Raw genomic sequence first — 1,153,433 nt, forward strand, 5'->3', positions numbered from 1 at the left:
CTCTTAAGGGGAGAGGGCTATCTTTAGATAGGAATAGAGGACATAAATAGCCATACATGGTAGTCAATTGATGGGAAAGGGTACGTGTAACAAAAATGTAGTTCAGAGATTTGAAAATCATGCTATGAACTAATCTAGGAGGAGTGCGATTGTAATATAAGGAATGGCTCTGTGCTAAAGAAAGGACAGAATAACTTAATAGAGGTCTCCCATCTCATTCCCTGGCGGTGCTTCTGGGCTCTGGTGATGAATGTGTTCATTTTATGTGACTTGCTTTGGATAAATAACCCGGTGCCCTATCAGCTCTCCAGCCTGCGGCCAGCGGTGGCTGTGTGTGCGCACTAATGACGGTGGAAGGTTCTTGGGGGAGGGATTGGGGAGGGGCTGCCCAGCGCGATCGCCCCTGACACTTCCTAAGAGACTCTGAGTCCTTTCTCTGCAGCTGCCACTTGAAGACTCCGCGCTTCCCCCACCTAAGGAAAGAAGTTATCCATCTAAATCAGTTGTCCTATCCACGTCTCTCTCTGGGAGCCGCTTATCCCTAGCTCTTCCATTGTGTTGTGCCTTTCAGTTTAGCCCCGCTTGCTGCGTAAGACTTTCACTCCGTTTGCTGCAAGGAGATTTACTCGAGAGTTTCCGAACCTCCAGCTGCAATGGAGCTCTATGGAAAGGTAAGCAAATGAAGGGAATTCTTGAGTGTATTCAGCGAGAAATCTCGCTTTCACGGACTTTGGGACGTGTGTCGGTTTCTGTGTGTATATATGTGTGTGTGTGCGCGCGCGCGTCCTCGAGTCTTCTCAATGCATTTATGCAGATAAAACACTTTCTTTATATGTGTGCCTTCCTTTCTTTCTCGTGTTTATTGAATAAAATAGTAAAACTACCCCACTCATCCTATGGAAATGTATAAACTTTTCCGATTTGAGATGGGTAGAGGTGAGGCGGGGAAAATAGAAGGTATCATTTGTATTGGAAATGAGCACCGAGACTGCGCTTCCCAACTAGGGAATTTCAGTCTGGCTTCCCAAGGGGAATATCTAGTAAAGAAAAATCTCCAGCCGAGATCACTGGGATCACTTCTGCTGGAGCCTTGCAAAGAAAGGGGCAGAGGAAGCTAAGAGCGATAATAGCCAGGAGCAACCCATAAAGCGAAGAAGGGAGGATCCGCGGCCAAGTGCTACTGGAAGACCGAGCCTATTTAAAGTCTTTCTTGCTTGCCGGGAGGTGTAGTTCACCGCTTGCCCGTTTGCATAAAAGACCTGCAGGACCAGACTACAACTCCCAGGAGTACTCGGGGTTCCTAGCCAGTACGCGTGTGCGGGCGCCAGGAGAGGACAGCTCTGGTGCTGATGTTGGAACCGGCTAGTGAACCCCGAGAGTGCAGTGTGGAGCGTGGAACGCGCGGGCTGTGCACGCTTTGCGGGGCGTCCCGGCCAGCGCTGCCCTAGAGAGAAAGAACATTTGCCTACAATGAGACACGAAGCGCCCATGCAGGTGGGTCTATACAGAAAGAGTGGTCTGGGGAGGAATTAAGAGAGATGCTTTCCCCTCGTTCCAGGCACAAACTGTGCTCGACCTAAGGGACGGTCTAGGTGGCCACCCATGGAGAGGCGGCTCCGTGATTCGGTTCTGGGGACAGATTTGGGTCCTCTAGGTTTCGTTTGGCTGTAATTGGGGGGTGTCTTAATGAGGAATATGGGTGTTCATTATCTTTCCCAGCTCCACAAGGAGAGTGAGGATGTCTATCGAAAATGAAAACCCCAGCAAACAAAAGTCAAAAGAACATGCAGTCTCACGTTGGCATTGATCATCCCTCTTGGTTTCCCAGATTTGTGACTGCGGTGTAAACTCTTGAGATTTAAAGCAGGCGAGTTAGGTTCGGCGTTGAGACCTCTTTACCCGAGTTGGGATAGAGAGAATTCTGCAGGGTTACGGTCACATTAAGAAAAGGGAAGCCAATGTTAGGGTTCTCAAATCCCCTTTCTTCAATATCAGCTGAAAATAGCGAACACGTTCAGGCTTGGCTTCTCCCAGAGCTATGCCAGCCCTTTATCTCTGGCCACATAACTGGTTTACTCCTTCTAGGAGACCCTTGCTCTGAGCTTTCCTGTGTGAAGTACTCATTTGTTGTGCCTTTGGATTCCTCATTTCAGTCACATTCTTTGGTTTGTTTCCTTAAGAAATGCAAACGACTCCCTGCAAAAGTGCTTCTGCCTAAACATCTTCCCTTAAGTTTTGTTTTTAAGTGAAAGATAAGTGATGTTTCAGTTCTGTGTGCAACCAGTCAACGCTGAACATCAGCCTGTATGTTCATTACCCACGCAGAGTGATCCCATTGCATAACAGCAAGGCGTTTTATGAATGGGGTTGAGAGGAGAATAGAACATCCCATTTAGAATGTGTTCTCTCTTGAGAATCCACCTTTTTCGCCAAACCCAACAACTCGAATATTTGACATTAATCGAGGCTTAAACATTTCTCATGCTTTCTTCATGAACCCAGGACTTAAACATATGCTTTGATTTACTTTTAATTTATTTTACTTGTGTATATTAAGGTACACTCACTATATTATTCAATGAAAAAAATATATAATTTATTTTTTTGAAGGATTATATAATGGAAGCCCTCAAATTACCATAAGAGTTATTGAAAATTTGATTTGTTCCAGGGAACAGTGGTCCCATTGTGCGCGTTCTAATACCTCTGTTTGTGACTTCGCTTTTCACTATAGACCTGATGTGAAAAGAATCTAGGCAGACAATAAAGGGGCAGGCTTTGCAATCAAGACATATTGGCTTATGATAATTTTCCATTACTAGAATTATTGCCAAGAGCCAACTGGCTAAATTAATCATATTTGATTATGAGGAAACATTGGCAGTAGACTTTAAAAGTGAGTTGTTACACTTGGCTATCTATTTGTGTATCAAAACTTCATGTTGTACATCTTAACTTTATACCGTAAGAACTTCTCCAAAATTCAAAATAAGGTGGATCATTAGTACTTGTAGTAAACTCTATGTAGGCACTGAAATCACTCTGTCAAAACAAATTACTGAACAAACAACCAAATTATATATTAATTTTTTCTTTTAAATGTTGTTTATTCAGAGGGGCCATTGAATATCATAGAATTGTGCAAAATTAGTGCATTAGAAAATATTTCAAGTTGTTTCATGTGTCCACCACTACATAATAGGTATTGTAAGGTCCTATTTTAGGACTTAAATTAAGAATTAATATAAATATTAGGTAAGATGACATTAATTTACTCATGTGTGGAATTGTTTTTCAAATTTATGGTGCATTTTATTCATTGGAGCAGATTCTTAAAAAATTGAAAGTTTAAAATCCCAAAATGCTATCATGAAGTACATGTATATTTTAAGAATGACTTTTTAAAGTACATTTAATTAAAGCACATACATTGATTCAGTTTATTGCTGTGATGGTGAACTCTGCATAATAATTAACGAATTTTTGAAAATATATTATGATAGGAAGAATAAAATCAATAAGCATGATTTAAGTTGTTTTTTTTTTTTTTTTAAACAGCAAGTAATGCCTCAGCATCTATACTTCTAAATCATAATCACATTTCAGGTGACTTGAAGTATGAAAATACAAGAAGACAACTAGTTGCCATTCTTTTATTTTTCATGTAAATGTTGAACAATATCATTTTAAATATAGGCCCCAAACATTTCTCACCAGGTTTTCTGATAGATGAGTCACAAGCCAAACCTCACTATATAATTTAATTATCCTCAGAGTTTTTTCTTTTGAAATATTTAATGTATTTGTTGATTTATAGGTTTGATTTCCTAATTTATTACATTTTTCTTAAATCAAAGAAGGGCTTAAAATATACAATGTTCTTTTAAAAGTATTGTGCCTACATAAATAGCTTAGTGTTTGGTTTGAGGCCTTTGATATGTGCATATTTTCTGAAGAATATTTTCCTCTAAATTGACAGAAAAGAAGAAATAATAATTGTGTTTTTTTACATGACTACTAAAATAATAGGTAATGATAGTCTGAGAGGTATGTATTTCCTTTGTAATTAAGTAAATAGGAATAGCATTTAGTAAGTGTGTTCCAGTTGATGAGCTTAGAATTTCAATTCAGGAGATGGTCATTTGCATCTTCTCATGTAGTGTGTATATAAATCCTGAGGGCCAAGTAAAAGGGGGAAATATGAGTGCCCATAACTTGAAGGCAAGGCTTTGCAAACAGATTGTCATTTATTCAGGAGCCAGATTGAACAAATTTCAGTTTATCTAGTGCCTTCTCTGTGCCAGCCACTGTGCTTTGCATCCTATTATATTTGTGTGTGTGCATAAAACAATCATATATTATTATATTTAGGTCAAAATATTTATAAATATACTTAAAATCCTGTGTGTTCTCATTACCCTAATTACAAGCAAGATACTGGAGCTTATTAGGATTAAATAACTTTTCCAACATGTAAGAGTTAAACTTCTGCCAGATCTCCCTGTCCAATATGCCCATATTCTTTCCTTTATTATTTTGGGTTTCCCAAGAAGATATGAGTGGGTTGTATAAAGGTAGATAAGTGTGATTCATTCAGTTGGTTCAGAAGAAAGATAAATCTATATTATCACTATCTTCTATTATAAAATAATCTGCTGTAAATTAAACCAAATATTTGAGAAGGGCCAGTGTTTTAAAGACGGCTTACTTTCTGTCATCTAGACTTATAATTTTTTGTAGGTTTACTTACTCTCTTGCAGTATCAAAGTGGAATCTGTTGTCTCTGCCTACATGCTTACTCTTAAGTTTTGTTATCATGAACTTTCTGGATTATCTCATGGATGCAGAGTTGCCTCTTTTTAGGAAACTTCAAAGAACAGTGTCTTACTAAAGCATGGAGGAAAGTACCAGGAAAGTACCAGAAAAGATTGTTTAGTCCAAGATGTGGGCAGATTGAGGAAAGAATGTAGAGCAGAATGAAAATGAAGTTTAGGTGAAAACTATTAGGCGGATATTAATACACCAAACCAAATTACAATGAATGAATGTTTAAATATCATGGTTTCATTTGTCTATGGAATGCATATGACCTTTTTACATTTCATTATTGTTGAATTTCCATGTTTATCTGCACAGTTAATCACACTATATTAATATGAAATGGAAATTTAGTCCTCATTCTTTACAGAAAAAGGAAGTCCCTAGCGGACACTGGAGAAACAAGAAATTCTTTCCTATTCTATTTGGGCCAGTTCTTCAAGATTTTACCTCACTTCTAAAAAGGAAAGTGAGAGGGAAATTAACCTATTATACAAACTTTTGTGGTGTAAGAATGGGTTTCTTGATTTTAATTCTTGTGCTATAGGAGTCTTATTAAGGAGGTAGGGGCCTAATTCAATGTGATGGAGATTGAGGCCTACTTTTTCTTCTATTAGATGCAGGGTCTCTGGTTTAATTCCTCTGTCCTTGATTGACTTTGAGTTGAGTTTTGTGCATGGTGAGAGATAGGTGTTTAATTTCATTTTGTTGCATATGGATTTCCAATTTTCCCAGTACCATTTGTTGAAGAGGCTATCTTTTCTCCAAAATATGTTTTTGTCCAATATAAGATAACTATAATTATGTGGGTTAGTCTCTGTGTCCTCTCTTCTGTACCATTGGTCTACCCGTCTGTTTTGGTGCCAGTACCATGTTGTTTTTGTTGCTATTGTTCTGCAGTATAGTTTGAGGTCTGGTATAGTGATGCCACCTGCTTTATTCTTCTTGCTAGGGATTGCTTTAGCTATTCTGGGTCTCTTATTCTTCCAGATGAATTTCATGACCACTTTTTCTATTTCTATGAGAAATGTCATTGGGATTTTGATTGGAATTGCATTAAATTTGTATAGTGATTTTGGTAGTGGTCATTTTGACAATATTAATAAAATAAAAAAATGATAAATGGGATGGATTCAAACTAAAAAGCTTCTTCTCAGCAAAAGAAACAATCAGTGAGGTGAATAGAGAGCCTACAGCTTGGGATCAAATTTTTACAACTTGCACATCAGATACAGCACTAATCTCTAGGGTATATAAAGAACTCAAAAAGCTAAACACTGAAATAACAAGTAACCCAATCAATAAATAGGCCAAGGAACTGAGTAGACACTTCTTAGAAGGTGATATGCAATCAATCAACAAATACATGAAAAAATGCTCAACATCTCTAGCTATTAGAGAAATGCAAATCAAAACTATTCTAAGATTTCATCTATTCCAGTCAGAATGGCAGCTATTAAGAATACAAACAACAATAAGTATTGGCAAGGATGTTGGGAAAAAGGCACACTCATACACTGCTGGTGGGACTGCAAAATGGTACAGCCAATATGGAAAGCAGTATGGAGATTCCTTGGAAAACTTGGAATGGAGTCACCATTTGACTCAGCTATCCCACTCCTCGGTCTATACCCCAAGGACTTAAAAACAGCATACTACAGGGACACAGCTACATCAATGTTTATTGCAGAACAATTCACAATAGCTAAACTGTGGAACCAACCTAGATGCCCATCAGTAGATAAATGGATAAAAAAAATGTGGTATATATATGCAATGGAATATTACTCAGCAATAAAAGAGAAAAAAATCATGACATTTGCAGGTAAATGGATGAAATTAGAGAATATAATGGTAAGTGAAGTTAGCCAATCCCCCCCAAAACAAATGCCGAATGTTTTCTCTGATATAAGGAGGCTGATACATAGTGGTGTTGGGAGGGGAAACATGGAAAGATTAGATGAACTCTAGATAGGGTAAAGGGGAGGGAGGGGAAGGAAGGGTGAAAGGGACGTAAAAAAGATGGTGGAATGAATGCACATCCTTACCCTAAGTACATGTATGAAGACACGAATGGTGTGAATATACTTTGTATATAACCAGAGATATGAAAAAAATGTGCTCTATATGTGTATTATGAATTGTAATGTGTTGTGCTGTCACATATAACAAATTAGAATAAAAAGTTTAATTTAAAAAAATAAAAGAAAAAATGGTTTTCCACTGGGCATGGTGCTGTGTAACTGTAATCTCAGTTCCTGAAAGGCTGAAGCAGGAGATCACAAGTTCATGGTCATCTCAGCAACTTGGTGAGATCCTGTCTCCAAAAAAAAAAAAAAAAGTATGTATGTATGTATATATATATATATATGTGTGTGTGTGTGTGTGTGTGTGTGTGTGTGTGTGTGCGTGTGTGTATGTATGTATAAAGAAGCAAAGTGTGGCTCAGAGTTCAATCTTCAGTAGCAATAAAAGAAAAATACATTTTCATTTATTTTATATATTCATTCCCAAGGAATGAATTTCCTTGGGACTGCTCCTTACACAATTCACTGAATTTAAAAAGTTTTCTTGTATTTATTAAAGGTTGTTCATCCATTTCTCTTTTTTTCCCATTACTTAATTTAGTTCAGATAACCCATTTTAATATGTTACTCCATTACCAATGATACTATGGCATGTGAAGATTAACTCTTTATTGTTTGGAATTTAAAAGATTGTCAGTGTTTTTGCTTATTGATTTACAGTTTTATTTTGAGATAATATTTATGTACATTGGGATGCAAGATTTTTAAAGTATTTTTAGTTGACAAATAATAATTGTGTATATTTATGGGCTACAATGTAACATTCTGATATTTTTATACATTACAGAAAAATTCACCAAGCTAATTAGTACATCTCTTAATTTACCAGTTTGTGATTTTTTTGTACTGACAACGTTTAAAATGTATTTTATTACATTTGAATTATACAACACTTCACTATTAACTGTGGTCACCATGTAGTAGATCACTAGAACATTCCTGCCATCAAACATAAACTTTGTACCCTTGATTTTCCTCTTCCGTACTTTTCTCCTTCCCCACTAGCCTCTGGTAACCATTTTTCTATTATTTATAGGAGTTTGAATTTTTTAGGTTTCCCATATAAATGAGCTCGAACAGAATATGTCATTCTGTGCCTGGCTTATTATATGTAAAATAATGTCCTACAATTCTACCCATGTCACAAATGACAGAATTTTCTTTTTTATTGAGGCTGTGTAGTATTCCATTGTGCATACTACCACATTTTCTTTATCTGTTCATCTAATGAAGGACACCTCTACATCTTAGCTATTGTGAATAATGCTAAGATGAACATCGGAGTATAGACAATCTCTTTTGACATTCCAATTTCAGTTCCTTTGTATGTATACCCATGCTACAGTTTGGATCTAGGCTATTCCCCAAAGACTACTAAATGCTCATCCTCATGAGAATTCAGATATTTCTTTGACACACCAATTTCAATTCCTTTGGATATGTGTCCATGATTAAGTTTGGATCTGCAATGTCCTTCAAAGGCCCAGGTGTTAAAGGCATTGTCCTCAGCTTGCTGCTATTCGGAGTTGGTGGGACCTTTGAGAAGTGGGACTTAGTGGCAAGTTTTCCAGACATTAGAGAAGTGTAAGAGCTTGTGGGACCCTGACCCCTTTTCTTCCCATCTTTCACTCCCTGGCCATGAGGTGAATGATTCTGCTTTGCCACACACTGCTTCCAGGGTGTGCTGCAACAGGGGTACTAGATCATGGACTGAAACCTCCCAAACCATGTGTCAAAATAAATCCTTTTTCATTGTCAGTAATTTATCTCAGGTATTTGTAATAGTAATGAAAAACTGACCAATAAAACCCCAAAGAGGAATTACTGAATTATAAAGTTTCTTGATGAAATTCCATACTGCTTTTCAAAAATGGAATTATGAAGATTTCCAAAATGGCCATACTAATTTCTTTTCCACCAACAGTGTGCAAGGGTTCCCTTTTCTCCTCATCCTTGGCAATATTTATTGTCATTGATCTTTCTGATCATAGGTATTCTAACAAGCATGAGGTAATAGCTCACTATAGTTTTAATTTGTATTTCCCTAAAGACTGGAGATACTGAGCAATTTTGTTCATATACCCTTTGACCATTCAGATTTCTTCTTTTGAGAGATAGCTGTTTATATCCTTTGTCATTTTTTTAAATTGAGTTATTTGTTTTTATGGTATTGAGTTCTTGGAGTTACTTATGTGTTTTTGGATATGAGACCCTTATCAGATGTATGATTTACAAGTATTTTCTCCAAATCCATAGAACAGCTCTTCATTCTGTTTTGTGTTTCCTTTGCTGTGTAGTAGCTTTTTAGTTTGGTTCAGTCCCACTTGTCTGTCTTTGTTTGTGCTCAGGGAGTTATGCTGGCTCTTGTAGAGCATACTGAGAATTGTTCTTTTTCTCCTCTGTTTTTTGAATGACTTTTGTTGTAACATTGTTGTATTTTGTTTTTTTTTATTTAATAAGGTCCTAGAGCCTATAGTTTTCTTTGTGTAAATTTTAATGACAAATTCAATTTCTTTGATATAGTAACCTTTTTATATCTATCACTATTCATCTATGAATCTTTATCTTTCTATTTTCCTTTAGTATATATTATTAGGCTGAATTAGTCCCACGAGGTATCCATAGTATAACTCTGGAACATGTAAATAAACTACATTATATATCCAAAAACTCTTAACAGATATAATTAATATAATGGAGTTAAAAATAGGGAATGAACCCAGTTTATCTAATGGGTCCCATTTAATCACATGAGCTGTTAAGAGCAGAGAACTACCTTTGGTTGGAATCAGAGAGATGTGGCCTAAATAGAGTTTCAAGACATGAGAAATATAGTTGACTTGAAGATGAAGAAGACCTTTTATCAAGGAACCAGGACCTCAGTCCTGTCATCACAAGTGATTTAATTATGCTGACAGCTTAGTTTGGTAGTAGAACTTTCCCTAGAGCATCCAGATGAAAAGCCAGCCCAGCCAATACCTTGGCTGAAGCCTTGTAGGGTCTTAGAATAATGAACACAGAACCCAGCGAAGTCAGGCCATGTCCAAAAGTCTGGTTCAAAACATAATAAATGGATGTGGTTTTAAACAGCCATTATGGTAGCTATAGAAAACTAAAGATGCATTTATACGTTTTTCTATTTTATTGTGAGTTAGTTTTGTAGGTTATCTTTTCTCTTAACTTTCCAATTAAGTTGTTCAAGGTATTTTTATTACCCTCTTAATTTCTTTAGGATCTATAATAAAATCTTCTTTCTCATTCTTATTACTGCTAATTTAAATTTTCTCCCTCTTTCAGTTGTTAGTTTTACTAGATGTTTATCAAAATTATTAACATTTTCAAATAACAAACTTTTGCCTTTAACTTTTCTGTTGTTTATTTTGTATTTGTATTTTTTTAAATAATTGAGTTCTTTACCCTGACTTTACTAGAACTTTTTTTAGCTTTTCAAGTAAAAATTTAGACCACTGATTTTAAATATTTCTTTTCTTCTAATGAATATAAGCATTTAAAATGTTCAGTTTTCCTCTATATACTACTTTATTTGACTCCCAAATGTCTGAATGTAGTATTTGATTATGCATCCCTTCAAAGTATATGCTCATTTCCTTGGGATTTTTTTTTTAATGCATGGGTTTATACCTGTGGTTAATTTCAAAATACTTGAGTATTTCCAATTTTATTGCTACTAGAGAACATACTCTGTAGGATTTCAATATATTGAAAATTTTAAGCATGTTTTTTAGTCAGCTTGTGGTCTCATGTCATGCAGTCTGTGTGCACTCATGTGGGCCACAGTTGTGAGGTGTAGTGGCCTTTAAATGTCAATTAGGTCACGCTGTTATGTGCTGTTGCTAAGATCCTTTATATCCGGATTCATTTTTAGTCTAGCTATTCTCTTACTGAGAAAAAGGTTTTCAAATTTTAAACTATATCAATTTTTATGTTTCTTCCATTGATTCTTTTAATTTTTTGCTTCTTCTATTTTGAAGCTCTGTTAGCAAGTGTACACTCATTTGTAATTGTTGTGTCTTCCTGAAGGATTTTCCTTTTTGTTATTGTGAAATATCTTTCTTTATATCTGGAATCTCTTCTTTACTTTAAGTCTACTGGGTTTGACATTGATAGATACCGTAGCTTTCATAATACTGTTTTCATGGTATACATGAATTTTCATATTTTACTTTTAATTTGTATGTGTCTTTAGGTGTGAAGTATATAAGTCTTATGATCAATCTATAGTTGAACCTTGTATTTTTAATCCAGTCTGGAGAAGTTCAGTCTTTCAATTAAAATTTTGATTCAGTTTATATATTACAATATATTGTCATTGAGGTTGGATTTAAGTCTACCCTTTTGCTATTTGTTTAAAATTTATTTTATTTGCTATTTTTCCCTCTGTTTTTTCTTTCCTCTCTTTATTTTGCTTAATTAAATATTTGTGAATATTTTAGTTCCTGTTGGCTGTTTTGAATATATGCCTTTGCATTTTAAGTGTTTATTCAAAGGATTATTATATGCATCTTCAAGTTGTTATGCTGTCTATCTAGACTTAATGTTATATTAGTCATATAAAATAAAGTGACTTTGCTATGATATTATTTCATGTAGCTCATCCTTTCTGGAATTGTTGTAGATTTACACTGGCATTTACTATAAATCCCCAATACAGTTTCATAATTCTAACTTTAAACAGTAATGTGTATTTCCTATTAAGAAAAGAAATATATATACATACATATTTATTTATATTTGTCTACTTCCTGTTTTTCCTATTTACTCTTCCGTTGATCTGAGTTTCTGTATAATGTCATTTTCCTTCAACCTAACCTACTTTGCTTAGCTATTCCCATAGTACAGATCTGCTGCCAACATATTCTCTCAGTTTTGGTTTATTGGATAATTTTTTTTTAAAAAAATTGCATCTTATTTTGAGTAAAAGTGTCACTGTATATAAACCTTCTCATGATTTTTTTCTTCCAGTACTTTAAATACATAATTTTATTGTTTGCAGGCCTCTGTTATATTGCAAAAGCTTCTGCTCTTCTTATTATTCATAATACTATGTCACTTTTCCCCCTCTGTTTTCAAGATTTTCTAACTTTGAATTTTAGTGCTTGGACTGGGATATGGCTAGATATAGTTTTCTTTAATATTTAGTTATCTTGGAGGGTTGAATGAGCTTCTCAGACATGTAAGTTCATCCTTTTTTTGCCAGCTTTGAAGCACATGTAATTACTATATTTTTAAGTAATTTTTTCATCCCAGTATTCCCTTCTTATCCTTCAGAGACTCCAACTGCATATGTATTAGAGTTCTGATGTTATTCTACAAGACTCTGATGCTCTGATCACTTCCTCTAGGTTTTTCTTTCTGTTAAGTTGTATGATTTCTATTGATGTGTCTTCAAGTGCAGTGAATCTTTGGCCTTCTGCAGTCTTTTGTTAAGCCTATCCAGGGATTATTTATTTCAGATATTTTACTTTTCCTTTTAGCCTCATTATTAGCTCCTTTTACAGTAGAAACATGTTGCCAAGAAAATATAGATATTAGCTCTTGGAATGAGAGATTTGAATATTGGAAGATTTTAATGATACCCATTTATAGTATTGTGCAGAAACCAAGAAGACAAATGATTAACTCAGCTTCTTATAGGAAAGGCAAAATAGAAATGTAAAATAATAATTCTAGTGCTTTGGATAGTCCTTGTAGATTTTCTTTGGCAATGTTTATGTTTGCATTCAAATCTTTATTATTTAATTATATTTCTATTGATAATTTTTTTCTGTGATACTTTTGTGCCTTTAAAATAAAAATTGTTATCCTTCAAAGGAAACAATCAAGAACATGAAGAGAAAGCCTACAGAATGGGAGAAAATCTTTGCCAGCTGCACCTCAGATTCAGCATTAATCTCCAGGCTATATAAAGAACTCAGAAAACTTAACATTAAAATAAGAAATAACAAATAAATTGGCAAAGGAACTGAACAGGTACTTCACAAAAGAAGAAATACCATCTGTCAACAAATTATGAAAAAATGTTCAGCATCTCTAGCAATTAGAGAAATGCAAATTAAAACTACACTGAAATTTCATTTCACTCCAGTCAGAATGGCAAATATCAAGTGTACACAAAACAAGAAATGTTGGTGGAGGATTTGGGGAAAAAGGTACACTCATATATTGTTGGTGGGACTACAAATTGATGCAAACACTATGGAAAGCAGTATGGAGATTCCTTGGAAAACTTGGAGTGGAACCACTATTTGATCCAGTTATCCCACTCCTCAGCATATACCTAAAGGTATATGTATAGTATAGCATAGTGACTCGGCCATATCGATGTTTAGAGCAGCTCAATTCATAATAGCTAAACTATAGAATCAACCTAGATGCCCTTCAACAGATGAATGGATAAAGAAAATGTGGTACATATACACAATGGATTATTACTCAGCCATAAACTAGAAAATTATGGCATTTGCTGGTAAAAGTATAGAACTGGAGACTATCATGCTAAATGAAATAGGCAATCCTCTAAAACCAAAGCCAAAATATTTTCTCTAATATGTTAATGCTAACGCACAATAAAGGGTGGGAGGTTAGGGAAGAATAGAAGTACTTTGGATTAGACAAAGAGGGAATGAAGAGAAGTACTTTGGATTAGACAAAGGGGGAATGAAGAAAAAGTAGGAGAATGCGGAAAGACAGTAGAATAAATTGGACATTATTTTCCTGTGTTCATATATGAATACATGACTAGTGTAACTCCACATCATGTACAACCACAAGAATGGGAAGTTATACTCCATGTTTGTATACTATGTCAAAATACATTCTACTGTCATATGTAACTAAAAAGAACAAATAAAAAAAACATTCTGAGCTTTAATGCCTTTTTTTTGAAATTTGAGCAAGTTGCAAAATTGTAAAAGTAAAATAATTTTAATAATTACTATCTCTTGCCAACTTATGCCTCCCTTAGTAGTTTCAACTCTGCAAAATTCAAATGCCTATCCAACACCATTAGTTTGAAGTGTCGTGCTAGTTCAATGAAGTTATGAAGTATTTTTCTAGACTCTAAACATTGAAGCCATAGAAGCTTCTAAATGGCCTCTAAATAATGGTAAAAAGATTAGATCAGTAGCTTCCTGAAGCACTTTCCAGCCAACTGATTGGATTAGTATGGCATTAGGAACTTAGGTCAACCCTCATGCTGTGTGTGTTTGGGTTCCTGAGAAAAATCTGGAATGATAGCCACTTACCTCCCCAAATCTCAGCTTTTTATGTCTAGAAAGAAAAATTATACTCTAACCTTAAGAGATAAGGCCACGTGGCTCTCATCAATTCTTTACTGCTCTTAGTTTTAACTCTAGCCCAGCGTAGATTCATGTCTGTTGTTAGTCACCCAGTGACTCAGATGCTCATCTGGTCTTGAACTAGAGAAACCTGTAAACCACCACTGATGAATAATTTCTGCTTTATATGGTTATAGCCCAAGGAGCCTTAAAGAGCTTGAAGAAAGGTTTCATTAAGTACCAACTGGCAAACTATGATTCTTCAATGACACTCGTCTATTGCACTAGAAATAAAAGATGGATGTTCTTTTGAATGTTTGAGTCACTGAACACCTGTCTAAGTGGCGGGACTGATGAAAGGGAGTAACAGAAACAGCACACCTGTGGATGTGAATGTTCTTTACAAATGTTCTTTATAAACCCATGGCTGGGTTTTTTTTTTTTTTGTAGTAAATAATTGTAGCAGTAGTTTTTAAATGAAAAGCAGGGATGATTATACCTAGAAAATTGGCTCTGAAAGTCTAATGGGTAGACTCATACAATCTGGAGACACAAATGCAGATATGTGGACTAAAAAGCACCAAGTTCCCTATAAATGGTCTAGATATCTACTTGTCTCATAAATGTGTGGACAACTGGGTCTTGCCCTGATGAACAGAAAAAAGAGGAGAGATGTCAAGATCCAGAAGAAGTGTTCATAGAAAATTCTTAGAAGTATTTTTCAGGGGTTCACATATTTTTAAAACATGTTTTAAAGTATGAAATTTAATGTTTTGAAAATATCTAAAAATAAAAGTGTTTTGGGAAACAAATATATCAGTAATGAAATTTAGGGTTATTTTCTCCTCACTAGGAACTTGCAGAGTAATTTTAGTAGGTTTTTTTTCCCCTTTCTTTCTTTTTGTACCAGAGATTGAACCCAGGAGCACTCAACTACTGAGTCACATTTCCAGTACTTTAATTTTTAAAAATTTTTGAGACAGGGTCTCACTAAGTTGCTGTGACTGACTGAACTTGCAATCCTTCTGCCTCAGCTTCTGGAGCCCCTGGGATTTCAGACGTGTGTCACCCTCACTATGTATGTTTAGAAGAGGTTTTGCTCATATTGTTGACATCTTATTTTCTTCTCAAAGATATTCTTATAAGACATTTTCATCATTTTGTGGTTGGTCTCAGTGTGAATACTCGCCTCCTTCAGTTGTGCTTTCTAATGAAGTCAAGGAACGTAAAATACAATTCTGTTATTGAAAAAAAAATAGACTGCTGATAAGTCAAAGCCACTTTCTGCAGAGTTAAGCAGAGCAGAGTTGCATATGCTTTTAGAACATGATGACTATGTCTTTCTTGGTCATATCTTCTCCTAGTCTGATAAGGTGCTACATGGGTCCTCAGAAGGTTGTCTCTTACCAGAATAGAGGTAATTGATGAAACATGTTTCACAGAATTCAGCTCCTCTAGCAGGGGGGGCCACTGTAGGGTGTGGCATTTCCCTGCTAGAGTCCACATGATGATGGTGAGCTCTGCTGTCACTGTGCTGAATACAGCACTTTAGGATCCTATTTCCATTACCCCAGGACCTTGGTTTAAAGGTCAGATTACTCACTCTCCTCACATATAGATCCCTGAGCATTGACCTACCCTGGCCTACATGTGGATGTTTGTGAATTCCAAGTCTGATTGATCAAAAGGAGCTTTGAAAATTACTGATTTCTGGCTCCATCCAGAATATTTCAATTGCAGAATTTGGGTAGCATATTTTATGTTTGGGAATCTTGGATCAAGTATCCCCTAAAAGCATTTAGTTTTGTATTCCTGAAAAAAAAATCAAACTAGAAAAACAGGTACTTGGGAACATGATGTCTGATATTTCTTGCTGCCAAGAAATGGTGAGGAAGCTTATGTGTATTTTATCCTTATCCACAGGAAAAGTTTGGAGGGATTCTTTCCATTTTGATGCTGAGAGAGGCCCTTTCATTTTATAAATTGGCATATGCATAAAGAAAGTGTGAATGTCAAATATGTTTGATGGTTTTTCTTGTGTTTTAAATTTAATTTTGTTTTTTCAAAGTCACATATGGAGAAAATGGTTGCTTGGCTTTTGGGAGGGATGTGGGAGTTGGACTTTCAATCAATCTCCAGTATGTCTGCAGCAGACACAGCTGGGATGACCAAGCATTCCATCCAGCTCCTTAGTTTTAGCACTGGAAGACCAGATGTGAAATCATCAGTCCCAGGAGAACTAGGATTCTTGGCCATCCTAGCCACACCCTGTTGCTCAGGCACTTAGTGTCTCCAATTACAAAGCCCTTCAAGGTTCTGCAGAATCAGGGTTCCTATGGGCTTCTGGAGCAGATTTAGGATTTCACTTTTTCTAGTTCATTCAATTCTAGATCCCAACTCTCTTTGACTTCTCTTTTCTGCTCTATCTAGTATTTGTCCACAAGGATTTCTGCTTTTATGAAAAACCATTTATCAGGGTTGTAGCTCAGTGGTAGAGTGCTTTGATTAGCACATGTGAGGCACTGGGTTTGATTCTCAGTACCACATATAAATAAACAGATAGATAAATAGATAGATAGATAAAGGTTTTGTGTCCACCTACAACTAAAAGTATATTTAAAAAACCATTTATCATTGTTTTTGAGGGATTTGGAGAAAGAATGAAGGTAACCACCGTGAATGTTAGATTATATAAATATGTATGTATATATGCACACACGTATACTTTATATATACGTATAAAATAATATATATGAGTTCCAATTTTGAAATACTGATATAGTCGATTTGGTGATTTGCTGAATTATCAGAGGTTGGGTTAAATTTTACCTAAAATGAACTCCAAGGCTTTATGAGAGGATAGTGTCTCCCAGTACTGTGAGTTTCTAGGGATCCTTTTCTCATCATATATTACCTGGATTCTTTCTCTTATTACTACAAACATAAAACTCAGGTCTTTTTCAATTTTTACAAACTTACACTTAAACTCATGGGTTTCACGAGTTTAGTAGGTTTTATGGCTTAGATACGAAGTGTTCCCCAAAAGTTCATGTGTGAAACAATGCAAGAAAGCCCAGAGGTGAAATGCTTGGGCTTGTTAGCCTAACCCTAATCGGTGCATTAATCCCTGATAGGGATTAACTGGGCAGTAACTGTAGTCAGGTTGGGTGAGGCTAGAGGATATTGGTCACTGGGGAATGCCTTTGGGTTATATATTTTGTCCCTGATGAGCAGAATGTTCTCTCTGCTTCCTTGTTGCCACATCCTGAGCTGCTTTCCTCTCTCAGACTCTCTGCCATGATGGTCTGCCTCACCTTGAGCCTAGAGCAATAGCGTTGTCTCTCTATGGACTGAGACCTCTAAAACTGTGAGCCAAATGAACTTTTCCTACTCTAATTGTTCTTGTTGGGTCTTTTGGTCACAGCAATGAACAGCTGACTAAAGCAATAAGTTTTACTACTAGGTTCAGGCAATGCTGTAGGAGAGGATCCCTCCCTCCTCTATGGCCTTTGCCATATTCTCCCTCCCTTAGCCTCTCTCCATCACAGAACATGTCTGTCTGCACATTGGTCTTCCAGTGTCTCAGTTTCTGCCCTGGGAAGTATATTGATGAATGCTGTTTGTTGTCTATCATAGTATTTGAAATTAAAGTATTAATTTCAGTAATTACAAAAGTCTACAGAATGGAAGTATTGGTTGTCAAAACCCCTTGCCCTCTGAAATTAGGAACTTAGGAGAAATATTTTCTGCAAAGCTGACCATTCTGTTTCAGAGAACATTGTTGGTGGGAGTTAGGAAAAAAAATAGATTCCCTGTGCATCATTTCAGTATAAGAAAGGAATATCAAAGATGATGATGAGACCTTTAATGAAGCACTTAACACAAACCAAAAATTTTACTTTGATGATTAGCAGAAAAGTGCAGCCTAGAATACAAGATCAACAAACATGCTTAAGTTTACACAAGTAGCAACATAGCAAATATCAAAACTGGGATTCCTTTTCAGCCAGCCTGAGTGCAGAGTATGCACTCTTTACCCACACTCACATCACACGAGAATATGGTGTGCTCTTTTTCACAGGTGTGTCTGCATGCATATAATTTGAGAACTGCTAGAAAACAGATGGAATATTTTGTTTTGTTTTGAACTTCTTTTCATTCTGATTTATAAGGCCTAGGTGATGCTCACCAGCATCCCAGGACTGGAATTATGACCTTCTGGCTTTAGCATCTGAGTATGTATAGAAGCTGGTATGTCATCACTGTCTTCAGAACTGCATTGTCACCATCCTGGGACTCTCCTAGCCACTGTACTTCCCTTCCGAGCAGTCTTTACTTACTGCCTTCTCTCTGAGGTCTGGATGCCCTTTTACCCCATTGCTGCTCAGCCCCAGTGCAGACTCTTTCCCAGTCTGAAAACTCTGTAGAGCCAGACCAGGAGTGAACTATAGTATGTACTGAGAAAATACTAGTCTTTGATATTAATAGGAAGGGTTTTTACATGGTTTGTAACTTTATTTTTTTCTTGACACTCTTGAAGTATACATCTACAGATTTCAAAGCAGATCAGTAACCGTTATAATACATTAAAACACACACACACACACACAGTACCTAACTTATGATGGTGTGATTTACATTTTTTTTTACTTTGTGATAGTACAAAAACAATATGCATTGAGTAGGAACTGTACTGCAAAATTTGATTTTTGATCTTTTCTTGGGCCAGTGACTCATGATGCTGGGCAGCAGCAGCAGCCAGCCCCGGTCCCCAATCATGAGGGTGAAATTACTCCACATTGTACTGCATTGCCAAGTGGGTTCAGTGTGCTAAATGCATTTTCAGGTGTATCAGGACATGTTAACTTGAGGAGCATCTCTCTCCCTCTTTCCATACACACATACGTATGCCTGTTCACACATAAGCACACACACATATGATTTAGATCATGTCTCTTCAACAAAAGAAATGAAGGCTTTCTAGAAGCAGAAAGAATTTCTCTTGTCCCTTCCAATATTCTCCTCTGTGCTCTGAGTTTCAGACTTGTTAATCTGTTGAAGGGCAGAATGGACTAGCTGAGCCTGTCTGTGGCTAACTCTTATAGAACACACAGAGTTCAGGCAGTGAAGGCTCAGTACACAGGCTGAGAGGAATGAAGATAGTCTATTGAAAAACAAGGACCATTTTCCTTTAGTGTCCTCTCCAAGTCCTTTAACTTCTTTAAAGTGGGGATGATGACTCGAGTTTGTATCTAAGGAGCTCAAAAGTCATCACTTCAGTCCATATGTAAGAAAAAAGCTGAACAAACTGAAAAGCAAAATTCTTTGAGCCATCAGAGAACTGAAGTCTTTAGGCAAAAAGCTGCCCCTCAAAAAAAAAAATTTTTTTTGGAGAGACAAGAAGATAAAGAGAACCACATCGAACAGAACAGAAACTTCCATGTGAACCATTCTCAGGTTAGGAAATCTTAAATTATAGTTGATGAATCACTTGCTGATCATGGTGGGCAAGTCTGTGACGGAAAAATTCCAAAGGTGTTCCAATCTTACGGGGCCCCTTGACACTTTTGCGAATTTTACCTTTACGAACCTCACCAGGTTCTCAGAGTGAAGACCAGAGAAGAGTCTCCTCATGATTCCAACAGAGAGAAAGGGAAAAGTAGCCAGTTTGAAATATGCTAGAGCACTCAAAATGTGAATCCCATTCATTAGACCTGTTAGGATAGTGAAAGGATTGGGGGTGACATGTGTATTAAGCCCAGTGCCTGGGAGAGCTGTGTTGCTTTTATAATTTAACCATTTTCTTGTACTAACGATACCTTATCCACATCTACTAAAGAAGGTATACGTAAGATAGAGGTTCACAGAGAGGCTTAAAGGACAACTATGAAAGGGGAGCTTTAGGAATGCTTTTTAAAGGTGTGATGATTTGCATGTTGAAAGAATTACCATCATTTGGCACACCATCATGTGCAGTCTCCTGGGAGTCCTGTGAAATGCTTACTTATTCTCTGAGAAAGAAGCAAAGGTGACTTCTGAAGGCTGTCCTACTTTTTCAGGCCATTTACTTCAGAAGTCAGGGTTATGGTTGAAGTCTCCCAAGTCTTGGCCACTTCCCCTTCTTGGAAATGCATCCTCTCAGCTGGATGGTGACTTGTTAACTGTGACCTTAGTAGGTCTTATTGCTTTTCAGCTGGCTCCTGCCAGAGCAGACAGTAGCAAACACATTGAGACATTGCTGGCTGAAGACTGCAGAGAGCGCTCCAAGGTTTCAATCCATCTCAGAAACACAGAGGGAGGCAGACAAACCTGTGTGCAGATGAGGACTTTGCCAGAAGAAACAACCTGGGGTCCAGATGACAGATGTTTGGAAGTCCTACTATTAATATTTTCCTTCTTGGCTTTAAAACTTTAGTGTTTGGATCTCTCAGGAATAATTATTATATTTTCCTTCTTCCCCAGATGTTAATGATTGAGATTTAAAACTACTATGTGTCTAAACTTCCAATACATTTTTACTTTGATCCTTGTAATTTTAAAGAATTACACGTTTTTTTTTTTTCATATTTTTTCTCCCTTTGGATAATTTACCCTTGTTCCTCCTCCTACTCATCCTCAGGCTGTTGTCTATAGTCATAGCTGAACATGGTAACTTTCAAATGACTTCTTTTTCTTTTTCTTATTAGATCCACAAAATGGCTTAGTATAGTTTAGATGCCTTTCCACCCACTGGCCCCTATACTGAGGATGGAACCCAAGGCCTCACGTATGCTAGGAAAGTGCCCTACCACTGACCTATATCCCTAGTACTTTAGATTTTTAAGTACCCAAGTGAATTCCTTAAATTAATTATTTCCCCTTAGTTTCAAAAGCAAATGTCAAAGTAGACTTTGGTTGTATGTATTAGTCAGAGGCGATCTCTGGTCAGTAGGACTTCGTCAGTAGGACTTCATCAGTACGACTTCTGGAGAAATTAGAATTAAAATTTAAAATGGCACTTCAGTAAGATCCCTGACCTGTTAATGAACCTGAAACAACTGCACAGTTGCTTTCCAAGGCAGTGAGTGACTCTCACAAGTTAAGGATGAGCTGCAAACATTCTGAATTCTGAAATGACATATTGTGGAACTCTCATCTATAGGTTCATATATTCAACAGATTAAAAAGTTGATGGTGATTACCATTTTGATGAAGGTCTTAGATGAATCTATAAAATACATATAAAATTTAGGAATGGTACAAATATGAAAGGGCTAATTAATATTTTTTGATGAAAAGGCATGAAATGATGAGATCAGAATTGAATTTTAAATTAAAAAGCAAGCATAAATATAAATAGGTTACATATAAAGGTCAACACTTCCATACGAACAATAACTTTCCAGTTGTGACATGAGAAATGGGGAGGCATGTGTTCATAGCAATTAACAGGAAAAACGAGCTGTCACTTTAGGAGACTTTACTGTCAATCCAAGGGTGGTGAGTACTCATTGTACTCTGCGTTGACCAGATAAATACCTGGAACATTGTGACCAGTCATGGGTGCCACACAGGGGAGTTGGAGGGATGTCAGTTTTAACCTGGTGGGATGTGTGGTAGTTTTCAGATACACCCTGAGTGGGGAGAAGAGCTAATGTAGTTGGTGTCATCTAAGCAGGAGGAGGGAAAGCTTATGGAACCATGATTGGTTCAACAGATCCCTGATGGTCTCTAGGTGTCAAAGGAATTGACTCTCTTAAGTCAGAAGGCAGAATCTAGAACACATTGGTGGAGGATACAAGGAAGTCTATTTTTACTATAAGAAAGAACTTTGTCATAGTGGTAGCTGTTCAGCAGGCTGCTTCTCAACATCGTGAACCTCCTATCACTCAGTATGGAGGGCAGGCTAACACTCTCACTTGAGATGCTAAGATGCTGTGAAAGGGGCTCTTTGGTAAGGCTTTGTACTCCCCTGAAGATCTTTCACAGATCAAACTCCGTGATAACTTTCATTTTTGAAATTCAAGATTAATGTTATTTCAAGAATTACTTTTATTGATCTTTTATGAAATGTGATTTGCTCTCTGTGAGGTGACTTTATGCCTATTCATGTTTTCACATTTCAGCTATATTTTCCCATAAAAATTTGATAATGTTCACATAACTTAGTATTGAGAGGTTGCAGTAAGTTTGCATTGTGACTGTCCTTGAGCCCCTTTGACATTCATATGCTGTCAAATTGCTTCATTTGTATTCTCAGCAAGATTATGAGTGTCTCTCCATTTTCTAGGTGAGGATTTATTTCATTATTCTGAAATTTACAAAATGAGCATACATTCCCAATTCACATTTTTGGCCACTAGTGCATCTTATTAGGAATACAAATTCATTTTCAAATAGTGAAAACAAACAAACCAATCTGCAAAAATGGTCTTCAAGAATAAGTGGGTTAGTAAATTCTTCTAATTAGTCCTTCAAAGGCTCTTCCCCAAAGAAGATTCCTCTGGATACACATCTCCAACTGTTCCATCTCCCTCATCTTGGACACCCTCTTATGCTCTCATCACATGATTTTCTACCAATACAGAAAGGTATATCAGCTCTCAAAATTGCTGATTTTGCTTTTCTAGTATGTTTCTCTCCATCTGTATCCCCACAATTATATTTTAAAAAGTCTATTGCTGAGAGCCATTGCCAAGTAGGAATGACGCATCGAAATTTTCTTGTCAGCCTACCCCATGTTGCTTAGAGGAAGGACTCTCCATTGTGGAAATGGGCTTGTCTTAGACTCGGGTCATTTGCAGTGACATTACATATATGCTTGAGTAAGGTGACCTTGCTCAAGGACCAGGGCAGATCCGGTTTTAGGGCGGATTAGGTTTTAGGGAGTATCAGGCTCCTTGGGTTTAGGGCAGTTCCAGGTTTAAGGTGTACCCTGCCAGGAATAGGGCTTATCCTGCTGATGAGAGCCTGGTAGAGAATGTGAATTTCCCCAGAATGTGATTGTAGAGGGCCGGTGTGAGTTCGGGAATAAAGAGTTGCTGTTTGAATCTACAAGGTGTGAGTGGTTCATGATTTTGTGCCCAGTCAGACTGCGGCAGTCTATATATTGATGATGCCTGTATGTCTTCAGCTTGGGAATCAATCTAATTTTGGAACAGAACCTGGTTAAGTGCAACAGTCTTCATCACATTTTTAAAAAAAGCCACCTGGAAATCCACAGGCCTCAGTTGGAATATCACCTCAGGGTCATGGAGTGCAGCCTATTGTAGGCTGAGTATGTGAGCAGCCCTGAGAAATTCAAGCATTATCTTTTCCGACTGCAGCTTAACTGAACATTCTGAATCCAGAATCTGGAATTTAGGCTGAAAAAAAATGTAAAAGGACCTTCTTAATGAAGTCCATTTGCAGGCCTGTTGATTTAGATACTAGCTCCTACAGTGAGTATTAATTGGTAAAATGGATATATCTGCAGGAATGACAGTGACAAACAAAGTAGGTATCTGGCTTTCAGGGCATCAGAAGTCATCAGAGTAAAACTCACTGTTCAGACCGATAGTCAAGCATTGTAGCTGCATCTGCCCTTGTTTGGCTACCTATGCTGGGGGAGTTTACCTTAGCATATGGGCTGCTGTTATGGCAAACAAGGGTGTAATATCTGTCTGTTTTAGATGTCGTTTGTGCCCAATAGCAAACACTTTTCACAAGTTGTCATAATTATTGAATATAGTATGATTGCATGGATTTAAAAAGAGAAATACTTAAGCTTATATTTAATAAGAAAATGTTAGTCAATCAAAATGTATTCTCTCTCTCTCTCTCTCTCTCTCTCTCTCTCTCTCTCTCTCTCACACACACACACACACACACACACACACACGTATACCACTGATTTTAGACAGCTGCTGTTATCTTAGATGAGCCAGCCTGAGTAACTATTAGCTGTTTCTAGTATTTCACTATCTTCTAGGGCATCTTTTGCCTTCCTATTCCCTGTATCAGTTCATTTTTTAAAAATTTTTAAAAATATTTTTAGTTATAGATGGACACAATACATTTATTTATTTATTCATTTATTTATTTCTGTGGTGCCCAGGGTCCAACCCAGTGCCTCCCACATGCTAGGCAAGCACTCTACACTGAGCCAAAACCCCAGCCCCCAATAGTCCCTCTTCTGTTACTGTAATAAAATTCCTGATGCTCGGTACTTTATTTACAAAGAGGTTTGTGTATACTACCAGTTTGGAGGTCCAAGAGATAGCTTCAGCATCTGCTTGGCTCTGGGGAGGGCATTTTGGCTACATCAGAACATGGTGGATGAACCATGGTAGGAGTGCGTGCCGGAGTGAGAAATCACATGGTGAAACAGGAGGCCAGAGCAATTTAGGGGTCCAGTTTGCTCTCCTGGAAACTAGTCAATGTCCCTTGAGAACTACATTATTCCCTTCTGAGGGTCGTGACTCCAATGACTAATGACCTTCTACTGGGTCCCGCCTCTTAGAGAATTTACCATCTCAACTCTGCCACTTGGAGGACTAAGCTCCTAGCACATGACATTTGTGTAAACACTCAAATCATATCCAATCCATAGCTCTCCTCAAGGGAGGGACATAATTATTAATTAACTTTTAAAGAAACGAAAAATAGATGTCTAGCTTGATGTTATTCAATAAAATTGCGACTATGCCAACATTTTGTACTTAAAGTATCTGATCTAGTAGTTAACAGCCTCATGTGGCTAATGTGATTAAGGAAGTAAATTTTAAAATTTATTTAATTTTAACATAATTTAAATAGTCATATGTGACTAGTGGCTATCACACTGAATAGTACAGCAATCCTCGAAGAATTCACAGCATCAGAAAATGTACTGAGGAAATGCATTAATTATCAGTGCGATTCACCGTTTTGAAATTTCTACATTGGATTCAGTGATACTCAAATGTTATATCAGTTTTGCTAGATGTTAAAATCACTATTAATAAAGAAAAATAACCAAATTAACTGAAGTATTTATAGTTAGTAAAAGACCATTCTCTATTGTATACTGATTTGAAGATCTGCATAACAAATCTATCATCTATGATTTTCATAAGCATTTAAAATTAGATTTTTTTCCCCATATCTTGCAAGAGAGGAAAATGGTATGCCAATTTAATAAGAAAGCCAAAGTTTTAAGCCAGTAAGTGGTAGAACCAATGACTGGAGTCCAGGGAAGATTCAGCACTAATGCTTTTCACAATGAATATTCCTCAACGGGTCTGGTAGAGCATGGTGCTCAGCAGAGTCAGAAACATGAACTCTGGCACCAGCTGCCTGATTTGAATCCTGCATCTACCACGTAAGCCTTAATTTTCTCATTTTAATATAGAAATAAGAAAGGCATCCACCTCACTGGTTTGTTATGAGGGTAAAGTAAGTTAACAACATCTGGCATATTGTTTAAACCATCAGAATTGCCTATCATTATTTTTAATTTGAAAGAGACTGTCCTTTGTAAAGACGCTGATTTGATATGATATTAATAGATGGAATACTTTGGGTGTATTTTCCTAAGAAATAAGAGAGACTAATAATTTAGATAATTCAAGAAGAAACACCCTGCTGTTTAGTCACTTTGGTGTCTTCATCACTGAGATTGCAAGTTTCAGAGCACTCATGGTCTGACCGATTCCTCACATCTTTGCTTTTCATGTTACCCTTAGAGATGTCTCCTTTGGTGTCTTTGATTGGTTCTGAATGCTGAGCAGTGACAAGCACCAACACAGCTGGAAAGAGCTGTAAGGTTTGCAGTTCTGTCTTCCAGCAGGGAATTATTGCCATGGATACCAGCATCAGAGAAAGACTGGGGAGCACTATCCACTTGCCTCCTGAGTGTCTGACATCTGTTTCTGGCAAGGCCTATAACGAATGTGCTAGTAGTTTATATCAAATGGGAGACTGATGCACACCTGTTTTCCCTCCACAGATGGCCTCAGCCCAAGATGCCAGATATGGTCAGAAAGACTCCTCTGACCAGAACTTTGACTACATGTTCAAATTGCTGATCATTGGCAATAGCAGTGTGGGGAAGACATCTTTTCTGTTCCGTTATGCGGATGACTCCTTTACATCTGCATTCGTCAGCACAGTTGGGATCGATTTCAAAGTAAAAACTGTATTCAAAAATGAAAAGAGAATCAAGCTCCAGATTTGGGTAAGTGACTTTGAACTGACAGTGTTCTTCAGTCTGGGGTGGTGGACATATAAGTGTGTCATGGAAAAACTTTCTGCCTTTTTCTGTCTCCATGGGATCTGCGAGCTTTGATTTCTAGTTGCTTTGCGGTAGAACATTCTGTTTCAAAGACAGTAGGGTGACACCTTTTGAAGTCATGGAGAACAAATTATGCTTTGTTGTCAAGTAATGCTCCTTAACAGTTTTAAGAAGGAGAAAAAAGCTAAACTTATGTTGTCTTGTGGCAGAAGGAACACTCAGTGAGAAGTCCAGCTCCGCCTTTTATGAGCTGTGTGACCTCAAACAAGCCCGTGAGTTTTTCTGTGACATTTCTACAGTCTATAAAATGGGCAATGCAGGTCTGACCTTTTAGGACCCAGGAAGTAGCCTGCCCTGGACATTGTAAAACAGAAGGTTAACAACCAAATTACAAGAAAAGCTGGGATCTGATCCTTCATAAAGTTCCTGCTCTGACTTTGTACATGGTCTATTTGTAGTTCACAAACTTTGTGCCTTCAACTCTAAAAACTATGTTTTTACCCTCAAATGAAACAAAATAGTTATTTGAAACAGGACATCTCTAGGCAGAAAATAGCCCACAAATTTTGAGTGCATTTGGCTAGATTTCTGCCTCCTTCCACTGCCTGAAGAAGATCAGATGTTTCTTAATTAAATGGTTGAACTAAATTTGGGAGACTCATGAGCAAAAAAAAAAAAAAAAAAAAAAAAAAAAAAAAAAAAACCAGAAGAAAAATGTATTTGGGTAATAAGTCCAAGGTAATATAAGAGATGAAGTAAAACCAGATCGGTGACAACACGAAGGGTTTAAGTAGTAAATATTTTATGGACTCCAAAGTAAGTACTTAGACAAAATGTTTTTGCAGTCAATTTTGGACCCCTTTTCCTGTTCACATGCCCCTCCACCACTCAGATGATTCCAGCTATAAATAGGCATTTCCTAAGAGGTGTTTACTCCCTCCTTCCAAGATACTTCTGACAGCTTCTACCATTTGGTGCTGGTTCCATGATGTAGGACTGATGGTAAGTCTTCTTTCTTCAATATGGAAAGCTTAAAGAGAGACAAATCCCAGAGCATGATACTTAAACTTTTTTTTAAAAAAATAAAACAGCCATTTATAAAAATATTTATATAAACAGAATGACCTTCAAATTTAAACACTAACTCTTTGTTAGTGTTTCACTTATTCTGACTCTGGAGCCTTGCAAGTCTAACTGAAACTCATTAGAACTTGGACAATTGGGTCTCAGAGAGAGTACCTTCAATGCTCCACCATCTCCTAAAGTTTGAGAGGGTGTGTGCTTAGGAGCTTGACTTCAATCAACATAGACACCAGCCATATACCCCTGTGGATGGAGATGAAAAGAACCAAAGCAAATACTTTCACATTTGGGACCTGTTTTTTTTTTTCTTCCTTTTGAGCTTTAGGCAACCAAACATCATATGATAAATTTCATGATCAGGTTTAAGAAAGGCCCATTTACTCTCAGTATCTTTTGTGTATTTGGCAGCCACACATCTCTTAAATCCATTACAGTGTTCTTTCTACTAATATGAAAGAACAGTCATTCCTCTGGCTGAAAGCTTCTGTTTTTCTCCTCTCTTGTTTGTCTTAGAGATATTTTAAAATGTTGTAATCATTCAGACAAAACAACAACATGATGTGTTCAACCAGTCTTATAATTGTTAGTAATTTTTCAGTCTAGATTTTTTTAAACGTATGGGACTTTTTGTTTATTTAGTTTTTTTTATGTGGTGCTGTTGATTGAGCACAGTGCCTCACATATGCTAAGCAAGTACTGTACCACTGAGCCACAACCCCAGTCCTCAATCTAGATTTTTGACAGAAATCTTTGTTGTGATGCAAAATCATCTATCCTTAATGTAAAGAAGATTATTTATCATAATTATGAAAATACTTTTTTTAAAACATAGTGCTGAGCCAGACCAGGGCTAGTTTCATTCACTGTTTTGACACTGAGATTCAGGGATTTCTGTCAATGTCTTCCTTCTCTGAGCTAACCACAGCCCGATTGGGACCCTCTAATTTCTTTTATTCTGTTACTTTCTCATGCTTCCCAGTTTCTGTAACTTCACACAATGCCTCTGATGTAGCATTCTCTTCTCATTTGTCTCTAATCCTCTATTTAACATTTTTTCTAAAACCTCTGTGTTTCTTCATAACTTGGGATCTCATTCCAGGACTCCTTCCCTTTTCCTGGGGACCCCCCCCCCACACACACACCCTACTCAGGGTCAGTCACACACAAAGCTCTTAATGCACATGAATCTAGGGGAGTAAAAATTACTTTTATACTACTATCATTTGCTCTACTAGATTTTGAAATATTTAAAAGAAGTACTATACAAAGATTTTGGGATTATTGACCCTGTAGCATAGTTAGAAGGAAAGATTAATGTTTATATAACAATTATATATTTCTACCAGATGCCAAATTGCAGCAACAGTGTATACATCTATCAATTATTGAATAAACATTCTCCATGCCTTATCTCTTAATTCTCACAACAACCCAACTTTGTATTTATTATAATTTCTATTTTGCCTAAGAAATCTGAAGGTGGGACAAATTAAATAACTTGTTTAGGGTCATATCCTGTGAATGGTAAGAGGAGATTCCGGGATAGATCCATCATCATATGCCAGTTTTGGGTGTGTGCCCTTCACCACTGTGCTGATATGATTAAGAAGCCTTGAATACAGTAGTGTTTTATGAAGAGCACTTGGTCAGTGTATCCTGGGATACTGAAAATATTTTTTGAAAGAGTCTGACTCTCTCAATGAATTGCAGCATTCAAGAGGAAATATAATAAGAAATTAACACAGTGGTATGCTTGCTTTTGATATAATGCATTTGTGCTGTAAAATATTTAGTAGAGTATAGTTATTAGTGCTTAACAAGTTTGACAAATCATTTCCTTGGGAACATGTTTAACATTGATGATTTGTTATCTCATTGTTTTATGAACCAATTAACTTCCCTTCCAAGCCTATAGTACTTTTATGCACTTATATTTTATTGTGTAACTAAGCTGTTAAGATGGTCACATCATTTTAGCCTATTATATATTTCTTTATATATAAACTGTTTTGCTTCAATCAAGCAAAACAGTTTCATAGTATGAAAACCATCATGGATTAGTTCACTGTCTGATTACCTTCACCAAGATAGGTTGTAGATATTGATGTGATTTTGATAACTCTATTAATGTTTAATTAACTATAAATAGAAACAAGCTGGGCTGAGGTCATGGCTCAGTGGTAGAGCACTTACCTAGCACATGTGAGGCACTGGGTTCGATCCTCAGCATCACATAAAAAATAAAATAAAGGTATTGTGTCCATTTATAACTAAAAAAAAAAAAAAAGAACCATGCTAGGAAACCAAGCTCTAGAGAGGTTAAGTGATTTGATTTTATAGTTAGTGCCAGAGCAAAATTTAAAATCTAGGCTTTTTGCTAAGTGGGCCAGTCTCATTTCTTCTACACCAAGATGAATCTCAAGGTAAATGCTATTCCTGAGAATTGATAAATCTCACATCCAGTTGCCAGTGGAATCTACTGGGCATAGAAAAATTAAACTTGAGGCCAGATTTCATATAGTATTTTAATATGTCAGAAAGGGAGAGCCTTTGAGAATACTCCCCTGGTATTTCTACCTTGATGGTTTGGTTTTTCTTCATGTGCTGCATAGAGATTTTCTGATTCTACAAACTGAACTACTGGAGTTTTCACCAGTCTGCCCTCCAACTAAAGCATTTTAACTGCTAGAAACATTTACCTCTCTTCCTGGACATGTTATACTTCCTCTCTATGGTAGTTCATTACTACCTTGGAATAAACTTGTTTAGAGAAAGGTCATCCTTCATTTGTACTTAGTTATTAACCTTGTATCCCTGCATGTTTATGGATCCCTCTGTCCTTTGGCATATTAACATTTCTTATCACATTTCTAACTTGTTATCATTTTTATGATTCACAGATCAAACATTTTTAAAATTTTAGATTCCAGTGTTTGGGCTAGTTCTTCATTGTGTGTATTTTTATGTGTGTGTGCATGTGCACTTCTTGCTGCTAGGAAGGTATTAGAAATTTATGATGACTTTTCACTTTAATCATATAAAATATATAGCTTGTATCTATAATATTTTGCTTGTAATTTAAGAAACAATTTAATAAAAGCTATGTGGAGTCGATTTCTTCCCAGAGAAAAGATTGAAAAACAGTAGTCATTGCTGTATTTATTTTCAGTGTCTAGATCAGTAGCACAAGAACATTGAGGCTTAGAGAAATGCTGGCAAACTATGGCAATTATTGAAATTTGACTTTCTAGATGGCCAGATGTGACATTGTGGGTCCCTTGACTGAAATGACAATTTCCTTTGCTTGAAGAAAGGATGGATTTTTTTTCTTTTTTTTCCTGTTTCATTGGGTTTATGCTCTTCAAATTCAAAACTCAGGGTTAACTCTAAGTAATGGAAAGTTCAGCCTGCAAAATATATAGTTCAATTATAGAAACTAGGTTTAAAAATAGGCAGGGGCAGGTCAGCAAAGGGAATTATTATTTTCTTAAAAATTAGAATAAGTTTTTATTGCTTTTGCTTTTTCCCATTCTCATTCTTGGCCGCTTCTTGTCTTTTGTCTTCTTCTTTCCCTCTTTCCCCTTCTTCCCCTCATTTGTGAGCTCTGACCAGGTTGAGTTATTGGGAAACTCACCCTCGGGATGTTCAGAGGTCAGAGCCATCTGATAGAGATGTTCACATTGTGCACTGGACAAAAGCATCAACCAAGGAGTCTAGTGGTGCAGCTCTCCAGCCAGAACTCTACCTGCTGAGCCTCCAGCATTTGTTTAGAGCTGTGCCTGTCTCCAGAAAGGGGTGCCTTTTCCTTTTCATAAAGGTGTTACCTGTTCATTAGTTATGTGCTGACAGCTCTGCATACAACCAAAGGTGATTTAGATTCATGTAGCAACTACATACGAAAGCAATGACTGTGTTAGAATCCAGTGAAAAGATAGTATAAATTCACCCAGCAGAGAATAACAGCTTTGCTTCCCAAGTGGAGGCCTGGAGAAAGAGGGTATTTAAAAAATATGTTTTATTTCTCTTTAGGTATGGCAAGCCAAACAGGTCAGGAAATAACTGTCATTGAAATGATAGTTTGTTATATTCATGGATTGCAAAAGAAAGGTACATGGTTAGGGTGCACGCAGGTGATCAGAAATTTCATGATGATCAGAGGCAGGAACTGTGGAAAGGGGCTTCTGCTTTAGTCAGATTTTGTGTTGCTGTGACCAAAGGACCTAACAAGAACAACATAGAAGGGAAAAAAATTTTCTTAGGCTTGTGGTTTGAGAAATTCAACCCATGGTTAACTGACTTCATACATTTGGGCCCAAGATGAGTCAGGACATCCTGATAGAAGAGCATGGCATAGGAAATCCACTTAGGACATGGCAAGAGCAAGGAGAGAGAGAGAGAGAGAGAGAGAGAGAGAGAGAGAGAGAGAGAGAGAGAGAGAGAGTTAGTTTCAGTCAAAATGTAAACACCAAAGGCACACACCCAGTGACCTACCACCTCCAGCCACACCCTGCTTGGCTAACAGGACCCAGTTAATCCATATCATCCACTGATTAGGTTCTACCTCTCATAATCTGATCATTTCACCTCTGACAACTCTTACATTGTCTCACACATTAGCTTTTAGGGGCCACCTCCTATTTAAGCCATAATAATCTCATTTGTGATTTCTATAGGAAAGAATGGGAAAGGCAGAAAAGCAGGCTTAGGATTGGCTAGTTTGGCTGTCCCTAGTTGTCTAGTACATGGCCCTGGGGTGACAGGGCAAGTGAACAATAGCCCAGAGTATGAGAGCCCCACAGGGAGATGGTTTGGTTGGTTTGCTTTTGAAAAGCAGACACTAATGAATTGTTTACTGTCTTTAGAATGACTAACCCAGAGAGAGCAGTTTACCTAGGGTCAGTAAGGCCTCAGTGTCAAAGCCTCAGAATAAAAAGTAAACAAATGGAAGACAAGATTAAAACAGAACAAAGGTTTTCAGATCCCTGGGTCACTGACTCTACCCTGGAAGATGCTGTAATTCTGAACACTGTCATCACAGGCCCTGTATATTTCTGTTCTCAGTATTTGGGGTCCTAGAACCTTGGGTCAGGAAAAGATCTTACAAATTTGCTGGTCCAGCCCTGCCATTGAATATCAATGATACTAAGAGTATCATTAATATGGGCAATGTTTATTGAACTATAAAGAATGTTCTTTATATGCATTTTTTTTTTAAAGAGAGAGTGAGAGAGAGAGAGAGAGAGAATTTTTAATATTTATTTTTTAGTTCTCAGCGGACACAACATCTTTGTTGGTATGTGGTGCTGAGGATCGAACCCGGGCCGCACGCAGGCCAGGTGAGCGCGCTACCGCTTGAGCCACATCCCCAGCCCTGCATTTTTTTTTTAGAATTTATTTTTTTGGCACAACCAAATGGTGTTATAGGTATGTTTTATAGATGAGGAAAAAGAGAATCAGAAAGGGTACAAATGTTGTCCAAGGTCATAGCCAAAATATCAACAGCAGTTTCCCAACCCTCATGCTGTGTGCAAAGCCCCTGTACTTGATCATAGTACATTTGTTTAGGGAGGCCAAGATTTGTTGGATTCTTCAGGGGATCTGATATTAAATCCTGAATAACTTAATCCTAAGCAAATGCTTTTTCCACACTATGTAATTGCTCATTAGCTTTCAGTATTCCCTTATTATCTGTTCCAAGAAATTATTTATAGTTTGAGAAAAAAAGTCAGTTGGAGCTTACTCTCTGCCAGCAGGAACACTTCATGCATTATCTGTTTTGTGTTTAAAACACATAGATAGCCCAGTAGGATGGCCTCAAAAATTCTTCCTGTACATTGTGGAATGCCTATTTCCACTGTTGAGGGACTTGCAATAAAACCAAGAGTGTGGAGTAAATGCAGGTGGAAAGATATTCCTGCTTGTAACCTTTGCATTCTGAGCTCATTTAGTTCCTGTCCACTGATTTCAGGGTGGTGTTCAAATCCTCCAGACTGTTTATAAGGAACCAACGTGCTCTGCCCAGTCTAGCTCCTTAGGAGAACCAGCGGAGCCAGTGACAGCTGCCAGGGCCATTCTCAGCGCTGTCATTTGTATGCTCTGTTTCCCATCACGTTTCCTCTAACTTACCATCTGCTTCTCCTGAGAGATTGAGAAAGGCGAGATTTCTTTTCCCTTCTGAGAAGAAGCTGATACTGTGTGCAAAATATCAAGATGCATGAAACGACTCACTCGGCCAGGCAGCTGAGAGCTGCAGCCCTTGCATCTCATTGTGTTGAAACCGCTCTCCTCAGCACGGACAAAATAGAGAGGATCTTGAGGGCTTTGTTGTGGGACTAATAGAGCTTGCCAACTGTGTGAGAAGACGGGAAAACAAATGTGATGGAAAGGATCACCCAGTGGATCAGTAACCTTATTCTGCCAAGGAGTAGAGAGGCGAAGCGGCTAGAGCAAGGACTGGTGATCCAGGGTCCAAAGGCTGACCCTGATTTTCACTAGTTGGGTGACCTCAAGCCCTAACTTCTTGTTTTAGTTAGACTTTTCACTGCTGTGACTAAAGGATCTGACCAGAACAACTGTAAAGGAGGGAAAATTTATTTTGGGGTTTCACGGTTTCAGAGGTCTTAGTCCATAGAAGGCCAGCTTCATTCTTCAGGGCTCCTGGTGAGGCAGATCTTCATGGTGGAAGAGTGTGGCAGACAGAAGCAGCTCAATGGTGAATAGGAAGCACAGAGAGAGACTCTACTCATCAGATACAAATATATACCCAAAGCCATGTCCCAATCCCCACCCACTCCCACCACAACCTACCACTTCAGTTACTACTGAGTTAATCCCTATCAGGGAATTAAATCACTGATTCACTTAAGATTCTTACAACCCAGTCATTTCTCCTTTGAACTTTCTTGCACTGTCTCACACATGAGTTTTTGGGGGATACCACAGCTACACTATAAGACTTCTCCATACTTCTGTTTACTGATTTGTGAAGTGGGGAGGATATAACACCTACCCCATAGCTACTAAGTATTTGCTGTTATAAATAATTACTCTTAGTACAGTACTAGTCACAAGATAGGCAATCAACAAATGTTTACTTTCTTCTTTTCTCAAAATAGTTTCCCAATGGTAAGTCTTTAGTACTCAGTTTAGCAGTTAAATTGAATCAAATGCTTGTTGGGTGCCAGGCACAGTGGTAAGTGTTGGGGACACAACAGTGAATGTACTGGGTCTGCTGTTGGAGCCCACCATCCCATGGGGAAATTGAATTCCAGTTGCTGTTGTAAATGATCCAGAGTACCTGAGCACAGGATGTGCAGGAAAAGATGCCCATCCTGTCCTGACTCCAGGCATCTTTCCCAGGGCATCCATATCTAAGCCAAGAACTGACCAATGAAAATGAACTATTTGCTTATTCAGTCAGCATTTATTGAGTTTTCATTGTATGTCAGACCCTGTGAAGGAATTTGGAATTGAAATGAAAACAAACAACAACAACAAAAAAACCAGGGCTGAGGTTGTGGCTCAGTGGTATAACACTTACCTAGCACATGTGAGGCACTGGATCAAATCCTCAGCACTACATAAATAAAAAAATTAATTAAATAAAGTTATAAAACACATGTACACAAAGAAAGTAAACAAACAAAAACATACAGAGTGTCTTAAGTACCATGGAGAAATAATCTGTGCACTCTCATAATTGAAAAACAAGAGTATGGACTGGAAGAGCTGTCTTAGCTGATCAAGGGGGTTCACACAAGATGATACCTGAGATGAGACCTGGAAGATAAGGAGTGAGGCTTTGTAGAATTGGGGTGAGCTGTCCTCTTGAATGGAGGGGAGAGGTTTTCTTTTTGTCCATGAGAGTCACCTATGAGCACTTATTGCCTACAAGTACTTGCTTGTCAATTTCTGGCTTTCCTCCCATATTTCCATCCTTTTGAGCATGAGTAGATTTAGAATTACTGGGAGCTGAAGCTTTTACAGTTTGTTGGTTCATTTTAAGAAAAGAAATACCAAGATATCTTTGGTAAAAGTGTCCAAAAGCAGATGACCATGTGAACACATTGTTGGGGCCCACTTAAAAGGAGCCTCAATCCCAGTCTTCCCTCGGCTTCTTGGTAATTCATCTTCACTTTTGTGGAAAATGCCTGTATGTCTGTGGGAACTGAAGAACACAGCGGGTGATGAGAAGCCCCGGAATGTACAGGAATGTACAGTGGGAGTGTGCAGGCAAAGGTGTCCACACAGTTGGACAAAGGAAGAACACTGTGGCAGGAAACGGGACTCCAGGACTGTGGAGGAACTTACTTCATATCTTGAGGTATTAGTTATCCAATCTGAAAAATGAAAGGGATGGATTAAATGAAAACACAACAGAAACAAAAACTGGCATTCAGCCATACCTTCTGATCCAGGTAGAATTGTATGTGCTTTCTAGGTAGTAAACATTTACTCCTCACAAAAATCCTGTGAGATAGATGCTACTCTTATCTTCAGTTTGCAGATAAGGAAGCCGAAGCACAGAGCATGAATACCTTGCCCATGTCACACATGCTAAGAACCGTCAGCAGATCTGAGGGTGAGCCCCTCTCGGTGGTGGGGCTTTCCCCTTAACCTATTCTGCTACACTCTTTCTCTGGACAAGACTTACGATGCTTGCAACAGCCAGGAAATATTGTTATTAATACTGCTCTTTTGAAAGATATGAGGAAATTAAGACTCAGGAAGATTACTAATAAATAGAATAATGTAAAAGTTTATAACTGGTTAAAATTAAAAAAAATATCGAAAGTGCCAACAATCCATGGAGAAACAATTTTTCCAGAAATGTATATGATAAAAATGAAGAAATTGGGACATTATATTCTATCCAGACTGATATTCTTTATAATACTCTACTTAGCTGAGTTCTTATAAGATTTCTATGCAAGACCCCCAAGCAGCTCTCTAACCTTCTAACAACTGGTGCACCATCTTTGGTAACAAAGAGTGGAAATTTTGCATAACTGAAGTTTCATATAATTGAAGCTTTCAACTGCCAGAACTTTAAATAAATTACATATCTGAAGGAAAATCCTCTCATCTAACACGTGTTGGACATTTTCTTACCATAGGAGGATTAGGAAAAAAGAAGTAAATGAACACTAAGTATGAGTGAATCCCTTGGAGATGACTTCTGCTCTTGGTGGAGGTCCTGTGATGTTATCTGTTTTCTTAGATAAACTTATATGTTTGCTTCTCTTTTTTTCCGAGTCATGTCTCTAGCTGTGTTCCTCTATTTTTCTGATATTTTCTTTTTTACCTCCATTATATTGTTTTCTCATAAATCAAGTTCCTTGTCATTGTTAGTCAAATTGAAGTAAAAGTGCTTAGAGTACAGTCTGAGAATCTTTTTTTTTTTTTTAATTGATATGCATGGATGTTGCTGTCTAGCTACTAGGAAGTCTAAGTTGGCCTCATAGAAGCCTCTCTTTGCTACTCTCTCTGCATTTATACCATCCAAACTGTCTAGCCTGTCTGAACACATTGGTGTGAGTTTGGCCTTAGGCCTATTCTAGAATTGCTTGGATCTAAATCCCCCTAAGACAGTAATATCACACTGTGGATTTGTAATTAAGAATGGACTCCAAAGCCAGTCTTTCAGCGTTCAAATCTTTGTTCTATTAACTTTAATGAGTTAATTAACCTTCCTGTGTCTCAGTTTTCCATCTGGAAACTGGGGGCAATAATAATATTTTGCTTACTGTCTTATTAAACAAAGGTTAAATTAAAAAATTGTGATATTTTCAATATAATACCTGGTAAAAAAAGTACTCAATTATAAAACCATTATTATTTCTCATGTCTTTTATTTTACCAGCATGAGCATCACGTACGTATCTAACTATATTTTCTGGAACTGAAAATGGACATCTTGGGCCATAAATTTCCAGGTCCAATACAGGCAGGTATTTTTGTAAAGAACTTTATTTCCCATACTCCCATGTGATAATGAAATACATAAGCATACTGATAAGGCAAAACATCTTCTGGTCACCCTGGCGTCTCTCACCGGTTACTGATAGATTCTAATATGCCCAAGTGCAGTCAGCTGTGTTGTTGAGGTTTTTCCTGGTGTTTTGGAGCCATCTGTGCGTTTAAATAGAGTCATCAACTGCACAGGGAAGGCAAACCCATACTGCTTGTTTATTAAATGCTCTTAAAAATTATGTCCTGTCCTAGAACAAAACAATTATAAATTATTGGATCCATAGAGATCTGTTATTAAAATGCTAGGATATGATTTCCTCAGATACTGCCTACTGACGCTGGCAGCTTCCAGTCTATAACATGTGAGCCGAGCTGTGCCTATGCCATCGAGTCTATTGATATTTCTATTGATATGTTTAAAGTTATACACAGCCAACTAGTTATTTTGGTGGTAAGTAAACACAGCCTAAATTATGGTGCATATTAAGCATTTATTACTTCATATATTTATTTTTCAAGTTAGATTTAAGGAAAAAAAATATAGCATTTCCCTAGTTGGATTGCAGTTATTTTCAGTAGTAGCAATATCTATTTTTCCCCTTTTGCACCCATGGCACTAATAATGCCATCTGCATTATCATTGTAGTGATTGAACCAGTAAGATAAAAGAGATGGCAAATGTAGCATCAACTGATAGCAATCAATTTGCTCAAGCTGCAGATGGTTATGGAGCAATAGAAGGAAGTTGACCATTCTTGAAAGCAACTGAATACTTAAAAAGCATCATGTAAAAAGCAACAGGGTATAAATTAAATATAAAATACAAAGACATGAAATTAAAAATTGAAGCAGATAAAGTATCAAGCAGGGTTATGGGGAGAGACACAGGGAAATTTAGGAGAGTTTAATAATTTTCCAAAAGTGTGTGCAGGATTAAGGGGACAAGGGAAGGTGCAGACCCCAAAGTTAACATCAAAGAATCATCGCCACCTTTTAGGAATGAAGGGAAGTGGGGGAAAATTTGTTACTGGGGCCAGGAGAGACCTGTAACTACAAGAGTAGGGACATTAGATGGGAACTTTGGCCTTTTTGAACACAACCACTGCCACTTAATGGCCAATCAGGGAAGGGGACGTGGTAATAGATGCTCCACCTCTCACCATCCTGCTCTCTGGTTTCTTGCTTGTGCCTCTGCTTGGCTCACTCCCATCTAGGGTAGCCATCAAGGATGGAAACTGGGGCACAGTGTCAGGTGGGATTGATACACAGTGGGTCTAGGAGGCAAAGGATCATATTTGGTAGAATGAAGAAGGTAATTTTTTATTAATACTTTTATACAAAATTTTCAATTATTAAATAAGAAGCATTGAGGCAAATAACATTTTAGGGAAATAAGATCATGGATTTAATTTTTTTATATTTATACTCTTATTTGAAAAATACAATAAATTGTATAATTTGTATTTTGTTTTTCATTGACTGGCCACATGATCCTCCCTAACTTCCAGAGGGTATTCACTGGGTAATTCAATCACACTCTCAAGATATTGATAATTAGTTGGCACTTTGAATAAATATATAGCTATTGATGGCTCCTTCATAAAAAATGTAGATTGATTTTTACTCAAAACTAGGTGAGTGTCCTCGTAGAAAATAATACAAAAGTGCCTTCAGAAATACCTTCATCTCAGAGATGCCCTCTCTGAAATGTAGCCTCTTTAAAGAGAAAAGAAATGGCCCAAGAAGTTAAGCAACAAAAGCCATGAGGGTTATAGGCTTTATTAGAGACCAGGAGAGCCTGGTGTGGTATGTAAGAATGGGGATTCAGGGCCAGCCTTTACTCTGGGAAGACCAGCGCATTCCCTGCCACCTGAGCTGTGTTCCCAAACACCACCCACTCATCCGCAGTGAGTTCTGACAAATGTGTACCCAGAGGAAGAGTAACACAACACTTTTTTTCATTTCCATAAAACTAAATTTTCATAAATTTCATAAAATTCCATTTCATAAAATTCCATTTTATGAAACATTTTAAATTAAGATAATATAATATTACTTATTTTTTTAATTCCTTCTCATCCTTTGGTAATCTAGTAGATTTTAAAAATATTTCTTTCAATTACCCATTTATATTTATCTATTCTTAACATTATTTAAAAAAAAATTTTTTTAGTTGTAGTTGGGTACTTTATTTATTTATTTATGATGTGATTTATTTCTTTATATGAAGATGGAACCCAGCACCTTACATGTGCTAGGCGAGCGCTCTACTGCTGAGCCACAACTGCAGCCCCTCTTAACATTATTTTGATCTTGGAAGTCCAAATGTCTGGGAACCAGTGACAAGGAGGGGTTAGGGATATTGACCCCTGTGAGCCAGATGGTATGGAGAAGATACCCAGAGAGCCTCACAGTGATGTGTTTTAGTCAAACAGCTACCAACACAGCTTTCTTAAAGTGTCAGGTATTTCTTTTTTTTTTTTTAATTTTTAATTGATTTTTAAAAAATAAATGACAGCAGAATGCATTACAATTCTTATTACACATATACAGCACAATTTTTCATACCTCTGGTTGTATATGAAGTATGTTGACACCAATTCTGGGTTTATCCATGTACTTTGGATAATAATGTTCATCACATTCCACCATCCTTGCTAATCCTCTGCCCCCACCCTTCCCCTCCCACCCTTCTGCCCTATCTAGAGTGCGTCTATTCCTCCTGTGCTCCCCCTCCTTACCCTACTATGAATCAGCCTCCTTATATCAGAGAAAACATTCAGAATTTTTTTTTTTTGTATTGGCTAACTTCACTTAGCATTATCTTCTCCAACACCATCCCTTTACCTGCAAATGCCATGATTTTATTCTCTTTTATTGCTGAGTAAAATTCCATTGTGTATGTATGCCACATTTTTTTTAATCCACTCATCTACTGAAGGGCATCTAGGTTGGCTCCACAGTTTAACTATTGTGAATTGTACTGTTATAAACATTGATGTGTCTGTTTTCCAGCATCAGGTATTTCTGAGTGATTTCTATGTTCTGTGCAAAGTACCAGGCTCTAGAGCCAGGGAGCCAAAAGTATTTCAGCTTCTTATCTTCCAGTGACCTATAGGATAATAACACCAAAACAAGTATGGAAATAAAGACCAACCAAGTGAGACTAAGCCTGCTATAGCAAAGGAATCAGCCACCATCACTTACTTGCATTTGGCAGTCTTAAAAGCAGCCACTGCAATGGGATAGCTTTGGAGGTGCAGGGTACTGGGGGGGGGGGAGTGAGGAGGTAGACCTTCAGGTGTGTCCTGATCAGAAATTGTTGTCATTGAGAAGCTGTGGAGGGCCAGCTAGATGTGGGTGTCCTATGAAATTGGTTAGGGGTGCATATTTGGCTTTCTTTGGCCCTAAGTTGGAAGAAGGGACAAAACTTAGAGAGGCTGCTAGTTAATCATTAAGTCCTGGTCTGTTTGTGCTGATTGCTACAGAAGCTTTTGTTCAGCTTCTTGGATTGTCACTGGAGGGAACAGTGTGACTTCTAGCAGGCTGGCTTCCTGGGTTGTTTATTGTAGATAAAGAGGTTGGTTTCCTGGGCAGTTTGCTACACGTTGTGGGTCAAAGTTCTATTTTTATATTTTGTCTGGCTGTTATCCAGGTATATATTTAGTCTCACACGAGTAAGCTAAACCCAAGGGAAACTTAAGAGCAGGGAGAAAGACAGTACAAGGAAAAGTAAGGGGTTTTGAGTGTCTGATAATTAGATGCTGGACAAATTGTTTAAATCTATTATGCTTTGGTTCTAATTTTCTATAAAATGAAGATAATAACATTTGCCTTGTAAGATTGTTTTGAGAAATAATACAATATATGTAATGTGCCTCTGATAGCATTGACATACTTTTTGGATCCATTTATACCCATAAAAATTATTGAGGACATCAATTCAGGACTTTGTGTGTACATGCTTATGACTCTTAATACACCTCTGGATATTCCTGTATTAAAGACCAAAATTGAAAAAAAGTAAACTGTTTATTACTTCACTTAAAATAACAACAATAAATTCATTGCATATATAAAAAAAATAAGGTATATTTAGCAAACAAATGACTACAGTTTGAAAATCAGTAACAGTGAGAAAAGAGGCACTGTAACATTTTTGCAGATCTCTTTGATAAAAATGTGGATCTTTACATCTGCTTCCTCATTTGATCTATTGCTGTAACCTCTGGAAAACTCCACTGTATACTTGTGGAAGACTGAGAATGAAAAAGGAAAATGATAACTTCACTTTGTTGGAAAGTGGTTTGGACCTCAGAGGATCTCTGAAAGGGTTTCAAGTCCCTCAGACCATAAACCCTTATGCCATAGAAGAGACACTTGGTTTCTGGAAAGGCCATGGTTTCTGGGCTAGTCATTGACCAGACAGTCCTCTGAGAAACAATGGTGCTGAAAATCCCCAGTGGAACTCTGCTGGAGGCCATAGAATGTGCTGACATAAATTATTAATAATGTTCGAAGAGGATCTCAGCAGTGGTGGCATATGCCACCTGGACACTTCTTTATAGAGAGGACTTGTGTCCATGTTTGGAAAACTCCCATATGCTGACAGATCAGACGGGTAATCTTTCCTGGAAGCCAGGATTGAGGATCAGGGCATAGTGTGTTTTGCAGGTAGAGGCAGAACCAGAGGAGTATTTTACTTTCGGCATTTTACTGTCTGAATGAGAGAATGAGTTATTGAAAGCACATGCCCAGGGCTCTTTATGCCTGGAAATTACCAGCCATAAGGTAATGGCCAGTGGAAAGGACTAGAAAATAGGTTCTTGACCCACCTTCACTGTCAAATCTGGCCCATCAGAGCAAGTGTTTCTCTAATTCTAGGAAGCAAGGCAGGTGATGGGTATGAGGGATCCGCCTTCCCTCCACCCCCACTTAGTTTACAAACTGGGAATTGGGGTGGAAGAGCCACTGGGTTTCCTGGCAGAATTCCGAGAGATAAGCATAGCTAGGAAGAACAAACTCCTGGATCCTGAAATCCTTGTTTTTCAGAGTTTATCAGAAGCGAAATGTCAATTTTTATGAAGTTCTGCACAACTAGAAGATTAATGTCTTAGATATTCTAATGATATTCAAATCTTAAAACAGCAGATTGTTAAATGAGCTTTAGCAGCAAGTTGAATGGTGGGGTCACCTTGCCTGGACTCTTTAAATTTGACCAGGAAGAAACCTGACCCAGACTCCTGGCATATTATTGACACTTTACCCTAAATGAAGGGGAGAAATGCATGGATAGAAATAATTTCATTTTGGTTAAGCTGATATGGATCTATCTCTAGCTCTTACCCTCTCCTTCTCTCTCACAGTTCTAGGGCCTTGGGCATACTAAGTGCTCTACCACTGAGCTACAGCCACAGCATCTTGTCCTTCCCTTTTAAGGAGAGGAAATGTCTGAAGGTCCTTCCCATTCCCTTCAATTTTTTTTCAAAGCAATTAACCTTTGCGTCAAGACAAAACTCCAAGGATTTCATTTCTACCCTTTAATGCATCACACTTTTATAATCAATTGGAAACAAGAGAGTGAGAATTGGCAGCATTTATTTATTTGTTCATTCATTGATTTTACTGTATGGCCAGGTTTTGTGAGTGCTGTAATGAGGTCTGTATCTGTGGTTCTGAGATTTAATTTCAAAACTGAAGTTTTGCAATAACTTAGCTACAAAAGGTTGATAACAGAGATTAAGGGAGAGAGGCTTCTTGCTCAGGGACTGGTAAAAATCAAGACCAGCTGACACCTTTTGGCATGACCTTGACACAGGACTGGAGGAGCGTGAAGGCCATTGGTTAGGAGGCGATGGATTTTGCAGATGGGTTCATTTCAGAGTGTAAAGAAGAGTGGTGTGTGAAAGCAATCAAGGAAGGCTGTAGAAAGTAGGGTCCTGGGTAGACAGTTTTGTTCCACTGGGGCTTTATCAGCCTTGTTGTTTCCCAGAAGAGGGTCTGGTCAGTGATTCTGGCCCTTCCCAACAACAAAAATCTTTTGTAAGATGATTTAGAGAATTTGTTAAAAATGTAGACTTTAGGTCTTATCCCAGGTCTTGGGAATCTGAATCTCACTGTGAACAGAATCAGGGACTCTGAATTTCTCATAAGTGTCCAACAATAACTACCCTTTTAAGGAACAGGTCCCAGGTGTTTTGATATACCTCTTGTCACATTCTGTCTGCTCAGGCTGAGCTGAAGGTAAGTCTGCTTTAGTCTATTAAGATTAAGGATAGATATGGAGGAGGGTAGACTCAGGTATTCTTTGCAGACTTCCTCTTCATTTATGGAGCCAGAGAATAGCCATAGGTTGGCCCAAATGTGTCTGCTGGCTGGAGGCCTATTCTTTGGAGTACAGAGGCCTATTCTTTGGGCACAGAGAGAACATAAGCCTGGAAGAATAACCTCAAAGTATCAGGACTTCCAGCATATTCTGTCTGACAGAAGCTCTACTTGCTCCTTCATCTCCTATTCTTTTCCTACCAGTCTACCACCCTTTCCTCTCTTCAAGGCCAAATATGGTTTTACTCCCACTAGTTGTTAAATTTCTCTTGGGCTTCTTATTTTCTCCTCTATTCATGACGTTTTTGGATATTAAAGGCTAGAAGCATTTTTCTTCTATTCCCCTTCAGCTTAGTTTTTAATTTTGTGTCTGAGAACATGCCCTAAATGGGGAGGTTCCAGAACTACCTGTATCTTCAGCAAGGACAGGTTTGTTTCCTCAAGCTCTGGAATTTGCAATAGTGATACTCAAATGCCCCTCTTTTTAAATTTAAGTCATAGAGTCACATTGTCAAAGTCTCAATGACTTGAGGAAACTGACCTCTTTGAGCAGGGCAGGGTAAGGAGTCCAGAGTACCATTAGTTCAGTTTCCCAATCTCTCACCCAGGTGGAGAGGACTTGGCTTTGAAAACTCGTATTATGTAATATCTCTTAGAATGTGGGCTGGTCAGCATAGGGCGCATCTATCCTTAGCTCTTTCCATGAAGTAACCCCCCTGGGAGATGACAGATCCTCTGGAGATCTGTCCCTGCCCCCAGGATCTCTTAAAATTAAGTGATAGGAAAAAAAGTGGAGGGGAGACATCAGCTTAAGACATTTTACCCATAGTGGAATTGGCCATGACCCTGGTATTTTCTATATTTGTGTGATGAGGATTCAGTAGTGCCAGGAAAAATATTTAATATGGACATTCTTTCCAGGTAAAGAAGAGGAACAAATCAAGATGAGACCAATAGTTAATACTTGCCATATCTGAATAAAAGTCTTATTAATACAGATACTTGTCATTTAGATGTTGACTTTCTTGTGTGTGTGTGTGTGTGTGTGTGTGTGTGTGTTTTCCCCACTATGTCCCTGGGAGATACCAGTACACCCTGAATGTCTGAATAAGCATGATTTGTTTAACTGGGTTATGATTGTGCTCATTTATTCTATAAACATTTAGTTGAGAAGCCTGTGTGGTTGTACCTCTAAATTTTATTCACATTGTTTTAGTTAGATTTTCTTCACTGTGAACAAAATACCTGAAAGAAACCATTTAGAAGAGGAAAATTTTATTTTGGTTCATGCTTTTAGAAGATCAGTTCATGATCTACCAACTCCCTAGCGCTGGGCCCAAGATGAGGCTGACCATCATGGCAGAAGAGCCTGGCAGAGGGAAGCAGCTCAAGACATGGCAACCATGAGTCAGAGAGGGGGAGGAGGGGGTGGGAGAGGGAGGGAGGGAGAGAGAGAGAGTATGAACAGAGCTCTGCTTACTATGCACAGATAGGGACCTCCCTACTTGCCTATGTTTACCAGGCAAGTTAATCCATATCAGTGAATTGATCTATTGATTAAGTTAAATATCTCATAATCTAATCATTTCACCTCTGAACATTCTTGCATTTTCTCACATATGAGCTTCTGGGGGACACCTCATATCTACGTCATAACACACATCATTTCCATTCTCAAAATCATCACAATTCTTCCTTTTCCTTATTTCAGTTGTTCAGGTTGAGGGATATTTATTCAGGCCTTTGAAGTGCTGGAGGGAAAGATTTCCCAGAAGAACTCTGCCCCCCACCCCCCAGCATTCTGCTTAGGAGCATGGGCTGGACATTACCTGCCTGGATTCAAATCCTGAATTGGCTCCATTCTATCGCCTTCTTCACTTGTCTCACATCCAGTTTGTTCATCTGTAAAATGGACACAATTAGAATATCTATCTACTTATGAGGAATAATCAGCGTAAAACATGTAATTCACTTAACACAGCACTTTATAGAGAATAAGACTTAAGAAATATTATTTGGTCCTCAAACAGTTATCATTTGTGGCTTGGACCAAATGAAAACACAGCAAAGTTATGCTTTGTCACTATGAAACTTTCCCCTGTTAATAAAAGATTACTATGTTAGATTGTCCCCATATTACTACTCAGGAACATACCTCTCTAATTCCCTACCCACAACAAACATGTTCTGCCAGATAGTGGGCACCCTCCAGTTGTATAAACTATGAGATCCACAAAACCTGGGTCTATCCCTTGCTCCAGATCAGTGGGTGAAAAGCTGAGATTGTTCAGTAACAATAGGTTGGAGATTGTTGATCCTCATTACAGAAAAAGAACAGTCTTTCAAAACAAAGACTCACAGTTGCACTAAAAGAGCCGTGTTCTACAGTTACCACCCAATTAATCATTAGTGAGGAGAGACAGAATGTGAGACAATTTATGTAAAATGCAACAATTTTTGGTAACAGTGCATTTTTAAAATTCAATTTGAGTGTCACAGTAAGGCAAATGCTTGTCTTAAGAACATTCTGAGAGACAAAAAGGAAGCCTGCTGTCCCCATGTTCCAAATGAGTTAAAGGAATGAGACATCCTAGCCACCTAAGAGACAATCAGCCCTCACTAACCAAGGATTCTGCATCCTCTGATTCAACTAATTGGGGTTTAAAATATTTGAAAGAAAAATTCTATCTGTAATGAACATGTATAATTTTTTTCTTATCAATATTCCCTAAGTAATAAAACTATTTGCATAGTGTTTTATCTCATTAGGTCTTATAAATAATTTGGAGGAGAATTAAAGTAGATGTGAGGATGTGCCTGAGTTATATGCAACCATGACACCGTGTTATGGGGCTTGAGCACTGGCAGACTTTGGTATCCAGAGTCTTTGGTCCTGGATCAGTTCTCTCTTGGTACCTGAGCTTCACTGTTTGTAAAAGTAGGCAAAGATCATCTATATGTAAAGTTGATCAAGTGTTCTCTCTTTTCAGAGGACAAAGTAGGAATATATGTGTTGAAGTAGGATGGGGAAAAAGGTACACTCATACATTGCTGGTGGGACTGCAAATTGGTGCAACCAATATGGAAAGCTGTATGGAGATTCCTCAGAAAACTTGGAATGGAACCACCATTTGACATAGCTATCCCACTCCTTGAGTTTGTACCCAAAGGATTTAAAATCAGCATACTACAGTGATGTAGTCACATCAATGTTTATAGCAGCTCAATTCACAATAACTAAACTATGGAACCAACCCAGATTCCCTTCAACATATGAATGGATAAAAAAATGTGGTATATATACAATGGAATATTACTCAGCCTGAAAGAAGAATGAAATTATGGCATTTGCAGGTAAATGGATGGAACTAGAGAACATGATGCTAAATGAAATATGCCAATCCCCCAAATCAAAAACAGAATGTTTTCTCTGATAAAGGGATGCTGATCCATAGTGGGGTGTGGGGGTAGAGAAGAATGAAGAAACTTTGGACTATGGAGAGGGGAGTGAGGGGTGGGGTGGTGCTATAGGAATGGGAAGGATAGTAAAATGAGACAGACATTATTACCCCTATGTATGATTACACCACTGGTGTGACTCTGCACCATATACAGCCAGAGGGATGATAAGTAGTGCTCTATTTGTGTACAATGTGTCAAAATGCATTCTACTGACATGTATGACTAATTAGAACAAATTAAAAGAAAATAGAAGGAAGAACAGCAAAATAGAAGAGTAGGATCAAGGGAGGGAGGGAAGGGCAAAGGACGGGAAAGGGGAAGTACTGAGGAATGAAACTGATCAGATTATATGGTTTTATTGTGTGCATGTGTGAACATATTATAACAAATCCCACTGTTAGGTATAGTTATAATGTGCCGACGAAAAGCGGGGGTAGGGGGTGGGGGGAAGCTTATAGCCAGACACACAAGGAAGCATGTCTTTTGTGGAACGCAGTATGGTTACAGTCCAACCTTAATGGAAACTTTCTAAATGAGTCCATCTTAATCTGAATATAATGATTTAAAGAAAGGAGAGTAGTAAGTTGATGACTTATAAAGATTCTTGCCTCCAATAAAATTTTTTTCTTGTGGGGGGGCAGTGTTGTCTGGCATGCAGAATAGATCCTTGAGCTCACAAGAACAATTTCTAGAGAATTGAAATTGAATATCTTTAAGCCAGACAGCGAATTGTCATCCTGGGGATCAAGTTCAGACTAATTGTGTCTAGACCTAGAAATCTCCTGGGACTTGGTTGGTCAGGAGAGTGGGTTGCACATTCTCATATTCTTTCTGGCTGCTTCTTCTAGTCCCTGAAGCTGCACTCTAGAGCATTCTTTACCTCCAAAACAGTGGTCCCTACGCTTTTGCTTCTATATCTGACATAGAAAGGAAAATAAATTATCCCTCTGTTACCTTTTGAGAAGGCAGTACATGACCATGAGTTCTCTGAAATACCGGAAAGGAACACGAGTTACATTTTGTTAATGTATTATTTAATTCTGATTATCTAATGTATAGCTGTGTTTGGGGAGTACATTAAAAGACATTGGAATAGAGTAGAGAAAGGGGATGGAGAGGACGGGAGTAGGAGAGAGCTTGGGAAAGTACCAGGGGAAAAAAATCTACCAATGTATGCTATGTCCATATGAATATACCACCATGAATCCTGCTATTATATGTAATTAATATAATAAAACAATTAAAATAATAACAATAATAGAAGAGAGATCAGTAGAGTACAACAAGGAGATCTAGTGACGGAGGAAGAGAGGAAAAGGAAATGAACTAGGGAATGAGGTTGATCAAATTATGTTCTGTGCATAAACAAATATGGCATTATGATTCCTACTATTATGTATAATTATCAGCACCAATAAAAATAGAAGATATTAGACATTTCCAAGTACATTAAAAATAAAATGTCATTAAAATAAAAAAACTTAGAAGACCAAAGAGAACATCGCATTATATTAATCATCTGTTTGGCTCATTGCTCTCAAAATTGGAAACTCTGGATAGCTGAAATAATGACTTCCTAGTTTGCCTCCACCTTCTAACTTGGAGACCAGCTCTTCTTTGATGAAGCAAATATAGGAATCAAAACTTACTTCATCACCTCTTCAGTTTCAAGGAGATCTTCCTGGTATCCCTCATTCCTGTTCTTCTTTATCCTCCATCCCATTTCTCTAGTAGATGGGCTCCTGTCTGGGTCTCCTTCCTGAGCATCTGTGTCTTTTCAGAAAGTACACTTCTGCCCTGACTGCTAATCTCAACAAATAGTATGGGTTCTGATCAAGCACCCATAATACCTTGACCTCTGAATGCTATCTTTTGACTCTTGTCCTACTCTGTTCTCTTGATGCACCATCACCTTGCTTTGGCACTTCTGTCCCTGTATTTTACTTGGCTTTATTGATCTTCTTGTACTCATTTTCTTGGGTTTTCTGATTTGACTTCCCATACTCCAGCCCATTGTTTGGACTCCACAGCCGCCAAAGTGCTTCTTCCAGTCTATTTTCAATCATGTTGAGATCATTTTGCCATCCTTCCCTAGTGGTGAAAAATGAAACAAACCAAAAAAAGTGCCAAACCGGGATCAAAAATGGATTTTCCACAAATTGGTGGATCACAGTCCTTGGAGTTGTCTCCTTTCAGTTTAAAGGGGGTCCCTGTTGCATTGAGATGTCAGTGAGGGATCACCAGATAGAATGGAATTCAGGAAACATTTCAATATTTTTAAAAATTTTTGTTTGTGTCAGTTTTTTTTCATTAAAGTTTTTATTAAGTTTATACTTTGCATAATTTTTGCATATTCACCATATCATCTAAAAATGCTGGAAAAAAGCAGATTTGGGGCATGTGGGGATCAGAACAAATATTAGGACAGGAACTTTTGGTAAAAATAGATCAGGTTACTATTTAGTCAACTACGTACCTAGTGGATAGTAGTCATTTAAAGCATTATCATCCTTTTTTTGTTCTTTTAAGTTTAGAGAACAATTTTTTTCCATTTTTACTTTCCAATTTTAATAAATTTTAATACTTATTTTCCCCTCATATTTTATTATACACAAAGGTATCATATTTAGAAAACCAAAAGTTTTATCAATCTTCAGACTTTCTGATTACTTAAGACTCAAGAAGGAAAACAAAACAAGTGGTAAATATGCAAGATCCTCTCATTCTGTGCTTGCCTTTCTTTCTCTTTGTCTCGCTGTCTTCCTCAGTCTCTTTGTTCTCTTGATCTTTGTCTCTCTAAATGGCTACATATTTATTATACCTGTGTATTCTGCTAGAACCATAAAACCTCTGTGTTTTCTATCCCTGATACCTCTGAATTCTTTCTGGAATTTTCCTACAAAAGGGCTTAGCTGAAAAAGAGGAGCAGAGTTTGGAGGAATTAAATTCTAGATATACTTCAAACTTCAAAAAATTCCTTTAAAGGATGAAAATTCTGCAAAAGGAATGATGGGAATGAAGAAGAAGTACTTGGAGCTACTCACTAATGACTTAGTTATAATTATCTTTAATACTGAAGTAAAATTTTGGAGGAGTGCTGGGGATAGAACCCCAGGCTTCATGCATTTTAGACAAATGCTAACTACTGGAAAACACCCCCAGACTCCTGAAATCAATTAAAACTGATTAGCTTTTATTAGAATTTTAAAAGTACGTGTTAACTGAAGAAAATCTGAAAATACATACAAACAGAAAGAAAAAGAAATCACCAAAAATATTACTAACAAAAAATACTATAAATACCTTGGCATATAAGTTTGTGTTTTTTTTCTACAGGTATATTTTATATTTTAGCGACAAAATACTGGCTATATCACTAAGTGCATTTTTTATATGTTATGAATATTTTCTAAAATATTTAAACATACCTTGGAAGCCTGGCTGTAAGTGGTAATATAGAAATTATTTGTTTTACCAATCTGTTATCTCTGGCTTCTCTCTCTCTCTTTCTCTCTCTCTCTCCCTCCCTTTCTCCCCCCACCCCTCTTTCTCCCCTCCCTCCTTTTTATTGTTATTGATAAGGGGTCTTGCTAGGTGGTTTAGGGCCTTGCTAAATTGCTAAGGCAGGCCTTGATTTGCTTCCCAGGTTGCTGGGATTATAGGTGTAGGACACTATTCCTGGCTGCTATTATAAATAACGAGAATTTTTCAATGGTATGAATACCTCTTGGAATGGGTAAATTCCAAGTAATAGAATTTGGGGGTTCTCACAATTTTGTTGCCAAGTAGACATCCTGAGTATCGATTTATACTTCTGACAAGAGCGAGAGATGCCATTTCATTGAATCCTGCAAGCATTGCTATGAGCATTCTCTCGATTGACAATTTCAAATACAGTTTATTTTCCTTTTCATCTTCTGTGTATCTTTTTCACATTGTTTTTGCCATTTGCAATTTTTCTTACTTAAGATATTAACTTCTTATTGATGTGTCACAGTTTTCCTTTGTACAAATAAGCTTGTGTTTTCTGCAAATAAGGTTTCCTAATTGTCTATCTTCAATTTTATGATATGTTCTGGACATCCTTTTTTTAAGAAACTTATGAAGTCACATCTATCAATTATTTCCTTTAAAAAATTAGCACTTTCAAAAAAGAAGCCATACTAATATCAAAACCATCATGAAATTACAAATACATACTGCTTCTTTTAAAATTACCATCCACTTTACAATGTAATTAAAATGTTAGATATAAGCATAATGGAAACTTCAGCAGACTAAAAACCTGTGTGACAACAACGTCAGAACAAGGACACAAATTTTAGAATTGAAAATGCAGGAAATAGGTTTTATACATCACCTTGGCTATCTAAAACATATAAACCTTTCAATGGAGGAATATGGAACACTGTTATAAAGTCTTAGAGAAGCTGACCTTGTTTGAAAATCTTTCTTCATTCAGTAGATATTTATAAGTAGGTGCCTCCAAGGCCCTCCTAGGGTTGCACGGCCTGCTTCTAAGGTTTAACCCCAGCTGTAGTGGGCAGATGTGTGCATGCTCAGCGTCCCCCATAAGCACACTACACTTGCCCTTCTGCAATCTACCATGGCGTTGTCTGACAGCTCAGCTGAACAGATCCATTCTTGCAGTTATGGTCTGGAACTGCAGGCCTATAAATCTCCTTCCCCCAATCCTCTAATAACCCTCAATTAATCAAGGATAGGGAGCAAGTGGATAAATCCTCTAGCCTTCTGTCTTACAGGTGGACAATTCTGGAACACTTTTTTATACTTTTAAGGAGATTGTAGCAGTAATGAGATATCCTTGTTCAGCAGAAAGAGTGAAACAAGAAAATGGGGAAAAGATAATGTAAAGATATATTTTCTATGATCTTCGTGAAAAAATATCAAGGTCATGGAATATATGTCCTTACATTATCTTCTCTTTTCCTGTCTCACTTCCCTGTTTTAGTTTCTTAGTAGCTTGGGTCTCTCTTCTTATAAGCGTGCTAATCTCATTATCTCATTATGGGTGCTACTTTCTCATAATCTCATCTAAATCTAATTACCTCCCAGAGGCCCCACTTCCAAATATAATCACATTGGGAATTAGGGCTGCAATGTGTGGATTGAGGGGAGGCACAAAGCATTCAGCACATAATATTCCCTGTTACTTCACTTTTTTTCCAGGATCACCTACCAAATAAACCACTTACTTACTCCCTAGTTCTTCTCTGAGACTCTATTTGTGGAGAACTCAGATTCAAACAAGGTCTTCTTACAAGCCTATATTTTAATGGTATTTGGATGATATAAAAATCATATTTTCTCAAAGATCTATTTTATGATTGTAAAGACATTCACTCTTTCTTCTCAAATAAATTGCTCATTGTCAGGGATTCCTAGTATTTCTAATCTTTGTATCCTGACATTCTGCCCAATAATCTATGAACTTTAAATGTATTAAATAAACTCACTACGTAAAGGGAAACTATGATACATGGAGGCATAATGCACATGTTTGCTCGTGCTGGGTATTCTTTTTGCAAAGACACATTCCATTCTTAGTGCCTTCTGACAGTGTTTGATTTCTTCCCCACCCCTTTTCCAGCCAACTGTGAATAATTCTCCTGCGTCTGTTCTCGAAGTCAAGCCATTCCTGGCTCTTGGAATGAATGACCCTCCAGCTGCTGGCAGTAAATTTGTCTGCCTGCCCTGGAGCTGTTTTGCACTGACCTATATCTCTGCCAGGCAGAAAAATATCAGGAGTCACTGCATACACACCAGAACCTCCAAAGTAGGGTAGCCAACACCACTCCCATTTCCCCAGATCCTATGTCTTTAAAATAACCTCTAGTGTAGAGTTACAAAGGTAAGGTTCAGGTTATGAAATCACTGTGGACTATATTATTCTTGCTTGGATAAACATTTATCCCACAAATGCCAGGAAGGTTGGCAATCACCGTTGCAGAGAGTGCTCCATTAAAATTTATGAGCCAGCATACCGCGAGGAAGTAATTATAAATAATAATTACTTCCATGATGCTTAATGGTGTTTCTATTTGAGGTTGCCTTGCTTCAGGTAGTATGTAAGATGTAGCTGAAATAGCTGACTCTAAAACACTTTCATAAGCATGGCCAAAGGATGCTGAAATGAAAGAAGAGAATAAAAACTCAAACATCTTTCAGGGACAGTGTTTTCAGAGAAGGTGCCCTTTCCTACAGGATGCTAACCACATTTCACAACATTAAAGAATGAAGACAGAGATTTTTGTTGTTGTTGTTGTTGTTGTTGTAATATGTAAACTATAACTCTAGTGCAATATCATAATCATATTGAATTTCTAATCATAAGACAGAGTAGGCTTCCAAAAAGAAATTTTTGTTGAGTTACACGGTTGGTATTTTGCACTCTTGTTCTAGGAACAAGAAAATATAGATTCTGGATTTTGATTTAACCCATCAAATGAAGGATCCTGGAGTCATGTTAGTGCTTTTGATCTCCCCAGCAGGCTGACTATCATCAACTATAATCAACTTCATATAATAGATTCTGATATGATTGGGAAACTTCTTATAGTAAAATGAATTGACACCTAAAAGTATGGAGGCTGGATGCTGCTGATTAAGTCTATACTCAGTAGTCTATAGAATGTAGAGGTGGTGGGGCACTTGAGCACTTTCCTGTCCATCAAACTATCTTACCTCTTCTCTCTTATCTGAGAATAATAAAAATCAACCATGCTAATTATAGTGCAAATAAGACCAGGAAGAGAAGTCATTAGAAAAAGCAGGGATCCATCTGGACTCAGCAATAGAAGAGATTATGTGATTGTGCCCTAATTTTTCTCCATTTTAATATATGTATATATTATTCTCAGAACCCTTAGTAAACCCAAAACACCAATATCCTCACAATATAATATGCCAGAATGTTTAGAACAATCCTATACATTCACCTTATATGCAATCTCTGGCTTAAAAATGTACACAGACTTCAGCGTGTTATTTTTTGCATCATTTGGAATTTAGAACACATTTCCCCATTTAAAAATATTTCAGAGAATGATTAATTTCCCAGTGGTGCTAAAATGCCTATAATTCATTCATTATACGTTTATCATTTATTTGGGGGAATTGTATTGCCATAGAAACCAGAGGCCTGCCCCCCATACCTAAAAAGCTTGTGACTTTTTGACAATTCTTGATACTAGCAAAGAGTGGGAAGCCAAAGCTGTGCATTTCCCAAGGTGGGCATACTTCCCAGTGCCAACATAGATGAAGCCATGAGCTCTGAGGACAAAGAAAATGGCCGGGGTGGAGCCAGTGCCTATATTGGAACAGTGGAGTAGGGCACGTCTTTTGGAGATCTTAGAAAAGGTACATCTATTTTTAAAACATATTGCCCCCAATTGGTATACATTTTTTAAATACTTTTTTTTAGTTGTAGTTGGACATAATACCTTTATTTTATTTTGTTTATTTATTTTTATGAGGTGCTAAGGATTGAACCCAGCACCTTGTATGTGCTAGGCGAGTGCTCTATCGTTGAGCCACAACCCCAGCCCTTGGTATACATTTTTAACTTACATTCCTTTTAACAAGAATAAGCAGAATGGCCACACCGAATAGTAAAAGCTGGGAAATAGTGTCTGCCTGTGTAGGATTTGGTCAATCACAGTAGACTGTGTGCGTTCCTCTCCCAGGTTCTCTGCCCTCACTTCTTTCTTTCCTTCCTGTCAGAATGCTTGAAAGCAACCACCATCTCCTCTCCTGGACATGTAGTCAGTATTCACCTCAGTTTGGCTTCTGTCCCCTCTGGACAGGGAAACTGTTCACCTTAAGGCTATAAATTTCATCCTATTTATCAGTACACAGAGCTGTTCTGATCTCATGTACTCCCTCTCAGCCAGATTTCCTTTAGATTCCATGGCATGAAAATTTCCTGGATCTTTCAGGATTCTGCCCACTTTTTTTTTTTTCTAGTTCTCTTTTATTGTTTCCTTCTGCTCATTTTATTCATATTTGGACTTTCTGGGGTTTTCCTTTGATTTTTTTTTAAGCCTTTACTTGGTTTTCCTATATTTGACCTATTTATATCTCCAAAACCTTAACTCTGATCTTGACCTCAGAACCATGCATGAGACCCACTTGATGACTCTATACCACAGCCATTCAAATTTAAATTCTAATATGGAACTAAGTTTCATTTAAAATGATGGACTTTTCCTCTCTGATCCTGATGGCCTCAGATGTTAAAAGGATGACTCAAATGTCTTTGACCTACCAAGCACTGGGCTAGCATCTTACACACCTCCTACCATTTAATCCTCACAGCACTCTCCGAAGTCAATATCACTATCTCTGTAAGGGAAGACGGAAGCTCAGGAAATACAAGTGCCCTAGTTAGTATGTGGCAGAGCTGGGATTGAAATCCTACCGTCATGTATAACTAAAAAGAACCAATAAAAAACAACAGAAAGCTAATATTGCTTTGATAATTTAAACATTTTGATATAGATGAAACTTAGTGAAAATCATCTTAATTTTGCAATCTGCATTCAGTCAGCTTTATGACTTGGTAACACTGTGGCCAGTTTAGCTTGCTCCCAGCTTTATAAACAAGTAGAACAACAACTCTTCAAGTTATGTAGAAAGAGAAAGCAGGTTATTCGTTATTTGGGTTCTAAAAACAGCTGCACATGTCACCAGAAGTGAATGTAACTTAAAATAAGCTGGCTGACTGTTATTTGTGTTATTATCTTAAACTCACTAAAAAAGGAGTATTCCATATTGAAGTAATATTAAGGGCTTTAAAAGGACAATGCCCCATTAGTTATTAGGACTCTAATTATCCGTTAGCGTGCTCAACCACATGCTCCATACTGGGAAATCTAAGGTTCCAACTCGACATATATCAAATTCTTAATGATATATAAGTGGTAATTAGCTGTACAGACAGACTACTGGCAAAGTATCATATTTTCCTTTTTGAAATTTAGGCAAATTGTACTCAGTTGAAAACATACATTAAAGTGTCTGATTTGGCTTTCAGACTGATGTATGATTGAAAGTAATGCTTTTCTACTTTTCAGGTCATTACATGTGACCTTCTAAATTCTCTATTGTAAATTGCCTGTTTCTGAAATCACACCTTTGTGTGGCCACATCTAATTAATTTAGATACCACTTCTGAAAAGATTTCCTGCTTCACTTTCCATAAAATAGTTAATTAACTATGCAGGGATTTTATTTTAATACTACATTTAGTTTTCACCCCTGGGGATATTGCACACAGCAGAGTGAGTTCCCCAGGGAGGAAACAGTGAGGTTTTAAGAACAATCAGAAAATAAGTATCTGATTTTAAAAATGTTCTTGGTTGCAAATAACAAAGCAGTACAGTGATACTAGAAAGCACTGTTCTTCTAGGCTTTTTTCTTTCTTGTTTTTTATGTGATTATTCTAGGCAAGTCTCACCTCAGTTTTCTCTAACAGGAAAATACACAGTGAACCTCAGGGAGCAATATCTGTTATTGTTAAAATGCTTAAAATTTTATTGAGGCTTGGTATTGAATCCTGGGAGGTACAGTGAAGTTTGTGATTAGATTTAATAACTGCATTCAATAGGCAAATGGAACAAATATGAGAAGAGCAGTAAACAAAGATCATTGTTACAAAAGAGGAAGCTAAGGTAGAGGAAAATCAGTAAGATCAGTAAGTCTGGAATCCAGCCCATGGTATCACCAAGTGAAACCTCATCCTCCATTCGACTAGAATCTAAAGCTGAGATTTTCCCAAGTCCCTTTTGGTTCTAGTATTCTATGACTCAGTAGCAATGGTTCAAGTTAAACCATTCATCATGTTTAGAATCAAAATCAAGCTGACAGCCGAAAGATCCCACCAGCAAATGGTGTGACTTTATAATCCAAAATGGCCCATAGAAAGATCTGTTAGGCTAGATCGGGGCAGTGAGCTTCCTATCACCCTATCAGTACCGTTACTTTCTTCCCCAATTTCTAGAGAGGAACTGAGACACAGAGAAGTTAAGCCATATGCCCAAGAACACATAACTGATGAATGGAAGAGCCAGGATATGAACCGAGGGACCCTGTGCTTTTAATGACCACACTTCCCACAAGCTGGCATGGATCAGATCTATTCTAGAAAATTTACAATGTAAAAAACAAAGGTGATAATTCTCTTCCCTATTTGAGTTGTGGAAAACAAAACAATAACAAAAAATCGTCAAACTCCAAACAGTTAATAGGTGGAGTTTTGAAAACCACTTTCGTTAAATAGAGATGGTGGCCTAGGTGTGAACCCCAGAGAAGACAATGTCCTCCTCTGGCCATCCCGAAGCAGCAGCTTCTCATGAAACCCACATCCCTGAGGACCAGAGCGGAAGACCAACTCCTGCAGCACTCCTGACGTATGCTGGTTTTTGTTTTCTCCTCTGTCTCACTAACTGGATGAGTCATTCTGGGTGGTATTGAGTGAGGAGTAGAGAGATGCCAGGAGTGTCCAGGTGACTAATGGCCCCCAGCTGGAAAGGAAGATCAGGGATTGAAAAGAAATGTTTCCAACCTGTTTCTCTTGGTTCTTCTAATTTATTTCCTCATTTTCATGTTATTTCTGGTATTAAAAATATGCATAATATTTTTGATCAATATGAAAAGAAATCATTGCAAATTGTGCAGGTAGAGTCCATGTTGCAGGCTTCTGTCTTTTTTTTTTTTTTCATATTACTACGTGGGTCACTGCAGGAGGGTCAGGCCAACTCAACAGGAGCATACAGCATGGGGAAAGGCTGTCCCAGGAACCACACTGTTAACTAAGTGTGGATTTGACTATTTGTTGGTTAATAACCACTAAGTAATTCAGGAACCAAGTAATATTCATGAGAAAATGATTAAAACCAGCTGTCATTTGAGGAACTTAATTTCCAAGAGAGTGTCCCAGGCAGTGGACACATCAGGACAAGAAGGGTGGTGAAGACAAGACAGCCAGTCGACAAATTAGGCTGCAGTGAGATCAAATAGGTCTCCTTCTGTGGTGTCTGCAGCACGTCAGCAAGTGCTGTGTACTGATTATTAATGCCACAGCATACAAATTGAGAGATCACTGAATTTTAATTTTCTCTTGTAGCTTTCCTTAATGGATGTGTAGAGCATATATTTCCATGACCAATCATGTGTCTCACTTCTAATAGGAAAAAATGTTTCAGATTCACAGATGCATGAAATACACTTAGCTGGAAGCCTGGAAAAAGAACCAGAGCACCAGTGACTCTTTGTGTTGGGGCTCTTTAAAGGTGACAGAAAAATGAGGGCACAACATTCATATCATCCATCCATCCACCTACCACCAAATCCAACCTACAGATTTGTGTTATGAGCATCCACTGATTTCTAGGGCCTATGGTCAAAGGAAAAGAATACGTAGATCTGTTTTCCTGAACAGGTCAAGAGTGAAAATATGAAACAGAGTTATTAGTGTAATTTGCAAAGAACTAGAAGGAGCCAGGCAGGGGTGTTATGGGAGCACTTCTATGCCACCGTGCAAGAACTTTTCCGGAAGAACTAATAACTTCCTTGAGCCCTTAGGTCAAGCAGAAATTAATTGGGAGTGAGCGGGCAGAGGGAGGGGCAGGGAATTGCAGGTGGAAGGAACAGAAGGAGGTCCAGTTGGGCTTGGGGTTCCAAGTAGTGGATACTGTCGACAAGAGTGGTCAAGCAAGAACTGAAAGTGAGTGACCCAGGCTATTTGATCCACCCAGGAGAGGGGAGAGTGATTCCAGAAGCAAGCTTCCTTCACCCTCACTTCCCCCTATTGCAATTTGAGCAGGGCCATGGAGAGTCTGCAGCCTATGGGAAATCCAACCAGCTTACAATCTCACTAAGGCCACTTTGTTACAGGTTTCACAGGAAAGGTAAGAGCCTACTGATTTTCCCATTATGGAGCATTATGCTCCGTGACTATTTTAGATTTTTTTTCTGTAAGTGGGGAAGCCTTAGGGCCCATCAGTCCCTCTCCAGAGCTGTTCTCATGCCACCTTCTCTCATTGCACCTAGCACCATATGTGTTGTAACTGGTGCTTCAAAACAGCTTCTGTCTGAATTTCTTGAAGGGCTTGAAAGGATGTGTTTATTCATTACCTTTGTGTCCTTAATACCTGGCCCAGTGCCTAGCACATGTTAACACTTGGTCATGCGTTAGCTGTTCTGATGAATTTAAAGAAAATTGGTTATATGTGAGGTTTCCAAGGAAAACCCCTGTTAACAGGGCAAGTTTCACACATAAACCATAGAGCAAAGCAGATACAATGGTCTCATGGGTGCCAGGCAGACTTCCAGACTTGGGGGAAGAGAGAGCACAAGCCTTTCACTAGTGTGTGCCAAGATGTTGAACCTGGGTAGGAAGTGCTATAAATAGGAGGGCAGGGTGTGCAGTGGAAATAGAAGGCATCAAAATAATTTTTCCTCCAGCCTCCCATGGTCATCCCCCTCACCACTTGTCGGGGCGGTAAAGGTTGGTCTCAGTAGCCTGGGTTTTACTGCCTTCATTAAATAGTGAGACCTGTGATCAATCATGGCCAACACATTCAATTAGGATCATGTTCTCCACTAGTTGCCCCCTGGCACCTCTGCTGTTATCATTTTAAAGTGTGAAGAATCAGCTAAGGAGAATAACGATCACGTTCTGTATTGCACATCCTACATTGCAGGCTGTGATTGGGAGCTTTAGGTCCACCCAGAAAGCATTCAGATGTAAAGGAGCAGTGTGTTCCTTGATCCAATATTCCTCTTTAGAAACTGGATCTCAGGGCAATTCCAGACCTTTGAAGAACTATTGGATAAGGCATATAAGTCAATTAAATGAAAAGTCAGGTCTGAGGATGATAAAAATCCCTATTATCAGCTTTTTAGTTAATAAAATACTCCGGCTATTTTAGGATGAACAGAATAATAGCTTCTAAACTTTGAGTTCTATACTTTGGCTGACAATTTATGCCTTCAGGCATCCTCACAAGAATATCTGAGAACAGATGGTATTGTATTGAGTCCAGGATAAATAAGTACCATAGGAATTTTTTTTAATGACACAGTGAAGTTGAAGATAATCCCAACCCTCAGATTTAATTATCCACACAGCCTCACATGTACCTGAATTAACTAAATAGATCTGAATTGACTAAATAAGTCTAGAGATTGAAGGTTACCATGTTCCTTTGATATGAAGTGCAATATGATACTTCTAAATTACCTCATAGTTTCTTTATATAAGCTATTTGAGGTTTAAAGAATATTATCTTCCATATTTTCATGGATGAAAAACAAACAAAAGTCAAAAATAATAAATGATGCAGTATGGGGAAAATAATTCTATTCTTGCATTATGAAAACCAGAAATTTCCTCTAAAGGTTGATACTAAATAGTTCCATGGGTCTCTGATCTACCATCCCTCATTGGAAATGTGGATTAAAATGAAAGCTACCAAACTTCTTTAAAGAAATGAAGCCCAGTGGTTCATGGAGAATTCTGTATCATAATGAAATTATCGGAAGACCTATGGTTCATCTCCATAATTGCCTTTTATTTATTTTATTTAAAAAAATTGTAATGTACTTAGTTGAAATATATATATATATATATATATATATATATAATTTCAATTTATTGTACACAAATGGAGTGTAGCATTTCAACATTTCTCTGGTTGTACACAGTATAGAGATGCACCATTCATGCAATCATACATGTATCCAGGGTAATGATGTCCAACTTATTCCACCATCTTTCTTATCCTCATAATCCCTTCCACCCTCCCCTTTGCTCAATCCAATGTTCATTCATTCTTCCCATGGCCCCCTCCATCATAGATTAGCATCCACTAATCAGAGAAAACATGTAGCCTTTAGATTTTGGGGATTGGCTTAATTTACTTAGCATAATATTCTCCAACTCCATCCATTTACCTGCAAATGCCATAATTTTATTCTCTTTTAACACTGAGTAATATTCCATTATGTATATATACCACAGTTTCTGTATCCATTCATTTATTGATGGGCATCTGGATTGGTTTCACAGTTTAGCTATTGTAAATTCAGCTCTTATAAACATTGGTGTGACTATGTCATTATAGTATGCTGATTTTAAGTCCTTTGGGTATAGACCAAGGAGTGGGATAGCTGGGTCAAATGGTGGTTCCATTCCAAGTTTTCTGAAGACTCTCAACCCTGCTTTCCATAGTGGTTCCATCAATTTGCAGTGCTACCAGCAAGGTATGAGTGCACCTTTCCCCCCACATACTCTCCAATACTTATTATTGCTTGTATTCTTGATAACTGCCATTCTAATTGGAGTGAGGTGAAATCTTAGAGTAGTTTTGATTTGCATTTCTCTAATTATTAAAGATGTTGAGCACTTTTTTGTATATTTGTTGATCACTTGTATATCTTCTTCTGAGAGATGTCTGTTCAGTTCCTTGGCCCATTTATTGATTGGGGTTTTTGTTTTTTAAGAATTAAAGTTTTCTTTTGAGAGAGATAAAAATTGTGATTTATTATTAAATTACTATTCTAGATAACAGGGAATCAATTTCATTGTGTATCTTCTATGTACCATGACACATAAGAAATACTTCAGAAATGAACTTTTGAAGGATGGAAAGTCTATGAGGTTTTTTGTTGTTGTTGTTTGTTTGTTTGCAGTTTTGTGAAGATGAATTTATTTTTTAAATTTTATTTATTTTAATTAGATTTATATGACAGCAGAATGCATTTTGATTCATGTGTACAACTGCGGCACAACTTTACATTTCTTTGGTTGTACACGATGTAGCATCATACCATATGTGCAGTCATATATGTACCTAGCATAATGGTGTCCATCTCATTCCTCCATCTTTTTTGCCCCCATGAACCTTCCCCACCCTCCCTCCCCTTTGCCCAGTCAAACTTTCTACATTTTTCCCATGGCTCTCTCCTCCCCACTATGGATCAGCATCCATTTATCAAAGACAACATTTGGCCTTTGGTTTTTTGGGATTGGCTTACTTCGCTTAGCATGATATTCTCCAACTCCATCCATTTACCTTCAAATGTCATAATTTTATTCTCTTTTAATGCAGAGTAATATTTCCTTGTGTATATATACCACAGTTTCTTTATCCATTCATCTATTGAAGGGCATCTAAGTTGATTCCACAATTTAGTTATTGTGAATTGAGCAGCTATGAACATTGATGGGGTTGCATTGCTATAGTATTCTGATTTTAAGTCTTATTGACGATATGATTCTACACTTAGAAGAGCCAAAAAACTCCACCAGAAAACTTCTAGAATTAATTAATTAATTCAACAAAGTAGCAGGATATACAATCAATACCCATAAATCAAATGCAGTACTGTACATCAGTGATGAATCCTCTGAAAGAGAAATTAGGAAAACTACCCCATTCATAATAGGGTCAACAAAATAAAATATTTGAGAATCAACAAAAGAGGTGAAAGACCTCTACAATGAAAACTATAGAACACTAAAGAAAGAAATTGAAGAAGACCTTAGAAGATAGAAATATTTCCCATGCTCTTGGATAGGCAAAATTAATATTGTCAAAATGGTCATACTACCCAAAGCACTATACAGATTCAATGTGATTCCAGTTAAAATCCCAACATCATTCCTTATAGAAATAGAAAAAGCAATCATAAAATTTATTTGGAAAAAATAAGAGATCCAGAATAGCCAAAGCAATCCTTAGCAAGAATAGTGAAGTAGGAGGCATCACAATACCAGACCTTAACCTTTACTACAAAGCTATAGTAACAAAAACAGTTTGGTATTGGCACCAAAATAGACATGTAGACCAATGGTACAGAATAGAAGACACAGAGACAAACCCACATAAATATAGTTATCTCATACTAGACAAAGGTGCCAAAAACATACATTGGAGAAAAGATAGCTTCTTTACCAAATGGTGCTGGGAGAACTGGAAGTCTATAAACAGCAAAATGAAAATAAACTCGTATCTCTCACCATGCACAAAACTCAACTCAAAGTGGATCAAGGACCTAAGAATTAGTCCAGAGACCCGGTGACTAATAAAGGAAAAATTAGGCCCAAATCTTCATCATGTAGAATTAGGTATTAAGTTTTTTGTGTTCTTTATATATCCTGGAGATTAGTGCTCTATCTGATGTATGCGAGGTAAAAATTTGCTCCCATACTGAAGGCTCTCTCTTCACCTCAATGATTATCTCTTTTGCTGAGAATAAGCTTTTTAGTTTTAAAGAGTCCTAAAGTGCAAGAAGTAAATTCAAGAACCATAATTGCCTTTTAATTACCTTTCCTCAGTACATTGCTTTTCTAGTAGCAATGACTTCATTCATTCATTCTCTTAACCAGCACTTATTGGATGAGTCCTATGGAGTCTGTGCTATGAATATAAAGATGAGCAAGACTGGTTTTGCTCTCTCCCTTACAGAGATCACAGTGTGACACATGGTTATGTGGGTTTTGGATTTGAGAAATGAGCTTCTCAATACAAATAGAATCTCTCTATTTTCTGTAATAATAATGGAGTTCATCCTCTAGAATGCTGGAAAATTAAAACAAATAAAATCCTCTCCTATTTCTTAAAAAGATGTAGTCACAAGATCAAGAAAATTTTTATTTTAATCATTACCTAAAAATCTTTCTAGAATGTTTGACAACTTCTCAGGGAGACCAGTGAATCTGGAATCTGCTCATATTCACCAATATGTAATGAAGGCGTTAAATGCTAGCGTATTTTATGTCACGTGTTTTTTTCTTCTTTTGGCAGAGTATAAACATCCCAAATCTGGAAGTTTACAATAAAATTTAATTTCTTGGTTCATGCAAAGTCCAATTATGATTTTCCTGGTAAGAGTTCTGACTTCTTTAAATTGTGACCCAAGGCCCCAGGGTGCTTCCATCTTATTGCTTCACCATCCATCAAGCTTATCCTATCAACAGTGAGAAAATGATCTTATACTTAATGCTTCATCACCATGACTGTGAACAAAGTATCTCTTTCTTTCACACTTAGTTGGCAAGAATTAGTCACATGGCCCACTTTGCTGAAAAGGGAATCTCGAAATGTCCTGGCTAGACAGCCACTTCTTAGCATATGTCTTTGTTATTCAGCCATACTGCTATGCTGTCTCAAGTTCCACAAGCATCTACCACCAGCTGCTCCACTGAGAGCTCCTGAACACCCCTATAGTCCAGGCATTAAACACCCAAAAGGAGGTGAGCTCTAGGACTTTATTCTAAAAGCTTTGCCTGGCATCCCTTCTGATTGGTTGGGGCTCATTTGTTACTGAGTACTAAATATTTTGCATTAGTATTGTATCCAAGTATCTTTCCAATTCCCTGTTTCCAAACTCACTCTAACATGCTTGTGTGGTCACTGTTCTCTTTTTCCATCTGGGACATCCTTTGGACTTTGCAATTGGTACCTGTCTATAATTCTCCATTATCTCTTGCCAGTACTTCTCTCAAACCCTCACTTAGTAACCATGTTCACCCCCATCTTATTGTGTACCCATCTCCTTCCTGAGTCTCCTAATCACTGAAAAGAGGAATTGAACATGCCCACCTCCCCCCCACCCCCAAGGCACACAGGATCTTCATAATCTCCATCAGCTTTCTGAGTCTCTTACTGTCACGCCCCACCAAGCCAGACACAGGCTCCTGGCCTCTCCTCCCTTATAATCTCTCTGTCAGTCTCCTTCCAACAAAGAGATTATTTCCACCCTCACCTCATCAAAAGCTATCTGGCCAATATTATGTTTCCTAGGAACTCTGAACTCTATTAGCCAAAGTAATGAACATGTCTCTGCTAATGTTTTAATGGTCTGCACATCCCAGACAGCACATTTGCCTGACAATTGGAGACAGCTAAAGATAAAGCCTCTGCTGCACTCTCTGTTGTTCTTTCAGGCACTACAGCAGTGTCAGGCTACACAATTCCTCCCTTGTCTATGACAGGCTCTGATTTCTTCTTTCTTTTCTGCATTTCTGACTTCCCTGCCTTTCTGTTTATAATTTACAATTTATATGCAAAGAATTTTCAGAATCTAATCATCATGATCCAAAAAAAGAAAAAGCCCTGAATAATGTCATCCTTGAAATACTAATTACCTGGATTTAAATAAAATCTCAACTCATGTAGCCAGGGACATTTTAAATGGACAAACATTAAATAGTGGCTTTGCACCAGATCATATTTTCTTAAATATGATATGGCTATTTCTAACTCTGATCTCTATTCATATTTAAGACATGGGATGTATCTTGCCCTAGTGATTTAGCAGAGTCTCGGACAAAAGAGGGGAAATGAGGGAAATAAAATGAGAGAGCAAGAGAATGATGGAGAAAGAAGGCTGATATAGCTAGAGAATAGAATAGCAATCAAGAAAGATTTAAAGAAACCCAGTGAATATTCTGCATTTGAATGGAAAATGAGGAATAGTGAAGGAAATATTTAGCAAGTAATATAGTACCTACTTGAGTGGGTTGAAACCCTGAGAGTTTTTTGACACATGTCATAATTGGCATGTGTGTTAAACAATATTAATTCAGCATAATAGAGTCCTTTCATAATTCAATCCATCAACTTCCATAATTATAGTTGGAAATTATAATTAGGGAAGCTGCTTTTAGAAAAGAAAATACGGTCACATTTGCTGTTTCTATTTGTTATTACTTCTGAGTCCCTCATAGCTGAGTTTCTGCAGATGGTTTGAGTATAGGCATCACCATCCATGATTCCCCTATGAATTATTAAGAACTGCCTAGGAAATTCCTCAGACACACTTAGAAAATAACTTCCACGATATTCTTAAACATGCCAGTCTAAAAGAAGCTAAACTTGAGGGCAAAGGAAAAAGGAAGGTTGAAGTTGAAATATAGAATAGCTTTGAATGTTTAGGTTAAGCAAGATCATTCATGATCTAGAGGAATCTCAATCCTCTGAAACTCAGTTGAAATGGACATTTAATTCCATAGGAGCTAATAATGTTTTCTTTATATAGCTTGCACTAACATTCAGAGCCTGTAGTGAAACCTGCAAGATATTGAATAGGAGCAGCAACCCCAGACTTTGTCATAAACTGCATCTCAGTTATTGCAGAGTTGTGAGTGGGAAATGTCGATCTCCTCCAGCCATGGCACAAAATTATTGACCATTTGCTTAATCATGACTGATGATGACTGTGTTTTCCTAGCTTCCTCTCTTGCATGTTTTTTGGCACTGCTGAGTGAGTCAATATGTGAGACTATTAGTGATTCCTTGGATTGGTCGTCTTGAAAGTGATGGGGATGGTGGAGGTGATGGAAACGGTAGAGGTGATAGTCATTCTAAGCGATGTACAGAGAATTAGCAGTGAATGTTTAAAAATGTATTTATACCCCTAAAATATATTTTATGTATGTTTCCCTACATATATTAGTAAGTAGTGTTGTATATAATTTGTCACATATGTGTGTCAACCAAGTAGAACTATGCATTATGAAGACTTTTAATTTCAATCCCAATTCATTTATTTATTAATTTTTTCAACATTTGGTACCTGTTTTTGTGCCAAGCACCCTGCCAGGCATTGAGAACAAAATGTAAACTAAATAAACAGAAGCCTTACACCCAAGGCTTACAGTCCACTTAGAATAGTATTTCTAGGGGTGATGAATGTTATGTTCACTTAAAATAGGGCAACTGACCTATTTTGGGAATGGGAACAATGAAGGAAGCCTTCTGATATATTATTATTCTCAGTTTTCTTTTGAAGTTGGACTAGGTTTTATAATATTCTCTAATGAATTGCCCATAAAGAATAACTTCCATAACCAGTTTATATTCTCTAAATAAAGGAAGGTGATTTTTTTCCTCATAAAACTTAATGAATTATATGTGCCATTTTCTCCATTATCTATAGTAGAGATGAAATCATTATTATATGAACTGTAAGTCAGAAGTGTTACTATAGCTCTGGTTAGAGCATGAACCAGATGCTTCCTTATTCTTTTGGGAAATAATAGGAGAGATGCTGTTAACTGTACATTCCAACTTGTAGTTCCAAACCTCTGGCATTGGCATCTATATACACATCTTTTTTTTTTCTTTTTTAAAGAGAGAGAGAGAGAGAGAGAGAGAGAGAGAGAGAGAGAGAGAATTTTTTAATATTTATTTTTTAGTTTTCAGCGTATTCAACATCTTTATTTGTATGTGGTGCTGAGGATCGAACCTGGGCCCCACGCATGCCAAGTGAGTGCGCTACCGCTTGAGCCACATCCCCAGCATCTTCGTGTATAAGTTAAGGGTTTTTTCCTTGATGAAAAAGAAAAAAGATGACATAAATTTATTGATGGAAGTTTATATGAACTTTTGCATATTAAACATGTAAGTCAGAAAAAAATAATTAAGTTTTTAAATGAAAATTGTTTTTAATAAAATTTGTCCTTCAAAATGAGACTATTGCCAGGCATGCTGGTATACACCTGTAATCTCAGCAGCTCATGAGGCTGAGGCAGGTGGATGAAGAGTTCAAAGGCAGCCTCAGCAAAAGTGCTAAGCAACTCATTGGGACCCTGTGTAAATAAAATATGAAATAGTGCTAGAGATGTGTCTCAGTGGTTAAGCACCCTTGGGTTCAATTCAGGGTAACCCATTCCCCCCAACACCCCCCCCCAAAAAAAAGAAATAGAGAAGGAACAGATAAAGATAAAACTAAGATAAGCTATTTGCCATATGAGTAATAATTGGGAAGCAAAAGATTTAGTTTAAGCTTAACAAACCAAATAGAAAATTAAGAAAAAGGACTAAGGTAATTATGAAAGGTGACGAATAAAATTAATGTTTGGAACAAATGCAAACCCTGCTAAGTATCGACTATTTTTTTTAAAGAGTAAAGAAGCAGAGTATTTGGAGAATAGAACACAGTAAATAAAATAACCTAAAATGTGACAGAATTGATGTCAAGCATGTCTGTCATATCATTGCTGTATTGTCACATCATCTGTTTCAACAAAGGGCTGATGAAGTAAAACCCGATTGTTATGTGGTCTGTAAGAGACACACCAAACAAAGGGATTTAGAATGGATCAATTGAGGGATCTGCAGAGATAGGTAAAGCACCTGCAGACAAAAGGAAAGCAGCAGTTTTGATGTAGTTCCACACAAAGCCCAATTCAGGCTTAAACCAAAAGAATGAGATAAAGAAAACACTTCACCATGCTAACGACCTCTATCATCCATCATGGCAACCATGTTAATAATAATGTGTTGTATATTCAAAAATTGGTAGGAGAATAGATTTAATTAATGTATTATAGTTATATATAATCGTGGGGTTCATTTTGACAAAATCATACATGCATGGAATATGATTTGCTCCAACTTCAGGTCCCAAAGCACTTTACCTTTCCCTCCCCTTCCCCCTTCCTTTATCACTCTTCCTCTACTGCATTGGTCTCCCTTCTATTTATTTACAGTTGTTTTTTAACTAGTGCTTTATAGATATACATAAAGGTGAAATTCACTGTGATATGTTCATATTTTAAATCTTCTCACCAGAATAAAAATGATGATTATGTGAGGTGGTGATATGTTCATTATCTTGAATCAATTGTTCTTTTTTCTTATTTTTAAATTTTTTTAGTTGTAGTTGGACACAATATCTTTATTTATTTATTTTTATGTGGTGCTGAGGATCGAACCCAGGGCCTTGCATGCGCTAGGCAAGGGCTAAGCTACAACTCTAGCCCTTGAATCAATTTTTCTACAACATGTACATATAACCAAATATCACTTTGTACACCATAAATATAAACCATTTTTGTTTGTCAATAAAAAATAAAAACATAAAATTTTAAAGTAAATTAAAAAATATAATACTAAAGGCCAAAAATCACAATAAAGTTGTGAATATTTTTAATATCTCTACCTCAAAAAATGCAACCCCTTTATAAAGTAGAAATGGGCAGAAACAGTATTTCTGTTCTTTTTTTTTTTTTTTTTTTTATACCAGGGATTGAACCCAGGGGCTCTTAACCACTGAGCCACATCCCCAGCCCTTTTTTATTATTGAGACAGGGTCTCATAGAATTGCTTAGGGCCTCACTAAATTGCTGAGGCTGGCTTTGAACTCATGATTCTCTTGCTTCTGCCTCTGAGAGTCTGGGATTACAGGCATGCACCACCACACCTGGTTTACTATTCTTAATCTAAGATTGATCCAGTGAATAACAGTGAAATAAGCATATAAATATAAAGGAAACAATGGCACAACTGCTGGAATTGGATGCTGCAGTCTGTCTGGGCACAATTCAGGAGCCACTTGTCAAAAGAAACTAACTTTATTTTTAGAACTACAAACATCAAACAAAACAGCTCCTCAGGAAAAAACCCTCAAAGCCCAACTGCCACCACCAGCTTCCACAAGCCTCTCACCCCCCACCCCAGCCTCTCCACCTCCCACAATCCTCCTGCTCTTGAGGCCGATTGGCTGGGTTGTGTGGGTGGAGCCAAAGAAGTCCCCCAATGGGCAGCTCCGTGGAGGAGCCAATCAGCTAGATGTTACTGGGGCCGCTGTGAGCCAATCATCAGCTGGCAGCTGGAAGTTTGCTGGGGCCCCTTTGGCTGTGGCTCTCAATAATTGGACAGAGAGCAAATGTGGGAGGAAGTTTGGAAAGGGTCCTAGGGAAGAGATGATGTCGAGAGATATCTGAATGCTGGTGTGTGCACTGCGTGGATCAGGAAATAACACACAGACTAAGAAAACAGCAAGTACAGCAGCTGCCAGGTGGGAAAAAGCCCAGAGTTCCCACAGATCAGCAGGTTGCTGGAGTTCACACACAGTTTATGAGGGAAAGAATGGTAGACGAGGAGGTGGGAGCAGCAGGCAGGGGCCAGTCCTTTACTATAGGCTGTGGTGAGTTGCGATTTCATTCTCTGTAACAGGGGAAGAAGGGTAATAGGGTCTCACGGAATGCACCTTAGCACAAAATAACATCTAACCCTTCCCCTTTCTCTGCATTTGATCCAAAAGAAAAATTGTCATTTCATCATGATATGTACTTCCTCTAGTCGCCAGTTTTATTCTTAACATGAATTGTTGCAGTTATTTAATGTAATGCACCTAGTTTGTGGCAAGTTTCATGAAAAACATTTTTTTTTAACAAATTTAAGGAAAAATTAACTAGTCTTTTGTCTCAGAGTAATAGCTTTAGAACTAATAGTAACGAGATAGTGGGTATCATTGTACACTTAAAAAGTAGAAGAAAAATGTTTAGGAATAATAATAACTGCTTTTTGTTTCTCTTATATTGCAAGTATAGCATTAGACAATTTGCCTACATCAGCTCATTTAATCTTCACAACAGAACTCTGAAACACCATTATCCCTGTCTCATAGTAGGACAGACTAAAATCTAGAGAGGCTAAAGGACTTTCCCAAGATCCACCTGGTAAATAAGTAAGACCTTTGGAACTTAAACTTAGTCTGTCTTCACTAAGTGAGCACTAGAGGAAAGGAGGATTGTGGTTTTAGGAAGGAGAAAGAAAAACTACTTTTAAAAAATAAGTAGGGGGTTGGGATTGTAGCTCAGCAGTAGAGCGCTCGCCTAGCATGGGCGAGACCCGGGTTCAATTCTCAGCACCACATAAAAATAAAGGCATTGTGTTGTGTCCATCTACAAAAAAGATCTTCTCTCTCTCTCTCTCAAAAAAAAAAAAAAAAAAGAGGTAGGATGTTATTTGGCAGCCTACTTAGAATTATGCCATGATTAATGAAAAGATTAAAATGTCTTTTATTGTTTGCATCAGTTATCTCTTGCTGCTTAACAAACCATGCTAAAGGTTAGTAACTTTAAACAACAGTTTATTTAGCCTTCTATTCTGTTGGTGAACAATTTGGACTGGTCTGAACTGGGCGGCTCTTCTGGTCTTAGTCAAATGCTCTAATCATTATGCATCTATAGTCAGCAGCAGGGTGGCTCCATCTCTGAGAGTTGACTGGCTATTGGCTGGGCGATGAGGCAGAGACAGGGAGGCTACTGAGCCAAGTGTATCTCACCATCTAGCAGACTGCCCTGGATTTGTTTATATATGCATACTTGCTAGAATTGATATAGGGTTAACAGGAGACAGGGGGAGAGAGAGAGACAGACAGAGACAGAGAGAGTACATGTAAGCTTTCTTGAGACCTTGACTCAGAACTGCCACATCATCACATCCATTGGCCAAAGCTAGTCTTAGGTCCAGCCCAAATTCCACACAATAGGGAAATGGCTGCCACCTCTTGATGGGAGAAGCTTCAGAGTGACATCATAAAAGAACCATGCAGACAGGTGGCTTTTGAGAATTGTACCTATTTTTTGCAATTTAGCACATTAGCAAAGAAAACAAAAGTTTGCAATCACATAATCACATAGGAAAAAATAATTCTCAGTATTGCTATTTGAGGTAAACACATATGTACATGTATGCATTCATATATGTGTGTATAAACATATATAATCATTATATAAGTTATATTTCTAGGTGATATATTTTATTTTAAATCAATAAATATACTGAACTTAAATTATATCTCTTCTGCTAGATGAGGAATTGACTTCACTACATATATTTTCTTTGGTCCATATTGAGAATTTATACCTATCACACAGTAAATTCTCAACAAATACTGGTGCATAATGTTTTGTAGTTTTTACTGTAATCATTTTATTCTCTTAGCCGCAGAAAGAAATAAGTTGTCTGTTCTTATACAACTCATGTTTGTCAGTGAAAGGAATAGACATGATTGCTTTTCTAGAGAACAGATATTGTACCCTCCAGAGGCTACAGTGGGCCAGACTATTTAGTTATACTTTCAGTGCTCATACCTGAAAAATTAGTCTACTACATTCTCCTGGAAGATCCAAGATTCATTCTTCAGATAGCATTCTTAGAGAAAAAAAAGTAATAAAAATTTGCCAATGTTAGACTTTAAAAGAAATAATAAAATTAATTTTTAAGTGGTTGAAAAATTATTCTAATCCACTAGCATAACATTGATGTTATGATTAGCAGCTTTGCATTTAAATTTTTAATATGATGATTACCTTGGGATGCAATAAACAGGCCAAAAATGTAATACTTAGAACTTACCACATAAACCTTATCAAAAACTTTCCTAAACCAATAATATTTTAATGTCCTAACATGGAAATCTAATTGCTATGCCTTGATTAGAATTTGAAAAGCAAGAGATAAAATAGTCCCTGAAACTATTACTCTGGGGATAATGTCCTTCGTGGGAAGTGAAACATTTATGCCTGTTACCATCCACCCCTACTTTACACCACACAGAAATAACAATAGAAAAAGGACACAAATGGATCTGCAGATATCTTCAACCTGTTTGCTGAATTTGGAGCAATAACTTGTAACCTCTGTGTACTCCACACTGTATGGTGTTGGGTTTTTCCCAAGGCCAAAAAGTTGGCAAACTGTCTCTGTTTTGATCCATTACACCAGTTCCATTTACATACTCAGATGTGGAAAGGAGCCTGTGTTTATCAGTGTAATTAATACTAACCTGATGGACCAACCCTCATCAGTGATTTGCAGTTACTTCTTTCTCTGAAGAAGACTGACAAGCTTTCTGTGTGGTTATCCTTGAAGCTCCAGGCCTCAGACTTCTTTCATCTTATGAAAGTAGTGTCTTAGGTTTCTTGATTTTAAACCACAAGGAAAAGGGATAGAGCACACCTACTCTTAGCTACCATGGATTGGATGAAGATTAACCTCACTTCAATGGCTTCCATTGGTAAGAGGAAGTTGTAGGAGCTATAGAGATTGGATGTATAAGGATGGTGGCATACAACAGAGCACCTAGAGATTAGTTGAACACTGACAACCTTTGACACAGAGAGGTATTTGGAGAAACTCGATTAACATGAACAGTATCAAAATTAAGATTGATAATGTTCATGCCCCCTCCCACGTTTATTTTTTAAGTTCCCATTAAAGTCTTAATTATGTTTTTCATTTCTATTATGAAATAAGCAATAGAATATTTGTAAGCATATGAAAGAATAGAAACTAAAATATACCTTAAAGTATAGCCTTATCTAACAATGTCTTCATGAGAAATTTGACATCTATGGTAAATATTATTATACTCAGTGCAATAAGCAAACTCAAGAGTTATAACTGATTGTGTCAAGTATCATGTGGAATCATGTGTCCATCTATATCCTGCCTTTTTTTCCCACCATGGCATTTCTAATATACATGTACATGTTAATAATTTGCCATCCATAGCAGAACAGTTGTTAAAAACTCAGAGGAATTGTTAATTTCTTGGAGCCAAACATTGGCTATTTAAAACTGTTCTTTGTGCACATTTTTTCCACCTTTTCCATTGCATGCCTAACAAGCCACTCCAATAATAAAAGCGTTAAAGACCTATCTGAGCAAACAGTTTGCACCTGAATGAATGAGTAGAGAAACCCTAGATGAAACATTTAACTTGATCAGACGCCTCAGATCTGTCTTTCACCTGGTAACCTGCCTGTGTCCAGTGCGTCAGCTATGCTTGAGCAGCCAGGAGCAGTAGAGAGGGGTCCTCCTCGAGCATGTTATAGCAGCACTAGTGTACTCAATCCATTGATCCTATCCTGAGAGTTACAAAACTGGGTGAGGGGAGGTACAACAATTAGTGACTCTCAGGATAGGATCAATGGATTGAGTACACTAGTGCTGCTATAACATGCTCAAGGTTCACATTATAATATCATGGAAGTACATCTGAGGAAAAGATGGGCAGAGGGCTAAAGGAGCAAACTAGGAAGAGCAGTAGTAAATGCAAAAGTATGAATGTCAATCATTTTCTAGCATGAATAGAAAAAGATTTGGCAGAGGCAAGCAATCAGGAAGGGAATATGTAGCGCTTCCTCAGCTTTTCCTCTCTTATATCTCAATTCTTCACTTAATGAAAATCAGGTCAGGAATGATGAGATCTCCTTTAGGAGAAAGGCTGCACTTTTTAATTTAGTTTTTTGCATTGATCTTCTGCAGGACAGCTCCTTGAGGCCTTTGGTTCTGCTCTCCCATTGTGTCTTTTTCTGGGGGAGGAGAAAGAGGACATTGCGTCCTTTTCTTGGAAACTGTTTGGAATTATTAACTTCATGGAAATTATCTTTCTCTAAAAGAGTAAAAATGGAACCTAGGGCAGAGAACTCAAAGACAGATGCCACCAATTTTCTGTATTTGCCATCAATTTTCCCAGGAGAACATTTTAGTTCAATAGTTAAAAACTAGGATTATAGAGTTTTCTTTGTGCTGATTCCTGTCATAGAACATGGTGCACTTGAATGTTGTTTGCAGCAGCTTCACAGTTATTCTTCACAGTTACTCTCTCCTTCCTTTGATAAGAAGATGAAGGGAAAATCCATAGTGATGTAAATTACATCCTTTGTGGTCGTTCTGATATAATTATTGAACATCACACCAGGCACCTTGATATCAATTCTCACAGCAGTCCCATTTCTCAGCGAAGAAAACAAGAGCAGAATATTTGGCCTAAATGTCACACAGCTTATAAAGGAGAGTTAGGATTCAAGTTCAAAGAGCTGGATGATTCTCAAAAACCTTATGCAGAGCAAACAAAGCCAGGCACAAAAGAGGCTTATTGAATGATTTCATTTATGTGAAATTCTTGCACAGATCCAGTCTAAGCTACCATGATAGGAATCAGATCAGCAATGGTCTGGGTGAAGAGGGGAAGGGACTGACCTCAATGGGGCCTGCTGGCACTTTTTTGGAATAAAGAGTATGCTCCATTTTTTTTTTTTTTTGTGGTGCTAGTTAACCAAGTGTGTGTTTCTCAAAGCTCGTGGAACTATATGAGAAATGAATGTATTTTACTCTTTGTTTTTTTTTTTTTATTATTGGTCGTTCAAAACATTACATAGTTCTTAATACATCATATTTCACAGTTTGATTCAGGTGGGTTATGAACTCCCAATTTTACCCCGTATACAGATTGCTATATCACATCAGTTACCCTTCCATTGATTGACATATTGCCTTTCTCGTGTCTGATGTATTCTGCTGTCTGTCCTATTCTCTACTATCCCCCCTCCCCTCCCCTCCCCTTTTCTCTCTCTACCCCTTCTACTGTAAATCATTTCTTCCCTTTGTATTATCTTGTCTTACCCCTCCTTTCCTCTTATATGTCATTTTGTATAACCCTGGGGATCGCCTTCTATTTCCATGCGATTTCCCTTCTCACTCCCTTTCCCACCCACCTCTCGTCCCTGTTTAATGTACATCTTCTACTCAAGCTCTTTGTCCCTACCCTGTCCTTGTTTACTCCCCTTATATCAAAGGAGTCATTTGATATTTGTTTTTTAAAGATTGACTGGCTTCACTTAGCATAATCTGCTCTAATGCCATCCATTTCCCTCCAAATTCTATGATTTTGTCATTTTTTACTGCAGAATAATACTCCATTGTGTATAAATGCCACATTTTTTTTTATCCACTCATCTATTGAAGGGCATCTAGGCTGATTCCACAATCTTGCTATGGTGAATTGTGTTGCTATGAACATCGATGTAGCAGTGTCCCTGTAGCATGCTCTTTTTAGGTCTTTTGGGAATAGACCGAGAAGGGGAATAGCTGGGTCAAATGGTGGATCCATTCCCAGCTTTCCAAGAAATCTCCATACTGCTTTCCAAATTGGCTGCACAAATTTGCAGTCCCACCAGCAATGAACAAGAGTGCCCTTTTCCCCGCATCCTCTCCAGCACTTATTGTTGTCTGACTTCCTAATGGCTGCCAATCTTACTGGAGTGAGATGGTATCTTAGGGTAGTTTTGATTTGCATTTCTCTGACTGCTAGCGATGGTGAGCATTTTTTCATGTACTTATTGATTGATTGTATGTCCTCCTCTGAGAAGTGTCTGTTCAGGTCCTTGGCCCATTTATTGATTGGGTTATTTGTTATCTTATTGTCTAATTTTTTGAGTTCTTTGTATATTCTGGTTATTAGGGCTCTATCTGAAGTGTGTGGAGTAAAGATTTGTTCCCAGGATGTAGGCTCCCTGTTTATCTCTCTTATTGTTTCTTTTGCTGAGAAAAAACTTTTTAGTTTGAGTAAGTCCCATTTGTTGATTCTATTCGTTAACTCTAGCGCTATGGGTGTCCCATTGAGGAATTTGGAGCCCGATCCCACAGTATGTAGATCATAACCAACTTTTTCTTCTATCAGATGCCGTGTCTCTGATTTAATATCAAGCTCCTTGATCCATTTTGAGTTAACTTTTGTGGATGGTGAGAGATAGGGATTCAGATTCATTTTGATGCAAATGGATTTCCAGTTTTCCCAGCACCATTTGTTGAAGATGCTATCCTTCCGCCATTGCATGCTTTTAGCCCCTTTATCAAATATAAGATAGTTGTAGTTTTGTGGATTGGTTACTGTATCCTCTATTCTGTACCATTGGTCCACCCACCTGTTTTGGTACCAGTACCATGCTGTTTTTGTTACTATTGCTCTGTAGTATAGTTTGAAGTCTGGTATCGCTATACCGCCTGATTCACACTTCCTGCTTAGCATTGTTTTTGCTATTCTGGGTCTTTTATTATTCCATATGAATTTCATGATTCTCTTTTCTATTTCTGCAAGAAATGCTGTTGGGATTTTGATTGGCATTGCATTGAACTTATAGAGAACTTTTGGTAATATTGCCATTTTGATGATGTTAGTTCTGCCTATCCATGAGCAGGGTATATTTTTCCATCTTCTAAGGTCTTCTTCTATATCTTTCTTTAGGGTTCTGTAATTTTCATTGTATAAATCTTTCACCTCTTTTGTTAGGTTGATTCCCAAGTATTTTATTTTTTGGGGGGATATTGTGAATGGAGTAGTTGTCCTCATTTCCCTTTCAGAGGATTTGTCGCTGATATACAGGAATGCCTTTGATTTATGCGTGCTGATCTTATATCCTGCCACTTTGCTGAATTCATTTATTAGCTCTAATAGCTTCTTTGTAGACCCTTTTGGGTCTGCTAGGTATAGAATCATATCATCTGCAAACAGTGATAATTTAAGTTCTTCTTTTCCTATTTTTATGCCTTTAATTTCTTTCGTCTGTCTAATTGCTCTGGCCAGTGTTTCAAGGACTATGTTGAACAGAAGTGGTGAGGGAGGGCATCCCTGTCTTGTACCCGATCTTAGTGGGAATGCCTTCAATTTTTCTCCATTCAGAATGATGCTGCCCTGTGGCTTATCATAAATGGCTTTTACAATGTTGAGGTATGATCCAGTTATCCCTAATTTTTCTAGAGTTTTGAACATAAAGGGATGCTGTACTTTGTCGAATGCTTTTTCTGCATCTATCAAGATGATCATATGGTTCTTATTTTTAAGTCTATTGATGTGGTGAATAACATTTATTGATTTCCGTATATTGAACGAGCCTTGCCTCCCAGGGATGAATCCTACTTGATCATTGTGTATAATTTTTTTGATATGTATTTGAATCCGATTCGCCAGAATTTTGTTGAGGATTTTTGCATCAAGGTTCATTAGAGATATTGGTCTGTAGTTTTCTTTCTTTGAAGTGTCTTTGTCTGGTTTCGGAATCAGGGTGATGTTGGCCTCGTAGAACGAATTTGGAAGTTCTCCCTCTTTTTCTATTTCCTGAAATAGCTTGAAAAGTATTGGTGTTAGTTCCTCTTTAAAGGTTTTGTAAAACTCTGCTGTATACCCATCCGGTCCTGGGCTTTTCTTAGTTGGTAATCTTTTGATGGTTTCTTCTATTTCCTCTATTGTTATTGGTCTGTTTAGGTTGTCTATGTCCTCCTGCCTCAATCTGGGCAGATCATAAGACTTAAGGAATTTATCTATGCCTTCACTATCTTCTATTTTATTGGAGTATAAGGATTCAAAATAATTTCTGATTATCATCTGTATTTCTGAAGTGTCTGTTGTGATATTGCCTTTTTCATCCCGTATGCTAGTAATTTGGGTTCTCTCTCTTCTTCTCTTCGTTAGCATGGCTAAGGGTCTGTCAATTTTATTTATTTTTTCAAAAAACCAACTTTTAGTTTTGTCGATTTTTTCAATTGTTTCTTTTGTTTCAATTTCATTAATTTCAGCTCTGATTTTAATTATTTCTTGCCTTCTACTTCTTTTGCTGTTGTTTTGCTCTTCTTTTTCTAGGATTTTGAGATGAAGTATGAGATCATTTATTTGTTGGTTTTTTCTTTTTTTGAGGAATGAACTCCAAGCAATGAATTTTCCTCTTAGAACTGCTTTCAATGTGTCCCATAGATTCCGATATGTTGTGTCTGTGTTTTCATTTGACTCTAGGAAGTTTTTAATTTCCTCCTTAATGTCTTCTAGAACCCATTGATCATTAAGCAACCTATTGTTCATTCTCCAGGTGATGCTTGATTTTTCCTTCCTTCTTTTATCATTGATTTTCAGTTTCATTCCATTATGATCAGATAAGATGCATGGTATTATCTCTACCCCTTTATATTGTCTAAGAGTTGCCCTGTGACATAATATATGGTCTATTTTTGAGAAGGTTCCATGTGCTGCTGAGAAAAAAGTGTAATTACTTGATGTTGGGTGGTATAGTCTATATATGTCAATTAAGTCTAGGTTATTAATTATGTTATTGAGTTCTATAGTTTCCTTATTTAACTTTTGTTTGGAAGATCTGTCCAGTGGTGAGAGAGGTGTATTAAAGTCTCCCATGATTATTGTATGGTGGTCTATTAGACTCTTGAACTTGAGGAGCGTTTGCTTGATGAACATAGCAGCACCGTTGTTTGGGGCATATATATTTATGATTGTTATGTCTTGTTGGTGTATGGTTCCCTTGAGCAGTATGAAGTGTCCTTCTTTATCCCTTTTGATTAACTTTGGCTTGAAATCTATTTTATTTGATATGAGTATGGACACTCCTGCTTGTTTCCGAGGTCCATATGAGTGGTATGATTTTTCCCAACCTTTCACCTTCAGTCTATGAATATCTTTTCCTATCAGATGCGTCTCCTGTAGGCAGCATATTGTTGGGTCTTGTTTAGTGATCCATTCTACTAGCCTGTGTCTCTTAATTGGTGAGTTTAAGCCATTAACATTTAAGGTTATTATTGAGATATGATTTGTTCTTCCAGCCATATTTGTTTATTGATGTTACTAAACCTGATTTGTTATCCTCTTTGACTACTTTCCCCCCTTTACTGTCCTACCTCCCATTGTTGGTTTTCAATGTTATTTTCCATTTCCTCTTCCTGTAATGTTTTGCCAAGGATTTTTTGAAGAGATGGTTTTCTAGCTGCGAATTCTTTTAACTTTTGTTTATCATGGAATGTTTTAATTTCATCTTCTATCCTGAAGCTTAATTTCGCCGGATACACGATTCTTGGTTGGAACCCATTTTCTTTCAGTGTTTGAAATATGTTATTCCAGGATCTTCTAGCTTTCAGAGTCTGTGTTGAGAGATCAGCTGTTATCCTGATTGGTTTACCCCTAAATGTAATCTGCTATCTTTCTCTTGCAGCTTTTAAAATTCTCTCCTCATTCTGTATGTTGGACATCTTCATTATAATGTGTCTAGGTGTGGATCTCTTATGATTTTGCACCATCGGCGTCCTGTAGGCTTCTAGGATTTGGGATTCTGTCACATTCTTCATGTCTGGGAAGTTTTCTTGTATTATTTCACTGAATAGATTGCTTAATCCTTTGGTTTGGAGCTCTGTGCCTTCCTGTATCCCAATGACTCTTAAGTTTGGTCTTTTGATATTATCCCATAGCTCTTGAATGTTCTGCTCATGGTTTCTTAGCAGACTTGCTGAACTGTCTATGTTCTTTTCAAGTTGAAATACTCTGTCTTCATTGTCTGATGTTCTATCTTCTAAGTGATCCACTTTGCTGGTAGTATTCTCAATTGAGTTTTTAAGTTGGTTTATTGTTTCCTGCATTTCTAGGATTTCTATTTGTTTGTTTTTTATTACCTCTATCTCCCTGTGAAATTGATCTTTTACTTCCTGGATTTGTTTGTCAATGTGATCTTTCATTGTCTGATTTTGCTGTCTCATGTCTTCCTTGAGACTCCAGATCATCTGAAGCATATATATCCTGAACTCTTTATCTGATATTCCATCTGTTGCAGCTATTACCTCTTCTAAAGTTGAGTTGACCTGCATTGCTTGTGATCCTTTCTTTCCTTGTCTTTTCATACTGCACGCGCTTCTTTCTGCTTGGTGCAACTGTTGTGTTTTTGAAATTTACTAGCCTGAAATCACCTCTTCCGTAGCTGAATGAGCTGTGATCAGTAGAACATGGGGATGATTACATCATCTCTCTGAAATGGCGGCTGCTGTCCTCCTCTGTGGTCCGACCAGTGTCTGGAACCAAACTGGACCGCTTCTCTCCTCTGTCTCAATGCTGAAACTCAGCCCTAAGCGCTGCCAAAGTCCTAGCGCCAAACCGCTAGAGGCCGTTCACAGACTCAGGCCTGCAGGGCCCAGCCCAGCCGCCTCCGTGGCTGGCGGGATTGTGTCCCTGCTCCGCGTTGCTCCAGACCGGCTGGAGGGGGGTGGGGTGGTAGGAGTGTGGATCCTAGCGCTGAACCGCCTGAGGCCGATCCCAGACTCAGCCCTGCAGGGCCCAGATCAGCCGCCGCCGTGACCGGCGGGATTGTGTCCCTGATCCCGGCGGGATTGTGTCCCTGATCCGCGTTGCTCCGAACCCGCTGGAGGGGGGTGGGGTGGTAGGAGTGTGGATCCTAGCGCTGAACCACCTGAGGCCGATCCCAGACTCAGCCCTGCAGGGCCCAGATCAGCCGCCGCCGTGACCGGCGGGATTGTGTCCCTGATCTGCGTTGCCGAGATTCAGTCGCCTGGAACAAACTGACCCCTCACACAGACTTACTAGTTATCGGCAGGTCTCCTTTCAGTGGAATATTGTTAGAAGATCTTCAGCAGGTCCCATGCAAGTGTATTTATGTGTCTCTCTGATCCTGTTACTGCGGAGGTATAGAAAATGCTGCTTTCTCGCCGGCCGCCATGTTGGATCCCCCCGTATTTTACTCTTTGTAAATTTTACCAAATAAGGTTGATTTTTTTTAAACTTAATGATCCTATCATTATAGCACACTGTCCTCAAAGAGATGCTATTACCAGGAAAGTAACTATCTGTGACTACATATGGAAGGATGGGGCAGAGAACTGCTTGCTTTTGAAGGAATACCTACTCAAGTTCCTTTTGTCTGAATTGTCCAAATTAGTACTTCTTTATTTTCTAGCTAACTACCAAATGTTTTACTGTGTGTAACTAATAGGGACAGTTACTAAAACTATGTCTAAATATGCCGAGTGTGCAAAGGGAAGAATTCAAGCATGCTTTTGTTTTCTTTTAAAATTAAAAAGAAAGCATATTTTAGAGAACTAGAATTTTCAGATGACTGCTTTAATTTTCACTTACATCTAAGAGATGATGCATACATGGAGATAAAGCATTGTTGGCCACTGACTAACTCAACCCCAGTAGGAAATATGGACTATAAAATTCATATCAGTTTGGATCAAAGGGTTAGAATTAGTAGAGCCATTCTTGGCATAGATATTCTGCCTTATAAACAACTTGGAAAAATGAGAAATTATACCCCATATGATTCAAATGTATGCTATGTCAAGATCATTGTATTGTCATGAGCAACTAATAAAAAAAACGCCTTTCACAGAGAAATATGAACAAAATTGCTTGATCATTTGTTTTAAAAATAATTTTCAAATAGATGAATCATCTTTTTTTCTAAGAATATTAAGTTTATGATATTAAAATGTAACTGAATTTATTTGGGTGAAATAGTGAAAGAATTACCCAATGTAACTATGAACTCAAAGTAAATATTACTTGGATCAAAGATCTAATGGACATTTCACCAAAGATGATATGCAGAGAGCCGATAAGGATGTGAAAATACTTGCCACCATTAGTTATTAGGGAAATTAAAATTAAAACCAAAATGGTGTACTGCCATGTACCTGTTAGAATGCTAAAGCAGAAAACAGAGATCAAACCATAACTAAGACTGAAAATGCCTTGTGCTGACAAGCTGCAGGGCAGTGGTAACTCTCATGTTATGTTGGCAGAATGTGAAAGGTGCAGCTGCTCTGAGAAACAGTTTGGCAGTTCCTCATAAAACTAAACAAGTATATGTCTTATATCTTCATGGTATCATCGTGATGCCTTGGATGTTGCAGGCTTTCCATAAATGTAATTGAGAATAAAGGAATGAATAAACAAAGGACATTGAATTTTGTTTCCCATATTCAGGAATAGAGACATCTGATGAACTTATTTTCTTGGAAAACCCATTAACTCATAGAATACTGCACTTCTAGAAACTCAGGAAGTTGTGTTATTGAATGTCCATCTGAGAGGAAGGAAAATGTATGTTCACAAAACTTGTAGATATGTGATGGCAGCATTATTCTTAGTCTCAAACTGGAAGCAATCTAGATTTTCTTCAATGGGTGAATCATTAAACAAACTGGTAGAATATTAGTGGCTATTCCTACATTAAGACTTTTGTATTTAATGTCTCCAGCTTCTGGATCTTAGTATAGGTTAGTCTCTCCCTTTTACAGATGCTCAAATGTCTTTTTATCTTATTAAAAAGTTTTTGAAAATTTTTTGTTGTAGATGGACATAATACTTTTATCTATCTATCTATCTATCTATCTATCTATCTATCTATCTATTTAATTTTATGTGGTGCTGAGGATGAAACCCAGTGCCTCACTGGTACTGGGTAAATGTTCTACCATTGAGCTGCAACTCCCACCCTCAATTATCTCTTTCTTAATCTCACTTGCTCACTTAACATTACTGCAAGTTGGAAGGGCCTTTATTCATACCTTTGAAGGAATCTGTGTGTGAAATCTAACACAAATAATCAATTGATATCACTTCTTCCAATGAGAAAGGTAAGTGGATATGGTTTTCATGGGGGCATACTACATTCTGAGTAAGAGAAGAGGTGAGTAGTACCTGATGCCCATTAGTGTTGTAGGAGCTATGGGAGTAAGAGCTTAGGAAAAAGTATGAATTGCAAACTTGATAGCAACTACTTTCAGTTGCAATTGATTTTTTTCAGTTATTTCTTTTAAGCTTTACTACTGAGAAATTAGATACTGTGGTCCTGTCCTTATCATAATTCACCAAAGCTTGGGTCCTACTAATAAACGGAATGTTGTTCACAATTTTCAAAAAATAATACCAGTGAAGTAGTATATTAAGTCATCCACTAAATGCTCTTGAATCTATGTTCTTTCATTGCTTTGTTGTTACTTTGTTTCATTGATGGACTCTCATTTTGGAAAAATAATGTCAATGCAGGTCCTCAGGATTGCTTCTCATTGAGTTAGTCAAACTCTCTATAATCTTATTCATTTTATATCTTCATGGCATCATTATAGTGCCTTGTTCAAACCATCCATCAGTTTATTTTTCTGAAATGCATGAAGTTATTGAACATTACACCTTTAGCAATTCTTAAAGAATGAAATTGGGCGGAAATATGCATATGCACTAAGAATCATGAAGGCCCTCAACCCATCACAAAATTTTTGAGTGACAGATCTCTTTTTTATTTTTCTTTTATTTTTTGCCTACAATGCCTACTCCACTGTGTTTGCCACAGTAGATTTTTATGAATAGATGATGAGCTACACAATATTTTAATTCAGTGCTTCTGGCAGATCCCAACAAACAGGAGAGAAAAGGTGAAACAATGAGCAGGCAGCTATGATTATTGTGTTAGGGATTTGAGGTTGACAGTCATTGTCCCTCAGGAAATCCACACAGCCCAATATGATTGACTTTACTTTATCACGGTTTTAATGTTCACATTTTCCCAAGTAAGATAGACTCTATCCAGCTGGAATTAAGCCAAAAAATATTTGCAATATTTTCTGGTGATAAATGGTTGTTGACAGATTAGTCAAATAAACTCTTACCCTGTGTGAGTGTGTACCCCAAAGTGTGAACCTCTCCAGTTTAAGTTTAGGTTTCAGTTGCCAGAGGAACATGGACAGTACTTCTCAAACTTGAGCATCAATGGGAATCACATGGAATGTGTTTTTTAAAGTACAAGATCCTTGGGCCCTATACCTAGAGATTCTGATTCCATATGATCAAGGTGACACAAGAAGTTGTGTTTCTAACAAGCTACCTGAGCATGCCTGATTGGCACACCACAGTCTTCGGAGTACACATTAGGCCAACCAGTTAGCTATATACCCCAAACTAGCAGTGTACCGTGGCTGAAATGTACTTGGAAATCAGTCAGAGGCTTAAACTGAAGTAGGAGCAGGAAGGTCTCCATTCTTCCTTTGGAGGAAACTGATTTCTCTGCAGACAGAAGATGAATGTGAAGCTAATTATGTGTGAGATGACTCAAAGGATAATGGAGATGATTCACAGAAAATGGTGAAATGGTGATGTGCGTGGAACATCAGACCAAAGCCAAAGATTTTTCTTATTGCATCTGAATCTTTGAGCATTTTGTCCTAGGGAGTCAGCCAATTGCTATTCGTATTGGAAAACAAAATTATCTGATGCCATAAGACAGATTACATGATGTGTGTAAATGCATATTATAAAGTTGTGGCAGACCTGTCTGGTTGTTTTCCTAATCATCCCCTCTTTCTTACCAATCGAATCACAATATAACATTAATTGGGAACAAAAGACAATTAGTTTTATACACAAAGGGAAAAAAAAACAGCAAGACAGATTTTATAGATGGTAGCAGTGTACCCTGTTATAAAATTTGATTTTTTAGCCTCCTTTATAACAATATGGATTTATGTGACCAACTTGCAGCAAGTGGGGCATAACCAGAAATCTACTATGTGGGCTTCTGGAAATCCTACTGTTGTTTTTTTTAAAATATATTTTTAGCTGTAGATGTACACTATATTTTTATTTTATTCATTATTTTTATGTGGGGCTGAGGATTGAACCCAGTGCCTTGTACATGTGAAGCAAGCGCTCTACCACTGAGCTATAACCCCAGCCCCACCTACTATTTTTTTGACATAAGAAATAAAGAGCAAATATAGTTCCATCATGCTCTTGGCCACTTCTTCCTTCTTTCCTGGAATGTGGTTGTGCGATTGGGATATTTAGGAGTCGGCACTGAAAGCATTAGAACAAAAGCCAAATGGAAAGATGGAAGAATCTAAGAACCATCATAAGGCTTCCACACCAGCTCTGTCTATCTTAGATGTCTTTTGCTGAATAAAAATGTATTCTTTTTGTTAAGAATTTGGTTAAAAATGTATTCTTTTGGTTAAGCAGCTGCTATTGTATGCCTATTACATGCACCTAAACAAAATTCCCAGCAGATGAAATGGTTACCATTGACTTGCTATATGCTCCTCACTTTTCTAAGAATTTTATATCCATTTTATCATTGAATCCTGGCAGCATTCCCATGACATACATTGTTCTATTTTTAACCTAAGGCTTCCGAGGAGAATCCATAGCATTTTGAAAATGAAGCTTTAATTGGGCTAGGATAAATTTACCTGGGTAAATTTGAGTTTTGTTTGTTTTAACCCATCCTGACTCCTAAGAGAGTTTCTTGATATCTAACTTTATAGTGATATTATTCTATAACATACATATTGACTTATAATGTTCAGTCTCTACTTCCCATTGGAATGAAAAACAGGTGAAACTTCTTGCATAAGGAGCCATTTTTATTTTGTAAATGAGGGTACACTGTGGAGAAAGGCTGCCTAGAGTAGAAATGGCCCCATTGCGGGTGCTATCAGTATAAAACATATATACCAGTGGTGCAGATGGTTTCATTAAGTTTTTATTGCAATTGCCTCTCTTAAAAGTTTCTGTGTTAAGTCACATTTCTTCATTTCCCCTAGAGAAAGTGATTAGAATATTAAGTGGAGCAAATTGATCTGAACCTCAGTGATAAATAAAGAGAAAAATTAGCTTGCAAAGAAATGGTTCACACTATCTAGAATTTATTTGCAGTTTGGGTATGGGGGTGGAAGGTTAGGATCCTGGGAGAGGATTAATTGAGAATCTAGTTTTAAATTAGATTTTAATATCAGTCTGAAATTCTAGTTAATTTTGTCCTCAAAATAACTGAATATTTCTTTGGTACTGAGTGTTCCACAAAGTCATCATTAAAACTCAACTAAGGGTTTTCATAAATCTCACAGCCAAGTCCCTTATTGGGGTATCTTTGAAGTACATATGAAGTATATAATTATGAGATGTGATTAGGGTTAGACCATAGAAACATCAGATTTTAAAGAAATCAGAGTATCTATCCTGATATATGAGATTACAAATGAAAACCATATAGCTGAGAGGTGGATGTCACCTCTGGTATCTAAACCAGGACTTCTGTTAGAGGCTCCTAATTCTAAGTTTAGGATTCTCATCTTATCTGGTCTCCTGTGGAAAGATTCCTGTGTCAGTCTTCTTAGGCTGTTTTATCAAAATCTCCTAGACTTGGTGACTTAAATAATAAACATTTGTTCTTATAGTTCTGGAGACTTGGTAGAACAAGATCAAGATGCCAATTTATAAATCTCACTTGATGCTTAGCTTTGCAATGATAAGCTTAAGTTACTGATAACCTTCAAATGTGTTCGTTGTTATTGCTGGAATCAAATCCCCACCCCCAAATGGGGTCACATGTATTACCATTTCCCTCAGCTAAGAAGCAGAAATAGAGATGTAACCTCATGTCCAAAGGGCCTGCTGCCTAGTCACACTCATCTACTCCTAAGAATACTACACCATGGAGGAGAATTAGCACAGGGGCCAGGCTCAACTCATCCAATTCACTTCCATCAACATACCTTAGCCCCAAATCCAAGGTACAACTGACAGTGATTGTATAAATCCTGGCTCCAAGGTTAGCTACTGCCACGTGCCAGCTGCATTGATAACTAGGTTTTAAATTTAGCTTAAACAAGTTAATTTTAAATTTATCTTGAGCAAGTCACTCTTCTTGTCTGTGCTTTGATTTTTTTTTATCTGTAATATGGATGTAATAATATTAACTCCACAGAATTATAAAAGGATGAACCAAATGACCCCAGGAAGTGTGATCCTAGTACTAGAGTCTGTCATGATCCTAAATACTATTCATTTGGGTGATCAGGTCCCAAAAGCTCATCATCTAGTTCTCATCAAAGAGGAAATAAATTGGTTCTTTTTAGTTATACTTGGCAGTAGAATCCATTTTGATATAATTATACAAGCATGGAATCTATCTTATTCTAGTGAGCTATGCCATTCTTGTGGATGTACATGATGGTTGGATTACTGTGATGTTTTCATGTATGTACATAGGGAAATTATGTCAGATTCATTCTGTTGTCTTCCTTTTCCTATCCCCTTCCTTTCCCTCCATTCTGCATTGTGAAATCTACTGAACTTCTATTCTCTCCGTCCCTCTGAACCCCACCTTATTATGGGTTAGCCTCTATATATTGGAGAAAACATTGAACTTCTGGCTTTTGGGACTAGCTTATTTCACTTGGCATGATAGTCTCTAGTTCTATCCACTTCAAGTGCCATGAAGTCATTCTTCTTTATGGCTGAGTAATACTCCATGTGTATATATACCACATTTTCTTTATTCATTCATCTGTTGAAGGACACCTGGGTTGGTTCCATCACTTACCTATTGTGCATTAAGCTGCTCTAAACATCCATGTGACTGTGTCACTGTAGCATGCTAATTTAAAATCCTTGAGATATATGTTGTGAAATGGGATATCTGGATCAAATGGTGGTTTCATTCCTAGTTTTTTGAGGAATCTCCATACTGCTTTCCAGAGTGGTTGCACCAATTTTCAGTATCACCAACAGTGTATGAGTGTATTTTTCCTCCATATAAAGAGGAATTCTTATTAAGGAAACCAATATTTTCCAAATGGCTTGATTTGGAGATTTCTGTATTATGTAATCTTTCTTTGCTGTCAAAGTCTTTTGCTTTGAATATTTGGAAAAGGAGTAAATCAGCCATTTATACCATCTTTATGAACATTCGCCCATTGCCCATATCCACGACTGTCTCTGTGCCTCTCTTCTATATTCTCAGGATTATTCTTATTTTTTTTTGTATTGTTGGTGGAGGAGGCAGTTATTGAAACTTTAAAAAAATCCTACAATAGCTATTCTCTTTCCCTCTATTCATGGACCCCCTGGGAAGGTTGGTAGTGATAAATCCCTTTTTTCTAAGCCTATATGTACTTCTTAAGATAAGGACATTTTTCAAAAGATGGATTAAAACTTTAAAAAAAAAAACCTTGGCTCAGCTATAATTGAAGAAAAAAAATGTGCTAAACAACAGAATTGATTTGTGATCAACATCTATGGAAAAGACACATTTCTTATCAACTGTCTTTCCCTTTTTGGTGACTTTGGACTTCCTGAGATATGCTGAATGTGATAATATTCTAACAGCCAAATCTCTCTTAAGAATCTGCCAAATTTCAAAGAAAAGTTATGTAATTATGCATTTCCAACATGAGAAAAAGTTAACTTGCATGTGAATACGTGCCTTAACCGTGTGGAAATGTCATCCAGGAAAAATCATCTATTTATCACCTCAAAATCCAGATGCTATAAAACTGCAGTTCTTATTTGTTTAACTTATCTGCTTGAGGTATAACTCTTTATGTAAGTTAAGCAGAGGCCTTATGCCTGCCTTATATGAAGGTTGGGACTTGCTGTTTCATTAATTACATTCCAGAACTTAGCTAACTTCAAGGTCAAAGTCAGATTCCATTTTCTCATTTCCACTACTGACTCAGTCTGACCTTGCCCTGATGGCAGTGCCCATGTGCCATACCTAGTCAATGTGGAATGACATCTAAGAAGTCAAACTCATGCCAAAGCCATGGCCATCATAAATTTTTCACTGGAGAATTGAATTCTCTTTTGTATTTGAGTATGTTGCAACCCCTCTGGGCCCTGATTATCCTCTATCAAGTGGTCAGATTGAATCACCTACCTCTAAGGTTGAGTCTCTGCTTATTCTATGCTTCCTCATAATTAACCAGCAGTGGTTGTTGATAATAAAATTAATATTATTTTTTCAATAATAATAATTGTGAAAATCCTAAGATTTATTAATGTCAAACTACTCTAGGTTCTTTATCATGTTTTTAAAAAATTCTTAAAATGAACTTATGCCATAAGTTCTTTCATTTTCCCCCTTTGAATGAAATAACTTTAGAGCTTGAGTTGTTGCTTTTAAAATATACAGGATTGATGTTTTTTTTTTTAGCAAATCCAGTGATTCCTAGGTGTTTGATCCAACACTAAGTAACATGGTTGTTGTCTTAGTTGGCTTTGCATCACTGTGACCAAAATACCTGAAACCAAAAACTTCAAGGAGGAAAAGTGTATATTGGTTTCATGGATTCAGAGTTCTCAGTCATGGTAATATTGTTGTTCTAGGTGTGAGATAAGGCAGAATTTCATGGCATAAGGTCTTGGTGGAGGAAAGTTACTCAGTTATGATAGCTAAGAAGCAGAGTACAAGAGAAGCCAGGGAGAAGATACAGTCCAAGGCTGTGCCCCTAGTGACCTACCTTCTCCAGCCATACCCCACCTGGGTACAGTTTCCATCCAGAAGTCCCTTCAAATTGTTAATTTATCCAATAGATTAATCCATCAAATGGATTAATTCACTAATTAGGTTACAGTTCTCATAGTCTTCTTATTTTACCTCTGATCATTCCTACATTGCCTAACACATGAGCTTTTGGGGCCATGCCTCATATTCAAATTGTAACAGTTGGATATAAACCAACCAATGTCTGGTGGATTTTTCTTTCTCCTACTGCAGTGAAAGAAAGGGGAAATGATACATAATGCCAAGTAATCATGTTTTCTGCTCAGCTCAATCCATGTGAAAATATATGGATAACAGTTAAAATGACTTTCTTGTCTACAACATAGATAGTAGAAGACTTTGTATGATCAATGAAATACAATAATGCAGTATTCAATTTGCAATTCTGTTTCTAAAACATAAATATGCTCCTACATGCTAAGATGCTTTACACTGAATAATATCTTGTGTGTGTGTGTGTGTGTGTGTGTGTATCTTCTGCCCCATACTGGGAATTGAACTGAGAGTCCCATGCTAGGCAAGCACTCTACCATGGAACTAAATCCCCACATGTCTTGTATTTTAAAAGCACAGACTTCTTTCTTACACGTTTGAATTGAAGATATGAAAGTACACTGAAAACTTAGGACACCAAAGAAGATAGAAAGCATAAATTTCTCCTGTATTACTTCTTAGAAATTCAAATTCTCTTTGAAGTTAAGGCAAGTACTGAGATGAAATATAGACATAAAAAATAGAGCTCTTTACAAATCTGAATTCTTAATTCAGTTCAGAATCACATGATAAGTGACCCAAAGCAACAGGACCATGCACTTTCATTTATTTCCTTGGGGCTGCAAGGACCCCTCTGGGTATGTTCCTCGCACTTGGTGGTAAATTCTACACCTTAGGATCATACTGAGGTTTGAAATTGAGCCTGAAACTCACCGCTGCTTATGTGTGTCTTGCATTGAACAGCCTTCTCCAGCGTCTGCTTGGGAACCCCAAGCAAGTTTTCCTCCTACCACCAATGTGTTGCAGCCTCAATTATCTACCTTTCCATAAGTCTTCTCTATGAAAACTACTTCACGTCTGAATACCCACTAATTTAGGCTCCTTGAAACTGAATTTCAGATAGCATTAAATATATCTCTTAAAGAGAGAAACATGTTTTTCTCCAAGACTAATTTTCTTTATCTCTGTCCATACTTGCTCGACTGTACCTTTACTTAACTGCTACCTCTGCAGTAATAGTTTTCAGTTACTTTCAAGATTCATTTGTAGAGACAAAATTTTAAACTTCTACATACCGTAATTTAAGTTTTCTGTTTTTTTTCTCCCATCTGCTATTCAAATTTCTTCTCAGCAGAAAACCTCACCATGGCTTCATTTCCACACATGGCAGGCATTCAAGCATAACTAATGGGAGTCGCACTTAGGCTGAAATGAGAAGGAAATGCACTTCCCGACATGCCATCAGAGTCTCTCACCAGAGGCCATTTCTCTTTTATCCTTATTTTTTCCTTAAAGCAAATTACTACTAAAAGAAAACTAAAACCCAAGTCAGTAGCAACCCCAACTATTATTGCAGAAATCACTGGATATGATCATTTAAGGTTTAGGGTTTCTATTAACAATGTTTCTCATGATGAATCTATGATAATATGTCTTCTAAGCTTATGGTGATTCTTTTCCTTTTATTGGTGCAAAATACTTATACAGAATTATGGGTTTCATTGGCATCTTCACATGCACAGCCTTACCCACATTTCTGGTTTCCTATCAGTGACTCCTCTGCTGGCATACCCTTTCCCCTCCAGGTGGTTCTCGTGGGCGGAGCTCCTTTCCATTCAGCTCCAGTCTCATTCTTTTGGCAATAGCCCATCTGGCCCAGGGAATTCCTTGTGCATCCTCATCCTGAGGCACTGTGGAAGGATAGCCCTTTCCTTATGTAGCTGGGCTCTTTGCTCTGCCAGGCAGCTTCCTCCCACTAGCCTTTTGCCTTTAGGCTCATTTCAACAAAGAAGTCTGGTAAACATTCTGTATCCCCCAAGCTTAAGGAAACACAGATGAGGTTCTGTGATGTCTTCCTTATATTAAAAAAAAAAAAAAAAATCATAGCATCCAGACAACTTCCTCTCTAATTTCTAAAGAAGCATTGCTTTCCTGAATTCTCACCCTTGCTAAATTGGACTGGCAAGGACTGAGAATTCATACGAGAGGCAGGAGATGGGCTGACCTTGGCAAACTTCCCTTTGGTCATTGCCTTTGCAGTTCTCCATAGAGAACCCAATACCTTGTTAGCCTCTGGAGACTCTTGATGCCTATTCTCCACAGCTTTGGAACCTCCAATGAAATTCCAACATAGGAGATAATTTTGTTTTATTTTCCTTCCCAGTACAGATATATTTTTAATTTATGTACTCAAAACTATCATTGCTTTTTACGGCCTCTAGAATTTATGTTTGCTTAGCCTGACCTTTCCCACTCTGTATTACTTTACCAGGGCCACTGTAACAAAGTATAAGAGAGTGATTTAAACAACTGAAATTTACTGTCTTACAGTTCTGAAGGCCAGAAGCTGATGATTATAGTGTCCTCAGGGCTTGGTACCCTGGAGACTCTCGGGAAGCATCTCTCCCAAGCCTAGGGTTTGGTAGTTCCTTGACTCAATGAACTCAGCTCCAGTCCTAAGACAGTGTCATGTTGCTTTCTGTGTCCCCTTCTGACAAGGACACCCATCCACTGGATTTGGGATTCATCCCACTTCCACATGGCATCATTCTGACTTAACTAATTATATTTGTAAATAGCCTCCATTTCCAAACAAGGGAACTGAGGTACTAGGGATTAGCATTTAAACATGAGTTTGAGGGGGAACACAACACATCCTATAATGCATTTTAGCATTTATTAAAATTATCCTGACTTTCTATAGAACTTTCAATAGCTAGTTGGGTAGATCTTTTATTTTTTTCCTCTCTCTCTTTTGTTATTCTCATCTCTTGTCCAACTGAAATGGATTTTAGTCTCAGAAATGAGACAGGGGATGTACTTTGATATTTTACTAAAGAGATAACACTAATTATATGTATTATCTAGTATTCTTTTTAGAGCCCTGGAAAATGCTTAAACATAGCCAAAACTCAATAAATGAAATCAAATTACTCACCAAAGAAGTTGAATTTATAAATAGATAATAGCGTATTTTTTGAATGATAACTTTGAACTATCTAGAAATTTGATTTTAGAATGGGAAGAAATCCAGAAGTGACAAAGCCCATAACTGTAATGATCCAAAAGGATGTTGGGTTAAAGAAATGTAATATTTTCAATTTATTGAAGTAAATGAATGCACTTCCTGTGACACATCTTTTTTGTTAGCCCAGAGGACAGGGTAATGACCTAGAATTGATTTCTAAAGACTGATTTCTAAAACAGATCTCAACTTCTAGTGATAGGTAATAGCTAGATTGTTAATGTATATATGTGCTCATGAGATGGGGTAAGTCTATATAGAAGGAGCAGGCAAGAGGAGGAGGCTTAGAAGCAGTCATAAAAGCTCATGAAAATATTGGAAGTATTTGTAAGCAACATTTTAGACCAATGGCAGTAAATCATTGTTTTGTGTTTATCTCAAATATTTTATATTAAGAAAATAATTCTATTTGACAGTGCTAAATTCATAAGTATTTATTTTTCATATAAAACATGAAGTTATAGAATATTTTAGTTAGTGTTTTTGCTGCTGTGACCAAGAGACCTGATAAGAACAATTAAAAGGAAAAAATATTTTGGGGAGTATAGTTTCAGAGGTTTCAGTCCATAGATGGATGAATCTATTTCTTGAGGCCTGAAATAAGCAGAACATCATGATAGAAGTATGTGGTAAAGGAAAACAGATCACTTGATTATCAAAGGAGAGAGAGAGAGAGAGAGAGAGAGAGAGAGAGAGAGAGAGAGAGAGAGAGGGGAGAGATTCCACTTGCCAAATACAAAACATATATCCCAAAGCCTCGCCCTCCCAATGACCCACCTTGTCCAGCCACACCCTACCTGCCTATAGTTACCACCCAGTTAATCCCTATCAGGGGATTGATTCACTGATTAAGTTAAGGCTCTCATAACCCAATCATTACCTTCTTGCATTATCTCACACTTCATATCTAAACCAAAACATGGAATATATTGAACACTAGGGGGTTTTGTTTGTTTGTTTGTATGTTTGTTTGAACTCAGGAGTGCTCAACCACTGAGCCACATCCCCAATCCATTTTTTTTTTTTTTTTGAGACAGGGTCTCACTAAGTTGCTTAGGGCCTTGCTAGGTTGGTGAGACTGGCCTTGAATTTACAGTTCTCCTGCCTCAGCCTCCCAAGCCACTGAGTGAGTACTAGGTTTTAATGGCTACTAAAGAAACTTATACAGGTCATTTCTGATATTTGAAAACAGACACAATCTTGGAATATTGTTCTGTAAATGGTTGAAATTTTCACAGCATAATTTATATTCATATTCAAAGTGGTGACAGCACTAATTTGTATTTTGAAGGGATCATTTGGCTCCAACAAGACGATGATTAGCTTCTGTAGGGGAAGATTTTTCAGGTGAACACATGACAAGATAAGTCACTGACTTCATGATTATGATTAGACAAAAATAAGTTAGGTGGTTATCTCTCAGTGAAACAATATTTTTTTTTTCTTTTTTGCATTTTTGCATAATCTTTCCTTTATGTCTTTTTTTTTATTAAAGAGAGAGTGAGAGAGGAGAGGAGAGGAGAGAGGAGAGAGAGAGAGAGAGAGTTTTTTTTAATATTTATTTTTTTTTAGTTCTCGGTGGACACAACATCTTTGTTGGTATGTGGTGCTGAGGATCGAACCCAGGCCGCACGCATGCCAGGCAAGCGCGCTACCGCTTGAGCCAAATCCCCAGCCCTCCTTTATGTCTTAGAGGAAAATATTAATACACGAACTTTTAGAAACAAACTATTTTCTTAATAGTGAATATTTTTTTTCTAGCTCTAACAGATGTATTTTAAATTAAATAAAATTTTCATGGTTTGCAAATCAGAATCAGAACCAGAATATCCAAATGTGAATCAGTCAGCAAACTTACATAGGCTTTTCTTTACACTGCAAAATAAGCAACATTTTTTTTTCAAAGCCAGTGAGCAGCAAGCATCTCCTTTAGAAAATGGAATGTTTGAGTTTGGGGACAGAAACAGATGCTGAACTCATTCTTTTAGAGGTTCAGTTTGTCAGAAGATGTTTTGTTAAATTTTTGCTTTCTTTAGGAATCTAAAATCCCTCCATCTGATTATTTTAAACAACAGATGACCACTACCTTATAATCTGAAGTAAACAGCAAAATTCATCATATTTCTCAATGGTAATCAGGGAAATATGGCACTAATTTTTAGAAAATGAAGGTACCAAAGAAAGTAAAGCAGTCATTCAATTTTTAAATAAGGGTTCAGAGGTTTCCCATTTAAAGAAAATGAAGAACTCAGAAGCAACACCAGCAATTTGGGTACTTTGCCAGGTCATTTAACCAAGGAAAAAAATTTACAATGTCTAGAAACCAGATCAAGATCATACTTTTTGAATAGGGTATTACATTATTAAAATGTATCACAAAAGAAAATGACCTGGATACTTGTATGTTGTACCAGAAAACAAACAAACAAACAAACAAAAAGCTGCTAAGCAACTGATTAGAAAAAAATGTCAGTGTTATCTCTAGTGTTAGTTTCCTATTGATGTTACAAGTTACCACCAATTTATGACTTCGAACAACATACATGTTATCTGACAGTTCCCAAGATCAGAATTCCAGAATCAGTCTCACTGGACCAAAGTCAGGGCTTCATTCCTTCATGAGGTTCCAGGGGAAGATCAGTTCTCTTGCTTTCTCCAGCTTGTAAAGGCTCTACACTCCTTGCCTCATGGTCCCTTCTTCCCTCTATTATCACATTTCTTTCTCTTCTGACCTTTCTGTGTCCTTGTTATGAGGACTCTTGTGATTATATTGAGCCCACTCAGATATCCAAGATAATCTCTCCATCTGAAGATCCTTAAGTAATTACCTTCAAAGTTCCTTTCCCCTCATAAACCTATATTTGGATGTGGACATCACAGAGGAGCTATTATACAGCCAACCATAGCACATGTGTGCATGTGTGGGTGTGCACACACACACACACACACACACACACACCCTACTTTATATCTCAGTTTTAAAAAATATATTAAATTACATAAATGTTAAGGCAATAAAGGCTAATTTTTCTCTAACATTTGTTATAGTTTGGATGTGAGATGTCCCCGAAAATCTCATGTGTAAGAAAATGCAAGAAGGTTCAGAGGAGAAATGATTGGGTTATAAGAACCTAAACCCAGTCAGTGAATTAATCCCCTGATGGGATTAACTAAGTGGTAAGTGAAGGTGGTAGGGTGTGGCTGTAGGAGGTGGATCACTGAGGGTATGCTTTTGGGGTATATATTTTGTATCTGGTGAGTGGAGTCTCTCTCTACTTCTGATCATCATGTGAGCTGCTTCCCTCTGCCACACTCTTCTATCATGATGTTCAACCTCACCAGGAGCCCTGAGGAATCGAGCTGGCTCCTGTATGAAATGAAACCTCTGAAACCATGAGTCCTGAAATAAACTTTTCCTCCTCTAAAATTGCTCTTGTCAGGTCTTTTAGTCATAGCAGCAAAAGAGCTAAAACAAAATCCATAGATCTATTAATAGAAAACTGATTATGTTTATGGGGAAAATACATGGTTTTTATGTAAGCATTATTTATATTAAGATTTACGTGTTTATAATCCCTAAAATAGATAAAAGATATGACCACAGAAGGAAGTAGTCTGGCACTGCTTTCCTTGCTCACTTTATTTCGTTGTTTTTAAAATATTAAATTGACAAATAGAAGTTGTACGTTTTCCAGGTGGTAAACCGGGAACATTCACAACTATTATTGCCTGAACACTAGGATCTGTCAGTGCGAAGATTTGCTTTATTCTTTAAAGGAAATCAAACTGGCCCTAAAATAGAATATCATTTTGGAAAATTGAACAGGCAATTGAACTAGAGGAAAATTTGTATTGTGATGAGGTACTTTGATTTCCCATGAGAGAACTTTACATTTATATGGTTTCTATTAAGCAGTCTCCACATAAATTAAGATGAAGTAGTTTAGGACTCACATAAACAAACACTCTTTACTTTTGTTGCTCCTTTCAGCAAGAGCAAGGAATGACTGTCAGAACAAATATTTAAAATTAACTGCCTGAGCCATGGTGAAGACAGATGAATCATATATACTTGGTTCTAGTGGTTGGAGTTGAGCACACATGAAAGAAAAAGAGAGGAAACTTTTGAAGCCATGGTTATCAGCATAAAAACTGATACTTAGTTTGTTAGGTAAAGGAGGTGATTGGAATCATGTAATTGTGATGCTCTTCAGAAGACATGTCATGTCTTAGGTGCAGGTAGTGTTGATTATAGAAAAGAAATTAATGAGAGACCGGAGCAAACTATAGCTTAGTTAATCCTAGAAGAGAGGTAGGAACAGATCTGAAGCCCTGCACAGGAAGTATCTTCATGATTTAGCAGCTTATCAGCTGTGGTACAGAGAAGAGCACAACTCAAAGAGAAGCAGATTTCAAACTTTCAAAACAGATTATGGCATAACAAGAATTGAGATGTCGTGAAGACAAATGTGTGAATGTGTTCGTGTGGCGCAGGGGCACGTGGGGGTTCAGGTTTGAAGGTGTTGCATGTGAGGTGTGGGCAGACACACAGTCGTGATATAATTGAGCTGCTCAGAGAAAGTTCAGGAAGAGATGTCAGGGTCGGAAAGAAAAGAGAGTCAGCTCCCTACAGGTTAAATGCTTAACTAACTATGAGAGTAGCTGAAGATCGACTTTGTTATTCATTTCATAATCAAATAGCCTTTGTGAACTTGGGAGGTTTAACTATGCCACCATGTCAAAATAGAATAATAATAATAAAAAAAGACTTCACTGAGGCATTATCATTTAAAGACAGTTTGTAAGGCTGTCTCAGAAACACTAAGAAAATCTAGACTTTGTTGATTTCTACTATGGTTATGAAATTTATTTCTCAGCAAAGTAAGTTGTATACTATATGTTGCACTACTATTTTGAAGGCAGCGTGAGGGGCTGTGGGTTTAAGTGAGAGGGAGCATCTAAGACCATTTCAGGATTGGGATCAACTAGTCCTGGTGATTTACCGCTTCACAAAGTTATAACACCCAGGACTACATTATTAACTAATAATTCCCTTTCACTTCATAGTGTTTTGTGAAACAGATGGCTCTTTCCTTTACTAAAATAGACAATTTTTTCTCTTTGCTCTCGCTCTTTATTATCATACCTTTGACCTACTTTAAGAAATATTTTATGAAACAGCAATTTGGCACTTTTTTATATATGTATGTATAGTGTGGTTGAGGACACTGTGTCTGAGGCTATACAGTGTCTTTCCCATGAGGACCCACTGGAAGAACTTCTCTCTTCTTGGGATCAGGAATATATGTGATTCTCATGATCATACTTTATTATTTAATAAACCAATCACTGAATCTTATAACTCTTCACACCATGTATATCTCCATGAATTGACTACAGAAAGGCATAGAAATAAACTCGTGCCCACTTTGACAAAGTTTAAACCCTTAAACCATGTAATTTGAAGAATACTTTTTAATTCCTTGTTTTTCTTAGATTATTTACATGCTGTTTTCCTTCTGGTCTGCATTTTGTTGTAGTTGTGAATATCCATTTAAAAGTAAATCAATGTTTAGTGTGTGTGTGTGTGCGTGTGTGTGTGTGTGTCTGTTAGGAACTCAGAATTCTCTTTGCAAGCAGTTATATATGTCTGCATTTTAGTTATATCTGCATGTAGCCAGACACATAAATAAATCTTACCTGGAGGATGTGTGAATTGAGAATTGCTGCAGTAACATATTACCATAATCGGAATGGCTTGAAAAAACACAAGTGTTTTATATTATACTACTGGAGGTCAGTTGTCTGAAATGAACCTGTGGGGCTACATTCTTTATGAAGATTTTGTGAAGAATCACTATCCTCCTAGTTTCCAGCTTCCAGAGAACATTGTGTACTTCACTTCGTACCCCCATTCCTTCAGTCTTCAAAGCCAGCAGGGTAGCATCTTCTTCCTTCCTTGAAATCAGTCTTCTTCTTATAAAAACTCTCTTGACTACAAAGGACCCATCTAGAAAATCCAGGATAATCTGTTCATCTCAAGATCCTTAACTTAATTATACCTGCAAATTCCTTTCTTGCAAATAAGACAACATTTATAGGTTCATATCCATAGGATTAGGATATGGACATCCTTGGGGAATTGTTCAGTCTGCCGCAGATAATAATTTCTTCTCTGCAGGAACTGGGTTAATGTCCATCAGCTAAGACACATTTATTTAGATAATATGTTGAGTGTCGCTATGAGCTAGACATTTTTCTAGGATTTCAGGAAATGCAGATACTATAGTGAGTAAATTCAGTAAGTTTTCTATTCTTTATGGGCTTAAATTCTGTGCAAATAAGGTCCAGTAATATGAAAAGATACAGATGTAGAAAAAGGTCTAGACCATTCAGAGATGGGAACATAATTTCACATGGCAGTAACACCATGCTTGAAAAAATGAAGTCACCGTGAGCCACACTAGGAAGTTGTACTTAATCCTCAGAAAATAATTTCAAAAGCAAGGTAAGAGAATACACACTTGTATATGTGTGTATACAACTTGTAAAGAGCCTTGTGGCTGAAAAATAATTGAAGAGAAACTAGACTGGAGATAGGAAAATCAATCAAGAGAAGCTACTTCAATCCAGGTGAGAAGAGATTATAGTCTGAATTAAAGTAACAGCATTGTACAGCTAAGAAGTAGAATAGCTAAAGACAGGAAAAAGAAGCAAACATCATCATGACAGCTGTAGAGTGACCTACAGAGTCAAAGCTGAAAAAAAAATAATGAAAGAAAGACCAAAGAGACTTAAGGGGGAGAAATAACCAGAACGAGGAATCTAAGTTCTGGATAAAGTAGAAAATTAGATGAACTAGAATGCCTTTGTGATAAAACTGGAAAGAATGTAAGTGGTTGTAGTGAGAGAAAGGAAGTCTGAGTGTAAGAGTTCAAAGGGATGCATAGCATATGACCTTAACAACGGTCAGAGGACCAGGACGGGGATATGAAGGTCAGCGGTGATACAGAGGCCGAGGAATGAGAGGCTGGCAAGTTAGATGAAACTTCTCGTGGGACCCTGACTTCCTTTATTACAAGGAGTACAAGTTCAAGGTGAGAGGAGATTGTGTACTAGTGTTCAAAAGTCTCCAATGAATAACCAGGAGTGGCAATGATTGAGGGAGGAGGGGATGACCAAGGCGCTTGGACGTCAGTGGAATAGAGTAATATTCATATAGAGGCAGCAGACAAAGGATCAGAGGACACCAGACCCACCAGCCAGTCTTGATCACCAACCATTAATTTCCTTGCGGAGGATTTGGTTTCACTCAATGCAAGGAAATCTTATATGATAAATAAAGAAGTTGGGGTTATAGAGTCATTTGTTAAACAGAAGGATGTAGGAAAGAATAATTCTGGCTAAACACAAAGGCATAAACACAAATACTTCTCTTTTCTACTCTCTAAAATTCCAGTGAAATAACGGAGTTAAAGGGAACAACAAAGGAGGACAGGGTACCTTAATCAATTGTGAAATAGTGGAAGCTGCTTAAGGTATAGTAAGTGACTTTCTAGGTGGTGAAATTGCAGCTAAGGTACCAGGAGAGAATGAATTCTCCCTGCTGAACATGATAAATTTCAGGTCCTGAAAACAGCAGGTACCACAAAGGGTGCATGTGTAGAAGACAGTCTGATGGAATTGGACATACTTGACCACATGACAGTAGTGTTAAAAGACCAGTGGAGTGATTAGGAAGAATCAGTTGTGATTCCATAGGCTGTGAAGCAAATGCAGAAAGGCTAAACTGGTAACATCAGGACAGTTTTGAAAGATGAAAAGTCAGGATGCAACTTCTCTCAGAAATGAAAAATAATCACATAGTTATTATAGTAATGTCAGAGAGAACATTTGGTTACATGAAAGCTTATGCATGTTGATCCGATTTTACTGAGAGTTGGGAGGGAAAAGATGGTTGGGGTAGGAGTATCACTTGAGCTCAATTAGCCTCTGCTAATTGAAGTCAACAGATAAGGTCTCAAATTAACCAATTAAAAATGGGAAGAAAAACACATTATTGAGAAATATAGGGGCCAAGGTTGAATTGCATGGAATGTTGGGGCCTTGAATGCTGTTTTTCATAATATGTTTTTAAAGCTTGATTTACATATTACTATGATTAAAATTAGCATTTATTGAGATTAAAAACAAAGTTTGATGGGGGAAGTAGGGATTATGTTATAGGAGAGAAGCACAAAGCCTGGGTAAGTATAGATATCTAGGAATTTACATATATTTAGTAATCATATATGAAGCATATATTTGCCATTAAGATCTCCCATAGCAATTATGAACACTACCCACCAAAGGCTGCCACAGATTAAGAGGAAATTGAAGAAACTTTATTTTTATTATATGTTGTCTTATATATCAGGTCAATATGTAACTAAATAGACAGTTAACAGTAAGAGCCAAACTGAAGAACTGAAGTGAATGTGCTCTCCAAACTCCAGGGAGCAACCGAGTCCACACTTCTAACAACTGGATCCTCACCAGTGCTTTTCCAGGAAGAAGAAACTAGAGTGCAGGGAGAGAAGGAGACCATGGCATGCCCACCACCAAACAGAAGTCCCTGTAGCCTGAGACCACAAGTCGGTGGTCTAAATTTTAATTTTTATTCCTTGGTGTCACAATGTCTCTGTGTCCCTTCAAGACAAGGGGAAGGCAGAAACTTGGATGGGAAATGGAACAATGTGGAAATGATGTCAAGGAGGAAAGAGGAGAAACAACCTGACAAATTGTATAACTAATGGAGAAGAAATGGAGTAAATAGAGCACTGTGGGAAATGGTTTGGTCAGCATCTTTGGTCGTTTTTATTGACATAATCTTAATGATTTTTTATAGGAAAATGTAAAGACCTTAATATGGATTTGTTCTTATACAATGGATGGCAGTCATTTTTTTTTTTTGACACTGAAGTTAAATCTCCTATAGGAAATGTAGAAAAGAAGGAGTCAGAGAACTGGTTAATGAAACAAAAATAAAACAAACAAACAAACAAAAACTATGAACAAAGTGACTAGCCTTGTTTAAAAAAAAATAGAAAAAAGAACAAATGTCATGAGGACAAGGGTGGGAAGGTAACAGGAGTCTGGCTCTATCAGCTTCCTACTGGATTATTATTTTTCTGTCTCATTGAGGGGCTGGGCTCTTCTCTCCCAATCACCAACCTATGAATCCTTTAAGGGCGGGGATGTAGTTTTTGCATTAGTCTATCCACTCTATCCAGTGTGGTGCTTAAAAAGCTGTAGGTTACCAGTAAGTGTTGATTGAAATGAACAGGACTCAGTGTTGCCTTTCTTCTTCCCAATTTTCTTTATCACTCTAAAATTAACTCTTATCATGGGTCATTTTTTACTAAGAACTTAATCCTGATGATTTTTTCAATAAAATTTTATCTAAAGATGAAAGTTATAGGGGAAATTGAACCAATTTTCTGGGTAATTTAGGTTATAAAAAGATGTCTATGTTATACCAATTACTTTTATGACTGTGTAAACAATTGGAAATATAAATATGCAAACATCAAATATAATAATATAGCAACAGTTGCTTCTAAATTTCTCTCATATTAAGTATAATTGACAGCTACTCCTGTTATGACCTGTGAGTCTTGTGGCTCTATCTTTTCTTTGTTTTTGTCTCTCTCTGATATCCATTCTCTTCAACCCCTTCACAAACATATGAATTTAATTCTTAGGCCCAGATCTCCTAATAAAATGGGGGTAAAGGATAGGAAGAACTTTCATCCCTTTTACCATGAAATAAATTCATAAGTAGCAGGGCCACCTCTTAACCCATCCAACTGTGTAGTCAAATGACCACTAACACTGTCAACTGGAACAGGTAGAATCCTTAACCTATTAAACAAGATCCACCCCCAAATATTATCAAGTTTGATGCAAGTCCAATAATCTCCAAAACAGAGTTGATTTAAAAAAAAAAAAAAACCTCATTTCTAGCTCAGTGATCTAGAGCTCAAGGACTTTTTCATAGCTAGCAACTCCAACCACCCACCCAACTCTCCAGTGAATAATGAGAATATATTCATCTTTGTTTACTTTAGTGGTTAATTGTCAAGATAATCATTCTGTCAGCCTTCATGAGTTGGAACCCTTCTAGAAATGATTGTGGTTCATTTTGTCCACCCACCAGATATCAAAATAACCTGCTTTCTTCACAAAATGTGCATTCACTCTTCAAATTATATTTTATGCCAAGTTTTAAAAGAGAGGGAGCCATGCCAGAATTCATTTTAGTTCTATTTTTTATTTCTAGTGCTAGCGCATGGTAGACAGCTGGAGGGTAGTTTCATTTAAGTTGATTTCTTCCTTGTCAGTGTTTCTTTTCAGATATGAATTAGCTAGAATTTTGCTGAAACTGAAGTTAACTAATTCCAAACTAACAACAACAAAAGCAATTGCAAATAAATAAAATCCTGTCAACACTTCACTATAATATGCTTTGTGGGGCAGTTAACTTTTATTCCCAGTGTATAGGAAATAGCAATTATGTGAAAGTTAGCAAATCTCACCTAATAAAACCATATGTGGCATAAATTGATAAGTCAGGAAAAAATAAGAGGAACTGACCCAGCTAGAGAAAAAAAGGTTTAATATTGGTGTAAACTAAAATTATTATAATGAGCCAGATGTGAATGTTACTGCAGCTGATCCTATGTATAAGATGCACTACGATTATACTAAAGAAAGGATATGACTGAGCATTTAGGTGTACTGGTATCTTTTCTAGTCATAAGGTATTATTTTGTCTCCTTCAATTTATGAAATTTAGACATTTGCCATTGAAAATACTTGTGACATAAGTTCATGAATAGATTTGCTATAGTGTTATTGTTTATAATCTAAATTTATTCCTCACTTCATCACCTATCAACTGTCTTTGGCACTTGTGTTAAGTATGTTATTCCCAACATATCAATTGCTTTAATTCTGGTAAATGCTTTAGAAAAAATAAAATGTTTCTAGAAAAATGACAAAAATCAGCTTTTTCATGGTAAGTGATATTTAAATTTTTTTTTAGTTGTAGATGGGCACAATACCTTTATTTATTTATTTTTATGTGGTGCCTCACACATGCTAGGCAAGTATTCTACTACTGAGCTAAAACCCTAACTCTAAGTGGTATATTTTTAATAATTTGTTTGCTTTCTGGTAGAAGATACAGTTCTCTGACTCCAGAGCTGGGTATTTGCATGGTCTCTCCAGAGCTTCCATATAGAAGGAATCTCATAAACGCATAAGCAACTTGGTTAGCTTTTTCCCATTCATGTCTTCTTCCTCTTCTAAACATGAAATGCTCCTGGTGAAGCCAGAATTGGACAGGTAGACAGTATAGATAGGTAAATTCAGTAGGTCAGATAAAGGAGGCCAATTTTGAGTGTGTCTGGGAAGTTGGAGACTGTCCCCTGTGGGATTGAAATGTTAATTCCTTCAGAGCCCTTCCTCTATCCTTATCAAGAAACTGCCCCTGCTCCAACCTGTTGCCAAGGTAACCTATCTCAGGAATTTCCCCTCCCTACGTGGAGCTCTAAAGTTATTAAAGTGTCCTTGGCTACTCCATCCAGCCCTTCCCCATCCAGCCCACCTGTTTCCCACCTTTGGGCCATCCCACCAAGCATTCCTGGGCCTAGTCAGGAAGGAGAAAGATAAGGGAGGAAAGGCAGGAGAACAAAGGAAGCCTAGGACCTATAAAAAGGGGCAGAACACCCTTACTTCTTGAGATACCAGGATACCAGTCCACTTCTTCCTCCCGGGAGAAGTCTATGTTACCCCTTTTTAAATAAAACCCTGCTTTATGTGCTTGCCTCAGCGAGCTTCTCTAATGTTCAAACTTGAACATGTGGGGAAGCAGGACTCATCACCAATTACCAGCAGTATCACTGCTACCTCTGAGCCTGGTGACCAAGGGCTCTTTATACAAGGACCAGATTGTTTAGGGCAGCTATGTGTGCTATGAAACACCCTGATTCCCTCTATCTTATACTTTAAGATAAATAGTAAGATTCTCAGGACCCAGAATAGGTTAAGAACAACTCCCAATTGCCTGCTTCAGTCTTTGACAATGAATTTACATCCTTCAGGTCTGTAGGCATGATTATCTGATCATTTTCGGAATATAGCCTGTGCCATTTTTAAAAAGATAATTATGAGGTCCTTAATTAAGGAACATTCCACTCAAAAGTTTTAGTTCCTCCTAATTCCGAACACTTAACCAGATTTGGGCTGAGATCCTATAGCAACTTAAAATTTGTAGCTACATACTTATTTTAAGCATGAATTTAGAGCCCACCTCATGAAGTAATGCCACTCAAGATATTTTTTTAAATAAGTGTTTTATTAAAGAAAAATGTAAATGGCTCAGGTGAGTTTCTGGTTATGACTATTCTAAGATTTTTGGGATAGGGTAGTTAAAATCAGCGTAATCATGTCTTCTGGTCTTAATCACCCTATTATCTATGTGATGGAGCAGACGCAAAATTATTTCTTTAGGAGAATCATATTCTTGCCTCTTTCCATTCTCAGGCACACTTCAAGTGGGTAGAAATGACCTCTGTTCTGGCTGTTACTCTTAGCAGTGTCCTGAACTTTCATAAGAGAATGAAGCCTTTCTACTTGTTTGTATGTCTGCTAAAATATATTGCCTGGTGTTTACATGCCATCATGGACAAATTACACTTCAGATCAGACTCTTACCTAATTTTCTGTCTCTCAATATTTACTAAAATTTCAGTGTGTGAAGCAGTATCCTGAAGTTTGCATGATCTGTTTTTGAAAATACTTCATGATCCATTCCTTGAATTACATATGCTAGCAAGAAGATCATATGCATCCATATAAACTGCCTTCCCCTAGCAGAATGATTTTCTGAATTTACCTTTCTTTGTAAGTCATAGACATAAGATAATTTAGAAAGCAACAAAGATTTATAACCTACATGGCCCTCTCCTCTACACTGAAAATAAATACTGTTATGCTCGAATTTGGGACCCCCAAAAGACCACCAGAGACCCCAATCGATGTAAGCAGCAAAGAGGTGTTTATTGCGAACTAGCTCGGTCCTCCGCGTGCACACAGCAACTGGTGATGCTGAGAGGCCCGGAGCCCAGGGTTTGCAGCAGTTTTATACATTCTTTGGAGAAGGCGGGGACTTCACATACATCATAGTATCTCTTAGCAAATCATCACACACCTCGGGAAAATCATAAAATAACTCTAAAACATGATTAGCACATTCACTGGTGGGAACAAGTTGGGTAGGGGTGATTGATTAGTACAAGAGGGGGATTCATTTGAACTGCTTGATTTAAGCCATGAGGGGTGTATGTGCTGAACTACATGGTTTCCCAACACATTATCAACCACCATAAACTACTGGGAGGGTCATCTAGCATCCCAGGTATTTTCCCTGTCTCATGCTGATTGGTGGCTGCTAGGGGGTTGCTTTGGGTCCCCACATAGACTGACTGAGTCAGGGACACCTAGCACAGCAGATCTCTCCTGTTGTTTGTAGATAAATGACTCAGCAGTGTGGGTAAGTGCCTAGGAGTGCTCTGTGGGTCTTTCCAAGGACAAGGGTCACGCCCCCTTCCTTGGACAGGCTTTGCTCTGAAGTAGAGGCTGGTTTTTCAGTACTTCTACTAAAGTAATTCTATATACATTTGAGTTAGTCTGAACATTTTTAATTTAAAATAATAATTTTTAAAAAAAAAATAGTAACTAAACACATTCATGTTTATCTACTGCTGTGAAACAAATTTTACCAAAACTAAGTAGTGTAAAGTATGTTGATAGTTCTCATGATTTCATGGGTCAGAAGGTTGCACAGGGTCCTTGAGTACCATTTATCTTTCTCCACAGTATGTCTGCTGAACTGGATTGTCCAAATTGGCTTCTGCACTCCTATGTCTGATTCCTCAGCTGGGATGGCAAGGACAGCTGGGGTTGGCTAGAAGCACTCAACTGGTGTCATGTGTTTAGGGCTGCAAATTTCTTTGTTGACTGGGTTATTTAATTTTCCTCCATGCAGTCTCTGGATCTTCACCTCTGTCTGTAGTCTTTTCATGTGGTCTCTGCAATGGGCAACCTAGATATTTAGATGGCAACTTAGACCCCCCAAAGCACAGAAGTTGAAGTTGCTGGGCCTGATTAATGCTTAGAGTCTGAGAAATAGCACTTTGCTGCATTGGTTGCTAAAGCAAGTGACAGGCCATGGTTAGTAATCTACAGAAGGGTGTGAATGCCTGGAAGTGTGGTAAACTGGAAACCACTGAAACTACTGTCTACCACAGTTTTATTGGTTATAATGCAGTGATGTATCTAATAAGATTTGTAGTAGCTAATAAACCTGTTGCCACACTTAAACAGTGTAGCTGTTCATTATAAACAAAGGCCATTATTGATGATCATTTACAAAAGCAGATTTTCATGTTAAATAAACTTCTCTTTAGCCATTTTTATTTCTAGGTTATTAATAGTAAGTCTATATTTAATTCACAAAGAACTCATCAGTTAAGATGGTTTGTACCATTTCCACTAAAAGTGATTTAACCTAAAAGCCTTTGAAAAGCTGCCCACATAGTCTCTTATAAAAGTTCTATAAACCAGCTAGGGAATGAAGAAAGAAAGAGGATACCAGGGGCTGTGGTATGTTTAATTTCTGCAATAAAGTTTTGTTTCATGGCATTTAGTGAGGGAATTTAAAACCAGTAGAATCTCTGTTTATAAGGCATGCTATCTTTTTATCTTGGAAAATTAAAGACCGACAATCAATCTGGTAGACACAGAGGATTATTGTTATCATTGTTCTTATTGTATTATCACTCATAAAGAGTATTGGAGGAAAGGGAGACCTCACAGTGCATGGAGTGGCCATAAACCTAATGAAAAACTTTTCACGGTACCATGGAAATATGGCTTAGAAAATCTAATTCATCTTAGAGATGGGAAAAGAATCCTTGATAAGATGTGAGATGGAATGAACCTAGAGGAATCACTGAAGAAAAAACATCTTTATGTGTAGTTCCCAAACATGACAGTCATCTGGTTGTGGTGTAACTGCTTCATAAAAGCACCCATAGTTTATTTCCTACTGTCGATGACCTCTTATTATGCCATTTCTAGAGGCAGTTTTGAAAATATTCCTGGATATAGGGGGAATCTCCGAAGTCAGTCATAATACACACACACAGCTCACTTCTTTAATATGATGAACAAATTCCTATGGAAACACAAAGAAAAGGATGAGGTAGTAAACTTCCCATTACTGGGATAATGTTAGAGAAAACTCGTCAAAGAAGCAACATTCACATTTCTTCGAAGCACAGATAAGGGATGCTGAAGGCATTGATTCCAAAATCATATGCAAGATGTCACAACTCTCAATTTATTATTCAACTCTAACATTTCTTTTCCCTAGTCCCAAAATACTGCCACTATACATACTCATGACAAGGAAGAACTTGAAACATAATATCCACAGGCTCTCTGCTCCTTCTCTGCTACTGTGCTGCCCGTTAATGGAATCAACCTAATGAGGGGCCTAATGGGAGACCAGCACGAGACAATTAATCCAACCCCCAGAAAATCATCTCCATCCAGCCCCTCAGAATTACGTATAAAAATGCCTCCAGTATCTAAAACACATCTAAGACACACGACCAGTCAATTTTTAACAGATTAAAAGTTTGAAGGTTCCATAGCTTACTTTGAGATATCTATCTAGTAACCTTCCATAGTCAATCAACTTCTTCCATACAAATGAAATACTTATGGAGAGTCTGTTATGTGCTAAGCAGTTGGAGTTTTAGATTTTAAAGACCTAGTCCTTGGACTAAACCATGCATGGTAAGTTGTTTCATATAAGCATAAGAGTAAATGGAATCTTTTCATAAATGATCACTTACATCTACAAAATTATAGTCAATTATAATTTTTCTATAATAGGTTGGACATATTTTTATTCAGAAATCTTTTTAATACCTAGCTATTCTGTAGCATCTTATTTTCATGTATCTGTTTTATGATGGAATTTTAAGACCATGTGTATGGCACCAAAGGTACAAAGGTAAAGATGAGTTGAACACATGTTTTCTTTTCTAGTTCTATATTTCTATATTTGTTTTGATTCCTTTCCTGAACTATATTTAAACTAGGATCATAGGTCATCAGGTTACGTAGAAGTTATCACCTTTATAGTGATTAGAAAAGAGATAAAGCAGTCAACACTTTGAATTTATGATCTGAAACGGGCATAGAAGAAGAAATGTGTAGAAGGGCTCTGTGCAGCAAGGCCTCATCTTGTGAATTCTGTTTTGATCTGTCCATGCAATGAAGTTGTACCTGGGTAGAATAGGTACTGCTTCTGAAAGGTTCTGGTATAACAACCATTGTGTGACATGTTCTGGTAGAAATCTTTTTTTTTTTCCATGAAATTCAGGAGCATATAAAAATAGCTTCCTGTGAAACACTTGTTTGGTTTGATAATCTTGGCTTCAAAAGTGAAGTGTCACATCCATTTCTGCTGGTTGGTTGTAAGACATGAGGGAGGGATGTGAACAGAAGAGATGTATCCCATGGATGCAGAATTCTCTTTCTGCTGTGCTGATGGAAAGGGGTTAGGGGTGCCTCCTACTTCTTAGCCATTGTGTGGTTTCCACCATCTGCCAACCCATTCCTTTTCTGGCAAGCAGATCTGTGACCACCATAGTTGAGGGGTCTGTGGGAAATTTAACTGGTTTGATCAAAATATTTAGCAAAGTGACTGGTCACAAATTACCTGAGTGAGGGAGTTTTTCTATTTTAATAAAATAATTATGTCTTTAATACTGACAGTATAACTGTAAGTTAGCCTTTGATATTTACATTTCTTATTCTTTTTACTTTTCACAATTCCATCATATTTTATTTCTTACAGTTGAATTTGGTTTCACCACCTACTCCAAACCTGGCTGGTCCCATATTGCTCTCCATTCTCCCTTCTGTTCCCACCTTACCTCCCCTCCTATGTAAAGTGTATCTTTGCAGCTCCAGTTGGATTATCCAGTTCACCCATCAAATAATTTAAAAGTATTTTCTGAACACTTTCTATATGCCAGGCACTCTCTTCTAGGTATGAACAGGGGATATAGCGGTACTTAGGAGAGATAGTCAGAGTCCCTGTTCTTGTTGAACTTGCCTTCTCAACAATGGGAGTTCACCTCAGATGGATTGGCTTTAAAGAAGGCATAGTATAAGATGAAATCTAAATCATGTGAGGAACCAGCCTTGCAAAATTCAGGGAGAAGAGTGAAGTAGGTGTAGGAAAGAATAAGAACTGTTCTCAGGCTCTGTTCAAGGAAAAACCTATAGTGCTGTTCAAGGAGAGAAAGAAGGTCAATATGGCAGAAATGAATGAGAGGTTGAAGGAGAGAGGATGGGAGGAGTGTCTATATTTGCAAATGTATTTAAATTAGACTTGTCCTTATAGATCAAGCCAAATAGTTTGTACTGTATTCTAAGTTCAGTGGGAGAGCTCCTGGAGGGGTGAAAGTTTTGGAGGACTATCTGCTGTGGGTGAATGTATAGTGGAATTTTCTCTGCATTTTTTTTTTTTTTTATAAATGGGCTGAAGTTTCTTCCTCCAAATTGAGAAGAGCTTAACAATCAGAGTGTTGGAGGCACATTGATAGGTGTTTGCTTTGGTGATGAGTAAAACCCACAGGAAATGGAAAGCCAAAGAAAGAAGCAAGGGAGATAGGAGGAGGTGCTTCTGTCTTAGCATTGATGCACCTGTTGGGGAAACTTGCAGAAACACTTTACCATCTTTCAGCCCACTGATGGGAAGATCTAGCTGCAAATGGAATACATGGATAATTATTAGATGTAATAGTCTGTCTGGCATTCAGACAAAATGAATTTAGGAACAAAATGTCTTTTCATGGAGTGTATTAGAGTCATATCACTGAGAGCTTGTGGTAGAGAGGGAACATGGCTTACACCCCCTTTACTGTACCTTTTATGTAGATCTCAGACACCCAGGGGCTATTAAATGGGTATTTTATCTCAGAGTAGGTATAATTGTGTATAATGCACTTTTGGTCTAAAGTTTATTTTCTACTCATCTATGACATCACTGAAAAAAATACATCAGATAAATCTCATATTTACCATCATTTGATTAGTACAAGGAATGGATTTCTTATTCTTTAATCATAAATGAATCATTCCACTCTTCACAAAATGTGACCGTGTTCTGAAGATTCATAGATTCAAGCACATTTTGAACTAGAAGATCAGAGTCTAAACTTCAGCTAAAGCTAAAATAATGCTTTTCTTTCAAGACCAAAACAGCCAAGAATGAGTGAGTGGGTCTACTACGCAATTCCCATTTAATAGATTAGTCTCTTGCATCTAGCAGGAAAATAGCTTCAAAGGGATGAAGACTTAAAAATGAAAAGTGTGTGTAATCCAGCAATGAAAGAATAAAGTTGAGTGTCTAATTTAAATACACTTGCAAATATAGACACTCATCTTTTTATTATAGTGTTTTATAAACTCCAAGTTTAGCTAATAGAATTCAATGTGTCTTTAAATGTTTAGATAATACATTTGTCAAAAAACAATAAGTTGATACATCATGAGACAGAAATGTGAATATTTATTGGATAGGAAGAAAATAATGTTCAGGGAACAAAAAGAAGAGGTTAACTGAATAGAAAACTCAGGTGATGATATCTTTATCCAGTAGCTGGGATTGCATTTTAACATTAAGCATAAAGTTTAGATATCTACCACCAAGACACAATAAATTTAAGTGGAGAAAATATTATAACACTTAAAATATTTTAAGTTTTGCTCCTGGGTTGTGACTCATTTTTGATGCAGTCAGATTGAGGTGACAATGGCATTCAATTCAAATACAAGTAAGCATAGAGAGGCCCTCATAGCAGTCTCTTTATGCCACTATGTGTTTGATAAGATTCTCTCTGGGCCAGCTTCTCTGACTTTGCCTTTAAATTTCTATTCCTTTGTCAACTGCAGTATCAAAAAGAAAGTTCTTAGACAATGCTTGTGATTCTATAAGATACTTATAATTTCATAATCCTTTAGAAACTCAAAATATAATTTTTAAAACCATGTAATCTACCTGAACTGGGAATTTAAACATTGTTTATTTCAAACTGTGAGAGAAAGAGATTAATCCAAACCATGAAGATTTTCTTCTTTTTATCTAAATGTATCAAAAACTGTCATGTTTTGTTCATTGTTTATTAATTATAATAGATATTATTCCAACTATTAAGTGACTAGGCTAAGAAATTGAGAAGTGAATTTAAATGACCAATTCTGCTTAGTATTATCCTAAATGGCTCAGTATAAAATGCCTGGGTATTCTTCCAGCACAACTAAGCTTTTGGGTTCAGGATCTTGTCATGAAACCAGCAAGCAGATATGGAGGTCTCAATAACTGTTTTGTTGTTGTTGGCATACCAAGTGTGCACTGTGCACAGGGCAGGGCTTTTTGATGAAAAGTCAGTTATAGGCTTTCCGGAATGAGCTCAATACCCAGTCTTCCCCAATAAGTCACTGGCTCCTTGGAAAAATACCTCTCCGTTTTATTTTTTTTATTTTTATTTTTAAATTCCTAGAGTTAGCACACTGCATTGATTTAGTAGTGTTCAAGAATTATCTTAGGAATATATATTTAAAATTACTGGAAATACTTTAGAAGATAACAGCAACATTTTTACCTGTGTTTCATGTAATTTGACTTTTGGAAACTTCCAGATGATTTTAAAATCCCAACAATGTAGATTCTCTACACAGTTTTTTTCTTTGACAGGATGATTGGAAAGAAGCAAGGAATGCATTGTATGTTGGGGAGCAGTGTTCATCTATATTAATTCTATGAATAGAGTATGCTATGCTTGGATCTAAAATGTCTCCTCCAAAGCTCATGTATTGAAAGCATGTTCCCTGATGCAGCAAGGTTCAGAGGTGGGGCTTTTAGGCAATGATTGGATCCTGACGGCCCTGACTTCACAAGTTGCTTAATCCAGTTGATGGTTTAATAATTTGAATGGACTGCTGGGGGATAAAGGTAGGCAGATAGGGCGTGACTGGAGGATGCAGGTTGCTGTGGGTGTGTCTTTGGACTACGTCTATGCCTCCTTACACTCTTCTCTGCTTCCTGGCTGCTATGAGCTGTTGTGCAGTTTTCCTCTGTTAAGTCCTTCCTTCATGATGTTTCTGTCTTATAGGCAGCTGACCATGGGCTGAATCTTTGAGACCATGGACCAAGATGAATCTTTTCTCTTCTAAATTATTCTTGTCAGGTATTTTGGTCAGAGTAATGAAAAGCTAACACAGTGTAACCTACTTTAGAAATGGGGAATACAATTCGGAGGTCCAGTCGGTAATCTGGAGAATGTCCCCCCAACTCTTGAGCCCTTATTTGATTATTTGCAAAACAAGGAGAATATCCCTACACATCCCATCACAGAGTTTGCTTAAGATCAAGCGAGATGATGCATATCCTTGTACATTATGAACCAAAAAGAGCTTCATAGTTTGCAAAGAATCGTTTTCTTTTTTTTTTTTTTTGCTTTGCTAAGCTGTTCTTGTTTTTTATTCTAATTTGTTATACATGATGGCAGAATGAAATTTATTTTGTATTACACATATAGAACACAATTTTTCAAGTCACTGATTGTACACAAAGTATTTTTACACCATTTGTGTCTTCATACATGTACTTAGGGTGATGATGTCTAACTCATTCCACCATCATTCCTGCCCCCTTGCCCCCTCCTTTCCCCTCCCTCCTCTTTGCCCTGTCTAAAGTTCCTCCATTCCTCCCATGCTTCCCCCACATGGCCACTATGAGTCAGCATCCTCGTATCAAAGAAAACATTCAGCTTTTGGTTTTGGGGAATAGCTTGCTTCACTTAGCATTATATTCTCCAACTTCATCCATTTACCTGAAATGTCATGATTTTATTTTCTTTTAATGCTGAGTAATGTTCCATTGTGTATAAATTCTAAAGTTTCCTTATTCATTCATCTACTGAAGGGCATCTAATTTGGTTCCATAACGTAGATATTGTGAATTGTGCTGCTAGAAACATTGATGTGGCTGGGTCCCTGTAGTATGCTGTTTTTAAGTCCTTTGGGTATAAACTAAGGAGTGGAATAGTTGGGTCAAATGATGGTTCCATTCCCAGTTTTCCAAGGAATCTCTATACTGCTTTCCAGATTGGCTGCACCAATTTGGTTTATGGAAAAGTCAGTATTTTTACCCAGGAAGAATCTCTGCCTCCAAAACCAAAGCTTACTCCTGTCTCCCAGATCCTGCTTCAGTTAATCCACTAGATTACATATTCCAAAACACAGTTTCATCACTGGAAAATGCCATTTTAATCCTTTGCTTATTTAATTTCTTTTTTTCTCTTTTTAAAAAAAATTTATTTATACTAATTAGGTATATTTGACAGCAGAATGCATTTTGATTCATTGTACACAAATGGAGCACAACTTTTCATTTCTCTGATTGTACATGATGTAGCATCACACCATATGTGCAGTCATACATGTACCTAGGATAATGATGTCCATCTCATTCCACCATCTTTCCTGCCCTCTTCCCCCCTACTCTCTTCTCCCTCCCTGTGCCCCAATCACAGTTCCTCCATTTTTCCCATGCTTCTCCCACATATGGATCAGTATCCACTTATCAGAGAGAACATATGGCCTTTTGATTTTGGGGATTGGCTTACTTTGCCTAGCATAATATTCTCCAGCTCCATCCATTTACCTGCAAATGCCATCATTTCGTTCCCTTTTAATGCCGAGTACACTCAGATAACAGGGTATATATACCACAGGTTCTTTATCCATTATTCATCTGTTGAAGGGCATCTGTGTTGGTTCCACAGTTTAGCTATTGTGAATTGACCTGCTATAAACATTGATGTGGCTGTGTCCCTGAAGTATGCTGATTTTAAATCCTTTGGGTATAGACGAAGGAGTGGGATAGCTAGGTCAAATGGTGATTCCATTCCAAGTTTTCATCTTTACTACACACACATCAAATAGAGCACTAAATTTCCAGGATATATAAAGGACTCAAAAAACTTAACACCAAAAAAATAAATAAATAATTCAATTAATAAATGGGCTAAGGAACTGAACAGAATTCTCAGAAGAAGACATACACTCAATCAACAAATAAATGAAAAAATGTTCAATGTCTCTAGTAATGAGAGAAATGCAATTCAAAATCAAGATTTCTTTTCACTCAGAAAGGCAATTATCAAAAATATAAGCAATAATAAGTGTTGACGAGGATGTGGGGAAAAAGGTACACTCATACATTGCTGGTGGCATTGCAAATTGGTGCAACCACTCAGGAAAGCATGTATGGAGATTCCTTAGAAAACTTGGAATGCTTATGTATTTTCTAAATTCAAATCCTGTAATCAATTTCCTTATAGAGATACATTTTTGCATTTAAAGAGGAAATTATGAAAGCAGCAGAGCCACAAAATAGCCTCTTTAAACTGCATACTGTTGAAGTTTGCCTGTAGTTGGTGGTCCATATTATATAAGTTTACCTGCTGGTACATTCAGATAACAGGGTTAGCAATGTCTCCGTAATAAAGCACTCTGAAAAAATAAACTGCATACATATCTTTGTTTCCTAAAAAGGAAAGAATTCTTCTTACCTAGTGAAAAGTGACCTAAACAACTGAATAAAATCCCAAATATAGAACCTAGAAGGCACCAGAAATTTTGTAGTAAAGATACACAAAAACAACATTGTAAATTAATATCCACTGAATATGTCTGTTGCTGATATTCTTTTTTTTTCTGAAAAACAGTAATACAAAAGTAATTTTAAAAGTGATGAGTAGGTAGAATGACATTTTTCTTTAACCAAATTACTTAGGAAGCTATCTTTTCAGAGCTCTAAAGGGGATCTAGCCTTCCTATTTTTCTTTGCTGTAAATTTATTCACTACGGAATTGGGCTCCAGCTTGAATTAGGAGGGCTGGTCCTATGGCTAACCACCAGGAAGCCTGATTTGTGGGACAATGCTGGGCCAACTGTTAGTTAACAATAAGAATCAATAAGAAACAGAAGATACCAAATCAGAGTAATTAACGGTTATGAGTTTCCTTTTACTTCATTTCATAGATGGTAGGTTCAAAAAGAGTAACAGTAAATATCATATTCAAAACCACTTTCATTAAAGCAAAAATAGAATGAATCATTATTGTTCACAATTGCCAAGATCCTTTTCAGCAGGGTCTTTGGTAATATTTTTCTAAACTTATGGTTTATTTATAGTATTACATTATATGTTACACAAAACTAGGTATAGTGGTGCATACCTGTCATTTCAGCTGCTTGAGGGGCTGAGGCAGGAGTATTCAAATTCAAGGCCAGCCTGAGCAAATTAGTAAGCCCCGTATCAAAACAAAATGAAACAGCTATTTATGTAGCTCAATGATAGAGTAGTTACCTACTCTAGAATGTGTGAGGCCCTGGGTTCAATACATAGTGTCTCTCTCTCTCTCTCTCTCTCTCTCTCTCTCTCTCTCTCTCACTCTCTCACTCTCTCTCTCTCTCACACACACACACACACAATAGGTAGGAAGATATTTCTTCTGAGAATCTCAGTTCTCAAAGTACCTTTAGAATAAGTGAAAGAATAACTGTATCTCATAGGATATGTATATTTTTCATTCTTATAAGTAGGCAAAGCAATCTGCCTTCAGGAGACAACCAGTTTCTCAAAAGTGAATTTCTTTGCAGCAATTGTAGAGAAGTGTGAGCCAGATTCTCCCAGTTTATGGTGCAGGGTTTGCAACATTGATATTAAGTGAAATCACAGGAAATCTACCCAAATTTGGTTTCCTCTTATGAACTCTAAAATATGATGATGAATTCTGCATCATGGCATTTGGACTTATTAGGAAAGAAAAGGAGAGACACTTGAATTTAGAGTCCAAGGTAAAATAAACATGAGCTTCAGTGAATCTTAATAAGGCTAAGAAAAGAGATCTTTTGAAAGAGATTGAACATCTCTTGAAACTGTTTGTAGATTAGAACTACATGACACTCAACTTACCATGGAAAGAGCTCAGATAAAATGACTGATTCGCTAGTATTTTTGTCTCTTTTTCCCTCTTATAAACTCTCTTTCTATATCCCTCCCTCTGTCTGTGAAGAGGCCTTCTTGTTCCTAAATTCATTAAACTTGTGTCTGGAAATGGAGCAAATTGAATTTTCCTTATTATTCTGCTTATGAAAGAAGTGTCTCTCTTCTTGTGATGGGGAGATAGGGCTGCGTCTGACCCTGTGTTGCTCAGTCTACCTCCTCGTGCTCTCACATTGCTCTGGATAGCTTTGCAGTTCATTTAGTCATGGGAGAGACTGGATACAATGTCTTCAGTGCTTCTAATATAAAAGTGTGATTTTATGACTCTTTTGACATTTCTTTGATGGTTTGTAGATATTTGTGATAATTTTTAACATACAAATAAAAATAATCTAGTGCCACTACATGCATGTATAATAGGTCAAAATGCACTCTAGTATCGTGTATACTTAAAAAGAAAAAGAACAACATAAAAGAATGTAACCATGTTAAAAAATAATCTAGTGTCAATAACCACTGGGTGACCTAGAAATAAGCATAAAGGAGACAGTGATATAGAAACCTTTTCTGTTTAGGAGTAGCTCATGATGGTCACCTTGAATGTGAACTTGAATTTACCATTATTTGAGAAGAGGGATCAGTCAGTTCCAGCTATGCATTAGATTCAGAAAGTGTCAGTGCCTTCTGGATAAGCATGTTTTTAAACTGCTGTTTGGGGCATCCACTCCAAATTTATATTTGTATTTCCTATCCTATAAACACAAAAACAGTATTAATGGAGTCATTGGACTATAAAGAGATTTGTAATATAATGAGGATATATCCTTTCATAGACTATCTATTTCAGATAATATCTGCCTTGAAGTTTCCACCTAAGGCTAAAATAAGAACATCTTTAAAATTTGGCCTCCCTACCTTTTCATAGGTGTTTAAGAAAGTTTTCTTTTTTTTTGTGGTTATCAGTAACGTTACTTCTAATACCCTGTTTTTGCAAATCTGGAACAATCTACAACTTGCCTCTTGGATATCATGGTTTGTGGTCCTACCCTTTATGGAATGCATGACTTCCTTCAAAACATGCATGGAATTGCTCATTGGCCCACATGCTAACATTTCCAGTGTTGAAGAATTAGTAATTCATGAAGCAACTCATTCTTTTATTAGCAATTTGATCTATTTTATGTCAAAATCTATATTTCTCCAATCATTTTCACTATTGAAACAAAAGGTTTCATCCTTTAGTAAAGTCAGCATGGAGAAAGGCTCAGCCACATCTTAGTCTTTATTTGTCTGCTTTATTCATGGCAGTTTCCAACTTTTATTTGCTTGCTTTTGGCAGAAAAGAATTTTAAAACTCCCAGTGTTTTTTTCTTTTTTCTTTTGGCCTCTCAACTTCAAATAAATTTAAAGAACATGACTATAATCTCATTTCCATATGATAAAAAATGTGACATTTTAGCAAGGTATAGCAAATATCACATCCCTTGGTTATTTGCCATCTTACTCAAACAACAGTGGTTTATAGTCAACATCTTTTAAAAAATCATCCAAAAATCTCATTTCACAGTAGTAATGTTTTCATAATTCTTTAAGACTTGAAAACTATAAACATGAAACATGTCGGTGCATATAATATTGCCTTTTGAAAGAAAAACAAAATTTAAAATGAAAGAGCAACTGAAAGTTACAATAATTAACATGTATTGGTTTCTTCCTATATCTGAATTCCAGAGCTAACCAAGTCACTTGTGTTAACATGTTTACTTATTATAGTAACCTTGTATCTATTAAAAGCATCATTTTACAGTTGAGGAAACTGAAGTATAGAAAAGTTAATTGATTTTCCCAAAGTCAAACAGTTGGTAAGCAGTGGATGCAAAGGAACACCAGTCATCTAACTCTACAGTCTGCCTGCCAGCAGTTGCCCAGTATTGGTCAAGCTGCCAGCATCAGAATGACCAAGGGCACTTGGAGAAAATACAAATTCCTAGATTCCACTGCAAAATCTACAGAGGAAAAACTCCTGAGAGTGCAGTACTATGTTAAATTCCAAATAGAATTTATAATTAAATCAAGGAGAATGAATAGGTCTCCTAAAATGTCCCTGAAAATTAGAGGCAAGGGGACTCCCCACTCCATTTGTTTCCCCAGGCCAAGCTTGGAGCTATATCAGAATTCAAAACTTGGCTCTAAAAGGAAAGAAACCCCACCTTGCCTGGTCATATTTCTAGCTGCATGTAGTCATCTTTAGGTACCTGGAAGCATCCCTTTGTCTTTCTATAAAGCATGATGCATCTGGACAAATCCAACCTTACATTCTTTCCCATCTGCCTGCCTCTCACACTTTTGTGAAATAACTCAGCAGGTTGAACATGTAGTCAGTGGCTTGAAACAGAGGGAAGAACACAAAGGGATCAGACCTTGACCTTATTAGCACAGCATGATCATCAAGCCTGACAAAATCCAGCCAGGGTGTGCCCAGTTGGAGAAGTTTCCATCTTTCCTGTAGGAGAAAGATGAGTAGATGCCAGTGCATCTGCTCTCTGATTCTGCTATCAAGCTATTCAGGCAGCAGAGTCTGTTTACAGGGTAAGAAAAATACATTAGTCTGGCACACAAGCCCTAGAAGTACTTTTTGCACTGAAAATGGGAATTTGAATTATAGTCAGAATACTAATGCCCTCTCAGGATTATCATGCCAGCAGCCACGTTGTCAGTGAAATCTTAATGTGGGAAAAATGCTTTTAAAGACTGCCAGATTGTTTGGCAAATAATTTAAGTCTACTTGGTCTATTTGTAATGCAGTGATTTTTATAACATTTTACTGTAAAAATTTTTGAAAAACCAGATTTTGCTTTATACATGGGTTTTATTTCCCTATCAATAATAATTTTCTATGTCCTAACCAACCTTTCTTCTTAAATTTTAAATGTCAGCACATGGGTGTTTTATGTACTATAGAGCATCTGTCTGCCTGTCACTTTTCTCTTTTACACATAAATTTATATAAGTTCTTTCTCATTTGTGGCATTTTACTCTTATTTTCTGTTGACTTGGAAATAAAAAGGTTGATTAATTTGGAATGACTCCTTGAAATTTTTTTTTTTCTGACTTAGAAGAAAACTTGACTTCCAAAGAATGAATTCTATAGATGTTATTCTAGATTTAGATTGTGTCAAGTTTTAATGCATTTGACCTTTATCTCAGATGCTGTTTTCTGTTGACTTTCTGGTCAGGTTTTATCCTTCCCAAAAGCAAGATCCATTATTACATGTGGAAGGGTCCCTGAGTGCCAGGACACTCACTTTCCCTTCTCTACCCTGGTCCTTCACATTCCCAAAGGGACAGCCTCTCCTTCACAGAGTAGAATCCACACCTCACACACTGGTCCTGGAACCAGAATGTTTGCCTTTCTGGCCTGCCCAATCCTGATTGGCCAATGATCAGGCCCTATTTCCCTCCAACATGATCCAGTTCTGTCATAAATGAAAATGCATTTCTGCTGTATCACAAATAACTTTAGGGGCTGGGGTTGTGGCTCAGTGGTAGAGCACTTGCCTAGCATGTGTGAGGCACTGGGTTGGAGTCTCAATACATAAATAAATAAATAAACTCCATTGACAACTAAAAAAAATATTAAAAAAAAATAACTTTAGGTCCTCAAAGTTGATAGAAAGTCACTCTTTGGACTTGAAGCTTACTAAAGCTCCCTTGAATTATTTTCCATGAGTGCACTTCTTAGTCTTTTCTTACTTATCTTTGTAGCTGGCTTCTGGTTCCCACCTCTGATTCCAGTTCCTCCAATTAGGAAACTGAGCACCAGTCTCTTCTCTACACTTACGTCTCAGTCTCATCAGAACTGAATAGAAAACGGCACATTGCCTAAATAGTAATTGAAGCCATCCCTAGATGGTTTCAACAGAACCAACAACAATAGAGGCAAAAAGCCAGGGTTTGTTATCTGATTAGCTATGTGATCTTGAAGTCCCATTTGCAATTACCATTGATCTTAGGAGGCCGTGGATCAGACTTTGTTTCTTGTAAAGTTTAATATTACAACATCTTATATGGAAATGTGAGGTCACAAAAGTCACACATGAAATTGCCCCTGGTTGTCTGAGACCTCAGTTTGAGTGTCCCTGTTTCCAGAATGCCAGGCAAATCGCCTTAATATTTCCTACCAACTTAATTTATAAGATGGTACTGAGCAACTTAAAACTGCCTTAGGCGCTTAGGGTCTCCATGTGATTGTACATCATCTCATTACTTTTTTTTTTTTTTTTTTTTTTGGTACCAGGGATTTAACCCAGGGGCAATTTAATCACTGAGCCATATCTCCAACCCCTTTTTGTATTTCATTTAAAGACAGGACCTCACTAAGTTGCTTAGGGCCTCTCTAAGTTATTGAGGGGGGCTTTGAATTCACAATTCTCCTGCCTCAGCCTCCCTTGCTGCTGGTATTACAGGTATGCCCCACCAAGCCCACTCATCTTGCTAAATTTTAAGATGTTTTTAAGATGAAAACTTATTTTAACAGAAAGAAATAAGTTGGACCCACCTTGAGAAATGCATTTTGGAACCAGTCAAGAATCCATTCCACAGTGGACACCCTTTCCTAACAGCTGTTTTTTTCCTGTGCTCTTCCCAGAGTCAGACACTCACTTTATCTTCTCATTGCTCATAGCCAGCTGCCTGCTCCATGTTTGCTCTCTGTGGAAGCATGAAATGAGATACTATATTAGCTTCTATTTCTTTACCTTCTGATTTCTGTGTTTTGATTTCCCATTATGTCTATGTTTTGGAGACCTCATTCATTAGACCTAACATTTATTTTTAAATGATTCATATCAAGCAAAGTAGTTTGTGATATGGGAATCACTGCTTTAATCTTGAAACACCTATGTAATTCATTAGGCTCTGTTTCACTGAAGGTCAGACAATCATAAAAATAAGAATGTACAGAAAATTTTAAAGAAATCAATAAGCATAACAAAGTGATTGCCAAGATAGGAATTTAATTGTGTGTTTCATCTTTAAATTTTTTCTCCTTCGTAAGGATGGGGAAATAAATAAAATGCTGGTTGATCCTGAAGGACAAATATCTTTATTTTCTCTTTTCCCTTGAAGGTGGGTTGAATAAGGAAAAAATATGCCAGTGATGAGCAGCTTTGGACTTGACATACTTTCTATTGGGATCTGGAAGGCTAGATTCACTTCCTTACTCTCATTAATATGATCAATAATAATGATGCTTGTAGCATTCATAGTGTGCAGAGAATTTCTCTCACAGGGACTTGCCGTTCAACTCAGAATTAGGTATTGATTTCATTTTGGAAATCAGGAAACTTAAGCTCAGGGGTGTTTGGTGACATTTCTAAAGCCAGCCAGTACGTGGAACTCAGAGCCAGGGTAGAACATCATAGGATCCCCCTCCAAAGTCCTTGCTATTTCCTGCACACATTGCTGCTTTCAAAACATGGGAGTCTTACTTATTGAGAACTTCATATGCACAAGAAGTATTTTACATATCTCTTTTTTAATCCTAATAACCTTTAAATGTTGAAAATGTTATCACTATTTTAGCTAGAAAGTAAAACCTCAGAAGAGTTTAATTACTCTCCCAGGGTTATATAGCTGGTACCAGGTTACAGATTATGTTTTTTTCTCTTCCACTCAGAATATGAATACTGCTCTAGAATAAACAAAAATTTATTCTCACTACTGCCCTTTCTTCAGATACTATAGTGTGAAGGTGGGAGGGCAGTGATTATACAGCCCTTTGTATAAAGGTGAATTTTCGGGTGCTTAATAAAATCTCTACAATACTTCAATGTTGTTCTGGTCCCTCTAATGTGAAAGAGTAAGGAAACGCACAAAGGATAGACATCATTCAGTCTTTTCATTTTCTGACCCATTTCTGTAGTCTTCCTTATCATCCCAATTGTAACTGCTGACTGCCTCCTCTCAGGCCTTCTGAGATATCTGCCCATCCCTGGGAATCTGCACCAGCTTTTCCCTGGAGCTAAGTCCAGTTCACATTAACTTGTTCCCTTTTTTCTCTATCATATGAAGACAGCTGTAAGAATACAATTGTTCAGGAGGACAACACAATACAAGGAAAATGATACAGAATGAAGATAGAAGCCTGTGCAACATTTTAAAGAGATGAACAGAAAAGGAATTTCCAAAAGTAACTGAAGAAGACAAGGCAAAGAAACTAAAGGATGGAGAAAGCCATGCCCTAGAAGAACGAATTTAAAGAAATAAGGGACTGTCGTGTGTACCATGTTTCAGAAATGACAAGCAAATTAAAATTAAATCACTGAATATGGTAGTGAAGAAGGAAATCTTTGATTACATCAGCATAAACAATTTCAGTGGAGTATTGAAATGAAACAGCTGGAATTGGTTGAAGAATATGGAGTTAGAAATAGTGAAATTGGAAAATATCAAAAGCAAATATGTGGAATCAGTGTTAAAGAACCAAATAATGGCATCAAAATCTAGAGCCAAAGTGAAAATATATATATATTATTAATAATATATATTATTAAGCTTAGTTATTAAGGTGAATATTGAGGAATTTAGGTTATATACATACATACACACATATATGAATGAAAAGACTGATGTTTATCCTCTTGTACATCTATGCACACACACACACACACACACACACACACACACACACACACATATATATATATATATATATATATATATATATATACTTACATATATATATAACCTAAATTCCTCAATAGTCAGCTTAATATTCAGAATAATGACTAGATTTTGTATGTGTGCAGAAAGCTGGGTTTTGGTATGGCCCATGTCACTTTCTAGTCCTGTGACTTAGAACTGGTACCATATTTCTTTAGTTCTGATTCATTGTGTGTGAAATGGTCTAACCCTCAGAATGGGTAAGTGAAATGATACACTTGAATGTGCTTTGAAATGTGTGAATCCCTGCTTAAATCTACATTCTTCATGTTGCAATGCTTCATTGGTGGTCGGTTTGGTGAAAAGCTTAAACCCTCTTAGGTTTAAGTATAAGTTAGCATTACTTCAATATTTTCAGTCGTGTTCTGCCTGGTGGCCATGTCCATCTCCAAACCAGGATCTGAAGAAATCCCATACCTTCCAGTCACTATTTTTTTTTTTAAACAAAATGTTTCTTATTTAAAAAAAAAAAAAGTTCAGGCAGGGCATAGAGGATTTTTAGGACTGTAAGACTGTATGATAATATAATGGTGCACATGTGTCATTACAGACATGTCCAAACCCAGAGGATGTATAACATCACGATAAATTCTTACAAAAACCACAGACTTTGGGTGATAATGCAGTGTTGTTACAGGTTCATCCACTGAAGCTATTGTACCACTCAGGTGGGAAATGTTGATAATGGGGGAATTATATTTGTGTGGGAGAAGGGATATAAGAGAAATCACTGTACTTCTGCTCAGTTTTATCTCAACCTAAAACTGCTCTAAAATGTAAAGTCTGTTATTTAAAAAGAAAATCAAAGGCTCAAGACCAATGCGTCTAATTTGAAATGCCCTTTTCATATCCAATTTTACACTCATATCCCTTACGGTAAATCTGGCTACTTTCCCAGATACTGCTCATGCAATAAAGAGTTTGATCCACCCTTTCACCCTTTCTGCTTTTCTTTTTCCTGTTTCTTGCTCTTTCAATATGAGAGATAGAAGGAGTGTAGGGAGATAAAGAGAGAGGAGGTGACTCTACTTAGGTGGACATGCAGTTGTAAGTCTCTCTTGGCTTCTTCAGAGAAGCCTATCCTATAGCTCATAGCTTCTGACAAGCATCTGATGCTGGTTTCCTTGTGTAAAATCTTTTTGGAATCCCAGCAGTTCCCTTCCTCCCACAACACATGACTTGGAAGACTAACCTCCACCTCCCTCTTGCCCTTATTAGTATACCTCATAGCTTCCCACACCTCATCTTAGAGACAGTTCTCTAGGAGGTGAATGAATGGCAAAATGTCTCAAGTATAGCTACTTCCTGTGTTGTTTATTGATCCATGGGAAACTCACATAACTTAGCCATCATGCTAACTGGGGGAATTCAGGCCTCTCCACTGCCTCCCCTACTCAGCCCTGCTCTCTCTGTCCAGGTAGCAAACACTCCTGTACAAATGAGGATGAACAATTCTACTGCTTAAGCAGACACTTCTCACCATCAGCTGGCTCATGGCTGTGTGAGTGAAAGTGGTCATCTCTTTGTAAGGGGTCTAGTTTGAAACTTACTTGCCAATTTCTAGAACAACTCTAAAAATCCCACTCAAAAGCCTGTTATCCTTGAAAGTATGGCACTTTTGATAGGATGTGTGCATTTCAGTTGTGTTCTGAAAAAAAAATCCATCACCAACCCTGACTATAAATTCTAAATTGCTTACATTTAAGTATTTATGCCCCAGATTTTGAAAAAAGTTGAGCATAATCAAAATCCCACTGGCAAGAAATAGGTCAAAAAGATTAATTAGAAAGAAAGCAGAAATGATGATTTGCCCTGCCTTTGTGTTAAACATTCTTAGAAAACAAACACTTAAATAAAATGAGTGGAAATGCCTTTATGTGGTTTGATTGTAAATTTTATTAAGGTCATAAAGAGAGTTCATCTGAGTGTTTAAGTAGTATTTACTGAAAAGTGTCTCCAACTTTCATGAGCAAAACATACAATTGGTAGATATGTCAGAGTATTACTGACAGTGGAGTCAAAGGCTCCCTATAAAAGAGCTATATATGGCTTCTCCTCTCTGCTAGGAAAGATGAATTGCCATGGTAACACTGCCATGAAATAATAGGTCAAGTTTTATCCTTCTGCCTTGGGCTGATTTTATTAGGTTTTACTTAGAAGTGGATGCCATTGTAAAATGGAGGTTTTGGTATTTCAAAGCTAAACATCATGACAAGGAAAATCTGATCAATAAAATCTTGCTGGTGTGAAGAAGATGGATAAAGGACAATAGGTAGGGAGAACTCTTTAATTGATCCAAGAACTGTTTAGAAGCTGGTTTATTAATGTTCTCTTCTGAAATGTGGGCTTGTCTTACAGATGCTTGTATAACAAAATGTGTGTAAATGAATTCGCATTGGCTGTTTGCACAAGATCAGTAGGGAAAAGTGCTTTGTAAATTTTGTTTTAAAGGAGGATTAACTGCTATAAGGGGAAAAAAAAGTTCTTATTTCATTCCAAAAATAAATATGCAAAATGAAAGCATAAAATATTTAAGCTTCCTGTGTTGCTTCCTATTTTTATAAGACTAAATTTAATGCTGCTTTATGCCTATTTACGGAAATAAAAAAAATAAATAGAACTTGAGGGAAAGTACATCATACAAAAGAAATGATGTATAACAATCAACATTTTATTTTTTATATTTTTGAGGAAATTTTGTCTCACTAATCATCATGATTTTAAATGTTTTTTTGAAACAGTATCACAATCATATGATAATGAAATTTCAACATAAGCTAATGTATAATTTTTGTTTCATCAAGCAATACTGTTCTGTCATTCTAATAAGAATGACATGTATTAGAAGAACATGTATTAGAATAGATAGATACATCAATCAATAGATAGATAATCTAGATTTTAAAGAAGCAAGGTATATCACACCACATTTTAAACACAACTTTACCTAACTGGGAGTATTATAATTATCTAGCATTATCTTTCCTGATTTCACAAGGAGACTAAACTTCTCTCTAAAACTGCTTATAATTTTCCATATTTGTGTTTTTGTAGCATAGTAAGAGATGTATGGATAGCTATGAAATTTGTATTGTTTTTCACCCTGATCCTGAAGATTGCAAACTGGGTTTAGTGACTGCTATAATGAAGTACCTCAAACCGAATGGCTTAAAATATCAGAAATTTGACCAGGTATGATGATGGTGCATGCTTGTAATCCCAGCTACTAGGAAGGCTGAGACAGGAGGATTGGAAATTCAAGGCAAGCCGGGGCAATTTAGCAAATTTTTTTCAAATATTTTTACAAAAGTAAAAAGGTTCTGGAGATTTATTTATTTTAGTGGTAGAGTCTTGCCTAGCAGTACCAGAAGACAGACAGACAGACAGACACACACACACACACAGACACACACACACAAACCAATTTTTTTTTTTTGTCTCATAGCTCTGGAGGATAGAAATCTTAAATTAAGGTGTCAGCAGAGTCTTGCTGTCTCTGACCACGCCGCTCTTCTAGTCTGTGGTGCTATGGGCATTCCTTTGCCTTCCTTACATAGGAGTAGAACTTATATAGGAACTACTGGCCTGGTCTTACAGAAGCAGTCTTTGCCTTTGCTATTCCATGACCTTCTCTGGGCTTCCTCTGACTATGTTCTATTTTTTTATAAAGACATTAGTCATAGGATGAGGACCCACCTTAATCTGGTATGACCTCACTTGAACTTGATTGCATTTGCAAAGACCCTTTTTCCAAATAAGGTCACCTTCAGTTTGGAGGTGAGACCTTCAACATACCTCTTTGGGAAACATAATGCAACCCATAATACTAACCACGAATTAGAGGCCTCATCTTGGGTACAATTGTCTCCACTACAATATTAAGTTGCTGTTTTTTCTGGTTCTTTAGAAACATTTCTTCACAATGTTAATCCTTTGTGGAAATGTAGGAAATATGATGTTATGTTTAATAAAATTCTTTAAGGAGTAGAATTTTTAAACATACAGTATATGCCTAGAAGAGATAAAATAAGTTTATCATGTTCCTGCCATGGTCCCTAATGAGTAATAACTTTCCTAGATGTTTGTTGAATGCATAAATGAATAAATCAGAATTAATATTAAACTCTACTTAGCATAATTTAATTTTTCTTTGATAATTCCAAACAATTTCTTCAGGTAAAATGCAGCAAAGTACTAGTTAAGAAATAACCACTTGCTTGTACTCTTAATGACCACTTATTGTACCTCACATCTTTCTGTCCAAAGAAACTCAAAAGTGAAAGTGTTTTCTGTCTTGGGTTACAGCCCTCCATTTCTATTGACTCCCCCATTTATTACATATTATTTTATTTAGCTTAATTTAAATTACTTTATTGATTGATGAACAACAAGGTTCCTCCACCTAGAAAATTCCCTATTTAAACCTGCACCAGGATTTTCTGTCCTCCAATCTATTTTTATTGTTCTCGACAATCACTGAGTGTATTTTGATTTCGGTGATATTATTTGAGTAATGGCTCTTTCCATTTCCCTTTAATGCAATACACAAAGAATTAAAATCCAAAACAAGAAACAAATTACAATATAACTCATACATTACACATGAAAGCAGTTCCCTCAATCTTAAAACTGTGTATTATCTCTGCATGACGTCAGAAGGTTTTGAGAATGGAACTTTAAAAAGTTCCATTGAGGAAAACATTTGAAGGCAAAGACAAAGACATAAATGCCAAAACTCTAATTGAAAAAGTCCCTGGCTACTATTTATCAAGCTGCTACTGTTTCCATTTTACAGTTCTTTTCCTGACACATATTCAATTATTTGCTAATCAAACCTACCATTAAAGCCAAAAATTTCTCATGATTTGGATATCAAAATATTTAAACTAACTAAAGTGAGTTTATTTTTCCTTAAAAAGAGGGGAAAAGAAAGCTATCGCTCATGGAAGAAAAATTTAATCTTTTAGTCACATTTATTTCACTCATTTTCTCTGTAAAAGATTTCCAGTTGTGTTTTTCAATAATTATATGCTTGTATTGATAGAAAATCAGCAGGTATCACCACCAGTTATTATAGTCATCTGCTGAGAGAAACTAAGCAAGCCAGTGTTTGGAGCCAGTTTCCTGAGCACAATGAGAAGAGGCAGATTCTAATCAGTTATCTTCTGACACTGTTCCCGTTGAGTTACATCAGTGGTACTTGACATTATAAAATGTCCTTTTCTTTCAAATATAACCTTCTGTCCTCATTAGTAAATGTCAAATGTAATGAAGTGTTTTTCTGACTTATTTTCTTCCTGATATAATGGAAGAAAATACTAATGAGTTTGTAATCCAGAAATTGTTTTCAGAATCCCAAACCAATAGAGTCAACTTGATGTCTGTTTATTAGATTAGTTTTATTCTTTATATTTTCATTTAATTTGGAAGGAATTTTCCTCCTTATATTTCTTATTACCTTTTCCCTACTTGGTATAATTTCTTATTCTCCCTGAGAGACGTAGGTGACAAATACCTCCAATTAGATTGTGTTTCTGAGTTCAAATCAGAATGATGTTGATGATCAGGCCTCTTGCTATGAGCTAAGTACTTTCTAAAAGCTTGTGTATATTTTTCTTGAAAGCTATTCCCTTACTTAGCCCTCCCCACCTTTTTTTTTTAATTTTGATGTAATAGCTGACCAACCCTGTGGTTTCTAGCAGCTTCCCATAACATTTCAATCACAATATAATGGAGCCTTGATTTCTTTCTGCTTTCTCAAAGATTAAACACACCCACAATGTGATATTGATACATTTTGTAACATTAGAAGAAGTTTTTTTTACTGTCACAATAAAGTCAACATCTTATGAAAAGGGGACACCCTGGAAAAGGTCAGGAAGAAAGAAAGAAAGCCACAGTTTTCCAACACATTATTCAGTGTCTGTGTTTGAAAACATGCTTGACAGGAAGGGTCCAGGTCACCTTTAGCAGCGTCTGCAGTGCGTTAGCTGTGTCCTCTATTGAGAAATCAGTGGAAAGCTGTTTGTATAGAGAAGGCAGTAGGCATCGAGACTGTGCCCCTGTTACTCAGTCAATGACCAGAAGATATTCGACCAAGAGGAAAGCCATTTAAAGTTACTTCACAGGAGGTGAAATTAGAAAAAAAAATTACAAAAATAAGAAGATTATATTTATAGATAATATGTTCTGGAAAATAGTAATCCAAGCCAAATGTGGGGAAATTTTTAAGTAGACTGACTGGTTTATAAGGGATTCTGCTCCCTAGAAAAGAAAAACATATTGCAAAATCTCTTGATTATACCTGGTTTTTTGAAATGCAGCCTTTGGGAATTTGGTTTTGGTATATTATCCACATTCTCTTTTTCAGTAAAGTAAATATGCTGTTAACCAGATTAAATTTAATGAATACAAATATCCAGATAATCATGACTGGAAACATCCAGATAAGCTTAATATCAGCTTCTTTCTGCCTTGTGTTTGGCCCAATTATATGGAGTATGTCATCTCTACCATCTGTATTTTTATCTTTAATACTTGTAAAACAGTAAGCAAAGTACAATAAAATATTCAAATAATTGCCAGGTAATTTCTATTGTATTGGAGTGTAATTTGGGTGCATTGCATTTCTATTATTATGGTAGATACAGGACTGTCACCACAGCTTATTATCATGGGGCCATGGGCTTTATTTTAATGAACTCTATTTACTAATTACCATTTATGTGACTGTTTATAAATACTTTTTACATTAGAATATGTAATATTTCTCCTTGAATTCTGACACCACTTTGCATATTAAAGATCTTAACCTTTGTTGTCTTTGAAATAATACAAACCTATTTCTCAATTTATCGTTTGATTTTCTATCACCTCAGTTTTATAATGTTATGCATTTTCAAATGTTATAACATTTTTTATATCCAACAATTTTTAAGTACTGAAATCTATCTTTTCTTTTTATGTTCTGCCATTGGAAGTATGTTCTGAAAGATCTTTCCCAGGGCTGAGGATGTGGCTCAAGCTATAGCGCGCTCGCCTGGCATGCGTGTGGCCCGGGTTCGATCCTCAGCACCACATACAAACAAAAATGTTGTGTCTGCCGAAAACTAAAATAAATAAATAAATAAATATTAAAAAATTCTCTCTCACTCTCTCTTTAAAAAAAAAAAAGGATCTTCACCACTAATTTTGCTTTGTTTCTGCTGTTTTGGTAGAGTGATTTGTTCTCATCCTACTTTTGAAACCTTGTTTTTCTTTAATACTGTATAACGAAAATCTTATCATTAGCCCAGACTTATCCTTGCTCCAAGAGTAGAATATAATTATTGTTGGCTTCATGGAAATCCACACTGATGGCTAATTTTGAGTCCCATTTCATTCCCCATATTCTCTATAATCATTCACTGGTCCTCAACATCCTTGATCATCTTTCTCTAAACTTAAAGATTCTAATAGGATATGTCACACATGTGAGAAGTAGTGAATGGTTATGCATTTTGCCCTTCTGCCATGGTGGGGTGGAAGCAGCCAAGCAGGAGGGTGACTGTGGGGGAGCAGCCCCATATCCAAAGTGAGCAGCTACCAATAGTGACTCTATGAGACTTACTTCATTCTGATGGTAAATATTAGCTCTCCTTTCAAGGCCTATTAGATCTTAGAGGGAGCTGGAATGCACTTTGCATACAGAAGAGACATCTTGGGAATAAGGGGAGAAAGAGGATCCAGGCTGACATCAGAAAGAAAGATAACATTTTGTCCAAAATGCTAAGCACCTAAAGAGAACTAGGAAAGAGAAGTTAGACCTGAGTCTCCAGGGGAAGTGACAAAGGGGAAAACCAAAGAGCATTCAGATTCTGAATGATATCTTAGATTCTGAGGGAACAAAGAGGAGAGAGTTGATTGAATTGAGGAAACATTTCTTCAGCTACAATATATGTGATATATATAGCGGCCATTTTCATAACATGTCTGCCTCTGATTCCAAGATATAAATGTTACAATTCTCTTGTCGGCATGCAACCCCTGTATGTGCAAGCTGCTCTCTTTTATCTTGGGTTAGCCAGCCTCCCTACATCTCAGGAATGACAGCCAGTACTTGCCATTTATTAACCACTGTTTGTGTAGGAACCACTATACATGAATTAGTTCCTGTAACCTTGACTTGCATTCTAAAACTTAGAGGGGTTCAGTTTATAGAGGTTCAGAAACTTGATCATGTTTCCTTAGCTATCTAATGCAAGAGCAGGAACTCAAACTCAGCTGTCTGACTCAGAATCCACTCACAGCATGTATTTTTATTCTCATTTTATTGTTGAATAATGTCAGCACAGACATTTTTATAAATTTCCTTTTTTCTGAACAGTGGCTTGCATTAGTGTACAGACAATAAACAATATAGGAAGGATTTAATATATTCCTCTGGTTTTAAACTAAAGATCCACAAATTTTAGACATGTATAGTTTCCATTTTTATTTCCTATAGTTAAATGCTGCTTAATGGAAATGAACATATGAAGTAGACACCTTGAGCTACATCTTTCCCCAAAAAAGAATTTTTCAGAGTATTGCCTAGTTGTCATGAAAATCTTTAGGAAAAACAAGACTGTAAAAACAGTTTTACATTGTATATACATTTCTGATTCTCTGTTATGATAGTTTGTGAAACTATTAATCATTTCCAAAAACTATCTTGCCTTATTTCTGAGAGATTGTCATTTTTTTTCTTCTTCTTTTTTTTTTTTCTTTAGGATACAGCTGGCCAGGAAAGATACAGGACTATCACCACAGCTTATTATCGTGGGGCCATGGGCTTTATTTTGATGTATGACATCACAAATGAAGAGTCCTTCAATGCAGTGCAAGATTGGTAAGTTAGAGCAAATATTGCCTTTACTAATAAGAGTGGTTTTCCATTCAGTTCTCTCTTCCTCCCCAAAACAATGACCACACTGCAATGCAATATGTGTGTTTATTATACACTGAAATCCCACAGTGCTTTATAAGACAGAGAAATGATGGTTGTGCTCAGAACCATTATCAAGAGATTGGTAAGAAGTCATTTTAGTGATTTTTCTTCCTTTTTGTTTATTTCAGGGCTTCACATCCTGTCATTCTTATTTCTGTGGAGACTAGTGCAGTGCTTTTGTTTTAAAAAATAAGTAATAGCTTGGAAATTTGCAGTTCGAAAATAGGGATCTATAAACAGTGGCCCTCAGGCCAAATCTGGCCCACCACTTGCTCTGTAAATAAAGTTTTATTGAAACACAGCCAGGCTCATTTGTTTATTGTCTATGATGCAACAGCAGAGTGAAGTAGCTGCAACAGAAATCATATGGCATGTGAAGCCTACAGCACTTTCTATCTGGCCATTTACAGAAAAAGTTTGCCAACTTGTTGTCTAGAAGATTTTTAATTAGTTTATTCATACTGAAAAGTTTCAAAGGACCAAGGTAAAGGGAAAGGCAAATTCTAAACCTTCTCTGATTTATGGCTGTGTCTAGCCTGATAATACTCTGTCCTCAGTGAATGTGATTTACCGCAGGGGTTTCTGAAACAGCTACAAATTCCTTTACCCTGTCCCAGCAGCCCCTCAGGAGGGGACAGAGTAGCCAAGGAGAATGAATGATCATTAATTCCTGCATCATAGATGAAAAGGGCTGTTTTTCTCTGGAAAGAGTCAGAGTCTAACTCAGGCTTTGTGTGCTACTAGATGGGAAAATGGAGCTCTCACTGGTTATGACCAGGACTGAGGAAACTGACTCTACATTTTGACTCTAAATAGTCACAGTTCATCTTATGTAAGGGGCATTAGATGGGCAATGGACAAGCAAAACAAACAGTGTTCCTGCTTTGTACTTGTTTTTGTTTTCTCTGATGATATTATCTAAAATGATTTTTTTGTACATACTTATCAGCTCAGTAGGGTCAGATGTTATTACAAACTTCAATTTGCTTTAGATTATTTATTTTAAATGCTAATTTTTCATCTGGGAAGGCACATCTTTCTTATTTATACACTTTCACAATTAAAATGTATGGAATAATACCACTGACAATAAAAAATAAAAAAAAGAAATGCAGTTATAAATTGAAAAAAACAAGACTAGTACCTATATGAAAAATAATTATATTGCACTGGGGGACATGTAAGAACACTTAAAGTTCTTTATTGTAGACTGAATATTGTAAAAATGTTAGTTCTCCTCAAATTAATGCAGAAATTCAAGACAATTCCAATTCCAAACCAGCACATTTGGTACAAAATGGAATGAAATAGAAATTTTAAAGATATACACAAATCTACATGGGAATTTGGTTTCTGATTAAAGTAATATTCAAATTAGTGCCAGAAAGGATTGTTCACAGATAATTGCTGTGCAAAACTGGGACACATATATGTCATGCCAAATGACAGCTTTAACCGGGACGAGTCTCACTGCTGGAAGTTGTTGAGACCCCATGCTCTCAGGCAGGAGAAGTTCATGAATGAAGTTTCAGACTTCAAGGTTCCAAATTCTGTTTGCACCCATAGTTTTTCTTGCCCTATTATTTCAATGAATGTTATTTGACCATATATGGAAGGAGACATTGATTTCATTAAAACCAAAGGGCAATTACATCAGGAGCCATGCCACTAATAATCTTGACTCTAACACCAGAGGAAACATGGAAGTGCTCAGCCTCCTCCTGCCTCCAATGCCTTGCCCTCTGCATCCCCACAATCCAACTTTAACGTGCATGTTTGCTCTTACTTCCTCACATGCCAGCAGTCCAATCTTCCCCCTCTTGGTCTTCTTACACCTCACATTCTCTATTTAACCCTATTTTACTCCCCTTTTCCTTTGAAGCTCTGTTTCCTATCTTTCGAAAGATACATTTTCTAGATTATTCTTGTCTCCCTGTGACCATTCCTCTTTCTTCTTCCAGATTGCACGTCTTCTCTTCAGCTGAGAATAAATGAGTCCCCATAAGTTTCTTCATGGGTGTATTCTCTGTGTCCTTGACTGACTTATCCATACTTACAACTTCCTTCATTCATCACATGTTTGGTGGTTCCCAAATTTAAATTTCTGGCCTCAGTCCATGTGATAGCTACTGTGCTGCATTTCCAGTTACCCCAAATATTTCTCCACCTGGACATCCTGCCAGTGCTCAAAATCATTATCTTCACCTGAAACTGCTCACTTTCCTGACATCATTATTTATGTTCATTACAACCAAATATTTCATACACTCAGGGTTTACCATGAATCCAGCTCTAACTTTCAGTCATCTCAGTCTAGGGTCAGGTCATGCATGCTGACTTTTTTCTTATTTCATTTTTGAACCTACTCCTGCCTTTCCATTTCTTTTTTGACTATCCTTGCTCAATGTCTTACTTTCTTTTGCTTCTCATCACATTAGAACCTTCTAAATGACCTTTCTTGCTTTAGATTTTTTTTTTCTGTCCCAATCCGTTCTATCCCACTGCTGGTGTAAGATTATTTCAAAATAACACAATCCTAAAGATCATGGAAGACCCCTATCCAAAAGTCACGACTCAACTTGCCTCCTAAAGTAATTAAAAGTTTCCGTGCCCCATTTCAGATATACCACATCATGATGCCACTATATATGCATAACTTTCTTTCTCACTATTTCAGAGGCAAAGGGAAACATTCATTGTTTCTGGAACCCAGCCCATACTTTCCAGTTTTTATACTTTTTTTCTTAAATTTATGCCACCCTTGGCTTTGCATATATTTTTCTGCAAACTCGTACTCTACTTATCCCCAGATGAAAAGATTTTTCCAAAGTCAACAAAGCCCATCATATAAGACTGCATTTACCTACTCATTTTCTTTTCATCCACAGTTGTCTGATCATTGGTTTATTAGTTTTTTTAAAAAAAATTTGTTCAGCAAACATTTATTGAGCACCTACTCTTTGACAGCCAATCTGTTAGGCATCATGTTTGGAAGCTATGCCAACATTTACTATCTCAGTTAGTGGATCTACCATCATCCCATTATCTGACATAGAAATTTGAGTCAAGTCTGATTTCTCCCTTTCACCCATCACCTTTCACTAACCACAAGATCCAATCACTTTGGCTTTTTTAGTGCCTCTCGAATCTATTCCTCTCCTTTCTTCCTAGTGCCACTGTCCTAATCCAGACTGTCACATAGGAACTTTTCTTTTTAAAAAATATTTTGGGTACATTTTAATTATACATAATAGTAGGATTCATTGTGATATATTTGTACATTCACATGACATAATTTGATCAATTTCATTCCCCATTGCCTTTGCTTTCTGTCCTCTACTGGTCTCATTTTTTATTTTGAGACAGGGACTTGTGAAGTTGCCCAGGCTGGCATGAAACTTGCAATCCCCTGCCTCAGCCTCCAGAGTAGCTGGGAAAGTCATATACCACTGTGCCTGGCACATTTAGGAACTTTCTATCTTATCTCCTCCTTTTCTTTTATTTTAAGAATAAACCCACTTCAATCTAATGTATGAAATATGATATGTCAAGAGCTTTGTAATGTTGTGAACTGGTAGGAGCCACAGCAAAAGTATTATGATACATGGCACCTTTGGTTAAGGTGACTGCCAGCTAGCCATTGAGATGATATGATTATGTTAAGATTTACATTCATATGGAAATTGGACTCCTGCTGTTCACCTCGGCCTGCTAAGGGACTCATGTTACAGGACTCATGTTATGGGACTCCCGGAGAGTTCCCATTGGTTGGGGAAGGATAGTAGGAGGGAATTTCTGGGGGAGGTGGGGGGCCCCCAGTTCCGGTAGACGCACACACGTGTGTGGACCAGCTTGCTAGCCGGGCGCACATGGGGCACTGGCGGCCTTTTTAAAAATAAAGCTTTGTTCCTGCTTGAGTGGCTTGTGATTCTGTACCCAGCCGGGTTGCGGCAGTGAACAACCAATAAAAAAAAGAATAAATTTAGTAATGTCCTATCAGTGCTTATGGGAGCATATGTGAATCACTATACCCAGACTCCACGCTAACCTACTAAGCCACATTTCCCATGGCGAATATGGGCATATTTTCAAAGCTGCACATGTGACTCTGAAACTCATTTCTGACCAAGACCATTGGTTAGAATGAGATGCAAACTGTCCTGATGGATAATGTACTTCCACATAGCTATATCATTGGCATCATTTCCTACCACTCCGTGCCACTGGATCTTGGTTTCAGCCAGATAGACTTTTCCTTCTTATTTTATTTACCAAAATAAAAAATGAAAAAAAAGAGCACATATATTGAAGAAGAAACAAGAAACCTTTTACAAAGGTTTCTTCCTTCCTCTTCCTAGAATATCTTCTTGTTACCATTTCAAATTTCTCTTCACCTTGTAAACTCAGCTCAAATTGGTGAAACCTTAAGGACCACTTAACTCCATAGCACTTCTATGGAGTTTTAAAGTACATGGCCACCTATTTTCCTACATCCATCTTTGTTCACAATGTCCACATCCTTATCTCTGTGTCCATGCTAAGCTAGCACCTTCTGCAGACCAATAAAGAACCTAGTAGATGCCATTGTTTCTTGATTACATTTTGTCTTATGTATTGGATTTTAAGTTCATTAATCTTTTCTCCCCGTATTGAATACAGTACAATGCAATATATCAATATATGTGCTTTTTTTCATTTTTTATTTTGGAAAAATACACATAACATAAAGTTTACTGTCTTAACCATTTTGGTGTGTCTAATTGAGTGGTATTAAATACATTCATACTATATAGCCATCACTACCATCCAACTCCAAAAACCCTTTTTATCTTGCAAAGCTGATATATATAAATATATATTTATATATATATTAATATTTATTATATATATATATAAATATATTTATATATATATATATATATATATAAGTATAGCATATTAATAGTACCCATTAATAGTATATTAATAGTAGCCACTAAACAGTAACTTCGCATCCCCTTCTCCCCCTCGCTCCTGGCAGCCCTGATTCTGTGTTCTGTCTCTATGATTTTGACTCATAAAAGTAGAATCATACAGTATTTTTCTTTTTGTGACTGGCTTATTTCAGTTCTTTCATGGTCCTTAAGGTTTCACCAATTTTGTAGCATATGTCAGATGTTCTTTGCCTTTTAAGAATGAAGAATGTTCTAGAGTATGTATATACTATGTTAATGAATATATATATGTATATATATAAAATACATTCATACTATACAGCCATCAGTACCGTCCAACTCCAAAACCCTTTTTATCTTGCAAAGCTGGTATATATATAGCACATTAATAATATATTAATATATTAATATTACCCATTAATAGTATATTAATAGTAGCCACTAAACTATATATATATATGCCGCAGTCTGGCTGGGCACAATTCAGGAGCCACTTGTCAAAAGAAACAAACTTTATTTTTAGAACACACACGCCAAACCACACAGCTCTTCAGGAAAACCTTCAGAGCCCAACTGCCACCACTGGCTTCCCACAAGCCTCTCAACCTCCCCCACTCCTCCTGCTCTTGAGGCCGATTGGCTGTGTCACATGGGCGGAGCCAAAAAAATCCTCCAATGAACATCTCCATGGTCTGAAATGGCAGGGAAACAACCCAATGAGCATCACTGCAGAGGAGCCAATCAGTTGGCAGCTAGAAGTTTGCTGGGGCCGCTGTAAGCCAATCATGAGCTGGCAGCTGGAAGTTTGCTGGCAGCTGGAAGTTTGCTGGGGCCCCTTTGGCTGTGGCTCTCAACATCTCCCCCTCTCTGTTTAAACAACAAGCATGTGGCTTAGGGACCGTGCCTGCCTTAGGTTGTCCAATACTACATATGGTTCTTACCCGTCATCAGATGAGCTGACCTCAAGGCGTCAGCCTCCTGTCTTAGGTTGGTACCATTGCAATTGGATCTTACCCGTCATTGACTACCAGTCCAGCATACAGCCATACCTGTGGATAGGTCTTTGTACCAGCGGGGGGGGGGGGGGGCGGGTGAGGTTCTTTGCCTCACCTCTGTTGGCCCCCAAATTTTAGCTGAACAACCATCACAAGCAGAAAGGAGGAGGATACACCAAGCCAATTGATGGCTCCTTTTGGAAAAATTGTACCACCAATGACACCATCAGCAAAAATACCCCCAACACTACCACAAGTTGCTGCACCAACAGATAGTTCACAATGCATACAAGTGAGTTCACAATGCATACAAGTGATGCATAGTCCAGGCAAGTTCTGCAAGCAGTTCAGTGATGGCTCTTGCAGAAGCTGTAGATTGGTTTTATCTTTGTCTTCACTGACACTGGGATGAAGATAGGAATTCTGGCAATAATGGCTAAAGAAAAAATTATGTAACATTCAAAAGGCACTAAAAGAAAACAATTTTCTTAACAATTTACATTATCTTGTACATAATTATTAAATATAATGAAAAGGAAAGGTGAAAGTAAACAAACAGATCTGTTAACCTCCTTTTTTTTCACATATTAAAACAATCCTCAATAGCTGTTTACCCAATTTAAATTAAACCATTTAAATCATGTGAATAAAAAACAATATTTGGATTCATTTTTTCATGAGCGCTCATCATATATGATATATGGACATATGTACAAACATACAACACAAAACACAAGTGTGCACACATAATATAATACATACAACACATAACATAATAGTAAAGGCCTTATAACTTTTTATAGGTGAAATCTCCATTGCAATGTTTAAAAACTCTATAGTCAAAAAATAGAACTGATCAGCAAAACATTAACCTAGGTCTGTATGAGCTCAAAAAACAAAATAGAACTTCATGATGTGGGAAAGGGCAATAATAAAATAGATATTGAAAAAAGCATCCTGGTTCTGTCGCAGATGTAAGAATAGCCAGACTAGAGTTTTGGATATCAGTTGTTATGGATTTGAGCCAAATCATCTTCTTTTTGGTCTGTAGAAATTGCTTTACTTAATCTTTCTGGAATCCAAATCGGCTGCTGTTCTCCCTGTGGAAACACACAAACAGAACCCCAACTCCAGACAATTACTGGGTCAGGACCTTTCCATTGTCCTGTTAGAATATCCTTCCAAAGTACCTTGGGCTTATGTACATTTTTTGGACACATATGCCTTTCTGCAGCACTAAGCCCTGATGAATCTAAATTTAAAAAGTTTAGAGTAAAAAGTGTTATTTTAAGTTTATCTTTGGGGAATATATACCCCTTCCCAATTCCCTCTTTTTGCTTTAATAAGTACATTTTAATAGTTTGATGAGCTCTTTCAACTATGCCTTGTCCCTGTGGATTGTATGGGATTCCTGTTATATGAGTAATGCTAAATGATGAGCAAAATTGTTTAAAAGAGGTAGAAGTATAACCAGGGGCATTATCTCTTTTTAACTGTTTTGGAATGCCCACAGTGGCAAAATTTTGTAAGCAATGAGCTATAATATCTTTAGTTTTTTCTCTGGCATGAAGGGAGCCCATCAAAAATCCAGAAGAAGTATCAACTGTAACATGCAAATATTTTAATTTTCCAAATTCTGGCAAGTGTGTGACATCCATCTGCCAAATATGGTTAGGTATATCAGTCCTCTAGGATTGACTCCAAGATTAACTTGTGGTAAAAAGATTACACAATTTTGACATTGTTTTATTATTTGTCTAGCTTCTTCCTTATTTTAAAACACTTTTGTAAAGTATTAGCATTGACATGGAACTTTTTATGAAAATTTGTAGCTTCTTCTAGTGTAGAGAAAATATGTATGTCATGTGTAGTTTTACCTGCTAAATCATTGCCCAAACTAAGGGCTCCAGGTAATCCTGTATGTGCCCTGATATGTTCTATAAAGAATGGATCTTTTCTGTCCCAGATTAGACTTTTTATAGTGGAAAGCAAAGAGAAAACAGTAGAGGAAGGGGAAATCCTACCAGCATCTTCAAGGGATACTATAGCATTAACTATATACTGACTATCAGAAAATAAATTAAATACAGAATCTTTAAACATCACAAAAGCTTGTAATACTGCATTAAGCTGTACCTTTTGAGCTGATTGTTTGGGTACTAAAAATGTAAAAGTTTGATGAGGTGTAACTATTGCTGTTGTACCATTATTTGACCCATCAGTGAATATATTTGTAGCATTCATGATAGGTGTTTTTCTTTTCATTTTTGGAAAAATTACAGGATGCAATGACCAAAATGACAATAAAGGATTAGATGGTAAGTGGTTATCAAATGAAACATTAGATTTGCACATGATTATTGCCCAAGTATTTAACTCATTAGCTAACTCATTAATTTGATCCATAGTATATGGAGTAATAATTTTATTGGGAGAAATTCCAAACACTCCCTTTGCTGCTTTTATTCATTTGAGTATTAATTGTCCTACAGCCTCAGGATACCTAGTAAGAATAGTATTAGGAGAATTAGATAAATGTATCCATAATAATGGACCTTCTTGCTAAAATACTTCTGTAGGAATATTTTTTGCTAGTAGTACAATAAATAATAAAGGCAAACTTATATCAATTCTATCCAAATGCATATTTTCCATATATGTTTCAATGATTCTTAATGCCTTTCTTACTTCAGGCGTTAACATTCGGGGTGAATTTGGATCTGATGGACCTTTTAGGATATGAAATAAAGGTCCCAACTCTCCTGTTGGTATACCTAGTTAAGGTCTTATGCAATTTATGTCTCCGAAGAACTTTTGAAAGTCGTTAAGTGATTTGAGTTGATCTACTCGTATTTGAATTTTTGGTGGACAGACCATGGTTGAGGATAATTGAACTCCTAAATAATTAATTGGAAAATTTAATTGTACTTTATCTATTGCTATCTCTAGATTATAATTTTTTAATAAGTTTGTAAGTGTGGCATAACATTCTAGCAATGTGTTTTTATCTTTGTGTGCTAATAATACATCATCCATATAGTGAAATATTTGTAGTTCAGGATTTTGATTTCTAAGTGGCTGGATTACTTTGTTAACATAAATTTGACACATAGTTGGGCTGTTAGCCATCCCTTGAGGGAGTACTTTCCATTCATATCTCTGATCGGGACCTTCATGATTCAGTGCAGGGATAGTAAATGCAAAACGTGGACTATCCTCAGGATGATTTGGAATTGAAAAAAAACAATCTTTAATATCCATAACTAAAACATACCAGGTTTTTGGCAAAGCAGACAATTGAGGAATCCCCGATTGAGCAGGTCCCATAATAACCATCTCATTATTAATGGCTCTTAAATCTTGCAATAATCTCCATTTACCAGATTTCTTTTTGATGACAAAAATGGGAGTATTATGGGGAGATACAGAAGGTTATGAAAACCAAGCCAAGCATTCTCTGCTTGGAATCTTCTGGTAGGATTTATTAAAGAAATAAATTAATGAATTATTTATTAGAGAAACCAGTCCTGAATAGGTTATATAGTTACAAAAAACAAAAATGAGATCACCATTGAAAATCCCCCGACTCTGAAGATTTTTTCCTCCCCCAGAGTACCTGTGGCCAGAGAGTTTACAGGGTCTCAGTTGGAACATGATCTAATATATGGAATTTGGGTAAGTTGTCTGAGTTTTTTCTAAAAGTGCAGCACTGTGACTCAAAATGTCTACACACGTTGCAGTACATTTTAATTTTATTTAAAAATCTTCCCCATCCATGAGTTGAATATCCTTTTGTTCTAAACACAGCAGGGCCATAGGCTGCTGTGTTCCTTGTTGGAGAATGTTATTGGCTTATCTGCTGCCCCTCCTCCTTATTTATTTACATTCTGCTTTTTATGACACAGTGAAGAACTATAAATATAAGGTTTTTTTTTTTTTTTTTTTTTTTTTTTTTTTTTTTTTTTTAGGCAGAAAATCTGGTGAGCAGATTGATATCCACCAGACAGACTGAGGATAAAAGTCTAACACTATCTTCCCACTAATTTTAAATAATTCATTTCTGTGACATTCAGGGTACCATTGCAGATGTGCTGGATCCAGAATGAAATTTCACCTTCAAACATTCTCTTCCTCAGCCGTTTCTCTTTCCTTTCCCTTCCAAAAATGTATAGAACCCTTAATCTCACTTTAAACAGGAAAGAATTTTGACCTGATAATAACTAAGATATCAAGATCAGTTGCTAAGCTTGTCAGGGTTCGTCATCTACTCCAAGGCTCCTACCAACTTTTAAATCAGTTTTGTCACAGCTCAGAGGGGAAGTGGTGTGATTAGGAAGGATGTCAGAACCCAGAATCTCACCACCACCCACCCCGGATCTCAAGGGGTTTCTTGTTTCTCCCTGGATGTTGATGACTATGTTTCTTATTGTGGGTCTGACCCAGCCATCAAATATTTTTCCTCTGCAGGTGACTCAACTTAAACCCGTGTTTTATTTAGAAGCTAGATAGACCCTATTTCATAGTTCCTTCAAAAACAAAACACCCTGTTTCCTCTGTTGTCTTTTCCATATTAATAAATAATAGCACCCAAAACTTTGGAGATTATCTTCACTCCTCATTTTCTTGAACCCCACATCCAGGCTTCCCCAGAATACTGTCATATCTTAGATCTAATATAAAAAAATATAGCCTAGTGTCTTTATTCATGGCAGTTATGACCTATTAAGTCACTATAGACACTGAGTTAGTGAATACCAAGCCGTGTTCCTTAATGTAACACAAGCCTCTGGTCCCACATTTTGCTGATTATTACATAACCATGTTTTGTATGTGTTTCTGCTAAAAGACACTTTATTTAACACAATGCTGATTTGTTAACATTGAACTCATGACAAAAGTGCTATGACTCATACCTAGAGGAAGCTTATCCTATACACTTATTTCATCCATGAGACAAATCATAGCCGCTTTGTATGCAGAAGACCAACTAGCACTTATCACTGTGCTTAGGGCCCATTTTAAACAGTGCCAACAAAGAAAAAAGCACAGAAAATGTGAAAAGTATAGTACTAAACAGACTGTAAAAAGGGTAGCTATTTGTGGTATGAAATCTGAAACCGGAATACAGGTGGCCCTGTTCAGTCTCAGCCAGGAACATGTACAGTGACTCAGGTATTTCACTACATTGAGCACATCGGTAGCTATCTCAGAAAGTACCACGAGTATTGGCTTTGAGGTTATAAATGCATTTTAGCAAACAGCTGAACTTACAAATAGGGACTCCACAAGTAATGAGGCCCAACTGTGTTTTCAGAATCCTACTGCTTACCACCATTACCACTGTTTATGAGTTTGCCAGAGCTGTTGTAACACAGTACCACAAAGTGGGCAGCTTAAATAATAAAAATGTACTGTCTCACAGTTCTAAAAGCTAGAAATCCTGTATCAGTGTCCACAAAACAGATTCTTTCCCAGGGCTGTGAGAAGAAGAATTTGTCCCATACCTGCCTTATAGCTTCTGGTGGTCTCAGGCAGTCTTTGGCCTGCAGGTGGCATTCTTCCTTTGTCTACCTGTTGTCTCTTCCTCCCCTGTCCAAATTTTTGCTTTTTGTAAAGACAAGGTCATGTTGGACTGGGGCCACCCTAATGACTTCCATCTCAACTTCATCATCCACAAAGATCCTATCTCCAAATAAAGTCACATTTCTAGGTCCCAGGTGTTAGAGCTACATCATGTTGTTGTTGCTGCTATTGGTTTTGCAGTGAAGTGTGAGAAACAATTCAACCCACAGTACCTTGCTGTCACCTGCCCATGTGTCCATCATCTCTTTTCTGGATTACTGATATAGCCTAATTGGACTCCCAGCTTCCACCACTGCTCCTGTTGCCAAAATATGGACAGGATTGCAGTCAGACTAAGGTTTTTGAACTATAAATCAGATTGTATCACCCCTACGATCTAAAAGTTCACAGCATCTCATCTCTCCTATACTAAAGGCAAAGCCCTTACAATACCATATAGGAACCCATGTGATGTATCCACTGCTTTTTACACCTTTACCTCCCTCTCTGCACTCTCCTCTAGTCATACCTGCTTTTTTGATATTTCTAGAACATAGAAGACATGCCTTTATCTCAGATCATTACATCTGTTTCTTCATTGCCTAGAAGTCTCTTGTCTGGTTGCCATGTGACCTCCTTACCTTCTTTAGGTCTTCTCTGTAATGTCAACTTCTCAGGGAGGCCTTCTGCATATTGAAGACCCTATTTCATACTGTACTCCCTATCCACCCCTCTGCTTTATGCTTTTTCCTTAGCATTAATCATCTTCTGACATGTTTATAATTTACTTCTTATCATGTTTACTGGCTGTCTTCTCAACAAGAATGCAAGCTACATTGGACAGGGATTTTTGTCCCTTTTATTCAGTATGATATCTGCTGGGTCTATAATAGTTCCTGGCATGTACAAGATGTTCAATAAATATTTGTCAAATGAATGAATGTATGAGTCACAGAAAGAGAAGTACATAAAACTGGGTCTTATTCACTTTGGGTCCTCAGAGTTTAGTACATGTCTAGGTACATATCACTTATATGTTTTCAACAAAAAATTGATGATTAATGGCTGAAATAATGTCAGAGCATTATGAAGAAAGCATGTCAGTGATCTCAATTCAAATCATATAAGGCAACACTGCCTATTTTGTGTGTGGGTGAGATTTAACTGGAGATTTAACTCAGGGTGGTCTACCACTAATCTACATCCCAGGTCCTTTATTTATTTATTTGCTTATTTATTTATTCATTTATTCTAATTTGTTATATGTGACAGCAGAATGCAATTCAATTCGTATTACACACATAGAGCACAATTTTTCATGTCTCTGATTGTACACAAAGTACAGTCACACCATTGTGTCTTCATATATGCACTTAGGGTAATGATGTTTATATCATTCCACCATGTTTCCTACCCCCATACCACTCCCCTTTGCCCTATCTAAAGTTTGTCTATTCCTCTCATGCTCCCCACCCCATCCCCATCCCCATTATGAATCAGCATCCTTATATCAGAGAAAACATTTGGCATTTGTTTTGGGGGGATTGTCTTATTTCACTTAGCCCTATATTCTCTAGCTCCATCCATTTACCTGCAAATGCCATGATTTTATTCTCTTTTAATGCTGAGTAATATTCCATTGTGTATATATACCACAGTTTCTTTATCCATTCATCTACTGAAGGGCATCTAGGTTGGTTTCACAATTTAACTATTGTGAATTGTGCTACTATAAACATTGATGTGGCTGCATCCCTGTAGTATGCTGATTTTGTGTCCTTTGGGTATATGCCAAGGAATGGCATAGCTGGGTCAAATGATTTCATTCCCAATTTTCCAAGGGATCTCCATATTGCTTTCCAGATTGGTTGCACCAATTTGCAGTCCCACCAGCATTGTATGAGTGCACCTTTTTCCCCACATCCTCGCCAAAACTTATTGTTGTTTGTAATCTTAAGAGCTGGATTCTGACTGGAGTGACATGAAATCTTAGAGTAATTTTGATTTGCATTTCTTTAATGGGTAGAGATGTTGAACACTTTTTCATGTATTTGTTCATTGATTTCATATCGTCTTCTGAGAAGTATCTGTTCAGTTCCTTGGCCAATTTATTGATTGGGTTATTTGTTTTTCTGGTGTTAAGATTTTTGAGTTCTTTATCCCAGAGATTAGTGCTCTATCTGATGTGCGTGTGGTTAAAAATTTTCTCCCATTCTTTAGGCTCCTTATTCACCTCATTCACCTCACTGATTGTTACTTTTGCTGCAAAGAAGCTTTTGAGTTTGAATCCATCCTATTTATTGATTCTTGATTTTAATTCTTGTGCTATAGGAGTCATGTTAAGGAAGTTAGGGCCTTATCCGACATGGAGAGTTGGGCCTACTTTTTCTTCTAATAGGCACAGGGTCTTTGGTTTAGTTCTTAGGTCCTTGATCCACTATTTTTTTAAAATATTTTTTAGTTATTTGTGAACCTTTATTTTATTTATTTGTATGTGGTGCTGAGAATTAAACCCAGTGTCTCATGCATGCTAGGCAAGCGTTCTACCACTGAGTCACAACCCCAGCCTTTGAGTTGAGTTTTTTATGATCCACTTTGAATTGAGTTTTTTACATGGTGAAAAATTGGGGCTTAATTTCATTTTGGTGCATATGGATTTCCTATTAGGAAATTAAAAACAACAATGAAAATCAGCAGAGAGAGGTATTACACTAAAGGAAAAACTAATCAAAGGAGAAACCAAGTCAAGTTAAATGCCAAAAAAAAAAAAGGCTGAGAATATAAATCATGTCTCAGTAATAACTCTGAATTTTAATGACCTAAAATCAGCAATCAAAAGACAGACTGGCAGATTGGATTTAAAAAAAAAAAAGACCTAACAATACGCTGCCTCCAAGAGGCTCATCTCATAGGAAAAGACATCCACAGACTGAATGTGAAATGTTGGGAAAAGACATACCTGGCACCTTGTATTTTTTATTTTGAGAGAGTCTCACTAAACTCCCCAGGCTGACCTTGAACTTGAGATCCTCCTGCCTCAGCTTTCCCGGTAGCTAGAATTACAGACTTATACCATTGCACCTGACAGCACTGCCAAATTTACCAAAACTTTGACTATAATGAGACTCCACCCTTTCCCAGAAAGGTGGACAGGATATATAAGTAGGTTTGGTAAAGAGAAACCAAAATATGTCTTATTTTCCAGATTGCGCAGTGTGGCTGATTAGTGACTATAACACATTTTATCCCTAAAACAGTTTGGCTTTATTTGTCTTGAGGGGAGTGTGTGGGTGGAATGTGTTAATACAAAGTAAAGTGCAGCACTTAGAAAGAGCCAGAAGTGTCATCTAACATAATGGGAAGTATCTGCTCATCCCTTATGGCCTTTGTTCAAAGCTTCTCTTACTATTTCCATCCAATTGGCCAACTTTCTGCTTCTGGATTCTGTTTTTTGCTGTCGTTGTTGATGTTGTTTTCTGCTCACTCCATTTGCTTCCTTGGATCTGACTTCTCCCAACAAATTCTCCAGGCTGGCCCCTGAAATAGGAATTAACTTCATAAAGAATGCAGAAATCTAAAAAAAAAAATTAACGATGTTTTAATTAAGCATTTAATTTACCCAATGTCTGCCCAGAGCAAAGAAGGAAACCTGGATTTATATTATGGTCACAGAGAATTATGTTTGTGTGCATATGTATGTATGTGACCTAAGAAATAGCAAATGGCTTAAAGTCTGAGGCTTGCATAAGCAATAAATGTGCTGATTATGTATGCAGAAAGAGGTCGGGCCCTAGAGGAGACAATTATACTGTATGATTTTGGAAGTGATAATATTTCTTAAATATTGACTTTAAATACTAGAAGCTAAACTTTGGTAGTTGCAGTCTTACCCAAGTCAGGCTATACAGAAATTTAAAGATTAAATAAAAGACTCAGATATTTGAGTCAAAGGTATATAAACACAGTTGCTATTTGTTTTGCTTTACTTAGACTCTGAGTTCCTTTGGTCTCTATCACAATATTTCCTCTCTTTTTTGAAATTAGTTACCTACTTTGAGGGGCAGATTTGTCTTGAAGGACAGTTATTATACCTGTCACAGAACTTCTCAGGAAAGGAGTTGTGATAGAGAGCATTTTCTAACTCCCGATATTCAGCTTGGTTCCTGGATGGTATTGTTAATAACTGTCATTTAAAAGCAAAGCTGTGGGATTATTGATGATTTCATTTGGAAATCAGTTCTAGGCTTTAAAAATTAATGGTGATACTTGTGACCTACTTGGATCTTCCCAGTGCCACTTCTGGTCCATCATGAACATACTTTCCATACAGTCTGCTTTCTGACCTCAAGAATATGTTTAATACCACCTGCTACACAACACTGGTATTTATTTTGCATTTGCCCAATTACTAAATAAGTATGCACTCAGTCACTGCCTGAGTGAAAAGAGTGTAGAAGGACCAAGTCTTCTGAATCTAAATTGACACAACCCCAATTTAATATCCACCTATTCCAAATCTAGGACACTGCTAAATGTAGGGCTCTTTACTCTAGGTAAAGGATTCTGGAATTCAACTTGCTCATTTATCAGTGGAGTAGACCCGATCATTCATTTTTGCAGTTTGGTTAATTATAATAATTATCTTAATTATCAGTTGTAAACCAACTCTCCTATAATCCCTCTCCTTAACAATAACAAAAAAATTAAAGAAAACTATTCAAAAGAGAAAATTAGAATAACAGCACATTAGTCATGATCAACCCAGAATATAGGTCATGGTCTGTGAAGGCTGATTCCATTAATTTTAGAAAGAATCCATGTTGAGTATTCTCACATTTCCTTTCTGCATCATCAATTTTCAAAACAAGAAACATGGTTTTAGTAAGAGAACTTGTAAGAAGACCAACTAATGTCACTGTCTCTGTGACCTCAATCTCATGTTCTCTGCTCTCAGAATGACATGTAAACACTTCTTACATAAACTCTGTTATTTCCTATAAACCAATTTGTACTTGTAAATATCAAATGAATTTTTAAAATGTATTCCCTCTTGTAACATAGTGAAAACAACAACTAATGGATGGTGGAAAAGGGAAGAGATGTTATAAGACCTGAATGGTTTCCTAGGTGATTTCAAACTTTTTGTTTAATTAAATATCCTTAGCCATTAAAATTTTTTGAGTAGTCATCCCAATGTATGGCTACTCAAAGTTAGCCATAATCAAGATTGAGGGCAGAGCTCTCCCCACTTCAGATACAGGCCACAAGTTCGATCCCACTCTTGATCCGCCTTCACTTCAAGCCAGCTGACTACAAACTTGGAATTCCGCATGACTGTTTTGGGGTCCAATAATCGCAGAACTCAGGAAACTGCCACTCTTATAATTACAGCTTTATTATAACAAATAGAAATCAGAACCACCAAAGAGTGAGATGCATAGGGAGGGTTCTAAACTCAAAGCTTTTGAGAGGCATGTTACCTTCAGGGACATGTTACCCTCCTGGCACATTGATATGTGACACTATGCAGAGTATTGACCACCAGGGAAGGTCACCAGAGTTTGGGGTCCAAAAGTTTTATTGGGGTTCTATGACATATGCAAAATTTGTTGAATCATTGTCCACATGTTTGAACTCAATTTCCAAACCACTTCCCCTCTTTGGCCATGTACCTAAGACCACATGACTCAAAATTCCAACTTTTTCATTATATTTTTGTTCTTTCTGACATGGCCAGCTCCATCAGGAATCATCTCATTAGCATGCAATATCAGTTATTCTGAAAGGAGCCCACCATGAAAAATGAAGATGCTCCAATTGATTGGGAAATTCCTAGGGTGTAGAGTAACAGGGAGCAAAGGTCAACCAAATTTTTCATGACACATGTCCATTTTAGTTATAAGTAATAAACACATCTGCCATGGCAATTATAAATTATGAAAATGGCAAGTTAATAGAGTTTATTTAGCAATCAATAAAAAACTGGAAACTATGACTTTCTAGCACCCTTATGAAAGGTCACGCTGGAGGAAACTCCCCTAAAAGTACCCCACCAAGGAGCCTGTGAGGCTGGCAGAAGTGCATACCCTCTGCAGTGTCCATAGCCCGTCTCTCTGGCCCACTAGTACTCCTGCTTGCATCTCACATTCCCCTAGACCTTCCTTCTCACTTTTGCCCTTGTTGGTGTCCCAGATGTTTCTATTCATATCAGTAGTTTCCTTGGCATTGAAGCGAAACAGCGATAAGGCCAGTATGACAGGGTCATTTTAACACAGCCCTCATCAAAATGCCCATGCCAAAAATGTCAAAATGGCCTCTTCCTATTAGCAAATAGTAGAACAACAAATATTTTGACCCCTATTCAATCCATAACCCCATTGCTAATCAAAACCCTTCTTTCAACCTCACACCCTTTGAATTCCACAAGGTTTGATATTAAACATGACATTTTTATAAATTTTCTACATGGCATTCAAGGAGTTAAGTATTATAGAAACTAGCTATCTCCCCTGCCCTAAACCCAGCACTTCCTAATTGCATATCAAATATTTAAGCAACTTGAAAACAGAGGCTTTGCTACAATTGAAATTATTTCCTTATCATTCCATTTTTTTATAAACTATGAATTTTAAATATGTGCATTAATATGGTAATTTATGTAAATCTTTTCCTGCATGTTTTGTATTCTGGAGATGAGTCCTTCCTGAATTGATGGAGCACAGAGGTTTAAATTCTGTGACCTTATAATATGTACTGAAAAGTACCAAATATGACTTAATTTATGTAGCTGAATAGGATAGCTTATCATAGGAAAAATTTCCTTAAGCCATGAGGAAAAGTTCTTTTCATTTTGTTAAATTCTCTTAATTTAAAACTAACAGATAGGAATCTGGGGAGGGAGGGAGGGAGAAAAGGCAGAAAGAAGAAAGTCCATGTGATAACAGGGTGGTTAGTTAAAAACTCCATTTTGAGAAGGGAAAGAGATAAAGAGCAAGCAGGCTGAGAATCCCAGGGCTGGTGAGGAGAACCCTGGAGGTTTTGAAAAGGAATCCTGACGTCCCTTGCCTCCAAGAGAGAGAAATCTAACAGGCTCAGATACCATGTAACTTTTGGGATTGGACAGTCTGTCTTACTTGACTAGATTAAAAATAGGGAAAGAATTCCTAACATACAAGATGGCCATGAGGAATAGAGAAAAAAAATGTACCCTAGCACTGAAGGGCTTTTAGTTAGCCCTTAGATCTATAACAGACCAGAGTCTTCAATCCAGGTTGCATGTTCAAATCACCTGGAGGCATATTTGTTCTCAGTGCTGGCTTAATCATAATCTTTGCTGTTATGAAGCTAGCATTGGATATTTAAAAATCTCAAGTGATTATAATGTAAAGTCACATTGAAAAAACGGGAAGTTTTCCCAAGGCAATATTTTAGTCACATATTATTGGAATTGGGACTCCTTTTGTGTATTCATAATGACTTTATGGGAAAATACAAATATATCTTATAAGTTTCCTAACCTTTTCTAGAAGCCACAGTTTGCAGAGTGATTTCTTATTTCCCCACCTTTATAATCAGTGCAACAAAATTTGGACAGGACCTTAAGGCTGATTGTTTGTCAGTGTTCTTCAGACCCTGTGATTCAGATAGGCACATAGCATAGGCACATAGATAAGAAATTCAAACCAAAATATTTAGACCAGCAGGATTCAGGTAACGAATCCTGTGGGTCATCAGCAAACAGAGGACCAGCGGTGGAGCCAGCTGCTTTCTGAGACAGGGGCTTGTTCTAGCTTTTATCCCATCATGAGAAACACAGGCTTGAACCCAGGGACTGAATCAAGAAGTTTCCCCTGGAATGGGTAGGAGATGCAATGATGAGAAATAAGTTTTTCTATCAAAGATGTATCATCAGTGCTACCTCTACACATGTTTCCAGGCCCTGTCAGCTATCTATGAAGCCCACAATATGCTGTGTATATCTTACACGATTCCATTCAACCAGGAGTCTTATTTTTACTTTTTCAATGGAGAGGTTTTTGCATGAGGTCACGGAAAAGGATACCAAAATGAATCATATCCTGCTCTCTCGGACTTCAGAATCTCAAAGAGAAAGTAAGACATGCAGTGCCCACGTCATCAGGCCAGTGATACGGAAGCAAGTCTCTTTTTATCCTGTTTTTCAGCCCTGCCTTCCTTCTCTCTCCCTTCCTTATTGCCTGGACTTTCACATCACCTTCTGATTTTCAAAACCCTCATCCTCCCAGACCTACTGTTTAGGAAGTAGATGGTGTGTAATGACCTCCTCTGGCCACACCAAACCGTGAGTTGTTACAGGTAATGTGCTCCCTGTTACCTTATCTGTTCCATTAGGATGCAGTCTCCTTTCCTTTCTGCTGACCTCAGCATCTTCCCCATCTCTACAGTTCACTTCGACTGTATCCCCCTTCCTTGGGAATGGGGATAAGGCCTGGTGAGGCCAGCCACAAGGCAGGTATTACTTAAATACCTTCCCTTCCTGTTTGAGGTTGGGATCTGTTGCCTCTTTAGGATTCCCTTATGCTGTCCTTTATACATTTCATAATCATGTTATCTCTCTCTTTCTGCCTTATGTGATCATTGTTTACTTGTCCTTTTCTTCTATGCTTTAAGATTCTTTTTTTGGGGGGGGGGGATGGGTACCAGGGATTGAACTCAGGGACACTCAACCACTGACCCACATCCCCGGCCCTATTTTGTATTTTATTTAGAGACAGGGTCTCACTGAGTTGCCTAGCACCTCACTTTTGCTGAGGCTGGCTTTGAACTCCAGATCCTCCTGCCTCAGCCTCCCAAGCCGCTAGGATTACAGGCGTGGGCCAGCTTGCTGAGCTTGCTTTAAGGTTCTTGATGGATGAGTAGGAATTAGGTTCATTCCTACATTACCCAAATGTCTCAAAGAACCTTATACATAGTAGACCCTTGATTAATATTTAATTGATAAAAATGAATGAAGGAGAAAACAAGGGCTCCTGACAAGCCTTAATCTACATTAATCCTGCAGAGTTTTATCTTTATCTAAACCGCTTTTTTTTTTTTTTTGCTAATCGCTTTGATACTTTCTAGGATTAATCAAATTAAAACAATTCACAGGATATGTAAGTTGATGATTGGTGTGATAAGGTAAATGGGAACATTTATACTTTAAAATGACAGATTTGTATCCTCAGACTAATCTTCAATTTCTAAAGGATTTATGATGAGCATAACCAGAAGGGTCTTTGTGTTCCTTGATAAAGCTAGGAAAAAATAACACCAAAAAAACACCATCTTCTGTTTTAGGCAAGTTGCTGTCCTTTCTGTAAACTAGTGGATCAGGGACTAAATGCACAGAGCAGCATTATTTTGTGGGGTTTTCAGGTAGCCCCCTCCTGTCAGCCCCTTTCCAAAGAGCACTGCATTATGTAGGATGTAAGGAAAACAAAGAAATCACTGAAGGGGAGGAATGGGTTCCATACTGAATGTTCTAACTGGGAAACAGGAGCAGCTAAAGAAGAGGGTTGGTGAACATATATGCACGCACACGTAGCTACCCTTCTGCTATTTCAAGAGAACTACATGTGGTAGCTCGAGCTCAACATTAAGGACTTTGATTTATGATTTCTCATTAGCAGCCACTACACACTGATGGGGTTTGGTACCATCGTGCATAATAATTAAGTCATCCATAAAGTACACGTTTGACAGCCAGGATGGAAAGCAATATTTGTTGCATGCTACCGCTGCAGCTGCAAAGGGAATTCACACGATTTTTCTGAAATCAAGAATCTATGTTTATCTTGATGAAATAGGAAAGTGTTTTACCAAGCTGTTTCATGAATCAGACGTGCTAACAGATCCTAAAAGAATTTCAAAACTGAGATACTCTGTAAATGTAGAATTGTTTTATTTCAATAATTACTGTTGGTGCTTATTTCCTTGATTCCTTTTTCTAGATCAGAAAGCTGTTTGATTGGTTCCTTCTGCTTGACAGCTAAGTTGTCATTCAGGAGACTCAGACCAGTAGTTATAAGGCAGCAGAAAGAAGCATTGAAGCCATGACTTAACACTCTTAATTATTCTGGCAGACACCTCAAGTCCTGTAAATTCCTCTTAGTAATTAAAACATACCCTGGGTAGATATGGGTCTTATTGATCCTGCAGCAATGACAAAGCCATCTACATTATTTATACCATTGTTTCTGACCAAATATTTTCTAAATGCAATTTGTAGGCAACAGTAAACACAGACTATGATAGTACTTGAAGGATTTTTAATACAACTTAGTAAGGTTGTCAGCTATAGCAAATAAGCAAACTATCTAGTTAAATATGAATTGCAGAAAATAATAAATGCATTCCTATTATAAGTATTCTGTGCTTGATTTGGAAGAAATTATTTGTCTTTCATCTAAAATTTAGACATAACTGGATGTCTTGTAATTTTTTGGTAATCCTAGTTTTCTGAGACCTGTAGACAATCTGAGTACGGTAGAAAAAAATTAAGGAATTTACATTCTAAGATTTGTCTATTTAACTTCCATTTTCACGTCTTGCCATCTGCCTCTGCCATTTTCTGGAGGTCACAGCTGGTAAACAAAAGTGTGCTATTATTTAGTCAAAATATTTATTAGTTCTGTAAAAGCATATGAGCTTCCCAAGACTGCAGTGAGAAACCATCGCAAAGAACATGGCACATGTGGGTTCATTGTTATCTAAACTAGGGCACCCAAAAATGTTTATTCCTCTCTCTTAAGATCATTCTTATTTTCAAATATATACACATATACATTTAAACCTTTTAAATTCATCAATACAATTATAAAATTCTTTACCTTGGAATAATAAGGTAAAACTCTATACATAAAACTATAAATAATCAAATCATACCCAGGGCTAAGTCATGTACTTTGTAAATGTTCAGTAAATATTTGGGGTAAAAATGGGAGTTCATAACTCACTTGAAACTAATGTTTGAAATATGATATGTCAAGAGCTTTGTAAGGTTTTGAACAACCAATAAAAAAAAAAAAACAGGGATGAACTTCTTGGAAACACTGTGCTTTTAAAAAAAATATATTTATTTTAGATAACATCAAGTATTAGTACCAAGTCCTTAATAAAGAAGTCTTAAGACTTAAATGGCTCTAAATGAGATTTGATCCTGCCTATTGTCAACACTCTTCCTTAATTAATAAACATCTGAAGTCAATCTTGGAGTGGGGGAGTCTATTGTCTTCATGCATGTGACCATAATGACAGAAGGGAACGCCAAACACAAAGAACCCATGAGGGAATTGCAGAACTTTAGTGTTGTCCTTCCTACCTCAGCCTCAAACTTGTTAATACAAAGGAAGTGAGGGGATTCTTTAAAAGGCACTTAGGCTAGCCCACATTAACCAGAAGAAATGTCAAGGAAAAAATGATCCACTCATCTAAAGAGAATGCTGGGAAATACTAAGAACAAGAAAGATCAACAACACTTTGAAGCACTAAAATCTGTGCATATTTTGTCCTTGTGTTTATCCTTGATATTATAATTACCTATTTTTGAGTCTTACTCTCCAGTAGGCTGAGAATCCCCATGAAGTCATAAGAACCTGCCTTGTTTTGTGTTTTTCTATTGTCTAGCCTAGTGCCTGAGTCACAGCATGTGCAGTAGTTATTTCAAAAAGTCTGAGAAACATTGCTATAAAGTAGAATATAATTGAATTGGGAGACAAGTAAAACATTCAACTTTCTAGTTTTGGAAATAGTCATAGCTCTAATTTTGTGGGCTTCCTTATAGCCCCAATATCATAAATTCTCAGAGATCCATGAGTGTGTGTGTGTGTGTGTGTGTGTGTGTGTGTGTGTGTGTATTAATGTCCTAGATACTCACTTAGGAAGAACTTAGGTTTAGGAAATCAGAAATAAAGATGTCTAACTCTCCATCAGACTTCTGCAACTCTTCCTATAGCATAGCTACTAGGATTTGTTTGCAATCAGCAACTCCACTTCCCAATTTCTCTTGCATTTAGGTTTGCCATGGGATTAATTCTCAATGGTACAAGGCAAAGCAAAGTATGCCAGACCATGATGGTTAAGAAGTGAATGTGTTTCCCCATCCATGTTTGCCTCTTTCAATGGGTTTAGTGCAAAATGTTGGCATCCATATGGGAAAGATGGTAGAGCCAGAAAATGGAAGAAGTCTAAATTTCAAGAATCAGCCCTGAAAAGAGGCTTCCCCCAATCTATCAATCAGAAACATTCATTGTGGACATTAGGTACACAAGGAAAAAAATTCTACCATGTCTCAGCTATGGGCTTGTTGGTTCCAGAAAATAGCCTTACTCCTAATATACTGAATAAGTAGAATTTTACTTTGTATCTATTTGTTTTTTCCTTCTATTATGTCCTAGAAGCAGAAATTCAGAGTATGTATTCTTACAGGTTTTCCTTTCCCATCTTTCTGTCTTCATGCTTAGTAAAGTGTTCTAGTTGAAGAATCATACTTCTTAAAGAATTTCAAGGTTGTTCTCATGTGAATTTTCTTTTTACTTAACAAACATTATCTAGCACCCATTATGTGAAACACACACTCTGCTAGGCCTTGGGACTAGAAAATGATTAGTTGATGAATTTCCAAAAGACATAGACATATAAAGGGTAAGTGGCAAGAAAGTACATTCAGAAATGTCACACCAATATGAATAAGTCTCCAGGAACAAGTAGCAAATCCTGTTGTCTTTACTTGAAGCAGAAGAAAAAGGCTTCATAGAGAAGGTGACCTTGAGTTAGGTCTTAAAGGAGGAATGCGAGGCTTGTCAAAGGATGTAACTCACTATTCACAAGTTTCAACCATCTGTATAGGAAGGCAGGACAGTGCTTTTGATGTAACTCTACTGGTTTGTCATGTTCATCAGGAACAGTTTCCCTTTGTTTTTTACTTTTAGCTTTCTGCTGAACAAAGTCTTCCATTCCAACTAATGATTTATTTCTTTAATAACCATATTTTCATTCACAATTTTAATATAAGTATTTTTTTTAAAAAAGTAATTCCTTTAGTCAATTTGGAAGTTATGGTTGTTTATGATAACAGATATTTTGTCCATTATTAAGCTATGCTTATAGTCATTACTTACGTATTTATCCATTATTTTATTTTTCACTATGTTTTAATTTATTAAATGTATAGGCTTAGTTACATTTCAAGGGTCTGTACTCTGTTCCATTATTGTAGTCTTCTAATTTTAATGGATATCACACAATTTTGACAACTCGTTCTTTAAAATTATTTTTATATATGGTAGGGCTACCTCCTCGATGTTAGAAAGCCTTGCTTCTCATCTTCTCAACTTCATGCAGTGTTCTCTCTGGCAAGGGACTAGTTCTCCAAAGTGAGAAGTTTAATAAATGATAAAAGGATTGAGAAGTAATTTAGAGGCTGAAGAAAAAGAAAATGTAAGATTTTATAGTTGGTACTTCTGATTTCTTACCACAGTGCTTCAAGAGAAGCAATCTCATTATTCTTTATAACTGTATTTAAGACTTTGGAAAATCGATGCATGATATTTGTGTAAGGTTGAATCATTGCCTAGCCTTGGCTCATTTCTTTGCATGTCAGTAACTATTTAAGAATGAGTTAGAGAAGAGTTGTATTCAGAAACTGTTAGCAATAGTTTTAGAATCTCTAATAAATATTTATTATAAAACACTGAAATTCTTAGGTTAAAAAGGTTTTGAAAAAAAAGAAAAGAAAAGGAATTAGATCTATGTCTTGAAAGCAATTGAGTATAAGATTTCACTCTGACTTCTTTTAATATATATGGAAATTATTCCCAGTCAGTAAACTCTTCTTAATGAGATTGTAAATCTTTCACTTTTCACCTTATGTAGATTATTATAACACATGCCTTTATTTTAAAAGAAAGATTTAAATCAGGTTAGATTGGGACAGGGTTCTATACTTCTAAAAAGAGATGTGTGCCACCATGTAGAAGTCTTGACTTTTATTGTGTTTTGGGGTCTTATCCTAGAACAACAGCAAAGAATCTGAATTATCACAAGAATCCAGGGGTAGAAGTGAGGAGTGCCTGCCATGCCTCCACCATCAGACCAGAGCTCGAAGATACAGAGTTGGCACTCAGCAAACATTTGTCAAATAACTGACATGATGTCAAGCTTGAATCACAGCCATTGAAACAGCTCACAATAGTGATCCTGAGTCTGGGTCAGGGATCTGAGAGGAAGTCACAAAACAAAACATAAGATAGAGGAAAGCAGGAGGCTTGGACCCAGCCACACAGGGTGTATGTGGGACAGAGGGAAATTGACCCCTAGCTTTAAGAAGTCTGGCAGTATATTGTCTGCTTATTAAATACAAAAAACATGTAAGATTCTGTCATTTATTTTTTTGTCCTGTGGCTAAAGTCCAATTTGAATATACATTGAAATCATAAAATAATGCTTATTTTATCTTAGGAGCAATGAGTGTTAGCTATATTAGTTATAGTCTGTGAATAAACAGCTTATTTTGACTGACTTGACCTTGTATTGGGGGAAATAAAATATTTCGTCATTTTTTTGAGAATTCAATCTATCATTTCAGTATTTTTTAATATAGCCATGGGCTAATGATTTAAATGTAGGTCAGAGAAGTAATTGTTGATTTTCCTTCATTTTTGAAACCTCTCAAACATTGCCTTTTCAACTATATGTCAAAAGGGCAAAGTTAAGAGCAATAAAATGTGAAAGTAGACATGGAAATCAGTTTTTAGACTCTATTTTCTTTTTACTCAGGAAGTTTGTTAAAGGTATTCAGAACTCTAGACTTTCCTTAAACTGGTAATAAAAATATTGCAGAGATGAAGAAAATTTTTTAACTCAAACTATTATACATAAAGGCTAAATTCTAGATAACTACATACTAGAAATAACTTCTTGAACCTACTTTGTAACACTTAATTTCCTGAACTTTGTAAATATTTGGCAACACATCTATCGATCAGGCAATATCCTCTATTGGAGGAAATATTGGCCCCAATTCACAAAATACTACTGCTACAACTTAGTAATAAAACTGCAATTCAGTACTTTGAAAGGACCAAGATATCAGGCCCTACTGGTAGACAAGGGATTTCAGAACACAGTCAACCATGAAAACATCCAACAGGACGGTGTCCCAAAGGAACATCCTTAAAAAAGCAGCAGCAGGTTAGCTTTGAGCAGAATAGGTCAAAAATCACAGTGCAGAAATAAGTCAATGGCCGAAAAAGACATTTAAAACAACAACAACAAAAAGGACATATTCTGCCTTGAACATCTGCATATGTTCATCTTGAACTCCTACCTTTAAGGTTTTGTGATTCATTACCAGTGATTCCAGTCATTGGAAATTCTCAATAGTTGTCCCTTTGCTTGATTAAAATTGGTGACGTGATTGCTGAAGGACTTTCTCCAACTATTCAATGAAATGCCATAAAAGACAGAGTTATGACAGCTTTGAGGGAAAGTATAGAGCTCTGAAATTTCTAGACCCTACTTCATCCAATTTTATTACTTTTCATTCACTACCTAAAATGCAGATTTATTCATCAGTTTAAAATATAGTGTGCTATTTGAATAATGTAATCATATACCAGCTTGCCAAAAGATTAAATTATGGAAATTCATTTCCAATCCAAAAATAGTTATTGATGAACCAACTACTTGTAAGAACTTAGACTGAATGCTTTTTGATCGTTTCGATGCAAGCCACCATTTCAGGATGCCAGGCAGGGTCAGTTTTAACCTTAATAATAATGGATAATGACAACAACAAAAATCTCCACAAAATTACATGGCTTTCAGAAAAGTAGTTAATAGGATATTTTTGAGCTTGTTTAAACTTCCTCCAACATTCATAAATATTCATTGAATCAATTAGTTATTTGAAGCTTATTGTTTTGCTGCAGAACAAAAATAATTATCTCCTAAGGTGGGTGTCCTGTCTGGAGTCTGCATTTATTTTGAAATGTCTGAAAGAAACTACTGAGGATTATCAGTTTGTTCTGTCTCTATGTAGAAACATCTTTTAGCTGAAGTATAGAATTAACTTTGTCTGACCCAAAAAAGCAAGAATTAAATAGAGAGAAAAAGAGAGAGTTCTCTTCGAGGTAGATGTTGTTTACTGCTTCCTAAATCATAGTTCTTAAGAAGCAACCCACACTTCTTAAAAGTAAGCTTTAAGAAATGCCCAGTAAACTCTCATATATTAATTTGTAAATAAACCATCAGCCCTCCAGAATCTAGTTTTCCAGAGCCTCCAGTTTCCTTAAGATTGTTCAGATTCCAAGGAAATCCTGCACCGTGATCTACCTCCCTCGCCCCTCCTGGTCCTTCAAGACAGGAAGAGACTCCTACGCATTTGGAAAGGTCAGTCAGGAGAGCTGCTGCCAACTGGAAGGAGGTACCTGGTGAGATGTCAGCGTCTGTCTCCATGGGAGGAGAAGGAAGAGGTGAGCCCTCACTGACTGGCCGTGTCCTTAAGAGGCATAAAGGCTGGAAGCCGGGATAGACAATAAGCAACAAGAACAGAGGAGAGGGAGCAAAGTGGAGCTCAGAAAGGCAGTGTTTCTGTAGCTTGGTAATATTGGGGATGAAATGGCCATCCTGGGTCCACTGGACAGCTGTGTGTGAGAAGGCACCATGGGCATACCTACCTGTTCAACTCACCAGCAACCCTGCAACTTCCCTCTTCCCCCTAATGAAGCCCTTTAAAGATTTTAAGTTTAAAATGAGAGAAGGAAAAGAATGCTGTCTTATATACAGTACATTCTATTTCTCCCTAATTGAGACTTGTGGTTCACAAATACAATAACACAATAGTTAATGACGGTCTTGTCCTTAACAAAGGTTTTATAAAAACTATCACTGAATAATTTATGTAATCTAAACAATATAATGATTATGACCTAGATATCCTCATCAGAGGGGCAAGTAAGTGCCTCATTGTAGGCTGAATCTCATTTTTATTTCTAGTTCAGCTTTTCCCAACCTCTATTTTTATTTCTAGTTTAACATTTCCTAACCCAAGCACCATACGTATATTAGGTGCTAGATACATGCTTGCCAAGGTGAACAGAGATCTGGGTCAATATCACATTCAGCATGAACAGATGAACATACATACATATGCACAGGAACACATAAACATATATATAACGCAGGGCTGATTTGGTAAAATGACACTAAGCAGAAGTAATTTTTGCCTTTGGGAAGTAGGATCCACATTCCCATATCAAAAATAGTAATGAACACAGACCAAGATAGGATAAAAATTCATACAACTGTACCAGCTTTGTAGAGCCACAACAGCAAAGGGAACCCTAATAACTGTTCATATCATGTTCAATATGTTAATGCCAGGTTCCTTCATGAAATAGATAACTGAGATACAAAAAAATGTAACAAATTGCACAAATAGTGAGTGTCCTACCTAGTATTTATTGCAATGAGCCCCCTCTCTCACCACCTTCATCTTGGTCACCCAGAGTCATTCTTCTATTCAGGAAGGTGAATCTAAATCCCTTGTTTGCTTGCTTTCTTGTTCTCCTTTTTTTTTTCTTTTAACTCCTTACAAATCAATACAGGCTTTTCTGTCAGCTTAAGTTAAATTCCAAGAACATGGGCAAGGAAACTAAAAGATAAAGAAGTGAGAAAAAAAAATCAGATTGCCTTTAAGATGCTGAGTTTAAGACGAGCAGCTGGAGCTGACAGATGACGTCTTATCAATTGCACATCATTCTCTGATCACTTAAGCAACAAGCCTACAAGAATGGCAGCCACAAAAAGCTTGTGACAAAGAGGGTTGCATTCTTGAGAAGCAAGGACACAGGGTATAATTTCTAGAAGGAACTGAACAACCATGCTAGTTTCTCATTCTGGGGCAATGTCTTTTGATGTTCTGAATTAATGCGGATGTAAGCCTGAACTAATCTGACATAATAAACGTTTAATTGGCTACTTCCAATTAACTTTTCCCTTTAATCTGACGATTTGTTTTTATCTGACATAGATTGCTGTTCCTTAGGGCAGGAAGCACTGTGTGTATTGTGTATCGTGAAATGATGTTTGTGTTTTGGGTATAAGAATAAACGGCAAGTCACTCCTAATAATACTGTGTATGAATACAAAAGTGACTCTGTCCCCATGGGCTACTGCAAAAAGTCTTGCAGGCTGGACCAAAGCACGTCAGGATTGCAGACAGGCAGGACACAGCAAACACTGGGTGAAGGAAGTGCCTGCTGCCAGGACTGTGCCACAGAAGGAAACCTGCTTCTCATTTGTGATGGTGTTGTCCAGGCAGGGGCAGCTGGGAGTCTCTCCATTCTAAAACTTACCACTGGGTAGCATTTTGTAACCCAAAGAACTGCTGAATGTGTGGACTGCTGAGTACCATGCCATAGTTTGCAGACTTTCATATAATCACTGACTTTATTTGAATGAAAATCAATTTTTAGGATGTAAAGTAAGACAATTCTAAAATCTGTGATGCAAAGGAATATGATATTCTTAACCAGGTGAAATACTAAAACTCACACAAGTATTTTAGTGCAAAAAATTTATTATGATTACTGATACATTTTGACATGTGTCCCCTATTTTTGCTTTTTATTTCAAAATAATTTTGATCTTGAAGATAAGTTGCAAATATAAAAGTAGTCTAAAAATCACTCACTCATCATTAACATTTCATAAAATTATCACTTATCATTAGCACTTCATACAATTGTCTTTGAGATTCATTTATTTTCCCCACTCCTACTTTTTCTCTCCATAAAAATTATATACATATTTTTTTCTGAACAAATTGAGGGTAAATAACATGCATAATGGTTCTTTACCCCAAATCTCAGTGCATATTTCCTGAAGTATGGGTGTTTTCTTAGTCCCAGTAGAGTTAGCCACTTTAATATATTTGACGTTGATAAAGTGCTGTCAGAGGATCCAATAATGTCCTTCATAACATTTTTCTCCTCTGGTGTAGGATCCAATCTATGGTCAGGAATTGCATATATGCCATGTATTTTGGCCTCTTTCAATATAGATATTTCTGTGGCTTTTCTTTGTCTTTTCTGACATTTGGCTTTTCTTTGACATTTTAGAACTATAAATTACCAACTCTCTTTCCACTTTTTAAAAAAATCAATCATTTCTCTCCTGACATTTATCCAATAGGTCCTCATGATTACTTTCAAGTTATGCATACTCTGTAGGAATGGTACAGAGGTAATGTTGTATCCTTCTCACTGTATCACATCTGGATGCACAGTGTCCATCTGTCCCTAATTGGTGAAGTTAACTTTATTCACTCAGTTGATAGTTTTCTGATTTGCCCACTCAGTAATTACTGCACAATTTTCTCCCTTGAAACTAAGAAATAGTCTGTTGGAGACATTTTAAATCCATCCTAATATCTAGTTACTCATTAAGATTTCCCTCTAGACCTAGCCTCCATTGATGAATTTTGTCTGACCCAATCTTTAATAAAATGCTTGCAAAATTATGATTTTCCAATTCTACTTCCTCCATATTTGCCATCAGCTCTCAAAATTCCATTCCAAGCCAAAGCTCCTCCTTTTATTTAATTATTTGTTATCCATAAGAACCTATGAATTTCTTTTTTTAATAGTTTATAATTTGTAATAAAATTTTAACTAAATGATTCATGTTACTCATTTTTTTTCAATGCATATTTACTGAGTACTCAAATACACCAGGGATTCTCTAGTATTTTTTGAGCAAAAAGATATAACCTGCCTGTCTCCTTATATAAATACATATTATGTATGTCCTTATGAACAAAGATTTGAAGATAGCTACAACTTAGAAGAACCTTTTAAAAATGCTTATTGGATTTTTCAGTCCATTTCCATGATCTTCTTCCATCTGATTTGCAGCAACCTCGTGACTAGGCCAGACCACATTCTGACTATTGCCAGGTTCATAGGTCCTGCCTTTGGATTTGACTTTTCCAAGCCAAGAATGGAATGAAAGTAACTTTTACAGCAGATTACAAAAGATAAAGTAGCCGAACAAAAGCACTTTATACTAAACATCACCTTTGTTATTTAATACTAAGAAGACTACATCATAAGACAGGACATGGGACACAGTAACCTCTTCTCATTGGAAGGTAGATTTTGAGGAAGAATACAAAGGATTAGGCAAGGTACTATAATAAGTGTCAGGACAATGGTTAGCATAAGTTCTAAGGGAGATTATGCAAGGGGATTTCAACTCCAGAAAAGGCTTTCTAGAAGTGAAGTTGATGTCTTTTTTTTTTTTTTCCAGATGCCTTTAAATGGGCAAGTTGTGAAACAAATTATTTATAACAAAGAACTGGCTTCTCTCACTTATTTAATTTTTCCAATTAACTGACTTGGCTTGGGTTCATTCTTGTGGGCAAAATTTAGCATCATGATCATGGGTATTGATTAATTAGTGATGAATCATTTAATTTATAAGGGTATAAATTACATGACAGTGAATTGAGAGGATGAAAATTAGGTCACAGGGTATCAGTGCATTCAAATGCTGTTCTCCAGTATTAAAAATGTCACAGCCATAATGAAACTAATAGGAGCAGCAGAGGAGATCCAAGGCTAGTGCCGCTTCTCCTTCTGTCTTGCTTACTAGATAAAAGACCTCATCCAGTCCTAACTTCCTGCTTCCTTCACCCTTAGGGGCCATTGTCATTCACCTAGATTGCCATGGGTAAGATTCAGGCAATGGTAACATATTGAGTAGGATAAATGTGCAGTAGGTTTGTGTGTCTATAGGATTTTGGTATTTACATGAAAAGTTTAACCTGTCTTCTGTGACCAAGTGGGGAAATTATGGAGGTTTTGGGAGAGAATCTCTCCAAGGTAACATGTGAATATGAGTTCCAGAGTTAGATGCTGAGTTCAGTTCCCAGTGTTACAGTCTACCCACTCTTTTGAGTGTATCCAATTCTTCAATGTAAAATGGAAGTTTAAAATGTGCCTGCACGGTGGGAGAATTGTCATGAGGCTTAAACAAGTTCCCATGTGTCAAATATTTAGTGTGACAACTCTGTGATACTCTCTAGGCCTCATCAAAGCATTGTAATTCTCAAAAATGGGATTGCCAAAAGCCTAGACTGGACTGAATATTACCCCTGATAGGATGTGCCCATTCATGTGAGCAGTTTTTATTAACCAAGCAATTGCTCTGGGCTTCCTTGTGGTCTGCTGTTCAGGACCTAGAATGCCTTGTATAATCATTTAATAGAGACTGATGAAAAACAAGAAATGTATTTTACTGGAAAACTATTTTCAGGAGCTTCTCGTGGTCATAATTCTTTCCTACATGCTGTAGTGTGCATCACTACAACTTGATATCTGCCTTCAAAGGACTTAATGTGTCTGGTCACATCACTGACACTTGTCCAGTGATCAGCATGACAGGAAGTGGAGGCTATCTGCTAGGATCAAAACTCCTGGATGTGTTACATAAGCATTTTAGTTTTCCAAAGGAAGATAGTATACATGTTTTTAAAAAGCAGTTTATAGAATAACAAAGAGTTTGGTTCCTATGGATGTCTGAGTGGAAGACTGCTTTTCATTCATTCCTTAGATTTTGTGCTGGTGGAATTTGTTTTTACAAGGGGCATTTCGTATTTTTTTTAAATTATAAAAACAAATAGAATAATTTATTTTAATAAAAATGTTCTGAAGAAAATTTCCTGAAAAAAGCTCAGTTTATCTCTAATATTAATGATTTTTTATCTGACAGTTTTATAATTTATTCTTTCATTACAAATGAAAGTCATGTAATTAATTAAGGTAAGCACTTGCTTTACTCATATATACTTTGTGCTTAATTTGGGGTGATAAACACCCTGTCCATATGTTACTTGCTCTGAAAAAAAAAATAGGTCAACTTCCAGGATCTTGTTTGATGTAAGAATTTAAACAGTTTCCAAGGAAACCAGTCATATCTCCAGAATGCTTAGCTAAGCTTGTACATCTTTCTTCAGTTTGAATGCTCAGCTGTTTTCATTTCCTTATGGAAACCTTGAACTTTTACACACACACACTCCCTGACTGACTGACTCTGCTTGATTTTCATCAAGGACAAAAGATAAAAGATACCACAAAACTAAATATATGCTTATTGATCTTTAGATTGTTGAACACAGCTCTTTTGTTGTTGTTTCTATCTTTATATACTATAATTAATGACAAACAAATGCTTTAATTGTTCATAAGAGGAATCGCATTAATTTTTTATGAATTCCCAGGTAACTACTCTTCAATTTATGACCTTCCTTTGTTCTTGTCTGTTTTGTTTTTCTCCAGCATAGATATTGAGGCCCAAGAATGTCAATAATGTTTAGTAAAATAATGTTAATATTTTTTGCTTAATTTGCTAGAGCAGTGCTTTCCAATGTAAATATAACATAAGGCCCACATGTAATGTTTCATTCCCTAGTTGCCACATTTCAAAACAAAGAAAAATAGATGAAATTAATTTAATGTAATTTATTTCAAATAGTATAATTTAAACATGCATCAATATAAAAATCTTTGAGATTTTTTTTAATTTGTTTTTTTTTTTTGTACCAAGTTTTGGAATTCTGGTGTGCAGTGTACATGTGCAGCCCATGTCATCTTGGATTAGCTAGTGAAAATCCTCAATAGCATGTTTAACTGAAAGTGACCTATTGGAGACTAGAGATTTAAACAACAGTTCATACTTTATTAAAAGTGCTAATATAATTTTATTATTGACATATTTAAAGACATCATATGTTATTTTGCAAGATTTTCCTTCCTTCCTGAAATTTGATTTATCAACAAGTTAATTGATTTCCTTAATGGAAAATATTTTAACTTTTCATAGATATTTGCTCATCCTTTTGATGAATTTTTCTTACCAATAACTAACCATCTGATAAAACTATAATATAAATGGTTTTTTTTACTTACTATCTCTTAGAAGATAATCTTTAGAAAAAGATAAAAGCATGACTTTCATACAGATATAAAATGGACACACATTAAAGAATTTTGATTCATATGATATGAAAGAACCAGGCAGGCAGCTGTTAAAACCAGTTCAAAGGAAGTTTTTTAAAAACGTATAAATTTATATGGAGTTGAGTAATGTTGAGAAGAATTAAAAATGACAAAATCATTTTTTTCAATTAAAATACAACCAAGTAGAATAAAAATTACATAGCTGTCAGTTACAAGTAACTTAACAGTATATTGCAAAATAGTTCAAAAACAATGAGTAGGTCTGGAATCCTATATTCCAAAAGGGCACTATACATGGTTTATGGATTTCTATTGAAACACAAAATTGTTGGGCTGGAGATGTGGCTCAGCGGTAGTGCGCTCACCTGGCATGCGTGCGGCCCGGGTTCAATCCTCAGCACCACATACCAACAAAGATGTTGTGTCCGCCGAGAACTAAAAAATAAATATTAAAAAAAAAAAAGAAACACAAAATTGTTTGTACATATTCTGATAATCCCCTTAAAGCCACTAAGCATCAGGTCTCAAATTTACCTCAAAATTATAGAGCAACCTTAAGCAAGTCAATTGACCTTCTATAAACATTGATGTGGCCACATCATTATAGTATGCTGATTTTAAGTCCTTTGGGTATGTGCCAAGGAGTGGGATAACTGGGTCAAATTGTGGTTCCATTCCAAGTTTTCTAAGGAATCTCCATTCTGCTTTCCAGAGTAGTTGCACCAAATTGCAATCCCACCAGCAATGTATGACTGTACCTTTTATTCCACATCCTCACCAACATATATTGTTACTTGTATTCTTGATAATTTCCATTCTGACTGGAGTGAGATAAAATCTCAGTATTGTTTTAATTTGCATTTCTCTAATTACAAGAGATGTTGAACATTTTTTCGTATATTTGTTGATTGATTGTATTTCTTCTTCTTCTGTAAAGTGTCTATTCAGTTCCTTTACCCGTTAATTGATTGGGTTATTTGGGTTTTGGTACAAGGTTTTTTGAGTTTTGTATATATCCAGGAAATTAATGCTTTATGTGAAGTACAGGTGGCAAAGATTTTCTCCTATTCCATAGGCTTTTTCTTCATGTTCTTGATTTTTCCTTTACTGGGAAGAAGATTTTTAGTTTGATACCATCCTATTTGTTGATTATTGATTTCATTTCTTGTGCTTTAGGAGTCTTGTTGAAGAATTTATTCCTAAGCTGACATGATAAAGATCTGGGCCTACTTTTTCTTCTAATAGGTGCAGGATCTCTGGTCTAATGCGTAGATACTTGATCCACTTGGAGTTGAGCTTTGTGCAGGGCAAGAGATAGGGGTCTGATTTCATTTTATTACACATGGATTTCCAGTTTTCTTAGCACTATTTGTTGAAGAGGGTATCTTTTTCTCTAATATATGTTTATGATGACTTTGTCTAGTATGAGATAAATATATTTATGTGGGTTTGTCTCTGTGTCTTCTGTTCTGTACCATTGGTCTTCCTGTGTGTTGTGATGCCAATACCATGCCATTTGTTCTGATAGCTCTGAGGTATAATTTAAGGTCTGGTATTGTAAGGCCTCCTGCTTCACTTTTCTTACTAAGGATTGCTTTGGGTATTCTGGGTCTCTTATTTTCCAAATGAATTTCATGACTGCTTTTTCTATTTCTATGAAGAACGTCATTGGAACCTATTTTTATTTTGAGACAGTGTCTATTTTAGTTGCCCAGTCTGGCCTTGAACTTGTGATCCTTTTGCTTCAAACTCCCTAGTCTCTAGGTGTGCACCACCCTGGCTCAGATTTTCTTTTTTTTTTTTTGCCACAGATACCATTGCTATTGTTTTTAAACACTTACCTGAATGAAAACAGAAAAAAACAGAAAGAAACTTTTTTTTACAAAAAATAAATAAATAAAAGGAAATTATTATCTGATCAAACAACCAAGGATCATGAACTGTGTGGGAAAAGTAAGCATGGTAGTGAATAAATCTGTAACTCTCTAGCCAGCACCTCCTGCTTCTAAGGTGAGACAGGCATAGGGACCCAATGTGCCCTGGGAGGCCTGACTTTTGAAGATTAAACTCTGATTTTTGGCCTTCCATTTCTTCCTCTCTCAACCTACATTTTCTTTCTAATTGCTTTATGATAGGTGAGAGATAAAATGTAATTTAGTAGTCCCCTAAATGTAAGGCTCTTCTGTCTTTCCACTTTTAATTGTGTTGCCTATTTATAAAAATACTACTTACTTACTGGGCATGGAAGCATATGCCTGTAATCTCACCCTCTTGGGAGGCTGATGCAGGAGGATCAAATGTCCAAGGCCAGCTTGGGCAATTTAGCAAGACCCTGTCTCAAAATAAAACAACAACAACAAAAGACTGAGGAGGAAGCATGTAATTCAGTGGTAGATTGCCCTAGGTTCAATTCCTAGTACAGAAAGAAAAAAGAAAGTACTTACTTTACAAAGTATAATGAATATACCATGACAAAAGCTCAAAGAAGAAAAATACATCTAATCTTATTATCACCAATATTTGTTGACCAACTGTCAAAGCCTCTTTTTATACTTGGATATGTAATCAAATGTGAATTAAATCATATGGGGCATACTGATTTGGAACTTTATATTGTTATGCAGGATATATCACGGGGATCATTCCATGCCAGTACATACCTTTAAGGGCCATATGATACTCCACTGTCTGGACAAATCATCTGTCATTTACCTTATCCCATTTGCGAACATGATATCAAGAGATAATATTGAAATAAGGTTTAGAAATGAAGCTTCAGGACAAGGAAACAGTTCTGACATAAAGCTGCCTTGTAGCAGCAGATGAAAATTTAAGGAAAGATAATAGGAAGTCCCTTCAAGGCCACAAATGGCCAAGAAAGAGGTGGCATACCCCAAAGTCCTGATATTTCTAGAAGGAATGCGTTATTAGGATTATGAGAGGGAAGCTTAGTATGAGAGGGAAGCTTGAATCTACCATTCATCTAAGGAGATGTTCAGAGCCTTCAGAATAGATAAAGGCACATTGCAGGAGCATAAAGACAAGATGTGCCTCCTCAGGTATAGCCTACTACAGTCCAGGATGCCAAGTCTGATAAACCAAGAGCCAGGAGACTCAGGGCAGGAGCTGATTCCAAAGTTTCAGGTAAAGGGTGATGAAGATGGAGGGAAAGGGTAGGAAATAATATGCAGGAGACCGAAGTCAGCATCTTTAAATATAAAGCAAAAATTTTGGTCCCCATAGTCCCACCAGAGGCTATCATATCCTTGGCATAGGAATCATCATCTGTGGACAGATGAGGGCCAGTTCCTGGGCTCTGGTTTCCAGGGCAACCTCGATTAGTAGGGGCTACAGATTTACGAGAAAGTGGAGTTATCTGTGGAATCTTCACAGCATCTATATGAGGATATCGCTTTGTGTAGAGGGTAAGCAGTGTTATACTGAGCTGAAGTGAAGCAGGGAGCCAAGCATTAGAAATTAGGCCAACATGATTCACTTGGTGATTTTCAACTCTGAAAGGTGGGCTGAGATGATGCCAAGCACTCTAGCTCTGTTCCATTGTACAGTTCTGGCAGGTACCCAGCCACTCAATACTTGGCTTTATTCTGAACACTTGTTTCATTCATTCATTCCTTTAATAGCTATTTACTGAGTACCTGTATCAGACAGTCTGCTCTATGCTGCAAAGATATAAACAAAACATAATCCTTGATCATTTCAAGTAAGGAGAGAAACAATACTTTGCCACAACTGTAAGACACAGAGACTAAAGAGATATTTAGGTTAAAAGTGAAACATTTCCCTTTTTGTTTTTGCAAAGAAAGAACAACATCATTTTCCAAAATAATGGGAGACTTAGCATAAGGGAAAATATGCATTCTGCTAATGTCTCCATTGGCTCTTTTTATGGATTCAGTGGATTCAAAGCACTCAGCTACATAAGGGTGATATTCGTATTTACTAAATATTTATTAATCACCTTCTGTACACCAGCCATGGGAATACAGTAGGGAACCAAAGAAACATTGAAACGTATAGTCAAATAGAAATAGGCAAAGAAAATAGACAACAAAATCATGAGCCATGAGTGCTATGCTGAAAATTAAATGATAATATTGTGATAATGGACCCAGGAGGCTGCTGGGTAGTAATGGGTGGCCTCTCTGAGGGACTGTTGAAACCAAATTTGAATGAAAAGAAGGAGTTTTTTTTTTTTTTTCAAGACCCATTTGGCTAGATCATCAGTAAAGCTGCAGAAAGTAAGAAAAAGAGTATGACTGGAGAAGGGCCAGGGGCAGGATCAGAGGAGACAGAGAGGAGGCAGGGGCCCACCAGGAGCATGCCGACTTTGAAATGCACACAGGGTAAGCATCAAGGAGCTAAGGAATGAACAGTGGTGCCTGGATCAGTGAAGTGTTCAGAACAGGAGGAAGGCCTCCTGACCTCTGTGCCACTCTCCCTGGGATGTTTAGATTATAGTTTGTCTGAATTTGATTTTATAAATGTGTTTGTGATGTTTCTGTATTGTGGGATGGAATCTATTAATCACTCACTTAACAACAAAAAAATTACTAAGTGTCTACCGTCTGCTAGGCACAAAAAACATCTGGAGGAACAGATAACAAATAAATAAGGATGTAAATGAACAAAATAAGTAAATAGTACAGTACAGGATAGTGATCTATGCTACAAAGAAAATAAGGCTGAGTAAAGGGATATGGCCTAGAGACTACTGTAGACTCAGTGCCGGAAGAATGACAATGTAATAGATAAGAACTTACACCTGCCTGAGAGAAATAAAGACAATCCAGATGACCATCTCTTTAACAAAAAGAGAAAAGAAACATTGTCAGGATTAGTCTGAGGAAGCTTATGAAACTCTGACTTAATCTTTCAGTGCATAATTTTATTAGATTTGGACCTTTTATTTCTTTCTACTTTTATGAACCTGCTCTTCAATTGCATCCTCATATATAACTTCTACCAGGAGGTGAAGTAGCTTATGTGTGTTCCCTAAAGAGAAATTTAATCATCTTCAAGATTCTTCAAGATATGAATTTACATTTAATATTCTCCAACAGGGAATACTTGTAATATACAATGTTTTGATGAGATTATTTCTGATAAAATATGAATCTCCGAAGAATGTTAATGAAAAACAGCAACTAAATTCCATTTAAGTGTTCCTATACCTTAAAATCACTTTACACGAAAAGCTCTCTAGACACATCTAGTTAAGAAAAGTATAGTATACAGCAATGAGGTTGCAATTTAGTCCATCAAAGATAATTGTAATTATCTTTGCTCAGTTGTTTCTATGTAATTTAATTATTCGCTTCAACACAGAATAGTATTATTAAAGAATAAGAATGGTAATTATTAATATGTCCTACCCTAGTGTGAGAGTAATGTTTAATTAATGAACCACCCTCTCTCTTACTTTATAGATGACCTCATTGATATAACGTGAACAACATAGCAAAACTGCTATTGTGTTATCCAAACCATTTTCTCAACTAGAGTAGGGAAGAAGTCACTGTCTATATCCCAGAAATGATATTGGCAAAGAAACTGAGTAATTAGTGGAACAGCTTAGAATAGGGTTAATTCTGGAGGACTGACAGATGCAGAGGGAAAACCTGGCTGTCCAGGGCTTGATGCAAGGCTCAATCCAGCTCTTATTTTCTATGAAATGGCCTACTTCTTTCCCTCAGATGTTTCCTGCTTTTGAGAATTTCTGAAAGATAAAGTTTCCTGAACCTATTATAAGAAAATTCCTTTAACAAATGGCATTTTGTTATAATTCTTTAAAGATCATGGGGTTTTATCAAACCTTAAGCAGGAAGGAGTGAAATTTTAAAACCTGTCATAAATTTTACTATACAGTCTTGTCCAAATAAGCTCACAATTAATATTAATTATCATAATTTAACAATTCTTTCAACTCAAAATGCACCATTTTTTTCTTAGTATTCATAAAAGATCTATAGAAGACTGTTAAAGATAAAATCTAGTAGTTTAAGAACATAATGAATCCTGAAGCACACTCACACACAAAACATATACATTACAGAATAGTTGATATATTCATATTTTTGAATTAAGAAATGGTTGAAAAAATATTTAACGAGCAGTCCTGTTTTAGGAAAGATAAAATGTTTGATTAAATATGTGATCTGGCCCATAGAGAAATAAATACTGACTGTTATATGTGAACACGAGGGGTGGGGGAAAGGGTAGGCACAAATTCCTGATTTTGGTGTCACCAGCTCCTGTACTATCAAGATCAGTTAGATGACATGTATGTGTCTTCCTCAGGACAAAAGTCATGAGTAAACTGCTAACAGTCGATTGGCAGTTGCTTGTTGGAGAAGAGACAATGCTAGATACTGGCCAAGTGATCACAATTCATATGCATATATATTTAATAGTTAATATAAATATAATTCTACATTCACAATGCCCTGCTTCAAAAGAGATTCCATTTGTTTGGGGAAGAAATAGACGTTTGCCTAAATACTAGGAATTCACACGAGACAAAACTGTTAAAACTTTTGGCTTGAATAAAGAATCTATCAAAACCATAGGCTCATTTTTCCCTTCAAATACAAAGAAAGAGGTAGAAATTTAAAAAGCCCCCTCTTCGTGGTTGCTTAAAAAATTTTCAGTAGTTACACCTTTAAATATTACTTAGCAACAGTTCGTAGGCAAGGGAATTAATAAGAAATTCTAAGTTTCAGAAGTTACTGGTTAGAATTTTCAAGACCTCATGATAATTTCTGGAGTCTAGTGTTGTCAGTAACTTTTCATGTAACACTTGCAAGGACAGGTCTTAATGTAACAGAAATCAGTAAAGAATGGTTATAGTTATACAAGTCTCCTCATGGAGCCAGGTTGATACTCTGGGGAATGTCTCAAGTTCAGAATTCTTTCATATGAAGCAAAATAGTCTTTTGAGTATTTGTGTCTTTGGGGAAAATGGAAATGTCTTATTCTTTGCTTTTCTTTTGGGATTCTTTTCTCTTGGCAGATGTTAATGGGAGAGTCAGCTTCTCAAGGCTAAGCATTGTAATCCCATTTGTTAGCATGAAAAGAAAATTAAAGGTAAACTCACAATGTTAATGTGGAAATAGAAAAGAGTAGTAATGAAATACTGCTTGATCAAGCAAAGAAAATGTCATAGATGGCTGTGTTGGTATCCCACAAATACTGCCTCTTGGTACTCACACACATTTAAGACCCTTCACATTAACTCCAGGCATGGCAACATGAAACATACTGGCTAATAGGGCCTTAGAAATGGGATGCAAGCATAGGTTTGATAAGCACATTATTGAATGGCAGCATCAGGGGAATTGGTTGTATAGCTCACCCTGCATAACTTTACAGGTATTCCATCCATAGATTTAACTAATCCACAAATTGAAAACCTTATGTTATTGCTGAGGTGCTTAGTACTATCATGGATACATCCATACTGGTCATGAACATGTGCAGACTTGTTTTGTTTTTGGTTGTCATTCCCTAAACAATATAGTACATCATCTATCTACATAGCATTTACATTGTATTGGGTATTAAAAGTAATCTAGATATGACTTACAGTGAAGATGTGTGGGTTATATGCAAATACTACATCTTTTTACATAGGGACTTAAGCATCACTGCAGTTGGATATCTGCAGGGGGTTCTGGAACCTATATCTCATACTAGCAGATGATGGTATTTTGTTAACATAAGAAACTAGTGAAGGATATTAAGATATGAACTAATTATAAATCTAATTATAAATTATGGTATGTAAAATAGAGTCATAGTAGTTAGAGATCCAAATAGGGAGAAACTTTGAGAGGGTACTGTTGTCCAAGTAGCCTCTTTATTTTGTGTAGAAGAGCAGAAAATCAATACTGGAAATAGACTCTTTGTGTTAAGAAAGGGACTAATACACCACAGTGGCAGCCACTCTCCTCACCCATCAGAAAATGTTCTCCAGGGCCCCATAAGTCTTTTTATTGTCATAAGTACAAACAAGACAAGAGGGCAAGCTCATAGCATTTGCCCTTTGGTGTGACATACCATACAAGTACACCCCAATGTATTCCCTTGGACTCTAGATACTTCTAACTATTCCACATAGTTTAGTTCGAATAACAATCTAATTCTTACGTTCTCATTTCCAGCATTCATAGATTGAAAATCCTCTATTGCTTATACTTTGTATATCAGGTAAAAAAAATCATAGACTTATATAAAGAACCATAAAATGTGTGGAGAGTAAAATACTTTGAAATAACAAAGAAAAACATTATGCATTCACAGGGCCCTGAAGCCAGGGTAAAAGGGTCCGATTCAAGGTAGGAAGGAAGGGCAACCAATACAAGTAGGCATTTTATGTTTTTCATGTACCAAATGATCGATCCTAACCCAGAAATCCATTAAAAGAGATACTTCCAAGAGAAGAACAGACATGCAATACTACTCAGGCATGCATAGTGATTTTATGTATGAGAGGGTCAGGTCAATAGTGCCATAAGCTAACCTGTCCCAGTTTATGGGAATTTTATAAACCTGTCACATTAAGAAGTTAAGGTAAGGTAAGCCTGGGACCAGAAAACTACCCAGCTATAGATCTGGCCCAGAATAAAATACTGGTTCTAATTAGTACCGAAAATTTTGACAATAGAGACTTGCATAGGGAATGAGGTATGAGAAAGTCACTTCCAGTAGTAGAGGAATATTCTTGAGAATCTTAATAAGGGACTCTCCTAAATGAACTTGGAGTTGGATTAGAGTCATTCTCTATCAGAAATTACATTGCAATAAAATTGATCCAATCATATTGTTCTATTTTGAGCATGTACAAATATGTAATAATGAATAACACTACAATGCACAATTATAAATCCTATTGTGTACTATTATGTACAATAAAAATAAAATTGAAGAAAAAATAGAGGAATCCTTCTTTACTTAAAAAAAATGCCATTACCTGTTCTAGAAAAAAAACAGATATGGATAATGGACTAGAAATGTCCAATGAATAGTGAAAGATCAGTTCTCAAGATGTCATTCTGTGAAAGTTTGGTAGGTATACCTTTCAGATAATTCATGGAGAGTGAGGAGAGAGGAGCCCCAAAACATTGAAGATCAATGTTTTTGATATTCAAATTTTATGGAGCAATTCATACTATATATACTTGATGGAGGCCAGTACTTATTCAAGAGCCCCTGGGTGAAGGAGATGCAGTTGTCAATCAGTGGCATCCCTCCAAATCAGGTGAGTAGTGTCAAGGTGGAGAGGCAGTGGACTGTTAGGTTAGTCGACTCCCCTTTGCCTGGTCCTCCCATAGCATCCTCACCTAGCAATCCCCAGAACCAATTTATTCCAACCATCTGCTTTCATCTGCTTTTGCTCCCAGGCTGCAAATGCTGCTGGAGAAAATTAGGTACCCATGCCAATTGGCACCATGACAGCCTCAAGCAGTCTTTTCATGTGTTCTAACCACCTTCCATTTACAGTGTCCAGAGCAGCTGTTCCAAACTCCTTCCACTCTCCTCAACCTTCCTGTCACTCTTCTCTCCCCTCCTTCTCAGCTATTGACCTCGCTGCTGCCTCAGAGAGAAAATAGAGGGTATCACTTCTACACCCCTGAAGCCCCAAACATGTCAGGGGTACACTAAATTTAATGAATAAATGAATTCATTAAGGATTGGTACATGTTGGGTTCCCTTTCTTCCCCTAGCCTGTTATTAGGACCTATCCTTGCTTTGAGAGAGAGAGAGAGAGAGAGAGAGAGAGAGAGAGAGAGAGAGAGAGAATTCTACCTTTTCAAGGCCAGCTCTTTCACCTAAACTTGAAAATCTATCTGCTCCCATCTCTTCCAGAATCATGCTTTATCCTTTATGTGCTCTGACTTCTGTATCTCTCTTTCCATCTTCTACACTTTAGAAGATGGAAATACCCCACATGTACTTAAGTCCCTGCTTCTCTGTCTCTGTATCCTCCAGTTAGTACGCATTGAGAACCTATTGAGTTCCAGGCACTATTCTCAGCACTACGGAGGTATTAGTGGGAGAAAATATTTAAAACTTCTGCCCATTAATGGAGGGGAAGTACATAATATCCTAATGGGAGAAACAAGTAAATTTAAAATGGATTTTTTATAAATCACTCAGGAGAAGAAATGAGCAGAGAAAGGGGGCAGAGTATTTTAGGGAGGAAGTGTGGTTGCTACTTTCAATAGAACAGTCAGGTTTAGGTGATATTAATGGGAGGATCTGAAGGAACCAACGAGTGAGCCTGGTAGAAAATCTGCATGTAGAGCTGATGGAACAGCCAGTATTAAGGTCCTTTGACTGGCAGAGTGATTTTAGCATGAATCACAGAGCAACAAAGAAGCCTGTGAGGGTGGAGCTGAGGGAGGGGCGGTAATATGGTTGGTTATGGGGCTGAAGGACCAGGTCTTGAGGGCCTTGTGGACCACTGTGAATAAGTCCTTTGGCTTTTACTCTGGGGAAATTGGAAAGTTTGTAGGAAGGTTTAGTGTGGAGGAGTGAAGTGATCTAAGGTATTTAAAAGGCTCTCTCTGGCTGCAGTGCTGAGCTGAGTACAGGCTGCAAGGGGGGAAGGAGAAAGTCTGGGAAGGAGGCCATCGCAGCCATCCAAGAGAGGAGGCATGCACTACTGCATCCTCATTTGCCACCACATTTGTGCGAGGGCAGTTTCAATCATTACTGCCCTACTCTGTCCTCATTTAATCCCATCTAGTTTCTTTCTCTACTGCTCTTCTGAAAAACTCCTTTAGCTGAGGTCACCCATGCCAAACCCAGGGGCTTCTGCTGAGTGTCTGGGGAAGCTTGTGACAGCAAGGGGCTTCAGCAAGCCCAACTGTGTCTTTCCCTATTAAAAGTCATACTGAGTAGGAGGACCTTGTGCAGCAGGTGCCATGAAATCACAGCAGCCCCAGAGATGGCAGCTTCTTTTGGGGGTTTCCTTTGAGCAGGGTTTGCAAATTGAAACCCTATGGGACGGACAGGTCATGGGCGTGAGTGTAGGCAGCTGAAACGAAAGACATGGTAGATCCTTCTTCCTCCACATGACAAGTGTCACATGGAAAGGGGGCTCAGAGCTGCCAGGCCTTTCAGTTCTTTAAGAGGATCCTAAAAATGGAAGTTTTAACTGAAGCATCTCCATTTTTAAATGTTGCTAACTAAATTAAATTTTTAAAAATACCTATGGACCAAACAAAACAAATCTGAGTCATATAGAAATTGCAGGCCACCAGTTTCAATATTCTTCAAAGAATGTCTAAGTGTGTTGGTAAAGACTTGGCCTGATCCTGGCCTAGCACTCTCTATAAAAGTGAGTAAATGCTGATGGTAAGTGTTGAACATGATTTCCCCAATTCCCAGCATTGAACTCCTGCATGCAACTCTATGACAATTCCCTTCAAATTTTGTTTTCTCTTAGTTTTGGGCATTGCTTGGCCTGCTTGGTAACTATGTATACTGAATCACACACTGATTTTTCTACCCATGGTTCCGTGACTGTGACCACTCCATTTCAGTTCTGCTCAGCCCTCTTCCCCCCAAACAGGTCAAATTTTTTTCCTGGTTCTCTTGCAGCATATCACTTTCTCAGCCACAGGTTAGGTCATTCCTACTGTTCTGAAGCAGTCAGGTCTAGATTTAAATCCTCGCTTTCACATTATAAGATGCATATGCTTATCAATGTCATGCAACCTCTCAATTTCCTAATTCCTAAATTGGGAAATGTCCATGTCAATGGATTTTCAAGAATCATGCCTGATAGGTTTATGTAAAAGCACCTACAGTTTTAGCCATATGACAAGTAAATAAATAATATTCCTTTTCCTTTCTCCCCCATAACATTCTGTCCCAAACTTTTCATGAGTGGTCACCTTCTTTTCATGCCTTTAATTTTGGTGTTGCCCTTAGAGCTCTGCCTTTGAGTCCTCATCTCAGTCTAAGAGTAGCACTTTTTGCTACCTTAACTTTAAAGAATGTCTACACCCCAAGGATCTCTAAGTATAACAAGTGTAGCCTTACTTAGTCCCTCTGTTAAGATTTAAACCCATTTTTCTGCTGAACTCCTGAGCACCTGGGCACTTCTGTCCTTTCCTTAAATTCAATATTGGTAAAACATCCTGTTATTTTCTTCTTAATCTTCTATCTTATTCACACTATAGCCCTCCTTTTTTTTTTCTTCCTCAGTAGTAATACTTGTTGCTGAAAGACGTACACCACAAAATCTTTGTGGCTTATGACAATAGACCCTAGCTGCTTGTCCTCATCCACTGGACATAAGTCCATAGCAATCCCTCAAGGGCATAGAGGTTTTGCTCCATGCACTTTTTAGAGCCAAACTCCTTCTGTCCTGGAAGATTGCTGCAGAAGGGGAAGAGAGAGAGAAGTGGTGTGTATGTCACTTCTGCCCACATTCTGTTGGGTAAAACTCAGACACATGACCCTACCTAACTACAAGAGTTTGGGAACTTAGCTCTGTACTCGGGAAGAGATAGAGAAATAATAATATTTGGCCACTTCTAGGACTTTAGCTGTGCTATCCAGTTATCCAAAATAGAAATTTAAGAATGAATGTTTACTTCATGTGTTGGATCTCAGTAGTTCTACTTCAGGAATGTTCACCATCTTCTCTTTGTGATCCACATCCTTATCCTTTCTCATTGGTGCTTTGGACACCATCTCAGACTTTCTAGGGGTATCCTGCTGCTTCATCCAGGATAAGAGCTAATTTTACCTAAGCTATTTCAGACCTTGAAGTTCTGTCTCTCAATCCCTTCTGCAACTCTCTTGATGTTATATGCCAAACTTCCTTCTTTCTCCAAACAACTAAGTGCCAAACTCTGTGTTTACTAAGAGCATTTCTTTGTCTCGAATGCCCAACCCTGCCTTGACCACTTCAAAAATCTTCTTAGAGCATCAAGAACTATCTCAAATATTACTTTTACTTCAAAGCCTGCCCAAAGTCCTTAATCAGAGTTAATATGTCTATATCAATAGCAATTCATATATACTCTAGAATTTTAGCACATTTAATTACAGAAAATGTGTATGTCAGTATCTCTTAGAAGACTGAGAATTTCTTGAGGTGGAAGGACCATGCCTTTTGTATAATTCCATTAGTCAGACTTATAATCCCTAACTCTTGTGCAAAGCTCCTACGTTGTGGGTGCTTAATTTAAATTTGGTTAATAAACAAATCACTCTCATGCATATTAAAACTGTTTTCTATTTTTTTAAACAGCCTATTTATTTCCTGCACTTCACAGTTTTATTATTTGTGTGCTAAGGATTATTAGCTCCAAATCTTATAGGATTTTGGAGGAGAAATTATTAAAAGTGAGATTTTTTATTAGCCAGATGAGCAGATTTTTCTCTGAAGATTATATGAAATCTTGCAATAAGTTCTTAGACATATCTCAACATGATTTTGCTAACTCGACTTAGGATTTCACCCTCTTGGTCTAATCAGGTTTATAAATTGTGATCTCAGAGTCACTAAAGGCCTGCTAAAGGAGAGCACGCTTGTATGGGTCATCTGGGAGCTTGTTGTTTCCTTCACTTCCTTTTATATAGTCATGCCCAATAAAAAAAGGCATGAAGGCAGGCCAAAGGTATGAATCTCAATGAAACCAGTTCTTCCTAAGTTCAAAAAGATTGAAGACATGAATGGGCTCTGGCACTACCTATTATTTCAGACTTGCTTGCTTCTCCAGTCCTACTTACCATGAAGAATTAGGAGTGAGCCTCATCGTTAGATGAGATGTGCCAACCACACTATCCTGCCTGTCCATTTTTCTGCCTCTCACACCCAACCAGAGTGTCAAGGTAGTGAATCAAGATTATTTATAGCCATGGCTCATCTCTCATGTCCTTGTAAATGACTCTCAAATATATGGTTTAAATTGAGACTCTTCTTCAGCGTTCCCTGTCTCTGACTGCCTCCTAGCAATTCCACTCAGATGACCCCAAGAGTCACTTCTTTGGCATGTTCAAACCTGACTTAATCATCCTCACTTCCAAGTCTGTGGAAACTCCTGTCTTCCCTTGCTCAATTAATAATACCATTATTCTCCCTGTCTGGCAGGATTGAAGCACAGTGTCATCTTTAGCAGCTCATGTATCCCATCAACAATCATTTATTAAATAATGTTCATTCTCTCTCTACTAAACCATTACTATAAGGGCTCATGCTATTTTTTTTTTCCTGGAGAAAGCTCTGCAAACACAGGCAGCCCAGAGCCATATAGTCAGAATGTCAGCCTTAAAGAAGAGAATCCAATTCAGTGCTAGCAAAGCAAAGTCACAAAGAAAAGCCAACCTCCTCCAACTCTCATTCAGACTTTTGTCTCTATGTTATTGTGTCCACTGTCAGGTCTAAATATTTATATGGCCAAGCCTAGAAGGCACACTGTAACTCAGAGTTTTGGAAGGTCTACAACAACTACAAAGAATGACTTGTGAACTTAAAAAAGAATGAAAGAGAGATATTTGGAAAGATAGATACATAAGATTTTAAGGAGGGTTTCAGAGGAGCCAGAACTGGGCTGGGCGATACAGCTTCCAAATTGTTACAATGAATTTGGAAGAGGTTAAGGATCATGAAATGTTTGGAAAACATTAAAATATAGGCTTTGCCACATTTATTTTTTGGGGGGAATGGAGGTTACTAGGGATTGAACCCAGGGGAACTCAACCACGGAGCCACATCCCTAGCACTATTTTGTGTTTTATTTAGAGACAGGGTCTCACTGAGTTGCTTAGTGCCTTGCCATTGCTGAGGCTGGCTTTGAACTAGCAAACTTCCTGCCTCAGCCTCCCAAGCCACTGGGATTAAGGTGTGTGTCACCGTACGTGGTGTTAGCCACATTTCTTAAGGTGCAATACAGACAATAACTTCAACGTATCCCATAGTTAGAATCAGATATCTAGAAAGATCTGTCTGGGAGCACTTTGCTTACAGGAATGGAGATGCTGGGGAAAAGGGGAAAGAACTATGATGGTGCTCAATGACTTTGGTGTGGCACCCTCACTCAAATAGTCATGAACACCAGAAAGGTATTTCCTGCTGGCCTGAGGCTGAAAAGTATCCAGGGGTAGAGGCATAGAGGTCAGTAGTGTCATGAAAATGCTATTGGAAATCAACTATGGGCAACAGAGCAAGTGGTCAAACAGCAAAATAATGGGTAAGGCTTGTGGATTCTAAAACATTGAGACTACAAAAGGAGAAGGAACAGGAACTCTGACTAAGTGACACAGTCCCCCATCCTGAATGGAGATGAATTTCTAGAATGAATAATTTGGACAGTGCCTCCAAATTTTGGTTCCTGAGAAATCAAAGCATTATGTTTTGGAAGAACTTGGAAGGATCATACATTTCTATTCACTGATGGGAGAGACCTGGGGCTTAATAGGTTATGTATTTAAGTATAGCAAATTATAATTTAAATAAAACAGATTTTTGATTATTATTATAAATACTACTTCAGTGTCAGTATATCTCCAACTCCTCCTCTCTGAGGATATAACCCTAATCTGTAACTTACACAGTGTCTCTCCCCAAATCCTCTAAGTCTCAATGCCTTGTTCCTGTCTCCAGGAACCTTAGTGTCTAAATTTTGATATTTGCTTATGTACTTGCTTGGAGTATTACCTGTATGAACTCAATGTTTCCAGTGCAGCCAGCAAAATGCAGTTCATGGCTGTTGAATACAGCAGCTCTCTGTCTCCCTGGTCAGAATGAGCCTGTCTCAGGTATCTGGAGTGGCCAGGTTGTAGCTAGTTTAATCTGTAGTCCAAAATCTGCTGGAGTCTTAAGTGGAGTTTAAAACTCTTCCTTGAAAACAAGAGTTGCTAAAAACCATGCTAAAAATGGGAACCCCATTGCAAAGAAATTGTAACTACCATGATGTAGCTATTATTTTATTATTTATCTCCTGTACAGCAATCTTCATCTCTATAATGGTAATAATTTCATTCAGATCCTCTTATCTCTAGGATTACAATGTGTTTTATTCTGAATTATACACCAGCTCTGTTTCTCCTTTCTATTATTTATTTTTATTGGCTATACATGACAATAAAATACACTATGGCATAATTATATGAAATATGATTTGTTGACTAGAACTGCATCTTTTATCTATTCAAGGATAAATTCTTCTAAAAAAGTAAATATGGGGCTTGGGTTGTAGCTCAGTGGTAGAGTACTTGCCTTGCATGCATGAGGCCTTGGGTTCCATCCTCAGCACTACATAAAAATAGATAAATAAAAACAAAGATATTGTGTCCAACTACAACTAAAAAAAAAATTTTTTAAAAGTAAATATGTAAATCAAATTAAAAATCTCCAGCAAAAATACTCATAGCTGCTCATTAATATCACACCTGACTTCACACAGTGGGGCCGCTATGATTAACTGTTCACACACATCTTCTTTAACAAGAAGAATGGTCCTCTTCTGTGTAGATGTAAGAGATCAAAAATAAATTCAGATGTGTTTCTTTCTCTGCTATAATTTTGGCTTGTTTCTTTTCCCTAGACTTTAAGAGTTTCCTAATTTGGTTTCTGTGTTCATTCATTCATTCATTCATTCAGTGCTGGGAATGGAACCCAGGACCTCATGCACACTAGTTTCAAGCACTCTATCACTGAGCTCTGAGCTCTACTACCAGCCCCAGTCATTTCCTCTCTTAAACAGGATTTTTCACCTGAATATGATTTCAGTAATTGTTTTCTCAGTTCCTACCTAGTTTCATTCTAGATTCATAGCGAACAGATTAATTTATTGCACAAATAAATACTTTGGCAGGGGCATTGCTCAGTAGCAGAGTGCCTGTTTAGCATGCCTGAGGTCCTGGATTCAATTCCCAGCACTGCAATAGATTAAATTAAATTTAAAAATTAAATAAATTATGTGTGTTTGTTTATTCTTGAAAGATATTAAGGCTTAAATTTTAGTTGAAAAAGAATAAAGGGGAGGTAGAAAACTTTCCCTAGGTTAACCTTCTTAAATCACTATTCTGTTCATGTTATCTCCCTCCTCAAATTCTGTCACTGGCTCCTTACTACCTGTAGAATTAAACTTACATCTTTAGCAATCCCAACATACACTTTAGTAATCCCAACATACACTGTATCTTTTATCTCCTCTATTCTGCCCACTGGGGTTCTCTCGAGTTCTCTAGTCTAGCCCAGGCAGAGCCCAAAGGTACTCTGCTTACTCCCTCCCTCCCTACTACCCTAGTTCCTGACTCCTGTCTCTGTTTTATTTTACTCATCTTTCAAGGCCAAGCTCAAACATGCCACATGAAATCTGTCTTGGACTCTCACTTCTAACTAATCTGTACCAGATTTTACTTATTACAATTTTGTGGTACTTTTCACTATCTGCAATTTATCAACTCCTCTGGACTGAAATCTTCCTAAGGGAGAGAAACATGTCATGGTTATATTTGCATTATTCACCCCTTATCGCCATGACTAAAGATATGATAAAGTTTTGGTGAGAGAATAGATAGGAGTCACCACCTGTACATTGCTAAGTGTCTACTGTTAATCACAGGTTCGGATTTCAGCTGGTTAAGCAGGCAGGGCCTGGAAGAGGAACATATTTTAGTCAGGTTTTGCATTGCTGTGACCAATGTACCTAACAAGAACAACATAGAGAAGAACAAGGCTTTTTTGGCTCACTGTCTCACTCCATAGATGATCAACTCCAGTGCTCTGGATCAGAGGTGAGGCACTCTCAAGGCCAAAGGGTGTAGAGGAGAAAATCAGCTCAGAACATGGCAAACAGGAAGCAGAGGCAGAGAGAGAGAGAACTCCTCTCACCAAGGACAAAATATAAACCCCAAAGTCATACCTCCAGTGATCTGCCTCCTCCCACTGTACCCTACCTGCCTATATTACCTCCCAGTTAATCCACCAGTGGATCAATCCACTGAATAGGTTGCAACTCTCATAATGTAATCGTTTCACCTCTGTATGTTCTTACATTGCCTGGCACATGAGCTATTGGGGGACACTACAAATCTAAACCATAACAGCATCAAGTGATCCTTCTCTCTCTCCATGCTCGCATGTCACATGAAATGGTGTGATGCCTTAGACTCCCATCTAAAATCTGCAGGCTCCTCTACTTCCTCTAATAGCCCCAACTCAAATCTACCTTAGGTTGTGCTCAGAATTTCTCAATGACTGCTTTAAATACTTTGTACACAGTATTTGAGTAGCACCTCCAAATATGAATACTCATTGTGCCCACTGTTTATATAATTGCTAGTCTTTGCCAGTGAATGTTAAATATTTATTCCTGTAGTTACACATAATGTGTTCCTTTTTAGTGACTCTTATAAGCTGCTTTCTCCTAAATCAGCCCAAACATGAAAACTAAGCTTTATTTTTCCTGTTCAAAAATCATTTCAATGATAATAACAATTTTTAAGTGTGTATGTCTGAAGTATTTGAGAGTTCTAAAATATTGCTGGGACATAAGTCATGCAATTATGAATCAGTACTTCACTAGGAATGTGAGTTTTACACCCAAAAACCATTCATAGCTCTCTGCACCTGAGCAAAAGATTGAATGATGAGAATTTTCTCGGGAGCCATTTTCTACATTTGCCTTTCAGATTTAAAATGTGAAAGTTTTTTTCCCTGTAACAGCCCTTGATTGAACATTATGTCCTCAAATGTTATTTATTTCAGTGGCTTCAGTTCTTTCCTGGTAGAAAACTACATCATCCCACTCAATTTCCTGGAAACGTGGAAATGTTGACCTTTAACACTACATATTCATAACTATTCCCTTTCGCTTCAGATATGTTTTATCATCAGTGTAGTGGTGGTATGTCTGAATGAGTTTGTTTCCTACCCTTTTTCATCCTGTCTTTGTTAGAAATTAATTTAGTGAGAGCTTACCACAATTCATATACATATAAAAAACAAATATTATTTTAATCGTATCTGTAATACAGATAAGGTTTTTAAGAAAATTTCCTATGGTATGCTCATCAAAGGAACTATTTTTCAGATTAAAGGTTAAAAAATATCTTCACTTCGGGCTTGGGTTGTTGTGCAGTGGTTAGAGCACTTGTCTGGTACATATGAGACACTGGGTTTGATCCTTAGCACCACATAAAAATAAATTTAAAAAATAAAGGTATTGTGTCCATCTACAACAAAAACTATTTTTTAAAAATATCTCTACCTCAAGCTCAGCAAAGTAAAAACTCTTATTACCTTGTTTTTCTATGATGAGAAAATCCAAATTCATATTTCAGTCATTTACAATACTGGATATTGGCAGTATAGGAATAAAGACCACATGTGTGAATTGTTTAGATAAAAAGATTCCTTGTACGTGTAGCATAGCAAAAATGAATTTGTGTTTTCTTGCAAAAGATCGTAATCATTTTATTAAGATATATTCTGGATAAATAATTTGTGCTTCTGCTGAGGCTAATATGACAACACATAAAAATATTATATTTTAAGTAGTTCTCCCACAAAGTACTAAGAGATAAAAAGCAGAGAGTTTTCCATAGGGTACTTGCATTGGATCAGATATTTTTAAAGTAAATATATTAATAAGCATGCTGTGATCCCATGAAGGCACTTGTCCTATGGGCATGTTTGGCGACATGGCCAAGGTATAGCCTGAGAATGCATTTGGAGATTAAACATCAATTTTTATTTCCTTTCTTCTCTCTTTTCCTGTTATCTTCTAACAATAACGTCCTTTAGATTTCCTAATCGAGCCAGGAATCTCGAAAAGTTATTGTTTTTGACTAAATGTTGGCTGACAAATCCTTTCATGATCAACAGAGAATTTTCATGCTGCCTTAAACAAAATAAGTCTGTCGAGAGACCCATCAGTGGAAATTAGAACTGTCTTCTGCTATGGGTAGGGAGTCTGCCAGTGACCTATTAGAGGGACTCTAATTAGTGCCTGGTTCTCATCTTGTGAGGCTCAGGGATATGTAGGTCCGGCATGATAGGCAGACCTCTGCCTGCCCAGCTCTCCTCAATTGGATAAAGGTGAAGGTCCACCAGCCTCTCTTGTTTAAAAATATTTCTTATGAATAAATAGGTCAGAAAATCTCACCCACCTCAAAAATGAGGAATGCAGAATATACGCCATCACATTTTTATTTTGGAGACCCTGGATTTGCATGTAGGACTGCTTTTTCATTAAAGAAAACAGGATGTTGCAAGCCTACTAATAATAACCAATAAATGACCTTCCACCTATTACCAGATATATCCCTTAAGCTGGAAGGGAGGGAGGACTTGGAAAGACTAAAGGGTGAGTGTAAGAAGAGAGTATCCACCCTTATCCTTCTTCCCATCACCCCATCACCATGCTTGAAAAGAGTCAGTGATCCTTTGCTCCCTTTGATGTGCCCTGTGAGATGCAAATGAACTTATCTAAGAGTGTGTCTCAGTTCTAAAGGAGCATGCAGGATGATCTGTCTCACCACACTCTTAAAGTTGTGCCTGCCCAGGATTCATCCAAGTCCAGGGTTATCCCACAGTAAACCAGAGAAAAAGGTTTAAGGATGAAAAGCTGGACTCAACTCTGCAGCGGTAGGTAGTTGGCTGGATTCTGCATCTGAAAACAAGGGTGACTACCTGTCCCAGCTTGCTCCAGACTGAGGGGAGTTCCTGGGACATAGACTTTCATTTCTAGAACCAGATCAGTCCTGAGAATTGGTCATCCCGAAAACCCAGAATTTAAACTCTCTTCACTGCCAAAGTCTTCTAAATTCCAGACTTTCCAAATTGGCTGAACACTGGAAACATCTGGGGAGTTGTAAATGAAACTGGCGGTGCTTTCTCACTAACAGAACATCCCCGAATGTACTGGTCTGGGATGCTGCCAGGCCATTGGGATTCCTAAATGCTCCCCTAAATCACCAGGTGATTCAAATGCACAAGACAGTTTGACAAACCTGCATTTATTTTTCTGAATTATTTAACCTTTCTGGGTCTCAGTTTTTCTTTTGATAAAATTCCCCCCCTCCCCGCCTTTTTTACTTCTTTTACTGCATAGTTTTTTTTTTTGTTGTTTTTGTTTTTTTGTAAAAGACTCAGGCCTCCACAATTTGGAGTGCTGTAAACCAGATGAGAGGACTTAGTCACCTGAGGATTTTGTTAAAGTGAAGATTCTGATTGAGTAGGTCTGAGAAGAGGCTGGAGAATTTGCATTTCTCCAAGCTCCCAAGTGACAGTGGTGCTGCTGGTCCATGGACTACACTTTGAGTAGTAGGACATAGGATTTAGGACATCAAAGTATGAAAAGTATTGCTCAATATAACTTTCCATTTTCTTTAAGTACTAGAGAAGTCATCAAAGTGTCATTAAGGAAAACAGGAAAAGTAATAAGGAGAGAGACAAGAGGTAGAAACCTCAGCCCTTCCTGACTTTTTGAATCCCAACTCCATCTTCAAGTTTGTCTCCTATTCTGAAGTCCAGGGTTTAGGGATGCATGGGGAGGGGTGGGCTGACCTAGCATCCTTTTTCCCAGTGGCCCCCTCATAGGTAGAAAAGGAGAGAGGAGCTCTGCATAGACCCCGCTCTTTCCTTCTTCTGTACCTCACCCCCCAGCCCACAGCCCAGGAGAAACTCATTTAACTCATTTATCAATCCATGATTCTTCCAGGCTCTCAGTACAGATCTCTGTGAAATCCCTAAGTTCTCTCAAACATTTGGGCTTTGGAAAAGAAAATTCAGGAAAACATCCAGGTTATTTTTATTTTCTCCTGGACCACATGGCTCCCCTGAGGTACTGAACTCACCTGGTGGCACAACCCAGGGGGTGGGAGCAAGGGCAGGAAAAGGAAACGGACCCAATCCCAGAAGACCATGAGTCCCTGTGTCAAAATAAGAACATCTGCTTATGTGAGAAGTAAGCACACTTGGTTTTATTCTATGTCTCTTTCCCCAAATAGGAAAGATCCATATAGGAAAGATAAATATGTCACTTCTGCTTGGAACAAAGGTAAAAAAGCCTCTGTCATTTTGAGGATATTGGTGGCAAGCAGAAAGGAAATTAAGAGGCCCAGGAGGTAGGAGCTCAGCTTAGATATAAGCCATCAAGAGCAGAGTTGGAGGGAAAAAACAAAAAACAAAACTGTTCTACCTACATACAGATCTCAGAGGGATGTATCTACCAACCTTTCTGAGCTGGGACCAGAATTGCCATTAGAAATGGTTATGGTTTGGACCTCACATGTCTCCCAAAAGCCATTTGCTGAAGGCACGGTTGCCAGCCTGTGGTGCTTTAGGAGGTGGTTTAACTTTTAGGAGGTGGTCTCTAGTAGAAGAAAGTGAGTTCACTGGGAAGCATGCCCTTGAAGCAGGTATTGCAACCCTATTCCTTCATGTCCATTCTGTTTCCTGGCTACCATAAGGTGAGAAGCCTCCTCCACCACAAGGTCCCCATCATGTTTCCTGCCTCTCCGCAGCCCCCAAAACCACAGGATCAAGAGACTTCTGAAACTAAGAGTCAAAATACATTTTTCCTCCACTAAGTTGATTATCTAGGGTATTTTGTCACAGTGATGGAGAACTAGCACAGAGACCATGCATAATAATTACAATAATAGTAACATTGATGACACCTGACACTTTTGGAGTTCCTTCATGAGCATGGCTGCATTTGCATCTGAAGACTATGGAGAGCTCTGTGGCTAGAATTGCAGGAATTGCTCCCTCTTTCCTCAGGTGATGATGCTAGTCGGTGCTATTAGATTATCAGTTGTCCTAACTCCTTTTCCCAGTCATTCTGAACATGCCTGTCCACGATTGTTGGTCAGGTACTCCAGACCAAACTGAGATCAAGCCTTTTCTTTTTTGTGCCAGAGTAGATACTGTAGATAAATCCCCAGATAAAGACAGCACTCTGCAACAAAAATGAAGGTTGAAGGAAGAGAGCCAGCCAGATAGCGAGAGCAGCTCTGCCTGTCTCTGCCAGCCTGGTGTCACCAGGTCATTGTTTATTTCTTCACCAAGCCTGCTATTAACAGTAGGCCAGAAAGCTTTGAACTTAACTCATGTACATAAAGCAAGCTGTTCCCCTAATCTGCACATTTTAATCCAGCTCGCTCTGCATGCTGCTCCAGCCTGGCTTCCTTCCATATAAGGAGTTCACGGTATCTTTCTGCAGCACCCCTGCCTCTCTCTGTCTTGAAAAACAGCCAAAGATGGTTTTGTGTTCAATGCATATGCTGTAGGCCGAAAACCCCAGCAGCACTGCCACCACCTTGCCTTCCCCTCCTGCCAGGTGAGTCCAGTGCATTTCATTGCTGTTTCTCTCTGAAACGAGAACTGCTGAATTCTATTGTTTGGGGTTTTATTATAATATGAAAAAATGAAAAGAAAATCAGTTTAATCCTACTTGTCTATAGTGGGAACAAAAGCCTTCATGTGTATGTGATTTTCTATTTGTGAAATTGTTGCTGGATTCTGCTTTAGTGAACCTTAAGACAGATTTGATAAAAACTTTAGGACACTTTTCAGTAGAAAATACGTTTTGTATGCGTTGATAAAGTGCATAGTATTGAACAGTGAGTGATGGGGAAAGGAGGGATATTTTCTCACTTTTGTATAATGTTCTCTTTGAAATAAATACTGTCAAAGGCTTTACATAATCATAGCTTTCTTGAAAGATGCCACAAGGTTAAATAGGTGGTTGTATTTTGGTATTATCGCAAATAAGCAATACTTGCTGTGGAAATCTTACGTTTTGGATAATGGTATGTAAATGTATCATATTCCCTTTTCCCTAAGCGGGTTTCTCTGGTTTAATGCCTGTCAAGGTTTTGTGAAAAATATCTGCAAAAACAGATGATGCCACTAAATGAGGGGGAAGAGTTTTGAGATAAAGAAAAAGGCCGGTTTTAGGGGTGTGTGCTAGGAAACAAGGCACATGTATGGTGGGGGCTGGGGGTGTGAAAGTATGCAGCCTAGGGAGAAGAAATAGTCCTGAGAAGGCATGAGAGAAGGAAATTGTAGTCTAAATACAAAATTGGGCTGATAAAATTTAGATGCTAAGCCAGGCCTTGGTGGAAAAGAGAGAGAGAGAGAGAGAGAGAGAGAGAGAGAGAGAGAGAAAGGAACCACTGTCTTATTTGTTATGCTTTATCACTGCTGCTCTGCTTTGGGCACCAGCTGCCTCATTTAGAATCCATTCTTCTCACAACATTAACCAAGGTGAAAATGCTATAAAACCATGATGGTTGATGACAGAAGCTTCAAATACCGTGTATGTACTCAGGGATGGCTGTAAACCCCAGACCAAATACCCTTAAGACTATTAGCTGCAGAATAATACAAATTTACTCGTATTGTTGTACATGTGACCGTATATCTTATTTAAGTTAATATCGACACTGCAGAGTAGTTAGATCTGAATTTTCTTTGAATTATTTCATTCATCACCCAGCCTTCTCAAAGTTAGCTTTCTTCTCATTTGTATAAATCAGAAAAATTAAGACTAAAGAAGTATGGTATCTCAGCCAGGGTTAACTAATGGAGGAGGCAGGGTTTGAACTCAGATCCAGCTAACTGAGAAAGTCCATGTTCATGTTCGTTTCACTTATATTCATTTAATTTGAATTTTTCATTGAATTGCAAGATAGGGACAAATGAGAAAAGGGACTTACAAATACACCATTTTCTTGGGAATATTGAAACAACTCCTTAAGTCAATAATTAAGTCTCCAAATATTTTGACATATTGCCTGAATTTTCCAGTAGTTGAAATACTTTCTAGACACATTGGGGAATTATTTCTCATTGTTGGTTTCAAATTATAGCAACCTTAGGAGCTTTAAAACATACTGATGCCTGGTTTCTACACCCAGAGCTTCTGATTAAATTGGTCTGAGATGCAGCCTGGACATCACTGGTTTGAAAAAGCTCCCCAGGTGATCCTAATGTGCAGACAAATAGGTATTTCCCCTCACAGACTTACTAAAGTCTAGACCCATTAATTCCACTGATCCCCAGTTCCTTCTGCTAGTATCCTTCAGGCATCTCAAACTCAACACATCCAAACAGAACTTTCTGTATTTTCAATTAAATGGGATCCTCCTCTTCCTACACATCTTTTTTTTATTATTAATTGCTCAAGACTAAATACAATGATCTTGACATATCATACATTCGATTCAAATAGGGTATAAATTCTCATTTTTCCCCATGTACAGATTGCAGGATCACATTGGTTATACAGCCATGTGTATACATACAGCAATCCTAGCGTCAGTTGTATTCTGCTGCCCTCCCCATCCCCCTCCCCTCCCATTACTATTCTCTACCCATTATACTGTGACACTTATCTCTCTCTCTCTTTTTTTATTCCCTTCCTCCTCACACCATCGTATATGTATTTTGTGAACCCATGAGGGTCTCCTTCCATCTTCTGTGCAATTTCCCTTCTCCCTTTCCTTCCCTCCTCTTTTCCTTGTGTCCTGGTGATCTTCTTCTCATGCTCTTCCTTCCTACTCTGTTTTGAGTCACCTCCCTTATGCTTGAAAATGCAACTCAATTTTCCTGAAGGGAAAAATCAAGAAGTCACTGGATCAAACAACTGGAGAGTCCAGACATGGTCCAGCCACAGGCATAAGTCAATGGAGAAGTTCAATGGTGACAACAAAGGTCTCTGTCTCCCTGGATTAATTTTCCTCTCTCCCTTGCCCTGGTTCTGCTCTGCCTCAAAGCTGACTTTACTCAGGCAACCCTTTCCCCATGGTTGTCCCACAAACCCAGATTCCATTCCCCAGCTCTTAGTCCACCAAAGTAATATTCTGTCTTACAGAAACTTTAGACAAACCTTGTGTTTGGGCTCCTTGAACCCACCCCACTGTGCCCAAGGAGACTTGCTTGACTGTCTTCTACCGCAGGCTCTCACTGACTTTCAGGGAGAGTTAGCCCATTCCAACAATGTGAGACTCCAGAGAAGCAGGGCAGATCCACAGGGAAAATGTGGGTTGTTACAAGAAGGACAATTGAGCTGGACAAAATGGGAAATGCCAGTCTTGGCAGGTGCAGAGAGAAATATACCTCATCTATCTGGGGATAAAACAAGATGTTCAAGAAGGTAAAAGTTGGGATGAATGTTGAAGAATAAACAGAGTAGGCTCAGATGTAGAAGGATTTATAAGTACTTAATTTCCAATGGTAATATTTTTGTTGAAACATCATTCACATCCACCAGTAGGCTTTTCACCCTCTGATTCTAAGAGGGTCATCTGATGCTTAAATTAAAAAAAATTAGGGTTTCTTTAAAAAAAAGTTCTCTTTGTCCTGAAAAAGACTATACATTCAAGTATTCAGATAAATGGGTCTAAACTGTTGGATATTATATATTTTAAAGTGAGAGTTTCCCAAATTTGATTTTTTTATATGAGATTACAATATTTTCATGAAACTGTAAGAAATAAGAGCATATTTAACTCATTTACACCTAACATTTTATGAGCTATTTCTACCAAATAATAAACTTCTCCTGCACAGTGACCACCCTTGTTCTGTGACTTCCTTGGTAATCTTTCTCTAACTAGAAAATCAGAATGAAAAATCAATATTCACTAAATTTTTCTTGCCAAAAATCAGAGCTATCCTGCTGCAATGTAGTGGAAAAAAGGTTTGTGATGCTACTTAGGAGCAGTTTGGTATCAGGAAAGTTTTTCTTTCCACTGCTGACCTTCCCCATAGTAGATAGGTCATCCTGACAGTTTACTCCTTTCTAAAATGGAGATAATATTGGCCACGATGACTAACAATAATATTTTTGTGAAAAGCAAGTGGAATCAGGTAAATGAAACAGCTTTGTAAACAGCAAGTACCGTAAAAATAAATGTGAGGTGGTAGTGTGTATGGTTTGAAAAGTAACTTATGAGGAAATTAGATGGTAATGAGAATGTTGGATTTTTGTATTGTGTTGTTTTGTTTTACTGCAGGCCACTTCTGTTTTTATGTTCATTAAGTCTACCAGCAGAGCTTATTTTCATGCTTTAGCAATATAGGCAAGGTTCTGTAACTATTTGCTTTGGAACATGTAAAGTTGATGACTTGGAATAGCTTCCAAGCAGCTGGCAATAAGAGCCCTAGAACCACAAGGGGCAAAAGTTCTTTGGCATGCAGGGTGAGTGCATCCTTCAGAGGGGAAGGGATGCTCACTGGCTGGAAGTCTTGGTAGAACCAAGCATCTGGAGAAGCCAAGTGCATGGTAAACAGCAAAATATATAATTTTTTTGTACCAGGGATTTAACTCTAGGGTGTTTAACCACTGTGCTACATCCCCAGCTCCTTTTTATATTTTGAGACAGAGTATCACTAAGTATCTAAGGGCCGTGTTAAGTTACTGAGGGTGGCTTTGAACTTGTAATGCTCCTGCCTCAGCTTCCTGAACTGCTGAGATAATGGGTGTGTGCCACCATGTCCGGCATCAGCAAGAAATTTTACAAAAAAGAAAGGGAGAATGGAAAGGAGTGTGAAGACAGCCATAAAGACAAATGCTTTTACAGTTAAGAGTGGAGAGGAGATTAGATCCAGAAGCATCAGCTTTGAACCACAGAAACACAGATTTTGGTGAGAAGGGATGTGGAAGGGAGCAGCAGTATACCTAGTCTGACCACCAGAGCAGACTGTTTTGTAGAAGCTCTTCCCATAGACCACATAGTATTTTCACTTAATATTATGAAATGAAATCATAATCAGAACCAGAAATAGATGCAGTAAAAGTTTTCTTGTATTGAATTTGTGTATATATATACATATCAGTACAAATAAATGAGTGAGCCATATTTGACTGAAACCATGGTAACTATTAAATTGTGCATTCAATCACTTTATTTTCTTGAAGTGTTATTTTGTTTTTTTATCAAATAATTTAAAATGAAAAATAAACTTAAGTTTGTAAAGATATTTTCAAAATCCATTAAGTATTTTATTGTGTGAACTAAAATTTGTATTTGCCAAATATAATACAAACTATAGTTCGTATTCTATTTCACTGTTTCAAAATCAAAAAGTTTAAAACAAACTCCAACAAGCATATCTCAAAACCCCATTTTTAATGAAAGATTGAAGTATATCAAGTTCTGATTCTTTCTTTTGTGAGCACTGCAGTATTAAGTATATGTACATATATCTCTGTGATTTTATGTATATATGTGCTATTAAGACACACATTGTAGAATTGTAGAATTTAGACTAATAATATTTTTGAAAGAAAAAATATTTCATAATTGATATTATTTTGCTTGTCATATTTGCTGACATATAGTAATAATTGAAAACATTTGTTGTTTTATTGTTTGAAAATTCTCTATGTGCAATGTGTACTGTTATTTGCTTGAATATGAGAAAGACCCTTACTGCCACAGGACAGTAGTCAGTGGAAGAACAAAAAATATTTGTATCACTCCACAGAAATACACAGCTTCAAACTCCTCCGGGGACCCTAAGGCTTAGTGCCAGACTTAAAATGAGCCCCCAAGTTTATCCTATTACTTGATCCCCCAGAACCCTACATAAACAATACCAAAAGAGTGGCTTCTTTTAGAATTCACTTCTTGGGAAAATTTTGCTTCTTTTATGTTTTCTAATAAAGAGTTATGAACATTTTTTTTTGTAATTGACAGGAAGAGTTCAGAATAAATTAATAAAAACACATATACACATAAGTGTGCCCATATGCCTACAGGTATGCATGTGTAGACTACAGGTACAATCAGTGCTACTTAAGCCCAAATGTAAAGCTCTTTTAAAAATTCAAATTGTGGACATCACCTCTGGGGAGGTTGGGTCAGTATGTCTAGAATGAGTCCCAAAGATCTGCAGATTTTTAAAAGCATTTGTGTATTTCTGGTGATCATCCAGGTAGAGGAATCACTGGTAATAGATTTGCATTTTCCTGGTTTTGTGCTCATAATATTTTACTTCAGTTAGATTTCCATGATTTTAATTTTACATTTCTAGTTTGTTATTTCATTCTTTGCATTCTTTTTACATCTTGGATATCGCCTTAATATACAATTCAAATTTAATTCTTAGAGGAGTAAAAAGTCTTTTCCCCTTTTTTGAAACCATGCTTTCTCCCAAGTGTGTATGCAGGGTGTCAAGCTGCAGGTTCTAGAGGCCATCGCCAGCTGCAAGTTCCTCAATAGGATGTGTGTTAACATGTAAGACCTTCTGCTCTAGCATATCACTGAAGGACTCTTCCATACCAGCAGAGTAGTGAAGAATCATGGCGCTTTTCATGTCTTCATATGCAACATATTAGATTGTCCATCAGAAATATATGAAACAGAGCTGGGGATGTAGCTCAGTAGAGTGCTTGCCTTCCATGCTCCAGGCCCTGGGTTCAATCCCCAGCACCACACACACACACACACAAAAAAGAGTGAGAAATATATGAAACCATTTCCTTAAATAATTCCCCTCGTGTCTCCTTTCGGGGAGGTGGAAGGAACATTCAGACAAAATTCCAAAAGAAGGAGGATAAAGAGCAGGCAAAGTACAAAATAGAATCTTCTGGAAAGCATTAATGTATGAATTACCATATGTTGTCTATCATACATCTTTTTTTCTGCAGGATTGTATGAAACAGAAAGTAGCAAACTCATACACACCTTCTAGATATTCCAAACTGTAGTTCAGATCATCTAATTAGTTATGCTTTTAGAAGTCATCTTTTGTAGTCTTTCTTTACTAAAAATTAAATGCTAGTCCATGTGAATATTAACTTATTGATAGTTTTATTATGTAAGGATCATTGGTTTTATTGGTGTTTAGTTATACATGACAGTAGAATACATTTTGATATAATTATACAAGCATGGAATATATGTTAATGACTTATTTTAAAATGACTATTTATTTGTTAAGTGTTAAAATATTCTGGACAAAAGACTAAATGATTTTTTTATTGGTTGCTCAAAACATTGCAATGATCTTGACATATCATATTTCATACATTTGATTCAAGTGGGGTATGAATTCTTATTTTTACCACATGTACAGATTGCAGGATCACATTGGTTATACATCCACGTTTATACATACTGCCATACTAGTGTCTGTTGTTTTAAATTTTCTAACACCTTTATGAGAGAAGTTTTCTCTACCTTTGGCAGACAAAGGAAGTAAGACTCGAGGAGAAGTTCAGTAACTTTCTCAAATTATTTAGATAATAAATGTGGCTTTTGGATTTGGAGCACAGAGGAGACCCCTGTAAAAGCCTGTTTGAAATGCTGAGCTCTTTCCAGGGATTCCCCTCCATAGGTCTAGAGCCCAGGAGTCTGCATTGTTGAGCCTGAGGCAGGGAGTTCTCTGATGAAATTTAGAAAAGGTTTATAGTGTGAGTCTCCCACTCTGGATTTCAGCTCAGTGGTCAGGTAAAGGAAGCCCTCATCCTTGTACAATTTATGCTACATCACCTGGCTTCTATCCCCACAGAACTCAGGCTATGGGAAGAAATACCTCACATTGACACCCTGGCCTGCTGAGTAACTGTCTACCAGAAATATTCCTAGCTATAATTTTTTATCTTAAAAAGCACGTACTGTAAAATGCATATTGAATGCCGCTTAGAACAAAGGGCCAAAAGAGCTTTGTGAGGTTGAGGGGCCAGGTTTCTCTGGCTTGCTAACTTGACTCCTCTAGAGGATTTACACAGGATTGATGCAACATGGTCAGGTAGGCACAAGTTACTACTACACAAAATAAAAGACTTTGCCTGCAGCACAATGGGAGGATATGAAGTAGGGGTTCTTGAAGGGAACAAGTCAAAATCTACCAAATCATAAAAAAACTTGAAGTTAAGAGACTCTTTCTTTAAAATGATGCACCCCAAGCAAAACATAAAAAGAACAAAAAAGAAAAAAACAGTACTTCAATGAAGATGTGAATGGATTCATGGAATACCTAAAACAGAACTCACAGATGGTTTACAATGGGCAGATGATAGCAACGGATAGCCAGGAAGTAAGGGAATAAACTGCAGTTGCTTTAAAGAAAGATGATGGCAAGGAAGATGATTAAAAGACAAACAGCAAAGAAAGATGCAATGGTATGTTTCCTCTATAAACACCTGGCCATAGAATTTCAGATTGCCCAGCTGCCCTTGAAAATCAAGATATGGGCACTGGAATATGTTATCAATATGGGTCCCCAGAGCATGAAATAACCAAATGCAAGCATAAAGTAGACCCAACTCTTGGTGAATTTCCTTTTGCAAAATGTTTTGTTTGTGGGAAAATGGGGCATCTGTCCCAATCACGTCCTGATAACCAAAGGACTCTATGCTTATGGTGGTGATTGCAAACTTTGTGGTTCTGTGGAACACTTTAAGAAAGATTGTCCTGAAAGTCAGAATTCAGATCAAATGATCATAGTTGGTTGCTAGGCAAAGGGGATGAGTGCAGACTATGAAGAAATTTTGGATACACCTAAACCAAAGAAACCAAAACAAAAATATCTAAAGCTGTCAATTTTTAATAACATTCAGTACTGTTGTTAATTACTATCAGTCACATTGTTACTTTCCAAATGGGTATGCTTTACAAGTTAGGCTTCCTTATGATCAAGAACAGTTTACTGCATTTTGTCCCTCAAGGAGTATTTCTACCACTGTTTGGAGAAAATCACTGAAGAAAAGCACAAGTTTGGATTCTCTGAAAGAACTTGTTTTTAATGAATAGAATGTAGACAAAACTAAGTTATATAGTTGATTGTATATGTATATATATGCATATATACATATATAGTTATACAGATGATTGTAAACAATCATCTTTTTTTTTTTAGTTATCAATGGACTTTTATTTTATTTATTTATGTGCAGTGCTGAGAATTGAACCCAGTGCCTCACACATGCTAGGAAAATGTTCTACCACTGAGCCACAACCCGAACCCCAACAATCATCTTTTTTAAAAGCAAATTATGCATCAAATTGAACCACTTCTAAACAAAGCATACTGCTTTGCATCTGTGAATGAATTTTTGGTCATATTGTTTTCTTGATTTAAAATATTATTATTATAATAGAAATTTACAAATTGCCACAAAGTCTGTATTTTTAAAATATTGAATATAAATGTATTTGTTATTTAAAAAAAAACAAACAAAAAAAAGCTTTGTGGAAAGTATTAAGAAAATAGAAGTGGCGACAAAAGGCCCCAGAGAAAAGAGGACAGGAATCACTTAATTCTGTTTATTGGGTCTTCCAGTCCCAATGCATGGTGATTTCCATTAATGTATAGCATACAGGAACTGAGATGGCTTTGGACCTAGAGGAAAAACTCCATGGTAATGGGAGACAGAAACATAGAAGTTATTGCATAAATTACAGGCACAAGATATAGAGAAACACAAAAGACAAGGCAAAAAATTAAAAAAAAATTAAAAAAGAGGGCAGCAGCTATGGAAATAGAGGATCTTGCCAATAGAGTAAACCATGATTCAGCTTGATAGCATGCTGGTGTGGTCCACCAAATGTTTCATCTCCTTCCCTCTATCATTCCTATGGCAAATGCAAATCACTGGTCCAGGAAAAAAACTCCTGTTAGATCTTCATCTCCTCCAGTCAGGCTCATTGACATAATAGGTTCGCCTAGCAATTGCCCTTTCCTGTGAATTCAAGCTAGCGTGAGTAGGAGAAGAGAGATTTAATTCCAACAGGGGCTAAGGAACTCCAAGCCTTTTGTGTTAGATCTCTTGGTGTTTATTCCAAGTAACATTCGTATCTTCAGGCCACTCCTCACCTATGAAATTAAAAACTTCCTGGACCATCTTCAAAGAAGTTGCTCTGTGGATTACAGATGCAGAAGCACTCTATATAGAATAGAGCAAGGCTAGCAACCTCTATTGCATGGTAGGTCTACATGACATGGCATGCCATGTAACTTCTGTGAGCCTCAGTTTGCCCACTTATAATGTGGTAGTTGTGATCCACTGCACAGAGTGGTAGGGAGGATTATGTGAATAATCTTCTTGCATAGAACCTGATAGATAACCAGGACCTCAGTATGTAGCAGGGCCCTGGCAGGTTCCTGGCAGGAAACGGAATCCATCCCAGATGGTTCAAAGAAAGAAACTTGTAAAGAGATTATTTATAAGAATGTTGGCAAAGATAAGAAAATAGGATAGTGAGGCACCTTCAGACTGTCATGGCAGGAAACTACCACTGCCCTCAAAGCTGAAGGCAGAGGAGAGGAAGAGCTATGGCGGCCAGGTCCACAAGAGCTGTAGTATGGAAAAACTCCCAGAGAAGCAGAGACAGTGGCCTCTTTCTTCTCCTGCCATCTGAGCTCCTGCTGATGACTTCCATTGCCAAACCCAACTAGAAAGCACATGGGTAGAAAATCCAGGTGATAGTCAGCTTCCCTGGGCACAGAGCAGGACCGAGAAAGGCAGAGAATGCATAGAAAAGGAAAGGGTACACAGGTCAGTAATGGTTATGTACTTGGCAAGATATATTTCTTCTGTAACTCATACCCTGTCTCTAGGATACATAAATTATCATCTAGTACCCTAAGAGAAGTTCATGTGCTTCCCTAAAGGCTTTACAAACTTATTGCCAATGAGGTAATTTAGCACTGAAGAGATAAGACTCCCTAGAAACCAAAATGGAGAAATTAGAAAATAAGCAAGCAGCTCACTGTATATCATGGCTGCCTTGACGTCCCATTATTACTCTCCTCCAAGCCTGCTTGTTTAAGTAATGGCCTCTCAATAAACTGGAACTGCCACTCACTGCAAAGAATGAGCCTCTCGCTCCCTCCAAAGGTAGAGAAGAGTCAGGGTGGTGGAGCTTGTTGGATTTGTGGGTGTGGAGCAGGGACTAGCAGAGGAGGTGTCATGCACTGGGTCTTGAGACGGAAGCAGTGATGTGACTGGAATATGAGCAGCTGTGAATTGTTTGCCTAGTCCATAGGTATTGCCAGTATAGGTATGAAACATCCCTCAAAGACCCGAATGTTAAAGGCTTTGTAACAGTAAGTGGCACTATTGGGAGGTGGTGGAACCTTTAAAAGATGAGCCTAGAAGAAGGAAGTTAGGTCATTGGTGTCTGTCCTTGAAGGGGATATTGGGACACTTTGTGTCTCTCCCTGTGCTTCCTGGCTGCCAGAAGAGCTACTCAACTCCTACCATGTTGTACTGCCTTGCTGCAGGACCCAAGCAATGGAGCCAACTAATCGTATAGGGTGAAACCTATGAAATTGTAAGCCAAAATAAACCTTTCTTCTTTATAAGTTGATTTATGTCAGATATTTGTTATGGTAACAGAAAGCTATCTAACATTTAAACCATTTTAATCTTTAAGAACAAGGGAAATCACTGTCACTTCTTGTCAGGAAGTGCCAAGTGTTGATCTGAGCAAGATTTGTAGATTAGTAGGTGCTCTGCTGCACCATTAAATTAACAAGTTAGCTTCCAGCACATAAGATAAAATAATTATCATTAGAAATAATAGTTACTGCTTGTCAATTACTGGTATGATCCAGGAATTTGGATACTTTTGTTTTAACCCTCACAACTCTAAATGTAGATATTATTTGATTATAATGCATTACATTTCAAAAGTACCAATTTATAATGAAACTCAAAGGAGGGTGCTTTTCTTTGCAGTAGAATATCAGGTAATACAAGTCAAAGGAAAAATAGAATATCACAAATTTTCAACCATGAATGTAGTAACTGAGTCAAAGATTATCAATGGATAAGGATATTAGAGAAGAGAATATTCACACCCTCAAAGTATCATGTCATTGGTTAGTTACATATTGCCAAAAAATTCCTTACAATAGAAAAAAATATCTTAAAACCATGACTGAAAATATATTATTAATCAATTGAGCAAAGTTAGCATCATCAGTAATGAGACAACAGACATTGTGTTCCTTGTGGTGTATGTAATGGGAAGGAGCCAGCATCTTACACATAGTGTTCAGATTGAAAATTTAGCCTGAATCTGGTTACAAGGAAGCAGACAAATTCAGATATGGGAAATTATACAACTGGTTTGGACTATTCAAAAATGTCAACATCTTGAAAAACAAAAGGGGGTGAATGCTCTAAATTCAAATAGATTAAAGAGATGACAGCTAAATGTAACATATGAACCTTAACTGGATCCTAGGTCAGGAAAACAAACAAACAAACAACAAAAAAAAAACATCATCAGGTATAAAGATAATTCTGGGCCTGCAGGGTGGCATATACCTGTAATCCCAGTGCCTGGGGATTGAGGCAGGAAGATTGCAAATTCAAAGCCAGCCTCAGCAACTTAGCTAGGCCCTAAACAATTTAGCAAGATCCTGTCTCAAAATAAAAAATAAAACCACTGGGGATGTGGTTCAGTCCCTGGGTTCAATCCCTGGTACCAAAAAAATGGGGAATAAAAAGAATAAAAAGACTATACTGGAATAATTGGGAAAATCTGAATACAGACCATACATTAGTATCTGGCTCAGATTTCTTCATTGATTTAAAGGAGCTGTGGTTAGGGAGAAGGCTGTCTTCTATTCTTAGGAGATAACTGTGAAGTATTTAAATGCCATCAAGCCCACAACTTACTTTTAAACAGTTCAACAACCACCACAAAGTGTTATGTGAAAAGAAGAAAAAAAGCAAATGTGGCAAAATGTCAACAATTGGTGACCTTGGGTGAAAACTAGATGTGTGACTTCTGCTTGTATATAGGTTTGAAACTTTTCAAAAATAGTTGGGAGAAAAAAATACTAGTATTAACCCCACTATTTCAAGAATAAAAACGTAGCTTGAGGCCTTTCAACTGTTCCATGGCTAGAGCAATATTCAAACCCAGATCTTTCAGATTTCACTAAACCCTTCAATACATTCCGGTCCTGGGTGGTGGTGGGAATATGTGAATACAATCAGTGTGAAATGACATTTACTTCTCTGAATTCTTTCTGATTGGAATAGACAAGGGCCCTTCCTTCACTGAGCAATGAGGATTTGGGTTTGGTTTACAGGTGTTTTGCCCTCTTCTCTACACCCACATCCCAAGCACATCCTTCTTCTATGAATATTACAGAAAGCGTTTTGTATTCATTCCATGTCAGTTGTTAAAGTCTGATGTAAATTCTTGGGGAGCACTGGGACCTAAATTAATCCTGAGTTTTCATCATCTGTGGACACAGAACCTGGCAGATGACAGAAGACAACTTTGAAGACGGCTTTGATAGAGGTCAGCGTCACACACAGTTATTAAGGACAAATTTATACTGATAGCACCAGAAAAAAAGGAATGAGGAAAGGACATTTCTTCACACCAATTGGTCCTGTTTCTTCAAAGAGATGAGCTATTTATGAAAACAGTGATGTACTTTATCTGGTGCATGTGAGGTGACTAATCATTTTTATAATGTACTCAATTGAATTTGAAAGTATCTGTCTCAGGTAATGCTTATTCCTTGTCCCTGAATTTGGATAAAGCTGCCTAGTGTCCCCAGTGAATGATGTCTGAAAGTTTAAATTTCCTTTACTATCTCATGCTGCTGCATAATAATATATTCCTAAGGCATTTATAAGACTCTTATTTAAATGTTGTCAGTCAACATAACCAGGCACACAGGAAACACATTATTTGTGGTTCATGGGCCAAAACCCCACTTCTTTCATGTGTGGGTGCCCTCTGTTTGTACTCTACACTTAGTCCTTGCATTCTGTGAATTGCTGACAGGAGCCAGATCTTTTTTTGGAAAGCGTTTTGTGCAGTAGGAGGGAAAAGCTCACAGTCAGCTAGTGGTGTCATTAGCAATTTTATTCTTTGTAGAGCAGGAAAATATAATCAGGGTTTTTAAGCTATTAATTCTATAGGCTAGTACTTCCCTCACACTAGGAAACGTTTATTTTCTCCATCCCTGAAGATGGGTGTTTTTTAATGTTTAAGCAAATCCCTGCCGTGTCTTTGTCTCCATAAATATAATGAAAAAGCTGTGTTTCCGTGCTGCCTGCGGTGAGCACATCAGGGCACAGCCTTGTGCTGCCGCTCAACCACCACAAACTCAGGGTGAAGGCACAGAAAAATCACATTTTGTGAGGGACCATCCACATTTTATTTTTCTAAATGGAATTCTTTAGCGAGCTTAAGGAAAAGAAAAAAAAAACAATAAAGAGAATGTGGGAGTCTGGACGGAATCAGCATCCCCAGGTATTAAGCTTAGCTCTAAGTGACCTTGAGGAGTCCTTTCATCTCTGTGGATATAAATGCAACTATATGTTCAGGCTTTCCCCAGCCATTCTTAGTGAAATATGGGCTTACCACATCAATTTGGAGCTACTATCTTCCCACTTAGACTGATTGGCATTTTTCTTATAATGTATTCTGCAGGATATACCCTTGTTTGCACTTGGCTATATTTCTGAAGTTCAGTGTAGATAACACATTATCAGTATAGCTACAAAGCCCATAACAGTCTTCGGGAATATACCACCCCTACAAGGAATTTGGCTGTATGTCTCTCTTCTTTCTCCCCAGAGCTCCCAATCTCTAGAGCTAGGGTGCTTTATCTCTTTCTTAGACTCTGTAGGGTTTCTAGCAAAGAAAGATACACGTTCATGCCTGAAATAAGAAGCCACAAAGCTAAGACCAGAAGTCTCAAAGTTGCAAGGATCATCTCTATAGCCCCAAGCATAATCAAGTGTATATTGAATGGTGAGTGATGGAACTAGGGATCACAACAGCATGCATTAATCTCCAAAGCAGGTCAACATACGATGCTATAGGCCATGTGGTGCCAGTATGAAGTGAGAAGCAATGGGAACCAGAAAGCAGTCAATCATTAAAGTCTAGATTCCTGCAAGGATTTTGAAATTCTAAAATCCTGATGTTCTTTCTTATTGAACATGTCGTTGTCTCATACTCATAGTATGGGTAATTATAAAAATTATGGGATTTGAAATAATATCTCAGTCCCAGAAAGGGAGTCTTCTGTTTTCTGGCTTGAGGTCAACCTTCTAGATTTGGACTATCTCCTGCAGGTCATAAGACCACCATTGCTTCACCCAAAGCTGAGCTCTTGAAATGGTGCAATGTAACAACTGGTTATAACAAAATAACTTTTCTAGAAACCAGAGAAGACTATCAGAGGATGTGTCAAATTCACTCCTCAAGTAAATTCCGAAAAGTGTAAAGACCTTCAAGCTTTTGACTTTCTAGCCTTCACTCCCTTAACAACTGTTCTTGACATGGTGCCACAGCAAGAAAGAAAAAAAATGTGGAGCTATAGTCTTTTCTATTCTTCATAAATCCAGCATTCAAACTGTACTCATATGAAATGTGTGAAATTTTACCCTTAATATACAGTGTACCTTCTGAGTGAAGCATTAGATGAAACTTTTTCCTGTGAATTATTAGTCTAATAGAATGTAATATAAATTTAGAAGACTTAACAATCTAAGGCCTGGGGCTGGGGTTGTGGCTCATAGGTAGAGTGCTTGCCTAGCATGTGTGAGGCACTGGGTTCTATCCTCAGCACCAAAAAAGTAAAAATAAATAAAATAAAGATATTGTGTCTATAACCAAAAAATATTTGTTAAAAAAAATCTAAGATCTGAAAAAAATGCTGTATTTGAAAGTTAAAACAACAACAACAACAACTGTACTTTGTTGTACTAAATCAATCTGACTTTTACCCACACTTAGAAAACCCCTTAACCCTACATATTATGTATTAGCTTCTTTTTTCTTGCTTATAATAGACTCCATATACATTACTAATGGGCCAACACACATTAGTTCCAGGTTCAAAGGCTTGACAAATAGGCCTTCTGCCAGGTTTCTTTATGTTTGTACTTAAGATAAAATGCATTTATAGGCCAGTGGCTGTGTGTTCTTGTTCCCAAAGGACAGAGAAATCATGCAGAAACTTCACATGCAAAGAAGAACAGTCATGGCTGATGACATAGGAATGATAATGACTAAACTGGAATATTTTAGAAATTATAGTTAGTCTTGGAAGTAAGCAGTCAATTACTTGATTCCATCTGCTGCTGGGGGGGAGGGGGTGGGTGGTGGGCGGGGGAAGAAAGGCCCTAAAAAGTATTTTCCCATTTTCTGTGGTGGGCTCAGAATCTGCATAAAGTAATTACTGTAAGAGAGGAATGCAGCAGTAGATGGGTGCATATAAAGATATATACTTAATTCACATAGGTTTAGATAAGAGTTCTGATTAAAGCTAAACTGCTTTAACAGAAGGACCCTCAAATACAAGGCCAAGTGACACAAGATATTGTTTCTGTGTTCCATTTAATAGCACAACTAGACTATATTAGGTGATCTTCCACAAAGTCCTACAGGGCCACAAGTTCTTTCCAATTTGCTAACATAATCTTCACCAGAGTGCTAATCTCATCGCATATTAGAAGCTGGCTCATAGCCTTGGCCATATTCCTGCAAAACAGGGTACATGAGGTAGCCAAGAATAAGCTCTCTCTTTTGGGCAAGCAAAACAAAAATTATTCCTTCCATTTTATACTGATTCCATCGACCAGGGATTAGCCACATCTGTGAAAAAGCTGGTACATGGTGTCTTCAGCTGAAGGCTAAGCCCCAGAAAGGAGAAGAAGGAAAAAAAAATGATTTGGAAGAGTCCAAACAGCAGTCTATTATCTGTCTTGCAGGTCCCATTATTGAGTCATTCTTATTTTCAACTAGACTTCTGATGCCAGCAGTATTAAGCAGGCAAGCTCCATTTGATGAAAAACAACAACAACAACAACAAATGTTAATGAAGTAAAACCAGTTCAATGCCTGAAGCTAAGAGTTTAGGTTTAGGGTTTTCTCTGAGATTATAAGTGTCTTTTTATTTTTATTTTCAGCAACTGTCCAAAGTTGAAAGTAATTTTTAGTGTTCTAGACTAAGTTAAATATCCACAGAAGTGTGCAAAAAACTTACTGATAAACCTATGCTGTTTGCTGTCAGCAATAAATAATTCTGTTACAAAACCTGCTCTATACTTGTACAAATAAAAACAGACTCTGGTCATCTGTGTCAGTGCCTATTCTCATGACTGGTTTGGTTCTGCAAATGATCCAGGACTTTGTTAGTGTCATATCTGCTGCACAGTCTCAGGTAGGGTGATTTATTGGGCAGTCAAGTTAAAAAACATAAACCCTCCATAGAATAGGCTTAAAGGATCAGCAAGATAAATGTACCTAGAACAATGAACTTTAAAATAATTCAGCCCATTCTCTGAGCTTCTTATAAATATGAAACTCTTACAGACTGTCAGGATCTTCAGCTAATTGTTCTTTTTCTAAGTCTGGTTATCCGCCAGGGATTTCTTCAGTATAATTATTGGAACATGTCTTAAGACAACCTTTTTTTTTTTTTTTTCACTTCTAGGATGACTGGCAAAAAGTAATGACCAGTCATCTTTCTTGTTTTTCTCTGCATTTCAAGTGCCAGGAACTCCATGAATTTTAATCAGCTTTTAAAATCAGAATGTTACCTTTCTTGCTTACTTTGCTTTCCCCAGGACTCTGACCTTGCAGAGTCCCCAGGAATTTCTCCTGTTTCATTGGGTTTTCTTTCCCCGTGGGCAAACTCCCAACCAGGAAGGGGTCTGAAAAGCTACTGAAGACTGAAATCAAATCACATGAGTTCACAGTTGCTTTTTTACACCCAAAGAGATTTTTGTCATATTTAGCACCATTGCTAACACATCTTTAGCACTTTATTTGCTATAATGGCAAGTTTGGGAAATAGTGTTAAGTAAAAGCTGGTTTGGCCTGAATACTGAAGGGTAAAGAAAAAAAAGAAAAATCACTATACAGAGTGTTTCTATGTGGCAGTGTGTGTGGGGGGGTGCCTTCCTGTGTTTGCACATACCAATAAATGCTCTCAGCCTTTCTGCAGAGCAATATTCATGCACAGTTTAATCAAACTATAGCATCCCTGGTGTTAATAAATGCCTAAAAATAATATTTATTTTTGTTTGTTCAGTATTTTTCCTTTTGTATTTCAATGTCCACTGGTTAATACTGGATGTTCCATATTATTGTACACATTAAACATTGCAATACTATAAAGAAAACCTGGGGAGAAATAAAGGTGTTTTTAATTTATCTAAGTTCAAATTTATCCAGTTATCTAGATTCAGTTTCAGAAGTAGAGTGGTCCATTTTTACCCAACTGTACTCATTCATTCTGTCATTTACTAAATACTTAATTCAAGAACCACAAAATACTTTGGAAAAGACACGGACATCTAAGCTCTTACCATTTTCAAAACTCCAACTCCATAGCTCAGAAGTAAAGAAATCCATAGAACGTTTTAGAGCAAGAGTTGATATCCTTTAGAATTAAAAGAGTAGTATGGATAGCAGGTACCATAAGAACCAGGGAAATGGAAAATATCAATTAAATAAGGTGGAATTGGAGCTGTGAGTTGAAAGGTGAGCAACACTGAGTAGGTTGAGAAGAATAAGATGGCATTCCAGGGAGAAAATACATTCCCAGATCACAAGTGGGGCTATTTGGGGAGTGCATGAGTGCCACGGAGAATGGAGGAGTAGCAATAAATAGTACTGAGATGGCAACGAGAGTGTCCCGCCTGCAAAGGAAATGTTCATGGAAGGTGTATGTGACACAGTGCACAGTCTGCAACCTTGGGAGCTGGCTACTACGGGAATATGGAAGGGAAGATGGCTGTCGGGGCATGGGCATACCTGAATCCATATATGACTGGGACATAACTTTTTCAATTTAGTTTCAAACACATAAAATATTCGAGTTTTTAGCAAATGGAATATTTAATCCCCTTCTTATTTTTTACAAATATCTTTAAACATCATGATGGTAAATAGATTCTCATATCTAACAGAAGTTTTGTAAGGGAAGGAGTGATAGAGGGAATATCTGATCTTCTAGGCTGAACATTTCTCTAGTAGTGAAGGTTGACAACTTTGGAGCTAAACTCCCTAGAATTGTGCCCCACACCTCCATTGATGGGATGTGCCATCCTGGGCTTATGTTTAAATTCACTGTACCTCATTTTTACACAACAATAAAAATGAAGATAACATTAACTCCTTCTTGTAGGGTTACTATGAGTATTAATTGACACCAGACATGTAAATTTTTCATAAAAGCTCCTATCATATATTAAGTGCTCAATAAATACTAGCGATTGAGATTATTTTAAGGAGGAAGAAAGAACCCAGGCAACCACTGAGTTGATTTTGGAATAAAAGAAGGGGGAAAAGACTGAGTGGAAAATCTGATTGCCTTGGATATATTTAGTGATAAAATGATTTGGGGAGTTTTTGAAACCACAGAAAGGAAATCAGAACATTTAAACTTATTCCACTTAGTCACAAACCTGTGTGGCCCCAGAAAAACAGGGGGCCAGCATAATGTTGTTGGTTTTGTTGTTATTTAATCTGGAAAAATGCTCCCTACAAAAAGATCATTCTACCAAAAATGTCTATTCTCTGTGGTATTTGATTATAAGTCTTTTTTGCTTTGCCAATAAAGCAATATCTATAATGTTCAGCTGTTACTTCCTGATTTGTGTTTGTTCAAAACTACCTGAGTGGGTATCTGGATTTCATTTGAACCAATTAAACTCTAACAACTTTTCCTTCATATGAAAGTGAGGCATGAGTTCCCTGGACACACGTTTATTTAAGAAATCCCAGGGAGATGCAAGGGCCTGTGCCTGTAATTCCAGATACTTGGGAAGCTGAGGGAAGAGGATCTTGAGGCCAAGGCCATCTGGACATCACAGCAAGAAAGAAAGGAAAGAAGGAGGAGGAGGAGGAGGAAGAAGAGGAAAAAGAAATCCTTTGTTTTCATTAGAATTGAGTTTCTCAATCATGGCACTATTGACATTTTGGGTCAGGGAATTCTACACTGGGGAATGGGGACAGATGTCCCATGCATTGAAAGGCCCTTAGCAGCATTTCTGGCCTCTGTCTAGGACACTCACTAACTCCTTTTTCCCCTAGTAGTAACAATCAAAGATTTCTCCAGACAAAAACACCATCAATGAAGAAGCACTATGTTATAACCATTGGATGGAAACCCATTGCTTATGTTTCTTTGAACAGAAGATTGTAGCCAAAATTGATACTGGTACTTTTAGCCAAATAAAAGTAAACCAAATCTTCCACAAAATGGACTCATCTGTCAGAAGGTAACCACTTCCTCTGTCAGTACTGATGGCAGGTCAGTGGGGGAGTGAAGCAAAGAGCCAAACACAGCAGAAAAATTGGAGATGTCTTTATGACTTAGCAGGGTTTGGAATGCTATTTTCTAACCAACCGGAATGGCCTAATTGTACTATCAACACATCTTTTCTTCTGCAGAATAGGAAAATAAAGTGAAAAAAAAAATGTTTGGCTGTTAATTAGCTAGTTTTCTTTTATGAAAGATTAATTTCTATCTCACACTTTCATAGCCAATAGGCACGTGAATCCATTTGATACTTGCTGCCCTGGCTTTTTCTGGTGTGATAAGCTGTTTAAATTTTTTTTTACTTGATTTTTGATTAACATGTATTAGCTAAACATACTAATACAGTTCAGTGGATTATTTTAACATATGCATGAAGTGTCCACAGATAAGAAACTGTGATATGCTTTTGAAGGCTCTAGGCAGGATGACAGGCAAGAGGGCATCATATGAGAAGTGGGAACTTTCCAACTGACAATGATGTGTCTCTGCCTAGAGAGTTAACGTAGCCATCATGATTTATAAATTCTAGAAAGATTCGTTTTAGCTAACTGGATATATATTGTCATCTGTGAGGAGGTCAAAGGCTATGTAATAGGCTATAGTTACTCTCTAGTTGGTCTAGTTCATGTTGCTATAACAAGATACCATAGACTGATGGCTTAAAAATGGGAATTTATTTCTCTCAGTTTGGAGTCTGGAAATTCAAGATCAAAGTGCAAAAGATTCAGTTCCTGGTGAAGACTGTCTTCCTGGCTTGTAGGGGAGACCTTCATGCATCCTTACATAGTGGAGAGAGAGAGACCCCCCCCCCATAGCTCTTATTTTTAAAGCACCAACCACATAATGATGGGGGCCCACCCACATGGCTTCATCTAAATCTAGTTATTACCTAAAGGCGTCTACCCTCACGCTACTATTGCATTGAGGATCAGGGCTTCAACATAGGAAGTCAGAAGGACACAACAGTATCCACTACCATAGTGGGCATTACAGAGTAAAACCAATGAAGAAAGGAAAGAGAAATAGAATTGTCTATAGGAAGAAATAAATAATAGTAAACATAGAAAATTTAGACCCTGTTAAGCAAAATTAATTGACTCACAATTCTAAAACCACAGAGTTTACTAAGATATTTGATCCCTGTAGCTGTTCTTGGGAAAAACCAGATGAATTGTGAAATGACAAAATATGATTCGACATTTCTGGAGAATTTCATACAATGCACAGAAGAATGTTGCCGAAAGAATAAATGCTTTTATCTGACTCCCAAAAAGAAAACCAAGCTCTCAAAGATGAGGTTAAAGACAAGAAAATTAGATATTTGTCTCAGGAAATACAACTAACATTTTCAATCACATCATTGAAGTATCCTCCACCTCATTATTTCAGGTTGATTTGGTAAGTAAACCCATAGGGTATATCTTATGCTTATGGGTAGCTAGATTAAGTGGCCCAAGAGTTCTTTTCAATTTTCAATTTCTTTAACTTGTAACACAATTAAGTAACTTATAATGAGAGACAGATCATAGAATTACTTTGAAGAGATGCTCCTCGTATTTAATTTGTATTTGATTCAGACTTAAACCTAACCATTTTGAAAAGCTTTTTCTTCACTGAATTATTTTCTGCTACATGGTGGATAGTCTTTCTTTCTTGTTCACTGTGGTTTGCTTTGCTTCAGACTATTATGATATTTTAAAACATGTCTAGCCATAATCACTGAGGATGCTTCCTGGGTATTAGCAATGTAATCATCTCTTCTGCTCTCTTGACTTAGCATTTTAACAATCAGATTCATAAAAATTCATTTGCAGAGCAAACAGTAACTCTAGTTCTATGAGCCAAATGTGGTGGTCATGGCTTCTTCCCTCTCTGTGCTTGCTTTAATAGGAGAAAATAAGTTGTTAGTGTAAGAAAAACAGAGCAAAAGCCAAGCCAAGTCAAGAGTGTGATGTACCCAGGGAATGCTGATGCTCATTGTAGCTAGAACACTGGGCGTGAATGGAAGGGAATATAAGTTCCAACAACAGAATTGACAAAGAGAATCACAACTCCAATATCGAGTTGACATATTTAATCTTGACTAAAAATTGTTTTATCTCAAATAACAATAGGACATCTCTAGAGAATTATGGATCCCCCTGAAAAGATACTTTTGACTTCAAAATATCAGCAAGGAATTTTTGCCTGCAACCTCCTTGGGGGTAGAACTTTGATGAAACAAAAAAGTGTTTCTAGTTTTAAAAGCTTTTTTTTTTTAAGAAAAAAATGCCTAGTAAAAACACAAACTAAAAAATAAAAATATTTGCCCCTGAATTTCAGCATATTTTAAAGATAATTGTAGGGAGGTAAGAAAAAGCAATATAAGAATTCCAGCCTCTACAGGAAATTCCCCACATTCATACTTCCTCTCACTGACCTTGAAACTTAAAAATCAAAGCACATTTATAAAATAAATAAATAAAAAGCATGTTGAAGTCCTAATCCCCAGTATGATGGTATATAGAACTGGGGTCTCTGGGAGGTAATTAGCTTTAGATGAGGTCATGTGGATAGGCCCCCATTATTATGGTGTTGGTGCCCTGGTAAGAGACATGAGAACGAAATATCCCTCCCCCTGTCTCTCTCTACTATATGAGGATGCACGAAGGTGTCCCCTGCAAACCAGGAAGAAAGCCTTCTCCAGGAACGATATTTGCATGCCCTTTAATTTTGGATTCCCAGACTCTAAACTGAGAGAAATAAATTCCTATTATTTAAGCCACCCAGTCCAGAGTATCTTGTTATAGGATGCTGAGCTGCATAAGACATGCTAATTGATCTTTCTGGAGTTGATAAATTATGAAGGGGGAAACTCTAGTTTTGTGGTGTTCCTAGAGCCCACAAGATGGGGCAGCTGCCGTTTCTGAAGAAGGTATAGAAGCTGAGCAGGGAAAGAAACACAGCCTCTTCCTCATCCCTCTGTTCAGCTTCCTCCCATTAAAAACTAGCTGGCAATGCAGCCTGGGAAACAGGGACTATAGACCTAGCTCCTACCCATACAGAACACAGCACAAACAGGGCAAGAAATGCATTCACGAGCAAATAGACAAATGACTGGCATATCCAGAAAAAGCCCGGCAGGAGAGTGAAGTGTTTCTGTTGGTACAAAAATCCTGTTTTCATAGAAATGACTTGAGTTTTGTTTTGCTTTTTCTGTTTTGAGATATGGTTATTACTAGTTAACTCAGTTCACTCAGGGGATATGGTGTTATTGGACAATTTCTTCTGAAGCAGTAACTGAAGGGCATGAGTATACTTCAAGAATGATGTTAATACATGCATCTTCATTTAGTTGATATATTGCTCTCTCACATCAATTGTAGCTTGCTTACTCTCTTATTTTAATAGTAGACTTCTGGAACTTCCCCCACCAAAATGGTGTTACCCTGACCTTGTCTGCCTCTAAGGAATACAGTATAAACACAATCCTTCTGATCATCCAGAGGCATAGAGAACAGAACTTCATCTGAGCATCAGAACTGAGCATGGGGTGCAATGAACCACTTGTCCACTGCGTGATAAAGTGTATTAGCAAAAGTGCTGTGGCTGGTATTCTCAACCTGCAGCTGACCTATTATGGAATGCGTTATTTGATGTGAGATCTGAATAGCAATTACTCTCTGCAACCAAGGGCAAATGGCAACTGTAGGGCTTGGCCTTTTCATATTTTCTGAGGCCAGAATTCTCTATGATGATAAAACCTCATTGCTCTCTGGTTCACTTAAAAACCACCATCATTTTGAAGGTTATGTTATGTGTGAGGTAGGTGTGTGTGTGTGTGTGTGTGTGTGTGTGCAAGTGTAGGAGAGACAGATATCATACAGTGGTTTTTATGACAATTAACATAAAAATGCTTCAGAAATGTTTAATAGGAGGAGTTACAAAGATAAATGTCTTACTGAAAGAAAGCAGATAGTTTCGACTCTTTACAGTTTATTTTACCAGAACCCAGGACCCAGGAAAGGGAAAGTGGCCCCCACTTAAGTTTATTCCTTGGCCCTGAGGATAATCTTTCCTTGCCTCCCTGCTTATCAGTTTACTCCCATCTCCTGCCCAGTCTCCAAGACCTAAAACTAGCTGGATTTACACCCTACCCCATTTCTCTCAGCTTACCACAGAGCAATCTGAGCTGAATTCACAAAAGCCGTGGCAGCTCCAGGACAAATCCCCAGACTCACCCTCTCTCCACTGCCCAGGGCTCCCTCCTTCATTGCCAGGCATAGTGTCCCCAGCCAGCTTCACATCATCATCTCCCCTGGGAGCCTCTATCAGCTGTTCACCTCAAAGGCCCCAGCCCTGTAAGAGCATTCACGAGCCTCTGGATCTTTGGACAATCACCATGGGCCTCTGACTGAAAAGGCTGCCACTCTCCTGCCTCTCTAGTGAACATGGAAGCCTGAAGGCAGGGGCTGTGCCCTACTTATTTCTATCTCCTCACCCAGTACCACACAACATGTGGTCTGAAAACCTGCTGCAACTGCACCACCTGGGTGCTTACTTGTAAAGCGCTCTCAGGCCCACCCCAGATCTACAGAATCAGAATACCTGGGCTTGGGGTGCAAGAAGCTGTGATTCTAATGCCTGCTGAAGTTTGAAGAGCAACACCATGTGCTACAGACATCAGTGTCTCGTGCACAGTAGTTGTTGCATAAACACATGCTGCTTTGAGTGTCTGTGGGAGCACAGGGTGGAGGCAGTCTGCAAGTGAGCTCCCAGACAGCAGAGACACATCTTTCTTCTTTACAACTGTGTTGCCAGCTTCTTGCCCAATGCCCAACATTGTATAATGCATTCATTGAGCTGAAATCGAATAAGGTAGTATTTTTTTTATTTTTCTCCCATACTAACATTTTCCAATTAGAGGTTACAAAAAATCAAGAAAAATCACAATGAGGACTATTTAGAGAATGAGTTTGGAATACTATGTCAAGGCCATATACATAATTATATCAGTTTACCAGTGATACTAATTTTTTCAACTTAATATAACATTCCAGGGTTTCAAAACTCTTGAAAATATGGAGGTAAGATGAGCAGTCTTTGTTCCTCCCTCTTCTAAATCAGGAAGCAGAGATTCAGAGATATCTCCTAATCAGATACCAAAGAACTAGAACCCAGGGCATTGAGCAATTCTATTACATGTTATGCAAATGTTTCTGGTATTTTACCCAAAATAAATCTTCATTTTACAGTTTTTTCACTAGCAAAATGGGGAAAATAATAGTACATACCTTCAATGTCGTTCTAAGAATCGAATAAAATGACATATGTGAAATACACTGCCTGAAACAGAGTGAGGATTTGATAAATGAAGCTACCATTTCATTACCATTTACTTATTATTATATGTTTGCATTGGTATAGTATAATTGTTATATATTTATGGTTATTGCAGCACACTGGCTCCCATGAGAGAGACCAGTGCACCATATGTGAGTTAGCAAGGATCAGGGTCTTCCCCCTCTCAGAAGGCATTTCTTGCTAACTTGAGGGGACACTGAAGGAATCCAGTCTGACTTGAGGAGTGTTTCTCAATGCTGCCCTCCAGTGGGTCTCTACTGCGACTGAGGATGGAAAATCTACTGTGGTCACAGGGCTTGCTGCCCTTCTTATATACAGATTGTCTAATCATTCCAAACACAAGCCTTCCACCATCAGATGTTAAGTTATTATGGTCAGTTTTTTAAATATGGTAGAATCACAAATTCCATCCACATATAGAATAAACACATCAATGATATTATTTAACTGATGACTTAAAGATGGAGCTATTAGAATGCTGCCAGGGCTCCAGGGCATATTCAATGAACATGCACACAGAGGCAATCAGGAATGCTAAAACACAATTACAAACGTTTCAAAATGGGTTAATATCCATGGGGCAATAATCAATTGCCTTCCATCAGACTCCATTCATTTGCATTTCTTTCTTCCTATTAGCAAGAGCTCATTTGTGTTCTTTTTTTTAATTGTTTGCTTGTTTTGTTTTTTAATTTATTTCTTACATGATAATAGTGGAATGCATTACATTCATAATTACCCATTCGTAGCACAATTTTTTGTAACTCTGTATAGAAAGTATGTTCACGCCAAATTGTACTATTATACATGAGCTCTCATTTTTTTTTTGCATTACAATTCTTAATACACCTTAATACCACAATTTATCATATCTCTGTTTGTGTATAAGGTTGGTTTACACCAAATTCACATCTTCATACATGTATTTTGTATAATGATGACCGTCTCCTTGTGTTCTTATCAGTTTTCTCCATCTATGAAGTCATAAATTAGCTCAAAGATGATGAGAGATGAAGATGACCAGGAATGGCATGCTGCACTGGAGCACTGGTCATCTTTTTTGCCTACTTCAAAGTCTTTCACAATCTTTCCTGATAGTGGAACCTCAAAAGAGTAGTGTTTGGAGACTAATAGTATTTTCAGTTCACTTATTTTCCTGCCAGAAAAAGAGACTTGTCCTCTGCTCCAGCCCTAGGGCTATGAAAAGGAAGTAGAAATTTCTGGTATTTGAGTGCATGTAAAGCAGATAAGAGACCCTAAATCTAGCTTCCTCTATAGCAAGCACTAACCACTAAACTGAGAAGACCACACATCTTGCCAAAGGCCATTAATTTCCCCAGGGACAGCACAATCTTATCACATTTGAGGGGGGAAAAGGTATCTCTATTGACATGACTTAGGCCTTCTTCTCTGGTAAGAGAAGAACTCAGACATTCTTGGGCTGAGCCACATACCTGCTCAGGTCAGAATTCCTTCCCCTCTCTTGTCCAGAGAGGGTGTTGCTTCAGCTACTTGGTGTTGTTTATTTTTTGCATAAAAGGAGACAGATGTCCAATTGCTTCTACCATACATATTCTTTTAAAAAAAGAGTTTGACATTTTATGAAATAAAAGTGAGATCAGAAGTTGTAAGGGAAGCATGATGGAAACAGGTGAAGGTTTGGATTTAGACTAACAATGTAGAATCAGATGTGGTTCAAGATAGTTCCAGGACCATGTGGACCAAGAAGACAGCTTCTTGAGTCTTTGAAAGAAATTCTCAGCATTGGCTCTCAGCAACAGACCTACTGAAGAGACCCTTTAGGCACATCCAGTTCTGCTCATTCCCACACACAGCCAAAGGACACTCTTGTATTCAGGGATTTTGATTTTCTCCAGGAGATATATACATATATATACATATATATATATATATATATATATATATATATATATGTATGTATATATTTATATGTATGTATATATGTATGTATATATATGTATGTATGTCTACATGTATGTATGTCTATATATATGTATGTATATGTATGTATATATGTATGTATATATGTACATACATATATATAATTTTTTTGTTTTGAAAAGGTGATCAAATATGTAGCATATGAATTTCTTACAAAGTTCCATATCCAATAAAATGTAGCCACTTTCTCTCCCCTCTCTATGGAAGAAGACAGCATATTATAGAACAGCACTCACTAGGAGCTTCAGGCTATAGACCATTTCAGTAGGTAGTTCATCATTTTGGTGGAGTCACTTCCTATCTGGAATCGCAGCTTTGTCAAAATGAGGGGATTGGAGTAGGGCCCTCCCAAAGCAAATACTCCATGATTTTGAGATGCTGAGTGGCTCCCTAAGGTCATCCTGATTATTAGTGCAGGATCAGAAAGGAAAACGTGACTCTTCCAGACTGGAGTGGATAGCTGGTCACACAGATGGCCTTTTCAAGAAGCAGAGGTGCCAGCACTTGCCTTTCCTTACTGTGGACACTTCCAGGGCATGAAGGACCATGGAAGACCTGGACCATCATCACTTCCAAAAAGGGTGGTGCAGTGGGAGCACTGTCATCACTTGAGATGACGATCCTCTTCCTATGCTGCTTTCATTTTATGCTTATATTCTAAATTAACTGGGCTTTTTAGGCATTTATTCTGTAATAGACAGTCCATCATTTCCTGATTTATTCAATCATTTATTCAAAGTTACTATATGAGCACCTTCTGAATGCTGGAGACACAGTGGTGAATAGTGAGGTCCCTGCCCTCACATTAGATGTAGTCTAGGAAGGAGATGGACAAATGAGGCGTCGCAGTGAGTATTGCACAGTCACATGTGGAGCCACATTAGGAGCCCCTAGTCCACGGAAATATGTGTGGCACGTCTAAATGAAGAAGGATGAGAGAGCCTGACAGGTGGTAGTGTGTTTCAGACAAATGGAACATGTGATGACCAGAGGTAGATTTCTTGCAAAGTTAATAAAGATTAAGTCTGGTGATGTACCAGTAAACTGGGTCTTAGAAAAAAAAAGGGAAAAAGAAGAAAAAGATAAGTTAACAACAATCAGTGCTTTTAAGCCATTACACCAGCTCCAGAACAGTGATCAACTTTAGGCCCTGACCCCTGCTGAAAGTGTCTTAGAAGGGTTTTCCCAGAAGCAAGGTATAAGATAGAAACTTGAATTAAAGTCATCTAATTTGGAAGTGGTAGGAACATCCGTAGGGGCTTGGGAAGTGAGCTGTGGAAAGGAGACAGCCAATAAATGATGTGTTTTCAAGCCAGCCATCACTATGGGTATCTAGAGCTTCATTCTGTTAGAAAATGCTGGAAATCAATGAGGTGGCAATCTGGGGAGAAAAGGAGGTGGAGTATTTATGCATTAAATCCTGTCAGTCATTGGCTATAGGCTGCGCCTGGGTGTGTTATTTTCTTGTTTTATTTGGCTTTCCCTGATGGGTAAAGTGCCTTTCAATTGCTTCAGAGAAAGCTGTAAAGCAAAGAGATGTAGACACTGGCAGCTGGCAGTCAGCCAGCAAGCACAGAAGTATGAAGTCCTAGGGGATAGGGACAGAGCACCAACAGCATCTGCTGCAAAATATCCTAAACCTGTCATTTTACATTTGTGAATTCACATTTTGTCTTAAATAGGCTCTCAAATTTTTATTAATTTTAGGCCTCACAAAACTTGAAACTGTGCATCATGGGTAGTCCTTATTCACTGAATATACAGCATATAGGGGAAATTTACAGAAATTAATAAGTTTATATCAGAGTTGGAGGCAGGGAGGATAGCAAGAGTTGAATCTAAACACAGGCACCAACACCATATGAAGAATTTTGGGTTAAACTGGATTCTAGGTTTGGTAGAGATGTGTTGGTCTCTGCAAAACTCAGATGTGCTCCTCCTGGGTTCTCATTTCTCCTTTCTGGGATAGGCTGTCTCCATGATAAGGAGCAAGAACACACTGATGAAAACGTACCATGGCTCAGATGCTTGTTGCTCTCAGTGGCCCACATCAAAATCTCCTTATTTTCCATTGACCAAAGCAATTCACTTTTCAACAGTCACTTGGGTATGGAAATACAGTCCACTTTAGGAGAGGAAATAATGACAAAGTGCAGACAATAATGCAGTCTATTGCCTGATCTTCACCAGAACGTCAATAGTGGGGATATTGAGAGTTTTTGATAACTTTTTTTTCTTTCAGCTTTTCTCAATTATTAGAATTTTTAATGATAATGTAACAATTGTACCAAAACACATAAACCTGTATCTTTAAATAATAATACATGACAGCAAATATTAGAAGATCTTTATTCAATGATGCTTTAATTTTTTAAATCTGTTTGTTAACTGAGTTAATGTACATATCAAAAGCATATCTCCTTAGCTTCCTTAAACCAGTGCTCATTAGCATTCATAGCATTTCAAATTATTGGGTTTTATGATGTTTATTTCTGTTTCCTTGCTACTACTCTTTCATTTTTTTTTTAAATTTCTTTATTTTGTAGGCATCTTTGTAAACTACCTGAAAATACTTTGTGGTCTTAGGTGGGAAATAAAGAAATGGATCACTTAAAAACTTAAAAAAAAAAAAAAAAGGAGCTGTTGAAAGGAGTCAGCCCAGTGATGTTCATCCCTGAACACACATACAAATCACCCAGGGAGCTATTTTTTAATGCCTCTGATGAAGCCCCTAGAGGTTCTGATTTAATTAATCTGAGTTCGGATAATGTTTAAAACTTTTCCAAAGGTTGAGAAAAAAAATGAATGAATAAATAATGAAACTAAGTAGAAAAATAATAATCTTGTGTACATGATGAGCAATATAGATGGTTGGGAAGTTTCCTTATGAACTTGAAGTACGCCAAGATACTAAAAAACTAAGGGTCCTAACGTTGCAGAGAATAAGGGAAATATATGCGCAGGGTAATATTAACTCCCAGTATGATAAAACTGTCTGCTTCTAAGATCTGTCTGCACTTCAGTGGGTGAACAAAAGCTAATCAGTCTGATACTTCACTTTTCCCACATATAGGCTAAATCAGACCATGGAACACAATTACTTTTTTTTTTTTAAAGAGAGAGTGAGAGAGAGAGAGAGAGAGAGAGAGAGAGAGAGAGAGAGAGAATTTTTAATATTTATTTATTTATTTTAGTTGGCGGACACAACATCTTTGTTGGTATGTGGTGCTGAGGATCGCTTGAGCCACATCCCCAGCCCAAACACAATTACTTTTCTGGCTCACTGAAGTATATTTTGTAGACTGTTTTTAAAACATTATGACTAGGGCTGGTGTTGTAGCTCAGTGGTAGAGTGTCTGCCTCACACATGTGAGGCACTGGGTTCAATCCTTGGCCCCACATAAAAATAAATAAAGATATTGTGTCCATCTACAACTAAAAATATATTTTAAAAAAACATTATGACTAATAAGAGCCCATCATTCTCTATGAGAAGACATTGAATTGATAGGAAAATATTTGTATACTCAGAATAGGAGAGAAGGATTAAAGATATTGTAGGAATTTGGTTTGCTTTTATAGCTTTCCAGACTTAAAATTATTTTATTCCATGCAGAGTTCAGTTATTTATGTGCAAAATATTGTAAAACATCAAAACCTCTTTTCATCTATCTGTATCAGCTCCAATTTTTTTTGAGACTCTACTTTCATATTTAACAATAACTGAAATGGGGGTAATTATGTTTTTCCTTTCTCTCTTTCAAGATTGTATATAAATATTGAGAGAAGGTTTGAGGGTACTTTTGTTTGTTTTAGCTAAATAGCAAATAAATAATGGATATTTTAGTCACTATCATCTGGTACTGGTAAGGTCTGAGTTAACTGCAATTTGCACAGTAACCATGGTGACTAGCACAGGGCTTCTGATTCCATTAATCTTGTTGAGATTAGCAGTAAATCCCAAAGGGTCTTTCGCAGTGACTCAGAAATAAATCATCTTTTCACATGTATATTATTTGATGACAGTCACTCTCTTTAAATGTGTATCTCTACCCAACAAAGAAATTATACTGTCCCTCTAATTAGGTGATTGGAAACTCATTCCCCAAATAAGAAATTTTATTAAATACAGCAAATGACCAAAAAAGTAAATATATATAAATATCAGGGGCTGGGGTTATGGCTCAAGCAGTAGAGCGCTTACCTCGAACGTGCAAGGTCCTGGGTTTTATCCTCAGCACCACATAAAAATAAATAAATAAATAAATAAATACTGTAAAGGTATTGTGTCCAACTACAACTACAAAAAATATATTAAAAGATTAAAAATAAATAAACACCACATGAAAGGAGAATTTTTTCAACAAACGTGTTATAGTCCTAATAGTCATAGCAAAGGAAGAATATGTGCTCCCCGTTGTAAATTTACTCATGGAGCTCCAGCTGGGTATGTAGCTCCATAAGCTTAGTATGTGCAAGGCCTGAGTTCAATCCCCAGCACCTGCAAAAAAAAATTCCTTATATAGAACCTCAGCCTGGAGATATGAACTGAAAACAAAATTTGAGGTTTTTCATTGAAAAAAATTCTAATTACTGTATTATAGGAATTAGAAAAGATGAGTTGAGCTGGATTTGGGAAGAGGAGCAGCTGTCTGCCCAAGATGGGACTAATAATGTGTTCTATTTATAAAGGGATATTTACAAGTTTGAAAAGTACAGTGTAGTTTACCTAAAACCATATTTGTCCTCCAACAGCCCCAAAGTAAAAAAAAAAAAAAAAAAAAGTGCCAGCTTCATTTTATAGGTGAAGATACTGATGCTCGGAATTATAGCAGTTTCTAAAACTAGGTAAATATACTGTTATGATTCTAAGTTGGAAGAGATGAGAATTGGATTATTACCCCCAACATTCCTCTGACTGAAATTCACAGTACAATGTAAATGAAATATGCACATCTTTGGGTCTTGCTCAGCTCCTGAGACTCATACTTCCTTATCATCAAAGTTTTCCTGAGTTAAGGTAATAACCTGAGCCCCTGTATCAACTGTGTATTCGTACATAAGAACAATACCTAGCACAAAATTGCATTTTACAGACCCAAAGATGCACAATTGTTCTCATTGTAATATTTCTGACATTGGGAAGTATCTTGTCCACTATGGTTTATTGCAGTCAACATGTAGTAGTAGATATATTGCCTGCGTGTCCCCTATATTGTTGTCACATGATTAGAGAATTATTTTGTATGCAAGAAGGGGTATAATTTTGATAATAGGAATATGAATATTTTGTATTAATGACCATAACTTCATATTTCTTGCAAAACAACAACTTAATGCTTTACAGGCCCTAAGAAGGGAAAATACCCACAAGCAGATAAAGTATGCTAACTTTTATTGTTGAGATAGGTGTGGCATGATTATCTATCAAGCATTAAGCAAAGCAACTAAAGGCCCAAAATAAATAAATAAATAAACAAAGTGTTAAATCCTGCAGAGTACATGAAAGAAATTTCAAAAGAAGCTAGAGTGACTAACAAATGTGTCAAGCAGGACTGTTGTTACAGTATTATGGCAGAGTTTAATTTGCCTCATCTTTTCAATCATAGCCAGTATAAAATAATTTTTATCTTGTAATTTATGACATCTTAGGCTACATTATTCTGATTATTTCTTGCTGTGCCTAAAGCTACCTTCCCTGCTTTACTGATGGATAACAACGTCGGGAAGTCCAGAGCAGTCAAAACCAAAGCCAAACATGGGACATTTATAACCCTGATTTCAATCAGAATATCAATCAACTCTGATGGCAAATCAATCTATTGTTGACTTCTGCACAAATGCTTCGGACCATGATTTTTGTTTCATTAAAAAAGAAAATTAGAAAATGAAAAACGAAAATTAGGCTCCATTGACTTTCTGAGCTTTCAAAATAATGATTCTCTATAATGCTGCGGTCATTGTAGAAAACATTTTATATTTTTTTCTTAGCAATTTAGAACTTATAAGGTGGTTACATAAAAATATTGATTATTTAAGAAAAATGGGAAGGATTATTCTTGTAACCTCATGGCTGAAGAAAAAGTATGTTCTTGTTTTCATATTTTTTATTAATTGTTAAGGAATAGGGAATGTTGCATATGCATAAATGGGTAATCTGTAGGAACTGCCCAAGGCTTCATGGGTGTTATGTCAGCAGAGCTGAGCTACTCAGATGTATTTAATGGTAGAAGCAGCCATCCTATTTATGGGTTAATGGACACATACTGGGTAGTAGGTGCTGAGTTATGCCCCTTTTTTACCTTACCCAGGGCACATCCTTGGTTAAGTTTTTACAGTCAGAGTTGTGGTAGGTTGGGTTTGACCAGGTTAAAAAAGTGCTAAATTGCCTTAAGCAAGAATTTGCTCTCAGGAGATGCCGGAAGCCCTGTTATTTTCCTGGTCCTCACTTCTTTTCAAAGTATGACTCTCTCCTGTGAGCCCAATACCACTAATCTCATTCTGGACATCTGATTTCTAACTGTGCTCTTAGGTTAGAACTTTCTCCACTAACCTAAGAACTCTCTACCTAGGGCTTTTCTAAGTAACCTCATGGCTGAAGAAGTATGTTCTTGTTTTCATATTTTTTATTAATTGTTAAGGAATAGGGAATGATGCATATGTAAAAATGGATAATACTTTCTAAGTATTGGCTAGCTCTTAGTTTGCAAGAGCTAGAGAAGCAAAAAAATAATTTTTCAAAATTACCTAAGAAAATCTAATTAGATTTCATATCCTCCAAAAGAAGCTTTGGACACTTTTTATAAAATATATGTCAAATTAGATTTATACCCTCCAGGTGTAAGATTTTATACTTTTTATATCTTAATTCACTATGAATTCATTATTTTCATATACTCCATAAGATAAGATGTGGTGAGGGAAAAGCAGAGTTTAGAATTTTTGTCTTCATTTCCCTAGTTGATGGTCACAGGCCAAATCGAACTGTTGTTAAAAGAATAAGCCATTAACTTAGGTACCAGAATTAGAAAGGTCATGGAGACTATCATGCTAAGTGAAATAAGTAGTCCCAAAAAACTAAGGGTCAAATATTTTTACTGATAAGTGAAAGCTAACTCACAATAAGTGGGGAGAGGAGAAGAATAGATATTCAGTTGATTAGACAGGGAAGGGAGTGGGAATAGGAAAAGGAAAGACAGTGGAATGAATCTGAAACAATTTTCCTATGTGCTTAAATGAATAGTGAATAGTGAATCTCAGCATTGAGTATGTCCATAAGAATGGGGTCTTAACTAGAATAAGATATTCCTTGCTTATACAGTTATATTAAAATGAATTATACTGTTACGTGTAACCAAAAAGAACCAGTAAAAAGGGGGAATTAGAAAGGTCATAACTTCTATGATAAAATATGCTTTGCCTCTGATATATCCAGGTGGATATCAAATGACTATTAATCTCATTTGGAAACTTGTGCTTGTTTCAGGGGTACTCTAAATAAAACCCCCTCTGCCTCTTAGCTCCTTCCTTAGCTCTTTCTGGAGGGAGAAGCCATGATCATATCTCCTTGAAAGTTTTCCAGCTGCAATTCAAAGCCATGTGCTTTTTTTTTTTAGTTGTAGATGGACACAGCACCTTTATTTTATTTATTTATGTAGTGCTGAGGATCAAACCCAGTGCTCCATGCATGTGAGGCAAGCACTGTACCACTGTGCCACATCCCCAGCCCCAAAGCCATTTATCTCATTTTTTATTCTCTCTTCAGTTTGAGAACAGCTCAGTACTCTCTTCTATTTCTATCCTGAAAGACTTAAAAATTTTTATAAGACAATTCCCAGGCTGCTGTTTTTGATACTTTAAAAGTCAATTCCTTCATGGTGAGAGATAGGGATTTGTTTTCATTTGCTGCATATAGACTTCCAGTTTTCCAAGCATCCTTTGTTGAAGAGGGTATATTTTCTCTTATGTAAATTTTTGGCACATTTGTCTAGTATGAGATAACTGTATGTGGGTTTTTCTCTGTGTCTTCTATTCTGTACCATTGCTCTACATATCTGTTTTGGTGCCAACACCATGCTGTTTTTGTTACTACAGCTTTGTAGTATAGTTGAAGGTCTGATATTGTGATGCCTCCTGCTTCACTCTTCTTGCTAAGGATTGCTTTGGCTATTCTGGGTCTTTTATTTCCCAAATGAATTTAATGATTGCTTTTTCTATTTCTATAAGGAATGACATTTTGTATTTTAATTGTAATCAAATTGAACTGAATAGCGCTTTGGGTAGTATGGCCATTTTGACAATATTAATTTTGCCTATCAAGAGCATGGGAAATCTTTCCATCTTCTAAGGTCCTCTTCAATTTCTTTCTTTAGAGTTCTGTAGTTTTCATTGTAGAGTTCTTTCACCTCTTTTGTTAAGTTGATTCCCAAACTTTAGTCATTTATTTAGCTTTTCAACATTCCAGAATCTCCTTCCTGGCCACCTGCTGGACAATGTGCCTCACCCACCTATGTCCATTTACCACCTACTGTTCTCAGATAACAGAAAGGAAGGATTAAAGCAAGGCTTCCTCTCAGCTTCTTCTATGGATAACAAAAAAGGCACCAGAACTTCACTTTTCAAACTTCTAATGAATAGTATGGAATGTGTTTAAAAACACAGATGTAAGACCCACACCTGGTGTGATTCCCATGTCTGCCACTGCACTAGCTGTGGGGTCTTGGGAAAATGATTTAACCCCTCTCTGCCACACTTTCCTCACCTGTGAAATAGGGATAGCATCCCACTTGGGTTATTCTACAGATTAAATTAATGTGCTATAGATATATCATATATTTACAACACCTACAAATGAAAACAACTATAATCATTACCTAAATTTCAAAATGAGAATTATTTTAGTGTTGTGATCTATTTTTAAAATTTTTTTTAAAAAATTATTCTAATCTGTTATATATAAAGGCAAAATGTATTACAGTTCGTATTACAAAAAAATCAAAAAATTCATATTATAAAAAACTCAAAAATCTGAACATCAAAAAACAAATAGCCCAATCAATAAATGGGCCAAGGAACTGAACAGACACCTCTCAGAAGATGATATACAATTAATCAAATATATGAAAAAAATGTTCAACATCTCTAGCAATTAGAGAAATGCAAATCAAAACTACTCTAAGATTTCATCTCATTCCAGTCAGAATGGTAATTTTTTCATATCTCTGGTTGTATATAAAGTACTTTCACACCATTCGTGTTTTAATAGATGTACTTAAGGTAATGATATCCCATCTCATTCCACCATCTTTTTTACCCCCTTACCCCCTCCCTTTCCCTCCTACCCCTTTGTCCTATCCAGAGTTTGTCCAATTCTCCAATGCTCCCCCTCCCAGCCCCACTATGATTCAGCCTCCTTATATCAGATTTGGCATTTGGCATTTGGTTTTTTGGGATTGGCTAACTTCACTTACTTAGCACTATATTCTCCAACTCCATCCATTTACTTGCAAATGCTATGTTTATTCTTTTTAATATCTGACTAATATTCCATTGCATATATATATACCACATTTTCTTTATCCATTCATCTGCTAAAGGGCATCTAGGTTGGTTCCATAGTTTAGCTATTATGAATTGTTCCGCAATAAACATTGATGTAGCTGTGTCCCTGTAGTGTGCTGTTTTTAAGTCCTTGAGGTATAGACCAAGGAATGGGATAGCTGAGTCAAATGGTGGCTCCATTCCAAGTTTTCCAAGGAATCTCCATACTGCTTTCCATATTGGCTGCACCATTTTGCAGTCCCACCAGCAATGTATGAGTGTGCCTTTTTCCCTACATCCTTGCCAATACTTATTGTTGTTTGTATTCTTAATAGCTGCCATTCTGACTAGAATGAGATGAAATCTTAGAGTAGTTTTGCATTTCTCTAATTGCTAGGGATGTTGAACCTTTTTTCATATATTTGATTGATTGTATATCATCTTCTGAGAGGTGTCTGTTCAGTTCCTTGGCCTATTTATTGATTGGGTTACTTGTTATTTCGGTGTTTAGCTTTTTGAGTTCTTTATATACCCTAGAGATTAGTGCTCTATCTGATGTACAAGATGCAAAAATTTGCTCCCAAGATGTAGGTTCTCTATTCACCTCACTGATTATTTCTTTGGCCAAGAAGAAGCTTTTTAGTTTGAATCCATCCCATTTTTTGATTCTTGATTTTAATTCTTGCGCAATAGGAGTCTTATTAAGGACATTGGGGCCTAATCTGACATGATGGAGATTTGGTCCTACTTTTTCTTCTAATAGGCACAGTATCTCTGGTTTAATTCATAGGTCTTTGATCCACTTTGAGTTGAGTTTTGTGCATGGTGAGAGGTAGGGGATTAATTTTATTTTGTTCCATATGGATTTCCAGTTTTCCCAGCACTGTTTGTTGAAGAGACTATCTTTTCTCTAACATATGTTTTTGGTGCAAGAGAATAAAGAGGGAGAAGAAAGAACAAGAATTGTTTTGGTTGGAGATCAGTATCTTTCCTGCTTCCTTTCTCATCCAGTAGCTGAGGTTGTCTGTTCTTAGTTGGTATCTCCGCCCTCAGGATGGTAGGGGTTACCAGGTTTTGAGGGTTGGTCTTGGGTACAAGGCACCTGGAAGTAGGGTTTGGCACTCACTGGTCCCGTTTGGGAGACTGCACCTCAACGATCTATTTTGGGGGTCTGCTCCTGTGAGGTGGGTGCTATGTCTCATCTCCCCATTCACCTGTAGACCTCACAGTCTTGCCCTCTAAATTAGTCTCTAAAGTGTATCTCCCACACCCTCTCCCTTTCTACTTCCTAATAGGAACCTTTCTCTTGGGGGTCTCATGTGTTCCATTCTGGTGGCTGCGTATCTTTGGAGGGTTGTTTTGAATTGGGCAGTCACTCTGCTGAGTTAGTGACTGCTGGGGTCCGGTGGGAATTAGAAAACTATGGGTACCTGGTATAGTGGATTACAGTATTCCAAACTGTTAGTCACCCCAACTAAAGACTGTGATGGAAGTGACCCAGGATGTAGGCTGCTACTTTCAGTGATGGGGTGTCAGTTCCGGTAGGGGAGTCGGGCAATGGCATTGTGTGATGCATTCAGAGATGAGCTCTGTGGTGTGCAGTGTTGCGGCTGTTGGCTTTCTTCAGAGCCTGTGATGTGTCCCCAGGTGTAGGCAGGCTACTGTGAGTAGGGGACTATGGCAGTAGCTGCCCAGTCCCAAGATGGAGGTGACTGGGGAGCCCCACATTAGTAGATGGAGGTCCATAGGGACTGGCAGCCAGATTTCCTGCCAGTGGGTAGTGGCTGAGTGTCCTTCGTGGGAACGGTGTCTGGGAGTTCTTCACCTGTGCTGATGCCAGTGGTCCCTCTAAGGCACCCGCCAGACCTACATGGGTGAGTAGTTGGGAGTCCTTTTTTAATGCTGAGATCTGGGGCCTACATGGCACAGCAGCCATGATTCCTGTAAGGGATCAGCTATGGATCAGCTGTCACTCTCAGCAAAGCAGTATTCTCACTAGTTGAGACCCAAGACATGGAGTTACACAGAATGCTGCCTCCATCTGGCCCGCCATCTTTAGATCCCCTGTATCATGATCTATATGAGAGGCTTATTCTGAGTCTCAGAATAAGCATTGCATTTGGGGGGGGGGGAGGCGGGGGAGTACTGGGTATTGAACTCAGGGGAACTTGACATCCCAAGCCCCATTTTGTATTTTATTTAGAGACAAGCACTCACTGAGTTGCTTTGCACCTCATTGTTGCTGAGGCTGGCTTTGAACTCAGGATCCTCCTGTCTCAGCCTCCCGAGTCAGTGGGATTACAGATGTGCGCCACCACGTCCAGCTGTTATTTTAATATTAACTAGCATTTTTCTCTTACAAATGAAAGGCCTGAGTATTGATCAGTTCTTATGATTTCTTTCTCCCTTTTTTAAAAATTATTATGCTGGATTTCCTAAGCCTCGATTGCCTTAGTTCTTTAAGTTGTTATGGTAAGTAGGGAAAATGATGCTTCTGTATGAGGGGCTGTAAATACGAAGAGTGACTATCTCAATTTGCCTGGAATTGAGGGGTTTCTTGAGATATGTTAGTACTAAAATTGGGCACATCATTTGCATCCATGGTGGTTAGACGCCCTCGATATAAGGGCATTACATAAAGCAGTGACAAAACAGGGGAAGGGAGACACATATTAGTACTAATTTCATCAACACAAAATAATTCTTGGTATAATAACAGTATTATTTTGATTTGTTTTATGATACTGGGGATTGACCTCAGGGCCTTGCTCATGCTGAGCATGTACTCTAACATGAGCAATTACATCAGCCTGTTGCCTTGAGTTTTGACTCTAGCAATCCCTAGTGGGAATATTAAGGATGAAATTGTACTGAACTCATTAATTCTAAATGTCAGGCATTTGAGTTTCATTTTTTGCTATTATCATCTTGGTATAGATCTTTCCCCCTTCATTTTATGTTGTTCTCCTTTCTTCTGATCATTTTGTGCTTGTTATTTATTTTTTTTTTTTCAGGTCAACTCAGATCAAAACATACTCTTGGGACAATGCCCAGGTTATCCTGGTTGGGAACAAATGTGACATGGAAGATGAGCGGGTCATTTCAACCGAGAGAGGCCAACATTTAGGAGAACAGCTTGGTAAGAAACAAATTAGTAAATTAACAAGAAGAGAACTTGGTAATTATTTGTAACACTCTACAAAGTTTCAGGTAATCATCAGAGTGACATTAACAGATAGTTTGACAACAAACTGGAAAGCAGCTCACGCCTCTGTAGGTGGTTTGTGCCTTTCTTACTTGCTGCAATATCGATGGAATTCAAGCACAACTACAGAAGCAAAGCTGATAACAAGATTTTAGTTTTAGTGCAAGGTTTCTCACTCTTATTCTGTGAGAAACATGGATTATGACTTTCCCACTATTTCCATGCACATCATTTTGCACTGAGTAAGCATGTTATTGTGTAATTGTTGTTCTCATAATTGGCATATGGTAATGCCACCAAACACATCACATCCTTGATTCTAGTTCTGTGGACATCATTGATAACTCATGTTACTATTACAAACCATTTTTAGACTCAAGTTTCTCATCTTTCAAGAATGAGTTTCATAACCTGTGCCTACTTATCCAAGCCCTTATAGATACCATCAGCCAAAATGATACGTGCGTACTTTAGAAATAACAAGGCCACTTCAAACACAAAATCGTAACAGAAACCAGAGTGAGGAGGGTAGAGTTTCTGGGTAAAGGAAGGACTAATGACTGGTTAAATCAAGGCTTTTTAAAATATTATTTTATGTCTTCCTTTGTGCCAGACATCATGGGGGATACAAACAAACATGATCCACAGTCCTTATAGATACCATCAGCTCAAGTTGCTGCTAAGCAAGGGGGGAGACTAGAGACAACAAGAAATAACAAGACAACAACAACAGGTCAATGAGGTCTTGATGAGCTGGAAGGCAGATGCCCAAAGAAATGTCCAGAAATAGGGAGACAGACATAGGGACAAACGAGGAGCAGACACCTGCTGGGATAGTAGGTGGAGATGGCAGCGCCCTTAGGAAGACAAGTAAGGAGACAAGATGGAGATCATATAGACTAAATGGCGAGGTATGCAGACCAGCATTTAGAAACTACCAAGGGGAGAAGATGCATTCTGGGTGAAGGGCACTGTGGTAGGCAGACATTAAGGAGAGCTAAGTTGAAAGGACAGTGAGTACAAAGGTTAGAAAACCTGGTGTAAGATTGCAGTGAATACAAAGGTTAGAAAACCTGGTGTAAGATTGCAGAAGTTGTGAGTTTGGAGAAGGATTCCAGCCCTCGAGTTCAGAGCTGGGATTTTTTTGTTTGTTTGTTTAACTAATTTTTCTGTAGAACACAGAGAATGATAAGGGATTCTTATCAGAGAAGAGTCAAACTTTCCAACCTTTTTGTCCAGGACCTGCAGTAAGAAATATATTCAATATGCTGATCTAGTGCCTATATATGGGGGAGCAGGGAGTGAGGAAGAAACAAGTTCTCACAAAATACATTTACCTTCACTAGAAGAGATTCACTTTGCCGTCTTTCTTTTTCTGTTGTGTAATGATGGTCTCAACGCCTAAGCGGATCCCACTAGTGAGTCTCAACCTACCATATGAAAAACAGTGCCATAAAATGGGTGTTCTGAATTAGTCTTCTTTGCTTGTAGCACAGACAGGTGAAGCAGAGACCCTCTGAATGGATCAGTCTATCCCTTGGTAGTCTCATAATGGAGCTAAGCCCAGTTCACTCTGAGAGTTTGGCCATTTCCTCATGAGATCAATGGGCTCGTTTCATTAAATGGGTGGACAATATTTCCCATGACCACGAGAGAATTCTCCACCAAACATTCTTAGAGCCACTCATGAAAAGTCCCACAGATGATGTCTGGATTTACCCATTCTATCAATTTATCAATATTTTAGGAAGAGTCTGAAAGCTTGGCAGCCTTTCTTAGTTTCTCAGGAAGATAAGAATAGAGAATAGAAGACTCATAAGAAAAAGGAACAAGGAAACCTAGGAGAGCATTAGCAGAGTGACTTCCTCAGACTATGTCTTCCCTCCTTGTGTTTTCTTGACTACCCAAGTATATGCCATGCAGAGAAAAAACTGCTATATAGATAGAATCTGTCTCTATAAATAAGCCTGAAACTGCTTGGTTCCAAGAAAATTCAAACATTGCTCCATGTCATTGCCACACAAGAGTGAGGTAATAGCTAAACTTTTTCCATGATAACACAGTACTCAGGTGCTGAGATCAGGTCATTGAAGGGGTATTAGATTAGTGGAAATGCATCAGAATCCTGACTTTCCCTAGAACTCCACCATCTGACACACATACCCACCCTCTCCATTCACTGCATAGACATGGGCAAAGTTACTGGAATGTGGGGTAGAATTGTTTTGAAATGTTTTATCTTTCTGTGCAAGTTCTGCCAATGGTTTCTAAGTGATTTTTTTTCTCTCTATTCAATAAAAACCCAGCAGTTGTCATAGCAACCAACACGTGTGCATTCTTGGAGAGTCATTTACCTCCTTCAGTGTGGTTTGCTCGCCTCATGATTACACATGCATCTATAGATAATCAGGAGAGATCATTTATTTGGAGGAGGGTGGACAATAATACCCAGAATCTAAATATAAAGGTTTTAAAGAATTTAATTTACTTAAATTACTGGTATAATTTTTCTCTCCAGAATACTGTCATACATGCAAAGAGGTTAGGTATTTTTTTTTTAAAGGTCATTACCACACCTTGGCAGATGGCTCAAAATAACTGGTTTATTGACCTAGTTTCAATAATTCTCCATTATGGGTGGTTATATCCATATAACATTTTCTCATCCTAATGAGGGTTTTTGATGAAACCAAGTTGTAGCTGAGAGCTTTAAATTTTTTATATGGCCCGTGCCCTCGCCAATTTAATTTCATTCACCAAACATTTATTAAGTGTATACAATATGTCAGCTCCTGAGAATATAATGACAAACAGCCCTGCTTTCCAGAAATCATTATGTTGATGGTGATAGACTATATGAACAAGGATCATTTTTCCTGGCCTTCTCTCTGCTAGCCATTTTGTTTCATTTGATTCTGATGAGCAACCCTTCTTTACAACACCTTAGTTTCCATGACACAGTGCCCTCTGTTCTCCATGATCCTTCCAGCCAAGCGTTCTGTCCTCGGTAGACTCCTCCTTTCTCTCTGTTGCACTTTGATTTTCCCTCTGTGTCCCCCACCCACTCTTCAACCTCTACACCCTCCCTTGTATATTCCCATCCTGCCGCAGTCTGGCTGGGCACAATTCAGGAGCCACTTGTCAAAAGAAACAAACTTTATTTTTAAAACTACAAACGCCAAACAAAACAGCTCCTCAGGAAAAACCCTCAGAGCCCAACTGCCACCACCGGCTTCCACAAGCCTCTCCCTACACAAACCACACCACCTCCCACAATCCTCCTGCTCTTGAGGCCGATTGGCTGGGTCGCGTGGGCGGAGCCAAAGAAGTCCCCCAATGAGCAGTTCCGTAGTCTGAAGGGCAGGGAAACAGCCCAATGAATATCACCGCAGAGGAGCCAATCAGCTAGATGTTGCTGGGGCCGCTGTGAGCCAATCATCAGCTGGCAGTCTGAAGGGCAGGGAAACAGCCCAATGAACATCACCACAGAGGAGCCAATCAGCTAGATGTTGCTGGGGCCACTGTGAGCCAATCATCAGCCGGCAGCTGGGAGTTTGCTGGCAGCTGGAAGTTTTCTGGGGCCCCTTTGGCTGTGGCTCTCAACACCATCCATTACAAGATTTTTAATTCCACCTACAAATTAATGACTGCAAATTGGGTCCCAGTACTGACCTCATGATCTAACCTCAGGCTCCTCTATCTACCTGCCAATTCTATATACATTCAGAATTTATGACATAGGGTGGTTGGTTAATCTATATGCAGCTGCATTAACTGGAGTTTGATATGCATGCTCATCCACCCTAACTTGGACCTATTGCATCAGAGTTTTTGAAGTTAAAGCCTAGGACCTACACTGTTTAGCAAACACTTTTGTAACTTTTATATAATACCAAATTTTTTAGCACACTGACTTTCACAGTAGGGCATATTTAGAGAGGATAAGAAATTGCTGCCAGAGCTCAACATTGTCTAATAGGTGGCACTATTCTTCCCATGCATGCTTTCAACTTTGAATCTATGGGCATACACTCTATAACATTATGTAAGAATGTGTGTCTTTTATGTTGAATTTACAGTATGACAATTATATATATACACTCTCAACATTTAAGTTGTAAGTGTAAAACTACTAAATGTTAAATGAAAAAAAAAAATGGGACATGTAATCAAAGACAAAGGTTATCTTAAAATAGAATTTACCTGGGAAAAGGAATAAAGAAATTTATGGAGGGAAAGGGATTTGGATTGCCTTGAAGTCATAGGGAAAGAATACTGACCTGTGAAAGAGTAGAAAGTCCTAAGTTTCCCAGAAATGTAGTCAGAGAAACAAAGCCTACAGATAAATTAAAATTGCTTTTGTAAAAAAGTGATTATTTTGATTATCAATTTGTAAAAAAGTCAGTTTTTAATGTGTTTTTTAATTTACATTAATATTTCTTGCTAAAGAAAAAAGAAAATGATATTCCCAATTACTTTTCAAACAACTGTCATGCCATCTAGATGTATTACTAAATTCCCATCCATCCCTGCATCCTTCTCCCTTGTTCTGTGCAGAGACCTCATGAGGATTTCTTTTTCAATTTTATTTATTTATTCATTTTCATGTGAAGCTCAGTATAGAACCCAGGGCCTCGTACATGCTCGAGAGTGCTCTACTGCTGAGCCACAACCCCAGCGCCCCCATGAGGATTTCTGACAGACACAAAATATGCATAACGCTGCCATCTTTCCAAGCTGGACAATTTTCCTCCCTTTCTTTTCACATTTAGTGACTTTTTGTTTTGTTTTGATCAATCGTCTGACAAATATCTTTTCAACTCCTATAATGACATTGAAGAGTTATAACAGATGCCATCTCTTTTGTGGCGCTTAAAATGTGGTCTATATATCAGACATTCTCTCAAATATCATGATGCATAAATTAAACAAGGTTGGAGGGCATCAGCATGTGTATTTTGAAGGATGGAGGAGGAGCACTGATTTCTATGAGAGGACAGTTGCTTCTAATTTTAGGAATATAAAGACTGAAAAAAAGATATATTCTATGCCTACAAACTCTGAAACATGTTGATTTGATAAAGACTGGCTTCATTAAACAATTCCTTCAAGGACTTAGTACCTTAAAATAAAAAGAGGTAATTAAAAAATAATATTGTCCTAATAAACTTAGAACAATATTCCACACCAATATACTAATGTAACCCAGTTATCTCTGGAAGTGAGAGTTGATTCAGGAAGAATATGTGATGGCTTTCAAAAGTATTTAGAGAAATCATGGGAGGCAGATCCTAGAGAGAGTTCAGATTTTGGGGGATATTTCTGTTCCATCAGGGATAAGAGTTTGGGACTATTGTTGTCTTGTATGTCCTGGTCCCAGTCTTGCAGCAAAGCCCACTAAAGTGAAAGAATCATCATTAAAACCCAGACAGGAAAATCCACCTGATTTTAGTAACCGTGATTCTGATTGTTGATGAACCTGAGTGACCTTACGTGCTTGATTGGGGAGCTCTGAGCCTGGGATTCTCAAATTTGTTTCTATGAATCTTTTAGCATGCACCACCCTTTTCTCATTGCCAAGCCTGGGATGAGAGAGAGAAGGCCAGTGACTGTAGTGTGAAACCACATGGCATAGGAACCCTGAACTTTCAGATTTGTGTGGTCTGACCTATTCAAGCAGATTGTGCATTTTCCAGCATGGAAAATGACAGTAGTAAGCTTTACCCCACTCAGGTTTAAAGCTCCACTTGCCAAGCTCCACTTCATGTGTCATAACCCTGGCACAACCTTGAGGAACAGAATTAGTCTTAATTGGATTTAGTTTTCTATCTTAAGAGTCTAGAAGGAAGTTAGACTTATATGTACCTGGTAAACCTATCTAAATTATGTTCATGTACTGTTTAATCTTTCAGTGATTTTCATGATCTAGTGAAAGATTAAAATAAAATTGTTCTGAAGGGTAAATTCTCTTAAATGCAGCATTACTCAAATACATGCTTTCTCTTTTCGAAATGTGCCCAGCTTTCTGGAATTTTCCCAACTAAGAAACTGGAAACTCCTTTGTTGTTGTTGTTGTTGTTAGTTATATTGAGAGCCACACCAGACTGTTCTACAATTGAAATCAGCAGAGATGTAGGAGTCATGGGTATTTGGTATTGGAACAGGGAGACCTCACTTATGTCTCAGAAAACTTGGGATCAAGCAAAAATAAGTCACAAGTAGAAAAACAAAGCTAGAAGGAACTCTAGGAGAAAGATTCTTGACCTTGGCTGAACATTTTAATGATCTCAAACATTTATAAGAATATCAGCTCCCAAACTGCCTCCCAAGCCAATTAACTTAGAATCTTTGGGATGGTACCTACACATCAGTTTCTAAAATTAAATAAATAAATAAAACTCTAGGTTACTTCAGTATGTAGACATCATTGAGAACCACTGATCTACGGGGAAAAAATCAAGAGACACATTAGCCCAACAGTCAGCAGAAGGAAGCTATATTGGCTCAGGAGCTGGACCTCTATGACAGCGTAATGCTACTCATCCAGTTCTCTAGTCTGATCCCCATGTGGCTAATGGGTACACATGTTTTAAGAAGGCCTTTGAGGATGAGAAAGAAATTTAAGATTTTATAACAAGGCATTGTGCCCAATTAGAATTTAGAAAAGTCCATTTGAAATTGTATAAAATTCCATAGAGATAAAATAAATGAGCCAAAACTCTCTTCCCAAACTTCCGTAGGGTCTAGGAAGAATGGTCATCTGTAGCTACTAAGCCTATTTAAACTCTCTTCTTGGTTTCCACAACCTGCGAGGAGTTTGTTTATGGAGGCAGCAGATAGATGCTTTAAAACAGAATTCAGGAAGACATTGCAGTATTTTATTCATTTGCTCACTTATTCACTCATCCATTCATTCTTTCATGTAATATTACAAAGCATGAAATACTAACTAGGCACTGAGAGTAAGAGGACAATAAGACCAAAGTCCTGCTTACCGAGAAGATTCTAATGTAGTGAGGGACACATAAACATGGACTTCTAAAAAGTCTGTATGTAGTGCTACAATAGTACACTCATGTTACAGGAGCTAAAGGACATTTATCTCTCTGTCTCAAGGCTCTGAGAAAGGTCCCACTGAGCCAGGTCTTGAAGAATGCATAGGATTTTGATGGATAGATATACAGGTGATTGCCCCTATAAGCAAAGGAAACAGAACTATGAAGAGATCAAAGCCCAGAAAAGTTGACATATTATGGGGAGTCTTGTTTGCAGGACTGAAGAAGTTGAACTTTGTTTTACACATGCTAGGACCCAGCATCAAATTTAAACAGTGAAGTGTCAAGATTTAATTTCATTTTTGACCTTTTAACATGAAGTATTCCCAGAATTAGGGCATTTAACAGCAGAGTACAGAAAGAAAATATTATTAGTATCTTAATTTTTTTCCAGTTATTGGGTATGTTTTAATTAGTCCTATGTTAAATTATTTATATTTATAAAATAAGTATTCATATATTAGAGCAGTGCTGAATCTTTTTTTAAAAACTGTAAGGATGTACAAAAATGTCTGGAGCCCACTGGTTAAAGGATGTATTAGAAATGAATCATGGGAAGCCTAGGGGCATACGTGAGACAAATGCATACACGTGTGACACAGTGAGGCCCAAACCAGGGGTTCTCAAACTTGGCAATACATTAAAACTTTCGTGGAGCACTTTAAAAAATCATGCAAGGACTCTCTCCTATACCCTTCTCTCCACCCACCCCCGCTCCCAACATACATCAGGTAAATCAGAATCTCTGATGCTGTGGCACAAACACGAGTGTTTGAAGCTCCTCAGGTAATTCTATTAGTGAGAAATCAGAGCTGAAAAACAGATTTAAGATATCACCATGGCTGAACTGATGGTGTTGCAGTCGAGGATCATACCTCTAAACTAAGTAGAAGCAGTGAGAATATAAATGAGAGAGGTTTTTACACTATTTAGATAGTAGAACTAATAACATTTGATTAAGATCTAGATTCTGGAGGCTGAGGAGATGGAGGTATAAAAGATGACCCCAGGTGTCTAGCCTGAGGAATTGATTGAAGTCATCACGGAGGACAATTGGGGAGTAAAATCAACATGTTCAAATGCAGAAGAAAAGATACCCAGATGCACAGGGTACAAAGTCAGGAAGATGGAGATATTTGAAGGACATCCACAAGGACAAATCAGACAAGATCTAGAAAACAAGTGCACAGAGTTAACCTTAAACCTAAGCACTTGAATCCTGAAATTCATACTTTTAAAGATGATAGTGAATTATTGTTTAAGTGCTTTGATAAGCTTTAATTCACAAAGGGTAGGGGGACAATGGAGCGTGGAAGTTCCTAGCAAAGAGAGGACTTTGTATATTACATAGTGCAAATAGTCACTTTTAAATTTCTTTTCTACAAAATTAAATTAGGTCTTTAAAATCTGCCTCCCTTAAGTCCTTTTTTTGAACAAATAAAGCAAATCATGAAAACATGGCTAGCAAAGCTATCTATATCTGCATTGTTAACCGCTTAAGCAAAAGACTGCCACGGATTTAATGGTTTGGCAGTGCACACATTTTTATACTAATCTTGTTCCATGGGCTTCAGCCTGTCAATAGAGTGTGAGTTGTCAAGGGCCATTTAGTTAGCTGGGACACTCAAGCCAGAGGAGCACAAATGGCTCTCATGGTGGATGTGCTCCCACCTTGCCCCTTTTCAAGCTTCCTCTTAAGCTCAGACCCAAAACACTGCCTGCAGCTACTGGAGTTTAATAAAAGATAATGTGTTTTTTTTCTCTTCAATTTTTTTTTTATTTGTTTTCCTCTTACCCCAGCAAAAACAATTCTGTAAGGAAGCCAGTTTGAGGAGTCAGCAATTTGAATGAGGATAGCATTGCCCTGAAGCCTATTTTTAAAACTCAAACCACCTGCTCTAAATTTTCACTGACTCGGTTCTTCAGCAGTTTCTAAAGATTTATTTAAATCCTAATTGCAGTGTTTATGAAAGAATGGGCATTGCCAACTTCTGGATTTAGCAGGGAGGCACAGCCATGTTATTTAAATATTCTAAGTACCTGGCTGCACACAGCCGTCTGCGGAGAAGCACAGCTAACCTACCATTTTTCTCCTGGCTCATGTTCTGTGGGGCTAAGTATTCCCGGGAGAGAGAAAATAAACCAAAGCCACATTTTAATGTACTTCATTTGTTTAGGTGTGATTACACAGCGGGTTAGGAAGAGAAGGGGCTCCCACTTCCTCCTGGTCCTCATCTCCCTTGAGCTCCCCAAGTCCTACTGACTCTTGATCTGTATTTTATAACCTGATGGCTCTCTATTTTCTTTACTGTCAGCTAAAATGCATTCCTCAGAAAGTGTCTGCTCCTTATGAATAAAGTGACCGCCCAACTGAGATTGCTCAGGACGGCAGCAGTTTATGCTTATTTCCCAGTGTGAACATAATTATATCCCCTTTCAGTTTCCAAAGGGACTCAATTTGAATGAGAAGTGTTTGGCCTCCTAGCCCATGGAGACTCAGCCATGCATCTCTGGAATGGTACAACCAAACTTGTTTTTTAAACTCAGGGTTCTCCAGTGGGTGAACTCACAAGGCCTAGCAAATCCATATTTTTCTCATTGCTTTCTTTACCCTTCATCGAAGTATGTAGTCCTTCCTATACTGCTTCTTCCTAATTCAGCTCTCTACGAACATTTGACATCAGGGGCGTCTCCATTCTCCTGAGTCCAGCTGATTTAAGGACCACCAAAATTCGACGTCTTCTTACCCAGGAGCTCCCCAAATTCCATTAATCTCTTACCCTTTGTGGTTCTAAGCTGCTTATCCTCTAACCAAACTCACATAGCCTGCCCCATCTCACAAAATTATCCATCCCTGATTCTCTTACTTGAATTTGGCTTAGAACTCTGCTCTTGCTCCTTGTCTTGCAAGCTGTGCCCTCTTCCTAGTCAGAAACTTCCAGATCCGTTTCTCAATATGTCTTTTTAATGTTTTTATTAGTGCATTAGAGTTACACATAATGGTGAGGTTCATTTTTATGTAATCATACATGCATGGAATTTGCTCCATTTCGTACCCAATGTATCCTCTTTCCCGCTCCTCCTTCCCCTTGTTCCCCTTTCTATACTTTACTTGTCTTACTTCTATTTATCTATTTTTTAGTCAATGTACATAAGTGTGAAATTAACTGTGTCTTATTTATATATGTACATAGCATAATTTGTTCAATTTTATTCCACAGTTCTTCCCTTTTCCTGTCCCATCTCCTTCCTACTCTATCCCCTTATTTTGCTAAAGCTTTCACATTTAAGATAAAATATTTGACCCTTGATTTTCTGAGCCTGGCTAACTTAGCACAATATTCTTTAGTTCCATCCCTTTGCCAGCAAATGCCATTTCATTCTTATTTATGGCTAAATAAAACTTCATTATATAAATATACTTTCTTTTTCCATTCATCTGTTGATGGGCACCTGGGCTGGTTCCAAAATTTGGCTACTGTGAATTGTGCTGCTATAAACATTGATGTTCCTATATTGCCATCATATGCTGATTTTAGTTCTTTTGGATAAGTATCAAGGAGTAAGAAAGTTCAGTCATATGATGGTTCCATTTCTAGCTTTTTTATTATTATTATTGGTTGTTCAAAACATTACAAAGCTCTTGACATATCATATTTCATACATTTGATTCAAGTGGGTTATGAACTCCCATTTTTACCCCGTATACAGATTGCAGAATCACATTGGTTACACATCCACTGTTTTACATATTGCCATACTAGTGACTGTTGTATTCTGAGGAATCTCCATACTGCTTTCCAAAGTAATTGTGCTGATTTTCAGTCCCAACAACAATGTAGGAGTGTACCTTTTTCCTCACATCCTTACCACCATTTATTTCTTATATTCTTGATGATTGTCATTCTAACTGGAGTGAGATGAAATTATGTAGTTTTTATTTGCATTTCTCTGATTGCTATGGACATTGAAAATGTTTTCATATATTTGTTGGCCATTTGCAGTTTTTCTTTTGAGAAATGCCTCTGTAGTTCTTTTGCCCTTAATTCATTGAGTTATTGCTTTGTGAAATGAATTCAGTTCTGTATAATTCAGATCCATGTGAACTGCTGAATCCAATTTGGGGGTATATATTTTCCTTTTTTTTTTTTTTTTTTTTTTTTTGTAGTGCTAGTGCTAAGGATTGAGTCCAGAGCTTCATGTGTGCTAGGCAACTGCTGTACCACTAAGCTATACTCCCAGGCCCTGTTTTCCATTTTTATCTGATTGTTTTAAAACAACACAAAAGTGCTAATATCACTTTTACCAAAAATTCAAGTCAGATATAAGAGATAAGAGCTGCATCTTCTACATAGAATTTAATCTCCTAAGGGTTGGGAATTGAGAGAGCTCAAATCAAGAACTATTTGCTCATGCCAGACTGGGAAATGTACACTTGGTGGATACAGTTGGCTGAGGTCCAGGTCTGTCAGTCAGCTTTATACACTAGTCAATGCTGTTTATTTCTCTTGGGGTAAAATTATTAGTGCTAGTAACAGTAGAGAACAAAACACACTCACCAAACTCACAAGAGACTGAATTCAAATTTAAAATGCCTGTTATTATTTGCCAGAGTTGGTATAATAGATGCTCCTTGATTTACCATGGAATTATGTCAAAGTAAATGTATTCTATGTTGAAAAAATTCTAAATTGAAGATGCATTTCATAAGCTTAGCCAATAGACACCATAGCTTAAGCTAGCCTACCTTAAACATGCTCAGAACACTTACCTTAGCCTACAGTTGGGCAAAATCTTTTAATACAAAGCCTATTCTTAGATTTGAATAGTTCATGTGATTTATTGAATACTGTACTGAAAGTGAAAGCACCATCCATAAAGTAAAAAAAAAAAAAAAAATCAAAACATGGTTAAATTGGGGACCATTCATGGTCCTGTCAGATAATCAGGATCTTTTTATCAAAAGAAAAGAAAAACACTCTGGGACTGGGGATATAGCTCAGTTGGTAGAGTGTTTGCTCACATGTACAAGGCCCCGGGTTCAATCCCCTGCACCACAAAACAAACAAACAAACAAGCAAAAACCACTCTTAATTTTCATGAAGATCTCAGTGGCTCTAGATATCAGAAAAAGGATCCAAATGATGTTCCTATATTTATTCCCTATGCTTTTCTTTTTTGGGGGGGTCGTATTGCAGATTGAATTCAGGGGCATTTGGCCACTGAGCCACATCCCCAGCCCTATTTTGTATTTAATTTAGAGACAGAGTCTCACTGAGTTGCTTAGTGCCTTGCCATTGCTAAGACTGGTTTTGAATGCGTGATCCTCTTGCCTCAGCCTCCAGAGCCACTGGATTACATGCATGTGCCATTGCACCCAGCTTATTCCCTATTCTATTGAGTGCTTACTATGTGCCAGGCCTGAGCGATTAAGATAATGCTGCTGAGTGAGGACCCTGCTTCTATGGAGTGGAAAGACAAACGTGCACACTCACCAACTCAGTACAGGCACCCCTCCTCTCCCTGGACCTCACCCCTGTAGTGTACTCTCCATCCTTGGATTTCCATACCTTCATTCCAAGCAAATCAGCTCCATTCTCTTCTGATAAACTCACCTCTAAAATTTTAAAATTCACTAAATCACACCTAAAAGAAAGCTCTTGCCCTATATGTTGAAAATTTTAGAGAAAACCTAGTTCCTCTATGGATTTTTGAAAATGCCCCATTCTCACCAAAATGTCATCTGTTAGTCTTATCTTGGGCTAAGTTTACTTCTGCAGATGCCTAATCACATGTACTTTGTATCGTTTACTTAATAACTTTGTTCCCAGCAGGTGACTTTTTCTGGTCCCTATCCGGAGACTAGATAACAAAGATACACACTGTTTCTGAAGGCACCTCATCCCTCTTCTCTTATGAACTGTGTTATTTAATCCATGAAAGTCATCAGAATAGGTTACCCTATTAAATCTAGCCTAGCATCCTTTTCTGTCTCTTTCTTTTGCCTTTAACTTGCACTAACTGGCATGCACCTGGGTTGCCTTTATTTGACAAGGAGGTGGCCATTCTTAAAAAAAGGTCTAAAGACAGATTCATCATCATCTTATCCTCTGCTTTGAGAGGTCATGAACAAACCAGTTGCTTTGGAAAGGAAGTTCCTTTTCTAAACACAAGCTTTATCAAGAGAAGGGATGACTTAACCATAATTTCCAGAGTTCATTATCACATGAAGGAACATCATCCGGGCAAGGCAGCACATTGCTTTCTGCATCTGCAATGGATGTGAGGGCTGGGCTGTGTTACCTTTGAGAGGAGCTAGATGTAGACTTTGAGATAAATTTTCTGACTTTAGGAATTGGTGAGTATAATAATATGAAAACATATTTCATAATAATATGAAAATATATTATTCAGGATGGATAAGACTCACTACACACTTTTTATGATACTAGAAGTTATTATTCCATAATAGAAGGGAATGCCACAATATTTGAAGGTAGACATTAGGCAGGTACAGAGGTTAGGAGTGCAGGCTGTAGAGTCAGACTGGAGTTCTTGTCCTCATCGCCACATGTGACTCAACCACTTTTCCCATCTGTAAAAGGAGTATTATAAAGGTACTCACCTCCTGGAGCTGGTCCCAGAAGTAGGAAATGAAAGCACATTGCCTAGTATAGCCCTGCAGGTACTATGTACTCAATAAATGTCAGTTGCATTTAAGATTCCACATCCTTGGTTATTATGATGAAATCTTATTAATTCGGGGCCTACACACTTGAAAATGTATTACACTATTTGCTTTATTTCATATGTATACCTCACAGCAAAGATAACCTGCTAGTTAATAATGCATATAAATGTTATAGTAAACTGCAAATCCCATACAAAGAAAAATTTTTGATGTTTTTTTTTGACAATTTATAAATAGGCTGAAAAATGTCTCTTTGTCTTAATGAAAGCCTACTGAAATTCTAAGAAGTTACAAAGGGACTATTTATCTGATTTAAGGAAACAAACCCTTTTCAAAAAATGCTTAGCACCATTTTCACATAAATAGTCACTCTACCAATTATAAATGATTCTTATCTCTATATTAAAACCAATCTGACAGAGCCTTGACTTCTCAGCACTTTAAGAGTTGTTAGTTCACATGTCCAAGTGTAACTAACATCCCTGCATTTCTTCAGATTTTTCAGAAATGCATATTTCTTCATGGGTGAATAGAGCTAGTTTAATTTGTTTTTTATTATAAATTTCCCACCAGGCAAAACCAAAATCATATTCTGTGGAATTCCATGCTTGGTAAACCCCATCTAGAAATAATGTATCTGACAAAATGGCTCACAGATTAGTCACTTCATGACCAAAAACAAAGCAAAAAAGTGATTCCCTTTCCTTCTGGGTCTCCATTCCCACCCAATCAGCTTTTCCTGGACAATTAATAGTCATCAATCCTTTAATTAGACAACATATGCTGGTCAGCTGCTCATGGCACTGTGTTGAATATTTTGAGGGATATGAAGAACCCCACTTGAAATGCACAATCTAGCTGGGGAACAAAATACTCCTTGTATGGGGGTTGGTGATTGCTTAATGTGTCAATTTTCTTTCTGGCCTGATGAGGACTTCTGGAATTAGTGGTAGTGGCTGTGCAACGTTGTAAGCATGCTAAAAGCCACTGAACTATATGCTTTAAAATGATTAAAGTGTTAGGTTTTGTGTTTGTGTTTTACACCTAATACAGAACAGAAATTAAGCACCAAATACATGGTAGAAAAGAACTGTAAGAGCAAGTAATGCCCTGGATATCATGATGCCTTGGATATCACAATGAGATCTCATTAGTTTGTAGCTGATCCCCTGTGGGCTATAGTCATAAGGCAAGACCTTCTAGCAGAAAGAAAACTCAAATCTGGAAGGCTTCAATCTCAAATAGCTACAGGGGGCAGGCGGGTAATGTAAACAATTAAACAAGTAAAGCAGCCAAGTATAAAATTCAAACACAATTTGCAGATTAAATACATAGAAGAACATTTTCACAAAAGAAGTGGAATGATTTCTCCTTTCCTTTGAAACACAAAGCCCTTTCCTGTGAAGCTTCCATTTTCCCACTGTTAATAGAGATGTGGTCACTGAGAAACCTAAGTGCAAATGGAAAGCGCACTGACAATCAGCATGTGGATTTCATGTCAGAGACGATTGGGAGTGACAAGGACTGTGGTCAGCTGCAGAGAAAATGATGACATTTTGAGGTGTGCCAGTATACATAGAAGGCACGCCCTCACAAATTCATAGGACTGAACATTCCAAGGTTTAAAGATACTCCAGAATCTGTATATATTTATGGGAAGAAATTCTGATTTTTTTAAGTTGGCCCAAGATTCAATTTTCAACAGTCTGGTCTGCAGCCAGGTGTAACACACAACAGACTCCTTTTGAGGGGGGCAAATTTGATTGGGAAGGAGCAGAGGATGAGGGGTGTGCTTCACAAGGAGACTCACATGGGCAGAGCTGTAGTAGGGCTTGTGTTGAGTCCATCCACCAGAGGAGGAGCTGGACTGAAGAGGGGGAAGGGTGGCTACATTGGCCAGGATTATTCAAAGCCATAGAATGGCCATTGCATGGTTTCCGACTCCTACCATTTAGTCCTGCCTAACTAAAGACAAGGAATGAGGGACTGAAATCCTTGACTTTTTTTTTTTTTTTTTTTTTTTAAAGCAACACTAGCCTTTGGCTGAGCTCTCATTCTTGCTTCTCTCCAATTTCAGCCAGCTTTCTTTGGCCCTTCCTCAGGAAAATAGGTCAAAAGTCTTACCCACTCCTCCTCATAAAGTCTACTCCAGGCTGGGGTCCAGCACAGGACAAGCTTAATATGGCAGTTTGTCCTGCTGCTCAGCAATACTTACTTTTGGCCCAACTGTCACTCACCAGGCAGCCGAATGACCTTTCTTTGCAGCTTTGTTTCATCTGATTCTGTAGGAAAGGGAGGATAAGACTTTGGAACTGCAATTAGAATCTGGAAATAGAAGATCTTATTTGGGAGCTTGGGAATAGAAACTTAAGAACAGATCATAGGTTTCTAATTAGAAATTAAAATGATTCACTGAACTATTGTTTTAGTAGCAATTTTCCAGAAAATAAAAACAGCAATTGTGATTTTTCTTTTAAAGTGAATTCCAACTGGCATTTAGGAGTTTCCTGAAGCAAAAAAAAAAAAAAAAAAAAAAAAACAATTCTACAGAATAGTTTATGAAAACAACATGGGGTAGCACTAGAGAAAGAGGCTGAAGGGGCTGGTTAAATGTTCAGTGTTAGAAATGTGATTATTATTGTTAATTCAGTGCAATCACAAGTGGAAAGGACTCTGTGGAATGCTGTAATATTTCAGTACTCTTCAAGTGCCAGAGTGACAGCCTGGAACCTGCCACCTCAGTGAGCAGCATGCTTTTGGCCTGAATGCCCTGTGGGTTATCAGTCTGAAAAGGTGCCAGACTTTTCCAAAGCTTCTTTTGCTCAAGGGACGTTCAGCAAAGCATAGAGGACAATGCCAGTAAGCCAGGCCAGTGCCACCAACCAGAAGGCATGGCATGTGTGCTCTTCATGTTCACTAGCATGTACTAGAATTCCCTTCCAGAAAAGCAGTTGCTTTTCAGTCTCCACCGAGGTCAGAACAAAAGGGTCCAACTTAAACACTTGCAGGAAGGGTTCGTGTTAGGGCAGGAAGATGTTTTCTAATAAAGGATTCTATCTGTCACTGGAATGGTTTCTCCAATGTCGTGGGGTTTCCTTCTGAGGAATCTCCAAGGACACTATAAATTCTCATTCACTTAAGGTAGCAATTCTTTTCTTAAGAAATATATAAGCTTTATTGAGATATAATTCATATACCATAGAATTCACCTATTTAAAGTGTACAATTCAATGATTTTTAGATAGTCGCAGTGCTTTGCAACCTTCATCACAATCAATTTTGGAATATTTTCATCACCCCAGAAAGAAACCCCATGCCCATTAGCATTCACTCCCTACCACATTCAATTGGCAACCACTAATCTAGTTCCTGTCTACAGATTTACCTATAGTAGACATTGCATGTCAAAGGAGTTGTATAACATGTTGTCCATTATGCTGGCTTGTTCCAGCATAAACTGTACCCTCTCCAAAGCTCAGCCACAGTATCAGTACTCCACTACTTGTTATGGTGGAAGAATATTCCATTATATAGATATGCCACATTTTATTTATCCATATAGACAGTTTCTACTTTTTTCCTATTGTGACTAATGCTGATATAAACATTTGTGTATGTGGACGTGTGTGCTCATTCATCTTGAGTGTGTAACTGTGGAGTTGCTGGGTCACTTACTTGTTTAATCATATGAGAAACAAAAGAGGCTTTATAATTTTAAAGTTTCCTCCAGCAGTGTATGTGGATAGTGAATCTTTTTTAAAAAAATTGTGGTAGAATATATATATATAAAACACATAAAATGTACTTTCTTAATCATTCTAAGTGTACAGTTCAAGAGCATTGAGTACATTCACATTGTGGTGCAGCCAATCTCCAGAACTCTTCATGTTGCAAAACTGAAACTTTGGATCTGTTAAACAGCACCCCATTTACCCTACCCCCAGTCTCTTGGGGACTCAACTTTCTGTCTCTGTGAGTTTAACTACTCAACATACCTCCTATAAGTGGAACTTTCTGTGATTAGCTTATTTCACTTACTGTAGTGTTCTTAAGATTCATTTATATCATAGTATATGTCAAAATTTCTGTCCTTTGAAGGTGAAATTATATTTCATTGTGTCAGATGACACATTCTATTTATCCATTCATAGGTTGGTTCTACCTTTTGGCCATTACCAATCATGCTGCTATGAGAATGGGTTCACAGAGGAGAGTGAATCTTAACTTTTTTATGTGTGTGTAAGAAACCTAAGCAGACTGTTATGCATCATCTGAAGACCCATTCCCATAACCTTGATTCCATGTCAGGATGTCTGGGGTGGAGTTTAGAAGGTTTTAAGCATTTTAGGTGTTTCTATCGCAGGGTGTGGCTCCAACCCTAGGAAGTCAGGGCATAGGATCACACCACTTGGGCCTTTGAGTGAAATCTGGTTCACACCTTCTCTCTGCTCTTTCCTTCAATGACTTGCACATCCAAAGTGGGCACAGGGCTGGAGAGGTCACTCAGTGGTACAGTGCTTTCTGGGCATGCATGAGCCCCTGGGTTTGATCTCCAGCAACACACACACACACACACACACACACACACACACACATAAAAAGTTAAGACACAAATTGACGTTGTGCTTCTTCCTTTGCATAGCTCACACATTTTTCCAAACAAAATCTCTGCAAGCTTCAGTCTGCCTCCTAACACCAAGAAGACCTAAAGCAAAAGAGGTCATCTATAGTATCCCACTGTGCCTGTAATGACTTTTGGAAAGTGCAGGAACCATCGTTTTAGAAACAGCCATAAGGAAGCCTAAAGCAGAGATATGCCAGACCACAGGGCAATGCTCATCCAACTCAGAATCAATGTCATCTCTTCCAGAGAGATTTTTAGGGAGGTTATGATACAGGAGGAGCAAGAAAGGATGATCAGAGTTTCCATAATTGAGCTGAATGAAAGTGTTCACTGATGAGTTGATGAAGACATATGTGTGCTGAAATTATTACTAGCAGATGATGTAGTCAGGGACAGGTGTCCAAGGCTGGAAGCTAAATCAGTAACCTATTTACCAGGAGATCTTTGTTGGACTGACAGCCAGCTGGCTATGTGACCTTGGGCTACTTATTTGATCTTGCCGAACTATACTTCCCAACCCTGTAAATTGGAAGTAATCTTCAGAGTTTTACAAGCCTCTGTTTCTGAAGCATCATTAAATGATGTGCTAGCTTGCCATGCCATTAATGTTAGTATTTATGAATGGAGGATAAAGATTTCTGAGAAACTCCTAGAAAGCTTATGTTACTATTTGTTAAACTTGAAATACTGAGATACTGACTGGAAGAGACAATATCCATGAAATCCAACAAATTAGTTGAAGAAGAAAAACTGGAGTGTTTGGATTTGTGGTCATGATTTAGGCCATGCATTTCAAATACTCATGCAAACAACTTAGGTATGGGACATGAATGGCCTCCCACATAAGTGACTAAAAGAAGACTCTGATTCACCTGTGAAAAGAATTGTGAACTCCATGGTAAACTCCTATTTTCCCTGAATCTAAACAACTGAATGATGAATATAGATTGTAAATTTAATGCTGATATGTTTTTAATATTTCAATCTATGAACAACTTATGCTATTGGTCAGTGAGAAACACTCTAATTTCCAGAAACTTTTATAACTATAATTCTGTACTTCTGAAGAGAGACAGCTGTCATGATGACTAGCTTCATAGATCATCTTAAGTAGTAGAAGATACAGAGAACCTTTTAAATGATTAAGAAAGATTGTTGTATTTGGTGCACTGACAGTGTTAAATCTATTTAATCATGTTCTAATTGTTTAAATTGGTGAAAATTTATAATGTACTTTGCAATTATTAATTAACATAGAACTTAAAATTTAAATGGAACCAAATAGTAGCTGACTTATGGAGGGTATCTGGAGAAGCGGGAGTTAATCCTTCACATTTCAGCTCTGCCGCTTTCTAGCTGAGCTAGGAAAGGTTTTAACAAATTGCCTAGCCATTTGTTTTCCTCCATTTCCTTATCAGCAAATTGGAGGAAATAAGTGCTTTGGATAGTATCTACAAGGCAGTGGTCACTCAATCAATGTTGTTTTATTATTACCATTGTTGTTATTGTTTCAGTTTGCTTGGAACTTGAGCTCACATTTTCTTATTTTAGCCTCATAATAACCCTGTAACATAGGTAAGGCAAGTGTCATTAATAAAACAAGTAGAGATCAAAAATGTGACTTGCTCATAGTCTCAAAGCGAGGAAGTGTTGGGATTGGGAGTATCAAAATGTTTGGGCTGATAATCAAGACTTGTTACCATCTCCTGCTCAATCATACTGGGGAAATGTGTGTCATTCTCTTCCTTGGACACTCTGTCCTGAGTAGCCATGTGTTCTTAGGGTCCCAGGTTAAGGCAGAGAAGCTGAGGACATTTAAGATTTTGTGATCAAGAATCATTTTAATGACCTCAGGTGAACACCAGCATCATGAGGGCCTCAATGCCTAAGTTAAAGGAGTTTCATTTGGCAAAAACTGTGTGAACCACTTTTTACAACAGCTAAACCTTTTACAACACCCTTAATGTTTAATAACTTCCAAACATGCTAATAAGTAAAAGAAGTATTGACAGAAGTGATAACAGAATTGAACTGTAAATGAGAACTTTACCAAATTCTAAAATTATTTTCTCCAAAGTCTCATCCAGAAATCTTGACTACTTCAGTGAGTTCTTCATATCTTGTGACATGAAGCATCCTTCTATTAGTACTGGGAAAATCACAAGAAGGATGCAAATAGTTCAGAAACCTAAGCAACTAAGATATTGCTTAGATCCATACTTGCCCTCCCCCAAATCTAGGTGCCGTTGTTGAAAGGTGAATGTTCTAGCCCAATTGTATGAACATTAGCTAAGAGAGCTCGGTTGATACCAGATGGCCATATCCACAGATAAAGAAGGGCATAACAAATAGAACTGCATAATCATTTACCAAAGAGACAAAATGAAAGAGAGAAGCCAAGGACAATTTGATATATCCACTTCTATTTTATAGAACCTGGGTCTACTCATTTTTTCAGCCCAAATCCTGCCAAATATTCATTTGTATTTTAACAATAGAGTAACTAGTGAAATTCAAGCTCATTTTAGTCATCTAATCAAATATTATCATAATTAGAAATTTTAACTCATGCAAATTGTTTTATTTTTCTGTCCTGCTCTATGCTAGTTAATAAAATAAATATTTCTGGGTTATCTGAGAGATTTTGACACAGATGCAAAGTGTCAGTCTGTTCTTTCTCCCTTTAGTCCCAAGAGCTGGAATGAAATCACCTGATTTAATCATTTGGAATCCATGTGGCTCCTCTGAGATAGGGCCAGATGTAACCAGAGGATTTATAGGGTGTAAAATTCAGAGTGGATTAGAAAGCCTTTCTGTGTTCAGCCCAATACATCCTAAATCAACATCCCCTGAATGGACCAGAGCAATCTCTGTCTGGCCTAGTGGGGAAGTTGTCATGGCAACTGACTGGCAAGCTCCGCCAGTGGAACATGAATGCAAACAATGGAGTGATAAGACTGTTTAAAGCAGCATACTAAGGCTGTTTCTACCCAGGTACAGTGACATGTCAAAGAGTGAAGCTGTCCTTGCGTTTTTGTACCTTCATGCAATTTTGACTACTAATTTGAAATTTATCAAGTGTCCTTTCCAAGTGATTGGTTTAAAACCATTGCTACTGATAGATAACTGAACCTGTGAAAACACCACTGCCCAGCAGATAGATGTGACGCTGTGTACAAAGCCCTGGAGCACTGTTGGGTTAGCTATTCAAAAATTTCCTAAAGGAGATGGAAGCAAGCTTAAGGTAAATCCTATGACTCTTTAGTGCCACCTTGTGTCCTCGTAGATACTGGGCATTTCCTGGAAGCCACCCTCAACCCCATCACTGGAGAGCAGCAGGGCAGGCGTGGAAAAAGTTAGATCTGAATTATGTTAGAACTTGGCAGTCACTTTCCCAACAGAATGTGCACAAGATATTTTCTAAACCTCAGGCTGATTAAAAATAAAAATGAATATCTTTGGTAGAATGTGGATATGGGAAAAAGGAAATGCCAAATAATACCTGTTTTAGAAAAGGTTGGAGGCGGCCACATGTGGGCCAGGGTTGTGAGGAAGAGATAGCCAAGACAGACTCAGTGTATAGGATTATTAATGATGCCATTACTAACTCTTGAAAAAGAATACTTCTTAAAGTCTATTCAGCTGTGCTGGTAGCATGAATGTATCAGTGGGGAAAAATAAAATACTCCAATTCTATATCATAACTCTTTTATTCATGGTCTTTGGGTAGCAGGATGGTAGTTTGGCTGAAATGATGCTCATGTCCACTTGTCATCTCTTACCCAGATCAAACCCACCCCCCCTACTGCCCCACCATCACTTTTTCACAATTCAAAATTATAATCGAATCCCATTTAATTTCAGAAATGTAAATGACCAAGCTGTGTTCCTGTGTGTTTCCTCCAGGGTTTGAGTTTTTTGAAACAAGTGCCAAGGATAACATTAATGTCAAGCAAACATTTGAGCGCCTCGTGGATATCATCTGTGACAAAATGTCAGAGAGTTTGGAGACCGATCCAGCCATCACTGCCGCAAAGCAGAACACAAGACTCAAGGAAACCCCTCCTCCTCCGCAGCCCAACTGTGGCTGTTAGTGCCCCTCGCACACAGGCAGCTCCAGGGGGCTCTGGTTGCCAAGAAACAGCATTCATAAATGGTCTATTAGCCTTCACTTATACTGCCTAATAATTATTTGAAGGAAGTCTTTGATGTCAATGGCCCGTTCATGCATTCAAATCTCGGGAGATTTGCTGTGTTAATATGTGGCAAATATGTGATCTTAAATTTGTAATGACTATTCATCTATAAACATCTGGTACCTGCATGTGACTTGTTATTTACTTGTCTTCAAGTTTCATTTCTTTTTGTTTTTTTCAAATTTCTTCTCAGTTAAGCTACTGCTGGGACTTCAGACTACCATTTTATTACCATCTGACTTTTGTGCCATGGATTCAAACTATGCTACTCACTTGTAGAGATGATGAACAAGGAGTTGCTTGAATGTGTATGTGTGAGCAGGGCGAGATGGCAGGAGACTTAATTTGCTTTCCTCTTAACTGAAAATCAAGTGAAAATTTTACTCTTTAGGGACAATGTCACAGGTCAATGTCACGAGAAACAATGTATCTATTTTTCATTCATAATGGAGGAGGCCATTGACTATAAGTAAATTGAAATATTATTTTTAAGGCCATTACTAAGCCATTACTATTAACGTGACTGGAACCAGATTTAAACAGTTTTATCAATTTACATATTTAAATAAGCAAATATCCTTCCCCAGGACGGCTCTTTCCACTAATTCTACCCAACTTTCTGAATATTTAGGAGCACTGAGCAGATGAAAAGGTATCTACTGGAAGCCAGTTATGCAGTAAGTGTTTTAACCAAGAAGAGTGTGAGTAGCTATAGAATTCCAAGGCCTGAGCTCCCCCACTTCCTTAGAGGCTTGCTCCCCACCACACATTCCTGTACTACCACCACCACCACCACAACTCTCTGGAACCATCAACATTTGGAGTAGAAGTTAGGTTGAACCTTGTTAGTGCTCCTATTCCTGTAGGATATAGAGTTGCTTCCCCAATCGTTGCCTTCTGCTCAGACCTCAGCTATGTTCTTCTATCTATATAGAAGCTGTTGAGTAGCGTTTCAATGGGTCCTAAGTTGAGGAAGGACTGATTTCCTCTTGACTGTTTTTTAATCTGGGTGTTTGTAATTCTAAAGCATACCCCCATTGTGTAAGTCTTTAAACATGCTTACTTTGCTTAGAGAACACTCTGTAGCTGAAAGTTCCAGGAAACCTTTGGATCTACAGCAATTTGAAAAAGGAAAGGAATCATTTGAACATCCAGACTTTTACCCCAGATTTTCTGAAACCAATGTATAAATTACAGACAACAGATTCCAGTGTTGTGTGGAACCCTGTTGAGGAACTTGGCATTGTGTCAAAGTCCAGTACTATTTACAGTTAGGAATTGGGGAGGGCAGTGATCAGTGCTTGACAGATTCTGAAAGACACTTCCATTAGGTTGACTTTCTCTTTTTTAGGAGGTTGTGTTAAGGATTTTTAAAAATCTTTTTTTCAAAAACAGAGAAATGAAAATATTGGGTGCACATTTATTGGTTAAGGGTACTGATAGGAAGATATGCATGTATCGAAAGATATCTCTGGAGAATAAATGCCTACAAGTCAGGGAACTAAGTCACACACATTACCAGTAACTTAAAAGGTAAAAAATAATGGAAAAGAGCATTTGGGGTTTTATCCATGCTCTTTTTTTTTTTTTTAATCTTTCTTGGTTTCAGTTCTACTAATTGGTAATAAATTTCCACTCTCACATCCTGTAAGAGTGAAGATAAGAAAACATTAATATTTTATTAGATTTTAATGGGGAAGCCTAAACCAAGTGTTTACTTACACAGTGTCAAACATTCCAAAGTTGGACCACTGTCCCAGTCAGGGGAAAGCGATGCAATAGTACCCCTGGTGTTCTTGCCAAGGTTTATCCCACAATTTCTATCTTCGAAACCCTAATGGAAGTGAAGAGTTCTGCATTTATTCTTAATTCTGTAATTGCCACCCTGTTGTGAATTTCACTGCAAATAATTCAATGAAAATTTTCTACAAAAGAATGTTACAGAACTCAAAAAAGGAATACCCATATCCCTGCTGTAACACATGCCAAGAGGAGTGAATATTCTCTATTCCTAATCTCATCAAGATATCCTGGTTTTTAAAATCAAATTTGGCAGATAGAACAACCAACCCAGGGTTAACTTGGTGAGCTTCTATTGATATCAAGCTATACTGTTTATAATTATAGTTCTATAGTGCCAAGGTTTTTCAAACATTTGGCCACTACACATATGTACACACATACTCACATGCTATACCTACATCTGCCAACAGCCCAAATATCTACAAGTCATTTTTACCAATGCCTAATCAAATTTTTACCTTGCATAATTAAATTTGTACTTAAAAGAACAGGGCATCTTTAAAAGTATGCACTTGTGTTAGTTTGTAAACCTTAGACATCTTCTCTTTTCATCTTTGAGGCAATTAAATTAGTATTTCAAGTCTAAATTTCTCTTCCTTTGTTCATCACTTGGCCATTCTCCACACCTCAAAATACAGTTAGGAATAACTCTCAATTGCTTTAGGAAGATGCTTCTAAGAGCACTGGTGTTGTACATCCCTTTATTTTCCTAATACAGTTAAGAAATTGGACTGGAAATTATTTCATTTAAAATTAACCCTGGAGTGAATCTGCATTTCAGCCTTTCAGAAGATGAATGGAAGGTGTAGGATATTTCCTAAGTCCTGTGATGCTGTTTAACCATTAGCATCACATCTACAGACTGATTAGAATTACTTCAGGATGGTGAGTCAGTTCCTGGAGGCTACCACCACCCCTATGGACAACTACTACTGGCCTGATGAACTTCTAATGACTAAAAGACATAACTCCTCCTTAGGGTCAGTTGAGGGTCAATATTCCTTTGATGCCTAGTATATAAGTGCTAGGATTTTTATTTGGAAAACAAACTTTGATGATACCCTTCAGTTTTATCAGAAAGGTGCAGCATGTGATGATATATGTGAAATATAAATTACAAAATTACAACTTACACTATTTAAGACAAATATATATTTCACCTACTTAATGCCTACCCAGATTAATTATATACATTTTGTTGATTTAGCACATTAGATATTTTTTATGTGACGGATTAAACTTGCAATTTTAACTACACTATGCTGACAGATTTTCAGGTATACAGTTCTTTTTTTTAAAGGTAATGCATTCCACTATTAACTAAACTTTCATAAAACAACATTACTCTTGGACTGTCATAGTTGATAATCAGTGGTTCATTGTGATCTGCTTTATCCAACATCTATCTTAGTGCATGGTTGAGGATGTCCTACAATCTTAATTTACTGTGTGGCATTTGTGAGACTGTAACAGCAATGTATCCACCCTACCAAGCAGTAGCAAGCTGAGGTAGCAGCTGCATGAGAAAAACTGTGATGTACATCTTCATTTAAAGTCATGACTGAAATCTTTCTAGACCAAAAATTAGTGTGTTTGTTAATAATCCTCATAGTACAGTTAGAGTGTTCAATCAGGTATTTTTAGGGAAACAGACTTGGGAGCTGGCCTGTCTAAGGAGCCCTTTGTCTCTCAATCACTGATTGCGTGACAGGAACTCTGTTCCTTTGTGTGTACACTCACTCAGTGTGCTCTGTCAGGGTGCCACATGAGCAGCTAGACCCAGGTGATCTTTCTAATCATGCCCAGAAAAATGATCTACTGCTCTGCTCAGCTCTGCCTATTTGAGAGTCCTACCTGTGCATTAGTAGTTTGGTAGTAATGGTGAAATCTTACTGATATACTAAGCCTTTTAACATCAGTGTCAACTTTTTCAAGTTCTTTACATTTTAGATGAAATTTTGACCAAAGTCTGTTACAGATATAAACCTGTTTTATACCCTAGAATTCCCTGGAACAAATTACGCAAAAGATAGTGTTTATGACCAGAATCTTCCCCTCATCTTAATTATCTTCACCCCTACACTCACCCCTACACTACTCATAAAGGGCTCAAGGTACTAGAAATACAGTGTTCCTTAAGGAGGCAAAAACAGGTTGGGAAATTTATCTAAAATGTAGCTACTTATCATTATTGGTATTTCATAAATAAATGTATTTTTAAATATTTCTACAAATGCTTGACACTCTAGCCAAATGATATTTCCCTTTGGTAGATTGAAATAGTTTCTCCTGGGCTACACACATTGCTGCCCCTCCCAACACACACTTACAACCCTGATACTTTTTTAGAGAAGGGAAAAATTCCATCCATGGTGCTTTCTCAGTGCTAGGGGAAAAGGGGGTGTTTGCTAAGTGCCAACTGTAGCTCACATCTTGTTTTTAAAGGCCCATGAAATAGATTCTTCACACTGATTTGATGAGTCTGTGTGTCCGTGTGAAGAAAGAATTCCCATTAAACAGAAGGTGGAGAGAAAATGCTTTCGGCAAACATTCTAGTAACAGAAATGAATTATTTCAAAAATCCCACAGATAGCTTGGGTTGTCAGACCAGATCATCTAGAACTTTTTATCCATGTTTTTATTTTGTACTTCCTGATTTGTTTTTGTTTTGGGGTTTTAAAAGCATTATCCTCAGAGACTGAGAGGACTAAGAATAGTAAGTGAGACTCAAATTTCACCATCTATCTCCTATCTGCAGCTATTATTGGTGGAGTTTCAACCAGTCATTACTAGCTAAACTGAGGCTGGGGGGTTACCTGTGTGTTTCATTCATCTGTGTTCATAATTTCATTGTGGACAATTGAGAGTTGGCTGTAACTATTGCTTAATGGATATATTTTTATATTAATGTTATTTGGGGCCAAGGATCACTCAAAGTTCATGAGTGCTATTCTTATAGACACAAATGGTACATGAGCCACATAGACACCTGGCCTTTCAGGGACGTGAGCATGACTTACATCTGACTAGTGATTCCATATTCCTCCTTGTCAAAGTGAAGTTTGGGGATGTTTGCTGTGTCAATATGACGATTTTTCATGCATTGTCTCATCATCCATAGGCAGTGTGCTGAATGAAGACTGTCCTGTAATTCCTGTTATATATTGTTAATGTCAGATGTGATGTGATACAGTTGGACTGTCCAAATGTACAACTATTTAATGGTGTTTGTAGAACTGAAATGTCTTAAATGTTGCATGAAATATGTTCTAAAAATAGATTTGTTTTCTATTTTTCAACACCTCAGAATTGAGGGTTCATGGGCCAATAAGTGCAATATTTAATGACTTACTCAGTGTATATAAACTAGTGTGCAAAAGTGAATTCTAATGAATGTGTGAGATGCTTTGATGGCTGTATGCTTATTCAAATGATTTCTTGTAGCAGTATTTGTCTAGTGGTGCAATTTATACAGTAAATATCTTATTGGTGTCATGTGAAACTCCTCTGTGCCTACTTCAAAGTACTTCTTTTCCTATAAGACCAAATGTTTAGTATCTGCAAATACATGTCAATTTTACCTTTTGGAACTATGGATTTTATTTTCAAAACAGAATAACTGTGAGTTTATTTTATAAAAGCATTCCTTTGATAATCCAGAATTCTTCTTAAGCCTCTTGTAAGAGTGTATTAAGCAACTAATTTAGATACTATGGGGAAATATGTGCATAAAGAAGTGACTATTTCTCTTTTCAGAAAGGTTGATCACATGTCATGTCTACTAAGAATTTTCACTCTTGAATTTGTATGTATGTTTTATTGTTACTCAACATTTTAATTTGTTTACAACTTGGATACTGTCAACTCTGGGAACTCTTAACACACCACTGTCTTTTTAGATTATAGCTGATGTTATATTCACTTTCAATTCTCAGTTGTCCACATTGGTGATATAGGAGAAATGCCAGTATCCTTATATCACTTTGGTATGTCTTCATGAACTCATATATTCATCCTCATACCCCCTTGGTTAATCCCAAATTTGGTGGCCTGAAACTTCACAGAGACATAAAATTAAAAAATTAAGCCCAGTTGCTGGATTACTAAAAGCTACAAATATTTATGTATATGAATGTTAATTTAGGTCAACAACTTTAAACTCCTAGTTGCCATTTCAATTTTTAAGGTAATGCCTCTTTTTAATATTGTACTTTTTTTCTCATTTAGTTAGCTGGGTAAACCACGATATCCTTAGGAATAAAAATAAGTTACAACTTACTCATTAAACAATAATGGAGTACAGTTGGTTCTAGATGGTCATGTCTGTCCATACATGTTAAAAAGGCTTCTGTTCTCCCTATATCCTTGACGAGGAACTGACAGGTGAGGATGTGTCAGTCACATTAAATGGCTTTGGACTGTGTGGTCAATATGTGGACTGAATTTAACTGTGATTGAAAGTTGCATTTAGCTCTCAAAACCCACTGAAAAAAATCAAGTAAACATGGGCAAAACAGGGAAACCAATGTTGTCTTTGTGCCAAATTTTAAAAATAAAGAGAAGAAAGAAAAGTGTTTTAGCCAACAATAGAAGGAAAATGTAAAGGTGTGGTTTAAAGTGTCATTTGTTGTCACATGTTATTAAATGCCACATACTCAGTACTGTAGGAATAAACCATGGAAGAGGTATGGTTCCTGTCCCTAATGAGAATGAGGAGAAAAAAGTGCAAGATATAGTCTAAGTGCTCAGTTATGTCAAGAGCACAGAGAATGGGGACCTTAAGGAACTGGAAGAGTCAAGAGTAGCTTCATGGAGGAGGTCAGATAAGATCCCAGAAAAAAAAATTAAATAGTGAGGAGATTGTGCCAGGCTACTGAGTGGCAAAGACCATAGTATAGTCCCTTTGAATGGAAGTGTGGCAGAGCTGGCAGCTATAGATGATTGTTTTCTTCAAAGTGACCCTTTGAAAAACCTCAAGTGACCCCAGTTTAGCTCCTTGTCTTTCTGTCTCCATGAGGAAGACAAAATGTCCTTTCCCATATTCCTCTGTCCGGAACAGCCTCACGCTCAGCCACAAAATCCAAGTTGCTTTAAAGCCACATTAGAATCATTAATTTAGACATTTGCCAAAGCCCAGAACCATGAGACATTGTTTAACCTAATGTCACCCAGGCAGATGTGACCCAGAGATTTTTCTGTAGCTCCATGTTTCCTGTAAAAGGAATTGAGAAATGCACAGATAAAAACCCTCCTTTGTACACGGGCACTTTGGGCTCCTTCGCAGTGACTGCACTGTGGAACTCTTCTTGAGAAAATAGTGACAACAGCTTAACGCTTTCGTATAGTGATCGTGATGTTTAGTTGAAAACTACTACTGCATAGCAAATATTGTGACTTCATGTGTCCACAGGAGCGCTTGTCTGGGTTTAAAGCTATAAAGTGTATTCACATTGTGAAGTTTTAATTATCTTTATTGAAATTAATTGTGTAAAAAATGGTATGTGCTCTATTAGGTATTCAGTTTGTATGTGAATTCTGTGTGGAAAGTGGTTTTTGTTCTTTGAGTTTATCTTGTTTTATTTTTTGAAAACTACAATAAATATCTAAGAGACTATATTCCTGCATTTCTCAGCTTCAGTTGGATTAATTTTTTTTATCTCCTTCAATGCATGTTATTTTTGGTCTGAGGATGCCTATTTTCACTTCATCAGCAGCCTAGGTACAACATAAAGCTTGAACTAGAAACAGAAATAGTACACTTTCATTTAGGGCTCTGAGTATCCAATATGTGAATTTGGAATGAAGTGTAAGAGGAATGTCCAATACTTGCAATCTTGGAAGGTGGGTAACTTTTGATGTGACCTGACTATGTTCTAGAGTTACAAAGGCCTTGTTGGTAGAATCAAGAAGAGCTTCGAAGAGTATCAAAAAGTCATCTTGGCTACCTGAAGATTGCATATTCCTATTCCAGAAGTCTGATGATAACTTTGCAACCTATTGGCACAATCTAGAAGAGGAGCAGTCACCAGGAGCAACGCAAGGATGAGATGGATGAGGGGCACACACCACTTAATGCATGGCACTTGATGCAGTGATAAACAGCATGCAATGTCCTTGATCATAGACCTCAGGACAGTTACCAATCCAGCCACACCACAACAGACCCACTAGTACTTTTGACATACTTGAGGGTCCACTTCTGTCTGGCTCTGGCCTTTGAATAGCTCCCAGGCACACTCTACCTCTTGATTCTCTTATTTCTCCTTCAACTTTACACCCCCTACTCACTCACCTAGTCCAAAGAATCTTTAGTCTGGCAGAGACTAACTCTTCATCTTTTCTTCCTAATTGGTTATTAATCCCCTCTATCCTTTACATACGATTTTTAATTGAATTCACAAACAACTTCAACTATTAGTTATATATATATATTCTCTATGCAACGCATTACTTCTCTATTAAAGCAATTTTGCTAACTAAATGGACGGAATGCAAAGGGTATGGGAAATACATGGAAGGTGGATGTTAGAGGAAAATTTGGGTTAATATTTCAAAACAACATCCTACCAATTACAATATAATTTGATTACTGCAGATAGAGGTTAAACACAAGCTTCTGTGTTTATGATGATAGTTGAAATTCTGGGAGTGGAGAAAGTGGTACACAGGAGACTGTTTCACATAATAAAAGAGCCAACTAGGAGCTAGGGTGCTGTTCATGTGTAGGTGTCTGAGGAAGGCAAACTCTCACAGGAGCCTTGAAAATGGAATAGCACTGTGGTCTGACTATGGTAGGTCCCCTTTGAAACTCATGTTGTGAGGCATTAAAAAGATGAAAACTTAATTCAGCTATGCTATTCAGAGATGGAGCCTTTGGGGGTGACTTTGATTACACTAGATCATGAGCCTGGAGTCCCCATTTTTGCATGCTGGTAACTTATGAGTAGAGAAACTAGAGATATGTGGCTACTAGAGATATGTTGCCACGTGAAGCCCTGTGTCAACTTGGGACTACAATAGCAAGAAGGCCATCACCAGATGCCTCTTTCTAACCACGGACTCCAAACTTCTCTTTTTTCTAGCTTACCCAGTCTGTTGTACTATACTCTCAGAAACAACAACAACAACAAAAAAATGACTAAGGCAATTGATCAAAGAGATGGACATAGAATTAAGGGAGAGTGAGACAGAAGAAGCCAAGAGACTTCAAAATTCTGAGGAAGAAGTCATCTAAATTTTTATATGATATAAAGTGGTATGAATACCAGTCAACTTGACAGGAACAGTTTTACAGGGAGAAGGAGAACAAGAACAGTACTAGGTGGAAAAGCAAATAGTAATAAGCAAAGGGAACAAGGCATTCTTTCAGACAAAATGTAGAAGAGAGAATTTTTGAATGGGGATTGTCAAAATTATTTAATTTCCCAATGGGAGACTTGCATATTATATGTCAAAGAAAAATCCAATAAAGATGGAGTTTAAAGACATGAGAAAAAAATCAATATCAATATGATTGCCACAGTCTGACTGGGCACAATTCAGGAGCCACTTGTCAAAAGAAACTAACTTTATTTTTAGAACTACAAACGCCAAACAAAACAGCTCCTCAGGAAAAGCCCTCAGAGCCCAACTGCCACCACCGGCTTCCACAAGCCTTTCACCCACACAAGCCTCACCACCTCCCACAATCCTCCTGCTCTTGAGGCTGATTGGCTGGGTCCCATGGGCGGAGCCAAAGAAGTCCCCCAGTGAGCAGCTCCGTGGTCTGAAAGGGCAGGGAAACAGCCCAATGAACATCACCACAGAGGAGCCAATCAGCTAGATGTTGCTGGGGCCACTGTGAGCCAATCATCAGCCGGCAGCTGGAAGTTTGCTGGCCGCTGGAAGTTTGCTGGGGCCCCTTTGGCTGTGGCTCTCAACATATGATTTCCACCCAAGCCCAATTGTCCCATTTCTACTACAGCTTATTCTTCCCCATTCACTTTATGAAGACTATCTATGCAGTTGTCTTGATTTATTCCTGTCCTAATATTTTCACTGATCTGTTGCACAGTTTCCAACAAGCACTAATTCTGAAATCAACAACAGCTATCTTTTTTGAGTTTTATACTGTAACCGATACTTGAAAATTGTCTTTATTATAATTTACAAACTAACCAAGAAAAGAACTCCCTCATATGCATACATAGTTAATGTAACAGAAACCAGAAATAGTAGTCTGTTGAGTGGTGGCAAGCCCAACTGAGCTGAGGGGTCAGATTCTCACCAATTTTCTGGCTGTTTGCTGGAAAGGGGAAGGTAATCTCGAGTTTCTCAAAGTTGGTGAATACTCCTTTATACTTTTTTCTCCTCATTTGGATGTGCCAGGTGTGATGTATTCCCAGCAGCCTACATTACTTTAGAACAAGAATAAATTAGCATTTCCCTCAACATCTTTTTGTCCTTGCCTCTATTCATAGAACAGAAAGGCCAAAAGACAGGAGTCACCTAATGGAGAGGGCAAGCTAAAATTAAAAGGACATTTAAAATAGAACTTTGGAGGCAAGAGTGGTATTGATGACGGAAATTTTGGAAACTGGCATAACCATAGCCATGCAATGAAAAGATGACATTCACAAGAGACCATCTGTTGATGTTTGAGCTATAGGGGAAGTCAGGATGGGAGTATGAGAAACAGAAAATCCAGTGGTCCATTTTCCCAATACAATATTTAGCTTGACATGTAAAATTACCTAGGATGTAACAAGGTGGTTGAGGAGAGAGAAGAATGGAAAACTACAAGCAGAGTTTAAAAATTCACAGCCCCTTTTGACAAACAGGTGAGAAGAACACGCCCCCCCCCACACACACACACTCCTGACCAACAAAAATAAACTGTGTATATGCCAAAAGCCACTCAATCCAAGGGGACATTCCTGACACAAGAGAACAAAGGGAAATGGGGACAACTAAAGGTATATTTATTTAAATAACCCAATAGGAGACAGTAAAACCTAGGCGATGTTCAGGAAGACTGTACACCCCATAATACTCAGCCAAGGAGAAACATCAAAGTGGTTCTGACATCAGCAAGGATGGAGAAAACTTTTTGTTTTCAGATAAACTCATTCATTGGAAAATGTACTCTTGATTTGCTTACTGGGTGAGCATTCTGAGTCTATGAGAGAGTCAAAGGAAATACAATTTAAATGCATCCTTTTATTTATTCTTTTCTATATCTTTTTCTCTTCCAAATATAAGGAATTTTGATATTTATGAAAAGAAAAGTTTATATTTTGGCTGGTTTCAAGCATAAAGGATGTGCCAACTGCTCCTCATTGAATGAGAAGATGAGAGATATAAAACACACCTAACCTCCAAAGAAAAGACTGGAGATACCACAAAACTGCACTCAGGGAGGGTCCTTGCACTTTAGGGGGTAAAAGGCTGTACCCAATCTATGTGTTCCTGAGCACCAGGCACCTACCTTACAAGACTGTCATTAAAGTAAAGCCTCACTTTTTGCTGTACCTGTGTCTCTTACTCCATTCATTGGGCTTGGATAGGTAAGTGTGTCTCTCACAGGAGGGAATTAACACTCCCACAGGCTATATGAACTTGGGTTATGGACACTGTAGTGCCTATTGTACACATGAGCTCACTCAGTTATTACCATAGCACTAAAGTAAGAAATCACTTTTTTTGCTAAGAAACTTGGGAAAAGTCCAACAATTTCCTTTGCTTATTCATTCACTCTACAAATATTTTGGGGGCACAGTTCTAGATACTGGGGAATCTGCAGGAACAGAAAGTCCAAAATTCCCTGCATTCAGAGTTACATAAAAGAGGTAAGATTTCAACACAGATACCCAAAGTCTACTTTCCTAACCACTGTGCCCATGGTTCTCAAATGTTTATGGGGAAAAAATATCACCCAAGAAGCTTGTTAGTGAGGCATATTTATTTCCTGAGGATCTGAATGCAGAAGACACAGGAATCTGTGATTTAAACAACCACCACAGGCAAATCCAAAATACATCATCTATGGCCACATTCGGAAACCTGCTCCATTGACACATGGAGTAACACATTTTTCCTCATTGTACCCAGTCATGTTGCATCCTTGGATTTTTCTCCCCCAAGTTATATAAACTAGTTTGGCTTAGAACTTAATCAATATAAGATACATTTGTTATCACGAAATATTGCTGGTCTTATTCATGAAGTTGTTTTAAAATATATTCTTACCTTTTTAGCATCTATTATGGTTTAGGTATAAGGTATCCTCCAAAAGCTCACATGTGAGACAATGCATGAAGGTCCGGGGGAGAAATGATTGGATTGTGAGAGTCTTAACTCAATCAGTGAATTGATCCCCTGATGGGGATTAACTGAATGGTAACTGAAGTGGTAGGGTATGGCTGGAGGAGGTGGCAATTGGAGGCATGGCTTTGAGGTATATATTCTTTCTGGCAAGTGGAGACCTCTGTCTCTGCCTTCTGATCATCATGGGAGCTGCTTCCCTCTGCCATACTCTTCCTCCATGATGGAGCTGTCTGTATATGGACTGAGACCTCTCAAACAGTCAGCCCTTATATAAACTTTTCCTGTTCTGTGATTGTTCTGGTCAGGTCTTTAAGTCCCATCTGTGAAATAGGTGACTAAAACAACATCATTTTCTTCAAGGAGTAGAGCCTCTTCAGCCTTCACTACAGGCTGAACCTCAGGACTTTGTTCTAGCAAATAGAATAAAGAGGAAGTGGTGATATCCTTGAGAGGCTAAGTCACAAAAGACACTGCAGTTTCCTCTTGTTTATTCTCTCTTGGATCACTCACCCTGGGGGAAACTAGCTACTAAGTTGCTGGGACTTTTAAGCTATTTAAGGCTTCCTATCAACAGCAAGTAAAATTCTGAGGCCTGCCAGAAACCATGAGCAGGACCCATCTTGACAATGGATCCCCTTCCCTTATTTAAACCTTAAGGTGTGCACAGCCCCCATCCCCATATCCTGGCAGGAACCTCTTGATAAGTCCTGAGCCTGAACCACCCAGTTAAGCCACTCCCAAATTTCTGATCCACACACAGAAAAAGTAAAATAGAAAATACTTGTTGGAAACCACTAAATTTTTGGCATAATTTATTTTATAACAATAAACAAGTAATATGAAAGGTGTATGATCATTTATCGAATTACATACTTTAAATATGTACATTCTGTCAGATGTAACTCAAGGCTGAAAATACAATAAATAAATCAATAAAAGCACCATCAAATTAAAATACAGGTTGAGTACCCCTAATCAGAAAACGTGAAAGGCTCCAATATCTGAAACTTTTTGAGAGTCAACATGACGCCACAAGTGGAAAATTCCACACCTGAGCTCATTGATGGGTAGCGTAGCGATGGAAACACAGATGCTGTTGCTGTTGCTTGTGTTTATGCTGATACAGGCATCCTCTGCTTGCTCCTGTTCTGCTCAGTTACCCCAAACACATTATTTTTTCACTGTTAATGGTGTGATCCCAAATAAACAAATAAATCCCCCCAAATCTGAAATCCTAAACACTTGTAATCCCAAGCATTTTGTATAAAGGATACTCAACCTGTACTATGATATAGTATTGAAGGAGTATTTGACTTTTTTAAAGATGATAGTGAGAACTGAAATCATATAGAGAAGTGGATTTGGGGGAACACACACAAAAACATTCCAGGAAAGAATGATGTCACAGTATTAATTGTGCATTAGAAATATACACCCTGCCATAATTATTGGATTCATACTTCTGTTGTTTATCAAGATTTTTTTTCTTATTTAGCTCAATGACTTATAAAGGAAACATGGACACTAACTTTCTAACTGTTGTGATGTTTTAATTAAGTATACACATTCCTGTTTATTCTAAAAATAGGGACAAGAAATAGCTCTGGAATGACACAGAAAATCCTGTTACATTTTGAAGAAGGAAAATAATATGAGAAGGGAACATTGTATTTGTAATGCAGTGCATATGTTTATAATTTGAATACAGATAGAGACATAAAGTCAGAGACAGCACGACAGAGAAATAGTTTTTAGCATGGTTTGGAACTTGGGTTTTATTTTTCACCCATCACTGTATTGTGAGCATCTTCCTGAGTTATCTCCCACACCAATGGTTTATGTTGTTTGGCTGGGTGGATTTTTTCCTGCTAGGGATTGAATCCAGTGCCTCACCTGTAAAAAAAAAAAAAAAAAAAAAAATCTGCACTTTACCACTGAGATATGCAGCCTGCAATATTACTAATGGCTATATTGCAGTTCATTTTAGTATAGATAGTGAAATTTTTATAGGTAATCCCCCTTCACTGTAGAAACCTCAGTCTTAGAAAAGGTTGCTTCTAACCTTTTAGTCATCAACACTTTCGTGATGAAAATCTCTTAGCTATGGCTTGGCTTGTGTCCTTCTTTAGGACAGATTTCTGAAAGTGAAAGTTCAACATGTATGAACATCTTTAAAATTCTTTTTACACATTACCAAATTGCTTTCCAAAAACCAGGCCAACTTGCAGACTCATGGGTATTATTTAAAGATTCCTATCTCGCCACATTTTTGCCAGCATTGTGGAATTTTTTAAATTGTGTCATTTATTTTTCATGAGTTTCTGAAGCACTTTAAAAATATTTTTGTCATCCCCACAAACACCCTATACCATATTGTTCCCTTCATTGAAAACATTTTCATTTGAGGCATGGGAAGGTCCTTTAGGCAGCAACATTAACACTGAATTTGTATGATTTGGCATTAAATGGAATTAAGTGACCAAATCTTAAATAAACCATTGAATATGTTTCTTTACTGAGAGTTACATGTCAAAACTCACTTTGAGTAGAATACTATATGAGAAATGAAGATCCAGGGATCAAATTCTAATTTCAATCCAAGTCTTTAATGAAAACAAAGGTAATTCTCATACACTAGCTTCATGGAGGAAGAAAGTTTCCAATGTGAGCTCAATAGGATGCCCAGGAGGCCCCTTTCCACTGGAAAAAAATTGCTTAACATTTATGGGAAGTCATAAAAGGCAGAAATCAAAAGCATGCCCAACAAACTAAGTTTTACAAACACAATAGTTTTCATCAAGATTATGGTCACCAGGCCCACCACATGTTGGTTGTTAACATGGTGGTTTACATGAATTATCTCATTCAGTTCTCACCAAACTGCTGAATGTTGGCCATTACTATCCTGATAGAGAGCAGTAGATGAAATAGCTGAGGTTTGGAAATGGTAAATAACTTGCCCTTGGGGAGAAACTCAGGAAGAGGTAAGGATGGTTTAAAGCCAGGTCTTTGTGACACTATCTTGTGCTCTGGACTGCACATAGTTATCAGGGATGCGATACAGAGTTTTTTAAGACAATTTTTTTCTTTGAAGATATTGGATTGGAGTTAGTGCAAGACAAGAGCATGAGTGTAGGCTTTGGACATGGACATCCTTGGATATGAATATTGACTCTGACATCTATGATCTTCAATTTCTTTATAATAGCATACCAAATTGTTGTGGGATTAAATTACATGATGCCCAGCACAGAGCTCAGTATGGCACTCAGTATGTGTTAGTTTCTCTTTTATATGTGTACCATTTATATACCAAGTTGAAAAGGCAGGAAAGAAACATTTGCATCCAGATGCTGCCAGCAGAGGGCAGAGTAAGAATTTCTATGACTTTTTAAATGTCAATTTTGATAAGGAAAACTAGAATATAATGTGAGTGTAGCATTTCAGCATCATTTATCTCACTCAGCAGGGCTCTAATATACTTGATAAGAAAAAATTACATCCAAAAGAAATAAATTAAGCAATCTATGCTATTATTGTATAAATTTATATATTCAGTGTATTCAATATAATATATCAGTGTTATAAAAATTTTTGAATCAGGAAAATCTGATGGTGAGGGAAAATGAGATTAGGAGGAATTTTAAAATTGGAAAAGTAATCAACAATATCCTTATAATTATTCTAAAATATGATGAGGAATAAGGAGAATAAATGAGACAGAAGATTATACAACTAGTACAGTTCTCCCTTTTAAGCATTGCAAGTGACAAAATGTTTTCTAGAACCAAACTGTTAAAACTTAGAAACTCAGAGATGGGATGGGTGGGGACAGGCAAAACCAATAGATTAAAACAATTCCTAAAACACAGTATTCCTGAGTTATCAAGGACTATCCAGGGAATGTGCTTTTCCAAAGAAATAAGACCAGCAATTCTTGACTTCTTGTCATTCTCACCAGTCATTAATGTGTAAGTTTCCTCCAGAAGGGCAGAGTGCACTGTGGGTCAGATCTATCAGCCACCAGCTTAGTGCTGCCATAGGCCTGTTTCAGGAATACCAGCTCCATCATTTGTTCAGAGGAACTAGTGGTCAATCGTTGTTAAAGAGACTTGTTTTAATGATGTTGTGCATGTAAATTGGTCCTCTACAAAGTATGATTTGCTCCTTTAATTAATTTATTTTTTCAAAGAAAAATTAAGACCTGGGAAATTGTCTTACCTTATACCCTAGTCAATTCAAAAGGCAAACCCTCACACTCACTAGTCTAAGAACAGCAAAGACTCTAACAGATTCCTGGGGAAAACAATGTGGGGACAGAGCTTTCATTAGGTGGACTACCTAATTCATCCCCAAACCTCGCTCATGTGTGCAGCCACTCAGATACCTTCCTGTGCCTTCAGGGCTCACTGCCTATTAGGAAGCAGAAGTTCATTCTGTGAAGCTTACTGCCCAGGGGCTGATGTGCCTGAGAGATTTTCTGAGTATATGCTCAATACCCATCTGTAATTCATTCAAAATATAAGAATTAACTAGGGGTCATGGCTGGGGAAGAGGGACTATTATGATCAAACATTCTGCAATCCACCTCAGACCTAGTGAGTAAAAGCACCTAAAACTGAATGTTGAGAATCCATATCTCAAATTATTATATTAGATGAATCTCATAAATATCAGATTTTTAAATTGCTGAGCTAGATGAGGGCTAGCAAATTGGTTATAATAATGAAAACAATATCAAATTTTCCAGAGTATTTACTGTGTGCAAAGTGACTTAAGATACATCTTCACATTAAAGCATCTCAGGTAGCCTATAAATCAACCATAATATTAAGAGCCTACTTGTATTGTTTAAAAACAGGAATTATATTATGGTATCCCCATGAAATAGGTTCTGTTAAGATTTTTATTCTAAATTCTAGACAAGGAACCAAAGTTTTAAAGAATGATGTGATTATTCAACATCCGATGGAGAAGTGAATAAAGTTTTTCATATTCTGGTTAAACTCAGATCATGACCTTTTACACATAAAGCACTGTGTTGCTAACTTCTGAGAGAGACAGAGACAGGTCTTATCCTTTAAAGTGAGGAAATTTAGTTACAGATGGTCTAAAGTGACATGAGGATCAAGCTTATTTGTGAGTATCTGATTATGAATTATGTTGACAATAATATTCTTTAGAGGTATATTGAATATTCAGGTTATTATTCTTAAGGATGTTCCTGAGGTGCCTGCATGTGGAATTATTTATCAGGCTCTGAAAATGGGATAATCCATCCATATTCTTTGTAGGTTTTCTTAAGACAACCTTTCCACTGAAGATATGAGTGGAAATTGAAGGATTTCTCTACAGCCACAGAAGACTAACTCCCAAAAGATGAAATCCTTTGGCAATAGTAAGCTTTCAGTGGCAGACCTTATTTTCTAAAAAATGGCCACAATAATATCTCTAGCTCCACTTGCTATTAAGGATCTTGCCACTCACACATCAAGAGGTGGGGTTTGATTGTCCCGCCCTTTGATCTTGGCAGGCTATTGTCTATTATTTCTATTTGGTAGAAATAATGCTACATGACTTTTGAAAAAGATTAAAACTCCTGAGAAAAGCTACAACTTCTGCCTGGCTCTCTTTTAGGGACATCAACTATGGACACAGTGAGAAAGCCCAAGTTAACCCACAGGGAAAGAAATGGTCCTACAAGCCAGTAGTCAGCATTAACTGCCAGACACATAAGTGAACAAACTTCACATGACTCTGTCTTTGAGATTTCTAGCAAGCTATAATCCCAGGTAAGGCCTAAAGATCTTGGGGCAAAGACTTGCTGGTGCCTCTGAATCTTGTCAAAATTTCTATTCCACAGAATTTATAAACTTAAAATTACTGTTTTACTCCACTAATTTTTGGATTAATTTTTCACACAGAGTAAATGGAACTCAGATCACAGTGAGCTCCCTCTGGAGGATCAGCTGGCATTCGGTGTTATGGTTTAGATATGAGGTGTCTCCCAAAAGTTCACGTGTGACACAATGCAAGAAAGTTTAAAGGTGAACTGATTGGTTTATAAAAGCCTAAACCTAATCAGTGCATCAATCCCTTGATCAGGATTAACTGGGTGGTAACTATAGGCGATTCCAACTATTGGAAGAGATGGATCACTGAGAGCATGCCTTTGGGGTATATATTTTGTCCATATTCAGTAGAACCCCTCCCTTTCTCTCTCTGCTTCCTGGTGTGATATCCTGAGCCACTTTTCTCCATCACACTCTTTCACCAGGATGTTCTGCCTTACCTTGGGCCCCAAAGAATGGGGTCAGAGGTCTGTGGACTAAAAACTTTAAAACTGTGAGCCCCCCAAAAAACTTTTCCTTCTCTAATTGTTCTTGTTGGGTCTTTTGGTCATAGCAGCAAAAAAAGCTAGATAAAGCATTCATTAAATTTTTAAGAGAAACAATTCATGCAAATTGAGGCAAACAACACATTAGTGCTTATTAAACTTTTCACCCAAAGGAACCCTACATAGAATTAAATGAACAGAGGTACTCAGGTAACACAAGAATTATTTTGATCTCTGGTTTCATCTTTAAAGTGCATATGTTGTTCCATTTTGTCCTATAACTTTTCTTTTCTTTTTCACCATCAGGGCTAATTAATTCTTCAGGAAAGTGTGCTGCATTATTCTCCTGGCCCACTGCATAAGGGTATCATTACCTCAGTATGAGAAGCATGGATTTGAGTACTCTTTTGCCAGAGATATTTGCATTTTAATAACAGACCGATTCTTAAACTCTAAAGATAAACCTATAGCTGCAGAGTTTAGTATCAATGGTGGGAAGCTTTCTGAAGAAGAGGTAGTTGTCTACACGAGGGATGCTGACACCCAGTTTATCCAAGAATAAAGCAGAATTTCAACTTGACCCCAAGAGCTTCTACTATAGAGCAAAATGAATTTGGATGATTATCTAATTTCCCTTGATTGTCAAATATAAACTGAGAAAATGAAATTTAGTACAGCAAAGACGAATAACATAACTTTTAAAAAATATATTTTGGGCTTTCTAAATTAAGGGGGAAACATTATAGGTATCACTTTGTGTATAGGGGACATGATACTGGGACACATGGAGAGGATGTCGACAAACTAGCTGAATGTTAATATGGTGGGATGTAATCTCTACAATAGTTTTACTATACAATATCTTTTAGCCTTTCTAGACATAGCGATGTCACCAACTTGCTGTGTGACCTTTGAAGTGTCATATTACTTTCTAGTTCTTATCTACTTCATCAAAGTAAAGGAGTTTGACTCATATGGCTAATGGAACATTCTAGAATCTTTCAGGTTCCAGACTTTACCTTCACAGAAGCTTTAAGAAGACTTACATAGTTCCACAGAAACACATTAGAGAATTCAATCCTGATTTTATGACAGGAATAAACTTTCACTCTATCATTTACAGTGTGTTTGGCTACAAATAATAAAATCTAACTCAAGGTGTCTTTAAATATAGATTTTTCATCCAACATAATGAAAATAACAATGGGCACTATGACACACACCTATAATACCATGGACTCAAGAGGCTGAGGCAGGAGTATGACAAGTCCAAGCCCATCCCAGCAACCTGGTGAAATCCAATTTCAAAATAAAAAAGAAAAATGGTATGTATGTTTTTTAAGACATTCTTCAAAAGAAAAAATAGCTCATTGATAAAGTGCCCCTGGACACTACCCAAAAAAAAAGAAGAAGAAGAAAGAAAGAAAGAAAGAAAGAAAGAAAGAAAGAAAGAAAGAAAGAAAGAAAGAAAGAAGGAAGGAAAGGGAGGGGGGGAGGGAGGGAGGGAGGGAGGGAGGGAGGAAGGAAGGAAGGAAGGAAGGAAGGAAGGAAGGAAGGAAGGAAGGAAATAAAATCCTGGAAAGGGATAGGTTCCAGCACTGATTGAAATAGTATTATTCAGTACCAAACAGTATTATCCAGACCAGGATCTTTGGAGCTCCATCTATAGACAAGGAGCAAAATAGTTTCTTCTTCAGCAGAACCAAACATCACATCCAAAGAAAAGGGCAAAAGGAAGAAAAAAGAATACATCCTTCTGGAACTTTTCATCAGGTGAAAGATCTTTTCCACAATCACTACCTGGGGCAGACTTCTCCTATGTCTTTGGTCTCCTTGACCAGAAAGAGATGGTGTGCTCTACCCTGAGCCCATGAGCATCCAGGAGAACAGGTTTCCCAGTTGGGTTGAACTAAGCTCTAGAGTAAGTGAATGCTGAGAGTCAGTCTAAACATACACCACATTTCCCCTCCAGCTCAGCTCTCCCTTATTCTCCCATGAGCACTCGCTGCCTCACTTTAACTTTTCTATCACATGGCAACTTAGAGCTGATAAACTAAGGTTCTGGGCAATGGTTCTTAGCCCTGGGTACTGGATTGCCTAGGAAGTAGAGTTTTTTGGTGTGTGTTTGTTTTAGTGGTGGAGATTGAACCCAGGGCTTTATGCATGCTAGGCAAGAACTCTACCACTAAGCCACAACCCCAGCTCCCAGAAAGTGTGTGTGTGTGTGTGTGTGTGTGTGTGTGTGTGTGTGTGTGTGTTTTAATGTCAATATTTAGCCTCATCCCATTTCAATTCCAATGGGGTTTCTGAAGGTGAGGGCAAGTGATCCTGGTTTGTGTAGGAGTCTAGCAAGTAAGAGATGAGACCATACCTCTGGCTGGTGGGTCATTGTTCCTTCTCTATAGGCTTCTTCTCTTATTCCATGCAATTCTGACTATATAATAAAACAGATTCGACTAAAATGACTCAACATTTTAAATTCTTCCTTTCTATGAGAATAACCAAAAAGATCATGTTTTATATTAACATTATCCACCCCCCCCCCAATCTTTCTTCTTTGGGGGTTTCTTCAGACAGAACTGGAAGATTACAACCCCATTCTATTGAATAGCCCCCAACCCAGTTTTGCAATAAATGAATCTTTATAACATACTTTAGCAGAAATTTCAGGTTTAGCCATAATCTGAGATATTACAATGTACATGAATATACCACTCTGCAGTCAAATATCACCAAGTTTTAAAAAAATATTCATTGCTTGGTGTATTTTAAAATAGACCTCAGAAACCCTCAAAGGTAAGCTCCTACAGGAAGAAAAAAGAAGCTACACAGTCCTGCTCCTCTTATCTCCTCAGAGGGTAAAAAAGCTAACATTTTACATCTTCATTTCACTCTGAAATCAATGATGAGTTTAAAACATCCAGTCGATATTCTGCCCATAACATCCCATCTTTTAACCTGCTCATTGCAACTCCTGTTTATCTCATATCAAAATAAGATTTTGCATTGAACAAAAATGTTGAAAAGGTACAAAAACATAATTATCTGTAAATAAAAGTGAAAAGTACTGGGCCAATTAGGAAGAAAAATAGAAGTAATATGGAAATAAACTTGGCAGAGAGGTACTATTTCCTCCAAAGAGAGAAACCCCTGAGCCAAGAACCCTTTCTGTAAGCAGATGGAGTTGTTAAAAAAAAAAAAAAGATAGACTACCTTTCATGCAGGCTTTACTGAACTCAGGTGGGAGGAAGTAACATACTTGAGTAAAAAGCCTACTAAATATTTAATACATCGAGTTTATGAGACCATTACGATCTTCACAGCTTTTATTGCTTCCTGCCTTTCCCTTTTCTCTCTTCCTTTCCTTCATAAAGGCACTCTCTGCGACTCACAGAGCTGTAACACACTCCCAAAGTCACAGGTCCCCCAACTGCTTTACAAATTTCTTCTAGACCTTTCCTACTCCTCCAACCCAACTTCTCTTATCAGCCGTCTACTCAATCCAGTTCTTCCCCCCGATTTTTAATAGCTCTCTGCATGGTAGCAGTATCCTTTGGCACCCAAACTTGAATCACTAACTCCCCAAAGCCCACCTCTCCCTGTCCCAATGCCCTGGTCACATGAACCTGGGTCTACCACTAATACCTGAGGGGCGAAGAATGCAAACTCCAGGTGCACGTGCCCTGCCATGAGCCTGGTTATCTCCCATTCAGTGCCAGGATTTGTGACTATCTGGAAGTTATTCAATCTCTTTGTGGCTTAGTTTTCTCATTTGTAAAATAGAGGTGGTAATAATACTACTTCAATGGGTTGTTGTGAGGACTAAATTAGGAACACAGAGGACTGGCAGAGTGAGGACTAGCAGAGTGAGCACTCGCTAAGTGTTCACTATTATTTCACATCCAGGGCCCTATCATTGCATATCCATAGCTGGGCACCTTTCTCCTGGCTGAGAGGACACCTTAATTCTCCAACATGACTTCCAATAGCTCTCAAAGGATAATCCTCCAACTCCACTGCTCAGAAGTCACCAGTGCCTCTCACTTAAAGAGTTTTAATTTGGTCTCCACCATTGGAATCTGAACCAGGGCTTATAGTTCACTTTTCCAGCATTTGTCAGCTCTGGCTTAACCACTTCACAGCCCGTTTCCCCTCAGACTACATCCACCCTCCCTCTTCCTGCACTCATGCTTCTCCCTTCTTACCAAGTCCTTGACTTGATTCTGAACTCTTTCAACCAAATAAAAATCCCACAGAGAATAACACAACAAATATACCCTCCATCCAGTCCTCTCAGTTCCAAACATTTGCCTGTTTCAGATGTGTTCAAAGAAAGAAGACATTGTGAACATTTCCCAAGGACCTGTGTATCCCTGCTGGGATGCAATTCCCTTCACATTGTCTCTGGAGGTACCTGATGTCCTAAAAGGAGTATTTTGGGCTCCTGTATATTTTAAAGATATCATTCATTAAGAACAAGAAAAGTCTGGGAAATTGTCACCAGTAAAAAGGAACCTGAGACATGACATTAGGAAAAAGTTAAGGAAAACTGAATAATATGTGGAGTTCAGTTAATAATAATGCATCCATATGGGTTGTGATAAATGTCCTGCACCAATGTAAAATGTTAACAATAGGATGTTGGATGAAGGGCATAAATGTTAATAAAGGGCTATACAGAAGCCATATGTATTATCTTTGCAAATTTTGGTAGTCTGTGCTATGGTTTGGATGTGAGGTGTCCCATAAAACTCCACATATTAGACAATGCAAGAGGGTTCAGAGGAGAAACGATTGGGTTGTAAGAGCCTTAACACAGTCAGTGAATTAATCCCCTGAAAGGAATTAACTGAGTGGTAACTGAAGTAGTAGGGTGTGGCTGGAGAAGGTGGAATTTGGCATGGCTTTGGGGTATATATCTGTATCTGACAAGTGGAGACCTTGCCCCTTTCTCTCTGATTCCTGATCACCATTCGAGCAGCCCCTTCCCCCATACTTTTCTGCCATGATGTCCTGCCTACCTCACCTTGAGCCCCCAGGAATAGAGCTGGTCTTTTAATTACTAAGACATCTGAAACTATGACTCCTAAGTAAACCTTTCCTCCTTTATAGTTGTTCTGGTCAGGTCCGATTGTCACAGCAGCAAAACAGCTGACAAAAACAGAAATTGGCACCTCCAAGTGGGATTGTTATTGTGACTAACCTGACCATGTGGTTCAGAATTATTTGGAGTTTTTGGAATTGGTAAGAGGGATTTTGAGATGCTTAGTAGTGCAAGCTGGAAAGACTTTAGGTTGTTGTTAAGTGGAGCTTAATGGCTTATTATTGTGGGAGCTCAGAAGAACAGAATGCCCATAGTTTCATGGATAGTGAAGACTCAAGAGAGTCTCAAGAGAGTTCAGAAAAGGAGAACTCTATTGGAGTTTGGAGTAGAGGCCATTCCTGTCATGTTCTGGCTGAGAATTTGTCTGCATTTTGCTCATGTCCTGAGACTTTCTGTGAAGCTGATTTTAAATGTGATGGACTTCTTAATCTGATGGAAGAAATGTCTAGGCAGCATAGCATTCAGGAGGTAGCATGGATATTACTGGTGGTTTTTAGTCAAATTTATTGTGATAATCAAGAGCAGAAAGCAGAGCAGAAAGATTTGAAAAACTGGGACTTGAAAAGTGGGCGTAAAACTGGGGCTAAGGAAGTTGCAGTTGTTAAAGACCAATAAAGAAATGCTAAAGACTTTGCCCAGAGACAATAAGAAAGATGGTTGAGGGTATCCTCTCCAGAGCTGGCAAGACCACATCCAGCTCAGGTTCAAGGGAGCAAAAGTAAAAATTCTCTTGAGAAGAAACCAGTGAGGAATCCTTCTTGCATAAGGAGCCTCGGAAGTTTTTTCAACATGTTCAGCTACCCAGAAATTCAGAGGCTGCTACAGCCAGGATCCCTGGAGGCTTGGCTACTGCTTGAGATGGCAGTAGACCTTGGCATCAATCACATGGTGCTGGTTCTGCAGGAATGCAGAAAGCTGGAGTTAAGGGGTCATGGAGGCTTCCATCAAGATTTCTAAGGAAGGCCTTGGAGGCCAGGCAAAGTGAAGCAGGATCAGAGTTCCTGCAGGCACTCTTTGAGAAGGCAAGGTATGGAGGTTTGAGGAGGAAGCCGAAGCTACAGTAGAGACCCCCAAGATTAAAAAATACCAGTAACATGGAACATAGTCCAGGATAGCTGCAGGAATTGAGCAGAGACAAGCCAACAGGAAGGCCACTTGGGCTGCAACCAACAAGGCCACAAGTGGGGAGCTACAGGAGCCTCTTGGAGAGAATATTACAATGACATGAACCCCAGATGCCAGACATGGAGTTACAGGACTTGTCTGCCCAGCTGGATTTTGGTCTTAAGTTGATCCTATCCCTTCTTTCCATACCTCTAATTTTGTGAATGGAGATGTTTTCTCTGTACCTTTATGTATTGAATACTTGTATATTGCTTTTAATTTTATAGAAGTTTACAATGCAAGTTTTCCTTGAGCCTTGGAGAAGACTTTGGACTTGAACTGTGAACAATCTCAAAACTGTTGAAACTAGGGGTTTGGACTAAGGTAATGGAATAAATATATTTTGCAATATCAGATGACTATGAGTTTTGGGGGGGCCAGGGGTGTGTGAGACAATGTGAAAGGGCTCAGGGGAGAAATGAGTGGCTTTGTAAGAGTCTTAACCCAATCAGTGAGTTAATCCCTATCAGGGATTATACCAGTTAATCCCCCGATAGGGATTAATTTAGTGGTTACTGAAGTAGTAGGGTGTGGCAGGAGGAGGTTGAATTGGGACATGCTTTGGGGGTATATATTTGTATCAGGCAAGTGGAGACTTCCCCTCTTTCTCTGCTTTCTGATCACCATGTGAACTGCTTCTCCACCCAATCTCTTCTGCAATAATGTCCTGCCTCATTTCAAGCCCTAAGAAATAGAGCTGGCCTACTACGGACTAAGACCATGAGCACTAAATAAACCTTTCCTCCTTTACAGTGGTTCTGGTTGGGTCCTTTAGTCACAGCAGCAAAAAAGCTGACTAAAGCAGTCTGAAAATATTAAAAATAACATTACCATGAATGTGTAATAATTGGTGATATAGTATCACTTTAAGTATTTTGTATTTTTTCCAATTTATGTAAATTATATCATGTGATACATTTCATTATACAGCTCTCATTGCTTAGTCTCCAATGCCTCACCCCAATTCCATTCTTTGTCCTTCTCATGATCATGTGTCCCAACAGGCTGACTTCTAAGGACTGCATCTTTAGGTTTCTTTGATGGACTAGATTTGCCCACTGGGCAGCAACGACAAGAGGCTGAGGAATTACAGAAGAGAAAATATGGTATGGTAGGCAGAATAATGTCCTCCCACAGATGTCAATGTCCCAGTCCTCAGAAGCTGTAAATATGCTTTCTTACATGGTGAAAGGGTCTTCACAGGTATGATGAGTTAAGGATATTTTGACAGGGAGATTATCCTGGATTATCTGGGTAGGTCCAATGTAATCAGCAGTATCCTGATAAAAGGAAGACAAGAAGGTCAGAGTCAGCAATTATAAAATGCTGAAGACCTTGAGTCAAAGAACAGAGAGGACTTCTAGAAACTGGAAGAGGCATGGGAACAGATTCTCCCCAGGACTTCCAGGAGGAACACAGACTTTTTGACACCTTGAAATTCACCCAGTGAAATCCATTTTGGACCTTTGAACTTCAGAACTATTTCTTGATAAGTTTTAAGTTTCTGGTATTTTGTTATAGAAACATAGAAAAACGTACATGTAAAATTTCTCCTCCTCCTGCTGTCTTCCTCTTTGGCTGCATTTTTTGGTAATGGATTTCTTTGGGGGCAATAACTTCCTTCTAACAGGTTCTCTTGTATGGCTTCAGCTCTCACTAAGTTCCATGAACACCAATCCCTTCTTTGTCACTTCAGGTGCAGCGGTGGTAAATATTTCTCTTTCTTGCTAATTTCTGAGTGTTTTACCAAACCCCTGATTCCATTCATCCATGGGTACTTCCAGATATAGTGTCTTCATTGATTTATTTTTAGATAAATTGCATGATTTTGCCATGTTTTCTGAAGAGATCCCTAAAATATATACTTTGTTCTCTCACCATTATGTTTTTATGATATATCCATGTTGATACCTATAGCTCTCATTCATTTAATCTAGTAGATACATATTTTTCTCTTGTATGAAATAACATGTTTTATCCATTTTCTTCTACATGGACATTTAGTAGATTTCAGCTTTTTACACATTAAACATTTTACATATGCATCCTTGTGTACGAAAGCCGTTTTCTCTAAAGAATAAAATGGCAGGGCTGGGGATGTGGCTCAAGTGGTACAGCGCTCACCTGGCATGCTTGCGGCCCGGGTTCAATCCTCAGCACCACATACAAACAAAGATGTTGTGTCCGCCAAAAACTAAAAAAAAAAAAAAAAAAAAAAAATTCTCTTTCTCTCTCAAAAAAAAAAAAAAAAGAAGAAGAAAATGGCAGATGGAATTACTGTCAGTGACCATATGTACTTTTAAGTTTTACTAGATAAAACCAATTGGTTTCCCTATGTCATCTTCCAAAAACAAACAAACAAACAAAACAAAATCCACATCACAAATCCTGCCCATTTTTCAAGACTACCTTTTTCTTACAGGCTTCTTTGTCTCTCCCACCTGTAAAGTATTTCATCCCTTCTGGGTTTCTGTGCACTTTTGGGGTACCATCCTTACAACACTTACCAACACCAAACACTTTTTGCTTTATTATATATCTGTGCATCTCATCTCTCCTAAAGTTAAGAAGTTTTGTCCTTCTGCATCTTTCTGAAAAGTAACTGTCAGTACTACTTTCCCAGAAATTTTCTCTTCTTGTCTTCTTTTTATTTATGACACCAAAATTCTACTAGTCACAAAATCCTGAGGACTCAGGCATAATTAAACAAAAATGGTTCTGAGCCTTCCCTTATTAATTTCTATTGGATAAGGCACCTATAGTTGGTGTAAATCCATAGCTATAAAATGCACCTCCACATTCCATTCTATCATTGCTCCCTTGATCGAGGCCCTATTTTCTTAACACTTGAATTTCTGAGATGACTGTGCACTGACCCCTGCCAACTCCCACTTTGAAGGCGATTGTGACAGCATTCCTTTCATTATATAACAATGCTATCCTAGGGTAGTATCCCCTTCCAGCTCATGCACCTGTAAGGCTGGGAACTGCTGCTGAAGCTCCTTACTGGCCATAGAAGGCCAGCCAGAACTTACATGCTCTTATCCCTCTCCCTTTCCCCTCAATCCTCTACAATTGTCAGGTAGTAGCTAGTAACAAGCAGTAAAATTCATGGCAAGATCATAAGTTTTCTTTAAATTACTTAGGGTCTGATTTAAACTACTTTCAAAGTGGATGAGAACTCAAAGGGTAGTAGTTAATTTATAAAAAATAGAGGCAAAGGAGCTAATTGGAAAATATGTCAAAAGAAAAGGATTAATGGGACTAAATCTTTTTTATTAATTTTTTTAATTTATATATGACAGCAGAATGCACTACAATTCTTATTACACATATAGAACACAATTTTTCATATCTCTGGTTGTATACAAAGTATATTCACACCAGTTTGTGTCTTTATACATGTACTTTGGATAATATTGTCCATCACATTCCATGGTACTTAAGGTTCATGTCAATCTAGGAATTGTGGCTATAGGTGTCTCCAATTGTCTGGGAAGAAGGAGTCCTTTAGTAGCACCAGGTGCACTAAGGCAACTTCTGATTAGCTACTGACCACTGTGCCCACATTAACATGTCATTGACTTGTGGACGAAGTCCTTCTAAATGGGATGGCCACCATGTCAGTTCCAGAGTAGACCAACTAAGGTGGAAAACTCCACTGCTTGTCATGAAGGAGGAGTTGAACACCTGATTGGCAAAGAGTGCAGAAGGTGGTCCCCAGTTCTCCTGGTAAACATCAAACAGTAATAACTATGGAGATAGCATTTTCTCCTTTGTTGTTCTCTGCTCAGAGATAATCCTCCCCCACCTTCATGCTCTCTGTTTAATCCTCACTTTACTTTCACTTATAATAAAGTTCTCTTGCCTGGCTTTTGGTGTCTGACTTGAAGTTTTCTTTTGTTGGAACATGAGAACAGAAGTTTTGACTTTCAGCTGGATGCTTTCCTGTGATACAATTGGGTACTCCACAATTGGGTACCTTCACAGGGTGGATGCCTTTGTTCATGCCTATATTTTATCTGAAAGATACTTCCTTTTACCTGTTGAAATTTTCCTTCTTGTTAAGATCTTTCAAAAGTCGCCTTTTTAAAAAAATAAAGGTTGCCTTCCTGTTCCCTTCCCACCACTACATCCTGCCTTGGAACAACCACCACAATATCTGGGTATTTTCTTTCCTCTCTTTGGAATCTTACAGACTCAGTAGCTTTTGATTTCTTTTATGACACTTAGCTTATTTTTCCTAGTATTCGTAGATCTCTATAAAACGTTAGCATATAGAATACTGAGACTGTGTTTTAATACTCTTCAATTCTCCCATGGTCTGAAACCATTCAGTTTCGTGCGCATAAAACAGATATTCAACTATTATAAATTTATGAACAAGAGAAAACTGAGGAATAAAAGGAATCCATTGCTGTAGGAGAAATCATACATGTAAACAAAAACTTAGAGATTATCCAATCCAGCTCAATCTCTAGTCTGCCTCTCCCTTCCTTAAATGATTCAATGTCTCTCCTTTGTCATAAAATAAAGGAAAAAAATTTTGGTATGGCTGAAGAGCTCTAGGACTGGGCCCCTGCTTTCCCTTAGCTTTGTCCTGGGTCATACTGCCCCAGGGTCACTTTATCCTTGCCTGTTCTTGCCGCAAGCCTTTCATGGAGATGCTAGTTCAGTGACCACTGCTCTTCCCCCTGCTGGGCTAGAATAGCACATGCCCATCCTCAGTCCCAGCCTCCAGGCCACTTCATTCACTCATTCTTTCCACAGCACCTGCTGGGTGCCTACAATGAGTCATGAACTTTCCTAGGCCTTGGGGATAGAGTAGGGAAGAAAGTACCCCAAGATCTCTGTCCTCAGGGGACTCCCGTGTTTCCTTCTGGAAGTCACTGTTACCCCCAGCTCTAAGATACTCACACTGAGCACATATAACCGAGACAGTAGCAGACCTCAGCAGATTCAGCAATGCTGTTTATTTAAGCAACAGAGTCAATCAGTCAGGATCGACTCAAAAATGAGCTAACGGAGGATTCATTTTTGGTGTAGAAAATGGCTGCTGGATACAGAAGGAGTCTAGGTTTTATAGTTTCCAATGAGGGGAGCTTAATCATTGGAGACTAAAACATAACGTGTAGGTTTGGACAGTCATGAAAAAAGTTGTAAAAGGTCTGAAACTCGGCATTACTAGGAAGGGATGAAATTTCAGAGTCCTGTGGTCATGGCTTTTCTTCTTTCCTTGGGGATCCATTGTTACCCAGACCTTCACTGTTGGCTTTTCTCCTTCCAGGACTCATGGACAATGGGAAAGGGTGAAAGTCCAGGGCCCAGCACTAAGTATTTGCACCTGCCTTCCAGGACCCATAGTTACTGGGAAGGATTGGTGTTTGCCTTCTCCCCCTCCCTCCTCCAAAGCCACACTGTCCTCCTTTATTTCTATCCTGGAAGTCATTATTTTCCATATCCTTCACTCACACAGAGCTGTTTTAACTCTTTTATAAGTTGTCACAATGTGCTGCACTTCCTCTGTAGTATTTATAAGCTCCTTGCTTAGCATCTGGATGGCCATCTTAAGTGACAGCCACCACTTTAAGGAAAAAGTTTTGCTTTTCTGCTCAAGGACATCTGGAACCCCAGCCTGTTTTGCCTCTCTCTACTATAGAGAGATGGCCTTTGTCAGCTCTGACAAATAAACTCTCGTGTGTGTTTCTGCCCAGTCTCCGTCTTTCATTTCTGGCTTACCTGTCTCCTGGTTTCTGGCTCTCCTTTCAAGTACATTTTTAACTTTAATAAAATTGAAATATAAAAGACAAGAGTAAATGAGTTGGGAAGGGGGAGGATGTTGCAAAGGTAAAAGAGGAAAAAATATAGACTAAGAAAAGAGAGGGGAAAAAAAACATTAAAATTCTTTGGCAAACGAAAATTAAAAGAAGAAGGAATGAGAGCATATGTTAAATGAAAAGATAAATGTGTGGGAACCTCCAAAAAGAGACAGGCTGCACTGACACTGTGGCCTTCTACCCAGACCCTTTCCCACGGATTCCTGGTGAACATTTATTTGTCTTTTGTGAAGGAGGTGGAGCATCCAGCACCTTTGAATGCCCTTCCTGAGAATGTGGGACCCTCTCCGCTTCTCCTGACCATCTCTGCCTTTCCCCCACCTTGTTCTCTGCTTAAAAGTCCTTCCTCCAAACCCTGCATCTCAGGGCCCACTTCCCAGTGGGTTCAGCAAGTGACAGGCAGCCATGGGAGCCTGAAAGGTGGGAAGAGAGGGTCACAGTGTGTGTCTGCCCAGCTCCTCCACTGCCAGGCCACAGGTTGGAAGTGTCTGACATGCTCTGTTGAGGCCATGGCTCCTGTGTCTACAGTCCTGCCACATTTCACTAATAATTTTGTATCCTTTCAGGTCCAAGAATGGTGAAGGCTTCCCACAGTGGCTGGCCTGGGGAGACCTAGCCTTTCCTTGATGGTTTCCCCTGTTCTGTTCACACCTTTATAATTATAGTAGTTTTTCATTAAACTCTCTTGAGTCATCCAGTTGAGGGTGCCATCTATTTCCTGCCAAGAATCTGACTAATAAATTAGCATCTGAGAATTCTCCACCTCAGGAGCAGACTTTTGTACAGAAGCCCGATGCTCACTTTCACAGCTTCCCTTGCATCTGGGCTCCACTTGAGAGTTTGCTTCTGAAGCCAAGAAGCAAACGGACAAGCTGCACGGAGTCCACTCCAGGTAGAAGGAACATAAGTGTGAGCGACTGATTCCTTGCTGCATGGGCTTAATGTCTGGTTTTACAACCTTTGCGAGGATTCTAAGAATCCTTGCTTACCCAAGTCAGTTTTGGATTCTACTGCTGGAAGCTGAGAATCACGATGGATCTCACCCTCTCTTAGACCTCTAAACTCCTGAAGCTTGGCTGATTCTCCTAACTTTTTCTCTTGTTTTAGGTTAAGTGTGACTTTGATAACCTCCCATTTCTACACTGGGAAAATGTTTTCTTTATTTCCAGTCATTAAGATTGGTCCTACAGGTTGGAGACACAGCTCAGCAGTAGAGTGCTTGCTTAGCATGTGTGAGGCCCTGGGTTCAACCCCCAGTACCACAAAAAAAAAAAAAAAAGGAGGAGGAAGGAGATTGGTCCTATGTTGTAACTTCACTTTATAAAGAAGAACCATGTAAAAGGAGATCACCAGGGAATTAGGAAAACAGAGCTGCTCCTTACTAGCTCCACAGAGCCATGGATCTAAATGTCCTCCTTGTCCTTCTGTTAACCTTCACCTGTTCCTACTCATTAGTGGTTTCAGGAGAAACTTTATTCTTGTCTCCTTGTCTTCATATTCTGTGAAGGTTAACTATGAAGACCTACACGGGTAAGAATATTTCTGAGCCTGGGCTTTGCTACTTTTCTGAGGAGGCTGGCCATGGCTCAAACTAAGAAAAAGGAGAAACTTTCTGAAGTAACATGTGTCAGCAGGGAATTGCTTGCATTCTATGGGTTTCCACTGTGCCCAAGCAATCAGAGAGCATATATGGCCGAAGGGACCAGAGGGTATGCACCACCTTTTCATGGTCTAACAGTCTGCTCAGAGACCAGAGAGGGGTATGGGTGAGATTTCATTTTCCCCATGGGATTCCTTATTGGGATTACATGTCAGCCCATTTCACATATGATCTAAGTAACAATAAGCTTAATTCAGCTATATCTAGAAAGAAGAATATGTGGTTCATAATTGCATGAGTGAAGTTATCGACACGTGCTAGTCATTACTACATTTTTCATATGTTTGCTCTTAAAACCCACCCAAATTTAATAATCCAGCTAGTAGGAGGTTTAAAATTCATCTGGCCAAATGCTTACATGTTATAAAAAAGGAAACTGGAATCCTGAATTGTCAAATGCTTGTGTAGGTCAGATAGCTGTTAAAAATCAGAGCCAAATCCAAGCGTTTTTCTTTTTTCTTTTCTTTTTTTTTTAACTTCCAAACAAGTATACTTTCAAACCTCAGGAATCTAGTTCTCCAAATAACAGAGGGAAACAAATAACTTTTAGTCTTTATTTAATAGACGTTTTAAAAAACTTAAAGATCCATTAAATTGTCTAAACAACTTATCTGTGGCAGGAAATAAAGAAAGAAATAATGTGTTATTTACATTTTTGTATAAGAAAATTTGAGAAAATAAGAGTATGATTTTTTTTTTTTGCTATAGTAGCAAAATCAAAGCTGAGAACCTTGCCTAGTAGCTTTCCTCATAAAGGAAGTACCTCTTGACAGCAATTGTGTTTACAAATTGGTATACAATGGCTAATACAAAGAAATTTAAATGCCATTTGCACAATTGGTGGAATGCCCTCTTTTCTGACCAAATGGCTGATAGGACCAGATCTTTGCTCATACACGGCTGGGCAGGGAGGAGAGAGCAGTGCTGGGCCAGGTTGCATCCTGATCACTATCCGGGCAATCTGGCCCATTTGGGTATTTCATGTCATCTTTTGTAAAATGGGGAAACAATTATAGGTCATGTGGCTATTTTAAGAATTAATATATTTTGGATCTGTCATGCAATAAGGGTGTAAGAAAGTAATTATTATTACCAATAAAAGAATCTAAACAGAGGTTAAGAACCCCATACAAACTTGTCTTTGGAATTACCCATTTTGACATTGGATGAGCTGAAAATAAAAACATGTGCTCCCAAATGCCACAAGAGGGAGCTCTCTGGTCAGACTGGGATGTTGAAATGTGCTGCCCAGGGAACTGCACACAGGAGCATTCTCACTGGTCACCAGCAAGATTCACTGCCCCTGGGAAGAGCACAAACCCTGGGGTTGAGCCCTGGAATTTGTAAATGTGCTTTTCTCCTTGAGCTGAGGTTGCTGTGGGTAGGTGGCTGGAGTTTGACTCTAAGTTGTCTCCCTTTTTCAATTCAAGTAGCCTGAAGCTGTGATTCTTCACCATGGCAGTCAGGACTTAAGTCATGGAAATGTTACTGATGATGCACTGACATTCTTTATCATGAAAGAGACTCGTGTGTGTGTGTGTGTGTGTGTGTGTGTGTGTGTGTGTTCTAAACGATGATAGATAGGTCACCCCATTTAGGAATTTGAGGTGAGAAAGAAAGGGAGGGGGATGCTGAGAGTATGAGAACCCACAGGAGCTTCCAAGTGTGTTTGGGAAGACAAATCTGGAATTGCAGAGCCCTGGGCCAGGGGAGTGCTCCTTATTAAATAAGCATAAGAGGCAAGAACAACCTGCAGCCAGCTCAGATACATTTTGGGCAAATGAGTGTGTTCTCTACTCCCAGTGCTATTGTGGTTTTTGCCCCTCAGTGCCACACGGCCCATGCCTCAGCCCTTCTCTGGACCAGTCTCTGGTTTCATAATCTATCTCCACCCCTCAAAAAAAAAAAAAGTGTTGGGGAAGAAACAGACTTGTTGTTTACTCCTAAGTTTAATTTCAGGACATCACCAGGGGAAAGGAGATAGAAAATTAATGCAATAGGCACCTTAACATGCTTCTTCTAGAGTCTATACATTTGCATCCCCTCAAGTCCAATACAGTCAAGATTGCAGGAATCTGGCTCATACTTCTGGGGATTTCCAAGGGGAAATATATGGAGAGTTTCCTCACCGGAGACCATCCCCTGACCTCCTGTCCTCCAATAATCCTGTCCCTGAGCATGTCCTCAGCTGATTTAATCAAGTAGAGAGTGATTGAAGATATTGGTAGGGACTGAGTGACTGAGTGACATCACAGCTGACTCCCAGGTCAGGCTCAGAAAATGAAGCAATCTCTGAGAATGGCTGACTGTGTCAATTCTCTCTGTGAGGGCCCAGGCCTTGCCATGGGGGTGAAGTGTCTCCTCACAGGACAATGGTGATTTTCCATCCTCTAATCCAAGGCCAGAGCAAATGTCTGGCCCTCTCACCTCTGGAGCAGCTGGGACATGCCTCAGCTGGCCTTACACCCAAGCTCTTTGACTTTAGGGAGCAAATAATGTCTGGCAACGGCTGGCATTCTCAGCCTGGCTCTGCCTGTGAGAAGTCTGACTCATGTCACCCACGTGGTGCCAGTCACTTTGAGCTTTCCATCTTCTCTCCTCTGCTTTCTCTTGGACTTTGATGCTGGATGGTCCCCAGGTCTTCTGGCTGGACCCTTAGATAGACCAATTTAAGCTCCCTTTGCCTCAGAAAAAAATCAGGATCTTAAAACCATTGATATCCTGAACAAGAATTCCTCCCAAAGCACTAAAAGTCCTGATTATAGTGCCCACCTTCCAGAAATATTGCTCTCCTCCCCAAATTCCTCTATTGGAATTTGAAATTTATAAAAATGTATGTAGTAAAACACTTATGAATGGCAACATTGTCTTTCCCTGGGAAGTCCTCAAAAACTACTACTGCCCACAATTGCTTCTTGAGCAGAGCCCTCATTGGGTATTTATTTTTCAACCACAGGTTCCTTTTCCCTCCTTCAAAAACATATATATATATATATATATATATATATATATATATATATATATATATAGAGAGAGAGAGAGAGAGAGAGAGATCTTCTTTCTAAAGTTTGTTTACCCAGCTCTGCATAAAAGAAAACCTCATATGCAGTGCAAAGAGGGCTTTGCTGTTTTTTGCTCTTGCCTCAAGTAATAGTTTATCATTGACTTCAGGGGACCCAGAATGTAGAATCAGTCCTTTAACCATAGTTTAAACAAATGGGATAAAATTGAGCAAATTTTGCAAAAGTTCTGTGATAGATACCTTCCAGCAGTCCCCAAACCCAGCATTCTCTTTTTGCTTCTCAGAGCTGCAAGGACTCATCCGTCTGTCTCCAAATGCACACCATTTTTGTGTGCACTTCTAGGCCAGCAGGAGGTGGGCTTTGTCTGAAGGACTGGGGAGCTATAGAGAATAGAGAGAATTTCCCCCATTTCCATATTCTGAATGCACAAGCACAGCCTAGACACAGGCGTCTGGGTCAGCTCCTGGTGCAAGTTGCTTTTCCTAATACCCAAGACCCTATAAGGTAAGCTTATCAAAATTTAGGGATGGAAGCAACCTCAAAGACCATATGGTCAAACAACTCCATTTTCCAGACAAAAACATTGACCTATGATTGACTGAAGGCAGAGCAGACTCTGGTGTCACACTGCCAGGGTTTGAATTCAGCCTCTAATATCCAGCTTCATGTGACATTGAGCATGGTAGCCAACACCACTGTGCTTAATTACCTTCTCTATTTGTGAAATGGAGACAATGATAGCATTTGCGTCATAGGGCTCTCCAAGTGAGCTGATGCATTTATAAGGCTTGGAACCAACTGAGCGGAAACTGAGCATGTTGTTGTACCTCCGCATACGTATCCACCAAAGCATAATCAAGCAAGGACTAGCATACCCACTAGGCAGACAAAGAAATGAGTCTGGTGTTATGGCACCCTCACAAGGTGACATGAGGTTCCAAGCACAGCACACTTCAGCCCCCTTCCAGCATAGCACATTTCTTAATCCCCCAGTAAAGCTCAGAAGGTGGATCAGTGAGGTCACCTGGATCCTGAGCTGCTTCGCCTGACACTCAGAAAACTGGGTAACCTGCCCTCAAGGGGCAAACAGGAGGCTATCTACAAAGTCGCGACTCCCACAAGGCGATTCCCTATCACTCTTCTCTGCAAAACTGTAACATTGGTAGAAGCTCTGGCATTTGCTGGTGACCTGCTTCTTATTGTCTTTAAGGATAAATTGTCAGCACAGTTGCCCCTGTTCTCCTGCAGACTCTCACATCGCTGTCGCAGAATCCTAAGGACCCCAGAGATATTTGTTTCTTCTTTGTTCTGGTGCAGACTGTTTCTGCAGGGACCTCATTCCAGCCCCTCCTCTGCTCACGCCTGCTTGCTATTCTGATGAGACTCCCTGCCTGGGAAGAGAGCAGGGACCATGCTGTGTGTCCCCCTTGCCTGTCTCCTCTGCTTGCCCTTCCTCTCCTCATCCCTGTTTTCTCTACCTGCTCCTCTTGACTTATTTTATCCTCTCTGTGCTCTTAAGAGGGAGAAGACTTCCAGTGACAAGCCCTCAGCTCCCTGCTCCCCAGTGCATCCTAATCAAAGCGGATGGTCCTGACACCTCAGCCTAGGAGGACTGAATCCTCTGCTTTGTTGTCTCCCTCACAGCGGGCAGATTAAGGACACAGACATCTGTTGGGAAACATAATTGTCACTCTTTGGTTCCATGATCCCAACAAGCTGCCTCCTCTGACGTTACAGCAAGTGACCTTGAGCCTCTCAAGAAAAATGCTGTGTCTCTTCTAATGCTCTTGGCGACCAGAATTCCCTCGGGGAGCCATTGCGTCAAGGATGAATAAGATCAGGAACAATGAAAATCACACCCTTCATCTGGAGGAGAGGGAGGATTTCAAGGCTGTGTATTGTGTGGTTAGGGAGCAAGTTTTTGTTGTTTAAAGATGATTTCTTTCTGGGGAGGTGAGGTTTAGATCCTTGTTCTTTGATGACCCCCTGGCCCTGGGGAGAGAGGGAGGCAGACAGAGGAGGGCAAGTGTTCTGAGCCACCCTCCACCCTGGCTCCTCACCCCCCCCCTTTTTTTCTTCCTTTCTTTAAGACAAGATGGTCTCCTTTTGCAACGTGGCACCATGCCCCTTAAGTACGGGCTGTTATTTTATTCGGTGTCCACCTGTCTCACTCTTCCCTCAGGGGCCCATCTGGGTTTCTATCTTCCTCCAGCTCACCCCCTGCTTCCTTCGGGCCATGGGTCTCCTTCATCCCTTGCCACAGGATGATCAAAACCTTCCTCTCCTCACTGTGGTGCCCTTATCCCAAGGCAGAGAGCTTTGTTGCTGTGGCCTGAGAACAGTGGATGAACACTGCAGGTGACAGGAATCATTGTCAGGTGGCCCTCTGCTAAGTTCTCTGCAGAGCTCTAGGCTCGGATGGGAAATTCCTGATTAGTTGAAAAAAAAAATCACTGAAAAGACCATGAAAAGTCACTCACCCTGTGACCTACAAGCATGTTCTATCTTATCCATATCAATAAAGCTTTTGATGATGAATGGACACATTTACTCATTTGTAAATATATATGTACCACTAGCAATCTAAGTATTAACAAAATATATGAGAAATGTTCAGGTAAAAATTCAACTTTCTATTTATATGGACTTCTAATATTTTCTTCCTACACTACAATGGATCATTTCACAGACCTCCAAGGGTGATCTAGCTTATATTTCCCTTCTCTAGAAGGACCACATTTTAAAAAAATACATATTTTTGAGTACCTATTAAACATTCAACACTTGTGGGAGGGACAAAAATTATTTAAAAACAAAATGAATGAAACATGTTCTCGAACCACAAGTTTCTTATACCATAACTATGGAAGCAGAATTTAACGGTAGGCATAAGATTTAAGGGCCGAATACAACAGTAAATATCAGCTAGGGCCCTTAGTTACAAACAACATAATCCACTCTTTCTATTTCAATTTTTTTTTTTTAAATGGGGAGGGAGATTTATTAGGTGACCAGAATTTCTTGCAGGACCAGTAGTAAGCTAGGGTTAGATGATGTATAGCAATCAGAAGAAATAATCAACCATCCACAGGCTGTTCTGGTGAAAATCACGGGTTCAATTGTCTGTTACTATGCACCAATATCATCAGGCACTAGCGAGTGCAAGTACTACTACAGGTGCTAAGGGGAAACATGCCCCAGTCACCTGCTTGCAAAGAAAGTTGAACTTCCTACAGGGAGCCACTGGTTTGCATGGTCATTTCCTACTCATTAGCATATGGCTGCATCCAATACCAGGCTTCAGGGGTGTCTCTCTAACTCTTCCACCTCTGCTATGTAGAAAGGAACAAAGAGACTGGAAGGGACATTGAAGGAGGCAGTGCATAGCATCTGCCTCATTACAAAAGTGTCTCATTTGAGGAAGAAGTCTGATGGATGCATGGAATTAGCTCTCAAGTGGGCAGTTCCAGGAGACTAGTTCAGGACCTGCCACTTACTACCCTGGATTCCAGGTGGATCTCAACCCAAGTCAGCCCTGGGTTCCTGCTGCAATAGGTAAGCTCTGAGGAGCTTCCTGTCTGATGCAATTTCTCCTAAGTCCCAAAGGTTCCTTCATTTTTTTTTTTTTTTCCTGTTGCGTTTATTTTTTCTCTCCCTACTACTCAAGCTGCCACAGGCTGAAGGACTGTTATGGGTCAGATATGAGTTGTTGACCAAAAAGCTCCTATTTTACACAATGCAGGAATGTTCAGAGTGAAAGGATCAGATTACCAGAGCTGTAATCCAATCAGTGGATTAACCCACTTGACGGAATGGGTGTTAACTGTAGGCAGGTGGGGCGAGATGGAGGAAGTAGGTACTGGGAGCATGAGCTTGGGATTTATATTTTGTCCATGGCACTTTGCTTTCTCTTTGCTTCCTGGCTGCCATGAACTGAGCAGCTTTCCTTCACCATCCCTTCCACCATGATGTTGTGTCTCGACTTAGGCCTGAAGCCATGGACTGAATCTTTGAAACCATGAGCCCCAAATCAACTTTTCCTCCTCTAAGTTATTCTTTTATTATTTTTTTCTTACATTGTTGATGGACGTTTATTTTATTTATTTTACATGTGGTGCTGAGAATTAAACCCAATACCTCATACAAGCTAAGAACTTGTTTTACCACTGAGCCACAAGCCCAGACCTTTAAGTTATTCTTGTCAGGTATTTTGGACACAGTGATGAAGAGCTTAGTAACAGGAATGCAGAGTTCAAACTCAGTGGGTAAACAATACTCACCCACTGTCATTTAAATTACATATTACAATTAACCAAAACTTATCCTCATAATTCTCTAAAATGGTTAATTATTATATATTGGTTGCTTATATAAGGAACAATACCAGTTGATTGTTCACATAATGCTTGTCATGTGTGGTTTTCTTTGATTAATCATTATTTACAATAATCTTATGAAACTAGTCATTTTTGCCTGGGAAGCCATAATTCCCTGCCCCCCATGACCCTTTGCTCCCATGCCTACAATTGTCTCCCAATAGAGTTTGGGTGGGTATGCAAAAGCTGACCCCTTTACTTCAAGGTGGAACTAACTTTATAATGCAAAGTCCTTCCTCGGATTAGACTAAAGCTAGTCTGTAGTTGGGATCACATCTGGCTTAGTTTCCCCTTGATTCCTGAGAGTATCACCCAATCAGTTGAGCAAGTATTGCTCTCTCAGGCTGTCTTCTAGGGAAACTGATAAGGCTGGTATGACTCCAATGTCACCACATTAATATGAATATGAAAAAAGTCATTGGTGCACATATGTAATCCTAGCTCCTCGGGAGGCAAGGAGGATTGTAAATTCAAATTTAAACTGGACATCTAAGACTCTGTCTCAAAATAAAAATAATAAAATAAAATAGCTGGGGATATAACTCAGTGGGAGAGCACTCTTTGCTCTCAATCCCCAATACTGGGGTGGGGAAAGATTATTGTCATGGATGCTGCCCACTAGGAATATTCCAACAAATCTACCAAGCCTGATCCTTGGGGAGAATATTGACCACTTTATTTCTGATTAGTTTCCTAAAAGATGCAAAGAAATATTGTTGAATATCAATAAGGCACAGAGCACATCATAATGTTGACTATTCTGGGACTTAAAGGTAAAAATGGTATTGATGGGTGTATTTCTTATTGCTACTATACCAAATTACCACAAACGTGTTGGTGTAAAATAATAGGAATTTGTTCTCTGCATTTTGGGACCCAGATGGCTGAGCTCAGTATCACTGGGCCAAAATCCAGGTGTCAGCAGGACTACATGAAGTCGTCCCAAGGCTCTAGATGGAATATGCTTTTACTTCTCCCAGCCTCTGGTGGCTTTCAGCATGTTTTAATTTGGGCCAGCATTACTCTGATCTCTGGCCTCGGGCCACATTTCCTCTTGCCCCTCTACCTGTCTCATATCTCCCTCCAATCGAAGCATGTAATTGCATTAGGAGCCACTATGATACTCCGGGAAATATTCCCATCTTAAAATCCTTAATTTCATATGGAAAGATCTTTTTGACATATAAAGGAACTCTCACAGGTTTCAAAAATTAGGACAGGAAATCTTTGAGGGGATCATTTTCCAACCCACTTCAAACGATTACAGTGCTACTCTGCATTGCTGTGCTCCTTCCCCCTAACACTTCATCACCCAGGGATGCCTCTTCTTTGCATGTTTTATAGTGACCATGGTATATCCTCTGGAGGACATAGAGCAGGGGACTCATAGCCCTCTGTCTCAAGGATCTTGCCATACATTTCAGGAGAAATATGTATCCCCTGGTCAATCATAAATAACAATTCAGATCGATGTCATTGATCACAAGGCAGTGCATGCCTCACACTGGAGTCTTACAGGCCTTCTATTCCAAAAGGAGATGGAGGAAACCATCAGGTTCTAAAAAGGGTAAGATTTTAGTCACATCTTAAAAGTTGATTCCACTTGACCAGACAGAGGGAAAGGGAGATAAATGGATTTTACTATTTGATTTTTATAATTTTCACTTAGGATTGTATTTTTCAAGCATTTTTTGGTCAACTCGTGATAAATAAATTTTACATCATTATCTAGTATGTGAAATATAATATAAAATAAGTTTTGTATGGAAAAGATTTTTTAAGTGTTAAAGCACTTCTGATTTTCCATTTTTAAATTTTTCTATTCTATTTCATAAAATTCTAGTTGAGGTTGGCTGGGTTACTAAATTAAATCATAATCGTTAGTGGATTGAGGCACAGACATTGGAAAATATACCACTTCAAGGCAAATACTTTCTACCATGGTTTCTGACCATACTCACTAGTTATCTATTGCTGCACAAAACTAACTATTCAGAAACTAAGTGGTTAAAACAACACCCATTTACAATCTCACAGTATCTTCAGACCAGGAATCCAGGTATTGGTTAGCTGACTGCATCTGCCTCAGGGTCTCTCACATGCTCTCACATGTTGGACAGAGCTGAGGTCTCCTCTGAAGGCCAGATTTGGGGAACAGGAGAAATCACTTCCAAGCTTATCTATAAACTTGTTGGACTCATATGGCAGGATTCAGTTCCTTCTGGACTTGTAGTGACCTATGGGCTAAGCCTCCTTCAGTTCTTTGCTTTCTGTGGTCTACAGTTCTCCCTCAGTTAACTTCCACGTGGACTTCTTCAAGGACAGCCACCAACATGACAGCTATCTTCCTCAGAGTAAGAGAGGGCAAGAGAAGATGAACAAGATGCAGTCATAATTGTTGTTGTTGTTTCCTATTTTATCCAATCACTTTGTCTGCATTGTGAACCTTAGAAGAGAGCCATTATGTCCATTATAACCTCTCTGGGTTCTGACTTTCTTGTGACTCCACTACTCCAAGTTTCTGCTTTTCTTTGTGTTCTCCACACCCTTCCACACACTACTGATTCTCTACAGATTTTTATCCAAAAGGAGGGAAGATTATGCAATAGTAATGAATAGCAGGGGTTAAAGATCACTGTGGACCATCTTCAAGGTCAACAGGGAAAAGTTAGTGGTTGGGCAGATTGAGTATAACCTGAGATCTAGCTTGCTCCTTTTGGCCATCCATCTTGTCAAGTGTTGTTCAATACAGAAGGCCACTACTTTAAGGTAAACAAAGATGTGAGACTGCTACCTTAATATGACATTTCGGGAAATGAGGTATGGTAATTGATTTGTTCTTGCTTGAATTGCAAGTAAGTGAGCATGCTGTAGTTACATCCCTATTCTCCTGGACAGAGAGATTAGTAATGTGGCCAGGGTTTCCAGTTCTTCTGAGTTGATAATTTATAAACTTAACCATGGTCACAGAGGTGTGTGTTAGCACAATACCATGCCATGTCTCATACCAAGAGAGAAGGAAGAGTAAGGAGAACTGGTTACCTACTTTGAGTAAAATTAGCTGATTTAGGAATTTTTGCTTTCTCTTAGGCGAAGGGAGAGTATAACTCATAGAGAAACAAACCAGATCAGTCTTCAAAGGCTCTGTGCTCTTTTACTGAATCACAGTTCACTGTTTATTTCTCACAAGAAACTCTAATAGCCTTTAGAATTTTAATAATGTAAATAATATTATTGATGTATCTGGAAAGCAGGATGCTATGTCACACATAATCTATGGTCTTGTAATTTTTTATTTATTTATGTTAGTGACTGAAATATTGACATTAGGAAAAAATAATTTAAAATCCTTGGATTCCCCATGTTCCCTAAGGCTCTGTTTTAGTCATATGTAGTGTTTCAGGAATACTATAAACGTAGCTAAAGACTCACATATATGTTTTTTTCTATAGCTCTTCCCAGTGTGCAGAAGGTCATCTAAATATTAGGAGGAAGATGGTAGCTTTCAACAGTAACTTATGAGAGGCCTAACCGGATGCTGAAGATGATGTCTGAGAATTCAAGGCCTCTTCCCTAGCATCATTCCCAGGGAACAACAATGCTTTTCTTCTTAACCTTGCCCGCGTTGTCATGGTGATCACTAAGCTCACTGTGGCCAGAGACAATTGTGCTGAGACTCATTGAGGAAGCTTTCTCTCTGACAATCTGCTTGTGGGATTTCAAGTGATGGTGCTCATCAGTGATGTGAGCCACATTCTAAAGGATGGCATTGAGACTTCAAGCAGCAGGGCAAGCCGTCATGAGGTGACTAAAATGAGAAGGAAACTTTGTAAAGGTTTTTTTTTTTTTCTTCTTTTAACTAATAATGACCATGGGGTCATTATTGCAATCATAACTTTAAGGAACAGAAAATAAATTGTTCAGAGTTCTCAGTTTGGGGATGGATTGTGTAGGAAGAAGGGTTGGGGCATAAAACAAATGAATATTTCTTTTTCTGTTTTTCAGAACATTCACAAGCTGTAAAAAATAGTGTCCTTTATTTATTGGTGCATCATAATTTTACATAATGATAGGATTTCATTTTTACATATCTGGACTTGGTCACAGGATAGCAATATAATTTGGTCAGATTTTTTTTCCTAGTACCTCCCCTTCCCATCCCCATAATAGTTAGTATCTTTTATCTGAAAGACCCTTTGTGTTATGTGGGGGACAAGACATGGCAAAATAGAATAAAATCAAAACTGTGAGTTCAATAAAGAAGACTGAAATCTGAAGAAAAATTTCACATTATAATTAATAATAAAATTTACTAAAATTAAAGTTGCCATTTTGAAATATTTTTTTTAAAATATGCTTACCTTTTTATTCTTTGTCTATAATTACTCCTGATCATTTTTAGTGAGAACCTCAAATTCACAGGTCTTGCCTGACAGAGATGTTGGTACAATATCTATCTACCCTTGAATAAGTCTTGAAACTCTTAGAATTTTTCTTTTAGGATCTATATTCCTGTCTGTGTTTCCTTTCCTCTATCTCTCCAGTCTTTTCTTCCATTCTTTCTATGTTTGTGTTGGTTAAGCATTTGGTTACTTTCATTAATATGGATTGGGGACAGGAAACTCAAGAATTGTTAGTGGAAATCTCAGCCTTTAGCTGGGTCTTTTAATTAAACTTATATATAATAGTGGAATGCATTACAACTCTTATTACATATATAGAGCACAACTTTTCATGTCTTCATAGATGTACTTTGGATAATAATGATCATTACATTCTTATGAAACCTCATGAAGAGTTGAATCAACAGGCTCCACCAAGAGGCAGGAGCTGGGCCTTGCAAAGCCTAGGAGTTAGTAAGGGTCCTTGGAATCTCACAGTACCTCCAAGAACCCCAGCAGAGAGACTTAACCTCTTTGGGTTCTGCCTTTCTTGTGGCTTCACTACTCCAAGTTTCTGCTTTTCTTTATGTTCCCCACACCTTTCCTTACACTACTGATTCTCCACAAATTTTTATCCAAACTCTTAAAGGAAGTTCTATTGATAATTATCTCTTTTCATATATCACTTTGTGTAGGGCCACTTCATGAGTCCAGAACCGTCTTGGGTTTGGTAGTATGTATGCTGGTGTAGGTTCCGTGGGCTGAGTGTTGCTGGTCCCCCTGAAATTACTTACTGCACAGGACCTGTTTCTTAACTGGGCATTTTCTCTCAAAGGGACTGAAGGTTTCATATAATCACTGTTATTAAAAATACTGTTTTTATACACTGAGATTTCATCACACTGCAATCAGAATGGCAATTATCAAGAGTGTAAATGATAATAAATTTTGGCAAGGATGTGGGGGAAAAGGTATATTCATATATTGTTGGTGGGACTAAAAATTAGTACAACCACTCTGGAAAGAGGTACAGAGGTTCCTCAAAAGACTAGGAATGGAACCACCACATGTGGTGGTACATGACCCAGGTACTGTACTCTTTGCTATTTATACAGAAGAACTAAAATTAACATATTATAGTGATACAGGCACATTTATGATAGCACAACTCATAATAGCCAAAATATGGAACCAGACCACATGCCCATCAATAGGTGAATAGATGAAATGAATTAAGAAAATGTGATAAATGAAATAAATTAAGAAAATGTTACACACACACACACACACACACACACACACACGCACACACAATGGAGTTTCAATGTGTGTAAAACTCAATCATAAAGAAGAATCAAATTATGGCCTTTTCTGGTAAATGGATGGAACTGGAGAACATTATGCTGAGTTAAGTAAGTCAGACTCAGAAAATCAAGGGTTGAATATTCTCTTTCATATGTGGAAGCTGGAGTAAAGTAAAGGGGGAAAAGGTGGAGGGGAACAGATGTAATAAAGACAGAGGTAAGATCAGTGGAGTAGAAGATTGAAGGGGAGGGAGGAGAGATGGGAAAGAAGAAATGCAAAATGAATTTGACAAAATTATGCTATGTGCATGTGTAAATATACCACAGTGAATTCTACCTTTGTGTATGTCTATAAAATGTCGTTTAAAAATACAGTAACGAGTGGAAGGTAGACTAGTAGAGTAGAAGAAGGAGAATAAAGGGGGGAGAGGTTACCATGTATTGAAATGGAGTAAATTAAATTACATATATGCATGACTATGTTAAAATGAACCAAACTATTATGTACAACTATAATGCACCAATAAAAGCAAAAAGGTACTATTTTTATTTTTAATTTAAAAAATTGTTTTTTGTTGTTGTTGGGTTTTTTTGTTTGCTTGTTTTTGTTTTTGTTTTTGTAATGGGGATTGAATCCAGGAGCACTTAACCCCTGAGCCACACCCCTAGCCCCTTTAAAAAAATTTTTTTGAGACAGGATCTCCCATAGTTGCTAGAGTCTTGCTAAGTTGCTGAGGCTGGCTTTGAACTCACAATCTTCCTGCTTCAGTCTCCTGAGCTACTGGAAGTATAGGCATATGCCACCAGCACAAAAGTACTGTTTTCAACAAAAATGTCCCTGGTTCCACCAATGTCTTGTTCCATGTATCTTAGTCTGATAATAAGAATGAGTGCTTATTTACTATATGATAGTTTCTCTTTGTGATCCACTAAGCTTTCTTAAACGAAATCTTTATTTGGGATAGGCAAGATTTTTTACTCACAAAGGAACACCATTATAAGAAAGAGAGGCTAATGGGAATTTAGAAAGCCTAGATAAAACCTCTCTAACCTCAGTCTAGATTGCCAATTGCACTTAGCTAATCTTTCTCTGGTATGTAAGTGGACATTGGATAGGAGACATGGACACTGTCACCATCTATTCAGTCCATTAAATCAGCCAAATAATCTATCTAAAATGCATAAAATTATAATGACCCTAACTATAGATTAATCTGTTTCTTGTGGATGTTTCCCATCCTGGGTCAGTTTGCTCTTACCTGTGTGGCCCAGAGGCATTATAGGGGCAGGAACGAAACAAAGGTTGTGTATTGAAGAGGTAAGGTGTCTATGGCTGATTTGATTTTGCTCCTATGATTCTTTATGAATGACTGTTTTTGGAGTAAGAGAAAATACCATATGAAAATATATGCTTTCCTTTTGAAAATACCTAATCTGTAGCATTATACTTAAAATGTTCAAAACATCATTTATTTCAGGTAGTTTTCCAGAATTTCCTCCTTGACCCAGTTTGGAGTCCTCTGCTGTATTTCTTGTTTCAGCCTTTAAAATTTAGGTTGCTACTAACTACCTTTTGTTTAACTTATTCCAGAGGTCAAAGCCCCAGCATCTGGTCCTCAGTGAGTGACAGAAACACCTAAATTGCTTGAGTTGTCCTTCGTGTAACCAATAACCTACTTCCTCACTAAGGCAACCAGCTTTGAGCACTGCATTTTAAATGTGAGCTCATCCTTATACAGTGAGAGAATAAATTTCTGTGAACTTGTGTTCTACACCTCTATTTATACATCCACATGTTTTCTGCTTCCCTTCGAAATAACAAAATTCTGTAGCTGAAACCACAAACTACTTAAATGACCTCATTTAATCTGTTTGCTTCTTCCTGTTCTTTAAGTTTGCATTTAAAGAGTAAAAAGAAATAAGGATATAGAGGAAAATGCAAGTGGAAACTTCAGATTTGAGGTTGAAAAATGAAAAAGAGAGAAAAAGTATCCGGGGAGAGAGTTGACTCAAGACTGAGGATATTTTATGTATCATTTTATTTTATTTCATTCCTAGTCAAATCTTTATTATTTTATTTATTTTTTCCACATTTTTATTGGTGCGTTACAGTTGTACATAATGCTGGGATTCATTGTTACGTATTTACACGTTACACAATGTTAACAATATGATTTGGCCAATAGCACTTCCTAGTTGTATACCAGTTTATATAGACTCACCAATTCTGGCTTAAAAGTAATAAAGTATCAGAGCAAATTTATTTTGAAAAGAGATTTATGAAGCCAACATTCTTTCTAAACTACTATCCCTTGCTTTTCAGAGAATGGTCTCTGGACCAGCAGCCTCAGCCTAATGTGAGAGCTTGTTTTGAAGGCAGAGTCTGCATTTTAACAAGATGCACAGGTGACTCTGAATTTATCTTTAGAGTCTGAAAAGCTGTGACCTGATGATTTTGTGCATTGTTGTCTGAATCTCATCTCTCCTTTCCAACTGAATTGTTTTCTTGTCTGGTCCAGTTGCTCCCTGCAAACTGTGCCCACTTTCAGCTTGACCAAAAGGCAGGGCACACTTTCTCCAAAGTCTGTTCGTAGCCTGGCCTCCCATGACTCCTCATATGCATTCATTATCTGCAGCCAGATTGGGGAGTTTCACTCGTCACTTCAGTGTGTGCCAGACCACAGGATCACAAGTCACTTGCCTCTTCTTATGATGCTTATGATCTCCTTTCTGCCTGCATGCCCTCTTTTCCTCTGTGAATGCTAATATCCTGCCAAATACTACCAGAAGCATATCAAGTGGTATATTCTCTATGAAGCCTTCCCACAAATGGACAGGGTTCTGCTCTCTCCTTGAACTCCTATAATACTTGCTTTATAGCTCTTTTATGGTGTTGTCCTAATGATGGTTTGTTTTACTCATCCGAGCTTCTGCCCTCTCTCCCAACCCTACTCCATATTGTAAGACCTTAGAAACAATGGCTATGTTTAACTTATAATTGTTCTTCCTGATGTTACTGACTTAGTACCTTGCACATGATAGGCAGTTAATAATTAAATTCTCAGACAATATAATTTGGTGAATATAAAAAAAATCATATGCTAAGCTTCTCATTCAAGGAAGATAATGTTGATTATCGCCTCTATGTATTGTGAGGTGAATGTTTAATAGTTAAAGAACATACTCATGCTTGGTTCTCTTTTTGAGTATTTTTTCAGTGGCAAAGGATGAGAATGGACCCTTTAGTTTTAGAACATCAGGAGGCTAATTGGCCCCAGTATGTTTTTAATTTATAGTTTATCTTCATTGATGTGGGATGCTGACCAGGATAACCAGGATCAGTGTGTTAATGTTGATTTTGCTGCTTCCTGGAATCCTCCCCTTAAGCAAGTAATTTAAACTTGCTAAGCCTCAGTTTTTTTATATAATCAAATAGGACATAGGAAGCATTTATTATGGTGCTTAGCACATGGAAAACATTTAACAATCAGGAACTATTTTGATGATATCAAAAATAATGATACTAATTGTAATGGAATTTATATGGCCATTTTCTTTATTATTCTAAAGCAATATTGCAGCCCTGTGTAATGCTGTGTTAAATGCTCATCTTCTTTTCTGGACAATAGTGACATTTCTGATTCCCTGTGAGACATTTTTTCCACAGTTTGAGGATTGTGTTAATCAGCTTTCTGTCACTATAACAGATACCCAAGATTCTCCTTATAAAGAGAATAGGTTTACTCTGGCTAACAGTTTCGGAGGTTCCCGTCCATGATTGATTGATTCCATTCCTTTTGGGCCTGGAGCAAGGCAGTATACCATGGTGGGGAGAACGTGGCAGAGCAAAAATGTTCACCTAAATTGCCAGGAACAAAAGAGAAAGAAAGAAGGAAATTTCTGTTCTAAATTTCCTTCAAGTGTACACCCCCATCACCTAAATACCTCCCATTAGGCTCTGCCTCTTAAAGCTCCACTACCTCCCAATAGCACCAAGGGCCAGAGACCAAGCCTTTAACACATAGGCATTCTTTAGGGGACACTTTCCCAAACCATAACAAGAAGGGAATTATTACAAAATGATACAGCACAATTAACTCAAGTGTGGAAAAGTAATTCTTTTATTTTCATTTTTCTCTCATACTATTTAAAATTTTTCTTGATGAGTTTATTAATACTACACAAAATACTACACAAAATAGCACCTATAATTTTCAACAACTCCAAAAGTAAGAAAAATCTATACGGAATAAAATAAGTAAAAATTTTATTCTCATCATCCTGAACATTGACAAATAATGAAGGTGGAGGAGAACAATAATTAGATTATAATATTATCAACATTACTGTCTTCTGTTTATGATGTTGTCAAGGTAATGGAGAAAACAGTTCATGTAAAAAAATGATTTTCTAGCTTTGCTTATTCTGTCACTTGTGATGCTGGAGAAAGGAGCAAACCTTGTTAGTTTATCAATTTTAACAGAAAAATCTTGATTAAATTGATGGATTTGTACTTTCTGAAACCATCTATCATTGACTAGCTCTTCCTTCTCTGGCATTTTAATTTTCAAAATAATTTTTCTTTCCTTTCTGTGCTCCAACCTTGCTCACTCTCTTTGGCATCAGACCTTCAGTAAACTAAATAATCTCATCTTTCATATTCATCATTTTCTTATTATATTTCCAACTGTTTAAGTACATTATTTAATATTTTCCATAAAATTAATGGATTTACTTCCCCTCTGAATTTCTTCAATTTTTTCTTATGTTAAAGCACACAAAACTGAAAAGAGAAATATAGATTTTCCTTCTTTCTTTCTTTCTTTCTTTCTTTCTTTCTTTCTTTCTTTCTTTCTTCTGCTGGCAATTCTCATCAAATAGGTTCTCAAATTCTCACTAATATCGGAAAGGCTCAGAAGTTTGTAAGGAAAAATGAAACCAGGACAGGTTCTTCATAGCAGAGAAAATTTTGTGAGTTCTGGAAACCTATTTCCCCTGCCTACCATCAGGTTCCTCTATTGTTAACAACATCCCTTTTTCATAGGAGAATGCCTTCCTTCCACTCTTAGATCACATGGTCATGTGACACTCACTTTGCCCCTTCTTTTTGCCCTTTTGCAGAACTGGCCACTGGAGTCTTTGCCTATGACTTCCTTTGGACCTAGCATGAGAGGTACTTTTCCAGCTGAGGTGACTACATAGCTATGACATATGTTAGAGCAGCTATCATCTCTCCTTGTTGTCACTGCAAAGCTCACCTGCAGATGAAGTCACACAGAAGAAGCAAAGTTGAGGTAGAGTGAGAGTGACTAATGCCATGTAATTTATTGCGCTCAGAAACAGATTTTTAGTCATGCAGGTCATTTAAATTCCTGTCTTAAGCCATTTTGTGTTAATGTTTCTGCCACCATGAACTGAACTACTTCTTTCTGATACAAGTAGCTTTTATTCATCATTGCTGTTTGTAGCATGAAGGTTAAGGAAGAAATTGAATGCTTCTGAATTCTCCTCATAGGTTTTATTATGTATGCAAGGACTCTTATATACATAATAGACAGATGCTTTAGAGACAGGTGCTTTACTATTCTTTGAGGCAACGCATATCTGATTTTTCTGGGTAACACAGACTTTGCAGTATCCAGCTTCATTCTCTGGATATTGTAGAACATTGAATTCTCAACCTTTTCCCACTCCAACATGCTGGAAAGCAGGGATGCAACGTGGGAGATTATTCCTAGAAGCTCACCTATTAGTAAGTCTCCATGGCAGATGAAGTGGTCCTCTGATAAATGTTTAAAAAGAAGCTCTTTAGGCAGGGCACAGTGGTACACACCTGTAATTCCAGTGGCTTTGGAGGCTGAGGCAGGAGGATCAAAGCCAGCCTCAGCAAAAGTGAGGCACTAAGCAGCTCAGTGAGACCCTGTCTCTAAATAAAATTCAAAATAGGGCTGGGGAATGTGGATCAATGGTCAAATGCCACTGAGTTCAATCCCTGGTACCAAAAACCAAGAAGTACTGCAGAGAAGAGTTAAGGACCTTTGGTTTAGAAAGATTGTGGAGTTCCATGGTGCAAATATTTCCACCATATCTGATTTCAAACAACCAATGCATTGTTATTAAACATAAAGTTACAAATAGACACATACAATTTGTTCTTGTGAGTTGGTAGGAGCTGGCTTTAGCCCATCATCATTAGTGAGTGGGTACATTGGGATTACAAACTCTGGGGCAATATGTGTGGTGTGCAGTTGAAAACTCTCCAGATGACTTTGAGAATTTCCTTTGAGTGGATCTCTGCCCATATTTTCTACCACTGAGAATTACCTTGGTAGAAATTTAACAAATACATCGAGCGGCTGGGATTTGGAAGAAGGGCATAAGTACATAGGTACTAAATTTTTCAAGATCCTATTCAGATACTTTGGGTCAGGAGATGGTAATGTAAGCCAGGATAGTAAGAACAGCTTGGATGTTAGAGCTTGGATGTTCATTGATAGTGCTCCTGATGATGCTGATTTCAATCTTTATAGTAACTATTCAACTCCCATTGGTGTAACTGAAAATTTCTTTCTCAGATGAGTTGTAAACTCAATGTTAGATGGTTTCACATTTAAGCAGTATTTATTTATGAGGCATAAACTGAACTACCTGAAGTTATTTTGGTTACCTTCCAACAACCATATGCATTGGTTCATTTAATCATTAGATCAAGTATGTGAGGCAGTTACTATGACTATCTCTTTTATAGATGGGGAAGTGGAAACAGAAAGAGGGAAAAACAAGTTGCTCAAGGGCATACAGAGGGTTGATTGGAGAGATGGGATGTGAACCTAGAACTTGTGACCAGATAGAGAGCTTTTAATGGCTCCACAAGGCTCTCATCCCAAGAAGCAGGTTGGGGCAGAGGTTGGGCAGAAGGAGGATGGTGGGACAAGGTCACTTTGCTTTCTCCCATCTATCTTCATCTACTCCCATACAGGGTGCTGTGCTCGTCATCAACTGTGATGTCTTCTAGGAGAGCATTGGTTATCAATTGACTCTGAATTCCACCAGGGAAGACACCCTTGGTTGACCTCAAGACATTAGCACTCTTTCCCTGACAGCTGTTCCTGGGTCCTAGTCACAACATACCAAATTTGTCGGGGGGTGCTTGTTATCCTACAATGTCCATTCTTCCATTTTCACATAACTACAGCAGTTCTATCTGCATACATGACTCACAATGGCCATATTTTCCAAATTCCCTTGCAGCTTGATGTGGCCAGGCCACAGTGTTCTGGCCAACTGGATATGAGACATGAATTATGCAATTTCTGAGTGGTACTTCTAAAGAGAAGTTTGTATCTCTCATCCCATTTTCTCTTTCTTGTTGGTGGAAGTTGGGAGTTGGGGGACATGCATTGAATCCTGGACTCCTGAAAACTTTGAGAAGCAGAGCTACAATATCAGATTAGATTTTATAGAAAAGAAATAGACATTTCACTGTTTAAACCATTTTTATTTTAGTGCTCTGTTATAATACCTAAGTATAACCAAGACATTAAAGGATATTTAGATTTTGGTAAATCATCATGCTAACCTCATCTTTCCTATAAATATCTTTTTTTTTTCTCAGCTTAAATTGGGTCTTTTTCTGATACTAGCTGTAAGCTGCTATCTTTTCTCTCTAGGCTAGCCAAGTGCACCCAGCCTTGGGTGCTTAACACTGATAATATCTTTCTTTCAATTCCCCATAAAACCCCAAATTCTTAGAATTCTACTCCTTTTGTCTCTGCACAAGGCTGAGCACACATATATATTACGGAAATGAGGAGTAAGCTGAGATTCAGGCAAAATCTAGGGAGGATGCTGAGCAAATCAAATGTCAGGTAAAGCTGTCAATCAAATATTTGTTTTCAGGGAGGGGCCAGGGAACAGGAAGAAATGGAGGTCTGTACATAACTGAACTCAAAAACCAAGCAGATACGTAAGATCAAAGACCAAAGGAGAATTGGGAGGTTAAAATACAGCAACCAACATGATCCTCAGCAGACTAACAGTAGGATGTTACTGAGCTGAGAGAATGCCTTGAAAATGCAGTACATGAACATGTAGGTGGCCAAATCTACAAAGCAAACACAGTGGCATCTAGGGGTTTGTGGCCACAGGGGATCCTCACTCAAGCTAAGGATTAAGACATGATTCAGACATGACCTACATGGAACAGGGGCTGTTCGTTTTGCTATTATAGTCATTTTTTTTTTTTTTTTTTTGGACGAAAGTGTGAAATAGCAATGGATCCAAAGAGATGCTTATTCCATCCTTCATGTGGGGAAATGTGTGGCTTCTGGGCCTAGATTTTGATCCCTTAAATCTAACATGTTTGAGCAAGTCCTTGAATTTTAAAATTGTCTGGTGAGTTTTCAAACATGTTTGAGACAGTCTAGATTGTTGCATTTGCTGAAGTCAGCTGGGAGCAAGAACCTGATCAGAGATGAGGGTCAGTGATAATGGGAACCATGTGGTCCCAGGGAGGCTGCAACCCATGCTCAGTGACCTTGGCATTTAACTGGTATTTACCAGACATATTATTGGATTTCCATGCCTGATAAAAGATAAATGAGAGACCAGAGACAGAGAAAGACAAAGAATGGGACATAGAATTACTCAAATAACATTGAAGGCTTTTGAGGGAGGCAGGGGTGGCCCTGGGGATCACTGGCATTCATTGGGACTTTGTGAATGCTAGGCAATTTTCATTTAATTTAATTTTAAGATAAACTCTTAATAAGTTGCCTAGGCAGTCTCAAATTTGAGATCCTCCTGCCTCTGAGCTCTGAATAGCTGGGATAATAGAGGTGCGTCGACATACCTTGGTTTTATTTCTTTCTAACGAATATCTAAAAACAACCATATCAAAAACTTGCCCACTATTACCACTTTTGTAAATAAAATCCATTTGAATACCCAAAGAGAAGAAAGCACATAATACCAGGGAAAAAAAAATCAGTCTTCATAAGCTCTATTGGTTTAGTTTTAGGAAAAACTCATTACGTTATGTTTACGTTTTCATTTTACATCAGATCAGCACTGGAAGTTTTCTGAAAGCCACAATTTAAACCTGAGATCTTTTGTGTTCTCTCCTGTTTATTCCATAGAGATAAAGATGAGGGCCCTTGGCATACCTTAAGTCAAAAGCAAGTTAAACATCTATTCGAAATACAGGCTATCCAAAATTGTGAACTTTTAAAACAATATATTCCCAGTTTCATACTCTAGGTTCCTAGGGTATAAACAAAACAAAACAAACAAACAAAACAAAACATTGATAGGGCTGGTAGAGAAGACTTAGTAATCTATGAACTAACTAAATTTTAACCTGGCTGTAAAAATTGTTCTTGTGTTATTTAACACTTTTAAAAATAAATATGAAAGCAGTAATTTTTTTTAGTTTATTGAGTCTATGTCATACTTGATATGCTGAAAAATATGCATGTATTTCTCCAGTTTTTCAAATTAAACTATTATTTACATATCATAAAATGTAGCCATTTTTTTTCACTGCACAATTCTGGAAATGTTGGCAACACATAAGTTGTATGACCACCACCACCACAATTTATCATCTCATGTTTCTCTCACCTCCTTTGTACTTCAGTACCTGTAACACCTGGAAATTGCTAATGTGTCTTCTGTCTTCTATCCCCATAGTCTTGTCTTTTCCAGAATATATATTTACAATTGCAATGATATTTGTAATTATTTACATAATAATTTCCCAGATTTCCACGTCAGTGGAACTATATAGTAAGTGTCCCTCAGAGTTTGGCTTCCTTTCACTTAGCACAGGAGCACATTTGACTTTGTTCTTCTGTTGTTTGGATCAATAGTTCCTTCCTTCTTACCACTGAGATATCACAGTTGGATCATCCATTCACCAGCAGAGGCACACTTGGGTTGTTTTTTCTTTAGGGAGTAGAGAGATTATAAACCAAGCTACTGTAAACATTCACGTGCAGGTTTTTGTGAGAATGCAAATGTCTAGGAGTACAAAAATCTCAGTCTCATGGTAAAGGCATGTTTAATCTTGTAAGAAATTGCCAACTGCTTTCCAAAATGTCGGCATCATTTTGCATTTACAAGAGTAATATATAGAAGTTATTGTTGATCTATATCTCTGCCACTACTTGGTATTGTCAATTTGTTTGGAGTGTGTGTGTGTGTGTGTGTGGAAAGAGGGAGAGACTGGGAACTTTAGTAGGTATCTTAAGCAGTCATTCCTCTCAGTCCTCTAAACTCCTGCTAACCACTAATCTGCTTTCTGTTCCTACAGATGTGTCTATTCTATTTACTTTATATAAAGGGCACTGTTGGGGCAGGACACAAATGGCTATAGTTAGGCTCCCTTGCCAAGGCTTCTGATGGGCTGTTTTTAGTATGTATCCAAGGTCTTGAACAATGATTCAGTAAATGTACTCAAGGTCATAAACATTTGCTTGTGAGTGTGTGCCCACCAGTGTAACCTGTTGGCAGTATGCCTTCTTTGTTTGGCTTGCATATAAAAAGGCCTGTATGGAAAGGACTCAAGGGGCTAAATGGGACTGGCTTGGGACTAACTGGAAATGGCTGGGGCTGGCTAGGTGATACTTCTACCCCTTAATAAAGCATATGTTTATCCCAACTGGGGTTTGCATCTTCTTTTAACTGCTCGATCCCTGAACCTTGCTTCCCAGGCTTCAGCCTCACTATGTCTGCAGGCATCATATTGTGACCTTTTCACTTAGTATAATGGTTTTGAGGTGGATATGTGTTATAGCATCTATTAGAACTTCATTTTTATGACAGAATACTATCTAATTGTATAAATATACCACATTTTATTTACAAATTCATCTGTTGGACATTTGGGGCATTCTTATCTTTTGATTATTGCAATAAACCTTCCAATGCAAGATTTTGTCTGCATAACTGTGTTCAATTATTTTGATTAGAAGTGGAATTGCTGACTCCTATGGTAATTCTTTAACTTTTTGAGAAACTGCCAAGTTGTTTTTCACTAAATGGAAAACATTACACATTCCCTCCAGTAAGGCATGAATGTTCAGATCTCTTCATATCCTTGACAAGGATGTTATTTTCTGCTTTTTGAAAAAATATTATTATTATTATTATTATAGCCATACGAGTAGGTATGCAGTGATAACTCATTGCTTTGATTTTTCACTTCCTGAGTGACTTGTGAAAGTATAATATCTTTTCATGCACTTATTGACCATTTGTGTATCTGTATCAAACATTATAAGTCTTTTGCCTGGAAACACATTATCGATCCCTAAAAGCATAAATGGAAAAAATTCCAGATAAGAGAAATCTTTAAAATTTTGGAAAGCTTTATCCAGTGAATTTGGACAAAGTTGAGAGGGAAATCTAGAAAGAACCAGGTAAATTATTCAAAGAATTACCTGATGGATTAAAAGTTTTCAGCCCCTAGAGCATAGTCTGCACCTCAAAGGTGCATAGCAAGAAGTTAGTAGATTTAAGATTATAAAAGGAATCACTGAATAAATGGAAGGAGAGCCAAGAAGGACAAATGGGCTTTAGCCCAGGTCTGAGCTGTGTGCTGGACTAATGGGAAAATCTCTCTAGGAGAAGAAGGTGAGATCTGTTTAGACACAATGTATGTGTTTTAAGACTCAGAACTTGTTGATTGCATATTTTTTATTATGAATCTCCCAAAATATAAAATACAAAAGAGTATGACAAATGTATGAGCCAGAAGAAAAAAATATGATAGGAAGGTAGGCACTTAACCCAGCAAGTGGTATGAAGAAAGAAATGGGAAACATAGCAGGCTGTTAGAGAGCAATTAGAAATTTCCCCCCAAATAAAGGGGAACGTCAGCTGTGAAAAAAGATAAAACACTAGTGGCATAGGCCAGGACTTCAACAAACAGATGAGAAATGCTACTCAAAATCTGGAATCTCCCAAAGAAGAGACTCTCTGGAGATACATCCACCAGCTTGCTGATCTCTATGCTCCAAGGACTATTGATGTTTCAGAAGCATCAATAGTAGTTTGGTTTAGGAATCTGTTGAATAAGGCTCTCCAAATACAACAAACTGGAGGAAGAGGAGAAACTCTTCAGGAGGCAGGTATTCAGACCTGAGCAATTTCATTGCAAGATGTCATGGGAATTAGATAATGTATCCCATTCCATAGGATGGAATATATCTGCTGTATAAGAAATAGTGAAGGTTAGGAAATGAGAGACACATTCCCATCTTTTCTCAGCACAAGGCAGAAGAGGGAGAATCAGAAAGAGCAGGAACCACTGGCTCACTTGCTACATGGGAAAGAAAGGAAATCCCAAAATAGTGAATAAGTCTGTCTCTGTTGAAAACTTCTAAACTCTCAAGGAAAACGGCAATACCTCAAAAGACTTTCTAAGAGAAGAAATTGTATATAGATGGGTTTTATCTCTAACACAAAGCAATGTAGAGTGAAAAAAAAATTCTCTCCATTAAATTTAAGATTCCAGGTCATGAACTCCAGATAACTAATATAACTGACCAGCATCTAACAAGGCCAAAACCAAAATAGGATTTCTTTTTTATCTCTGCTGTATCACTCAGAAATCACTGGGGTTCTAACTGAAATTGAGCAGAACAAGAAATTTGTTAGCGTGGCTTTTTAAGATTTTTGGACACAGAATTTTTAACTCATAAAAAGGAGGTTTGAGTTTGGATTTTAAGAACTCTTTATATTATATATTGCCTGTAATTTTTGGACTTTCACTTCTCCTCAAGGGCATGACATTCTGATGAGATTTATATCCAAAATACAGGTATGTCTGCAGGGTCAGCACTTTAGTGTTGAAGTTGTTTCATGTACTTTATATCAATGTTTTCACTTATTGTCCTGCCTGTCCCTCTGAGTCTAAGATGGATAAAGCAATCAGACATACAGATTGGGGAAGAAGGAGAAGGTGAGTTTTAATGCCAGTATAGTGTGGGCTTGGATTTGATTTATTAATGTACTGACTCATTTTAGGTCCATCTGAAAGACAAATTCCAAATTGCCTAAGAGTGACTGGCTCCAGAACTTCTCAAGATTGGCTCCAGAACTCCTCAAGGTCACAGTGTTGGTAGCCCAGGACCAGCCCTGTCAAGGTGTGGGTTGGATTTTCTTGACATGCTCCTGATCTCCTACCCTGAGAGAGAGCCACACTGGGTTAAGAAAAAGGGGGAAAGGAGACTTTTCCTCTCCTAATTCCTCCTTCGCACTGGAAGAATATTTATTACATTATATTTCCCATGCTTGGTCTCTCCAACTGTTTATTTCTTCTTTCCTGAAAAGATGAACCAATTTATTTGAGAAGCCTCACCAGGCTTCTTCTTGGAAGTGAGTTGAGCAGAGTTGTTTTCAGTGATCCAGATTGCATCTTACACAGGGAAACCTGTGATTGATTTGTCTGGTCTCAATTTGTTCACAGTCTCTTTGGAAATGCCAGAGACCCCATGTAGAGTGGACAAAGAAGAAGTCATATTTCAATTTAATAAGGCTTGTGGAAGAACAGCTTTCTAAGCCTTGAAACCTAGAGAATACAAATAAAGGGATTTATTCATTTACAACCTGATTGGCAGATAACAGAGGTAAAGTGTTTTTACTAAGGGCCATTTCCATGTAGTCCTGGACTCTCAAATAGGCCTTCCATTGCATATCCTTCAACCTTGGAAATCATCCTTGCTGTTATTGAGGGGGGGGAGATCGTTTTGCTGCTTTGTTCTTCTTACTTCAAGAAAGGAATCCAATTAAATGATGTCATTCAAGTGCTCTGATTACACAGCACTCCTTTTTAATAGACTATAATACCTCAACATTTGCCATTCTTCCAAGTCAGAATTAGTTGCTCTATGGCTCAATAATGATGGGTTTTAATGTCTGAGCTTTCCACTGAAGAAAAACATAATAGGGTAATATTAGTCCCTTCCTGTTTTATTCTTCAACAACCTGGTTGCTGGGGGCAAGGAAAGCAGCAACAGGCTACATTTTATTTTGAACCATGCTCAAGTGCATCTATTGAGGGCAGCAGCTAAAGGAGACATTTTGGGCAAAGCATTTCCTCCTCCTTGTTATCTTTTCTTGGTAAGCTCAACTAACTTAATGAAATTTTCAATTTCCACCTTGAATCCCCTGGCTAGAGTGACAATATAATTATTGACAAACTGAGATGTTGGATATGAAAGAGGGCAATGGGTGTGAACCAAGATTTCTAGAAAAACTTGATCCCCATACTAAGACTTTTTTTAGTGACTTTGCTGTGTTTATAACTTCTTTGGTTAGCATCATGCATTGTTAATTATCCTCTCAAGTATAGGCTCTGAGTTGTATCTTTCTGATTGAAAATAACTGAAACAACTTGAAAAAGCTTAAGGTCAACACAAACAAATTAACAACAACAACAAAAAAGTTGGGGGGAGAAAGATTTAAAGTCAGGGGCAGAGGGAAATCTCATGAAATGTAAGAGCTGACAGCACAGCAAGGTATTATGAGACCCCTGTGGAGGCTGGGACAGGAAAAGCATTAGAAACAAAAGACAGACACAGTCTGTGATCTGTGAGTTTTCTTAATTTACCTGCTTGAGTCTTTTCTTTCTCTAAGGCCACGAATAAGGGAATTATGGGAAACTGTAGGTGCAAAATTCCTGGGTTCCTAATAATGCCCCCCCACTTAGAAGATGCCTCATACCAATTGGCCATGTGATGTCCTAACTCTTAAATTTTTCACAGACACCTAGGCTAGAGTCTGGCATTTTTATTACTCTCTGACTTGTCTTTTATATGGAGTTTCATTTGTTATTGTTGATGTTGTGCTGGGGAACGAAGGGATGTACTACCACCAAGATATATCCCCTGCCCATTGTAAAAATTTGTTCTATTTTGAAACAGGGTTTCACTAAATTGCCCAAGCTGGCCTTGAATTTGCCTTTCTCCTGCCTCAGCCTCCTGTGTCACTGGGATTACAAGTGTGTATGATGGTACCTGGCAACAAATGGAGTTTCTTGATGGCATTTCTCCTTCTCAAGGGGCTTCTAGAAATGTATTTGGTATAGGGAGGCAGAGGTGCAAAATAATCCTCACTACAACAAAGGACAACCCTATACAATGAATTAACTAATCTCAATACCCCTTTCCATTCCAATAGGATTCTTGCTGAGAGGTGACTTCACACAGGTGTTCCCTGCAGGGGGCTGGATGGCTGAATGTGAAATATGTAGGTGTCTGGATTGAGAAGAAGCCTTGTGCTCTGATGCGTTCAGATTCTTTCAGCAGTGTGACAATAGAGAAGTACCTTCCATGGTCCAAAGATAAACTAAAAACCATGTTGAAAGAGTGATTTCTGCTCTTGCATGCTTTTATCTAGAAGCTGTACCCAAAGGATCCAAAAAGTTTTCTACCAGAAAACTTCTAGAACTAATAAAAGAATTCAGCAAAGTATCAGGATATAAAAGTCAGCACCCATAAATCAAAGGCATTTCTGTACATCAGTGACAAATCCTCTGAAAGAGAAATTAGGAAAATTACCCTATTTAGAATAGCTTAAAGTTATATATAAATAACTTGGGAATCAACTTAACAAAAGAGGAAAGATGTAAAAGACCTCTACAATAAAAACTACATAGTGCTAAAGAAAGAAATTATGGAAGACCTTAGAAAATGAAAAGATCTTTCTTGTTCTTGGATAAGAATTAATATTGTCAAAATGACCAAACTACTCAAAATACTATACAGATTTAATATTTTCCTATCCAAATTCCAATGACATTCCTCCTAGAAATAGAAAAGCAATCATAAAATTCATCTGGAAAAAATAAGAGACCTAGAATAGCCAAAGCAAAGCAATCCTTAGCAAGAAGATTGAAGCAGGTGTCACTACTATATTAGACCTTAAACTATACTACAGAGCAATAGTAACAAACATGGCATGGTATTGGCACCAAAAAAAAATTTTTTTTTGTAGACCAATGGTACAGGATAGAGGACAAGAGACAAACCCACATAAATACAGTTATCTCATACTAGACAAAAGCACCAAGATAGCTTCTTCAACAAATGGTGTTGGGAACACTGGAAATCCATATGCAGCAAAATGAAACTAAGCCCCTAACTCTAACCATGCACAAAACTCAACTCAAAGTGGATCAAGGACCTAGGAATTAGACAGAGACCCTGCACCTAATAGAAAAAAAAGTAGACCCAAATCTCCATTATGTTGGATTAGTCCACAACTTCCTTAACAAAACTCCTATAACTCAAGAAATAAAATTAAGAGTCAATAAATGGGATGGATTCAAGCTGAAAAGGAATAAAATCTAGGAATGGATTCAAGGAATAAAATCAAGAATCAATAAATGGGATGGATTCTTCTCAGAAAAAGAAACAATCAGTGAGGTGAAGGGAGAGCCTACAGAATGGGAGCAAATTTTTACCACATGCACATCAGATAGAGTACTCATCTCTAAGATGTATAAAGAACTCAAAAAACTTAACACCAAAAAAACAAATAACCCCAGTCATCAAATGGGCAAAATAACTGAACAGACACTTCTTAGAAGGTAATATACAACCAATTAATCAACAGATATATGAAAAAAATGTTCAGCATCTCTAGCAATCAGAGAAATGCAAATCAAAACTACTCTAAGATTTCATCTCACTCCAATCAGAATGGTAGCTATTAAGTATACAAACAACAATAAGTTTTGGCAAGGATGTGGGGGAAAAGGCACACTCATACATTGCTAGTGGGACTGCAAATTGATGCAACCAATATGGAAAGCAATATGGAAATTCCTTGGAAAACTTGGAATGAAACCACCATTTGACCCAGCTATCCTACTCCTTGGTTTGTACCCAAAGGATTTAAAAACAGCATACTACAGGGACTCAGCCACATCAATGTTTATAGCAGCACAATTCACAATAGCTAAATTATGGAACCAACCCAGATGCCCTTCAGTAGATGAATGGATAAAGAAACTGTGGTATATATACACAATGGAATATTACTCAGCATTAAAAGAGAATAAAATTATGCCATTTGCAGGTAAATGGGTGGAGTTGGAGAATATAATGCTAAGTGAAGTAAGCCAATCCCCCAAAACCAAAGGCAGAATGCTTTCTCTGATATGTAGATGCTGATCCATAATAGGGGTGGGGCGAGTGTAGGAGGAATGGAGGAACTTTAGATAGAGCAAAGAGGAGGGAGGGGAAGGAAGGGGGCATGGGAGTAGGAAAGATGGTGGAATGAGATGGACATCATTACCCTTGGTACATGTATGAAGACATGAATGGTGTGACTCTACTTTGTGTACAACCAGATGAATGAGAAATTGTGCTCTATATGTGTACTATGAATTGAAATACATTCTTCTGTCATGTATAACAAATTAGAATAAATAAATAAATTTAAAATAAAAAGTTAAAAAAAGAATCCATTTGTGCTGGGGACCGCTGTACAGTAGTGCACACCCATAATCCCAGCGACTGGGGAGGCTGAGGCAGGAGAATGCAAGTGCAAGATCAGCCTGGGTAACTTAACCAGACTTGAAGTAAAAAGGAGTGGGGATGTAGCTCAGTGGTAGAACACCCCTGAGTTCAATCCCCAGTACTGAAAAGAAAAACAAAAGGAAGGAATGAAGGAATGAAGGAAGAAAGGAAGGAAGGAAGGAAAGATCTGTGGTTCTAGCCACAGTAAATGTGGGCCAGTGTAACAAAACCTGGATGATAGCACTGAAATAGACATCAGTCATGTATCTTAGGACACTCTGTCCTTGTTCAGAAAGCAAATGTTAAAATTCCCCAGACAAAGGTGAGCATCCTCTGTATGCTGACAAGGCACTGAGTGTTAAAAATAGCCTATTTTGATCCCTGGGATATTTCAACCAATCTTATCAAAGCATTTTTCAAATGTCAGATCCTTCTGTCACCTGGTTTTCATTGACTTTCCAGTCTGCCGATTTTAAGGGATATTTCGTCCATAAACTGCAAGAATTTGAATTCCAAAATCTAAACTGAGCTTAGCAGGCTTGGTGAGGGCAGTCTGCAAGTTCTTTCAAGATGGGATTTTTGGCTTTTTGTGCCATAGATTCTTGACCTGGGAAACTCAGCTGGAGACCAAATGGGAGCCTGATGCCTGGCTGCTGGCACCCCTCCTCACCTCCAGGCACACTGCCCGCCCTCCTCTTCTGGAGCTGTGACTCATCATGCAGTTCTGGGTGGATGAGTGGAAACTTGGCTCCTCGCCCTAAGCAGATGCTTTGGAGAATACTTCAAAGTGCTCCTATCTAGTATCAAGAGACAAGAAGGAGGTTTACATCGACATCCTCCGGTGTTATCTAATAGCTTTCCTGAATGACGGAGAAACAAGAAATCCTGAAGTGCAAAAATAGAACTTGTTAGTATCAGCAAACTTCACAGCAGAATAGCCTCTTTTTCCCTCTTCATTATTAATGAAGTCAAAAGAGAGAGTCTGAAGTTTCGATCCAGGAAGCACCAAGGATAACGGTGGTAAACCATCTTGGCCTCTCAGCATCAGAGTGGAAACCTTCGGTGGCAGACAGGTCAGAGGCTGGCCTCTGATGATCTGGGCTTGCTGTGGGTGTGGGCAGGGGCCCAGGGTACCAGCCAGACATGGAAAGAAGGCAGGTCATGATGCATTTTCCTAGGCAGAACCCAGGATAAGTACCACGGACAAGTGTTCAAAGTCAGAGAATTTTCTGGAACGTAATTGTTAATGTCTTCTTCTTCACAGACCTGTGAGTACTTTAGTTTTCCTGGAACACTGAATTAAGCATTTTTATCTTTATGTTGTAAACTCATGCCATTTGAACAACAATCTCAGTCACCGATATTACTCAGTTCAATGAACAATTGAGATCTGTTGGCAATTGAGATGTTTGAACATCCAGAGACATGAAAAATGGTGCTCTATAGTGTACAATGAATTGAAATATATTCTTCTGCAATGTATAACAAATTAGAATAAATAAATACATTTAAAATAAAAAAAAATTTAAAAAGAGAGAACATTTGTGCCAGGGATCACTGTACAGTGGTGCACACTCACAATCCCAGCGACTGAGGCAGGAAGATCCAAGTGCAAGATCAGCCTGGGCAACTTAGCAAGCTTCAAAGTAAGAAGAGTGGGGATGTAGCTCAGTGGTAGAGTACCCCTGGGTTCAATCTGTGACAATTGAGAATAATTGGGTATTCACATTTGTTTCAGTTGAAGTTGTGTCTTTAGTTTTTCCATTCTTTTTTTCTGAGTCAGACATCAAGCAAGATTTTTCCAAAGTTATTCTAGTTTAAAACATTTAATATCAAACAAATGGTGTATGGTGTGTCAGGCCTATAAAAGGAAATGTGTGGTCCACACAACTGGCTCATTAGGTAATAGTTAGAGGTAGACTTGAAACCACAATGCCTGTATAAGGCATAAACACACAATTATGTGCCCAAGTCCCTTGTCCCAAACATGTTATTCCTATTAGAGATGACCCCCGACACACACACACAGGCACTCACACATGCACACACACACACACACACACACAAGTCCCTTCCCTATGCTGAGGTCCTGTTGGTTGAACCTCCCACATTTGGCTCTTCACATCTCCTCCTGACCATGAGGTGACTTGATGTTCGGACATAATCTAGCCATATAAAAGAGATATTTTTTCTTTGTAAAGTGGGACCATCCAAATCGAATTTTTATCCATAATCCTGGCAAAATCAACACTGGGAATATAATTTATGGAGAGTTTGAACTTGCTACTTCTGTGGATATCTCACCCTTACTTTTTGAGTCAATCATGGGAAGGTCATGTTTCTGTTTCTTTTATTCGAATCTATCTAAAATAGACCAATCAAATTGGGCTAAGGTAGTACAATTTAGTGAGTTAAAATCTAAGTGATGTTGTCTGTGTTTTCATAAATCTATTTTAAAAATAGTATTTTATGTGTTTATAACAAGGTACCATTTCAGTAGTAGCATTGTTCAGTATAAGAAAAGGGCTCCAAATGTTTCCAATCATACCCTTTTACTGTGTCCCTTCTAAGGCACTGGTCTTGTCATCGTGGGTTTGATGGCATAAGCAGGGAGTGTTAGCTCTACACTAGCCAGCCTTGGCGATGGTGATCCAGCCATAGTACTCTGAGCAAAGTGATAATGTGAGTGGACATTGAATATCCACCTGGAAGTCCAGCAGCCAAGTAAGAGTAGCTCTGGGTGTGTGCCTGAAGGAAAACACAGGACAGCTTGACTATGGTCTCAGAACCTGGAAAGATCAGTGGCCATAGCTGCTCTGCACTCTAGATACTTCTTGTCCAGCAGCCTTTTCTTGCTACCAGAGCATTTGGATGTAAAGGTCTTAGCCAGTCTCTGGCTAGCTCACCTCAGTATTAGCACCTTCTAGGAAGCCTTTCTTAGATACTGAACAGGTTAGAGGTTGTGGGTAGTAGTGTCAATCCACAAGTTAGGATAAAACTCTCCTTAGATGTCTTGAAACTAAGGCACGAAGAGTAAGTATCACCAACTACAACGAATTAAGTTGACAGAAAAATTGCACAAAACGAAAATAATTGCTACCAACAAAAGAACCAGCAGCAGAACCACATGCTTTGAGTTAGCATGTGACTGTTTTCCCTAACCATACACTCTCCTCAGAGGGCTAAGTGCCTGAGCTTGCTAGTGTAGGAGCAGGAAAGGGGTGATTCCTTTCCTACTCTTCATAAGGGCTCATGGCCAGCACCTCTGTAACAAAAGACTGGTTATCAAGAGAAGAGAATAACAAATTTATTAATGCACACAACATATACCCAGGAGTTATGCAGAATGTGAATCTCAAAGAAAAGTCTAGCTGGTTGAAGGCTAAGTACCTTCTTTGTAGTAGGGGAAGAAGTGGAGGGAACTAGAAAATTTTAGAGGAGTAGTAAATGATTTCAAGAGAACGTGAATGAGCCTGGAGAATGCACAATGGCCTGGGATCAAGTTCCTCTGGGTTCCAGTTTTAACTCTCTTCTTCTGTGGTGTGAGTTTGATCTTTCTTGATTAATGAAATTTTAGTAAGAAGATCTGAAGGCAATTGGGTTCCTCTAGCAGAAGTGATTTGTGGGTAAAGAAGGGAACTGCAGAGAAGCTTCTCCCTGCACTTCAGGAAAGAAGATCAGAGAGGATGGACAGACAGGGGCAGAGGAAGGTCAGACAGACTTGGGTTCTGAGATCAGTTCTCCAGCTGAGCATGTCAAAGCGCCACATTTCAGGGAAAGGTTTTCTTAGTGCTAATACCAGCCAAGCATGAACTCATCAGAGTGTTTCAGAGAAAACCTCTGTAGGGTGTAAGCTCTTCCAGTTTAGAACCTTCCACATGTTAAGGTGAGTTCTGGGGTTGGTGGCACTTTGTGCTCATGAAAACTGTGTTCTCTTTTATCACCCTACCCACTCAACTCCCCCATCTCCCTCACATCCCCACTGCCTCAAAGCAGTAGCTTGAAACCATAGATCCTCAGTCTCTTAAATAGTTTGAGGATTTACACACTTAGTACAGGAGGTGTAGGACTGAAGCACTTGAACTCTGAGGTAAATTTGGCTTATGGAAGAACAAATTCACTTCAGGGAATTTGCCTCCTTGGGATTTGAATAAGGTGCTAAAAGCACGACTTCTCTGTGATTCAGTTCTGTTGCCTGCAGATGAAATTAAATGCAATTAAAATGAGATATTCTGGGGATGTGATGATCTGTGTTTACAGCTTAGCCTACAAGCATCGTGCCTAGAGTTACAGCTAACATTAGATTGGATCTCTAAAGCTATAAAAACCAGCCTAAAGGTGGGATCTTTGAGTCACTCTGTGTCCTGGCGTGGGAGGGATTGGAGGTGGAGCCCTCAATGAGGACTCCAGTTGAGGGTTGGCAGGAGCGAGGAGCCATGAATAGGCACCGTGGCTGCCTTGGAAGGAGATGGGAAATCTCTTCTCTGCCACAATCTCCTCTTATTCGCCCTTCCTCATCCTGCCAACCCCATCTCTGGCTACAGCCTCCTCCTCCATGATCTGTTATGGACCTGGAATTATAGTACTAAAGGTTCACTTTCTAGTGTATTGAGGGATAAATAAATTTTAGGGTTTTTTTTTTTGTTGGGGGGGGGATTGAACAGAAACCATAATCATCACCAATTTGGTGGTTAGGTATTCTCCCATCAGCCCACTGCAAGGACTCCTTTTCACATGGCTCTGCTGCCTTTTTTCTCATGAAAAAAAAAAAAAAAAGATGAAGGATCCAGAAACAGCATCCTGAATGAGTCTGGAAGCTCTCTTTAGATATGAAAGAATAAACCTAAAACACAATATTACAAAGCTAGAGTTTGGGGTGATAGGAGAGATCCTGAGGATTCAACCAGGAGACAATTCTTCAAGAACACTGGGTAGGCCATAACTTCCTCCTTAGGACCCCTAGCTCAAGAATCAATAAACCAATGGCATTAAACTCAAAAGCTTCTGCACAGTAAAGGAAACAGAAAATGCAAAGAGAGAGCCTACAAATGGGAGAAAATCTTTGCATGCTATTTATATAAAGAACTCAACTCAATGTTAAAAGAAAACCCAATCAATAAGTGTACAAATGAACTAAACAGATATTTCTCAAAAGAAGTATAAATGACCAACAATTACATGCAAAAAAAGTTCAATGTCTCTATTCATCTAGGAAATGCATATCAAAACTGCACTGAGATTTCATCTAGCTCCATTAGAATGACAAAGCATCAAAAATACAAATAACAAGAAATGCTAGAGAGGATGTGAAGGGAACAAGGAACTCTGATACAATGTTGGGGGGGGATGTAAATTATTACAGTCACTATGGAAATCAGTACAAAGAGTTTTCTCAAAAGACTAGGAATGGAACCACCATATGATGTAGCTATAGACTCTCAGTATTTATCCAGGAAAATTAAGGTTAGCACATGCTGTGTAGATATGTGCGTATTCAAGTTTATAGAAGCTCCATTCACAATAGCCAAACTATGGATTCAGCCTAGGTGTCTTCCAACAGATGAATAAAGAATATATGGTATATACACACAATGGAGTTTTACTCAGCCATAAATAAGAATTAAACAATGTCATTTGCAGAAAAATGAATGGAACAGGACACCATCGTATGAAGAGAAATAAGTCAGACTCAGAAAATTCAAGGTTATAAATTTTCTCTTATGTGGAAGCTAGAGAGAATAAAGAAAAAAGGGGATTTTGTGAAAATAGAAGGGACAACTGTGGGCTGGAGGAGGGGGTCATGGAGGGAGGAGTGGGCAAGGGGAGGAACTAGGAATTGAAGTGGAACCAACTGTGTCATGTGCATGTATGAATATACCACAATAAAACCCATTGTTCTGCAATAATTATTAGGCACCTCTAAAATTTTCACAAAGAATAATAACAAGAAAAGAGACATTTCCAGATTTTAAAAAATCTAAGAAATTTAGTCATAAGCAGATCTGCACTACCAAAATAAACAAACAAAACTGAACAGAAGATTTGGGATTACAGTAAAATGATATCAGATAGAAACTTGAATCTTCAGAAAAGAAAGAAGACTCTCAAATGGTAAATAACTTGGGAAATGCAAAATACTGTATTTCCTTTTCCTCTTAGTTTCTTTATTAACCATACTACTTCAAAATTAAAGCCATGGCACTAATATATTATATGTAATATATTACAAAGAACAAATATAAAATAAAGATAGATATGAGCTCTCCCCCCTAAAAAGTGCAGCTTTTAGATCTTTTGCAGTTTTTTGACAAAAACTTTTCTGTCACCCATTGTGCCATCTTATTTAAGATTGTAGGGAGGGGCTGTGGCTGTGGCTCAGTGGTAGAGCACTTGCCTAGCATGTGTGAAGCACTGAGTTCCATTCTCAGCACTGCATATAAATAAATGAATAAAATAAAGGTTCATCAATGATATATATATACACATTGTAGGGGAGACTATTTTTCAAGGCTTTTCTCTTCTGTATTGACATAGATGCTAAAGATTTATTAAATAAAATTTATAACCAGTCAAAAGGGGTTCAATCTTCCTGAGCAGTATAAGGAGGTACTCCATTTTAACACTATAAGCAAAGTAATTTAGAAACAACCAGTCTGCTTTTTGTTCTCCCTCTTTCTCTCTCCTTTCCAGAATCCTTTTTTGTCTGTGAAGTCAACCTGCTCTGCTCAACTCAGCAGAACACCCATTCCTTTTCATAAAATGAGGCATTGCCTGATTCATAAATCACAAATAAAAGCCAATTGGATCCATAACTAAATTTGTTGTAATGTTGTCTTTTGTCAAGATGCATTTACTTTGATGGTGTCTACATCGTAGTCTAAACTGAGGGCCAGCCAAGTAAGAGCAAGGTTTGCTAAGATGGGCTGCAGCAGGAAATGGGCTGAATGTTCTAGAAGGCAGTGCTCAGTGAGGCACCTCTGACATGCTTTGCCTTCCATGGTTCTACGCCAGGCTACCCCAGATCTCCCTTTTGGCTTTTTCTGAGTGCCCTTGCTGTGTCAAAGGAGTACCCAGGCAGCTGCCACCAGGGAGTGGAGTAGCAGCAGCTGGGAACTGGGCGGAAGTCCAACTGTTCTCAGCTGCCAACGCTCTGGCCCTGCCCAACCTCCAGGCCTACTAGGAAGCCAAGAGCCACCCCTCACCCCTGCCAATGTCCTAGTGATGCCCTTGTGGTCTGGTCCCCAGGCGGAAGTACATTGCCAACTTCTTCGCTGAAGCCAATCTTGGGCCATAGGCTCCATGCTCCTCTTCTGTACTAAAAAGTGCGAACAGAGGAAATTTGGGTAGAGAAAGTTGGCACTTCATTGCAAATCTGGCTCCCTCTAAAGAGATTTCCAGCTAGGGAATTCACTGCCTCTGTAGTGCTTTTAGAAAATAGTTCCTAGCTTGTCAGAGGAAGAGAAACTTTTGTGGAAAATGCCTGTCATTCATGTTCCTGGCAGATCTGCAAGTATTTTTTGCAGCACAAATGTAGCTCTGATTGCTCACTCTACAAACGCAGATGGAACCTTTGTCAGGACAGTGGCTGTTGTGTGTGCCAGACAAACATGACAAGGGGTTCAGACAAAGAGCCTTCTGAACAGCAGCGGGGATGGACACGCACTCTGTACAAACTCTCCTGATCCTACCGCAGCAATGCACTCCCACCTTCAGGACTAAAGGCTCTCAGGATCTGAAGGGATCTGTGAGACATTAAGCTAACTTGATCCCAAACGTTATAGGTTAAATCACGTTGCCTCAAGGAGACATGTTGATGCCCTAACCCCTAGCATCTTACACTGTGGTATTATATTTGGAAATAAGTTTGTGGACATGTAATCAGGTAAGATGAGATCAATGCTAGAGTAAGGTGGGCCATTGATTTGATGTTCCTGGTATCCTTAGAAGAGAAGAAAATGCCGTAGGAAGAGACAGACACCCAAAGGGAGAAGATGGCCATGTATCAGGTGTAACCAGAGATTGGAGTGATGCATCTACAAACCAAAGAAGGCTCTGGAGTGACCCAATAGAAAGCTAGAAAGAGGCAAAGAAGGGTTATGATCTAGAACCTCAGGGAGAGCACACCTCAATCTCAATTTTCTGGATTACAAAACTCTGAGAGAATAAATGCTTGCTGTATGAAGCCACCCGAGTGTGTGGTACTTTGTTATGGCAGCTCTAGAAAACAAATATACTTACTAATGATGGCTTGATAATTGTCACTGTGAGCTGCTGACGAGTTCAGAGATAAGCTAGAAGCAATCCCATCCAAACTCACTATTAGGAGTACCAAGTAGAGCATGAGCCACACAAAAATGTTTTTATTGCTTTTTAGCTGAGGCTGCTTCTCCTCCACTGGTTCTCAGGGGAGTTGTAACCTTCTTTCATATTCAACAAACCTGAAGTGCCATTGTTGGTCCCCTTGTTCAATAATAAATGTGCCAACTCTTTCAGTCTTTGCCCTGTGACCTAGACTAGGGGGACAAGAAAATAATCCTTCGGAGGAAAAACTCATAATCTCTATTTGGCTTAAATAGAAAAAGTCCTAATCATTCCAGAAGGAAAAACCTAGTAAGACCTGGGAAATTTGTCACACGACTCTCAGGTTTGATTCACCCACTTCTCATTAGCAGTTGATGAGGTAGATAACTTTAGTTTTTAGCCACAGCGGTGAATGACTGGAAAGTTCTTGAGTTACCTTTAAAGATAGTTAATTTCACATCATTTTGGGGATGAAATGGAGGATAAAACTGGCTGGAGAGGATGGCAGGATGGAGACTGTGAATCCAGGTTTGATGACATCTCTGCTGGAGTCAGGGTGGGATGGCAAAGGTTAAAGAGAGAAAATAGAACTGACTTAACATAAGGAGGAGAAGAGAGGTTCTAAGGACTGTGGCAGAATTCTGGAAAGGGACTGGTAATAGCACTTGCCATGTTTCATCCACAGAAGAGAGCGTTTGTTTAGTTGATTTTAAAACATAGATATCCAGAAACATTCCAGGTACATCACAAAACTACACGCTATTAAAGAGGACAATTAAAAGTTAAAGAACACAAAAGAGATTATATAAAGGAGACAGAGAGGCAGATGCTTCCAAGCTTCTGCATAAAGGAAACATGAATGATTAGAAGACAACACACTCACACAAACACACACACACACACACACACACACACAATAATCTACTTCAGTTTTCATTGTAGGCAAATACAAATTCATCTAAGGACAAACTTTTTCCTGGAAGTGAGCTAGACAACTTTTTATTTCATTAATCTATGAAATTTCTTCTTGTGATGAGAAAATGACTTGATATACAAATATATCATCTTCTAGGTAACTGCATATATTTTTATCTGTGCGTATATACATACACATATACTTAGAATATAAAATTTCTCCAAATCTTGAGCTGGAATAAGACACAGTTCAAATCTGTGAATGGATTCCCTGATTTCTGTGACTACACTCTTATCCTCAAGAAATTCAAGGTATGCGATAAAGAGTCAGATTAAAACATCTGCATGGTTTTCATGCAATATATTTGCCCTTCCCCACTGTTAAGTCTTTGAGCCAGGGAAGCAGCTATGGGTGATAATTGAAAGACAATCAGTTGCTTGGTCTTACACAGCAAGAAACAGAGATGATACTTTTAATCCTCAGGGGATATAATTATCCCATAAAGTTCCCAGCTAGTAGAGAAGTCTCCTTGCTATTATTAGCTTTCTTTCAGTTTAGGATGTAAGTATATGCTGAAAGTTATTCATTGAAAATTGCTGGCTTCTCTATTAGTGTGTTGGGAATCCAAGCACCATGGTGATTAATTTGGTCCTTGACGTAGGTAAAGCCTCACTGTGGCTCTCCCTAATTCAAAGCTCAATGCTGAATGAACTGCCATGTAGCCCCTAATTCTACTTTTGTGTGTGTTCCCAGGAAACAGCAGAACTGTTCTGTTGAGCTGCTGAGATTTGTAAGTTTAAGACTTTGTTCCATTGCCTTTTTTCCTTCAAGAGATTTGAAGGTTCTTTGTGGCATTTAATTTTTTTTTATAGTCTCAACCATTGATATGAGTATGGCCCAATTATTGGGTCAAAAGAAAGTCCCCTCATCAAGGTGCCTGATTTCACGTGTCCCCACTCCTCACCCCGACACTCTTCACGGAACATGTCATGTGTCCCAGAATCAACTATGGTCGAGCAATGGGCAACATGACTGACCTGAAGATCCAAAACAAAATCATGAATTAAGTAAAAGATAAGAATTTTATATGTAAATGAACTGTGCTCAGAAGTGTTAGGTCTCTTAATAGCTTTCTGTGCACACACACACACACACACACACACACACACACTTGCTAGAAATATAGCAAATTCTGCATTAATCACATGATGAACTAAAAAGTAATGTGGGAAAAGACCTATTATATAATATTCCGTGGATAATGTTAATACTGTTGGACACCTTTGCAGCCCAGGGATTAAGACGTTGCACACACGTTACCTATCATATCCTAAATACCTCTGCCAGGCACCTAGAGTTCCCTTCACTTACCAATGAGGAAAGGGAAGCTATTTTCTTATTCTTTTTCTATTCTACCAAGACTATTGACAGCACCTGGCTACATACTCAATTCTGTAATGCATAAACCTTGACCAACAAATTAACAATATTCACTCGACTCCCTTCAGAATTAACCCTAGCATGATCATTATTAGTGCTTTGCTCTTTGCACAAGTCAAATGAGACTGGCTACACCACAAGCTAAGCCAGGGCTTTCCTGAAGAGTCTTCAGACTCTTGTGCCTGCCTCCTTCCCTTCTTCTTTTCATCCCCAGAGCATGGCAGCCTCAGCGTTTGCTCTACTACTCATCCCTCTGTTTTTTTCTGGCATTTGTCAATGAGAATATGGATACCACAGAATGCTCAGCTTTGGAAAACTCTTCCCTTTGATCGTCCCTGTAATTGGCTCTTGGTGTAATTGAAAAATTGAAATTTCTCAGTGGCTGGTGTGGTGACCCGGAGGAAAACCAGTAGCCAAGTTGACCTACAGCATCAGAGGTAAACTCTGCTTCTTTTAAGTGGCTTCTTAAGACTGTTGAGAGGACTGCCCTCGAGTCCTGGGATGTTAAGAAATTCACCTACATGAAATTATTACCCTCTCACATCCACAGACACCTACTGCTCTCCTGAGAACTCCCATATCACCTTGCCATAACCTCTGTTTTCTCCTTCCTTCCTTCCTTCCTTCCTTCCTTCCTTCCTTCCTTCCTTCTTTCCTTCCTTCCTTCCTTCCTTCCTTCTTTCCTTCCTTCCTTCCTTCCTTCCTTCCTTCCTTCCTTCCTTCCTTCCTTCCTTCTTTCCTTCCTTCCTTCCTTCCTTCCTTCCTTCCTTCCTCTCTCTCCTCTCTTTCATTCCCTCCTGTTTTATCCTTCTCCTTCCTTCCTTCTTCCTTTTTCTTTCTCCTTTTCTTTATTAAACTAACCTCAGGTGCAGATGATTATTTTAATCATAAATCTCGGTTTATGATACGCTGGAATTATGAATCCACACAGTGACACCTTATCTTTTATACATGTAATTTATCCTGATCCCACTCTCACTCCTTCCCAGAGGAAGGAGTGGTGGGCACTACTCCTGCTCTCCTTACACAGTAACCAAATTTATAGCTAAATACCAGGCATGACAACTTGGGGATATAAGCAAAAGTAATGTGTGAAACTTCTAGATTCTACCTTTACAGGGCAGAAAAGTGTGAAAAGTGACTTTTTTGTTTGTTTGTTTTGTTTACCGCTGGCTGGGTTTTGATCATGGTGGTGGAATATTAGGCAATCATGATAAAAGCCATGAGTTATAGGTGGCAAAGGAAAATAATAAATGCAGCCTGGCTCCCTGATGATTTTGAAATACCATATTTTCATGGATTGCCTACCTGAATTTGTACAGGAGAAAAAAAAGCCACTCTATTCAATTTAATCCATTACTATTTTCAGTATTTCTTTTATAGCTTTTTTAGACTTTCAAAATATGTAGGGCATTTTTTATGTCTACATGTGTTTCAAATTCTAAATGGTATTATTCAGTTTCTTAGATTTTTCAGTCAGCGTTATTTGAAAAAACAATCTGTCCTTAATGCAATGAGTTAGTTGTTACTTCTAAGTAGACTATTACACTCTTCTTAGACATTTATCTAGTGACAGACATATGTCAATTATAAATTCTCACTACCACAAATAACTCTGATGGTATCCTTAGTGATATGACTTATTTACCTTAAAATAGTTTCTTCTGGATATAGAATGAGAGAACAAAATTATTTATTATCACCAGCTAGCTGGGCTGGGGACCTATGCTGGGGTCACAAAATCTGGCTACATCAATAACTGAGAAAATGGCGAAGAAAGCACACAAGCACACAGAAATTCCTTTCAAAATCTGGGACAGCTCTCGACCTTAGAGATCGATTGGAAAGAGAGAACTTGCACCTGGATTCTTTATTCTTATGGGGGGCACCCAAAGGGAGGCTCGATGGAATGTTCTTTCTAAATAAGGCCAGGGGTCATGTTTCAGGGGGTTGAGTCTAGCTTCCTGATGTCTTGCGGTCAGCAGATTGACGGACATCTTGGAAGACACACCCATCTCAGGTGCTGGGTGGGATCCAAGGCAGAGTGAGAGGAATGTGCCCACGTGTGTCGCACGGCCCAAAGAGCACAGAACACCAGGCCAGTCCTTCCAGATGCTCAGGTGCTCATAGCTCACACACACAGCCCATGGCTGGCCCGGGACACTTTATCAGAATATTCTCATGTTAAAGTCCAGTAAGTGTTGTCAAGCTGCTCTCCAGAATGACTGTACCAGTCTACACCCCCATTAGCATTGGAGGGTTCCTATTTCCCCACATCTCTGCCAATGCTCTCCATCAAGTAGTTTTCTAATTTTTGCCTCTCTCAAGGGACTTGTTTTCATCTGCTGTTCTGTGATAGTGTTTGTGTGACTGTTCAAATACTTGTGAGCCATTTGGGCTTTTCCTTCTGCGAATTGCTTCTTCCTACTCTTTTCCCATGTTCTGATATACTCTTGATATTAATTCATGTTCATTTTAATTGATTTCTCTTCCTGATCTTTCAAGGCAGAGCTCTTTTCCATCTTATGCATTGAGATGCAGTAGACATTTGCTATCATTTCTCACATTTTTCTGAAATCCACATCCAATTCCTACATGAGTATCCCACCTCAATCCAAGCCTACTCTTGTCCCTGTATCACTGAACTGCCTAGTGTCTTCAGCTTGCAACCTCTGCACTGGTCGGTCAGTCAACAATCTTCTCTTCCACTTCTCTCCATATTTAAGTCCCCAAGTCTGAATGTGGTTATAAGGTGCAAATCTTGTCTTTTTCCTGTAAAAACCTTTGCTTCTTCTGCAACTGAGGAGCAGAAGTCAGCAAGATGGAAATTGAATTTTGCATCTGGAGGTTAACATTTTAAGGCTTCAACATTTGAAATTGAAAACTTCCGTGGGAATTTAGATGAGAAACTTAAGATCTGATTCTAAAAAGTCTGACTCTTCAGAGTACCTAGAAATTTACAGAGATTTTATTTTTCGTTGTTAGCCAACAGGTTTCCATTACTTATACCATTTATTTTTAGCTAAGATTTTCTTTAGAAAGAGTCCTGGGACAGTGGCTTGGAAGGTTGAAGTAAGAGGATCACAGGTTCAAAGCCAGCCTCAGCAACTTAGCAAGATCTTAAGCCACTTACAAGAACCTGTCTTAAAAAAAAAAATTTTAAAAAGGTCTAGGGGATGTGGTTCAGTGGTTAAGCATCCTGGGTTCAATCCCTGGTGCCAAAAATACTACATAAGTAAATAAGAAAGAAAGAAAGAGTCCTGGGATAATCTCAATGCCTGAAAACTCGTGTAAAAATATTCATATAGCTAAACAGCAAAATCTTTAAGAGTTCTTGAAGCTAGGGAGGGAATAAAGATGGTTTAAGTCTTGGGGCAGGAAGAAGAAGATTATATCACTTTTGGGGTCCCTGGGTTGACGCAGCCTAGAAAGGAGGGGACTCTTCATGATGTCATAGTCATTCCTGATTCTCATCATGGTTCACTGCTTAAGCCATACTTCGTCTGTTGGGACCTTTTATACTTTTGTGAGTACTACTTTGGAAACCCCAACCCTGGACTAATCCGACAATCCTCCTTCTCTGCTCCCATAAGGAAGGGTTCCTGCAAAGGTCAGAGCATGGTGCTAAACGAGGCCCTCGACAAATCCATGGCCACTGACCTCAGCTGGGCTTTCAACACTGTCCGGCAACCTTCCCATGGTCTGTAGATAGTGCCCAACCACCAGAGTCGCTGTTTCAGACTTCCTCTCTCCCCCTTACGTGGTTTCTTCAAGTTCACATAATCCTTTACTCTGAGTACATCGTAACTTTCTGGTTGACAAATAGTGAGGGACAGGATAACTCCCTCAATAGTGTCCCTTTGCTTCAACTGATTTGAAGCTCATCGTCCTTCCTACATTCTCCATAGCAGTGTCTACTGTCTTCTGCTATTTGCTTCTATTCAAGGGCCTTGTCTTAAGAAATATTTTGTAACCCTTTTTTCTTTTACTACGGAGACATGAATGTAACTTAATGCTATGGTTTGAGTGTGTCCCCCAAGGTTCCTGTGTTGGAAACTTGAAACTTCATATTCAGTGCAGCAGTTGAGAGGTGGGGTCCTTAAGCTGTGGTTGTTAATGTCATTATCCTAGGAATGGGTTAGTGACTGTGGGAGTGAATTCCTGATGAAGGATGAGTTCAGCAACCATCACTCCCGTCCCACCCAGATATACAGCGTGTGCTTCCTTAGCCTTCCTGTATGGGACAACATGGCAAGAAGCCCTCTCCAGTTGTAAGTGCCTCCACTTTGGATTTCTATAACTGTAAGAAATAAGTTTATTCTATTCTTTAGAAATTAGTCCTTTTGTTTCTTATAAATATCCTTATGATGTTTTGTTAAAGCAACACAAAATAGACTAAGATATGGATCTAGACACATAATTATTTGTTAACTTAGTGATGTAATTACACAATAAGTGGAAAATTTAAGTAACCTATTCTACAATATGTAAATCCTCAGGTACAACTACAACATAATAGGTAGACAAATAGGGGCACCTAACCTAGACTTGCTGTGTGATAGATATAAGTATGTAGGCTAGTACAGGTGCTCAGTATTGGAACTCAAACAGCAGGAGAAAAATGCTATCTGCAATCCTGAAACGCCCACAAAACACTGTACCATCTCTCCTTGATTTACACACTGGTTGTGCCTTTGGAAAATTGAGTCTATATTAAAGCTGTATAAAAACTACTTTTTGTTTATATGAGAAGCAGCTAGGTTTTAGGCTCTGGTAATTGTATGTAGGTGTTTCCCATCTCTACTCCTTGGTGGGTCACTTGAAAGATGATAGGGATATGGAGCCATTCCTCATTATGCCACCCACTACTCGGTAAAAAACATCCCTGGCCGCTGCCCACTCAGGGCCTTGATGCCCCTAAACCACTCTGAGAACTGTCCCACACATTTCCATAATGCTTCCTGGGAGAGTCACACCCTTGAGGACAGAACTGCTTGTCTCTGTTCTGGAACTCTCTTCAGTGACTTGGTTTCTTCAGTTACCCCGTCATTTCAACCTTACCTTGCCTACTGGCTATTTGTCCTCAATTCTGTCACCCTTTTCCCTGACTCTAGATCCTCCTCTGGCTAATGCACCATCTCCCTCCCTCCTCTTTAGAGCTAAACAGCAGAGCAATCCCCGTTGGCTGTGAGTTCTTCTTGCCTTCTGTTCATTTCCTAATCTTTCTTTGGTCTCTACCATGCTAACGAAATCATTCATAACTAGATTACATGTGGCCTCATAGTTCCTGGTTTTTCTTCTTTCAGATTTGCTCTTTGGGGTTTTATATTCATACCTAGTTCTTTGTCTGTCCATCCTGTAAGTGAACAGCTCCCTCAGGGTCAATTTTCCCAGCAGGTGCCACCATCATCCACCCACTGTCTGGGCAGAAACCAGGGAGCCATCCTAATGCTCATTCCCCAGCACTGGGCCAGATGCAAAGTTCTCTTGCTTTTCCTTTCTTAGCATCTCTTCAATATCTTGTCTTTCTCCATCTCTGCTAGGCCTATATCTCTCACCTGGATTAGTATAAAAACTTCTTTTCTGCCCTCTCCATACTTACTATGTACTGATCCTTGCCCTTGCTTTTGAAAAAAACTTTAAATAGGTATTGGAAAGTTAATGACAAAATCTAAACTTTCAAGGACAACCAGAAGAAAAAAAAAACCTTTTCTGAGATACTTGCTCAGTCTTGCTGTTCACCATGTACTTCCCTGTGAATTTGCTCAGCCATAATCAATTACTGATTGTCTCTCTGTTTCACCAGGCTTTAAAATGCTCCTTTGTATTTTCACATGCTGTTTTTCTTAGATTGCCACCTCATCTTGCTTCTGCTTCTTAATTCAAAAGTCAAGAAACAGTTTAAAAAGACACCTCTTACTCCAAAAATAATTCTTTGGGCCACCTGGCCTAGGTCAGGTGACCCTTCTTTGGTTCTACCGGCCTCTGCCAGAGCACTTAGCACCCTGCATTGCAATTACTTATCTGATATCTCCCCTCTACCTGAGAGTGAGTTTCTGATCTTTACAATTCCAGTGTCTAGCACAGTGACTAGCACTTAATAAAAGTCATGACATGAATACATAAATAAGTGAATGAATAAATAACAGGTTAAAAGTGCAGCTGGTACCAATGGGACTTGGTCAGGTGTATCTCAGTCACCTAAGCACTAGTCCAGTGATTTGCTGTCTTAAAGCAAAATCAACCACAAACCAATTCAAAATCTCTCTATTTCTCAGTCATGGACTCTGCCTTAAATTGTTTGTCAATCTTAAAAAGATGTGGTAGGTGGTCAAAGACATAGTAGGAGTTCAACAGGAACAAATGTTCATACCACCCACATATGTAGACCTTTTCTACTTTAAAGAAAAATGCGTAATATATTGCATGATAAAGTAAGAAAAACCTTCTATAAAAACCCTCTATAAAGAAGTAACTTTGCAGGGCTGGGGATGTGGCTCAAGTGGTAGCGCGCTGGCCTGGCATGCATGTGGCCCAGGTTCAATCCTCAGCACCACATACAAACAAAGATGTTGTGCCCGCCGAAAAAACTAAAAAATAAAAAGATTAAAATTCTCTCTCTGGGGCTGGGGATGTGGCTCAAGCAGTAGCGCGCTGCCCTGGCATGCGTGCGGCCCGGGTTCGATCCTCAGCACCACATACAAACAAAGATGTTGTGTCCGCCGAGAACTAAAAATAATAAATAAATATTAAAATTCTCTCTCTCTCTCTCTCTCTCTCTCTCTCTCTCTCTCTCTCTCCCTCCCTCTCTCACTCTCTCTTTTAAAAAAAATTCTCTCCCTCTCTCTCTCTCTCTCTTTAAAAAAAAGAAGTAACTTTGCAAAGGAAGCACTACTAAAAATACAAGGACAGACTAGTTTGAAAGTGGGACCCTCTAAAAACCAAATTTATGTTTTTCCCTTTGCAATATGCTATGCTACTAAACTTTGTTAAAATATATTTTGTGAATATTGTAACCATTAAAACTACTGTAAAATGCAATATCACTTTTAGCATGAGGCAATCTTTTACTTTTTAATTGTTTAATCAATTAACAATTGCATGGAAAAAAAAGATATGGAAAGAGTCAGCCAACACATGCTAGTAAACCCATTGGGCAGAAGATAATGGGGGGGTGTCAAAAGGACAGTCAGTATAGGTAATGAATGATCATTACCTATGGGATGGGAAGATGGGGACTGGTTCCAAAGGAAAGGAATTAAAATGTTAATACCTTCAGGACACTTTCCCCTTCTATTCCCTATGGGATTGGGAAGATGGGGACTGGTTCCAAAGGAAAGGAATTAAAATGTTAATACCTTCAGGACACTTCCCCCTTCTCCTCCCCTGTTGCCAAGGTTACCTGTCTCTAGGGGATTATTCCTCCCAGCCAGGAGTTGATGAGTAGCTCCTGGTTGACTCCCTTCCTGCCTTTACCACTGGGTGGCTTCCCTCCACCTTTTGGGTCACATAAGCAGATGGGGGGAGGAAAGAGCATAAGAACAAAAGAAATCCAAAATGTATAAAAGAGGCCCAACACCTCTACTTCCTTGGACACCCAGCTGTGGGGCCCCTTCTCTTTGGATAAGTCTATCTCTGTTTTATCCTTTAAATAAAACTTGCTTTCTATGATTGCCTCAGTGTTTCTTTGTGTTCAATCTTCAAACACTGGGGAAAGGGAACTTGCCCTTGATTCTCAGCACCAGTATCAACAGAATGTCAGGAAACACCTCCAACAGAGCTGACTTTTGCACTAGGTTGCAGCCCAGAGCTACAGAAGGAAGATGTTAGAGCCTAGAGAAGAGGGATTCACTGAGCAAAGGGGACATATTTTCACAGGAGCAAGGACCTTGTTTTTTCATCTTAGTATTTTCAAAATGCCATCACAGTATTTTCAATAGGTAAAATAATGTCAGATATGTTGTTAAGCACTCAATAAACATTTGATAAATTACTAAATCAATCCTTCATTGATAGCACAAAATTTTACAGTGCTTAGCTCTGAGTGTGGTACTCTGTCTTTTTTCTCCTGCCTTTCTATGCTTTTTTTTTTTTTTTGGCTCGGGACAAACTTTCCACAAGGAGCATGTGTTCTTTTGCAATTCCTTTTGTAATCAGAAGAGTTTCCTGGAAACAAATGGGAGTGAGTGTGTAGTATGGTCAGATGGCAGTGTGGGTGGTAGGCGTGTGATATACTTTTCTGTAGGACAAAACTTCTACCCATTCATTGTTTCTTCATGCCTCCTTTATGTAAAGGAGTGTATCTTATACAGAGCAGTTAGAAAAGGCCATCATAAAGCCCTAAGTGTGACCTGTTGTATCTCTTTCCTTCAGTTTCTTTCTCTCCTTTGCTCTCTGAATTACTCTGTCTCTCTGCTACATAAAACAAATAATCATGTTGGCTTCATACGAAGAGGTTCAGAGTCAGAAAAATGATAGGAGATTCCCATGCATTTGCAAAGCTGTGTGGGAATCATTTCCATTCAAGTCAAATGAAAAGTTACTTAAATTCAAACTCTATCATGAGTAGTGCATTGGGGTGGAATTTTTAGGACATTCCTAGTGTGTATAAATGAAATGCTCCCACGAGTCCCTGCACAGCCTGAGAAACCCCCAGTGCAGTAGCACAGAAGTAGGCTTAAAGGACACTGGTTCTGAGGATGACTCTGCTTTCCCTCCTCTCCCCTGAGCTCCAACATCATCAAACACTTCACACAATTGCCAATAAGGAAACAATCAAAGATAACTAATTCTAAATAAGAACAAATGGAGCTGCAAATGAAAGGGTATGGGTAAGAGAGGAAAATAGATGCTTTCAGCTAGTATTTGAGAGGAAACAGATGATGAGAAAATGAGAGAGAGAGAGAGAGAGAGAGAGAGAGAATGAATATGAATCCTAAGGGAAAACTCTCAAAGATAAGTGGGAGATTGAATCCTGAACACTTAACCACAGAGCCACATCCCCAGCCCTTTTATAATTTTTTCATTTTCTGAGACAAGTCTTGCTAAGTTACTGAGGCTGGTTGTGATCCTCCTGCCTCAGCCTCCCAAATCAGTGGGAATTAGAGACACACACCACCACACCTGGCTTCCATTAACTTTTGACATCTTCCCTTAGTTCCTTACTTTTTTTAAGTTTAATCAGTTCTAAATATTACAGAATTCATAGTTTTAATTATCTACTCATTTAGGCAAATGGCTAATTGTTTTATCTAGTCTTGGGTTTTTTTTTTTTTTAGACTTTTAAGATGTCTTCTAATTAGTTATACATGACACTAAATGCATTTTGATACATCATACATAGAGGGAACATAATTTCTCATTCTTCTGATTGTACATGATGTAGAATCCCACCAGTCTTATAATTATATATGTACACAGGGTAATAATGTCTGATTCAGGAAGGAGAGACTTGGATTTTGATCTTCACACAGTCCCTTCAAAGCTCCAGTGGTGCTTTCACTCGGTGGGCTTTATAGAAAGTAAGCTAAAATGCAAAAGCTTTCAGCAGCCCTCATTAGGCCCATCTCTCTTTCTGAGACAATATTACATGTCGTTGAAACAAGAAACATGGGGTTATTGAACTGTTACAAATGCAGCAGAGTTTGTATGTGGCCCACAAAGCCTAAAATGGTACTGTCTGTCCTTTAAGGGAAAAGTTTCCTATCCCTGAGCTTCATCTTTCATGAAGTCACCTCCTTCACGTCTGATAATAGTAATGCATCTTTTTTTCTTTTTTCCTGCTTAGTCTGGTTAGAGGTTTATCAGTTTTATTGATCTACTCAACTCACTATTGAGCTTTGGGCTTCACTATATTTTTCTACTATTTTTCGATTTCTATTTAATTGATTTCTATACTGATCTTTACTTTTTCCTTTCTTTGATTTTTCTGTTTTTCACTTCCTCTTCTGTTTATAATTTTTTAAAAAAAATTATGTTTACTTTATTCATTCAACAAATATGGAAATTAATGCTTTAAAAATGTTTTGAACTAGGGGGTCAGCAAACAATTGCTAGGCTAAAGTAGAGCCACAAATTGGAGCCAAATGCTGAGCCCAGACCAAAATCTAGAACATTCCTGAGACTAGATTTTTGCCCATCAGATGGGCACAGTAGTCTAGCAAAAGGAAGATCCTTCTGTATTCAGAAGTACTTCTCTCTCTGACTCTGGCTTAATTGATGAAGCACACAGATTGATGCGGTTAAGTTACCATGGAACAGGCTGATAGGCCGCTTACAGGCTGTGACTTATCCCTGAGTCTTTAAATACCTCTTAGGCTACTGCTATACATGTACACACATATAGACTATTTTTGAGTATACCCATTATATTTATATTTATTTTATTCATTCAACAAATATGGAAATTTATATGGAAATTTGTCACTATGTATGCTAAGTAAATTTTAAAGAAGAGGGTACACCACAAATATATATATATATATATATATATATATATGTATATATATGTATATATATATATGTATATATATGTATATATATATAATATATGCACATATGTATGTAATTCATATTTTTTATAATTTTCCACAAAAATTACAATAAAATAATTTTATTTAAAAGCATAAACCACAAGGCAAAGGAACTCGGAAAGGAGATGACACAATGGCATTTTAGAAGCTGGAAGTAGACAGATGGTAATTAACTTGGGAGCAGATTGAGCAGAAACCTGAACTGAGGGTAAGGGAAGTCCATCAGTAAGCTAATTTATGCTGCAGGATCCCATAAAAGCTGAGAAACTGGAGGATCCAGGGCCCTATGGAAGCCCTATGGACACACTAATGGATTCCAAAAACAGAAAGATCAGTTGAAATATGTACACGAAGCAGTGAAAATCATATCTCCCTCATGCAGCCAGATACCTACCTTTTATTCATGCTAGTTCTAAAACTTTACCCACTAATTTCACTTTTTCTTCTCAGGGAAGTGAGGGGGCAATCCCAGAGTGAGTGTATTTAAGGTGGGACAGATGCCAAATGTCATTTTTTTTTCAGTCTAAAATCATTTGGGGATTTTAATATATATATATTTTAGTTGTAGGTAGACACACAATATCTTTATTTCATTTTTACGTGGTGTTGAGGATCAAACCCAGTGCCTCATGCATGCTAGGTGAGCACTCTATCACTGAGCCACAACCCCAGCCCACTTGGGAATTTTTTCTGTTTTTGCAATACTGAAGAATTTTACAGATACACTTATTTTTTCAATTTCAATCTTTTTTTTTTTGGTACTGGGGATTGAACTCGGGGCCACTTGATCACTGAGCTAGGGTCCCAGTCCTATTTTGTATTTTATTTAGAGACAAGGTCTCACTGCTGTGTTGCTTAGTGCCTCACTTTTGCTGAGGCTGGCCTTGAACTTGGGGTCCTCCTGCCTCAGCCTTCTGAGCCACTGGGATTACAGGCATGCATAACCCATGCTGGTTTTTCAATTATTTTTAAAAGAGATAATCTCTACTGATCTGCATCTCCATGGAGATGTAGATTTTGCTGTTTTTTGTGTTAACTCTGCATGAGTTTGCTAATAATGTATTGGTGAAGTTTCAAAATAAAATAAAATACAACTTTACCCTCTAGAGAGATTGATTCCAAAGGAATTCTGGACTCAGAGATGGTGGTCACTGCTGAAAAAAAAGAGGTACAGTATTAGAACTGGAGAATTTAAGTGAAAATATATATTTTAAACTGAGAAAACTCATCTCTTTCCCATATTCAGTAGATAGGAAAAATAGTAGTAGTAAAGACATTGGAGATAATCCCAAAGGCTGGGAGGCAGGAGGATCTCAAGTTCAAAGCCAGCCTCAGCAAAAGCAACGTGCTAAGCAACTCAGTGAGACCTTGTCTCTAAATAAAATACAAAATAGGGCTGGGGAGGTGGCTCAGTGGTCAAGTGCCCCTGAGTTCAATCCCTGGTACCGCTCCCTCCCAAAAAAAAAAAGACACTGGAGGAAAATCAACAATTCATAAAATCCACAATAGAAATATGTAAAAATAGCAACTGGTTTTAGATGTCCCCCAGTGAAATGGCCAAGAATGCCTCCAGCAACCCTAAGCAAGCCCTGTGCACACACACTGACCACTAAGGATCATCAGACAACATGGGCAAAACCTCTAACATAAAAAAGACCAACCAACCAACAAACAAACAAGAAATGAACAAAAAAGATCAGGAACTATAAAGTGATCTAAAGGTCTGACATAAATTCTAATAAGTATCAGAAGATATTACATCTACAGCATAGATGATCATGAGCCATGTATGAATCTGACTTTTTAAACATGTGTCTGTATTACTTCTACAAAAAATTAAAGATAATAAATAAAGCAATTATGTGAAATAGGTCTTGTAAGGAAAAAGTTGAAGAATAATCCCAACCAAGATGATATATCTGAAGCCCGGTGTGTCTCACTTCAGGCCAAAGATACCTGGTTTTCTCCCTGAGTCCAAGGGGCACCATGGACCCTGGATGCTTAGAACAAGATCTTGGACTATTGTGAAAAGTGTCTCTGCATTCCTGTTCCCTAGGTTACTGCTACTATTCATTCACAAACACAACAGATGGTTGGCAGAAGTGTTTCACGCTGGAGTTGTACTTTAAAGAAGTTCAGCTCTTTTGTAAGTGAGAGGGCAATCTCATGTGCATTTCTTTTGAATGTTACTGCTCAATTCAGAGGGAGACCTTGGAATGATTTTGGCAGGAACACTAGGTCCTTATACCAAGAGACCTGTACCCACAAGTACTCTTGAGGTCTGTGTTGGTGGAAGAAACACTTTTATTTCTCTTATTAAAAGAAAAACGGCTCACATGGGTCATGATGCTGACCTTCACCAAATAAGAGAAAGGAACGAAATTACAATATGCTGTTGGGCATTTTTCCTTTCTCCCTTGTGCTGAAAAACCCCAAGACTATAGAGGAGGAGAGAACACACCACATCCTCAATAGGATACCTAGCCTTCCTGGCAAGGCCAGTCTGTTTTCAATGCAGCTGCTTGTTAGCACATGTATAAATTATAGAAAAATGGGAAATGCCATAGAAGCCTCGTACTCATTGTAAGTTCTAGGGCTGGCAAACACCATGGTCTATTCTAATAAGCCACACTTCATTTCTTGGTTAAAACAACAACATCGTGGTTATTTTAGAATCATTTCATGAGTGCTGAATACATTTGATCTTCACCAACTTAATGAAAAGGAATGAATCTATCGGCTACAGAAAGGCATCTGCTAAGCATTTGACAACAACCAGGATCACACAGGGGGAAATGATGGGATTTTGTGTTCGCCCTTATTCAATCAGCCTCAGATATGGAGATCAAAATTATTCTCTCTCACACACACACATGTTTATGCTCGAGGTTCAATCTAATGTCAGCCAACATAAGTTGGAATCCTTGCTGTGCCTCTCACTACGGCCACAGATGAGTTTGTTTTCAGTTTCTCTTCACTTGAGGTTTCCAATTCATTGAGTGAAAAGATCTATCAAGTAGGTTTGTAGTTACATCTAGTGATAATAAATGTAAAGTGTTTTGTCCAACATGTTAGGCACTCAAATAGTGATCATTAAAGCAGAGGGAGACCTGGGGTGTAGCGCAGGGTGCATTATGTACTCAGCACGTGCAAGGCCCTGGGTTTGATCCTCAGTGCCCCAGAGAGATTTGATTTGATGTTTTTTTTCTCTTGCAGTACTGACAACTGAACCCAGGGGTTGCTCTTCTACTAAGCCCCATCCCCAGCCCTTTGTGTATATATATATATATATTTTTTTTTTTTTTTTTGAGACAGGGTCTCACTAAATTACCAAGGTTGGCCTTGAACTTGTGACCCTCATTTCTCAGCCTCCTGAGTTCCCAGGAATACAGGTGTATTCCACCATGCCCAGTTGAGAGGTTTAATTAAGAAGAAAAGGAAGGAAGGAAGGAAGGAAGGAAGGAAGGAAGGAAGGAAGGAAGGGAGGGAGGGAGGGAGGGAGGGAGGGATGGAATGAATCCCCTAAATAATGTTTTGGACACTGATAAATGATATAAAATAAAGAGATTAAGCAACATTCAATTTAAATATCTCCCTCCTTCCTAGAGGATGTAGGTTGCTTCAGAAATAAACTGGGTTATATACAAATACCAGAACTGACATTTTTAAAGGGCAAGGTTGAAATGAAGAAATGGAAGGTGTGAAGCAGCCTTAGTGCTCACACACTTTTCTCTGATACCCTCCCCTGTTGCTTTTCCTATGAAATTGAAAGCTCTTGAAAAGCCGGAATCAAGTCTGACTCTTTTGGGACACCTGGTACCATGCTCAGAAGGATAGGCAGTTGCCTCTACTGAGGTGTTTTCTTCAGCCTCTCTGGGTGGTGAGCAGAATTACAAAATTCATTGTCCTTTTCTTTTACCCAAGTCCTTCTAGGATGCATGAAAGCAAGGCAACAAGGCTGTATGAAAACAAGGAAAGATGCTGTGTTCATAAAATAGAAAAAACTGCTTGAAACAGCCAACTTTCCCATGGGGTGTGTGTGTTGGGAGGAGGCCTCCCACACCCTAGGGGCTCTGGGGTACTTCCCACTGTTCTCCTTCTCTTTCATTGCAACACTGAACATCACTATAATTCACCTGTGCACTACTCTGATGATCCAACATAGGATCCAAACCAGGGAAAGGAAGTCAATATTAGTTTGAAATTTTTGCAATAAATGGTTGCACAGAAATAGAAAGTTACACATTGTTTTAGTTCACTTTTTCATCACAGTGAACAAAAGACCTGACACGAACAATTTTAGAGGAGAAAAAGTTTAATCTGGGGCTCATGGTTTCAGAAGTCTCATTCCACAGACACTGGTTCATTCTTTAGGACTTGAGGTGAGGCAGAACATCATGAAAAGTGTGGTAGAGGAAGAGGCTCAGGATATGATGGTTAGGAATAGAAAGAGACTAAAATCTGATGCCGCTTTGTCAGGACAAAGTGGTGGTAAGAAGCATTGAGGGGGACTCCAAGAGTCTATTATAATGGCTATGAATAAAATTTTCAGGAGGCGATGCCTCTTTTATTTCTCAACATTCACTCCCACATACCCTTCCTTTCCAGTTAAAAGGCCAGAGTCCCTTAACTTCTCCTCTCCCATGCTCTTTTCCAGCTACCTTTGATATCTTAATGATCTCAAGTCATCCTAGGCCAACTCGTACCCATTCTTTATCAATTTCTTTCATTCATTCATTCATTCATTTTGGCAGTCACCCACCTGTTGGTCTCCTGTTTGATGATAACCCATTATGTGGCAGGCACAAGTAAGCCCTGGGAAAACAGAGAAGAGGAGCAACCCTGCCTATAATACTCAAAGTCCAATTTTTAATACTTAGTGTGCAAATACATACATGCGGAAATTTTGCATCTGCCATTAAGCATCTACAGGATGGTATTAGCTCAGAATCTCTAGAAAACAGAAGCTGAGGAGGGCATCAAAGTGATGATAGTCTATATGAGAGGCAGAAACCTTTAAGCAGTAGTGGTGAAAAAAAGTCTCAGGCAAAATAAAGCAAGTGAGTACAAGGAAAGGAAGAGAAGCAGGAAACAGATGAATAAATGTGTCTTGGTAAGTGTTTCCACATTGGCTGTTGTTTCACTGGGAGCTGCTGGGTTGCTTGGTAGGTGCTCTTGCTGGCATGGAAATGCAGAGATTATAGTGATGAACCTCAAAGGGAAGACCATGTCTCAGAATAGTGTGTGGTGTGGAAAAAGGAGAAGAAAGCCTGGCTCCTTCCTGTGTCTGGATTCCCAATAGTCAAAGTTGATCTCAAGAGGAATCACTTCCCTTGAACTTCTGAATTATCATTTTACCCTTTTGGCCTCCCTTGTGATGCCAGATCCCAAGCTCTGTGTTGCATGGTTTCACCAGTTATGAAAGCAGAAGGGCACCTGACTCTGATTGAGAAAAAAAAAAAAAAAAACAACCTAGCTAGGGCAGTTGAAGCCTATGAAGCTGCTCAGTTTCTGTTTAAATCATCTTTTTCATTGCTGTGACCAAAAGACCTGACAAGAACAATTCTAGAGGAGGAAAAATTTATTTGGTGCTCACCAGTTCAGAGGTCTCAGTCCACAGATGGCAGATTCCATTGCTCTGTGCTGCAGACGAGGCAGAACATCATGATTGAAGGGTGTGGAGAAGGAAGGCAGCTCAGAACATGGCAATCAGGAGGAAATGGAGAGAGGGCTCTGCTCACCTGAGACAAAATATAAACCACAAAGGCATGCTCCCAGTGAGCTACCTAGAATTTCGTTCCATTTAACACATATCCCTGGATTAACCCACTGATTAGGTTACAACTCATATGTTTGAATCTTTCTGCATTGTCTTACACATGAGCTTTTGGGGGACTCCTCGTTTACAAATCACTACATTATTTTATTTTATTTTTTTAGAGAAAACAGGATGCAATTTCCTTCTAGTCTCATCCTTCCTTTTTAAGACATTTTAATCTTTATATCCTTTAGTCTATGCCAACTTGTGATGCCAACCATTGTCTAATGGTAACAGCCAAAACCAAGTTTTCACTACTGCTATGAGAGCTAAGAGCTGGCTTCTCCATTCCTTTCCTTCTTGACAGAAATTGGCCAATCAGGTGATCCTGCTGTTCCTTAGTGTCCAGGTCACCTGCTACAATGCCTGTAGTAGCATGTATTTTCTTGATTAAATATAACATATGAGAGTATGTTATGGTTTGGATGTGAGGTATCCCCCCAAAACTCAAGAAGGTTCAGAGAAGAAATAATCCTCTGATCAGGATTAGCTGAGTAGTAACTAAAGGCTGGGGGGTGTGGCTGGAGGAGGTGGGAATTGGGGCGTGGCCTTGGGTTATGTGTTTGAATCTGGCAAGAGGGACCCCTCTCTCTCTCTGCTTCCTGATGTCATGTGAAACACTTCCCTCCGCCACATTCTTCTACCATGATGTTCTGCCTCACCTTGAGCTGTGAGGAATAAAGCTGGCCTTCTATGGACTAAGACCTCTGAAACTGTGAGCCCTTGAATAAATTTTCCCCTCTTCTACAGTTGTTCCGGTTGGGTCCTTTAATCACAGCAGTGAAAAAGCTGACTACAACAGATAATTACTTTTTTTTCCCCAAAAAAAACTGAAAGAGGAAAAACAATTCCATGAGGTCTTGAATAGTACTTCTCAAACTTTGTGGCACATAAAAATCACCTGGAACACTTGTTCAAACCTAGGTTCTAGGATACAACTGCACATTCTTATTTCAAGTCTAGGCTGGTGTTTGATAATTTGTTTTCCAATGAAATTCTAGCTTATGATGATGTCAGCTCAGAAGTACTGGTGTTAGAGGAAATGGAATAATCAAATTCCAATAACTTGACTTACTTCCTTACTAACCAGGCAAAAAAGAGTACACTGCCTACAAAAATCGTACAATCTAATGGGAGTAACAGAAAGTAAAAAAAAAGAATTGCAACATGTCATAGTTAGCATTTTAAATGCCCTGCCCCCCAAAACTCCTGTGGTGTCGGCTTGGTCCCCAGATGATGACACTGTTGGGAGGGGGTAGAAACTTTAAGGGTACAGCCTGGTTGGAGGATATATGTTATTGGGAGTGTGCCCTAAGTATTTAAAATTGGGCTTTGATACCCACATATGTTGGGAGTCCATCCCTTTCCTTTGCTTGCTCCCTGGGTGCCATGAGGTAAACAGCTTCCCTCCATCATGTGTTTGCGCCATGATGTTTTTACCTCACCACAGACCTAAAAGCAACCAAGTGAAGTGACCATGGATGGACACCTCTGAATTCATGAACCAAACTAAACCTTTTCTCCCTTGTTGATTTTTCTCCAGCATTTTCCTATGATGAAAATGCCAGTACAGGACTATGTACAAAATACTAATGGGAAAAACTTTGCGGAAAAAAGTATATTTACACTAGATATAGAGGGTGAGCAGTTTTCCAAGTGGAGATGATCATATGTATGATGTAAAAGTGTCACTTAATAGAGGCATAGGGATATCTACCCACAGCTGATAGGAGGAGTAAAAGATGATTTAGTTCAATTAGACCCTTTAGGGCCCTGTGCTGTGCCTTATCTTAAGGACTAAGAACTTGATCTTGCAGGGAACAGAAGTATCTTTACTGATCTTGGATCCTGGGCAGGAGAGGGCCCAGTTTCCTATACCCTCTTCCACTTCTTCTCGGGTTATTTTTCTCACCCTTGTTTGATTTTTCAACTTTCCTAGTCCAACCATTATGTATTTTTCACTGATTCTAGCAATTAGTTTTAGAACAATAGTTTTCAAAAATATTCTTTGACTAGTGTGTCACCACCATGTAACACCAAATATGTCCTTAAAAATCAGGGGTGGCTGTTCCTAAGTATTCTTTGGTGGAGAGCTGCCTGGCAAGTATGCTTGGCTCCCTCCCTCCCTCCTTGAACATGCCTTCTGCTGGGGGCGGGGAGGGGCCTTGCACCCATCCTCAGTCTGACATGCTGTGGCAGAGGTGGAGTGGCCTTGCTGTCTCTGTCTCTCACTGCCCAGAGGCTGTAAATGAACAGCCAGCAACAAAAAAACTAGTGCCAGGGAGAAAATGAGCAAAGTGTTAAGAAGCTCCAGGGTGAGAGACTGCTTGTTTTTCCAATTAGTGTGGACTGGTGGCGAGAGCAGTGCTTTGCATTGGCCAGTACTGAGTATTTGTTACTCTACTCTTAGTCTTGCTTTTGGGATCAAAATAAGGAACACAGGAAAAGCAACTCTCAGAACTTTTCAGACAACACGTTTGCATGATTCAGATCTTAAAGCCACATCTGTTGTCTCAGGATTTTAAGTATCCAGCAGATGCCCTGCTGAGCAGGTGACAGGGAGAGAGGGCTCTTCAATCCCTTTGCTAATGCAGACACCCTGCATGCTAAAATCTTCCTTGCTTCATATTGTGACCCTGCCAACCAGGCAGAAGCACATGCCTATCTCATCACTTAACTTTCTTATCAGCTTGTTTTTCTTGTCTCTGACCTCAATTCCTTTTACTAATGGGGAATTCTAACCATAGACTAAGGCTATGCAGATGTGGAGTGGGTAAGTTAAAAGAATATGAGCTAGTGTCTGACATCTAGCTTTGGATCATGAGTTCAATCTGTAACATCTGTAAGGAAGAATGGTTGAAGGAAATCAAAGGCATTCCAACAGTTTTACTCCTCCTTGTGGGTCAACACAAATCGAATGCAGAGATGGCCATGTGAGTTCTGTCCAATTTGTAGTTCATAAAAGATCAGTCTCAGCATTTAGCCTGTGAATAAGCTGAGTGAAGTCAATCTTTCTGGGCCTCATTTTAGCTAGCTACAAGACAGAGAGAATCATGTTGCCACTTGTAGACCACAGCAGGGTACTGAGATGGGCGTGGCAGGGACTGTGGCAGGGATCGTATGTGAGTTTCATGTCATACAATTTTCAAGGCTATAACTTATTTGAAACAGGTAGGAGCTGAGAAAAGATGATTCGGAGGAGAATTGGAACAGACAGATTTCAGGAGGGAGTGGCTTTCCCTCCGTCCCCATACAGGAAGTGCAGGAGGGCTTGATGACTTCCACCTGGATATTAGTTTCTCAACTTCCCCCATCTCAGAATGAGGAGAATATTCAGTGAACACTGCAGGATCTAAAGGTTGCCAAGCAGGGATGAAGGTTGAGTGACTGAATTACTATTTTATACAACCTATTCCCATATCTTTTTCTTTTCTGTATGACAGAATTCTGCAGAGTGAAGAACAGAGGCAGACTGAAATCACAACTCCCCCATCCCACCCCCAGTCCAGTCCCATTGGGGAGCAAGGAAGGAGGGAAGGAAGTCCCCAGGCTAGGAGAAGGAGAGTGCTACATGTCCCCTGTGGTGCTAGGATCAAACCCTCACACATGCTAGGCCAGTGCGCTGGACCTCCTTTATGAGGATACTAATCCCATTCACAAGGGCTCTGCCCTTACACTCTAATCATGTTCTGAGTGTCTTCTACCTCCCCATCCCATCACTTTGGACATTGGAATTTCAACAAATGGATTTTGAGGAGGGCATAAACACACCCCAGCAAGGCAGCAATAAGACATCCGAAGGGCAGGCTCTTTTTATGCACAAGTACTCTGGTGGATCTAAGGAACTGGGACCCCAAACCAGAGTTCCTGCCTCAGTGTATATACCTGGTAAACCACATGGATAACAAGGAAGCCAAGAGCTGAGGGACTGTAAGGATCCAAAGCAGCTGGAGAAACACAAATGATATACGTTCCCTCCAATTAGACTGGAGATGAGAGCTTGGAGTAATTAGTTTTAGAACAATAGTTTTCAAAAATATGAATCAATGACAGAGGTGGGAATTCCCAACAATCTGACAGGAGGGGGACACAGAAACCAAACTGATTGATCTAAAAGAAATCAAGCAGTATTTTCTATACACCCAAATTCATGGACTAAGATATCCATTACAGTGAGTTTGACATGAAGCATTTGGAGATCTCAGAAGGGCTGTGGGGAAGACATTTCTGCAATCAGAAAGCAAGGAAAGCACGAGTTATGGGATTGGTACTCCCCAGCCACAGGGTGAATGGGTTCTTTTTTTTTGGGGAGAGTGGGGGCTTTCTGGGTTTATTTGGAATGCTTTACTGTTGTGGGTTTAAAGCTGTATCTTGGGGAAAGGTTTTTAGGTAAGAGATCTGAACTTGGGTAGGCTGAACACACTCACATTAACCATCTTTGAACTTGGACAGGCTCAACACACCTACATTAGCCTCAAACAGCAAAGAGAACAAACGAGTAAGGAAAAGAAAGGAGCTGTTTTTTTTTTTTTTTCATCTTTTTGTGTCACTTTATGGTGAAGGGCCATGAGGAATGGAACTTGAGTTTAAGTTAAAAAAAATTCCCTGGAAGACATACTGGCCACCATTTGGCTTCAGTGACTGTCACCCTTTGCCATGGCAGGAGGAAATATTAAAGTGGTCACAGTAGATCATTCTGCTAAATTACCCTTATTCTGCTGGCGATGGTTTGAGCACTATCTGGGGAATAAATGTATGTGATCTTCACTTACATTCATCATGAGAAGTGAATCCTTTTGACATTCACAAAAAATACAGACTGTGAGAAATACGCAAACAGTTTTTCATTAGCAATGAGATAGAAAACTATAAACTCCTTTCATTCAGGATCTAACAGGCTCCAAAACAACCTGAACATTTTTATAATATTAAGTTAAAATCTCTAAGATCTCCAAATATCTTGATTATCAGGTTGCCTTGTAGCCTACGTAGCTGTGGGCTCTATATTCACAATTCAATTAACCCAGATAGAAAAAAAAATTGCATGTGTACAGAACATCTGTACTTTTTTTTTTGGTCACTATTCCCTAAATAACATAGTATAATAACTATTTACATAGTTTGCATTATATTAGGTACTATACATAATCTACAGATTATTTAAAGCATACGGGATGATATGCATAGGTTAAAGGCAAGTACCACACTATTTTATAAGGGACTCAAGCATCCTTAGATTTTGGTATCAGCAAAAATCATGGATAATGAACAATGATGATACATCCATTACCAATTTGGTGGCCTTAGTCAACACATATTAAGAACCTACTGTGTCCCAGGCACAGTTTAAGTGCTAGGAATATACTAATAAGCAAAGAACTTGCCTCATGAGTTGAGTTTTGGCAGGAGAGACAAACAGCTATGCATATCAATTTTGGATAAACATTATAAATAAAATAAAGCAGAGTTAAGGGGGTAAGGTGATAGAATAGGGGGAGTGCTATTTTACATAGGATAATTAGGAATTGACCTTAGAACCTGTCAACCTCTCTGTTGCTATCCCTCAATTTCTCCTGATGTCCCAAGTTCATTTGTACCTCAGGGATTTTGCAAATAATCTTTCCACCGTCTGGATCCTTTCCTCTTCCTATTAACTCTTTTTTCCCAGTTACCTCCTACCGTCCCTCTGATGTTAGCCCCAGAACCCTTCCTCCAGAAAGCCTTCTCTGGCTGTCAAAACAAGTCAATTTCAGGTTCCCTCTGAATCGTGGCACTGACCTTCATTATATTGAGCACAATAAGGACATGTGCATTTAATCATTTAATGCCTTTGTCTCCTCCAGACTATAAGCTCCATTAAAGCAAAGACTGCATTTTTGTTTATTGTTGAATACTTAGAAGCATGGAGTTTGCAGATAGGTATCCAACAAATAATTGTTGAATGTCCAAGAAATTTTCAACATGAAAGAATATTAAGTTAAGCATGGAAAGTGCCTTCTGGAGAGTGCCTTTTTAGAAAACACTGTGCTTGATCTTATGGGCCATATATATAACATTGGGAAATATTTTGTGTAGCAAAAGTAATCAACAAAATTTGGTTTCATTTGGTTATGAATAACAATATTAACTTACAATGTCCCTATCCTTTTATTTCAACAATGTTCAATACTTTTGGACATGTGTGCAGACTGAACTACAACCTAAAACCAATAATTATTATTTGTAAAAGACCAAGTCATAAATAGGCAGAATCAACCCATGCTTTTATTTTCATTGCATATAAAAATTTCATATGAAGATATTGATGTACAGTACTATCCCCATGGGCTGTAAGAGAGGCTAAGAAAACCACTAAAAGAATCATCATTTGTAATGCTCACACACAATTTACCACTCTGAAAACATATCCAAAGAAATAAAATTTAAAAACAACTAAAATAAGTAAGGATGTAGTTTATAATTATAGTGTCCCCTTTGTACTGTTTAAAACAAAAGTAATTAAATTCCTTTGGGCCAGGGCTGCTAAAATCTACAGTTTGTGTCGAAAAATAAAATAAAATAAAATAATAGGAGGCTCATTTTTCCTAGAAAAACAATCTCTCCTTTCACTGATGAGTCACATGTTCCAAGGGCTGGGCAGCTGTGGGAGGTTTCCACATTATATACTGGGGAGTTTTCATAGCTTTCAGGAGATGGCCATTGTACAAAGTTAAATGTAATAAAGCTAAGTGGATATAAGTTTTGCAGAAATAAATTTTAGATAACAGTGAATCTTTTATGCTATATGAATTAGCATCACAAAAAATGGTGTTTAAGGGCTGGGGATGTGGCTCAAGTGGTAATGCTCTCGCCTGGCATGTGTGCGCCCTGGGTTCGATCCTCAGCACCACATACAAACAAAGATGTTGTGTCCATCAATAACTAAAAAATAAATATTAAGAAAATCTCTCTCTCTCTTTTAAAAAAAATGGTGTTTAAATTGATGTGGGTTTACTTACATATAAAAAATTTGGTTGATCTTAATCAAAGAAAAATTTTAAGGTTAAAAAAAGGACTTTCTCTATATGATACAGTCTCTTAACATGACTGAAAGCTAATGGAACAGATAACTAACCAAGATGAGTGACACATGGCTCCAGTTTCAAATCAAGTTCATTTCCCTATGAATTTGTGGAAGCCAAAAGATTTTCAATAATCACTGGACAATAATATATTTCCCCAGTAGTGTCTGAAAGTAAAAAACCATCAAATATAACTAGCTGAAGTAGCTCCTTATCTACATCTGGAAATAATTATCACACATGCAGTGTCACTCCATGGCAAGAAGTACCTACAAGCTTCCATCTTGAAAGGGTTCCAAGATGTGTCAGAGGTGTTTTGACTTTATAAAATCCAGCTACTTCCAGAAATCCAATCAATTGAAAGCTTGGATATAAATGCCCAGCCCTAGCCCCACCGTTACCTTACTTAGAAATGCAGCAAAACAGAAGAAAATATTGATTAAAGTTAAGGCACAGCCCTGGGACCAAAGACCTGCAGCTATGTTATTTAAATTTATATATCTTTATGTATTTTATAGTTTTCTTGAATCTTCCATAAACAAGCTCTAAGGTGACAAGACTATATTACAGGAGAAAAGAAAAATGTACAAGGAGTATGTATACACACCATTCATTCTCTCACCAAGAGTTTCCAAATATATCAACACCATCCTATCACGGGATGATGTTTTAATAAGAACTGATAATTTACAATTAACATTACAGTATGTACATTGCAATAAATACATGGTTGTAAACAGACAAACAAGACTGTATTACAGGTAAGGTCATTTGGTGAGAAAAAATGCATGGCACAAAAAATAAATATGCATTCAAAAATTATCATAAAGCTTTCTGTAAAATCCATTTCATTCAAGTTTTTTCTTTCCTCATCTGTAATTTGTTCTATCTACATTATTTTCTTGTGAATTTTAACTGATGCAAAAGAAAACAAAATTAAAACAGCATTATTGTGTTCAGTAACTTGCAAGCTGAAATGTACTCGTTTTATGCAAACTTGGACATAATTTTTTCCCCATACAGTACCCAGATATTGCATTTTCTTATGGTGTTTTAGGAAATGTAAAGCCACTTGTAAAACCTACTTCTTAAAGCAGTGTGTATTTCTGAAGCACATTTTGGAGAGAAAGAATGGGGGGGGTGGGGCATACAGGAGGGAGGGAGAGAGAGAGAGAAGGGAGAGGACAAACAGATTGTACAGTGCATTAGTCTCTAACTCTTGGATATTATGCCTTTGCTACAATTTGATTGTCCATTGGTGGGTATCTTCATAACATGGGACCATTAAAAAGCAGAAAACTGTGGGGGAAAGCCTCTATTAGTGCAGTTAAAAACCCTTTCAGGTCTGGAATTTTTTTTTTACATATTGCTGTTTATTTTTTCCATTATTAATATTCTAGGCACTCTGAGAGGGAAATGCCAAGTGAAGGGAGAAAAAGGAAGGAATGAGAGTGATTTGGAAAGAGGAATAAACTAGATATTTTGCTTTTCCTTTGGGGCCTCTCATAGGGAAAATAAAATTAAAACAGGATTAAGTTTTCAAATATTCTTGTGAAACTAATTGGTCAAACATAAACCTCTATGTGCAAGATACCTGTCTATCTTTACAAGGGCAAAAGGGTGGAAATACAATAATTAGTTGATTCCTCTTCTGTACTATCTAAAAGATCAGAGACATACTTTTTTTCTATCAAAGGCTGTAAGCATCACTTGGATCTCAGGAAATTAAAACAGGGACTATCTTCAGCCTGGATTATTTTCCTGGCTGATAACTTTGTTCTGCAGTCCCCAGATGGCTCCATGAGAAGTTCCAAATGTGAATGTTTTTAGGGTTGTAATTTTTCTTAATGTTTCATGTATTTTCTGTTTAGTCAGATCTCTCTTTTAGTCTCTATCTTAATTTTTGGATATCAATGTGAAAGTGGATTATGTGAGTTCCAAACTCTTCACAGAAAAGGTAAACCCTTTTTTAAGAACTGACGTGGGAAGAAAGTTCAGACTAAACAGATGCTTCACGAGTCTAGCTGCTATCAGCAGAAGACACTGGGAATTCATCTTAAATATTAAAATACAGTTCCAGGAGCTAAAATCAGCCAAGAGTTATCTCTATTTTTTTTATTTAGGTAGAATCTTTTTACCAATCCAATACTTTAAACTATATCCTACCCTCTGGTGCTAGTACCATCATCAACTGCTTCTTCTTCAGCATGTTTAAGGAAAGTAGTTCCCTCCTTCAAGACCTAATTATGGATCAATGAAAACTGGTAAAGCAGTGCCTACATGTTACATGGCTATCCATTAAGAATGAGTAGCTGCTACATTTTAAGACAACTGCTCAAGGATACTCCTCACATAGTTCTTAATTGCATGGCAAAATCATAAAAGCCAAAGAGAACTTAGTTGTACTGGTGTTTGATAATATATTCAGTCACTATTCTTAAAATCTGTATAGTTAGCTGTACACTTTTCTCTATAACCTCAGAGTGAAAGCTAGTCATGACATACAACTCTCATGGTAGAAAATGAGTGCTAACCCTAACTTGACTACCTGTTTCTTTTCATCCATCAGAATGGAGATAATAGATTTGATAAGACCCCATCTAGTGAACATGGACAGAAGTTCAAACACACATTAAATAATAAAGCAGCACAAGGGGGAAACATTTTTCTTACTATAACTGGCAATAACAATAAAAATGAGCACACAATGTGTGGGTTATTAGAAGGACATGCAATTATGAAATGCATGTCTCTTGACAGAGCAAAAAGTCATCAGAAGACACTAAGTAGGAAAATATCTAAAAAAGACAGACCATTTTAGCTACTGGGTGTTTATATATCTCCCATTTGCTTCAGACAACACCAACTGATGATTGAGTTTCTATGAGACTTAAGACACATTTGATATAACACACATCAAAGTATTACAGAACAAATATTCACTTTGCACACTGTGAAGAAAAACATTGGTGGAGAGCAACTCTGCTTATCTAGAAAGAGTGAGATAAAAAGCAAACGAAGACTTACAAAAAGGGTTTCCAGCAACATAAAGTTGTTTTTTTGTTTTAAAATATGGAAGTTGTTGGTATATAAAACAATGAATCACTACAAATCAGTTAATTTCTATGAACTATAAGGTGCAAGTAAAATTTGTAAATTAGATTTATCCAGTGTAGCACAGATTTGTACTGAAAACTTGCAAGTTACTCCTTAGAAAAAAATAATAACCAGTGGCAGATGAAGTTCTGAACATAGTTTTTTAAATATAATACCTCAATACATTTAATAATAAAAGTAAGCTCTACAAAAAATCTGTTTTACATATCATACAAAATGTAGAGGTGAGTGCAGCTCACTGAACCACACTATTTAGTCATGTATCAGGAAGACTTGAAATTAGAAAATTATGCAATTTCTGTGGCTCATCCTCCTCCTGGAAACAGACTCATGCTGTGTCCTATTTGTGACATTTTTGTTGCTCTATCCACTAAGTTCACTCCATCCATGTAATGCCTTCTTTCTTCCAAAAAATATTGCAAACAAATAAAAGAAACCCCAAATCCAATCTACTACTGGGCTGCCTGATGAGCCACTCTCCCTTGAAAACATTTTGGAGTTGATTTTATCTGCTTTGTCAGCTCTCCCAAGCTGAAATTCTGTTAAAATGTTCTCGAAGATATCCCCCTTGCTCTGATGACATGGAGGTGAAGAAACTGGTTACGATATTCCTGAGCGCCAGACTGAGTAGTCAAGGTCAGTTTTGTTCAACAAACGTCCTGGCAGATGAGAGTGAGGTGTGACCATGGTTGTGGCATGTGACATGCACTTTGGAAACAATTTTCTACTTAAAAAAAAAAAAAAAAGGCGTGACAGTCTCTGTACTGTTACGTGTCAGGAGAACAATCATCTATTACAGGAGCTTCCGGCTGGCTTTCCTCTTCTCCTACTGCCTCCTCTTCCACCTGTTCATCAAGGGGAATTTCAGTAGACTCCGAGTCTTGAGTACACAGAGTCTTGGAGTCACTGCAGCTAGTGTCTTCTTCGACTTGACTTCCACTGTCCTTTTCGGTGTCTGACTCACCATCTTCCTCTAAAGTTAGTTCAAACTGGAATTTCTCCGTTTGACCTGGCCGGCCCTCTTCTTGGTCATCAGGTGCGGGAGAGGGGCTCTGAGGGATTGTGCTCTGGTACCATTCACGATTGTCCTCCAAAGTGTCCAAAATATCCTGGGCATCAGGATGTACAAGGTCTGCCCATGTCTCCCAGAGAGGATGAACAATATAGTCTATGAAGCCCACCTAGTTAAAAAAAAAAAAGAAATCCAATATGAGCAGTCCAATTGGACTAAGAGACCATTAAAAAGATTAAGTAGATCATGGCCCACAAATATAACAGCAATCAGAATACTACTAACCTTAGTTTGGTAAAATAGTCATTATTTGAGACAAGAGACCATATAAAAGTGTTGTTTCTAGCTGGTGAAACTTTCTAGCCTCTAGAATGATTAGTAGTTCAAGAATATGTGCACAATGCAAAAACATTTTCAGTTATTTACATGGCAGGATATGGGGTCTGGAACTTATTTTAGAATAGTCAATGTGAATCTAGATAACTGAAATAAACAAATTCTCTATGTACATGAACATGGTTATAATGAATGAACAGAATGTCACACCAGTAGAAGCATGGTTATGTAAATCTAAGTTCTACAATTGCAGGTTTTCTATATCATAAGTGGTAAGGTGAAACTGATTCTGTCAAAAAAAAGTCCAAGAAAACACTATGAGTAAACAAATGCCAGCTGCATCTTTCTTCTCTCGGAAGGCTTTCTGTGCCATGCATTACCTGTGATTTTTCCACAGATGCATTGTGCTTGTCACACATGGGACTTATCTCCATGCCACGCTCCCTCTCTCGGTCTCCTTGGCGGAAGAACTCCTCCATTATCCGGTCTGTCCACTGGCGGTACAGTTGGAGAGGCTTTGTGGGGTTGCTCAGGTCTGCACAGTGCACCATGTTCTGAAGGACCTAAAGTAGACAGAGGAATTCTCTACTCAGCACTTGCTCCATTTTTTTTTTTTCAAACTAGAAATTCAAGTCGGATGACTGTGACACTTAAAAATACACGTAGTGTAAGATTTATTTCAAACAGCTCAACCAAGATGTGTCTGTGTGTGGTTCACACTTGTATAAATAGTTCCAAATTATGCCACTTCTACTGCATCTAAGTATCATAGGAGAAGCTGTTTATGTGTGTGGTTAATGAAATTCAGGCCTCCTTATGTGGATGGTTTTTGGGAGGTTTTAGATGTTTTTGTTTTTTAAATATATGGGCAACTAAAAAGAACAGTAAGTTTCTACCTGGTTAATTCTCAGGATGAGAGTGTGGGTAAAAATCCTGCCTATAGTTACTGAAAGTATAAGATGGGAGAAATGAATTTTTATCAAAGCAGAATACATAGCCACATGTGCATGTGTACACCAACACACACAAACACACAACACAAAGTCAAATAATGATTTACCTGAATCCTGTCAGAATAGTTATCAAGAAGAAGAACCCCAGAACTTGTCACTTTCTTAGTTTCAACCATAGTTTTCAAATCAGCCAGTAGATTCATGTGTTTTGACATGTCTGTTGCAAGTACCTTAGAAGATAAAGAATATTTTATTAAGTCCAAAGGGAAAAGTCAGAATTTGCATATGAAAACTTTTTTTTTTTCCAGAATGTGAAAAGGAAGGAAAACTACTATGACTTCTAATGGCAGTATATGGAAATGAATCCTTCTAGGGACACAATCTTTTCCCTTTGCTAACGACTCTTGGAAACCTAGCTAATTATGTACACTATGCAGAAACATCAGGCACTGACCACCACTTTCCTGGTGAAAACATGATGGTATCTCTGAGGATAAGATATCATCACACATTTTAATCTTTTCCCTTTGCTAACGACTCTTGGAAACCTAGCTAATTATGTACACTATGCAGAAACATCAGGCACTGACCACCACTTTCCTGGTGAAAACATGATGGTATCTCTGAGGATAAGATATCATCACACATTTTAAAGTTTTTTCATTTCCTGGACTAGAAAGTGGTTATTGGACTACAATGAGTGATTTAAGGTTGCTCACAGACCACTTCAGAAATAGTATTCTGGTTAATTTTCTGCTTATCCAAGAAAAATAATTCCTGTCTCTATAAGTACAAAGCAAGTAATTTTTTAGAAACAAGATATTTTTCTATGTCTCATAATCACTCTGAATAATACACATAGAGAAAATAGTAAAATCATGTATATCTCTAACTGGATGGAAAAAGGCAGGGGATATTCAAGTGATAGCCCAAGCCCTCTATTTTTGCTTATTCATCTTTTTCTGTCTGCCATGTGGAGCTCAGAAAATAAAAGCTGAATAATGAGGTTCAACTATTATTATTCTTAAATCCAAACTGTTTTAAGTAGACAACCTAATACAGAATAGCACTGCCAGCAACAGATGCAGCTTCTAGAACATAAAGGGCCATAGAAGTTTGGAATACACATGCTTTTACCTAATACTCTCATTCTCACATTTGAATTTTTTTAGACTACTTTCATCACATTTTTTTTTTTTTTTGCTTTTGTTAACTACTTACAATGTCAATGACCATTTTCCTTAAAGATTGTCTTTGCTTTTTGGTCAAATTCTGAAAAATGTCACAGTTTTCTTCCTGAAGCAACTTAAAGCCCACGGCCAAATGATGGTTCTCTAAGACAGAGGAGTCATTATACATCAAGGCAAGTTCAGAGTCTGAAAGGAAAAAAGGCAGATGATCACCAGAGCTGTTTAATTAGAGCTTATTTTTAAAGTTTTATGATACTTTGGGTTTAGGATGCAATTTCCCCTAAACTTCTCTGCCACCCTTACCATTACATGATAATAACAAGAAGAAAATACATTGAATAATGAAGGAGCAGAAATAACACTGGAACCTTTAGGAGTGGACTCCAATGTTACTGACACGTGGAGGGGCATTTCACTCTGTGGGCCTCAGCTGCCTCCAGACCTGATAAACTCAGCGGAATATGGAATTATTCTTAACATAGCAACATGTCTACAGCATAAGGTCTTATATTCCTGATAATTGTGGATTCTCTGCCCTACAACTTTTATGTGAGGATCATGCAATGCCAAGAAGTGTAGCAAGAAGCCTTGAGCCATGAACTCTAGTACTGAATCAGGAAATAATAAACATGATCCATTCAGTACCTGGCACACACTAATAACTATATAAAGCATTCTCTATTTTATTGATGGACCATGCATTTCTTTACAAATCCAAAGCCACAATTTTATTACAGAGAGACTAATTATGCTCATTTGTAAGAACTACCCTGGATCATCAAGAGTAAATTACAACATTCTCAATATAATGCTACTAATGAAGGCATAAAGACCATTTAATCTATTTCTCAGTCTTCACTGGCATGCGGGTAGAGGGTGGGAAGGTGCTACCACATAACTGAGGTCATGTACTTCATTTAGCAGACGCAGTTTAAGTGCATGTTCTCAATAATATTACAAAATACTGAATGATAGGAGTTGGCTCAGGCAATTATGCAAGCCAGTGAGTACATCATCTGCAAGTTGGAGAAGCAGAAAAGCCAGTGGTATAATTCAGTTCTAGTGTGACCACTGAGAATTGGAGCATGGGGAGACTGGTGTAAATTCTCTCTGGTAACCAGAAGCACTGGTGTCCAAAGGCAGGAGAATATGGATATCCTCGCTCAAACAGAAAGTGAGTTTGCCTTTCCTCCACCTTTTGGTTTCATTCAGGCCCTCAATGGACTGAGTGATGCCCACTGCACAGGTGAGGGGAATCTTCTTTACTCGACTTACTGATGTAAATGCTAATCCCTTCTGGACACACCCTCAAAGACACACAGGAAAGAATATTTACCAGCCATGTTGTCAACCCTTAGCCTAGTCAAGCCACACATAAAATTACCCATCACAAGGTTCACCCCTTGCCAAACTGGTACCTATATGCATTTCCTTAAGCTGTATTTAGTCTCCAAATAAAGATAATAATAAGGTAACAATTCCACCTAACAAGGTACAATTATAAACAGAGCACCCTTTCTCCATAAGAAGTAAAGCTCTAGAATGATGTTTACTCTTCTTGTGATATTCCACAACTTAAATACTATGATGCAAAATTAACAATAACTCAAAACTAATGTAAAGTCAAAACATTGTATATTACATGATGAGGGAAAAGGGGGAAAACAAAGAAAATTTCCCAATATAAGTATATTTACACACACAAAGGTGTACTCATGATGATTAGAGTCCTCATTTCTATAACTGGTCTTGTGCTCATAGCTGGTATTTATAACCACATTCTCCTCTTACTCATTCTTTATCTCCTTTGTCTTTAGAAAGTACCTAGTCATGGTTCTTTTTCTACTGGGTTGACCCAAATCTTCACACCTGGGAAGGACCATTACTAATTCCACCTGGATTGGGTTGTTGTAGTTTCCCATTGACCTAACTCACAATGGCATAGTAATGTAAGAGATACCATAAGAAATCTCCTGTATTCCACACACACATTCTTCCCTACCTACACTGTGGAGTAATAACCTAGTTTCCCCTTGACAGTCCACATCAGTCCTCACAGTTAACACTGTAACTCCTTTCTTGGTCTCTTCTTCATTTGGAGACAAAAGGAATCCAAAGGGGAATTCCTTCTAGGTCAGTGAATTATTATCATGCTTCCTGGTCATTACTCCCTATGGAATTAAGACCTATGGGCCACAGAGCATAATGTTGCCAGAAGAGAAAACAAAATTTTGCCTGTGGGGTAACTAGAGGTAATAGTGAATAGTGCTACTTCCATGTCCATCTTTGATTTCTGGACTTGTGACCCTTGGTTATGGGAGAAGTAGCATTAGATACTGAACACTGGTTTTGATTACATATGGCCTTCTGGAACACTTTGCCCCAGGCCTGAAAGGTATTGCCACCTGGCTGGTGCTGCAACGGAGGCTTCAAAAGGCCATTCCGCCATTCTAATCAAGCCAGTTGCTTCTAGGGGGTGGGCAGCCTTTGGCAGCTCTAAGTGAATCATGGCACAACTACTGAATCTGCTGAATCATATGGCTCAAGTGGCAGAGTAACCTGCACAGCAGCCTGCACTTCTGCAGAACCTTTTCTTATTCTGTGCCCCCACACAAAACCAGCAGCTCTTTAGGTCACTCGGCAGGAATAACAAGTAAGTTTCCTCCAAAATCCTAACTGGTACTAGGCATTGTGCCTTCTTTATAGTTGCAGGAGGGGCCAGATGTAACAATTTATCCCTCTCCTTAGAAGAGATATCTTACCATGCCCCATACCACTGGACCCTTAGAAATTTCACTAAGGCAGAAGGCTCTTGAATTTTATTTGGATTTATTTCCTAATCAATGTCCTTACTCTTCCAGTAGACATCCTGGGAAGCTTGGGGCTCACTTTGCATTGTATTTAGCCAATAACAGGAGAAGGTTCTGCCTTTGATTTCCAGCAATTTCAGCCCTGCAGCTACAGAGGGCTGGCACACCTAGAAGCACTTAGTCCACTGATGGAGGTGCTTGATCTGGGAATTCCAATCCCCATGCTCATCCCCTTACTTCACCACTTGATTCACTGACATCAGGAGTAACCAATCAATGTTATTACATTCCTGGGTTTCCTAAAAATGTGTGAGAGTATCATATGCAGAATCACTTAGCTCCTTGCTTTAAATGTAAGTGGTTGATTGAGAGTACTCAAGGCAGATATTTTATGTATAAACAGTTCTCCCCACAGACTATCAGTGCTTTCTCTCCTACTGGAAACAGCACTGCTGTCTTCAAACTTAATCAGATTAAAAAGCCAGTTCCAGAAACCCCATAATTAATTCAGAAAAGTCATCCTTAAAACTTTCTTCCTCTACATTCTTAGTTAAAAAATATCTATTATGGGTTATCCAGAGAAAAAGAACCAGTAGGATAAAGAGATATAGATATTTCAATGTGCTTATTAGGAACTGGCTCAGGTGATTATGGATGCCAATAAGTCCCAGGATCTGGAGAAGCCAGAGAGCTAGCTAGGGGTGCGATTCAGTCTGAAGATCTGAGTTAGGGAATGAATGTGGAGGAAATGGAAGGAGTGGAGAAAGTAATTGATGTAAGTCCCAGTTCACGTTTGAAGGCCCCAAAAGCAGTGGCATGGATATGTGAGAGCAGGAGAGGATGATGTCCCAGCTCAAACTGAAAACAGGAATTTGTCTTTTTCCACATCTTCTACTCTGTTCAGCCCCCAGTGGCTTGGATGATGTCCACTCACAATGATGACGATAATCTTTACTTAATTTGCTGATTCAAATGCTTATGTCTTCTGAAAACATTCTCACAGAGTCACCCCAAATCATGGCCAGCTCCTGGGCACGCCTAAGCCTGGTTAAGTTGTAAATAAAATTTACTCTCACATCCTTAGACCATAGGCCCCTGAAGGGCATTCTTGTGCTTTAGTACAACTGCAGATCCATTCCATATATACCTCTGCTTATATCTTCTTGATGAAAAACACTTTTAAGAGTAAATTAAGTGCATATTCATTGTATCAGGGTTTGAGGTTAAATGATCCTGAGCTTAGAAATCCAACAGACCTGGCTGTGAAATCAGCACCCCACCTCTCTTCCTTTGTTCTCATTTGTAAAGTAAGAACAACCCCTACAAAACTCCTGGGAGGATTATATGCCAATAACATTTATATAACAGAAATGTGGGGGCTTCTAGTAATCCCCCAGGAGTTTCCTCCGCAAACTGCAGAAACCTCATTTTATCAGCTCAGTCTAAGAAGGGAAACTGGAAACAATTTTTTCAACAGTAAGAGCCTGTTTAAAAGACACAGGAGCAAGAGAAGATTGGGCCTTAATGTGATGGTAAGAACATCCAAGTGCTGGATCCAAGCCTACAACAGGAGATTGGGCTGGCATGCTTAGGACTGGGGTGAAGACTGGGTATGGATACCACGAGTAAGAACTACCTCTCACTGTTACTACAGCTTCACTATGTTGAACCCAGAGCTTGAAAATGACAGCAGGCTACACTGTGACTCTAAGTTACGAAAGACAAGAGCAAAAGTCTTCAAAATGACTTCTGAACATAACATTTGTCCTTGAAATGGGGAGAGGAAGTGGTGGTTTTAACTTAATATTGGTGCTAAAGTCCAAGGGTTAAAGCTGCTTGCTCACTCCCTCAACTCCTCTTTCTGTGCCACAAGCCTGCACTGTTTCCACTGCCCTGAACACCATCACATGCCACATGTTCACGTAACTGTCTTTCCCAGCAGAATGCAGGTTCCTAATAGCCAACGCTCAATTTTGGCCACCCTGAATTCCTAGTGCCCAGAACCAAATTTAAATACATTGTTATTGGATAAAATAATCTCAATAGTTACAACTGTACCACATTTGTTAAAAATGAATTTACCTTCTTTTAAATGTTAGTTAGGTTTATGTAGAAAAACAAAACTCTCTATATAATTCACTAATATGACTATGGGAACTGTATTTTTAAATTAAATCAGAGAAATTAAAAAGTATATGCACTGGTTCTTAGATATAACTTCACCTTAATATGATATGATGCTTCTCTGCTCTTAGAAGCCAAAATATATATGCTTTGATTATGTACCTAATGTAAATAAGTCTTTCTCCCCACAACTTGGCCATCTTTGATATAATCAAAAAAGGATACTCTTCCAAGGAAAATGCAATGCTATGTATATTCTGTACTTTTTATAGTGCTTTATTTTTTTTTCCAGAAAATAAAGCTGTGAAGTTAAATAGATTTTTAATGACATTCTAGAATGTTCTATTCAAGACTTGATGATATAGTACACATTTTACAGGTTTAATTACCTATATTATCCTTAAAAATAAAAGACTTAAGGAGCTTCCCATGCGGAACTTCAATTTCTCTATGTCACTTTCCTCTGCATCCCCAAGTTTTCATTAAAGCTCAACCAATTCTGCCAGGCAGAAAAGATCTCTCTGCTTTTAGAACCTCCAAGCTGCTTAGAGTGAGTACAAGCACAACTGGTGTCAAATCATTTGGCACCCCAAAGTAACACACATCAAATGATTCATGAGAACCAGGATCACAACTGAAAAGCAGGACCATAACTGCACTGTGAACCAGCCCAGTGAGCCCTAGTGCTCCTCTGAGATTAGCCACATAACCCAAGGTATTCCTTTACCTCGCTGCACTCAACAGTCTCCTTTATAGTATAGCAGATAACTTTCCAACTCTGGGTTTATACATCTTATAATCAGGACTTTTTAGAGTTCCTTATTATAGAGAATGGATTCAATCTTTGGTTTTGGGCACACTGGAGTTCCAGCTCTGAGCCAAGAGCAGAGCTAGTGCTAGTGTGACTCACTGATGCTCAACTCATCCATAAATGTAGGAGAAAATACCAACTTAAGTCTGTTAAGGAAAAAAAAAGACATTGATAGCAGATCAAAAACAAAGGCATTGTCAGGAGAAGTGGCACATGCCTGGAAGACTGCAAATTTGAGGCCAGCCTCCACAACTTAGCAAGACCCTATCTCAAAATAAAAAATAAATAAAAAAAAGAGGCTGGAGATGTGGCTCAGAGGTTAAGCAATCCTAATTTTAATCACTGGTACTAAAAGTAAATAAATGTATAATACTGTTAATTTCACAAAGCTATTTATTACTAGTTATGAGAGATTTCTTTATTGTATGTTATGAAGATAAAACTTTTTTATTTTACCAGCTACTAAGCCCTTTCTGTGTTCTTCAAAGGAAAAAAAAAAAAAAGAACCTACCTCACATGATCCCTTGTCAAAAGCTTACTAGGGCAGTAATTCTGATCATGCCCTGTTACTATTATCAACCATGGGATACTTTCATACACCAAATGACAATGCTGATTCGTTTGCTCAGGAATAACACAGTCCCATCACACTCTAACATCAAAAATATTAGCAATCCAACCTAAGCTGCTCTGTGGATTGTGAGCTTTCCTGTGTTCCTGTAGTCCGATAGAAAGAAGATCATCACAGCATCACAGGTAGCAAGGAACTTTCAGGTTCAGGATTGTCATCTTTCCACCCCAAGTAGGTGACCAGAAAAATGAGCTTAGGTGGACATCTCTGGCTACTCTCTCAGTATTTATAATCATCCTCCAAATTTCTCCATCATGTGTTTCAGTGCCTCTTAAACTTCAATGGGTATTAAATTTATCGGTAGATGGGCTATGCTAGCTTAAATGACCTAACCTGTATAAATAAGTTCCTAAACCAAGCTTCTAACCACACATCTCTGGACACTTGTTCTAATCCTTTAAATATGTGGATCACTAAAGTGTACTTTACTGTAAGGTAGGACAGAGGCTGTTAAAAGAAAGATAAATAGATTTAAATAATCCTAAAGTGTGAGTTAAGTGTCTCAAAGCAAGATTGCATTTAATTTTTCTCTTTAGATCTGAGTACAGCCAAGTATAAGAAATAAACAGTAAGCATCCAGAATTGTACATGGCTAGATGGTTATCACATATAGGAAAACTATTATCCACAAATTCAAGCAGAAGGGGAAAAAAAGCAGATTTTTTTTCCAAAAATTTTTTTTTGTCTATTTCCTTTTTATTCTAAGATTGGAAAAGAAACAAGGGGGTATCCATATTCAACTGGCCAATTAACTACGGCTTGGGCAGATATCCCTCTTGGTTATCTTCACCTCACAACTTAAATCTACTTAGTGTGTTTTCTTACTAGGGATAGTCATTGATCCTAGACAGTCCTATATCCTCATTTCTCTTATCTTAAAATAAAAATCTTGATTTCCCTTTTAAGAAGGCAGATTATTAACATGAAAAAAATTTCAACAACTTGGCATTTTTTTCATATATAAAATTAAATTTATAATATTAATTTATTTTAGTGGCAAGGAATTAAATCGCAGTAAATGTTTAAGTAATTTACCTACTGACTTCAAGGACCAAATAACTTCTGTAAACCTAAGCTCTTTCCAAAGGAAGAGGTGGAACATCACCTCAACATTTCCTACAGAGGCTTGCTGTGCAGCTCTCAGAGATGTCCACATTGAATAGTCCTACCATCCTTACATTTCCAAATTCAGCAATGACTTGTTATACAGATTTGAGAGGTTACCACTGAGGAGAAAAAGACTGAATGATTAAAATATCAAATTAAGAGAGATGTTCCTGTCACCCTCATTACGAGATTTAAAAAGGAAAGAAGAGGGTTGGGCCTGCTGAGGGTGGGGAAAGGTGAGCTACAGCTTCTGAAGGGATGAAATGATGATCTACATAAAGTAAAGGTCTACTAGCACTCACTTTCACCTACCTTTGCTTTTATTTTTTTTAACCTTTAAAGGCAGCATAGCTACCTAAATGTCTCTTCCCATTTTTACTTTTGATTCTCCTTATGATCCCTATCTAGTGAAATAGCCACATATTATTTTCAGAGAAGTCCTGAACACATATTTTCAAACATCATAATGCCTCTTGGGATGTAATGATAATTTTCAGAGATAAATTACATTAACATACACTATCATTAAAACACATATTTACACATCTCAAAAGAACTTTATAGACCTGAAAAAAAATTTACACAGATCCTCAGAAAAAATCAGTGAACTTTACTTACTTGTATTGATCAGAAATTGATTTGACACACCAGGATGATCTACATCATGTATTGCACTAGCAAAAATTGCTGCAAGAATCTCCAAATCTGTAAACACAGCCTGGAAAATCAGATAATATCAATATTACTATTCTATAAGGATATGAATAAAAAGTATTAATAAAATGACAAATGACTTCCTAGAATTTAGATGGAAAACAAACCTTCAAATCACCATGTATTTTGAACAGACTTTTAGCTAATGAGGTACCTATAAACTTTTTAAGCATAATTCTGGAAGAAAATATTTCAACTTCATTATATCTGAGGATCATTATACTTTTTTTAAAAAATAGAAAAAAAAAGAGTGTCTTAATAAGACATGGGAAATTCTTTTCTTGGATCCAAATCAGGATTTCTCAACCTCAGCACTGTTCACATTTTGTGTCAGGTCACACTATGTGTGATGATGTCCTGTACTGGTACATTATAGATACTTAGAAGAATTCTTGGCTTGACCATGACATGCCAGTAGCATATATAAACAAAAATGTGATACAACCAAAAATTTCTCCAGGCATTCCAAGTGTCACTAGAAGCTGAGGGGGGGGGGGAAGGGGCAAGAAATCATCTACAGTTGAAAACCACTCAACTGAATGATGAGGTATTAACACAATTTCATACTGAGAACAATGCAAACTATATCCAAAAAGAGAATCTTTCCCAAAAATGATTAAGGAAATCAAATTGCTTTAGTAAACACTTAGCAGAATAACATCTTACGATTTTAAAAAAATTAAAGTATTTTTCCTAATAAATTCTATGGAAAATATCAGTGCATTCACTGTTTACATTTTATAAATTAATCATTCTTTGAACTCTAACTTAAAAAGTCATCAAAATGAATTTCCAGAAAACAAACAAAAGTCCAGATGTGCATTATGACATATCCACTGGATCATTTCAAAAGAAGAAATATAAACAGAGATTTAGGGATCTAAATCTCTGACCCACTTTTACAGACAAATTCATCAAAGCTGCAACTGCTTTATTAACCACAACATTTCTCCCCTGTAAGTCAACATATTTCCAATAAAGCCAATTACTATATGCATCACAAATTCCTCAGTTTGAAAGTTTAAGACACTCATGAATGGCAAGTTAGTGTTCTTAAGGTTTTTAAAAACAGATTTACCTCCAAAGCAGGTGTAGACAGTAGCACATGAGTGGACTGGACAACATCTGCAGCATGGATGTTGTTATGATAGGCCACATCAGCATGGTAATGGTCTTCAAGGGTCATAAGGTATGTAATTAGAGTGTCTACTGGAATTTTAAATGTTTTTAACAAATCCCGTTCCTGTAGGAGAAGATATCCTTGTAACATTTTTGTCTTTATATTTTTTTTAAAAAATGTTTCACACAGAATGTTAAAACAAACAAACAAGCCCCCCACCCTTGCACACACTCACACACACACACAAAACCACCAGGGCTTCCTACAGATGACTCAGAAACAGAAATAGCACTTTCCCATGTGCAGTGAGAGACATGGAAATATTTGGGAAGATCTAGGAACTTATGGGACAATATCAGAGTTGAGCTGTCCTTCTGGAGGACAATACTGCTTTATCCAAACCTAAGGTCTCAGGAATGTACTGCCTACTATAAAAGCTTCAGTATCCCATGACCATGGAGGCACCAGCGCTGGAGCACCATTGCCTCAGCCCCACCAGCTCCAACCTCATTCTAGAACTGGAGTTTCCCATTCCAGTCCCAGTGTATCAGTAACAGACTCAAATTCCATTTTTTTTTTTTTATAACCCAATCAATAAATGGGCCAAGGACCTGAACAGACACTTCTCAGAGGAGGACATACAATCAATCAACAAGTACATGAAAAAATGCTCACCATCGCTAGCAGTCAGAGAAATGCAAATCAAAACTACCCTAAGATACCATCTCACTCCAGTAAGACTGGCAGCCATTAGGAAGTCAGACAACAATAAGTGCTGGAGAGGATGTGGGGAAAAGGGCACTCTTGTTCATTGCTGGTGGGACTGCAAATTGGTGCAGCCAATTTGGAAAGCAGTATGGAGATTTCTCGGAAAGCTGGGAATGGAACCACCATTTGACCCAGCTATTCCCCTTCTCGGTCTATTCCCTAAAGCCCTAACAAGAGCATGCTACAGGGACACTGCTACATCGATGTTCATAGCAGCTCAATTCACGATAGCAAGACTGTGGAACCAGCCTAGATGCCCTTCAATAGATGAATGGATAAAAAAAATGTGGCATTTATACACTATGGAGTATTACTCTGCATTAAAAAATGACAAAATCATAGAATTTGGAGGGAAATGGATGGCATTAGAGCAGATTATGCTAAGTGAAGCTAGTCAATCTTTAAAAAACAAATACCAAAAGACTCCTTTGATATAAGGGGTGTAAACAAGGACAGGGTAGGGACGAAGAGCTTGAGAAGAATATTTACAGTAAACAGGGATGAGAGGTGGGAGGGAAAGGGAGTGAGAAGGGAAATTGCATGGAAATGGAAGGCGATCCTCAGGGTTATACAAAATGTCATATAAGAGGAAAGGAGGGGTAAGTCAAGAGAATACAAATGGAAGAAATGATTTACAGTAGAAGGGGTAGAGAGAGAAAAGGGGAGGGGAGGGGAGGGGAGGGGAGGGAAGGGGGGATAGTAGACAATAGGACAGACAGCAGAATACATCAGACACTAGAAAGGCAATATGTCAATCAATGGAAGGGTAACTGATGTGATACAGCAATTTGTATACGGGGTAAAAGCGGGAGTTCATAATCCACTTGAATCAAACCGTGTAATATGATGTATTAAGAACTATGTAATGTTATGAACGACCAATAAAAAAAAAAATCAAATTCTCATTTAAATCTCACTCTGAGCTGAGGCAAGGGCTCCACAAGAAAATGTAGTGGATATGGAAAAGGTAGTAGCAGATTAAAGAAATTATGTTCTGAGGTTAGTCTGCAGGGAAGTTACTCATTTTTTAAAGTTAGCACTCCATTCCCTATGCAAGTCAGGGTCATGAAGATGAATCTTAAAACTGGTGTTTTAATGAATTGCTTCATTCTCCCATATCACATCTTTTTCTTAGATGGAAAAAAAAAACAAAAATAAAATTTATTTGTGTTTTACCCACACTCCACATTTCTCTACCTTTATTTGTCCCTTGGAAAAGGAACAGATAAGGGAAAAGATACTATCAAAATGAACAACAACAAAAAAGGGTGAGGGGGGGCTGGGGTTGTGGCTCAGCGGCACAGCATTTGCCTAGCACGTGGGAATCAGTCCCTGGGTTGATCCTCAGGACCACATAAAAATGAATAAACAAAATAAAGGTATTGTGTCCAACTACAACTAAAATATAAATACTTTTAACAAAAAGGGTGAGTGATAAGGAAGACAAAATGCATACACTTTTCATAGACTCAACAGTCAGTCCCTGCACAACAGAGATGTGATAGAACTGCTATACCTGAAATATGGTGTGCATGATAACAGTCAGAGGCCGGTTACCAGACAACTCAGCTATTCTGAAAACATGAAGACCCCATTTGTTCACATCTTCTAGTTCCTGGCATTGAAAAATGACACCAAATAATTAGAAAGTGGAAGAACATGAGGCAATGAAACACAAATATTTAAAAATCTAAAATATTGTTAGATATTTTTAAACAATGACTCATTTTAAATATAAGCAATATACCATAAAAATAAAAGCAAACTTTAGGGAAATTTACTTAAATGTACTGAAAACGGAGAAGCATTGCTTAGATTGTAATTCTGACAACACATCACTTTCACAGATTTTGGATATTTGAATATCAATTCCAAAGCATTTCTTCAATGGATAATATTTACTCACAGAAACTTAACTATTCTTGTACAACCCAGAAGAGATGACAGACTTCTAACTTCTTCAGACCAAAAATCAAATGAAGATGCAAAAAAAGTAAGAAATGTGTACTAAACCACCTGTTTAAATCCACATATTAATAAATTCAAATAACTGAAAGAGCTTTATAAAATGCTTTTCCATTTTCAAAACAAACTCATAAATTAATGAACTTTTCCATATATTTAAAAGAGAAGAAATCAAAATTCATGCAAAACATCACTGCATACTTATGATTACGCTCTCTGAAATTATCTTACCTTAGCCAGAACATCTTCTTGTTCTGTTTTAACTCCAAACCTTGGGATACTTGAATTAGTCAGACTAGAACTATGCATCAATTTCTTGACTCCACTGATCTGAGACATTGGCCTTTTCTTTTTCTCCTTTTCCTTCTGAGTTGGAGAAGGAATTTCCACTTCATGTTGCTTATCTTAAAAAATTTAGAAATTGTTCTACAATTATTATGAATTCTAATTTAAAAAACACGACATGCATAATTAAGCAGGATATAATTAATCACTGGGAAATATTTACAAGTTATACTTTTCTAATAGAGTTGAATATTAATAATTTGATGAAAAGTTGATATCCTCACACACAAAATTAAGCAAATAAATTCCATAATAAACTAATTAATATCAAATGTGTCCAGTGGTTACTTCCTGATAGATCACCCAATGAAAAAAATCATGCAAGACTTAATCATGACAGCAGATTCACAGGAAGTACAATTCTTGATTATTTGCTCTGTTCACCAACTCCATTACTGTATGACAATAACCTAGAGGCTTGAAACTGCTCTTGCCAACTAAGGATTTCCATTTTCAACACATACTTTAAAATAATAAAAACTTCAAACACAAATATAATAAAAATAGCAGTGTACAAATCTAACAGCTAATTAAAACCGATCAGACTATGGGAATTGAAGCAGCATTTTTTGAAAGAAAATATAGGTTTCCCCTTTATTTCCTGTTATTATAGAAATAAGCTTTCTAAGGAAAAAAATTCAAAGGGAAGTAGTCCCTTTTGACATTTGATGAGGTAAATTAAAAAAAAATTGAAAATGGAAACAAGCATATTCAATGACTTGAATTCCTCAGGTCCTTTCTTTTTCTATACCACATTAGATAAGTTATGATGTAACCAAGTTTTATGGGAACCACAGAGAATTCCAATTATAAGTTATTAAGTGATTTTACACCAATGCTCTTTATCGTTTTCTACAGTAAAATCAAGATTTCTTGGTACATTCATTCTTCCACTATTTCAAGCAGTCAGCAAACCTACCCATTCTTGCACACTGTAAACATTCATGTCTGTTCAGTAATGTGCCAATCAGTCATTAGAACAGTTTTGTTTTGAAAGTAAATTTAAATCAAGGATTTGTTCAAATTACTGATTTTTCACTTATTGCACTTTCTTTCTGCTGATGAGGTAGCGGGGCTGCCCCAGAATATCATACTTTCAGCTATTATTAGCACACTGTTCTTTAGCAGTTGCACTGTACTTGCTCACCAGATTGCCATTAGATTGCATTAGACAATCAAATCATCAAAGGCGGGACTATTTCTAATTTATCATTAAGTACCTAGTGCCCAGCCAGGGAAGCATTTAAGAAAAATTTGTCAAATGCATGCATAAATATCTTATAAAATACATTGTACTGTTCTGTATTATGAAAAAAAAAACTGTCTAGGGATGTAGCTCAGTGGTAAAATATTTGTATGTGTGAAGACCTGAATTTAATCCCTGGCACCACTGAGTAAATAAAAAAAAATTTACTTTGTTACCTTATATTCTAAGGCTTGGAAGTTTACAGTATCAAATTATTAAGATAATAAATACAAATGGAATTTTTGACAATTATTTGATTTCCAAAATGAGTTAGTGCTTCAATCCCTCTCCAAAAACCAGCAAGCAAACAATTCAAAAGAAAAATTTTAAGATGCATGGAGTTATTCTCACCTAAGAATGTGTTTGATATGTACTCCGACACTTGGTTTCCAGACCGGCTCATTTCAGAGAGATGGGTGAGCTCCCGATTAAGCATCCTTTTAAACTGAAAAACCAAAAGGTAAAATGAAATAACAGAAGAGGAAATTTTAAGTGAAATAACTTAAGCATATCCTGGGACACAGAAAGATACATCCCTAAAATTTTAAATTGCCTTGACAATTTAGAGGAGAACTCTTCAACAAAACCTTCTGCAGTCATAGGAAAGAACCATAATCTGTGTCACTTGTGACAGTGGCTGCCAGGCACGGGTGGCTGCCACACACTTGAAATGTGGTCAATGTGAACAAGACACAGAATTTTGAATTTCGTATAACTATTCTCAATTTAAATAGTGTGTGGCTGGTGGCTATGACATTGAATAGCACAGATTTTGACAATCAATGACAATTAATAGTAAAAACAATTATACACTTTAAATGTATTATTGGTATTTAGATAAAAATATAATTTATAAGCACACAAAAGTGTTTTCACATGATTAAGCATGGTATATTTTTATCATTTGGTTTATCATTACCAGAAATGAATATATAAATAATATTGGTCAAAGGTTAAAATCTGATATTTTACCCCAAAGAAAACTTTAATAGATTTGAGTACTTTTGGGGAACTGTGGAAAAATAAAACTTAAATAAACACTACATAATATATTCTTTAAAATTTTTTTTCAAGTAAAAAGTACAAGGCTTATTGGTTCTCAGCATTCACAGAATTTGCCAACCCAATTTCCAAGTCATTAAACAAACAAACAAAAACCCCATCAACTTTCATTATTGTATTTTATTACTTTGCAACTTATTTTACTAAAGCTACAGTGTTTGTTTTATCCAAAGGCACCACTCGGCATTGCCAACATTTTCAAAGATTTGATACTTCCCTGCACATCTGCTGCTTTTAAAAAAACATCTTTAATAAAATGATTTTATTCTTTTACACTTAAACACATTTAAATTTTGTCTAATCATGTATGCTCAACAGTCATACGTGGCTAGTGGCTAATGTACAACTTAGAGATTTCAAAATGCATCCTTGGTTTATCACAATCTAATATATATAATGGATTTATTATTTCCAAATGATAGAAACTTAAAAATTTATACCATTCCTGTTTTTTATGTTTTTATTGCAATTTATAAATACCACAACTGTTATGCCCACTGTTTTTCAATTATATTTGGCCACATATTTGCCATTTAATTTTAGCTCATCATTTCTTCCTGCCTCAGTTTTTTTTTCTTCTGTCAAATATTTGGTACTTAAAGAACTATTTTTATATTTCTTTAAAGCAGGTGAATTGATGGTGAATTCTCTTATGTTTTCTCCTCTTCCTTGAAAGTATCTTTATTCATATTAGAAAATTTGAAGGCTAATATTGCTAGGTAAAAAATTCTAAGTTGACATCTATTTAACTTCAGCCTTTTTGAGTTGTTATTCTGCCTTTAACTTCCACTGTAACTATTTTGATTGCTTTTCCTGTAAGGGTATTGCTTGCTGTTGAATCTGGACATTCAGTCTATGGCCATACAACCTTGAATATGTCCAATCTCACCTGTATCTGAATGTTAAGATTTTCTTTTGCCACCATTTCTAAAAAGGTATTCTATTAGGATGGTAGATGTATTTATTCTTCCTTGAATACATCCTCTCTGGAGTTTTAGGATATTTTGTGTATCTTTGCCTTAATGTCTTGTGTCAACAGTGAAGATATTCAGCTAGCAGTTAACACCTCAGATATTTCTTCTAATATATTTTCTCCCTTCTCCTTCCCTCCAATCTGTGCCTCAAGTTTTATTATAGACACATTCTATATTATTTTTCCTTGTTGCTATTATTTTATATTTCTTTCTTTCTGTGTGAATATATTCTTCTTACTTAGTTTCCTGTATACAATACTGTGTCATTTCTAATATGATCACAAACTCATTTAATCTTAATACCCATACATACAGCAACTCAACTGTTGGAGTATTATACCCTTAAGCATCTTTAGACACTACTCTTGGCATTTGCATTCCCCTTAGGTCATCTCTTAATAAAGAATTGACAGTACTGACATAGTAGTTGCTTCTTTTTTTTTTCTTAATGGAGTATTCTGTTTATTTTTTTTTATTGATTGTTCAAAACATTACAGAGCTCATGATATATCATCTTTCATACATTTGACTCAATTGGGTCAAATACAGATTGCAGAATCACATCTGTTACATACTCACATTTTTACATGACGGCATATTAGTGACTGTTGTATTCTGCTACCTTTCCTATCCCCTACTATCCCCATAGTAGTTGCTTCTTAACATATCTTCCTTTGACTTTGAAAACAGCCCAAATAGGCTTTTAAATATGCTTTTAATATTTCTCTTAATATAGAGAAACAATATGTTTTCCAATATATAAGGTAACTGCTATTAGATACTTGACCAAAGCCAGATACATCATTCCTTATCTTTAGCAGCCTTTAAGTGGTTGAGCTTCACTAGAAATTCTCATTTAAGTCTGGAGAAGAGCAGTGAATTTATCTTTTAGAAATGTTTGAAATGCAATTATTTCTCAGTGTTAAATTAGCTTATTTAGAATGTTCAAAAAGTACTGCTTCTCTACATAATTGTTACAAATATGATCTAACTCAATGTAGTTAAATCTCTCCAAAAGTCAATCTTATTGATCATCTAAATTAGGCATAAGAATTGAACTCTCCCTACTAAGCACTGCAGAAGGTCATCACAACAACAAATCAATAAACTGCTGGACACAGTAATGCATACTAGCACTCCCTGGCTGTCAAAAATGAACTGGTCAAGATAAATACAAGTTATAGTTGTCAATTCACAGGTCTAGGAACCTTATTCTCAAACCCAGGAACACAATGGTTACCTTCTTACTCTACTTTCTTTTTGTAACCTCTTGTTAATTATAAAATGCACATGTGATAGAAAACCCAGAATGCTATACAGAAGAAAGCAAGAAACCATGTAAACCCATTACTTAGAAATAATCACAATCAGTTATATTTTCTTCTATGCCCTTTTTTAACCTCTGTGAGATTTTTCAATTAAAAATTGGCATCATATAACATATAAAACATGGTTGCTTCTTGTTTTCACTTAGCATTTTATAGTATCATCTACTAGAAAGGCCTTCTAAGAATATTCCTAAGATGTTTGCAATACTATTCAAATTTTTTTCTGTCCATCTTATTAAATTATGTATCCTTGAGTAAATTATGGGTTACTGATTAATTAAGCTAATGGAAAGTGTCTTTTATTTAGTCTGGCACATAATAGTTGCTTAACTTATTTGAGTTCTTTTTCCTAGCCCTCTTTTTGATACTCAGTTCCTATTTTTGTGTGTTTTTAATTGATATTAATTTTTATAATTGAAGAACATGCACTTGAAGGACTTGATTATAGTTATGACTAGCTAGCCCCCTCTTCATCCAATCCCATAAAAGAATTTAAGACATACAGGAAACTATGTTCAAAAACATACTATAACATATATAATCTCACACAGGTTGGAGAGTGGACAACACATCTTGCTTTACAGATGAAATCCACCTTTGAAAACATCCATTAAATAGAAATACACACACACACACACACACACACACACACACACACACTTAAAAGACAGTCTGCTATTAACATTTGAAGCATGCATTTAAGTAAGTATCTCTTTGAGTAGACATTGTCCCTGTCATAAGCTGTAAGTTGCTATAATCACAAAGTCATTTTATGTAAAAGGTGTGAAATAGGCAGTCCTTTCAGCCTCTGCCAGCCCCTCAGCAGTCCATACAGGGAAGGGGTCCACCTGCACCCTGTCAATGTAACTAAACACTAAATCTTCTGGGGCAAGTGGAAAAATTAGATGAGGATCCAGGTATTCACAGACCCATCTTCTAACTTGTACACAAGCTCTAACTTAGAAGGAATATATTGTCATATGTACAAATAGAAAAATATTTGTTACCTGCAAATCTGGGACACAAATTACTGATGCATAATTTTTCTGGTGATTAAAATATATAATTCATCAAAATAGCCAGTTAGTACAGATAACTAAAGCAAAAAATGCCAGAGAATCTATTGTGTAGACTGAATAAACAAGACTGCATATTCCATTGAATATTTCACATCATACACATTATGCCCAGACTATTCTTTTGTTTTTGTTCAAAACAGAAAAATCCTGGGTTGGAGAAATCCATTATCACACATCTATCTCTCTACCAAGGTTTGCAAGGAGCTCCAAGAAAGTCAATATTTAATTTTATCATAATTATAACTGACAGTATTTGAAGCAACCTCTCTCTTCCCAAAGGAAAGAATTATGAGGGATTTCCTACGGAGTACTGTCAAAGCATCCATTAAGTTAAAACATAAGGATATTTTCTAAAAGGAATAAAAATCATTTTACTATTTGGCTATTACACAAAACTTTAAATCCAGGGAAACTAAACTAATAACCACAAAAATCACCACAATTGCTTTCTCAACTATTAGCTGATCTTACAAATTGGTTTTGGAGTGTATAGCCTGATGTACTAAAGAACCATATACTAAAGTATTCAACAAAAATTTTAAAATCTAAGTAGAATTTCTCTTATTTTGAGATAACTCTGTAACATTTACTAAAATAACTACATAAAAATTACCATGACTGGGGAAAAAATGATGATTTTAAAAGTTAATAAAATGTATTCTTCTTGAAATATCATTATATTTCTTGATTAATAGATTTAAAAGACACAAAACACTGAATTGATTTTCAATTAAAAATTGGTTGCAATTTAATTGAGCATTTAGTTATTTTTAAAGTAGCCTCTAAATATTTTCTGCTTGGGAATTTCTTGTTAGTTTTGGTTTAAGTAATTAGAAAATAAAACAGAATCATTGTTGCAATGAAGAAAAACATGAGGAAGATTTCTAAATCCTTTGTTTTCATTAAGCATCAGAATATCTGTGAGTAGCATTTAAAAGGCTTAAAGGAAAGTGAAAATGCATATCTGAATGGTGTGCTTTACATTTCAGAACTACAGTTCTCTGGTTTACATTCAAGATTGTATATAAGTTCTATATTTAAGATTGTTAGGGCTGGGGCTGTAGACTAGTGGCAGAGCGCTTGCCTAGCATGTGTGAGGCACTGGGTTCAATCCTCAGCACCAAATAAAAATAAACAAAAAAGCAATATGTCCATACACAACTACAAAAAAAAACTTTAAAAAAAGATTAAGAAAACAAAATAAAACAAATTATGTCCATCTCATTCCACCATCCTTACCCTAAATACATGTATGAAGATATGAATGGTGTGACTCCACTTTGTGTACAACCAGAGAAATGAAAAATTGTACTCTATATGTGTGCTATGAATTGAAATTCATTCTGCTGCCATGTATAAAAATTAGAATAAATAAATTAAAGAAACAAAAATATAATTAAAATATAGTCCTCTGAAATCCTGAATCATGCCACTGTGCTACTGGATATATATATATATTACATATCCTCCTAGTATACATTCAAGAAGGTGGTACAGCTCAAAAAGAAAGAAAACACTTATATTTAGCTATAATTTTCTGCTAAAAAATCATTTAATTTGCTGTTCTGTGACAAGTTTGGAATACATCAGTATTAAAAGCTACTTAAATTTAAATTGGCTGCATAAAAATAAAATCTTCAAAATGCATAAGACCACATCTGTATATTTAGATTCTTGGAGGTATTGTTCATACCCAAAATATAAAAATGAAGCCTTTAAAAAATGTATCAAATATGAACTGGCTAAAAGCTAAGAGATAAATTGAGGAGTCAGAGGGATTATGGGTTTTTTGGGTTACTTTCTATACTTTTCTGTATTTAAAAAAGTAGAAAAGAAATGCTTAGCAGAATTCACATAATGAAAATCTATACATTTAAAAACATTTAAAAAATCTGGATCATCCATAAATTTAAACATTGAAATGTTTTCTAAAAATTCAAGAAAATCTCAAAAGTAAAGGGGGAAATGTCCTTTAAAATAAGCAAAGAAACAGATAAAATATTTCAAACTTCAAGTCCTTAAAGTAATGGAAAATAGAATCTTTAAAAATTTGTGCAATTGCCTCAATAATCAAGGATGAGCCTCACTTTCTGAAGTGATACTTCACCCAGAACTGAACTAAGTTTTTCTACCTTTCATTACCATCATGGAGGTAGAACACCATGCTATCATTACCACAGAACAGGCAAAAAGCTTGCTAAATATGAACACATTCTTATTAAATTCAGTGTATTAATTCACTTCTTGAGATTAACAAAAGCATCATCATCATACAAACTTTTTTTTATAATTTTACACTAAGATAATCAATCTTTATTTTGAGACAAATATCAGTTAAATATTCAATGTCAATTTTTAATGTAATCTAGAGTTGTATATCCAAAAATGGAAAAAAAAATCTTTGTCATATTAAAGTCGTACAGGCATTTAGCAAGAGCCATAAATTAACTGTATAACCTTTAAAGTGTTACATGTTAATTGGAATCCATAAATCAGAATAGGAAATTTGGCTAAAAAATTATTTGCAAATGAATTTATTTAATTACCTTGATATTTTAAAGCACAACACAAACTTATACCATATGACAAACAGAAGAATCACTGCACATCAAAAAGCTATTTTAACAAACTACACATGATAAAAAGTTATCCAATCTTATCTTGAACACCGAAAACACATATTTCTTTCATAGTTTGTGTAAAAGGGAAAAATATAGAATTGCTTAGAAGGCTTAAATACCATCATAATTTGTTAACACCATCAATTATGTAATCGGAGTAACCAGGAGTTTTCAAAGGAAAAATCAATCTTACCTTTATGTAGCCCCATGACACTGATAGCAAATAGTTTGCTTCAGGCATTTTTGATTGCTTATCAAAAATGTTTATATATATGATAAATATGTTCAAAAATATGTGTATCTTCAAATCCTTTATACTTTCACAATCCCCGTAAGCCAGTGTGGGATTCTAAAGATTTTGGTAATTAAGTATACAAAAGAATGCCTCGTATTAGGTTCCATCCAGTCATCTTCCCATTAAATACATGCCATTTGTAAAACTCCAGAATGGAACAAAATTCAACAATTATTCTGAATAAAGAAAATCCATGTGATAAAAGAATAGCTAAAGATCTCAGGGTCTGCATCTTTCTCTCTCCCAGCTCCAGGGCTTAATGAATAATGTATATCAAGATGCTTAGCTGCAAGAAAGACTAGTTCTGTCAAAAGCTACCAAATAAGGAACTGCAGGGAAGCTGGGAAGAGTGACAAGAAACCCCTCCCACAGAACCCCAACTATGCACCAATCGTACTCCATCCTCCAGAGTGTGAGGGCAGGGGGTGTGGACCTGGCGCAGGCTGCTTTGTGATTGGCTGGCGAGGGCGAGCCTCTGGGGAAGAGGTTTTTCCACCTGACCCGGTGAACGCTATTTAATAATGGTCTCCCTACAGCTCGGAGGCTGCCGTGAGAAAGATGAATGGGGCATCCCTCTTACAGAGATGCATAACGACCATGACACTATTCAAAATCCGCAGCTCATTCTTAGACAAAGACTGACAGCCCTTCTGGAACCATTTCTATGAACTTTAATATTCTTGGACTTTACTTACATCCACATAAATGCTGCTCTGAAAACGATAAGCATGCATTTTAATTACTTTCCTTTCTCTTGGATTTCTCAAATCCAAAACAAGTGGCTTCCTTGGTGACCTAGATATAACCATGGTTCTCCTCCTGTTCATAATAAAAGCCAAGGGATTAGAAAATGTGACCTATGCCCAGAATTCACAAATTCAATGATGCAGCCTCTGACCTGTATGGTATGGCTGGTCTTAGGTCCCTTTTTTTTTTTTTTTTTTTTTTTTTGGTGGGGCTATGTGTGCCTGAGCTCTTTAATTTCCAAAATCTTAATGTAGAGATGATTTATTATAAATCTGACTTGGGAGAAAATGAATCCAAAAGCTAACAAGCTGTGTATGGATAAAGAATGCAATGTTTTGTATATAGATTTCAGGATCTATATTTTGATCAGAAGGGAACATTTTTATGGCTGTAAACTTAAAGTGGCTTTTTAGGAATACAGAACTAAGCTGAAGAGTAATCACTACTATATAGAATGTGATTCTTTCAGGAAAAAACATTTTTATGTATGGTTTAGAGTAGTATTACTCTGTGATTTTTATATTAAAGAGGTCTTTTGTAGGAGAAAAGGGGGGAATCTTGCTTTTGCCCTATTTTAACATAAAATCCTGCCCATTCTCCCTCATCTCCATCTCAAAGTTTTATTCTCAACTCTTTCGTGACTTAATGATATGATTACTGCACATTTTTCCTGTCATTGAAGTACTTCTGTTGTTCAGGTTTGTCTGTCTTAGATAGTATGCCCTCATTATAAATACCGCAGTTCTTCCTTGCCTACAGTTTCACTTTCTATAGTTTTTTAGTCAAAAAACATTAAGTGGAAAATTCTAGAAATAAACAGAAGTTTTAATAACTTTGATTTTGGTATATTGTTAAATTATTCTATTTTAGCTTTAGTTATGGTTGTTGATCTCTTATTAGGCCTGATTTATAAATTTTATCATTATGTTTGTATAAGAAAAAATACAGTATATATAGGTTTTGGTATTCTTCACTGTTTTAGGCAGCCAGTGGGGGTCCTAGAACATACCCCTGTAGGTAAGAGGGTGACCACTGCATTTTCTTCATCTTTGAAATTCTATTGATTCCCTGATGCTAAAGTTCTTAGTTGCTATTTACACCCCTTGTCTTTTATTCCCTAAATTTCTCTTAATCCTTTACAAAAGATAAGAAAAAAGGCAAAACCTTTTTTTTTTAAATATGGTCTTTCATCCTCCTTACCTTCTTTGAAGTGTTCAGCCTTGTTTGATCACTCTTAACACTTTCCCTGAACTTCTTTTCTTTCCACTGCTCTGACCATCCCTTCTTTGCCTTCTTCTATTAATCCCCTAACTCAGGATCTCCACAGACTCTCTCCCAGACCTACACTCTTCAATGACTACTTCTAAGTTGAACATTAGTACTGTATTTCCAAAAATATAATACTCTTCCCTTTCAAATGTCCTGCCAATCACGTCAAACTTTTTCAAAACTATGAAACATTTTTCTATTTAAAGTAGTTCTTATCATAACTAACTCCCATTGCAGTCAGGGGGCCCAGGTTGTTTCCAGTGTCTCAGATGAAATCCGTGACTCCTATCATCCAATAGGTGTCTCATGTGAGTCACACACTGTCAGGTGTTTAATATAAATCATCTAACTGAATCCTCGAGTAACCCTGACATGTTCCCCTCTACCACATTACCTTCTCTCCTTCACCCAACATCGTGACCAAGTCCTATCTTTCATAAAATGCCATTACTTTCCTTTTGTTCCTTTCTATTCCCACTTCCGTCATATCAATCCAAATACTTAAATGAGTAAAATAGAAAGTACCTTCAATTTCATTCCCTCCAATCTCTCATTTCCACATAAACAAGACACTTTGAGAGAAAATATGAATTTCCCCAATTCACCCAGCACCTGGACTCTAATCCTAACTTCTAAATTGGTTAGTGCAGCAGCTAATCTGCAAAAGACTCCTAATGAGCTGGCTTGTGTACCCACATGATGATGCATGACTGCTGAGGCTAAGTCACAGAGGCCTTGAGCTTTCACCTTGCTTTCTTTGAATTTGCTATTGGAATCCCTGTGCTGATATGTAGGAAAGTATGGACTGGGGGATATGGAGAGATTATGCCTGCCTAAAAACAAGCACACACATCTGCCCAGTCACCAACCAGACCAGAGATGAAGAAGCCATCCTGGTCATGCAGCTCAGTTTAGCTTTCAGATGACTCCAGCCCCACCAACTATCTGACTGCAACCACAAGGGACCCCAAATGAGAATGTCTAGCCATGCCCACAAAATCATGGAAACTAGTAAAAATAAATTGTATTTCAAGTTTGAAGTGATTTATTATACAGCAATCAATAGCCAGAACAGTTAGGAGGAGTAAATGAAATGTGTAACTCTACATCATGTACAACTAGACAAATGAGAAGTTATATTCCATTTATGTATGATGCATCAAAATGCATTCTACCCTCACACATAACTAATTAGAATAAAATAATAAAATAATATATGCAAAGCACTTGAAATAATGATATATAATAAGACAAATAGATATCAGATGATATTGATAACAATAATTCCATTATCATACCAACATTTTTTAAATATTGTCTTAGTTGTACACAGACACAGTATCTTTATATTATCTGTTTTTATTTGAACCCAGTGCCTCACACATGCAAGGCAAATGCTCTACCAACTGAGCTACCACCCCAGCCCCATACCATCATTTTTTAACTCTCGGATTATTACGTCTTTTCTTAATATACCTTGTTTCCTTTCATCTGCATCATGTCACTCTGTGTCTCAGATCTGAAATTCTGTCATTGAATCTCCACTATTTTCTCGCTTTCCTTTCCCCCTCCAGGGCCATACTGATTTCCATTGCCAGACCTCATTTCCTCAAATCCAGCCTCAGCCTGTAACTTCAAAGCTAGTAACCTACCACCTACTTCCTTCCATCTACATTCCTCTGTGGGATCCAGATTGCTGCTCCTAATCCCTAAATGCAAAATTGTTTTCAGCTGCTCTTTGACATCTCCGGTTCTGTCCCTGGAAGGCTAGAATTCCAACTGTCTCTTGGACCAGCAGCCCCCATTTCCCTATCTTTACTAGCTCCCTCCTCCTTCCACTCTGCCTGCCTCAAACCAGCCCTTCAAAGTCAGATTTAAGTTATTCAAGTATGTCTCAAACATAACTATTCCTGTCCTTCTCCAAATTTTAATTATCCTTTATTCACTTCTTCATACAAAAAATATTTTCTACTAAGCTCCTACTATATGCCAACCACTGTCCCACATGCTGGGGGACACAGTATAAACAAAACACATTTTCCTACCTGGAGCTTACATGCAACAACTAAGTTAGCAAGACAAAACACACCACAGGATGATAAGGGCAATGGAGGAAGAGAAAGGAGAGGGAGGCAATGAAGTGTTAGGACACAGAGGATCTGGGAAGCCTCTCTGAGATGATGGTCATCCAGAGATCTGGAGCGAGGCAATCACCCAGAGTCCTGGGAGGGGGATCCAGGCTAGGGGCACACCCAGAGCAAAGTGCGTGTCACCCCCTATCATTTAAATCCAAGTCATACTTCAAAGTGGTTCTCAGCAAGCTCAGGCTCACTGTCCTGACTCCTTGTTATCTATCCACCAGTCGATTTTATTCTTTGGCAAGTTAACATTTTCTTTTTACAACAAATATTTCTTGTATCCTGAATTGAAATTCTTAATGACAATTCCGGTAAATATACTTTGCTAAATATAGGCACACAGACTAAATACTCTCTACGTAGATAATCTTTCAAAAATAAGTAGAATGGTTTACATCAGTAACATAAGGAGAAGTAAAAGAATTTATATTGAATAATACAAAACATAAATATTGTATACAACCATATTAAAAAATCATTAGAAGGTTAGATCTTACTATTCCTGTCTAGCTATGACCTTGAGGGACTTATTTAAATGTTTCATGCTTCAATTTAGTCATCTGGAAAATGAGAATAGTGTCCACCTCATAGGGTTGCTGTAGGAATTAAATCAGTGCATATAATCGAAGCACTTGGAACAGTAAAAGCTACGTAAGTGTTCACTGTGATTTCTCTGATATGGAAGATGGCCATAAAAGTTACAGCAGCATGAAAATGAACACACAGAAATTATATTTGAAAGACGGTGTTTTTCTCCTGAAATGGTTAGGATTACTCTCGGAAGCCTTCAAATATAACCAAGTACAAACTTCCCGTAACATGATGCTGTTGCTGCATTACTGAAAAGCTAGTGTGGATAAAACCATGTAAAAATATTTCGTGTGTGCATGTAAAAAGGAGCTGGGTTCTAGGCTCAGATTATTATAAGGGCTTTTTTCATCTACATGAACAGCTGCTGGGACTTTCATCTACATGAACAGCTGGAAGTCCTGTGGGTGGGACAGAGCAATCCTTCATGGCAAAGGATTTTCCTATGGACTTCAGGGTGTCCAGTCTCCTAGCCTCTGGCTCACCAGAGAAGCACCCCACAATGTGTTCCCCCAATTTTCTGAATATTCCAGTGTTAAGAATCTCTGTTCTAGTTGTTTCTATTGCCCTGAGTTTAGCCTCTACAATCAGAAGGTAGAATCATTGAGAGAAAATATATATCTTACTCTTTTTCTATATTTCTTGAGGTAGTTAATGATCACAAACACAAAAAGGTTGTTCACTGATGCAAAAGCAAAAATTAGCAACATTTTTAACCACCTATAGGAGATAGGAAAGAATGAGAGATGTTACCCTCAGCAATGTCACCAAAAACATATAAAACAAATTATATATGGCAAAACAACAGAACCTGTCTTAAAAATGATGCAAAAACACATATGGTTTCCCCTGCTTCTGACTGTCCACTGCCCATTCTCTTGCTGAACACAATGGTGTCTCCATTCCACAGATTTCCATCAGCAACAACGTGCACTAATGCTCAGAGAGGTGTCGAATTTGAATTGATTCAACTGTAAATCCCTAATATGCTGCCAGAAGATTACTGCAAGTGTTAAGTAAAAAGTACCAAGGAAGATTTCCATATTTCAAGGAAGTAAGAAGTCTTTTCTAAGCTCCAAGCTAAATTAAAACTCATTTTATTTTTTTCCCATTACACAAAACAGACTAGAAGCTTGTTCCTACTGCCATGGTAGGAAGAACTTGGGGAGGGTTCTAGACAATCCAGAAGAGAAATTTAGATGGATCCAGAATGGTGCAACTCTTACTGTCAGACTTGAATTCTGTGGATTTTAAACTGTCTCAAGTTATTAGGCGCCTATTATGCAATGAGAGTTTTATATACCTTGTTTCTTATCTTTGCAACATCTCAGTAAGATAGATACTCTGCCCATTTTAAAGTCAAAAGATGGACGTTCTTAAACACTTGATAACTTGTCCCATGGGTGACAGCTGAGGCAAACCCAGTCCTCTTTCTGCCTTTGCTCACCATGGCTGATGCAAACTCTATGATCATTTATAGGAATCCAGGAGCAAATTCTTTTACCCTCAATTCTTCTGCTGAATCTACAGCATCTTGAATGAAAGAACCATGGTTACTATCTCTGTGGTCCCATCTCCAGACAGGGTGGATCCTACCAGCTAATTTAGTTAGGAAGCGGTGCCCAGATACGCAGCCCCACCCGAGTGAGACATGCCTGTGTTTGGGAATGCACTATGAACCAGACAAGGATGTGCTCTCATGCAGAGTGGGGGCAACACATTCAGAAAAGGAACCGAGGTCCAGAAAGTCCTGACAACGCAGTTTGAGGGGCAGCACCACAGCTAGAATTCAGATTCCTAGTTGTAATCTGCCACTCTTGAACATGCAGATGGCTTATAAACATAGATGTTGAAACAGAAAAAAAAAAAAACTTTCCATCAGCATTCAGTTCCCTGTTCCTAATAATTCTCTTGAGAATCACTACATCCCACTCTTCTTCTTCATATTCTCATTCCTTAATAGATACTCCGAGCAATCAGCAAGCTCTCTGAAGTATTTCAGGATACTTAAAATTCTATGGATGAAGTTGAATCCTTGACACATTAACACATGGCTGGCATCATTGACTTTAGAATACTGGTCGAGACAGAAAAGCCACAGTTTTTAATAGGGAAAAAGAAAAACCAAAACATGAGGTAATTGGGGTTCAGAGAAGTCAAGTGTCTTGCTCAAAGTCACAAAGCCAGAAAGTACTAATGCCAAAGTTTAAAATCAGGCTGTCTGGCTTCTGCCCAAAACAGTATTTCACAAGACAAACACAGAAAGTCAAGTACTGTATGTTCTCCCTTCTGTGTGGAAACTAAAAAAAGACCTGAAAGTAGAATAGTGATCACCAGGGACTAGTGAGGGGAGGTTGGGGGGTGGTGAGAAATGGATGATTTGGTCAGTGCAGGATATATGTATGTATGTATGGAAATATCATACCAAACTCCATTGACATGTACAATTAATATATGTTAATAAAAAAACAGCATTTCGGACTTTGTTTTATGCTTATCCCAGAGTATACACTAAAGGTCTATTAATATAATCAATAATATTATATTATTGTACTTGAAATATTTAAGAAATATTAAGATAAACATATATTCTCTTAGATTTCTCCAACCAAAGCGATTGTCCTGGCAATAGCATTTTTTGTAGAACTTACACTATTGGAAAATATTTTATTCTATCTACTTCTATAATTTACCTAGTTTTATTTTACACCTTTCAATTTAGAATCAAGTTCTGGTAGTTATTATTAACTAAGAACCAAATTCATATAAAGTAGGGTCTCATATATCTGGTACTGTTCAGTTTCACAAATGCAAATACAATTACTTAAATGCCCCTGGAAAAATTCTGAGGCAAAGTTTAACTTGAGATATTAAACACAATAGCTTTAGCAGTCAGTGTCTCTAAAAACAGTCTACCTTCAAATGTCTTAGAACTATTTTTAGAGGTCGACAAACACACAATATAGACATATGTACACATACATACATAAATGCATACATACATGCTTTACCATGGTGCTGTATCCCTAGTCCTTTTTAAAAGAATTAATTTTGAGACAGTCTAAGTTGTTGAGGGTCTCACCTACATTGCTGAGGCTGGCCTTAAACTTTGGACTCTCTGCTCTCAGCCTTTTGAGTTGCTAGTTTGTGACACCACATCCAGCTATCACCAATATTTTAAATCACGGGATTTTCAATCTATTTGCACATTAGAAAAACTGTATATAACTTTGATTATTGCTAAAACATGAAGAAACCTCAAATAAATGCACTACATCTGTTTGTGTTTACTGCCCTCTAGTGACAAAGGACCCACATTTGACTGATAAAGCAGCTCTGTTCCTGAGTTATATTTCAAAAAATGAAAGCTCCCTCACAAGTTCTAAGGATGACTGAGATTAAGAGGAACAGCAAGTTGGATCTTAAAAATTGAATAATAATCTAGAAAACAAAGGAAGGTTCATTATCTAATTAATCCGGTCTGAAATTTTTCACCCAAACGGCTTTATTTAAAAACTGGAAACACTTGCACATTCATTAGAAAAGAAATTCCAATTAAAAAAAAAATGCTCCTTCTTCACTATAGGGTGTGCTTTGTGAAATGATTTAAGCAGAGAAGGCCTGTCTTCTGAAGCAATAAAGACAAATGTAAACAGGTTTACTTCTATACATGCATAATTTTCACATGCACCCCTCTGATATGTGGATCTTAAAGTAATTTTAACTCACAAAATTTGAGCTATAATTTAAAACAATGAAAGGATACTCCTTTCAACAAAAGATGCCTGAACAAAAAATCAAGACACCAGCCACAAAACAATGCAACCCAACCTTTACCTTGCACTTAACATTTTCTACTTAATACTTCCCAAACTATTTCAAAAATTTGAAGAGGGGGAGATTTTTCCTAATTCATTCTGTAAGGCCAGCAAAACCTCAATACCAAAACCAGACAAGGATACAACAACAAAAAAGAAATGTATACGTTAACGTTCTTGATGTACACAGATGCAAAAATTCTCATAAAAAATTAGCAGACCAAATCCAACAGCATGGTAAAAATGATTATTCATCATAATCAAGTAGAGTTTATCACAGGGAAGCAAGGTGGTTCAACATACACAAATCAATAAACTCTCCTGAGAGATAGACCCCAAACAGAATGAAGGACCCAAATCATGTAGGATTCACCTCAATCAAGACAGAAAATCATCTGAGAAAATTCAACATCACACACACACACACAGAAAAAAAAAAAACTTCCAACAAAAGCTTGAACCTACCACAATAAAGACCATATGTGACAAACTCAAGGTAACCTCATACAAAATGGGGAAAGTTGAAAACTTTTTCTCTAAGATCTGGCACAGCACAAGGATGCCCACTTTCACCTCTTTTATTCAACATAGTACTGGAAGTCCTAGCCAGAGGCAATTAGGCAAGAGAACGAAAGAGAGGGCATCCAATTTTGAATGGAGGAGGTCAAACTGTCCTTTCTTGCAGACATGATCTTAAATACAGAAAAGCCTTAAAAGACCACATACAGGGAAAAAAAAAATCTGTTAGAACTAATAAGTGAATTTGGTGAAATTGCAGAACAAAATCAACACACAAATGGTGACCCTGGGCCACTATTATTTGTTCATCATTGAAAAGGCAACAAATAATTACTGTGTACTCATTCTAGTTCAAATACTATGCCAACTATGAGGGATAGAAAAATCCATTAAAATGGGCACAACTTTTTGCACAAAAAGTAAACTTCGGACTCCTGGAGCAGAAAGACAAAGAAGGAGAAAAAAAATTAATGAAAAAAAAAATAGAGGCAATATGATAGTGTGATGGGGACCATAAGATTAAGTAGTGTGGAAAAACTGTACCAAGAAGATGGTATCTGAGAAGAGACCCAAATAACTAGGAAGTCAATTATTGCAGCAGTACTCACAATTACTAAGATATGGAAACACGATCTAAGTGTCCATCAAGTGATGACAGAGTAAAGAAAATGCGGTACACATCCATCGTGGAATATAATTCAGCAGAAAAAGAATAAAATCTTGTCACAACGACATGGAAATAACTGGGGAGAATTAAGTGAAGTAAGCCAGGTACAAAAGATAAGTACCACATATATGATCTCACTCATATGTGAGGAAGTTTAGAGTGGAATGGTGGTTACAAGAGGCTGGAGAGTAGAAAGAAGGGGGGGGGAGCTGATCAATGGGCATTAAATTAGAGTCAGACAGGAGTCAGAAGTTAGGATGTGCTATTGCACAGTAGGGTACATAGATAATGCTACATTTCAAAAAGCTAGCAGAAAAGGATTCTCAATGTTTTCATCATGAATGATAGATGATTAAAGATAGATTATGCATAATCTGATTTAAATGTTATATAGATTGTCCTAATCAATCGATCAGTCAATCTATCTATCTATCTACATATACTGGTCCTAAAATATCACAAGGTATCCCATTTATATGTACAGTTTTAATGTTTTAAAACTACAATTGAATTTAAAAATAAAGATGACTCAGAACAGACCACTCACAGTAAGGCTGAAGCAACCAGGAGACAGGGGAGAATGATATCGGAGGCAAGTGAAAGCAAGATGGTGTGGGACCCTAGAAGACTTCAAAGGGGTGGAAGGATACCCCTGGAAGGTTCTAGCACCAAGTAATGGAGTATCATGTAGATTTTGAATATGATTCACATTTTTTAAAAGTTATTTCTACAGGGGATGGCTTGTAAAGGGGTAAAGGCAGATGAATGAGATAAGGAAGAGAATCAACACCTAACTTCTGTGCTGATGAACACCTGCTCTGAGATGGAGAAGACTGGGGTCATAGAGATATGGAGGAAGATGAAGAAGAAAAATGAGACCTAAGAGCCAAGCACAAGAACATCTAAATAGATGAAGGTTCAGTTTTAACTGTTGAGGAACCTTCTGCACCTTTCACCAGGTTCATTAAAGAGGTCTGAACAAGGAAAGGTGCCAGAGAGCCAAAACCCCAAAGACATTGCATTAGGGTAGACCACTTCCATCAAAATCTTTCAAAATGTTTTAGAATAATCTAGCAAAGGGGCAAGAATAGATAATTTGTTTTTAAAATCCTTTCACCATAGTAGATTAGGACTGCAAAAGCCCAAACAACTGCTCACACAATATAATCAAAATTATATGAAATTCTGATTATAGAAAATTTTGATGAAATCAAGATTATCTATGAGTTGAGCACTCAAGTGTGGACAAATTTTTATTGAAGTCCCATGTCTTGTTTAAACATTTTATGAATGAAAACTTAACTGAAGGCCATAAGAAACAGGTAAAAGTAGTGTACCAATGGGCTGTTCTGTTGTTTGATTTGCGACAGTGACTAAATTGCAGGGACTGACATTTATGAGATGCACCGTGGTATAGAATACAGGTTACTCTGGCTGACGTAAAGTCCCACCTCCTATGAGCCCTGAAACAGGCAGCATGTTATCTAAGGGCTCTGTGCTGTGTGGAGGAATTGGAGTTAATGTGATCTAGGATAATCTATAAAGCATGTGCCAGGAGCTCAGTGAGTTATATTATTGCCAGAAATACTGAAACTTGTAACAAAGAAAACATTCTGATTAAAAAGGCTGCTTTATGGGCTGGGGTTATGGCTCAGTGGTAGAGTGCTTTCCCAGCATGTGTGAGGCACTGAGTTCGATTCTCAGCACCACAAATAAATAAATAATAAAGGTCCATTGACAACTAAAAAAATATTCAAAAAACAAAGGTTGTGGGCTGCGGTTGTAGCTCAGTGACAGAGAGATTGCTTTGTAGATGTGAGGCACTGGGTTCAACCCTCAGCACCACATAAAAATAAATAAACAAAATGAAGATATAGATATATAGATATAAAGGTTGTTTTAAGATGGCTACCATTATACCTACCCAAAGGTTTATGTACCAGTGGTTTGTCTAGAAGTTATCAAAATCACCCAAGCCAGGACAAGACTGCTCCTGGAGATCTCAAACACACCAAGATATTTTTCTGACAAATGTAAAGGATAATTCACTCTGGGTGAATGCAGAATAATACACTGGGTTCATACCATTCTTCAAAAGAAGCTCTTTACAGACCCCTTAAGACTGATTTCACAATGGACCCAGCAAATGAAAACAAAATCCAGCTCAGGGATTGTATTATGGGAGTGTCAATGAAGAGAAGAGTAGCCAAGATCCATAACTGTTCATGTAAAAGCCCTACAGACCTGACTAACGGTGATCAACAGCTGGACATGATCAATTACAGCCTGGGCAGTCACTTCCCCCCCACAGATAGGGAGGCAAGTATGTGGATCAGAACACACACTCTCCCATCTGGAGTAGTAAGAAAAGACTCCAAGTTGAGGGCTTCAAAAGCCTCCAGAATACCAGTCCTAACAATACACAAAACTGTCTTTTCCTAAAACAATAAAAGAATAATAAAAGCTAAAATTTATTGAGTGTTTACTATGTGCTGAGGATGGTGCTGGCTATACTACTGGCGTTATCTCATTTATTTCTAATAAAAACCTTATGAGTGAGCGCTAGCATTATCCCCGTCTTACAGATAGCTTCCAGCTATCAACTCTGTGGAGGCAAAACTCTAGTAGAATCTTGCCTTTTTCCTGGAAAACCAGGCCTGACAATTGAAGGCCCAGAGTGCATTGCAACTTAGACATGGAGTCTCACCTCTATCTCATGACTAAAAGTTTAACTAAGATATTGTCCAACAGCCCCCATCTCAATCTGGCTTCTCTTCCTGATCTACTGACTATTATCTTTCCCATTATTTGAGTTTAGAGTTTCATACTGTCCTCTGGCTGCAGCCCTGCAGTCCTGTAGGACCCGTCACCCTTCCTCATGCAATCTTTGTCCTGCCCATCTTTTCTTTTCATTCCCATCCTACTTCAGGCCTTTGTCACTCCAGTAGCTAATTCTCTAACAGACTCTTCCTGTTTTTAGTACGTCCCCTCAGTAGGATCCATCCTGTACACTTTTACCAGATTTAACCTCCCCAAATCACTTGGTTGTTCTATTTCCTTTCTAATATTATCTTTATAATCAAATGCAAGGCTCTGCAGGATTTATAGGAGAGTTGCTCATGTTTTAGCTGGGCATTTAAGGCAATCTGCCATGTGGCCCAATCTGCATTTCTCACCCCTGTTCTGGCCTTAAAATCAGATTGTTCAGCCAGGCTCACGCTTCCATGATACCCACTCATCCCCCACCCCACTAATATACAATAACACTAAACCTACAGGGTATTCTATCCTACCCAAATTTCTTCTAGCCCCTATAATATACCTCCTTCCTCATTAGCAACTAATAGGAATCCTCAATGTTCACGATCCAGATGTTCAAGTAGCATGTTTCCTGGAATGCTTCTCATTCTAGTCCTGTGTGGGGAACTTCTCTACAGGACTGGACACCCTAAAGCATTCCATGACCCATTAAAATGCAACAGGCTGACTTAGAAGACTAGCTATATTTTCAGTGGTATGTCTGTATGCTTTGGTACTTGTGTACCTGCCTGTTTGCATAAAATACACCTATGTGAAAATCTCATTTCTCCTCTAAGAACCTTGAGCAGATAGATATCCTGCCATCTAAAACAAAAGGATAAAACAACAACTCAGTGAAAGCCTGAAACCTGAACTGTGGTTGACTTCAGCCAAAAGGTGCAAAACAAAACCAAACCCTCCTAATTGTTTATTTCCCACACGAAAGTGGTATATCATCTAGAGAATGGTCAAGGATCAAACAAAGTAACAGAGACATACCAAATTAAAAATGTCATTTGAAAGTGATGGTGCCCATATAACCCCAGATCAGGGCTATATGACCAACAAGACCAAGTTTGTATTCTCCATAAGATCAAAGCCCTGAAACACAGAACTGTGTTGTCCTTGGTTACTTTCACTTGGCTATTCCTTGTTATTTTGCTATATCTGTATAACAGGTAGACCTCATAAATCCCTAAGGAATTATGGAATTGAAGAGGGGAAAAAAGAGATTATTAAGCAAACTGAAGTTTGATTTCTCTGCAACGTGGCTGACATTAAGTGGAAAATGGAAAGGAACCAATTGCCTATGCAGTGACTCATGGTCAACCCTTATAACAACTGCACCACTAGGGAAGTTTTCTCTTGATGGCTATATCTAGTGTCAGACTCATGACTAAGACCTCATCATGGGGCTGGCACTGGATTCAAGGTCATCTCATCCACACTTGTGTTTCTCAGCTGGATTGTCATTTTTAATCTGCAAGGATTAAAGGGTCTACTTCTAGTTCGTTTCTACTTTCACCAGGAAAAAGCACTTGTTATCTTCACTTTGTCTGACATTGGACACATTTTTAAATCATGACTTCGCTTTTCACAGAATCAGAAAAATAATTTGAAGGGGCTTTGGAGGTCATCCAGGGAAGGGAAAAACAAAGCACAAGCAAAGGACCAATTTTTAGACAGATAAATGAAGATCTACGTACAGCTTTTATAACATTAGTAAGTCTTTTTTTGTGGCCGCCTTCATAGTATCCTTTTAGAGCCAACCTAATTAAGTAGTCAGCAAGAGTGTAAATAAAAATATGCTATCATTGGGTGCTAGGTAACCAAGATAACACTAAAGTAAACAAATCTGTGGGCATCACATATGCAAGCTGGTAAGGTCCCATAAATCACCATGACTGGGTATCAGGATTTCAAAGGCACACTCTGTAAGCCCTCTCCCAGTCTGTTGATTCAAGCCCCAATTGCATTGGGTTACCTATATGGCAGCATATAAAATTGACCTTTTAAGTTTAAAAATAGTCACAGTCATCATCCCTACTAAAAATAGGCCATAGTGCCTGCCATGTGTGTGCAGCACACTACGTACTTTACGTAAGTTTTTATTTAATTTTCACAACAGTCCAGTGAGGTAGCTTGTGTTGTCTTGATTATAGAGAAAACAGCGGCTCAGAGGGGTTAGAGTAAATTAATGGTCCAAGGTCCTAACTCTAGTGTGGATCAGATTCATACCCAGAAAAGAAGTTGCTAAGTTCATCAGAATTTAGGAGGTGATTTAAAGGAGAATTGAGAATTTGCTCTTCTGTTCCATTTTACTCTCCTAGCACGCAAGTTAACTAACAAGTCTATTACAATGAATCAGCTGATATTAAATGGACATGGTCTCTTTTCACCCTATTGCAGCTTGCACCTTGCTATCACGTACCCTTCAACTATTCCCTTTCCTCACTCCTGGGCACCAGGATCCTTAGGGGATAGCCCAGCCATTGGATTTAGCAACCCACCCATGCTGCTACTGGGCTACTACTCAAGGAGGCAACAGGTGAAGGAGATGACACACACTAGCTCTTAGTGCTAACAGAGACCTGAGCCTCATGAAATACACTGTCTGTAAATCTCCCCAAGCAAGTCGGTCCTCCCCTCCTCCCCCAAAGCTGCTGCTGATCATCCTCCCTAGAACATTCACACCCTCTTGTTGACCTGTCCGATTTCTTTTTTCTTCAAAGCTGTCCCCAAGGCTCATTACAACCAGATTTCACCATACAAACCCTGAGGCAGAAGGAGGTCAGGAACAGAAACCGGTTCCTTTGCCTTCAGCCAAGGAGAGCCCTGACCCCAGGCCAGCGGGATCAGATGTTCTGCTTTCTCCCACTCCTCCTGCCCTCACTGCATGCTAATAGCTTCTCTGTATTTCTTGCAACCTTTCTTTCCCTCATGTTTCTTCCTTCCCACCATCCATTGGTCCACATTCCCTTTCCCATTTTGTCCCTAGAGGAAAACAGACTTTCAAAGACCCTCATAGTAACAGGCTATTTTTAAAACCCTAAACTTTCTTACACCTTCTCTGTTGTTGCCTTACTCACCACCAATATCCTTAGATTCTCTGCCAGCTTGGCATTATAGATCTGCTTTCGTCATTTGGTTTCCTCATCTCACCAACCTCATTATACTTTCATTTATATCTGTGACCAGTTAACTACCTGCCTGCTAGGGTGGCTCCTGACCAGACACACTGTCTCAACATCATGTTCTTCTTAGGAGGAAGGGGCCAGGTCAGGTTTGTGCCCATTTGACATAACTGAGAGAAGGAAGGCAGAACAAGATGTACTATAGGATTCCCCTTGAGGAATTAGCTTTTGCTGAAATTGCTCTTGCTATTTTGGAATCCAGTACTCATTAAATACATATTTTAAAATGTTGTGAATATTTTGAACATGTAGTCTGAGAACAAACACTTATGTCTCTATGTTCACCCAACTCTTTATCTAAAAAATAATTACCTTTACACCTACTAAAATCCCTGCAGAGCACTTGCCAGCCTGCCTGCACAAGGCCCTGGGCTCCCCCAGTATTGCAAAACATGTGCTCCCTCCACATGGATCTTAGGTAATGGGAGAAATTGTTTTCATATGTAGTACACTATTTCTAGGACTAAATTAGAAACTTAAGGTTTAAGGTATGAGAAAATAAACAAAATCATGCCTTACATTAGAAGGTAAGGCACATACGAGAGTTTCCCGACCAGTGGTAGTCAAAGATTGTTTATGGACCAAATGGATAACACTATAATGTTTGGCATTGAGTCTTTTCTTTGTAATTCTGTGTAATCCAGTATATTTTATAATTCTTTTAAAAGGTACACAATAATTTTATGTTTTTTCTCTAACTTCTCACTGTTCTTCCTTCTTCAGTGAGTTTGAATTAGAAGGATCAGGTAACATTTTAAAACAGAATAACAAAAGGAAACACTGATACAATGAGTAATTGATTCTTCCACTGAATTTGACTTTTCAGATAATAAATTCCTTTCATATAGGAATTAACTGTGTCATAACACAACTCTGTTCCCTTTAATCATTTCACTTCTCATTAGCACTAAAGCAAAATTAAGATTTAGGCCCAAATATCTTTCAGGAAAAACTAAACTAATCTTCTCCTGATGTATAGAAAAGAAATAGGCCTATTTCTAGTAAAAGATTCCTCATGAGTTACTGAAACCCAATTATCACTACTCTTATGAAGATCTAAGAGATCGTGCTGAGAATATAACATTAAGAAATCAAAGAAAGAAAATAAAAACATAGGCTAAAGAGAATATTAATGTTTCATCTTTATCACAGCCTGCTGAAAATGACTTGAAATATTCAAAAAGATGGAAGAGGATAGGTGCTTAGTTTAAAAAAGGGAAGGGACTAGTCAATGAATATTCACTAAATACCACTTCTATGAAAGGCAGGGAGCAAAGCATAGTTTTGTTCACTCTATGCAACTTTTAGCCTCTTTTCATGAAACAGGGCTTCCCTGAAAATAATGACATTTAAATCACGTATACATAATTAAAGCACCCATGACGAAAGAATTCTCTTAAACTGTGAAAGCCCTCCCCAAATTGAAATTTATTCTCTTCCTAAATTATTGCTTCAAAGTCCATCAATTGTTAAAGGCAGTTTATTTTTTCCTGAATATAGAAAAATGAAACTAGCAAACATCAAATACAACCTATCTTGCTCAAGTACTCCTTTCCTAAAATGTAGAGTTGATTTATAGGCATAAAAAATACAATATCACCTTACTAAGAAAAAATATTTTCTTTGTAATTCTGTGTAATTCAGTATATTTTATAATTCTTTTAAAAGGTACATAATCATTTTTATGTTTTTTTCTCTAACTTCTCACTGTTCTTCCTTCTTCATTGAGTTTGAATTAGAAGGATCAGGTAACATTTTAAAACAGAATAACAAAAGGAAACACTGACACATTTCCTCAAAATATTTTGAAGAGTATTTCTGTAAGACAATTGTGAATAATTAATATGAATAATGCTCATTCATATTTGTCTAAAACAAAAACAAAGCAACTAGAACACTGCTATGTACAGAGAACACACATTAAAATCAAGCAGTTATTTTCTGAAGTGGAGAAGGCACCCATGGGTCTGAACTTACTCCAATATGGCAGCCGCATCTTTGCCTTGTTGCTATGGTTACATCCCCATCATGCCTGTGCTTTCTACTTTCCAGACCTGTTTATGACAGGCAGAGGTGTTTCCTACTATGGTGCCTATGTCTGCACAGCTAACTGCTTGCCAGGAATAAGAACCAGAGGCTGTGACAGTAGGGATTACAGTGCAGCAGCCCCTAGATGCGGATGGGAACTCAAGCACATGCTAGGTAGAACCTGACAGAATAGACCCTAAAAGGTGAAAAAGATTCTCCCCCTCCCTCCCTCCCTCCCTCTCTCTCTCTCTCTCTCTCTCTCTCTCTCTCTCTCTCTCTCCACACACACACACACACACACACCCCTTTTCATCAAAATCGAAAGAGCATTCAGATAGTTCCAACTGAAAAGGATCTAATAAAAAAGGGGTTATTGCTAAAATAGATATGACAGAAAACAGTTTGCAGCTATGAATATGGTCCATCTGGCTTTTGCCTAAACACTATTAACTTTAAATTCAAATGAGATAAGGCTAATCTAGTATATCCTGCAATAACATTTCTGAGAGATGAGTTCTCTAGAAGCAGAACTCAGATTCTTAAGGGAGAAATTACTAGGAACTCTTGTCAATGAACGAAAAACACTTTCTTAAAAGGCAGAAATGATAATGCTTTGACTCTTAGTCTACCAATCCCAGCAAGAAATGGCATTTACATTAACTACTATCATGAGCCCTGTACTGACTTACCTGACTACCTAACAAAGGATGATATTGACACTCCCTGGGTTTAGACTAAAAGTAGTGTAGACAGCCTCATCAGAACAATAAAACATTGAGGCAACGTATTGTACTAACAGTGAAGAGAATCCCAGATAAAATCCTGTGGAAAGTCAAAGAGGATAGATGGAATATCCAATGGGGGAGGGGGCTGTGGAGAAAGACTGAGGAGGAGACAGGACAAAACAGGCTTCAGAAGGAGGTCAGCATTCCAGACAGGTCTAGAGGATGCTGCCGAGTTTTTACATCACCTTTTTTGTTTTCAAATTTTTCGATTTACAGAAAACTTGTGAAGGCAGTACAGAAAGTCCCCTATACTCTACAGTCAGGTTTTTTACATTAATATGGCACATAGGTCACAATTACTGAGCTCATATTGATGCCTTCATTCCACACTTTTTTTTTCTGACTTCCTTAGCTTTCATTTAGTGTTCTTTCTCTGTTCCAGGATCTCACCTAGGATACCATATTATATTTACTTACCATGTTTCCCTAGGCTCCTCTTGGCTTTGAGTTTCTTCTTAAAATTTTCTCATTGTTAATAATTCTCACAGTTTTTAGGAGTTCCGGTCGGGTATTTTGAGGAATATCCCTCGAGTGGAATTTGCCTGATATTTTTCTCACGATTAGACTGGGGTTAATTGCAGATGCCAAGGAAAATCATAGATGCAAAATACCATTTTCATCAGATCATATCAAGGATACAGATTCTTAACATGACTGTATCATCGTCAGTGTTGATCCTGACAACATGAGTGAGGTAGTATCTGTTGAGTTTCTCATTGTGGAGTTACTTTTTTTCCCCTTTTCAAAGAGTACCTTTTGGAAGGAAGTCAATATGCACAGCCCATACTTCAGGAGAGGGGAGCTATGTTCTTCCTCTTTGTGGGTGCAGAATTTATCTATATGTTATTTGGAATTCTCCTACACAGGAGATTTGCCAATTTCTCCCATTTAATTATTTATTCAATCAACTATTTCTATCAACATGCACTCAGGGGTTTTTATATTATATTTTGAGTCATAATATAGTACCACTTTTTTTTTGCATGTATTGTTCCAGCTTTGACAATTAGAGCTCTTTCAGTTTGCTCTTGTATCCCGCTTATAGGTCCCCACATTAGTATACGATTTTGTTTGTTTGATCACATCCTTACTTTCCGGCAGTACAAGATGCTCCAGGCTCATATTGTATATGTCCTGCCTCAGTCCCTAGAATCCGACATTTCTCTAAGGAATCCTGCTGTCTTTTACAGGACAGTAGTGTTAGAAATTAAAATGGGGGTGGTGCTAGGTGCACTCATACTACCAGGGTGTGGTTGCTTCTAGGTCCTCTTACCTGACAGAATGAGAAAATATTTGTGGTGTACAAGATGGTTCAGATGTTGAGAGGTGGAAATACGGGCTAGGTTCTCAATATACTTTTATTAACATTAAATATTAATAAGAGATTGTGAGCCTCTGTTAGTTCCAGTTTCAATCAGAGGAACTACAGAGATATATTCATTTATGAAAAAGAAAACCCTCCACTGCTTTATGCAGGACTTTAAGAAGGACTAATAATATTCCTTTATAGCTGGAAATAAATGGCTTAACATACTCAGTATTTACCATGTTCCTGTCTCAATAATTCTCATCTTTCAATTCATCAAATCATCACAGCCACTATTTAACAGATGAAGAAGATGGGAAAGTGGGCCCATGTACTAGGAATATAATGCAGAGAATGAGTCCAACCCAGGCAGCCTGGCTATAGAAGGGTGGTCAAGATCCACAGACCGTTCTACTTGAGGAATGAGTATCTAATGAATGAGAGATTTCTAATGAAGAAATTTTCCATTTCTTCTAGAAGGGAAATTCCACTGAAGGCAGAGAAAGAACACGGTAGGTTGTTTAAACCAAACAAATCTTTATAACTAAAAATGACTTTGAATAATGTTTTTGTTACAAATTCAGATGACTTTTTCAAAAAATATGGCCACTGTCCATAAGTAGTAAGCTAAATGTCATAAGGTGGCCTTAAAATAAATGCTTTCTTGTTATATATTAATTTTAATATATATTAGAAAAATAAGGTGTTCAGGTAAATATTTATGTTTTTTAAATAAATTGCTTTAAATTAAACCTTTAACATACAATGGCAGATATGAATGTATACTGAAATGATGGTGTATACAGAAATGATGGTTTGAGAAACACTAATTAAGATTATAATTTAGACTATAATTCCTTACAGAATAGAAACATGAAATATTACATTCTTACACTGCAAGGAGTATAAAACACAAGATTTTATTGATCTTGTTTTTTTGTGTATATTCCAGACAAGTGAGCACATATAATTTATGGAACATCCAGTGTGTGTTATGCACCAAAATGAACTTTGCACACTTATAGCTATTATTCTTACAACATTTCAACTTATTTCCCCTTCTATTATCTCTACTTTTAAATGAAGAAAATAGAACTTCAGAGAGGTGAGGCATTTGCCCAAACTATTAAGTAGGAAACAGCAAAGCTGAAATTTGAGACCAAATTCACCTGACAAAAACATCTAAGTTCTTTCCATTCTGCAAAGTTGCCCTACGTATCATTGGTGCATACTCCAGGTCGGGAGGTAAATTTATCACTTGCCTTTATCACATACAAAGTAAGCAAAACAATAAAAAAAACCTCAGAATATAAAAACAATAATAAATATAAATATTCTTTTAAAAATAAAGTATTCTTTAAAAGAATATAAACCTATCATTATTTTAGCTATTAATGTAATTTAACTAATTTTCTAATGAACACAGAACCATTTGTGGTTTAAGCAAATATCAAGATTCATCCCCCATTCCTGTTAGAGTGAATAAAGTTAAATGTCTTCTTTCAAAACTCATGTGACTAGCACAGCATGGTGTTGCTCACAGGCCTGTAATCCCAGTGGCTGGGAAGGCTGATGCAGGAGTATCACAAGTTCAGCAATTTAGTGAGGCTCTAAGTTCAGCCTCAGCAATTTAGTGAGGTTCTAAGCAACTTAGCAAGACCCTGTCTCAAAATAAAAAAAACAAAAAGAAAGGGCTGGGGATGTGGGTCAGTGGTTAGGCACCTCTAGGTTCTATCCCTGGGGAAAATAATAATAAACTCAACTCGTGTGACTATTAAAATGAAAGACTGCCTGTCCACTTTCTAGAAAGATTTCAAACTAGGCCAATTAAGCTATGATGATAAGTAACTAGGGTAGAACTATTGCCCTACTAGAGCCACAATAAACCCCAGCAATGAGCAGCTTTAAAAAAGCTGATCTCCCTTACTAAACAAGAGAAAATCAAGCTCTACCGATTTTATGGAGCAACTAAAAATCATGACACTAAACACATTTCACATCTACTATATATATATATATATATATATATATATATATATATATATATATATATTTTAAAACAGTGACAATCCATGTGACACTGCAAAAATCTTAAATTGAACAAAAGCATTATCATACTTGCTATTCAGAGAAAAGTTTATTTAATCTATCCATAATACTAGTAACTGTACTATTTTATCTTAGTTAAGCCTTATGTTTTAAATATATATATTTTTAAAAAGTGAAGAGTTCATAGTGTTCTCAGTTGGAGCTACCATTTCCCATGAATCAAGTCAACATGTAATAAATGAAAGCAATTTTTCTAGCAATGATTAATTTCTTGAGTCATAAAAATGAGGAATTTTTGATAATTTGAGTGTTAGGGATATTTAAGCTTACTGACACTAGAATTGAGTGGATGGCAACAGAGACAACTTTTTTTTCCCTTTTAACCTTAGTGTCTTGCTGAATTAAAGTCAACTAACTAAATATTCAATAAAACAAAAATACCCATTAAAAGTGCTTCTTTCTTTCTATTATTACTTTATAAAAAGAACATTTTTTTATAAAGACAAGGATTTCTCAATCCTTTTGTATTCACTTTAAGAAACTATCTGTAAGTTACAAAAGTCTTTCCTAAAATCTACCTTTATTAAATGGATGAAGGAGCATATAGCAAGTTCAAGAAAACAACAAAAAGTTGAGTTTCTATAGTTAAACATGACTTTTTTTTTATCTAGAGTTTTTCTTTAGGTACCTCAATTAACTCTCAGCAATTCTTTTTTCAAAATTTAATATTTTAATGTAGAAAACAAGTGTTGCTATAATGTTCCATAAATTAAAAATGTCTTTTTCAATTAACTTGAGTTCCTTCTTAGCAAAAATTCAACACTGATTTCTATTCTGAGTTCTTTTACTTGTGCAGTGCAGAAATACCTTAAGATGAGCCACTTCTATGAACATATCATATTCCTTCCAGCAGACCTCCTGCCCATCAAATATATCAGCAGTCCCAGAAAGTGCTAGTCCATGCTATGTATTGACAATCAAAAAGCAGCAGGGGGAGCAACCAAGGAAAGCTCTAAGAAAAAGCACCCCAGAAAAGCAATTTAATTTATAGGCAACAGAAACATACTAGGGATAATTAGTAAAAACCAAAGAGACAAATAAATTCTATAAAGAAGTCATATCCACATTTGCAAACTGGCCTAAGCACCTCTGGAATGAATTATAGGACAATCTGAAGTCTCTTGGAAGGACGCTTGAATCCTAGTATCAAGACAGACTTTCAACTTGAAGGCCATTAGTTTCCAGCAATGCCAAGCCTCGGAACTGCCCCCAAAATTAGAGAGGAGAAACAAAATGCATTTTTTTATCTGGGTATGTGGTGGAAAGAATCCACAATTATTTCATTTTCTCTTTTAAACATCACTGCACTTACACTGAAGGCCTGGTGAAATGTGCACTATTAGGTCACAAGAGAATTAAGTTACCGGGTTCCATTGCAGTCTTTGAAAGTCCTGAGGGCCAGATTCCTGCCCTCCTTGCCACTCCTTCTACCCTCAATACACTTTCCATGAGAGACAACCCAAAATACCATGAAACTATTCCACATTAAAGGATATTTTTACCAGAAAGGCATTTTACTTTGCAAAATCTATAATAGGATGGAAAAGTGCCCACCAACCTACATGACATTTACATGTTCTAAAGATTTATATGGCTTTTGTTTTCAGTTTTACAGTAAAACAGATAAAATAATTAGTTTTTCTGTCTGGAATTTTATAGCTGAATTATTTTTAAAAGACTAAACTTCTAATAAGGACTTCAAATCTTCTAATAGAATTTTACAGACAGTTACCTAAGAATTATAAAAATATCTATGAAACAAAGTGTCTAGCATAACTTATGGTTAAAATAGGCAATCCGTATGGTTAAATCAGTATGGTTAAATAGGCAATAAGTAAAGTTTGATCTGATCCCTAAATAATACCAGTAACAACAGATATAGTGCTACTCTTGACAGACTCTGAATTAGCTTGCTGTTAAAATATATATTTTCCTTTAAACTCTTACATTGACCTTTAAAAGTATCTGTTATTATGCCTATATTATGCCAAGGAAACTGAAGCTAAAATGTTTAAGTTGCTAATGTAACTCATCTAGCAAGGAACAAAACCATGAACTTCCGGGTCCATTTGCCTCCAAAAGCTCTGATAACTCACTAAAATTTCCCTCAATTGTAACAATGAGGTTCCAAAGGAAATCTGTACAACTCTCAGGCAGATTAATGTGCTTATGAAGGGTAAATGCTATAGATTTAATCACTCAAATTAAATGCCATCTGGAATCTCTTACCAAATTGGTACAAGCATCCTACAAGCCAACTGGACTTGGCCAAGAATTCAATAATGTTCCTACCTCAATAGCATCAATAAGCAGTATGTACAAGTATAAAACCAATACAGAAAACATAGCTAGTTACTTCTAAAGCAATATTTTAAAATTACTATCAGGTTTCTTTTATTAAAATTTTTAAATATGTAAATTGTTAACCCAACTTGTTAAATGGATTTGAGCAGTTTCCTTCTTCCCAGCACCCAAATCCATCTCATAATTAGTATTTACTATTATCACTTTAAAATCCTGGTTTCTTACTAGTGTTTTTATTGTGCTTTTTAATCTATTAGAGTATAATTTTAAATATCTCAAGAAAGGGGAAAACTTTTCCTTGGCAAAAGATAAACCCTGACAGAATGGATGGCAATAAGACTAATAACCAAAAAGCAATGTTGAAGATTTATTCATTCATACTCAAGAGAGATGGTGTGAAACAAATTGTCTGCATTTCCAGTTCAGACTGAAGGTAGGGCATCACTCATAGGGACTTTCAGATCAGCTGCTCCAGCTCACTTTATAGCTCTTGTGGCTTTGGTAACTTTACAAACTTTACCAAGAGCTTTAGTTTTAATTCTTTTTCATCTATAAAAAATTAAGTGAGCATAACACAAATTTAAAAATGAATAAGTTGAAAAAGAAATGAACAGCCTAGAAATTAAAAGTTGAAGCAAGAGCTTTGGTTGACCCAAGTGTCATGTCAATAATCTTTCAACCACAGGATATAAACATAGTTAAAGGGCTGCACTTTGAAAAAGTATTCTCTTATTTATTTGATTATTTCAACCAAATAAACCTATCTTCCACACTAATCATGTAAATTAACTCAAGGTTGAGAGCCATCACAGAGAAGATTTAAAAGCAGAAAAAAAAAATACCTCTTATTTGGTGCTTGTAAAAGAAAGCTGTCATTTTGAGCAATTGCTGTGACCCCAAATGTTTTTACCTTAAAGTATAGATAAATTATTTCACAGTTGAAATCACAATATATTGTTGGATTTCACATCAATTTTTAAACTTAAACCTAAGTTTCACCATTAAGAATATGAGTTTTAAGGAAAGTGAACTAGCTTTTCAGGTACATTTTGCTTAAAAAGTACTGTCAAATCATCTCAAAAAATATATAAATGCATGTATCTCACTAGATACCCAAATTTTGTACTGCCTTTTACTACATAGAATCAATCTAACAGACAAAGAATTAAGATCAGGTCCAGTGCAGAATGCTCTCACTCAGCATTTAGGACACTGGAGATACTTGGCATACATCTCCTGTTATTATGAATCAAATTATGAAAAAGAAAAACAATCTCTATTTCTAGTTTATAAAAATAAGATTTTTTTTTTTACCCAAATGAGAACAATGGCATCTAATGCTACTACAGGAATTAAGAGTCCCAATAAGAAAGCAATTCTAAGAGAAGCCATGCCAAATTTAGAAATGAGACCCAAATTTAAATAATAAAAACCTGATTTGATCATCAGTGTATACATGGGTAGGTCACTATGCATATGGGTAGGTTACTAACTTCAAGCAGTGGCTGGGGACAACTTTTATTTGCTTGAAGCCGACTTTTTACTTAAACAGCAATGCTATCTATATAAGAAATGTTAACAGATAAGACAAGTGTCTGTGATGCTACAGTTTTTGTAAAAACTGCATGAGGAAAAAACAGGTGGGATAAAAACTATAGTAAGCTAAAAAAAAAAAAAGAGCATCACTCATTGAAATACATGTACACATGAAGAGTAAAATGGCCATCACCTTCCTGATCTTGCAAATAAATGGGTGGCTAAAACACATAAGTATCTTTAAGAAACAAGTATTATTAATTGAACACAATATTATCAGTCCTTACTAGCTGCATCCCTCAGATATCTGCATCCAACATGCACATGCCTCCTTTCCTGCCCCTCAGTCAGTCAACATTAAAACACACATAATCCAATTTATTTCCTTGCATAACTATAGACAAAAAGAACAGGGCTTATTTTTTTTTTAAATGCAGCAAAACTGAAAATACTCTACCTTAACTTCCAGGCTATTTTATGGCTGTTTCATACTGAAGATTACTTATCGGTCCCCCAAATTCCATTAACTGCCAAGACCAGCACTTTTGTACATATGGCACAAATGTCCAGCTGAAACCTCCTTGAAACTAAATGACCTCAGAAATCTGGTCTTCTTCAAGATCAAAAGAAAAGGCAATGATCATAATGAAGCTTCTAACTATGAATGTGTATGGCCAACAGAATACATAAAGGCAAAGGTCTAACAGGGTATCCTGACAACTAGATAAATGAGGGTTAAGGTTCCAAGTTCTGAGTTTGAGTGCAGTAGGTGGTGAGATCCAAGTGATTTCATTGACATCCACCAACTCTTATTTCCAACCAGGAATCCCAAGAATACCTTTAAATATGCAAGGCCAACAGACCCTACTGGGTTTCTCCTTGCAAGGGCAAAATGTCACTTAGGAACCCTGTGTCCTGGATATTTGATCAAACTATGTCAAAGTTGATTTTGCAAAATGTTTAATTTATCTATAGTGAGTGAAAGAGAGAAGGAAGGCATGGAAACAAGAACATCCCTTCTAAAGGGAGCATAATAGCTAACATGCAATGAGCATGACAAATATCTCCCTGTATTTCCTGGGGCCACAGGGACTGGTGCTTCACCAGCGTGGGAATCAGCAGTCTAGGGGCATCAATGATAGTAAAGCAGGGACTTACCTTGTTGGAGGCCATCTCACTGACAGAGTGCCTGGTCTGCAGGGTCTCTAGTTGGTCCAGACACCAATCCAGTTCCTCCAGGGTCTCGCTGGCCAGTTTCTGGTAGGCCTCCTCTGCGAAGAGATAGGGAAAGGGGGACTCAGTTCTCAAGCGCTTCACTGGGCCGCCAGCGAGTTCAAAGGGGGCCATCCTGCCATACCCCGCCATGCTCGGATGCCCGGTGCCTGCACATGAGGGCTGCTCCTTCATATTGCCAAACCCGGCAGCTCAATGGGGGCTGAGTCTCCACCCGCGGGGCCGTTGGCGACTGGAAGGCTCAGTTTCTCCAGCTTGACGTCGCTGGTAGGCCCCCAGGGAGGGCGTGCGAAGTGCGACAAGCCAACTTTTATTACGGGAACGGAGGTGGAATAACCACGATGCGACTTTTGGACAGCGCGGCGGGTATTCGTCCTAGTTCTGGAGGATGGCAAAGGGACGGAGCGCACGACTAGCAGCCGTCCCGCAGAACGACGTCGGGTCCACTGCCGGGTCTCCTCGGTCCCCGGCCCCGAGCCCGCCCCGCCTGCCAAGCCTTATGCTCGGCACTTGAAGCGAATGAATCAGCCGTGGCCGGGTGCGCGGCCACCACGTTTCCTGTTTTCTTTCTCAAGTCCTCGGGCGGCGGGCGCAGCGCGGCTCCATAGCCGTGGCTTTCCGGGAACTCTCCCCTTCACGCCCCTCGGCACTGCCTGGCTCCTCCTCAACTCCCTTACAAAAAGATTCCGAATTGCAAAAGCCCGTCCATGTCACCCGCCGCGTCCTTCCCCGCAGCCCCGCCACCTCGCCGTGGCATCACCCCATGCAGCCGGGCGCCACTCTCTTTGAAGCGCAGCCGGGGAGGCGCGGGTGCTAGCGTGTCTGTAGGGCTGCTATGGGGCTGTCTGAAGGAGGAGAGCGGCGGAAAACCCGGCGTGGAGCACCCGCAGCCCGCCGCCCGGGGTCGCCGTGGGGTTCAGGCGGGGCTCAGGGGGGACCCGACGCGCAGGCGCGTGCGATCGCGCACCTGCCCCGCGGGGACCCTGCACATCGAGCGGAGGCGTTGGCCCTCTGGGTCTCCGGGACCTCCAGAGCCTCCTAGTTTCCACTCCTAGGCTTGAACTAGGTTATTGAAGACCCGCAAAATCGTTTCTGAGGGTTTATGTTTTAGGGTTTATGAGGTTCGCTTTCTGGGGGTTAGGACTTACTTTAAGGGAGCTGAGTTGGAGGAATAAGAACATTTCTATCAAAAGCAGACTCTCTCAGTACCTAGCCAACCCCGCTAAGTAGCAGATTTCTAAATTTTGGCGGGGGGTGGACATAAACAAAACATAGTGCTTTTAGGTCCAAAAGCCTAAGAGTCTGACAATGTACTGTGCTGCCTATTCACATAAAGAGTTACCCTAAGAGTTATCTTAAAGGAGCAAAGACGGTGAATGAACCACAGAGTAAGAGGAGTTCACACATGTCCTGAATACGTGCTTCCCTTGTGGAATTGCACAAGACCAGGATGATGTGAGGCCAAGGACAAAAGACTGGAAAGGGTGTTTCTACCCCACCATGTGCAGACTAAACTACCAAAGCGGTAAAACACAAAAGACCATATCTAAAGGCAATGTAGGCAAAATGGTTCTGTTTATAAAGGCCAACCCAGGGGACCATGGTTCACTCCTCCCTTAAACGGATCACGATTTAGCGTGGAATTAAACAAGCCATTCCAAAGGAAAGAAAACCCAAAGTCCCAAGGTTCCATCTTATCCATCTTATAAAACTTTGTCATTCAAAGAAAAACACTGAAAAGCTTACATGAAGTTGTGGGGTCCCTTTCGGGAGTCCTCCAATCTATCAATATTGATGAAGAATAGAGTCTGCGCTTGAAATCTAGACTTCATAAATTAACAGTGGCCCAACAAAGAATTTCATGGACCAACTTTCAGGATCCTGGGACTTTCCAGACAGGTTTTTACAGAAAATTTGTAAAGGTTACAGTAACTTTCAAACTATTTGTTACATGTGCCACGTGGCTTGTTATCTAGAATTCTTGAACTGTTTGCTCTTCACTTTGAGTACTGTAGGTTTTGTCTCTTTTATTCTGTGCAACACCCCCCACCCACCCCCTTCACACTAATCTCTGTATCTCTGTAAATACATATTTTAGGTGGATGAACAACCACCTAAACCTTGCCTGGTTAAAATTTAAGATTGACGCTTTTTTTTTTTTTAACCATAAAAGAAGGAACAACCTTAAAGATAATTTAAATTGTAAGTTTAAAAGACTATAGTTTTTCCGTGATTATAAGGCTATAAAAATATTACATGATTCCTATTAAAAAGTAAAACATTACACATATAGAAAAGTCCCTTGTAGTCCCACAACCTAAGATCTCAAATGTTTCAGTCTATGGCTGTAATGCAACCATTTTCAATTTACTGAATCCTTTCCATATGTAAGTACAGCATTGCCTAATTGCCATAGGTACCTCTACTCCATGGCTTTGTTGTTTTTTTTTTCTTTTTTCCTCCTTCTGCTATATAAAATAGGGATATAGGAAATTGTAAGAGGAAATTAACTTATTTCATAGTCAGTTGAGTTGTCCATAGTTAGTAGATGGGTATAGCATTGTGCAGGAAGTGTTCACTATCATCTTTTCAGTCATATGAAGACAGGAGTCCTCCTCTCATATCTCTAAGGTTTGACTCTCTATATTCATCTCCCCTGCAATTCAACTCTCTCAAAGCCTGAGACCCAGGGGACCTCCCAGTACATAAAATGTCTCCCGCACCACCCCTCAACTTCATTTAACTTTCTAAAGTTTTTCTGAAATCAGAAGTACAAATTCAGGTCTCAGACCTAGCAGGATATGGTTCCAAGTATTATATTTCAGCCTTTATTTTTTAATGTGGAAAGGCAATTCAGGAAAGCTTTAGGTTAGAGACCTCATGTAGTTGGATATAGGATTTGCTCTTAGGAAGGCAATATAATGACAAAAAGGGCAATTTATTTCAGGTGATCCATTTTAAATTCAAATCATGGATTAGCCATTTGACTATCAAGATTTATGTGCCAACACAATATGGTGTTTTAAATTCTAACATCTTCTACAATATCCTATGTAAGTCTGAAAAATGACACACATACAAAGACCCAGAACATATCTAAATACCAGTCAGAAAATAATTACCACAGAATAAAGAACAGTTTGTTTTATAAACTTGTTGCTCAATAAAGAATTATTGTTGATATTAGCATAGAACTGAGAATATCACTTTTTCCACATTCCTAAGTCAATAGGTAATATGGCTAGCCACAATTTTTCAGGATCCTTAAGCCTTCATTTTTAGGAATTTTAACCCAAAGTGTTCTAAGGCGGTAGAGCGCTTACCTAGCACATGCAAGGCCCTGGGTTCAACCCTCAGCAACACATAAAAATAAATAAAATAAAGGTATTGTGTCCCATTGCAACTAAAAAATTAAGAATATATATTTAAAAAAAGAAAGAAAAAAAGTCTCAATGTGCAATTGTCAGCTATCCTACAAGAAACTGAGTCACCACATAAATACCTAAATGCCATCTACAGCTGGCAGGTCAAAAACAGTGAAAGAGTTTAATTTTGTTTTTTACCAAGAACACATACTGCATTCATTAATAAAATACCCGCCCCCAAGAATAGTATACACCATAGCCCTACTTTAAAAAAAATATGAAAACCCTTTTATTTAAACTATCTAAAATCTCACTAAATCAAAGAATTAAAGAGAGAAAAACACCCAAGCAAAAAACTATTGGCTAATATCCTTAAGTCATTAGAGGGCTATGGAATAGCAACTGACAAAGAACTTGAGCCTTTGGCACCCTCCCAACCCCCACCCCCAGCAGCATCGGTTTTCTCCAAGGCACCCTTGAACTATGTAACACCAGGGCTCTGCTCAAACCCTCCCGTGAACAAACAGTCCTCAGTGCCTGTGGGCCAGCACTTGGCTTCCGTCATTGTGATGCGCACAGGGTTCCCCAGACACACAGCCAGAAACAGTGCCAGGGGCTCCTGGAGAGGATGCTGAAGCAGCAGCTTCCCTTTGAAAAAGGCAAAAAGTCCCCAGCTCAGAGCCACAGCAGTGAGCTGGAGGTTGAGGTCATTTTCTTGTGAAATGTTCCATCCATTACTCTCACCCACAGCTTACAGCCCTGCTGACCATTGAGGTAAATGGATCCACTCTACAGGATGTGTAACTGTGTAGACGTTGGGTTTTGGCCAACATTTGCAGGGTTAAAGTTTGTTGCAATTCCTAGACAGACCTATTGCTGCAAATGAGAATAGGTCCAACAAATGCATGACTTATTTCTGATCCTATTTGCATATTCTTAATTTTAAATAGAAATTATCACAGCTGATTCAGATCGTTTTTAAATTAAAACGATCCCATTAAACAGCTCCTACATGCAAATACTTGATACCTTTCTAACCAAATCCACTTTCTCCTTATTCCTGGCAAAGTCTCCTCCTTGTTCTTAAGGAAGGAGTTGAAAGTGGAGGTAGAACTGGAGAAAATGATTTCTACTTCACCGTGTATTGCTGTGAGCGAGACACTCCCGGACTTTGCTCTAGTAAGAGATTTGTGCAGGTTAGCTCTTAACTTTGCTGACAATTTTTTTTTCCTCTGTGAATTTTATCTGATGGGAAATACATGAAGGCCCTGGATTCTCTTTCAATGTGTACATGTAATAGGTTTAAGCCAAACTTGCCAGTGGCAAGCTGCTTTTGATTCCAAGTGAATTTCTGGCATTGAGTTCTTGTTTTGAAGTATTTTAAAATCTTTTAATATATAGAAACTTTCACTCAGTACTTCAAAAAATGTCCAAAGTGAAGATAAGTATGATTTTTGAGGTTTCTTTTCTTTTATCTTTCCAGTATCTACCTCTCCCCACCCCACCCCCACCAGTGCTGCCTAAGGCTATAGTAGAACCTCTTGAGTGAAATAAACACAAGATTGAGTTTCCCTGACTTTTGGTCCCAGCAGTAATTCAGCATTTATTTAGCACCAGCTGTGTGTCAAATACTTTATTAAAGTCAGCAGGAACAAGATGATTACATGTGTGTCCCTTATCCAAGGGAACCTAGAGCCCAGCAGTGGAGACAATTTCAGCATACTGCATAGTAGAAAGTACTTTCAAAGAATGAAGCACATGGGTTATGGGATTATCAAAAGGGCCATTTAAATCAGACTGGGACAGAGGTGAAGAGGAAAAGGCGAAGTCCTACAGAAGAAAAGAGAAGGCAAGTAAAGAGGGTGAAAGGAATATTTAGGAGAAAACAAGCAGACACCTAGAACTGTGATCAACAAGATGTGTCTGTACGTATGTATAGAAAATTGAGTTGTCATAAATAGGTCTTTGCTCAAAGAAAAAGAGGCTGGGGAAAAATCTAAAGAAATCTGAGAAATTTGCAGACACTGGCCATGGAAATCTTCTCAGGCATCAGCAGGTAGGAGCTTTGGACTATCTTCAAAAGTAGGAGCCACTGAGTAATTCAGAGAGCTGTGTGATACGCTATCTGATTTTAGTTTAGCTAGAAAATTCTTGAGATGTGCAATAAATGGGTTTGCAGGAGTCAAGGCTGTAGTCAATGAGACCATTATCATTGACCATATTATTGCTAGAATAAAACTAAATAATTTATAGACCATTTGCTTCTCTGATGATTATTCTTACTAAGACAACCTCTGTATTAAAACCCTACATTGGCATATGTTCTCCCAACATGGTCAGGCATGAATAGAGGGACTGCACAGTGTGACCTGAGAGGGGTAGGCTTTCTGCTCTCAAAAATTACAACCTTCTAGTCATTGAATTTTTAATCAAACTGTCATGAGAAGAGGGGTGCATATCTCAGAATTTCTTTCAGAGAGAACCTGCCTGCAAGAAAGTGCTTAACAAGCCTACTTATGACAGAAGTCCAGGCCTCCAGAAACTATGGGTTGGCTAAGATGAATTTGTGGCCTCTTCTACCCAGGAAAACCAGAAGAATAGGATGATTGCTTGAGAATGAAGTTTGTGTGTGAGAGAGGTAGGTGGGGGGTGGGTAGAGAGAAAGCAGTCAGTCTGGTCTAAAGAGTAAGTCCTTCCTTAAATTTTCCCTTCTCTCAATCTTTGAAAAAGCTCCTGAAGGCACAGATTTCTGAGTTGTTTTAACTCCCTGAAGGGACTGCACTTGAAGGCCAGATAGGCCTGAGCAGAATGTTTACCTGAGCTGAGAGAAGAGGCTGAGGAAGAGGATAAAAACTTCTAGAATTTGACTTAAGAATAATTTTTGTCCAAACAATTTGAGTTTGAGCCAAGTTTAATCAGATATCTGGGTTGGTGGCTCCACACAACATGTATGCTATTATAAGCAATATTATTCCTTGAGAGAAACTGGAGAAGTAGAAGATGTCTCCAATCTCTATTCCACTATTTACAAACCACAATCCCAAGACAATTCCCCCAACTTTTGTGCATTCTTATTTTTTCACCTATAGATTGGGGAGACAACAAGAACATTGTAGGTTTAAACTAAAAGTTTAAGTGAGAGATTGTGAGTCAAATAATCTTGCATTGCTTCCTTTATAGATTCTTTCCACATCCTCCTCCATTTAACCTTCCTTTCCACCTGGAGTTATCTCAGTACCTAACTTAAATAATTTTATTAATTAAAGTGAATATATCAACTAATACTTAGGGAAAACCCTAGGACTCCAGTAGGTAACTTAGTAGGTAACTGGGATCGTTTTTAAGATACCTAGAAAGAAAAAAAAAAAAGTTTTCAAGAAATGGAGAAAAGGGTCAGTCTAAAAATATATAATTTATAAATTTGTTTTAGGAAAACCTTGCTGCTAGATTTGGTACAGAATTTACATATATAATATCACCAGGGGACAACATACAACAAATCTAATGTCCTTTTGATATTTTATTTGTGTTTAAATTAAAAGTGATTTCTCCCAAACACAAGAAAAATGAAGTGCTATATTTTAGATAAACTCATTCATTTATTCAACAACTTATCTGTAGGCACATTTATAGTATATACCAGGCACTATATTAAGAGATGGAGATTTAACAATGACAAAATAGCCAAAAGTTACTGCCTACTCTCAAGTTTACACTCTACTGGTTATGAAGATCTTTTCATTTTAATACACAAATACTGAACATAAGTTATATGTCAGTTTCTGAGTACACTAAATGGAAGGAATGACCTTGAACTTTAGGCTCCGTTGAAGAACCAGGACAGTATTGTAAACTGTCCACTAAAACCAGGCAATCAGTATGATGCAGTGTAAATACAAGGCAGAGATGGAAGACAGAAGAGGTGCCACTTGATGCCACTTGGAAAGACATGGAACAGCTTTCTGAAAGGAGCAAGGTCAGCCCTTAAGGATGAAATCTAGAGTTGACCAGATGGAAAACAGGAGGCAACAGAGGACAAACACATGTCATTGCTAGCTGGAACACACAGGCCATACAGGGAGCCACAGCAGATGAAGATGTGAAGGTTAGGCAGACCACGGGCAGAGATAAAAGTGGAGAAGTAGTTTTGGAACAGTATTTAAGAGTTTATGGCTTTTGGAGGCACCACAATACATGACTTCAAATTATGCTACAGAGCTATAGTAACAAAAACATCAAGGTACTGGCATAAAAACAGACCCATAGATCAATGGCACAGAATAGAAAACACAAGACAAACCCACACATCTACAGCCTCCATTTCTTGACCAAGGTGCCAAAAACATACATTGGAGAAAAGATAATCTTTTTAACAAATGATGCTGGGAAAACTAGTATGCATCTATAGAAGAATGAAACTAGAACCTTATCTCTCACTCTGCACAAAAATCAATTCACAATGGATCAGAGGCCTAGGAATTATACCACGAACTATGCAATTCCTAGAAGAAAATGTAAGGTTAACACATCAGCATATAGATACAGGAATGACTTTCTCAATAGGACCCCGAAAGCTCAGGAAATAGTCCCGAGAGTTAATAAACAAGATGACATCAAATTAAAAATCTTTTGCACAGAAAAGGAAACTATTGAAAAGAGGAATGCGAAGAGAGAACCCACAGAATGGGAGAAAATCTTTGCTAGCTATTCCTGTCAGAGGATTAATATCTATAATATATAAAGAACTCAATAAACTTCATGCCAAAAAATCAAATCACCTGATTAATAAATGGGCAAATGAATTAAACAGATTCTCCTCAAAAGAAAAAATACAAATGACCAATCAACATATGGAAAAATGTTCAGCATCATCAGCAATTAGGGAAAGAGAAATCAAAAGTACACTGAGATTTCATCTCATACCAGCCATAATGGCAGTAATCAATAATACAAATAATCATAAATGCTGGAGAGTATGTGGAGAAAAAGGAACACTTTTATACTGCTGGAGGGATTGTAAATTAACACAACCACTATGGAAATCATACGGAGGTTCCTCAAAAGACTAGGAATAGAACCAACATATGACCCAGCAATACCACTCCTTGGTATTTATCTTAAAAGAATTAAAGTCATCATACTGCAGTGATACATGCATACAATCATGTTTATACCAGCACAGTTCACAATAGCCAAACTATGGAACCAGTCTAGGTGTCTATCAATTAATTGATAAAGGAAATGTGGTATATATACAAAATGTAGGTTTATTCAGTCATAAAGAATAATGAATTTATGGCCTTTGAATGAAAATGGAACTTGAGACCATCATGTTAAGTGAATCCAAAACTCAGAAGGTCAATGGTGATACGTTTTCTCTCATATGTGGAAGCTAGAGAGGAAAAAGGAAAAGAAAGGTGGGGACATATCTCATGAAAATCAAAGGGAGATCACTAAAGGAAAGGGACCAAGGGGTAGGAAGTAGGGAGGGAGGGGAAAGTACTGGGGAATGATATTGGCCAAATTATATTGCTATATTGTGAGTATGTATGAATATGTAACAAATCCCATCATTATACGTAACTATAATGCATCTATAAAAATGTGGGAAAAGAAGCTTATTGTCTTTTTCTGAACGATTCATAAAACATCTACTATGCTACAAGTCATGTAGTCAAATTTGCTTCTAGAATGATTGCTCTGGGAATGGAATGAAAGGAGGATCTGGAGAATGATAGGCCAGTATCTGGACAATGCCCAGAGGAGAAGTTGCAAAGAGTAGAAGAATCACTTAAGAGGAAGAGACAGAATTTCAAAAGAAGAATATTGTTATGGACCAAAGGTTTGTGTTTCCCTAAAATCTATATGTTGAAATCGAATCTCCACTATGATGGTATTTGGAGGTGGGGTCTTTGGGAAGTAAACAGTTCATGAATGTGGAGCCCTCACACATGGGATTAGTGTCTTTATAAGAGACCAGACCTCTAGCTTACTCTTTTGCCGTAAGAGGAGGCATTGAAGAAGAGACGGCAGCCTGAAACCCCCAAAATAGCTCTCCACAACCAGACCTTGTTGACACCTGGATCTCAGACTTCAGTCTCTAGAACTGTGAAAAATAACTGTTTGTTCTCCAAGCCACCTAATTTATGGTATTTTGTGCTAGCAGCCAGAACTGACTTAGACTAAGACTTTGTCACTGATATTCAAGACAGACTATATATCCATAGGTTTGGATTAAGATAATTCCATTCTAAACTTGTGATTCAGCAACATAAGATCAAAGAGGGCATTAAAGTATGTTAATGAGGGAGCTTGTATCTATTGTTTCAATACTTTAATAATAAAATAAGTATAAAAACTATGCATGTTACTTACATACCTTTGTAAAAACAATTTTATTCCCATGGTATTGTGGGAAGGCACCTATGTTTTCATCATATCCAATCAAACTTGGAGTACAACAGCCTTTGGATCTTTATCTCTGTCAATTACTGCACAAATAATTCTTTAGAGAAAATAAAGAGTCTCATAGATGACCTTCAGTGACACCAGCTCTCATAGTCTTTCATTCTCTGATCTGACACCGTATCATCACGGTTAGGTGCTGGTTTTAAGGCTGTCCAGTGGTGGTTAACTCAGAAGGGGTCAGCTATTTTTTTTTTTTAGTGGGAGTTTCTGAACTGACTAAATAATGTCAAAGATCCCTTTCATATACCAGGTATGGATGCTTTATATTTCAAATCAAGATATCCTGAGAAATAGAGGTATTGATAAAGGAACCTATAAACACTGTGACCAAAAGATCTAACAGGAATGATTTTAGAGGAGGAAAAGTTTATTTAGTGCTCATGGTTTCAGAGGTCTCAGTTCAAAGATGGCCAATTCCATTGCTCTGGGCCTAAGATGATGAAGATCATCAAGTCATGGTGGAGGAAAGCAGCTCAAGATATGGCAACAAGGGGACAGAGAGAGAAAGAGCGCTTTGCTCACTAGGGACAAAATATAAATCCTAAAGGCATGCCCGGATTGATCTGTCTCCTCCAATTTTATCCCACCTACCTGAAGGTACCACTTCATCTCTATCAGGGGATTAATCCACTGATTAGGTTTAGGCCCTCTGCCACTGAGCTATATTCCAAGTCCTTTTATTTTTATTTTGTGACAGTCTCCTTAATTTGCTGAGGCTAACCTTGAATTATCTTCCTGCCTCAGTTTTCTCAGTAGCTAAAATTGTGCCACTGCACCTAGCTCAATTATCATTTCTTGAAGCAACGCTTGAAAAATTTTGTCCCACACCTATCTATAGCATCATATCAAATATGTCTGAAACATACACTCACTCATTCTCTGGGTGCCCACATCTTTGAAATTTCCTCTAGGGACATTCCCTACCAACCTGCCCCCCATCCTGCCTTTGTAACAGCCCACTATTGAGAAATGGTCAGGGAGTAATCTTCTTTCCTCTTTTCCTCCTTCAAGTTCTCTCTTTTCCCCAGGAAGAGAGCAACCAAAACACCCATTTGTGTTTATTTATTGATACATATTCTCCAATATACTGGTCACTGTAAAATATAAGAAAATGAAAGATTCAGTGGCCTGGATCTAGGAAAGACCTTAAAATATCTGGATGAGAAAATCAGACATATGATAGCTGCTCCCTAGAGGCAGTGTAAGGTGACATATAAATCATTCAGTCTGGGAGTGCTACTGAAGATCAGAGCACGGAGAGGAAGGTATGGGCTGAAGCTAAGAACACAGAGTGCCAGGAGGCAGGCCAACCTGGATGCAGGTCTTCAACCCAGTCAGTGGTTTGAGGCGCTGTGGGAGGAGGGACTCAGCATAATACAGGAAATGCCTGGAGCCTACATCAGGATTTTGTGGGAGGGTGGTAAATGGCCTGGGCAGAGTATACTCCTTCCAGAGAGGAAAGGGAAATAGAGTTGAATACTTAAATGTATTGCCTGGAGCCAATGGATACTGTGGGCCAGGAGTAAGTGCAGTGGTAGCCAGGGAAGATGAAACAAGGAGGGAGAGTGAAGAACACTATAGCAGTGTAGAGGCAGAGTGGAAGGCTGAGGTTTGGAGGTGTCCGTTTTAGAGGCTACCGTGATAGTGATAGAGCAATGGAGAGAACTCAGGTTCACATGCTGACTCTGCAACTCAACAGGGATGTGGAGAACAGGGGCAATTTAGCTACTTTACACCTCAGCTTCTTCATTTGCAAAATAGGATTAAACATTCATCCTCTAGAAGGTTGCCCATGTCATTTTTCACATATTATTTGAATATTAAGACTAACTTTAATCTAAAAATCATGTATCCGTTCCCAATTTCTTTTTTGTTGGTTTCAATTTGCAAATATGATTTATCTTTTTAAAAAACTTGTATTTATGAGCCTATTACCTGTTTTTTATTTGGGGAGGGCTACCAGGGTTTGAATTCAGGGGCACTTGACCACTGAGCCACATCCCCAGCCCTATTTTGTATTTTATATAGTGACAGGGTCTCACTGAGTTGCTTAGCATCATACTGTTGCTGAGGCTAGTCTTGAATTTGCAATCCTCCTGCCTCAGCCTCCTGAGCCACTGGGGTTACAGGCATGTGCCACTGTACCTGGCAAGCCTATTGCCTGTAACACATGGGATGCTTTTTAAAATAGCAATCCATTTTCTCCCCATCTCTTCCTAAAGCACAATACCATCAGAACAGTCCTGCACATATTTTTGGTACTACTGGGACTCAATTCCTATACCTCTCTGAAAATTAACACAATTAACAGTATTAATTTCATTTGCTTCTTTGAAAAATCAAAATTGTAGTTTTCTTAATTAAGCAAAATGCATGAAGCATGTCATTCATATTTTATTCAACTTTAAGATTAGTTTTTAAAAATCATACTATTCCACAATTTTTATTATTCAATGCTAGGGAGTAAATTAAGGGTCTTGGCCTGCTAGGCGAATGCTCTACCATTGATCATTTATTTTTGATAATTTTTGATATGATTTGATCTTGTAAACTTAAAGTTTAAATACTGCTCCAGTTCTATGCTTAAATGAGAGCTCTGTGGTAAGAGAAAAACAATTGTATAGCATTTTTTCTTCCCACTGTCTGAAAGCATATGGATGTAAATATACAATGTACATGTTGTATATGATGTATGTATAACATTCATACATATAGCATATATAACATATGTGTGTACATATATGTATATATATGTGCGTATGTATATATATATATATATATATATATATATATATATCTTCAGAGAATATTTGCTAGCTTAAGTAATTTCATGTAATGTATGCACATTTTGCATTGTGATAATTGAGGCATTAGTATGAGTAAAAGGTTTTCAATTTAAAACAAGTGTAGGGTTTACTAAACTTAATTATTATGTATGACCTTCTTTTGACTTCATATTCTTCTTCAATAGCCTTTTATATCTTAATTCTTGAAGTAAACTTTGAAATTGTTGAATTTTTATGAATTCTTCAATTTTCTAACACTACTATATTCAGTGCATCTACTATTTTACTTAAAATTATTTACTTCATTTATATAAATTTTGGTTATAAACCTAACCCATGAAGAATATTCTGAACATTTAATTCTACCTTGTAATTTAAACCTGTACATCTAATTAATTTTCAGATTTGTCTTTGCTGCCTCAATAATTATACTTGTTCATCTTGAAAGTGTCTTGTCTTCATCTCCTTCAAGGACCCAATCATTGCTTTTTGATATTTTGAAAGATCTTCCAATGATAACCATGACAGGAACTTCAGCTCCTCTGAAGCCCTCCTTGTCTTGCGAGGTCCCAGGCTACTCATACATGTTTTTGGAGGTGGGGATTTAAATGACATTCAATAACTTACATTTTGTCAGTGAACCACAGTAAAAACTCTGTTTCGTACTATGACACAGTAGACTTGTTTCAAGTGGGAAGTGCCATGAATATTGTTGTTGATTGTGCCCATTCTTGAAGACATGTGAGCATTGATTCCTAGTAGTATAAAAAATGTGTATAGGAATGGAGAACGTTTTATTACCTGTATTTGTTTAAAAAGGGATGGTGGCACACTTCTACCATAAACAACATTTGTGTGTTGTAATGCTCGTGGCAAATTTTGTTTAGAGTCCTTGTTTAACACACTGTACTTTTCAGTTCAAGTGAAACTAACAGAAGAAACTCCATCTATACAACGTAAAGGAAATCTGAATACAACTGAAGCAGTATATGCAACACACACATACACATACACACACACGTATATATTTGGTACTGTATGTAGAAACTAGGAACATAACTTAACATTAAGTAGTATTTATCCTTGCTATGTACAGTTTACTTTAATATTGTGTATTTGTATGGGTCTTAGTGACCAGTTTGCATCTCTGACAGCAATAGTGCTTAGTACTATTGACGGAAACCTTCCTGAGAGTATTTTACAAAGAGCTCATATGGACAAGATAATTTCAAAGTAGAGAAATTGAAGTACTTTTACTGGGCAGAGTGGTGATGCAGAGACTCAGCCCTTAGGAGACTGTGGTGGGAGGATCACCTGAGCCCAGGAGTTCCACAGCAGCCTGAGCTGCACAGCAAGACCCTGAGACCACAACTCAAAAAAAAATTTTTTTTTTTTTCTGGAATCTGTAGTCATTTGAATGACTATTTGGTTTGGAATCAAAACACAGAAATTCCTTTCCTGACTCCAATAGTGACCCAGGAATGATCTTGGCCAAATGATCTCAGCTGTCCCTGGACCAACTGGACCCCGAAGAGATGCAATCTGAGGAATGCACTCTGACCAAAAATACTTGAACCTGTTGACCTAACAATGACCTATGACCCAGCAGAACCAGGATCACTATTTCTCAAAGACTACCATACATTCTCACCCTTTCATTGATGAATGAGTAGGAAAGACACATCTTTCCATTTGACCCTCATTTTCCTTTCTAGCCCTTCAAGTCTTATATTTTTGGCGAAACTACACATTTTCTACATTTCTGGTGTTCTCCTCTTTTAAAACCTCCTACATGATCTTATATTCCCAAAGCACAATAATAATAATATTATTAAATTATTAATATTTTAACAGTAATAATATCTCTCAATAATAATAATAATTGTAATAATAATATTTCTCCTTATTGAAGACCATATTATACGTTTTTCATGCCTAAAGTTTTCATCAAACTTCAGTTAATCTTTTGAGCCACTCTAAAAGCCACCTTCACTTCCAGCTTTATCCCCTGTGCCTGATCCCACCTCCACCTCCGCACTTTGTCAGTAAATTTTCTCAGAGTCTCAACTCTGCGTATTTGATCATGTTGGGTTACTTTTTAAGATTCAATTTATTTTTTGTCACTTGATCATCATTCGGTCTGAATGATCAAGCTCCTGGCTTTCCTAGTCTGCTTCCTTTATGTGAAATTTCCTTCAAATCTCTGCATAGACTCAGACGACCCAGATGACAAGCTACACCTAGTAGGAGCAGGAGGGAGTCAGTCCTGACATCAGTGGGGGAGGGAAACAGGAGGAGGTTCAGGGCAATGGCTCCCAGGTTTGGAAGCCATTAATACCATACTTTATTGGTTTTGGTTTTAACTGGGATGAGTCCTTACCACTGACAAAGTTGAAAACTAGAGGTTGTTAAATGATTCATCCCTGTCTGCTGAAATGTTGGTTTGACTCATTACTTCTCAATAAATACTTGTTGAACCCTTTTAAAGGCAGCAAAACTGGTATTCTATAAGAAACTCATAATAAGAAGCTTAGTTCAAAAGACCTTTGACTTAAAGGTGTCCATAGACCACAGGTCCTGATAGCAAATGAATAATCACCGTAATTTCTAAATAAATTTCTGCATGCTTCCCAGACATGTGACTGGGTCAGTAAACTCAGACTTCATGGGAAGGGTGTCCATGTTCCTCCCCACTTAGAAACTAGTGATCAGAATTTACAAAATATGTTATACTTTGCACTCATAGGTGACTGGGGAAAATCCGGGATATCTCCCTAGAAGGAGTTCTCTATAGAGACTGGCAAATATGTTCAATGCATTGATAGTTAAAGCAGAAGTTAATTCTTTAAGTTACTAAATCTGTAAAAAATCTGTTGCAATGATTTGTTTAAGACTAGAATGAATTTCTCCAGGGTTGGGACCATATCAAATTCTGGTGCTAAATCCTTACTGTCACACACTAGGTATTCTATAAATGTTTGTTGAATTGAACTGAACAGAAAACATATGCAGCATTTCCCTTATGAAGACTACCTTTCTATAAATGTTTCTGTATCTTCTGCATCTGAGCATCAATAACTGGACTTTTAAATGGATATGAATATAACCAAGGGACTTTTAAATTTCATACTCAGGGATTTCATATGACCAGAGTAACTTTCATGCCAGGGGAGAAGAATCACTGGTAGGATAACTCTTATCACCTATTGTTCTCTCCTGATGATCCACTAATGCTTTGATTCTCCAGGCACATTTACTTGTTTTAATATCTACTGCCTCTGTACTTTATGGGTAGGGGGTGTACACCTCCCAGTTGGCCTGGAGCTTACCAGATTAAATCTGTTATTGTAGCATAGTTAGCAATACCATTGCATTTCACTCTAAAGTGTCCTGGTTTGGATGCTAAATCTTACGGATACCCTATTTATGGGAGAGTTCATTGTCTATCATTTAGCTGCCCAAGGCTACCCTGCTTGGAAGTCTACTACTACACCTTGCCAGGGCTTTCCTCTATGAGGGCAGCTCTCTTAGTCCCTGAATCAGGAAGTTAAGTCCCCTTCTGAAAAAAAACAGAGATGTCTGTCTATAGAGAGACTCTTGGTAGGAAATAAGTCAGATCTCTAAATTTAAATCTTTCCTTTAATCTTGGGTCTCCAATGCACACAAGAAACAAATAATTCCTAATAATTACATTCCTAAATTTAGTGAAATCTAGAAGATATACCCTTTTGGAAACTCCAGAAATTAAACTTATGTTTCTCAGGTTAAACTGTACCTTAACAGCATGGCTTATTTTGTAAAAATCAGTTAAAGCCCTCTAATGTGCTTTGAATAAATGGACAGACAAAAATTAAAACATGGCTGGTCAAAGTAATCCAAAAGCTCACTTCATTTACTCAATAACAATGGCCATTTAATGGGTTCTTTTTACTACTGGATGTAATTGTGCTGGGCTTTAATTTCTCATAATGACGGAAAAAATGAAATGACTTCAGACTTTTAGGAACATTTTGCTACATCATGTTTGGGTGCTCCTATAAACACTGTTGGAAATTAAGTCAGCTCTGTGATTGCTCACCCTCCCTAGTAAGGAGCACGCCTGCCTCATGTCAGCAAAAAGCTAACTACATCTTAATCTAAGACACTGCAGTAGAGGCAAAAGAAATTACCACCCTGCCTCTCTCCTTTAAGATCTCCCTATTTGTAGCTATCAAATTTTGGCATGCTTGCAGCAGCACCATCTTATCAGAATAAGCACCATAATTCTCATGTGAGATGTTAGGACTTTCTCTTCAGTAAGGTCAAAATGTACCTATGATTCAAATTTAGATGAGGGTATGAGCTAATAAGAACATAAAGAGCATCAGTTTCAAGAACTCAGGCTACTATTATTTTGTGCTACTGGTTTATCCTTTCCTAATTCCAGGTGGACATGCAAGCTTTGAGGTTGTCATGTGCCATTAAAATTAATCAGCCTCACACATTTCATCTTTAAACCTTTACCCAGGGTAGTAAAAAAAAGAGTCTAACAGAAATGAACACACTTCTTGAACACTGCAGCTGCTAATCTCACGTGGTAAAAGATCATCCTATAAATTATGCTGCAAACAGAGTGCTAAAGATGGATATGAAATATTTAAAATACATGCAGCATTATTAATAACTATAGTATGACAAAGACTGTTAGCTGTCCTTTACTACTGGTGCTTTCTTCATTAGTTGTATTGGAATCTCAATTTTCCCCTAAGCATGAGTGTCCCAGATAGAGCAAACATTCAGACACCTTTATGGCCAAGTGTTGCCATATAACTAAGTTCTAGTGAATGGGTTGATAGTAGAACCATTATGTGGGGATTCCAGGAACATTTTTTAAAAGATACTTGTCATATACCTTTATTCCTTTCTCTTTCCAACTGGTTTGAATATGAATTTGATGACTGGAGCTAGAGTAGCCACATTAGATTGTGATTATAATTTAGGTACAGAGTTCACATCTAAGAAATCAACAAAATGGAAGAGTGTGTGTTCTTGAAGACTTTATGGAATAACGTGTCCACACTAGCTCTGGACTGCCTACTTTTCAATTTAACATGAAAGAGAAATATTATTAAAGCCATTTCTACTTAAATATTTGTATTCACAACTAAATGCAATTCCAGTAATACAATTACAAATTATAAAATTCCAATTCTCTCATGGTTTAGGGCCATAGCTTAGTTTTAACAATAAATGTGTTCACATAGGCCAGGCTGAGATTTGGATATTGGATGACTGGATTTTTAGCTTACAGGATTAAAAAAATATTGTGTAGTGATACATTGCTAGTTAACCGCTTGCACCAGAATGATCAGAAAATAATTTTTAGAAAAATCTGCCAAACAAAATCCTACAAGAACCACCTTGGGATTTCCTGTAGGCTTCAGAGATTTGTCTTTCTGGCCTTACTTGGAACTTATTCCAGCCTGGAAGCCATTTTGATGAACCAAATTCTCCTTGTCTTAAAGAAGAAAACATTGTCTTCATTGCTAGGTCATTCTCCTTCTCCAAACCCCCCTTTCTCACTCATTTATACATTTGAACATACGGAAGTTTAAAATTTTCTTTTTACTTAGATACTCAATCTTTTGAGTATACTGTTCTTGTTAAGTCTTTTTAAAAAAACTGAAGAGCTGGAGGGTTTGGTGTTTTTTTTTTTTTTTCCCTTTCTGTTGTTTGTTTTGTGGTCTTGTCAGTGCTGGGGGTTGAACCCAGGGCATTGGGCACAGCAAGCAAGTGCTGTACCACTGAGTCACATCCCCAGCTCTCAGAGGAGCTCTTCGAACTTATCACTTTCCATGCTTTGCCATCTAAAGCCACTGTTCTCTCCCCCTACAAATGTGACAGCTTTCAGGCTAAATTCTGATGGATTCAAGTTATGCCTGAAAGGTTTATTGAATGACATATTGTGGTCATATTACCAGGGCAGAAATATTTCTCAAGGTACAATATTTTAAAGCAAAACTGTTTATGTGTAAGCTCTCTGAGGTTATAGAACATGACTATCTTATTTATTGCCAAATCCCTAGCTCCTCAAAGAGTGATTCTCCATATAAATCTGTCCACTGGATAAATGAAGAGTTTACCTAGAGTAGTAAACTTGTTATTTGTATGTACTTGACACGCTCTCTGTGTGGACAATGTCAATGAGTCAGCCAGGGAGGTGACTTTATAGGACTGTGTCTCTATGTTGTCCACTGCAGTTATCAGGGACACATTCAACTTTTACAAATTGTTCCAACATTATACCTTCCTCCTACAAAGAATCTTTCTGCCCATTATGAATCCCTGAAGCACTGGCTGTCTCATTTGGATTCCCCAATGCACAGAAAGATGGTTACATATACTTGGGTGGAGAAGAATGTCATGCTCAAGCTCCCTTATGGGGGGGAAAAAATGGCAACTGTCATAAATGCAAGCTGTCAAATTTAGTGACATAGATTATGAAACATAAATTTCAATTCTATTTGCTCATGACAGTGAAAATCTGTGTATTTGTTATCTAAGATATAACAAATCTATATAACAACGTTTTAAGTATTGGGGAGAGGGGCTCCACTATCTGCTCCAGGAAGGGGATGGCTGTTGCCTCATGTCAGAATCATTACCCACTGGACTGCTGCATTCTCTAGGACCCAATTCAGCATCACCAGTGTCCCCTCTACTTCTCTCCTGCTTACTGTTGATGGCATTGTCTAAGCAGAAACTATTGCAGTCTTTAAAACTGGAATTATATTATCACAAGAAGAAAAACAAGTTACAAAACACAAAGAGACAAATAAATGTGGCATCCTAATAAATGCTAGCTAACTATAATGCCAGAGATAAGTGTATCATTAAAGAGAAATTTATTAAGGGGAATCTAAAAGTCTAAATATGGCTGTGAAATGTCACTTGGTAAACCTTTCAGGCATGACATAGATTCCTAAAACCAGCATTTAGTTATTTCCCATATATTGGTATACCATGTACCTTTGCCAAATTTAAAATACTAGTAATATGACTTTTTCCCCCTAGACATTTGAGCTGTTCCTCAACTAATAGTTGACCTGTTCCTTCCATGATTCAATGTCTGTGTTAAAGCTTGAGGTAAAATGTTATAAACAATTCATCCTCTAAAATTCAAAGACAATCAAATGTTTGAGACTATACTAGAGTTACATACCTCCTTCTTGGGAGGTATACACTAAAGAGTTTGGGGATAGAAGGCCATGATATGCACAGTTTTCACTCAGGTACATCAGAGAAAAAAATAATATATGTATATGTCTATGTGCACGTATACATGTGAGTGTGTGCGTGTGTATGTGGGTGCCAAAAGAGAAAGAGGCAGAATGTTGACAATGGATGATTCTGGGTGAGGAATGTGTATGTGTTCTTCACACTATTCATGCAGTTTTCTAGTATATATTGAAGTATTTCCAAGTGAAATGTTTTTTAATAAAAAGGCAATCAGAACATGACAACATATGATTCAATTATTTCCTATTGGGGAATTCTTTTCCACCTTCCCCCCGCCCCCCCCCCCCGCCCCCATGGACACATGCTACTTGCACACATAGGCTCACATGAGTGACACTGTACTTTTTGCCTATATGATGCACAGTGCCTGAGTAGGAAATTTAGTCTTCAAATCAAGCAATCAAGTCTTCTAATCATGCAATCAAGCCCGAAGTAATTCCAAAAGACTTTTTAGGCAATGATTTGACTTTTAAGACAACAATTTTGAAGAGTTAATATAATGTCATCCTTTATAAACAAGACTGACCTTTTGTCCTTTCAGATTTGGTTGAAACCGGCCCACAGAGTACAACTACCTGAGAACACATCCTTGAGAAAGACAGCCAGGCACACTGCCCAAACCACAGGCTATTGAAAACTTGGCCAAAAGTGACTACTCTGGACGGTTGACCTCCAAAGTGCTGATGAATACAATGAACTGTGGAGGATGTATGATTTGTTTTGAACACATTTACTATGATTGATGGTCCGGATTTGGCAAGTTAGTTCATTCCCAGTGGAGAGGAAGGTTTCACTGCCTTGCCTCTTTCAACATTCCTGTTGAGACAGGTTTCACTCTTATTGGCCAATGTACTCAGAAATCACTTACATTTGCAGCATAATGAATTCATTAGCTACACTGGATCAATGCTGTGCATAAGATTCCTGAGTCAACATAAGCTCTTAATTGAATTTCCTTATTATAATGCCTTTGGAAATTTTCCTTCAGGCTACTAAATTTCAAGGCATGAGTCTATGTGTCAACCGGTAATTATGCTAGTAACTTTTTGAGACCAGTCAGGGCCAGGGCCAGAGTCAGGTTAGGAAGTGATCTATTATGAATGGCAGGTTATAAAACATCCATGTGATCAAAACACCCACAAATGGACTCACACCATTCTACGCTTCCAGTTATTCTGACAGAGTATCAGCCTTCTGCGCAAGCCAATTTCAGTTACTGATTTTTTAAAAAATTGTGAAATAAAAACTGAGATAATCAAGTTAATGTCAATAGTATTGATGTGGGGACTGAAAAAGAAGTTTAAAAAGAATGAGACCATGACAGTAGTGGTTCTTTAGTATAAAACTAAAATATTTATTTTTAAATTGGCGAATATGATGCAGAAATATAAAAAGAGCAGAGAGAATACAGGAATCTAATTCTAAGGTAACTGTAAGGAAAAGGCTGCTTTTCTGACTTGGATTTTGGCCAGAATCGATGTTTGATTGTTTTTGTTGCCATTTTTGCTGCTGTCATTAAATAAAGAAACATGATTAAAAAAATAAATATTTTTTCTTTTACTCAATAGGAAAAAAAAGAGGGAGAGATGGGGGTGGGGGACTAAGTCTAGAAAAAGATAAGATCCAGATTTAAGATCCCAGAGAATGTTATATTTCTGATCCTTTCAAAATATCAGATTTTGTTATTATAACACATTGGAACTATTTTTAATTATATTTTATTTTTTAATGATTTGGTAGGTCAATGAGTGAAGACGACATTTTCATCCTTGCTACTCTCTCAGAGCAGTGTGGATTGCCATCCCACTGCAAAGTCCTAACCAAGCCCTCACTGACCCACTTTGTACTAGGTCTCCCAAATAAAAGACAGCCCTCCAACTGTCGTAGCTAAAGGGCACTTTGCTCTCAGGTCCTATAGGTTTCTCTTGTCCCCATAAAAAAAATAACAATAAACCAAATGGGAAAGAAATATCTAGCTACCAGTTATAAATCTATCAGCAGTGAATTTACTGTATTCTGTACACAATGGTGATTTTAAAATTCAGATTGGGATTCTTTTTAACTAAATTTGTTAGTCTCTGACATGTCAATAAACTCTCTGCTTTGAGTGGTTAATCAAATAATTTTTTTCAGAATGCATTGAGAATGTCAGTAACACTTGAATTAATGTAGCCATTAGTGATCATCCCCCTTTTAAACTTTTTCCCCCCCTGAGCTGGGGATTGATTGAACTAAGGGTCTCTTGATGCTAGGTAAGCACTCTATCATTGAGCCCTCTAACTTTATTTCTCTTTTTAGGCACTAGTTGTTTTTGTTGTTGTTGTTGTTTGTTTTTTTCTGTCCTTCCTATTTGAAAGTCAAATAGTCTGACTTCCAAGAATAAGAAGTACTTCAGTTGTAGAAATGTCCAGAAGGTACCCTACTTTCAAAACAAGAAATACATCAATCTAGCAATCTCACTTCTTGGTATATATCCAAAGAAACTGAAATCTGGATCTTGATGAGACATTTGTACTCTTATGTTCACTGAAGCATATTCACAGTAGCCAAGATATGGAGACATTCTAAATGTTCATCCACAGATGAATCGACAAGGAAAATACAGTATACACAATGGCATATTATTTAGCTTAAAAGAAACGAAAATCCTATCACTTGCATTAATATGGACAGACATATTGTAGGACCTATGCTAAGTGAAGTAAGCCAGATACAGAAAGACAAACAGTACATGATCTTGCTTCAATGTATAATCTAAAATAGTCAATATCATAGAAGCAGAAAGTAGAATGGTGGATGCCAGGTCTAGGAAAAAGGGGCAATAGGGAGGTATTGTTCAAAGGAGAGAAAGTTTTACTCTTGCAAGATAAGCTCTCTAGAGCTACTGTATAACATATAGCATGTGGTTAAAAACACTGATTTGAATCCTTAACAAACTGTCTAAGAAGGTAGACATTATGTTAACTACTTTTCCAACAAAAGGAAAACTCAAGAAAACCAAAACAGACCAAGAGAACAAGATGAAACTTTTGGAGGTAATGATGAATCTATGACATTGTGATTTTGGCTGCATGGGTATATACTTATCTCTAAACTTATAAAGTTGTATGCAATAAATATCTAAAGCATTTTATACCTCAACAAAGTATCTTAATTTTAAAATCAGAAAACAAATTTATTAAAGAAGAAAAAAGAAGATTCTACTCTTGCCTTATCCAGTGGCTTCATGTCTACCAATGTCTAATTGTTGGATTTGAGGAGATTTGCTGCCTTCTATACATAGAACTGCCTTTTTTTTCTTGGCCACAAATGATAAATAAGATCTAAACTTGTTATATTTGTGTTAAAAATGAAATATCATAAACTTTTCTTTGCATAATAAACATTTTAAATCTATAGTTTCTTTTGGAAAGATCAGAAATAATTGTCAAAAGATACACAAAATATTTTTCAAGGAGCACCAAGTACACTGAAAACCTAGAAGTCCTCTTCTTCTTTTTGACTCCTACTGTTTCAATCACATGATATCCTGCATACGGTATTTGGAAGGTATTGAGACATTTCAACATGATATTGCCCTTAGAATCTATGATTCAGGTCTCTTATAAGAAAGTTCATTCTATAAAATAATAAGTACATAGAGTTTCAATGGTGGTTAGATTAAGTAAAGATGTCCCAATTTTTCCTATTTACTTTTCAGATTCTGTTTTAAAAATGTATCTTATTCAAACTACTAGTGGAAAACCCACTAATTCATTAAATCATGTTCTTTCTACTAAACCCTGAATAAGATTCTAGAAATGCAAAGAGGAATAAGATAAATCCCTACCCTTAGAAAGCTTATTAACCTGGTGAGTGTGGTTGTGTAAGCCTGTGATTCCAGTAACTTGGGAGGCTGAAGTGGGAAGATCACAAGTTCAAGGCCAACCTCAGCAACCTTTAAGTCCCTGTTTCAAAAAATTTTTTAAAAAATACATAAATATACACACACACACACATATATATATATATATATATATATATATAAAAATGTGTGTGTGTGTGTGTGTGTGTGTGTGTGTGTATGGCTGAAGACATAGCTCAGTGGTAGAGCACTCCTGAGTTCAATCCCTAGTACTCTCCAAATAGAGGGGTGGTGGGTGAGAAAGTCATAGTATGATCCAGCTTAGTATAATCCAGAAGAGAGACAGGCTAAACATAATAAACAATCCAATCTCAGTACCATTGTGATAAGGGCTCCAGCAGCACATGCAGGAACACCTAGCTTGGTCTTGGAGGGGTTTCCTCAAGGAGGCAATTCTTGATAGGCTACAAAGGAGGAAGTCTCATGAGGCAGACAACAAAAATGGAGCGAGGACAGGAGTGGATCCTAGAGGATGGATCTAGACAGAGAACAACATAGGCAACTGCAGAGTCATGGGAGCACAGTACATTTGGGAACCTGCCTATCATCTGTTACAGCAGAGAGTGCATGTGTCGAAGGAGATAAAGCCAGAAAGTTGATCAGAAGATGATCCTGAGAGATTATAGTGACTGGTAAAGGGAGTTGGTTAAGTTCTCATGTAGTGGGCGAGTAGGAAAAGATTTTTAAGATACGTTTTCTTCTTCTTTCTCATTGCATGGAGAATAGAAGATACTAGATCTAAATGTTTGTGTTCTCAAATTCATTTGTTGAAACTTCATCACCAAGGTGATGGTGTTAGGAGGTGGGGTCTTTGGAAGGTGCTTAGGTCATAAGACCAGAATCCTTATAGATGGGATTAATATGCCCTTATAAAATAGACTGGAGAGAGTTGTTTTGTCCTTTCCATCATGTGAGGACACATCTATGACCCAGGAAATAGGACCATGCCAGATAGTGATGCTGCCAGTGCTTTGATCTTGAACAACCCAGGCTCCAGACCATGAGACATAACTTTCCATTGTGCATACATCACTCACTTTATGGTATATTGTTGTAACAGCCTAAACCAACTAAGAAAAACAAGAAAACATGCCTTTATGGACAAAAATTGAATGGTAGAAAATAGTTAAGTGTTTCTGAAGAGAGGAAAAGATGTATGATCAACACCCTGTTTCAATCAGGATCTTTTAATTTTTATGCAATCACATACCCTACACATTTCTAGTTTATGTGATGACAGTAAAATACTGCCTAGGTTTATGATACATTTTCTGGAGTCTGAATGTCACTGCAAAGATGAATAATTCAAACAGATTGGATTCATGTGGGTTTGCCATGAGACACACTTTTTTTTTTCCCCCACATACGATTAGAGGAAAAATTGACTGCACACAATTTCCTACCTTATTTGGGTTAGAAGTAAAGTTGGTGCCATTATCCTTTTTCCTATTCTTTGTATTTAAAATCTGATGTGGAATTGTGCAGCTATGGATAAAAAAAATGTAATGCCTTCTGCTACCTCTTATTGCTCATGCATTTTCATGTAAAAGCGAGTAAGGGAAACAGGACGTGGACTTTTCCTTAGCAAAACCACATTATTTCAACTTTAAGAACTTTCAATCATGAAATACACATGTTGCTGTAGTTTGATTTTAAGTAGCATCCAGAGGATCCTGTGTTAAAGGATTCTTCCCTAGAGCAGCACCATTGTTTTGTGGTGGAAACTCTTTAAGATGTGGGGCTTGGTGGGAGGTTTTAGGTCACTGGGATGTGCCCTCTGTTTTAGTCAGCTTTTGCAATGCTTTCACCAAAATACCCGACAAAAACAACTTAGAAGAGGGAAAGTTTATTTGAGGCTCATGGTTTCAGAGGTTTCAGTGTATAAATGGCCAAATTCATTGCTTTGGGCCCAAGATGAGACAGCATACTATGGGGGAAGGGTGCCCTCTTGGCATTCAGGAAGTAGAGAAGGGAGGGGGGATCTAACAGGAAAATGCATCCTTCCAGGGCACATTGACCTACCTCCTCCAGTCATGCCCCACCTGCCTATGGTTACTATCCAGTCAGTCCATTCAAACTCGGATGGACTAATTAGGTTAAAGCTCTCATAAGCTAATCATTTCACACATTGTCACATTAATAGGAGCTTTGGGGAACACCTCACATCAGAACCACAACACCCCAAGAAAGACTGTGAGACCTCAATCTATTTCTCTCTCTCTCTCATCTCTCTCTCTCTCCTCTCTCTCTCTCTCTCTCTCTCTCTCTCTCTCTCTCTCTCTTCCTTGCCATGAAGTAAATGGCTTTTGTTTCCTCATAGGCTCCTCTCTGTGATGTGTTGTCTCACCAAAGGCCCAAAAGCAATGGGGCCAACCAACCATAGACTGGAACCTCTAAAAACTGTGAGCCAAAATCAACCTTTTCTCCTTATGAGTTGATTGTCCCAGATTTTTGTTATAATAATAAAAAATTGGATAACAGAAATATTTGTTAACTTACTCAATAAAAGATTAAATTATTACATGGTGTTTGGTGGCTCTTATGTGCTCAATTTTTAATAACTAAAAATCTATGAAAACCTCACAAGTTCAACAAAATGAAGTTAAATCATAGAACCTAGCATGACAAAACATAAATCACATTTGTCTTAAGGTTCAGAGCTTAAAAGTGGCATTTAAGATCTGGTTCAAAAACTGCCTGAATACCTGTACAGCTGAGAATTATAAAGTTGTAGGAACTGTAAGAAAGTAAAAGTTCCCTCTAACTCATACTGCTAGCATGGTGAGATTCCCATGTGGTGCAGATTTCATCTGATTTTACATGATTGTTGATATTGGCAGTATATTTAACATAAGACATTTTTTAAACCCATATAATAGAGATGATCAAAGTTAAAAAAATTATCATTTTGTGAGGAGCTAGATCTTTGCTAGGAATTCTGCTTCATTCATTGGCTCAGTCATTTGTTACTTCATTTATTCACTCAAACATAAATTTAGTAATTTCTGTATGGCCAACACTGTGACAGCTGGTGAATTCAATGATGAGCAAAGCATTACCCTCTGTATGCTCAAGAATTCTGCCCTGTGAAACATCAGGCAAGGAAGATCAACAGTAAATGGAAATTTATATCTGATTACTGTTATGTATAAAAACACAACCCCTCCAAAGAAGACAACTGATCTCCTATTAAGAAATGAAGACAACCCCATAAGGAAGCTAAACATGTAAGGAAATAAAAAGCAGAATTATCAACAGCTGATGTGGTTCTTAAAAAATAAAATAAAAGGTATTTGAAGGAGTGAATCCTGGATTTGGATTTCCAATCTAGCTGTGTGCTCTTGAGTCAGTTACTCAATTCATCTAAGACTGGGTTTTCTCCTGGGTTATCTGATGGAGCAAGAATGTGGCAGCTCATTAGAGTTGCTCTAATTTTAATTTAATTTTTTTTAAGTCAAGGAAACTTCATACTAATCAGAACAATTTCAACTTTGGAAGATTAAGAAGGAGTTCATGTGTTAGGATAGCACAGAGAGAAGGGACAAAATATGCAAATTTTAGTAACCAGAATGAGAGTGCTTTCTTAGCAATGACAAATGGATTTGTGAAGCCAGACCATAATATCATCTAAGTAATCTTTCAATCTATCTCTCAACTAATAAACGCAGGAAACATTCAAAAATTTATTCAAATCGTTTTGCTTCCTTATGCATCTCTATTCCCTATACCATGGAAATAAATCTCTACCTCTTTTATAACAACTCAGTGTTAAGAAACCTGGTTCATTAGGATCAGCAGATTCTACAGCATTGAACCAAAACAGAACGAAATGTTCATAGCAATCAAGTTCCACCTGAGAGCTTGGATGCTCTAGTAGATTCAAAAGACGCAACTAAAGAACTAAATATTGGTGTAGGGGCATTTCAGTGGTCATCCTAATAGCATCCTAAGCATTATTTTCTATCTGAATACAGCCTATCCCTTATGTACTTGTTGTACTTATGGACTCTGCTCCGAGACAGGAAGCTCATTTTATCCCACAGGAAGCCTTTGCCTTCTTCCCTGGGTGATTCCCCAAGCAATCATGAAAAGAGCAGTCATATGCCACACAGCTAGTACTTGCACAGAGCCTCTCTTTCATGGCACTAGGGCTGACTCACACTTCCAGATGGCCTTCTTAGCTTTTCTCCATGCTTGGTGCTATTAACCTGATCTGGTGTGCTTGCGATAAACTTTCTCCATTATGAGGGTGGGAGTTTCTAAAAATTAAAAATTTTATTGTTCTAATTTATGAATATAAAATGAGGGGTTTTTTTGGTACTGGGGATTGAACTCAGGGGCACTTGACCACTGAGCCTCATTCCCACCCCTATTTTGTATTTTTATTTAGAGACAGGGTCTCACTGAATTGCTTAGTGATTCACTTTTGTTGAGGCTGGTTTGAATTCAAGATCCTCCTACTTCAGCCTCCCGAGTTTCTGGGATTACAGACCTGCACCACCTTGCCTGGCAAGTCTGTTTTTATTATAGATTCTTTGAACAATGAAGATAAAAAATAGAAAGAATCCATCATTTTGTTATCCATATTTTTACCATTCAGAGGTAAATACTGAAAATTTACAGTCTTTACTTTTTCTTTTAAAGTTGTAGATGGACAATACCTTTATTTTATTTATTTATTTTTATGGGGTGCTGAGGATTAAACCCAGTGCCTCGCACATGCTAGGCAAGTGCTCTACCACTGAACTACAACCGCAGCCCCTTATTTATGTTTTTAATGTGGTGCTGAGGATTAAACCCAGTTCCTCACATGTGCTGCCACTGAGCCACAATTCCAGCCTCTTGTCTTTTTGTCTTAAGTAGATCCCTAAGAGAGATTTGCCAAAGGGGAAGCAGTAGGTGAAAGGGAATAAACATTTTTAAGTCTCTTCGTGTGAAACTATCGAATTATTGGAGAAATGTTATACCAATTTCCACTTTTAGAAGCAGTGTTTGAGAGTGATGTTATATGATATTCTCACCGATGCTTATTGGACAATGCTATATGTAAGAAATTGTTCCTGCAATAATTCTTGTTTAATTTGAGCTCCTTATTATAAATAAGAGTGATCAATTTTAAGTTAAAATTTTATTTTTAACAAAATTTAAATGAGTTTAAAGAGTTACTCAATTCAGTATTGTAAAGATGAAGAAAATAAGAAATCTTTTGAACTGTCACTCCTTTCCCAATGTATGAACACGTCTTCTGCTCCCCAAAGGGAACTACCTTCCAACTTTCAGCTGTTTTTATTATAGATTCTTTGCGATATTCCACTATATTTTTAAATGACACACCTTCATTGCTATGTCTTAATATGTCAGTTTTAGGCATTGATTTTTGATATTTCATGGTGGAAGATGAGGATTTAGCTCCTTATCCATTCATACTTTTCATCCCTCACCTTTCCAACATATATTGTGATTTTAGTTTAATGGGTAGTTATTGTTTATACTTTAGTAGAACAAAGGGAAACCTATAAGCAGTTTATATACCATACTCTGATTGCTTTCTTTCTGCACAAGTTTTTGCTTTTCTTATTGAAAGTTCTTGCCTCTTTTTTTCTTTATATGTTTATACATTTATCAGAAATTGGATTCCAAACAATCCCTGCTGCAAAAATCTAAGTATAGTTCAAAAACCTTAAGAATTTTATCAACTTCATCTTCTTGAAGTACTCTCTCAAGAAACCTCTATAATCTGTGATCTCTAGTTGTTGTCAGGGGTCACTTTGGGATATTCCTTCATCATTATCCGGAAGATGTCTTCACTCTCTTGTTTGGATGAGCATGTTTTCTAGCAGCTTCCTGGGTAAGTATGCACCAGAGGCAAGGCACTGTTCCATGCTCACTTCTGATCAGTGGTTTAGTTGAGTATAGAATTGTTGGTTGAGAATCATGTTCCTTCAAAATTCAAAAGGCACTGTTCCATTTGCTCCTAAGTTTTAGTAAGAGTCTTGTGAAGACTTGTGCCCTTTTGATTTTTGATCCTTTCTCTATGGCCTTATTTTTTATTGCCACTTATGCTCAAAAATATAAATTTTATGAACTTTAGAAGGTAGAGGAGTTAAAATAATATGCTAATTGCTCTAGCTTTAATCAGGATCTCATTTTTTTAACATTCTAACTTGTTACATGCATCTTCTTTTGTGAATTGCCTGAATGTGTCTCTACTGATATATTATTAAAGCCTTAGTGTGTTTTTTTTCTTATTTGCATGAGGTCTTTTTATTTTGTTCAGGGTACTAACTGTCGACTGCAACATCTTTTAGGATGACTTATTTCAACCAATGCTAAGTTTTCTGTGATTTTTATCATATATGCAGGTTATGAACTACTCAAGATGGAACAGATATAAAGAAATTCTGATTATTTCAACAAAATACATATATTTTAAAACATATAAAAACAGTCTTCAACCATGAGGCTTTGAACTTGTAGCAGAAAATATTGACCTTTAACTATATGCATTATATACACAGTTGTTGAAGAGTTGACAGGTGAAAAGAACCCTATCCTTGAGAATGCAAATATGAGGGGACTGAGTCTCTTTCCTATTGGAGTTTTAGGAGTAAAGAGATCAGCAACTAGTTATAAAACAATAAGAACTGATTCAGATCAGAAGCACCAAGCTGAGGACATTGCTAGACCTGCTGAATTAGGGGAGGCTTCACAGTGAAAAGTGAGTCTTGAAATAGGAATGGCAGTTTTGTCAGCATGGAAAGGTGACAAAAATATTCCATCCTGTATAAAAGACAATGTGCTAATGCTGCAGACGTTAGAAATGTGTCTTTAGGGAATGGTGAGAAGTCTCTGGGGGTTGCTGAAGGTATAGAACATAAACAGGGAAATCACTAAAAATGGGGAGCAGAGGTAAGTGCGATTCAAATTGTGGAAATGTATCTAAGCGTTGCAAGTTGTAAAGATGCTGTTGTTGTCAACCTGGGAGTTGTTCAGGTGTGAGATGTCAGTGCTTCAAGGAAAACCTGGCCCATCCTGGTGCCAGGATGAACCATGATTACTGCTACCACCAATTCTATGGCATTTCTCCTGCCAGAGGATGGTTTAAGCATATGATGAATTTCTTCCAAGTAAAGATCTGAGAAGGAAATCTGTTAGAGAGCTTCTGGGAAAGGTTTTGTATTTCTTACAAAAGGAGAAAAAAAAAAGTTGTGTGAATATGTAGTGCTTTGAGCTGTTGCAACAATAAGGTGAAAAAACCAAGATTGAGAACTGAAGTGCTTAGGCTGAGTGAGTTCAAAGAACTAAAGAACCTGGACTCTTGAAGCATGTTTGCACCACTGGACTCATTCCATCACTAAGCTTCTTGTTATGCGATGCAGTAAATGTCTTATTTAAGATATTTTCAATGGAATCTTTAGTCCTTTGCAGCCTAATCATATGTCCTGATTCAACATCCTGGCACATTCTTTAACAAATAATTCAAAGAACACTTGTTAGCAACTTCATAGATGATTAATTTTTCAAGGAAACTTCATCTTTTCAAAAATTCTGGAAAGATGATAACACACTATGTATTTTTATGCATGTTACTACATCTACCTGTAACATGAACTACCTTGCAGTGGTAATAAAGAGCAGTAACTTGTGTAGAACTCTAGAAGAGAAAACATTAATAGCTATGAAATGGAGACTAAAGTGAGTTATGAGATATGGAAAGGAGAGAATATAAAATGTAAAAAGAAATCCAAAGTCATAGAAGATTAAACAGGAAAGGATTTTAGAAAGAGAGTCTATTCTAACCTTAATTTTACGTTTTGGAAGTCAGTCCTAGAGAAGTTACAAGTTGTGCAAGGTTCCTCTATTAGTGATGGAACCAGGACTTGCACACAATGTTCTGAATTCCTTCAGAGCATTTTTATTACATCATGTAGTTTTTTATTTCTTACTAAAAATGCCAATTATTTCCCTAAGAGTGAGTATAATAATAACTGATCAGAAAACTTGGAAGACACAGACTTCAGTTCTAACCTGATGCTAACAACTCTTCAAAGTTCTTTGTGGAGAAGAAGTCTGAGGGTTACAGAAAGAAGCACAATTTCTTAATTACATCTACCAGGGACATGATGGAAGATAATCCATATAATTGTTTTTCATGAGTGGGAACCAACTAATGGGGAACGAGAAGTATAAAATGAAAATAATATACCATATGTAATTTATGAATGGCCTTATTTTTTGCTTAGTTTATATTATGAGAATTATTCTTTAAAAAGTCATTCAATTTTGGACTGGTATAGCTGAAACCTCTCTCCTTTCTCAACTCTGATTTTTTTGTTTAAATGAGCACTTTTGGATGACAGATATGCTTCCTATTCAGTATTCAAGCTATGCAAAACTATTTAACTATTTTTAAGCATGAAATTCATTATTTAAATGCTTTCAAATAATTGGTATGAACATTTGTTGCAAAGAAGACTCAACTTGTGAAATTTTGCTCATTTTCTTACTCAAGCAAATAGACATTCATTAATATACTGAATTTCCTTTAAATAAAATAAATCATAGATTTTTCTTCAAACCTGCACTTATTTTGAATAAGCCACATAAAAGGAAAAGACTGTCTATATATGGAATTATTTCAATGAGGCCATTTACTTTTCCATTTTTCTATTTCTTGAAGTCCTCAATGTCATTGCAGATCCTTCTAGAAAGCACTTCTTAAGAATTGTGCCTTACTTTGGAGCATTAAGAATTCTTGGAATAAACCAGAAAAGAGGCCAATGAGACAAAAGAATACTATAGTTTCCTTAATCTAACAGAATCCTCTGGCTCACTTTGGCAATCAGTGTAAACAATAGTGGCCATATCACATCAGTTATAGACATTTTATACAATATATACTTTATATTGGTATTTAAAAAGAAAAACAACACAATTTTTTAGCTATAAGGGCAGTCTCTTGGCAAATAAAAGAAAAACTTATTTCCATTAGTGGAACACTACACTTAAACCTAGAGAACAAGTACCCAAGAAATCTAATAAAGAAAGTCTGGATGTACATCATGGATAAGCAACTAGGTTTGAGAATATTGCAGTGTAATCACAGAAAATACCAGCTGGACTATTTGCAGTTTTCAATGACAACAAGAAAAAGAAAATAATGAGCTAACTCCATCAACAATGAAAGTATGGAATCTAAAGAGCCCCCGTGGCCATAGTGATACACCTTTGTGAGCCTATTTATATACAGTAAGTTTAGTAAGTTTGGTAAATATCATTGTTACTCTCAAGTTGAAACAACTGTTCCTAGCCAAGAGCAAAGAATTGTTATTGAGCATATGGTATTACTTTTTTGCTGATTTATGTTCATAAAATTCAATCAATGCCTTGCCTTAAAAATGTCAAATAATCTAGATTTCAGGATAATACATACCAACTAATCTGTTCTGCTTATCTCAACCTTATCACTTCCAATTATGAAAGTTAAAGCAAAATGGCATAAGTGACACAAATAAAAGTAAAATTATTTCTTCTTAGTTAAATGGTCTAATTTATAATTCATCATTCAAGCATCTTACAAAAGATACCATAATTGAAAGCAGTAATATGTCCCAAACGAATTGCCACCCATATGAAAACATTTGATTACCAGCATATAAATAAATTGGCTTACAATATGGAGTTAAGAGCTAGAATTTCAAATACATAAAAACCTGTGTTCAAATCCTAGCTCTGACACTATGAGCTGTATGATATTGGTCAAATTCTTTAAACTCTCTGATCTCATGTTTCTTATCTATAAAGCTGTGATAGCTTTTATAAACCTCTTTTGAAGAATAAAAAGTCATCTTACATATTAAACTCTTTGGATCATGTCTGCATAGATTAAATATTTATCAAAATTATAGCTAATGTTGTCTCAGTTACTGGACAACTGGAGTTCTAAATAAATTAAGGAGCTCCTAAATTTTCTAGGAAAAAATTTCCTCTCATTTTTCACTTATTTGTTTGCAGGCAGCTGACATAGTGTACATCCACAGGACTGAGAGTGGATTTCCAGGATTTGGAAAGAATTCCCAATATTTCCTTCTCCCATATCTGAGGTGACATCACCATGAACATTAGTTCAGTTAGCTACTTTGGGAAACTGCTGCAGGGATGGGACAGGTGATTCAGAATAAAACTGGTCATGTACCTTTTCTGTTCACCATCAGAACCCGCCTCCTCCTTCCGCCACCCCAGGACAACAGTCTTCCAGCTGTAGATCAAAGGAGTTGTTCTTTTCTGCACAAGGGCAACAAAGACTAAAAAACATCTTGGTAGTGTGTACTGTGAACTTTTACTAAAACTTCTTCTGAGAACCCCTGGATTCTTAAAACACTGTCTCTAAGTGAGCATCAGAAAACTTTGGGAAAGTTAATGAATGTTTTGTACTTCAGAAACAATTGATTCTAGTCCCTTCAATGTTGTCTTACCTTATGTTCATCTCTCTGTTACTGCTTTCCCCCATCTTTACAACTAATTAACTGACTTAAAAAATGCAATATAAAAGCAAGCATATATTACAATGTTCAGTAAAATATTGTTTCAATATTAAAAAAGTTCATCACTAGGAAAGCAGTTAAATCAGAAACTGAATATAAATATTATGCTGCATTTTAAGAAGACTGCATAAGATGTATAGTAATGAAGCAAAATAATCACCAAAGCATATTAAATACAAAATTCAGTTGCAGAATAACATCTGTAGAATATCACTTTTGATTAAAAATAACCCATGATTATAAATGTTCATATATAAGTATATTCAGTTTCAAATTCCAGAAAAAAATATTTCTATAGTTTGAATGTGTGTCTCCTCAAAAACTAGTGTTAAAATCTAATTGCCATTTTAACAGTGTTACAATATTAGGAAGTGGGACCCCCAAAAGGGCATTAGGCCATGAGAGTTCTGCATTATTGCTAGAGTGGATTTTAAAGGACTGAGTTCGGTCTGTCTGTCTGTCTGGCTGGCTCCCTCTCTCTACCTCCCTTCCTTTCTCCTTCCTTGACTTTTGCCAAGTGCTAACAAAGCAAGAAGGTCCCCTCACTTGATGCCAGTACCTTGCCATCGAACTTTCTAATCTCCAGAACTATAAGCCAATAAATTTCTATTTACTGTAAATTGCCCAGTCTCAGGTACAGGTTGAACATCCCTTCTCTGAGACACTTAATGCCAGAAGTGTTTCTGATTTCAGAGTTTCTCAGGTTTTGAAATATTTGCATAGTCTTTACCACTTGACATTTTAAATCCAAATCTTGAAATACAAAATGCTCTGAAATCCCCAAATATTTTGCAATTTCAGAATTCAGAACATTTCAATCTCAGACTTTAGGATGCTCTACCTCTGTCCTGTTATACCAGAACAAAATGGACTAGTACATACCAAAGGTAGTATATATTGCTAAGTGGATATTTCAAGAAAGATAGCAATACCAAAGGAGCATGGAACATAGGACTATTATATATATATATATATATATATATATATATATATATATATATATAGAGAGAGAGAGAGAGAGAGAGAGAGAGAGAGAGACTCTGCCAAAATCTACTAGAACTAATAAATAAATTCAACAAGTTTGTAGGATATGAAAGCAACGTTTAAAAATCTCTAGTGTTGTTATCTGCCAACAATTAAATCTGAATCTGAAAAAAAAGAAATCAAGAAAGCAATCCCATTTATAATAGACATCAAAAACACATAAGAGTAGTGCTGGGGTTGTGGCTCAGTGGTAGAGCACTTGCCCAGCACGTGTGAGGCACTGAGTTTGATCCTCAGCATCACATATAAGAAAATAAAACAAAGGTGTTGTTTCCATCTGCAACTAAAAATATTTTTAAAAACCATAAGAATAAATTTAGCCAAAGATGTAAAAGATCTATATACAAAAACTATAAAACAATGATAAAATAAATGGAAAAAGATATTCCACATTCATTGTTTGGAGGAACCAATATTGTTAAAAAGTCCATACTACAAAAAAAAAATCTACAGATTCAATGCAATCCCTATCAATTATGAATGGTATTCTTCACAATACATAGAAAACAATCCAGAAATTTTTATGAAAACACAACAAACACACACACACACACACACACCAAAGCAATCTTAAGTAAAAAAAAAAGAAAGCAGGCATTGCACTGCCCCACTTCAAAATATGCTACAAAGGACTGGGTGCAGAGATGCATGCCTGTAACCCCAGCCAAATGATCTTTGACATGGGAAGAAGGCAGTATCTTCAATAAATGGTGCTGGGAAGACTGAACATCTATATACAGAAGAATGAAACTAATCCTGTTTCTCACTAGCTACAAAAAAAATTGATTAAAGACTTAAGTGGAAAACCTGAAACTACTAGAACACACAGGTAAACTGCTTCAGGAAGTCAGAAGGTGAGGAGTTGTTTTTTTTTTTTTTTTTAAAAAAAACTCAAAGTGAAGGCAACAAAAGCAAAAACTGACAAACAGGATTATATAAAATTAAAAAGCATCTTTACAGCAAAGGAAGTAAATCAACAAAAATATGAGTTAAAGAACTGGAGAAAATATTTGCAAACTCTATTCTGACAAGGGAGTGATATACAGAATATATAAAAACTCAAAGAGTTCATAACCCCTCCCCGCCCCCCCAAAAAAATCAAAACCAACTTGATTTTAAAAAAGGAGTAGTATAGTGTTTGTATCTTATATATTCCTGGGAAGGCAAGGGGAAGTACTAGAGACTGGATTAGAGCAAATTATATTCAATGCTTTTATAATTATGTCAAAAAGAATCCTAATGTTATGTATAACTAATATGAACCAACAAAAAATGAAAAAAGAAAAGAATTTTTGGATGTGCTGGATATGTTTTACACTTTGTTTGTGGTGGTGATATCATGTGTATATGCACAAATCCAAACTCATCAAATGTATGGATTAAATATATGCATTTTGTATATCAATTATAGCCCCAAAAGCTTAAAAATGTGGAAGAATGTATATTCCTAGGCAAACTATTCTTAGCATTTCAAAGCTATGGCCATGACTCAATTTTCTTGTGTAGATAACTAAAATTTGGAAAAAAAGGCAAATTTGTTTATTATAAAATTCAAAATCATTAATGGTAATGACTTTTACAGCCTTCCTACTCAAAAGTTGTTTGTCTTTTCATATTTAATGACTCAGTACAGGATTTTCAGGAGAACTTAACAATTTTAATTAAAACCATACACTGAAAAAAAGAAATGGGCATAGACCAAAACAGACATTTCTCAAAATAAGAAATACAAATGGTCAATAGGCATATGAAAAAAGTCCACATCACTAATCACCAGAAAAAATACAATTCAGAATCACAGTGAGTTATTACCTCACTTTAGTTAGAATAGCTATTACTGAAAAGACAAAAGGTAAGTGATAGCAAGGATGTGGAGAAAAGGGAACTCTTACACATTGTTGGTGGGAATGTAAACTAGTACAACTATTATGGAAAATACTATGGAGGTTCCTCAAAATATTAAAAATAGAACTATTAAATGATCCAGCTATACCACTCCTGAGTATATATCCAAAGGAAATGAACTCAGTATATCAAAGAGACATCAGCATTCCATGGTCATTGTAGCACTACTCACAATAGTCAAGAAATGGAAACAATCTCAGTGTCTATCAGTTGATGACCAGATAAATAAAATGTGGTACATCTAGTACATAATGGAATATAATACAGCCATAAGAAAGAAAGAAGTTGTATAATTTTTCACATGGATAGACATGGAAGCTACTATGCCAAGTGCAATAAGCTAGGCACAGAAAGTCAAATACTTCGTGATCTCACATGTGAAATCTAATGAAGTTGATCTAAAGAAGTTGAAAGTAGAATAGAGACTGGGTTGAGTTGAGTGGAGAACAATGGGGGAAGGTTGATCATTGAGTAATGTTACAGTTAGACTAGAGAAATAAGTTTTGATGTTGTATGGTACTGTATGGTGACTAAGATAATGATAATATATTGTATACTTCAAAAAAGAAGAAAACATTTTGAATGTTTTCATCATAAAGAAATGATAAATATTTGAGGAGATGGGCACACTTGACTTGACTTAAACATTACACAGTGTGTACATGTATCAAAACATTACCCAGTGTCCCATAAATCTGTATGATTTTTATATGTCAATTGAAAGAAAGAAGCAAAGGAAAGGAGAAAGAAAGAAAGAAAGAAAGAAAGAAAGAAAGAAAGAAAGAAAGAAAGAAAGAAAGAAAGAAAGATTGATGTAGCATGAAGTACTTTCCTATATTCTTAATTATTAAAGTATTTTATGTCATGGATATATTTATTTGTTAGTTTAAAAACTCATGCTTCTAAAGAAATTCTTGTGGTAGTCATTTTTCCAATATATTTTTACATTCATATGAACTGACTCAATTTTCAAAACATGACTGGGTCTCTTACTGACCTCTTACCCTAAAAGGTTTAAAATACATGAAAAAAATTTTTTAAAATTCCTTCAAAGAAACAACACTAGAATCTATGGGCCAAAGTAAGCTGAGCTTAAAGCTCAGCTGAAGACAGGATGCATGGGACAGGGACACTGCAGCCCTACACATGCATCTTTTCCATATTCCCAGTCACATCTGTGGTCAGGGAAGCTAAAGATTGAGAACAGCACTGTCTCCAGTCGCTGACCTGATTCTAACGCTTTACTCTGGTTCATTTCTTGTGTGACCTCAGAATGTGTCATTGTAAATTCCATAGTAAGACAGGAGCTCCTCCTTTTGGAGTGTGGATTCCATGTGTGAGTTCTGTGGGCCTCGGTTTCCTCATCTCTAAATGTATCTCTACAGACCTCTAAAAGTGTGATGCACTATAAAGCACAACAATAACAACAAATGGACCACCACAGCATGGTCTGCTCTCTGAGCTCTTAGGATCTTCAAACCTTTCTGCAAACCCACTGTACTCCTTTATGTGTGGAACTTTTTTTCAGTTCTCCAGAAGGTTCTCTGGATGGAGAAGGGGCATCTCTCTACCGACAATCTCACATTGTTTCTTGCTGTTCACTACTCAAAGTTGAAAAAAAAAATATATAAAATCCTGTAGCAGCAAGTACTCAAATGAAAAATGTGGCTTTCTTCTTAGGAGAAGGCTGCAGGGCAAAAAGAGAGGCCACAAAGCTACCACCTGAGAGTGACAATACAGATGAGCCCTGGTTTTGATCTTCTTTGAAGTTTATTAAAAACAAACTTGAATCTGCACCAATCCTGACAGGAACAGATGGCATATTCACAAATGGCAAGCTTTCCTAAGATGCCTTTTAATCTTACACTATAGACGATGAATCATATTATAATTCAACATCTGAACCATTAACATGAAGAAGATTGCACATTAACATAGAATCTTATTGCAAATATAACTAACTAGGTAGAAATCTTTAAAAATGAAAGCATGGCTCTCTATCAGGCACCGGGAAGGAGATTAGTGACAATGGGCTTCATCAATCACAAGAAGTTTATTTGTTAAACACTTGTAATTGAATAGGGATACACGAAGTTCAAGTAACAATTAATACTCAAATTTTGGATGATCATGATTGGGAATTTATTGTCTATTGAATAATAAAGAAAGGGCATAAAGTCTACTGCCTTCAAGTAGGGTTATACAAAATGACATATAAGAGGAAAGGAGGGGTAAGACAAGATAATTCAAATGGAAGAAGTGATTTACAGTAGAAGGGGTAGAGAGAGAAAAGGGGAGGGGAGGGGAGGGGAGGGGGGATAGTAGAGAATAATATAGACAGCAGAATACATCAGACACTAGAAAGGCAATATGTCAATCAATGGAAGGGTAACTGATGTGATGCAGCAATCTGTATACGGGATAAAATTGGGAGTTCATAACTCATTTGAATCAAACTGTGAAATATGATGTATGAGGAACTATGTAATGTTTTGAACGACCAACAATAAAAAAAAAATCAACAATAAATAAATAAATAAGATTAAAAAAGAAAGATCTTTTTTTAGCAATTATATAAAAATTCTATTCAATATTAATTTGTTTTTTAAATCATTTTGCTTTCAAATATTCTGAGTTTTATGGGTAAGAAGTACTCAGGAAAGAAAAGTGGATTTATTATCTTATGTATCTCTTAAGTTCAGTCTTTCTATAGGCATTTCTCCTACTTTTTCTATATGATTAGACATTTAAAATCATGGTAAATTACTGAACATTTTTTACCTTATCTTCAAAATCACATTTGCTCTATTAGTGGTTTATTCTTTCAAAGTATTGTTTTCAGCACATTGCTATGACAGTCCCTCTAAGCATATAATTGAGCCCACAATTTTTATCCTACTATTCGACAATGCCCAGTATGTGGCCTATTACACTCGTTAAAGAACTGATAGTAAAACAGTACTCCTAGTACAATGAGAATAGAAATAGTTCCTTAACCTGCTAATGAATAACTTTCATCCAATATCTATATCCATAATTTAAAACAAAACAAATTAGAAACAAGAAGATTGTCTACTGTCCCACTATTATTTAATGCTGCTCAGAAAATTCTAACCTAAGCAATCAAACACAGAAACCAAATACACAGTGCACAAGTTTGAAAAGAGGGAGCAAAATTATTACATTTTCAGATGACAATTCATTAACTCAAAATTCAGGAGAATCAACCAAAATGTAGACAGAAAGCACAAAACTATGATTTATAAGAAAAGCAAAATATTGCAAAATACATATGCACAGTAGGTTTTCTATATATCAACTAGAAAATGAAAACATGAGCTCATTTATGATTCTCGTATTCATAGAAAATATGTATAATTAATTAATAAAACATATAAAGTTCTTATATAAATAACATTACAAAATATCATTGAGAAACATTGTTATATTTTTGAAAAAAATCTATTTTACAGCATTGGGAGAGTCAATAAAGTTATTAAGACTTATTCCTAGATTAATGTGTAAGTTTTATGCAATTAACTTTGCCCTAAAATATTATAGTTTTTATAATCATGCAAGTTGAATTTTGATGTCTATTTTTTTCTTGAAGTCACTTTTCTTAAAACCCTAATCTAATGACTCAAATTCAGGGTGCCTGTTTTCTCGGCCTACCATACTGTTGTTAATACTGTGGTTTGTTTTCACAGAGCACCTATGTTGGTCCCTTTGGGGTTTTCTGTACCTAGGTTAATTTCTTTATTTCTTCTTTTCTTGTTTATTTAGTACTGGGGATTTAACCTAGGGGTGCTTTTACCACTGAGATGCATCTCAACTCCTTTTTTATTTATTTTGTGACAAGATCTCTCTCACTAAGTTCTTTAGGACCTGGCTAAGTTGCTGACACTGGCCTCCAACTTGTGATCCTCCTGCTTCAGCCTCTAAAGTTGCTGGAATTACAGGCATGCACCATTGAGCCCAGCTACCTAGGTTAATTTCTAAGTTGGATTCTTGTGGCACTCTTTTGTTTTCGCTTGAGGACATCTTCAAGTTATACTTTTCTTCTTCTTCTTCTTCTTCTTTTTTTTTTTTTTTTTTTATTAGGAAGGGTGTGTACGGGGTGAACTTGTAATCTTGAGCCCTTACATGTTTCAATACATCCTTAGTTTGTCCTAACACTTGATAGTTCAGCTATCAACATTTGGTTCCAATAAATCTTCTCAGAACTTTGAAACATTTCCTAGTCTGTTCCAGCTTTTAGCTTTGCTAATAAGAACTCTGATGGCTTTGATAGATTCTTTTTTGGTTTTGAGGAGGTTTTCAAATAAATTTAGAGTCTCCTAGATTTCCAACATTTTCTCATGCTTGGTCTAGTTTATATATTTTCCCCTGTTGGCCATCTCAACCTGAAGACTCCAATTACCCTTCAGATCAAGGAATTATTTTTTTTTCTATTTTTTTACCCTGCCTGTTGCCATTCTATTTCCACCATAATCTTTATCTCACATTAATTTTTTTTTAAAGAGAGAGTGAGAGAGAGAGAGAGAGAGAGAGAGAGAGAGAGAGAGAGAGAGAGAGAGAGAGAGAGAGAGAATTTTTAATATTTATTTTTTAGTTCTCGGCAGACACAACATCTTTGTTGGTATGTGGTGCTGAGGATCGAACCCGGGCCGCACGCATGCCAGGCGAGCGCGCTACCGCTTGAGCCACATCCCAGCCACTCACATTAATTTTTGATCATACTTTATACCTGAACTTTTTGTTCTATATTCTAAGAGATGTGCTGGACTAATTCAATATTCAAGCATGTTTTAAGTCTTTTATCTATCTTTTAAATTATTTTTCAAAATCCTGCACCTATATCCTGTAAATCTGATCATACTTCATAGATATACTCTATATCTCTGAAAATTTAATATTTAAAAAAAATTAACCATACTTTTCATTGTGTCCCCTGGAAAACCGAAGGCAATTTTTCTTCAAAATAATAGCGTTGTCCTGTTTTATTATTAGATTCTTTTCATTCAGCTATAGTTTTCTTCAAATGTTTGGTGATCCTTTGTTGCCTAGTAATATTTATATTCAAACAAATAGAATTTTCTCTTTTATCCTATTTTTTTTTAACCTGATACTTGGGATTGAACCTGTATGCTCAAACACCGAGTTGCATTCCTAAATCTTTTTACTTGTTTCTTTGAGACAGGGCATAGCTAAGTTACTTAGGGCCTTTTTAAGTTGCTGAGGCTGTCCTCGAAGTTTTAATACTCCTGCCTCAGCCTCTGGAGTCTCTGGGTTACAGGTGTGCTCCAACACCTACAGAGAGGAAGGACTCAAGGATCACAGTTGGCAGGGGTTTCATAAGAACTGTGTAGTACTTAGAAGCTGTTTATTAGCAACTTAATGTAATTTCAATAAAAAATTAATGAGTTTTTTTTAAGAAGAACATGACAAATAGATTATAAAATTCTCATAATTTAAAAATTAATTTTTATAATTTACCAAACCTATATCAGAAAAACTGGGGAAATCCTAAGAAAGAAAATTGAGTGAAAGGGAATATGTTCTCCCAGATAGCAAACATATTTTTAAAAATTCATAATAATTTATAATATGGGGCTTTATGAATCAGGGCAGGCTATGAAGATTAAAAACAGAACCAATCACCCTTGAATTTCTAAAACTGTAGCAGTGTCATTTCAAGTCAATAAGGAAATGATGAATATGCAATAGTATTTAGACAATTTAGGAAATCTAGGAAAGAATATCAGAATTCTGATTTAAATTAAAATGAATTCTATAATTACTAAAGACTTAAATATATAACATAAAACATAAAAAAATAAAAAGATATAGAAATATATGTTGGGATAGCAAAAGTCTTAAAATATATTTATATGTAGACAGTATAAACAACTTAAACTTATATTTATCGAAACGAAGTACCCAAAAGAGTAAAACTAGAAATTAACAAATGTTTATAAAAGTAAAAAACAGGGCTGGGATTGTAGCTCAGTGGTAGAGTACTTGCCCAGCACACATGAGGCACTGGGTTCAATCCTCAGCATCACATATAAATAAATAGAAAATAAAGGTCCATTGACAACTAAAAAATAATTTAAAAAGTTATATATATATATATATATATATATATATATATATATATATATATAAAATAAGGGCTTAATGTCCTTAATCTCCAAAGACCACTCTAAAATCAATAAGAAAAGACAAATAAATCATCAAATAATAAGAATAGGTGAAGATGAATTAATTCATATTTAAACATATGGTGAATCATCAAATGGTGAATCATTAAATAATAAGAATAGGTGAAGATGAATTAATTCATATTTTAAAAAGATGGCACTTGAATAATCAAGCAAATAAAGTAAGTATAATGTATAGTCAGTAGTCCCTAAATAAATATTTGCTGCTAATTTTTAAAACTATGCATTATATCTGGGTTGTTCATATAATTCATCATCTAAACCACCACCCTTTTGAGAGAATTAGTGGGGGCACTGTAAATGACAAATTCACATAGAGCACATCTGGATGACCAGCATACACAGTGACAGACACAAAATATACAGATACCCTAAGGATACATCTTGACATTATAAAGCATACAATCTTTCTTCAGGAGGCAAGATCCAATGAAACTATTAGAAAATAATCTCCTAACAAACATCTGAGGTTATTGGAGGTCTAAGAAGTAATAGGCAAGAGAAGAATTCAGTAGTTATTTGTCGAGGAGAGACAGAAGTTGATAACTTCCAGGACACTGAACCTGAGAGAGGAAGGACACATGGATCATACTTGAATTCTGGCTTTAGTGACCACATGAATAATGGTGGTATCTCCTCTCAATAAAACAGAAAAATTGCAGATTGGATACACATCAGTGTTGGAAATAGAGTTTGAGGTGTCCTTTAACGTCCAGGTGGAAATTTCTGGTGTATATCTGATGTACATGCTTTGCATATAATGGTCTAATAATTATTTCTTTGATAGTTTCTGGGAACACAAAGATAAATAAGATATCGTCCTTGCCCCCAGAAAACACTCTGTTATTGTATCATCCTTTCTTTCCTCACTCTAATAATTTAGTTATGTAACTCTTCCCTCTTTATCATCTTCTCTATGCCTCACAATTCTAAAACCAAAGTAGAAGTTCAGTGTGTGTTTGTGCAATAGTCTTCTGTTGCCTTTTGGGGATACTTCCATCATAAATTCATGCTGCAGGAAAACCTGAGTGTGACACTTCAGGTAACAGTGGCAGTTGATAGACTTTGTGGCATATTGGGAGAGAGGGTGGAACTGTGAGTTTAGGAAAGAAAACAAGTGCTGTGCATGATTCTATGTCACCTAGTTCAGCTCCACTGTGATCCTGATTTCATTAAGATTGAAAGATGAGGGCTGAGGCTGTAGCTCAGTGCTACAGCACTTGACTGGCATGTGTGAGGGACTGAGTTTAATCCTTAGCACCACAAAACAAATAAATAAAATAAAGGTATTGTGTCCATCTACTAAAAAAAAAAGGCAGAGAAAATATTTAAAGAAAATATTAAAAGATGAATTTATATTGAGTGCTACTCAACATTACATTAGTTTTGTAATGATCAGGAATATAAGGGATGACTTATTGATTTTTATGTTTACAAATATTATTGTTCATTAATACTAAGGAAAGATAATATCAGAGCTACCATCCATTAAGCCTTTATGTAAGAACAGTCCATTTTTAAACATGTTTGTATGTATGAACTTATTGAATCCTCACAACTCTTTCATATCAATTTTATTGCCAGGGTGGGGCATGATCACGTCAGTTCGTTACCCCAGGTCGTTCAGCTGGTTCTAAGAGAGCTGGGATTCAAGCACAGGCAGTCCATGCTCCTTATACTTGTAATTTGCTGCTCATAAAAGAAACACTGCACTCATTGTTACAAAACCAGGTTTTTAGTCTTAAATTTACCACGTAGTAGTGGAGTGAATTTAAGGATGCCTGTTTATCTTCTGAGTTTCATTGTCTTTATATCTGGTGAGGAAGAACCTTTGTAGTCTTCTATAAAATATACAGTGTTATAAATTCAAGGATTTCTTATACTACATTAAAATTACTTTTAAGAGTCTGAGAAGTCTTCCAGAAAGACCAAGTGAAGTCAGAGAGGAGGTGAGACAGCAGCACTGAATGTTCAGACACCTCCTAACCCAGTTAAGCTTCATGTTTTATTGCTAAACCTCATGGAGAGATTAGAAAAGAGGAGAGTGAGAAGTAAGAAATATGAAATCTGGGTCTTTAGGGACTCATATAAATTATTTTTATGATTGATTTAAGAGTACTCACAATTAATTGGGGGATTTAACAAAGTGAAAGGAGTTGGGAAAGGAGTAAAACTACAAAAATATACTTAAGGTTTTAAAATTGTCAAATCTGTCTGTAAAAGCATATGCAGTCTCATCATATATCTTTTCTTTAAAAAATACTTCATGTTCTTGTCAATTGCTATTAGAACTCCGCTGGTGAACAGTGCTCATGTTTCATGTGTATTAAAGTCAATACCCTGTCCAAGGCATTTGGCATTAACACCTAAGTTAGAACAGAACCCGAGTTCTGTTCCAAGCTTTGTGCCTTGTCAATGCAGAACTGGATCTCTCCCTCTGTGATAAAAAGGAGGTTAATACACTTGCCTCCTTATCCATCCCCAAAGGATGCTTTAAAAATCAGTGAGGCAATAGGAGTCACACACAGACATCCTGGTAGGAGAAGCACTATCATCCTCTCTTAAGCACAGGAGCCTTGAGGAAAGCAAGTCTTTAGAGCAGTTCTATATTATAAACATATTAAGTAGGAATGCCAAAGTTCAGAAGAGAAGAAACAAAAATAATGACAACATTGAATCCAAACTAAGCTTTGATTTCACAGATGCCTTCACTGAGTGTTCTGGAGAATTATCAGAGCAATTCTTCTTGAGAGATGGGAGTAGAGGTTAAAGTGATAAATGGTGCTAAGTCAGGAGATGCTCTATTCCATTAGATATATATGGCAAGCAATTGATGGATAAAGTTGTCTTGCTCACCACCATGTTGTGGCAGGTACTCTAACTTATGTAGTCTTTTGTTCCCTAAAAGGTGCTCAAAAATGGCTTCTAGAAAGTGCTTTTCTTGAAGTATAGCAAATGCAACTAAAAATGAACATTCGATGTCTACTAAATATATGAAAGTAATTGGTAACCAGTGAAATAGAAAGATCTCATTGTTGAGTCCCACATTTGAAAAACAAATAAACATACAAACACAAAGGAAATTCTAACAACCCAAGTGTTTGGATTAGGATATGGAGCATCAGGAACTCTCCTGCACTTCGCAAGTACTTTCTTAGCCTCTTTCTCCTCATCTAGTGAAATTACACTTGCTTTAAGATACCATTCCTAAATATATTCCCCTGAAGAAGTGTGTTCATATATGCCTCAAGATATGTGCACATGAGTATTTGAAATACCTTACTCATAATATCCCAAACTGAAAACTTCCCAGCTATGTCACAGGAAAATATTGGAGAAAGAAATCATTCTGCGTATTTAGACATGAGGATTATGATGTACTATTCTCAGCCATATTAATGAATCCTATGAGTAGAATGCTGTGTAAAAGAAAAAAGACACAAAAGTATACACAAGAGAGCCCATTTACAGAAAATATAAGCAACAATCTATAAAAACTCAGGGAAAAAAATGGAATGTCCAAATGCTAAAGTGTTAACAAAGAACTGAATTCTTTTGTCCCTAGAAGTATCAAGAAAGTCTGGTTTAACCAAAATTGATAGCAAAGAAAATATTGCATACTTAATTAGATTTTAACCTCAATGATCTCTGAGCCATGTCTGAAACAAATCTGTGCAGGTTCTTAAAGAAACTGGCATGATCTGTTTTCATAATTCCAAGTGTACTTCACTTAAGAATCTCCTTTCATCAAATTTTGGCTGGTTATTCTTTCCTTCCACATGTTTGTGTCGTATATACACAACTTCCACCTCTCTGCATATGATTTAAATATAGATATAAAGAGTGTATTTGTTTTGCAGAGAAGTAATAGGACAGAATTCAAATCGATTGTCCATGAGTTTGTATAACAATGAGTGCTTAAGTATAATGAAAGTCCTACAGATACTGACAGCATTTATTCATCTAAAGAAGGTTCTTTTACTGTTTTGCAAACCTGAAAGCATTTTAGATTAAGAAATTATTAAATAGAAAAATAATAGAAGTCTCCTACATCATGAACATGGAAAGTGATTCTGTACAATGTATGTCCTTCATAGGAGGCGAGAGAATATGGCAGTTGAGGGAATGGTTTCTAGAGTTAGGACTGGAATTAAATAAGAGTTGTCATTTTATGACTCAGTATGTGTATCCTGGTCTTCTTACAAGGTCAGAAATAAACAATGCAGCAAAGTACCCAGCACATTCTGCACACATATTTTGCATCATTATCTTGCAGATCATTCACAAAGCTGTCCCCCCCAACTTTTTTCTACTATAGGTGCTCTTGCTAGCCACCTTCTTCCTCAGCTGCAGCTTCCCTGGATTTCCAGTCAAACAGAATGAAATCATACATGCTTGTTATCTTGTCTCTTTTTCCACTACTTCACCAAAGCAAAATTAAAATAAAGGACAAAGGTAGAGACCATAAGGGAGGAGAGATCAGCAAAGGAGAGACTTCAATGATTTTTTCCCTTCATTCTGGGATTAAACATAGGGGTACTCTACCACTGAACTACATTCTCAGTCATTTTTATTTTTATTTATTTATTTATTTTTTGTTCTGAGTCAGGATATCACTAAGTTGCCCAGGATGACTTTGAGTTTGGGATGTGCCTGCTTCAGCCTCCTGAAAAACACAGAATTACAGGCATGTATCACCCTACCCAGATCAACAAAGTCAGAAAATGGATAAAAGGGAATAGAAACTGTCTTAGTACAGATGGAGAATAAATTCCAATATGTGTTCCTCCAAACCCAGAGAAAGTGAGGGCTGAAAGTCCATGAACATTATATAGAGCATTTGAATCCCACCAATTTCCCTCCTCTGCTGGAAGCTGAATCTTTCTTTTCTGCAGAAAATCAACTAGAAATATTTCCAAGCAAGGACATTAGGCACTGTGGCAAACAAATTGAGGCCTCGGAGCCTAATTGAAAGTCTATAGAGTTCTTAGTGAGATATTCAATGTTACATGTCATGCTCCAGGAAGAGTAGCAGTCATGGATATGCCCCAGGCAGAAGTCTCCCAAGCAATAAGCAGGGAATCCTCTGAAAATGGCATTGGGAAACTTTCCCAAGGATTTGCTGGCTGAACAACCAATCATGCAACAGTGAAACCCTGTAGTTAATAAGCCCTACATATATTTGCAGAATTTTGATGATGAATTATCATCATTGTTATTGTCTTGTTGAGGATGTCTCACTTTTAAAGAATGAATAGCCTTTTGAAGAAACTCTCCAGAATAAAGAAGAGGAAGAGAGACTAGAATAATCAGCAGCATCAACCAAACGAAGAAATCCAAAGGAAACAGAGAGACCGAGGAAAACATAAAAACAGATGCTATTTAAAAGGAAAAAAAAAAAGTTTTTAAATATCATGGTCAAAATGAATATTGAAAGGTAAACTTGAACAAAATTTCTAGAAGGTAAAACAGATTTGTTTTTTAAAACTGGAAAATAGGAAGACGACCATTAAGGATTTGGGTTTTAAAAGTCCAACATTCAGCTAATAGGAGTTCAGGAAGAGAAAATATATGGCATAAAATTACTAATGATTAACAAGAGAAGGTCTTCCAGACTGGAAGGACACATGTGTCTGCAGTCAAAGGCCTAGAGTATGCTGGAAGAAGACCTGAACCAAGGCGACTGGGCATGAAATACAGGATCATCAGAATGGAAGCTCCTAAAAACATCTACAAAGAAAAGTAGGTCATGAACAGACAACAGGAAGTCACCAAGGTTAGAAGAAAACAGTGGCACAATGCCTGCAAAATGTTGAGAAAATACCTTTGTAACTTAGAATTTGGTTGCAGTGAATGAGGACCTGGGATGGGAGGGAGTGGTGGTCACTGAATAGAATATAGGAAAAGTGCCAGAAGAGGAAATATGAAAAAACTAGTTTTTATTCCCAACTTTGGTCCTAAATACAGAGACATAGGCAGAAATTAGGGGAACTCCAGCATTACTCTGAGACACTGGAGCTCCTAAGAACAAGCTTTCTTTTTGCTAATACCATTGAGTTGGAATCAAGAAGCTGACCACAGTTATAAAGTCTGACTTCGCATTCCTGAAAAGATAGTGTACTATTTTTTTTACATAGATGAGACATATAAAATATGGATCAACAGGTGATAGGCTATGATAAATTTCAGCCAAATACCTCTTCTGAAGTCAGTTTTGCTTATACTTTGTACATTGATAGCAAACTTTGCAGGTCCTAAAAATAACTAATAACAAATGACTTCTTTTCTATTAACTAATGATGCAGCATTCAACTATCCTGTATGACAAAAGAGAAAACATTCTCTTGCCTCTTAAGTTATGTTGGAAAACATTAGCTAACAATTTCATGAGAGGAGGTGATTTTAGATGCTAATTCTTACTAAAAGGAATAGTAACAACAACAACAAACTAAAAACAAACAAACAAAACAAAAATAAGAATAAAAGCTTTTCTTGATATTCTAGCATTATTTTACAAAGGATACTCCTTATCACAGTAATTGATTCCCTCTTTTACACTGGGGATATTATACTTATTAAATGACTAAAGGATAAACTTAGGTAACAGTGGAGCTATAGTTCTTTCAGAAGAAAGATAAATAGCTCTGAGTGCCAAGAATACTCACTTGGAGCATTTCTTTGTACCCTCTCATTGTTTCTGGCTACCTAATTGACAGTGCTAACTGCTTCCTTCTGGAATCACTTCAAATCTTCACTGAGTGTCCCCAATATTACCCCAACTACCAGGGGGAAAAAATTAAGAAAAAATTCTCTTCACTTTATTGACAAAATATGTTGAATGGTTGATAGCATTAGTTTTTTTTTCCTGCTAAATCTTCAGACTATTTTGATAATTGGGGAAGACTATTAATAACAGAGTAACAAGTGTAAAATAAGTATCATAAATTTTCCTACTGAAAATGAGAAGAGTTTCCAGAAAGAAACTAAAAGCAGAATTAAGGCTGAGTTATTGAATGGGCTATTTCAGGAGTTCTCAACTCATTCCTGATGAGGACAGGTAGCCTTTCATTTCCCTTAAGTGATCTTTCTTTATTTCACAAGTGTTCTTCATTGTTTACCATGTACATAGCATTGTGCCAGGTACCCTGGAAGAAATAAAGGGGGTGGGGACAGCTGGTACTTTTCTTCAAGGCAGATGGGGAAATCTATGGGATTTAGTAGTAGGGGTACCTACGAGAAATTGCAGAGCAGGAGGGACTAGGGAAACTAAGAAGGAGCAACTAAATTGTGAATAGAGGGCCAGAGCCACACTTCATTGGGTAATGAGTGGAATGGGATTTTCAATCCTGATCCCCTCTTCCCTGGCAGTACCTTTGTGCTAAAAATAGATGTTATAGACAAAGTTCAAGTGGGCAATAAGAATCTACCAGCTGACTATGATTAGTTGAGTCTGCCATTGAGGGGTAAACAATGGGAAGGTGCTAGCTCATCAAGAAGTATCAGGTTCTTCCAGTGAGCAACTGGTTTTTCTGGATGCCGATCATTTATTCTGCCTTCCTTTTGAAAAAAAAAATCTTAATTTCCTTTGTGGAACCTCTTTACAGTCAGATAAAACCACTATGATTGATTGGTTCAGAGTAAAATATACCATTAATCATGTGTGAGCTGCTAGAGAGAGAGAGATGCTCTCTTTTCATATTGGGTATATAACCCAGAAATTGGTGACACTAGAATTCTGATACTGGTCTTGTTCCAACATGGTTGGAAGCTGAGAATGAAGCCTAAAGTGGGGAGTTCAGATAAAGAATCTATGGACAACCCAAATCCTCATAGTGTTCTAATTGGAACGATGTTCCTCACCCACATAAACACATTAATAGGAGATGGGGCAGTAAAATCTCCAATATACTTATGAAGAAGAAGTCCAGGAAAAGATTTTATCAAGTGTGACAAAAGTGTGTAATGGTTGTTTGTGGGTGTATACTATACTTTTATCATCCACAATGTCAATTTGTGCCCTTTAAATTCACTCAGGACTATTCTCAGAGTTGGCTATCAACGAAGGAAGGAATATCCTTGGGTAAATAGAAAGTCAAACTGGCAAATGACAAGGATTGTGATTTTTGACACATACAACTCAACAAGCAAAAACAACCAAACAGGAAAACAAAACGGGTGAAAAAGAAGGCACATCTGATGGTGGAAACATACAACTTCATAAGACTGCTGGGTATTTTAAAATGCTGATACGTCATGTGAGTACTTTTATTTAAACCACAGTGACCAGTGTCTTCCTGAAAATAACTATGCCCTCTAAAAAAGAACAATCTGTAATTTTGGACCAGTGCAGGTTTAATCACACCTGCAGAGATGCAAGGTTTCTAACCCCCCCCCTTCATAGATTTCATGAAGACCCATCCCTCCTACCCCCTCCACATTCTGAACACACAAGCAAATCACAACAATGCACAATCCCTGAGGAACAATGTAACTTCTGAGCAAGAAGCCAAATGGAGAAAAGAAGCCTGATTGTATTAGAAGAGGATTATTTTCCTAAACATTAATTTTCCTACCATAGAGTGATCACAGAAGCAACCTCGTAACACTAAAGTGGCTCTCTTTTAGCTTTTGCTTGTTTGTTTTTTAAGAATCTGTTTAAGAGAATCTGCTTAAGAGAATCTGCTTAAAAGCCAAATACAATGATAAATGTTTACTGATAAATCTTCCAGATGGATCTACTTTCAAGGAAAGTCAATTACAAGCCTCTTGTCTCTCCTGTAATGATATCCTTTAATGATCCTCTTCCTTTCCCAGAAAATTAAGTCACAATAACTTTGGCTGAGAATGACCTAGTAATCCTCATAATCACCCTGCAATGACAGACAAGGAGATCAAAGTGCAGGTGCACTGAGAAATGGGGGTTTCCATCCTACAACAATGGGAACTCACCACTAGCGGATCTAAGGTTCTTTTAGCTTCCAAATTTCTGAATCCTATATTTAAAAAATTTTATGGTTTCCTTATGAACAAACTTCCCTCAATTTCACCCCTTCCGATTGCTTCTAAACATCACTAGTTCTTCACATTTTGTGGCTATGTTTCTACATATCCAATAACTCATTAATTTTAGCAATTTGATGAATTATGTTGAAATAGCACTAAGAAGTTCCCAAGCTAGTTAATAAGCTATTGTCTTCAATACTGAAAGGAGAAAAATTTAGGGATGGAAAATTAGATATAAAGAGAATCTGCCAGGCATGGTGGTGCATGCCTGTAATCACAGTGGCTCAGGAGGCTGAGGCAGGAGGATTGCAGGTTCAAAGTTAGCCTTAGAAACTTAGCAAGACCCTGTCTCAAGATAAGAAGTTTTTAAAAGGGCTGGGGATGTGGCTCAGTGGTTAAGCACCTCTGGGTTCAATCCCTGGTACCAATAAATAAATAAATAAATAAAACTGATATCAATATATTTATTAGAAAGCAAATTAGACAGTTAGTAGGGCCTTCCATAAGAGGGATATTGCTGCTGGATGCAGTGGCTCATGCCTGTAATTCCAGAAATTCAGGAGTCTGAGGCAAGAGGATCACAAGTTCAAGGGTAGCCCCCCGGCACCTTAGTGAGAACCTGTCTCAAAAAATTTTTTAAAGTAGTAATTTTTCGAACAGGACAATTTTGAAACAGTAATATTCCAGAAATAGCTCAGTAGTAGAACATCCAGGCTTTAATCTCAGTATTGCAAAAAAAAAAAAAAAAAAAAAAAAAAAAACCCTGGTGTATTAACATTCTCAGAAAATAAGAGAGAAAATCTAGAAATAAGTCAAAGCTGAAATGATGACACCATGTTCACCAGGGACCTAGACTCCATCATCTTCCTGCCTCACCATCTTAACATAAGCCTTAGAAGGCCATTCAGATTACAAGATGGTCTCTGATGCTCCAGCCATCAGATAAACATTCCCAAGTCAGTATTACAAGAAGAGGAGCAAAGGTAAAAGTTAGGGTTCTGAGGTAGGAGATCCTTCTGCTTACATTTCACTGTCTATACCCATCTCTAAGGGATTCTGACAAATGTAGTCTTTTGATTAGGCAGATGCCACCCAATATAATTAATTATGCCACTTCATAATCTTAATTATTTTTTAATTACTAAATTAACAAATCTGTTAAGGATATTCAGTCAGCACCAGCAGTCCTTGGCACAGCACAAAATCATTAATTTCTCAATATTGGATGAAATTTGATCCATTGTGTTACTTACAGTTTCTCAGATGAAGAAACTGAGAGCTCTAAGATGAAGTGTTCCCCAAACTACAAAATCGTTTAGTCAAAGATCTAAGTACAGCATTTAGACTTTTGATCTAACATTAAAATCCAGTCCTAAACCAAGAAAACAAACTCCAATAAGTTCAGCCCAGGAAATTCAACTAACTAACATGAATAATAACACATCTTTGTACCTGGGTCAGACCCCATGACTCACTTCAGGCTTTACGGTCACAATGGTTCACAAGCTATGACAACTACCCTCTTTGGTTATAAAGTGAGAATCACCATATTCATCACAGGTCCTGTACGTGTTTATGTGGCCCCAAATTACTAACAAAACAGCAGAATGAGAGATGAACTGTCCAACGTAATAGGACGAGTTACTGTTAGTAGAACAGAATGTTCCATGCTCATGGGCAAAAACTGGTACTTGAATTTCATGAGTGACTCTAGGGCTTTTATAGTGATGGCTTTTAAAACACACAGAAACACATTACTATGGTGTCTCGTGAAACTGACATTCTCAAAATAGCAACCACCATTACATAAAGGACATGTGAATGTTTGGTGGGGGGCTAGTGTTACCTTTTAAGGCATACCTCTTATCTCTTCTTTGACTCTGGCCAACACTTCCTCAGACTTTCTTCCCAACTGCATTCACAACCAACTCCAGTCTGTGATCATGACTCACACTGCATGCTTTCTTCAGCCCTTGGAGCCTCATCATTAGGCTCCTGACCTCCTATGTTAGTTGTATTCTGCCTTGAGCTTCTGGAAGGTGGGGTCTCCCTCCTGCTTTATTTTTCATAACACTCAGCATGCAGTGATGGCGTTCTGGTTGTCCTTTACAACATCCCAGCACACTCTCAACCAGTCTGCCTGCCTCCACTGGGTCCAGGATCATCTTATCTGACCCCTATTGACAATTGAGGTCATCTGAGTGATTTCTCAAAGTGACACAACACAGCAAGCCCCATTTATACTTCTTCGCAGGTGCCTCTCTGTCTACAGACATTAACTTTCTTAGAAGGTGCCTTCATCTGCACTCAGACCTAGTTTTTTTTCCTTAGTTCACTTTGAATCCCAGGTTCTGATGCACAGGAAGTACTCAACAGGGTGAAAAATAAGTGAATGTCAATTTTCATAACTACACTTGGATACTTGAAATGCTTACAACTTGTCTTAATAGATCTGGTCTCAGTTGATTCTGTCTTCACAGAGGTAGGCATAAGACTTAGATATAAATATTGTCACATGACCTTTGTTTTTCCAGTTGTCTTTCTGGAGCCCAGAGCTACCCTGTCAGTAGGAAATCTAGTCTCTCCCTCCTTAAAAGCTCCTCAGTCTTCACATTGTCCAAGAACCTCAGGGTTAGTCAGTCCAAAGCAGACTCTTATTCTAAACTTCCGGTGGGAATCCAGTCAATTACCATGAAGGTTCTAAGCTTGCCACGTGGAATCTGAGTTGAACAATGGTCCTGCTCAATCCTGTATCTGTGAAGCCAGATATCCCAAGCTTCCAAGGGTGGCCCCGTCCTGGACTGGAAGACTGTAGTTCTTTGATTTCACTCTCACTTGTTCAGTGAAAATCAGCCCAGTTTCTCCCCCAACCCATTAATCCCTCCAGGGACTTTTGCAATGGTATTCCTCCTAAGAATAGAACAGATAAACTGCTGGGATCCATTCTAATTGTTTCCCTTACCTCTAATTGCAGAGAGAAGGGTGGTGGAGGGTTTTAGCCTCTGCTGTCTGTAGACACCTGAAATTCTTGGGTAATTCTGTCCACTTTCAACTTAAATTATACAAATGATTGGGGCAACTTCTTGTCACACTCCTCTATCCAGGGAAAGAGATGACTATAGGTGTAACATTTATATAACTATGGAACTATTGGAGTTACTTGTAGGTCTGACTGTCTTTCTCCTTTTTTATTGGCATCAGGGATTGAACTCAGGGGCACTCAACCACTGAGCCACATCCCCAGCCCTTTTTAGAGGCAGGTTCTTACTGAGTTGCTTAGTGTCTAGCTGTTGCTGAGGCTGGCTTTGAACTCATGAACTTTTTACCTCCGTCTCCTGAGTCACTGAGATTACAGGCCTGTGCCACGGCAGGAGGCTGAGGCAGGAGGATCACAAATTCAAGCCCAGCCTAAGTAATTTAGCAAGACCCTCTCTCAAAATAAAAAATGAAAAGGACTCGGGATGTAGCTCTGTGGCAGACTGTTCCTGGGTTCAATCCCCAATACCAGATGGGAAAAAAAATTAGGGCATACAAATTTAGAATTTCTGCATCTCCAGTAACTCTCTCAACTGTTCGTGAAATTACTCTTTAAAATTAATAGTGATTTCTCCAAATCCTTTTATTTTAGGAACAATAACTTATACCATAAAGGCAAGGCAGAATTAGGGCAATTGAGCACCTTTTGTCCTAAAGGTCCTTTCCTGACTGGCCAAGGACACCATGAATCTAATAATTAACCATTTTTTAAAAAAGCACATGGCCTACCAATCCAATGAGACAAAAAGAGATTCATTCTGAGGTAAGGATTAGGCATTGCATGGTCACATTTGAGTGGGAGAGCATGACTATGATAACAATAAATTTCAATTGGATGACAAAGTCAGCCATAGGTCACAATACCAGCAGTGTCTTTCTCACTAAGAATTGGTAAAGGGAGACTTAAAATTCACCTTCTGTTTGTTTAAAACAGCTCTCTGGAATCCTTCCTTCAAATGTATCCATCCATTTGAGTTTATATAATCCAGGGCAGACCACCCCCAAATTGAGGCTTAACTTATTGAACTGCAGTGACTCTGAAAATGAAGATCTGCCCCACGTATATTTTTTTTCCTGGTGCTGAGGATTGAATCCAGGACCTCCTGTATACTGGGTAAGTACTCCACCATTCAGTTACACTCCTAGCCTCCTTCCCACTTTTTAAAAAATGTATATTTTTAGTTGTAGTTGGACACAATACCTTTATTTTATTTATTTATTGTTATGTGGTGCTAAGGATTGAACCTAGTGCCTTATATGTGCTGGGTGAGCACTCTATCACTGAGCCACAACCCGAGCCCCTCCTCCCCACTTTTTACTACCTCTGAAACCCAAGTGTGATTTACAAGTGTGCCTTGCAATCAATGGCATCTTGAATTTAATGCAACAAAGTAATTAAATGTCATAATTGAATCCAATGGAAATAATTAAATCAAATATTTAAAATGTAAATAGATAATCTAGAGATTGTCCAAGCACCCAGGTTCCAGCCCCAGGATCAGGATTTGATCCTATTACTGTGTAGGCAGAGTAAAGCAGAGACCCAGACAGCAGTGATATTCTTCAAAGGGGGAAACGCAGTTTGCTGAAGGTGAATAATGTAGTGCTATAGTTCTCAAATGTGGGTTCTTCCCCAGAGCCCAGCACTAGCAACAACAGCACTTGCAATTCTCAAGTCATAATGCAAAATTCTCAGGTCTCCACCTCTGTGCATGAGTTGGAGAACCACTCATAGTATAGCTAGCTTAATAGAGACATTTAATCAGCATTTATTCAGCATATCTGAATATGTAGGAAACTAGTAACATCCTAACATTTCAGCCCAGAGTTAAGATGGTTATAAAAGCTAGGCATGGTGGCCCCTCTTGTAATCACAGCAGCTTGGGAGACTGAGGCAGTATCACATGTTCAAGAGCAGCCTCAGCAACTTAGTGAGGCCCTCAGCAATTTAGCAATACCATGCCTCAAAATGAAAAAAAAAGGGGGGGGGGCTGGGGATGTGGCTCAGTGGCAGAATATCCCTGGGTTCAATCCCCTAGTACCAGAGGGGAAAAAAAACTAAAAGGAGGAAGATAATCCATAACCAGTGCAGGCAAGCATTTTAAATCCACTCAGTTCCTAGTTTCTGACTCCATATACGTCAAAACAGTCTCTAACTAAAAGTTTGTTTCCCAAGTGGCTGCACTACAAGGGAAGCATGAACCCATCAGACCAATATGGCATGCTGCCTACCTGTCAATACAGTTCTCACTGTAAGAGTATATATGTTCTTGCTCTCGTATTATGTGACTTCTGAGTGTTAGTAACAGCACTGAATCCAACTGGGTTCTAAGCAAATCCAATTGCTGGACCTGGAAAACTAAAAGTTTGTCTATGCGATTTGTGAATATTATGAAGACATAGCTCAAAAGGGCCCTCTACATACCCAAGGCATTTAAATGGACAATTTACCATGTGAAGAGAAGTGGAGAGTTAAGGGCAATTAGGTCAAGATTGCAAACTGGCATTCCTCAGACCAGATCTGTCCCACAGATGTGGTTTGTTTGGCCCACACACATTGTTTGAAACTTGGGAAATTTCACATACAATTTTGGATGTCTTCCTGTCATTAGAAAGCTAAAGGTCTGACAGTAGGGAGCCCACAAGAAGATGCTTCAGGGCTAGCCTGCACCTTCTCGCAGACCAGGGTCCTAGGGTCCTTACTGTCATACTTGGCCAGTGTTTCCTTTGTCATGCCTGCCTAGTGCTGGAACATTTGAGTTTGAGGACCACTGTCCTATAAATCTATTTTTCATGAAAAAGATGATTATGCTAATTTGAATCAAATAAATTACTAAGAAAATTAACTATTTACTTCGTATGTTTCTAGCTATTTGTGTGTACATGTGAACAGGGATATAGAGGCAAATTATCTTTCAAAATAGACACAGGTTTGGGATAAAACTTGCCAGTTAGAGTAGAAAGACTAACATAACTGGTCCCTAATCTGCCACCTACTAATGTAAAATTATTCTTGAGCCTCAGTTCACACATCTGTTTTATGGGAATAATAATATCTACCACACACAGGACTTATTATGATGCAAAAGTTGAATCAGATAATATATACTCAAGTTCCTGACCCCACAGAACCTCACAAATATTAGTTGAACTAAATTTTGATAGTTTTATTGTCTACATTTTACTTTTGGAATTATTCTTAAGATACACTTGGGGAAAAAATGGAACCTTTGATAGCTTTACATTGTGACAAGATAAAGGAATTGACATTGATTGATTATCAACTATGACTGAGGTATCATGCTTTTTATACATTGTCTTATGGAAACCTCACAGCAATACCAAGAATTAGTGCTGACCCTCTTATACACATTAAAATCCCAGGGCTCAAAAACGTCCAGGTATCTTACCCAAAGACAACACAGAAAGTCTTGGTAACCAGGGTCCATCTTACTTCAAAGCTTTTACCTCACATGTAGTTACTTTAAGGCTTTTCAAGGGCCTGATTATAAGAATCACTGTCAACTGGTTAAAAACACAAACGCTCTGACTCCTTCCCCACTTTCCTTACTTGGAGGAATCTATGGGGAGTTACCTTGGAATCTACATGTTTTATCAGAGCCCAGAAAATTCTTAATAATAGCATGCTTGAGAAAGCTAAGACATAGTGGAAGTAAACAAAAGAACTGATTTGTATTATACTCAGTGGAAGAAAGAAGAAATGTATGAAGGAAGGGAGGATGCAAGAAGAGAGGAAGAAGGAGGAAGAATGGAAAGAAGGAAGGGAATGAGGGAGGGAGGGAAGAAGTAAAGAAGAAAGAAAGTGGGGAGGAAAGTAAGAAGGGAGAGAGAAAAAGACCCTGGGATTAAAGTCTAGAGCATCTGCAGGACCAGGAAAATGCACTTAGTTAGATGGACACTTTTTCTAACTGCAACCAGCCTGTTTACTGCAAACCTACCAAGCCAACCAACAGGAAGCCTAGCTTGCCACTGCAGAGGAGTAAAGCACTTTGAACTACAGACATCTTGTACACCAAATTACATACTGTGATACACACTGTATTTGAGCTGTTCCACAATACAGAAGCCAATTATTCTTGGCACATACATCTGTCATGCTATCCAAATCACCATCCCTCACATGTGGAACTGTGCCACATCAAATGCACCAAGTCATAAATTCCTTAAACTCTGAAATGAAAGTCCAAAACTAGGGAAAAAGATAGTTTGCTCTGCACAACATGTAGTAGAAAAGATGCATGATTAACTTGGGGCTGCTGGATCTATTATGAAAAACTGCAACAGCAAAATTCTGCCTGAGCTTTTTTTCAGGGTGTAAATGGAATTCTTCCAAGGTAATTCAGTGTTATCATTGCATCAGCAAATCTTAGTAAAGATATTTTATTTTGGTATTCTTATTTTCTTTTAACAAATACAAGTTATTGTCAAAGGGAATAAATGGGTTTTTTCAACAAACATTTACAACATCACCCCTCCTTGGCCATAGTACTTAAGATGAATTATAGCATGTGTGTATGTTTACACACACATGTATTATGTGTTTGTGTGTGTGGCAGGGGTGATAATTGGGCATGGGAAGATTAGAAACAGGACTTAGGGCCAAAAGAAAAGGTCAATATCTGGACTTTATCTCCTGGTTTGAAGAGAACCTTGTATAGTGCTTCCCAAAATTCAACCTTAAAAAAAGTTAACAAATTAGGGATTCAGTATAGTAGTTCCCCCTTATCCAAGGTTTTGACTTATGTAGTTTCAGTTACCCACAGTCAACTGTAGTCTGGAAACATTAAATGAAAAATTGTAGAAATAATTCATGTTTTAAGCAACTTTTATTATGGCATATTCTTTTAGTTGTTTCTAATTTATTATTACTTATTGTTCTTAGTCTCTTACTACATCTAATTTATAAACTAAACTTTATCCTAGGAATGTATTTATAGTAAAAGAGCATTGGATATATAGGTCTTGATACTATCTGTAGTTTTAGACTTCCACTGGGGGTCTTGGAACATATATTCCATGGCTAAAGGGAGATTACTGTGTGTGTGTGTGTGTGTGTGTGTGTGTGTGTGTGTGTTATGTAAGCATACCTATACTAAAACAAATTTACATAATATAATTTCCTGTGTGTGATAACACTTTTATTTTTCTACTCTATCCCATTTATTCTTTTCTAACAGCTGGTTGTGACCCATGAAGTTGATGCCATATGCATGAATAGGTTGTGACCCTCAGTTGAAAGGCACTGTCCTAAGAAACATTAATCATTCAAAAAAAAAAATCTTTACTAAACCTTATATGTGCCATGCGTTGTGCTAGTCCTTTGGGTACAGCAGTGAAGAAAGTAAACAAAGTTCCTTCTCTCATGGGTAAAACAGTCATTAAACAGCAGCAACAACAAAATGTGCTGCACCCTGAGAAGCTCTGGGAAGGAGACCTCACTGGATCGGAAGCATTAAATGGTCCTGCTCCTGGATGCTAAGACAGGGAAAGCCCCATGTAAGAGCAGTCAGGCAGCAGTAAGAGCACTGTGGCCTACTCATGCTGAACACGGGAGGATGCAGGAGCCAGGCAGCATTAACTGGGCTGAGTGACCGCTGCCCAATCACATGGCCAGATGTAAGGGCTGGAACAAGGCTTCCCTCCCTCCCTTCCTTCCACCTTCCCTCCGTCTCTTCCTTCCACCTTCCCTCATTTCCTTCTTTCCTTCCTTCCATGCGCACCTATGAATGCCCCACATCACACCTAGGGATACAGCAGACAAGAGTCATCCTCACCAGCAAACAAAATATAAATCGAAAAATGGGGCAGTGGTGTGGAACTGATTGTAGGAAACTTCCTACACTATATCACTTCCCTTTTATGAATTTAGATTCTGATATTAGCTGATTTCATTAAATCACCTTTTCATTGTTGTTTTAAAGTACTAGGGATAGAACCCAGGGATTTGCACATGTTGGGCATGTGTTAAGTGAGCTACATTCCCAGCTCTTTTATTTTGAGACAGGGTCTCACTAAGTCGCCCAGTTTGGCCTCAAACTTGGAATTCTCCTGCCTGACTCTGGAGTAGCTGGGGCTACAGGGGTTGAAAATATATCAGTAGACTTCTACATTAATTCTACTTCACAAATTTGTTAAAATTAAGGTTCCTTTATTCAATTGGAGGTATGCTATATTATCAGAATAAAACCAATCAACCAAAAAAATCACTTATAAAAATAAAACCCTCATTATTATCTCATGGAGATGGTGTTCCCCCCCGCCATCCATTAGCCATTGAAGCTCCCAACAACTCAGCTATTTTACCTGTATTATTTATTTGTTTAGTTCTAAGAACTATAAAGCTAAGAGGTACATTCTGTTAGAAAGGATGCCCCAGGATACAACAAAAGCAGATTAACACTGTTAACGTAGAAGATTAATCCCTGAAACAGATGCCCCTGTTTGACTCCTGATTTTTATTATTTGTGTGACCCTGGGTTAGTGTTCAACCTCTCTGTGCCTCAGTTTCCATGACTATAAAATAAGAACAATGATGTATCCAATCTCACAGATTTATGGTGAGATCATGAAAGTCCTTAAGATAATGTGGCACATGGTTATCACTCAGTAAATGGCATTACTTATCAAGATATTGAGCGTAATTAGGCTACTGTTAACTGTTACTACCATATATGAGGGAATTCTCTCCTCCTTTCCCAGGAAATTACTTTTATATTTCATTTTACATTTCATCTTTTATATTTGATATATCCTTCCCACCCCCACTTTCAATATTCATGTTTTAAGGAAAAAGCGTGGAAGGAAAGAAAGTTTCAAAGATGATATAAAGGTTCAAGTCTATTGGTTAAATAAATGCTAGACCATAAAGGACTACAAAAAAAATTTTCAAAGAAGTATATGTTGAGGCAGAAAAAGATTCATGACATTTTGTTAAGCAAAATATAAATGTATGCAAACATTTTGAAGTCTTGGCAGCACAATATCAAGCTGGCATGAATCATTACTAAAATATGGACATTCCTTTCTCAGATTAATGTGGTATATTATCTTTAGTGGGTGACCATTGTGAACATTTGGGGCATACAAAGACCTCATTTGATTCCTTCTTTATGTCAATCTATGTTCCAAATGAAAGGGTCACTAGGGGGTTGAGGTCTGAGTTCCTGATAGCATGTATATTGTTGTTTACAACTAAGCTATGTGCATGTTATGTTTTCCAAATGTAACATATATACTAAGGAAAGTCTGGTAATTAGGCTACTATATTAACTGTTACTACCATATATAAGTCTGGTGGAACTCCCTGACCTTACTCGTCATGGTTTACTCCTCAGGAAACCCACACATTTTGCTGAACATTTTTATCATAGCATTGTATAAAGTCACAATCTATGATTACATAAGTAATACTACAATATAGTGTTTTGAGGAAGAATGTTCAAGATATTGAAGTGGCTAAAGCTATGTACAATCTCTCATTGTATAGTCAGAGTAAACAAAAAGTAATGATGTTCTGAAAGCTCATCCTTCAGATTTGTACAATGCCTATGCTGCATGCAATTTACATTGAATGATGAAGGTGATGAACATGTTTTTGCCTTCTAACCCTGATTTATCGAACTTGTCCCAGCTCAGACTTGCACAGACAGATTTTTAAAATAACATCCACCAGGAACATGTGCAAACGTGCTCCTTGAACATCTAGGTACGTGCATTTTACTACCTTTCCTTTCTTTTTCACTCTTGAGTGCTTTTAAGAATCAGCATCATGGCAATAAAAGGAACCCACAACTGCCCTATTATTGAATTCTAAAGCAATGTGTGCAGGAAACACCCCTCCGAGTAAGTTTTAAGAGGGTCAAAAGGAAGATGCTCTGCACGTACCACACGGGCACAGGAATTCTGTCGAAAGGAGATACCAACACAGAGCTACTCAGATGATGACTCTGCAGCCAGGCAGAGGTGGGAGAAAGACGAGAGCTGGTCTGACAGGCACAACAGCTGGCAGGGCTGGGGGTGGGGAGTGACAAAGTGTAAAGGCAGGAAAGACAACAGGAACAAGAAGGGTTTCACACATGCTGCTGAGATAGACCTATTCCAAGTTTCCATGTTTCAAACACGTGGTTTTTTTTGTTTGTTTGTTTGTTTTGTTTTTAGTTCAAAGAAAACAGCACTTTGCAAGATGAAAGGTTGCTTAAGGCACCTAGTTCTAAATAATTAACAGCAGTTGGTAATTATTCAATATAATCATTAGCAACAATAATGGTAATACTAAATACCAATAAAAATACTTTACAGTACACATTGGCTCTATGTGCCAACTCCTTCATCTGAACTTAATTTCCCTACATTTAGTCCCTGTTATTTCTTTGGTTTCCCGGTACCTGTACCCAACATTCTGGGATTCCATTTCTCAACACAGGAGCTATAAAATTCCCAAACTGCTGCCGAGTTGAAATACTCTCACTTATACACGCCAGGTCTTATTTGCAAATTAGTCTACTTTGGAGTTTCGGTGCTACTCATTATTCAATTTATTAGCAGATTAATCTTCCTAGGAAAACTGCATTTGCCAAAATATCCTATGCCCATCTCTGTTCAATCACTGCCTGTTGACTTAAAATTAATGTCCCAAATATTTCAGTTAGGCCAAGGCTTTGAGGTCTAAATTCCTCCTAAGGTCTCATTCAGATGGACCCTTTGGTACAGGACTGACCCACTTATACATGATTCAACATCTGTGCATCACATTTGGGGTGTCTGCTCCTATTTATCTATTTACATTTTCTATCTCTATGTCCTAATTTAAACCTTACTTTTTCAACGAAGCATTTCCTGTCTAGGCTAATTCTCAAGATCTTTTTTTCTTCTTCCTCTTTTTTTTTTCTTTTTCTTTTTAGTGGTGGTGCTGGGGATTGAATACAGGGCCTCATACATTCTAGGCAACTGCTTTACCACTGAACTACATCCCAGCTCTTATCTTCCTCCTTGTAGTACCTACATGATTTATTGGTCCTATTATTTATTTGAGAATTTCAGAATTGTTGCTGTAGTGGTTATGCCAGCCAGATCTGTATTTTGTCAACTGGTAAATGTTCAAGATTTTTACAGAAGAATTCTTAAATCAGTAGTACCTTATAATTGGCCATGGTGGCAATATTTACACCAGAGGAATGGGAATGGGCAAACACTGCAGATCAGGGCTTTTTGGGTTTATTTTGGGGGTAGGTTTGTGGAAGGGAGCAAGGAGGAGAATTGGTGGGCTATCATACAACAAAATAAAATTCCTAATCCAACTACACTTCCTACCCTTAAAATACACTTTCAACTCCTTACCATACTCTACTGTATACTTTTATTTGTTTATTTTCCCACATTTTTTGGTGCTTTATAATTGTACATAATGGTGTGATTTGTTGTTACATATTCATACATGCACATAAGATAACAATGTAATTTGGCCAATATCATTTAGGAGTATTTCCCCTTTACTTCCATTTCTCCCTACAGTAGAAGTTTAAATATTACCAGAACTAAGTAATCCATGGCCTCTCAAGATATTAAATTCTAACAAGAACATGTGTCCACATACACAAAGCAAATTAGAGGCCCGGTAGCAGCTAGCTGTATGTCTTGATCTTTGCGTCCTTCATGGTATCGAGCATAGAGTACAACGAAAAGCATCCAGTTACCTTTACTGCTTTAGCTTCCAGGGTTTTGTGTCATCCTTTAATTTTCAGCCTTCTTCAACTTTATGGTTATTCCTCAATCATCTCACATATTTTTTACCTTTGCAACTTTTCTGAGACTACTTCTCTGCCTTGGCTTGCCCATGCTGATTGAAGCCCTCCATCCACTATTTAGCCTTTGTGGCTTTAGCATGCCTCCCCTAATATGGATTGCATTTGAATTGTGTGTTGATTTATCTACCTCTGCACTATACAGCAGTGAAGTAGAATTAAGGCGCTTCTATTTTACGTTCAATCTTTTTGCCAATTTTCCAGATATTCATTTCCCAAAACCAATAGATGTTGCCTTAGGTCCTATGGCAAAGGCATGATAATACTGATAGTATTATACTTAGTTTCTAAAGAATAATCAACAAAAGGAATTATTTGATTTATGTGTTTATTTAGGCCTTCCCCTATGTCTCAGTGTTCATCTCTAAATTGCACATAGTCTTCCCTCTGTCTTTAGCATTCTAAAATCATTCTAAAATTCTTTAGATTCTAAAATCATCTCTAATGCTTTCTTTGTGTTTAACATTCTGTCAGCAAATCATCTTGTGATATTTATTTTCTCTGTCAATTCAGGTAATTCATGGATTAAAAATAATCAACTGCTTTACCACTGAACTACATCCCAGCTCTTCCTCTTTGTAGTACCTACATGATTTATTGGTCCTATTTGATTTTGTAGTACCTACATGATTTATTTGAGAATTAAAGAATTGCTGCTGCAGTGGTTAAAATCTAAAACTCTTTTCAGGTTATCTTTAATTTCCATCTGTAATCTGCTGTTTATACATACTCTTAATACTTTATTTTGTTAAAACCCCCAAATTCTTTATTCTTATACTATTGTCTTGCCATCAAACTATTGATTCCAAAATGTATGACCTTTCTAATTCATTTGAAACATCAGTTGCTAAGTTTCCTAAGATTTTAATATGGGAGTTCTTAACATTAGCATCAAACCAAACGTTTTGCCTTCATTTCTAAATCTCTAGTCCATTCCAGACATTATGCCATCTAATATTTACAGATAGGAAATATGCTTGCCATTGCAAATCTGGAAACTACTGGATATGCAGGCTCACGTGTCAGATTCGAAGTAACTCATTTTGGAAAAAGCCTGTAGCAAAGCAGTATGGCAAAGCCCCGAGGTTGCTTAAACGTCAGAAGGCCTTGAGTCCAAATTTGGCATTACTGCTCAGAAGCTACAAGATCTTAGATAAGTTACTTAAATTCTCTAAGCTTTCTCATCTGTACAATGGAGAAAGGCAGCACTGTTTAATGGACATGGTCTTGTCTTGAATGTACTCTGGTATTTCTAAAACAGTCAATTCATTAATGCATAACCTTTATAACTTTTGGAAAATATAATCAAGAAGGAACAACTTTTCCAGAACCCAGGCTCTGATTTTGCTCTGAAAAGGGTCTATCTTTAAGTAAACATTTCTTTCTAGGTCTCTGCTTCCTTATTTATATATTAATCGTGGTTGATTGATGAATCACACTTCGCTGTTTTTCCTTTCCACTTAATTCTAAGAGATGTTTGCGTGCCACAAGAAGAACTAAGTTCAAACGCTGAGGCAGAGCCTATAGTACAAACATGTGTAACCAAAGCCACAGTGCTCTCAATGCTTCTAGTGTTGGGTTACAACAGTTATAGGAGGTTGAGCTGTTTTGTTTCCATGGCTCATTAAGCCAGAGTTAGACAGTGTCCATAATCAAATTCAATACACTTATCCTTGCCTCCTCCTATAAAGTAAGGCCAGACCCTCAGGCAAAGACAGACTTGGAAAAAAATGTCTCTCGCAACCCCTATGTCTGTGGTAATGCTGTCCATAAAGGAAATTAACACACCTGAAAAGGATTACATTCTTTTTTTCCTTTTCTCAATGATCCTCTTCCTAAAACTTCCTCTGTCAGCCAACTGCCAGCCCCATTTGCTAATTCCCATCCTTCATCAACCTCAGCAGTTTCCTGATACAAATTAGTGTTCAGTGGACCTGAGCCTGATTACAGACATATCCAGACTCTGGGGACTTCTGGGCTTCCTGTTGGGGTGCCTGGAGCAAAGGGCACCTCAACATCCCCAGGGCATCTCCACCAACTGTAGCCTGGGAGTGTTCCAGGAATGAGAGGGGGAAACTGGGAGACAAAAAGGATGCCAGGGAGGAGGAAGGAGGGAAGGCATTTGTATTTTGTATTTTCCATCTGGATGGAAAATACTCAAAATCACAGGTAGGATGGGACTGGAGATGGCAGACACTGACAGGAACTCAGGGAGATGGTTCAGAACACTGGCATCAAGGCACAGGACAAAGTGGTGAAGGGAAAGGAAACAGTTGGTCCTTATTGTGGTGACAGCATTAAATGTAAGTCAGGGCGGTTTTGTTGTTTTGTTTTGTTCTTTTTAATCTTTGGTGGGGCAAGGAGTCTTGCAGGAGGCTCTGTCCCTGCTTAATTGTCCTGACCTCATCAGCACAATAGAGCAACCCAAATATTCATACATTGAGAGCCAGGGGCTCTGAGCCTGTGATGCACCATTCAGGACCCTATCAGATCCCAGGACTCACATTCAGAATCTTTTCCTTTTATGACTATATAAGAAGGTCGGGGGAGAAGAAGAGGGAACAAGGAGGAAGGGAAGAAAGAAGTAAGGAAGAAGTTAAAGATTCCATTTATGAAATGGACAAAGCAAAATTTCAAAAAAAAAAAAAAAGCAAAGACAAAATAAAATGAACAACAAAGGAAAACAAAAATTAGCTAATGTGAGCCAAGTTAGAGATTTACCTGTATCCTTTAAGCAAACACAACCAAAATTCCTGCATGGATAATAACTCGTCTTTCACCATCACACTAACCAGGACAGGTTACATGAACATAGTAAATGTACCTTGCAAAACTCCTTCCCCTTTTCTTTACTGCACCACAAGAAGCCCATTTAATGTAACCTTTGCTGTTTTTCAAGATCAAATGGGATGAAGGAGTGGGTTCTACCTTAATTGTGATTTATGTTTTTGAAGGAGAAGTTGTTTAACATTTCTTCCTTTTCAGAAACAGGTCTTGAAAAAGAGATTCAGTGACTACATGTCTTTCTCACGTGGCTGCTTCTCATACCAGTCCATTTGAAATAAGAGTTTTACATAATGCAATTTATTAAATCCACATTTCCTGCCAGACTTTGCTTTATGTGCATATGTTCTTTTGTTTTCCTGCTAACATTTCCACAACTCAGAAATAATTCTTTCTGGTATAACTGAAGGATAAGGATATGAAAATCACATCAGCAAAAGATTTTATGGGGTTGGGAAGCTGCCAATCGATGCTGTAAAATAAAGCATGAAGCACAGCTGATATCATCAAGTCTATTCTGTGTGGTTTTAATATTGCTGGGGGGAGGTGGCAGGGAGTGAAGACAGAGCCTCCGGAACAATTGGGAGAAGGAAAGAGAATGAAAAGATTAGATTAATTATGGAATTTGAAAGCCAGGGCAATTTACACTAAAGAATCATTTTCAGACTTCTTAACCTCCAAGACATTTTCCAGTCTAGGTAACCTTTTTGAATTACAGCTGGAGATGATGTTCTTGGAGCCGCCTCTCAAAGCTGAAATCATAACACAGGGGCAGTGTCCCTTCCCAAACCCACAACTTTGTCATTTTCTCAGACACACACATACACACACACACATTCATATTCTCTCTCTCTCTCTCTCTCTCTCTCTCTCTCTCTCTCTCTCTCTTTCTCTCTCTCTCTCTTTCAAGAATCCTCAGTACTGTGCATTTGGGGCTGTGTTGCTTTGTAGCAGCTCCTTTGAAGAGTTTAATTTTCCTCTGGTACTCTATTCATCAACACACATTTAAAGCCTATCAGTTTTAGTTCAGCAATTTCATCCTCAGTGGCTTATATTTTCTCCTGTGGCTTAGGGCCTCTGTCCAGCACCTGGGTGGCACAGTTTATTTTATCTGAATTCAAAAAGGTTAGCAAAATTAAATATTCTTTTTCTCCCTCCCCTCCCCTCTTACACCCACCACCCGCGATTTAGGCAAAAGAGCCACTGCAGCAAATTGTGAGTGCATGTTTTTTTTTTGTGTGTGTGTGTGTTTTTAAGTTCAGAAAATACACAAAAGAAAGAAGAGTTCCGTTGGAACCATTGCTTCCCCTTTGCTTCTTTCCCTCCCCACCCCCCCACTTGCTAGCACCGGCTTTTAATTTTCAAAAGCACTGCAATTGCTTGGTGTGGTTTTGAGAGCTGGGGTGCCATTCTCCCTGATGATGACTCTGCTGACGTCAATGGCATTCTTATCGTGCCTAGTGCGACATCAGAAACCAGCGCTCAGAGGCTCCTCTTGTTCACAGTGCCTGAGCTCTCAGCAAAATGTGGACCGGATTTAGAAAACTCAAAGGACTGCTCTCTCCTAGCAAGCGCTGAATTCATCAAGAGAGCCAGCTTCCAGGGCGGCTTGCGGGTTAAGACTTGGTTCCTTCGTGTCCTCTGCTGCAGGGAGCCTCTGAAGGAGAAGGGACTGCTAAGTGGAGCAGGGAGCTTCCTCCTTGTCTGACCTTCAAAGATGTGTGTGTCCCTACACCAAGGATAGACACTTGTGGACCCCACTTTCAATCATTTCCTGAATTTAGCCAAAGCCTTTGGTACAAGGTGATTCTCCGTTATGGTGGCCAAGACCCAGTCCTTGAAGTGCTCCTAACTTATTTCCTGGGTCAGAACCAGAACCTAGGTCCAGAAATCAATCCCACATTTACTTTGGACTTCAGCATGTACACCCTCCCCCTTTTAATAAAGAAAAAAAATAGTTGGCAATGCAAAGGAAATCATTATAGCTGAGTAATAATGCTAACAGCCAAATATGAAAACAGTATCACTGAGAAGTAAACATTTTACTCTAAACATCCATGACTTTAAGAGGCCCGATCTCGAAGGCTGAATTTACAAGGGAATCACAAGATACTAAATCCATTATTCACTTCCTACCCAGTGGTTTGGACACAGCTATTAGGGTGATGATGAAACTTTCTCTGCTTGCAGTGGAGATTAACATGGTCCAGATCTACCCCAAACATTTCAGAGATGTCTACAACTCAAATTGAGATGTTTAAGGAGTCAAGGTCATTTGGCATGATGACGGAATGGTACATATGTAGGTAGATTTCATTTGCCTGGTCTTCCACACAAAATTATCCTGGAATCTACTAACCATATTATGATCATCCTTCTAAGATTATTAAATCTCCTGTGGTCAGCTTATTAGGAGGAACTGTTCCAGAGAAAGGCAATTTAACAGTATACAAAAAGGACTGTCATTAATTCCTTTTAAAAATTTTGGAATCAAACACTGAAGGGATACCAGCGTGCATCTTGTTCAACCCTTCACCTTCCTGTGGGAGACTGAGGCCCAGAGGATATTTTTGTGACGTATCCAAAGTTACACAGCTCTTAAGTGGCAGGAGTGCCAAACTTAAGCTTTCTCATTCTAACTGGAATGCTCTTTCCACTGTCACATTGCTCAGGATCATTTAAAACCCATGGACAGACCTAAATGTTCTTGCTTAAGAAATTTCCATATTTATTTAAACAAAAACAATAGTTATAAATTTCTTGATTAAAGTGGATTTTGGTGAAAATTCAAGGATATTCCTTAACTTCTTTGAGCCTTATTTTCTATAGGTGTTAAATATGAATAATAACTCTGCTGGTTATTGAAAGAATTAAAGATGTTGTTTACTAAGTTCTATCATAATACCTGGCACACAGGAGAAACCCCCGTAAAGGATAATAATACTGATGAAGAGATAAAAAAATGAAAATCATAAAATTGTTAAGGCCTGATAAAGTAAAATAGAAAGAACAGATGGAGTTTGGTTTTTTTTTTCCCCCTTGTAACTACAGTTAGATGCTCAGTGCCACTAAAATGAAAAGGGCAATATTTCTTTAAGAATTTTTCTAGTTAGAAGTTAATTATCTAAAATGAATATATGAGCATGAATTTGCACTATGAATTTCCACAAAATATGGTGGAATGCATTTTACACTGAGTATCTGATTACAGTTAGATGTCAAGTAGCTACAAAACCAAATTATGTTCATTATTATTATCATTTGTTATTTTTAGATATACATAACAGCAGAGTGTATTTTGACATATTGTACAAACATGGAGTATAACTTATTTTAATTAGGATCCCATTCTTGTGGTTGTACATGATGTGGCCTTACCCTGGTTGTGTATTCATATGCAAGAATAGGAAAATTATGTCTGATTAATTCTACTGCCTTTCCTATTTCTTGGCTCCCTTCATTACCCTTTGTCTAATTTAATGGGCCTAATTGTGTTCTTAAACGTTTATTAAGGATTATTTTGAAACTGGTCTGTGATAGCTACTTTAAAGGTAAATGATTAAGGGCTGAGCCAGTTGTTCCCTTTTCCCTGAGACAAACTGCCAATATTCATCTAGGTGACAAGTAGCTTTGTATATAACAAGATAGGAAGCCAACTCAATTGCTTGAACTTAAAAGCAAACCCACATTAAAGACACAAGTGTTTTGGAAAGCCTAGCTGTTCATTTGTGAGACATCACAGCATCCCATAAAGCATATTTTTGCTGTTTACCATATTATGGCAGGATTGAGCTCATTTCATTAATAGCAACATTTATTAATATAAAAATGCTTTTCTCTTCACAGATCAATAACTTAATATAAAATAACAATATTGTTTAAACAAATGACTGTCACGTCTATTTAATTAGGTTCGCCCAAATTTCATAAGCAAAACCAGAGAGGACTGAGCAAGTTCTAGATTGAATATAAAACAGGGGAACTCAAATGTTGAAAGAAGAGAAAATGAATCACAGAAAGGAATATTCATCTTGGTAACTTAGTCTTGAACCAATCAGTTTTGCCCGAGGTGCTGAAGGAATAAAAGCTCCTATTTATAACAGTCTTTAGGTCTTACCTACCTAATAAAGATTTTCACCCAGTCAATATATTAATAAGTTTCAAATGTTTGATATATCTTCTGCTTCTTTCAAGCAAATGGATGAAAAGAGTTTAGTCCTATCTAACACCTCAGAACTATTAAGTAAGGTTACAATGCAGATTCAATCCTGTTGTTTCCTTCCTCAAAATCCTTCTGTAGTCATGCTCCATGCACCCAACCAGAGCTCCAGTGGGCAGGGATGTTTCAATGTGAGAAGAGGTACCACTTTCTAGTTCATCCAGCCCAGTGAACAGCCCTTCAGCTTCTATCTGCCCAGAGATGGTGCCTCTTAAAGATAAACAAAAAGTGCTTTAAACATAGGAAAAGCACAGGGCCATCCCATTGGGTTTCTGTTTAAGGCTGATTTCTAATTTGGTTTCATTCTCTTACAGAGCCTTGTATTTTGCCTTCGTGGTGCTTAAGGCATTTCAGTCAAACATTTTGTTTAATGTTTCTTTCCTTACTAGAGTGTCAAGTAAGAATTGTGACCATGTTATTCACCTCTGTATTCCTGTCAAAGTGCCCGGTACACAAATAGTTGGTCAATAAAAAATTGTCACCCAAAGTTGTGTTATATCATGTTTAATAGCTGCTGTTTTGCACAGAAGTAATTTTTGAGAGGATATGAAATAACCCCATGTCCTTATGGATGACACTGCCATGGTCATTTCCAAACAAAATGGGCATGTGGTATTCTAAAACAAAGTTTTACTGGCTCTTAGTGAAATTTAAAGTAACGATAATAAGGCCAAGGAACACATTTGCCTGCATCAAAGGTTTCTGCACATCCCTATGGAGGATGATGGCTCTCTGGGTTCTTACTATTTTATGATATTAAATGTATGTAGTAGGTAGGATCTACTACATGTAAGCATGGCTTTAGAATGTGGTAGTTGCTCTGTTGAAAATAGCTTTATTTGACAAAAAATCAAGAGGTGGTAATTTAATGTTGGGCTCTATAATTTTTTATTTTGAAATTCCAAAGTCTGGGAAACATAGACTCAGTAGAATTTCCCATCAGAAATCAGACTTGAGGGCTTTTGGGTGATATGTCTTAGAGGCTCCAATTTACAATCCTTTTTTCTTCTACTTCCCTATCCTTCATTTTGCCTCTTTTCTTATTTTCCACAGTAAAAAAAAAAAAAAAAAAAACTTTATTATTTTCAGTGTGCAATTCTTATAGTGCTTGTTTTCACTATAGGTCCAGTTTACTACCTTCCCCAATAATACATAACTTATTTTACTTTAAGAGAAAATATTAATAATTAAGTCTTAAAATTGTAATTTGTAGCTTGGCACGGTGGTGCATGCCTGTAACCTCAGTGGTTCAGGAAGCTGAGCCAGCAAGACTGTAAGTAATCTAGTGAGACCCTGTGTCAAAATTTTAAAAAATAAAAATAAAAAGGGCTGGGGATGTGGCTCAGTGGTTGAGTGCCCCTGGGCTTAATCCCTGGTACAAAAAATAAATGAACAAGCAAAAACAAAATCATACAATTGTAATAAGGGGCCTGACACACTTAGAACTCACTCCAGTATTGAAGATAAAACCTTTAAAGATGAAAGTAACTAAGTTTATTAGCATACATTAGACTTCCCAATAGTGTGCAAAGGCATGGGAATCATTAGTGAACCAAAATACTGACTTTCCTCAGTCTTTGCTTCAAGTAGTGGGATGCTAGTTTAGATGTTTAGTGGTTTCTGTGTCACTGTGGCTTGATTCCCAGGGGGTGCTTTGGGAGCTGGTAGAACCTTTAGGATGTAAGATCTAGTGGGAGGTCCTTAGCCCTTAAGACAGATTGTGGGTCCCTGGTCCTTCTATCTTTATTTTTTGTTTGCTGACTTATGGTGTAAACAGTTTTACTCCAAAAAATGTGCTCCTCACCATTGCTGCCTAGCATTCCTACCAAAGGCCTGAATCGGACAACTTGGTCCTGGATTGGAACCTCCAAAACCATAAACTAAATAAACCTTTTTTTGAGTTAACTATCTCAGCATTAGATTAATGATAAACTGACCCATACAAGGGAAGACTGAACACAAGCCACATCCTTTATTTATTATCCTTTTCATTAGAAATGTAATTATCAATGTGTGCCATTTTGGAAAGTACTGGCCTAAATAACCTTTGCAATGATTCAACACATCTGTAAGTTGAAATTCAGAATATGACATCTCAAAACCATTCATAGAACCTTATTCAATGGTATAATAACTTTTAAAATTTCATATTACATTACAACACATTTTCAGGTGCAGTTTAAAAAAATAGTTAATATAACAGAAACATGCAATTAATGAACACACAAAAATAACACCTGCTTCATCCTTCCTTTGCTATTCCTGTTGCATGTACAGATATGAACTCCATGGCATTGATGGCATATTGGTAATAAAAATATCCACCCACCTGATTGTGAGCAATGGGATTTAATTCCAGCTCGGCTGCAGAGAATTATTACCTGAGGTCAAAATGATATACTAGAAATAAAACCCATAAGAAGTAGACACAATCATCTTGTTGAACGTGTTCAGCCTGCTTCAACAATGGTACCAAGTTGAGACTGTTCTGCCCAAAGGAGCTCTTCCATAGTACAAATAATTTCTTTATTTTGCTGAAACTAATATTATGAACAGCGTATGTCAAAACATATGTTGGCATCAAACATTCTGCTCATCCAACTCTGTCATTCCATTCTGTCATTACTTGGAGAATTGAAAAATTCACCTCAAAAATTTTTGTCTGTCTGCCTGTACACACACACATACAACTATTCACATAAATTTTTAAAAAGTCTGAAACTTTTGTCATGTACATGAAACACAAAAATAAAAAGTTGAGATTTTGCTGTAAGTGTGACACAGTAAAAGAGAACTCCCCTTATCAATATTATCTCTGGCAAGGATTCATGCTTTCTAGCAGAAATAGTAAAAAGGATGCTGATTTTCCAGTGAGGAGACAAATGACTTTGGAAATAAAAAGACCTAGTTTCAAATTCTAGCTTTGCAAACACACGCAAGTGCATCATCCTATTTGGGTCTCAGTTTTCTCATCTGTACCACAATGGAGTCCACCAAGTTGTGAGCATTCAAAAAGATGATATCTGACACCCACTACAAATAAGGTTCTCAAGCAACAGAAGACCCTGCATTAGTGTACAGCACTACATTAGAGATATTAGAAAAGTGTAATTTAACAATTCTCTGGTCTGATCCATTCTGATTCTGTCAGTGAACCAGATGTGAGTACACAGTCCCTGTGTATGTCCTTCCCAGATCAGCTGTTCCCAACCCACCCCTTGGGCATAATCTACTTTCCCCAGTTTCCTGGTCAGGGAAGCCTTAATAAAGCCTTAGTCATCCCTGCATTATTCTTGTCCTCTTTGCCTGTGCATCCTGGAGGTGAAGGGCCTGGTCTGGGCAACCATCTCTGACTCAACAGGAACCATCCAGCAACAAGTAGGATACATGCAGGCTCTGGTTCTGAAGGCACTTGTGGGTGGCTCCGGGAGTATGAGAGCCCATGGAGCAAACTTTGACCAATGAGAGACATAAAACACATGGGCAGAAAAAGTGCTCCCTGTCTCTCCCCCATACGACATGTTCTAAGACACAGTGGTTTTATGTAGTTTCACAGGGTATGCCTCTTGTAACTTAGCAACTAGTGAGTGGTGTTTTCTGTGAACATGTGACAAGCGTATAGTACACTGTCTTTATTTACTCTCTCATCTTCCCCACGGCTAGTCCTCTCACCTTCAATCCACTTTTGCTTTCTTGGGATTGTATCACTCCACCTCCCCCATAAAGTGTTGGCATAAAAGGTATGTCTAGGGAATTCAAGCTAAGAGTGTAAAGTACAGAAAAAATATGAGAGAGAGAGAGAGAGAGAGAGAGAGAGAGAGAGAGAGAGAGAGAGAGAGATCCATAATACTCAACATCAATGCTACTGATCTATAATTCCTTGGATTCCTCCAGTAGTGGAAGCTCTTATAGTCATATTACCACCTTGTTAACAAAGAATACCAGATAAAATCTGTTAGAACAAGGGGCCTTTGAGGAGAAAACTACCATTCATTTCACTCCACAGGGTCTAATTTCAAATATAGCCCAAGATAACACGTTTAGAGCTACTCAATACTGTCATATAAAGAGGAGGAGAAGGGGGGAGAGGGAGAAGAGAGAGAGAGGGAAGGTAAAAAGGGTAGTATTTCTCTTTGAAAAGTTATGTTCCTTTAAATTTAACAAAAAGATAACAAGATATTAAAATGCAACTCCGATAATCTTTCCTGCAGAAACATTTTCACATTTTATAAAAAAGACTGTATATTGAGGTTCTGAAAAAGAAAACGCAGTTTTCACATTAAGCATAGATTCTCCTGTCTGGCAATTCTCCTCGTGCTTGCACATAATTATTCATAACTACAGTTTTTCCAAAAGGGGACCCACAGCAGTTGTTCTGACTCATTCCACATTCTATGGCCCTCTCACACAGTGGGGGGCTTCAATGCCAAGACCCCTTGCTGCCATCTTCCTTCAACTTACATGTTATACTTTTCTTCTTGTGCCTCATGGCATCAAATGCATGACCTCTAGATTGCAATTCGGGCTTCTTTCATCCTCATTTTCTTTATTTTTATGACTGCTTTTTGCATAGGCACATTTGCTGAGTTGGCGCCTCACAGGTGGTTTGGTTTGTGGCATATTTTAATAGCTATGAAACCATGGGCTCAGCTATTAGGTTGCAAGGAGTTACATAATGCATGTGTGATCCAGTGCACCAACAAGAGGATTTTCCTAAGACCCCAAGTGACCTGAGAAACTGACATTCTGAAGGGGCTTCTCTTTCCTGAATGTCCCCTAAAGATGATGTGCTTTTCCTGAGAAGTGCATCCTTACCATGAAGGATGGTGGTCTGTGGAGAGCTGATCTGGTAATCATCCAACTATACTAAGGCACATTTATTTCTGTTGCTATTTGGCTGATTTTATTTTGATTTGGTTTTTTTTTTTCTGTTCTTAGCAATCAGGCCATTTTATGAGCACTTTGGCAAGCAGTAATAATAGTTGTTTTCTCTAGGAAATTTTTAACATTTCAAACACAACAATATTATAAACATTATAAATTCAATTAAACATGGTTCCTGGTTCTAAATTAATGGTCATAATCATTCTTCTCTTCTTTTTAACACTCCTGTTTAATTTACTTGGAAACAAGAAAATAAGTAGGAGGCTTCGGTGATACTGAGTTGAAATTCTGGGCCTAAAAAACCCCAGCTCTTTCTTGTCTGGGCTCATTTGCAGGTTACCACTTCTAGAAAAGTCTGCCTTTGGCCAGAAGGATAAACTTCAAATAATTTATTATTTATCTCATTATTCTCCACATATATCTCCTATATGCCAGTACTGTGCTATGTGAGAGAGATACCATATTGCCAAACTGCAAAATTCCTACCCTAAGATAACTTGCCATAAAATGTTGTTAAAATATACATCTTGGCATTCATTTTCCAAATCCCCATTATAATATGAGGAGGAATAAAAAGAAGTAAATTATATCATTCACTTATTTATGCATTCATTGTCTGTTCATTCAAAAAAATATTTATTGAGAATCTACTTAGTGATACAAGATAAAAGATACCAAGGGGTGTCAAGATACCACCTGAACAACATTAATTTCATTGCAAAAATATTGTTTAAATAAAAGCACTACATTAAATGAAAGTTAAATTAGAACAAAATAAAACTTACCAAAAAGGGGCATTCATTTTCTTAATTTACCCAGAACATTAACATATTAATACAATGTTGAAGCCTCAAAAGATAACTAATTTAATGAGCTTCTCACTGGGGGTGTGTGTGGGGGTGTTGAAAGTAGCCATCAAACAGATGAAAAAGTGATCAACTTTGTTTAAGATTAGATTGGCAAAATATCTCATTTGCGAATGTTTGTCTAGGAATACAAGATTTGGGGTTTTTTTGTTTTGTTTTTTAGTGCTGGGAATGGAACCTAAGGCCTCACACATATTAGACAAGTACTCTACCACTGAGTTGCATCCCCAGTCCATATTCTCGAATTTCTTATGCTACTGATGAACTTGGAATGAATGTAGTGTTTTTTAGGAGACAGTTTGGCAATGAAAGTCTTAAATTCAGTTTCATAGCTAAGAATTCATTCAATGGATATACTCACAAAAAACAATAAGATGTTCAGGTACAGGGATACTTACAATGTTTCTGGTAGTGGTAAAATGTCAGAAACGACCCATGAGACTACCGACAGAGTTAAATACATTATTGCACACAACACACATCAGATAATAGGAATATGGTAGATCATCATCTCCACAGAAGGTCATAAAAAGAACCCTAAGATACTTTATTAAACTTTAAAAAAAAGCTTGGTGCAGATTAGTATTTGCAGTACTCTCTCACAGAATATGCAAGAAACTATGAACACCTCACTCTACACAGCCATGACCATGCAATTAGGGTTGGATATCACCTGTGCCAACCCTAATTGCTTGCTTCCCTCCACTTTCATCTGATAACATTTATTTTAAGTAGCCCTCTCTCTGAGAGATGTACTGCGCCGGATCTTTGAATATTTGGATACAGCTAGAATCAGGAAGAAGCGAGGATCAGTACATTCTCTCAAAGGAATGAGGATCTTAGAAGAGTAATAAGGAGAAGGTAGTGAGATCGGTGTGCCCCAACTTGCTCAGGACTTACTCAGTTTCAGCAGTAAATGCCCCATAGTACAAGAAATCCCTCAGTCCCAGGGATCAGCAGGTGACCCTGTCTGCCTGAGGTTTCTGCCAAGGCTTATGCAATGAGTGTATCATGGAAGAAAGGAGGTGCTTATGTTCCTGTCCATGCCCCAGCTTCCCAGTACCTCTGCCATACAGCCTGATGATTAGGATTTCTAATACTGGTCATTTTCTTGAGCTTGGGTATAGTTTTACAGGAAAAAAGAAACTATTAAGAAAAAACTGAGAAGCAATTTGAATATGGGGAGGGGAAGTCATTTGTGGAGCTAGGAATAATAAATCAAAAACAGTTTTTGAGGGAAAAAAATTCATGTTTATGGATGAGGAGAGATAAAGAAATGTTCCTTAGAAAAATTGAAATGGGGGTGGGGGTTGGGTTGTGGCTCAGTGGTACATAGTGATTGCCTAGCATGTGTGAGGTACTAGGTTTGATTCTCAGCACCACATAAAAATAAACAAATAAATAATAAAGGTATTGTGTCTATCTACAACTAAAACTATTTTTTCATTCATTTTTTAAAACTTTAATTTGATATATGACAACAGAATGCATTACAATTCATATTACACATATACCCAAAGTAGAGTCACATCCTTCATGTCTTCATACATGTACTTAGGGTAATGATGACCATCACATTCCACCATCTTTAATATATTTTTTAATTGAAATGTGATCTATAAATTAGTTAAATTTTAAAAGGGGGTACTTTAAGAGGGTACTTTCACAGCAAAATAAATCAAGTGGATAAGAAGATATAAATCAATGCTCTGTCTGACACTTTACATATGACCTACAATATGCTCTGGTGGGAATAGCTGACGAAAGGCAGAAGAATTACATTATTGCCAGTTGCAGGTGTGTGCTGTGTTCTGTACATTTATCTATGATGAGGTTAAAGGAAACGTCCCAAGCAATGTCATTGTTTACAGTGTGCATGGAAGAGGGAAGCCAAACACTGGAGTCACATTATTTCACCTTTGTCCCTGAAATTACATAATGTTTCAGACTCCAGAAGAGCATTAGCTTAGCTGTTGAGCCTGTTTCTCATTGTGTTGGTATTCAAGTCACATCTATGCTACAGTAACCATTTACTGAAAGAAAGCTGAACACATTTCAACCTGATCACATTTTCTAAGACTTTCTTATAGAAAGCAAGCCTCTTATTGTTTACCAGTTATTTAGTCTCTTACCTCTAACATTTATGCCCATTTAGGGGGTGTGGGTGATATTGCTGCCCAAAGCAGCAATATATCAGCAGCTACACCGGTTTCTAAAAACCATATTTTTCTTTCTCTGGCTCATTCATTTGATCATTTAACCAACATTTTCTGGGGAAAAAGTGAGTTTCCAGGGCTTCAAAGATGAATATGACAAGAGTCCTCTTGAGAGTTGAGGAGACAAATAAAATCAACTAATATAATGACACTGTAAAAGGAAAATGGTCTGTGAAAGATCATGGAAGTACAGAGGAGGAAATATTAAACTCTGGAGGAATCAAAAACTTGCTATCTCAAGGCGGAGTAGGTACCTACAGTTTCTGTAAAAGGTGGAAAAGAATTTCAAGGTGGCACAACAATATCAGAATGATACTTATAGAGGTGTGGGTGAGTTGGACTTGGCCAGGATATTGTGAACTGCAGACTGGAAAGAGGGCATGCATGTGAGAGGAGGGGCACCCTGGTCAGGTGGGACCACACGAAGGGGGAAGTGTGAGAATAAAAGTGCTGGGCCTTATTGAGCATTTATTTTGTGCCAGTTCTTTTATAGCTAACATCTCATACAATGACCCCCAATAACATTCTGACAATGTCGGTCCCTCCATCATGAAAATGAGGAAACTGAAGATGAACAAGGTCACACTGGGGCTAGCCACTGTTTAAGGCCAGGTATACCTAATACCAAAGGCCCGGGTCACATTACCACAGGACACTTTTCTAGATGAAGGGTAAAGAAGTTGAAGCTTTACCCTGAAGACATTGCAGACTCTCTGATGGATATCAGTGGGAAAGATACGATCAGAACTGCATTTTAGAAAAAAAAAAAAACTCCTTAGGCAATCATGTGCAGGAGGAGGAACTGGGGGTTTTCTCTAAGAGGACATTTTTCTTCAAAAAAAAAAAACACTTCAGTATCTACTGAGACACCCAAAAGTTTGAAATGTAAGTTACAAAACCGAGATGACGAATCTTAGAAACTGATCCACCCTAAAGAGGGTAGAGATGGGGGACTGGCATTGGGATGAACAAATATTACATTTCTAAAACTGAGAAACATTGACCAAAAATTCATGCAGGTGCAGCCCCATGTGTACAGCCAGGCTGGTGAGAAGACAGACATTCTTAAGGGCAACACCTAGAGATGCTGGGAGCCATGAAGCAGTTGTAACTTGCATGTGTGTGATTACTGCAGAGGGCTGCACTTCTGTCAAATGACTGTCTTGCTTTAAAAGCTTGAGAGGTTGACTGGGCTAAGCACTCTCTTGAGGTGTATGTCTCAATGTGTCTATAAATTTCAGTCAAGTCATATCCTGCAAATTGGGTCTAATTAACAAAGTTAGGAATTGGGGGTGGGGTGCTGTGAAATAGACACACAGGGATGAAAGAGTTAATGTATATCTTGCAAATTTAATGGTCATTATTATGCCTTTGGGGGTTGGAAATGTAGACCCTTATGTACACATTAAATTTCGCACAAATGAAAGTGGTAAAAGAAGAATCAGAGAATAAAAGTTCTTAAACTAAGAACTACTTTATTATAAGTTTGAGTAAAAACAAAAAGACTTAAGACTATTTTTAAGAAAATTAGGAGAAAATGTGTCAGAAAATTTTGCTGCTTGATCTTTTTCAGAATAGCAGTAAAATATCTGTATTCTGGTAGATACAAGCATTTGTATCACAAGATAAAGCAAACCCTTATCATAAAGACATGAGTACAGAAAATGGATAGAAAGTAATGTTTCTTGATGTGACATTGTCATGAAAAGATAACCCACTGTCCCTTGTCATCTTAGGGTCAAGGATGCAGTCATTCTTTTGATACTGGGGATTGAACCCAGGAACACTTTACCATTGATCTATATTCCCTTTTATTTTATTTTTTTTTTCCATTTTTGAAAGAGAGTCTCACTAAGTTGCTTAGGGGTTCACTAAATTGCTGAGACTGGCCTCAAACTTGCAATCCTCCTGCCTCAGCTTCCACAGCAGCTGGGATTACATGCGCCACTGTGCTAGTTAGGGACGCAGTCATTCTTTGAAGGCTGTCAAGGTCTCTCTTGATTCTGCAGAGTGTTCCACTGAGGGTTAAAATTATATGTGTGACCTAGTCCACTTGTAAAATCAGGAAGAATCCTTCATTTATTAGTAGTGGCCAAAGAAAGAGCTAAAAGCTAAAAATGTGTATTTTACTTGCATGGCAAGAGGAAAGTTACAGAGGTTTAAGGACCCATAGACAAAAAGAAAAAAACTGGCTGAGTAAAAGGCAACGTGTTTAGTGATTTTTTTTTAAAAAAAAAATCCTAACAAAATATATTTCCTATGAGTTTTTTTAACCAAAGATTCTCAATTAGACATTAATTTCTTTGCATGTATAAAATAAAAAATATTCCAGGGAGTAATTTTTTTTTATATCACAGTCTAAATCTTTCAGTTCCTTTCTTAAAAAATCAATATCTTTGTAAAAATAAGTTTTGTTAGCAATTTTCAGGCTGTTCAAAACTAGAATTATCTTAAAATGTAGTTTAGGCCACACCTGTGTTTCATGAATGAAGCCCAAAGAGGTGAAATAATTTTTCCACGGTCACATAGTCTGTAAATAGCAAAGTCAGCACTATAGACAGTTGCAGGACCTTGTTCTTTGGTGCTTTGGAGGTTCTAAGGAAGTTCCTGAGAGCCCTATCCTGGACAGCAGATGTAGGCAATATGATGGGGGCTCCAGGCCATGCCTCCTCTCCCTGTCTGTTGTGTTATGGGGAGTCATATTCTGCACTTCTCTCTGAATAACATTTATTTAAAGAAAGACCTTTTCTGCTACTTGAAAGGTTTAAATGATGACACAGTAGACCATGCTGATGGACAGCATTTGGGCATGTGGAAGAGAACTCTCCTGGTCACTGGTGGGCAGTCTACATGCTCCAGAAGACTAGAAGCATGTCCCACTCATCTCAGTCTTTTCCCTCAGCATCTAACTTGGTGTCTTCTGGCAGGCACTTAAATGATTTTAAATTTAGGGACCATAAATTCTTTTATCTCCAGGGCTCCCTTCTGCATTTTGAATTATCCCCATGCTGTCTTCCACTGATGCATGTGGTTGATGTACTTAGCCTATATCTCTTAAGGCCAGCCTTGACTTTTTTCCAGACCCACCTATTTCCAAATAAAGGACACAGAATTCCCACTTGTTCCCTGTGTTTCTGCATCTACCTTTAAGTTCAGGTAAATAAGTGAATGAGTATTAGGCTGATAGTGACTGCAGGGAAAGATAAAGAGGTTAAAAAAATAAAAATAGAGGCATTACCAGGCAATAGAGGCCCTGATATCTAAGAAAGAAAAATAGGGCCATCCTAGCATTCCACTTATGCTCTGAGAAATTTTCAAGATTGCCTTCTCTCCTCTGTGTACTCTTTTTTTTCTCATGCTTTCCCACCTGCCAGGAGGCTACAAAACCAGTTTCCTATTTCCCCCATTCCTATTCCCTCCTCTTTTGATACTAATTGCTAATTAGGTCAGACATTTGCAACAGTCACAGATACTGTGAAATATTCTCATCTCAAAGAAAGCTTCAAATTGTAATCTTCAAAATCGAAGTTCTTTACCCAGTTTTGTCCTGAAAAACAACAACAACAAAACCACCTGAATTCAGACAATTACTAATTAAATGACTAGAATTCTTGCTAAATTTTATCTGAACCTGGAATCACACACACAAAAGTAGTGGTTGTCAAACTGGGTGAGATCTCAGAAAAATATTTCCTATTCATACTTTCATAATTTTACATTTTCAATTCAATGATATCTTTTTTTTGACATATCATATATCATACATTTGATTCAACTGGAGTATGAATTCTTATTTTTCCACGTGTACAGATTGCAGGATCACATTGGTTATACAGCCATGTTTATACATACTGCCATACTAGTCAATTATCTTTACACGTTATGTTTTATCACTTACAAAGACCAAAAATCTCTTTGGTTATAATCATTGCAACAAAAAGATCTTGCATAGAAAGAGTTCATAAAGTTAGTTTCTGGACCAGAAGCTTCTCAGATTCTATCCTGCAAGCCATTTCTTGGGAAAACCAGGAGAAAAAATTTCCCCACTAAACAAAGGTTCATAATTATTTGATCAGATCACAAAGAATGATCTGGCAGGTGTGGTGATGCACACCTGTAATCCTAGGGACTTGGAAAGTAGAGGCAGGTTTCAAGTTCAAGGCCAACCTAGGTAAAGTAGTGAGACCCTGGCTCAAAAGAAATATTAAAAAAGGCTGAGGATGTAGCCCATTGATAGAGACCCCTGACTTCAGTGCCCAATACCACATACATACTCACAAAGGTACACACAATCTGTAAGTAATGGATTATTTGGGGATTAGGTAGGAATATAAAGGAAAATCTATTCCAAAATACCTATTCATGAAAAACTCTCATTAAAAGAGGTTCTATAGAGGCACTAAGTTATTTTCCTTTTTCTCTTCCTTTCTCCTTTCCTTTTGTTTCCTTCCCTTCTTCCTTCCTTCCCTTTCTTTCATAAATATTCAAATGCCTCGGTATCTTTAAATCTTTATTTAAATATAAACTTCAGTCCATTTGCCTGGCTTTTATAGGGCAAGTTCTATTTTGAAGAAAACCGAAATGAAATGTCAACATCAATAAATCAATGAAAGGATCTAGCAGAGGTATGGCAGGAACAGAGAAATGGATTTGGCATAGGGATTAAGAGGTTATCCGGTGGGCCTGACCCAGGCTGGACCCCACTTGCACCACTCACCATGCATGTCCTTGAGCAGTTAATGAAGGCAAAACTTTCATCCTCCCATCAAAATGAGGTTAGCCCTGTCTCTAAGCATAATTATGAAGATTAAGTGATAATATGTAGGTAAAAAGCTTAGACTGTGCCTGGAACATGGCAAGTGCTCAATGAATATGGTAACTAATACATTGATGCAAAACATAATTTATATCTCATACTGCTCATATCATTACAAACTGATAAAGCAAAGGACATTCCGATATCCTACCTAATTAAGCAGAGGAGTATTCAAACAAGAATTTAATTCATGTACTGCTAGTGTTGTTTGTAATTATCTTACTCAAATCACATTTCATAAAAATACCTGATGCCCTAACTGACTTGATTCTAGACCTAAATCTTGGGATTAATCATGAATTAGTGGACTTTGAACTTGGGAAAGTTGTGATAGAGTTGAAAGCTGTAATTCTAAGGTTTGGAGTAGGTTCACTTCTTGTCAGGATGTACAACTCCACCTCTAAAGCTGATTGTTAAAGCAGAACAAGGCAAGGTACTGCAACTCTTCCATGGCCACATGTTTTCATTTTAATCCAATTTCAGATGCTAGCCACATGCTCTAAAAATCATAGGTCCAAATAAAGGTAATGTCCCCAGGAATTACTTTATGGCTTATAAAAGAAAAACATCTCCTATGAATTTATTGGTCTAATTTTCTCTTGGGGGAGAGAGAGAGAGAGAGAGAGAGAGGGGGGGGGATTCTCTTTTTTGTCCTAAAGCAGCCAGTTATATAGAAAGCCAAGTGTGCTGTGAGTCAGGAGATGTGAGTTCTGGCCACTGACCATCCCTGACCTCTCTGAGTATTGAGACTAGCTCCAGTTTCACTTTCTTTTTCTGTAAAAGGGATATCTGCTTTGATGGTCAGTGAGATCCTTTCCACCCCTCATAGGGGATCATTTCATACCCAAGAACAAGAATTTTCCCCAAAGAACAAGAAGGCCATAAATGGTATGTTCAAAGAAAATAAAATGAGACAGTAAACAAGGGGTGTATGTGTGCTCCAGAAGGAAAAAAAAAATTCAACCAATTCTAAATCACCAAATTATTCAACAGGACAAAAGATAAGTGATGTTTTGAATATTAATCTTCATATTTCAGCTATAAAAATAAGCTTCACAGTTAACTGGCTGCATATAATAGGGCTTTGAATATTTTAAGCAAGAATGGATGAGAACTGACAGTGTACAGAGAGGTTACATCCAAGTGCCATGGAGTTTTATAAAGTTTGGATTCAAACTTTATAAAGAGCATGGTGCTGATAATGCCAAGATCGAGGGTTCGTCCCCCGGCCACCAAATGCTGCAGTCTGGCTGGGCACAATTCAGGAGCCACTAGACAAAAGAAACGAACTTTATTTTTAGAACACACACACCAAACCACACAGCTTCTCAGGAAAAACCTTCAGAGCCCAACTGCCACCACTGGCTTCCCACAAGCCTCCCCACCTCCCCCACTCCTCCTGCTCTTGAGGCTGATTGGCTGGGTCACGTGGGCAGAGCAAAAAAAAGTCCCCCAATGAGCAGCTCCGTGGTCTGAAAGGGCGGGGAAACAGCCCAATGAGCATCACTGCAGAGGAGCCAATCAGTTGACAGCTAGAAGTTTGCTGGGGCCGATGTGAGCCAATCATCAGCCAGCAGCTGGAAGTTTGCTGGCAGCTGGAAGTTTGCTGGGGCCCTTTCGGCTGTGGCTCTCAACATCAAAGTCTATCTTGTTGCAAATTGAAATCGAGTACATGGATAAGAAAAATGCAGATTTCACGAAAATTGCTTAAAAAGTCACGGACCAATTGCATCAAGACACATCAGGCTGGTTAAATGGACTACCCTGGATTATGACTTAAATGGTTTACATATTTAACACAGGTCTTTGGAATTCCCTTTGAGAGACCCTCCTTCCCTCAACAACTTAAAAACTCTTATCTAGAGGATATCTTGGATTAGGGTTACTTTATAGATACCCTTGCCTTTTAAAAAAAAATGTGAATCAAAGTGTTGTTTTTATTACAGAGTACTTATCCATTAAAGATAAGTTGGAAAATACAGAAAATTAATTCCTTTGTTGTTGTTATTGTTAAAGAAAGTAAAGGATGGATTTAACCAATAGCATTTTCAGATGCAAGGTGTATTTGTCAAATGCTTTCTGTGTGCTAGGCACTCTTCTTAACATTCAACTTCATCTTTTTAGTCAACCCAGTATTATCACATGTTCTGTGGTAATAATGGAAGTGAGGCTCCTGGAAAGCCAGGATTTCCCTGCATGTCTCATTTAGTCAGTGGGGGAGTGGAATTAAGCCCAGGTCTGGGAGCTACAGAGCTTGTGTCCTTTCTACCCATTCATGCTTCTCATCCTCAATGCTTCCTGGAACTGTGTTAACAGAGAAGTGGGCAGGAAATTTTTACCTCTGATGTATAGATATCATGTGAAAAATCATCTCACAAATTAATTTATCATCTAGAATTATTTAAAATGTACATCTATCTTCTCTATCATTTTTTAAAGTTTTTTTTTTTTTGTGGTTGTAAGAATATCTTTATTTTATTTGTTACATGGTGCTGAGGATTGAACCCAGTGCTTCACATGTGCTAGGCAAGCACTCTGCCACTGAGCCACAACCTCAGCCCTCTATCATTTTTTAAGAAATCAAATGAATGAATTTTAAGTGGGAATATATACACCTGCAATGAATGTACAAGTCTTTTCTAGAGACATAAGAAATCTATTGAGCTAAAGTAGAAAGTCACTATTCCATATGCCTAACAAAGGGTATTCCTGAAAAGAGTGCTTGATAGCCATAAAATATATTTAATATATTAAATATGTTACTATATTACTGTTACTATTCTATTAAATATATTTCTATGTTACTATTACTATTATATTCAGTATATCTAACATGTTAAATATATTGAATATTATAAAGCTCTAATAAAAAACTGTATGTTTCATTTGAGTGACCCCAAGTCTGGAAAATTATATAGTTTTTCTAATTAACATAAATATATTTACTCACAGTTATGGTAAATTTAACATGTGTGTCTGAAGACAAACAGATTTAAAATTTTTTTTGAATAATAAGAATATATTATCTATGAAAAATATTTTAAATTGTAAAAAATGTTCTAGATATGAATGGTAGTTACTACAGAAAATGGATGGAAGGTAACACTTCCAAAGCTACCAAAGACAGCCATTTCTTTAAAGTCAGTAAATGAATTAGCTATTTCCTCAAGAAATGGAAGTGGTCTGACTGAACTTTCTTCCAAATCAAATAATGCAGTGCAGGGCAAACAGTTGAATGGTTTTTGGTAATTTTATTTCTAAATTGGATTTGGAATTTCTTCTTTTTAAGATTCAAGAATAGGATAGGACTAAGATTCATAGTATAATAGGACAAGATTATCTACAGAAAAACTACAGAAAACAATTACCTGCTGCTTTAAAAATTTACCTTAATAAAATAAACAGCAATGCTGAAAAGAGTGTATTCCAGTTAGAATTACACTTCCCCTGAAATCTCTTTCATGTCTCTCGCCCATATAACTCCAACAGCTAAGAGCATATGACAGTTTCCATGCAAATTTTAAAACTGAGGATCTTTGTAACTTCGGTTATATATATTCTTTACAATACAACAACAACAACGAAAAATCATGAATTCTATTTGCTGCAGTTGAGGATAGTGGTCGAAAAGTATATTTGAAAAGCAAAAAAGAAATACTTACAAAAGTTTTTAGTTGAATTGGAGGAGGCTCTTTTAATAATTCAAGCACTGTCAAAACTCTCAAGTTATTCCTAAGATAGATTCAGGAGTTTATCAATTGATAAAGCCATTGCTTGTCAGAGCAACCTACGTTGTTCCTTGAACTGGACATGGGTATGACTGACTTGGCAGACCTGGAATCCAGGGGGAGTGCCTGACAAGCTCACCTTGAGTGTGACAACCTGATGACGAAGTTTTGACAATTTAACTCTCTACTCTTCATCACTTTTTTGAATAAATGGTATTTAGAGTTTCTTATGGTCCTGTTTCTGTCACTACAATCTGTATTTAGTATTATAAGATAAAAAAATGCTCTAAGTTAGTAACCATGTTTCTTATACTTGGTTCTTATGTTCTTTCCAATGAAGTTCAGTGAAATATCATACATATTGGATTAGTTTTATTTTCACATAAAATTCTATTATTTGAGTATGTTTTTCTTGACCTTCTAGTCCCCTAGTCTCCATAATTTTTCAGGTAAGAGAACCAAGTATGATTATCTCCCCCACAGTATTAGGCCATGGTATGGTTTAGATGTGAGGTGTCTCCCAAAAGCTCAAGTGTGACACAATGCAAGAAAGTTTAGAGGTGAAATGATTGGGTTGTGAGAGTCCTGACTTAATCAACACCTTAATCCACTTGACTGGTTGGTAACTGTAGGCAGGGAGGGTATGGCTGAAGGTGGTAGGCAAGGGGGGCATGTCTTTGGGGTATATATTTTGTCCCTGGTAATTAGAGCACTCTCTCTCTCTCTCTCTCTCTCTCTCTCTCTCTCTCTCTCTCTCCTTCCTGATTACCATGTCCTGAGCTGCTTTCCTCCTCCATACCCTTCCACCTTAATGTTCTGCCTCACCTGGGGCCCAGAACAATGGAGTTGACCATTTATGGACTGAAACCTCTGAAACTGTGAACGTCAAATAAACTTTTCCTTCTCTACATTGTTATTGTCAGGCCTTTAATCACAGTGAAGAAAAAGGTGACTAACAGGCCACCAATGTGTGATTTATTGGTTTGAGGGGATTTTCAAATGTCTTCCAAACCTAGGGCTACTCATATCATTTTATCTAAATTATGTCCTGTTTTTCTCAGTAGAGGAAAGTCTCTTTACTTGGTGATTTCATCATATCACTAGAGGAGGTAACCCATCTTCAACTAGAAAATAATATGTGTTTCCCTAAATGCTGACTTTTACTTTGTTGGTATTTTGGTGACAGTGACTTTAAACTTCATGTTCTACAAATATATACATAACATATATATTATATAATATATGATATATATATAATTTGTTTATATGTATGTACATATATTATATATATAATTTGTTTATATGTTTGTACAGATACATACACACAATGCACATTTTTAAGAATCAGTTTTACATTAAATACTGGGAAAATAATCTTTCCATTACTTTAAAACTACATGTGATACAATATGCCAAAGATAGGTCACTACTGATCAAAGGAAAAGGTGACCGGTGATATGTGTGCTGATCTTGGGCCTGGGTGTCAGGACATGAACAGGAGATGCCAGACCTGTTTGGTAGTAGTGCTAGTAATTGCAAAACTTGGCAATCATTGGCTCAGAGAAGCTGGTGCTTTAAGGTATTAATTATCCCCGCCCCAATTTTAGTACCATTTTCTCTCAAACTAATACACATCCTCAGGCTTATCTAGGCAGAAAAGCAAATGGGAAGAAGTAGGTGGGCAAAGACCAGTAAATCAAAGTGAACACTCTGAATTTGAGTGGAAAACCAATTCCAAACTCAGTCTGAATAAGAGAGAGACGTTTCTTCTTTGTTTTGTAGTGGTCTGTGGGAGTCTCTAGGCCCTCTTTTCCATAATGTTAAGCCCTTTCACTGGAGGACCAGGTTCTTTCAGGTGCTATCTTCTTTGGAATTTAATTTGTCCTAACATTCCTCCAAGAGCTCTTACAGCACACCACATCACTGTATCCTATTTAACTCAAACCACAGAGAAGTTGGCTGCAGCATCAAACAACACTATTAAAAATACCACAAGGGAACCTTGGAGTAGGAATTCCAGGCACAAGTAACTGCCTAGGGACAAACAGAGGTTGTAAGGAGTTTGGCTGATACTGGGATGGCAATCTAGGAGAATTTGAGAGTCTGGAAAATAGTCCTTAAGATTTGCTTATTGATTCCTAGGCCTGGTTTTCTGTGGTTGTGCAAGTTAGTTAAAAGATGAGAGTTAAGTCTTTCTCACTCTGACTTGGAATTCTTGTCAATAGATTTGGGACTGTACCCAGAATAGTTGGCAAAATTGTGCAAGAAGAGTCCCTCTCACCCATTACTGGGCTTCACAAAGGAACAACAGACTCATTAACATAGATTTTTTAAAATATAGATATCTTTATTGTGCCATTTAAGCAATTAGTTGGAAGTCTTCTGGCTCAAATCTTGACTCCAGAGGTTTACAAATGCAAGTGCAGAAATAAGCACAGTTGTGGCTTCATAAGAGGCTTCAGGCATTTCAAGTGTGAATGAATGTTTTGGAAATCTAGCAGACTTGATGATTTAATCCTTATTTAGAGTTCTACCATAGGAGAGATGGTTCTAATTCAGAGACATAGATCTGGGGCATGAGATTACACTTGTGGTGGTGGTGGCCTTGGAAGCAGTGGTGGTAATGGAGAAGAAGGATCCTCCTCTGGGTGGGAGAACAGGAAGAAGAGAAGCCAGTGCTTATCTTCCAAGCTCTACAGTAGAAGTATCACAAACTAAACACATTAATGGAATAAATGGCCTTTAGAAACAACTTAACTTTTTCTCCTTGATGGTCCAACATGCCTCTGGAATCTTCTCAGAAGATCCATTCTACTACATATAAGTATTTCTTTTTCCATGAGCGTCTTGGATCATGGGTAAACTGGACTTCTTGTCTTCCACTGTCATAGAATTTTTGCTTCATATAATATGCTTCATTTTGTAATTTTACATTCAGTACTATTACTATTTGATTCATAAATATCTCCACTCTCTTGTCCCTAAATTGTAGGGACAAAGACCAGGGATAATACTTTTTTATAGTCATCACTGACCCCAAGAGCCGTTCTTGGTGCCTGACATATAAAGGACTCTCAATCAATTTTTTTTAAAAGAATGTTGTCCAAATGTCAAGTGGAATGGGTCTAGATATATAATACAAAGACAGGAAATCTGTGGATTCACAAATAGCCAACAATTTGTAATAAATAACCACAATGGAAAGTTGTTTAATTGTATTTGTAAATTTGTAGGTTCGAGTTGTGATTGTAAAGGGAAAATTATAACCAAGGTAATTGATGTCAGGGGAAAACCACAAAATCATCATCATCATCATCATCATCATTATCAGCATCATCATCACCATCATCTACAAATGGCCTGAAGTAAAACTGGAGCTAGATAAGCTACGAAAAACCATCTACATATTGGGAAAATGATAAAGTTGATACTACAAAGAGCTGAGAAAATGTTTCCAGAGAAAGGGAGCAGTCCATATATACAAACAGGGCAGAGTCCCAAGGAAGTCACTATATTTCCTATAAGCAAAAGACAAAGTCTCGGGTATCTAGGACTGCGGTGACACTTCAAAATTACAAATTTACACTTTAGCCAACCTGAATCCATGTAAGAATGACATTTATTTGAATCTAATTATTTCTGATCCAAGGAGATGCTACTGTATGCTGAAGAGGGCCCTCTGTCACTTACTATGTTAAGATAAGATGCTGACTTTTGCCAGTAGCTTAAGAATCTGGAATCATTTCCTGGAACTCTCAGGCTGTTTTCAGGAAATGTCCCCAAATAGCTTCAGGTTCAAGGAAATGAAACCCTTCTGGCCAATTCAAAACATGATCACTCTAGTAAAATACAATGTTGTTCAAGTACTACTGGGTGCCCCTCAACAGTTGCTTCAAGAGAATTATACATAAGAACAGTACTTGGCTCAGATCTCACAGTTCTACATTTGGCTTTTATCTGCTGCCTAGAACTTGCTTCTTCCTGGTAATGACTATTTCTAGTCACTAGAGACCATCTGATGTGAAACAATAACTTGATTTCTGAGCTATCTGGCAGGAATGAAATTGCTCTTTATGGTCACTAACAATAGTGTGTATGGAAGCAGAATGACACAGGCTCTCCTCATTTATCCTCACCCTGTCTTGTGATTAAAGCTTGACACCACTTTAAACTTGTGGAGAGAGACTTTGAGAAGCATAGGTGAAGAATGACAGAGGAGACAGAATCTGCCCTTGACAAATGCTATGGTAAGGAATGAGGAGGCATCACGAAGGGAGACCATGTGGGTATTATAGGCAGTTTTCTGTCATTATAACAAAACCCCAAGATAATCAACTTATAAAGAGAAAAGGTTTATTTTGGCTCACAGTTTGGGAGGTTACATTTCATGATCAGTCAGCCCTGACATTGGGGCTTAAGGCGAGGCAACACATGATAGTGGAAGTTCATGGCAGAGCAAAAACACAAAGAAAAATAAAGCAAGAGGAAGAAGCTGGGGCCACACTATCCTATCCCCTTTGAGGGGATGCCCCCAATTTCCTAAAGACCTAGCAGTAGACTATACCTCTTAACATTTCCACTATATCCCAATAATGCCACTCTGGGTATCAACCTTCATTCCACATCATGGGGACATTTGAGGTCCAAATTATTGCTATGAAATTAGGAAGCTGGGAAGAATAGGATGAAGAGGGTAAAGGGATTTAGACAAGGAATGGTAGCTATAGAAAATAAGAGAAGGAATGAGAGAAAAGGACAGAAAAACAAGATGCATAGGATATGAGGGAGAGGAGAAAGAATGTCCCTTGAGGGAGACTGTTACATATTGTTTTTTAGGGCATGGATTCTGAAATATAACCATCAAGATTTTGCATCTTGGTTCTTTCCAGAGTAATTACCATTGGAAATTTCCTTCACTTGTGAGCCTCAGTTTCTTCTATAAATTGGGAAATACCTTATCTACCCCCTTAGAAGGTAGCTATGAGAATTAAATGTGACCATGTGGGCTGAATCCTAGCAGGCAGAGGAAATGTTTCCAGAGAAAGAGAGCAGTCCATATATACAAACTTGGCAATGGTTAGAGTTGTTGTTACTGAGGTTAAGAGAGGGAAGGGAAGGGCAAAGCCAAGAACAAAATAAGGGAAGAAGGAAGGAGAGCTTCTCAGACTATGGAAGGGTGCAAAAGAAAGACACAACTTGCTAATTTTAACCTTTCTTTCCCATTACAATCCAGATCTCTGCCTCCTGTAGTATGTTTGAATGACACGTGGGGAAGATAAATATGTGTTGAATATGAACACATTGAAAAGGTCTCTTCATATTAAATTTGCCTGAAACAGTTCGCAAGATAAATGTTCACATTTCCTTAAGAGTTGAAATTATTCCCTAGAAGTGATTGAGATCAAGGCTCCTTGAAGCTAAACCAGTCACCCCCAAAACCATTTGTTTACTTTCCCTTCCCCTTCAGTGTATTGACTAGCTGTTTGATGGAATTAACGAAATTGACTGGTTATTTTGAAATGTGTTAACCCAGCTGTAGGCACTGGGGAAAACAGAGCCCTTAGTGTTCTTGGTGGTGCTTCTTTCCAAGTTTCTCTCCACAACACAAACCACTTCCTTTTACTTGCAGTCGTTTTGCTTCTCTCATTAGTCGCACAGTCCAGGGGCCGGTGTGGAGCGCTGAGGCTGCTCTCAGTCCAAGACCATGAAACAGCCCATCTGAGCATGCACATCGCCCAGTATTCCATCCTAATTTCTACATCAAGTAGAAGGACGGCCCCAGGGGTTGTTCTGCCCCTCCCCCAGCAAAGGAAGAAGAAACATGGAGGGAGGGCAGCTGAGGTGTGAAAAGCTCTCTGGGGTCTATTCTTACATTGGGTGGTGGGTGGGGAAAGAACAAAACCACAACTCAAGTCAGAAGGAAAAACTGGAAGGGACCAAAACAACTTCTCCTGACACTCATCACAGCAGCACTCAGTGCACCTGGCCGGGAGCTGCACCTTCATCAGATCACAGTCTGGCTTCCCACAAAGATGAGTAAACAGTGTTCTCACTAGCTGGCCAGAAGGAGTTGGGCGAAGGCCCACCTTTACCCGCCACTCTCAGCCTACTCCTAAATGCCTCTCAGAACACACCAGAAGGAATTTTTCTTTTCACAAAATCATGCCCCTTTGCTGGACCATGCAACTTATTTCAAATATTGGACAGTGATACACATATAGTAATGGCATTGGTTCTCATATTTCCTCATTCTAGTTCCAAGAACTGACAGTATGGAGAAGACCATTTGTCATTATTTTCTTCACTTCTTTCAAGTTATTCCCTCCTATCAAAGGGCCTAAGAAACACATTTTCATACCAGTTCTTTTTCTCATGTAGGAGAAAAAGTTTTCCATATTTACTTTTTTTTTTTTTGATACCTGCAACTGAACCCAGGGGGTGCTTAACCACTGAGTCACATCCCCAGCCCTTTTTGTATTTTATTTAGGGACAGAGACTTGCTTGATTGTTTAAGGCCTTGTAAGTTGTTGAGGCTAGCTTTTTTTTTTTTATTTTTATTGTTGGTCGTTCAAAACATTACATAGTTTGTAATACATCATATTTCACAATTTGATTCAAGTGGGTTATGAACTCCCAATTATACCCCATATACAGATTGCTGAATCACATCAGTTACCCTTCCATTGATTGACAAATTGCCTTTCTAGTGTCTGATGTATTCTGCTGTCTGTCCTATTCTCTACTATCCCCCCTCCCCTCCCCTCCCCTCCCCTCCCCTCCCCTCCCCTTTTCTCTCTCTACCCCTTCTACTGTAAATCATTTCTTCGATTTGTATTATCTTGTCTTACCCCTCCTTTCCTCTTATATGTCCGTATGTATAACCCTGAGGATCGCCTTCCATTTCCATGCAATTTCCCTTCTCACTCCCTTTCCCTCCCACCTCTCATCCCTGTTTAATGTACATCTTCTTCACAAGCTCTTCGTCCCTACCCTGTCCTTGTTTACTCCCCTTATATCAAAGGGGTCATTTGGTATTTGTTTTTTAAAGATTGACTAGCTTCACTTAGCATACAATAAGTGCTGGAGAGGATGCAGGGAAAAGGGCACTCTTGTTCATTGCTGGTGGGACTGCAAATTGGTGCAGCCAATTTGGAAAGCAGTATGGAGATTTCTTGGAAAGCTGGGAATGGAACCACCATTTGACCCAGCTATTCCCCTTCTCGGTCTATTCCCTAAAGACCTAATAAGAGCATGCTACAGGGACACTGCTACATCGATGTTCATAGCAGCACAATTCACGATAGCAAGACTGTGGAACCAGCCTAGATGCCCTTCAATAGATGAATGGATAAAAAAAAAATGTGGCATTTATACACAATGGAGTATTACTCTGCATTAAAAAATGACAAAATCATAGAATTTGGAGGGAAATGGATGGCATTAGAGCAGATTATGCTAAGTGAAGCTAGTCAATCTTGAGGCTAGCTTTGAATTCCTGATTCTCGTGCCTCAGCCTTAACCAGCTGCTGAAATCACAGGCATGTGCCACAGCACCCAGTATTCCGTCCTAACTTCTACATCAAGTTAACGGTTCTACCTTTTGCTCTTATATGCTGCTTAATTAATCATTTCAAAGAGTCCAAATAATTGCAAAGAACTCAGCTGATCACTCCTGCTGTGAGTCTATTGAACACCTGTAAATCAAGCATGATTGTGTCCCAGAACCATGCCCTAGCACCCTGAAGACAACAAAAGAAATGGCATATTATGGGGCAGACTTCTTGAGAATGGAGAGGCATAGATCACAATGTTTAGAATAATTTTACTGGTGTATACTAGAGATATGTTTGGAGGGCTGTGGAGGCACCCTGTCCCAGACTGGGAAACTGGGCACAGCTTAGATTTTAGGTATCCCCTCACACAAAAAATTGGATTAAGTAAACCAGAGGATCATGAGAGAAAGTGAGTTCTAGATGGGGAGAGAACAAGCCAAGGAAGACAACTGTGAATCATGCTGCATGGGATGGAAGAAGGTTGCTACTGACAGAGCCATGAGGCAACTGGAAAGGAGATTTATAACTGGGTGAGGCCTTTGGCTCCATTCCAAGGAGGCTGGATTCTGTTTTGTGCTACAGGGAGGTACAGAAGGTTTTAAGCTGGAGAGTTACCTGTTCAGAGCTAAGAAGTATGGTGGATGCAGGCCATTCAATGAATGTGGTTCTCAATTTTTTTCATTTATAGTAAGAAATACACTGTGCATGGCAAAAATGTGTGCATGCACATTTGTGTATCAATAATTTTATAAAACAATACTGATCCTTGATATTATAGGTATGGTTTTATACTTTTATTATTTTTATTCAATTCCATATCATTTTTAAAGAAATAAAATGCTAAATAAAACTGACAATTTCAAAACACTATTTCAGGCAACACTCCTGCAATTCAGGTGAAGTGGTGAGCACTTGAACTAGGGAAGTGCTGGTAGGAAGAGTAGAGATTTCAGAAATATTTTGAAAACAAAAATTTTGAATGATGGATTCAATGGAGAGGTGCATGATTTTCAAGTTTCAGGGTGAGATATAAGTAACCGAGGTAGGAAAAACAGATTTATCACAGAGCATTTGAGTCTAGTTTTGGACATATCAGAATTGCAGGCTATCCAAGCGCATTGGGCTTTTTGCATAAGTGAATCTGAAAATGAGGGAAGAAGTCCAACTAGAGATGGAGTTTTAGGAATTGTCTGTGAAATACTGGGGAATGCAACTATTGAAGGACATCCAAGCATCTATAGTGAGAAAAGTGCTGAATCCAAAAGAACCTTCTAGAATACTCATGTTTAAGGAGGGAGGGGAGAAAAAGACAGGCTGTGAAGGATAGTGAGGAGTATTTAGAGCAGCAAGTGTCTGGAATCTCCTGGGACAGAACAAGTCCCAACAAAACTTTGTTGAATAAAATTTACTGAGGATAGAGTTTAGGAGGGAGGCTTCTGACTAGGAGTGTGTGGCACACAGGAGCTCCCGGTGACTGTGGCCGAACAGCTGGGGTGCTGGTGTGTATGAGAAAGTCCTACCACAGTGGGCTAAGGAGTGAGGTGGGCTGAGGAGGGCGGGACAAAGGACCGGCACCAGGATCAGTAAAGAGCCTGCACCTGGACTTGGCTGTCCTGCGTTATTTTTAAGACTGAGAGAGAGAGAGGAAGGAGCCAGAGTGAAAGGAGATTGCAGATGTGTTGTGTGGGTGTGGGGGATGCAGCCAGGACCTGGAGGAGCTAGAAGGAAGAAAATCAAGGGCACAGACGGGGGAGTTAGCTCAGAGCAGCCAGAAGAAGGCACTAGAGAGAGGGGAAGGGAGGCAATGGATGTCAGTAAGAAGACACAGGGACCAGAGAAGTCCATGCCTTGATGATGACTTTCTTCACAGAGCAACAAGTAAAGTCATGTGTTGAGAAGCTACTCAGTTGGGAAGGAGGGCGGAGGGAGGAGGTTTGGAATAAGCACCAAGGGGACTTGAGAGGGGCAGAGTGAGGACAAAGGGTCACGTGCACCACCGAGGGTCTTCTCGGTTTTCCTTGGAATTCCAGCTTGGAATGATGAAAGATTCCCACCCCCCTCCCCAGGAGTTTAGATGTGTAAGTGGAGAAGGCAGAGTGCAGAACTAAAAGAGAGTAGCGTTTCTGAGATGAATAATAAGAACAGCTTGGCAAGGAATCAGAGACAAACAGGGCAGGCAAGAAAAGTAGATTAGGAAATGGCTTGTTTGCTCAAAGAAATAGAGATCCCCATACTAGGGCATTGCCTGGAAAAAATGCCTCCATTTCCCACTTTCTTCTGGCTCACTTAGGGCAGTCAATAAGCAGGTTTATGTGGGATTTCGGGAAACTATTCCAGAAGGAGGGGTGTGCTCTTTCTCCCTTCCTCTGCCTTGTTCCTGGCAACCTAGATGTGAAGGCTATGACTCTTGCAGCCATTTTGGTCCACAGGGAAAGAACCCATTATCTAGAGATGGTGAAGAGTTATCTGGGAGAAGCTTAGGTCCCTGGTGGTCTTAGAACAGCCATACCAGCCCTGGATTGCTGATTCTTCGTTTCTTTTATAAGAAAGGGAATTAAAACTCTGCCCCGATTAAAGCATATTTTTTTAAAAATTAAATTTCTTAAAAAGTATTTTTATTGTATATATTTAAGGTATACAACTGATTATTTTTTAAATATATTTTTTAGTTGTTGATAGACCTTTATTTTATTTATTTATATGTGGTGCTGAGAATCCAACTCAGTGCCTCGCACATGCCAGGCAAGTATGCTACTGCTGAGCCACAGCCACAGCCCTACAACTGAATATTTTGATATGCATATATAGTGAAATTTTCAGGTATCTTTCACTCTAGCTTAACCAAATTCTAGCTAAAATAGAATATAGAACAATTGGAACACTTATGGATTCTTCTTGGAAGAGAATGTTAACCTTCCACCATAGAATGCTTAAGCAGGGGACATATTTTATAGTAAGTGAAAAAGCTTTGATCTCTGTAGGAAATTGTAGACTGCTTTTGATTTGTGTGAGAGGGGGAAAAAGTCAAACTTATATTTCTTCATTAATTTTTCAAAAATAAATCCACATGTATGTTTTGTTTTTGCCCCTATAACATCAAGCAAAGTCTTCTTTTCACTTTTTGTAAAGAAATGTTTTAAAATTAATGACAACATTAATACCCAGAATGACATATTTCCGTTGTCTAACAAGTCTGCATTTTCCCCTGAAGGGTCAAACTTCCCATCAGTTAGCATAAAATGTTTAAAACCCAAGCCTAGTAAATCACTTGTATTGCATTATTTGCAAAGTGACCAAACAGCTGTAGTTTTCAAGGTCAGTCAAATCATCTGTCAGGGTCACATGTGTTTCACATGTCAAGTAACGTATATGGGTTCAATTCCATTCAGGATCATATGGAAAAAGACATTTGCAAACAAGTGATCTGAAGCCATGTTTCCAAACAGCTGCTATGGTCACTCAGATAAGAGTTACTGTTGTAAAACACTTGGGTTTAGGACTATGTTTCCAATCACTCTAAAAGAATATTCTTTTCAAATCACAGTGTTTAAACAAAAAGTACCAGTTGCCAATCATAGTGACACTGAATAAGTATTCACCAAAGATTAAAAAAAATGTAGTAGTATTATATAATTGCGATTGCTATCATAACAACACTGTTCGTGGGCAAGTGAGAAGAATGTGTACTGGGTATAAATACACCACCAAACACATAATTAAGATGGAAATCTAGTTAAACAGCTAAAGAGAGAGGATTTCAAGAAACAAGACTTGGCTAATACTTCTTCCTCCAATTCTTGCTCCAGGCAACATGAATAGAAGCAGAAGACAGGACTCTGGGATGCTAATAACTCCCTTAACAAGCTGTAGTAATTGGGATCATGGAGCCAGGCTGATGGAAGAGAGAGGGGAAGATCTCAGGATTTAAGAAGTTTAGCAAGAGGAAAACTTTTTTTTTTTAAATCCACATTTTAATTCCAATCATAGTTAGAGATGTCTGGCACCAACAGCAAGAAGGAAAGGAGTATTGATTTTTTTGTGAGTTGCTCCTCTACTTGGTTCTCCTAACTCAAAAGAGATAATTGACTTTGAATAGTAGCTCTTGTGTTGAATTTTTATCAAGTTTTCATTATGTTCTTGGTATGTGTTTTTGAAAGTCCACAGCTTTCTTATTTTGTTTATAGTTACTGGCCTAATGATCTTCCATCTGCAAGACATGCTAGAGGAAGAAGACTGCTTTTTAATTATTTAACCCTTCTCTGTAGGTTTTGAGGTTGGCTTCTGTATTTTAGCAAGGAAAATAATAGAGAGCTCCAAGTGAAAGGAGAAGTGCAGACAGGCATCAACAAATACCCACTCCAGCTAAGTATGGGCTCCAGTTGAGCTGGAAAAGGTCTCTCAGCTCTGAGTCACTTGCAAAGTTGAGTCCTTGAATGTGTTTCTGTCCCTAATATTTTGTTGCTCTGGGCAACCATCAAGTCCACATGAAGACTTCTGCCAACTGGAGAGGATGACTAGCCAGGGGAGTCAGAATTTCCTTTTAACTCTTTGTTGAAAACTCAAAATAACAAATGGTGTCAAGGATACCCCCTGAAGATCCATACTGAGAAAGGTGGAATTCATTGACTTGGCATATCTTTCATTCACTTCTTAAGGGAATATAAACAAAGGCAATTAATTAGAAGCATGCATTTAAAAAATAAGGAAATATTATGAGATAGATAGTTAGATCCTCATTTAATCTAACATCTCCTTTTTACAGATGAAAAATCAAGTTAAATTACTGACCAGAAGTTACAGAAGGAGATAGTGGCAGAGGGATTATAGCTCTGGTCTCTAAAACCTGAGGTCATTGCTCTTGCTATGACTTCCAGAAACCTGGTGGTAGATGCAAAATGAAAAAAAATGTTAACAATCACAAGTGATTGCCTCACTTTTGTAATAATAAATGATCATGGCTGGAAAGGACCAGTTTGCTAGAATACAAGAAGCCACTAAAGAGATCTGCAGCTGAGTCTCCAACCATCAGGGCTCCATTACAGTCTGGCCAGGGGTCTGAAGAGTGCTTAAGGCCTTTCAGAAATACCAGGATTTCTGGGACTTGCATTGCTTATTATACAAGTTTGATCTCCATCTCAGAATTCTAACGACATTTCTTCTCTTGGCCCAGTCTGGGACTACCTAATATATTTTATTTCCTTTTCATATGTACAATTATATCAAGTTCTTGGGGGTGGGCCTACAACTTATTTATTTTTATTTTCCTGACACCCGGAACACAAGACTAAACATGTTTTTATGGATTGGTTGATGATAAATCAATATTAATTTTATTAGCTCTAAAAGTGTACAATCAGCTTATCTAGAGATTTAATTATCCAAGGATTTATACTTCTGAAAACCAGTAAGGAGATGAAGAGAATTCAGAAGAGCCAGGCAAGTGCATTTAAAATGTACTCACTATGTGCCTTCAGGATCCTATGGCTCTATTTCAGAGATGGATTGGCCCCAAATTCTGCTTTTATTTTGAATTAATTAGCTTTCATTTGATGCTCACAGCAATGGTTTGGCAATATAGTTGTCTAAGAAGAAAACAGCATTAAGTCAGAAAAGACAACAATAAGGCTGGGCCAAGTGACCTCTGGACAATATTGATTAAATGTTCCCACCAAATTCATGCCTTACCAAGATGATGCTAGTAAGAGGTGGGCTTTAAAAGATGTCTAAGCCATAGTGTCCTTGGGAATGGAATGAGGCACCTCTGACAAAGCTTACAGAGGGAGTTTTTCTCTCTCCCTTCTCCTTGCTGCTATGTGAGAATGTAGCAAGAAGCCCTCATATAATCAAGATCATGTGCCTTGATTTTGGACTTCCCAGCCTACAGAATTTTGGGAAAATAACTTTCTGTTCTTTATAAATTACCCAGTATGTGGCATTGTATTATGTTCAGACAAAAGGGAACAAGACAATATGGGAGGGTCAGATGAGAATTAAAAGTAAAACAAGATTTAGGGAACTTTACAAAATTTTTCTTTTTTTAAAGTTCTACAGTGATGGAGATCAAACCTAGGGCCTTGCCCATCATAGGCAAATGTTCTACTACTGAAAACCAGTAAGTAGGTGGAGAGAATCCAGAAGAGCCAAGCCTGGTGCTTTTTACCATTGGGACAAAAAGATCCTTCATAGATCATTATTAGTTCCTAAGCACATCTGTAAATGACAGAAAAGTAGAGAAGCAGATGTTCATAATGATGACCAGAGCCACCAAAAATGATTTTTATTCCACTTGATGTGCTCTTTCAAGAGGTTAATAATGAGCCTTTCAAACATTTTCTTCCCAAATGGTTAAAATGATTATAAGTCTTAGTTTTCCAGAATATTCAATATATGAGAAACTTTTCCTAAGAGAAATGTAGGTAATCTAGGTACTGAGAAAAACCAGTTTAAAATTTTACATTGAAATCTATTTATCCATTTACACACATACACACACACACACACACACAATTATAAGGTATCATATATTGTCAGAAGCACTTTACATCCATTCAGCAAAGTCAGACAACAGTTAGTAAAGCCTACACATTTGTTCTTTTATCTTTTGAAGCCATCTCTTTCTTATATCCCTACTATTTAGATGTTTTGCTAGTGTAGCGCCTCTATTACACCATGCTTAGACATTGCTATTATCCTTACTGGTCTCTGACCCTCTAATATTTTTTTTCCTTTCACTGTCTGGAATTTTTAAAAGTCCCCAGGTGATTCTAATGAACAGACAAGTTTATGAACCACTACCCTAAGTGCTTAGCGCACCATTCATTTGACCCTTAATTATACCCTAGCATAGAACTAACTTCTTTAATAGCAGACATCCTGGGTCTGTGATTCTGAGCTTAGCTGCTCCTAAAAAAGTAGTTGCTTTTTAATAAAATATTCACTGTTAGTGAAAAGTACAGTCCCCTTCATTTCTATTTCCCTTCCATTGACTTAACAACTACTTTGGAGCCCTTAACGCACAATCTTCCAGAAGACCTTCTGTGCGGGCTTTGGCTCTCCAGCAGACATGTGCTTTTCTCAGGTGCCAACTGATGCTTACGCACAAACAGAGATGGTGGGTGGGGGTGGCTTTCTTCATTTTCCTTTTTCTTTTCGGGTACCACCTAAGGGGATCTGTCACATGTCTACCTTTCTTTGAAGGTCTGACTTGAAAGCAGATTGGGCTATATTTTGTATAAAGGCATTTTAAACATGCAGGTGTGACTGCCCAAAATAACAACAATACTTTGAACTTTAACAGAACCTTTCATCCAATGATATCAAAACATTGCAGCTTATTAAAGCCTTAGGAAGCTGGTGGACAAAATATCCAATTGATATATTAGTGGAGATTTTCTGCATTAACTGGGTTGGTGAGTTTTTTTTTCAAGTGCCTAAACAATGAGAAATGTAAGCAGACAAAACTCCATGATTTGTGTGGACCCTATCACCAACTCATAATATTTAATTTTAAAAACCTCCAAGAAAAACTAATCCTCATCTTTTTAAATTTTTGCTGAGTTTCAGAGTTACCAGTTCCTACATACTTATTTGTGTCCTTCACCTGGTAATTCTTCTCCCTCCTTAGTCTGAGGAAGCATTGGCTCTACGTCGTGTTATAAAGTTCATTGGACTTTACCTGTTCACAAAGAACTCTCATCTAATTGACTTTTAAATGAACAATACATCATACAAAAATGTTGAATTCTTCTGAGGTTATGAGCATTCAAACCTCTAGCTTTGTACTATATTTATTGGGAAAAAATTACTAATTTAATCACTTTATGTTTTCCTACTTTTGGCTTCTTTGACTGTTTCTCTTTATGAATAATTGCTGGGAGCTCAAGATAACCAAGATTCAAAGTAGGAAATGGGATGCATTCCTGTTTCCTCTTATTTAAAATCTGTTGCAAAGTAAATAGTTATGGGCAAAATGTGTGAGGAATGTTTATCAGACTATGTTTTTTTTTTCTTTGTCCTAGCATATTAGCTTTTTGAAAAAATCTTGCTTCATTTCCATGGTTTCTTTGATGTCTTGTTTTGACCAGCTGTGGAGTTTTCTGTGGCTATCCATTTACATCATTTTAAAAAATGGTACATAAATGAAACTCAAACAAAATGAACAAGACTTTCACATTGTTTCAAAATCAAACATGTTCCTAAGGAATCTGATTTGTGGCAGATGGAGAACAAAACCTTCCAGAGGGAGGGCTGTTAAATGAGTCTTAATTGCTTGCACATGAAAATATAATGACTAAGATTGTGTGCACAATTAGGAATTTAAACATGTAGGAAAGAACTGGCCACAGAAACAGGCAGACATTTTGTGCACGCATAGCTAGCTAGTTTCTTATGAACACAGAGAGTAAGGAACAAGTTAATAAAGTAAAATGACTTTGAAAGAAATGCAGCTGTTTACGCCATTGTTACTTACGTTGAGCTTCTCATTCTAAAGGTAATCCATTTCCCTCTAAAATTCACTAGAGGAAGTGCCATAGTGTATTCAAGAATACATTTATTCAAGAATTGTTTTTTTTAATTCCTGCCATGTGCCAGATGCTAGGCTTGTTGCTTATCCTTCTCATTTAATCCCTACATGGCTTTCCAAGATAGGTCTGCTATTATCTTCAGTATGTAGGTAAGAAATAAAGGCTCAGAGAAAATTTCCCCAGTGTCAAATGGCTAATAATGGCACAGCTAGGATTCTCTGTATTGATTTAATGAAGCCAAAACCTATCCTCTTACAATGTCTACCTTCTTTCCTGGGAAAAGACATATACTTAAAAAAAAATGAATCCCAAGGATGGCCATACTTTCAGTTTTGCATGAATAATGTCTTCTTTGTGTTGGGTGATATGGTGTAATGAGGTTGGTGGAGAGGCCAGATTTAACCAGGTCAGGGAACAGCTCTGACACTGTTGAAGATGTGCTAAGGAAGACATGGTTGGTCCCTGGTGAGGCAAATTCCTAGGCTTAGGGTATATGATATCTGAACTGGAATAGGGGCTGAAATGATGGACTTAGGCCAGTACCTGCTATAGGCTCAGTGGCCTCCAAGGTTTGGACAGAATGTGGGGTGGTGAGTATGTTGGTTGGGAAGAAGCATCCAGCAGATCTGCACCAGAGTGGCTCTACAGGAATCAGCTGTGGGATCCATGAAGTTCTACCTGACTGATTCTGCCAGGATGTGTGACACTCAGCCTAGCTTCTCAGAACCTGGTTTTGGGCTCGCCTGATCACAATGACACTAACTTTACAAGTGAGTAAGTTGTGCAGTATTCTACAGTGAGCTTCCATTGATCTTGGAGGATTTAATTCCATCTCCTCCCACAGAATAAGATGCTTTTTCGAGGTGACCTCAAATTCTCTCTCTGATACTTCTCCTTGCTGGGATGGAGGTGAAACTGGTGCTAAGGTACTTTTAATAAATCCAGTGTGTGCATATTTGTGTCTAAAGGTTCATATAATGGACCTTCAAAGGAATTTAGAAATCCAACTCATACTAGAGTCCACTCACACATTATTCTCAGAAAACTGAGAGGACTGAAAATACTCTAATTCCATATTATTCTGTATCCCTAAAAGTAAAACCAATTAATGAGTGACTCAATCAATGATAGTCCATCTAGATTACTATTAAGCAAATATAATAAGAATGCAAATTATTCCTTGTTTTGGTTCCTACACTTGAGAGTAAGCCAGAAGTCACAGATCATGGTCCCCTGTAGAGAACTAAAGCATAAAGAAGACATCATTAAATTTTTGAAAAAAGTTAGTCAAATAACTTTTGTACTGGGCTCCCAGGGATACATTAATAAATAGGTGACATTCCATATCCCTAAGAAATTGAGTATAATAAAGAACAGTTTACTGAGAAATAAATAACCAAAATAAATTGTGCATTCAAGCCAAGCCTCTTATCTCACTATAATTAATATGCATTTTTTTGGACGATCAGCATATCTTTCCCCTAAGAGTATCATGATTTCCTTTAGTAAGTTACTTAATGTCTTCATGGGATAATCTTAACAACTGCAGAGCTAACAATGACCAAGTGCTTACTATGTGTCATGCTTCTTGCTTCATTTTTCATAAATGTTATCTCTACATCAGTAATTATTGTTATGTCCACTTAAAAACTGAGGACCTTGAGGCTCCAGAAGGTCAAATGAATTGTTGAGGAGAAATATCTATAAGCAGCAGAACTAGAATATGAATCCACAAATCTGACCCCAAAACTCAGGCTCTTATTACCACATTATTCTATAGTCTGGTGGAAGTGAAGCCAGATGCCCTGTTAATCTTTTAGCCAAGGATCAAGACAAACTAGACCAATTTGATCCCTTCTTTGCAGTTTCATTATTAAAGAACAACAGAGAATCTAAGAACAGTTGCAGGGACCTCACTATCTTGCATTTGCCACAGGATTTTCCCCCATGATTTTTGGCTTTTTAGCACTGTCAAAATATATCAACTCCTTCAAACTTTATCCTTCAGTTCCCCACAAATTCCAGGAAATTAAGAATTCTTCTAAGATATTTTTTCACTAAATTGTTTTTTGTGTAAGTTAGTAGAGCTGCTTCTTGTCTTACAACCAAGGGTTCATTGTTGATACACAATTCTCTAAAGGGAGGTGATAAGCCAGCCCAAAGGAAAATTGTATAGATTCCTCAAAGAATAAAATGCTAAAGCCTTGGTCCAAAAATAATTCAATAGATTCACTGAGAAATAATGGCATAACAAGATGCCAGGTCAATTTCCACTGTTGTCCTCTCTCTGGAAACCTTGAGGACTCTTAGGCCCTCCTAAGCCAGTGACCTCAGTCAACACAACCTTCTCCTTTACATCCATCTACCACTGTGAAGGGGTTCCACTAAATGGCACCTGGTGGAAAGAGATCTCCCAGAGATGACCACACTGATCAGAATACAGACAAAGCCAACTGCATCAAAGTGACCCTTGGGAAAACTTGTGGATATGCTTTTTCCATATGTTTCCATGGCTAAAGAATTTAGGACTTCCTATCTTGGAATTATCTTCAGAGTCCAAGTTCTACTTTCAACACTTCAAACTTTTCTTACCCAGTGGGAGTGGCTTCAATTCTAGACTTAGCCTCATCTAGGTTAGGTTGGTGATATGTCTGGTGAACAGGGATAATAATCATATTGGAAATACTATTTCTAGTTCAAAGTAAAATTTTTAAAAAAATTAGTTGTTGATGGACTTTATTATATTCATTTATTTATATGCATTGCTGAGAATTGAACACACAAGTGAGGCAAGCACTCTTCCACTGAGTCACAATGTCTGCCTGCTAAAGTAAAGTTTATAAGTAAACCGGTTAGATTTTTCTTTTTCTTGGAGAGCTTGTAAAATGTCACTAAAGCAATTCCCAAATGTGTTCAGCAATGGCAGCAATACTCAAACAAAGTGGAGAGTTTCCAAAGATGACTACTTTGAGGATCAACAATAACTAAGTAACATAATCCTACTGATAGTTTATGATGATTTCCCACATACTTTTTGGTAAGCCCTAACATCTACCATTTATCAGACCCTGCCAAATTTGTCAACATGAATTAGCTGATGTAATCCCTTAAAATTAGTAAAATATTATTCACTCCACTTCAACAAAAAAGATTCAAGATGTGCGAGTAACTTGTCCAAGGTTACACACAAAGTGGGTGAGTGACAGTCAGCCAGGAAACAATGTCTGTCCAGATTTTCAGAATTCTGATACCTACCCTTCCTCTTCTGCTTAGGTTTTGACCGATAGAAGGAACAAACATACCATAACTATCAAGACTTGGAATTTTTTTCAAAATAGAATGAAGAAAGGAAGGAAGGAAACCAAGCCTAGCACAGTCAAAGCATGGTCAGTGACATCAGAGGTACCTTACAGACCTTACCTGTTCCTCAGGTCTGAAGCCTAAGTTCCATGACCAGTCCTTTTTTCTTCCTTGACTATTTGGGAAACATTTCTTCTTTTACTGTTCTTGCTTTTCCTTCTAATGCTGCTAAAGTTCTCCCAAGACCTTGTAGTGGTTCCCCAGGTCCCTTCTTCTCTCTAAGCTAAATAACATTGTGGGTACCTTCTTGTGTCTCTAGAAAAAGAGAATTCACCCTGTCTCAATTTGTCCTCCCTCTCTTCCTTCCTCCCCTCCTTACTTTATTCATGTAATCATTCACTTATAAACTCCCTATTCTTTAGTTAAAGCTCTTTGTCATTCATTTGAGCACATTTTACCATTTTAAGTTTCAGAAATCTCAAGGGTAATGGTACTTTCTAATGCTCAGAAGTGTTTTATACCTGATTGGGTCTTCTGACTCTAAGTACAATCCTTCACCCATGAGGGGTGAATGAATAAAAGAGCAAACCCAGGAGGACACATAGAAATGGAGATTTCCATGTGGACGAAATTTAGTGTGTAATATGCAAACATCCAAAATATGTTCAGAAAACCACTGCCATACCCCTCATCTGTTTTGCCAGGCATGTTAGAAATACTTCCACAAGGCCAACAGTACTGCAGTAAGAATCATAAAAGAGAAGGTGGCATACTAAAAAGTACTGGATACTTAGACATCAGAAATATCTGTAGAAAGAGCGTTTTGAGGGATAGAGAGTTGGGAATTCTATGCCTGGAAATGGTAGCCAAGAAGGCAGTGGATGGCAAGACCCTGAGCATGCCTTCCCACAAGGAGAACATGAGATCCCCATCGGACAGAGCCATGTGCAAACAAAGGCTGGTACTAATGAGTGGTCCTAGAGCTAGGTGAGCAGCAAAGCTCAAACTTGGCTTCTCCCCAGTCCTGAAATTCTCCATCTGCCTCACTTCTCACACAGACCTGGGGCCCTGGCTGGTTGATACTCTGGCCCTGAGCACTCAGGTCACAACAGATGAATCATGAAAAGAACAGCAAAGTGCCTAAAGAACTCTTATGCTCTAGGCAGGAGTTCTTCATTTCACTAATAGAACTGATTTCTTAGGGGTTCCCAAAGGGATTCTCTGCATCAATAGATCTTTTCCCTCTCTAAGTCCTACCCTCCATCTATATATGTTCAGCAATAGATGGCATGGATTTATTCTACTCTCAAAACAAAAAAGAAAATAAAGAAAGGTAAAAGGAAAGAAGCAGGGTTGGGGGGGGGCGGGGGAGGCGGGGAAGGTCCAACATCCCCAGGGAATAACTTTTTATGGGGTAGTAGATACAACAGCTTGCAAAGGTTTGGGTGTCTATGTCAATAAATTTAGGGGGAGAAATTACTTAACATCCTGTGAGCTAAGCTTAATCTACACTTAGTATTTCATTAGCTATATTTCTTTGATCACGTTATTTTACTTCTCTAACCTATTTTCTCATCTATAAAGCAGGAATAGTAACAGTGTCTATCTCTGCTGATTTCTGTATTTTTTTTAAAAAAGATGACATGTCTACAGTGTTTAGTTCATATCAAATGTCAGTAAATGTTAGTTTTTGTTAGTATTAGTAATATATTCAACTGATTTTAAAAGCATTTTTGAGATAGTAAAAGAAAGCATACCATGAGTGAACTCTATTTCTTTGCAGAGATAAAATAATTCAGTGTAACATTTAAACAGTAAAATTTGGGAAATTAGCCCCAAAGGAATTTTCAGTTGGCCCACCACAGTCATTGTATTTCTGACTATGCCTAGAATAGTTTCTAGGCTCACATGAGTAGAAAGCACTTAGTGGATAAAGGGAGTGACTGAAGAATGCTGCTTTTGTTGTTTATTTTCCTTTTTTGTTTTTTTTTTCAGGCGACTTGGTAACTGTGTTTGCAAAGACAAAAAAGAATACAGTTACCAAACATAACATTTCCCTAAATCACTCCTACCCCCATTCACAAACGTGGACACGAGGCTCCATTTTCTTCTAGGAGTGGAGCAGTGCTCTAATTAAAATCTTGTATACATTTTGAGAGATAATAGAGATGATGACCCTGATGATGACGACCGTGATGACGGGGGTGCCAGATAATAAGATCACCTTGTATTTCTTTCTACCAGTTGCCCGAGCACTTGTCACCCATTATCTCATGTATCCTAGACTGCGCTGTTTGTTAGGTGGGGGCATGGGTGTCACTATATGCGGTTTTCAGAGAGGCAGAAATTTTCCAACAAATTACTGGCAACTCAATGACAACACTGTGCACAGACAGCATTCTCACCTGCTGCACTCAATATCTTTTATTCTCCCAAATTTGGCCCATCCCATTTTCTACCTGGCATCACTGGTTAATAATCCAGATTCTGAATCTTATCTCAAGAATTCTGTTCTGCAATGTTTGGGAACCAGTCTTTCTGTGTTGGTTTTTAAATATCCCTTGGGGATTCCTTGGATCGGGCAGGTTTGAGAAGTTTTGCCCTTTCTAAAACTCAGGGAAATAAGGAAGGGATACTGGGCAGAGTGGACTTTGGTGGTGACATTTAGATTCTCTGAAAACATGGTGGCTTTTCTGACCAGTTGGAGAATAACAGAAGGGTTCTGCCATAGACTCAATTATCAGTAGAGTGCTGCTCTATCCAAGAAATATTATTTGGAAATATAGTTCATGCTCAATTCTGGCACCTTAATATTGAAATATGATTAGACAATTTCTCAGCAGAACCTCTTTTAGGTCATAAGAGGCTGATAACTGAATCCTGAGAAATACTTAAATATCATTCACCAGATTCTGTGCAAGAGGGTATTATCTGCCCTTGCCAATCACTAATCAACATCTAAACCTGTCTTAAATTGAATCCAATGTCCATAATATATTTCTTAAAATGAAAACCTTTTTCTATATTATTAAATATTTTTCATAAATAAATCATTTTTGGAATGAGATTTTTTAATACCTAAATAAAATTCTGATATTATTTAACATTTGGGTTGTTTTAAAAATTTTATATATATATATATATATATATTCATGATACTGTGATTGACATCTGTATATATGATCTCACTATTTACTTCTTCCTCATTCTCCAATCTAATCAACTCCTAAATATTTTTAATTGTTTCTCAGAAAAGAGTTATGAATCTACACCCTCACCTCTCTTCTGACAATACCACCCCAGGTTAGAGCCATATTACAATGCCTATGCTGTTTCCAGATGTGGTCACTCTAAAAAGCCTATTTGTTTCCCTGCTTAAAATTGATTGATGGGGCTAGATGTATACTCCCTTAGTAAAGTGCTTGCCTAACCTGTATAAGGCCTTGGATTTGAACCCCAGGATCATACAAATAAATATATAAATAAATATTATTAATACATGATTTTCCATTGCCCATAAAAGGAAGTCCACTATTCTTGGTATAGGACTCCAATGAGATTGCTTTAATCTAATTTTGGAGGCTTATCTTTTTAGTTGCTTCTATACACTTTTAACTCCATTTGTCCTTTTTTTTTCCCAATAGCCTGATCATGCTTCCACATCTCACTCTTATTGGTTCTGCTTCAAGGTAATCTTCACCTTACCACATGAAGAATACCATATTCTTAGAAGTTTAGCAGAGAGCTCTTCCTAGGTAGAACCATTCACCTTGCCTTCAAATACATATTATTTGAAGAATCTTCAATCATGATATTAGCAAGTATTAATTATTTATAATTCCTTCTCCCCTAGATTGTGAATCCTTTAAAGCCAGAGTCACTTTCACTCCAACACACCTAATGTGTTACATACCTTATATAAGGTGCTTATAAAACATCTTTTGACTAGCTGGATAATGTCAGTAATAATATAGTTACATTAATAATGATAACTAATATTTTATGAATATATCCTGGGTACCAAGCATTATGTCAAACACTGACTTAGAATTTACTGGTGATAAAAACAAAACTTAGTGAATTTAAGTAAATCAACCAAAATTACACAGGTAGTCATAGGAAAGCTGAATTCAACTTAAATGGCTGGACTAAATGTTTTTGCTGTGATAACAAAACAAACATTTAGTACCATTCATTTATTTCAACTAAAGTTATAAGAAAATATCCAAACCAGATATTTAAGCATTTTAGATAGACTTATTTTCCCCATAATTATGCCATATCACTTGTTTTCACTGCTCTTAACACCATATAAAACTTTCATCAATTCCCAGTCAAAAAGTCACTTGTCAGATCTGGTCTTTTTCTATACTAATAGGTATAACTCTACTTATCAAAATAAAAGCAGAGAAAAGCAAAACAGGTTATAAAATAAGTTGTGTTAGTAAGGAAGAAAATAGACATTTACTGATCCAACAGATAATAGGTTTAACTATTAAATAGTCACACACTATGCATTTAAGCAACTATGCATTTTTTTTCCTCCAGAAAAGTCTTTTTCATGTGGAATTTTTATAAAAGTAAACTTTATTTTAAAATTTTGGAATACCTGACAGTCATTAGTTGTATTAAGTATGAAAGTAAAACAAGTAAGACTCCAAAGAAGTCAATTTATAATCATGCATAGCTACAATCTTGATTTTTTAAAATTAAAGTTACTAAACATGATGCATCATCAGCATTTTTCAAGTGCATCCTAACAAATCTTATTGAGCACTCATTCTTCACAGTTTTTAAAGCATTGTCACAAACTTTGCTCTTACTAAAAGAGAAATAAAAAGGACTGCAGCAAAGGAGTGGGGGTTAGCGGGGATGGGAGTAGGAAAGATAGTAGAATGAGTTGGACATAACTTTCCTATGTTCCTATATGAATACATGACCAGTGTAACTCCACATCATATACAAGAATAGGAAGTTAGACTCCATGTTTGCATGATATGTTAAAATACATTCTATTGTCAGTGTAACTAAAAAGAATAAAAAATTTAAAAAAGGACTACAGGAGGCAGCCAGTGCCTGTGAGTGGCCTTCTGTCCTTACATACTGACTTAACATGGTTAGTGTTTTCTCAAGACTTGTGCATCCCTCTCACATAGGTCCTGTCTTCCTTCTTTATGTGGCTTTTGCTCTAAACTATAATCTCAGATAAAGGTACACATATATATTTTTATTTTGTATATGATTTATTATGTTATATATAGTGTTTGTTACAGATACAAAGACTTACAGGCAGATCTAAATAAGTGTTAGCATCATTACTGTCACCATGACATACTAAGTTTCTTTTCTTTAAGCTCAAAGTATTAAATGATTAGTTCAGAAAATAAGAAAATAACTATTCCAGTTGAATGTCTTTGTTGTGTTCTTCACCTCTCATTCAATCTTAGAAATTATTTGTGTTTTAGATCAATAACAAACACAGTTACATTTCTTCTCATGTTTTAACTGATTAGTATTTGGATAGTTTTCTTTTTAATACTCTGTTTTACAGATTGTCAAAATTCTATTGTAATAAATTTAGTTTTTTAATAGAGCCATGGGTTTTCAGGGTTAAAAAATATGAAATGGAAGGGAGACTTAATGCATATTCTTTTCCTGACTGAAACTACTTTTGTGGTGTTTTATGCTCCTCATGGCATTGTGTGTCGCCCTCTACAGTAGAGGGAAGGCAATTGCACTAATTGTATTGCCTGGGTATAAGAACTTGTATTTCTCCAAAGTCCAAAGCCTTAGGCTACCGATTTTTCTGCCTCTAGGATAATCAGTGAATATAATTAAAATAAATCTAACCATAAACACATATGCAGTGAGAAATTGGGACAATATTTTTTTCTAATTTTCAAGTCCATGTACAAAAAACAAATGCTATATCTGTTACTCAGAAATTAATATTTTAAAATATTTCTTTTACTTTCCTGAAAAACAAAATTCTAAGAGTCTGAAGACTATCTTATTCTGGTGGGTTATTTTATTTTATAAGGGTGTAAGAAGGGGAAATGGAACCATATATTTATTTTCAGAGCTGCCACCAAGTAGATTTTTGACTCACTAGATTTCAGTCTTCACATCTTCCAAAGAAAGAAATTTAAATAGCTTTTCTCTGAGTTACATTCATGCATGAAAATCCTCAAATTAAAGATGATTAAATAAAGATTATTAAAATATGGAAATTCAGAAACATACTGAAAGTAATACTGTGAAGACGTGACAAGGTTTTATGAGATAGTTGCAGAATTCTTTTCTTACTGTCATTTAAAAATGAAATGCTTCCTGCTGGACATGGTGGCTAATGTCTGAAATTCCAGTGACTCTGAAGGCTGAGGCAGGAAGATCTAAAGTTCAAAACTAGACTCAGCAATTTTGCACCCTATCTCAAATTTATTAAATAAATAAATAAATAAATTTAAAAGGACTGGGGCTATAGCTTAGTGGTAAAGTACTAAAATGCCTCTAGGTTCAGTTCCCAGTTCCACCCTCCAAAACAAAACCCCAAGTAAATGATCAAAAGGACGGACCCTGCGCCTCTTAACAAGACCTTACTCCAAAAACAGGGAGTCATCCCCATACAGGCATGGCTGGGGCATCTCTGACTCTCTGCTGCCCTCTCATGTTTCAACAGTCTTTATCTCTGGCAGGTACTGCCTGCTGAAGACCAATGCAGGTGAGGCTTTCTCTAAGTAACTGAGGGATTACTGCAAAGGTCCAGTCATTACTGTGCAAAAGTAAAGTCATTAATGAAATATGCCAGAAAAGCCAATGAACTTTAATTAGTCTCTGCTACTTCCACTCTTCCTGTTTTTGAATTACCTTAAAGAACAAAAAGTATCAAACATGGGGCAGGATTGTAGAAAGAAATGCTTATACTACCCACCACCTGGTGAACTTTCTAAAACTTATCTCCTTGAACTCTTGCAACCACCCTGAGAACTAAGTACATACAACTCCATTCTTCAAATTGGAAAATAAAGTGAAAGAGAGAGACAGGTTTCATATCAGGATCTGAATGCCACACATCAGCTTTTTGTTATATCACACTGAAGAATAAAATAGCTCATGGGCTGGGGTTGTGGCTCAGTGGTAGAGTGCTTGCCTAGCATGTGTGAGGCACTGGGTTCAATTCTCAGCACTGCATATAAATAAACAAATAAAATAAAGATCCATCAACAACTAATACATTTTTTTAAAAACAGATCTTCAGTAGTAAATCTTTTTTTTTTTTAAAAATACTATTTTAGAAGCCCTATTTTAAAGAATTATTAGGTCACTTTAGATCTATGTAATTATCTCTCATAAGTAAAAATAAAAACTGGCTGGTATCTGACATGTTTTAACTCTAATGGTATGAAGTAGAACTTCTCTGTGTTTAATATTTATCAAAGTAACAACAACAACAACAACAAAAAAAACCTGGCCCTGGCATGATGGCACACACCTGAAATCCCAGCGATTTGAAAAGATGAGGCAGGTGGATCACAAGTTGGAGTCCAACCTCAGCAATTTAGTGGGGCCCTAAGCAACTTAGCAAGATCTTTTCTCAAATTAAAAAATAAAAATAAAAAGGACTGGGGATGACATTCAGTGGTGAAGTGCTCCTGGGTTCAATCCCCAGTACCAATAAATAATCAAACTTGAAGTGGGTAAAAAGGTATTATATGTTCTATGGGACTAATTTTCGGGAAATATTATATGACATAGAAGTTCTTAATTATTTTTTACAGTTAAAGAATTGGTTTATGGAAGAGTTATAATGAATTATTTTTTTCCTTCAAAAAATTAGCTCTCAAAAGTAAGTTTTTAGACTCTGAAGAATAATCTTATCATCTCAATAAAAAATGCACTAACATCTATGACAGTGATGAGGGGAAAGGACACAAAATTAGGACAATAGGAGGTGTCATTTGGACAGGTCCAAAGCAAGTGTGTCCCTGTGGGCCATTTTGGGGGATACACACACATTACTCTTACGATTCTGCATCCTTGTCTTTCTCTCACCCTTCCCTTTATTTTTAATTTCTGTCCTGTTCCTTTCACTGTCCCTCATGATGGGCTGAATGAGTATGGGCACCTCAAATTCACATTGACATCCTAATCCCCAACACGGTAATAGTTGAAGGTGGGGCTTTGGGGAGATAATCAGGTCATGAGTGTGAAATTAGCACCCTTTTAAAGGAATCTACCCTCTTGCCCCCTTTCGACCCTGTGAGGATATAATAAGAAAGACAGGTCTGCAATCTGTCCTTCCCCAGAACTCAAACACATTAACAAGTTGATCTCAGCCTCTAACACCATAAGAAATAAATTTATGTAGTTTATAAATTTATGAGGATAATCTCTGGTACTTTTTATATCTGAATTGACACCCCTAGTTCTATGAACAGAGTAGGCCAGAGAAACCAAAACAACAAAACAAAATTTACCAAGATGTATTGAGTGCTGACACTGCTGGGCACCATGCTACGGTAAAAGTGAACTCATTAATTCACGGCACCTACCAACGGTGATCTTACTGCATAAAGTGGGATCACTATTTTATAAATGGAGAAACCAAAGCAGAGAAAGGTATGCAACCTGCTCAGGGCCATACAGCTGTCATGATAGAGAACAATTTGAGTTCTGGACAGGCAGCCCACAATTTTAATCACATCTCTGTAGATCTATGAAGGACTCCTGCAGGGGAGCCTTGAGCTTGTTCAATATAGCCCTTTGGGCTAGTGAGGAAATGAATTTAGACAACCCTGTTCCTCCAGATTTTCAGCAAAATTTCAAAGATGGCTGCCTTGATCTGATAGGTTGCCTTGCTGACTAAAAAAAAAAAAAAAAAAAAAAAAAAAAAAACACTTTTCTCATCTCCTCAGTACTACTAAGTACTACTACAGAGATATAGTGAGCTTCTAACAGGAGGGAATAAGCCTGGAGGGAAGAAACACATAAGTACTACCTTTTCTTATCTGAAGTCTAACTAGTGTCAAAGACTCAACCACCATTACTATTATTGTTTAGGTTTTAAGGACTCACTTTTTCAGAATGGGATGACAGACAGGAACTTTTCACTGCTCTTGCCATCATCCCCTCACACTCCAGACCCTCTTCCCACCTTGGTTTGCAATATTGGACAAGAAAAAAGACTTCCATTCACTAGCCAGACAATTTCCTGTTGGGCTTTGTGAGGAGCCCAGCTGCCAAGCAGTTAATGACAGCTAATTGCTCTCCCTTCCTACATGGGATGTTTCTGTAGTCCTCAGATCAGGAGTTATTGGGTACAAATGAGGCCCCATTAGCCTTAATTGCCCAATTCCATTGTCTCTTAGTTCCCTCTCCAGGGCTTCATTCAATATTATGTAAAAGTTTCTGGGAGCTTCTATGGGGTTTCTCACCTATGTGTAAGATCATGTCTCTGAGTGCAGGTGGTCATCTGCCAAGGTGGCTTGCAGCTGCTCTGTCCACTGAACACCCAAACATCTTGTGCAGGACACAAAGGAGTTCTACTAGTGCCTAAAGCTGTTCTTCTGGGAAGATGCTGCCCCATCTGTGAGGCAAGTTCATATGCAACCTCAAACTAAAGCAAAACAAACAAACAAATGCCAAGAGACCAAAATAGCACATTGTACTCAAACCAAAATGTCAGTCTTGCTTATTGCAAAAGTGGGTGGGGGGAAGGTAGCTCCTGTTCACAGGGGTACCTGTAATTCCTGGAATAGGGCTGGAGACCAGGTTCAATGTGGTTTTTGTTCCTAAAATAACTTATTCTGGTACTTAGAAATTCTTTACTGTTGATCTCTTGGTCAATGTCAACAACAAAATTGGTAAACCATATGTATACTATGAAATGAATATATATATACTATGAAATGACAATGGAAAGTCATTACCAACAAGATTGGTAAAGTGAAACACAGAAAAAAAAACAAAAAATGTAATAGTCATTGAAATACAAGTGCTATTTGGTAGACTTTCAGATAAGAAGATAACATTAACTACTGTTTCAGAATCAACTCTGATGTGGTGACTACAATGGCAACCAGTTGACTGGACATGACAAAGTTAAATTTCAAGCAATGTGTATTCACTAAAAATTTAATAAGAAGCTCCTTTTTAAGGGTTGGGGTTCTAAGAAGACACTTGAGTCAAGATGAAGTATTGGTCTAGTTTGGAGAGTATGTTAATTTTCTTTTGGTAATAATTTTAGAAATCATAGGTTTTCTTTTCCAGGCAATTATTTCAATGAATCAATTGGGGTTTTGAGAAATGATTAAATGAGGTTCAATTTGGTTTCAGGTTCAGCAAAATGAGATCATTCATTCTGTTTTTGGTTCAGTTCAGGTCAAGTCTCCTGGTTAAATCAGACCAATAGGCATTGGGATAATATATTTTTATGCCTTTTCTTTCCCTCATCCTTTCTTCTACTTTTCTTTCCCAAACATTTGTGGACCTGAGACCAAATGTGACTCCATTTTTAAAAAATAAATAAATAACAGAGCTTCTACCTCAAGGCCTGTCCTAAGGAAGGGGGCCTGACCCTTGTCCTTGGAAAAACCCACAGAGCACTCCTAAGCACATACCCACCCTGCTGAGTTGTTTGTCTGTAAATAACAGGAGAGGTCTGTGGTGCCAGGTGTCCCTGACTCAGTTAGGCTAGGTGAGGACCCATGGCAACCCCCGTAGAAACCTCCAATCAGCATAAGACAGGGAAAATACCTGGGATGCCAGATGACCCCCCAGTAGTTTATGGTGGTTGATAACATGTTGGGAAACCATGTAGTTTAGCACGTACACCCCTCATCACTTAAACCAATCAGTTCAAAGGAATCCCCCTCTTGTACTAGCCAATCACCCTTACCCAACTTGCTCCCACCAGTGAATGTGCTAATCAATGCTAAGAGTTGTCTGATTTTCCCGAGATATGGAATGATTTGCTGTGTGATGTTGTGACACATAGAGTATCCCCCCAAAACCTATAAAATCTCACTGAATAAAGGACCAGGACTCACTCCCTGGGACCGCTGCATCTGGATCGGTTGTGAATCCAGGCTCCAGCTTGCAATAAAGACTCTTGTGTGATTGCAACGGATTCGGCTCCTGGAGGTCTACTGGGGTCTCACGAATCTGGCATAACAGACCCTTTTCTCATCACACTGAACTTTTCTGTATTGTGTAATAACATGTTCTCTCCCCTCACAAGTTGTATTTATACTCAGCAACCCAAGTTCCCATAAGAACTACTGGAATAGTAATATGTTCCTTCCAGCACAAAACACATATTTCTCTTATTTATACTTTACTTTCATTAAACTAAACTACCATATATGAAGATGAAGCAGATAACCAAGCCTGGAACAAAAATAGCAGATATTCTGAGGGTAACTCTGTCTCCCGCAACACAAATGCCTAGAGCAAAGCTGAACTGAGTTCCAATATAAAGTCAAGTGGTTAAGAATGGGGCACATTAGAACAGGTTTTCCAAGGAACAGCTTAAATGGAAAAATTGTAAGACCAATGATAGTGAGGATAACATAAAGAAGAAAAAAATTATTTCTTTGACATTTTAGAATTGGAGTATAGAATCAGCATTACTGTGATGTTGACTATTGAAAGATACATATTCTTTTTTTTTTTTTTAAAGAGAGTGAGAGAGGAGAGAGAGAGAATTCTTAATATTTATTTTTTAGTTCTTGGCGGACACAACATCCTTGTTGGTATGTGGTGCTGAGGATCAAACCCGGGCTGCACGCATGCCAGGCGAGCATGCTACCGCTTGAGCCACATCCCCAGCCCCAAGATACATATTCTTCCTGGACACAAGAAGAATAAGTCCGCAGATCTCTCTTACCTGTTATGGTGGCTTTGTTGATGGATGGTTGGTTGCACATTGGTGATCTTCTGACAAAGAGAGAAAAATACAAAGCAGTAAGTATGTGGTCCTTGTTGATTTGAGTATGTGCTGAGTCGTTTTAGATATGAAATTTTAATTTTAAGGATTATTTTTAAGTTAGGAGATGCAGATTTCCTTCAGTCAATTCTTGGGGATCCTTTTACTATATCTCAGATCATACATATCAAATTTTTTAAAAAGTTAAGTCTCATGGTGATAGACATTGGGAAAGATTATGATGTTCATGTCACAGGAACATGATAAAAGTGGAAATTCTTATTAATTGACTATATTCAATTAAGCTAGGGTTTACAGAGCTAACACAGACTTTCTGAATTTAGAAAAGTAGTCAAATTATCACTGTTTTCCTTAAAACAGTGCTAAGAATCTTTGATTTTGACATAAAGCCTCTTGATTGCTCATACATTATCAGAAGTGCATGATTCTTTCTAAAGTATCTTAGAGAAGGTATTTAAATTTTTTTCCTATTTTCTTACATTGAGAAACATTTCTGATACATGTGTTAGAGAGGTATATTGACAAGTTGTATAAACATATGCTATAGAGATTTTAGAACTATTGTAAACCTAAGGTATTTAAATAGATTCCATCTAGTATTCTTTCCTATTTTTTTAACATATGTTTGCCAGGTTCCACAAGATGATTATAAACACCCTGAGGTTAAAAAAAAAACAACAAAAAACCAAAAATATATATATGTATGTGTGTGTATGTATATATATATAATCATTATATATATAGTTAATCATATATATATAATGATTAACTCATATTCCATTCAAAGCCCAGCGTGCGCGCGCGCGCGCGCGCGCGCACACACACACACACACACACACACACAACCTCAACTATTTTACAGATATCCCTAAATGTATCTATTTTTAAAGTGTTTTTAAAGATGGCAACAAGTTAAAAGCTATCAATTATATATATCAACAAGTTAAAAGCTATCAATGTATCTGGTATTAAATCAGTGCTGAATAAATTATGTTGAAAAGAATATCATTTATGGATTGTCCAAAGTTTTTTGGAATATAACTTTATAAAATCGTTACTTATAATTGATAGCTTTTAACTTGTTGCCATCTTTAAAAACACATTAAGGGATATCTGTAAAATAGTTGAGGTTGTGTGTGTGTGTGTGTGTGTGTGTTTCTTCTAGTGGCTACACTTACTTAATAAGCACTTAGTGTCTGTCACACGCTATACTAAATGAGCACTTTAAATGAATTATCTCACTTAACCCTGACAAAAAGCCTCAAGGCTGGTAGAATCATTGTTCTCGTTTTACCAGTGAGAAAAACAAATCTTTGGGAAGTTGAAAATCTGTTCCAAGCCAGCAGAGATTTGAATCAAGGTAATGTGACTCTAGGCTGCACTCTACTCTTTGTCTTAGCTTGGGATGCTTTTGTGGAAGCCAAATGGATAACCACACAGATGTGCAGTTGGCAGCAGACTCTCTAATGCTGAAGATGACGACTATCCTAGCAGGTCTAGGGGATGCTTACAGAAAGCACTTTGGTGTTTTGTAAATTCTCGCTCTTTCTATTCAGTGTCTGGCTCTGGATCATTGCTCTTAAGTTTATTGGTGTCAGCTTGGGATTGAATTTTTGTGTTTGATTGAAAATACACCATGATTCACTTCTGACTTATTTTAGTTTTTTTAAATTATGAAAATAAAAGTCGAGGCTGGGATATAGCTCAGTGGTAGAACACTTGCTTAGCATGTGTAAGGCTCTGGGTTGATCCCCAGCACCATAGAAGTGAGAGAAAGAGAAGAAATTAAAAATATAAATTTGAACTTGATAAATGCTTTATTTAAAAAGGTCAGTGTTTTAAACTGCTGCTTTGAAATAGCTCTGTTTTCTATACTAGTAGTTACCTTCTTGCTGAGAGTTTGTTATTCAGATGAGTTTGGGGATATTCAGGATCATATAGTTATAGACTAGAGTTTATTCAAATGACTTAAATATTGATGTCTGAGAATGTTTTTTAGTCCTTGTTCTGTGAAAATTTTGAAAACATTGACTTTTTGTCTGGGAAAATATAAGTAAACATTTATCCTTTTCTATAATTTTGGAAAACCAAATGGTTGACTTGCTACTAATTCTCATTTTATCAATCTTACTACTGACACTTGGGAACTTGACATCTTGATAAGTAACAAGCAGAAAATATTAATCACTGGATTAATGGTAACTTGACAGATTATTTTTAAGAATATTGAGTCACAATTTATTCTTGGAATATAAAAAGTCTAAAGGGCACAAAAGAGCAAGAAGATCACAAGAAACCATTAGTGGGCTAACACTAGAGCTCTTGGATGAGTTCTTCCTAGACACTAACCCTAAAGCAAATAAAAATTTAAAAAATAACAAGTTCTTAGATGAGTTCTTCCTAGACTCCTTTCCTAAAGCAAATAAAAAGGTAGTCTGTGAAAGGCAGCGCAGGTCTTCTTCAAATTCCAACAGTGAGCTTGGAAACATTCTAGTGGTACAGGGAGTGCAGGGCAATTGAATCCTGATTCTTTCAGAGTCATCATGCCATGTACCAGTGACATCCTCTTTGCTAATACCAAGCACAACAGAGTCCAGCTGTGTGGAGATTGAATTCTACTATTCCGACACCCCAGGAAGCTGATTTGGTTTGAATTAATAAAGGAGATACAAATCTGCATTGACCAAAAAGGAGACCATGCACTGGCTTTCACTTAGAGTCTACCAGATGATATTGTAATTCAATGTCTCCATGGGCATTGCATAGTTAGTCAAAGCAGGTGTAAGTTCAGGTGTTAGCTATGATTTTTCACTCCCTCCTTTCCATTTTAATATATCCTGTGCCTGTAAATCAGTTGAGAACCTCTGCCTTGTATAGAATGGGCCTGAGGACATTTCTTTGGAGATAGAAGGGCCAGTGTGATACCTTCACACCTGTTTGATTAAGTGTCTGTTATATTAAATGCTTGCACTCAGGTGACCACATCCAAAGGAAATTTACAGGGCATTAATTTCTTGTTTGCCTTTTAGAGACGAGACCTCGATTTCTTACTGAAATTTGAGACTGCAAGTTTTAGTGGCAACCAATAATTTCATTTTTCCTTCAGAGCTAAGAATTTCTAGAAGGTTAAGTTTGTACCCATAACCTACTGAATAGCAAAGGCTTCAGGGCTATTGAGGTCAGCCTGATGTTTTACAACTTATGTTCATGTTGTATAGACAACACAACTGGAGATAAATGGTTTCTTCATGGCACACCCTCAGGCTTTAAATGCTGAATGGCCACTTTACACTTTCAGTCAACAAGCATTTGCAGAGATTTAGAAATGAGGTGTCCCCCAAAAGTTCATGTGTGAGAAAATGCAAATGAGGTTAAATGGGAGCTGTAATCTAATTAGTAACTTAAACCACTGAAATGGATTAACTGGGTGGTAACTGAAGGCAGCTAGGATGTGGCTAGCGAAGACTGGTCACTGGGAGTGTGCCTTTGGGGTTTATATTTTGTCTCTGGTGAATGGAGCTCTTTAGCTCTCTCTGCTTCCTGTTGGCCATGTTCTGAGCTGCTTTCTTCCTTCACATCCTTCTACCATGATGTTCTGCCTCATCTTGGTCCCAGAGCTCTGTGGTCAGCCATCTGTGGACTGAGACCTCTAAAACCATCAGTGAGCCCCAAATAAATTTCCCCTCTTCCATAGTTTGTGTCAGGTATTTTGGTCACAGCAATGAAAAATCTGACTAAAACAGAGGAATTATTCTGTGTTCTGACAGGCACTGGGAATACGAATGTGAACCAGCCACACCCTGCTCTTGGGGAACTGACATTGCTGAGGATCAACCAGGTGATCAGGCAAGTAGGGCACAGGGAGAAATGTGCTTGAATCACAGGATGCAACCAGGCAGAGTTGGAAAGACATGCCAGCCAGCTAGGGCTGGTCACTGTGGGTCTATATCTGGCAGTGTGAGGGACAGTGCCCCCAAAGCAATTATATTTAAACTGTGATGAGAAGAATGAACCAGTTAGTCAAGTGGAAAAGAAGAAAGAGAAGGTAAATGTTCAAGCTGAGGGAAAGACAATCGGCCCAAGGTTCTAGGTTCCATGTCAATTATTTGTGTTGTAGCACTTCCACTAATTTTTTTTTTTTTTTTTAGAAAAGCTTTCTCTATCACAGGAAGTACTTGCCTAATGGCCATAGCTTCTTGTTAATCAGGGAAATGTGGATTGTAGAGGTAAACTATGTTATTATGGAGTGGAAAAGTTCAGTTTTTTCATGTTCTTTAAGAAGTAGTTAACTAGTATAAAATAATATAGACTCAGATATACCATAATCCCTAATAAGTTTCTACTCACTGTCCTCTTAATATTAATTTGATTTTTTTTGTTTTGTTTTGGAAAATTCTTCCAGGCTGATAATCTTAACTTTATTATAAATAATACTTTAAAAAATAGATATTAGAATAATAGTTTATCAGTTTCTCATTTAATTTTGCAAAATTTACTTCCTTCTTTTTGATTTTTTAGATTTATCAGGATCCTCCAATTAAAAAAAAATTGTAGTTGTAGATAGACAGAACATCTTTATTTTATTTGTTTTTTTTTATTTTTATGTGGTGCTGAGGATCGAACCCAGTGCTTCATGCATGCTAGGCAAGTGCTCTGTCACTAAGCTATAGCCCCAGCTCCAAAATCCCCCAATTTTAAATCATTTTCCATTTCAAGTTTCCCTCTCCCAAACACTTCTATTGTTATTACATCAATCTCAATTTTATTAATTGCCTCATGAATGTTGCTGCTCAGAGAGTCAATGACAGCAGGAGAATCAAAGATCTTTGTTGAGATCTGGTGTTTTTCCAGTTAATTGTTGTCTTAGAATTAACAGTATGACTTTGAGATATCATTAAGACGTGATGAGATTATTTGCCTGTGGCTAATTTATGAAATAAGCCAAAACTATAAAGTTACTTTGAGTATAAATAACTGGCTAGAAGACAAATCACGCCAGGTAATTTCTGACAGAATCACCATATTGATTTGTCATACTGTTTCATTCCTGATGTTAGAATCACCACTACACTGTATTTATAGTGAATTAGCAGGGTATCATCTGATGTCTTGTTAATGTCCATGGTTAGATAGCTTGGCAGTGACTTAGAGAAATTTAATATTTTGTCTTGAGTTCAATTCAAATTGAGATGACATTCTTTAAAAGCTTAGCAAAAAAAGAGGGAATAAAGAATAACTTACTTGCTAGGCGCTCGGTCTTGCAAATTAGTTAATGCAGCAAAATTGTTTCGTACAGTTCGCAGGCTGGCTAAGACCTATAACAAAAAGAAATTCTTGAGATGTCTTAAACTGGGGTCATCTTAAATGCAATTAAGAATGGTTTGTTAAGAGGAAATCTGATAATGCTTAAAACTTAATTTCATATACCACTGAAGAATCTACTAGCACTTAGCAAGGCTTGTATGCATCCATATGAAATCCACAGAGATCACACTGTCAAAATTTTCCAGAAATCCCTCTTCATTATCTACAAATGTGGTCACAGCAGCAGCAGTCTCCATAGCATTCCTGTATTCCCAAGTCACTAACACAATATCCCAAGCAAACATGTATGTTGCATCTTATGCATATATGAAATAGTGTAGTTTAAAATACTAATGAAGCTTACTTTAAGGATAAAAATAAAAATTATTCCAAAACTCTCTTTAAGAATTTACCAAGAGGGCTGGGGTTGTGGCTCGGTGGTAGACTGCTTGCCTAGAATGTATGAGGCACTGGTTTCGATCCTCAGCACTATATAAAAGTAAATAAATTAAATAAAGGCATTGTGTCCATCTACAACTAAAAAAAAAAAGAAGAAGAAAGAAAGAAAGAAAGAAAGAAAAAAGAATTCACCAAGAGTTCCATAATTTGTAGTCAGTAAGCTAAGTAAATCTTAGATCGCTGCTTTTCAGCTTTGCCATGTGTCTGTACCAGCTAGTGCACAGATGGTCTTTTCCTTGGTTGAGACTGTGAATGACAAGAAGTCCCCAAGAAGGTATTTCTCACATAAAATGCAATTGCTCTCTGTGCACGCTCTCTCTCTCTCTCTCTCTCTCTCTCTCTCTCTCTCTCTATATATATATATATATATATATATATATATATATATATACACACACTTCCTGGAACACAGAAAATACTCAATAAAATGGCATCGTATGAAGAATACCTAGATGAAATATATCTACACATATGACAAGGCAGGAAAATGATGCCACCACCTCTGATAGCCCCCTTTCCTAATTCCAGTCGGACTAGAAGATGGCCAAGGAATGGAAGTGAGCCTAGGAGAGAAAAGTTGCATGAATCTACTGCCCCTGGCTTTTTCCTAGAATGGGCTCATTTCCTCAGGGTGGATCCTAAATTAGGTGGAATTATAGGTGTTCTGGATGTGAACCAGAATGCTAAATTTATCTAAAATGTGTCTTGGTAAGTACTAGGGTATTGCACAACAAACCAGGCTGCCTGAATCTGTTCAGTATTAATGTGTGAACCTGAACAAGTTATGTAAGCCTCTCCTTACCTCAGTTTTCTTAAATACAAACTGTAATTGATATTTACCTCACAGGATTGGAGTGTGAATTAGAAGAAATGACAGGTTAGGTGTCAAGAAAAAGCATTCAGTGTGGGTGAGTTTATTGGGGTAGCATTTCACTTGATTAATGATTTGGCACACACACAGGGAATTTATTTAGTGACTAGGAGTGGTACTACAAGGGGCCCCCCAAATTCTAATTGCTCTAAGGGCTCCAGAATTGTCTCCAGAGTTTTTTTTTTTTTTTCATCTGGCATGGATCTAGAGTCAGTTTATATTTTTTTTCCAAGACAAAAACGTTTCAGACTTCAAAAAACAAAAACTTGACATTAATTTGTGTTGGTCAAAGGAAGTTTGTGCATTGGGATAGTGACCTACAGCATTTCCCCTGAAGGAATCTGTGGTGCTTCCTAAGGAGCCAACCATGATTAACTCAGTCACTGGAAAATCCTGGCTCATTACCACACATAAACAACCCACAGCTCTGAAAGGTCACATTGCCTATGACAGAATATTCAAATAGCTAACTGCTGACATCAGACTACGATGTCTTTCAACAGGCATGGAATCTTGACTGATGCAGAAATAAATTGGATAAATGATCCACTGTCATTAAATCATGCAGACTTGATTTATATTTTAAGAAGTGAATACTGAACACATTTGAAAAGCATTTTAAATAAGATTATTGCACCAGCTAATCGATCCCTTTTCTAGGCAAAAATTTTAACTTCAGAATTCTGAGGATTTTATCATAATATGCTGTTGTAAATTCACTGCATTTGACAGCTGGTAAATAGAAATAATATTGTAGGTAAATCATATTCCATGCTCATTTGAGAGGAAAATAATTCATGAAAGGAAACATTAGTTCATAAAAGAAATATTTTCTGTAGAGAAATTTTGCCTGTGTTATAATAATAAAGATATTAAACTGGATTATTTTGTTTTGGATTTTAAGTTTTTTATGTATTTATTTTGAATAAATCATACATTTGCTTGCTGTAGACTGTAAGTAGAAACATAACTATCCCGCAAAAAGTCTCATCTCAATAATTAAGCCAAAATCAAAATTATTGTTATTTATGTGATAGATGAACATGGAAAGGGATACTTCAGTGGCATTAAAATATTCATATCCTTCTATTTCTTAAACTGTTCATTATTATTATGATGATTATTTATGCTCTATATAATCACTAGATATATTCTTTCATATGTATGAAGTATCTCAAAACAAACAAAAAATAAAAATGGAAGAAAAAGTTCCCCCATCCCAGTCCCTCCTTCAGGCATCCAGTTGCCAGTCCCTGAGACTGACTTTGAGGTTGTGTCTTACAGTTTGCTTTTACAAACACTGCTGTAGTAAATAGCCCTGAGGATACATCATTCCCTGTGTGTGCAAGTCTTAAGTCATTGTGGCTTTCTCTCTCTCTCTCTCTCTCTCTCTCTCTCTCTCTCTCTCTCTCTCTCTGTGGTAGGACAAGCAGTATTTTATAAATTTTTAGATTAAGTGTTAATTATTATCCTTAGCCAAAGTATAAATAAAAGTTTCAGACAGATCTTTTAAGGGGTGCTTCCTGGGGAATCTTTATCCTAAATATCACTGGGTTTGTCTTTGCAGAACACAAAGAGGTTGGTAACTGTTGCTGGGGAGAAGAAATGGAAATAGTTTTACTGGAGCCCCTGAGTTAAGGTTCCGTTATTTTTTGCTTTTGTTCCAGGGCTGCTCTCACTCCCCATGAATTCAGCTTTGTAAGAGATGTAGTCAGAGCTTTATTGCCCCTATAATTTTCTTCCCTTCTTAATGTTGTGAACCAAAGAAATCCCTGAGGTTTCTTCCACGTGGCTCAGTGGCAGAAAATTAAGGTCACTGCTTTCTCTTCTTCTCCTACAAGTACAATGTAACAGAACAAGATCAAAAATACCTCCAGAATGATGAGAAACATACACACCTTAGGAAAGAAATACTGATAGTACTATAGAAAAATTGTGGACAGAGATGATCCGTACACTGGCCTGTGGGGTGGGATGTTATTTATACAGAGTTCTCAAACTTCTTTATGTGCTCTTAAACATCTATTGATCAGTAGGATTTACCAAAATTGACAGAAAAAATGTGGACTTCATGAATCAGTAATGAAGAGCCTCAACGAGAGTTTTGAGGATTGTTTTTCAATTCATGTACACTTTATGCCACTAGGTGGCGGTAAAACACAGACTGAGATTCTTGTGGGGTGGGTGTATCCTGCGTGAAATGAAAGTATTCCTGATCCAGGTTTTAACTTCAGAAGAAATGCTGGAGTCAACCTAGAATTATGTACAAGATAAAAAGTTCATTTTGATAGAAAAGAAAATCTCTTTCGACTTATGTTTTTGTTGAACCATATGAAATTGTTTTGGTTATGTCAAAAAGTTATTGACAATTTCCTATGAATGACTGTAAGAGTTCAGATATCTAGAAAGATGCTAGTTGCCATTTATATTAATGAAGTCCAAGGAAATGCTGGGTGAATAAAAGCACCTGAAACGAGACCACCTCTTTTCTTCCATTGCTTCACAGAGAGGGCCTGGTGGGTCCAGCAAACTTGGGGACTGTGATGGGATCATAAAAATCTCTGTGGGGAGAAATATTTTAAAAAATATTGGTAATGTCCTACTACTATAATTAATGTTCTACAGTATTAATAACTACTATATTGTTTCCTAAAAGTATTCTGGGTGCTGTATTTTGGTTAGAGAAGGCAAAAAAAATGTGGGTATTCCTGCCTAGTCTTCATGGGTTGGGCATGTCTCTCTAGATTGACTGATGTGAGGCACTCCACAGGGAGTCAGGATAATGTTTGGGTGGGGGTTTCCTGTCATTTGCTTCATCAAAGATTCCACTTCTTTCAATACTACAGACTTTCAGATGAGAATTCCAGGAGACTTAGAGTTTTACAAGGTTGTCATAATTGCAAACAGTGGAATTAGAGGGCCAGAGACCGCTGACTCCAGTATTCAGCAGTGTTGTGCCTCCTTGGTGCTCTTGGGCCCCCAGGAACTCTGGCCAAGTTGTTATCCTTGTGGGAGGAAAAGGGCAGTAGGGTCGTTCTCAACACTCAAGTCTCTGTGCCGAAGGAAATACTCATACCCAAACAGAATTTCAGTTTTGAAATTGAAGTATGCAAACTAATTAAAGTTGGAACTTTTTCTGGGGCTCAAAGAGATTCTGAAATTATATGGAAAAATCTAAGCCACCCGAGGTAGAAGAAAGTTCAGGTTGACCCCTAGCAAAAACTTTACTCTAACAGTGTTCTTCACATTAGAATAAAACATAGAGGGATTTGTAAGATCCTTCCTGAAAATTAGGCCTTACCAAGATGTTCTAGGTTCAGCTCCATCCAACAAAATGGGATATATCTTTTTGTGACTTCCTAAATTCTCTTGTAATTTAGTATTTAATTCTTTTCAAAACCCCAAAGGCCATAATTTAGAAATATATAAATAGGGCAGGATCCTTTCATGTTTTGGGGCTGCACTCAGGCCTAAAGAAATGGGTTTTCAAGAAAATGAAGATGAGATGAGTTGGAGGAAGGTCCTTGACCATTTTGGACAATAGTGGCCTGTTTTTAAGATCATAAGGAAAGTCGTAACACCCAGAAAAAAAAAAAAAAAAAAAAAAACCTAAATGGATAGAAAGTAAGAAAAAAAAATATGAGCAGTAGTTGTTTGGGGATTGTGAATTGTGGGAAATTTTCTTCCTTTTGCTTCTATTAATTTTTCTAAAGTTTGTATGCAGAAACATTTTGAGAGCAATGTGGCTCTCCCTGCAAATTTTATTTTATTTTTAATAGTCTTTAGTTATAGATGGACACAATACCTTTATTTATTTATCTTTATGTGGTTCTGAGGATCAAACCCAGTGCCTCACCCATGCTAGGCGAGTGCTCTACCTTGGAGCCACAACCTCAGGCCTCCCTGCAAATTTTCACCAAAATTTAGTGTGAAATTATGAATCCAAAACATAGTAGGAAGAGGGTATGATTCTTTGGCCTACTTGATGAGACATTTTCCTGAGCAAGTTGGCTAAAATCAGTTATGGTATAGCAGAACAAATAATGTTGGCATAACTTCAAGCAATATAAATATATTCCATTTTTGGAATTATAATATTTAACATTAAGTGGTAAGTGCTCTGCCCTGTATTACACATTCTTTTTCTGAGGAGATGGCAATTAAGTCAACAATATATGCCAGTTGGGCCCAACATAGCTTAAGAAAAGGCCAGGCGCTAACTGGGCTTTTAGTCTTACCTGCTTCTGCAACGATACCCCATCAGTGCTAAAACTGCTCAGTATTGAAAAGCCTTTTCTTACTTATATTTTACTACAGCTTCCCAGATTTAATACTCCAGGAAAAATCCATTTATGAAAACTGTGGTGAAGCCACTTAAAAAGAATTCACAGCCCCTGGGGCAACGACCACCTTCTGCAAGGTGAATGAGTCCCTCAGTTGATGATAAGCAAAATCTCCTTAAGTATATTTCAGATTACTTTTAGGCATCAGATATATCTGAATATTACAAAGAGTTAGTTTATATTCAAAGTTCCAGTTTCAAGGGTATTAATCATTGTAAAATAACATTTATGGCTAAATGATGTTTTGTATATAAAATATGTATAAACGTCCCAATATAGAGAAATTTGAGTAGTTGTTTTGGAGATTATAGGTACACTGTAGATGTCTAATCATGTAAAAGGCTAGACTTCTTTAGAATTTAACTGAAGGCAGGAGCCAAGTTAAATTTATTAATCTGTTAGAGATTAGTAAATATTACTTGAAGTAAGAAGCCAAGATATTACATACAGATTTTTTTCCATTTTTTACAACATACTTAGATTTATTTTTCTTACAATAATATCTAGAGATTTTAGTTTTAGCTAGCTACCTGAGTAAACTCATGATGGGATGACTGGTTCTACATTTAGTGATGGTTTTTTATATTGTTTTACCTGATTTTGCCTGTTCATCTAGCTCTCAGCTCTTAGTTATACAATTATAAATTCTCAATAGGAATTAATTACAAACTGTTTCATTAAAACTTTGCTATCACAAATATGATTAAAATGTAAGAGTGTAAATTTTTTTGACACCGAAATACAAGCACTAGAAAGAATTCATGATCTCCAGCAAAAGGACTTGAGCATATGGAATGGATGATGATCATCATCTGTTCTTAATTGACTGCATCATTATTTTTTAGTTTTCAATGGACCTTTATTGTATTTATTTATGTGTGGTGCTGAGAATCGAACCCAGTGCCTCACATATGCCGGGCAAGTGCTCTACCACTGAGATATGACCCCAGCCCACCTGCATTAATTTTTAAAATCACCATTAGACATTTTATTTATGAATTAATTACAATTGTGGTTTAAATTATTTTAGAAATTTTTAAAAAATTAAAACTGCAAAATCATATTGTTCTAACATTATTATTATTCATTTAAAAAATCATACCTAAGATTACATTTAGAAAGAAAAGAGCAATTTCATCTCTATACAATTAAACCAGTTTTAATTAAAATTTAATAAACATTAAAATTTTTAGAATTCTTGTGAATATTTTGCATGACCAGTATTATTTTAACCTTTTAACATCTTATGAGGTGGGTACTCCTGCAATTATAATTTAACAGAGGAGGAAGTAAGACTTGGAAAAGTTCAGTGCCTTCCTCAAAGTCATTCAGAAAAGTTAAATGAGTTGCTCAAGGTGCTACATCTATTTCTGACCTACCTCTAGTTATAATTTGTATGACTTCTCAGCACTGCTTGTATTTCAACATTTAAACATTTTTTTTCAGTCAGTATTGATTTTAAATCTGCTTCATGACCCAGTTTAAATAAGTTTCATCCTATTTGTCCCTAGTTATCTACATCAGGGGCTGTCAACTTCTCTTACACACAGTAAAAATACTGTGGCCTTTGAAAAATAAAAATTCTTGGATCTCCAGATTATTTAAAATCCATAGGCATGCAAGCCTGGGCATCGGGATGAGTGCTCTAGGTGAGTCTAGCTTGCATCTAGGGTTGAGAATCACTCCAGTACACTTCAAATCATCTCATCACCTTCTTGCATCTATGTCATGTGATCAAAGTATTTTCATGATTTGTATGCTGTAAAACAAACACAGATCACTGGGCTAAATCTTTGTGCCAATGACACATGTATAAAGGAGTAAATAAGGTATCAGGTTGAACTATATGATTGAATTTCAAGCAATGATCATGTACCTCATTTTATTAAACGTAATTTAATCCACAATATAGCCTTCTGCTTCTAATGCCTATATCAGTTAAGAAATATGGGCCTATTTATGTTCTCTATCTCTAGGGTAATTTGTTATTTGAAGCAAAGACAATCTTTGGGTCTACCACAGTTTAAAGAAAACAGATCTCTAGGGCCAAAGTCACATTTTCTAGCATTGCCTATGAATTACTTGGATGAACCACACTATTTGTATTTATAATTTCATTTACTTTAAAACTAAATCGAGCAACAGATCAAATCCTCCCAAACCAATTTCCAAATCTGTGAGAAGTCGGCCTGCTCACCGAGCTATGCTTACCTGAGCAAAAGGAGTCACAATCAAGTCATCTCCATGTCTGAAAAATAAACCAAATCCCATGTTAGAAGTCATCGACAACTCTATGACTAGTTTTAATCAATATTCCATGTTAAGTTCCAATGTTAAGTTTCATAAATCCCCATAGAGAATTACAATAATTCCATCCTTATTCTTCAGCACATGTTCTTTTCAGGCACTTGGTTGAAAATGCATCTCCTTGGATTTTGAACCATTATCCAGCTACTTAGGTGAAAAGAGGGACTCCATCATCCATCAGTGTCACTGTTGCCTTTTAGGGCTAACAGGGTACACCATGGTAGAAACAGTTCCAGTGCTGGGGCCTGGGTTTTACTCTTGCCTCTTAGTATAATTATTAGTCAGGGGTGCTGTGGAAGGAACCAGCAGCCTCAGTAGCTTTTGTTAGAGGACCCTGGCCCATGTATTTGAAGATGATTAGCATTGCGTGTTCTGCATCATCCTCTGGAAGTGTTGGACAAGCCAGGAACTATAGATGACATGGGACTGCATCATATACTAATAAAAACCCCGTGAAACTTTTCAACTGACTCATGTCTCAGCCACCATAGTTACAGGGGAATGTTACCCCATGTGTGCTGTTGCTATAGCAACCTCAGCCACACCAGGCCTGCGATATAGGAGCAAGGTGTCAGCATGACGTGGCTTGGAGGGATAGAGAAAGTCAAGAAAAGTTGTGCAATGTTCTACTTAGAAGAAAGTGAGAAACTTGGGCCTGCAATTCTTTCTTGGTATTTCCTAGCATAAATAGTTCAACAGCAGCAGGTGCCTATCTTCATGGGCTATTTCTTGATCTAGACAGCCAAAGCTCTTGAATCAAGTGTAAGCAGTTATTCTGCACAGAAAGCTTCCTGAACATTACTTTCACTGAAAATAGTGCAACTGACCTGTCTGTTTGCTCATGCACAATCTGAAAAGAACCAGAGTGACCTAAAACAACACTTACGAAATGTGGTACAGCATAAAGAGCACAGGAAGAATGTTCGCCATGGATCATCAATGGCAAAGAGACTAATTGCTGTGGTCACCATCAAATTATACAGAGCTCTTGAAAGTCAAAATGTGGAAAATAGAAGAAAAAAACGGAAAAAACACTTCAAAAGAGGCATGTGTCATTTTCCTTTCCATTGGTTCCAGAACCACATTTTCAACGGACATCTGTTATTCTTCTATTCATAAAATCCTACATGCTATGAAGTTTGGACATCAAGTTTTACCATCATTTTATAGAGGAAGCAACAGAGGTTCAAAGGGATCAGAAGGTCTAGAAGCAAATAAATGGTAGCTCCAGGATGTCAGTCCAAAAAGGTCTTCTGAGGCCAAACCCAGAAAGGCTCTTTCCTAGAAGAATGGCCCAGAGTGAAGCAGGCTGGTGTACTGAAGCGGTAAGAAAGCCAGTGTCCCAGCTGGCAAGAGGAGACAAAGCCAAAGAGGCAGAGGAATCATCTGAGTGCGGAAGAATATGACACATTCGAGGAGCTACAATGCATAGCTGAGCGATTCTAGAAAATGCATTGCAGGGTAGGAAATGCAAGAAGAGTGGCAGGTGGTGAGCCAGGCTGCAGATCACTGAGCCCTTGTACATGTAAGAAAAGCCTGGGATTTTACTTTCTGATGGGAGTGAGAGTTGGGAATTCTGACCCCGCCATGTTCTAAGTACATACGCTTGTGCAAGTTATTAAACTTCTCTTCCTCTTGGTCTCTTCTTCTGTAAAATGGAGATGATAGTCCATACATAATGTTATTTTAGGATTAAGTGACTGATGTTCAGGTATTCAGAATGTGCTTAGCCTAAAATTCGATAAATTTAGTAGTCTGTATATAATTAGTAATAGTAAATATTATTTATATTCCAATGGCTTTTGCTTTCTTATGCAGTTAGGAAATTTAAAAGACTCAGAAAACTGATACTTAGTTAAGAACTTTTAAGCCATTATGACAGATTTATAAGGGACTGAGAGTTCTGAAGGGGCAAAACTGAAAGCAGAGTAGGCAGTGTCAAGAGTGGAGGAGATGAGGACCTGAGTCAAATCAATGGTAACTGAGAGAGGAAAAGTGACAACATTATGGGCTTTGTAAAAGAACTTTAAGGAAAATTTGAGACATACAAAACTAAGGGGAGGTACATTTTATGTACAATGTCACCAACTATCACACAATGATTCGGGTAAGTGGTATATTCCCATCCTACAGATGAGAAAAACCGAGGCTCAACCTGGTTAATAGACTAAACCCAAAGTCACACAGGTAAGAATACACAGCCACACTTGCTCCTTATGATTTCACTAGTTCACTCCTATAGGACAGATTAAAAATAAGGACCTACAAAAGGTAAGAAAAATAGGAAAATAGTCAGTACAGTAATCTAGTAAAATAAAAAAAAGTGAAAACTACAAGGCAAACTCAAAACGATGTCCAGGGTTGGACAACTGCATTTCTTCATTGGTCCATCATTCTGACCTTACTCTCTGAGGGTTGATGACAGGCACAATTTAGGGTTGCAATTCCGCCTATGTACTCACTTTGAAATAGTAACCTAACTCTTACAGAGCAACTGAGAAATACTTGCAGATGCTCCAAATTTTTCCGAAAGCATGAGTACGAGATCCAGAGCTAAGCATTTTACCATTTGACATATACAAATACACAATCACACACACACACACACACACACACAAATATCCATTCAAAGCCAATTGTTTTTATAAGTAGTGAACAAAATAATAAATTTAGTGTGTATTAGTTTTTCTTTGTGAGAAGTTCAAAAGGCAAAGACTATTTCAACAAATTTAACTACATTCAAGACACTTCAGTGGTTTCTATAAGAAAAGGTGTTATTTAAAAAGCATGATTCTGGGCTGGGGTTTTGGCTCAGCAGTAGAGCACTCGCCTAAAATACATGGGAGGCCCTGAGTTCAATCCTCAACACCACATAAAAATAAATACACCACATAAAAATAAATAAATGTATAAAAAAATAAAAAGCATGATACCATGACAGGAAATATATTACACAATGAGAAAATTACATGTGAAGTGTCTTCTTGATTTGGCAATTGAAGAGCTCTCAATTTGCTTCAACATGTGGCCATACTGAAGGCAGTTCAGATACCCAGAACAAAAATAATATGAAATCCAGATATTGTCCCAAGCTACAATCTTTTCTTTCATTTTATTCTTTATAATTTCCTGACCATAAAATTAAGTTTCTAAGAGCTAAGTCATATGGATCAAGGCACATAATCATTCTTAAATTAATCCATGTTAATAAGTCCTTTAGTTTGGAAGTGCATCACAGTGGATTTGAACTAGTCAAAAGGATCGCATGTTTGTTAAAACACTTAATTTTTTCTTTCAATCAATTTCATTCTGAAACTTTGTAAAAGGAATATTTAGAATATACAATATTTAACATAATTTATCCAACTTCCTTTCTTTTCCTGTCAAAGTATAAAGAAAGACAGTTGTAATTTTAGTGGAGATATGTCATTTTTTAAAATTGCCCAGAAATTCTTTCTGTCGAATATTTCAAGTTTGTCTCATTTTAGTAATAATAAATGAGATTCCCAGCATTTCAGTGGCAGACATCTTCTATAAAGATATTTTATCCATTTCTTTTCAAAAGTATGTAAGGCTTAATTTGTCTTTGGATATATACTTAATATATAATTTAAAAATCTTTGTCTTCAACTCAACATGAAAATAACCTTTTCCAGACTATTTTCAAATATAATGATGTAGGTAATATATGTTTTTTTTTGTGGATAGAAGAAAATAAATATAATATGAAATGTATCTTTTAATTGTGTACTGAACTTTGCATATATAATTAAAAGAGATTTGGGACTTAAGATTAACAAAAGATTAATTTTGTTACATATGATTGGCTTAAAGTACATGTGAGTTTATGGTTTTGTTTGTTTGTTTGTTTGTTTTGTCTTTTTGTTTTGAGACAGCTATGTTATCCAGGCTGGTCTCAAACTCCTGGGATCAAGCAACCCTCCTGAGCAGCTGTGACTACAGTGTGCACCACCAGACACAAAACAAAACAAAATGAACAAAAAGCCCTTGAAAGAAAGTGATTCTGCAATTGGCACTTGAACAACTTTCTCAACAAGGAAGTTTTTTAAAATACTGAAAAGAGTTAGGAGGGTGTATAATATCATGCAATCAATTGGGGTTTTCTGAGATGGGAAAAGACAGAGTCTCTAACAAATTAAGAAGTTTACCCCCCTCATAGTTAGTAGTGCCTGGAGACTTGAAATTGTAACTACTGGTGTCATAAATTTGAGGGAGAATTATTCAATATCACCTTTTCTTTAAGTAAAAAAACACTTCAACAAACTTAAATCATCTGAGATCTATTTTAAAGGGAAGCTAATTTTAGCTTTCAGATAAAGTTCTTTTCAGAACTGCGTGGGACACAGGTGGGAAGAGATTGAGGGCTGATAGTACTCAGGAGAAAGCTACTTTTTGACATTTTATATATATACATATATATGTATACACACACACACACACACACACACACGCATGTGGAGACCAAGAAGATTGGGACCCAGGTAATAGTCACAGCGAAGGTCAAGTGCAGAGACTTCCAGAACATATATGATAAGTCACTGGAGGTCACTGTGGAGGCAGTGTCACAATGGCCTTGAGTGTTGTGATGTGGAAGGAGGTGCCACATGCCCAGTCACTGAGCTGGCTGCGATGGGTAGGCTTGCCTACACCTGCCCCACCTCTGCTCTCAAAGAGAGGCCTTGCTAGGTCCTGAGTCAGGGCTACCAGAGGCAGAGGATCAATTGTTGACTCTTGTTTTCAAAACAGGAATGACAAGAGTTAAAAACTCCCATTCTTTATGCCTTTGCCATCCTTTCCCTATTTCTTGTTCTTTCCATAACAAGAAGTTAGAAACACAGACAAGAAGCTGAAACAGATAGAGAGAAAGAGAAAAGCCAGGTGGGAGGTGACAGCCTGTAATTCCAGTGACTTGGGAAGCTGAGGCAGGAGGACTGCAAGTTTGAGGCCAGCCTCAACAAATTAGAAAGGTCCTAAGCAATGTAGTATAAACCTTGTCTCGGAAATAAAAAGGACTGGGAATCTGCTCAGTAGTTAAACCAATGGGTTCAATTCACGAGAGAGAGAGAGAGAGAGAGAGAGAGAGAGAGAGAGAGAGAGATATCTAAAAGCAAACCTTCTTATGGAAGCCTTGTTGGGATCCATAAACTATTCAAGTATAGTATCAAATTTGGAAAAGTACACTGCCATCATAAAAGAATAAGTTTAACCAAAACCAGCACCTGGAATTATATATATAAATCTATTTCAAATTGTGAAACTCAGGGACACCTTTCTTCTTGTTGGCTTTAGCACTAGGAGCCTTTATAATCTCTTATTATTTTTTATTTCTTAAAACAATTTCACTATACTGCTTTTAAGAATTCAGAGTATAAACATTCAATGAAAGTATAAATAGCAGTGGTAATAATTACAAAAATTAGTTATCATAAACAACAATGATAGCTAATATCTATTGAGTTATTACTATATGCAAAACATGTTACAATAATGATCTATTCTCTTTTTTTTTTTTTCATAGGGGAGAAGACAGAGGCCTAAGAAAGACACAAAATCACATGTCCATGAAGTGATAGGACCAGGAACCAAATCTGTGTCATGTGACTTTGGGGCCAGGATCCAAATCTGTGTCATGTGACTCTGGGGCCAGGATCCAAATCTTTGTCATGTGCTATGTAATTCTCCAGTTAGAACACATTTATCAATGCCTAAACCTCATCCAAAACAATGCTTAATCTTTGATATATTTTTTGTGTATCATGAGATAATATCAAAAAGACAACAATTAGAAGAATTATACATGAATGCAAAAAATAATGTAAAAACAACAAAATCAAGCTAATCAAACAACATATTATCAATGACTAATAAAGCAAAACAAGCTTAGTCTACCTAATGATTTTCATGTCCTACAACCCTAAAATAAAATAATAATTTTTTTTCCATCCAGGTGTAAAGTTTTGGCTGACAATTCAATAACATATGTGCATAATCGGGGTGTGATAAGAACATGTTAGTCATATGTAACAAAGACCTCTGAGGATAGTGTACAGATAACAAAACATTCTAATGTAAATATCTACAAGTAAATTTATGTATGCATATTTTGTATATATGTGTATATGTAATCCTAAGAAAATTTTCTTTTAAAAGAAAATTCTTTTTTAAAATTTTAATTCTTTGCTTTCTGTAATTCAAATGACAGGGAAAAGTACCATTGGGAGGAAAACAAATTGGTATAACCACTATGGAAAGCAGTAAGAGATTCCTCAAAAAAACTTAGAATGAAACCACCATTTGACCCAGCTATCTCATTCCTCAGTTTATACCCCAAAGACTTAAAATCAGCATAGTACAGTAATGCAGCCACGTCAATGTTTATAGCGGCTCAATTCACAATATCTAAACTATGGAACCAAACTAGGTGTCCTTCAATAGATGAATGGGAAAAGAAAATGGGAGATATATATATATATATATATATATATATATATATATATATCCAGGAACAGAACGTCAAATAAGGTATTATTGTATATATGTATATATTTTTTCAATGCAATATTACTCAGCTTTAAAAAAAAGAATGAAATTATGGCATTTGCCAGTAAATAGATAAAGTTGGAGAATACGCTAAGCGAAATAAGCCAATCCCTCCAAAACAAAACACATATTCTCTAATATGTGGATGCTAATTGACAATAAGGGGGCAGGGCACTAGAGAATAGAGTTACCTTAGATTAGTAGACGGAAGTGAAAGGGGGGAAGGGAGGGGAGATGGGGAAAGGAAGATAGTAGAACGAAACAGACATTATTGATTTATGCATATATGTGACTACATGACCAATGTGATTCTACCCATGTACATTCAGAAAAATGAGAAATTATATCCCATCTATATATATCATATCAAAGTGGACAAATGCATTCTACTGTCATGTATAACTAATTTAAAAAAATAAAAAACAATTAAAAACAAAACAAAAAACACTTTCATCTTAAGAGAATTTACTATATCATTTTGCCTATTATAATCAATGAGAAAATCCTTCAGAGAACACCTGTAAACATTACATTTTAATTGATATTTTACTGGATTAAAAATATCAGTTTAGGGGGCTGGGGATGTGGCTCAAGCGGTAGCGCGCTCGCCTGGCATGCTTGCGGCCAGGATTCATTCCATCCTCAGCACCACATACAAACAAAGATGTTGTGCCCGCCGAAAACTAAAAAATAAATATTAAAAATTCTCTCTCTCTCTCTCTCAAAAAAAAATAATATCAGTTTAGGGGCTGGAGCTTGCCTAGAATGTGTGAGGCACTGGGTTGGATCCTCAGCATCACATAAAAATAAACAAAATAAAGGCATTCTGTCCATCTACAACTATATATTTTTTTAAATCACTTTAGAAAATACTATAATCTTAGATGTTTAGAATTCTAAATTTCTTTCTTCTTTTTTCCTTTTAGTACCAGGAATTGAACCTAAAGGAACTTAAACACTGAACCACATCCCCATATCCCCAACCCTTTTTATTTTGAAGCAAGTTCTTGCTAAATTGCTTAGGGCCTTGCTAAGTTGCTGACAAGGGCTTTCAACTCATGATCCTCCTTCCTCAGCCTCCCAAGCCACTGGGATTACAGGCATGTACCACTGTGCCCAGCTAATCTTGTAACCACCTGCTTAACACTTATTAACATTTTAATAATTAACAAATCACTTAATAGCAAGAAAGCAAATAACCCATTAAAAATGAACACAAGAACGGAGTAAACATTTCTTAGAATAAGACATACCAAAGGCCAATAAATATATGAAAAGGTGCTTAACATAAGTAATCATCAGGGAAATGCAAATTTAAATCAAAATGAGCTATCATGTCTCACCCAAAAAAGTAGCTTTAATCAAAAAAGCCAAAGATAAAAAATGTTGACAAAGATGTGGAACAAAACACTGTACACAGTTGGTGGGAATGTGAATTCGTGCGGCAGTTCTGGAAGGTACTATGGAGGTTCACCAAAATTAAAAATAGGACCATCGTATGATCCATTTCTGGGTTTATAAGCCAAGAAAATGAAATCAATGTGTCAAAAAGTATCTGGACTACTGTTTTATTAGAGCACTATTCACAATAGCTAACACAGAATCAGCCTAAGTGTCAACCAACAGATGAGTGGATAAAGAAAATGTGGTCTCTATACACAATGAAATAGCACTCTCCCTTAAGAAGGAAAGAAATTGTGCCAGTTTGAAAACAATGATGCAGAAATGAGCCTAAAGTACATTATGCTTAGTTAAATAAGCCAGGAACAGAAAGTCAAATAAGGTGTTATTGCACATATGAATGTAGATCTATTAAAAAAAAAAAAAAAAAGAAGTCTTGGAGAGAGTAGAAATGTTGGTTACCAGAAGCTGGAAAATGGGGTTGGGAGATGTTGGTTGAAGGGTACAGATATGCAGTTAGGAGGAATACATTTAAGAGACTTATAAGGTAGGCTATAATTAAGAATAATACCAAGCATATTTGTAAATTGCTGAGGATAGATTTTAGATGTTCTCATCACAGAAAGTATAAGTGAATTGATGGACATATTATGAGTTTGATTTAATAATTCCATAATGCATACAAATATTATAACATTATATTCTACATCACACATACACATACACGCACTACACAGACACATATTATTTGTCAATTAAAAACTAAATAAAACAACAACAACAGATTAAAACCTAGAACTGATCATTGATCAAAAAAGTTCTTAAAACAAAGATCCATAATTTTTGACTCACTCATGCTCATCCCTGTTAAGATTATGCACTGATGATATAGCAAATGAAATTAGAGGTATTATGCATCATAAGCAAAAAATTCTCTCATCTGCAATGGAATCTCTTTATGTGCTACAAGAAAAAAAACTTAGAAAATACATGAGGCCAATAAATGACTTTCAATTTGTTAAGTCATATGACAGTACAAAAGATAATCTATGTTTAAAATTATGTATCAAAAATTTTTTTCTGATTTGAGTAATTTAAAAAGTGCTTAACACATGCTTGTAAACATGTTCATTAAGTACATTGAATTCTTTTCTTTGATAAAAACTAGTGCAATAGGGCCTGGGGTTGTGGCTTAGTGGTGGAGCACTTGCCTAGCCTGTGTAAGGCAGCACTGGGCTGGATTCTCAGCACCATATATAAACAAACAAACAAAACAGTGTAACAGGGGGATTTTCCAGGAGTGCTGATGTCACGAATGACCATCAGCTGTTTTCAGTACTAGGCTGAGTCTTATTTCCACAGAGGGGAAGAAGGAAGGTGGAAAGGGTTGAGTTCACAGAGAAGGACTTTCACCTCATTTTGTGTTCTAGGAACAGGCTCTTCTTTCACTGTTGATCTTATTTGACAGGCCCGTTTCTAATGTCAGAGGCCCTGCCCTCTTGATTCTTCTCCAGCATGGGTTCCTAGGAGGAAGATTTATGGGAGTGCATGCAACTGTTTTAAAGGACAGTATGTGCTAGATTTTAGCAGATTAAAAGGAATGGTCTGATCAAATAGAGAGGAGAGCATTATGCTTGATACGAACCTACTATGTATCAGGCATGGATCTCCACCAATGGGCAATATCTAATTTCAAGGATTTTGCATTACAAGGTACTCATATTCCCATGCCAAGGCAAGGAACCAGGCTCTGAGAACTTAGGTAACTCATCACAGTCATGCCATTGGCAAGTGGCAGGGATCAGTAGTTTCCAAATGCCATTCTGAGATCTGGGACTTACCTAACAAAATGTTTATTGGTTCTTGTCAAAGTGAGATTAAATATGGGCCATGAAGTGAAATGTTAAAAAAGCCAAACACACTTCTTTGGAAAATAATTTTATTATGAGATTATGCATTTTCTTTTAAAAAATGATGGTGTGTATCAGTGGGAATTTTCTTGTTAGTATCCTTTGTCTGGCAAAGTACAAATTTAGCAACCCTAAGTCGATCTTCCAGGTGTTTTTTGTTTTTTGTTTTTTGTTTTTTTTTTTGACATTTTAGTAGATCATGAACTTTCAAGGCATGGAAATATGCAGTATAACTACATTTAACTCAGGCTTTAAAATACTGTTTTGTTTTGACCATGATACCTTCTGGGTGCCCATGTGGATTTAGACTATTCTGAAGCCCCACAGATGTAAATATTTCTAGACTCCAAGAAAGTGCTGCCAATACTTTTTGGGCCATTGTTTTCTTCTTCAACAAATCTATGCTTTGTCAAAAAAAATTGACACTTTAATTTTACCCCACGGCACTTAAAACCCATCCATTCAAAATGTCAAAACATTCAGATCTCCTTTTTGTGATGTTTTTAAAACACAAGAATAAAAATTTAAAATATGTATTCAGGGTTTTTTTTTCTTAATTTTTATATTTTTGGTACTGAGAACTGACCTCAAGCCTACTCTACCATTGAGCTATATGCCCAATCCTTTTTATTTTTTATTTTCAGACAGGGTCTTGCTAAGTTGCTGACACTGGCTTCAAACTTTTGATTCTCCTGCCTCAGCCCACTAAGTAGTTGGGTTGATAGTTCTGTGTCCCTATGCTTAGCTGGTATTTTTATTTTATTAGTTCAAAAATTTAAAAAAAAATGTTTAAATTGTATTTTACTATTCATGGAACTCCTGGAGTGTTTGATTCTCTACTGGGGATAGAAACTAGGGCCTGGGCAAGCAAGGCAAGCACTCTACCACTAAGCTCAGTCCACTTCTATTTTTCATTTTTTGATTCACAATAAAATGACTTAGTGACTGAATGAAGAATAGATTTGCAGAATAATAGTAATAAAAAAAAGACTAAAAGGAAAAAAGATGGTTGATATTAAGCAGGTACTCCGGTAGCCAATGATCTTAGAATACTGTGTCAGTAGACTTCTTGAGATCTAGGAGCTGGTGGTAGCCTGCACATCAGCACTCCACAATGACGATGACAATGGTGGCCACTTGGCAGGAATGAAGGAAAAGAGCAGGCTACTTTGGTTATTATCAAATAATAAAAGATTTTGGCTACCTGGGATCCTAACAGAATTAAGAACAGGATATACTCTTTACTCTAGAACTTGTCAAAAAAATTCATGAATTTTAACATGTTTTTTTTTCTTTTTTAACAAAATTTCTCTTCACACAGAGATTTTGTTTAGTTCCAGTCCTAAGGACATGAAACAACAACCTGATGCAGAGGTTCTCCAACTTTCTTAGTCCTTAACAACTCAGTAATTTTTTATAACACTCCATTGGCCCAAACAAATAACAGTCAGGATTATTAAGTAGTTCAGTCCAAACAATTAAATGAGGTGTTATCTCAACAATGTAGCACCTATTGAGCACTATGCATCTTATCACTTTGAAATGAGATTGGGCTCTGCCTTTCTCATATCTGGTTCCACATTGATTTTTGCTCAGTACCTGCTTTTCATCTAGCAACCAATGAAAATCCAGTTTTGCAAACATATGAGGTAACAGAAAGGAATGTCATGATCTAAACTGCCATTATTTGCTTTCCAGGTGATTGACGGATGTTTCTGTTTCCCTTGAATATTTCAAATATCCCTTTTGCCTTTGTGAGTTCCCTCTGGTTACCCCAGAGGATATTTAGGGAACCCTGGCCCTCGTCCCTTTATTCCTACCCACCTCATTTGGGAAGACTCAGGAACTGGGGAAAGATGATTTACCCCTGATACCATTTTGCATTTAGTTAATGGACAATGGCTTTCAAGAGGCAAATCAGTTTGCTTTTGAAATGTTTATTCATATAATAAGATAAAAAACTAGCTAGGACTGTTAGAAACTTTTTACATACATCTAGTAAAACTAACCATGTCTTATTATTTTTAGTTTTGGAGATACCCTAGTAGGATCAAGGAAAAGTCATGTAAACTGTCAATATGAATTGACAACAGGCTGTCCTTCTGCCTTTGCAAGTTCAAGACTAGCGGCACCCTTCTTTTTAGTAGCCCAGGTAGTGAGAATGAAGGACTGGAACCTAAAAACTGCACTCGAAATCCGGGATGGAGGGGCACTTGTTAACTGCTAAGGACAGGGTGGCATTCTGAGATATGGCAGGGGATAGTGCCCATTAGGTAAGAGCATGCCCACATGGGGCAGTGCTGCAGCCTGATCAGTGAGGTCTAGAGAATTATAGATACATGGGAACAAGTTAGCTAGACTACCAAGTGTGCCCAGCTTTTTTGGTATACTAAGTCCACTCATCTCTTTCTTAGCACCCTTTTCACATTCACCTCCACCCCATATTCTGTGTGTAGGTAAAGCACGTAAGCATGAGTAAAGGGCTCTCTGGGTCAACTTTGCATTCTGTATGTTAGTGTTTATTCAGCAGGTGATGGGGGATAAGGATCAATTATTCAGGTGAATTGATTTTTTTTACTTATTTGACAAGCAGCTGATATTCAATAAAGTAATAGCTTTATGACTAAATGCTATTTGTCTTATCACTGTTAATTATCCTTTAATCCTCACAATCTACCATATCTTCATATGTTTTCACATACAGAAACACTATATTATTGGATGATGGGCAACAATAGAGGTAACTGTTATTGAAAGATAATTTTAAACATATTTTGAAGAAATTTATGAGAAAAAAAACATAATTATCTGTTTACTCTAAAATTTCCATCATGTTTCTTCATGACATCACTGAGGCACGTTTTTTTTAAATCTATTTTCTACTGTTATAAAATCATTTTGAAACTACTAAGAATAGTTCAAATTTGCTTTTTATGTATTAATTTTTTTTTACTCAGGTGAATACTTAAGATTTTCTCCTTATTTTTATTAAAAATTAAGTTGCTACTGTGTCATCTGCATGCAACAAACTGTGTGGTAGTCTGAGAGTAGAAGCTCCCAGGAACTTCTCTTCCACTTTAAGCAAGTGCTTCCTTAAGATCCATGTGTTTGCTGAGTGGGTGGCATTTTTGTCTTATAACCTCTCTGACCAAATTTCACAGCACTAAGTGGTTCATTTGGCCTAATTAATTTGGTTTTGCTATAGTAGTTCACAGCACTTTATTCCCATTGGTAGTATCAAAATATGTTCTTTTAGAATTGATAATATTTATTGTGTTCTTAAGCAAGATTAAAATCACTGGACTTTGGATCTCTTGCCTGCAAGTGGCATAATAATGTCCCCATTGAAAGAACTGTGAGTACCTCATATGAAACAGCTGGTATGAAAATATCTGGGAAAGCTAAGGGTAGAACATGCAATGTGAGTTATGATTATCATTACTAATATTATTGGCCTTTTCTCTCCACATGCCTCAACTGTTTTCTAGAATTGTTTATAGAAGACAAAGTCACAAAATCCAGTCTACTAGGAAGTGATTATTTTCCTCATCACTTTTTCAATAAATTAAACAATTACATTCCAAATTACTGAACATTTAAAGGTTTCCTAAAGCATTTCATTCGTATAGATAATCACAAACTTCCACTGGTACTGTTTGTGCCTGAAATTTCTCAGGAATTTTCTCAGTAGAAAGCTCAACTAGGCCAATAAATATAAACTCATCAAGCACAGTTGAATTATGGTTGTTGGACAATCTTCACAGAATTCTGAATGAGATAAGGTAAGGAAACAAGCTTACATATAGCTACAGGAGAGTCCAGTAAAGAGAAGGCATATCCTTTATGTGTAGATGGCCTGGGATGATTCAGATTTATACTGAATTGGTAATTATTTATTCTCCTTCTCTTTCTTCCCACAGAAACTTCATCTCCTTGGTAGAAAGAATGTACTCTGTGTGTCAGTGAGTATAAAAGGAAAATCTTATATGTAAATATACCAAGGGAATGGGAAAACTGAGCACGTTCAAGATGTTATTTTTCTGTAATACAGAATTGCATCATGGCCTGATTAAACCAGTCACTCCTACAATGAGGCTAAGCTAATAAAGAAACTCTTGTATTGGTCTAGCATAAGACCAGGTCATCCCTTTCAGTGGGCTTTGAAAATAAAGGTCCTATTTAAATATGAAATGTTATAGTCCTTTTATAAAATGTGTGTATATACTTAATCCTTATTAACTTGGGTAAAGGGTGTGAAGGAATTATCTACACAAGCTGGTACTAAAAGATCAATTTTCTACAATTTTAAAAAACAGAACACATAACTACATAAAGTCCACTAATTCATTGTGAGTTTTTTTTTCCAAAATTGTCTTGCCTTTGATAAAGTTAGATTAGTTGGTTTCCATTCAAAATTATTATTGTGATCTATGGGGATGTTCAGTGTTCCTCTGGTCATCTTCATTCTGTTATTCTTTTTGATCTTCATGGTGATTTTCTCACGTGTTCCTTATCCCTCTCTTCTTTGGTTTTTAATGGTTATACCTTCTATGATCGCAAAAGTAGAGATCATTAGCCATTAACTCTCTAAACATTCATTCATCTCTAGATTTATGTTTTCCCCTTTCACTTGATTCTTTTTTTGTTCGTCTTAAAGAATACAGTATTACTTTTCCAGAGATAATCTCTTTACTTGAACTGAGAATCATATTTTTTCAGCAATGACAACTCCACTTTTTAACCTCTTTTTTCCTTAAATTTTAATCTCTATTTTCATTTATCTCAAGTGTCCCAAATTAAAAAAAAAAAAAAACAAGAAACGGTTCCCCTTAAAATTAATTATTCCTCAAGCAATCTTATTCTCTCCCTCATTAACCTTCTCAAAAGATACATGTACTTGCTCAGATCTCAACTTTCAATTCACTCCTCAACATAGTGGGTTTTTAATTCCATTACCTGACTAAGAATGCTTCACTCAACTGTCATCCAAAGACCTAGTAATCAGAGGTAGTAACTGGTTCTTCTAAGTTCTCTTGGTCCTGTGGACTACTATTTCTGCTCTTTGTCCTTGGGCCTAATTGTTGTCTTGTTCCCCTATGCTCATCCGATAAAGGCCAAATCTATTACTTATTACCTGCCATCATGTTGTCTACTCTCTGTTCTTTGTTCCTCACATCAACATCACCATTTTACTCATCCAGGGTAAAAACTTTAGCAATCCCTTTGATTCTCCTTCCCCAGGTGGCTACTCCCCAACACACATGCATGCACACACTTCTGTAAACCTTGTCCCTCTTGCATCTGGACCAATCTCTTTTCTCCACTGCCATTTCCTTGATCTAGGTCTTCATCAAATTTACTCTGCTCTGTTTCTGTGAATGGTGACACAAATCACTTCCCTGTGTCCACTTCCCTGTGCCAAGATTCCACAATAGAGTGATTGGAATGCATGGAAACAAGAATATAATCAGGGCAAACCTGAGCTAAGAACCTCCATGGCTCTTGGCTCCCATATACTGCATTTGAATCTTTCTATCTTGCCACATTTTGCTCCCTACACCAAGCAGACTGTCACTCCTTAATTGAGTCATTTTCCATGCCTCATATTTTGCAAATATTGTTCCTTGTCTGTTGTTTTCTGCACTGTTCCCTTGGGCAGAAAATCCCCCTTCTCTTTTTCGTGCTTTTGTAGTGATCTGTAAATACCTCAAGGATGCTATGCTCCAAATTTTATAACAATGAACTAAAATTCCAGATCTCCACTCCCCACTCCAGAATAGGAACTTTGAATATACCAGAAGTCTCAAGAAGTGTTTTCATTATTGGTGAATTAATAGACAATTATCCTGAATTTCAAACCTATGAAAGTGGGATAAGAATAGCACAGAGATAGGGCCAATGAGAAAAGAAAGTTGTTTGGAAATAAAGAGTGGACAACAATAATACAAATGCTAAAAACTAACAACTAAAAGTAAACACCTAATAATAACTAGAGGTTATAATGAAGAGTAGAACACAACTTCATTTCTAGAATTCCACTTAGACCACCTGCAATACTTGGATGATCTATTAGGATACCAAGAATAACACAGGCCCTTAGGGGCCTCATAGAGTCTAATTCCTATAAGATGAATTATAACCCATTTTGAGTTTTTGAGATGATGTTTTGAGAAGATGGTGAGTGTACCTGGACGGTTGTCTAGATCCAGAAGAGGAAAGTGGAGATCAGTTCTATACATAGAGAAAGTTACCAAATATGACAATGCAGAACATAGCACATAAATAGTACATAAAAACAAGAATGGAATGTGCTACAAAAATGAGCTGAAAATAGTCTAAGATCTGCAGTTTAAAGTATTTTCCATTGTGTGCCATGTCTTCAGTGATATTTGAGTCTGTCTAATGTTTTATGGGCTTGCCTCTAGTGATTAATCTTTAAAAATTGGCTTAATTTAAGCCACATCTCCAAAACATCTCTAACGTGATCTGACAAACCAGTGTTAGTCTCTCTATATATACATCACTTGAGATCCATTCACAGGGATTTTCTGACTTTAAAGTCTTTCAAAATATTAGAAAGTACTCATGTGGCAGGGCAGCGAAAAACCAGGTCCTACATAAATATAAAGCTGATGTTTAAATGTAAGTGTCTATTAAAAATGCAATTCTCACTTTTCCCAATGTTTTTTCTGGGAAAATAAATGTGTCAAGAGTGACAGAGTACTCAACTTGAATCTACCATTCATTTTCAGTTTGCATGATTTTACTCATTCTTCCTGTTCAACTGTGATGCAGTTGAACAAACGCTTTGGTATTATTACATCATCAACTGTGGAAATAAATTGGGTTGATTTCTTCATTTCTGCCCCTTTCTGTACTCACATATCACTGGCAATGGAAGAGTTCCGGGACATAGACTTTGGAGAGAGGTCATAATCGCTGTCGGATCGATACAGGAAGGACTCCCGGCGTTGACTGTGGACAAAATTTGCTTGGAGAATTAGCCCAGACCCTGGGCTGGTCATGGGATCCAAGGGACTCCGTCCCGCAGATGTGCCATTGTCCACATCAAAACTGTGAATGAAAGAAAAGGAATTATGTTGTGGTAAACACTAACATGTTGATATTTTACCAAAACATTTAGCTTCAATTAAGGAATTTAGCATGGGAAAATTTATAGTTGCTTCCTGCTTGTGAAAAATGATAATATTAAAATAAATAAAAGTAAACATAAATAAGAAACGTGCACGCACACACAAACACACCCCCACACACACCCACTGGCTTCACATTCTGATTTTCTAACTTCTGATCAGACACAAAAGACAGATCATTCTAAACTCAATTTCAGCTAAAAAGAAACAATTATTTAAAAACAGCTCTTCTAATGCAGAATCAGAATTATTTGTTGAAAAGAGCAAATACATAAAAATTCACTAAACCTTTGAGTTCAACTCAACAAGTGCCTCTTATATGCCTATTATTATTACTCCTCCAAACCCGAGCTTCTTTCTCTACCCAATAAACATATCCAGCCACTAATTTCCATTATATCCCCTATCCTTCCATTCCTGATTTATTACAGGCATTTTAAATCCGGTATTCAACTCCCACCTACATTATTATAAGAGCGTTTCTCTTGGTCTCCTGAACCCATCTTCCAATCTGTACCAAGAGTGACTCTTCTTAAAATGCAAATCTTACCGCACCCTTCTTCTGTTTAAATAATTCAATAATTCACTATTATCTTTGAGTTGAAGCCCAAACTTTTTTACTAGACTACAAGCCTTCACTGCCTGCTGTCAGTTGCAATTACTTATCTTCACAACCTCAGCTGGCAACCCTCTGCCTCAAGTGTATTCTGCACTCGTTGGAGCAGCACATCCTAGGCCAGGCTAGCCCTGCCTGGCTTCTGCTTTTTCCTGCCTAACGGTTGCTCATCCTTAAGGACTCAGACTTTAACCTCAGCTTGATACCTCAGAAATTCATGAGATGCTCTTCTCTATGATCTCAAGACACTTCTCCATTTGTAATGACAGAATTTGCAATGAACTGAGTATGTCTACCATCTGATCTCCATTCCTAGTCGGTGAGCTTTCTGAAGATGGAGACTCAGAATATTCTTAGAGCTTCACAGGCCACTGTTAGGTAGAGGTGAGTAGGGTGAAATGACAATGAAGTATAACTAAAAAGCCCAGGGAGCATTTTCTGACAGGATAGGAACCTGGCCATAGAGACCTGGTATGTCAAAACCTCCCCCAGCCTTAACAAATGACACCCTTTTAAGAAAAAACAAGAGCTTCTGGACCATGTCATCATTATCTCTTGTAACCACGTCTCCAGTCCCCTCCCTTATCACTGAAACTATGTCACAACCTCCACTCACCCTGATAGCCAAAGCAGCAAGACACTCAAAGTAAACTTAGTGGGGACTTTTCAAAAGGTACTATGACCAATTAAGGGGGCAGGAAACAGAGACAAAAACCTATGGTCAATATTTCCTTAAAAACTCCAACTCTGTGAGTACCATACCATCCTCTCTGCAGGAGTTCCTGTACAGTGTCCTCACTTCTCAGTCTCTTTGGTAAACTTTTGCTGGCTACTCTGTGTTTTACTGGAATTATTTCTAGCAACATTAAAAGGACTGTAGTGGCTGTCCATCTCCACATGGCAGGCCCCAGGCCTTTAACAGCACTTTAAAAATTGCCCTTTAATGGGCTGAGAGTGCAGCTCAGTGGTAGAGCTCAGCCTAGTTTGTATGAGGCCCCAAGTTCAAAACTCAGCACCACAAAACAGAAGAATGAAACAACACCTAAGTGGTTTGAATGAATGATTGGTGCTATGTTTAATAATATCGATTTTTAGAGTTGGAGGGGAAAAGAACCATACATACACATATATTTTAAAATTATAAAACTCATAAGCTGTATGCACTTTCCACAAAGAGCTTTGCTAAGTGAAATATCAAGAAGTGTCAAAATGAAGTCAACTCTTGTGTGTTCATAAGATAGCTAGAAATAATCCAGGAGGCGTGTGATTTTAAAAAACTGTTAATGAATAAGTGAAGTTTCTTATATGATAAATAAACACATGCATTTAGGTTTAGATGTCATCAACATTTCTCCCAAGAGTGTTATCCAAACTAGTAAGCAGTGAATTTTAAAATGTTCTTTGTTTTCTTCATTGGAGTTATTAATAGTGTTATGGACCCAAAAACTGGAAGCCAAACCTGAAGAATAAAGTAGGGCTTAGATGTTTCATGAATCACCTGCAAATCTACAACAAAAGAATCCTGCTTCCAAATCAACCCATCAAGTAGAAGACATGGAAAAAAAAATTCACAGTGTAGCTTAACCAATCAAAAATATGTTTTCCAACTCAAAATTTTCTTATGAGTGTGTCTCCTTATAAATGGATTATTTATTTGGACCCTCAGACAATAAGAATTATCTAGTTGAACAGAGTCATTTTATAGACAAAGATACCAGGTCCTAAAATAGTTATTTTCAAGTTACTGAGCTAACCGGATTTAATCATCTATCATTCCTGACATTCCTTCAGCTCCATTGTATAATTACATTCACCACAACTATGTGTCAGTAACTGTGATATCAAAAAAGGTACATCTGATTCACTTGGATAGGCTAAGCACTGTTATATGTGGTATGGCAACCCCAAGGAAAGCCAGAGTGGAACAGGGTCTCTAATCCTTGAATTCAAGCCATATTAGGAGATCTCAGGCAAGCTCTTCCCCAATGTGTGTAATTAAATAAGCAGTCAGTGAACACCAACCATGAGCACTTGGAGACACAGAAATAAAGGTAGGAAGGTTAATTCACTGGGATATCTATCTGAGATATCTCCAAAAATGAATGATATATAAAGATGGCTTTTGAAGGCATGCAATATATAGTTGGAAGATGTTAAAGACTTTTGAACAGGGAGAGGAGAAGAGTGCACTTCCCTCCTATAAAGATGCATAGGTAGTTCATGCTGAAACCTGAGGACCTAAGAATGAGCACTCAAATGAAAGCTGTGTGCGCTGATTTCCCATTAGCATTAAGATGATCCTTCTGCTATAAAAACTAAAAGGAAACATACTCTCTTCATTCTGCATGAATGGAAGTATAGGAGACATAGGAGGATAATTTTGGTTTAGTTTTTCTCAATTCAGTTGAGTAAATACCAAGTAGCCCCCCAATTCTGTAATTTTTAAAATTTTAATATTTTTTCAATTCAATTAAGCAACTGAATTACAAGGACACCCTACTTACATTTGGGCAAAATATTGCTAAATATATTAAAACATTTAACATTTTTGCCATAAAATTACCACTTACCAATTAAAACCAAAATATTTATTAGTAGGGCAGAAAAATGCCTGTGATAGGAGATATTCTAGGGCATCAGATATTTTTTTGTAGGTTGTAATATAATAATTTTTCCACTAGATGGAGATAATATTCTTTCTGTTTTTTTGGAGGGGGTGTGGTTGGGGGAGATTCAGGACATTGAGATGATTTTCTTGTGTAAGGAAATCCATCTTAAATAAACTTAAAGCTAAATTTCATCTTACTAAAAGATTCATAGAAAACAACCTATTAAATATCATCCCAAAATAAAATCTCACAATCTACGGAAATCATATTTATCTGAGAAATATTAGTATTAGCTTAACATTGAGAATGATCTAAAAATGGTCACAGGTATTATTAGATTCTTACTTTTAAAACTCAAACAGACGTAACTGAATTTTTCTAACAAATCACTAAAAATTTATTATCTTGGGACAAAGTAACATAAGTACCATGAATGCTTTGGAGAATCACTCTATGATAACACAAATTTTCTCAGAATAAATTTTTTTAGGTGGTCTGATGTTATTATCATGGTGAATTTCCATTTAATTAAAGGATCCCATGATTAAAATAAATAATCAAGAAAAAGGAATATTACTGAGAATCTCTAGTATGAAGCATTATTGAATGTTAGTATTGATATAAGGACTTTTTTTAAAAATACTTTTTGAGATGTTGATAGACCTTTATTTTATTCATTTATTTACATGTGGTGCTGAGAATCGAACCCAGTGCCTCACACATGCTAGTCAAGTGCTCTACCACTGAGCCACAACCCCAGCCCTATTGTAAGGACTTTTATATTACAAAAGATGCATCAACTTTTGCAGTTTGTCCTATGTCCTTAGACTAACAATGGAATAAATACAGATATACAAAACACAACACTTCTCAGCTAGACAATAAAGTCCAGTGAGCTCAAAAGACATGAAGCAATTAGAGAAAAAAACCTCAAACATATGGCATCTGTATTAAATAGTATATAAATCATAAAATACTACCATGCATAAACTAGGCAATCAAAGTGTGATTTAGACAATTAACATAAAGGAGTTTGATAAGTTAAAGGGTGTGCATTTTTCAAGAGCAGGTAGAATTGGGGTGGTGGTGGAGAATATCCAGTCAAAGTGAAGTAGCTAAAGCAAACCAAAAAGGGATGGCTGAGGCATGTGTGTAAAACAGAAAATAGAATGTCTGGCTCCATTTGTGGGTTGGTGTTAAAGAATGGTGGGGATCTATAAAAAAAATTGCCATGTTTTGGTTCAATATAATAGGGACGGCTGGGTGTGTTTATGGAAAGTTAGGCTAGGGAGTGTCAGAAGCTTATATAAAGAAATACACATGCTAGCTTCTAACACTGATATCTCATAGGAGTGAGATGGAGAAGGCTATTTACTTTTCAGCTACAAATTTTATATTGTTTAATTTGTTAAGATAAACCTTATTGTTTTTGCAACTAAAGGGAGAGTATAAAAGAACAGAGTAGAATATCACAAAACAGAAAATAAATAAATAGACCAAAGGGGGAATCACTTGCTTCCCCTAGAAGAAAACATTAAGAAAACAAAAAGGTTATTTTGGATTAAAAAAAAAAAGAGGACTTTTTCACTCAGTAGATAGTCAATTAATTGAGCATTACACTACTAATTATTTGCTTAACTTTTGGAAAGAGAGTCTAATTTAACTGAGAGTTAATTTCATGCCCCAAATATAGATGCCTTTAAATAAACTACTTACTTTTGTAACATAACTTTATAAACAGTTCACATCATGGTAATATTAATAAAACAAGAAGTAAATGAGAGGTAAGGTAGCCCTAACTCTAGTTACTATTACCAAAGAGATCAAGAAGTTATGAATTTCCCAGGAATTCTTTAGCAATCACTTGGTATAGAAAATTCTCTTTTGACTCACTGCCAGTTAAAAGAGCCCAAGCATAGACTCTGAGATGTTTGGGAAAGGAAAGAATTGAAGAGAGTAAAAATATGCAATTATAATAGTGATGATAATAATAATAACAATAATAATGAAAACTTGGAGCAGTTTTCATGTGCAAAATACTATGCTTTGTCTATATTATCTCACTGAGTCCTTATGATGTAACACTCTGAAGTACAGGCACTATATTTTTTGTATGGTCAATGAAGAATCTGAGGCATAGAGACTTGGCTCAAGGTTAAGTAATGTGTTCAGGACCATCAATCTCCTAGATGGGTTTTAAACTCAACTGTAGGATTCCAGAGCCTGGGAAAATGGACATTGTATTTATGTCTTTATTACAGTCTCCTATTAACCGTTAAAAAATACAAGCTTCCTTATCTGGATAGGACTTCCAGTCTTAATTCTTTAAACTTAACATTTTGATTAACTTAAAGGGCATGCATACCAAGGCTAATTCTGGTACTAGATGTCCACATTAGCCAACACCATGGACTTGCTACATCTCTAATTCTTCCAATTCCAAACACAATAGTAGTATGCAAAAACAGTCTCTGTCATAACCTATTTGATAGGTTCCTTTACAGAGTTTGAGATTTCATCTGGAATTGAGGATCAGTGGATCCTTGAAAAGTCTTAGCAAATGGAACTAAGTAAGATGCTCTACTGTCCTTCATGTTTGTGTCCTTCAATGTGATGAAGATCCTTAAAAGAGCTGACTTTTACCAGGAGGTGGTTTTAGAGAGGCAATGATGCAACTGCATTGGTCCCCTATGAGGACAAATCTGTTGTACTTGGAGCTCTTGAAGGCTGTGGGTGCTTTGTATTCTTTTTCTATGAAACCACCTTCCCACAAGAAATAAGCAGAAATCAGAAAAACTGACCAATAAAACCCCTCTCAGCTCTTCTTGCTGTTCCATTTCAGTGGACTAACTGGCTGTTAATACAGTTTCAATGTACTTTCTAGCCAGCTTCTTTGCTCCCATATTTCATGTCTACTGACCTTGTTATAATTTCTCTGTTCAGGGTCATTTTTCATCTTTTTGGCCTGATGCTAGCCCTTGAATTGCTGGTCTAAACATTTTACATCTCTTCTTAACCATAATTTATCTCTTTCTGAGAGTCAGGGTCCTGCTACTATCCTGTGTAAATCACTCGCCTCATCTACTCTAGCTTTCAGGACCTTGTACTAACACTGATGGCCAGTTTAGAACCTGGGATGAGATACACTGAGAATCCCAGTGGAGTAGTTGCTAGGATCTGCTATCAACAGAAGTTCCTATGAGGAAAAAAAATCTATGAAGGATTCCCACAGGAAAGACCAGGCTGAATGTTGCTGGGAACCTGGGAGCTTCCACTAATGCCAGCAGCATATGACAGCTGCTTTTGCTGGTTGGTGTTAAGAACAAGGGTATGTTAACAATATAGATCCTATTGCTCCCTGTTAAAAGGTGGGGAGATATCACAATGTTCCTGTTCAAACATTCGCTTGAGAGTTAGAAGAGCAGAGTTAAATTTAAAATCTTGGTCTACTATTTTTTAATTGCATATTCTTGGCCAAATGACTATACCTTTCTAAGCTTCCATTTTCTGATAAAGATAATTACACACTTAGCTCTGGGGCCATTATATGGGTTAGAAGAGAAAATGTTTGGAAAGCATTTACGACATTGCCTGGTAGCCAGCACATTCCCAATATTTAGCAGCTATATTTTAGTTTTATTACTCTTTATCTTCCTGAGTGATCTCCTGTCTAGGTCATTTTCCTTACCTGATTATTTTTACCTAGACACTTGGCTTTGGGAGGAATCTAAATGGAGAGGTGAGAGAGGTAAGGAACTGAGGTCAATATTATGTGGATCAACCCCAGCAATCAATGAGGTGACAGATGCTGGAGCCAGATTGCACTTAGAACTTCAACTTCTTTGACATCTCCACCCTATTCCATACTTCCAATGTGATAACATCTGGGGAGAGGGTGGAGACTGTTGATTTTTCTCTAGATATTCCTCACTGAGGAGAAAGAACAATTTCCTGGTAGGAAATGTAGAAGGCTTGGAGGTCTCAAGACTCGGGTGGGGCAGTAGCTGAACATAATGGGCAGAAACAGCACTTTAAACCTCAGTCTCCAGATACAAGGATGTACTTGGAGGACCTGGGACCACAAATGAAGTGCTGTTTATTTTCCTGGACCAGCTCTCCCATGTGTATGTTAGCCCATGCTGTTGGCCATACAATATGGTAACTCATGCTGTTGGCCATACAATGGACTCCATGTTGGCGCTTTGCCATTCAGGGAGGAAAAAACTTTGTCCCCAAGCTTAATGGAAGTATACCTAAAAATGAATGACTATTTTAAAGTATTTTCTCTGCATAATAGTAAATATTTTACCAATTGTTTTCAATATCACAAGGTTATGACTTCGACATTAATTTCTAATTAATGTCAATCACATTTGCTCATTTAAAATTTCTCTGTAGGTCAAATGGCTTCTCTGAAGTAAAAAGAAAAGTATAGTTTCTCAAAATTCACTCTTTTGATATTTACTTTCCTGTGATATAGATATAAAACTGTAGAAAATAGCATTTTACTGTGATTGTCACAGAAGACAATCTTTCTCAAAAACTTCACACAAATTTTAATAGTATATCCTGAGATGGTCTTTAGTTACTCAGCCAGATTACGTAGTTAAATGATACTATTATGCATGTTAGTTTGCATAATATTTATATTTGCATGGAGGACAGACATTTAATAGCAGGAACGAGATTTTCCCCATTTTTCACAGGATTTTATAAATGAAAACCTAGCAAAAATAATATGAGCTTACTTATGAGTAAAAGGATACATGCTTATTTGTAAGTAAAAATTTCAGGTACTCTCCAAAAATAAACATTTGTCTCTAGCTTCTGAATGCCCGCTCAAGTAACACAGACAGTAAAGAGATTCTAGTTGAAAATGATGACCTGAGTATGATGTCTGAGATATTGCCTCACACTTATTAGAATGGGCATTATTCAAAATAATAAAGTATCAGCAATTCTGTGAAGAATTTACAACCCTTGTCCACTATTAGTAGAACTACAGAAGGATACACTTATTATGGAAAACAGTATGGAGGTTCCTCAAAAACTTAAAAATAGGAAAATCATATGACCTCTTAACCCAATTTCTGGGTATTTATCAAAAAGAGCTGATAGCATGTCAGAGAGATAACTGCAGTCCTGTGTTCACTGAAGCATTATTTACAATAACCAAGATATGAAAAAAAAATCTAAATGCCCATTGATGGATGAATGTGTAAAGAAAATGTGATATATACATAAAGATAAGTATTCTTTAGCCTTAAATAAGAAGGGGATCCTTTCACATGCTACCAGATGGATGAAATTTGAGGATATTATAAGTCAGTCACAGAAGGACAAATACTACATGATTCCACTTATAGGAAATGTTTAAACTGATTTATAGAAGTAGAAAGCAGAATGGTAGTTTCTGGGGTCTGAAGGCGGTAGAAACTAGGAATTGCTACTCAATGGCTGTCAAGTGCTAGTTACGCAGATGAAGAAGGTATAGAGATCTGTTATGCAATACTGTGCTTAGTAACAATAATCTCAGTGGTAGAACATTTGCCTGGCACTGGGTTTGATTCTCAGTGTCACATATAAATAAGTGAATAAAATCAAGGTCCATCAACAACTTAATTTTTTTTAAAAGATATCACAGCTGAAAGAGAAATCAGGAAAAATATCCCATTTACAATGGCCTAAAATTAAAAAAAAAAAAAAAAAACACCTTGGGAATCAAACTAACAAAAGAGGTGAAAGACTTCTCAAATGAAAACTACAGAACACTAAAGAAAGAAATTGAAGATCTTAGAAGATGGAAAGATCTTTCATGTTCTTGGATAAATAGAATTAATTTTGTCAAATGGCCATATTACCAAGAACACTATAAAGATTTAATGCAATTCCTATTAAAATTCCAATGTCATTCTTCCTAGAAACAGAAATGCAATCATAAAATCACTTGAAAAAACAAGGGGCCCAGAGTTGCCAAAATAAAATCCTTAGTGAGAAAGTAAAGCAGGAAGCATCACAATACCAGACCTTAAATTATTCTACAGTATGGTATTGACACAAAAACAGACATGGAGACCAATGCAACTGAATAGAAGACACAGAGACAAACACACACACACACACACACACACACACACACACACACACACACATATAATTATGTCATATTAGAGAAAGTTGTCATGAACATACGGAGAAAAGAAAGCCTAATTAACAAATGGTGCAGGGAAAACTGAAAATCCATATGTAGTAGCATAAAAATTTAACCCCTCTCATACTGCACAAAACTCAACTCAAAGTGGATCAAAAACCTAGGCATTAGGCCAGAGACCATACACCTATTATCCCTACTAGAAGAAAATGTAGGCCCAACTCTCCATCATGTTGGCTTAGGAACCTACTTCCTTAACAAGACTCCTAAAGTGCAAGAAGTAAAATCAAGAATCAATAAATGGGATGGTATCAAACTAAAAGCTTCTTTACAGCAAAGAACAATAAGAATGTAAAGAGAGAGCTTATAGAATGGGAGAAAAGCTTTGCCATCTGCACCTCAGATAGATCATTAATCTCCAGGATATACAAAGAACTCAAAAACTTAACACTTCCAAAAAACAAATAACCAATCAATAAATGAGCAAAGGAACTTAATAGGCACTTCACAGAAGAATAAATATGAATAGTCAACAAATACAGGAAAAAATACTCAACATCACTAGCAATTAGAGAAATACAAATTAAAACTACACTGAGAAATATTCAGTTGTGTATAAATGCCACATATTTTTTATCCATTCATCTATTGAAGGACATCTAGGTTGGTTCCATAGTCTAGCTATTGTGAATTGTGCTACTATAAACATTGATGTGGCTGTGTCCCTGTAGTATGTTCTTTTTAGGTCTTTTGGGTATAGTCCGAGAAGGGGAATAGCTGGGTCAAATGGTGGTTCCATTCCCAGCTCTCCAAGGAATCTCCATACTGCTTTCCAAATTGGCTGCACCAATTTGCAGTCTCACCAGCAATGTATGAGTGTACCTTTTTCCCCCGGCATCCTCGCCAGCATTTATTGTTGTTTGACTTCATAATGGCTGCCATTCTTATTGGAGTGAGATGGTATCTTAGAGTAGTTTTAATTTGCGTTTCTCTGATTGCTAGAGATGGTGAGCATTTTTTAGTGTATTTGTTGATTGATAGTATGTCCTCTTCTGAGAAGTGTCTGTTCAGGTCCTTGGCCCATTTGTTGATTGGGTTGTTATTTTTTTGTTGTTTAACTTTTTGAGTTCTTTGTATACTCTAGAGATTAGAGCTATATGTGATGTGTGAGGGGCAAAAAATTGGCATTTGCAGGGAAATGGATGGCATTAGAGCAGATTATGCTAAGTGAAGTTAGCCAATCCCTAAAAATCAAATGCCAAATGTCTTCTCTGATATAAGGTAGGTGACTCAAAATCGGATAGGGAGGAAGAGCATGAGAAGAAGATTACCACTAAATAGTGAAGAGAGGTGGGAGGGAAAAGGAGGGAGAAGGATATTTGCATGGAAGATGGAAGGAGACCCTCATCATTATACAGAATACATGTGTGATGTTGTGAGGAGAAAAAAAAAAAGAAGTGTGTCACATTAGATTGGGTAGAGAGATGTGATGGGAAGGGAGGGGAGGGGAGGGGAAGGGGAGATAGGAAGGGCAGCAGAATAAAATAGACATTATTATTGCTGTATGTATATAGGTGACTGTATAACCAATGTGATTCTGCAACCTATACAATCAGAAAAATGAGAAATTATACCCCATTTGATTCAAATGTATGAATTGTCAAGATCATTGTACTGTCATGTGTAACTAATTTTAAAAATTAAAAAAAAGAATAAATGAGGACAGAAAAAAAAAACTACACTGAGATTCCATCTCACTCCAATGAGAACTCCAATTATCAAGAATACAAGTAACAATAAATGTTGAGGATGTGGGGAAAAAGTTTCACTTATACATTGTTGGTAGGACTGCAAATTGGTGCAACCAGTCTATAAAGCAGGTGGGAAAATCCTCAAAAAATTTGAATTGGAACCATCATTTGACCGGTTATCCCACTCCTCAGCATATACCCAAAGGATTTAAAATCAGCATACTATACTGACACAGCCACATCAATGTTTACATCTGCTAGATTCACAATAGCCATGGTATGGAAGCAACCAACCTGCCCTCGACAGATGAATAGACAAAGGAAATGTGGTGTATACACACAATGTAATATTACTATAGCCATAAAGAAGATTGAAATTATGGCATTTTCTACTAAATGTATGGAACTGGAAACTGTTATGCTAAGTGAAATAAGCCAATTGCAAAAAAACCAAAGGCCAAATATTTTCACTTTTATGTGGATGCTAACACACAGTGGGGGGTGGGGAGTAGAGAAGAACAGAATTTCACTGGATTGGATAAAGGGGAATGAAGGGAAGGGAGAAGGAATGGGAATAGGAAGGACAATAGAATGAGTTGGACATAATTTTTCTATGTTCATGTATGAACACACGACTGGTGAAACTCTACACCATGTACAACCACAAGATGGGATCCTAATTAAGACAAGTTATACTCCATATTATAGGTATCAAAATACATACTATTGTCATGTACATCTAAAAAGAACAAATTTAATTTTTTTAAATAAAAAAATATTATTTATAAAAAACAATGAGATCAGATGGGCCTAACCCAGACTAATGAGGGCATATGGCATTGAAATTCTGAAAGCAAAACCTGCATTGACAAGGTGAGTTCCAAATTTGTAGCAATTATCTAGAAATAATAAAGCATTCAAATCATACATATGTGTGTATAAATAAATATAACTATATATATGTATCCATACATACATATATACATACATACATACATATATGTTTTTCCTTTTTCCAACAAGAACATGTGGAGTGCTGATAGTGGAAAGTGGGAAGTGTCTATCTCTGTTGTTGATAGGCCTTGACTTAGCTGATAATTTCATTCAGGCTTCACTGTGATAGGGATGAAACAAGCAAGCATGTGCTTCTTTTCTTTCATCGTGATATCATTTGTTGTTCTCAGCTAAGAGTACAGAGGTCACAGCATAAGGGCACAGCTCTCCAGGCTGGACTGGCCCTGGGAGTCAGATGCAGTCCCTCAAGGACTAATCCATTGTACTTTCCTTGTGCTGCTTGCAACAGCTTACTACCAATCTTTTCCTTTCCAACCACTTCTAAGGGGTTGTATTTCCAAAATGCAGTTTTCCTCTAACTTACTCCATCAAGCTAAAGCTTAAAGAGGAAAGGTATACGGTTAACAAAGTGGGGTAGAAAATGTTTCTGTATTTATTTATACTTCCTGAGCAACTAAATTTGCTTTAATAAGCCCACACTGGAATACCAATATTTTAATAGAGTGCTTCCCATTCCTTCCCAGCATCCTCCCCTCCACCATAGTTATTCACTATACTGCAGAGTGGTCCTGCGAAATGAAAATGAGATCTCTGCAAGTCCCTGCTCACCATCTCCCTATGGCATCCTATTTTATTCAGAGTAAACACTGTGTCCTCAGAAATTAAGGCCCTCATTGATGTGGACTCCTAGATTGTCTCTGATCTCATCTTGCACCTGTACCTCTTCCTCTTGCTCACTCTTCTTCAGACTCTGTCCCTTTCTAGTCTTTAAACAGGTGTACAAGGGGCTTTCTCAGGGCCTTTGCCCCTGCACTTTTCTCTGGCTGGATTATTCTTTCCCCAAATATCAGCTCAATGTCACCTTCATAGTGAGACACTCCCACACTGTCCTATATACAGTTGTTATCCCTAGTCCCTGAGCCTTATACAACCTTCCTTCCTTTTTATTTTTTCCCACAATGCTTATTAGGCATTGATAAACTTTATCTTATTTACCTATTTTATTAGCTTAATCTCCCCATTAGAATAGAAGCTCCATCAGAAATGTTTATCTACTTTCTTCATTAAGTTTTCCCTAGCACCTATAATAATGTCTCTCCTGTAATAGTTGCTCAATAAATATTTGTCTTATGAATGCACAAATATCTATTAGCACCACCTAATAGCTCCTGGTTATCATTTACCATGGTTATATGTATGGCTTTACTTCAAATGAACTTCATTATTATTTTTTTCAGTGTGGTCAGGAATTGCTCATTTATTTAAAGAAAGAGTTCTAACCACTAATGACCTTGATCAGTCTAGAAAGACACTTAGAAGTCTGGAATCTTAAGAAGGCATGTTAATAGGGATTATTTTAAATATCTTCCTATTTGTCCAACAATCATCCCACATTCAGGGGTGAGATGCAGTCAGAGGTGGGATCCACGTTTTGTGATACATCAAAGGGGCACAGATTTGGGAGTCTGTTTTGAGAAAAATAATACAAAAAATTCTTACCTTTTCAAGTTTTACAAAAAACCTATGTGTAGCTGCTAGTATCCTTCAATTGTATTCTCAATTGTATTCCTGGCTATTATGTATTTGAAATTAGAAGAAATTAATTTTAAAAAGGTTTAATTAAATATGAATTATTAAGTTATAAATACTTTGTGAAAATCCTTATCACTAAATATCGTAGATTAAGTTAGTCTTGTAAGATGACAGTTGAAGGCAAAAACTATAATAGTTTTACAAGAATTGACTTTAAAAATAAAACCTAAATCTGATTCTTTTCCACTAATGGATATGAAAACTTATACACCATATTTTTCTCTGGGTCTGGACTCTCCCTCAAACAGGTCAGGAAACCATTCCCTAGCCGCCCTACTATTAAATCTATTTTGGAGAAGTGATATTACTCAGTTTCCAACCTCAATGGTCCAAACACATGGGTTTTTCACTTTAAAGGAGGTAGAAGAGAATAGAAAGGGGATCCAGAGAGTTGTAAGTCCTGAATTACCATTTCTTCACTCTTACCAAGGTAAAGGATTATACAAATATTATCCTATAATGGTCAGAATCACTCTCTTCTGCCATTATTTTAAAATACATCACAGGGAATGAAGAAGGAGGTGTAGATGCTCGTGCTAGAGTGCCTATACCTCCTTGTCTTGTGGGAACACTGATATTAGCTTTCCCTTGTAATTTATTATATTTGCTGAATTATACATAAACTTATATTGTAAAGATATAAAGACATTGAAAGATGGCCTACCAAAAAGGCTCTGTGATCTATTTCAACAATGATTTTGAAGAGTTAAACAATATTTTCATGTTTTCTTGAAATTGTTTTGTATACAGTTCTTACTAAAGACAAAATGATCTTGGAAAAGCAAAGCATCAATAATCAGGACCATGAATGTGGCAAATTTTGCATGCTGTCTGCCAAATTCCATTCTCTGCTTATTCCCAGGCATACTAGAAGTCTTTGTTTCTATGCCGTCCTTGCAATTAGATTTGGTCACGTGACTGGATATGAGCAGAAATACTGCGTGCTACTTTTGGCATTGGCCCATAACTCCTCCCACATGGTTGTCTCTGTGCTCCTTCTCTTGATAGCTAGATGATATAGATGCTGAGGTATGAAGAATGGTGGAAACATGAGAATTCTTGGTCCCTATCTGAGACCAAGGAAGGGATCTGCCTTATTCTCCGAAACACCACACTAGAAAATTACTTGATGAAGAATGAATATATTTTTAAGTCATGTGAAGTTTATACGTTAGCACAATCACATTCAATGACTTCTACCAAAACAAATTAAGCTGGCAGCACTGAAGGTAGATTTAACTTTCAGACATTGCACATTCAATCACCCTCTGGTCCGAATGAAACCAACTCTCTCTTCATGTCTACCATTTTCACACTTGGTTATTTTTCTTATTTTTTCTTCTTTATTTTCCTTGGTTATATCTATTTTCATTAAGACATTTCTCATTATCTAAGACTGCATAAGAATGGTGAGAATATAAGTTTGGAAACATTACATAGAGTTGTGGTTGTTCTGTAGAGCAAAAGCTTGTCCAGTTTTATTCTCCCTTGATGACAATCTAACGATAAATCTGTCTCCGTATTTTAGAAGAGGACCAGAAATTATCAACACAGGATTTGGATTCATGATTCACTTGAGCCAAAGAGGTTTCAGAAGTACCTGATTTAATAGGCTTGCCATATTTATAATGCAATTCCAGAAAGAAGAAAAAAAGGACATTTTGAATGTGCATATTTCTGGGTGAAAATCCATAGAAAAATTATAGAAGTATTTTATAGTTTACCCAAATCTAGAATAGAACCACTCTTCATTGTTGCCTCACTATTTGCAATGCAAGCAGAGTTGATTTGTTTTTTTGACTGGGAATACTGTTGTTGAATCAGATGCCTATGGCCCTTCTTGGACTTAATGCATAAACTAATTGTCCTTATATAGCTAAATGAGCCTCTCTAGAGAAAAAGGTACAAGTTACTTGGGGCATTCTCTTGGCTATTGGTCTCCTGAAATAATGGAGGGACGTTGAATTTGAGCTCTCTCTTTCTAAGCTTCAGTGCATGTCTGGTAAAAGAAACATTTTATAGCTACCTTAGAGATCAAAGACAAATATTCAATGTATCCTGAAGGTGATGAATCACATCACAAAAAGAGTGATTTACCCATTCTGCAAATGTTCATCAACTACACACCATTGCCAGACTTGAAAGAGGAATGACGTTCATTGAGAAGACACAGGAGCGCAGCAGTTTTACTGAGCTTTTGCTCTTAAACTAACATTGGATTTCTTTTCCCCTCTTGGGATGACCGCATTTATGCAGAATCTATTCATAAATCCTATTGAGTTTCCAAGTCCATAGCCAAGATAAATGCACAGCTGTTTTCTAAAAACATCTGCCCTCTAATCATCTCAAGTTGAGAGCAATGTCCACAATGACCCTCATGGATTTGACATTAACTATGTTTTCAGAGGAAATCAAATTAGGTTTTACTTCCTCAGCCATTAAAGTTCCTCTCATTTTTATGCAATGACATCTCTCAAATATTTGGATACATTCATCCATTCTGTGACAATTCAGCTATTTTCTGGATAGATAATAAAATTCAACTGTGTGTATTTTTTATTTTTACTTCATTTTTTAATTTGTTCTGTATAATCTGGGCTCTCATTTTATGTCCCACCTATACTCCTTCTAAAAAATGACTTATGCTTTTAAAATGAGGAGTTCAAAATAGTACACAGAACTCTAAGTTCAGTGTAAACAAGGCCATCTGTGAGAGACAGCCTTTCAACCCAATAAAAATTTCTCTAATAGGCAATGGATTACTATATTATTCATGCCAGAGTCCTCAGATTTAGTGTTTCCAACAGCAATTGTAGTTGTTTTGATTCCTGGACTGTAACATATTTAGTTTTTCACTGAATCACCATAATATAAATATGTAAATTAAATGAACCCCTACCTCTCACCTGATTATATATCATAAATCCCATTGGTGGATAATTTAATTGTAAATGTGATCCCCTTTATAGAAAATGTGTTATAAAATAAATTCTATTTTTTGATACACCAAACTAAATTTAAAAATTATAGATGTCAGTTTTTTAAACTTAGGTTGTGGAAAATGAACAAATGTGATATTTTGCTGACCTGTGAAATTTAATTTTGACCATTTTGAAAATAGATCTTTAAAGTTTCAGATTGAACCAGGCTCCATAGCACATTTATTTTATTATTACTTCTATCATTTCAATTGCACCAGTTATTTGGGAGGCTTAGCAGGAGGATTGCAAGTTAAAGGCCAATCTGGACAACTGAGCAAGACACTGTCTCAAGATAAATAAATAAAATAAAAATTAAAAAGGGCTGGGGATGTAGCTCAGTAGTAGAGTGCCTCTTGATTCAACCCCCATTACTGATGAAAAAAATTGAATTATAGAGCAGATGGCTGTATTTCAGGAAATACAAATAGAAGGTTTAATGAGCATTTAATGTAGGTATCACCTTTGCTTTTTTCACATCATTAAAATGCTTTACAATCTTAAAATGTGATTGTTGCACTATTTTTTCTCTGTAAAATTTGAAACTGAATTTTAAATTTGATAAGAGGGGGAAAAATCCAAATCATGTCTGTGCTTAATCTGGTCCTTGATTCCACATCATATTCTTCAATGTAATTATGAGTCTGAATACTATATATGCCACTAATTCCTCTAATGCACTTGGCCCATCAGACCACATGGAGATAATCTGTCCAGGAGCCTGGGAGCTTTTCCATTTGCCATATCTGAGGGCTTCATCTTTACTTCTCGTGGTCTGTCACTCAAACTCATATCTCCTGGGTGAGATATGAGTGTCTCCCAAAGACCTTCCCTCCACATGCCTCTAACAGTGCCCTGAACTTATTTTATTATTATTTCCATCATTTTCATTGCACCTATTTATGAGGCGCAGTATAGCATTTCAATACATGTATGCAATATATCCCACAATGTATATAAAGCCAGTTTACAGTCATCATTCAATGGAATTTGCCCTTTAAACCTGGCATTAGGTGATGGGGGTAGGATGGGGGTTATTATCCTCATATGTGGGAGAGGAATTTGAGGTTCTGGAAGGAGGGCAAAGGTGTGCCCAGAGTATCACAGATGTAAGCAGATGGATTATGACTCAAAACAAAATCTTTTGATCTTTGGACTAAAAGTTTAAATGGGGGATTAAACAATTGGATTAGTTTTAATTTCATAACTCTTGAATCAGACAAATTTTAATGTGCTCTATTAGAACTTAGAGATATTATCTAGCTGAGCACAATGTTCAAAACCTTTGCGAGGAATATGACATTTAGCTGAAATGAAAGGACGTAGTTATGTGTCCCTAAATAACAGAATGAAAAAACTGGCAAGAGATTATAGCAAGGATCTTTCATTTTGGTATCCTTGTTATTCTTCCTAACAATACTGTAATGCTTTATAGCACATGGTAAATATGTAATAACACTCAGAGAAAGATACAGCAAACAACCATGTGGTTAAATTTATTTAAATGAATTGTAGACCAACTGTGGAAGACAAAGGGATTTCTATGTCGTATTCTAAAGCATATTTGAAGAAACACCAAAACAAAAAGAAATGCATTTCTTTATAACTTAATAAAGATAAGAACTGAGCCTGGAACTCTAGGACTCTCCATTTGAGTTCTGAGTTTAATATAACCTGTTTGTGATTTTGGCAAGTCTCTTGACTTCTCTGGGACTTAGTTATTTCATCCATAAGATAAGAGATTGACTACTATTCATTCTCAATTACTGGTCTGCTCATCATTTTGGAGAGGCTTTTAAAAATCGATACTTATGCCTCCTTTTAGACACTTGGAGTCAGTTGATCTAATCTAGACCCAGAATATATATATATATATATATATATATATATATATATATATATATATATTTTTTTTTTTTTTTTTTTTTTTTTAAAAAGCTGTCAAAGCAACTGTGTGTTGTCAGGCTGGAAACACAGGACTTGCTGATCTCTAAGGTCTTTTCCAACTTCAGCATTCTTCATACCAACTGGACAGCACTGAACTCAGATCATGTTCCTCCACTCTGAGCTCACTAGAGGGAGGCCATTCAGGGCCAAAGCTGTCCTCATTCAGATTATCATGCCAGCTCCCTTGCCAGTATCCCTGTCCATGTGTCCTGCACCTCTGCAACACTCCACACTATGATTGAAACTTTGTGTATAATTAAGTAAAAAAGAAGGGGAGAAGGGAAGAAAGGAAAGAGCGATAGCTTGGGATAGATAGCAGGATAATGTTGGACAACTGTGAGTTTCCATTTCCTCAGTGATCACAAAGACATAATATTGCCCTCATAAAAAGGTGTGTGTGTGTGTGTGTGTGTGTGTGCGCATGTGTATATGTGTGAGCTCAATGATACACAACCTGTAATACCTCCTCTTCAGTGCAGGTGCAGAGCAACACTTGTCTTATGCTGTCTTCCTTACTTGGTGTGAGAAACTGTTTCTCTCAATTATAATTATCCTTTTGAATGCTATGTCAAAGATTCTGTTCACCTGAGAAATTTTATGCACTTTTAAAAATAGTTTAGAATTGTAATAACCAAAATATACCCTACTTATAATGTCAGAACATTCCAGCCTTATGTATGGTGTGAGTTAAGAGCAAAGTTATTTTTCACTTTAAGATGGTAGTAATGTGAGATCAGTGTCCTTTGGGATAACTAGAAACTTGAGATACTTATTGCATAGACATTATGCTAAGATGTCCTCAGAAAGGTAAGCTTTGGAATGGTGGAGATTAAGTTGCATCTCAAGGCCAGGTGTTCCTGTTGCCAAAATACACACTGCTTAAGCAATGGTAAACATGGGGAGAAATCAAAGAGGTAGGGCTTTCCCCGTCCCTTTGCTGGAGCTCTGTATAGTAGGGTAAAATAAATAAATAATTTTGGGTGGTTGGCATGTAATTCTGCCACGTGGGGTCTAAGTATTGGTGCTGCAACTGCTGTTGACAGATCTATGCTTTATGCTGGATGTCAAGCCTTGGCTGATGTCTTGAGAGAAAGCATGGTCATCATATCTTTTGAAAAGCTCTGGCAACATTGATCACTTTGCTAAAGCACCTCCTCACTAGAACCTTACAATCAGACTCTCCTGACCCTGCCTTCTTGAAGAGAATGAGAACTGATATCCCAGCAGCCTCCAAAGGCAGACATCCTTGGATGGCTGAGTTATCCATGGAACTTGGCTATCCCTGTTTTGTAGGCCTTTTCCTAATACCAACAGCAAATAACAACAGAGAATGTATTTTCAGCATTTCATATTTATTGTTTCATTTGATTTTTTGTTACTTTAGACAAAGAAATGGCACTAAGCAATCTGCCTTAACTTCACGTTTCTATCTGTTATACTTCGTGGCTTCTCTAGATTCCAGTGACCCATTATTAAACATAGAAGCAATTCATTAAAACTAGGTCCCCAATGCCATTTAGTCCCGCTAAGTATCATATAGTTGCACAAACCAAACAGGCTTTGGAATTAAACATGGATTTGTATATTCTGTGTTCCTTGTCAGCTATGGGATCTTCAACAAAGCACTTAGCCTCCTCAGCCTGAGATTCCATATTTGTTAATAAAGGATTATAAAGAGAGCTAACTTGGGTTAGTGAATTTTGAAGTACCTAGAAAAAAGTTTAAAAAGAAGTACCTGCATATTAAATGTTAATTTCCCTTTTTATTCTTCCCTTTAAAAACACATAGCAATGCCCTAAATGCTGCTTTGGTATTTTCATAAGAGGGTTTTAATTTGTCTCATTGCATACATTCATGCATCCTGAAACCAGTGAAGCACAAATGAAATGATTACTGTCAATTCTTCAGGTTATTGAAATGAACAACTAGGACATAACCTCGATGCAGAGAATCTACCTATGTCTTAATGGAGGTGTTAGTTATTTAGGTGTCCATCAAAACAAAATTCTGTTATTACTCTGACACTAAGACTTTTATTGTATGTGTGACACTACCAAAGGATGTGATTTCAATTTTAATTCTGGTTCAAAGAAAATAATAAATAAAAGTAATTTAATTACTATAGACTAGTTAAAATTTTTTTTTATTAAATAACATATTCTCATAGATGCCTGGGGTAACATACCTAATTCATCAAGAGGTGATAAAGCCATATGGAATGTTCCAAATTAATAATTTCCTTGCCCCTAGGCTCACCTGCTTGTTTTCCTGCAACTTTTCTAGTTCTCCAGAGATTTGACGAGTAGTAAGAGGAAATCAATGGATACCATATGTCTGTGAAGCACAGGGCTCTCAGCTCAAGACCCCAAGGTAGGTCTTCCTGATGAACTAAACAAGTTGTTCCATGGATAGAACATTATAGACCCAACAATTGTAGACCCTGCCCTGGGTACTGGAAAAGATTGTTTCTGCTCAAATACGTCTCACAGAAGTCCATACACATTGCCAACCTATAGTAGAAGGGGACAAATTTTCAAATTCTGGAGGTCAGAGAGCCCTCTAAGAATAAGAAGACTTGGAAATTTTCACAAACATAGGACTTCAAAAAATTCATAAACACCCCCATACATGCACCCCTTGGAATATAATCCCAGAAAGTTAAGTCTGACGGCTTTAGAGTCAAATAACCTGGCTTAAAATCATGACTTCACATATAGTTATGCAAACGATTTAACCTTTCTAAATTTCATTTCCCTCAAATTCAAAATGGGAATAAAAAGAGCACCTATTTGATGGGGTCATTAGGAAGATTACAGGGGATAAAGTATGTGAAGCGCTTAACTTGTTGTGTGACAGTAAGTGCTTTGTACATTTTGGCTTTTATTTTAAGGGGTTCCAGATCCCCAAAGCTTATTTGTGGACATCAGCAGATTAAGAATTAATGCTATGAAAAGAGAACCAAGTTCAAACCAATTTAGGACTATCTGTCTACCATAAAAACAAGATCCTATTGAAGTTAAATAACTATCCATAAAGGGGCATTCAGCCACTGGGTCTGCTACCCTGCCTGGCCCTGAGCAAGCAGGACAATGGGTTCAGCTGCATCTCCCCTGGGCTCTTAGCGACAGTAATTATGCTGCCTGCTGCACCTGCCAGTACCAGCCCCAGCCCAGAACTTGGCAGCCATGGTTGCTTTCTGCACTTAACTGAAAAGGAAAACAGCTTTCTGGCTGCATGAACTTTGTAAGGCTATTGTCCTGTTCCTGATATATTTGTTAGAAGGTTCTAGGTATAAGAAAGAACTGTTGTAGGTTTTAATGAGAGGATATTTGTTAGGTTTCCAGCTTCAGTACTGACCCATAAAAAGCTCTTAATAAATGCTGTCTCTTTCCATGGATCAGGAAAGAGGGAAACACAGCTTGACAAAGTCACAGCTCTGGGAGAAATTCCACTGACACTCAGGGGACTAAGTTACGTGGTTTAACTAAACATGACTTGAAATAAGGAGGCCCTGGAGAGGGCTTTTCTTTGGAGAGAAAATACACAGATTTCTGTTGGCTAGTGCGATTGTATTTCCTCTTAAGATATTTGATTTATCCTCCAAGTGGATTTTTGTAGTCAAATCACTCCATTTTGAAATGACTGAAATATCTAGAAGCCAGCAATATCAGATACATCAATCTTTAGTAGGAAGTAACCCCAAATAAAGAGTGTCTAGAGGTTCCACATCATGTTGTTTGGCTTCAGAAAGATTATCACAGAAGATGGCCAAATTAAGTGACTTTAATACACTCATTTTTAAATTCTCAGTACCTAGCACAATTTTGACTCCAAGTGTAGGTAATTATTTGTTGAATGAATTTTCCATATATGGACATATGGACATCAGTAAAATCTCTCTCTCTCTCTCTCTCTCTCTCTCTCTCTCTCTCTCTCTCTCTCTCTCTCTTATTTTCATCTTCTTTAGGCAGGGTCTTTCCACATTACCCAGGTTAGCTGTGATTTCTAGGGCTCAAGTAATCCCACTGCCTCAGTCTCCTAAGTAACTGAAACCACAGGCATGCAAGTTCCAAGACACCTGGCTGTAAATCCCTTGTTTTTCAATACAGGTTTTATTGCTATGCCTGGTGAGAGGGAACTAACTATGCAAATACCTGCTGCTGTTGACACAATTTGCATGTGACAGCTCTACCATGACCTGGAGAACCTCTTGCTTCCTAGTGGGTTCTCTGAGTAGATGAGCAGTAGAATCACTATTTTATTTTCAAAAAAGTTTCATCAATGCTTTCTCAACAGGGCTTACCAAACTATTAAGGAGTGCCTGCTGCTTCTCATCTCAACTCAATTTCAACTCCAATAGTATGTAAGGGTGGGGACAAAAGAAAATAAGACAGAAATGTCTAAGTGAATAGAATTTAGCCCTGTTAAAGAGACAAGAGGATATATCACAATTAATATCCTCCAACCATCATTTTAAATTATACATTTGCATATTCTAATGCATTAATAATCATCGAGTTTGATGCCAGTGACAGCAGTAATAATAAGAGTTAGCATTTGTTGAGTGTTTATTATCTGCCAAGTATTGTGTTAAATTTTTGGCATGGTTTATTTCTTTTAATCCTCATAGCAATCCTAGGTAGAAGAAAGCAGTATTTCTCTCTCTCTCTCTCTCTCTCTCTCTCTCTCTCTTTTAATAGATAAGAAAACTGAGGTAGGTTTCAGTTAAATAAGTTACAGACAGATATAGAAATTGAGTCTAAGCACCAAAGTCAGAGTTCTTCAATATACTGGTTTTCCTCCCCAGGTGGCCTGGAACCACCTACCTAGAATTCTCCTAGAATCAACTGGATGGCTGGCTAAAAATCAATAGATTTTGGTGTTCTCCTTAGCAACTGAATCAGTCTTAGGGATGAAGCCCAGAATTAGCATTAAAAAAATTATCCTTTGCTTATTGTCACCATATTTGAGAACCCCTGTCTTGGCAGCCTGAATTTCATATCCTGTAATTGCTACATTAACCAAATTGAATAAAATGATTCTTTTTTTATGACAGTGGTCAAAACTTATGAGTCATAACATTTAAAAGAAACACTGAAATATCCTACTACCAAAAAGTGTTCCAACTATTGTTTCAACTATTTCAACTATTATTTTTTAAAAAACCCAATTGTCTTCTGAACTGATAATATATATGTAACAGCTTTGAGTCAAGTTTAGAAGAAAAACTTTTGTGCTTCTAAATACATAACCAGATATATAAAATAAGGTTTCTTTTACAAATATGTGCAATAAACAGAGAAAAATGAGAGAAGTTTAAGTGCCTGGAAACAAAGGCATGGCTAAATAAATGATGTTGTTATATATAAAATGATCCTATGCTACCATTAGAATACCAGAGTTTCCTAGAATCCTACATAGTATGAGGAAACATTTATTTAAAATGTTACATGAACAATAAAGGGTGAAAATAGCACAGACATTCCTGACACTCACCTGCCACACAACAGTGGGCACTTACTATGGTTGGACTTCACAATTTCTCAACTTCACGATAGTGCACAAGCATACCTATACAATCACTCTATTTTTCATTCAAAGTACAGTATTTAATAAATTACATGAGCTATCTTGCACTTTCTTATAAAATAGATTTTGCATTAGAGGATTTTGCCCACTATAGGCTAATGGGGGTATTCTAAGCATAATCGCTCAGGCTAAATTGATGTTCTGTAGTTTTGATGTATTAAATGCAATTTTGACACAATATTTTCAACTTAGAATGGGTTTATTGACATATAACCCATTATAAATGGAGGAACATCTGTACATGGCAATAAAAATGTTCGAAATGTTCAACCTCTGACTCAAATTTGTCAAATCCCTAAGTATAGATTTACATATGTGTTTGTGTATCTAAATATAGTTGTAGCATGTGTGTGTGTGTGTGTGTGTGTGTTATAATTTAAAGAGTTACACAGGAAATAAACCAACACTTTAATGACTGATGGTGGTCCCTGGATGCTGTGACACCGGGTTATTCATATTTTATAACCTGTATTTTTCTGAGGTTCCAATTTTTCCATAATGAACACATGTTCAAGTTGTAGTTAGGAAAACATATGTTATTACAAAGGAACTCAGTGAGAAACTACTTTTGGGAATATGTATATGATGTAAAGTGCAGCATGCCTGTGATCTACTTCTTGCTGTCAGAGAGGCCTCTGCAGCCGGCCTCACCAATGCACCCACTGACGGTAAATTTGACGTTAATTGTGCTGTCAGAGGAGCTCCAAGCTCAAGTGCTGCAATTATCAGCTTGGGTACACAAGGACTTGTTGAAAGTGGCAGAAAAAGTTGGCTTCCTCCAAAATAATGGGTAAGCAAATGTGTGCTTTTGCCCAAAAAGGAAAGTAACGTGGCTGTAACTGGATATTGTAAACAAGTGGTTGAAGGTTCCCTAAATAAGCAATATCACATAAGCTTCTTTGTAGCATATTTTTTTTTCTTCTGGGATCTGCGTCAGGCTCACAAACATAAAGGCTGCCAGGATACTGTTATCTGTTTGCCTCTAATTTATTATTTTTTAACTGTACATGCCAGACATGGAAAAAACTGTTTCTTTAAGAGAAAAATTAAATTGGAAATGAACACTCTGAGTTTTTGAAAAACCTTGCCAAATGAAAACTTCTATTTATAATGTAGCTGGAAAACCTATCCTGGTTCAAACTTCATTTTCAATTGAATAATTGTGTGTATTGGAACCTTGGGACTTGACTTTCTAAACCTGACTTTGTCTTGTGCCTTTGGGAAGACGTCTTAGCTTCTATATATTTTGCATTTGCATCAGTAAATTTAGATAGAATTTTGCCACACAGGATACATGGAGGTCAGCACAGAAAATGCAATTTAAGTGCAGAACAAAATCTCGGGACATAGTAAGCGCAGCATAAATGTCAACTTGATTTTTTTTTCCTCCTGCTATTAATTAAGATGATTTCAGGCATCTCAAAAGTATTTTAAGGAATGTAGGAATGTAGTCTGACAAGTATTTGTATGGTGAAATATATATGTGTATGTATGAAAAATCTGTTTATCAATTGATGGACAGAAAGATAGAAATCTTTAAGACTGGAATTATAACTAGTGTTATGTTTAAACAACAATGAAAACTTTGAAAGTCCTTTATTGTCCTGGGAAGTTCAGCTGAAAATGCTCACTGATAGACAAGAAAATAAGCTTTGTCTGAACAACATAGTTACATCTATTCAGTAAGGTACCGATCATTTTTCCTTTAAAATATTGAGGCAAACGTTTCTTCAAAGCCAATGGCAATAAATACACTTCAACTTCTGTTTTGCTTCACTGTAGATTCTGTGTGGTGGGGTTATGAAATACAAAATGAGCTTGACATTACAGATATGATTTAAAAATATTTATATACACAGAATAATGCTGAAAATTCTATGCTTATTATCCTAATAAAAATACATAAATGTCCAAAAAGAAATAGGTTATTATCCATCAGGGCTTTCCTCTATTATTTAGTTATAAAATTCAAAGTTCTGATTATAGTCAAAACCAATCCTGTTCTTAATAAGTCTGAAATAAAAACCTATTGCCAGATGGGGACTATATTAACCTTAAGTAATACTTTTAACCATGATGACTAACAGTTCCACAATTTTTATTGGGAGAAGAATAACCATTTATGGAAATTTTCTTCATGGTTGCTTCTTGTTGAAAGGAAGACTGGATCTACATGTATGTCAACATACTAATAAAAAGTAAACATGCAACCAACCTATTCAACAATTTGGAATGATAATCATTTATTTAGCTTCAGATGCTGAGTTTTATCTAGACAAAGGGAGACTATTTTATTTCTCTGTCAGAGCTCTAAGTATTTTTAACACTCAGATAAATATTCTATCACAGTGTAAATTTGTGTATGCATTGAACATAAGTATGTGTCATAGGCTGTGAATCTAATCACAGTTAGTAAAAGCTATTACAGTTACAAGCCACAATCTGTTTTGGACATTCAGTCTGTAAAACACCTACATCCTTGCACCTATGGACCATCATCATATGGCTTTTTAAACTCTAGTATATAGTTGATCTCGTTTGATTATAACTGAAACCAGTCTATTTGAAATAAATGCAACTACTATTAAACTATGTGATGTTAGTGACTATAAAAGCCATTGATGTTTAAGAATATCTATTTCACAGCCATGACAGCTGACCTAAGTAGAGATATGCCATTCAATGTTTGGTAAATTTTGGAATGACCTTATATTAAAAGGCACACCACAAAGTGCTGATTTTTAGGAGGTGGGCTATTATTTTCAATGTTTATGGCTTTCTATTTAACATGTTAAAAAGTTCACTGAGTAAACATTAAGAAATAAGAGTTCACTCAAGGTTAAAGTCAATTTCAATTTTCCAAAGCCTCAGCAATGGCATTTCAGGAAAGCTGGGGATGGGGGCAGGGATTAGGATGAATGGTTTTACTGAATTGAACACAAAGGCTTTTTTCATTGATAAAATTGCCGTGCAATTGTTTATTAGTAGACTTGTAAAAAATAAAAATGGAATGTAGACCATAGGTGTTTTAACCAAGGTTTCCCTCAATTATACAGTAGGCATTTTCTTAATGAAAAATAACAACTGATCAATAGGTGGCCTAGGGACAGTTTCTACAATGTGCTCTCCTCTCCAGTATTGTCACTTGAGCTTCACCTACTGCTCTGCCTCCTCCCTGGTCTCTGGAAATAATTTTGACTTTAAGCAGAAGCAAACTTAGGGGCCCAGCATCACATCATCCTGTCACAGTTGTCTTGAACATATATTTCATTTCTGATTATTGACTTCTGCCTGAAAACCATGTGCCCGCCTGCCTGCCCTCGCTGACACCCCAGCCAGGTAACCCTCAGAAGTGGGCTTGAGAAGCTTTGTTCCCATGGCATCACTAAACTCCAGGTTGAAATATAGAACTTCCCGCTGTCACCTGATCTAGAGCAGTTATGCCAAACTTACTGGGTGGCATATTTCTATTGGTTAAAAAAAAGAGTGCAATCATCTTTATTATCTACATGTAATTTTCATAAATTATGCTATATTTTTGTACTATTATACCAAAAAATATTCTCAATTTTATAAAATACACTATAAAAATAAAGTTTGAGGATGAGAAACAGTATTTTCTTTTTGTACCCCAATAAGTTGTTCATATATTAGGATATTTCCAATTATTACCTACTTTGAGCCACAGTATAAAGAAAAAATTATCCACAAAGTAAAAATAGCCAAATATTTATCTCCTCTGAGAATAGGAAAAACTTCTCCAATTATTTAAGCAAAGAAATCTACCACAAATGAATAGGTATGACTATAGAAAATACTATGAATAGAAAAAAGGAACTAAAAATTAAACTAGTTAATTTTAATAAATGTGAAATGAAAAGGTTCAGATATCAGGTAAGGAACTTTAGTAAAGAACAAGAAAAATTATATAACCCAAAGAAAACAGCTCAGAAGTCAATTAGGAAACTCATAGAAGACAAATGGCTAACATGCACATGAAAATCAGGTTCATCCTTGTTGGTAGTCAAAAAACTTTAAGTAAAAAATATTAAAATTTTATTTTAGTCACGGCACAACGGCACATGCCTGTAATCCCAGTTACTTGGGAGGCTGAGGCAAGATGATCACAAGTTTGACTCTAGCCTTAACAACTTACTTAGACACTGTCTCAATATTAAAAATTCAAAAAATACACACACACAACACATTAATCTATTATGTGATTAAAGATTTTTTTTTTCAATTATAAAATTCTGATGGTTCTGTAGTATGAGAACATTCCCAAAGCAGTGTTGTTTTGAGTATAACCTGACATAACCTTCATGGAACTATTTTTGCAATACATGTTAATAGTCTTAAAATATTCATACCTTTTGACATATTTATTTTACTCAGGAAATAATTAGAGATAAGCTAAGGTTTCAGGCCAGGTCAGGTCAAAGATGTTCCTTGCTGATATTTTTAATCACTAGGAAAAATTAGAAGTAGCCTAAATGTCCAACAATAGGCAAGTGTTTAATGTATGAAATATTTTCAAGGTGGGATGTTATTTATGCACATAAGTTTAATTTCAAACAATATTAAATGATATGAGGAACTGGATATGATTAAAAGCTAAATATTCAAATGTTGGAAATAAAACTGTAAGAAAATACCTAAGAATTAACAATGGTTATTTTGTGATGTACTAAGATTATGAGTAATTTATAAAAATGTATTTTTATCCTTTCTATATTTTTTTAAAAAACTAGAGTGAGCATAAATTGTTTACAATAAATTTTTTAAAAAAAATTTAAATTAAAAAAATGTGTGTTGAATATGTCTTGAATGTAAATACTTTGCAGATGATATGACAAAAGATCTAAGAAAAATGTTTTCCTATTTGAATAAAATATAAAGGAATCTTCAACGAAACGGTGTAGTTAGAATCTGTGAAATACTTATATATTTCATATTTGATTTGGGGCAAATTGCTACTGTGCTGTACCTAATTTAAAAAGTCTAATTAGGCAGTTTTCCATAAGGCTGGTTATTCAAGAGAAAGCACAGCAGAGTGGCTGAAGTTTCCAAGCAAATTTTACTATTTTCCCCTAAATGGATGCCTTGTCAGACTCGTATTCCAATAATTGAATAAAACTGAATGTAATTATTCCTATTGTCTTGTTTTTTACCCCAGTGGTGCTATAGCTTTGCTTCCTTCACTGGCTGCCTGGGCTCCCCAGCATAACAATGTGCACAGCACCTTCCCAGTCAGCTCAGCTGGGGCCCTTAGCAATTGCAATTAGATCATCATCATAGGCACAGTCACACAGTCACATTCTTTAGTCATGCTATATATAAAAATGTCAAAGAATCTTGCCCTCCCCTGTCCATGAGGGAGTAAAGGAAGCAACTGTGAGGTTTTTTATAACAAAACAAAATTCTTTGTTAACCGTTGACATTTGGCAAATGAATTACTAGTCACTTCATGGTAGCAAAATCTCTATTTCTGAAAAAAATAATTAGTCAATGTCTTCTCCTTTAAAAATAAACAACAGTCCTGTCTAATGGAAAATGTATCATGATTTGAGAGCAATACATTTTATGATGTAAAGGCTTTCCACATTTAAATAAAATGAAAAATAGTACATTTCTTTTTAGTTATAATCATCCCCATAAATGAATTCTTCAGGAATGGATTAATTGGATGTACTATGAGTTCTGGCAGCATCTTTGTTAATTTCATGACCCAACCCTCTCTACCTGTAAACACATTTTTTTAAAAAAAAATACCACATGTAGTATCCTCCTCATATTCTCAGTAGCATGTAGACAATGATTGAAAAAAAAATCATTTTTCATCTATGATTTTATTCTTCTAAAAAAGACGTTAGCTATAGCTGGGTATGTTGTGGCACATGGCTATAATCACAGCAGCTGGGGAGGCTGAGGCAGGATAATTGCAAGTTCAAAGCCAGCCTCAGCAACTTAGCAAGGCCCTAAGCAACTTAGTGAGAACCTGTCTCAAAATTAAAGAAAATAAAAAAGGACTAGTGATGTGGCTCAGTGATTAAGTGGCCTGGGGTCAATCCCTGGTATTTAAGAAAAAAAAAAAAAAGGGACTTTAGTTGTAAGTTTATTCTGTTTTATAAATTCTGATCAAGTTGAGTTATTTCACATTATTCCTAAAAATTTAATTTTTGCAGATTCTTTCCTCTGTATCTTGATAGACTAAATGAACCAAAGGCATATTATTTTCAAAATGAGGTTTGGTTAATATATCAGAAAAAAGTTACAGGTTTTGAATATTAAAAATGATACCAAATTATTCTTTCTTTAGTTAGAAATCATGTACTGCAAAGCACCAGAGAAATAATCGTCAGTCACTGTGGAACAGTGGCATAGGAGGATTGAACGAATAAATGCTTCCTTAGTAAATAAGTAAATGCAAGAATGAACAAATCAGCAAAGCAAATGAAATTTGGTCCGTTCCGATCATTTAATTAGGCAAGGGAATTCATCCAAAGGCAGAAATCAGAATTTCCTGGTGTGCTTCCCATAGAACTATAGGTTTTGTGTTAAGTCGGTAGTGAAACCCAAGCTAAGGCAGCTTATTTCAAAACAGGTGACAGCAAGCACAAAGCCACTTCAGAGCTACAGGAGGGATACTAGGCAGAAAGTAACCAGTCTTTTCCTTCTATTGCCCGAAAATTGTGCTTGGAAAACTTTGTGTTTTCCAAAAGACTCCAAGCTTACCAGCCCTGTTGATAAGCTTTCCCACCTGCCCTACTTTTTTTTTTTTTTTTTTTTTGGCCTTTGATGTGAATTAATTTGAATAAAACATTTGAAGAACCTTATTTTAGGAAAGAACTGTAAACAATATCTATCTTTAAAACCCATACCTTGGCTAGTAAAGATAGAAAATCAGTCATTAAATATTTGCCCTAACAACTAAAAGTGATGTCAGTCTGGGCAGCTGGCAATGAAATGGGTTGTGCAGTGCCAAGCACCTCAGAGTGCAGAAAGACTGAAGAAAAGTACAGCTTAGGAAGCCCCGGGTCTGAACAATATTTGTCAGAAGAGTGTGAAGTACCAGGAAAATGTTTCTTTTTTTTTTCACGTTAATAAACCAATTTTCAACTAAAGAATTAATCTATTCACATAGTAAAAATCTCCCATATTCAAAATGGTGAGTACTCAGTCCTGTTCTATTTCAGATTTCCAAGTCTCTAGTCACCTTCTCTCCAAAGCCAACAACTTTTACTATCATCCTATTTCACATGCGAAAAGATGCTTGGAAGTAAAACACATTTATGCATATTGAATTTTTGTATTTTTTACATAAAAGGGAACATTATACCTTAATTCCTTCATTTAAAAATATAACTGGACTAAATCTAATGATTCAACCATTCAATAGAATAACTTTCTGCTACAAAAAAAAATGAAATTGCAGACAATTTATAAAACAGTCAAACAGTTAAATATAGAGGTACCAGTGACTTTACTACTAGGTAGATTTCTAAGAGAAATGAAAACATACACCCACACAAATATTCAATACGGCTCAATTCAAAACAGCCATTAATGAAACAGCCCAAATGTCAATCAATTGATGAATAAGCAAACAAATTATGATATACCAATATAACAACTGTTATTTGGGCATAAAAAGGGTAAAATCTGATATGTGCTGTACCATGGAAAAGCCTTGATAACATGACAACTAAAAGAATCCAGTCACAAATGACTACATATTCCATGACATATTCAGATTAGGCAAATCGATAGAGGAAAAAAAAAGTAGATTAGTGGTTGCCTAGGGCTATGGGCAGGGGATAGGTGAAGGAAGGTGAGAGAGACACCTATAAGGTGAAGGGTTGCTTCTGGAAGTGACAAAAATGTTCTATTTGTTTTAAAATCAATTGTGGATATGGCTGCTCGGATTGTGAACATATTAAAAAATCAACAAAACCTACATTTTCTATGGGTGAATAGTATATGATTCATATCTCACTAGGGCTGTCCTGTTCCAAAAATACCAAGACAGTTCTCCATGTACCGACATATTTTCAAATGAAAAATGCAAACTGTTGAAAGCACAGATGATGTTTCTTTTTGTGTCAAAAAGAGGGAGTGAACAGAATGTATGTTCTCATCCTTTGCAATTGCACAAACTCTGAGATACACAAAGCTAATAAAAATGAATATCTGTGAGCATGCATATCATCTTTTAAAATAATAGCAATAGCAAACATCACCTGGAGGCAGCTTCATACCACTAAACTACAGATCTTGCTCACAGACAAACCACCATTTCACTATCCTTACACACAAACTGTTCGATTGGTCCTATACTGATGGATGTTTAGGCTTTTTTCAGTGTTCTGTTACAAAAAAAAAAAATGCTGCAGAACATTTATGAACATAAATATTTGTATGTAAACGTAAGTACATAGAATAAATTTTAAAAGATACAGTTGCTAAAGACAGACAAAATAAGAAATCCTTAAAAAGTGATACAACAAAAGAATATGCCTGTAGCAGCTGTTGAACCTCAGTAGGGCTTAATTACAATTACTGAGTAAAATACATTTTTTTCTGTCAAAGATTTAATGAAAACCTAGGATTTATCCCATTCTCTGTAGATAGAGCATTAAAGAAAGCAGCCCCCAAATTTCGCTTTAAAAGACATTCAGTGAAAAATGAATGATTTATTCTCCATAAGCTCTGGAACTTGAGAAAGAGAAGTCTCCTTTTAATAGGCATGAATTTATTTGAATTCATTATGTGGTTTCCCAAATGCTGTGCACATTTTAAAATGACCTTTCAGCCTCCAAGTAGGAGTCTCAGTAAAAGGATAAAGAGAATCTGTTTCAATTAAGATAAACATCAAGTACCAAGATCCAATTATACTATTTGAATTCCCAGAAGGCAATCCGTTGTAAAAAAAGAAAAAGAAAACACCAGGGACATCAGTAAACCTGGTAAAATTTAATTGCGTGAAGTTTTAATGATGCAAGGAGATGCTGTTGAGTGTTCCTGGAACACAGGGCTGTGTTTGGATGAATTCCTTCCTTCCTTCCTTCCACTCTCTCTGCCTCATTTTGGAATTGTTTTTGAGTGATTTTACTGAGCTGCATTGTCATTTTTATTGAAATGGACATATCTGGGCAGAAGAAGAAAACCTAGTTATTTACTGTGGTCATCTAACAAGGAATTTATTAGATATTAACTAACAAAATGTCACGGTTGATAGAAAAAGTTATATATATCATTAATGGATGTTACAATGTTAAGAGAATTGTAGTGCAACAAGATAAATTTCATAATAAAACCTTAATTCCATTGCTGTGGGTTGTTTCCTTTGGTTTTATCACTATGTCGTTTTTTTTTATGGCTCCAGAAAATCCTTGAAAAGTGAAGGATGAGCACCAGATGATGACTGAGGCAGTGCTTTGGTTTCAGTTCATATTGGCCCAAATGTATTTGCTGTTTGAAGCTGAGAGAACCCATTCAAACTACCTAAGAGTGACCAGGAGGGAGACCCATATAGGCCCTCAGCAGTCTTGCCAGTGGAAATGCCACACACACACACACACACACACAAAAAAAAAAAAAAAAAGAAGAGAAAAAGAAAAAGAAAGAAAGAAAGAAAATGCAAATTCTTACAAGAACATTCTTTCGCTTCTTTTCTTTTTCAAATGATTGACAAAGGTTGTCTGTTTCTCATCCTGCAGGTTCAAGGTCTCTGTATTCCCTATACCTTTTCTCAGTATTTACTTGACTGGTTCCTTCAGTTCTCATCTTCTCTGATCACTTCAACTAAGGAAGGTCTTCAGGGTACACACCCACTCACAGACACACAGACACACACAGAAACACACACACACACACACACACACACACACACACAGGCCATCCCTTGTGTGTTCTCCTTACTGTGCTTAAACCCCAATTTGAAAACATTTTATTTGTTTAATGGTTTACACTGGTAAGAGAGGACTGCATTGTGACATCTCCAGAGCCAGAAAAGAGACTAAATATTTATTTCTTAAGAGAAACTACCCTATACAAAACTATAAGAAATCATCCCAAATAAGTCTAGTTTGAACTATTTTATATACAGAGGCATTTATATTTCTTCTTGTAGTATCAATGTAGGCTACTATAAGATAAAATTGATATAAACTTAATAATTAAGAGGGCCATGTAAGACATTCCAGATTTGGTAAGAAATCATACTAATTTATTTTTCATAATTGTGTGAATGTAATCAAATAATAAATGTCAAACAAAAAAATCACACTTGAATTAATTTTCAAATTAAACATTAATTAGGTTTAACTACAGTTGTGATGTCATTTCCTTAGTAAACTTTCTATAATCATTTAACTTGTGAAATATATATGTACATTATAATGTCATATCATATGCCATTTTACATATACCTAAAATTTTTGCATCCTTGTATATTAACTGTATCAAGACTAACATGAAAACATATATACATGAAAATTTTCATAGGCATTTTTCCTCCTAATAATAATAAACCAGCTAACATCTAATAGTTTTGCTGTGTTCCCAGCACCAGGTGAGCACTTTCCACATACTATCTCATTTAACCACCATAGGTGCCTCATGGACAGTTCTTCCCCACTAAGCTATTCACTTGATATTCAGTTGAATGTTGCTTTCCAGACCAGACTAGGACTTCTTTATGTGAATGTGAAACTTATGAGGAGGGTTATAATTATGCCATATTTAGGGAGCAGCTGAGTGGAATGGAATGTCTAAAGTGACTGGTACCAAGAGCAATTGGTTCTTTTATTTAAACATTTAAAAAGCCCATGTTGTCAAGCACAGTTATTAGTTGTCTATTCTTTATCTCTTATGTTCACACAAATGGCATGAATTATGGAAGCAAATGTGTTTGGTGCTTTGAACAAATTATAGTTCATTGAAGTAAATTATCTAAAGCTTTGCGTCCTGAAAATTCAGGATTTTTTTTTTTTTTTTTTACAATTAAGAAATGATGTGTAGAATTTAAAAAGAACTAACCTCTGTACTTTATATACAGAGTCACTAAGAATTAACAAGGCAAGTCAAATTAACAACAGAATAAAAATCAAAGAAAAAACAATCTTCAAAAAGCCAAGTGGATTACTTAAGAAAGGATGACCCAGTGAGAAAAGGGGAGGTTCAAATTAGAAATTAATTTAAAATTCAATTAAAATCTTATAAACACAGTTTTAAACCAAAATCTTATAGTTTTTTCCCCCCTAACCAGTGGCTAGAGTTAAGAAGGGTGGAAGTGCCCAGAGTGTGCGCTGAAGCATGGTATAATAGGTGGGACAGGTTCTGAAGTCACCGAGTTCAAAATTAGCCCTACAGAGCTGGACCTATTGTAGCTCTGTAGAAATGCTAGTGTTTGACTGGCAATCATGGAAGAATGTGGTTCATTGTCAAATTCTGATAATAATTGGATACTTTATTGGGAAGCCATTTTCTGTTGTTGCAGAGTCCCCTTATGACACAGTTGTAATCCTGAAAGTCAAGCCCTTTAACTGAACTGCTGAAGGAGATAGAGATAAATGCCATTTTCTGATTTCTTACATGGAATCCAGTCTTTGATAGTTCTTTCAAGTTTCCATTAGATTCCAATTTGATGAAATGACACCATTTAAATTGATGCCATTATAGTCCTGGATTAAGATAATTACAAAGGAACATGACTATAATCAACCATAGTAATGGTAAAATAAGAGCTGGCAATTAAGCTAGTAGCAGTTATTTGTAGAAAGGAAAAGTTTATTTCCCTCACTAGAGAAACAGCTCCTCAAACACTTTCAACATTTAAGTAGGATCTGTAAAACTGAAGGACTCCTGGAGATAGATTACTTGTAAAGACAGTTTTGAACAAGTTAAACTATGCAAGATAGTCATTTTATGATTTACTTTTGTTTAAATTAGCTTCTTTCCAGTTATTTTTTCTTATGTGCCCATCTCTGGTCCCCCTTTCTATATATACACCAAAATTTCACTAGTTTATGTATTTTATGTTTGAAAAATCAAAGACTAATTTCACCTACATAATAAATCTCTTGATTATAAAATTTCTTTAAATCAAATAAACTTAATTTGGCCAACGAGTTTTGTTAGGAGGTGATTAGGGAAATAACTTGTTTAGAATGGAAATATCTCCTAAAAATATGGCATGGATTTTCAAGTCAGAAAAAAAGAAAGAAAGAAAGGGAAAAAGGAAAAAAGAAAAGAAAGAGAAAAAACATCTCTATAGCTATTTCTATAGCCCAGGGAAATTATTTTGATGTGAAAAAAATAAAATATTCCAGGATTATTTTACCATTCCACCCCAAATTCAGGTAATGAGGTTTTTAAATTATTTTTCACCACTGGATTTCTGAAAGCATCTGCAACATTTTAAAACTGTAAATGTAGTTTTCTATCATGAAAGTAAAAAATATCACAAGGATGTATTAGTAGCTTAAACTCGAAATCCTCTACCCAGGAATACTTTAGTTACTAAACTATATATTTTTTTTTTATAAAAACAGGGACTATACATTTCATCATTGTTTCTCTGACAGCCAAAAGGGTAGCTTAAAAACATTGTTATATGAAACAGTAAAAAAAAAATGTAGTTTATTTTTACAACTAATGAATCCACAGAAATGAAACTCTTCTCTTAAAATTATAATTTTTAAGATATAGAATCACATTAAAACTTTAAGTGGTTAGGAAAATTTTGCACACAACATTAAACAAATAACTTCCTCTTTTATTAGGGATTAAACATTTATTTTAGAGTATTTTAAAAATCTTCAAGTTTTATAAGTGTGGTAAACCTAAAAGCTGACTTCATAATGGAAAAACTTCACAGTGCAACCAGGAATGCTAACCCTAAATTATTCCCTGACTTTGAAGGTCAGGGATCAACTCCCTGTTAGGACTCTAGGATAAGCTTGTCTCTTTGGCTTAACATCAGGGCTATGGAATCTGCCTTACTATGATAACTGTGTTGGACTTAGATGATCACAATGAGGATAAGATGAATCTAAAGAAGCAAGCTTGGTACTCACTGGCAGCAGGTCTTTCAACTGTGGCTCACAATTACCCATTGATAGAATGAGGTCAGCCATGTTAGCTGGATGATCAATATGTGCAATACTTATAGCATTTCTGTATGCAACATTTCTTACTAGCCAATGATACTGAGAAGTGTCACTCAAACAAGGCTAATATGTTGAGGGAAACTAGAAAGCATAGATTCTAAAATGGAAATATATGAGGGGATGGAAGGTATTTAGAGAACTGTGTTGAGACAAGAATTCCCACTAGAGGTGGTAAACTAAAGGTTTTGGAAAGACCCAGGAAATAAGCAAATCTTCCTAGATCTTCCAACTTCCTGCCATAGAGAGTAATTCTAAGACACACCAGTACAAACTCAAGCTAAGTGCCATCTAGTTTAAAGAAATAAAAGCAGATTATAATTTTATTTGTAATACAGAAAAATTCATGGTTCTCCTGTTCCTGTACAGACAGATACTAAATTCTCAAAATGGTGTAAGCACTGTGCTGGAAATAGGGACTTTTTCCTGAACAAAGATGAATAAACCCAGTCTATCCTATCACAAGGTTACAGAGAGACAACAGACAATAAGTGCAATGTTTTAAGAGTTATAACAGAGAGAAAAGCAGTATGGAGATTCTTCATAATAGTAGGAATGAAACCACCATATGACCTAGCTATCCCACTCCTTATTATTTATCCAATAGAACTAAAATGAGTATACCTTAGTGATATAGGCACACCAATCATTGTTTATAGCAATGCAATTCACAATAGTCAGACTATGGAACCAGCCTGTCAACAGATGAATGAATGAAGAAAATGTGGTGTATATACACACAATGGAGTTTTACTCAAGCATAGAAAAATGAAATTATGTCATTTGTTGATAAATGAATGGAACTGGAAAACATCATGCTAAGTGAAATAAGTAAGACTCAGAAAGTCAAGGGTTGAATGTTTTCTCTCATATGCAGAAGCTAGAGCAAAATAAGGGGTGGGGGAAGGGAGAGACCCCTAAAAATAGAAGGAATTTCAGTAGATTAGAGGAAGAAGATCCAAGAGGAGAGAGGACTGGAAAAGGGAGGAACCACAGAGTAAAATTAACCAAATTATGCCATGTACATATACAAATGTATCACAGTGAACTTCATCTTTGTGTACATCTTTAATGCACCGATTGTAAAACAATAAATAAGCGGAAGGAAAACTAGAAGAGTAGAGGAAGTTGAAAGGGAGAGGAAGGAGAAGAGAGAAAGAGGAAATAGTAGGGACTGAAATAGAGCACCTTATATTTCATGTATATGCGATTATGTCACAGTGAACACCAAAATCGTTTGTAACTCTAATGATTTAATAAAAGCATTTTAAAAACAATAAATAAATATAAGGAAGACCAGTAGAAGTAAGGACAGGAGGGAAAGTGGAAATACTGGTGATTGTAATGGAGCAAATTATATTTCATGCATGTATGCATATGACAAAATAAAGCTCAAAACTATAAATAACTATACTGCACAAATAACAACATTAAAACAGAGTTATAACAGAAATACATAAGGTTTCAGGAGAGCACAGAGAAAGGAGTTTTCATTCTGGATGGGGAAGTTTAGGAAGGCTTCCCAGAAGAAATGTTCATTGAGCGTGAATCTAAGCAAGCAACAGAGTGTAGATATTAAATTATATATTCAAACGATTATTCTAAAAGGACAATGGAGTTTTGTTACCAGTTTTTCTTTTCTTTCTTTTTCTTTCTTTCTTTCTTTTTTTTTTTTTTTTGGTGTGTGGACCAAAAACTTCACCACATGCTAAGTGTGTGATTTACCACTAAGTTACACCTTCAGCCCCATGAAAACGGGTTTAAATGCTCATATAGTGTTACATACAAAATTATGATTTAAACAGTTTGCTAACCCATTTTTACCCTGAATTCATATCTCCAACAAAAGTTAATTAACCATTCATCAGTGAGAATGAATGAACCACATACACATAAACAAGGATAATCTCTCAGACATCATTTTGCAATAGGCTGGAGGGAATAGCCAAACACAAAATAATACATGCTATCTTATTGCTTTTATACAAAACTCAAAAGGAGATAATCATAACTTGTGATTTTTGAAATCAGAATCATTGTTACCTCTATGGGGATGGGAAGTGGCTTAAAGAGGAACAAGGTAATTTTTGGTTTCTGGTGAGACTATTGAGTCCTTATGTTTATTATACTTACACAAAATATGGGTGACAAATATACAAAGCTATGTCAAAAATTATACATACACATTTGATACATGTAGAAATTCTGCTTCTGCTATAGCAACTTTATCTGCACTCACATTTAATAGCAAGTTTACATACATAGAATTATCATGAGATCACCAGAGCCATTTAAGTGGCAAACAGCCACAATCTGTCCTTCTGCTGTTGGATAAATATCATGAATTCATGAAAGTACTTTTTATCTCTGAGCCCAAGGCAGCTCTCAGTATATCAATTCAGTGTAGCTGAAACTAATTATGAGAGTTCACCCTTAGATTAAGAAGGTTAGCCATCTTGGTTTTACACACGGGACTATTTCTTTTATTATATACATGAAAAAGACCTTACAGTTATGGAGAAATTTCACTCATAATTTTAAGTAAGGGTATAATTTCATACCTATGCATATAAAATAATATTCTCAATTATAACTTTATAATGGCATGTTTGCTAACAGCAAGTTTTCTTTTGTGTGTGTGTCTTTTATATTATTCTAGAAACACTGATTCATATACAGTTACATTCCTTTCTAACAACGGGATTCAGATAAATAATAGGTAATTTTTTTTCCCATCAAAAGATTCAGGGAATCTTCTGTGGTCCACTTCCTGTCCCCAAGTTGGTTTACTCCACCTTCACTTGCAACTCTTACCCCAATGTATGGTTGTAATTATAACAAAGTAATGCTTTTACACATTTTGGGGTAACTATTCATAATAAAATAAGTAGATGCCAGTGACTGTGGAATGCAAATTGCCTTCTCTCACCAATCTACTGCATTCTTGACATTCACACCCTGTGGATGTGTGGCTTATCCTGAAGTATCATTCCAGGCTGTAGGATGTAGAAAGTGGCTTAAGCCCTTTTTTTTGCTGAATTAAGGTGGAAGGGTAAGTTAAAGAGAATCCCTGCCCAGTATGTGGTCTGGTAAGAAAGATGAGACTCATCTATGGATCTGTGAAATAATAACCTATAAATAATTTTCTAAGAATGATATAAATGTTATGAATCTATGAACAATGTTGTGAATAACAATCTATGAACTATGTATTTATAAATATTGATCTATGAATTATACAACCAAGAATGTGCTTCCAGCCTAGATGAGAAGGAGGTTTAGAGAGGCAGAAAAGACCTGACAGTATCATTGATGAATTGCTATGCATTAGTTAATTTCCCAGCAATAAGTTTAAAAAAATTACACTCAAATCCAACACAAATTATGACAGGACTGTCCTTCATACATTTGTCTGATGAACTCGTTTTCAGCTCTGTTTGACCTCAAATTTATATTTGAGTTTTTAAAACTCAAAAACTTTTTACGGCTCAAACACTGACATTGTTTCTAACAGTTATTCTTGATCTTACTTGACCAGAAATGTTAAAGACTAGCAAAACTTGGCCAGTTGCACATTGGGGTTAGGGGTGGGGAGAATTATATTATAGGTTATGCTCTGTGGTTCTACTCATTTAAAAGAATTTATGGTCCTACAAACTGGTCAAACGCCCGAAAGGAACAAAACAGTGCAATTTATAGTCTGACCAGAGGCAGAGGGTCACTAAGCTAAGTGAGTCAGGAACTAGCTAGATCTCTAAGGAATGCAACTGTGTCAAAGTCCATCTTCTATTTCTTAACACATCTCTAGGGTCCCTGGTTGAAGGCTTGTATGCAAATCATGGGAGAGGAAGTAGACAAATACCAAAGGCAAACATGTTTTTATATGCACATATCAAAAGAAGCTTGAACTATCAAGGACAGAAGAAAAGGTCTAAGTAGAAGCCTATTAACTTTAGCAATACCAGTAGGTAAAATCAGCATGTGCAGATAAACTAGTTTAGATAGTACAGCAAAGCAAACAAGCCAACAAGAGCAATAGCAGCAATAACACAGTGGGATTTAACATTCCACAGACCAAGGTTTTCCTGCAGCACCATGATTTTACAAGCTGTATGACTTTAGTGTAATTTGATACAGTTGCTTTGAGGATGAAATGAACTCAACTGTATACAGTAACAAGTTCAATGTTTGACAAACAGATGTTCAATACACTGTATCCATTGTCATTACTAAGGTTACTGCTCCAAATACTGCTACAGATTTAGGAAATGCTGTCCCCTAGCTAGCTCTTTATCTGGCTACAAATGGGTTAATGGCCGCCACGTAACAAAGCTGTAGTATCAAAGAAATATATGACAGTCAGCAATGACTTATTCAATGTTGGAATGCCACTGGTTACAAGTTGACACATTTTGCAGTGACTTGGCAAAGGAATGTCAGTCATATAAATTCCTTGACATAAAGAAAAAATTCTATCACATTGCAATGGAATGACATCATGGATGTTGGAAATTATAATCTTTGGATTCTATATGTACATAAATGCGTCATATAAGTTAATTAAGAAGCTGAATTTCTCTTTTTGAATGTATTTTGAATAGGAAGGAGAATTAAGTATGATGGGAGCACTCTTCTGTGGGGGTGTAAAGACAATTACATAACAAAATTATCTTTAATGAAACATTTCTTTTAACAAGTCACACTGGTGCGTTTACTTTACAATTCAGACTGAATATTTCACACTATGAAAATGGAAAAATGTCCAAGAACACTAAATAGCAATTTTCAAATTACATAAAAGAGTTCACTTATCTATAGATGCACTATTGCTGTATCTACTGAGAACTAGGAGAAAATGGGCTAAAATTTAAGCAAGAGAAAATTTTATTAGGTGTAACCAAAACTTTCTAACTGTGTGGGTTTAAGATATCAGGACTACTTTTTATAAGCTGTAATCTCTGGTATGCATTCTACAACTACTTTCTCATTTTCTCATTTCTGGTTTTCGGTCATATGGAATAGAGAAATGGAAAGACTTGCATTTGCCTCCCCATATTCTATGACAGAATTCACAGGGCTGAGATGAGGAGGAAACATCCTCTAATTCAAGCACATTAATGGCAACGTTTGCCCATAAGTTGACAATATGATTTAATAGGTTAAGGCCCTAGAATGTAAATATCTGGTTCAGAATAGGCTGGAGTTCTTATATTAGCGTGTCTAGAATCTTCCTTCTTCTCTGACCAGACTTCTCCAGATCTTCCCTTGAAATCCTCCCTTGCATTTTTCTAATCTCTATTCTGAATGACAGTTTAGCCCCTTGCCAGTTTCTCCCATTCACATCCTCACCATCACCCAAGATGCTCCTGGGAGAGCCCATCCCCCAAAGAGGCTGAGGGTAATTAATAAACACTTATCATGTATGCTTCCCCTGCTGTATTAAGAAACCACATCTCCAGGCTCTGGGATTCTCCCTACTCTACACTCTTTTGAAGTTCTTCCCAGTGTAGGCCAAACTTGACCACAAAGCTAGGTAATTTGAGAACTGAGACAAATCCCCAACACAGGCTCAACTAGTTATCTCTACCCAAATACATCTAATAGCACTTTACCAAGGCTCTCTCTCTCTCTCTGTGTGCCCCTGTGCTACCCCAGCCTTCCTGCAGGTCTTTACCCCAGAATGGTATGGTATTTTTGGCTAAAGTATACCTTACCTCTTACTGTCATTTTGTAATGCATCTCCAACCCCTGTACTGTATCTTAAGAAGATGTATCATCTCCATAGGGTCAGGGAAATCTGCTTTGGATTTTGTTTGAGATGGAGCTTTCTTCATGACTATCTTCCTCCCCAACTTAATTTATTCCCTTCCATCCCTATACCAGTCTCCTTGCCTTTATGCAGGCTTTGGCAATTCTTCTTGTTTAGTAAGTGTGAGTGGTATTCAGAATATTCCTATGTATCCCTCAGGCATTTTTTTCTCTGAGGAAAATGAAAAACTCCCTGAAAATCTCAATATTCTTCCTCTTCAGCTTCATAGTGGAATCTCCTGAATCTTACGAGCAACAACTGGGTGGTTCTGTGACCAGTCATTCCTATTGTCACTATCACACTCATGTCCTCATTCCTTCTAATTCAATAAAGCTCACTCTATGATGGGAATGAATGACAGTGGACCTAGTAAATGGGCTAGTCCTTTACCTCTGCTGAAAGGCAAGTTATAGATTCAAAATTATCACACGCTCAAGGTCAGGGGCAAAGAAGGGTGCAGTTAGAAATACTGCTGCACACATAAAAAAGAGACAACTGTATTGATGCAGACCCCACGGAATGCAGAGTCACCAGCAGAGGGCTGCATGACGCAATATTACTTATGACCTTTAATCACCAGTGACATGATAGAAAAAGGGGATGGAGAACCCAGTTTGAAATGCCCTGCGGGGGGGAGGGGTGGAAAGCATCTTTCTTGTGGTGAATTCAATATTAATTCAGCATTTCCTTACAAATCGCCAGGCTGAATTCCTGAACTGTCAGTAATGCATTATACTTAATGAGCAGTGATTTCCTCCTCCCAGACAAGTTTAAAGTTGAAAAAAAAAAAGAAGCCAAAGAAAATTAATAGATACTAATTATTTAATTTCAACTTTCCTGTGATTTTTCAGAAATGAGAAATATTCCTTAACTGTAAGATCTTATAAAGCAGAGGTATTTAAATTATTGTTATTTAAATTCCTTAAGTAGTTCAATTAACTGCCACTTTATCTCAGTCTCTGCAGGGATACCCCAAAAAACAAATGACTATCCAGAAGATACACATACAGAGAATAATACTATGCATGATGTTAGTAGTTACTAGCTTGGTGGTTTTCAAACAAGCTACTTGGGACCTAGCTCTTTGGAGGTACTGCATGGACAGGGATTAGATTTGGGGTGGGAGCAAAGGTAAAAACGCAGTGTATGTTTTATCATTTTATTTGTGTTTCTATATCTGTACTTATACATTTCATTTCTATGAATGTTTTTAATATCCCCCAGACTTAAGGAACGATGTCCTTATTCTGTATACTGTATTGTAGGACACAGAGGAGCTTACTTGCTAGCAGTAGAGAATATAATGTCATAAAATCTATAATTACAAGTATCTATTGAACCGAAATTTTTCAACAACAAACAGAGCCTTAAACTTTAATAGTATATCATACGTATAAAAAGACAACTTCCACATATTGCAGGGTATTTAGATATATTCACAAGACAGACAATTTTTCAGTTATCAAAAATGAAATTATAGTTGGGCATGGTGTTATACACCTGTAATCCCAGTAACCCAGGAGGCTGAGGCAGAAGGATCACAAGTTTGAGGCCAGTCTGGGCAATTTAGTGAGACCCTGTCTCAAAATAAAAATTTAAAGGTCTGGGGATATAACTCAGTAGTAAAGAAGTGCCCCTGGGTTCAATTCCAAGTACTTCCAGGGGAGAAAAATGACAATAATATAAATAATATACACAGTAGAGGGGAACAACATGCTGAATTGAAAAGAGCCTTTGCTTTTGCTTCGGAGAAGAAAGATTTGGATTCTATCTCCAGTTTTCTCTGGCAGTTACTAGTTACATGGCCCTTACCTAATATATTTCATCTAATAGACTCATTTTCTACTCTATAGAATGTGGATTAACAATTCCACCTTTCAATGTTGTTATAAAATCTAAATAATACATTGTACATAAAATTCTCCACAGAGTTCTCATAAATGACACTCTGTAAAACAAAAAGTGGACAAATTATTCTTAGAAAAAAGAGTGTTATGTTGAGTGAAGAATCAGAGTACAGAAATAGTATATACAACTATTTAAGATACAAAGGTTAAGTTGAAAATGAGAAGAGTTGAGTATTGGATTTGGGGTTATGAGTAATTTTCCCACCAACAGATTATATCTTTTTTACTCTCAACTATAAAAACCAGTCACAGTAGCCTAGGCAAATATTTTTCACTGTGATTTTAAGGCCAAAATAAGGATGCTCACCTATGTGGATTTTTACAACCATAGGAGGAGAAAGGTAATCATAAAAAAAAGCAATTATTTATTGGTCTGAGCTGGAAGTTATTCAAGAAAATTGTATCTTCCCAGTACCAAAATACTTACATTTTGGACTCTTGAGTAAATTATTTTTAATGATTATACACACACACACACACACACACACACACACACACATACACACTTACACTAAACTATACATATAAAGATGAACTTACTAATATGCACAAATAGTAATATTTTTAATAATGTACATTTATAATACTTCCTTGATAAAAAAAGTCAAATAATATAGGAATAGAGTGACAAAAAGAAATTTTCCAGTACCAGCATTTCTACCTTTTTTTACCCCTAAACAGTAACTACTACCAAAAGCTTGGAATTAAGTCTCCCAGATTTTGTTCTTTGCTTATAAACCTAAGTACAATTTTTACATATTTTATTTCATTTGAAAATCTGCTTCAAAACAAAAAAAGCTGCAGTCATATTTTGGAGAGCAGCAGATCTTTTTTTCCCCAGGTTACATAATGAATAATCTTAAATATAACAAGTGAATCCTAAAAGCTGAATATTCTGGCAGCAGGAAAGAACAAAGTCCATTTTTTTTTAACCAAAGTTCTCTTTACATTTATATTTGTGAGGCTAATAACTTTTTTACTTAAATTAAATCATGTGTCTTAATTAGATTAGTGAGAAACAGCCCTGAAATATGTTTGTAAATGGGAAAACCCTATACAGATATCAAAATTTGAGCCATGTGATATGCAAATATTTATGGAAAGGCAATGTCATTACTTTCTTCTATAGAATTTGAAGGTAGAATATTGTTACTGAAACAATGGAAATAGAAAAGCAAACAATGCCTTTAAGTCAGTATATTTGTTAATTTTATTCTTTGTGCCCACAAAAATACACATTAATTTTTTTCTCCATCTCATGCATGCAACTCTTTCAAGGAAATGCTTAAAATAAATGCCATCATCACTTTCTGTTAGAACCTGGCCATATTTTAGTATCAATAAATAACTACTGAATGAATAGAAGCAATCTCTTATATACCTTATTATATAAGCTCAAATTTTGTGACACCTATATTACAAGAAAAGAGAGAGAATAATTTCAAGATTATTTGTATTTCATGTTTTGAAATTTGTAAAATAATGATAACTAAACCTGACTTTTTCAGAAGATGAACTAAGAGGAAGAATGTGAAATATCATTAGAAATTTGTTGTGAAATCCCTTTAAAAATATGACTGTGCCATCGAAACTTAATTAAGGTTTTAAAGAAAGTTAATATGGATGAAATTTTATGGTATTTGATAGAAAAAAAGAGGGAAAAAAAGTAAAGAAGAAGTAACGCAAACCACTGGGTTCTTGAAGAAGACATGTAATAGACTCCCAAAGGCACTGTTTGGTTTTGGGACCTCCCAGAGGAATGATGCAGACAGATGCAGAAAGTGGGCCAATGGAATAGAAGATGGATTTACAGAACTAGAATTAAGATGGTAAAGCAAAACTTTGGGCTCCTGAGAACAAATTATTCTGAAGAGCAGAATGAAAATTTAAAAAAAAATTAAAAAGAGAGACATGATAAACCAGTAGGTGTCTTTTGTGGGATGTTAACTGTGCATAAGAGTAAAGCAGGCTTTGGTGTTTGGAAAGGAATGGGAGGTGTGCAGGTGGATGAGATATTAGAATAGAAACTCTAGTGGGAAAACATTGTCCAGCTGAGCTCTTAAGGCTTTTGGCTTTGTGTGCAGAGGTACAGAGTAAGAGTGCCGATGTTTGCTTTTGTGTTTGTTTGTTAATTGAGTAAACGTGTGTGTCTATACACACAAATATGTATTTTCTCTAAGAGAGAATTTGAAGGTAGAATATTGAATTTGAAGGTAGAATATAGCTACTCTATAATCCTAGTGAGTTCACCATATATAAAGATAAATAAATATAACAAGTGTGTATACTTTTTGAATGGAAAAAAAGCATAACAAATGGTAAATCTGTAATTAAAAACTTATTATCACCTCAGGCCAAATTATTTGAAAGCCACAGAGATACACCCAAGAAATTATATTATGAAATAAGAAGTAATATTAACAAGTAGCGCGGTTTCTGTAGTGTGCAGTTACATCTAGGAATCATTAACATAAAAAGAGAAATTTATTTTTTATACAAAAATCATTCTGACCCTAACATGGCTCTACGTATTCATGAAAATAACTCATACAATTTGAAATAGTAGAAGAGTTGTAGGATAAGTGAATATGACAATCTCTGACATGTGCAGGGTGTCAACATTATTAGTCCCTAAATGAACTAATTATTGCCAATAGGGGTCAGAATTTGAAAATAAGTCTCCCAGCAATTTAGGCAATAAGGAAAATAGATTAGTTAAATACTATTGTTTTAGTATCAGATCTTTTCACATAAGAAACATATAAATCATCAAATGAGAAAAATTCCCTAATTTTATGAATTCTGATTACTCATTTCAGAGATTTACATTAGCTATGAAATTTTAAAAAGAATTCTAAGGATTCCCCAATATTTTTGTTTTACAAGAAAGGACCTTACAAATATATTTGCACATGCAAATATTTTTTCAATAAATTCGAAGAATTACTGCATGTATTCTTTTATAAGGAATGGCAAATATTATAAAAAACAAATTTACATCTATAATATATTAAAACTCATGGAAATTCTACTGGAGGTACTATTCTTGATTCCAGCCCACCATAAAGTACTAGTATATAAACAGCAAACAAGTACCCACTTACATAAACACAATCTGAATTTCTTTAGCAAATAATCTGAGTATATAGATATACATTTGGCCACTCATATAATGCATAACAGATTTTGCTTGCCTGTTAATCCTGTCCCTGATCAGGGGCTCTTAATCATTGCTTTTATTTTCCTTTTCTGAAACCTGATGATTTATATTTTAGAGATGAGCTTAGTTGTTTATTTAAATCACTAAGACAAACAAAATAAGATTAACCTCTGAAATAACCATACAAATATTCTATAAATAGCTATTTAAGACCAGAAGATACTTTCTTGGGAAATTTTCCTTAAGGATCATATACTTACGAGCATATGAAACAAGTATTGGGGAAATAGAATAAATGAGAGTGAATATACATTTCATTATGGTGAAAATATTAAAATTACCCAAAATATAACTAGTAGAGAATATTATTATGACAAAACAAAACAAGAGAGATGATTTAATGATAAGTGATCTGATACAGATTTAGCCATATAGTTTGCTATTCAGGTGGTTTTATATATTTAAAGAAACATAGCATTATTAATTCCTAAATATCTATGCCAACAGCCAAAGTATTACTTGCAAAGACAAGCACAGACTGTCAACTTCCAGCCTGCCTGCAGCAAGCAAAAAAAAGAGAAAACCAGAAATCAAATCAGACTACGAAAAATGACAAGTCTTCATTTTCAAAATTCCCACTATATTTGCCAGTGTCTTTCCTACTTTAAAAATTATCACCAGATAAATGGCTACAGTCCACATGGAGTCAACAACAACAACAAAATGTGTACACCTCTTTGGATACAGCAGACAAGATACAAAGCAAAATAGAGAATAAAGCAGAATACTGTCTTCTTTCTCACAAAACCTTAACATCTCACACCGCACATCAATTACTCACAACATATTCATATATTATGTCTTAAAAGGGAAAGAGGGAGAATCATGAGAAAAAAAGGCACATTACCAAACTGCTTCTGTTGTCCTTAGTGAACTTGTTGACCTGGATCTTGGCTTCATAATAATGCTCATTTTGGGGAAGGAAAAAGAAAAAAAAATATCTTTTCAAATATTCTAATTAATACATTTCAGCTGTCTTTCTTCAAAGATGATTTTAAATATAATCCATTTCCAAGAGAGGCTGCTTGAAGCAATTCACTTTTCTGGGAATCCACCTCTTGCCCTCAGTCCAGCTCATCCGGGAGGTTCTCAGCAGCAGGAGTGCGTTCCTCTTTCATACTGAATTTACTCCAGTACTAGGCTGTTCAGAAGTGACAGTTTCTTCTCTGTCTTGTATTGCCAAGAGAGGAACTGAATTTTGAATCTATTCTTCATCTGGGTCACAGGGGAAACCAGCATAGTGAAAGTGTCACTTGATCTCTTTTTAGCAATTCCATAATAACAGGTTAAAGGTTTCCAGCACTGAAACTACCCAGGTAGAGGGGAAAGGAAAAGAAAATGACGGGGAGGACTGGAACACGGAGAGCTGTCAGAGAAGTTTCATTTCAGGGCAAGCACAGGAAAGCAGTCTTCTAGGTGGAGCAAAGAAATTAGGGAAGGAACAAAGCTCTCCAGTGTGGATTGGGTGGGCTGGTTTACCTGCCAACGTAATCTCCAGTGTGTCCCCTGTTAAAGAATCTGACTCCAAGCCTTTGTGAATGAGAACTATCACTCAATCTGTCCGGGGGGAGAAACTATTCCTCAAGGGCCAAATGACGTCTGTAAGAAGGCAGTTCAAAACATCGCAGGGAAGTGAGAAAGGAAAAAAAAAAAAAAAAAAAGCAGCGCTCAGTCTGGCCTGGTCAATTGCTGAAACTTACAAAGAAAGGGGCGGACCAGCTCCAGTCCAGAACTATAAACCAGCCAAGCAGACAGGAGACCTCTCAAAACTTGTAAAACTGTTTCCTCCTCTAGAAAATGAGTTGTCTGTGTTATATGGGTAAAATCCATGAGCACCTTTATGAGGAACACACCCCTTTCCATTGAGTTTTTTATTCATTAAAAAAAAAAAAGAAGATATTTTCTCAAAGTACCAAATTGAAACACTGAAAACTAAAATTCTCATCAAGAGCAAAGTTGAGAGGACTTGAGGACTTGGCAGTTCATTTTAATCAAATTTTAATAAAATGCTTCAAATTTGGGGGTTGGTTGTAGAGATAAAAACTGATTCTTTTTAAAATATTTTTATTTTTTTAAGTCATAGTTGGTCACAATACCTTTATTTTTTATTTATTTTTATGTGGTGCTGAGGATTGAACCCAGGGCCTCACATGTGCTAGGTGCACGCTGTACTGCTGAGCCACAAACCCAGCCCTGAAAACTGATTCTTAAAAATTCAGCTAAGTGTAATAGGCATCCTTCCATCAGGAGGTGCTGAAATGTTCAAGCGGGAAAAATCCAAATGTGTTCTTGCTGGACAAGTGGCTGCACGTACTGAGACTGTTCCCTTTCACAATGTTTTTTAAACCTTATTTCTTTAAATGATGCAAATTTCATTGATTTGTATACACAAAGACTCTAAGTTTGCTAATTCTGAACAGCTCTTCAGTAAACAATGAAGCTTTACATCATGTTAGCATCTCATTTTCCAGACCAATACCTGCCCCCACATCCTACATCTGAAATAAAAGCGGTTCTATTAGAGTACATATAATCTAAGTTGATTCCAATCCCTCCTAACAAGAAATATTTGGCTATCCTGTCTGCCCCTCTGACATTTGTACAAAGCATAGATATTCCTCTGTGTGTGCCAACTTCAATTATTTTGAATGTGAATTATCAACTGAAAAATAATTTAAGCATTCTGATTCTGTCAATGACATTAGTTAGTGTGTTGGTTCTCTAGTCTGATGTGAACTTGGTATTTATTTAGCATTTGCAGACAGGATGTTGGACTGTAGTGGTGACACACCCAAACAACTTGGAAAATTAATGTAGTAAGGCATCCGCCAGAGGCTCCAGCTGCTTATTAAAACAAACCCTCTACTTTTCCCCTGGTCACACTTCAAGGTGCATTTGTGATTTAGTCTTCTTTTGAGTTTCAGGCTTCTCGAGGTAAATGCCAATAAATTGATTCCCACATAGTTATCTCTTTAAGTTTTTCTGTTTTCCTATGATTGCCCAAGGACATTCGCACCTTCTTAGTTCTGACCCACATTTAGAATCTTGCTGTCTCTTTAAGGAAGTTTAATTTATCACATATTTTTTACAAATTCCAAAGAAGGTTTCGGAGGTATTCATTCGGGAGAGGAGAACGTAAGAGAGATTTGACTTTTTTCTCCTTAGAATTTTAATGTGGTAAAAGAAAGAAAATGTGCAAGCACATAAAACAAAGCAACTTCTTTTTATCTGTGACACTGTTCTCTCCCACGGAAGGTTTGCCAGCTGTCTTTTGTTGCCTTATCAGAAGGAAAATGACAATGATCACAGAGTACCATGTCTGAATGTCATGTTAAGCTCTCCAGAAATAATTGGCCCTGTGTTCCCCGGTCTCCCCCCACCCACCCAGGCACTCTGTCCCAGTGAGATTACTTGCTAATGGCCACTCCCTTCTTTGTCACTCACACTGGAGGGCCTGGTGCAGCTCTATGAACCATCATTCTTCACTAACTTGCTCAAAGCTCCCAGCAGTCCCAGAGTCCTCTGAAAACCCTAACACACTTATTGGGCATCTCCTGAGTAACAGTCCCACAATGAATAATAGATCCTCCCCATCCCCAAAGAAAACAAATTCAAGTGGTGAATCAGACAACATATACAAGGAACCAGAATACACACAGTATTGGGATTGGTACATCAGGATGGCTATCAAAGAGAAAGAGTGAATGTAGCATCATGAGGCTGTTGAGATTTCAACTTTTCACTTTGCTTCCACCCCTAATCTTTTAAGGCAGTGACAGGTTAAAACAACAACAACAACAACAACTAATCGTACTTATTCAATATTACTGTATGGTGTCCATTGTAAGGCGAGCATTCACAGGATCATTTCTAAAATACTGGTTTTGAATGTGGATGTCCTGTAGCTTTCTTTCTGAAAAGCTTCTCGGAATGGAGAAGACATGACACTACCCGCCATAGGCCTGCAATGTTGTCCAGGTGGAGGAGGATGTCAGAACCTGGGGAAACCAGGCTTTAAGAAGCATCCCTCTTTGTTAGTAAGGCTTTGGAAAATGTGCCCATGATCAAAACTCCCATTATTTCCCAGAATGCCCTGAATATACTTAATTATATAAAGTGTAGGCTGCTTTCTGTTTCTCTGTTGTCTGCTGTCATCATATTTTGTTGATCTATACCACAAATGTGTGAGCTTACTGGGTCATTCATCCATCCATCTATCTATCTATCTATCTATCTATCTATCTATCTATCTATCTATCTATCTATCTATATATTGCTGAGTAAAGCTACCACATGATATGATGTTTCTTAAACTTCAATCATTTGGACATCACCTACTTTTGCCATTCCTTGATATTTTTCTTCATTACTTGCTTTTTAAAACACTTAAAACTAAATTTAAAAAGTAACTTTATATTTACTGTGTATGAGTTTAATATACTGATTGTATTTTTTTTTACAAAATACAAATATATTTTTAAAGTATCAGTTGTTCAAATATCACCCGAAACCTCTCTCATACAACTACTCATGCCCCAAATTCAAGTGGCAACTGTCACATGGAAAACATCCACTACACCCAGGTAGATGTGCATTGTGAAGTGTGATTTACCTTTCTCTTACCATTCTATGAGGAGCATAACCTGTGGAATCATTGGGATTTATCAAGAACCATGAATTAAATATGAAAGCTGAAATCATCTGAATGAGGTATTACTATATAATCCAGGTTTCCTCAGGTACTATCACTTTGAAACATTCCTCTACTCTCAATCTTCTGTCCTCTAAGTAAACTCCTATTTTCAAGATTATAACAGGCATTCTATACTTTCCTGATCTGCCCTGAATAGATTTCATAGAACCATATTATAAAATAGCTACATATCCAGGCCTGCAAAATGCACTTGAATTTAAAGTTGCAGATTTGTTAAATTAGCTTTTTAGAAAAATGATCACAGAGGTACAATTTTACAGTTTCCTGTTATTCTACAGTACACACTAACATGAATGATAACAAGTCACTTTGAACTCTTGTAGCATTTCCTCCTTATTGAGAAGAGTTGTGGTATTTTCCTTATGTGGAGTAGAGTTTCCTGGCCATCACTTTGAATGATTTTCCCATTGGCAAGAACCTTCTAAATGACTAAATTCCTATGAAGTCCCTTAGCATTTCTTATCTCTTTCACAAAATTTCAGGTCAGTATAATAATCCGTAATATTTATTAGTATGGCATATTACACACATGCACATGTATGTATGTATAGTATGCCATAGTACGTACTTTTAGGTTTCAGGTTGTATACATTCATCCCAACATCCCTGCAAGATAAATGTACTAACACTAATTTCACAGATAAGCAGAGTCAGTAATTATTTATTCAAAATATTTGTACCTAGTTATTATATATCACCCCAAATTTTGCTCTTCAAGATAGATGTGAGTGTGAGTGTGAGTGTGAGTATGTGTGAGTATGTGTGTGTGTGTGTGCGTGTGTGTGTGTGTGTGTGTGTGTGTGAGAAAGAGAGAGAGAGAGAGAGAGAGAGAGAGAGAGAGAGAGAGAGAGAGAGAGAACGGGATAGAGGGTGATATAAAAAAAAGTTCTATCAATTTCTTGAAATGTTTTTAATACCATCCATCCTCTTCAGTTGGACAGTGGCAATGAGTGAATACCTATTAAAAGTGGTACATGTACATAAATGATATAGGTAACAGCTACAATTTTTAGATTTTCAAGATGAAATTAACAATGTCACTATATTTCTTTATTATTTTTAGGCATAAACACCATGTTAAGCATGTTTGTGACAATATTGTGAGTCTGTTAGCCATTAAATGATATGAGGTCTTTAACCAAACTCACAGCATGAGTAAAAGTGGCTTTCTGTTACTTGTAGAACAGATTGCATTTTGACTGTCTTTTATAGTAATACTGAGTAATAAATGATCATTTCAAAATTTAACCATAGGTGAGAACTGACAACGTATGGATTTCAATATTTGTCAACAAATTTCATTGTCTATTAAAAGATACAGAAAGCTAGTTATATAGAATTAGAACCATTTCTGTTTGGGACCAATAAAGATGACATAAAATACATTATGTGATTGCCTTTCACAACTGTGTACTTATTCAATGTTGTATTTCAAGAAAAAAGAAGGAATGAATTAAATGAATTTAAAATGTTTTAAGTGCTGCTGAGTTTTCTTTGCATTATGCTTCCCTTTTTCTTCTTTTATTCTTCATGTTCTTCTTTATCATAAATTTAAATGCATATATATAACATTATATATATATATCATAAAACATACATTTTAACCCTTTCTAAATGTACTGTTCAGGGGCATTATATACCTTCACACCTTCTGCCATCATTGAACTGTCCATCTCCAGAACTTCCCTAACTGAAACCTTGGACCTATTGGATAGCTACTCCCTATTCTCCTTTATTCCCAGCCTCTGAAAACCATAATTCTTTCATTATTACTTTATATTTCTATGAATTTGACTACTCTAGATGCCTCCCATAAGTGGACCTATAAATATTAAGTATGGATTTAGAATATCATAGGCACTCTTGGGCTAGCACTTCGTGCACATTCATATTCATTCTCTCTCTCTCTCTCTCTCTCTCTCTCTCTCTCTCTCTCTCTCTCTCTCAGCAGGGATTGAACCCAGTGGTGCTAAATCACTGAGTACATACCCAACACTTTTTATTTTTTATTTTGGGAAGGGATCTCATTCAGCTGCTGAGGACCTCATTAAGTTGCTAAAGCTGGCCTAGGAGATTGTGATCCTCCTGCCTCAGCCTCCTGAGCATCTGAGCATCACAGTCATGCATCACTACTTGACTTTGAAGAACAAAAATTATCTTTGCATTGATCAACATTCTGGTATTTTTATAAAAATCATCCTTTGAGGTTTTCTAGTTTTTTTAAATGCATACAAATGTTATCAGTGCATAGCCAATCATATTATTGATCATATTAAAACTTAAGTTTCTATTTCAAATTCATAATAGACCCCCATGTTTAATCAAGTAGCTCCTAACTCTAGATACCTATGTCAGAAGACAAATAAAAATTAACTTATACTAACATAGTAATCAGAGTAATTTTTAAAAGATTTTTTCAAAAGAAATAAGACCACTAGACAGATCATACTACCAAATGAAATGCTTGTTTATGAGATATATTGATGTTTTCATTAAAATAGGATTTGAAAAATAACATGACAGAAATGCACAAGAAAAAATCTCAATAATTATTTAACCCCTGATATAACAAGTAATGAAGAAATTTGTATTTTAGAAAGAAGTTTTCATCAGGGCCACGAAATTTACATTCATACAATAACAATTTCTCCTGCACATGTTAAAACTAATGGTAAAATAACACAGGCAACTCAGGCAATTTCTCCTTAATGACATAATACTAATAAGTTTTCTTTGATAAAACAGATCTGTTTTGGGGGACAATACCTAATCATCTGGAAAGGTGTGTAAGATGCAGATAAGAAGTAGCTTTGAGAATGAGACTGTGTGCATGCAAATCTGAACTCCACTAAGCACTAGTTTGATCTCAAATGAGTTAACCTTCTCTAAATCTCAGTTTCCTCAGCTATAAAGCAGAGATAAAATAAGATTTTATGAGTATTAAAAAACACATAAAACCTTAACAAAGTATCTGGCACATAAATAAGAGCTCAATAAAAAACAATACCTGCTATTTAAAGTAAGTTTTAAAAGCGAAATCAAAGAACTATGGGAGAGAACAACAATAAAACTTGAAAGCATATGTTACTTTTTGGTACTAATACTATATTAGAGTTTGATTTAAAATAATTGCTGTATGTTTTTGTCTTGGCTTAGATTCTATCTTCTGTGATTCCCTTTATATAATAGATTATATATAGTTTTCTTGCCTCCCTTCTTACACATCTAAAGTTCATTCTTACACACTAAAGTTCTAAATTGTCTTAAGATATCTTTCAAAGACACAAACCTTAAATTGCTAAATTAATTGATTGATTAAAATTCTTGAATATTCCTTATAGTATCAAGTACAGTCTTATTTGTGGATTAAATAAAAACTTACATCTCTCATTCAATCTTTCATTTAGCCTTGTTCTTGATAATTGGAGTTCCCTCCCCTATAATGACAGCCATACAAGCTTACATGGCTTGTCCCAAATCCACTCAAGCTATTTCCATCTGAGAATTCCTTCACCTTTTTCTCCCTTTTTTGATGAGTATGCATCTTACTCTGCCTGAAAGATCTAACATAAGCAGCATTAAAATCCAACTAACTCCAAGACAAACTAAGAAGATCATTTTCCTTGGGTTGATTAGTTCTGTGAACAATTTGGGTTAATTTGCTTTATTATCATTAATTTACTTGGTGTAATGTATTTGTAGTTTATGGTTGCACAGAGGAAATCATAGGGGCATTAAAATCTCAGCCACTGTTCAGCCACTGATTTTGACTGTGAGACCTTCAAAAACACTTCATCCCTTTCAGGTTCAGTACCCTTTTCTATAAAATGAGGACATTACACCCTCTTATCATCCTTCCAGGGTTCCTCTGGGATTAAATAAGAAAGCATGGTGCCCAGCCCACAATCCCACACTCTATCATTTTTGGATCTTTGCATATGTTTCTCTGGCAAGGTTATTCTTCTTCCTTTTACTTCTCTTTTCCAGGAATTAATTCAGGTGTCTACTCCCCTAGACATGTTTTAGGTGCTTGGCCATGCAAACCTTTAAATACTAGTGCTACCTCCTCTGAAAGTCCTTAGCAGCATCATTATCATGATCCTTTCTACATCTGGCCAACTAACCACTAACTGGAAACTCCAAGGATGAAAGAAGTGTTTTACCAACCTCGTATTCTTAGGATCTGGCCCCAGTAGACATTTGAACCTCTGTAATGCTGTGAGTTCCTTGAAAACATGGAATGGGGCCTATTCATCTTAGTATTGAGAGTACCTAACACAATATCTGGCTCACAGGTTGTTTGCTTAACAACAGAAAAAATCCTTGGTCAACAGTGGCAGATAAGCCTTTTATAGATTTTCTTCCTGTGCCCTTTTGCGGCATTTTCCTCACAGCTGGAATTAGATTTCAAAAATTGAGTCTTGCTTTTTTTTTTGTCTTTCTTTTCATAAACTTCTATCCCTGAACATTACTTTAGCCACGTTCTTTGACAAAACAGATTTCCTATAATCTCAATCTATCTCTCTCTCTCTCTCTCCTCTCTCTCTCTCAGAATATATATATATATATATATATATATATATATATATATATATATATATAAATGCTCTCAAAGACACAGGAACTGGGGAAAAGAAATGCACTGGGAGAAATCTTATGCAGGCATTGAGCAGACCCAGCATCATTGTTAAGAAGGGAAAATTCTTTCATAAGTATATAAGAGAAAAAAAATCAGCCTTCATCTGGAGAAGTTATTATGCAATGTGATCTTTAACCCAGATACAACATTTGAATTCTAATAGGGAACTTTTGAAAGCTCAATTCAAAGGAAAATGACTTTTCCAAGAAAAGTTTCCCCATATCTTGCTTGTGGAATGTTGAAAAATCTCCCTGTCAGGTACCTATGGACTTATGAATGGCTCTTTTCTGGATGGGAAGCCTACATGTGGCCAATGCTCTCTGAATCTATTAAAAGCCACTAAACATTTTTATTTTTACATCAACCACACAAAGACATTGTACACACATTTATTACATAAGGGTGCTTCCCCACAGAGGTGAATGGAAGGAGACAGGTCAGAACTTAGGTCTGCTGGCTCCAGAGGAGGTCATCTGAAGATGTTAGAATTCTCACTGCCCTGTGCTCTCCAGGCACTGGGTAAGATGCTCTGTACTCTCATTTAACATTTAAAACATGCCCATGAGCTAGTAATATTATTTCTTCCACCAAGAGGTCAAGGAACCTGAGGTCTAGAGGAGGTTGGACAGCATGCTCCAGGTCTTCAATTGACATTCAAACTCTGTTTACATCTCAAAGCTAAACATCCCCCAGGGAAACCAGGGCCTCAAGAATCAAACAAATAGCATTGCATGTAGCATCTCAACCAAAGACTATCTTTATAAAACTTGAAATTCCTACCAAAGGTAGTTCATAATTATCAAACAGATACAGAAAATAGTACACCATCTGGAAATTTTAAATACTAAATTGCAATTCAGCAAGTATTAGATAAAAATGGTAGGAAAAATAAACTTTTTACTTCTTGTCTTATTTGTTAGGATGACGTGACACTTAAGTAATTAAAAATAATAATCATTTTTTCATTCTAGGAATTAAGACTTTCAAATATTTCAAGTGGTTTCATAGGGGACAGCAAATGTATATGTAAATGTCATATTCAAGAATAAATTTTGAGAAAATCTATTTGCATTTTATTATGGTGATTTTTCTCTCAAAATGACTAAAATTTTCCTTTCTTTTTCTAAAATAATTTCTATGTGTATATCATATGTGTACTTAATTTTTATTTATTTTTTTATAGAATGAATTAACAAATAGAAAAGCCAAGTTGGATACTATTTAACCTGACCTTGTATATCCGTCTGTACTCTTCTGAAGAGAAAATTAGGCTGTTCATTCCAGGCACGCAGTGAACTCTAAAAAATAGTCACAAACAACACAGAACTCTGATTTTCAGAGAAACTATTCTAGTGTGTTCTAGTACATTCCCTGTGTGTTTTTATAGAGACTGCATTGTCTGATACTTTTACCAAAAAAAAAAAAAAATGAGTCTTAAATATGTCATTTGGCAGAAGCTGCTCTATGGAAAGTTGAAGGCAAATGAGTTGGAAGAGATAATGCCAGAATATTCTATTTTCAGGGCAGAATGTTATTCCATATGGAGGGACAATATGAGAAAACTCTCCTACCTTATTCATGAAATTTCAGCCTTTATTCAGCTGATAGTTCTGCAGTGAGTAGGATGCCTCAATATCCAAGTCTGATTGACTTAAGAGTCTCTTTACAGTAACTACAAATTATCATTAAAGTGCAGTGATTTGGGATGTGGTACAGTACCAGGGATGAAACTCAAGAGTGCTTCACCATTAAGCTATATCCCCATTGTTTTTTATTTCTTATTTTGACATAGGGTCTCACTAAATTGCCCAGGTTGGTCTTGAACTTGGGATCCTCCTTCTCAGCCCCCAGAAAGACAGGGATGATAGGTGTGCACCACCATGCCCAGCCAAACTACAGTGATTTTAAAAAGCAACACACACACACACACACACCCCATAAACTGTTTTCAAAATAGTAACCTTGTGAGTAGTAACTAAGGTAGGACTGTTTTGACACCTTTATTTGCTTATGTTACAAACTGGATCTGAAATGTCCCCCAATAACTTATGTGTGAAGCCTGGGTCCCCTATAGCACATGCTCAGAGTAGGGGGTTTTGGGAAACGTTTGTATCCGTGAAGGCTCTAACTTCATCAATGGACTAATCCATTTACAAATTTATGGCTGAATAGATGATTGGGAGGTGGTGGAAACTATAGGAGGTTGGAGGTAATTGAGGGAGTTGGCCTTTGTAGGTATGCCCTGAGGGACAAGGTGAGAAGCTTTCCTCTGCCACACCTGCCATGATGATCTGCCTCAAGAAAGTCCTAGAAATAGAGCCAAGTGATTATGGACTGAAACCTCTGAAACTATGAGCCAAAATAAACCTTTCATCCTTATAGTTAATTTTTCTCAGGCATTTTGTTATGGTGAGGAAAAGCTGACTAATATAGTCTCACCATATATTATATCCAACATATTAATATGGATCTGTATTCCATATTATAAATTATTATTTTTGCTATAAAAATCTGGAAAAGGTCTTTATTACTTTGCTTTTAAAATTACATGCCTACTCTTAATCTTTTTAAACTAATAACTGGCTCTTTTTTCCTTTGTAATCATCTGGCATACTTGAGAATACTTGCATAATGAAAAAAAAATTAACCCACAAGTTTTTATTCAAATATAGTAAATTTTTTATGAATACTCATCTGACAATTATTGAAAATGACATAATGTTATGCTTAGAACACTTAATTAAACTTTTTTCTTTATTTTTGCAGTTTTTTTTTTTTTTTGTATTTTGGAGGCCATAACTTCACTCTTCAGTTTTCAAACATTCTGATTGACCACACAAAGCTCTTGGCTCCAGGTACTGAGGACCATAGTTTGTGCCATGGACAACAGAGCCATGGAGATGGGACTAGTGAGGAATGGGAACTCTGGTAAGAAGTGACTCATGCGAAGGAGACATATTTAATATTTCCAGATAGTGTGTTATTTCCTGTACCACTTTGATAATTATGAGCTACCTTTGATAATGAGGTGAAGTAAGGCATCAAGTATTCACTGTGCAGGGGCTGACTCATGATCCACCTCATAATTGATATACAGAGGATAAAAACAAAGCTTATATTGTGGTTGCCACTTTTGGAGACCTAAAAGTGCTATTTTTCTTAAGGTTGTCTTTTTATTTTCATAATTGAAATCATGAGATTGCAAAAATAAAAATATCAAGGGTCCAGGATTGGGGAATTGAATAGCCAAATAACATATGATTTTTAATGTTTTGTTAAATTACTCTTAAAAATACTTGACTATTAATTCATCAACCAAAATAGACAGAATCTGAGAAAGCATGAAGTTGCTGCTGGCCCCAAAGGCCAAGACAGCAAGAAGGTCATTTTTTTTTTTAATCTCAGTCCAGGGATATAGTTTTGAACTGGGGTTATATTCCTATTCTAAGTAGAGAATCTGGAAACATACAAAGAGGATTTGAGGCCAAAGTAAGTCATATAGACCAGAATGTAAAACTCTGACTCCAATTCTGTTTCGTTGCTCAGTGGATATGGTCAGTGTTTTTTTCTCTGAAATGGACTTTGCTTTCTAAAGTAAATGGAATACATTGTTTTGCAAAATGGCACAGGATATTCAGTGAAGCCTTATTGACCAAATTTATTTTCTTTATTGTTATTATTATTATTGTAATTATTGTAATATTATAGAAATAGAAAGAATATGGATTTAATAATCAGAGGAGCTTTTGCCCTATTGTAAGTGGGCTGTGTGCCTGCATAGGTAGACAGTGAGGCCAAATCTCAATGCTTGAGTGACTCCCCTTACCACCGAGGGCAAAATAATGGCTGCAGGTTCATTGCATATTCCATTGGAGGATGGTGACTCACCATTTCATGCTAAGCTCTGAAACAGCATGGAAAGGCCACCACCATGCTCACCTATCCAGAAAATTAAACCTGTATGCAGCCTGCCTCCAACTCCTTAGAGATCATTTCTGAAAATCCAGGTCTTCAACTATTGCTCCCCATGACTAGAAACTAAAGCAATGGATAGGAATGTTGTAGTTCACCCCGAGGAACTCGCAGCAGTCTTTGGATGATGTAATATTAATCTTGAGAATCTAAGGTCAAATTTTAGTACCAAGCATGAAGAAAGACTAAGAGGAAGCTGTTTCGGGGGGAGGGGCAGTCAGTCTTAGAACCACTTGAAGGAATGAAAAATACAATCCATTTTGTGTGAGGGAGCATTTTAGCAGGTCCCCTGCATACGTCCATGTGAGCTGTACAGTGCCCAGCTTCAGGGGCTGCCATTTACACAAAACATAATGAAAACTGTGCTTTTCAAACTGTACAAAATTATGGGCTTATCTTTCTGTGTCCCAAATGGTGAGACAATTTGACTTTATTTTCCATCTTAGATGTCCAAAGGCTCTAGTTGAATCACTGAGGATAACACCTGGGCTATGCAGAGAAAATGGTATCAGAAAGTGCTTAGGAGCACTGAAGAATTATATTACCAAGGTCTGATTACTTACGTCTCTCTGCCTCAGTCTCTAGAGTTATAAAATGGGTGAATTCAGGGTGGTTGGAAGAATTAAGATAGATAATATAGTTGAAATACTTAAAATAATTCAGGACCTCTGACAGTTCACACAGTCAAGAGCTCAAGTGTTTCCATTTTGCTCAATCACTAGGATTTTAAGACAAAATGATCACCACTGTATGATTATGACTCTGACTCAAGAAAATTTATGGTCCCAGAGGAAATATTTTCTGTGAATTTTAAGACTGAGAACTAGAAACAGTTTAAATAAATGCTCTTGGAGAAAATGAAAAATTGAATTTTGTGACCATCATTAGGAGCTTAAAAGACACTTGTGTTGCCTGGATATTTTCAAATGCAGTCATCAGTGAAAGCTAATGGGAATCCAGGAATCTTCGAATATTGGAAGCACATGATAGGCATTCTAATTGTGGGCAAGAGCTACCAAATTAAAATTACTCCTGTTTATTTTATTTTATTCCTTTCTTTCAAGTGTCACTGAAAACATGACAAAGAGTTATGGAACCATTTGAAAAATTTTATTGGGAGGATCAGATATTTGCGAAAAGCCAGTTTTTAAGAAAGCTAACCAAGCAGCTTTTGACTACTGACTGATAAAATTGTCTGATGACCTTCATTTTTATTTTAATAAAAGATCAGCTGTGGCTCAGTTTTTCAACCCTAGACCAGTAACCCAGGAAAAACACTGGGGGATCCTGTGATGAATTGAAATTGTATTGGGTGTTGGCTAAATTCTTTCCCTCAGCCCAAAGCACATTGTGAAGTCAGAGGTGTGACCTTCCCTTACTCCTGTGAGGAGGCTTTTCTTCTGATGTACTCATTCTCATCCCTCCCCAAACCAGTTTCTAGGATATCCAGGTCACTCTCCAGGTGCCCCAGGTGCCTGTTGCCTCTGCTGACCAGTCATTAATTCTGGTGGGGATGAGGCAGGGGTCTCTGCCATCAGTTGTAAGCATTGGCCATAAAGCTACGGTCCATCTGAAAAGTATCTCCTTCAGATTACCTCCTCTGTGTGTCCTGTTTGTATTTTCTCATCAGAGATTTAGCCACTATCATGTCAGTGCAGGGTCTTTCAAAATCTGGGAAGATGGAAGCTCCTTTGTAGAAGGGGCTCTCCCTTCCGTGCTTCTGTCCTCTCCCCCCACCATAGCCTCTGTGTCTCAGAAGCTAGGCAGGTGCTGTGAAGGAGTAAAGCAGACTGAGAGTTAGGAAAAAAACAAAACAGTTTAGAATGATGATGGACAGGAACTCCGTTTTGTCCTCTGAATTAGGGGAATAAGGAATGGCAGGTGTGTGGGGGCTGGGACATATTGAAAATGCAAATCCTCAAAGGAGTCAACTGTTATGTAGGTTGCTCCTTCCCTCAGGAATGAGAGCCCAGCACGGCCAACTTTTCCCATTTGTAAAGGGAAATGTGAAGATATCTATGAGGTCTATTCCATTTTAAATCACAGTGTTAATTCAAAACTGTACAAAGTACTGTCTGACCAGCCAATGCTGTGAAAACCAACAAAATAAGTCTGGGGTAGAGTGTTTCTTTTAATCTCTGCTAGGACAGATTGATTTTTATTATTATAAAAATTATTTTTTTATATTTTATTACTCTTTAATAACTCATTTATATGGTGTGACTCATGCATCAGTGACCTCATATTTCATATTTCATATTTTAATAGTAAATAATAACAACTTAAAACACCAGAATTAATTTCCAATGGTAAGCATTTCAAGCCTTCAGGGAGAAAATTTTTAAATGAGGGAATGGACTATGACAAAATAGCAAGTGCTTTTTTCATCCAAGCATGAAACCAATCCCAGTAGATTTGATTTTTTAAAAATTCCTGGATTGTTACTCTTTAACTAATCATTAGCCAAAATCTCAGTGAGTAATTGAATGAGTAATTTGATTAGGTCAACTGGAGAAGGCAAGAGGAAATGAACATTTATTCAACACCTACTATCTGCTTGGTGCTTTATATATAAATAACTCTAAAAAATAGTTGTAATTATTTCTTATTTTGTAGCTGCGAACCAATGTTTAAAGAGGTCATGCTTAACTACTCTGGACCATATTCTCACATTATACAACGAATATTGATTATCAAGTATTAACTCAGGAGCTCTAACAGTTAGCAATCAGAAGCATACATTAATACATACATACATACACACACACATACACACACAGACGTTTAAAAAAACAAAGTTAAGTTACTCAGACAAGATCAGTGCCATATTATAATTCAAAGAAAATAATTCTGTGTTGATAATTGGAGCCTTTTTAACCTTAGTTGACTCATCTTATGTGACTGTTAGGCACTGTGGACAGTGTATACATAAACTGGCATCTCATACTTCCTTGTATCTGTCATAAAAACCAATATAGGGATGCATGTAATTAGATACAGACAGGTGATTTAATCCTTCAGAACTCTCTGAAGGGAGGATGGGGGTCTGATGAGGTTGGAGAGAGAGGGATCAATAAAAGACTGGAGGAAGATTAAGAGCTAGAAAAAAATCTGTCTTGATTCCAAAGAGAGTAGTAGTGGGTGGAAACTAGTTCCTACATTTCCATGACAACTTCAGAGTTAACATCCTATAAGGGAATCTACCAACATTGTGACATTTGTTTAAGCTTCCATAAGTAGGACAGTGTGTCCATCCATGCATATCAAATGTAGTTATGATATCAACTTCATCCAATATCACACAAATCTTACATGATTGAATCTACAATCTATTTTGAATACTTAGTATTACATATTTATGAAGATGGACAGCAAATACGTATTTGTGGGTCACTGTAATAAATGCAAATAAATAAAAAGGTAATACTTGCTTTAGGGAGTTCACAGTAAAAAGAGGGGATGGGTGGTAGGAGCCATAACATCACAAAAAACACCACGCTACTGTGTTTGGTTTGCTTTACAGGTTTCATATCTGAAAATAACTGGCTTAGAGATTCATGTTCTATTTGTGTCCTTTCAATGTTTCAATTCCCCACTCCTTTACTTATATTTCTTAAATTCTTTAAAAAAATGTTTTCTATAGTAGAGGGACACAATATCTTTATTTCATTTTTATGTGATACTGAGGATCAAACCCAGGCAAGCACTCTACCAATTGAGCTACAACCCCAGCCCTCTTGAACATCTTAAATACTAAAGTATTTGCATCCTTTGTCACAGGATCTACTTGAGTAGGAACTTAAACAAATACATTGCTCCCATAATTTTTGTGACATTGAAAAAGAGTTTTGACAAAAACTTACTTGGAAACTATGCATGAAAGCTGATCACAATGAGATGCATGGTTGGATTTATTTGTTCTTTGTGGAATATTGAAATATTCCCATATTATTTTAACAAATTGTCAAGTTTTCCTAAGTGCCTCATCTTTCTCTATACTGCTCCTCTCTGCCATTGGCCTTTTTTTAGTCACAGGCATGTGCACAAATAGGTAGGTCAATGAGAAACATCGAAAAAATTTTAAATGCCTACTTTTCACAATGCTTACTTCATGAACTAAAAATACTTTTGTTATTAATGTGTGGATAGGGGTTATCATGAATAGATTATATATGCTTGTAAATGAATGTGTTATTTCTGAAAGGAAAAAATATCAATTTATTTGCATGTGCCTAAGTCAGTGTTACTTTGAAATAAATATTTTTTGTTCACAGTGGACAATGTGAACCAACACTTGCAAACACATATACATACACATCCCTAAGCATATACATGGGCAGACTTGACAAATACCACTTACTAATATGAACAAATTATGGATACTGTTCATCACTCAATTAAAAAAAAAGAATTTAGAAGCCATCAAACATTCATGTATTTAAATCAGGTTGGTTGTTGGTCAGCACTATTTAAATGCCATATGTGTCAGAATTGCTTTTCAGACTTCCATTCTTTACAGCAAGTGTTCTAACTTGGGGAGGAGGAGAGGACAGATTTCCTTTAAGTATCTGAGGCCAGGAAAGGAGCTATCTGCCCGCTTTCCTCCTTCAATCCATAGGAAGGGAGAAGCCCACTGTGGACTGGGGAAGCTGGGATGGGGAAAAAGATATTTGATATGATTTTGATCTTCATTTTGCTGATCAGCAATAGGAAGGTATTTTGAGGTGATGTGGGGAGGGACAGACAAGGAGGGAGGAAAAATGAGAGAGCCCTTTAGGAAAAGTTAAAACCTTAAAATCTTCCCAGATCTAGTGTGGCATGTCGTAGAGCACTTGCCTAGCATGTGTGATGCCCTGGGTTTAATCCCCAGCACAAACAAACACATAAACAAACAAACTTTTCCAGACTCAATGACTTCGATATCTGATGAGAGGAATATAAAGAGAATGACTCAAATTCCCATATTACAAATACGTGTAACTGCAAAGCTATGGGACATTGCAATCCTTCAGACTGATGATTTAGATTTGTAATGCTAATGAACTAGGACATTTTGAAAATGACATTTTTCTTAACATGTTTGTGATCATTAAACCTGGTCCATCGAAAAGATATTATGTGGTTTCCTTTAGACTTTAGACATGGAACATATTTCTTTACATTATTGTGATATCTTAAATAGTTCATGATCATGATCTAGATCGAGTCCATGTGGCTACATTTTGGGTTTGAAATGAGGAAGAGGCAAAGACTTGTAGAAAGGATGAGGACCCTCAGCAGGTGAAAGCAGCGTAAAACCGAGTTCATTTCATCTCACTGCTGGTTTGTATAAAAACTATACTTGGGCAGAGAAGTGGGAAGGAAGTCCTCCTGACTCATGTGGAGAAGGGAAAAGCTGTTTCTAGGTGACGGTTGGAAACTACCTATTAACTTGTCCACAGACTCAGCTCTGCGTAATGACTTCTAGAATGTGACTGGTGTCAGTTCCCGTTGTGGATGGAGGACACAGTCTTCCCTGAATGATGGCCATGGAAGGGCAGGGTGCCTGGACTGTGGTACACAGATTGCCATCATCAATACCTGCTTTCTTCATCTCGGTGACAACATCTCCCACCTCACACATGCACAGAAGTACAGAAATGTGAAAGCCCGTCTTTAGACACTCCTAAACAGATGCCAGGTTCAAGTGCTGCCTTCCTGTCTGCTGTAGAGACAAGACTATGGTCAATCAAGAGACACTGGTCAGTTCAAAGGCATGCACCACCTTGCTCAGCTGTCAATCCATGCTGATAATTTGAGAATTAGCAGCTGGTGACATTCCCTCTTCACATACCAGCTGTGCCTCCAGGCCAGTGCACATCTGAGCCAAAGCTGATGTGGCTGGCACTCGCCTAGATGTTGAGAGCACCCCTGGCTTGGGTGCGGGGGGCACCAGTTGGCAAGGGAGGATCCCAGCCAAAGAAGGGTGTAACCAGGTCACATCATTGTGGCACTTCCCAGAGCAGCAGCAACATTCACAACCCTCACTGAAGAAGGCAGAGTCAGGGACCACAAGCAAGTGTTATCTGCCTTCTTCAGCCAGAGGGAGGGAGCAAGGACAGTTATTTTTTCAATTCTTTATCAAAATCAGTTAACACATTGCTACCCTTAGATAGTCATAAGTGGACGGGGACCAACAGGCTTCCCTAACACCCTTTTTTATTACAAAGCATCTTATAGGCCCATCACAGTTTATGTCTCTGCAAAATTGAGACATCCAAACTACAGGCCCCGTTTTCTATCAAATGGTCCAGCTCCTTCAGGCTCACAGAGTCAAATTATGTCTGGCTGAATCTGCTTTTCATATTCCCAGATGACTTAAAACAGCTCTTTTGCCGGCTCCTGTAAGAAACTGACAATGCAGGCATAGACTGTGAAAGAGCACAAAAACTGCTTGTGGACCACGGCAGTGCAGTGAGACTAGAGCAGGAGATGCCCTGCTCACAGGAAATGAGGAGCTCCAAAGCCCAAAGCATTTCCCTTCATTTTCTTTTTTTTTTCCAGAGTTCCCTTGAGGTCATGCGGCTGCATATTCTTGGAGCTGGGAGAAGACTGGCTCCCCCTAAAGTATTCATTCTACCTTCAGATATTTTCAATCCCTCTGTTATGACAGTTGACTCAATTATTCCTCAAACCAGAGCACATGTGTGTCTAAGTCTTCTGCTCTTAACCTCTTGGAAGGCAGTGAGATGAAAGAATGTTTGGAATTTTGTTTGTCACCAACTTTACTTGGTCCTTTAAAGACAATTCTCCTTTTAATGCAAAATAAACCTGGAGTAATTGGGTTCCTCAACTAACTGACGGCATATATGTGGATACAGAATATATAATAAAACCACTTTTTCTGGCCTGGCTACACAGGAGGCATTTTTATAAATGTAACATGGTTTATTGAAAAAGACTACTGAATTACTTCAAATGGGTCATTTCTGTCATATTAGAGGTGCTTTAGAGAAAAGTCATACTAAGAACACCTACAGCATCCAGCCTTTACTCACTACCTAGATTGTCTGCCTTTCACACTTTCACAGATGAGAAAAGACAGGTAGAACACAATTGAAAAACTTAAGTCACGTATCTACAGACAGGTGCCTACTAACTGAGAAGGATATAGATTTTTGGGGGGGACCTGCAGTAATTAATCAATTAAATTATAAAGTTCTGTGCTTTCTCCTTGATTTGTGAAAGTAAAAGATGCCTGTCCTCTGAATGGAATACATACAATAGAGTTCATATTAAATTTCTTCAACTGCACCAAAGAAGCTATTTAAAAAAGGAAAAAAGTTTCTGAAAGAAAGGAAAATATTTTCTTGCACTCATTGAAGGAGAACACAATTTCACATTTAAAGACTGATTACAACTTAAGAAAGTAGAAAATGAGTACGGGTACCAAAACAGGAGGGTAGACCAATGGTACAGAATAGAGGACACAGAGACCAACCCACAAAATTACAACTACCTTATATTAGACAAAGGTGCTAAAAGCATGCAATGGAGAAAGGATAGCATCTTCAACAAATGGTTCTGGGAGAACTGGAAATCCATATACAACACAATGAAATTGAATCCCTTTCTCTCACCATGCACAAAAGTTAACTCAAAATGGATCAAGGAGCTAGGAATCAAACCAGAGACTCTGGATCTAATAGAAGAAAAAGTTGGCTCTAATCTCCATCATGTGGGGTCAGGCCCCAAATTCCTTAATTAGACACCTATAGCACAAGAGTTAAAACCAAGAATCAACAAATGGGACAAACTCAAACTAAAAAGTTTTTTATCAGCAAGAGAAATAATATGTGAGGTGAATAGGCGGAGCCTACAACCTGGGAATAAATTTTTACCCATCACACATCAGATAGACCTCTAATCTCTAGAGAATACAAAGAACTCAAAAAGTTAAACAACAACAACAACAACAAAATAATAACCCAATCAACAAATGAGCCAAGGACCTGAGCAGACACTTCTCAGAAGAGGATATACAATCAATCAACAAATACACAAAAAAATGCTCACCATCTCTAACAATCAGAAACGAAACGCAAATTAAAAGTACTCTAAGATACCATCTCACTCCAATAAGAATGGCAGCCATTATGAAATCAAACAACAACAATTGCTGGTGAGAATGAGGGGAAAAAGGTATACTCATACATTGCTGGTGGGACTGAAAATTGGTGTAGCCAATTTGGAAAGCAGTATGGAGATTCCTTGGAAAGCTGGGAATGGAACCACATTTGACCCAGCTATTTCCCCCTCAGACTATATCTAAAAGACTTAAAAACAGCATACTACAGGGACAGCCACATCAATGTTCATAGCAGCACAATTCACAATAGCTAGACTGTGGAACCAACCTAGATGCCTTTCAATGGATGAATGGATAAAAAAAAAAAATGTGACATTTATACACAATGGAATATTACTCAGCACTAAAAAATAACAAGATCATGGCATTTGCAGGGAAATGGATGGCATTAGAGCAGATTATGCTAAGTGAAGTTAGCCAATCCCTAAACAACAAAGGTCTAATGTCTTCTCTGATATAAGGGGGATGACTCAAAATGGGGTAGGGAGGAAGAGCATGAGAAGAAGATTACAACTAAATAAGGAAGAGAGGTGGGAGGGAAAAGGAGGGAGAAGGGAATTTACATGGAAGATGGAAGGAGACGCTCATCGTTATACAGAATACATGTATGATGATATGAGGGAAAAAAAGGAGTGTGTCACATTAGATTGGGTAGAGAGAAGTGATGGGAGAGGAAGGGAGGGGAAGGGGGGATAGGAAGGGCAGCAGAATAAAATAGACATTATTATTGCTGTATTTATATAGGTGACTGTATAACCAATGTGATTCTGCAACCTGTACACTCAGTAAAATGATAAATTATACCCCATCTGATTCAAATGTATGATATGCCAAGATCATTGTACTGTCATGTGTAACTAATTAAAACAAATAAAAAAAAGAAATATGAAAAAGTGTGTTAAACTGGTAAAATAATAGGGCAAGATTTTCTTCTTTATGTGTCTTTCTATAATTTGTGACTGCTTGATTTTCTTTTTGCAATTAACACCAGTGTGTTAAAGAAATAATGCATCTAAGTCTCTTTCTGCACAAGGTCGCTGACAATGTCATGGTGCTTTAGCTCAATCTACATGCATGTGGACTTTCCTGACCATTTATTTAAAACCAATAGATTGGGAAAATCTTCTTCCTTTATCTTGAGAAGGAAGACCACAGCCTTTATGTTCATTTTGGAATGTCTTTGGTTAAGATAACACACAGAAAAAAAGAACAAGTTATAAAACATAAAGGTATTTATTTAAAAACTCAAGTCCTGCTTTTGAGGTGCTCATAATTTAAGGAAGTTAAGCTCATCATTGAATGTTGTGCAGTAAACTTGAACTACATGCTAATTTCAAATATGTGTATATGTCTACACTGATATTGAACTCATGTTAATTTTATAAAATATAAATATTTATAAAATATATGTATATACACACACATCTTTCTTTCTTTCTTTCTTTTTCAGAAGCCTTCCTTTTTCCTTACTTGAATGATCATCCTTTTGTCAAGAGAAAACAATATGAAAGAAAATGGCTTGGGGTTGACTCAAAACTCTGAATATTTGAATTCTAATTTAGTTCTAAAGTCAGAAAAAAAATGTCTACCCTTCTGGTATAATGCTTTTAAAGCAAATGAATTCTATCATGCATGTAAAACTAATCCCCTGACCTTTCATGGTAATTCTACCAATTGAGAAAAGTTTCACACACTTACTTGTGGCAAGAAAACAGACATTTGCTCACAGTCTGCAGACTCTGGTTCTGCTGACAGTAATTTTCCATTGAGGGCAAGAAAATCATGGAATTTACATTGCTATGGTTGGCTTTTGACAGGTCTTATATAAACTTAACTCATGATTCTGTCTCTGTTCTTTTGTGTTGGAGGAATACCAACTAAGTCTCATAAATGATGTTGGTAATATCTTTGAAGTGACCTATAATTACTGTATCAGAGTTATAGCTTTATTATCTACCAACTTTATCCATTTGAAATATGCATGCACAGTTAAATATGCATGCACAGTTAAAATTCTTCCAGGAAAAGCAATAAAGTGCTCTGTTCTGAATTTTTTTTTCTACAAAAGCTACAATAAGAGTCTTTCAATGACTTTAAATTTTCCATAGGAGAAGCTTTTGAAGTGTATTTTTCCAATGCAGGTGGGAGGACACCTTCTCAACTTTGAGTCAGTTCTACCGGAAATAAGAGACACACCAAAAAGTAAAATAAAATAAAACTCTCCACACCACTGGTAAAGCAATGAAGCAAAACCACTGCCAAGGGTGAGTGGAGCAGTCACCTGATCCACAATGATTTATGCTGGGATGGTCCTGGTCACATCCCCAGCCACACCTTTCTGAAGCTCTGATGATCTTTTGCTACCATACTATAGAGTTCCTTAAGAGTCAGGTTTCCAACTACAAGAATGGTGAAGAGTGGCATAAGCATGTGTGTGCATGTGTGTGCGTGTGTGTGTGTGTGTGTGTGTGTGTATAAGCAAATTCACTTATGAGGGTTGAGGGGCTGATAAAGTGAGAGAAATATTAACCAAAATTCTCAATGAAATGATACATGTAAAATACTTGTATAGTATTTGGCACTTAGTCTAATAATACAATATCAAAAAGGACATCTATTAAAATATAAACAATTATCTATGTTTCTAGACTTTGTGGACACTGCCTTATATGTTAGTATAAGCGATGATTTATGAGAAACCTATACATAGGAGAAAATAGGGTGAAATATTTTTAACCATATAATTTACTGAAAAAAATTTGCGGGGACAGTGCTGGGGATCAAATCTAGGGCTTCATGAGTGCTAAGCAAATGTTATGCCAGCTTTCTAAGCTTGAAGAATTTAATTGTAATTCTACTTACATGGTATAATTTATTATTCATATTTTTCCTACAGCAACTTATAATAAAACACTTAAGTTAGGCATTAACATTGTTAATATCTCTTTAAAATTCCAAGACAATTTTAGAAACATATCACATTTAAATATGACATTTTTTTAAAAAATGGTATAAGATCTGATTAATAGTATATAATTTACTAGTAAGTATTGGCTTTTAAAAGTACTGAAGTCAGAACATACATATTTCATTTTCAGTTCTCTTTCTCTTATTCCCATTCTTCCCTCCCTTTCTTTCCATTCTTCCTTTTTTTTCTATTTATTATTTACAAATCAACAACCCACCAACCTGTCAAACAACAATTATTTTTGAAGTTTTCATTTAAACAAATCAAATAAGCAATCTATTAGATGATAATTTTTCTGCAGCAAAAAAAAAAAGGAAAAAAAAACTCACAAAACATTAAAAGTCAATTTCCAAAGTCTGTTGCTTTAGGATCCAGCCTAGGCTAAGTACAAGAAAATGTTTAACCCAAGGATGAAACACAGATCTAGTGACATCTGTGGTAAACACTCTACACTATTTGTACTTCTTTAGTCTCAGTTTATTATGTATCTATTGCACTTTCATTCTTTTCTGAAATCCCTTCTCCTACTCCTGTGGTGTAGAACCTCTGTGCATTGTCCCAGTGCATCTGTCTCTTTACCTAACCCTTCCTCCCTGTTGCTCCCAGGAAAGAAACTGATCTTGATCAGAGTCTTAAAACAAATGTATGGCATGTATAGTGATGTAACCTCTGATCTGTTGCCTTACTTGCACAAGGTATTTACGCTCTGAGTTGGGATCAAATTTTTCAAGGACAACCCCTGTGACCACTGCAATTTAAAGGTCTTAGTAGGATTTAATCTGTAAATGATTAAGCATGAATATACTTCTGGACTCTTGTCTCTTGCTTGGCTTCTTGACTTTGTATTCTCCTTGTGCATTTTCCTTTCTCTCCAATATCTCCTTAAGCATTTGAAAGTCTGGACTGGAAAAGAAATCCTAAAAGAGAAGTTAGGGTTTTGTTCTGAAATACCTAAGGGATAATGTGAAGGGAGCTTCAGACCCTAATGGTTCCTGGAAAGGACACTTCTTTCTTCCCAAGTCACTAATCATTGTTGGTGGTACAGAAGCCACAAAATGAAGTGAGATAAAACTGCAGTTTTTCTCACTGAGTGGAATTTGGGGAGTATGGAGAAACAGAAAGAGCTTCCCTGGCATATTATATGATTATGTCACTAGTGTCAATTTAAAAGATGATCTTATAAAAACAGGACACACGCACAAATACATTTGTGTGCATACACATTATAAGATCTTCTCAAGAACCATGGGCTATTTGGGCTTGAGAATTTATGAACTGATTAAATGCAATCTTAGTCATATATCTTTGATTCAAGAATTTAAACAAATGACTAAAATCTCTTGCTTATGTCACAGTTAGTTTGCAATCTAAAGATACCATAGTTTCAGAATGTCTTTAAGTTTCAGGTTTATAACTAAGCTTTGAAGTGGTGGATAATTTTTATGACAGTTCTACTGGCCACACATTTTCTGAGGGATAATTAAAATACATTGTGTTGGTACAATAATCAACACAATGACTTGGTTTAATTTTCATAAATGTATTGAATTTTTGGAAAAATTCCAAAGACTACATATTAAGGAAAACAGTGCAATCATTTTTATTGTTTTAGTTCTCATCACTTACTAAGTACTGCTTATGGGAGAAGCAGTGCCAGCCTCTAAGTAAGCCTAGGGGAATGGACTAGTATTGTTATATGAGGCCAAAGGCTGGTTTAATCATAACCATAGTAGTAGTTGGTTCTATTCTGACCTATCAACCCAATGACCAGCTTAAGTGTTCATGTCATTTATTTGGGGAAAAACACACAAATATAGGAAAACAGAGGAGGTCACTCAAAGCATGATACTTTCCTGAATTTGTCACAAAGACCAATGAGAATTCCACTTTGGAATCCTGATGTTCTAGAAGCTTCATGGATGATGGGTCAAATCTGATGCTACCTATCTTTATGCCTTGCATGAGATTATTGTTAAGCAGAAATTCACCACCATTCTCAGTGTCACCCTCCTCTCTCTATGATACTGGGCTTGGTCATGTTATGTATTTTGGCACAAATGGCACTGCCTGTTCTAAAATGAGGCCTCAAAAATATATAGTTGCCACTTGCTACTTGAAGTTGTCAATTGTGTTATAACAAGAACATGCCCTGGGGAACTGTTGGTCCAGAAGAAGGAGAAACCTGGGGGAAGAGTGTGAAAGAAACAAGCAGTCTTAGGCAGAACCATCTGGACCCTGGACCCATGAGCAGATGCATGAGAAACAAACAGGTTCTTATTATTTATTGCATGCTCCTTATATTTTGAGGTTTTTCTTATGTAGCATGATTATTGCAATAGCTAAAACATCTTGCAGTAAAGGATCAATTTAGGTAATACATGTAATTGTGTAATTTTTTTCCAATTCAACTACTTCCCAAGCCTTCTATTTTATTTTAGCCATTCTAACAACCCAATTCCTTATCCTACTTCAAATCTGCCTCATATAGTATATAGCAAGCTTGCTCCTTCTTGATTTCCTTTTGTCATGAGCTATTTGTCTAATTTTTATAGGCAAAATTCAACCAAAATGTACATCTTTCATGGGGAACTTCAGATTTTCCCACTTCTTTTCTCCTTCAGAGAGAAACACTTCCTATTCTAAACTCCTTTATCTCTTTCTTTAGTTGTCACTTTCTACAATAAACTGCAGTACCCCTAGTGCTGCCCTCTATCACTTAATATATCCCTTCACATTTAAAAGTGCCTGAAGCACAGGAATACCTCCTGGATTTCAACAGAATGGGCCCCTCACACTCTGCTACCCCTCTGAACTGCTTCTCCACTGGATATCATAACTCAATATGGTATTGCCATCCTCCTTGTGGCCCATACCAGAAATCTGAGTGGTTATTAATCCATAAGTTTCTCATCTCCTATTAACTAAGTCCTGTTTACCTAAAACTCCTCAATGCCAATCAAACCCAGCTCCTCTGAAAATACCTTAAAGTGCTTCACTATTTTTTTTTTTCCTGCGTTATTACAATTGATTCTTTCAGGTCCAACCTAACTTTGGCCTTGTGTAAATACAATCCAGTTTACCACTTCAAAGATATGGTTTGGAAGTATATATTCTGTCATTGGATGTTTTAAATCTTTCATTAGCTCTTTCTATATGACTCACCACAACTTCTCTGATCTGTAATTTACCTCTCTAGCCTTTTCATGACTGACAGTCATACTTCAATTACCTGTATCTCCTCAAACTCAACTATGTTCCTTCTTATTCCCAGTTAGAATATTCCATCTGCTTGATCCCTTCTCTCTCTTTCCACAGTTCTTCCCTTGGCTCTTTCCTCCTTTTCTTTATATCTCAGGTCAGAGAACACTTTATTTATAAGTCAACTCTGACACTGTTCTCTCCCGTGCTTCTGGGGAGACTAGACAAAAGCCTTTCTTGTGCATTTCAACAGCATTTACATGCATCCGAGTGACACTAACTGTACTGTCATTTCGGACTTAGTTGTTGCTGACTCTATAGGTGCCCTAACCAAGAGATATGTCTCCCTTTCACTAGATCTTTAATATAATTCAAATACCCATACACCTTTGCAGTATGGTCCTTCAGGAGAAGTGAGCCTCAGTCTCAGCCTGAATGTGGGGATATCTTAGCTAATCATGGATCTCTTCTCTGTGATAGTGATTGGGTAAGACACTGGCATGTGATACAATTTTGGTTGATGAGACAAGGGAAGTTGGTCAGGGGGCATCTGTCTAGGAATGATTTTTTTTCCATCTTAAAAGATTACATAAAGAAGACACTTTTTTTTTCTGCCAGTCATATTTATCTGTATGTGATAACCAAAACTGTGCAAACTTCTTGAGATCATGTAAGAACCAATGCAAAAAGCCACCAAAACTTAAAAATGTCCTAACAGAAAGAAAAAAGAACCAGGACTTTAATAATATAACCAAGTTAATGAGTGACCAAGTGTCCCATAACAGGCCAGCTCATAATTTTCGACAATTGTGTTATAATTTTCTATTATTTGCTAATATTCTGATGCATGTCATTGCATTGATAACAATAAGAATTTGTGTTTGGAAACAGAACTGTAAAAGAACTAGGGATTTAGAGAAAACATCTTAGAAGATTGCATAGCTTTATAGTAATTAATAACTAAAGCTTTATTAATGTGGAAATCATTTAAAGAATCAAAATCAGCTCTGAGGAAAGTCTATATAGTATTCTTTTGATTTATAATCTGTGTAGGGAATAAGATGAAACTGTAACAGCCCTCTGAAAAGTTAGCAATAAAATGATCACAGGGATTGTACTATACCAAATTTGGAAGCCTCCAGAAAAGTGACCTAAATTAGTTTCTTCTCTGCTCTGTCCCTTGCTTTTCCTTTCCCATCTCAGCTCTTTAGCTCTGTTCTCCCCCCGCCCCGCCTTTAAAAGCTGAGGAACTTAGGGGAAAAAATTCAACATGTTTTTCTATGCCTTGAACAAAAATCCAGGCAAAGGTGCAAGTGATGACCAAATCCACAATGACATTTAATTTTTGTGGATTTGAGCATTGAACCATGCAGTAGTCTCTGCTTCTGCAGAATTTCTTGGTAGAAACAGGAATTTGAAGAAAAGAAAGAAAACACTGCTTCCCTACTTTTGTTTTTATGTATTTAATATTAAGTACCTGACAGAGATGACCTATAAACAACAGCATTCTTCTAAATGTCAATAGAACCAACTTATTTTCACAAGAAAATGAAAGACAATGATATGTAGTGTGGATAACGATGACAACTGATCATATTTTTAAATTGGTCCTTCTTGTGCTTCAAATGGAATTGACTGGGTACTTATGAACAATTACTTGTAAGATGAGATTTTTTGATCATTGATTTAAATTTATTAATTTAATGGTTGTAAGTCCAATCCAGTGTGTGTGTGTTTGTGTGTGTGTGTGTGTGTGTGTGTGTGTGTGTGTGTGTAATACATATATGGGGTGAGTGCTGAGTCAGTTTGGATTAAGTTTATTTTTGTACTTTTACATTAAGATCAAACTTTGAAAGTAAGCAACGATAAAAATATTACAACTTTTTAAATAATCATTTCCCCCTGTGATTCTAGAACTACACAGTTTAAGAGGGTGGCTAAAATTCACATGTAATTGTTAAGTACGTGCAAATGGCTAGTACAAATTGAGATGTATCAAAAAAAAAGTACACTCTGGATTTTGAATGAACTAAAAAAAAGAATGTAAGATAACTCATTAACCATTTTTATAATGATTAATTGAAGATTGATCAATTTTATATTGATTACTGATATATTGATTAAAATTTTTTAATGTATTGATTATATTGAGTCAAAATTATATTATTATATCAGAGAAAACATTCGGCATTTGTTTTTTTTTTTCTGATAAGGAGGCTGACTTATATTAGGGTAGGAAGGGGGAGAATGGGAGGAATAGATGAATTCTAGATAGGGAAGAGGGGTGGGAGGGAAAGAGAGAGGACAGGAGATTAGCAAGGATGGTGGAATGTGTTGGACATCATTATCTAAAGTACATGTATGAAGACACAAATTGGGTGTCAACATATTTTATATACAGAGATATGAAAAATTGTGGTATATATGTGTAATAAGAATTGTAAAGCAAAAAAAAAAACAAAGTGCGTGTATAAAGACATGAATTGGTGTGAACATACTTTATATAAAAAGATATGAAAAATTGTGCTCTATATGTGTAATAATTGTAATGCATTTTGCTGTCATGTATTTAAAAACTAAAATCAAATAAATAAAAAAATTATATTCTTAAAACTCATTTCACTTGTGAGCCAAGGGTCTGGGGATATAGCTCAGTTGGTAGAGTGCTTGCCTTGTATGTACAAGGTCATGGGTTCAATACCCAGCACCACACACATATAAAACCAAACCAAAACAAAACTTATGGACCAAGGGAGGGTAGAGAGGGGAAGTTCATTGGATTAGACAAAGGGGAATGAAAGGAGTGGAGAAGGATGGAAAGAGGAAACACAACTGTGTATGAATCAGACGTAACTTTCCTATGTTCATTTATGAATACATGACTTGTGTAACTCCACATCATGTACAACAACAAGAATAGGATCCTAATTAGAATAAGTTATACTTCATGTATGTATACTATGTCAAAATACACTCCAGAGTCATATATATCGAAACACAAAAACATAAAATAGATTCATTTCACTCATTTTTTAACATTTAAAAATGTGATTTACTAAAATATTTAAAATTGCATATGGAATGTGAGCTACATTGTCATTGGGCAGCAGTGTGCTAGAGCACTCACAGGCCCTTCCACAAGATGCCGTGCATCATAGATATTGGTCTTATGTGTAACCTTGGAAGCATGTATTATGATGAAAGCATCTAAATAGATGTGTGATTTTGGAGATGACACATAACTTTTGGGGTCTGTATTTATTCATCTTAAAAGGACTGCATAGGATGATTCCAAAAGTTCTTTCTAATTATCCTGTATTTAATGACTTCATAATTTTCCTATTTCTAAGTCCAGGAATACATTTCAGTGATAGTTCATTTTAGTTTCATAAATATTTCTAGAGCATCCATCACATGCCAGGTCCTGTCATAAGGTAATTTTACATCTAAATATCCCCTACTGTATTTAGCACTACTTTTTATTCTTGGCAACTCTTTGAGAAATATCTATGGAATAAATGCACATGTTACTATTCTGCTCTATACTAAATGTTAATGAAAAAGGAAAATTTTTATACATGTGCATTCATGCATGTACATATACACATATATACTTCAAGCTAGCTATGAATGAAATAATAAAAAAAATGAAAGATGGAGTTGAGCTTTTTTAGCAGAAACTCAAGTGCCTGAATGGTCTGTCAACCCTGCAGCTAAAAATGCTTTGCTTCTTCTTAAAAATGGAAAATGTCGTGTGATTCTGAAGTAAAGAACACTCCAATTTTAGCTGCCTTTGTCCTCTGAGGTTTGCCCAGGTCAATAATTAGCAACACAGCTTCTAGGATCCAGAGAAGGAAGAGGATGATGAACAAGTGCAAATGAGCTACCTTTAAAGAGCAATAGCATAAAGCAAGAGAGCACTTGAGACTTTCCTCTGAAAGGCATTCAGAATGGGCAGGCCAAGAAATGAGAAATTGAAAATTAATAAACCGGAACCTGGCTGTGGGCGATTACTTAATGGAGTTCACTGTTAATGTAACACATTTTCACCTTCTACTTTAGCAAGGACTTCTCAAATTATTCTAAATGCTTCTTTTAAAATGCTTCTTCAATTTTACTAGGATTCTTGAATTTCTTTTTAACTTTCTTTCCAGATTGTGTTAGAAAGAAATGAGGAAACAGTCTATACTGGAAAGAATGCTGACCCCAAAGTCAGGAAATCTGATGTGTCTTCTTAGAATTGCTACAAAGTTGTGATGTCAAACTGAACAAATTGTTCTGTCTTTTTAGTTTGCTTCTAACTGAAGATAAAGCTCTACATATTCTAATGGTGAGTAATGGAATCAAAATCTAACAGTAAAAAAAAAAAATTGAAATGTATAAATGTTCTGAAGATGGAAAGTGTTTTATACATTAGAGAAACCTCTTATGAGCTAAAATATGGGGAAGACTATTAAGAAACAAAGATATTACATTTGTTTTAGCCTTCATATAGGTAATACTTTATTGTTGATTCAAAGCTGAAAATCAGGCACATATAGCAAAGATGAAAATTCCATGCAAATATTTTCATAGAGTCATTTGCAAGGAAAATGACTCCCTTAGTAAAAAGCATGGACATGTACTTAAAAGTATATGGTGCAGTGGCTAATCATACAAACTGTGGAGAAAGACTAGTAGTATTTGAGGTCTGTCCTGACATTTACTACTTGTATGGGTTATGGCATGTTACTGAAGCTCTATACAGTTCAGTTTTCACAGCTGTGAAATGGAAGCATATATGTGCTGTGAGGAGCAAATGACAACATACATAACACCACACTGCTGCTGGCACATCATAGATTTTATAAAAATGCAGCTGTTATTTGGGAGTGCCATCTGTGATGCTTTAGATTCTATGCTGAGTTCCTAGCTAGTATTTGTTTTACCTTGTTTGAAAAATAGCGTGGATTTCCCAGATACACGTCAAATGTTGGAAATATCAGGCTGGGGATGTGGCTCAAGCAGTAGCGAGCTCGCCTGGCATGCATGCGGCCCGGGTTCCATCCTCAGCACCACATATAAACAAAAGATGTTGTGTCTGCCGATAACTAAAAAAATAAATATTAAAATTCTCTCTCTCTCTCTCTCTCTCAAAAAAAAAAAAAAAACAATGTTGGAAATATCACAGTACATGCTGGGAGAACAAAGAAAAGCAATGTCTACAGAGTTCACAAAAGGATAATTTAGATGAGCCACTGCAGCATTTGAACTTTAGTTTTCAGAGGGCTGAAATATAAAATAGATGGTGAAACAAAGTCCACTCTTATGGGAACTGGGTACATGTGCTACTCTCTTTGTTTCTAAACTTTCCTCAGGTATTGAAATAATAACTAAAAGTGCCTTGCATTTGCATTGTGTTTTTAAAAATTACTTTCACATCCATTACTTCATTAGAAGTTCGGCCTCATTAAAGGTAGACAATGGACTGACTTGCACCCTCACAAATCTCTTTGAAGAATCAAGTCAGTAGAATATTTGTACTTGAGAAAAAGAGGTGAACTCATTGCCAAATATTTTTCTGGCAGATCATAAGCCTGAGCTTTTCATTTCAGCCAACTGCAGATTTGGAAGGGACCAGAGGAACAGCTCATCTACTCTGCAGACCCTGACACTCCTCTGTGGTGGTGGGTACCATGCCTTCCACGCACAGTCCTTGGTCAGTAAATGGTTACTGATGGCATGCTCCTTGACAAAAGGCCACGTTAGATGTTTCACTAAGGAATTTAAAAGAGTGAGATAGAAAAAGAGACTAACTAGTTGGGGACTTCCTCCAGATTTCCCCATAGGCCATGCCCCACTGCATCATCCCATTTGGTAGGTTCAAAGGTGATTTTCCATGAGACTACACTTGCTCTAAAGGAAGGTCTTGAGCTGGTTCTTATCTAGGCAGACCCATGTTACATCAGCATTGTTGATTCAGAGCCAAAACTCAGGCACAGATGGGAATTCTCTGCACGTATTTTCACTGAGTCATTTGCTAGGAGACCCCTTCCCCCAGCAAAAAGAAGTAGGGACATGTGGACATGTACTTTGTAATGTGACCCTGGTTAATTCTAATCAGAACTCTTACTCCTAGAAGAAACTGTTCTTAGAAATTACATTGTCTAATCCCATTGATCTCTCTTATCTAAATATTTTTTGAAATCTTTGAGTATTTTAAAGCAATGGAATAACTAAACAAATGTTCATCTCTATACAATAAGTATATATCTGGATGTCAAATTTTGAATTATCATTCTGTAGCCGTTCCCCCCACCCCCCCACCATTGTGAATTAGTATCTGCGTATCCAAGAAATCATTTGGCCTTTGGTTTTACCAGCAAATGTCATAATTTCATTCATCTTTAAAGCCCACTAATATTCCATTATGTATAGATACCACATTTTCTTTAACCACTCATCTTTTGAAGGACACCTAAGTTGACTCCATAGTTTAGCTATTATGAGTTGAGCTGCTATAAACATTGATGTGGCTGTGTCACTGTAATGTGCTGATTTTAAGTCTTTTGGATATAAACTGAGGAGTGGTATAGCTGGGTCAAATGGTGGTTCCATTTTGAGGGTAGGATGGATAGTAGAATGAATCTGACATTATTATCCTATGTGCATATATAGGGTAATAATATGTGTGTGATTCTTCATCATAAACTAGCAGAAGAATGAGAAGTTATACTCCATTTATGTATGATGTGTCAAAATGCATTCTACTGTCATGTATAACTAATCAGAACAAATAAAAAAAGAATTGCATTCTAAAAAAAGATTTGAATTATCTTGATAATACTTTACATATCAAAATTTAGCCCATCTGAACTCTTGGACAAAACAAGATGAGTTTAAAAATTAAAATTTATTTCATCATCTTATGTTATTTTGTTCCTTTTACCTATAATTGGGACTTAAAAATGTGAAAGAATATTTTAAAAAAACAAAGGCAGGTCTTCCTTCTGTACTTTTTTATCATATAGATCAGTTTCTTAAATAGAGTAGGCATGCAAAAGTATTTATGTAATAAATGAATATCCTACAAGGTACAGTCTCTCTAACCACACTCATATTTTTATTTATCTATGGATATAACAATCTCAAACACATTAAGGGAAACTGACCAATATTAGCAACACAAAAAGGAACATTAATGCTAACTTATAATTGTGCAAACTCAAAGTAATCCACAATTTAATTACAAAGCATTATTAAATGAGTCAAAGCCATTCTATAAATAAATTTAAAAATGCAGTGCTTTTCTAAAGCTTGTTGCTCTCATGTGTAAAAACTGGGAAAAACACGAAATCCTATTTTTAAAATTCTTCACATTAATTAATGAACATATAAACAATTCATGCCAGCACCTCAGACAAGTATTGCTCTTGGGGAACTGGGGCACATTTCAGTAACAAGAGTTAAAAGTAGGAAGCACTGTGTTGATATGGAAAACTTATTCTAAATTCTATTTCTCCAGAGAATAGTATTTAAGCAGGACCTGAAACAGAAGTGAACCTTGAAGCCAACTTTCCCTTGTAAGGTAAATATAATCCTTTCAGTATTGTGAGATGGTTTGGATCCTGCTCCCAAATTGTTCCCAGGCAACCTGCTCTTCCGGGCGCTGTCCTCACCTCCTTCCATACCATCCTCTACTGCAAAGGGAAGGACAGGTATCTTAATGCTCTCCCACTTCACAGTGAAGCTGCCCAAAATTCATTCTAAACAAGGAATCTAATCCCAGAACTCACAATCCTGTGTATCCAAAGCAGTATTTCACCTTTCTCTGAGGTTTTTGCTTTGGGGGTGGGGGATCTCAACTTCTGTGTAAAACACCCCACAACAACAACAAAAACATTTTTTTTTCTTTTCCAAGAGAAGTCTTAAGCATTAGACATCAGGAAGATAGTATCCTTAGTTTGTTTAGTTTTGAGATAAAGGCCTTTCTCTGACACTGAAATTACATGTGCAGGCTAAACCTAACAATTTAGTTATATTATTATAGCAACTAAAAGGCACTGTGCCACTCATTTATTGTTTTTGTTTTTGGCTCCATCAATGACATCCTTGCTACCTTTTCAGTGTCTTTGTATCTGACATACATTTCTGTTTAGAGATGGATGTCTCTAACCTGAAGACAAGTCTTCCATGGTGAGAACACAGTCCAAAACACACTCATCATTTTCTTCTACCAACTCCCTGTCCTTTCAGATGGCTGCAACCCAGTGGAGAGCTATCTATCACTGGAGCTTCCGTCTCCTCACCCCATTACAGTACTGCAAATTTCAACTATGTGACATCTACACAATGTTTTTAGAAACTACCTTTTTTTTTTCTATTTTAACTTCTATGAATTTAGTTTATGATCTCATTATTTTTTTTCTCTTTTGTAATACTGGGAATTGAAAGAGGGGTACTCTACCAGTGATCTACATTCCCAGCCATTTTTATTTTATTTTGTGACAGTGTCTCATTAAATTGCCCAGGCTGGCCTTGAACTTGTGGTCCACCTGCTTCGGTCTCCAAAGTTTCTTGGATCAGACATGTGCAATGTGCCCAGCATGATCTCATTACAAATAATAATAACAATTGTTCATTGTATTATTTTGCTAGTGTTGCCATAACAAAATACTAAAGACTGGAAGGCTCAAATAACAGAAATGCATTTCCTCACAGACCTGGAAGCTAGAAGTCTGAGATTAAGGAGCCAGTAGGGATGATTTCTTCCTGAGTCTTTCCTTCCTTACTCAACACGTGGCCAACTTCTCCCTTTGTTCTTATATGGTTATACGTGTGTGTGGGCAGAGGTGGTTCTAATCTCCTTTTTTTAAAAGTCACCAGTCATATTGGATTAGAGCCTACTCAATGACTTCATTTTATCTTAATCATCTGTATAAAGACTCCCATGTTCAAATACAGTTTGAGGAATTGGTACTGGGACTTCAACATATGAAATTTGTTGGTACACAACTCAGTTCACAACACTTATGTTTTCTCTATAGCATGTTTTCAACTCAGAATACCTTTTTATTTTTTCCAGAAAATTTTGATAATTTGTAAAAATACCGTTCCACAGTCACAAATACATCCTTGAAGTATGTCTCTTCAGAATCCACAGCACGATTGTTCCATGTTAAGGTCCTGCTTCCAGGTCCTCTACAATTCAGATTTCAGTTTTCAAGTCCCCCCCCCACCCCCACAATTCCAGTGCAGTTAGTCATTTTGTATTGCTGTATTCGTACGCATCTATTTCCAACTTCCATTGCTTCCACTTTGCTTTTTTCTCTCCAAGAATGTCACTGTCCTTCAAAAATCCAATTACTTGTTAGTTTACTTGAGTGCCACCTTTCTTCAACCTCAGACACACCCTTACAAACAATTCAGTTCCAGATCTGCAGAGCCACATAGCTCATTTATCTAAGTCTCCTGTTTCATTTATCTTCTCTGCTAGCTTCCTAGATCACTAAATCCCAAGTGTCCCTCAAAGGAGGACCCCATCACTTCATGAATGCTGAAGAAGTCATTTGTTGAGTTAATTAAATTCAGTTGGTTTGACATCAATTATTTTGGAGATTCATATGATTAAAATATCATAAATAATTATTGCTTATTCTTGCTTTCAACTTACAGACATGGCAAAAATCATGGCTTAATGATTAAGATGTAGTAATGGTTATTTTGATTGATTTTTTTTCTTCCCAAAATAGCATACAAGTTTCACTTGAAACAACTATTATGTGTGTTTGTGTGTGTGTGTGTGTGTGTGTTTTTTTTTAAATGTCTTTATTTATTTTTGGTGACATTTGTGAAAACCTGGAGAAATAGTCTTATTATTATCCATCTTATGATTTGGAAAACTGTAGGGTCCATTTGCAGTGATTGGCTGGCCTAATATTTTGTCAGATCTGGTTTCAAGATATTTTTAAGTAATTTCTTACCTATTTTCGGCTCTACCCAAAGCTTATTTTGTATTTGACATAAAAATCTTAGGATTTTCCTTTCATATATCCCTGTCCTTGAGCAACCTTAACTAACTGACTTGAGTCTCTAAAAGCTGAATATTTACCTAGGCCAAATGTAGTCCATGATTTGATTAGAATGACTGGAAAGTCAAATAATCACTTTCTCATTTTTTCACATTAGAGACAGTGATGTGGCCTGGTTCTGGCCAGTGTCTGCAAGCCTTCTACAGTGTTAGGGGTAAGTATTTTGGATATGTAGAAACAGTTAGAGCTGCCCCCTACTCTTTTTCCCCTTCCAACTTCCCTCTCCCTGCATGATGTCTCAGCTGGGTTGCCATTTATCATCATGAGGAAAAGGCCAAGAAAACTTCATAGATGCTGGCCCTCCACAAATGTTGATGGCATCCTACAATGCCTGAAACACCTCCAGTGGCCACCCACTTGGAATTAATCTCTATTTGTTCAAGCAATTGTAAATTTGGGTTACTTGTTACTTACAGTTGAGAGCATTTAAAACAGAAATAGAAAGCATATCAGCTGAAAGTTTTGAGTTTTCCACAAAAAGAAACTCTCTGGCCATCAAACAACTTCCCAAATCAAAATTCAGTTATGAATTCACAAATCCATTTCCTGAGGTCAAAAGGAGGCAAAGGAGAAAGAGCTGGCTGTTTTCACATAGATGAATCACCACAAGGGGATCTATGTAATGCCCATTCTTTATGGTTGAACGGCAGTATTTTACTTTTACCCCAGGGATTAACTGTTTTATGTGCATTTAAAAAGGAGGAAAGCTACATTGCAAACAAGAATGAAAGGAGGGACTTTGTGATAGCCTTCACTTACATCTTCTTATAATCTGCTTCATATGGATGAAGCATAGAATGACAAAGAATGTCGAGGTCCAGCTGCTTTTTTCTTTTCATTTGACCCTCCCTGGGCAAAAAAAAAAAAAAAAAAAAAAAAAAAAAAACTAGTAAATATGATCCATACTTGGCAGTGATCCCATTCATTTCCTACAGAAACTCAGGAAGCTTGGGCTGCCTCTCTTCAGCTCATTATCAGAGCAATTAAAATCAGCTGTTGCAATGCTGCTTTTAGGTTTCAGATTCTGTAATTTGTGTAGCCCAAGGCATGATTCATTTTTATGAAGAGATTTTGGTTCCAGTCCTGCTGAGTTTTTAAAGAGTTTTAATTAAATACTCTTTGGGGAGTTTTTCCTTGATCTGCTGGATTCAAGATTCTTTAGTAAATAACCTCCTAGGATTATTTTGGGTGGGGATAATTTATCTTTAATTTTAATGCCCTAATTTAATTTTAATGCCCTATATTATACATATACTGAAACCCCAGGAGAGTAATCTCATTAAATAAATACAAAATTGCATATAGTATAATGAAAACAATAGATTGTTAAAATAGGTTTGCAAATTCTTAAACCTGCAGGCTTTATTTATATTCATCCAAAGCTAAAAAGTCCTTACATGGGATAATATTGCTGCTTTTTTGAGTAATAGACATCCCCAATGTTTAGGGCTAAATTAAAGGGTTCCATTTTACCTACAAAGTGTACTCATAAAATGCACAAAATAATTACATTTCCGGAGGGTGCCAAATTTAAGACAGAATGATCTTTCTACAGAAGCCTAAGGGCCTTTGCAGGATTAGCAATTTGTCTTGATAGAAAGCAGTCCAAGGGAAGGAATTAGGGGAAATAAGTTGGAGGAGATGAGCTTGAGAACTTTTTATATGAAATAAACACAGAGGTCCTACGGCATTTAGAGTTTGTGATATTTGTGTGGGAAAACCAGTGGATCCTAATCAAACTTTGGTATCATAATTGTTTTACCAAGGTTTGCAAGGAAAGCAGAATAGTATTAACATGGGGTCATAATCTGAAGCAGGTCATCTCCTCACATCCCCATTCCTGAGTAGAAAAGCATTATTAACTAATTGAATTATATATTTATCTTTCATGGAAAAGATTAACCTATCAGTCAATTACTCCTTAGTAAGAATGACAGAAATCAGCTGGTTCTTCCTGTCTCTTCCTGAGTACATCTTTCCCAGTTCTGAAACATTATTCTGTCTGCTTTTCATGTCATTAATTTTTGTTCAGCTTAAAATTTTCAGCTTGTGTGTTATTTTTTTTTCCCAGAAGCTTTGATAGCCTGCCCACATGTTAATTAGTTCTCTTTTTTCTTGGGACTCTTTCTTTTCCTTCAATGCACTTTATCTCACAATGCATTTAGTCATGGTCTGACGTGTATGTTTTCTTCCCTACTAGAGAATATAGCAAGAACAAAGACTATTTTTTTAAGGCTCATGAGGGCAGAACCATGTCTGTTGTGTTCACTGCTGGGTCCTCGGATCCCAGCCCAGTGCTGGCATTGTAGAAGTGTTCAAGAAATATCAGTAGTAAAGATCTCAGGTTGCCTTTCTCAGCATAGAGCCTGGGAACCAGCCCTGCTATTCTTCAAACAGTAAAACACATATTTCACAGAGGAGACAAATGTGAAAATTGGAAAGCTTCCCAAACCTGAAAAAAAGAAGGATGGTAAAGAATTGCGTCTATTTCATAGTATTGCTGAGGGACATACTGGTTGTTAATAATCTTTCCCACTGAAAATACGCATTTTTTTTTTTTTGTTCCTACAGGTGGGCAATGCTAATCACTGCAATGGATTTGAACTCCATATACTGCATTTATCATTTTAACCAAAGAACTAATCTAAAATGAATATAGATAAGTAAAATGATGAAAAGGGATATAGAGAGAAAAATAAATAGATATAGATATGTATGTGCATATACATATCTATACATATGTATTTAAACATTCTACAGTACCTTATAACTGTCTCTCTCTGAGTGATGAAAGAATTATTTCTTTAAAAACATACCTTATATACAATCATAGATATGATAAATTGTGGTATAAAGGTGTATTAAGAATTGTAATACAAAAATAAATAAATAAATTTAAAAAATCTTTCTGTAACAACGAAAGGAACTCTGGAAGAGGGAAGAATAGCTAGGTGGCAGCAGATGTCCTTGGTCTTATCACAAACTTTCTAGATCCCATCAATGAATAGAAATGATCTTGCTAACAGCCAATTGCAATATTCATAGGAATAATATAATTAGTTCAAAAGACTTCCAGAAATATGTCTTTCAGCCACTCCCAGGTCTTTGGTGTAAGAATTGTTTGAAATTCCTCCACATCTTTGCAATTATGAGAAAAATGGTCTAGACTAGAGGTCTACCACTACCAGATGATTCCTATTCATAAGCTAAGCATACACAATAGGCTGGCTTCCTCAACAGCAACTGCTGGGAGAACAAATTGGTTCAAGAAATTACAAGAACAACAAAAAAGCTGGTCAGGTGCTTCAAGGTAATCAATTTAGTTGTATTGCTTTTTGCTGTGACTCTGAAGAAAGCTAATTTAATCTCTGAAAGTAGTATCCTGCTGCCTGGAATTGGTACCCACCAGCTTCAAATAAACTATTCCATGAACTTGAAGTTGCCCTTGACAGAAAGAAGGACACACTCAGCTCCAAGCCATTAGGGAAGGTATGGTTTCACACAGCCAGACAGCCAGGCAAAGTGATCCTCGGAGGAAACCCTTTGCAAAAAAACATTTTGCATTTCCCTTTCCCCACACATCAGTAGCTTCAACATAGCTATATTTGGATTGTTTCTCTTTATTCCTTTTTAGCACTTTTATCATGCTTTTGGAACCAATATTTTGGGGGTTTTTAAGAAGCAGGAATAGTTAATAAAGATGTGGCTATAAAGCCAGGCAGCCCAGGGTTCAAACCTGTGTTTATTGGCTACTTCTTAAGTGTGTGTGTGTGTGTGTGTGTGTGTGTGTGTGTGTGTGTGTGTTTGAGAGAGAGAGAGAGAGACAGAGAGAAACCTTCAGCCAACCACTTGTCCACATGACCTCTGTTTTCACAGCTGTTAAAAAAAGAAAGGGACTGAGCAGTAACAATAATGTCACCTCTCAGAACCATTGTGAGGATCCACTGAGGTACAATGGAAAATGCCTAGCATAGGCCAGGCTTATCATATAGACTAAAGAAAATGATCTCGCTCCTTTCACTCTCTTTTCACCTTTTCCTTAGCCCCCTTCTCTTCTCCATCTCCCATGGACCAGACTTAGTGGGAGTTGGTTGCCTAGGACTCCTGGAAAGCCCTCTGCCTGTCAGGCAGCTCTGCATGCTGCTGCCTGATACAAGACACAGCACCTTCAGCGATTGAGACCATTTACCCACCTTTCAGTTTATATTAGATTGTAAATGTTCCTGGAGGGGTGGGAAGCATTAATTCATGTCTAATTGCTTATTTATACTTTTGGCTCTTCTGCAATTTTAAGAATTTACTGTGAGCAGATTTTGTGAAGGAGAACATAGAAAGACTTTGGCTTTGAGGAGCAAAGATGTGTGAAGGAAACACAAGAAGGGAGGGGAGAAGGATAAAGGATGAAGAGATGAAGATTTCAAAAACCCAGGAATTGAATGGAACAGATTAAATTCCATGCATATATGATTATGTCAAAATGAATTTAAGGCTTATGTATAACTATAATGTAGTAATAAAAGCATTTTTTAAAAAGCTGCCTGCATCAGTCACTCTACTGAGCCAATCTACCCGGAACTTACCAATTCTTTGGTAAATCAAGTTGCATGCTTCATAAATTGCCAGTTGTTAGCTTTTCATGTTTTTTTCCTAAGCTTTTGGCATGGTGGATTGAACCCAGTTGTATTCTACCACTGAGATACAGCCCCAATTCTCATTCTCCTCCTCCTCCTCCTCCTCCTCCTCCTCCTCCTCCTCCTCCTCCTTCTTCATATTATTATTATTTTGAGACAGGATATTTCTAAATTTTCCAGGCTACCCATGAACTTGTAATCATTTTGCTTCAACCTCTCAAGTTGCTGGGATTATAGGCAAGTGTCACCATACCTAGCTCTAAACTTAAATAATAATAATAATAATAATAATAATAATAATAGAAATGGAAGGCATTCATAAATTTCCTTCTTTCATGAGGCTGACCATAAATAGTAGTAAATGGTTAACATTTATGGGATACCTGTATCTACCATCCACCAGGCAGTTCATGATTATTTCATTATTTTCCACAAAAACCTGATAGGTTGGGCATTATGATTTCAATTTACAGATGAAGACATCGAGGCAGAGAAGGAGAGAGAGTATAGCTAGTATGTAGTAGAATTAGCTAACAGGAATGGATCCCCTAGTCTGACTCCAGAGTCTGCTACTCTACCTCTCTTAGGTGAACAGTTGAATTCAATAGGACTTGCAGATGGTCTTAATAGACTATACACTATGGTGTTATAACTTCATTTTTTCCCTCCAAACTGAGTCTTGGAGAATTGTTAATGGGCATGGGGATGTTTTAAAAGTTTATGGGGCATTAGTTTAAAGTTAGGAATGGCACGGGCAGACTCGTCCATCCTACAAGTACTCTTTCTGTCCAGGTTCACTGTTTCTGTCCACCTTTGAAGAGTTTTACAAAAATGCATGACTATAAGCTGCATTTCTTTAGTAGTGGGAAGAGATGTGGTCAAAACAAGACACGGGAAACTTCACAGTTAAAAAAGATGAGAACTATTGATTTCAAATATGGTTTATGTAAATATTGAAAACAACTTCCCAATTCTTTAAGTTTATATTGACCTGTGATGCACCCCCAAAAGATAGCCTCCCATGAAAATACCCAACATTCATGTGTCAATTTCCAATAACATATATCATTTGGTTTTCAAAGCCAACCTCTCAGGTGATTATGGAATATAAGAGTAACCCTGCTTTATGTAGACAAAAGTGGGGATCCAGGGCCCTATAGTACAGCAGAAACAGAGCCCCAAACTGGCATCTAAGCCCCCATCCCCAGTCAAGAGCAACTTCCATCAACAAAGGTGATCCAATTTGGTCAGCAAACAATGGCTTTCATGGTGAAAATAGTCTTCTCAGTGTAACAGTTTTCTCAGTAAACCAAATTTTGCACAGGGAACCCAAGGGCTCCAGGACCTCATATTGCTGTTGAATGTATCTTATTTGACGTTCCCATGTCTAATCTAAAGAAGCTGTCTGAGGGTGCTACCCTGAAGGACTGCATGATATGAGCTCTTGAAGCTCTTTACTATGGAGCTCATATTCCTAAGTTATTGTGTCTGTCTGTCATCGTTTTCCTGTGAGGAAGGCAGAGTACTGTATTTGACTCCAACATAAGTGAAGTATAGTAGACACAAAGGGAGTGTGAGTAGGAAAGTAGTAGGGAAGTTCAGTGCAAATGCATGGTTTCCAAGACACCATGGAACAGGCTGAGGACAAAGTGCCCCCTGAGAGTTGCCAGACAGGGACAGAACAGCAAAATAGCACCCTTTAATTTTTTAATTTAAATTCCTATAAATTCCTCATGGCAACAGTAACCATTAATAAAAGTATGTTGTCTGTTTTCATGATCTCCAATGGCACTTTTATCATAATTTATGGGTGGAAATAAGAAAAAAAGAATACAATAAACTAAGTGATACATTATGAAGTTTTTGTACATTATGTAATTAGAGACAACTTCACAACCATTTAGGCATCTGATAGTGATGATGTATTTATCTTGTCATTATTTTTTCTAATCTCAATTCATAAAACTGTAGCTTCAACTAGAAGGGAAGCCCTCCTCTTTCTATAATGCAAACAGAGTACTACACAGTGATGAGCCTCAAAGCGGGGTACTTTGAATCCCTCTGGACCAAACCATATGGATATAAAAATAACTAAGAGTCGTATCCAAACATATTTTTAAATCCTTGGTTTGATTTATCTGCTTATGTTAAAACTGAGCTATCTTAACATCAAATTAAATATTGTCCTGAATATTTTATGTTCTCTTGAAGACATTTTCCCTAGCAATTAATAATGAGCAATGGTAGAAGGCAACTGAATATATTTCAGCATTTCCCTTCTTGCATCTAGTAGGTAATATATGATTTGTAGATGCATGGGAAGTGGGGAAGTGGGGACTTGTTTCTGATAAAATAAGTTTGAGAGAAAGACTTGAAAAAGCCAAACAGCTTTTCAATAATTCTCAATGTCTTTAGTATATGATGAGTGGAAATGTTCAAGAGGGAAACTGAACACACACTTTTTCTTAAAACTATGTGTAGAACCATTTTTCTGCAGAGCAGTTTTGCAGGGATTAGGGTTTCATGAGTACACTCTATGTCACATGAGCTTGGGATTCATATAGAAAGGAATATCTGTTACAGCTCAGAAAAGCTGTATGACCTTGAGAGAACTATTGAAACACTTTAAGTTTCAGTGTCCTAGCCCCAGTGTCCTGAAGTTGACAAAAATTCTTTAAGTTAAAAAACACCAGGGAAAACTGAATCATATTCTTGTCATTCAAATGCATCACCACAAGTGCAAGATTCACTGATATCACTGTAGCATCTATTCTTCCCTCAGAAAATTTAGTAAAACAAAGCAAAACATAATAAAATCCTTGGACACCTGCTACTTTACAGAAATGTGTGCAGTCTTTTGCCTTGTCTGGAATCTCATTTTCATCAACAGCTTTTGGTTGCTAAAATTTTAACTCTCACTTGATGAGCAATTTTGCACTGACTAGAACAGATTTTTTTTTTTCTGGAAACAAACATATGGCGGACTATGGTAGACTTGTTCATAGAATTTGATCTGACTTACCATTTTAAATTTCATGCTTTTCATCTTTTTTCTAAGAGCTAAGAGTTATCATTTTCTTGACTATTTTCTCTTATCTCTTCTACTATCTAGATCAGTATTTTCCAGTAGAAATACAGTAGGAACCAGGAGTGGGTGCCACACATGGAACTTTAAATTTTCTAAAAACCAGAATACATTGACTGAATTATGTTATATGTATGCACAATATATCACAATGAATCTCAGTATTATATGTAATTATGCGACAGCAATAAAAATTCAGAAAAAGAAAAAAACATAAAAAGTTTCTTTACAAAAACCAAAGTTAATTTTTGAACTTACTTTTAGCAATATATCTTATTTAACTGAATATGTTTATAATATTACTACTTAGACATGTAATCAATATATAAAATTACTAATGAGATATTTTCTATTTTTTGCATATTTGGGTTGATTATACTTAATTCAAAAAATCCAAAATCTAAAGTGCTCCAAAATACAAAACTACTTGAGCACTAACCTGATGCTTAGAAAGTCTGAGGCTTGAAAGCCTTTGATTTTTGAATCAGAGATACTCAGCAAGGAAAATATAGACAAATATAACAAAAATATTTTAAAAACGTCAAAATCTGAAACATTTCCTTTCTTGAGGCATTACAGCAACAGTACACCCAGCTTGTACAAATATTTGAAACCCAAGGTTCATTTTCCACTCCTGGCACACCTCATTTGGATAACCACATTTCAAGTGCTGTGGCTATTGGATAGCACAAGTCTAATTAGCAGTCAGAATTCTTTGGGGGACCATTTTTCTGCACAGGTACAATGCATTTATCACTTCAGAGCAATAGTATGTCCAAATAAGAACAGAAAAAAATTATGAGGTGGATACAGGGTGATCTATAGGCTCATTCAATAGCTAAATACCTTAAACTCACACAAGATCTGTGGCATATGGGATCCAATTATTATTACATGTCAAGAAGCACCAGAACCCATCATGATAGTCAAACCACAAAATAAGGGGCCATTATAATTGTTCTGCAATTGAGAAAGCTATGAATGATTTGAAATTTTTACACGATTAAATTTCTCTCTCTCTCTTTCTCTCTCTCACACACACACACACACACACCAATTGAGTACCTAAAACTTGGCTATACCTTAACATTCTAGAAAAAATGTGTGATATGAATGATCCAATTTTCTGCACAGTGTATGTATGTATGTTTGTTCATACATACATATATCTGTATTTATAACTATACTATATTTTTAACTATACAGTATATCCAACTACATATACATACACACACATGTGCTTATACATATGCTATAAATCCCCTGTATTTTAAAGGGTGAGTTGGATGATGATTGTTATTTCTGTTCTCTTTATTTTTTAAGTAATAGGCACAATTTATCTTTGATGAAAAGAAAGGTATAACATATTATTGTGAATGGTGATAGCTAAAATGAGCTATTTACTGTTTGCAAGACACTGGTCTACAAATGTGTTATTTCACTCAATTCTTATAGTATTAAGTGTGTAGGAACATGGGCAACTGAAACAGAATACATTTAAGAAATTTAAGGGCTGGGGTTATGGCTCAGTGGGAGAGCACCTGCCTTGTACATGTGAAGCACTGGGTTCAATCCTCAGCACCACATAAAAATAAATAAATAAAATAGAGTTATTGTCTCCATATACAACTAAAAAAATTTTTAAAAAGAAATTAGTAAATGTTATACAAACTAAAAATGTAAGAGTTATGATTTGTTTGTTTGAAATGGGGTTTTATTTTGTCAGCTGGTCTTGAGTAGGTAGGCTCAAGTGATCTTGCTCTAGCCTTCTGAGTAGCTGGGACCACAAGCGTGTGCCAACATTCCAAGCTTAGAAGAGTCATCATTTGAACTCAGGAATCACTGCTCAATCATGAAGTAAACTCTTTAATTTAAGTGAATGGTGTTCTAACATTCTTTTTTTAGATGACAATTTGTAGCTCACCAAAATCCCATACTGACTAGCAATGCCCATATTTCTTATGATTTTAAATGTCTAGAGATCTTAATAGAACTTTGTGAATATATAGTTTTATACTTTGCATAGACTTTCGTTTTACTTTATTCCAAGATACATCAATGACAAAGCTCAACTTCATTCCTTATCTCTGATGAATACCAGAATCTACAGAATAGGGTGCCTCTTATCTGCATCATTTCACTGAGGGCTAGTATTCAGCTTTAATGTTGATATTTTGTGGTCTGACAACTCTTGAGGGATGACAAATACCTTTCTCCTTTGAATTGCAAATAACCATATTTGGACTTGCTTCTTCATATAATTTTTTATTAGTCCTCTTTATTTCTCTCTTGGATTGAAACTTTAAAATAATAAAATCTCTTTTTAATAATATCTAAATATTTGTTTTAGAAATACAACAGAGTTTGAATTACTAGTAGTTGTACATAAACCAGTTGAATCAACTAGGCAAGTAAATAGCCCATAAATTTCTCATCAACCCAGTTGGGATTGGTGCCAGGGAGATTTTTTTCCTTGGGACACCAGAATACACACTATAAAGTGAAAACTGTCTTCATTTTTATACCCCTCCCTTTTCCCCCTAAAATCTATTATAAAAATAATTGACAAATAAGAACTGTGTGTGTATATGAATACTTATATGGAATATAATATGATGTTTTAAAATAAGTGCACATTGTATGATGGCTAAATCAAGCTGGTTCACATGTATCAGCTCACATATTTATCATTCTTTTATGGTGAGAATACTTTAAATCTGGTTTCTTAATGATTTTTCAATTACATAATCCAATGTTATTAACTATACTCACCATGTACAATCCATCTTTGGACTTATTTTTTGTGACTGAAATTTTGTACCTTTTGACTATTATATTCTCAGTTCATGGTAACCACTCCCTACTCTCTGCTTCTATGGCTTCAGTTTCTTTAGATTGCACAGGTAAATGAGATCACACACACACTCTCCTCTTGCTTATTCTTACTAGCATTCACCCTAAAGAGTAATGTAAGCAGTAGGATAACTTTTGACATTCTGCCAGTTTGATTTAAATCAATTTACATGAGATATAAATCACATATATTACAGTGTATTAATAAAGAAATTTACTTTGAAAGTAAGAAATTATAATTTGCATGTTGAATTATACAACTGAACTTAAATAAAATCTGAAATTGTATTGAACCTTAAAAACTACATTATGTCTTCATACAACATACAAATTAGGAAGGAATTTTTTGAAGCATAATAATGAAAATACTTTGTCTGTTTAGTCATTCCTTTGTAGTGATTACAAAATAAGGAAACCTAAAACACAGACAGACCCATACCTTCTCAATTCTATATTCACTGTCACAATAGTAAAGGATGAGCAAAAATGCTCAAAAGGGGCTCATGATCACTAAGTGATTCCACTTTTAGCACAAACTTCATGACATCTCAAGTGGTGTAGGATGATAATCAGCTTTCTCAGAAGTATAGCAAGCTCTTCTCCAAGAATGGAAGCAGTATTGGTGGATGGGCTAGGTTCCAGAGACTCCCTCTCTGAAGTTCTTACTTTAGCTGTCTCAGGGCTTTTCACTGGCCTAAATAATTTATGGAAAAGTATGGTTCATTGGCTAAAATTTTTATACAAAAGCAGATGTCCCAGAAACCTTATTATGAACCAGTCAGAAAAGAAAAATAATTTGCATCTTCTTTTTTTTCATATCCATCTTCCCCCCTCATCCAATCTCCTTTGAATGTTTTTGCCCAGGGGAAGAAGAATACCCATTTAAGAGTAGATATTTATTTTATGCATTCAGAAAAATTATACTTTAAATATCTAGATTTTAGGGGGGCATTAGTATGTTATGGAGTTTCTACTGTACTAGTAAGTATTAGTATTACTTTGGACTCCAGTTGAAGGATGCCAATTAATTTTTGAATGATTTCACATACACACAGTCATTTGTATTTTATTTGCAAAATTTAGTCCATCTGAAAATTACACTTTAACACCTGTATCCTAAACTCTTGCTACTTTCATGGTGATCCAAGGATCAGAAGCATTAGCATTATCATGGAGTCTATTCTAGATGCAGAATCTCAGATGCCACCCCAGATTTATTTAATTAGAATCTGCATTTTAAAAAGATCCTCAGGAGATCCATGTGTACATCATTCAAGTTTGAGGGGAACTGGCTAAAGCCTCAGAATTCAGTATTTGTTTATGAACTGTTTTGTTTTCTTTGGCAGTAGTTTTTCTTCAGCTTCTGATGAATGGACTAGATATTCATTCAAATTACATAAAATTATTGGGGAAAAACAGAAGAAAAGAAACACCTTGTCAAGGTAAAAATAAAGCCTGAAAACACTATGTCTTTTGTTTATTTCCCAACGTTTTAATTTGCTGTCAGATTCCTCCAACAGGCACAGCCTTAGTATAACTTTCACCTGTGGAGACCAAACCCCATCATGTCAGGTGGATTAATTTACATTCAATGAATACAAGAGGTAATTATCTGCTTGGAAAATGATCCATGATCTTGGTTATTCCTTTTCTCTCTAAATTTAGATATTTCATATCTTTTTGTCACTCTCAGCAGCAGGCAGGACAACAGGGAGTTGAAAATAATAAGCCATTCTGCTTTTCTTTAGTAATTTTGCTAAAGGATGTGTAAGTTGAGAACATTAGTTAAAAATAAAGTCTATGGATTTTATTTTACCATGCAACATTTATCACTGACAAATGATTAGCTGTTTTAAGTTTCTACTTGGTATACATATTAAAAATATTTTTGTGACTTGAAAGAATTAACAGGATTTCTAGCCGAATCAGGTGAATTATTTAGACACTGAGGTATGTTTTTTTGAGGATTATATTTTTAGAAAAGCCTTATTTTTAAAGACTTTAAAAGTAAAATCAGATATAACAACAGCTTTCAGAGCCCACTAAGGTAGAAATTAAACTTTAAAAGAGTATATGAAGGGCTGGGGATATGGCTCAAGTGGTAGCGAGCTCACCTGGCATGCGTGTGGCCTGGGTTCCATCCTCAGCAACACATACAAATGAAGATGTTGTGTCCACCGAAAAATAAAAAAATAAATATTAAAAAATTCTCTCTTTAAAAAAAAAGAGTATATGATTAACTTATAGCTACTTTATCAATTTATGAATCAGGTGAGCCTCATGTAGAAAATGTACTTTTCCAAAATGCATAATTTGAAACACATTGACACATAGACAATGGTAACATTGTCACAGGTCATGAAACTCCTAGAATGCATCTATACTGCCTTGCTGTTCTATTTTGTTCCTCAATATTTCACAAATTAGCCATAGGACTAGATTTTGAAAGCTTTAAGAGGTAAGATTCACAGTTATAACACATGCCAAATTTCTCTGGACATCATATAGAAGTTAATGATCACATTTCAATATGGAATAAGCTGAGCCTGGGTCAACTTACTAGAAGTGCCAGAAGCCAGATTGATATCATCCATCCATTTATGATGAGCTTCAGGAAGCTTACATACAAAGGAGAGTTATATATCATCAGTATCTTGACATTAACAACAGTAGAGGAAAAAATGACAAAAGAAAGAGGAAGGATAATTAAGGGAGAAAACCTGTTCTACATACATAGATAATGTTTTTTTTTTAAAAAAGCAATATACATTTATTATAACATGACTTAGCTTACCATGTATTTTCTAGTGCTTTAGAAACAGGTTAAGGCGGTTTAGGAAGCATCCAAAAAACTGTTTTAAAAAATAATTTATAAAAGAAAAAAAAACACTTCAATTTAATATAGTGTTAGAAATTCTAGCCAGAGCAATTAGGTAAGAAAAGGAAATAAAAGGGATAAAAATGGGAAATGAGGAAGTCACTATTTGCAAATGATATGATCCTACACCTAGAATACCCAAACACTTCCACCAAAAGACTGCTAGAGCTAATAAAGAAATGTGACCAAGTATCAGGTTACAAAACCAATAGCTTTTCTATATACCAAGAAATCAGGAAAACAGTTCAATTCACAGTAGCCTCAGAAAACAAACAAACAACAAACAAATAAACCTAGGGATAAATCTAATCAAGGAGGTGAAAGACAATTAAAACTATAAAATATTGAATAAAGAAATTGAAGAAGACCTCAGACAATAGAAAGACATCCCATGTTCATGTACAGGTAGAATTAATATTGTCAAAATGGTCATACTACTAAAAGCAATATACAGGTTCATAACAAACCCCATCAAAATACCAATGACATTCTTTACAGAACTAGGAAAAAAAAAACAGTCTTCAAATTCATTTGGAAGAATAAAAGACCCAGAATAGCAAAAGCAATTCTAAGCCAGAAAAGTAATGCTGGTAGCATTACAATAGCTAACTATAGTATAATAGCAGATTATACTATAGGACTATAGTTACAAAAACTGCATATTACTGGCATAAAAACAGGCACATAGACCAGTGGTACAGAATAGAAGACATAGACAAACCCACACATCTACAGTCATCTGAACCTTGACAAAAGTTCCAAATACAAACATTGGAGAAAAAAAAAAACAGCCTTTTTAAAAAGAGGTGCAGGAAAAACTAATTATTCATGTGTAAAAGAATGAAACTAGATTCTTATCTCTTGCTCTACCCAAAAGTCAACGCAAAATGGATCAAGGACCTAGGAATTATGCCACAACTATGTAACTTCTAGAAGAAAACATAAGATCAATACTCCAGCATAAGGATCCAGGCAATGGCTTTCTCAATAGGAACCCTAAAGCTCAGGAAATAATGGCAATAGTTAATAAATGGGATGGCATGAAATTAAAAAGTTTCTGCACAGCAAAGGAAACAATTAGGAATGTAAAGACAGAACCTACAGAATGGGAGAAAATCTTTGCTAGCTACACTTTTGACAGAGGATTAATATCTAGAATACATGAACCACTTAAAAAACTTTACACCAAAAATCAAATCACCCAATTAATAAATGGGAAAATGAATTAAACAGGCACTTCTCAAAAGAAGGATTGCAAATGCCCAACAAATATATGAAAAAATTTTCAACATCATTAGCAATTAGGGAAATGCAAATCAAAGCTACACTGAGATTTCATCTCTACACCAGTCAAAATCAAGTATACAAATAATAATAATAATAAATGCTGGAGAGAATGAGAATGTGGGAGGAAAAGGAACACTTCTACACTGTTGGTGGGATTGTAAATTAGTACAACCACTATGGAAATCTGTATGGAGTTTCCTCAAAAGGGTAGACACAGAACCACCATATAACCCAGGTATACCAAAAGGGAGGTGGAAAAGAAACAAAAGACATAGTGTTTTTAGGCTTTATTTTTACCTTGGCAAGGTATTTATTTTCTTCTGCTTTTTTTTCCAAGTAATTTTATGTATTTGAATGAATATCTAGGTCATTCACCAGAAGCTGGAGAAAAAACTTACGCTACTGCCAAAGAAAAGAAAACAGTTTATAAACTTATACTACTGCCAAAGAAAACAAGGCAGTATATATGTTAAGTAATTAAAGTCAGCACACTATAGAAATACATGCGTGTCCACTTCTAGCAGCACAACTCACAATAGCCAAACAATGGAACCAGCCTAGGTGTCCATCAATGGATGAATGAATAAAGAATATATGGTGTATATATACACAATAGAGTTTGAGTCAACTATAAAGAAAAGTAAAATTATCTCATTTGCAGAAAAATGGATGATGGAACATGAGAGCATTATTAAGTGAAATAAGCCAAACTCAGCAGGTTTCTTACATGTGGAAGTCAGGAAAAAGAAAAAAAATGGGAGGAAGTCTGATTTAAAGTAAAGCATAGGATATATAGCTAGAACTTAAAGTGGGAGATGGAAATTTTAAAATATAAAGATTATTATGGGTTGGGCATGTGGTAATAATTGTTGGGTTGAAACATGAACCTGGATAAAAATGTAAGGTTATGATGATATTTTTAAATGGAGTATGGGCCAAATATAGGGGAGATTCTATTTCTCTAATCAGACCAACATTTTCATTGTAGTTGCTTATTTCCCAGTTATGGACAATTCATCAGGAGGAAGGAGGGAGTGTGAATGATTCACTGTTACACACACTATTCCTGGAAAAACAGGTTTTATGGATCAAAAGATCCAACTACATGAATAAGAAAATCATAATGGCATTGCTGTTTATAGACAATAGTTTATTAATATGGTGTCATTGAGAATGTAATACCTCTATGACCTATACTTTGGCAACGATGTAGCAAACTGGAACACTGCTTTGTGGGCTATATAAATGGTGCAACTGTTTTTGGAAACGTATTTGGCAGGATCAAAATACACATGCATAACATACAACCCAGAAATTCCACTCCTTATGATATACTGAACCTAATGTATGTATACAAAACTACAAATACTACATAAACATTTGTTTACTGAGTGGCATGTTCTCAAGTGTTCACTGCAGCTCTGTTCACAATACCCTCATACTGGAATATGCACATATCCATAAACAGTGAAATGAATAAGTATATTGTGATGTAGCTATTGAGTGCAATATTGTCACCGTGAGAAGAAGAATCTACAACCACACAAAACTATATGGAGGAAGCTCAAAAATGAAAGAATCACTGAAAGAAGTTAAAACAAAGAAATGTACACTGTGTAATCCTATTCATACAAAGTTCAAAACTAAGCACACAGATCTTTGCTCTTGGAAATCAGGACAGTGGTTATCTTTGGGTGCCTAGTGCCTGAAAAGGAAGACAAAGATGTGTCCTTGGGAATGGATAATGTCTTACATCTTGATCTGGGTGATGGCTATATCAGTAAAAATTGTTGAGTGAATTCTTCTCATTTAGTACCACAATTCCCACCTGATAATAATTGATCTCATAGAGTGCTAAGGGTTAAATACAAATAACAAATCAAGGGAGTCCCTTACTTTTAACCAACACTGGGAAGACACGATACTTTAAAAAGTCATAAAACTAAAACAAACACAAAGCTTTTAAAAATATTCACTCCAAAATACAAAACAATTCATCTCCCTAAGCCAGTAATTCTTTTTATCCTTTTCTGGTATTTCTGCATGATGTTTATTTACATCATCTCAGTTCACATGGACGTATTGTCAGAAGAGAAACCTGATGTTTCTTATCCTTGATTATCTCAACCAAGGATTCAGTAGTCAGCACATACAACAGAAACTGTAAGGAGTCCCTCGTTCTCTTGGTAAGGGAGGGCAGAGGGCAAGAATGTGCCCACCAAAGGAAGTGCCCCTGGCAACTGCACCACCACCTTTGCTCAAGGCATCCTGAGCTTTCTAAGAAGGGGTGAAACAAACTTATGGTGGAAAAATACCTCATCATTTTCCAGGAACCAGTCAGACATGAAAGGAGAGTAATGAAATGCTGCTGTCTTTCAGTTCATCTACACATCAGGGCAGCGATACCTCATAGAACCCACAGACGGGAGTGTTCTGTCTAGTAGAACCTAAAGATGGTGGATGAGGTTTCTTCCTTCCTTCCTTTCTTTCCTCTCTTCCTTCCTTCTCTTTCTGTCTTTCTTTTTTCTTTTTGTTATGTTTCTCCTCTCCTAAAGTGACTGCCCTTTCACTAGAGAATGCACTTACGTCATCAAATTAATTTGATTCTTAAACAGGATATAAATCTTTCCTTTGGATGAGAACACTAATCAGGTTCAGCTAATTTTTCATTGTCTATCCAAACACTGTATTGTGCACAAAGAAAAAAGTTCCTGAAAACCAGGATATTTTACAGAGTTAAACTTCTCCTCCCAGCCAATCCACTTTGTTACCCTACATAAACAAACCGCATCATCACGTTCCTTGAACCATAGCAACTTGCAGTGCATAATCCACAAATCAATTAGAGACAAGTTAATTGCCAAAAGGGATCAAGTGACAAGCATTTGAAGCATAATATTTACAGGCACCATGCTAAAAATGTATGTGTTGGAGAAAAGTGTGTTCTGGATAGCTTTCCTTCTAATGCAGATTTAAAATTTTGTAAGAATCCTTTTGAAAATAAAAAAAATGTGTTACATAATTACTCTTAGCTATGACATTTATGTTTTGAAGGCAGACATGGATAGATATATATCAAGCAACAACAAAAAAGGAGCTACTATAGGGCATACTATTGCTACTGATTTTTAACTTCCAATTTGTTTTTTACTTTAATATATTCTAATGCAAAACTGTAGAGAATTACATTAAATAATAAAATATGTATCAAAAATTTCCCCTTCTCTTGCTTTCTTTTGTTCTTCTTCATCCTCCTGTTTTTCCACCTAGTTACAGATTTACAATTTACAGCAGAGGCTAATTCACTCAATAAATTAAAACCTCATCTGACTAAAAATAAAACTAGCAATGAGGTCAATATTCATATGGTTCCACCATTTGGGTACAATTCTGAGTTACAGATGATCTACCTAGACCTGCAAATGTAGTTATTGATGCATGGAATTGATATGTACATAAATTGGTGTTTCCTTGATAAAGACTTCTCTGACTTTTCCAAGAAAAACTCTCATCCCTATTTTTTATGTCAATTGGTTGTAATTTCTTATTTTTTGCCATGCTCCACTGCAAGGTAAGCTTTATGAGAGCAGAAACTTCATCCATTTATTTCATTCCTCACTGTGACCCTCATATGAGGAAAATGTTTTCAGGTAGCTAGTAAAGCATCAGTCACAATGTTGGTGAGCAAGGATGTTTATTATAAGTTGGTTGTTATACCAAATAAGTATTATAATTATACAAACTTAGAGCTAAGCAATTATATTCAAAACAATAGTGATTTATATTCAAAACTCCCTAATTTTTAATAATTTGACCATAGCAGACTATTATTTAAATTTTTGAGGTGATTTACATGTATTTGATCTATATGTGAAAACACCACTTGTGCTATGTATCTCTTGCCCCAATTCCACACTTAAGTGACCTCTGCAACTTGAAATGGACTGGTGGGAGATGTGGGATCATAAATTGGCAAATTCTACAGGCTTATCACAAGAATTGAGCAATATATTGTCCACAGTCCACAGGCTACCTCATAGCATCAGTACTTTCAAGACAATAGCACAAAGTTCTTTATCTTCCTGTCTAGGCTTGTTCCATGTGCTATCTTGATAGTACAGAGCCTTCATAATCTGTGTTTTCAGTCTTTCTCTGTTTTGACCTACTTTGATTCATTCCACAAGTTCTTTTTTAAAAAATATTTTTTTAGTTGTCAATGGATCTTTATTTTATTTATCCATATGTGATGCTGGGAATTGAACCCAATGCCTCACACAGATAGGCAAGCACTCTACCACTGAGTCACAACCCCAGCCCCATATCACAAGTTCTTTAGGAAGCCAGAAATGTGACTTTCTTTCACTATTAAAAAATTCAGGTAATGCCCTCTGTAGAAATGTTGTTTACAAAGTAGGCCCTCCTATATTAACTCTGTTGCAACTTGTAAGAAAAAAGTCTGAGCTTAGTTTTACCTGGAAAAGTTTCTCTATTATTCAGAAACCTGTCTTTTCATGGTTGTTGCCCAATAATGACCCTTACCTAGTTCCCCATCTGCAAAAAGTGGGTCCCCAATATTCCCCTTGCTATCTTACTGAAGGTATTGAATTAGATGCGATTCGGACTGAAGTAGGGGCTGAGGAACTGTAGCAAAGATTTCCATAGAAGCACACAGACTGGGTGTTCTTGCTCTGGCCAAGAGAATCCTCAGGTTCCTACAACTTTTAACCTTTTTCCCATGAATGTGGCACAAGAAAGTAGAGTGTCCCCATACTAGTCAGAGATCTGAAAACAGCAGCTAGTCTAATTCAATATATATACACAGACACTCATTCTGTCCAGACATCCTTCTAGGCCATCCTCAGGAGGAGGGGGATACCAAAAATCACTACCAAGGCATAGCTTACCTTTTGCCATTCATAAGAGCTAGTATTTATTTTAGTGTTGTCTGTGCACCAGGCACTTTACGTGACCAAAATACTTAATCCTCACAAAACCATGTTTTGCAGACAGACGAGGCACATGAAGGTAAATAACTTGCCCGTTTTCTCATAACTGTAAGTAGGATGTGGAAATTTAAACTAAGAAGTATGGTTCGATAGCCAGGCAGCTCTCAGCTTCTTCTGTACACCACATTTCCAAGGTGAGACTGTATGTATGTTCAAGGTACTTACAAGATAACTAAGTCTGCTGGATTGTATGCATCTATAATTAAGAGTGGTCCCAATGATGCCAGTTAAACTCCTAAACCTATTTGACAAAAGGAGCCTCATAAAATTCATGAAATGATAAAGAAAACTTGGAAAATGCTATAAAAGAGGTGGTAGGTAGGCTTGTCTTTGTGTGTATATTTATATTTAATCTTAACAATGATCTTTTGAGATAGGTTTTCCGCTTATAGACATGGAAGTGGTTCATGGAGATTAGGAAAACTGCCCAGTTGAGAAAGCAGCAGACTGGTACTCAAGCTTGGTCTGTTTGTATCCAAACCCAAAATCACCTCCTACCTCATGCTACCTTTCTCCATAAAGTACACTGATTGTTAATGTTGTTGTTATTCTTTGGTATCAATGTTGCCTGCTGCTAATTATTTTTTCATTGTCGATTTAGCCAACATTACTCTCAATCTGGAATATCATAAAGAAAGATAGTATCAGCCAAGATAATGCCAACAGAATGAATAGGTACAACATAGAATGAAGATAACCTATCTACCTCAGAAAACCTCCTGGCTGCTCTGAGCAGCTGCCCAAGAGCAACATTTGGCAGTAAAACTCAACCATATGACCAATATTTTTGGCCAGATGAAATGAGCCAGATGGAAGTCCATGAAGCAAAATCCGAGGAGGAGACAGAAGCAAGCCACATAAAATCACGGATTAGACCGTAATTGTATCCTCTCCACTTTCCCTTTCCTTTTCTTTCTTTCCTTCTCTCTCTTCCATCCTTTATCCCTTCCTTCTTATTTTTACATAAGAAATATCTTGGAGGGTTGGGCATGTTGCTCACTTGCTAGCATGGCTGAGGCCCTGAGTTCAACAGCACTAACAAAAACCCCAAAAGCACAGCTTGTATTCGGATGCTTAAAGCTACTTTCAGCTATTAGTAATTAGACTTGAAGATAATTTAGACAGTTTTAGTACATTTATATTTTAATTGATTACTTCACTGTATTTTCTATATTAAATTACAAGGTGTTCTTTCTTCAGAGAAAGATTTTGAGTGGAACAGAGGAAGACAAGGAGCCTATTAGAATCCAACCTCCCACCATGGAATCCTCTTTGTGGAGTGACAAGAGAGCCTTCCCAGGAAACCCGAGGTAGCAGAGGAACTATGTAGTGGTCCAGGTTCTAGGGCAGTTGGCCAGGGTTCATCCTTGGGTACCTTTCTTATGCTCTGCCTAGCTTCCTCACTGGTAAATAGTGACACTGCTAGACCCACCACCCAGGGCTGCTCTGGAAGATGGCCTGCAGGAGACAGTGTATGCACAGCACCTGGAACACTGCTTGGTAACACAAAGAAGCTCTTCTTATTCTTGATACAGACTTTCTGACCACATATGTGGCCTTTGTCCCCTGAATCTCCCTCGATTATTTGACAGTAATTGTTTCCATCCTCTCCACTTTCCCTAAAGAATAGAAGGAGATAAGTGTGGCGGCGGGGACACTGCAAACAATAGATAACACACATGTTCCATCTGGAAAAATTTAAAAACTAAAGAAATGCTGTGCAAAAAGATACTTGTGGTACTTAGAAAGTTATATCCTAGTATATTGATTCATGCGTGGCACTCATTCCATTTCTAAGACGTGGGATCTGTCCAGCGTTTTCTAGTGGACACTGGGAGGTTTGATTCAACCTCTTGTGGTGTCCCTACTGAGGTTTTGGTAGAAGCAAAGAAGCAACAGCTCTGAGACCACACTGTGCTGTTCACCCTATTTATATCCTCTACTAAAAAGTCTCCAGCTCAAATTTACAGATTTCAGTCTAACTTTCTTAGAGATTATTTAAGACAATTTAGACATTTTTGAAGCTAATATTGCTTTTTAAAGATTTCGAACTTTTTATTCCTTTTAGATGTACATGACAATAGAGTATATTTGGGCATATTATACACACATGGAGTAAAACTCATTCCAATTAGGATCCCATTCTTGTATTTGTACATAATGTGGAGTTACACTGGTTGTGTATTCATTTATGAGCAAAGAAAAGTTATAAACAATTCTTTATACTGTCTTTTCTATTCTCTCCCCCTCCCTTCCCTTCATTCCCCTTTGTCTAATCTAATAAACTTCTATTCTTCCCCTATCTACTCTCTCTTATTGTGGGTTAGCATCCACATATCAAGAGAGAACATTCGGCCTCTCTGGTCCTTTGAGACTGGCCTATTTCACTTAGCATGATATTTTTCAGTTCTATCCATTTGCCAGGAAATGCCATATTTCATTCTTTATGACTTCTTCAATAAGACTTCTAAAGCACAAGAAGTAAAATCAAGAATCAAGGAATGTGATGGCATGAAACTAAAAATCTTCTTCACGATAAAGGAAGCAATCAAAAACATGAAGAGAGAGCCTACAGCATGGGAAAAAATCTTTGCCATCTGCACCTCAGAACATTAATCTCCAGATTATACAAAGAACTCAAAAAACTTAACACCAAAACCTAAACATTCCAATCAATATATGGACAAAGGAACTGAACAGACAGTTCACAGAAGAAGAAATACAATTGATCAACAAATATACAAAAAAATATACTCAACATCTCTAGCAATTAGAGAAATACAAATTAAAATTACACTGAGATTCCATCTCACTCTAGTCAGAACAGCAATTATCAAGAATACAATTAACAATAAATATTGGCAAGGATGTGGGGGGAAAGGTACACTCATACATTGTTGGTGGGACTGCAATGCAAACTGGTGCAACCCCTCTGGAAAGCAGTATGGAGATTCCTGAGAAAACTTGAATGGAACCACTCTTTGACTCAGTTATCCCATTCTTCAGTCTATACCCAAAGGGCTTAAAATCAGCATACTACAGTGATGCAGCCATATAAAGGCTTATAGCAGCTCAATCCACAATAGCCAAGTTATGGAACCAATCCAAGTACCCTTCAACAGATGAATGGATAAAGAAAATGAGGCATATATATGTCAATATTGCTTTTTCTCTTCTCACTGCCAGAAAATCATTTGTGCCACATTCAGAGTGTCTGCTTTTGACTCTGTATCCCATTGGAAAATGTTACTCATTCCCCCAACTGCAAGTGGTACAAGCATGTTCAAAACACCTAAGGAATCACCAACTTAGCAGCTCTGCTAAAAAACTGGGAAGGAAAAGATGTTGACACAATTTGCAAAAATGAGATTGGAAGATTTTCTGAGCATTTCAATTTTATTGTGCATCTCATGACCCCTCTTAGTATAAGAGGTGAGAAACTAGAAGACACTTTCTGTTTCTGGTCCGTGGGATGCTATGGAATCATCTCTGTTCCACATTTAGATGTACCCTGGAAGGTTTTTCCTCTATTTGCATAGCACCCACCCCATAGTCACAATGAAAAAAAATTGCCCTTTGAATATTCCTCTTTTGAGAAGACACAAAGCAGAAAGTTCACAATTGGAAGACAGGAACAGCTCTAGAGGAGTAAATTGTGTTCAATGTTTTCTTAAACATTTTGACTTTTTTGGCTTTGTGCTTTCCAGATCACATTTTCCCCCATTTTTTTTTTCTTGGTGCTATATTTAAACCACAAACACAATTCACTGACATTGTTTTCTGAGCATGTCAGTCTCCTCTCTCTCTTCTGAGACAGATACTCACTCAGGTGGCTGTTTAAACATGCATCTTGGTGACCAATCAGTGATTTGTCCTTCACAACAGCCCTCAGCTTTGTGAGAAGAGCCCCAGCTCTAACAGTGAAGCCAGCGCTTAAACATAGGTGACTCTCCACTCCACAGAGGAAAATAGGCTTTTTCATTATGAAGCCCTCCCCCCAAGCCCTCCACTCCTTTTCTTCTCCTATCCTCTCTCTTTCTCTCTTTTCTTCTATTTCTGCATCAAACCAAAATAACTTGTAAGCTGTATATAAATAAATAGGCTGTATATAAATTTGGCTTCTTAAAAATACATATTTTACTAACAAAAGAAGAAAACTTGTCATTGCTGAAAAGCAACTTTCGTATCTATTTTTGGCATTACATTATTGTCAAATTTTGTATTTCTTAGGAGCCAACACTCACCAAATATATATGTTATGTTATCACTTTACCAAGTCAGACCCTTTGAATTTCATGTCTGATAGACTTGGCTTTTCTTTAGCCTGAACATTAGGAGGGAGGGAAAGCTCTGCCAAATAAAAACATTCCAGTTTAAAGTTAAGTGCACCAACAATATCATGCATGAATACGCTTTTGATATTCAAAGAAAAATGACACTATTCTAGGTACATTCGATTTTACAAAATATAACATATCATTCTTAAGCAAAAAAAAAAAAAAAAAACTTAAATGGGAGAAATCCAATGAAGAAATGTTGGTTAATGTCCAGTTCTTTCAGTTGCTTCAACAGTGGAATCACATCCAAAGCCTCGCAAAGGTCAAGATTAGCTTAAGTTACTTTCATGTTTTAAAGGATCTTGTATATTAAAAAGGAAATGAACAAATACAAAAAGATGGTTGTAAACTCAGAGGGCATTTTAAGTATTCACATGAAATTCTTTAGTGCATCCAATTCCAGCAATGTTATGCAATAAAACTGCTATTCAGAAGATGATTATCACATTTAAATGTATGTGCATGTGCATGCTTGTGTGTGTGGGTGTGTGTACATCTACATTTATACATGGACTCATATTGCATTTAGGTGTTATGGTATGATGAAAATGTATAGGTAAATGATAAACATATTTTTTTCATTATTTCCACCATATTGCTATGGTTGAATGCATAATATCTTTTGGGAGGTGAGACCCCTCTGGAAAGGTGAGACTAGGAAGCTCAAAGATTTCCTATCTCCCTAACCTATCATTCAGTTATTGACCTGGGATAGGCATCACCATATTAACAAGTTGGCCATGCCAATAAAGACATAATACAGTCATTCCAGATAAGAGAGTTTAGCAGAATGCTCCATCAAAGTAGGCATTAATGACATTCCTGTTGTATGTAAGGGAGTTTCTGACCCCAAAGTGTTGGCAGTCCAACTGGGAAGATAACATCAGATTCAGAACAATAAAAACAGTATGTGTAAATAATCAAAATAAATATTTTGCAGGCAATTAAGATTTGAGTGAAGAGGAAATAAGCAAGGAATGAAGTCTCCCAAGTTTGGGCCAACAATGGCTACTTGAGACATCATCCTTACCACTTAATCTTGTTGCAAATGAAGCTTGTCATTAAATATATGAAAAATTAAATCATCCTTAGCTGCACCAGTGCATGTATTTTGGGAAGGGCTAGAGCTTGAACAAAGGAAAAGAAATTTTTTTTTCACCAAAACAAAAAGGCAAGATTCATAATATATTTGTGAATCACACAGAACTTAAAATCTGTACTGCTTGGTATTTTTCAGATTCTTTAGTATTGATTTTACTCTATGTATCAGTTATTTAATTATGATTCTAAGAAACTGGCTATTAGATCTCAGTGATGAGGAGAGCTTAGAAGCCACAATCCATTGGAAATATACACAGTAATACTAATAAATCTTTGAGATAAGTTCTCAGCATATAGCTTAGTTCATAAGAGTGAAATGCAATTAATAAACATGAAAATCATATACAGTAGAGTGCAAAACATACAGTAGGCATATGATTTCTAATATTCAACAAAATTTCATAGTTATAACAAATTAATATAATAAAATGACACTTATTTTGCTCTAAAATGGAAATAAATGGAAGTACTATTTATACTTTTAGCTGGCAATTCATGTATACTATCTGTTGTCAAAGTTTGTGTATTCTTACTAGTGAATTTTATAATTTGATTTCTCTGACTTTCAGTTCTCTAAAAAAATTACAATGGCACTATCTTCCTTAATGTTTAAAGTAAATAAATCTTATTACTTCTTTTTCTTCTCCTCCTTCTCCTTCTTTTTTCCAGAGCTGGGAATTGAACCTCATGCATGCTAGGCAAGTATTCTATCACTGAGCCACATCCCCAGCTCTTATGGTTTATGTTAATCCAAATTTTTAATGTTTTCTGTGCAGACAAATCAGAATACATTTTAATTCAAATCTAGTGTATACCTCTACATGACACTGTTAGCTTCTATATTACTATATTTGGTCTAAATAAAAAAAGATCTATTCTACTGTCATGTATATCTAAACAAAACAAATTTTTAAAAAGACCTATTCTTGAGAGTATGCAAAGAATGTCACTTCTATTTACTGTTACTGAAATATCTACCAGTAATATTGACTTATCAATTAGAAACACAAAATCATGAAGAGGCAATATTTTCCTTATAAATATCTAGAACACCCAAGCAAAAGAAGAAGTCAAAGTTTTTTTGGTGTTTTTTTTCTTACTATTTATTTGGTTAAAATAAGCTAAACTTTGATATAGAACAAAGCCATTGACAATTTATTGAAGGCACAGGGTTGAGACTTTTCACATAATTTCCAGAGAAATCTTTGGAAACAAAACATTAACAAAGTATTTATTTAGAACTTATGATATCTAATTCTGTTGAACAAGATTAAAACTCTGAATTACCACTTAGAAGTAGGTTCACCTTTTCCACGTGAACATGCTCTGGAACACCCAAACAACAGTATAGTAATTGTTTTTGCCATTGTTTGTTCATTCAATGAAAGAAGAACCCTTTCCTAAATATTGATAGAGTTAAAGTTAGTATAACCACTTTGATGGTATCAATGTACTAGGCAAGTTAGTACATTTGTTCTTCCATATCACAATAATGTAATATGGATGCTAGTATTTAAGTTTACCATTTAACTCTCAGAATAAGCTTTTAGAGCTGGTCAACTTCCTTTTACTTCAGCAGGTTTATACATAGCCCTGACTATTTGAAGGTTCCATATATCTTAGATCTTATTTCATATAGTGGCAATTTAACCAACCTTATGAACTAAATCATAAGGCAAAGGCTTGTTTGCAAGGGGCCTAAGGCAGATGAAAAATCCTTCCTAGCTGCAGAAAGGAAAGCACGATACCTGTAGGACTTTGAGAAATGAAATCTTGATTTAGCTCTTGGAGATGGTCCTGGTACTGTGGCTCCCAGAGGATCCCAAACAAACGCCATTTGGAAAGAGGGTGCCAAGATCCACAGCAACAGCAGGAAGTCAGAGCTGGTGCAGGGCCCTGGGGCTGGAGGGCCCCGCAGGGAGCAGGAGGCACTTGTGGCTGAGTGAGGGCATTTCTTCTTGTGTGGTGGTATGCGTTGACAGAGAGGTGGCAGGCTGGCTGAGGCAGGGCTAGAAGGGACGCCAGGACTTCCTGCTGCATGACACTTGCCCTTTGCGACAGAGCTTGCTTCACTTGGACTTTATCTCAATATTAATGTGAGAAACACTCCCATGAAAAATGTTTTAAAAATATTGTCCTGATTAAACAACATAGTTACATGCCACTCCTGAAAAGCACAACACACACACACACACACACACACACACACCACACACACACACACACACACACACACACACACATGAATACCCATGAGAAGAGTTATGACTGAAGTCTTTGAAGTTTCACACTAAGTGTGAATATTTAAAAACTGTAAACACAGGGTTCTGTTGAAAAAATAAATAAATATAGGACTAAGACTGGGAAATTGAACAAAGATTTCTAAATTTCACACATTCAGTTGCCAAGTATTATTTTCCTTATTGCAACTTGTCTTAGAAACATGGATGAACATAATTATTGGCAAACTTTCTGCAAAGGTTTTAATTGTTTTGAAAATACCAGTGTCTCCCTGCAAGTCAGTGTGAGAAGAAAACAGTCAGATCACTTTCAAAGTGTTTGGCAGCTTCTCCCTCCAGGAGATGCTGTGTCACCTTGGAGGGTGAATTGTAATGCAATGACTTTGACAACAAAAATCAATTTTCTTGTCCATTTTCTATTCCCTAGAAACATTTCTTAACTCTCTGATAAATCCCTTAAAACAACCTTTCTTCAAATTAAATAAATGATGAAAGCCAAAGAGAGTCCTTTGCATGTTTTATGAGTCTAGCCACATCTCAGAGAGGCATATATTTCAAGATATCGTACTCGAGGAGTCAAAGGACCACAATGCCGTCATCAGCCCCCACCAGCAAGTGGCATTTAATGTTAACAGTGCAGCATAATTCCATCAGTCCCTGTCCAAACACTGCCCCGCCAGTGACCTCCACTGTAAACCAAGGCAGAGCTCCTTTTCCAGGATAAGATTAGAGAGGCATGGAGTGCCCAAGAGTGAATTTAACCCACTCTGCGCTGGAAAAAACTGTCCAAGACATGAGCTCAATGAACACTGCTATACATGCTAAATTTCTAGACCCCTAAAACTCAATCTGTCTCTTATAGACCAAAGGGGATCGGAACGTTTATGTCATTTCAATAAAAGATGAAGACCTTAAACATCATGCTTAATTTCACAACAGCATCCAGCACTTCAGGGGTTTTTGAGAATGCTATGGGCTCTGTATCAGCTTTGGGGATGAGTAATAGAAAACATTTTTACAGTTTCACCTCTGTGTTATCTGACGTATGGGCTCCCAGAGAGTGGGTGAGTGAGAACTGCCCTGAACAGCAACAGCCTTGGAGGAGCTGAGAGTTCAAAAATAAACACATTCTCTCAGACTCAACTTGCAATATTTTTTATGCTTCACAAACTGCCTTTTGGCTTTTGTGTAGGATCGGTGCCTATACTTAAGCAATCTGCCCCTCGAGTGTATGAACTTCTCCTCTCAGCAGTTCACTCCTGTAGAACTAATGAATTTCCACTTTGGGTCAGCTCTTACACAATGCAAACATTCCTAGCAGAATTAACACACTGGTGTTTAGTTAACAACTCCTGTTTAGTGGAATGGCTTTATCTTAGACTAAAGGCAGACAGTGTAAGAGAACTGGTCAAGTGGGTAAAAAGGGGAGGAGCCCTGAGGGCTGCGGGGAGGGGTAGACGATGTGGAGGGAAGGGGAGAACAGAGCCCCAGGGGAGCAGTGGGGTGGTATTGGCATCTCAGGAAAATAGCCAGATTTTGTTCTATCCAGTGACGTTTTAAATTTTGTAAGTGAAACAGCATCACTGGTATCTGACAGTGAAAGCTACAGTCCATATAGACATCTTTCAAGTCTGAAAAATACTACTTTTCTTGTTAAACTAGTTTCCCATCCAGGCTAACCCAAGCAATGAATATTTTCACTCATAATTGTCTATATCTCTTTATCAATTTATATTCTAAAATAATGCCCTGTTAATTAACATCTAATTAAAAATATATAAGGGCATAATAATAATCCAGGATGATGCTACTAAAGAATGCACATTTCGGAAAATTGTACAAGAAAGGAGAAGCAAATTTATATTTTTTAATTATTGACAAAAATAGTTCTTGAACAGTTAAGCAAGATGAAAAAAAATGAAAATGTGTGAGCTTATCAATAGAAAAATGGAAACTTTAGCCCTTTATCGTAATATGAATGGAATAAAGACATTAAAAATGTCTGCCCATGTTAATGTTATTTTTCCTTAAAAATCACTTACTGCCTCCTCATTTCTTCTGTACAGTTATACATAACCTCTCTTAGTTTACAGGCATTGATGAGGTTATTGTAATAAGCAAATTATTTCTGAGATTCATCATGAACAAAGTTAAGATTTGATTTCAAATGTAAATATCAATAGTGTTTCAAAGAACTAGATAGAAACTTTCAGAGATATAAGGATTTATGTAATCAGAAAAATACCTTTTAAAAAAATTAAGTAAAATGTTTTCTAGGCTGAACCTTTGCTGTCATTTATATCTCAACCAGCTATTTATAGCTATTACTCCACAGTTATAAGGGTAGAAAAAGGGTTAAATAGAAATCTCTTCATATTTTAATTTCTGTCACTTTATTAAGGGCTTATTGTTCCAAAATAATTTTAATAAAAACATGACTAAATGGCAAGGGGTAAGACTTTATCTCTGAGAAAAAGTCTTTTTTACAAGTTGAAAATTAAACCTACATTCCAGAGAAACAAGAGATCTGAACACTGCAGCATCCAGCCGTTATGCCACATCATTCCTCACCTTCTAAAACCTCAACAAAATGCCACCTCCTGCCAATAACAGATCTTATGTTCTGCTGAGCTCTAAATAAGGCATCTTTTTTGCCTCTTGACTGTTTCTGTGATTTGGTATCCAAGATTCCAGATGTTACAAATGATAGATTGAGGTTTTAGTGTCTGACACAAAACTCAGAATTTCCTTTATAGGAGATAGCCACTATAAATTCAATTGAAACTACCAAATTTTAAAGTGAGAGAATTTAAGCAGAATTCACATAGGCATTCATTTACTTACACAGTGGCCACTAACTGACAGGCACAGGGATGGATGAGTGTGTAGGGGGTAAGCTAATCTTCAGAGAAAAAAAAGTTACATTAGTGGGGTTTCGTTATGTTGAAATACATTGCCTCAGGAAACCAGAGAAGGCAGATAGATGGGTTTCAGGATAATGCTGTATTTTGAAATAGTTGTTGGTCACAAACTCAAAGTCAGTAAATGTTAACAGGGAAGAAAATGATAGATTATTATTTATTAGCTTCATCTGATGAGAGTATCATTCTAATAATTCTATTTTCAGAGTGATCCATTGCAAAAGAGTTTGATGAAAGAGAGATTGACAGCTGAATTTGTGCACTTCTCAAAACTAACATTCTTTGAGTACCAGTCATGTTTTTTTTTAAAGTCCTTTTTATTACACTAACATTAAATTATAATTCAGCTATAGTTTATATAACCAGCTATTTATTTCTACAAATGGATGTCCTACAAAATAATGCTAGAATTTTCTTTGCATTGTTTTCAGATATATGTTCTAAACCTTTGTGAGTCTACCTGACTAAGCAGTCAATTATCCCATGTTCTGAAATGAGGGACACTTATTTTATGTCCTGGAATGTAGTGGAGTATTTAAAAAGTAGAAGGTACCCTGCAGTCTTGAGGCCATTAAGAAGCATGCACATGGCTTTAAGTAACTGTAAACATATTCTTCTTACTCTTATAGGTCCCAAGACACAAACAGAAATAAGTTTAATTCAAGAGCTAAAGTCATTAAGAAATAAAATGAAAAACCAGCAAAAGACAAGCTTAAACATACAAAGAAAAGATCAACAAATTTGTGGAGTATGAGTCAAATGTTTTTATCAACTTAAGTGTATAGAAAACAAGTGTACAAACAGACAAAAAATTTACTACACCCTAAAAATTAAACAGGTTAAACCTTTTCTATTCAATAAGGCAATGGGGCTCCTAAATACTTGGATACATGAGGTTGAAGGAAAGAAATGGGAGGGAAGGAAATAATTTTGATGTTTATTAAGTATCTATAAAGTAATTCACAAAGTCTTGGGAATTTTTCTGACTATGCAGTGGGAAATATCTCTAGAAAAAAAATGCTTTAAATGTCTTGAAATTAATCTGAGCTAATCACTTGAGACAAATAATTTGATTTAAAAAAAAATGTATGTGAAAGGTCTTTGGGGATCAGTAGTTTTCTGATTGTGTAATTCCCCATATGTGAATATTTTCAGAGTCAGAAAAATTCTTTCTTTCCAAGATTGTATTCATGAATATGGTATGATAACAAAACAAAACAAAATCCTCCTTAGTTATTGGAAGGTGGGTGAAAGGGTGACTATAGGATTTATCTTGAGAGCCTCCTCCCGCCTTGAAGCCTTCCTGGCTTCTCCAGACCATGTGCTTTCTCCACAGCACTCTGAACTTCCTCTTGGACATGTCACCATTGAAAAATAAAAACCACAATCATGTTTGTTTAATAAATGAATATATCAAGATTCTCAGGGATTCTTTCAAATAAGATGCATCACCAGGGTTATATTCTTTTATGTACCTCAATAGGGACAAAAGATCTCACCACAGATAACTCAGGTCCAGTTATTTAATTTCTTTTTCCTTAGATGCTCCTAAAGAAAAAGCCAAGACTGTTGCAATAAATAAGAAAATAGCAAAACCAGAAAAGCCACAGTTGTCAATTTGACAAATGAATTAGTGGGCTGAATCCAAATAATTTTTATTTTAAAATATAGCATCATTGGTCAAATATTCAGGACAGCACTGATAGAGGGGATCAGAGATTAGGGCCACAGTTATGCCATGAACATGCCATATGACCTTGAGCACTGGTGGTCGACCTTGCTGAGTTTCAGTCTTACCCTCTTGGTTCTCATTTGAGAACCACCGCAAAGAGTTTTTTGAGAGAAATGAACACAGCAATTTATATAAAATCATTCTGAAAACACATACTACCACCAACAACATTTATAACCTTTTTGTGGAGGTATGGAGAATATTTTCATAATTAGAATTATTTTCAGTTTTCAAAATTGTCCTCTAAAATTGGTTATATCATGAGCACAGTAAGTAGGGACACCATTTTATGAGTTTTAAAAAACTTAGTCTTCAGTTTTTATGGGTAACTGTTTTTTCTCTATTTGAAATCATTTTATCATAGTGTGTAAGAGTAGAATATCAGCTATTAGATTTTAAAGGTTTATCCTATAACAAAGTTTTAATATTTATTTGCAGCACTAAAACATTAAAATTCTCTATGGATTTCATTTACAAGAACTAAAAAAACAAAAAATTAAGTGGAAAGCCAGGCATGGTAGCGCATGACTAATCCCAGCAGTTTGGGAGGCTGAGACAGGAAGAACTACAAGTTCAAATCCAGACTCAACAAGTTAGTGAGGTCCTAGCAATATAGTGAGACTACCTCAAAATAAAAAATAAAAAACAAAGGCTGGAGATGTGGCTCAGTGATTAAGAGCCTCTGGATTCAATCCCTGGTATGGAAAAAAAAAAAAAAGCAAAGAATTCTACTAAAATTAGCTGAAGGAAATTTTCGCAATTGTTCAAAATCCTGGCATCTCTTAAATATAAGAACACTTTTATTTTATTTTTTTTTTTAATTTGAAAACTTATGGGATCCTGAAGATAGGTTGTTTTTAATTTGGAAAAGCATTTGCAACACTGGATCCAACTCATGCTCCTCTCCTTAATTGACCACACACCAAATAAGGACAGAAATGGCTTCTTCCAGCTTTTTAGAACTATGTTAACAAACAAGCAAAAGCAGTGATGGAATTACCAGGCTACAAGGGGAAAAAAAAAAACAAACAAAGTAAAAACAAAACATCACTCCCTCAGGAGAAAGAATAAAGACCCTAAATACCAAGAATCCCTAAATAACAACACTCTCATGTGTTCAGTTTTGGTGCCAGGAACATTTTTCCATAACAGGGTTCAATACCTCCCTAAATCTGGTTGTCTGTTTGTTAGAGGTATGGAGAATATTTTCATAATCAGAATTATTTTTGGTTTTCAAAATTGCCACCTGGGAGCACTGGTGCTGGCCTGTCACCCTCAGATCCCCTCCTCACACTGATAATTCCTGGGCTCTGACTGAGTCTGAGCAAACCTGACCAGAAGGTTGAGGTAACTTCTGATTTCTCATTTTACTATGATGGTATCACCTACTTATTTGGTGTTTGTTCTGGATGAGGGCATAAAATACATGTATGACCCTCCTGAAATTTATCTATGAGCTTCATATTATTTTCATTCTGTTTTACCACTGAAGAGATGGAGCCTTACAAAGTAAGGAGTAACTTGCCTCTGTGAGCATACTTATAAATGGGTGGCAGATCTGAGGTTAAAACTGAAGTTGTCTGATTCTAAAACCTATTATCTTAACTAATATGGTCCTAGAATATAAGTCAGTAAAGAAATGAATGAGGTCAGGGCCTTTTTCACGGAGAGTTAGATCATAAAGGAAGTTTTGGATAATCACAGGAAAAGGAACCAGCACCAGGTATGAGATCTATATAATCTGCTTTAATCCACCAACTCTCAGATGGACATTACTATCACCACATTATAGATGAGAAATCTGAGTTCAGAAAGGCTAAGCAACTTGGCTGTTACCTCAAAACTAATATATGGCGGAGCTGTGAGTCCAAATTAGTCCTGCCTGTTTCTAAATTTTGTCTCTTTTGGAACTAACTTATCCAAGCTCTTTAAAGTCTGAATTCTGGGGACAAGATTGGTCTGTGAGCCTGGGCAGTACTGAGTGGGCTCCAGAATGATAGTGGAAAGTTACAGAGACAGAAAAATAATGGGACCCAGTGACAGGAAAGACTTGAAGAAGAGTGATGTCAGCCGTGTTAAGGACCACACTGCCCTGCGTTTTCCCTCTGCATATTCTACACATAGGAGAAATATAAGCACTATTCAGTCCGTCCAACCAAGAGTGGCAATTTACTACATAGGCTAAAAGAGAAATCGGTGTCTTTGAGTTACAGCAAAAGAAAATCATTTATTTTTGTTATTTGTTCTTGTTTTGTAATAGGTTGTGTAAAACTTAGGGTTCCATTTTCTAGCTCCTGAAACTACCTAAGAAATGTATAATAGAAATTTTCATAATTAGGCCATTAATAAGGCAACAGGGCAGGTTTTGGTTTCTGCTTCTAATGCCACCACTAATTTTATTTCTATTGGTTCAATAGAAATAAACTGAGTGACTTTTCCAAATTTGATGAGTGGTAAGTAGTAGACCTTGATTAAAACTGGAGCTCACCTCTAATTTATAGGGAATAAGTCATTTCTATATTAGAGCCTCCTTCTGGTACACTTACTGTCTTAAAAATGTAGAAGTAAATTTGAAATATAGAAGTAAAAATGAGAAGGCATAATTGCTATTTTATTGGTCAGAAAATATAAAGTAAAACCATTTATAGCAAAATTCAGATTTAAATTGGACCTACTTTCATTTGATGTACATTATTAATGACTTAAAGGATTGAACTTCTACTTGAAAATAAAGCAAATTGTCATCAAAGAAACAAAACCATAACTCTGGAATTTTAAGCAGTAGATCATAAGGAAATGTTTGGGATAGCAAGTATTTTTTCTAGCTATTCTACTAGTGGCTTTAACTAAGTCATGAAATCCTTTTGAGATGAACAGAGTTAGAAGATACAGCCTCCTAAGCTAGTATCTATAGGGAATTCAGCCAATCCACCTCCCTCCCTCCTCTTTCCTTCCTTACTCCTTCCCTCACCTCCATCTCTTTCCTCCTTCATTTTCCCTTCTGCCCTCCCTTCCATTCACAGATGCACATAAGTATTGACAGTGTGCCATGTGCCAAGCCAGTTGCAAGCTGGTGATCATTTATGAATTATACCAAGAAAACCTAGAAAGCTGAGGGCACCAGAAACAAAAACTTTAGGCATTTGAGAAATTGAATTGGGTTCACAATATTAAAAAGTATCAAAGACAGTAAGGAAGAGAAGAGCTATAAAAGATATACAGATGGAGGGTAACTTGAATTCATATTTGTAAAAAAAAATTAAGAAATTGATTTTTCAGATCACAAACATTAAAGCAACTGAGATCTTCTTGGTGAAACTCACTTAGGGGTACCTACTCAGGGGAAATAGTTGTCTTCCAACAGTCAAATCTTCTGATTAACTGGGAATGACTTGGGAGAGATGCCTTGATGAAGAAGTTCTTAATCAAGACTAGTGTGGTTCCAATTCAATGCTTAATGACTAAGGGCACAAAGGGACCTGGTATCTCCTGACAGACACATGCAATAGGGAAAAGAATCTCACCTCAGAAAAACATTTCTGAAACCTGTGATGGTAAGGTTTTCTGTTGTTGTTGTTGCTTCTGTTTTTCCTCATTAAAGCATATCAATAATGTTAATAAGATTAAAACTGATCTATTGTGAACATTTTCAAAAATACTGGAAAGTTGAAAGAATTTTATAGTGAATACTGGTGTACCTAACACCATAACATTAAATAAGAGTTATATAAGTAATATTAATGTATTATGGCTTATTTTGAAACTAAATTATAAGTTTATGTGTATTTTCTGGAGTCTATTATTTTTTAGTTGTAAGTGGACACAATATCTTTTTATATATTTATTTTTGTGTGGTGCTGAGGATCAAATCCAGGGCCTCACACTTGTGAGACAAGTGTTCTACCACTGAGCTACAGCCCCAACCCATTATGGAATTTTTTTTTTAAAAGGGTGGACTTAGTGCAGGCAAAGACAATGCATTTTTCTTTTTTCAGATGTAGTGCAAAACACAAAATAAATTTTAATTCTTAAATTTTACTAACAAAAAAATTAATGATAAAAATTCAATGTTAAAGACATATTCACAGATTATTAATTATTAAAATCAATTTCCATTTAAGCTATGAAAACTGTCAACTATGTGGTTTTATTCCAGTGTAGTCCTAGTAATGTTTTCTGAATTATTTGATGCAGGCAAACTCTGGGTAAATTATGCATCAGTCAACTGTTTGGTAGTAGAATGATGGGATTTTCCACACTTAACTGCTATTGTACAAAATATCCATAAAAATCCATAAATTCAGAGACATTTCAATAAATGAGAACACTTATTTTTCCTGTAGATTTAATTTTTGTTTCCTTTTATAATACTTTTAAATTAATATTTTAATAAACATTAGGTTTAGTTTTGGATGACAGATTCTACTTTTCTAGAAAATGGAAAGGAAAATAAAGCTAATATCAGTGACTTTGTTTTTCATTTGTTGTTTCTCATGTTCCTAGTGTAAAAGTCAGCTTGCTTCATTCTCAGCAATTTGAAATGCAGGTAATGGTCAGATGATATCACACAAGTGATAGAGGAAACCCAGTTTTGATCTCCCTGAAACTGAATAACTCACAGAAATGATTATGGAGAACTCATTCTTAGTTGGTATTTGGCGTGGTATAAATGCAAAGGAACCCAATCAAGGAGGAACAGATACTGCAGAGATTTCTGGAAGAAGTCAGTTTGTTCTTGGGTGCTTACTCTAGCACAACCTCACAAAAGTAGACAATCAGTAAAACAGCAAATATAGCTATAAACAGCATAAATTGGCATTCTCAAGATACTACTGTTAATTATTTGTTAAAAAATATATTGTATTACTATAGTATAGCTAAACAATGTAACCAAAATAGGTGTTCTTCAATAGATGAATTGATAAAGAAAATGTGGTTATATATATTCAATAAATATTACTCAGCTTTAAAGAAGTATGGCATTTGCCAGTAAATGGATGGAGTTGGAGAATATCATGCTAAGCAAAATAAGCCAATCCAGAAAAAAACAAAGGCCAATGTTTTCTCTAATATGAGGATGCTAATTCACAGCAAGATGGGTGGGTACAAGAGAAAAATAGCATTACCTTAGATTGGGAAGAAGGAATTGAAGGAATGGGAGAAGGAATGGGATGTGGGGATAGGAAAGATAGTAGAATGAAACAGACATTATTACTTTATGAATATATGTGACTGCATGACCAATATGATTCTACAACATGTACACTCAGAAAAATGAGAAATTATATCCCATCTATGTATGATATATCAAAGTGCATAAATGCATTCTACTGTGATGTATAACTAAATTTAAATGTATAATTAAACTAAAATTTAACTTTTAAATTAAATGTATAACTAAATTTTTTGAAATTTCAAAATTTTAAGAAATAATTTTCTCCAATGTAAAAAAAAGTGTATTGTAAAATTGCTAATACTAAGTAGAATCTAAATTCTCCTGAAAATCAGTTTTCAATTAAAACCTTCTAATCAAAATAGGAATAGGAAAGACAGTAGAATGAATCTTACATAATTTTTCAATGAACACTTAGAAAATATCTAAGTGAACCCCACCATCATGCCCACCCACAAGAATGGAATTCTAATTAGAGTAAGATACATCCTACACTTGAATAATTTTTTTTTTCAAAATGGATTTTACAGTCATGTATAACCAAGAATCAATAAAATAAAATCTTTTAAAAAATGCACCAAAATGTCAATAGTGTTATTTCTGGGTCATGGAAACATTTTTAACATTCTTTTCCATAATATTCATATTTTCTGCAACTAACAAAGATTACTTTTATAATCAGATAAAATTAAACACATGCTAAAAAAATTTTCTTGAATAGTCAAGTTTCTTTTCTTCTACCAGGAGTTTTAGGTAGATTAGATTTCAAAGGCCATGGATAAAGACTTTTGAATTCATATTAAATTAAACATGTCTCATAGATATATTTTACATGTTGCTGATATGTGTGAGGGGTAGAGAGAGAAATAAGTGCTGGGAAGCTAGAATGGCATCCACATCATTTAACACCTATGATGATATGATTTAAAATCAAATTAAAAGCACCATTATATCATCTGCAGAAGCATAAATAGAAAAGCAGCCTGCCTTCCAGAATTGTTCCAAAAGTCATGGCTAAGAAAAAGCAAAGCAGAGAAACAAATTAAGCTCTTTATAAATTGAGCTTGTCTGCAGGGACCCTGCCTTCTATGGAAAGAGCTAGATGTTTGCACAGTGCCCCCTGGTGAAGAGAAAGTTTCATAACTACACATTCACCCCAGGGAAGAGGCAAGACCTTCAACTAGCCACCCAGGGCACATGCTTTGCTTTGGTCATCTGAGACAGACATCTGAGCCTCTACAGGATGCAGATGCAACACATAGACTTGATGGCCGACATCTCCACTACTTAATGTTTTTACAGATAATACACTATTGTATTTCTCAACAATATTACTTTAAAGAGAAACTCCACAAAATAGGAAATCACCATTTGTTTTTCCCCACTATTTGTGAAACTTTTGCTCTAAATGAACAGTTTTTGACATTTGACAAAAGAAAATTGAATATTAAAATTGAGGACTATAATGAAAAAAATTTGTATATTCATTTTAAAAATAGGGAACCTTTTATACAAAATGTTAATATGCATAAAATACCATTTGGAAATGGATTGGTCACCTGCAATTTCACATGATAATCACTAAGAAATTACCATTTGAGTAATATGAGAATTAGGATCATTTTTTTTAAAAAATAAATTTGTTCTAATTATTTATAAATGGCCATAGAATGCGTTTTGACATACCATACATAAATGGAGTATAACTTCTCATTCTTCTGGTTGTTCATGCTGTAGAGTAACACAGGTCATGGAGTCATATATGCACATATATCCAGTACATTCTACTATCTTTGTTTTTATGTGTTTCAATTAGCTTCTTAATTAGAAAAAAATGTTAATTTATATACAAATCTTAATTCTATTGATTTGAAATTATAGGGATAACTGCTTGGCATGAAGAAACAAATTCTGGATGCTTCCTGAAAAGGGAAAATTACTCTGGAATGTGATTCAATGTGCACAAGAGGAGTTCTGCTTTATCTGATAGGCTGGCTCAAAACAGAGGAGAAAATAGTTTATTCTCACATTTAGTTGAGCAACTGAGAAGTGAGTAGCCCTCCCATTGCCTGCTGTTAACTGCCTAGTTAATGAGGGTATCCTTCATCTCTATTCACTTTCCCACTCAAGCCTGCATCCAACAATTTCTGAACCAGGCAAACAAAAAGTGTGGTTTAGTATAAACAATTATTAAAAAGCAACAACAATTGCCGTTCTGATGTGAGTGAGATGTAATCTTGGTACAGTTTTAATTTGCATTTCTCTAATTGCTAGCGATGTTGAACATTTTTTCATGTAATTGTTGACTGATCATATTTCTTTTTTTGTGAAGTGCCTAGTTAGTTCTGCCCATTTATTTATTTTTTTATGTTTAGATTTTTGAGTTCTTTATATATCCTAGATATTAATGCGTATAACTAACTGAGGTGCAGGTGGCAAAGATTTTCTCCCATTCTATAGATTTCATCTCACTCTAGTCAGAATGGCAATTATCAAGAATATAAGTAACAATAAATGATTCCAAGGATGTAGGGAAAAAGGTTCACTCATATGTTGCTGGTGGGAATTCAAATTGGTGCAACCCTCTGAAAAGCAATATGGAGAGATTCCTCAGAAAACGTGAATGAAACCACCATTTGACCTAGTTATCCCACTCCTCAGTATATACCCAAAAGACTTAAAATCAGCATACTATAGTAATGGCAGCCACATCGATGTTTACAGCAGTTCAATTCATGATAGCTAATGCTATGGAAACAAGGTAGGTGCCCTTCAACAGATGAATGGATAAAGAAAATGTGGTATATTTATACAATAGAATATTAATTAGCCATTAAGAAGAATGAAATTATGGCAGTTGACAGCAAATGGATGGAACTGGAGACCATCATGCTAAGTGAAATAAGCCAATCCCAAAAAACCAAAGGCTGAATGTTCTCTCTGATATGCAGATGGTTGGTAACACAATAAGAGAGAAGGAATAGAAGTTCATTGGATTGGACAAAGGGGAATAAAGGGAAGGGAAGGGGATGGGAATAAGAAACATAGTAGAATGAATTGGACATAACTTTCTATGTTCATATATGAATATACCACCAGTAAAACTTCACATCATGTAAAACCACAAAAATGGGAAGTTATGCTCTATGTATGTATAATATGGCAAAATAAATTTTACTGTCATATATAACTAAAAATGACAAATAAAGAATTTTTTAAAAAATTAAAAAATTTTAAAAATCAATAATAAGACCAAAGCATAGCTGGGAGAGCCCTTCCAGTTTAATGCCCACTAATTTGTCCAAAACCACCCCAAATTTTACATATTAGAAGCTAAACTAATATGCTTCTTGTGCAAATACAGGTTCAAAACAAGTCCCCAAAGAAGGGCAAGGTGGCTCACACCTGTAATCCCAGCAGCTCTGGAGGCTGAGGCAGGAGGATCATGATTTGAAAGCCAGTCTCAGCAAAAACTAGGCACTAAGTAACTTATTGAGACCCTGTCTCTAAATAAAATAAAATAGGGCTGGGGATGTGACTCAGTGGCAAGTGGTACCAGCTCCTCCTCCTCAAAAAAATAAATAAATAAATAAAATTAAAAAGCTCCAAAGTCCCCAGGATCCTTCTCCTTCTAATCAGTTTGTCATCATGTTCAAATCTACTATTCTTTTGAAATTGTATTATGGGCTCTGCTGAAAGTTTACACTGTTCATTGATAAGCATCTTTGTGTTCATGTAGAAAAATCAACATAAGGCAGTTAAGGAAGGTTGTGTCTGTGTAGGAAGGTAGCCATATTTAGAGCTTGGGAAATAGAATTTCACTTAAGCAGCTGGGCATGGTGGCAAATGCCTTCAAGCACAGCAACACAGAAGACTGAGGCAGGAGGATCACAAGTTCAAAGCCAGTATCAGCAATTTATTGAGGCCCTAAGCAACTTGGCAAAGCCCTGTCTCAAAACAAAACAAAATGGACTGGGGATGTGAATCAGTGGTTAAGCATCCCTAGGTTCAATCCTTGCTTCAAAAACAAACAAACAAACAAACAAAAACAAAACAAAACATGTAGGCTTGTAAGAGATTAATGTCATCCAATTATATATCTGTCTCAAACATTTTCCCTGGTTTGTAGAAGAGTAATCCATCTCTTTCTTGGACATGAAAATTTGAATCTTTAAAAGTAGGTTGATTAAAATCAGCATACTACTATGATGCAGCCATATCAATGTTTATAGCAGCTCAATTCACAGTCGTTAAACTATGAAAACAACCTACATACCCTTCAACAGATGAATGAACAAAGAAAATGTGGAAAATATATTCAATGGAATATTACTCAGCCATAAAGAAAAATGAAATTATGGCATTTGCTGATAAATGGATGAAACTGGAAATTATCATGCTACATGAAATAAGCCAATCCCCCCAAACCAAAGGCTGAATGTTTTCTCTGATATGTAGATGCTAATTCACAATAAGGGAGTTGGTTGGGAAAAAAAATGAATACTTTGATTTAGACAAAATGAAATGAAGGGAAGAGAGAGAGAATGGGAATAAAAAAGATACTAGGATGAATTGGACATTACAATTCTATGTGCATATATGATTACATGACCAATGTAATTCTACATCATGTACAACGAGAAGAATGACAAATTTTACTCCAGATAATGTAAAATATGTCAAAATAGAGTCTTTTGTTGTATATAACTAATTAGAACAAATTAGAAAAATAAAGATACCGCCCCCCCCCCAAAAAAAAAGTCTTATGTTGATTTCCACCCAGACAGATCTTATGAAGTGTTGCCATGAGTTAGTTGTTTGGGGAGGAGGAAGGGAGGCGACTGTAAGAGATACAAGTTATGTAGTGGGAAAGTGAGACAGTAAAGGAAGAAAAGTCAGTAGAGTTTGCCACAGATACCACTGGGTGGAAACAGACTCAGCAGACTCAGTCTCCCTGGAAATGCTTGGAAGGACCATATCCACATGCCTCGGGGCTTGTCCACCAACACTCTTGTCCACACACTCTCCAGTGTGTGAAAGTCACCAAGAGGGTGAGATCTCCCACCAACCTGAACAAGCTCTGTCTACCAAAGAAAGCTGTCAGCTACCTGAGATGGGAAGGTGGCCAAGCACAGAGGAACTGTCCACTATGGTAGCTGCAGGGGAACTCTGGGGTGGGTCTAGGGGAAATGAGATGATACTTTGGCCACAAATAGGCCTCTAAAACTTTAGATGCCTGATCTAAACCACCCCACCACGAAGCCTACTCCTCCCTCATCTTCTCCTGTCTCAGCCAATAAAAAGCACAAGTTTTCAATTTTCTAAGTTCATCATCAAATACTATCAGTTCCATTTTCAAATTGTAGCCAGAACCTGGTCATGACGTATCACCTTCACTGAACTATGAAAATGCCCAAGTCAACCACTGTCTTTCACTGTCAATGACTCCTGATCAACTTTCTCTGCTTGTACTTTTACTCCAAGCTATCCTTCACAGAGCACTCAGAGGGACCGGTTAAAAATATACATCACTGTTATACCACCATTTATCATATCTCTGTTTTAAGAATTGTATGCAAAAAAAAAAAAATAAGAGAGCTCATGTATGATGGCATAATGTGGCGTGAACATACTTTATATACAGAGTTAAGAAAAATTGTGCTGTGAATGGATAATTATGAATGTAATGCACTCCACTATTGTCATAGATGTAAGAAATTAAAAAAAAAAGACAGAGCAAAAAATAAAATGTACATCACTGGCTGGGGTTGTAACTCAGTGGTAGAGTGCTCGCCTCACATGTATGAGGCACTGGGTTCGATGCTCAGCACTACATAAAAATGAAATAAAGTTATTGTGTCCATCTGCAACTAAAAACGTATTAAAAAGGAAAAGAAAATGTACATCACTCCTCTGCTTAAATCCTACTACTCATTTCCACTTTGCTTGGGATAAAAATCCAACCCCTTACTATTAAAATGCCCCCACTGTCCCTGCACCCCCCACCTCTTTGCCTTCTCTTCTCCCATTTGCTAACTCGCTCTAGCCACACTGGTCTTCCTGTTCCTTGAACACAGTGTGCCTGTTCTTGCCCCAGGGCCTTTGCATTTTTCTATTTCTTCATTCTGAAACACTTTTCCTTTGGATATCTGCATGGATCCATCATTTTATTAAGCTTTACATGATCAATTTAACAATTACCTATTCTGATCATTTAATCTGAACTCAGATTCTCATTATTATTTCTTTATCCTGCACTATTTTTTTCATAGAACTTATCATCTTCAAATACCATATGTTTTATATGTTTGCATATTTCATATATTTCGTACACTCTTCCTTATAAAAAACATGAAGAGCATTTAGTAGAGAGACTGCTTAGTTCATTACTGTTTTACAAGCAACAAAATAGGGCCTACACCTGGGCGAGGTTCAATTTATACATTTGCCATGTGACTGAATTTACTGGTCGGAGAGCCATGTTAAATAAATAGTGTTACTTGTTAATCAAACATTTACTAACTACTGTGATTAGTATTGTTCAATAAGAAGGAGAAGCAGCGGCCACTCTTCAGAAGAATGAATATCCAAGGTGTGGTAAAATCAGCAGCCTTCAGAGGGAGATTATAAAACAGTTGGAGTCACAAAAAGGGAGGGTACTGCAGTTGATACCGGACTCCAAGGATCTTTGCTGCATTAGGAATGGGGACTTTAGTCCATTTAGAAGGAGGAGTCTAATGTTAGTGTAACAATTAGATATATGGTTGAAAGAATTCACCTATGAGCCTTCTAGGCCTAGAGATATATTTGTGGGAAGTTTTTTGTTGTTGTTGTTTGGTATCAGGGATTGAGCCCAGGGTGCTTAACCAATGAGCCACATATCCATCCCTTTTATTGTAATGTTTTATTTTCAGACAGACTCTCCCTGAGTTGCTTAGGGCCTCACTAAGTTGTGAAGGCTGGCTTTGAACTTGTGATTCTCCTTCCTCAGCCTCTAGAGCCTCTGGAATTACAGGCATGTGCCATGTACCTGCCTAGAGAAAAGGTTTTAAATTCTTTACAATGTGTATAATGGATACAGGTCCAGTATGATTTTCAACTTTTTCTGGGATCAGAGTTATAATAAAAGACAGCATATAGGGCTGGGTTTATGGCTCAGTGGTGGAGCGCTTGCCTAGCATGGATGAGGCACTGAGTTTGGTCTCCAGCACCACATTAAAAAAAAATGAAATAAACAAAATAAAGGTATTGTGTCCATCTAAAACTAAACATACTTAAAAAAAAGACAATATATGATAACTGAGTTGAGTTCATTTCAGGAAGGCAAATCTGTTTTAACATTCAAAAAAGTAAATCTATGTAGTTCATCACATTTACAAGAATAAAGTAGAAAAATGCACATGCTCATCTTAAGATATGCAAAAAAATTACATAAAATACAACAATTCATTGGGAGGGTGAAGAAATCTTCTTGCCAACTGTGAATACGGGAAATACTTTCTTAATCCAATAAACAAAAAATATATACCAAAAATAGTGGCATGTCATCAAGGTTTCTGAACAAGAGAATGTAATAATTTAAGCAGAATTTCAGAATAAATAATACTTTGATTATATTCAGAAGAACTTGAGAAGGAAAGATTGAAGACTGGGAGACAAGGTCTTTAAATTTTCCCTTTTCAAATCTTCATTTTCCATAATACCTAAGTCACCAGTGCATGTACTACTGGGTGCATCCTTTCAACATGAGCTTTCAACTACTGTTGTTTAGCTAGCTTTTTTGTTGCTGCAACCAAAAGACCTGACAAGAACAATTGTAAGGAGCAAGTTTATTTGGCACTCATGGTTTCAGAAGTCTCAGTCCATAGAAAGCACCTCCATTTCTCGGGGCTTGAGGTGAATCAGAACATCATAGCGGAAGAGTGTGGTGGAGGACAGTGGCTCAAGACATCACACCAAGAGCAGAGAAAGACAGACTCACCTCACCAGCTCCTCCAGCCACATCCTACTTGTCTACAGATACCATCCAGATGATCCATATCAGTGGATCAATGCACTGATTGTGTTAAGGCTCTCACTCATTTCACCTCTAAACTTTCTTGCATTGTCTCACACATGAGCTTTTGGGGAACACCTCACATTCAAACCATGACGACTCTGTTATTATTTCTTTTTCATAGTTAGTACAACTTTTGACCTCACTGCGGATGTTCACTTCCATACTTTGCTTAGCTGAAACAAATATCTGCTCATGGCATCTCTGGAGTCAAAGGTGAACCTACTACAGGTGTGTAAAGCTCTGATCTATTTTCCCTCATGTTGTCAGAGAACTAATAACAAAAGTACTGCACAAAGATGAGGCTGGACATGAGTATGCTATGGGTTATCAGTGAGAACCAGGCCTGAATCAATGGGAATAAACTTGTTAAAGGCATCTGTGGAGATCAGCAAGGATTCACTAGCTGGTTTCTCATCTGGAGTACAGTGCATGTTGCAGTCTTCCTTTTCTCTGAAGGAAGACTGTGGAGAAAAAGAGTGCTGTCTCCTCTCCGTGTTCTACTGGGCTCTGAACTTCCTGGGGCTGTGAATCCCTGGGGCTCAACAGGAGCTAAATAAAGGCATTAAATAAATCCCACAAATTTCTTAGAAGACAGACTCCTAGGAACTTTCCTTATTTTGCTCTAAATTCTGCTTTATTTCATGTAGTGAATATTTAATTATGTTTTGTTCCAGAAAAGATTTAAAGCTTCTCTATTTCCTTTGGTAATTAACCTAGATAAGCCCAAATCATCCATTTCTTTACCTAACCAATGGACAATAATAGATAATGCTTGCATTTCTCACAGCTTTAATTGTACCTTGGTATGTTTGAAACCATTTCACATACATAAATTGGCAATTATCACTTGAGGATATAAACTATCAAGCTTTAGAATGTCCAATGTATACCTGTAAAAATTCCAAATGACAGATTGAATCTATCAGTTCACATTATAAGCCAACTGAATCAAAATTTAAAAAGGAAAAGTAAAAGGTGTAGAGAGAAGTTCAAGTACTAAGAGTTGTTTGATGGGATTATTAGTTGTGAAGTAAACACATGTATAAGATTCTCAATTTTCTAGTCACTAGAAATTAAAGCACTAAGGAACCCAGCAAGTACAAAGTGAATTAAGAAAAAACATTGCTTATAGCTCCAACTTTGTGCATTTGTTCATTCTATGTTGACAAATGCAAAAGGAAAAAGCTTTACATATTTAGAAGATAATTCATGCTGCTTAAAATATCAGAGAAGCTGATTTAGTGACAAATTTTTGCTTTGAGCCACATTTCTGTGGTATTTGTGCAGATATTATTTATGGGATTTCTTTTCTTGTTTTATGCAGGTCATTTCTAAGGAATTCTGTGTTCAAAGCAAAAGCCAACTTAGCATCCTTGGGTCTCCTGCTACATGTCTCTAGCTCCTCTTCATATAACTCCACAATAGGGAAAAGTAAGGTCAGATGGCAGATTTTAAAGAGAATGGGGGTGGGGTGGGGGCTAATATGCCCTGCTTTGCCACCATCCTGGGAATGAGTGCACAGGGAAGTTCTATGTTAAATGTCAGTACATAGCCCTTTCCGGCACATTCTCGCTCTCCTGTTTTTTCTCTGGGCCTTCTTATACCCCTGTGCTTAGCAACTCAGCCCAATGTAGAACTCAAGATAAGCACTCCATTCTGGGGCTCAAGGAAACCCTCATGATGTGTCTACTTAACAATCAAGAATTCATTAAATGGATTTTCTGATGCATAAAATAATTTTCTTATAATCTACTGACCTCTACTAGTACTTACCTAAGTATCATATCTGCACAAGTACTTTAAGAATGCTGAAGAAATTTTATGTTTAAATAACATTTATTTTTAGGACTATATAAATGATAAATATTCATAATATGGAGAAATTGCAGAAAATTAAAATGAAAAAGAAAATTTTAAAAAAGTTACCAATACTTGAAGAAATGTCTTTATGCATCTAATTTTAACATTCTATTGATATTTTAGTACATATAATTTTGGATTTTGCTTTACACTTCATGTTTTACTACAAGCAGTTTCCCTATCATCTAATGTTTTAGAAAATACTATTTTTTGGTGGTTGATAAAATTATACTGGTTCAGCCTAATGATATATATTTAAACTCTAGTTTATATAGATGTTTATAACATATCTAGATTCTCAATATTATTTTGGGTGAATATCTTTGGACATAAATATTTTTAAAATTACAAGTTACTTCTGGAATCTAAATGCCTATAAGTAGAATTACTAAAGAGAAGAAGTATTTTTGAGACTTCAGACTCCTGATGATTTTTAATCATTTTTCCTGAAATAAAAACCTATAATTAGTTAAAAAAAATAATGACAAGAGTACATTTATATGCATGATTTTACCTTTTAAAAATTTTTAGCAAAAAATTCCAAATGTCTTCCTATGTACAACAAAGAGAACCCTCATTACATGAAAATTAGTCAGATCCTAGAGCAATATGAAAATAATTCTTCTCTTATAAGATGGAAAAAAATCCCCACCACTTAAAAACCTAATTTTGACCATATTTTATGAAAAGGTCAAAAGCAATAAAAAAGAAAGACATATGGTTATTATTATAGCAACACAAAGATGGTCAACCACTTCAAGTTCTTGCGGCCAGTGAGGTCACAGGAGCTGCAGGCCAACATTTCAGACACATTATTCCCATTAAGGTCACACTGCTCTACTTGAGATGTCATTTTTTAAAAAAATAATTGTAATACTCTGCAAATGATTCTTGAATTTAAAATATCCTTTTGTGCCCTCTAGTGTTTAAATTCATCAAAACATTTGAAAAGTTTCTAACCTACTTTTGAACTTCAGAATTGAACACCCTTACACTCCTTTTTATACCAAATGCTTTATCTGTATCCAAAGGTGGTAAACATACACCTTGTTATAAAATATTTAAAGTTTACTTAAAATGTTTCACTTCAAAGAGAGCTAAAGCAAGTGTTTGGGAACTAACACAGGGTGAATCCTGCCCCTGCCCCGCCCCACCTTTTCTAACAATTTTCTATTAGAACACACTGTGCTTATTCATTACATATTGTCTATGGGTAACTGAATTTCTCTTCAACACCAGAGTCTAGTAGTTACTGTCAAGACCTTATGGCCTGAAAAGGCTAAAATATTTACTATATGGCTCTTCATAGAAAGAAATCTGCAGACTCCTAGAGAATCCGTTGATAATTATTTTAGAAGTCATGACATTTTAGGATGCCCTTTAATTTCATTAATTTCCATCATCCACTAGGATACTAGTTAAAATAAAGATAGTTGTGGGTTAGTGAATTAACTTCATTTTAAAAGTACCACCTTTGTTCTTGCTTGATGAAACACACGCGATCCTTAATTTTTGTATTTCTACTCAGTGAGATAATATCCACCCCATACCCCACAGGTTTCCACACTGATATGATTCTCTTCAGGAAGATATAATAAGATCAAACCTTTTTATCCATGAAGATCAGGACAGGAAGAGATTTCGTGTCTTGTGTGCTAACTCCCTATGTTAGTTAGCTTTGCATTAAGATAATTAATAAAAAGAATAATAAAGACAAAATGTTTATTTTGGACTATAGCATTGGAGATTTGTGACTGGTTGGCCTCATGGTTTTGTGCAAGACAGCACATCGTGGTGGGAATACATGGTAGAACACAATCACTCACCTCATCACGAGGAATTAAAAGAGAGAAAAAGAGAGGTGAAGGATCTGGGGTGGCACAATCCTTTTAAAACATGCACCTTCAATGATCTTCAATGACACCATCTCTTAGAGGTTTTACCACCTCCCAATCCCACCACTCTAGGTACCATGACCTTAACATATAAGGGAGACATTCCAGAGCCAAATGATAGCACTCATCTATTTTTGATTAAGTAGAACTGGAATTATAAGATGATGAGTGCACCAAGCCCTCTTCCACTTCACACAATTACTAGAAAAGCATGCAATTACTTTTACAAACACATACAGTCTTTCTGGAATAAAGTTAACATGTCATTTATAATTAATATGACATTAGTGTTTATGCTTGAGTAAAATGTAACACAACCATTTCCTTTATGCACTAATGAAAGCACAGAGCACAATAACAAGTTGCCTATATGGGCAACTTGATAGGCTACCTTCCTTCCCCCAGTACAAGTCTCATACTTTCCTAAGCTCCTCTGATCTTATTCTCACTTTTGTATATCCAAGAGCTTTGTTGAAATTTCCTACTCCCTATTTGAAAAAGGTTGATATACAGTTCATAAGAGCTTTTTCTCATATGGTTTCCAGGAAATGGATCTATTTTATTGCTAACTTAAAATTTGATTTCTGTTTTAAAATGGCTAAAGCATACTTTTTTTTTCAAATATACACACCATCAATAACTTGGCGAGAAATCTTGAACAACAATTGGAGAAAACAGAAAACCTCAGCATTAGAAAAATGAATGAACAGAGGTTTTGGTTCATTTATTTTTCCTCATGCAGAGGCATCTCTGTCCTGTGCCATGTACTCATGGCAATTGCAGATAGTACACTCGGAGTGGACAGTTGCTGCCCTGCTCAGCTTTACAGTCTCTCAGCGCATGCTCTGTTCTTTACTCTTCTCATTTTCCCTTCCCCCAATCCAATCCTCTCCCTTATACCAGACGCAGAAATCATTTAAACACAAGCCCAAACTCTAGCACTGCAAAGATTTGTTCTACAGAATCCCATGCTTAAAACCTGGGACTCAAACAACTTAAACCCACAATGCTACTTTCCAAATACTTGCAATAACAACAAAAATTTGTACAGTGATTCACATAATCTTTGCATACTCAATTTTAGAAACAGTTGAAATAAAACTCAGGAAAAAGTGACACCATACCTCTCAGTATTTCGTAAGAAAAAACAAATACTTCCAAACTTACCTGCAAAAGAAAAGAAAATAGAGCAATAAATTTCACATCAGAGTGCATTTATCATCAGAAATATAGCAATTATAAATCAATCCCTCTATTATTTTCTACAAATGAAGTTTTTTGTTGTTGTTGTTGTAGATATTAACAGGGATGGCGTGATATTTTCCAATGGCAATTTTACTGTGCATATCTTCCTTTTACAAATGTAATCTGGTAATAGAAGAGTTTATAGAATAAAAATGTAAATGATTTTTAGACCCAGAAAATCTATGCATTACAAGTCATATTTTTGGAAGTTAAATAAAACTATGGAAAACAAAAGTGTTTGGAGTAGGCTAACTTGGGTTTAAATTTCAGTTCTTCCGTAGCCTTGGTAACTCAAATCAACTCATACCCAATGAACCTCAGTATTCTCAGCTGTACAATGGAGACATTATATTTTCCTAACTGGAATATTACCAGCCTAAAATGAGGTCATTAAGTGGCATGTTGAAGAAGTTACATTAATTTCCTTCTCGCCTTCCTGAAAGCTTTCTGCTGGAGGATAGATGTTTATAGTATGTTTACAAAGCATAGGAGAGCTTTAAGGAATTTAAAATGGATAGAAAAGACAGACAAGGTCCACAGTTCCCTGTCTTTTTCATGGCATGACGAGGTTGGTTTACACAAACTATTAGTCATCTTCTAAATGCTGGGTGATTTATTTTCTGATGTAAGTTACAGCATTGCACTCAGAGGTCAGGCAATTAACTGAGAGCACAGCAGTCTGTGACATGGCCTATGGCCCACATATTCACATTGTGTCCCCTATTAAGTCCCCTTCACTGTTTCACAGCACACTTCCTACCTTCTAGTCATTCCTGGAAAACAACAAGTGTGTTCTAGGGGAATTTGCATCCTCTGTTCCCTCTGGCCTTGGATTCACAATGATCACTCTGATCTTTTCAGGTCTTGCTCAAACAGACCATTCTCAATAAGAGTTGTCCTGATATCTCTATTGAACATTCTGACCACACTTTCAGCCTTGACTTTTAACTCCCTTCCTTTGTACTACTTTCCCCTAGTACTTAGAGCACCCTAGCATATTACACAGAGAAGCAGAGATCTCAGTGTTTTTTTTTTTTTGTTGTTGTTGTTGTTGTTTTAATTAATGAGCACCAGGACCTGCAACAATGCCTAGCTAAGTAGAAAGTATTCAAATACTATCTGCTTAAGGAATGCATAAAATATATAGAAGAGAATAAAATAAACATAAAAAATTTACACATTACAAGTGTCTTATGAAATACATTTATTTATTTTTATATTCATATATTTATATTATACAAATAAATATTTACCTATTTATTACATATATGAGTATTTCATGTTGAACTAAAATCTTAAGTAGAAACAAGTCATTTTACTTTTACTTAAAAATTCTTATGAGGGAAATTGTGGTTGTCCTTAGAGCTGCTGGCTCCATCTTTTCAACTCTCCACCTGTTGGTTACCTGTAGGTACTTCCTAACCCTTTTGTGGTAGAAGGGAACCAAGAGACTGGTTCTGGCCAATGAGTCATGTGTGAACACACACTGAATGGCTGGTGTGAGACCTTCCACCTTTTCTCCTCTTTCCCTCTGCCAGAGGAACTAGCAAAGCCCACGATTGTAAACTCTTTCAGCCTCCTGACTGCAATAAAGAGACTGTAGAACATAGCTCCCAGTTGAGTATGTATAACATGAGAAAACAAAAGCAAAAATACAACCAACAACATTTGCTGGTGACAGATTTGGAAGTTGTTAGAACAACTCAATTCACCCATAATGATGGCTAGAGAAATTATGCACATAAAATTTAAAAACTGTAATGAAAGTGTTAAGAAAACACTGAACTAGATATGTGCCCATTGTGAATATTCTTTCTCAAATCACTTTGTTTCTGCTGGTACTTAAGTTCTATAATTCTGAATAATTTGCTTATATTTTTTCCTTGATTTTTAAAATTTTTAGACATCTCTTTAGCTCTTGCTGTAATAAACATTTAATTCTCTTATTCTCTGATCAACCTTTCCTTTCTTTCACCTTGTTACATGACAATTTTAGTTAAATTTGCTGTTTATATATTATTACTCTTTATCATTACTATATAAACTGATATACTACACATGTAATATGGTAAAACTTTAATTTTTCCTTCAGTTAATCATTGCCTCCCCCCCCCCCAAATTGTTGCTCTCATCTGGCATTCTCCTCGGATGTTTATCAATTTCATTTTCTCCTCTCAGAACTATACCTCAGGGCCTCTACTTTCTCTGTAATTCTGGGCTAGTTGCTTTCTAGGCTTCCTAAAAACCTGACATCCTAAACCTTCTCTCTGTCATCTCCTGTGTTGATTACTAGATCCTAGGACTTCCTCTTTTATCACTTCCTTTTATCAGAATGGGTCACATTGTTCAGAAGCTAAAGTGACAAAAGATCAAATAGTATTTAAAACTTTTTTTTCAGATCTTTCATGACTACAGATGACTTTATTTTGCCTTCAACACTTGTTGATGGTTTGGCTTGCTATAAGTTTCTCCATTGAAAATAAAGTTCCCTCCAATCATCAGAATATTGGATCCCTTTATTCCACCATCTAAGGCTGTTTATTGTTTGGAAGTTGTTAGAGGCCTAAGACAGGTCCTTTTCATTTTAGATGCCTCCGTGGGTCTGGCTGAGGCCTCCCTGAGACTTCAGTCCTCCTCCTCCTCCCCTTCTGACCCTGAAAGCACTTCCTCTAAGTGTTGCTCACCAATGTCTCATCTGAGAGCCTGTTCAGGGAACCAATCCTGCAACACAAGCATTGCCTGTAGCCTTGTTTCAGCTCTACAGTGTACTAAATCTGTTCCCTCAGAGTTCTGAACCTTTCTAATAACATTTCCCTGCAAAATACATGTTAGGTTCTGCTGTGGTAAGAACTGTGTCGCTAATGGGGGCCCCTGTGGGACAGGTGGGGAGGCATACTTCTCTCCTATTCCTGTGCCCTTCAATTTAATTAGAGATAATATGAACACATGTGGCCAATTCACTCCAATTAAATAGAAGAACACATTTTTAGATTATTGGTGCAATAGCTCTTCTCTATGAGCCTGTACGAAAAAACAATTTTACATTAAAAGCAGAAAAATTGATAAGAACATTTCCAAAACTGCTGAATAGAATTCTATTTTTCAAGAGTCCAGTTGAAGAATGAAAAATAATTTTAAAAGGAGCCAAATAATTTAGAAAACATTGACTTGAAATTTTTAAAGAAAAATGCTTTTTAATTATAGAACTTCTAAAAACTTTGAATATACAAATTAGAGTGTGATTATCCTAGGAGTTGGGAGAGCATGTGCAGAATGACTGGTTTCCCCCTACACACCAATAAATATGACAGCACGTCATTCAAAAATTGATGCACAAGCACCTAAAACCAAACTTTATACTAATCAAAGTGCTCCTATAATTCGTACAAGAATTTTTTTGCCTTAGCTGTAGAGGTAAAATGAATTGTTAATCACTTGAAGAACAGCATGATTGTACTGAGTAGTGAAATAAGTGAAAGCATGTGAGTGCTTTCTCCATTACATCAAATTGCCTGCTTAATTAAAATTCATCATAATATTTGAATTAAGATCATTTAATATAAAAAGAGAGGTTCTCTCCCAGAATATTCTACAAGTCAACTTCTCATCATCCTGAAATTTGTTCAAGTAATCTGCATATATCGTAGTAGAGAACCAACCCCAGTAGATATTCTGAAAACAAAATTCCATATATAATAATATTTATAGCACGTGGTATTTCCTTCTCAGAGATTTAAACATTTTTACTTAGCTTGTTTAAAGATTCTTTGGAATTTTCTTACGATGTATCAATTTACTTTTGTCAAGATTGGTTGTTCAACTATGCAATCCTTTTGTATGTAGCACCTGTGTATATATATATGAACCTAACATTCCACAGAATTCACATTGGGAATACTGACCTAGGTTACTAGGGTTCTTAATAACAGGAGATGATGAAAACAAACTGCTGCAAATATTAAAGGGGGGGAAAAAGCTCCAATAATTCTCACCAGAGGAGGTGAATTTTGTGAAGCCACTGATTCTTAATGGGACAGGAAAAGATAACAAAGAACTTATAGTTCCACAGTATTTATGTAAATAGGGCTAAGCAATGGGTCACAACTTTTTTCCTAAATGTGTCAGTTTCATACTGTCATAGATTCATTTGCCCAAAGCTCTACTGTAATTCCAAAATTCATTTTTTTTTAATTTGCAAAAGTTGATATGTTTATGGCACATAACATGATGTTTTGGTATATGCATGTATTGTGAAATGATTACATCAAGCTAATTAACAAATGCATTACCTCAGTACCTACATTTTTGTGATGGGAAACTGAAAATCAGCTATAGTCATCCTGATGTACCATAGATCTCTTTAATTTATTCCTTTTGTATAACTTTAATTTTGTATCTTCTGACCAACAACTCTGTCATCCCCTAGTGTCTGGTAACCTCTAATTTACTCTGTTTCTGTGCATTCAACTCTAGATTCCACATACAAGTGAGATTATGTAGTAGCTACCTTTCTGTACCTGGCTTATTTCATTTAACATAAGACCTTCCAAGTTCATTTGTGTTGTTTACAACAACAGAATTTCCAATATACACAAAGAACACCAACAAGTTAGTAATAAGAAAACAATCCTAACAAATAATGGGCAAAATATCCCACTCATATGTGGAATCTAAAAATGTCAATTCCATAGAAGTAGAGAGAATCAGAGACTAGAAGATTAGGGAAGCTGGGAGTAAGGGGAGAGTCAGTTAAAACACACACACACACACACACACACACACACAAACTGCAGTCTAGAGAAGTAAGTTCAAGACAACTATTATTCAAGGAATAAGTTCAAGGGATACCATAAGTATATAAAAAAATGAAAGGAAATGTTTAACATCACTAATTATTAGAGAAATGCAAACTAAAACCACATGAGGTGCCATCTTATAACAGTTAGAATGACCATTACTTAAAAATGAAATATAACAAGTGTTAATGAGGATGTGGAAAAAAGAGAACTTTTGGCCATTGTTGATGGAAAGGTACAGTTGTACAGCCATTATAAAAGATAGTCTGGAAGTTTCTCAAAAATTAAAAGCAGAACCACCATATTATCCAGCAGTCCCACTACTGGGCACATATTCAGAGGAAATGACATCTGTATGTGGAAGAGATATCTGCTCTTCTGTGTTCATTGCAGCCTCATTCACAATAGCCATGACATGGACTTTATCTAAGTCAGAAGATGCCAAAAGACGAAAAAGGAAATGTAGTGTATATGTTTGAGTGGGATTAATGGGATCACATCTTAACTCTCACCCACAAATCTTTTAGACCTTCACTGTATATTATGTAAAATATAAGAATTAAAACTATAAAGTCTAGAACAGGTTTGTGAATGAACTGCAGAGAAATTGGTAAAGCCCCTGAAATTATATGCAAAATTCTATGCATTTTCGCATTTTTCAAGAAAGTGGAATCATATATTAAATCAGATGTTTAAACCAGTCTGAGAGACTCCCACTAAAGCTCATTTAGGGAGATAATATCTAAGGACTTTCCTTCCTTTCCAATTACAATTTTGTAAGATTTCTTATGGATGGTGTTATAAGTCAAGTTTATGATATTCGATAACTTATTTTCAGAAGCCTTCATTTTGACATATTCAAGACATTTAAGAGGCATTGTAGAAAACAAAATTAACTTGTAAATATTACTTTAAACCTGTTTAACTGTATGAAATTTTAGTATACTTTTTCTATTCCACAGCCGGGTCATGGAGAAACACAGTATTCTGAAGACCTTATTTCAGTGCAGAACTCATTTGTCCACAAGATGGCACTCTATAATTTTGAATATGCGAGTTTCCCAAACCAATTTCTCAAAACTATTTTTAATGTCTTCTCTTCTCTGAAATAATTCATATTAACAGTAGGTGATTCTCCATCATTATTTCACTTCTATGCTCAAATGTCTAGCAATGCTTGACAATGTGTATGCCAGTATTTTTTGAGTGAGTGATGAATGGATGGGCATTTTAGACATTTACAGATTATTTACCAAGTTTCTGCTACATTCATAGCCCTACAATATGCACAGTGGTAGATTTAAGAACAAACAAAAGAAGTTAAATTCAAAGAGCAAATCATTATCCCTGTCTCTCAGGGAAGATAAAATTTTTATATTAAAAATCTTTTGAGTATTATGTAAATGAAAATTGGTTTCAACATATAATAGATATACAAAGTGTTATTTAATAAGAGAAAAGACTTTGAGTTGATTTGACCTGTAAAAACCTGCAAGGCTTATATGAGAAGAAAGTAAGGATAAGATAGTCTAGCAAGGGCAAATTGCACAAAAGGAGCTTGGAATTTTGTGGTCCCAGAACACAAGAAAATGGCCTCCCTATCTATGAGGCTAGGTGATTTAAAGAGTATGGAGAGTCATTCTGAGGGGAAGGAAAGGAAAGTAATATTTACTGAGGCCATCCTATGACTCATGCTGTGGTTTAATGATCTGCCCATCTTAAAAACATACCTATGTGCCTCTTATTAGAGTGTTGGAACTTGGTGATATGTTTGGTTTCTTTAAGTAGGTTGACCTTCTCTAAATATTGTTCCAAGTCCCAGCATCAACCACCAGACCAAGAAAAGTGTCCTCAGGGAGAAAATCAGAATTAAGAGGTGGGCCTTCAGTAGGTTTTAGAGAAGGCTCAGCTTCTCTGTCTTGAATCTCAGAGTCCTCTCTTGTGGGAAGGTTAACATAGCCCCGGCTGCCCAGTATAGAATAAGAACCAGAAGGAAAACTTCTCGCAAGGGCCTGGATTTCAGCAGAGTATCTTGCATGCTAAGTCAATTAATCTAGTTGCATCTTGCTTTGATTTTACAAACAACTTCTTTTTGTCACTAATGTCTTGGTTTAAAATTCCTGTTTTGTCTCAACTGTTACACTAAGAAAAGCATGCTTTTTTTAAACATTTGTTTGAATAAAATAGATTAAGTAAAGCAGTACCTGCATAGCTGCATCTACAAAGAATGATAAAGCTAGAAACAAAAGTTGGAAAGACTCCAAGAAAAACATGTGTCTTAGGCAAATGAGGGTTGGGGGATGTGGCCTTGCTGCCCCACTCCGAATTGAAAATTTCCTTCCATTCCAGCCTGGAACACCAAATGTATGAGTTGAATGGTCTAAGCAGCATTCCCACCTGGCTTTCTTACAGATATCCTAACAGAACTATTGATTTTCCCTGGTCAAGGCTTCTTTATCTGATGCCCTGTCCATCTCAGTTGATGGCAATCCATTCCTATCAGTTGCTCAGCCTGGAACTTGCGGCAACATTCTCGACTTCTGATACCACACTTCCAATCTATAATGAAATTCTGTCCCTTTCCCTTCAAAAAAATCTGGAATCCGACCCCTCTTCACCCTCTCCTCCACTTCAATCATTCTGGTCAAATACCATCATCTCTCATGACAAAGCTTCCTTATTGATCTCTCTGCTACTCTCCTTATCTCCCTAAAATCCATTTCCAAATGGGTGATCAGGATGATCTTTTTAAACCTGCTCAATTCTGGTATATCTTTTCACTTTGAAGTAAAGCCAAAGTCACTATTGGGTTTACATATATTGCCCAACCAAAACTCTACAACCCTCTTATGTTTTATCTCCAACTTTGTCTCTTCTGTTCTCCACTTTGCTAATTCAATCCATCTATGAAGGCCTCAGTCAGTTTCTCAGTCATGACAGGGAAAGCCTTATTTTTCTCTGCTGAGCATATACTTCACCTTGATGAAGAAGTCTTTTTTAACTCTACTGAAAATGCTCTCTCTCTCTCTCTCTCACACACACACACATACACACACACACACACACACACACACACACACACACACACTTGGAACTTGTTCCGATAACATTTTCTTCAAAGAATTTACCACAAAATTCCATTCTGCTTTCTCTGTGCAAGCATGCATACATGTGTGCATTCGTTCATGTCCACACACACATATACTTAAATGGTTTTTCTTGTATTTCTTCTATACCTATAATATAAATGCTAGTATGGGTAGAATTTATGTCAGTTTTATTCACTGCTGTATCTCTTCCAGTACATAGTATGACTTCAACAGATATTTATTTAATAAAGTTATTTTTTAAAAAATCTGGATTCCTATGTTCTCTTAAAAATAATCTGAAAATCTGCCAACACTGGCCTGTTTTCATGTGGCAACAACTGTTAGGAGCTTATAAGTAGTTGCACATGCAGATTAAAATGTACCCTTTGTTGCCCAGGATCCCCAATGTCTTTGTCCATTTGTCTCTGTTGATGTATGGATTGTTAGTTAGGCTGGCAGAGCCCTGAAATGGAGAGTGACAAGATGAAGTGAGGGCTTTCAATATGTCATTTGGGGGTTGTGAGTAGGTTTCATTTAATGAGGACAAATATTGACATGCTAGTCAGTATCTGTTGTCCAAGTCTAGATGTGAATGCCTGAAAATCTGTGTGAAGCCAACATGGCAGAATTAAGGACACAACAGAAGAGTTTGAAGGAAGAATTAATATCTCTTGAGAGTGAATTGGAAATTGGAAAAGAAAACAAAAAGAGTAATGACAAAATTTCTAGACTGATTGAGATTAGGGGTATGGTAACTCTGATGTCAAAAGAGAACTCTCCCTTGGACATAGGCAAGAAAATCATACATATGAAAAGAAATATACAATGATCTCAGGGAAAAGAGGTTGAGTTTGGAGACACAGATCTAAAGTTATTCGGTGACAAAATAGGACTCTGAGATCAAAGCCAGAGATTAGAGTATAGTTTTGCATACTGCTTATATACTTCTTGTGAAAAGGAACTTTATGATGAAGATCATTCTAAGAATAGGATTTATGGAAAATGGATAAAATTGGAGGAGGAAGAAAAGATTCTAAATTATAGTTAAAGCAGCTGGAATGAGATTTAAAGACAAAACTCCTCTCCTCCTCCACTATGAATATATGCACCTTCACAAACACAAATGGTAAATAATTTAGTGTGTAAAGCTGGCTGCTCCCCCATGTGTGTGCCTTTCACATTTCCCCATGCCGCCACTAAGATGCTCCACTCTAGGAAAGACTTACATTATAAATAACACCATTAATATTTATATATATTCCCTCCTTTTCCTTTTCCTGACTTTATATATTCAAATCATATATACTCCATGGATATTACTAAGTGATGGGAAATATTTCAATCAACTGATATTTAGAATTAAAAAAAAATACTCCAGTTATTTTAAATTTAGGCATCATGCAAAAGTCTTCTTCAACAAAGACTAGGTACTGTGCACAACACCAATAGGGGCTCTCTGCTTTCCCTAACCTTTCCTCTAATACCTGAATACAAATAAAATGTTGTCATTCCAGAAAGCATGCACTTTAATTAAAAGTGGAAGATAAATGCAATAAGAGTTTTTGGAGCTCTTTAAAGTGAGTTCATACTATAAGGGTCAAAATATTATTTTGTGTTATTTAGAGCCACTGCTTTGTAGGGTTTAATGCTCCAGATTGGGGATACTCATTTCTTTGGATTGAAAGTATTAGAAGGTATTTTCCACCTTTAATGCTCTGAAATGGCTCCCCTTGAGCTGTTAAAATATAGCCTGTCATTTTGGCTGCCAAACAAACTCACAGAGGCCTGCTATTTATATTGGCAGATAAATGACAGCAGATGGAATCAAGCATGCGCCCCATCTCATCAGTAAGACTGCAGACTTAGAAAACGGATGTGCCCCTGAAGCATTATGCAGGTTGTTCATCTAGTATCAGTGTCACTGTCATGGTTGGCGAAAGGGAAATTGGCAAGTCACTGTATATAGTAGGCAAGATGCCACACTCGTGATTCTTACAGGCATAGTCTCCTCACTCAAATCTTGTCTTTTTGCTGAAGGCAGGCTTCTGGGCCAAGATGTTTTGCCAGTCTGAATTTTTTTTTTTTACCCAGTGTATAGAAAGATAATTAATGTTGCCATAATGGCATGCTTTGCCATTAATATTAATTCCTTTAGTGGATATAGTAGGAAATGAACACAACAGTGAATTAACAACGTATTAAACATAAACTACATTTAGTACACTATACAATCACACTTTTTAAATTATCATTAGTGGAAATAATAAAAGAAAACACTTTTAGATTGTGTAGCAAACACAGGGCACTGTTCCAAGGCTTTAATGTTTATTAAGTTCTTAAATTCTTACAACAACCTTAGGAGCTTAGCACTACCAATCTCATTTTAGATACAAGAGAAAACTATAATAACAGCTACTGCTCATAGCAATAAGATAGTAATAATAGCTGATGTATAAGTAATTAATATGTGATAAGTGCTATATATGTGTTTATTACATAAATGTGTGCATGTGTGCATATATACACACGTATCAGGTATATACATTAACTCCTTTAATTCTCACAGTGTCCCTTTGAATCAGGATTTTCATTCTCATATGGAAATGAGGAAGCTAGTAATAGTAATAATTGATAATATTAATAATACCAATAGCAGCTAACTTGGGAGTTTAAGCTGTACAGCGATTGCAGACATTATCTCATTTAGTTTTTACAGATGTTAATATCACTATCATAGTTTTAGAGATGATGGAACCCTAAGAATTCAAGAACAAATAATAATAAGAGCTTGAGTTTTTAACACAGATATTGAGTCTAAAGCCTTGTGCATTCACCAATGTGCTAGACCACAGGCAACACATTCTGGAAACACAGGTGCAAGACGGGTCGTGACCACAAGGAATTAATACAGAGTGAAATATGCTTTACAACAGATTGCATCAGCTGGAAAATGAAATTTAACATCTGTTTTCTGAGGGCCCACTATGTGTGAAGCTGTGTATTAAATTGTGGGAGAAATTCAAAGACAGAGAGAATACCCAGGTTTCTTGAGTGTACTAGGAATTGTGATTTGACGGGGGACATCACTCCCATGAATAATGCACTGCCATAAACCAGGCAGACAGAGTGGGGAGGGGGCAAGGGACAGAGGGACTCTTCACAGGAAAACTAAGCTTATGGTGTGGAACTTGGGTTTTTCATTGAAATATACTGGGTTCTCACTGCACTGTTTGTCTCTTTCTACTGAACTCTATTTACATGTTTCTCTGCAGATGCTTCTCTTGAACACATTGGTTTTCTAAATTACCAGAAAAGGAAGAGGTAATGGCCTGAGAATATGGGCTGCTGCTGCTCGGTGGAGAACTGTGCTCCTCTTGAGGGAAACTTGTGAGCATTGTGAGGTTCAGTCAGCTGTATTCCCTGATCCCTCTCTTTCAGGAAGCATGGCAGTCCGATCAGTAGGTTTACTCAAACCTTGGAAAGTCCTTCTTTTTTGGACAAAACACAGGGCTTTCCTGTCAAATTAAGAAATCCTCACAGGCTCTGTCTGACAACCACCTGAAGGTTGAAGAGAGTTTTTCTGGATGCTTTTGAGACAAAGAGAATTCTAAACCTGCAAGGAAAAGCCTAGGCTACAGTCATTCTGAGAGACAAGGCCTGACAACAAAGACAGATGTACTGTGCAAACTTCACACAGAAAACCCACATCGGCACACTACTGCTGTAGTCAAGTAGAGCCAACAATGTCATGGAAATCACATGTCCCTTCCTAAGAAAGACAATAACCTAAGTAAAATGTGAAGGCAGCAATTCATTAAGGTGATCTCATAGGTTCTCTTTATCTTGATTATTTTACATAAATGTTAGGGTCCTTAAACAAGTCAAGATGGCGGCACTTTGCCAGAGGGAGTGGTTTGAGAAGTAACAGCCAGTGAGCCATTAAGATGATAGAGATTCCTTAATGACTGACTGCTGTGTCAAGATTATGTCAATTCAGTTAAACTGTGTGTAATCATTAAGATGAAGAGGATTCCTTATTGGTTGACTGCTGTATCTAGTTTATGTTAATTAAGATAAGCTGTGTGAAATTAGTTATGTATATATACCCCTACTGTCCTACAATAAAGCAGCTCCCACTCCTGCTGTATCAACCTTCACAAGTTGCTCATCACCACCCTCCCCACCCCGTTAGTTTGCCCAGCCAGACTGCGGCACATAAGCACTGTAAAAAGATGGGAGGTGGAGAAAGCTGGTTAGAAATCACCTTTAAAGTGAGAACTGAAGAAAGGTCGTCTGTTACCTGGACCATATACTGCCTTCAACACGCATCACTAGCGCTGAGAGAGCTGGTGGGCTTGGACAGGCATCCTCTGCCCCCTGCAGTAGCCAGCCCCACTCTGCCAACAAAGGACATCAGTGTCCCTGCACTATACCTGGTGGCAATGTTAAACCTATCCATGTATAAAGGGAAGTGGAATATCCCATTCAAATACTGAGTAATCCCAGTCCCAGTCATTTCACTCTGATCATGCTAATAAACAGAGGATGATCATTATACTTGGAATTCAGTCCTTTTGATTCTTTTTAAATTTACAAAAAGAATTATTAACTGTATTTTCTCCCTAAATGTACTACACAAGGTTTAGAACAAAATACAGGAATCTTTTGTGCTGCCCCTATTGCCATGAAACTCTGAAAATTGACTGTTTTTTAACTCCAAGCTTCTCAGTCACTTCCCATGATAGACTAGGAGGGGTTCAGACCCTTTCACCACTGGGCTCCTCCACTCCTCCCCTCCTATGTTCCCAGTGTAGTCACATAACAATTAAATATTATTGGTTAAATAAACATTCATTATTCCTGCAAAGTAATGTTTACTGATAAACTAAATAGTGTGCCGTGATGATGTTTCATTTCATTGAACAATAGTTTTTTCTTTCTGGAGTTATAACTTGCCTCTTTTTATTTGAATAAATTTGTGGCATTATCATTATTTCTTCCAGAACTCTCTGACATATTCTTTTTTAATTATAGTTTATAGTTATATACACTATTTGGGTTCTTTAGAGTTTATAGTTATATACACTATTTGGGTTCTTTAGAGTTTATAGTTATATACAGTATTTGGGTTCATCCCAATAAACTCATACATCTATGAAATTCGATTTTGGTTCATAATCTATTGTCAGTTTTCCTACCATCCTCGCTTCCACTCCCCAGTCTTCTTCTACTTTTTTAGACTTCCTTTCATTCATATATTTACTTTTATTTGTTGGTTCTTTTTACTTATACTTAAAGGTGAAATTCCCTGTGGTATATTTACATATGCACATAACATGATTTTTAAGGAATTCTACATTGCCTCCCCTAATTCATCCCTCCACTCCGAGTCTCAATCTCCTTCTACCTTACTTATCTTCCTTTTATCTTTATGTTATCCTATCCCTTAACCCTCTCTCCCCCTTTCCTTTTACTCTATCTTCTGTATATGAGAGGAAACAAGCAACTTTTGAGTTTCTGAGTTTGGCTTAATTCACGTGGCATGATATTCTCCACTTCCATCCATTTACCAGAAATATCATAATTTCATTCCTTTTTAAGGCTGAGTAGAATTCTATTATGTGTGTGTGTATGTGTGTGTGTGTGTTTCTTAATCTATTCATCTATTGATGGGCACCTGAGCTGATTCCATAATTTAGTTATTGTAAATTGTGCTGCTATAAACACTGAGGTGGCTATATCACTATAACATGGTGATTTTAATTCTTTTGGATAAATTCCAAGATGTGGAATAGCTGGGTTATATGGAGGTCCATACTGCTTTCCAGAGTGGTTGTGCTAATCTGTAGTCCCACCAACAATGCACAAGTGTAGCTTTTCCTTACAACCTCACCAGAATTAATTATTGTTTGTATACTTGATCACTGCCATTCTGACTGGAGTAAAATGAAATCTTAGTGTAGTTTTTGATTTGCATTTCCCTGATTGCTAGAGATGTCTGCAACTTGATTTAAAAAGTCTTTTGCAAAATATTTTTGCTTGGTTTAAGTACATAAATTACTTTATCAGTTCCCTTACCTTTGATTGATGGTCTATCTGAGTTTGGAATTCCAAGTTACAAATTCTTTTTACTCAGAATGTAATGCTCACTTATCTTCTAAGTATCCAAATGCTTTCAAGAGGGAAATCAATACCACAAGAACCCTAATCAGAAATATAATATATACATATTTTTCTTCCTCTCTATAAGCTTTTAAAACTTTACTCATATTACTATGCAGTGTTCTGAAATGTCAAGTTATGTCATTAGTGTACATCTGTTTTGTTTTGTTGTGCTCAGTACCAATGGGTCATTTTAATATAGAAAATTAAGTATTCCTTCAATTTGAGGAGATTTTTGTGTCATTCAGTTCACTGATGAGTTCATCCACTCCTCCTACTTTTATTTTTCTTTTGTTCTTTTCCCAAACTGCTAGCAATCAGACGTAGCCTCAGGATGGTTTTTCTAACTTTCTTGACTTCTGCCCTCTTCTCCTTATCTCTTAGTTATTTTAATTGCTAATAGATTTCTGAAACTTATCCTTTAGAGAGCGCATTGAATTTTTTACTTTATCTTTGTCTAAAATTCAAATAACTTTTTATTCTTACTTTTTAGTTTTGTATAGTATCCTTTTGTTTCATTTATGTAATAACTTCTTATTTCCCTGAGATTAATTTGTTTTGAAACTTCTATTTATTTCTCACATTATTTTTATTTCTAATCATCATCATCATCATCATCATTATCATCTTCATATTTAGTTTTAGACGTTATGTTGAATAGCTTCCCCAAAGGAGTGAAGAGACCTTCTTGCTCATTCACATGCCAGAGGGAGGTGCTGGCATGAGGATTGGGAGGCTGCATGGATTCTCCGGTCATGCCGAGTCTTGGGATTGACTATAGGGTGGCTGAGGGAAGAAAACAGCTTGCCTTTTCCACTGGGTAACTGTCTAATGCCAGTATTATATGTGTCTTCCCTTCAGTGGTGGTTCTGTTTTCTACAGAAGGATTCTTCTACTGCCTAGGCATCATAAGCCTGTCTCCAAGTGCTACCAGAAAAGCCAGAATGCCACATTCAGTTGATAGACTTTTGTTTAACCTCGAAACTTGCACTCTGTATGGTATCTCCAGGTCAAAACACCTCTTCATTCATTTTTTTCACAGACTAAATTTCCATTGATCTCATGAGGGTGGAGTGGTGTCAGTCTTTTGGGTGATAGGAACCTGTGGACTATCTACTTCAAATGCAGATTATTCCATCTATTTCCCCCAATTTTGAAAAGTTCCTCAGTTCCCAAGTCCAGAGTTCCACAAAAGGAATAGCTTGGTTCTCTGGAGGCCCTCCTCTGTGGTTCATTTTCGAACCAGTATTCTCATCTTTGTTAATTTTTTTTCTCTCTTTTCCACTCCACTTTCTAAAATAACCCTCCCACATCTCCAGTGTTCTTATACTCCTTTGTTTGTAGGAGTTTACAGTCTTCTAAACTTTTATCATCATTGTAAAAGAGGGCTTTCAAAGACAGCAAGTAAAAAAGGTTCTATTAAATTCCTTAGGTAGCTATAACAAAATACCATAGATTGAATGGCTTAAACAACAGAAATTTATTTTCTCAGTGTTCTGGACATTGCAAACCCAAAGTCAAGGTGTCAGCAGGTTTGGTTTCTTTGAGACCTCTCTGCTTAGCTTTCAGATGTCTGCCTTCTCTTCTTGCTGTGTATTCACATGGTTATTTCTTTGTATATGGAAGTGTCTGGTGTGTATGTCCGAATTCTCTTGGCTTATAAGGATATCAGTCAGATTGGATTAGGGCCTACCCTAAAGACTTTCCCTTGATTAATAATCCTTTAAAAAATCTTATTTCCAAATACAATTACTAGAGGTTAGGGCTTCAACATACGAGTTTGGGAGTTTGGGTTGGGGGACGTAACTCGGCCCATAACAAAAGTCATGTTGAAAATATTATTTTTAAAAATTCTTAACCATGTGTTGAACATATTGAAAATATTCTCTACCGTTTTACTTAAAGACACTAGGCTCATTTATTCATAACAACAGTGTTCTCCATGGAATAAACCACTTTTCACTAATTCCCTCTCTCCTAATTGAATGGCAATTATTGAGCACCTATTTTTGCAAGGTTCTTGGCTTAGTCACACAAGGATTCAAAGGTAAGTCAGACCCAATCTCTCTCTACAAATGGTTTCACTGAGATGGATAAAGGCAGGAAGCTTTATTAAAAAAAATAAATAAAAATACTTGTTAGCTCCTTAATGATGACTCCTGGAAAAAATTTTAAAATGTCTCCAAGTATATAATATCATAGCTCATTTTTTACATTAAATGCAATGTTTTCACTTGCTTTTGAATCCCTTTTGTATTCAACAATCAGGCATTTATGAAGGTTGCCTCATATTCCTTTTGCTTGATACTGTTTCAATTTAGAGAAGATAACAGTTCAACCTTCAACTGAAAAAGGACAAAAGTGAAGAATTTAGAGGATTTCTGGCATTTAGTGGCATTTAGAGGATTTCTCTTTGCTACACTTATACACCCAAATTTACCCTCCTGTTAGGGCAAGTTGGGTACATTGGGCTGGGGAAAGATCTGTTCACTGGGAGGAATATCAGCCTTGGCAATGCTCCAAGAGAGCACATGACAAAGTTCCAATGGATCTGGCCCGTGGTTTTTTCACTTGGCAAACACAGAACTAAAGCACATTGCTATATCTTTTGCATGAAGTATTGATCCATGGAAAAACATTAATGATTAACCTAAACTTATGCAATAATATGAGAGTTTGTTCTTTGTACCAGCAATTTTTGACTTGGCCAACTACACAAATCACATATAGAATGTGTATAAAAAAAATAAAACATCATTTCATTTACTCATAAGTTATCCTGGTCCTTCACCAAAATGAGATTTCTCATTTTAGTCTAAATTAGACTCCTTAAAAAGTCATCATTTGCTATTGTCAAAATATTCGGTGCATATATCTCCCTGGACCCCATTGGCTATAGGGAATGTCCTGGTGAGTATAAGCTTAAGCTTAAAATGAAATTTTAAATTAAGATTTTCTTTATTCTGTTTTATTTGGGGTGAGGGGGGAAGGTACCAGGGATTGAACTCTGGGGTACTTGACCACTGAGCCACATCCTCAGCCCTATTTTGCAGTTTATTTTGAGACAGGGTCTCACTGTTTACTCTTGTTTTTCATAGATAATTTTTTACATTTTGGCATGGCTAGAACTATATTATAGTCTGGACAAGAAATATGGTCAAATTTAAACATGTCTGCTTTATACTAGAGAGTATGTGGCAGAAAATTATCTACATTTTAGGAATTTGCAGTTAAGAACACTGTTGTTTGCAGCAAAACTTGTTATATATTAGATAAGTTTATTAATTGTTTTTTTGCCAATAGGCTGTTCTTCAGACCAAAAGAGTTCAAGTGTAATTTGTTTCTCCTTATACCAATGCTGAGTGGCCTAACATACCAAATGCCAAATGCCATGGTTGTCTTGTTGGAGATATTCCTTATTTGTCTCCCATGCTATGAAGTATCCTATTACAATCATCACCCCTCTCTCCTACAATCCCTGAGCCTGTATGTAAATAAATAGAGATAGGTGGTCAGCATACATTTCAATCTAGGTGGAGAATCTCACAGATGTGATATGTGACCAAGAATAAAATCAAACAGTTTGGGAAAGATATGTAAACATTTTTTTGGCATTCCTGCTTCTATCACCTTGAGATCTGAATTGACCCTTTAAGTCTCAGTTCGTCATGAATAAAATAGGCATACTATTAGGTTCCTCACAGAAGAGTGCTTTCTTTTGAGGACTGAATGAGTCAAGGCACAAGAAAGTACATTTCTCTTTTGATATCTACAGATAGACACATGTATATATCTGTACATGTGTGCTCATGACTCAACTAAATGTGAGTAGTAAGTTATAACTAGACTCATAGTCTAGCTTGGAAATCAAATATATATCATGTAATGATCCAAGTGACAATAAAAATCTTAAAGTGGAAGATATTTCCAAAAAGATTACTTGGTGATCCCACACCTGTAATCCCAGCTACTCGGTAAGTTGAAGTAGAAGGATCACAAGTTCAAGGCCAGTCTGGGAAAATTCTTTCTCAAAATTAAAAATGAAAAAGGCTGAGGCTATAGCTTCATGTTAGAGTATAATCAATACAAAAACAAACAAACAAAACAAAAACCTCCAAATGAAAAGCTACATGATTAAATGCCCTATATCTATATTCTACCAAAAATAACTGAACCCTCACTGAACACCAGTGCATATATTACTCATTTTTGGGTATCAGGGGAGTACCTGGGATTGAACTCAAGGGCACTTGACCACTGAGCCACATCCCCAGCCCTATTTTGTATTTTATTTGGAGACAGGGTCTCATCACCTCACTTTTGCTGATGCTGGCTTTGAAGTCATGATCCTCCTGCTTCAGCCTCCTGAGCCGCTGGGATTACAGGCATATGCTACTGTGCCTGGCTACATTACTCTTAATATGCAAGAAATCCCTGCAACTTTAGGTTTTGTGATTTAATTACATATTGAGGAACATGAAGCTTACAGAGCCTAGGCAATTTGGCTAGGAAAACAATGAATCAAACAGATCCACTTGGGCTCCAATCCTGTCTTCCTTCTATCAGCCATGCATGCAATCCTGTCCCTGCAACATGGTGAATTATATTGTGCTTCATCAAGGCACAGGAATGAACTGAACTTTGAAGAAAAGATAGAATTTGAGCAGCATGAAAAGAAATCATGAATGCTTTGGGAAAAGAAACGATGTGAGCAAACGTATGAAGATGGAAACATAAAATGTATATCTGTGAGATAGTCGTAAACCAGTTTGTCTAGACAGACGATCTGTATGGACAGAAAGCAGGAGAGAGAGCTGGAAAAGTCTACTGTAAACCATGAATTCCAAAGAAGTGCCCCCTACTAACTCATATAGAGTATGAAGATTAAGGAAACCCGTGCTGTATTACAGACATATGAAAACATAGAACAAACAAACCAACGAGACCTCAGACAAAAGATAACAACAAATAAACTGTCTTTGTGGTTTGTTTATCCCAGTATATGGGCCAGTCCCTTGAGGTCATGGAAGGAGTCTGTGTGGAGGGTCTTGGAAGCACAGGGAAGAGCACAGTCATGTGGACCTGGCATAGACACTATCAAGAAAGGATTACAGAGGAGGAAGATCTCTTCTGGAAGTAATGGGAGGTGAAGAAATGGTTTAAACAGTGAAGCTATTTTTGAAAGATGAATTCAACAGCTGTGTAGAGTAGGTCAATGTGGGTCATGATTAAAGTATGAAGACTGAGGCTAATTAAATAGATGATTGCAGCTGTCCAGGCAGGAAAAGGGGGTGGTGGCCATGAAAATGAAGAGGCACGAAAGCATGAGATGTTTCAGTGAAACTCTCCCAAGGCTAGATGGCAGATGAGGGCAGTGAGGGAGAGGAGGATTTGGGGATGCCTGTAAGGTTCTCAGTTTAGGTAAATGAAAATTTAGCATTGTGATGTGATACAAATAAAAACAATAATAATGAAGGTTAATATTTATTGAAGGCTCATTATGCACCAGACACTGTCCTAAGTGTTTTATAAGTACTACTGATATTATTTCATTTAATCTTTTTTTATTATTTCTTACATACAGGACAATAGTGGAGTGCATTACATTCCTAATTATCCATTCACAGCATTATTTTTCGTGACTCTGTATATAAAGTATGTTCACGCCAAATTATGCTTTTATATATGAGCCCTCTTTTTTTTTGCATTACAATTCTTAATATACCTTTATACCAGAATTTATCATATCTCTGTTTGTATATAAAGTATGCTGACACTGAATTCACATCTTCATACATGAATTTTGTATAATGATGACCGTCTCCTTCCACTATCCTTGCTATTCCCCTTCTCCCTCCCTTTCCCTCCCACCCCTATTCCCTATCTAGTAACATTATAATGTAAGGACTATCGTTATCTCCATTTTACAGATGAAAAGACTGAGGTATGGTAAAAGAAAACAACTTGCCCAAGGTAGCACAATAAGTTAGTGACAGACTCTGAGTTCAAACCCAGATGATCTAAAAACAGATGGTCAAAATAGTAGCTACCAGACACATAAGGCTCTGGTAGACTTGGAAGGGCATCAATGTGACTGAAGAACTGAATTCTTTAGTTTACATTTTGTTAAATAAAACTAAAATTTAAAGAAAACACATAGTTGATTTGGTATTTAGAAAACTGGTAAGTATATTTGGAACAACTTGGGTAAATGAGCCTGTATTTCTAATTGTAAATTTTATGAAATTTAAATACAATCAAATGATAAAGGAAAATTTTGCAGCCAAATTGATATATAGTATAAATATCAAATCCAATACAGGATATTGAAGGTTTGATGTGATAAAAATATTATATATTTCATTAATGATTGTATGTATTATAAGTTGAACTGATAATATTTTGAAATAGTGAGTTGAACAACAGTATGTTTACTAAATTAATTTCACTGATTTCTCTTTACTTTTAAAATACAGCACCAGAGAGTTGAAAAATATAAATGGGCTCACATAATATTCAATTGGCCATGATTTTACCAAACACTGAGAAATAAACAAATGAGAGGTCCACTTTACCACAAGATGAATGGCAAAGTTAACAGGACAGTTATTCCTTTTCCCATTCTGGATCTCTAGGGTTGATGAATTTGTTTAAGTCTCAAAGGAGAATCATTTCTCTCACAGATGATTTGTGACTTTGGACCTCCAGCTTTGTCTTCATGTCAATCTTTATCAGAGAATCCCAAAGGAGAGCCTACCAAGAATTTCTTCAAGTTTTCCTGAGAAAATACTAACTAGAAATATAGGAGCTATTCAAGATCAAAGTATAAACTTCTATGTCTTTTTATTTTTTAATGGAAGACACTAATCTGCTCTTGAAACCTAAACAGTGTTTGAGAGCTTTTGACCATAAATCAATGTTTGCTCTCCTAAGATTAATATGTGTGATACATTAAAAGTAGAAGATTTTAATCAAATGGAAAAAAGGATGGTAGCTAGGCACTTGTGAATCATTAAGTATTGCAAAAATTGAGGAAGTGTCATTGATAAGGAAAAGAAATCTAAAATTCTACCAAAGCACTATTCCTTTATAAAAATTTTCTGTTAAAAATCTTAAGCAATATGTTCTCTAAAGATTTTCATTTACTAATTATATATTGTGTATAATGTCCCCAAAGTATATAGAATATGCTAAAGTGTCATAATTTCTAAATAATAGCAATGAGGTCCTCACATCTGTAAGACAAATGAAAAGTAACTTCCCTGGCAGAGAGTACTAGGAAAAAGATAAACAAATCCATTAGAGAGCACACTAAATGCATTTGAAAGTGCCTCAATAAAATAGCCAAGCCTCTGGGAAAATAATGTGTCTGACTACTGATAAAATTGGTTTTAAGACCACTTCAAGACAATAATAACACACAAATACCCACATACAGCCAAACAAGACATCATTGTGCTTATTGAACTTCCAGTAAGAAATGCTTACTTGTAAAGAAAACGCCATTTTACCTCCATTTTTTAAACAAGCCACATAATAGAAAATGATAGAAGTCTTGATCTCATGGCTAATTTTTTGTGGTCATAAACATCTTTCCAGTGGCTGAGTAATAACACTCTCTTTGTTGTTGTTTCTTCTCTCTTCTCCTCTATAAAAAAAATCTATATCCATTATGTCAATTTTGGTTAATTTCTGGCAATTGTACCAGTTAAACTGTTACATATTTTGCTGAGAATGTAATAATGGATCAGATCATTATTGGATCATCTGTGTCTTATTAACATCTATTTTATAAGCATTTGTTAATTAATATCAGAATTTAATACCAGAACTTTTAATGGCTTAATTTTTTATTAAAAATTAACAGGTTAAAATTGAATGTAATTTTACAAACAACTAGAAATCTATGTATCTTATAATTTACTCAAGGTCCAAGTGACCTCACTAATAAAATATTTATTAATAAAGGCTGATGTGTTTTGGACGTTTTTGTAAATTATTTATCTTTATTCAAGTTGCACTGAAAGGTCTGTACAATATAGCACATGGTGAAAGTAATGTTCTGATTGGAGACAAATAAATAGACAAAAAAGGAATTAACTGTGACTTTGAAAAACACTAAGCTTTGCCTTAAATATAAATCCAGCCACAAATGTATATGTTTCTTATGAATCTTGGTATTCACATCTCCAACTCCAATCTCTTTTTATTCCTTCTTCGATATTTGTCTGCTCATCTCTATTTATCCTTCCAAGTTCTCAAAAATCAGTTTAATCCATGAAAAAAAGTAAATCCATGTTCACTCTCAAACATGTTTCTCTTCTTGATCCCTATTTCTGTTAACAGTGCAACTATTCTATCAGAAATTCTAGACTCATCATGGCATCCAGGTTATCATCAGAGGGCTAGTGTCTTCTTTATTATACACATCAAGTCTTGCCAATCCATCCTCCACAAGGTCTCCATAAAATACTCCTTCTTACCCATTTTCTTATTATCATGCACCATGCAATCTTAAGCACTAAGTACATGCTGACTCTCCAACAAAACTTTACTTTTCCACATAAATTTTTATATAGTCATAGCATAAACTGCAAAACGTACAAAAAGATAATGACGATTACTGTAACCCATTATCTTGTGTTCATTACTACCTTTTTATCCTTTTATAGTAACAATTGCTATAATTCTTCCCACCATGTTTCTTATTCCAGCCTTTTGCTGTTCCAAGTTATGTCTTCATTGATACCACTTTATTCTTACATGTTTAAAGCATTATTTTAAAAGTTATTTATTTATTTATTTATTTATTAATTTATTTATTTATTTTTATGTGGTGCTGAGGATGAAACCCAATGCCTCACATGCTAGGCCAGTGCTCTATCACCGAGTCACAAACCCCAGCCCCCACTTTAGTCTTTCATAAGCAAAGTTATGATCATAGAACTTCCCTGTTCAAAAACTGATAGTTCTCCTTGTCCTAAAAAAAAAATTTCCTTAGCTTCAATTTCATGACCCTAAAAATAGAGTCTCACTGTCACTTCTCAGTTTTGTTTACTAAGATGGCTTCTCAAATTCATTAGGTTTTCACCATACAATATTGTTTCTCTATAAATTTTCATTGATTTTCCTACATTCTTTGCTTTTTGAGACTTCTCTCCCATTCTGAAATGCCCTTCATCCTCAACTCCACATAACCAAAAGTAAACCTCAAGATAAAATGCAATATTGTTCTTGAAGCATTCTGTGATACCCCTAAGTCCCCAGTTAGAAGTGAACTCTTTTCTAAGAGCTGCCAAAACATTTTATTTCTGCTTTCTTTATAGTACTTAATAAAATACACGGCACAAAATTCAGAGACAGACAATTGAACTTGTTCCACAATTGTAGAGCTTATTCAACCATGTACTAGAGAAAAACCCTTGAGCCCCTGGGTCTCAGTTTTTTTGCCAGTTGAGATGGTGCTCAAAGTAGACAATATGTGAAAACCTACTTTGTAAACTACAAAGTGCTAAGTAATGCAGACTTATTGTCTGCCAGCTGCCCACTTTTTGGCACTAGCCATCAAAAGAATGTCTCATCCTTTTTCACAACCTAATTTGTTAAATGGTCTTGAATAGCCCAATTGATGGCAGAATTTGGCCCTGTGTGCACCCCTGGGAGGGTAACTAAAATCCTTGTATGGTTATAATTTAATTTTTGTTTGAATCTTTATGTGAGAAGTTAGACTGTGATCTTTTTGAAACATGGGAATTTGTCATTCTTAGTTTTGCATTCCTACCATAGAGCTCTGAACTCAGTTTCTGTTAAATAAGTGTTTGATGAACCAGTGAACATATGAGCAAGTGAGTTAATGAATGAATGAATTTGCTAATACCTGGATCTTGTGCACCAGTTATTTATACTTAGTTATCTGTTTTCTCTCCTTAGACTAGAAGCTCCACTTATATTCTCATAGTTCCATGTGCATGATAAGGAATAAATTCTTTCAAAAAGTTGAATAGAAAAGGGTAGCTATGGGGCTGGGGTTGTGGGTCAGTGGTGGAGCACTTGCTTACCATGTCTGAGGCACTGGATTCAATCCTCAGCACCACATATAAATAAATAAAATATAAAGGTACATCGACAACTAAAAAATACTTTAAAAAGGCAGCTATGCTGGGTCACACTCTAGGGCGCACCTGCATATAGATCTTTCTTGAAAAGACAGCGTTTTACTGGAGCATACATAATCTTAATATCTGTTTATCTCTGCAAATCAGCAAATTATGTTTACTGTCGACATTGGATTATCTTCTTAAATTGAATTTTTTGAATGTTCATTTGTTTTCTTTTTAACTTATTCTTTTTTGTGTTTTCATCATTTTCCCAAATTTTATTGATGCATTACAATTACGCATAATGGGGGAATTTGTTGTTACATATCGGTATTTGCACACAATATAACAATATGATTTGGTCAATTATAATTCTCCAGTATTTCCTCTTTCCCTTTTCTTCTCCCTTCTCCTGGTCTTTTTCTTCTACTCTCTCTATCCCCTTCAATTTTCAGGAGATCCCCCATCTTTCTTTTCCCTTTTTCTCTTGACTTTCCTATGTTTGGCTTGTTTCACTTAACATTTTCAAGTTCCATCCATATTCCTGAAAATGACATAATTCCATTCTTCTTCATGGCTGAATAAAACTCCATTGGGTATATATACACAACATATTTTTTCTATCTATTCATCTCTTGACAGAGACCTAGACTGGTTTTTGTAGTTTGACTATTGTAAATTGTGCTGCTATAAACATGGATATACATGTATTGCTATAAAATGCTGAATTTAATTCTTTAGGAAAATACAAAGGAGTGGTACAGCTGGGTCATTTAGTGGTTCCATTCCTAGTCTTCTGAGGAACCTCCACACTGATTTCCATAGTAGTTCTACTAATTTGCAATTCTACCAACAGTGTAAAAATGTTCCTTTTTCTCTACATTCTCTCTATATTTTATTATAGCTTGTATTCTTAATGACTGCCATTCTTCTGGGAGTAAGACAAAAATCTCACAGTAGTTTTGATGTGCATTTTCTTAACTGCAAGGTATGTTGCTATATGCTGAACATATTTGTTGACCATTTGTAGTTCTTCTTTTGAGAAGTGTCTGCTTAGTTCATCAAATTGAATTTTTTAAAAAATATATATTTGTTTTTATGGTACAGTAACAAACTTCAGTGGAGTCATTACTTTGGCTAAGTTCTAACATAAGCCTTTGTGACACAAATACAGAATAGTCTATATTACCATGGAGACTCCCTTAAATCACTCAAATTTTGAGCAAGCTGTTCAAATTATGACAGGTTCAATGAAAATGGAGTCAGGAAGAGAACAGAATATTGATATCTCCTACCTCATACTTATTAATTAATACAGTTCATTGCATGTTGTGGCAGGTGGAGCAAATACAGTTGTTCTATTTAAATGGCTTCTTCCTCCTGCCTCATTTTGCTTAGTGCATATACCCAAATTTGCATAATACCGAACTTGGATGGTATAACTCTATAGAATTGTTCTTTTACAGTGTCAGTGAAGTCCTCTCCTCCTAGTACATATAAAATCTCTCTATAACTAGGAAGGATTAATAATCCTGCATAACCCTTATTCTCCCTCAAGTAAGTTAACCCTAATCTTCCTCACAGTAATTTATGTCCTTATCTGTCATGAAGAGTCTCTTGTGCTATAGTCAAAATGGCAATTTAGCTTTAAAGGTTGCTAGAAATGTGAAGGTTAGCTTTCACCTCCCTGATCTGTTTTGGAGTGACTTTGAACATATACAGAATTCAGAGTCAATGACAATCACAGGGTAGGGATGATCTGCTTCCACGGGACCCATAATACTAGTTTCCTGGCATCTCTTAGCCATAGGATTCAAATGAGTTTTCCCCCAGAGGGAAAAAGATTTTGTTGACAAAATGAAATATCAGGCAGAGAAAAATTTCAAGTCAAAGTGATTAAGGATTCCCTTGTTAGCAGAGTATAAATCCTATCACAAACATCAAAAAGGAAGAATTGGAACGTGCTACTCTTGTTGTTATAGCCACTGGATTTCTAAAGACACACATACACATGAAAAAGAACAAAGAAGGAAAAAAAACAGAACAAAGAAAAAAAATAGAAACTCTAAGGGAACAGAAGCTGCTGGTATTCACAATGTTCTTATTATGTACATAATGGATTACCATGGTAACACCAGTATCTCATAACTTGTTTTACATGGGGCACCAGCATACATTGTTCAGAAATATCAGCACAAACAAGAGTACATGGGGCTGGGGATGTGGCTCAAGCAGTAGCGCGCTTGCCTGGCATGCGTGCGGCCTGGGTTCGATCCTCAGCACCACATACCAACAAAGATGCTGTGTCCGCCGAGAACTAAAAAATAAATATTAAAAAAAATTCTCTCTCTCTCTCTCTCTCTCTCTCTCTCTCTCTCTCTCTCTCTCTCCTCTCTCTCACTCTATCTTTAAAAAAAAAAAAGAGTACATGTTCTCAGTCATAGTTTTGGGGGAAAGATGGAAATGACAAATTTAGGAAAAGTGTATACCTGTCATAAGTGTTAGTGGAATTACTTATGATTATTTATGAGACTTTTTGTGTGCATGTGTATTTCTAACTTATGCCTAGATTAAAAATCAATGCCTAAATGCCACATTCTTATAGTAATCTATGCTTATGACCCATAGATATGACTAATTGCAGGAGAGTATTTTTGAGCTGATTTACTCTGAATTCTTATAGAATCATAATCTCAGATTTCAAGAAACATTAAACTTGTGAATGTTTTCATCATGAAAATTAAGTAAATTCATTTTTTTTTCTCAGCAATTGCTCAGAAAAAAGTCAGAAAGGTAGAATTTTGGTTTTGATATTTGGAGATAATCAGAAAACTTTGAAACTGAGTACCCAACATAAAAACAGTTTTGGTGTAATTTGCATGCACTGCAAAAATTTGAATATTGCTAAAGCAATAAAAACCAACAAAAAGATAAACACAAAGCTGTTTTGGGTTAATTATACAGAAACCAGCAGTTGGATATCACTTAAGAGGTGCTAACAGCAGTTCACGTGAGTGAGCATAGTCATAAAGACAGAGTAGAAGGACTGATACTAGAAGTCAATACGTAAAAGACTACATGATGAGAGATGAAGGCAGATGACAAAGGTGATTCTCATGTTTCTAATTTGGATAACTGGATAGTAATCAATCTATCTATCTATTTAGTTATACCAGGGATTGAACTCAGAAGCACTCAACCACTGAGCCACATCCCCAGTCCTATTATCTTATTTAAAGACTCACTAAGTTACTTAGAGACTCACTGTTGCTGAGGCTGGCTTTGAACTCAAGATCCTCTCACCTCAGCCTTCCAAGCTGCTGGGATTACAGGCATGCACCACCATGCCCAGCAAAACAACATTTTTTAAGAGCAAAATGATGAATTCAATTTGGGACCTCAAGGCCCGTGAAAAAAATTTTAAGCAGGGAATCAAGATACAATCTCAAAGTAGAAGATTGGTTAGGGCTTGAGACCTACGTTTAGAAGTTGCTGGAATGAATTTAATATGTTTCTCCAAAAGCCTACAGCTACATTTACTGTTTCTGATTACTTTTTAAATCCCAGTTAAAAAAACAGATTCCCAAGAATTTGTTGAATGCCTATCATGTACCAAGCAGGCCCTCTATGAAGCATTGGAAAAACTGTGATTAAATATACTGGCTGACACTCTGCTCTCAAGATCCCATGATTGAACGTGAGAGGAGATTCATCAGCCCACAAAATACATAAAAATGTGATTACAATTGTGAGAACTGTTCAGAGGCCCAATAAGAGTATAAATAGGTACCTAACATAGTCTGAGCATTTGGAGAATGTTTCCCTGGCGACAATAAGGCCCAAGGATGAGTAACAACATATGCCCCTGAGAACCACATGAATGAAGCCTGATCATCTTTTGAAAATCAAAACACATTCCATCTTGTCTGAGAAACTCATTATATTGCCCTTGGATACCTGTAATGTCCTTTTCATCAAATTATTTTTCTTCAATGTCCTTCTCTGTCCTCACTATCTTCCATGTTGGAGCATCCTCCTTCTTAGGGCCATACAAAACAGCATCAAGTCCAAAGTCATGGCTGGTGGTTGACTGACTGCTCACCCATCTTTCTGCCTTTGTTTCTTTCATATATCAGTCCATAACCTATTTGACAGCAAGATCCCATCCTGAGCCCAGAATGCTTTGCCAACGTTTCCTATTTTACTTTCCACAATTTACAAAGGAAAGGAAAGGTGATAACGGAAATTTTCCTTTTGAAGTTGAAGTTTATCTAAGCAATAAGCCTGTTCAATCCAAGAGCAAAGCCATGAAAGGCTAAGGAAAAAAAAGTTTCAATGGGAAGTAAGTAACTGAATGCCTCTCATTGGATATAGAAATGGACTGGGACATGAAGGTCTCTGTGGTTGTGTAGTGTTTCCTGTTCGTTTCCTGTTCTTCTCTGGCAATAAACATCCGAAGCACTCTAAGGAGTCTCATTCCTTTCCTTTTAGCAAAGGAGGATGTTTAATTGGGTGATGGGTGGCTGAACTGAAGCAAAAGAACAAAATCTCTAGCTATTGGGAATGGATTAAAAATGTACTTTTTTTTTTACAACTTCAGATGAATAATAATACATATTTCTTTTTTTTTCTTTTTCTTTTTTTTGGAGGGGGGGTACTGGAGATTTAACGAAAGATGTTTTATCACTGAGCTACATCTTCAGTCTTTTTTAGTTTTTATTTTGAGATAGGATCTCACAATGCTACTTAGGCCTTGCTAAGTTGCTGAGGCTGTTTTGAACTCACGATCCTCCTGTCTCAGCCTTCTAAGCCTATGAGATTACAGGAGTCCATCTCCATGCCTAGCACATACTTCTTATTTCAATGTTTTAAAACCTTCAATTATTAAATAAGAAACAAAGAAAATGTTTTTAAATTCCACTGCCAAAATTAAAACTACACTGATTTCATCTCAATCTAGTCAGAATGACAATTATCAAGAATACAAGTAACTATAAATGCTGGTGAGAATGTTGGGGAAAAGGTATACTCATACATTACTGGTGGGACTGCAAAATGGAGCAACCATTCTAGAAAGCTATATGGAGATGAACTCCTGTAATGGAGTCCATACACATTTGACCCAAAGAACCTAAAATCAGCTACTAAAATGATATAGCCACATCAATATTTATAGCATCTCGATTCAAAAGAGATAAACTATGGAACCAACCTAGGTGCCCTTCAACAGATGAATGGATAAAGAAAATGTGGTATATATACACACAAGTGAATATTACTCAGCCTTAAAGAAGAATGAAATTATGGCATTTTCTGGTAAATGGATGGAACTGGAGACTATTTTGCTAAGTGAAATAAGCCAATTCCCCAAACACCAAAAGCTAAATATTTTCTCTGATATGCAGATACTAATCACCATAGTGTAGATCGGGGAAGAATAGAGGTACATTGGATAAGACAAAGGGGAATGAAGGGAAGGGAAAGGAATGAAATTAGGAATGATAATAGAATGAATTGGACATTACTATCCTATGTGCAAATACAGGATTATATGACCAATGTAATTCATATCATGTACAACCAGAAGAACGAGAAGTTAAACTCCATATATGTATAATATGTCACAGTACATTCTACTATCATTTAAAAAACATAAATTTAGAAACAAAAAATTGTACTGCTAACGAATAAATTAGTAAATCTAATAATCCCTTGATGCTCCTCAAAATGAAGAATTAAAAATTTTAAAAAATTATTAAATGCTCCCTTCTCTATCTTCTGTACTTTCTTTTTGCCCCTCTCCTCCATCCGTGTTATACTTCATACATTTTACCCTTTCAGTTCTTTTAACATTCACATTAGAGCTTCCTTTGCAGGACTTTTGGTAGAGCACATTGTTGCTCATCCTCAAACCTCAATTATTGCCAGGGAAACACTCTCCAAATGTTCGGACTATATTAGGCACCTATTCCTATCCTCATTTGGGGCACTGGTCTCCTTTTGAGCAGTTCTCACAAATGTAACCACATATTCTTTTAAAGATATTTTTTCACAATATCTTCATTCTATTTATTTTTTATTTTTTATGTGGTGCTGAGGATGGAACCCAGGGACTCACAAGTGCTAGCCAAGTGTTCTACCACGGAGCTACAGCCTCAGCCCGCACTCACATATTTTTATAACAGTAAAGTTGTCCCCCATCAGGATTTTCCACTACTTCCTTCTATTGGTCTTTTCCATTCTAATTTTTTTGCATGCCATTGTCAGGTTCTTCTTACAAAAATATTTGTTTCCATTATGCCACTCCTTATACTAAAACATATAGTATATATCAATGACAAAGGGCAATTGACAAGGACAGAGAAGTAGAAGGAGTAGATCATGGTCCTTTTAAAAAAGCATGGAATTGTCATGAGACAGTACAGAAAATGTACCTGTGGGTGAAGGTTAGGAAGAAGATGACAGTAGCATAAAGAGGCCAGTTAGGAGGTTAGCAGTCTTTCATGCAGGAGAGGATGAGGGCAGCATGGGGATGGAAGGGCATAAGCAGGAAGAACTCATCTGCAGCCAGTTGGCTGTAGAGTGCTCAGACTGTGGGAGGGGATACTCACTTCAGAGTCTGTGACTTGGATTGCCAAGGACATGGGTAGGATTTTAATTCCAAATATATTGAGTTTGTGTCCTCCAGAGAATATTTGGCAATAGGCAATGAGACATACAACTCCAACATTGAGAGGAGAGTGGGATGTCCATTCCAGTTAGAATTGGTACTGCCATTAATCTTGATCCAGATGTAGGGAGGATTAAAAAGAATTGAGGGTAATTAGAAGTTTTATTTAAAGTGAAATGAAGAGTCTACCATCAAAGGAGGAATGTTCATCCCACCCCCCACCCCCCAAGATGTCCCCTTTATGAAATTTATTCTTTACTCTTAGGATGAGCTTGTTATGATGAAAATAACTGTGGCTCACGCATTTGCATGAATGGTCCCATGAACACAGGCATAAGACAGGTGAGCCTCACATACCAGACCAATGGAACTGTCACGTAATATACATTATCTTCTGTGCATCTGTGCTCAATATTTTTTAATCTCCCTTTGAAGAGCGATCAAAGTTTAGCATCTAGCCTACAATTAACAGAATGTATTAGATTGTTTATTCAGTTTTCCTTAATGAAATCTCAGTTGTACCTCTACTAAAAGAAGACAAGTTCTGAAAATGCAATAAAGCTGATAATTCAGACAAATCAGAAGAATTTACTGAATATTTTAGAATATTTTAAAAGTGTGGCAGTTGTCTATTTTTAACCACGTTAAGAAAGCATTATTTAGCAGTTACTGAAGAAAGATAAAAGTATTTTCATGAATGCATAAACTGTGTCAATCATCAGGATATAAATAAGGTCTTCAAAGAGCTCTGAGATACTCCCCAGTCCAATTTGTTACATAACAAATGGTTTTCTGAATATCAGCACTGTTGACATATTGGGTCAAATACTTCTTTGCTGAGGAAAGTTTCCTGTACCCTATAAGATATTTAACAGCATCCCTCTGTTCTCTGCTCTTGATACCATTAGACAATTAATCCCACCCTAACTCATGACAATCAATAATGTCCCTAGAATTTCCAGAGGTCCCCTGGGTTTCAGGGTATGGGGTAAAATCACCCCAGTTGAGAACCACTGGTTACATAGATAATTAAGTTAATGACTTCACCCCTTTTTCTGTTTCCCCCAACAAAAGACTGAACAAAAGTAAATATGGGTCTCAGTCCTGTTTGCATGGTTATTATGAGTCTAAATTAAAATGATGAGATTTGATGATTTATCATCTGCAATGTATACTTGTTTTCCTTTGGTACAGGGAATGGGAACTACTATTCTGTATTCTGCAGTGTCTGCTTGCTGAAGGCTCACAATCATTATTAAATCCATTTTCATTAATATGAGGACACCAATTATTTGGGGATCAGTCTTATTCCCATCTTGCTCCCTGGTTATTACTAGTACATAATCTCTATGGACAGTTTGTTCTATGCTAAATGGCATCTTCTCTAAGATCTTGAAACCCTAACTCCAGGATCTCAGAATGTGACCATGTTGACCTAGGGACTTTAAAGAGATGATGAAGTTAAAATGGAACTGTTAGAATGGTCCCTAGTGCAATTTGTTTTGATGTTCTTATAAGAGAAGGAAATATGCAAGCACAAAGGGACAACAGAGGTGAGTGTGCAGAAGAGAAAGACTGTGTGAGGATCATTTGACAGTATGATCATCCACAAGCCAATGAGAGACACCTCCAAAAAACCAAACCCGGAGACAGCTTGCTTTTAGACTTCCAGTCTTTAATACTATATAAAAAAAAAATACATTGTTATTTTTAAGCCACCCAGTCTGTGGCATTGTATTATGACAGCCCTATCAAATTAATGTGTCCTTTCAAATAAATAACTTGAGGATTGCAAGGAATCTAACTGCACAACTTAGGAATCTCTCCCCAAGGAGACATCTTAGTGGTTATATACTCAAATTCATAGTAGTTGTTCTTATTTTCTGGCTTTTTGTAACCTACTTTTCTATGATGATAGGAGTGCAAGCCTACCCAGAAGATCAGAAAAATGGAGGCCAAAGATTTTATACAAGAAGTATCATTTCTAGCAAAAGGGAGCATGGAGGGTACATGGCCTCCTCAGTCAGCTGAAAGGACACATAAGCCTCCAAGACATCAGGGGGAAGCCAAGCAGGGAGCCACAGTGCTAGGTGAGGTTGTGAAAAATAAAGTCCAATAACACAATGCTTTTCCACCACTGGGGCCTAGCAACTCCTGTCTCACCTCTTTGTTCTTCCTGGTTTTTATTTTCCATTTTGATTTTTTTTTTTTTTTTTTTTAAGAAATGCAAGTTCTACATCATGGCAGGGCAAACAGAACCCGGGCTTATGTTCCAGAGTTTTGGTTACTGATTTTATAAACTTTGGCACTTCTATCAGATTTCTCATAGTTATATTATTATTCCCCTCTAGAAATTTCCCCGTTTCCTCCCACAATGCTTTTTCTCCTCCTTTCTACCACTTGAAGTCCCCCTGTCCTCTCCCCTGCCCTTCTCTCTGTCTGAATACAGAATTGAATTTCAGATCCTCCTTACTGACCTCTTAAAAACAGAATGAGTGATGCCAGCCACTTGAGCCACTGGTTTCAAGTCCAGTGCTACATGCAGCTTCTATGTGGAAATAACAAGGGGGAATTCAACTAATCCAAAAGAAGAACACAGGCAAAAGTCTTCCAAAAGCTCCATAAGGTGGCATCCAGGAACAGATACATGTGTCTTTGCCAAAATATATAACGTGAACTTTTCTATTTTTTTTATTCATGCTTTTTGAGCATTTCTTTTGTGATCTGTACTGGGCTCTCTGATGGGCACTGGCATAGTGACAATGAAGAAGACCCAACCCTCATACTCAAAAGCCCTAGAGCCCACTTGTGTGAGAATCTTCCAGAAGATTAAATCTGATTTTTCAATCTAAGGTATTAAAATGAGAACACCAACGTTTTATCAAATTAAAACAAAATAATTATATTTCTTTGGGTGTAAAAATGGAGCTCTAGAATCTGTGGAGGTTACACAAGATTAAAAGAAACATTTTTGAAATCATAAATACAGAGAATCATATCACAGATGGCAGGACTGTCATTTTCTTCATCTTTGAGCCTAATTAAGATTTAGCAGTTTAACTGCTTTGTTCAAGTCTTCATTGTCACTCTCAAAAGAAAAAAAAAATGAGAACTATTAAACGGCCATGTGTCCATTCTTCTAATACAGCTGATTTTCAATTTGGAAATTATTTCCCTGTGTTCCAAGACAAACATGCTGTTCTTTCAATTAATTATTATTTTATAAGGGTATACTTGGATTTAAATTGAGCTCTCTTTGCATTTATATATTAGATTTTCCACTTTATTCTCCCCATGGATTTTATAATGAATACCCAGATTTCTTTTTTTTTTTTCACAAAAATCTTATGCTTCATTGAGAGGGTCAAAACAACATATGGCTTTTCTTCTTTAGATGCTTTTCTTTCTCTTTGTTCCCTCCCTTCTTTTTTTCTTTCCATCCTGTCTTACAGTTTTCCTTTCCTTTTTTCCTTCCTCACATTTATTTTTGTAATTAGAAAAGCAATTTTCTTACTGTCAAAAAACACAGCCACGAATCCGTAAAAATAAACATAAATGCACTGTTTTAGATACATCTCAGATGAGTCATCATGAAAATGTAACCAGTTAATTTGGGTAGATTTTAGTGACTCTAGGATGATGAAACACTGCCATTTCAGGTGTGCAATTTGCTCATCAAATTAAAAAGAAAAAGTTTAGGTCTTAAGTTTTGTGATGTAGAAAATGAATTATACAATAAAAGACATAATCTATAATTTGGTCTTCTTTGTAACTTGTCCTTCACGGTTAACCATTGCTATCATCACAAATTTATATGCCCATGGAGAAGCTCTAGATAGAGTGATTTAAGTTTCACATCTTCTGCACACACAAAAGTCATTTAATGGATTCATTTGCTAAGTATAAGCAATGTAGCACCCAAAAAGAAAAGTTAGATCTTGTATTTTTACAAATTCCCAGGTCTGTGCTACAAAATACTTTCAAAATAATTTCCTTGTGAAATATATTGTGAATCTAAATTTTAAAACTAATCCGGAATAAGTATGAAATTTCCAAGGTATTTGCACTGTACTTCAGCTTATATAAAAGTAAGTCAACTGACTTCTACAGTAAAGGTAATTATTTTTAAATTGAAAAAATGTATATGAAGAAACAGGTACATAGCATTTACACATGGATTTGGCAATTTGTGAGGTTTTTATTATCATTTCCTCTAAATGGAGCATGGAGTGAGGTAACTGGCAACAATTGAGAAATGCCAGGTATGTGTCATGCCAAAATGTGTCTCAGGACACATTTTGCTGAATGCACCCTAAAATAGTTGATTGTAGCTGCCAGTCTGTTATAAACCGAAATGGCGATAGAGCTAGACATAAAAGCCTTGATATTCTGGGGAAAAAACAAACATTTCTCCTTACTGAAAGAAAAAAAGTTGATTCTTATCAAATCAGAAAAAAAAATATATTATAGTTGAATAACTAAGCCCAAGGCATTTCTGAAGGTGTAGGGTTTTTTTTAATCACTCAAATGTCTAAAAGTTCCTTCACATTTAAAATACAAATTTAGCAAAATATGTATTGTGTGTGTGTGTGTGATTAAAAACAAAAAGCAGAAGAATAAGTCAGTAATGATACTCTTCATGTAAAATACATTACCTTCAAAATTTTGGAATTTTATTATGGGAGTTCATAAAACTAGGGAGAACTGCCATTTTCACAGAGAAAAGATAAAATCTTCATAAAATGCTTCTGAAGCTCATTGTTAAATGCTGAATATGAGGGCTTTGTTTAAAACCAAAATTGAGGGATAATTTTTGGACACATTAGTGAAACACATCGTCATTATTCTGACACCATGTTAAAAATATTGGATGGTAGAAAGGATCTAACAAGTATATATCCTCTTTTCCCTGTATTAAAAACAATGATCTCAGCTTTGAAATTCCTAATTATGTAACATGAGTTTGCCTGTATATGTTTATGTGTATGTGGTATGTGTGCCGGGGGTGGAGAGTATGAGTTAGCAGAATTCTGGAACACTGATCTGGAAATGACAACTTCTTCATAGAAAAAATATATTGCCCTTTTCTGGCGTAACCACATGAAAACAAATGCTTTTTGTGGAATTGGACCATATTGAGATCACATTGGCATTGAGGAAAGAGATTAAGAGCTACTGGGCATCTGGTACTAAGTGTTGCTAATAAACATGTCCATTACTTGACTAAATCCTCTTTCAAATTTTCGTCATGGATGACTCTGGTGGTAATGTTAGCACTAGCAATCTCTCAAATTCTTAAAATCTACAGACCTTGAAACCAGATTAGCTTTTCCTAAATAGTAAACTGAGAATATTTTTCAGCTTGCCTCTTAGGTTAATTTTTTCCCAACTATCCAGTATACTGAATTTAACAACTAACCTCTCGCCCTGACCCTCCCAGCTCAGCAGACTTCCAAAGCTGTTACCAAAAGGTAACAGAACACATTTTCACTGACAAACAACTAGAGGAAAGGAAAGCAGTTACCGTCTCCTCTGAGGCTTAATATCAATTGGCTTGTTGATTGCATAAGGCGATCCATGAATATAAGCGCTTCGGAATCTAGCCACCTTCCCCAGCGTTAGGTGCTCACAGCTGGTTGGCAAACTCATTTTATCCACAAGGCAGGAAGTAAAAGCAAATCTTAGTAGTCAGCCCAGCATTCCTGGGAAGGAAGGCTGGAAAGAGTGTGTCAGATAATGGATTTCAGACATATGCTGCTCACTGGTTGCCGGGTGCTTCTTTTCTTCAAAAGTAAACGAGTGTTTCTCAGAGGCTACATGCACTACCTTGTTTTCTGTTCATGAATACAGGAAGCTTGTTGCTTATTTCTAACCAGAGCTGTGCTCCAGCCAATTATTGGCTGAGCAAATGAAGTAGAAATTCTGTAGCTCCACAAAAGCCTACTTCCACTCAGACCAAATCTCTGGGCAGAAAACGAAGTTTTAATTCATTTTCATATGTCTTAAAGGATGTCGACCTAATGTAATAGTGGTTGAGAAATCAGTTATTTATTTATCACCAAGCATGCAGCTGATAGGAAGGAATGATCAGTTATTTGCTATATCTTCAAAGCAGGGCGAGGGTGGTTGTTTGCTAAACTGATTATAAATACTTGGGAAATAAAATGGGCACATGGAAATGATTATGGATAGTTTTCCAATTTTCTGGTTAAAAACTTGTGGGTTCTTGTTCATAAATTACTGTTCACAATAGAACTGAATTTAGCTTCTTGGGAACATAAAAACTGTAAGCAAAGGCTTACATGTACTAATACTTCAACTCAATACTGATTTTTTTGTTTTCATCAGAAACATTCTCTCAATAGATGATCTATTGAAAAACTAACAGCAAATTATTTGCTAATTCTTTGTAAGCCATTATTTTATAGTAGTGAAAGACTAATAATAGATCAGAAATGATAGCAAATCATTCTACTGGAGGCATCAGAATCTGAAGACAATGTTACAGCTTTAATTAGTCCCGTTTCTTTTTCTCTTTTCTAGTTATAGCAACAAAACCATTCAAACCCGGTGTATGACCTCTAGACAGCAGGACTTCATAGTACTGCACAGGGGAATTGTGATATTTGAGAAATGAGGTGTTTTTTTTTCAGAATTTGAATATACACAGCCAATTTATTTAAGAGTCCTGAGAACTGGCCAAACATAAAGTATATTGAAAGAAAACATATTTTATTCTGTAGTGGCCAAATTCAGGCATGGCTTGGATTTAAACAGCAGACACAATTTTAAATTCAGAAATTTTTAAGTTTGAAAAGGTAAGCAGTTTTTCTTTTGACAGTAAACATTTCTATCCAATAACAACTTTCTAATTTTTTTTTTGTGTGTGTGTGTTTATTTAGTTTTATAATGATTTTTTTTTTTATTTTTTAAGAGACAGGTCTCACTTGGCTGCCTGCTGAGGCTGACCTCAAATTCCTGGGTTCAAGTCGGATTTCTGCCTGTATCTTCTGAGCAGCTGGGACAACAGGCATATGCCACTGTGCCTGGCCATGATCTCGGACATCTCAAACAACACAGAGGTATATAAATAAATATATTGGTTGTTTTTATTTATGTTTATTCTACCACACATACACAAATATACACATACATACACACAATAGATGTGTGTGTGTGTGTGTGTGTGTGTGTATTCCTCTTTTTTGTGAAGTGGGATACTACTAAAGAGAATCTTATATAATATCTTTTTGGCTTACTTAAAATAAATAGACAATTTTCAGTCTCTCTCTCTATATATATATGGTGTTTTTTAAAACATTATATGAAATTCCATAGAATGGCTATATAGTTATTTCAACTCATCCTTTAGATTAACATGTTGGACTTGTATAAATAATAAACACATTTTAAAATATATTCTTACTGATAAATGTTCTGAAACAAATATTTCTGAAAATGGATTGCTTGATAATAAATTGTGTACATTTTCCCCTTTAATAGATAAGCTGTAGCAGTCTATATTCTCAAAGCCATGTAGGAAGATGTCAATTTCCCCCACCCTCCTGACAATACTATTTACTGATATTCAAGTTCGTTTCTTTATAGCATAAAAATAAGTTACTAAATTTCCAAAATGCCCAGTGATTTCATATGGTTTCTTGCTAAAATTAAACTGTTGTTTAAGGGGCCTACAAAGGTAAGGACAGGTTATCCAAACTGAAAAATATTGGGACATAAGTGCATGACTTATAAAGGTTTTACACGGGTGTGTGTAGGCAAAGTCTGGAGTCTCCTCAAATGAGAGGATGCTCCATGGAAAGCATAGTTAGTAAATAATTTTTTCCTAATTTGCATAATTAGGAAGAGATTAAATATGGAGGGAGTTCCCACTATGTTGTCACTCTTCAATATATTTGTCTTAATCAGAATAATATTTCATAATTGGAGAAACATCACTCATTTTAACAAATGGAGATAGTACTAATGATTGCCAACTAATTGTGATATGTCTGTGTGATTAAGTGTTTTTGAGTTTAAGAGGCCCTTGGAGGCTACTCCTCCATGTTGGAATCCTAAGGACAATGGCACAATAAAACAATCTGATTTAGGAGTCTTTGTCCAATGGTAGAGGATAGGAACTGCTTTGTATGAGAATTTCCTAAAAGGTGTTAACAGTCAGAAACTGAAGACATCAAGCTCTGTGGAAGAGAAATATGTGTCCTCTGGTGGGAAAATTCATGGATTTTCTTAGCAGGGACATTTTGCATGTACCTCTTCAATCAATGATTTACCATGAGACTGGCAAGGACTCCTGGGGATTACTTGTACTTAAATTGGGATGAGAAAGGATTACTGTTACAATCCAACCTGCCAAGAATCTAGAAGTTGTGAGAACTCTGGCCAATTAGCAGGTAGTGCCTAAAAGGGAAAACTGAATGTTCCTATCTTAAACAACTCCTTGTTTCTGGGGGTTATACAGAAGAGAGGGAGGACATCACCTTTGGGAAAATACGTAATCTCACCTAAAGCTTAGAACCACAGTCTGTAACAGATTTATGTTAAAACAGAGTTTATACCTAAGAATGACCAGGATTACCCACCTATTATTTGTGGGGTGTTGCATTCTACGATTTCTGTGGCAGAGAGGCACAGGTCCAGCACAAATTTCACTTACCATCCCCATGACTTTAAACTCTTGAGAATATTAAAACAAAGGCAGAAATCACATGAAGGCATCTGGAACATCCATTTTCTGGAGCATACACTTGTGATGCTCCTAGTAGTAACCAAAAGCAATTGATAACCATTGTGACCGTTGAATTTTTCTTCTAATTGTGATATTATTTACTAAAGAAGATTCTTTCAGCCTGTAGCTTTTCTCTGGCCCTGGTGGTAATTTGTAAAGCTGGAGAATTTTCTTTAGGACAGGAGGACATCATCAGTTCACAGCCACATCAGGGTACAAGAACCAACCGAATCATTTCCCCTGTCTTGTGACTTGGGAGGACTCCCTCTCCCCAGTCTTGTTTGTTCTTCTTCTCGAACCCCCTGGACTGGAAAACAACTGCTACTGGGATTAAAATTTGACTTTAGTTCTCTAGGTTCTTCTTGATGCTGACCTCCAAACTTCCTGCTCATGACACCCAATTATGGGCTTGACATACCCTTAAGTGCCAAAAAACTCCTACCTCTGTATCCAGAGCGCACTTCTTTCTGCTGTTACCATAAAGCGCTAACAAGAAAATTCCATTTGGAACTCTCACAGGTACCTAATTCAAGCATTGATTGTGTGACTCACATCAACTTTTCCCCCACCTTCCCAAACCACATTTTTCTGGTCTTATCATCATTCAATTTGACTATCATTGCTAATCAGACCACAAGTCTCACAAATATGAATAATATTAACAATAGTATTAATAGCCATGATGAATAACAGCACTGATCTCGTGCTTTCTATGTGCTAAGCACTGTGGATAGCAGAAATAAACCCATGTAATTCTTCATAAAACTGTATGAGTTGTACCCTATTATAAATACTCCAGTCATGCTGGATTTAGGTGGTGGAGTCAGAGTTAGGAACCAGTTAATCTGGCTCTAGAGACCACACTATATGTTTTGCCTATCTATATAATGCACTTTCCTTAATAGTTCTTCTATTTATCTTTTTTTTTTCATAGTTTGCCCAGAGTTAACACTTCCAGTTTTTCCTCCTCAAATCTTTTATTTGACTGCCATGACCATTTTAAAATGGAAGTGTGAACACATGAGGCTCTTGCTTGCAATCATTCAATAACTGTGGTGATAAAGTTCAAGTTGTACATTTCTAAATCCAACATGAATTCTGTATGCCCTTGCTCTCCATTCATCTCTTGTATCTGCCCCCAAGTAACACCTGGCTGTGGCCTCTCTGTGAACAGCCTGCTCTTTCACACCATGAAGTATTTAAAAATGATAAGGCCTCCTTCTATGACACTTTTCTCTCTCCTCTGGCTGGCACTCTTTTAAGTTTTACCTTTGCTAAAAACCATTCTGCATTGCTCAGTTTTATTTAGATGCCTCTCATTTATCTTCCCATCTGCATATGATCCTTGAACATCTTCATAGCTGTCCACATATTTCTAACTCTTTCCAATGACATTAGAGTTCCTTGGGAGCAGAAGTCTTGCCTTATTGGACTTTGTCATCCCAGCTCCTGAAGTCACACTTGATCATTAAAGTAGCTTAAAGTGCAAGAGCTGCTTTAGTTTTCCCTTAATTCCCTCCCCAATTACTCTCCACAGAATAAAAATTAAAATTTTAAGTATTGCAAGTGGTGGCCTTATTCAGCACATGTCCTGAACAGGACTATCTTGCCAAGAATAGCCACTGGAACATAGGAATAATGTCTTTCTTCAGGGAGTGAGGGATGGTATGGATATTAGTTGGAGGATATGGGCATGTGCCTGGATAGACTGACAATTTCAGTTTAATAAATCAAAATCATTAAATTAGCTATTTTACCATTTGAATAAACATAGTATCATGCTCTGTTTTGAGAACACATTAACAAATTCAAAATTTATTAATTAATAAACTATCTTCTATGAAAGATTGCTTACTTTTATTCATTCATCAGAATACTCTGATAACGTTCTCATAAACACTGCAGTCTCACTGTACACAGTCTTGCACACAATGGCTACCATAAGAATGAAATGCCATGAACACAGATGAAAGTTTAATGACCACAAATATTATGGCAATGTTTTCCAAAACAGTTAAAATATGTAGGTTTTCTTAACATAGGCTTAAATAATATTTGGAATACCCAGTCCAGGTAAATGTCATCAGTGATGATGTTGAAATTTTTCCCTTGGTATTTTTCCAAGGACTTGAAAAACTTTTGTCCGCATACGAATCTTTACTGATTGAAAATAATGTTCTATTCTAGTGGGGGATTTTCACATTCTGGTGTCTTAACAGTTTCTTAAGAAATGTGTTGATCTTACTTAATCCGTGGTTGTAGAGCATTTGAGACTCAACTGAATGCCTTTTAGAAGTAAAGAACATAAGGTTCTATTAATCAGCTGGTCAGCAAGCCTAACTGGACTTTATAACAAGGATAACTGGGTTATGTCTATCAAGTCCTTCAGTTTTATAAGAAGGCAAATTTAGGATGAATGAAGTTAGGGAAGATGAATCATTGTCTTTTATAAGTTTTGTCCTCTTTCTAATGTAGTTCTCTTGAAGGCAATATCTCTCATAATCATGTATATATATATATATATATATATATATATGTGTGTGTGTGTGTGTGTGTGTGTGTGTTTATTAGTTGCATATGCACACATACACCTTTATTTTTTAAAATATTTATTTTTGAGTTGTAGTTGAACACAATAACTTTATTTTATTTATTTATTTTTATGTCGTGCTGAGGATCAACCCTAGTGCCTTGCATGCGCTAGGTGAGTGTTCTACCACTGAGCTAAAATCCCAGCCCCTCATGATCTTATTTTATCTTGTTAACTGCCAATTCCTCGGAAGCCGCTGGGAAATATGTTGACCACATGAAATCAAGTTCACTAACCTACTGCAGTTAAGAAGACCAGATGGACACTGTCTTAAAAGCCTTATAAGAAGTAGTTCACAAAGCAAGAAATCACTAAACTGTGTTCTCAGTTTTGTTAAACAGGAGCAGAAATGGAGGTCTGATGCCAGTACTGTTTAACAGGGGTAAGAAATCATGTTGGCTTCTATTCTCACATCCAACAGAAGCCCACGACTACTAATAATCTTATTTCAACAAACTATCATATATCCAAAGTTTAGGTAAAACTAAAGAAGCAATAAAGCCAACTGAATAAAACGATGCTCATTCATTGAAGTTTCAAGTAGGCCCACGCAATTCATGTCTCCAAGCTCTGTTTCAGCTGTTTGAATGTTAAATGGAGTGACATTTTGCTTTAGAATGTATGGAAATGGAAACAAATGAGTTTAATGTACACAACAGGCTTTGACAACATGACTTCTTCAACAGATGTCCTACACCACTTCCCACACTTTCATACATAAAAAGCACAGTCTACTCGCCAAGTTATGAAATGTTGCCAATGTTCACTTGCAGAATAATTCCCCACTGTAGGAGCCAGTGGAAAGAATTAAAACACTTCACATTTATTTCCAAATAGCCAAATTGTATCATTGTAAAAGCACAAGATAAAAAGTAACCATGCTATAAGTTTGGACTTTGTCAACTAGCTGGTTGAGCAAAGAGAAAGTATTTTTGGCAAATGTTGCTCTATATATGGTTGAAGGTGACCTTTACAAATCTGTTTATTAATTTTCTACCCCACCAGCCAGCCAGCCAGCATTAGTTGAGCATGTACTTTGTATGCACACAAGAAGTAGATGACACAAATTCCATTTAGAAAAAATATATAGAGAGATATAATTAATTTAAATTCATGGTTCATGACAGAACTGACTTCATTTGACAATGTGTGAGATAGGAATAAAATATGGTACAGCAGCAATGGTCCTGTTTGAAAAGTTGTGGTTGACTAATATCCTATCAAGCTTATAGTTAGCCTTCATCATCATTTTCTGCCTTCTGTGGTACTTTTAATGTTCCGTTTTCTACAATGGACTATAAACCACAGGTGGCAAAGTTCATGGTTATCTGTCTTTGAATTCTGCACAGTGCCTAGTAATTGCTCTACGGATAGTGAAGCAATGCCTATATAGTTCTGTACATTGTACATATTTTTTGTTAAAAAAAAAAAAAGACTTGCATTTGTATTTTATTTCCACTGACTTTTCAAAATAGGGAACTCTAATTTTCAGTTTTGCTAAATAGTATAAAGCTATTGAACTGGTATAATTATGATATAGCACCTTCTTTTACTTTCAAAAGCATCATTGTTTAGATTATAACTTATTTGATTATCATCTGCCTTTAGAGCTGCACATTTACAAGGTTGCCTCAGCCACTTGGCTGAAAGAAGTTCAAAGGTAAAGACAGAATCTTACTCATTGTGGCTTCTCTGAATCTATCTCATTACCTCAGCTCTTCTTGATCCTGCATAATAAATATTTTAGAGGAAAAAAACAGATAACAGGAAAACTTATGAGTAAATCAGAAATTTATTATCTAGTATAAACCTAGTATTCTAGTATTTTCTAGAATAAATATTTAGTAATATTCTAGTATTTTCTAGAAAAATATAAATGAAATTTCTAAGTGTGATACTCATGGAGATTAGGTAGGCACATATTAACCTGGATGGTCTCTTAAATTTAGAAAATACAAAAATCATCTCTCTGCATTCAAATCATAGAACAATGAAGAATCTTTAATAAACTGTCACTGTCACTCACTTTTAGGTCCCTGAGTTTATTCAACAGAATTCCTGAATAATTAGTAATAGAGAGCTCATGTATGAAGATGTTGGTATAAGCGCAAGTGTCTTGATTCACAGCCCAACGCTGCAATGAAAGGCTTAGGTAACCAGGTGGGAGAAATTACATCTTTGTAGCCCAGGTTTCCCTGATACCTAAGCTTAATGTACTCATTCAACAAATATTTACCTACTTACTATTTTTGGTGTTGGGAATCCAGTAGCAAACAAAACAACCAGATGTTCCTGCTTTCATGGAACGTGACATTCCAGCAGAGACAGGAAGGTGGACATATGGGTAGGTAAAATACATAGGAGTGATAATAATGGAATGGAGAAAACATAGCAGGCGATGCATGCACACAAGAAGTAGATGACACAAATCCCACTTAGAACAAAAAAAAATTAAAAGGGCACAGGGTGTTTGAGGACAGAGATGGGAAAACGGATTGACTCCCTGCCTTGGGTTTAGGGCTTAGGGGGATATCTTAACGGGGGTCTTCCTGCAATGAATAACTCAAAAAAGGGAGAAGACTAGAGGTGCAGGAGCAGGTGCAGGCACAGGTGCAGGCATTGGCATTGTTTTGTTTACAGTACTGGGTACTGAACTTAGGGCCTCATGCATGTTAGGCAAATACTCTCCCATTGAGCCACACCCTCAGGCCTTTTAATTTTATCTTGTCTCACTAAATCACACAGGTTGGCCTCAAAGTTGTGATCTTCTTGCCTCAGCCCTGAGCAGGTGAATTACAGGTGTGTACTACCATGTCTAGATTCAGTACACTATTCATTGAATAAATAAGTGAATGAACACATATTAGCTGCAATCCTAAAAGACAGAAAATCTGTCCGTTAAGAAAAATATAGATCCAATAAAGCTAACATGACCTAGAATTTACCTATTATTAAGATTTTATATCAGTTGTGGTGGCATATGCCTATAATCTCGGTGGCTTGGGAGGCTGAAGCAGGAGGATCAAGAATTCAAACCCAAATTCAGCAACTTAGTGAGGCTCTAAGTAACTCAGGAAGACTGTGTCTCTAAATAAAATGTAAAAAGGGGCTGAGGATGTGGCTGAGGAATAAGTGTTCCCAGGTTTAATCCCTGGTACCAAAAGAAGAAAAAAAGATTTTACAAGTTCCTCCACTGAAGCAACTCTCTTAATTGATGGAAGGGAGTTTTTTTTTGTTGTTGTTGTTGTTGTTTGTTTTTTTCTTTTTTTTTTTCTGTAATGATTCATTCCTTTGTTAATGAACTATTTCTATGTTAGTCACTAGATAATTTAATATAAGCAACTTTGATATAGCAGTTACTTAGAGTTTTCCTGTTACATTTGATGATTTAATACCAAATCTAGGTAACAGAGAATGTAAAGGCAATTATAGAAAACATAAATTAAGAGTAAATCAGTTGTAAGTAGCATAAGCCCTTATTAACTTCTACCTTAATTATTTAGCAACAGAAGCAGGTGCTAAAATTTTAAACAGTTTTTAAAATTTTTAAATATCTTTCCTTATTCCCCTCAGACAAATAATCAGTTACAAATTCATGGACGAGTCACTACCAATACAAATTATAGATAAAAAGTCAATTGACCATTTAGTTGTCCCATGAAGCAATATGCTAAGAACTTCTTATGTAATAAGAGTCTCCTGGTTGAAAGGTTGATTGGAAGTGATTGGAAGTGCAGGTTCATATATCAAGGAAGGCTACATTCACAAGTATGTGTCCCTGTCATGAGGAACAACTAGCTTTATGGGACATCAAGATCATCCCTGAGAAATCTAAATATGAAGAGTTCTTAATACCAAAATAAATTTCACCTTCCTGAAGGCTCTAACCCTTGATCTTAGGCCTGGTGTAACTGAAACCAAGGCCAATTCTTACAACAACCCTGTGATTATCTAAACAGACCTTGTCTTTCTTGTTATTTGACCACATAGTCTCAGATCTTTTGACTGTTACTAGTATTTCAGAAATTCCAAATGCTTCTCCATCCTGAAAACATACTTCTGGAAAAAATCCCTGCTTGTTCATTTCTCTTAAAGCATAGTATATGAAATTAATCCAATATCTCAGGTATGATATGATTAACCAGACTAGAGAGAGATAGCTTCATGTCTCTGTGTTCACCATTTATATATGAATGAGGGTTATGGTAGAATCTTCCACTTGTTCTAAACTCATGTACTGTGTCGCATAGGCCCCCGCCATCTTGATTGTGAACTTGAAACTTTTTTTTTATTAGCAACAGAAATTTTTATTAGCAAAATAATTTTTATTAGCAAATAGAAATAACTGTTGATACTGACTTTGCATACCATTATATTTAATCTCCCCCTCTTTCCATGTTCTTTAATCACTTGGATGAATAATCTACCATCTAGGCAAACATTTAATCCTTATTTGGTATTCTTTTTATATTGTTCAATTGATAACAAACATATTAAACTACAGTTTCAATCTGCCTATGTGGTTATTATATATACAATTATACCACAAGAGACATTGGCAGATACCTTGCCAAAAAAAAAAAAATGTCTTCAATGACCCTTCTACACATACCATCCTGCCCTAGGGGTTCACCTGAATTAGGTGCAGGTAGAAAAAGTTGTTGGCCAGCACCATCTTGAAAAATGCTAACAGAAGCAATGCTTCTTTTTCTTTTATTTATCTTTGTTCTTCCTTCCATTTTTTAACCTTTTCCAGCTGTTTTACTCCATCAAAGAAAATTAATCATTTGGTCAGCATATTGCCCTTAAAAAAATTTCAGAACAGTAAGAAACTTTGAGAGACACAAAAAGGAAAATGAAATGGCCTCTTGTTCTTAGCAAGTTTACTGTATTTTTTGAGAAGACTTAAATATATGAATAAATTTGCAGTGAATGTCAAACAATACATAATGTGTGGTTCAAACACAAAATGTTACAAGAGTTTAGTGAAAGCAAAATCAATATCCACCCTGATGTAAACTCATTCTGTTTATATGGAGACTCTTGCTCTGTGTCTTTCCTTCCAAGCAGACAACAGAATCCTTAAAACAATCCAGACACAGTGGAACACATCTGTAATCCCAGAGGCTTAGGAGGCCAAGCAGGAGTGTTGTAAATTCAAAGCCAGTGTCTGCAATTTAGTGAGACCTAAGCGACTTAGTGAGATCCTGTCTCAAAATAAAAAATAAAAAGGTCTGGGGATGTGGCTCAGTGGTTAGGTATCCCTGGGTTCAATCCCCAATATCCCCCCAAAAAAAGTCCCCAAAACAAATTGCTTACATAGTTGCTAGAATATGAATATGATAGTCTGATCATTGCTCTTATGAAAAAAGAGAAAAAATCTTTTTCTCTTATCAAAAAAGAAGTTAAAATGGCAAATATTTTATCCAAAGGTTAGCATAATGTTACTTTCAAAGATGGCACATGTTGGCATTTTATTTTTTATTTTCATAAAAGAAATGACAGAATTCCTGAACTGCATGTTCCATTTAGGAAAAAGCATGTACTCTGTTGTTCTCTTTCAAATATGGGAAAATCAATGGTGCAATTACATGGAGAGAGAAAAGGCTAGGTCATCAGAATTACCAATGTCATTGCTATTATGAATAATAGATTGCAATATCTAGGATTTATTTAACATGTGATTATTTTGCTATCATGGACAATGTTAATCCTCAAGGGAACAGATGGTACAAGCATATTTTAAATTATTCAATGAAGTGTGCTTTTCAAACCACAAATGCGTATTGGCAGAGTGGATATATTTGGTATTTAATCCTTGCTTACGTATTTGCCCTCCTCTATTCTAAGCAATAACCCTTGTCAACTGAGAAGTGACCATTAGGCTGTTACCAAAGCAGAGCAGATGCCCCGGCTGTGCCTTTATTCCTCTTGACCTTTTGAAAACAAAGGTGATAGAAAACAGGCAATGGGGAGAAAAACAGTGAACTGAGTCTGGAAATTAAAAGAAAAATACAGAAAAGAAAAAGCTTTTAGCATTTCTTGGGTGGTTAATTGGGACAGTACTGAGAATGTAGTCTATTCTTAACAATAATACCAAACTATTTGAGATCAAATAGTAAAGTACCTATACCCACTCTATAGTGCCTTTCTTTAATGATACTGTCTTCACATGGAACATATGAATCTGACTATATAGCTTAGAAATTCATAAAAGCTAGGGTACATTGTCTTAGAAGTAGACTATTTATTTTTAAAGCATTAGTGGGAAAATTAAGGAAGCCATTTGTCTATTATAGTTTTTTATTGTATTTTATTTTTGATTGACAGGTATTCATTTCATATTAATGAAATTACAACACATACATACAGTGAGCACTAACCAAATTCAGCCTATTAGAAACAAAACCAGGCATTGGCTAAAGACTTTGGGCTTAGCCTATTGCACTAGTTCATTTTTTCCATTATTATAACAAAATATCTAAAGCTTGATACTTTATAAAGAATATTTATTTAGCCGACAGCTTTGGAGGTGCAAAGTCATGGCATCTCCTGAGCTTTGGTAACAGCCTAATGGGTGGATGACATCGCATCAGGAAGTGTGTACGTGAGAAAGAAATCATACCCTGAGATAGGAAGACAGAGAGTGAAGAAGATCTAACATTTTCTTTTATAATAATCTACTTTCATGAGGACTAACTTAAAGAGACCAGGATTCATTCATTCAGAGGGCAGCACCCTCAATAACCTAATTGCCTTTTATTAAGCTCTACCTCTTAAAAGATCTTATACTATTAAGTTCCCAGCACATAAAACCCGGGGACAAACCACATCCTAATCACAACATTCATGGCTCTGAATAAATTGGAATATGATATTTACACAGAAGGAAACCAAAGGTAAATGCTATGGCTTAAAAGAAATGTAGGATGGAGTGGGTGACTTAGTCCTGGGATCACATAGGAAGCATCAAGCCTGAGCTTACCCAATACATGGTTAGCTTTTTCTTTTGATATAGCATTTAAAGCACAGGAAAAATATCATAGGAAAGTTGAAATTGGGACTTTTTTTTATTGACAAGGTCTAAAACACGGAGTCCTTCAAATAGGAACAAAGTATGGGCAATCTCCAGAGGAGGCAGGTGTTCTTGTTTGAAAAGTCCCAAGCAAATTACCAAACTTAGATACATTTCCTGCTGGCTTCCATAAGCATTTGACTTGAAAAGACGTTTCATGTGAGATGGAGTTGTGAAAGAAGGAATCTGTTATCACTTGGTTGAATTTTCATAAAAATAGCACCATAACTAGAGAATACACCCTGGTTTCTTTGGAATTTACCTACCATTTCTAGCAACTATCTCAACACTAAAAAGCACTTATTTTGAATTCCATTTGCTGTTAAATTCCCTTATTTGTTATGTATCAAAGAGTATCTACATAGTATGAAAAAAATGTGCTCATTTGCTAATACAAACCTGAGTTTAAAACAAGATCAATACACATAGTCAATTTTAGTGAAGGAAGAATTATTCAATAGTACATTTTTCATGCACTCAAGAAACATATTGAGTTTGTGTCAGGAAATGCGTTGTCAATGGTATTGACATGCATTGTTTGTTTGGTTTATGGTAACAAGCCTAAAGTTTCTGATAACTTTGTTCCCAATGTTTATATGTCATGAAATTCTATACAGACAGAACTGCCAGAATATGTATGTATGTGTTTGTGTGTGTGTATGTATGTATGTGTGTATATATATATATATATATATATATATATATATATATATCCTGTTGCAATTAATCTGTTTGTAAAGACAATGAGAATTTAGGAAGACTGTCCACATGACATAGATAATACCAACTGATGTAGTCAAAAATATTTGACTTCATGAAAAATAAATAAATAATAACACATTGGACAAAAGATAAGTTTTCAAGCAGTACTTTCTTGCAACAAATGAGCTGAGATTAAATCTAGTCTTAATCAAATGCTTTAATTTTATTAGAGAAAAGTTCATAGTTTGGGAATTATACTGCTTATATATGCCAACATATTTATTTATATATATGTAAAAAGAAGACATAAATAACTCTGAAAAATATAACATTTCCTTCTACCTCATAATATAATTAATTTATCTTAAATGGCTATAAATGTTTAAAGTAATAGAAAATAAAATTAACAGCAGTGATTTTTTCTCTTTTTTTTTTTTTCTGTGTTGAGTAAAAGCCCAGGGCTTTACATCTGCTAAGCAAGTGCTGTCTGCTGATCTAACAGAGATTTTTAAAATGGTATTTTGTTACTATCTTCACCTCCATGTCCACATAGTTGAGTATGCACTAGTTATAAATGAATCCCCATGGATGGTTTAAAGACAGAAGACCCAATAACTAAATATCTGATCTAGTACAATTTGCCAGTTTTGGTTTCTAATATAACAGAAGGAGTTGTTTTGAAGAATAATGTGGAAATTTTCAATGAAAAATAACTCAAAGCTTTTAATTTGGTCACTGTGCTATATGCATATATGTTAAATGGTGTATCATCTTTTAGGTGTAAAAGTATTACATAGACATTAAATATAACTTAGCGATGATTTTGTTTACATTCATTTTAAGTAGTTAGTAAACTACCTATAAAGTAATACAAGTGATTTTTTAGACATATGTATCACGCAAATTCAAGCTGCTGTTTCCTATGTGATTACTTTTCTTTTCTTTTTTTTTTTTTTCTGAGCATTGAACCTAGTGGTGCTCTACCACTGAGCTATATTTTAACAGGATTTTGCTGAGTTGCCCAGAATGACCTCAAATTGCCATTACCTCCTTCAGCTAGGATTATAGGCATGTGCCATCACACCTGGCCTAAATGATTTTTTTTCCCAATGGATAAATTGAGCTTATTTTCTGAATGAATAAAGAGTTAATGCTGTTAGGACCGAGGACATTGGGTTATATCTGGGGAAACTGTTATTACAGGCCATGTCCGGTGTGCATAAGACAGCCTCTTGACAGTTGCTTCTCATTTTGACCTCAAATAGCATTAGTTAAGTAGATCATCCTCTTTAATAATCACACATAATGCCAAAGGACTTTTGGCAGCTTCATAGAACCAAATCTACCTTTAGCAGATGGAGATTTGCCATCATAGAATTAAAAACATGTGTAGCATCGGCTTTGAAGGTAAGTTCAAAAAAGATTCCCCAAAACATTAGAACAATAACAACATCCCTAGAAGATATTACTAGAGTAGAGCTTCTGATAAGCATCATTTAAACAGGATCAAACTCCATTAGATGAACATGTAAATACTTATGTGTTCTAGTTAATCTCTCTCCCTATTTTCTCTTCTGTTGGAGGTGTTTTAAAAACATGAAAGCAAAATCTACATAACTTCCAGAGCCAATTGTAGACCTTCATGCTCTATTTAGACTTTTTGGTGGGACATATTTTAGTTAATTAGTATGCAACCCATAAAATGTCAAATCAGAAACAAAAATTAGTTATTGTTTTACATATTCCTTTATAAATTTGGCATTATGTATCATCTTTTAGGTGTAAAAGTATTACATGGACTAGGGATGTGGCTTAATGGTTAAGCACTACTAGGTTCAATCCTGGTACCTGCTCCCCCCCCGGAAAAAAAGAATGTCTATATTCTTAACTTAATTAAATTTTGTATGTGTTTTTTTTTAGTTTTTTCATCTGATGCTAAAGCATGGCAACGTGCATAAAGAGTTAAGAGTAGCAGAAAAGACACTTTATGGTCTCCCTTCCCTACCACCACACCATTCACACTCTGAACCATGAACCAGTGACTACAAACTCCACAGACTCACTGATTTCCTTGAACCACTTCAACTTACACAAAGTTATTTGCAGGAATTTTAAAAAGCAGATTCAGAATAATATCTTGCATTTCAGTTATCCCAGGGCACATAGACCTTTATCCAACAACCGTTGACTAATAGGTTCAGTTTCTTTGTGTCATTTGCCTTTTAGCAGTTGTTTTCACAGCATTCTGGTCATATGCACCACACTGACATCCAGGGCAATGTAATTTCTGGTTTATTTTAAGATAAAATGCTAAGCTAAAAGCTCTATTCTGACTATGTAAATGATCTCTTGAGTGCCAACTGATTAGCATTTTTAAGGCAAAGATTTGGAAGGGATGGTATATTATGAACATTATGCTTAGTGTGAAAGCAAATCATCTATTTGCGAAGGTTTTTGTGGCATCAGTTTTTCTCTGTCCTATAAACTGCAAAGTTAAGAGATATGTTATTTATATTTTCTTTGTCTTGATTCATATCAAGGAGTTCATTACTCATTTTATCAATCCATAATCCACTGGTAAAGGAACAAGGCAAGTCAGCATTTTAGCACAGAACATCCTGCTTCCATCTAGTGGTCAAAGGATGACTGTGCACTCTAGGGAGTTTTAAAGGAATAAAAGGTAAGCAAAAAGTCAAGCTGCTAATATTTCCTTGAAAAATAGAACCCAAGCCCTGCATGCAGATTTTAAAATTCTAACAACTATTAATAAGTCTTATCTATAATTTCCCCAAAAGTCCATAGCAAATCTCTCCTTTCTTCTCAAACACTTGAGTTCCCACTTCCCACACACAGCAGATGATATTTTTACTCAAAGAGAAAATAGTAACCATCAAAAAGGAACGTACTCCATGCCCAACCACCAGAGCTGCAAACTCATCTTCACTACACTTATTATTTCCATTTGTCCCCATTGCTATCTCTGGCAGATTCCTCCCCCTGTGCTTGGGGTCTCAGTCCTCACAAATTCAGCCTCATCCATTATCCCCTTATTATTTTCTTCTTCTTTGCCAAATCCTTTCCATACAATTTATGTAACATCAATTATTTTTCACTGTAAAAAAGATCCTCCACAATCCCTAATTCTCTGTCCAGATACTTCCAATTTCCTCTTCATCCTTAGCCTATTTTTTGGGAAAAAAAAATCTTATTTATATCCACTATCTCAATTTTTCCTTCATACTTACACCTGAACCTACCTCCATCTTATTTCTCTCCCCCCACTATTGAAATTTCTCTTACAGGGTCACCAAATGACGTGTTTCAGTACATACAATGAACATTTCCAAAACTGTTGGTCTCTCCCTCCTTTCTGAAACAATCCTTTCCCTTGATCATCATAGGATCTAATTTTCTCAGTTTCTTCTTATTCTCTGTTCACTTTGTTTCTTTTTCATCCTCTTCCTCTACCCTCCCTTTACACATGGGTATTTCTTTGGACTGGAATAGGCTCTTCTGTTCTCCTAATCCTATTCACCTTACAGTCGACTTTAGTGGCATAAGTAACTTCCATGACTCTCTGTGGATGGACAATTCCAATCAGCTTCTCTGGTTCATATTTGCCTCCTGAATTCCACATATATCCTGCATACCTGGCTCTTGGAGAGATCCACCTGGACCTCAAGCAAAACCATAGAACTCTTCCTCTTCTGGTATTTCCTCTTGCTGGCTTCCATCTACCTGGATGCCTTATTTTGAGTCTTGCCAACAATCCTAACTGCTTCCTCAACCTTGCCTCCTACTGCCTGTCAATTTCCAAGCCATGTAGACCTAACTCTTACCCATTTATCTTACATGAGTTCCCTTTTCTCCATGACTCGTGCCATCGATCTGCTCATAATACACCATCATCTGCCATAGTCTTCTAAATGGTTCCCCCTCTCCTTTCCAAACAATTCTACATAATGCAACCACTGACTTCATAAAACACAAATGAATATGCCATTCCAATGTTTTGTCATCCAATCAGCTTGGGTTCAGAATCCTCAAAGCTTGCAAGTCTTCCCGGTATCCTTGCCTTTTCTTCCTTTCTCTCTCTCTTGTACTTCATCTTCTAATTGGCCATATCTTTAGATCCTAAAATGTGCCTCATTTTCTCTTCCCTTGCACACTATCTAGAATATTTTTCATGTCTTCATGGATAGATTTCTATTCATACTAAGCTTTTAGCCGACATTTTTCTGTATTGGGTCAACTTTGTTGACTACTTCTAATATAGTGTTTCTTTCTACCACTCTTATTAGAGCTTTATCAAACAGTACTAAGGAAAGGGATATGATGTTTATACAAAAAGGAATGAATTTAATAGATATAATTCATTAAACTAGTGATGGAAGAATTGAGGGGCCAAACAAGAAACTGGGAAGCCACCCAGAGATTGAGAATAACAGGAAGCCAATACTATCCCTGGTCTGGAGGAAAAAAAAAAAGAGGGTTGTTATTTCCAAGGCTTGGGGTCACCTGGTTGAGGAGGGAGCCATGAAGGAGACACAGATACTACTTGATATTTCTCTGCTCAGTCAGAAAGAGGGAAACACTCTGATTTTCTCTTTCTCCAATGCCCACCAGTAACTACAGTGGGCTGAATCTATCTAGCAATCAATAGACAAGGAAGCCTAGAAACCACAGTCTTCAGGGTTAGCCCCAGACAATAAAGGACAGAAGGAAGGGCAAGATATGGATCGGAGAATAAAATGTCCAAAGACCAGCATGAAAATACCAATCACATTCATTGTCATTACTTGCTAAGATTTTCTCATCCACTTCAAATTGTAAGGTCCCTGAGTGCAGAGACTGTGGTATATGGCTTATAAGGTTTTGTCTTTTAAATAACAAAGAAACAAGTACTTAAAAATAATTTGGTTAAAAATTGGCTGAAATGAGGAAATGAACACAATATCATTGTCCATGTCAGAATGGAAGAATAAGGACCAAACAGGACAAGTAACAGCCTAGATTCCCAGAGTCAGGAGGAGGTGAACCTTTGATCTGAGTCTGGTTTATCAGAGTTAATACTCTAATTAAAATATTATCTTGACTTTGTAATCTTATTTTTTTTCCTTTTGGTGCTGGAGATCAAACCCAGGGCCTTGTGCATGCAAGGCAAGCATTCTAGCAACTGAGCTATATCCAGCCCTGTAATCTCATTTTTATTATTTGGCTTTCTGATGTAATTTCTCATAATGCACTGATTTTAAAAATAGCCATTCTATGGTGGTTCTGATTGTTGAGGTGGCTTCTTTCATTTCTTAATTTGTTCATCCAGACCAACATTTATTAAGCATTTAATAACTTTGACTAAGCCAAAAACTCTTTGTGGAAAGAAACTATGAATTGTGTCCATCATTGTATTAACAGAACTGGCTGCATGGCTTGTACATAATAAGCATAATAGGCCTTCAATATAAGTTGGCAAATAAGTCATTGTTAAAGTTTTAAATGCATAAGTAAGCAGGTTTTGACTGCTTAAGACAGAGAAAGAGAGCTCTTGAAATTAAGGAAGTCACAGTGAAAATTCACTGAAAAGGGTCTACAAATTAATCAAGAGAAAGTGAGTCTGGTTTATCAGAGTTTATACTCTAATTAAAATATTAGAAGATATGTCACTGAAACAAGGCAGGCACCACTTGCTGCTTCCTGAATCCAGACTCTTCCTTCCCCTCAGTTCTGTCTGACTGGAATCCTAAACCCTTCCATGATGGCCACACTGCTTTACATACTTAAAAATACATTTTGATAATAATTATATAATTGGTTAAGCAAGGGAATAAAAATAAATAAAACAGACCAGAATCTTGCTAATCTATAACTATTTTGAACAAGGTAAATAATCTCTCTGCTAAAATAAAATGAAAATGCATAAAAGGATTTTTTGTGTGTGTTCGTGTGTGTGGTGGTGCTGGGAATTGAACCCAGGGCTTTGTACATGAGAGGCAAGCACTGTACCAACTATGGCTATTTTTATAGTGCTGAGCTATATCCCCAGCCCCCATGAATGCAGGAAATTTAAGTGGCATTGCTCTGACTGTTTTAATTCTAATACTCCAATGAAATATGATTTCTCCCACTTACAGGACACTTTCTTGGGAAGATTACATCATCTTTTGCCAATATTATGTATTATTGACAATTCGAAAAGATAATTGGCATGAGATATAGTGGTAAGTTAGATAAATTATAAAGTTTTCTGCTAATAAAAGTTTCATTTTTAAAATATCAATGACTTAATGTATATTTTCCTTTATTTATTGAATTTATAATTAATAAATATTCAATCCTTACTATGTACCTTAGGATACAAACCATTCTCTAATGATTCTCTTAATTTCACTCTTTCATTATTATCAAAGCAGAAATCTTATTTAGTTAATCTCTAAGTATTGTGAGGAGAAAAATGTGTTTAAGTTTAAATACTATTGATTTTAGGGCTGGGGATGTGGCTCAAGTGGTAGTGCTCGCCTGGCATGCATGGAGTTGGATACACAATAGAGATTTATTTCCAGCCTGGAGAAAGGTTTGTGTCATTAGCATACGAATGATTTGAAAGGGATGAAATGAGATGAGATCAGCTAGCAAAGGAGGATTTTTAAAAAAAAGAATTCAGGGAGACCCTGTCTCTAAATAAAAATAAAATAGTAACTGAATTATAATCAGGTATGCCTTCGACCTCAAAAGGGCTAAGCCAGAGCTTCTACCCAGACTCTATGTTGTTGTGTACACAAGCTCTGGCAAGGTATGTGACCACACCAAGAAACATGCTAGCTCTCCAGGTGGGAAGGGAAGCTGTAATTCAAGAAAACCTAGGAACAAACCTACTCTGCTATTATGAGCTACTCTTAAATATCTAGAGGAAAGCACTGCCTTGTTCTGTTTGCAACTTCATAGATACAGCAACACATATTCACACAGTCAAGAAATCTTGGGTTACAAGAACTTTGTGGGAAAGCATGTAGTAAATTTCCATTTCAGTAAAATTCCCCTTTACTCACAAGAACTAAAAACCTCAATATGTATATAAAATCTTTTAGAAATAGTCACCTAAGGGTAGGAGAGGGAGGGAAGATGACAAATATGTATTTTACCTAAGTCTTTCATTTCTGTGGTATCTGGATTAGTTTACAAAAGGTTGTAATACTTATATAATCAAGACAAATAAAATAAACATTTTAAAAAAGTAAAACTGCTTAAGTTCTTTTTGGACACAGTTTTAAAACTGGTTTCCTAAGGGATGCTATTAAATAGAGTCATTTGATAATAAAGAAATTGTTTTCTAGGCTGTTTGGGCTGCTCACTAGGTCAAAATGTTTTCTTTTGCTGCCCTTCAGTTTAGCTATGAGCAATGCAGGATGATATAAACCTGAATAACATGCAAACTGAACTTCATATTTTTGCATATATTTTCCTTTCAGTTGTCTACCTGCCTGATTTTTTCAGTGTAGTTAAAATGTTACAATTGGTTTGTTTGTGGAGGCCTCAGCTAATCATTGCCTCAGAGAAAACTAGGCTTTTCCCCATGGATGATTATTTAGATCTCCAATTTACTTTTTTCTAATATGCCATCTGATAAATTGGACAGATTTTTTTCCCCGAAATCTGGAGTTTTTATCCAATAGACTCTCAGTAGAAAGTAATGCTTCCCACTCATAATCTTATCATTTTCCTATATTGCGTTCATTTTAACAGTTATAGTGGAAAAGTAGATTGTTTAGAATTTAATGCATACACAGTATTTTTAGAATTTAACATACACAGTATTTTGTTAACAAGGGGACTGGCCAGTTTGGCATTTTGAAGCTGTCATTTTTAAGTGTTAGTTAGTTTGTGAGGATCAGATCAAGTAATGGAGGCAGATAATGTAAGGTAGTATTAATAAAATTGTTCAGAATGATCAAATCAATGCATCAGTTGAATGGTTATTTCATATTTGATCATTCTTTTTCTAATGGTAAACCGAAGAAAGAAAAGACAAATACTTCGGAGACTAGCAAATAGAACCACTAAGATTAAGTTATCTTCAATTCCCCTCCTCTTTTTAATCTTAGCTATTGTGTCATCCTCCAATGGTGTTATTCAGCAAAAACTGCCTAGAATTCTACTGTTTTGTCTTGGCAAGATGAGCTGGTGTTTCTAGATGGCACGAGAGTATTAAGGTACATCTGCTCCTGAGAATGCCTTCAGCACATGAGTATAGTTCTGAACATCCTGGGATTTTTTGTGAGAGTCAAGGTAGTACAATGTCATTTTATCATTTAACAGGTTTTTAAATTTTTTTTTTATGTATGACGAAGCCAGTCTTGTCAAGCAGATCAATTTTCTTCCTAAACCTAAAAAATATATCACCAGAAACACACTTTTTCTGTCCATATTTGAAATGTACTTGTAGATGTTTGACTTGTTGGTCTACATTCTACATGAATTCTACTAAATAGGGCACAGAAGAAATAGGAGCTGGGTTGTTACACCGAAGATTTATATCCAGGTATAAACTTTTCATTGATGCTATATTTAACAGTTGGAAAAAAAATCCCACATCTTTCATATATGCAGTTGACTTATATTTCCTATGGTGCCATAACAGTATTTTGAAACAAAGGGAGTGCAATGAGTAAGGGGAAAGATAACTTTTAATAAGGCAATTATAAACATCTGCAGGCCATTTTTTTTCTTGTTACTAAGTATTTATTTAAACTTCATACTCAGAATGCCTACATTCATTACATATGTTCTCTTAAGCAATTATAAGAACTAAGGTCTCCTTGGTTAGTCATTAAATTCAATGAATATTTATTTTATGTCCAGAGGCCCTATGCCACAGAGCAAGGTTAACATGGGGGCCTCTCATTAGGAGCTGGATGAACTGCATTATTAATTAGATGATGTAAATTGGGGGGTTGGAGAAGATGACGGAGTTGACGTGATAGAACCAAGATGACCTCACAGTATAGTAATACATAGGTTTTAACCAGGGAATGCTCCAACAGCCTACACTTCTGATATGAATCTTCATTGATTATTATATTTATCATTTCATATGGTTAGCACAGAAAATGTCAAGAAGAAATGGAAGGTGAAGTTGAATTAATTTACATCCATTCCATCTCCGAGTAAGGTTACTTGCCAGTGAAACAAGTTATAAGGTTCACATTATTAAAATCTATGACTAGGGTTGGGGATGTAACTCAGGGGTAGAACATTTGCCTACCATACCAGAGGCCCTGAGTGATAGCCCCAATACCACAAAAAAATAAAAATAAAAAATAAAATAAAATCCATGATTAGTGCCCACCTGGGACTAGCAGTCCCAGCACTGAATCACATGCTCATTCAGCTTTCTCTGAAAACAAGTGGGCATGGGCTCATCTCTAAAAGCAGAGGCAATTCAATTGATTTGTAATGATTATTCTGTTGTTTGACTTTTCTAAAAGATAATGAAAATGCTCAGAGACATTAACAGAGAATTTTTTTTTTAAATTTAATTAGGTATATGTGACAGCAAAATGCATTTTGATTCATTGTATGCAATTGCAGCACAAACAGAGATTTTTGTCAGGAAATTTTTCTGTTAATTGGGTCAAATTAGCAGCTGCACTTGGGTGTTTAAATCAACATTTCTTTTTAAGTGTCACTGATTTAGAACACAGAATATATTGGGATCTTAAAGAATCTCAGGTTACTCTGGAAGCATATGTGCAAAGATGGTTAAAAAAAAACCCCACAACTATAAGGTGGGGAAAATCTATGTATTTGCTACAAATATGCATACCCTGAATTTTTATCTATTGGCCAAAGTGGTGAAAAAAATATTTCCAAAATACAGGTTTAAATATATGTGGACCTCACTTTCCCACCCACTAAAGCCTTTTATTGTCTTCCCATCATTTTTAGCCTAAAAGATTAACTCCTTAACACTGTCTGAGTTTCTGGCTCAGCTGATATATCCTTCTCTTTCGCCTCATCTCAAATTATTTTTCCATTTAGCTCTCTGGGTCCCAGCCTCAAGCAGTCTTCTTTAAGTAAACTGTACTCTTCATACTCTTTCCCACATCAGGATTTTGCTGTTATTCCATGATAGCCATCGTTTTTATTTCATAATTATGTTTCTCTTCTTTCACTATCATTGCCCTGTTACCACTGGAACACATGCACATACACATGCATATGCACATGGATGCAGTCATACCCTCAAACTCCACTCATTGCTCCATGTTAAGAGAAATATTTGCTGACATACCCTTTAAGAAGACAGGTCTCTCTGTTGCAAAATCTTCTAGCACTGAAAATAATTACTTCATCACAATTATTGCTTTTATTTTACATCATTGGAGACGGGCAGGATTTTATTTTAAAGCACAGAAAGTACTTCGGAATTCAGATTCCAGATATTATGGAAAATAGAATACAAGAAACACTGAAGAAAGTCATGTAAACAGAACCAGCATTTTTAGTGTTGAAAGTTTAATCAGATAATTATCTTACATTTATATTGGAGTGTGCATAATTAGAGCTTATATTAAAATGTGCAAAATTGGAATTATTAGTAGACAGTTAAGCATGATTTTAGAACTTAAAACATGATTTTTGGAACTAAAATTTCAGTTCCAGAACACTCAATCTATTCCCCTAGGATCATAAGTATGTTCACAATCTTCCCCTTCAAAGACCTGACTCTAGTAAATCATCCTTAATTAGGTACTTATTTTCTACAAGCCCAGATTGTTTTCTGTGGTATGCGCCTGGGTTCAAAGCCCTTTACTCTTTGACCTATTTGCAGAGGTCAGTGTTTCCTTTCACCAGATTGCCTCTGCTGCTGGAATGCTGAGGGGGTTCCCAGGAATGGAACAGAGACAGTTCATCTGCTTGCTGCCTGATCGGAAACATCTGACACAGTTTTAGTTTTTGTTTTTCCTATAAAAATAAGGGATCCAAAGTCAGAAAGAACTGAGGAAAGTGCCCTCATTTGGACTTTTTACTCCATTATTTTCAAGAAATAAATATACAGTGTTTAATATAATGTGTCCAGCCCTGTAGGTATGGTGACTAAAACAAATGGAATTTAAGATATGATTAGTTTTTATCTATGATGAACTTGTGTTCTAACTGGGGAAGACAGAATACACATGTAATAATTAGACAATGATTAAGTGAGAAGCTACAGTATGGACTATTATGGGTTGAAGTATATACCCCCTAAACTCATAAGTTGAAGTGCTATCTCTTTGTACCTGAGAGTGGGACTATGCAGTCATGCTTCACTTAACAACAGAGACATTCTCTCAGAAATATATCAATTGGTGATTCCATCCTGTGTACATCATAGAGTGCACTTACCCAACTAAGACAGCTATGATGTCACTTGGCAATATAGCCTCATGGGCCACTATAGTGTTTCCTTGACAGAAAGATAATTGGAGATAGGATCTGAATAAGGTCATTAGAGTGGGCCATAATCCAAAATAACTGGTATTCTTTTAAGAAAAGATTAGGACAGACACACAAAGAACAGGAGAAAATGGTAATCTATAAATCAAAGACAGAGGTTCAGCAGAAACCCATCCTGATTACTTCATCTTAAACTTCCAGCCTCCAGAACTCTAAGGGAATAAATTTCTATCATTTAAACTCTCAGTCTGTGGTGCTTCTTTCTGGCAGCTCCAGCAAATTAATACACTGCCTTTATTCAAGAAATATTTTAGGGCAAGGATAAACCAGTATGTGTTGGAGCACTTGAAGAAGGTTCTGTGCAGGACCTGGTCTGAGCTGGACTAGACAGAAACTAAGTGACAGACAGACAGAGGGTTGATGCTCCAGGACAGTGGAAACTCAATAAGGTCAACTTTAATAAATAAATAATTTATCCACTGGTAAAATTCTCTAAAACCTTTAAATCTCTCCAGTTGTTGATTTTAAAAGTTAACCTATGCCTAATAATATATTTATTCATATACATTGTATAATATTAATTTAAGTTAAAAATGTGTAATTATTAAAAGAACTATGTTGCTGTCAATAAGGATATACTATTTACCATATATGTTTAAATTTTGAACTCCATGGCCATATAAAAATGACTACTAATATAGGCAAAATTCCATGGATCATTATAAATACAATTGTATTCTGTATGATATTTCATATATATATGGGAGATGTTTACGTAAAATGAGAAAGAAGGGATCTATACAAAATGGAGTAAATAAAATCTGAGTTCATTGGTATTTCTCTTATTTATTCAGATTCTATATATTTATTATCAAAAGCTTAAGGATTCTTCTGGGTAAAACATACCTATATTCATGATCACATGCTACTGACATGTTTTAAGATTATAGCTTCAGAGCTATACAAATAAAAATTAAATATAAAAATACTATTTTTTTTTCTTTTTTAACTCCTTTCAGAGACACACAGACTTTAAAAATATCATTCATAGTGCACACATTTGTTTCCATTTGGAATTTTTTCAGAAAATATTTAAAACCTGCATTTAAGTGAATAATTTCCATCCTGGGAAGGTGAGCCAGCTCAGCACCATAGGCTGTTCATCTAACCAGTGAGCAGGTGTGAATGAATATTTCATGAACATTCGTAGCATCTCTGTACATGCACAGTATCAATCCCAGCCCACCTCACCCTACCCCTATCTTCCCAAACTGCTAGTCCCTCCCTTAGAAAAAAAAAAAGGGGTGTTTGAATGTCACTTAAAATTCTTACCAGTGTCAGGTAGTATTCATTCTTTACTGCATTGTCATCTTTTGGCTTTTGTTTATAAAAGCCATTTGTTCTACTGATCAGGCAGGAACATTTTCATTCAGCATTAAGGAAGAGAAATACCAAAAGTACTTACCTAAAAAACAAACACAGAAAAAGAATTCAAGTGAATTCATGGGCACACTTGATTACTTGACAGTGCTGAGGTGGAGATACAGGTAATGTAGAACCTCTATAGGTGCTGAACCATGAGGCAAACAAAACACATAAATTGTGCCAAGGAATATGCATATGACCTGCACACTTTTCTGAAACTCAAGGGAACAAAGTAGTATGCCTTATTTATTTTTAAAAATGAATGCATGAAGCAAAGTTTTGATTTTCTTTGCAATTTTCCTTACAATTTAAATTATCAAAAACTCTATTGGGGAAGTCTAATTTATCATTTCTTTCTGTACAGTAAAAGGTTTTGTAAAACTGCTTACAATAATGTTTTCATCATTACAAACCAGAAGACCTTGATTCTAGATCTTATAAACCTCTACATCAGAGCTTTCAATACTTCATATCCCAATAGCATAAAGAATGGACACAGATATGCTGTCACTGGTTGCTTATGAGGACAATGAAGGGTTTGCTAACAGCTATCTTCCTGACTATGAGGTCAGGGACCTCCCTTGATATGAGACATTGTCATGTTGGGAGAAGGGTCTGGTTTCTGAGACTTTGGGCACTATTAACATAGATGATATCAAACCTTGCACATATGATAGGTGAAACATACAACAGAGAAAAAAATATTTCTATATGCATTTAGGAAAAGTTACATAAATCATCAATGGCAAATGTCTAATTTTCATCTGTATGTCAGCTGGGTATCTTTGAAAGTCTGCTGATCACAAAGCCCTCTGACATAGAAAATGGCCTTGGAATAGCATTAGTGAGGGAGAGCTCTGGAATAGATCCTAGAAGGCACAAGAATAGTAAGAGAAGAAGGCCATTTACTCTGTCAGTATTAAAAGCCAATAAAAAGTTTCTTTAGAAGAAATGATTTCCCCACTTTTCACTTGACAGGCAAGAGACAAACAAGGGGAAAAGTCATAAGAAGTTGAGGCTCTGGTCAGAAGAGCAGAAGAGCTCCCACTTACAAAAGGGAGACAGCATCTATGTTTGAATGTCAGTGGCAATACGGAACTGCCTAATCCAGAGCTGGCTGGTGAAATCAGAGGTACAGGAAGGCATTGCTTCTACACCATCCTGGGTATTAGTGCCTGGCTGCACGGCAAAAACATGGTATCCCAGATATGTTCAATTAGTAACTAATTCAATTAGTATCTGATATGTTCAATTAGTATCTAAAACAAGGTAACCAAGATATGTTCAATTAGTATCTCAAGAAGGGATATTTTGGAATTCCATTTTTAATAATGATCCCTGTAAATTTTAAGTAGAGAGCCAAAAGAGTCCACATATGGAATCTCAGGAAACATTCTAGAAGAGCTGAGTTCTCTCCTTATTACTTGTCAAAGTTCAGTCTCTGAAGATCTGACCTACATTATAATGTCAGTATTTTGTGAAATGACAACATTAAACATAAGCAACAGAGATAGGAATTCCACATTTCTCTCTCTCTCTCTCTCTCTCTCTCTCTCTCTCTCTCTCTCTGGCATGGTATTGCTGGGGATTGAACTCAGGGGAACTTGGACACTGAGCCACATCCCCAGCCCTTTTTTGTATTTTATTTAGAGACAGGGTTTCACTGTGTTGCTTAATGCCTCAACTATGCTGAGGCTGGCTTTGAATTCCTGATCCTTCTGCCTCAGCCTCCTGAGCTGCTAGGATTACAGGCATGCACAGTGGCACTGGGCTTAGATTTCTCATTTTTCATTTAATTTTTCCTCACCAACAATCTGCTAATAAGAAAAAACAATCTTACATAAAACAACTATATTACTTGGCCTATGCCACCAATCAATGCTGTTTTCCATTCTTAGAATACATGGATTTTTGTTAATAAGATGCATTCTGCACCCCTACTCATAGAGGGCACTATTTTCTTGCTAGTTCATTTAGCTGCAGGCAGATGATAATAACAACAAGCAAACAAAAACCCTCTCATAATTGCAACAGTGAATTAAGCCTAGAAATAATTTAGAATATTATATGGTAAAAAATTTTCTGCAGAATCTCCCATGAACCTGGATTGCCTTTCATTTCTAGCCTCTCTTACCCTATAATACTCTCATTTTCATTAATAATGCTTACAGAGTACTTGAACTATTTTCATTAGAATATAAAGAAATGAGAAATTGATTTTTTTGTTTTTTTTTCAGGAAATATTTTTGTCACATTCTAATACTTATTTGCTTTAGACATTTAGATTATATTCGACTCACTTCCAGGAATTTGTGGCATACTTGAAAGGATGAAAAAGTGCTGGAAGCTGGGGTATATAAAATTTAATTCTTCCTGCAAAGAACTGCTTTTTCTAGGTCAAATTGCTCCATTCCTAAGTATAATTTAACTTAAAAAAATTTAGTCATAATATCAGTAAGCTGAGAGCCAAACCTCAATTTTAATATGTACATTTATCAGAGAAGAAATAGAAACACTTTTATGATTTTTCTAAGTGCGCATTGTGGCATATTGGCATGAATTGAACGTTTCTCAATTAAAAGGACGGTGAAGATTGAATCAAAGAGGCTAACAGGGTTGTGCAGGAGTTAGAAGACTTGGGGTGAGAGTTGAGAGTGGGGGAGAAGGTCGATAGAATGATTTTTGAACATCTCCTATATCCTAGAGCATAAAATGGAGTAAACATGAATAACTAACTGACACAAAGCACCCCAGAGTAGCACAAATAATTTCTAAGGCTTCATCGTAAGACACACATTCCTCTATACTCCTTCAAATCCTATTATCCATTTCCTTTTCCCTTTCCATGATGCAGAAGTGACAATGGCTACAGAATGCATCATCCAAATGGAGGATGGTGGGAACTGCCTGAAGAACATGGGACAGCAGCAAGGCCTGTGCCCTCTCTCCAGTAGCACACAGAGTGTGTCTTTCTATTCTCCTCATTTGTAAGGTGATAGTATGACGTGGTGTGTCTCCAAGCCAAGTAGCCCAGCTTCCAGTACTCTGTGACGACGATAACTCATTTATAGTATAGCTTTTGCTTTTTAGTTATGGAGGAAAGGTGTTAAGAATAGTTGCCACCCTATGACCAAGCAATCAAACTTCTCCTTTTGTACCCAAAGGACTTAAAATCAGCATATTAGAGTGATGCATCCATATCATTGTTTATAGCAGCTCAATTCCCAGTAGGTAAACAATGGAAACAACCTAGGCGCCCTTCAACAGATGAATGGATAAAAAAAAAAAATGTGATGTTTCTCATACACAAAGGCTGAACTTATAGGAAGCACGGGAAAGGAGAAAGAGACACAAGTTTGGAAAAGAGAGGGGGCACAGTCAACCCAGCTCCTAAGCCAAGATGGATTTCATTGTTTTTATGCACTGTACATCATTTCCCCTAAGGCAACAACTCATTTCACTTGCTGACCTTGCTCCTGAACAACCTGCCTGGCAAGTAGGTTTCTCATTAGCTTTCAAAGACATCCCATCCATGTTGCTTATCTCCTGCAAATGCATGAAACACAAGCTTTACATCACCTTGACTTTTAATTTCCCCTTCAAAACAGGAGTTTTATGAATTGAGTTGGCAGGTCATATAAGTCTCTCAACACTCTTTGTTAACCTTGCCTTGCAATATGCTTTGAAATTAAAATGATAAACCAGTTCCATATTATCCTACTAATGTCTACCTAAAGCCTATGCTGAATACTGCTGGATAGACACACTGGCTTAATTAAAGGGCTAATATTTCACAGAAAAATTCAAAAGTGAACATTAGATTTTATACTATTTGTTAACAGCTGAAAAACAAAGAATTAAGACTAGAAATCCTTTCAACATAGGAGAAGAGGAAGGGCTAGAAGTATATTATAGGAAATTATTACATTTTCTTAAATGGGAATCTGCCATTAATTCTATCAAACACTGTAAATGAAGGAAATTTAATCTACAAATAAAAGTATGGATTTTATTGTCAGAAAAATCTAGGTTTATGGCCTTTAATGTACTTATAACTTGTTTAAATCTTTCTACTTACTCATGAAAATATATGTAGGGAGAAAGAATGACCTAGAATAAAGCTTAGAATTTAATAATATTGAATGAAAGATTATTTTAGATCTTTTCTTAGTAAGCCAACTGTCTCTCATAGTTTCAACAATGCTAATAGCTCCCAAATATATAGCTTAGAGATTAATTTCTAATTAAAGTTTTAATCCTAATTTCCAGTGGCCAGAATAGAAGCATCATATTAAATCATCACATTATTACCACAATAATATGTTCAATTCACCTAGGAATTTTTGAATCATGAGATCTATGCACTAATAATTACATCAAAAGCCTGTGATTAACTGTATTATTAAGATAGTAGCAAATGCCAGGCTCATCCATAGAATCCACTAAAGGCATATGAAAAAAAAATGATCAAGAAGACTTGGTTAAGCATTTGTATTTATTCTGCAAGGAAGTGAGTCCTCCTTGTTTTGCCTACCTTTTGAAAGTGCCTCATAACACCTCTGCTTCAACAACAGTTCTGTACTCAGGACTCACAATATTTAGATATCCAGATGTGATTATTTGTGACAATGGATCTGCATTTATTTCAGATGTGTTTAAGAAGTGTATGAAGCTAGATCTCCTCTAGCTTGTCAACATCACTCTTCATCACCCTCCAGCAAATGGTCAGGCTAAAAAGTGATGTAGACCACTAAGAATGCCCTACAGTAAACTGTAAGAAGAAAATGACCTAGGATATTTGCCAGGTTCCTGATCACTCGACATGTCACTCCAAGCAGGACAGCAGGAGTCAGTTCTGCTGAATAAAAATGGAGCAACATTGCAATTGTTCCTTTGACAGTCCTCCCACAAAGCTTAGCCTAGAGTTGATAGAGAAACCAGAAGGTATGCTTGGCATCATATTTGCTCAATTCACTTTTTTTTAAAGAGAGAGAGAAAGAGAGAGAGAGAATTTTTAAATATTTATTTTTTAGTTTTTCGGCAGACATATCATCTTTGTTTGTATGTGGTGCTGAGGATCGAACCCGTACCGCACGCATGCCAGGCGAGCGTGCTACCGCTTGAGCCACATCCCCAGCCCTCAATTCACTTTTGCTATAAGGATTGGTCTTGATGAAAAATTTTAGAGGAAATAGAGCGGGTCATGAAGCTATGAAATTTAAATAACACATTTAATACATGTGTTACTATAAGAACTAGGCAATAGATGACCTAGTATGGCTCAACACTAATAAGAGTGAATCAATGTTATATTCAGGTTTTCCAAGTTCCTACTTGTACTTTATTCTTTTTAAGTTAATCACATGCCATTGTTTGCCCATTTATTTTAAGTTCAGTTACAGTACGTTACATAGTTAACATGGAATATTTTTTCCACCAAAAATATATTTATACCCCTTTTCCTGTTTAGTTTATGTCAAAAAGTTAGGAGAACTTACGAGGAGTCCAAAAAAGAGGGAATAATCTCTATCTCCTGATAAAGATGCTTAACTTCTTCTTTTATCTGTTTATGTAATTCATTTTCAATGTGTTCTTTCACTGTTTGAATTTGCTGTCTCATATCCTCTTTAAGGTTCCATTCCATCTGTCTAAGGTATTCCTTGAGTTCTTTATTTGACCATTTTTCTGATGACTCTAGGTCTTCCTGAATATTTAGGCTGTCCTGCATTGTTTGTACTCCTTTTCTTCCTTGCTTTTTCATGCTGCTCATGTTACTTCTTGTTCTGTTTGACTGCTAAGTTACTGTTTACTCCTATAAATTTATTTGATGCTTGGGAAGAAAGGTATTAGAAGGGAAGGGAAGAAGTCACTAAAGAGAATGAGAGTAAGCATTTGGAAAGCAGTATGTAGATTCCTGGGAAAGCTGGGAATGGAACCACCATTTGACCCAGCTATTGCCCTTCTCGGACTATTCCCTGAAGACCTTAAAAGAGTATACTACAGGGATACTGCCACATCAATGTTCATAGCAGCACAATTCACAATAGCCAGACTGTGGAACCAACCCAGATGCCCTTCAATAGATGAATGGATAAAAAAAATTTGGCATTTATACACCATGGAGTATTTCACAGCACTAAAGAATGACAAAATCATGGAATTTGCAGGGAAATGGATGGCATTAGAGCAGATTAGGCTAAGTGAAGCTAGCCAATCACTAAAAAACAAATGCCAAATGTATTCTTTGATACAATGAGAGCAACTAAGAACAGAGCAGGGAGGAAGAGCAGGAGGAAAATATTAACATTAAACAGAGACATGAGGTGAGAGGGAAAGGGAGAGAAAAGGGAAATTGCATGGAAATGGAAGGAGACCCTCATTGTTATACAAAATTATATAAAGAGGTTGTGAGGGGAATGGGAAAATAAAAAAAGGAAAGAAATGAATTACAGTAGATGGGGTAGAGAGAGAAGATGGGAGGGGAGGGGAGGGGGGATAGTTGAGGATAGGAAAGGTAGCAGAATACAACAGTCACTAATATGGCACTATGTAAAACTGTGGATGTGTAACCGATGTGATTCTGCAATCTGTATTTCGGGTAAAACTGGGAGGTCATAACCCACTTGAATCTAATGTATGAAATATGATATGTCAAGAGCTTTGTAATGTTTTGAACAACCAATAAAAAAAAAGTTTTAAAAAAAGAGGGAATGGTCATGAGTGTATCTACCAAAAAATATTCCCAACTCTCTTCTTATTGGGCATATGATAAGATTTCCTTCTATCCTCTGATGTCAGGCATGGCCATGTGATGTACCATGGGCCAAAGGATTTGAAAAGAAGTGATATGTGAAACTTTTGGATGAAGCCCTGACATTCTGTAACTTTAAAAAATATATATTCATTTACTCTGCTGAGGAAACTTGTCTTGAGATACAGCATCAACCACATTTGGTCCCAGATTAACCACAACAAACAGAGATTCTTGCTTAAAATATTTAATATGGAGGAAGAATAGAAAATAAACCTTTGATATATTAAGCCACTGAGATTTTTGATCACTGCAGAATAACCTACTCCATCCTGACATGTATGATGAATAGCCAGAATAATAAAGCATTAATAACTGAAGCGATGGAGAGTTTTATGCAAAAATGTTAATTGTGCACAGTACTTATTAAGATCAAAGAATGAAAAACAACTAAGGGTTGACTGAATTACTATCATCAAGTATAAAAACAGAGTTGGTTTGTTTTTGCTACCATTTCCCAAAGAAATATACTTCTGTTTAACAAGAAGAAACTACTGTGAACTAGGGTAATTTGGGGTTGAAAGTAAGAGAAAAATTAAAGAATCTTCAGATTAGTAATGAAGAGGATGAAACCAAGAAGAAGATAAAGGTTATGTGATCCCCTTCTCCAGAGAAGCCTAAATAGGGACCTATCTCCATCACTCCAAGATTGCTTGTCTTGGTGAATTTTTGAATTTTAGAATTAGAATAAAAATTCTTAAATAGGCTTAGGGATTCCTAAAGGAATTCATTAATTAGCTTAAAAGGTTCTGTGAACTAACAAACCTACTAGCTAAATAGTATGGGCCCAAGAAAGGCTTGAACTTGCATGTACACCATTCAGAGCACAAGGTCTATAGATTTACTCAAAATTTCAAAGAACCAAAATAAGGTTAAGAACCATTTTTAGATATTAACTCTCCTTAAAAAAAGAGAACTCTAAAGCATAACCTCCGTGTTCTTCTCCAACTCTATTGTGGATAGCAAATCCATGGATTCACTTTTACTTTCAAATCAATAAGGAACCTGACAAGAATTTTTGCTTTTGTCTCCTTAAACTACAATTTAGTTTTACAAAGCGAAACTCTAACTTTGGATTCTAGCCAGGATTTTAATTATAGATGATATCAAAAGGTGTAGAAAAAATTTTTTTCAGAGAGGCTGGGGTTCTCTGTTTTTTATCCTATCCCTAAGGTCTACTCTCTTCTCCCCACTTAAAAGATTAACAAAGAAAAGTTGGCTGAGCCTCCTACACAGTATCACATTTTGGATACAGTGCTTTTTTCAGACTGTTAGAATTTAAGATTTCCAAACTCAATGGCCTTAGGGCTCTGGCTCATGGTTCACTTCCTCCAGCTCCCAAGGTGTTCCCATCAAGCATAGAGGCCCAAAGGGAAATTAGAGGCTGGTTAGGTCCTTCAAAAATGTCACACCCCCATTTCTGGTTGTTTCTGATTATTGCAATCATACAAAATAAAGTTATAGGATGAATGTATCAAGAATCCAAACTAGATCTTTTTTTTTTTTTTAACTTGGCCACACATGTCACAGAGACTCAAAGCCAGGTTCTTAAAACCTGCTAATGTGGTTCATAGTGCAGAGAAGAATGAGGAGCAGGAGTTCCTTCCGTCTGCCCACCCTCCCTTCCTCACTCTGCTTAATGAAGAAACTGGCAACATTAAAATTTAACTGAGTTCTGCTTCTGGCTAAGATGAAATAGTTTATAGAAAAGCAATAATCACCCCCAAGAACCGAGAAGTTAAAAAAACAAAGCCAAACAGACAAAATCTAATCTAAATGCAGAGTTGGGCTGTGATAGAAGGGTGTCACCAAGGGGCCCTAGAGGGCTTGGTAATGTTCTATTCTAGATCTGTATGATGGTTTCTTAGATGGTTCATTTTGCTGAAATCCATAAAGTTGTGCATTTACAATTTGGGTACTTTTCTTTCTCTAGGTTAGATTCAATACCATTTATCTCTTTAAAATGTTAATTGAAATATTGGGAATGGAACAACCATTTGACCCAGCTATCCCCCTCCTTGGTTTACACCCATGTGACTTAAAATCAGCATACTATAGTGATGCAGCCACATCAATGTTTATAGCAGCTCAACTCACAGTAGCTATACTATGGGACAAACCTAAGTGTCCCTCAATAGATGAATGGATAAAGAAAAAGAGTCAGGTATACTCTCAATGGAATATTACTAAGCTTTAAAGAAGAGTAAAATTATGGCATTTGCCAGTAAATGGTTGGAGTTGGAGAATATCATGCTAAGCAAAATAAGCCAATCCCACAAAACCAATGGCTGAATGTTTTCTCTAATATGCCGATGCCAATTCACAATAAGGCAGGGGTCACTAGAGAAGAAGAGTGTTACCTTACATTAGTAGAGAGAACTGATGGGATGGGAGGGAAGGGGAGAGCATGTGGGGATAGGAAACAGAGTACAATTAAACAGACATTATTACTATATGTATATATGTGATTATGTGACCAATATGAATCTGCAACATGTACACTCAGAAAAATAAGAATTATATCCCATCTACGTATGATATATCAGAGTGCATAAATGTATTCTACTGTCATGTATAACTAATTAAAACATATAAAAAATTAAAAATGCTAATTGATTTTAGTAGGCTGATGAATGACTATAACCATTGTTTGAAAAATGTGAGCATGTACACATTCTCTGAGAGCGTCAACTTCTGGACAGGCCATGAATGTGTTCAAATTCATTCCCATTGGAACTACTCTCTTCTAGCAGTTCCACATAAGCAGCAGTCACAGATGGATTGGCCTTTGCACAAAGCAATGCTCATATGGCACTGACCGCATTTGCCATGAATATGATTTGGGATTACATACTTTGGAGAACTGTATTATGTTTGGCTAGATGTTCATCTGCTCCTTTAACTCACTTTATCACTAATCTGTCTTGCCTATAATTACAAAATAAATATTCTGCATTGTATAATAAGACAAAACTTTGAAATATTGCTTGTAAACTACACTTACAATAACATTATAACATGTAACACTAACCCATTTGTTTAAAAGATAAGGAATTAAATCTCATAATGACTTTCAGCAATTTAATAGGAACACGTGAAAAAAGAACAATGAGATCATCAGTCTACAAATAAAAGCTAAGGAACACAAAAATTACAGTAATATCAAATTCAAGAATCTGAATTAATACCACAATTGACAAGGAATATTTTAAGGCAGCTGTAAATCTACCCCCTGAAAATTAAAATTAGAGTTTTATTCTAATTTAGATTAAAAGAACATGAGAGTGATGTTGAGATAAACATAATAACTTGCTTAATTTTATAGATTGAGCAAAAAATGACTATTAATTAATTTCACTCTTAAAAAACAATCATATCCATGTGGTTCATAAAATCCATCTGTGAAAAAGTTAAAGGGACATACTTAATGTTATAAAGGTATTAAAAACCTCTTTGTAAGATATGCTCACTTATAGTCCAATGAAGTAAATTACTGAAGGCTAAAATTTCACGTAATTTAAAGAGATAAAAAGAAATAGATTGGTTAGGTACAAGTAACAAATTTTAGTGAATTTAAAGGATAGCATTTAGTTGCTACCATACAGTAATTATCATCATCTGGAAACATGCACATCTTATTCTTTCAGGCATTAATATTTTTTTTTGCCAGAGAATTATCTAATTAGAAAGATAGCAATCTGCATAAGAACAGAGTAGAGGTTTATAGCTACATTACTTTTTCTCAGATAGAATAAGCACAACTAAATAAATTTAGAAATAAGATTGCAGAGGAAATACTGAAATTATCTAAAAGAACAACCTGTTTTTAATAATCTCTGAAATGACTGTTTATAGGTGAAAAATGGAAATGTTAACTATAAATCACTTTTTCTTCTTACCAATCACTTTTACTTCTTACAATTGGGTACAGAAAGATTCTCTGCTTGTCATTATTTTAAATATCTAAATTAGTTTACTAAATGTGCAAGACATATTTGGAAATCAGTTCAGCAATTCCATGCCACTGAGATAGTTTGTGTGTGCATGCAGATGTGTATCAGTTTTAATTAAAACTCTGACAAAATTATGGAATTCAATTTTGGTTTTGGAAGATAATAGATAAAATAACTGATAATTATTTAGGCATACTATTTGAATATATATGTATTCAAAATTAATCATTTGACTTAATTAGCTCATTAGGTTTCTCCTGAACCATTTTCAACTAATAAAATGGTTAACATTTAACCTATTGTGGCAGTGGATTCTTTATGAGACTTATACAAATACATCACATGTCTAATACTTTAGTGGTATCTTAAAATGTAAGATTCAACAATGGGCTAATTGTTTGCTGAATCTAACCTCAGTTATTTTTAATATACTTTTGTTATTTGTTACTGTATTGTTACACTTTTTAAAATATCTATTTCTCTTTTGGGTGGTACACATGAAACATCTAAAAAACATGGTATAAAAAAGAATTGTTAGAATGACAGAAATATTCAATACACAAGGGAAAAGCATGGCTTCAGAGTAAGTGACGATCTGGACATTTGTGCTAGAATCATCTGGGAATCTTCATATTAAAACTGATGCCCTGGACATGTGCTCAGAGATTCTGACTTAGTAGGCCCAGGCTTTCCAGGATATCTCCATTTTTCTCATTGTTCCCCAGATAATGGCAAAGCACTATTATGGTTGGGAGATCCACGCCATAACAACTCAGGTAGATATTGGATTAAGTCCATCATCTGCCCTTTCTACCAAACCATGTTTATGTCTAAATAATTCCCAATAATTAGTTAACTACCTTTTAAGCTAGCTACCTTGTATTGATCCTCAGAGTAAAGAAAGGTAGAAACAATACACATTTTCTACCTATTAGCCCTTCCATCCTTGATAAAGTTCCAAGTTTTCCATTTATATTTTTATCAGCATATTTCAAACTGTAGGCTCATGGGGAGAGTGTCATGAAACAAATTTCATGTGTTGTTACCAGCTTTAAAACTAAAAGAAAAAAATATGTTAGAAATCATCACATATAGTAAGTAAATTTTGTGAAACTTCTGACTCAGTTAAACATATATATGTTTAGTGATAAAATTAAAGACATTTTTCTGCAGTAGATTGTTGGAGTCTCAGCCTATTCCAACTGCTCATCCTTTGTTCACTGTCAGAAAACTGAAAAACTTCTGAATGTCAATAAAAGTAGCCAGACTCGGTGGTGCAAGCCTGTAATCCCAGCAGCTCAGGAGGCTGAGGCAGGAGGATCATGAGTTCAAAGCCAGCCTCAGCAACTTAGCGAGACTCTAAGCAACTCAGCAAAACTCTAAACAACTCGGCGAGATCCTGTCTATAAATAAAATATTTTTTAAAATGGCTGGGTCATGGCTCATTGGTAAAGCATCCTTGAGTTAAATTCCTGGTTCAAAGAAGGAAGGAAGGAGAGAAAGAAAGAGAGAGAGAAAGAAAAGAAGGAAGGTAGAAGTTTATCAAACCAACAGATTAAAAATCTTGTGGGGCTGGGGCTGTAGCTCAGTGGTTGAGCACTTATTTGCCTTGCATCCATGACCAATATGATTCTGCAACATGTACACTCAGCATCACATTAAAAATGTAATTCAAAAATTTTAATGTGATTCAATCCTCAGCATCATATTAAAAAAATAAATAAATAAAACAAGGATATATTGTCCATCTATGATTTTTAAAAAGTCTTATCATAGAAAAACTGGTCTATATCCTGAAAATGCACACTGAACTAAGGAGGGTGTGTAAATTACCACCTAATTTCTACTATTAAGGTTTTCTTCCCTTTGAAGATTTTACTAATATTATATGACACACAGTTTTGTCTTCCTACTTATAAAAGGTATTTTTGGAGCTCACTCTACTTTTATCTTTCCCTGTCTCTTTTATTATTATTTTTTTCATTTTTGAAAACTTTGGGAGTGAGGGTACAGGTCAGTGCTATAGCATTGTGTAGCATATGGTAGGCACTGGGTTTGAGTCCCAGAACCACAGAAAAAAAAAAGAAAAAATTTATAGGTATGACAAATAATTTCATTCAAGGAAGAATTCTCCATGATTTTTATTCATAAATATGCTAGTATTCAGAAGCTTTTGCTTTTTGTGTTTGTTTTTTTTTTTCCACTTTAGGCTATTCAGTAGTAGTTTTCAGTTTGCAACATTATCCAAGAAAAAAAAAAAGGTGGAATAATTTATAAAAGAGAAAATGATGTTTCTCTTGGCAAAAGTACTGTCCATGTATTTCTGTGAAACACCATCTTTTCCAGAAGGTTGTGTATCCTAACAATGGAAACAACCCTCCTTCACCATTCTGAATGGTCTAAGATTTTAAAATCTCTGTCAGGCCAATGTCACAGATGCCCTCCTTTATCTTATTTCACACTGTCACCCACCACCCAGGCTTGGGTCCAGTCCAGGCTACTCAAGAATGCTCCTACTTTTCTTCATTCACGATGGGCCCTTGAGTTTTACCATTACAGCCTGTGGCCATGTTGGGTCACTGAGACTCATCAGCAGAGAGGTTGATGGAGCAATGTGCCAGGGTGGGAACACCCTGAAAAGCCCAGAATGACTTGTCAGCAGTTATTACTTAAATTCTTCTGCATTCTTCTAATAAATTTCTTTTTATTTAAGCTGATTTTTCTGTTTACTCATTCACCTAGTGAGCACCTACTGTGTACCAGGCAAGTAATAATAATCAAAGGGAATGTGGCTCCTGTGTTTATGGAGTTCAGTTTTTCACATCTTGCCCTGATTAAAACAATTTATTTTTTCCCCTTTGAAAGGGACTTAAAGTCAATGCCCATAGGCTTTAGTGTTCACAGAGTAACCAGGGCACCCATGAACAGGGAGACACCACACATGCGCTCTGCATGAAGTCAAAGATTGCTTGCGTAGCAGGGTGTTGGGGATCCCTTCTCTCTGGGGCCAAAGAGAGGCAAAGAATCCTTCACTCTGGAGTTGCTAGACCATCTCATAGGACTTGCAAAGTTGCACACACTCTGCCCGTTAACTAACATCCCATATGCAGATTTTTAAAAAGGCCAGAGGGATGGATAACAGATGGAGGAGAAATTCAAGAAAAGAATTATTTTGAGTTTTGTTGGCAGGCTGACTTTCACCTCTTTATTGGATGTTAATGGTGGTAGAAGGAAAGAGGGATACTTTCAGACTGAGCTCATGAGTCCTAATTGTTCAAAAGGGTAGTTACACTTTCTAATATACCAAAGAGTAGCACTGTAATTTGAAAATAGTGTGAATCAGACATTCAAGTCTGGGATTGATCACCAACTAATTGCTTGCCTCTGAATGTATCATTAGCCTCTCTGAGATTCAGCCACCTCTTCTCTGAAATGGGATTTGATTAGGCTTGTGGATTCTTCAAATGGGGATCTCTGCCATATATGGCCCTTCTTCCCAGCTCTGTGGGTTCAGTTAGATGATGATTGGGAAAAAGTGTCCCAAGGAACATCTAAAATCTTCCTGAGTTGCTGGGTTTCTGTGATCTCTTCAACATTTGAATTCCATGATTTGACTTTTCTTGGAAGTAAAGCCCTTGGGTCACTTTGGAGTTCTCATCACTGTCCTATTAATCACTACTTTTTGTTAAAACCATTCCAAAGTTGGCATAATTTTCTACATACAGCCTTTGTGCATACAAAACTCAGTTCTTCAAAAAAAAAAAAACATCACTTTCCCCCCAAAATCAACTCTTATATTTTAAGTCCATGCATCCCACCTAAAAAAGAAAAAAAAAAAACCTCTAATATTTAAAAACCCCTTAATTCCTTAATTTTCCTTCTCTCTTCAGCTTGTCAACTATAAATATGACAGATATTCTTTTATAGTTGGACCTATTTAAACCTTGTCAATTTCTTAAAACACAATTTGGGAAAGATGTATCAGTTAATTGAGTGATGATGTGTTTGTGAAAACAAGCTTGTTCAATCATTGTCTGCCAGTCTCTTCTTTCTAGGAAATGATTGTAGGGGCAAAGAGAAGAGCCATTTATTTTGACACTGTTCTTGGAAAATGCTCTCTTTAAAATGACCTTCATCTACAGTTGTCAGCATTAAAAGAAACCATTTTGCAAAACTATTTCAAATATTAAGACAAAAATCATACCTGTAGTAATAAAAGGCAATGCCCCTTGGAAATTTAAGATTTTTCATAAAAAATATATAAATGAGCCTAAATCAAAGAAATCAAAGACAGGAAAGCAATTCTTCTTTGTTCTTTTAAAACAAATCCACAGAGGTTAATATAATGCCATAGGAAATAAGAACTGCCTTTGGAATCACTGTATACATCATTATCAAAACAGTACAACATCTTTTGATTCTTGCTTAGTGGTCATCAGCAATGATGTTCTCCTAATCACAAATTACTTTTGTTTTGGTCATCTTTAATCATAACCACATTTTCCAATATCCTACTTGAATTCACTGTTTTATACACAAATACATGTGATGCTTTATTTTATGACAATTTGATAGGATCACTAGATATCTCTGTATTTTGTTACCCTTTATTCTGAGTGTGCCTTCAAGGGTATATCTACATCTGAATTGATAGAGTAAAGATTGCCCTCAAAATGTGGTAAACCTCATCCAGTCAATTGAAGGCCTGAATAGAACAGGAAGCCTGACCACCCTCAAGTAAGAGACAAGACTCCTGCCTGACTGCTTAAGCTGAGACTTCAGCTTTTCTTCTGACTTTGGACTGAATCTGAAACCTTGACTTTTCTTGGATATTATGCCTGCTGCTTTTGGTTTGGAACTTACATCATAGAACTTCTTTGGTCTTCAGCTCACTGACTACAGATCATGGGGCTTCTCATAAACACATGTATTATATTTCTCTCTATACATGTGTGTATACAAATGTATACACACACACACACACACTTGTGTGTGTGTGTGTGTGTGTGTGTGTGTCTTGATGGTTTTGTTCTTGGAGAATTCTAATCCACATGGAAATAAACTTTTACATCTTTTAAATAAGGAAATATGTGAACATCTCATATAAATAAACTTGAACACATTCCCTTTTCTGGAGTTCCACAGAAAGAAAATATTCATAGCTTCTCAAACCTTTTACTAGACCAAGGACCTTCCCAAGACAAAAAGAACAACATTTTTTTTTCTTTTTTTTCTTTTTTCATGTTTTTCTAGAAGAAACTACTAGAAGAACTCTTTTAGTGTTGTGGATATTAGGGCAAATGTCCTTGCCCTTGCTTCTTGGTGTTGAGTGGCTCATTACAACCACAGACTAAAAATGGTGGGGGCAGAGCAGGAGAACAAGAGGGGGCTTTGGATGGATCCAAAATAACTATATATACAGCTTATCTGCATGTATGACCTGCTCACGCTGGTTGCCTGGCAACAATGGCATCTACCCACACAGTGCCCAGGATGCAAGTTGCTTTTCAGTGACACCACTGCCACTCCCTTTATCTTTAAGGCTGATTCTTATATTTCTGGAAAAATGTACACCCTCTTCTTTTTAAAGTGAATCTCAATTATTTTTAAGTGGGCAATATCAGTGGGCTCAAAACAAACTGAACCAATGTAGCAAAGATTATCATGGTCTCTATTCAAGGGACAACATAACTACTTTTTAACAAGACATATCTTTTGGGAGTGGGGCCAGGCACAGATGATTTTCACATGGGCCTCTTTCCCTAATGGGCCAGTGTTCACTTAAAGCTCCCTGTCTCCTCTGGTTATTATGCTCTGCTTCCCAATACCATCAACTACAGACAAATCTAACTATGTCAAACATGTCTGGGAAACCCCACTGGGTCCATTATGAGCAGGTTCTCAGAAAACAAGAACAAGCTATGGTTTTCCAGGGACTTCCCATCCATGTGCTCCATGACAAATGTTTTCCTTTTTAATATCAGCACTAACTGGTGAGCTAATATCTGATGAATAATGCTTTTATTCTTATACCCAACACATGATGGACTGTGGTTGTCTAAAGCCAATCACTTAGCATATGTTTATCCTTCCTGGCCTTGTACATGTTATATCCTTGTGTATAGTAGACTTCCCTCTATTCTAGACTCTGTACCTATGGAATTCTGACTTTGAGAAATCCTAGGCAATCTTGGACCAGCCCAAGTCCCTGTAGGAACACACAGTACAAGAAAGACCCTATTCTCTTATTTTCCACACTCCACCATCTTCCTTCTAAAACAAATAAATAAAGTAGATACACTAATGATTTCCTATAGCCTCTTCTTGATCTCTTCCTCAGTCAATGGCAGCAACTAATCCAAAGTTTTTGCAGCCTTATTCCTGCAACAACTTTTAAAATGCTACTGTGATTTTATTAAATTTCTGGGAGGAGGTAACATACATACTAGAATGAACAGCAGACTATAAGTTAGCAGCCTATAGTTTACCTCAGTTCTGTGGCTAACTAGTTTCCTACAGCTGGTGCAATTTTTCATCTGTAATATATAACTTCGGTCAGCTCTGAATTTTTATGAGTTGTTTTAAATTTGTATAATTCATCAACCACCATTTGTAAACCAGTAATGTCTGCCATGATGCATGCAACTCGAACTTGTGAACCAACTAAGTAAGTAGTCATTATAGGAAGGTTAGTTCTGCTTTTGTATCAATTTTTACAACAATTCCTAGAACCTTTGGAAATCCCCGAAAATCCTTGGGAAGACAAGGAAATAACAGATTTTTAAGAGAGTGGATATAAAAGCAAATTATTATTATGGTAATAGCTGGAAATACCTGGTGGGCTTTTCTAATCCACCCAGCCACTAAGAGAGTGGTTCATGGAAGACACAGTATTTATTTGTTATCTGATTGATAGATTAAAAGATGAATATGCTACCATCTATTAGTATTCAGAAAACTAAGGAATGACTGCATAGTGCATCCAATGGTTTATGCAATGTGTCAGCCATCTGGGCTTTGTTTTCACCGCATGGCATTGTTATTTATTAAAGCATATGAATGATTAACACAGAGACATCTGGCACTTCTTATATATGCACAGTCCAAATTTTTAAAAAAGATATACCCAGGAAATTAATATTTATATTTGGACATGAATGTCTGGGTTAAATTTTTCAAGTCTCTACCAGTAAAGGTTTATGAACAGCCTATTCCCAAGAATGATGCTTTGAAGGAAAGCTGCTCCAAAATTTTGCGGTTACATATTTTAGATGTATTATATAGGAACATCTATTTATTGTACAGCTATGTACAATCTGACTGCAGGATACTCTTTCTAGAGGAAATGTCCTGATTGAAAACGAAGAAGGTAAAGCTTCTAAATGCTTTCCTGTTGCATAGGATCAGAGCCAACACTGTCAGGAAATGATTAATACTCAGACTTTCCCAGTACTGTCAAAATACGGCACACAGAAGCAGAATGCAGGATCGCCTTGGGCACTCCAGCCCCCTGACGTCAACTCAGATCAAATTCAGATAATTTGCTATTGCCAGCTGCTTGATTCTCCCAGGTTCTGTGAAAATCCAATTCTCCTTAAAATGAGGTTGCCATCTAAATACCATCAAAGGTACTTTGAAAAACAGGCAAAAGGATTTGAGCTTTCTTTGAATGCTTTTCACCACCCTACATCAGTGAGCCTATGAAGAATGATCAACTCCAATTCCCTTCCATTATGATCATGATTATGATATAAAATGTTTCTGGGCTCCTTAGTTTGACTAGAATGAAAGAAAATCTGCGTTTTGTTAAAATTTTGCTCATATAAGTCTTGGACATGATTTGGTTGCAGACTATGTCATGCATATGCTGCCTCTGGGCTTGTGAAAACATTGTTGCCTAGGAAACCATACCATTGGCTTTGTTTGCTCCCTTACTATCCCCACCCCCCACTCGCCCATCCTCACTTTCCCTGGTCTTTCTCTCACCATCTGATGACACTATAGATTTCTATGGCTATTCTTCAGAAACAGAAAAAGGATTTCGAAAACTTGAGTTAAATATCTTCATTATTTCTCTCCTAAGAGTTATAAATTCATCTTAGTCATCATTTTTATTGTGGCATCCTATATTAATTTTCACAAATGAAAATAATACTCTTAAAGTACCATGAGCCTTATTGCATACACATTATCTATTTATCTATCTATCTATAATTTCAGTTAACCCTCACAACCCATTTTATGAAAGAAATATTACTTATTACATCCACTTTCTAGGTGAAAAAAATGTAGTTGCTAGATAAGTCGCTCAGTGGCACACAGCTTGCAAGTGAAAAAGTTGACGTATAACCATGTTCTTAACCATTAGTATACACTGCTTCTCTTTCTGAACATAAAAAAATACATAAGAGAAATGACCTGTGAACTTTTAAAGCATTAAATATATAGCACTTTCGTGACTTGCCTAAAAATACTAGGTAATTATTAAGCATTTCTTTATTTTAAGTTTTTTTATAGTTATAGATAGATAGAATGCCTTTATTTTCTTTATTTTTACGTGATGCTAAGGATTGAAATTAGTGCCTCACAATGCTAGGCAAGTGTTCTGCCACTGAGCTATAGCCCCAGCCCTAAGCATTTGCTTTGTCAATAGTTGATAGATTTGTATTATACTGGGAAATAAAAAGAAAATATAAAAGTAAATGAAAGCTGTTGTCAGAGCGGCCTACAGGCCTTAGATATTGTAGAACTCTCCTGGCCTCAAGAATATAACTTCCTAAGTACAATTTTATTTTGCAAAATTAGTTGCTATGCCTTTTTGGTTTAATTTCTATCCCAAGAGTTGTCCAATACAGGAATGTTTATAAAAGAAAGTAAAATAATAGGGATCGTGTGTTTATCATTGAAAATTTTAAGATCATCTTTTTATTATCTGTGATCTAAAATAAAACAAAAAATCCCAGTCAGTCTCAGGTGGGGAAGAAAAAGGTATTTTTCAGGAAAAGAAAGTCTTCATGGGAAGGTAGTTCCACTCTCCTTGGGAAGGTTAGTAGAACTTCCACTGGGAGTGAAATGGGGGGAGGAATTTCAAGCTGATAGAACATTAAGCACAGAGAAATTGAAGTGATGAAAAGAAATATTAATTTAAAATTCTCATTTATGCTCACATAGGTAGACACTAAGAGAAAATGCATTAAGTGAGACAGGTGTAGATTGGAGGACACATGACTAGGCTCACAGGCCCCTTACACAAAATGACTTTTGGAATGACCTTGCATAAGCTACTTAAATTCAGTTTCCTCAGGGGTAAAATGATGCTATTAGCCATATCAGCTTTCTAGTTAGTTATTATTCTATTTAATTACATACGTTATTGTGTCACAAAAAGGTTTAAATCAGTTTATAAGGATTTATAAATTAGATAACATATATAAAAAGTAATCATGAAAGAAATGAACCCCAAAAAGTACCAGAGGTGAGGCTAATACAAAAGGCACCGCATGATGACCTCTTCCTTGGCTGTGAAATTGATTCTGCCTTAAAGCAAAGTGGATAAAGAGACCTGGTGAGTTGCACAGCTCAGGAGGAGAAATGTCTGCCTTCTAGCACTGCAGGGATCAAGTGAGAGCCTGCATGTAACAAATATGCAAGCCCTTCTCACTTCTCTACTCCAGGCCATGACGCACAGCTCAGGTCCTGGACAGCCTGCCCAGGGTGTCCATTTAGAGAATATCTGCCACTTTTCCCCCTGCCCTCTTCACTTTCTGTACATCAGACATACAGTGTGTATTCACACCAGGGACACCACTCTTTTACCCCACACCAGGAGGATTCTGGTGCTCCCTGGTTTTCTCAGGTTTCACTCTAAATTGTCATTTGACTATGTACAGACATCCCAGACAGATCTTCTGATAACAGCAAGAGCAAAGAACTTTAATAGTTGAAGTAAAACGTATAATGAATTTGAAAAGTTCTACAATATCTAAGGCCTGTAGGCCGCCCTGTCTACAGCTTTCATTTACTTTTTTAATCGCACATTTTCATGCTTTACCAGTTCCAAATAATTTGAGCTATTCAGCTGATGGAAGCTGAGAAAAACAGCAAAGATATGTGCATCTTGTAAGATTTTGAATACAGCCATTTAATCTATCATAAATGAGTTTATAGTGGATAAGCTGTCTAAATACACATTTGAAAAAGCATTAATGGGAACATCTCTTTGCTTCTGTATTGCAGTTTTTAAAATAAATTTGGCAATAGTAGCACCACTATAGGCATAGCTATGCATACTATCCTTAGCAAACAGTCAATGCCAGAATACTCACCTATATAAAAAACTATATATATATATATATATATATATATATATATATATATATATATATAAAATATATGTAATATATGTTATACATATATTCAACAGAACAACAAAGCATTTAATAAAAATAATCCCTAGGGAAGCCGAGTGAGGTGATGGTGCTTATAATCCCAGAGGCTTGGGGGACTGAGGCAGGAGGATCACAAGTTCAAAGCCAGTCTCAGCAAAAGTGAGACACTAAGCAATTCAGTGAAATCCTGTCTCTAAATAAAATACAAAATAGGTCTGGGAATGTAGCTCAATGGTCAAGTGCCCCTGAGTTCAATCCCTGATACCCCCCCAAAATAAATAAATAAATAATACCTAGAAAGAATCATTTTTTGGAAATGTATTGCCATGATGAAATATTTTTGGACGTATTGGGATTGATGGTTTAGCTGGTAAATAGAGTTTAAGGGTGAGTAAGAGAGAAGCAGATGCAGAAAACATCTGTGGTTTCCAATTGATATGAGTCAAAGGGAGGAAAATGACAAATGTCTGTGGCAAATGAGCTTTGAACCATTTCCCACCCAAGCCAATTTTCATATTAATAAAAGCTATTCTCCCCTGTAGTAGCATCCTCCTCTGGGGCTTCTGCTTACTTAGGATATTTTGCTCCTTACAAAAGCATAAGCTTCAGAAAATATTAATTGGTGTAAGTCTTGATATGTCAGAACTATTCTTTAATTAAATGCAATTTACATTTCTAAGTGGGTTACCTTGTTTTTTTTAAGACCTGCATATTTCTATGGAAAATCATATTAAAAAGTTTAAAATTCATGTTAAGGAACTCTACTTGGACAACAGAGTTGTTTGGTTTAAGAATCTGAGATTTTTGTTATTTTAATGAAAGCAGATCTGTGGTGTTCTGTTTTTTTTTTCCTTTATTGCTTCAATATGTATAAAATTTGAGTTTATAAGATTTGGGTGCCTTAGCAGTGTGGATGAATTCTTATTCATTTCTTTTTGCCCACATAAAAATGTGCTTAAAATGACTCATTAATGAGAATGAAAGCTTAAAAATGAAAGAATTGTTTCTTTGTTGAGTCTCAAGGGAAACTTGACAATATCATGCAATTTTCAGTTTTCTACTTATTTCTTTATATTTTAATAACTTGCCACTTTTCTAAGGAACACATCTTTCCCCATACAGTTGTTTTCTCACATACATAGTAATAATAAAAGTTATCTAAGACTTCAAATACTAAAAAGTATGTGTTTAATAAAATCCCTGGCTTTTCTCTAGAGATAATAAAATTATAATAACAATATTGCTTTAATAAAATAATAACATTTTAATTGGTTATTACCACCAGTATAGTAAGAATATCATTTCTCAAATATTAGCTTACCTCCTTTGACTCTCTCTCATATGCCAATAAAAATGAGATTATTTTAATAAGTAAATTGGTATATTTTCTTCTTTTCTAATGCAACTGTTCAGTATATATACTGTGGAGTAGTGAAGTAGTTACCTTTTAAAATGAGTCTCCGTGTGCTAAACAATTTTCTAAATAGCAGATGGTTGATCTTAGTCAAATAAAAACATTTAGAAATATTTAATATGTTGCCTACCTCCCAAACCCACCATCACACATAAAATAGTTTGTTTTCTCAGGTAGTTATTAGCAACTGAGTATTGAGGAGTTCTTTTATGCCAATTACTCTGCCAAATGCTTTTATATACATCATCTTATTTCTTTATAGGAGTCTTATGAGATAAATGTTATGAAAAACACTTTAAAAAATTTTAGTTGTTTATAGACCTTTATTTTTTATTCATTTATTTATATGTGGTGCTTAGAATTGAACCCAATGCCTCACACATGTGAGGCATGCACTCTACCACTGAGTCACAACCCCAGCCCCCATAAAATCCATTCCAGATGAGTCCAGGTAGGTAAACAATAAGTGCAGGAAAGAAATAAAGCTAATTAAAAATAGTTTCTGACCAAAAATAAGCCATTCAAAGAATATGTGCTCATAAACAAAATTTAAAACACTTAGAGACATAGTTTGTCATCTTTGTGCCTTCATTGATACACCTGCATTTTTGTACTCTAATTTCTAATAATACAAAATTGAGGCAAATTAAACTATTATAATCAGATTATCTTGTTCTCCTTATGTGGTATGAAAAATAATTAAACAGAAGAGAACCTATGTGCCAAAATTATGGGGCAATTGATAATGGTATGACAAATGCAAAAGGCTCAATAATTTCCCCTATTATAAAGCAACTCAAAAAATGTCCCCATTAGGACTGCAAATTCATAAGGAAATCAGAAGCCATCTGTATACTGGAGGAGAACAGGAGCTCTGGAGCCCACTAATAGAGACCATATCTTTGCTCTACTAACAAAGGTTTATCGGCCATGTGCATCTCTTTCTGAATTTACTTTTCCTCAGTTAAGCATGTTGGGACTAAAAGATACTTCAAGCATGTCTATAATGCTTTATTTATCTTAAAACTTATCTGAAGCAAAGTTAACTTACAATGAGATGTTTAGATTAAACTTTTGGGTGATTTATATTGTTCTATATGCTCCTATGTTTGAAATACCTCATCACTCTTTGAAAAAGAATAAAATGAATAAGTAAATGACATGATATATGATAACACTTGCTTTTAGGGGGAAAATCCAGATGAACTTTATATCAAATATTACATACAAAGTAAATAACACATAGTAGATACATCTCAAATATTAGTCTCCTTCTCCCCTTACAGTTATTTTCTTGGCAATAAATAATCTCCTTCCACTGGCTAATTTAATATCACAAGGATGAGCAGTGACTTTCCAGTGACGTAAGTTATAATATTTGATGTAAGTAGTGATTGATAAAATACTACATATAGGCCATACAAGAAAGAAAAATCATAACACTGAAAGCACATTTAATATTTTTTTAGAAAATCTTCTCTATACTCTCATTTTGAATTGAAAATGATACTTATGTTAACTGAAATTCAAGTATTTTTTCTTACTTTTTATATGGAAAGATGATATAAAAATTGTAGCACTTTCTTTTTGGGTGTTTTTAAATTTTTTTATTTTTTATTTTTATTTATACATGACAGTATAAATAAATTTATTTATACATGACAGTATTTTGACATATTATACATACATGGGTTAAAACTTTCCATCATGATTGTACATGATGTGGAGTTATACTGGTGGTGTGTTCATATATGAGTTTAGGAAAGTTATGTCCAATTCATTCTGTTGTCTTTCCTATTCCAGTCCCCCTCCTTTCCCTTCATTATCACTGTTTGTATGCATTGATGTTTACACAGGTCCAAGAGGTTATTGGATACATTATCTATTTATTTAATTTTAACAATAATTGCTATAAGTAAATATTATGTTCAATATATAGAAGTTAGACTTTATTATTTTATTAATAAAGCAGGAGCTCATGGGTCTTCTGGTGAGACAGTAGAAGGTAATAGATTGACATTAGGTTGCCCAGACAAGAAGTAGGATAGGAGAAATAAGAAAAAGCTGCAGTGTTGTTTATTAAATTTATGAAATTGTGTTCAAATGTGCTACCCAGCCACCAGTACAGGGAAGAGATACACATTCCCCTAAGCTGACTCTGTTAGCAGCTGACAGCTTGCAGCTAAGTTCCTCTCCTGGAATTGCCTTCACTCTTTAAAAAGAGTAAAATCTTAACTTCCTTCACTCCCCAGCAGGTATGGATCTTGAGAAAATCTGCCCAACCACCCAAATTTCCTGTACATGAACTCTGGCTCTGAGCTTGATTTCCAGAGAATCAACCTACAGCTGTTGCACTATCTCTTTGTTCCAGGTGTGTCTTTGAAGACCTTCAGGAGGAGTGTCAGTGACCTAGAGCATGGTTTTGGTTTCTGCAAAAATTTACTGTGCCAATAGATACCCGTAGTACTTCACTGACAATAAATTGCAGAAAACATTCACACTTTTAGGTCCTCAAAGAGTCCACTCATGATTAACCACTCACATTAATCAGTCTTCTATTATTATACGTGGGTATAATACTATAAGGAGCTGTTTGATTAGTGAGAGGTTCCCACTTGGTGCCTAAGTGACCACATTTCTACATTTTGCATATAATAGTGCACACCTCGATTTTTCTGGGTTTTTTAGAAGGATTAAGTAAGTATATAAGAGATTTTTCATTTATATTCATTTGGAAAACATACTATAGAATTTGTTGCATAAGATAATTTCTTAATAATGAGTTAATAAACTATTGAATATACAGTGAGTAAATCAATGGTGTTTCTAATGGGGATTCAGTTTGTAATTCTAAAAGTTGACTACAGTTGATGTTAGGGATCTAAGATTCAGAAAGATGTTGATCAGATCCTGTAACAACAAACTATATATAATTTTCCTCCAAGGCACCAAAATAAAAAAAAAATTGCCCAATTGGATTCATCACCCAAATTATGCAAGAGTATCTGTTTTTACTTTCACTGCCCTCAACTTAATATTCATGATTACCTAGAGCTAATTTTCATTTATACATGTGCAATGTAAAAATATCATGGCAGTTTATTAGCATGTAAAATTGATGGGCTTATATGTTCAATTTAGTAAGAGGTGTACATTGAATATTATTGTTCATACACACTTGAAGGGCTTTTAAAAACTGTCAGATTGATACCAAGATATAACTTTTACTTCAATAATTTATTTCAGTCATTTTGATAAATAAACATTAGGGACCCAGAAAAAAAAAAACCATCCCAAAAAGAATAGAAACCTCATTTTATTTTTTTTTCAGGCAGCTAAAATCTTTTGTTAAGATTGAAAAACTAATTCTAATTCTCAAGTTAAATTACCTGTTACATGACCAACATCTCATTCAGTTATAAATAGAAATTAACTAATTTTTGCCTGTAACCAACATCATCTCAGTTCTGGAGACCAAATTGACAATTGTATTAATGATTTAAATATTATAATTGCAATGTTTCAAAGTGTAGGTAAATTACTAGGACAGAAATTAAATGAATAACTGGAGACTGACATGGCAAAGTATTTTAGGATCCACTCTAAGAGTTTGATTTTGTCAATTTGTAAAAGTGCATTTAGTGTTTAAGTTAAATTCGTGAAGCCACACAATTCCAAAAGGATGTACGCTATACCATGATATCAGAACACCATGGAAGAAGGTAGAACACACATCTGTATAAAACCATGATCACATTTGACCACATTGCAAAACAGTCCACATTTCCAAGTTATAATAAACACAGTTTCAAGGCATGCCTATGATTCCAGTGATTTGGGAGGCTGAAGTAGAAAAAAATGAAAGTTTAAGGCCTGCTTGAACAACTTAGTGAGACCTTGTTTGAAAATAAAAAATAAAAATGTCTGATAATGTAGGTCAGTGGTAGAGTTCCCCTGGGTTCAATCCCCAGTATCAGGAAGAAAAAGAAAAAAGAAAATAAAACTTCAAAAGTTAAAAAGCTTAATACAAATGCATGGTAGTCAGATTGGAAACAATGTGAGTTTTGTAAACTGGCTTTGCCACTAGTAACCCCAATGAAAATTAGATAAATACTTTCATTAACAGTTTGCAGTTTAGTATCAAGAATGCAACATAACCAGGGCAACAGATAATGCAATGTTCTGAGTGTTGCCATCTGGTGAGTTCAGACCCAAAGCAGTAGGGAAAATATCCTCAAAGCTTCTGGAATTGTTTGTGTTCCATTTGTGAATGTGGCAATGTGTCAGATATGCATTGAAGGAGCTATGGAGGAGCTGTGTAGCTATTAAACTTCTGAGCCATTGCCACATGACTAATGATGAATTATAGACCTCAAAAATAAATTAGGACACAAACATGTCCTGAACATCTATTAGGAAAAGTCACTGTCCTAATTTAACATGAAAATCAGGTCTATCAACCCAAGTATAAAACCTGGAAATTTATTTCCTGGTCCAAACTTACCAAAAGTGACACATCAGAAAAAGTGAAAATGCCAAGTCATAGCTGCCACTATGTTTATTTTACTATGTGTTTATTTTACTATGTGTAAGCTCTTGTAAATATTTTTATAATTTTTATAAATTATTTGAAAGAAATATGACCAAAGTCATGTAGTAATCTTTTAAACTATTCTTAACAATTCCTAATATGTATCTTTCAGAGAAAGTTCCAAATGTCTAGCAACAGATGTCATTCACCTGCAGAAGGACTTGCAAGCAGCCTCAACAGCAGTCTGCCTCCCCCAATAACATGCCCAGAAAACAATTAGTGATTGCAGAAGACTTTAAGGCGTTCCCAAACTTTATTTCACATAGTGAATGGAAGTGAATGGATTTGTCCTAAAAATTTCTCAGTGGGGGGTAAAAAAAACAACTCTGGGATCTCACAAAGACTCCTGTATTCAAATGCCCTTCAGGCAACTTTCTGCAATTACCCCAAACAGAAATCCCTCTGACTGCTATTTTTTCCTATATGTTCTTTTTACCTTATTCAGCCCAGCTTAATTGCCACTAATAATTACTTCTCAGCGGGCTTCTTTGAATCTTCTCTAGCCTTGTTGATAATGTGAGCAAACTCACATACATTTTTGATCACTTCAGGAAATAACTAGTTCAGTTCTGGGACCCCACAATAAAACCAGGCTTTCTCTCAAAGGCACTAACTTTCCAAACGTCTTCTCCTAGTTAGCATGCTTCTTGTAGTTGGTTAGCCTGCCCCTACTCTTCCTGTACCTTCTTCACAAGCCCATCCCATCTCGGTGTCCCCTGTTTACCAACCTCTGGACCTGTTTCAAACTTTCCTGGTGGAATTTACCATTAAATTTCAACAAGCCTCATCATAAATCTTAAACCTCCATCTCTACATTTTATTTTCCTCATACAGATGTGCTTCTGATGTAACAGTTCTATTTCTGAACTACAATAGAGATATATTTCTCAAGTGATGCATAGACCAAATCAAATCATTTACTCCAAGTTTCCACATGAGGAATAATGTTTGGGAATGCCTTGAAGTCTCATATCCACCACTGGATAAGATTGTTCATTATATCATTTTTTAAAATGAGTTCACAAATATCCACATGTTATTTCTCCTTTTATTCTTCCCTTCTCATTTTCTCTCTTTCCTCACTTATCACTTGCAGTACTGTTGTTTCTATTTTTCAAAATGACAGTCTTACCTGCTAGGCATACTTATTTTCATCCTCATTTAGTTTAGAGTTCTGGATTAAATTTGCATTAACAGTTTTGAATCTCTTGTATTTGGTTTTCAGATGTCCCACATTGTAAAAACCCAAACTTTTTTCCTATCATTTATCTTTCCAAATAGTAACAAAATTATATCTTTGAATATTTGTAATACATATTACAAATATATTATTTATATATACACATATATTTAACATATAAATGTTTAATATATATAAAAATATTCAGAGGTATAATTTTTAGTATATTTGCCTTTTAATTTTGATTTTGTTTCATCATATAGTTATTTTCCCCTTATTTTTAGTTTTTGGGTAGCCTAAACAGCCTTTTATTTCTAATAAAAACTCTTCATTGAATATTCTTTATCCTTTCTGAAATTCAGAAGTTACAGAGATGGATTTGGAGTTCAAATGTGTTTATATTGACAAACATTTATTAAACATTTCTATACTAAGTAGAGTAGAGATGCTAAAGAATAGTCCCTGGGGCTTTGGCTCAAGTGGTAGCGTGCTCACCTAGCATGCGTGAGGCACTGGGTTCAATTCTCAGCACCACATAAAAAAATAAAATAAAGATTAAAAAAAGAATATTCCCTAAAGGAGCTTGCTGTGTTTGGAGAAAAAAAAAAAAAGAACAGATAGACAATTTCAATATTGCACAGGAAACACAAGGAGAGATTGAGTCAGGATGTAAGAGTACACAGGACAGTGTTTAAGGCATCTTGGAGGGCAGGAAAGTGAAGGAATGCATCCAGAGGTAGAGGGAGGCTGAATTAAAACTCAAAAAGTTTAGGAGAGGCAGCTGGGAGAAAGAGGGAGATAGATATTGTAGACAGAAATTACAGCAGGTTGTGAACAAAAACATTAAAGCAGCTGGATAGGAGAAAAAGCAGAGTGATCAGATTCCCAAACATCTGTTGAACCAGTGTCCCCAATGCAGTAAGCCAAACTCCTTCTTTTACTCCTACTAGGTCTCCCTTTCAACAATATATTAAATCACACTAATAATAATTAAAAGGAAAAGATTTTTAAAAATGAACTTGAAGAAGTCACTGTAGATATTCCTCTAGTTCTGAGAGCTATCCTGTAGCCTCTGGAAATCACCAAAGCATTGTAAGTGGATATTACAAGGTTAGATTTAAGCTTTTGACCCATTTCTCCAGTGGCCAAGTAAGCAATGAGTTTAAGAGGAAATAAAATTAGAGGAAAAGAAAGAAATCAAGACACTATTATAATGGTTCTATGAGAGCTGATGAGGACATAAATTAGTTCATCTATAATATAGTTAATAAAATAAATAAGAAAGGAAGGACTTAAGAAATATTTGGAGGGCTGGGGTTGTGACTCAGTGGTAGAACATTTGCCTTGCATGTGCGAGGCCCTGGGATCAATCCTCAGCACCACATAGAAAATAAATAAATAAAAAAAATAAAGGTATTGTGTCCAAGTACAACTAAAAAATAAAATAAAATAAATATTTGGAATATAAACTCAGCATATCTTGGGGACTGATTGAATGCATTAGCTAATGATACTGGTGAAATACTAAAGCAGAAAGAGGCCAAGGAAATGATGTGAATGCAGATTGTGATAAGTTGAAGGTAAGCTGCTAGTTAGAATGTCAAGTGGAATAGATAGTGGACTCTAAATTTTAGGGAATAACTTAGCAATAGGGGTAAAATCTGAACATAGATGAGCAAGCTTGTGACAGGTAAAGTTCTAAACTTTCTAGCAGTTTCCCAAGGAAATTTAAAAATACCTTTGGAGACCCAAAGGCACTGTCTTGTGCTATTGATCTTTCTATCTTTTTCCTCTGGTGTTTCCCTCTAAATTGAAACCTCCCTGAGGACTCAGACCATGCTTGCTTCATTTCTGCAGCTCTCCCATCTTATGAGATATGAGATAGCCATTACTCTTAGGAGACAGCAATCATTCCATCAATATTTATTAAATTAAATGGTCCTTATTAGCATGGACATACAACTAATGGATGGATTTAATTTATGTGGAATACCAGAGGACAGCAAGATGCCTATATGTGTATGTTTCATTAACATTTAAGTCCACCGGGACTATAACCCAAAGCAAAGAGAAAGAGGTCAGACATTCCTGTCATGACTTGCAGGGGTGAAGCATTCAACTAGGTGCCTAAAAGAACATATCTCTATTTAGTCACCTCCAACCTGTGGAGGCATCAGGACTATCTTGTGTAATGTGGCTCAGATTCAGACAGCTCTCAACATGACATTTGAACAAGGGGGGTTTCTTCCTTGTACTTCCACCCAATTAAAACCTGGAGAGAATATTGAAAGGATAGCAAGATGAACAAGACTTGGATAATTAGTTGAGTTCAATTAAGAAAACTGAAGCACCATTATTTCCCACTTAGATAAATTCTTTATTCCTAAAAGTGTTATTATTATTATTAATTTTTTATTTGTTGTAAAACTCTCCTCAGGAAGTTTTGCAATAATTGTTTTTCTTTATATTGATTTAGAAACTAAAGACTGAATCTACACTATTCCTAACCCTTCCTTATAGTACACTGATGGAAGTGTTTTAAGATTAAATGGCCTTCAAAGAGCCTTCTTTGAAATCCTTGTACAATGTTAAGTAGATGTTATACAGTGTTTTCCATAATCTTTTCATTCTGTATATATCACAGATACCATTGAGAATTTTGGTATACTACTATAGTTTTTATTCAGGAAGGGTTCATTTTTTTATTCAGATGTTGATATCTCCTTACACAACATTATGTTCTAGACATTGAGTATATTTACTTTATAAAGAGTCCCACATTTAAGTGGGAGAAACAGTGAACAAATATATATATTCAAGTATATTTATGAAAAAATGAGATTAAAATATTTTTCTGAGGTTGCTTGTGTTTGCTTTTGAAATATTGATCTCAATCTTTTATTTATCATTAAAATGTAATGTAAGTTCTGTATTAGGAGAAAAAAATCTTAAATGATTAGTAGCCTGAGATAAAGCATTAAAAAGTGAATTTAAAGAGGGTCTACTATCGAAGTCACCTCAATTCAGTATCATTTGGGGGAGGATGAAAGGAAGTTAGGCCATTATATTCCTGAATGTTACATCATGCTATGGAGTTTTTATATAATTTCACAAAGCATGCATGGGAAACTGAGGAAAGTATATTAGTCCTGTCATTTACAAATGATAGAGAAATATAAGAGAAACTAATCAGAGCCTTAGAAACTTAGCCTTCAAGGAAAAGTCAAATAAAAACAAGAAAACAAATCCACACTATTGATGAAGACCCAGAGGCAGGTTGGTTTAAAAGAAGTATCCCTGCCATTCACACATGGCAAATGTTCCCATGAAAACCAGGTCTTCAGAGTTCAATGGTACTGTCCACCCAGGACACAAGAAAGTAAGGATATGAAATCTATGGCACTTGGATGCTCCGCTGCACAACTTTCTATCACAATAGCTGTAGAGTAGAATGAGATACACAAGGCAGGGTTTATTTCAAGATCAACTAATTGAAGTCTTATTTCCTCAATTAGGATTCTCCCACTCTGCTTCATAGATCTTCACGTTTGATTTCAATCTGGCTTTATCATATATTACATCTGTCATTGACTGTTGACTCAAATGTTGTCATCCATACAGTGTCTATTATTATTCTATATTACCATTTCCCCCCCAACTATTATGACCTTATTAGTTAAAGAGAAAATGTTACTTATTTCAAAATATTGAGTCTGGGATGGTGTGGGGGAAAAGTAAAATACTTATTAAATGAGAAAACTAAATAACAAATAATAAATAAGTAATCAACTACATATAATTGCATGTGCTAGGTGCAATGTGTACCTGATTTGACAATGGGCCATGAGAGATTCAGAGTAATAAAGAGACCTTTTTGAGTTATAACACTGTTCTTCATTCTGTTCAGGAAAATTACAAACTGTTATTTTATAATATATTTGGACTAAGTTTAATATATATATATATATATATATATATATATATATATATATTTAGCCACAATACATTTTGTATTTGTTAGTAAAAAACAGTATATCATTTAAGCAATTTAGGTACACAGGATTATTCCTGCTGGCATAACTGAAACTCAAAGGAAAAACCCAACAGCTACATTTCATTTAATAGTGTGTGCCAATCAACATAATTACATGCTTTAAAAAAACTAAAAAAAATATTCTAGTTTTAGAACATCTCTAGGAAGTAGTGATTCTCTAGAAATGGGGTCCATTTCTATGTTCTGATACATTTTAGTCTCTGTAATAAAGAGTCTAGTTCCACTTTTCAATATTTGACTGTTGACAGCTTTAAACCCCAGCCTTCTCTTTTATCCTCATCTCAAATCTGGACATACTGTTAAGAAAGTCCAGGTATTCTCTCCTTCCATGCCGGTGGGAGATTTTAAACCACCAAGCCTGTCTCCATGCAGGATTCTCAGCTTACCCCACCCTCTAAAAACCACAAAACCCAATTCAGTTCCATTTACTTGCCCTCTCAACCCATATCAGACCTCCACAGGCCTGCCCTGTTTTATCCAGAAACAACCTGATTTTCAAAGTAACAAATGTTTTCACAACCTGTTGGTGTGGGGCAGAGAGGCATTCATTTTAAGGAGATTTGGGTTAATCAAAATTTGAACATGAATTTTAACTAAATTATGGATAGAGGGTCATCTAAATCTGTACCATGGTTTTGACAGTTTAACCTCTTAGACTGGTTTTCTACCCTTCTGCTGTTCTTCTTAGGAGGGAAATATAAAGCTAAAATATCTGTTCTTAGGTCATATAGAAGCTAGCTCTTTTAGAAATTCAGCTTTAGCAGAAAAAGAACTTAGGGAAGAAGGCAGAAATGATATTATTATTAGCAGAAGTTGAAAACATCTACCAGCATAATTCTGAATTGGCTCTAGCATCATCAATAGTCTTTAAAAAATATGTTCAAACAGCATTATTACCAGAGGGTCCTGAAGAGAGCAGGAAAGTACTCTTTTTATGCCTACTTTTGATTGGCCTCTTGCATTACATTAATATCAGGATATGTGGCATCATTTCCAAAACTAATGTTAAGAAAATTAACATGGAAACAGAAAAAGTAGTATTCTTGAGAATAGAACATTCTCAAGAGGAAAAATGCCAACCTATGTATCTTTTTATAATTGCTTTTATTTTTTAAATACATCACACAATATTTGTTTTAAAAAATACAGTTTAGAATTTACTCTGTGCCAACTGCTTACTCTGCACTAAGCATTTACAAACATTGCATTTATCATTATAAAAATTTTACGGGTTAGGTACTATTGCCATTTTCCTGACAGAGACCCAAAATGTTGTCGGAGATAGATTTTTTTAATTCAATATTTTTTAATTGACATATATTTGTACATGCTGATAAGGTTCCGTACAATAATTTAATGCCTACATATAATGTATAATTATAAAATCATGAAAGCATTTCTGTCTCCTCAAATATTATCATTTCTATTTGTTTGGAACCTTCAGACTCTTCTTGATCTGCTCACTTTTACCTATATTCTTACTCATTCTATGGTTTCAAATCAATAGTAAGGCTGTGGGATTCTTTTTTTTCTGATAATTTTTCGAAGTATAATAAGCTTTTAAGAAGATAATTAGCTGGTAAGCATTGGGAAGAATTTCCTTTTTCCTGCTAGAACATATGGGAAATAATACCTATCCCAGCTGATAGGAAGAAGAAATATAGAAATTTCATAGAAAAGAGTGCTTTATTCATTTCAGCTACAATGCCCCAAAGAAATGTACACCATGAACTTAGAAGTTGCTAGATTGTGGAATTTATATCTTTAGATTATTTTTAATGTTCATTACTGAATTATATCAGAGCAAATGTTCTGGGAAATATGAGGACCCAGAGGTGATTTTAATGTTGCTGATTTTAAGGTGCTCACAGTACCACCAAGAAGATGACCTATGAGTCAGTAGTTTGTCCAGCTTTTTACATTAATCTTATATTAATATGAAAGGTTGAATATTATAAGTAAGTATTTTCAAGTACTGGTTTTTTCATACTTTATTTTTAGAATAATTATGGATTCACACTGAAATTGAAAGGATATATAGAATCTCCATATGCAAATATTAATTTTAATATTTCTTTTGCCTTGAGGCAGAATCTAAATTAATTTCACATCCTCAGTCTTTCAAAAATGAAAATGCTTCTTTTTAAAACAGCTTATTTAAAATTTTGTAATTTTAAAGCTAATTATGCATAATAACAGGTACAAAATTTAAATGGAAAACATTGGAGGGAGTTCAATGATAAATTGGACAAGGTAAAGGTTAATTTCAGGAGTACTGAAATAATTCTTTAATGCAGTTTTTAAGAGAAGTAATAGGAGGGTAACAAAAGAGATATACAGTCAAACCAATAGATAATTTTTACAGTATTCCTAGAAAACATTCAACCACAGGGAGGAATACTTTACTGCACAGAACACTTCATAAAGTCATGTAATTTTTTAAAAATGCACAAAATCACTGAGTATCAGGAAACTACAACAAATACCACCACATAGTCACTAAATGGTTAAATCAAAAAGATAAGTCATACCAAGTGTTGGCAAGAATGTGGAGCGACCAGAAAACAGAGACATTATCAGATGAGATCTCAACTGGAAAAACAACTTAAGAACAGGATTTTTAGAAGATACATGAGCCATAATCAAGCCATCCAACTTCTGGATATAAGCCCAACAGAAATGTACATATATCTGTACAACAATGTCCATAGTGGCAGGATTGGTAGTAACCTCAAATAAGATCAAAACAAATATCAACAATGAATCAGATAAATAATTTATGACATATTAACATAGAATGAAAATGAACTATAAGTATATTTTTAAGACACATGCATTTTCCAAATATAATGTCAAAATAAAGAAGTCAAACACTAAAAAATGTGTTCTCTTCAGTGGGGGACATGAGTATGGAGATAGAAATCAGGATAACAGTTACCCCTCACAGGCAGAAAGAATCTTGCAGGGGTCACCACAGAGGCTTCTGCAAGTTGGTGATGCCCTGCTTCTTGATCTATTTGCTGGTTATATGGATAGGTTCACTCTTGGAAAATTTACCAGGCTGTAAGTTTAGGCTTGTGTGATTTTCTCAATTAGTACAGAATTCAACAAAATTTACTATAAAAATTATAGTGATTATTTTGATGCATTAAGTCAAGGGTTTTGAGACTTGAGGTTAAAAGAGTATGATTCTACATGGTAAAAATGTTAGAGCTGATGTTTCCCTGAAGGAATCTGTCAATCCTTTGGGTGCCAGGGAAAGAATCAAAGCCAGGAGTCTAAATAAAAAAGAAACTCATGCTCAGGCCCTATAAAGTCAATACCCACGGTGGGTACAGTAGACAAAATCTTTCATGTAGAACTTAACCTTGGTTTCATATATCATATCATTTATTTTACAAAATTCTCTAATCATAAGTGTGCATTCATATGGAACTGGGTACTTATATGACCCCAAAATTGTAAATTTAATTTATAGTAGATACATGGTTGGTAGAACGTTCAGTTACCTAAATTATAACCAAACTTCCTCTAGAAAATATATGTTGTCCACAAATAGTACACACAGAAAAAAAAATACTAAAAAACATGAGTCACACACACACACACACACACACACACACACACATACACTCTCAAAGTAAATTTCCATTAGAGATAATCATCAGAAATAATAAACTGAAGAAATAGACCAAAAAGATTACAGACATGGAAATTATCAAATAAGTAGAATAAAACATGTTTAATCTATTTAAATAAAAAACAAAATTGAGCCCATGAAAGATATCCTTAAAAAAAAACCAAAAACAACAGGCATATTTAAAATAAAAACAATAGAATCTCTAAAACTGAACATCTAATAATTGAGAGATGAAACTCAACAGTCAGGATAAAAAGCAGATTAGACATAGCTGAAAGCTGAATTAGTGAGATATATATGAATGAAATATGCAGAATGCACCAGAGAGATGCTATGGAATCATGAGATGCTAAGAGAATTGAGTGACAGTGTGAGTTCAAGAAAAGTCTTCCCAGGGTTTTCTAGGGGGATAATGGTCATGAGGCGAAACATGCAACAATAACAGCAAAGAATTTCCAAAAATTAACAAATGACAGAAATATTCATATTAAGGAAGGACAACAGATTTTAAATAGAGCAAGTTTTGTTTTTTTTCTGACTCAACTAATGGACTGGAGTAAAACTGTAAAACAGCAAAGATAAAAACGAAGAATTTAAAAGCATCAAGAAAGAAGAATTAGATCAAAGGATTTTTCAAAAGATAATTTAGTATTATCTTTAAGTGATAAGAGAAGCAGGAGTGCATATGAAGAAAAACTTTTTCAAGTCTAAGTACAAAACAAAGATTTTTTTTAAGAGAGAGAGAGAGAGAAAATTTTAATATTTATTTTTTAGTTTTTAGTGGATTCAACTTCTTTATTTTAATTTTATGTGGTGCTGAGGATCGAACACAGCACCCCGCGCATGCCAGGTGAGTGCGCTACCGCTGGAGCCACATCCCCAGCCCACAAAACAAAGATTTTTAAGGAAAAAATGCGAAGAGAATTCTTTACTCTGGACACTGTCATTAGAAGAATTTCTAAAAGCTATAATTTAAAAATAAGAAAGGTCTGAGATAAAAAAATGGGCATAGAAAATGTATTTTAAAATACCCCAAATATCAACTATTATCATATTAAAACTATAATAATAACTTCTACAATGTAAAGTAGATATGAAGAGAATAAAAATCCAATCTTTTGTTTTGTATTGTTTTGCACTGGGAGGACAGTAAGTTTAATATTCAGTCTTAAGTTACATATTCAGGAAATCTTTTTTAGGGTTATTACAAAATAATAGAATCAGGGTCTAGCTGGGCACAGTGGTACATGCCTGTAACTTCAATGAGGCTGAGGCAGAAGGATTGCAAGTTTGAGTTCAGCCTCAGCAACTTAGTGAGGCCCTGAGTAACTTAGTGAGATCATCTCTCAAAATAAAAAAATAAATAAAAAGGGCTATGTTAAAGCACCACTGGATTCACCCTGGTAGCAAAAAAAAAATACCTCTGAAACACACTAGAAGAAAAAATACAGTGAGAAAAGGTAGTCCCTTTGATGCAAAACAATGGGAAAAAAAACAAAAAAAGAAAGAAAACAAACATCAAAAGGCATAAGTAGGAAAGCTAAAATCATATTTTTGAGTATTATAATTGTAACTAACCAGGTATTATAAAATGAACTAGAATTTCCCTGTAAAGCTAGTTTTTAACAAATATAAGAGAATGGGTATTATACAGGTAGATACAATCTTTTATAATAATGGAACAATGTTATAAATTAATAAAAACAACAAAAATATAAAAAGCCTATTCATTTGGAAAAACTTTTATAAAGCATTTCCAAATTAATCTGAGTCAGGAGTAACCATAGAATTTATAAAATACTTATAAATGAATAAAAACTACATTATGCATCAAATACGAGGGTTTTGCAGCTATATCTGCAGAATTAAATCACTATATTAAAAATAAAGACTAAAAACTAATATCCAAAGCAACTTACTCAAGAACAGCAAAACAGATTTACTAAAGAAAAATAGTAAAAATAGACACTGATAACTATAAAAACAATTATAGAAACTTAAAACCCAAAAGCTATTTGAAATGAATAAAAAAGTGGTCTGGCAATTTGACAAAAGTGACATCGAAATAGAGGAGGACAGAAAAAAAACAGTAAAATAAATCTCAAAAAAAGGAGAGGAAAAAGAAAAAGAATGCACAAAATTATGAGAGACAGTTAAATTGAAAGCTAAGAAGTAATAAAAATTTAAAGGTAGAATGACTTGACATAATCAATACAGAAGTAGGAAATGTACATGAAAGAACCATTCTACACATATGCAAAAAGCTGGAACCTTGAATGTGTCTTGAAGACATTATAAGGGTTTTGGTGAAAATTGTGCAGTTAACAGGTGAATGGAATGTCAGAGAAGAGTATTGGCACTGCTGATTCTAACAGATAAGGCAAGGAGGTCTGAAAATGTAAGCACATGTCCTAATACTTAAACCATTTATTTATTTGATTCTTTCTGTTTTATTATAAAACAAATACCTACCAGTGATGGTAATATTTAGTTAGGGAAAAACAGAATTAGACTCAATGATCATAGAAGACAAAATATAAGATTAAAATAAATAGCTTTATTAATCAGGTTATTCAAATAAATGATATTTTTTGGTTACAGAAGGTAGTAGACACAAATATAATCATAGAATTTGACCTGGTAATTTTATCATTGAGAATTTATCTTAAGAAAATTATTTAAAAGGTGAAGGAAACTTCTCAAGATTTTTCTAGAACTATGATTTTCTTTCTTTCTCTTACTTTTTTTTTTTCTTTTGTACTGAGAACTGAACACCTGGGTACTGAGCCACTGAGCCACATCCCCAGCCATTTTAATTTTTTAAATTTTGAGAAAGGGTCTCACTAAGTTGCTTAGAGCCTTGCCAAGTTGATGAGGTTGGCCTTGAACTTGCGATCCTCTTCAGCTTCCCAACTCTCTGGGTATACAGATGTGTGCCACTGTGCCAGGTTAGAATGATTATTTCTAATAGTAGTCAATGAGGAAAAAAGCTAAATCATCATCAATGGAAATTTTCAATCAAGTTATAATTGAAATAATAACTATGAAGATTGTTTCAGACAACAGAAAAGTGTTTAAAGAATAATGTGATGTTTAAAAGACAGCACAAAATTTAAATATGATTATTGTTATAGCTTCATAAAATATATATTCCAACATTTGGAAGGAAAAAATGAAAATTATTCTATTTTAGTAACAGAACTATGACTAAGTGAATTTTAAGAAATCTTTCACATATAAAGTAAATTTTTAAAAATTTAATATATATGTATATATATATATATATATATATATATATATATATATACAAATTTTGGAAGTAAGACAAAAATTTAAAATCTTCCAGCTGTTGACTAGTATACACAATGGTGGTAAAGACAGGACATTAGTTATTATTTTTGTGAATTCCCAGGAAATTCACAAAACTAGAATACAAATATAAAATTATTGTAAATGAGATCTAAAAACTGCAATAATTATATTGCTTTTCAGTTTCACTTAGATAAATATGAAAATGAATAGTAATTTTCAAAATGCCCAGCTGAGCACAGATTAGTAGGATGTATCTGATGTGAGTTTATTATGAACAAATAGTGTTCAATCAATTCAATTTTCATAGATGACATGATAATGGGCCAGGTTAGAGCCAGCTGAACAATATGACAGCGGAAACCTCCCCACATGATATGCTCATTAGTAACATAAAAATGCTGGATTTCTGTTCCATGGACTAAGCACTCCATTAGACATTTCCAATATGGTTTTTAAAAACTGTTGTATTTTGAGGTCTGAATTCGTTTCAAAGATGCAAGAAATTTTGGTGATTTGGAATATTATCTGTATATATAACATGGGTTTGGATGTCTAAACCCTTGTCTATATCTAATTTTAACCTCTGGCTTGTATGCTCGATGGTAGAAAGTCATATAAAATATCTATGCTTTTAATGACTCGGTGCAGAGAAAAGAAGAAAACTTGATCCTAATCTCCTGCCCTGTACAAAAACCAACTCAAAATGCGTTGAAAACTAAATGTATGGTCTGAAACTACTGTAAAACCACATAGGGAAATCCCTGAAGATAATGGTATAAGCAATGATTTTTCCGGATAGGATCCCTAAAGTACAGGGGAAAAAAAAGCAAAATTTGACAAATTGGATTGCATCAAACTGAAAAGCATTCACATGACAAATAATGCGCAGTGTAAAGAAGAACCTATAGAATGGGGAAAAAATGAGTATGAGAGAAAATTATTACTCATCTGATAGAAGGTTAATATCCAGAATATATAAAGAACTAAAAAACTAAACTATAAAACAGTACTCAATTTTAAAATGGGCAAATGATCTGAATAAATGCTTCTCAAATGAAGAAATACAAATGGCCAGCAAATATATGAAGAGATACTCAACATTATTAGCCATGGGAAATGCAAATCAAAACTACAATGAGATACCATCTCACCACAGTTAGAGTAGCTGTTATCAATCATCATCATCATCATCATCATCATCACAACATCATCAACTATAACAACAAATGTTCACAAGATTGTGGAGGAAAAGGAACTCATACACTGTTGGTAGAAATGTAGATTAGTAGTTCTAGTAATGTCGAAGAATGGCATGGAGGTTCCTAAATATGTAAAACTGGAACTACCACATGATCCATCTAACTCACTCTGAGAATATATGCAAAGAAAATAAATTCAGCATACTAAACAGATATATGCTTGCCCCTGTTTATTAAGTCACTATTTACAAGAGCTGAGATATGGAACAAGGTTAGGTGCCTGTCGACAGACGAACAGAAAAACAAAATGTATTGACATGCCATGGAATATTTTCAGCCATGAAGAATGAAATCCTGTCATTTGCAGCAAAATGTATGGAACTAGAGGACAGTAGGGTAAACGAAATAAACCAGACATGGGAAAATAAATACTACATGTTCTCTCTCACATACGGAAACCAAAACCAAACAACTGGAAAGTAGGATTAATAGGGACTGGGAAGAGTGCCAGGAGTTGGGGAGGATGGAAGAAAGGTGGTTAGATATGATCCATTGATGGATTGATGAAAAATCACAATGAATTCCATTAATAGGTACAATTAATATGTTAAAAGTTTAAAAACCATAAAATTCACATATTTAAAGTTATAAAAATATTTATAGGAAACCAACCTCCATTTGGATAACGTAGCAACTTCCTTCCTAGAAGGAACAGACTAGGTTGAGTGACTGAAGTTTTTGTATCAGTCTCTGGGTCAGTAATCAGACTCACAGCATGCATTTTGGTGCAGAATCACTTATCTATCAACACATACTTGTCTGCCGAGTCTCAGAAATGTGTATATCTCATAATCTTTGCAAATACATATTCTAGGATGCTACTTCCAATTGATAAAACCTATTTTCAGCCAGACCTCAATAAGAGAAGATGAATAGATGAATGAACACAAAGTAAAGTTTAAAAAATATATCTTCAATTTTCAACCGCATGGGACCAATTAAACCAAAGTTTTAGATACACAGGTGTAGGCTTCATTTTGGTAAAGGGTTTAATATTGGATTTCCCATTTCAAAGGAAGGCACAAAGATAATATTTACTCAGAAATCAAGGGATTGAAGTCAAATCAAAGGACATTTATTAACTAGGTTAATGTTGGAATAGAAATAGGGATGTTTTCTCTAACGAAATCTTATTACTACAAAATAGCAGCAACATTGGATAAACAGATATGAAGCAGTAGCAAGGACAAAGAAAGCAAGCTACTTCTATTTTTGGAAAGAATTAGGTGATGTCTAGTGTAAAAAGAAAAACATGTCAAAGTATAAATTCAGATGTTTTATTTAACCTTAAAATTTAGGTTGTTTTTCTCATTAATGTATAAGCATATTACATATAGTTTCCAAAGTCTAAATGTTGTCATTAAGTCTTCACTGAAAAACTAGTGATGAATATGAAGGGCAAAATAAGTAGTGAGATAAAAAAAATAGAAGTTTCTCATGCCCATGTCTTTTTAAAAATCAATGATTAGGGCTGGGATTTTTTTAGCTCAGTGGTAGAGTACTTGCCTCACAAGTGTGAGGCCCTGGGTTTAATTCTCAACACCGCATATAAAGAAATGAATAAAACAAAGGTTCATCAACAACTAAAAAATTGTTTTAAAAAATTCATGATTGTATTGTTATATTGTATTAGTTCATAATATAGCTGTCTAATAACATTGACTTTATCTTAGAATAATTTAATATTATTTTTCCCTTTTCTCCGCTAAATATATCATTTCAAGATTGTCAATAGAAAAACACAATATCTTGGAAATATTTCACAACTCTACGCCATATGAGGATGAGACTGAAACCAGGTGTGGTGGTGCATGCCTGTAATTCCAACAGCTAGGGAGAGTGAAGCAAGAGGATCTTAAGGTCAAGGCCAGCTTAGGCAACTTGTCAAGACACTGTCTCAAAATAAAAACATAAAATGGGCTGGGTATGTAGCTCAGTGGTAGACTGTTCCTGGGTTCAATGCTCAGTACCATACATATGCAAAAAAAAAAGAGATTGAAAAATGGAGTAAATAGTAATATTGACAAAAATCATCCTTGCACATCATCTAGATAGTGGGTTGCTCAATCTCCTTAGAAAATAAGACATTATATTAATTCTGCATATTCATATATTACTGAGAAAATACTTGTAATGGTGAACAAGTCCTTTAACTCAGAGCAGGGTGGTGAAAGGTTGCCTACATCTTTCTTCCTTCATAGATGAGGAAATCAAATCTTTAAGAATTTAAATTACTTGTGTCATTCATACAGTTCATGAGCAGAATAATGTCTTCTTCTGTACCATCATACATAAGTAGTACCCCACACACACAAAAAAAAAAACTTTCCATGAGTTACTAAAGTGAAATGTCTTCTATAGAATGGCACTGCTCCCAGGAATGCCAACAATACATAACATAAGAAAGACCATGTGATAAGGAAATGATGTGAAAGGAAATTCACTGAGAGGCAAAAAATAAACTTGTTTCAATGTCTATGCAGTGTTTCATGAAAGACAGTGAACATCTCTCCCATTTATCTGAAGTTAGAAGTGGAGGCAATTTTAAGTTCCAGTAAGAGATTAAGATTCAATTAAAAGGAATACTGTTTAAGTTAAAAGTCATGTATTAGGGCTAAATGATTTTCAAAACATTTATAAATTAGCTTCTACCTGTTATTTAATTATGATAAATCACTGCTGAATTCAACCAGTCTATATGTCAAGTAAAATCACTGGAGAAAGAATTAAATATTAATTTTTTTAACTTTTAACTCCACAGAATATTTACAGTGGTATTGAAAACTGTGTCTAGGACTGAATTACTGAATCATTCAATATTGAATTGGTGACCAAACAAAACAAGTTTATGAAAAATCATTCTTTTCATTGTTCAATAGATACTAACAAACTTTTACTCTATTATTTACTAGCTGTATGATTTTAGGAAAGTAATGGAACCTTTATGTACCTGAATTTCTTCATCAGTGAAATGCTGATAATAGAATGCATGTCAAAAATGTAAAAAAAAAAAACTTGCATAAGAGGGTAAACACCTAATTTGTTTAATAATGATACGTTTAAAATTGTTAGCCAGGTACAGAGGCACGTATCTATAATCTCAGCAATTCAGGAGGCTGAGGTAGAAGAATCAGAAGTTTGAGGTCAGCCTGGGAATCTTAGGGAGACTGTCTCAAAAAAAATAAGAAGGCTGGAGGTATAGCACAATTATAGAGCACCCCTGGGTTTTATTTTTCAGTGCTGGAAAAAGAGGAAGGGAGAGAGGGAGGGAGGGAGGAAGAAAGGGAGGGAGGGAGGAAGGAAAGAAGGAAGGGAGGGAGGAAGGAAGGAAGGGAGGGAAAGAATTATCAAGGATTATATGAAGCAAATCTGAATCATGAAGGTCGGTTAATTCTAAACCACATATTAGCAAATCAAGCAGCAACATATATAGATTTGTGAGTTCGTGTGTTTATATATGTGTATAGAATAGAAACACATTTTAATAATTCATGGCATTACTAGATGAAAGGAGAAAAATCACATACATATCTCAATAAATGTCCTTTAATTCAACCATCATTCATGATACAAATTTGTGGCAAATTTGGAATAGAGGGAATTTACAAAAACTGAGAAAAGACATCAACTATTTACGTGGAAATGTTATTTAACTTCAGGAAGTGAAGACTGCTTGTTTTCTTCATTCTACTTAACAGTCTTCTCAAAGTCTTGTCATTTTGGATGAGTATTGTCACTATCTCCTAGGAGCTTGTTAGAAATGCAAACTCTCAGGCCCTGACCTACTTCTGAACCAGGATCTTCCTTTCAATACTATCCCCCAGTAATTCAAATATACTTTAAAGTTTGAGAAGCACTGATCTCATTAGTACAGAAGGACAATAAATATTGTTTCAAAGCAGTATGCCATGTAGAATATAAAAATTGGAATGGAAAAAATCAATCTTTTTATTATTTACAGATGATATGACTGTCTACATAGAATATCTTAAAAAAAGAAGAAAAATTATTAAAAGTACAACAAAGTTTTGACAAGTTTTTTGGATATGTGAACAATTAAACAATTATTTGATTTGTATACAATTCCAACAAGCATCTAGGACATGCAATTTTGAAATCTGCTACCATTCCAGGTACAGTGGTGCATTCTGCAGTGCCAGGTACTTGGAAGGTTGAAGCAGAACAATAATGGGTTTGAGGCTATCCTGGGCAATGTAGTGAGACCCTTTCACGATCAAGATTAAAAGAGGGAGAGGGAGAGAGAGACAGAAAATTCCTGCCATTTTATAAGGTAACAGAAGCTCACAGTGTATATGAATAAAAGATGCACAAGATGTTTATAACTAAGTTTATAAATGTATTGAAAACACTAATGGAGATATAATTAATAGATATCGTAGATAGAAAATATCCTAAAACATATCACTTTTTCAAAAATTGATCAATAGATTCAATGCATTTTAATCAATATCATGATATTTTATTTCAAGGGGATCAATAAGCTCTTTAAAAACTTTTCAAAATGGAGGTAATAAAGAATAGGCAAGGCAACTTAAGAAAACAAGGCCAGAAAAAGGGAACACCTTATCTGATATTGATTATTATAATGCTATAGAAATTTAAGACCATGTGGGTTTGGAACAGATATCAAAAAAAAAAAGACAAACATCACAGAGTAGGCACCCAATAAATAGACCCACAATAATTAGAATCTCAGTGCATAACAAAGGCAAAACTACCTTCAAGTAGTCAATCAATGGAGCTGAAATAACTGGTTTGTCAGATGGACTATATATATATTTAAAAGTGAGTTCCTTCTCATAGTACATGTATAATTCAGTTTCATCTGTAAAATAACTTAACTGTAAAAGACAAACTTGAAAACATTTTAGAAGACAATTCTTGCAAAAAAAAAAAAAAAAAGAAACTACAATGGGAAAAAAAAAGAAACTACAATGGGAAAAAAATGCTAGATTAGGGTTTTCTTTTTTCCATCATTCTTTTACTGGGAGAAGATATTTATAATTCTTATGATTAATAAGAAATTACAGAATTTAATTGTTTTTTATAAAAATCAATCAGAGAAAGATATCTCAAGAGAAAAACTTGCAAGATAAGGGACAGATTTTTGTATAAGAAATATAAATAAGTAATAATTATATTTGTATTACTCAAATTTATTAGTTATCAATGCAATTAAAATTAAAACCTTCACTGGGGGACTTGTATGATTCAGCGATAGAGATAGTAATTGCTGGGCATGTGTAGGCTCTAGGTTCAATTCTTAGCATCCTCCTTAACACAAATATCAAAATTCATACCAAAATTACTATCATTTTATAACCACTACATTGAAAAAAAATGTGTCTGTCAAAGAACCACTTAGGAGAACTTTTGCAATCCATATATGACCACACATCCCACTTTCTCCAACACTCACTGTGAAACATGAAATCTTTCATACTCATTTATACAGATACCTACACATATACACAATCAAGATTAAAATATAAACATTTTCTTAGTTATTCGAAAATTATTGTCTGTGGGTTCTTCCTGTAAACTGTTAAGCTTTTTTTTTTCAATATTTGAAGTCAGTTGTTATTAAGACATAAGAAAAACTACTTTCTTGATTCAAAATAATTAATATTGTTTATAAGGAAAAAAAGTGCTTGGCCAAAAGATCATCTTGTATTAATATATATCACATGATTTTAAAATGTAATATAAAATATATTATTAAATGTAGTATACTATATGTGCCCAGTATGTTAATGCATGCTTGTAACCCCGGGGACTCAGGAGGCTGAGGCAGGAGGATCACAAGTTCATAGCCATCATTAGCATCTTAGAGCTAATGATGACACTTAGAGCTAATGATGACATCATTAGCATCTTAGAGCAACTTATTATGACACTGTACCAAGATATAAAATAAAGAGGACTGAGGTTGTAGCTCTGTAGTTAAGCATCCCTGGGTTAAATCTCCAGTACCAAAAAAAAAAAAAAAGGAATATAGAAACATTATTTCATTCACATTTACCAGCTCACCTTTTAAATGTTCTGTGCATAAAAAGTCATTTTTGATAAGAAGACAGATGTTAAGATTTTAATGTAAGTTGCAATAAGTGTAAAGATTAAAAATGTTATTAATGAAGAAAAGTGAAATGCACTTAGTTATTAAGAATCAAGAGCAGGGCTGAGGATGTGGCTCAAGAGGTAGCTTGCTTGCCTGGCATGGGTGCGGCCCGGGTTCGATCCTCAGTACCACATACAAAGAAAGATGTTGTGTCCGCTGAAAACTAAAAAATAAATATTAAAAAAATTCTTTCTCTCTCTCTCTTTAAAAAAAAAAAAGAAACAAGAACATTCTTTTATAGTCACCTTTCAATCTTGTTTTATGCCCTAGGAATTCTTTGTTGTAGCTTTGTCTACTTGGACCCTACTTTCATAGGGAACAGGTGAACACCCAGCTCAGCCATTTACTGGCTGTGTGACCTTGGGTAAGGTAAAGAGCCTCTCTGAGTATTGGTTTCCTCACTAGCAAAATGCACCTCACAGGGCTGAAGCCATCATATGAGTGAAAACACTTTGAAGTTCTTCAGGCCAGGCCTAAAAGAAATTTCACAGCAAGAGATCTGAGAGTGTTAGCTTCTGTTATTCTCACGGTTCACATTTAGTAAAAATAGACTATACTTCTGAAATAGTGTCAAGGCAATGGTCATTTCAGGCAGTCTAGGTAACCTTTATTATTGACAGAATTCTATAGCTGTGAAGTTTCCAGTAAAAATAGAACACACTGACAATAGTAAAAAAAGGGAAAGGAAAAGCTGGCCTGAAATTAGAACATCTAAATTCATTAAAGAAATTTATCACTTGCTGTTTCCATTAAATGTGCCTGACAATTAGTTTTATGAATGGCTTCCTATTCTGGTCACTAGTCTGAGGAGGTTTTTATTTTCAAGCATTCAAATTGAATATGCTGGAATTCGATTCATATTATTTCTTGAATTCACCCTAGTGATTTCTCTTATCAAATTAAATAAATATGCATATTGTTTATACTAGTGCTAGACAGTGATTTCAGTTTGGAATGACAAAATAACATTTGCTGTCTATCATCTGTATTTAAATAAATGCACTAATAAAGCATGCTTACGTATTTTTTGCTATCTGAACACTCTTTAAAGCCATCTTCTATTGAACAGATGAGTCAGGATGAAAACCACAAATAACTGTTATTAATTTTCTGTTGTGTCAGTGCTGGGTTGTACATTGTGGTGGCTGCTGAGAAGGAGGGGGTGCAGGGCAGGATTGCTCACATTGGGGTCTTATATAATTTCAAGAATACAGAACTAAAAGATTCAAAACAACAGTGAGAAATAAAAGATAATAATAATAATAAAACAGTGTCAGGACAACATGTGATCATGTACAGGAGCCTTGTGAAAATTAACAGAGAAGGAGGTGAGGAGGGCAATAGTCAGGGAGTGCTTCATGGTGGAAGTGAGAATTGCAATGCACCTTGAAGAAAAGAAGCAATCCAGACATTAAACTACCAGCTTCATCATTCTGCCACCTCTACTTTTGTACTTCATGATTTTTGTTGTATCTGAGTTTCCTCTATACTATTATTTAGTTTTTAAAAAATTCTAAAATGGATTACTTTCTACAAACCAAAATACCTCTGTTTGAATACAAATGGTTTGGTATTACCAAATGTATAAAGTCTGCCATAAAAAAGTGGGAATGCATCTGAAAATAAATACAATGCGAACTGAACAACACTATTAGTTTCTATACAAGGTAATGTTGCCTTCCAAAGGCTCTGGGCTAGAGGGCAATTTTATGTTTTTTTTTAAAAAGAGATACTGTACTTCCTTCTTTTCTATCATTCTGTCTTTTCTTCTTTTTAATTTTCCTTCTTTCTTCTTTCCCTCTATCCCTTTTGTGTGCTATCTTAGAGTCTCGCTCTCTCTCTTTCTCTCTCTCTCTCTTTCTCTCTCTCTCTCTCTCTCTCTCTCTCTCTCTCTCTCTCTCTCTCTCTCTCCTCTCCCACCCCCGCTTTGCTTTCTCCTTCCTTTTATCTTTCACAAATATTTATTGAGCATCTGTTATGTGCCAGGTACCATTGGGCACTGGGAATGCAACAGTGAAGAAACAGATGAAAGCTTTGAGCTTATATTCTTGTTGGAGGAATACAGTTGCTAAAGAAGAAATAAGGAAAGAGGTAGTTGGTTATAGGTGCTGTGAAGATAAATACAGGGTAAATCAGGATGGAAGGAACAACACAGTCAGGGAAGGATTGCTGATAAAGCAATTTATGAGGACTGATCTAAAGGGCTGGATGGTACAAGTCATGCAGATCCTTGGAAGAAGAGATTTCTCAGCATCATGAAGCACAAACATGATTGACACACTCAGGGAAGAGCAGTGAAGACAGAGTAGGGAAAGTTAGAAGGTGAGGGGAAGAGTGGCTTTTGAGAAGAGTGCAGAACTATATCACTAGAAGAGCAGTAGTGGAGATCCGATCATGGAAATGTTTAAAAGACACAACAACAGTTTGACTTTAAAATGAGAAGCTATTGGATGACTTCGAGCACGGAGCAAAGCAGTGTGAGCTGCTAGCTTTCTTGTGGAATAACTTTGTGGAATTTAGACTAGAGGGGGAAAGAATATAAAGAAACTAGATAGGACGGTATTGCAAAAGTCTGAGAGAGATGATCGAATATGAAGTATCAGGGGAAGCACTGGAAGTAGAAATTTTGGATTTGCTGGGCAAACTCCACCTTCTCACTATACCTCACCCCCAGTTATCACATGAAAACATCTACGTTTTAGCATTAGTATTCATAAATGGGGACTGTTTTTCCTGCTCCATATTCATTGACAATGACCAGCAATCATGCCTTACTCATCTATAATCCTTATTGTTGACCACAGTGTCTGACACAGGTATTCAAAGCTCCATGGAATGAGATTGCAAATGAGAGGGTTAATGAAAGGCACGGCCAGGAGGCTGATGGCAGTGTCTGACCCATGTGGGAAGAACAGAAAGCACACGGACCCTGGGGAGAAGTTACTCTCAGGGAAAAAGTTTCACATCAGAATGTATTTAAATGAATGAAGGAGAACTAAGAGAAATATAAGGAAAATGAATTTAAGGTGATGGGGAAGAGGCCAAGTTTCATGACATTTTTTTTTGTAATATAGTTTTAATTGTTGATGGACCTTTATTTTATTCAATTTATTTGAATGCAGTGCTGAGAATCGAACCCAGTGCCTCACACATGCAAGGCAAGAACTCTAGCACTGAACCACAACCCCATCCCTTCATGGAATCTTTATTCAAAGTAAAATCCCATATGGGAAAGAGTTATAAAAGGGGCTCAGGATTTACCATAAAACTTCTGTTTTTAAATCAGTAAAACCTTCTTAAGACTTTCAATTTTAACTTCCCATTCACTAACCAATGTCGGAATTGTGATCAGTTTTGTTCTTTTAAGAGATTTTTAAAAAGCTGCTCCTAGTCAACCATATATGTGTATTAGGAACACCTGTTTCAAAGACCTGCATGAAATTGTTTCTTTAGCTATACAGAGGAACTTTATTATTTCTTAATTTTAATTTGTATTTTGAAATTTTACCTTGTAGGACAACTCCTTTTGAAAAATGATCACACTGAGGGACATGTATATAGTATGTAATGGCCAAATTGGATTAGTTAGAACAAGGAAACTTTACCATCCTGAGATGAAGAAACATGCCAGCCTCTTCAATGTGTACATTGCTTCATTAGTTATATTTCAAAAGAACCAAAGGAATAATGGAGAATCACCACCGAAGAGAAAAAGGAAAAGAAAAATCTCCACTGCACAATAAAACTGTCAGGAAACTAAGGTAAGGCTGGAGGCATCAAGAGAGAATGCCATACGGCTGTGAGTGAATGGGGGCAGAGGCATTGAGGCAGGAGGTTCCAAAGGAAGGATGGCCGGAGGGAGCACATGTCTTTACAATGCACTCTTGACGTTATATCAGGAAGCCTGGTCCATCTCACATACAGTGAGAATCAAACTGGAAATCGATATCTTATAGTTACATGGAGACCCTGAGCCAGACACTGAGCAGAAACTGCCAACTTTTTTTTTTGTCCTTTAGATGCTGGGGATTGAACAGAGGACCTCCCTCCCAGACCCAAGGGGCATTTTTGCAGGCACAAGTCAGAATGTTTTCTGTTTCCTGATCCAGGTCATTCTTCTCTCTTGCCTGAATAGTAATGACCTCCTAATTGGTCATGCACTTTTCTACTTTTCATGAGCCAAACATCAGGGCTCCAAGCTGTCCTTGAATAAATAATCCTGTATTATCTGCTTCTGTTCCACCTGACACTCTCTTCCCATCTTCCAACACTCAAAATCACACAATTTCCTGGTTAATTATTGAAAAGTTACCTGTTCTAAAGTCTCCTTTACCTCTTCCTCCCCTCCACCTCCACAATTGTGTTTATAGCCTTCTCTTATTGATTCTGAGGAACACCTCACCTCCCTATTATGATATTTGTGGCATTTGTAATTCTACATCTGCCTCCCCCAGAATGTAGGAAGCGCCTGGTACACAGTAAGCACTTAAATATTTGTGAACTGTTGAAGGTCGAATATTGACTATCATTGTACACAGAGATATGAAGACAGTAGTTGATCCTTTATAGAGAATATAAAAAGTTTTTACTTAGATTTACATTTCAGATGAGGAGTAGCTCGCTCTCTGACAAGTTCAAGAGAGTATTGAATCAATAGGAACCAGCCTTCAGTGAGACTAAAAGAGAAGGAAGCTCAGGTTCAGAATTCTTCTAGAATATTATACACTCTTCCACATTCATGAGTTTAAAAAATAAAAATAAAAAATAATAAAAATAAAGTTTATGTAAAGTATATTTGAGAATCAATTCAGCTCCATAGAGAAAACTAAAATGAAATTTACTTGGAATACTCAATTGAATTGCTACATTTAAATATTTGTTCTTGAACTAAGATGACTATGTAGATATGTGAGAAAAATTTAATTTAAAAGGGTGTTTATTTTGAGTGGAGTTTTAAAGCAAGTACTATGAGTCAAGGTAAATACTCATATATGTAAGCTTGTGGTCCTGGAGTGTACTTATTCTCCTATAAACTCAATACTTAGAGACAGTTGCTAGCCACAACAACAGTTGCTAGCCACACACACAGCTTCCCTGGCCACCATTGTACACAAACTGCAATCAAGTAGCAAGAGAGGGTGAGTCCCCAGATTACTTCCAGGTATGCATCAGATCTTTGAGCTGCACATTAAGTAACTTATTTAGGATACCAGGAAAAGTTCAATAGTGGAACAATGTTGACTAGACTTGGAAGGCATAGGATTATAAAAGTGTTTTTGGCCTTGGAACAGAACACTTATCATTGTTAATATGGAAATTTTTAAAAACTCATTTATTCTTTTTAATTTGTTTTATAAGACAGTAGAGTGCATTTCAATTCATAGTACACATACAGCGCACGGTTTCTCATGTCTCTCCTTGTACACACAGTAGAGTCACATCTGTACTTAGGGTAATGATGTGAAGCATGATCATTAGGCTTACCTCAGTCCCTGCCCAGTAGCTTGTAATTTGCTGATTCCTTAATGCAAATCTTCTGCCTTGGGGTCCTTGACTTTTGAAATGGATGCTAACCAATACCATTGTCAGTGGCTTAGTCTTGTGCTTCGGGCTCTGTCTCTCTCACTTCTCTTTCCCTCTCACTTTATTCATACATTTTGTTCACACACACTTTCCCCTTCCTTCCATTTGTTTTATTTTCTCACTGAAAAGAAATAAATCACGATACACCTGCAAAAACAGAAGGCTTGTCCACATAGGACTTCAATCCATACTCAGTTTGTACCTGGAGATTACAGATATATTGTGTGAATGTTTATAGATAATATAACAAATATTTATATAGTTATCCAATATCAGTTCTGAACTATGAAAACATTCCCAGGATGTTTATGCAAACTGAACTCTAAACAAAGTTCACTGAATTTCACACATGTGGATTTTCTAGATAGCTTCTGAGAGAACTCTATATTTGCCGAGGGGTTGGTTCATTGCACAAGATTTCTTATAAGATTAGATGATGCACCTGATTTCACACTACAGTCTCTCTTGAAAAATCTCAGTTGCTTTTTGATCACAGAAGTTCACTCACTAATGGAAGGCAGAAAGAAGCCTGCCTCTATGGAAACTACTCAATAACTTTAAGAAGATGCTTTGTAAAAAGAATTGTTTAAAAACGCATTTCCTTTTACCAAAAACAAACTTTTACAGTCATAAACATTTCCATTTTTTAAGTAACATCAAAACTAGATGTGCCGAAAAATAATGACATTCTACTGCCTGCTGGGCCTTGAGTTGTACAGCAGAACCTGCTCAGCACCCTAAGAAACTGCAGTACTCATCACTAGAGAGAAATTTGCAAATAACAGTACAGGGCAAATGGGGCTACAGACATAGACCACAGAGCTTTGCAAAAAGATTTGCTGCAGCCTGATGTACAAACCACAATGAGGCAATGTGGAGTTTATGACCACTCTCAATATCAAAGAGTGTTTTCTTCAAGCATGCCAAACTCTGGATGTTTCTCAGCAGGCACTCATCAATGACAGCCTAGGGACCAAGCAGGGGGTGTCATGGAAAGGCATGCTTGTCTGGGCTTCCCCTTCTCTTAGTGATTTGACCAGAAAATATGATTAAATAAGTTCCTGCTTTGCTTCTATGCATTTTTCCATCCAATTTTATTTTATTTTTTTTATGTTTGAAAATACTCTTTGTTTATTTTGGTATATTTATTTTTTTAATTTTTTTACTGGTTGCTCAAAACATTACAATGATCTTGACCTATCATATATCATACATTTGATTCAAATGGGGTATGAATTCTTATTTTTCCCACGTGTACAGATTGCAGGATCACATTGGTTATACATCCACATTTATACATACTGCCATACTAGTGTCTGTTGTATTCTGCTGCCTTTCCTATCCCCTTCCTCAGGGAAAGTTAAACTCCCCTATGATTTTATTTTCTATAACAATTCCTGTTTCTGGAAGTTAGCTTGTCCTGTTATCTAGTACTACAGGGAATCTCAATATTGATCAACTTCTGAAGTGGCAGCAGAAATACTTTCTTACTGCTTAATTTATTTATTATTTGTCCTGTTTTGTTTGTACAAGCCACTTCCCTACTGGTAGACATTTTGTTAATTTATATTTTTCACTATGACAAAATATGTTTTATGGAAATTTTAAAATTAACATTATTTTTTCTTCTTATGCCCAAATAAAAGCTTACAAAAAATATAAAGAAGAATGTGAATATTTAAAAGTATCTGCAACCTTCTTACTCTGAAATACTCAAAGAAGTGCTTGGTGATGGTGTGGTAGGGTGAGTTCACACACTTTCTTTTTTTCTGAGTATAAACCTACAAGTAAATTTGAGTCAAGAATTAAATGCATAAATTTGTAAAAATTTGATGATATTAAACTTACTTTTATAACATGCTTTGTTTTACAGTGCTGTAGTACATTTAAAGTATTCAAAACACTATATATTTTCTAGCACTCTGTTCACAAAGTGTTCATTTTTTTTAATCACCAAAGAAAAATACATTGTATCAGGCAGAAAATAAATTTGGCTGAAAGTTATCTTCCTAAAATTTGAGAGAGACTAGAATAAATGAGGCTTGGTGTACTTGATCTTAATGAATTGAAGTGAAATCTACCTTCAAATACTTCAAGGCTTCATTACAAATTAAAATGAGACCCATTCTTATTCCTTCAAACACATGATATCCTTATGGAAGTAAGGTGCCTCCAGTTGAAAGGAATAATTTTATTTCCTTGTCTCTAACTTGTATACCAATTCCTCCTGTTTTGATTCTGCTGTCTCAGATATTTAATTAACAAGAACCATTTGTAGCAAGGGGTTTGTCTATAATTTTATTGAGTCACCCACTTCTGAGTCATCTATTCCAATTTGTTTTAAAATCAAATGCAAGATACCTGGCTAACATACAATTGCCATGGGAATATAAAGAATAGGCCATAAAAAACATACTGTTCCATAAAGGAACAGACTGTTATGATACAGGAGCATAAATGTTTAAGCAGTGCAATTCACAATAGGCATGTCAGAAAACTATTTTAGTTGCCCCTCAATAGATGATCAGATAAAGAAAATGCAGTATGTATGCACAAAGAGTTTTATTTGACCATAAAGAAGAATGAAATTATGTCATTTTCTGGTAAATGAATGGAACTGGAGAATATAATATTGAGTGAAATAAGCCAGACTTGTGTTTTTCTCTTACATGTAGGAGCTAGAGAGAAATAACAAAAAATTTTAAAAGTGTGAGGGAGTTCTCATGAAAATAGAAGGGATAACAATGGGGTAGACTAAGTGGAATGAGGGGAGAAAATGATGTAAAAGGAAGAACAGAAGAAGAATGAAATTAACCAAAAACATATATATATAAACTTCACAATGAACTCCACTTTTAAGTATAACTATAATGTATCAATTTAAGAAATAGATCAATAAGTCTTTTTTGATATTTTCCTATTTTAATTTGAATCTTCTTTGATCACAAACGTTGGTGGTCTATTCACTAAAAGGCATTTTTTTTTGTAGGTATAGATGGACAGAATGCCTTTATTTGTTTATTTTTATGTGACTCTAAGGATCGAACCATTGCCTCACACTTGCTAGACAAGTGCTTTGCCACTGAGCTACAGCTTCAGCCCCTAAAGGACATTTCTTAAGCCTCTTTTTGTTATATATGCAGCACCAAGTAATCAACTCCTCCTTTCTTATCCATCAGCTGGATGGCTATCAGCAACATACAGTTAAAGTTGATCATGGGAACTGTGTACTTCAAAATAAGAGAAACCATAAAGAGGAAGATGCTTGATAACAGGAGTTTGTAATCTAGTAGGGGACTTGTGATCAACTGACATACTGAAGAACACAAACACATGTGCCAGAAAGCAAACCCCTACTTAGTAAAATCAGTTGTGGGGACCCTACCAGACAAACGATAAAGCTTGTCTTATAAGAACTGAGGGAGCAGTGACAAACCTAATTATGGAAAGAGGTGTGGTTTGGGAAAGAATAAAATGTCCAAGCTATGAAGGATAGAGAATAGAATGAATGACGGAATGACCCAAATCTAACCAGATAGAGTTAAACAGGGACACAATTAAAGTCTTGCCCTTTGGTTAAAACAAAAACATCTAATTGAGCGCTACCAGTTAAGTGCACACTGTGACAACAATTGGATGTGGCAGCTGAAAGAGTCTATGTAATCTAAAGTGACTTCATTGATAAACAATGTCCAAGAAGAGGAAAAAAAAGGAAAGTCTGCATGATGCTCAGGGTCTTACTTGGAATTTGCTTTTCTCTGGGTCACAAAATTAAACAAAGAATGAAAAATGAAAAAGGAGCTAGTCTATAGGAGAGTCAGAGCAGCAGGGAAAGGTACCCAAGACAAGATGAGGAGTTAAGGAATAGAAAACATAGGCAACAAGAGTGTCAAGTGAAAATGGGACTGGACTTGCCCTGCATAAGTGCAACCTTCACAAGTTGAAGCAAAGCTATTTGGAAGCTTTGAGGAGGAAAAGTTGATTCACTAATAGCCAAGACCAAGATATTGATGGAGGGTAGCCCAAAAACACATTAACAGCTGCCTGGGAGAAGGATGAGCTCTCTGCATGAGAAGTGACAGGGGAGCAAGCACTGACATTGAAGGTCATCTCAGAGCTTGCTAATGCACTGAAGCAAATAGTGTCTTCTTTCAGCTTGAACATTCTGATTCAAGATGTTTGCCCTCTCTTTCATCTTCCTATAAATTCCCAATTTAGCTTCCTTTCAACTAATTTAACCTCCACCCCAACTTAAACTATTGTACTTAAAAAAATATGTTGGTGCAATTAAGGTTTTGAAACATATATATGTCCAAAATGTTTGGTAAACTCTAAAAAGCATAAGAGTCAATACCTACTTCCCTATAACTCTCTTCTGAGACAAGAAACACTAAGCCCCCTTGATGAAAATAGCTTCTTAAAACATGATGTGCTAGAGCATTCTATTCAGAATAATGTGAGTTCACATGAACCTGTTAGGATCTAAGATACTTGGCAGCATGATTCATAATAAGAGTCCCATGTATTGCCCTAGTGAAGTTTATCTCACAACAAATGTGCAAATGAACCTCCTGGAATCTTGTTAAAATGCAGTTTCTGACCAGGAGTTCTAGGGTAGGGTTCAGATTCTGCATTTCAACCCCGTTCACAGGTGACATTCATCCTGAGGGGGCAGAGACCACAGTTTAAGTAGCACACAAAGGGCAGACTGTCCGTGAATGCAGCATGTTAATTACTATAGTAACAATAACCTGGGCATTTCTTTGATTTATATATTAATGACAAATATCATAGAATTTTCATTCTCCTTCCTTTGATAATTAAAATATGTGATTCAAATAAAACTTCGTTTAAAAAGCCATTTCTTCCCTTCCAGGCACTAAAGAGGACATCCATGCAACACTTTTTACTTAACTTCAATTAGATCACAAAAGCTATCAACTAGCAAATCTGTCAAGATTTGAATGTTACACTAGATTAGCATGTTGATTTACTTTTTGTTTATCATAGGCAAGTCAGTCTCTAATAATAAAATTCTTGTAGCAGCTTTTCCCCAGCACTAAACTGAATATAGAAATTCAGGATCAAATGTAGTCTGAGATACCTATGAAGAGTTATAAGGTGTCAGTTAATTAAGATGTAAAATATGGTCCAAAAAGACTCAAATCTGACTATCTCCAGGTTTCTTATATTTTAGTTCAGATTTTAAGGTATTTAAATAATTCACATTCTTTGAATATGGTGTGAGAGATATAATATTATTTTTGCAAACATGCAAAAGTGATGGATGCTGGGTAGACAAGGCTGCTTACTTTCTTAAAAAAAATTCAGAAAGGCATTTGAGCCATTATCCTAAATTATCACTTGGTTATTGGGGAGAGTTTGATATTCTAAAGTGGCCATTGCTCTTTAAGTGTTGGTATTTAGAATCTAGTCCTGCTGAGTCACTGTTCTACTCCAGTGACAGCCTTTGGCCTTCTGCTCTTCAGCTGAAATGTTCCTTCCTTCATCTATTCTAAGTCTTTACACAAATGTTAACATGAAAGGGTACCTATCTAAAACTATATTTCCTATTCATTCCTGTACTTCCTATCTTCCTGTATCATTTTCTGGCTTTGTTCCTCTTCAGCAATTATTACTAACATTATATTTTACCTACTTTTCTTGAATATTGTCTGTCTCCCTTGTATTAGTTTTCTATTGCTGGTATAACAAATTACTACAAACTCAGTGTTTAACAATAAAAAGTTTTTATGTTATAGTCCTATAGACAGAAGTCTAGCATAGGAGACACTGGACTAAAATCAAGGTATGGGCAGATTTGTAGTCCCTCCACCTGCCCCGCCCCAGGATGTTCTGCAGAGAATCTGTTTCCTAATCACAATCCTTGGCTCAAAATCCCCTTCCTCCATCTTCAAAGCCAACAAAGTTGCATCTCTCGGATACATTCTCCAGTTATCTCCCCTTTCTCTAGCCCAGCCATCAAAGAATCTCTGTTCTAAGGTCTTGATTAGGCCCAGCTGGATAATCCAAGACATCTTTACCTCTAAGGTCTATGTCCTTAATTGTATACATACAATCTCTTTTTCTATGTAAGGGAACATATTTATAGGTACCAGGGATCTGGCAGTTGGAATCTCTGCAATAGTCATTATTCTGCCTATAACTCTACACTGGAATATAAGCTCCATGAGGTCACAGATTTTTGTTTTGTTTACTATTATACCTTAGTATGTAGCACCCAGCGCATTGTATGTACTCAATACCTATTTTTTCAGTGAATGAACGAATGAAAACTGGGTTGGATTAATGCTTAACACATATTTGAAGTCCATGTGCTAGAACACAGGCCTCTAACTAGCTGTGTTTAAAGGGTGCATCACTCAAATGTAATAAATTTTCTATTTGAAATGTGAGAGGAACATTTAATTCACTTCACAGAACAATTTAGAGAAATAGTCAATACAATTTACACTGAGGTAGTCTGAAATTCTTAGCTAAAAAATGTAAAGTATTAAGACTACATTTTTAAGCTGGTCTGAGATGTGTGTGTGTGTATGTGTGTGTGTGTGTGTGTGTGTGTGTTCAGTACCCAGGGGCGCACGCATGCTAAGCAAGCACTGTATCACTGAGCTATATACTTGTCCCTTTTTAATTTTGAGACAGGGTCTCCCTAAATTGCCCAGTCTACCTTTGAACTTTCAATCTTCCTACCATTGCCTTCCAAGTAGCTGAGTTTACAGACATGTGCCATACACCTGCCTTAGGTAATAACCTTACCTAAATATTCATGGTTCTTAAGGCTCAAAATATCTACAATTCTGGTCATAAATTCACTCCTCAGATTTTTAAAAACCATACCTGAAATACTGAAGATCCAGAGTGAGGGCATAGTCTTCCTTGGTTAATCTTCTGCTAGACACACCAATATTTAGAACCATGTACCCACACTGAGTGTAGCCTGCTTAGATTACCTAAGCAGATGACAAAACAATGGAAAATTATTGGAAATGTACATCACTCAGTGTAGTTCAGGCTTTTTGATTAGTCTGGCTATATCCCTTAATTTCGCCAGGTCATCCTGTTACCTAAGGACTGTTGCTCTCAACCATGTTATTAAAAGATGTTATCATTGTACAATGGTACAAAGGTAAAGGACAAACAGCTTTATCATTTTAATCTCTTTAGGATTAGGACACATTTGGCCTAGTACCCTGCCTTCATATAAAACAACTTAGAAGCCAATATCATAGTAAAAATTACAACATGCCAATGAATAATTGTAGAATTACTTTGCTAATTTTTCCCAAAAAGAAGTTGGGACTTTTACCATTTTAGAATATTTGTACAAGAATGAGCACCTGGATGAATTTTGGTAACACTCATCAATTTTATTAATTTAAAAAAAAACTAAAATGTTGCCTGGAAATCATATGCCTATATTTACTAGAAGAGTCAAAAATCTTAAGGTTTAAAACAGAATCTTCTATTGTCTTAGAAAAGCTGTGATACCCAGATTAGAAAATCATTTTCTCCAGAACTGATGTAATCAAATGTACTAAAAGTAGGCCAAACAACATGACAGTCTTAATATAGATGTGGTTTGCTTCTCTGGGTCTATGACTATACAAGGATTGGTTGGAAAACATTAGGTTCTTCTCAACAGACCTATTCATTGTAGAGAAAGCTCAACTAATAAACTCAATAATACAATGCAGTGATTCTTAAAGAATAGCATTAGCTATTAGCTGAGGATCTTGAAAATCTGATGCTTAGGCCACACACTAGCATTCACATCACCTGGGAACCTATTAGAAATACAAAATTGAGGGTTCCACCACAGGCCTCTGGAATTAGAAATATTGGGGGAATGTGTGGTCTATTGCTTCCTCCAGGTGAATGGTGTTTCTAGAGGGAGGTTGAGGACTCTTTCTACAAGGTCAGAATAGTTATGTGCACAAAAGCAACAGGTCACCAAAGGGCTTCCCAGGGAACCCCCAGCAATACAGTTACAGCATGCAGGACTTCCTGAATTAAGGAGTTTGGGTTATCTACAGGCAATGGTGAGTCAATTAGTTTCATCTGTGGATTTATATATCATACTTTATTTAGAAAATGGGCTCTGACAAGAGATTAAGGTCTAATCTGAATATTTCAGAGACTTTTGTCAGGAAATTCTGGAAAATTCTAGCTTGATAAAAAGCTGGGCCCAAGTAATGGTGGTGGTAATGGAAACCAGAAATTGAGAGATCTCTGGGCCAGGTTTAAATATGCTGGGAAGGGAGAAAAAGAGGAAAGAAGGTAGAATCTTGGGATTCTTAGTAAATATTTTTAAATTTGGAGTCTGATATTTATTTTGCATCAGATATTCAGGCAGACTATTGAAAGCTAAATGAGGATTTTATTTTTAGGTTGGGGAAGGAGCAGAGATGGCTCCATCATGTGTGCAGCTGGTTCAAATGATCATTGTTTGAAATGATGTGGGTTGGAGGAAAATGGTATTCTGGAGGCAGAGCAAGAGTGGAAGTGTGGACACCTCTCTCGACCAGTAGCCACCTAAACAAGATTGGTAAGCCTCCAAGGCAGTGAAATTATGTGAGATGTTAAGAATACATGGTCACCTGAGTCTTGCCCAGAAAAATTACAGTGTCTTTGATTTGGGTGTCTGGCTTAGGCATCAGATTTTCAAGATATTCAGGTGATTTAAAGAAGGTAAGAATTATTGCTTTAAGAATGTGGGATTTTTTTTTCTTTAATTTGCTGTGTATCCTTGAATTTCATTCTGTCAATTTTCCTAATAATCTGTGGTGATGTTAATGAAATCAATCTTTTGTGGATTGTGCTCAAAGCATTAATCTCATCCAGGCCTTGAAGAATAGTGACTATAAGCAGCAGAAACATCTGGGCAGACATGTAACTAAAGTGCTATGAAATAATTAAAAAGCCTAAAACAAAGAATAAAAATATTTTTCTAGGGCACTGGTATAATTATAGTCTTAAAATTATGGAAATCAAAATTTTAAAGATTTTATAAAAGGGAAAATAAATGTAAGAAGCCATAGAGAAAAAGAAAGAAAATATCACAGAAGGGCTTATGTGAATTATAATTTGAAATAATTCAGATGCAAGAAAAAAAAAGTGATCACTGATATAGTTATTTTGGAGACACAGATATGGTCTGTATTAAATCCACATGTAGTAAAGGGTAGCTTTTAGCTACTTGTAAGATCTAATAATGAATGTTGACACTATTCAGGGTTAGCTCCAATGAACATTTCAGAGCTTTGTGCTTTTACAGGATTTAACTCCTTTCACTTTTTCCAAGTTTTAGATTTCTTACAAATTTCTTACAAATTTATAAGACCTTTATTCAACTCAGCCTCTTTAAGAATATTATTAAGAATATTATTTTTCTTTTCTCTTTAATATAATATTTACAGTCTATCTCCTGTTCTGAATGACTTTATGGGAAAAAATCTACATTTCTATATTATTCTTGAGTGAGATAAATCTAATGACTTAACCTCATAAATTTGGTACCTCCAACATGAAGTAAGACCTCAGTTTTAAATATCATACTATCCATATATTATGACAAATATATGCTTAGCATATGAACCATTTGGTTAGGTACAATCAGACCCACCCTAAACTTAAGCAAGCTTATCTGAAGTTTACAGAAGGTTTACTACAATTTACTGGATGGCATGTGTGTATAGTGACTTTATTGTTTCCTTGTTACTGAGTAGTCAAGCAAGAGCTATGATAGGACATGAGGACAAGCACTGTGCTGACTGGAACAAAACACGAATTAGTGAAAATAAAGGGTCTGTGGATCTGCATTACGGCAAAGAGCTCTGGAAAAAATGAGATTTCCACAACACAAGCTTGACCATTTTGACCAATTCTCAACCTATCCAACTATAAGCCACATTATGTATGAGCAAAAAGTTTGCATTTCAAATGGAAGCCTCCCATTATTAATTAGAAAAAAAAGTCATATATAGTATAGAGTAGGTTTAATTGTCCATTGAATAGATCAAAGTAATACAGGTATTAAAAATAAAATGCCATCAGAAATAAATTATTCATGCTCTCTGACTTCTCTAATTTAGTAATGTGAAATCATTAATGAGATACCCAACCATCCTAAATTTTGTTAATGACAATTCTTGGTGTCTATATTGCTCACAGCTAATTGAAATTTGTATTCCTGTATGTTAATTTTTCTGATCATGTGTGGTATTCTGAAGAGTAAAATAAGTTTAGAAGTTTCATAATCCTGAAGAAAATTTTAGGTAAAACTTCAGAGAATTGTTTGTGATTTATGTGAGAATTTTCTTTAGGGTTTGACAACTTTTCCTTTTACATGTAATTATTCAGTAAATGAGTGGCCTCTCAACTTTTTCTTTGAAGAAAGCTCTCAAAATTTTAATTGCAATATTCTATCTGAAAATAACATCATTATAAAGGTAATGAGACTTGGGTGATAAAAACACTTCTTCCTTCTCAAAATGGGAACACTTACTTTACCCTTGAGCTTTTGGTGAAGAGCTTATTTTTTTAATGAAACTCACCAAACAAGACATCTATAATAAATATATGTACATGTTACTGTTACAGGGAAATTAGACCTTATGAAAATGAGGATAGAGTACTTAAATTTGGGTTAGACATTCCAGTTCTTTTGTATTTTTCAGTGTTAAAATAAAATTCCAACTAAACTACTCTTGTCAATTGGTAGATAGATCGTATAAATTGCTCTCTAGGATTTTTTTTTCAGAAAAAAAATTCTGCAGCTCTAAAATTTACTTTGTACTTAAAATTAGCATCAAGAGTAGTATCTAGGGCTGGGGTTGTGGCTCAGTGGTATAGCGCTTGCCTCACATGCAAGGGGCACTGTGTTGGATCCTCAACCACATATAAATAAATAAAATAAAGGTATTGTATCCATTCACAACTAAACGTTGGGGAAAAAAAAAAGGTAGTACCTAGTCACTATAGGCATCGTCAAGGACTGTAAAAGAAAGATCTTTGGCTTTAGCCTCTATCTCAGAAAGCACCAGAAGGATTTATGAGGAGGCTTCCTATGAGCGCCAGGCCTGCTTTGGTTTTCCGACAATTTTTTTTGGCATCTCTCCTTGGATTACCACTGGCTTTTCAGATCCTGCCTGTCCAAATAAAGTACACAGTTTTACCCCAACCCTGCTTTTCCTCTTAAGAATCCTAGCTCAGTGAATGGCCCGCTATTTGTCTAGGTGCTCAAAGCATCTCCCTCTCGCCGCTCACTTCCACACCTAATCAATCACCAGGTCCAAATGAATTTCTGCCCCTAAATTATTTCCCTTGTCTTCATTTCTATCTTGCTGCTGGTTCAGACTATGAGAACTTCTTTGGATTCTGGCAGCAGGGACCCTGTTGGTCTTTCTCCAGCTTTGCACTTCTCCAGCCCAATCTCTATAGTACAGTCAAATCCTATGACCACAAAGTTTCCTTTCTGTTGGGACAAAGTCCTGGCATTCTCAGCTTCATCTCCTATCATTCTCCAGACTCTACAATTGCCACCAGACCCCAACATCCACCAGATAATGCTGTGTTCAATTACATGGTGGCATCAGGAACCTTCCACTTTTAACTTTGTGTTCCTGCCTGCCCTGTCCTTCATCTGGCTAATTTCTACTCATCCTGCAGGCTATAGTACCTCTTCCTTAACAGTTCCTTGACCCCTCATCTTCTTCTGCTTAGTCTAGGAGAGGAGCTTGCTTGGCATTCTATATTCTGACTCATCTTGAAAGCTATCAGACTCTATTGTACTTTCTTGTTTACTCCTCTAGCTTGCCCCTGGACCTCTGGCTTCACAAGAACCATGGCGTGACATACTGACTCACTTGTAAAACCTTGGCCCATCATAGTGAGAAGTCTATGGTAGGTGCTCTACAAATATTTGCTAAATGAATGAACCCAAATGAATCCTTTGCATTATATTCAAAGGCGACAGAGTTCAGATTTCTGTTTATGCTGTTAACCATCCGAAGTACTGAAGGCAAGAGAAGATGATAATGAGATGTCAGCTTATTACAAAGTACCTCCCTGCTAAAGAGTTTCATATACCCCTCCAAAAAAAAAAAAAATCCACTTGCTAGTTGTTAGATGTAAATCTTTTTGAGTCTGCTTAGTCCAGCCTTGGTAAGAACTGTAGCAACCATCATTATATTTAAGAGGAGAATTAAATTACTAATATTGGTCTGCCCATTTTGCCAAGAAAATAAAATTACTTCTCTACCGAATTAAAACATCATTTCCTTGAATTTGATGAAGAAGCCAATTTTCTTTTGTGTTCCTGCCCCCCAAAAGAATATATGTCTAGACAGAATATTAGTGAAGTTTTTCCCTGAAATATCCTTTTTTTTGCTAGAACAAACTCCATTATTCCCACAAAATTACATAAGTAGCTCACTGTACCTTGCTGCCTACTTCTTATTTTAAAAACAAAAGAACAAAGAAAAAAATCAGGTGAAAGAAAACCTAACCCATATTTCCTAATGTAGAATTCTACTCCCCACATCCTATCAAATGTGATGTCCTTGTTCAGGAGCCAACCTGGCCATGAAGCTGGCACAAGGAGTAGAAGCCATTTGTTTAAAGTGATAGAGTAGCTACTGTACATGCTAGAACAATGAGGGAGCACACATAAGCTCATCTGAAGTTCTTGTTCCTTCTGTCCTCTCATTGCTCGTTCTGTATTCTCATAGCCACAAAAGAAGGGGGAAGATTTTCAATCATCTCACACCCTTTTCCATTTAAGCCATTTATAGCTTTAACTTATAGGTGCAATCTTAATTAATATCCTTTAAACACTTTGTATAACTGATCATCAATTCCAATGACAAACTAGGGAAGTTTGTTTTTTTTTTTTTCAACAAAGGCTTTGCATAAACTTCTGGGTTCCCCTGATTTGCCACTGCTCTGAGAAGTATAAGGTGAAAATCCAATCTTGAGTTGAGCTTGGTAGGAGGGTGCATTTTGTTGTATAGACTTATTTCAATCTTCTTAGGAAGAAGGTAGGTCTTAGGAAGTTCTAGTTCTCATCGGATCTGGCATCAGCTGAGTCAAGGAAGGGGTATCATAATGTAAAGATAGTGATGGCCTTAGTAACTGCTCATGAAGAAATCAGGCACAGCATGCTGTGACACTCATAGGTCACTGAATATACTCCCATTCTTCTAGTAGGTTCTTTTACAGGTGGATTCTGTCTATCTTGTTCACTGCTCTTTATCCCTAGAATTTAGAATAGTGCTAAGAAAATAGAAGGCACACAATATGTAATACTTATTGCCTGATAGTTTGTCAATATAAGCATTGTAGGAAATACAAAAAAAACTAGAGTGTAGCAAGCCATCATGGCATGTGCCTGTAATCCCAGAAGCTCAGGATGCTGAGGCAGAAGGATTTCCAATTCAAAGCCAGCCTCAGGGTTTTAGTGAAGTCCTGAGCAACTCAGTGAAACCCTGTCTCAAAACAAAATATAAACAGGGCTGGAGATATGCCTCAGTGGTTAAGCAATCCTGGGTTCAATCCCTGGTACCAAAAGAAATTAAGAGTGAAACACAACACCGAATTCCAAAGTCCATGGAATTTTATAGAACATTTGTTTTTACATTTCAGGACTTAAGTCTCTAGTTTTATACTTGTACAATGCCCATATGAGAAAAACATTTTTCACTTAAATTGTCTTCCAGTTTATACATGAGAAGGAATTCTTCATGGAACATCACCCATTTTTTCTATGCATAGGAAAGAGTTTGGGCCAAACACTTCAGAATTGTGTAGAAAGGGCATGAAATTATTAAGTTAACAAATGTGATTACTTTTTTTTTGGTGGTTCTGGGGATTGAACTAGAGCACTTTACCACTGAGCTACATCCCCAGACCTTTCTATTTTTATATTTTAATAAGAGGTAACATAACTTGTCAAGGGTGGCCTCAAACTTGCAATCCTCTGCCTCAGCTACCCAGTAGCTAGGATTAGAGGCATGCGCCATTGCTCTGGGTTGTGATTGTTATTTCACTTTAACATCAATGGTTTTGTAAAAAAAAAAAAAAAAAAAACAAACAAAAAAACCCAACCACTTCTATATTTTACAGATGCACCTGAAATTCTTTACAGCCCCTTCAGCTGAATTTACTCACTTCAGGCTCGGCCTATGTGAAAGAATCTTCCCCAAGGAGGGACCCATTAAAAGAACTTCAGATAGAGCTAGGCCATGCCACTCAGGGATAGCTCTTGGATCAACATGGGTGACCACTAGCTTACACCTGATCTTCTTTCCAGTTGACCTATTCCCTCTATGGACCCCAGATCCTGGGTTAGGCTTACAAATTAGGATAGCCTATATCACAATGCTTTGTTGCCCCTTTTAGCTCTGGATCTCTTGTAACCCAAGACAGCCTAATCCAAGTCAGACCTTTTTAAGGCTCTAATGACTCACAAGGCCAGCCTCCAGGGAAATTCCAATTCTCTCAGATCTCTTCTAGTATTCTAGCACATTTTTTTTCCCTGCCCAAATTTTATTTCTTTCCCAGTCCTTGTTTCTGAAATCCCATTGAATCCTTCACAAATACCCTAAATCCTGGCAAAGTATGATGTGGATATCTTAAGTTCATTTTCAGGGTTCAGTGTTCAATAATGACTAGTCATTCAGCACCCAATGAGAACACTGCATGGAGAATACAGAAGTTGGAATGGGGGAGGGCAAAGGAGAGCCTTTAGTTACTGCAACATATTTCCACAGAATAATGTAATTGGTAAATTCTCATATCCAGTGAGGACCAAATTGATGTACTATTTTAGCACTCCCAAAAGAATTCTCCTACCTCATTTCTGCAGAGAATTTCATTTTATGGAAAATTTCCACACTGTTTAGTGTACTCTATTATTTCATGCCAAGTAGATGCTTATTTTAAGAATTATAAAATGCACCCATCAAAAATTTCTGGCACAACATGTACTATGTATTACAAGTTTATATATTTTTAAAGTTCTTGACAAGCCTTTCTTGAGCTTCTGTTTAAAAAATAGTCATGAGCAGAGTCAAATATGATAAAAAAGTGAATAGATAAACAACTCACAGAATTCTAGCATCTGTCCTATAGGTACTAGAATTAGAAATTTGGTTGAAATTAGTTAGAAATTAACTATGTAGTACCTAAGGACAAAAACAGGCTATATTTCCTTCTACTGGATAACATAAAATCCTCAGAAATGAAATGTATAAACCTCTTGTAGAAATAAAAATCAATAGAGAAGAGCAGTCCAGAAAGCATTAATGCAGTCAGTCTGTGTGGTGCCAGCTCATTCATAACCCAGGACGGTCAGAGCCAAGCAAGAACATTTACATTTGTTCTTCTGGTATAATAGAAGGGATGAGAGCATAAAGGATCTGCTGAATCAGATGGTGTCTGACTGAGGAGTGACAGAGGCGTTTTCTTCAATTAATAGCCAGCTGCATAATTTGAGTCAATGCCAGCCTTGCTTTCGTCATGAAGAGACACAGAAATAAATAAATTATTCTGTATTCAGGTGCTGGCATGGTAAAGTGAATTAATCTGCTCCAAAACTGGGAGAGAGGGAAGGGCAGTCAATTATGCTGTTTTAGCAGTATAGTTCAGTAATCATATTAAGGATATTGAGTTTATAATCATTGTTTAAATGTCCCAGGGAGTCTGTTTAGGCTCAAATACTTGTTTGAGCACATTCTTAGAAGGGAGGAAGCAAATAGTAGAAATGGCCTCTTGAAGGTCATGCTACTTCTTCCACTGCTCAGTGAAATCCACATGCATATTCAATTCTCATGGTCAAAAGGGGAGTAGACAAAGGAGTTTATTGAATTTTTTGAAGGGAGAAGAGAAAAAACTGCAATCACATAAAAGGAATCCAGAATAGGTTTTGAGAGGTCAAGTCCCTACTAGTTCATTCAGAAAAGATTAACAGGCCCAGCTGCTGGGATTTTCTAGGTAGGTGCCTGTCCTGGTGGTCAGAAGTCCATGTGTCTTCTGGCTGCCTAGCCACATTCCTGTCTGTCTGGGTGGATGAGCGCCCACCCACAAGCCAGACCTTTTCATTATGGGAAAACTTCTGAGGTTCCACGTCAGGCAAACTTCGCTCACCCATTGCTTTTTGTAAATACCTCTTCTATGGGGATATCTTAAAAGAAAAATCCCATTGAAAGCATCTAACCAAAAGCAACGAAGGTCAGAAAAACAGAAGCTCTGTGAACATCTAAGTAGAGAATATACAGGTATGAAAGGTGCTCTCCAAAAAAAGGACGCAGTAGCAGCTTGGCTTGTGAATTCTTGGCTATCGGTTTACTCCCTTAATTTTCAAACTGTAGCCCTGGAAATATAAACCCACAATTTGAAACATTCCCAGGTCTGTGGCAACAAAATGCGACACATAGGCTGTACAACTGGGGCATGCAGTCCATAAATCCTTTAGTGACAGGAGGGGAGGTGTGGAAATGGACCTCCATCCTTCAGCACCCTGCACCAAAGAAAACTAGGCACAAGGAAAAGGCAATTGGCAGCAATTCTGGGTTTGCTAGTTCATCCTTAAGAAGGATCTCGAGGATTGAATTACCCAATTGATGCTAGTTCTACCATGCCAGAGGGCAGAATTTAAATGACTGCCAAAGGCCACAGTTGCTTTGAATTTAGGTAGAGCTGCTTGTTCTCTAGTTGTGACCTAAGAAAGTCCTGGTAACAAGGTTTCTCACTAAGACTGGTAATGAGCACTCCCTTTCTGACCTGGATTTTAGAGAAGGACTAAGGGGATCATGTTTCCAGCCAATGACCCTTAAAATCTGTCATCACCAGCCTGATGAGAAAAATAGTCTTTGCTACTGGTAACAATGAGTGGAAAGGGCAAAACAAGAAATCTGTCACTGTTGGCAATTTTCAGAGCAGCAGAAAAGAGTCCTACAACCATGTGACACCCCACTACATCGGTGGTTGGTCAGACTGGGAGATTGTAAGCTGTGAACTGGGAGCTATCTCCACATTGAGTACTGGGGGAAAGTGAGCTGGTTGAAGCGGACAAAGCAAGTATTTTTTCAAATGTCAAACAGAGCATTCATGTACACCCTAATGAAACTTCCTCCAAAGTTGGCAATTCATACCCAGAATGTGGATGGGCACAATCTTTCAATATGAGATTGCACAGTATTTCCCAAGTGAGAGTTGGTTTTCAATGAACTGGCTCTTAACATAAAACACTTTATTTTCTAGCACTCCTTATATTATACACAAATGTGTGAATGAAAACAGAAAATTCTGATCATTTACGAAAATATTGTTTAAAAGCCTACTGCTTTGCTGTATTTTTAAAAATCCTGTGGGGTAAACAGAGCCTCTATTTCCATACTGACTAAACAATACATATGGGTGAATTAACAGACTCTATTATTAAAATACTCATATATCTATATACAGTCTTATCTCTTTCATTCAGGGACAAATTTTGTAGTTGATGCCTTATTTTTCTTCAATCTTTTCCTTTTTACTTGCTCTTTATAAAAACCGAATGGTGTGATGGTATTGGAATCTTTGTGCAATCAGCATGTCCTTGGCCATATGCTAGGTAAGTAAACATTAAACCTAATGTTTTCCTGAGGCTAATACCAATTACACATAAAGCAAAAGAAGCTTATAGGTAAATAGACAAGCCAAAACACCACTTTTCCCTAGTTGTGCCCTGCATTTTTATTTTATTTTTGTAGCTTTTCCTTTGCCCATCTGCCTTTTGCATGTAATTTCCTGAAAGCTAGGAACTGTGTTGTATTCATCTTGTCATCCTTAGTGCCTATAACAGTGCTTGGCATCTGTAAGAAAGAAATGGAGAGAGAAAACATAAACCAGGCAGGCAGCAAGCAACAGGGCTGAGTTTTCAATCTGAAAAATTCTGACCCTTAGACCTCACAGGTAAAAAAATGCTGCAGTTTATCATGTTTGGCAGAAAAACAGGTGTTAAAATTAGTTCACTCAGTTTTATTCTAAACAGCTCACAACCAGGCATTTCTCAAGAAATACTTGTTGGCAGAATTCATGCATCCAATTTAGCTCTGTTTCCTAAAATCATAGATAACTAAAAATTCAGATAATAGCCTCAATGCAAGGCATAAGAGTTTTTATTAAACATGAATGAGCATTTACTTTGTTAAATGATAGCTTGGCTTTTCACCCGGATTACAGGAAAAATACTCCAACATCAATTTTACATTGAAGAACTGTACTGAGTAAAATTTTAAGTGTTCTCTGCATGAAAAATTCTACTTTTTCTTTATTTATTCACAATGTAAATACAATCATTGTGGCATTTCCTTTCACAGCACTAGTCATTTAAAAATAAAAAATCTATGAAGCACAAAAAATTCTGGCTAACTACATAAAATAGTTTCATATCTTGTTGAAAGACTGCAGACATAACACATAAGGATTTTCAGGTGTGGCTTTGCTGATGGAAGGGAAGCTCCTTTTTTAATCATTTCATGTGCAATGAATAATATCAAAAGCAAAAATACATTTAAACTAGAAAGATGAACAATAGGCAAAAAAAAAAAAGTTGTTGGACTTAACAAATTTCCCCAAGTTCATAGCTTCATATGCAAACACTACAGCTATGAAAGGGCCAGTTTAGCTTATGTAATAGTGCAGTAGGCACTGTCACCAGGGCCCATGTTTCTCTTAGGAGCCTAAGAAAATGTTTGAAATATTTTTAATCAGAGGAAAAATGAAACAAATTATATTTATATAAATGCAGTTATAAATATAATTTTAATTATTTTTAATGGAGGTAGGGATTCATAAAGTCAAAAGTATATAAGCTCCATAGATTGTAGTATGGTCTTGAGCTATATTTAATCTTTACAAATCTGCATAGCATGATGATTTGTTGAAATGCTAGGAGGACATTAATGTTATATGCCTTTTCTCTATTCTCTCTCACTACTAAAATCAATCCCTTGAAAAAGACTGAAAATTTTTATCAATTGGATTGGATATGAATGGAATTTCAATGGTATAGTACCAAATCCAATTTAACTGGGCAATGAAATAAAAGAATTTCCTAAGGAAATAACATATCCCACATCTCTTATCTGGAACAATTTAGAAATAATACTGATAATTTAGAAATAATATTAATAAAAACACTAATGTAGAAGGGCTCGCCTACTAAGCTTCTTCTTTCTCTCTCTCTTTTTTTTATTCTTAACACAGAATTAGCTGATTCTATTGAGTAATTCCTGAATCTAAGGGCATACTTTGGTATGTAATCATATCAAATTATTGAGTCAGTATTGAATTAGTAACCTAAACTAAGTATTCAGTGAGTAAAAAGGCTTGTGTAAGTTCAGGCATGCCTCTCTTCTACAGTGTAGCATAGCTAAGACTTTAGTTCACATAGGCATGTGTTTTCAGGCCAACAAAGCCACACCTTGACTTTCTGATTGCTCTGTCTGTGAGTTAGTCCTACATTTATCCATAAATAGAATGTTAATGTAAATATAGTATCTCATTCTTTCTCTAATGCTAACTATTCTGTGGAAGAGAGTAGAAAGGAAATGATAAAAAAAAATTAAAGTACCTATAATTTGGGAGTTTTGTTAAATATCTCTAAGCATGAAAAGAGATTAAAATGGTTAAAGTTTTAGCATCATCTGTGAATTCCATTTATCTAAAACTATCAACCTTTTTTTTAGGAAAGACAAGTTGTAGTATCTACATGATTCAAATTCTAGTATTTGGAAGAGAAAATTTTTAGAGTTTCTAGCCCATTTTAATTATTCTCTTTATTGAAAGTAAGAAAATTATAAATCTACACCTTATGTAGGCTAATAAGGCATAAGATAGAATTATATAAATTATATGAGAAGAAAATTAAAAATAACAACCTCAAGTGAATATTCCCTTTTATACAGCTAAAATTTATACTTTCATACATTTTTATCTCCTTTTCCCTGTTAGGGAAATATCCCACTTATCTATCATACAAGTAAACCAATGGAGAGGCTCTGCCACTAAAAATAAAATCAAGTTCATTTTTTTCCTTTTGAAGATATAATTTACACAACTAGACTACTCAATTGCTTTTTATAAGAAAGTAGAAATTTGAAAGATTTAGAACTGTATTCTGCTTCATTGTAATGAGATGCTATTTAAATATGATTTACTTTTCAGATTACAATGCATCTGTACAGATCTTCCCTTCTTACTCATATCTTCCCTTCTTATTCTGATAAAAAGAACCCCTATTTCCCTTTGGAGAATTACCTTCAACCAAATGAACTAATATCCAGGTCTGGGATTCACAGAGGCCTAGTCTAGCACAGTTGATTCTGGGCTGATCTAACCCAGGCTACTGAATAACCCAGCCTGAGTGTTCTTTTGAACCACTGACAGACAGATGCTCTCATGACACTGGAATTACTACAGGAGGAATTATGCCTGGTGCTGCCTGAGCTTTCTTTGCCACCACATTAAAAAAACCTTTGAGAAAGGGAGGCAGAAAGAGGGAGGGAGAGAAGAAAGACAGAGACTAATGCCCTAATCTCATCCTGACAGGGCCAGAAATAAGCCTTGCAACCATTAAAAACAAGCTGCAAGAGCCCGTAAACTGCCTTTTTGTTTAAGTCAGTTTAAATTTGGTTTCTATTCTTTTCCAACAAATGGGGGAGAAAACACTAATGACTCTATTTAAACCCGTAGATCTCTTCAGTGTTAAGAAATACAATAGAAATGATACAATTCAAGACCATTCTTGCTTACTTATTCTTTGAGGCCTTTGTATTTGATTGGAAATAAGGGAATCCAACTGTTTCTTGTTGCACCAATGGGACAAATTTACTCATCTATTCATTTACTCATTCATGCACTCAACAAATGATTACTGTACACCAATTATGTGCCAGGCACCCCCACTAAATACTAAGGACTCATAACTGAACACAACAGATCTACCTTTGTAAAATGTGTCATCTGGAATAAGGGAGTTGACCATTGATTAATAAATAGATACACCATATAAGTTAAGTATTTTGAATAGTTACATGTGCAACGGAGAACAGTAATCCATGGAAGAGGACACAGACTGTTTGGCTTTGATGATGGGTTTTGTCTTGATTTAAAAAAAAAAAGTCTAGCAAATACCCAAAGAAAATGAGTACCTTCCTCAAGAAGGAGCAGATGGTAACTGAGCTCAGCAGGGTGTCTGACAAATTTTCCTCATGGGATTTACCTAGTCACAGAAGAGAGAAACTTTCATTGATGTCCCACTGGAACTTTTTGTTGCTAGCTCTCTGATGGAAATGGGCACGTTTGTTTTATTTTACCGTATAAACAGAAATATGAGTTAGGGATGGCAGTAGGTTCCAGGAATCATTATTATTTTCAGTGTGCACTCTCAGGCATAAAGACTGTGATGTGAATTGCTGACTAATTTTATAAAAAGCACCTGGAGCTCCTCAGGGTGAAAGCACTATGTCAACACCAACATTAAACAAATAGCAATAATTGGCCAAGTCATCTGGTGGTGTGAGGCAAATAAAATATGTTCCCTCTTGGAAGCTCATGACGTCTTCCAGGTTAAGCAAGAACAAGGCAAAGAAGATTTACAAAACCACTTCTGCTCCCACTGTATACGGCCTCCAAACAACCATTGTGAAATGCTGAGTATTTAACAGCAAATTAAGGCTGAGTATGTTTTTTATTTCACTGTCACAACAAGGTACTGAATAACCACTTGAGATATTGCACACTTTATCATTCTCCAGGCAGTTTTATTATTAGTCAGAAACAAGCGTAGAGTGACATTTATTAGATAATAAAAGTAGAGCCATTTTCCACCAATTTTTAGAGCACACACACACATCTCTATTTAGCAAAAGGAGTCCCCCCCCACCCCCAAGCATCAAATCTCTTACAGTTTCTCCATGTGAATGTTGATTAAAGAAATTTAGAAAAAACAAGAATGGTTGATAGGATTCTAAACAGTAGACTAAACACAAAAATGTCTCTAACTTATTAACAAGATTCTTTCATTTCTCTGAATTTTGCAGGAAAAGATATCTAATTACCTACTCCACACCATTCTACAACAAAAGAAACATTGGTGAGAGGAAGCACAACATACATAGACAATTTAAACCAAAAAAACAGGATTTGCATTTTAAGTAAAACAAAGCCCAGTATAAATCTGGTTTTACTCTACTAACTGCGAAGTTCAATATAAAAAAGTAACCATTTCTCAAGATTATTAACCATCATTGCTCATGGAATTATGAAGCTCTTTTGTTGACAGCCTTTAGAAATAATCTAGTATGATTCCTTTATTTCACCAATGAAGAAACCAAGTATCTGATAAGTTACTTCACTAGGAATATTGAAAATAACTATAATAGCCTTGACTCATGACTATTGTTAACATTTTGGGATATTCTCCCAGATGTTTTGTGAATCACTATATATTTCTTATTTTTAAAAATTAGCTTTCACTTTATGTATTTGTAACATTCTTTCACTTAGCATCCTATGAATATCTATCATGTTAAAATTATCCTTGTGAATTAGTAGTATTTCATATGCATTTATCCTGATATATTAAACTAATACCCAATTCTGGAAATTTGGTTCATTATATTTTTTCATTGGGGGAGGGGGCGGATGGTGTGCATTTTCAGTTTTTTTACTATATTAGGTAACAATGTAGCTAACATAGTCTCCATTGTTTTTCTAGGCTAAATTCCTTTATTTTTAGTTTTTTTTTTTTTTCTTTTCAGATCCTGGGGATCTAACCTAGAGCCTACAACATACTAGGTAAGCACTGTTCCATTAAGCTACATCCCAGCCCTCCCTAGAATAAAGTCTTAAACGGTAAATTGTTGGTTTATAGAGTATATATTTTTTAAGGTTTTTGGTATTATTGTTGAGTTATCTTCTGGAAAATCTGGTCAACATTTCACTCCTATGGAACAAGCCCTTACTGGAATCAGTATTTATTATTATCTAGCTAACCATGGCTTTGACTTTTAATCCTTAATACTTTGATTAGAGAAAAATATTGGACCACTGCTTAATTTGCATTTCCTTAAGGTTGAGATTTTAGTCATCTTGTTGACAAATTGTGTTTCTTAAGAACTGATTGCCTTCAGTTTTCATACAATGAATTGTAAAGCTGAGATTCTTTTCATGATTCTAAATAATTAACTATTTGTTCATCAGAAGTTCAGAAAGAAACACCTTCTCAGAATTTCTCCAGGTTGAATGTCTTTTCAAAAACTGATGTTTAAAGCAATTTTTCTAATTTTTTTCTATAGATGTTGCTTCGTTGAGGTTATGTACTTTAATCTGTGTCAAATTTGGAAACACATATTTTTGTGGAAAGTCATGATTTAATCTGGATTTTGTTCACCTTCACATCTATCTTTCTGATGTGTCTGTGGAATATTTCCCCCACTGCCTATAACTGTTTTGCCAACTGTTAGGCATGATGGCTGTCTCCTGCTCTCTTAACACAGAAACCTGGGAAAGATATTTTAGGAGGTAAGAAATAAAGCCACCTCTCACATTCTCACCATCTCCCAAAAGAAGCATTCAGGGTCTCCAGGCCAACAACATACTCCTTTGTGACCACTTTCTGAATCCCCAGGGAGTAACTTTCTACTTCTAGCCTTCAAAGGGCGAGCATGGATCCCTTCCTCATAATCTAGCTGCTAAGTAATTTAATAGGTGTTCCATGAAATTCAAAAACATCGGTGAGATTTATAACAGAAACACTTCTCCACTGCTGGTCTTCATTCTTACAGCCTGGCTCTCGATACAAGGAGTTCTTTGGGACTCATTTGTGAAAGAACATGTCATTTTAAAAATTATGTAATCTTCTGAACAACAGTTTAATGAAGACTTCCTGAGATTTTTCAAATAGATATTAAAATTATTTTATGCCCCTAACTGAGAAAAATTAGCAGAGCATAATGAGCTATAGTTAATATTTTAGGAACCAGGGAAATAAACTATTGTTTAATAAACAAATGTCAAGGCAAGCATTACAAAGTAAAACCTGGAGGAACTAATGCTTCTAACATAATTAAACCCTGCCTCCGGCAAACCCTCATGGAGCTCTTTGTCATTTACGGAGTTTGTAACAAATAGAGGAAAGTATTAAATATAATATTAGCTATAGTTTCTTGACCACTTCCTTATCTGGCATAATGTTAAATGTGACCCACATCAGCTCCAAAGAAAATCAACACTGCTTATCCTACCTAAATGTCTTGTAGAACAGCTATCACTGTCCCCAATTTGGAGATGAGGAAACTGAGTCTGGAAGCTTAAGGCCACAGAGCTAATAAGTGGCTATAAATAAGATGAAGTCCTAGTATTTTACATTGTGTCACTAATTTAAATTTACCAAACCTTGTTTCTATGAATAACAACTAACTTATTTCATTCATTCTCATTCTCTCTCTCTCTCTCTCTCTCTCTCTCTCTCTCTCTCTCTCTCTCTCTCTTAATACCTGAGATTTAACCTAGGGGCACTTAACCTCTGAGATACATTTCCAACCCTTTTTATTTTTTTTTTACTTTAAGACAGGGTCTTGCTAAGTTGCTGAGGTGGCTTTGAACTTGCAATCATCCTGCCTCAGCCTTCTGAGTCACTGGGATTACAGGTGTGCAAACAGCTAACTTTTGTTAGTTGCTGATAACTTGTCAGACATTGTGCTAAGTGCTTTACCTGTGTCATCTTCTTGAAGTGCACAACTTTATAAAATAGATACCATAATTGGCCCTATACCACTCAATTTTATAGAAGAGGAAATTGAGGTTTAAGAGAGTTGGCCTGTCCAAGGTCACACAGATGGCAAGTGACAGAGCCAGAGTATAAAACCATTCTAACTCCAAATTTTAAGCTCTTAATCATGATACTTTCAGAAATGACCATCAAGAAAGATGGTAGAATTTAGAGGATATCATCTATAAGGCAAATCTAAAGCAATATGAATAAAAGCACCCAGAAAAGTCTATGACTTCTAATTATGTGACGGACAGTTTTCCCTGGTTGCCATCTATTCTAAATCTCCACTGGGCAAACAACACAATGGAACTCAACCGAAACTGTTGCAGGGAAGTTATCCATGAAACAACGAGGCTTCTAAGCCAGAAGCAGGTCTCATTTTACCAAGAGGGGTCAATCATGCTTGACCACAGGCTTTAGGATCCTGTTTCTAAGTTCAACACAGTAATTTAGAATGAATGACGCAGTAAAAGCAAGAAAAACAAAGAGTGAATAACCATCTGAGCGCTTGTGTTTCTATTCTAAACTTCCAAGGAGATAGGAGTGGGAAATGATGAAACACAGGACACAAAGGTGAATTCTATCAGGAAAAAGCAAAAGGTGGTACTGTCCTCTTAGTGACAAGTGGAACTCTTCTTGCAGGCTGTCCTCCTAGTCAACCAGAATCTTCAAACGGTCAGAAAACTAACATTCTTGAGACACTGCAAACTGTGTCTAGTCATCTCTTGCTGATCAATTCTGTGGGACTCTGGCACAATGACATTGTTGCATATGAGTTATGAGAATGAATCTCTCTCTCTTTCTCCACTTTTATCCTAACCCCTAACCCCGACTCCTCCTATAGAGGAACATCATTTCCATCATCTGGACCTTGTTTCCAGCTTGTGGATTTTCAGCCAGAACTTTACTGGAATGTGACAATCTGCTCAGTGGGACCTCAGTCACCCTAATTTGTTGGCTAGAGCAGATGAAGTGTTGTTCCTCCTTCAGGTCAATATACAGCCCAAATTCCTAAACCTTTCTAAACTTACTGTAATGCTTTATGAACTTTCTGGCTGGTTTCCAGAGTTTATGGCCTTGTCCTTGATCAATATTAAAATATACCCTTTATATAGAATATCATGTACAAAATCAGCCACTTCTTCACTTCTCTGACTGTGCTGTTATTCTCAGGAGCAGCGAGTGTCAGATTACACTATACCTGATTTGCACACCTGACATACCTGGAAGACTTGTCATTTAATTCCTAACCTGTGTATAATGCTCTGATTTTGACTCTTTGTTCAAATTCTTCCTGTATTTCTTCAGCACTTACTAGCTGTCTACTGTGCCAAGGGACTCTTGTTGAACCAGCACAGTATCCTTTTATCCAATTAGAGAGAAAGAAGGGTTGGAGAGATTAAGTGACCACACATGGCCTCATCCTTGTCTTGGGAATCTAGGTTTGCCCTAAAACAGAGGTCCTAATACTGCATCTTATAGTGCTCACTGTTCTTTACCCAGACAGCATCCTGCATCCCACAGAGAATACTGTATCTTTAGAAGAAGCACAAGGGCCCTTATTATGGAAACATCTATTTTTTCATCAAATTTTCTTTAAAGAAAAAGAAATAAAAAGCTTTATTTCTTTTGTACTCTTTTTTAAGGTACTGCAAATCAATCTCTCTCCTCTCTTTCTCTCTCTCTCTTCTCTCTCTCTCTCTCTCTCTCTCTCTCTCTCTCTCTCTCTGTCAGAAGGGAGTGAGGTAACAGGCAAATATAAAATAACTTTCTATTTATATTATTTGGAATTTAGTTTTCAATAAACAAAACTTTAATGCAATTTCATCTCCTTTTTGTGAAGTAATAAAAGGAGTACACTGAAATAAGTAAATTTTTTTATAGGCAAAGTCTGATGTTCCTTATTCACTATATCTCCAAGGTTCCCCAAAAGTGAACACATACCACAAGGATTTTTGCTAAATCTTGTCTTAAAATGTAGACTGTTCTAAAATTAAACTTGGTATGACCATGATTTATACTTTCACCCATAAGGCCATTTATACCACTCCAAGCAATGTAATAACTATTGAAAATACCACATGCTCTTATTTTACATAACTTTGCAATTTATATTATACCTCCTCACCTCCTACATTGGTAGACATTTGTTCCAATGATATCACATGGTGAATTTTATTTTCAGGTCATGTCAGTCTTTTGAGATTTAGTATCTTTCTTTGTAGCTCTGAATCTTTGATGACTGGCTGGGTGTCTAAACATCAGTCAAAAGACTTTGTGCAAGGCTAAATATTATGGCTAACCTTTGAATTTTGTAGATGTTTAAAATACAATGATGGTTGTAGAATATACTTTAGAAATAATTTCATCAGTATCTTCATGTCTACTTGTGCGTATCCTGTCTGGTTATATAAGCATTTTACACTATCATAGGTGGTCACATTCCATCTTTCCTCGTTGATATACTGAGAGAACAGGCACTTTATTTAATTAAAGAATGAATTAAAATAGAAATGTAGAAACATATAAAATAAACACTGAAGCCACACCATGCTAAACATAGATCAGCATTGCTATATTTGCAAAGGGAATCAGCTAAAGGGAGGAAAGTATAAACCAACAAGGCCATAAATGCAGTGGGCAAAATGAGAACCTTCAGAAGGGAAGAGCCCAGTCATGCCTGCCTTCAATTCTTCCAGTTGGAAAGGTCTACTGACAGGGTAATAGGTCATCATAATCCCACCTCCTTATAAAATGATGCCACTGTAATTTGGAATATTAGTGGTAGCTCTAAAAAGCATACATCTGGTTACAGGAACATAAACTTTAGGTATACTACTATGAAAACATACACTTTCAGATTTACTGCAGACCAAGTTTCCATTTTACTCCCTACAAAGCTTTATTGAACACCTACTATATACTAAGTGCTATTCTAGGCTTTAGTGGTACCATAGAAAATAAAACATACCAACCACCTTTTATTATGCAGCTCATATTCTAGTTTAAGGAATATGAATATTAAACAAAAATAGTATAAATTATATTAGAAAGTGACAATTCACAAGATGGAATGATTGAACAAGGGAGTGGAGGTTTGGGATAGAGATTACTGTTCCACATTTTATGATAAAACAAGGTAGTTTTGAGTGAAGACACATAGGTATCTGGGATGGGGTAGGGACATTCCATTCTCTCATATGGATATAAATGCACTGGGGGGAAAAGTACTTTTTATACACTAGACTGTGTCTCAACTCTCAAAATACAGATGACAGAGGATTGTGAAAGAAGAGTCAAGGTCAACAATTTGGAGTAAAATAAATATAGAAAAATAAGGGATCAGAAGAGAGATTTTAATTATATAACCTGAAGTATCAAAAAAATGCATGTAACACAATAATTCCAGACTACTCTCTCAGATACAAGCATCTGTGTTAAATTTTTTCTAGCATGAAGTTTCCGTAGAAGAGTCAAAAGAATCTTTTTTTTTTTTTTTTTTTTTTGGCTGGGCCAGTCACATGTGGGTGATTACTGAGTTTAGGAGAATTAAAGGATATCTATGTTCATTGCATACATACTATATGCAAAGCATCATGGACATAATCTAAGCATCCAAGCTCAGAAGCAATAAATGAAACACAATGATTTTTATTTTGGTTGGGGGTACTGGGGATTTAACTCAGGGGCACTTGACTCCTGAGCCACATCCCCAGCCTATTTTGTATTTTATTTAGCCCTATTTTGTTTTTTATTTATTTTTAGGGTCTCACTGAGTAGCGTATCACCTCACTTTTGGAAAGTCTGGCTTTGAACTCGCGATCCTCCTGTCCTAGCCTCCCAGAGCCACTGGGATTACAGGAGTGCACCACCACACATGGTGAAATGCATGGATTTTACATAGATCAAAGCCACATATGAGGTGAGGAAAATTAATGGTGGTGGTGGATTTGAATATTAGAATTACAAAATAGTTAAAAGTAAGTTCAACCTTGACTAATGGCAGTAGGAACAAACAGAAATAGCATAAAATACCCATATTTAAATAAAACCATGGCTTGGTACTCTGTGATCATGAGTTACTTCATTAATGAATAATATTAATAATACATGTAAAACTTCTCATTAAGTTCACCCTTTATCTTAAGAGACTAGTAGTGGCTTAAGGGTTGTTTCTTCCCCCCGCCCCCCAGTACTGGGGATTGAACCCAGGGGCACTTTGCAACTGAGCTACACTTCAGTTCTTTTTATTTTTTATTTTGTTCTTTTAAGACAGGTCTCCTGAAGCTGTCCAGGCTGGCCTTAAAGTTTCAAGATTCCTGTTTTTAGCTTCTAATTAGCTAGACTTAACATTTTTAGAGGAAAGAATATTCATTAAGGAAAAAAAAAAGAAGTTTGACTATTTGGGCCCATTATGCTATTTACAATTTTTTTATTAGAAAAAAAGCTCAAAAAATAATTTAATTTTTAATTCATGTAAATCATGTTAGGATTCTCAGTAATTTGGGAGCCTTGTATACGTATAATTCATTACAATGTCCTAATATAATTACGCAAATAATTACTATATAAACTTTTTTTTTAAGGAAATAAGTAGGAAAAAAAAATGAAATGTTTGTTTTGGAGAGGCTGCATGCTATTAACTTCAAAGCACCTGAGCCTACAGTTGCCCTCTTGAATAAGAGCTGGAGATAAGAATATGAATGACATTGGTTGTTCTGCATGAAACTATGTGATGTGAAAACATTTCACACATAATGTCAAAGGTCAACTACATCTATTCGCCACGAGTATGTTCCCACAATACTGAATGTTTTGGCAAAAGAGACTTTAATGACTCTCTGACAAGGAAGTACAAAATATTTTAAAAGTTTTCCTATGATTATGTTGGAAGTTTTGAGAAGTTTCTTACAGCACTCAAGAAGAGTTTTTATTTATTTGTTGTTTCCTAGAATGATGCCATTATAGATCAATTGAGTTCTTTAAGTGCTAAGAACCTTCACAAAATTTCCATTTCTCTATGCAAACACATGGGAATAATCTACATATAAATGAAGAAACATGCCACCCTTTAAAAATATGAGTAGCTTGACACATAGTCCAATGAATGGTTGCAATTTCAAGTCTCATAGATTCAAGGTAAAAGGAATGGCACTTTATTTGAAAGGGTTTCTAAAGCACAAAGGCAGCCTTGTTTTGCAGACAATGCATCTTACAACATTTGGTTTAGGATATGACACTGGAGGCCTTGGCAGTGGATACTTTGAAGAAATGTAAGGTTTAATAAAACCATGAAAATCAGTCCCAGATGTGGTTTATGAGCAGCTCCATTTTTTTTTTATACATAGTCTGGAGTTAAAAAAAAATCTAAATGTAATAGGGATTGAAATCTATTTTTAGGGTTAAAACTAAGTAAATTCAATTCATTTAAACTTAATTGAGTACCTACTCCATGAAATATGTGTATTAGGTCCTATAGGACATATAATGATGTAAGAAAAAATATACCTCTCCAAAGAATATGAACAATCAGGAAGAGTAAAACAGACAAACCATATTCACTCACTCACTCACTCGTAAATTCATTTAATAAGTATATATTGATCCTCTTTTCTGGGTTAGATACTCTTCTGGTTAAATCAATATAAGTGAGATGAGATATGGTTCTTGTTCTCTAGTACCTTTCATTTTTAGTAGGGAAGAGGTACAGGTAAACCGCTTACTATAGCCTAGTAAGAATGGCATTAAAGGGCTGGGGTTGTAGCTCAGTGGTAGAGCACTTGCCTTGCACATCTGGGTTTGATCCCTAGCACCACATAAAAATAAACAAATAAAAATAAAGATATCGTGTCCATCTACAACTAATTTTTTTTTTTAAAAAGAAAAGAATGGCATTAAAGTTTTCAAGAGATGTTAATGAACTCAGAGGAGGAGCCAGAGCAACTGAACCCTCTGTCTGGGAGGTGGGATGGATTGTGGAAGAACTGCCAAAGGAAAGAGTGGGAGAAGCTAGTGTAGAATATGCAAAGATAGGGAAAAGCCACAGGAGATGGGGAACAATGGGTACACTGTTCCTGGAGAGTCTTAAGAGACATGGAAAACAGAGAGAGAATACTAGCAAAAGAGGCCAGCAAGGGTTCCTGACAGAAAAAAGGTTTGTTTTTATCTTTGGGGCTCTGAGAAGCCATCTAAAGGTTTCAAGCCAAAGATTTTGAAAAATATGACAGTGTAAGATAACACTACAATTCTTATATAGAGATTTGTATGCATGTTTGTATGCATTTTATTCTTTGCTCTTTCTGACTGATGCCTGCTTACTTCAGGTTTCCTAGCACCAATTTGTCTTTAACTCATATGCCAATAAATGTTTAAAATGTTAGGGAATCTAGAGGAATCTAGAAACCTTCTTTCTTAGAGATTCATCTGAACATATTACAAAATGTAAGAATTCATTGATCAGTTCTTATTGGGACAGGATTTCAAGTCTTCTCTACAAGCAAAGATTTCAGGTTAGTATCACAAAGGAGAAATTGCTTATTCTTAGGTTTATAATATCAGATCATTTATCTGACCTAAAATTTTACATAGATTAGGTCTCAAAGGAGGGATATTCTATGTCTATATATTATGGAAATAAGATATTTTAAAAACAATAGTAGTGAAGGAAATGCTTCTTGAAATAAGATAAAATTTGCCTGTAAAATCAGAATGTCTTATCCAATCCTTTGAGATTTGGCCAGGATATTCGCTTGGGTGAAGAACCTAACCCTTTCAAATTGCATGAAAATTAGAAGACAAATGAAGATTTGTGAATGGAAATTCATTTCCAAATAAACACTGGAATGGAAATCATTAGAATCTTAGCTAGCTTTTAAAGACTATGCTTTTTTTCTCTCTCTATCACTCACAACGTTTTCAAAACCACACATCTTAAAGTATATTTATGTAGTTAAATTTGAATTCTCTTTAAGAAAAATTTCCTACAGTATTTTTTTTTACTCTAGAAAAAAACACTACTTTAAACAAATCACAATCTTAGCCTAAAACTGGTGTTTGTGGCCAAGGAAAGCATCTTATGTTCTATCTTCCATGAACATGAAAAAGAAAATCTATTTCTCACTTTTTTTGCATGGTAACAACATCTAAGTAGATTTAAATTCTCAGGACAACAGGGCATGCTGCTGTGAGCTATTTTACACAAGGCTTAACTTTTTGCACAATCAGAGAGTATAACTCACCCAAAAGCTCCTTCTTATTTCCTTTTCAGTGACAGTTAGCAATTGATAAATATTAACATGCAATGATTCAGCTTCCAAATATAGAAAAAGGAGCCATTGGTTTGCTGACTACAAACTGTGTTCCAGAGGGCTCCAAGCTGGCACAGTCCTTCTGGGCATCACCAAGCCCTGAAGGCAATGGCTAGGTGGAGTGGCAACAGGTGTGGGACATACTACTGAATGGATGTCCTCAGCAAGCCCAAGGAGGAAGGGAAGGGTTACCATGCAAAGCACTGAGCAGTGGTCCCAGTGGAATTTCAGCCTCCAAGAAATTTGAGTGGAAAATGGTTTCACAACAGAGATTGGGTGTAAACAAGCACGGGGCATCAGCATGGAAGACAAGAACACACAGCCTCAGAGGGGCCAGGGTTCAGATTCCAGCTCTGCCTCTTTCAATTTATATGATCTTGGATAAGTTACTTAGTTCTTGGTGCTTTAGTCTTCCCTTGGCAAGGATAGCAAAGCTTAAATTTCCACAGTATTCACAAAGAATAAGCAAGATCAGTTACACACAAGTCTCAGCATGATATCTGGGACAGGTAAATACCTAATACTTCTACTATCCAGCTGGGGGAGAAGGGAAGAGAGTTTCAGATGAGGGGAACAGCCTGTGAACTGAACCTACAAATCCCAGAACTATAATTTCTGTTCACTCATTTCCAGCTGGCCAGATAGATGAAGTGTCTGACATAAGTTTGGAAGGGAGAGAAAAGCTCCCTTGGATGGTCACTAGAGGGTCTCAAAGCTGTGAAGAGTTTCCAAGTGGTCTTTTGAGCAAAAAAACATATTGTCCATTTTGTTTAAATCCATAAGTGTAGGAAGAAAGTGAGAGATCCGTGAATGAGGAAACCCTTTGCATTTGGTGAGATGGTCCAGCATGGAGACGTGCTTAGCCAAATGAGCACAGTGGACTTGGAACAGGAGACCAGAAGAGCAGAAAATAGGGATTAACTCAGCAATCAAAGAAATGTGTGTCAGTCACCAAGCAGGTGGCAGGCTCTGTGCAGAGTGTTCAGGCACACAATGAATGAGGTAGGAATGACAAGGGGATTGCAGGAAACTCGTTCTTGTGAAGAAAACAGGAAAACTACATTCAGGATCCCATGGGAGAAGCAATATTTGAAAGCAAAACAAAAACCATGATGCAGGCTTCAGAGGCTGCAGGGAGCTGGAACACAGCACAGGGGTCCAGGGAAGAAGGCTTTAAGAAGAGACCAGCCTTCACATAGGCCTTGAGGGGACAGCAGGTCTCACCAGGTAGATGGGCTTGGGAGAGAAATTCTGGCCAGAAGAAACAGCAGGGACATAGGCAGGAACATGAAGTAGGATGATATATTTTAAAAAAATTGCAAACTGCTTTCCAAGAATAGGGTGTGACTAGGGTTTGGCCCATGAGGTTGTGAAAAAATGGACTAAAGATGCTGCAGGAACATGTAGGAGAAAGATGGGCTTGGCTTTGTTCCTTACAGAGGCCCCTGTGGAAGAAACGAGAAAGAGAATGGGGACTGTGGTAAAACTGAAGGGTGGGACATTATTTTTAAAGTTACTAGGTGGGGTTGCAGGTAAGGAATAGTTACAGGGACTCTGAGAAGGAAAGGGCTGTAGCATAAGCTAAAGGAAGAGGCAAAGCCTCTGTGTGTTCTTAGCTTCACGTAATGACAACAGAGGGAAGGGGTGGGGGAACGCCCTGGACAGGTGCTCAGGATGATTACAGCTTCAGAATGCACGGCCCCTGCCTATTGCTTTCTCTCCTGTCCTCTCTCAAGATGTCCTTCTCCACCCTCTGGATACTTCCCCCATCTCAGAACTGAGAAAAGGAAGTGCAGTGTATGGGAGATGTAGGGATATGTTCACAGCAGCAGAGCACAATGAAGAAAGAGAAGGAGGTGATCATCAAAATGAAATGGGCAATGTGTTTGCTAATACTACTCGAAAACAAAATGTGAAAGGAAGATACACACACACACACACACACACACACACACACGAACACATCATATGTATGGGTGGAATAAACAAAATTTAACCCCTGTTAACCAGAGTAATCTTTTATAAGCACACTGTGAAAAGGAAGATTTAGAAATGTGGGTGGGTAATATTTGTTTTCCCCTTTGATAAATGGTCATATTTTGACTTTCAGAAGAACATAGATGGGAAGGGACCTCTTGATCTTGGGAGCAGGGTGCCTGTCCTTCACCTTTGGGATGATGTGAGGATGTTCAGCAGAGCTGCCAAGTCCTGGATGCTCTAGTCTTACACATTTACTTAGCCTCATCTCCACCTCTGCGCCTGCCTCCACCCTGGATCCTTCAATTTGTTTTGTATTAACTACTTTCTCATTTACTGTATAAGTTTCTGTCTCTTATCTTTCTTCAACTGGTTAGTTCTTACAAATCATTCAAATTAGTTTAAACAACTCTTCCTCAAGGTTGCCATTCCTGAGATCCCTGACCATGTCAAATACAAATATCCCCTCATAGAGTCTTCTAACCCAGCTGGTCTCTCTTCCATAGCATCTGTCCCAAGGTGCCAGTCATATGTTGTCTGTGTGTGCGTGTGTGTGTGTGTGTGTGTGTGTGTGTGTGTGAGAGAGAGAGAGAGAGAGAGAGAGAGAGAGAGAGAGAGAGACAATTTGATTAGTGCTTGTCTGTCCCATTTGATTGTAAATTCCATGTGGGCAAGAACCCTGTCTGATTCTGCCTGCTAGTTTACCCTCAATGTCTACAAATGAATGGTGAATAGAAATAAGTTTGTGTGGTCATAGTTGGATAGAGTCAGGGTGTGGTAAAAGGTTGATGGAGCTGCAGCTGGAAAGTGTATCAAAGATCAACTTAATCTACTGGCCATTTTGCCTGCCCTAATTATTACACTCACATTATATTTCCTCTTTCTGTGCTGAGTGGAAATTTTTGTTCATTTTTTAAAATCTTGGACCACAAACAAAGGCACTGCTTGGAAGTACACTTTTTGTGAGAACCCAGGGAAAAATAAGTGTATTCTTGAGTCTATAATTTTCATATTACAGGTTTTTTAAAAAAAATATTAGCTTTCAATAAGTACAAAAATTAAATACAAATTGGAGGCATATTAACTATTTCATACAAGATTTTAACATTATTTTCCTTAGAACATTCACTGAAAGTATGGCTTGTTAGTGAAAATCTATTCTTCCGTGTGTTTCTAAACATCTAGCCACCTTGAAAATAGTTGCTATAATGCCTAAAGCCAAATCCCTGCTTTCCTTTGTGATTACAAGGACTCTTGCTAAATCACAGCATGGCCAATATCCAGCTGCTAAAGGTGCATCCTACAAGTTATTCCTCTCCTTGAACTAGCAGCAGGATATGGGCATACAGTTCTTTGGAATCTTTCCAAAAAGTGCAGATATTTATAGGTAAAGAAAGTAAAAGTCAAACTAGTCAATTTTCTTATTATAGATATAGTTGTCACATGGGAAATACACTGGTTAGAAAAGAAGGTAAAGGCAATAGACAAACTTAAATTGTGGGTAGTATGAAAATTTCCATCATCTATATTCCAAATTACTATGAACAATATATCAACCTATATCAACCTTTATGTACAGAAAAATATATGGGATAGAAAATACATTTGAAAGTCATAAGAGTTTGCAGTCTACAGAATGGTTTTGTGGGGAAAATACTAAAATTTTCTAAGGCTTTGAGAAAAACTGAACTTCTCTATGTATTTCAACTTCAGTCAGCATAGATGGAACAACTCCACTGGAACTGAGCAGTTTCATAAGCAAATAGATGATGGTGAGAGCCAGGTTTCTCACTGGTGAAGTAAAAAGTTATAGATGAGTATGAAGAAGAAGAAGAAGAAGCAGGAATGAACCATATGGTAATGAATTTTAGTTTTAAATGTTAGGATAGACTCACATATTGATGCAAATTATACACAGTAACATGCATATGCTGAAATATGTAAATATTGCAGGTAAGTGTAAGAACAGGGGTTAGCATCCCTACATATATCCTCACTCTGTCAGCCAAGAAGGACTAGAAGAAATGATACCCAACAACACAGTGGCACAGCTACTTACTAAACATTGTTTTTTTTTATAGCATTCTTTGGTGAAAGGAACCAGAATTCACAGGAGAAATGGCTGAATCTAGGATGAGGAAGGAACTAAATTGTTGATAAGCCTCAAACATCTTATAATACCTAATAATTAGAAAGGGCTCCATAAACAGGAACTTCAGACAATGTATAAGAAAACCCCCATAATTATGGAGGTATATCAAAGTAACACAAGGAGCAACTAAAAGGAAAAACTCCTAAGGCCAAAGCTGGACAAATTTCAGCAACACTATAAACAAAGTACTATTGGATCATATCTTTTTTTTTTGGGGGGGGGGGTATTAGGGATTGTACCCAAGGGCTCTTAACCACTGAGTCACATCCCCAGTCCTTTTTATATTTTGTTTTCTGACAGGTTCTCTCTAAATTGCTTAGATCCTCACTCAGATGCCAAAGCTGGCTTTGAACTTGGAATCTTTCTGCCTCAGCCTCCAGAGCCTCTGGGATTATAGGGATGCACTTTCATGCACAACCGCCTCCCCTACCCTCCACAATATTGGATTATGTCTTAGTGTATGGTATGAAATAAATATCCATGATTCCATCCTGTACATAAATGACTAAATAAGTAATTTATTTAAATGAATTTAATAGAAAATAAACATATTCTTCTCCACAGAAAATCTTCTATGGAGAAGAATTCCTTTTAAAGATTAAACTATGAAAATTAGGAAAAATAGTGTCTATACTGGGAAAATTTGATCATAAACCACCTCAGTCTCAGTTTAACATCTTCAGCAATAATTCATATTCACAGCGTGATGAAAATTGACACTTTACTGCTGTCCACTACCTCTCCCAAACACATAATCCCAGTCTAGACATGAGAAAACATCAGAAAAGAGCAGTTGAAGAACATTCCACAAAATACCTGACTAGTTAGTCCTCCCTCAAACTGTCAAGATCATCAAAACAACGAAAATATGAGACACTACTATAGCCAGGAGGTGCCTCAAGGGACATAATGCTAAATGTAATTTGTTATCCTGTGCACCTGGAACAGAAAAGGATCATTAGGTGAAAGTAAGCACCTCTCAGTAAGTGTGAATCTTACTTAATAATTCATTCATATTGGTGTATTAATTGTAACAAAAGTAGCAACTCTTATTGAGGAAAATGCGCATGAATAAATGGAAACTCCTTGTACTATCTTCATGTTTGCTGTAAATCAAAAGTGGTTTTAAAATAAAATGTTTATTTTTAAAAAATCCCAAATGTCTATAAATTTAACTTAAACTGGTAAAATTACATAGTAAGGTCTGATCTTATTGATACAAGCCAATATTTAATGCTCTAAAAAAGACAATATTCTTCACATATTATGCTCTATAACCAATGGCTTTTTCTACATTTCTTTAGAAAATTGTAGGTCAGGATACATATTGTCAGTCAAAGCTGGGTTAGAATGTTGGGGAATACTAAACAGATGACTCACTTAAAGGAAGGTTTCCTAAATCTTAGGAAACAATCTACGCAAGATGTGATGTATCTTTTAAGAATTCAAAGAATCAAGAAAAACTTGGTGCTCTAAGATTCAACATGAGCAGGACTGAGGATGTAACTCAGTGGGAGGATGCTCGCCTAGCAGGCACGAGGCCCTGGGTTCCATTACCAGTATTGTTAACAACGAAAAAAACAAAAACATGAAGTTTTAAGCCAACCCCCCCCAAAACAAAGATAAATTATGGCAAATTGATAAGATGTTAATTGTTCATAGTTTTTGATCCTTACCAACAATGTGTATCTGTCATCTCTACTTTCCACTGTGGACCCTTGCAGACCATGTCACATAAAATGTTTGTTCTGACAATTAGAACACTAAAACCATCCTGAGGCTTAATCTCTCTTACTGAAGGTACACCAACTAGTTGTATTTCAGATTAGCAGCTACAAAGAACCAGCTTCTTCCAAGTACCAATCCTTCAATTACTGTGTAATTTTCTCTCTTTAATAATCATGGCCCTTCAATCATTTTATATGGAACAAAGTGTAAATTTGCTTCTTCCCTTGTCATTCTCCTCTGATCCTCTTCAGTTTGTCTGAAGCCCATCAGTGGGCACAAAACTCTAGCTAAGGTCTGAATGATGTGGGGTAAAGTCCATTCATTACCTCTTTATGTTGGGTCATTTGAGTTCTATTGAGGCAGCCCAAGATGTTCTGTGAAAACTCCAAAATAGATTCCATATTTTACCTTCAAAACCAGATGGCAGATACCAATACTACATTATCTGTGATTACTGTGAATGAGGTTAGCGCATTGTTATTTGGTTGTGACTATCACAGTTGGCCTCCGGGAGACATTGAGTATTCATGTATCACAGAACCCCTGTGATGACACAGTCAGAGGTGCCCTAAGACTGGCAAACCCTCTAGCTTTCCCTTAATCTAAAAAAAAGAAAAAAAAAGCCACATGCTCTGTTCCAGTTTATATAGCTCTAAAACCAGAGCTGAACATAATGGATACTAAGATTAACTCTCACTGAGATTAAGTCTCAATATTTAATCTGCTGATATTTCCTGGATATCTTAAAGTATGTGTATTTTCATGAGAAAGATTACTGTCTATAGAATTAATAGGGATGACATTCAAAATTAAGCAATTAATACTTGAAGAACACTTTAAAATTCAGGTACCAAAGAATATATTTTCTAATTTTCATAGAAAATATGTGAAGAATTACAAAATTTCATTTGTAAATTGTAAAAACAGTGCTGGAACAAAATGACTTAATGCAGTTGAGAGATTCCCTTGAAATGCTCTTAAAATCTTATTATTGATTCATCTATGTCAATGCTATCAATTCTACAGACCAAGATGTAGATATTTGAGTCATTAATGCTTTCAGAAATATACAACACTAATAAATATGCAAAAGAAGTCACAAATCTCCAAGAAAAGAAAATGAAGAAATGGATGGTAGGCAAATTTCTAAGCTAACAATGATGTCATTGGTATCAAGAAAGGTGAATAATGTTAATCTTAGGAAGTTTATCTTTGGTGGACTTAGATTAAATAGTACAATTAACAGCTATAGAAATTATAGATCAGAATTAGAGGGAATAAAAACATATTAATCCAGTAGACATGTTAACAAAATAATAGATTAGATGATATTACATTTGAATAAATAAGCCACCTCTCTGAAATATTTTAGTTTGAGACATTTTTTAAGAGTGACACAGGAATGAAGGAGATTATTTCCTATGATAGACATAAAAGTTCTAAACATGTCATTTCGTTGATGTAAAGCGCATTTGCAAAAGGCACTAGGGACCTCAGTTTAAGAACAAGATGCAAGGCTGATGTACTGTTTGCTTCCTGAATTCCATACTCAGCAGTTTGAGAGCACTTAACGGTGATGAATTGGCACAAGAAATTAGGTACTGAAAAGCCATTTCCTTGGAAATGAAACTTTTCTTTTTATTATTTTATCTTTTGCCTGCCTTGATTGAAGTTCTGCAGACACCAAGGATACAGGAGGACTGGAGAAAGCATATGCAACTCAGATTACCCAAAGGAGATATTCATGATGAGGTTGGATAAAAATAGATTCTGGGGAGAGGAGGGGGAAAGTAGCCATAATCCTCAAAATTCTTTTGATGTGTTATTGCTTTCAAAGCCATGGATTTTCTTGAGGTAAAGCTGTTTGATGCAGATGGACTCATCTGTCAATCAAGCATCTTTTACACAGAGCCAAGTCAAACACTTAACTATTTCAGGACTGGAATAAAATTCTTAGTGCCAATATGAAACAACCGATTCACCTACCTAACAAAACAAATGATAGCAAAATAGAAAAATACCCTGAGCCTTTATGTCTTATAGTCCAGAAATGCATTGCTTTGCATATAAAATGAATGTGTGCGTGTGTGTGTGTGTGTGTGTGTGTGTGTGTGTGTGTGATGGTGGAGACTGAATTCAGGGCTTTGTGAATACTAAGCATGCACATGGCCACTGAGCTTCACTTCTATCCCTATTTTATTGTTATTTACTTGAGGTTTTGTTTTTGGTCTCCTTTTGTTTGCTTAGTTTTATTCTCAAAGGAATTGTTTTAGGGGAAAAATAGATAACAACCATATTACACATGACAGAAAAAATCTTATTTGACCTGGCCTCATAAAGGGAAAGGATTTCCTAAATCCCAGAAGCTGAGGCACTTGTCAACATCTGTTTTCCAGACTGTTGGCCATTTCATAATCATTTTTGTGGATCTCATTTTCCTTATCAATGGAATTTGTGCTTGAAACACTCAAGAGCATTTGGCTCTAAGATTCAGGTCTCTGTAAACATCACAGGAAATTGGATCACCCTTCACTGCTGTCATCATTACAAAGGTTGTAGGAATCAGGACTCTAAGACACAGTGCCACAATTAACAGTGGAGAAGAAGGCTCAAAATATGGGAGAAGGCTTCCTTTTAACTTCAAAACCATAACTCAGCAATATAGAACCTTTGTTCATAAAGAACATATTTTTAATTTAGATTATCTTTTTACAAACACAGGTGTGGCTGTATACCGGACCGGTAGTCAATGACGGGTAAGATCCAATTACAATGGTACCAACCTAAGACAGGAGGCTGACGCCCTGAGGTCAGCTCATCCGAAGAAGGGTAAGGACCATATGTAGTATTGGACAATCTAAGGCAGGCACGGTCCCTAAGCCACATGCTTGTTGTTTAAACAGAGAGGGGGAGATGTTGAGAGCCACAGCCAAAGGGGCCCTAGCAAACTTCCAGCTGCCAGCAAACTTCCAGCTGCTGGCTGATGATTGGCTCACAGCGGCCCCAGCAACATCTAGCTGATTGGCTCCTCTGCGGTGATGTTCATTGGGCTGTTTCCCTGCCCTTCAGACTGCCAGCTGATGATTGGCTCACAGCGGCCCCAGCAACATCTAGCTGATTGGCTCCTCTGCGGTGATGTTCATTGGGCTGTTTCCCTGCCCTTCAGACTACGGAACTGCTCATTGGGGGACTTCTTTGGCTCCGCCCACGCGACCCAGCCAATCGGCCTCAAGAGCAGGAGGATTGTGGGAGGTGGTTTGGTGTGTGTGGGGAGAGGCTTGTGGAAGCCGGTGGTGGCAGTTGGGCTCTGAGGGTTTTTTTCCTGAGGAGCTGTTTTGTTTGGCGTTTGTAGTTCTAAAAATAAAGTTAGTTTCTTTTGACAAGTGGCTCCTGAATTGTGCCCAGCCAGACTGCCGCATTACACATGCAGTATTTAATAAGATTTTAATAAAATCTGGTACATGGACTTTTTTATTATGAACTAACAATTGTGTTTGTAGTTTTCAAAGAGCTTTCCAATATACTTCAATCTTCATGCAAACTTATGGGGAAGGAAAGGGACAAGAAGGAAAACAAAATGTGTAAAATATCTTGAGTATATCAAGTGCTTTCTCTCTCTCTCTCTCTCTCTCTCTCTATCTATATATATATATATACACACACACACACATACATATACATATATGGTACTTGATTTACTCAAGTATATATCTACATATCTATATGCTATATATAATATATAGTATATAGTATATAATATATTACATATATACTCAAGTATATATATCTACATATATATATATTATATATATATAATATATATATATATCTTATTTCTCTTTTTTAATACACATGTAGTCATATATAAGCACACAGAAAGACATATATATTAGGGGATTTGTGATCTTATTCCTCTTGTGTACAACCTTTGGACAAATTTCCTTCTGATCTTATTACCAGAAATAGCTGTGCTTCCTTGAGCTATTGAGTTGTTTACATCTAATGGACTCTGGGATTGATACTTAAGCTTCCTGATTTATGCTGGATTCTAGGAAGCTTATGAAGACCTTCATATTGCATCTAGCATATTCATGGATTTCATGGTCTTTTTCGCACTTAGAAGCTGAGGGCTCTCTGCCTCCCTTGAGATCTAGACAAAATTGATTTGACTTCTCAACTTCATGACCAGTAGAAGTCTCCAAACTCACCTCCTGATTTCTAATAATTTCTGGGGGCAGAGCTCATTGACCTCTCTCACCATCTAGAATCCTTGGAATTCCATAGGACAGTTCTGCATTGTTCTTCTTTAGCAGATGTTTACTCCTGATGCTCAAACCACTAATACCCCTAAAATCATATACTCCAAACCTTCCTGAGGCTTGAAGTAAGACATATATAACTTAGAGGATTTTTTTTTCTTTCTGTCCCTGGAGTGGGATTTATTTACAAAGTACATATATTGTTCTCAAGGGTGTTTTCTCCTCTTCCCCTCAACTGTTCTAATCTCTCTTCCTGTTCTCCATCATTCTAGCTGGTTTCATAACCCCCAATTATCCCTGTAAACAGAGTAGCTTTCATTTTCAGTGCCCTTGAGCACCTGCATGTGGTCAATCCTCAATGGACTCTCGTTCTACCCCAAGGGTATCTTCAAAATCCCTTTCAGCACAGGCCCTTTCTCTTCCTCAAGAAGATCTTCATGCCATTTGCTAAGGCAATATAATTTTCTTCACCTGGACATGTATATATGTGACTAAGAATATCATATGCTTTTTTACTGTGCCCTTCCCTTATCTTCTGTAAGTTTTGCACATATATCTCTGTTGGCTGCCTGGGACATAGTAGGGTTTAACCAAATAAATAAATTTGTTATCTCATAGAATCCTTACAACAAACCTGGTATCAAATATCAAAATTATCTGATTTTATGAGCATCACTATCCTCATTCATAAAAGAAAAGTACAATAGTACAAATCAGGTGTACTATTGTACTTTGTTTATGAATGAGGATAGTGATGCTCATAAAATCAGGTAATTTGCTCAGAATCAGCCATTTAACATCAGAGTTGAATATGAATTTAGTCTTATAGGGCTCCAAAGCCTGGGATGTTCCCTTGCCTAGTACCATCTATGATGCCACAAATGCTTTGTCAGAATACGTAGGACACCTCATAGTCCCACCCACCCCTCCAAATCCATATTCTCCTCATTACTGGGATAGGAAGGTAAGAACTGACTCTTTTGCACTTGACATGTGCAAATATTTCTAATATATGATACAACTGCCTTCCCTAATGACAGTTTCTTCAAATCTCATCATTTCTACTATAATAAGAATCAAAATTCTAGATTATTACACTAATGAAGATGAAGTTAATTTTCCACGTACACTCTGACCAAGAAATATATAAATATATAAAATAGTTATTGATACTCTTTGACAATAAAACTATATTCTAATGTATAAGGAGACCTAAGTTTTCAATGATCATATTAGCTAAAAGTTGATATTTTAAATGAAATAAGAAAAAATATATCACCTTCTACTCAATTTCAAGCTCCATAAAGAAAGTCTTTTTTTCATAAAACATCAATATTTCCAGTATTGCAAAATTAATAGTTTTTGAGATTCATTTAATGCCTCCTTTTGAAAACAACTAAATTCAAACCAATAGCAAAATGAGAACCTAAGGAATAGTGATAAAGTCAAACTTCTAAGAAGACATTGGTTACTTCAGAAGCAAAGGAATCAGGGTTGGGGATGTGGGGATGTAACAATGTTCTTGCCCAGCATGTGTGAGGCAATAGGTTTAATCACCAGTACCATGAAGAAAAAATCGAAAGAATCAAGTAGTAGGTTCCATTGACTGAACTCCTACTTCTTGAGAAGAACTGTGCTAAGCATTTTATATAAAATACCTCATTTAATCCTTACAGCAATATGATGGGGTTAGGGTAGGGATTTCAGCCATGCGGGGGGCAGTGATTGTTGTGGGGATTGAACTAAGGGGCACTTGTCAATGGAATTATAAGCTTGTGCCACTGTGCTCAGTTCAGCCTTACTTTTGAAGTGAGGAAAAAATAGATGAAAGAAAGTTTTACAGCTGCCCAAGTGCTTATAACTTATCATGGAAGAATAGAAATGCAATCCTAGTTATCTACCTCCAAAGTCCATAAAGTCCTCTCAGGATTTCGTATTTTTATTTCTTTACTGGGTATGATATAGCAAAATATGTGAAAAAGATGTTTGTTCAGCTGATTATATGTGTCAGTTAGAGAAACTCACCAGGCAACAATAAATCAATCACCATATTGTGCAGTCTTTTGTATTAATGGGACTTCAGAGAAGTAAGCTATCCAGGTCAAAGAACTTTTCATGGGGGTTGTTGCGGGGACTTGAAGAACAGGCAAAGCTTTGGATAGGAAGAGCTGAGGGCAGAAACATCTCATTTGGGTACAGTGGGAAACAGTCACCTTATTGGGAAATCATAAGAACTATGTATTGGGAATTAAAGATAAGTTCAGATGCTTTTAGAAAGAACTTTGAAAGTTAAGTAGGAGAACCAATATGTTAGATCATTCACACATGCCACAAAATCTCTGAATGCATACTACATGGGCCAGGGAAATTTTTAAAAAAGAAAACCCAAAATGCAACAGTCCTTAGGAATTCAGGTCACAATTCTTGAAGCAATTATTGTCAGGGCCCTGCCCATACCCCCTCAGCAATGCTGTGCCTATGGTTTCCCAGTCTAAATGCACACATTATTCTTCTTAAGGCTTGGTTTGTATGCAAATCAGGCTGGAAAGGTAGAAATAAGTGAAGAACAGGAGATGCAGGATCAACTCCTGCTGGTGTTCTCATCCCTTGAGGTAGGACAACTCTGAAGCAAGTTCTTTATTATTTTCAAGAGGCCCTCAGCAGGACTGCCTGTTATCTGACTATGAATGCTCCCTATATTAGATTTTTTTTTCTCTTTCTGATCTTACTTCCCTACTTCCCTACTGGTATTTCCTGGAATCACCTCCTAAACATGTATTTTCAAATCCATTTGGATTCATATCCTCTGTTTTGAAGGAATCCAACCCTACATGATCCACAGGATACCTTTAAGAACAACTAACCATGACAGAGCACCTGCAGGCTTGGAGCTATTTTAAGCACTTTATTTATATTACATTTCATCCTCATACTGGCCTACGAAGTTAAAACTACTGTAACCCCCATTTTGAAAATGAGGAATTTGAGAGGTTAAATAACTTGCCCAGTGTCAAAACCAGATTTGATTCAAACAATCTGGATCCAGGTTCTGTCTCTTAGTTGGTATGTAGACTGCCTCTCTGCACATGGGAAAAAAACTATTGTAGAAATGAAAATGGTGCTATTGGAAGTATAAGGATACCCAATAGAATAGAAGAAAGGTTTAACCCTACTCAGAGTTCAGAAAAGGCCAAACAAATCAAGACCTGATGGGTTACCAGGGGTTTTCCATGGCAAAAGGTAATCAGGTGGAAGTATATTCCAATGCAAGGTCCACTGGGTAGTAGGGTAGTGTCTTTAGATACTATTGAGTCTATAAAAGGACTTGGAGCAAGGGGTAGAGGAGTCTTGGTACAGGGTTATTGGCCAATTGAGATCCAGTTTCCCCAGCCCTTTCTTCAAAAGCACAACATTTATGTAAAGCTCTCATCAACAGTAATCATATCATTTTATTTATTATGCCACTGCCAAAGTATAAGCTGTGAAAAGAAATAATAGAAACTTAAGTGTATATTATTAAGTGAAAAAAAAGCCAATATGGAAAGGTTATATAATGGATGATTTCAATTATATGCATTATAGAAAAGGAAAAACTCTGGTGATGTTAAAAATGCTGCAGGGGAACAGCACAGGGAGGGATGGCTAGGTGGAGCATCGGGGATTTTTAGGGTAATGAAACTATTCTGTATGACACTCTAATGACTGATGCATATCATCATACATTCGTCCTAAATCATACAATGTATACCACCAAGAGTGAACCATAATGCCAAATCCCGACTGGGTGATTATGATGTGTCTATACAGATTTAGTTGTAACCAATATACCACTCCTGTGGGGATGTCTGCAATGGGTGGCCATGCATCTGTGAGAGCAGGGGGTACATGGGAAATCTCTGTACCTTTGCCCAATTTTGCTCTAAAATCAGAGTGTATACATGCACATATGCATCTGTGTATGTGTGATTGTAACCACTATATTACAGAACATATATTTTAAAAACTCAAATATATGGAGCTGTTGTTGTAGCTCCGAAGTACAGTGCTTGCCTAGCATGCCTAAGGCACTGGGTTTGATCCTTCCTACCATCTTAAAATAAATAAATAACATAAAGGTATTGTATACATCTACGACTAAAAAAAAATTTAAAAATGTCAATTGTATGATACATATGCTAGAATACCAAGGGAAGTAACACTGACACTAACGACAGTTGGCACTTACACTAAAATATTAGAAAGGCAGAGACCAGATGAGACAGGGACTTATGCTCTATTATATAAAATACAGAGACAATACATTTTTCTTGGCAAATGAACAGATATTATGGAGATGATTTTTAGAGCTTAGTTTGACAGTCTAGGCTATATGAGAAGACAGAACAACCACATGGGGAAGCTGGTCTGTGTCCAAGGACCATATCATGTGATGAAAAGCAACATTTATAAGTGTTATAAATGGCAGACATCGACATAACTAAGCATCAGAACCTAGCTACAGTGCTAATTTATAGACTTTTGTCTTGCTAAATAAATAAAACATACATATATTCAAAGAAAGAAAGATTCCTATATAAAAGTGAATTATTGGTTTTTAAGAAATAGCATCTAAGATAAGGTAACTTGGAGAAACAGCATTTGAATTTTCATGTTAGACACAATTCAGTGAGATTGCACAAATTCAGCTAAAGTCTCCTAAGTGTCAGAAATCAAGATGTGTGGTAATTATTTATGCTGAAGGTGACAATTTTTATAGAAATTTTACCTGTCCAAAACTTGAACTGTATCCTGAAAAATTAAAATTAATCTTTAAAGCACTAAATTTCAGGGACACAGTTCTGGAAAAGTAATTTTTTTCCCCTAAAGCATTTATTAAGTACCTACTGTGTGTTGAACACCATGCTAGGAACTGCAACTATAATAATGCAGGACTTGGGTAAAGGTAAGACAACCTGTTAAGATGAAATCCATCTGGCAGGAGGTCGACACTAAGTCAACATGATGAGAGGCAGCAGCTCACAAGGGCAGATGGTTCTCCTTGAGGCTTGGGAGCCGAGGGGCATGCACTAGTCTACAATTCAAACTTATCCCAAGGTATTTTTCTGGTATGTTCTGAAAATCTCCAAAATGTGATATAGAAAAGGCAGTTTGGTCTTCCAACCCACCTATAGCTAATGATCTGCCATGGGGCAGTTAGATTGCTCTAGGCAACCTGGTTAACCATTCACAGACGAGTTTCTACTTACTGGTTCCTTACTGAGTGACAGGTGCTCTTTTAAACACTGACTGCTTTACTCATTTAATCTTTATGGCCACCCTATGAAATGAGAATTATTTATTGTCTCCATTTTACCAGTGGGGAACCTGAGTCACAGAGATGTTAGATGATTTGGGGGAGGATTTTAAAAGATAATGTCTGTGAAAAGTTTAGTCTACATGTGTCATTAATTAGCTCTCCAGTGTTGTTGCTATTATTATTATCTTTAATTTTTTACAGCATAAGTTCCCATGGCATAATTATAACATTATTTGAAAAATGTGAAAGAATATCTAATTAAATTATCCCACAACCAGAATTCTTTTTGCTACATATCCCTTTTTCCTCCCTGCTCAACCTTTTTTTTTTTTTTTTTTTTTTTTCTGATATGGAGGATTGAACCCAGGGACAATTAACCACTCAGCCATATTCCCAGGGTTTTTTGTTGTTGCTGTTGTTGTTGTTTCTGTTCAGACAAGGTCTTACTAAGTTGCTAAGTCTGGCCTCAAACTTGCAATCCTCCTTCCTCAGCCTCCCAAATTGCTGGGATTATGGGCATGTGCCACCACACCCAACATTATTTAACCTTTTCTTTGCATACACTCATTCAGGAAAAGCACAGAAAGTCCCTATTAAGTGCAACACTGTGCTGGATGTGGGGTAAAGAGTAGAACAAAGTCCCTTAGGTGGTGCTCTCATGAATAGCATAGAATTATTTGTTACTAGGAAATCACCAAGCCTCACCTGGACACAGATAGTTCCTTGAAGCAGAAAGACATGCAGTGATGGCCTTGTAGCATGTGATAAGCCTTTTGAATGGTGACATCTTGATCCACCTTAATACTTAACCTCCCTCATAAAGCAACTCTTGCATGGATGACTTTCTAAAAAATGAGAATTTTCAATAAATACTTCCTTCTTTTAGAATTCAAACACCACAAAGATTAAGATCCCGATGCTTTGCAGTGATTTGTACAAGCTTCTGCCCCTGCTCTCAATAACAACATGGTTGCCTCAATTTGTCTGTGAACAGCTTAAAGGTTTTCATTTCTTCTTTATAATATCAAGGGCTCTCATCAGTATGCTAGTTATTGGTTTGAAATTTACCAAGCAAACTAAAACATGGTCATTGATAATAAGAACTTCACACCACATCATTTCTTTAGATTAGATGGAGCTAGATGAAGCAAGGGCTTGAGACCTTCCCCCAGAGAGTGGTGGGGAAGACAGGAGGGATGCAAACACTATAGGCTGGATATGTTTTCTGAATTACCAGGGGTGTCAACATTGATGGCCACAGCACTGCTGTCTTAACTAGGAAAACAGCTGCTATTTAAAATTAGAATTTTGTGAAGAAAGAGTTAAGCAAAATATCCACAGCTAAGAGGATAAGGGTTTTCTAAAAGAGGAGCAAATGCTTCAGAAAAGCATTAGAGCTCTGTCTTGGCATAGTTTGTAGATCAATGTACTGTTTCTCTGAACTACCTCAATTTGAAATGCAACTGAATCCAAACAAGAAAAAAATGAGTAAATCCATTAGGTAAAATATAGTGTCATTTTTTTTTAGCACTATAGCAATTATTTTGTCAATCTCCTCACCTTCAAATTTGGAAAAGGAAAACATGGACGCTCATGGAAGGGGAAGAATGAAGTCCCTTTATGAGTGACCAGGACTGCTTGGTACTATTTAGTTTTGGAGCCACTGCAGAAATCCCACAAAGAAAGCCCTGTATAAAGCAGTGGTGAGCCCCTACACTGGGAGTATTAAAGAAGCAGCTCTGTTGACCCCAGAGAAAGAGCTAATGATTAAAAGAGATGAAATCCATTTATAATATCTGCTAAACTTTCAGTTCCTCCCTCCAGGGTTTATTATTGTGGCCTATAAATTATAAGGTTATTTAATAATACCCTTTAATTAATATCTTATATTTGTCATCGTTCCCTCTGAGGTATCAAGGCAAAATAAAAGAGGTTTAAAATTTTTAATTAAACTAGGTTAGCCAGTTCTGGTTAAAGTCATATTAGGCTTTGTTATTTTCAGTAAGTTTCCCAGGGAATGGTGACACTTTCAAGTAAACTTCACAAGGGTTTTGAAGAAATCTTTGTGAAAGCAGGTTACATATATATGGACTTGTGACATTCTAACATAAACCACAGAAAAGTTCCTGCTAAAAAAGTGAGCAAAGCTGAATCATTTTGCCTTCTCTTTTCCCCACTGTGATTTTTATTCATTTGAAGATAAAATTCAAAGCAAACATCTTAGAACTTCTGTTTGTCACCCAAGAATTATTTCCAGGCAGCATGGGAAACCTTACATTTCCAAAATCAGGTCATGCAATCTAATTAATATGTTCATAAAAACAGTCTCTATCACTACCAAACAGAAAACAACATCAACAATGAAATCAGCTTGGGGTTCTTCAGAATCCCCAAAGGCACAAGCAATAGAAGAAATTCTAATCACCAAATAATTCCTCATTTAGAAATTAAGAACTATAATATTTCCATCTCCTCTCTATCACTTTTCCCTGACATAATACTTTCTGTAAACAATATTAAAGCAAGGTAAACATTCTTTATTGACTTGGCATGTTGGTTGGGTATCACTGAACATTCTCAACTCTGATACCCCTAATACTTTCCCCTTTAGTGGCCTCTTTAACTGCCCACAGTGGTTCCATTACTCTCCTAAGTCCCCCACCTACTCTTCTATGGTCCTTCCACATGACCTTGAATTCTACTTCCTAGAGAAAATAGAAGCCAGGAGATGGAAACTTCCGCTGGTTCTCCTTCCATCTACTTAATCCTAATCTCTATGTAGTCTGCATCCATCCTTTGCTTCCCCCCTTCTATCTTGGGGTAGTCATGTCCTCCACTAGCCTTCATGCTCTGTGTCAGGGCACTTTCTTCAGGAATGCCCAGACATTCCCTCCAACCACTCCCCAAGGTATTAATGATAACAACTAATTCTCAATTCCATTGAATATATTTTTGCTCTATCATTTCTAGACTTCTTTAAGGTATTTGAATCAAGTCAGTTAAGTTGCATCTTCTCTGAGATTTCATACCACTTGGAATATATCTGTATTAACCTGCTCCCAATTATATTGTAATTATTTGTTTCTACAGCTGTTTTTCTCATCAAGCTACAAGTATCTCCAAGACAGGCCTCTTTTATTTATCTGGACATTCCTTATGCTTAAAAGAATCAGTATGTCCTACCTGTTCTAATATGAGTCATTAAGAATGATATTTTTCAGCAACTGAGATATCAAGCTATTTTATAATTAATATATTTCTTGGACCCTTATCTCTGATTTCAGATAATGTTAATATTTTTTAAGTATACAAAAAATAAATTGGAAAAACCTATACTCAGTTGAGCATTTTGAAGAAAGTAATAATGATGGCAGCATATCCCAAAATTGTATGTTTTTGTTTTTGTTTTGTTTTGTTTTTTTTTTTTTTTTTGGTCAGGGAAGTATTCTCAAAAACATTTCACCTGACCATTGGAAAGAAAATTGGAGCATCAAAGCAGTGCCAGGGCTGGTTTGGACAAGGCCCAACAGCGCCCCACAGAGATAGTGAATTGAGCTGACCCCAAATACCTGCCCAGAGGAAGGAGTGCCTTTTGCTTTGTACAGAGGCTCTGCCCATTCACCAAGCACCACAGTTTGCATTTCTTATTCATCAGCTCAAAATGTGTCAGCTTTTCTAATGTATCTGGGCTGAGAAGCACCTTTTACTAATTCACAGAAAGGACCCTACCTGCCAGAATGGCCCTGAGAACACAGTTCACTGCAAATTGCTTGTAAAATTTCTCATTCTGAGAAAACAGAAAAAGCTGCTGACATAGACTAAGTACAGGTCAGAGTTCTAACATCAATAGGAAGAGCTTCTCAAGGGAAGGCCACTCACATTTAGTAGGTATCCTACATACCTACCCAATGTGCTAAATGGCAGAGTGGATCTGATTATTTTCTCAGTTTATTGCTAGTCTATTTTCCAGGAGGCCTCTGGAAAGAGTACTGAGGCATCTGCCACAGAAACAATATAGTAGATTAAAAAGATATTGGGCTTTCAAATCAGGATTGACTTGGTTTTGACTGAGTCAGCTTCTCTAACTAATAGAAATGTCACCTTGAGCTCTTAAACTCTGTGATAACAGCAATACTTCTAAGGAAAGTCCCTCCTTTCCTTAGAAAGTATTGCTGTTATCAAATGATGTAATTCTCATGAAAACACTGGGATGCATCTAGGGTTCAATCATCCTTGACCCCTTCAGTGATATATAAATTAGTTGGATTTGTTACTTATATTTTTAAAGAATTCATTCAAGTGCTATTAGTATGCCATTGTTAACATCATAATAGATTATTATTTCCAATGTTCTATGAGTTTTTCTTTAATAAGCCACTCTTTAACATAAAAAGAGTAAATATCTGCTTCCATGGTTTTCAACAGAAAAATGAAAGTTCAGAGCACATTCACAAGGTCACACAAAACATTAACACCAGAATTAGATTAGAATTAAAAACCAAGAATTGTGCCAATAACCTGATTATATAGAATCCAGATTATCCATCAATATTTGACACCAATTATATATATATAAAATACATGTATATACTATACCTCTCTCTCTAGATATATAATATATATCAAATGTATATATATGGATCCATATATAGTTTTAAAATACACATGTAAAATGCAAATATATATATATATATATATATATATATATGTTATTTTAAAAAAGTACATATAATTTATAAAATTTTACAAGACATATAGCCCCTGGTTGAAATATATTGTCTTGGAATGTATTTATGGGCTGCTACTTCTCAAACAACTGGAAATACCATCCAATGTTCCAAATGGTTATGAGTTGTAGTCACTAATGTGTAGCTGGGAGGTGTTTTTGAATTATTATTTAAAAGGCAGGAGGGGGCTATTGCAATACAAAATATTAATGAGCATTAACTTTTGTGGGACTTGGCTAAAGGCGGAGGAGGAGGGAAGGGTTGGATGAAAAGGAATTTTCAACCCATGACAAGAGAGAAACTGGTTGTTCAGGTCCCTTAGGTTCTTCTTACAGTTTGGAATTCTGAAAGATCTTCCCTTTGCAATGATTTTCTCTGAGCCTGAAGACCTCAGCATTAATGGAAATAACATAATAATAGTCCATGAAAAGACATGAAGGAAAAAGGGATAAAAAGTGAGGAATTAAATAGAAGTTAAACATCCCAATTTCTTAGCTGACAATTTCCGTATGATGAAAAAAAATTTTTTTCCTTTCCTTTCTTCCTTTTGTGGGGATTTTTTTTTATGATCTCCCCAGATTGGGTCACCCACTTAGCCCACTAAGGATGTAACCTGTCAACAGATTAAAGTACATAGACTAATTTACTAGTCTATAAATACTGCTGGGACTAAAAATTATACTTAATTTCTATAAATGGTGGGCACACTAGTATTATTAGTGGCAACTTTTCTCCTCTATCATACCATTCCTAATTAAATTTATCTTAAAACCTTAAACATAAAAATATGAATTTAAATATTTTGATATTTAAATTCTAACAACAAAATAGAAAGCCAAATATTAAAGTTTAGTAGGGTCAAATATTATACAATGGAAAAATCTGTGTTGTATTTTATCCAAACTTAAATTTCTGCTTTACACAATGCGCTGACTTTCCTAATGAGCCCTAAGGACTGGTAAATAATTATGAATCTAAACTTTATTGGCCAAAAGTGTTGACAATTAAATGACTTTGTCTAATAGGATTAAATCCATCTAGAACTCTGACATTCTCTGAGCCTGAAGACATCAGGACTTTAGAATTCCTGGGTAGTTCTGTCACTCAGAGGAAGAGAAGTAAGTTCAGCTGGCCTGCAATCTCATGAGAAGATAAGCAGACTCCCAATGGATTTCAGGTTGACTAAAATGAGCAGAAGTCCATTATTTTGCATGAGAAATAGTATACTCTGTCCTTCAATGCATACACTGTGATCAAACCTAACATTTTCATCACACTAAAATTCAAATAAAACCTGATTATTACATTAGACAAAACATAAATTCTGGAAATTGTACTTCTGTGTTGAATTTCTATAGAGTTAATGTGTGGAGAGATTATAACTCTTAAAAATGAGATTGATAGTGTTCAGATAGGAACATTTGTGTCCTCACTAAAAAGCAGGCCAACTTGCCTTTCTCTGAATATTTACTCATTGGTTAAGTTATTTGAAATATATAAACAGATATATAAATGTTATATTGAGAGATTGATTTTTATCTTGTTTCAATCTATAAAATATTTATATCAAACAAAACAAGCTAGTTTAGGAGTTGAAACCTGGGTCTTCAGAGTGACATCTGAACTGTGACCTGTTAGACTAAGCTTTATGGGAACTGGATCTTTGGAAGGGACAGTTCAACAAAGTAAAGTCAGGGCCTAGAAAGAGAAAAAAAAATGATTCAATATTGAGCTAAATACCACAATCTTCCCATTTTTGCCTCTTGATGGGAATCAGCGGTCAGCATCACAAAAAGTGTGATAAAATCATTTAGATATCTGGCCCTTAGAAAATTAAACCCTAAGTACCAACTAAGTAAATAATTAATCACCATCCAAAATCACTTTCCCAAAACCTTCTTCTTCTGGTGTCCTCAGAGGGCACTGAGTGCAGCACTAAACAACCTCCCCTAGTAGTGCCCTTTGGCTTCAATTTTCCATTGTCTTCTCTCTGAATTGTTTGAATCCATCATAAAAAGGGATACAAACGTATTCAAATAAAATGTCCTCCTAAATTTTACAACTTCAACATCATTCGAAAGGACCCTGATGTTTTGGGCATTAAATTACATTTTTACAAATCAGATTGTGCAAAGGGCAAAAGCTGCAAACATGTTACACTATATTGTGTCATTCCTGATAGACTCTTACATGTGATTCAATGTTATGAGGCTTCTAAAAGGTCCTCTTAATTGTTGCTAAAGGGAATTTAAATTCCTAGAAAGCTGACTTGCATTTTCCATCTTTTGACCATGCAAGGCCCATTTCTGAATTGCCAGGCTACCATTCTATTCTCACAACTAGCCAGAATAAAACATAGGCACTATATAGTACTTGTTTACCCAGTGAGGCAAACCCTTATCTTTGTTTAGTTTGGCAATAAAAAAAAGACTGAAATGTGTAATGGAAAGAAGCCTTTGCAGTAAAATCCTCCAGCAAATACTTCTAATGTAGCTTCGAACAAAAAAGACGCATTCTTCATACCACTCTCTTAGCACTTAAGGGGCAGTGTTCTATTAAGCTGAGTAATGGGACCACTTATTAACTTTAACGTGTAACCAATACACAATGAATTTGTAATATGATTGTGCAATTACCAACACACCAGCCTGGGGGCAGGAGGAATGAGAACTATTTGAATCACTACCTCTGATGAACTTTTGAAGACAACTCCAGACTTGGTAGGTCTCAATTTTTTCTCCACTTTGCTTCTAGAAAAGCAGAGGAGAACAGAGCCAGAAAACACATCTCTAACCCTTTTCAGAGGTAAACTAGGGCTCTTGACACCAAAGTACACCTCTTTAACATCCTTATTATGCCCTGCCGTTATTTTATTTCCACCTTCTGATCTGCACCTCCATGAAGAAAGACCTGCACGAAAGAATAAAGAAAGGGGGAGTCTTTGGATGTGAAAAGGAAACAACCTGGCAAAACCTTTCTTAGCAGGAACATTTAAGAATGGAATCTGATACAACAGGGATGCTTACAAAGGGAAGGAAGGTTTCCGGTCAACAAACATCTAGAATCTCTTTCTGCAGTAGAAAAGTGAAAGGTGAGGTTATAAATAAGAGAAAAATAACAACAACTAGGGAAGTTGAGAACCAAGCACAACACTAACTGGGTCACCTGGAAAAACACCACTACCTTTTTCCTTTGAGTCCAACTCTCATTGATGAATGCTTCTGAGGGGTCCAGAGAAGAACACACATACATAACATTCACACTCCACACTGGCTCAGCTTGGCTACAACAATAACAAACTGGTACATCATGCAGTAAAATGGATGAAGGCTCACTAGCTCCAGGCACAAAATAAACAACCAGGACACTCAACTTCTCTATAGTTTTGAAACATATTGTATTACAGATCCAGAGATCATGAATAAGCAAATTTGCATTCTTTCCAACACTAAAGAGTTGAATAAGTCATTTTTCCCAGTCCAAAGCAAAGGTAAGGTTAATGCAACAGAATAGAAGGTGTTTACAATGTTAGGCATTCAGAGAGTACATGCATCGTACCTATTGCAACATAAACAAATGGACTCGAAAAAACAATAGGACTTGGGCAGGGAAAAACTGTTGCTTTATAGCAAGGTACACTTTATAGAAATGAGTAAGGCAATTTTTGGGTCTAAGAATTCTTAAGAGGTGTGACATTAATCTTAAAGAAAGGCATAAAGAACAGAAGGAAAAACATCTGAAAAAGCCTACTATGTGCCATGGACTGCCAGCAGGACGGTTTAATCTCAGGATTAAAGGCTTCTAGTGTGAAATTTTCTGTAGGAATGTCAAGGACCTATTGCTGATGTCTGCCCCTCACTAACAGGATAAGCAAGGCGATGACACCAAGCTGCCACTGAGTGGGGAGCTCTGGTGATGCAGTTGGCAGTGGGCCACTGAGGTTTGCAGGCATGCCACCCAGATTCCCTCCCAAGCACATTAGAGACCAGGGACAGTGGACGTGGTCAGTTGAGAAGGAAGATACGCCACAAGGTTGATTCTGGATGTCTCTGGTGTTGATAGAAGATGAGCACCTACCTAGACTGATAGGATGTCTCCAACCCTTGTCTGCAATGGACTTTTAGCTGAAAGCCAAAATCTCTAAAACAAAACAGCAGGTGATCTTGGTGGTGCCTAAGCTATTAGGGGATTTTCATTTAAGACACTGTCATAAAGCAGCTGGACACCCCTCAAAAAACTGTATTCACATATCTACTACTTATCTGGAGTCCAGCTAAAATATTTACCTGGGAAACACTTTGAAAATCAGACACAGTATCCCAAACAACCCATGTTCTTAGACACAAATATTTACAATGTGCCTTTATTATGCATTTACAAAGTTTCTGCTGTAAAAGATTGAATCTAGACCACTCTAGAGGTATAATAAAAACAAGCAATTCTTAAAATAATGGACTTTGCTCTTGTAATATTCTCAGAAACTAGTTCCTATACACATATAGACAAAAATTCCAACAAGAAATTGTTTAAAATAGCACATGTCCAAGGACTTTAATGCATTGCCTTGAACCTTAATACATAACCAAATATCCAAAACTAAGCAAGTTCTGTAAGAGTCTGAGCACTTCATGATTCATGTACTAGAGTTCTACTGGTATTCTATTGGTTCATGATAGTAGGAATATTTCTTGAATAGCTAAAATCATCTTAAATGAAAGGGACGAACACATCTAAGAATTATTTTAAAATCAACTCAAGTTAAATTTCCCTTAACCTTCTTTTAGAAATCCAGAACAACTGATATGAGATGTCAGAAATTTAGGAGTGCCCTTCCCCAGGGAATTTTCAAAGAAAAACAGATAAAAACATATCCCAATCCTCTCCTTTTCTGTTAATAGGTTGCCATTCTCACAGCTTTTTTCTTTTCTTTACCATGAAGTGTTAATAATTGTAAATGTCATCATACTTGATTTCTTATTTGAAATACTTTATATTAACAAGTAAGTTTTTTTATTGCATAACCATTACTTTCTCAGACACATTTGGTATTTTATATGTTTGACTTCTCATTCTCACTTGATACCAGCATTCTTGTTCCAGACAAATTCTCATCTGGTAGCTGTCATGGAATTTTAGAATTCTGAGTTTTACAAACTAAAGGGGATATTGATTACTTACCATATCCAGGAATGCCTTCTAAAGGGAAAATTATTCACGTGCATCATGTTCGCAGATCTTCTGTCATTAATATTTTCCTTGTCTCCTTTGTTATATGTAGTGATTTTCACAGATGAATTCCAACTCTCTTGTTTGAGCAGCTATCATGGGCAATTATTGCAACAAGTATTGATTTCCAAAAAAAAAATATATATATATATATAGCCCCCCCAAAAAAGAAAGAGCAACAACAAAAGCCCTTCCAGAATTTGAAGAAAGAAACATCACAGAGCACTGCAGGTATGGGTCCATCCATTTAGGTTCCACTAGTAAGTCAATACATTTAAAATAACCAGTCCAACTGCTAATCCTAAATGATGGCAAATATTGTCCTGGTAAAATCCAGCTGCCTTGAGTATAAATTAATGCATCCTTTGAGGAAGGACTATGGAATGTGGGAAGAAAGGAGTCAAAAGACAGTTTCTTGTTATCCTTGTTAAAGAAGTGTTAGAAGGAAAATGGAAAACTTCAGGCTGCTTTGCCATGCTGTCCTTTAGAAATGAATATTGCTTTTTCTTCTTTCTTAGGCACATATTCATGTGTGGTCACTTTAACGCAGTGCTACTGTCTAAGACGTGTCGGACAAAGACCTGGGCAGAGGGGCTAAAAAACATGTATAATTAAAGCCAACTTCTTCCTCAAATCTCAGAATTGCTGGTCTCCACTGCAAAAGTAGGAAGGCAAAGAGTAATTTCTGCTTTGTAGGACAGGATTACCACTAGCTACCATCATGACTTCAGAAGGTGCTGTCGTGATGAAATTCATTTCTGCTGCCTAACCCCATAATAAGGCTGTCTGCTCTCTTTAAGTAAAATGACTAAGCTATTGATCCTTTCACTGCAGAAATTCCCTTTAATCTGTTATTAAAACCATGTGTGGGCTTTTAATATTTTTGCCTTGTAAAGAAAATGAATTTCACAGCTGCAAGTCAGACTTGGTCTAAGAATTTCTTCCCCCACTGTCTTTCTCTTCTCTTTGCTCTCTCTTTCGGTTTTTTCTTTACCCCAAATTCAGTTTCCCAATAAATGTCATTCACTCTGATGCTCTGATAGCTTCTGAAAGATTCTCATGCCCAAGCTATACAGACCTTGCATGCTTTTAAAACACAATGGCAACAGGCTCCTGCTGGAGTCCCCCAGCGCCGAATTTCCAGCAGAACCTTTGGAATCCTCGCAGCCGCCTTGTCTGCCCTGCGCTGTGCCGCCCCAGCTCTGAGGAGCTCAGGACACTTGCAGGCTCCCTGCTACTGTACATTAACTCTGCAGCAGCCCTGCTCGGCTGCAGACTGCTGCCTGACAGGGGATGTGCTGGCGTCAAGGGGGCCCTCTAGGTGGGTTCCCAGACACTGCAGAGTGGAGCGCTCCCTGCCAGCCTCCAAAGGAGAGTGAGTAAAAGGGGTTAAAGGAAGAGCTCACCCGCCCTGGAGGAGCAGATTTCTTTCAGTAAGTAATTACCAAGCAAGAAAAGCTAAACAGCAAGAAACCTGTAAATAACCTCACAGGGAAATGACACCTTAAACAGATAGATATTATTGTGGAGGTAGGTTTTTTTGGATTTGTTTTCCATCTCATCCAAAGAATATAAAGGGAATAAAATAATTGACAAATGACGAGATCTGTTCAACTCAGCTCTTTTAAAAAAAAGAAGAAGAAGAAGGAAAAGAACAAAAATATGGGAGGTGGGGAAGACTTGCTTATTCCATTGGTAACCGTTTAGCTACAGAGGTTCACATTCTGATTTTGGACAGCAAATCCTGTGGAAGCCAGTTCTGCAGAAGTCAGTTAGACTTAAGCTGCAATTGCGCATGCCATAAAGCTGCTTGTTTGACTAGGGGGTGTGTAGATTGGTGGAGTGCTGAGATAAAACATTGTAAGGCTTATAGGTGGTATTTTGTATTTCCTCAAGCTTGCCCCTTTGTTGCAAAAATTCTGTTCAATAATCCCCTGGAAGCACCCCATCACTGTTGATGCCATTTTGGAGAAGAATAAAAGAGTAAACTCTTCTAATAGTAGGTTGGCACTTAAATGGTGTTTGTTTGAAATCTGTAAGAGAATGGGCTTTACAGTAGCAGTGTATTCAATATTAATGTATCACTTTTAACTTGAGTATTTAAAAATGATGCTATGCAATTGCTTAATATTAAATGGAATACTGGCAACACTTAATATATCATACCATTATCTTCAGTTAGGATTTCCCCAGTGAGATCCTGTCATTTCAGAAAATATTACTCAGGGTTGGGGGGAGGGGAATTTCCCATAAATTCAAAGAAAGAATAATATTTAGTTTTGAAAACTGCTATAGTTTGATCAAACTATGATCCTAGTAGTTTCATCATTCCTGGGAGGAGGAAGAATTGGTTGATTCCTTTAAAAGCAGTTTGAACTTTAGGTTCGCAAAGATGGCACCACAGCACAAAGGAACATGAGAATATTACTGGGAATATTATTGCAAAATCCTAATATTTCACTGGGATTTCCTGTAGATCAAACCATATCCTCCCACCTGATTTCTGTAAAGAAGCTCAATCTCTTCCATAAGATCATTTGTGATCTGATCCAAAACATTTTAGCCTTAATTTTTGTTTTTGTTGTTGTTGTTGTTTTATAATACACTTTTTTAGTTGTAGATGGACACAATACCTTCATTTTGTTTATTTATTTTTATGTGTTGCTGAGGATTGAATCCAGTGCCTCACACATGTGAGACAGGTGTTCTACTACTGAGCCACAACCCCAGCCCCTCAATCTGTTGTGTTTTTAAAGCTATAATGTTTGGAATAAAACATCAGATAGTAACTCAAATTTTGATATCACACAGATATTTAAATATTATTATTTAAGAGGTAAAAGCACTGAAAATGTCCCAAGCCCTGTTCTAAGAGCATCACATGGCTGTTTCACTCCTCATCACAATACTATTAGGTAAGGACTGCTATTAAATGAGAAAGTTGAAGTGCTCAAATGTTAGGTAGCTCGCTAAAAGTCAGCACCTAGAAGAGTCACCATTTGAAATAAGAAAGCGTAGCCTGCGTGCATTGACACTACATTCTAGTACCTCGGTGACAGTAATCATACCACCCTGCATTGGTCCTATGCTTCCTAACTAAATTCCTTTTACGAGTATTAATTTAACCACACAGATGCATGCTGAGGAGAGTAAAATTTTTATCATGACATTTTGGAGATGATATATAAAAAGATATTATTAGTTCATTGCCACACACCATGTCAGCAGAAGACCTAGTAGAGAATTTAAATTACTTGAATCTGCTTAGTTTTCTTTGATGATAATGATTATGGACACCCATCTATTTCAAAACCTACATATACTTCTTGCATTATGTGAGAGAGTAGATCTCTATAAAAATTAGTAAAATGATGTAGAAATATATTTTCCATTTAATTAGCAGTATTTATTTGCCCTTTCTTTTTTTTTCAGTCCTTTATATTCCCTTTTGCTTGTATGCCAAAGGTTACCTATCATATTACCATATAATAGCAAAAATACCTCTGAATCTTTCTCAAATACCAGGCATCTCAACACACAATAATTGTGAGATATGTTTCCATATGTGAGCAATGATATATGCAAATCACCTTTAAATAAAAGACACAAATAATTTAGTCATTAGATTAAAAAAGATTTGAAATTAAAATATATTTAAACTAAAATGAGATTTCAAATGAATATTTAAACAAGCTTTTCTTACTTTTTTAAAAAATTTATTTACGAAGCAATGATAAGTAACAGAAAGGTGAAATTTCCGCTTGAAGGATAATAAATAAAAAATGTTATTTAGTTCACAGTTCAAAGAACCAATACTACCAATTAATAATCACCCCTAAATTTAATATTTTTAAAGACTTCAGACAAAATAAATAAATAAATAAATAAATAGATAGACAAATTTATTTATTTATATAGGTTTGGGGTGGGGTTGTGGCACAGTGGTAGAGCGCTTGCCTAGCATGTGTGAGGCACTGGGTTTGAGCCTCAGCACCACATAAAAATAAATGTCCACCAACAACTAAAAATAAATAAATAAAAAGAAAAGATTTGTTTAGAAATAGCTCACTTCTAGTATTTTTATCTTATATAGATTAGAAACAGGGCCTTAAGGGATATGACTCACAAAATTACAGACTGAAACTTCTTAAGAACAAAAATTTTCATAAATATGTAACCTTCAAGAAACAACCATTAGGCAGATCTAATAGGTTTGTAACTTAAAAACAAGTTCTCAAAAATGAATAATGTTGATGGGACTAGGGTACTACTTAACCTTTTTGTTCTACTAAAGATACTTGTCTTTTCATAGACTATCTAAGAAATATTAGAATAAGCCATGAAATGAGGATTTGGGAAAAAGATACACCTCACACATTGTTGGTGGAACTGCAAACTGGTGCAACTATTATGGAAAGCAGTATTAGAAAACTTGGAATGGAACCACCATTTGATCCAGTTATCCCTCTCCTTGGTCTATATCCCAAGGACATAAAATCAGCATACTACAGTGATGCAGCCACATCAATGTTTATAGCAGCTCGATTCACAATACTTGAGCTATAAAACCAATCTAGGTGCCCTTCGACAAATGAATGGATAAAGAAAATGTGGTATATATATATATACATGATGGAGCATTATTCAGTCTTAAAGCAGAATGAAATTATAACATTGGTTGGTAATGGAGTAATGGATGGAACTGAAAATATCATGCTAGGTGAAATAAACCAGTCCCCCGCAAAAAAAAAAAAAAAAAAAAAAAAAAAAAAAAAAAAGCCAAATGTTGTCTCTGATATGTGGATGCTGACCTTCTGATATGTGGAGGCTGACCTGCAACAAGGGAGGATGGGAAAGGTAAGAAGAGAAGTCTGTTGGATTAGGCAAAGGGATGAAAGGAAGGGAGTGGGGAGGGAAATAAGAAAGACAGTAGAATTCATCAGACATAACTCCCCTATCCTTGTATTTGAATACATGACCAAGATAACTCTGCATTAGGTACAACCACATGATCCTAATTAGAATAAGTTATACTCCATGCATGTATAATATGCCAACAACACTCCACTGGCGTGTACATCTAAAAAGGACAAATTTTTAAAATTAGAAAAGTAGACATTAAGGAAAAAGAAGAAGAAGAAGAAGAAGAAGAAGAAGAAGAAGAAGAAGAAGAAGAAGAAGAAGAAGAAGTAGTAGTAGTAGTAGTAGTAGTAGTAGTAGTAGTAGTAGTAGTAGCCAGGAAAGATTAGATGCAGGGACGATCACAGGCCCATTATTTCGGTCAATAAAGAAGTGCTAATTATTCGTAGGGCGTCATTATATTGGTACTTGTTTGGTGAGGTTGCTGTAGCTATGGTACAGCCTCAGCTCTAGCAGCACAGGGGCTGTTTGTGTGTGGTTGATTTGGAGGTGTTTAATTTTTTATTCACATGGCAAACAGAGTTATTGGTCTTTCAAGGATAGTCATATTAGCTATCCTTGTATGAGAATGATGTAAGAAAAAAGTAGAATATCAACTTGGCAATAAAGTGAAAATTGCAAACTCAGGGGAAACCAAAATCACCAAGATTTTTACCAAAAAAAAAAAAAAAAAAAAAATTGCCTGGTGCTCTCACAATCAGGAGAAGAAATCTTAAAACGACCCCGCATCCCTATGTTCTTTTCCAATAAAGTCCTTTTATGGCAAGGGGGTTATGCTCCTAAGAGTGATAGTTTTCAAACTAATTTCCTGGGAATGTTGTGAGTTTACAAAGTTGTCTTAGAACAACTGAGAGGCAAAGGGGAGACCAGCCACCTCATGTTGTTTCCACCAAGGCTCTTCTCCTTTTGCAGTTTTCTTTTCCCCTCCGGTACCAGGGATTGAACTCAGGGGCACTCAACCACTGAACCATATCCCCAGCCCTATTTTCTATTTTATTTAGAGACAGGGTCTCACTGACTTGTTTAGCGTCTTGGTTTTGCTGAGGCTGGCCTCAAACTTTTGATCCTCCTGCCTCAGCCTCCTGATCCACTGGGATTACAGGAGTGTGTCACAAGTGTGCCACTGCACCAGGCTTCCTTTTGCAGTTTTGTCTCAAAGACTGATTTGAAAAGGATCTGGTCTTCAACAAACAATGTTCACAAAAGCATAACAATAGGAAGACAAAATTAGCACTCTTCAGGCACATTTTTATTGCAGTATTAACTGTTTAAGACCATTTCTTCTTCAAACTCCTTCATTAATAACTAAGTGACTAACTTAGACACTAGTGCTGATGTTGTCATAGTGTATAAAGACACACCCAAGTCTCTGAACTTGGGTGTTTCCTAAACACTTTAGTTATTTGTACTTACAGATAGGGAGGGTGTGATGACCTACTTCACTGATGTTTCCCTGTCCTTCCTTGAGTTTCACTTTCAGCACAGAACTTCAGTTTTAAATATTAAGATGTATCTTTCCATCACCCACTCATTCTGGTGTGATCAATAAGCTCATATCAATGTTTGCCTCTTAACGTACAAGAAATAAAACTCTTCCGTATTTAGACATGATTTAGACATGATTTGGCAAGGACTTAAGTGTTGATATTTTGTTAATTTCTAAATGAATATTATTATATGATATTTTAAGAAAACTCCCATTCTTTCAAGAGGTTTGTTTACTTTTTAAAACAAAGCAAAACAAAACAAAAAAATTTGGTCCCTCATTTTACATATTTTGGTGGTATAAGTATGTTTACATTTACAAACATCTCTGTATATTTCCCTGACACATTCTGCCTATATATTAGTGTATATAGGAACTAGACACTACAATCATTTGGATGTCTTGAGGGATATGACTTCTTACCTAAAGATAAAAGGCAAAATATTTTTACCTTTTCTGTTAAAAATGTATGTGTACTTTACACACTTGTGTGGACGTATGTGTAAACACACACACAGGTTTACACATATGTTCTTTCCCCCAATAAACAGATAAGAGTTGGATTCCATGTGTAGAGTGAGACTCAAGATAACTGCACACTCCCCACCCCACTCTTGCAGGAAGGGGATATGTAGAACCTCTTGCCACCCTTATCCTCTGGGAAAGAACAGCATCTTCCTATGTACATTTATAACACCAAAAACATTGTTGGCACTCAGTAAATGTTAACTAATAACCATGTTGATAGTAATGACTTTCACTTCTGGCAAGGTCTAGCAGACTCTGAAGTCATGCTGTTCAGCACATTCATAACTGAAATAAGAGAAGACCTTCATGAAGCCATGGTTCCAATTGCTAGGTGTTGGAGAAGTGCATCATGCTTCAGCAAGTTGCCGGTATATTCAATTTCAACATATTCTTTAGCCAAGGAAACAGTTTCCAATTGACAAATGAAAAGGAATCTGTTGAACACCTATTTGGATACTTTACTAAAAATTTTCATGATTTAGCTAATAAAAACTAGTCATTTTGGATCATACACAGCTTAAATCCTTTAATGATGAATAAACACATTATAGAAAAAAATGGTGATCATCAATCACAATACATTTCACAATAGAAATATGTGGAATACTTGCAAAATTCTATGTTTAATATTTTTGGAAGTCAAAGAATTAGAAAACCCAATGCTAGAATACAAAGAACACACTTAAAACTTATACTCAAAAATCAAATGTACAAAAAAAATCCACACCAAGTTTGAAGAAGAAAGTCAATTTGTGTTTGATTTTACAGCCCTAAGATATGAATCTTTAGTCTCAAATTCTTCCTTTAACTTTTAGTGTAATTTTGACCAATTCCCTAAATCTCTTTGAGACACAATTTTCTTACCTGTAGTATACACATTTTAGCAAAGTTATGGATTATTATAATTTTTAATTTATAGAGTTAAATTACAAAAAACTACCTTGTAATATGAAGAAGTCTTCAAATGTTATTCACATGTCTTTAAAATTTGCTTGTTAAAATATTAAAAATACAGATTGTTCATTTAGTCAACAATTTACTCAAATCAAAATGAAAAAAAGAAAAAAATGAAAAATGCTAGATGTTTCTTCTGGAATGAAATTATATTTCATTCTACTCAAAAGTTTTCTAAAGATTTTTTATTGTGTTTCAGAAATCTGATTTCAGAACTATTTTTATATCATGTCAGAAATTCAAAGGAATAAAAATCTTTCTCATATAATAAAATAAATATTAGCTTCAAAATATACCCATGTTATAAAGTAGTACGGATTCCTAAAAAATAAATTGGAAAAAATATCTGAGATGACACTGGATTAAAAGAAACCCTCAGGTTTACAGAATATTATTTTAAGTGTGAATTCATCGATTTACTTGTGTGTTAATATGTAAATTTATGCCAATCAGAGGAAAAGAACCAGAAAGATACACACCAAACTACCTCTAAGATAAGGAAACAGAAGCGGACAGCATTAAAAAAGAGATTTTTCACCTTTTACTTATTTCTAAATCAATATTTTAAAAATAAGAATATGGCCATGTATTATTTGTGTGATTGAAACAGCAATTAAGAGGAAAATATATTTAGCATTTACTAAGGAAGAACAGACATTTGTAACTGACATCTATCTACATATCAGAATATCAAACCCAACTTTCTTATTCTTGCAAGAAAGACTTATTGATGATACATATGAAACAGCAAAGCTTAAAACTCAAAGTTGAATAGTTGAATACAAAATATGGATTTAATAATACAAACATTCCACTGATATTATTGGTGAAGTCAGTATAGAATCTTAAGGATAAACATAAATAGCTGATTTACTCTTTTTTCTGTGTCTATGTCAGCACTGTAGCTGAGGCTAGAAGCAGTAATTAGAGTTGATATTAAAAGGAAAGCTACTGTCTCCAAAAGAAATTAAATATCTGATCAAATGTCCTGATCTTGTGTATTAATATATTAGTAGTATGCTATTGTATTGTGTTAATATTGTCAATATTGTTACTAATGTGTTAATATTGTTACTATGATAATATTTTTCTCCAGTTCAAGTATGTGGGTGTCTGCAAGCAAGTAGATTCCAGCCTGCCCTCCAGCACCCTGTAGTCCATACAGCCTTTACTCAATTATATCCAGAATTGGTCAGGCCAAGAAAAAGATTGTTTTAAGTAGCAGGAAGAGAACTGTATCTGGCTGGCATATCTGTGCATTCTTTCCTGGGCCCAACTGATTAGATGCATACAAATAGATGTTCCCTCACTGATAAATTTCATTGGTATTTATTGACATCCTTGATGACAGTTCTTGCAACACTCATTCTCTCAGTTAAAAAGTAACATCATCCAGGTCCCGGTTCCACAGGTAAGGAGCTTGGAAGTTGCCCCTTAGTCCTAACAAGTTAAACAGCTGAACAAGCTGAAAAGTCAATAACTCTTCTTAGATCCACAGGAGATGTGAGGTCATAGGACAAACGTCTCCTCTCAGAATTGGAGGGGAGGACAGGAGCATGCAGAAAATCACAACACATTGGAGCAGAAACCTCCATGGGATCCAGTATTGGGGTAGAAAAACCTAAATCATAATTGATGAATTACTGGAGGCTATGGCTGACAATCTGAAGTTAAAACTCTGGGGGACTCCAGTAATAAGGAGGATACCATAATTTTTATGAGTTTTATGTCCAGGATTTCAATCAGGGTCTTACGGAAATATGGAGGAAAATTCCATCCAATTTCTGGCAAGAAGAGGGGAAAAGTCAACATTTTAAAATACTGCAGAATACATTGCACTTCTTAACAAGTTCTTCCCCCTCAGGAGAAACTAATTAACTAGAACCTAACCTGCTGAGATTTTTTTTTTTTTAATCAGAGCCTAACTAACCTGGGGGAAGGAAAATATCCAACTCCACGGAGCCATGGTCTTCCATGTGGGAGAAGGGACATACTGAACTCCACATAAAAAAGGGAGGAAAAAAAATCTGAGAAATACTTGTGAGGCACAGTCTGGAGGCACAGGCTCACCAAAAGACTGAGACCTAATTATTTTATTATAGAACATTTCCCCTCCCCTCCATTTTACCACTACATGAGGCTTATTTATTCTAGTCCTTTTCCCCCAGTATATATCTAGCTAAAGGAAAAAAAATTATGAGGAATACTAAAAGGCAAAAAGTATTTAAAGAGACAGAGCAAGCTTCAGAACTGGACATGCAGAGATGTTGGAATTTCCTGTTTGATACAATAATGGTAGGTACATTTCATGATGAATTTTGTCCAAATACATAAAATAAATGTACAACACTATGGGTGAGAATCCTCATGTGAACTATGGACTTTGGGTGATCACGATGTTATTGGAGGATCATTAATTAAACCAATGTATTGCTTTTTGAAAGATAATGATAATAGGCAGGCTATGCATTTGCAGGGGCTTAGGATACATGGGCCATCTATACTGTTTTTACAATGTTTCTGTAAATCTAAAATCGCTCCAAAACTAAAAATGTGTTTTAAAATGTAACATCAGAAGTATTAATCTGTCATACTTAGATGTCCAATATTTACACATTTTCAAAACAGTAGATATTAAAATCTATATCATTAATGGGTACAGATTCCATTTACTTTAGTTAACTATTGCTTGAAACAATAGTAAACCCATACTTTTATCAAAAATGTTTGAGACATATTTTGAGAATTGATAAAATATACACACTATCTCATAGCTTCTTTATTAATAAATGCAACAGAATTTAATGTTTATTTTTAAAAATGAAATTTATTCAGGAAATAATGCGAGTTCATCAGGGGAAACACAAAGGAAAAAGACGAATACAAAGAATAATCAAGTCATTCATAATTTCTTCCCACAAAGAACAGTCGCTGTAGTTTCTTCTCTTCTGTATCTCTCTGTCTCCCCCACTTCTTTCTCACATCACTGACTTTTCATTACTGCAAAATATTTAACTAGGCCGCTGGGTTGGGTGAAGATAACTGCCTGAGAAAGAACTCTCACATTTACCAGATGGCACAAGGTGGTGGAGTTAATCAAACCTCTCAGTCTCCTAGGCTTATTAGGGTAAACAGTTCAGTCAAAGATGGTTCCCAAAGGTTTTTATTCTCTTGAAACCCTCCTGATGCAATTTCACTGTGGATGGTCTCTTGAGAATATTCCTTCACACTCTCCTGCTTCTAGCTCCTTAATTTTGATCCATCTTGGAGTCTGCCATTATATTTCTTTTTAAAAAAAACTTTAGTTATATATCAATAAGTAATAGTATATAGTAGATATATTTTCTATTCCAGGTAAAACTAAGAAATCATTTTTATTCATTGTTAAATGGAATAGGATGGATAATCTGTCATTTATATTTTCAATCGAACTTATTTCTTCTTTAATATACAGACATAGCAACACAGTCTTGGCTTTTGGTGTTTTTAATTATAAATTTTTGGGGGGGGAATGTGTTTTCATAGTAATTTTAGTGAAAAGTTGAAAGCAATTACGTCAAGTCCTTTACCATTTAAAAAACTCAAAGGTCCCAAACAGTAAGTCAGTATACACACACACACACACACACACCATTGACAATTGATGAGTTAATTAAAAGCAAATAAGAGTATTATTTAAAATATATATTTGTATATATATTTGTAACATGTTACAAATATACACACGCATACCCACAAGTATGTATTACTATTTCTTCCTCTTGTATTTTCTGTGTAGAGGCATTGCTACTCCATTTCTTTCAGTTATCTTTGCAATAGATAAAGATTATCATTAGAATATACCTACTTGAGTGGTGGGGTTTTTCGTCTGTTTTGTCCCTGAATATCCTCCACAGCTTAGAATAATATCTGGTGCATAATAGTTGCTCAATGAAATATGTATTGAATCAATTTTTTATGAATAAATCAGTCATTATGGCCACATGATTCTTTATGTTTGCCTACAGCTCCTAAAGAACTTGCCTTCCCTTTACCCATATCCCATTCTGATAAAACCTGATTGGAGTGGGTGTGAAAACTTGACTTACTTCCACCTGATTCATTCACTGGGCAGCAAATACTAATATTCTATCTTTGGAATGTGAAAAGTCCCAAGTAAAAGTGAGACTATTCAGTCCAAGGTGGGGTTGAACCAAACGCCATGACTGAGGACTGTATCTGCCATTGTGGGTCAAGCAAGAACTGATCACCAAGAAGAGGGTGGCAATTTCAAAGGAAAGATAGAAAAAGCAGACAGACATGGAAAGAGAAAGGGATGACTAGATGGCCCCCAAAGGAGTCAGTTGCTGCCTTAAATCTGGAGTTTTTAAATCCAACAAGCCCCAGCTACACGTGTTTCTATAAATCTCCATAACTTTACCATAACTATAGTTCTTTTTTTTTTTTTTTTTTGGTATTGGGGATTGAACTCAAGGACACTCAATCACTTTGCCATATCCCCAGCACTACTTTGTATTTTATTTAGAGACAGAGTCTCACTGAGTTGCTTTGTGCCTCCCTGTCGCTGAGGCTGGCTTTGAACTGGCAATCCTACTGTCTCAGCCTCCTGATCTGCTGGATTACCGGTGTGTGCCACCATGCCTGGCTCTTTTTTTTTTTTTTTTAAACAAGAGTTTGTCTGAGTCAGTTTGTTCTTTTTGAAATCAAAATCTTGATGAGTCACCAAATAAGAAACTTTGTATTGCTATTCCTAAATTCCTTCCTCTCCTCCAAAATAAAGCATTTTAAAAGTAATGCTACAAAGAAATATGAAAGAGCCACAATGAATCAAGTTGGCATTTGATTAAAAGTTATAGGACCAAGAGGCTTAAGTAAAAACAAGTTATTTTCTAAAATTACATCTATATCCAGATGTTCTAGAGACTGTTCTTTTTCTAGGACAACTATTACGTCCCAGTCAAAATATTAGCTCTTTTTTATCTTAAATGCTTTTCATATTTTTTTTTACTGCATGTCAATTAGTTTCAGATAAGGAGAGATGAGATGAGAGAGAGAGAGAGAGAGAGAGAGAGAGAGAGAGAGAGAGAGAGAGAGAAAGACTAGAAGGAGGATACACACTATAATTTTTTATTAGCCTTTAGGAAAATTCAGTACTCAGAAGGCGAAGTTCTTTTCTAGGGAGAAAAATAGAGCATCATATGATCATAAAAAAAATAAGTGAAAAGCTAGAAAATGTTCAGATGTATTAAAATTACAACCAAAGTTTTGGAATAACTAATAGTTTCAAAATCAATATGATATAATTAAAACATTCTATGCATTTCATTGCAAAATAAGTTCAAGGCTAGTTATTAAATCTCAGTTTCCCACTGCACACAGATATCTTATCCCTCACCTAGCATTTTCCACCTTCTGCTCTGCTGTTTATTCTGTGCTTATGTGAGGGTGAATCCATAATGCTGAGTACTTGAAGCTATCCGTTAATATGCCTTTCTCTGTAATTGGAATATTCCAACCTTAGAAACATCACAATGGATTATGCAAATCACTTAAGAGATGCAAAAAAGCAAAACAAACAATACTTGTCTAAAACTGATGAGACAGAAAAATATTAGTATGAAATCAAATTGTCTTTTATATATCTTATACTTTTCTCCCTGGCATGCATGCTATAGGAAGGAAAGAATTCAATATCGAATATGATGAGCTCCTCTGTTGTTTTTGGTTCCAAGACTCAGAAATGAATAAAGACACAAGATCTTCAAATTTTCTCATAAAATAAAGCAGCACAGTTCATCAAAGGGTAAGATTACTTTTAGGATTTCTCTTCTTTTTTGCACTGACCTTTGCCCTTTAGAATAGTAACCAATCAGGATTTGGAATAGAATTTTTTTAAATAGCAAGTAGGCTGGTGAGCAACCAGGTTTGTTGTTTTGTTTGTTTTTCCATCAAAACCTTAGCATGTTTCATTGATTTTTTAAATCATCACCTTGTTTTTAAAACACCGGAAGTCATACAGGAAGGAGGGACACAGTTGAAGACAATATAAAATCACCTTTCTCCCATATCTCCTTAATTACTCCCTGGCTAGAGGTGCAGGTCACTGGAGATGAGGCTACCCATGTGTGTGTGAGAGGACTGAATAATTTTTGTTCTGAAAGGAGATCAAGCAACTTCGCAGCCCCAAATCTCCAGTGGCCTCTCTTCACAGACTGCAGGTACCATAAACAGGTGACAATCCTACACTCCTAACCCAAAGGAGTCCTAAGGAAGAAGGGGGTGAAGAAAGGCAAAGGAAAGTCAAAGAGTAGACTGAGACAGAAAGACACCGCTCTCAATACTATCTTCCACTCCCTCTATGAGTGACTACTTTCTACACCTTTACTGTGAATTTATTCTGGGATTGGACATAGGCATTTTAAAAATGAGACAAACATTTGCTGAAAGTTTTAAATCATTTTCCTCTCAAATATGAGAGATAGGAGAAATATGCAAGTAGAGATACAAAAGTGATAAGGTACTGTCAAGAACTTTTTAAAATATTTGTAAACTAGGGGTTAGGAATATAGCTCTTTGGCAAAACATTTGCCTAGCACATGCAAGGCCCTAAATCTGATCCCCAGGATTAAAAAAAAAAAAAAAAAAACAAAACTCTAGATTAGTATCAATACTTTACCATGTTTGTTGAAATGCATGTGATATGTATCAATTACCCACTGCCTCCTTAAATTTTATTTAGGGGGAGTATCTTGTGACTTTCAGAGCACTGTTAGGAAACAGTTTTACAATTACTCAGATTCTATTACATTCAGGCAGAATCTGTTTAGAAATTAGAATACCCACTCTAGATTACAATCCCAAACTCCACACTTCCCCCTCCCTCTCAGCTGAACAAGATAACTGCTTGCATCGAGGAGAATGCCGTGGAGGACAGGTACATCCTGGCTTACCTGCTGTTGCCACTGACTGCTCTGGGATTAGGGGCTTTGGGGAGAGAAGAAGAAAGAAAAGAGATCAGCTTTTCTCCTCTTGAATTGGCACTGCTGTAAGATGGCACCTCCTGTTGGGGAACTGGCAGATGTTGAAAGCTGCCTGTTTGTCTCCTGGGCACTTTTGTGGGTTCATCAGCAGCATCCCTGCAGGGTCCCCTGGCTGCAACTCCTGCGACTCAGGCAGAGCCTGTGTTCCAAGTACTGCTGGTTAATCAGCCCCCCACTAAGCCCTCAGTTTCTAGTGGTCCAATCCATGCAAACTCTGGCTGTTGGAGCCCAACTGCCTTTCCTAGATTGTTGTCTGGGGAAGGACAAAAAAATGGCTGAAGGTTAGGATTCCGTCTTGTGTGTGGTGTGAATCTCCCACCATTGACGTCTCTTCTTCAACCCTGAAGTCATCATTAACGTGAAGATGACTGCAGCTCCCTTCGAGGAGAGGAGGGGAAGAATCACATCATTACCCACTTCTCTCTCTCTCTCTCTTAAATATTTACATAAGTTCTTTTACAGGCAAGAAAGGGTTCACTGCCTTTGGACCTTGTGCCTGGCTATGGCCACCCGTCTTGTGCTAATCAAGAGTCAGCCTGAGCAAAAGGGCAATGCAAGCACCAAGCAGAACCTAGCTGAGGTGCTAAATAACCAACCCTGGAACAGTCTACCTTGACCCTTCACATTCCAAGACAGCTGCTCTTCTTTATTGGCTTACCTGGTAAGTCAGGAGCTCTGAACTTATAGAAAAAGCATCTTAACTGTTAAAGTCCACAATGAAATATTTATTATAATCCAAATGAGGACCCTTCTCTGTAGGTAATCAAGTTAGACAGGAGAGGTACATTTGTGTTTTTTCACTTCTTCTGCTTTTTTCTTCCTAAATGGCTGGTTGGTGAGCTCATCTGCCACAAAAAGCACTTAAAAACCAGATGTTTAGGTGAATTTTCAGAACTGCAATTGCTATTACTGAATTGAAACAACAGCTGTGATGACACCTATGATAACAAATGGAAATGTAAACAAACAAATCTGCATTCTCAACTTTTGAATCTATCATTTTTCTGTAGGCTTGGAATTTTCTTGCAGTTCACAGGGAAAACAAAGAGGCGTCTACTATTACAAGATACTGTCAATATCTAAGGCAATGATCACATGCCATCTTAGAACATCAGAAGACAAATGTGTGTGACAAAAACACTTTGGAAGTCAAATTGTACTGAATGCTGACTTCCATGTAAGGATTCAGTAAGGACCTCTTTTACTATTCCATACCAGGATGTGGGTGTGCTTATATTAAATCACTTTCTGAGAAACACTAGGTGACTAATTTGTGACAACAATATGTTTGCAGACTAACACATTCATAAGAACAGCAGAATAATGAGCTAATTTGTAAATTGCCAGATGGAATTTACTGAAAGCCGGTGGCCTAAGCTATCATAATTGTCCTTTATACTATAAGAAGACAATCCAGTAATCTTGCTACTCAAATCTTTGCTTTGGGATAAACAAGCCAAGGTATAACCAAGGCTTTTCCCATAAAGGTAAGCCTCTGGTGTTTGAAAATGCTTGCACCTGGGACCCTTGAGTGAATGACATCCCATAATAAGAGCTCATTCGTCTTAACTGTCCTGGAGTCCAGGTTGTCTTCTGGACTGTTGTCTTCTGGTGAGGTTGTGTTGTTTCACCAATAGTTCACAAATGCTGAGGTGCATTTCCCTTTAGGGCCATACCTCTCTTTTTCCTCTGTTGGTGTTCCCTCACTCACTGAAAGAGGTACCTTGTTCATAGCACTTTTGATATTACCTTTTCTGATTTGCTTTCCTTTTCCTAAATCAGTCTAGGTATGATTTTATCCCTCTTATCAACAGTCTTACTCCCGACTTCTTCATGTCCCAAAACAGCTTGATTGATAACTAAACCCTAATTATGGCTTTCTACATTACATTTCCTCAGAGCCCTAAGTGTAAACCTTCTGTGACATTATTTAATAAAAGTTTTTTGTTCTGAAGAAAGTGTTTGGTGGATGGAACACAGGTTTTTAGTATCATTAGACAGATAAGAAATTTGTCAATGGCACTTTGTTTACTTTGGGCTCATTTTTTACCTTTCATGAATTTTAATATTTCAGCTGGAAAACAACAACGATGTATCTCTCTTAGATTTGTTTGGTATTCACTTAAAAGCTATAGATTCATAGCACATGAAAGAATTCAATACACACAGGTTTTCCTTGACCTCTTCAAATGTTTGCCATCTAGCTGATGACTACAATGGTGAGAATGTTAAAATTAGAAAGAAGGAAAACAGCAGTGTAGAAACAGAAGAAGGTGGGATAAAGTACAATTCTCAAATGATTACTGATGTGAGTTGTCATGGTCAGCTGTGAACAAGGCCATGGTATGTTTTTTGTTTGTTTGTTTGTTTGGTTTGCCTTAAGGAGAGCCTATAGATTAGTTAGAGTAAAATCAACAACTTCAAAGGACAATGAGAGATGAACTCAAATAAGCATCTCAGAAGAAGAACTACAAATCGCAAATAGCCATTTATATGATGAATCTCACTGGTCACCAAAGAAACTACAGTGAGGTATTTAGTTTATCACCGTGGTAAAGAAAGAACCTTTTAAAATGACTAAAAATATCCAATGATAGTGAGGAGATGTGAGTGGGTAAGCCTGTTCACAGTTGGTGGAAACATGGTCTGGGAATGACCTTTTGATAATATAATGCAGCAGGTTTTTAAAAAATGTAAAACACATATACCATTTGATAAGAAATCCCATCTGTAACAGTCTATCCCACAATGACTGTGCAAATGAGAATGAACACACACACACACACACACACACACGTATTCTTTTCTGTATTGTTTATAATATTTTACAAAATTCTGTTTCTGTTTCTCTGATCATTGATGACTTCCTGAGATTGAACCAGTCTTTTCTGCTCCCTGCCAGTGATTTCCAAGTTCCAAACATGTAACAGGATCAAGGATGCTTAAAAGTGCATATTGGTGACCAATGGTCAAAATATTTTTATTGTAATCAATGATACAGATTTACCAGATTTGTACTTGACTTGTTTCAGAGGTAAAAACAAAATATGAGTATTTATAATTCCCACTCTTAAAAAGTTTTTTTGTACCCATTTAAAGTTTTTGGACCATTTTGTAAAATAATTGATTTTACTCAACTCTTAACTAACCCTCTGTAAATCTTACATAATTTTTTATTAGAAACTTGTTATTTTTCAAGACTTAACATATTTAAAACATCTCACCAGGCACAATTTTGTCTTGTTTTATTTTTTACCTCTACTATAGCACACATAGGGCATTGCTGTTGTACTTTTCCTAACATTTAAAAAACAGAAAACATTGTCCTTAGAGGCCCAAACTGCTGTCATTTATACCAGGAGTACAAATATTCTCCAATGAAGGTCCAAACTCCTGTTATTCTCACTCTTGGAGCCTGTTCTTCAATAAGATTCTCATTTTCTTTTAATATAAAATGGGGACAGGGTAGATGGTATCTTTTAAATACAGAAACCATGCTTCTCATGCCATTGCCATGTCAATTTTCCTACTGGTGGTGGTGGGACTACACTTCTGTAGCATATTACCTGGATTAAGGTGACATGGTTAAGCATATCTGTAGTGAACTGTCTGACCTGGGCTTTGAGGAAGAAGAAATGGAATTCTTACATTTCAAATGGAGACTCGTTGGACTGATAGCACAACTTGTTTACTTTATTATAAATAACTAAAATCCAACATTGAAAAGTAAAATAATACCTTATTTTTCAAGAAAAATTATACTATACAAGACTATAATTACTTCATATATGTGTATATGAAGTAATATATATTGCTACTTTTTCAGAGAAATGCCCTTGGAGAAAACCCTTCACCGGAATGAGTCCCAGATCAGTTGGCATAAACCTGGCATCTGTACATTTCTAGTAACAGAAATTTAATCAATCTGTTCAAAAGAATACATTGCTTAACTGAAGACACTCTATTAATAAGTAGCATAAGGAACTAATTAGCTTTCTTCCACATATCATTTTGAAATATGCAATAGCCTATTGGAAATAAGACAAGAAGAATGAAATGATGCTAACATTTTGAGGGGGGAGGCTTTGTGCACGCAGGATTACTTATTTCCTTTGAGATTCACAGCAAAGTAAGTATTAATATCCTGTGTTTTCTAGATGAGTAATCTGAAGAATCTAGAGGTGTTAAGTTACTCACCCGTGGACACAGACAGTAAAGGCTGAGCTATGATTGGATTTCCAAGTCTACTTTTGCTTAACACACTATGTTACCAGCATCGCCGCATTTAGATGTGACCAGAAAGAACTGGTTGGAAGGGGTGCAATTATAGAAGTAGAAAATGCTATAATAATGACCATGAGCTCTGCAACTAGTAAGTACCAGGAACTGTGCTAAACACTTGGCTCTCTTCATTTACTATTCCTCAAAAGTATTACTAGCTTGTCCATTTTGCAGTGAGGAAGTCATAGCACTGAGTAGTTAAGAAATTCACCCAAAGTTGTAGAGTAGTTAATAAGTTCTATGATGAGTGCATAAAATTTCATTATTCCTTTACTATCTACCCATCTACCTACCTACCTTAAAGAGCAAACAGTCAAATGAGTTGGATTACAATTTACTGATTTCATGTAACGTGGGGAGTGTTACTGGTGTCATTTTGTTAATAATATTTTCCCCCTGCCTTTAGGATGTCAAAATGCCTTCTGGGGATATTGGAAGACACTCTACTGGCATTCTGCTTATGTCTATAGATACTTATAGAATAAGGCGATGGTTTGATTCCCAACCCTATTAATGGCTCTAATGCCTCATTAAAAATATCTTTCTTTAGTTGTTCTATCACAAAAAATAAAGCAACTAGGTGTCTTTGTTTAAAAATGCTAATATACAATTTGACAAACATTTTATCTTGTCTCCTTGGCTGGTATTTCAGGGATTATTCATCTAGCATTAAGTGAATGCCCAGCATCCTAGCCCCTCCCCTTTCCTATTTATTATCAAGCTGCAGCAGTGCAGCATTGAAACATTTGATCATTTAGATCATTAAAAATCAATCCAATGACCAAACAGTTCTGTACATTTTAGAAAAATGAGCAAAAGTATAGTGTTCCATTGCTATTATCTTGCTCTGGGTTTTCTTTTTAAAGTTGCCAGGAAATTCATTTGGTAGAATTGATTAAACCACCATGCCAAGGAGAGAGGGGGAAAGCAGAGAAATGTAAACACAGTGAGCTTAGAGGCGAGGGCAATGATTTTCTGAAGTGAGATGTTGCTGGTGGAGGCAGGAGGGGGCGGGTGGGAGGAGAAATCTGGCATAAAGTGAGCATATTGTAATTTGGAGTATAAGAGATTCAAGATGGTAGGATAAAATAAAATAAAACGCAGAAATAATAGAGAAAAAAGGAAGGAAGAGGAGGTGAGCTATCCATGTGTTTCTTACAGACCGCCTGTACTGGCCAGTTTGGCTGAATTAATCCATGAGACAGCACTGGGATGATTATAAGAAGCTGATTTAAGAATTTTAGTAAATAAAACTCTCTCTACAGCAGGAGAAGACAGGCAGGACCTTCTAGGCACACCGAGTTTCTTGCTCGTTCAGGCTTTTTTCTGTAAGAATAATTAATAAAGAAAGGAAACTAAATCTATTTTTGCTCAAAAAAATAATGAATGCACACAAATTCACACATGTACACCCCTATTTCTTATTGTAGTGTTAAAACATATTCCCTTCCCTCACACAGGAACTGCCTTCTGCTAATAGAAGTGCATTTTCCCCTAATATCTTTTAATGATTTCTTGATTAATATAAAAAGAACCCTCATTTATGAAATCACAGTGTGCTGACAAGGATGAATTTTAATGTGGGGTTTGTGTCACTGTGCCACTATTTCTAATTCCTCCCTGTGTCCTATTTAAAGTCACACTTAGCTCACACAGCTCATGCTTCCATAGAAAAGGGCAACAAAAATTACCAAGTATTTATTTCTTCTTATTTGCTATATATCGAGTCTGCTCTCATTTCAAGTGTGACAACTACCTAAATACAAGGGACTTAAAAATAGCATTTAAAACATTATCAATAAAGTAAATGAGTCATGGAAAAGTATATGTACTTTCTTGGATATTAGACATAGAAGATGATGGAATGTAAGAATCATTTAATGGCACAGGAAAAGACTAACACTGGTCTAAAGGAAGGGACCCCCTTGAGAGAAGTTTTACATTTCATTTATTCCATGTTGTGTATGCTTCTTGGGAGAAACTAAAATTCAGACAGCATTTACTTGCAGCCATGCATTTATATGAGAGCAAGTAGACTTTCTCAATGGGAGTGGTAGCCAGCTAACAAGAATGGCCCCCAATTACTCTACCTCTTGGTATTCACATCTTTATAGAGTTCCCACATGCTCTATTTCAGAGTTTTTCATCAGGCAGAGGTGACAGTATGTCACTTTTAAGATCAGATATAAAAACTGCACATGGTTTCTATCTTGCACTCTCTTCATCTCTCTTCTCTTACTCTGGGGGATATAAGCTATCATATCGGGAGCAGTCCTGTAGCAACAGATGCATGCCAACAATGACATGAGTCACTGTGACAGCAACTGAGCCTTAAAATGACTACAGCCTAAGACAGCAAATTGTGAGAGACCCTTAATCAGAACCAATAACTAATATGGGAGAATCTTGGGCCTTCACGTGATTGAAGGTCATACGTGTAGATGTATGTCAAAAGGGGCACATGTAGAGAGAGAATAGAAAGGGATAGGAGTAAAATTCCAGGAAAAGAGGTGTGATTATCACTGTTGCTGCTCAGCAGCATTCCCAGCTCTTCTTCAAGACATGTGGCAAGACAGCACTACATTGTCCCTTAGGAGTTGGGCATGGCCACCTTACTTTGGCTAATGAAATGTGAGCAGCATAAGTTGTACATTCATTCACACACATAAATGTATGTATGTTTTATTAATTTATTTCTGTGACTTGATAAAATAAGACCCAAAAAAAAGGAAGAGAGAAAAGAAAAAGAAGGAAATGAGGAAGAGGTAATATATGTCACTTCTGGGGGAAACCATAAAGAACTGGTATATCTCCCTTCTCCTCTCCCAAAGTGACTGAAAACTTTCTGGATGCTGAAGCCTCCCATCATCCATTCCCCTAAGTAAAGAGCAGAATGCTTTTCCCTCCCCAAGCAATCTATCATGAATATATAGCAAGAGTGAGAAATAGACTTCTATTGCTTTATTAAGCAGCCAATATTGTAGAGTTGTTCATTGTAGCATAAATTAGCACGTCCCCACTAAACAGAGACTAAATCTCTGGCTAAGAATTCACTCTATGGGGAAAAGAAATCTGGTATGAGTGACCTAACTCAACTATGAAGCCTGAGGTTCCTGAAAAGTGTAGTACTTCTGTATAGGTGGTGGTGACTGGCAAATCAACTTTCCCAGTCCTATCCTGGAAAGACAAAAGTTGTGTGTGAGAACTGAAAAAAGTGTTTCCACTAGATTCCTAAAACTTGTGAGCCTAAGAAGAATCCCAGCTGTTGGCTCCCCCTGAGAGAACAAGAAAGGAAAATGCATTCTCTTTTCTGCTCTGCAGGTGAATAATGTGCTGGCACTGCCCTAGACGGAACACAGAATATTAATAGCTGGAACAAACTTGCTGGAATCTGCTGCTAGGCAATGGAGAGACCAGTGAATGTGAGTTGAGGTCACTGGTAGAGCAGAGGCCAATACAAAGTGGCCTTCCCAGCAGATTCACACAGGGCAGCTTCAAAGTGCCTCTAAGTCTCAGAGATGCTGAAGTCATAAAGGTTGTGTGAGTCACTGGGAATAATTCTTGAGACAATGGGCATACAGTTACTGAGATGGGAGAATTTTAATGTGACCTAATTTATAATCACTGGCTTAGAGAGAATGAATGCTTAAAAACTTATCACTTTATTATTCACTCATTTATTTATTCACTATTAACTAATAATTACTATTGCTTTATTTATTGTAATGACCCATTTCAACTCCACCAGCATATTATGTGGCATAACATGGTTCTACCTCAATCAGGCATCCTCTTGGCAAGAGGCTTGTTTTAGCCAGGGGTGGTTTAATCTATTTAAAATTGCCACTCACTATTAGACACTATAGAAATAAAGCAAATTCATTGTTTGAAAAATTAGTGGCCTATAATTTAGTATAAAAGGACACGGGCACCTGAAATTAGTTCTACTGAATTGACACTTTGAATCTTTGCACCTTTGACTTTTTAGATGGGTTCCACTTTCAGAAACCCACTTAAACTTGCCACCAGTGAAATACCATATAATCAAGAGGGAAGAAGTGATGAATGAACATAAAGTGAAGTTAGTAAAGCTGGAGAGAAGAATTCACATGTGACTTTTTATTTCAACACAGGAGAGATCATATAAGGTCTGAGGGCAAGGAGTCAGTAGACACACACACACACAGGCACCAGTCCCTTTTATTCCCTTTGTAACATTCACAAGGGTGGAGAATACAAGAAAAGGGAAGGGAATAGGAAGTAGACCACAAGCCTAATGCCTTGACAGAGGATTCACATGTTTATCTTACTCAAATACTTTATGAATGGAACCCACATTTCTTTCATGAACATTGATGGAACCTTCAGGATGGCTTTTTATGATAACCTAGTTGTCTTAGTTCACCTGGCTGCTATAACAAAATGCCATAAACTGAGCAGCAGAACAGACATTCATTGCTCACAGTACTGGAGGCTGAGGATCCCAAGAACAAAGAACTGGCCAATTCACAGGGGTCTAATGAGGACCCTCTTCCTGCTTTGTGGGTTGCCATCTTCTCACTGATACCTCAAATGGTGAAAGGATCTCTCATTCCTCTTTCATAAGGGCACTGATCCCATTCATGAGCCCCACCAACAACCTAATACCTCCCAAAGGCCCTACCTTCTAATAATACCACCTTGAAAGTAAGAATTTCAATACACAAATTTAAGAGGGCCACATTCAGACTGTAGCAGTGGTTTAATTCTTGTGACCCCTATTCTTTGCACAAGCACTTTTATCTTTTCCCTTCTAGTTCTATTTTATAACCTGCAGTTACATATTCATTTGTCTGTCTGTCTGTCTCCCAGCGGGACAGAAGCTTCATAAGAGCAGATTTTATTGCCATGGTGACTGTTGAATACCCTCCCAACCATGCACTGTGGCTGATAGACAGTAAATATTCCGTAAATATTTGTGGATGGAACAAATAAGACAGACACAAGAAAAACTTTAATATTATTAGACTTCACTGATCAAAATTCCAATAGTGAATTGACCTTACCTCTGTAAGGCCCACTTTCCATTTTAACTTAAATAAATTACTAGAATGGATTGTGGCCCAGAAGTTCTACATCTTTGCAAAACCTCATTGATATTGGGAGGTTTTAAATCCAGTCTGGATAATATAACAGCCAAATCTATCCACATCACTAAACCCAATCAGCCAGACTGTCATTCTTACTCTGATGCTATTTAGAATGTGCAATGAGCCACTGGATTCCACTTCCTAAAAACTAATTTCCCTAGAGCTTTTGCTCTATTATTTTATCAATGCCCCTGAGGTCAGAAACTATGATTTCTTCTCTTCTGAATAGTACAATGTCTCATTAAAACTTCTTATAAGCCTGAGTATTTCTTTAGAAATTCAAGGCAGTTTCAAGGATCATGAAGGACCTTTGGTTCAATGCCAGCTATATTTAGTGCTTTGAGAGCAACAGCACAGTCAAATTCATTAATGACCCAGAAACAATTAATTCCATATGTATTCTGATTCCTTGATTGACATTGTTCTTTTTTTAAGATTTGGGGAAAAAAGTCAATCTGAGAAATTTCTCAAAATTGTATGGTCTTATAATGTTTTTATATATCCCAATAACTAAATTGGATTATTATATTTACACATGAATATGGATAAGTGTGATAATTCAATAATTAATAGTTTATATTCCCTGCTTATACCCAAGGAGAAGAAAATCGGAAATAATCATTCATTCAACAAATATTTATCAACTGCCCCCATGTTCTAGAAACTGACACAGAGGCTGGGGATTCAGCAGTGCACTATGAACCAAGAGAGGGGAAAAAAATAAAGCAAGTGATATCAGGAACATGCAGGTTCTGGCTGAAGTGACAGAAAGCATGAAGTCCCCAAAGCAGGGCACTACTCATGGAGGTGAGGAACTAGAAGGAGAACAGTGTATATGGATAAGAGCAGGAGCAGAATCAGAGGGGTAGCAGAATCACAGGTGGAGGTGATTATAAGGATGTTCATCTTCATTTTCAGGAAGATCAGAAGTTATGGAAGTGTTCTGAGCAAAGGAGTGACCTGTCATGAACTAGTAGCTCCACTCTGCTGATAGATATAGAATAGACCGCATCAAGGAGGTCAGTTGGGATGTGCCGCAGCAATCCAGTCAGGAAAGACTGGTGGCCAGGACCCAGCTGGCAGCCATGAAGGTAAAAAAATGGTCAGATTCTGAGATCTGAAATACAAATGGCTGAATTTGCTGACTGGATTGAATGTGGGGTGTGAGACACAGAGAGGAGTCAAAGCTAACTGCAAAGTTTGGCCTCAGAAGGGAAAGTCCAATGGAGCACCAGGTTTGGTAGGAAAGAGCAAGAGTCTTTTGGCTTTGGATGTGTAGGTTTCAGGCACAGATTTGCAGTTTTGCTTTCTGTAGTTTCAGTTACCCATGGTCAACTATCTAAAAACATTAAATGGGAAATTTTCAGAAATAAATAGTTCATAAATTTTAAATTGAATGTTGTTCTGAGTAGCATGATAAAACCACACACTCTGTGTCCATCTTTCCTGTCCAATGGCATCTCGTCATCCAGAGAATTCACACCATATGTGCTATCCACCAGGTAGTTACTCAGCAGCCATCTTTGTTATCAGATTGACTAGTGTAGTATCACAGTGTTTGTATTCAAATAGCTCTTATTTTATTTAGCAATGCCCCAGAGCACAAGAAATGTGATTACCAGTGATGCTTGCAATTCAGATATACCAATGAGAAATAAAAATGTGAAAGTTATTGACTTAATAAGGAAAGAAAAAATATTCTAGGCAAAGTTCTTAAGATCTATAATAAGCACAAATTCTCTATCTGTGAAATGATGAAAAAGGAAAAGGAAATTAATCCCAGTTTTGTTGTTACCCCTCAAGCTGCAGAAGTTATAGTCACCACAGTATATGGCAAAGGCTTCATCTAGATGTAAATGGCATTAAATATGCATATAAATGTATAGGAAAAAACATTCCCTATGCAGGGTTTGGTACTATATGTAGTTTCAAGCATCCATTGGGGATATTGGACGGTATGTGGGGCGGCTACTGTATACGATACATATCTAGCCAGAAAATGCAGGAAAGCAATCAAATATAAAAGTATGTATCCACAAGGAAAGGTTTAGACTGATGATAAGAACTTGATGGACAAAGACATGGAAACTTTAAGGTCATGTGATTAGATAAGATACAGGAGATGCGTAGAAAGAAGTGCAAAGACTAAGCCTGGGGTATGTCAATGCTAAGATTTGGCAAAGTTGAGGAGTAAGCAGAAAAAGAGAATGAGTAATGGCAAAGGGAAAAGGAAAAGACCTGACAGTGAGATGCTTTGAAGTTTGCATAGATAGTATTGAGCAGAGATATAAAGACATGGGCTCTATAAAGACATTTGGCTGCAGGATTCACAAGCCTATAAAATTTCATCTGGAATGACATTAAACTTATTTTGCATATTTTGGACTCAAGTAACTTATGAGAAAGAAACTAAATAGGAGGAAAAAATACCAGAAATGATGAAATCCGCAAGATAATCGATTTTACACCTGTGAACTAAAATTAAATCATATTAGTACAGCCATTAAATTGTGTCATTGACACTATGCAATCAAACCTATCTTAATTTATAGCTGATTTTTTTTTAGAAAATAAATGATTTGAGTTAGAATATTCTAAGGAGCAAAGAGATTCTTGATTCATGTTTTGCAGCATACTTATATAAGTTAAACTTATTTCCAGGCAAATCCATAATTTAAATAAGTTCTGGCCCATTTCTTACTTTCTGCTCTGATGAAATTGACCTGACCATGAAACACACATTAAGTTCAAAGAACACTCTGCACTTAGATTAGCCCCATAGGAACAGGCCATTTTAAAATGCAAATATGTAGAATTAGGAAGAAAGAGAATCATGCTGGAGTAAGCAACTTATTTTTAGAGAAAAACTAGAACTGAATTTTATGCCAATTATAATATTCAGGCTTTGTGTTATGATAGGAATTATGATTCTGTTTTGTGTTGGTTTTTAAATAAAGCTTAAATCAAAGAGTTCTTACAAGTATGGGAAAAGTGAATTTAAAAATAAAATAGAGCTATGTGGGATACGTGCAGCACAGCTTCTATTATTATACACAACCACAGCTCAGAACCATAACACAGTCTGTGTGCCCACAACTACAGCAACAACATGCAAAGTCACACACCATCCATTTCCCCCTTTAAAAGGGAGATAATAATACAGGCCCTGTTTATCTAATCATAGGAGATTCATTATTTAAAGTTATTTTAAAACCATAGAATATTCTATAACATCAAAGGTCAATTTAGCATGACTTCTCTTTGATGGGTGAACATTAAAAGTGCCAGTTGGTTTTCAGATACTTTCAAGGGGTTTATGTTTAAATCCACACATCCTCAGGCCACTAGGTTGATACTCAGATCATTACAAATGTGACTTTTTGATGCCTTCAAGGAGGATGTTCTCATACTAGTCCTGCCTTCCCTATCTGGAAGTCATTAGTAATACATGCATGCTGGACTAGCATTTTGAGTTTGAAACTGAAGAATTCACTCCAAAGTTTCCCAGGATGTATTAGACAAAAATGAAACTGGCCCCAGTATGTTTGAATTCTGAGTAGTTTTGGTACACTGTGACTCTCTTAATTCAGAGGTAAAAGCCTTCAATGACGTCATAAATTTTAAGGTTTCTTGGATATTCAACACCTCTTCCTGACATTTTGATGACCCTAGTGTAAATGAATCATAGGCACACAGATTAAATTCCCCATGAAGTACTTATGGCTATGAAGCATTTAAGGAAGTCTTTTGGCAAAGAGTCAAGTGTGTATTGCTGACCCCTCAATATTTTCAAGATACTAAGTGGACAGAATCAGTCAACATGTCTAAGTCAATATGAGTGACCAAAAGTGCCCATGCTTATAGACCATCACTAGTCTTCCTGTCACCTTGCACTGTGAGCAAGAGAAGCTCTTCAACAATACTGTTCACATTTCTGACTTGATGAGCTGAGACAACCTGATTTTACTATGGGCTTATTTTGAATGTAACCCTAGTAAGCTTAAAATTCTTTTTCTGCCTCCCTTACACTCTTAGCTAAATAGAAAGGAGTCTATACCAAAAAGAGTATCTTGTAGTGAAGTATATGTAATTTCCAATACATACAGTAAGTTTTCATGGAAGTCTTCAAAAATGGCCTTTCAGAGTCCTAAGATAAGTAAATATATTTTTTATAAGTATCCACAGTCTATCCCAATAGAAAACAAATTAGAAAGGCTTCTGACTTGCAATGCAAGTTAAATATGTTTACAAACATGCTGTTATTTTTAAACACTGTTTGAGACCATACTTTACAACAGAATTTCAAAAAAGCATCCATTCCTACCAGCTTGATTCTTATTTCACTTTATACACAAACCTTTTTTTTTTTTTTTGAGTTTTAAAGTTTTGAAGCATTCAGCACAGTATTTTGGTGTTTCAGCATTTTCTTTCCATTTTGAAAATGAGCCAACTATTGATGTGGTCAGATCTGAGACTCCTCAACCCATTAGAAATTATAACTGTGTGATAAATATAATGCAGCAATTTTCCAAATTGGCAACTCATATGGAATTTAAGCATAAAAGTGACCTATAAAAATCTATTTCCAAGTTCATATGTCTGTCTCTTTAATAGTGCCATGTTCCCAGCAATGCTTCCGAATGAGCCACTGGCCCTTGTCTTTACAAATTTTATCCATGCAAAATAAAAGTAAACTGCTAAAGTTAACATCAAATTTAGAATACTAAAAGGTTTCCAGTAACATCTCTAAACATGTGCTCAATCAATATTTTAACATGTGCTCAACCACTATTTTTTTCTGTTTGTGTGTATATGTGCCATAAAGTTGCTTCCATGGAGATTATAATTCTGCTTTTAATTTTTTCCTAATATATGCATTTCAAGAGCTAAAAATAATGTTGGGAAGGATAGATGTATACATATTTTTTTCCAAGATAAGAAGGGGTTTAACTTATCAATGTATTACTCAGACTTAATAATGGTACATCTAAGATCTTAAAGTATTAGATAACTTTTCTTTTTTTACATAAGATTTTGTACTTCTGTCATTTTTTCATTTAAAATACCATCTTGTTTGCTATTACTGAGGGCACAGACTGTCTTCTTATTTGATACCAACATTCTGACTAAAAATATATCCTCTCACATGCCTAAAAGTTTCATTTTTAGACTGTTGAATTTCAAATCTTATATTGTTTATGGATAAATTAGGTACAGAGAATTGCTATGGCTGAGATCTCAGTCCCCTACCTCCAACCTTGGAGAGTTCAATTTGGAAAACAGTGTGGTAGCTCTGCATAACAAAAGTCATTTACTTAAGTCTCTTCTGTGACTTCTACAGTAAATATTAGGCTATATGAGGACTCTTAAATAAAAGTGAAATTTTGTATATGCATATCTGGTAATATTAATATTGGTATATGCATATCTGGTAATAACAGTACCATGAATAAATTAAGAGTCTGACAATACTTGATGGATTCTCTCTGTTATGGCTTGAATTGTGTCACTCATGAGGATTAATATGTTGACATCCTAACCTTTCACACCTAGGAATGAGACCTTATTTGGAAATAAGAGTATAGTTTAAGAGGAGGCCTTCTTGGAACAGGATGTGATTCTAACTCAATATGCCTGGTGTTCTTATAAAAAAATACATCACATAAAGAGATAAACACACACAGTAAGAAACTCATGTGAAGAGTGGAGTTATATAGTCACAAGCGAAAGAACTCCCAGAAGCCAAGGAGAGACCGGAAGGAGTCCTCCCAACTCCTTCAGAGAAAGCAGGGCCCTTCCCACACCTTGATTTTGAACTTTTTACCTCCATAGCCATGAGACTACAACCTACTCTGGTTGTTTAAACCACTTTGTTTGTCATACTTGTTACAGCAACTCTAGAAAACTCATAAAGCTCTCATTTCTCAATGCCCTGCATTCTGGCTTCATTTCCCACCATGCCATGAAGTGCTTTTCACCAAGTAATGACCTCTTTTTATGTCAATAGGTTCATTGTACTTCTCATGTGTTGAACATTCTCCTCTTAAAACCTTTGGCCATCATTAATTTCTGATTTTACTTTTTGCTAACAGTGTTGAATACTCCTCATTTTATTCTTTCAACAAACCTTTGCTATATGTCATGCAAATAAAAAAATGATAATTCTTCCATGAATAAGAGTTTCTGAGCTCAAGGACCATAAAGTCAAATGGGAGACAGAAGTGAACAAAGTAGAGCATAATCTTGTACTAGGTTCATCCTGCAGGTTTAGGAAAAGATTCTTCTAGAAAGTGGTATATGAGCTGAAATATAATAAGGGGTTACCTAGACAGGCATGGAAAGTGAGAGACCTGAGTCCAAAAAAAGAGAGAGAATATAATAAGCTCAAAGATGAAAAAATGCTCAAGGACCAGAGAAAATAAATGGTCATAACTGTGTGCAGAAGGCAAGAGAAGAACTGGCAAGAAAATAGAACAGGGGTTTAATCCCAATGGGCCAGGTATGCTGTTACAGAGCTTAGACTTTATTCTGAAAGTGACAGTTACTGAAAGGTTTTAAGCAGGAATACGTATACAAATTTATAACCATATTTACCTACTAGGAAACATATACTGAGTGTTGTATATGGAGTAGACAAGTAGAAATTAGCACAGCAGAATGCAGAGAGTGAAGTTAGGAGGTGGTTGTGATATTTCAGATGATAATCATGGCTTATCCTGAAGTAGTATCTATGTGTATGGAAAACAGCATAAAGCCTTAGAGAATACTACCAGTGGAACTGATATGCTTTGGTAAATGATTGGACATGGGAGGCAAAAATGAGAAATAAATTCAAAACCAATGACCATATTTCTGGGTTGTAAAATTTGGAGAAGTATGCTTTCACTCATTAAGATAGAAACATGGGGAGGGGCAGCATAGTTGGATGTGATGGGAAGGGGCTGTAGGCAAGGAGGCATTCTTGAACTACAGAATGTGGGCAGCCTTTGTGGATGCATCTAGAAGACCAACCTAGGGTCTAGGTGCTCCAGATGAAAAGTCAACAGCTACCATGGTTGCTGTGAAGGTATAGGCATGAATAAGACCTCAGGCTAATTCCCAAGTCTGGCTGCACATCAGAATCATTGGTGGAATTTGTGAAAAAGGTAAGTGCCAGGCGCTCTCTCTAGTAATTCAAATCCCGGTGCTCTAGCAGAGCTAAAAGATTGCTGTGCTTTTTAAGGCTTTGCAGGTGATTCTGAGGCACCGCCACACTTAAGCACCCCTGGGATAGAATGAGAACAATGAGGGGTGACGATGAAACCCAGAAGAACTGGCATTTCAGAGATGGGCAAAGAATCAAGAACTTCAAAGACTGACAAACTGCAAGCAGGTAACTATGAGCCTACAGAGAAAGAGACTGTTTTAAAAATAGAGAGTGGTCAGCTTTCTTGAAATACTGAAAATCGTAAAACAAAGACTAAAATACATCCACTGGCTTTTGCACTAAAAATATTGGTATTTTCATAGGGGAAAATACAAAATTGGGAGCCAGAGTATAAAATCCTTTGGCTATTAAGGGAAAGAAGGTGGAAAGCAAAGGGAGAAAGAAGTGCCAGTGAAAATTTGTTTTTATTTTGGTTTCTTTTTTTGCTTAGATTTGTGTTTTTTGTTTGTTTGGTTGGTTTTTTTTTTTTTTTTTTTTTGAGGGAAATGTTTTAAGGATGTGACAATGCTAAAGCCCCAGCATTGGGAAGGTTGGCCCAAAAGAAGTGGCAGGTAAGGGAGTAAATGCAGAAATGGTGTGAGATTTAAGGCACTGGTATGGGTTTCTGCCTCTAATAGAAAAAGAATGGAAACTTCCATGTAACAAAGGGAAGGGGTTTCAATACAGGAGAAATGGACAGGGAGATGACTAGAGAAACCAAGGGAGGTTTGGAGCAGGGCAACTGCTTCCAGGTGGGACTAAAGACCATGAACTTGCTGTGCCACCAAAGTATGTGGCTAAAATTTCCTCTGGAAATAGTAGGGGTAAATGAGGATATCACACCCATAGATCAATTCTGATTTGTAATGTTGTTATTTGGATACAGCAGAATAACAATGGAGGTTTAGTAAGAGAGCAGTGTAAATATTAGAATACTGCATCTTTAATGTGATAAAAGTAGCTAGAAGGAAAGGAAACTATGCTAAGAGCATGGGACATTTGAGATTAAGATCTCAACATGGGTTGGAGCAGTTCAGCTTTCAGTGACTGAAGGCAAAGGCCAGAAGATGGCCTTGGAGGTGAGAAGACAAAGTAGAACTGGAGTTCAAGGTCAATGGTTTTAAGGAATAAGGAAGAGAGAGACTGAGGTTGTGGTTCTTGTTCTTGGTTGCACATTAGGGTCTCCTGGGAGCTATAAAATCTCTCAACACACAGGTCTGAGTTGAGTATCTCTGTGCAGAGAACCAAATCATGAGTGTTTTGAAAGCATACGGGTTGAGAACCAAAGAACTCAGTTACCTCTTTTATCTAGCTGGATTTTGAAGTCACTCAAGATGATGAGGAATCAAAGGGAACGTTTTATTTCTTTTACTTGGGAAAACATTAAAGGAGGTAAAGGGTTTAGCACAATAGCCAGCATAGGGACATAACAAAGGGTTCTTAAAGTTCTTCAATATTTTGTGGTTTATTATTAAAAGATAAGTGAAACTAGGATAGCATTATTAGATTTCTTTCTCATGAGAATGTAAGGACACCTCCTGAACACACATTTTCTTATTTTGCCCTTAAGATTCAGAGTTCAAGATACCACCACTTTCTTTCTTTGTGAAGTTCAATCTGGCAGGTTACTATCTGTGAATTCCATCATCACCCATCAGGTGGCTATCTTGGACTTGGTCTTTGTAGACAGGACTACCTTTGCTAGTTTTCCAGTCACCACTCAATCCCAGAGACTGAGCGATTCATCAGATCCCTCCCAGAGGCTGTGCACTTGCTTCACAAGCAAATGCTCAAGATTAACAGAAATTCTTAACGCTTCCTGGAGTGAGCACTTTCAGGGAATGGCAGCCAGCTGAGCTCTTCTTGTCACCATGATGACCTCAGCATCTTGGAATTATAAGTTTTCATAGAAACGTGTCCAGGTGAATAAAAAGCTTTAAGTGTGATGAGAGTAGGCCTACAAATGATGCTTTAGTTTATGAAAGCAGCGAGATAATGATTGGGTATTCCTTGGCACAGTAGCTAATTCCTAGTAGTTTCTTGCTGATTAAATCTTCTCCTTGTTCTCTTTCCTGAAATCACAGAGCACAGGCTTTTCCTGAGAAGTGTAGGGTCACAAAAGATCTTGGTTAAAAACAGCAATAGTTGTAATGTTGTCTCTAGCATGCTTGGCTTTAAATTTGTAAATGAGTTCCCTCCTACTCATGGGGTGTCCAAATTATTTTCCTTCATTTATTCTCCCTTGCCTAATCAGCAAGGAATAAAGATATGTTGTTAAATCTAGAAACCAAATTTTCAAAAATTTCTATGCCCTCAAATTATGTGAAATCTGAGAAATGGACTCCAGCAATAAATACTAATGATTTAAAATGGTAACTCTTGAGATTTCAGAATTTTGTATATTATCATTTATATTTTGACTTCTTTTATTTCCTCTGATCTTTATAGTAATTATGATAAGAATTGTCTCATTATAAAGAATGTGACCTGTGACTTCAAAAGATTAAATTTGCCTGAGATTAAACCTGAAATTAAGTGGCTCACTATAATCCACGATTAAATCAGACAGTTGGATTCAAGAGTTCCTTCTACTACGATTTACATATTTATATATGTATACATATAAAAATATATATAAATATAAAATATATACATAGACATAGACATATGTTTTTATGTATCTGAATACATGTATATGCATACATGTTTTATGAGAAACAATCATTTCAACCACTTGAGATGAATTTAAAAGGCCTTAATTCTAATCGACTGCTAAAATTCATACCAGAGTTATTATAACATCAAAAAAATAAAACAAGCAATGCCAAAAAAATAGAATTCAGCTCCAGTCTGGCAAAAAGACCTCTCCTAATATTGGTATTATATAGCTTATCTCCTTTGGGGTTCAGCTCTCAAGTCTAAGACACTGGCTACCTTAATGTATAGCTATTGTAAAATTGACTATAAAAATGGCCATCCCTTTGTTTTAGGCAAATCTCTATTTCTCTCCCTTTCTGCTTATTTCCCATACCCAAAAGAAGAAATTTCTCCCTTCAACCCTTGTGTCTGAACCTTCAGGGAGCCAGGCTGTTGTTGCCCATGCCAGGTAACAGCTCAATATCACCTGGGAGAAGACTTGGGAATGATTCAAGTCATCAGCCTGAGACACTATTACCCAATTTGCAGTCCACAGAAGGTCTGGAGGCAGGTGCTATGAACCTAAGAAAGTACTGGAAACCATGGCCAGTGCATGATGGTTCCAGGTTTGGACTGGTGTCTTGGAGCTGGTTCTTTCTAAATTTAGCTCACTTCCCATTATCACTTCTCTTCAGTTTTCTTGTCCAGTTCTAGATTCTTTGTGTTTGTGGTTACCACCCAAGATGAAAATCCCTGTGACCCTGCACTTACCATATTTCACCGATATTAAGATGCCAGTGATCATGACATGCATCATCAACCAGTTAACGGTTTTCAGTAGAAAAAAAATAAACACTACCTTATTAAATGAGCACATCAATTGTGTGACTCATCCTAATCTCAGAAATGTTAAAATAACAAAATAATAATACTTCAAAATTGTCCAAACATAGAGCATCCTTGCTCACATCCTCATGTAGGGCAGTTTCTGTTGCTCCTGTAATACCTGATCTGTTTTCGGTAAGACCTAATCCTCTCATTTTCCTGCATCTCCAGTACTAGGATATCCAGTTGAATTTTCAGTGGTGATAGAAAGATTCTAAAAATCTGTGCTATCCAGGACTACAGAAGCACATATTATACCCAGGCCACACTTTTTCTTCCTGCCCTAACTTGCACTTCTGTGCTCAGTAACAACATTCTTCATGGTGACAATTTATTCAGATTCACCTACCCTTGATTTTTAGAAACAATGGGCATAGACTTGTTTACCTCTAACTCTGCCTTGCAATTCCTGAGGTTCTGCAGCCAACCCCCTCCAACTTTGAAACTTAAAAGTCTATTACAACTTCTCCTTTCTGATGAAATCCATTCTCTTCCTACCACTTAAACTTCCTAGCTCATCCTGAATTTGGTTATATACCTTCTTGAGAACAACCAGATCCCAAGAGTGCCAATCTCTGGACTTTTATAGACCTTGATATCCATTGCTTTTTCAGTGCATCCCAGGCTGCTAAGCCTTATTAGGAAAAAAAAATTAAAAATGGTTAGCCACATTGACTGGATACTCATGAATAATGTTACTGACTTTTACAAAGGGCTCAATATCTTTCAGGGATACTCTTATTCAACACATTATTAATTTTTTCCATTATTTTTAAGTTTACAACTTTATCTCATTCCCGTGTCAACAGAAAATAACAAGAACAACAATGCTAAAATAAGCTAACATTTCTGAGGACTTATAATGTGGTATGCATTATTCTAAGCACATGTCTTTGACCATTTAATTCTTGGGAATATTATTTGGTCTGTGTTTTATTGGCCCTATTGTCTTTTGTCATTTTACCAAGGAGAAAAAAAAAAGTGTGTGTGTGTGTGTGTGTGTGTGTGTACATATAATATATATATATATATATATATATATATATATATATATATATATATATAAATGGTCCCAAAGCAATGAGACCTTACATGGAATGGCTCAACATCTCTCACTTGAAGACACTAATCATTTTCTTTCCTTTCCCTGTATTTCAGAGAATTAAGATCTCTTTCTGAAATTAAATGGATCTATGCATGCTCTTGATTCTATCTCCTTTCTATCTCCTTTCTATCCTTTGTAACTTTCTCTTATTCCCATTTGTTCTCCCACCCCTTGGCACCTTCTGCTTCCTGTCGCTGCTATCTATAGTCTATTCCTCCCTTCTTTCATGCATGTCAGTCCCTGTCCACATTGGTCACAACTGTTCTTAACACTTTGTCTACAAATGCTCATTAAAAAAACAGAAAAACAAAAGTACTTTACTGAAATTTATCTGTTTCTTTTTTCCCCCAGACTCTTCCTTTTCTTTTCAAACCTTAAAAGTTCCTAAAAGAATGGAGGGGAAGTGTGGGCCTGTGGAAAGCATGACTGCTGGCTGCAGTCGGGAGGAGGCCATAGACATACCATGGCACCATTATGGTAGTATTCAGCTTTAACTTGTAACAAACTGAAAGGTCCATGTTGACTGATGCCCAGAGGAGCTATAGGGCCTCTGCTTCTTGTTATAAACATGAGGACACTTGTCTATGTTTTAGTGTTATTTAATATTTTTATAACTGTCATTGCATAATCATTTCTTCATTTTTCCTGGTACTCTTCAGATGATAAAACTCTTAGCATCCCTTTAAATCCTCACAGTCTTATTTCTACTTCTATCAGTTCTGATTAATAGATTCAAATTTCTAAAAAAGTCAACGTGTGACCAAGATTCATAGCTATTATTATTGTTTATTTGTCTTAGCACTGGAGTATAAGATGATCAACTCCCCAAATACTCTTACATTGCTTAAAATTTACTGATTGGAATTATACATCTTAGCTTGTACAGAATTCTCAGATAGGCCTTACTACCTTCAGCCCTGTTGTTAATAAATGATTATAATATGTTACATAGAAAGAGGGATTTCCATAGATTAAGATTACTATTCAGTTGATCTTAAAATAGGGAGATGGGGGCATGTCTAACCTAATTACATGACCCTTGAACAGGAAGAGGGTTTTCTTTGGAGGCAGGGGAGAAATTCAGAGAAATGATAATTGTGAGGGAAAAGGTTCTCCGTCTCGGAGTTAGAGATAACCCATGATATAGGAACCTGAGAGAAGCCTCTAGGAGGACAGGCATGGAGGACCCTGGTCAATATCTAGCAAGAAAGAGAACTATCCATCCTGCAACTGCAAGAAATACATTCTTTCAAGGGCAGAAATTAACTTGAAAGACAATTTGAGCTCCTTTTCAGAGTACAGTTGGCCAACACCTTAATATTAGTTTTAGGATTGAGTCTGGGCAGTAAACCCAGACCTGCCATGGTGAAAATTTATATTACAAAAAAAGATGGAGCTTTAAATTGCTAAACTTGTAAGCAATTTGTTGCTTATGAATAGAAAACCAATATAGCCAAAAGTATCTGGATAATTTATTGCTGCATCCTTCATCTCCTTAGAAAAAAATGAGGGAGCATCATATAACTCCAAAACATCAATTTTTCAATTTTCCTCTAAAAGTTTTATTCAAGTTTTAGTTTAAAAGCATAAGTTTCATAAGTTTCCTCTTTAAAAAATTTTTATAATAGTTTCTTTTAAAAATCAGTAAAAGCCAGGTGCCATGGTGCATGCTTGTAATCCCCGTGGCTCAGGTAGCTGAGGCAGGAGGATTGTGAGTTCAAAGCCAAGCTCAGCAAATGCAAGGCACTAAGCAACTCATTGAGACCCTGTCTCTAAATAAAAGTCAAAATAGGGCTGGGGATGTAGCTTAGATGTCGAGTGCCCCTATGTTCCATCCCTGGTAACTCCCCCAAATTTTTAAAAAATCAGTAGAACACTATAATACTCATGGATTCTTAAGCATTTCAAATTAATGGCTGGTATTGTTACTAGGGTCTATTAATATATGAATGTTTGTTGGATTTCATAATATGACAGTTGGTTTCTGAAGCATTCAATAAAATGAGGTTCCTATAATGCAGACACTTAAACCAAAATCAGTGAGAGATGGTTTAAACAAAATGATTATATAGAATAATGGTGATGATTTTAAAACTTCAAGTTGCATATCTTAAATACATACAATTTCTATTTGTCAATTATAACCTCAATAACTCCTGCATCCATACTCTATTCTCAAAAAATTACAATGAGTAGTAAAACCACACAGAATTATATGTTTCATTATTCAAAGGCAATTGCTTTAAAAACAACTGAGTGACTTCATAATTTGGAAATTCTATTAAATCATTTTGGTTAAACTAACTCCAAACTTGCAGTTTGCAAAAAGAATTTTTTTCCTAAAAACTCATAAGCTAAAATAAAATTACAATATAAAACATCAATAATTTAATGGTGAAAAGATGAGCGTTATTTTGTTTCACTATCAGTTGTAAAAAAAATACATTAAGATCCAAATCATGTCATCGGTTATTTGCAGAATGAGGATAGAGTCAATATTTTGATTAAATAAATTAACTTAATGAGCAGTGAGCTAAAATACCAAAACAGATTGATAGAGGCATTTCAAGACCCTGAAAATATATATACTTCTATTGGTTCCTGTGCTTCAAACATAAATATGATCTTTTGTACATACCTTAAGAATTATTCCTGATATATATTTTCTTGCTTTTGACTTTGCTACTTCAAATGGTAATACCTCTGCTTCTTTTGAAAAGCAGCTTGACAGACACATCAGAAGTGTTATATTTTGAATACCTTTAGCTTTTCATTCTCCCCCTCTTCAGTCCCTATGGAAAGATGTACTCTACAGCTTCATTAGGGAAGTAAGAACCCAGTTATGAACCAGCTTTGAGGATAGACGTTCAATCAGCATGTTGCATTCTCCAGGGTAAATGGCCTTTACTCCTTTGAGGTAACCAATTATGATTTCTCAGATTAAAGTGGATGGTGAGAAGTTTGAAGACGTGAATGATCTTTTAGTTGTCACTTCCCTGGGACCACCTACTCCTGTCAGAAAAGTCATGACACAGGTGGCACTGACATATTGTTGTTCATACAAGGAGTGAAATATATTGTTGTTCATACAAGGAGTGAAATATAGTTACACATGTCATTTTAGAATGCCCCCAGTGATAGTTTTATTTTGCCTTTCCTTTTTCAAAATGGAAGCATATTCCAGTTTCCTTGCCATAACTATTGCACATGTCATTCTTGCCTAAGCCCTGAATTGTATGTAAACCATGTTTTCTTTCACTTTCCAGCCGCATTATGTGTTAATTATGCTCCCCATAGCCTTTTACTTTGCAGATGTTATCAATGAATCCTCCCAAAGGCGGTAGGTCAGGAATGAGTCATTTTTCTTGTGTGCTATTGCTCTGAAGCTTCAGATTTTTATCTGAAACCACCAGAGTTTTCACAAAATATAGATGGTTATATATTGCAATGATTCTCACTGCCACCGTGAGGAGTGTTCAGTAGCCTTTGGCTACTTTCTGAACATAAAATTAACCACAGCACTGCTCGTCTCTGTCATAGGTACTGTACAAAGATGGCAACAGTTCATGTACTTTGTGGGGCTGAGGGAGGATATATCTCTTGCTAGCCCTATCTACTCCTGCATCCATACTCCATTCTCAAATGAAAAGTAGCTCAATTCTTACTTCTCACAGAGCCATTCTTAAGTTGGATAAAATAGTCTTTAGACTAATCGTCTACACCTAAAGTTTATCTGAATAGTAAAGAGAATAAGAATTAAAATAAAACATTGCTGTTCTGTATCCACAGCAATTATGTTAATGATATTCTCCAGACAACTCTGTTACAGCTTGTTAAAACTTCAAGTTATATTTCCAATCTGTTAACTGAAGAAAATAATGTTGGTAATATTCCTGTACCATAAACAAGACAAAAGCATGTCGTGCCTGTTTGGTACATGAGAGGGCAGAGCGCCTGTCAGGCAGCACTGGTTCAAGCTTGTGTGAGTGCTAGTATCTTCTTCTAAGCTTCTATGGTTCTCTCTCCATGCCCAGAAATGTCCATTAGAACTCTCTGCAACAGCTAAAATGTTTTACAGTGTAACTTTAAATACCCCCTAGTACTCAGTCCTGCCACAATAGTAGGTATTTAAAATGTACACTTATTAAATAAAAATTGAAATAAACTTCATTCACATGTGCCTACTAGATACCAATTTGGAAAGTGAATGAGACTCTTTTTTAAAGATAGGCATAGCACTTATCATTCTTTGAAAACTGAACTTGAGCCAAAGTTTCTCTTTTTCCCCCCTGAAATTATTTATTGAGGATCTACTTTATACCAGGCCCTGCCCTGGATGGTAAGAACAGAATGATATGTAAAACAGGCAAGGTCCAAGACAGGTTAAGTTAGGACCTTGCCTTGTGGAACTTTCAATCAGGTATAAAAGATAGAAAAGGAAGAAATGGATGATTCTAGGATTTGCTTTTATATAATCGTACATATTATGTAGGGCAAAGGACTGAGAGAAGAAGTAGGACTGTTCTTAGAAAAAGCTATCAAGAAAAATCTCTCTGAATAAAGTGACCTTTGGGTGCTATGGATTGAATTGTGTCTGTCCACCAAAATTACCATGGTGAGGTCCTACTCTCCCAGTACCTCAGAAGGTGACCCTCTTTGGAAATAGGATTTTTGCAGAAGTAGTTAATTAAGATGAGCTCATGTCAGAGCAAGGATGAGTCAATCCAGTGTGACTTGTATCCTTATAGAAAAAGGAAATTTGGACACAGAGGCACGAGCAGAGAGAAAATGAAGAGAGAATGGCATCTATGAGCCAAGGAGGGGGCCGGGGAATGGATCCTTGCTCCAGGCTCTCAGAAAGAAACCGCCCTGCCAACACCTTGATCTCAGACTTCTAGCCTCCAGAACTGCTGGATGATGCATTTCGGCTGCTTAAGCCACCCAGTGTGTGGTATTTTTTAAAGACAGCCCTAGCCAACTAAATACAAGTAGTCACTTGGGTGAGGAAGCCCTGTGAATTGTGTGTGTCATTTAATCCTGTGATTAAATGACAGCTACTCTGTGAGTTAGGCAATGGTGTCTCCATTACCAGATGATAATGTTGGGTTTGTAAAGCTCAAGTAATTTGCCTAAGGAAATATTTCCTCTTATGTGGCTGAGTCAAGGCAGACATCTGCGTTGGCCTGACCCCTAAGCCTGAATGTCTTCTTAATACTGCTCTTTGCTTTTGAGTTATTTTTTTTTCCTGAGTCCAACTAAAAGTGATACAATGGCAATGAAGTAATTAATTTTATACATAAATAAATTATGTGAGTGATGGCTATACTGCAGCTTTTCAGTTAACAATTGAATATCTAGCAGAAATCTTATTTGGCTTTTTGTTCAAAACTAACTAGATATTTTTTGTCATCCCTATGTAAATACTAGTCTTTGGAGCACTGAGGTGCACACACACACAGATACCTCTGTGGGTAATGCTGAGATTATTTTCCATTACAGACTCACATGTCATATGAAATCTGCAGTGTCACTCTATTAGCCTTTCCTCCACTGCTTCCCCTCTCTTTCATGGGTGCAGGAGAGCACTCAGATTAACTCACTTCCGTAGACCTCTGCTTGCTTAAAGTCATTTTTCCATGAGGGCAGATGATTCCTCATTAACAAATTTGTGCACACACTTATAGAATTTCACCTTGTCAAAGGAGCTCCAGTGCTCTCTGAAGAGTGTGGGGAGTTGACTTCTGGAAATGCAAGTATCGCCCTTCCTCTCCTGAAGACAGAGTGGTAGAAAGTCCTCCTGAGAAGATAGCCAGTGGTTTTGTTTACTCAACTGGTGAAAAGAAACCATTTCAGCGAGCAAAAATGATTCCCCAAATGAGAATGTCTCTACAGAAATGTTCTAAATATGGCCTGACTTTAATCAAGCAATGCCATCTGTTCGATGAGTGGCAAGGTCACAACTTTTATAATAGGAGCAGTATCCAATGCCAGAAATGAACATACAGAAGTCTAACTTCTACCCACACAAAACATGACTACCTGTGTTCTAGGAGGCATATATATATGCTCCTTGATTTGTGATAGGGTTATATTCAAATCAACTCATCAGAAGTTGGAAATATCTTGTGAGTAAAATGCATCTGATACACATAACCCACTGAATATCCTGTAGTGCAGATGATAGTGGTGCAGTCCCTTCTACAGAGCCAGTAGTTTCAAAATGACTAACTTAGAACTGTGGCCTGCTGTTGCTGCCCGGGAAGAAAAGATCATTATTAAAAAAAAGATTCCTTATTAAACTTAAAATTTTAATAAAAGATTCCTTATTAAATTTAAAATTCTAAAAAATACCAACTTTGTATACAGACTGCAAAATGATCAAAATTCAAAATTCTAAGTTCAATTTCTATTTGAGGTGAATTACTTCCATTCTAAAGTTGAAAAATAATGGAGGACGACCTGTTAGCTTCCTGTGTGACCTTTGTAGAGGACACTCTGATTGGTCTGGTCCTGCTGCATACAAATTCCAGGTCCTTGGCCAAGTTTTCTGAAACTCAGTCTCCTCTGTAGGAAGTGGTTTTAATAATTTCTATGTCTCATGTTTGTGGTAAAAATAAAATGAATATATTTTGTGAACTGTATAGTTGTTAGCAAAAGGCATGACTTTTTCTAATTACAATTAGTGGCTCCTAGAGGAATGAAAAATAATCTTGAAGCAGCTTTTGATTACTTTCACCAAGCTCATTGACAATACCCTTACCTTTCACAATGACACTACCAATTATGTACAATTCCTCTTGCCATCTTGCAGAGGGGGAAATTAGTGTTTCCCACAGGTTAGGTGAGTTGCCACACAGTGAATCTGAACCCCAGCTGATCTCTCTGCCAGAGACTATGTTCTTCAGGCTTCTTCCAACCCTTGCTTCTTTGGGGAAAAAGTATCCCAAAACAGAGCATCTTGTTTTTTTTTATTTTATTATTGAAATAACTACTTTGTTCTTGTTTGTGGAGACAAAGATTTTAGGATTCCTTATTAAATTTAAAATTCTAAAAAATACCAACTTTGTATATTGTACCCACATATCTGTCTATAACAGGAAAATTACTATTCAGAGTAATTGTATAAATCAATAAGAAGGTTGATATCACTTGTTTTATTGTCATATATGTCATAGTGAAAAAGACAGAAGTATGTAGGAAGGATGTGAAAGAAACAAGAATGAAAGTGTTTTTAGAAAGGATTAGGTCTGATCAGTTTTGTTGTTTTATTTTGAGGTGATTTTCTTAGGCCTTCAAAGATACATCATTTTGTTTTATTTATTATTTTATTTATTGGCTCTTTTATTTACATATGACAGTAGAATCCATTTTGAAGTCATTATAAAAGCATGGAATATATCTTGTTCTAATTCAGTCCCCAGTACCTCTTGTTCTCCTGCCCTCTATATAAAGGGAAGGTAAAGTGTGAAGAGGAATTAAACCATAGTAGATTGAGGGAAGTGTGCAGTGTTTTCTATCAGAGATTTTACAGAAAATGTTCTTGGAAAATATTAGGCAGACACAAGATGTCCCAAGGCCCTCAGTTTTTATGTTTTGGAAGATCAGTGAATTTGTTATATGGCATTTCACAGATACTGAGTTTCAGGATTCTGATTGGTGACTGAGATTCCTCCCAGGAGCCCTATCTTTCATAAAGAATTCCATAGCAGATGGATAAAGAAAATATGGTATATACACCCAATGGAATATTACTCAGCCTTTAAGAAGAATAAATTATGGCATTTGGAGGTAAATGGATAAAGCTGGAGAATATCATGCTAAGAGAAATAAGCCAAACCCAACAAACCAAAGGCCAAATGTTTTCTCTGATAAGCAGAAGTTGATCATAATGGGAGGAGTAGGAAAGAATGGAGGAACTTTGAATTAGGCAGAGGCAAGTAAGGGAGGGGAGAGGGTGTGGAAGTGGAAAGGATGGTGGAATGAGACAAATATTATTACCCTAAATACATGTATGATTATACAACTGGTGTGACTCAGCACCATGTAAACCAGAGGATTGAGAAGTTGTGCTCTATTTGTATAACATGTGTCAAGATGCAATCTATTGTCATGTATAACTAGTTAAAAACAATTTAAAAAATAAACTAATTTTTTTAAAAATTAGAAAGAATTCAAAAAGGAGTTACATAAAGGATCAGAGATTTTGTTCTATTTTCCTTTCATTTTGGTGGAGAGGTAAGACTAGAAAAAATTCTTGCTAAAACCATCACCTAGAAGTCTCTTTTTATAGTACAATATATTTATGAATTTTTCTATTTCAGAAGTCTGATTTTTAGAAATCTTATATTAATGGTGATTTTACAATGTATCAAAATACAGATCTGTAGTAACATTTCAATGACTATTTTATAGACTCTGGATATAATTAATCCCTTCTTTTGAAATATACGTGGTTCTCTTTCATTATAAACAATGCTGTAATGAACAGCATTTTTAGCATAAAAATTTATCTGAATATACTATACGGTGAAATTTCTAAAGGACAGATAAAAATCTTGTGTTTTGGAAAGGTAATTGAGGGGACAGATTAGTTGGAGGTGAAAGGAGACTGAGGACTCAGAAGCCCATAACCTAAACTCAGGCAAAGATAATAGATGTACAGATAAGGGACAGCAGAGAAGCTATTTAGACAGTAGAATCCACAGGATGCGGAGATTGATCTGTATGGGGCAAAGGAGAAATTCCAGGAGAAAAAGAAGTCAGGGGTGACCTAAGCCTTGTGGCTTAGAAAACTGGGGAGGAGATAATGAATTTCAAATTGAACATGCTGAGTGTGAGGTGCTTCTAGGCATCCCTGTGGAAATGGTCCATGGACAGAGCAGAGGAGAACTCTGTTCCAGGACACAGACCAGGCCAAGGCCACACACGAGAGGCAAACACAGTAAAATCTAGTTTTATTTCATAATTCTTTACTATTACATGTGTCTCCACCTGCTCCTATTAGCTTTTCGTTTCACACCAAATTTTAAATAAACTGTGTGTGGGGATAGAGATTACAGAAAAATGATTCTTAGTGTGTTGGCTAAAGTCAATGTATTTGATGTAAGAGCTCGTTTTTAAGATTAATGTTAATGCCACAACCTTAAAGAAAATACTGAATACAGAATACTGATTGAGATATGTGTGTTGGCAAATTTTTCAAATTTAAAACCAGTGTGCACATGGAGCAAAATCATTATTAGAAAATAACAATCAGGGTAGCTCAGTGGAAGAGTGTTCGCCTAGCACATGTGAGGCTTGGGTTTGAGCCTCAGCACCACGTAAAAATAAATAAATAAAATAGAAGTATTGTGTCCATCTACAACTAAAAAAAAAAATGAATACAAACTCAAAAAAGAAAGTAAAAATTAATTAATGCTCCCATGGATGAATAGACATTATTATAATGCCCAATATTTGAAGTGTCTTCTGTTGTTTTCTATTTGTTTTCCATTGCTAAGTATTCAACCAAGGGTTTGTGCATGATAGGATAGTACCACTGAGCTACATCCCTAGCCCTATTATATTTTTTAATATATTCATAAGACGTGTTATTTTTACTGTATCTCAGAAAGTAGATAAGATTTTGTTCAGTGTATGTCCAATCTAAACAAGCTTAAGTTCGGAAAAACTAAACCTCTTTTCTCTTATTTTATAGCTGGTAAATGTCCAAATTGGGACTCTAAACTCTGGCACTCTGATTTTAAGGCCAAAGTTCTTCCCATTACCCTTCAGCCACATTGTATCAATCAATCGCTCAATCATCCAATCTTTACTGCCTCTTCCTTTCCTTTCTCTACCTCCTCCTATCTCTTCTCATCAATATACTTTGATTTAATTGTTAATTTAAAATTTATCTCATCTTTGTGGCAATATGGTTTCAAGTCACTTCATGAGAATTAGGAATGTGCCTTTTGTGCTCCCGTACCTGAGCAGAGGAGCATGATCCTCCCCTGTGGTTCCCACAGGGGAGACACCCCATGCCACAGCTGGATCATGTGCTCAGCACATCACCTGTTTGCCCTTTGGCAGCTTGTCCTTCTACATCATTCTTCCAGTCACCTTTAAGTCCTGCCTGATAAGTGTATGTGCGACTCAAGCTCATACTGCTATTGGAATCATTATATTATTACTTCTTGTACCAAAAAGATTTTCAGTGTGCTTTTTTTTTTTTAAAAAAAAAAAAACATTGATTCCTAAAAATTATCGTAAGGCCATTATCATTCTCTCACCACATGGTTCAGAGCTAAAACAATTATACAGTTCTTTATTTTTTTCCCTTATGCGTGATCTCTGTGCTTCTCCATTCTCAGAGATTTATAGGCAATTGTTCATTCCCATATAACGCAACTGAGAAGTCACATTTATTTTTTCAGGTCTTTTAGGCTGAGTATGATTTGGAGCCTCTTATTTTACTGGTGCAGTTTCCTTAATCTGGAAGGTTAAAGTGACTTTCTTCAGCTTCCCAATTCATTTTGGAAAGTCATTGTAACTGACAGGAGAAATCTAACCAAGCCAATGCACACATAAAAGTTCTGATCAAACACAATTTTTACTTTTAGCTGAAAGCTGTTTATTACATGCTTGGTGTCATTTTTTAAAATAACAGTTTTATTGACACATAATTGAGATAAAATAAACTGCATATTTTTAAGGCGTTCAACTTGACAAGTGTTGACATATGTGCACAGCCGTGAGACCATCATAAACAGCAAGAGGATGAACACATCCATCACTCGCAAACTTTCATCTTTCCTTGTGTTCTTCAGAATTCCCACCTCCACCCTCCCCCTTTACAGGCAGCTGTCTAACCACTGGAGCCTCACCTGTTCCCGAAAGGGAGACTCCACATTGTAAAAGCATCTAATCCTCTCCTGCTTTATTAGAAATTCAATTTTATTTTAATAAGAAACACAAGCCCTGTGACAAAATTATCCAAGGGGGAAAAAAAAAAAACAACTTTTAAGGTAAACTGGTTCAAACAAAAAAGTAAGAGAATGATGACTAAGTCAATGTAAAAGTAGGCAAAGTCCACAGGCAGAAAGTGACCAGCCAGTTAAAATGTCTGAGAAAGCAAACTGACATGTAACGGATCGTCAAAGAAATGACAATTAAAATAACATGTATTTATTTATATTTATCTTCTTGGCAAAGATTTAAACAATATTATAACACCAAGAGTTAGAATGGGTTTTGGAAAGCAGACACTAATGGATTGCCACAAAAAGTTGAACACATTTCTGTATAATTACTACAATTAAATATACATTATTTTTGACCTAGTGACTTGTCTAGAAATTAATACTAAGGAAATCTCCAAACAAGTGAACACGGGGAACAAGTTGTAAGCAATGTTAGTTGTTAGTATGCTGGTTGAATATACTTATGGTTCATCATATTAAGAAATCACTAGTGGACATATAATTGGTGAAGTTTATCTGTATGCATTCGGTGGAAAGAAAAAGAGCAATAAAGTAAATGAAATATGTATAGAAGAATTCTTTTTGCATAGAAAAAATATTTGAGTTCATTTTTAGATATATAGAAAGGACTCAGAAAAGGACAATATGACATTTCCCACAAATTCCCTTTATGGATAAGAGTAAGAATGTAATTTCACATTCTTAAAAAATTTTTAATTTGTTTTAATTAGTTATATATGACAGTAGAATGTACTTCGATACATCATCTATAATGGAATATAATCTCTCATTCTTCTGGTTGTACATGATGTAGAATCACACTGGTCATATAGTTATATATGTCCATAGGGTAATAATGACTGATTCATTCTACTGTCCTTCCTCCCCCCAGACCGCTCCCCCACTTCACTCCCTTCTACTTAATGTAAAGTAACTCTATTCTTCCCTAGACCCTGCCCCCATTGTGAATTAAAGAAGAACAAAATCATGGCATTTGCTAGTAAATGGAGTAGGAGAATATCATGCTAAGCAAAACAAGCCAATCCCAAAAAACCAAAAGACAAATTTTCACATTTTATTGTATTATACATTTGATTCCACTAAGAAATATTTACTATACTTATAATTTAGAACATTGTTACAGAAATAAACAGTAGGCATATATTCTTACTAAAGTTATATAGTTTTGCACATATCTTTAAACACATCCACCAAGGAAAAACTCTAAAAAATACACACTACAAAATGTTAACAGTCATTCTACAATTACAGGTGATCTTTTAAAACATTATTGTTAGTGTGAATTTTTTTAATCTCTTTAATTTGTTTTAGTCATCCAATGAAATACAACTAACAAACCTCCTCTCCTTAAGTAAAAGTCAATATAATAAAAACTATTGCTTAATAATAGAAAATAATCTCTAACAATGTTATTCTCAAATGCTGATCACCATAATCAAGTAAATATGGTCACTGTGAATCTTCTATTCCCTGCCAAGATAGAGTAAAAGAAGCCTGGTTTATGTTCCCTTGTGGAAAAAAATACTGCAAAACTGGCCAAACATGTGAGACAAGTTTTTGACAGTAGGCGGCAGGTAGCTCTGCACACTGATAAAGAAGAAATGCTATGAGGCCTAGGTACAGTGGCCCAGCTCACCACCTGAGAAGGTTTCCTGGCCTCCGTACAGGGACGGGTAGGCAAGCTGGAGCCCAGAGTTTCATTGAGATGATGCTGGGAATATGAGGAAATTAATGTAGATAGTTTGCTGGGCCCAGAAAGTCAACTTTGGGAACATCTGCACAGGCTCCCAGTGGAGTCCTCAGCTGACCATTGATCAGCTAGGGGAGGGCAGGAGTTTTAGGAAAAGCCAGGATGACCAAGAGGAACAGTGAACATTTGGTGTGATGTATATACATTTACCGTCTTGATTTTTTGGACTTCACAAAGGTTATATACATACATCAAATTTACTAAATTGTGCACTTCAAATACATGTAGCTTATTACATGTCACTTTTAACTATTAGAATTTTAAAGAGATTTTGTAAAGAAACACTGGTGCAAATGGACTAACGGGGTAGGGTCTTGTTCAACTTAGTCCTTTTGGTACTAGCACAATGGAACCACCATTTAATCCAGTCATCTCACTCCTCGGTTTATATGCAAAGGACTTATAAGCAGCATACTACAGGGACACAGCCATATCAATGTTTATAACAGCACAATTCACAGTAGCTAGATTATGGAACCAACCTAGATGCCCTTCCGTAGATGAATGGAGAGGGAAACTTTGGTAGATATACACAATGGAACATCACTCAGTATTAAAAGAGAATAAAATCATGGCATTTGCAGGTAAATGAATGAAGTTGGAGAATACAATGCTAAATGCAGCAAGACAATCCCCCAAAATCAAAAGTCGAATGTTTTCTTTGATATGAGGATGCTGAAGCATAATGGTGATGGCAGAGGAGCATGGGAGGTATGGAGGAACTTTAGATAGGGCAAAGGGGAGGGAGGGGAAAGGAGGGTGAAGGCGGTAGAAACGATGGTGGAATGAGTTAGACATCATTACCCTAAGTACATGTATAAGACAAGAATGGTGTGAAATACTTTGTATACAATCAGTGTCTTGAAAAATTGTGCTCTATATGTATAATATGAAATGATTTGTATTCTAACATCATGTATACCAAATCAGAATAAATTTTAAAAAATGTTGCAACATAAGAAAACAAGAAAAGATGCTACCAAAACAACTATATACTACTTTGAAAAATCCTGGCAATTCTCCTTACTGGATCAAAGTTTTCCTAAAATGTGACTATTTACTCTGGACTGATTCCGTTTAAGAAATTGGAAGTCATTAATAACACATAAGGCCGTAGGACAGGATTGGGTCTGCCTTTTTCCCCACACTGATCATATCTAGCATCCTTAAAAGATATATGAATGTTCTGAACTCCAAGAAGGGGAGGATTACATGCCAAAAGAAAGGTAAAAATATCCGAGCTAGACTCTGGACAATTTAGAATAAGTCTTGCCTTATTCAATAGTAAGGGCTATTCTTCAATAGGATATTAGTAGGAAACCGGGAAAACCAAGTACCTGTGTTCCACAGGGCAGACCTGAGGACAGTTATGTGGTGGCTGACATTGGTACATGTTCCTTGAATCAGCAAGTTACCATTGAGACAAACTTACCTATACTGACTGTTCTCAACCAGCTAATTGGAGGGAAAATATTACCTTGGCACCAGCTGAGGGGAATTTTTGGTTCTGCTGTGGTCTAAGTAATGTGTTATTGATCTATGATTAAACTGATCTAAAGGTCAGACTTCTAAGATTTCTCTCTGTCTCGAATTTTGAATCAATTGTTATCTTTTAGGAATAGCTAGATGAGAGGCTCCTGACTTATCTTTAGTCCAACAACAGGAACCAACCTGGTGTTGTAGTACGTGGGCCACAAATACAACAAAATCAGTGCCTAAAGATTTTGCTTTGCAGACTTTTCCTGAATTATGGGCCCATGGTCACGCTGCAATGCTCACTCAAGTTTATGTAACAAGAGAGAATCTGAGTAACCTGCTTGTTTACACTGAAACTTAGGTTCTCATCACCAATTATTTCAGGGGTTACAGGAAAAATGTCTTACTATTGATATGAAAGCTGACTGAATTTTGGTTTCTTTGTTGATACGTGTGCATAGGAGTGTGTTTTGAGTGTGTGTGTGTTAATCAATGAAATGGTGGGAGCTTATCTATCGTTAAAAATCTAAAAGATAATTCATGTTAGTGGCTTGGGAGGCTGAGGTGGGAGGATCAGAAGTTCAAAGCCAGTCTCAGCAACATAGTGAGGCATCTAGCAACTCAGCGAGATGCTGTCCCTAATAAAGTATTTTTTTTTTAAAAAAAAAAGGGCTGGGGATGTGGCTCAGTGGATAAGCACCTCTGGGTTCAATCCCTAGTACCAAAACAACACAAAACAACACAAATACCATATTCTTCTCCCTGAATTGGGTTTTCATTCCATTATTATAAATGCCATTTGATGCTTTAAAATAAACCAAGGGGAACTTTCAAATGACGGGTATGATTTCTTCCTTTGCAGGGTATAATACTGGAAAACAAATGAATATTTAAAGCCTATTAGAGTCCAGCTAATTTCCCCCTCAAAGATTCAATGATTCAAAGAAGGTGACAAAATTGATTGATGGACTGTTTTTTTTTTTTTTGATGGACTGTATTTTTGGTACTAGGGATTGAACCCAGGGGTTCTTTGCCATTGAGGTACACCCTAATCTTCTTATTTTTATGTTAATACAAGCTTTTACTAAGTTGCTGAGGGTGTCTCTAAGACGTTGAACTCCTGCCTCAGCCTCCTGAGTTGTTGGGATTATAGGTATTTTCCATTGTGCTTGGCTAAGAAATTGATATAAAGAAAGTAAGTAGTTTAATATGTGAAATGTTGCTATCAAAAAGGAGAATACATCAAAAAAATTTCCAAGCCAGTCATGGTGGTGCACACTCATAATCCCAGCTGTTCAGGAGGCTGAGGTAGGAGGATTACAAGTTCAAGGCCAGCCTCAGCAACTTAGCAAGACTCTCTCAAAATTGAAAAAAAAAAAAATTTAAAAGGACTAGCGATGTAGTTCAGTGGTAGAGTCCTTGCCTAGCATGCACAAAGACCTGGGTTCAATCCCTAGCACTACCGAACACAAATAATTCTAAGAAATACCCTCTGAGAAATGTTGCTAAACTCTAGGGAAAATACAATATATAATATATATATTCTTTTCATTATATATATATTCTTTTAATAGCTGGAAGGTCAGAGCCCAGGTTCTTTGTTTCCTTGGTACTCAGATTTTCTGTGGTCTAGAAATTTTCCTGTCTACTACTGAAGTGGGTTTATTGTAGATAGAAAGGATGAGGCTCAGGGACCCTCACCTGTATGAGCCTCTTCTAAAGTCAATAGAAATGGTGGGATGACATGCTTATAGGTTTTGGGAAATCTGCAAGAGTGAAATACTTTAGTTGCAGATGTTTAAGACTTCTATCTATTTCCATTCCACTTCCCCTTTGGTCCAAGTGGTTTTAGAGTGATCACTCCAGGTCTTCTGGGGATCCAGCTAACTAGAAGTTGAGTTAAAGATGCATTTAGTTTGGGGTTTGCTGGAATTACATATTTGTGTTTCTCAGTCTCTTTTAGGTATCTTTAGATTATTGTTAGGAGTTCTTTCATAGGAAAAACTCCCACAAACCCTACTAATGGCCACTGTGCTACCATTGGGATGATGGAGGCCAAAGGTTATGCTTATACTCCTATGTCTAGTGTTCCAACCACAGGAGTCTATGTGGCATGGAGAAGAAACACTTAAAACATAAGGTAAAACACTGGTATTTGAAGTTCTTCCAAATCTTACAGTTCAAATATGAAAGACTTTTGGTAAAGAGTTTTATGCATTTGACCAAGATTCTAAGAAAGTTTATGAAATAAGCAATAACCAATTGAGAAACTTGATTTAATTTTTCTAAATCACCAGTAATAAAACTTTGGATTATAATTAATCATACTACAGGGAAAACAGCATTATCTTTTTATTCTCAACATAGAAAATATAACCATGGTCAAATGAACAAGCAATCAGAGGAGAATACATAGCCCAAAACTATAGAGCTATTAAAATAATATCACAATCATTAAAGAGGTGCATTAAGAAATTGGTTTCTAAAAGTTAATTTTATAAGTTTTGTGATGCTTGTAGAATCTGTCAGTACATTATATTTGCTATTTTATTTTTTCTGAACCTAGGATGTCATGAATGTTAAGAACAAGCTGTAGCAATGAGCTTATGTCCCTAGCTGACTTGTGATGCATGCGTTTGCATATTTGGCATTCTAAATAAATATTCAATTATTACCTAATATTGCCTCTGTTGCTCCTAAAGTGGGTTCTTCTAGTTGTATAAAGCTTCAGGCATCATAAACCCTGGATTCACCCTCTGCCAATCATCGTAGTCACCCTGAGATATGAAGAGGAAAATTCTTTCGTATTATAACTAAGTAATAAAAGACATATGAATCTATTATTAACTCCAAACTTTCCTATTCATCATTGTTAAGGGACTGATTCTTAAAATTTCCCAAGAATATAAACTGGTCAAAATCTATTTACAAACAATAAATCAACCAACCCTGTATCCTTTGTACTAGATTGCACTTAAATAAAAAATACTAAAATCTGCCTTACAATGCATCTGCTTGATATCATTTACAGGTATAGGAAATAATTGAAGGTAAGACTAAAAAAAGTTTGGGTGTTGAGGGTTTACAAAGAAAAAGCATTGTTTTAATATTTTCAATTATGAAAAAATTAGTATTCAAAAGAAATCAAGTGTAGCAAAATATTATATAAATGCATGTACACTAAGAAAATTATTTGTTGTTGTTATGATTTGGATGTTAAAAGTCCCCCCAAAGCTTATATGTTGAAGATTTTGTCCTCAGGGCATAGTGTTCAGAAGCCTGTGGGAGATTAGATCATGAGAACTCTGACGTCATGAATGGATCAATCCATTTATAGATTCCTAGCTTAATGGGTTTAGGGGGAGGAGCTTTGTTATAAAAGTGAGCTCTCTCTGCTTTCCTGCTGCATGAGATGAACAGCTTTTCCCTACCATGTGCTCCCTGCCATGATATTGTGCCTGATCAGAGGTCTAAAAGCAAAGGAGTTAGAAAATCATGGACTTAAACCTCTGAAGTTATGAGCCAAAAAAATATTTCCTCCTTATAAATGAACTATTTCAGATATTTTGTCACAAGGATGGAAATCTATCACTGTTGTAAGTGCATAGTTCTCCAGAAATATTTTTAAAAATCTTTATATATAACACCAGATTTTCTGTTCCCAGTGCAAAGCAATGTGTTTTGAACACTTGTTTGGTTGAATATTCAAACATATATAAGCTAGGAATGACACTGCAATAGGCTTTATATATTTCTTACAAAAAATTGAATAAACTTGTAAATGATATATTCTGCAATTTGATCATTCTTATTTTATTTCATAACTCTCATTACAAAGTGCACACAATCTGACATAATCACAAACTTCAAATCAAAATGGGAGCTTTCATTAAATTTAGAAAGTTACATGAATCATATATGAGAGAAGATAGCTATCATAGAGCTGGTGTTATAGATAACTTCAAATAAGAATTTATTTTAATATTGGTGAATTAAGGACAAAATCAAAATCAAGCAACACTTTATGATTTATAATTATAATCAAACCTGTATCCACTAAGGATAAGATTATTATTTTTAAAACTGTGAGCTTACATTCACTGAATATCTGCAGGATTCATGAATTATTTCCTATTTTATATATCTTATTTGTAGCTATATATTTTAAATTTAAATTTGAAATTGGGGACTCAGATTTTTTTAATAAGAAGAATGGTGATTTCAAATATACCTTCAGCTGTTTAACTATCCCTACAAAATGCACAGATTGTGAAACACTTGAAAGAATTAAAATCTGCCTTACAATGCATCTGCTTGAATATCATTTACAGGTATAGGAAATAATTGAAGGTAAGACTAAAGAAGTTTGGGTATTGAGGGTTTACAGAGAAAAAGCATTGTTTTAATATTTTCAATTATGAAAAATTAGTATTCAAAAGAAATCAGGTGTATCAAAATGTGTGTACACTAAGAAAATTATATGTTATAAAGATTTAAATTCAAATTAATTTAGAAAATAACATTGCCTTAAAAGATTACTTAATGAAACTATTAAACGTAACTTTTTAGTATGATTTCATTTTTGCACATATTTATTAAAAAAAGATCATTATAAAATGAAGTACAACTAAACCAGCAATTCCCAACTTCAATCCCATATCTCATAATGCTAATGTAGATATTATTCAGTAGCACATGTGTACCTCTAAAATTAAATGCAAATTCTCCATGTGATTATATGCATATATATGGTTCTTATGACAGTGTTGTTAGATAGTTTAGACCCTAAAAGACTTCCAGAATTTCTAAAAGAATAAAATACATAAACTGGACTATTTTATTTTCCAGATGGAATAGAGTACTTTCACCAAGAAAGAAAAAGAAAATGAGGTTCTAATTGTGTTGGTGATGACCCAACCCCACCCACGAATCACAAGATGGGAGAAAAAAAAATTCCAAGAAGAATTTGATAATTTCAAGAAACAAAGTGCCCAGGAGACATCTTCACTGAACAATTCCCAAAGAGCTCATGTGTGAGCAATGTGAAAATTCTAAAAATATAGCTCAGTGACATCTCAATAGTTCTTCAAAATACCAGACTAAAGAACAAAGTCTTATTCCAAGTCAGACTTTTAAATATGGGTACATGTTTTCATTACGTAATAATTTCTAGTAGTCTTTGAGCCTATGTACACTTTAATAACAAGAATACTATGAATATGAGCTTTTTCAGTTCTTAGAGGATAAACAGGATAATTAATTATTAATTTATTTTAAGTTTGTGAAAACTTTCTTCAATGTTAATTACTAAACATGACAACTGATACGCAATATTTGGACCAACACTGACAGCAAGCCATCTGTGAATTCTGCTCAAGATACCATATTGGAGGTGCAGCAAGAGAATAGTGTGAAAATCCACAAAAACTCTGACACAAGAGGAATTATTGAAGCAGTTCTCAAACAGAAAAGGTTTAATGGAAGAAATTATAGCTGTGTTCAGTTGTATTATTAAAGCACAAAAGATTATTAGAATTATTTTATATCTTTCTCATATCAAGGAAAGGAAGTAGCATGGAAACAAAAGTTAGCAAGAAGAATACTTTTCTCAAAATTAACCCTATGAAACAGAGAAAGAGCTTGTTCTATGGGTTGATGCTCTTTCCTGAAAAGACAGTTGAAGCAGCAAGAACTTTCTGAGCTGGGTTTCTACACCAAAGTAGGATGTTGAATTCCTACATTCCTTTAGGAAATCCCTGTGAGTCCATAAATTCTATGATCCTTATTTATGCAGAACAACTGCTTGTTACCACAGAAGACACCACCTAAAAGCAGGAGAACTGCATGAGCACCTCCCTTAATAGTTCTAAGGAAGCACTGAAGGCGAGTGAGGTTAAGAAACAGGTCTTTCTAGACAGTTGTGCACAAACTCCTGGATTTTCCTGCCAGTTGATTTGATGAATTTTGAGCCACAGTCTTATGACTTCCTTCTCTGAGAAAATCTGAAGAGAGATTAAAGCTCTTCAAGACAACAGCATTATATAAATCCAAAGCATGTTCATACTTTGAAAATGTGCTCACAAGGAGAAGTGTGAGCAGAAGGAGGAATCTGAGGTGGTAAGGAAAAAGACATAAGCAGAGGCAGAGTGGTGAACGGCCTTCAAACAAGGATAAGAATTGAAATTGGTTAGGAAAGCAAGAGAGAGCCCGTCAAAGGAACTGAAAGGATGAGTAATAGGAAGTTAGGTGAGAAAAGCCAGATAGATTACCTTGGAAGGCAGGATTTTGAAGTGATTAGAGATAATGGCCCTAGAGAAGATTGTAGAATTGAGATAGGAAACCAAAAGACAAGGATGGATACAACAATTCCTGAACCAGGAATAAGACCTCATGGGCCCCAGTGGGGCAGTTATAAGTAACAAAAATGAGGCCTTTGCTTAGGCTTGGGCACTATGTAACATTGGGCCATTGGAAAATATTTATTGCATGAATGAAGAAAAATAGTGTCTATTCTTGTATAAAACACTCATTAAGATCAGCACTTTAGAAAATAAAAAAAACTACTAGATCAAAAACTGTTGATAATTTCCACTCCAAAATTTCTTTTTTAAGAACCGCTTAGACTTCTGTCTACAAATTAAACAAGAACATTAGTTCTTAAGGTCTAAGATTAAAAATGAAAATTCTTAATTATGAATTTATTCTCAGTGTACAGGAGTGTTTAAAAGAAAAGCATAGTCATGTAAACCACATATAATTTCTAAGAGGAATAAAATATCGACTACTTCCCTAGCTCATATATACCTTTTAACTTATATTTGATAACACAATTAGACTTTACAGACATTCGTCTTCAGAATCCAGATGAATGAATTAGAAGAATGGCTCAATTTAAAACACTTTTTTTCATTTAGTAAATCTAACATTTCAGTTGCCAATAAAAGAATTGTTCTTTTAGCATAGAAAATCCTCCGAAGTTCTTCTAATTTCTTTCTTCTCTAAATTGGTCCAAATTATCTCTAGCAGGAATTAATTTCCATAGGAATAAGGAGACTGGAGTTAGAAATCAGTTCTTTGAGCTACATTTGTGTGTATGAAAGGGCTGAATTGGTATTCAGTCTATAGCCAGCAATGACAGCTCTCTCAAACTGACTAAAGAACAATCTGGAAAAATTTATGGAGATCTTAAAGGACTCAGCAGCATCCAGCAAATTTCCATTCTTAAGTACCATTTCAGCAACCCTAATGTGTCCTGTTTAAAAATATATATATATATATATATGTATATATATATGTACATGTGTATATATAATTATATAAACATAAATGCATGTGTATACATACACATACACAGATAAAACAACTTTAAATACAAAGGAAGGTTTCTACTTTCCTTTTTTTTTCAAAGAGAGAGTGGAGAGAGAGAGAGAGAGAGAGAGAGAGAGAGAGAGAGAATTTTTTTAATATTTATTTTTTAGTTCTTGGCAGACACAACATCTTTGTTGGTATGTGGTGCTGAGGATGGAACCCGGGCCGCACGCATGCCAGCCGAGCGCGCTACAGCTTGAGCCACATCCCCAGCCCGGTTTCTACTTTCTATACTGTATTTAATGATATAATTCATTTCACTGTAATGAAAAAAATTACTACATAATAAACAAGATCATTCTGTTGTCAATTTGAAATATTGAGTTCATATATCTACGCACTAGCTTCTCCACAATTGTTATTGTGTGGATGTTTCAAATACCATGCCACAATTAAATAAATAAAAAACAGAACAAACAAAAAAGTGCATATACAGCCAACCAAACAAAGGCCTAGCCCAAATGAACATGCTGCAGTTTTCATAAAGTATTATTTTTATGTATTGATTAATATATTTTCTGTTTTATATAAATAGTGGTTAAATGAGATCAAAACTTTTCAAATAAATACAATCTTTCATAGTTATCAGCTTCTCATATAGATAATAAAGACCTTTGACATCACCTTTAATGGACACTCAATAAATATTTCTATTTTTGTTTCCTTTAATATGAAAAAAAATTTACTTGGATGCTAACATCACATTGACTTGGATGGTCACAGAGAGTACCCCTGTTAAGTGTGATAATAAATTTGTATCTTGACATTAAAAAAAAGTTAGATTTTATGAAAATTATCATTCCATTTTCTTTCCCACAAATAACATCCTACTTCTTCAAAACATGGAGGGAATGTAAGAAGGAAAGCATACACTCTCAAAGCCTTCCTCAATGTTCCCAGGTTCTAAAATACCTCCCCAACTGTAGTGGATGTTGTGATCATCTACCTTTAATAACATAACCCATTTCCCTGGGGTTGGAAAGTGCTCTTTGTTCTTGAAGTAGGACAGAGACCCCCATCCAAAAGACCCTTCTCATAATTAAGCTTTTTCTCTTCTCAGATCATCAGGATGTCTGCAGAGGTTATCGAGGTTGGAAGCTTTGTAAATGTCAGGTTTGTACACAATAAGGTATGGTAGAGTTGAGTCTGTAAGATTGTTGTATTAAAAGATACTGTTTTTGTTTTCTTGCTTAAAAAACAAATGAAAAAAAAAAACCCTCCATGCCCTCCCCCTGCACTGGGTATAAAGCTCAAAGAATTTCCAAAATCTTTTTTCAGAAGAAGAATTGTTAGGCAAGAGCCACTGCTGAACCCAATAGTCAATAAACCTGCTTTCTGAAAATTCCTAGAGTATCTGGCCTCTTCTGTCCTACTTCATTTGGCAGCCCAGATGGGACAGTGAAGCTTTTCTGCCTCTCTTATCTCTGGGTCTAATTTTCCCAGGATGTGGAGGACAATACTTCTCCTTGGTGCACCATAGGCTATAGGCTTAGTTGACTTACCTGCCCCAAAGAACTGTCACCCCAGAGCACAATGGAACCCATGAAGAACAAGAACCAAGACTAGGTAACTTAGAGCACCATCCAATTGAACAAGAAAGACACAGATCCATTAAAGGCATCGCACCTGACTTCCCCCACAGAGGCCTAAGCTGGTGGAAGAGAAGCTCTATCAACCTCTAAGGGTCCCTGAGTAATCTCTGAAGAATGTGGAGCCAAAAAGGACCCAGGGAGTCACCCAAATAGTCTCTGTTCAAAATTGGCGAACAGAAGAGAAACATGATTCCCTTTTGGTTGTGGAATTTTGAGATTTAGACAATATAAAAATTTTGCTTTGACCATGTCTATGTAAAGTACGTAAATAAGACAAACAAGGGAAGAGTTTTGACCCGACACAAGGGCCAAACAAATGCTGGACCCTTACTCAGTTCCATGGGATCTCATACAGTCAATGGTGGATTTTCACCATCCAATATCTAGGTGAAAGCTCCAGGTCAGGAGTTGATACGGGGCCACCAAGGAGGACACTAAGTTCCCACAAGGGAAAAGCACTGAGATGGATGAAGCAAATCTTGTCATAAGTGTGTGACACTGATAAAGCATGGAACATGGGAGGCACATACAAAACACAGTCTTCTAAAATGTTTGTTAAAAAAAAAAAAAAAACTTTTAGAAAGGTTTTAATAGTAACTGTGGGATGAAGCTCACTCCATAAAAGTTATATACTTTACAAATTAAAATGACCAACCTTTGAGGTGGAACAGCCACCAGAAGGATCTATGGACAAAAGTTTCATTGGTGAGGGCCTCTCAATAGTTATCAAAACCTCTGGACACCAAGCCAATTCCCTTATTGGTCGCTGGCAAGAGATAGTCTAGAAACAGCCCCTTTGTTCGAGAGCCTATTTGGAAAGACAATCCAAATTAATATTAATTTAGACTATAATGGCCTCTAAGACCCAAAGAAAGAAAACTAAACAGAACAAAACCTGACAAAGAAAAAAACAAATAAACAAACAAAAAGCAATTTTTCCTGTGAGTGCCAAAAGAGCACTCGCCATCTTCATCTTATGTGCCACTCAACCTGACTTTGTCAAGACCACTAAAACAACAGGCTGACCCCTCAGCCCCCTCATTCCCAGAGACAACAGACAGAGGCCCCTTAACACTGGCCACTCCTTCTTCCTTGATGCTCTCAGTGCCAGAGCCTTCCCCAGAGCCAAAAACTCCTCTATCTCTGCAAAACTTGTCCCAAAAGCCACCTCTGAGCCCTGCAGTCAATAAACCTGCTTGCTAAAAATTCCTCAGGTATCCAACCTCTTCTGTTCAAATTCATTCTCATTTGCTTCAGCTTAAGAAGTCTGCCTTGTCCAAGCATCTTATATTGGGTCCACAGGAGGGTATCAAAGTCCAGACCCCTCACCCACATGTAGGACAACTCTGAAGAGCAAGCCCACTCCCAAACTCTCTGAGGGCTTTACAAGACCTTCCCACACTACATTGCAGACCAACTCCCCTCTAGCTCCTGCTTCTGCTTTCTTTCCTCTTCCTCCCCTCCATAGATGGTGGTCCCATGAAAAATCTCTAAGACTCTTTCTACCTGGTTGGTCACTCAGTCTGTTTTTCTGGAAACATAATCCATGAACTAATTGGATAAAAACGTTAAGGATGCCTCTGGCCATTCACGCTTTACAAGAGTAGGCTATTTAAAGTAAGCCACTGAAAAAAATGAACCTTAGAACAAATTTCAATTTTCCATATTTTCCCTAGTGAACATCAATGTGCACTGATGTGTCACATGAGCATTCACACACACTAGCTCCAATTCTTTGCATGCACAATGTTTATGCAGTGTGCTCAGGATATATCCTGGTAAACATGGAGAAAGATCCAAGAGAACTTCCCCTACAAAGTACACAGAACTCTCATGACTGTTTAAAATAGATATCACTGTTAATATAATTAAGAAGAATGCATTTAACTGTACCCCTTTTTTCTGTTTCCTTATGATTGTATATTGTTCGATAGTAGAAATCTCAACTGTATTGTTTTATCTATTCTTTTTCCCTGAAGAACATTTATAAACTTTAACTCTTCATTGTCCAAATCTCGACTTTTGCATGAATTGGAGCTCAGAGAACATTCATTTTGATAGACATTTAAATTTGATTGCCTGTGTTTTTTTATTACATCATGGAAACTGTCAAAAAATTAAATGCAGTTAATATAGGCTGAAAAATAAGAGATGCTGAATTCTTTTATCTGGTGAGTCAGTTATTCTTTCCCAACAAATAAGCCAGTTAGGTAGTATTGTATAGTACATAAATACTGCTTATCTGAATGTTAAGTTATTTAAAACAAATTCACTGATATTTAATAATAGTAATTAGTGTTGAAAAGTCACATTACAGAAACATTTCAATAAAAAATATGACACTTTATAGAAAGATTAATTTCCACTGAAAGATATTATCCAACATTTCAAAATTAAAACTTGTAAAATACATCTATTGATTAGGTTCACACAGCTGCATATTGAACAGATTATTCTTCAATTATATGTTAAGGAAAAAAAGTTTTAAAGGCAGTGATTATAGATAAGATGTAACAGAAATAAACATCACATTCCTAAGGGATCATCTGAAACCACAGTGAATGTGACACTTGCATGTGGAGGTGGAGTAGGTGGAAATCATAAGAAGATGAGCAGAGCATACTACTCCTCAGTAGAGCTGGAGGTGCTGCAGTTTCAAGCCACAGAAACGGGGAAAGGGAGGGAATATATACAAACAACAACAAAACCTTTATATCTTTGTATCAGCTATTCAGCCACAGAGGATTTTCTCAGGTTCTGCACTTCTTGAATCCTGTCGTAGGAAATACTTCAAAATCATGAAAATAAAGAAAACAGTTTCTTCCAATGAATACAAAACTCTAAATCCAAATAAACTGATCACATTGTCTACTTACAGAGGTAAAATAGGTAGAGAGGAGTGGAAGAGGGGAAGGACAGAAGGAAGAAAGAAGGAGGAAGGAGAGGAGAAGAGTGGAGAAGGGAGAGGGCAGGGCAGGGAGGAGGGAATAAAAGAGAATGACTCTTCACTAGCTTTGCTGGTTCCAGACTAAACTGCCATAGACTAGAGAGTTGCGGGCTGCTCATGTATTGCCTGGCGCTGGAGCCCTCATGAAAGCATCCCTCACAGGTGGACTTGGTGGTTTGACATGCTTTTGTGTAGGAGTGCCTCCTCTCTAGTCTGTGGGTATTGATTTGTATCAGGAGGGTCATCACTGGCTCCTCCCAGAATCCTTGGTTCAATAAATGGGAAGGGTTCACTACTTAGTGAAATTGCCCTGTAACTTGTTTTATTAGCTTTATGGAGATATGATTAAAACACCACACAATCCACCCATTTAAAGGGTATAATTAGGTGGCAACTAGTAGTGCATCCATTACTACTTTCTAGAACATTTTCATTATCCTATAAAGAAATTTTTATACCATTTAACTTTCAATTTTCAATCTTCAATCCCCTATTCCCCCTATCCCTACCGAAGTACTAAACTACTTTTTTCTCTATAGACCAATCTATTCTGGACACTTCATATAAACTGAATCACACAATATGTCATTCTGGCTTCTTTTATTTACTATAATGTTTTCAAGGTTCATATATGTAACAGAATATATTAGTACCGGATTCTCTTTTTGTTGAATATATTCCTTGTGTGAAAATATCACATTTGCTTATTCATCAGTTGATGGAAATTTTTATTGTTTCTACTTTGGGGCTACTGTAAATAATTTCTGCTATGAACATCTATGTACAGGATTTTGTGAGGATAAATGTTCTTAATTCTTTCTCACATAATACCCAAGAGTGAAGATGTGGTAACTGTTTAAGGAACTGCAGTATCTTGTATCTTGTCTATTCATTTCTCTTTGTCTTAAAATAATTATCTCAAAAAATCATTACCAAATTCTTCAAATGTGGTTCAGTTTTCTGCCATGTGTTCAAGCCAAAGTTTGGCTTTGGTTATTTAATGGATTAAGACTACAATTACTTGATAATCAAAAAGCATTTACTAAGTTAAGTGTGGAAGATCAGGTCTATAATCCTAGCTACTTGGGAGGTTGAAGGAGGAACATCATAAGTTTGAAGCTAGCCTGGGAAACTTAGTTGATACTCTATCTCAGTATAAAATAAGGACTCAGATGTAGTTCAGTGGCATAGCAATTGTCTAGCATGCATGGATTTAATCCACAGCATACCAAACAATAAATAAACACACAAATAAATAGCATTTACTAAGCAGCATGTGCTTTTTTTTTCCTTTTTGATACAATATACTATACATTGCCAATGAAAATTAACTTTAGAAACCCCTTGAAGGTAGAAGCACAAAGTAATAGTATCTCATTAAAACTCCCTGTATGGCCAGACACTGTGGTGCATGCCTGTAATCCCAGCAGCTCAGGAGGCTGAGGCAGTAAGATCAGGAGTTCAAAGCCAGCCTCAGCAATGGCGAGGTGGTAAGCAACTCAGTGAGACCCTGTCTCTAAATAAAATACAAAATAGGGTTGGAGATGTGGCTCAGTGGTTGAGAGCCCCTGAGTTCAATCCTCAGTACCCCCCCCCCAAAAAAAAAACAACCCAAACCCTGTATGTTATTATGTTGTTCTGGAACTTTAATATTGAACATGATATTGAAAAAATATGCCACTCTTAATAAAAATATGCAATATTTTACATCCATGCAAACACTTTATACTTTGTCAGTAATTCCAATCTGAGCAGTACTTATTTAACCATTCAAGCATTTAAGTTAAAAATTCTCTTCTTCCAGGGATGAGAAAACTAAGATGTAAACAGTCTAAGTTGCTTCCAAATATTTACTTATAGTCACAGATCTGGGTGGGACTTCCCAAGATGCCAAAGTTCAAGTTTATAGCCTTTTCATCTGTTACTATTCTAGTGAACAGAGAACTTATAGCCATGCCTGTTTTTCCAATTTCTACTCTCACTTTTCCATTCTACTTCTCCCACCCAAACGTAAGGCTCCTTCCACTTATGCACACGCATACATAGCATACAAACTACAGACAAGGGTATACACACTCACATACACACCTCACATATAGAACATACTCACACGTACACACTCCACACCCAAACATCTCACACCCACATTCAACTTGTAGGCACATAGGATATACTCACACATAACACACACATACATATATTTCTCACATATTCTACAGACACAGGATGAAGTCACATTTATATCCCTCACTCACCACCCCATCTCACACAGGTACCTCATGAATACAACAAAGAAAGGACATATTCACACAAATATAACACATATATACCTACCCACATCTGCATAAAATCTCACACACATAACATTCATATATACATACACTGCACATAAACCTCATGCATGCATGCCATCAACTCACATACACATGCACATGCACACAAATATTCACACATAAGGAAAGAAAAGCTGTGAGTATGCACCAACAGATTAGGTGTTGGGCTAGATGCTCTAGGGAAATTCCTTCAGTAAAGTGCTAATGGTCTTGTTACATTCTCTCTTAACCTTTCTTTACATTCTCTCTTAACCTTTCTTTACATTCTCTCTTAACCTTTCTTTACATTCTCTCTTAGTCTTTCTTTCTCCAGTGCTGGCCGGGTAGGTGAATCCACAGTGTTCAATCTCTCTTGCTAGAAAGTATCTCTCAAGTCTGTGTGTCATGTGACTGACCTGTAAGTTATAGCCAAAGACAGGGATCTGGGCTTTGGGGAAAGTGGGCATCCCAGTGGCATACCTAAACCCTAAGTAGGGCATAGCAGGGGAGGAGCTGGGTGTTCTGGAGTCTGATCACCATTTCTAATTGTGAGAGCTTTAGGAGTTTTCTTAAACTCATAAACCTTTGTGTCTATGAGAATAGTAGAACCTACATCTAACAGCTGTTGCAAGGTCTGAGAGAAAATATACTACATAAAATATGAGGCACATGGTAAAAATTTTAAAAATGGTAGCTATTACTACTACCACAATCATGTTTATCCCCACAAATATTTACTCAGAAATGTAGTTGCATCACAAGCTTTGATTTTAGAGAACAAATTAGAAAAAAGAATTAAAAACAGACTACTTGGTAATGATCTCTATAAAGAGTATGATAACCATTTGTTATTTTATGAATAATTGTTATGAATAATAATAACTCTTTGCTATTATAATAACTAAAATTGAAGAGTGTTTTAGCATAGTTTAATTCTCAGAAATATTAGCCCCATTGTAATTCCAAGGAATCAAACAATTCATACAAGACTTGTCACTTCTTCCCCCATCTCACCAATGAGGACTTTTTCACTACCAATAAACTAAGGATGTGATTTTATCTTACTCTCTGAATCTTTAAAGCACAAATGAATTTATACCACTGAATAGATAAAAAAAAATTTAATGAAATAAAAATTTTATTATTTACTTCCTAAAAAGACAGCATCTCTGTACTTGTCTCTCTGAGTTTATATTAATTATATAAATCCACACTATATATACATTCACATACACACAAATATACAATCTATGTATTTTAACTTGATAAGGAAGTGTTGCTCACACATTTAAATTCATACAGAATATTACTCAATAAAATGGGCTCACAAATTCATTTTATTAGCTAACTCAAATCAGATTTTAAAAATAAATACAGGGATAAATTAATCTTCTTCAATCCAAACAGTGCTAATGTATTTTGCATGTTACAATAAGGTTTTATTCTGAGTCATATTTTATTATATAATTACAGTTTAATATATAGAAATCTGAATTTAACCAATGCTTTAAGGGAACTCCTCTTTGCAAATTAATTCAAACTTATTATCACAGTTATAAAACTATTTGAAGCTATTAAATAAATTTCACATTGATTTTAAATCTCTTGAGTAATGTTATAAGAGGGTTTAGAGGAAAACTGAAATTATTCCTTGCTAGATTACCATGAGGGTAAAGCTTAATAAATGCTTGTTGAAATGGAATCCATGCCAGTAGAGGAATGAGCAATTTTTACTTAATCAGTTTATCTAATGATGATATAAAAATCAGAGTGATATTGTTTTTTACAGCTTATAACTTCAACAATATTTTAAAAATCAGAAATTTATGAGTATTTTATTTACTCAAGTCTTACACCTAAAAACTATTGGAACTGAGCAGATGAATTCAAATCCCAGGCTTTGAATCTGTATTCTGTTCTATCAACCTAAGGACCTAAAATGGGGAGCTAGATTTTATAATGGGCAACTTGGTATTTGGTGATGCTCAAATGATTCCAGTGGTCAGTAATCATAAATTACTAGTGTCAAAGACATTGTTATGTAAGGTTTAAAATTCTGGTTATTATTTTAACATATAGGCATAACACTTATAAGTATCTGTGTATTCATATACACACACAACCTTTTTAAGGTGTGAGACTTCAGTAAGTAACACATACACACACACATCATACACACACACACACACACACACACGTATATGTATGGGCATATCTATATGATCATATACTAAACTCTATTACTATTTACTAGGGATGTGCATATATGTGTATCTGTGTGTGCATGTTTATGAGTTTGTGTGTGTGTGTTCTGTTTGTTTTTGTTTTTGAGATGGAGTCTTGCTATGTTGCCTGTCTCTGAACTTTTGGGCTCAAGTAATTCTCGTGCCTCAGTCTCCTGAGTAACTGGGACCACAGGGCATGCATCACTATATCTGGCTTGTATATTTTAAGAAAAATTTCATGTAACTTCGATTTTTTTTAAGAACAAGTTCTCACTATACAATTAAAAGCTAAACGGTCTAGAGAGTTTTCACCCTCATGGCTGATATTTATGCTGGGAAGGGGTGTGTTTAATCAGTAAATAAAAGCAACTTTAGCAGATTTCTAACAAAACCTCGATGGGAGAAATTTCCTAGAGTGAACCACTTAGTAGGAATGCAATTTACTGGTTCCCTCATTGGCAGACACAGGGTTAATAGTGTCTTAATCCTTTATTCCAAGAATTAGAAGAGGAGGACATTGAACAGAAGGGAAATGAAGCACTAAAAATATTATTGTGTCACACAAGGAGAGGAAGGAAATAGGCAGAAAATACTTCTAAAGCTAAGCACTTAGGGACAGAGCACTAGTAACAGAAGTGACTAATTGCAGTTTTGTTTCTTTTACAAACCAGCTGGGTGAGGAAAACTATGTCAAAAACCAAATCACAAGTGAGAAGTGCTTTTCTTTTCAAATGTGGCTTCCAGGCCTCTCCAGTAAGAATGCTATGAGAGAAGAGATTAAGAGTCTTAAAAGGTAAGGAGCCTTTAAGACAGTCTATTCAAAAAGATTATTTTTACTTAGTAGTTTGTTCCAGCTAGGTCCTTTCTCTGACAGTGTTCAGCTACACAAACCATCTATACGAACTGCCTAAAGAGTTTTAATCATCCATAAATAAGTCATTTATTATAATAGCCTCTTTTACACATCCAAGAGCCAGCCTTCTGCTACTGCATACACAAGATGGTCAGAGCTGCTCTGTATGTAGTTGGCTTGGACTGATTCAAAATAGCATCAGTTAAAAGACTCCTAGACTCTGATGAGTCTATCAAAGCAAACTTGAAACATTATATGGAAACACTGAATTAATAACTTTGCATTTTAACCCATTGTAATATATGCTTCTTATGATAGTATTTTACTCTAATATTTTATTTTAATATTTTCAAAGTTTAGTAAGAACTCATTTGTATTAGTTTAGGCCTTAGACAAAAATCATTATTTTTTGCAAACTTTTTCATTTCTTTGTGTGTGTGTGTGTGTGTGTGTGTATGTGTGTGGTACCAGGGATTGAACCCAGGGTCATTTAACCACTGAACCACATCCCCAGCCCTTTTTAATATTTTATTTAGAGGCAGGGTCTCATTGAGTTGCTTAGGTACTTGCTAAGTTGCTGAGACTGACTGAACTCATGATCCTCCTGCCTCAGCCCCCCAAGCTGCTGGGATTACAGGTATGTGCCATTACACCCAGCACAAACTTGGTTTTCATGGAAACTGAATTTAAAGCCATTTACTTTTACTTATCTTCTCTTTCAAAAACAAATGGCCATGAAAACTATGTATTTTTTTCTTCCATTTTCTCTTCAATTTCTCCTTATCAAAAGCAATGTCTATTCTTTTTTTTTTAAGAGAGAGAGAGAAAGAATTTTAATATTTATTTTTTTTAGTTATCGGCAAACACAACATCTTTGTTTGTATGTGATGCTGAGGATCGAACCTGGGCCGCACGCATGCCAGGCGAGCACGCTACCGCTTGAGCCACATCCCCAGCCCCAAAAGCAATGTCTATTCTAAAATTGAGGAGCCATCTGAGAGCAGTTACTATAGAGCAACTAAAGACGATTATATTTTAGCCTTTGTAAGAATGAGTAAAATCCTAGAATTCAAAAGTCAAGTATTGAGAATAATACACTGGAAAAATAATGCCAAATTGAACTAGAGGGCTACTTTACAATTTTGATCTGTGGACTATATTTAATCAAGAATAGACAACCAGCAAGGATAGTAAAATAATTATTGAAATATGTCTCATAGATAGATAAATGGGATAAAAGCTTCTGTAAAAATGCTCAAAGCAAGTTATATAAATTCCAAATTCTGCCTAACTTAGCAGTGAAATGGCTATTTTAAAATATGCCATTCATCATTTCTTTTGACTATAATCCCCACCACCAAAATCACAACGCCTAGAGTAACCCCTACTGGCCAGTCTACTTTATGGAGAATGCTACAAGGACACAGAAATGTTATGGCTGCAACCCCAGAAACCCTTCCCAGCACTGCATTAACAGAAGCATCATTAAACATCTTTTACTCATTAACATCATTTAACATCATTAAGCCATCTAGCTCCTACAGTGACCCTCCTTAAGTCTGGCATGTTTTAATTTTATGATGTGAAGTTTTCATAAACATTAAAAAATTTTAATTCCTAGCAATGTAAATAATATTTTAAAATCAACAGATAAAATTGCATTTGCTCAAATGAAATAGTGCTTTTCCCTTTACTCTTCTGAAAAGAGCAAATTATCAAATGATATTTTTTGTTCTTTTTTTATTATTTTATTTTACTTTTAACACGCTACAGCAGTGGAAAGCATTACAATTACTATTACACAAATAGGGCACAATTTTTCCTATCTCTGTATATAAAGTATGTTCACACCAATTTATGCCTTTATACATGTACTTTGTTGGTTGTTTTTGCATTACAATTCTTAATACACATATATACACAATTTGTGTATCTCTGTTTGTATATAAAGTATGTTGACACCCAATTCAAGTCTTCATTCATGTACTTTGTATATCAAATGATTTTTGAAAGCACCTTTACAGGTTGCATATACTTATCCAAAATACTTAGGATCAAGAATGTATCAGATTTCAGATTTCTGCCAATTGTGGAATATTTGCATACACGTAATGAAGTATCCTGGGGATAGGAGCCAGGTCTAAACAAAAAATTTATTCATGTTTCATATACACTTATACACATAAATTAGTCTGAAGGTAATTTTATACAGTATTTTTAGTATTCCTGAATTTTGACTGCAATATATCCTATGAGATCAGGTGTGAAATTTTCTCTTCATGGTATCATCTTGGCACTGATTAGATATCTAATCAATACCTACACAGAGTTTAGATTTTGAAGCACTTTATATTTCAAGTTATTTAAATAAAAATGTTCAACCTCTAGGAGCTGGGGTTGTGGCTCAGTGGTAGAGTGCTTGCCTAGCATGTGTGAGGCACTGGGTTTGATCCCCAGCACCACATATATATATATAAACAAGTAAAATAAAGGTCCATCAACAGCTAAAAAAAGAATATTTTTTAAAAAATGTTCAACCTTTAACTCTGCCAAGTTAAGGACCTAAACAGGACACAGTATGAATCCAATAGGGGTGGTATCCTTAGGATGCTAATTTACATGACAAGTAAAATAAACAGCATATTCCCCAAAACCCAAAAATTTCTTTGATATGGAGATATGGGGGGAGGAGAGTAGAAAGTCAGTGGATTAGACAAAAGGGAATAAAGAAAAGGGAGGGGATAGAAATAGAAAAGACAGTGAAATGAATCTGACATAATTTTCCTATGTGCATACATGAATATACCACAGTGACTTTCACCTTTGTGTGTATCCACAAGGTTGGTATCCTAATTAGAATGAGATATAGTCCATAGTTGTTATATGTATTATCAAAATAGCCTCTACTGTCATGCATTACTAAAAAGAACATATAAAAATTATAAATAATTAAATATACTGAAAAAAGAAAAATCCAACATGTTAGCAATTCAACCCACATGCCCTCCATTATTTCTGCTGATAAAGTGTCCCACAGGACTCTAGACTTTCACACAAACACACGCAGACTCCCCTTCTTATTGTTCAGGTAACCAGAAATCACTTAATATTCTCTGAGCTAAAAGTAGGTAAATAAACTTGTGCATAAGGAATTTACCATGTGATCCAATTAATTTTCATATATAGATATCTAATCAATACCTACACAGAGTTTAGAACATTTCACACAGAGGGCAATGTTCTCACTGCTTTTTGGCCCACTGTATCCCTCTTGCCTTCTTTATTGGTTTATGAAAGTCAGGTTAAGATCATTGGGAGTGGTCCATGTCATTTGAGAAAGAAGATACAAATGAGCACTATAGCTCAGGAAAAAGCTAGGACCAATGATAGATGCAGAAGGTGTTTTGCCTTTTTTTTTTTTTTTTGCCTGCTTTGGGCTGCTAAATGCATGAATGTCATATACTGCCATAGATTGCATTATTTGTAGTAATTCACTCTTTACCCCCATGAGCATCATATGACTTTTTAAGCATTCTGATATGGGAATATATTGCTCAGCCCCATTATCTGGTTGTTCACAAACACGCTTGGATCAATGGAAGGTGAATGGAAGTGACAATATGCCATTTTAAGGCAAAGACTTTAAGAAGCATCCTGGGCTTCCATTGACCACTTGCTCTTTTTCTTCTGCCTCAAGTGCAGTAGTCTCAATCCCAACTGGCTATCCCTTACAGAAGGCTCAGCCATTTACTTCCACTTTCTTCTAGTGGATCTAAAGGTCCAACCTACTAGTTGACAGGGAAGCGAGAAAGTAATTTAGCTGGAAAGAAACTCTTTTACATGAACTTAAGGAAACTGCTGAAGAATTTGGACTGCTATTTGAAAACCTTACTTATCAATGACCAAGGCACAGGAGAAAGACAAGGTATTCTGCAACATCTGGGCCTCATTTTTGCCAACAGAACAGATGGAGTGATTATCATTTGCTTTATTTGTACAGATTCTGAATATGTTTTTGTCAAAACTATCTGAACGCCTTTAGTTTCAGGTTCCCACTCATAATTGCATTACTCATAAAGTTTACTTTTAATAAAGACTTAAAATATGAAAATTAAATACCTCTGGTACACTGAGGTTGTCATTCTTAAGTTAATTACATGTTTTCAAAAGAAGAAAAAAGCTTTCTTTAAAGGAAACCAATTTTATCTTCTCTTTTTACTTGCTTGTAATAACCAAACAAGCCATTCAATGAAAACAACTTAAATCATTAGATACTTGTTATTTTACATTTTAATTTTGTAATATTTGATACATGAAAATGATGGAATAAAAATTGAGATCAGGGTGAGAAAGAATCCTAGATTGCAAAAAGACAACTTTAATTTCTGCTATTAATTTTCTTCCTTTAAAAACATTTTGTAATTGCAGATATTACTAATTCTGCCCAAACCTTTTTATGAAGAAAGAGATGTATGTACAGACCTCTAAGATTTTTTTTATAAATAATTAAATTTTAACTTGGAAAGTATTAGTCCTAATTTAGATTGCCTTAATTTTAAAGAAAGTATTATTATGAGCCAGTGTTTCATAAACTTTATTATTTGTCTCCCTGATACAGAGTAAAAGTATTTCTTCATTGCTTATATAGAAAAAAGATTTAGAAATTACCCAACTTTGCTTATTTTCACTGATAATTTTAAAACAGAAAATCAATCTTAAGACTTTCCCATCTGAAAGAAATATTGACTAATCATTTAATTAAATGCCTGATGCTTGCTTGGTTATATTTTAATATTTCTCCCTATTTACATTTTTTTTCTGAAGAAATGGACTCTTTTACCGTATGTTCATCCTCCCACAGAACCTCATATAATTTCCCAAATAATGGCATCAATGCCGTAGGAGGATCTATTTACAACTCACTGCATTTTCTGTGTCATTATTGGCAACAGATTCCTAAGCAACTGTTGTGGAGACAGGATCAAAATATACAGCAGAAATTTGAACCATATCAAGCCTGAAGGACCCAGTGAAGGTTAAAAGGACACCACAGCCTTCAGCTCTCTTCTTTTTCATACCCTCATCTCACATTCAGGAAATGTCTCCATTTCCCCATCCTTTACATTCTAAATAAAATGGAGATTTTATTTCAAATTTGAAGTCACAGTAACAAGTTTGTCTATTTTAAAAAGAATTTCCTTATTTCTGATGTACTGTAGGAATGGACAGTCATAATGCTGACAGGAAATTTTTAGTCAATAAAATTCCTGACACTAATATTTTATTATTATTTGACCAAGTTCCTAAAGACTGATGTATACAAAAATATAGAATCTCACATTTGCATTCCTTTCCCTTCATTTCCACCCTCCCCCCAACCAATAATCTTTACTTACTGATGTTTTGCAGTAAGAGTGATGTAGATACATATTTCAAGTCATCTAGACTAGCTGTCATGTTGGTCTAGTTGAAATTATAATACAGCATGATCTGGGATTGACCAAGGTGCTTGTTCTGCATGAATATACTTATTTATTTATTTCAAACTTTTTTAAAATTAGACTTTTATGGTTATACATACTACTTGGGTTCATCCTGACAAACTTATATGCATGGAAATCAATTTCAGATCAAAATATTTCCTTTCCCCATCCCCTCTCCCCCCTTGAATATATTTGACAAGTAAAGATCCTATTTGATATTTTGACAAGTATAAACCATTTAATAAGAGTGTTCATATATATTATTTCATTTTAAGTTTGATAAGTAGTCAACAGTTGATTCATGAATAGCTTTGTCTTTTGTGCTAAATATTTAGAGTCCAAGTAATAGTTAGTGAGAGCTATAGGAAGATTTCCAGGAAACAGTCATTTTCAGAAAAATTCTCTGTTGGACAGAGATTAACAGTATCCAAAGTGGGGTGTGCACACTCAATGATTAACAAAGCTGTCCATAAGAGATGAGGAGGGAATATAAAAATGTGTATTTATAACCCCATATGATTTCTATTTAATTTTTATATTTGTTTGTTTTTTACAATTTTTTTAAAAAAATTTGTAGCTACCTAAACAAACATATAAACATCATATTCACTATTCCCGCCCGACCTTTGCTGATGCTATGTGAGATCAAAATGCTTAGAAAATATTAGCAAGTGAATCAGAAGCACAAAATCAGTGAAAGGTCTATAAAAATAGTCCAGATAAGAAAAAAAATTAGAGCCTGAAGCAAGACATTAGGAACAGAGAAAAGGGGAAAGACCTTGCATATTCTTGAGAAATCCTACAGATTAACGGTGAAGAAAGAGAAGGTCCAGAGAGAATATTTGGATGCAGGCTAGACTGATGGATCTCCCCATGAGGAAAGACCTATCTAATATATGCCATGGACTTGTGAATAAGAAGCTATTTTTTTTTTTTTTTTGGTAAAAATTTTGAGAGGAACTGTAGCAGAGAGGAGAAGGATGGAAGGAGAAAGGTGAATAGGTCATTCTCCAGACCTCATTCCTGCCATTACTCAACCCAAATGCTTCTGCTCTATCCATTTTTATATCCTGGAGTTTCACACAAAGCTTGGTTTGTAAACAGGGGTTTTCTGACTTGCTTTTCCATGCTGGAGACTGAACTCAGGGCTTGGCACATGTTAAGCACATGCTTTTTCACTGAGCTACAACCCCATACAGGATTTTAAAAATTTAAATAACTATTAAAGTTTAGCTGGGCATGTTGGTGCCTACCTGGAGTCTCAGCTGCTTGGAGGGGAAGGCAGGAGGATCCCTCCAGCCCACAAGCTAAAGACCAGCCTAGACAGAGTGAGACCATATCTCAAAAAAAAAAAAAAAAAAAAAAAAGTTGGAAAATGACTGGCTTAGAACTCAGTAACTAGTTCTCAAAGAATACTTATGGTTGGGAGAAAACTTGCAAAAGATAAGTATCTATAAATACAGCCAAAAAAGCTAAATTTTATACTTAAGAAAAACCCAATTTTTTTTTTTTTTTTTTTTTTTTTTTGGTACCAGGGATTGAACTCAGGGGCACTTGACCACTGAGCCACATCCACAGCCCTATTTTGTGTTTTATTCAGAGACAGGGTCTCACTGAGTTTCTTACTGCCTAGCTTTTTGCTGAGGCTGGCTTTGAACTCATAATCCTCCTGCGTCAGCGTCCCAAGCCACTGGGATTACAGGTATGTGCCATTGCTCCCAGCTCTGACTTCTTAAATAGAGGAAAATCAAAAACAAAAAACATTAATTTTGCCAGACTGTGATGAATTATTCCTCCCATTATCACTATCTTTAGGTATCATGGTCTTCTATGGACAGGACTTTTTTGGAATTTTATTTCCTCTCCAAAATAAATATTACTAATGCCCAAAGAAAAACAGTTTTTCCAGCATGGAAAAGCAATATCAAGTCAGAAAACCCCTGTTTATAAACAAAGCTCTGTGTGAAAAAAAGTTTGTTGAATCACACATATCATCACCAATATGAGGTAACTATCGTTTTCATTATCATGACCCCCTGTCTATGTATGGTGACATGTTCCCCAAATTGAACCCACTTTTTTAAAAAAAGAATTGCAATGTCACCAGAGGAATATCAGCTGATCGTCTCCCTGGAGCCTTCCCAGAGTGGCAATAGTAAATCTGCCATCATATGAACATGAGTACAAAAGTTGAGCTGCCTTAGGGCATTCCAGCAGACAAAGTTTAAAAACAACCATGACCTTGTGACCAACACTAATGGAAAGATCTTTTTGCCTTATGTTTGTGTAGTTGCTTGAGTGAAGTCACAGTGCTCCAAAGACCTTATAGATGCTGACATTCCAAGCAACTTCAAGCTGATGGGGTCATTATCTTTCCTGTGAATAGACTTTGTGTGCTTCAGGCCACTGAAACTCTTATTCTTCCCAGTATAAAATTTCTATCCCCAAAGCAGTCCAACACAACTGAGGAAAAAGACCATGAATACATTATAGCCAGAAGAATTTCTCTTCAGACCCTCTAGCAAAATCTGATGATTCCTTAGTTTATAAATTATCTCTGCATAGAAGCACACCATTGTTGTGGCAAACATTATGCAAATAAGTTGAAGTTACCCACTGGGGTCTGAATGTTTGTGTCCCCCTCAAAACTTTTATTAAAATTTCTTGTGTGATGGCATTAAGAGGTAGGGCCTTTGGAAGGTGGTTAGATCATGAGAGCAAAGCCCCCATTAAATGAATGAAGGCCCTTGAAAGAGACACCCAGAGAACCCCCTGCCCTTTCCTTTATATAGGGACACAGCAAGAACATACCATTAATGAACCAGAAAGCATACCCTCATCAGTTACCAAATCTGAAGCATCCTAATCTTGAACCATTCAGCCTCCAGAACTACGGGAAATAAACTTCTACTGTTTGCAAGCTGCTTGGTTCATGATATTTGCTATGGCATTCCCGTTTCTTATTCTAAGAAATGACTTAAGTTACCATAAATGAAAAAAAATGCTAATTCTCTACCATTCCTGGAATCTGAAGAGAATTTAGTGAACCTTTCCTTGAAAATAATAATAACAATCCAAAGGCTATTTTAGGGAAAAAAAAAAAAAGGTAGATGGATAGATGGAATTTGGTGTAGTCAATTGCAATACACTAAACATAAGCTCAAATCTTGGGAATTTTTCAACAAGCAATAAAGTATCTCTCGCTAAGTAGGATTTTTTTCTTTTATTCTGAGGCAAAACCAAACAGTTCTGTCACTGCATTTGGTTGCAGTTTTTGTGCATCTTATTCATAGGAATGCATAGCATGACTTACTGATACTGAAAAAGACTGCTGAGTAGCAGATTTTAAAAAGAGAAAGCAACAAATTTGTAAAAGGTCCTAGTGATGATAGATTTCACAATTCCTTAAGAATCTGTCCCTACAACCCTCCTGATTTTTAGATTCCAAGAAGAATGAGAACTGTGGCTTATAATTAGCCTGACTGTGTCAGGGGCATGACCAATGCGGCTGGCCGACCTGATGTCAGAGTCAGATCTGTCTTCTTACTAATTCCAGCTCTTTTCCCACATGATGGACTACAGCACCCTTTTTCTGAGTGCAGGCGCTGGGTTTCCATGCATGTTGCAAACATGCTGCAGCATATATAAGGGTGGGGCCTAAGGGCTATGGAGATGAATAATGTATCTGTCTGGGTCAGGCAAGAGGAAGAAAATGCCAAATGAGCAAAAACCACAGAGTAATTCTATGAAATGGAAAATGTAAGTGAATATTACATCACAATACCACTTTGTGTCCAATTCAAAAATCCAATTTGCCAATTGAAGCATGTTTAGCAGGACATACATACTTGTCAAGGTTAGCCTGAGAGTTGTCACTAGGTTTACCCAGTGTCTCTACCAGAGAATTTTATTATGCTTCTAAAGGCATTAATTTTTGATTCTGCTCTCCTCTGGGGCCTTTCCTATCTAGAGGCTTTGGCAATTTCACAATGATGAGAATAAAGTTAAATGAAAACTTTATATCTTGTATCAGTTGGCATGCTTCTGGCTTCAAGCAATAAAAAAACTATGACTCTGCTGGCTCTAAAAATGAGGAAAAATAAAATCTCAGCCAACAAAAATCCAGAGGCTGGTGACTGCAGGTTTGATTGAAGTGGCGTGACTGTTGCATCAAGAAACATGTCCTTTCTGTCTTTTCTGCTCCACAACCTCAGTGTGCCAGGATTCTTCTGGCAAGCTCCCTCAGAGCCAAAGACAGCTGTCCCAGGAATAAGACCAGTTAGCTAGCACAAAAGAATCAATGCTTCTCTCCTGAGCATCTCCATTTAAGAAGTCCTTTTTAAAAAAAATTTTTTTAAAGTTGTAGATGGGCACAAAATCTTTATTTTTATTCGTCTAATTTTATGTGCTGAGGATTAAACCCAGGGCCTCACACGTGCAAGGCAAGTGCTCCGCCACTGAGCTACAACCCCAGCCCTAAGAAGTGCTTTTAAAGAACTTCTCTCACAATCCTTGCTTAGAATTGTGTCATCTGCCTGTGTCAAAGAAGTTCAGTTTTAAGGAAAAATGGGAACAGAGGATGACCCTGATCGACTCCCACAATGTACTCCCCCCAAGCTGAGGACAAGGTTGCCTTCCTTGAAGAGAATGGTATCAGAAGAAACAATTCTTTTCCTTAGCAAGGGAGGAGCAAGAGCAGAGTTGCCAGGAAGAGCAACCACCTGTGTCTACTACATTAGATTATACATGAATTTGATTGAAATCCAAGTCCCCATTTCTAGTTTTTGTTTTGTTTTGCTTTTTTATTTGTTCGTTTGGTTGGTTAGTTTGGGGATTAAATCCAGGGCCTCATGCATACTAGGCAATTGCTCTACCACTAAGCTACATCCTAGCCCATTTTTTAAATTTTATTTTGAGACAGTCTTGCTATGTTGCTGAGATTGACCTGAAATTGGTGGTCCTCCTGCCTCAGCCTCCTGAGTTGCAGGGATTACAGGTGTGCACCACCAGCCTGGCTTCTGTGTCTTTAATAAATTGTGTTAGAAAAGAAAGGAGTCATTAAAATCACCCCTCTTCACTGATCCAAAACAGGGAATGCCTGGATTTGTTAATCAGGTTGACTCTGAAGATCCAGTAGCTATCAGTTCTTCCCTCTTCCAGGAAACGTTTTTGTAGCCTCCAGGATGTCCTGTTCAGGCCCTCCTCCTAGGAGGTCTGCTTGCCTTCCAGTCACTGGCTTTAAATCTTCTTCCTGCTCCTTTTTAGAGCTTTCACTGGAAGTCTCCTCAACTCACTTCTGAAGCTTCTCTGAACTCTTCCATGACTTCAAATAGCACAATCATAGGAATGTTTTTTTTTTTTTTTTCTGATTTCACTTCTGACTTGGGGATAATTACTTGCATGCTATGCTCACACTCAAACTCAACAAATCACACCCAGCATCTTCACCTAATGCAGCTTCTCCTCATGATTTCTCTGTTTCTGTTCCTGGTTCACCATTCTCCAAGTCATTGGACCTGAACCTGAGGATGACCTTAGGTGTCTCACTCTATCTCAACCAGCATATTAGCTACTCATGCTGATGTCTTTGAAACATCTCTAGTGTTGACCTCTGAATCTTTCCATTTCATGTGATTTGACACCACACACCTGTTACCCAGTCTGACCCCTCAACATTAATTTTTCTTAGACCACACACGCAGTCAGCACTCCCATGAAAGCCTTCCAGATGGATCTTCCTACAGCATTCCATGGACATCTGCCCACTCATTCTCTCCATCCTGTATTTGAGCTCACTAGCTCACTGGCATTTCACCAAAATTGTACCACATTTCCTGTGTTTGTGCCTTCCTCCAATGTCCTTTGCTCTGTCTGGAATTTTACTGTTCCCACTTCTGTGAAAATCCTACCTATCCTCAACTTTAAAAGCACTGAGAATAAATGCATCCTTAAGACCATATATGATGACTATAGCAGTTCAAATCTCCTTGTCATTTTTTTAACTATGAGATTTGGGTACTCCTCTGTAATTGGAGGGAAGGAGGAAGAGTATAATACTTTCTCTGCCTCTGTTACTACAGGATCATTGAAATAAGCAAAAATTTTAAATGAGGTGAATATGTAAAAGCAAGTACAAAGGCTAGCACACTCTGTACCATAGAAAGCACATTATTATCATCCTCTTCAATGCCACATATTCACAGTACATTTTGAAGCACTTTACTGGGATTCCACATATTTTCATTGTTTTAGTGGTCAATAATAAAAGTAGTTTTTCCACTTAAAAATAGGCCTGCTGGAGGTCACTAGCTCTTTTAGGATATACATTCATATTTAGAAGACATAATAGAATTTTATACCTGTTGACTCATTAGGGAATTAGAGAAATAAAAGGCATTAGTTGTAATATGATCATATGGATGATCCTCTTTGATCTAATTACATCAAATACTCTACATAAATGCATAATTTGAAATAAATATCAACATAAGCATTGACTGATGAAGTCACCTGGCTGTCTTCTGAAAGGCTAGTTTTAATCTATGAAATAGTTCAAATTCAACTGTTTCTGGAGTTTTCTGTGGCATACTGGACATAATAGGAGCTATGGGCTTGCTAAGAGTCCTGGGCTAGGGGATTTCTTTTTAACATTCCATGGAAAATTCTTAAGAACACATTTTTCATTTCAGATTTTCATGTTCCAATAGTGACCATAAGAATTTTTTTTTATGTTTTTGCATGACTGAAGACTTCTCCTATAGTCTCAAAATTGTCTTCATCTTTCATTTGAGAATGTGGAAACATGAAATAAATTCAAATCTCTATTTTACTTATCAGTGCCACCACTGAAAACACAGAATTTGTTACTGTATAGTTCAACCCCTTAACTTTATAGTTATACATCCATAACAGGGCACGGTGTCCATTGCCTAAAACTAAGTTTCAGTTTTACATTATGCAAAATTAGTGCTACTCTACTTTGCCAAGTCCATGTCACCACATTCCCATCAACAAATACAGACAAGGTAGTGGTAGCTTAATGAACTGTGACAGCATTATGGTAAAGAACGTGGATCAAATTACTTGTTTCTCAGTTTCCTCATGGGAAGAAATGAGATAACAAAAATACCTTTCTAGTGTACATTTTAAAGTGTATGCACCCAGAATATATTGAGATAGTTTCCAGAGTTTCTTCAATTCTAAGAGAATTTGCAATTTTATGGTACAAAGTATGTACACAGAGTGGGATGAGGAATAAGCGCTGGCCATTTAATCTAGCAACCATGACCAGAGTTAGACTATATCAGTGTCCCCATCTTGACTCTGATTTACCCACTCCAATTATCAACTATCAATCTAATTATCAATCTATAAATCAAGATCATATTCCTGTCTGGTTAGCCTGACCTCTGAGCTGGAGATCACAGGAAGAAATGATCAGAGATTCAAACAGCAATTCAGGCAGGCCGACTGCCATTTGGAAAAGCAGTAATGTCTGTAACTTAAGGAAGGGTAGCTTACTTGGCCAGCTTGACTCCTTTCTAATTGTCTTAGAGTGAACAGTACAAGATAAACACACAAAATGTCATGTAGAGATTAATAAAGTCAACAACCATGTTAGTCATCTTTCCAAATAATGGAGAGAAATCAAAATTGCTTCATTATCTTTCTTCCTTAAAAGAAAAGTTTTTAAAAATCACTCATATTAAAATTTTAAAAATCAATCATCATCTAACAGATTTAGCAAATGTTAGAATTTCTTGTCCTCAGATCCTTTATAAATGATTAAAACCTTCAATTCTAAGAGAATTTGCATGTAAGTATGTTGTTTCTAAGCTCAGGATCTTCAAGACATCCAAGTTGCTCAATATCTTTAAAGCACACTCTTGGAGATGTTTCATATATCCATGGACTCTCCCTAACTCTTGGAAAATCTTTAGGCTAAAAGACAGGACTGGAGCCCAAGTTGAAGTAGAACCTACTTTCTGCCAGCAACAGCATGCCTTGCCAGGCTAGAAAGTTTGCCAAGACCACACAAACAGAAAATAAATAGTAAATTACATTTATATTTCTTTTTACAACTGGAAATCATTCTGAACTTCTTCCTAAAGTTGGAGAAAATGAAGAGGGGCCAAAACCAGAAACCATAAGGGATCAGAGATAATTATTATAGAAAACCAACAAGCATTTACCTAATGATTCCCCAGGGCCACTCCTAGAAGAAAGAATGAAAGAAAAATGCTTACACCACCCACAACACAAAAATTCAATGCAGTCAGTGAACCAAAGAAAAATACAATTGTTAAATTTGAGAATAGCCTGATATCACTCCCTTCAAATTTCTAAATATTTGGCTATATTATAATGGGTTTTATACATATATTTATAAAATACCAACACCCAATTAAATTTACCACCCTGATAAATGATAGCATCAGCAATTCTTTGTGAATAATCTCTCTTAATTTTTATTACTGAAAATTTTTGGCTCCCAAGTACACAAGGGAATTGCTCAACAGGATGTAATATGCAAAGTCTAGGATCCATCACAAATTATTATCTTTAGGAAGTAATCACCGCATGCATAAAATAAAAGGATTGTACAAGATATTTAAAATCCCATCCAGCTCCAGAGTTCTATGATAGTTTTCTTCTCTCAAGTGCCAGAAGAGAAATATTCTTCAGCTTCCCAAATAATAACCCTTGAGCCTACACATGTATTGACCAATAGCTTGAAATAATAACATGAAAGTGTACCACAAATATACTGTTTGGGCCTGGTAATGTCTTAATTATATGCAATAACTACATAGGTATTTTTCCATTTGTAAAATAAAGGTATTGGAAAAGGCAATCCTCTTTACTTACAACTTAACTTTCTAAGAATCTATAATTTCATACACATGAATAGTACTTACTAGAAAGAAGCCTTCTACTTAATTCAGCAAGTATATCTTTGATCAGGAAGGTAAGTAAGCACTCTTTATATATTCTGGTGCTTTTAGGGACCTGGCAATGCTTTTTTGAGGTGGGACAATAAAGGCCCAACTATTTGCCAAAGACTCAATAGAATGCAATTTATCTTTTCCTTGGTTTTGTAGAAAACAACTATGTAAGCTTTACAACATTCTCCAGTATTTATATTATTTAAAGATACAGCTCACTGATTACTAGGATTCAGTTTTCTGACAAGGTACTACATGTTTGCTTCTTTCTGAGTAGTTTTTGAAGAGTGAAATGGACCCTTTGAATTACCTCTTAAAGGAATGATTCACGATACCAACCTAATCATTAAATCCTTTTTGAGTGCAAAACAACACATGCTAATAGTTGCTTTGATGACTTTAATAAATAAAAACCCTATGGGAAGCACAATTGTGTCTTCTAGGCTTCTACATAAAATAGAAAATTTCTATTAGCAAATCACTTAGTCACAGAGCTGGGGTTATAGCTCAGTGGTAGAGCACTCACCTAGTACATGTGAGGCCACTGGGTTCGATCCTCAGCACAACATAAAAATAAATAAGTAAAGGTATTGTGTCCATCTATAACTAAAAAAAACCAAACAAACCTGACCTACTTCCATCTAAGGGAAGCATGTTGCCATCTAGTGATCAGATAGGAGACTGCATCTGTGCATTTTCCACAAGCAAGGATTCCAGGGTATTAATGGTTGGATCATATACTAGAATTTAGAGAAGTACAATAAGAATTCCTCAGGCAGAAACATTCCCTAGTTATTAGCTATGTACACCATTCTACATAGTCATTACTAAAAATGTATGGGTTTTAAAGTAATAACATGGCATTCTTTCTCTTGTGGTCACTTTTTAGCTTCAACCAACCACTGGTTTAGTCATATAATTTCCCAAACAAATGGCTTTCCATGGAACATTTAATTTAAATGAACCATTCTTTTGGTTAATTAAATGTTAATGTAGTTTTTGAAACATAATTCCAAACATTGCTCATAAAATACATTTACTTTAAAATGCTTCATTTTATTGACTCTAAGTGATGTCCTGCTAAAAATGCTACCCAAATTGTTGAATATTTAAAACACTGAGGAAACATTTAGATTAAATAAGTGCATGCTATTTAAAGATTAAAATACTTCTCAACAGGAAACCAAAAGTATTCCACATCATCAGAAAAAAGCACCTGACTGTATTTCTAGCTTACAGTAATGTAGGTATCAATAGGATAAGATAATCCTGCCTAAGCCAGGCTATGCGCTACACTGTCTCCAAAGATTTTATCCATTTTCCCCACTCTGGTAAGTTCTAGAAAGACAGGGAGGGATCATTTCAGATGCATCTTTTCATCTTCACATCCCCTTCTTTCCCAAACCTGTCACCATAAGCACAATACCTGGCATGTTATAGGGACTTAGCATGTTTCAGCTTAAGGAATCAATAATACCTTATGTCTCTAAAATAAGAATCTTGAAGATTCTATTCACAATGGAAAAAAAGACACTCTTTTCTATGGTTCTCTGCTTATCTTCGAGATGTTCTCTCTAAAAGTGGTGTGTGGACTTGTTTGATGTCCAAAGTTGTACCTTCCTAAAATATTTAGAATCTTGAGTGTCCATGTCCAAATGGCTTCCCTCTAAGAGTCAGGCATTATAGTTAGTGCCCCACTTGATGAATGGAATCCAAAAGGCTGGGAATTAGGAACCCTTATTTTTTAGTATTTTCAATGGATAGGACTGACGTTCTACAATAAGAAGACTTCAATTCTTTAATACGGAGGATATTTTTCACAGTATAAAAAACACTTTTAGTATCATAGGCATTGGGTTACAATACACAGTTTAATACAGCGTAGTTCAAGAAAACCACCTCATCTTCAAATACTGAATAGAAAATATTTTCAAGAATACTCTCCACTGACTAGTGACTTCTAGGTAAGCTATGACATACACGTTAATACTGAATATAGATTTACCTGCATGACAAATAACTATGAGTAGGTTTCACAATGAGGCATAACAAATTTCAGTGAGAACATCCAGAACCCCATCCCTCAAATAAATATTCTAAAAATACATAGAATGTCTCTGTAGAATAAAATTTTAAAAAACAAGATTTTCTATCTCTAGTATTTTTAAATTGGATTAAAGACAGTGATTTTTCTATATCAGTAGTAAACATCATATTACTTCTCTTGAAGTACAAAGATTATCATAGGGTAAAATGGAATAATTGTGTTTTTAAACAATGTATACATCCAGATCAGCATGCTATTCCTACTTATAAAGTTTTTTTCTAAGGTAATTGTGTCCAAGAGTTATTAAATTATCACTATTCTTTAATTATATGAAGTTGAAGGATAGGAAATGACAGTGGACAAACAGCCATGATATTTTTCATAATGAATCAAGGAATGTTTTCAATAGAAAATGGTTTTTGAGACCTCTAATCTGAGTTAAAATCCTTATTCTTCCGCTTTTTACTCAGAGCAAGTTACTGAGCTTTTGTGTTTTTTTTTTTTCTTGTGCATATGGAGATGGTCTTTGTTCAACTTCACAAACCAAAGTTCTAATTTGGTCATGCATCAAATTTAAAGAGAGCAATAATTCTCAATGTAATTTTGAGATTTCTGTTAATAAACACAATTATAATAAACAGTTTTAAGAGCCTACAATGTGAACTTGATTTTAAATTTAGGGGGATACGGGAGCTAACTCAGATTAGAGATCAAGTTGGATATTTAATAGCACAAGGTGTTTTTTTTTTATTTTGTGAAATAGAAGACGTGACTTATGAGCATGAAGAATGCAAACTTCATTAAATTTATCAAATAAGGGAATCAGTTCTTTAATTACTAGTTTTAAGGCATAACATGAGGCATAACAATTTGGTTGTGCACCTAAAGAGATTCCTTAAGAATGAATTTTATATTTAGCATTGATCTTGAGCTTTCTGATATATTTTTAGAGACTTCTCATGTATTTCAAAAGATGAAAAACATTTATTCATTTATATTTTATTTCAGACAACAGATATTTATTAAAGGCCTACTCTGTGCCAAGCATATGTTTGGGAATAGTCTACTTGTGTTTTCTGATACAGATTAATTCAAGATGTCACATTAAATTTGTGATAAACTAATGAAATAGCATAGAGCTGCTAATAGCTAAAGTGTTTTGTAGTTGCACAGAGCACAAAGAACAATCTAATTGAAGTATAAAACTATTGTATAATAGAAGTAAATAAAATTAGTTAAAGTATATATAAGGCACATGCATTAAATAATATATTTTTTGAGTGAGAAAGCAGTAGGAAAATGAATGTGAGTGGATTTAAAAGGGACCAAAATAATGAGAATTATAGCTATATCTCCAAAACCACCTTGAATTGAAAAAGATTGTTTAAAGAATTAAAAAAAAAGTTAGTTAACTATTTGCACCTATACCCATAGAGTCATAGTTAAAGTGTAATGATTACCATTGTAAGACATATGTACAGACAGACAAATGCTGGATAGAGCATATCAAAAAGTATCTCCATTATTTATCACTCTCCTGCCAGTTATTTAATTTATAAACCATCAGCATCCTAGTGATTTGTCCTCTCCTGATCCACTGAAATAATACACTACTTAGTAATCATCCAGCCTTCTCTAAGTGGAAGCTTAAGGTTTGTTTTGAATGAATTATCTACCAGCCTGAGCCATGTGGGACCAAGGAGTGACAGAGACGCACACAAAGCCAAGATGCACTGACAACAATTTTCTGATGTAGAATAATGAGAGAAGTGGATTTCTCAAAATTATGAACTATAAAGTTTGGCCAAATAACGTTTTTGCACAGTGTATTCGGAGTTGACACTCAGAATGGCAGTTCTACATAAGACTCTCATTGATCAAAGACCAATTTAATATGAGCAGAAAGTCTACTGATGTTATTTTTTCTTTTCTTTCCTTCATTCCCTTCCCTCCTTCTTCTTATTTTCTTCTCTGCCCCCACCCCCCACCGCCTCAGGAATAAACCCAGGGATGTTCCACACCAAGCTACATCCCTAGCCTTTTAATTAAATTTTAAATTTTTGTTGTTTTACAAAATGGGTCTCATTATGTTGCCTAGGCTGTCCTCAAACTTGTGGTGTTCCTGCCTTAGCCTCATGAGGCCCTGGGATTACAGATGTCTGCCCAATATTGCTGTAATGGCATTTAATAGAAAATTTAGAGGGGCTGAGGATGTGGCTCAAGCGGTAGCGCGCTCGCCTGGCATGCATGCGGCCCGGGTTCCATTCTCAGCACCACATACCAACAAAGATGTTGCCTCTGCCGAGAACTAAAAAATAAATATTAAAAACTCACTCTCTCTCTCTCTCTCTCTCTCTCTCTCTCTCCTCTCTTACTCTCTCTTTAAAAAAAAAAAAAAAAGAAAGAAAATTTAGAAATGGAATCTGAATTAGTCTTGAGTCAAACAAGCCATCTAGGGTGCCAGATCACTCCAGTGTCCAACCATGTGTCCCCTCTGGCTCTTCCTAGGTTTAACTCATTCAAGAGTACTAAGCTCTTAAATTCTTAAATCCTCTATGTTCCTGGACCACATTGTTCACCCTCTAGCACAGCTTAACATTTGTTTTTGTGTATTTATGATTATCTACTCTAGTAAACTTTCAGTTTGGGGGAATTGGAAATCTTATTTTTCTCTGTACTTGTGAATCCTACTAAGCCCATAGTCAGTACTCGATGAATACTGAATAAGTAAACAAATGATACTATCATTGCTTAAAACTGAGATGCCTGCACAAATAGTCACAACACTAAAATAATGTTAGTCGCCCAAGAATTGTTCAAACACCTTAAAGTCAATATCAAATGAGTGGGGAAAAAAAGTCTCATTTTCTTCCAAGAAAAGTGTAATGTTAACTCTAATTTGTGCTGGATTATTTTTACTGCAATATTTTTGTAACTTTTTATTGTAAAAGAAATAACATTATTTCAAAATGTACTGAAGTTATAAATAGGAATAAAGAATATAATCCTATCACTCAGAGTTGGTATATTTCAGTCTGAATATTTAAAAATGTGTAAAGAATTGCACTGTTTAGTTTTGTGACAGATTTTAATTCAAATGTCACTTTTTGTAAATATGTGGGGGTACCACAATTTTTAGTAGTCTGTTATTAGTTCATATATCACCATCCCTGAAAATTTTTTAGCATCATCATAATGTTAATGAGCATCTTACTGACAATCATTTTGTCCATTTTATCTAATTATATTATCTAATTATTACCTGAAGACAAATGTCTAGAACTGCTATATCCAAAGAGTATGCACATTTTGACAAAGAGTTTTAAAATTACTTTTGTAATTGTATCCCATAGTCTCTCTCATATGTGTGCACCTGTTTCCTTGCCCTTTCCTGACACTGGGTATTATCAATCTTTCTAATGTTCCCAGCCTATTTCCTATTAATTTAAATTTTCAAATTAATCTCAAAAAATAGATTGGAAACAAACTGATTCCTTGATTCTTTTTAAATGGCAAAACACAACACTAGAAGTCAACATTTATTTTTAAGCCCATATATATTACTTGATTAGCCTCTCTTTTAATTATACAATTACAATCTGTATAATGCCATGGTAGAGCAAGAATAATAAAATTTCATTCCAAAGCTGCTAAAGCTAGAAATATTTCTTGTACTAAAGAGTTTAGGTATCATGGTACAAATGGCTTAAAGGCCTGAAATCTAACTGATTATCTGGATTCATTTATGACTTTTCCATTATAAAACAAACATAACATTCTAAGTTTATTTTATTACTTTAGTCCACATCAGTAACAGAAATTTCCCTACACATACTACAAATAAGTAATCAGATACATCTACGTTTGTCTTGCCTCCATAAACGCTTCCTGGGGATTTGGTTAACTCTAATCCTGTAACATGAACCCTCTGAATTTTACTCCAATACAAATCCCAGATTATTGGTACACCAGGCAAAGAGCTAAATGTCAAATTAAAAGCCACCTTGCTTCTGTAATCAAGTTCCTGCCAACTTGGTTGAAAGGAGATACATGAGAGAGATAAGCTAAAAAGCCATTCTACTATGTGTACTGCTCATTTTCCATATCAACTCACCAAACCTATAGTAATTTAAATTCCTATAGAAATACCTACATGGAATAATGGCTTGAATTCTTGAATTTTATAAAGGCTAACTATAAGACCAATTTGCATTTATCTATGATTAATAATATGCATTTATGTAGCTTGCATAAAATAACTGTTAAATATATTGCTTTGCTTTACACAAATATTCTAATGAAAAGTCTTATAATTAATTTCTGGAAGAAAGTTTCTCCCCCCTAGAATAAAAAAATAATCATCACATTTCCCTTTTTTGTATCTTTAATGAAGCTCAAAATCAAACAAAATGTAATTTTATATTTATGTTTTATTAACTTTCCATAGTCCATATATTTTTAAAAAATAGGATAGCTTAAATCAGTTTTTAAAAAGAAAGTATGAAAATAACATTGCTTCTATATCCAATTTTGACTGCTTACAATGATGAAAATAAGATGAGCCATAAATAACCAGATATCAACCCAAGAGACTCAGACATGAATTTGGAATTTTCTCAGAAATTCAAATGTGTTTAGAAATACTTGTGCACTATCATTTGCTTCTTATTTTCATATTATGCTTAAGTTTAGTCCAAGATCACCATGTCAGTAGGTACTGTGACTTAGGTCATAGCTGTCTAACTAGAAAAAAATACCACAACAAACTTGGCTAAGTATTTAACAGTACTAGGCACTTCTCATTGTTGTGGAAATGAAATTATTTGCTCATATGTCAAATACAGAACAGAAAACACCAATACCCATATTGTTCAATTCTGTCTAGGTGAAAACAAATTTACAAACTGAAACAAATGAACTAAGACATATTTCAAGTGAGCAACACAACCACATTGGAGCGAGAGGGAGTGGAAATGAGGGAAGAGCTAGCCAAGTGGCTTTTGAACACAGGATCAGGCACACCAAACAAAAGGGATGCTAAAAAATTTTACTGTAAAGGCTTAAATCCCCCTGCCCTGCCCACCCTCATGGGTTAACAATCCTGACGTTGCTTTCTAAAGCTACATTCTAGGATTAAGCAAATATGTACTGTACTGTACTGTGAATAATGGGTGCCATGTTTCTTGCAGATGAACAGTGAGGAATTAGAATTGGAAGTATCATGTGAAATCACAGGCTAAATATGTAGAGGTATCTGGACATACACGTGGATACAGATATGCACATATTTATATATATGAATGTGTGTACACATATACACTTTACCCAGATCTCTCTGCTGGTAGGATCTGGCAGCAAAATCATCCTGCTAGCAACAAGTACATGTACTCCCCAATTCCAAATACCATTCTCAACTAATTACAACCAGCAATCCTTAGAAAAGTAGTTGATCCCAGGCTGGGGCAGGGAAAAATAAATGAGTTTTAGATATCTTTTGGCAAAAAAGTGAGAAAGTATCAAGATATGACATAACAAAATAAGAAAGGAATCAACCTAAAAGTATCCCCACTGTGTAAATCTGGGACAGGGTGAGGATCAAAATGAATAACGACATTAATAAAATTAAAGGTTTATAATTTACTAAATAAAGCATCTATGGGCACATAGAGAAATAAGCAAATTAACAAGCGAGAACATTCTTATGCCTAGCAGAAACCCAATAAATGAACAGGCTAATAAAGAAAAAAATGAGAGAATTATAAACCGACCCTTAGCAAATTCTAAGGTTTGAATGTATACTTAAGATCATGTGTTGGAAACTTAATACCCAATAGAACAGTGTTGAGAGGTGGGATCTTCAAGAAGAGATTAGCTAATGAGGACTCTGATCTTGTGAAGGCCATTATGAGGGCAGTGCATTCCATATAATGGATGAGTTTAACCCCTTCTTTCTCATCCATGTGATGTCTTCTGCCATCTCCATAAGGCAAAAAAGGCCATCAGATGTGGTCCCTAGATCTTGGACTTGTCAGTATACAAAACTGTGAGCCGAATAAATTTCAGTTCATCAAAAATTACTTAATCTGTGGTATTCCTTACAGAAGGCTACAACAGACTAAGACAGCAGCCATCATAATAACAACTCAGTTCAACAAGACTCGTCAATATATTATAAATCTTTTGAGGAATAACAAGACATTTATGCAATCTCATATTATCATCCCATCAACGCTTTCCATTGAAAAGGGGGAAAACTGTAATTTTATAGTGAAAAAGCCTGTAACCAAATGACAAAAGTTAAAATGTAATGAAATTCAACAACAACATGTACCACTGAATACAAGCACTTAATATCATTCCTAAGGTATTTCAGCCAAAATTGTATAACCAACATTCTCATAAGTGAAAGCTAAAAAACTGATCTGCTAGGAGTAGAGAGTATTATAGTGATTAGCAGTAGCTGGGAAGAGTTGTGGGAAAGGGAGCATGACTGGAGGATGACTAGCGTGGAAGAGGGCACAGTTGGATAGGAGGAATACTTGTAAGACTCTTAGGAGAACAATATGATAATTATGGTGGACACCATTAATTTTATATTTCAAAATAACTAATAAAAAATTTTAATGTTCCCAACCCAAAGAAATGATAAATATATGAAGTGATGGATATGCAATTGCCTTGATATGATCACATTGCATATATGTATTGAAATATTACACTACTCCATCAAAATGTAAAATTATTTTATATCAATTAAAATTAATGAAACAACTTTTCAATGTATGATCTGCATCTCATCCCAAGGAAATGCAAAAGAGGTCAGACTGAAGAATAATCTATGCATAGGTTTCTGGTCTCCTTCACTTTTTTCTTCCTTAGAGAAAAACCATGCTTCCTGAGCCAGTAAAATCAGACACATCTTAAAAAGTCCTCAACAGTAGACAAGAATCCATACTGCAAATGACAGAATTGTTATATTTATTGAGAAGCCATATAATTTCTATAGCACTAACCTTGTGATTTAATTTTCCTCACTTTTAAGTTATTCATCCTAAAATTGAACTTAAAAATATTGACACCTTCTATATCTCGACTCTTGGCATGTACTACAAAATGTGTAAAATGATAAGTAGCAAGCAAATATTTATTAAAATATTAAGAAGCCATACACAAAGACTACTTTACACAGTGGAGTTATCTTGTGAGCATGTTCCTATGTAAAAATACATTTAGACACATGTAAAATAACCTGAGTTTTCAGGATATGGAACTATAGATTTTTCTGTTCTTGTCACAATCAAACAGTCAATTTAATTGCTTTCCTACCTGAAGCAACTTTGGCTTAAAATGTAATTTCTACACACACTATTTAGTGAAGAATGATACAATATTCTCCATTTCATTTTGTTTTCTTTAAAGTAAAAATGTTAAAGGGTGAGGGGTGTTTATAAGTTGTACAGTACATATATACTTAGCATGTACAAGGTTCTGGGATCAATTTCTAGAACCTCAAAAATTAAATAAGTGAATAAAATAAAAATATACATCCTTAGAAATATGTACAGTTCTTACAAAGTGGAAAAATATGTTGACTTTAGGACTTATGAGGATAAGTTACATTCTGATGAAATTCTGTAACTCCTTTCCCTAACGTTGCAAAGCATGCTCACCATAAAATCTTGCTTTTTGATATTTTAAGTATGTGGAGAATAACTTGAGTTTTTTTTAGTGAAGTCTTTATAACCACCAAAGTACAGAAAGTAAATATATGCAAAACAGGAAATTGTTACTTGCAACAAATCTGGCACCTAAAATAAAAGTCTGCTAAATCTTCCCATTATATCTGGGCCTTGTGCCCTATAATTTTCTTAATCTATCAAAGTGTATTTTTTTTCATTTTTATTTATTAATTAGTAGTTTTTAAGTATACACAACATTCTTAGATATATAGAAATATTTTTATTTGGTAAAATCACCCCTTTTATATTGCATAAAAGAATTATATACATCCATACTATTGTGATTTGGCAAGGCCCAAAGGACTTGAAGATGTTCTAAATTAAATCAAACCCTGTAGGAAAAAGTCTGAACTATGGATCAAGATCAGAAGCTCCAAATAATGAGACCTTAGGCCAGTTTTGAAGACTTACTCTCCACAATAATCCCATGAATGCCCTATGGCATGTAGGCCTCTTTGTACTATACACCTATTCTGTTCTCTTTCATACCACTATGCACTTGAACATGTTGTCCACTCAATCATCAACCCCTAACCTAACTAGTCATCCTTCAAAACAAACCTCAGTGCCAACTCTTGCATAACATCCTCCATCTCTCCTAAAAGGTCACTCTTCTTCTTCTGTTTCTTCAAATCCCTTTGCTCTTGCTTCTAACTCTTCTATGCTATATTTTAATCATTGGTAATTATTGGATTTTAAAGTGTTGTCTCTCCCATTAGACTGTCATTGTATCTTTCTTTTTTTTTTTGTATATGACTCTCTCCATAACGGTTTTTTTTTTTGAGCAAATAAATAACAAAAGGCAACAATTAACCATAGGAAAAGATAAATAATTATAAAATTCGAAAAGAAAGTGCATTGTCCAGAGTCATCTTCATGAAAGTTGTGATAACTGATTTGAACATGAAGAATGAGTGAGTGGTGGATCAAAAATAACAGTAGGAAGAGTGCTATAATTGAGAACAAGAAAGAGAAATAATTGAAAACAAGAAAGAAAAAAAAAAAAAACAAGATCAAGGAGTCTCAGTGTGGTAGTTAAAGAAATGTGCTACAGATCCCAATGACAGAGACCACAATTGGCCAAGGGCCTCAGCTCCTGCCTCTGAAACCCATGCAGCAATAGAGCTAAGAGGGTACAGCCTGAGGTTGGCTCCCTGAAAATGAGTGAACACAGACAAGATAGTGACCTATTTCCAGGAAAGTGGGACTCCTCTGATGTCCACAATCTCTCTGGCTTGAAGATTATGACATGGCTTTGCCCAACTTAACCTCAAATGCTCCCACACAGTTGCTTTTCCTCTCATCGTTACTGAGAATTAAACCTGTATTGTTTACAGATTCGCTCCACCTATCTGGCTCCCTCACCCTTCTCTTTTACAAGGCATTTTCTATTATTCTTTTATTTCTAATCTCTTTTTAGCATCTGATTCTTGGAAAACTCAGCAACCATCACACAGAGAAAAGATGGTGTATGGAATAAATGGTGGTATTTTAAGCTGAAGGAGTTTGTTGAGACTTTATCATTGAGGACAACCAGTCAATTCAATACTTTGCCTCAAGGCAGGATAAATCTTAATTTCTTAACTGTGTAGTTTCAGTGACAAAGATTTCATAACTTCCTTTTGCAAATTGTTTCATAGCTTAATCTATCCTTCGAATCTGCCTTAGATCTATACTAAATCCCTTATGATTTAAGGTCATTTCTTCCAGTTCAGTCTTCTATGGTGATAGATTACAGCCAAACATAGAAATGGTTATTTAACTAGGTCAAGTTTCACTAATAACAGGAATTGCCTTTCCAACATCCTGCTCCAGGTTTTTGCAGGGCCACTGGCCACTTTTCTTATTGATATGAAATTATGTCTTATTAAAATAATATAATCGTGGAATACCTGTTCTCCATGCACAGAAAAAAATATTTCCTATTTGTAAGCAGAAAAACAAAGGTCTGTGTATTTATTTGAGAGAGGTTTTCATGATTTCTATCATAAAGAAAAAAAAAGTTCCTAATCTAGTCTTTTAAGTACTCTGCCTGCTTCTACTGATAGATTAAAAAAAACCCAAGCTGCAATTATTTAGATGAAACATAACATTTTATGCAATTTAAAATAATGGATGCATTTTTTTCTGCCAAAGATTTGAAACAGAGATGGAAAGCACATGCGAAGCTCTGTCATCTTTCCAGATCCTGGCTTGAAAATCATAAAGGCATACATCTGACTGCAACAAGTACACTGTCCAGTCCAGATTCTCCAAGTATGAAAATCAACATGTAAAGCTCCAGCAGCAAGACTTACCCATCTGCAAAAGTTTCAAAAGATGGGATGTACTTACCTAAAATAGAAAGAGAGATGACATTAGTGACATTCATTGCAGTTAGACACAGTGACAAACACATTCTAGAAGGCATTTAAAGCATCTGCTCCCCTCACTATTGCCAGACCCAGTTTCAGGGCTTTTGTTTATGACACACAGGCCAGATGGTGGTGTCTCTCACACTGTCCAAGTTTACTCTGAGTGTGCTTCCTAGGTATTTGCTCAATAAATGGCGAAAAAGATTATAATAATTAACTAACCAAGAATTGTGCTTTAATAACAACAGCAAACAACATCTACTGAGTGCTTTTTTGTTTGTTGAGTCCAGTGCAATACACGATGTATGAGTTTTTCTCATTTACCTGTCAGAAAAATGGAGGTTAAGTATGATTATTATCTGCATCATAAATATGAAGTGAGGCTTAGTGAAGTTTATTTATTTGCCTAAAGTTACACAACTAGAAAGCACTAGATTTGGATATCACATAGGCTCTGATTCCATAGTCCAATCTCACAGTCATTATGCTACTCTGCTAAAACCCAATGGGAAAGAAAGGTAATACCAGTAGCAATACTTGGTTAAGTAAAAAATTATAAAAATAGAACTGATCACATGTTTAGAACATAGAAGAATGAATAAGCTACTCAATAATATCTGATGAACAAATAAAAGAATTAATAACAAACAAGTGTTATTTTTATTTAATTAATGTACACTGGTTGCATTCCAACATGGCCAGCATTTGACCAGCAAAGAGGTTCTTTCTTTCTTCCTCTAGATGGCCAGGTATCAGTGCTTTATTATGCTGATTACTGCAGAGGTGAGAACTTAGTATTCTTGAATGAAAGGATGATAGCTCAATCTAGAACAAATGTCCAAGGAGCTACAAGAAAAGATGGAGTTGCCAAATCTTCAAATGACATGTTATACAACATAAAAGATGCTTCTATTGTTCAAGAACCAATTAGCAAAAACTATTTACTATCTCTGTTTTCTTCAGGATTTTTAGTGGCTCTTTTGTAGAGATTCTGATTAAAAACAAAACATTAAAGAAAGATGTAGCTGAGGGAATAATAGAAATAAAGGGACTAGGTATTTGAAAGAATATTGTAAACTGAAAAACAAAATAAAAACCTGGGGCCTCAAGATCAGGGACAGATAGCCATCAAGTTATCTCATATTTTAATATTGACAACATATTCAAATACTTACTTTTAAAAATATTCAATACCAAGGCCAAATTGCTCCCTATAAATGCAAGTCTTTACTTGCATAAGCTGGTATTAGAGTAAAATAAACCAATTAAACAGTACTTCATCCAAATTTCCAAATGTTCTTTTACCAAAAACTCTGATTTTATTATATTTTATGTGTAAATATTCAGACTTGTGTTGTTTTCCTCAGCATTATTTACAGATTTGGGTTATATGGTAGATGCTATTACTAAAGTTAATTTTTTTTAAAAAAAGAAAACTGATCAGGTTTTAAGCAGTTTTATTTATTGATTTTGAGGTCAAATTGAATGGATATAAAAAGGAAATCATAAATATTTGCAAATTTTAGTGACATGAGTGAAAGGAACTTTCATTCTGGATTCACTGTTTATCCTTAGAATAACTGGGCTCAGTGATTCAAAATCATTAATTGAGTTAGTACAAAAAATGCATTTCATCCCATTTTGATAAATATTCTATAAAAATCCATGGAGCAAAGGTATTAGCACATAAATTTGGCAAGACAGGATGGAATATGCTTGTTGAACAGAATGGCCAAAATTTATTTTTCTTTAGCCACTACCTTGTGATGATACCAAGGTTCCTGTTAATAGTAAATATGTCAGTGAACAGATAAAGGAAAAGAGCCTAAATAACATTCAGTTTCAAGAGGACCATTGTAGTCTTCAGATTTAGTTATGCCACTTTATCTCTGAATATTTGGAATCATCCTAAGAGATAAAGGGATATGAAAAGAAGACATCAAAGGCTGATGCCTTAAGAGTTGAAAGATGTAGGGGCAACTCAGAGATAGATGTCATTTGAATTTGTGCTTAGAGGGAAAAAGACTTCAAAGAACAGTCATAATAATTCAGCAGACTAAAGCAGAAATATTTCCAGCTCTAAGTCTGTGGCACAATTCTTTATGCCAACCTTACCCTTCATTTCCAAATATTTTGGTCAGACAGCACTTTCTTTTCACAAGACAATAAAAAATAAACCACTATCATCTCACTGGAAGTTTAACTGTTTCATTCACAAACTCCCAATAACTCAGTTTATCTATCTACTGTGAAGTAGGCAGATCAGAGCAATGGGATGCATAGATTCTTTTCTGGCAAGATGGTTAAATGAGTTTGAGATGAGGTCAATATCTGTGCTTTACCCCATTTCTATGCTTGATACAGTGCAGTGAGTTCTTGATCTGAAAGGAATTTTATTTTAATCTTCTTGAGAAGGCAAGACAAGCATACACAAACCAACTATTAAACCATGCGAAACAACGTATAATTAAATGTAAATTACATGGTAGAAACATCAATTGCTTTAGGAATTAAAAGAAATGAAGAAAAGATGTTTCAGAAGTCCTACAGGATTACAGTAATATGTAGTAACTGAATGGGAAGCCATCAGGAAAGCTCTGGACCTCTGAAAGGGAATGTGCAAGCAGGACATGCTCTTCTTGCCAGCATGCATAGAGACCAGCATAGAGATTTCTGGATTAGTGGAGGAGCCATTCAGAACTAAAGGAAAGGCTTGGAGGGAGCAGGAGACTGCAATGATTCTTTAAAGAAGCAAGACCAGAGTACTCTGCATGCATCCACATTATCATTTATTTCTGCAAATCACAGACTGTGACTATAACAAGTAACATACACAGAGTCTGCTTTTAAAGAATATTTATGAAACATTACTATTAATAAAGTTTGCTCACAAACTTTCATAATTCTCTCAATAACTAACCCCAGAGAGTCAGCTCTTGCCAAGGAGGCACTCTGAGATGCTCCTAATCACATTATTTTAAATTAGAGTGAACCCCCCCCCCCCGAGTATGCCTAACTGAATTCCATTGATTCATATGTAATCCACAGATAGCCATGTGGAAATATCCAATGTCTCTGGATCACCTTTTCCTTCAAACTTCAATGAACATCACATATTTATTGCAGAACCCAAGAACCCATGTTCCAATTCTGTTTCTGTATTTTTTAAAAGAGGAGAGCCAACTCAAAGATCATTATCCTATCCACCCACCTCTCACTCATTGGCTCCTTTTCTATTCTTAGATCCTCATTGTACATTAGAGTTGCTGCCTCATGGCAGGAGAAACTGCATCTACTACTAGCTATGTGACCAAATGTTGTCACTGTTGTTTAGCACACAGTTACATGGTAGGTAGGCAACATGTTGATGGAATGACTAAATGGTTCCATTACTTATCTTATAGATTAGTTACTTAGGCCAATGGTCAATCCACTCTTGCTTATGCCATAGTGACTCTGCATGATATGCATTGGATGTCAAAGTCTTTTCAGATGAATCACATAGAATCAGGACATGATCAAAAATGATGGTATATATTTGATTCTATTCTTGTTAAAGTGATTTAAACTCATATTTTTTATTAATTTCTCAGTCATTTAAACTCAAAGTATGAAAGCATTATTTTAGAAACCATGATGTGCTAACACTCTAAGGTATTATCTTTTGTAAAATGAGGAAATCAAGGATGATTTATGTGTACATAGGAAAGAAGGGCAGCAACTTAAAAAAAAAGTCAACCTTACATTCTTCCTATACATTTTGACAGTTTACATGCATTGTACATTTGATCCTCCCAACAATCCTGGGAAGTAGGTACATCTGGGAAATGAAAGGTTTAAATTAAACCATCAGAGTTCACATAGCCAAGAGTGATAGAGCCAGTATTCAACACAGACCATTTGTCCAGAATCTTCATATATAACTGTTAATCCCTAATTCACTTAATAAACTCATTTAATGATTATCCATCAAGTGAGTAATCAGGCGTTCATTCTAGGAATAGTCATTGACCAACATATCATGGCCCACATGGAGTCACATTCTAAGGGAAGGACCAGCAATAAGCAATAATAGCTATATTACATAATAAGAAAAAAAAAGGTTGAGTGCTGTGGAGTAAACCAAATGAGAAAGCAGAAGGTGAGGGAGTTGACAGTGGAGAGGAATGCTTTGCAATGGTTGATAGGGTATTTAGTGTAGGCCTCGTTAAAAAAAGTATACCTGAGCAATGATTCGAGTGATACTTGAACACATTTAAAAAAATATTTTTAGTTGTGGAAGGGGACAATACCTTTATTTTATTTATTTATTTTTATGTGGTGCTGAGGATAGAATCCAGTGCCTCACATGTACTAGGCAAGCGCTCTACCACTGTGCTACAACCCAGCCCCACATTTTCTTTTTTAATGAGAAACCAGTAAAATTGAATATACAATAGAGGAGAATAATAGAAAAAAAATACTAAAGCTCTTGGTTTTTATGTTTTTAAAGGCTTTTATCTCAATGTCTTATACTTTAGCTAACCTTGCAAATGTTTTATTTCTTCTATTATTTTGCAAGTTCCTTAGCTGGGATAATTGGACGCCACACATCTGTGATTGTGTGTGTGTCTGTGTATGCATGTGTTTGGTACAGGGGATAAAACCCAAGGGTGCTTTACCCCAAAACCACATCTTTAGAAATATGACAGAAAGCACTCATCCGAGTGGAAGAAGCTTCTAATTTTTCCTGAAGGCATCTTAGAGGAACTGGCCTTTGCTCTGGAAATGGGAGCATAGCAGCATTATGCTAGACAAAGGGAGGAAAGAGATGAGAGAAAGTCCACCATGTTTTCTACCCAGCAGGTGGCTGGTTGGCTGAAGTATGTCTGAGTGCGTGTTGGAGGAGAGGGAAATGGCCTAGTATTCCCTTAGGCGGACATGGCAGTCATCTTTGCATTGACATTTTATATTAGATGGATATTTGAAAATTTGACTATGCCATGTTCTGCTCTCTGGCATGGTCTCTATAAAACTATAAGCATCATGAATACACGAGCAGAAGGAAAGAAATAGGAAGCACCACATACATTCCTACCCACATCCTATGGCAATGAACTCTACCTGTAGCAGACCAGTCGTTGTTTGAGAACACTAACACTACAACCCTAAACAATTACCCTAAAAACTAAATGTAAAAAGAACTTCTGCCCCCACATGTGGTGCTTAGAGGTATCCTGGATTTACTTGCTTCTTATTTATTTGTATTTTGGAGGTTGAAGGATATCAAGAACATTAAGAAATGAGGTTAGCTTTATGGACCCAAAGAAATCTGTCTAGATTAAACTATAATGACATATGCCACTCTTGTGATAGGAATGGCAGCATCAAGTCAACAGTCTTCTCTGAAAGACCTACATCAACAAGTGTTGGATTCAGAGAACATCCCTCATTAGCATAGACCATCACTAGTGAGCACGGATTTACATAAGGCTGAACAACCTGATTTATCTGTCTCTGAAAACTGCAAAACCACCTTAGCAGTTGCCTCATTTCCTTGAAAGTAGTGGCTTCACTTGGTAATTCACTTGGTAAACTTCTCAGTGTGAGAAGCCTCAAATTGGGCAATCCACCATGCTGGATACACGGTGTACTTTCCCTCTTCATTACTGCACCTTCCATCAGCTCAAGCAGAACAGAATAGATTTCAGTGTCAATGGCTTTGACCATTTGGGATCTCAAAGCAGAATTTCTCAATCCTTTCATTATTACTCTTCTCAACTTATCAATAGCTGGGAAAATATAAGTTTATAAATCTAGAAAAATATTATATTTTATTAGAACATACAGAAGGAGGTATAGTCTATAATCAAAAAGAATTTTTAAAGGGAGAAGGGAGAAATAAGAATCAGAAATATATGTTATTTAACAACCCAGTGTGGCAGTAAACTCTAGTTTTATAGCTGGTAGTTACCAGTACAGTATTTCAAAAATTAATATACACACACACATACACACATATTTAAAAGGTTAACACTTCTAGTGTCACCTTCCAAGTTTTTATTTAAAAAGCACCAATAGAATCTTCCTGGATCCCAAATCCATTTTAAGAGTTTAACACTAACTTATTTTTTTTATCTGTGGAGTTTCTGGGCTATTAGAAAGGTGGTATGTAGTAGAAATTTAAAATGCAGACTTTAGCCTCAGAATGCCTGGTTCCAACATAGGTAAATCCAAAGGACCAAGAGCAATGTCTCCATGATGTTGACAGTGGTGGTACTGGTGACTGCAGTGACCTAAACAAAACCAAGGGAGAAGGGAAGGGTGGTTTGGTGATCCAAGTAAGGGGAAACTTGCCTATGGACACCGGATTCTGCAACTCTCCTGATAGGATCAGGTATATTTTTATACCACTACTCTTTTCAGGTTGCATCAAAGAGCAATTTTTTCCCCAAAATCTTTCGCAGGCTAGATAGATGCCAATTAAAGGTCAGTGTATCTCTCATTTGAATCACCCTCTACTAGTTCGATCTAATTCAGACAGACTACCTCCTGAGAGAATCTTAATAGCTTTTTCTGCACAGGAACTATAGAGTATTGATCAGACAGCCTCAGGCAGGATCCCTTGAGCTTGTGTAGGTAAATTTAATCCAATAGTGGGCTGAAATTCCAATTGCTCTCTGCAGGGATCCCTGGTCACAAATTTCAATACCCTGCTAGAAGAAGTTGCATAAATATTACCAAACTCTATCCAGTTGCCAACTGGGAATATCTAGAAAACTAATAAAAGGGAGAACAAAACATTCAGAACTTCAGGGCTGAATGCTTACAATCTCTATGAGTTCTGATCTAAAGTAAAATCACCAAATAAATGCCAATGCAACTAATATAACTTTTCAGTAGTTGTCTAACTGTAAAAATATTTTGTGATATTATATCACTTTACCAATATCCCAAATTTGGGCAATAATATATTTGGTATTTTAATTTTCTTTCTATAAACCATGTCACTAAGGTTTAACAAAAACCAATTTATTCATTTTTTTAACCAATTAAAATGAGATAGGAATACAACTTTGCAGAGATGAAATAGAAAGATATTTCTTCATGAAGATATACAATAAATCAACAAATACATGAAAAATTGTTCAACATCTCTAGCAATTAGAGGAATGCAAATCAAAACAGAATATTTAATCTCATTCCAGTTAGAATGGCAATAATCAAGAATACTAGCAACAATAAATGTTGGAAAGAATGTGGAGGAAAAGGTACATTCATACATTGCTAGTGGAACAGGAAATTGGTGCAACCACTCTGGAAAGCAGTATTGAGATTTCTTGGAAAACTTGGAATGGAACCACCATTTGACCCAGTTGTCCCAATACTTGGTCTATACCCAAAGGATTTAAAATCAGCATGCTCCAGTGCCACAACCACATCAATGTTTATAGCAGGTCAATTCACAATAGCTAAACTGTGGAACCAACCTAGATGCCCTTCAAAGAAAAAAACTGCATATACACAATGTAATATTACTCACCCTTAAAGAATGAAATTATGGCATTTGCAGGAAAAGGGATGGAGTTAGAGAATGTCATGCTAAGCAAAATAAGTGAAACCCAAAAATGCAAAGGCCAAATGTTTTCTCTGATATGTGGACATTGATCCATAATGTGGTAGGGGAGGGGCAAAGGAAGAAAGAAGGAACTTTGGATTGGGCAGAGGGGGAGAGGGGGGAGGTACAGGAGCAGGGAGGATGATGGAATGAGATGGTAATTATTACCCTATGTACATGTATGATTGCATGAATGGAGTGAATCGGCATCATGTACAACCAGAGAAATGAAAAGTTGTGCTCCATTCATGTATAATGAGTCGAAATGCATCTTCTGTCTTGCATGACTAACTGGAACACATTAAAAAATAATAAAGTTGTTTAAAAAAGAAAGATACTTCTTTATGACTCACATTTATTGCAAACCAAAATGCTATAGGAGGAAAAAATATAAGTTGATGTCACAGTTATTTTTATGTTTAAAACACCCAGTAAATTAAAAAAAAAGAAAATAAATATGTAGGAATATAAATGTATTAGTGTTTAGAGTTATTTACATCTAATAATTCAATAATAATGATTTGTACTTAATTAATCTATATTGCTAGATTTCCCCCACCACATTTGACAGAATGTCAATCCTCTTACTATCTTTAAAACCCATTCTACCTGCCTCCAAATATCACCTGCTTGGGTCTTACTTATCAATCACTGGTAACTTCCCACATTGTCACTGACCACATAATGATGATCACTTCTTCATACACCCCATGGAATTCCCTGCCTCAGTGCGAGAGACACAGAGAGGTAGAGGCAGAAAGTGGCATGAGACATGAGGTGTGTTCCTGGCATGGAGGTCATGGCAAATGTTAATGGATTCTCTAAGGACAGGAGTCCTAATCACTAAAGATGGGATGTCAGAGAATGATGTGGAAGGTAGGGGACAGGTGCATTGATATCGCAACAACAACTGCCTCTGGCAGTGATTTTTTATTTGTTATGCTTTGATAACTACCACTCTTCCTTTAAAAAATATTGTGATGGGATCCAAGAATTCAAAGGGCATCATGCAGGCACCTGATTTAAAAGTGAGCTTCTTAGCATCTGGTATGAAAAGGGAACACAACACAATACAATTTGGAATTATTCAGAAAGTATCTATCCTTGTCACTAAAGTATCAAGTAGAAATATCCTGATATCATTAGGAAAACACTCTGAAATAGTTTACCATAATGTTTGCAAATATGGTATAGTATTAAGAGCAAGAAAATATGTTGGAAAAACACTTGAGAATAATCATCTACAAGTCTCCTTGAATAATCATCAACAAGTCACTTGACCATGAATGTGTATGGGTACATTATGTCATGTAAACCACAGAAACTGCCTATTTCACATCAAGTTTTATGTCAATCATTGTACATCTCACTTCAGCTTTGATGCACAGCCATCAATGAAAGAAACATGTCTTATTTTTAAATATTTTTTATTGTCCATATCCTTAATGATTTTCAGACAATAATTAACACATGATTAGTTTCTCCCTCTGTAGAGGAAGTAACTTACACTTCAAATAACCCTTACCAAAAGAACAGATGATACATATAAACGTTCACAGCATTAGTGAGAAATGAGAGTCACCATGAGGCTTGTACTTGGAGAAGGAATTTTTCCTTTGCAACTGAAGGGGGATTTGGTGGTGTTTCCTTGTCCCCAGCAGTTAGTCAACAGCCGACTTCTCAATGAAATGTTTCCACTTTGCACCCTTTGGGTTCAGTTGTTCAACCGGTTACAGTTAGTTAGATTAGTAACTGGTTGAACAACTGTAACCAAAGAGTACAGATTGAGGTTTTGGTTGTACTAGAGGGAGGTTTGCTAGTGGTGCTCAGCAGAGTTCTCAGTCCTCTTCAATGTTAGGATGAATGACTTGGAGCAAGATACATACATTCAAGAGAAATGCATTAAACATCAATTCACTATTCAGTATTTGCCTGTTAATATGGTGGGGACCCAGTGAACCAACAGAAAACATTAGTTATATGTCCCTAACACCAAATGAGGAGAAAGAGAGAGTGTCAAAGAGGGAGAAAAAGGGTAAGGGGGAGAAGGAGGAGGCAGAGAAAGAGACAAGTTATATTAGACAACAGGAAGTTTAATACATGGCCTGTGGCTAGAAAAATCTAAATGAAAAAAATATTTCAAGGAATGGGAGGAAGGTAGCTTTCATAATTTACAAATTTTCCATCAGAATGAATATTCAATCATTTTCAACACTATAGAACATAGATCTTGGATTTTACTTTCAGTTAATCAAACACACAATATTTTGTAGATGACATAGTGACAAGTCTTATTTAACAACACAAACAAGAAAATCCAAAAGTCCTATTTCATCCAACTGAGCACAGGGCTCTCATCTCACAAAGGCTTAGACTTGATTTGGATTCTTTGGGAAACTCATTCAATCTGGGATGCCATTTTCCTGTAATAATTATTTCATTTCCCTAAACACCTAACAATTCTGCAATGGACAGATTTATGCACCAGGATATATACCTTGCTTATTTTATCATCTGAATTCTGAAGATTTTCCTTTAATTATGCAACAGTGACTGATAATTTGAAAAGTTGCTGGCACAGTACTTGGAAATGAAAAAAAATGTAAAGAAAACAGTTATTCTCAGGGAACCCACTTATTCCTTGGATTGCTTTGCTATACTCATAAATACAATGATATTATCTGGCGGGTATTTTTTTTTCTATTCAAAACCCTGATTTTTTCCCCCACTTTTCATACAGATAAGCAATGAACATTTACAAGTCTGTGTGTCTATGAATTGTATCCAGGGGGGTCCAATTCTGAGCTTACATGATGTCCTACCTTTTAAACTAAGTGACAATAGACACAAAAGGATCACAATCCAATTTACATATAAGATGGAAAAATGGGACCAAGATACTTCAAAATATTTTCTTTGAAATATATGTGTCTCTCCATCAGATTTATTTTGGTTTTCTGAAACTCTGTAGAACTAAATACTCCAACTGCTGATATTAGTCAAAGTTGTTTAAAACCAGGCTTCCCTTATTTACAAAAAGCAGTTTTTATAAAACAACCATCACGGATAAACACAGAAAGAAATAAAAACTTTTCCATTTCTAGCAATTCATCAGAGTAAACTAGCTGTATATTGAACACAGCTGTTTCTGAGAAAGATTTCTCTTTTTTGGAGAATTTAATATTGACTGTGCTCTTGTGGCATGAATATAGTCAATGAAAGATTGTTCTGGGCTTGATAAGAAGAGAGGCCAGGAGTAATTTGCTCCCACAGGTCTTTCCCTTCTTTAATAACCAAACTGCTGTCTAGAGCCTCCTGAGTAAGTCTGTCGTTTGTCATGTCAATTACAAACAAACAAAGCGTTCTAGGACTTCTCTTGCCGCTTTCCTCAACCTGGGAAAGACACAAACCTAGCAGGCAAGCAGCTATAAAGATAAAATGGAAAGTAAGAAGGCAATCCTCACATATAAACACAGAAAGAGCCTCTCACTCCCCATGCTTCTCACTTTCTACCAACCATTAAAGGCTTTTTCTCTGCAAATTGAATTCTTTAAAAAGAGAAACTAGGACATTTTTGTCCAGGATATAGTGTGTGCGTGTGTGTATCTATTTGAACAATATAATGATACTAATAATAAAATTAGATGATTTTAGCAACTCACTTAATAATGTAATGAGACTTTTCTGGCTAATTTGCTAAGTTGCTAACATTAATAGTTATCAGGTACTTGACACTGGGAGAGGAATTGTCTACAGTGCTCTACACGAATTATAGTGTTTTTTCTTTCCCAACAGCAATCCAGTAATCACTTTTTAGACTCCTGCTTGTCCTATACAAAATGAGGGACAGTGGCACAATGTTAAAAGGAAGCACCCTGGGTTAGATTGGCTATATTTAAATTCTAGCTGTGAGGAGTTGGGGAAATTACAAAATGAAGATAATAGTATTACCAATTTCATAATATCATTCTAGAGAATAAGCAGACATTTGATTACTTGGTCCATTTTTCTAGATCTGTAGTTTAACCTCTAGTACTCTTCCAGAGTTATTTGATATTTTCAAAACTTCAGAAAAGAAGTATGGAAATCCACATCCCCAAAGATAACAGTGCCTTAAAAGCCAGACAGTTGGATGGTCAAGCACCATTTACTTGGTCATGAATGAATACTGCTTTCCGACCAAACGTATTCTTTCACTAGAGCTCATTTCTGTTCTTTTCACTGCAGCTTCCCTCAGAGGCAGAAAGGGTGGCCAGCAAGCATTTTAGTGTCACACATCCCCAATGTGGTTTGGCCACATTAGCTCAAGAAGAAAGCCTGGTTTGAATGCTGGGGTCAATAAAGAGTTTTTATTTTTGTTTTTTGTTTTTGGGTTTTTTTTTTTTTTTTTTTTTTTTTGCAGTTAGCTCAAGGTTAAACTGGCATAGACCTAGCTTCATAAGCAACACTGGGAATCTGAATAATTAAATGCTAGGTTATCGAAAACAATGTGATTAAACCAAAAGGCTGGAATAACGGAAGCCTGACAGTCTATGCTCAAGTTATAAGGCTCTCCAGAATAAGAACTAGAATATCATCCTCTAGGCAAAAATGAAAACACAGGTATAACTGATCCAAGTTTTTCTCTCAATGTGGCTTAGAGGTTCCAGGGATTTGACTATGTTGCTTACATTGTTAGAAAGAAATAAATTCTACAATGTGCCATTGGTCAATAGGGTGTGATTCAGGTTTATAGAGATACTTCCAATACAGTAGGAAGAGCATAAAATTGACAGGAAACACAAGTCCCTTTTCTGGTTCTCATTCCTTAAACATACTTTCATATATTTGATTAAATAATTTGTTAAAATATAAATTTGATATTTTAAAAGTATCTAAACCTAAGTAAAAGCGCAATTGTAATAGTGATATTCCATTGTTGTTTTTATGAACAACAACAAAAAATTGTATTCATACAATGAGAAACTTCAAATGAAACCAGCAATATAACCATAACATCCAGGAAGATTTTCCAACAGAATATCATTGAAAAAAATCATAGGAATATAATGCAAGAAGTAGCATCTCTGCTTTGTTAGAGAATTTCTTTTACAATTCTTGACAACATAGTTTTTGTTATGAATAGTAACATCATAACTTTAAACCTGTATACCTCCTTAGCTACACATATTAGAATGAGTCATGACTCACTAGAAATTATTACATAAATATCTTCAGAAAAAAACAGACTGGCTCATGTTTAAAGAAAGAAAATGGTAAAATAATGGAAAGACTTTGCACCTCTTTGTGAATTAATTCTTTAATTCAACAAACATAGGTTTGTACAAGCACGGAAGGGGATCCAAGAGAAGATATGACCCTTGCCTTGAAAAAGCTCACAATCTGAGCAAACTCACCCACAAGATGGCAGCTTCCAGATGTTAGTCTGTTACTAGACTGGCTCCCTGGTCAAATCAAGCCTGTAGCCAATTGTTGAAAGAAGATTTTATAGAAATCCTACCCACTGATTAATTCACATATTATCTGTGGTTGCTTTTGGGCTATGATGGCAGATGTGAGTACTTGGGGCAGAATCATTATTCCTCCTAAAATATTTACAAATTTGGTTCATTACAGAAGAAATTGGTCCCATAATCTCACAAGTAACTTAACAGCTTAAAAAATGGAAATTTACATGATTACTATCACATAGTCTGATGCTGTGGTAAAAAACACAGACATTTATCCAATACGGATTTTTATATAAATTATGATATATCCATGCAATAGGATACTCTTGAAGAATGAAGCTGCTTTTGTAAATAGATACAAAAAGGTATCCAGGAGAATATATATGTGAAATAAAAACAAGACACATATATGGTTCTTATTTATACAAAAAAAGTTGTCTACACACATTTTTACATTCCTTGTGTATTTTTAGAAAAGTACATAAAATTAATAATCTTCCTCCTACAAAGGGAATTACTAGATTTTTTTTTACTAGAAATTTACAACAGTTTGTTAAATAGCCTAAAATATATCTAACAGTAATTCCATATAGTGTAGTGTGTGTGCAAACATGTGTGCTCAGGCAAATGTGTGATAAGGATGCAGAGTTTTATTCTCTATTATAGGAACCATCTTTGATATGAAAAATACCTTAATATAAAGCCCACATTCTAAATATAACTACTTAACTAGAATACCTAGGACTGCTAAAATATGTTGCACTAAGAAAAATTAATTTGCATAATGAATATTAAAATAATTTTAATAGATGAATAGAAGATGTTTCAGTAAAGTTTATTAGTTCAAAAATTGTACTTTTATGACTGATGAACAGGAATGTAGAAATCTAAATGTGTCTTAAACCTGAGTTACCATGAATTCTTGTGTCCTCTCACTGTAAGTGGAATCCGTCACCAAATTCTGCTGCTATTTATCCTTTAAGAACACCGCACCATTGGCCTGAAGACATTTATGGTATTCCATAGTGGATAAGGAGGTGGGAGTCTAGGGAACTTTCAAGAATAGGCTGGATGGATGATGGTCTGGGCCTCCTTAATAATAAAAGCCAATAGGTTGCCAGAATATAGTCCAAAATGTGCTTATCTTATTACATTACACATGATGGTTTGGCTGTAGGAGAGTAGACTCTTGTATCTTACCTCTTCTAATTAATGTTGGCTATGATATTCACTGGAAAGAATTGGATAACTATGAAGGGTCAAGTTGCCTATGTCAGTTCACAATGACTAATTTTAAAATAAGTGGCTAATCTTGATAAAAGAGTATTGCCTAAACCTCAATTAATGAATGTTCCACTAATTTGCATTGAGGATATGAAAGTCACACTGGGTAAAGTCAAAAGCTTTGACTCAAAAGTCTGCATTTTTCATCTAGTGCATTAAAAAAATCAAGGATATACTGTCACTACACCCAAATGTATTTTAAGCAACACTAATGCTAAGTCTTGTCTAGTGTTAAGAAGCTGTGAATCTGATGGTAGAATCATAAAATTTTAGATGTAAAAGGTGCTTTAAAGAGTCATCTATTTTATCTGCCCTCCCTTTGCATCATTTTATATAGGAGAAAATGGAGTTCTCATGAACATAAAGGAACTTGTCTACATTGACCCAGCTAGAGACATTAATGTCCAAGCTTTCCTCCTGCAGGCTCAGAAATAGAAACTCATATTGAAGAAGTGAGGAAAAATGTTTAATACTTTCAGCTAAGCACAAAATTCCTGAGAACTCCTCTATAAACACAAAATCTAAACTGCTCAGAAGAATGGCACCTCCTTCGCCATCACACATTCTCTGAAGTTACTTCACAGCTCAAAACCTAACTAATACTGACTCTTGGGAGGTTTTACTAAAATAGAATTTTCTGGAAAGCAAACAAACCTTCCAAGGCACAATATGGGATTTGAAAGAGGAAGAGAACTAATGGTGCCAAGAGCTTGCTGCTGAGAAATTTTTGGATAGCAAGAAACACAGCAGGGAGTAGCAAAAAATGAAAGTTACAGATGAAGCTGCTCTTCAGGCACAAACTCGGTTTCTGATGAATCTTGTTGAAAAATCTGGGAGCAGCTGAACAGAAACTTAGTCTAGAGGCAGCCTTGGGGCTGGAGTGCTCAAGGCTCTTCATCCAGTGTAAATAGGGCCACTTCCTCTTTACACTGCAAGAGGCGGAGGATGCAGGACAGCAGAATACTTGAAGGCTCTTATGATAAGAGAATCCATCACCAGGTGCAGTGCAGAAGAGAGCAAGGTTAACTTGGATGTTAACACAGTTTTCATAAAAAAAGGAAGTTACAGCCATAAAAATACAAATTCTAAGCCTCTATTACTGTATACAAAGTTCTGCAGAGGAGGCCACCTAAGGGAAATATGGGGAAAGAGGCTCCAATCATTGTAGCAGGTTTACTGATTCCCTTCTGTGGGAGGGCACCTTGTTGTTTGGAGCTCTGTGATTGTTAGGGAAGGAGAAGTCCTTTGTCTCCTTAGAACTTCTGATTCTGGATGAGACAGGATAAATACACGCATATGCATATGTCACCAGGATATAAACAATTACACAAGGAGGCAGAGCTGTGCTGGCTCGGGCCCAGGGAAGGGGGAAACGTTCAACTCAGGCACTGAGTCTAAAATGAGGCATGAATGGCTTGATGGAAAGGTCAAATCATCAGCTCAGTTTCATACATGGGACCCAGTTTATCTGCAAAATGCTTTCTGCACTTCTACTAAGTGTGGGAGGCAGGTCAGTTAAAAATCCTTCCTTTCAGATATGGTAGCAACTGAGTATGTAGCTCAGTGGCAGAAGAGCCCACTTAACAGGTGCAAGCCCCTGGGTGTGACCCCCAAATCTGCTAAATAAATAATAAAATAAAATATGATAGAAGGGCCAACCAAAGCTTCTGAAGCCTACATATATGTAGGGAATTCGGTCCTTATTCAAAATAAAATGTTGGGATTCATGCAAATGACAGAAGTCAGTATTCTGCACAGTAATAATTAAATAACCATGTCCACCCTAATCCCTCAAAGTTTCATTTGCTAAAATAATTATACTTCTTCTATAAAAGAGAAAAGAAAAACCTAACCTAAAGTAATAAAAGATATTTAACTTAATGTCAACATTAGAAATGAATAAATAAGACCCAATCTCATATTATATGTCATAGCTATAAGAAATGGTAATGTAAATTTAATGTAATACTCAATTAACCTTTGGGAGGAAAAATATTTCATCTCTTTAGTTCTAATGCTGTTTCCTTATCCATAAAAACAAAATATCTCATCCATAATAATTCTGACTATTTTGATATTTGGAAGTCATATACCCTATTTTGAATCCTATCACAAAGTAATAGGTTAACCATTAGCTACCACCTGTGGAGCACTGAGTACATGAGGCCTGTGGTGGAAATGTTACAAACTTTTTAAATTGATACTAATAATAGACTAATAATGTATCACAACTCTATGTATATTTCACAGGGAAAAAAAGACTTGAAAAACTTGAAGTAATTTGCCCTTTGCTCACAGAAGAGACACCAATCAGAGCATGGTAACCAATTTTATACATCACCTCTCAAGAGAGTTCCTGAGTGTCTTCTCAAATAGGAATTACTGACAAAATGTTACATGCTCAGGCAGTAAGTATGGAATGTGTCTCACACTGAGTATTTGCTATTAGCAATGTCTGAGCAATCTTTATATGTCTTAAGGGAATTCTTATAACCACATTTGGAAAGTTTTCTTCATTCTGATGCATCATACTCCCAGGAAATTTTTGTTGATAAGAAATATTTATTTTTTCCCAAGAATTCTCATACTTACCCTTAGTTATCAACCCATAAATCTTTTTTACCCTGCAGCTTTTGTCCTCCATTAAAAATAAAGTAACTAATAGGCCCATTCACATATTTAGCCAGGCTATAAATCACACTCTGTTGCATAATCTTTCAGTTCTTTCATCATACTTTCTTCTGTTCTCCCCACTCCCTTCAAATTGTTTGCATAGTTTATTTGCTTCTAGGATTGAGTTGCTGTGGTTGAGGCTCTGCAAAAAGCTGGTTGGGACTGGCTCTCAGAATAGAGTGGGAATCATTTGCCAGAGCTACATTTCCAACTTTTATCTAACAGGAGCCCGGCTCTTAACATCTTCATCATTGTGGGTTCTGAGTTCCTGCAGGGATTTTTGAGAGATTATTATTAATACATGATACATCTTCCTTCTTTGGTATTTTACAAATATATTACTTCTTGTTGGTATCTAAACCCAGAAAAATGGTTGAGGGAAATGCTTATAAACCTTTTGTAATGTTCAGGTTTTATTTGTTGGCAATTCTCATTTTAAAATCTTCTTCAGTAAGGAAGGGGAAACAGCCAAATGACATTTGTGGTCCTTTGTGGATTTTACTTATCCCTGTGCTATTTCATTAGCTCTCATATTTGACTGCAATTTCCTTTGCCAATTACATTATCAAAATCAAGTACATTTCCTTCAGGTCTTTTCAAAGTTTTCCCCAGTGTCTACAAATTTGACTTCTGATACTTGAGCCTCATTTGACAACATTCAGATATTATAAAAACTGATAATTTGTCTGCTACTTTTAAGGTATAAATTGATATCGGAAAACTACAATAATATTAAATTAAGTCATCTTGGAGTAAACCATGAGTAAAGAAAAGCAATTCCTCATTATTTCTAGCTCCATCTCTCTCCATTATATTCATTCCCTTTCTATAGTACTAAAATCTTTTTCTGCCCTTATGTTCTACATGATCTCACTCATTCTTTAGACATACCGGAGACTACATTAATGTAAACATAGAAGTAACTTTTCTGTTGTTGAACAAATTTGTTTCTATGAAAATTCAAAATTTGTTATTTCTCATTAAAACCCCAACACTGTTGCCCTGGATTTATGACCCTACTGAAGTCATCTTGCATAAAAGGTACTCACACACATTCTGTCCAATGACATTTAAGTTATTTTTTAAAAATAGATAGAGCATTATGATATATATGTTTTATGATTATTAATGAATCAAGTTTAATTCTCAAAGTATGGTATATAAAATTAATTTCATAATTATTGAAATTAGAAGGCAGAAATTCTGAGTAAGTTTCTATGATTTTTACTCCAAGTATACTAAAATTGGTGGACACTTTTCATAGACATGGTTCATATAATCTGTACTAAGTTATTTATAAAGAGTCAAAAATGAGAATTTTAAGTGAATTTTTGAGTGAATAATTCAATATTCATGCTTTACTATAACATAGTGGGATATTTAGTGGTTAAGTTACTTATCACCTATGAATTTAAATTTCAAGTGGCTCATGGACATTGTTATTCTCTGGTTAGTACTTCTAAGACACAAGCATCTGCTTTAAGAATTTTGATAGTCTTAAAACAAAATCACATAGCACTGTTTAAATTGAATATAATAATTCACAGGAAAAAAGAACAAATAATTAATGAACATTTGAAAAGATAGAAAACTTTGCAAAAATCAGGAAGACAGTAATTAAAATAATGACACATATATCTAACACATAAGCAAACATTTAAAATCCAGTAAAATCAAATGTTGCAACAATGTGATAAACGGGCAACTCTCATACCCAGATTGACAGAGAGTGAACTGGGGTAGCCACTTTGGAAAGCAAGTGAGGATTATATAGGAAGGTGACAATCATATTTACTTTAATACCCAGAAGATCCTCTTCTAGTCATGTACCTCAAAGAAACTCCTCCAATGTGCACCAGCAAACATGATAGGGTACATGAATTTATTCATTTCACAAATATTTATTGGGTGAACAGTGCTGTTTTCTTAGGATATGTCTGGGACTGAAACAGAAATTCTCCCTAATTTGATTGGCATATTCCATATACTGTTTGTGATACCAAAACATTTAATATCATCTAAACAACCGTCCTAAAGCAACAGATAAAGTAGCATGAAATCATAATGGAACCAAAAACAAAAAAAAAAGAAAGACAAAGAAAAATACCCTCTATTGAAAGAAAAAGGCCAGCTCCACTACATTTACATGATATGTGATTTACAGGAAATCTAGAACCATGTAAAATATTATGTAATATTTTAGATATGTGATTTTGTGTGTGTGTATAAAATCAACATAACACTGAACAGGGAGTAGATAGCCTATTTGTATGATAGTAATTGACTGCATTTGAGAAGTGGGATTCAAATGCTGAATAAAGAAAATTTCAATTTTATCTATAACTTTACAAATATAAGTATCATAATAAAAATCTAATTCTAATTGGTTTACCTGTATGATTATTAATCTCTGAACTTTTCATATTTTTAAAAACTGTCTACTATATCCACAAAAATAATTTTTCCCTTTTGGTAATGTCTAAAAGAGAAATTTGTAAAAATGATGGTTCTACCAATAACATGACCTAATTAGTTCATCAGAGGGTGACTGGTAGCCTACAGGATAAACAGAGCATAATGGAAGACGATAAATCTATAACACTAAACAATTAACACAATCAGGTCAACTCAATAGGCATTATTAATTTCTACTAGCATTTCCTTTGCCTTTTGTTTTTAATACTGCACTTCTGAAACAAGTCACCTGATTAGAGGAGCTGCTGTGAACACGCAGTGGTAAAGACCCATTGGGTGTTTGCCAAGCTCCCTGCTTCATCTACCATTCAACACCCATGGAAATGAAAGGACAGGTTAAAGTCTCAGCCTTAGCCCTGCCTGTAAATTTATTGAATTAACTTATTCAACCACAATGAGATGGTCTGTTTATCATGTCTATACAGCTACATACCCAGATTTTAATGAACTCCTATGGAAAACCTATACGGACTACACTTACTAGCCTCTGAGAACTTGGAAAAAAGAACTTAAACTTTCTGTGCCTCAGCTCCCTCATTAGTAAATTGCAAATATTATTAATAATAGTTCCCTAAAATGTTTCTGTTATTTGCTATATAGAGCACTTATGCTGCACTTTCTGTGTCTCATCCATTGACACAAACTTTGTGCCATTTTTTAAATAAGTAAACTGATCTAAAAGCCATTTTCATAGTGGTTAGATTAAGGTACTTTATATTTGTCCCAAATGTATTTTAATAATTTCAAAATAATATGGTTTAAGATTTTTTAAAATTCTGTCACAATTAATTCTGAGTATTGTGGAGCACATCAGAACGGACTTATACCTCAATTTTTATGTAATCTTAGAGTAGATCTAATGAGTAATTACTTAAAATAAAAATATTTCTGTCTTCAACATATCATTAAAATATAGTAAAAATATTTAATTTAAAATTATCATTAATTACATTTCATCTAAAATACAAAACACTAATAAACAGCATGAAGTTATTTATTCAAACACAATGCAACTCAAACCCGAAGCTACATGAAATCCCTACTAGCTTGACCCTAATTCTGTGCTTGCTTTTGCATTAGTGTTCTGAAAGACTCATGGAAGCAATATATTACTAGTAGAAATTGCCAAAAGATTTAGCATGGGAAAAGAGTGACGAGAGCCTTCTTTCTTTGGGTTAAAACTCTTTGATTTGGGTTTCCATTAACCTCATTGCTAAGCATGCTAATGTGTGTCATTGACAGGGAATACTCTCAGGCCTCCCTTCTATGCTAGTGGATCACATTAATTGATCCCAGGAAAGTTTCTCATTTTGCTGCCTTCCCCACATCAAGCCTTCACCTCCTTCAAGATCATCATGGACATCTCAAATCAGCATGGTCTTCATCTGCAAAAACTTGCCCACATTCCTGCAGAGAATATGCATTAATTCTTATTCTCAGAGATGCTAGCATTTCCCCTGCTTCAGGGATCTATAATTCCAATGAACAGCTGAACCACTGAAGGATTCATGTAAATTAGCATCTCATATTATGACTCACTGTCACCCTATCATTATTTCTTATAAATACCATGGTTATAAAGAATTTAAGAATTGTATTCCACATGCAAGAAAGACAGCCACGATTCTAGAACTATGCTTATTTCTGAACTGATTTAAAAAAAGATGTAATGCATTTGAAAAAAAAATATTTAAGTGAAATAATTACATATGTGTAGGAGACTAGCAAAAATTATCAAGGTGAATACCAACATCCCAAACTGCATTAAATTGAGAACAGCACTTCAGGCTCCTCATGTTGGCTTCATTTTGATATAGAAGGCATCTAATAGTCACAGTGATAAGGAACATTATAGTTTGTTTCCATCCCAGCTAGAATTTTGTACTACTCACAAAAGTAAGAGAATTGATAATAGACAATCAGTAGCACCTGACTCTAAAACACCACATGTTCTATACACTTTCCGCTCATGGTTCCTTCAGTTCTCCATCAGCTACTCTATGTCCACTTTACATTTTCCAGGTAAGGAAACAGGCAAATCTCAGTTATTATTTCTAAGTCATCAGATCTCAACATGCATAAAAATCTCATAAGTATGCTGTTAAAAAAAAAGACAAAGCAGAAACAAACTTTCTAACCATCCCCATACCCTACTCTAATTCAGCACAATTGGTTTGGGGTAGACAACTAGCAATCTAGTGTTACAATCTCCATTCTCAAGTGGTCTGAGAACCAAGGTTGGGAAACAGGACTCTAGGTTATACGCTTTCCAACAAGATTCCCAGGGAGCATGAATGCCTCATTGATGGTGCATGGGTCATTATTTTCACAAGAAATGTCCAGAAAGGACATTACATCTCCTTTCATGTCTAAGTAAGAATATTTTGGTCTTAATAAATTTGATTCCCTATTTTCATCTAAAGCTTAACGAAAACCAACTATATGGATGTGCTTTTACTTTAATTACATCACTTTGAATCAAAGCCATGACACTGTCTTTGAGAAGACATCCTTCTTTTCACAATGCACCTGTCACAAGTTAGAGGACACCTCTCTTAAGTTTTGAAGCACCCAACATGCAGATTCTCGAAATCTTTCTTCTGCACAAACATTGGCTTAAGTAAGGTTTATAACTCTTCAAGGCACATCTGAGAAAGTAAGAAATTTCTGAAGAATACTCAGGCATAGCACCCTTCACATCATGAGAAGAGTATGATTTCTTCAGAGCCCTCATGCTCTGAATTCTTCAGCAGAGCTAAAATCTCAGAATAACATTTGCATTGTGAGTACAGTTGTTAGGAAGATCTTGAGATTGTGCTGGCATAAATACTATTTTCTTATTTCCACTAAGATGTAGAATGAGTTTATGCAGACAAAGGAGAAACAAACCATTGCTTTCTTCATCCATGACTGCATTTTCCATGGCTTTCCCACAAGATGGAAAATGTCTTTTAAATTGCAGCAATTTGAAAAGCAGTAAATGATAAGAGAGAGGCATGCTTATCAGAACTGGAGTATGAGGGTGTTTAAAGTTCTGAAGCAGTGCTTAAAGGAGTCTGAAATGAAGAATTCTAAAAGCAACTGCCCTTACAACCAAAGCCAGTTACTTGTGGAACTTTAAAAAAAAAAAAAAGAGTGGCTTATTTCTCCTTTTACATGGGAAGTCATAGGAGGGACTTTGTGCTGAACAGAGTAGAGGCATTAAATCATGTCATAAACTAAAATGAAATTCACACCCCAAACAATGGGATCTTTCTGTATATGTAGCCTGTGGTATCCTATTTATCAGTTGGCTCTCCAGGGGAAAGAAAGCCCTTATTTGTAGACTTTGTTGATTTCAAGCTGTCTGATTTCAAGCTACCAAAGTGATGGCACTAAAAGTGGAAGACTGGCATAGGACATTATATAGTGTCTCCATTCACAGACACAAGAAGCTAAATAACCTCAATGGCACAGATAATAGTAAAGAAATTAGGTAGTAATGAATGTTCAGTATCCATTATTTTTATTGTTCATAAAACTGACTTAATCACAAGATTATATAATTTAATATTGATTGTGCTTACCGACAGTTCTAACAATTCTCAAATAGATAGCAATTGGCTCCCATGAGCTGGTTCTACGTGATTCCAGTCTACCAATTGCATGTATCTCACTCCAAGCACAACCTCACATCCTAATCTGTTTTCAAACATGACTATTTGTGAATTTATAATATAATTTACTTAAGTAGAAAGATGTATCCCATGAATACACTAGATTTAATAAAATTCAATATCTACATGATTTTATAGATTGACAGCACTATATAGTTTTACTAGTAAGAGATTTTACTTTTTATTAATTAATTTATTTACTTTAATTTGGTATATATGACAGCAGAATAAATTTTGATTCATTGTACACAATTTCAGCATAACTTTTCATTTCTCTGTATGTACACAATGTAATGTCACACCAAATATGCAGTTATACATGAACCTAGGGTAATGATGTCCATCTCATTTCACCATCTTTCCAGTCCCCATGTCCCCTCCCCAGTTTTCCCTCCCCTTTGCCCCATCAAAGTTCCTCCATTTTTCCCATGCCTCGCCCTCCCCATTATGGATCAGCATCCACTTATCAGAGAGAACATTCAGCTTTTGTTTTCTGGGGATTTGGCTTACTTCACTTAGCATGATATTCTCCAATTCCACCCATTTATCTACAAATGCCATAATTTTATTCTCTTTAAATACTGAGTAATATTCCACTGTGTATAAATACCACAACTTCTTTAGCCATTCATCTATTGAAGTGCATCTAGGTTGCTTCCACAGTTAAGCTATTGTGAATTGAGCTGCTATTGATGTGCATTGATGTGACTTCATTACTACAGTATGCTCATTTTAAGTCCTTTAGAATCATCTAATCCAACTCCTTTGAATATTTTCCATAAGAACCACTGGGGTTGCTGGTCATACTTCTCCAAAATCCCCAAATTACCACTTTGTTCAAGGAACTACATTCAATTCAAACTCTTTTGGCTCTTCTTCGATAACTTCTACCAAATCTGTTTTGTTTGTATTGTTTTGTTTTTCTATACCTTCTCCCAGCAAATATCCAGCATACCCAGTCATCTTATTATCTTCTATTAATTCCAGGTTTATTCTTCCTTCTGAAGCTAATTAGCTTTGTCACATGTAAACTCATTTTCATTTTTTAGCTTTTTGAACAAGAATGGTAAATTACTTACATGCTTGTTACAAATGATTTAAGCTATAGACTTAGCATATCTGAGTAATAAAATCTAGAAATCTGCTTTATGTTTGCTAGGTTTGTTTTTGCATTTTGAGAAGGGTACTTGCTATGTTACCCAGGTTCCTATTGAGCTCTAGGGTTCAAGTGATCCTCCCATTTCAGCCTCCAGAATAGCTAGGACAACAGGTGAATCATGCAGCACCTGGCTAAGAACACTGCTTCATAAGCAAGGAGCCCCTGGGTGACTGTAACATCTTTAAAGTTTTACAATCAACTGATTTACTGACTAGAAACCAAAACTTAAAGTGAAAATAAGACAACATGAAAGATAAGATCCAGTAATTTAGTAGCTATAAAACTGTAAATAGTTAACACTCAGTGCATGGAATACCACAGCAAAATAACAGGCAGGGCCAACATTAAAGAGAGAATGACAGAATAAGGAGCACTGACTGGTGAAGGGAGACTTCATAAAGAGGAAAGAACTAAGCCAGATGCTGGTCCTCCAAGTTCAAGGCCAAGAGTGGCTGAAAAATGATTTACACAGAGCCTAAACAGAGGCCTAGACAAGGTTGAAACTCTCCAATATGGAATGTCCATTGTTTGCTTGATAGGAATCACTTGGGTTCCACATAAATGTAGCCTCCCAAGCAATGGACTCTTGTCTTAGAGATTGTAGCTTAGTAGGATGGATAAGGCCTTGCAAATCAGAATTACTAACCTGAGAGAAACTGGTATAGGAGAAAGGGACTCAGAAATGTGTTGTATGGGGAGTAAGACCTTCAGATCTAAGTTTTAAACTAATGCTTCTAAATCATACCTATTTTTCTTAGATCACGTTTAGTACTCGTTGAATATTATCTGATGATTACAGCCCACGTTGATCTCTGCTTTGTTTTATATGTCACTGACTTGGAGTTTGAATTCTACAGTTACTGATTTCCTATGCTTTATTCCTTTTATTTTCTATTGCCAATCCTCAGGAGTAGAAATGGCTCATCTCTCTGTATCCCTAATAATACACAATGTATGCATAAGCACATACACACACAAGTAGATCATTTGATTCTATGCATTCTCAGCACTTAGTTCTGCTTCCTAGGCATGTTCACGAGGAATATATTAAAAGCCAACATTTAATGAGTATGCCAGTTCTTCTTGGAATTACTTTACATGTGTTAACTCTTTTATCTTACTCATCAATCTTATGAGATAAATCCTACTGTTGTCCTCATTTTATAGATGAGGAAACTGAGGCTTAGTAATTTTCCAAGGTAAATTGGCCCCAGATCCCATGCCCTTTGTAACTAAGCCATGCTGTTCTCCCATCCTGACCCACTGGAGATGTTGTTTAAATAATGAAAATATGTTGATATATATATATATATATATATATATATATATATATATATATATCTCCAAAATACTCTAAAAATTCCTAAGCTAAAATCCACATCTTGCTAGAAATGCCTTACTGATTTCCACCAGCGCTCCTGATTAAAAATCTCCTCTGTGCCTTCACATTTCCATTGAGAGTCACACATCAAGAGAGGTGCATCCTTGGGTGCAGCAGCAGAAATGACAATACATCACAGCCTCAAAATCTGTGACAAGCCCAGCCTTTTGACAGTCTACTGAGGGGGTGTGCATCTTGAATATTACCAAATGTGTCATGATCTTTGTTCCCCAAATACTCCCTTTTGGATAATGAAACAGCAGAAGACACTATTCAGAACAATAAAATAGGTTCTAATATTCCCATACACTATAATTAATCTTCATTCAATCAGAAGAAGTTCTGTTCAATCTATTGCTTGAAATGAAATGCTAATAAGGCAAGAAAATGTGACTTTAGGACGAAGCCAGAAAATGGCCTTCATTTCTCTTCTTTTGACACGAATAAGATGCTTTTGATCATATTAATGAGTGAGAAATGCACAAGTCTCTAAAACAAGATTTAGTTAAATTATATCCATCCTTGGAGATGAATAACCTGAATTTAAAAGAATAATTTGGTTAAAAAAGTTGTAGCACATTGTAAGTAGAAGTCTAATCTTTTAAAATTCAATTTAAAATTTTCTAGAACACTTAAAATAGTTATTCTCACACATTTCCCCTGTTTTCAACATTTTTTTCTCAAATCCTCCTATTTCCTTAATTCTATCTCTTTACATTTTCCCATGATAATTTTATTTATTCTAGACTTTTTGCTTCTCTAAGCTTGTTTTTGAGTGCTTGTTGGCTGCAAGCTATCAGAAACCTAAGGAGAATAGTATGATCTCAGGCAATATTAAATAAATCTTTTAGGTTTCATCAATTATCTCTTATGCATTTACTAACCAGTTTAAAGGGTTCACAAGAGAGATCTGTACTGACAAACAACTTCAATATATTGGATATTTACACTCCATCTTGTCTAGAACATTACTAGCTATTTGACTTGAATCTAACTGTGCTCAGTATTCTCCTGCATACTCTAACTTCTTGCTTTTCAAAGTACATACTAGAAAGACAATAGATACATACATGGAACACATGTACTTTTCCCTTTTCTATCTCTTTATGCTTCTGAAAATTTAAGGAATAAATTTAAGTGGTTCTGCATCTTCCACAGTTGCTTTACTGTTACATAGTTACAGTTGAAGCTCCTTTAAAAATCAACAATCTTTATAATTGCTTTAAAAGCTGATCACGATGTGGCTCAGAACTGTGTCAAACACTGAGGGCAATGAGATCACATCAAAACCAAAGTGATCTTCAATTTCACAGATCAAGGTTTAGGTGACTAGTAGAACAGGAAATGAGGAGCTGCCCACACCATCAGTGATTTGGGGTGATAAAGAGGACACCTTAAAATGCAAACATAAAAGGATTCCCTACAGCAGTCAAATTCAAAATTCAAGCTGGAAGGTAGTACTGACTTATGGGTGCCAATCCCCATGCTTCTGGTTTTTCTCATAAGCAGTGTGAGATTGTGGGCAAATTATTAATAGCTAAACATATTTTCTTACCTATGCAAGACATTGAGTAAATACCTCATAGAATGCTGCAGGCTAAAGGAGATATTATATACAAAGCATTTAATACAGAGCTTAGCATAGAGTAAATACTCAAGAAATTGGTCTTTTGTTTTATTTCCAGGATTCAGATTACTTTTATTAAGTTAGACAGATAGAGATAATGGGCTTTTGTTTTATATCTAGGATTTAGATTACTTTTATTAATTTGGACAGAGAGATATGGTGATCCCATAAAAAAAGAAAAGCATAGGTTGAAGTATATGAGATTTTATCATTTACCTATAAATGTGTACAGAAAGTAAATTAGTGTGAATGCATGCCCTTGGTGGGAAGAACATGAGCCTATTCAAGCAGATACTTTATATCTGAATAGTAGAAGAAATCCAGTAATCAAAACACTATATGGGTTTCCCTGGTGGAAAATATTTGAACACTTCCTTTAGAAATGCATTCTGGGACCCACTTAAGTAGCTGTTCAAAATAATATTGTATGAATTTGACATGACAGCTGGCTTTGAAAAGGTGCTTTTAGCAAAATCAGGACACTGATTAACTTTTATCCTTACAGTTGGTTACATTAAATAATTTTATCCAGAGAAAGGAGTGAGAAGCTTAAAATTCAGGTCATGGAGCATTTTGTCAGGCTTTGTTTCTGTTTTCCTTCATTCTTCCCCTCATTTAGCAGAAAATTATGGGCTATAAGGGAAGCCAATCAGGGTATGCTTTTCAGATGTCTTTTATTCCTGATTTGAAGAAAGAACAGATTGAGCGATGGGGGATTACAAGAGACACCACTTGGTGATTTTTCTTGGGCCTTCTAATATCTTTCTGAAGACTGTTCCAGAGAAGACTGCCGGCTGGGATACATACCTAACTAACCAGTGAGAGCCAAGAAGGAACAGGCTGAAGTATGCCAATCCCTTAGATATAAAGGTTTCTATGGAGAGATCCTTTAGACATCATTTAGAGACCTAAAGAATGTAAAACCCAGGATAACTTCATCAAGATTTAATGGAACTCTAACAGAGAAAGATTTTTTAACAAAGACTGGAAACAGAACAGGTGTTGGCTGGAAAGTAAATATTTTTGTTAATTTGCAGTTAATTATGAAAAATTAAAAATACATATCAGGAAGTCCTGAGGCCAGTTTGCTTTTATTGGCTTGCCCACAGATGGCTGTCCCTCCCAGTCCTCACCACTTCAGTGGGTGTGACACAACAATATCTCAAGTTAGGGAGAATTTTGAATGTCTGGATGCCATGGATGACTGGAAAGAATTGCATAGGCATGGCCTTATTCCTAGGGCTTTTGTATCCTTGGGATTTTGCTTTTATTTTTGCTGAGGCCCAGGAAAAGTAAAATATAAAACAATATTATATTACAATATCTAGTAGAATTTAATATAAATAGAAGAATTTAAAAGTCTGAGTCAAACACAACTTTCATCAAACTCTAGCTCTGGTTTTTACCAAATCTGTCACATTGTGCAAGTTCCTTAACATTTTTAAGGCTTGTCTCCTCAACCATAATATTGTGGGATAATAGTTACTGTCATGAAATATTTTAAGGGTACCTTGAGACTCTGAATACCTCACCAAGATTCTTTCCTTGCTGTCCCTCCTTCCTCTCTCCCTATTGCCATTGCATATATTGTTCCTTGGCTTTCTCTTTTCTGTTTTTCCTGGGGGTGGGAGAAAAGCCTAGGTGCACATTACCTCCTCAGGCAGAGCTGCCCAACCTGACCCAACCAGACCTTAAGTCAGTCTCTGCATTCTCCACACTTCAAGAATTGCTCTTTTCCATGAGTTTTGCTTGCTATTGGACTTGGAGGGTTGGGTCCGTATTCTGGGCATCTTCTTATTCACCCAGGTATCGTGCCTGCCACATCTATACATTGTAGATGCTCAGTGAATGTTGTGGAATCTTTTTTACAAACAGCAAAAACACTTAAAATGCTAAGAAAAAAAGGTGGGGGGGTAAGCAAAAAAGTAGGAAGACTTTCTGGAAGAGGACATTCATTGCCCCCAAAAGGAGATATTTCACTTAAGAGGAAGGGGGAAAGCTCTTGTAGTCAGCTTGCAAATATGATGATCATAATTGGTGGAATACCTTGCATGCCAAATTGATTTATAGCCTGGTTCTCTGTAAATGTTAACAGTAAATCTAATTTGAAATGTTATTTGCAACACATCTTAATTTATATCTTAAGTGTTTAAATTTTAAGAAGTAGACTATGATGCTTTTTATTAAGATCTCTTGAACTCAGGAAACAATTAAAACCCTAGGAGCTTTATTTAAGTAAAAAATAGTCTCCATAAACATGAAGGATATTTATTTTTTCACATCAGTAAAAGATCAGGTTCCCCCCAAATTATTTGGAACAAGAAAAACTTTGATTTGAATCAATCTGTTATCTACTATGTGACTCTCAACAAAAGAGGAATTTCTCTGCATCTCAATTTCCCTCTAAAGTGGTTGCTAAGACCACTATTATCATTTGGATCTTAAATGACCTTTCAAAGCTCATGTGTTGATAAGTTAGCCCCCAGTTGATGGCACTACGGAGAGATGATGGAAATCTCAGAAGGTGGAATCTAGTTTGAGGAAGCAGGTTATTGAGGTGTATCTGCCAAGGGAACATCAGAACCTTCCCTTTCCTCTCTCTTTTTCTGCTTCCTGGTCACCATAGAGTGTGCAGCTTTGTTCCATCACATTCTCCCTGCCATGACTTATGCATGTCTTGGCCACAGTAATGGGGCCAGGTGACCAAGGACTAAAACCTCTGTAACTATGAGCCAAAGTAAACCTGTCTGCCTTTTAAGTTGTTTATCTCAGGCATTTTGTCACAGTGATAAAAAGCTAACAATACCACCCAGAGGACTGCTATGAGGATTAAGTGAAAGAAAGAAAGAAAAGAAAAAGCATTACAAAGTATATAGCAACGTGCCTGACACTCAGGTGACAACTCTTAGTTCTCTTTCTTTTCATGCACACCTTGCACCTCAACACATATATTTTCTCTAAAGTCAATGTCTTTGCAATAAATATTTTATAAATATAATAATATTTTTCTAACACTATCATTTTTAAAAATGAGTGTCAGGCATTAGATCACATAAATCAATCAGTTATATAAATATTTTTGCATATTTTTTATATGAATCATATTTTTGAACTATTTTTATCTGAAGTATATAAGATATTTATTGCTATGGACTGAATTATGTCCCTGCAAATTCATTTGCTATGACCATATTTGGAGGCTGGGCCTTTGGGAGGTAATTAGGTTTAGATGAGATCATAAGGGTGGAGCCCACAAGAAGGAATTGTGCTCTTACAGTAAAGACCTCAGAGAGCTGGCTCTCTACCACCTGAGAAGACAGCTGTCTACAAGCCAGCAAGTTGGCTCTCTACCACCTGAGAAGACAGCTGTCTACAAGCCAGAAGTCAAACATGCTGGCACCCTATCTCCAGAACTGTAAGAAAATAAATTTATGTTGTATCAGCTACCCAGCTCAGGCCATTTTTGTTATTATAGCCTGAGCTGATTAAAGCACTCAGGTATCAGTGTAGGGTAATTTTAGTTATAAATTCAATATTCATGCAACTTTAGCTATAGGAACAAAATCTATGAGAGAAACAACACAACTTTTCAACAATATAATATAGTTCCTTTATTCATACAAACATACATTTTGCAAGACACATATAAAATGTGTGGATATACTGAATATAATCAATTGTATTACCACAAAGCATGACTCATTAATCAATTTATAAATATCAGTTAGGTTGACTGAGTGACTGAAATGTCCCTGGCAATGCACTAACAAATAACCTGTAAAGATGAACCAGATACTTTCTTATCTCTACTGAACCCATAGCCCAGCAGGATAGAAAGGCAAAACATAGTGACTATGTGTGATAAATGCTCAAGATTGTAGCTAACATAATATTAAAAGCCATTCTTATACTTTAAGACTGTTTTTCTCTAAAACTATCTATACTGACTTCATCTAGATTAATCCAATCATTTTCTCCCAAAATTTTTACACAGGGATACATATTTGGGAGACATCTAAGGCAGAATAATGTTTTCCATATCAAGGTTAAATACACCAACAATGTAAGAAAAAAAATAGACATAGATAGACATAGATTTTGAGTCTCAGCTCCTGTCAATTTAAATGAAAATAGACAGTTGGTTCAGCATATGTTGATTTCTTAAAATCGGAAATAGACTTTCCCAGCAATATGCCTCAGGGAAAATAAAATGTGTGGGCTGATTTATTCACTTATATTAAAAGGAAGTTTCCAGCTGAGGTTTGATTACACTCCTGAAGGAAAAAAAAAAAAACACTGTAATGAGAAAATCACAATTACTTTTTCCTCAGGAGTAAAGATTTCTTGGTCTGAGAACTTGCTTCAAATCACTGGTTAGAACATAAACAAACAACAAAACTTAAAGGGAAAGAAATAAGAAAGGAACTCTTGGAATAGCTACTAAACCTGAGCGGGCACATCTTGTGTTCTGGAGTCCAATAGACTCTTTGAAGTCCTGGCTTTGAGGCTGACTAGTTATGTGATGGTGGGAATGTTTCTTGTCCTTGTTGAAGCCCAATTTATTCAGCAGTAAGATACAACCCAAAAGACTCCCTCATAGAATTGCTGGAGAATTTGGGGAGATAATGTGTTCCAAGTGTCTGAATTATAATGGACTCTCATATTGATCGCTAGTTATTATGGTTTAGATATGAGGCATCCCCCAAAAGCTCATGTGTGAGACAATACCAGAATCTTCAGAGGTGAAATGATAAGATTACGAGAGCTGTAACCTAATTAGTATATTAACTGGGCAATGGTTGTAGGCAGGTAGGATGTGGCTAGAGGAGGGAGTTCTCTGGGGCATGCCTTTGGGATTTACATTTTGTCACAGGTGATTAAAGCTCTCTCTCTTTCTGCTTCCTGATTGCCATGTCCTGAGCTGCTTTCCTCTGCCACATACCTTCTGCCATGATGTTCTGCCTCACCTTGGGTCCAGAACTATTGAGTCAGCCAACCATGGATTGAACCTCCAAGACCATGAGCCCAAAATAAACATGTCCTCCTTTAAGTTGTTCTTGTCAGGTGCTTTGATCACTGTGATAAAAAGCTAACTAAAACACTAAATAATAATAATAATAATAATAATAATAATAATAATAATAGTTATTGGAAAGAAAAGAAATAAGAAGGAACAGCAATTTGAAAGACTGCCAATAGTTTAATTAAAGTGGACTTTTTGCATTTTGCTTTTTTTTACTTTCACTTTACATATGTGAGCTAATAACACATAATAACCTAAATAAATACTGAGTAATTTCTAGGTATTCCAGGTCTTATTTCATTTAGTCCATAGTCAATAAGCCCCAAATCCCCAATTGACAGATGAGGAAGTTGAAGCAGAGACATATTAAATACCTGGCCTAAGTTCATACCTTTTAGAATAGATGAAATCAGAATATGAGTCCAGATCTATCCTGATTCTGAGTTTCATATGAATATGAACAAAACATAAAGCATAGTATTACATAAAAAGGATACTACAACAAATCTGCTTATTCTGCTCTTAACCTTCTATTCCAACTTCTAAAATAACCTGAGAGGTCTTAGGTTTGATTTAAAAATTAACTCAAAACCTCTCTAGGAGGTTTCCCCTGAAAGCCTAGGCAAGCAAACTCTCTACTCTGATGTTTCTCTTTCCTTTCTCTCTCTTCCAGGTATTCAAATACATGATAATAAGAAACTACTATCTGAACATTCTAGGGCATAACAGGTTTGCTCTTTCTCTAAGTGGTAGCTCAATGAGACCTTGCTCTTGGTCTCACTATGTAGTTCTACTCTTGAATGTTTGACCATGGCTATCTTATGTAAACAATCATTAATAATCTTAAACTATTAATACTTAACTATTAAAACATTGTCTGTGATGAATGCAGTATAATATAGTACATAAAATAGGGTCTGAATGTTTGTCTTCTATTCATACTGTATAGCTAGTGAAACACAACTACTGTTTGACATTTAATTTGATTCCCCCACTCCAATTTTAGTAAAGTTAGATTTAAAATGAAAGGTTGTAGTTGTGATGATGGTGATAATGACAATTTGACTGTAGAATGCTGGATGTTGTAAGTACATATATTATTTTTGTAAATGTGAAAATTCTTTTGTTCCAGATGTGACATCACATCTTATGCTTAGAATGTTCGTGATTCCTAGATTTTATTAGTGTGAAGGTATTAAGAGGCTATTTTCTGAAAATGTTATCCTCTCCCCACACAACCCAAAATGCTTGCCACAGTTTTACAAATGCCATATTTGATAATCTGATATTTGTGAAGAAACTGTTGACCCATTAACTTTAAATAAAAGAGTCACAGAACAAGGGAGAGAGACATCTTTTCATTTAAACAGGTAGTCTGGGAGGCACCTCGGCCTGATGCAGAGTCCTGCCTGGACTGCATGGATTTTACCATCAGGCCTTTCCAGTCAGGCCATGCTGTTTGTCGTGGACCACATTGGTTTCTAAGCTTCCAAACTGGAAAAGCCCAAGATTTTACTCTAGCATCTACTTCCCTGGCTCTCAAACACCAAAGCTTTGTCTTGAAAAATGTGTTGCTAGTCATATAGAAAAGAACTAGAATGTTTCATATATTTATGAAATGTACATTAAAGTACATTTTCCTGAGTTAATGAATTATCTCTTATTCTATATTATTAACTGTTTTAAAAGCTTTTAAATATCCATGATTTTAGGGATGACAAAATTCTGTGCTTTTTATTGTGTTACCAGGGATTGAACTCAGGAGCACTCAACCACTGAGCCACATCCCCAGCCCTATTTTGTATTTTACTTAGAGACAGGGTCTCACTGAGTTGCTCAGCACCTCGATGTTGCTGAGGCTGGTTTTGAACTAGCAATCCTCATGTCTCAGCTTCCCATGCCAATGGGATTATAGACATGCACCACCACGACTGGCTCAGAAAACTAAAATAAAGCAATCTATTATAAGACACCTAATTTTTAAAATAATTATTAAAAAAGTAAAATCTAGAAACATATGTGTGCCGTAACACATATCTTTACTAGTGGAGATCACTGATAGAGTGATATATTCTTTACCTCTTGGATTTGAATGTCTTCAGATCTGGAAATGCACATGAAAATAGATCTAAAAACTCAATGTCAATCCAAAAATGTTTACTCACATAGTTCTGAAACCTTTGTTTTCTTATATAATTCTAGTTGTATTTAATTCTAGCTATATGCCCAAAGTGAAATGAGGAGTATTTTGGACATTTAAGTATTTGTAGCTACATCACACTACACAACCACAATTTTAATAGAAAACACACCCACAAAAGCCATTCTTCAGGATAAAGGAGTCACTATTCAATGAATGATTTAGCATCTTGTAAAGGTCAGAGAAAAAAATGATAAATCTGAAGAAAACAGAAAAACATAATGAAAGGACTGGGAAGGAGAAAAGGCATCAAATGTTAATTAATGCACTTCCAGATCACTATCATAAAGTTGATTGAATTGAAGAAAAAAAGAAGCACAAGCCGGCTCATTAGGAAGTTATTGCCATGTAGTGCAAAATGAATACACTAAAATCACTGAGACAAATTATTATTCTTATTTCAAACCTAGTGTGTAATGGAGACCTTAGAAACCTGAAAGCGTGTAGAGTACATTAACTGATTGTTCTCATCACATTCTTTTCAGAAACTCTCTAATGACCTTGGGAGAAAGTTTTCATTGGAGAAAAGCAATTGGAAAGGGGGAAGTTAAGAGTTCCATCTAGATTTATATGCAAAACTTGGGATTTTTTTAAAAAAAATTTAGTTAAAAAACGAATCTCAAGTGTACTGATACAACTCCTGTGAATTTGGGCACATAGGTAAACTAGCATTTCTACTCCTCAGATTCAATAGAAATGTATATGGATTTTAAACAAAAGATATGCTACAATATTTATAGCAGTAGCATTTGTAATATCTCCAACCTATAAGTTGTCCAAATGCCCTTCAGCAATAAAATCAATAAATAAAATTTAGTGTGCTCCCACAATGGAATATGGATGATATTATAAGTTCATGTTGAACCAAAGGAAGAAGATATTTTTTAACAAAGTAGTGGAAAGTACAAAAAGAGGCCAAATTCCATTCTATTAGGAGTAAGGACAGAGGTAGGTATTCAAAGAAGGAAGAAGTACATGGATGAGAACAGGAATGTGTGGGCTAATAATGTTCTGTTTCTTGATCTGAGATGAGATTACGTGGGCATGTGGAGCTGTAGATTTATGTATGTTTTTCTTCATATATGCTGTGCCACATGGCAAAATTACAAAGAAAATAAGTTACTAAAATAAATGAGTGAGTTGCCAGAAGGTACATATCCATCAGTTTACAATATGATGGCAAGATAATGCTTTTCCTAAACCTAGAAAGTTGCTAAGGAATTTGGGAAAGAAAATTAGCTCATAATGAGATTTAGAACAAATCCTAACATTTGCAGAAGACTCTGCCTTTGCAGATCCGCAGCATGTGTCACAGAGGGCATTATTTCTGGCAACATTATATTTTAGGAAAAAAACACTAGCGCTAATCCTGGAAAATTATTTTTATGAATTTCCTAAAGTTTTATTGAAATGATCTATATCATTCTGTTTTCTATATCAGTCTGGTTTGAGACTATGACTTCACCCTCGAATAAAGCAGTTTTAGAAACAACGTCATTTTTCTAAATCACTTCAGTAAGGGCTTGAAATTCTTGGAGATTTAATACACTTTTTAAACTGGAATTGTCAAAAGATCTGGCTCCATTTCTAGCTCTTAAAAGTCTGATTTTAAGCTTCTTTGTGGCCCTAACAGTAGTTACATTGACAATTGCTCATCAAAATCCTTTTCTTCTTGGGCACATGGTTATATTTTATTTCCAAGCCTCCTTTACAATTAGCTGTGGTCACATGATTCAAATTTGGTGCAGACTCTTCAGTGCTCTTTTTTCAGTTCAATTATCTGGAGTACAGACATCCTCAATATGAACCTTGGAAACTTTGCAATAAGAATGGCAAAGTTTCCACTAATCCAAGTCCCTGGATTCTGGGTTTAAAAAAGGGAAAGAACAGATCTCTTGTATTTGCATCATATATTTCCATTAGCTTACCCTAAATCATATACCCCAACAGAACATTTTGGGGCTCCAAAATAAAATTGACCAATTATTTTCTTGTGAGGTACAGTGGGGTTCTCTATCCTCTTTAACCCTCTTTATACTTCTATATCCTTGAGCTGATGGAGAGTTGGGGAATAATTTAGCAAAACAAGGCAACAAACTATCAGTTTTTAGCAAAAGAGACCCTGTCTTAAGTTTATTCCTTTCTTAAGACTCATGGAATAGGGGTAGGCTAGGAGTCAAAAATAAAAGGGGGATGCTATTTGGAATAAAAAGCTGGAATAATAAAGAAATAAAAAGTGGAATAATAAGAAAATTCTCTGCAAGATTTTTCTGGACTCCCAGACTATGCATGTTCTATCATGAGTAAAGTTGAATTGTCTCTGGTAATGGCCAGTAATTGTGTATCCTTTCAGAGATGATGGGGAATGAGGACTGGATACTTGTAAGAGGAAAAAGGAATAGCTTTCTTGTAAACATGAATAGAAACAAAGTTACTGACAAGAACTTTTTCTTTTTCAGATGAAAGGCAAAAACACTGCACTTTATGTCCTTTATAAATTATTTTATAATACCACTCTTAATTTCTCTGGACATGAGATCATTGCCATGAGACCAATTTATTATGCCTTCTGAAACCAATTCAAAGGTCAGAATAATACACCTTCATAATGTAGTTGCAACTAAAGCCCTCTGAACAGAAGCTGACTGTGATCTTTTAGATGGCCAAGATGAGGAATCCCTCATCTTCACATTCTAGGAGGCATCCAGCAGACTATGCAACAAGATTTTAAAAGAGACAACACTTAGAGTGAACCTTGCTCTAGGACCATACTTCCCAATCCAAACAATACTGCAGAACTGTAATATAATTCATTCTCAGCCAGAAAACTTGAGCCAGCTGGAGAGAGGAGAAGAGAAGCCAATCCTCCATCACTGAGAAGAGGAAACAGGAGGAAGGCAGGAAGTGATGGTTTGTTGACACTGAACTGGGAAAAACACAGTTAAATGAGGTGATATTATGGCTGGGTACAAACCAAACAAACATTCTGCCTCAAACCAAGGAAATTTTAAAAATTAGGATATAGTTACTTTTAATAATATTAGCTCTTAGTTGGGACAGATGCATTTATTTTTAAGTTTTAAATGCTGTCCATTTTATTAAAAACTTTTATTTTCAGACTCGACTTTCACATATGCAGAATAGTTAAAAGTTGAAACATGGATCATTTAAACTAGCTCTACCTTTGAGATTCATTTAACAAGCTATTTCAGTCCAAAGGGATTATAGGCTGTTGTTAATCAGCAAGTTTCCTCATTCTCCCTTTTCAGTTTTGAATCAGCTATAAATAGCCTGCAAATCTGCCCATTTGATATTTTCTGCTGCTTTCAGAGTTTAATTTCTACACTGCTTAATAAAGCAGAATCACTTTGAATTAAAGATCAGAGAGGTTGCATTTCAATTATTTCAGTCATGTGCCCCATAGACTTTGTGTGAATTTTGCTAAACCACTCATCTATGAAACAAAGAAAGTGAAAGTCTCAGTAGTGAAGAAAATGAGTAACATGTTATTAATCTGGAGTTAGATTTTTTTGTATTCAATTCCAAACATAGTTGTATACAGGTAGTGTAATCTCAGTATCTCTTAAAGCTAAGTGTAAGCTGTACAAAGGGATATAAAGTGATGGTTCCTAGGAAATTCCTGCTTTCCTGATTCAGACATCATTCCTTCCTGCTTCCTTGCATTTCCTTTCTTTACCCTGTTTGGAATGAGGGATCAGTGCTAAAGGAGAAGCAGGTACACCACCTGTGATCCTGAGCTAACAAGGACAGGTCAGAATGCTACAGATGGCAGGCAGAGAAGACAAGATGGCTTCCTCCAAACACCCTTTGCACAAGACAAACAAAACTCTTAAATGGTTAAATAGCTGATAGTTTTCTCTTACTTATACATGAATGCATTACTAACAGAAGTACAAAAGACCCTGTGATGATTTTATATTAAGACTTTCTAGCACGCCTGACCTATTTTAAAACACAAACATTCTAAAGGAATTGGTGCCAGGCTATGATAATTCAAGCAATTGCCTTCTACCCTAAGTTCATTATATGGAGACACATTAACTTTGCTTTTATTGGAGTAAATGTTTCCTTCAATCATTTCTTTCCCTAAAAGCCATTTTTAAAGTAAATATACACAAATTATCTACAAAATATTACCCTGAAATTACAAGAAGCAGAAATATTTATAGGTCTAATTCAATTCTTGCTTCTTTTCCTAAATTATTAATTCATTTGGTATAATATTATAATTGAATGTTGTTCTTGTACTTTGTGCACATCAGCTGTCAAGCTAATGTGCACAAAAGGTTTTTATCCAGCATGAATTTAACAAGTAAATCCCAATCCTTGCCACTGCAAATGCTGACAAACTGAATAAAATTGCTGACAGTTTCCAAAATCTGTCCAGAAAGGTCAGCGCTGTGCAAGCATCACTGCAGGTCTGGTGGAGAGGCTAATGTATGTGTGTGGTTTTTGTCTTTTAAATTTCAAAATAATGAAATTCATTACTTAGTTAGATCTATACATTCACTATAATTTTCTGGTGACTGTATAGTGTGAATTTCAATAAAATTCAGCCCCTGTTTCTGTATTTGATTTTATCCTAGGATTAAAAATAAACTCTCAAGCTTATACATCCTTCTCTCAAAATCTGTACCTTGATCTATGCTAATACCTTCAGTAAAAAACATATTTTATGATCTTATTGTCAGATGGTATTGTATATTCCAAATGTCAGGAGATTAAGATGCAGAAAAAGGCAGGGGGGAAACATGAGACAGAATTTCCTCCCTACCAAAAGGCCTTTGTTTTCATCAGGAAGTTATTTTGGATTCATTAAACAACTTAATTTACAAATTAACAAAACTCCACTATGAAGATCTGACTGAAGAAGAGGAATGGAAACTTCTGACCTTTGGATCCTAATCCCCAGATCAGCTTTTTCCATACTCTCCCATTAAATGCTAAAAATGATCAGTATCAGCTTTCAGATTGAGGTGAAGCCTCTCAAAGTAAAATCTTGCATTTGTATGGGTTGGTAAAAGGAGAATTGGTGGTAATTAAATAATAAAATTGATTTAAAGAGGCTTCACTTCTAATCCCTGTTGGATAAATACAAACCAAGAACCTATTTATGTCGACTAAATAGATAGAATCATTCATTATGTAAATATGACCTTTAAAGTCATATCACAGCTATAATGTGAATAATATACCCATGAATAATTGAGGATTGACAGCATGTAATATTTATTAAGGGCCTTTTATATGGATTTAAGTAAATCCACTCCACCGACCCAGTGATGGTATCCATTTAATAATTAATTCAGCCTCTAATAAGATGAGTAATGTATCTAGGAAGAGTGAACTAGAAATTGCACAAAGGAGATTTCAAGATGAAGGAGACACTGTCCAGTTTTCAAATAGTTCATGTGGTAAGTTCCTTGGAAAGAAAATAATAGTTCTTTACAGGAGGGAAAGGTCAGTCTCACGTTAGTGATCAGGAACTTGAGCTAGAGATATGAATTGGGCAAGTCCCTAAGGGATGGATTTTGGTAGGTGATGATATTAAAAGGAGAGTGTTTCAAGTGTGTGGAAGGGTAAATAAAGTTAAAGGACAGTGAAAGTTCAGGAAGGTAATTCTTTCAAGATGAGATGCCTGCAAAGGGTGAGACAATAGCCTCCACAGGTTAAGATGGGACCAGGAACTTGAAGGGCTCATTGAGGAGGTTAGATTTTTTGAGAGGTCCTGAGAAAGAAGAGAACAAATGGGCCAGATGTAGTATAATCAGTCTGAGTTCCTTCCCCAGCTCCCAAAGAATAAAACTATTCTACAAAAGAATCAATCAGATATAACTTCCCTATTCTTGTATTGAATACGTGAACAGGGTAACGCTGCATCATGTACAACCACAAGAAAAGAATCCTAATTAGAATAAGTTATACTCCATGTATGTATAATATGCTAAAAATACATTCTACTGTCATGTATATCTAAAAAGAACACATAAAAATTTTTTCAAAAGAAAACAATGTATAATTAACTGTACCAAAAAAAAAGAAAAAAGAAAACAAAAAAAATGGTATAAATTTTCTAGGATTAGATTCATTTCTTCTTCTTCTGCTTATGATTACGTGGATTAGGATGCTATCTGTTAACATTAAAACTAAGCCAAAATCTGACTTTAACTCAGCTAACCTGCTAAGTGTGCGATTAAATCTACTATTTTTATGAGAACCCAATATTGAAATGTCAGCTCACCCAATCATCAATTTTACCTTTGTAAATGGCATCTTTAATGCCTGCCCCTCTCTCTCTCTCTCTCTCTCTCTCTCTCTCTCTCTCTCTCTCTCTCTCTCTCTCTCATTACTGTTCTACTTCTTCCTTTTCAGTCTCCACTTTTTTAATCATTTGACGATTGTGGGTAAGTATTAAGAAGAAAATAATAAGTAAAAAGAGAAAATATCAATTTTATTTATTTTTAAATAATGAAATAATGATTTTAAATGAAGCTATTATTGACAACCACTTCTTGACTATGACAGAATAGCACTGAGTTTCAAGTCAAAGGATCAGGAATAAATCTGTACTAAATAGGAAATTCTTATGGACTCTCATAGACAGATAAAATTCAGCCCCTCTTTCTTCAAATGAAACAAATAATCTGAACTGCCTCTTAATTTCATGGCCTTACGGAAATAGACAATTATCACAGAGACAGAGGCAGAGCTGTCATGATAATATATATATATATATATATATATATATATATATATATATACATGTAGATATATAATGTATATACACGTAGACATATGTGTGTGCACATGTGCAAGCACATGCATGATGTGTTCTACATATTATATGTACACCTATACATTTATACATATGTGTATTTGTGTATATGTGGATACATATATTCTTTCACCCACCCAGGTACTGATTTTGTTTAAAATAAGCATTCCTTTTTCTTAAACTATACTTAATTCATGTTCATGGTTTTAAAAAAAGAACCAGTAGGATAAAATATAGTATCTTCTATTCATAGCAATGGACTCAATGGAATATTTTTAAATACGTATAGGAAATGACATTCAAACTGCAAATTATAAAACTGGTTTACTCTCTTATATCTAGTTGTCTTAAGAATTCTCAATTGAATTAAATTCCTTCAAGTAAAGATGCATTAATTTAAAGTGCTATATTGTTGAGGTGGGCTCATAAAGAAAAAGATGTTTGACTTATCTACTGTGATGTCCTTGTAGCTCTGGAATATGAAAATGTACAAATTATCTCATAAAGAAAGGTTTGATGTTCTAACCATTTTCTAGGTAGATATGAGAGAACTGTCAGGAGGAAGTGAAGCATGTTGAGATAATTCTACATATTCACTCATTGCCATTCCACAGTATATTCCTTAGACTTATTTTTCTCTCTCCCATTTCACCCCTCCATGCCCTCTTTTCCTTTTGCAGAGAAGAGTCACAGTTAACAAACATAAGGAGACCTAACTAAGTTATACACATTTTCTAATGTGGCATAAAATTACACTATTACATATAATTATATTGTTGCAATAAAAATAAATTTTAAAAAACAAGGGGAAAAAGAAGTTGAAAATATGCAAGGAATAGATGAAGAAGACGTTCAGCAATTGACCAGACCAACTTGAATCAGTTCAGTCACATACTTAGGCTTATGAGGTCCAGACTGCAATGTCTGATTAATTCTCAAACTGGCTTTACAGAGGTCTATAGAGAGCACACCACATAAAATGTTATGGAGGAAAGCCTTAATAGGAATTGTGAATTTTTATAAGTACTGTGCTCATGAAATACCTCAAACTCCATAAATCTTATATTGAGGTTTTAAGCTCTGTCTACTCAGAAAACCAGATTTATTCATTGCCCATAGGATATCTGCTTAAAAGTGATACTTTCAACAGTCCCTGTTTCCTGAAGAAGTTTTGTGAAAAAGTTATTCACTTGAATGTCAATGAAATAGTTAAATCCCATCTATGCATCATAGAATGATGTTGCAATGATAAAATATAAACCATAAATATGTGAATCACTTTCATAAACAAACTATGAGACTAGACTGAACAGGAATGTAAAGAAATATAAGCAAAGAAAATATTTTGTTTTCTATTAATTGTACTCAGGAAATCTGCACCCCAGAGTTTGATTTTAAATTATTCAGCTAACTGACTTGAAATACCATCAACACATTCTAAGTTGAAACACTTGAAGGGTATCTCAGTATCTCTATTTTTTTTAAATAAGCGGTAATAGGATTTTTTAAAATATTAAATTAAGAAATTAAAAAGCTTTTGCAACAAACACACAAACACACACACACACAAAAGGTGAAAACAGTGCAGAGTCACATACCACTTAATGATGGAGATGTGTCATCAGTTGATTTCATCACTGTGCAAACTTCACATAGTACACTTAGGAAGCACTATATAATATAATAAGCAGAGCTTCCTACACACATAGGCTATTGTGGTAAAGCCTCTTGTTTCAAGGCTACAAACCTGTACAGCATGTTCCTCTAATGAACACTCTAGGCATCTGTAGCACAATGGTAACTATTTGTATATCTGTACATATCTAAACATAGCAAAAATAGAGTAAAAAAACTAGATGATAGGAATTTTACAGTTCTGTTATACTGTTATAGGATCACAATTGTATAGTCTTTCATTGACTAAAACCTTACATGGTACATGATTGTATTATATAAATAATACTGACATATGTTTTGCATTGTTTACCAAAGTATATTCCAGATATTTAATTTTTTTAAATATAAGAAGCAAACATTACAGAAATGAGATTACATGTCTTAGGAATGAAATGCCTTTACAATACATTTTAAGAACAAAATAAAAGGACATGAATATAGTTGTTTAAAATAAAGCCAAGAATCAAATTTATGTGATGAAAAAAAATAATACACATGGAAACAAACCTACAGGTAAACATTAAGATCTATCAGGTAGATCTTGAAAGGACTTGAGTAGAGAGTTCCAATAAATGTAATTACAAAAGATAAACAACTTGACTAACACTCCTCCATATTGAAAATACTATCGATATAATACTTAATGTTTTCCAAAGAGAAGAATATTTTGAGAAATTATTATGTTTAATGTGGCTAAAATGATACAATATTATTGGGGCATTGCAACTTAATGTAAAGTCCTTTAAAAGCAATGTGATAAAATGTGTCAGAAATTATGAAGGAAACAATCTGTTTGACATAAGTTAAATAAATACATAGTGTAAAAAACATGTTTTAATTATATATGTAAATCATATATTATATATAGTGCATATATGTGTGTGTGCAGAAAATATATTTATAATAGTATTAACTGCACCAGCAAAAAATTTAAAATATTACAAATATTTACCATCTGGAGAACACTTATTTCAAAAGCAGGATTATAATTGTTTTAAAGTGTTCTTATTTTTATTTTTATAGTCTTCATGTTTTTATATTAATTGTATTACTTTGGCAATTAAAAAATATCTGTTGATAAATACATGAATAATATGACATGAAAAACAAATACAAATGTGTTATCTTGTGGACTTTTTCACAGAAAGTAGAAATTGTTAAGAAAACAATTTAATATTGTTATTCTCTTTTAAACTCTACTTTATAAACTAACTCTGCATTTATGCAATAACAGCTAGTTAATTATAGGATTGTATTGCCATCCACTCCAATGACTTTGATGGCATAACATAAAGCTTATGTCTTAAAAGGATCCAATGTAACTCAACATCATGTACAACCACAAGAATGGGATAAAAATTGGAATGGGTTGCACTCCATGTATGTATAATATGTCAAAATCCATCTTACTATAATGTATATCTAAAAACAAAAAAAAAAGTTTTTAAAAATATAGCCTTGGAGGAGAGGGCATATGAGAGAATCTGCTTTTAAAAATGTTAAAATGTCATTTTTATGAATATTCGTGCCTTTGTATAGTTTGGTGTTTTACAAAATTGCTTAGGCATGTGTTGAAGTCCCTTTGTTTTATTTTTTTATATTTTTTAGTTGTCAATGGACTTTATTTTATTTATTTTTATGCAGTGCTGAGAATAGAACTCAGTGCTCACAAATGGTAGGCAAGCACTCTATCACTGAGCCACAATCCCTGCCCCTGATTTTGTTTTTAATAAGGTGATAAGTGAATGTTGGATAGAGAATCCTGCAATTTTGCCTAGAGTAATATCTGAAATTTATAAAAGAAAATAAAAATTGTGACTGAGGCAAGTTACCTACCCCTTCTGTCATTGTCAACATGAAAGAGATGACATACATATGTCCTTGACACTCTAACAGGCTACATTAAGTGTAAAAAAACCACTTTATACTTATTTAATAACATAATATTTTCACTGAATTTAACAAATTTTTATAATACAATAAAAATTTCAAATGTTTATAGGGAGACAAAAATTATAACAGCTTTATGTATATTCAAATATTACTTATCTCTCAAATCCCAGTTTTTCAAAGGCATAATTAGTGTTATATTTCTCAATACACATTTTTCTATATTACTTGAAACACATTTATTCAGAAAATATGCAGTGTCTTAATTTTCTACATAATGAATTCAAGATTCATTATGTTCTGGCTATCCGATATAACATGTATATGTTATAGAAACAGTGCTATTTAAAAGAATGTCTCAATTTTTTACAGACAGACACAATGAGCAACGTGTGGGACATATGCTGACCTTTTTATCTAAAATATTCATTGTATACCATATTTTGTTTTTAGATTTATAGGTTACAGGGAAACAAAATTAGAAGGACAAATCTGGAATGGAAAAAAAGGAGGGGGATTCCATTCTCCATAAACTGAAGAGAAAATTTTAAAATGTGGCATAATATTATTTGCTCATTCTAATTAAATATATTAGTAAAATATACAAAACATAATCACAGACAAAAATGCATAATTACTTGTTTTCTGAACTAGAAAAGGAAACATTGATTTGCAGCACACAACTATGTGGAAAGAATATCCTCAGTAAAAATAAACCCTTACCAGTGATTACCTGTGGGCAGGAAGAAAAACTGATAGAATTGGGCAGAGGTATTCTAGTGGTCCCATTTTTATCTTTAGTGTTTCCTTGCTTGATCTCAGTGATGCTTACATGGCTATACTATTATCTCTGCTTTTTATATTACTGAAATATTTAATAAATTTTAAATAAAAGTACAAAAATGTATTTTGTACATGAGCATATTTAATATGTATCTCAAATATTATTATAATATTTAAAATAATACATATTATGATCATTTATGTCCACTCCAAACCCTTTGCTCACTTCTTACTCATTTATCTTTCATCCTTTTAAACTTGTATCAAAATATATTTTTTAAACTTGACGAAAATAAAGTTAATCTAATTTTGGGTTAGTGAAAGCTTTCTTATAAATAGATGTGGCACATAAAATTTTCCAAAAGGAACTTTTTGACTGTGTTTTTATGTCAAAAATCAATATAAAAGAATTAGACAACAAATAGCAAATTGCTCAAAGTAGTTTTGCAGAGAGAAGAGAATCGTTCATGTGCTAATGGGTAAATAAGGTACCAACATATAATATACAAAAGAAGAAATAGAAGACTCCTATACGAATGTGAAAAAAATGTGTGACCACAATACTAATCATCTAAAAAAGATATTATTCAACAACATACTACTTTGTCAAATATTTGTTAACTCTAACAAACTTGTAGCAGCATAATATACAACAAGCACTGTTGGTTAACATTAACTTAAAAGAAGATATTCTTTGACTCTACAATTCATATGCTTCATCCTGAAGCAATAATTCAACATTAATTTTCAAGGATGTTTCTTTTAGGATCCTTAAAAAATCAAACATCTAATATTAAAGAGAATCGTTGTATAAAGGAATATAAAATGGTGTTATGGAAATTTTTGAAAGAATATAGCAGTCTGAAATAATGGAAATATAATCCTAACTTGACATTTTTTTAACTACTGTTAATTTAACTGAGCCTAAAAAGATTTCATTGGAAGTTGAATTTTGAATCTGAATTATTCTGACAATGTACAACTCAATTATATGATTTTTTTTCTTCATACACTTTCTAGAATAAGAATCAGTGGATCACTAGAGAAAAATCTACATGAGCAATTTATGAAAGGAGGAAATATTATATTACTATTGGTGTACTAAAACTGAATAAGGAATTCATCCATAAATCATTTAGTATCTTAACAAGTATTGGCTCATTTTTTGCTAAGAGAATTATTTGCCATCTGAGCCTTATTTCCCTATAGATAAACTTCTATCATTTATGCTTTGTTTTATAAAGTCATAGTCACTCATATTTTATTCCAAAATGGTAGAGAAAAGATAATGGATTCTTTTACAGCATTATCTTCTGTATACTCTGCAACAATACACAAATCTCCCAACCATTCAAATTACTGACCAATTTATAGCTTGTTAATAGTGGACCATTTCTGAGAATTCAGATTTAAGATGTTTTCCTTCCTTTTACCATGTTCAATGCTTTGAATGAAAGATTTCACACAAGCCTATGGAAAGTGTGAGACAGAGTCATCCAGATGAAAACAGAGACCAGTGCATGAGTGCAAATAAATTTGAGATTCCTTTTCTCTCAAAAGGAAATTTTGCGGGAACATGCAATCAATAGCTAAGAACAAGTTATACTGCTGCTTTAGTGGCTTTATGTAATTATTCAGGTAGATGAACACAGCATTTTGTACCATAAAGTCAGGTGTGCAAGGTTGAAAATGGCATGTTCTCTAAATATAAAAATATCCTCATTTGATATTTAGGAAAATTGAGCCCATAAGGATTTAAGCAATTGACCTGAGTGATCTCCAATAGCTAGTGACAGAGGATCAATAAAGAAAATCTAGATACACATTTAATGACTCTGTTCATTCATTTCTACACAACTGCTTCTTGAATTTAAGGCACCTGGTATAAGTCAAAGTCAGGTATGCAAGGTTGAAAATGGCATGTTCTCTTCCTGCTCCGAATGCAGGGTCAGCACAAGATAAAAATATAACAAGTGGCCACTGAGCAGAAATATTGAATGGATGACAAATTTTCTCTATTCTCCTTCCAGCCCCACTCTCAGATGCTCTGGGTCACACTCAAGAGCCCGCGCTAGTCTATATCATATAATCTGTGTCTAGGTCCCACTTGTCCCAAAATGTGTACTTTTCTGTACCACTCTGGCCATATTTTGTACCTAGTCAAAATTCAGAATCAATTCTTCAAGGCCTCTCGGCCTCTATGTCACTAAGTAGCTAACATACACCTTTCTTTTCATTTTCCTTTCCTTTCCATATTTTAATTGTTTGTCTAGGCAATAAATTCACATTAGAGAAGCTCCTGAAATTGGTATTTAAAAGCAGAAAAAACATCCAACTGATGCACTAAGAGCTCTTAATATGATTATATTTGTATTATGAACATTTCAGTGTTTCAGAATAATATAGTTCATGAAGAAAAATTGAATATTAGTTGGATGTTAGTTTTACATTGTCTTTCAAAGAACTTCATTTTCCCCTTTTAAGTCATTGGAGAAAATGAAATTTGAATTAGTAACCTGAAAGTTACTAACCACATCTTTCAAGTCGCATCTTTACATATCCAGGTTCTTTCCTTTCAAGCAACCTGAAATTATATTCTTCAAATAGTTAATAAAACTTTCACAGTTGGTGAAATAGAGACTAGGAAAAGAAAAACTTGGCTAGGAAAAAAATTTTTAATAGCATGTCATCTAAATTTAATTGTACATTCTAGTATTCTTTGGGTTTGAATGCTTCAAATGAATTCATAATCTTAATGGGGTTTTATACAACAGAGAGACTAGAATCCAACCTTGATGTTTAAGGAATACATAGAAATAATGTGTCTCACATTGATTGATCGATTGTTTCTGGAGATTGAACACAAAAGTACTTTACCACTGAGACACATTCCCAGTTCTTTTAATTTATATATATTTTAATTTTGAGACAGGATCTTGCTAAACTTAGTGCTCTCAAACTTGTCATCCTCCTCCCTCAGACTCCTAAGTCATTGAGATTTCAGGCATGTACCACCATGCCTAGCATCTCACTATTATTGTTAATGATGACAATGATGATGACCATCTTTTTAGTATGTAGTCTGTATAAAGAACATATCCCTAAGAATTATCGTATTTACTCCCCAAGACAATCTTCTCAATTTTGTCATTTTGGTTATTTATCTCCATTTAACAAATGAGAAAATCAGTGTTAAGAAGGATTAGACTTATTCAACTCGTGGCTAAAATAAAGCAAAGCCTTGCCTCAAGCAACCTCAATTCCCAAATTTCTATGATTTTATCTGTCCTTCAAGACAGTAAGCATCATCCATCTAGGGATAAGGTTTTCATTTCTCTGTACCAGGTACATGGTTATCGGGGTTTCTAAATTTAGTGCAGGAATTTCACTTAGGTAATGTCCTAAAGTTGACAGCTCTATTCTTTATTTAGAAACTCTCCTCATCATTTCATTTTGAAAAAAGAATCATTCTACACAGAACTATTCTTTCACTCTGCTCTCAATGTCACTGAAAACACTTGTCTTTATTACTCCCCACAAAAGAAATCATAGTGGGAAACATAGTTAATATTTATTTTTAAAGGAGATAGTGCTTAACAAATGGAACAATTCAGTATTTCAAGCCAATATTACAAATACTAAAAGCTATACCCATAGCTGAAGCCTACCGCTTAGGACAGTGCAAACAAATCTTATAGGAGACCACTGCAGTAGCATGAGAAAAACCCCTGAATTGGTGGGTGTGGCAAAGTGGCTCTTGATATCAAAACCTCAGAAATGTCCAACCAGTACAAGTTAATACATGATCAATGACTGTTCTACAAATGGGGACTGAAACAATGGCACAAAATAAGCTGAACCCTTTTCTTTTTGTACCTAGTCAAAATTCAGAATCAATTCTGATGCCTCTTCTCTTTTCTTCCTATCTTGTATTGTGCTGGAGATCAAATGCAGGGTGTCAGGCATGCTAAACATATGCTCTACCATTGACCTACATCCTCAGGCCTCTTTATTCCTAATCTAAACAATTATAGATGTATCCAAAAATAACATCAGATGATCTTAAAATGGAATCACACTTCCAAGTCACGACATAAAATTGGTAGATAAAGAAAACGTGGATAAATATTACGATATTTAAAAATTTTTAGAAACAAATAAAAATGGCTAGGGGACTTGCAGAGAAATTTCAAGTGTCAACTAGAAATGGAAAGCTGATCATTAGAACCAGTTACCAGAGAAATGCAAATCAAAACCACAAGGATATATCCTTTTCTACCCATTAGGATAGCTACCCCCACACACACACAAAAAAAAGAAAATGTTGGTGGAGATGTAGATAAATTAGAACTCTTGTGCATTCTTGGTGGAATTATAAAATGACAAAACTGCTATGAAAAATACTACTAAATTTCCTCAAGATGTTTAGGAAAGAAGTAACATGTGATAAAGCACTTTAAGAAATAAATCCAAAAGAATTGAAAGCAGGATCTCAAATAAATATTTGTACATCCATGTCTACATTGGAGTCTCACTAAGTTGCTTGGGGCCTCACTATTTCAGCACTATTTGCAACAGCCAAGTGGTAGAAGAATCCAAATATCCATTGACAGATAAATGGATTTAAAAAATGTGATTTATACATAGAGTATGCTATGGTTTAGATATGAGGTATCACACTAAAAACTCCTGTGTTAATGCAGGAGATGAAATGATTATATTGTGAAATCTGCAACTAATCAGTAGAAGAATCTATTCAATGGGTTAACAACTTAATCCATCAAATTTGGTAGGAACTGTAGGCAGGTAGGGCATGGCTGGAGGAAGTAGGTCACTGGCGATGTGCCTTTGGTGTTTATACTTTGGCACCTTGATCCCTTGACTTCCCGATTGTCATGAACTGAGCAGCTCTCCTCTCCCATGGCCTTCTGGCATGGTGTTCTTCCTTACCTCAGGCCTGAAACTCTTAAGCCCTAAAAGGAAGATTAAATTGTATCTAACATATTATTAAGTTGCTCTTATCAGGTATTTTGGTCAAGGCAATGAAATGCTGACTAACAGAGTAGAATATTATCTAGTCTTATAAAGAAGAACATCCTATCATATGCTACAATATGGGTGCAACTTTATGCCAAGTGAAATAAGTCACTGACAAAAAGACAAATACCGCAAGATTCCTCTTATACAAAGTCTTTAAAATAGTCAAACTGGCCAGGCGAAATAGCATATGCCTGTAATTCCAGTGACTTGGGAGGCTGAGACAGGAGGAGGATCACAAGTTCAAAGCCAGCCTCAGCAACTTAATGAGGCACTAGCAAGACCCTGTCTCCAAATAAAACATTTTTTAAAAAATGAGCTGTTGATATGCCTCAGTGATTAAGCACTCCTTTTATTAAAAAACAAAACAAACAAAAGCGAAACAGAAAATAGTAAAATAATAATACATATTATTATTCACCTATACTAATGATGAAACATACAAGTAGATCATACTCAGAGATGCTGAAAATCTTTATGAGAAATCAGTGGACCTTACAGAACACTATTTACAGTGAAATAATTTTGGAGGCCAATTTGCTTATACCTTAAATGTTTAAAATGAAAAAAACTTCGGGCCAGGTGCAGTGGCACATACCTAGAGGCTGGGGCAGGAGTATTGCAAGTTCAGAGCTAGCCTCAGCAAATTAGCAAGGCCCTAAGTAACTCAATGAGATCTTGTCCCAAAATAAAATTAAATAAATAAATAAATAAATAAAAGGGGCTGGGGTTGTGGCTCAGTGGTTGAGCATCCCTGGGTTCCATCCCTCGGTAAAGAAAAAAAATAAATAAAATGAATAAAAGTTAACCAATTATTTCACTATAAGAAATATATTTTACAGATAAAACTTTTTTAAGTTTCATAGTGATAATTAAATAAAATAATGGAATTACCTAGCATTGTGTTAAATCTATACAAATTATTAATATTCTTATTATATTTATAAAATACACACAAAAATCTTGGAAGGCTATACCACACTAAATTAAGAATAGTTACTCTGGTGAGAGCAGATAAAAATCCAGGACAGAGACAAGGCATTAGAGGACTTACTCATGGTTATGTTTTGTAGATTTTTTTTAACCATAAACATCTACCAGACTCATGGTTTAAAGATGCTAATTTCAATTTTAGTTAGTGAGACTCAGACCAAACCTTCACAAACATTAGGAAAAAAAATCCACAATTCTCCTTTATGAGCTTACTGTGCAGACAGTTTCCCCTCCTTCCTCTTAAGAGAATTCAATAAAAGATAATAGAATTTCTCTATTTCTCTCTCATCCATCTCATACATTTCCAGAGCCTTTGTAAAGAACCATCAACACTGTATGACTGGACATTCAATGACCACTGAGCCACAACCCCCGCGCTTTTGGTTAATTTTTTTTTTATTTGGAGTCTCACTAAGTTGCTTGGGGCCTCACTAAGTTGCTGAGACGGCTTTGACATTCACGACTGAACCCTGACTGTTGCCAACTTAAAGGAAGCCTGATGTTCTTGTCTCTCCACCCTTAGGAACCTCATCCCCTTAATTCGAGCTGGAATCCTCAAGAGCTTTCAGAGACATCAGAAAATACTGTCCAGATAGGAGTCTAAATTTCCCACTATCTGGGTGACTTTCTCAGAGACTCTTAAAACAAGACACACATTTAGACATGTTAGTGGGCTAAACTGTGACCTCCTAAGACATGCACATATCTTCATTCCTGGAAACTGCATTTTCACCTTATTTGAAAAAGCATCTTGGCAGATGCTTGGCAGAATCTTGAGATGAGGTGGTCATCTTCCCTTATGCAGATGGGACTCTTATCCAAATGTACTGTAAGGGATATGTGGAGGAGAAACACGCAGAGCAGAAAGTATGTGAAGATGGAGGCAGAGATTGGAGCCATGTTGCCACAAAATGAGGAAGCTGGTAATTACCAGGAGCTGCAGAAGGCATGGAAGAGATGTTCCCCTAAAACCTTCCAAGCAAGTGGTGCCCTGCTCATGCCTTGATTTTGAGCTCCTGGTATCCCAAACTGTAAAAATGATCCTCTCTTATATTGCCTCCTTTTATTTTTGTCAGTTTTAACAGTCAATGTGTCTTCATGGAACCTTACAGATTGCTGAAAAGACCCCACTTTCCTTTACAGTGTTTGTAGGGAGGAAGCCCTTCTGTTGGTACTGCCAATGTGGTTGATCTCAGTCATTTTCCACACTTTGTAATCTACAGCTGAGACTCATGAACTTGGGATGGGAAGACATTTCTATCTTATTAAGCTTCTATCAAAATGCAAAACTACATAAAGAAATAACTTTATGACCTTTATGATTACAGTACTATTGTGGGGTGCCCTCTATGCTACAGGATCTGAGAAAGGGTGAGAAGGGGAAATGCAAGGTCCAGAAAATTCCAAACACCACTTCTAAGTACTGAGCATATTTCTTAGAATAACAGATCAACTCCTCTATGATATCAAACAATCAGAAAAACAAAGCAACTAATTATATTCTGAAAATGTTAGAAATATCAGAAAATGACCTTCAATACACAAATCATGGTTGTTTCACCAGATGCCTTTTATTAAGGAAATGGAATGACATAAATTTTCCTCATTTGTGCTGTAATTAGAGTTCCAAAATATGTATTTAGTGCTCTTACAGATTCTGCTAAAAAGTGTTTAGAGCATGGCAGTGGAAAAGAGATTGACCTAAGAAGACTGACAGATTTATTTCCCAAAAGGTCTTTAAAGTTACCAATGTCCTGGAGGAATTAGAAGGGTCAGAATATGGCACTAATCTTTTGTACACTCAAAAACTGGAATATCTCGGCCCATGAAACTAGTCTCTTCTCTCAGGAGCAGACTCATATTGGACAAGCCCATGGGACTCTTGAGCAGAATCCAAATTCCAATTTATTTCTTTTCACTGAGCACCACAATCAATGCTTAGATCATTATGCTTCCAGAAGCCTGACTTAGTACTTTGCTATATAGGAATTTGTAGAGAATGCTATATATCAATGAAAGCTACAAACGGGAGATTGTTTTGTGCACATGAAACCAGAACACAAGACAGACAGACATTCAGACAGGATGCTGTCAGCTGAATAAGTAAGATAATTTGAACGTTTAATAACTGCTTAACCAACAGTTCCTCATTCATGGACAATGTTAGGATATGTGCTTCAGGTGTTTCTTCTATAAATCTCTTTGATGCCAGCTCAGACTCTGAACAATCCTACATCACATTTGCCTATAAACTTACCTCTTTCGAGGTTCACATCTCCTCTCTGATGCATCAAGCATAGATGTCATATGTCAACTCAAAGGGCAAGAATCTTATTTCTCTTATCCCTCACCTTAACCTTTGGAGTTAGTTGTGACAACACTATTAATTGTAGACAAAATACAACCAAGGAAAAAAATTAATATTGTAATAATGTAGCCTACAACTCTTGATCAGTTAACAAGGTCACCCTTCATTATTGCTAGGTAAGACAATAACACAATGAAAATGACTATAACAAAAAGCTGGTGACCTTAACATTTCAGGTGGCCCCTAGTATAAAGCCTGACTTTGATGTGTTCAAACAAGCATAAATATAAAACTCATGACGAGGTCTACAAGGACTGTAAAATCTGAGAGGAAGCTTCTAGAGCTGCCCTGCTTAAGAGATTTAAAAGCAGACAGATCAAAGCATGTGTCATTAAAAATCCTGCTGGTTGTCATGAAAGAAGGGGTAAAATTGTAAACCCATTCAGTTGTATCCATTACTGTAATGACTTGGAATAGGCTAGATGACAAAAATGAAAGGTGAGTAGTATGGGGCATAATAATATTAATCACAGGTCATATGCCACTGGTATTGAATCCTTCTTTTGTGCAGCAAAGACAGCTTTTTTCTTTCTTTCTTTTCTTCCTTTCTTTCTTTTTTTTTTTTTTTTGGATAGCTATGGTAACAGGTTTTATTTCTGAGTGCCTGGTTTCCTGTCTGCAGACATCTGAGTAATACACCTATCCCAAACATTCATTAGGACATCAAGGATTAGTCAAAAAATAAGATGGACATAAGCCAAAAGATTTAATGCTAAGAAGAAAATATATATATTCACTGAATAATCAAATCAAATTTTGAACAGGTTAAAAGCAACACTGTCATATCATAGTGAATCTCATCCGCTCTCATATCTCATACTTTCCTTCATGAATAGAGTGTTGTAATTACATAGATATGGAAATGAGAGTTTAGAAATACCTACACGTTCAGCATGCTGAAAGGGAATGTCTGGAATAGATAGGTTTTCTTTTTTAGAAGTTTCAGCTTAGGGCTAGGCATCATGCACAGGCCTGTAATTCTAGCTACTCTGGAGGCTGAGGCAGGAGAATTGAAAATAAGTGAGACTCAGTCTTAAAGTAAAAAATCAAAAGGGCTGGGGATGTAGCTCAGTAGTAGAGGGGCCCTGGATTCAACTCCTAGTGCCAGAAAAGAAAAAGCAGAAGTTAATGCTTAGGATAATTTCTGGGTGAACCGTCTCCTTGGGTGAGGCTAATTGTATTTGTACGCTCTGTAAAGCCTTCCACTGACAGTGTTTTTCTTAGAATACTTCCCTTAAAATGCATTCCTCTTCAAATTGATGCTATGACTCTTTTAAATGGGCCACCCTGTATATTTTGAATGAGCTTTTTTCCAGTAAAGAACCATGTTGATGTAAATCTACGTTGGCAAGAGCGTCATCAGAGTCAGCTGGGAGTGAAAGGCATGTTCCAGCCAATTCTGGACAAAGTGTTGAAATCTGCCTCCAAGGCTACAAGAGCAAATGCACAGAAGCATGCCCACATCTTCACAGGGATGACGTGCAGTTCAGCAAAGCCCTGGCTCTGTTAGAACATAAAACACGTACCAGGAGCATTTCTTGAAGGGAAGCCAACCAATCAATCAAGCAAGAACAACATAATCCTTACAGGTTAAAAGGTGCCAGGGCTCGCCTTTTTCCTTGAGGGTGGGGGAAGAGTTTGTACATGTTGCTTTGCAGGCACACTTCTTTTCTAAGATACAAGAGATCATATTTCCGAATAACAGCCAGCCAGCTCTCATAACATAAATTTACAAACAGACAATACAAACCCACAATTCACATTCCAGACAGAAATCTATGATCTATCAATTTCATATGTTTTTAATTTACAATTGTGATAATGAAAAATTCCAGTATAAATGTTAAGATATGGCAGTCTTGCCATCCTAATTTTTAAAATATTTTATGCCAACACATTAAAACCTACTTATTTAATTAAAGTAATAACATTGTTATAATAATGTGGATAAACTAGTGTGGAAAGCAAAAGATATATTTTTGTTTCAAAATATTTTTTCCACTTACTTCCCCAATATCTAGCCTTACATGTTTAAGAACAGGATTTTGTGCCTGACTCAGAGGAAAAATATGTAATTCATGTTTAAAAATGTGTCCCAGGGCTACTCATTTGGAAACTAGCAATTTTCCCAGTCTCCTTTCTGCATCTTCTGTCATATATTTCATCTCTGCAGTATAAGAGGTATATGGTACAGAGGTGGCTTTTGTCAGACAAAAAGGTTGACATATAGTCTTCTGGGCGTACTTGAATAGCCCAATTCCTATTGCTCCTCCCCTCCATTTCTACAAATGTATCACAAATGCTCTGCAATACCTGGAATTAAATGAAACAAACAGACCCAAGAAACTGACCAATGCAGAAGAGTTTGTGTTTGATTGACTACAAGGTCTCACCCAAATCCTTTCCTTTAATGCACATCAGTCATCACAAGAAGCCCAAGACTTCTGGGTTGTTTCTTGTCACCAGATGGTTCTATAAATCCCCTAGTCTGGCTTAAGTACCCAGCCCCCTCCCAATCCCACATACCCTTCAATGTGGCTTTTAGCAGTCATTCTTCAATCTCCTGTATCCTCAGTGCCTTCCATGACTCACTGTTGTACCTTCTTGCTCTAACACTCCTGCTGCCCATTTAGAGTGCTTCCAGGGTTCTAACATGGTGGCTGTTTTCCCTTCCGCATCGTTGAAACTCATACTATTAGTCTGTATCCCTCCAGGTAGGAGTCTTCCATAGAACTCCAGGTCCATCCCTCTCAGTGCCTAATGATTCCAGTACCATCTCACTCAACATAAACTCTGACATAATGCATAATGATTATAATAGCCTCCCCTGGTCTCCCAGTTCCTTGGTTTCATTTCAGATGATCATATACATAATTCCACTTCAGCTACCTAATTTTCATAACCATAAGCAAGTCCTTTCCATTATGAGTAACTTACCCAATAATTACCATTAAGCATCTCTGGATACTTTCTTTCTTCTAGCTCCTTCTCTCTAGCACTGTGACTCTCCCAATTTTTCAAATTCTTAGAGCCCTACAATGCATTTACTTTACAGTTCTTTAGTTACCCTCATTAATCCTGTGTCCTCTTTTTCTTAACAGCCCATTCCATCATCTCTTCAGCCTATATGATGTATTCACTGTACAAGAAGACTTTTACCTCCAAAGTCAAACCTCTGAGTAATCCTCTCCCCCACTGTATCAAGATAGGTTGTGTGACCCATAGAATATGGCACAGTGATGGTGTGTCACTTCCAGGTCTGTGTCATAAAAGTCATTATGCCTTGACTTCTGTTATGTTTTAGATAGGAGGGGTCCTCCAAAATCTCATGTGTGAGATATGGCAAAAATGTTCAGATTTGAAATGTTCATAAAAGCATAAATTAATTAGTGGATTAATCCACTGATATGGATTAACTGGGTGGTAACTTACAGGCAGGTAGAATGTAGCTAGAGGAAGTAGGTCACTAGATGTATGTCTTTGGGGTTTGTATTTTTGTCCCTGGTGAATACAGCTCTCTCTGCTTCCGGGTTGCCATATCCTGAGCTGATTTCCTCTGCCATGCCTTTCATCCATGATCTGCTGCCTCACCTTGGGGTCAGAGCAATGGTGTTGGCCAACCCTGGACTAAATCTCTGAAACCAGCAGCCAAAATAAACTTTTACTCTTCTAATTTGTTCTTGTCAGGTATATTGGCCACAGCAATGAAAAAGTCAACTAAAACAACCTCTTTTGGACCACTTACTCTGGTTCATATCATAAGGACACTCAGCCCTCTGAAAAAGCCCATGCAGAGAGGAACCAAAGACTTCTGCCAATAGTCAGAAAAAAACAAAGCTGTCCACAGACAGTGCTATTTTGAAAACCCGATCTCATGCCCCCAGATAAGCCTTCACTGATAGTTGACTGCAAACTTTTGCAGGAAATTGTGCCAGAATCACCATGTTAAGCTGCTCCTGATTCTTAATTTCAAAAACTATATGAGATAATAAGTGCTTGGTTTTAAGCTGCTAAGTTCTGGGGCACTGAGTCATAAATCTCTCAATTCAGTCTTGTATCATCATGACTCTAACAAAAGCCACATGTGCTGTGGGCCACTAAATGTCCTCCATATGCCAATGCAGTGATCAGTCCTCAGTCCTAGTTTTAGTAGACCTATGGGCAACATTTAATGCAATTTACCACTTTCTCCTTGAAATAGTTCATTGAACTTCCAGATATGACTTTCGATTTTCCTTTTTACCCCACTGGTAACTCTTTCATGGATTCCTCTGCTGGTTTTCCTCATCTCCCTGCTTCTTAATTTTGAAGAGCCCCAACTGTCAAAAATCTTTCCTGTATGTACACCTGATCCCCAGGCAATGGCATTCTAGCCTCACAGTTTTTAATACCTTCTATATTTTAATGACTTAGATATTGCTCTCTAGTGCCAATATCTTCTCCAAGCTTCACACTCATATATCCAGTTAGCTAAGAAATTATATTTATTCAGAAATTTAGGAGGCATCTCAAATGTAAAACTTTAAATGTTAGTTTAAAACTAAACTCCTGATTCACCTCTCCCAAATATACTCCTTCCACAATCTTCTCCACCAGCTTAGCAAATGGCAGGTCCATTCTATCTGTTTCTGAGGTGCCAAATTTGGGGTCATTCTTGATTCTTCTTTCTTACCCTTCATACTCAAATTCTCCTGGCTCTGCTTTTCAAATTATAGATAGAATTGTGACCTTTTTTTTTTCTTTAATCACTTATACCTCATTAATTTTTCTTTAATCACATATACCTCAGTATTCTAGATCATAATCTCACCTGAAATATTCTTTTAACTGTTTTTTTAATTGGTTTTCCTGTCTCTACTTTTCCTCTGCATTTCTGTTTTCTATACAGAATCAGGAATGATTCTTCCAAAGCTTAAGACAGATGGTCTCTTCCTAAGGCAGACACTCCAACTACTAACCTTTTCACCTTGATACATCACAGTTTTCACCGTGGAAATCCCAAAACCTTAATACAGTTTTAAAATACTATGTGATCTGACTCATGTATATGGTTCTGACCTCATTTATATAACCCCTCCTCCCTCAAACATGCCAATCACATCCTCTCTCAGGGCCTTTTCATTTGTTATTCTTCTGCCTGAAATGTTCTTTCCCTAGATAATCATATAGGTCACTCAGTCATCTTCAGACCTCTGTTCAAAGGTCACCTTAGAGAGTCTTCCCCAAAAAAATCTTACATAAAACTCTATATCCCTTTATTCTGTTTTTTTATCTTTACTGTGTTTATTATTCTCTAACCCTTGGAACATTTGTTTGTACACTGTCTTTTCTTCTATTAAAATATGTGCTCTTTGGGGGCAGAATTTTGTCTATTATGTTCAGTGCTCTATCCCCAGAAAAGTGACATGTATGTATCAGATACACAGAACTAATTTTTTTAAATCAATAATTCTTTTTGAGAGGATACTAGGATATTTATCTCCTGAATTTCACTCTGGAGAGTTAGTCTTGAAATAGAGAAAACTATCTTCAGAGCAACATGGTTTTGTCTGCATAGTCCATCAGAAATGCTAGATGTGTTCTGAGATTATACTCTTACAATTTAGTAAAAAGGTAGGCACAGTTCTCACATAAATAATGTCTCTCTTCTATGCCTCAGAAGACAAGTGCCACTAGTGGAATTAATATTCCCGATGTGAACAAAAATACAATTTTGTATTCTGCTATTTCAGAAGGATTATCTTGGAAGAAGTAGCAGGCATTAGCTTGCTGAAAGATGTCTTAGATTTGTCTAATCACACTGAGGCCTCACTTTCCAATTATTCAGTATTTAAGGCATACACTTGTGGCTTATCAAGCTTAGTATGAGGTAATAACTCAAAAGTATCTCTTCCTTTTAGGTAAAGTGAAGCTGTTAAGAAGATAAAATTGATCATGTTTCATTTAAGTATATAAATCCCTGGCTGGGGGAGGAGAGAAAGGGAGAGAGAGAGAGAGGAGGAGAGAGAGAGAGAGAGAGAGAGAGAGAGAGAGAGAGAGAGAGAGAGAGAGAGAGAGGAGAGAGACAGACAGACAGACAGACAAAGTGAGATACTCTTCAAAATCTGATTCCAGTCTACCTCCATGATCCCCTTCCCCAGAGATATTAAAACTCACCAAACCCGTGCATACCTCATATCTTCCCACACTGTTCCCACAGTGAGAGGGACTCATCTCCTTCAGGCCATTTTCTCTATATACTTCTCTCTAGTTCTCTCCCTGCCAAAACCCTCTATGCTTTTTGTCCATGTCAGATTCCTTCCTAGACCACATTCTACTTTTTGTATCATGTCAAAATGAAACATAAACCTAATTAGGTTGCCATGAATATTAAACAATATAATCTAAAATGATGCTAAGGAAGTTGCTTGGGACTTTTCATGAAAACTGCAACTTAGGCATGAAGTCTAAGTGATTCCCATAACCAGATGGTCTTGGTTCTTAATAATGATAACTACTGTTTTATAATTATTTGAGTAGTGATAGTTGATTCCTCACTAGATCATAATCCTTGAGAACAAATACAATGACCAAATAGTATCCCATATACAATGTACACAGAGTAGACACAGCAAATTACTTGAAATAAGCATCCAAACTTCATAGGCTCCAATCACACTCTATGCTCCATGCATACAATTTTTACATTATAACTTAATAGTACTTCATTCTTTTCAAAAGATCTTTGTGTTAAATATATCATTTAAACATTAAATAATATTATAAGGCACATATGCTTTAGAAATAGTTCTATTCATAGATGAACTTAATTATGGTCCATGGAGTTTAAATGAGCCCCTAGGACTCCCATAGTGAGTGAGCAGCAGAATCAGGCTAGGCTTTAGATATCTAGAGCTCCTGTTGTACCACAAGATAGAATGAGGTGAATCAGTTCCTCCCTTCACAAAGCTTGTTCTCTAGGCAGGCTTTTCTCATCTGGGGCTAATTTTGCTTCCCAGTGGACACTTGGCTGTTTGCAGATATTTTAGGTTTTCACAATAGGGCAGGAATTACTGTCACACAGTGTTTAGTGGCCACGGCTGTTCCTAACCTCCTACAATGCATAGGATAGTCTCAGGACCAAGTATTATCCTGGCCTGATTGTTACTAGTGTGGAGGTTGAGAAACCCTGCTCCAGATCTGGCTCCACAATTAAAGGCTGTGAAGTATCCACAGAAAACCTTATCAGAGATGGTCAAGGAGAGACTTTGGAATGACAGACTGAACTGGAAATGCCAAGCTGAGGAGTATGAACTTGAGCCTATAGATCCAATTGATTAACTATGGCTGGTGGACCAAATCCAGCTTATCTTTTAAAAAAAGAAGGTTTTATTGGAACATACTCAAGCTCACTTGCATAGATGTGGCTGCTTTTGAACTGAAATGGCAGAGTTGAATATTTGCCACAGAGGCTATATGGCTCAAAAGCACAAAGTATTTTCTTTCTAGCTCTTTGAAGACAAAAATTTGCTCACTTCTAACCATAGACAGTAGCAGAACTTGAGGATAATTAGTGAGATTGCGTAAGGAGGACATCCTTAAGGGGAAGGGACTGATGGCATAAAATAAGTTAAGAGATTATTGAACCAGATCAAAACACAACACTAAGTACTAAAGTAAATGGGAGTGTTTGGAAAGAACAAAACATCAAGAGTTATTAAAAGAAATAATCCATTGTATAGTGATGCTGCCACATCAATATTTATAGCAGCTCAATTCATAACAGCTAAATATGGAACCAGCCTAGGTATGCTTCAACAGATGAATGGATATATACATAGTGAAATATTTTTAAAAAAAGAAATTATGGCATTTGCCAGTAAATGGATGGAACTGGAGAATATCATGCCAAGTGAAATAAGCCAATCCCAAAAAAACAAAGGCTAAATATTTGCTCTGATATGTGGATGCTAACTCACAATAAGGAGTGGCAGGGGTGTAGAGAAGAATAGAAAGATTAGATTAGACAAAGGGGAATGAAGTGAAGGGAGGGAGATGGGAATAGAAAAGATAGTAGTATGATTTGGGCATAAATTTCCTACATTCACATACAAACATATAACCGATATAATTCTATATCATGTTCAACCAGAAGAAGAACAAGAAGTTGTATTCTTTGTACATATGTCAAAGTATATTCTATTGCCATGTATAACTCAAATGAATACAAAAAAAAGAATTCATAGACCCAGGCAAAAGGAGGGCAAAGCAGAAGTCAAGGATGATTAGGAGTGGTTCACTAAAAAAACAGTGGCCCAATGAACAGAAATATTTTAAAAAAACAAAAAAAATAGAAAGCAAGAACAGTATGCTTGCTTGTGAGCATGTCAAATTTAAGGTAAGAGAGGATCTTTCAAGTGGAAATGTCTAGAGGAGGCATATGAAGCCAGTGATATGAGGGTTAAGAATCAGATTTTGTTAAATGAGCTGAGAGCAGAGTTGGGGTACAGGTCAGACACACATGGATAGGGAACATATTAAAATAAGGTCAAAGAGCTAAGTATATAACTGGGAAATGAAGACAATGGAGGTGGAAGAGAGAGATCTCACAGAAACTGTTAACATATTGAATGAAACAGTTTCATGTAGGGGTGAGCCTTCATATCAAATGCTAATAATATATAGCTATGGCTGACACTGAACATATTGACTAGTGATCTCCCATGTAAAGATAATACTGCCTTTAGTTGGCTGAAGTGTGCAATTGCTCATTGGTCAAGAAAACCCTGTAAGTGAATGTTAGATAATGCTTCTCCTTAATCATTCCCAGCTGGTACACTCCTGACTTTCCTTGAAACATTTATTAATTTTACTCCAGGGCAAATCCTAGTCCCCTGGAGTCCCTATAGTAGTACAAAAGAGAAGGAGGTGATGAGTCAAGATGTTCCTTTGAAAGTCAAGTTGTTTTCAAAGGATGGCTTTGGCATCACTTGCTTATAATCTTGGCATCTGGGACCTTGCCAAAGACCTACTGCAGGTACAGGGCTGCCTTCAGGAGTGTGACTACACAGTAACACAGGATTCCACTCTCAAAAGGGTTCTGTGTGGGATTGAATGTCTGTATTCCATCATGAAATTTGTAATTTTTTAAAAAAAAACAAAGGGCCCTGGATTTTCATTTTACCTAGCCCTGCTAACCATGGAGTGAGTACTGAGTGAATATTCCAGCCTAGAAATAAGTTCTCCATAATATTATACTGGTGTAAAAAAAAATTGATTCCTTGCTAATCTCAGCTTTCACTTATTTGCTTGGAGGTCCCCTACTTTAAAATAGTGCCCCTTAGAAGTAGAACTTTGAATATGCCATTAGCAAGTATGATATTGAATGAGATAGTGTGCATCTGTACAGCTACCAGATTGGAAATTAATAATTATAGGGTGTAAAGGCAGGGTACTAACACTGTACATGCAGCTTAGGAACTGGAATCACCCAAACCAAGTTCATCAGGTGAGAAGAACCTCTGCAAAAACCAATGTCCCTCTTCCTTTCAGAAGTACAAATGATTCAGGGGCCACTGATTTGTTACATTATTTGGTTTCACTTCTACCAAGTTAGTTTCAGACATAGGTGATGTTCCTTATTGAATTTTCAAAGGTGGAATTAAATACTAAGATGATAATTTCCTTTCCAAGTTCCTTTCAGTTATTCTTATTGCTTTAAGGAAGAAGACTTACTTGGTTTTTTACATGTCTATGTTTCTAACTAAATGCCATTTTAAACAGAAAGCAGACCTCAGACTTAGAGTCTTTCACTGATTACAGTAATTAGATAAACTTGAATCTACTTTGCCTTTTATATTGTATTTTTTTTTCACTTATCTTCTATGCATGGTGAATGATGCTGGTTTCCAATTTATTCCAGTAATGATGTAAAACTTCAATTTTACACCTATGGACCTTTAAGTAAAATGTAAATCTACTAAAAATATTAAATGCAAAGCAGTATGAATGGTTTACAGATGGACCTGAAGCTGTGAAGGTGAAACCAGAGAGATCATGGCGTTAATGACACCGCTATTGTTATTAGTATGGAGACTTTATTAAAGTAAGCCTGGTTCTACTCATAGGAGAGCCATACAAATTGCAGCCTTGTGCGTCATGAGCCTGCAATTCATATATGTTTTAGTTATTACTACCCATAAATCATATGCTGTTCTATTTGGCACTCACTCAATAGAAGGTCGTAAAAAAAATACACTGCACAGAATAAAGCAAAGTAAAACAAATACTGTAAACCTAAAGAAGGTAAACAAGCAAAAATTATAATCCAAGTAACCTTATTATTCAGAAAATTGCTTACTTCAAAAGGTCAACTACATGTATTCACCATTATAACTATAAATGTAAAATTAGCTATGTAAGAAAAAGAACAGGTACTCAACTAATAATACAAAGAGGAAGTCACTGTATTTTAATATAACCAATTTGATCAGAGGGCTGTCTCATAAAGGTAATGGAAAGGAAATATGTTGGTTTGAAATTATTGCAATGCAAAAATTAATATGTATTGAACAGTGGACAAAATATTTATTTTAAAATAATATTTCTATGAAAACCTCTTCAAAGAGATATTCTATTATTTAATTTTAGTTATTCTAAAGATCTACTTTAGAAAAGTGGTGTTTAGTTTCTGCTGATTAAAATTTCTCCAAATTGTCATACTAAAAAAGGAACTGTGGAGGTCGTTATTTCAAATGTCTCCTGAAAATCTTGGCATTTCTTATGAGCTTAGGAATTGGTATATAATTTAATCAGCAGGAATTCTAAGAGATAATGATTAGTCATCAGAGTTTAACCAGCTAGTTATTCAGTAATTTCCCAAGAATTCAAAATATATTTATGTAGGATTTTTTTCAGAAATACAAAAAGGATATCATTTCCAAAGTATACGCTAAATATTATTAAAATGCATATATAGGACAAATTGTTGTAACTCTATATACATACTAAAGTCAAACTATATCAATTAGGTGTGCATAAACCCAGAATACACACACACACACACACACACACACACACAGAATCACTGGGTTTGAAACTTCTTTCCACTATGGAAATCACATTTATGGATTCCCTAGAGTGTTCTGCACAAGGAGTCTAGCAATGGAAGAGAAGACAAGTTCTTCAGTTATTCAAACAACAAATACTTGCTGGACTCATACAGTTTATACCTGGAACTTCACAATGGATGTAAAGATTGATGGAAAATGAGGTTCTGACATTTAGGCACAGTCCATGGACATAGTCAACACATATAACAGATATATGAAATATAAGATATCATAAGATAAAACGGCCAAATAAATGGTAACAAATTGTGCTTGGGAAATTCAAGGAAAGATATCACTGAATGAAGGAAGGCAATTTGGGGCCAATGCATATTTTCTCATGAAAACTGAAAGTCACACCTCCAATCCCATTGTTTTTATTTTCTTTCCTCTCATTTAAGCTTACATTTTACTTATGGTATATTGAACCAAAGAAAACAATCTTAGAAATGCTATTTTAAAGAGAAAAGACAATAGCATTTGCCTCTGGTCCCACATCCAGTTCCATCCTAAAAGCAGATATCTACTAAGCCAAAAGGACTATTCAGTCATGGTGGGATTTGGCATGAAGGTTGGAGATGACAGGAAGGAGAATTGTTCAAGGTAAGATTGGCCTTGCTCCTCCTGTCTGGCCACCTGGTCACTCAGAGTCAGCCTGTGAGTCAGCCCAGATCTGGTTACCAAGCAGTTTGCTGCTCTGTTGCTTAGTAACTTGAGCTTGTGGACCATCATTCCCAGCTGGCTTTTCTGGAACCAAACCTTCATAGATTTCTGACTTGAACTTTCTTCTGAGACCTGAAGTCTGTCATGCTTTTTATGGAATCTCTGATAATAAAATTATTCTCTGATTGGTTTTGCTTTATCTAAAAATCACTCCTGTAGTATTTAAGAATCATTCTGTATCAGAATGTCCTTGACCCTAAAGCCCTTCTTCATCAAGGACATATATTTCTCCTATGCATACACATATATTTACCAAAAAGAAGGATGTCTACTTTCAAAGCCACATGTATAAACAAACTGAGACTCCATACCAAGCGTTCTGTTCTACCTTTCTGTTAAGTACCATTTTAAAAGATCTTTGAATATTCATCATTATAGTTTCAATATACAGGTAGGGTAGGAAAATAAATGTGAATGTGACTTTTAGCCTAAACAGAGGTGATAGTGACAGAAAGAAAATAGGATAGAGAGTTAGCCAGGTGTGGGTTCAAGTTTTGACTCTACCGGTTTCATTATGATATAAATGAATGATCTTGGTTATGTATTTTTCTGGACCATAAAGTCTGCATATGTAAAGTATAACGGATAATATTTAAATTCAATCCTGATTGTTTTGAAGGACTAAAGTACATAAAGTACTTGATACATGCAGGAGCTAAATTATTCATCACTATGGTATAATAAATATAAGGTTATAAAACATGTTACTATGAAAGTGAGGTTTCAACTTTTTAAGATTTCATTTTGAGGATAAGTACTTCAGCTGATATAGTTAGAGAAATTTGTGCCCTTGAAATCTCATGAGACGATCTTTCCATTCTCATACACAATAGTAAAGATAGATTTGTTAAGATGACATAAAATTAAAAAATTAAGAATTAGTATAATATTTATAAATGTCCATATTTTCTACCTAAAATCATGGCTTCCAGTTGATGTCCTAGAATAAAAACTATTAATTCTTTCTTTCTTTCTCTCTCTCTCTCTCTTTTTTTTTTTTTTTTTTTTTTTGCAGTGGTGGGGATTGAACCCAGGACTGCGCACATGCTAGGCAAGGCAAGTGATAGGCTAGAAGGCTATGCATGAGTCACAAAATTGTTATAGATTTGTGTTTGTCATTTTTACCAGGCAACATCTACTTCATTCTCTTAGAGCAGCAAGCTGGAACTTGTTTTTACTTATCTTAAATGTACTCTAGTTTGTTATCAGTTTGTAAATTTAAATAATATTTTTTTTACTTGTAAATGTCAAATGTCTTTATAACCATATGACTTTTGAATACAGAGCCTAGACTTCAAAAAGGTTGAATAACTAAAGTCAAATATCAAGTGGGCAGCAGAACTGAAAATACATGGTTTCAACTATACTAAATCAATCACAGGTTTAAAAACATGATTTTTGTTGTTGTTGTTGTTAAGTAATTGCTTTCCTGGTAATAATGAAGTTTCTTCTTAGTTATCTAAACTCACAAGAACATTTTATTTACAAAGAATAATTTTAAAAATTAAAGTCAAAATTTAAATTACTTAAGTGAACTTTGATATTCAAGTTTTTATTTTCATCTCAAAATTTCTACTGTTTTCAAGGAAGAATATTCTTTTGTTTGAAAATATTCTCACTACTATTAGCAAGGCTTCATTTGGTACAGATTGGCTTAATATTTTTTTCTTTCTTTAAGATAAATGTCAATAATCACCAGAAGTACACAGGAGTAATAAGCTGTTAGGGTATTCAATGTTTCATTTTTTAATCAATAGTTAGTTGTCACATTATAATCACTGTAATGTTATAAACATTACAAATCAATTGGCATGTTCTTTACAAAAGCCTATCTAGGGTCTTCTGATTTCAGGTAAGGTTAATAATGCCTTCCAAATGCCTTCAAAAAGCTAAAGACACCCTCAACTTGCAGTGCCTTCATGTACCATGATTCCCATGAAACTAACAGCAAATTATAACATCAATACAACTTAAGTCTGACTGAATGACCCCTCTGAAACATGGGGAAGTTACTTCCTGGTGTGTTCCCCAAATGATTTCCCTGGAACTTTCTCTCCACCTCCTGGTGTCATACTGCATACAGCCCTCACCTAGGTTCCTGTCTTCCCGATGAACACCAGAAATGCTTTTCTCTGGGTATTTTTACCACAAAAGACATAAAAAATAAAAGGTTTAAAGATAAGTAGGACAAATGTAGATGTGGAACAAAGGAGAAAGGGTCCTCAAACAAAATCACTAAATAAGGCCTTGAAAAACCTACTCAGTTTGTGTATGTATGCGTATGTTTGTGTTGTGTGTATTTTTAACCTCAAACTCTAAACGGTAGGATTTCTCCTTTATAGGTAACAAATGATTTCTTCCCCTTTCTATGACTTCAAGAAAATTTATAGAATAGTTCTTTCTTAAGCAGCAATAAAAGCAACCACAGTTGCTAAAGAAATGATGACTCAAGAAAACAAACGTTTATTTTGTTATTTTATTTTAAAAATTTATTATTATTATTATTTATTTATTTATATTTTAGCAATCTAGGGATGAAACCTAAGGTCTCATGCATGCTTATCAAATGGCCTACCACTGAGCTACACCCCAGCCCCAAATATTTACTTTTAAACTTTATACCTAATGCCGATGCTTGATAAAAAGAAATTTATAATGTACAAAACTGATTAAAAACACTTATCAAGCTCCTTCAAAATCTTCAGGATCTCCTCAAAGTCTCTTGAAAGAGACTTTTCAAAATACAAATTTTAATTTTAAAGGATTTATTCTGTTGTTTAAGAATGTTATTAAGTACTTCTACATTTAGGTATGCTGTAAGTAAAATCACACATGCATATACAGAAATTATAAATATATTTGAGTATTACCAGGACACCATGTTCCTCAAAGAAATCATATTGCCTAATAGCATTTATGTATACTATAAGACTCTCCCTCCATTCAATATATTAAGCACAGTATGAAATAAAATATTTGATATGAGAATTTTCTCATCTAATTCTTAATCAGGAATATAATCCCCATCACATTATATCAGATATAATATTCAGCTTTTATCAAATTTATAATTTTAAAATGTTTTTGAGAGATAATACACAAATAACCAAACTTGAGGGACCTTGATGAGTGCTAGCTATAAATATTAGTTATTGATGGTTAATGTTTCTAAAATAGCTTGACAATACATTGTAGCCTAAATGGACTATTAAATTCAGGAAATTGCATCTTCATCTCCACTATGACAAAATGATTCAATGTATTCTGTTGTGACTATATGTTTTCTTACATTGAAGTATGATACTGAATGTCATAGTTAACAATATTCTAAGATTCAATAAACAGTTGACTTTTTAGAGCTAAATGAATGTATACTGTTCCATAGTTTAAATGAATGATTCAGATCTATGTGTATCAATACAGCTAAATTGCCATACTATAGAATGAAAAAAAGCAAGTTGCTAAAGGGTATATATGATAGTTGTTCTTTTTTACTCCATAACATGGCATTGTGAATTATTTGTAAACACACAAACAGTGGCACATTTGCATGCACATAAAAATAAAGACATGTAAAGAAGAACACACTGACTTCAGTATCCTCTGGGAAGGTAGAACAGTATGTAAAGGATGAGTGATGGCTTTAGCAGAATCCATTACACTTGATTCTTTACCAAAGCAGGGACTGGGGATACAACTCAGCATTAGAACATTTGTCTAGCATGCTAGAAGCCTTTGGTTTAACTCCCCAATAACTAACACATACACACACATACACACACAAATTGATACAAACAGTGATAAAATACTGAACATTTTTAAAAGTGACCTTGTATCATATAAATGTGAAAAATATAGTGATTTAAAATTTATTTGACCTTGTATCATATAAATGTGAAAAATATAGTGATTTAAAATGTCTATAATAATAAATTACTTTGTAAAATAATGTGGAATAAAAGTACAAAAGTGTGGTGATATAAATATGACTACACAATAATTATCAAAGACTAAAAACAATCAGTTGTAACTCTACAACTATGACTTTAATTAGACCTAACCCAAAGGAACTGTATTAAAAATTCAGTGAAGTGAAAACCCGAAAAGATATATAGAATTTCCTGTTTGATTTTTCTGGAATAAACCTGTATTGGAAGTCAGTTTTCTTTAACAAAGATTCCAGTGACCTTGGAATTCCTGCTGATGTCAGAGGGAATCCCCTAGTCAAATGAAATCAGAGTCCTGTGTACAATCACTAGACAACAATGTTTCATATATTAAGTAAAAATGGTCAGAGTGAGAGCAAGCATGGATGAAAAAGAGTTCTAATCCTAACACACAGTACTGGGCCAAATACTAGTGTACTATAAGTATGGGCCAGTAATATAAACACTACCAATAAGCATTGAGAGAATAGCCCAGGTAAGAAGTACTTCAGAAATTTGAAGAAGAGATTATTTCCAGATGGGAGAAAATGAGGAAATCAAAGGCACTTGAGAGACTGTGGAAGGCAGCAGGCAGAGAAGGGACACCTGCCCTATGATCCTGCCTAACACCGCTCCTCTCTACCTTCCCCATTCTCACAGTCGTAAGACAGAAACCCATTCTTTGAATTCTTGGTCTCACCACATATATTCATGCCAATCCATTCACAAACAACTGACAGGGTAACCTGGAAATTTAAATATGATCCTAATGGTTTATACAGACTGAAGCTGGAGTAATGTACATATAACACATAAGAAGGAAATATTAGCTTATGACACTCATGAAGTACCAGTCCTGTGTGACACATTTTAATTTGTACACAACTGTACTTAATAAAATCAAAGCCTCAAATAGATACCACTTCCAGGAATTTGAGTAAACAGAGAAATTGAGGTTACACACTCTCTGCTGGAGTCACATGGCGCTTGGAGTATTGGGCCCAACTCAGTTTGCTGCTCTGTAAGTGGGTCATGAAAACCCAAATAAAGCCTAAATAAGAACAAGCATGATTAACTCAGTAAATACAGTGTATAAACAGGTGAAATAACGGGGGCTTACTTAAGGAAAGCGAAGACTTTTTACAAAGCTCAAGGACACTAAAATGTTGATCAATGGGTTTGTTCAGTAGATATCTATTAGGTATCCACCACTGGCCAACACCATGCTGAGCATGGGTGTACTAAGATGAATAGAACAGTGTTCTGGCTCTCTGGTGGGTTACTCCAAGCCTCTTGCCTTAGGGGTTACTTAATGCAAATGAGCAAAGATTCAAGCTGAGGGGTTACCAGAGCAAATCCTGGACCCATAGATAACAGTTGTAGGAAAGAAGAATTCAATTCTTCATAATCAAACTCTTTTCAATCAATAGGTCTATTAAACAACTCCCCTCCAAAATGCATGAGGAGAGGGCCAAGAACTTGTTATCAGGGATGTTATTCTAGGAATTCCATGATGATAGAGGATGAACCAGGTTGCAATTAACATACTAGAATGGAGATGGGCTAACTATACATCATATCTGTTTTATCTTATTCCTTGGAATAATGTTGAGATATGTTTCTCAAATTCCTTTGCAAACTAATGTGGCACACAGCTGATTCTAATGAGAATACCATTATGTGTGCTTGTAGGACTGCCTCACAAACATATATGACACCCTCCTTGCTCCTTCTCCCTGAACTCAGCTGAGCCTGGGAACCTTGGGAACCATGTTAGCAAACAGCAGAAGTACAAGACGGAAGGATCCTTGGTCCCTCAAGCACCTAAATCAAGCTGCTTCCTCACAAATAGCAGAAGCAAGAAGTAAATAATCACTAAGGCAATCGATGAGATTTGGAGATTTGTTTTTGTAGAACAGCAACATCACCTTAACTAAAACAGATATCTGCCTTGTGACATGATTTATTTTTTCTACTGGAATGTAAATTATTTTAAACCAAGAAATGACTCTTATTCCTCTCTGAGCACAAAATAGGCACAAAACAAACACTTCAAATATACGCATATCAAATGAAAGGAAATACCAGTGGTAAGAACTAGTATTGTGAGGCAGGATCATATAAGGCATATATTGAAATAGTTGATAACTTAGGGGAAAGCAGAAGATGTGAATATGGAGTTAATAACAAACAATAAGTTAGCAAGTGTGTGTGTGCGTGTGTGTTTATGTGTTTGTATGTGTGTGTGTACAATTTGAAATACATTTTTTTAAATTCTGTGTAATGCTTTGTAAAATTTTGAAAGCAAAAATTGGATGATATTTTTCAAAGGATGCCTCTGCATATTATGAAAATCTTGAGACTCATTGAAACAATATGGAAATTTTGAGAGACTCTTTCTGTCTCCTTTGCTGGATGGTTTTAGTCCATGAGATATATACTGTTTCCTCTTGAGTTAATTGGGAATCAATATGATATTTTTTTTATTATCAATACCCATTGCTCTCTTTGTGACTCTCTGATCTGGCTGAGACCTGATAGACCAAAATGAAATATTGGTTGAAATCATGCTCTTGGAGTTTTTCCAAACAGCACCAGAAAAGGAAGTGCCAGAAATTTCAGAAGAAAGCCTGTTTTCATGAGATTTCCTGCCTTCCTTACATCTCAACATGTCCAAATAGTTCAGATAACCTTCTGTTGAACTCTAGGTTGCTTCACTCAGACTAGAATCAAGCAGCAGAGTTCAGACTCATCCACTCAACCATGGGTACAATTTAGGAACTATAACAATAAAGCAACTCAACCAAAAGGGACAGAGGATACCAAACTTCTGGTCCTGGCTGACTATGAGCTGAAGCCAACTTTCCTGCTTTGGCACCGGAAGATGCCTGGTCTTGAGCCAACGCCCTCCCATGGAGTATTTCCCTGTGTTTGTTTCATTCACTGCTTATCACTGGCAAATTTTTCAACGATATCTTCCTTATAGATAAATCATCATTTTCCAATAATTTTTAAAACTGAAAAATCCAATGTTTTAATTTTTTTTTTTTGTGACCATTATATACAGCTAAACCCCCACACCATCTAGTTTTTAAAATCTTGGAAGCAGTAAGAACATTTTCCCCAACTAGACACTTAGCTATTTAAAATTAAAATGTTGAAATTGGACATGGTTTTGCCAAGTGACATGCCCTTTGCTTCCTTTGTCATCTACTTTTATCTGTGATATGAATGCATTCCTGGGTACAGCCATGCCACTAGGTTAAATTTTGATTCTACATTCTACTGCTTCCTCCCTTAAAGACCTGTTTCTGGTTTTTTCCATTCCAGGCATATACTTTCATTTGCTATAAAAAAAAACTGTATAAATATCTTTCAGATAGTTTCTCTTCTAATGCATTTATTATTTTCAGTTTGCTATACTGTTTCATCATAATTTATACTCATATATCACCTATCACTACCTAAAATTAAACAAGCATGTATCCCAGAGCCTCTTCTCAGTCCAAAAACTCCAAAAAAGCTTCACAATCATTTTAATTAGGCATTTTGTTTGTTTGTTTGTTTTAAGTAGGAAAACATCTAGAATCCTCCTCCAGAAAAACACATGGAGGAATATGCATAAAACAATTTCAACCATTATAAAGAAGATAGAAATACTCATGAAGCAAATTAAAATACTGACAAAATATTCAAACAATCCAAATTTAAAAAACACAATATTACTAAATACTAGCAACTTTCTGCAGACTTCCTAATTCCTTTTTTCTCTCCTTTGGAAAAGCTGGTTTGAGATTATAAATACAATGAAGCCAATAGTAAGGAAGAGTTTTATGGGGACACATATGACACACACATATGTGTACTATGAGCATCTCTGTTCAAGCTGAGATAGTGCAGAAAAGGGAGGTAAATAGATTTTCATTCCCTCCTTTCTGATTCTTTCCTAAGCTGTTGGAGAACCTGGCAGTGATCTTAGCTTAAGAAACCAAAGAAATGCCACCACATAGGTATGGGAGTAAACTACATTCTTATTTGACATCTGTAATCCAATTTTCTTGTAGGAACTTGCACAAGGAATTGAACTTTGAGAACCATTCCCCTCAACCTCTCTAGTTTCCTGTCTCAAGGAATCTTCCCCCGACTTGGACATTTGTGGTTGTTAATGTACATTACTACCCATACACCACAGGTGAGGAATGACGATGATCCTCCCTTCCCACTCCCGAAATTAACCACGGGAGGTGCAAAATAACCGAGGGTGGGGGGGGAGGTTACCATTTCCGTGTAATCCGTGCAAACCTTACCATGTATGTGCCACGGTGAAACGACGCTGTTTGGGGATGTTGCTACTGAGAAGCATCCTGCGCAGGAGCCTGGGGGAATTTCTCGGAGAAATCACTGGGGAGAGCTTGGGAGAAACGGATTTCCTCGCTGTCTTGGACTTCTCATGCTGCAACAGGTTTTCCCGCAAGGATTTCACAAGATCCTCATTCAGCCAAGGGTTGGGACCATGCGGATTATCCACTTCAGGTACTGTTAAGGTGTCCGGGCTTGTGGTCTGCTGAGCCATTTTCCTGGTCAACTTTGTACAGTTGGCAAAAATCCAGGGCAACGTGGTTGCCTGGCCTCTTTCCAGTGATTCCCTCGCTTGCTCCGAGTCTGGGAAATGTCCGGGAAAGCAGGTCGGATCCAGCTGCTGTTAGTTCATTCGGCCTCAATCTCTCGGTGGAGACGGGGCTGCGTGTGGACCAGGCGAGCGCACCCCCTGCGGAAGCCTGTTCAACGTCACCGTCCTCTCCCGAGCCCCTGCCAAAGATCACTGACGAGCTCACAAGGCAGAGGAACATGGAGGGAAGCCACAGCGCTGGCGGCTTTTGTCAGCGCTACAAAGCAGCCTGTTAAACTATTGGAACTAATGCGCCGCAGCTGCTCGAGTGACTTCTGCTTATGTACATAAAAAGTCCTGGGGGGGAGGGCTTAACCATCAGATGCCTGCTGCTCAGTTGTTTGGCCAGGCTTTCCATTTGCTTATTCCTGAATCCAAAGGAAAGAAAAACTTTGAACTTGACCTTCCTCTCCTGCAAGGGCTACTTATCTCCCTACAGTTTGCGTTCATAAAAGAAAATTGCTAGCCCTTTGGTTTTTTTTATAAGGGAAGAATAAACAGGCACTAGCTAAGCAGGAGAAATATTTCCCTGCCTACTAAACTCAGTCTCATGCACCTTATTATAAGACAAATCCCAAGAGTCCATTTCATCAAATGGACTCCGTCGTCCTCTAGTTAAAAACAACACACACACACACACACACACACACACACACACACACAAAGTTTCAAAATATTACACGTGAAACATATTACAGGTTGCCGTTGTGTTCCACAACCTTTTTAATGATGGCCCTTTCAAAGCACCAAAGGACAGGATTCAGACCATGAATGGTGTTTGTAATCTTTTGCATTAAAGCTCACACCCCACCAGAGGGTCAGGTGGTTTTCATAAAAGTAATAAAAAAAATGATTTTAAAGTTTCAGTTAGTACATATGTTAAATATATAATTTTATGTATTCAACCATTAAAGGGAAAATAAATCTAGCTTTTCATAATTTTAGTTTTGCATTTTAATGTATGATTTTAATTTGTGATGAATTTAGCTTCTACAGACTTATTCAGAAGAGGTTCAAAATAAATGAGAAGAAATTACTTTCTGTATGGAAAAAAGTAAAAATCTTTTAAAAATTGAGTAAGTGATAAAGCCTAAGACTCATTATATGCATACTAGAAGTGCAGACATTAGAACAGCTCCAGGGGAAACCCAAACCTTTAGCAGAAGAATCAGAAGAGAGAGGGGAATAGGGGAAGATAAGAGGGGAGAGAATGGGGAAGTGCTGGGGACTGAGAAAAAATTATATCCCATCCCCAGCAGACTGGTGATGTTACAGACAGTTTAGGGTTGAAATCAAATTGTATTTTCAGGGTCTAATACTACTTTACATTTGTTTAAAGACATAAAAACTTAAGAAGGAGCTACAGAATGCAACTATACAGAATGGAGACTGAAATAGAGTCAGTGACTTTTCTGGAGGGAGGGATTCTATGATTACTATTAGGCCAATTGTAAGTTTTTCCTGTTTCTCCTCCACCTCCACACACTGCTTCACTTTAAGCTTCAATTCTTTAGAGTGTTACAGATAAGGAGGGATATTTAGTTTCTGTTCACACAAACATAGGATCAACCCATTGGTCCATCTCTCCTGTTGGGGTACCTATAACAATTCATAGGGATCTATGTGTCATGATTTAATCAGAGTACACTATGCCAATATTTAAAATTGAAAAACCAGAGAGAAATAATAATTATTCCTTAACAGTTTTTATAAATATGCTTTCATCAATGTGCAAAATTAAGTGGCCAGATTCCTTAGTGAATGTATATATCTATATAAACATACACCCATATATAATATATATCCTGTACACATATTTATGCTATATGCTTATTATTATATGTGTGTAAGTATAAAGTACATTTCTACATACACATATATTTTCAAAAGTGGGCAAAGGAGCTCCCAGATGCCTTAGTAGTTGTGCACAATAGGAGTACAATGCTTCCTCTCAAAGGGCTTATTTTAACATAATTAAAAGGCTAGAAAATGCATAGGAAAACACACCAGAACAACTGGGAAGTGACATAATCAAGTTTTGAAAATGGTATGTATATGTGATAAAAGAACTTTGTTATACAGATTGAAGATTGGGAGGTTCAAACATTAATGGAAAGGAAGATAAGAAAGATTTGTACCCACCAGAAATGAAAAAACTAGAAAGTGCAAATATAATAAAGAAGCAAAATGGGCAAAAAAAAATAATAAAAAGGAATGAAATAAGAAGGAAAAGAAACTCTGCAGTCACACAGTCAAAAAAGAAAAGAAAAGAAAAGAAAAGAAAAAAGATCAAAAAGATCCAAGAGGATTGAAGGGGAGGGAGAAGATATGGGATAGGGAAAGACAGTAAAATGAGTTTGATCTAACTTTTCTATGTATGTATATAAATAAACCACAGTGAATCTCACCATCATGTATGTCCACAAGACACCAATTTTAAAAAACTGTAACTAAATATTTAGCAGAAGAATCAGTAGAGAGAAGGGAACAGGGGGAGATAGGAGGGGAGGGAAAGGGAAGTGCTGGGAACTCAAGGAAAATTATATTCCATGCTTTTATAATTTTGCAAAATAAATCCTAGTGTTATGTATAACTAAAAAAATAAAAATGCAAAAGAAAGGAAAAAGTAGATAGAAAAATTGTTCAGGTTCAAAGAAAACAATTCACATTTTAGAATAATGTCAATAAAAAGCCAGTATACAACAAACTGACATGGAAAAAAATAAAATCTTCAAAAAATTTCTCACTTTTTCAAGATTCATTTAAATTCAACATATATTTGGGGGCATTTACTTTGTACTAAGCACCATACTGAGTGCTTAATGCCTTTCAAAGAGGAGCTTGATGATGCCCTTGCCAGCAGAGAGCTTGTAGTCTAGCCACAGGTGACGAGTACAAAACCACAGACATTCAGAAATACAGCCCAAGGACCCACACAAGAGCCTGTGTGCTGGAGATGTTTAAACGTCTGCTTTTAAAGAGACCAAAGTGACTCTTAATGACTAGTATAGAAAAATATACTACTTAGAATAATATGGGCTTTTTATTTAGAAATTCATTAAGTTCAAGAGATCCCAGATTCTTCTTCTTGCTTTCAGTGGCCTCGTATAAGGCACTTATGAAGAACAAACTGTTTACATGCTGGTCTTCTCATAAATGGTATTTATATAGGATGCTCATAGAGACTTGGCACTTTGTTGATGAGCACAATTAAGCTTAAATAGAAGATAAAACAATATTCTGTTAAAATTCCATTGGGCCGGTGGTGAGACATGGACTAAACCTAAAGGAGGGCATTCTGCAAGTCTCCCATTGTTTTGGTGGGTGTTGAAGGGCTCTATCACAATAGAGCAGGATTGAGAGCCTCTTCACAGGTCTCAATATCCTATCATCATCATTAGATTATTCCTAACAACCGCTATTCCCTCAAATGATGCATGCTGCTTTTTAAAAATAAAAATTTAATTTTGTTTTACAAATTCTTTGCTAAGACCCCTTGAAACAACTTGAAAAACCCAGCTGTGTTGCAAAGTCAGACTTGAAAATCACTGCCTTAGGAAATATAAATTTGTCAAGGTCTGATGTTAAAAAGGTGGGTGAGTCTTGGATAGACTGGCCATGTCCTTCATAGTAACGCAGAGGGTCAAGAGGAGCTTTTCCAAAAGGAGCACTCTAGAACCTGCCTTTTGCACAAAGTCTCTTTAAAATTAGCTACCAGAAACTCGTCTGGAAAACACTATACTGTAAGTGACAGCCAAATAAGGCTGTAGGTTTTTACAAGTGGAAATTTGCAAGTAGGCGAAGTGTTTTGATAAAATCACCTAAGCCTAGAACAGCAGATAACATCTCAACTTCATAAAGTTTTCCTAAATACCTCTTGGTGGGTTTTCAAATGTTTTTTTAGATTATTCAGAACTTCACAACATTTTGTTTTATTAATTATTCATTGACAGTAAAACAAAGAACACACGATTTAAGCAGGACAAAGATTGGAAAAATATACCCTTGTCCAGGTAACTGCAAGTGCGGGATTTCCCACAATTGAAAAGAAACAATTGTGTGGTTCATTCAAAAGAATGGATAAATTAAAATGATTTATACTTGACTAAAGAAAGCATTGTTGGCTTCTCCTGACTTTGTTTTAATTAGGTAAATATGTATTACTATGAGATTGTTTTCAAATTGCCCATAGGATGTGGTCCGTAGGAATGACCACAGAGTGCATGAGAGGTTGTTGTCTAATGGTTAAGAGGGTGTGGCATGTGTTTGGAGCTGAAAAGCTTGTCTCGAACCCCAACTGTGCTCTTTACTATTCGTATTACTTTGTGGCTCTTCATCTGTGAATTAGAATGAGGATAATTTTGAGGAGGAAAAGGAGGATGGGGAGGAGGATAACTATTATGTAAAAATGATGCAAGGATCAAATATGTTAATACTCATGAAATAAAATGTACTTTAGATTATACAGAAGAGAGTGAAAGGAAGGGAGGGGGCAAGAAGATTAGTAGAATGAATCAGACATTATTACCCTATGTGCATATATGATCACATGACCATTGTAACTCTACATCATGTACAACCAGAAGAATGAGAAGTTATACTCCTTTTATGTATGATGTGTCAAAATGCATTCTACTGTCATGTACTACTAAATAGAAAAAAAAAATTTGAAGTACTTGATACACAATAAGCATCCAATAAATGATACCAGAAATGTACACTTTCTAGATACAAATTATGTGCCTGGAATTTTACATTTTATTTGATTTAATTATTGCAATCAACCTAAGGGTGGTTTTTCTTTTGTTTTGTTTTATGCTATTTCATAGATGAGAGCATAGGAAGTTACAGAACTTGCCAAAGGGCATCATAATTCAAACATCAGTAGATGTGGGATTTGAAGTCTGAGGTGACAGGCCTTTGGTTTTGATGCTATACCACAACACCCCAGATAGAAAAGCTGCTCTAAAATTTAAAATCAATTATAGCTATTTCTTGGGAAAATAATAGACACTTGAGGGCTTTGAATTCTTGGTCCAGTTAGCACTAAATTCTGCCCTTGACTGCACTCAGAACACACACCGTGACAACCCGTGAAGGCTGCCAAGTCATGGAGTTTGTATAGAGGCATGGGATTTAAGTAAGGGCAGCTGGAGGTGGAATTCCTGAGAGCTTTCCCCCCAGCCCCATCTATATGCCTTGACTCCTTTGATGGGAATAAGTTTTAAACTCCATGGTAGTTTTCCACTTTGCCAAATAAAATCTTCTAAAATTATTTGACCTCAATTTTCATCATGATTTATTTCCATTTAGAAAATTTATCTCTTTATCTAAAAGTTCATCTGAACATTGTAGGACATAGTTTTTTCAGTCTTTCTCATCATCACTGAACTTTAATTAGGTTCTAGGCTAATTGGAAGAGTAAAATGGAGAGGGGCTAACCAAGCAAGAATTGCAAGATAAAATATCTACATGAATAATAAAAGATATATACAACCCTCCCAACAAAGAGAATATACGATAAAAGTCAAATTAACAATGGAAGTTATTGATGCTTCAAGGGTCAAAAGAAGTGTCCAAGGTGGCACCCATCTCTAATCCCAGCTGCTTGAGTGACTGAGGCAGGAAAATCTCAAGTTCAAGACCAGCCTCAGCAACATAGTGAGACCCTGTCTCCAAATTTTTAAAATGTTTTCAACGGACTTGGGATATAACTCAGTACAGTGTTTATCTACCATGTGTGAGTCTCTGGGTTCAATACTTACCTCCCCAAAGAAGTGATGGATAAATATCTAAACATAGAATTCAATAAAGAAGCAGGGCTTGAATTAAATCTTGAAAGATGATTTTTTGGAAGGATAATGGTAACAAAGTTTAAGGAAGGTGGATATTTTGGGGAGGTAAGGGATGTTGCATTTTTAGACTCTTTACTATGGAAAAATCAGTAAAAAAAATGTATTTGGTATGTCGATAAAGAATAGAGAGGGAATTTAAATAAGATTAATGTGCTGGCAATATGTACTATAATTTGAAATCAAATTATTTTGAAGGCTATTTCAATAGCTCCTATTCAATATAAATTTGTGTAGAAATGTAAAGAAGCTAGGGAAGTAAAAATCACAAGAATTTATTTACTGGCTCTCTAGGAGTGCAAAAATCAATACAAAAAGTCAAAACTTGGACATTTCTTAGCATAATTAATTATACATTCCATCTTATCAAATATAGTAATCCCAGCTACTTGGGATTACCTAATTAATCATCAAAGCCTTGTAGTATTTTAAACTTTTCTAAAATTTACTGAACAAAACAAATGAATGTCTTGATTTACATGACAGTTACATTTTGAACATACAATCATATTCTTCCAAGCTCAATTCATTTTAATAAAAATCTAGTTAAATTTTTCTAGATTACAATTAAATGTTAGATATCTACTGAAATAGTAAGTCAACATTTTGATTGAGAGAAAAGTTAAAATTTTCTAAGTACCAACTCATATCAGCAATATTAACACAGCATGTTTATTTTATTTGTGAAAAAAAACTGCAATATAAACAAGGCAAGAGCTTCTACTTTTCTCCCAAAACATTGACTTTTTGAAGTCCAGTAATAGAAGAGCCATTGCTAATTACTTTCCTAAAATGAAACTCAAAATGCCCTCTCTAAATATTATACAGTAAGTTCAATAGCCACTAAAAATTTTAATATATTATCATACCCAACTATTTCCAAACCATCTTTCAGTGGGAAGGATAACCATGCATTTTGCCTTTTAACTTGCAAACCAAAAACAAATAAGTAAATAAAAGAGAATCCTACATCCCACTCTGTCTTTAGGCTATACCTCAGCCTGCTGAATTACTGAAAAAGTCTCCAGATTGAAGTGTAGCCCACAAGTGCAGTCAGCATAAACACTTTGATTTATTACTTACTTTGAGTTTCACGATCATTCTAAGGAGGTTGGCATTCTTTCCCACATCTTAAAGTTGAGAAAAATTAGATTTCAAAACAAAGTTAAATGACTTCCTCAAGGTCATGCACACCCAGAAAGATCCATATCTTCTCAAAGTCAAAACCAAGAGATCTCCAAACTCCCCCAAATTGTTCATTGTGTCACAAATAACAGACATAGGTAGTGGAAAAAAGATTTGGAGTCCTCCTTCAGAGTCTTTGCTCATAATGAAAGTTAACAAGAAAAAAACAAATGTTTGATTTCCTGGTCTACACAATAGACATGAAAATGAACAGAATCCAACCTATGTCCTAAGCTCTGAGGAATATAACACAGCAGTGACTTATTCAAAACCTGCACCAAGGAACCCACTTCCTCATCACCCCACGGGTCCCAGGAGAGGACTTTTAGATTCTTTCTCAAATTAGCAAAATATAACTGGAAAACTTCCCTCAGACCCTCACCTAGAATCCCCTTCTCAGTCATTCTGTTTTTTTGATGTGGTTTTTATGAGACAGTGTATTTCACTGAGAGTGTCTGTAATTCAGGGGTTTATAACTGTAGTTGGAATTTTTCATATTTAAGGTCTTTTCTAAATGATTTCTCACAAGCAAATCCTATTTCCAGGGATAACATTACTTTTTCATACCTACCTAGGAGGAACATTCTGAAACCTAGATGTTTATGTGGGGCACTTTCACGAAGGGCATTATTTGAATCAGAGTTTTATTCTACGATTACCAACCTAAGTCACCTTGAACAAGTTCATTTCACCTCTCTGGAAGTGTTTTCCAGTGAGAAGTGCCAGGTTACTGAGGTTTTAAAACTCAAAAAATGTGTGGTCCAGTGGTTTTTAGCATGTTCAGAGCATAGACTTTAAAAGAGTGAATGATATGACATGTGGATTATATCTCAATAAAGTTGTCTTTAAGACGAAACACATTTACAGAAAAAAGTTGCATTGAAATAAAAAAAAGAGAACAATGAAATATACATCAGATCCTAGACTTTGACTGCAAGTTTCACTTGTATGCAATTTAAGAAAACCCATTATCAAGTGCCAGATGATCTCTTTCACTTGCATAGGAGGTTGATGAGTACTATAGACCATGCTTAAGAAGTGTCAAGGAAAGGATATATTCAAAATCGAAGGAAAATGGGAATGGGAAACAAGACAGTGCCACACTAAAGAGTTGCCTTCTTGATGTATTTATGGCCCTGAAACTTGTGAAAATTCCTTCCCTAACTGGGTGAAAAAATTTTTCTGACATCTGAGTCACAGCTAGGGAGACAGAGTGGGAGAGCAATGCCTAAGTTAATTTAATATTTGGAATCAAAGCATTGTTTTGGTTCTAAAATAATGAAACTGCAGAGAGAGGTATATTCATTGTTACATAAGAAGTCAGATTTTCAAAACTTCGGGGTTTAATTAACCTTTTAGGCGATAAGAGGAACCTCTGAACGAACAGTTTCCAAAGTATACCCCATCAAAGACTCGATTGGGCTAATTTTAATAAGTGTTGTATAAAATTTTTTTTAAAAAGCATTTTATGATTTGAAAAATAATTGGACTGTGTTGAATACAATAAAAAATTCCCTCACAATAAGAGCTCTATGCCATTTAATATGTTAATGGGATTTATGCATGAAGACTTGCTTGGCTCTGAGCCCACCTGCATGCTCCAGCATTTCCAGAGATGAATGCTTCCAGGAACTCAACTGGACTTACTACAAGCATCTCCGTGAACATTGCTGATAAATAATATGAACTTTCCTGGTCTTCTGGGAGGTGTGTGTGTCACTCATGGACCAGCAAGTGTATCCAGTATCCATGCACTAAAGTAGGGATGGACAGCTAATAAAATCTTGCAGATGAGGGAAGATAACTTGGACCCAGGTGATGCTACTCCTTTATATGCGGCCATTTGTGTAGTGTTAAATCGGCTGCTGATATTTTAATAAATAATACATTTTAAAATAATTTGTATTACCTAATATTACATAACAAATACATAACAAATCAAAAACAATTTTTTCATAAGAGTAAATACACTCTAAAAGTTTCAATTACATAAGAAGACTTTGCTATGTTACATCTAGACTTTCAAGATGAGGCAAGAATGATTTAATAGAAATTGAAACAATTTATTTTGCAAGTGTGATAAAATTCTCTACCTATTTATTTATTACTAATTGAAATCATAAGGCAAATTTTAAAACTGGTAGACTGCTTCCTAAGTGTAATATACTTAATTATTCTAAAGCATTTAATGGGACAAATAGTATGTACTTGGTTCCCTTGGCACAGTAGGAAGGCTGATGCTTGTGTATCTGAAGACAATATTTGTCCTCACAGTCAGCTGAGACTTCAGCTCTAGCCTGCAGTGCCAAATGAATTATTGCCAAGGATGGCTACCATTAGAAGTTTCACAACTACTTAATCAGGAAAGTGTGTGTCTAGGAAATCTATGTCCTATAGTTCATGGAAAACTGCAAAGGCAGACATATGCTTTTCATTCTAGTGCTTTCCAAGAAGTTATTCTGACCTGAATATGTTCAGATGGTTAATAAATTCTGATTTTTTATCCTAAAAGTATTATTATTAGTGTGTGAGTGAGTGTGTGTGTTGTGATGGTGGTGCTAAGGACGGAACCCTAGTGCTAGGAAAACACTCTACTACTGAGCTTCACTCCCAGCTCCTTTCTGAAATTATTATTGTAAGCCCTAAAAAAATAAATAGGAATACCTATTACACTATTATTACAAAGTTAAATAATCCAGTGAGCCTAATAACTACCATTTATATTCTAAAATTATATAAACATTACACAGAGCCAACCAGTAATCATTTAATCAATTACAAAGAGAAAAAAATGTATGACAAAGACATGCTCTTATTGCACCCATAGTGAAACCCCTCAGTCTGAGATGCTCATGATCCTTGTGCTTTAAAGGCCCAGAACATGGTAAGTGTTTAGACACTTATCAAAGGTGAAGAAGTGGGGAGAAAAGGGTTTGGTATAGTTTGTTTTAGCATTTTGTATGTGTGCTTTTAGACAGTTTACAGCTTAAAAATACAGCGTGACCAAGTCAATTTACACTAATCTTTTTATTAAACATCTAAAATGTTGGGAAATCTTGTTAGGCATGCTTTTCATTTTACCAATGTATTTACTTTAAATTATCTAGATAATATATATTTTCATTGTAAACATTTTAAAAGTTCTGTAGAAATCTGAAGATTCTATAGACACATCCCCAAACTCAGCCCTCCCCACAGGTAACCTGGCATGTGCCTCTCTTCCTGGAGTTCTGTTTTCCATTATAGAGATCACCAGTCAAATGCAGCTATTCGCTCTTGAAATGAAGCAAGTACAACTGAGATCCTGAATTTTAATTTTTATTCCATTTTATTTATTTAAATAGCCTTATGTGACTAGTGGCGGATATAATGGACAATAAATTGTAGACCTTCATTCATGAGATTTCATGTAATTTTATGTGCCCATAGAAAGGTATATTTCTGTTTCCTGACATGTTTTGGAAAAGTATCCTATTTAATAATCATATAGTAACTTGCTTATTTTCTTCAACAAAATCTCCTCTGTCATTTTTAGCTAATATGTATTAGTCTGTACTATGGCTATTTCATAGTTCATTAGCCAGTTGCCTATGGAAGAGAATTCAGATTTCCATTTTTTCCTACTATTATGTACAAAGAACAACTTTGCAAATCATTGGTCATACCTTTCATTGGTAACATATTTGTCTTAAACAATGGATAGTTAGAAATAGGATTCTAAGTGGTAAGGTATCTACATTCTTAAAATTTTCATTAAAATTGCCAAATTGTTCTCCAAAGTGGATGATTCAATTTATACTCCCACCAACAGTGCTTGAGTTCCCACATTTTCCCCCTCAAACAGCCTCATGTCACCATCAATTTCCCTGCACTAGTTGTCAAATCCCTTCCTCCCTCAAGAATATCTTCTAATTTTTATGTTTCTAGTGTAGAAGATATTAAGAAGAGCATCAGTGGCTACCATTAAAATTCACAGAAGGGGGAAGGTATTTTTCGCTCTGCTTCCCAGTCAGTGTTCAATTTTAGCTCTGTAGCAGTTTTCATTGACAAAGCTTTTCCCAGAAGTGTCTCTAATATGACAATATCTACATGTTGTAGAAGGCTTTTGAGAAGAAAAAGGCATTAACTTTCTTTTTTCAGTAATGTTCTGTCGCTGCTCAGTAAACTATCTTTTAAATTGCTTTTCCTATAATAGAGATGGATTGTGCTGGGCATTTATCCTTCCTGCCTGCTCCCTCATTTACACGTCAGCATGGAAGCTGAAATGGCTGGCCAGGACTCTGACTCTTTTGTGGAATTTTTCCCCTGAGCAAAATCAACAGTCTACAGAGAAAGAATAAACTCACAGACTTATTGGGTCCTGGTCTGATAGTAACGTCACTGCAGCATCTTTAAGTAAACAATTTCTGTGTGATTAAATGGATGCTTGGCTAGAATTCTAGTCCTGACTGTACTATACTTGTCCTTTTAGCTGAATCAAGCCAACCATACTCGAGTTCTATGTTTTCTTATCTAAAATGATGGTGACAGAATAGATAACCACAGAGGTAGCCAAATCAAAGTTGCAATGGACAAGGGAGTGTAGTATCTATACAACTATTGGTTGATCTTTTGGTTTATGTTAACAAGTAGGACAAAAGTAAAACAACCAAAAAGTATGTTTAATTTCACTCATTTGTCATTGATGAGGGAAATTTCTTTGCTGATTTCAAGAAACCAAACTGGCATCAGTGAATATAGAGGCGGGAAGTTGGGAAGAGATTCACTGGATTGTATCATTGTACAGTGTTTCCATCAAACAGATGCATGAAGAAAATGCATCAAGAACATAGATAATGTCATGAAATTATCAGGAAGGGAAAAGTTTAGAGTAATTTGTATTGCCTTTGTTTTTAATATTAATATTAGCTGAAAGTTCGTATATTTTTAAATAGTTGATGAGTTTAACAGTCTTCTTACCAAATGCCCAGATGATTAAACACAGTTTGTTGTTAAGTTAGATAGATCAGCTCCCAAACACTGCTGTTTAGTAGTTATTTGAGTTTCTTCTAAGTGAAGAGCCTCTTTTGTGATTTTCTTAAAACCACTGTTTTTTGTATTAACTTTTAGAAGTTCTTTTTTTGGGGGGGAGGGAGCGTACAAGGAATTGAACTTCAGAGCACTCTACCACTGAGTCACATCCCCAGTCCTATTTTGTATTTTATTCAAAGACAGGGTCTCACTGAGTTGCTTAGCACCTCGCTTTTGCTGAGGCTGGTTTTGAACTAGAAATCCTCCTGCCTCAGTCGCCCAATCAGCTGGGATTACAGGTGTGTGCCAACACACCTGACTACTTTTAGAAGTTCTTTATAGTTTCTAGATAAGACACCTTTATCAAATATATATATTGCTAATGCCTTTCTTGGCATAGGTCCCACTTTTTAAGAGGAGGCCTGACAAATATAGGATTATCATATAGTACGTAATAAGTGCTCAATAATTGGTTGGTCAAAAGGCATACTGACATATGGAGATTATAGTGAGCCCTGGATTCTTAAGTCACATGCTGCCTTTATATGGAAACATTTCAGAAAAGGAGGTCCTTCCTTTTACCTTTATATCATGTTTTACTCTCTTACAGGGCCACAAGTCACCTACGTTAGTGATAACCAACTTATTTTTGAAATACAAGACCTTGAAGTTAAGAATCATACAATTTGGAGATTGTAAAGGAATTTAAAGATCTATTGGTTTTATCCACTTTACCCATCTATGAAAGTCTGTTTTATATGTAGTCCTAGGCTGTTTCCTTTCCACCAAAGTAATACAATTTATGAATTCATTTAAGAAGTTGAGGATTGTAAGCAATTGTGCTCTAACAATTTTTGAGAATTTTATAAATAATATGTTGGGAGACCTATAGGAGTTAAAACCAGGCATGAAAGACAATATGAAACACATCTGATATGTGTGTGTGTGTGTGTGTGTGTGTGTGTGTGTGTGTGAGTGTGTACACTAAGAATTGAACCTGGGAGTGCTTTACCACTGAGCTACATCCCAAGTCCTTTTTTATTTTGTGGATACATGGTCTTGCTAAATTGAGGAGACTGGCCTTCTACTTGTGATACTCCCACCTCAGCCTCCTGAGAAGCTGGGATTACAGGTGTGCACTATCACATCCAGCAACAAATGTAATCTCTATAATAGAATGTGATGATATAAAATCTCCTTTTTGCTCCATGGGATGATCTCGGCCCTCTTTGTCCAAGCATTGGGACTTTCCCAGCCCTTTCTTCTCTTTCTTCCATAACTTGTCTCTGTTTTTCTAAGTAACACCTGGATGTTAATACAGATGTACTGATACATTATCCCATCCAAAGGAACATAGTTCATATCAGCCAGGAGCTTCTAGAAACTATGTCTGAACATACCAGAGAAACTATAATGGGAAGATTTCAGGCACCATCAGAGGTCCTGAAATCCTTCAATCTATAGCTACTTTTTCAATCTTGGCTATATTATTAAAATCACCTGAAAAGGTTTCTAAAGTTCAGTGTCCAGGCCATGCCCCAAAGAAAATCAGGAAGAATCTCTAAGGGTCATCAGTCCTTTTGTAAAAGTGGTAGAGTACTCTGAAGTTCAATTCCTTGTAACGCTCCTCAGATGATTTTAATGTGTAGCCAAGTTTGACAGTAATGCAGCTTGAGAAAAATGAGCACCCACATCTATACGTTAAGGTCATTCATTCTGCACAGTCCTGATAGAAATGGCCATCTGTTTTCCAGAGAGGAATCAGAGTCCATTAAGACCTGTAAGACAATCTTTTTCTTCTCTGGGCTACATGGTCTTGCTCTACTCTCTTAGGACTACCTTCCTTCCTCAGGCCCCTGTACCAATCTTCAATCCATTTGTGCTTTTCTAGTCTAAAATATTCATTTTACATGAAATGGTATTAACCATTTCTAACTACTTTAGAACCAGATATAATTCATACATGTTTATTTACAAAACATAATTTGATATTTGGCTGCATTTTATCAACCCTGGAACCACTCAGAGAGTTGTCATTGATGTTCTGTGTTAGAAGTAAAAAAAAACAAAAAAATGCCAGGCAACTTGTCTGAGCTCAGAAGAACTTTAGGACTCATCTGCATGAGAAGTAACTGCCAATCAAGCAAGGGAATAAGGAGTTCCCTCCCAAAACCCACAGCTCTCCAGGAGAACCAGGAAGTGCATGCCTGTGATTCCAAATGCAATTTCCAAATTAAAAACAAAACCACAAAATTCAAAAGAATCGTGCTTTTTAACATTGACAGTTGTAAACCAAAGTTCTTAGGCCTTTGTGGATGAACAACCAGGATCAAAATTAATGCAGATGATATGTTAAATATAGAGGAGACTCAAACTCCACTCAGTTCTTTCTGACTCAAATGAAAAGGAAAAGGTAAACAGTAAAATCTTACAGTCTGTGACTGAGGGATGTAATGAAGGGCCGGGCATGGAACAGGTTGAAACATGCAATAAACCAGGTGTCACTCTTGACATTGGGTAAGCAAATTAGCATAATTTTTAATATTTCAAAATATGTTTGGAATTCAGCAGGATTTTAGGGAGCCTATTTGAAAGGAGTAAACATTGTACCATTTCAGTCACTAAAACTTAAAACAATATACAGATTTATTTTGCTTACCCATAATTGCTGTCTTAAATTAATCTTACTTTAAAATGGACACAATATTTTGAAAAGTTTTATTTATTTACTACAAAGTTATTCTTCTCTTGGAATTGGCATGATATTTACATTTTTAATACTGGGTACAAATATATTAGTTTATAACTAAATCCACATTTTTTTTTTCATTGCATAGGCAGAATAGGAAAAATACAAGGGTATGAAATAGAAAAGAGTATGACTCCTATTCCCGAATTTATGTATTTGTAGCTTTCATTTGCAACTACTAGCAAATTTCTCATGATAAAATTATCAATAGAAGAATATTCCTAAATATTAGCACTCTATTGTTTGATTTATACATTCAACCCACATACACTGAGCACCCTCTCTGTTCCAGGAATGCATTTATGTAAAAATGACACAAAGATACATAGGTCTGGATTGCTGTCCTCTCTCAGAAGAGAATGTGAACCACTGTAAAGCAGCCAAGGGTGGTGAGCTATGAAAAACTCCTCCCCTTCTTGACAGTATTTCAGATGAGGAAGATGAGGAAGGGGATGCTATTGTTCATACTTAGTGGGCAGACAGGTGGCAATTTTAAGTCACTTTTAGGCAAAACAATCTGTAATAGCTCTTATAAGAATGAAAACATAATTAGCTTATGCATGCTTTAAAAATTAATATGGCTCTTCTTATCATTTTTTCATATCACATGCGTAGTGAAGGACAGTGCTACGTTTCTGCAGGCTCTGCTCCAGCCTTCTGCTCTGCGGAATCAAGTATGTGGTTTGCTTGTGATGCAACTCCTGCGTTTGTTGCCAATGACAACGGCTGTTTCCTTCATTAGGTTTCATGTGGTTGGTCAGGTTATGTCATGAGAATTGTACTGAGAAGAATTATGGATGTGTTGAGTGCCAGCTTTGTGCAGTGAGTACTTTGTGGGGTGAGGGGTGGTAGCTGTCAGGGTTGCTTTTGTCGGGAAAACAGAAGTACAGACTCTGGGGTACCCTACGTGAGTTTTGCACGTCATCTGGCTTCTCCTTTTTCCCACCTGGCATCTATTTTCCAGCCTCTAGAAAATTGCTTATGTGTGTACAGAAAGTTCCATTGATCCATTCTCTTCTGTTGCCTTCCACATTCCTGTGGCTTCAAGAAACCTTGAACCGCAATCTCCCTCTACTCTTAGCATGCATTACTGAGAACAACTTTAAGTCAACTATAATTTTCAAGAGATTCCGAACATGGATTTGGAAAGATAAGGTGTTATTGAATTGAATTAAAATAAATTCAGGCTGGAGTCCAATTGCTTCCAGCTTTTCCCCTCCCTCTCTGGGTTAACAAGTGTTTCCAAAGCCATGGGGCATTAGGAATCCTGAAGCAGCTAATTAAGAGTGCTGATCTACATCATATGAAGCATGTGTGCTCCAGTAGCTATAAAACCTCATCTTCCTGAGGCTATTGCAATGATGTTGAAGCACATAGAATTGTATTTTGACATTCTGCTCCCTGCCTGTGGCAGAAAATAACCTTCTTAACAGGCACTTTAGGCAAGGGTAGTCCTTCCAGCATTAAAAAGAAAAAGTCTCATTGCATGACCATGAAAAAGTAAATGAACATTTCCTCATGTTCAGACTATGACTCACAGCTGGCCTGTTCGAGGATGAAAGCCTGAGGCATTCTCTTGACACAATGTCCAACCAAGGGACATACAGGATTAGTGAGACATTGGGTTTCATAGCTTTAGATCAGCCATCTTCCAAAAGGCAGCTAAAACCAAGATAAATGAGGTTTCTGATGTCCTTTCCCAACTTTTTCTACCTATCTAAAGATTTCACCATGTAAATAAACACAAGTGATTGAAAAAAAAAACTTATCAGTTTTTTTCAAAAACATCGGACAAGTTGAGATGAACGGGCCTCATCTTGTAGATTTGTGTGTAAGTTATGTGCTTCGCTAATAAAATCATCTGTCACACTGACGAAAATGCCTTATCTCTTGCCTCCAGCTTATAATTCATCTTCCATAATGTTATCTAAAATGGCTTTCTAAAATGTGTCACTCCTTATGAATAAACTTGACTTTTTATTTTTTGGTTTCATGATAAATAACATGCACATTTCTTATGCTATTTATACTAAAGCTATCACTACGAGATTCACATCTGTATAATGATGTACCAGGTGGAATACAGTGTACCAGGTAGAATATTGGGTGTTCTAATTCTATAGCTGCAGAAATTTAGTTTCCAACATTTCTGGCCCCTTCAAGCCTATTGAAGTATCTACCCAATTACTTGTCTTTCTATTGGATTCTTTGTTCTTTCTTAAGGTGCTGCTCAAATGTCCCTTGCTTTGGGAACGGTTTCTTCACCTCTCAGGCCAAAGCACTCACCCCCTCTAACCCTCTGTCATGATACCACAAGGATAGGTTTGTGAGTTATCTTTTTGTCCCTGATATTTTTATTGCCCATAATAAATGGAAAGAAGGTAATAAATGACTGAATATAGGAATAAATAGATGGATAAATGGATGCAACTGTGTCACTGAACTAGATCACTCATAAAGGTTCTTTGAATTCTGTAATTCATTTTGTAAGATTAACTTATTTGTTCAATTTTTGTTTAATTTTTTGGGAGGGAGTACTAGGAACTGAACCCAGGGGCACCTCACTTCTGAGCTATATCCCCAGTCCTTTTTAATTTTGAAACAGGCTCTAAGTTACTGAGGCTGGAATTGAATTTACAATCCTCAGGTCAAGGTCACTGGCATGCACCACCATGCCCAGCTTCTACCCTGATTTATTTTAAGGAGGAAGATTTAAAGTGATAACCAGGAAAAAACCAGTTAGCAGCTAAAATTAATATTCAGTGATATATGAAATGCAAAATGGGATTTTAACTTACCCCTTGCATTCATTTATTCCTTAACTCAATGCTTCTTATAAAGACAACAGAAGCATCACATATCAAAATAAAAAGCTAAGTCTATTTAAAAGATGAATTCCTAAAATTAGGAATTCATCTTTTAAAATGGATAAATAAAGACAAAAAAGCTAGAAATGATACTAATATACTAAAGTCGTATATGAAACTACTCAAACATGCTAAAAGGTGGGCTGAATTAAAAGTAGAATAGAAACAAAGTAAAGCACCACATTTGCTTCTAACAAAAATAATAACAAGATATGTAGAAAATAATAACAATAATAAGCTATGTAAAAAAACCAGCACTTGCAGCAAAAAAGAAGGCAAAGGATATATTTGTAGGAGGATATAGTAGAGGACTTTAAAATGATGGCTTTGCAATATTGGACATCACAATATCTGATTTCAAATTATGCTACAGAGTTACAGTAACAAAAATTGCATGGTACTGGCATAGAAACATATACATAGAGCAATGGTACAGAATGGAGACACAAAGGCAAATTTATAATCATAAGATCCTTGGACAAAGACAAAGAAGCCAAAAGCATACATTGAAGAAAACACAGCCTTTTTAACATATGGCCCTGGGGCAACTGGTTATCCAGATGTAGAATAATAAAACTAGTCCTTTATCTCTCATACTGCACAAAATTAACTCAAAATAAATCAATCAAAGACCTAGGAATTAGACCAGAAACTATGCAACTCCTAGAACAAAACTAGGGTCAACACTGCAGCCTCTAGGAACATGCAACAACTTTTTCAGTAAGACAAGGGAAACTCAGGAAATAATGCCAAGAGTTAATAAATGGCATGGCATCAAATTTAAAAGCTTCTTCATTAAAGATACATGTAGGAATGTGAAGAGAGAGCCTATACAATGGGAGAAAATCTTTGCTAGATACTCTTCTGACAGAGGATTAATATCTAGAATATGTAAAGAGCTTAAAAATTTTTACATCAAAAAAATCAGACAGCCCATTTAATAAATGGGCAAATAAATTAAACAGGTACTTTTCATAACAAGAAATATAAATAGCCAATAGACACATGAAAAAAATGTTCAATATAATTAGCAATTTGAGAAATGCAAATCAAAACCATGCGGAGATTTCATTTCACACCAGTCAGAATACAAATAATAAATGCTGGAGAGGATATGGAGGAAATGGAACACTTTTACACTGTTGGTGGAACTATAAATTAGTAGAATCACTATGGAAATCATTATGGAGTTTCCTCAAAAAACTAGGCATGGAACCACCATATGACCCAGATATGCCAGTCTTTGGAATTTATTCAGAAGAATGAAGGTCATCATACTGCAGTGATGTATGCATACCCATGTTTATAGCAACACAATTCACAATAGCCAAACTATGGAACTAGCCTAGGTATTCATCAACAGATGAATGGATAATGAAAATGTGACATACATGCACAATGGAGTTTTATTCAGCCATAAAGAAAAATGAAATTATGGCATTGGAAAGCAAATGGATGGAGCTAGAGACCATCATATTAAGCAAAATAAGTCAAATTCAGAAGGTGAAGGGTTTTATGTTTTTTCCTACTACATGGAAGCTACAGAGGAAAAAGGAAAAGAAAGAGGGGGTTGTGTCTCAAAAAAAAATCAAAGGAAGATCAGCAAAGGAAAGAAACCAGGGATGGGGGAGGTGAGGAGGGAGGAAAAGTGCTAGACAGTGGTATTGGCCAAATTATATTGTTTATTGTGTGCATGTATAAATAAGAAACAACAAAGCCCATTAATACACACAACTATAATGCACCAATAAAACGTGTGGGGAAAAATGATGGCTCTGAAGAACATTTAATGATTTAGAAAAATGTTTGTGGTATAATCTTCATTTTGAGAAGAAAGAAGACAGGGTTTGAAAAAAATGAAAAACTATTTGCAGAGGGTTTAGTATTTTTGTGGAGAGTGCCTTGCACAGGGGAGGAGGTGAGTGCAGGGGGCTTAGGTTGGTGACAAAGTTTTGGCTGTCTCTGGACAAGGGCCATCCTGAATGGAACATTGCAGCTATGACTGGAATGTCTCCTTAGGAATGAATCTTTGGAACCTGGAAAGAACAAATAGCTTTAATTAAAGAGATATTACATAGAATTCTGTACAATATGAGGAACAAAGGGAGAAATTTTTATGTCCAGTTGGAATAGATACAAAGTAAAATCAGGGCCTTGGGGTGCCTGTCACATGCCAACATTTGGAGAACCTAAGGAACTTCTGAGTCTGGGGAAGAATAGTAGTCCCTCAAGGAGACCCCCTTCATTATACAGATTACAGGTATGATGATGTGAGGGGAAAAAAAAGAAGTGGGTCACATTAGATTGGGTAGAGAGAAGTAATGGGAGGGGAGGGGAGGGGAAGGGACGGAGGGAATGGAAGGACAGCAGAATAAAATAGACATTATTCTTGCTGTGGGTATATACGTGACTGCATGACCAACATAATTCTGCAACCTGTACACTCAGAAAAATGAGAAATTATATCCTATCTGATTCAAATGTATGATATGTCAAGATCATTGTACTGTCATGTGTAACTAATTAAAACAAAAACAAAAACAAAAGAATAGTGGTCCCTCAAAGAAACTACCTTTGGGAACTATCAGAAATAATGAGACGGATCATTTAGGAGAACCACTTCAGCAACTGTGGGCAAAAGCTACAATTTGCCTGGCACAGAAAACCTCACTCATAATAACAACAGGGGTGTTAATGGGCCTAGCAATATTTCATAAGAGAAAAAAACCTCAAACCTGGGAATCCTCACCTAAAGAATTGTGCACTTAGGGTGATAATGACAGTTGTTCCAGGTAGTGGAAACCCATTCCAGGAAGAAAATTTGCAGAAATCTTATACTCAGAATTAAGAGCAAGGGGTGGGCAATTCAGAGGGGCAGGCAGATGACTCTTTATGAAAGCTTGTTTCTACACAATCTGAGCTGTCCTGTGGCTGATCTCACTGCCTTGGAAGGCATAGATGTCATGTGTTTCTATGACCTCAAGAAGAAGCCATCAAAAATTGGCTAGGGGATTGGAGTTGTGGCTCAGTGGTAGAGCACTTGCCTAGCATGTATGAGGCCCTGGGTTTGATTCTCAGCACTAAATAAATAAATAAATAAATGTGGTGTGTCCATCATTTAAAAAAAATATATATGGTTGGGTAGATTCTGTGCTGGATAAATGATTTTAGGACACATGGAGGCTACACTTCTATGTGAAGACACAAGTCTGGCTTTTGTCCAATGAATAGAGTATTCCTTAGAATTATTATAATTAACTTAATTATTTAATTACCTTGAGTCATAGTGGTCATGTAATTAGTCATTATATTTTAAAATCTATACAGGTATGAATCCATTCTCAATGTGAGTAAAAAATATACCCTAAGTACATATAAGTGGTATTTTAATCTAGGATACAATTGAAATCCTTAATTTAGTACATTACTTCTGGATCTTTGGAGGTCCTCATCTTCCACAGCTCCCTCCAATCCTTCTGGTCCTTCAGGGCTCTTCAAAACAGGTTCATTCTTCAAGAAACCCATCAGACCCAGCTTCAATTTCATCCAAAACCAAATTTATGTTGCTCTGAGCTCAGAATACACATAACTGCAGCTCTAATAAATATTTTTATGCCTATGAGCTAATGTGATTCCCTGTTCAGTGATCGGTGGAAATTAAAAGGCCGGAAGAGATTATTTTGTCTATTTTTCCACTTGGTGGGAGTGCCACTGGAAAGAGGGTAGGGAGAAGGAACTGACTCCGTTCCTGTCTCCTCCAGGCCAGACATGTGACACAGACACACACAGCCTCGGTGGGCTTAGGAGAACTGGAGAGGAACAAAAATATCTGTATTCTACAGACAGAGGGATGGTGGCTTATGGGGGATGGTACTTTAGTCAAATGTGGAACCCAGATTAAAACACAACTTGGCAAATGTTAGCTTTCTCCTTTTCAAACGGTGAAGCACAAGGGAATGATGATGTGAACATATAAATATGTTTTTTATTTCACATTTTGGAGAAAAGAGGCCGTTCAATTTCATTTTACAATGATCAACCCCAAATTAAGATTACATTGGAAATATCTTATTCCACATGCATTATTTTACACATTTCAAAATGTTCAGGGCTTTCTGTGAAAATAAAGTCTGAAAAAATTAACTTCAAGGGTTGAAAAGAAAAGCAGACAAGTGATTTCCTAGTAAAGAAAGATTGCTTTAAAATCAGAGTATTACAGAGTGTATGGAAATTTCAAAGGGTAGTGAATATGTGTTCTGATGCCCAAAATGAATAACAGGATGTGTGACTAAAGCTATTGACCTACGACCGGCTCACTCACCTCAGAACCTACGGAGCCGCTGACGTTACTTTTCTTTTTCTTTCTCTTTCCTCTTCCTCTCTTTGTCCTTATTTTGTATTTCACCCTCTGCCTCAATTCTGCTTCCTCCTTTGCTCTCTGTCCTCTTATCTGCCTCTTTTATCTTATCTTTCATTGAACCTAATATAAAACTCATATTATGAAACTAATGAAGTTAGTATGAAAATTTTTGTGTATCATGAAAGACTATCTACTACTCTGCTCCATGCTAAGCCAGGTTGCTATGATCTGTTACTTCCTCCAATAATAATTGTATTTTCATCATGCAGCAGGATACTTCTAAGCTACCTGCCCTTCTGGAATGTGTGGGTGTGATGAGTCAGGGAGGGCAAGAGTACACTGTCAATGCTGTCTGTGCAAGGAAAGCGTCCCTCAGTCCCTGTCTGAGGAATACTTTTAAAATGTAGGTTCAGAGCTAAGACCAACCATGCAGCAGCAGAAAGATGCCCTATGGTACTTTATGGGAGCAATGTCAATAGAATGACACCTCAGAGAGTACAAGTAAATATCCTGTTTAAAAATTTGCAGTTAAAAGGAGCTGAGTACCTCATAATGCACATACAGTCTAGATATGCTGTCCTTGGGTGGAGAACACATCAGTTATTAAAAGCCACAAGAACAAACATTCTACTTGATCTTAGCCAAAGGCTAAAAGGCTCTGAATATAATGGTGGGAGTTCACAGCATTCAGAGCAACACAAAGCAACCTTACAGAACCTGCCATATGAATTCTGGTTTTTCCCAGTAGATGGCATTGAATGCTTCCTTTAACCTTAGGGATCTGTTTCAGAATGAAGAAGTTGTGCTGCTAACCCTCCTCCACACAGAGTGGAGAGGCCAGGCACAAGCCCCACTCCCCCACCTTCACCAATAGATACAAAATTATCCCTCAGACCATTATTTTGCATTATTTAAATGGTCTGTAGTATTCCTTCTATAACCTTTAAAAATATTTATATAGGACCTTTGCAATTACAGTCACAGGGCAGGTCCCTTGTAAGAGCTATAAAATTAAATCCTCAAGTGTAAGCAATAAAATAAATTCCCGCTCCCAAGGTTACAGCTTCAGAAGGGAAGAGATAGTCCTGGGCTGAGAATCAGGTGTGTGTGATTAGCATTATGTCCTACCTCTGCCACTTGCTCTCTGAATGACCCTAGGGAACTCACTTAAGCCCCCTCCACTTTCCCTCTTGACAAATCTAGGATGCTGTGGTTTGGATGTGGCTTGAGTGTGTTCCCTCACTCAAGTTTCCACCCCCATGGGGAGGTAAGAGGCAGGTGGAAACAGTCTGCGGTGTTTAGAAATGGGGCCTCTGGAAAGTGATTAGGAATAGAAATACTTGTTAGGGCGGAGCCTCCAAGACTGGATTCTGGTAGATATAAGAAAAGAGGGAGAGAGACAAGATACATAGGTACAAATATAAGCCCCCTGTCTCAAGCTGATACCTCCACCACCGGTTATCGGTGACAACTTTTGCTTTCTCACAGGATGAAATAAAACATTAGAGAAGCACATGGAGGCAAGCATATAAAACAGGGTTTATTTAAAAAGGGGCAACATGACACTTCTCCTGGGAGGAAGAAGGGGGTCATAGCTGATATCTTGGTATCCCAAGAAGTGAGGGTACTCTGTATCTTTTATACATCCTAGATTTTCTTTGTTCTCCTGCTCTTTTCCCCCTTATCTCTTTCCTTCTGCATATGTGACTAGGCCCAGGAGATGCTCAGGTGAGATGGCCAAAAGGTAAGAAGCAGAGGGGTTGGAGGAGCCAAGATGAAGTGATATGGGCAGGAAGGGGGCTCAGGGTGCATTAATTAACAACTTTTACATCTCCCAGTAGAGAAGGACATTTCCTGGGACAGGTTACCTTAGCACCAGGTTGGAGCATGGGAATGTTATCTTGATAAGGGTGGAGGAAGGGCTCTGAAGGCCTTAACATTTCAATACCTCAGGTTTGGTCTCCAACTTCCCAGATTCAAATGGCATTTATTCTCTTATCAGACCAAATGAGTATCTGATTATTTATCTATACTGACTGGCTGTCTTTAGTTCTGGCTTCATAGCCATGTGGTACCCTGTAATACCTCCAGATGCTGCCAGCAAGAAGACTTTCACTGGATGGGACTCTTTGAACTATGAGCTAAAATGAACTGCTTTCCCTTAAACCCACCCAGTCTGTTGGGTTACTAGCAATGGAAAATTGACTAATTCCACAGATAATATCTACCTCCCATGTTGTTGTGAGAATAAATGAGAGAATGTGTGAGAAATTGCCTGGGTGCTATGACTACACAGAAATAGAGCATCGAGTCAAGTGCTTGCGCAGCCTAGGACAGGATGCAATGCACACTCCCAAGAAAATGAATAAAAATATAAGATACTTCCCAGAGGAGGGAGAAAGCTGTGTGATGAGGTAATGAAGGACCTCCCTGGGGACAGAGAAAGGAAGACTCATTAAGGACGAGCAGTAAGCTGGTATGCTTTATTGCTATTGCATTGGCTTGCAAAACTCAGAAATGCTACATAACAGGCCTGAGGCTAGGACCAATCAGTGACAACATCTACATTTCAAACCAGTTTGCTTATTTTTATTAATTATAATCCCAGGCACTTGAAACACTAGGGAAAAGCTTTGAGGCTTTGTTGAGGGTGGGGAGTGTTGGTGAAGTGGGCAGGAAGTGAAAGAAGAAAGTAGGAACATGATAGGGAAAGAACTATCCAGGGATGCCCAATGCGTGTGACACTTGGGGGGGGGGGCTGTGAATAGAAAGTCAAACTGGCATAGAGATTTGTACAGTGCAGGACAAAGGATAAAGGAGAGATGGCACTAAGTAAGTATATACATTTTGTAGGTGAAATGGAGTCTCGTTGCAACTCTTTAAACAGGGGAGTGATATTAGGGAGTGGTTTGAGGAAGATATGTTTGAAACCAAGTTAAATAATTGGATGGGGGAGAAACAGAACAGAAAAACTACTGACATGTGATGATGTGGGTAGAGGAGATGAAAAGAAAGGAACCAGTATGAAGGAAGAATGGAGAGAATATAGTGACTGGTGAAAATTGGAATTGGAGTTGCAGGAGACGGCATCAGCAAAAAAAAAAAAAAAAAAAAAACTGCAGGCTTCAAGTTCCATGGCAGAAAGAATAATGACCATCTTGACAGAACTGCAGAAGTCAAGAGGCACTGATTTTTTAGCAACAAGTCACACTAACAGGACAGTACAATGAAATGTCCAGTAGGTCGTTAGTGGGAAGAGAGTAAGAGATCTGAAAACAGACTCACAAGTCGCTGAGGATTCCTAGTTAATGCTATGGGTGGGCATGGTTTCCACAGGACCGTGAACCCAGACACAGAATGATTGAGGAATCACTCCTTGAGAAATTTTGTCCAGTGTCCACCTGTGAACACGGAACACTTTTACTTGTAACAATGACAAAAATGTTGGCTCAGGAATTCTGGTTTTTGCTTTATGTGAAACTCTAAATGGTAGCCAAGCACCCAAAGGGGCAGAACCAGTCTTATGATTTATTTCAAGCTAGCTTGATAATAAATGTTTAGTTAATAAGTGTCCTTAGGTAAATTCGAATTTTATCTGAAACCTGTTTTCACTGTAACCAGGTGGTGAGATTACAGGGAAGTAGCTAACTCTTACCAGCTCAAACTTCACTAGCAGTTACCAACGTATAGTGGAAAGAACCCATTAATGTTCCTCATCAAACTGGCTTAGGTCAGGTGCCAACACAGCTGACCATGAAGATCTAGCCTTTGAAGCAATAAAGATTCCTTCATAATGGCTCATTATATAAGACAAGGAAATGGTCAAGGAAAGTTCAAGTCAAATGATTAAATCACTTGACCTGTTCACGTCATATAAATGGGGATTCACACCTTCTGATCAACATCTGCCTATTTAGCAACTAGAATGGACAAAAGGGCATGTTTAAATGAGTTTTTCTTTTTCCTTTGGGGCTAATATATTACACTGTGGATATATATATATGCTTTTTTTTTTTTTTTGCATCGGGATTGAACTCAGGAGCATTTGATCAATGAGCTACATCCCCAGCCCTATTTTATATTTTATTTAGAGACAGAGTCTCACTGAGTCATTTAGCACCTAGCTTTTGCTAAGCCTGCCTTTGAACTTGCAATCCTCCTGCCTCAGCCTCCAGAACTGCTGGGATTACAGGCATGGGCCACCACATCCAGCAAGAACAATGTATTTTTTAAAATGTTAATATTTAGCATAAAGGGTGATAACCTGATTTAATCCATATTTTAGTAGATCATTGTGAGCATACAGGAGTCTAAACAGCAGATTTCCACATGGAGTCTACCAATGCAAGACACTCCATTCTTGCATAAACACACTCATATACAGACAGCCAGACACACACAGATTCTCACACAGACATGCAGACACACAGCAATATACACATGAACAACTCTAGCTGTTTCTAAGGAAATCCGACAAGTGCTGCAGCTGGCTTCCTCTTCATTTTGAGAACAGGTTTTCCTTTCCTTGAAGAGTCATAAGTATCATGGAAGAAATAGAATGAGTCACACTAATGCAAAGATTGGTGAAAGGTGCATAAATGTGCTTCTCCAAGCCATTATCAAGAAGGGACAATAGAACAAACTTTTCCACCAGACACCGTCCAGGAAGAGTCTCAGCCCGGCTCCAAGTTCCCTGCACGCCCCAGTAAGCCTCCGAGCATGCTCCTGCTGTCCTCCAGTTCCAGAGCCAGGTTTCCTGTCTTCCCTCAGGGCTGCTGCTCCACTGACCTATAAACCTTCCCTGTAATTATGCCCATCTTTCTTTCTGCAATATTTACCACTCTTCTTGTCCTGATGTATTTTTAAAAATGCTGCCTTCAAAACAGAAAGCTTTGTAAAGAAAACCTCTAATAAAATGGAGAAAAACAAACACAACATAGTTAATGAAGGTATTTAAAACAGTTCTTAGTAGGAATCACTTAAAAAAAAATGGGAATGAATGATTACTTGTACTAAAAGTGTTCATGAGGTCATCTTCAATCCTTCATGTGACTTTAGAGAGAATCCAGGAATGAATGAAAGAGCTGGATGGACTGGGACAGCGGGCAGCACAGCTGTTCCACAACCTGGAGCAGAAAGGACTGAAGGGGGTTCTGGAGAAAGGCTGCCCACATTAACACTTGGCCCATCTCCTACGACTCCCTGTGCCCACCCAGAGGGAGTGGTGTCTGTAAATCTGTGAGGCTCAGTTTCCTTGTATGCAACACAAGGACTCCTATCCTAGCGGCACTGTGAAAAGAGAGCATAAGGCTTTGCCTCATCTGCTCTCGGGAGGCTTGCTGTTGCCAAGAGCCAGTGAAGTCACAGAGGCTACAGCCACTGGACAACCTTCTTTTCCAAAAATACTGATGAAGCACTTACAGTCAGGAAGAAGCAGCTGCTTCAAAGTCTAATGGGTTTTAGTTTTCCTGGACACCGGCCCTATGAGGGACTCTGAATGTGAAATCAACTGACAGGGTCGTTGATTCATTTTTGTAGGTACAGAGGAACGGAAAAATCAGTTCTCAGAGGGCAGAGGAGACGGGAGGGATGCTGGGTGTGTCCTCTTGTTCTGCCCCAAATCTGTTCTTGCTAAAGGAAATCTCCAAGGCCATTCAACTCTGTGGCAAATGTGTAGAAGTGGAAAGATGTGGCCCGTTTTCTGAAAACTTTTGAAATTATCTCAGCAGGAAAATTTATTAAATAAATTACACCAATGCTATTGAAGTAGAATTACCACCCTTGACATAAAATGATATAGAGTGGAGGTCAATCACTCCAATCCACTCTTGAGCAGGAAGGAGACTTGCTTCAAATCCTGCCTCTGGACGGGGCCCTGTCAAGCACACAGTATCTATGTCCATGCACTGCGGTGGCTCAGAAGTTGGTGTCAGGAATGGATTCTGTCAGCCCCTCCAAAGAAGATGATGAATCCCTAGTTCATAGTGTGGCTTTATTTAGAAATAGGGTCTTTTCAGAGTTACTCAAGTTAAAATCTATTCGCTATGTCTCTCATCCAATAGGACTAGTATTCTTATAAAAATGGGAATTTGGACTCAGATGTATATATAGGGAAGGCTCTAAAGACAGACAGGAAGAGGCCAGCTATCCCTAAGAAGAGAGAGAGGCCTGGAGCAGCAACTTCTCCCATAGCCCCCAGGAGGATACAACCTGCCAACACCTTAATTTTGGAATTCTGACTGCCAGAACTATGACACCATACATTTCTGGACTAAGCCACTGAGTTTGTGATCCTTCATTACCATGGCCCACAGAAGCTAATACACTTGTCGATCAGGATTTCAGTCAAGCAAGAGACCGAGAAGGAAGGTTTGGTTTCTTGAGAGGAATTTTCAGATTATGGGAGTCACCAACTTTGAAAAATAAATCAATTTCAAGTATTACCAGTCATGCGAAAGTCCATAGAAATCCAATTATACAAATTTACAGTCCAGAGAACGGGACAATATTTTAAAAAATTATTATTCATAGAAATTTAAGCAGAGTTTATGACTGGGAAAGTAAACAGGGGCCTGGAAATCTTGTCATGCAGGGTTACAGGCCGAGTGCTGAAGCCAGAATGAGACAGGCAGTCAGTGTAGATAGGTAAATCGAGTCAGGTCAGGTCAAGGAGGCCAATTTTGAGTGTGTCTGGGAAGTTGGAGCCTGTCCCCTGAAGCATCTTATCAAGAACCTACCCCCCCAACCCCCCCAACCTGTTGCCAAGGTAACCTGTCCCAGGAATTTCCCCTTCCTACAGGGAGCTATAAGGTTTTGTGTCCTTGGCTACTCCATCCTGCCCTTCCCCCTTCAGCCCACTGTTTCCCACCTTTTGGCCCTCCCACCAAGCACTCCTGGGCCTAGTCGCTGGGCCTAGTCATGTAGGCAGGAAGGAGAAAAATAAGGGGGAAAGGGAGAAGAACAAAGGAAGCCTAGGACATATAAAAAGGGCAGAACACCTACCTCATTTCTTGGGATACCATGATACCAGCTTGGCCCCCTTCTCCCTCGTGGGAGAAGTCTATGTTACACCTTTTTAAATAAACCCTGCTTCATAGACTTGCCTCCGCATGCTTCTCTAACGTTCAAACTTCAACATGTGGGGAAGCAGGACTCATCACTGATAACCGGCGGTATCAGTGGTAGGCATGAGGCTGCATGGGTTTGAGACTCAGGTCTGGCATTTGACAGGTGTGTAACCTTCAGCAAGCCACTGGCACACACTGAACATCAATCTCCTCCATGGTTGCTATGTAGACACTTGGAAGCAATGCACTGAGAGGCTAGTCCACAAATGGCAACTAATAATTGAATTTTAGCCATTGTGATGATGAATCCTGGCAGATGATGGCTTGAATATCTAAGCAATTTAAAGGCAAGCACCCAAAAGTTAAAAATATGGGTTTATTTGTTTGCTTTTCTATGTTTTTGGATAGCACTTATGTTTTACTTTTATGTAATTCCTTCCATCTGTCTTATTCTGGAGCATTTCATTGCTTTGAAAGAGATGCAGTCAATATCAAATGTAAACATCATATCTGAGAATATGGATATCTCTCTCAGCTATCTAGTTAGGCCCAGACCCAGACCCAGAAAAAGACAAAATATTCCATGTACAGAAGCTATTCTTTTCATAAGCTTTGAGAGATTTCAAAATAAGGTTGTTGGGTGTCTGATTTGAGCCATATCATCCCAATGCCAAATCACTTTGGAATAAATTGAGTTTATGCTTTTGACTTTTATTGTTCAGAATTGGTTTCAAGCTTGGTAATTCAATTTCCTTGTCACACATATCTGCATTTTATATTGATTTGTTGAGCCAAACCTGAAAGGCAGTACTTAGAGGATGTATGGGAGACATTGTCTAACAAAATCAACCAAGTCAGGCATGGTGAAGCCAATGAAAAATAGACAAACACTCTATGAGGGGAAATGGGAGATCCTTCAGCTTTTGGGAAACATAATATTTATTATGAGAAAGTGGAGAAATTAAATCAGGTGTTATTATCACAGATATGTCTAAATGTAAGTAAAGAAAATGTGCTGAATATAGTCAGCTCTGTACCAAGAAAATTTTGGGAGAGTGCCAACCTCCTGCACGGTAGAGCAGGAAGTTAGAGTCCTTGGGCAAATGAAAATAACCTGGGAGTTATCTTGTTATATTGGAGACATTGAGTCCCCTGTGCCTTCTAAAATATTATGATAGCCCAGAATTATATATGGACAGGCAGAATTTTTCATTAAAACTGATTAACAGAACAGGAAATGTGTGTGTGTATGTATTTTACAATTAGGTGATCAAAAATTATCATGGGTGAATTTTAAGATGATTATATATAAATTCCAGATTAAATATGAGCTGAATGAAAAAATATAATTTGGTCATCCTACTCCATATAAGTAGAAAGAAAGAAAATGCATAGGTGGGTATGGAAGGAAGGGAAGGGAACATATTAAAACTCCCAAAGTATCCTCTATCAAGGGTGGGCACTATTAAATAAAAGACTGATTTTTGTTGTTGTTGTTTTGTTTTGTTTTTGTACTAAGCACCTGAAGTGAGAAAAATCTGGATGAGGAGAAATATAGCTGTGTAGGAATGAGAGAAGAAGGACAAACAAAACAGAAGACTAGCAATTTTAAAGTGGAAATGACAAGGCAAAGTTACTTTTTAAGAATAGTAATATCTGAATACTATTCCATTCCACATTACTTGTGACTACAAATTCCACTTCTTCAAAGCATCAAAACAGTCTGCTAGATTCTTACCTATCATGTGTGGACAAATATTCTTTTGTTCCAGGAGAGGGAATGCTGGGAAAATTAAGGAGGGGGCTGGACTCCACCTTTGGCCTTTGTGGTATAGAAATGGAGATCCTGGGAGTGGCTGCAAAAGAATGCTGAAGGTGAACTGATTCTGTTAAAGCCAACTTGGGGACTTGCTGTGATCAGGAGACAGACTCTGGGCCACCCTGGCATTCTTAAAATGCTTTGGAGACAACTTGGGACTTTTCATAAACTGTATAATAGGAATGTGAGCCAAATTTTTCTAGAATCAGGAAATTGCATGAACTCAGTTGACCCCTATGAGGAAATTTTTCCATATCCTACAAACAATAAAAACCTTAACTAAAGTTTAATGTGGTAGCAACCAGAAACCCAGTTTCCTGTACTCCTCGAGCAACCAAAAGTTCATATTTGTACCCATGTAACTGCTTTCCCTACCCCCCACCTCTTGTTAGGCAGGTGAACAGTTCAACCTGGTTGAGTTCATCAGATCTCAACCTGAGAAATCTGTTAATTGTAGAGAATTATCAGAAAGGACTTTATGAGGATATATTATACAAATAATAAGGAAACTTGAAAGAAGTAGGAACTCAAAGCAAGATTGTACAGGAAGAATCTTAAGAGAATGAAAAAAGTAGGAGGATTTGACGTACTGAACAAAGGATGACATCTCATTCTTTACTGGGTGTGTAAAGAATGAGAACTTGAAATGCAGGTTTGGTTATTAAAGCAAATTAGTAAAGGAAATTTATAGTATTGAAAGAATCAATGCTCATTAGGGAGGCGAAAAAGAACAGGAAATGTTTACAAGTAACTTTTCTATTCTATGCTTGGGTGACTAATGGCAAATATAATATAGTAACCCTTGGACCATATTATACAAACAGCCTGTGTGAATGAAGTTTTGTTTGTTTCGTTTTTACTAGGGAAATTGTGGGGCTTAGATAAAGCATAGGTTATCTAGAGAGACTTTGTGAAAGTTTGGCAATGTGGTATTACTATCAGGGCAACTGATATTATTCTTTGGATGATCTGGATACCTAAGGAAAGATAAGGGTTCTTTGAAATTGTATTCTAGATGCAAATTTCCAATTGTCCTCCAACCTAGCAGCACAGGTCTGTAAGTCCCGTGTTCTTGTACTTTCCCAGAACACATAATATTTCCACCAGATCATCTTCTCCTCTCCTAACTGTAAACCAAGCCTTCATGAAAGGGAAGACTTAATACTCCATCACTGAAATAAGGCCATACTGGGGTGAATTGTTCAGTAAATAGTATCTGGAAGCAAGATCTGTGTACAGAGGAAACTATAGTCATTAAAAAACAAAAACAACAAAAATAAGACTGCTAATCCACATGGAATCCTTTTTCTTGCCTCACTATTTGGGATAAACAGATTCAACATACACAAGATGTTTCCAAATTAGAATCAAAGTTCCCATGGTGGTGCATATGTGACAATATTAACCCAAGCCTGTCCTCTAGTGGTCAATTGGAAGAACTACAAAAACTGGTAAAGTGGGGAAAGAAGTAAATTGAAAGAAATTACATAATCCATGAAAAGATTTATTTTCCTTTAGAATCAGAGAAAATAGTTAACCACCTACATGTTAAATTAATATTCCATGTTTAAAATGTTCGTGTTCTTAATGAATCAAAGATGCTACATGAGGTACAAGTAGTCCCAATTGCCTGTCCAGTTTGCTCTTTATAACCTAATTATGACAATAGTACAGGAATATTTCAACCAATGACAAATCGGTATAAAATACAAATCCTTTTAAAAAGTGAAAAAACATGATGAGTATGAGAATTCTGTTTTTCTTCACTATGGTTCACATCTCTAAATAAGCTATGCCATTAAGTGACTGGAATAGTGGATAGGATGCAGAGTTCCCTCAGAGCCAGATAATCTGGGTAGCTCCCCTAGTTACACAAACTTCTCCTTGATCATAAATTACTCATTTAATCTGAGAGTCACTTTTTATAAAAAGTGTTGCTTTCCTTATGTCCCTGGACTTGGGGGGAATGTAATGAAATGTATACAAAACTACTTTATAAACATTAATTTGCTACACAAATATCAGCCACTGCAGTCTTGGAATCTCCAGGTGAGGATGAGAAGGTTGGTGTGAATCTATTTGAAGGTGCATTTAAACTTATATTTAAATTTTAAAACAAGTTATTTGTTCTAAAATTGTTTCCTGAGACAAGTATGCTTGAGGTGGGTTGAGTGATCGAATTGCCCTTTATCATGCACCTGTAAATGCAGAAAAGAGACAGTAACTAACTGCCAAGTGAGGTGGTGTACACCTGTAATCCCAGTGGTTGGGGAGGCTAAGACAGTAGCAAGTTCAAAGCTATCCTCAGCAGCTTAGTGAGGCCTTGAGCAACTTATGGAGACCCTGTCCCAAAATAAAAAATAAAAAGGCCTGCTGGAGTGCTTAAGCACCCTTGAGTTCAACCCCTGAAACCAGGGGGGAAAAAACAGCTAATTATTTGCTCAAGTTTATATATTGAATCAATGAAAACTCAGAAAGTTACACCTGTCATTATTTTGTGTGCTAAAGTTTGTCCTATTAGAAATCTAATTAATGTTTCAATTGTTCCCCAGTAGTTTCAGTAAGTAACACAGACTGCTGTATCTGAGTTATTAAAGGGCTGGTGCTGTAGCTCAGTGGCAGAGTGCTTGCCTAGAATGTGTGAGGCATTGGGTTCAATCCTCAGCACCACATAAAAAAAACTGCACAAATAAAGGCAGGCTGTCCATATACAACTATAAAAAAATGAAAATAAAAAAAATGCTATGGACAGATCATATCACCTACAGTTAACTCCCGGTTTCATTATTATAAGATTCAAGAGCAAAAATGGAAGAAAGGATAAAATAGAAGGGGCTTAATAGATTAGACCTACTGACACCATCATTATTTAGAAAGAGTTCTTTCCTAGGTACATTTTAGGGACTTTAATCTGTGTGCAGGTAATAACTGGAGGGATGGAAATCAATTGATTCTTGTACAACATCAGTTAGCTTAGAAACAACTAGTCTCTAATTGATTTATGATAAGATATTTTCAAGCAGCTTATGTCATTGAAATCAATTTTTTTTTTATTTTTCAAACAAGTGGAATGGTAAACATGGTCATTACTTTCAAAATGACATGGCGTCATTATAAATTATAGTCTTAAATTGGTACTTTTGCTTTTATGTGTAATTATTTTATAATGGAAAAATGCCCTTCAATTAAGAAGACTGTTCCAAAATAAATCATTTACTCTAAACACCCCTGTTCTAGTTGTTCATTACAAGAAACACAAATGCTTACCCATCAAATCTTCAAGAAGTAGCTGACTTGAGATAGTAAATGCAGAATTCAACAAAGTTAATTGTCTATTTTTGTTTGTTTGTGACCGCTAGCCCAGATTAATTCCAAACTCACCTGCTGATGAATGCACAAGCTGGTGAGAAAGGGGGTTATAGGGATTAGATCAAGGGCAGCAGTTGGTACAGCAATGGAGTTCAGTAGAGCTCTCCGCCGGGACCTGTGGGGTATGGACAAATATGTGGCCTCATGCCTTCAATGAGATGGCAAATAGTTGGGACCACCAATATGCAAACAAACTAAAAACGAGTCAAATGTGGGCATCAAAAGGGTTAAAATCAGAGTTAAGGGCAGAGCATGTAGATGGCAATGATTAAGGAAGATAAATCTGATGCCATACTAAAATTTCTACATGAGTGATTCCAAAGATTTAAAAATAGCAAATGCATGATAGGAATCATCACTGGTAAAAAAAAAAAAAAAAAAAAGGAAAGAAATAAAACATAACTTTGTGAGTGCTAAGGCAGTGGTCCTCCAAATACGGCCCACACATCCACAGCATCAGGGTCACCTGGGACTTTATCAGAACAGCACAGAGTAGGACCTATCATGGACCTTCTAAGTCAGAAACTTTGTGAATGGAGTTGATGATGTCTTTTACCAGCACCCCAGGTGATTCTGGGACCCAGAGGATTCTAGTGCACCCAGAAGTTGAGAACCACACTTTGAGAATAAACTCCTGTCTCTATAGGCTGGGATGTCCTTGGAATAACATTACCGCACCCCCCCACCCAAATTATGTCACCCACATTTTCTGAAGTAGAGATACTGAACCTGTAAAGGGAGATTGGTATTCACTTATACTACAATACTCACAGGAGCATTGTTGCTGGGAGTCATTTAGAAAGACAGTAATCTTAAGTGAGTTCTTAAAATTGAAAGTAGAAAACTGCTTGTCGAAAAACCAGGACAGAGTAAAAACTAATATTGATGAAATTTGCTGAATACAAGTACTAAGAACAATTGACAAACTTATATTTTATATAAAGCTTATAATACTTTAGACAAATTGCATGGCTGTTTCCCCTTTCTCTTGAATTCCTAACTCTTCATTGAACCTTAATTTTAAAAAAAATGCAAACATGAATACAACCACAAGAATGAACAAACTGTAACTACAGGAAATGCCCTAGATAAATCTCACAAATAAAATGTACCTAAAAGTATCATCTAGCAAAGAGTAAATGGACTATGGCTTCCTTTTCCTAAAGCTTAAAAATAGGCAATAAACCCACTACAATTTAGTATTAGAATTCCAATAGTGCTTACCCTGGGTTAGTGGGCTCAGAGGCTTCTGGTGTGTTAGTAGTGTTTCTTGATTGGGTGCTGGTTACCCCTGTGTGCTCACTTTGAGAAAACACATTGGCATTTACCCTTGTAATTTGTACATTTGTACTTAGACTTTCATACAAAGTTTCTAAAGATGCAGAAGTGGAATGCCATTGCTATTCAGAAGGCAGGACACCTTCGTTCCCTTTTAGCATTTAAAGATGTGCGGATGCTGGGCGCTGTCCTCTGTGAGCTTTGGGGGATCTAGGCAGGTCATCCACTGCAGAGCACAAAGCCCAGTGGATAGCAGTATTTGCACCTTGGGACTCCAGAAGAGGACCATGGGAATAGTCAGTTTCCAATGGTACTTGGCAATTCCTTCTGGTCTCAATGCAATCTAAGTTAGGACAAGGCAACACTGCAGAAGAGTTATGGGCAGTTCCCTAAATGACTGTTAGGTGGTCTGTGTCTGTAAGCACTCTGTCGTCCCAGTCTCTCATTGCATCTCTGCTACCTTTTCCAGCCCTGCTCTAAATCTTGGTAGAAGTCTTTCTGGCATGGCTTCTTGACTTCTCCTCTTCCTCCTCTTCCTTCTCATCAAAACCTACATAATCTCAGTTTCATTATCTCCAAATCTTGTTATTAGCCAGCTCATTAAACCAGTGGTCCTCATCCCTGGTTACACATTACAATCCCTGGGAAATTTTACAAATATACTGATGTCTGAATCTACTGTAGACCAAATGCACAGGACTCTCTGGAGATCTCCCTCACCTTAGTCCTTTTATAAGCTCCATGTTAACAGGCAGGCCAGAGCCGAGAACTTATAGAGTTGAAGAAGTATCACTGCCACAGCATGCATCCCTATCCCACATCTGGATTTAGGGGCCTGAGGATTCTAACGAGGGAAAGACAATCTCAACACACATCTTCAGGCCTCTGGAGAAGTTCTCTGGTCTGGGGTAGAGTCTGCTTAGTGATGATCAGCTCTACCTAGGTATGATCCCAGACTTCCCCCAACACACTGGGAAGTGGCTAACACTGTAACAAGTTCTCCCTTACTGCAAGGACTGCCTGCCCCCCCCTCCAAATTTTTTTTTTTTTAACAAGTGAAGGTTTTAAGACATGTGATGAAGAGCTAATGGCATGGTCATTGTTCTAATGGATTTTTAATGATGTGAAAAGTGTTCAACTGACAGCCAATTAGATGTAAAGTTTTACAGAAGTATTGCATTAGTGTGAAATTAAACTTTGATTCAAGCTTATTATTTCTGTTTTCCAAAACTCTTAAGTATAAAAATGATAATCTATTATAATTCCAATTTTCCTATAGTTAATAGGAAATAGTTACAGAGCAATAGTCCGTAACAATGTGTTTTATTATTGAAAATAGCTAAGAGTCTACATCTCACATATTCTCACTACAAAAAAATGTGAGAAATTCATATATTAATTAGTTAATTTGGACATCCCATAATGTAAACATAGTTCAAAACAACATGTTGTACACATTACACATATATAATTTTTAAATTAATAAAATTTCTACTTTCTTTTTAAATTTCATTTGGAATAGGGAAGGTAATATTTGATTTTATTTCATGGGTAAGTGACAGCAGTGGGAGGAGACATCATAAAGGCTTTCTGGAGCTCAGTGTCCTCCGATGTCCTAAATGACCTTGAAATGACCTAGTAGCAACCAACAAGCTCATTTCTTGCCAGCATTATAAGGTGAATGCTCCACAATGCTGAGTTCTAAGACTAGGATTTCACCATCCAAATCACCTACAGCCAGTACCCCATTAGTCCAGGCAGAACGAGGCCCTGTCCTAGGAACGCTGGAAGGCCTACTCTGTCTCTTCCCTCAGGAGGAAGCATCTGTACAATCCTTGAAATATGGCCCAAACTCTTTTTTTAGACCCTGACCTTAGAACTGGAATCTTGGAATTGCCTGCCCAAGTGGCCCATACCCACTAACAGGCTGTGTGGCCCCACTTTCCCATCTGCTGTCTAGGGGCAAACATGTCACTGGTGTGCACACTGTAGACCTCAGAGGGTAACTCCTTTTAGCATAAGGGCATAAAGTACTCAGTCAATTCTTAGGTGCTTGGGCTGGCACGACCCCACTTAGACAGAGGTGCCTTGTGGTTCCAGATGGAGCTACATGGAAAGAGAAGAGTGGGTGGGCACAGGCTCCTTCCTCTCAACACTGGGATTTGAAAATGCCACATTTGAATTCAGCCCTCCTTGCTATTATAAAAACATTTGTCAAGGTGGGAAACAGATCTTTGACTTTGAGGTATCAGATGCAACCTTAACATTACAGTTTTATGTTTGAATCTGTGACCTTCCATTACATTGTACAGGTTTTTCCTTTAATTTAACAGTCTATGAGAGGGAGTTACAACTTTTAGATATTTAGTCATGTGGTCTGTAGTCTCCCACCTGTATTCCTACCTCACAAATTTCAGAACCAGCTATGCTTGAAGTCCCACCCTAGACCTATTGGACCAAAATGTCTCTGGTTGGGCTGATAAATTTGAATTTTAAATCAGATGACCCATAGCCACAATTCCCTTGCCAACCACTATACTAGACCCTTATCTTCTCTCTTATTTTTTAATACTGAATCCATGTGTCAACAAAATATTGTGGAATAATTCACCTGCAAGAAGTGAAAGCAGAAATAGGAAGCCAGGTTTACTGGAACGTTTGGTTCACCCCAAATCCAACTCCACTCTTGTTTAGAAAACAGTTTTTCTGAGCCTCATGAGCTTGTGGCTTCCATTCTGATTTTTACTCAGTCCAGTGACATTGTGTGGGAGGGCTATGATTATCCTCTCAATGGTCACTCCATGTTCAGATCATGTCCCTCGTCAGTAGAACTCATTCTTTTTAAACTTCACTGTTCTTCCTCACTGGCTCCTAAAACTAATTGCTTGTCCCAGTATTTGCCTTTTTCCTCTAATTATGTCTACCTTTCAATGCCTAGAATTTTTGTTTCAATATGTAATCATTAAACCTTGAGACCTCTGATTGCTCCTGGTTGGTAAGAAATAGCTCTTGTTCCCACAGAGCCTGTTACTACTCTGGCAGCACATTAGGGTCACCTGGGCATTTTAAAATGTCCCTAGCCTGGGCTATAGTCAGCCATGAAATCTTGTTCCAACTGTGACAAATGACATATGTGTATGCACATGTGTGTGAGATCAAAACAGTAGGAACAGATGAGTTTCCATTATTCTGCTCACATATCAAAAATTTCAGAGAGTACCCGCCCCCGCCCCCAACCCCATAAGTTTTTGGTCATCTCTTTATTATTTTATTTATTTTTTTGGGGGGGGAATGTTGAAAAGACTAACAATAAAGCTATTCTGTCATTCATACTGTCTTCTTTATTTCTAATGTTTTTCAGCATGAACTAATGAAGTCTAGGAGCATGCCAGGGTGTCTAGCTCATTGGGTTCAATACAAGATAGGCTTGTTTAATTTAGCAGCACTCCAAAATGAAAGGTTCATGCTGCCAAGTACAAACAGACTTTCTGTGGGGTGTTAACTTGCGTATAAGAGAGAATGCTTGTTTTTCCTTGCTATGTGCTAATAAAGAAACTGGCAGATTTTATTATGAGTATAATGGATTTGGACTTGTTTAAATCTGTGTAACCGAAAAGAAGTGGGCAGTCCTAATAAACATTTTTCTTTTTCTTTTTTTTTTAAGGTCATGATCAAGTTTAAATTTTCTTTTTTTAGGATGGATTTTACAGATACCCTTTATTTTTTTTTTACTCTAAGCTTTTTTTGATTATTATTATTTTACAGCACAAAACAAATGTTGGTTCTGGAGATTATCTCAGTTTATCTAACTCTATGTCCCTTTAATGACTGTACATGCTGGCCACAAGGGGGAGCCAGCCACCAAAATGCACTTACAAGTTCTTCTGGGACTTACTCTCCTGCTCAAGGACTTCATTTTCAGAGCTTTAAACAGAGAAGGAAAGACTGAAGTTATTCCAAACTCCCAGCATCTTCTTAGCTAGGGGCATGTTCTCCCTTTTATTGGTTTTGAAGGGGCACTACTACAAAACACTCTCGTGACACACCCTGGCCACACCCTGTGATTTAGAAGTGTAATGTGTGCATGTGCATAATGGAAGATGAACACCTGCGCTTGAAATTCAAGTACAGTGACTTAGTGGGTATCTCTATGCTAGAAAGTTGGCCATTGCTTATGACACTCTTTATGCCCATTTAGGAAGGGGTTTTGAGATGTTTATAGCAGGTAGATATTTGTCAAGGTGATCCTGTTCTAGCTACTTGGTATACAGCACCATCATTTTCTAAATTAATATGGAAAATGATCATATCTAAATTAAGACAAAGTCACTAATACAGATCCATCTGAGTTGGGACTTAAAACTTAGCTGTTTCTAAACAGTAAATAGAAAATTATTTTTAGGTTCATTAAAACCCAACCATCTAATTTTTAATTGTTGAGGCAGCTTTTAAGTATAAATTTCCTAGCAAAGAAGAAAACAAAATCAAGAAAAAGAATACTATAATCAATCATATCATTTGTCAAATTTTATGCTATGTAATTGCTACTTTTTCAACTTTATCAAGGAGACAACTTTTAGGATGAATTATTGTGCACCTGGATTATAATTCTGTACTAAAAGGCTGAGCATGTCACTTGCAGGTACATTTCTATACCGTGCAGGGGGAGCCTCTATACCGTGCAGGGGGAGCCTATGTCGGACTTTGCATCAATGCCTAATTTTAGTCATTTCTATTGATGAAAATGAGACTTTTTCCTCCCATTGTGAAAGGGATACAATTCAGTTCTTGTGTGCAAAACTGAAGAGGGCTTCTTGGCGCAACTTTGTTGCATCCAGACTCAGATTGGGAGTCAGGAAATTAAAGTGAGTATTCCCTCTAAATTACAGATGCTCAAATTCCTCATAAAAATGGCACAATGTTGGATATAACCTATACACATCTTTCCATATTCTTTAAGTCATCTCTATATAACTTTACATTCCATTAATTCAATGGTATGTAAATAGTTATTATCTATATTGCTTAGGGAAAAATAATTTAAAAGTCTGTGCATTTTAAGTAGAAATGCTATTCTAAATAGTCAATATTAATTAAATCTATAGATGCAGAACCTGCAGATACCAAAGGATGATGGCCACTTGGGGCCTGGGATGGAATGGTCTCTGCTCAAAAAGCATGTGGCACCTTAGTCATTGTGTAAGAGTATTATTTACTATTACAAAAATTCTATACTAAATACAAATAGTAAATAAAAATATAGTAAATAAAAATTCTATACTACTTAGAGTGTGAGAAAGGATTTTCCAGAAGTCACATGAATCATTAGGTTATTATTATGGTTTAGAAACAGATAATTGTAATTTCATAGCCTAGTTAAGAAAGATCAAGAAACACCCTATTCCATGTAGCTGTTGGGCAATACTCACAGTGACCAGAAGGTGGCACTCGCTACTTAGAAATATCAAAACGTGACATTAGAAAATCAACTTCAGCAAGGTCAGCTTTCAAGTGTCACAATTATTCATTAGGTGCATGGTAGTGACATTCACAAGGTATATACAGTTATTGGCAATCATAAAATGGGCTACGAAATGGAACTGTGCCAGCTCATTTTTACTTATTTCTTTAAAATTTGCAATTAAATTAACATATCAATTCTTTCTTAATGTGTTCACCTTTCTCAATTTAAAATAATTCTTTTTTACCATTGATGGGGAAAAGGTGGATTTCAAATGACTAAAACCTGTAGTGGCATCGCTGTAACTACCTCAGTGGTCCAGAACTGTGGACCTTGCTTTGGATCCCACAAGTTGATTCCCCCATGGGGTACCTTGTCTCCTTCCACATCTGCCAGCCTCAGAATCACCAAAAATCCTGGTCATTAAGAGATTTTTTTTCCCTTTCCTTTCTCCCCATTTGTCTGTCTTAAAGAATAAAATAATGTGGACTTTAATTGTACTTTGCAGTTTTATAAAAGCAGTGCATTTTGATTTGTGTAAATTTGTGGGTTTGGGCAGTGATAGAAAAATCAGAAGGGTGACTATGTATATTGACCTTGAAAGCATGCTGTAAGATAAACGTACCTAGCAGTGAATTCACCTTTCATGTAGGTCACGCCCCAATAGACAACAGGACAAAAGTTGATGTGAGAAACTACTTTTAGAAGTTAGGAACAAGTTGGAGGAAGGTATAAAAGGGCTAAAGAGCCACTGCATAGGTGGAGTGAAGGGATAGGGCTAGGACAGGTGACCCGAGGAAAAGGAAAGAGCTAAAACAGAGACCAGGGAAGAGACACTCAGGGAAATTTAAATTTGCCACAGAGTGTCCTTGAAAACTCTGTAATGCAAGACAAACCTATGATGGGAACTATATCTATGGAAAGAAACATGATTTCCCCTGGAGAATTTAAGACATTTTTCTACCCTACCCTGTTAGCTGCCAAACTATTTTCTAGTTCATTTTCCTAAGTTCATTTTCTACCCTATCCTGTTAGCTGCCAAACTATTTTCCTCACTTCAATTCACTTCAGTTGGTTTTTGCAAGAGACCCATACATCAAAAAATGCACAAGCCTGCTACAGATGTGTTCTTTCACTTTAACTGTGTCCACAGTCATAATTTTAATTATTCCCAAAGAATTTCCCCTAGTCTGGACTACCATAGATGTTTCAAAACTCTTCCACTCTTTTTAAGTCTTCTGGTTTGGCTGGACCTTCACCATCATTAGATGATTCTGTGATGTGCTATCTGACTCTTAACATGCTTGGTGAGCTTATATTTCCTGGAACCAGTTAATGCTCTGTCCTTGCCCCCACCACACACAGATGATCTCCTGTTTGGCTCCAGTCAACCTCCTATCCAACTGCAGGTGACAAGGATCAGAATAAAGGGTGTAGGAACGTCATTCTTGGAACTTTTGGGTTTGAATCTCAGTGTGGCCTCTACCTAAGTATATGTCCCTGGGAAAGATGTGTAACTTTTCCAATACTTTGTTTTCTCATCTGCAAAACTATGGTAATAAAACAACTTCCCTGATGATTTGGGGATTGCCTATGGGTGATTTGTGAAAACGCTTTCCACACTACTTAGCAATAAATTCCTTCACATCCCTACCTGTTGACTTTGAATTTGAAGAATTTTAATTCTAGAAAGGACAATACTTTCCTAATCACCAGAGTTGGTTGGGCCTAGGATGAGGTGAGAAACCCAAGTCTTGGCCCTACAGATCTGTGGCCTTATCTGTATGCAGCTACGACCACTTTTACTGGAAGACTATTGCTTTTTCTTCTGTCTTCTTCTGAGCCGTAACTTGAAACACTCCCTGGGGTCTTTTTGGGCCTTCTCTTCTCCCTTATACAGAGATCTTGGAATATGCAGCGCACCCCTTGGCATTTCTCCTCATCTCCTAGACACCTTCATGGAGATGTTCCTCAGGTGCCACCAATTCCCAAGTGACAGGAAGGCATATCAGAAAGATGGTTGTAGCCCCATTTATAAATCCATAAACTCAATTTCAAGACTTTGGAACACTCTTAAATTTAAGAAGTGAAAGAATATTTTAGAATCTAGTTTGTAAGAAAGCCATTCCTACAGACAATAGAATCTTAAGTTATCTCTTCATAGGAAAGCACAAACTGATATCATTTTGCATCTTATAATTAGCAGCTTAAATTATTCTGTCAGACAATAGTATACATAATAAGATGGATGCCAAAGGGTTGGTTTGGTGGAAGGAAAACTATTTCCTAATTTTCTGCCAGATCAGACTGCTAGGTTCCACTTGAACTGAGACACAAAGTAGTTTTCCTAAATTCTGATACAAAGAAGCCTGTTTATCTTCATGACTGTGAGGACTAATGCTAACATGTTCTCTGATTAGCTTCTTTGGGAGGGCAGGTACGTACTGGGGATTGAACTCAGGGGCATTTGACCACTGAGCCACATCCCCAGCCCTATTTTGTATTTTATTTAGGGACAGGGTCTTAATTAATTGCTTAGCACCTCGATTTTGCTACGGCTGACACTGAACTCTTGATCCTTCTCTCAGCCTCCTGAGCTACTAGGATTACAGGCATGCGCCACTACTCCAGGCTCTGATTAACTTTTAAACACTAAATCTCTGTAGTAATGATACTTTCTGGACATTGGCTTTTGGTCCAAAGTTAACCTGTTTAGATCTTTCTAGTCTTCTTGATAAATAAACCTCTTTCCTGTTTCAGAACCATCAGAGGTTTGGCAAAGACACTAGGCAGATGAGCTTTTCATTGAATTAGATCTCTCTTACTTTAAGGTCACCAACAATCGTTGGTGTCTCTTGTTTACACATTTTTTTTTATGTATTGAATTCCAATAAGATTTAGAAGTTGGACATGTGTATAGACTATGTATGATAAAAATCATTTTGCATTATCAGCTTTAATGTTTCAATGTTTAGTGTTTTCCTCCACTACCAATTTCCTTTTGCTGTTCTATTTGCACAACACATGTACACACACGCCTGCTCAAATGTACCTATCATTGGTTATTTTTGCCCAGGGAATCAGAATACATTTTAATAATGACCCAGTAAGGTGTATTTAGTTACCGTTAACAGACAAAAATGAACAGATGTCCTAAGTCAATAAAAATTATTTTCAAGTCTTTCAATTTTCCATCCAACAGCAAGAATATTTGTCTAAGGGGTTAGTTGGGAGAAAAATGCTGTCTTCACAGAAGCAATGTGTAAAAACCTCAGGCATTTACAACAAAACTGTTCAATAAAAACAAACTGCATATTTTCCAAGATTATGAATGCATAACACGTCACTGGGCAGAGTGGTCCCTTCTTCCTGGTTTATGACTGCAACCATCATCTTGGCCACAGAGAGGCAGTGTAGTCACTTAAATGTACCTGAGGCATAGTGGAAATATTTGAAAACTACCTCTAAAAGTGTGGAATATAATGGAAAAATAACTCACAAAAGATGACACAAAGCTAGATGTTCTGGTATAAAGTTAACGTAAAATAGTCCTCCTTAAGAACAAGAGATTATTTAGTTACTAAACTCAGAAAATAAAATGCAAGCCTTGGAGATGTGGTTGGGGGCACTTTTCTCCTGAGTCTATTGGTTTATTCCTTATTTCCTTCTTCTCTCTTCCTGACACTTGGGGTGGCACAGTATGGTACCAAGGGCTAAATCTAGCCAACTATCTTTTTTTACATGTAAAAGCTCACTCATTTGTTTACATATTATCTTTGGCTGTTTCCGCACTATATCAGAGCCCATGGTTGCAGTTGAGACTGCTCTGCCCTACAAAGCTTGGAACATCTACTATCATGCCAATTACAGGACATGGTTGCTGACCTGTGCTCTAGATCTATGTTATTTTCCAACAATGGACATGGAGATGATGGAGTAGATATAAAGAACTTGGATATGTGTCTGGCTGGCCAAGAGAGGTACCAGCTTTCTCACACACATGTCAGAAATATGATAAAACCACCATCTGCCAGCCAGTTCTAGTGAGTCACATGCAGGCAAGTGATGCCAAGAGAAGAAACCTAGGAAGCATATCCAGAGACCACATGGTATTAGAAATGAACTTTGGGGAGGACATACGTGGTGGATGCATCTCTTTTTCTAAGTAGGAGTTGTTTCAAAGAAAGAAAATAGTCCAGGATCTCTGGCTTCAGACCTGGGTTTAGCTTCAGGCAGGGTGTGTAGGGCTCTCTGCTGGGGACAGGATGTGCCTTGCAATGCTGCAATGCCAGCAATTGTTCAGAAAGTCAATTCTCAATCTGACTGCAAGAGTTCAAAGTGGGAAATGTGGTAAGAAGAAGAAAAATGTTCAGATAAATAGATAAGATGGAAGACTTCATAGCAGAATTGGGGGAGGGTGAATAACGACAATAAAACCTGTCAAAGGGAAATGCCCTAGTAATTTCCACCCAAAAGGAGGGAAGATCGTGTGAACACTTCATAAGACTCAGAAATCTGCATATCGTCATAGACAGTCTGGTTAATAATACAAATGAGAGATTTGTAATTGTACAAATTACAATTTGTACAGTTGTATTTGAGAGACTGTATGATACAAACAAGAGATGGTGCAACAATGCTGTATACATCCCAGAAGCAGACATCTGTGGGTCAATTCTCTGTGTGAGGGGAGCAGTGTGGCAAAGAGATCCATGGGTGGGGAATAATGAAAAGACCAGAAGTAACAGGTTCAGGTTGCCTGGTCCTCCTGTGTGCTTCATTCCAGGGAACTTGAGAAGGTGAACAGGAGGTTCAGGCTGCAGGGATAGGAGAGCTGATGGAGGACACCATTGGGAAAAACCTTATGCTTTCCCAAACAGGGAAAGATGGGAAAAATCAATCACTGAAACTGTATCACAGGTGATTTTGGGTATTGGTTCCTGAAAACATTTTAGGACTAACAAGCAAATGGGTGTTGTTTTTTTTTTTAAACACAAAAGGGTGAGTGGATGTTCTCTGGGAGCCAGTATGACTCCTGAATGTGGACTCTACCATATAGGGTGGAGGTCAAGTGTGAAGTCCCCAGAGGGAGACTGTTGGAGTCTGAGTTGGCTCTGTTGCTTCCTAGCTCTGTGGCCTTGGGCAAGCTACTATTTCACTCCTTCAGATTTTCTTTCTTTCCTATTTTTGTAACTTGCTGAAGGGCGTAATAATGAAATGAGGTACTTGTAAGGCTTAAATGTATTACTACATATAAGGAACTTAGACCTGATGGAATCAATGCTATCCAATGATCAGTTGTTATTATTGGTACAACTATCAGAACCCTGGCCAGGAGAATGCAACAGTCCCAGACGAATCTGAATTTTGACAAAGTCTTTCACAAATTCTCACATGCTGTTATGGGGGCTAGGAACAGGTGGTCTGAATGATGGCATACCTAAAGACCTGAGTCTACTTGTACCACTGTACCCATGCTACAGCTTGAAGAAAACTAATTTCAAGCCTTGAGATTGTCCTCAGCCCTGTCCTTTGCAACATTTTTCATCAGTAAGACCTGAAATAACTTTACTTCATTGTGACAATTGGAAACATTGTGAAATATTCCAAGCATACAAAAATAACTTCCAACATTTAGAACTGACAAACTATGAAAATGCCATAGTTAAAGCATGAGCGATTTCAAATAAAGATTAAAAGGCCCCTCAGTGAAAGAATCTTGGAGCTTCACATGCTGAGATAAACCCCCCAAATTCTCTTCATTCATACAAATGTTTATTGAGCACTTAATGTATGCTAGGCACTGTCCTAGATAAACTAGAATTTATGTAAAAAAAAATGGATATCCTGATTTTTCAGAACTTACATTCAGATGGGATCCTTGCTGGCTAGAAGGTCCAGTGCATCATGAGACCTTGGCTTCATTTTAAGATTTGCAACTAATTGCAAAAACTCAATAAGCTAATTTTTATCTGTAAAGTAGTGATAAAATATCACCCCTTCATACTTAGAGTTATTCAACTACTCAACAAGGATTTCCTTTGTGCTAGGCCCTTGAGAAAAAAGTGAGAAAAGCTTCCAGCCTTCATGGAGCTTTAAATCTCATCCATAAGGTAAAATGAAGTAGTTAACGTTAATATTAATGCTTAGATATCAGTAGAAGCTGTGACAATTTTATGCAATAATACACACGTGGGTTTTGAGTCTTTGGTAGTCTCCTTGGGGATATCCAAGCTAGATTTGGCTGTTACCAAAGCTGTATTCCAATACCATAGCCAGCCCCACCGCCAGAACGTGCTCACAGAGGTAGGGAAGAAGCCCTCGGATTTCCCTAAAACCTAGGATTTTCTTCCTAAGAAAGATCCAGCTTTGCTGCCAAACACTCCCCACCTCCTACACAGAGGCCTGCATAAAGAGGAACCGTGGGTGGAAGAGGCTACCTTCTGTGTCACAGGAACCCGAACACACACACACACACACACGCACACACACACACACACACACACACACTGAAGTAAAGTTCCAAACCCAATATATTCCCAGATCCACAACACACCAAGCAAGAAGCACACTGAGGCTTGGTCCCTGCAGGTGGAAGCAACAAGGATCCACAAATATCCTTTCAGAGGAGGTCAATGAACAGAGGCCAAATCATCTCTCATTGGTGAACTGCTTCTCTCCCCTGCTCAACCCTGTCATCTCTGGCAACAACAGGAACCATATCCTCCTTCCTCCACAGTCCTCTGCAGGTGGCAGACCTGGCTGCAGCTCTGCCTCCTCTGTCCCCTCCCAGGAGAGGCTCTGAAAGATGACAAGGGGGCTCCTATATTTCCAGCTAAAGGATCACAAATTTTACTCAGTAGCTAAGAGTGACTCTGCAAGTTTGCAAAGTTACATGAGATGGGCTCCCCCTCCCCCTCCCCTAGGCCACATGTTTGTTTGTTTTTTTTTTTTTCTGGCATGAAGGAGAGAAGAGGGAATCTTACATTTTTAAAAATTCACCCAGGTAATAATTACTGAATACCTACCATGTGTGGAGCAGTGTCCTAGTTATGAGGACTATGATAAAGAATAGTCCAATGATCCTACTTGAATTGAGCTTACCAGTAGTGTATGGAGGTGGTGGGGGACACAGTAGACACATTGATGAGCTATAAATGATCTGCTGTGTTAGTATTATGGATGGAATTGTCCCCCCCCAAACTGATCCCTGTGTCCTCTAATATGTGACTGCATTTGAGATAGGCTTTTAGTAGGTCATCAAAGTTCAAATCATAATGGTAGTTCTAATCTGTCTGGGATGGTGAACTTATAAAAAGAGAAAGAGAGAGAGAGAGAGACTCTACCAATACCACCCTGCCTACCACCAAGGAAAGGTCAAGTGAGGACAAGAAGAAAGAGTCTGTTCACCAGCCAGGAAGCAAAGCCTCACCAGAATCCAGCCCTGCTGGCATTGATTTTGGACTTCCCACCCCAAAATGAGCCAATGAATGCCTGCTGTTTGAGTCAGACAGTCTATGGTATTTCTTATGGCAGCCTGAGCTGACTAATACAGTCTGGTAGTGGTATGTATGCTGAAGAAGAAGAAGAAGGAGAAGGAAAAGGAAAAGGAGAAGGAGAAGGAGAAGGAGAAGGAGAAAATCTGTACCAATGATCACCTAGCTGTGTGAGCTCAGGCAATTCCCTGAAACCCCAGACTCCAGTTTCCCCAGCTGTGCAGCAAGGATATTAGTCATCTTTCCCTCACCAGGTTGCTGGGAGGTTTAAATAAGTTCACGCATGTGAAAGCACATGGATCAATGCCGAAAACATAGTCAGTCCTCAATACATGCTAGCTATTTTTATTACTACCAACACTTGCATAATTAACTACTATTAGAGCACCTGCTACTATTATATTTTTGGAATACCATAGATAGAATATTGAAAAACTCTGCACTGGCACCTTTTGGTTAAGTCATCACTGAGCATCTGGGCCTTACTGTCTCTGGGACACTAACTTGGCTCATCTGTCTCCCCCCATTTCCATGAAAGATCCAAACCAATGATTAAGTTCCCATGTTGTGAACTAGGAAGCCCTCCAGAGGATTTCAAAGCCATCAGTGACAGAGACTTTCTCCCTAGGAGCTAATTCTTCCTGGCATTGGCACCAGCTCTTTCACAGAAGGTCACCGGGTTCTCACTGCAGGGAGGTCAGGGTGCAGGAGAAACATCCTTCTCAGCACTAAGCACTGTTAACAGGACAATGACATTCCCCCAGAGGTCCCTGGGGAAAAGCAAGGAAAAGAAGATGAAAAAGAAAAAAAGCAAGGAAGAGAGAAGTCTGAGTGGTGAAAGAAAACCAAAAAGTGATAACTATAGGGAAGATTGTAAAGACCATTCATAATTCAGTGTGGACTCCACTCCTGCTGTGAACAACCAAGATGGAGCTGGGGAAAGGGAGGGTGTGGGCAGACATTGTCTACTTGGGTCTATGTTCATCTCCCATTGCCAGATATTTAAAGAAGCTCCTTTGTGCAATGGTGACTCCATGCACTGAAGTGACTAATATTGAGAGACACTTCCATCTTCGTTTTGCTTTTATGGAGACATTTTTACAACGGCATAAACTAAAGTGAAATTGGCTTGGACCTTCCAGACTGCAGGCCTCCTGAGGGCAGGAACCATACGTGTGTGGCTTCCTTTGAGTATTCCCTCCTTCTTAATGCCTGGTAAAAATGGGCTCAAGTGTGGTCACTAAGTGGCCATCTGGCAGTTAGTTCTCTGGCAGGTTTTTGCATGTTTCCTTCCAAAGGACTCCAAATCTACTAATTTCTATAGGCTTTTGCTTTTATTCCTCCTTTTATTCTAGAAAATTATTTTAATTTTTAACATGTTGTCATCAGAATCGTACACACCACACACTGCCTGTCAAATAGGCCTATTACTCATAAATACTGACATCATTCCTGTGTTCTCAGAGTTGTGCTTCTTGGTTTTTATACTGTTCTGTGGAAAGCAGGTGTTCTACGCATCATGTTGTTTGGCTTATGGGGTGGAATTTCATGTTAGGCACTAGGTATGACTGTACAAAGTCTTTCTCACTAGTGTGATTATACTGTGAGTCAAATGAGAATCTAAAGGAGAAAAGATTTTTTTTTAAAGTAAGTTCTTAACAAGAATAGCTAGACAGTAGCTAGCTTTCCCCTCAGTGGCTATGAAAATGAAGGGTGGGAGTAGATGTGGTAAAAAGAAGTAGGAATTAGAAAGTCTTAAGCAAGTGTGTGCAAATTAGGACCGCGAGAAGATGTGTGGATTTCTGTGTGAGGCACTTTCCCTGGGGACAACAGAAGCATTCTACAAAGACCAGGATTTATAGTCAGAAGCTGTGCCTTCACTCTCTGCTACTGCCGCATAGGTTTTTATCATCCATAGTCCTTGACCTTGAACAGTTCCTTGTCCTGTCACAAATGCTATGGCCCTGTGAATATAATGAGAACCATGATGCCTGCATCTTACAGGGGATGGCAAGTCGGATGTGGTCAGGAACGTTGTAAACAGTCAACCAACATTTAAATGACTTTTCTGGTATTCAAATCTTTATTTCCTTTCCTTGATTTTCTTTGCTTTTCCTCTTTTCTAAAATCTCCAAGATGAGGTTATTATTTCTTAGCATGTGGCATCCTCTATTTCAACCCTCCGCCCATTACTGTTGTTCATATTTATTCGTTTATCTATTCAGTGGTTATCACTAAGGACAACTCTGCAAGGAGTATGAACATGCTCCTCAGGAAATCCCCCAATTGAGGCCAGTCACCTCAGAGAGAAAGCGTTTCTGAACTTCAGACCATTCTTCTCACGTTTTACTTTCATTTCTCTCCATGCTTGAAGTATAGAAAAGAAAACTGCTTGGTTGTTAAATGCTACAGGAATCAGAGAGAACTTATTACAAGCAATCTGGGTTCCAAAGTAGGAAGCTATGTGAAATCCTGTCACCCCACTTTCAGATGGGTCTCTTGTGTTTCCTGAAGAATAATCATGGGACCAGCTGACAATCAAGAGTGTCAGTGGAAAATGCTTTCCTCTTTCTGATGGAAATATTCAGAAGGGACATATGTCATAGTTCTTTTGTAAAAAAAAAAAGAAAAAAAATAATAGTAATTCCTATGAGCTTCTTCCTGCTAACTTCATAGTATTCAACTCTCAATGTATAGCTATATAACTTATTCAGGGTATTGAATTAACATTAAAATATTAAGCTTAAATTGGTGTGTAGGTTTCAATGAGGAGTAACTACTTTCATAATTTGTATAGGTGATACAATAATTTATAAAACATGCCAAAAATATCTAAGCTGCCATTCTTTTGCATGGAAGACAATTTTTAGAAAAGCAAATAAATGAAAATTAGTATTTAACAAAAAATACTAAATTTCAGATGAAAATGATTACTCTCACATCACACTAAATCATTTAGTGGTGCTAAAAAAGATAACTCCATTTTGAATCAATCATTATTTACTTATTTAAAATTTCTCACTTTTAAACTGAGGCATCAGTTTACTTCAATCATTTATATGGTAAAATATTACATATTTCATTTATCAAGTTTATAAATTAAGTCATTTAATCTATTTATATTGTTACCTAATGTTTTTTAATTGATTTTTTATTCTAATTTTTTATATATGACAACAGAATGCATTACAATTCATATTACACATATAGAGCATCATTTTTCATATCTCGGGTGGTATATAAAGTATAGTCACACAATTCGTGTCTTCATACATGTACTTAGGGTAATGATATCCATCTCATTCCACCATTTTTTTTTTACCCCCATGCCCCTTCCCTTCCCCTCCCACCCCTTTGCCTTATCTAGAGTTCATCTATTCCTCCCATGCTCCCCCTCCCAATCGCACTATGAATCAGCCTCTTTATATCAGAGAAGACATTCTGAGTAATATTCCATTGTGACCTAATGTTCTTTGATCTGCATAATTCTGAAGAAGTAAACCAAAATATGCCAATGTGATTTTAAATTAAGTTTTTTAAAATTTCTAATAGTTTTTGTTTTATATTAAGTTTAAATTAAGTTTCTTTACATTACTAATAGTTTTTGTTTTATACCATTAGTTGCTATGTTGTTATGACATACATATTTGGGATGATTTCTACTTCACCAATTGTAACAACAGGTTCTAACAAGCTGGTACCAGCCAACTCCCTAACACACTGACTTTATCTTTTGTATCATGTTAGTTCTTTCTTTACCCTCCTTGGAATTAAAGCTTACATTTCACCTTGTCAAATATTAATATCGTTACTTCTACATAGTTTTGGTCCACATTTGCCTTATACAGCTTTATCTATTTTTTTGTTCAACCCATGTAAAAGAGTTTTAAATATACTTCCAATAAATTGTTTAAAGTTATTTGTGTGCCCACGAGTTTTGGATTAATAAGCTCATGTGACTGTGCATGTGTGGCTGTGTGTTTTAAAACTAGATACCAAGTAGGAGAAACTGGTTCATTCATATACCATATAATAGAGTCTTACTTCACTTTTATTATTTATATATTATTGAAAGGACACATATTCATAAATTTTATACTCAAAGAATTAGAGATAGGGAAACACATTTTTATGAACATCTAGGTAAATGCAGACAAGTTTATTGAAACAAACATTTATGGAAATGAACATACATTTATGATCTTGAATGTGTGGATCTATTAAATTTTCTTATTTTGTTTTCAATTATTCATTAGACCCTGAGGTAGGTAGATAGATCTCACTTTGTATTAATGGTAATGAGTTAGTAAGTACTATGATTTGTATTATACTAGAATTTGTTATATTTCATTTTGTATTTTATATCACACCCCTCTTTTAAATCAAAGTGGTGTCATGAATGCTAAAATGAAGTGAGAGTAGCCAGTCATGGTGGTTCATACCTCTGTAATCCCAGGGAGTGTGGAGGTTGAGACAAGAGGATTGCAAGTTTGAGGCCAGCTCAAGGTCAACTCGGCAACTTTACAAGACTCTGTCTCAAGGGAAAAAAATAAAAACAGCTAGAGATTCAGCTCAGAGGTAAAGTACCCCTAGATTCAATCCAAACATAACAAAAATAAAAATTAAAAAGGGGGGAATAGATTACTTTGTGAATGAAATGCTGAATATCCCATCAATTATGATGTTTAAAGTGCTGTTATTAAATAGACTGAATTGTTATAATTTCATTTCAAAGAGTCCTCTTCCAAAGAGGATATTTGAATAAAACTACAATGCCATGGCTGGCTTGCTATAAGTAGACATCACTATAGGCATTCATGCCTGTCCTATTCAGCTTCTATGACAGGCTGGCATGATGCAGTTCCCTAATAAATGTATGACAATCAACTGCATATGGCCACAAGTGTCACAATCAAGGTATATCAACAACCTTGGGCTCAGGTCCTTGCAGGGCATCATCAGGGTCTCCAAAAGAGGTCATTCAACAAGAAAATGAAAAATGCTTTCTCCAGATGGAGATTGACTGCAGAAATCCTGGATTATCTAGTGCCCACTTTTCCTGATGGATTAGTAATCTAGAGTTGTGCTTTTAATTGCGGCATAGACTACCATCCTTATGAATCAACATTCTTGAATCAAAGCATGTCTGATTTTAGTATGAGCTTCAGTGCCTTCTATTCTTCAAGAATGGCTGAGCTTCAGTCAATTTGCACTCTTTCAAGGCACATCTCTTCTTGACTCCGGCTCAGAGGTTCTCTGAGGTTGCAAAAAGAGGTTCATCTCTCAGCAAAGGCTAATAAAATCAAACTTGTGTCTCTCGCGCCCCTGTTTAATGCCTTCCTGTATAATTCTCCAATGTGTAGACTCCAGCCAAGGGCCGATAAAGCAATTTCCCCCACATTTTATGATTTCCTGCTTATAATGATTTCTTTTTTCTTCCATTCTTTGAAAAACAACATTAACACTGATGCTTTTAGTTTGTCTCCAACTGCCTGCTGAAAACAAGAATGGTACATGACAGAAGCTGGGAAAACTTTAGCCAAGGCAAGAGACAACCAGTATGGGGGCTCCTTGTCTTCCCCTCAGGCTCCATCTGAAGTCCATCAGCAGTCTCTCAAATTCTGGTCTGCTGTTGCACACTAGCACTTTGCAAGCACCTTTCTGACACCAACTTATGATGGTGTGACGTTTTTCCACTTCAGTAAATGAGCTGCTTCCCAAATTTATATTTCTTGCTCTGATTTCTCCTCCAAACTCCAGACTGCCAAATGCAACTCCTAACTTAACTTCTTCATAGGACTTTCCATCTTAATACAGACAAATAGGATCTCTCTACCCTCCTCAAGCTGCTCTTAATTTCTCCATCTAGGTAAATGCTCTATGCCCTCCACATCAAGCCAGAAACCAGGAGAAACTACTCAACCACTTCCATCCCTCCCCTGTTCAAATCATCAGCAAAATTCTGAAAGTTGGAGGGTGAATGTATGTTTCAAATATCTGCCTGTCCACTTTATATATATATATATATATATATATATATATATATATATATTTAAATAAATTAATGCCTTCTGTACAATTCTTAATATATATGTGTGTGTGTGTGTGTGTGTGTGTGTGTGTGTGTTTAGATGTAGATGGACACAATACATTTACTTTGTTTATTTAATTTTTTTTATGTGATGCCGGGGAAACAAACCCACATGCAAGGCAAGTGCTCTACCCCTGAGACACAACCCCAGCCCCCTGCCTGTCCACTTTCTACCATCACTGCTACTTATGGTCTAAACTACCACTATCAAAATGGCTACTGGAACTGAAAAGACACTTCACAGAAGAAATATAATCAATCAACAAACATATAGAAAAATGTTCAGCATCACTAGCAATTAGAGAAACAAAAATCAAAACTACTCTAAGATTTTATCTCACTCCAGTCAGAATGGCAATTATTAAGAATACAAGCAACAATAAGTGTTGGCGAGGATGTGGGAAATAGTACACACACACATTGCTGGTGGAACTGAAAATTGGTGCAACCACCATGGAAAGCAGTATGGAGATTCCTCAGAAAACTTGGAATGGAACCACCATTAGATCCAGTTATCCCACTCCTCAGTCTATACCCAAAGGACTTAAAAATCAGCGTACTACAGTGACACAGTCACATCAATGTTTATAGCAGCTCAATTTATAATAGCTAGACTATGGAACGAACCTAGATTCTCTTCAACAGATGAATGGATAAAGAAAATGTGGTATATGTACCCGATGGAATAATACTCAGCCTTAAAGATTGAAAATACGGCATTTTCAGGTAAATGGACAGACCTGGAGAATATCATGCTAAGCAAAATAAGTCAAACTCCAAACTCTAAAGGCCACATGTTTTCTCTGATAAAGGGATGCTGATCCATAATGGGGAGGGTGTAGGGAAAAGTGAAGGAAAACTTTGGATTGGGCAGATGGGGGGGTGTGGGGTGGAAAGGGTGATGGAATGAGACGGATATTATTACCCTGTATACATGTATGATTACACCAGTGTGACTCTGCACCATGTACAGCCAGAGGAATGAGAAATTGTGCTCCATTTGTGTACAATGTGTCAAAATGTATTTTACTGTCACATATAACTAATTAGAACAAATTTTAAAAGATGGCTACTGGTCTCCCTGCTTTTCTTGACCATTTGTATTGAATTCTCCATGAACTGATCAGAGAAGTCTTTCTAAAAGTACAAAGCAATCCATGCTGTTTTTCTAATAACAACCTTTCTTTGGCTCTCCACTGTTTTTCACTGATACCCATCTTATTTCCAGGTCTCTATCTGGCTTGTCCACCTTTTGACCTTATTTCATGCCATTCTCTCTGGGGCTCATTATTACTTAACCCTACTGGAATTCTGGATTTTTTTTTAATGCACATTCCTTTGGACCTTTGCTATTTCTCATCTGGTATGCTGCTCCTCCCACAGAATTTCACCTGGCTGACTCCTGCACATCATCCAAATGTCAACAAAACTGTATTCAGAGATGCTTTCCTCAGATAATTGCTTCAGTGTCATCTCTGCCCATCTCTATTGTATCACTGAGTTTTATTTTCTTTATGGCACTTCCCATGTGGGAAAACAATTGGCCCCGTTTATTTTTTGACTCTTTTCTCAAGAGCATCACTGTCCAATAGCACTGTAATCATAAAGGTGTGAGTCACTTTTATGATTACAAATGTTTTAGTAGTCACAAAATAAAAGTAAAATAAACAAAAATAATTCATTTCACCGACAGGTTTTATTTAACCCAATACAAACAAAACATCATCATTTTAAATGCAATCAATAAGAAAATTTTTGTTAATGAAATATTTGCATACAGAGTCTTGGAAATTCTTTGTAAACTCTCCTCCTTTAGCCCATCTCCATTGTGATTGGCTGTATTTCAAGTGCTCAGTGGCCAGTTGTGACTGGTGGTTACTGTTTTGGACAGTGCAGCTCAAGAATGCAAGCTCCATATAAACAGAAACATTGCCTGTCATTCTCTGTTGCTTCCCGGTTTATGGAAAGAACAGTGTCTGGCATATTGCAGCTACTGAATAAGGATTATTGAGAGAATAATGCAAAGAATTTTGAGATCTTAGTGGAATTCTCAAGTAAGCTATATTTAAATACAACTTCAAGGGCTTAAGACATTGTCTTAAAAAATTTTTATAGTTATAGATGGACAGAATGGCTTTATTTTATTTGTTTAATTTTATGTGGTGATAAGGATCAAACCAGTGCCTCACACATGCAAGGCAAGTTCTCTGCCACTGATCTACAGCCCCAGCTCCTGGTTAAGACATTTTAAAAAAAATATAAGTAATTCAATGTTGAGGAGAAACACTGATTTAAGTTTAAGTAAGTATGAGCTTGGGAACAAGGTTCCCAGTCTGCATACCATTGCTCACCAATCAAATATTTACATGAAGTACCCTCTCTCTTAATTCACTGAGAAATTCTACCCAGCTTTCACATCTCAATTCAAATTCTCAGGTCTTCTCCAGGCGGACTTGGCCACACCTGCACTAGGATTTGAATGCACAATCAATGGCATTTTATTATAGCATTAAACCCACTCCATTAAGTCACAGGTGGCCTATTTCTTTGCCTCAACTTCTATGTGGAAACTTCTAATCTCACTCTTGGGTTTGCAAACAGTCTTAGAGTAAGTATTAGACATCTTCATGGGAAGATAATTAATTCACCTGATTGGCAAGATGGAAAAATGTTGACATACTGGTCAGTGTTTTTTAATTGGGTGCAAAAACTGTACTCCAAGTTCATCCTGAACTCAAAAAGAAGGGAGTATGACTGGCTCCTCAGAGCCTTCCACAAGTGATGCATTGGTGAGAAATGTGAATTAAATAAAAGCATCAGATAAGGTCAAAATATCATCTGAGTTGAGAAATACAGATTGGACACTGTAAGTAAAGGGTTAACATAGTAAAGGTCTGGGCTGATCCAGCCTTCCTTCTGGGAATCACCTCACAGTTGCCTTCTCCTAATGTCCTGGAAACTACAAAGTTAACATGAAAGTGCCAGGTCACTTCTGCCTTGCCTGATGGCAGTGCCACTGCATCAAGGTGTGGGGGCCCTAGGGTGATATAAAGGCCTGGACTCCTATGACCTGAACAGTTCTAAAAGTTTAGCTGGAATCTAAGGACACAGCTTCTCTTTGTTCCAGTGGCCCCCATGTATTTGGCTCTTATCTTGGAGGCAAACATACTCTGAGAGGCCAAAAGAAACTGTGTACCTGAGTAGGCTCTGGGCCACCTGATGATAAGATGACAAGAAGACATTTAGCTGCTGTGTCTGTTGTCCTCCATCGTCCTAGAAAACTGCATACATGTAGTTTTAAGTTGAAACTTATTGTTTTTTGAGAATTTGACAACTAAACCCATAAAAGCCACTATATGAGGGCAGAGATATATAACAGTATCAGGCTTTCTATGTCCCCCTCAATCCTGGTCCTGAGACACAGCAGCCAGGAGGAAACTGCTACCAGAGGACACTTGGTTTTTACTATACAATAAATTGAGGCTTCCCTCCCAGCCATCTGAGACCCTCAAGACTCAGGACAAAGAGAACACTCCTATGCTCAGGGCTTGCTCAAGGTCCCTGATAAGATGAAGAAAAAGAGACCAAGATCATCTATGCTCGTGGAGCACAACTTTAACCATCTAGAAGGCTGGAACCAACAGATGTCATGTTTTTCCACTTATCAGTTAAATCAATCCTTTCCCTATGAATAGGAGTGTCTCAGGGATGGGGAGGATTTGTATTTTTCTGATACTAAATTTACAAGGAAGAGGAAAAGAAACATGGGGCTACTAACATTTTGTAAGCATGCCTCTGTCCAGGAGACTACTCACTCCTTGAAATCTAGATACTTTTATATCTCTGTATCCCCAACTATTGGTGTAATGCCAAGAATTCAAAGAATAATAATTTCAATGAATAAATGAATTTAAAATGAGTGACCAATCAATCATCAACACTTAATTTTGGTACTATAAGAATTTTGTTAAAATATTTTAGGCTTTACTAAAGTTTACAGTAGGGACTCATGCAAAACTTACATACAGAATATGAAACTTCTATTGCTTCTTTCCTCTGAAGATCTCTAAGTTGTGTACATGATAAACACTCATGAAAATTAATCTCATTCATGTACTTACTGATCTCTGAAGCCAGAAATAGTCAGTATTTAGAAAACTGAGAACATTTTGAAAAAGCACCAAATACCAAAGAGGGTATTTCAATTTAAGTCTGTATAGGACTTGCCAAGGAAGTCAGTTCTGGAAGGGAGCAGAACAGAGTGCTTTTTTATTCTTTAATTTAAGAGAGAGAGAGAGAGAGAGAGAGAGAGAGAGAGAGAGAGAGAGAGAAAATACCCACAAAAGGAAAAGCTATGACCAAATTAATGCCAAATAGAAAAAGACAATGGAGAAATTATTTGACTATTCTACTGATAGGACTTATAGGAGCTCTTTCTCTACATCATAATGATGAACAACCATGTAACCGGAAGAGTTTACAGGAATGTTGCAGATAATAAGGAAGATGATTAATGGAGTTGAGTCTAAACAAGCAAATACACACAAAAACATCTAGAATGTTATTCAAGCCAAAACGTTTGGGATTTTGGGTGTAGCTCAGTGGTAAAGCACTTGCCTAGCATACATAAAGCCCTTGGTTCTGACCCTAACACTGCATAATAACAATAACAATAATAAATTAAAAATTTTGGAGATAAGGTTATTTCCCAATCTAGGTTTAAGGTAAATTGCCTGACTTAAACATTGAACATATGATCAAATTACCTTGTGATCAAGTTAAGTTGTAGACTTTTTTTTTTTTTTTTTTTTAAAGGATCAGTTTCTGCCAGATAGGCCCCATGCACACTGGGCAAAAAGATAAAACAAGGTGAGTAATTAAGACTGCTGGAACATTAGCTCAATTTAATTAAAGCTGGACACCTATCCTGCACAAAGGATAAGGCATGAGTCAACAAACACAGGTAGTTTATGATCCAGACCTTCTTAACCCATTCCAGTTACTCAGTTTTTAGAAAACAAGAATGATCTCAGGACCTCTAAGAAGCTTTCCTTTGCAGTGGCTTGGAAGTATTAGATATTGTAGCATCATGTCTTTATCTGGTCATAAGATAGCAAATTTCATATTCAGTCATCTTCAGGATTATCAGGCATACACTTTACTTTCAAGTTTAATTGCACAGCATCTTGCTGATTAATTAAGCCATCCAATATCTGTTTACACATTCACAGTTTTATCTGACCCTCACTCAATTTTACTGCCCAGCAGGAGTATGTTAATTGAGAAACATAAAATACTCATCAGGGAAGTATGGCTTAGAAAAACAAGTTTAGGACAGAGGGTTAGTTCAGGTCAGGGCTAGTGCACATCTCATTATGAGATGCTGCTGGGTGCTCATGAGGGGGATTAAAGACTAGGGAATTTGAGTGTCCAAATAGCTCAACTTGAACTTGACCTTCACAAAATGCCTCATTGTTTTGTTTCAAACTCAGAAATAACAGCAGAAGAGCAAATGTTAAAATGTACATATGAAAGACACATTAGATTAAAACTGGCTATGGAATTATTTCTGCCATTTCCACTTTTTTTTTAAGGACAGTTAATTGAGGTCTTATTGTATTTGTTAACTTACTACTTTCACATAGTGTTTATAGAGATTAGAGGAAACTATGTACTTACTAGAAAATATAAATGCTTACTTGGTAGAGATGGTTGGTAGAAAGGATAGTAGCAAAACAAATAGGAAAGAGAAAAGAAAATAGATTAAAGAAAATATTTCATAAAAATTATCTGAAGTCAAATAAAGAAAGATTACCTAGTGGCTGACTTTTCAAAGATATAAAACAATTTCAAAATCTAAGGGAAAACAGAGAGAAGGAGAAAATGAAGACTCTAGAAATAAAACAATATGGAACTAGAAAAAAACTATTTCGTTTTGAAAATGCTGTTTTCATTTCCCTTATTAATTAATAAACCTAAAATTAAAATTTGTAGATACATGTTATAGGAAATAATTTTCCAGGAAGTAGGAGGAAGTTAGGTATTAGGTTCTAAACAAAACTTAAGCAGACTGAAAAAGAATTGTGAAGATTATATTATATCATATTATATTATACAATATCTACACACACACACACACACACACACACACACACACACACACGGAATGATTGTAAAAGTGGCTGAAGGATCCAGTAACAGGAAAACGCTATTTTGAAGAACAGCACATGTTAGAACACACAATCTTTTGGATCATTTAAAACTCAGGTTTTTTATTGAGTAGTCAACTGCTGGTAGAGTAGATTTTTCTGTGTTAAAAGAATAACTTAGGTAAGAGATTCATTTTATATATGCCCAATTATGCAAATTACTTAACATTTATACAATTATGTGGATTACTTCCTTACTCCCTTCATAATTAATTCTCTCCGAAGGCAGCTGTGTTGGGGGCTGGCAGCTCCTGCTCCACCACAGCTGTTTCTCCTGCATTCCAGCAGTGCTATCTTCCAGTTTGCCAGGCATCACACAAAGAAAGAAAAGTAAGTCTCTGCAAGAAATCTTGAGGTTCTGGTTAACCACAAAAACGAATGGCCTTATTCTAATGAACATTTCACTGAAAAAGAATCCAAATTCATCATTTATACCTACAAACATTTTGTCAATGCCTACATAAAGACATCTTAATGTAATTATACAATTATCCCTTAATTGCTCAATTTTTGAAGAGTCTATTTAAGGAGATTTTTATTTGCTATTTTCATTTCCCTTATTAATTAAAAAGTAACAGAGCAAAAGAGGCCACTAATAATCCTGGTGTCATACATGCCTATAGGCACATTTGCAACTGGAATTCATCTTCTCTCTTTAAAATACCTTGGTAAGATGTATTTATTTTTAATCTTAAAGTCTCCTTCAGCGTGAGCTGCTTCTTAAAATCTTGGGGTAAGAGGAGATATATCTGAAGTGTGCAGTGCCACATTGTCACTGGGTGCCCATTCTGACTCAGTTCCCTGACATGTAGGCTGTTTACAAGTACAGAGAGCTTCAGTAGAAACATCAATATGAGCCCCAGTATGGTACTTTCTCATCTTGGCAAGAAGTACATGAAAGAGAACTGACAGACCTTTCTATATTTGAATTTAAATGACGGGCTGGAAGATAGCATCTTTTCACCTGTAATTGGACTGAAAAAGGACTATAAGAGAGGGCAGCTTCCTGGCTGGTGCTTCAGGACATCATCTGTTAGCTATCTCAGTCCCTGCTACCAAGGCAGTGATAGGATTGATATCTTTCTTCGGAGCTCTCTGTAAATTCTATGCTGCTAACATCAAGACATACAACTCAAAATGAAAGGCTCAAAGAGAAGCCTCAAATTTTCAAAATTAGCCATTTCTAATCCCTAAATCAACAACAGGAAAATAAATCTACTCATTGCAAACTGATCTTCCAGTTTTTATCCAATAAAATAACATCTACAACTGTTTAAAAATGTGCATCTGATACATGGCAGAGATCACCCTCTTTGTCATTATCATTTCATCACCAGCTCCAGGAACCATTCACCAAATAACTTCTCTGTGCATTCCGTTAATAGCCAGTTGCTGCTCTTTGATCACTAACAAATTGGAATATTTCCACAGAGAAATAAAGAACGTAAAGAGAATGGAAAGCCGTCAAATACATGGACTCCAAGGTGAAAAGCACATTTTCATTTCATGTTTAGGTAGCAAAGTATTATAAAACCAGCGGTGGTGAGAATGGCTTATTTCAATGGGTTCAGATTGTAGTTAAGTCATTGTTTTTTTAACTAAAAAGAGTTTAGAACTCTTCTAATAACCCTTCAAAATAAAATTGTGTACCTGTGTAAGAAACCATACTAGTAGCAGAATTTAGTTAGGGAATACAGCAAAAAGAAGCTATAAAGGTTTTAAATAGCGCCTTTCTTTTGAGACAGCAATGATTTTACTGGAAGTTTTAGCATATTAAAAATGGGAAGTGTTAACAGGGCACACTTGTGCATGCCTGTAATCCTAACTAGTTGTAAAGCTGAATCAGGAGGATTCCAAGTTTGAAGTCAGCCTTAGTCACTCAGTCAGCCTTAGTCACCCTGTCTAAAAAATGAAAAAGAAAAAGGACTGGGGAAGAGGATTAGCAAGGATGGTGGAATGTGATGGTCATCATTATACAAAGTACATGTATGAAGTCTTGAATTGGGTGGCAACATACCTTATACACAAACAGAAATATGAAAAATTGTGGTATATATGTGTATTAAGAATTGTAATGCAAAAAATACATGTATAATGGCATAAATTGGCGTGAACATACTTTATATACAGAGATATGAAAAATTGTGCTCTTATGTGTAATAAGTATTGTAATGCATTCCACTGTTGTTGTGTATTTAAAAAAAATTTAAAAAGAAATATATTGTTTAAACATTTCTTAGGATGTACAAATCATGTTGGTGTAAGAGAAAGATATTCACTTGAAACACTTCTATTGGACGTTTTACTCTATGTGCTATTCAATATAAAAGTTTAAGAAAAATAAATGGTCAAAATAAAAAATTTAAAAAAAAAATGGACTGGGGATGTGACTCAGTGGTGGAACACTCCTGGTTTATTCCCTAGTAGTAGGAGAAAAGAGTTAGCCAGGGTAGCTACCTGTTATGGTGCATACCTGGAATAATCCTAGCTATTCTGAAGCAGGAGGATCACAAGTTAAAGGCCAGCCTGTGCAATTTAGGGAGACACTGTGCCAAAAAAGGGGGGGGGGGGCTAATAATGGGATAATAGGATATACCTCTGTGCCTTCCTGGGTTCAGTTTCCAATACTGCCAAAAAGTATGAAGTAAAAAGAAATAAATAAAAAGAAGCTTTCTAACTAGCTTAAAGAATCAGAAAGAAATTTGCTTCTGGAATGGGATGGGAAAAGACCAGAAATGAAAACAATCTATTTTCTACTTTTCTTAAGAGATTGGTTTAGAAGTGGTATTTTATTTAAAAATTATTGTTTCCTGCCAAGAAAATACAGGAATAGAAAAAAAAAACAGCACTTTTTGGCTTAGTGGTAAGAAAACTCACATGATCAATAAAACTTTAAAGTTAGTATGAACACATAGAATAGTCAAGACGAGGCCAGGGCAGTTGCCACGTGCTACACTGGGCAGCAGAACTAGGCAAATGAGATGTACAATATCACTGCCTCCCAGGTTTCATGGCCTGAAGCCTGATTCCTTGAAAAACTGATTTATCAATAATGATAACTATAACACTAATAATATTTCATTTGCACCAGGCATAAGTGCCAAAGATTTTACATGAATATCTCATGCAATTACCAGACCAATTTAATATAGTGGTAGAATCATAAACATTAATATTTTCTTTCAAATATGAAAAACCCAAGTTTAGTCATGTTGTCTAAAGTTGACCTTGATTACAACCTCACCCATAACCCTAAATCTCTTGGATCTGTTTTACATATTCTTCTACTTTTTCTGAACTATTCATGGCCTTGAAATGAAAGTGAAATCTTAAGAAGCACTTGCAAAATTCAGTGCAAGAAGAAAACACAGGTTGCCTACAAGTTAGTCTCAGGGGAAAAATGATCCCTGAAGAATTGACGCAGTGCAGCAAACTGCAATACGTATCCGGATGAAAATAAGATGCTTGGTGATGAAGGCTTTGATTCTGCAGCAAGTCAGCACAAAAAAAAAAAAAAAAAAAAAAGGACAGAAAGAGACAAGCCAGGGATGAAAGAAAAACAGAAACACGGGCAGAGATAAATGGTGCCAACAACCGCCATTCATACAGAGTGATGCTTATTCCTAAATTTCATCTTAAGCAAATACTAGAGCAGCCCAAAGAATGATGGCAGCCTCTCTTTTCTAGAGATTTTATTGCCAGAGAGGCCTATCTTTGTGGCAGGGAAAGTGTAGGATCTAAGTTTGAACAGCATTAAGTTCAACAACAAAGCCTGAAGCCAGCTTGAGCCACTCCTGGCTATGGCTGAACCAGGACTTCATGAACTTGGGTAGGCCCAAAGGAATATATTTTAGTGCCTTGGCAAAGATCACTTTTGCTTGATTCTACCAGATCTCTAACTCATTGACATCGTTTTCTTGGGTTCCATTTGGAATACTCAAAACAGCACGATTTCTTACAAAGATGTTGATATCACAGGGGAAGACAATTGGAAAAGGAGTTTTGATTAAAATATTCTTTTAAAGAAGCTATTTTATGATGCTGGGATGGTATCTCACTATGCCAGAAGCTTCAGCCCTCTGCCTCTGGGTTTATATACTGCCTAACCCATCAGTGGTCATTCTATTCATAGTCACGAATTCCTATTACTTCTACAAAATATTTATAGATAATATGTAGAATATGTGTGTGATAAATGAAAATTTTAAAAATATAATGATAATGCCTAATGTCAGAGCATTACAAAAGCAGACCTGAAATATCAGAAGCCTAAACATACATGTAAGGATGTCATCTTATTTATTTCATTTCTAATATTTGGTAGTCTGTATTACTGTAAAAAAAAATGGATTGGCCATCAAAGAACTTCTGCTACTAAAGAAAGACTACCTGGTTCTCTATGCCTATTTCTTTGTTTTTAAAATGAGGTAGTTATTTACTTTAAAGGATCCCTTAATTTCAGGGAAATCTGACTAGAATACTGACATGAAAAATATGAGACCATTGGATTGATGCATACATAGGAGCCTGAGGGAATGTGAAGGTTAGATGAATAAATCAGGGAAATGGAGAGATCAGTGAAGTCCTGGGCAAGTAGAAGACACATCAGTGGGAAACAGCAGCATTAAACCAGAAAATAAGAGGCAGCAACTGGACAGCAGGCCGTCTAAACTTGCAATTTTGGAAGTGTAGAGGTTCTGCATTATGATAGCTATGGCAGGATGGCAGGGGACCATGGTACACTGGCCACTGCCTTGGAGAAAAGAAGGTACTTCAAGAAGCCCAGAGGCCAGGTGGAATGGTGCATGCCTGTAATCCCAGCAGCTTGGAGGCTGAGGCAGAAGGATGGCAAGTTCAAAGTCAGCTTCAGCAACTTAACAAGGCCCTAAGCAATTTAGTGAGACCCTGGTCTCAAAAAATAATAAAGAGCAAGGATGTGGTTTAAGACTGCTGCTGGGTTCAATCCCTGCTTAACAACAACAACAACAACAAAAAGAGCCCAGGGATCAGGTGATCAGTTGGTTGTACTGTGGGATGAATTAAGTTGGAAAGGGAGACTGATTTGCTGTGGAATGTTCTGGAAAAGCAGGAAGTGTCAGAACAAGGAGTCAGATCCACTAAGTGTCAGATCCACTTAGCCTCACTCTTCAGGGAGAAGAGGAAAGTATCATTTGGAAATCATGGTGGAGGAAAAAGTAGGCTGTTACTCAATCCCCCAACCCTGAGGTGAGTGAAATTTGAAAGAGTAAGCAGCCATGATCAGGAGATCTAGAGGGGAATAGATAAGTTTAGTTAAGTCAAATCTAAAGTAAGTTTCAAATTCAAAATAAGGAAACTCAGAGAGAATTTCTGAAAAATCATTGAAGACATAAAGAGAAATTTATGATTAAAAAAAAACAAATTCTTTCTGAAGTGGTTGAACAGCAGCAGCATTTCTTCTTCAGACTTCGTCTAGTATCAGTGAGCCTATGATTTATGGTTGGCTCCAATTCCACTGCTCAGGACTCTTGGCTCATACATACATCCTCGGTGGTGGTGTGTGGGTTGGGGAGAAGAGGTCAAAAGCAATCTGCATTTGGGGTAGAATTGGGAGTTCATGACCCACTTCAATCTAATGTATGAAATATGATATGTCAAGAGCTTTGTAATGTTGTGAACAACCAATAAAAAAAATAAAAATAAAAAATAAAAAAATAAAAACCATCAAAAAAAAAAGCAATCTTCTGGAAAAATCACTTAAAGGATCACAAAAGATACTATGTAAAAGCCTAACACATAGGTATTCAGTACTGCCTTGAATATAGATCATCTTAATTTTTTTCCTTCATATGCCAATTAATATAGCAACTCACTGATTTCAGTCAAGGGAAACAGACAAGAGATCTCTAAGGGAGCAAGTCTGAAATAACTTTGTCAGTTCTTAGTTGACAAGAAATCAGCAAATGTTGATAATGGGGGGAGCAATAATTTTTCATGACAGAGTTCCACATCAAAATGATCTCGAGACTGCCCTACAGAAATAAGCGCTCATAATACCACATTGCTTTGCTCTGAAATTAGCAAATACATATTCTAGCTGCCTCTGCATCCTTCTCTGCATAAGAAAATCCACCCACTGCAAAAGGATCTAAAAGAACAACAAAACTACACCATAAATACCAAAAAGCCAATGACTTAATCAAATACCTATTGTACTCTATTTTATAATCAATAGCTGAAGCTATGTTCTCCCAACTTCCACCTCCCATCTTATCCACTACAAGCACAAGGCTCTGTGCAGAGGGAGCATATTTTGTTACTTATTATGAGCCAATAGGATCAGCTGGACAGCATGACATTTTTACATAGATAAAATAATGATCACAGCTTCCCTCAATAACCATATTAGTGAAAGTTTAAAAATGAAATAATTGTATAGGGAAACATTTGAAAAGGAATGATTATATTTTAATTTGACATCTGATCCTACCAAGCTGTAAATGGAAGTCAGAGCCTGTGTGGAGAAGTAAGGGCAATGAATGCACCAACCTGTGAATTATTATGCGTTGTCAACTCCAAATTCAAAGGCTCAATATTCATTTGTCATGCTTCATGCTCTTTGATCACACCCTTTAGGCAACAAAAGTGTTGACTGAGTGTTGTTTCCCAGTAAAGCTTGTGAAAATCAAATACGTTTGTGAACTGTAAATACAATTTCATAGGTTAATAGTCACTAATAGCTTGTAATCAACCAACAGCCTATTAGATAAACAGGCCACTTTGAAATTTCAGCAGAAGCTTGACACTAGGGTTTCCCTCTCAAAATACTCTTAAAATGGTGAAATGTGTTTCCTCAGTTGTTTAGGGATATTTTATTTTACACTTTTACCATTTATGATGTCAAAATTCTCCCTCACTTGCCCCTTTACACCTTCCCATTAAAATCTCTTTTCAGGAAAGGATCTAAAAATATAACACACAACCAGATGGTCCTTGCATTTAAAATTGTGCAACCAGATTTATACCAGGGAATAAAGCAATGTGATCTAGTGGAAAGAAGTGTTGGTTTTGGTAAGAGGGTTCTGGAGCCATGTTGGCCAAGGTAGAGTACTTTTTTCTTCACTCTTTAAAACATGGTCATGAGAACTAAATAAAAGAAAGAGACGATCTTCCTAATATTTAATTTCTTCATCAAGAAAATGAAGATAATCATTCCCAGGATATTTTACTTTATGGGGGAATTTGTGTATATTAGAAAAGGCCTCTCCTCTGGGGTAGATGCATCAACTTGAGTTCCTAGATTGTCATAGAAGAGTGCAACCAGGATTTGAGCCTTATCTTCCCCTAATCTAACTGCCCTTATTCAATGCACAAACTCTACTAGGGTACATGATAATGCTGATGAAGTTTATCTTATTATGTTGTTACAACAATTATAGGAAATGGTAGGTGTGGAGATGAGTTACCATAGGGCCTGTGATTCAGAGTCATTACTTGTTCAAAGCCATTTTCTTATAGTACTTCCAGCTTGTATTTTATCAATATTTACTGCATGCACACATGCTCACTTAATAAGTTGGATAATAAATAATAAATGTATATTAATGATTAATTGGTAAATAATTAATGTTCTTTGGGGAAAGTTATTTCCATCTTAAATCATCAGAATAATTTTGTATATATTTAATATGTATAAAACCCAAGAACACATTCCTAGTCCTGCCTGTTAGTGACAGAATAATTTTGACAGAACATTCTCTAAGGAACATGTATATAAGTACTGTGGTTTATCTATCACTGTGTTTATAATAGAAGTAAAAGCAATAAATAGAGATTTTGAATTCAATAACCAGATTCTTATTCCAGAAATTCCTGTGTGCCCTTGCTGCTGCTTAAAATACAATGAATCTTTCTATGGACAATTGGCACTATTGTTTCCACTCAAAGAACAAGCCTATTCAGTTTCAGCTCATGATGTGCCAAAACATGTATCTTCAATGGAGAAAAGTAAAACACATAGTCCCTCTTGTGGGCAGTATGCTAGAGGGGTAATGGCTCTGATGGAGACAGAATGTAGGGCCCATGCCTTATTTACAACCTATTGTTCAGTGGATGAGGTACAGATTCTTTAGTGAAGGGTGGTAACTCCAAAGAAGATAAAATTATAAAGATAAATAATACCCACTTCCATTTCTGTACCCCATTCTCACACAGGGAGAAAATTTCTGCTTCCTAGGGCAATATGAAAACCCTTATTTTATAGTAAACCACAAAAGAGAAAATAAAAAAATTAGCTACCTGCTGGGAATATAAACATAAGCGTGTGTACACATATACAGCTGTGATTATTTTTCTGTAATGGAGACTTCAAGGAATTGAAGTTAAAATTCACCAAGCTAAGAAACTCAAAGTGCCACAAGAGTTCAGAAGTTTGCCCCAGCTAAAAATATTTCTAAGACAAATATAAAGTCATATCCATTTCTATAATTTGTGTCCTACTGAACTTTGGATGAATAATATGGAGAAATTCTATTGGGGCTTCACAGGATGAAAATCAAGACCTTAATGTCATTTTTTGTTCTTCCCAGCAAGCTTCTAGACACTACTATTAATATTTTTAAAAATGTAATCTCCTATTCTGTCTAAAACAGATGTAAAAATAAAGTGTTTTTGATGACAAGAAAAATATTAGGTTGAGAAATGATGGCACTGATGTAATATAGCATTTAAATTCAGATTCCATTTACACACAATAAATGGGAAATTATTATCTCAGTTAGTTCTGCCAATTCTCTGTCAACCAAATGACCAGTTGAGCACCAGTGTCTGGAGAGAGCCTCGGTGAAATTAACCTTGTAGCAGTAACAATGAGACCAGACCTTTGCCTCAGCTCCACTTGTGGAAATAAAACACTGTATTTCAAGTAAGAAGGGATTATGGGAGAGAAATGGTCCTCTAAAATATATTTGTGCCATTGTTTCCTCTAGTCATTTGTTTGGATAATTGGCTTTTCTGAATTCACATGCTGGAATCATAATGAATGACCCTTCATTGAAAGCTTTAGCAAATGCATTAGTAACATTTAAATTGCAAACTCTGTTCACTTTTCCAAGAATGATGATGTCTCTTTCTTTTCTGGTCGTCATGGATCTGAAATGGGGTCTCAGTTCATTTACCAGAGCTAGTTCATATCCTCCATATCCTATGCAGGATATTGCAGACTTTTAGCTTATGCATCCCCCTCTGTCCAGCCAGCTCTGGCTAGCAATAAACAGACAGACAAGGTGGTGATAGAGAAAGGAGGACTTGGTCCTTAGAGCTCATCCTTCTGGGCTGGCCAGTTCTCTGGATAAGTCTGCTAGCTCAGCAGGCAATGGTTAACCTGGCTCACAAAATGCTTCATCTGGAGCATAAGGAAGAGTTCTTTTATTATTCTTAACAACCGAAGAGTTTCATTTCATTTTTAACTAAAACTTCAGAGACTACACCACTAACACTTGCCATAGAATCTGAAAATAATGCTGAGTCTTTGAGTAACTTGGATAATGTCAAAAACATGTGGAAAACAGTTTTTCCAGCCTTTTTTCTGACTGACATCATGCCACCTACCTATGAATTTTCATTTGTCCCAAGGTGCCTCGTAACTATGCAAATTAAAGGAGATTCTTTTTCATTGCAAAAGAGGAAAACTTCATGTTCTGTCATGCAAACAGCTCCAAAGCCTACCTACTTTGTAATATTCACAGTTCACCTGGTTCTTTAAGGCAGCAGTCATCACAGGGGGTTTATATGTTACTAAATAAGCCCTTCTCCCTCCCCTGCTCTGAGCTGTCTTTTTCCATTGCCCTCTTATGAGGGGCCACATGCTGCACAGGACAGCCAGCCTGGAGGGCAAGAATACTGGGTAGCAATGCCACAGGGTAGGTGGTATGGAAGAGGTTGCTCATCACTGATAAAAGGGTCCATGTTGGTCATCTGGTGACATGGAATTATTAAGGTTAGGAGTCGTGCTCAGAGAAGAAAATTCTGGGTTCAAAATCTGAGGGGAACTTATACTACAAAGAATTTCTTAACAGAAAACAGTACCAACTGTCCTAGACCACTACAGAACTGTATGTAACTCAGGAGTGCCTATAAAACTGGCATCTGATTTGCTGGGCCATATACTCCTTCTGCCACTTTCTGCTATATATCCATGGCCAGGTAGTTTATCCCTCTGTTTCAGACACCTGATCCATCAAGTAATAGATGGTGCATGCCTGTAATCCCCAGTGACTCAGGAGGCTGAGGCAAGAGAATTGCAAGTTCAAGGCTAGCCTCGGGCATTTTAGCAAGAGCTTATCGTATACATAAGATACACACACAAGACTAGAGATATGGCTTAGTGACACAGTGCCCTGGGTTCAGTCCCAATATGGAAAAAAAAGTAACATAAAATAAAAGAAATAAAAAAGCTAGAAGAACAAAACATCTTGAGGCTGTTGTGATGAATTCATGCGTTAATTTACATAAATGCTTAGAACAGTACCTGGCATGTGATTGTCATCAATGTCCTCCCCAGTCACCACCACCACCATTACAATTATTATAGCCACCATGGGCATCATTATCACACTCAGCACATTATTGTTCATGTGACCATCTTCCAAGCCACAGCCTTCATTTCTGGTATTATTGTTTTCCTGGATTTTCTGCATCTCTTAAATATTTTGCAATGAATATTTCAACTTCTTTGAAGTGAGAAAAAAATATAATTATGAAACAATGACTTCAATGATCTTGGTGCTGAGAAATAAATACAAAGAGATATCAGAACGAATCACTTCTACCATGAATGTGAATCACAGGTGAGGAGTTGAAGTGTATGATAAGTGTATGATAAATGGCAGAGTACAAACAGGAGAATTCTTTGTTTCAACTCGGCCTCTCACCCCTCCCTGCATCTGTCTGTCTTGAGGGCACACTCAGTATTTGGTCACAGTCCCACCAGTTCTAGATTATCTGACTATCTATTTATCTATCTATCTAGAATGGGAAGAAAGAGAGGGAAGGAAAGAGGGGGAAAGAGAGAGAAATGAAGGCACCCAGACAGGATTAACTACTTGGACGTGGCTAAGAGTTTTGTATTGGTGTGGGAAATGAAAGCAGCCCCTTGATAACCTCCTCATTGCACACCTGGTTTCTCTCTAGCTCCTCTCTAGACACCTGAGGTCTCCCATCGGTCTTCCCCTACACTGTCTCTCAAAGACTCATCTGTCATGGCTTCCATCTATCTTGAAAACATCCACACTCTTGCTTCTCTGTGTCACACCCCCCACCATCATCTCTTCTGAACTCCAAAACCTGTAGTATTTACAGCGCTCCACGTCTCATTTGAGGCCTTCTTCACCTGAGCTCATTCTGCTTCCAATTACTCTCTTGTGACTCAAATACGTGAATTCCTATCCAGTCAGTCCTAGATTTTTATTTACTCAATAAATACTTACTGAGCAATTACCACTCTGTGCCAGGCACTAGGCCAGGGGTTATCTGTTTAATTCTACCCCATGCCCAAGATCTTGCCAAATTCAACTCTGTGATAGCAGTCAGGGCCCATTTTAGCTTTTATTTAATGAGTTTTTTTTTTTTTTCCCAACTGGACTCTAAGCTCCTTGCAAGTAGGATCTATGTCACCTATGTCCAAGTCTTCAACCTGTGATCTAGAATGTATGCTCCACTGTGTCAGGAATCTAGGTTGTCCATTTTGTTCAAAGATGAAGACAAGTGCCAGATGGGTATCTATTAATGCTAGATACCCAAGAAATATTTGAAATGGAGAAATAAAATCGCCTAACACCTATCAGGGTGCTGGGCACATATTATGTGCTTTAAATTCGTTCCTAGATAATCAATACCTAGTATTTAACTTTAACCATGAGATTCTTCCAGGATGTGCAACAGAAGTACACCACCTTCAAAGAATTTCAAATACCATTTTTGTACTCAAAAACATACAGGCAGATTCCTAAGTTTCTGTGCAGTTGTAGCCAAAGTAGATACAACATCATAGCTTTCTACAAATTAAATCTTTGAAAAAATAAACACATTCACTATTTGGTCTTTACAGTATCTACAGCTTAACAGTAGTATGCATACTCATTTATGGGTTCTGCTTTCTAGGATTTAGTTAATTCTATTGCTTGGTGTTACTATGTAACTGCTCAGCCATAGTGACAATTTGTTAACCTCTAAACATAGTTATGTATCATTTACATATTTTAATTAGAATGTTAGAATTATAATGTTTCAGAACTGGAAAGAACTTAACATCGAGGAATCTTCAATTTGTTTTTAATCATTGAAAGTGTTTTTAAAAGGATCTTACAAACAATTAGATAGAAATGGCGTTGTTCTGGTGACCCTGGAGGAAGAAACTTGAAGAGTCCCTAGCCCCGCCTGCTTCCCCAGACTGTTCTCTTTCCCCAAGGCATCACTGCCTCCAAGACCCTGTACATGGTTTAAATTACCAGACCAGGGCTTAACATCAAAGAAAGGAATCTCAAAAGGTGGTAAGAGATCTGCCTAATATCACTCAGCTGGGTAGCAGTGGAGCCAAGAGCGATCTCTGGTCTACATCCCTGGAGTGTTTACACCATGTTTTGCTGCCCCTAAGCCAAGGACATTACTGACCATTGCCATTCTCACCTAAATTCTTCCAGGCTCTCTGCACCTCCAGAAGGGGTACCTGCTTCCCTTCTGCAAGACTTGCTTTGATTATTCTCCCTAACCTCCCAATGTTTCTGAATCTACTTTTTAGGAAATGTCAGATTACCTACATGTTTAACAATTTCTTTCCATGACCCTTAAATTGCTTCCAGCTGTTCCCCTAAAGCTTCCGTCATGGAGGTAGTTAGATTAGCACTTAAGAAGGTGTTCTAGTAAACTGTCTAGTGCCTATAGAGTGCTTTCCAACTCAAAGTCAACCGTCTACAGGGCAATTTTCATGGCTGAAAGACATAGGCAAACATTCACAGATGCTGGTCCATTTATAAAGTGGCTTCACTTAAAGGCTGTGGCTTTAAAATGGTACCTTTGCAAACGGATGTCTGTTCTTTTTATTATTATTATACATTTACACAGACACACATCATTAGTTCTTTATTGACATCCTGTTTTATTTTTATCTAGTTTTAATGCTAGCTGCGAATGTCATCATAAAACTGTCTTCTAGAATACCTACTGATAGGGAAAAAGGAAAGGATGGATCAAAACTAAGTGCCATATGGGAGAAGAGAGACCTCAGGATCCCTGCTGCCTGCATGACTGAACAGCAGGAGCAGCATGCAGGGTGAACACTGAGCCAGCACAGGGGAGCAGCCCACACGGCTGTCTTGGAGAGCATCTAGGCTCCCAGTTCAGCATTCAAATGGAGCCCAGTCATCACTGGAGCTGTCAACATTGATGTCTGACTTCCACAGTCCAGGGGAAAATTCTGGGCCCACCAGCTGCTGCTGGAAAGGCAATTAGGGCCTTTGGGAAGTGAGAAACCAACATAATTGACTCACTCCAACGACCAACAGTTGGATTCCTGTCCTCCAACTCCTGATTGGTTGTAGTCCTCAATTGTTATTTATTTTTCTTAGCTATTTTTTCTTTTTTGCTATACTTCTTCTCGTTCTTATCATTCAATTTTGTATTGGGGACAAGCACTCAAGAAATCCATTTTCAGGACCGTCCAGATTATCTCATTTCAATGACTGAGTTTCAAATGTAATTCAGGCTTCCCCAAGCTGCTTGAATTATATGACGCTGGATTGCTTTCTACTCTATATTATTTTTCTTATGGTGGAAGTGTGATGTGAATCATTTTAATAACTCCTTGCATCATATCCGCCTACTCTCTCTATTTGTGCAAGTAATGTTCAGGCATGTGAGAGGTTTGCATCAAATAGCATATAGGAAATCACAGTGGGAACCAGAGGGATAATATGGCTTCCAAAAAAGGTCTGTAATTGTAGCCTGAATTAAAAGATATACAGAGCCTCTTATAAGAAGAGGTTATAAATTCGACTGCTCCAGTGAGACTATATATATAAAGTGATGTGTTGAGTTTGCTCCAGACATCTCAAGATGGATTTTGAAATGCAATCACTTAGAATAGTCTGAATTCTCAGTTGGCCGTGATCTTGTGTGATGGCCTTTCAAATGCTTCATCAGGTTCATCCCCCACACTGTCCTCTGGGCATCTTTCTATTCCTAACTCAGGCCTGGCTCATTTTATTCTTTCACTTAAAATTGTCCCTACCTCAAAAGCTCTTTGTCTTCTGTTCTGTGACTTCTCATTCTGTTCTTAGAGAGCCCTTCCCTGATGATTGAATCTGAAGGCTTTTACTTCTACCTCCATATGCCCCCAGGTGCATGCACGTGCACGTGCACACACACACACACACACACACACACGCACACACATTTTCAATAGTGTCTAATTAGTGCCCAGATGAGAATGACCTAAGGATGGATGACAGAATGACAGGTGTGTGTGTGTGTGTGTGTGTGTGTGTGTGTGTGTGTGTGTGTGGTTGCCTGCTTCCCTTCAGTTCTCTGACAGGAGGGGTCTTATTTGCTTGGTTTCCTGCTATATCACTAGTCCCTAGAAAAGTGCTGGCACATGACAAGAACTCAGAAGGTATCTGCTAAATGAGTCATAACTAATTGAAGAGAGCATGTCTGGTGTCAGCTGGTCAGGGTGGAGAGGGGACAGAAAATGTTTATCTGAAAACTACTGAAGCAAGAGAGTTTGAGCCTGGGAAAGAAAAGATTGGGAGAAACCATAATAATTGTCACAGATCCTTGGAGGACTGCCAAAAAAGAGGGACAAATGAGGTCCAAGGTGGAAAATCTGTTAGGCACTAGCTGGGGAGAATGCTTATGACAGAGTTCTCTTGAAAAAACATAAACTTCTTGGGGCTGGGGTTGTGGCTCGGTGGTAGAAGTGCTCACCTAGCATATAGGAAACCACAGTGGGAACCAGAGAGATAATATGGCTTCCAAAAAAGGTCTGTAATTGTAGCCTGAATTAAAAGATATACAGAGCCTGTTATAAGAAAAGGTTATAAATTTGACTGCTCCAGTTCAATCCTCAGCACCACATAAGAATCAATAAATAAAATAAATGTATTCCAGGATACTGGAGAAGCCCAAGCTTGGAAATGGTACAGAGAGGGCCTCCCCAAGGAGATGACGTATGCTTACAGCCAAGACATCTTAAAGAGTAGAAGTTAACCAGATGGAGAGGGATGAAGGTGAAGGAGTCTTGGGACAGAAAAGACTGTGGTTCAGCAAGACAAATTTCACATGTATGTAGCAAAAATGGACTGTGGAGAGATGTGGGGTAGTACAAGGGGAGCTGGGAGGGATAAGCTGAGTCAGATAAGGATGGGTGCTTCAAGTCAGGGAGGTGGGTAAGAGGAAGAGATGATGGGAAGCAGAATATCAGAGGATATGTGCAAGATATTAAGAGGGCAGAATAAATGGACTTGGGGATGATTTGGTGGAGAGTATAGAGGAGAGACTGCTAGGTTTTTGTACCAACTAGGAGAACAAAGATACCTATTCATCCTAGACTACCTGGAGGTAGCCTGGAGCAGAGAACTGTTGGGACAGATAAGTATTGTGGGCAATATCACAGTTCTCCAAGGTAGAATGCATTACTTGTGCAAAACCTGTCTTCTATTCTTAAATCTACTGCCCTAAAAGAAAAAAAAAATAGTAATTCAATAAAATGTCAAGTAATTTGAGTACCAAGTGGAAAATGGAATTCCTTAGTTGGGAATTTTCATATACCATATTAATAATTTTCTTTATAGGTGCGTTCCCATCACTTAAATGGAATATATACTCCCTAGGAATTTTGCAATAGCAATTGTATTATGTAAGGATATTTGAGTAAAAATGCTAATAATTATAAAACAAATTCATTTTAATTTTCACTGGTCATAAAATACTGTGTCTTATTATCTTACTGTCACAGCTATACACATAGAAGAATGTCACTAAAAGTCAATTAACATAATTTTTTCCATTTTAAATGTTTCCATTCTTTTCAGTTAGTTTAACAAATGATTTTTTAAAAAACTCAAATTCATATTTCTGAATTTAAAGTGCATTTCAGTAGTATCTGTGTTTTATTGCTAAATGCTTTTTGAATGCTGCTTTTTATTTTTAATGGTGAAACTAGCATCAAAATGATTGCTTCCTATTTATATTCAGAAATTACCTAATGGTGATTCCAGTCACATATTTAACATGAGTTTAATTTCTAGACCAAATGCTTCCAAAAGTATTATTTTAAATGATTTCCCACGATATTTGTTCATATTTCACTAATTGTATAGAAAAAAATATGTAATTTTTTCTTTTACCTCAGGAAACATATGGTGTCAGTGCTTAAGGAAATGTGAGTCATATCTTTGATGAGGCAACTACTGAAAAATCAGCTCCTTCTGCCACAATAAAAATAGCATGATAATCCCTATCGAAGGTCAAAAATCTAAATTTAAAAAATATATTTTAAGAATTTTTATTTTAGCCATCTTGCCATGAATTAGAAATGCAGTCTGTTCAGTGTCCAACCCTGACATTTCTAGCATACTTGCTTTTTCATTTTTTTTTGAGCTAAGAGAGACGAAAGACTGATTTTGCTTTATTTCGACTCAAAGATCTCTGAGACATTGCAGTGCCAAAAAACAATCTCCTCTACCCATTCCCTGCCCTCCTCCCCCATGAAAAATCCTTTCACCTCCCAAACAACTTCTAAAAATACATCTTTCTTTTCTGTTAACTGCTCTCTTGATACTTAAAGATGTGTCTGAAGGATTTCGTTGTCAATGTTACTTATTTCCAGACTCCCATGTGGTTCTCTAAGGACTCTTCCCTCCTCTTCCCAGTGAACACCTTTGGAAGCTGTAATGGACTTGGCAGTGGTTGATCACCTTTGTTTAAAACTATGAGCATATAAGCGAAGCTACTTAGGAAACAGCACCCAGTATCTCCAGCTATCCCTCCCTAACTGTGAGCTTCACGTCCAGTTTGCACTTGAGAAGTGGAAGCAATTAAATAACTACTGAACAAGGGAGAGGGCCTGATTGACAGGTGAGAGTGCAAGTCACTTGCACATTACTTACAAATAGACCCTGTGATAAGTATGGGAATTTTACTCTTTGGAATCTTTAGAAGTAAGGAGACTAAGAAGACAATTAATTGCTTTAATACCCATAGAATGTGAAGATGAAGTTTCCTGCCCATTGTTTAATCAAGGGACATACCTGAGTAGATCTGCTATATCTGACATCCTTGGCTGAAACTAGGCTTAATTTCCACTGATCGTTCCTTACCTTTGTACAGCGCATGTGCATCTAATTCTGTAGCTTGCTTTTCAAGCTATCAAAACATCTAGACACAAAACTTGCAATTCACTTAGAAGAGAATTCTTCTTGGATTTATTTTTGCAAGTAACATAAGTAGGTTTTTTGATTAATTATTATTTTTTCTTTTTCTATTTATATATGACAGTGGAATGCATTGCAATTCTTTGAATAATTATTATTATAAAAGAAATACATGTTTTGCCAGACATTGTGGTACACACCTATAATCTCAGCTACTTTGGAGGATGAGGCAGGAGGATGATAAGTTCGAGGCCAGCCTCTGCAACTTAACAAGACCCTCAGCAACTTAGGGAGAGCCTATCTCAGAATAAAAAAAATAAAAAGTGCTGACTTGTAGCTCAGTGGCAAAGCACTCCAGGGTTCAAAGGCCATTACCAAACCAACCAACCAACCAACCAACCAACCATATATGTTGTTGAAAAAATTAGAAATAAGAAAAGGAACAAAGGCTCTCTAAATCATCCATAATTTTCTACTCAGGGATATGCAAGGCTAACAGAAATATTATTTCCAGTCTATTTTATTAATATTTCCAAAACTGATACTATGTTACATAAGCACGTTTTCTGAGTTTCCCATTTAATATTTCATGTATATGGTTTTCCTACTTCAAGGATTCTTTCTAAAATGATCTTTTAAAGGTTGCCTAATAGTATCCGCAAGGGCTATTAACCCAGCAGTACATGGTTTGGTTACCACTCAGCCTTGCCCTCTTACAATGGAAAATGCTATACTTTCATTTGGGCCCCTTCATATATCTAGTTCTTCCTGCCTGGTATATGCTTCCTGTGCGGGCAAAACTTTAAGGTGGTCCCCAAGATTCCCATTCCCTGTGGATATACCCTATATAAATTCCTGTTCTTACCTGGAAGCCTGACCCGTGAATGTAATCTCCTGTCACTCCCTTCCTTAGGTTGTGGTATGTGGAGAAGCCTAAGGGAGTTTGCTGATGTAGGTAAGGGCGCTGAATCATTTGATCTTGAAATTAATCAAAAGGGTGATTCTCTTAGATGGGCCTGAGTGAATCAGGAGAAAGTCCACGAAGAGGAACTGGGCCCTTCCTGAAGAAGGACATTCTTCTACTGGCCTTTGAAGAAGCCAGCTGCCATGTTGTGAGTGGGTCTGTAAGTGGATGAGGAATTGCAGGTGACCCCCAGAAGCTGAAGCAGCCCCAGGCTAACAACCAGAAAGAAGGGGAATCCTCAGTACTAAAAGCAGAGTATTCAAAGTACTCAGAGTACTAAAACCTCAGTACTAAATTCTGCCAACAGCTTGAAGGAGCTTGGAAGAGGACCACAAGCCCTGGAAAGGAATATACTCTGGCTAGCACCTGACTGCAGCCTTGTGAGACCCTGAGCAGGATATCCAGCAAAGGCTGAGCCTTACTCCTGACTCTGGGAAACTGAAGAAATGAATGTCACTTTAAAAGCATTTCCTTTCTCTCTTCCTTTGGCATCTTCCACAAGTCTTTAAGCCTGATCTTTGAAGTCCTTCCCTTTGAGGAGACTTCCCTAACTCCTCCTATTTATGGACCTGGCTTCTTCTTTACTTCCTCCATTAACAGCAGTCACAGGTAGAAGAGCAGTTGTAGCCGTTGCCTCTTTCCTGGCCTGAGTGACCCTTACACAATCAACAGTGGTGAACGCCGAGCCTCAGAAAGGTGAGGATGTATTTGCTTATTGGCAAAACATCTGAGGAAAAGCAATATATGTGAACCACAGTGACAGCGTGCATGTTAACAGATTTACCAAGGCAAGATGTAGTTTGTACAAAAACACAGTGAGTAGACCATAATGTATAACATTTAATATATTATCTGAGACTGGTCACCCATCAAGGTGACTTAGAAAGACCTATTGAAGCAAAATTGCACTGAATAATTCATGTAAGCATTAGCTATGTGGATACAGAGCCTGAATCCATATACAATTTACTATGCAACCTTGTCATTTTTTATGTAAAAATCACTGAGTGAATAAAACTGCATATTTATGGTAATTTGTCACTTATTGATTACCTCTGAGGAAAACACAGTTCTTTCTACTGGTTTTCAAAGCCTGGTTAGCAGACAGGATCACAGAAGCAGTTATGTGCTGGGTTGCAGAGTGAATCATCTGAGAGATTACAGGAGGCAAACATGTTCTACATGCTAATGACGTCAAGCCAAAACCTTCCAGATATTAGAAATGAAAGCAAGTAGATGTGTGATATTTAAATTCCACTTTAAAAATAACAATGCAGTTAAAATAAATACAAAGTCTCTATATTCCCTGCCATTTTATGATCACGAAGGGGAAAAAATCCAACCCCAAATCCTACTCTTTGTTATATATAAAATTGCTTAATTATCTACCTTCCCTACCGTGATACCCGATTTAACACTGGAAACACTGAAAAAGGTCGGCATTGATTGGGTTTTAATAAAGTCCAAACCTGGTGTCTTCACCATTGCAGGGCTGGTAATTTAGAGTTATTTCCTAAAACCTGACAGTTTCCTCTAATTGGATCTAACAGAAGAGTTCTCAGATCCAGGAAGAATTCACTAATGCTCACTAAGCTTAATGTTTCATAAGAATCACCTGAGTGATTGTTTTAATGTTGCAATTTCCTAGTTCTTTCCCCCAGAAATGCTGAATGTCCCTAGGTTCCGGGGGACCCTTAAATTACTTGTTTCAATCAGACCTCAGAGATGGTTGTGACATGAGTGGGTTAGCTGTCAAGGAGTAGATCACTAAGTTATTGTTGGTCATTGCTGCTAGAGAACTTGTTCCTAAGACCTGTTTTTTGTTTGTTTGTTTGTTTGTTTCTGGTGTTCCCTAGTCTGCTTGAGAAAAAAATCTTCAGAGTGTACATTCTTAGAGTACATTCCATAAGGGAAAAAAAAAACCCAATTAGAAAGTCTGGATGTCTGTGCCAATCAACAGGGATGCAAATGCCTAACTCAATCTTGGGGAGATTTCACTGGACCAAAGAGAGCCAGTCCTGAGGAAGGGCTGCTATTCAGCCAGCAGGTGCAGCATTCTTGGCAAGTGGGAATGTGAGCAGAGTGTGGCCAGATCTGTTAGTTTTCAGGAGAAACAAAAATCCAGACTTTATGGAAAGTCCCCTGATTCTTTTTTTAAACATTGGATTTTAAAAATAAAATTTACAACCTCTATCTCCATCCATCAGGTTAATTTTCCATAACATGTGAGAAGTGGAAGAACCTGTGTCATAGACAGTGGTGGCAATGTGAGAACATGGCCATGAACTTCATAGGTGAGAGACAAGAAGGAACATCCTCTCCATGATGCCATTTCAAGACAATTGAAAAAAAAGAGCTGCCTTTTCACAGAACTCAGTACTGTGAGGAGGAAGTGGTTTCTAGTATTTGGAACATGAAAATTTACAAAATTGGATTTCTTCTTCCCCTTCCTTGTCTTCTTCCACCTCCTCTTGTCCTCTTGGTCTTCTAAAAAAAGGTTTTACTATCTTTATATTTCCTCACTTAAGCATCCATATTTAGGACAGCTCAAGGTTAAATCTGCAATATGTTTTGGTGCTACAGTTTTCTGTGTCTACCCTGAATTCAACCCAGTCTTTGTGCTGCCCTATAACTGATGGGAGCTTGGACTGTGGTGAGTGCAGCAGTGCCTTGGTAAGATATCAGTTCAGCTAAGGCTAAATGCCAGACTATCAAATGCGTCCTGAGGGTATGTGTAGCTGTCCTGTTGCAAGGATGTTCCTCATGAGCTATGGTTTCTCTTAGAAATGTTGGAAACCATTGAAACCTCCCAAATACCAAACTACTTTTTCTTCCTGAGGTGTTGGTTTCTTCTGAATATGTTCTCTGTGTTTGAAGAAAATCCTGGAGAGCACTGATAACTCCTAAATTAGGCAAAACCAGGAAAGTCTCCATAATCTGAGCCTAATAACTCCATATGGCAGATTTGACAGAAGACTTCTCTGAAAGTCCCTCCTGTAACCACTGGCTTTTGCCAAGTTATACGAAAACCAAGGCAGTGCCAGTTTCTCTGCCCTGAAGCCACTAAAAGATCAAATAATATTTTGAGCTTTTTAGCATAGCTTCTTAGTGCAAATACCATAAATACAAAATATATCTCCTATGTGAAAGAGAATGGTTCAAGGATTCCTTTATAAACCTTTTATTTCATAATGTATAATTGGAATCTTGGTAATGATTACAAGGGGCTATTTTAAGATCCATCATGAGCATTATAAAGAGTGATTTTCCCAAAGAAAGCAAAACTTAAGTGAACGGTGAACATGTTTTCAATGAAAAAAATCTGGTTGATTTGACCCATAAAGCTATTTCCCATACTAAAAACTCTTTTTTTAAAAAAATGAGATTCACTGCATAAAGAAAAATCCTATAGTGATAGATTATTGCTTCAGAGTGTCTGTTAGGTCAGATTATCTGATGGTTGTCCTTACATTTTCATTGTAATTTCAAGTGAACTTGGTGCTTAAAAAGTTAATGTAAGGACAGAAGGCATTATGAAAACTCATCTGTTTCATTGTCTCCATAGTATTTCTGTTGTTGCAGACTGCAATCTCTTTGCATTATGTTCACCACTTACATTAAAATTCATTATTTTAGCTACACCAGTATTTAATTAAAATGAACACATAAATACATTAGGATATGTCCTTCTTTGTGAAAGCTTTTACAACCACTAAAAATGATGAACATAAGGAATTTTTAATGGTATAGCAAAGTCCTATTAAGTAACAGCATATGCTCTAGGACCCATTTTTTTTTTAAACGAAAAGGGTGCATAAATTGAGAAACATACCACAGTGTTAACACTAAATAACCTTCAATGACAGGATTAAGAGTGAATAAAACAAATCAAAACCACAACAAGATACCACTTTACACCCATTAGAATGGCTATTATCCAAGAATTTTTAAAAAAAGATCACGGAGGAATAGAAATTTCATCTCTACAGCAAAAGACACACAACTGTTTAGACATGTAAAATGTGCTAAATTCTTTTCTTTGAGCAGTAGGCAGGTGGAAGGAGTAAATTAAAGAAAAAGTATTATTCCTAATTAATTTATACCTGCTGTGGTAAATGGTCATCTTAAACACTAAGCACAGTAGTGTCCTCAATATTTTTTCAAGAAAGAGATCTTCATCTCTCTGTAGAGACTATCTACAGAATATTGTATGGTGTGAGCTATGGGCTTAAATGTCTTATTTGATACAATTTTGAACTGTTGAGGTATGGCTTTGAAAATTAAAACTAAAACCTTAGGAGCAACAAAGAGACTTGAAATATATCTTTTTATTTATATATATTTCAACACACAACTTATAAATATCAGGAGTTTGTATAGGAATATATCCTGTGTTCCCTAAATTCATGATGAACAGACACAAAAGCCAGACCACATCTCCTACAAGCTACACATATCTATTATTTACAGTTTTAAATTTACTAGTTTTAGAAGGTACAAAGAAAATCCTGATTTTTCTGCTTGTCAAATGTCCTCAATTACAATTGATTAGGGCTCCTTTTTGTTGTTGTTTCTATTTGCTTGTTTTAATAATGCCAGAGGCAAAAGATGTGAGTATATTTTCAACTTTCTGATCAATATGCAGAATAAAAAGGTGACATTTTGGTACATGAAGTTTCATGGTGTTTTTGTCAATTATTTAGATTTGTTTTCAGAGAGAATTTCTGGAATGTGTAATGCATAGAAAAACTGTTTAAATTCTAGTTTTTGTTATGATCAAAGGTAGATGACATTGTTGAATTCTTTAAGTTTGCCTAGGTGCTATGATTTATTGCTAGAAGCAAGCAATATTAGAAACACAGTATTTAGGAAATGTTCTCATAACTTGGGTTAAGTATATAGGGACAGTTGATATATTTGTTTGGCAATATAAAGCCAAGAAGCTAGTCATGGGACCGAAGAAAGGAGTCTGAAAAGAGAGGAAGTAAACTATACCTGTATCATGTTGGAGATCTAAATTGGTTTTATTGATCACTCAACAATTTAATGTATCCTAATCTCTTGTTCCAGGAAAAATAATATCAAAGATCAGATTATCAAACTCCTCTGTCTAGTTTCCACTTGCAACACACACACATTAAATAGCAAAATTCAACTGATTTGGTTAAGCACACTGGACATTGCTTAATAAATTTTAAAAATTAATTTTGTATTTTTAAATGGGTTGCATAGAGACCAACAAATAGGGTCACTGAAGAACTTCCAAACTCTTCTCTTGAGTCTGTTTCTTTAACTGTTATTTGTTTGGGGTTAGAAGTACCCACTTGCGGAATGAGAATGACAATAATAGTTACCATATAGGGTTGTGGTAAGGAGAAAATTCAACTACCCAATGAGTGATTTTAGCACAGTACTTGCCTGGATTTTAGGACATGCATTGTCACTATTAGCTGTTGCTCTTAGAGAAAACAGAAAAAGAAAAGGCAAGAAATATGTATGAGATCAGTACCTTTTGGGGAAACATAAAGAGGTCCAACACGACCAAAACATAAAGACAGTTGGGAGGTGGGAAAAGTAAAGAAGATGATGCAAGAGATACAGGCACAGTTTGTGGCCCATGTTGCCTTGTTATGGACTTTACCTAGTGGGTTATGGGGCATGGCTTTTCACTAGACCACTTGAAACATTTAAAAAGGAATAATACTGGGAACAAGGGCACAATGACAAGTCTATGTATAGATACAAGAGATGAGAACCTGAACCAGCTCTAAAAATGAGATTGAAAATGATGTTTTGGTTGTTTTCACTTGCATTCCCTTTATAATAGAGAAATTTACCTTTTCATACTTGACATGTTTGTTTTTATGTCTATAAATGTCTTATATCCTTTTAAAATCATTGTGTTCCTACTTTTATTGTCTCTTTCAAAATAATCTTTTGTCCATGCATATATATCTTTTCAGTTTGTGATTTCCATTTTAATTATCTTTTTTCCTTACAAGTAAACTAAAATGTAAAACATTTGCGTTCTTAAATATCAACATTTTCCCTAATGATTTCTTCTTTTGAAGTTGGGCTTAGAGATGGTTACCACAAACATCCAAAATTATATAAGCATTTAGGATATTTTTCTCTATATTTTTGTGGATTTCACAAAATAGTTCTTCAAAACTATATCTGAACCTTGTTTTGAAGTGTAAGATTAGAATCTAACTTTTGTCCTAATAGCATTTTTTTTAAAAAGTGAATGTATTACACAATTAGTACACAATCATCATCAATGATGGAGACAAGTATGAAGAAAAAAGACCATGTACAAAATAACTTTAACAGTTTACTCACCCTCTGTTATTTCATCCTCTCTCCTTTCCCAATATCTATCCCCCCATCTCTCTCTCTCTCTCTCTCTTTCTCTCTCTCTCCCCCCCCCACTCCCTCCCTCCCTCCCTCTCTCCATGTGTGTATTACTGGGAGGCACCCACTGCCATGCATTCCTGGTACCATACATGTCACTTTTACAACTTTATTTACTTCTCAAGCTGAACTTGTAATGTAGAAATTATTCTATTTCAAAGATGAAGAAGGGGAGATCTGGAGAGGTCCGGGTGATGGAGATTACAGAGCTCAGTGGCTGATAAGTTTGAAGGTGTATGTAAGTTCCTGGAAACACTGATATGTAGACAATCAGTAAGTGCCAGCCTTAGAGCTGAGGGTTCTCATTCTAACTGGCTTCCAGGTGATGTTGATACTGATGGTCTGTGGACCATGTTCCAAGTAGCAAGGATAAAGATGACAACCAACAGTGTAACTCTGTAGATAGCAAAATTTCTAGACTTCTGTTTCTTCCACATGACCACAGTTCCTCTAGCTGCTGTTAACTAATGTGTACGCCCATCCTTCAACTAAGTTCCAAAATTGAAAGTCAAGCTTTTAGGTACAAGATAATCATAGTAACAATACTTCAAAAAATATAAAAGTCAAAATGAATGATGAAAAGAAATTAAGACAAAAAACCAAGAATTTATGCCAAAAAAGTTCCCAAAACACTTTCCAAGGAAACTTGTGAAAGTCCATTACTAAAATTAAATTTTTGTAGAAACTAGAGAATTACCCCCCAAAGAAAAACCAGACCAGCTGAAATATTCATATTTCATTTTTCATAGTCTACCCATTCTTTAAAAATGGAACAGTCACAATTATTGCTAGGGCTAATGCTTATTGTGGATGTTCTTGAAATGAGAACACTCTATTCCCATAATTTTTCATCTCAATGTATTCTTAGGAGACAGGAAGAAATTATCGCCATTCAGTTTAAGACCAACATTTTTTTGTCAGGAAGTCTAGAAAGGAAGGGCATTTGTTTCACACAAGTACATTTTTATTCACACAATTACCATATCCACAGAAGACTTAATTTGAGCTTGATAAAAATGATTATTTTAAACTGTGAGTCAAGTATTTGAGGCTATTGTCCTTGCATTAAATAAGCGTTATATATGATTCAAGCAATATTTTTCCTGGTTTGTTCACTAAAATATGACAACTGTAGAATGTATTATGGCTTATGACTTAGAGAATCAAGTGAGAATTGTCTTTCAAAATAGGACTGCTGTCCAGAGGGGAAACAGGACTGAACTCACACCTCGTATGTTCAGCTTAATACCACTATTTCCAAGTGACAGATCTAAACCATAGCATTTTGGCTAAAACCATAGAGATTATTTACTTATCCTGTGCTCTTTACAATTGATTTTACTCTTGATTTTATTTAGAGAAAATGGAAAGTATAAATTATATTTTTCTTTTGGCACCAGAATTCTACACATGAAGGTATCTTTGCTCTTCCACTCTACTCAATCATTCTGATGTTCATACTTACAATACAGGTAAAGAAAAGACTATCTATTTGGTATTATTTTAGTGAAGACAAATAGTCAGGATTAAATGTCACATGAATATGAAAAAAATGAATTTCTGTAGGTGTGTGTTTCTCCCATCAATGAGTAAGATGGTTGAATGTATAAATTTTCTATGCATCAATGGGAGAACAAATCTTGCAGTGATGACTACATGAAATATTTTTCCCTGAATAGTGGAGAATATAGAGTCATTGTGGGTGCAAGTAATTTTGTAATTGCTTTACTCAATTACTGATGTGGCACCTGTTCAATACACTGAGACCTTTTCCTTTCATCACTGATTTTCACATTGAATGTGCATAATGTGCCAAAGAAGAAAAGTAATGGATCTGGCTGCAGTTTCAAATGAACTAAACCATGAGAAAACTATGCAGGAGCAGGCCTTTCCCTAGAAATATATAAAATAGAAGGGAAGTCAACATGAAGTCTCTAAACATTCATTTCAAGTAATGAAATTATATTATTTCCAAGCTTCCACAAGATACCTTGAACATTTAGTCCTCTTTTTAAAATATTCTTTTAAAAAGTATTTTTTAGTTAAAATGAATATTAATAATATTTCTTTTTTCTACAACCCACCTACTTGGTAAAAGGCAGGAATATATAATTATATACACTCAATAAGCTCCTTGGCATCATGAATTTGGAAAAAGAAGGAATAGGACAGTGCACTAAATTAAGTGTTGCTTGTTTCATGAACCAGAGTTCTGGTTACCCAAACTATCTCCTTATCATCAGTCAGCTTCTAAGTCTTACTCCTACATCCAAGAGCTAAGAATCTACCAAGAGAGGGCTCAAGGAATCAGCTGAGAGCCTACAGGAGGTGTACTGATTTTGAAATGATTGGTGAGCACATAGACCAACAACTGCTCATGAAGAGTTCCACCAATCTAAGTTGCACATCATGTGTCTGCCTACAATAGGGAACACCTGTAATTTGCTTGGTAAGAAGAACAAGAATTTGTTATTATTGTTGTTGTGCTTTCTGGAAAATCACACTTATCTTTTTAACTGATTTTTGCATGACCTTCCTAATTCCAGAGAAGTCTTCTTTTCCAGATTCTAGCTCCCAGAATACACCAAAGGCTCTTATATTTCAGAATATATGAAAAAGAATATTTGAATATTTCTTCATCTGAAACCTCATCTCTGAATATCACTTGGAAAGGGTTATAAATAAACTATGACTGATGATCAAATCCATTTCTGAATCAGTGTTTATTTTTTTGAACTATTGATGACTAACTTGAGAACTAAAAGCAATTTGAAATATTGAACTTCTGAAGTCACTTCTCAATGATTTTGATGCACCAATAAATCCATCTGCTGGACTTTGTTTCTAAGACCCTTGAAACTTATGCAAATGGACACAGATGGGAAAGATTTAAAAAATCCTTAAACATTAAAAGAGACCTCATTACTAAATATCTTAAGAGAGATAATGAAGGGAGGGAAGGAGGAAAGAAGGAAGGTTGTTCGGATGGTTTATTTTATTTGGGACTCTTTACCTATGCAAAGACAAACATCTAAATGGTTCTAAGTTTCACTTTGGTACATGATATGGAACAGATGCATTTTATAGATACAGATATATTTGAGAGCTGAATGTTCTTAGACATTTGTGCTGCTGCTGAGGTTGATCTTGATATTCCTACTTGATGTTCTCATAGTTAATGTCTGAACTATAGTGATTATTTGAATCACAGGGAATGAAAGGTCTAGGATTTTCCTTTATCTTTTCTCTTAATGACAGGATACATCATTTGGCCCCAACTCCTCACTCCTTGTGTCCACATTCTTTGTGAAGAAACTTTTTGGGACCTCCCATCCTGGGTAGAAAAACATGCTCCATACTTTGTCTTTTCACTGAGCCACAGGATATTAGCAAACACAATGAGACACATTGGAAAGGGTGCTTGTGTATTAGGCTTGTTTCCTGCCACCTCTTCCATCACATGAGAAGAATACACCAAGGCAAGCCTACCTGTCCCAAGATGAGAGAGAATGTAGAATAGAGCTACTACCAACCTAGATAAATGTGAGTCTAATGACAAGTTCAACATAAAAAAAAGAAGGAAACACCAGCTGAGCCTCAGACTTGTTATAAATAATTGTTGTTTTAAAGCACAGTAATAGCTAACTGATATATTCTTGCTTCCCTGAATCTAACAAAATTTGCTAATTTATTTGAAATTAGAGAAAATGGATATCAGGCTCAACGGAATCTCATTGCTTTCTGTCAAAAATTTACTCAAGTAAAACAATGAGAATAAAGGGTGAATTTTGTTAGAAGAATTTCATCAAGGGACTATTATCCTGGTTGATATTCAATGGAGGTTCCAGAAAAAATATCAGGCAAGCACTGAAGCAATATTAAAACTTATGGTTTGTTGGTAAGCAATAATTGATGGAAATTCATTAGTCTTGTTATCAGTGAAGGCAACTAAAAGCATCTACTTATTTAAGTCAAGGCTTTTATAATCTCTATTACATACCTGTCTTTTCCAAAAAAGAAGTAAATATCATTCATTTCCTGGGAAGAGCACATTGAAGCAAAATTTCAGACTAATACATGACAATCAGGAGACTATTTGCTAAAAATTGCCACCTAGATTTTTTTTTTTAAATAAAGACATGACAGGTGTTTCTTATTTCTCCTGCTTTGCCCTTCTTCAACATAAAGGACAGTTTTAGGTTTGATGTCGATACACAGTACATAAATAAAGAGAAGGCAATTTTTACGGTTAGATTTTCACCCATTCATTTTGTTTTTACCACCACTTTCCCTTCAGTCTGGCAAAGGATTTTTAGGCATTCGAAGGTCCTATTGAGAGGAGTCAAAGAAATTTCCAAAATATTCAAATGATAGCAGGGTTATAAACTTTCCAAAAAGTATTAGGAATAGAATTAATTTTTCTTTATAAGGGAAAAGTATTCTCTGACTTTCTAAAAGTATATTTAATGATGTGGGGGATTGGTTAGTTATTTTTAAGAACAGGTTAATAACAACCAGCTAAGCTTTAATCAAATTTCCAAAAAATGAACTGAAATCAATTTTTTAGTGTGCGTTAAAAGAATGTGAATTTATGCTTTTATTGTTGTATAATAAAATGGTATTATTAGCAGTGTCATGGTAAAAGAACACACAAGTGAGACAGAGGTGATAGTGGTCCTCGGATCCCAATGTGATAAAGGGGGATGAGTCCCTGAGTGTGGATATAAGAACTTAATAGGTTGGGTTCTAGATTCCTAGAAGATGTTAATATATATTACAATCAAGGTTGCAAATTGATCCTCTAAAAGTAGGATGGCTAATGCTAAAGATGGCCATAGAATAAGTGTAGTTAGAAGATGTTTCAGTGTCTTGAGCAGCATCTGGGAAGGATGGAATGTTTGATAGATTGAATTAGAGCTTATTGACTCATGGATTGCTCCAATTTGATAGGTATACTAGAAGTACGATGATTAAAGGAGAAATAAACAGGACATTAAATGAGGGACTGTAGTTTTCCCACTGATTTGGAGATAATGGGTCACATTTCCAAAAACTGAAGGAAGGCCCTGGTCGCTTTTTATTATAAGAACAGATAGATTGTACCAAGAATGCACTAATGAGGATGAGCTTGGGGTGCATGTAGAGGGAAGTTGTGAAGTAGATAGATGTATAAATTTGAAAACTTGAGACACTAAAACAACTCACTTGTTACTGATCTGTCATTGTGCAAATGCTGCAATGAGATTTAACTAAGATTGCTTTCATCTTAACTGAGGATTTCTACAATGCAGGAGATAATCTCTATCTTCTTCCACATGCACACACCTCACAGATTGCTATTTTTACTAAATATATAAAATAAACAATTGTTTTATTTATTGAAGTTATTAGTTACTACTGTAGTAATAATTTACATTAATTTACTGAACAACATTTGTGCTAATTGCTGAATAGAGCTTCCAAATGCTTAAATGAAAATAGGTTTAAATACTAAAGGACTGCATCAAAAAGTGAAAATGAAATTTGAGAATCACACTTAACTAGTATTTACTGACAGGGTAACCAGAAATAATGATTATAAATGATTTAAATTGCTAATAACACATAAACTGCAAGTCCTCTAAAGAACCCCAAATCCAGTATTGTTTCTTACTCAAGACATTATTCTATCTAATACTATCTAAATTATCACTAGTTTCTAATCAGTGCTAATGTAACCTTGCTGCTTAATCTCTTGGATACAGATAAAGCAATAGGGAAACTGTGGGTTATGTACTTTGAATTCAGACAATAACCTATATTTAATTGAGGGACATTTTTAATGAAAATTTGGGATTCGAGAGGCCTAATTTATTTATTTTTAAAAAATAATTTTAGTTGTGAGTGGACACAATACCATTTATTTATTTATTTATTTAATGTGGTACTAAGGATGAAACCCAGTACCTCTCACATGGCTAGACAAAATACTCTACCACTGAGCCACATCTCTAGCCCCCTAATATATTTTTAGTCCTCATCAGTGTACTGAGTTACCCAATTTGTTTTTTCAAACCCTAAAGGAGCCCCAACTGGAAGAGTTTCCAAGCCAGTTCATTAGCCAATTAATACACAAAAATGCTAATATGATAATTAAATAAGCAAACTGCTATTTCCTCATTAAGATTACTGAATCTCCTGGTCCTTCCAAACCACCAATTCAGTTTAATAAATCAAGCAACCATTCAGAACAGTGGGAAGATAATCAATTTGTGTGTCTCTTCAATCACATGGAGGAAAAGGTTTTTACCCTCTCCTTCCAAGACCAATGTGCTTTCTTTCTGGCTCTCATCATCAGTGTGGGCACCAGCTTCACCCTGTGAAGACTCTGGTCTAGGAGTTATCTGTGGACATATGCTCAATATAAGGGTAGAAGGAAAACTTTGTGAGTATGGGGCCTCCGAGCTGGTATTTTAAAAAAATGCTCTTAAATTTAAGGGAAATCAGGGCTATTTTCCTTCACATCAGAGATTTAAAAGAAGTAAGAGAACAGCTGGCAAAGACCTGACTAAGGCCAGCCTTAGGCAAAATTGAGAAGTAGTCCAAACTTATAGTTTATCTCTCAGTTCATTTTAGAGCTAACTTACAGAAGCGTTTTTACCCTCTTATACTTTGGGCAGCCCAGTGCTCTTGGTCTTTCTTTGCATTGCGCAGAGGACCACTCAGCCCTCACCCTCTAAGCAGCTGAGCATCCCTGAAAGCAGGCTCCTCACTTCTGAATGCAGTTCCCACCTGATCATACCTGTCTCCCAGGACATTCCCAAGATTTATATCCTATCCATCAAAACCATTTCTGCACTTCAGGACACTATTCTACAAGGCTGGAGGTTTGCTCCCCTAACAGATTTTAAGCTGCCAACCAGCTCGCCACACTTTAGTAACATTTTTCAACACACGAGACCCCATTAATTTGTATGTTTTTATGTATCAGTTGGAATACATTTAAGTAAATAATATAAAAATTTTATACAAAAGTGATATGTTGCTAAAAACGAATAACAATACAGCAAAAGGTGAAGCAAAGGGTCTTACATAATCTCACTAGACATGAGCATCCTTAGTTTATTCACACTGCTATAATATTTATGTGTATATTCTTGAATTGTCTGTATGTGTGAGTATGCACACACACGTACATTCAGAATAATGTGTTGGTTTGGATAACTCCTCTGAAACCAGAATGGCTGAATCAAATTTTGGCTCAGCCACCTTGAGAAAATTACCTGACCACCCTATAGCTCAGCCTTTATATGTAAAATGTGGATACGTATAAGACTCTAGTAGTGGGGTCATTAGGATCACAAAGGTGGACACCTCCAGCTGCTGTATGTGTTATTGTTAGGGATATACATTCTAGCATAGACTGCCTGAACTTGAATCCCAACTCAACCATTAGTAGACTTATTACTGTGCAAAGGTTTCTTCATCTCTCTGTGCCCCAATTTTCTTACCTGTAACATAAGGAACACAATTGGTTAATGATACATAAAATTTAGATGGGATGCTGTTTCACAGGTCTGTGTTCCTTTTAGTTCCATTTTCTATTCCCAAATTAGAAAAAAAAAATATTTTCTATTTCTATTCCCAAATTAGAAAAAATAGAAACTATTTTTTTTCTAATTTGGGAATAAAAAACATGTTAGAGGAAAAATGTATGGGTTCAGTATAGGAAATATTTCATTGACTTTTTAAAGGGTTACAAATTATTATACCAAATATAACTAGAGATTTTTGACTGGGGCATCTAATATCTTTTGTCTTGAGTTTAATTAAACAAACTTGCCTCTCTGAAGTCGAGTCTTTTCACTGAAACAACCATTGGACTCCTTTTTTTGTTTGTTTGTTTCAGGCATGATATTGTTACTTTTATGTGCTTGTTTATTCTCCATCATTGATCTTAATTTATGCTCTTCAGTATGCATGGTTCTCAGTACTGATTTCTGTCCACAGACCTGAGTACCAATGGGAATAATAAGCCACGTTATATCTGTCTTTTTATTGCCTAGCCACAAAAGTTTTTAGTTTAGGAATTTTTTCAATATACTTTATCTTTGTGATAGTTTGGGCAGCTTTTTGCTAGTCCCGGAAAAATTACAAAAAAAAATTGTTTTAAAAATATCTCTCTATGCCGTTGATGAAATTCAAAAGAACTTCAAGGATGAAAGGGATGATGCAGCTTCAAACCCTGAAGGCTCCCTGAAGGCTGAGTCACTGAGCAGTGCTCTGCATGCAGCATACATGGGAACAGCGCACAGCACAGCGTCCATTCTTTTGAGCTGACAGGGAGCTGAAATTAACTGAAATATCCTCCTCTTGGAGGCTCTTCAGAAAAGGATTTGCTCTCTTTTCAATAACCTCATAGTTCAAGCAGAGCAGTCACAGTTTTCATGGGGATGTACAGCAGACATTCTCCTTAGATGTCTAAGACGAAGCCCCTGGAGTCCAGGGATGCTCAGCTGGTTGTCTGAAATCTTATGAAATTAAAAGCTTTAATTGGGCCTGGTAGAATCTAATATTTTCAGATACCCACACAAGTCCCAAAATATGACTTTTTACAATTGAAATTGTAAAATGTGTAGGCTATTTTTTCCTTCTATTGCTGTAACCTGAATGTGAAAGAGATTTCCTGTGAATTGATTCTGACAAATGCTATTAAACACCTGTCCAATCAATCAACACTTTAAAGTGGTGCTTTCTAAAAATAAACTAGCTCTACTTCATATTTCACTTGCCCTTATATCTTCTCACTAGTGATTATTCAATGTTGGGTAATAATTAATTGTAGTGAAAAGGGGTATTCCAATATGCATTGTGAACCCAGCTGTGTATACATACAGAATGTGTGATGTGTGTCTATGAATGCACACAGCAGATTGTCCTCTGAGTTTGATCTCTTTCTTTCTTCCTTCCTTCCTTCCTTCCTTCCTTCCTTCCTTCCTTCCTTCCTTCCTTCCTTCCTTCCTTCCTTCCTTTCTTTCTTTCTTTCTTTCTTTCTTTCTTTCTTTCTTTCTTTCTTTCTTGTGTTATTTCCTGTGCGACTCTATGGGAATAACAAATCCAACAGAAACTGGAAGCACCTTTCACTCTTGGGTGCCTGCAGAGATTGCCCTATAGATAATCATTGCAACCTAGCCTCCAGACACTGGTTCCTTTGTGCCATGGGAAAGGTAGGGGCTGAAGGGAAGATTTGCTCATAGAAGCTGATACATGATCTCACTCCACTGAGTCTTCTGCACCTTCTCAGAGCAAGGCAGGATGCTAACAGCCTGCTCTGGAGAACTGCAGTGTCCAGCATAGCAGCAAACGTTCTCCTTGAGTAGCCTTAGATTTAGCAAACCCCACTCCAGGTCACTAAAGCTCTCCCTCTGGGGGAGACTGAATCAAGAATAATAACTACCCTGTTATCAGGAAAAGACAGACTGTTGCCCGTTCAATGAGATAGCCTAGTATTCTATTCAATTCCTTCAGTGTTTGTGAGTGGGAGGGGGCCAGTGGGAGGTAAGATACATACAGGAATGAAGGAGAATATTTGATACTCAAACTAGGTGCCTTTTAAAACTTAAGGGAACACGTATGTGCAAAACATTTTTTTTGCAGTCTTCTAAAGATAAAACAAAAAAGCAAGATGAATTTAACTGAAGAATGTTGGTTTATTCCTGTATTTTAAAACTATATTTATAAATGACAACCATTTTGGTGATTCTTTTATGTAGTTTAACTACTTTAAAGACAAATGCAATTTAGATGCCCAGGGTTATATTCCAAGATTAAATTCCAGGTAAACTAAAACCTGTTAATTGAAAGACAGGGTGCCTCTGGGGTTTCTTCCTGTTGTTTACTCAAGGCCTTTGATGTAGGCTTTTGCAGAGGCAGGAGTAATGTATAACTTGAGTTCTGCCCCAAATCCCAGCAACTGAATGTCAAATTCAAAAGAAATGTCACCATGAGTTTCTAACTAAAGCTTCACAAATTACCTTTTATTTTGACCCAGAGTGAGTATATTACATCTAAATTGTCACACGTCTTTTATTTTTATATGCATTTGGTAGCTGGACATTCTTTTTTATATCCTGTTTCAGAGAATGACCACTGTCTTTACTAATAATGATGATACACAATTATTTATCAAATGCCGACTTACGCATTTGACTTCATGTGCATTATCTACTTTAATTTTCTTACCACAAGCTAAGTTTTGCCATCACCACAGATGAGGAAACTGAGAACCAAAGAAACACGGGGATACTCAAGTCTCATTAGTGTGTGGCACAGAGAATCCAACCTCAGTCACTCCATGATTGCTGCTTGAGAACTTTGCCTCTGGCACTGTTATATCTTGAGATAAAGAGAGTGGAGGAAAAAAAAATTGCTTACTCCACAAATAAAACCCAAAATTAGGAAGGTATGAAAGACTATGTAGATTTACATAGGAAAGTACATGAAAATACAGCAAGCTCTGACATGAGTAATATTTCTGAAAAATAAATAGTCATTCCTTCCTTTGAAAGTCTTTTCTTGATTTTGAGGAGTCTCTGGGGCATATATGACAGACAAAACTGAAGTTGTCACGATCCCGATCTGATTAATCAAGTGTCTCTTTACCAGTGTCCATGGGGAGTACACAGTGTCTAATGAGGTTTTAGGATGATTTGTTAGACTGTTTCCATCAGACACAGAGTTCTTTCATTAATTAGGATTCCCCCCTAGAGACTAAGCAGTGTTTCCTAATCTTAAAAAAAATAAAAAATATCTTCCTGAGCACTTTTGAATGTATAAAGTAGAAGGCCATTTCCACTCTTGGATGATAATTTGCAAACTCAACTCAGACTGATGGCATGGATTGCCTGTGGAATCCTAAAGACTCTTCAGCTTTCAGGGGATGAGAGCTAAAGTCGATTTCACCGAGGTGTGAAGAGAAGTATAGGAAGAGATCCCTGAAGCCAGGGAGGAAAATCTTCAAGAGTACACTTCAAGAGTACTTGAATTGGAAACTAATTGGACCTCAATTGGAAACTAATTGGACCTCAAAGAAAAAGAGATGAACACAAAAAGAAAATTAAATATATAATCAGATACTCTTTCACTTCTCTAATCAGCAATAATCAAATTTTTATATGGTACTCTATTCTAAAATATACTAGGCAAAAAATAGTTATGGGGTTAAATTTCAAGTTTCTGTTTTTTTAAGGACAATTTAGTAATACCCATCAAATTTGAGAAATGCATATTTCCTCTGACTTAATAATTCTACTTCCAAATATTAATTCAGCATATAGACTTATTTGATATGCACAAACAATTAAGTAAAACATAGTCTTTGCAACACTGTGGGTGATAGCAAAAGATGCAAGAACTTCTAACAGTAGGAGCCTGATGAAATTATGGCTCCTTCATATATGAAGTACACTGCAATTTTGGAAGGTACTGTGGCAGATCCATGTGCAGTTAGGATTCACTCTTCTGGCTTTCTCATTAAGGAAAGTAAGCAAGAAGCCGAGTAAATTAGACTGTGTCCTAGCAATTGAATGAACACATGAAATTCTCTGGCAGAAAGTGTGAGAATGGCAGTTGCCTCCAGGAAAGGGAACCTGAGAACAGAGAGACTGAGGTGAAAAGAAGACTTACTGTTCGTGACCACCTCTTGATAACAATAAGACTTTTATTCTTACACAAGTCAATTTATCCAATTGGTCTTTCAGAAAAGAATGAAAAGAAAAGCTATATGAAATAATTAGATTAAAAAGTAGGTAAGATTGTGTCAATGAAATGGCTTAGAGAAATAGTTTTCAAATGTCTCTGGCTCTGGATCTCTTTATGATGTTAAAAATTACCAAATACCCAAAGATTTTTTTGTATGTGTGGAATATTTACCATCTTAAAACTGAGAAGTTTAAAATATTTGTTTCCTAATTCATTTTCAAAAACAATTTTATGAAAAATACTTTTCTTCAAAAAAAAAATGAGAAGAGTGACATGTTTTCCATTTTTGCTATATCAATAGAAGACAGCTGGGTTCTCATATCTGCTTCTGTATTAGGTCTGCCGCAACATGACATGCTTTGTGTTATGCAGTTTCTAGAGAATTCCACTGAGAAAATGTACAAGGACATGTTGCTAATATCATGACAATGCAGGCAGTCTCACAGAATTTCTAAAAGGGTCCCGAGGATCATGATATAAAATCCACTGGTTAGAATTAAAATATAACATTAAAAATGACTTGCCATGGACTGGGATTGTGGCTCAGTGGTAGAGTGCTTGCCTAGCATGTGTGGGCTGCTGGGTTTGATTCTCACCACTGCATATAAATAAATAAAATAAAGTCTATTGACAACTAAAGAAATATATATATATATATATATACATTCTTGCCACATAGGAAAAAAAATCATCACCTTTCTTTATCTATAAAGAAGGTTTCCAGAACCTTCCATCCCCATTAGTAACACCTGCCTGTGCTAAAAAAAACTCTTACAAAGGCAATAGTGATGAATAAAAGCAATATTCCACAACAACTACCGAGATCAGTTCTCCAGTGAAATGACAGTGGCAAAATATTCTTTGTGCAACCTAGTTTCTAACACTGGCCACATAAGATTTTCACTTTCGAAGTAAAAATCTAGTTACATAGTGCCAATATTTCAATTTAAGTAATGTCAAATTATTTCCCTATTCACCCCCACCCTAAATTACCATGTTGATACCGTTCAGTCTCTGTGGGACTGGAATTGAAACTCTCTCTATGAGAGGAAGGCTATGAGGAGCTAACAAAAGTTAATTACTGACAATGATCATAACTTATCCTCAGCAGTTTTTTTAAATGCACATAATACTTTTCATTGTGCTTTGGGCTGCTGATACACTGGTCAGCAAATCACCCTGCAATCTGTCTTCATGGAGCTGACAGTCTGGCTGATGGATATTAATCAAAACATCCCAAAATTACAAACATTAATGAAATAAACTGAGCTTAAGTTCTGAAAGCCCATAACACAGTGACCTACCAAGAATATGTTTTTAAAAGTCAAATTTCAGCTAAGATCCAAAGTAAATGTTGGAGTTAATAGGCAGTGAGAGGGGGTTTGTGGGTTCTTTCCCTTGGATAAAATGGCACACAATGACAGTGGCAGTTGGGAGTATGGAAGGTTTCAGATGCTGAAATTAGGCAATGTGGTTAAATTGCAGAGAGCAAAGTCAAAAATGATGCAAGATAAGCTAGGCAAGGGCCACATCATACAGATTCTTGAAAGCTAATGCTAACAATTTTTATATTAATACTGAGAGCCACAGGGAAATACTAAAAGGTATTATAGACACTTGTTAATTTGTTGGCTTATATTCAGAATTGGAGGTAAATCAGGTTCACTTCACCTTATAGCTACTTTCCTCATAATTCCCAGTTGAAAATGAACCTTATCACCTGCTGCTGAGGTTTAAAAAATATACCTAGACCTATATTAGACATGTGTGGCACAGCACTAGGGCCTCAAAGTGAGTTTTACTTGAAATATCCTTCACAAATGCTATTAAAATCTTCGGGGGGCGGGGTGGTGGTGAATTCTTAGGACGATTAAGTAATATATTTAAAACATGATATTGTCCCTTTAGTCCTCTGGGTCTGCATGTTTTATGTAAGATTCAGTTATTCATCAAAACTTTTGGCACTGGGACCGTAGTAGTTTAGCACTTGAATCACCTATCCTGGGTTCAGCGTCAACATTGGAGCCTCGGCTTCCACAAAGGTTGTTATAAGAAACAAAATTATTACAGATCTGTCTGAATTTTGTTGACAACACTTTATTAGGATAAAGTCTATTTTTATTATCTAGAGTTTTCCATCAAGCCCCACATGGAAAAAATATTGTTATAATTTAGTACCCCAAAGCACATGGCTTTCCCCAAGGCACAATACCTTTCATCTTTTGCATCACTGAGAACAAATTAAATTGTCACATAGGCCTAACCCTGGCAGTCAGAGTAGTAACCTGAGTTCAGTGGCATTAACTATGGTGACTCTTGTGGTTTCTCTTCTTTGCTTCTTCCCAATGTTACATTTTGCTTAAACCATATCAACCTAAATTCTCTCCTTAAGCCATCTCTAATCCTTTGGTGGTATGACATATAGAAACATACAACATGTAACAAACCTATACCTTCAGTTCTAGGAATTCCACCTAACGTATCAAGAGGAGCTCAAAAAATAAGCTAACATTACAGTTATCTATTCATTGCAGGCTCCTTTTAACTTTGTTAATAGGCTAACAAGAAGGGGTTAATATCCACTTTCCCCATGAATGACTGGAACATTACATAAAATATTTTTAAAATTCATGCCCAAGAAGGGACGATATATTTACCTTTTTGATATAGAATTTAGTACAAAATTCAGGCTGATGGCATCATACATGTGGGCCATGGCCTCACTCCAGATTGCAAAAGCTCATTCTGGATCACAAATGATTTACTAAAGGTTCACTCACCATTGCTGCCAAGTCAGGGAAGTTGTATTGAAAAGTACATTCCAGAGTAAATTTAATGCTTTCTCACCTAAGAAATGTGAATCCAGGACAGTAGAAGAGAGATCTAATAATGGGAGTAGAAGTAGAAGATCCTGGAGAAACTTAAGGGAAAAAAAAATTCCAAATAAGAGGTAAGACGTGTGTAGTTACTACCTGTTTTTAGATGCATGTGATTCATTTTTAAACTCATTATCTAGGAACATAAACATGCACTCACACACACTTATATAAACATACATAATGACTGTGGGACACAGAATTCTATGGTGACCCCCAGTGATCCATAGGCTTACATTAATTTGGTAATTTGCTTTTAACTAATGGAATATGGCAAAGGTAAATGATTATTCAGATGTTGGTAAGGTTTTTAATCAGTTGACTTTAATCTGAAGGGAGGTTACCCTAGCAGCCTGGCCTAAGCATGAAAGCCATTCAACATGTCATCAGTCTCATTCTCATGCTGACCTGGAAGAAGCAAACCTCCATTAGTTTTATAATTGTAAGGAAATTAATTCTGCCAAGAGCCATATGAGCTTGAAAGAGGAGTCCAAGCCTTAAGTGAGGCTGCAATCCTGGCCACCCACATACCTTGAAACCTCTTGAAACCTTGAATTGGTGATCCGAAAGCTAACCCTGTCTTCTGATCCATGGAAACTGAAATAACAAATGTGTTTTCTGAAGAAGCTAATTTTGTTATGATGTAATAAAAAAGACAATATAATGATGTTTAGTACTATGTAAAAGGGACCATGCTGAAAGTAGAAATATATATATTTCTACTTATATATAAATATATATATATATATCTACAACTAAATATATAGTTGAATATAATATAATATATTTAGTTGTAGATAGCCACAATACCTTTATTTTATTTATTTATTTTTATATGGTGCTGAGGATTAAACCCAGTGCCTCACATGTGCCAGACAAGCACTGTACCACTGAGCCACAAACCCAGCCTCACAGATATGTTGATTAATTAGCACAACTTCAGTATTAAATATAATTGAAAAAATATTCAGGTTATTCACAATTGTACACTTACATATACATATACATACACATACATTCAAATGTGTCATCATGGGAGGGAAAAAAAAAAAAAACGAAACTTGATTCCTTGCCCTCATTCCAATGCCCCATTTATTTGGTTAAAGGCAAATGCTTTCACTTGATGGTCCAACTAGAAACCTCAGAATCATTGATGAATACTCACTGCACTTCATCTCTTCTAACAAATTAGCCACAGAACCCTAACATGAAACTCTGTTCCCTCCTACTCCTTTTTAAATTTTTTTTTTTAGCTGTAGATGGACACAATACCTCTATTTTGTTTATTTTAATTATGCGGTGCTGAGGATCAAACCCAGTGTCCCACACATGCAAGGCAAGTGCTCTGCCACTGAGCCACAACCCCAGCCCTGTTTCCTCCTACTCTTTAGCTCTATCTCTATAGCTGGTTGTGAGCTCTTCTTCAAACAACCTTCTGATCTCATATTTCCTCAACACCACCCTCAGGCCCACAGGCTCCCTTTTAGTCCTAGAAGTGCTTCCTAAAATAGTCAATGGGGAAGGAGAGAAGGAAGATGAGGAAAACTGGACGGTCATGATAAGAGAACAGAGACTAGAAATGAGATAATATTAACTTGCACCACAAAGTGTAGATGAATTTGTAGACTTTGCTATGAGTTCTGAGCATTAACCTGGAAATGATAAAAAAATATTGAAGGATTTAAAACAGAAGAGTGATATTTAAAAGAAGAACAGCATAGTCTTTCTTTGCACAAAATCATTTTTAATTTGGAAACAAAGTTTCTATTGTGAATCAGCAAATTTCTTGCCATGAAAAACTGTTTACTAACTGTCTAACCTTGGGCAGATTAATCAAAATTTTATTTGTCCTAAAATTTTAATATGAAAAAATGGATGTAATATAAAATTTACTATCTTACCCATTTTTAAAAAATCATAATTTTTGGTGAACAGATGTAAAAGTTGAAATAATAATTACCACAGGGGCACAGCATAGTAATGTTTCAATAAAACTTAATTCTTTTTCCTTCCCCTCCCTTTTGATATACGTAAAACATGAAATAGTATTCTTTCTGCCTATTAATGTTGAATTATTCCTTGCTAAGTAAGTTTGATCTCAGGGAGCATGCACATCTAAGTAGTAAAAAAGTTAACATCTAAATAGCAGTTAGTGAACAAGGTTAAGAGGGAAAGCAACCTACTGTCATTTTCACATTTGGATACATAAGTGGTACAGATCAGTAAAGAAAACCCCTACTGACAGGTACAAAATGTCACAGAACATGGGTCCAAGCTCTGAAAATGGAAAGATTTCTCATATGACACATCACATCTATTCCCACAACTCTCGAGTACAAAGCACTTAAGAGACAGTGTCTGTCCATCCCAAGATATTTCTGTGAACAAAGTAGCTGTGTCTAATGAGCTACTCTGCAGATGAGCTGCCAAAGATACATTTCTGGGGCAGAAATGCTACACTCATATTCTCCTTCATTTCTCATCCCTTTCCAAACTCAGAGAATATACACCCTTTGGGGAGCTAGGAAAAAAATACACACACACACACACACACACACACACACACAGCTTTGACCAAACTCATAAAATAGTCTAGTTCCAATTTCTCAGTTTGTGATTTGGAAGAAAAAGTTCTGAGAATTTAAGCAGAGATCAAGAGAACATTCTTTCATTCTCTATACCCAGATGACATGGATTTTTAAAAGCTGACACAGCCAGGGGGATGACTAGGCAGATCTTGAAGCAATCTGGTGGTCACGTGGAATCAGCTTGCTTTTAGACCATCACATTTGGGGCTGTCCTCATTTGAGCAGTGGAGAGCAGTGTTGAGGCTGCTAACTGCACAGCTCACCATATGCAGGAGTGGGATTTGCCACTCCAACCATGCAGAAGCCCAGTTGAGCCAAAAATCAGAAAGGAGAAAATATAAAGAGGGTTTTCTTCTCCAAGGCTTAAAAGAGTGTGAGCGAGATTTTATTAGGTAGAACTGTATGAAATTGAAAATATTTGTTGACTTTTATTTACAAAGATGGTTCAACATAATATTTTGCAGAAATGAAGAAAATCTGCATTAAAGCATTGGTGTAATAACTACTATATATGTGTGTGTGTGTATCAATGTAATAAGAGTATATAAACAGAAAAATATATGATAACAGAATCAAGAAGCCATAGCTTTCACAATCCCTTTCAACTCTCCTTTGCATAGTTTTAAAAATCAGTGGCTTCTATCAATAATTTCAAGCTAAGAAAATATTCTCAAATAAGTAAAAAAAATTGAAGTAAAAAATCAAATTCAATCTAATGTAAAACAACCTTGATCTTTTCATAACAATTACATTCATAAGAAGCCAGATGTAACTGAAGAGTCCAGTGAAATGATTTTCTGAATGCTGCTCCTTTGCTCTACCTCTCTGCACCTACAGTTTACTTACATAAACATAACTTTTCCCACTGTATATTGGAAATTTTATCACATCAATTTTTTGCACACTATGAATAAAAAATGAAATATGAATACTGCAAAATTCTAATATGCACCAGAAGGGAACTTCAACTGCCAAAAAAAAAAAAAAAACTGTTCTTATTGCAGAGACAATCTTCACTTAACATGATTGGAAAGACTGTAGATAACAAAGTGATAACCTGAGAGTGATGATATTTATGGAAGGAAATGGATTTGTGTTTCTTCTCTCTCCTCTGTGTTTTATTTCTTACCCATCAAAAAAAAAAAAAGAACTAAAAATATTTAGAGAATCCAAAGCAGCATTATATGTAAAACAACAACAACACTACACTCTTTCTCATACAAAAAAATAAAAAAATGTTGATGTCAGGACTAGGTGATTGTCCCCCGTGTCAATTTCCATAGTTTATGCCCCTACATTCAATCATCCTCCAAAACTTGGTGCCTTCCCACTCCCTTTGTCAAACAGATTGGACCAGTGTAAAGGAAATGGAGAATTTATCTTACTACAAAGTGAATAAACTTCAACTGTTGCTAACCTAAAGCAATGATTATTTTTTCTCTTAGGCCAGTAAGTAAACAGATTCATTAAAGAACAACTCCGTGGGGCAGCCCTTGAGGACCAATCTGATAAGTAAACAGGGTGTAAACATTTGATACAATCCTCCCTTACCAGGTAGTGCACAGTTCCTCGAATCTGGCAATCTATTCTGTGTGTTAATGAATAAAACCCCACCTACATAACTTGAAACATCCACAGATTGCCTGATCTTTTTTACTGATATAAATGTCATAGCCTAAGACTTATTTTCTAATACATTCAAAATGAGCTGCCCTTTGTCCACAGTTCATGGTTCTTAGGAAGAGAAAGAGGAATTAGTTTTGCTTGAAAAGCACAGGGTTTGAATGCCTTTTAGCTTCTACCACTGGCTCCCTTTCCTACGTGCACCTTCAGTGGTGTTTCCCTGGCCTTCATCCTTGAGCTTCTCCACTGACACCTCTTCTTTGGGTACTCTGATTTATGCCTATCATATCTTGCTGGTAACTTTCAAACCAATCTATTCCACTCTCCCTTTATCCTGAGTTTCTGAAATCTGATATAATGAAAGGACCAGAACTTTGGTTCTGAGTCAGATGGATGCTGACTTTGACTTGAGTGAATCTGTAAGTTCTATGAGCTTTCAAAGTATCAGTTCCCATATCTGCATTTAAAGAAAAGAGCACATACTCCATGGAGTGTTAAAAGGATTGGGGTGTGATCTGTGTAAGGCTACTAGGAGTACTAGACCTCGTTAATCAATAAAGGGTAATGCAGAGATGATGATAATAACAGTGATAGTGATGGTGATATGATGATGATGATAATGATGCTTACCCGCTGAATGTTTCCATTTGTATGTTCATGGGCAAATTCTTGAACTTTCTTTACCTAACTTGGTCCATGGTACCATCACTTACATAGGTGGCTGAGCATATGCCCTGAGATTTCCCTTCCTCTTTAGTTTTCACCCACCCATCTTTTTTTAATGGAGAACAAAGAAGGGATTAATCTACCTTTTGTATAAGTCATATTTCTGCTGCTGCCCTAGTTTATTCCTTTATCACTTTTCCTCCCAGTTTTCTGTTATAATGTCTCAACTCGACATACCACTCCTGTTTTACTCCAGGTCCTCTCCTGTGCTACTACTAGAATCATCGTTCTAGAATATAATGGTCATGTTTCTCTTCAAATTAAAACTCTTCTATGTGAGCATCACTTGAAATAGTACAAGTTAAAGCACAACAAAATTGTCTTTTAATATTAATCTCTAAACATGCCCTTAATAATATTATATTAGAAAAAATGTAAAAGTTCTCACATCTTGGAAAGAAAAATTTATTGTTATGTACTTAACCTAATAAGAAATGATAGAATTATGGTAAAGGAGAAATATAACAGTGAAGAAAATGAATACAAAGTAATTGCTTTGTAGAACAGTGATGTTATGTTACATAACAAAAATACATACATAGAACCAAAATACATAAAAATATACATATAACAAAACACCAGATTTGAGAGGAACCTCTTTGTTTATATCATATTTACAAATTGATATAGTAACAAAGTTCTAAATTCTAAGAAAATGAAAAGTAAGGAATTATTCTTCTCAGAAGTGGTTCATAAGAGCAGTCGTCCTAAACAATATGAACTTTCAGAAGGAACAAGCAAAAGGAAGAACAGGGGGTGTTTACAGTGCCTGCTGATTTGCTTTGCTTGCAGGTTTCGTTGTTTGCCCTAAATGCAAAGACTTGGCAGCATATATAGTTAGTAAGTTACACACAGAGAGAGACTGAACCAGAGATAAAAGCCAATGGTAGACAGCAAAAAGAAAATACAACTGATGACAGGGAGAACAAAGCTGAGGCAAATTTTCAGAAAGTTTTAAAGATAAAACAAAATGCAATAATTTTGCAGTAATACACAAACATCAAACTCACACACTACACCAGTGTAGGAAGGATTTTCTGGAATGGATGTCTACAGAAAACCAAAGGTGGAGAGCTTAGTGTAGCAGCTAGAGAGAGAGAGAGAAAGAAGAGGCTGAGGAGGAGGAGGAAGAGGAGCAGGAGGAGGGGCAGGGAGGAAAGGGAGGTACTATGGAAAAGCAAAGTTCATTAGCCTTTAGGATATCTCTTAAGAGGAAGTAGTTTGAAGTATTATTTTTCAGCCTTTGAAATGAGCTGAGAAAACCAATTTAAATTAACACATTAATTAGTGATGGTTTGAAATGGAATATATCTGTGTATGCACTCACAATTAAAAAGCATTTATTATGCTAATACAATGGCATAATGGTCTATCTATAACAACACCACAAAATTTCATCTGTGTATACATATTTTTAAGTGGTGTACCTTAAATTAATATTTCACACTTTATTCCAACCAAACAAGCTAAAAATTACAATGAATTCCAGGGGAAAAAAATCTGTAAGATTTTAAGTTTACTTAAATGTCCAGATATTTATATTCAGAAATATATGCAATGTACAAGTTATTTTATCTAATAGCATTAAGTCAGTCAACAAGTCATGTTGCTTCTACTTATAAAATCTTTTCTAAATTCATCGATTTTCCCATTCTTTCTGCTACTGAATTAGTTTCAGACTATAATCATTTATTCTTATCTGTTGTACCTAAATCACACCTTTATCTTCTTCCCATTCTGTATGCCATGTATCTGCCAAAGTGAGCTTTTAAAAATTCAAAGCTAATCACACGACTTCCCTGCTTAAAATCTATCAGTACCTCTCTGACAGCTTAGAGAAAAGTTGAGGAACCTTTTGCAAGGCCTTGTCTTCCTTTTCTCCCAGTCTCCTCGCCACCTCCATCCCGCACAGCCTAAACTCTGTGTATACTGAACTAATCTCAGGCTAGCACCTTGGAAAATACCATTATTTCCTACATCATTGGGCTATCTACTTCTCAATATTTACTGTTTAATAAAAATGATACAAAAGTGCTATTTTGCTAAATCAACTACTAGTGGGCATTTAAGGAGAAAAATATTGTATTTCAGTTTGGTTCTCTGTCATTTATAACTTGTTTGCATTTATTTTTTATAGGCAGAAGATTCAAGACACTCATTAATTAACAACTACATTAAATATTTAAAGCAAATGCTTAGACACAAACAGCATTCAAAGCAACAAACAGACTGCCAGACTGGTTGAGGGCCAATGCTGGTAGATGTTATTGCTTTACTATAGATTCTCTGTATGGTTCTCTATGGACTCAAACATTTCTGAAATGTTTCATGAGTTACAACCAGAGGTAGTCACAAACATTAAAAGGTGTATCTGGTTCAATTCCTTCAAACTGATAAACTAAATTAGTTAAAGACAGTTTAAAAGGTCTCTGGGGAAATATCACATAGAACTTGCTTGGCAAAGTTGCTTCAAATGTTCAGAGTCTTGTTTTAAAATTAACTATGGAGGTAGAATTTTTTTAAAAAAAGAAAGGAAAGAGACTACTCTGATATGTGATATAACAGAAAGCAAGTTATTTTTCCCTATTTTGTGCCTGATTAATGAAATGTCATCATTATGTTTGAGCTCATTGAAATATGAGTAGCAGAGTAAATAGTAACACAGTTGAATCTGACATCCCCAAAGCACTGGCTGCCATTGAAAATAAATACAGAATTTTCCCTAAGTAAATTTTTTCCTGAACTATTACAATAATGTTATTACTAAATATTCATACAACCTGCTATTAATGAGTTTTCATTATACTTTTTTGCGACATTGGTCTATTGCATGTCAATAGAAACAATGACTTGCCAAACAGCTTCTATGTCTTATTGCACCAGAAATAAAAACAATAATAAAGCAAATAAGAAACACTGATGAAATAATAAGTGGCATTTTACTAAAATAATGGTGCATACTCTTCCTTTTTCCTACAATTATGAAGGTTCTTAGGCAATTTGAATTGGCTATGTTGTTCTCAGGCAAGAAATTTACTCTTACTCTTATGTTTTCATGCCATAAGGAATTACAAGATTCTGAGGATTTGAGTAGTTATGGACAGTTAACATTTGTGTAAACTAGATTGATATAAATGAACAATTTGAGGCTAATATTTATAACTTATTAATAAAGTTTATCTGATATATAAACCATCAACACTAAACTAAGTAACCATGAAAATAAATCACAAAATGATATTTTGATCCGTATCTATTGCCTTTTTTCTCATTTTTATTTGGCATCCTCTATAACTCTTCTACAGCATAATTCTGACAGTACATAATGCTACCTCTTTGCTGACATCCTCCCTTTCAATTTCTTCCAGCAGTTATGTTGGCCCCTGCTAAGACTCAGGTGTCTTTCACATCAAATAATTTGTACTATAATTTCCTAACTCTTTAATCAAATAAAGCACATGGGGAAGATTGCCTGAATTAGAAATTGTTTTTGTCCTTTTTAAGCAACTTTATAAAATTGGCAATATTGTTAACTCTAGGTTTCATTTATTTATTTAATAATTATTTAGTGCAAGAAATGTACAAGTACAGTGTTTGAATGTGAACAAAACTAAAAGTATCTTTGTTTTCACAGGGGTTTCAAGTTGGATGGAAGATATTGGCATTAATCAAACAGTTATACTAATATATATGTAATCAAAATATAATAAATAATATGAAGGAGACTGTATTATGATAATTTGAAAAATCTAATACTTCATAGAAATAGTGATATTTTATTTAGATGTGAGCTATGAATAGGTGTTTTTTTTAAGAGAGAGAGAGAAAAAAACTTTTTTTAATATTTATTTTTCAGTTCTCGGTGGACACAACATCTTTGTTTGTATGTGGTGCTGAGGATCAAACCCGGGTTGCACACATGCCAGGCAAGCGCTACCGCTTGAGCCACATCCCCAGCCCATAAATAGGTGTTATCAAAGCTAAGGGGTATGGAATTCAAAAGAACATTCTAGGAAGAGGAAACAATACTTACAGAGGCTCTGAGTGGGTAAACATGCCATTGGACACAATGAGGGCCTAGCCCACTAAAACTACAGGCATTTTCTTTTCCTCCCAAACTGTGGATCTATTTATTTATTCTCAGCTGTTAGTGTAAGTATGGGATTCTTAAACTTGTAGTTTAAGAAAATGATACCTGAGTATCATCATTATAGTCTTCATCACTGTTCAAAAATCTGGTAAGAACATCACAAGTCATTTCTCGGGGTTTGGTGATAATTCTTCAGTATCTATAGTAGAGACTCCCATAATGAGGAACTACACAATTTCAGCACAGTGGAACCCTTCAAAAACAGATCATTAGACAAGAACCTGGTCCTCAATACAAACAAAAGATCCCAAATGATAAATGCTTCCAACTGGTGGTAAAACAAAAATGTATACATAGTGGATTCCAGACTTTTTGTTTTATATTTTAACAATTTAAAATTGCTTTCAATTGAGCTGGAAGCATATCTGCCTGTTAGGTAAATAACAACAAGAAAATTAATATAGTATTATTATCATGAGCTTGGAGAAATCTCAGTAGACAAACAGCATGGCTCTCTGACTACCTGCAGAGAGAAGGGATTTGAGTAAGGAACTTTCAAAGAACAATCTCCGTTTTGGTAAATAATCTCTAACATTAGACTGATCTATATTTTCGAAGGTAAACCCATGTACTTATCAGGGTTACATGTAGTAACAAACTTTCCAGGATCATTCAACTGGAAATAAATTATATATTATTAGGAATATCTAGAGAATTGGACAATCACGTCAGAAAACCAGAGACCTGGATCCCAAGGCTGACTTCTGTTGTTCCTTTGGTTCTGTTGCCTCTCATAAAGGATTGATTTAGCCTGTCCCAGAATTCTGAGCCAAACCAGAGGGTTAGTCAGGTTGGATCTGCCTGTGGGCTGCAGTTAATAAGAACAAATCAGGTCAAAAAGCACTGCTTAAGAGAGAAACTGAAATAAAAACTTATCTATCAATCCTAAGAACCAGGGAATCTATATCAAATACAGGTAACCATTTTTTAATATATTTTATACTATTTCTGCTATTTTTTGACATTCTCAATTTTTAACCTTTATTAAATTGTTTTATAACCATTCATTCCTTTTATTTAAAGGGAGGAGAAAAAAGTGGGGTGCAAATAAAATTATTTTAACAGCTATCAATCCTAAGGACCAGGGAATCTATAACAAATACAGGTAACCAAATGAAAAGAGGAGGGTGAATGTTGCATACAGGAGACACAGTATAGAGGGGATTCCCCAGCTGGGGAATGCAGCTCCTTTTAAGAGAGCACACACAGCATTTAGCATTGAAGAAAAAGCATTGTTAAGATGCTACTGGGTGGCTCTAGAGGCTGAGACAGGAGGATCTAGAGTTCAAAGCCAGCAAAAGGCAAGGTGCTAAATAACTTGGTGAGATCCTGTCTCTAAATAAAATACAAAATAGGGCTGGAGATGTGGCTCAGTGGTCGAGTTCTCCTTAGTTCAATCCCTGGTACCAAAAAAAAAAAATGCTACTGAGGCTTCAATGCTGGTAGACTTGCAACGAATGACACTTCCACAGGCCATTAACAAGTAGTTTTATAAGAAGTAGCCCTGGGCTGGGGATGTGGCTCAAGCGGTAGCGCTCTCACCTGGCATGCGTGCGGCCCAGGTTTGATCCTCAGCACCACATACCAACAAAGATGTTGTGTCCGCCGAGAACTAAAAAATAAATATTAAAAAAATTCTCTCTCTCTCTCCTCTCTCACTCTCTCTAAAAAAAAAAAAGTAGCCCTAGTTATAAGAAACATTCACATTTATTTCATATTTAATAAAGTATAGGAAAGTTGGTGAAGTTGTGCACACGATATCACAATCTTTCTATTTCTTACAAGACATCATGGGGAAGTATATCTTTTAATTCTTCAAGTTAATAGCAATAAATTTCATGAGCAACTCATTTTTTGACTTCCTGATACATGAGTCTTTTTAAAATACATTGGCACAATATCTTTATTTTGTTTATTTATTTATTTTTTATTAGGTTCTGAGGATGGAACCCAGGGTCTCACACATGCAAGGCAAGTGCTCTATCGCTGAGCCACAACCCCAGCACCCCCACCCCATACATTAGTCTTGAACTGAAAATGTTTCCTTCCTTGCATTAGCTGATGGGAAACTCAGAATCAAATCTCTGAATTATTTCTAGCAACTACTCAGAAATCAGTGGCGTACACTTTTGTTTTTATATTTTATGCTATTTCTGCTCTCTCTCCTTTTTTGACATTCTCAATTTTTAACCTTGTATTAAATTGTTTTATAACACAATTCATTGCTTTTATTTACAGGGAGGAGAAAAAAGTGGGGTGTAAATAAAATTTCTATTAACATAAATAAGTTGGAAACATTTTTACAAAAGGAGGAAATATGTGACTTTTGCTTACTATGAAAGCAACATATTCTCATCTTAAAGGAAATCAAATAAAAGAACATGACATAGAAAAATCAGAAACCTCTCAAATATCCTCTCTTCACATACATTTAATAATTTAGTGATCCCAACTTCCAGCAGGGGGAAAACACAGAAACACAATGTCACATGTGTAAATGAAAACATACATGAATGTTCTATGATCTATTCTCTACACTGCTTTTTACACATAGCAACTCAAATTTTCACATAGGAACTACATTGGAATACATATAGATCTTCCTCATTCTTCATGTAGTAGTCATTTGTTGCAGAAATGACATCATTTATTTGTCCTTGCATAGAATTATTTGGTCAGAAGTATGCACATTTATAATACAGATACATATTATTTAATTATCCACAGTTTTCTTAATTCACACTCTTCACTAAAGATACACATAAGAAAGGGCCCACTCCTGCACACCTTCTCTAATCCTTTTGAATTATCAGTCTCTTTCACCTTTTTTAAACACCATATATGAAAAAATAAATAACATTGATGTTTTAATTTTGTGTCATTGTTCCCCAGGAGGAAACCTTTCCAAATGCAATTAGTCTTTCTTCCTTCTCAAGTTGGCTGTTCATGTACTTTGGTCTATTTTCCTTTTCAGTTTTCAATCCTTTTTTTCATTGATTGAGTATTCTTTATTACAGGATGAAGTAAGAATGCTTTCTATTTCAATAAACCAATGAACACACATATTAAATAATTTATACTATGTTCCCTTAGTGGGAAAGCTGCCCTTACTAAATCCCCAATTTTCAGTATATGCATGTGTCTCATTCTTGACTGTTCTTTCAACTTCATTGATCTATTAGTTAATTCCCGAATTAACACCTCAGTGTTTGAAGTAATAGCATATATGGTGTGTTCTGATAAAGTAGAAAAATGTCTTTCTATTTTTTTTCAAAACTGTTCTTCTTAGACATGTTTTATTCAAATTTTGAGTATTTCCCCCAAATCCTATTAGGGATATGTCATTTTATAAACCTTACCTGTCAAAAGTATTGTACATTTAAAAAATCCCTCTTCAAACTGCTTACTTTCTGCCAATCCAGTGAGAATATTATTCCATTAGTGAATTTGTTAATAATTTAGTTAACTTTAGACACAGTGTCTTAAACTTTGTGAAAACAAGACTTGTTGAAATTCTGCTTAACATTCTCCCTAAAATATGATTTATCCTCAAATGCAATGAATTCTCTGGATCCCATGTATCCAGAGTTAAAGATTTACTCTGAAAAGACATCTCTCTAAATTAAAAGAATGGCTTTATTCCATCAAAGTTCTTTCTATTCTGATGTAAATTTCTCACAAGCTGGATCATAACTGTTATATGTCTTCATAATAATTATAATTCCCCTCTCATAACTTTAAGTAAAATTATGGGCTGATTCTCATCAAATACCAACAAGCACCAACAGATATTCAATGTGATGAAGATTTTTTCAGGCGAGGAGTTTAAAGGCTCAAGTCCTGGTTTTGTATTTAAGTATGGGTATGTATCTCATTTTCTGAAGGACAACATTCCTGTTCAAAACCTATGAAATGAGCAAAGTATCACAGCTTTGTGGCTTCATAGAGATTACTAAGATAATCAAATATATCCCAAGAGAGAACAAACTAAAAAGGAAAGATTTCATTATTACTTCCATATTTAAAAGCTCATCATTTATTGAGGTCCTCTATAATCCATACATTGTAAAAAGTTCTAACATACCTAATGAAGAAAAAGACATAAGCAATAATTAAATTGCAATTAGTCACTGCTAGATTACAGATAATGTAGAATATGCTATGGAAAAGCCCAGAAAAAATTACTCCCTCTTCTTGTAGGCATATTCATAATAGTAATATAAACTAATTTTATTAAGTTATGCTTAGGTTTTCCAAATAAGTAGGGAAAGGGCTTAGGAAAAATAGTCTTAAAGAAGAAATAGTTTCAGAGAGAAAGAGAGGTGTGTAAGGTATGGAGAGCTCAACACACGGCAAGAAGCTGGATGTGGTCGTTTTGTGGGGTTGAGGAAGGGGAGGAATAGCAAGATTTTCTGTGAGAAAGACAGACTGATTAACCTTCTGAAGTCAGAATAAGAAATTTAGATTTTATCTTGAAGGCAAAGATAAAATGTCCTAGGATTTAAGACCAGGAAATGATGAGATTGGTCAACCAGAATATAAAATATACTGAAGTGAGGAGAGATCGGAATTAGAGACCACTTAGAAGCTATTGCAATAGAGCTTGAGCAGACAATAAGTGCTTAAACCATGGAGGTGGCAATGGGAAAACAGGATATTTTAGAAGTAGATTAGAACAATTTGGTGGTCTCTGAGATCCAGAGTTAAGAGAGGAAACAAAACTGAAGATATCACTGATCCTAGACAATGGGATACATGATGAAACCACTCATTGAGATAAATCTGTAACGACAAATGCTTAAATCAAACCTTAGTTCTTCGTCTCTAATGTCATGTAGTGAAGTTCATGCCAATGGAAGTATATGTGTGTGTATGGAATCAAAGCAGTTTAGCTAATATGTTTTTAAAAGACTAGGTAAAATGCCCTCTTCTCTGGTAAAAATTAAATTCCCTATTTTTAAGTGTAGAAAAAAATGTTCCTCAGGGTAAAAATAACCACAACATCTTTTGCAATATAATACAGTGCTATTTGGTATAAATCCCTTAGCAACATTGCTGTTATGAGCTAGGACTGGCAGCATTCAAGTTATAGACTCATATATTGCATATTTTTAAACATGTAGTTGGATAATAAGCTGTGAGAGGGACATAATTTTACCAATGTTAAACTTGAAATATTTGAATAATTAGCAAAAGTCAAACCAGGGTTTAGTCTTTTTAGATAATTGATCTATATGGTGCTTGAGAACTTTTTCAAGATCTCCTCTGAACCTACATTAAAGTTAGGACATAGAAATTAGTGACAATATATTGCTGTGGGGGAGTGTGTGGGGGGGTATGTGTTTGTGTGTATGTTTAGGCACACACATATATGCACAATATCTGAAGATTCCATCCATTCATAAATGTTTTTTTAAGTAATTTCTGAATTTTGGGTTTTAGAGAATAGTCAAGTCAATGGGAATTTTGATTCTTAAATGTGGCCAAAATGTACAAAATATAAATTAATTGTCAAGAGATACAGAAGATATAAATCATAGTTCTGGTTCTATCAGTAAATTAGTTGTGTTGAATCCCTCAGGACACATGTTTCCTCAAGTGTAAAAGAGGGCTAGGTTGTGGGCTAGGTTGGTTTCACTGAGTCTCTTCCTTTCCAGGCAGCCCATAGTCTTAGAGACCTGTGTCTTATGGACAGTGTCATTTATCTATTTCCCTGTTACTGTTGCATACATGAGCAAGTGACCAAGTTGAACCAATGATAATGAGATAAGGAAGGGTTTATGAATATTCCATCCTTGGGAGACATATTCCTGTCCCTCTTTCCTATCTCCTCCTGCCTACCACACCTCCGAATCCCATGAAACATGGAGTTACAAAATTTCAGAATCAAAATGTAAGAAGGTGATGCTTTTCTGATGCATCAAAGTCTCAGAACACGCTAGCTGGTAAAGTACTCAATCTTAGTGGAGACAAATAAAGAAAAACCTTGTTCAAACCAGGTTTTTAAAAAATGTTTTGGGCTGGGGATGTGGCTCAAGCGGTAGCGCGCTCGCCTAGCATGCGTGCGGCCCGGGTTCGATCCTCAGCACCACATACAAACAAAGATGTTGTGTCCGCCGAGAACTAAAAAATAAATAAATATTAAAAATTCTCTCTCTCTCTCTCTCTCTCTCTCTCTCTCTCTCTCTCTCTCGCCTCTCTCACTCTCTCTTTAAAAAAAAATAAAAAATGTTTAACATTTCTTTGACAATATGTAGGAAATGTGAAAAATATTACTTTTCCTTACATTTTTTGCTATTTAAATGTCTTTTATGTCCTTACTTAAAATTTAAAGATATCAACCTTATGTCAGTTACTTAGTACTTATGATGGTGCACACTTGTAGTCCCAGCAACTCAGGCCAGACTCAGTAATTTAACAAGACCCTGTCTCAAAATAACAATTTTTAAAAAAGGGTTGAAGGTTTAGTCTGTGGTAGAACATAATTGGTTATATTCCCAGTACCAGAAAGAAAACAAAACAGACAAAAGATACTGCTTCCTAAAATCCAAAGTTTTAGATTCAATGATGCAGGCAGTAGGAATGACCAACTTTTCAGCTAATTATCATGGTAATATGAAACACAAATTTTCATATTTGTATTACGAACTTACACTACAATTACATCCTTTAATGAAGAAAAATATATACTGAAAAATTTTGATCAAACCAATTAAAAACAATGGAGAGCATCTTATAGCCCAAAGTAGAAAAGTAAAAAACTTGATTTCTTCAGTACTGAAATATTATAGTCTAATCTTCTCTTTAGTTTACTATATTATGTCAATATATTTTAAAAGTTAATGTCACATAGATTTTTGTAATAGGCATGGGATTTATATTCAGTGTGATTACAGTTTTCAGCTATTTTCCTTTTAAAATGCCTAAAATCAAATGTCACTTTCTTGATATTTACATCTCTGTCACCTAGAATGTTTCCACAGAATCAATAAATCACCTGTGCTGTTTGAATTTCCAACCTTAATTATAGAAAACATAGATCAATGAAAACATAGCTCCTGCGAATTTTAAGATACATTACTGAAGTGGAAAATATTTTGCTACATATAGGGAAGTCACATAATTAAATCATTTATCAATTCTGTTATACAGATTTTACATTTTGAGGGACTGTTGGTTGAAATGATAAACATGATATTTACATTTGTAATGGGTGTTTTAATTTTTTTATTTCATTTCATTCATATAGATTCATCCCTCTGGAAATATTATTCTTTCAAATTTATTCTGTGTGAGATTAATAAATGAATTCACCTTGCTAGACAATCACACGTTAATACAAAATTTATTTAACATATCTACATTTTCCATGGAATCAAAGGAATTGACCACAAAATGTCTGAGGACTATCTCCTTCCTGTTTATATTGATTTTTTCATTAAACCAAGATGATTCTTTCACATTGCTTCACAAACTGTAAGTAATTCTCAAAATTTCAGTCAAGATAATATCTGGAAATGCTATTGTACATGTTAGAAGTAGCTTTTTAAGAGACATATCTTTCTCGATGATCCATAAGGAATCATTCACCCAACCACCCATGAGGCTTTTGCAGACATTAACTTGACAGACAATTTAAACCCCCATTTAGATTGTGGTGGGTATGCATGCATGAAAGTGTGTGTGTGTGTGTGTGTGTGTGTGTGTGTGTACTCGCACACAGGCGCTCACACACACACACACACACACACACACTCATACTTTTTTGGTCTCCTTTTAGATCTTCTAGAAGATCACTGAAAACAATCTGAAGTGTTTTAATTAGCCTAATTTTTCTGAACCCTTCCTCATATTTATTATTCTATATACTGTACAAAGTCAACAAATATGCTGGTTTGCCTCTGTTGTAATAATTGAAACCTGTTTATACTGGACAGGATTTTTGAAGTTAAAAATAAAAGTTAAAGTTAAAATTTCTCATTACTTCCAGAAGCTTGTACTATCTGCTATTTTTTTTTTAACAGATTTAAATCACATCTCATTTTGGGTTCAGTTGGGCTCTATGTCCTACAGTATCAACTGATAAAATTTCCTTTTCTATGTAGAGTTGCATGTATTCCTGATAAAGTCTAAATAAGCCCAGGTACTGTATACATTTATTTTAGGAGGACCTTTGTGAAGTCAGGTGAACTGGGTTTCAGTCTTGGCTCTGGCACTTCCAGTCTGTAATATTGAACTTACATCCTGTAGGATTCCATGTTCTTGCTATAAAATGGAGATAATACCATCTCACCTTAGTGTCATCATAGGATTCAACAAAGGTAACCTGAAATTTCTTTGATGACTTCTAAGCATTGTCATGGTCCTCTTTATGGAGTAAAACTAATATCCATACACTGCTTGGAAATACATTTACTTGTAAAAGCAACTCTATTAAGGAAAGCATGACATGTAATGTGAAAACATGAGGGAAATAACGGAACGATGTAAAGAAGTCTAAGTTCAAGGATCTTTAACCAGAATGACAATAATACAAAAGAAGAACCACAGCAGAAGTAACATGTTAGTATTGTACATCTTAGTTTTTCTTTGAACCATTCAAATAAGGAATTTCAAATAGAACAATTAATCAGTGTAGAGAGCATAACAAAAAATAATTTCAAATAAATGATGCAATACTGCTAGCCCTATTAGCTTATTTTTCTCTTCCATCCTCCCAGACATATTCTATTTAAAAATAAAGTCAATAAGAGACTCCACAAATCAGCCAATCCATAGATTAAACTAGAACTCCTGTTCTTACTTAATGTTTATTAAGGGCTCATCATCCCATAAAAGGTTTCCTATTAATAGGTCAAATATATAGCATCATGCTTGCCTTTATTCTACCATTGGGGATGCACAAAGTATAGCATTCAACCACAAGAAAGAATGACCATCTCTTGAAACAAAGAGTAAAACTATGTGTGGGTTTTAGCAGTCTGCATCATAAAAATGAAACTTGTAAATTGACTTATAATATATCTACAATCCATACCAATCATCAAACTTTAAATTGATCTGAATTGAGATTACTAACAACAGTGCTTATGTTTTGCATCAAACAGGCACAATGACATCAACAAGGTACTTAAGGACGTGAGGAAGGCAAAGGGCTAAGACCATGTGTGCAAACTGAAAGGATGTGTACACATCAAGGTTGGGATATTCTGTTTGGCTAGATTCCCCTGTTCCTAATGTATATGACACACAGAAGACTTGTTGTCTCTCTCTCTCTCTCTCTCTCTCTCTCTCTCTCTCTCTCTCTCTCTCTCTCTCACACACACACACACACACACACACACCATCAGATAAACCCACATTTGAACACTGTTATGATTTTCTGATAAACCCCACCTACTGTCAATCAGAGTTGGACAATTTCACCCCAGGCTTTTCCTGTTTTCACACCCAACTCTGATTTACAGCATGGGGTTTAGACATGCAGGGCTTCAATTCCTGTACAAGACCAAGGTTAGATGATGACATCTCCACTTTGCCACTTGGTCATTAGGCATGCCAAGGATCAGCATCTCATCTCTCTCTCTCTCTCTCTCTCTCTCTCTCTCTCTGTGTGTGTGTGTGTGTGTGTGTGTGTGTGTGTGTGTGTGCTGGGTGGTGTGGGGAGATTCATGGCTTGGTACCAAGAGAGGGACCAATGCAGGCTCAACATCCACCTCCATGCCTGAAATAAGAATCTGGAGCTGACTCCCAGAAAAGCTGTAATTGGTCCTTTACAGTACTCATTTCCTTGGAAAAGCAAGTGGTCCGCGTCTATTAAAACTCCCAGCTGACAAGCGGCTTCCCTGCCCTGTCTTCCGGAGCACTTTACATTAAGAGGAAATCACTATAATCAAATCTCTACCTCTTTCTTGCTGCTAAAACGAGGTGCTTTCTTCCTAGATTTTTTCAGGGACCACTGATACACACACTCTCTGGATACAGACACACTCACACACACCGACGCAGTGTAAACTCCCACAGCGTCCTGGCTCCCTCCTTCCAACACTTCCTCCTTCCCGCTCGTAAGAATTGCTGAACATTTTGCTCCAAACTCTCCAAGTCACCCACGTGTTTGTTCTCCCCTTTTGCTGTTCAATTTACTTCCCGACTTGACAAAGAGAAACTCAGTTGTTCTCAGGCTTTTAGCTGCAATCCGGGGACCAGGCTGTTTTATCCACTCCCCGCGCCGTCTCCAGTCAGAACTGCATGGCTGACCCTCCTCACTCTGGGGTGAGTGGACAGATTACTGGGTGCTTTCCGGCTCGAACCCCCGCCCCACCTTCACCCTTCCTCTCCTTCACCTTAGAGTAAACGGAATTCGCTGTTCAATCTCAATGCCAGGGTGGGATGGAAGCGTGTGGGGAGAGGGGAGGTGCATGGCACAGATAACTGGATAACGCGCGCACACACAGACACACAAAATCCCAATGAACAATCATGCCATACTTTCGGGGTCTATTACACACACCTGAATCTTACCCTTTCAAGCAAGGACAGCCACGCCCCTGTTCGCCCGCCCCCAATATCCAGAATATAATTTGACCCTGGGTGCAGCACTGATGGTGATAAATAAAGCAGCTAGGGGGATTTGAGAAGAGGGGAGGTGACCTTTTGACAGAATGGGGGAAGGGGCGCTCTCCACTCACCGCCTGAGTCCCTGGAACGACGAGGGCCAGGACATCCTGGATTTCTTCAGGCCAGGCCGGTGGCCAGTCTCCACCGCGTAGGAGGTGCGGTCCATCGCGCGGCAGTACAGGTAGCGCTCGGTATCCGAATAGCCGCGATGCCG

At 36.6% G+C, this 1,153,433-nt stretch overlaps 2 protein-coding genes and 1 pseudogene across 8 annotated transcripts; 2 read left to right on the forward strand and 1 right to left on the reverse strand.

The window, feature by feature from the left end:
- Positions 1-585: 585 nt before the first annotated feature.
- Positions 586-253,463, forward strand: Rab3c (RAB3C, member RAS oncogene family). The gene is made up of 5 exons (XM_077795774.1): positions 586-671; positions 26,151-26,378; positions 132,929-133,047; positions 230,809-230,933; positions 253,276-253,463. The coding sequence occupies exons 1-5, from the start codon at positions 654-656 to the stop codon at positions 253,461-253,463; spliced, it is 678 nt and encodes a 225-aa protein (XP_077651900.1). The 5' UTR covers positions 586-653.
- On the forward strand, positions 198,429-199,259 carry LOC144255359 (zinc finger CCHC domain-containing protein 9 pseudogene; annotated as a pseudogene).
- Positions 253,464-351,092: 97,629 nt separating the features above from the next.
- Pde4d (phosphodiesterase 4D) lies at positions 351,093-865,867 on the reverse strand. Of its 7 annotated transcripts, none has more exons than XM_077800282.1 (15): positions 864,559-865,867; positions 555,359-555,550; positions 538,509-538,545; positions 530,562-530,635; positions 525,261-525,310; positions 405,030-405,142; positions 371,057-371,150; positions 369,346-369,518; positions 368,666-368,764; positions 366,340-366,504; positions 365,166-365,265; positions 357,096-357,250; positions 355,982-356,104; positions 355,302-355,484; positions 351,093-354,754 (listed from the first exon to the last, which is right to left on the reverse strand). In XM_077800282.1, the coding sequence occupies exons 1-15, from the start codon at positions 864,603-864,605 to the stop codon at positions 354,341-354,343; spliced, it is 2,019 nt and encodes a 672-aa protein (XP_077656408.1). In that variant the 5' UTR covers positions 864,606-865,867; the 3' UTR covers positions 351,093-354,340. The 7 variants fall into 7 exon arrangements, with proteins under 7 accessions (XP_077656408.1, XP_077656405.1, XP_077656407.1 ...); XM_077800279.1 differs by lacking the exon at positions 864,559-865,867 and adding an exon at positions 668,599-668,787; XM_077800281.1 differs by lacking the exon at positions 864,559-865,867 and adding an exon at positions 604,831-604,905.
- Between the last annotated feature and the right edge of the window lie 287,566 nt (positions 865,868-1,153,433).

This window comes from Urocitellus parryii, chromosome 1, assembly GCF_045843805.1.
Source record: "Urocitellus parryii isolate mUroPar1 chromosome 1, mUroPar1.hap1, whole genome shotgun sequence".
Taxonomy (NCBI): domain Eukaryota; kingdom Metazoa; phylum Chordata; class Mammalia; order Rodentia; family Sciuridae; genus Urocitellus; species Urocitellus parryii.

Excerpts from the sequence above, each read along its gene's own strand:
- Pde4d (XM_077800279.1), bottom strand. The coding sequence starts at position 668,687 with ATGGCGTTTGTTTGGGATCCTCTGGGAGCCACAGTACCAGGACCATCT. Across the intron at positions 555,551-668,598 it reads CATTTCTCAAAGTCCTACAG|TTTTGATGTGGACAATGGCA; the intron begins GTATCGTGCTTT and ends TTTCATTCACAG. Across the intron at positions 405,143-525,260 it reads CAACAAAGCCACCATAACAG|AGGAGGCCTACCAGAAACTG; the intron begins GTAAGAGAGATC and ends ATCTCTTCGCAG.
- Rab3c (XM_077795774.1), top strand. Across the intron at positions 26,379-132,928 it reads GAATCAAGCTCCAGATTTGG|GATACAGCTGGCCAGGAAAG; the intron begins GTAAGTGACTTT and ends TTTTTTCTTTAG. Across the intron at positions 230,934-253,275 it reads ACATTTAGGAGAACAGCTTG|GGTTTGAGTTTTTTGAAACA; the intron begins GTAAGAAACAAA and ends TGTTTCCTCCAG.